This window comes from Hypanus sabinus, chromosome 7 (genome assembly GCF_030144855.1).
Source record: "Hypanus sabinus isolate sHypSab1 chromosome 7, sHypSab1.hap1, whole genome shotgun sequence".
NCBI classification, from domain to species: domain Eukaryota; kingdom Metazoa; phylum Chordata; class Chondrichthyes; order Myliobatiformes; family Dasyatidae; genus Hypanus; species Hypanus sabinus.
The window spans coordinates 144125973-145220745 of record NC_082712.1 but is presented as its reverse complement, the minus strand read 5'-3'; the positions used below and the strand labels follow the sequence as shown (position 1 = coordinate 145220745).

Sequence of the window (1094773 nt, the reverse complement as noted above, 5' to 3'; positions counted from 1 at the left end):
CCTCACCTGGAAGGACTGTTTAGGGCCCTGAGTGGAGGTGAACGGGCAGATGTAGCACTTTGGAAGCTTTCAGGAATAAGTGCCAGGAGGGAGATTAGTGGGGAGGGACGCATGGACAAGGGAATCATGAAATGAGAATTTCATATTGTGACTAGATGTGAATAGATAATTTCACAACAATAATTTTGAGGCATCCTAAGCTGATATATTTCAAATAATTCAATTATCGGTTAAATACATTTTAGTGATATGTTAGGTGGACAAATTACAATAAAATACATTGCTTTTGTCCCTTTGTACTTATATAATCATTGTGAAACTGAGATTAAATGATTATTAAATATCCTAATGATTATTTAATGCAGTGATGTTTGTCTCACTGAAGAAACTAAATTAATTTTTCAAAACCACCTACAGAGACTGCACAAGAGCTAAAGGATGTGAGAACTATGATTAGCCATATGAGATGGGAAAGCAAAATATATGTGGCCACCATTTCAAAATCACAGATTGTTTCAATTTTACTTGTTGTGATCAATGAGTTTCTAGTAGTCTAAAATTCTGCTCTTTGGAAACTTCAGTGTTCCCTCAATAAGGACACAGAGGTACCATTCAGTAAATTTAGTAGTAACGTTTTGAGTATTTACCCAAACCGTTCCAAATAGGCTGGAAAATCCAGCAATTGGGTGAATGATGTAGCATATGTTAGTTGGTGCCAATATGAATGTGAATGGCATTAGTCTGTTCATCATTAGGTGAGCTAATGAAGTATTTATTAGTTATTTTGAGATTCAGCCCTACCAGCCCACTGAGCTACCCACCAATTTATCCCATTTAATCACAGAACAAATTTCAATGACCAATTAATGTACTAACTGATACGTCTTTGGACAGTGGGAGGAAATCAGAGCACCTGGAAGAAATTACGCACACACGGGGAAGAGCATACAAAATTTCTTTCAGAGGGTGCCGAAATTGAACTTTGAACTCCGATGCCGCGAGCTGTGATAGTGTCACGCTCACTGCTATACGATCATAGCACCATATGTAGCAAAATATTTTATTCCAATGTTGGATTTCTATGAAAATCAAAGTTTTTAATTGTCAGGATCTGTACTTGAAGAGTCATAACATGCAGAACAATGAACCCAAAGTGGAAGGTGAAATAAAGTTTTGGGGATCTTTTTTGATCTCCTTCTGCATAGTATAAACACAAGAGATTCTGCAGAAGCTGAAAATCTACAGTTACACACAAAATACTGGAGGAAATCAACAGATCAGACTGAGTCTAATGAAGGGTCTCGGTCTGCGATGTCAACTGCTTACTCCTCTCTGTAGTTGTTGCTTTTACCTGGTGAGTTCCTCCGGCGCTTTGTGTGCGTTGCTCTGTCTGCATAGCAGATTTTCTGTTGAGATAACTTATTTAAGGGCTCAGAAGAGATGTTCCCATCGATGAAACTGATCAGGGAAGCCTAGAACAAAAACATTTCAGAAGCAAATAAGAAATTAGAGGAATTCTTCTACGCAGAATAATTGTACGTGTAAATTAATTCTAATTTTCTTACATCAGTGATGTAAGATTTTACCAATGATTGCTATCGATAATAATTGTTGATTTTTCATTTTTTCAGTACAAAATTCTTTGTCCATTAATGTAAACAAAATGCTGAAAATCTGAGACATGTGCGTCTACCAGCAGATGGCACCATTGGCTGACTAAACTTGTTAACATTTATCATTCTCATCTTGAAACGTGGAAAGAAAGAAAGGACTAATTGTAAACAGAAAATCACCAGATGCTGGAATTCTAAGCAACACACACAAAATGCTGGTGGAATGCAGCAGACCAAGCAGCATCTATGGAAAAATGTACAGTTGTTGTTTCAGGCCGTGACCTTTCAGCGGGACCTGAGATAAAGATATGAGGAGTAGAGTTAAAAGGTGGAGGGAAGGGAAGGTGAAACAGGGAGGGGAGGGGTGAATAAAGAACTGGGAAGTTGATTGGTGAAAGAAATACAGGGCTGGAGAAGTGGGGTCTCTGATATGAGAACAGAAGGTGCTCAGCAAAGCAGTCTCCCATTCTACGTCAGGTCTCACCAATAGACAGGAGGCCACACGGGGAGCATCGGACACAGAATATGATCTCAACAGACTCACGGGTGAAGTGCGACCTCACCTGGAAGGACTATTTGGGGTCCTGAATGATAGTGAGGGAGGAGGTGTAGGGGCAGGTATACTTGTTCCACTTGCAAGGTTAAGTGCCAGGAGGGAGATCAGTGGGGAGGAATGAATAGACAAAGGAGTCACGTAGGAAAGCAGAAAGTGGTGTGTTTGGTGGTGGGATCCCGTTGGAGATGGTGGAAGTGAGGACAAGTTCTGCTAGACGGAGGAGAGTGGTGGTGGAGGGGAACTGGTGGGTCTGGTGTCCATAAGAAAACAGAGTGCTTTGAGGCCTTCTTGGTGGGGGATGGAGGTGTATAGGGACTGGATATCCAGAGTAAAAATAAGATGATGGGAGCCAGGGAGCTTGAAATCATTGAAAAGATCTAGAACATGTGAAGTGTTATGGACATAGGTAGGAAGGGACTGAACTAGGGGGGATAAAACAGAGTCGAGGTATGCAGGTATGAGTTCAGTGGGGCAAGAACAAGCTGAAGACAATGGGTCTACCTGGACAAGCGGGTTTGTGGATCTTGGGTCGGAGGCAGAAGCAGGAGATGCGGGTGCAGGAACTATAAGGTTGGTGGCAGTGGATGGGAGATTCCCAGAGCTAATAAGGTGGGTGACGTGGTAAGAATCACAAGCAGAATCTGATCGTCTCCTCATGGAACATGTGAACTCTGTTGGACAATGCTAACTCTGATCACCCAGAGAGACGCATTGCACTTGTTGCATGTGTGCACAAGGACTACAACATGCACATTGTGGCTCTTCAGGAGTCCCGACTTGCTGGAGAGGGCGCACTTTGAGAGGAGAAAGGAGGGTACACATTCTTCCGGTCTGGCAGGCCCAAAGAAGAACAGAGAATCTGGTGTGTGCTTGGCTATCAAAAACTGCCTCGCAGCAAAGATACCAACCCCGCCTGTTGCTGTAAATGACCAAATCCAGACCTTGCGTACACCTCTGCAAGGAAAGCGCCACCTTACCATAGTCAACGTTTACGCCCCAACTCTGACTAATCCCAGTGAAGTCAAGGAGGCATTTACAGTGAGCTGAAAACCACCATCAGTAGCATGGCAACTTCCGATAAGCTGCTGTTGCTGGGAGACTTTAATGCTCGGGTTGGCAAGGTGTCCATTGTGTGGCCTGGTGTGATTGGACGCCAAGGGGTTGGCAACAATAATGGTAATGGTCTACTGCTCCTCTTAATGTGCACAGAATTAAAACTGTGCATTACTAACACACTGTTCAGATTGCCAGACAAGCTCAAATGCACATGGATGCATCCACGATCTAAAAGCTGGCATCTCATTGACCATGTCATCACCCGATAACAAGACAGCTCTGTCGTTCGTATCACCAGAGTTAAGCATGGAGCTAAGTGCTCAACTGATCACCAAATGGTGTGGTCGGATCTATGTCTATCGATCAAACCTCCACACAGACTGAATGCTGCCAAACCACCCAAACAGCTGAACACCACCAAACTGAAACACAGTGAGTGTGCTGATGCCCTGAAATCCTCTATGGAAACTGCTCTAAGGAGACTGGTTGAGAATCCACCAGATGATATTACTGAGCACTGGAATGCCTTCAAAGAAATGGACTACAGCACGGCCTGGGGAAAGTCAAGTGCAAGCATCAGGACTGGTTTGATGAGAGCAACCAATCTGTGCAAGATCTTAAAAGGGCTAAGGCAGCTGCACACCAGGCTCTTCTTCGACACCTGAACTCAAAGTCTAATAAACCTGCCTTTTTGAGTGCAAAATCAACTTTGCAGAGGCAGCTCAGAGCTGTGAAAGACCAGTGGTGGGTGAACAAGGCCAAGGAGTTACAAGCCTTCGCTGACTGTAATGGCTCGAAGCTTCTAAGAAGCAATCAAGGTTGTGTATAGTCCATCAAAACAAGGCACCTCACAACTCCTGAGCAAAGTCAGTACATCTACCTTCACTGAGAGATCAGAACACATGAAATTATGGCAAGAACACTTCCACGAGCTGCTGAACAAACCCGGAACCATCACCGATGAAGCACTGGGCAGAGTACATCCACGAACCACCCTCAAGCTAGATGCTCCCCCTACTCTTCACGAGGTCATCAAAGCCATCAAACAGCTAAAACTCAACAAAGCACCAGGGTCCAATGGTATTGCAGCCGAGATCTACCAGTATGGTGGTAACATACTGACATCATGCCTGCACCAGCTGTTCACAAAGTTGTGGGGAGCTGCAGAACTACCACAAGACTTCAAAGACATATCAATCATGACCATCTACAAAAACAAGGGAGGCAAGAGAGACTGCAACAATTATCGTGGCATCTCTCTTCTGTCAGTTGCGGGAAAATGCCTCGCGAAGATCATCTTTAGACACTTGGTGTCCAACATCAGTTACAACATCCTTCCAGAAAGTCAGTGTGGTTTTTGAACAGGCCGTAGTACAGTGGACATGATCTTCTCACTGAGGCTCCAAGAGAAATGTGTTGAGCAGCAAAGAAGTCTCTATGTTGCATTTGTTGATCTAACCAAAGCATTTGACACTGTTGGTAGAGATGGCCTGTGGAAGCTCCTACCAAAACTCGGTTGCCCCCCCACACCTAACCAACATCATCTGTCAGTTCCACAAAGGCATGGAAGGCCACATCAGCATGTGTGCTGAGTTGTCAGACCCATTTCCCATCAGCAAAGGCATAAAACAGGGTTGTGTTTTGGCTCCTACTCTGTTTGGACTATTCTTCGCTGCTGTTCTTCAGGATGCCACATCAGACCTGAAGTCACGGGTCTTCCTACAAATGAAGATTGATGGTGGGCTCCTCAACCTCGCAAGACTGAGAGCAAAAACAAAAGTTAGGGGTATTGTGATGCATGAGCTACAGTTTGCTGATGACTGTGCACTGGTTGCCCACTCTCTTGACGACTTACAGGAGATCACCAGTCACTTTGCCAGTGCAGCCAAAAGCTTCGGACTGATAATCAGCCTGAAAAAGATGGAAGTTTTGTACCAACCGGCTCCTGGCTTAAGCTATGAAGAACCAATTGTCATCATTGATGTCACTCGTCTCAATGCTGTCAACAAGTTTTGCTGCCTGGGCAGCATAATAACATCCTCAGCTTCTCTGGATGTAGAGATTGAGTCAAGAACCAGAAAAGACTGCTTTGCCTTTGGTCAGCTGAAAGATCGAGTTTGGTCACAGAACATCAGGTTGGCCACCAGGTGCAAGATATACATGGCCATTGTCATATCAGACTTGCTATACGGATGTGAGATGTCATCCCCATATCAGAATCACTTACGTCAGCTTGATCAACTGCAGCAGCATCACCTACGTTCTCTGATGAAGATCACCTGGCGAGACAAGGTCTCCAATACCGAGGATCTCTCCTGAGCCGGAATGCCAGCAGTTCCAACCTTGATGATGTCAGCCCAATTGCGCTGGGCAGGACATGTTATCAGAATGCCTGACGGAAGTCTGCCCAAGGACATCTTGTACGGCCAACTGTCCAGTGGTACCCGAAAAAGAGGAGGCCAGCAACTATGGTACAAGGATGTTCTGCACGGGAGACTCAAGAAAGCTGGCATTGCCCCATCAATATGGGAGGATCTAGCTCAAGATCACTCACAGTGGAGGGATGCCATTGGGAAAGGTGTGGACGCTGCTGAGAACAAGCTCAAAGAGGCAACAGAGGAATCGCCACAACAGAGCTTCTGCCCCTGTGCCCGTCCAGGCCTCACCTGCCAAGTATGTGGCAAGCAGTGCCTGTCAAGGATCAGCCTGTGCAGCCACTCCAGGACACACATATCAAACCCCACTAACTGATTGAAAGGAAACATCCTCATCCTATGGGATGGATAGCCAGAGAGGGAGACAGTGGCCTGGTTCTCCTTAGTGAGGTCCTGTTTGAGGGGTAAGTAATTGGAGGTGTCTGAGAGTTGACACTGGGTTCCAGCAAGGTAGACATCAGTACACCAGACTACTACAGCACCCCTCCCCGCCCTAATGGATAACTAATTGTTATCTTTTGTAACTCCAAAACAGAAAAACTAATTGAAAGGAAAATCAGGGAGCGGGAAATAACTAGCGTGCCACTTATGATGTGGTAGCATCTGATGTATGCAAGTCATGTATTTCATACATACCACCACAATTAGTTATTTAAACAACAAAGAATGCTTATTCAAACAATATATTTACAATGTTACTCAAATATTACTGATATATAAATTACACAACACTCCTCCATCCTTAGCTATAGATTCTAACCGAATACTGTATAGAATGCATCTCAACTAGATACACAATATACTATATAATACAACTTCAATACAGACATCCACAACAAGTTTTAAATTGTCCCATTCAGGCCTTTCTTTGGAGTCTTTCTTACTGTGGCATAACTTCTTTCCTGACAAAGGAGGTTGCATGCCTGGCAGGTGATATTTGTGGCTGTGAAGACAATCTCAAGTTCTGGGGCCTTCTCCATGATGGTTGTAACAGTTGACTTTAAGACTGCAAGAAGTGGTTCTGATAGCTCAGGACACTTTTCTTCTCCTTCCTTTTGCTTCTTCTAGTTTGTGCATCTTGATCTTGGGAAGGTCCCTTTAGTTCACTGGAGTTTTCTCATTAATCCTATTGCTCACTTTGCGATCTGGTCTCTCTTCTGGGTTTCCTCATCTCATTCTTTTTGGCCTCCGATTTATCCAGCTTGGCGTTGGTGTTTGTATCTCCTTTTATAATCAGCTTTTTGTCTCCCACTTAAAGTTCCTGCAATAATCTTAATGCACGCAGAGTAATTTCTGGTTCTTTATATTCACAAAAGCCAAATGTTTGCAACTTTTCTGAAGCTCTTTGAACTCTCTTCCAGCTTAAAACCAAACCACATTTCACCTGATTAACATATCAGAAGCTTTGTCAAATATGTGGCGTACAAAAACTATTGTAGTCAGAACTCTACTTTAGTCACTTTCATGCTTGCTCTGAGCTGCATGGTCCTTCCTTCATCCAATATGCTTTCCAGCTCAAAGCTGGCATCAACACCTGTTTGCCTTCTATTGGGTAATGGTTCATAGTGTACAGCATTGTTGACATCATCCAGTACCTTAATTCACTTTCATTCGACTCAATTACAGGGAATGCAAAATGCAAATGGTGAGTGGATTGCCAATCAATTTTTTAATTGTTTCAGCCAATCAAGCCCCCACAATGTTAGTTTTTTACCATGTACAACCCCAATGTGTCCTGTTGACTGTTGTATTTCACTTGTTATCAAAATCATTCCCACAGGAGTTATTCTTTCTCCAGTATAAGTTCTAAGTTGGATATCTGCAAGCTACAGTTTAGTATCTTTGAAATGTGGTTCAAACTAATTTTGTGGAAAGATTAAAACAGCTGAGCCTAAGCCAATTCTATTTCAATTAATTTGCCAGTCGCTTCTGGTGTAAGTCATATTGTTTGCCAATTGTTAGTTTTCACAGTGTAAAATCTTGAGGCTACTCAGTCCTGTGTCATTCTCATTCTTATTAAGATTTTCATCAACAGCATGCAGATTAGCGTTCTTCTTGAAATTGCTACTTGACTTTTATCTTTTACTTTTCCCTGTACAGTGCATTTATTTTTGTCTGCTCAACATGCCCTTTGTATGTGTTCTACTTGGTTGCATTTTCTGCAAGTTTCACCTTTAAACATGCATTGGTCTGGTGTATGTGAGCCCCTGCCACAGCGGTAACACAATTTGTTTGGCCGAGCCAATTTCTGTTTAAATGTTGCAATTTTGTACACATTCTTTTTCATTCCTGACTGCAACTCAACTCTGTCTCTGAGTGCTGTTTCCTCTTGTACCACTGCTCTTTTAAATGTACATTGTGCTTCAGTGAGGAAATGTTTTTGAATTGAATCTTGTAAGATTCCACAAACTAAACAATCTCTCAGTACATCATTAAGACCATTACCAAACTGGCACTGCTCATTTACTTCAGTTCAGCTATATATGCTGAAGTGGACTCCCTTTCCTTTTGATTCTACTTATGAAACCTAAAGTGTTCTGCAATCAACAATGGTTTTGGTTCAAAATGTTCTAGCATTACCTTCACAATGTCTGAAATCTCATTTCAGGTGGTTTGGTTGGAGCAGCCAAAGTTCTAAACAAACAGTATGCCTTAAAATCCAATGCACTCAGCAAAATAAGCACATGTTTCTCTTTGGCTGTTTCTTTGCTGCAAAATACTGCTCGATCCGCTCAGTATACAATATCCAGTTATCTGTCGAGTAATCAAATGTGTCAGTCTTTCCAATATAGCCAGCTATTTCTGCTATTTTTTAAATGATTGTTGTCACCAGATACTAATTGTTTACAATCCCATAAATACTTACATTTTCTGCCTTATTTTAAATTTTGACTGTGTTACTGTGTTTCCTTTTGTAAAGAAAATATGCTACCCCAAAGGAAAAAAAAACGTGCTTTTTTTTAACACGACCATTTCACACTGTGCTTTTTTTTAACTTGAATGTCTCACTGTACTTCAACAAGTAGGTAGTCGTCTTGGGTTTGTGTTAAAAAATATTTCGTCATTGCTGTTGTGTCTTGTAACTCCAAACATAAAAACTAATTTGAAAGGAAAATAAGGGAGCCAGGAGATAAATCGAGTACATTCATTTTTACTTTAAGCCAGACATGCGCTTATGACTTGGTGGCGTCATGGTGTATGCAGTTCATATATTTTGTATAAATAACCATAATGAACTACTTAAACAGCAAAGAATACTTAAACAATATTTTTAAATATTACTCAAATATTACCGATACATTAAATATACAACAGTAATCAGAACATTAGGGAGAACAGTAAAAGGTAGCATAGGAAAAACACAATTTATAACAGTATGTTTGGCTAATTCACAGCTCAGCACATTTACTTTTTTAACTAGATTTCTTAAAATATTTCAAAATGTGAAAAAATAATTTACTGAATTTACTAAATTACATTAAAATTAATTAAATATAATAGTTTAATTTGGTACAGCTGTGCTATAATGCCAAATTTTCGGTCCCCACATGTCATGGCTTTTCACAAGATGTCATTTATTTGTTTATTTATCAACATTTGGTAATTACAAGCACTCTGGAAAGCTGAGGGCAGGTGAGTAGAAGAGACAAAAGTAAAGGCTGCAGAATTCTGCAGACCTCTCAAGTTAACTCTGAGTTAGGTACAAATGAAAATTAAATGCACCCTCATTTTGATTTAAAACACCCTAAAAAAAAACATAGAACATTACAGCACATTACAGGCCTTTCAGCCCACAAAGGTTGTGCTAACCGTTTAACTTCCTCTCGGTTTAGTCTAACTCTTCCCTCCATTTTTATATCATCCATGTGCCTATCTAAGAGTCTCTTAAATGTTCTTGGTGTATTTGCTTCTACCACTATCCCTAGCAGCACATTCCATGCACCCAGCACTCTCTGTGTAAAGCCTTATCCCACTATACTTTCCTCCAATCACCTTAAAAATATGCTCCCTCATGTTAGCTGTTTCCACCCTGGGAAAAACAGAGTAATGTTTCATATGAAAGACCTTTTGTCCAGTTCTTTAGAAAGATCCTTGACCTTAAACATTAACTCTGTTTTTTTTATTCCATAGCTGCTGCTTGACTTGCTGGTATTTCCAGGAATTTCTCTTTTTATTTCAGCTTGCCAGAATCTGCAGCTTTTTCTTGATTTTCATTTCCTGTTTCCCATCACTACTGCTTGACAGAACATTTATAATCACTTCACATCCATCCTGCTAGTTTCCAGTTGAGCTTTGATGATATCATTGAGCTCCAACATGCTTTTAAATTAATTATAAAGGAATCCAATGACTGTGCAAGTATCCTTGGCGCTGGCTCTTTAGCTAAGACAGTAGCAGACTGACTCCAGGAAAATAAGTGACCTGGTCATTTTTAAATGACCGCTTGCCAGCTTTCACAAGGAATAGATTCACCACAAAAACATTAAGAATTCCCCATCATTTCCTCATCAGGTCTGACTAAATCTGATTTACAGGGTGGCTAGAAGTTGAACTGTGCCGGACTTTGGAGTGAAGGCTCCTGAGTTCGAATCCAGCAGGCTCCTTGCACGCTTTCCATCCACGCTGGGTTGAGCGTTGAGCTAGCAACTCAGCCTCGTAAAAACAAGAAAGCCTGCTAAAAAAAAAAGCAGGCTGTCACAACAATGTCCTAATGACTCCATTTGGAGTTAAGGGGCTTTCTTCTTCTTCTAGAAGTTGAACTACAAATTAAATTAAATTTAAACAAAACACATTGTCAACTTGAGAAAATTCACATTTGAAGAAGCTTTGCAAGAATTACTGGATAGTTATTTTTCATTCCTGAAGCCAGAATGAAAAAAAACAGGAATATTCCATTACTGAACACTGAAGAGAAAGCTGAGAATCAACTGTATAATGCCATCAACATAAGCTATACTGACAATTAGTGAAAGGGGAACAACCAGAGGAGGCAATGAACTTAAAGCTGGGTTCGGTCCCGCTTCTCATCTCCACTACCGTTCATAGACTTCCTTAAAAGGAATTCATCTCAGAGAAGGGATGCAAGTTTGAACTCCGCCACCTGTTTTTAAAGATTCCTGGGATGAAGTGAAAACTTACAATCACTAAAATAACAGGGTATTAAATTCAGTCTCGGCATACACCCGATGGTTGAAGTGCTGAATAATAAATGCAATGGTCAGGGAGATTAAATTGGAATATTTATTATGATTTAGTACTCTAATGAAGAGTCTTATTAGAATGAAAGACAGAGTTGACTCTGGTCTGAGTTGACCTGCACATGATGAAACAGCAGTGCTTTAATATTTAGAACGTTATATAACATTTACTCTGAATTGTGCACCTTTTTTGATTACTATTACAAAACCTTTTCTTCTTCCTTGTTTCTCTGTGAGATAACCAGTAATATTCATGCAAGAGAAAGATTCTCTGTTCGTTTTGGTCACTACTGAGGTAGTGCTTTCAAATTTCCATCTTCTTATAAATAAAGGATTCTACTTCTGACCAAGACAGATACACCATTTTGGTGATCTACTGACTTAAGATAATTTTGTACTTGTAATGACAATTAATGTTAGAAGTTAAAATTTAACAGGTTGGTGCTATTTGTTGATATTTAGAAAACCATTTTGGAGGGGTGAATTGGGAATGGAATACTAATTAGTTCAAATTGCTTTGGACAGTTTTTAGAGTCATAGAGCAAAGAAACAGGAGCTTTGGCCCATCTACTCCATGCTAAACTAATAATCTGCCTAATTCCATCAACCTGCCCACCAGCCATAACCCTCCATACCCCTCCCATCCACGTATCTATCCAAATTTTTCTTAAGTGCTGAAAGATGAACCCGCATCCATCACTTCCACTGGCAGCTTGGTCCACACTCTCACCATCCTCTGAGGGAGGAAGTTCCTGCTAAAAAAAGTTATTTAAAGACAATTAAAATTTCACTAAACTTATTCAAATACACAATGAGATACAGAGTGAGAGTACAATAGGAAGAACAAAATAACGAAAGAAAACTAAGACAGCTCATAGGTGGAGAATATATAGATGGGAAAAATGAAAAATGAGCTGGATGTCATATGTTTTAATAATGTCTAACAAGCATGATGACACTGATTAACACATGCCAAAATAATATTGTTGCAACATAGATATATATTGTTGCAACATAGTTGTGAATGATGAACACAACTTTGAACTCAATAATTCAAGGCACAACATCTTCAGGGGGGATGTAAAAGAGATAACGTTCAACGTTGACCTATTAATGCAGGATTTTTAAAATGTTGCTGTAAAATTGAAGCCTAGAAATTGAAAGGGCCCATCACTTTGCTGGGAATCTACTACAATCCTCCAGACAGTTCACAGGTGTCAGAGGAGCAGATATGTGGACAAATCGCAGAGAAAATGTTGTTGTCTGGGATTTCAACTTACTTTTTGCTGACCAGGATCATCTTGGTGTGCAAGATTTAGAAGGGACAGATTTTTAAAGTGTGTACAGAAGAGCTGTGAGCTAGTACATGGACAGTCCTACCAGAAAAGAGACAAACAGGGGAATTATATTTGGGAATGTAACCAGGGGATTTTTCATAACTATGTGCTGTATGTGACGATACAGTATGCACTGTGGTTTGCGCCTCAGCGCCAGAGGAACAATGTTTCCATGTACGTGCATATGGTTGAACGGAAATAAACTTGAATGTGAACTTGAAGTGTCAGCGAGAGAACACTTCAGAGTTAGTGACATAACTCAGCAGGTTTACAGGTCATATTGCAGAAGGATGGCACAGCTATATATAACACCAGGCTAAGGCTGGAGCACTATGTACACTTCAGATCCACTAAAACATGCATGTGATTGCACAGAGAAAAGTTCAGAGAAAATCATAAAGGTGAAGTGGGGAACCTGATTGAGATAGATATAATCGTGAGGAGTATGGATGACGGTGAGGAATTCTTTTCCTTAACAAAGGTATAACTAGAAACCATAGGTTTAAGATCGGGTATAGAAGATCTAGAGGTATTTGAAGAAATCTGAAATGCACAGCTGTAAGGATGGTGGAGGTAGGTGCTTTCACAACTTTTAATAACTATTTGGAAAAACATTTGTAGCACTATATTGTTGCAAATATAGTTGCAGGTCGAATGACAATAAATGGGGTGTAGTGATTATCTGAATAAGAAACCAAACCGCTGAGTCTGAGTGAGGGAATTGATACTGTATGATGCGCTTCCAAATAACCGAGTTCCAAGTCAAAAATAGTGTGTTTGATCCTTTATTATGAAACCAGCAAGGATGAATGACCTTATAGCAATAAAAAACTCAAAAAACCTAATTAGCAATACAGCAAAATAATAGTAACGTTCAAATTAGTGTAAATAAGTGATCAACAAAAAAATCTACCCTGTCCCTAGCTGCCTCTAACTAAACTAACTAACTAGGACAAATTGTGAATATATAACTATACTCATTTGCTTCTAACACACCTCAACTCAAGTGACAAATTACCAAAGCCCATAATAAACGCGCAACACAAAATACAATACAGACAGAAAATAGATGAGTGGCTCCTACATCCCAGCCCCTAAACATTATGATAATTACAGCTACACACTACAAAAAATAGGAAACATGAAACCTTCAAGGATAATCACCTTAACACTTATGCAAATGTCCATAAGATCATAAGACATAGGAGCAGAATTAGGCCATTCAGCCCATCAAGTCTGCTCCATCATTCCTTCATGGCTGATCCCAGATCCCACTCAATCCCATACACTTGCCTTCTCACCATATCCTCTGGTGCCCCGACCGATCAGGAAACTATCAATTTATGCCTTAAATATATCCACAGACTTGGCTCTCACCGCAAAATGTCCTCTTTCTTCTTCAAGTCAAGTCATGTAACAGTTGTCTTGGCCAAAGGTTACCAGCACTGTGAATCAATAAAACGTCATGGATAATCCTACCGCAAGCTGTTCCAGTTTCGGCAACAGATCTGAGGCAATCCTCAGACTGATATTTGTTTGGTATAACTATTATTTGACAAAACAGAACAGTTGCTTGAAAACAAACTAAAACCGCTGAGAGATGAGTACAGGAATGAGTACGACATGCTTCAAATAACTGAGTTCCAAGTATTAAAAAAGTACATTTGATCCTTTGTTTTGAAACCAGCAAGGACAAACGATCTTATAGTGATAAAAAATTAACAAAAATGAATTAGTGATACAAGGAAATAAGAGTAATTAGCATTCAAATTAGCATCCTTAAGCAGTCAACAACAAAAAAATCATCCCTGTCTCTGGCAGTCTCTAATTAAACTAACTAGGACAAAGTGTGAGCACGTAACTATACCCGTTTGCTTCTCCCACTTCCCAATCCACGTGACAAATGTTCAAGCCCATAATAAATGCACAACATAAAATACAATACAGATTGAAAACAGATACATGGCTCCTACATGGAATTAGTGCAGACAAGAACTTAATGGCCAGCATGGATATGGTGCCATTTTCTATGTCCCTATTGGCTAAGAACAAATGGTTCCTGGTATTTTAATGGATGATACAAACAAGCAATATAATTTATGATTTTTAACCTCATTTCAGTATAGTACATTTTGCAATTATTACTTTTTGTTTTCCAACTTATTTCATGTGGCTAAAAAGGGACAGGAATTCTTTGTAAAGTATATTTCATATTGCTATTGCTCATCATTGAAATATTAGTATCAAATCACAATCCCTGTCCAGTCAAGTAGGCTACATCCCAGATACTTATTAAAGAAAAAAGCTGTCCATTCTAGTTTAATAAGTCCATTCAAAACATTCTTAGACTAACTCTCAGTACCAACCATTCATACCAATCTACTAGTGCACCACAAAATTATTTCCAAAGGGACTCCAGGGTTTCATCTCCTCTACTCTGACCAGAACTCCATTTCACAACTGTTCACCCTTTACAAGAATAAGAGATTGCTGATAACGCTCTCATAATTACTCTTCAGTTAGACTGGAATTACTTTCCTTGTGGGTAAAGTTCAAAGCAAGAGGACATAGCCATAACGTTTCAGCTGGACTATTCAGGAAAAAAAAATAATACTTCTTCACTCATACATAATCAAATGGAAATGTAGAATCTCTAGATCTGGTCAGAAAAGATCAAATGATAATTTGAAGAAAGGATTTTACAAAGGCAAAATACTGTGCATGCTGGAACACTGAAGTATAAATAGAAAATGCTCTAGAGGTTAGATAACACATCCAAAGGATTTAATGTTGTAAACATTTGTTATAAATGGAAAAAACCCTAGAGGTGACAAGTTATAAACAAGCAGAGATCTGAGGAAAATGAAGTGATCTGGAAGAAAGAAAGAAAAAAATGAAATATGTATGAGATGAGATTGAAGGCAGGAGCAAGTTAAATGGCAAACTTAATGAACTACTCTGCAAATGAAGTGACAACGGAATAAGCATGGGAAAAAAACTGATGTATTTTTAAACATAGGAATATTATTACCTGTGTATCATTGTGTGAGTTCATACTGTGATCCAAATTGGACAAGGGAATCATATGATTTACCTGTTTTGTAATACTGCCTATTTGGCAGACAATCAGGCTGAAAGCACAGCTTGAGGATTCAGTGTGTGTTCATTAAAAGTTCTGCATTACAAATAAATTGTTACAGTACTATATTTGACATACATTTTGTGCAAGTACATTACAAAAAAGGTGAGTCGTAGGGTGCTGTGAATGGCAATAACAGCATCACTACTAGATCTGGCAGTTTGAAAACATGAGAGTAACATTTAACACCTTGAACTATTGAACTCATTCATAAATCTTGTAATTGCATAACTGAAAGTTTCACCGAAACAGTGTGAGAGATCTAGGGTGGTGAAGTCACAATGGAAAACTGAGATGGTAAGTGACCTAAAAGTAACAAGGATAAAACCATAAGGTCCAGCAGACATCCTAACCTTGCCCTTTTCAATGTATCAATAGTACTGAAGATAGTGAAAAAAATGCAGGGAAATTGCTTTTTCACTTGGAGGGGACACATGAAGTCTTTGACCATGAGAAGGAAATAGTTGCATAGAACACATCACGGTACACTACAGAAATAGGCCCTTTACATCACCATATCTGTGCACACTATGATGCCAATTTAAACTGCACATCCATCAACACATGGTCCATATCCTTTCATTCTTTAGCTGTTCCCTGTGTTTGTCTAAATGTCTCTTAAACATACAGTGACTACTATCTTTCCTTTTAAAAGTTGGTATTGTAATGTATTTGAATGGGTAAGTTTTGTTGTTCTTGTGCTTGCTTGAGAGTGTGGAAGGGATGCAATTACTGGAGGTGGTAGAAGACTATACTTGGATATTGCTCAGGAACCATCTCTTCAGAATGTTATACAAGGAAAGGATGATATGTTTGGTGGTGTCATTTTCACTGCCTTGGTGGGAAAAGCTGAAGAGCATTGGCAATGCTTGGGGTCACTCATTTTGTAAAGACACTGCCCAGAAGAAGGCAAAGACAAACCACTTCTGTAGAAGTATTTGCCAAGAACAATCATGATCATGGAAAGACCATCATTGCCCACATCATTCAACATGACACATAGCGTAGCGCTTTACAGTACCAGCAAACCAGGTTCAATTTCCGAGCTGCCTGTAAGGAGTTTGGACGCTCTCCCTGTTACCGTGTGCATTTCCTCCGGGTGCTCTGGCTTCCTCCCACAGTCCAAAGACATTGTAAATTGTCCCGTGATTAGGCTAGGGTTAAATTGGTGGGTTGCTGAAAGGTGTGGCTCGAAGGGCAGGAGGGGCCTACTTCACATTGTAGCTCAATCAATCAGTCAATCCATCAATAAATAAATAAATACAAACAAATGACCTACAGGTTTCACAGCTTCTGAAGGAGTCAACAGGCAAAGCAGATACAGCAAGTATATGAAGTTTTATGGTTGTCAGTTCTAATTACCAAGGGAGTTCTCCATAATCCTGACTGCAGTTTACATACCACCTGCAGCAGAATATAATCAAGCACCTGTTATACTGCATAATGCCATCTCCAAACAATAAACAGTTCATCTCAACACATTTCAAATCACAGGCAGGGACTTCAACTGGATTTATTTGAAGAAAACCCTGCCCAATTACCATAAGCACATAACCTGCAACACTGGAGATCCCAACGCACTAGACCATGTTATATACTAAGATAAGGAATGCCTACTGTTCCACGCTCAGACTGCATTTCAGTAAATCAGATCACTTGGCTGTCCTACCCATACTTGCATTCAGCCAGAGGCTAAAGAGCAAGGCTCCAAAGGTTAGGAAAACAAAGAGGCTGTCGCAGGAGACAGAAGAGCGGCTATGAGATTGCTTCAAGTCAGTGGACTGGGCCACGTTCAAAGATTCTTCTGTGGATCTGAGTGAATACACTATGGTTGTAGACAAATGTGTCCCCACAAAATCATTCAGAATCTTCCCCATTCAGAAGCCCTGATTAAACCATGAGATCTGCAATCTTCTGACAGCCAGATTAGAGGTATTCAAGTCTGGTAACCAAGAAAGTTACTGGAGGTCCAGGAGCAATTTTCCGAAACCCATCTCATGGGCGAAGTGCCAATTACAAATTAAACGTGTCAGTGAAGGATGTTTGGCAGTTGGAGCAGGGCTTGAATCCGATCACCTCTTATAAAGTGAAATCAAGCAACATAGTTGACAGTAGGGCTTCACTACCAGATGTGCTCAATGCCTTCTATGCACACTTTGACCATCAAAGATGGAGGAACTACCACCAGCTCCCAATGATCTTCTGATTTCAGTCTCTGAAGCCTTCAGGATAATGAACCTATGAAAAGCATCTGGTCCACATGGGGAACCTGACCTAGTAATAAAGACCTGTGCTGATCAACTGGCTGAAGTGTTCACTAAGAACTTTAACCTTTCACTTCGGCACCGAGCTACCCAACTGCTTCAAGCAGGCTTCAGTTATACCAGTGCCTAAGAAGAACATGGTAATCTGCTTCAATGACTAATATTGAGTTGCACTTACATCCACAGTGTTTGTCTTTTGGGAGATTAGTGATAAAACATATCAACTCCTGCCAGAGAAGTGTCTTGGATCCGTTCCCATTTGCTTACCAAAGCAACAGCTCCACAGCAGATGTCATCTCATTGTCCCTTCGGTCAACCATGTAACACCTGAACAGCAAAGCTGCATACATCAGAATGCTCTTTATCAACAACACCATGGCATTCAATACTATCATCCTCTCAAAAATCATTAATAAGCTCCAAGATCTTGGCCTCACTACCTCCTTCTGCAATTGGATTCTTGATTTCATCACCTGCAGACTTCCTCCAGTTCAGATTGGTAATAACATCTCCTTCATGATCTCTATCAGCATAGGTGCACCATATGCCTGCATGTTTAGCCCCTTGTTCTACTCACTTAACACTGGCTAAGCACAACTTCAATGCCATATTCAAGTTTGCTGATGACACCACTGTGGTAGGCCATATCAAAGGCAGATAGTAGGAATATTTAAAACCTGGCTGAATGGTCCCATAACAACAACCTCTTACTCAATGTCAGCAACACCAGGGAGCTGATTATTGACTTCCGAAGGAAACCAGAGACCCATGAGCCAATCATCATCAGAAGATAGGAGGTGGCGACTTCAAATTTCTTGGTGTTATTATTTCAGAGGATTTGTCCTGGCCCAGCATGCAAGTGCAATTACACAGAAAGCATGGTAGTGCCTCTACCTAGGAGTTTTCAAAGATTCATTGTGACATCTAAAACTTTGACTAACTTCTATAGATGTATGGTGGGGAGTATATTGATAGGTTGCATCACAGCCTGGTATGGAAACACCAATGTACTTGAACAGGAAGTCCGAGAAAAAGTAGTGGATATGGCCCAGTCCATCATGGATAAACCCTTCCCACTACAGAGATCATCTACTATCGCGGGAAAGCAATATCCATCATCAGGGACCCTCACCACATGCAATTTTCTTGCTGCTGCCATCAGGAAGAAGGTACAGCAGCCTCAGGACTCACTCCACCAAGTTCAGGAACAGTACTTACCTCTCGACCATCTGGCTCTTGATCCAAAGGGGATAACTTCACTCACCCCATCATTGAAATGTTCCTATAACCTATGGATTCACTTTCAAGGACTCTTCATCTCATGGACCTGATGTTTATTGCTTGCTTATTTATTTATTCATTCATTCTTTCTTTTTGTATCTTTCACAGTTGCCTTTTGCACGCTGGTTGAACTCCCAGGTTGGTGTGGTCTTTCATTAATTCTGTAATGGTTATTATTCTATGAATTTATTGAGTATGCACATAAGAAAATGAATCTCGAGGTTGTGTATGGTGATATACTTTGATAATAAATTTACTTTGAACTTTTGATAGGGGAGCATCTCTTGAGCTCCTCAAAAGTGTGGTCTAGGCAGCAGACCAAGTTATCCATCAGTTAGGTGATTTGGCGAGGAGCAGCAATTTAGCTGTAGTTCCTGAAGAAATGGCAGTAGAAGTTGGAGAAGATTAAGAAGCACTGAGAGCAAGGTCGAGCCATTCAATGATGGTGGGCACTTTCTTTGGGTCCATGTTTATGCTGTATGGTAAAAGCCATCTTGACAGAGCCTCCACAAAGTTTGGAATGGAAATAAGTGCCGAGAAAACCAAGCTCATGGCAAATGCCAACGGTGCCATCACAACAGAAATCTCAATCCATGGTCAGAAACTTGAGACAGTGCAGCCGCTCAAATACCTGGGGGCTATCATCAGTGGTGAAGGATCAAAACCAGAAGTCCTGGCAAGAACCACACAGACAATGACTGCACTATCCAAACTCAAGACAATATGGAGGGACAGCAACATCACCATTAAGTACAAGATCAGACTCCTGTGTGCATTGTTATTCTCCATCTTCTTGTATGCATGCAAGACATGGACCCTCACAGCAGAGCTACTGAGGAAGATACAGGCATTGGAAATGAGATGCTATCGCAACATCTTGGGCATCTCACACTTGGACCACATCACAAATGAGCAGGTCCACAAGACCATCCAGCACCACATTGGCCCCCATGAAGACCTTCTCACAACAGTGAGGAAAAGAAAGCTGAGATGGTACGGCCATGTAGCAAGATCCAGTGGCCTTGCAAAGACCATTCTACAAGGAACTGTGGAGGGGAAAAGGAGAGGCAGACAGAGGAAAAGATGGATGGACAACATTAAAGAATGGACAGGGAAAACATTTGCGGTGACCCAGGCTCTAACACACAACTGCGACAGAACAGACTGGTACAAAGCTTGTCATGACGGCGCCCCAGCGACTCCATCAGGAGTTAAGGGTACAAGGCAAGGTAAAAGGATGTAACCCAGAATGGAAATGACTGGGGTGGAGAACTGGCATTTTTCTAACTTGCTGTACAGCTGGTTTTAGAAGACACACTGAAAGATTGAACAGAAGTGACAGATGTGGTATAGGGGTCCTCAGAGAAGGTAAGTATGTTGTCGAGGTAGATGAACACATACCTGTATAGCATGTCTTGGAGGATCTTGTCGCTGAAGACTTGAAAAATGGCTGGACTCATGGAAAGTCTGAAAAGCATCACTTAGTACTTGTAGTGGCCAGTGAGTATTATAAACACTATCTTCCACTTATCTCCCTGGCGGATGCAGGTCAGGTTGTACATGCTCTGCATATCCATTTTGGTGAATATCTGGACTCTGCAGAGTGTTTTGAATGCACTGTCCATCCAGGGGAGGGGGTAGCAGTTCTTAATGGTGATTTTGCTGAGTTTACGGTAATCAGGGACAAAGACTCACATCCTTCTTTTTGATAAGGAAGAATCCTGCACCAGCTGGGGACTGGGATTGCCAGATGAAGCAGTGCTGTAGCTCTTCAACGATGTAGTCATTCACAGTTTGGGTCTCAGGAGGGAGATTGATAACAGATGACCTTGGGGAGGGGTGGTGTCCTGGAATTAGTTAATTATGCTGACGAGTGGTCTGTGAGGCAGCAGGATGCTGGCTTCCATTATACTGAAGGTGATGGCTAAATTATAGTATCCCTGTGGGACTCGGGCGAGGTCGACAGTGTCCTCCATTCCCATGGATTTACTGGGTGAAGTCAATTGAGGTTGCAGGCAGGTGGAGCCCCTACTGACCAGTTGAAGTGAGAGTTGTGAGTGGAGAGCCAGTGGTAACCAAAGATGAAAGGAGTATTGGGTAAGTCAATAAGGAGGAGTTGTATGGACTCACATTTCTCTCTGATGCTCATGTTTAAAGGCAGTGTGTGCGCTCTGACCATCCCAGATTTCAAGGGATGTCCACCAATGGCTGTGATGCTGAAGGGTAAAAGATAGGCTCGGTAGGAAATCTAAGCTGCACACACAGTCTGGTCCAGGAAGCTGCCTGCTGCATCAGAATCCACTGGAGCCTCCTACATGTGTAGAGCTGTAGGGGGTGGAGGACAGAGAGAGTGAGTCAGACTAGGCCATGATGTCAGGGGGAGCTTACCAGATAGAATGCGTCTTGTGTCTCCAACGTTGTGCTGTTCACCCGGATACTGTGGGCCTTTGATGTGTGGGTGGTTATCAGCTGCACAGTAAGTGCACAAGCTGATTCTCCGCCAACAATCAGGTTCTTGAGGGGTTAAGGGACTTCTCCCTCCCAGTATGGGTTCTGGAGGTGTTGATGATGATGAGGGTCCTGCGGCCTGAAATTGTTCTGCAAACAGCAGAAGGATTCTGGCTGATGATTTGGAGGGTCGGTTCATAAGACACTGGTCAATTTGGAGGGCCAGAGTGATGATACTTTCAAGGTCGGTGGGCATCTCCAAAGCAGACAGCTTGTCTTTCAAGCACTCCAAGAGGCTGTGATGGTAGTAGGCCAGCAGCGCTTCTGCATTCCACCGCAAAGGTCCTTAATTCTGTGGTGTAATCCAGCACAAAGTGTGAGCCTTGATATAGGCAAAGTATCTGATCCATTGACCACCACCCTTCCACTTCCCAGATGGTCAAAACCCTAGAACATGTCAGCGGTAAATTCCTCATATTTATTATAAATGGTGGGTTTATTGTCCCACTTAGCAGTGGCCCAGGTCAGAGCTCGTTCAGTCAGAAGAGAGATGATGAAGACAACCTTGGCTCTCTCCGTAGAAGACAGCGATGGCTGGAGCTCTAAGTGTAAGGTGCACTGGGACAGGAAGTTGCAGCATTGGGTTGGAGATCCATCGAAGTGTTTGGGCAGTGGAATCTGGGGCTCTGAGGCAGGGCATGGTCTGGTGTGGGGTTGCTGTATTGAGACAGCGAGTTGGTTGAGAGTGGTGAGCATGTGGTCAGTGGTTTCTTGCTGCTTCAGGATTGCGTGCTCCTGTTGATGGATGACTTCCCAGTGAGCGTACTCTGCTGGGTTCGCCCGTTCTGTCAGGAGAAGCAGAGGAGGTTTGCCCAAAAGCAGAGCAACAAAACCTGTTTAGAAAAAAAATGATAATTTACTAATAAACTGCAAACTAACAAGCCACAAAGCAAGAGAGAACAGATAACTTAATACAAGGTAACTGAAGGCTAGGAGAACCAGTTGAGGCAGGCTGGTTCGATGGGTAAACAAAAGATTGTGGATGAGAGCTGGGTTTAAAGAGGCTGCAGGTGATGAGTTGGAAACAAGTGGGAGGTGACTGCTGTTAGCTGGGTGGAAACTGGGAGGTACTTGCCTGTGCAGTCCTGACAACAATTACAAAGTGGAATTAGCACTTCATCCCAACTGATTTAGACCACTATTTAATCACCAGATGAACCATTCCCATCTGATGCTTCAACTAGCCCTGACTGTACACCCTTATATTACAATTTTCTCTCACGTATTTATCTAACTTATTCAATGTACCCATGTTATTTGTGGATGTTATGTTGTGCAGTGAGTGAGTTAGATCTTTGCCATATATTGAACTGCAAAATAGATAATAGTGAGTTGTCAGCATGTTTCACATTGTTTTTCATTTTCAGTGTCATTGTTGTTCACTTTACTTTAAAAAATCAATGTCTGTAAAATATGTTTATTCCTTCTTTACAGCAGAATCATTTTCTTTTAAGACTATATATTAAAATATCCAAAAAAGGGTTTCATATATATTAAAATGTTTTATTTTGTTTTTGTATGAGAAAGCACAGTCTTCAGTACTGTCGACGGAAGAGTGCATGAATGAACTTTCATATTGTAAATGAAAAAGGTTTCATAATCTTAAATAGGAATGACTTTCTTAATTTTAAAATATAATTGAAAAACAACATAAATCCATGTTCTGTCAAATTTAAAAGTATAGCGATTCAGATTAAAAATCCAAACATAGTTTGCTTTGTTAAAATTGTGCAGTAAAAGGCAGGACTTTCTAGCCATTGTTATCTGAATTTGGAAATCAATATTAAAAATGATGGAAGTGCTAATTAACCTTCAGCATTGGCTCTGAAATAGGTTCAGCAGGGAATAAGGTCAGGTGATCTTAGGGCTCCCTTCCATATTCTGAACAGTCAATCATCGCTTGTTTTCACAAAATGTTTTAAATTATTTAAAGAGGTTTGATATTAAAAATATTGTATTATTTGATATATTCAAAAATTCCATTCATACTCCTCACTTAGAATTTGTCTGTTCAATTAGCAATTCAACCAAGCAGTAAATCTACCATTTTCTTTTACACAAAGCCATCTGCAAGCAATGTTTCTTGCATCCCTTCCCCCACTTCACAACTGGCCATGTGTCAATTGGTCGTCAGCAAAGGATGCAGCATGACTAATATAAACTGAATAATGGAAATTAAAACGTCAGGCTATCCAATTTTCTGCCACTTCAATGTGTTGCATGGTTAAATCTCATCTCTGTTCACTAACAAGTTCTATCATTATTGCTTACCTCCACATATCAGGCAGAATAAAAAAAAATCAAAGTTTTAACTATGGAGGTGCAGCTGATAATCATTACACTGCTTTGTAGAAACAGCGATGTTAGGACTGGATAAAAAACGATTCCTGTCTCTGAAGCTGGAGAATATATTCCTGTATGGGGCTGCTTCAAATTAAACCATCTCATTGACAGCCTTGGGGTCTGGAAGTTGTGTGGTTGTAAAGGATACTGAGTTTGGGGGAAGAGGAGAAGGACAGGCAAAGGCCATGAAATATGAACTCGACTTCTCATTTCTTTTTTTATTGCCCATTTAGAAGAATTTTTCACAGCTTTAACCCAAAAAAATCATCTGTATAAATCATTTCTTATGGCACCAGTCCTAAATCTTAATTTGTGATTACAAACATAAAAGAAAAGCCTAAGCTTAAAAGTTTAGATCTATAGTTTCCCTTGCAGATTCAGACATACTATGCATTTTTATAAATTTTTCTGCATTTATTTACCCTACCCACGGTTATTTTTCATTCAATTGTAACATTCTATATTTCTGAAAATAAACATACCTATTTGATCAAATGTGCTTGGATCCAACATCAGTCTTTTAAGTCGTAAATCTCATGTCTATTCTCAAAAGCACAGTCCTGTTTTACAACTCAAAAATGCAAGAAATAAGGGAAAGGAATCCTCAGTGTGGTTCCTTGAGTTGAATCCACTGTTCAATAGCCCCAGTTACAATTTTCTGTCCTGTTCCCACATGCTTTGTGTAAAATTAAAAGTTCCTGAATCTGATCAAAACACATGAAATTCCTGAGCAGCCACGACCCAACAGGGCAGAGACATTCGATAATTCACAGACCTCTAGGAAAAGAATTTTTTTGTCCTCTTAGTTCTCAATAGGCTTACTGAGTAAAACATATTCACCCCCTATCCACTAATAGTTGGCAAAATAAACCAGGGTGTCCTTCTATTTGGACTAAGTTCAAAGCTGCACGCAAACCATTTATTTTTGCAAAATTAAGCTTTACCAAAGGTAATTGAATGACTCAGTGCTTAACACAGATATTCCAATAAGTTTTATGGTGCTGCTCCCTACTGCCCATCAGAATGCCTACTATGTTCAGCGTACTGTATTCCAGTTACATGGAGATGAGCAAGATTGCTCGTGTTCCAGATATATAGCCTTAAGACAATCAGAATAAAGTTTATTAATACTGACATGTCATGAAATTTGTTGTTTTGTGGCAACAGTGCAATGCAAAACAAATAAAATTACTATAAGATAACAAAAATAAATAAATAGTGCAGAAGATTAATCTGGAAAAAAACAGCAATCAATTGAAACATGATTAGAGATCCACAGAGGTAACAGGAAGCTAACATTCAGGAATACAGAGTCTGTGAAAATATGATGACTTGCAAGTAAATTGGTAGAAAAACTCTTCTGCAGTTGTGTGTGGAACTATGAGCCATCAGCAGTGCTGGCCACACAATTTCTGAAGCATTGCAATCTTCATTGTGACAACACTAATGGAGCCACACCTTGTCTGAAGGAACTACATGAATCAGAATCAGAATCCGGTTTATTATCATCAGCACGTCGTGAAATTTGTTAACTTAGCGGCAGCAGTAGAATGCAATACATGATACATATGGAAAAAAATAAATTAATTACAGTATGATTGTGTGTGTGTATATATAAAATAGTTAAATTAAAAATAATAGTGCAAAAACAATAAAAAGTGACGTCGTGTTCATGGGTTCAATGTCTAGTTAGAAATTGCAAGGCAGAGAGGAAGAAGCTGTTTCTGAATCACTGAGTGTGTGCCTTTAGGTTTCTGTACCTCCTTTCTGATGGTAACAGTGAGAAAAGGGCATGCCCTGGGTGATGGGGGTCCTTAATAATAGGCGCCCCCTTTCTGAGGCACCGCTCCTGGAAGATGTCTTGGATACTACAGAGGCTAAGACACATGATGGGGCTGACTAATTTTACAACTTCCTGGAGCTTCTTTTGATGATGGTAGTTTCTTCCCCCCCATACCAGATAGTGACATAGCCTGTCAGAGTACTGTCCACAGTACATCTGTAGAAGTTTTTGAGTGCTTTAGATGGCAAACCAAATCTCTTCAAGCTCTTCAGGAAATATAGCTGCTGTCTTGCCTTCTTTATAGCTGTATCAATATGTTAGATCCTCACAGATACTGATATCCAAGAACTTAAAGCTGCTCACTCTCTCCACTCCTGATCCCTTCATGAGGATTGGTTCTTGTTTCCTCATCTTACCCTTTCTGAAGTCCACAATCAGCTCTTTGGTCTTACTGAATTTGAGTGCAAGGTTGTTGCTGTGACAGCACTCAACTAGCTGGTATATCTTGGTCCTGTAAGCCCACTTGTCTCTGTGTACGTACTTTATACATCAATTACACTGCATTTTTCTATGCCACTGGGCCTCTTCTATATTTATTTTTGTGTAAAGCAGACCAAAAATATTGAGTTTGTTTCCATGATTACCTCACTTTAAAATGTATGTCACTGCATCTTCAGAAACTGCAGCATTTAAAAATTCCAGTTAAAAGAGTCAACAGGAGACAAAACAGCACTTTTCTCACAACAACATTGACACATACTCCAAAATATAGATAACAATCTTTCGTCTCAGGATCCCAGTGCATGAAATACTGTACATGTCTTTGGAGTTAGTCCAAATCAAATAAAAAGCCTAATTTGAAAAAGTGACCAAATAAGTCCCTTGTGCTGCTAGCAGGGAAATAGACTATAGATGCGTTCAAGTTTGACAGAATAAAGTATTCTTGCAGGAATGTTTTTAATGCCATGCATCAGAATTGCTTTTGCTTTGACAAGAGAGTGCATCTATCTGTTATTTTTGTCACATGCAATTGAGACAATATACTCTTGTTCATTACATCGTATTTGTTTAAACAAACAAACAAGTGTTGCCAAAGCAAATTTTCATGAAGACAATGCTGTACTCAAAAGGGATTTTGAAGACTAGAAAGCAATCACTCCCCCTTAACATGAAAGAGCAAATAGCAACAAAGCCCTTTTCTCACTAAAGCTTATATCTGGTGGACTAAAGAATGAATTTTGCTGGTTGTAGCCACAACCAGCCACAACGTTTGGGCTTGAACTCTGACAAGAAATTGAGTATGTATATAGTGATGAGGATGCAAAAAGGCTTCACTTCACTGGCCCATGGGCAAGTGTAGTGGGCAAGAGTGCAATAGGTGGAATAGACAAATGTAAAGTTATTTACTTTAGCAAAACAAATTGAAATGGGTGTTTATTTTCTAAATGATGAGGCATTTGGAAATTTTGATGCCTGTAAGTCACTGAGAACTATGTAAGTACAATGGAAGACAGAAAAGACATGAAAATCTGGAACAAAATTATGTACAAAATATATGTACAAAATGTGGAGATCTCAGAAGGTCAGACTGTCAATGTTTCAGGCCAAGATCTTTCGCAGTGACTGACCTGTTGAGTTCCTCCAGCACTGTTGTATGTACAGTATGTTCAATATGCAATTAGGAAGACAAGCGTATGTTGGCTTTTATTGCAAGAAGTGCTTGAGTACAAGTGTAAAGGTGTCTTATTACAATGATACACAATAGATCTTGCAAATACCACATTTGAAGGATTTCATTCAGATTTGTTTAGTTTTGTTAAAAAAAAGACGTACTACTCAGGGAGCATAACAACATATGCTAGACCAGTCTCTTGGATGTCAGGTCTATCATATAAGGAGAGATAAAATAAGTTAGGTTTATAATCTCTAGTATTTATAAGGTGGCTTCATAGAAACATACAAAGTCATTACAAGGCTTGACAGGATAGATATGGGGAAAATGCTTCTCCTAGCCAAATACTCTAGAACTTGAGATCACAGTAAGAAGATAAAGAAGAGACAATATAAAACTGAAATGAAGATACATTTCTTCACTGAGAGGGTTCTCAATCCTTGGCCTACTTTAGCCTGTAGAGTTGTGGAAGCTCATTTATTGATTATTCAAAATGGAGATTAATAGATTCCAGGATATTATAGGGATCAACAAATATGGAGATAAGAAAAGAAAATCGTGTTGATGTAGAAGATCAACCATGGACTTGTGGAAAATTGGAGCAGGCTCAAGGAATCAAATAGCCCCAACTCCTTTGGAGTTACGACTTTTTCTTATGCTCTTATCTGGTTGCAAGTTTGGAAGAAGACCCTTGAGATTTAGTTCCTCCCCATGAAATTAAGGGCTACACTGTGCCTAGGACTTACTGAGAGACAGATGCCATTCCTTGTGGGATGAAGAACTGGATTTGTCATTAGATTCCACATGGAGTTCTCCTATGTTCAAAGGAATAAAGCGTTGGCCTGGCTAACCTCAACCAGACCCTGATAACACCCTAGTAAATCTTTTCTGTACTCTTACCAGTTTAACAACATCTTTCATATATCAGTTGCACAAAGTATTCCAAATACAGTCTTGCCAACGACTTATACCACGGCAACATTATGTCCCTACTCCTAAATTGAGTGGCTGATGAAGTCTAGTTTGTTTAACGCCTTTTTCACCACCCTGTCTACCTGTCTTTGAAACAGTAATACAGATTTAATTTAATTCTATATACTATTAAGGTTAACGTTGTCATATATTGCTGGAAGAAAGCTTATCAAGCACTATTTCTAACGAATTTCTAAATTTTTGATTACAGTAATACCAATTGCACATTATAATAAATTTAAAATATTGTGATTATTAATGTTATTTGGAAACGAACATTTATTCATAACAGCTTTTTGAATATTTGTTAATTATTAATTCATGAACAAATAATAGAAAGCTATAGCAAAATACAACCAAAAGATTTATTGGAGAATGCGGGCATCGATCCCGCTACCTCTCGCATGCTAAGCGAGCGCTCTACCATTTGAGCTAATTCCCCACATGTAATTGGTATATCTACCCACATTTCTCTCTTTGATTTGATATAGAAACTGCACTAGATTAACTGTCCGTTCACGAGGAAATCTGCAGATGCTGGAAATTCAAACAACACACACAAAATGCTGGTGGAACACAGCAGGCCAGGCAGCATCTATAGGGAGAAGCACTGTCGACGTTTTGGGCCGAGACCCTTCGCGTAGATTAACTGTGATAGTTATCTTTTATTAAATAGTCATTTTGTAGTATCAGATCGTAACTTCCTGAAGACTGAATTGATAAATTAGCCCTCAACTCGAAACTTTCCGCACTTTTTAACCTAACATCAAATCAAGTACACGTCTTTCATCCTAGCAATCTGGTGAATGTGCTGTTTTCACCAAAAGAAAGTATAACGGCTGGGTTAACCTGTTTTACATATGACGCAAAACGAAGTTTTGTTGTGATATATGGTGCATTTTCTTCCAAGTGACATACATTCTCACTTTTATCGGAAGGCAACTGGACAAAAACAAAAACCGGGACAACGGATGGGGCAGAAACATTCAAACGAAATCGCCATTCACCCCCAAACCTGCACCCAGCAGAGGCGGCAGCGAGCTCAGCACGAGCCGCCCGTGATTGGCGAGGCGGCGGAAGGAGGGCGGAGCGCGCTCGCGCCGTGTCAGCAGGGAAAGGCGCGCGGGCGGCGAGCGCGAGCGATGTCGCGCGGACGCGGGCAGGCGCGCGGGGAAACGGGCAGAGGCAGCGCAGCATCTCGGTGTCAGGAAGAATGAAGAGAGAGCCGCACCAGCGAACTGTCAGCAACCAGCGAAACAGACCCTACACAAGGTAACAAAGCGGTCGAGCTTCTCTGCCTTTGTCGATCGAACATTTTGTGGACTCTCTCTTACGGTACCGCTTTTTGCACTGAAGGCAAGGGGTAGTAACGTCGGAGGGATCGTTATCTGAGTGTGGCTCGCTCCCAGTTACTTGGTCGGCTGGTTGTTTTTGTTCTGACAGACATCAAGCTATAGCCGCAGTCTTTTATTTAACGAGACGACAAATTATAGTCGATGTGGATTATTCTTGTAGTATTCGTTAACACTGGATGAATGGTTAAGGCTGTTTGGGAGAGGGGGTGTCGCTAATAATTTTCATGGTTTTGATTCTCGGGCTGAGAGGTTGGACCGCCCTGCTGTGATAATTGGAAACTGTTAGTGGTACACATTTCAAAGCGTTGAGCTAAAAGCAGAACGCGCTGCACGGAATGATTTGAAACTGCCTGTATAGTACAACATAGCAATGCATCCGGCGCAGTACTTTAAACTAAGGTAACAGAAATTGAGAACGGTGATTGTCGACACTAATCTCGGGAGAATTGCTGGTTTTTTTCCCTCAATTGGAAATCGGATATTGGAAACCCCATTTTATTTCACGTCACTTTATAAATAATGAATAATTGAAATATTTTAAAGCTCTCACGTGCTCTCTTGTGGATGTAATCAAACGTATATAAATTGTTCAGAAAATGTTTCAATATATGTTGTCCTATAGAGGAGCATTCTAATCTGACAGTATATATAGTACGTGTGTATTGTAGCATTTTGCGTACTGTAGTAAATCTTTCCATTGTAGCAATGATCCAACAAAGGAGTGTGTCTGTACTTAAATATTGCAGCTAATAGTTGATGTAACAAATTTATGGGAAATTTTGTTTAATACTCAGAATATAAGACTTTTTTTGCAACAGTTCATATTGAGCTTAAGTCTATCATCATAAGCAAGGTGTAGAAAACATTTAAATGCTGAAAGAAATACCAGAAATGGAACTGGAGAAACACAATTGGCTAGCTAGCTGATCCGTATTTTTATTATAGTACTCTCTACTCAAACCTCTTTTGATGGTATCTTCCCAATTTTCTCATAATCACATTTTCCCCTTTTCCCCTTGCATGAATACAACTGCTTCAGCCTTTCAGTGCAGAAACTCACTCCCCTATATCTAAGGAAATTCACCACAATTTGATGTGCTGGTGACATTCTGATTATTATATGCCATTGTTTCATTTCCTTCACCACAGGTAAAAATGGATGCACACTTAAGAGCCTTGGCCTGCAGTGACAGGGTACAGATGTTGTGTGTGCATATGGGTTAAGTAGCTAATTTTCAAATCATTTACAGATGTAGTTTGTTGCAATCCTTCTTTGTCAGAAATATTTTGTGATTTTATTTGATAGTACCCCCCAAAAATGTGTTATTTCAGAATATGATAACAACCATTCATATTAAAGGAGGAAAAAATTTAAGATAGAACAAGTTCACATTGAATGTTGGTTTTAATTGGGTACAAATTTTGACAGTTTTTGAATCATGATTGATCTTGTTACTTTTTTGCTATCTAATTCACTATCAGAGAAAGAATATCTCTTCCCCCCCCCCCCCATAAATCAAAAGGTATCTATGTGTGGAGCTCAGGGATGTGGGTGAAGTATTCACTAAGGAGGATAGTGAGTTCAGGGAAGGATAAGTCAATGGAATGAAATATATCAATATTAGAAAGATAGAAGTGTTAAATGTCTTGGAAAGCATAGGGTTGATAAATCCCTAGGGCCAGATGAGATCCATCCCAGAATCCTAACCCTGCTCTACCTCTGTACACTCATGGCCAGTTTCCTTTCTAATTCCATCTACAAGTTTGCATACCATACCAATGGTAGTGGGTTTATGTCAAGTAAAGATGAGTCCGAACACAAGAAGGAGATACAGAGTTTAGTAATTTGGTGTCATGACAACACCTTTTCCTCATTGTCAGCAGAACAAAAGAGTTGGTCATTAGTTTCGGGAAGTGGGGCAGTGCACCTGCTCCCATCTTCATTTGCGATGCTGAGGTCAAGAGGGTTAAGAGCTTCATGTTCTGAGGAGTGAACATCACCAATTTCTTGTCCTGGTCCAACCATGTAGGTGCCATGGCCAAGAAAGCTCACCAACACCTCTACTTGCTCAGCATGCTAAAGAACTTTGGCATGTACCCATCAACCCATACCAATTTTTATAGATGCATTATAGAAAACATCCTATCTGGATGCATCTTGGCCTGGTATGGCAATTGGTCTGCCTATGACCACAAGAAACTGCAGAGAGTTTTGGACATAGTTCAGCATTCATGGAATCTACCCCCACCCCCATCTTGCCCCCCCCCCCGTGGATTCTATCTATATTTCTTACTGCCTCAGTAAAGTTGCCAGCATAAGCAAAGACCCCACTCACCCCAGATTCTCTTTTCCCTTCTCTACTATTGGGCAGAAAATATAAAAGCTTGAAAATCGTACCACCAGGCTCCAGGACAACTTCTGTCCTGTTGTTATTAGACCATTGAATGGCTCCCTAGTACAATAAGATAGATTCTTGACCTCACAGTCTACCTCATTATGATTTTGCACCTTATTGTTCATCTGCACTGCACTTTCTCTGTAGTTGTTACACTTTAATATGCATTATCCTGTTATTTTACTTTGTACTGCTGTACCTCAATTCACTGTAATGAATTGATCTATTTCTACAGTGTGCAAAACAGGCTTTTCTCTGTACTTTGGTACATGTAACAATAATATTCCAGTTTCAATTCTATGGAAGAGACTTCCGTAGACAAGAGATTGCTAGGGCCCTGACAATTTTTTTTCCATCTTTGTTAGTCCAAGGAGAGATACCAAAAGACTGGGGGAGTAGCTAATGTTGTTTCTTTACTAAAAAAGGGCAGTGGGGAAATAATACAGCTAATGAGTCTTCTGTTAGTGGTAAGCAAATTATTGAAGAAAATTCTAAGACACAAGATTAACGTGAGTTAGGAAAGTCAGGGACTGCTTAGAGAAAGTCAGCATTGCTTTGTGCAAGGGGATTTCAGTCTCTAATTTGATTGTACCTTTTGAGGAGGAAACAAAAGGAATTGATCAGGGCAGGATAGTGATTCTTATCTATGTAGACTTCAGTAAGGTATTTGATAAAGCCCTGCCAGGCAGTTGCAGCACTTGAAATCCAAGACAGGCTGGGTACTTGGATCCAAAAATTAGCATGGTGATAGGAGGCAGAGAGTGGAAGGATGCTTTTCTGATTGGAAGCCTGTGACAGATGGTGTCCCATGGGATCGATGCTGACACCTTTGCTGTTTGTGATGTACATTAATTACCAGGATGTGAATGTGGGAGGCATGACTAGTGTGTCTGGATGACACAAAAATGGATGGTATTGTGGATAGCAAGGAATGTTGTTTAAGGCGACAGTGTGATACAGTTCAGATGGAAAGTTAGGTGGAGTATTTTACAGATAGAGTTTAACCCTGACAATGATAGTGTGATGTGTTTGAGGATGGAAAGGATAGGATAGCTAGTCAATTTTTCCCCCATGATTGGACCACCAAAAGCAAAAGGATATAGATTCAAGGTGAAAGGGAGGAATTTTTAAGGGGTACATTCTTTTAACGGGTTGTGATTGATATCTAGAATGCTGCCAAAGAATGTATTAGTATCATTTACAATTACAATGTTTAATGAACATTAAGGTGGACACCTAAACAGACAAAGCATGGAAGGATACAAACCTGATGTAGGCAAATGGGATTTGTGTAGGTGGGCAGGAAGGCTGCAATGGATATGATGGGCCATAGACCCAAATCTGTACTGTACAACTTAATAACTCTGTGTTTTGATTCATTTAACTTTAAATTTGGAGTGTTTGAAAATGTATTCAATTGCTTTTCTTGTGATAATTTAGTGCAGTCTAAATGTTATATGATTTTGATAAACTGTGATGATAATGGAAACAGGTGATTCCAGGAACTGGAACATTCTTTATCTAAACTTAATGAGGTCTGTAGTAAAATGTTGTTTTCTTAGAAGTGCCCTCAAGCTAGAATAGCTTATTGCAGTGACGAGACCGTAGAGGTACGCCATACATGCAACAGAGGCTTCTCCTTCATACTGCACATAGTGAAAACATTGGTTCCATTCTTAACATTGGAACATTTGTTTTCTGTTTTACTGACTAGGGTATTGTTTTACAAATGCATAAACAAAAGTTAAAACACTATGTTATAATGAGTTCATTCATTTTACTGGACACAAAATACCCTGTTAAAATTCTTACATTGCAATGTAAGCCAAAAGAGCGTAGACAATCAAATTACTTTGTCTTGTTCTTTGTTCCATTGCCAGTGATATAATACTCTTCACCAAGGTGAAGAATTAGGTTCATGTCTAGAATGAACCTGATAGATTAGCCAGTCATGAAGATCAAGTTTCTTCATGGTTTGATATCAAGATACAGTTGTGTGAATGTGAAATCATTGGGTGGAAAACAATTTAATCATTTTAAAGAAAAATCTGGGGTCTGTAGGCTTGTAATCCTAACATAGGTAAGTTCCTTAAGGAAATTCTGAGGGGTAAGATATATAAGCTTCAGGAAAGACATAAACTGATTAGGAATAGTCAGCATGGTTTTGTGAAGTTGAGATCGTGTCTCAAAAATTTGACTGAGTTTTTTGAAGAATTAGCTGAAGAGTTGACGAGGGCAGGGCTGTAACCTATATGGACTTCATTAAGAACTTTGATAAGGTTCTGTGTGGTAGGATGCTAAGGAAAGTTGGATGGGATGAAGTCCAAGGAGAGCTAGCTAATTGGATGCACAATTGGCTTGTTGCTAGGAAGTTGAGGGTGATGGTGGAAGATTGTTTTTCTGGAGGTCTGTAACTAATGGGGTTCCCCGGGGATCAGTGATAAGCCTATTGCCATTTGTCATCTATATCAGTGATCTGGTTGGGAAATACAAGCCATATTTAGTATGTTTGCAGGTGGCAATGAAATAGGTGGTATTGTAGTGAGAGAAGATAATTACCAAGATTTGCAGAGGGATCTGATCAGCTGGGTAAATGGGCTTAGAATAGGCAAAAAGGACCATAATTTGGATAAGTGTGAGGTGTTGCATTTTGGGAAGACAAGTTAGCCTAGGACTTTCACAATGAACAGTAGGGGCCTGTGAAGTTTTATAGAACAGAGGGATCTAGGGATACAAGTACATTGTTCCCAAAAAATTACATTCCAGGTAGACATGATGGTGAAGAAGGCATTTGGCACAGTAATCTTCATCAATCAGGACATTGAGTATAGGAATTAGAATGTTATGTTGTAGCTGGTGAGGTTGCAGTTGAAATATTGTGTTCTGTTTTGGTACCTTGCTATAGAAGATACACCATTAAGTTAGAAAGAATGCAGAGGAGATTTAGGAGGATGTCATCAATACTCAAGGGACTGAGGTATGTAGAGAGGATGAGCAGGTTGGAGTATTATTCATTGGAGTGTACAAGAATGATAGGTGATATAGAGATATATAAAATCACGAGGAGCATAGATAGGACAAATATGCACAATCATATATTTAAGTAAGTGGGGAAAGATTTTGTGTGAACATGAAAGGCACATTTTCATCTGGGAGTGGTCTGTATATTGAATGAGCTACCAGGGTATATAGTTGAGGCAGGTACATTAATAACATTTAAAATGCATTTGGTCAGGTACATGGATAGGAAATATTTAGAGGGATATGAGCCAAACACAAGTTAAAATGAGAATCTTGATTGGCATGAATGATTTGTGGTGAGGGGCATGTTTTTGTTCTGTATGACTCCAACTTTAAGAAACATTGTAAGGGATTACTTTATATAAGTTCGATATCTAAAGTTTCTTCTCCGTTCCCTCAAAATTCAAGTGATTGTTATTTTGTTTTGAGATGTACTTGTATTCTATTATTTGACTAAAATCCATTGTCCACTTTCGAACCGATTTTGCTTATTCCTACCCCCTCTACCCCTCCCTTCTCCCCCTTTCATTTCCTAATGTCCATGCACATACTATGTTAAGTTTTTATCAAAATATTCTCAGCTTTTTCATCTTTGGCTTCAACCTCTTTGACTTATTAAACTCCATTATTTTGTGTTTACTGTCTTCCTAATCAATTTTAATTTTGTTACCTCATGTAATATAGTGATTAGTGCAATGCTCTTGGAGTTCAATTCTGGCACTATCTGTAAGGAGCTCCTTCATTCTCCCTGTCATTTTGTGGGTTTCCTTTGAGTCTTCCAGTTTTTTCCACACAGTCCAAAAACGTACCGGTTAGTAGTTTAATTGGTCATTGTAAATTGCCTTGTGATTAGGCTAATGTTAAATAGGTGAGATGTTGGGCAGTGTGGTTCATAGGGTTGGAAGGATTTGTTCTGTGCTGTATCTCTAAATAATTTTTTTTTTAAATTCACATCTTGTTAATTGCAAACAAGACCATCCCAGATTCTACTCTGCATTCCCTCTCCTAAAGCCTCATTTGCTTATGTAAAAAAAAACAATGTCCTCCTTGTCATTTACATGGTGCCTTCAAACTACTATTTTTCAGACAGTTGATGCTAATAACAGTGCTTTACAGTGCCAGCGATCGAAAGATCTTTGTTCAGTTTCTGCCGCTGTTCTACCTTTGACTGTGTGAGATTCTTTTGGGTGCTCCAGTTTCCTCCCACATTCCAAAAGACATGTGGGCTAGGGTTAATAAGTTGTGGGCATACCATGTTAGCACTGAAAGCATGTAGACACTTGAGGGCTGCTCCCTCAAGTGTTGGTTGTTGATGCAAGACAGCACCGTATGTATGTTTTGATGCTCATGAGACATACACTATAAAGCCAATCTCTTTATCTCTATTGCTATTTATAACTCCTGAAGGTCCATTTTATTTTCTTTGTGCACACATGCATTCACTATTCTCTTTGGCCTCATCCCATTATGCTTTTATGCTTTTAATGATTTAATCACTTCTCATCACCCCATGGCAACTCTTTTTTATGACCCAAAACTTTACAAAAAATGGTCATATCTGGTATTATGATACATCAATGAACTGAAGCATTAACTCTACTGTTTAAATAGCAAATTTCCAATTGCTATGTTTTTGATGGTTCATTTTCATAGATAGTTTTGTACTCATCTTCTCAATTACACCTTGCTTCTTTAAGGTATGAGCTATTCATCCGCTTGTCCTTACAATTTTCCCTAACCCTGCAAGCCAAGTAATCTCGAAAATTTTTCTATCTCCAGCCTTGAATTGTCATCTTTAGTTTTCCACTTACCTCTTCTTATGACATTCTGAGCACATCTTGATCTTGATCACTTCCTTCATCCTTCTATTTTTATTAACATTTAATCATTAAATTTCTCTTTTTTGGCCTTCATGTTAGTGAATACTGTTAATAGGTTCTTCGCCTCGGGTACTATTTCGAGTTAAATGCCATGCTTGACTTCCTATGTCTGTGGAAATTACTACTACATTATCAACTTTTCTCTCCCATTCTTTTTGATGTTTATGAGTACATTGTCTCTTCCCAAATTCATGTAATTCTTTTCTGTGTCTGATGAGTGTATGAACACCCAGCTTCATTGCCCTCCCTGGCCTCACCACTGGCTATAGCATATAAAAATCAAAGTAAACTACCTTCCACATCCCTTTCATCCTCTCCTGCACCTCGCATAACTACTGGGATAATCTTTCCATTTCAACTGAGTTGGATTTGTTACATATAGGGAATTCATAACAAAAGATTTAGAAAATCACATTCGGTGAAATAAACATATTTTACAAAAGAGAAATTGTGCTTAACGAAGGTATTAACAGCATAACGAATAAAGTAAAACCTTTAGATGTAGCATATTTAATTTACAAAAGAAATTCAATAGGGTGAAGCTCAAAGGTTTATTACACAGTTTGCAGACTCATCGTTTTAAAGGTAGTATATTGATTAGCATTGAATTGGTAACTGATTAAAACCAGAAAGTAGAGGCAAACAAACCATTTTTAATTAGCAGATTATATCTAATGGGGTGCCACAGTTATTTATTGATATTTGAAGTGACTGGATGTCGTTTAACCATGTTTGCTAAAGATGGCTGGGAAGGTGGGGAAAGTAAATTGTAAGGAGGGCATAAGACTATAGACAGGCTTAAAAAAAAGTATATGAAGGAAAATATAATGTCACCTGCTTTATTGGGAAGAACAGAAAAGTAGGATATTATTTAAATTTATGGGGCAATAAATACAGCGCAGATAATTCTGGGTGTCATTTAACAAGATATATAAAGTGTGCACAGTTAGTAATTACAGAGTTGTTGGAATACAAAACTAGGAAAATCTCACTACAGCTGTATAGGACCTTGTGCCTGCAGTTGTTTATGGCTACAACTGCCCTGATGAAGTGTCTCAGCCAGAAACATTGACTGTTAGTTCCTTTGCATAGATGCTGCCTGACCTGCTGAATTATTCTAGCATCTTGCAATTGTAACTCTGGATTTCCAACATCTGCAGAAACTCTTGTTTATATTAATGTTAGAATAAAGTAAAATAAGTAAAACACCATTGTATACTTAATTTACTTTATTGTAATATTTAAAATTATTTGGCAGTATTTTGTAGATATGAATTATTTTTTGAAAATTAAAATAATTTTGTATTTCAAATTGATTGACATCCTCCTGGCACAAAGCTGATGCACAGTACACCCAAATTTACTTTCCAACACATATACTTACCACTGGACTGAGTGGTAAGTCTGTCAACAGAGTTGGTAGTTTAAAGTGCAGTCACATGAATTTGAGGAAATTTCTACTGCTTTGTTCCACTTCGAATGCCCCAAATCCCAAGTCTTCCTTCTGAATTGTTCTCTGAGCCACCAGGATTTAGTCCAGTAATTTGTGGATTTTAATATGTCCATCTGTCATTAGAAGTGCAGCACAAGTTCACATAAAATGCTTTAATTGAAAAGGGTCAGAAAACAGCTGACAAATGGATGGACAATAAACTTGTCTTTGACTTTAGCTTTGGACCAATAGCTAGAGAATAGAGTTTTTGGTATTGAGAGTAAATGATAATTTAAGTTTTCCCTTTGAAGGAAATGTTTGCTTATTTATCATTGGAAATCTGAGAAACAATTTAATAAAGCAGAGCAAGTAGTTGATAAGACAGGTGGTGGTGAGCTAGAGGTGGGAATTGTCCAAATAAGTGAGTTATGTCATGTGTACTTGATTTACAGTAATGGAACTAATCCTTAAATTTTAAGTACTGTTTCTAACTATTTTTATCTTCTCCTAATTCTGAAACAGTCTACAGATACACAAGTGTGCAGTAAAATTAAAATATTATACTGAAATTAGGGAGAGTTAATTGAGTACAACATTTTTGGGCAAGTCCATATCTGGCGTATGGAGGGTGTTTAAAGTACAGGACAGGCACTTTCCAGTAAAAAAGGAAGGACAAGGTCAGGGAATCTTGGGTGCTGAAAGAGATGGTGGATATAGTCTGTCATCAATTATACCAGTGCCCAAAAGGATGAGCTGCTTCAACCACTATTGTTTGGTAGTCCTCATATCTTTGGTCACCACAGTAGCGTAGTGGTTAGCACAATGCTATCACAGCATGGTGTGTTGGAGTTCGGATTCAGTACTGGTGTCCTCTGTAAGGAGTTTGCATATCCTCTCTGGAATGTGTGGATTTTCTCCAGGTGCTCTGCTTTCCTCCCACACTCCAAAGAAGAAATGGTTTTTAGGCCATTGTAAATTGTCCTGTGATTAGTCTGGAGTTAAATGGGGGGAAGTGGTTCGCTGGGTGGCATAGCTCAAAGGGCCAGAAGGGCTTATTCCATGCTGTATTTCTAAATAAATGAAGTCTTTCCCAGGCTTGAAATGTTTTAGTTGCAAAGGGCATGCATTTTCGGGAAAGGGAGGTGTAGTTCAAAGGAGATGTACAAGGTAAGTTTTTTTCCACACAGAGAGTGGTGGATGCTTGGAATGCACTGCCTGGGGTGGTGCTAGAGGTAGAAATAGACTTCTAGAGAGGCACATGAATGTGAAGAAAATGGAAGGATATGGCCATTGTATGGGCAGAAGGAACTAGTTGGACATTTGATTTCTAATTCAATTAGTTTAGCAAACTATTTTGGGGTGAAGGGCCTGTTCCTGTGCTGTACTGTTTTCTGTTTGCTGAAATGATTGATACTGTACTGTTTCCAAAATACCTTTCACATAATGTATTTGATTTCTAGTCATTTGCTAAGCATCATCATCAACCAGAGAAGCTTAACTGTGAAGTTAACTGTGAAAATAATCAAAATATCTGGTAATTTAAATATTAGATACAGCTAATTATTTAACTTTAGTTAGTATGATCAGAGGATAAATGTGAATTGGACATAGTTGGTAACGAAGAGATTCATGAAAATATTTGAAGTGATTTTCTGTATTTAATCACTAGTAGTCAATTCAATAGTTCTCAATTCAGACTCAAATTTGGTATCCAATTTTAATATATTGTGTTTGGAAAAAGAAGCTTGAAGATGTACTTTCTACCTTGTGAGTCATCTAGGTGAATTCCAAGAGCGCAGAACTATAGTTGTGAGACTAATGATTGCCATTCAAAAAATTGCAAATGTTCTAATTACAGTGCAACTTAACCCTGCCCTACTGAGGTTAGAGTAGGCCTGTCCCACTTAAAGCAGCATTGAAACTGCATGCATTGTGACAAAATTACAACAGGTAAGAGTACCACCAAAGGTACAATAAATGCTGTCAGTGAAATCAAACAATTAAAAACATGTTCAGAAATTCTTAGTACAGTTTCATTCACCAGCTGTGTTTGCAGGATTTTCTTCCTGACATTGCTACTGCCACATGTATGTGTGGGCCATGTGTTTTCATCCAGTCAACAGATCTGGTCAACAGCTCTGTGATCATTGCAATTGTTTCTTTGAAGTTTTTCCTTCCTTTCTTAGCTAGCTGCAGCAAAGAACTTGCTTCAAGTATGTTTGTACTTTTGCACCTGACCAATGTGTGAACGTGGTATGGTTTCATTCTTTGCTGTCCCACTTCCTCCCATGCTTTTTCAGTGCTATCTTAATTTTATAACCTGAAAATAGTAAAATACGAATTAACTTTAAGATGAGAAACACTGCCCTTCTCTACCAGTGTTTGTCCACTGAGTGGAGGATACTTATTTTATTAATATTATTGTGATAGATTGGTTAAATTCCTGGACTTTAAATTGTTCTAGAAGAACTTCATATCACCAGCTACTTCCTTTTCCACAGACTAATCTGATTAGAACAAATTCAACTGATGCATTCAAGATGGTGAAATAAGTTGTGAATTTTGCTAATTTTGCAAATGTGACAATTGGATCAATGGTTAACAAAATAAAAACTGGCTTGACTTACTAATTACCTAGCCATGAATTTGAATTCCAATGATTGTGTATAAATAGCAACAACGGAAATTGTTTGCAATACTCAGCAGATCAGTCAATAGTGTTGGCAAAAGAAACTAAGCTGACATCTTTTTTAAATGACTCATATCTTTGAGTTGGACAGAGAAAGGTGAAAAGTTAAAGACCTATTTATGATAGGGTGGAGATCCAGAGAGGTTGACTTATGCGAGTGCTGGTGGTGCTGAGAGTGTAAAAGAGAAATAACTAGTATAAAGAGGAAAGCAGGAATGTGAGGCAGGTGCTGGCAAGCGCTCCTGGTGCCAGCACCTGCAATCTCTTGCATTGACAAGTCGTGGTGGTGTTGGCTAACAGAATGAATAACAATAAATCTGAATAAATTAAAGAAATGTGAATAGAAGGAAACACATTAGACCTGGCTACCCAGGTTTAATCAAAAATCAAGTGCTGGAAATGTGAAATATTAAACTGGAATGGCTGTTATCAGAAATTATTGAACTAATAAATCCATTAGTCTCTAAGGTGTCAACTTGGACAATGAGATGCTTTTCCTCAAGTACATGTTGAGTTTTGTTTGAGCAGTTTAGGAGGCCAGAAACAGGAAGTCAGACGTGAGTAGGAGATTTATTGGAAGGCTAGGGCCAACTTGCTGACTAAGCAGGAGTGTTTTCCAAAAACATATTGATGCAATTACAAAGCGGGCATGCCATATGAACAGTTTTATCTTATTTAATATCAAGACTACTAATAAACAAAACAAATCAACACTTCTGTCCTTTTAGCTTTCTTGAACATGGAAACTCCACTTTCAATTGTTTTCTTCTGTTAAGCAAATGCTGTTATGAGAGCAATTATCTCTTATTCTACCTTTATAAAGAAAAAAGCTGACAAAGAAAGGTCAACATTTATCTTGACTTCAAAAAATACTTGAAGTTTTGTATGCTATGATGCCAGTATACCTTTCTGTTCATTGTTCACAGGTTACAAATGCCTGTGTGATGTGTTAAATCAGCTGCCTTTCTTCATGGGAGAGCTTACATATATTTAGATCATTCTCAAAATTGAGATCAATTGATGCATTTTATTCTCATTGAAGATGGATATAATTGTGAATTATTTTTTTCATTTTTTTAACTGTGGGAACAGAAACTCCATCATGAAATATTGGTACTGTCTATATATGGCTCATTGTCAGTGGTTAAAATGCCTGATAGCACTTTGGCTCTTTGACCACACCTCTGATATCTTGTATTTCCTTTCTTAGTTTCAGAGCAGCAAAGCTGTTCTCTTTGGATGATCTTATGATGGTTTTAATGTAAATCTAACTTGTTGATTATAGAGTCCGTCTGACCCCTTTATCTCTTGTCTTTCTCTTCCCCCACCCTCAAGACCTTCTCATCACCCAAACCTTCCTTCCTTATGTTCCCCACCTCTTCCTTTTATTCTATGGTCTACTGACCTTTCCATTTAGACTCCCACCTGTTCAGCCATTTGCATCTTCCACCTATCACTTTCCAGCTTCTCACAACATTCCAACTCTTCTCTCTCTCTCTCTCTCTCTCTCTCTCTCTCTCTCTCTCTCTCTCTCTCTCTCCTCCCCACCTACCTATCTTCTTTCGCACATGTGGATTCACCTATCACTCACTAGCATGCTTCTCCCCCTTCCTTCCACACGTTCTTTCCAGTCCTAATGAAGGGTCTTAACCCAAAGTGTAAACTGTTTGTTTCCATCTATCAATGCTGCCTAACCTAAATTTACTTCAAACTTTAATATGTTGTATGTCTCCAGCATTGTGTGTGTTGCTGCAGCTAATTAAAGCCTTTTATCTGAGAGTCTATCGTTCTATAAAACCACAAGACATAGGCGTAAAAGTAGACTATTTGGACCATCGAGTTTTTTCCACCAACTCATAATGGCTGATTTTATTATCCCTTTCAACCCCATTCTCCCTATAACCTTAGGTTATTGATTAGTAAGAGCATCAATCAACCTCCATTTTGAATATACCCAATAACTTGATCTCTACAGTTGTCTGTGGCAATGAATTCCACAGATTCACCACACTCTGTCTAAAGAAATTCGTCCTCAACTCTGTTCAAAAGGGACGCCCTTCTATTCTGGTCCTAGACACCGCCACTTAAGGAAACGTCCTCTCCAAGTCCACTCTATCTACCCAACATCAAGGGCATCTTCAAAAGGCAATGCCTCAGAAAGGCTGCATTATGGACCCCTATCACCCAGGACGTGCTCCCTTCTCATTGCTACCATCAAGGAAGAGGCGCAGGAGCCTGAAGACACACATTCAATGTTTTAGGAACAGTTCCTTCCCGCTCGCCATTAGATTTCTGAACAGACAAGGAGTCCAAATATCTCACAATTTTTTTTCTCTCTCTGCATTAATTTAGTATGTACATATATAAAATCTTCTTTTATTTATTAGAATGTATAGTTTTTAGAATTATGTGTTGCACTGTCCTTTTGCTGCAAAATCATAAATTTCATGGCATTTACCTGTGATATTCAACCTGATTCTAAATTTGATTGTGATATCTAGGCCTCTCAAAATTTGATAGGTTTCTGTCTGATGTGAGTCTTTTTTTATTGGACTCATTTGCAGCCTCAAATCTTTTGTTGTCACTCCATAGGTGTTGAAAGTTAAAACGAGTGTAAGAATTTAGGGTATCTCAATCTATAATTTCCCTATGCTTTTTAATGAAAAGTCTGAATAATGAAAGTGAAATAAATATGAATAAAAGTAATTCAGAGAGTTTGATGTACCTGCAAAACAGCACAGAAATAGAAAAACCTTCTCAATTAAAAATTCAGTTTTAAACACAGTTCTCAAGGATTACTGATACAATTGGTCTTCGTGAAATATGTGGCAAGTTCTGATTACACCTGTATCCCACTTATTGCTGCCTCACAGAACATTGATTTGTTATAGCTCTTAGTTGTCTAGTCTATACACTCACAGGTATATACGTAGTGTAATTAAGAAAGACAGCCGCTGGTTGAAGCAGATGATTCACAATCTGCTGAAGACTAGGATTGTGGTATTTAAGATCAGCAATCCAATATCCTACAAGATATCCGGGTATAGCCGACAGAAAATTATTGTGAAAGCAAAAAGTTGGAGAAACAATCAGATGAACGACAGAGTTTGCATGCTATTTCTTGCTATAAGGCAAAACCTAACAGAATAAATGGCTGTGATACATTATTCCCTGATGAGCTCAATGCTCTTTACGAACACTTTGAAAGAGGCAATAATACTTCAAGAGGGTGAACCTTTGCAAGGCATGAGGTACCAATGGTGTATCTGGCAAAGTACTGAAAAACAGTGCTGACAAGCTGACTGTAATGTTCAAGGACATCCTCAACCTGTCACTGATGCAGTTGGAGGTTCTCACCTGTTCCAAAAGGGCATCAGTTTTCCTAGTGCCCAAGAATACCAGGGTGAGGTGTCTTAACGATATTGAGCAATAGCACTCACCTCTACTATAATTAAGTGCTTTGAGAGGTTGATTATGACTAGGAATAACTTTTTCCAGAGCAAGGACCTGGAACTGTTACAATTTGCCTAATACCACAACAGTTCTACTGCTGATGCAGTTTCACTAGCTCTCCACTCAGCTTTAGAACAACAGCAATATATATGTCAGGATGCTGCTTATTGATTACAGTTTGGCATTCAACGCCATTATCCCTTCACTACTGATCAACAAGCTTTAAAAGCTGGGCCTCTGCACGTCTCTCTGAGACTGGATCATTGACTTCCTTATCAGGAGACTGCAGTCAGTGTAGTTGGGTAGTAACATCTCCTCCTCCCTGACCATCAGCACAAGTGCACCTCAGGGATGTGTGCTCAGTCTTCTGCTCTCCTCTGTGTGTATATATAACTGTGTGGCTAGGTGCAGCTCAAAGGCCACCTTTAATTTCTCCAATGGCTCCACTGTTGTTTGTAGAACCTCAGATAGGGATGAGGATGCATACAGGGGTGAGATGGATTGGCTGGTGAGTATGGCCATACCACAACTTCACACTCAACGTCAGCAAGACCAGGGAATTGATTGTGGACTTCAGGAAGGGGAAGCCGGGAGAAGACATACCAGACCTCATTGAGGGAGTCAGTGTGGAAAGGGTGAGCAGCTCCAAGTTCCTGGGTGTCAATATCTCAGAGGATAAATCCTGAGTTCAAAACATTGATGCAGTCTCCAAAAATATGCCGGTGGCATTACGTCACTGGGAGTTGAGGAGATTTTGTATGCCACCAAAGACTTTTGCAGGTTTCTACAGATGCATGATGGAGAGATTTATACAGGCTGCATTGCTGCCTGGTATAGAGCCTCCAAAGCACAGGATTGCAAAAGGCTACAGAGTGTTATAGAGTCGGCCAGCTCCATCACAGATACAATCCTTCCTGCCGTCAAGGTCATTTTCAAGAGGTGGTGCCTCAGGAAGGCAGCATCCATAATTTCAAAACCCTCATCCTCCAGGGAATGCCCTATTCTCATTAGAACCATTGGGGAATAGGTACAGCACTCTGAAGACCCACAATCAACATTTTCAGAACAGCTTAATCCTTTCTGCCATCAGATTTCTGAACAGTCCATGAACTATGCCTTGATAGTTGTCTTTTGCACTATTTATTTTGTAACTTATAATAACATTCATGGTTTGCATGGTACTGCTGCTGCAAAACAACTCATTTCACAACATATGTCAGTGATAATAAACCTGATTTTGATTCTAGAGTAGAATCTGCCCATACATTTGTGAGCGTACAGGGATTAGAGTATGGGGCTGGGATCTCAGCTTTATTGGCTACCAGTGTTGAGAATAATCATGGTGGAGGTATTGCTGCCTATCCTTACTTTGCAAAGAGAGGGATATTGTGCTCCAGGTTTAGGAGCTTGGAGAGAAGTTTGCTTGGAATTATAGTATTGAAGGCTGAGCTGTAGTCAATAAACAATAGGAGAAAGTGGCAATGATGAAACTGATGCTTGGGGATGCAGAGAACCATGTGTGATCATTTGTTAACACTGTCAGCCAAATAGAAAACAGAATAAGTTTAATTAAAATTGTTAACTATATATTTTGTCTTGGCTTTGTTTCTAACAACTGTTATGCAGATTGCTATTTGAAAATTTTCTCTCTGTTAGCCTTTCTTTTGTACTGCATTGCTTTCACTGTCTAGAATGTGTACAATAAATTTAATTTCCCATCTCTACAAAATAAATTGATATATCATATTGCTCATACATGTGAAGAGTTGATATTGGCTGTTAGGTTTTTTTTGAACATATAATGATGCAAAGAAGGACGTTACAACTGGCACAAGTGTCACCAGGAGCCTTGTCCTTAGTAGGTGAAGTAAAGATCTTAAATAATGTGCAATCAGTCTTCAAATTACGTAAGGATTCTGTAACTGAGAACTATCTGTAAGCTGATTTCTCCGTGTCAGAATTGTCCAATTTTGATGATAATCCATATTATATCACTCTGCATGCACGTGCTATAATTCCTCAACACTTCCCATAATTAAACAATATATATTTTATCCAACATTTAATTATTCTTCTTGTTTGTCTTCTATTTTTTTTATCATTACTATTATCGGCTTTAAAGTGCTTCAAAAATATGTGGGAGAATTTTCGTAAAATGGGATTTCCATAAATCAGGTCATTTGTAATCTGGGAATCTTGATATTTCGCTTTGCCTCTAGTCTCTTTGTTTGGAGATGACAAGTTTTTGTATGCTTGATCATAATTTGTTAAATTGAAAATAGTTGAACCATAGCAAACATTACAAAGAATATTGCAAGAATGTTTACAAATTTGCAGTAATGTCTCAAGCACAAAATCTAGAAGTAATGAGCAATATTAAGGATAGTAATGTTGGATTGTCTCAGCAGTGGATGAAATTAAAGTGTTATAATCCCTTTTTATGTTTAGTCGGGAGGTACAACTGATTGGAAAAACAAGCAAATTGTTAGAATAATAGTCATTGGAGGTGTTCTCAGCGTGCTGCCAAAATGATCTTCAGAGGAATATTAGCGAGGAAATTGGATTTATTTACTTCCACTTCTATTGTCAAATTGTGTAGAAAGCAATTTAACTTAAGTTAAATAATGCCAGCAATCATTTCTGCACGCAGTTCACCTCAGTCTGTCTGATCTTTTACCACTAATAATATTGCTATTTACAAAATGTCCATTTCCATCCTTGCTAGTATAAATTGAAGATTTTTGGTGCAACCAGTGTTTGTCATTGAACGGTAGAACCTGTCCTGCAAGTAAAACATCATACTGTCCTGTTGTTTATTTTTTCATTATTTTATGGAGAGCTCTTTTGACATTGGGGACCTGGATTGTATGTACATGTCGGTGAATCTTTCCCTGATCCTGTATAGTGCCTTGAAAATATATTCATCCCCTTTGTAAATATTATACTAACTTTCCTCAGGTGCAGTACTGTATATTACCTTACCAACTCACCCAATTTGTTGATGTAGAAAATTGGAGGACAAAAGAGCATTCAAAACATAGCAGGGTAATAATAATAGAGAAGCACAAATCTGAGGAAGGGGACAAGGCAATCTCAAAGGCACTGAACATACCTCAAAGCTCAGTGCAGTCCATTATTATAAGGTGGAAAAAATGCAAGCAAGGCCAACAATCACTCTGAAATCAGTGACTGCAATTGGAGATGAAGTTCATGGCACCACAATCTCTAAGGTCGTGCACAAAATGGATGGTTATGGAAGAGTGGCATGGAAGAAGTCCTGGCAGAGAAAAAGCATATACTTGCCCATACGGACTTTGCAAAGTGTAACTAAGAAGATACATGTAAAGATATGGAAGAAAGTCTTGTGATCGAATGAGACTAAAGTGGCTGTTTTTGGCCTCAACACTAAGTGATATGTGTGGTGTAATTCTAATACTGCACAATGGTCAGGTAACATACTTTTACTGTAAAGCATGGTGGAGGTAGCATCATGCTATAGGAATGCTTTTCATCAGCAGGGACTGAAAATCTGTTCAGGATATATGGGAAGATGAATGTTGGTAAATACAGAGAGATCCTGGATAAAAACTTGCTGACCTCTCCCAGAAAGCTTAAACTGGGTAGGAAGTTTGTCTTTCAGCAGGACAGCAACCCAAAGCACACTGCCAGAGCAACCATGGAGTGGCTTCAAATGAAATAAAATTGATGTTCAAGATTGGTCCAGTCAGAGTCCTGACATTAATGCAATCAAACATCTCTGGCAAGGCCTCAAAATTGCTGTCCAGTGCCACTCCCAACTAACCTGGCACAGCTTGAGCAATTTTGCAAGGAGGAATGGAAAAAATTTTGCTGTCCACCATGTTGTGCAAAGCTAGTAGAGAAGTATCCAAAAAGACTACTGGCTGTAGTAATCGTCAGAGGTGGTTCAACTAAGTACTGAACAAAGTGGGATGAATACTTTTGAACTGCTGACATTTCTGTTTTTGAGTTTTTAGTTATTAATTGTTTTTTGCAGCTGTACTATGAAAAATGGAGCATGTAATTCACAAATAAAACTTCTCAGTTAAATTGATCAATATCCCTGGTTGTAATACTCGTTTATGTTAACAAAGCGTTGTGGGCTGCATACTTATAAGGCATTGTATTGTAAGTTTTGTCAAAAAGAAAAAGGAAGCATATGTAACTTTTGAAAAACTGAAATTGGACAAGGCTCTGGAGAAATAAAAAGGAAGCAGGAAAGCACTTAAGAAATTAGGAGAACCAAAAAGAGCTTTAAAAGAGAGTTACTTACTAGGACTGAGTTCCTTGGACACAGCAGGAGGAATAAACCCTGAAGTGGAGTAACTACCGAACAATATACAAGAACAGCAGAAAACTGAAGAGTTCAAGTATAAAAAGAAGCATCGTGCCTCCATCTGCCATTTTCACTCCATGGAATTTGTCTGCTGCCATGCAGAAAAGAGAAATTACCCTAGTTTTGTGCTCTCAATTTCCAGTAACATCTCATTAAAAGAAAGGCTTCCAGCAAAAGCATGGAAAACTAGAACCACTTTCACTGTCAACGAAACTGAAGTAGAAAACTCCATTATGAACCCCGACAGATAATGCCCTGTCCAGAAGAGACCTCACCCCTGAAGGAAATACAGAGGCTTGCAGTTCAAAGATGCTTTCTAAAAAAGCATTCAGTATGTTTCAAATGTGCTTCAACAGCACTCGAAGCAAAAGACTGTAAAACTATCACACTGAATGCAACAGTGACCAACACATATCTGCACTTCATTCAGGGCCAGTAGCTTGGCCTACTTCTCGTTTCAGCACACCCACAGCAGAGCACAGCAGGGAACCAGCTGAGCATCCATCAGATGTAGCTACTTCCTCATGCACAGAGATATGCAGGAAAGGATTCCAAGGTAAATCCTCTAAAATATGTTTAGTCAACATATACCCGAACGGACATCCTGAACAAAAAATCACATTCGTATGTGATTTGAATGACCAGAGCAATCTGTAATTGGCAAAATTAGCATTCTTTGACACATTCGAAGTTCTTTTTTCCCCATACACTCTAAAGACATGTTCAGTCACATTAGAATTGGCCGGAAGAAGAGCCAGTGAATTTGACATAGAGTCAAGGGGTGTGTGGTTCTGCTTACCCTTGCCAACCCTCATTGAGCATGGCCATTTTCCCAACAATAGGGATGAAATTCCAACTCCTAAAGCTGTACTTGGTCACTCCTATCTTAAGACCTTTGCTGACAAGTTTCCCTACATGACTCTTCAGTTGAGATTCTTCTTTTGCATGGCAGAGACACCAGTTGTACAGATAAGGTTCGTGAACAATGCAATGGCCGGCACAATGCACCTTATGCCCAGTGACTGGATCTGGGTTGGATCATAGTGGGTGAAGTATGCCTCGATGGTGTTCAACAGCCCACTGTCAGCACATTTTAAACTAATAACCTGGAGAATGAGTGACCAAGTACTTTCAGACCCTGTGAAAGTAAAATCTGTAAGAAGGAGAAGATTGTAGATAAGTAAACCAAGCCTCTGAAATACTTACTGTACTTCAATAAGGTTTAGGCAAGCTGATCTGCTGTCACTCGAAAAATGATTATAAGTTGGCACATTCCATTGAAGATGAGGTCTTCCTTCAAATAATGAACAAAGAGTTTAGCACAGATGAGTTACAACAGTTGGGTAACTCCTCCAGCAAATCACAATGAAGAAAACTGGTATTTGATCAGCTTTGGTGTTCACTACCCCAGATACCTGCACAAATATGAATTGCCTTTGATTCAAGTGCACAGTTCAAAGACATATCACTGTAAAATGTGCTCCTTGCAGGGTCCAAACCTCGATAACGGTCTGCTCAGGATCCACATTTGTTTTGGAACTGAGTCCGTCACAGTGATGATGGATATCAAACAAATATTCCACAGCTTCCTAGTGAGAGAAGATCATCAAGTCTACCTCATATTCTTCTGGTTTCATGCCTACCAACTGGATAACAAGATCCTAGAGTACTGCATGAAAGTTCCTGTATTTAGTAACTTTCCTTCACCTGCTGTGGCAATCCTTGGCCTTAAGAGGGCAGCTATCGAGGGAGAGAAGGAATTCAGGACTAAAGCTCGTAAGTATTTAGAAAGGTCTTTCTATGTTGATGATGCTCTTGAATTATTTTCAGTGTATAAGAAGCAGTCATTGTGCGGAAAGACTTGTTGGCGCAGTCTAATTTCATTTTGCATAAGACCGCATCCAACAGTGCTGAGGTCATGCAATGTTTCTCATTGAAGATCTGGCTAGAGGTGTACAGAATCTTGATCTTGGACAGGACCTTCCTATGCAGTGCAGTCTTAGCTTTGGATGGGACTTTGTTACTGACACCCTTACTTTCCAGGATGCTGATACTGAAATACCCTTTACTGTAGAGCTGTGCTATTGACTGTCAACAGCCCGTTTAACTCTCTTGGATTTGCTGCTGCAGTCAATATCCAGGGACTCTTCATATTAAGAGAGTTGATCTCTGAGACCTGTGGATGTACTTCCCTTCAGGATCTTACAGGCTTGAAAATTCTAAGAACCAACATAACAATTTCACTATCTACAGCTCAAAATTAGGTCTGCATCTTCTAATGCATCAACTAGAGCTATTCCTGCTGTTGCATACTTGAAGGTCACTTCATGTAGTGAAGTTGGATTCATCCTGGGCAAGGCAAAGCTTACTCCAAAACCAGATCTCACCTTACCAACTAGGTGCTGCTGTTCTAGCAGTTTAGGTGACAGAGATGACGAACAACAAGCTGGACACATAATTAAATGATATCAAGTTATTTATTGACAGTAAAGTTGTGCTTGGGTATATATTTTATGAAACAAGGAGATTCTGTTTCTGTAGATGACTGGATCCAATGTAACAGGCGATCAACTCAGAGAGGCCAACGGAACTATGTTCCTACTGATCTCAACCTGGCTGATTATGCCAAAGGGGACTCTAAACTAATCACCTTACCCTCTCCTCATGGTTAACTGTCCCAACATTTCTTGCTGATCCTCAACAGGAGTATTGTCAGCAGGAAGCTTTTGACTGAGCTGACGTTGAGGCAGATGTAGAAATATGTCCTGAAGTGTCAATCAACATCACTTATTTATCACAGCTCCAACTCGGCAGTGCATGCTTTGAGCATTTTTCCAACAGGAAGTCATTTACCAGAATAATTGCCCAGCTTTCACGTATTGCCCATTCCATTATAGGAGTAGACAAAAGGCAGTATTTGCAGTGGTTGGCACATCTCTAAGCAACCTCAGTACAGAAGAACTGATTGGAATCTTCTTGTTGGCCAAAGAAATGTTTCTTGTTGTTCAAACTATAAAGAAGTGCAGTACATCTCAAAGCAAGGATTTTTAGCGAAACTACCGGTATGTTCCTTTAGTAAATTGTCTTTTTCTTGGCTCTGAGGAGCTACTGCAAGTTTGAGAATGTATTAAGAAAGCACAACTTGTTTCAAAGGAAACTCATGCAATTATCATTCCGGGTAAGCATCATGTTACCTCTGTGTTCATTAGACATTACAACGAGCAAGTATGTCATTAAGGATGGAATTTTCAAAGTGAGAATGGTTAAATACAATGGAATAAGACTGTCTTCAAGACCAGTGTCTGAGACTGTCCTCCTTTTACCAAAGCCTTTGCGAAGTGTTTACTTGACTTTTAGTTTCAGTTGTTAAGTTTGACATTCTGTGGATGCTAGGCTGGGAATGTTTTGGCTTCGAGAGACACGGTTCATTTTCTAAAAACATTGCTTTCTATGTAAGCTGCTTTTTATAGAATTTCCTGCGCAGGTCAGTTTTGATTCAATTTGAAGCACACAGTGAAAAGACTCGCATCTTCATCCTCTTTTTATTTGCCCTTGAAATAGCAATTTTTTTTACAAGTAAAAAATCTCATTAAAAACCTTGATGGGGTCCGTCTTGGGTGATCTCTGAGAATTTGTTTAACTCTGCAGAGGTGTGTAGATGCTCACTACAAGGGCAGTAGAAATAGGTTTAAATATTTCAAAATTATTTGTTATCCTGCAGTAAGTCTTTGATTTTTCAAGGGGAAAAAGCATCACTTGATGTGTCAAAACAGTTAAGGTTCTGCTTCAACATGTTTACATGATTTGCATATTAGAAATGTTTTTAAGTGAAAAATGGCATGGTATGATAGCATTTGCCTCATTAGTAAGATTTGTATCTTTTCAATAAGCATGTTATTGACAATGACAAGTTTTCAAAAATGGTAGTGTATTTTTAGCAATGTCAAATCAATATAATCAATCTTAGAAAATGTATGACAGACCCTGGTGTCTTTATCTTTTTCCATACATTGATTTATGTGTCAAATACTATATGTCAGTGGGGAATTCTGTTTTGTTTCACTTTTGTGTCTGAACAGATGTCCTAAACTGTGTCACCATAGAAATATGATCTGTTCATACATGCCACTTCTCTGTTCATGCAAGGAAAACCATCTGTTGACGTGTGCTTGTGTAGAATAGCTAGCTGTTTTCCTCATGCATATATTTGCTCCGGAGTTTCTTGTATGTAGTTTTGCTGTATACACAATGAGGTGCAATTTACTCGTAAAAAATGACCTGCTAGTCAATGTGGCTAATATGTCATGTCAGGTACCTCTCTACTTATATGTACATGTATTTTTTCCCCCCATCTCAGCCTGGGAGTTTGAGGGTTCGGCACATTATCTGCGCTGTTCCTGGTAGTGCACTCCTCTGGACCGAGATCTCAGATATTGTTACTGGGATTTGTTAGAGCCACTCTACCAGCCCAGGTGTCACAGCTCCAAGTGCTCCTATCAGCACTAGGATTTCTTTGGCTTTAGCCTTCCACATCCTTTCTATCTACTCTGTCTTCCTGGTATTTCTCCAGCTTCTCATGTTCTTTCTTATAATGTTACTGTCATTCGGAATTGCCACATGTATTAGGTATAGCTTTCTTCTGTTCCTTGTCCAATATTACTGCGTCTGTTGGTTCGTCAGTACCTGCTTATCAGCCTATATTTAGAAACTCCACAGGATCTTATCTGTCGTTCTCCACTACCTTCTAAGGTATTTCCCATTTGGACATGGGAGTGTTCAATCCATACAGCACAGATTTCTTGTAACAGTCTCTGCAACTTGGTTGTGCCATTGTGTGTGTGTGTGTGTGTGTGTGTGTGTTTGTTTTTAGATAGTCCTATTCAGGCATAAAGATTTAATTTCTGTGGAGGCATTCTTTTCCTTGTTATTGTTGGATAATGTCTTTCCTGATTTGGGGGGGGGGGGCGTCACTCTGCTTGGTAGGCGAGGCTTGTGGCTGTCAAACAATCTCAGGTTCTGGGATCTCCTCCATGATGGTTGTAGGAGTTGACACTGGAACTGCAGGAAGTGGTTTTAAAGCTCTGGACACCTGTGTTCTGGATCTGTTGGCATCTCAAACAGTACATGGGAAGCTTCATTGAACGATGTGGGTGATAATGTGTAAGTACAGTGATTGAAGTCCACATTTCCTTTGTCTTTTGGAAATCAATAGTAATGAGTTCAAGGGGTGGAGTACAATAGCCAGGTTTGGCAGGAACTTGTTACAGTATTTGACAATTCCTGGAAAGGTCCATGACTATGGCTACGTCCACACTACACCGGATAAATCTGTAACCGAAGCTTTCTCACTTAGTTTTTACCATCTGTCCACACTAAAACTGTGTTTTCATCCCCCGAAACCAGAGCTTTTCAGAAATGCTTTCCAGGGTGGGTATTTTTGAAAACGCTGCTTGGGCAAATCAGTGTGGACGGGGTAACCGGAGAAATCTGAAAACACTATCAGACGGCAGCACGCTATTTCATTGTTTTCTTGAACGCAACCTAAGAATTTCAGAACAAATGGCAATGAGACTGAAGCCAGAAGAGTTAGAAGTGTACTGACCAAATACTTTGAACCATAACTTACTGAATAAATAAGTATACTCATTTTGCCCTGTTTTCTGTCCTTGCTCGTATGAAGGTGGTTTACCTATTTATGCAAGTACTTCTCTGACAATAGATGTGTAACAGCCTAATTGTATGGAAATATAAGATAACACTGATGCAAACATTAAACATTTATACATTTAACAAGGTGCTTTATTAATGCAACAGAGTTAGTCAGTTTTTCAATGTTCGTCGTCAGCCGGGTCAACCTGTTTGTGAACTCCCTGTTGGTTGCCTCAGTATACTCCAGTGTTTGTTTTATTTTTACTTTTAACTTCTCCTGTGCGAGAGCCAACAGCTATCCATCATTTTAAGTTTTCCTAGTCTGTAACTACACAAACACGCACTTTTACAGCGAGATTCAACACCAAACATGTCGCATGTTTTCGGTAGATGTGTCCTACGCATGCCCAGTAGGAGGAGATTCCCGGAAATCTCCGTTTCAATGTGGATAGAGATATTTTCAAAAACGCATAGTGCGGACACCTATCGTTTTTATGGAAAACTGGCGTTTTCAAAATTATCCGGTCTAGTGTGGATGTAGCCTATGACACATTTTTGCCCTTGGGGAATCTGCCACTGCTTGAATTTTCTCACTTGTGTAACCTTGTACATCAATGGGTTTAATAATCTCAGTAAGTGATGCTTGGTTTAAATAATTTATACTTGTTGCATAGTGCTCTGAGCCCATGATCTTCCAATCTTTTTTAACTCTGTCTTGAGATTTTTGGAGATGTTCATTTTCATCTATACAGGTAACAATGATGTCATCCAGGTAACACTGAGAGCCTGGGCAGCCTTGCAGCACCTGTTCCATAGCTTTCTGCCGGAGTACTGGTGCAGATGCTACTCCAAAAATAAGCCTATGGTAGCGATAAAGCCCTTTATGAGTATTTATGGTGAGAAACACTTTGGAATTTTCTTCCATCTCCATCCATAGTTAGACCTCAGCTAAGCAAACTTTACTGAAGTGTTTCCCTCCAAAAAGGTTTGCAAAGTTATCCTATATCCTGGGCAGAGGGTGCTGATCTTCTTTCTATACTAGGTTAATGGTGACCTTAGTGTCACTACAGAGTCTGATAGACCCAATCTTCTTTGCTACTTGGACCAGTAGCATTGCCTATGAGCTCCAGTCAACCTTGCAAAAAATTCCTTCAGACTCCATTTGATCTAGCTCACTGACTGCAGTACTTTATCATGGATGGTATAAGGAACCAGATGAGCTTTGCAAAACTTGGGTGTGGCATTGTCATTTAACACTATTTTACTCTTGGCAGCAGCAAGAGGAGAACATGGCCTGGATGGTGGGGGTCCTTAATGGTGGATCTAGCTTTCCTGTGACAGCCCTCCATGTACATCTGTTCAATGATGGGGAAGACTCTATCTGTGATGGACTGGGCCACGTCCACAACTTTTTATAGGATTTTTCATTCAAGAGATCTGGTGTTTCCATACCAGGCCATGGTGCAACTGGAAAATATACTCTACACCAAACACCTATAGAAATTTGTCAATATTTTACATGTAATGCCAAATCTTCGCAAACTTCTAAAGTAGTAAAGGCACTGCCATGCTTTCATTGTAATTCCACTTGTATGCTGGGTCCAGGGCAGATCCTCTGAAATGAAAACACTGAGAAATTTAAAGGATTACATCTGCAGCTTGCTACCACCCAAACTGGACCCCCTACATTTCACCTATTGACTCAACCGATCAACAGATGACATAATACCCACTGCTCTATATACCGTCCTTGCACATCTGGAGAAGACAGATGCTTATGTGCGAATGCTGTTGGACTACAGTTCAGCATTCAACACCATAGTTCCATCCAGACTCAACAAGAAGCTCAGAGACCTCGGCCTTGACCCTGCCTTGTGTAGCTGGATCCTGGACTTCCTGTCAGATCTCCAGCAGGTCGTAAGAGTGGGCTCCCTCACCTCCAACCCTCTGACTCTCAATACAGGAGCCCCTCAGGGCTGTGTTCTGCTTCCCCTCCTTTTCTCCCTGTATATCCATTACTGTATCGCCATCCACAGCTCGAATCTGCTAATTAAACTTGCCGCCGACACAACATTGATTGGCCTGATCTCAAACAATAATGAGGTTTGAGATAAACTTCAATGTCACAAAAACAAAGGAGCTGGTTGTGGATTACAGGAGGAATGGAGACAGGCTAACCCCTATTGACATCAATGGATCTGGGGTTGAGAAGGTAAACAGCTTCAAGATCCTTGGTATCCACATTACCAAGGACCTCACGTGGTCTGTACACACCAGTTGTGTGGTGAAAAAGGCACAACAGCGCCTCTTTCACCTCAGACTGTTGAGGAAGTTTAGTATGGGTCCCCAAATCCTAACAGCTTTCAACAATGGCACAATTGAGAGTAACCTGACTGCATCACCTCCTGGTATGGGAACTGTACTTCCCTTAATCGCAGGATTCTGCAGAGAGTGGTGCGGGCAGCTCAGCGCATCTGTAGTTGTGAACTTCCCACTATTCAGAACATTTACAAGGACAGGTTTGTAAAAAGGGCCTTGAGGAATACTGGGTACTCCAGCCATCTCAACCACAATCTGTTTCGGCTGCTACTATCCAGGAAGCGGTAACCACAGCATAAAAGCTAAGACCAATAGGCTGCAGGACAGCTTCTTCCGCCAGGCCATCAGACTGATGAACTCACGCTGACGTGTGTACTCTATATTACATTGACTGTTCTATTTATTATAAATAACAGTGATGAATATTGCACATTTAGATGTAGACGTAGTGAAAAGATTTTTACTCATGTATGTGAAAGAGATAAGAAATAAAGTCAATTCAATTCAATTCAATAAAGTTGCTGACCCTCTCCACCTCTGATCCCCCAATGCGGACTTGCTCATAGACCTTTGGTTTCTTTCTCCTCCAGTCAATAATCAACTCCTTGGTCTACTCAGTCAGATTTTCACTCTCCCTCCTTTATGCTGATTCATTATGACAGTGCTGTTGTCAGCAAACTTAAGTATGGTATTGGATTTGGGTTTAGGCTCTTAGTTATAAGTATAAAGCATGAAGAGCAGGGGACTAAGCATGCACCCTTGTGGTGAACCTGTGCTGATGGAGATTGGGAAGGAGATGTTATTGCCAATCTAAATAGACTGAGTTATGCAAGTGAGAAAAATCAAAGATCAAGTTGCACAAGGAAGCTTATAGATTAGCTTATTATTGTTGGCAGAATTTCAGATGGTGACAAAGAGGCATACAGGAGAGAGATAAATCAGCTGGTTGAGTGATGTTTCAACAACAATCTTGCACTCAACGTCAATAAGACTAAGGAATTGATTATGGACTTTAGGAAGGGAAAGTCAAGGAAACACACTCCAGTCTTCATTGAGAGGTGGAAAAGGTAAACAGTTTCAAGTTCCCGGGTGTCAACATCTCTGGAGATGTAACGTGGGCCCAACATATTAATGCAATTACATATTGATACAGCAGCTATATTTCATTTGAACTTTTGGAGTTTGAAGAGACTTAGTATGTTACCAAAGATCAGCAAATTTCTGCAGATGTGCCATGGAGAGCATTCTAACTAGTTGCATCACCTTCTGGTATGGAGGGGCAACTGCAAAGAATCAGAAAAAGCTGCAGGAAGTTGAAACATCATGGGCATTACTTTCCCCAGCATTCAGGAAATCTTCAAAAGGTGATGATCACACCATCACGCAGTTCATGCCCTCTTCTCATTGCTACAGTCAAGGATAAGATACAGGAGTCTGAAGTCACACTGCTTCGTCTCCTCCCCTATCAGATGTCTCAATGGACAGTGAACCCATGTACACTACCTCATTATTGTTTTCTTTTTTTGATCTCTTTTTGCACTAAATTTTTTAAAAGATAGAGTGGATTCTGGTTAATTGGGCCATTGGCTAATCAGGGCAACCACTTATTTGGGTCAACTTTTAAAGGATAAAAACTAATGGAGAAAATAGCTTAGATCTTGGCTTATTTGAGATACTGTGCCACTTAATTGGGGCAGGAAATTTACCAAAGTTTCCAACTAGCATCAGTCAAATACACTTGTGTGGCTGCTAGACACTATGCCGTGCTTAGAACCAGCAGTTTTTAACTACCGTCAGTTGAGTGTGCTTGTGTTCAAAAATCAGTGATTTTTGTCATTAATAATTGACAAGAAATAAGCATTAAGACAATTCATAACTGTTCTACTCTCTGCAGTTTCAAGCATTCAGGCTTGGAGATGCCAGAAACAGCTGGGAATGAAAATGAAACAATTTCACTACTTTTAGTTAGGATCTATGAAGAATTTGAAGGTATCAACAATCATCTTGAATGTTACAATGAAAATGAAGATTTGGAAGATTCAGTCATTGACAGCATTGTATGAATATAGTCTATTATCTACACTAGATGTCTGCGCTGATTTTTTTTCATTTACAGTTAATCAAAAGCACATGCCAGTGTCAACTGGATGAATTCCACTGCTGATAACCATTGAGAAATAATACACTGTATTATTGTACTGTAGTAATATTGATAGTTCTAATTTGTTCTGCATTTCAATTAAATGCATAATGTCAAAGTAAATGTTTTATTGAAAAACACCTCAAAAAAAAAACTAAGTCTGATCACCAACCAGGATGGAATTATCACAACACAGTACCATCTTGACTGGATATATTGTTAGATCACATGGATCTTTAGAGACAGGATTTATGAGCATTTGGAGAAGCATAATCTGATTAGGAATAGTCAGCATGGCTTTGTGACATGGAGGTTGTTCCTCACAAGCCTGATTGAATTCTTTGAGGAATTGAAGACAAATTGAAGGTAGAGCAGTAGATGTAGTGTATATGGATTTTAGTAAGCATTTGATAAGGTTCTCCATAGTAAACTCATTCAGAAAGTTAAGAGGCACAGATTCAGAATTGGCTTGCTCACAGAAGGCAGAGGGTGATAGGAGATGGGAGTGTATTCTGCCTGAAGGTTAGTGACTAGTGATGCTCTCCAGAAATCTACTCTTGAGATCTAGAAATCTACTATTTGTGAATTTAATAGATTACTTGGAGGAAGAAGTGGAAGAGTGGGTTAGTAAGTTTGCAGATGACATGAGTGTTGCTGGATTTTTGGATAGTATAGAAGATTTACAGAAGGACATTGATAGGATGCTGAGTTGGACATCTTCCTTCAGTATGTTAGTTGTGAAACTAAGCCAGAAGAACAAGTTCAACTGATAATACTGCACTGTAATTTTTCAGTCTGTTGCCAGAGAGATGAAGTAATGCAACATTCTTTTAGTATATATAGCCAAATATGAAGTTGGAAGCCATAATGACCAATTTCTTGGATCACATCTACATTCAAAACTTAGCCACAGGTTTAGTTCATTCTTGTTTTCTGTCAATAAAACTACAAACCCTATTTCCAGAAAAGTTGGGATATTTTCCAAAATGCAATAAAATCAAAAATCTGTGATATGTTAATTCACAAGAACCTTTATTTAACTGACAAAAGTACAAATAAAAGATTTTCTATAGTTTTACTGACCAACTTAATTGTATTTTGTAAATATACACAAATTTAGAATTTGATGGCTGCAACACACTCAACAAAAGTTGGGACAGAGGCATGTTTACCATTGTGTTACATCACCTTTCCTTTTAATAACACTTTTTAATCATTTTGGAACTGAGGATACGAATTGTAGTAGATTTGCAATTGGAAATTTTGTCCATTCTTGCTTGATATAAGACTTCAGCTGCTCGACATTCCATGGTCTCTGTCTGATTCTCCTCTTCATGATGCGCCATACATTTTCAATAGGAGATAGATCTGGACTGGCAGCAGGCCAGTCAAGCACACGCACTCTGTATCTACAAAGCCACGTTGTTGTAGCCCATGCAGAATGTGGTCTGACATTGTCCTGCTGAAATAAGCATGGACGTCCCAGGAAGAGATGTCACTTTGATGGCAACATATGTCTCTCTAAAATCCTAATATACGCCTCAGAGTCAACGGTACCTTCACGTACATGCAACTCAACCATGCCGTAGGCACTGATGCAACCCCATACCATCACAGATGCTGGCTTTTGCACCTTTCGCTGATAACGATCAGGATGTTCGTTTTAATCTTTGGCACAGAGAACTCAACACACGTTTTTTCCGAAAACTAGCTGAAATGTGAACTCATCTGACCACTGCACACGGTTCCACAGTCTTTCGGTCCATCTGAGATGAGCTGGGGCCCAGAGAACTCGACGGTGTTTCTGCATAGAGTTGATGTATGGCTTCCTCCTTGAGTAATACAGTTTGAAGTTGCATTTCTGGATGCAGCGACGGACTGTGTTAAGTGACAATGGTTTTCCGAAGTACTCCCAAGCCCAGGTGGCTATAATTGTCACAGTAGCATGACGGTATCTTAGGCAGTGCTGCCTGAGGGCTCGAAGATCACGCGCATTCAACAGTGGTTTCCGACCTTGACCTTTACGCACTGAGATGTCTCTGAATTCTCTGAATCTTTTCACAATATTATGTACTGTAGATGTTGAAAGACCTAAATTCTCTGCAGTCTTGCGTTGGGAAATGTTCCTTTTGAACTGACTAACGAATTCTCTCACGAATTTTGGCACAAAGGGGTGAGCCTCGACCCATCCTTGCTTGTAAAGACTGATCCTTTGATGGACGCTACTTTTATACCCAGTCATGATACCTCACCTGCTACCAATTAGCCTGCTTAATGTGAGTCTTCCAAACCGGTGTTACTTGAATATTCTGTGCACTTTTCAATCTTATTTTAACTCTGTTCCAACTTTTGTTGAGTGTGTTGCAGCCATCAAATTCTAAATTTATGTATATTTACAAAATACAATTAAGTTGGTCAGTAAAACTATTGAAAATTTTTTCTTTTGTACTTTTGTCAGTTAAATAAAGTTTCACGTGAATTAACATATCACAGATTTTTGTTTTTATTGCATTTTGGAAAATATCCCAACTTTTCTGGAAATGGGTTTGTATATTAAATCCCTTTTTATACCCTGCATTTTGTTTGTAGTTTTCTTCTACTTACACAAAGGAAGTTGCTGTGTTAGCTTGATGTAGTGTGACATGAATTAAGCCATCACATTTGACTTTCATTGTGTAAAATTGTCACCTTATAGCCTTAATAAAGTGTTTGCTATGCCAAACTACATTGAACTACATTGAATTTTATAGTTTTAGAGTTACTGGCATTTTATGGATACAGATTTGACCATTAATTTTATGTATTCACAAAAGCTTTGACAGGGTTATGGGCCTTATTTTGATGATAATATGGAAAAAGTCTCCTTGTCTCTGCAGTGTTAGTTTGTAGATATCTTTACTGAATACAGCCTGCTGATTGGATTATAAATTTACCATACCAATTGTGCTTGATATTCCCAGAAAATATCCGCTTAAAATACAAACCAAGCACGAGTTTGTTTAATTAAGAACTCATGGGGAATGTGACGAAAATGTTGATTTAGTAATTGCTCCATTTGCCTTTGTTAAGAATGTATAAATACAGTGCCCAGAAATATGTAGAAGTTAATGAAGTATAGTTTTCCTCCTGTGAATGCTATCTGAGTCTCTTGCTCTACTCACTTTATACCTATCATTCTATGTATGTACAGCCCCAAAGCCATATTTGCTGATAACTCCCTTGTTGTTCACTGTATTAAAGGTGGTGACAAATCAGCATATAGGAGAGAGATTGAAAACCTGTTTTGAGTGGTGCCACAACAACAACCTCACACTCAATGTCAGCAAAACCAGAGAGCTGATTACCAACTACAGAAAGAAGCTGGAGGTCCAGAAGTCAGCCCTAATTAGGAGATCGGAAGTGGAGAGGGTCAGTAGTTTTAAATTCCTTGCCAGTAACATATCTCAGGATCTGTCCTGGGTCCAGCATATAAGTGCCATCACAAAGAAGGCATAACAGCACCTCTTCGTTTTTTAGAAGTTTAGGTAAATTTGGCACATCACATAAAACTTTGACAAACTTCTCTCACTGCACAATCGAGAGTGTCCAAACTGGTTGCATTGTTGCCTGGTATGGACACACTGTGGTGAACTACATATACCTGTCTGGACATGCCCCCTGCTGACTGCTCCTGTGGCCCTTCCCACTGACCGTGGCTCCTCCCACAGACCCTGGTATAAAGGTGATTTAGGCCTGAGCCCGGCCCTCAGTCTCCAGGATGTTGTATGGTGGTCAACTACTGCTTGTTCTTTCTTCCAGTCAATAAAAGCCAATAGTTCACCTCCATGTCTCGGAGAGAGTTATTGATGGTGCATCACACACCAATATACAGATAAAAATTCTACAGAAAGTGGTGCATACACCACAGTCTATTGCAGACAGAGCACTCCCCAGTATTGAGTGAAGAGCACTGCCACAAGAAAGTAGCTTCCATCATCAAGTACCCCCATCATCCAGGCCATGCTCTTTTCTCACCTTATGTTCTACATCACCGGGTTCAATAACTGTTATTGCCCATCAGGCTCTTGAACCAGCATGAATAACTTCACTCACCACAACTGTGAATTGATTCTACAACCTACAAACTTTCAAGGACTTTTTACCACTTGTGTTCTCAGTATTATTTTTATTTGCACAGATTTTATTCTTTTGCACATTGATTGTTTGTCAGTCTTTGTTCTTCTTCATAGATTCTGTTGTATTTCCTTTTCCCTTGTAAATGCCTGTAAGAAAATGAATCTCAAGTCAGTATTTGGTAACATATATGTATTTTGTGGGATTGTGGGAGGAGCGTTGGAATAAGTAGAGTAAATTTGATTGGTGTTTCTGACATTAGGATGTGGGAAGAAGTTAGAGGCATTATATTTTGTGATGTGCTGGTAGGACTGGGATGGTGGTCAGCATGATATTAAAGGGAGTGTTCGACAATCAGGATTGGAAATGGCATAAGATTGTGAAGTGTTCTGCACTGATGGAGGCCAGGATCTTCAGAATCAGTGGAAAAGGGGTGTGCAGAGCTGCAGAATGAAACTTGTGGTGGGAGTGGCAAGGGAAAGTAGGATTGAGATCAGACTGGGACTGAAAATAGCAAAGACAACGCAAGAGTGTGGAGTTATGCGGAGAGGATGGAGGGCAAGACAAAGGTTGAATATAAGTAATTAATTACTGGTAGGTGTCCTCATCCAGTACTGCAATAGTTGCTTAAGGAGTGCGCAATGATAGGTGCCTCGACTAGTTTGTCCAAGTTTCCCTGTAGTAAACAAAAGGAGTATATAGTTTGAGTTATTATGGAAAATATGTCAGGGAGCATGATAATCATGCCCAGAATACTAGGTGAATTTCTGGGGCATTGCAAAATGGACTGCATGCTACTGTGTTTCACTTTCTTAAAAACATCTCCATACAGTTCAAATTCTTGTCACTAAGTTTCAAAGGTCTCAAGGAGAAATGTATACAATATACACCCCAAAATGCTTTTTCTTCACAACCATCCAGAAAAACAGAGGAGTGGCCCAAAGAATGAATGACAGATAAATGTTAGAACCTCAAAGCCCCCCCCCAGCTCCCCCCTCCCATACATAAGCAGCAGCAAAGCAATGATCACTCCTCCCTCCCCCACCAGCAAATAAAAATCATCAGCACCCTCCCACCGAGCACTCAGGTGTGCAGCAAAGTAACGGTAAAGACACAGACTTGCAGTACCCCTAAGACTACTCACTCACCTGGTAATTCAACATACCATGGGCTCGCTTTCTCCCTAATAAGGGAAAAAGAGGTTCACAGTGAGAGAGGAGACATAACAAACGTCTCGCTGATTTACGATGTTAAGAGTACGTTGCGTCGCCATTTCCGAGCTCTGTGCCCAAAGAACTTGGGTCTCTGGTCACACAGCCAGAGATCTTCAGTCTCCCACAACACGCTGAATTCCTGCAGAGGCATCGATCTCGAGTCCGCCCACCTCTAGAGTCACAAAATCCCGAAACTCCGAAGGTGAGCTAATCTTCTAGGCGACTTCCTTGTTACATCGAATAACAGCCAGTCATGAGACCCTGAGAGTTGGTCCCATTCCCACAAAAAACTGAAGTCAGCTTGTTAACTTCAGGTCATGGTCTTCAAAAGAACCCTGAAACGGAAAAATAGACCTATTAAAGATAGAAATAGAGCTGTTTCTGAAGATTCAAGCAAAGTAGTTGCTGTTAGTGCAATACTAACCAAAATGGTGTTTCCACATTGAATGTATTTTTCTTATATTTTTGCTCTGTTCATTCTTGGTATCATCCTGGCTAATGAAAATTCACAATAAATTTATTCTCTGAAATTATCTACAATCTTTTACAAATTTCTAGATCATAGAAGGCGTTGGGATAGAAGAAGTCTATTTATTTCCTTAAGTAAATTTCTCCACACATTTAGGTCCTTGTTAAACTGTTACTTAATTCCATATTCTCAGCATTGTTGTGCACACTTTAATATCTTCTTCCCATAGGTCTATCAATTTCAGATTTCTGAATAATAATTATATATGATTGAGTAACTTTAGAAAGCTACTATTTAAATTATGTTGTTCAAATATCCCACCCCATGACATCAGCACACCCCTTCTCCATTATCTATGGACTTCTCTCACCCCCCCCCCCCCCGATCACCAGCCATGATCCCTGATCACCCTAGGCCCTGACAATTTGGGATCCTAGTAACTCTACAGCTATTAATGATAGTACCAAATCTCTGATTGGACCAAACCAGTACGCTATTAACCTGCTTCCCACCCTCAGCTCTGAATGGTTCACCAACTTTCCATCTTTAATATCGACCACCTCCCCAGTTTAGCCTTAGTCATGGATGGTGCATTTACTTTGCATAAGAGTAGCCTGGGATCTGCATCATCCTTTGATTTGTATCTGATTTCAAAGACCTAGCATCAGCAAAGCAACATCCTTTCATATCAGACTAAAGATCAGCTTTAATGTTATAAACACAAGAGGTTCTGCAGATGCTGGAAATACTGTGCAACACACAATGCTGGAGGAACTCAGCAGGTCAGGCAGCAACTATGGAGAGGAATAAAAAAAAATCAATGTTTCGCGTTGAGACCTTGGGATTTGTTATTTAAAAAGGTGCAAATGATCTTGAAGCAATACAAAACTCTGTAAAGATGCACTTCATGTCCTGACCACTACAATACCTTGTACTAAACAGACACCCACATAAGTTCATAGAAGCTGCCTACAAGGTCGACAATGCACCAACCAAGAAGTCACCAGACAGGTTGTCCTTCCATGCATTTGAAATAGCTCAGAAATGACAGCTTGACTGTTTCAAAAACATAATATTTTGGTTGCGCATAAGCCAACAGCAACACAGAGGAGAGTACTCTGCAGACCTAAAGAACAAATCAAGCTATTGGTCCATTGGACCAGTGTGGTCTACAGAATCCAATACAGGGACTGCAGCAAATGCTACATCGGCCAAACTGGGAGAAAACTAACCACAAGGACCCATGAACATCAAATGGCTGTTAAACAGCATGACCAACTGTTTATCAATGGAACTAGGTTAGGAAACTCACTACACAGCTTTTAATTACAGGTAGTCCCCGAGTTACGAACGCCTGACTTACGAACAGCTCGTACTTACAAACCGAGGAAGGAGAACGTCGTCTGCCATTTTAAGTCGGATCGCGACGCTGTCCACCATTTTAAATCGTTGCCATTGACATTGTGTTGAGTGTGTCACTTTGTATTTGGCTTAAATTTTTCTTAGCACGATTCAGCCTGACCTCCCCCCTTTTCCGGTCGGCTGGTGGCACAGTGAGATCAGCGGTTGGCTCGAGAACGGAGGTTCCCGAGTTCGATCCAGTGACAGAACGCTCCCGAGCATGCTCTCCATTCATGCCAGGTTGATGTCGAGCTCGCAACTCGACCTCGTAAAAAAAAACACTGCCACCTCCAGTTTAAATTCCCAAGCGGAATTTTGTGGAGGATCAAATACCCAAGCCCAAACTCAGCACGGCCCCCAATTGTCCCATTTAACCTGTCTCAGTGCGGTGGATAAGACCCAGGGAATTCAGTTCAGTGGTCCTTAGGACCCGGCAGAGCTCGGGACCCGCCACCCACAGTGTTTCTGTTCCATTGACGGGTAACAATCACGATTGAAAATAAAGTGGAAATAATAAAGCATTTGGAAAGAGGTGAAATGTCACTGGAGAACACTAGGCTACAGTTGGTCAACAATCGGAACAATTTTAAAGGATAAAGTGAGAATAATGGAGCATGTGAAAGGCCCTGCCTCGATGAAAGTTACAATTATTGCTAAGCAACGCAGTGGTTTAATTATTGGAATACATACGTTTGTTAAGTGTTCTATATGCATAGAAAGGTAAAATATATACTATATACTAAGATAAACGTTTGACTAACTGATGCTAAATAATACCGGATGTATTTGTTCCGACTTGCATACAAATCCGACTTAAAGACGGACTCAGGAACGGAACTTGTTCATAACCCGGGGACTGCCTGCAATCAAAGCACGCATTTTTTTGTCTCTGCACAACCAATAATGTAACTATCTGTGGAAATGAGTACAGTTGACATTTTGGGCCAAAACCCTTCGGCAGAATGTTTCAGCCCATAATGTCGACTGTACTGTTTTCCATAGATGCTGCTTGGTCTGCTAAGTTCCTCCAGCATTTTGTGTGTGTTGCTTGGATTTCCAGAGTTTGCAGATTTTCTCTTGTTAACAATGTAACTATGCTGACCCTGGGCCAACAAGTTAAAGCATGAACTCTACTGTTCTTTTTGTACCAATGTTCACTCAGACCATTTTTCCAGTTTATATCACTCCATTCACCAGACAGTTGATCCTTTCTTCTCCCATCTCCTGGCATGGTGGTTCTTCTTTGAGGTGGTGGATATCTTGAGAGAGTTATTGCTGCTAGCGCATTCAAAGTGCCCACTTTTATGTTCAGTCCTTAACAATTCAAATGTAGCATTCCAGTGGCGTCGGATATATATCACCTGATTGAACCTTGAACCTTAACACTTTTTTAATTGGCTCTGGTCCAGGGCTACAACCAACATTGTTCTGTGATTTCTGACCATTCCCCCCACCCCCCGCCTCATGCCTTTGTTCCTTTCAACTCAGGATGGTTAAACTAGGTGACCCAGACACTGAGTCTAATGAGATTACAGATTGCTTCTCTGCTAAGTCTTCACATAATGAGTAGCTTCTTGTCTGAGAATGGTTTCAGGTTTAGCAGGTCATTAGTTGAGTCCACATTCAATTTCTCTGATTAATTTATCCCAAAGCATGCATCATTTCAGAGTCCACAAAATTGGGGGTGGGGTGGGGCGGGGGAGTGGGGGAGAACAATAAGGAGAGTCTTACAAAATGAAAGTCTCCATCTCCTTCAAGCATATGAGCAAGAACAAAGAACATTGATTTGTCTACTTCCACTGTCCTTGACCCAATTGAGTTCAGTGTATTGTTCTGTATTTTAAATCTGCCATCGTCAACACAATTCTCCCTAGTCTCTACCCATGAAGATCAAAAGGGGCACAAATTCAAATAGGCATCAGTGAAAGTCATGGTGCAAGCAAACCCTCGGTATGCAAGAGAATTCCTAGAAGCCTGGTTTTCTGCAAACATTTCTATAAACATGTAGACCTCCATCCCATTTATAAGCCAATGTGGACAAAATTCCAGACAACACACAGCGTTTGCCATGCAACCAATTAGTGAGGAGATCCCCTCCCTATGTTATAATTGTGGTTCTATAATGATGACCAATCAACTGATAGAAGGGTATATAAAAAGCCAAACATTCAGAGGACACACCACATTAACAGCACACTAATAATGTTTGCTCATATGGTGACATTGAGTGGCTTTATCTCAAATAATAACAAGGTGACCTACAGGGGAAAATGTCATCTCTCTGACACAGTGGTGTCAAGAAAACAACCTCACCTTCATTGTTACAAAACTAAAGGAACTGGTTGTGGATTACGGGAAGAATGGAGACGGGCTAACCCCTATTGACATCAATGGATCTGGGATTGAGAAGATAAACAGCTTCGTTCCGCGGCATCCACATCACCGACGGCTTCAGATGGTCTGTACACACCCATCTGTGTGGTGAAAAAGGCACAACAGTGCCCCTTTCACCTCAGACAGTTGAGGAAGTTTGGTATGGGTCCCTAAATCCTAAGGACCTTCTATGGGGGCACAATTGAGAGCATCCTGATGGGCTGCATCACTGCTTGGTATAGGAACTGTACCTAGCGCATCTGTAGTTGTGAACTTCCCAGGACTCGGGACATTTACAAGGACAAGAGTGTAAAAAGGGCCTGTAGGATCATTGGGGACCCCAGCAATCCCACCCATAATCTATTCTAGCTGCTGCCATCCAGGAAGCGGTATCACAACATAAAAGCCAGGACCAGTAGGCTCCGAGACAGCTTCTTCCACCAGGCCATCAGACTGATTAACGCACTGATTTGACTGTACTCTACATTACATTGACTGTTCTATACTGTATATTATAAGTTATTAATTGATTGCACAATGCACATTTAGATGGAGACATAACGTAAAGATTTTTACTCATGTATGTGAAGGATGTAAGAAATAATGTCAATTCAATTTAATTCTACTCAAAATGTTTGCAAATGGATTACCAAGATCAGAGAACAACAAAATCCAACTGTAGTTGATGCTGCTTGTACAAATATTCAATTTTCTGCGCAACATTTCGTCACTCAGTAGGTTTACATTTGATCCAGGAGTTATGTCAATCCCATGACTTATGTCCTTGAAATCACATTACATTATTTGACATATATTTTGTCATTTAAAGTGATTTTTAAAAAAAAAGGATTACTCAGATTTAATGCAATTGAAGGACGTGGTTGATGCAGTTCTTACACCAAGACATGATTATGTAATAGTTGGCCTTTTGCCAGTACACTGGCTGGTATGCACATCATGATGTGTAAGAAAATTTATAGTTTGGTTAATGAATTACAATAAAACCCTTTCAGTAAGTTTTTAATCTGTGAACTTCAAACAGTTTAACAGTTGACAGAAAATTTGAGATGTTGAGTGAATTCATAATTTATCTCAGTAGATCAAGTCTTAGCTTGAATAAGCCATAATTTGAACCAGTCTGGAATTGTCTTAAAGTTGTGTAGTCCTATTTATTTAAGCAGCGACTGGTATAAGCTATTCCTCTAGTCACAGTACACCTCTGACAATCTGCCATCTGACTACCCAGAAAATTACTATCCAGAAAACCAGTTCAGCAACTGGTTCACCAAGTGATGTTTGCCATGCTCTCTGTCAACTCACTAGGCTCCAATTCCCTTGTTTTCCATCTACTCACACAGCCTTAGTTACTCCCACTCATTGGGGCCCATTTTCCATGTTTTCTTTCCAACCAGCTCTGGTTCCCATGCTCCCTTTAACCATAGCTGGGTCTGTTTCCTGTGCACCCTTTAAATTACCAGAACCTTGTTTCCCACAATCTTTTAAAATTTACTACATTCACTAAAAAGTTATTCATTCTACCAGATTACATCTGAACAAAATTGAACAGAATGTGTGTTAGAGTAGTAAAAGAACAATTTCTAGTCTGGACAATGAGAATTCCAAGCATGCTTGATTGGCAGAGCTTTATTGTAAATATTTACAATGCTGTATGTAAAGTGCACATTACTGAAGAGATTTCTCTATTTCAGGTGTTACCATTTTGTCTTTGTGATTTTATTTTTGGGATGCTTTGTTTAGTGGGATCCAGTTTAGTTTTAATTTTAATAGATGTAGTTCCTGATTGAGTGGTTACTTAATGTTTGGTCGCAAGTTATTTTTCATTTGTTCAATATAACATGATTATAACATTTCAAATATTGTTCATCAAGTAATCAGGAAGAAATGTTAAAAATTGATCTTGCATCAAAAATAGATTGGAAAAAGTTTCCGCGTCTAAAAATGTATTAGAACCCTACCTAAGATCCACTATTTTCTTGAGGCAAAGGAAGAAGTAAACTGTTTACTGATAAAGTTTCTTGCCGATCACACCGGTATGGTTGCCATTTATCTTCTACTTTCCCTTTTATACTTTAATGCTGAATTTCATTATATTTAGAAGATAGTTAAATATTCATACTACATCGGTATTTTTCCCAAGCCAAATACATAACAAAGGGAATAAGCTGTTCGTATGCAAGTATGGAATTCATTCGTGTTCCTTCTTTTGGTAGTATTTATTATTTTTAAAAAAATTGTATTTAGTGATACAGCATGGAGTAGGCCCTTCTGACCCTTCAAACCACACCACCCAAACAGCTCCCGACAAACCCGATTTAACCCTAACCTCATCACAAGAGAATTTACAATGACTAATTTACCTACTAACCAGTACCTCTTAGAACTGTGGAAGGAAACCAGAGCACCCAGAGAGAACCCACTCATTCCAATTGAACTCCAACCTCTGGAATGCCCTGAGCTGTAATAGTGCCCTGCTAACTGCCGTGCCAATTTAAGCAGAAAGTTTTGATCAATTTTCATTTAAATTGATGAAAACAGATTGTGTTCATGTCACTGAACTCTTTCATCTTCACAACTACTCTGAAATATTTGTTATGGTTTGAATAGTATTCGCATATAGTGAATGTGAGGAAATTTATTTGTTTGACTAAAGGGATGGAACCATTCCCCATTAGATCACTGTGTGCTTATCAAATTTATCTTAACATCTGTATGAATAAAATAATTCTCTGGGGAAATGAAGTGGAGGCTCACAAACAAATCTGAGACAATGAATAAAAAATTATTTTTAGTAAAGTGATAAATTGTATTGACTAACTTTAATCCATGCAGATGAGGCAAAATGATAGAAAACAGAACAATGTTACCCCAAGATCAGGTGTGGATGCCATTTCCTTTGCTGCCAGACTAGTAAACTGAAATCCCAGTTTACATGGTTACTAAATTAGGTAGCCCTCAGGAATTGTCACAGAGTCATATCATTGGATCCAAAAATATAATACAATGTCTGATGTCACAATCATAATATAACGTCTGATGTCCCCCAAGGTCTGTGTACTCAGACTACTGATGTGTCAGTTCAGACTTCGGCAGATCTCAGAATCAGAATCAGGTTTATTATCACCAGCATGTGATGTGAAATTTGTTAACTTAGCAGCAGCAGTTCAATGTAATAATATAGAAGAAAAAAACAAAATAAAATAATAATAAAAAAAACAATTACAGTATATGTATTTGAATAAATTAACAATTGTGCAAATAAACTGAAATACTATATATTTTAAAAAGTGAGGTAGTGTCCAAGGGTTCAATATCCATCTAGGAATCAGATGGCAGAGAAGAAGCTGTTCCTGATTCACTGAGTGTGTGCCTTCAGAATTCTGTTCCTCCTACCTGATGGTAACAGTGAGAAAAGGGCATGCCCTGGGTGCTGGAGGTCCTTAATAATGGACGCTGCCTTTCTGAGACACTGTTCCTTGAAGATGTCCTGGGTACTTTGTAGGCTAGTACCCAAAATGGAGCTGACTAAATTTACAACCCTCTGCAGCTTCTTTCGGTCCTGTACAGTACCCCCCCCCCCACCCCCAATACCAAACAGTGATACAGCCTGTCAGAATACTCTTCACGATACATCTATTGAAGTCTTTGAGTGTTTTTGTTGACATACCAAATCTCTTCAGACTCCTAATTAAGTATAGCCGCTGTCTTGCCTTATTTATAACTGTAACAATATGTTGGGACCAGGTTAGATACTCAGACATCTTGACATCCAAGAACTTGAAACTGCTCCCTCTCTCCACTTCCGATCCCTCAATGAGAATTAATGTGTTCCTTCATCTTGCCCTTCCAGAAGTCCACAATCAGCTCTTCCATCTTACTCATGTTGAATGCCAGGTTGTTGCTGCAGCACCACTCCACTAGTTGGTATATCTCACTCTTGTACGCCCTCTTGTCACCACCTGAGATCCTACCAACAATGGTTGTATTGTCAGCAAATTTATAGATAATACTTGAGCTATGCTTACAGCCATGGGTATATAGAGAGTAGAGGAGTGGGTTAATTACACACCCTGAGGTGTGCCAGTGTTGATCGTCGACGAGGAGATGTTATCACCAATCCACAGAGATTGTGGTCTTTCGGTTAGGAAGTCGAGGAGCCAATTGCAGAGGGAGGTGCAGAGGCCCAGGTTCTGCAACTTCTCAATCAAGATTGTGGGAATAATGGTATTAAAGCCTGAAGGCACACACTCAGTGACTCAGGAACAGCTTATTTCCCTCTGCCGTCCATTTCCTAAATGGGCATTGAATCTTTTGACACTTTTTTTAATAGACAATAGGTGCAGAAGTAGACCATTCGGCCCCTCGAGTCTGCACCGCCATTCTGAGATCATGGCTGATCATTCACTATCAATACCCAGTCCCTGCCTTGTCCCAGTGTTTCTGTTTTTGCACATTCTTTTAATCTTTTCAATAAGCATAATTGATTTACTTGTTTATTTATTACTATTTTTTCTCTACTAGATTATGCATTGCATTGAACTGCTGCTGCTAAGTTAACAAATTTCATGTCACATGCCGGTGATAATAAACCTGATTCTGATTCTGATTCTTAAATGCTGAGCTATAGTTGATAAATAGCATCCTGATATAGATGTTTGTGTTGTACAGATGGTTCAACGCCATGTTAAGAGCCATTGAGATTGCATCTGCCTTTGACCTATTGTGGCGATTGGCATATTGCAAGGGATCCAGGTCCTTGCTGAGGCAGAAGTTGTCTAGTCATGACCAACCTTTCAAATCATTTTATCACTGTAGATGTGAGTGCTGCTGGGTGATAATCATTAAGGCAGTTCACATTATTATTCTTGGGCATTGATCTAAATGTTGCCTTTTGAAGCAAGTGGGAACTTCCATCCATAGCAGTGAGAGGTTGAAAATGTCCTTGAATACTCCCACCAGTTGGGTGGCACAGGTTTTCAGAGCCTTACCAGGTACTCCTTGCGAGGGTTCACCCTCTTTAAAGATAGTCTAATATCAGCCTCTTAGACGGAGATCAGAGGGTCACCAGGTGCAGCAGGGATCTTCACAGCTGTAGTTGTATTCTCCCTTTCAAAGAGGTCATAGAAGGCGTTGAGTTCATTTGGTAGTGAAGCCTCGCTGCCATTCATGTTAATGGGTTTCGCTTTGTAGGAAGTACAATGAACAAAGGGACTTCAGATTTTCACCGCTGTCTAGTTGAGATGCTGGGCCAAGGAAATGGATATATCTCTGTGAAGCACCAACCTGTTTCCTTTCTTGGAAAGATGCTATGCCTTTTTCTATCAGCCATTACTTGCTGCTGCCTATTAATCAGTCACCATGAAATTCTGTCTTTCATGAAGAGACATTGAGGTTCAAAGCCAGCAATTATTCTAGGCCAAGAGCTAATAGAAGTCATCCTCTTTTGATGTTTTTGTCTGTTTTCTGTAGCTATTCAGTTTTCTTGTATAACTTCATTGTTTTATTGCATAATTTTTCTTTTGATCTCAGAATTAGTAGTTTAATTAAAGAAGCCTGTTAGAGCTTAAGTAATGTTTAGTTAATATATTTTAACTTTTTTGTCATATGAGAGCCCAAGGACTTAAGCAAGTAGTATTAAATCATGTTTGACTTGCTGCTGAGGGGTTACTTTGTGACAATTTGCATTGAGGAACTTTTGTAACTGCTTTTTATTTAAACACATTTGGCTTTTAAGATCAATAAGTACAGTTTAGAAATAAATTATAGAAACACTGAAAACCTACAGCACGATACAGGCCCTTGGTCCCACAATGTTGTGCAGAACATGTCCCTACCTTAGAAATTACTAGGCTTACCCATAGCCCGCTATTTTTCTAAGCTCCATGTACCTATCCAAAAGTCTCTTAAAAGACCCTATCATATCCGCCTCCACCACCATTGCCGGCAGCCCATTCCACACACTCACCACTCTCTGAGTAAAAAACTTACCCCTGACATCTCTTCTGTACCTACTCCCAGCACCTTAAACCTGTGTCCTCTTGTGGCAATTATTTCAGTCCTGGGAAAAAGCATCTGACTATCCACACGATCAATGCCTCTCATCATCTTGTATACCTCTATCAGGTCACCTCCCATCCTCCGTCGCTCCAAGGAGAAAAGGCCGAATTCACTCAACCTATTCTCATAAGGCATGCTTCCCAATCCAGGCAACATCCTTGTAGATCTCTTCTGCACCTTTTCAATGACTTACACATCCTTTCTGTAGTGAGGCGACCAGAACTGAGCACAGTACTCCAAGTGCAGTCTGACCAGAGTGCTATATATCTGCAACATTATCTCTTGGCTCCTAAATTCAATTCTACGATTGATGAAGGCCAATACACCATATGCCTTCTTAACCACATAGTCAAACTGCGCAGCTCCTTTGAGCGTCCTATGGACTCAGACCCCCAAATCCCCCAATCCTCCACACTGCCATGTGTCTTACCATTAATACTATATTCTGCCATCATATTTGATCTACCAAAATGAACCACTTCACATTTATCTGGGTTGAACTCCATCTGCCACTTCTCAGCCCAGGTTTGCATCCTATCAATGTCCTGCTGTAACCTCTGACAGCCGTCCACACTATCCATAACTCCTCCAACCTTTGTGTCATCCCGGTCATTTATAAAAATCATGAAGAGTAAGGGTCCCAGAACAGATCCCTGAGGCACACCACTGGTCACCAACCAACATGCAGAATATAACTTGTCTACAGCCACTCATTGCCTTCTGTGGGCAAGCAAGTTCTGGATCCACAAAGCAATGTCCCTTGGATCCCATGCCTCTTTACTTTCTCAGTAACCTGTGCATGGGGTACCTTATCAAATGCTTTGCTGAAATCCATATACACTATATCTACTGCCCTTCCTTCATCAACGTGTTTAATCACATCCTCAAAAAATTCAATCAGGCTCGTAAACACAATCTGCCCTTGACAAAGCCATGCTGACTATTCCTAATCATACTATACCTCTCCAAATTATTATAATTCCTGCCTTTCAGGATCTTCTCCGCAGGTTTAAGTCCTGGGATGGTAGGTTGATTATGTGAAGACAGATTAAGCCTACACCCACCTAAGGAATGATTGTGGTGGTATGGACACCAAAATGATGAAGATGACACAAATGCTGTTCGTATTCTCTGAGAGGAATACTTGTTAATCATAACTGCTCTGTCCAAAGGAGATATAAATATAAGTAGATGAACAAGGATGGAGAGGAGGAGAAAAATCACAATGTGCAGAACACAGTGGGTGCTAAAAATCTGAAATATCTTCAGTCAGGTCCCAACAAATCTTTGGAGTTCTCAGCTTAAGATGGCTATGGAGCCATCACATTTGGAAAGTCAAACCTGCATAGGACTTGTACTATGAATGGTAGGGCATTAGAGAGTGTAATGGAATACAGGCATATAGGAACACAAATAAATAATATGTTGAAAGCAGCATCACAGGTAGATAGGATAGTGAAAAAAAGGGTGAAAAAAGCATACTGGCCTTCACCTGTCACAGCAGAAGTAATAGTTGGGACATTGTGATGCAATTGTATTAGGTAGTTGGTGAGACTGCACTTGGAGTACTGTGTACTGTTTTGGTCACCCTATTGTAGCAAATACATGGTTAGACTGGAAAGAATGCAGAGAAGGTTTACAAGGATGTTGCAAGGACTAAGGGGCTTGAGTTATAGGGATAGGTTGGCCAGGTAGGTTTTTATTCCTTGGAAAATAGAAGAATGTGGGGTGACCTTGTAGAAATGTTTAAAGTTATGAGTCATAGATAAAGTGGATGATAACAATCTTTGCCCCAGAGGAAAGGAGTCCAAAACTAGGGGGCATAATTTTAGTGTGAGATGGGAAAGAATATTAAGGGGTAACTTTTATCAAACAGAAGGTGGTGAATATATGGAACAAGCTGCCAGAGAAAGTGGCTGAGGCAGATAAAAATACTATCAGTTAAGAGGCACTTGGCCAAATACATGGGGATAGGGTTGTAAGGCTTAGGGATATGGTCCAAACTGAGCAAATTGCGACTAGGTTGGTGGACACCATGGACTGGTTGGGCTGAAGGGCCTGTATCCATGCTATATTGTTCGATGCTTTGTACTCAAGAACATTTCAAGTCAATAACCTTTCATCAGAATTGGGAAAAGTGAGAACATGAGCTGGTTTCAAATTCCAGGAAATGGTGGCAAGACCGAAGGGAATTACTGTTGTAGGATTGAGACCAAGATTCTGCCTGAAGAGAGAGGGAATAAATCAGGATGTGAGTGTGAAATTGGTCAGTTCAACGCTGAGTCCCAAGGCCTGCAAGTTTCCCAGATGAGGTGCTGTTCCTCAAGTGTATATTAGGCTTCAATAGACAGTGTAGAAGGCCAAGAACAGAGAAATCATAATGGGATTGGGATAAAGAATGAAAGTGACAGGCAGTTAGAAGCTCAAGATCACCTTTCTCGATTGATTGGAGGTGTTACTTCAAAGTAATCCAACCACTTACTTCAAAAATCAGATCTTTTATCAAGGCACCCTTCCATGCAATCACAGGAGAAGCAACCCCTGACCTTTTACTTTTTCCTACACGCTATTCAGCAATTCAAACAGTACTTCCAGGTGAAGTAGAAATTCACAGGTACTTCCAAATTAATGTGTTTCATTTAGTGTTCACAATATGGTTTTCTTTGAAGAAAACAAATAGATTACTGTCTGATAATTCCAGCTCTCCCAAGGACTTCATGGTCCTGATTTTCTGAGGGTGAGAGGGGAAAGATCACACAGTACTGTAGTAGTTAACGCAACGCTGTTGCAATACAAGTATCATCAGTTCAACTCCACCACTGTAGGGACTTTGTACGTTCTCACAGTAATAGTGTGGGTTTTCTCTGAGTGCTCCAGTTTACGCTTTCCAAAGATGCATAGATTAGTATGTTAATTGGTCACATATGTAATGGGCAGCGTGGGATCTTTGGGCTGGAAGGGCCTGTTAACATATTGTATCTCCAAATAAATAAGAGAAAGAAAAAAAACTCATCCCCTTTCCTATTCCACTGTTAGTTGGTACGAAGAGCTTTTCTACCCAGAATGTCATTGGAAACTAACATTCATTTTTATTTTACAGTTTAATTTTTGTTAAATTCCTCTGAACTGTTTAATTAGAAAATGCAGTTGCAGTGTTTTCTTACCTTAAAATCTTGCATGGATTTTGCTCCATGCACTCCTGAACTAATCATTGAATTGCCTTTATTTCTTACATCCTTCACATTCATGAGGAATTAAAATCCTGGATGGTAGCAGCTTGAACAGTTTGTGGTTGGGGTGACTCAGACCCCCAGTGATCCTTCGGGTCCCTTTTATGCTCCTGTCTTTGTAAATGTCCTGAATAGTGGGAAGTTCACATCTACAGATGTGCTGGGCTGCCTGCACCACTCTCTGCAGAGTCTTGCAATTGAAGGAAGTACAGTTCCCATACCAGGCAGTTGTAGAAAGTCCATAGCATACAGGGACTCATGTCAAACTTCAACTCTCTGAGATAAAAGACCCACAGCCAATATGTACAGACTACGTGAGATTCTCAGTGATGAATATGCTGAGGAACTTAAAGCTGTTCACCGTCTCAACCGGAGATCCATTGGTATTAATAGGAGTCAGCCTGTCTCCATTCCTCCTGTAGTCCACAACCAGCTCCTTTGTTTTTGTGACATTGATGGAGAGGTTGTCATCTTGACACACTATGTCAAGGCGATGACTTCTTCCTCGTTATTATTTGAGATAAGGCCAATCAATGTCATATCGTCAGCAAATTTAATTAGCAGATTGGAGCTGTGGATAGCGACATAGTCATAGGTGTGCCGAGAGTAAATAAGGGGGCTTAGGACACAGCCCTGAGGGGCTCCTGCTTTGAGGGGCAGAGGTGTCTGATTCATAACACCTCACTTGTTTTAATGGGCAAAAAATTGGATAGCATTCTGCCACATTCTCATACATTAAACCTTTCAATTTTAATTGAAGCACTATTTCAGAACTGAATTAAACCTCTTTTGGACTTTATGTATAGCCTTGAAAACTTTCTCACATTTTTTAGAATCTTGAATTATGAAAACACATTTCTTTCTTTACTGTGTATTTTGTTTATTACAGTAAGGGTGAGAAATCATATCTTTATCTTTTAATTTTTAGCACATATTTAACTCTGAACATATTTAGCACTAAAGATTCTGGCTGTGTCAAGAAAATTAATTATGCAACATGTGGAGTATCAATAGAAGAAATGAAGAGTAAGTATGAGGTAAAAGCTCAGCTATTTAAAAACATTGGGCTCCTACATTGTTGTGGTTCAGATCTATTGGTATTTAGACAGTCATTCTGAACTAAGTACTGAACATGCAATATATGCAGTAAGTCCAGGGCTTACAAACAAATCTCCCTCTAGGATCCAATGCTGAGCACATGACAGATAAATTTTACTGCAGGATCAGAAACCCCATTTATTTCATTGAGATTCAGGACCTAAGAATTGGGCAGATTTAAGTAAGCGAAGTTGTTTTTCAATTATTTTGCATTACCTTAATGTTTATAATAATTTCTAAGTACTTTTGTGTGTTTACATGAATTTTATTTTAAATATTTTATCATTCTAACTTTCTCATTAGTTATTTTAACTTTAATAAGGTCAGAGACATTTAAAGTTATTGCCATCTTTGACAGAAGACAAAACTGTGCCCTCATCTTTGTCTTCTGTCAGGAATGGGTCTTTGTAATTGATTGCCCATGGCTATGCCAGTGATGTACATTAGGCTGTCCATCATCCACCTCAGGTAAACCAAGCAAATGGGAGGTTACGTATATTAACTCTGGGCAGCAGGCCTAATCCTGCAAATTAATCTCACAAATTAATCCCAACCTTTTTGTTGTGAGTTCAGAATCCCAAATGGTTAAATTTGTGAGATTTTCAATATAAAAACAAAAACATGATCTTTCGAAACAAGTTGATGCAATGCTGAATGCCATGAAATCAGGTTCATTTTGAAGGCATTTTAACCTTTAATAAAAACTTATATAAAGTAAACACATCCAATTGGCATTGGATGTCAGGACCAGTTATGTCATGGTCTTATAGTCTTACGGTTATGAAGTACAATATATGAAAGTTCAGCTTAACAGCTTTTGAGAGTACAATTCACTAAGCTAACTTGAAACACTTCAACCTAGTTAGCATTAGAATATGAAACTAGTTAGTGTGTTGAATCATTAATGCAAGTGTAAATTAAGAGAAAGGTGGATAAGAATTTTAAGGTGAAGGGAATATGAGGTCATGCTATCAAAGTAGATATGTAAAGGTGGGAAGAGGGTTCTGTGGAGCACAGCTCTCTATATGAACTGTACTACATGTTTCTTTTTGACTTTTAAGTAGCTAGTGTTGCAGCTATTCATAACTGACTAATTCAATGCCAGCTATTGCTCAATATATTACTCTAGAATTATGTGGATTCAAGTCTATCCAAAGACATTAGAGTTCAAGAACTTGGTACAGGGGTATCACTGGCAGAATCACATTCTCTTTATGATGCACTTAACAGGGATTAAAATGTATGGCAATATAAGCCAATATCCAAAACTTGTGTTCATGATTGCTGATTAATTTACTCCTGTTCCGTAGCACAAAGACTCACAAAACCAGAGAGAAAACATGTCATTCTCCATTCTGAGGAACCATTGAAGAAGAAAGAGTACATAGTGGCAATATATCTTTCCTCTGCTTTCAAAATACCGTAACAGAATTTAATTTTAATGCAAAATGTCATGTGCTGCCAGTATTGGGAAGGACATTTCTAGACAGTATTAATTTATGTCCTCAGTACAATCCAAAGAATTGTATTTTCAGTGGGCTACTTTTGAGGGGATTTCACTATTAGTGAGATCCCTTCAAAGCCACGAGCTTTTCAGATAATAAAAGAATGAATAGCAAGGTGATCACTTCATTGAATTTGGTTGAGTAATTAATTTTGTCTGAGATTCGGCCACCTAAATTAGCAGAAGATGAGACCTCCAATACCACTTAATTCCCCCGTTAGTACACTAATTAACCCAGAATACATATTAAGATTTAAAATTGCACTTGAACACACATTCTCCAAATGATGACTCATTTTCCAAACCAGTTTGCTCAAAAACAGTTTATTGAAAGAAATTGAAAGAAACCTGCAAACTTTTGGAGTAGAAACTGGCTGATTAGTAATATATGATACATATTAATAGACTTGGTAGTGCAACTGAGCACAACTTGGCAGTGTGGATTTGGTGCTGGTAGTGTTCTGTTTCAGTAGCTCACAGAATTCAGATCCTGGTCAAGAACAATGATTAAATTGTTTCCTCAGGAGACACAGATATTTTGATGTAGATGCATCAGACTGCTGCTCTGCTCAATTACAGACTGTTAAAGGCCTGAAAGAAGTCAGACTGGTATATAAATGATTCATGGCTCAAGTATGTGGTATGAATGGGCCACAAAGTATCTTTTTAAAAGGAATTGAATCTGAAAATTAGCTAGTTTATATGAAAAGTGACCAAAATCATAACAGATGAAATAAGTGGGCCGACATAAATGATGTGTCTAACATAGTCTGCAACAGAATGGAATTGAATAAAATGAGAGGGGGACAGAAAAGGTATTTGTAAAGGATTTTATTAGAAAGCCCAAAACAAATTGATGAAATTACTATGGTGATGAATTTTATGTAACTATTGATGGTTCTGTCTCATAGGTAACATTTTCTCTTTCAATATTTTAATTAATATTATATAAATTGCATGGATATAAATACAAAGTTCATAAGGATAAAAGTAATACGAATTACATTACATTTAAATCACAGTAATATGATCACAGTATCGCATATTCCGAATCAATCTTGTAGAAAGATTGTATTATGAAATGAAATAAAGTAGAATGATTGTATTTTATTTTAAAAATATATACCCCCACTACCAAAATGAGCTGATTGGTGAAAAAGAAAAGAGGAAAAGAAACCTTACTGTATAATATTATAACAATGATGACTCAGAACCATACTTTAATAACAGGTCAAAGATTATGGAAGTAACTCAGAAGGAGTCCCCATAACATTAGAAAATCATGTTTAGCATCAGAAGTCGAACAACAAATCTTCTCTAGGTCAAGGCACAAAATAACTTAAGATAGTCATTGAACATGAGTGGGCGGGGCAGCCTCCTTCTACTTGAGCAAGATTGCCCTCCTGGCCATAAGAGACATGAAAGCCAATACCCGCAAATTAGATGGCTTCAGTTTTGTAATACTATCCTCAACAATACCAAACCTGGCAGTGTTTGGGCTTAAACACTTAAACATTGGGCTTAAAACTAACATTGAAGAGTACAGAAAAAGTTTGAAATACATATTTCCAAATCCAATACAGTACTCACTTTTTTCAATATTTACAGAATAGTGATTTTTTTAGATCCCAACTAAATACATTTCTTACAAGCCCAGATAAGAATATAATAGATACAATTTTTAATCTGAAACCCTTTGACAATGGTTCAATATCTCACATTTATGGTCTGCTGTTGGGACTGAAAAAAGGCCTCTTTAGATAAAATTAAAGGAGACTGGGAAAAGAATTTACAGATTCTCATATTTGAAAAGCACTGGAAGACAATTTTAAAATTGATTAATTCTTCATCATTATGTGCTTATCATTCTTTATTGCAGTTCAAAGTGGTACATAGAGTTCATATGTCTAAAGACAAGCTGTCTCGTTTCTACACAAATATTTCCCCCTACTGTGATATATGTACCAATGGAGTGGCCACACTAATTCATATGTTTTGGACATGTCTGAGCCTTGAAAAATTTTAGGAAAGATGTATCAGTAACATTTTAAAAATATGAAAGTAATGGAGTATGTTATGTATTAAGGCAAAAGCAGCACTTGTGCTTACCATAAGTATAATATTATTACATCTTTCAAAAAAGTTTACGCTTTTTGTGGGCATCTATTTCATTGCTTATTGGTATCTGTGTACCGCAAAATTATACAGAACGCCAAATAATCAAAATCATTGTAATAATTTAAATAATTAATGCAGAATCCTTACCAAGTAGTTTGCTATGATAACATTGATAATTTAAAGGTTATGTCATTGTCCATTGTTTGCAGTTAATATTGTATTTTAAAGACTCCTTTGAAGTACATTGCATTGGGGAATAATACAGTACCTTGTAAAAGTACTCAGCCCCACAATTATTTTCTCATTTTATTGTCTCATTTTCTAAATTTAAAATATATTGAAGTAGGATTTTTGAGCTAATCTACAAAACATTCTGCATCATATGAAATCAAAAGAATAAAATCCAAAACCTGTCAAAAATTGTGAGGCTGAAAATGTATTCATCCCCTTTGTAATTACTATCCTAACCTTTCTCAGGTGCAATGTATTACCTTACCAACTCACCCAATTTGTTGATGTTGAAAATTGGCGGATAACCTGTGCTGGCACATGGCCTAGTGGACAAGGCATCGGTCTAGTGATCTGAAGGTCACTGGTTCGAGCCTCAGTGTTGTGTCCTTGAGCAACACATTGCTCTGCAACGACACTGGTGCCAAGCTGTTTGGGTCCTAGTGCCCTTTCCTTGGACAACATCGGTGGTGTGGAGAGGGGTAGGCTTGCAGCATGGGCAACAGCCAGTCTCCCATACAACCCTGCCCAGGCCTACGCCCTGGAAACCTTCCAAGGTGCAAATCCATGGTCTCATAGAATATATATCCCCTCTCTCTTAACAGTATAGTAGATTTTCAACAATTCAAACCAAATTGAAGAGAAAAGAGCATTCAAGACAAGTCAGGGAAAAGATAATAGAGAAGCACAGATCTGGGGAAGGATATAAGTCCATTTCAGAAGCATTGAACATAGCTTGGAGCTCAGTGTAGTTCATTTTGAATGTGGGAAAACAAAATGAAACCACAGCCATGCTGACTAGGTCAAGCTGCCCCTCTAAACTTGGTCACAGGAGAACTATGGTACCTTTAAGAGAGGCTACTATGACACCAGAAGTAACTGAGTGAGCTGCAGAAGTTGGTGTCTGTAACTAGAGATGAAGTTCATGGCTACACAATCTTTAAGGCCTTGCACAAAAAGGGTATGGAAGAGTGGGAAGGAAGCAGCCCTTGTTTAAAAAAATGCATATCCTTGCCTGTAAAGGCATTGCAAAGCATCACTTAGAGGATACTATAAAGATGTGGAAGAAGGTCTTGTGGAACCTTTTGCCCTCAATACTAAACAGTATTTGTGGCATAATCTAATACTATGCATCAGCTAGGTTACACTATCCTAACTGTAAAGTGTGGTGGAGATGGGGACTGCAAATTCAGTCAGGATTGATGGGAAGATGGATGCTGCTTAATACAAAGAGATCCTGGATAAAAACCTGCCACCCTCTGCCAGAAAGCATAACTTGTGGAGAAAGTTCATCTCTCATCAGAACAACGACTTGAAGCACACTGCCAGAGCAATAATGGAGTGGCTTCAAATGAAGAAGATTATGTCCTTGAGTAGCCCAGTCAGAGTCCTGGCCACTTCTCCTCAAACATGCAATGCTCCAACAAGGAGGAATGAGTAAATCTTGCTCCATCATGTTGTGCAAAGCTAATAGAGACATATCCAAAAAGCCTACTGGCTGTAAAGCTGTGAGAGGTGGTTCTACTAAGTACTGAGCAAGGGGCAATGAATACTTTTGAAGGGCTGAATTTTGAATTCCTAGTTTTTCATGCTTTATTTGGGAACATGTGATACCCAAATAAAACTTCTTAGTTAAATTGAGCAATCCCTGGTTTAATACTCATTTATGTGAACAAAGGTTTGAGGGGCTGAATACCTTTACAAGGCAGTCTTTCCCCATAACAGAAATAATCTAAAACTTTGAGGTTAGTGTACATTTGATCTGTCCATTTAAATGATTTCTCTATGACAAATGAAAGAACTAGAATAAGTATGTTGCATATTGATAAGCATGCAAGTTGCTAAGAGTTGTTAATTTCTTTACAGCTTTTGACATGAAGAAAGATTTGGAGGCATTAATTGCAGAAGAACGGGCTGAAATAATTTCTAATTACAACAAGGTACTGTACAATTCAGATATTTAGACAAAGGAAATTGCTGCTCTACAAGTTAATATTGTCTTTATGTAAACTAGATACTTGTGAAATTGGTATATGTTTAATATTGGGAAAATCACAGTTATTTGAATCTCCTGTATTTTAAATTCCTTAAAATCAGGAAAATAATGTATTATACAGTGCTTATTCACTTCCACCCGTCTACTGTCAACAAATAACAGTGGGAACTGTTGGGAGCTTTACCTGATGTGGATGTGCAGGGACAAATGAGTCGATAAGAAAAGTTAAGAAGCCTATGAACCTCAAAGAGATGAAGGACATCGGCAGGGAGAAAATAAATGATGTGGAAAAATGAGACAAGCGTACATGCCTGAAGTCCAGCTGTTTTTACAATTCCAGAGCTCTGTTAGCAAGACCATGCTACCTTGACACTGTGTTTTTGAATATCATTTTTAATTGTTAACGCGCACTTATCTTGGAAATGCTATAATAGCTGCCTGTGCCTTTAAGAGAAAATGGTGATGTCATTTTATATGGGTGGAGTAGAACGAACCGTTGCCATGTTCTAGAAAGGACGATGTGCAAATGTTTTTCCCAGGTTTGGGGAGAATAGATTTTTGTGAGTATATTGATCAGCGCTGGATTGTGTGATTGCAAAGTTCCTTAATCAGCCTACTGGCATGAGCGAGGAGAACTCATTTCAAGGTCTAGCCTTTATGTGTTTGGAAGTTAAGCACATGTGTGCCAAATAATTGCTACTACTGTATTGGTTTTGTATACTTTGTTTTAGTTATTTTCATACTGCATACGTAACAAGGGTGTGTTCCAAATTTAAATTGAGATTGTAATAGCGGGAACGGTTTTTAAAATTTATTTGGATACCCTCTTTCTGCAATAAAACATCAAAAACAGATAAAGGGATTTAAGACCCGAAAAAGTATTTGTTCTCCTGCGTGTGTTTTATCCCCCAGGCTACAAATTACATATTCATACATTGCACCTTTATAACACTTGCAAACTATTTTAAGTTTTAAAGTGTAACTACAGTGTTTAGTTGATAAATGAACAGCCCATCTGTATATTGCACATAAAAGTAAAGTGCTGATTTAATTTCATATGTATGTAGCTTCCGTCGGTCATGGTCGACCATGGGTACTGTGCCTCTTGTAGTCACTGGTTTGTTGAGCAGCGTCAACTGTGGCTATTGAGGCCGATCCTGGAACGACAGGCTCTACCACAGTTGCTACAGGTGTAGGGCATCGTGGAATTGTTGTCTGCTGTCCGCTGTGGACTCCGTTTAGCTCTCCGCTCCTCAAACTGACTCAGGATCACTCTTTCGCCTTGCTCTAGATGTTGCTGAAGAGTCCCTCGCCATTTGTTGCAGTTATCTGCTGTATCCTCCCAGCACTCTGTTGACTTTTAAGGCTTTCATGTCATGCTTGCAGAGGTCCTTGAAGTGAAGCTGGGGTCTACCCAGCTTCCTCTTGCCTGTTGCAAATTCTCCGTAGAGGACGTACTTTGGCGGTCTACCATGAAGGAATTCCATAATGATATTACATTTAAATAATCATTTGGTGTTTGCAACATAGGCTGGCCTCCCTGACCTTAGGGAATGAGAATGTTTGCAACATACTTATAAAATTTAGTTTGGGGTGAAGTGGTCCTTATAGGCATCCCTTCTTTTGAAGACAGCGAGTGCAGCTTATTTGGAACCATTTAAAAGATGTACAGAATGCAAACTTATTGTGACTAAATAGAAAAAAGATTAAAAGTCCTGATGAAGGGTCTCAGCCCAAAACGTCGACAGTGCTTCTCCTTATAGATGCTGCCTGGCCTGCTGTGTTCCACCAGCATTTTGTGTGTGTTGTTTGAATTTCCAGCTTCTGCAGATTTTCGTGTGTTTGTGCTAGAAAAAAGAATACTGGTTTTTATAAAGTTGCTATCATACTGTGTTCACAGTTTGCTTTAATCCACAATGTTCTCTTGTTTTACCAATTAAACATAAGAATGCTTTACTGCAGTGATGCCAAGTCCACCTATAATAGGCAAGAAGTGAGCTAGGTGTTTTTAAAGGTGCCTTCATTTTTTGAGTTGTAAATGTCATCACGTCACAGGTTTATCTTGTTGATTTGATGCAGGTCTCAGTGTGTCCATTTATATGGCTGCTACAGTTATGGACTGCCCTCTTGAGTAAGCTTTCACTGAGTTGGCCATGTTCTGTACTTAATGTTGCTCCAGGATTTAATCTCAGATTAATACCCAAATTCTGTGAATCGGTAGATCTTTCAGCTGGGATTTTAAACCAGATGTTTGTTGAGGCCAAAATTGATTTTCCTATGATATAAACCAATAATTGGTAGAAGATGTCACTATGTTACAATGTATCTGTGGAGCAAGAACCAATATTAAGGTATCAAATCAATAACCTCTCATGAAATCTGAGAAAAAAATAGAAATAAAATGAAGTTTTAGATGCAGGGAAAGAAGCAGACGGAATCTAAAGAAATGAAGGGTACAGGGTGCATGACAGGAGTGATTAACAGAAAAAGTGATGAAATAGGATGAAAAATAGTGGTGTAGACATTGGTATATAATCTGTGATAAAGTAGGTCTGGCAGGGTATTTGTTGTCTGAAATTACCAGCAGAGATAAAAAAAACAATGCCTAAAATGTGACTTACAAAGGATGACAAAGAGGCTCTTTGAAACTGGTCATCTTCATGTTATTAAGGCTGTATTGTGCTTTGTTCTTCTTTGTAACAGAGTCTATGGTTTGTAAGGTGATGCAGTTTTCTTCAAACCCACTTTAGGTAATGTTGGAATGGTTTATGAGAACAAAAATGGAGCATGATCGCTGGATAGGAAATTAAAGTGGTGTATGTATAGAAGTTTGGAATCATGCCTGAAGATAAACAGTGTTGTTCGTCTGCAAACTAGTTATCCAGTCTGTATTTGTTTTTCATTAATATTAACTTCACAAAACCAATTTATCAATATCCTGGAAGTTACCATTGATCAAAAATTCAGCAGGACCAGACACATAAATACGGTGATGACTTCAAGAATATATCAGTAATTAGATATCGTACAATAAGTGATGCACATCCTGACACACCAGAGCCTGTCTGGCATCTGCGAAGCAGGAGCGTGATGGAACGTTCTTCATATACCTGGATGCATGCAGATCAAACAACACTGAAGAAGCTCAATACTGTTCAGGATAAAGCAACCCATTTGATTGGAACACCATCCACCTTAAACATTTACTCACTCCACCATTAAAGACAGATTGAAATGCAGAATACACCAGGGAAATTATGGTGGAAGAAGTTACTCTCATAGCATTTAATAAGTGTTAAATGTGAATCCAAGATGGCGGTGTGACGCAGCTTGCAGCGGCCACTCCAGAGCTGATTATCTGTTATTTGTGAAGTGGGGTGCTGTGCACAATCATAATCGATTGAAAACTGATGTGGGAGCACGGAGGAACATCGGGAAATCTCCAGGAAGACCACCTTCATTGCTGCTGCTGCTGTGAGGTCCAGGACTCTGCTGGGAAGAACAAGCCCCCAGTCCTTGGGGTCGCATTGCCGATGGCCGTTGATGGGGCCGTTTTAATACACTCGGCAGAGGATGGTGCTCAGAGAAGCTGTGCCAGAGGAGATGGTCATCAGCTCGGAGGTTCGACGGATTCGTCAGGTCGCTTTCAGTGTGTGTTGCATCTGCGAGGCTGGGTTCGATGGAGCTTTCACTGTGTACTGCGTCTGCAAGGCTGAGTCGGGCGGCGGCATGGAAGTCCATAGCGGGGGTATTCCCTTCTGCTGTTGGCGTGGGATGGCGAGTCTGTCGGGACCCTGGGGACTTGTGGAAACTGTATGGTGGTTTCTTTTGAACTTATCGTCCTTTAACATCTTTGGAGTATTTTTACTGTGCCCATGGTCTGTTTTTTTTTATCAATTATGCTATTGTTGGCACTGTTGTAACTATATTTTGTAATTATGTGGTTTTGTGCAGGTCTTGTAGCTTTAGTTTTTGGTCTTGTTTGGTGGATTTGGAGCTCCTTTCTGGGGAACGCGCTAAAACGGTAGCGCGATATTAATACGCAGCAGCCTCTCCGGACTCTGGATTGGAGATTGCCAAACGTTATGTGGATTTTCTGGTGTAGTCTGTTTTGTCATATTCTTTTGTGATATCATTCTGGAGGAACGTTGTCTCATTTTTTAACTGCATTACATTTGTGGGTTCTAAATGACAATAAACTGAATCTGAATCTGAAGTGATTAGATGAACACCTAAAATGCCATGCATAGAAGGTTGAATGCAAGAAAGTGGAATTAGTATTCATAGGTACTGAATAAGCCAGTATGATCAAGGGTGTGGGGGTCAGGGGTGAAAGGTCAGTTTTTGAATTCTGTTGTTTGATAATTTTTAGGAACCATGTCTTCACTTAGGCATCCTGCAGGCCTTTGTGTAGTTAAATGCAGATAAATAGAATCAACATTACTTCACCCTAAATGTGCATAAAAATATTTATTTTTACATAAGATTACTGCATGCGGTTAATTCCTCATCAACCTTTTTTCCAGTTGACATCTGGCAAGATCCCACCAACATGAGTCATTGCCTTCTTGTTACTACTACTACTAAATGATAGAGACAGTTTTTGAATTTTGAGTTTCTCAAATGAATAGGTTATTGCAATATTATTCAAATAAGGTAAATGTGCTTTTCTGCAAACAAGTAATTTCTTTTTCTAAGTGGATGGCAGCAAATTATCAAGAACAAAACCCAAGTAATTGCAAAGGTAAGGAGACCAGAAAACTTAGCATATCTATGATCCCTATTGCTAATCAACTGGTGGGAATATTCAAGGACATTTTCAACCTCCCACTGCTGTGGGTGGAAGTTCCCACTTGCTTCAAAAAGACAACATTATACCAGTGCCTAAGAAGAATAATGTGAGCTGCCTTAATGACTTTTGCCCAATAGCACTCACAACTACCGTGATAAAATGCTTTGAGAGGTTGGTCAACCTCAGCAAGAACTGAGACGCACTGCAATTTGCCTGTTGCCATAATAGGTCAATGGCAGATGCAATCTCAGTGGCTCTTCACAAGGCCTTAGACTACCTGGACATTACAAATACCTAAGTCAGGATGCTGTTCATCGACTTTAGCTCAGCATTTAACACTATTATTCCCACAATACAGATTGATAAGTTACAAAACCTAATGCTCTGTACCTCCCTCTGCAATTGGATCCTTGACTTCCTAACCGGAAAAACACAATCGGTGCGGATTGATGATAATGTTTCCTCGCTGGTGCACCTCAGGTGTGTGGTTAGCCCACTGCTCTACTCTCTCTATATTCATGACTGTGTGGCTTTGCATAGCTCAAATACCATCTATAAATTTGCTGACAATACAACCATTGATGATGGAATCTCAGGTGGTGACGAGAGTGCGTACAGGAATGAGGTATACCAACTAGTGGAGTGGTGTCGCAGCAACAACCTTGCACTCATTGTCATTAAGACAAAAGCGCTGAGTGTGGACTTCAAGAAGGCTAAGATGAAGGAACACATACCAATCCTCATAGAGGGATTAGAAGTGGAGGGAGTAAGCAGTTTTAAGTTCCTAGGTTTCAAGATCTCTGAGGACCTAACCTAGTCCCAACTTATCAATGCAACTATAAAGAAGGCAAGACAGTGACTATACTTCATTAGGAGTTTGAAGAGATTTGGTATGTTAACAAAAACACTGGAAAAACTTCTATAGATGTACTGTGGAGAGCATTCTGACAGGCTGCAATACTGTCTGGTATGGGGGAGGGAGGGGCTTCTGTACAGAACCGAAAGAAGCTGCAGAGGGTTGTAAATTGAGTCAGCTCCATCTGGGGTACCAGCCTACAAAGTACGGAGGACACCTACAAGGAGTGGTGTCTCAGAAAGGCAGCATCCATTATTAAGGATTCCCAAAACCCGGAGCTTGCCCTTTTCTCATTGTTACCATCAGGGAGGAGGTACAGAAGCCTGAAGGCACACCCTCAGTGATTCCATAACAGCTTCTTCCCCTCTGCCATCCAATTCCTAAATGGATATTGAACCCCTGAACACTATCTCACTTTTTAAAATAAATATCATTTCTGTTTTTACAGGACTTTTAATCTATTCAATATACATATACTGTATTGACTTGCTTATTTTTACTTTTTTCTGTATTATGTATTGCATTGAACTGCTGCTGTTAAGTTAACAAATGTCATGACATGGTGGTGATGATAAACCTGATTCCGATCGCTATCGTGTTTGCTTCAGTATTACTCATGATTTTTATCAGATTTAACAATGATGCTTAGAAAAAAAATCCAGTAGATGGGAAGAGGGTAACATGGACCATATAAATTGCACAGGTAGAGCATAAGCATGAAAATATCGGTGAAATTTGACGCTAGCAAGACAATTAATTTTATTTTTGACTCAAGCTAGGGAGTGGATGCACGTGTTAGTCAAATCACATCCAAGATAAGCATTTGTATTGCAGATTTTAAATAAAAGTGCACATATAGAAAATAAAAATCCTCAAGGCATCAGTTTTTAAATAAATTAATATTTTATTAGTTTCCACTAGAAAGATCACAAACTCTTATTAATATCTAAAATTGGTAAGTCCTTCTGTTTTATTGTTCTCCCATAAAAATATCAATCACTGATGTTTTTATCCTGAATATGAAATGGTGACTCTGACATGGGCACTGAGAAAAGAATATTTACCTTACACTTAATAGTAAATCATGATTTTTCTAGTCATGGCTACAAAACAGGTGATGCAACGAAGAAAGGTAGTTGAAAGTTAGTAAAGCTGCATTTGCTAGAAATCCAAAATAAAAACAGGAAATACTTGAGATACTCAGTAGGTCAGCTAAATCTTGCAAAACTGTTAATATTTAAGGCCAGAGACAAAGAACCTGAAGAAGAGTATCAGACTTGAAACTTTAATTTTGTTTCTCTTGCCCAGATGCCACCAGACCTGCTGAATGTTCCCAGCATTTTCTGTTTGTATAGAAATAATACTCTTCAGGGATTGAACTAATTACACTCCTAACCTACTGCATAGTAATTACAGTATGTAGGTAATTGCCAGAAACTTCAATAGCTGCACTTTTGTTGATGTACAGCTGAAATATTTAGTGTTGGTACAGATAATCTATCAAGAGTGTAAGCAGAACCATCCACCATGGTCCTTCAAGCATGGGGGTTGCTTGCATGATCATTTCAGAGAATTCATGTCAAGTTTCTGACAGAAAAGTCATGATTATTTCTTAGTCCTATTTGATGCTCATTCTAAATTTGGCCCACGGGATCGCACACTACACAAAATGTATATTGGAAAGTTGAGGTTGATTTTGCAATTCATGATCAATCAAATGAATTAGTGTCTGATGATTAGCTTCTTCAGGATATATCTGTTTGAAAACCTTATGCAGAAGACAATATCAATATGTTAACACCTGCATACCATCTAGCCTCTTGCAGTGGAGCTAATCCATTCATCCTGAAAAAACTTTGAGGAGTTAAATTTTCCAAGGTTGTTTGAATTTTGCATGAATCATTGTTTAGTTAATTTCCAAGTATTGTATAATACCACAAGATAAATGTCAGCAGAACCGAAGCTGCATCAAAGACTCCAAATATGTTTCAGTTTACTGCACCTCAACTTTGAAAAGGATGAAGGGACAATATCTGAAACAAAAGCAAAATCATGACTCTAATGCTAACAACTCATTGGGAAGAGGCAAAAGAATATGACACTACCAAGAATGACAGGCAAGCATGACATGCAGAATGCCAATTAAATAGCATTAGTGTGCAGCACTAAGTGATATCCTGTACAAATCTGAAGAAAGGTCATGACAGGATACCCATGTTATTGAATTGTTTGCAGCAAGAGGCATACTAGGATATATTGAAGACATTAGTGTCATTAAGTCTATTCTAGAAGAATATGAAGAGGAAACACACGTCAAAAGCAGTTGACAAACAAAATGCTGGAGGAACACAGCAGGTCAGGCAGCATCTATGGAAAGGAATAAACAGGCAATTTTTCAGGCTGAGACCCTTCATCTGGACTGGGAAAAAAAAAAGATGGCAAGTCAGGATAAGAAGGTGGAGGGACGGGAGGAAAAGTACAAGGTGCTGGGTGATATGTGAAACCGGGAGAGAGGAAGAATGTGAAGTAAAGAGCTGGGAAATTAGTTAGTGGAAGAGATATTGGGCTGGAGGAGGGAGAATCTGATAAGAGAGGGTAGAAAACCATGTAAGGGAAGGAGGAGGAGCACCAGAGAAGGGTGAGGAAAAAGTTGAGAGAGGGAAATAGGAATGTGTAATGATGAGGGGGGGAGGGTTCCATTATCTACCGCTTGTACTTCCAACCTTCTTGTATTTGTGATTGAAAATCAAGTTGAGTCGGGATGTCACACATTTATTCAGATCAAGAAATGACTAGAATACCAAAGACTCAACATAATTAAGAAGTCCAAAGAGTCAGAGAAAGTCAATTAACTAAGCCTCACATACACAAATCGTTCTTCAAAGATGGAAAATACAGCGGAATATCTCTGTAGCTACATGTGTATCTGAGGTAAAGATGTAAATGCTTTCCTCAGTGAATACATGTGAAAGTTATTGTTTGTCTTCAGTGAAGAATGAACACAAGCTCTAAAACATTTGGTGTCTTCTAAAGTTTATTTAGTTCAGTTCTCACCATCTCTACAATAATTGACTGACTACCTTCCAGTGCACTGTATGATCACATGAAGAAATTGAACAATATTCATCAATGTGAAGCTGTTGTTCAAAACATTTGTGAGCATGGTTAGATTACTTCAGTGATAAGCGTATAGTATTTTTATCAATATAAAAGCTATTGTATTCTCAAATTTGTTGAAATGTATTAGCTTAAACAGCTGCCATGAATGATTTAAGTTCTGCATTCCACAGTCAGTACTGAAGCATAAAAAAAGGAATCTAATTTGCTGTCCTCACACAGATCATCATTCCAAAAATTAATGCTTAAAAAAATCTTATTAAAGCAAAATATGAGTAATCTTGTTTAAAGGTATTTTCTAATACGATACTGAATGGTATATGGAAGCAGTATAAGTTATATTTAAAAGTTGAAATCAAGCTTGCTGCAAATAGAAGTTGGACCAATCCAAATATTTCATACCACTGTTGTATACACTTATTTCCAAATAAGGTATGATTAAAGCAAATGAAGAAACTGTACAGTCCTTTCAGAAATTCACTTTTTCCAGCTGGTTCATATCTTGCTTTTCAATATTTTCATTACCATTTGACAGGTAGTTCCATTGATGTGAATTTTTTGCACTGAACATTTCTATATTATCAAAATTTACAGGCTTTAACAATTCACAGCATCAGAGTCTTTATCAAATTCAGGCCCACTTATAAAATAAATATTAATTGTATTGTTATGGATTAAATTAGATTCTTTTCAGAATGTTAAATTTGAATCTGTTGTTCTAAATTAGTAGTCAACAACCATTTTAAGCCCAAGATCCCCTACGTCGGCCTTAGTTCAAGGCAAGATCAACCCCAGATCAATTTTTTACACGCATGCTCATCAGGGCAGAAAAGACCAGAAGTAAATCCCCGCAACCCAGAAGTAGAAATAATGTATGAACACCAGGGGTACCCACCCTTTTTTTGCACTGCGGACCGGTCTAATATTAACAATATTCTTGCAGACCGGCCGATTTGGGGGCGGGGGCAGCGGTGGTGCTAAACATGACCGGAATACAGCAGTACTTGAAGCAGGTTCTTTATGTCCAGTCTATTCTGCAATTTAGTTTTCGCGGCTCTCGGCACTTAGCTTCTGTCCCACGCTGCTCACGTTTTTTCCTCTCACAAAACTCAATGGGTTTGTAATTAAGTGCAGGGCACTTGGACTCAAGGTACCGAAGCAGTTTTGAGGGCTTCATTGCCTCATTAGACAGCGTCTGGGTCTGAGCTCCAGCCTCCTGCCCACCCGCCACCAGATGCCTTAGCCAGGTGCGGTTGGTTGTGGGTCAGGTGAGAGGACAATGTCAGGGCCAGAGGTCCCTGAGCCGGGGCCGCGGCGGTCGCAGTCCGGAGAAAGTGAGCGACCGAGCGAGGAGTGTGACAGGATGTGTGCCCGCACCCTCCCCCCTGTAGGATCTATCAGCCCGACAGATATTTGTTTCAGTAGATCTCAGCGAGGTAGCTGCTCTGATACTTACGAAATGCTGAGCCCTAATTAGGTCGTCTGCGAATATTTTAGCACCGGGTTCCCCACGAACACTTAGTGTGCTAAACAGGTTTAGAGGCAGCGCTCCAGGCCAGTAGCGACGGCACTTCCCGCTGGCCACCTGAGGCCAACCAGTGTTCCCTGGCTCAAGGGTGTTACTGCGGTTAGGTGATTGATGACCTCGCGTGGGTTCAAGTTCAACAGTGGGTGTGAGAGGGTGTGAGGAAAGGTGCAGCTGACTCGTATTGTTTCCTCCCAGCCCGATGGTTGGGGACCACTGAATTACACTGTGTAGCGCAGGGGAGCTACACGCATGCACACTGGGCAGAAAGAACAGAACTAAAATCCCACAACCCAGAAACAATCTCTCAACAGTATCTGTGCATTTATTTTTCATTCTTTTTTGGGATCTACTGGGAAAGTCTCCAAGATCAACTAGTCGATCGCAATCAATGGGTTGGCGACCACAATTCTAAATTATATTCTTAGAGCCCATCAGATCAAGAAATAATTGCATTTTAACCCATGAGTCCACTGGCTAAATGACTGTTGTAGTCATTGCTGGAATTTTGATTTAGCAATATGAGCTCAAATCATACGAGAGCAGCTGGTGAACTTATATTCGGCTAATTAAATACATGTGGAATTTTAAAACATCGCTGTCAGTAATGATATGGATGTAAACACTGGATGGTTTTAAAAGCTCATCTGATAGACAAATATCGTTTAGGGAATGAGATCTGCATACTTAAGATTCATTAGGTATCTAAGCTTACCTAATATAGTTTAGATATTATGCCATATGTGGTTAACTTTTAGTTCCCATTTGAAATGCCTTTCCAAACTAAGTTCAAAGGCAATGAATGTCATTGTTGTCAGCTGAATTCACAGCTCACAAATAAATGAATAAGAACTAAACAGCTCAAGAACTAAGAATGATGGATCTTGGACTGCAGAATTAGATTTAAATGATTGGGAACTGAACAATTATTAATTTGCACTGCTGGTCAAAGATTAAGTTATATAAATATGCAGAAGTTGGGAAACTGATGTGCTTTAATTTTATACTATATTCCATGATTTTTTAAAAAACAAATTTTTGCATACTTTTGTGGGCTCGTAACCTAAGTAATCTCATTTTTTGAATTATTGGAGTTTAACTGTAACAAGGTAACAATGGAAAACACTCCAACATGTGAAGATAAGATTTTGTTGCCTGCATCAATCCAGAGCAGCTTGTAGTTCTTGCAGTGTAGATGTGGAGACTTACTTGTCTTGAGCTGCATAAAACACAGCCTTGCCAGTTGAAAGCAAACACTGATGCACGAGGAAGAGACATTAGAAACCACAGAATGTTGGGGCTAAGAAGCAGAGCTCAAAAATCTCCAGTTGTAAGAGGATCAGGAGGAAGAATGCTATCAGGAAATGTCCCTGTTCAGCATCCACTCTTCTAACCCAGCTGCGTGGAGGAAGCAGGCGCTGAATGCATAATATACTATCAACTTTAAAACCAGCCTTCTAATAATAGTTCCCAATGCACACCGCCTTCCTCTCATCTACAGCTTTTGTGGCAGCTAATGCAGTCATAGCATGAATTGGTTCTGTATGACTACCAGAGACCCTTCTGTGAATAGTACACAGCAAAGTGTTAGACACTGCAGTGAATCTTTTAGACCTTTTTTTTTTTAACTGGGTTTTGGATGTAGAACACCCTAATTAAGTTTCATACCGAATTTTGGTCTATTTTTGGATTTGTATTTTGAAAAGGACCCAAATTAGCATTAGCTGAAATATTCTAACATATGGATGCAATCCAAATTGTGGTCAAATGTATGCTTTCAGTGGTATACTGCACTGTTAGAATTCACATGCTTCTCTGTCAAGGGAAGTGAGGAGCTTTGCTAGATTCATTCCTAGATGAGACATCATCTATACACCTCTTAAATGCAGGGAATGGGTTGCAGATTCAGCAATTTGCAGATGCTCAGTGTGGTAAACTATGTGTATACCTGTCTAGACATGCCCCTTTGCTGACTGCTCCTCTGGCTTCTCCCATAGACCCCTGTATAAAGGTAATTGGAGGCACTGCTCCTCCCTCAGTCTCCAAGATGTTGGTGTCACTTTTGCTGCTAATAAAAGCCTATTGTTCGCCTCCTGTCTCCAAGAGTTATTGATGATGCATCAATTTTATTAGCAGCATTTTAAAACATAGAGAGCATTTTATGACCCAAAAGATTGGATATTGACCCTCAATCTCCGGAAGCCAGCATCACTTTTGAACTCTGGCTTGCATGCTTCCAATCGTACCTGGAAGAGATTTGTGTGACCGAGCCTGCAACGATGCACAAAATTCTCCTCTCCAGGGTCAGTCTGTGGGTCTACTCCCTGATCAGGGACCTGTCGTCCTACCAAGGGGCACCGGACGTCCTCAAAAGACAATGCCTGCGGCCGGTGAACACCGACTACACAAGACATCGCTTAACGACACAGCGGCAGCGTGCTGGAGAGTCGGGTGCTGAGTTTGTCCGGGTTCTACAGACACTCATGCGGGCCTGCAACTGCAGGGGACAGACAGCAGAGCAGCATGCGGAGCTGCTAGTAAGAGACGCCTTCGTTACGGGGATCAGGTCAGTGTACGTGCGCCAGCGGCTGCTGGAACACGCCAATCTCACCTTACATTCGGCGATGGAGCTGGCCGACACGCTGGAGGCCACTCTGCACGATGCTGATGCTGTCCAGGCACGCGATCTCCTGCCGGCCCCGTGGACGCTGCAGACCCCGCAACCTGCTGGTGAATCGACCACAGCTGCTGCCAATCGCAAGTCCGCGCAGTGTTACTGCTGCGGACTCGAAAATCACCCCCGAAAACGCTGCCCGGCCCGAGAAGCTACCTGCTCTAGCTGCGGAAAGAAGGGCCACTTCAAGGCCTGCAAGTCCAAACCACAAGCGAGGTCGAGTAGTGCCGTGTGTGAGGCCTGGGGGCAGCCATCTTGGTCACCGCCATCTTGCCTGCCTGCCTCGTGCAAGGCATGGGGGCAGCCATCTTTGTTGGTGCCACCTTGCCCTGCCCCCGACCCACAGGTGCTTACCGGGCACCTAGACGGTGATGCAACTCTGGCCTCTGTGACCTGTGACCAAAGCGCACCACACCAGCTCGCAAGGTCAATGATGGACATCCTGGTGGAGGGGCACTGGACTAGCTGCCTGTTTGACACGGGTAGCACTGAAAGTTTTATTCACCCAGACACAGTGCAACACTGCGGACTCGTGACATAGCCAGTAAGCCTGAAGGTCACCATGGCTTCTGGATCGCATTCCACAGACATCCAGGGGGGTTGTGTAGCGACATTGGTGGTGCAGGACACAGAATCTCAGAACTTTGTATTACTGGTCATGCCTCAACTGTGTGCCCCTGTGCTATTGGGGCTCGACTTCCAGAGCCACCTGAAAAGTGTGACAATGGAGTATGATGGGCCCCTCCCACCAATCACTGTCAGAAATCCTCAGTTTTGTGGGACTTCGTCATATACCCTGCTACTGACCATGCACACACACCCAACACCATGCCAACGGCTGCACTACTGACACCACTTGCAGCCTCTCCACCCTCAAGATCCCTCTCCCACCGCTGTTCGCCAACCTGACCCCCGACTGTAAACCTGGGGCAACTAAAAGCAGGAGGTACAGCACGAGGGACAGGGCCTTCATTAAGTTGGAGGTGCAGCAGCTGCTCAGGGAGGGGATCATTGAGCCAAGCACAAGTCCTTGTAGGGCCCAAGTGGTCGTTGTTCAGACCAGGCAGAAAAATAGGATGGCCGTGGACTTTTGCCAGACCATCAATAGGTTCACGCAGCTTGACGCATACCCCCTACCCCGCATCGCGGATATGGTCAATCAGATAGCTCAGTACAAGGTGTACTTGACCATAGACCTGAAATCCGCTTATCATCAGCTCCCCATCCACCCAGAGGACTGCCCCAACACTGCCTTCCAAGGCAGGCGGCAGGCTCTATCACTTCCTGCGCGTCCCCTTCGGTGTCACGAATCGTGTCTCTGTCTTCCAGAGGGAAATGGACCAGATGGTGGACCAGTGCCAACTGAAGGCCATGTTCCCATATTTGGATAACATTACCATCTGTGGTCATGACTGGCAGGATCATGACACCAACTTCCAACGATTTTTCCAAGCGGCCAAAGTTCTTAACCTCACCTATAACAGGGACCAGTGTGCGTTCGGAACCACCCGACTTGCTATCCTTGGGTATGTCGTGAAGAACGGGGTCATTGGCCCTGACCGTATGTGCCCCCTGTTGGAGCTCCCTCTTCCCACCACCCTCCGAGCCCTCAAACAGTGCCTGGGCTTCTTTTCCTATTACACCCAATGGGTCCCTCACTACGCAGACAAGGCCCGCCCCCTGGTCGTCCACCGCATTTCCCCTCTCAGCCGAGGCCTGCGCAGCCTTCAGCCGCATTAAAGGGGAAATTGCCAAAGCAACGATGCATGCGGTGGACGAGACCATTCCCTTCCAAGTAGAGAGTGACGCCTCCGATTTCGCGCTTGCTGCTACCCTCAATCAGGCAGGCAGGCCAGTAGCATTCTTTTCTCGTACCCTTCAGGGCCCTGAAATTCGGCACTCCGTGGTGGAGAAAGAAGCCCAGGCCACAGTGGAAGCTATTAGGTACTGGAGGCACTATCTCGCTGGCAAAAGGTTCACCTTGCTGACCGACCAGCGCTCAGTTGCGTTCATGTTTAGCAACCAACAGCAGGGCAAAATCAAAAATGATAAAATTTTGAGGTGGAGAATAGAACTCTCCACCTACAACTATGACATCCTGTACCAGCCTGGAAGACTCAATCAGCTCCCTGATGCCCTATCACAGGGAGCCTGTGCCAGTGCGCAGCTCGACCGGCTATATGCCCTCCATGCAGATCTTTGCCACCCGGGGGTCACCCGACTTTACCATTTCGTGAAAGCCCAGAACCTGCCTTACTCCCTTGAGGAAATCAGGACGATGACCAGGGACTGTCAAGTCTGCGCTGAGTGCAAACCACTCTTCTACCGTCCTGAACAGGCACAACTTATCAAGTCCACCCGCCCCTTTGAGCGACTGAGTGTCGACTTTAAGGGCCCCCTTCCCTCCACCGACCGCAATGTCTACTTTCTCAACTTAGTCGACGAGTACTCGCGGTTCCCCTTTGCCATCCCCTGCCCCGATACCACTGCCACGTCCATCATAAAAGCCCTGCGCCAGCTCTTCACTCTGTTCGGATATCCCTGCTATATCTACAGTGATAGAAGGTCCTCGTTTATGAGTGACAAGCTGCGCCAGTACCTGCTGGCTAGGGGTATTGCCACTAGTAGGACCACGAGCAATAATCCCCGGGGGAATGGACAGGTGGAGAGGGAGAAACCCACTGTGTGGAAGGCCACACTCTTAGCCCTTAGGTCAAAGGGATTGCCGGTCTCTCGCTGGCAGGAGGTCCTCCCCGAGGCACTCCACTCCACCTGCTCCCTGTTATGCACGTCCAGCAATGCCACCCCTCATGAGCAACTCTTTTCTTTTCCCAGGAAGTCTACCACTGGGACCACCCTACCAGCTTGGCTGACATCCCCAGAGCCAGTGCTGCTCTGGAAACATGAGAGGAGCAATAAATACTCCCCAATGGTCGAGAGGGTTCACCTATTTCATGTGAACCCCCAGTATGCCTACGTGGTCTTACCTGATGGGCGGGAGGACACTATCTCCGTCCGCGACCTGGCACCTGCAGGAGCACCAGACCCCTACCCGGAACACTCCACAGTGACTATGAACCCTTTACCCACCGATGTATATACCCACGAGACACCGCGCACACCAAGCCCTACACAGACTCCTCACGACACTCCCATACCGGGCGCCTCGCACATGCATGAGAGATTACTGATGCCTAACTGGCTGGCACCTCAAGTCAGGCCGGAGCCAGCACAACCACTGTCACCAGTGCAATCACCACCGGTGCTACGGTAGATCGCAACGACAGACTTGACCACCTGATAGACTTGACCTGTAAATATACTTGTAAGAAACTTCGCCCCGTGGGGACTCTCTTTTAAAACAAAGTGGGGGTGAATGTGGTAAACTGTGTATTCCTGGCTGGACGCACCCCTTTGCTGACTGCTCCTGTGGCTCCTCCCACAGACCCCTGTATAAAGGCGATTGGAGGCACTGCTCCTCCCTCGGTCTCCAAGATGTTGGTGTCACTTTTGCTGCTGATAAAAGCCTATCGTTCGCCTCCCGTCTCCAAGAGTTATTGATGGTGCATCACCCAGACAACAGCCTATAAAATTCTAGGAGCATAGACTTTGGTTACCATGACTTCTACAATCTCTGGAAATGTGCTCATATGTTGCATTAATTGCAGCTAAATAAAGCATATATTCCTCAAGGAGGAACATAAGTTAAATATTCTGAAGTATCCTCAATGTATGTGGTTTATGCCTTTCCACCTGTTTCTGCTCTCTTGTCTAAGTAAATTGTTTCTCTGTACACACTCCTCATGCTTTCAGATCTGCTGTGCTGCTGTAGAATTATCATCAGGCCACTCAAATATGAGAGCCACAGACTTTCACTGGTTTGAAACTGAAACATAGTTTTTACATAATCAGTCAGTGTAGGCTGTCAAAACATGCAATCATGAAAAGGAGTAAATGAAAACTTTCTTCAACCAACATTCCCTAATCTAATCAGCAATAAGCCTGCAAGCAGTTGATACTTTCTTTGAATAGCTCCGGTTGGTGGGGCCCTTCCTGTTAGTGAATGCAAGCTCCATTGTATGAATTTAACACATAGCTCTAACTGCATCACTGAGTTTAGTAACAATGATGCTAAATCATGTTTGTACTCAGGTTATTATCTGCTTATCCAACATACTTAAGTATGTCTGGATATTGTACTTTGCTGCATCCTTTTCAAACTGTTTCTGGCAGAAATTACATTACAGATGTTCATGGGTACATAATGTAACAATCTGTCAGAAAGTTGGCACTCGTAATGCCCAAGCAAGAGCACTATACACTGTCAGCTTGTTTGTAAATATATTAATTGACCTTCAGCATAGTGCTCATTCATAGAATTTTTTTTAACTTTGCATTCATATCCTAAAGACCTGAGTATTTGTGAATACACTTTTACTTTAGCATGTGCAAGTAATCATTTCTCTGGCTCCCCAACCCTTCAATGTTGTCAGTACAGTGGATTCCAATTAAATGGGCCATTGTTTAATCGGGCAGCTGTTCTTTGGGACAACTGTTAAAGAACAAAAGCTAATTGAGAAAATAGCCAGGATTCCCTTCCTTTATTTGGGAGACTGTTGTTTAAAGGCATTGTTGCTGAACGGTTTCTAACTAGTGTCAGTCACGTGCACTTGTGTGCTTAAAGCAAAGAGTTTTTAAATAGCATCACTTGTGTGTGTTTGTGTTCAGAAATCAGTGAATATTTTGTCACTGAATATTGCAAGAAATACACAGTAAGACAATTCAGAACTGTTTTGCTCTCTTCAGTTTCAAACATTCAGGCTTGGAGATGCCAGAAACAACCAGAAATGAAAATGTAATGTTTTCACTACTTCAACAAATTTGGAACTATGAAGAATTTGAAGGTATCAACAATCATCTTGAATGTTACAATGAAAATGAAGATTTGGATGATGCAATCATTGAAAGCATTTTATGAAGGCAGTCTTTTATCTGCACTAGGTGTCTGGGCTGACTTTGTTCATTTACAGTCAATCAAAAGAATGTGCCGGTACACTGGATGAATTCCACTGTTGATAACTGTCAGCAAATAATACAGTTTTTTAAAACTATGGTAGTTTTAAGAGTCCTGACGAAGGGTCTCAGCCTGAAACGTTGACAGTGCTTCTCCTTATAGATGCTGCCTGGCCTGCTGTGTTCCACCAGCATTGTGTATGTGTGTAGTTTTAATAGTGTTCTTATTTGTTCTGTGGTTCATTTGCAAGGATAATTTCAAACTTCGAAGTAAATTTGTCGCTCAGTTTGTCTTTTTTTTATACCTTTTTAACTATTTCCATGAAACTTCGGCTAATTGGGGTAGCCACTTAATTGGGTCAGAATGTACTGGTCCTGATGTGTCCCAAGTAACTGGAATCCACTCTATATGGATGCCATTTTCAGCCATGCTTCCAGCAGCTGCTAACCTCCACACCAGTTCTAGTCATAAAGCATCTTACTTTTACAAAAGAACAGATGGATATCACAATTCACTATAATTTTTAAGTTAATAAATAAAATTGACATGTAACTAATATGTTTATACCTGTAAATGAGAAGAAATGACTGCAAAACTCTATACTTGAGAGAGGTTATTGGCCTGGATGATCACCTGAAACTAGAAAAAGTCCAAATTTCTCAAAGTTTATGGACGCAAATATCTATCTTGAGTTGAATCTGAAGGCTCATATTGAATAACTTCTCTGTTTGTATTTATGCTGTCTTTAATTGAATTAAGTATCCAAGAATGTTCAGACTTCTGGGAACACCAAGGTGAATCAGGAAAATTACATTGAGAAGGCTGTTAGTGCATGCTTTTTTATTTAGTTAGATTTACTGTGGAACAGGCCTTTCTTGTCCAATGAGCTGCAACCCCCAGCGACCCACCTATTTAACACCAGCCTATTCACAAGACATTTTACAATATCCAATTAACCTACTAACTAGTATGTCTTTGGACCCATGGGAGGAAACTGGATTGTCTGGAGAACACCAATGCAGTCATGAGGAGAACATACAAACTCCTTATAGAGTGTGATGGAATTGAAGTCCAACACCCCTAGCTGTCATAGCGTTGTGCTTACCACTATGCTACAGTGGCGCCCCCAAGGGGGTCTTCCAGGGTAGTGGATTGAGATTCAGCAATTATTTTGCACCATCAGCTAAAGAAGGATTTCATGCCATTGGTTTGTTCTGAATTGGAAGCAGCTATAATTCCTTTCATTATTCGTTATTTTTAACAGCCTTGTTATGTCTCTGATAGTTTCTGTGACTAAATATATTTAATTGCTTTTCACAGGGCAGGCAAGATGGAGCATCAATTGATTCAGAAGACTTCAATATATATAAAGCTGTAGACAGATTTGGCTTTCTGCAGTAAGTTGTAGTTTTTTCCATTGCATACTGATTATTTGAAGATAATCTTGTGTTTTAGAAATGTCAGATACATTTTATATGTTGATTGTTTCTGTTCCACTATTATTAAAAGAATGACAATGTTTTTATATATTTTCAGTGAATATGAACTACCCACGCCAACTGCAGTGGAGGAGAAGGTAGGATATGTTGTACAGTTGCAGCACAATTAGTTAACTATATTGCTCAAATCTCCATTGATCCATTAATAAAACTGCTCCTTTTGCCACATATGGAAAGACATTTCTGCCCAGTTTTGGTTCCCATTTAGTAGAATTAAATGTGCTAAGCAGTAATAATGGTATATTGTGCACTGCCACAAATTAATTGCTGAAGTACTGTAAACAAAGCTTGGTTGAAAATGATGATTTATTGATCAGTTCTTTGAAATAATAAGTTAACTTTTCCCATGACTTGGATTTTTGCTTTCTGCAACTAGTCACAGGGTAGTGTTACAAGAACCAAGAAGATGTACTCTACCCATTTTATCATAAGCTACAAGAAGCATGTCTATATAAGTTTGCACAATCTCTCCAGAACAAGCAAGGTCATCTATTGACTAATGTTGCATAAAGACAGTCAAGAATGTTGAATGGAATAATGGAGCATGGAGGGGAGATTTCATTTAAGTATAAAATTTGGTAGTAGTTTGTAAATTTTAAAAACCATGCTAGGATCTACTGCGGATATTTCTCTAAATGCATCTTCACTCACAGAATGTTGATGTGTTCTAAGTTTTAAAAAATGTTTTAAAACATTCCTTTTAAATTTCTTCTGATTTCAGTAGTTTTTGTCTGGATCAAGACAGAAAAGGGTTAAACAATTATGACATGTCTTTAATAGTATTAAAATAAATTCTGATGTACTGCTTTAATACATTAAGATATCAGTCACTGCAAACTTTGTTTCTACTATGTTTTTCTTACACGCAATTAGAAAAATAAAATATGTGCTGCAGATTTCTGCAGTTTTCTACTACAGTATTTGTACTGTAGTGGAGTTTTTAATATTCTTTTGCAGCTTAAGAAGTAAGTAGACAATGTGGCTCTTAATATATACAGTTGCATGGTTTTGAAAAAGCTTTTGATGAAGTTAAAAGATATTGAAATTTTATTAAACATAACATTTAATCAATACATAGCAGTTACAAAGCTATGAAAATGTCAAAACATATAGCTGAAGTGTGTGTGTGTGTGTATGTATATATATATATATATTTAAGAGACTTAAAAACAGAAAATCATGAGGAAAAACTCTAGTCAAGTTGAATATATATTGACATGTGATTGCTGGGATATAGCATGATGCTCACATGATGAAAGTAATGTAGAGAGAAGCCACAGGCAGTTAGAAGTAGGAATTATGAGATGTTTATTTTTCAACCTGGTAAGCTGCTTTATGGGAGGTATAAGTTTTGGAAATGGGAAAGAGAAGTCTTGAAAGTAGTTGCAGAGCTAGTTAACATAGTATATGCTTTAGAAGAGTAAACAATAGATGTTCATAGTAACTGATGCATAAATTGGATGTATGAATCTGGAATCTTTTATTAAACTTTTGATACTGTAAGGAAAAAGCACAATTTTGTGAAGGGATAGAATGAACTAAATGGTTTTTGTTAATCATAACAACATTGTCCAGAAAGTTGAACCCAGTATCATTTGGCATTGATTATTGCAATGAATTAAAATACAAAAAAATATATAGCCACTGCCCTGAAAGCTAATTGTAACTAAACTATGCACACATTTGTTTGTATAACACTTTTATTTTTGTCTTACAGCAAAAACATGTGGAAATTGAGAGAATACCCAAATGGGTAAAAATGGTTAAGAAGTGGGACAAATACAGAAACAGTGACAAGGTAAAATTAATAACTTGAAGGTCAGGTGCAATAAATCAGAATTTGCAATTTTATGAGACAGTGAATTCTGAAATCAAAAATGCCAAATTTATCCAAGGTTCACTGACTTATATTGCAATAAAGTAAGCAACAATTCAAATATATCTGGTAATGCACTATCATTATTTAGAGTCCAGATTTCATGCTTTAAAATGCATATACTTACTTAATCTCATATATCATAAGACTCCTGCCTCTGGTCAGTTTCCTTTTCTTTCTCAATCTTTTTATTATTATTATTATTAATATCAACATAATAAGATTGATACATAGATAATGGGATTACAAACATACACATTTTAACTGAACATGAGAGAATACATAAGCAATAGTTACAGTATAAATGAGTCTTCCCAAATCATGGACTATATAAGTAACCAATAAACAAGGCAAACCTAGGTATATCATAATATGTATTTAAAAAAACAGAAAACAGAAAAAGAAAAAAAATTATGCAAAAAAACTAATCTAACAATCTAATAACTAATAAGAAAAAAAAAACAAAAAAGAAAAAAGGGAAAAAGAAAAAATGAAAAAAAGGGCTGTTTATAATATCTAACAAAGATACAAAATCATCAGTGTCGTCAACTCCGATCCTCTCAACATATGTAAAATCAAAACTGGAAAAACAATTAGGCTTGGAACAGGGTCATATTACATCATATGAAAATATTGAATAAATGGTCTCCATATCTTTTCAAATTTAATAGAAGTATCAAATACAACACTTCTAATTTTTTTCTAAATTTAGACATAACATAGTTTGAGAAAACCAATGAAATACGGTAGGAGGATTACTTTCCAATTCAACAAAATAGATCTTCTAGCCATTAATGTAAGAAATGCAATCATTCGACAAGCAGAAGAGGATAAATGAAGTGAGTCCATCATTGGTAAACCAAAAATTGCAGTAATAGGATGAGGTTGTAAATCAATGTTCAATACCATGGAAATAATATCAAAAATGTCTTTCCAATATTTTTTCAAAAGCGGACAGGACCAGAACATATGAGTTAAAGACGCTATCTCTGAATGACATCTGTCACAAATAGGATTTATATAGGAATAAAAATGAGTCAATTTATCCTTGGACATGTGAGCCCTATGCACAACCTTAAACTGTATTAATGAATGTTTAGCACATATAGATAATGTATTCACTAATTGAAGAATTTTATCCCAATTCTCAATAGGGATAGTAAGGTTAAGTTCTCTTTCCCAATCATTTTTAATCTTATAGAAGGGCTCTGAACGTATCTTCATAATTATATTGTAAAGTTTTTATATTAGCCCTTTCTGAGAAGGATTTAGTTCAAACAAATTCTCCAAAATACCTGAAGACACAAGATTTGGAAAGGTAGGAAGTACAGTATTTAAGAAATTCCTAATCTGTAAATATCTAAAAAAAATAAAATCTAGGCAAATTATATTTATTAGATAATTGTTCAAAAGACATAAAACAATTATCCAAAAATAAATCAGAAAAACGTAGTAATCCTTTAGTCTTCCAAGCTGAATAAGCTTGGTCTATAATAGAAGGATAAAAAAAAGCAATTGGATACAATAGGAATATTTAAAACAAACTGAGTCAACCCAAAAAATTTCCGAAATTGAAACCATATGCGTAAAGTATGTTTAACTATCGGATTGTCAATTCGTTTCTGCAATTTAGAAAGAGCAAAGGGAAGAGAATACCCTAAAATAGAACCCAATGAAAATCTTCGTACAGATTTAATTTCCAGGTTCACCCAATGAGGGCTAAAAGATAAATCCCAATCCTTTAACCAACATATCAAATATCGGATATTGACTGCCCAATAATAAAATCTAAAATTAGGCAATGCCAATCCACCTTCCTTCCTTGCCTTCTGTAAATATTTTTTACCTAATCTAGGATTTTTATTCTGCTATATGTACGAGTAAATTTTTGAATCAACATTAGCAAAAAAAGATTTCGGAATAAAAATTGGTACTGCTTGGAATATATATGAAAACTTGGGTAAAATAACCATCTTAATAGCATTAATCCGACCTATCAGAGATAAAGATACTGGTGACCATTTAGTAAACAAACATTTAATCTGATCGATTAGGGGTAAAAAATTAACCTTAAATAAGTCCTTATAGTTTTTGGTGATTTTAATCCCTAAATAAATAAAAGAGTCATTAACTAATTTAAAAGGTAAATTTCCATAAATTGGAACCTGTCTATTTAAAGGAAACAATTCACTCTTATTAAGATTTAATTTATACCCGGAAAAATTACTAAATTGAGCCAACAATGATATAACTGCAGGAATGGATTTCTCAGGATCAGAAATAAATAATAATAAATCATCTGCATATAATGATAGCTTATGTATATCCGTCCCATGATTAATGCCGAAAATGTTCTGTGATTCTCTGATAGCAATTGCCAAAGGTTCTAAAGCAATATCAAATAATAATGGACTAAGAGGACAGCCTTGTCTAGTACCCCGAAATAAACGAAAAAAGGGAGATCTCAGATTGTTAGTAAGCACCGAGGCTACTGGAGTATGATATATCAGTTTAATCCAGGAAATGAATGTCGGACTAAAATTAAACTTCTCAAGCTCAGTAAATAAGTATGGCCATTCAACTCTATCAAATTCTTTCTCCGCATCTAATGAAATGACACATTCTGAAGTGCTATGTGAAAGAGTATAAACAATATTCAATAATCTCCTAACATTGAAAAAAGAATAGCGATTTTTAATAAAACCAGTTTGATCTTCCGAGATAATTTGAGGTAATGCCTTCTCCAGCCTGGATGCCAGTAACTTGGAAAAGATCTTGGAATCTACATTCAATAAAGATATTGGTCTATAGGATGCACAGTCAGTAGGGTCTTTATCTTTCTTCAATATTAAAGAAATGGAAGCTCTATAAAAAGATTGTGGCAGATTACCCAATCTAATTGCTTCTTCAAGAACCCTGCATAACCAAGGAGAAAGCCTAGCGGAAAAACATTTTAAAAATTCTACAGTATACCCATCTGGACCTGGTGCTTTCCCAGAAGTCATAGAGGAAATAGCCCCTTTAATTTCTGCATCCGTAATAGGAGTTTCTAATATTGAAAGATCATCTGATGATAATTTTGGAAAATTCAATTTCCCAAGAAAATCATACATGGTATTATAATCATGAGGGAATTCAGAATGATACAGGGAGATATAAAAATCTTGAAAAGGTTTGTTTATCTCATCATGGTTAACTGTCAGATCCCCATTCTGCTGACGAATCTTAGTAATTTGACATTTAACCGAAGCATTCTTCAATTGACTCGCTAACAGTTTGCCCGATTTATCACTATGTATACAAAAATCAGATCTGGTTTTCATTAATTGATTTTCAATCGAAGATGTAAGTAATAAACTATGTTCCATTTGAAGTTCAACCCTTTGTAAAGCTCCTCACTAGGAGTAGTCGAATATTTCTTGTCAATCTCTTTAATTTTTTCAACCAATAAAAGAGTTTCCTTCTTAATGCGTTTTCTCAGACCAACGGAGTAGGAGATAATCTGTCCACGTATATTTGCTTTAAAAGTGTCCCAAAGTGTTCTGCAAGAAATATCATCCATGGAATTAGTTGAAAAGAAGATATCAATCTGTTCCTTCATAAATTTAATAAAATCTGGATCTTGCAATAAGGTAGAATCAAATCGCCATTGTCTAGCATTAGAAGCTGTATCCATAAATTTAATAGAAAGTTTTAATGGAGCATGGTCAGAGATGGCTATAACATCATAATTACAACCAATTACTGATGGAATAAAACAAGAGTCAATAAAAAAAAAATCAATTCTCGAGTAGGAATGATAAACATGTGAGAAAAATGAAAACTCTTTGTCCTGAGAATGCCGAAATCTCCAAATATCAAAAATTCCATTATCAGTCAAAAAAGAGTTAATATAAGTGGCCGACTTATTAGGTAAAGTCTGAGTAGATATAGATCTGTCCAACAAAGGATTTAAACAACAATTAAAGTCACCACCCATTATTAACATATTCATTTAGATTAGGTAGAGAAGTAAATAAGGACTTAAAAAAATCGGGATAATCCACATTTGGAGCATAAACATTAACCATAGCAACCTTCATGTTAAAAAGTAAGCCAGTAATTAACAAAAATTTACCATTCGGATCCAAAAAAATATCGTGTTGGACAAATGCAATAGAGGAGTCAATGAAAATTGAAACTCCCCTTACTTTAGTATTCGAATTCGAATGGTACTGTTGACCCCTCCAAAACCTAAAAAAAGCGATACTTGTCCTTTCCTCACATGCAAAAATAATATGTGCATTCATTCTTTGGAATACTTTGAAAATCTTTTTCCGTTTAATCGGATGGTTTAAGCCATTAGTATTCCAAGAGACAAAATTAATGGTCTGAGCCATAATTCTGAAATCAACCCTTTGGTATATAAAGGGTTAACCAAATTATGAACTCATGCTCCCAGAAGAGGAACAAAAATAAGGGGCGGACCCGGAAATGACAAAAGCGCGGACATTTTAGTAGTTTAAAATCAGCCCAAATGAAAAAACTAAAAAAAACTGGTGTAAAGAGCATAAGATTTAGAAATAGACACCCCCACCCCCCCACCCAAGAGGAAAAAAAGCCACCCCAGCCAGGAAAAGGCTGGGTAAAAAAGAGGAATGAAACTAAATCTACCCCCATATCAGCAGAAGGCAACTCCGTATATAAAGGATAAAAAAGATCCACCCAAACTCTAAAGAAATAATAATCACTATACTGAAACCAAACTTCTTAATATAATTATTAGTAAAAAAAAACAAAAAGAATATAATCACTAGTAACTTATAAATCGGGTTAAAACCCAAACAAACCAAAAAAATTTTAAACTGTGATAAGAAATGCATTATAGGAAGAAGACAAGAGGAAAAAAAAGCAAAATAAAAAAAAACAAAAATATTTTAGAGAAGAAACCGCCATCTTAGTGAAAAAAATTCACCTTCGAAGGATTAATAATTATGACCAAAAATAAAGTACAAGTGATTAAAGTAAGTAAAATAAAAAGATTAGCACATCAAAAAAAAACTTTAGCTAGAGTATAAAATGTAGAGTAAACCTACACCAATAGCCAGAAACAGAATCTGGTTTTGGAAACAAAAACTATCTTACAACGATCAAAATCACTCATTTATTGAAGACGAGGATCCGCAGCAGTAGGGAGGTTCTTATTCAGAAAGCTTCTCGCTTCAGATGTAGAAAAGAAAACACGCCGAGATACATTGGGAGGCAAGATTCTGAGCGTCGCAGGGTATAAGAGCGCAGGTTTTAGATTTTTCTCATAACATTCGGACATCAGAGGTTTAAAAAGAAGCCTTGCCTTCATTACTTCTGGACTAACATCCTCCACTAATCGAAAATCAAATTCTTGGAATTTGACCATCCCTACACGCCGAGCCACACGAATAAGTTGCTCTTTAACATGCACATAGTGAAATCGGACAATTACAACTGGTGGTTTAGCTGAAGCACTTGGTGATTGACGCATAATTCTGTGAGCGCAATCAAGTAACGGAGGACTGTCTGGGAATACAGAAGGGAACGCATCCTTTAAAAGTTGAGCAAAATACTTCGAGGGGTCCCCTTGTTCAATACCTTCCGGGAGACCAAGTATGTGTAAGTTCTGTCTTCTGGACTGATTTTCAAAGTCGACCCTCTTGGCTTTAAGTGTTTCCAGCTGTTTAATCGTTGAAGATAACTTCTGCTCCAATTTTTCGATTATCAAGTCTCGCTTTCGAGCGTCCTCTTGCAAAGTTGCAATTAGAGCTTGCTGCTGGTTAACTACTGAATCAGTCTTATCCATATAATCCTGTAAAGCCTTTATATCTTGTTTGAAAATTCGTCGTCGTTCTTCAAATTTTTCATTTAAAACCTCCAATAACATTTCATAAGTCAATTCAGTGCGCTTAGGATCAGTCTTTTTCTTCTTCCTGTTCCTGTTAGAATCTTTCGCAGGGTCTTGCCCTTTAGATCTCAGAGCCATTTCTGTATTCATTTCTTCAAAATTCACAATAAACTCTTAAAGGTAAGTCCAAAAAAGTAGCAAGAATCTTTTGGTGTAGGTAAAAGTAAGTTAAATAAGGGTGATCATATGTTAAAAAAAGTAAAGGTTATGGAGCGAATCTGAAACAGAGCTCACTCCATGAGCGTCTCCTGCTGACCCCTCTGGTCAGTTTCTGATCATAACAAAACATAATATTGACTCATGCAAACAAACTATTCTTATTTATTAACCATGTATCTCTCAAAATCAGTTGTAATTGGTATGTCTTTTATAGCCATCACGATTCCTCTTATGTCCACTTATGTTCAACAGACTTGTCACTCCTCCCTAGAAATTATATTGTGAAAAAGTTTATGGCTTGTCTTTTTTATCTCTTCATCTTGAGATAGAAAGGCAATGGACAGGTCACAATGAGCCTTTTTTTCTTGTATACCTCCATCTGACTTTTACTGCTTGAATGTCCTTGTATTGTTTTCGGCTCTGATTGAGATGGAATTACCACAAAGTCTGCTATAATTCTGTGACCTTCACTGAGGAGAGGGTGACTTAAAAACTCTATGATAGGCTTTCTTTTTCTTATTTGCATTACTGAGCCTTCTCGTACAGTTGTAGAACCAAAAACCTAACTGGTCTACCACACTCCTCAGTGCCCTACCATTCACTGTGTAAAACCTACCTTGGTTGATCCTCCCGAAGTGCAACACCTCACACTTGTCTGCATTAAATTCTATTTGCCATTTTTCAGCCCGTTTTTCCAGCTGATCCAGATCCCACTGTAAACTCTGATAGTCTTCCTCGCTGTCTACCACACCCAGAGTTTTGTTGTCTGTAAATTTGCTAGATCATTGATATAGATAACAAACAACAATAGACCCAGCACCTAATCCTGTGACACCCAAAAGCAAATGGTCATAGACCTCCAGACAGAGAGGTCACATTTAGATGGAGACGTAACGTCAAGATTTTTACTCCTCATGTATGTGAAGGATGTAAGGAATAAAGTCAATTCAATTCAATTTACTACCACTCTCTGGCTTCTCCCACAAATCCAAAGTCTTTGCTTTTCAATCTCTCTCCTTTATGCTGATTTGTCACCACTTTTGATTCTGCCCATGGCAGTGGTGTTGTCTGCAAACTTAAACATGGCATTGGAGTAGAGGAGGGGGCTAAGTGCCCAGACTTGTGTTTCATCTGTGCTGATGAAGATTGTGGTAGAGATGAATTTGCAAATCTGAACTGACTAGGGTCTGCAAGTAAGGAAATTGAGGATCCAGTTGCACAATGATGTATTAAGGGCAAGGTCTTGAAGCTTGTTGACTAGTTTGGAGGTGATGATAGTATTGAGTGCTGTGCTGTAGACGACGACAAACATCCTGATGTATCCTTCATTGTCCAGATGTTTCAGGGCTGAGTGAAGAGCCAGTGAAATGGCATCTGCTGTTGATCTGTGATGATGGTAGGCAAATTGGAATGGATCCATGTCAATTCTTAAGCTACTGGGTGATAGTCATTAAGGCAGGTTACCATGTTCTTCTTAGGCACTGGTATAATTGATATCACCTGAAAGCAGCTGGGTATCTCAGACTGCTAAAGCAAGTGGTTAAAGATGCCAGTGAACATTCCAGCCGGTTCATTAGCACAGGTCTTTAGCACTTGGCCAGGTACCCCATCTGAGACAGATGCTTTACATGGCTTCACCCTCCTGGAGCATGCTCTCTCGTCAGCTTCAAAGACTGAAAATCACAAAATCATCAGGGGCTGTGGGAGTTTATGAAGGTTCCTCCACGTTTTGATGGTCAAAAAGAGCATAGAAGTCATTGAGTTCATCTGAGAGCGAAGCTTTGTTGTCACCAAAGTAGCTTGGTTTCATTTTGACCTTGTGATTACTCAGGTGTTTGGCCATGCATTCAAGCCCTTCTACAGTTGTTGAGCATCCTTCATTGCTTCAAGTTTGGCCCAAAATTGCTACTTTGTGTGTGAGATGGCTTTCCAGAGATCATCCCTGGACCTCTTGTATCTTTCTTGTTTGCCAGACATGAATACCGCTGATTTGGTCCTCAGCTAGTTGTGGATTTCATTATTCATCAAGGGCTTCTGGTTGGGGAAGACCAAATAATTTTGTGGGGAGACACTTGACTATGACTGTATTTATAAACTCGGTGACACCATGGTTTATTCATTCATATCCTCTGAGCAGTCCTTGAACACTGCCCTGTCCACCAACTCAAAGCATTCCTGAAGCCACCCCTTTCCTTCCCATGGCCACCTCTTAAGTTACTCCAACATGCCATTTCATTGCACACAAATGCCCCATTCAACAACCAGAGTCAATAGCTGTATATTTTTGGGCTATGTTAACAGGAGGAAATCTGCAGATGCTGGAAATTCAAGCAACACACACAAAATGCTGGTGGAACGCAGCAGGCCAGGCAGCATCTATAGGAAGAAGTACAGTCAATGTTTCGGGCCAAGACTCTTCGTCAGGACTAACTGAAAGAAAAGGTAGTAAGAGATTTGAGAGGGGGAGGGGGAGATCCAAAATGATAGGGAAAAACAGGGGGGTAGGGATGAAGCTAAGAGCTGGAAAGTTGATTGGCAAAAGGGATACACAGCTGGAGAAGGGAAAGGATCATGGGACGGGAGGCCTAGGGAGAAAGAAAGGGGGAGGGGAGCACCAGAAGGAGATGGAGAGCAGGCAAGGAGTGATTGTGAAAGGGGCAGAGAGAGAAAAAAAGAGAGAAAAAAGTGGGGGGGGGTGGAGAGAATAATAAATAAGGGATGAAGTAAGAAGAGGAGGAGAGGCATTAACGGAAGTTCAAGAAATCAATGTTGGAGGCCATTCCCATTCTGATATGTCTATCCATGGCCTCCCCTACTATCAAGATGAAGCCACACTCAGGTTGGAGGAACAACTCTTTATATTCCGTATGGGTAGCCTCCAACCTGATGGCATGAACACTGATTTCTTGAACTTCAGTTAATACTCCTCCTCAACTTCTTACTAAATCCCTTATCTATCTATCTATTTATTATTCTTCCCCCCCCCCACCTTTTTTTCTTTTTTTCTCTTTCTCTGCCCCTCTCACAATCACTCCTTGCCTGCTCTCCATCTGCCTCTGGTGCTTCCCTCCACCCTTCTTTCTCCCTAGGCCTCCCATCCCATGATCCTTTCCCTTCTCCAGCTGTGTATCCCTTTTGCCAATCAACTTTCCAGCTCTTAGCTTCATCCCTCCCCTTCCTGTCTTCTATCATTTTGAATCTCCCCCTCCACCTCCCACTTTCAATCTTACTATTTTTTTCTTTCAGTTAGCCCTGACGATTGGTCTCAGCCCGAAACATCGACTGTACTTCTTCCTATAGATGTTGTCTGGCCTGCTGCGTTCCACCCAGCATTTTGTGTGTGTTGTTTGGGCTTTGTTGCTAGTTTTGGAAGGTCCTTAAACCATATGAGGCTTTGGGCTATTGAAGAATCATTATTAGCGTAGATGTTTAGTCTCAGTTTCCAGCTTTCAACTTGCCATGTATTCTTGGCTGCTTTTTATACATCACTGTGAAATTTCTTTCTATTTCTGTTAATAGAACCAAATTTCAAAGGTGAAGTACATCAAACAGAAGCTGTGTCTTTGCATGTGGATCTTAAATGACTAATGACATATTTCTGGACTGTGTTCTCCTTGAGTCCCAAATATGATAGAGGAAATTTTATTTTTGAATAAGATGCAAAGGTTGATGACCAGGATAAAAACAAATTTCAAACCCATTGAGAACAATAGAAGAAATGAGAAATAGTAACTGAAAATGTTGGAAAAAGTGAGTGGATCAGGTTACATCTGTGAAAAGAGAATGAAAATTATCATTTTAGGTCAAAGATCTTTCATCAGAACTGAGATCATTAGAAAAAAAGTTAGTTTTAATGTGCCGAGAAGTTGAACAATGGAGATGTCCCTTATGGGGCAAGGCCAGAATTACTAAAGGTCTCCTGTTTTATACAGGCCTATTTGGTTGATAGGCTAATAAGAGCACTGAGAGAGAAAATATACAAAGGATCATGTTAAAGCTATGAAATGCATTTTGGGACTTTTGCACAAAATTAAAACCAAAAGGAAGATGCTGAAAGCACTTATCAGATCTGACAATGTGTGTGGGGAGAGAAAAAGATATTACAGTTATTGATATTACAGTTAGATAATCTTACTGAAGAACTGGCCAGTTTTGATATGAGCAGAAAAAGCAAGCTGACTGAATTGTTGTATTTGTTATTGAATCCCCAAAGGACTCAATTACAAATTAAGATGGAAGGTGAGATGCTGTTACATTGTACCTCAGTCGAACATTGCAAGAGACCACACTGAGATAAGTCAGGATGGAGAATTAAAGTGGCAGGCAACTGGAAGTACAAGGTTGTTCTTACAGACTGAATGTAGCTACATCTGCAAAGTGGGCACCCAGTCTGAATTTGTTTTCTCTGGTGCAGAGGAGAACGAATTGTGAGCAATACCCTCATCTGAAGAAGCACAAATGAATTACTGTTTTACATGGAAGGACTATTTTGGTCCTGATGGGAATGGGTGAGATAAAAGAGGAAGTGTTGGTGCCATGTGTTTAGTGGAGGTGGAAGGGTTAACTAGTGAGTCAAGAAGAGATCAGTACCTTCCAAATGCCAAAAAGCAAAGGAACAGTAATTCTGGGAGTTGAATCTTATTGAAGGTGACAGAAATGCCTTCATCCAAGTCATTATATAAAATGTGAAATGTTGAGGTTCAGGGACTGACTTTAATGGTACTGCTTGTTATACCTCACCAACCAGAAAAACACCCACTTTGTTTTCTTTGTTTGAGAAATTAGTCTTGAAACCTATTGATGTTTTTTGCACCCTTTTAACTATTTCCATGGAACTTCAGCTATTTTGCGGGCAGCCACTTAATTGGGCCAAAATGTATTGGTGCCAAAGTGAGTTAATGGAATCCACTCTATTTCTAATCAAAAACATGCAATCAGAACAGAACCACCTAGAAATATTTCATACATCTGGCAGCATTTGTGAAATGAAAACAGAATTAACTTTTGAGTTCTTCAACCTGAAAGATGTCAATTTGAAACATTAACTCTGTTTTGGCACTATAGCTGCTGCCCATCCTCCTGAGTTTTTCATTCATTTCAGATTTCTAGCATGTGCAGCATTCTTTGAAAAATTGAGAACATGATTAGGTTTTCTGTAAAGCTTTGTATTCATGCAAGTTATGCATTCATGGATAAGATTAACTATCCTGTGTTCTATTTCAGATGATCCGTCGAGTTTACAAAGGAATCCCACTGCAGCTCCGTGGTCAGATTTGGTCACTATTGTTAGATTTGGAAAAGTTAAAATCTGAAAATGAAGGGAAATATGAGGTAAATCATCTAAGACAATTACTGAGTTAGAAATGGGCATAATGTTTATCATTTTTCAGTTCTCAACATATGGGGGCTTTGCAATGACAACAATGCCTTTGGCCATTGAGTTTCTTATAACAGATAAATCTCCAGGAGAAATCTCCATTAGACAATTCATGTGAAAAAGCTGACAAGGATTTACTGATGGGTAGACAATAAAAAGGAAGGTGTTTAAATATTTAAAAAGGCATAAACTCAGGCCAGTGGTCTGTTTGTGTTTTAGATAGTTTATATGGGTGCCATGGTAGCATAGCAGTTACCGCAACACTATTACAGCTCAGGACGTCAGAGTTCGGAGTTCAATCCGGGTGTGCTCTGTAAGGAGTCTCCCCACCGAATGCACGAGTTTTCTTTGGGTGCTCCGGTTTCCTCCCACAGTCCAAAGGTGTGCCAGGGTAGGTTAATTTGTCATTGTAAATTGTCCTGCAATTAGGTTAGGGTTAAGTTTGGGTTGTCGGGGTTTCCTGGGTAGGATGGCTGGAAGGGCCTGAAGGGCCTATTCCATGTTATATATTGAAATAGAATATAAAATATTTTATGAAACTTCAACATTGTTATCCATTTCTATTGCAGAAAATGAAAATACAAGCACAGAAGTTTTCATCAGAAATTAAACAAATAGATCTTGATGTAAATCGCACTTTTAGAAACCATATCATGTTTCGGGATCGATATGGTGTGAAGTAAGTGATTTAATTTTTTATTGAATGCAGCTGTGCCTCTTTTATCCATTATTTTCTTTTAGTCTTCCTTCTTGCATGGCTGCTGACTTTACTTCAGCTACCCAGCAAGATTTTACGGGAAGAACCCATATGATAGAATCATTAAATGGAAGTGTCTTAGGTCTTCTCTTCAACTTGTATCTTGGAATTATGTTATAGAATGTTAATGTAAAAGCATTTGAGCATCTGTTACTATTTTAACAGTATTGTTACTACCACCCAGCATGTTTCCAGTTAAGCATTTTCATGTTGTTCATTAGATGTAATTTTTGGAGCATAATTTATCACAGTAAACATGGTACTCTTAAAGATATGCAGCACAGAAGAAAGCCATTCAAACAATTTCTGCCCCCACTAGCTCTTTAAACCAGCAGTCACAGATAGTTTATACAGTTATGTTTAAATCCCTGTCCAACTTGCATCTGAACTATTTCTGAAATCAGATTCCATCGCCTTTTTGGATAATACCACAGACCCTAATGTTTTCCTGATTGAAACTGTATGACTTCAGTTCTTGCTATTTTGCTTGAGGTTATGAATCTGTAACCTTTAATTGTTGAATCATGTTAATGAGAACATCTGTTTTCCCGATCCAATTAAAACATTTCATCAGATTGAAAGTCTTCACTGAATCACCTTTTACTTCCTATGGTGCAAGGACAACAGTCCACCCTGAATCAATGTAACCATTCAGGAATAATATTGTATTTGAGACTGAATCAGTGATTTATAATGTTACAGACTGATTTATTTAATATTTTATATTTATAAATTTGAATGGGCTATTTGTCTTTTAAATCACTTCAACAACATGTTTCTCCAACTTTAATTTCTGAAAATGCATACGAAGGTCTCACTGCATCCTTTAATGGCTGTGGTTAGAAATTGACTGGTTTTGGTAAAAACCCATTAACTTGTTGGTGCATGATATTTATAAAATTGAGTTGTACACAAGGTGACAAGCATTGGAGAAGAGTTGCAGTTGGTGGAAGATTAATAGTATTGGTGGATGACAATTGAGTCACTATTTGGTGGTGAGGATCATGATGGGGTGGGAGGAATAAATAGGCAGATTGATGGTAGGAAGATGGTCATGTTTGGTTGTGAATCAGATTGGGTTGCCAGCAGAATGTTATCACAATGAGTTAACTTTTTAAAAAAAAGACCCATTTATTTGGTCACTTAGCACCAGACTCTATGGTACAAAAATTGCTCACTTCTTCACAAAATTGAGAACAAGATTGCTTCTGACCTCACCTTCAATCTTTGACACTGTATGCGTGCTTTCTGATATAACAGACATTTCATTGTGCATATGTTTCAACATTATCTGTTTGTTGTACAGCAGAATTTTTGCACATTCTTGCTTGCCCTTCATTACAGTAGATTTGTGGCTATGTGTTCATCTGTATTGAATACAGTCTGCAGATGCACAGTGACTTACCACAAGTAGATATCAGCTCTAATCTGCCCTCTGTGGTATGCAAAGGTCATTTTCAATGCTTTTAACAGTAAATGCCAGATTTAGTGAAGCAATGTTTGTATCTTAAGAACATAAGACCATATGATATAGGAGCAGTATTAGGCCATTCAGCCCATCAAGTCTGTTCTGCCATTTCATCATGACTGATCCATTTACTCCCAACTCCAATCAGCTGCTGTCTTCCCTTAACCTTTCATGCAATGACTAATAAAGAACCTGTCAATTTCCACTTTAAGGGCATTCAGTGACCTGGCCTCCAAAAATGCCTGTGGCAATGAATTCCACAGCTTCGCCACCCTCTGGCTAAAGAAATTCCTCCTCATCTATATTTTGAGGCAGTGCCCTCTGACCGTAGATTACCCCACCATAGTAAACATCCTCTCCACTTCCACTCTATTCAGGCCTTACACCATTTGATAGGTTTCAATGAGGTCACCCCTCAATCTTCTGAATTCTAGCGAATACAAGCCCAGAGTGATCAAAAGCTCTTCAAATGACAAGCCCTTCAATCCTGGAATCAGTTTTGTGAACTTCCTTTGAACCATCTTCAGTTTCAGAACATACTTTCTAAGATAAGGGGCCCAAAACTGCTCATAGTACTCCATGTAAGGCCTCACCAGTGCTTTATAAAGTCAAAATATTACATCCTTGCTTTTAAATTCTAGTCTTCTTGAAATGAACGCTAACATTGCAGTTGCCTTCCTTACCACAGATTCAACCTACAAATTAACCTTTAGGGAATCCTGCACAAGGACTCCCAAGTCGCTCTGTGCCTTAGTTTTTTTGTATTTTCTTTCCATTTAGAAAATAGTCAACCTTTTCATTTCTTCTATTAAGGTGCACTTCCTAACACTATATTCCATTTGACCCTTCTTTGCCCATTCTCTTAATCTGCCTTAATTCCTTCTGCAGCCTCTCTACTTCCTCAGAGCTACCTGACTCTCCACGTTATTTTCATATCACCTGCAAACTTCACAACAAAGCCATCAATTCCATCAGCCGAGTCATTGACATATAATGTAATAAAAATTGGTCCCAGCACAGATCCCTGTGGAACAACATGAGTCACCAGCAGACAACCAGAAAAGGCTCCCTTTATTCCCACTCTTTGCCTCCCACCAGTCAACCACTGGTTTATCCATGCTAGAATCTTTCTTGTGATACCATGGGCTCATAGCTTGTTAAGCAGCCTCATGTGTGGCACCTTGTCAAAGGCCTTCTGAAAATCCAAGTACACAACATCAACTGATTCTCCTTTATCTATCTTGCTTGTTATTTCGTCCAAGAATTCCAACAGAAATGACAAGCAAGATAATTCCCTTGAGGAAACCATGCTGACTACAGCCTATTTTGTCCATGTGCCTCCAAGTATCCTGAGACCTAATCCTTAATGAGACCTGTGTCACATTTTCTCAACCAATGAGGTCAAACTAACTGGCCTATTGTTTCCTTTCTTCTGCCTCTCTCCCTTCTCGAAGAGTGGAGTGGCATTTGCAATTTTCCAGTCTTCCAGAATCTAGTGATTCTTAAAAGATTGTTTCTAATGCCTCTACAATCTCTTCAGCCACCTCTTCCAGAATTCTGAGATGTGCACCATCTGATCCAGGTGACTTATCTTCCTTCAGATCTTTCAGTTTCCCAAGAACCTTTTCTTTAGTAATGGTAACTTCGCTCACTTCATGACCCCTGACACTCTTAAACTTCCAGCTACTACTGGTGTCTTCCATAGTGATGCAAAATACTTATTCACTTCATCTGCCATTTCCTTGACCCCATTACAATCTCTCCAGCATTGTTTTTCAGTTGTTCAGTATCCACTTTCACCTCTCTTTTACACCTTATGCATCTGGGGAAACTTCTGGTTTAATATTAAATTTTTTGGCTAGCTTACTTTCATATTCCATCTTTTCCTTAATTACTTTTTCGTTGCATCATGTTGGTTTTCTAAAGCTTCCCAATGCTCTAACTTCCCAGTAATTTTTGCTTTCTTATGTGCTCTCCCTTGGGTTTTTATGTTGGCTTTGACTTCTCTTATTTGCCACGGTTGTGTCATCTTGCCTTTAGAATACTTCTTCCTCTTTGGGATGTATATATCCTGTGCCATCCAAGTTACTTCCAGAAGTTCCTGCCATTGCTACTCTGCTGACATCCCTGCCAGTGTTCTTTTCCCTTCTGCCCAACTCTGTCCAACTCCAGAAGTGCCTCTGTAATTCCCTTTACTCCACTGAAATAATGATACATCTGACTTTAGCTTCTCATTCTGAAATTTCAGAGTGAATTTGCTCACATTATGATCTTACTTTAAACTCCCTAATTAAGTCCAGTTCATTACACAACACCCAGTCCAAACTTGCTTTCTCCTATTGGGTTCAACTACAAGCTGCTCTAAAACACCATCTTGTAAGCATTCTATAAAATCTTTCTCTCTTGGAATCCAGCATCAACCTGATTTTCCCAATCTATCTGCATATTGAAATCCCGCATGAATAACATAACATTGCCCTTTTGACAAGATCCTGGCTACCATTAGGAGGCCTGTATTTAATCCTTGCAGTTTCTTAACTCTACCCACAAGGATTATACATCTTCTGATCGTGCGTCACCATTTTCAAATTATTTGATTTGAATTTTAACCAACAGGGTCACCTCACCTCACCCCCTCTGCCTACCTGGCTGTCCTTTCAGTATAATGTGTAAACTTAGATATTAAGCTCTCAATTATAATCTTCTTCAAGCCATGACTTAGTGTTGCCCACAATGTCATACCTGTCAATTTCTACCTGCGCTACAAGGTCATTGACTTTATTCCGTATACTGTATGCATTCAAATATAAAGCTTACAGTCCTGTGTACTGCACCCTTTTTGATATTGTCCCCCTTTTACATTGCAGTACATCCCACTGACTGCAATTTTGCACTGTCATCTGCCTGTCCTTCCTGATGGTCTCACTGCACACTGCCTCTCCTTGTAAATGTATCACTTCAGTTCCCATCCCCTACCAAACCCTCCCCCAAAACTCTAGAAAACCTTCCTTCAATGACATTCATCACCCTCAGGTTCAGGTGTAATTCATCCCTTTTGAACAGATCATACATTCTCCAGAAGAGATCCCAATGATCCAGAAATGAATCCCAATGAAATCCTACTCCTTGCACCAGTTTCTTAGTCATGCATTCATCTGTCAAATCATCCTATTCTTGCCCTCACTGGTGTGAAATTGCTACCCTAGATGTCCTGCTTGTCAGCTTTCTACCTCACTCCCTAAATCCTTTCCTCAGGACCTCCATGCTTTTCCTATCTATGTCATTGCTGCCAATATGTACCAAGACTTCTGGCTCCTTGCCCTCCATTTTTAGACCAGATTCGAGATGTCTCTGACCCTGCCACTTGGGAGGCAACATACCATCCGAGTGTCTCTATTGTGTCCATAGAATCTTGTGTCTGCTGCTCTAATTATGGATTCCCCTATCACTTAAACAGACCTCCCCCCACCCCTTCCCTTCTGAGCCACAGTGCTAGGAGCTCCAGTTCCTTAACATATTCTCTCTGGAGCTGCAGCTCTGTGCACCAGGTGCAGATGTGGTTATCCGGGAGGTCTCCCAGAATTCCCAATCTCACACAAAGAACATAATATAACCCCCACAGCCAATCTCTAATTATGATTTTACAGGCGAAGAATGAAGAAGGTACTTACCTCGCCCAAGCCTGATGATCCAAAGCGGCCTCACTCTTAACACTGGCCCACTTCAACATTGTCCACTCCACTTGTCCCTGCCTTATTTTTATTTGCCTTTGCTAAGGCGTGAGGCCTCCTGTGCTGTTTTGACTATAATCTTGGCTGTTTTACAAAGAAATTTGGACTTGGGTATATGAAAGCAAAAAGACATGACAATTAGTTAAGATTATGTTAGAACAGGGGAGAGAAAAGTATGTACTCTTAGAAGTTTCTCTGCATCTTCCTCACCACCTGCCATGGGCACTCAGCTTTGTATTATCAATAAACTGTCATATATTCCCTATGTTCTGTTCATTCATACCATTGATTATTTATTATAAACAATATTGCCGCTATTCCCAGCAGCACCACCACACTGAACACAATCTGCAAACCTGAAAATGATTTGTTTATTTCTACTCCATTTTCTGCCTATTTACATTAATGCCAGTGTATAGCCCCATTCTTTTGGACAAGTATAAAAGGTAGTTAAGAGGTTATTGAAGGACTATTGGAAGTCCAGATAAAACATATCAATTGGTTCATCATCAGCTAATCTGCTTACTACAACTTCAGTGAATTGTACTTCAACAAATTTAATTTCATTAATCCACAATGACTCTTCCCAATCCTGGTGTATTTTTTAAATGCTCATCTAGCAATTCCTCAATAATAACGTATAGGTTCTCCACAACTGATGTCAGGCTAACACTAGTTTCCAGTTTTCTTTCTTCCTGTCTTAAAACTTAGGTTATATTTGCTACCACCCAATTAGTACAATAACTCTGGAAACTAAGGAATTTTGCAAGATGGTAGTCAGTGCTAACTTTTTAAAATGCAGGTCAACAGATAATGGGGCTCTCAGTCCCTTTAATTCCACCAATAATTTTTTCCCTACACATTACAAATTCTTTCATCTTCATTCATTTTAAACCACAGAATCAGAATCAGGCTTAATATCGCTGGAATATATTGTGAAATTTGCTGTTTTGCAGCAGCAATATATTAATAAAAAAACTATAGATTACAATAAGAAAAAATATACTGCATATAAAATTGAATTAGTGCATAAAGAGAGCAAAACAAGAAAAAAATAGGGAGGTAGTGGACATGGATTTATTGCCCATTCATAAATCTGATGACAGAGGAGGAAGATGCACCTAAAACATTGAGTGTTTTTCATCTTCAAGTTGTTGTACCAGCTCCTTGATAGTAGTAGTGAGAAAGGGCATATCCTAGGTAATGGGGGTCCATAATAATGGATGCAGACTTCTTGAGGCATCGCTTTTAGAAGATGCCCTCGATGCTGGGGAGGCGAGTGAGCAAGGTGGAGCTGGCTGAGTTTGCAACTTTCTGCAACATTTTCAGATCCTGTGCATCCTGTGCACCCTCCATACCAGATGGTGATGCAACCTGTTAGAATACTTTCCACAGTACATCTGTAGAAATTTGCTGGGGTCTTTGGTCTCTGCAAACTCCTACTGAAATATAATGCTGTCATGCCACCTTAATAATTGCATCAAAATGTTGGGCCCAGGATAGATCTTCAAAGATGTTGGCACCTGGTACTTGAAACTGCTCACCCTTTCTACAGTTGATCCCTCAATGAGGATTGCTGCATGTTCCCTCAACTTCCCCTTTCTGAAGTCCATAATTCCTTAGTCTTACTGACATTAAGTGCAAGGTTGTTGCGAGACCACTCTACCAATTGATCTATCTCACTCCTGTACTCCTGAAATGTGTGATTTCAGCAGTTTTCTGTAAATTGTTCCTTGAAGACAGCCATAAAGTATTTAATTTCTGTACCCTTCCTTAATTCACAAGAGGTATTCTGCTGTTTGCCTGCAAGAGAACCATATTCTTTTGTGTTTTCTCCCCTTTTTACATCTCAACAGGGTGACGAGAGACTCCTGATACTGGAAATCTGGATCAACACACACACAAAATGTTGAAGGAACTCAGCGGGTCAGGCAGCATCAGTCCTGATGAAGGGTCTCTGCCAGAAACGTCAACTGTTCATTTTCCTCCATAGATGCTGCCTGAACCACTGAATTTCTCCAGCATTTTGTGTATGTTATTACTTATCAGTAGAACTGTTCAAAGGCTAATTATTCATTCAATGATTTGTGAATAGTTCGAAGTTCAAAGTAAATTCATTATCAAAGTACATATTTGTCACAACGTACTAACCTGAGATACATATTCTTGCAATCATTCACAGAAAGTACAAAGAAAAACAATAGAATCATTGAAAAACCGCACACAACAAAGATGGATGAACAGCCAGTGTGCAAAAGACAATAAATCGTGCAAATACATACTAGTAATATGATAATTAATAAATACATAAATAAGCACTAAATATTGAGAAAATCCCTTAAAATTGTGTCCATAGGTTGTGTAATCTGTTCAGTGATGGGGTGAGTGATGTTATCCCCTCTAGTTCCTAATGGTTGTGGGGTAATAACTGTTCCTGAACCTGGTGGTGTGGGACTTTTGCCTGATTGTAACAATAAGAAGAGAGAATGGCCTGGATGGTGGGGGTCCTTGATGATGGCTGCTGCTTTCCTGCAACAGCACTCCTAGTAAATGTGCTCAATGGTGGGGAGGACTTTATTTGAAATGGACTGGGTGTATCCACTACTTTTTGTAGGTTTTTCAGTTCAAGGGCATTGGTGTTCCCATGGTCACGATGCAACCAGTCAGTATCCTCTCCATCACAAATTTAGATAAGTTAGTCAAAGTTTTAGATGACATGTCAAATCTGCGCAAGTTTCTAAGAAAGTAGTGGCACTGCTGTGCCTTCTATACAATGGCACTTACCTGCTGAACCCAGGATAGGTCCTTTGAAATGATAACACCGAGGAATTTTAAGTTGCTGGACCCTCTCCACCTAACCCCTGATGAAGACTGACTCGTGGACTTCTAGTTTCTTCCTCATGTAGTTAATGATAAGCCAGATTTTGAACCTCCCTCCAATATGTTGGTTCACCACCAACTTTGACTTGGTCCATGACAGCAAACTTAAATATGGCATTTCAAATTCATGATCGATTGTGATAGTTAAACAAATTCAGTTAGAATAGACAAGGCAGGACAATTGATGTGTTATAACTTGGTATTATAGGAACTGTTGAAAATTTTATGATCCATGGTAAACATATCTATATTGAATATACAACATTGAGTATGTTGCTCAAGGAATTTTAGTTCAGATTTGGAATTCCTGGCTAATACATGCAATTCAACAAGGAGATAAAAAGTTACCAGGTTATTTTGTTCCAGGAGAATTTCAAACCCATTACTGTGGAATTTATTTATCACAATGTATGTAATAGTGAGGCTAAGAGCGGAGTAAGTCAGCTTCGCAGTTAGTCAGCTTCGCAGTTAGTCAACAGGTGTGCGATTCTTGTAGCCTATGTCAGTGAAAAAAGAATGAGCAATGAAAGGGGACAATGTAGTTCAGGTTTCAAGATTCAAGATTGTTTAATGTCATTTCCAGTACACAAATGTAAAGGAAAATGAAATAATTGTTACTCCGGATCTGAGTTCATCAATCACTGCATCATCACTAAACAAACACAATAAGATGAAGCACATAATAATAACAATAATAATAATAAACACAATAAATATAAATATGTAAAATAGCTTATATACATACAAGCTGGATGAACTCAGCAGGTCGGGCAGCATCCGTTGAAATGAGCAGTCAACATTTCAGGCTGAAACCTTTCATCAGGACTGAAGAAGGAGGGGGTAGGGGCCCTATAAAGAAGGTGGGGGGAGGGTGGAAGGTGCCACGTGAAAAACCAATCAGAGGAAAGATCAAGGGGTGGGGGAGGGGAAGCAGGGAGGTGATAGGCTGGAGAGGTGAAGAAGGAATGTAAGGGGAAAGCACTGTGGGTAGTAGAAGAAGGCAGAGTCATGAGGGAGGTGATAGGCAGCCGGAGGAGGAGGCAGAGTGAAAGTGGGATGGTGGAAGAGAGAGGGAGGAAATTACCAGAGGTTGGAGAATTCAATGTTCATACCAAGGAGCTGGAGACTACCTAGACGGTATATGAGGTGTTGCTCCTCCAACCTGAGTTTGGCCTCATCATGGCAGTAGAGGAGGCCATGTATGGACATATCTGAATGAGAACGTGAAGCAGAGCTGAAATGGGTGGCAACCGGGACATCCTGTCTGTTGTGGCGGACGAAGCAGAGGTGCTCAACGAAGCAGACCCCCAATCTTCATCGGGTCTCGCCTGCTTCCCCTTCCCCAACCCCTTGATCTTTCCTCTGATTGGTTTTTCACCTGACTCCTTCCACCCTCCCCCCCACATTCTTTATAAGGCCCCTACCCCCTCCTTCCTTAGTCCTGACGAAGGGTCTCTGCCCGAAATGTCGACTGCTCATTTCAACAGATGCTGCCCAACCTGCTGGGTTCATCCAGTTTTTTTGTACGTGTTGATTTGACCACAGCATTTGCAGTGTACTTTGAGCTTATACACATAGATTTTTGTATGTTCTTAAAGTGATGCTATGCACAGGTTTGTCTGTACATGTGTTCTGAGATTATGAAAGTTTGTGAGAATGTGCACTTCAGGGAGATTGAAACTGCTCACAATTTCTACTGCGGTGGCATCAGTGTAAAGAGAGGTGTGAATGGTGCAAGTTTTCCTGAAGTCAATAACTATCTTCTTTATCTTTTTGACATTGAGGAAGAGGTTATTTGCCTCGCACCAGGCCTCGAGCTCTTCTACTTCTCTCTAGTTCATCTCATTGTTGTTGGTGATGAGCCCCACCACTGCCATGTGATTGATGAACTTGACAATCTGATTACTATGATGTTTGGCCGTGCAGTTATGTGTGAACAGTGTGTACAGCAACGGACTCAGCACATATCCCTGGGGGGCACCAGGGAAGTCCAACACCTAGCCGCACTGTCATGTATTTAGACCAAGGAGTGTGGGAGTGTTTGCTAAGGTCTGTGGAGTAGTTGAGTTGAATGTTGAACTGAAATCCAGAAAAAGCATTCTGATATAAGTGTCCTTGTTTGCTAGCTCTGTTCACTGAAACTTCCATCCAGATTTCTTCAGTGTCAAGGCTACGGACATTTTGTCAGAGCTAGAGACGGAGTGGAAGAAGAAAGACCACTTGTTGTCATCTATCGTCAAAACCAGCAACATAGATACAGTGAAGAAGAAGGTGATGCTAAGGGAGTATGAAAACTAAGGTACTAGTTAAAGGGAGCACAAAACTAATATCCTCTGGATTTTAACCTGAGCTACGTGCATTTGGCATTGACCAGGTCAACATTATTAGAGGGTTGGATGAGTAGTTCAGAGATTTATCTGGGTGCAATGGTTTTAGTATATGGGATATTGGCACCAGTATTGGGAAAACAGAAAGAAGTTCCATGAGGATGTATTTCATTTGAGTTTCAATGGCACCAGCAAATTGAATACGTAGTCCTGTAGAAAAAAAATTGAAACTAAATAGTTAGGGAAGAGATTCCAGTGAGAGGCAATCTAAAAATATCAAGCACAGGAGAATGATAACAGGAATATGTCAAGAATGAAGATAAGGCAGCATTGAAAAGGGATAATAAATAAGAGGCAGGACTGGCTAATTGTTACTTTGAACCTCTTCTGCCATTCAACAAGATCCTGGCTGATCTTTTGTCTCAATATAATTTTCCTACAGAACTTCCCTATTAAAATAGCAAAGTACCTGTATATAAATGTAAGGGTATACCTCCAGGTAGAGTAAAACTGAGTAAAATAGAAAGAAGACAAAACCAAAAACTTCTTATCTGAGTACGTACAGCATTTGTAACAAGACAGATGAATTATGAATATAATTGAATTGCTTTTACAGAAATTAACAAAGTTAATATGGGTCTCTTACAGATAAAGACAGAAATAAATCACATTAAGGTATATAATGGCATAAAAACAAAATTAAAATAACAGAATAAATTTGTGAAGATCTAAGAGTGAACCATAAAAAACCTAAATGCTCTTTCACATCTCAATACTTGTATGGAGGTTTACAAATAGCACTAACATTTAAAGGAAATGATTTTTTTTGTTCTAATTACAGTTTACTACCTCAAGTATGTGGTGTACTCTGCTGTGTTACTAAGACTGATCTACAAATTAAATTAAACCTTTGTGGTTTGTGAAGTGCTGATAATAAAACCTTAACCATTTTAATACCAATTGTCTAAAGGAGAAAACCTTTTAAACATATTTTAAAGTAATGAGGTAATCATAATGCGTTTAATTGTAAAATATCACAGAAATATTCCAATCATTGGTAGCAAAGATACAAATAAAAGAACACACAAAATGCTGGAGGAACTCAGCAGGCTAGGCAGCATCTATAGAAAAAAGTACAGCTGACGTTTCAGCCCAAAATAGCGACTGTACTTTTTTCTATAGACGATGCCTGGCCTGCTGAGTTCCTCCAGCATTTTGTGTCTGTTGCTTGGATTTCCAGCATCTGCAGATTTTCTCTGTTTGTGATACAGACAAAGGGATTCCTTTTTAATAATTTGCTAATATAGAAGATGCAGGCAAAAGTTCATCAGCTACCACTGTTATTCTTGCTTCAGTGCAGCAGAACTCAAGCAGTGTAGGTAAAAACAAAGTACATTTGATATCAGTGCAAAGTGAGCCAGTTAGTGGTGTACTGGCATCCACATCAGACTTAGAGGTGTGTTGTCCTGGTTTCGAATCCCGCTGGCTCCTTGCACGCTTTCCATCCATTCTGGGTTTAGCATCAAGCTAGCAACTCAGCTTCATTAAAAAAAAACATACAAAAATGCTAAAGAAACAGCAAGGTTGCTGCCCGCTGCACCACAAGTAGTTGTTTAAGAACTATCAAATGAAGGTGCAGGAGTAAATTATAAAAGAAAAGTTTAAGAAGTCTTTTACATCACCAAAGCTTCATTGGAGCAGCAGTGCGTGATTGACAAGTACATGTTTTTTGTGAGGGAATTCCATTGCAAAAATGCACACATCATTACTGTAGACTGGGGGAGAAGTGGATAATACGTGGATAATGACTTGCAAAGATGCACAGAAGTGAACAGGGTGAGGGCATCGAGGATGGATCAAGAACTCAAGGGTTGAGTTCAGGTCATGGGACAGTGAATGGCTGCTGGGAGTAGGAGGAGCATCAGGATTTTGTTTGAGTTGATATATGACGGAGGTCAGGTCATAGTGGTTGGAGATTTAATTGGCTATAGGGGATGTTGATCATAGTCATATGGTGCTGATGCAGAAACCTTTGGCCCTTCAGCCCAACTGGACCATTCTGACCAAGTTCTCTGTATAAGCTATTCTGATTTGCCTGCAATTGGCCCATTTCACTCTGCACCTTTCCTATCCATGTACCTGCTCAAGTGCCTTTTAGATGTTGTTAACTACTCTCAATGACAGATCATTCCATGTGCAGGCTACCTTCTGGATGAGAAAGTTGCCCCCTTGTTTGTATTAAATCTCTCCCTTTGCACTCTAAATCTATCCCCTTCAGTTCATAATACCCCACCCTGGGTGAAAGACTGCATGTGTTCATGCTATTTATGCCCCTCGTGATTTTATTTGCACCTCTATAATATCGCCTCTTAGTCTCTGTGTTCCCAACCTGCTTAACCGCTCTCCTTAATGAAAAATGTTACAGTAATAGAGAGGTATTAGGTATTGGAAAGATTCCATTGAAAATTTTAAGAGTGATTTTGGTGGCAGATGAAGACAAGGTAGGCCATCAGGCACATTGTTAACCAGGGTTTGGGATGTAATTTTGGATATGAACAGCAATATTTCAGAGCCAGAAGAGATTTATTATCACAGACATAGGATGTTAAATTTGTTTTTTGTAGCAGCAGTACAGTGCAAAAATATACAAATCTATAAATTACAAAAATAAACCGTGCAAAAAAGGAATAATTAGGTGATATTCATGACTATTCAGAAATCTGATTGTGGTGGGGCAGAAGCTGTTCCTAATTCTTGGACTATGGGTCTTCAAGCTCTTGTACTTCCTCCCTGATGGTAGTAATGAGAAAAGGGTTTGTCCCAGGTAGTTTTGATCCTTAATAATGGAGCTGACCTTCTTGGAGCATTGTCTTTTGAAATGTCCTCGATGGTGGAAAGTGTTGTGCTCATGAGAGAACTGGCTAACTCCATAACCCTCTGCAGCCTCTTGCAAAATAGCCACTTTGTGCTGCCTTTGTGAATGTATTGATGTGTTAGACCCAAGGTAGATCCCCTGAGATGTTAACATCCAGGAACTTACAGTTGTTCACCCTTTTCACTGCTGACCCTTCATTGAGGATTAGCATGTGTTCTTCTGATTTCCCCTTTCTGAAATTCACAATTAGTTCCTTGCTCTTGCTGATGGTAAGTGTGAGGTTGTTGTTGCAGAACCACTCAACCAGCCAATCTGCCTCACTCCTGTAAGCCTCCTTGCCAATGGTGTCATTGGAAAATTTATAGATAGCTTAGTCACAGAGTGTAGAGAGAGTAGAGTGATAGTCTAAGCTCACATCCTTGAGGTTATTACCTGTTGTTATAACAGTATGTTATAATGTTATAACAAGCTCAGCAAAATCTATGAAGTTTGTGGATGCAATGTAAAATAAAAAGTTGACAGTTGATTTGTTAACTTCAAATTTGAATTACAAGTAAAATTTTATTCTTAAAATCTGCAACTTTTGGAATGAAATATTGATTGACTAGAATAAAATTGCAAATATAATTTTTATATATCATGACCATAACTACTAACTACTGAGGAAGAATCATATAATAAATTAACAAGAGCTTACACCTTGAACTCATAAACCAACTATAAGACTTCTCTCACAATGTCATTGGAATCCCTTTTTTGAACTACAGCTTTGAATGTAACCACAACATCCGTAACTTGTATTGGTTAAAGAGTCACACGTCTACCACAATACTTGCTGCAAAATGCAAAATGTATGTACATTTGAAGCCATTAGTAAGTTCGCAGCGTGTGGGAAAAGAATGACTCGAGTATATTAAATGGACGAAGGTCATACTCAATACCTTCTGAGCAAATGAAAGATCTTAGACTGGTAGTGAAAGGTAGTATCTGTGGATTTTACTGTAAAAGTTCATGAAGTTACTTCAGGAATCTTTTGTACCAGAGGAGAAAACTATAATTAACCCTTCAGTGGCACAGTACTCTTGCTGTAATACAATTTTAAAAATTGGAGCAGACTTGATGGGCCAAATGGCTTAATTCTGGTCCTATATCTTATGGTCTAGGGCTTAAGATGAATTCAGAGTTCCAGATATAGGTTAATTGTTTCTGAATACATATTAATTATTTCCCAAATTCTTGTTCCTATGTACAGCCTGTACATAAGATGGGTGTTTGTAAGCTGGTGTGTAATAACATCAGTAAATGGATATTAAAGGCAAAACATTTGACCAAATGTTGTGACTGCTTTGAGATTGACATCTTAACTGCACCATGAACTCTGGTTGCTATTGTGCCTGTCTATATTTTCCATCAACAGTGTGAGAAATGATGCATGGCTGTGTATCTTAAATATTTATAAATGAGAAATAATGAATGACTAGGCACTTTAAATATTTTGCCATCCTGGAGTATTTTCTGCACAGAAGCAACAGCCAGTCTGCTAAGCAGGAAGTAGCTGCATGAGTCAATTCATTCTCAGACGTCAAAAGATCAAAATGAGGGTAATCACCTCAGGAAATTGGCCAAGATCAAACTATCCAGAATTTCACTACATCAAATAAATGGACAAAGTATGTGCGTCTATAAAACAGTTTCCTTTTTTTTTGCTGCTCTAAATGAATCTGGATGAATGATTAGCCCTAGAAATCATGGGAAAGTTGCCTGCCTGGACTGTATTCTGGCAAGAGGTGGTAATAAGAGAATGACACATTTTTACATGTTTTTACTCAGTTCTCACCTGATAATCATAGTATTGTTTGCCTATTTTTATTTTTAGCATTTCTGTCCTCTAAACTTTTATAGGGAAAAAAACACTCAAAACCACCAAGTGATCTGGTAACTGGAAACTCAGTTTGGTTCAATTTGTTTTTCAGAAAGATTTGTCAAAATTGCAGGACAATTGAGACTGGCCCTTTAAGTACTTTGGAGCATTCAATATTAATTATAAAGACCAGTTCCTAAGAGAGTAAATAATGCCAGTTATTGCTTGTATCAGTATTGTTAAGGATTGTTGAAGGTACAGGAAAATTACTCTTACTCTTATTTCAAACTAAATCTATTTATGTAATCCTATTGGAATGCACATATAGTATGCTTATATGTCATTAACAATATATCATATGGCTTTTGGATGCTACATTTTGATGCAGATTTCAAACTTACAAGTATTCTATAACCACCTAGGCAATATGAGCAGACCAGAAATGCAGAAATTCTGTGTCTTAATTTTTGTAGCTTGCATGCCAGCTTAATGTAAAGCCAAAACCAAGTATTAAATCTGTGGCTGCTTTAATCATGTGCATGTGAGGATTTCTATAGCATGGGTCTCATGCTAGTCAAGTGTTATAGAAATCTTGCAAGAAATTTTAGCATGATTCAAGAATGACAGAACTAGATAGTCCAATGTTTAAAGTTCAAACAGAATCAATGAAAGATCGCACCAACTTGGGCAGGCATTCAACCTGTGTGCAAAAGAGAATGAACTGTGCAAATACAAAAAAAAAAGAATGGTAATATATAACTAACCAATAAATATCAAGAACATGTGATTAAAAAGTCCTTGAAATTCAGTCCATAGGTTATGGGAATATGTTAATGATGGGGCAAGTGAAGTTGAGTGGAGTTATCCTCTTTGGTTCCAGAGCCTGATGGTTGAGGGGTAGTTGCTGTTCCTGAACTTTGTGGTGTGAGTCCTGAGTCTCCTCTACTTTCTTCCTGATGGCAGCAGAAAGGTCACCACATTCTTTCTGGGCAGCAGTATAATTGAAACCTGCTTGAAAGCTGGCAGATACCTCAGATTGCCAAAGCGAGAGGTTAAAGATCTCAGTAAACACTCCAGCCAGGTGATCAACACAGATCTTTTGTATTTGTTCAATTATCCAAACTGGGCTACATGCCTTTCCTGGGTTCACCCTCTGTGGTGAACCACATACACCTGTCTGGACACGCCCTCCCCCCCACCCCCGCTGACTGCTCCTGTGGCTCCTCCCACAGACCCCAGTATAAAGGCGATTGAGGCCTGAGCCCTGCCCTCAGTCTCCAGGATGTAGCATGGTGGTCAATTGCTGCTTGTTCTTTCTTCCAGTCAGTAAAAGCCGATATCTCGCCTCAAGAGAGTTATTAATGGTGCATCACCCTCTTGAAGGCTACTTGCACATTAGCCTCAGAGACTGAAATTGAGGATGTGGGAGTTTGTGATGTTTGTGTTTTGACAGTCAAAGTGAACCTAAAAAGCATTGAAATAGATTGCATGGTTTACGTTTTTGAAGTGGTAACTGTGTGACTGAAATTTGAGGCGGGCTAGCTTTAAGTCTGCTGATTTTACCATGTTTGCCAAAGCAATAAGTCTACTGCTTGTTGCATATCTAGGTTGTGGCCTGTTCATGTGTTAATCAGGCCTGAGTGGACTAAACTGGGAATACAAAGGCAGAACACAACACAGATTCAACTGGTCAATGGAAAGTAAATATTGATGGGGGGGAAACCAGGAATGTAAAATTGGCAGCCAATGTAGGCCCATTAATTTTGTACCAGCTAGGTTAGGTTAAAATCTTACCCATTTCAATATACTAGTCAGCCATATATAGGCACAAGAACCTGCAGATGCTGGAGTCTGGTGGAAAAAACCAAACTGTTGGAAAAACTCCAACAACTCAAGCAGCATATGTGGAGGCAAAGGAATGGGTATCATTTTAGGTCAAGTTCCTGTATCAGAAATGGGAATGTAGAGAAAAGAATGTTGCTATACAGAAGAGAGGAGAGATGACTTCGGTTAGAAGGCAATAGGAATACCATAGGAAGTGAGTGAGAGATGGAGAGGACAATGGTCAGATGGAACTGTGAAGAAAAGAGAAGGAGGTGGGGTTCTGGTTGTATGACATACAAAGTTGCCATTAAAGTAAGAATTAAAATATGATTTAATTCCATTTTCAATGTCATTTAATTGGAATGGTGTAGAATTAAGTGGAAGTAGATTTAAAAAAAATTAGGTTCATGGTAAATGAGTTAACATCAGGGTCAGTTTTATGATTAGACATTGCTGTCTGAAATGTGAACATCAAAGGAATGAATTATTGAAGATAAATGATATACTTGAAATGCCATAAAGTGCATCACAGTTAGTTCTTGTTGAGTGCAATTATAGTTACATGGAAACATCGGAGTCTTTGTCATTGCTTTAATTCTTTAATATGGATTGATACTTTTTCTAGTTGCTATTACTAAGGAGAAAGTACTTGGGAAACTGAAAGAACTGAAGATGGATAAGATGCTTAAGTAGGGTTCTGAAAGATATAATTTAAGAGATCACTGGATTCTGGATGGTTCCAGAGGACCTCCTCTCTTTCAAAAGTGAAGGCAGGAAAAAGAAAGGAAATTATTGGCCAATTAGTCTGACTTCAGTGCTTGGGAAGATGTTGGAATCCATTATCGGGTTAAAGAGAGGCAAGACTGCACAAGTGTGTGACATCAGCCAGTAGAGGGGGAAGAGTTTAAAAAGAAGACTGCCATAACCAGCGGACAGCGGAGTGAGAGGGTAGCAGAGTGTTAGGGCTTTGGCTCAAACAGAGCTTAGGCGGTAACGGGATAAGGCAAGGTAGGTTTACCTGTGTTAATTGCGGAAAGGAGGTAGTGTGTGAGGCTGGTGTTCTGTGCTTGTTGTCAGACGTGGGAAGTCCTGGAGTCTCCCAACCTCCTGGACAGGTATATCTGCACCCGGAGTGTCGAGCTGCAGCTCCTAAGGGACCACGTTGGGAAACTGGAGTTGCAGCTTGATGACCTTTGTCTAGTCAAGGAGAGCAAAGAGATGACAGAAAGGAGTTATAGGCAGGTGGTCACACCGGGGCCATGGGAGATAGACAAGTGGGTAACAGTCAGGAAAGGGAAGGGGAAGAGTCAAGTACCAGAGAGTACCCCTGTGGCTGTCCCCCTGAACAATAACTACTACTGTTTGAGTACTGTTGTGGGGGGAAACAGCCTGCCTGAGAAGCAACAGTGGCCATGGCTCTGGCACAGAGTCTGGGCCAGTGGCTCAGAAGGGTAGGGAAAGGAAGAGGAAGGCAGTACAGATAGGAGACTCTATAGTTAGGGGGTCAGACAGATAATTCTGTGGACGCAGGAAAGAAACTCAGATGGTAGTTTGCCTCCCAGGTTCCAGGGTCCAGGATGTTTCAGATCGCGTCCACGATATCCTGCAGTGGGAGGGAGAACGGCCAGAGGTCATGGTACATATTGGTACCAATGACGTGAGTAGGAAAAGGGAAGAGGTCCTGAAAGCAGACTAGAGGGAGTTAGGAAGGAAGTTGAGAAGCAGGATCGCAAAGGTAGTAATCTCAGGATTACTGCCTCTGCCACATGACAGTGAGTATAGGAATAGAATGAGGTGGAGGATAAATGCGTGGCTGAGGAATTGGAGCAGGGGGCAGGGATTCAGATTTCTGGATCATTGGGACTTCTTTTGGAGCAGGTGTGACCTGTACAAAAAGGACAAATTGCACTTGAATCCCAGGGGACCAATATCCTGGTGACGAGGTTTGCTAAGGATACTGGGGAGAGTTTAAACTAGAATTGTTGGGGGGGGGGGGGTGGGAACCAAACTGAAGAGACTGGGGAAGAGGTGGTTGGCTCTCAAATAGGGAAAGCTTGGACACAGTGTGTGAGAGAGGATAGGCAGGCGATAGAGAAGGGACGTGCTCAGAATGACGGTTTGAAATGTGTCTATTTTAATGTAAGGAGTATTGTGAACAAAGCGGATGAGCTTAGAGCGTGGACCAGTACTTGGGTCTGTGATGTTACAAAAACTTGGATGGCTCAGGGACAGGAATGGTTACTTCAAGTGCCAGGTTTTAGATGTTTCAGAAAGGACAGGGAGGGAGGCAAAAGAGGTGGGGGTGTGGTACTGTTGATCAGAGATAGTGTCACGGCTGCAGAAAAGGTGGACATCATGGAGAAATTGTCTATGGAGTCTCTGTGGGTGGAGGTTAAGAACAGGAAGGGGTCAATAACTCTACTGGGTGTTTTTTGTAGACCGCCCAATAGTAACAGGGATATCAAGGAGCAGATAGAGAAACAAATCCTGGAAAGGTGTAATAAAAACAGAGTTGTCATAATTTCCCAAATATCGATTGGCATCTCCCTGGAGCAAAGGGTTTAAATGGGGTGGAGTTTGTTGGGTGTGTTTTTGATAGAATATGTTGATAAGCCTGCAAAAGGAGAGACTGTACTTGATTTGGTGTTGGAAAATGAACCTGGTCAGGTGTCAGATCTCCCAGTGGGAGAGCATTCTGAAGATAGTGATCATAATTCTATCTCCTTTACAACAGCATTGGAGAGAGATTGGAACAGACAAGTTAGAAAGGCACTTAATTGGAGTAATGGGAATTATGAGGCTATCAGGCAGGAACTTGGAAGCTTAAATTGGGAACAGATGTTCTCAGGGAAAGGTATGGAAGAAAAGTGGCAAATGTTCAGGAGATATTTGTGTGGAGTTCTGCATAGGTACGTTCCAATGAGACAGGGAAGTTATGGCAGGGTACAGGAACCGTGGCATACAAAGACTGCAGTAAATCTAGTCAAGAAGAAAAGAAAAGCTTGCGAAAGGTTCAGAGAGCTAGGTAATGTTAGAGATCTAGAAGATTATAAGGCTAACAGGAAGGAGCTTAAGTAGGAAATTAGGAGAGCCAGAAGGGGCAATGAGAAGGCCTTGGCGAGCAGGATTAAGGAAAACCCCAAGGCATACTACAAGTATGTGATGAGCAAGAGGATAGGATGTGAAAGAATAGTACCTATCAAGTGTGACAGTGGGAAAGTGTGTATGGAACTGGAAGAAATAGCAGAAGTACTTAATGAATACTTTACTTCAGTATTTACTATGGAAAAGGATCTTGGTGATTGTAGTGATGACTTGCAGTGGACTGAAAAGCTTGAGCATGTAGAAAGAGGCTGTGCTGGAACTTTTGGAAAGCATCAAGTTGAATAAGTTGCCGGGACCAGATGAGCTGTACCCCAGGCTACTGCGGGAGGCAAGGAAGGAGATTGCTGTGCCTCTGGCAATGATCTTTGCATCATCAGTGGGGACAGGAGTGGTTCCGGAAGATTGGAGGATTGCGAATGTTGTTCCCTTGTACAAGAAAGGGAGTAGAGATAGCCCAGAAAATTATAGATCAGTGAGTCTTACTTCAGTGGTTGATGTTGATGGAGAAAATCCTGAGAGGCAGGATTATGAACATTTGAAGAGGTATAATATGATTAGGAGTAGTCAGCATGGCTTTGTCAAGGGTAGGTTGTGCCTTATGAGCCTGAGTGAATTTTTTGAGGATGTGACTAAACACATTGATGAAAGAAGAACAGTAGATATAGTGTATATGGATTTCAGCAAGGCATTTGATAAGGTACCCCATGCAAGACTTATTGAGAAAGTAAGGAGGCATGGGATCCATGGGGACATTGCTTTGTGGATCCAGAACTGGCTTGCCCACAGAAAGCAAAGAGTGGCTGTAGACAGGTCATATTCTGCATGGAGGTCAGTGACCAGTGGTGTGCCTCAGGGATCTGTTCTGGGACCCTTATTCTTCATGATTTTTATAAATGACCTGGATGAGGAAGTCGAGGGATGGGTTAGTAAGTTTGCTGATGACACAAAGGTTGGGGGTGTTGTGGTTAATATCAGAGGTCACAGCGGGACATTGATAGGATGCGAAACTGGCCTGAGAAGTGGCAGATGGAGTTCAACCTAGATAAGTGTGAAGTGGTTCATTTTGGTAGGTCAAATATGATGGCAGAATATAGTATTAATGGTAAGACTTTTGGCAGTGTGGAGGATTGGAGGGATCTTGGGGTCTGAGTCCGCAGGACGCTCAAAGCAGCTGCACAGGTTGACTCTGTGATTAAGAGCATATACAGTGTATTGGCCTTCATCAATCATAAAATTGAACTTAGGAGCCGAGAGGTAATGTTGCAGCTATATAGGACCCTGGTCAGACTCCACTTGGAGTACGGTGCTTTGTTCTGGTCACCTCAATACAGGAAGGATGTGGAAACCATAGAAAGGGTGCAGAGGAGATTTACAGGGATGCTGTCTGGATTGGGGTGCATGCCTTACGAAAACAGGTTGAGTGAACTTGGCCTTTTCTCCTTGATCAGAGGATGAGAGGTGACCTGATCGAGGTGTATAAGATGACAAGAGGCATTAATCTTGTGGATAATCAGTGGTTAAGAGCACCATATTTCTTGGTGTTCACCTGGCGGAGAATCTCACCAGGTCCCTCAACACCAGCTCCATAACAAAGAAAGCCCAGCAGCGTCTCTACTTTCTGCAAAGGCAGAGGAAAGTCCATCTCCCACCCCCCATCCTCATCACATTCTACAGGGGTTGTATTGAGAGCATCCTGAGCAGCTGCATCACTGCCTGGTTCAGAAATTGCACCATCTTGGATCACAAGATCCTGCAACGGATAGTGAGGTCGGCTGAGAAGATCATCGGGGTCTCTCTTCCCGCCATCACAGACATTTACACTACACGCTGCATCTGCAAAGGTAACAGCATTATGAAGGACCCCATGCACCACTCATACAATCTCTTCTCCCTCCTGCCGTCTGAGAAAAGGCTCCAAAGCATTCGGGCTCTCACGACCAGACTATGTAACAGTTTCTTTCCCCAAGCTATCAGACACCTCAATACCCAGAGCCTGGACTGACACCTTGCCCTATTGTCCTGTTTATTATTTATTGTAATGCCTGCACTGTATTTGTGCACTTTACGCAGTCCTGTGTAGGACTGTAGTCTAGTGTAGTTATCTCTGTGTTGTTTTTTTTACGTAGTTCAGTCTAGTTTTTATACTGTGTCATGTAACACCATGATCCTAAAAAATTTTGTCTCATTTTTATTATGTACTGTACCAGCAGTTATGTTGGAAATGACAATAAAAGTGACTTGATTTGACTTGACTTGACTTGACTTTTTCCCAGGGCTGAAATGGCTGCCACAAGAAAGCACAGGTTTAAGGTACTTGGGAGTAGGTACAGAGGAGGTGTCAGGGGTAATTTTTTTATGCAGAGAGTGGTGAGTGTGTGAAATGGGCTGCCAGCAACAGTGGTGGAAGCAGATACGATAGGGTCTTTTAAGAGACTTTTGGATAGGTACATGGAGCTTAGAAAAATAGAGGGCTATGGGTAACCCGAATAATTTCTAAGGTAGGGATATGTTCGGCACAACTTAGTTGGTCAAAGGGCCTGTATTGTGCTGTAGGTTTTCTATGTTCCTTTTCTATTAAGGATGAGGTTTTGGGGTACTTGGAAAGATATGGTAAAATATCCCAAAGTCAGCTTTGTTTCCTTAAAGGAGTGCATGCCTGACAGTTGTAGCAATTTTTTTTAGGGAATAGCAAGCAAAATAGACAGTCAGCAAATGGTGTTTAATTGGATTTTCTTGTCTTTGACAAGATGCCACGTATGATGCTGCTGAACAAAATAGGAGCCCATGGTAATTAAGACAGGTACTAGCATGGATACGGTATTAGCTGACTAGCAGCAGGCAAAAAGTAGGAATAAATGAAGCCTCTTCTGGCTGGCTGTCTGGACTATTGTGGTCTACAGGGGTTGATGGGGGGACTGTTACCTTTCATGTTATATGCTAAATAATTTGGATAATGGAATTAATGACTTCGTGGCCAATTATGTGGACAACACAAAGATGAGTGGAGGTGCTGCAAGATAGCTATTGAAGTACTTAGACTGATTGGGAGAATGGGCAAAGATTTGGCAGATGAAATATAGTGTAGGTAATGTTTGGTCAAGCATGTTTGGTAGAAGGAATAAAGGCATAGCTTATTTTCTAAATAAAGAGAGAACTCAGAAATCAGAATTGCAAAGGGACTTAGGAGTCCTTGTGCAGGGTTCCCTAAAGGTTATTAGTAGTAAGCAAGGCAAATGCAATGTCAGTATTCATTTTGGGAGGCCTAGAATATAAGAGCAAAGATGAAATCGGGCTTTATAAGGCATTGGTCGGACTATATTGGGAACAGTATCTAAGGAAAGATATGCTGGCATTGAACAAGATCCAGAAGAGGTTTATGAGTATTCCAGGGATAAAAGGATTAAGGTATGAGGAACATTTGATGGCTCTTGGCCAGTACTCATTGAAGTTTATTGGAATGAGAGGGAATCTCATTGAAACCTACCAAATATTGATATGCCTAAATGGAGAGGAGTTGGAGAGGATGCTTCCAATTGTGGAAGTCTGGGATCAGAGCACACAACCTTAGAATAAAATCACATCCCTTTAGAGCAGAGATGAGGATAAATGAGAACATTAATAAATAAATAGATAAGGAGGAATTTCTTTAACTAGTGGAATCAATTGCCACAGACAGCTGTGGAGGCCAAATTATTGGATGTGATTAAAGCAGAGGTTGACAGATTTTTGATCAGTAAGAACATCAATGATTTTGGAGACATTAGGGAAGAGTGGGGTTGAGAGGGAAGACTAAACCAGTCAAGACTAAATGACGGAGCAGACTCAAGGGCCAAATGGTCTAATTCTACTCTTGCCTTATAGTCTTGTGGCCTATGCTTATAGTATCTTTCCTTTAGTAAATCATTATGGCTCGATCAGTTACTTTAAAATAAGGTATCATTATTACTACCTAAAACCAGGTATGATCTTGCAAATCTTTCTGTATGTCCATGAATGAACCACATATTGTTTGAGTAATTGGTTTTAGAAAATATGAATCCACTGCATTTTGTGCAACTACCCTTAGGCCCACATACATAATGGGCACATCCCTTCTCACCATTGGTCATATCTACAGGAGGCACTGCATCAAGAAGGCAGATTTATCATTGAAGAGCCCCACAATCTGGGCCATGCCATCTTTTGATAGTTACAATAGGGCAGGAGGTACAGAAGCCTGTAGTTGCAAATCACAAGGTTCACGTACAGCTATTTCCCTTCAACTATCTGGTTTTTGAACCAACTAGCAAAGCAGCAGTCACTACAGCTTGACCATATTATGACCACTTTGACCAAGTTGCACTAAAATAGATTTTTTTGTTCTAATTATTTTCTGTTAAAAATTGTATTATTATTTATTATTGTTTTTCTTGTGAATGTTGCTTATATATTGATATGTGCCTGTGAAGATGCTGCAAGCAGGTTTTTAATTGCATCTGTACATACTTGTACTTGTGCATATGACAATAAGCTTGACTTTGACTCTATTTGATTTTCATGGCTGTTCTTTTTGCATTGGTCTGTGTCTTTTCACATAGCAAAACTTGCAGTGCATCATGGCTCTGCTACTAACAACCAAGCACTGGCTAAGTTCCAGACCTGAGAGTTCATCAGGGTTCTCAAGTTTCTCAGTGTTTCTCAACTTCCATTTTCAAGTCAGACCAAAGAAACTGCTGTGCAAGCATCATATGTTTGCGGTGTTTTAATTTTTCTGCTGCTCGTGAATTCTCATCTGAAATTATTGGCAATTTCAATCAAATTTATATTTAAAGAGTGCCCATTTTCAGCAGTGAGTACAATGTTCAGAACCGTTAACAAAAGATCAGAGCAGTGGAACCTAATATTCAGCCTACCACTTTTTCAGGGTCATCAAGGTCAAGGGTTTCAAATTCTCTAGTATCATAGCACATACTCTGCATTTAAAAAATTTTGTTCAGATTGCTACTTCCTTTCTTTTGAAATCTTATAGGTATCTAAATTAAGCCTCGCTTTAGCTAACTTTTCAATCCCAGTCCCTAAATGGCTAAAATCCATTCTTTATTGAATACAACCTTTATCACACACTGTTCAACAAGCATTTTAATAGCACATAAAAATATCAAAAACAAATGTAACTTCCTATAAATAATAATAAAATATGCAGTCTATAGATATGTAGAATAATATGTGCTGTTCATCCATAATACTCCTATCTCCTCTGCTGTGCTAGGGTGAGAATACGAATGTTGAGTTGGACTGGTTGATGTTTGGTATATGTTAGAAAAAAGTTCCAGGATTTCTGTGCACAAGTTAATTGCAATATTCATATTCAAATGTCTCATTTGATATGCTCAAACAATGTCCCTGATCCATTGCTTTGGAAGAACACATATACTGTACCATTGTTAATATTTTTCACGTTCCAGTCATCTGTGTAATAGTGACCATTCTGCCAAACTAACAGTGGGATCTAGCTTTGATTTGGGTCGTACTTGTAATCGTACAACAGTTGTTTAATGTAATAGAGACAAATACTAAAGAACAGAAAGCGTTGTTCAACTGTATCATCTAAATTGCATCACCTCTAATTATAGTTAATTTCCTTTAAACAGACAGCAAGCTTTATTTCATGTACTCATCGCCTATTCTGTGTACAATACGGTAAGAATATTTAGTTTACAGATTCTTTATAGTAATGTTACACAAATAACCCAATGTTACAAAGCTCATTCTGTGATAGAGGCTAGGACTCTTCATCAGGACTGGAAGGGAGAGGGGAAGAAGCCAGATTAAGAAGTTGGGTGAGGGAAAGGTTTACAAACTAGAAGGTGATAGGTGCCTAATATTATTTTATTACTGCAGGGGAAACAGCAGTTATATTTACAAATCATCCCGTGTCACTTTGTAGTAGTTGTGTCAATAAAAATTTGACAATAAGCTCAGCAACAGAAAAAGGGGAAGCTGACAAAAGCTTGAATAAAGAGATACATTTTAAATAATCGTTTTCGAAAAGAAGGAAGATAGAGAAAAGCTGAGCGTTCTTAAGAGTCCAAGGCAGCTTAGAACGTAATTACCAATATTAAGAGTATTGATAATTGGGTTTGAGACTTTATTGAAGAGACACTCTTCCATGTTTCTTATGAAATGGAAACATAAAACAACTAAAGCCATATCTATCTAACATAATCTAAAACAATAATCAGTATCCCTTTTCTTAGTAAAACAGTACATATTAAATATTTGTGATAAATTTTAAGGCAATTTTTCTGTAAAGGATAGTGTTATTAAATTCTTTACGATTCAATTTATTACAAATTCATTTCCTCTTTCTGTTATATTTAAAAATGAACATGGTTTTCAAGGAGGTGAGCTACTGTCAAGGAATGAGCCAGCTTGCAGCCATTCTGCTAATGTATTTGAATGAAGAAGATGCATTTTGGGCTCTTTCTCAACTACTGACTGATCAGAAGCATGCAATGCATGGTAAGTGCCTCAGCATTCGGAGAGGAAGTGAAATATTTATCAGTGCCCTAACTTCCTGATCAAGTATTAATTTATGCAAATTCACATTTTCATTTGTTGTAAATTGTAAGAATCCTAAGTGTACATCATGAGATGTTTTAATTTAAGGTTAGATTGGAAATGCTATGGTTGTTTTATTTCAAGCAAAGAAAATTAAATCATGATTGATTTATATGAATCAGAGAAACTGTTCCTGAAAAAGGATCTCAGCCTGGCTATATAGATGCTGCCTGACCTGCTGAGTTCCTCCAGCGTTTTGTGTGTTTCTCTGTATTTCCAGCAACTGCAGACTTTCCCATGTTAACTGTTCCTATTAAAGGGTGGTTCAAGGATCAGCAAGAATATATTCAAAATTTGAGACAAAAGTACTGGCGATGTGAGGAAAAGCTTTAATGTAGAGAGCAATTATGAGTTGGAACAAGCTGCCTATAGGTGTGGTGGAAACATGTTTCCTGAGAAGAATATTGTGTACGGCCATCGGAAAAGAATGAGGGAACACGACTAACAAGATTATTCTGTTTAGAACTGGCATAGCATCAAGTGGCCAGATGACCACATTTGTGCCATGAGCGTTCCATGATTTTAAGCACAGCAATTTGAAATAAAGAGTTTGCTAAATTTAAGTCATGTCAGAAAATCACAAGTTGCATTGTCAAACAGGGATGGTAGCTAAAGCATAGCTTGCACAACATACAAATTCAGAGATGTTGGAGAGTAAAATGGTAGAAATAGAATCAAAATTAAATACAGATATTTGGTGGCAGTAAAACACTTAAAATTTGCAAAAATATAAAATAACTATTAAAAGAACGAGTAAAGAATAAATAATAAGAAAAAACAATAATAAGGAAATCTGTTACTTTTTTCTATTCATCCTCAATTTTTACAATTCTATCATGTGCATTACCATGCATTGATTGGGTGGCAGGGTCAAGATAAGTCTCTACCAAAGGAAGTGTAAGACACTCCTTCCCTCTTCTAGCCTGTAGGTCACCCTTGGGCAAGGCGTAGCACCTGCTTAGCTCCCTGACCAGCATCATGTGAAGCCATGGGAGCAAGTGATGGATAGTCACATGAGTAACTGGTGCATATCATGTACTGGTAATGCAATCACTGACGCCAGGTAAACAATCTCTGAAGAATGTTGGTAGTAGCTGGGCTCATCCGTCTTGTAGAGACACTGTCCAGAAGAATTTATCAAAAGCAATCATGGTTATGAAAAGCCATGATTGCCCATGCCCTATGACAGAGCACATAATGAACGAGCAATTATGTGCATGTTTCATTTCAGTTGCCAGCTTTTCTCTAGAACACTTAATTTATAATACCACTCAAAAAGAAACATCCTTTGATTTAATGTGAGTATTGGAAATTTAGGGGGAAGAAAAGCATGATGATTAATTGTTTAAAGATATTTATCAGGCGATTTTAGAGATTTAAACTGTAAAGTCAATTCAGCAAAATAAGTTAAGCCAAGAGGAGTACTTTGAAGTATGCCAGTTTTCCAACATTGGTGCCAACAGTAGCTGTTTCCATTCTTTACTTGGAGTTTGCTGTTGCAGCAAAGGGATAATGTGGAAAATAATTCCACTAATCACAGTAACACTGTTGTTCAAAGTAACTGTTCTACAATGAGCTGTAAATGAGTATTTATCAATTGACCTATCTGTGAGAAGTATCCAAAAGGTAAAACAAATTGATCTTCTAAAATGTAGATTATTGTATGCCCTTCTACTAATAAACCCGAGGTAATAAGGAGTTAGTATCTTAGCCAATAATAAAGGACATGTGCAGAGGAAATTACTATTAAACAGCAGCATGATATGATCTCAAATTGGAGTAAAGTTATGGCATTAAATTTGTCCTTGCTGATGAAGTAGAGATAAGCATTAAATACTCTCAACTGTTAACACGAGGGATTTAGCAAATGTTAAAACACAAAAATACAACTGCAAATGCTGTGGATCAAAGAATACGTACACTCCGGTTGCCACCCACTTCAACTCTGCCTCTCATTCCCATCTAGTTATGTCCATTCATGGCCTCCTCTATTCCCATGATGAGGCCAAACTCAGGTTGGATGAGCAACACCTCATCTATTGTCTGGGTAGCCTCCAGCCTGGTGGTATGAACATTGAATTCTCCAATTTCCGGTAATTCCCTCCCTCTCCCCCTCCCCTCCCCCCATCCTAGGTCCGTCTCTGCCCCTCTCCCCTTTCAACTTTCTGCTCCTTTATCTCTACAGTCCTTTCATGCTTATCCCCTCCCCCCTTTATCCTTCCTCTGATTGGTTCTCCACCTGGCACCTCTAGCCCCCCCTCCCCTATCTCTATTACTGGGCTTCGGCCCTCTCTTCTCCCCCCCCCCCATTCCTGATGAAGGGTCTCGGCCCGAAACGTTGGCTACTCTTTTCTCACAGATGCTGCCTGACCTGCTGAGTTCTTCCAGCGTCGTGTACGTATTGTAACAAATATTAATCTGTTTCTTAGATTTTCCAGTATTTGTTACTCCTCAGTGCTGACAATGTATTTGAATAAAATGGGTGGGAAAACTTCTTATAATATCACTCTTTATTAAGAACATTCTCAGTGATTTACAGTCAATGACAGCTTTTTTCAACTTGACAGAAAAATAAAGATGGTTTTTGCATGTCGTGTAAAATATATTCTTTGACCGTAACATTTATATAGATCATCATACTAATGTGTATGGAGTAAACTTGTTTCAGCATTTTCTTTTGGAAAATTTAGTATCAGGTGTGATTAAGATACATTTTTATGGGTGATCTTACATCTATGTTAGAGTGTAAGGGTAACAGCAACTAGAGACCACAATGATTATATCATAATGCAAAAAGAGACTCTTAGTATCCAAACACTCTTAAGACTCTTAACAGTTATTACCTCTCAAAAGTCAGGCTCTTGAACCTGAGGGGATAACTTAACTCACCTTCACTCACCCCATCACTGAACTGCTCTCACAAACTATGAACTCACTTTCATGGATTCCTCAACTCATGTTCTCAATACTTATTGTTTATTTACTATTATTATTATTATTTTTTTTAAATTTCATTTTGTATTTGCACAGCTTGTTGATCTTTGCACAGTGGGTGTTTGTCCATCCTGCTGGGTGTGGTCTTTCATCGTTTCTATTGTGTTTCTGGTATTTACTGTGAATGCCTGCAAGAAGATAAATCTCAGCATTGTATATGGTGACGTATATGTACTTTGATAATAAATTTACTTTTAATTTTGAAAGCATGTTTACTTTTACATGCTGAAACGTAGACTCATGTCAAGGAAGACTGAAGCCTTACCCAATAATTTTTTTCCGCACAATGCTACATCTCACTTTCAACAAGCTTTCTACTGAAGCTAATTTATAAGACAAATGGGAAACTATTCAAACTATGTTGTCTCCAACTCAGCCAGACACTTAATGTTGTGGCAACTACAATCATCAAGCTGCATTACCCCTTTGAGACTTGTGCACATACATTGTCAGAGGCTAAACACCAAGTCATCAACCACAGAGTGCCCCACACACTAAATATTTAATTGAACAGAGGTCCTTTACCAAATCTCTCCCACTGCACATCATTGCTCCAACAATAAATATGGATGATGATACCCTCAAGTCTAGGCTATTTTGCATGTATCAAGAGCTACCTCTCAGCAAAGTAGGCATTAATTATGAAATTAACCTGTGCCTTCTGCATGTTGGTGTATCCCAGAAAATAATGACTGTGCAATACACATCTACATTTCTGACTCTTCAGATAATGAAGCAGTCTACAACCAAATACAGGGCACCTGATAATATCCAGGCCTGGGATGGTAGTTGGCAAGTAACATATGCACCACACATGTGCAAGGCCAGGACAATAACCAACAACAGAAAATCCAGCTATTACTTCTGGACATTGCCATTGCTATCACTAAAATTCCCCCCAACCCACCACTGTCGGTATCCTGCAGGTGGGGTGAGGGGAGGGTATTGACCAGAAACTGAATTGGAGTCACCATATATATACGTGACTACAAAAGCAAGTCAGAGGCTAGGAATCCTGCAGCAAGTAACTCATCACCTAATCCTTCAAAGCTTGTCTACCATCCACATGGCTGACATCAGGAGGGTAATGGAATACTCTCCACTTGCTGGAATACATGCAGTTTCTGTAGCACTTAGGAAGCTTGACACCATTATACATAGCAACCTATTTGATAAGCACCCTATCAACAACCATTCATTCACTCACTCCACCCTAACACACAGTCAAAGCAACTTCCACCATCTACAGGGTGCATTGTAGCAATTCAACCAACAACCTCTGCAAGCTAGAAGGACAAGTGTATGACCACCTGTATGCTGCCCTCCAAGCACACACCATTCTGGCAAAATGTTGTTCTTTCATTGTTGCTGCATCAAAATCCTGTCAGTGTACCCACTCCACAGGAACTTAAGAACTTCAAAAAGGCAGCTCGCCATCGCCTTTTCATGCATAACCTAGGATAGGTAATGAAATGCTGTCTCAGCAATAATGCCCACATCCCATAAATTAATATACCTGGCACAAAAGTCCAAAGCAGGTGTGATTCCTACTCTTGTGTATGCTTCTGAGACATGGGCAGTCTACACCAGGAATCTCAAAGAACTAGAGTGTTACTCCAGCACAGCCCCTGCAAAATTCTCTAAAATGAGACTGCAAGCAAGTTTCAGTGTTCACCCTCAGGCCGCCATTCCCTGTATTGAGCTTCTCATGCTCTTTGTGGGTTTACCACTGAACTTCTGAAACAGGCACTCTGTTTCCATCTCCAGCACAGCAAAGCTTCAAAAAAATAATTCAAGTATATTCTCAAAGTTTCCTTAATAAAGTGTAACATCACTAAGTCTTAGAAATCCTATGCCCAATGACATTCAAAATAGGGAAAAAGTTGTCTGAAGCATTTGGAAGACCAATAAAAATAGCCAAAGTGCACACCACTGTCCAAATACCAACCGTGCTTATTAAGCACCTCCAGCTCCACCTGTGACAGAGTCTGTAGATCCCACACCAGCCTCTTCAGCCACCAAAGAGCCCACAGAATTTCAGATGAAGTAAGCCATCCTCGGCTTGGACTAAGAAGAAGATTATTATTTCTGCACAAACAAAAATGTCAGTTGTCCTTTTTATTTGCACCACTGTACCCTAAATTAAGGAAAGTGCTTTATTAATCATGTAAACAAAGGCAGCAGTTAGCATAAAGCAATTATGGCACTTGTGACCTGGGTTCAATTCTAGTGCTATCAGTAAGGAGTTTGTACATTCTCCCTGGGTCCACTTGGGTTTCCTCCAACTTTCCAAAGACAAATAAATTTGTTATTTAATTGGTCACAAAGGTGTAACTGGGAAGTGTGAGCTCGTTGGCCCAGAAGGGTCTATTACTGTGTTATATCTCTAAATAAAGATAAATAAATAAAATACTCTTCCCCTTCTTGTGTTTTATATGAGATGACCACTCCATTAAAAAAATAAGTTTTAAAATATTTAATCACATTTACTTTACAGTATACTGTGCATTCCATTTGAATTATTTCTCTGTTGGTTTATACAGAGGGGATTGACTATCCAGAACACTGTTTACCTATTGTTTATTTCATTTAATTACACTGGACTACAAATTTTTTTATAAAGTGTTGCTTTCTCAGAATTTTTTTTGTTCATGATAGACTGCTTGAAGATGAACACAAATATAATTTCAGAATGCTTGTATCATGTAGGAATTTGGAGAAACAACAAATTAACTTTTATTGAATATAGTGTGTTTAATTGCATAATGGTGCTGATGCTTTGCAATAGTTCAACTAAGTTAAAATATTTTGTTAATGATTTTCATTTGTATTCAGTGCCTGAGGCTTCTCGCTTAAGTGCCCAACAATAATTCACCAGCATTGATGTATTCCAGTTGCCCTGGTATCTTTTCTCCATGACCACAATACCCTGGTGAAACCTTTCACCATGCTCATCACTAAAAGCACCAAGGTTTGCAGGGAAGAAGTCTAAATGGGAATGCAGAAAATGAATCTTTAGTGACATGTTGCATTTCATGGTTTTATATGCTTGCAACATGCTTTCAACCAGCTGCTCCGTAGATGCTGAGAAAAATTTCAGCAACTTCCTTGAATGCCTTCCAGGTGATTTTCTCTGATCCCACTAGAAATTCTTCAAACTGCCTGTCATTGATGACCTGTTTGATTTGTGGACTAACAAAAATGCTTTCCTTAGTCTTGGCATCAGTTATTCTGGGAAGCATCTGTCTCAAATATCAAAATCCTTCATAGAAATTTTTGTGCCTGGTGATAGCAAATTCTATCCTTACAGTCCTGAACCCAATAATTATTATTAAAACCTATCCTGCCATGCAGCAACTGTGCTGTCCAAGCATGCCTGACAAGATAGGAAACTTTCCAGCTTACATTGTAGGCAACTTTTTAATTGACTTGAATTATGAATTGAAATAATAAGCATGTTTATTTTTAAAATGGTGCGTGATGGGGAAATTTCATGGCGATTTTCATGATCAGTAGCCCAAAATTTATAAGATTCACCTAAAGGTATTCAGGAAGCAAAATCTGTTCTCCAGTGTATCTCGATGTTTCTCATGATACTCACATATTCCATTTTAGTTTAAAACAAATCTATGAGCAATGAATAAAGATTAAATTAGTTACATCAAATTAATTACTTGACTGTCCAAATAAACCAAGGAAAAATAATTACTGGTCGAAAATTGTTGTCAGATATTTTCCAATTAATGAATTAATGTAGCTTTTAAATTGGGGGCTGATCTTCAAGACTCCTTAATATCATCCCCAGAATACAAGTGTAAAGGAGGACAAAATGATTGTTACTCCGGATCTGATGCAGCACAAATAAAAACCCAATTACATAAAGAACACGATAATAAAAATCACAATAAATATAAATACATATTATAGCTTATATGCAGTACATAGATTGTATGTCCATAAAGTGACACTAGGCACAGGAATTTCTGTACATAAAATGACTATCAGGAAATAATAAAGTAGTGGTGATGGGGTGGGTTAGTTGGGTGGAGGTGTTGATCAGCCTTACTGCTTAGGGAAAGTAACTTCTTGAGTCTGGTGGTCCTGACACATGGATGCTACCTAGCCTATTCCCTGTTGGGAGTAGGACAAACAGTCCATGAGCAGGTTCCTTCATGCTGTTACTGGCCCTTTTCTGGTACCTTTCTGTATACATGTCCTTGATTTGGCAGGTGAGGGTGTAGGCTTGTGCTAGATAAATAAAGCACAAAATAAAGATAAAATAAAGATGTTTTGGGGAGTTTTGAGTACCTGTTGTAGAGCCTTCCTGTCCACCTCAGTGCTGTTTCTGTACCACGCACTGATGCAGTAAGTTAGAATGTTCTCTATTGCACATCTGTAGAAGGACGTGAGTATAGATGTGCATAGTCCAGCTCTATTTAGTTCTCTTTGTTCATGGCATGAATTCATATGATATGGAAATTGAGATTGAGTGCTGATTTACTTGTGTGTGCCTAAGCCAAGATTGCCAAGGTCTTTCTGAAATAGAGCCAATGCATACAGATAATGTGCAATTACTGTTGATATTGTCAGTCCCTTGTTCTTTTCAGAGAACAAGTAAGGGGCTACTAACCTTGCCAGTAATGTTTCTTGGGTAAATAGCAGAGGACAGTAGACTGTCTTTTTTGGAAGGGGTTGGGTAATGTTTGGGATCAAGATCATTGCTGGTCAAGTGAGCCACAAGTGGAAGGACAAATGATTGCCTTCCTGTTCATATAGATCTACTTTGTTTCAGAATCTATCTTTTTTTTTAATCTACAGGTTTTTTCATTCCTGGATTTCCAAAGCTCCAAAGGTTTCAAGGACACCATGATCAGATTTTAAGTAAACTTATGCCAAAGCTCAAAAAACATTTGGTAAGAAGATCCATTATTATCATCAAGTATCTACATAAATGCATGCCTCTTAGTTCATTCTTTCATTCTTTGTTTTTCTCTTTATTTGGCTTACTACTTTCCTAAGGAATTAGTGGAACATGAAGATCCACTGCCTTTCCAGTCTAATTCTACATGTCCTGCATGGCCAAATATGTAACCTGTATCTGGATATATTGGTTCAAAACAAAGTTCAGTGTTAAGAGGGACCTGGGGATTTGCCAGGATGACTCAAGGAATACTGAAACCAGCAACATTGAAATTCGAGCTGCTACATTAGGCTGTGCTGTGGCAATGGTACATTCACATGTGCCAGGATCATGAAGAAGGTTTACATATTCTATGCTTCAGGAAACTACTACCATTCCTCTGTGATGCTGACTTGGGATCCCTCAGGTATTGGAGTCAGGCTGCAAGCCTGCTGTGATATCCCCTTTGAACATTGATAGCCACAGCCAAGATGACAATGATCTGAGCTTACATGCGACAAGATGAGCTTTCAGATTACTGACCTTTCATTATAGCACTCAACATTTTTGGCCTCTGCTGCAGTATCAGCCATGTGATCCAGCATTATGGTGTGATTTAAAAGTGTGGCAATAGATTTACCTATCATTTCCATAGCTGCATACTCAGTATAAAGCCCTCTATTGGGTTGGTGCTGGATTTCTCTATATTCCTTAAAATTGCATCGGTACGTTCTGGGTGGCTAACAAAGGTATTGTTACATTCTTGACATGTTTTGCTGTTAACTCAAAAGATTGAGGGAATATATTTGATGCAGGATACTAGTTCCTGATTGTCTTTTCAAATTGGGAGGTGAACAGGTCAGAGGTGTTCTTTGGCAATTACTGAACCATTGACCTACCCACCTGGTCACCAGACACCAAGGTCCTTCACTAGTTCCTCACTAGTTCACTGGGAGCTGAATCTTCTGGCAACTATGGTGGAGAGCTGTATAGGCCTCCTATACAGATGATCCAAGATTTCACTAAGAAATCTTTTGGTACACTGAATATTGGAAGGCTTTAGATTGAGTGAAATTACAAAAAAGCATAAAATCTCAGGCTTAGTCTGGAATACAAGGGATGGAGTGCTGGCAATGAGATGATGGTTGGTGAGAGAACCAATTTAAGCCCATCTGAGAAAATATTATACATTATGTGAATAACTTAATATGCATGACTGCCTTAAATTCATTTTACACTTCCCTTTTTTCTATAGTTTCCACTACCAATGGTACATCACAAACATACACAGTTCCTCCTCAGGTTACAACAGAATTAGAATCAAATTTATTATCACTGACTTACATGACATGAAATTTGTTGTCTGCAGCAGCAATATGGTGCAAAATCATAAAATTACTGTAACTTACAAAAAAATTTTTTTAACTTACAAAAATAAATAAATAACACAGAAAATGAATAAAGAGGCAAGAATGGGTTCATGGATGTCAGAAATCTGATGGCAAAGTGGAAGAAGCTGCTTCTGAATTGTTGAGCGTGGGTCTTTGGGCTTTTATACTTCCTGAAGGATGTTCTTAGCCTGAATAGTTTGGAAGTCAGAAATGTGTCCATAGAGAAGCTTGTTCCCCCACAGCAGCCAACAAATCCATTCTGTTAGTCTCTCAGATTATCATTCATATCTATAAACTGTGCATAAATGAGGTATTTATTAGCTGGGAAGGACCTGTTAGCACATTATGGTTGCTTGTGGAATGTTGCAACAGTTTTCACCTGAAGGGAAGATAGCTCTCAAAGAAAATTAGAATTAGGTCAAGTGATCTTCCAATACCGAGATGTTCAAATGCTTTTAATACAAGCATTTCTATTTACTAGGTCACAAATCTTTGTAATCTGCTAAATGTAATAGACAATTGCTGAAAGTGATTTTAACAACTAAAGGCAATGGGCAAGTATAATTTCATATTCTCAGATACTGTACGTTCATACTGATCAATTGAAAGGGTGAAAATATCTTGAAGGCTGTTAATTACTAGAATGTAAAGAGAAAAGCTAGCAAGATTAAGGTTGGATTAGTGTAAAGTGGCTGGTTGATAGTTGATGTGAACGTGGTTAGCTTAAGGGTCTTTTTCCCTGCCATAGTTCTCCGACTCAAACATTAATTTCATGTGCTTATTGCTGGAGCAGATCTGTGATGACTGAAGAAATAGGCTTTTGTAGGATGGCTTTAATGCTGACATTATTAACACTCATAAAAATTGTCAATGGCATTTTCTATGTACCAATAATTGCCAAGTTGTAGAGGATCCACCATGGAGATCATTGTGCTCAACTCAGCTGGGAATTGGCCAGATCATTAAAGAATGCCAATCTGTACCTATTGCCAGTACAACTTACTATTGCCAAGTAGATGTCAACCTGGAAGATCTGAGCCATTGATGAAGCAGCTGAAGATGGTTGAACCTTGGACACAAACCTGTATAACTGCAGCAATGTCCTTTTGGTCTGAGATACCTGACTTGCAATGCCATTTGTTAACATTCTTCATGAAACGATTGAAGAGTATTCCCGTGATTTTTGTTATCATCAATTTCATTAATGCACATTAATGTAAAATATTGCTTTAATGTCAGAGGCAGTCAGTCTCACCTCTGGAATTAACTGCTCATTGTTGTACAAAAGCCAAAATGAACTCTATTCCAGGATATACTCTAGTAAGCTTCAGTGAGCAGGTTATTGGTGATAAGTCCTGTTTGATATCAGGGTCAATGGCACCTACAATTCTTTTGATGATGATAAAAGTTAACACTTTGGTAATGGCGATTAGTTAAATTGGAATTGTCTTGTTTTTTTCTGGATGGGATGAATCTGGGAGATTTTCCACATTATTGAGATGGTTGCCAACATTGCAACAGCTGATACATTGCCAACACTGAAACAGCTAATGCACTGAAGTAGCTTGGCCAGAGGCCCAGTAGATGCATATCAATGTTGTAGATGCAATTTATATTTTATTAATTTATCATTTTCATATTCATAAAATTTGAAAAGAAGTACACTTTTCTAATGTAGTTCAATATTCTATTGAATATCAGATTGTAAGAGATAGTTTGTAAACACATGTATTTAGTTGCTAATTTGAAACATCATGTCACATGAGAAATGATAGGTCAACGGGAAGGAATAGAGTAAAAATAGACATTGGCTTGATCACAACATAGTTGCAATTCAATAAGATCCAGACAGTTATACTTGTCCCGAACTAGAAGAGCTTTGCAACTCTCTTGCCCTAGATAAGAATACATGCTAGCTCAGAGTTAAATCAGTATTTAAAGAAAAAGGAATACACACTGTGAGGAACACAGGCAAGGTGGTCGTGAAATGTTGATACACTGTAGGAATAGGGTTTCACCTAACTTTGTGCAAGAAAGAGTGATAGAGTAACACATAAAATTCTGGAGGATCTCAGTAGGTCAGGCAGCATATATGGAGAGGAATTTGGGCCAAGAGCCTTCATCAGGACTGGAAAGAAAAAGGGAAGAAGTCAGAATAAGAAGGTGCGGGGAGGGAAGGAGTACTTTGACAGATGATAGGTGAACCCAGGTGAGAGGAAAGAGTATTGAGGAAGAAAGAAGCTGGAAGATGATGACTGGAAAAGGTAAATGGTTAAAGAAGAAGGAATCTGATAGGAGAGGGGAATAGACTACAAGAGAAAAATTAGGAAGTGGGACGCCAGATGGGGGTGATAGGTAGGTGAGGAGAAGAGAAGAAGGGTGCCAGAATGAAATATGTAATATCTCATGTAATATGTGGGGTTGTTCCTCCAAACTTGGAGTGGCCTCCTTATGGCAGTAGCGGAGGCCATGAATTGACATGTCGGAATGGGTATGGGGAGGTAGAATTAAAATTGTGAGCCACTGGGAAATCCCATCCTCTTCTATATTGGTGAGACCCAACAGAGACTGGGGTCATTTCATTTCTCCTAAAATAAAAGCAGGTATACTAGTTTGCTAGCTTTTTTGAGCACCTTCACTCCATCCACAGCAGGTAGGATTTCTCAGTGGCTGAACTTTTTATTTCTTTAAATCTTTCAAACATATAAGTCTTGGATTGCTAGTCTAGTTCCTTAGCCTTGAACCACCGTGCAGTTTATCTTAGTACAAAATACTGAACAGTTTCACTTAATTCGAAGCGAATCTTAATCGATTAAATCGAAGCAAGAGGCAGAGAGTGAAGAGGTAAAAGAAGCTCGGAAAGAAGCTGCGATTTTGTGTAACTGATCAGGGCAAAGAGGCTAGACTGCGCAGGCGCATGATGTAGGGCACCAAAGGTTTAAAAAGGAGAGGAAGTTTTCAACTGTCATTTAAGTTGAAGCAAGAGGTGGAGAGGGAAGAGGTAAAAGAAGCTTGGAGAGAAGCTTTTTTTTAACTGATCAGGGTAAAGGGGCTAGACTGCGCAGGCGCTTGACATATCGTGCCGAAGGTTTAAAAGAAAGACCGCCATATACTGCGGCCATGTCGTAGCAGCCATCGTCAGAGTGGGACGGCTTTAGCTCAACAGGCAGAGGCAAGGTTGAACGGGGCACGACTGCACAAGCGTGTGAAAGTCGACCTCTGATATCAGCGAGGGAATTAAAAAAGCGAGCAGAGGCTGTGTACGAGCTTCACTCCAGGTGAGGTAAGGCCGGGTAAGCTCCTTTAATTAATCTAATTAGATTAAGAGTAGGTAATGGAGGCAGCAGTTAGGGCAGTTGAGTGCTCCGTTTGCAGTATGTGGGAAGTCAGGGCGAGCACAGCTGTCCATGATGACTACACCTGCAAAAGGTGCATCCAGCTGCAGCTCCTGACAAACCGTGTTAGGGAACTGGAGCTGGAGCTGGATGAACTTTGGATCATTCGGGAAGCAGAGGCAGAAATAGACAGGAGTTTCAGGGAGATAGTCACCTCTAGGAGTCAGGAGACAGGTAGTTGGGTGACTAGACAGGAAGAGCAGAGCACCCCTGTGGCCTTTCCCATCAACAATAAGTATACCGTTTTGGATACTGTTGGTGGGAACGACCTACCAGGGACAAGTTGCAGTGGTTGCATCTCTGGCACCGAGACTGGACCCTCAGCTCAAAAGGGAAGGAGGGAAAAGAGAAAAGCAGTAGTGATAGGGGATTCAATAGTTAGGGGGACAGATAGGAGGTTCTGTGGAATAGATCGGGAATCCTGGATGGTCTGTTGCCTCCCTGGTGCCAGGGTCCGCGATATCTCAGATCGAGTTCTCAGTATTCTCGAGGGAGGGTGAGCAGCTGGATGTCGTGGTCCATGTAGGGACCAATGACGTAGGTAGGAAGAGTGAGGAGGTCCTGAAAGGTGAGTTTAGGGAGCTAGGTGCCAAGTTAAAGGACAGGACCTCCAGGATAGCAATCTCAGGATTGCTACCAGTGCCACATGCAGGTGGATTTAGAAATGGTAAGATAGTGCAGATCAACATGTGGCTGAAGACATGGTGCAGGACGGAGGGCTTCAGATTTATAGATAATTGGGCAGTTTTCCAGGGAAGGTGGGACCTGTTCCGGCAGGATGGTTTACATCTGAACTGGAGGGGGACAAATATTCTTGCAGGTAGGTTTGCTAGAGAGGCTCCAATGGATTTAAACTAGATACGAGGCGGGAGGGGAACCAGAACGTAGGAACAGATGTATGGGAGAGGAAGGAAAAGAAGGCACTAAAGTTCTTTGTACTGTTAGAGATAAACAGAGAGGAAGAAGTGGAGAATTTCTTAACTGCATTGATTTTAATTCTAGGAGCATTGTAAGAAAGGTGGATGAGCTTAGAACATGGATTGATACCTGGAAATATGATGTTGTAGCTGTTAGTGAAACAAGGTTGCAGGAGGGGTGTGATTGGCAACTAAATATTCCTGGATTTCATTGCTTCAGGTGTGATAGAATTGGAGGGATAAGAGGGGGAGGTGCTGCGTTGCTTGTCAGAGAAAATATTACTGCGGTGCTCTGGCAGGATAGATTATAGGGGTCTATTATAGACCACCTAATGGAGAGTGAGAATTGGAGGAGCAAATTTGAAAGGAGATAGCAGATATTTGTAGTAAGCACAGGGTTGTGATTGTGGGAGATTTTACTTTTCCACATATAGACTGGGAAGCCCATTCTGTAAAAGGGATGGATGGTTTGGAGTTTGTAAAATGTGTGCAGGATAGTTAGGCAGTGTTGGATCTTCTGTTAGGGAATGAAATATGTCAGGTGACAGAGGTACGTATTGGGGAGCACTTCAGGTCCAATGATCACAATGCCATTAGTTTCAGTATAATTATGGAGAAAGATAGGACTGGACCCAGATTTTTGATTGGAGAAAGGCTAACTTTGAGGAGATGTAAAAGGAATTAGAAGGAGTGGATTGGGACAATATGTTTTATGGGAAGGATGTAATAGAGAAATAGAGGTCATTTAAAGGTGAAATTTTGAGGGTACAGAATTTTTATGTTCCTGTTAGGTTGAAAGGAAAGGTTAAAAGTTAGAGAGATCCATGGTTTTCAAGGGATATTGGAAACTTGGTTAGGAAAAAGAGAGAAATCTACAATAAATATAGGCAGCATGGAGTAAATGAGGTGCTCAAGGAATATGAAGAATGTAAGAAGAATCTTAAGAAAGAAATTAGAAAAGTTAAAAGAAGATACGAGGTTGCTTTGGCAAGTAAGGTGAAAATAAATCCAAAGGGTTCCTACAGTTATATTAATAGCAAAAGGATAGTGAGGGATAAAATTGGTTGCTTAGAGAATCAGAGTGGACAGCTATGTGTGGAGCCGAAAGAGATGGGGGAGATTTTGAACGATTTCTTTTCTTCCATATTCACTAAGGAGAAGGATATTGAGTTGTGTAAGGTAAGGGAAACAAGTAGGGAAGTTATGGAAGCTATGATGATTAAAGAGGAGGAAGTACTGGCGCTTTTAAAGAATCTAAAAGTGGATAAATCTCCAAGTCCTGACAGAATATTCCCTAGGACCTTGAGGGAGTTAGTGTAGAAATAGCAGGGGCTCTGACAGAAATATTTCAAATGTCATTAGAAACAGAGATGGTGCTGGAGGATTGGTGTATTGCTCATGTGGTTCCATTGTTTAAAAAGGATTCTAAGAGTAAACCTAGCAATTATAGGCCTGTCAGTTTGATGTCAGTGGTGGGTAAATTAATGGAAAGTATTCTTAGAGATGGTTTATATAATTATCTGGATAGACAGGGTCTGATTAGGAACAGTCAGCATGGATTTGAGCATGGAAGGTCATGTTTGACAAATCTTATTGAATTTTTTGAAGAGATTACAAGGAAAGTTGATGAGGGTAAAGCAGTGGATGTAGTCTGTATGGACTTCAGTAAGGCCTTTGACAAGGTTCCACACAGAAGGTTAGTTAGGAAGGTTCAATTGTTGGGTATTAATATTGAAGTAGTAAAATGGATTCAACAGTGGCTGGATGGGAGATGCCAGAGAGTAGTGGTGGTTAGCTGTTCGTCAGGTTGGAGGCTGGTGACTAGTGGTGTGCCTCAGGGATCTGTACTGGGTCCAATGTTGTTTGTCATATACATTAATGATCTGGATGATGGGGTGGTAAATTGGATTAGTAAGTATGCAGATGATACTAAGGTAGGAGGCATTGTGGATAATGAAGTAGGTTTTCAAAGCTTGCAGAGAGATTTAGGCCAGTTAGAAGAGTGGGCTGAACGATGGCAGATGGAGTTTAATGCTGATAAGTGTGAGGTGTTACATTTTGGTAGAAATAATCCAAATAGGACATACATGGTGAATGGTAAGGCATTGAAGAATGCAGCAGAACAGAGTGATCTAACAATAATGGTGCATAGTTCCCTGAAGGTGGAATCTCATGTGGATAGGGTGGTGAAGAAAGCTTTTGGCATGTTGGCCTTTATAAATCAGTGCATTAAGTATAGGAGTTGGGATGTAATGTTGAAATTGTAGAAGGCATTGGTAAGGCCGAATTTGGAGTATTGTCTACAGTTCTGGTCACTGAATTATAGGAAAGATGTCAACAAAATAGAGTAGAGAGAAGATTTACTAGAATGTTACCTGGGTTTCAGCACCTAAGTTACAGGGAAAGGTTGAACAAGTTATGTCTTTATTCTTTGGAGTGTAGAAGATTGAGGGGGGACTTGATAGAGGTATTTAAAATTATGAGGGGGTAGATAATCTTGACGTGGATAGGCTTTTTCCATTGAGAGTAGGGGAGATTCAAACAAGAGGACATGAGTTGAGAGGGGGCAAAAGTTTAAGGGTAACAAGAGGGGGAATTTCTTTACTCAGAGAGTGGTAGCTGTGTGGACCGAGCTTCCAGTAGAAGTGGTAGAGGCAGGTTTGGTATTGTCATTTAAAGTAAAATTGGATAGGTATATGGACAGGAAAGGAATGTAGGGTTATGTGCTGAATGTGGGCCAGTGGGACGAGGTGAGAGTAAGCGTTTGGCACGGACTAGAAGGGCCGAGATGGCCTGTTTCCATGCTGTAATTGTTATATGGTTATAATTCCAATTCAAAATTTACTTTTTGTAAAAAAAAATGCATGAAATTTGGAATTGTTCAAATAATTTATTTAATAATATAGATGTGTCATATTTTCCCATTGTTGTATGTAAGGAGCTTCTACATTCTGCCTGTAACTGCGTGAGTTTCCTCTGGGTGCCCTGGTTTCCTCCCTCAGTCCAAAGACGTACTGGTTGATAGGTTAAACACGAGGAAATCTGCAGATGCTGGAAATTCAACCAGCAACACACACAAGATGCTGGTAGAACACAGCAGGCTAGGCAGCATCTATAGGGAGGAGCGAATGAGTCCTGACGAAGGGTCTCGGCCCGCAACGTCGACATCGCTTCTCCCTATAGATGCTGCTTAGCCTGTTGTGTTCTACCAGCAATTTGTGTGTGTTGCTGGTTCATAGGTTAATTGGACTTTGTAAAATGTCCTGTGATTAGGCTAGGGTTAAATCAGGGTTGCTGAACAGAATGGTTTGAAGGGCTGGAAGGGTCTGTTCTGCACTGTATATCAATAAATAAATAAATCATCATTTGGAGGCATTTTATCGTTACATGTATGAGTATATGTACTAATCAGCTCAGTGTTTTCATTTCAAAGACTAGTTCATATTATTAATGTTACTTGTATTTTCTTTAATCTCTCCTAAAATAAAAGCAGATTTTGTTAATTATTTGAGAATTGTTTTCCATTTGTTCCAACACAGAATAGCAGGTATACTAGTTTCCTTGTTTATGTTGTAACTTTTATATTACAGGACAAAGAACAGATGTCTACAGGAATATACACCACCAAATGGTTTCTGCAGTGCTTTATAGAAAGAGTAAGTTTTTTTATAACATGAGCATAGAACAATGCTTTGGAGCTTCATAATATGTGGGAGAGAGTCAACTGAAATCAGGAGCAAGACTTAAATTGCAAATATAAGAGATTTACGTGGCTTTGTTAAATGCCTCAGTATCTGATGAAAAAAGGCAAACAAGTTAACTGGTAAAACTTCATTATGCGAATCAGTAGCTTTAAAAATCCAATATATATTTGATAAATTTATTAGATTACTTGTGAAGATTCCAAATGTGAGGCAAAAGCAAAGAAAATGTTTGGTTATATGGAAATTGTGGACCAGATCTGGAATACTGTGTACCTTCTTGGTCTCCTTACTTAAGGTAAACCCTTGAAACCCACTCAGAGAAGGTTGCCAGGATTGATAGCTTAAATGGATGGGTTGTCTTATGAAAAAAATTGAACTAGCTATACTTGTAGCTTGTGTTTAGAAAAGTGAAAGTAGACATGATTGAAACAAATCCAGTCCTGAGGGATGTTGACAGAATCGATGAAATGGAGATGTTCCTCGTGTGGCAAAATCTAAAACTAGGGGTGACTATTAAAAAGTAGTTACAAAGACCCAACAGAGTGTTCCTCATATAGGCCGATCTCTCTACTCAATGTTGATGTAAAGAACTTAGCTAAAGTTTTGGCTCATAGATTAGAAACCGTCATTCCCTCAATTATCTCTGATGACCAAACAGGCTTTATTAAAAACCGTTTCCCTTTTTTTAACATTCGGCGTTTATTTACTATCTTATACTCACCTCCAACTGGGATTCCTGACTGTGTTATTTCCCTCGATGCGGAGAAAGCATTTGATTGTATAGAGTGGAACTACCTTTTTGCAGTTTTAGAAAAATTTGACCTTGGCCAAAGCTTCATCTCTTGGATCCAATTGCTGTACCTGTGTCCTACTGCTTCTGTTTTAACCAATTTTCAGAAATCCCAAGTATTTAATCTCAATCGTGGCACCTGCCAGGGATGCCCCTTAAGTCCCTTTCTCCTTGATTTGGCTATGGAACCTCTGGCGATAGCATTTCGAAACTGCCCTGAATTGACTGGGATTTGGAGAGGGGGTGTTGAGCATAAAGTTTCTCTCTATGCTGATGACTTATTGCTCTTTCTCTCAAATCCGTCTACATCCTTACCTCTAATGTTTTCACTTCTTGACCAGTTTAGCCAGATCTCTGGCTATAAACTTAATTTACATAAGAGTGAACTTCTCCCAATTAATAAAGAAGCACAAGAACTAACATTTCATGATCTCCCTTTTAAAGTAGTCCATAATCAATTTACTTATCTTGGAATTACAGTCACAAGGAAGTTTAAAGATCTCTTTCGTGAAAACTTTGCCAATCTTTCATATGCTATAAAACAGAGTCTGGTACAATGGTCACCTCTATCTATGTCTTTGGTAGGTCGTATTAATGTTGTTAAAATGTATGTTCTCCCCAAATTTTTATACCTATTTCAATCTATCCCAATCTTTATTCCTAAATCTTTTTTTGATTCCTTAGACTCTATTATTTTGTCATATCTGTGGCAGAATAAGCGCTCTAGAATTAATAAAATCCATCTCCAAAAATCTAAAAAAGAGGGTGGCATGGCTTTACCTAACTTTCGTTTATATTATTGGGCAGCTAATATATGTTGTGCTACCTTCTGGTCTTTCTTCCATGGCCAACCCGAGTGCCCTAACTGGGTGGCGATGGAGCTGAGCTCCACTAAAAAATTATCTATCTCTGCACTTCTTGGCTCTGCACTCCCTAGTAGTCTGCCCAGATCAACAGCTAATCCTCTTGTTAGACACACTTTGCATATATGGGCTCAGATCAGGAAATGCTGTGGTTTCCAGGGGTTTTCTGTTTTCAGCCCTATTGCTCATAATCACCTTTTTTTACCTACTACATACGATTCAGCATTCCAGGTTTGGTATAGGAAGGGCATTAGACATTTTGAAGATCTTTTCATTGATAATCGCTTCACTTCTTTTCAGCAGTTCTCTGTTAAGTTCAATCTGCCCTATGCACATTTTTTCAGATATCTCCAAATCCGACACTTTATTGCTCCTTTAATTCCTAACTTTCCTGAAATGCCTGTGAAAAATGCTATGGACTTATTTCTTTCCATGAATCCACATCATCCGAGATAAACTAGCAGCCTTACAACAGGCCCCCATGGATAAAATCAAAATGGCCTGGGAGCAGGATTTAAATATCTCCTTATCTGAGGAGAGCTAGGAATCAGTTCTCAAATCGGTTAACTCAACCCCTCTTTGTGCTCGCCACTGCCTTTTACAGTTTAAGATTGTTCATAGAGCCCATTTGTCCAAATCTAAACTATCTCGATTCTACCCTAGCGTTAGTCCGCTCTGTGATAAATGCAAGAGGGGCGTGGCCTCTCTCATCCATATGTACTGGTTCTGTCCTAGCTTGGAGAAATTCTGGAAAGATGTCTTCACTACGTTATCGTGTATTCTGAATCAGCACCTGGAACCAAACCCCTTAATTGCTCTGTTCGGTTTTTGGGGCGAGACAGATTTATGTCTGGGTCCGACCAAATGCCGAATATTATCCTTTGCCTCTCTCCTGGCTAGACACTTGATCCTCCTCAGATGGAGAGATGTTGCCCCGCCCACTCATGCTCAATGGCTTAACGACATCATGGCCTGTTTGGACCTCGAAAAAATTCATTATTCAGTTCTCAATTCGGATCTAAAGTTCCATAAGGTCTGGGGACCTTTTATCGAGTACTTTCATAACCTTCCTCTTGACTAGGGTTTTTTTTTCTTTTCGGTCCCTTGCTTTCAGCTCCTTTTTTTTTCTGGTAGAAGGCATTATTATCCTCTGTTGCTGAGTGTATTCACAGTCTGGGAGCTTGGCTGTCCTGACTTATACTCTCTATATTGTGTTGTGGTTGGTCTGGAGTTGCTGTTGTTTTTTCTTGTATTGTGGGGCTTGGGGAGGACACTAAGTTTACTTGTCTTTAATTCAGGTGCTATTTTTTTTTGCTAAACTCTCTTCCTTTGTAGTATATTGTTATTGTATGCTTAATTTTGCACTGTTTTAATGTTCCTCATTGGGATTTGGGGTTTTTAATTTGTAAAATGTTTTGAAAAACTAATTTTAAAAATTTTTTTAAAAAAGTAGTTACCATTTCAGATAAGCAAAATTCTTTCTCCCAAAGGTTTGTGAGTCTTTGGAGTAAGGAGTATGAAAATGAGATCAATCATAATCTTATTAGAAGATAGAACGGGCTCTAGTGGCCATGCTGTCTACTTCTGCTCCTGATTTGAATGGTCAAATTATTTAATGGTCTAAACTGCATTTCTAAAATTTGTCCTAAATAATTCCTAAGTAAAAGTATAGAAACTGAAGTAGTACAATAGAGTGGATCACAAGGTATCATTTCCAGAAGTCACATTTTGGTAATGGCATTGAGAAACTGGATTTATTGAATAGACGTACAGTATATGGACAGATTTAATGTGCAACTTTCTGAAACTATATTTGAATAGGATGTCAAATTTTTATAAGAGTTTGTATGGTAGTCTTAAGTTAAACAATTAGTTGTGACAGTGATTCCAATCACATTATACACAATACATTCGGGTTTCAGTTCTTCATACCAATGCACATTTGGTTTATTTATAATAATCTATAATTTTCTCAGCTAAGTAGCTTGCTTAAGTCTGCAGCTTAAGTGATTGTATCTCTCAGTCAAACAGTAGAATATTGTTTCAGAATGATTATGTTTTTGGAGATCATTGATTATTTTATTTTAATTGTCAGACACCATTTACACTCACACTCCGATTATGGGATATCTACATTCTGGAAGGAGAGAAAGTCCTTTCTGCAATGGCATATACCATCATGAAACTGCACAAAAGTAAGGTTTTCCTATTGGAATTTTTGCATTGGTAAATTAAAGTAGAATTAAAGGGGATGCACGCCAGAAATAGAGAGCATTAATTATTTAATATTTAGATTCTGGCTGCACAGCATTTGTCTAATGAAAGAAAACAGGTATTACAAGCTTTGGTTCAGTGGAAAATAATTGAATGCTGAATTTATATGTGCTCCAGAAATGCTTAATAATTAGCCCATCCTAGAATTATAAGTATCACTGTGCGTTTGTTCATTTATTTATTTAGAGTTACAGCGCGAATTCAGCCCTTCCAGCCCTTTGAGACATGTCACTAACAACTCACTGATTTAACCCTTAGCCCGATCACGGGACAATTTACAATAACCACTTGCCTACTAACTGGCACATCTTTAGACTGAGGGAGGAAACCAGAGCATCCAGAAGAAACACACGTATTACATGGGGAGGACGGACAGACTCTTTTCAGAGGATGCCAGGAGTGAGCTCCAAACTCCGATGCCCCGAGCAGTATTAGTGTCATGCTAATTTCTACATTACCATGGTGCTCATAACTTGCTGCTAGAGAAAGTATATATAGAGAGCCTTATGTGCCCCCCCCCCCCCCCACATTTGCCTCCAAGAGGAGAAAATTCTGTCATGCTCATTAAAAGTTGGACAATTACAGAGGATCATTTGGTAGTAACTAAAGTTAACTTGACAGCATAATTTAATCTCTCCTTAAAACTTGAGGGGGATTCTTACTGTAATAAATTGCATTAGAAGAATATATTTAAAATAGTGGAAAATAATATTTTAAATGATCAACATCAGGAGAAAGTTCTTTGAATTTACTTTTCCCAATTTAATTTAAATGACGATTTAAGTCCCCAATGTTTTATACAACTTCAACATAACATCACAACCCCTGTACTCAATACTTTAATTTATGAAGGCCAATGTGCCAAAAGCTTTCTTCATGACCCTATCTGCCTGTGACCCCACTTTCACGGAATTAAGGATCTGTATTCTCAAATCTCTTTGTTCTACCACATTCAATTCCCATTCCACTCCATGCAAGCCTTATCCTGGTTTGTCCTCCTAAAGTGCAACACCTCACACTTGTCTGCATTAAATTCCATCTGCCATTTTTCAGCCCATTTTTTCAGCTGGTCCAGATCCTACTGCAAGCTTTGATAGTCTTCCTCATTGTCCTCTATTTCCCCTGTCTTGGTATCATCAGCAAATTTGCTAATCCAATTTATCATATTATCACTCAGATCATTGATATAGATGACAAACAACAATGGACCCAGCACCAATCCCTGTGGCACACCACCACTTGTCACAGGTGTCCAGTCAGAGAGGAAGCTATCTACTAGCACTCTCTGGCTTCTCTAATGAAGTCAATGTCCAGTCCAATATATTACCTCATCTTCAATGCCAAGCACTGAAACTTCTTGACCAGTCTCCCTTGCGGGACCTTGTCAAGTCCACGTAGTCCAAGTCCATCCACTGCCTTGCTTTCATCAACTTTACTAATAACTTATATAACATATAACCATATAACAATCACAGCATGGAAACAGGCCATCTCGGCCCTCCTAGTCCGTGCCGAACTCTTAATCTCACCTAGTCCCACCTACCCGCACTCAGCCCATAACCCTCCACTCCTTTCCTGTCCATATACCTATCCAATTTTACCTTAAATGACACAACTGAACTGGCCTCTACTACTTCTACAGGAAGCTCATTCCACACAGCTATCACTCTCTGAGTAAAGAAATACCCCCTCGTGTTTCCCTTAAACTTCTGCCCCCTAACTCTCAAATCATGTCCTCTCGTTTGAATCTCCCCTACTCTCAATGGAAACAGCCTATTCACGTCAACTCTATCTATCCCTCTCAAAATTTTAAATACCTCGATCAAATCCCCCCTCAACCTTCTACGCTCCAATGAATAGAGACCTAACTTGTTCAACCTTTCTCTGTAACTTAAGTGCTGAAACCCAGGTAACATCCTAGTAAATTGTCTCTGCACTCTCTCTAATTTATTGATATCTTTCCTATAATTCAGTGACCAGAACTGTACACAATATTCCAAATTTGGCCTTACCAATGCCTTGTACAATTTTAACATTACATCCCAACTTCCGTACTCAATGCTTTGATTTATAAAGGCCAGAGTTCCAAAAGACTTCTTCACCACCCTATCTACATGAGACTCCACCTTCAGGGAACTATGCACTGTTATTCCTAGATCTCTCTGTTCTTCTGCATTCCTCAGTGCCCTACCATTTACCCTGTATGTTCTATTTGAATTATTCCTGCCAAAATGTAGAACCTCACACTTCTCAGCATTAAACTCCATCTGCCAACGTTCAGCCCATTCTTCTAACTGGCATAAATCTCCCTGCAAGCTTTGAAAACCCACCTCATTATCCACAACACCTCCTACCTTAGTATCATCAGCATACTTACTAATCCAATTTACCACCCCATCATCCAGATCATTTATGTATATTACAAACAACATTGGGCCCAAAACAGATCCCTGAGGCACCCCGCTAGTCACCGGCCTCCATCCCGATAAACAATTATCCACCACTACTCTCTGGCATCTCCCATCTAGCCACTGTTGAATCCATTTTATCACTCCAGCATTAATACCTAATGACTGAACCTTCTTAACTAACCTTCCATGTGGAACTTTGTCAAAGGCTTTGCTGAAGTCCATATAGACTACATCCACTGCCTTACCCTCATCAACATTCCTCGTAACTTCTTCAAAAAATTCAATAAGGTTTGTCAAATATGGCCTTCCACGCACAAATCCATGCTGGCTACTCCTAATCAGATCCTGTCTATCCAGATAATTATTAATACTATCTCTAAGAATACTTTCCATTAATTTACCCACCACTGATGTCAAACTGACAGGTCTATAATTGCTAGGCTTACTTCTAGAACCCTTTTTAAACAATGGAACCACATGAGCAATACGCCAATCCTCCGGCACAATCCCCGTTTCTAATGACATCTTAAAAATCTCCATCAGAGCTCCTGCTATTTCTACACAAACTTCCCTCAAGGTCCTGGGGAATATCCTGTCAGGATCCGGAGATTTATCCACTTTTAAATTTCTTAAAAGTGCCAGTACTTCCACCTCTTTAATTGTCATAGGTTCCATAACTTCCTTACTTGTTTCCCACACCTTACACAATTCAATATCCTTCTCCTTAGTGAATACCGAAGAGAAGAAATTGTTCAAAATCTCTCCCATCTCCCTCGGCTCCACACATAGCTGACCACCCTGATTCTCTAAGGGACCAATTTTATCCCTCACTATCCTCTTGCTTTTAATATAACTGTAGAATCCTTTCGGATTTACTTTCACCTTATTTGCCAAACCAACCTCGTATCTTCTTTTAGCTTTTCTAATCTCTTTCTTAAGATTCCTTTTACATTCTTTATATTCCTTGAGCAATTCCTTTACTCCATGCTGCCTATATCTATTGTAGACATCCCTCTTTTTCCGAACCAAATTTCTAATATCCCTTGAAAACCATGGTGCTTTCAAACCTTTAACCTTTCCTTTCAACCTAACAGGAACATAAAGATTCTGTACCCTCATAATTTCACCCTTAAATGACCTCCATTTCTCTATTACATCCTTCCCATAAAACAACTTGACCCAATTCACTCTCTCTAAATCCCTTCGCATCTCCTCAAAGTTATCCTTTCTCCAATCAAAAATCTCAACTTCTTTGAAGAACTTTATAAGATTGGTTAGACATGACCTACCACATACAAAGCCATGTTGACTATCCTTAATCAGCCTCTATCAATCCAAATACTTATATAACCGGTCTCTTAAAAAAATCTCCTAGTAGTTTTCCCATTACTGATGTCAGGGTCCAAGGTAATATCTTGTCAGGCCCTGCAGTTATATCCACCCTAATTTTACTCAAGACAGCAAACACCTCCTCCTTTGTAATCTGTGTATGGTCCATAACCTCATTAATGCTTTGTCCCACTTCTATAGACTCTGTGTCCATCTTCTGAGTAAATACAGATGCAAAAAGAAACTCCTCCATAGCTTTCAGCTCCATGACAGCTACTGTGATCTTCCAGAGGAACAATTTTGTTCCTTGCTACCTTTTTGTTCTTAATATATCTGTGGAAGCCCTTGGGATTCTCTTTCTTCATGTCTGCTAGAGGACCTCATGCCTTTTTTTAGTCTTCATGATTTCCTTCTTAAGTGTTCTCTTGCATTTCTTATACTCCTCAACTACTTGATTTGTTCCTACCTGCCTATACCTGTTGTATACCTCTTTCTTTTTCTTAACCAGGGCCTTAATATCTCCTGAACACCTGTTATCCTTGCCTTTTATTCTGACAGAAACATACAAACTCTGTACTCTCACAATTTCACCTTTGAAGGCCTTCCTGTTACCAAGTAAATCTTTGCCAGAAAACAACCTGTCCTAACCAAGACTTGCCAGATCCATCAGAATTGGCCATTAACAAGTTTAGTATTTCAACCCAAGGACCATACCTATCCTTCTCCATAATTATCTTGGAACTATTGGCATTAGTTTAAAAATAATTATAATCACTAAGTACAAAGTGTTCCCCTGCCCAAATGTCTGTCACCTGTCCTGTCTCATCTACTAATAGGAGATCTAGTATCGCACTCTCTCTAGTTGGGACCTCTATGTACTGATTAAGGAAACTTTCCTGAACACATTTGATAAACTGTCCCATCCAGTCCTTTTGCAGTATGGGAGTCCAAATTTAAAATCACCTATTATCATAACCTTATGTTTCATGCAATGGTCTGCAATCTCTCTACAAATTTGTTCCTCTAAATCCTACAGACTGTTGGGTGGTCTATAATATAATCCCATTAATGTGGTCATCCCTTTCTTATTCCTGAGTTCCACCTATATAGCCTCAATAGATAGCTCTGCAGTCTGCCCTGTCCGAGCACTGCCCTGACATCTTCCCTGACTAGTAATGCCATCCCTATCCCTTAATCTCTCCCGCTCTATCACATTTAAAGCAACGGAACTCTGGAGCATTGAGTTGCCAGTCCTGCCCCTCCTGCAACCAAGTTTCACCAATGGACTACAATGTCATAATTCCACGTGATGATCCATGCTCTAAGGTCATCCATTTTTTCTACAATACGCCATGCATTAAAAGATACACAACTCAGAACATTAATCTCACCATACTCAATCTTTTAATTCCTGACTTTGTATGTAGGCTTAACGAGTCTTTCCCCACAACCACTCCACTATTCGTTCTGGCACTCTGGTTCCCAGGCTTCACTCTGGTTAGGCAACTTCAGTTTAAATCCCCTCATCCCCACCCCCCAATGTAGCACTGTCAACCTTCCAGCAAGAATATTAGTTCCCTCGCAGTTCAGCTGCAAACCGTCCCTTCTGTACAGATCCCATTTTAGCTGCAGAGAACCCAATGGTCCTAAAATCTGAAGCCCTCCCTTCTGCAACATCTCCATAGCCACATGTTAAGTGCTATGATCTTCCTTTTTCTGGCCTCACTAGCAGGTGGCACAGATAGCGATCCTGAGATTACAACCCTGAGCACCTATCTCCTTGAACTCACTTTGCAGGACTTCATCACCCCTGCCACCCATGTTATAGGTACCCACATGGACGATGATCTCTGGCTACTCACCCTCCTACTTAAGAATACTGTGGAGTCGATTCAAGATGACCCTGATCTAACATCCAGGAGACAACATACAATCCAGGAGTCTCATTCTTGTTCCCCGAACCTCATATCTATCCCCTATCCTATGAATCCCTTATCACTGCAGCTCACTTCTTCACCTTCTTTTCCTTCTGAGCTGCAGAACCAGAGATCTGACCGCTCTGACTTGCTTCTGTTTGGTCTCTGCCTCCCTCCCCCCACCCCCAACAGCACCCAAAGTGGTGTACCTGTTGTTGAGGGGAACAGCCACGGGATACCCTGCAATGGCTGCCTATCCTCTTTCCCTCTCCTGGCAGTCACCTAATTATGTCCTTCACCTTGTATGTAACTACTTCCCTATATGTCCTGTCGATCAGCCCCTTGACCTCTTAGCCATTCATCTCCAGCTCCAATTCCTTGTCAAGGTGTGAAAGAAGCTGTAGATGGGTGCATTTATTGTAGGTGTAGTTGTCAGGGACACTGGATGTCATCCCTCTAGAGGAGTATTGCACTATCCTGCCTGGCATCCCCACTATTCTAATTGTGCATAGAAAAGAAATAAAGAAACATTAAATGAAACAATCTACCTCTAGCCTCTGCCTCTCTATACCAACACCTCCATGAGCAAAAGCCTGAACTCACCCTTTACTCCTGGCCCCTACATACTGTACTGTGGTGAATCCCACAATGGCCCTTCTGCTTAAACTGACTTTTTTATTGGACCTTGCTAAGTGCCTAGTCACATGCATTCCAAAATCTTCTCTGAAGCTGTGGTACACAGAGTGTCCCGTCTGCCGTAGGTTGTTTCTTTTGAAATCTCTCTCCCACTACACAATCCCATGTCTCCTCAGAAACTGTGGCGTGCAGAATGTCCTGACTGCCCCCACTCATTACACAATTCAGCACCTCCATGGGAACTGTGGAACTCAGAAAGTGTGTCCTTAATAAGTGACTAAATTTATGCAACATTTATATCCCAACCTTAGTTGAAAATCTACCCACATCCAGCCACTACTTTAACCAAGGGAGCATGTCATTGTCTCCTTGATCAAATTCTTCAGGTAACTTTTCCCCATCCTGATGTCTGCTCCATAATATCTACTCTTGGATTCCAGCTCAATAACCTGAGCAGAAGTTCATCAAGATGTCAGCTCCTACTAGAAGTGTCATTGTTAGAGATCACTAAACATCACAAATTCCCATTGGCTGTTGCTACAGCACATCAACTGCCCTGTCAACCCACTAACTCTGGTTTCTCATACAATATATTTACTTTTTTTAATTAAAAGCCATTTGGACAGATAAAACTTAATTCTGTAAACATTGCACATACAATATGTTTCCATGGCCAATTGATCTGACTTTAAATGAGTACACTGAAGTTCCATTTCAGGTGCCCGGAGACACATTCATTTTCATGATGTTCAGAAGCAGAATCAGCATCAGGTTTAATATCACTGGCATGTGTCATGAAATGTGTTAACCTTGCAGCAGCGGTACAATGTGATGCATGATAATAAAGGAAAAAAACTGAATTACAGTAAATTTGTATATCAGATAGTTAAATTAAATAAAAAGTGCAAAAACAGAAATAAAAATGTAGAGAGGTAGTGTTCATGGTTTCAATGTTCATTCAGAAATCACATGGCAGAGAGAAAGAAGCTGTTCCTGAATCGTTGAGTGTGTGCCCTTAGGCTTCTGTACCTCCTTCCTGATTGGAACAAAGAAAAGAGGGCATGTCCTGGGTGGTGGGTGTCCGTAATGCTGGATGCTCCCTTTGTGAGGCACCACTCCTTGAAGATGTCTTAGACACTACAGAGGCTATTGCCCATGATGGAGCTGTCTAATTTTACAACTCTTTGCAGCTCACTATGATCCTGTGCAGTAACACCCCCCCCCCACCCCCATACCAGACAGTGATGCAGCCAGTCAACGTGCTCTCCATGGTACATCTATTGAAATTTTTGTGTTTTTTTAGATAGCATTCCAAATCTCCTCAGAGAGATTTTGTTGGGCAAATGCAAGGTGTGTATATTAAATTGCTCCAGCACTAATAAACAAATGCATAATGGTATTTGATTCATGGAAATTATTAAACATCATAAATTGTATACTTGATATTAATGTAATAGACTGTCCACTTATCATTCATGTAGCTATCTCTGAAATCTAAGTTTCTAAAGTCTTATGCTGTCTTTTCTTAAAAGAAAATAAACTACCTAGGAAAATAAAATATGATCTCCAAGAGCCTAACTTGCATTGAAATTTCAGATGACCAGCAAGGGAGATTTTTTTAATGAAACTCTGTGAAACCTCCTGATGTTTTCCATGTCACTCACGTCTTAGAATCGCCACAGAACTGCTTACACTCTGATCTTTCAGGCAGTTCATTTCCAGGATGCTCTCTCTCTCTTCCAAATGAAATTATTCTTCTGTTTGTACATTTGATCTTAGTGCAATAGTTTGTCCACCGAAGTACCTATAGAACTTTAAAATAATGGGAACTTAGAGCTGAAGTTAGAACCAGAACAATTTAAAGGCATGAGATTGTTTGTGCTCTTTCCACCAGAGTTCCTCTGTTGAAGGAACTCTGGTGTAATGCACATAAACCTATTTCATAAATACAAGTAAGTTTTCTGAGTGCTTGGTCACACATTCTGCCTTCTGATGTAAGCTTAAAGTACAATGAAACTTTGAAACAATGAACAAATACACAGTGGTATTTATGATTCATAGAAATTATTAAACATTATTAATTGTATACTTGATGTTAATATAATAGACTGTCCATCTAGTATAAGTGGACAGCTTATTACATAACATCAAGTATACAATATATAATGTTTAATAATTTCTGTGAATCATAAATACCACTGTGCCCATACAAGGCTTTGGTTTCTCTAATAATGACTGTTCATTTAGAAACCATATCATCAATGAATTTTCACATTTTCACGTTTTGCATACTAACTGCTTTACAATCTTCAATGAATCAATGAATTTTGCATACTAATTGCTTTACAATCTTCAATAACTTTGAGATACTGAAGTTGAGACTGTACTTTTTGCATTTATCTTCAGAATTTAGAAGTGTGAAATAATAATCCCTACCTACAAACAACCCTGCTATATTAAAAGTGTAATTACAATACTTGCCCAGAACCTCTTGTCAATGATGAGCCACCATGCTCATTGCTGACCCATGAGGTAAGTGCACACTTGCATTTGCCAGATTTGTCATTTTCAATTTACTGCCTTAATCTAGAATGATGACAGGACCTTGCACAAAGCTACCAATAATCTGGAACTAAACCTGCCCAGGAGGTAGCAGCAAAGAACTTTGAAAGATAACAAAGCCTCAACACATAACGTTGTCATGGACTTTGACTATGACATTCTAAAATATCCAAACCTATTTTAAAAAATACAAACACAAGGAAATCTGCAGTTGCTGGAAATTCAAGCAACACACACAAAATGCTGGTAGAACACAGCAGGCCAGGCAGCATCTATAAGGAGAAGCACTGTCGACGTTTCGGGCCGAGACCCTTTGTCCGGACTAACTGAAAGGAAAGATAGTAAGAGATTTGAAAGTAGCAGGGGGAGGGGAAAATGTGAAATGATAAGACAAGACCGGAGGGAGTGGGGTGAAGCTGAGAGCCAGAAAGGTGATTGACAAAAGGGATACAGAGCTGGAGAGGGGAAAGGATCATGGGATGGGAGGCCTAGGGAGAAAGAAAGGGGGAGGGGAGCACCAGAGGGAGATGAAGAACAGGCAGAGTGATGGGCAGAAAGAGAGAGAAAAAAAAAGGAGGGAGGAAAGAACTAAATATATCGGGGATGGGGAGGAGGGGCATTAACAGAAGTTAGTGAAGTCAATGTTCATGCTATAAGGTTGGAGGCTACCCAGCCGGTATACAAGGTGTTGTTCCTCCAACCTGAGTGTGGCTTCATCTTGACAGTAGAGGAGGCTATGGATAGACATATCAGAATGGGAATGGGACATGGAATTGAAATGTGTGGCCACTGGGAGATCCTGCTTTCTCTGGCGGACCGAGCGTAGGTGTTCAGCAAAACAGTCTCCCAGTCTGCGTCGGGTCTCACCAATATATAAAAGGCCACACTGGGAGCACCGGACGCAGTATACCACACCAGCCAACTCACAGGTGAAGTGTCGCCTCACCTGGAAGGACTGGGGCCCTGAATGGTGGTGAGGGAGGAAGTGTAAAGGCAGGTGTAGCACTTGTTAAAAAATACATCTAATTTTGAATTACCTTTTTAAAGAAAGTGAAATGCATAAACATTCAATTGAAAAATTAACTTAAATTTCAGTGAATTCAAAAAATACAAATGCATTAAGACTCTCTTCCTTTCCTCATACCCATTCCCCTCTCTTGAAATATATTGCCTTATTTTCCCTATGCCACAAAGGCATTTATTTTACTAAATGCAGAGTAATACTTCATGATATATTCTAGGAGTGGGAGTTGACAGCTCAAGCACTTTATTTTATAACCGCTTCATAGATTTTGCCTCATTTGAATTATCAGCCTAGAGCAACAAATGTCAGTAGCTAACACTAGATTTTTAATGAATATTTACTGGATGTTTTTAATGAACGTTTAATAAATGGTTTGAGACATTTAATTAATTATAATTTAAAATACATAACATCATACTGTGACATTTTCTGAATTAAATTTACTAAATTGTGACTGATTTTTCGAAAGAAGCATTGAATAAAGTAAGCCACCCACCCCTAAACCACTTTATATAATTAAAATAATTTTAAAGTGTTAGATTGTTTCTACACACATTTCTGATAAATTGAAGGATCATTCCACTGAATTGCTTTAGGAATATGTTTTTAAAGTCAAAAGCACTTTTTCACAATGCAGAAATACATTCAGTGGCCATTATTTTAGGTACACCTGTACACCTGCTCATTAATGCGAAAATTTAATCAGCCTATTATGTAGCAGTAACTCAATGCAGACATGGTCAAGAGGTTCAGTTGTTATTCATACCAGACATCAGTCTGGGGAAGAAATGTGATCTAAGTGACTTTGGCAGCGGAATAATTTTTGGTGCTAGATGGGGGGGTTTGAGTATCTCAGCAACTGCTGATCTCTTGGGATTTCCACGCACAACAATCTCTAGAGTTGACAAAGAATGGTGTGAAAAACATAGAACATCCAGTGAGGGAACAGTAATTCAAATAACTACACAATATAACAGCTGTGTGCAGAAGAGCATCTGGGAATGCACAACACATCGATTCTTGAAGTGGATGTGCTACAGCAGCAGAAGCCCATGAACGTACACTCAGTGGCAACTTTATTAGGTACCAGATGTATCTAATAAAGTGACCACTGTGTTTATGTACTGCCTTCAAATCTACCCATCTTTTCTTATTTTCACAAAACTGACACAGGCATGATAAACCAGTGGCAGCCTTTTCAAACATCAAAAATAAAGCAAATTATCTGCTCTCAGTATGGGGATTTAAAGTGTTAGCTGGTTTCCTGTGCTTGAATTGGCTACAACGCCATAAAAGACAGCAGTTAGCAGATTAAAACTGCATTCTTATCACAATCAGGATTCTTCGTTTCCCACAAATAACAACCCAAGCCAGATTATCAGCTTATCAAGATTCATTCCTTTTATCTATTTATCTTGTGTAATCATTTCATTGTTTTAATTATGTTAGCTTATCTCTCAGATATATAAATCCAACAGAATCCAAACCAAATTTGTGCAACCTGGCATCTTAATTTACTCCTTTAATTCCTTGTACATGCAGTCTTCAGGTTACGTCAGAGTACTGTTCATGAGAATGTTAGGAATATGATATAGCTGCCTATATCATATTATTCTACATACAGTTGCTTAATTCTTTCGTTTCACTGAAATATTATCCTAACACAACTCATCATTCAACTAATAGAATTAATGAATACCTTGAAATGTTTTGTTATTCCCAACTTGAAAAATATTTTAAAACTACATGGGTAAAGTTACCAAGTAAAGATGAACTTTCATAAGTCAAGTCATTCATGATTGAGGGAGCCTCTGCATAGTTAGTTAACCTGATGCTAATGAGGTTTGAAATCCAAAACTAAAATCGTACTGCATAGCAGCACAGTGGGAGCATCATCCTCATTCTTGAACTTTAGTCCTCGACATAAGGCAAAAGAGCATTTTATCCCTTAAGAACGTGTGGGTTGGATTTGAGTGATGTACTAAATTACTGAAAGTAACAAACAGAAGAATGCCTGCTTTCAGTTTCAACAGTTATTACACAGATGTTGGGTAATCAAACTGCTCCCACACATTTAATTTCTACTGTCAATATTTTGATGAAGTTATCAAATGTTGTCACTTGTCCACTTTAATGCTAGACTTCTGTGACTTTTGGATAGCTTTTGACAATATCCATTGTGGTAGGGTTATCTAGAAGATTAAATTGTATGGATCCCTGGAGACTTAGTAGATTGGATTAAAAATTAATTTATCCCTGGAAGACAGAGGGTAGTGGTGGATGAGTGTTCTTCTGATTGGAGGTCTGTGACCAGTGGTGTTTAACAAGGATTCATGCTGGGATCTTATTAGTGATGTATGTAAATGATCTGGACAAAAGTGTAGGTGGGGTGATTAGTATATTTGCAGGCGACGTGAAAATAAGCAGATTTATAGGGAGGCTGGAAAACTGTTAAAGGATTCAGTGAGATATACATTGATCAGAAATTGGGCAGATAGATTTAAATCCAGAAAAATGTAAGGTGTTTCACTTTGGGAGGTCAAATTTAAGAGGAAATTATATAGTAAATGGTAAGATCCTGAGGAGAATTGATGTACAGAGAAATCTTTGTGTACAATTCATTGAAAGTGGCAATGCAAGTAGATAAGGAGGTAAGAAAAGCGCAAAGCATACTTGGGTGTTGAGTATAAAACTCAGGAAGTCATGTTGCAGGTGTATAAACCTTAGTCAGGCCACATTTAAATATTGTATGCAATTCTGTTTGCCATGTTACAGGAAGGATGTGGTGGCTTTGCAGAGTGTACAGAAGGGGTTTGCCAGGGGAGTCAGAGGCTGACAGATGATCTAATTGAGGTGTATAAAATTATGTCAGGCACAGAAGGGAATGGTATCAGAAGGTTTTAACAAGAATGCATACGTCAAACACAAGAAGACATAGGTTTAAAATAAGAGAGGAGATTCCTAAAGGAGAGTTACATGACAAGTTTTCTACACGGAATGTGATGTCTGGAACATGCTTCTAGGAGAGTTGGTGAAACAAGACACAATAGTAGATTTAAGAGATATTCAGAGAAAAATATGTATAAGTAGGTAGGGAATTGATGGTTTTGGATTACGTGCTGGCACATATGCATCTTCAATTGGCAAATTGGTTGGTACAGCCATATATTTTATATTCTTTGGGTAAGCTGACAACTGAAAGCTTTAGAGAAGGTGCAGAGGAGATTTACCAGGATGCTGCCTGGGTTAGGGAGCATGTCTTATGAGGTTGAGCGAGTTTGTTTTTCTCTTTGGAGTGAAGGAGAATTAAGACAACTTGATAGAAGTGTGTAAGATTTATGAGCGGCATAGTTGGAGTAGACATCCTTTTCATTTTTCTCAGGGTATCAATAGCCAATACTAGAGGACATCTGTTTAAGGTGAGTAGAGGAAAGTTTAGGGGTTTTGTCAGAAGTAGGTTTTTCACACAGCAAGTGGTTTGTGTTTGGAGCACACTGCCAGGTGGTGGTAGAGGCAGAAACAATAAGGACACTTTAGAGACTCTTTGATAAGCATATGAAAGTAAGAAAAATGCAGGTTTATGGGCTGTGTAAATGGGAAGGGTTAGAGTGATCATTGTGTAGTAAGTTTATATAGGTCAGCACAACCTTATGGGCAAAGGGCTGTGCTGTCCTTTTCGTACATGTTCTATAAAGAGAGGTGAGAACTTATGGAGAACTAAGTACCTTTCCATTTGTGCTGGAGGAGCTGGAAGCCATGGACTAAACTTTCAGCTTTTACCTCCTATCATTTTCTCCCCTGTGTGACATTATATGTATTAATACAAGTTCTAGATCTGAATTATGAATAACAGAAATACTTCTTCCTACAGGAAATCTGACAAATAAGCTGTGTTATTTGAATAGCAGGAAACTTCTGTCAGAAAGCATTTGGCAGACTGGAGTTTCAAGTTACAATAAAAATATATTTGTTGTCTGCAGTGGTCTCTAAGTTAGTCTGTTAAATCATACTTTCCCTTTCACATTAACTTAAAATATATTGTGTAAATTCAATATTATTAACACAGTGCTTAAAATCTGAATAACAGACAGTCAAATGCAGACAGAGTCAAAGGGAGTTAATTGTGAGGAAAATTGTTTATGCATGGCATCTATAAGCATCCAGTGCATGCTGTGGGGGTTCTCAATAGCATCCTAAGTCCTTTTTTCCCCATCTCAACAGTCAGGCACCAGAGATTTTCAGGAGTCAGTGGAAAAGCTGCAATTCTTCAAGGAGGTTTTGAGAACATTATTTAATATTTTCCTCTGTTTGCCCAGTAATCTTTTTGAATGATAGGAATAGGAACAGCGTGTTTCTTTCAGGAGATTAGTGTTAGATATACAAACCTGGTCTGCTCAATGCAGCTGACTGAGTATACAGTCGGCCCTCCTTGTCCGCAAGTTCTGCATGCGCGGATTCAACCAACCACGGATTGGGAAAACCCAGAAGTTCTCTCTCCAGCACTCATCCATGCTCTAAGCTCATCCACCTTTCTTACAATGCTCCTACCATTAAAATAGATGCATTTAAGAAACTCTCCACCTCTTCCACTCTGTTTATCCCTAACTATGCGATCAACTTTATAATCTTTTTCTTCCTTCTCCCCTACATCTTTGGTCTGAGTGCTCCCCTTCTCTATCACCTGCCTATCCTCCCTCACACACTGTCTACTAACTTTCTCTATTTGTGAACTAACCTCCTCTCTCCTAGTCTCTTCAAATTGATTCCCACCCCAACCATTCTAGTTTAAAGTCTCCCAGGTAGCCTTAGCAAATCTCCCCGCCAGGATATTGGTTCCCCTAGGATTCAAGTGTAACCCGTCCTTTTTGTACAGGACACACCTGCCCCAAAAAAGGTCCCAATGATCTGGAAACCTGAATCCCTGCCCCCTGCTCCAATCTCTCAGCAAAGCATTTGTCCTCCACCTCATTCCATTCCTACTCTAACTGTCGCGTGGCACAGGCAGTAATCCTGAGAATACTGCCTTTGTGGTCCTTCTTCTCAACTGCCTTCCTAACTCCCTATATTCTCATTTCAGGACCAATTCCCTTTTCCTACCTATGTCATTGGTACCTATATGTACCACGACCTCTGGCTCCTCACCCTCCCACTTCAGGATATCTTGGACGTGACCAGAAACATCTTGAACATCTTGAACCCTGGCACCAGGGAGGCAAACTACCATCTGGGTCTCCTGATCGTGTCCACAGAATCGCCCATCTGACCTCCTAACTATCGAGTCCCCTATTACTACTGCCTTCCTCTTCCTTTCCCTACCCTTCTGAGCTACAGGGCCGGACTCTGTGCTGGAGGCACGGCCACTGTTGCTTCCCCCAGGTAGGATGTCCCCCCCCCCCAACTTATTGTCAAGGGGTACAGCCACTGGGGTACTCAATAGTAACTGACTCTTCCCCTTCCCCTCCTAACTTTGACCCACCTGTCTATCTCCCGTGGTTCTGGTGTGACCACCTACCTGTAACTCCTCTCTATGAACTCCTCACTTTCCCTGGCCAGACGAAGGTCATCGAGCTGCAGCTCCAGTTCCCTAACATGGTCCCCTAGGAGCTGCAGCTCAGCGCACCTGGCACAGATGTGGACTTCCGAGAGGCTGGGAGACTCCAGGACCTCCCACATCCGACACCGAGAACAACAAGCTGCCCTCACACTCATACTTCCCCTTTCCTCAAATAACAGGAAAAACTGAAACCTAAACCTACCTTGCCTTGTCCGCTTCCGCCTAAGCCTGTTGAGCCCAAGCCCTTAAGTCTTCACTCTACTCCCGGCTCACTCCGCTGCCTGCTGTATAAGGCTGTGTCCTTTTTAAATCTTCCCCGCTTCACTGCCCGCCGTCACACACCTGCGCAGTCCCACCTCTCTTAACTCCGATGATAATAAGAAAAATTCAAGATGGCTCCCGCCGCACTCCCGTTCTGATCCTCCGGTTCCCTTCTCCAAACGAAAACCGATTTATGATTTCTGCCCTTTTTAAATCTTCCCCGCTTCACTGCCCACCATCACACACCTGCGCAGACTCTCTTAACTCCGATGATAATAAGAAAAATTCAAGATGGCTCCTGCCACACTCCCATTAATTAATGATCTTATGAAAATTAAAGAAAATACCTTACAAGTGCTAACTCATCTTGAGGACTTGACTAATTTCTGTGAAGCTGTTGCTAAGCAACATCACATGCTATTCTCATTACTTCCCAAGGCTGAACTAGAAAAACAGAACTTTTTTTCATATGTTGATTACTAATACAATACATTCATAGAGGATACAAAACAATGGTTGATCCAAACATGTTATATTGAACGGTCGTGTTGTTGCAGCAAGTGAATATGTGTCTCACCTTCCATCAGACAATGTTTCTCAAATTCCAAACCATGTTTTGACTGTGCATAGAGTTGGTGACCCACAGGATGGTGTGAAACTGAATGACAGTGTGTCTAATGTCAGTAAAAAAAATCTGTATCTACTACCTTCTCTGTACGCATTAAAGCAGAGACTGATTTAGCTGCCTTAATGGCATATCAACAATTATTGAAGGACAAATGTGTGCTGGAAGAGCAAGATGAAGAGCCTCGAGAAAGGAAGGAACAGCTTAATTTGGGGGAAGAAATTCCCTCATATATGGCTGGAGTTATTGTGCTTCGGGCTTCAAGTGTAGTGAGTGCTAAAAGTGCTCTGGAGGACAGTCCTATGGTGTGAATTCTTATATTGACAAGCACAAAGAAAAACAAAAGCACTCCATATCAAAGTCGATTAATTTGTTTCTCAAGTGTTTGTGATGCATGAACAAAACTCCCAGGAGGTAGTTCAGACTGTTTACTCTCAGTCTGCATAATTATTGAGACACTTTGAACCTATGTCATATCCTATGGTTCAACATGCTCATGGGGACACTAACTTACAACATGGAAACACTCTTGTTTTAGATGATGGAGGTCAAAATAGCACTATTGATATTATGAGGAAGCAAAATGAAATAGCAATCTTATTGGTACAACAGCAACGCGTCTAATCTTTGCCTAAAAGAGGGATTCAAATCTTCATTGGAGACCCATAGCATTATCATGTATTCATGAACGCTTTTGAAAACAGTGTTGAAAGCAAGACTGACAGCTGTATTGTCTTCCTCTTATTTCCTTGAACAGTACACTAGAGGTCATCCTAGAGAATTTGTCAGAAGTTGCCAACAAATTGACCCTAAAAAAAGATATCTAAAGCTAAGGCTTTACTACAGGATCATTTTGGCAATGAACAGAAAATTGCATCTACCTTACATGCAAAAGGCTCTTTCCTCGGTACCTATCAAATCTGAAGACATGACAGTCTGTTGTAATGCTATGGAAGAACTACAGTAAAGTACTTGCTCTACTTACTGGATGTGCCTGCTAATAAGTAGATTGTCGTAAAGAAATTGCCCTATATGCTTAGGGATAAATAAAGAACAGTGGTCTGTAAAATGCAAGAAAGGCACAACCATAAGATTACTTCCACTGGTGGTGGTAATTTTATAGAAAGGATAGTAAAGATTGTTATATGCCTAGTGTTTGGGAATATGCAAGATGTTACATCACTGGCAAAAAGGAAAGATGTAAACAAAATTAAGTGACAATTTTGTCCTAAGGCAAAAGGAAGCAGCTTTGCCACTACTGTGGCAACTGTGAGAAGTAAAGCTAAATCTGAACCTGGAGCTACTAATGGAGGGAAATGGTCTTTTAGTCCTCACGTTCTGTCAGCTGGGGAAGACAATCTCTTGCCCTGGCAAATGGATGAGATTGAGATGCGAGTCCCCCCCAAACCCCTCCTGTTTGTGTGGTTGCTGCGTGATTTGTTACCGTTACAAATCAGTACCGCGAAATAACAGACAGTACACTGCATACAATTAAATGATTTAGCTTTATAAATCTTAATTTGACTTCAGGATTAGTGAAGAAAAAGCAAAACAAAAAGAGCCCCTTTTAATGAAACAGTCGAATGTGCATACTTTGGAGTTCATGGAGCCTTTCGTCGATCCTCTTTCGATCTCCCCGGCTTTCGTTGGATCATGGCTCTGCTCCGGCATCCTCTCTCTTCATCTCCCGTCGAACAAAAGACCCAGATCACTGTGGTGTCAAGCACACGGCACGAAACAGCCTCCCATCGTTGGACAGCTTGCATTCCAAAGCACCCGTTATCTCTAACCATAACCCAAACATTGCTTCTACAGAAAGATCATTACATTAGCAGTGAAACCTTTCCCAGGGCGTTACAGTCTTGTCAGCCAAAAATGTTTGTTCTTCAAGGGTGATCATCAATTGGATTTATGCCCTCTGCTGGAGAAAAGGACTCATGGTGAGAAGATTGCCTTCCTAAAAGAAAGTGGTGTCTGCTCTGACTGCTTGTGTACAGGATACATCAGCAAGGTAGCAGGGAGCATCTTTCATGCAAGGCATGCAGTGGCAAGCATCCCAGCACACTTCATATTCACAGAGGCTGCAGATTCAAAACAAACTGTGAAAGAATCAGATGCAGCACTGAGTAGTGACCTGGTATCTAATGGCCTTACAGAGGCTGGTGATCATGATTGTAAACTTCCCATTGTTCCAATACAAGTAAAGTCTAAAAAGGGTAACAATACACTGGTTACTTATGCTTTCCTAGATCAAGTGTTCTGTATAATGGGCCTCATGAACAAGCTCAGCCTCTGAGAGAAAAGGACATGTATTCTCTTACCCACCATTGGTTAAGAGAAGATCATGAGTAGCTATATTGTTTCAGGATTGGAAGTGGCTGGCTTAGATAGTGAAAACTATTGGAACTACCTAACATCTGTACACAGAAAAATGTCCATTTGCCAGAGATTGCTTCAGAAATTGAGCTGTTGGTAGAGACAAGTGTGCCTAAGGTATTGGAGCTCTTGCAAATGATGGATCTTATGCATTAGAACAATGTTGGGCTGTACAATGAATGGACCATTGAAAGGAGACTATGGTGATGGGTGAGACTGTGTACAGTCAGAGCTGACAGTTAACAGGATCTCAGTTTTAAACTTGGATGAGCTTTGACAGCAGCAGTTCAAGGCAGACTTCTCTGGATGCAGTCAAGATGAACAACCTGGTTTGTCAAGAGAAAACCACGTTTATGGAACTGGTTACAAATTCCACAAAACTGGTGAATGGCCACAGCAAGGTTAGTTTACCCTTGAGAAAGAAAGAGGTCGACATGCCAAATAATAGAAAAGTTGCTGAACAGCATGCTCTAACTCTAAGGAAGAGGTTTAAGAAGGATTTGTCATTTCACACTGACTACACAGCTTTCATGAAGTAGGATAACTCCAAAGATTATGCTAAAAGAATGTCAGCAGAGGATCTGAAACACAGTGATTGAAAAGTGGTATATTCCACATAATGGTGTTTATCACCCCAGAAAAAGGAATCTTCATGTTGTGTTTGCCTGTGGTGCAACTTTTCAGAGAATTCCACTTAATGCTCAGCCTTTACCAGGACCAGATTTTCTAGCTGACTGATTTGGAGTCATAACCAGATTCAGAAAACAACCAGTGGTGATCATGGAAGATATTTAATCAATGTTTCATCAGGTTAAAGTACCAGTAGAAGATGCAGATCTGCTGAGGTTACTCTGGTGGCCTGATGGTGACCCCAGCCAAGATATGGTGGTACCTCTCTTTGGAACAACTTTATCAGCGAGCTGTGCCAACTTCACTCTTAGGAAGTGGGCAGAACACAATGAAGAACAGTTCAGCTGTGAGACTGGACAAGGTTTTGCATTGCTTCTATGTTGATGACTACCTTACATCAGTGCCCTCTGAGGAAGAAGTGGTGTCTCTGTATCATGACCTTGTTTCCATTTGTGCTAAAGGAGGCTTTCAACTTACAAAGTGGATAAGCAACAGACATAGCAAACTAGCTGATATTAGAAGAGCAAAGAGCAAAAGACATGAAAGGTGTGGATTAAGATTCAGTAGAGAGAGTACTGGATGTGTAATAGTGCATTCAGTCTGCTACTTTCAAGTTTAAGGTACGATCCAAGATAGACCACTCACCAGAAGGGGGATCGTCTCCCTGGTTAGTTCTACCTATGATACTTTAGGAAACCTAAGTCTGATAGATCTAAGAAGATCTTACAAGATCCACTGTATGTAAGAAGGTTGTTAAATGTTTGAAACCCTTGGATTTTGGAGAAATTACTGCTGCACAGTTACAGCACTTTACAGACGGACACAAAGGTGGCTATGAAGTAGTAACTACCTAATGTTGCACAACACATCCTCTCAGATGTAGCAGTTTTATCATGGAAAATCTAGGGTAGCTCTGTTGAAGTCATTTTCTATCCCTCATATGGAGCTCACTGCTGCTACAATGGCAAGCCATATGGACACATAGTGGAAGAAAGGGTGTGCATGCAGCTTCATGATTCAGTGTTTTGGACTAATACTGATAGGACTTCTGTGCTGAAGTATTTCAAGATTGAAACATCCAGGTTCTGAACCTTCGTTGTAAGCAGAGTTTCAGAAACTCTGGTCTCACAAGCATCTTAATTGAGGTATCGAAATACTTCAAGCTACCTGGCAGATGTGGGCTCCAGAGGTTTGAAGGTGAAAGCATTTCTGAGGAATGAGTCATGGGTGTCAAGGCCTCACTGTCTTCTTCAGCATGAAATTACAGAATTTCCAGCCTGTGTGTTCTGGAAGTCAAGAAGAGTGTTACAATGAATGCCATGTTGTTTGAAGAGGAGGTAGACACAGTAACACTTATAATCCATTACTTCTTGTCTTGGGCCCATTTGAGGAAGATAGTGACCTGGATTTTTAGATTTAAGAACCTGCTTTTTGTTTCTTAGTCAGGAAGAGAAGGCAATTGAACTTTAGTCTTACTCAGTCTGACTTGGATGAAGAACAATAAGGGTGTTATTTGGAGAGAGAGAGAAATTGAGAAGACTAAAGGTCAGATTGGTTGAGATTGTCTCTCTGGGGAGGAATCAGAAAGGCTGAAATAGAGATAATTGGGTTTTACTAAAGAAAGACATTTCCAAATGATTTCTCAAGTTTGTAAAGGGGAGAAAGTATGAAAAGGAACAGCCATATTTCAAGCTCATTTCAGTACTTGAAGATGGTGTCTTGAGAGTGATGTTGAACAGCTTAGTTGGGCAGCCATGCCTGAAGAGTCTAAACATCCTGCTATACTATCAAAGGATCTTCATATCTCAGCCCTCATTCTGATTCATGTACATCAAGAGGTGGGACATGGTGGCCGTAACCACATGTTATCCATGTTGCACCAAAACAATTGGATTCCCAGTACTAGTACAGCTATAAGAAGAATCCTGTCTAAGGGTGTTGTTTTCAATAGTTGCACACAGCTCCAGTATGCTAGCACGTGGCAAATTTGCCTCTTGGACAGAGTCTGTCTATATGAACCTCTGTTTACACATGTACAAGTGGACTACCTTGGATCTTTTGAGGCGAAGTGCTGAAGGAATACAATGAAGAGGTATGGGGTCATACTTACATGTCTAATACTTAAAGTAGCATCTTCTTGAGACATGGGTTCCTTTTGTTATTGCACTTAGACACTTTATAGCAAGACAAGGATAGGTTTGTGAACAGTGCTCTCATAATGCAACATATTTATTGGAGCTGAGCGCGAACTGCGGGAAGCCATTGAGAAGTGGAATCATTTTTGGATCAGTGATGTCCTTCAAAAGGAATTAAATGGATTTTAATCCCCCAGCTGGTTTACATCATGGAGGAACATGGGAGAGATTGATCAGGTCTGTACAAAAGGTTCTCAACTCCACCATGAAGGTGAAGTAGAGGCTTTTATCAATGGTCATCCAATTACTAAAGCATCCTCTCTTTCAAATGATTTGGAATCACTGACATCCAACCATCTGTTGTTTCTGAAGAGCTCGCTATCCTTACCACCAGGAAAGTTCCAAAGGGAAGACATTTATGCTCATTGTAAATGAAAGCAGGTCCAATACATATCAAACTTGTTTTGGAAATGGTGGGTCAAGTAGTATTTATCAGTTACAGGAACATAAGATATGGTCAGGTATAAAACATAATTTCCTCTCAAGACACATTGTGCTTATAGTTGACAATACTGTGCCTCAAAACTGATTCATTGTGGGAATATTCATTCAGGTCTTTCCAGACAGAAGAGCATTTGTGGGGCAGGTGTGCATCAAGACCAAGACTAGCTGTCTGGACAGGTCTATAACCAAGATCTGTCTTCTACACAAGACAGGGCTTTGAGGACCTGCTTAGCCCCTTAATCAAGGTTACATGAAGCCATGGGTAGAAAAATTTGCCAAGAACCATCATAGTCATGGATAAGACCATGATTGCGCACGTCAATGCAACACAGTGCATGATGACTATGTTGATGATGGTTGTAGATGAGAAAGCCAAGAAAATGATTAAATTGGTGCTGGGAAAATTTATAAAACTGTGTATCTATATGTACATACAATCTAAAAGAATGAAGATACTTGCATGAGTATTGTTTTCAGTGGAAGCAATGAAGTTGTATGAGTCAAATGTACCAGATGTGATGAGTATAATTAGGAACCAAGGGTACCACATGGAGTGACCTTGATACATTATGCCAGACACAGAGATATTGTTTGTAAAGAAAAAAATTTAAAAAAATTTTTAAAAAACTGCATTGAATAAAGAATGTTCCAATCTTGGGCCAATCTAGACAAAGTGTCAGGGCAGCAAGAACACCAGTGTACTTCACTACACACACGTTTTAAGAATTGGTTTGCATCTGTGCAAGTTTACTTGCATTAAGCTATTGGATATAACAACAATTAAGTTATGATTAAGTACTGCAGCCATATGCCACCTGAATTTGGCATATGCTGAAGGCATAGGGATTTTAAAATATTGAGATGAAAGGTGAAATTTTCAAATTGTTAAAATATTTCTTAAAACAAAACCAAAATATAAAATTGAAGAGGGATCAACAGAGATAAGAAAGGCAATGCCCTAAACATAACATTATAATTTTCCTGTTATTAATATTTTATTTTGACCATAAACCTTGCCTGTCTGAGAGATGCCTGTACAAATTCATGATTGAATATTTGACAATTGAAATGGATTGAACTACTTTTATTAGTATGTTGATAAAGTGTTTGATATCATTCATTACTCTTATTAATTATAAACAAAATAATGTTTCACTGGTATTTCTCATATATAACATCACAACTGTTGAATTAGAATTAAAATAGTAATATGTATTAATGAGTATGTTTTCAAATCAGAGCACCTTGTGAAGATGTCATTGGAAGATCTCCGAGAATTTCTTCAAGAAATTATGTCTAAAAACTTTCATTATGAAGATGATTTTGTTATTGATCAACTGGAAAAGTCAATAAATGAGCTTAGAAAACTGAAGCTTGAACTTCCTCCGCCAGGTATGTAGCAAATCCAAACAGACATCATTTAACAACTCTTGTTGAATGTTGTTGAATGCAGAAAGATATTTTTCAATAACTATTATATTTTAATTTCCATTATTTTAAGTAACTTCACTTTTCTGCTCCTTCCTACCCGTTATGAGCTTTTTACCACCACCCATCTTCCCGTTTTCACTCTGCCTTACCCAGCTTGTAAGCCGCAGAGGAATGTTCATATTGTGAACGTATGAACTTTTGGCCAGTAGTGAATTTCCAATAGTGTTTTATTCTCTATAATAGAAAAAAAGTCTGCAATTAACATCATGTCTGTGAATTGCCAAAGTATAAATATTAATATAAGTAAGTGGTATTGATATTTGATATTTGACATGTTTTACAAAAGTTGTGTGTTGAGTTTTAGGGTATAATACTCTGTAATTTAGTCCATGTAACCATGATTTCTACATAGTACTTCAGCAAATACAGATTTTTGTTTGGTACAAACCAGTACCAACCATAATTTCTGAAGACAAATCCCTATTTGTACAGAGTTGCCAGCTCTGGCTAGACATTATTCATGAACATTTAATCGCATGATCTTGATTTTCAAATGCCATCTCACTTCTCAGTTGAAAGGTTTTTTCTCTTCCGCCTTCTATTGTTTACTCTGACAAAATTATCGCTTAATAAAATAAAATTACCTGATTATTTTTCTCCAGGATAATTCATGCAGGAATAAATTTTATTTTGTGAAAAATAATTAATACTAATGGGTTGAAAATGTCAGGTGGTAACAGTTTTTATATTTCTGTTTGTCAAATAGCAGGGGTCACTTTAGATTTTGGATCCATTTCCTGTTAGTTCACCATCTGATTTTTAGGGTTTATGCGCCACCTTGTGTCCATTTGAAGTATTGCATTTAAAATGTAACCAGTATCATAAAGCTTGAAGCATATTTGTTAATTTGCATTGTGTGGTTACACAGCATGGCAATGGCAATTTGGGTAATAGACAAGATGCTAGCACTAAAGCCAAGGCAGTTGTAGAGAGAGCCCCAAGTCATTATAGATACAATCAGTGTCTTGAGGAAGGATGTTGTTTCACAGTGAATGGGTCAAGCTCAAGGAAAAGAAAAAAGGTTAGATTGGATCCTGGATGGAGGTGAGTCAGGACTTTCAGACATTTTAGAATTTAGGTCTTCTCAGGGTGATCAGAAATTTGGTGGTCTGGACTATCAGGTCCTTAGAAAATAGAAAAATAGCACCAGGGCTGAATGAGAAGTTGGGAGAGGGGCATTCAGGAAGTCAGGAGATGACATTGGTGACAGGGTCAGCTGATCGTGTGTGTGTGTGCGCGCGCACACTGAATCATATTTCCAGCGTAAGGTGAAATGACATGTAAAGTTTTTTCAGTTGCGAAGTTGTGAAATAAGTAGTGATTTTTCATCAGATTGGTAATTTAAATTGCAGAAGCAAGCCATTCAGTCCAATTGAACCTTATTTCATTTGCTACACCCCCCCCCCATCCCATCACCCTCTTTTATAGCTTCTTTCTTGCTTACTTCTCTGTTCTGTGCCATTGGGCTAAGCTATTCAAGTAGTAGCAAATTCCACATTTAAGTTTCACGCTGATCACTCTGGTCATTTGATTATGCTCTCAAACACATTCATTATTTTGTAAAGTGTCCTACTTAGTTACAAGCAAAATGCAACATACTTTGGAGCTTTAAGCATTGATAAAGATCATCAGAGGTGCCTGAGTGGAGAACACAGTTTTGGGAATATTGGCCAGAAAGGGGATACTAACATTGGTTTACATATTCTACTAGTAGATTTGGAGGATTTTGGGGAGATGCCATGGAAATTCTCTGGTGCTTTGGGATGCCTAGATAATAACTCAAAAGTACAGGTGAGCAGTGGTCACTAATCTCTGGTACGCCATGAGTTTTGTGCTAGTTTTTGAGGTGGTGCTCTTCGTGCCTTTCCCTGAATGGCCAAAAGACTACAGCTGTCTGGTATACCATAAACTTTGCGCCTGGATTTGACCTGTTGGCCTTCATACTTTTCCTTGGATCCTCATTGCAGTAATTATTTTCCCCAGGCCCGCTACACAAACATCTGTTGAAGATTCACAGCATTTAAAACATTGTTACAACAGTTTTTCAAATAATCTCTACATTGATTTACATTGATTAACTCTGGCTTCAAAGACTGGAAGAATCAGGATAATTAATAATTAATTAGAAAGACAGATATGTGCAGTACAAATTGCTTTGATCTTTTGAATGAAATTGGTTGTCTGTTGAGCTTCTTCAGTAAATTATATTAGAAAAAATGCATTGGTCCACAAATTCGATCCAAAGTACAAATTCTTTTAAAATTATTTCAGGAACATTTTTGATTTTAATAGACCTAATAAGTTAGCAGGAACATTGGCTTCAGCTTGCCTTGACACAAAATGAGGTTTGCTGTTCCATGTCCCTTAACACCATATATCAGACCAACAAAACAACAGAAAAAACATTCCGTTGGCATCAGGGGTAACTGCACTATTTTTCAATAGCATAATGTATGGAGGTGGTTAAACACTTGAAAATAGTATTTCTAAAATTTCTACACATACAGTAATTGAAAACTTACTGTGATGATTTAACTCTTCTGTGTGCCAATTACTAGAAATCAAATGATTTCTGTACTTCCTTATAATTTTATCATTAATTTTTGTTATTGATTTTGGCACATTCCTCAAAACTCTGTTCTCCAATTTAAGATAAAGAGAAACTATTTCTGAGGAGTTAGTTTATCGTGGAAGTGCCATCCCAACCCAAGGAGCAGAATTTACTTTTGATTTCAATTCGACCTCTCTATTCCCATTCTGACATGTCTGTCTTTAGCCTTCTTTACTGACTGGATGAAACAAACTCAGAAAGGAAGAATAACATCTCATATTCCATCTGGGTAGCCTCTAACCTGTTGGAATGAACATCAATTTAGCTAATTTCTGGTAATTTCTCACCCCTCCCTCCTTCTCTTTCTCTATTCCCCTTTCTGGTTACCTTCTCACCATTCTCTTCTCCTCACTTGCCTCACATGCTCACTTCTCCTCTGGTTCCCCTTTTCCTTCCATTTCTCCCCACTCCCCCCCTCCCCCACACCCACCTGATCACCTATTGTGGTAAACCATGTATACCTGTCTGGACACACCCCTCTGCTGACTGCTCCTGTGGCTCCTCCCATAGACCCCTGTATAAAGGCGAATGGGGCACTACTCCTCCCTCAGTCTTCGACATGTCCTGTTCCCTTTTTGCTGTTAATGAAAGCCTATCGTTCATTTCCAGTCTCCTAGAGTTATTGATGGTGCATCACCTATCACCTGTCAACTTGTGCTCTTCCTTACTCCCACCTTCTTATTCTGGCATTAGCACCCTTACTTTCCAGTCCTGATGAAGGATCTCAACCCTAAACAGCGATTCTTTATTCCTCTCCATAGATGCTGCCTGACTTGCTGATTTTGTACATGTTGCTTCAGATTTCTAGCATCTGTAAAATTTCTTGTGTTTTCGATCAGAATTTACTTCCCTTGGGTCTCCAATACAGATAGTTTGTGGGTCATGGGGATAGTCCTTAATTAACAAATTACACAGCTTCTGTGATGGTTAGATATTGAAATCTTCACAAACTACTGTTTGCCATCTACTCAGCCTTATTGGCAAGTAAACAAAATTCCTGGGGTGATATATAGGACAATATTTTGAATAAGATTTTAAAGAGAACACAAAAACCATACAGTGACACTATAAATGGAATATTAAATCACCCACAATGTGAACTTGTGTGTGGGTAGTGGATTGACCTATCAAAAGTATGATATTTGCCAGTTTTGAAGCTGAATGCTTCTGATTCCATACCAAACCTATCATGTCTGAAAACCTATTCTGGAAAGGCTAGTTCCATAACTCTAATAGTCTCACAACCCTTAAAATGAACACCTTCTGGTAGCTAGAAAGCCTTGGGCAGCTGAAATATAATATACCCTGTCCCAATCTCTCATAAGGAATTTAGTATAAGGAGAATGAGAAGACATAATGGAATCAGAAGTCAAGCATCCAAATCAATTTATCTCTAATAAAGAATTAAAGTAATTTGGATGTGTTTTGCTTCTAAATCCATTATGTCTCCTCACTCTGCTTTTTCCAGTTGTATTCTGCTGCTCATTACCAAGACCTTAAGTACTCTTACTTCAACCTAGCTGCCTGTGTTATATTTCCCACCACCATCCTAATACTTACCGTTTGGTAGAGTCCAACATTCCTTGACCATAATGCTTCTCCCTTTAACCAGTTGTTGAGCAATGAAGAGAATAAAAATCAATACCGTAGCAGTGTTATTAAATCTGACCTGAAATTTCACATTATTCTCTCTCAAAATGACATCACATCTCATTTCCTATAGGTAAAGCTGTCAGTATTATGGCTGTATTAATTGCAAATCATCCAAATTATCCAAGTACAATTTACCTAACCAGGAATAAAAGGAGAGAATATAATGGAGAAAAATAGAAAGTGCTGGAAGCACTCAGTAGGTCATCTGTGGACACATTAGTTTCAGATTGAAAACACTTCGTCAGAACTGGTGGAAAAATGTGGTGTCAGAAAAAGTGGAAGAAGAATTGCACTGCAGACGTGGGAGAGAGATGGATAAGACAAATGAGATAGATCTGGTAGGGGAAGGCCAGAGTTGTACGGATAAGTGGTAGAAATCGCATGGTTAGTGGAGCAACCAGGAAAAAAAGTGAGAATAGTTAGAGAGTGAGAATAAAAAGGAGCACACAGAGGTATAAGATGCAAGGCTATAGGTCATGCCCAGGAGGTTGGGCTATGAGAAGAGTTGAACCAACTGATGAATGACTTATAGTAGAAATAGACAGTTCTGAGACAGATTTAGAAGGCAAATTACCCAAAGTTATAGTCTTTGTTTCTGAGTTATAATATGTCCAAATGGAAAATTGACATTCTGCAAGCTTAAATTGGACATCATTATTACAACATAGGAATAATATTGAATTGGTATGGCATGCAGAATTAAAGTGGCAAGCAACCGGGTGCTCCAAGTTACCCCTTTAGATTAAACGTGGTTTTCAGTAGTCATCCAATCTGCATTTGATTTCTTCAGTGTAGAGGAAACCTCATTATGAGCACCAAATGCTGGATTAGTGAATTGCTCATTTACTTGGAAGGAATTTTTGAGCCCTTTTATGGTTGGAAGGAGAGTGTTAAAAGGACAGGTGTAGCATCTCCTGTGGTTGAATATGAAAGTGCTGTAGAGAAGTAGTCGGTACAGTAGGTACAAAGAGCTGAACAGGGAGTTCCTTTGGAACGTTGAATGGGGAGGAGATGGGGAGATGTGCATGAAGTTGTTGAAGCTGATGGAAATTGCATGGCATGCATGTAGATGTGGTGGATTTGAAGATGAAGTCAATGGAATTCTATCCTTCCTCTGCTCAGGAGAGAAGAGATGAGAACTGAGATATGTTCAACAATGGGAGAAGTGAAGCCACAGTTCAGGAAGAAGGAAGACATCTTAAAAGCACCTGTGTGGAAATTATTATCTTTGGAGAAAATACGATAAAGACAGAGGAGCTGAGGCAATGAAGTCTTTACAGGAGGCAGGACAAGAGAAAGCATAGTCCAGTAGGCAATATGGAGTGTTTCTGGAATTTTCTGTTTTCATTTCCGATGTCAGCACCTGCTGTTTTGATTTTAATTACCCTATCATGAGTTTCACCTCTCAATTTTACCTTGAGGAAATAAGCAGTATTTGAGCTTGCAGTTCCAAGTGGCAATCAAGCAATATTTAAATTGGCTTGAATATTATGATAATTAAATCTGTAATTGTGCTGGACTTTCAAGTTATGCATTTATTACTTAAAGTTGTTCTTATAGAACCCAAACTGAGATATGGCCTTTGCACACTCCCTCTTGAAGAATAATGTTTTCATTGAATGAAAATTTAACAAAAGAGGAAAACAAATAGATTAGACTTATGGTGACTTAATGATTTATTGTACAGATTGGTTGTCTTTACATTTGAAGGAAGGAGGCAATAAAGTTCAATTGAAGTTCAAAATTTTACATTCCTGCTTCATGCACTTTTTCCAAGCTTAGAGGAGCACTGCAATGCAAACTGATCTGGCTTTATATCATGTAAAAGATTATCCCATACAATATACTGTACAAGAAAGGGTGAAAACATTGTTTCTATTATAGAACTAATGTAATCCTAATTGCAAATGAAAAATAAGCACTTAAAGATGAAAATGATGTCATAAAGAAGAGAAAGTTGCATTTTGCTATTGGGATATTTAGCAAGTGTAAAACTTTGTGATTCTGTGCATCCAGTAAAGATGACCATAATTTGCTCTTTGCAGTAAATTAACTTTCTTCCTTGTTGATCATTGATTTTGGAAAGTTGTATTTACTTTTCCTAAAATATTAAAAGGGAATAGTTGACAAATTGACCTAATAAGTCCAACCAAGTTGCAAAATATCACGTTTGATTTAAACCAGTAAATTAATAATGTAAATTTCCTCTTCCTATTTTATTCTAATTCTGGATAATAATTTTCATTCTAATGTGAAATATTAAAACCAGGTTCAGTTTGCTAGGAAAAAATAATGATGTTAAACACCTGTTTTATTGTAAAAGATGGTAAAACCATCATCATCAATCCAAGTAAAACTGAAGTCAATAACATCAAGGGGAAAACACTCCGATGGTTAGATTTGTACCTCAAATTGAGAAGTAGGATTGTCAATTTTCCATTCCCAGGTCATCATCAAAGCAGTTCCTCAGACCCTGAAGAACCATCTTCAGATGTTTCAGTAATGCCCATCCTTTCATCATGGTGAGAATTGTCAATGATTGCAGAGTTCAAATCCACTTGGGACTCCTCCATAAAAAGGAAAAGTCTGTATCTTTCTACATCAAGACCTAGCCAACATTCAGGCACGGGTTGTTAAGTCGCAGCTGACATTTGCCCCATGCAGGAGTCGAGGAATAACCAACTCCAACAAGGAGTCAATCCATCTATTCTTTAAACAGTATGACCATAGGTGAGTCCTAAACCATAACATCCTGCAGGGGAAGCAAGTTGAATGGTTACCATTGATCAGGAACACAGCTGATCAGAACCTAAAACATAGAACAGTACAGCAAAGAAATAGGCCCATTGGTCCACAATGTCTGCAATGAACATGATGCCGAATTAAACTAAATTTCTTCTGTCTGTACATGATCCATGTCCCTCCATTCCTTGCATATTCAGGAGTCTATCTGCCTCTATCAGCTACATATAGGACAAGTCAATAGATGAATATCCCACAGTGACTGATTTACTTTTTGACATATCAAAGCCTCTCTGCCTTTGGAAGGCACAAGTCAGGAACTTAATGCCTAATGAGTACATCTCCAACAACAGTGAAGAATATCAACATAATCCAGAACAAAGCAGCCCGCTTGATTGGTACCCAATCAACCACTCTGGACCTCAACCACTGACATACTGTGCTATAATATGTGTATCTTTAAAATGCACTGCAGTTACTTGATAGAACACCTTCCAAAATCACAACCTCTAGCATTAGGGGGGAAAGGATATCAGATGCAGCGGAATGCCTCCTTCCTGATGTTCCCCTCCAACTTAACACTCTGTCTAAACCCTGGAGCTTGCTACCCAACTGCATCTTTGCCAGATGGATTGCAATAGTTCATAAAGGTGAATTACAACCACCTTTTCAATACTTACTGCCTAGATACCATCAAATGAATTAACTAAATTAATCAAAGAGAAGATTCACACAAAAGTTCATTTTCCAATATGTAACTATATTGGCAAAATTCTGAAATTGGGGCCTGAAAATATCTAATAATTGTAAATGGGAATAGAGTTTTATTTTGTGTACCAACAAACAGTTATCTGTGGAATTAGAAGGGAAGAAAAACGGTTTTAAATAGTTCTGTGGATTGAAATCATAAAAAGGAAATTTAAGAGGAATTTAGTCTTCTACAGGTTATCTTAACAAAAATAAGTGACATTATAATGAATTGCTCCAGAAGAAAAGTGACCATAAAAAATAAGAGAATTTGAAGGAAAATATTTTCAGTTCACATTACTGCTCACTCTTAAATCTTTGAATTGTCTCACATACAAATTCAGATTTATGATGCACTACTATACCACCAACAACATCCCACAATGCCTTTAAAATAATTCAAGTTATTCCATGCAGCTTTTGAAAGTAACTATGTAACCAAAAAGTCAGGGCAGGAAAGATACATAATCCTGGATCACCCCTTTAACAAACTTAAATTACTTCTTTTTTTTTGTGTTCTTGTATTATCAGAGATACACATCAAGTTAAATATAATTATTTGGAATTTTGAATTGCTCTTGTAGGGAATATTTTGATAGTTCCAGTTGTTGGCTTTATTATGACTACGTTATTGGTAATATGGAAGAAGAGGTTGCAGCAGTTTGCTTAACCTCTTGATTTCCCATGTGTCTGTCCTCTCCCACTTCCTTTATATTCTTCAAAGTGATTGACCAACCTCAGCTTCCTAAATGCTATATCTGCTTTTTTGTTTGTTTTGACTAAATTTGCAACATCTCTTCAATAATTTAGCAGTTCAATAGTTACATTTATTATCAGAGAATGTATACAATACACAACCTGGAATTCTTGGTCTTCAAAAACATCCACGAAAACAGAAGAGTCCCCCAAAGAATGAGTAACAGTAAAAGCGTTAGAACCCCAAAGCCCCAAAACCCTCCCTTCCACATACAAGCAGCAGCAAGCATCAACCCTCCCCCACTTACTATAGCAAAATGCAACAGGACCCACCACCCACCAAGGAAGCAATAGTCAAGTCCCAGAGAGAGAGAGAGAGAGAGACCATGATCGGCAGTACAACAAAAGCTAATAATTCACCTGACAATTTGACATGCCACAGGCTAGAGGTGTCACACAGTGGGAGGGGGGCTAACAAAACAAAAAAAAATCAACTCACTGATTATGATGTTAAAGTCTGCCGTGTCACTATTTTTTCCTGAGTTCTCTGACTCGAGAATCAGCAGCAAACTCTCCCCCACCAAGAAAGCAATTTGCCAAGTACAGAGACTGCCAATAGCCAGTCAACTGTTCCCAATATTCTGTTTTCTTCCACGACACTTCAGTCAATGACACCGGCCAAGAATCGACTCATTCACAGGGCCGCAAATCTTCAGCACCCCGGAGGAGCACTCATCTTCCAGGTTGCGCCCTTGGGATATTGAAGAACAGCCAGCCAGTGAGCCCTTGGAGTGGAAGCCATCATCGTAAAGAACCACAGTTTAAATGCAGCTGCAGGTCAAGGGCACTGACAGAACCCAACCACCTTAAAAAGCAAAAAAAAAAAAGATAGACATTAAGCTGTTTCTGTAGATGAGCTTGAAGAAGCTGCCTTCTGATGTCATTTAATATTCCTGAACTTTGCCATCCTTGGCTTTCTTGCTGACATGAATACGCTGGTCCTGAATTCTCACCAGCTGGCCTTTAAATGACTCCCACTTGTCAGATGTGGACTTACCTAATAACAGCTGCTCTCTATCTACTCTCCTTAGTATGTATTATGTCTCGCAACAGCATAGGAAGCCATGGTCAGTGTCAGAGAAGGATGGAGAGTTTAAGTGACATTTCCAATTTGAGATCCTTCATTAGAACTGGGAAAGAGTTTCATCACAAAAAGCCAGTAAGAGCATAAAGGGCATGTGTTTATTTTAACATGTTTACAGTTTCAGTCTTGTTCATCTGTTTTATTATAATATCATCAGTCATTTGTTTCCAAAGATCCAGTTGAGTTATTTGCTGTTGCTGGTTTCCCCCTTCTCTCTTCTCTTCAGCTGGAAATGCCTCTCGAGTTTCATTTTTTCTTCGGCTGGAAAGGTAATGACTATGTTAAAGCTGAATCGTTCCAAAGGCAATTAGACCCCTCTGATTTCAACACAATTGCATGTGTGTCGCTATTTAGCGAGTATTAACTGATATCTTGGCTATGGAACATCAAGGAGTCGCTCTTTCCTGATCTGCACATGTGCACTTCCTAAACCAGTTCACAAGATACAAGTTAGGAGTTGCAGCTCATATTTTGTTCTTTTTATAACTTAAGAATATTGAGGCTAATTTTAGCTCTCACTGCTACATTGATAGAGATCAGTTGACATAGATGTGGAATTGAACCCAAGGTCTTTCTGGAGTGTTTAGCCAAGTTTGTCAATATTCTACAGATTAATCATCAAACCATAAATGTAAGAATCTACGTTTGCCTTGTAGCCCTTCATAGACAATAGACAATAGGTGCAGGAGTAGGCCATTCGGCCCTTCTAGCCAGCACCGCCATTCACTGTGATCATGGCTGATCATACACAATCAGCACCCCATTCCTGCTCTCTCCCCATATCCCTTGACCCCGCTAGCTTTTGCTTAATGGAACAATTTGCAATGCTATTTGGACTTTTCTGTGCCACATTCTTCTTTTTGACTTTGCAATAATAACAACATATTAAATGCATCAAATTGCTTACAGAGCATTTTGCAATGTCATGAGTTTGTGGAATGCTGTACATAAAATAAGTCTTTCTTTCCTCTATCTTTTTAGTGAACTTTATGTACTTTATATGATTCTTCAATATCATACCTGCAGGTTTTTCCTTTGCCATCTTCACCCTTGCTGCACTTTTTTCTTTTATACCTCCTTGTTCTCACAAGTATCTATTACAGATTTACTTTGTGTAGCCTGCCCACTACGAAAAATAGATGATATACTTCAAAATTAAAACCTGCATCATTGGGTACTATTCATGTTAAGCATTCTGATTTCAGACAATGTAGAATAAAATGCAATTCCTAACTTAAACCACTGTCAAGTCAGTAATGTACCTTAGCCTTGTCATTATTAGGATTCAAGAGGAAAAACAAAGCTTTCCTCCATTGGAAGGAAAGTGCACCATAAAGGAGAGAAACCCAAGCCTGCTGTACATAATCAGAAGTCTGGATTTGTTATCTGTCTGTTCCCTTTCTATGTAGGGCTAGAGGTCCATATAATGATAAATGACGCATTGGTAAGACTAAATTGATTTTCAAAGATTGAGTAAGACAATGTGGCACAATTATGTTGTGCAGGTAGGGTCACCTACCAGGTATGACTCTCTCAGCAAACAGAGCAGATTTCATTCAAATGGACTAAGTTGAGGCTTATATATAGGGTAGGCTTAATGCTCAATGTTCAACTTGCAGCATTGTCATCATATACTTATATTTCTTTTCAGCCTAAAAATCCATTTCAGCTCACTGGGTCTATGCCAGGTCACAGAACAATCATGTTCTCCATTAATTTTTCAGATAAAATACTCTCCCACGTTCCTAACAGCACCCTGCCTACAGGATTCTCCCACTGACACAGTAAGAGTAATTTACAGGTGCCAGTTAACCTATCTCAGTAGTTTACTTTCCCATTGAACACATTACCCTTCAGAGAACAGGACAGTAATGTTTTTTTCTCTGCTAGTCCACGGCATGCTGCAAGAATTATTTTGCAACTGAGGTCATAGCTCAATCAAAATTTGCAATAGAAAATTTGCTTCCGTTGGAATCTTTAGAAGGCCTATTTCTGTTGCTATTGTCATTTATTATACAGAATGAATGCATTGTTATAAATTATATTTCTTTGTAATGCTTCAAAAGTTTAGTAAATGTCCATGAAATAACAGTGTTCCAATTGTTTTAACGAGTTAACAATAATATATAAATCATGGAATAGAAATATGTACTTGACTGCTAGTGAAGTGAAAAGAATAGGAGATTAATGGCATAACTCAAAAGAAATTAATTTTGATCCCGTGGTACCCAAAAGAGTTTAATATTAACACTTCACTGATAATTAAAATGAATTCTAATTATGAGAACATATTATATAGTTATTTGAAGCCCTGTAAAACAGTTAAAATCAAAGAATGCGGAAATGTTCCAAGAATTTTTTGTTACTGTCATCCACTAACGATCAAATTGGTTGTGTGTGTGTGTGTGTGTGTGTGTGTTATTGCAAGTGTCAGAACCTGTCAGATATTACTGCATTTGTACCTCACAATGCTGAAACAAGGTTGCTGAGGCAGTTAGGGCCTGCAGCTAAAGACTGAGAACTGAGGTTGAGGAATTAGGTGGGAATTTGAGCTCTGCAAGTAGAATGAATCCACAAACGAGTGCATGGGCTTCTGCAAGCTAAATTCAGGCTGGATGTACAGGGGAATATGTTTACAGAAGTGATTTGGATTGCACATGAATTTCCAAATCAAAACTGGGTTTTCCCTGCAAGTAAGATTAGGGTGGGGAGTAGACTTGCATGCAAAATCCATCCATAGATCAGTTTCATTAAAATCATGTAAGTGGCTAGAAGGATAAATAGGTGGGGCTGGAGACTGCATGAGTGTAAGAGACCTGAAGGTCATTTGTTTTTATTGCATTTCTATTGCATTTTCCTTTATTCAGATAACAGGCTGTTTTGCTTTTCTGTGTTTTAGTGCCAGATATTAGTCATTTTCTGAAACTTGAAGCATTTTCTCCATCTGAAACTGTTGTCACACTGAAAATATTTACAGTGAGAGGATTGTTAAATTTAGTCACATATCCTACCATTCTTTGATGCTTACTACCAATCATTCCATTCCTTAAAACTATTAAAGGAAAAACAAAAACAACATCTTATAGCAAGACTCCTGTCTGGATTTAGAGTAAGGTTGGCTGCCATCATGTGCCTAGGTGACATTCAGAACAATTGAATATTCTTATTGAAGATAAATCTTCACTCTTTTATTCCTTGAATTGTATACCGAGGGGGAAAAACTTACAGTGAAGTGAAAACTACTTCCCTAAATATCTTTTCTATAATACATTTCTAATTTTCTATAAACTATAATTAATAGTTAAAGAACTAATATCTCAACAGGAATTAGTTTACTTTGTAACCCAAGTTCTTCACTGGAGAACTGGAAAATTACATTGCAAATGGATAAAAGGTATATAAGTGATTAAAAAATAATCTTATGACCAAAGGAGTGAAGACATGTCAATCAGAGAATAGTACAATATAAAGATGTTGCATCAGAGTGTTCAATGAAAAACTACAACGTGAGGCATATTCTGAACTCTATCTCAGCAATGTCTGATTTTGTAAACTCTATTTGCTGATTTTTTTCTTTTATTTATAATCATGTTTAGTAGTTAATCACATAACATTTAAAGAGTCAATAGGTCCATCAACCCATTCCTGATTTTTAGAATTGAATGTCTGATCCTTTCTCTTCTAATCTTGGTAATTAATTGAGGCAGAAGTTTACAAAGGACATTTCATCCTTTCCAAAGGATGTTTTGAGAAAATCACTTGAACTTTCAGAGATTAAGTAGGCAGAATATAATACTGATTTCTATTCGGTAGAAACCGTATCTCATTTCACCTAATCTTGCTGTACTTAAATATGCAGAGTGTCATCTGCAGCATTATATTTTTAGAGTACAAATACTGGATTGGTCCAGATAGGCATATATTTAGGAAATCAATCAAATGACTATTGAGCTGTTTAGAATTTATAATTGGACTCATGGATTACTTGCCATTTGAATGAGTGCAACTCAAACAATACTCTGCATGCTTGATGCTAATCTGATGTTACTTACTCTTCAGACCTGCAAAGCTATTGTCATCCCTTTATCATTGCTAAATTTAGTATAGTGGATTCTGGTTAGTTGGGACACATCAGGGCCAGTACCTTTTAGCTCAATTATGTAGCTGCCCCAATTAGCTGAAATTTCATGGAAGTAGTCAAAAAGGTATAAAATAGACAAACTGAGCAACAAATTATATATTTAAATGAAATACACAACAAATTCAAACACACCAATGCTACTATGGTGCTATAAAACTATGGAATAGTTCCTAATAGTTACCAATGGAATAATTCATCTAATACACACTATTATGTTCTTTTGATTGACTGTAAATGAACAAAATCAGCGTAGACGCTTTGCGCAGCTAATTGATAATCTTCATTTTCATAGTAACATTCAAGATAATTGATGATAGCTTCAAATTCTTTGTAGTGCCTGACTTGTTGAAGTAGTGAAATAGTCTCATTTTTATGCCCAGCTATTTCAGCAAAGTGACATCATGCTTAAAATTAAGAGAATTCATTCACTTTGACAGGCAACTCTAATTTTAGTGTATATATCATTAGAAAAATATTGCAGTGTCTTGAACCCTTTTTAAATAAAATCACTGACAGCTGAAGATTGTCCTGTTTGTTTTAAAATAGTAAATGTGAACTCTTTCATCGTATTAGTAAAGGTGTAAAATCATTAACACATCCATGGCTAGATGGTAAGAAACGGGTTCAGTCCAATTATTTCCTGTTTGATATAGTCAAATATTTTATGAACCTAAGTGTAATGGTTTAATTATAAGCAGTCACTAACATATAATGAGGAATCTTACCCAGGTTAATAGCTTTTAAGGAAATAATACGGTCCATAATTTATCAACTGTAATTTTAATGTTAATTGGAGAATTGTTTCATTTTGGTTGTTCAGTATTTGAACATTTAAACCTGAATTGAATACCAAATGCTTCTAATGATGAATAGCTATCTTTTTCTATTAAGTTCTCCACCTCCAGGTATAATTCTCTGACTGAGTGCTAAATGCAAAAAAGTACAGGCTGATTATCACTCTGAAACCATTCTGCAAGTGATGGATGGACCTGCATATATTTGCAATCTCTCAAATTATCAATATGCATTTTACCTTCCCTTATTTTCCTTCCACTTAGCGGGTACTCAGATTATATCAGATGCCTTCATCAAACCAGGAAATTGTTGGAGTAAACCTCCCTCTTACCATTCTGTACCTCAACATCCTGGTGTCCATTTCTGAACTGGCATATTTTAATTTTCTGGTCTTTCTAGTTTACTTTCCAAATTTCTACCTTATGCTTCAATTACTAGGAAGAGCACTTGTTACAGATTTGCCCAAAACACATTTCTTTCCTTCTTGTGCTACTTTTCTGTTTTCTTCATGACGCAGATATTCTTCAATGAAAGGCTCAAAGATCCAAACAAAAATCATACAGTATTTAACCAATTTTATGAATGCTTCTTTGTGAGTTGATTTCAGTAATTAAAAATGTAAAATTTTAGGTGCAAGAGATTCATGAATCCTAACACCAGGTCACCTAAACAAATTCAATAGCAGCATCTCACATAGAATTCATTTCTGGCAATATTTTTAATAGCACAGAATGAAAGGTTAGTAGGCAGTTTGGTCATTCACTACAATCATGGCTGATGTTTTATATCAGTGCCACTTTCCTGTTTTGCCTTTATTCCTATAATATCTAATACACTATTGACTTCTGTCATAAACCTTCTGAGCACTGAAACTCGATATCCCTCGGGTAGGGAATCCCAAAGATTCACTCCTGTGGTGAAGTAATTTCTCCTGCACTGTTGACTAAACAGCCAGCCACTCAAGACTGTAAACTCATGGTCCAGACATTTGAGCTTGGGGAAACATTGATTTTGCATGTATCGTATCAAGCCTAATTATAAACTTTTATGTTTCGATAATATTATTTCTTAGTTTTCTAAATTCAAGAGGGTATATAGATCAACAGCTTAATCTTTCCAGCTCAATGTTGTTAACTGTGAAACATGACTCCACAGTTCTCTCACAGAAAAGAGTGAATGTTTAGCATTAGCTAATGTAAGTTGACTAGCTGACTGAGGGGCAATTACAAGGATTCATAATCACACCAATGTTATTAAATGTGCCAGCCTAAGAAAATAAGGCAGACTCTTACTCTTTGCTTTTGTTCCTGTTGCTTTTTTTGTAATATACTTCAAGCTTCAGGTTAAATGGTATTTTTTTTTAATCCATTTTAGCAAAACCTGATGAGTTTCCCTGCAAACCATTAGGACAGGAAGTTTCAGTCACTTTAGCACCAGAGAAGACTAACATCATGGCCAATGGAAAGAATGAAAATATTAATGCTCCACCCAGTGTCTTTGAGCGTGATGATGAGGTAAATGAAAAATCACCAGATGAAAATTATCTGCAGCCTCCTCTCTCTGAGACGAAAATTCCTTCTCCAGAAGAATGTCAAACTGCTGTGGAGAAAAGCCTTACTCCTTTGGAAATATGTAAATCTCAAGCTCCGGTTCATGACAGTTCCGAATCTCCCTCAGAAGACCAAACTCGATTACCAACAGAAAGTAAAGTACAGCTTTCAGAAACGAGTCAACCATCCAGTATAGAGGTTACAGAACAATCACCAAAGAAGGAAAATATGTTACCTGTTGAAAGTATTGAGACTTGTACTGCAGAAGATAATGCAGTCACAGGTTCAGAAGTTAACTTTATAGTTCCAGAAAAAGAAACCACCAACTCTCCAGAAGAAACTACAATAAATTGTCAAGATATGAGCAAAGCAGAACATACAGGAACTAATGAAGTAGTTGTAACTGAACTTTTGCAAGAACAATCTGCATGCTCTTTAGAACTCATAAACACGGCTACTGAGTCCCCACAAAGATTGGAGGTATTTGCTTCAGAGTCAGTGAATGAGGCGTCACTAGATAAAGAATATAGCAGTACTGAGTTGTCTCTGCAGAGAAATAATGAACATAAGGAAACAGAAAACAGTGAGAATACTCCCTTACTTTTAGGAGAGTCTTCATCAGTAATGCCGTTGTCTCAAGAAACACATTTATTGGTTCAATATCCACAACAAACTCTTTCTGATATGGATGTCCCTCATCAGCTGGAAGTACATAACCTTATTGAAGAACCACAGTCTATATCGACAATGAAACTTTCATCTCCAGAAGAAGAGGAATTATTCTTTAGTGATTTAACGCATGAAACTTCAGTTGATTTGAGCAGCAGAACAATAGAAGATATGAGTGAGTTCCAAAGTGGAAAAAGAGTTTCAAATGTTTCTTTGTATGACAATTCCAGTGTTTCTCAATATGAATATCAGTATGATCAGATTATTTCAGAACCAGTTATTCATTATGAAGAAGTATGTGCACTTCCTCAGAAAGAACTGGTGGGATCAGAATCAATGGACTTGACTGCAGCAGCAGCTAATTCATCATTGACATCAGATTTGATAAATAAACCACAACCTGTTGAACAATCCTCGACGTTTTACCAATGGCCTTGCAACAGTTATGATCCTGAAAGCTGTGTCATCTCTTCTGCTCACCAGAGTCCTTCCAAATATTCACCACCAGTGCACAAGCAGGATCCTATAAGAAATCAAAATGTACAGAGTCCGGAGCAACTGACAGCTAACACTCAGACCTCACCTATCAGGCAGTGTTTAAGTAGCTCTTGTAAAGTAGTAAGGTCAATGACTTCAGTTCACGTGGCTCATGCAGCTGAGCAGAATCTTATAAACTTCAGGTACATGGCACTGCCTCCACAGGATGACTTGCAGTTGATTGCAACATGTGATGAAAAAGGGACTTGCACAATAAAAGAGATTGACTACCCTGAAGTTATTATTCCAGTTAGCAACATAAACTTGGATGAAACTGTAAGTCTGTTAAAAATACCAGCTTATTCTTCCCATACTGATACAACTGTACAGCAAGAAAATGCCACAGACGAAACTTCAAGTGTAGGCTCAGAGAAATGTTTAGCAGTATCTACAGAATACCAAGATCATGACGCTGTTACATTATGACAACAGTCATTCAATTTTACTATTATGCACTTCACATTGATCAAATGTTCAAATGTTTAATGTATTGCAAGCATTTATATGACAAAGGCAGCCATACATTTTCCACTCATTTAAATAATTGTTTAACTATGCTTTAAGGAGACCTGTATGGTGATTAATTGATACAAAAAAACTATGCAAATTGTCTCATTTCATAAATATACATATCTAACAAAGATATTGTAAGGTTCTTTATTCTGCAAATCACATAGAAAAGATGGATACAGATAAATACACTTAAACATTTCATTAAATGTTTATTGTATTGTGGTCTATATAATTGTAAGTCAAACCACATTTTGTTTATCCCAGTGCATAATCACCATCAAATGCATGAAATGAGTGAGCAGGCTCACAAAATAGCAAATACTGTAGCACACTTTCACACAAGGAAGTTTGACATTGTTTTCCCAGGTGGACTGATATTTTACCATCATATTAATAGCAGCCAATGCTAATTGGATTTTTCATGCAATTTTTCTGCCTTATTTGATTTTAATATGTATAATACAGGAATTGCAATGAAACAGTAATTCAAAAGTAAAAATGATAACATTGCACACAAATTAATTTTTTTAAGTCTTTGGAGTATTCCTTGTACAATATGTACTTAAAAGAGTACATAATTTGCATATGTTACAACAATGTGTAAATAAGTGCTGGAAATTTCTGACATAATTTTTAGTCTCCTGTAACTACAGTTTTTATTGATGTAGAAAATAATATAAATATCTGTGTTGTGATGTTCAAGGGCCAGAAAAGTAGTTGTCGATGTTTACTATAACTTTTAGAAAGAAACTTTGGCAAAACAGTGTTGAAACTAAGCCTGTAATCACTTTTTTTGTGAGGGGAAGATATTTGAAGCCATTCCCTGGCACTTGCCTTGCCTGTAGCAATGATCAATATAACTTTTTGGTCAGAATTGAGAAGCTATTATTATATGACATCAACTCAGGAATACAGTATTCTTGCTTGGTGACCACCTGCAAGTAGTAAGTATTTGCAGCAACCAAAAGAGGACAAAAATGGTGCTCAGCACAAAAATTGTTAGTTGTGTAATATGTGTTCTAATGGAAGAAATAATAACCCTGAGAACTGAATGGGAATATTTAACTGATGTGTGATGTACATAGTTTTTTTTGTATATAGTCTGTTCTTAATTTTGCACTTTCTGTATCTGTTATGGACAGGCACGCCACTTTTTCTTTAAAAAGTTTTACAGTTTCAATGATGGATTGATAACATGAACATAATATTGCTCTACTTGTTAAATATTGTAAATTTATTTCTGCAGGGCTTTTACATTAGCCATGTTTTCTGTTCTTTCAGTAGAAAACAGGCAAATTACTTTGAATAGTGTGGAAACATTGTTTTGTGTCATGATTTACATTGTTTCTAGCACCAACAATATTGTAAACAAAGCTTTATGACCATTTTTATGTGTTGCATTGTAATTTGTAGCCTAAATTTAATGTGGTGAAAATATCATTTCATAAAAATATACTCCTGTCTTGTGTAAATTTTAGTTAAAATCAAACTATGCACATAGACAAAAGGGTATGGTTTTAACTACCTGTCTGACAGAAACCAGGATAGTGGCTAGTTAAAAAATTACCAATCAAATCCGAACTATTTCCACTTTCAAATTGCATGTCATTGCAGGCAAATGAGTAATCCACTTAAATCTTGAGCAATTAGACACCAAATAATTTTAAGTAGCATTGGAACGGAATAACTAACTAACCTCCTTTTCCACAAAGCAGGAGCAGATCTGAAGACAGAAAGGCCATGTGTGGTAGGTTTTAAACTTTTCTTTGTAGGCTGAGTTGAAGCACGTTATTTGTTGGCACCAGGAAGTTCGATCGTCTATTATGTGATGGGCATTATCAAGTATGTTTTGCACTGGGAGTGCACTTCCTGATATGGGCTCATAAGAACAAAGATTACAGGGTACACATAGTGGCCTTATACTGTGTAGCATAATGACATTAATGTCATTGGCCTGCACATAGTCTTTGCAAATCTGGCCTGCCTATAACATAGGCATCAAGACTATTAAAATATATCTCCGTATTATTAAGAGGACTAACTTTAACTGAACTATTGCAGGGAATCTACAGAATCCATCTTCTTCCTATCAGGAGCTTCCTTTAAATTTTATTAGCTGCTTATAACCCTCAACCAATTCTCCTTGGATGCTGCATTACCCCCTCTTTACTTTCTTTAGTCATCTCCTCAGACTTTACCTCCAAATTATCTCCTCACCCTATCCCTAGGTACCTTCTCTCAACCTTCCACAGATCTTTGCCTATTTTACCTCTTCCCTGCAATCTCTTCCCATCTTTTCATTCAACTGCAGAAGATTATAGAGGAAAAATGATGGAAGCACACCTTTGGTATCATACATAATGGCACACCTAAGCTAGGAACTTCATACAAAGCTGTCACAGGCACCTTTGTACTACACCACTTCAAACTGTGTATTTTAGATATGTTCCAGCCTGACAGGCAGTTTACACCTTTGATATTTCCAGTTATTCTGAAAAATTAGTGGAGAAAGGCTACCAAACTTTGTCTCCACTAATTTGTTATTCTTTACAGTATTGTTTAAACTGGTGAAAAAGAAATTTCCCTCAAGTCATGACTCTATTTAATCCTTCATCTATTTCATTTTTATGACAAAAATGGTTTTAAAATAATTGTCAAGTAAATTTAATCTACTTCTCAAAATAAATCATTTTATCAACCTGTGATTTAGAGAAATGAATTCACTAGAATTTAATAGAAAACAATAACTGAGAATCAAGAATACATTTGAAAGCTACAAGAGGACATGTAGGTAAAAAGCAGAGAATGTTAAAGGAAGACAAAAACATTAATACAATGTTCATGCAGTTATAAGTATTCATAACACAGGTTCAAATTGAAGTGAACCAATTCATTTAAATAATGTGATTTGCATTTAGTTGCAATATGTGGTGCAGTCTCCTCAATGAATTTAACCATCGTCATTGTAATCCAACCAACCAAATTATTAGTGTTTCACTTTAGAAATATAAAGCACTTATTTCTCTTATTATTTTATGTAATGTGATCACAAGATTCAGAAATCTTGTCAGGGATGCTCAGAAAAATAGTTAAGTGATTTCAACATTGTAATGATTTAATAACATTTGAACAGGCCAAGGTTGCAGAATTTTTATATTACGTGTCCTTATCCTTTTCCTGCTTGCATTTTGGAATGTGCCACTTAATGACTGTGCATTGAAACCAATATACATTTATAAACCTGCTTCAAAGTTCTTGTTGAATAGACAGAAACAGGAAGCCAAGTATGAAAGGAAATCCCCTTCATCTACAGTTCAAGGTATGTAGTAGGGAAGGGGGGAGGGGAGAAAGAACTGAATGACTGGTGTGAGAAATTGAAGAAAATGCTATACCATATACTGTATAAGATACTGTCTTATGTTTGGTATATTGCTACCTTTTTATTTCCAGGATTTGTTTCAATTCATTTTTAATTACATTGGTGACTGAAGATTATTAAATTATTATTTCAAACAAAAAAAATTCAAAATATTAAAAAGACTAGACAAAGAGATGAAAGAAAGGATGTGACTCAGCTCTTGATCAGTCTTAAACTAAAATAGAACTAAGTTCAATCTTACAAGGTGCTAGAAAGTTTGCCTCTTGTAACCCAATGTTGGGTGACAATAGAATCAAATTCCTTTCTGATGACTATCACAATTTTTTTTGCAGTATCTATTGTCTGCGTTTAAAAAGGAAGAAAGGCCACTGAGCTAAAACAGTTATAAGGCCACAGGAATTCAAGGAGCTGTGTCCAAGTATGAGTCAGAATTTTATCAATGTTAGGAAATGTGCTTTTTTAATCTATTAACTTTGATTAGTCTGTTAAGATTTGTAAGTGACTACACTGCATAGCAGTGAAAAACACATTTTTAGTGTTACCATCAATTATTAAATTCCATCCTTGCAGCACAGCACTGGATGCACTTTGACTTTTTGTTACAACTTCATTAACACAATTTTGGTGACCAGCCAATGCTAACTGTTCATCTTCTGGCATCATTAGCAGGCCTTGTTTCTTGTGGGGCTAAATTCATTAGAGACCAATTTATGTTGATTTTAAAAGAGCCTACACATACTACAGAAGTCCTTTATTGATGCAATAGCCTTTGGAATCTGATAGAAGCAAAGAGTGAAGACACCCAGATTTTCCTATCCAGAAATGGAGGCTTTGCTAAACTTAAGAAATTGAGGGTTTGGAAGTCTGCCTGGCTAACTAACATTGATCATCATATGGCACACAATGATTGATTTAGAGAAGTAAGCAGCAGCTGAATCAAAAGCATCACATTTCGAGGACGTGGATACTATGCAGGAAATATTTCATGGACTTCACATCCATGGTCAGGCTCAAGAAATACATCTTCAGATCTCATCTCACATTTGCTCACCAGCCTCATATTTTGCTCACTTCATTGCATCCCTTTTATTCAAATACCTGAAATCTCTGTAAATTGGATTCTTTGCTCCCATCCTTCAATATTTATATGCCATTCCGAACCATTTATCTAACCTCTAAAGCACTACCTTGCATCTTAGACAAACTTCCATCTATTCAAACATGACAAGTTCATTACTCAAATACGTTCTCACTGACATACTTCATTTTTTGTTTAGCAGAAGATGCTCCCTCTAGACTCTCCATTGCATCCAGGACAAAGCAGCTCCTGTGATTGTCATTCCATCTATTACCCTAAACATTCTTTCTCTGTGATATCAATTTATACTAGCTCAGCATATGCAAAAGTTGCTTCCAGACTACTAAGTTGCCTAAATTACTCCAGCAAGAAGAATGGAAACGTAAATTAAAGCTTACGTTACACAATAAAATAAAGTCACACAACATCTTGAATTGTAAATATATCTCAGCTCCTTTATTATTGGGTCTAAATCCTGGAGCTCCCTATACATAACTCCAACAGTGCACTCCTTTAAAAGAATTCTTGCCGTAATTGGAACAACCACAACAGAATCTATGACCAACAACAATGAAAAGATCATTGAAGATAGTAGTGTGTTCATAGTTAACTCTTCTGACAGACTACTTCATCCCACTTTTTTTTGTTAAGTAGCTCCCCGACATCGATACCAAGAACATCCACATGGCTGGATGATGGCAGCTCAGAAACAAGAAAATAATGATCAAGCCTCCTGCATAAGTTGATCTGAATATCACAGGCACCAGATAAGATATTGACATAGTGTCATGTAAAGGTTTCTTGCAGGAGTGTTGTACAAGTGGAGGCACCAGCAGTCAGGCAGAAGAGTTAAGGTGTCTTTTCTTGGAAGATAAGGTTTCACACAAGCTTCACTTCAGAGGGCTTTGCCAAGGACTGTCTTAATGCAATCAACAGAAAGGGATAATAGTTATGCACAATAAAATGTTTCTTCAGAATTCTCAATCTGAACTACTTCTCTTTCCTTGTACGTCTTCTAATCTTTTTATTACAAACTGCTATCATGATATCAACCATTTTGTGGTTTTTTTCCTGTTCATAACACTTGCTCTAGCCAATCCTTTCAACAATTTACTCAATAAAGTCCAACACAGACATTGTCAATAAACTTGCTGACAAATAAAATGTTGTTTATGCAAACCAGCTTCTACCTTGGAGGTTAAACATTGATTCTCTTGCACTTACTCATAACTCCTGGATAATGATTACACCACCAAACAACAGACATCATTCCCCATGTTGTCACTAAACAAATCTCCTCTGAAGGTTTTTGTGGGCAGTAACTTCATGATCTCTCAACTACAAATACATCTTTGCCCTGATAAACTTATCACTTAGCCTTTTTGTCCCTCAATATTTATAATTATCTCTTATTGATAAAATGCCTTTCAATTTTCATCCAGAAGTGATCTAACATTTTTCCTGATCCTAAGAATTTTCAAATTTTCAAACTGTTCCAAAAATGCATTCCCCATAAATCTGCTGGTGAGTTTTAGTCTCAGTTTACAACCACGATTTTCCATCTGATTGAACATTGAACAATAATTTTGACTCCATTCAATTCCAATGTTTAGTATAGCCTTTGTTTCCACCAGCAGTTGAAAATTCAGTGGCAAAGTCCAGTCATCTCCACATTGAAAATCACAAGGTTATTATTACCTTTTTTGAGGTAAATCCATATGAGACTTGAACATGCCTTGGCATATCTTGTGTATCTCAAGAAAATAACCAAGAGGAGGGAGTCAGTATAGTGAACAGTCAGAACTGAGGTGCCCTGCCATTTGTTAACCACCTGTTATTGTTTATATGTCTATTTTATGCAATTTAATTCTCATATAATGATAATGGTCCTTGCTTTGTGAACCAATAAAATTTCTTTGTTCTTCAACCATGTTGATAAAGTGGAATCTTTGAAAATGACTGAAATCTCACACACTATTATCTTTGTCAATCTGTAAGCATTATAGTTTGTATTATTCTGACTGTCACTGTTTGAATCAGAAACCTACATAACAGCTCTGCAACCAGATTCATCCCCAAACAGTGGTCATCTTAAATCTCAGAATCTAGTGTGAATCCATGACGGAATAATTCTGATGTTCTTTCATTCTTTTTGCATCTGAACACTTGTGCCACTTTCAACGAAGATAGAAATAGTATGTTAAGCTTAGAACAGTATGGCACAGTGCTGCAGGCCCTTTGGCCCAAGATGTTGTGCTGACCTTTTCAGCTACTCTAACTTCTACCTAACTATTCCGTGCCACAGAGCTCTCCATTTTTCTTCTAACTGCCTTACTTTCCCTGCAATGGCTTGACAGTAGTTCAAATTAAATTTATTATCAAAATACATACATGTCACCACGTACGACCCTGAGATTCATTTTCTTGTGGGCTGCTCAGTAAATCCAAGAAACATAATAGAATCAATGAAAGACCACACCCAACCAATGTGAAAAAGACAACAAACTCTGCAAATACAGAAGAAAAAGGAATATTAATAAATAAATAAGCAATAAATATCGAGATCATGAGATGAAGAGTCCTTGAAAGCAAGTTCAAGACAACAAATTCTGCAAATACAGAAGAAAAAGGAATATTAATAAATAAATAAGCAATAACTATCGAGATCATGAGATGAAGAGTCCTTGAAAGCAAGTTCATAAGTTGTGGAAACAATTCCGTGATGGGGCAAGTGAAGTTGAGTAAAGTCAACTCCATTGGTTCAAGAACCTGATGGTTGAGGGGTCATAATTGTTCCTGAACCTGATGATGAGGGCCTGATGCTCCTGTACTTTCTTCCTGATGGCAGCAGTGAGAAGAGAGCATTGCCACAGTGGTGGGTTTCCTTCAAAGTTCAAAGTAAATTTTATTATCAAAGTACATATACGTCACCACATACAACCCTGAGATTCATCTTCCTGCAGGCATTCTCAGCAAATCTATAAAATAGTAACTATAACAGAATTAATGAATGGTCAAGTAGAGTGCAGAAGACAACAAACTGTGCAAATACAAATACAAATAAATAGCAATAAATAATGAAAATATGAAATAACAAGACAGAGTCCTTAAAGTGAAATCATTGGTTGTGGAAACATCTCAGTGGACAGGCTAGTGAGGGTCGTTATCCCCTTTTGTTCAAGAGCCTGATGATTGAGGGTGGTAACTGTTCTAGAACCTGGTGGTGTGAGCCTTAAGGCTTTTGTACCTTCTACCTGATGGCAGCAGCAAGAAAAGGGCATTGCTTAGGTGGTTGATTTCTGATGATGAATGCTGTTTTCCTATGACAGAGTTTCATGTAGATGTGCTTAATGGTTGGGAGGATTTTACCTGTGATGTACTGAGCCAAATCCACAACCTTTTTAAAGATTTTCTATTCAAAGGTGTTGGTGTTTCCAAACCAGGCAGTGATGCAGCCAATTGATGCACTCGCCACTACACATCTATGTAAGTTTGTCAAAGTTTTTGATGTCATGCCAAATCTCCAAGGACTCCTAAGGAAGTATGGCACTGCTGCACTTTCTTCGCAATTATATTCATGTGCTGGGTCCCGGACAGATCATCTGAAATAGTAACACCCGGTAATTTAAAAGTTGCTAACCCTCTCCATCTTTGATCCTCCAATGAGGACTGGCTCATGGGCCTCTGGTTTCTTTCTCTGAAGTCTACAATTAATTCCTTGGTCTTGCTGACATTGAGTGAGAGGTTGTTGTTATGACACCACTCAGCCAAATTTTTATGGTCCCTGCTGTATGCTCCGTGACAATAGTCACTACTTTCCTGAGAGAGTACTCCATATAGATGTGTTCAATTGTTGGAAGGCTTTACCAGTGATGGACTGGACAGTATCCACCACTTTTTGTAAGATTTTCCATTCAAAAGCATTGATGTTTCCATACCAAGCTGTAATGCAACCAGTCAATATACTCTATAGAAGTTTGTCAAAATTGTAGATGCCATGCCAAATTTTAACAAACCTCTAAGGAAGTAGAGGTGCTATTATGCTTTCTTCATAATTGCACATACGTGCTGGACCCAGGACAGATTCAATGAAATGAAAACACTGAGGAACTTAAAGTTGCTGACCTTCTCCACCTCTGATCCCCCAAAGAGGACTGGCTCATGAACCTCCAGTTCCCTCCTCTGAAATCAATAATCAGCTCCTTGGTCTTGCTGACATTGAAAGAGAGGTTGTTGTTGTGACACCATTCAGCCAGTTGTACATTTCTGGAAGCTAACAGCTTTTAAAATTATGATTGATTTTGAAAACAATTTGATATGCTGTTGTGGAGATTTCCTGTCACACTTTTCTGTAACCAAAGCCAGCCAAAGCCAACATGTTGAAATATTGATTTCCCTTCAAGGCTGTGACCTTTGGAGCCATTGCTGATAATGATTTTGGAATTTTATTGATGTGGAGGTGATCTGGACTTTGCCACTGAGTCTTGAACTGTTGTATATTTTGGGTAGATTTTGCTGTGTTTACCTATGAGTAGGATACCTAGCATTCAAACACTTTTTTACAAAATAATTCTTCGATCATTAAACAAAAGATGTCTTACATTAGCCATTGAATGTCATACTGTATCTACCATCACTCAGTTGTCTGTGCCATTTCCTTCACATACAACAAAAACAGAAAACAGCAGAAATTCTCCACAGATCAGGCAGCATCTGTGAAGGGAAACAGATAAACATTTAAAAATTTTATTTTCTTACATCTCCAATTTTGAGGAAGGATAATTGACCAAAAGCTTTCTCTTCTCCACAGATGCTGCTGGATCTGCTGAATGCTTCTGCCATTTTCTGTTCTTATTTCAGATTACCAGATTTGGCTTTTTTTTTGTGATTCCTTCATGGGGATCTGGACTTTTGTATTTGGCAAGTCTCTTGCCACCCAGTTCCAAAATTCCAACTCTTGGGTATCTTTTCTTATTGTTGTTCATTTATTTCCTGTAGGGAAATGAAGTGGATGCTTGACCCAAAGCAGAACAGCAGAGATGATGTAGCAGTGAACAATAACTTTAATAATAGACCACAAAATAAAAAGTCAAGAGGGGCCACAAGACAGGAGAGAACAGAAACTAAACAAAACAGGCAACAAGCTAAACCTTAGGCAGGGAGAGTGAAGGTGATGAGCAACTGTTTGAGGCCAACCGATTCGATGAGTGACCCAGGACAGTGGACAAGGACTGGAGTTAAATAGACTACAGGTGATGGGTCTGGAAACAGGCAATAAGTGAATCCTGTTAGCTGGGTAAATACTGGGAGGTGTCAGCAAGAGAAGGCCTGACATTTCCTGCCTCCTTTCTCAACAATAAGCATATTATAAAGTATTTTCAACAACATAAATTGTAAATTTCCACATACTTTATGTAGCACAGTTGGAATGAGAAGAGGGCAAAAATCTACCAAGAATGCAATCCATTCAAGTACTGGAAAACTGCTGTAAACTGGCGAATGTGAGTGAATATCAATCGCATCAAGTCAAAACCAATGCATAGCTATAAGGCAATACCATTTTAATTGCATTATAGAGAAATCTGCAAGTTAAGTTGGTATTCCTGGAAATATCCAAGGGCATCTTTATCGGCTGCATCAGCCTCTACTAGAAGACCTCCAAAAAGTCAAAGATTCATACAGTAGCCACTTTAACAGATACACCTGTACACCTGCTCTTTAGTGCAAATATCTAATCCAACATCAATATGTCAGCAAGCCAATACATGCCTTTGTGTGGGAAGACCACTGATACTGGCTGTATTAAAGGTGGTGATGAAGCATATAGGAAGGAGATTGAAATTTTGGCTGAATGGTGCCACTCAATATTAAAAAAACCCAAAAGAACTGAATATTAACTATAGGAGGAGGTAACCAGAGGTCCATGAGCCAGTCCTCATTATCATTAAAGGATCAGAGCATCAGCAACCTTAAATTCCTTGGCATTTTCATTTCAGAGGAACTGTCCCTTATCCAGCATATAGGTGCTATTACAGAGAAGACACAACAGCACCTTGACTGTCTTAGAAGTTTGCATAGATTTGACATGTCATCTAAAACTTTGACAAACCTCTATAGATCTACTGTGGAGAGTATACTGACTGGTTGCTTCATGACCTGGTATGGAAACTCCAATGCCCTTGAATGAAAAAACGTACAAAAAGTAGTGGATACAGCCCAGTCCATTAAAGGTAAAGCCCTCCCTACCATTGAACACATCTACAAGGAGCACTGCAGCATCCATCATCAAAACCCCTTACAATCCAGGCCATGCTCTCTTCTCACTGCTTCTCAGGTACCAAATCTTCAGGTCCCACAACCCCAGGTTCAGGAGCAGTTTTTACCCTTCAACCATCAGGCTCTGGATTAGACTGGATAACTTCACTTACCCCAACACTGAACTGATTCCACATCCTATGGACTCACTTTCTAAGACTCTACGACTCCTGTTCTCAATATTTATTACTTATTTACTTACTATGATTATTAGCTTTATTTTTGCATTTGCACAATTTGTTGTCTTTTGAACATTAGTTGTCTGTCCTTGTTGGGCGCAGATGTTCATTCATTCTATTGTGTTTACTGTGAATGCCCACAAGAAAATGAATCTCAGGGTAGTATATAGTGATTGCACTTCGATAATAAATTTAATTTGAACTTTAAACTGACACAGTCAAGAAGTTTGGTTGTTGTTCAGACCAATTGTCAGAATGAGGAAGAAACGTGATCTAAGTGACTTTGATCGTGGGATGATTGTGTATGCCTGCTGGGGTGGTTTAAGTATCTCAGAAGCTGCTGATTTCCTGGAGGGTTCACACACAACAGTCAGTAGAGTTTGCAGAGAATGGTGCAATAAACGAGTGAGTGGCAATTCTGTTGGTGAAGGTACCTTGTTAATGAGAGAGGTCAAAGGAGAATCACCAGACTGGGTCAATCTGGCAGGAAGGTGACAGTAACTCAACTAACCAAGCATTGCAACAGTAGTGTGCAGAAGAGCAACTCTGAATGTAGAACACGTTGAAACTTGAAGAAGATGGGCACAAGCATACATTCAGTGCCTGCTTTATTAGGTACAGGAGGGATCTAATAACTTGTCACTGAGTGTATGTGGATTATGTAACTACTTTTAGGTATAAAATACAGTACTTTTACACTTGTTAATTCTTCATTGCTTATGATTGGAAGCTTGTTAGGTCATCATTCAGCAACAGATGTCAGCAGCATTCTGTACCATCTGGGCTATTGTCTTCACAAGCTTATCTTTTGAGTTATTATCCAAAAAAATATATAATGTCATATAAGAGGTTAACACATGAGGAGCATTTAGCAGAACTAGAGGGCACAGCCTCAAAACTGAGTGACAACAATTTAGAACGGAGGTAAGGAGGAATTTTTTTTTAGCCAGAGAATAGTAAATCTGTGGAATGTTCTGCCACAGACTGTGATGGAGGTTATGTCCATGCATATATTTAAGGCAGAAATTAATCGTTTCCTGATTGGTCAGGGCATTAAAGAATATGGTGAGGCCAGGTGTATGGGGTTGAGTGGGATCTGGGATCAGCAATGATGGAATGTCAGAGCAGACTTGATGGGCTGAATGGCCTAATGTCTCATGGTCTTATTACGTTAGACTTTGGTAGAATGGAACTTCTCAATGAATGTCTTCTTTTCATTTAGTCATATCTCATTGTTTCTTTCCCTTCAGTTCTCATTCTGTCTGAGTTATACAGGTTGAGATAAACTTAATGAAACCTTTATTGTAGAACAGGGAAATGGGAGGCAAAAAATTTATATACCTGAAACTATTGAAACATTATTGTAGATAGTTATTACAGATACATGCAAAGAGGCTATGAGCTTACATTAATTATCTTGTTAATGAATCTTAAAATTGTGCAAAGTCTAATTTTGTTAAAAATGTAAAATTGTTTATTCCCATTGGAGAGAAGAAGCTAAGAACTAACATTTATGTAATGCAACCTCAATCTATCATTTTGTGTGCCTTCCATAATTTTCAGAGCACAATGTCCATGTTCTTCTCATGAGAGGCAAACAGTTCCACTGTAATAACTAAAACAGAACCACACACCCCCCACCAAGTCAATAGCCTATCTTCAACTTCACTTTCATCTCCAAAGTCTTGTTAACCAGGGCTCAGGAAGCCTGGCCTCAGTGTGAAGACAGACTGAGACTTACAGTGCCACTCTGTGCTTCCCTACCATTTGTGTGACCAGAGTGGAAAACGAATGCTCTATGTGGCCACCATCAAGCCTTTTCCACTGTGATCACCTGACCATACATTCTTTTCTGTAACTTCTCTCCATGCTGATTCTATCCCACCATCTTTTCCTTCCTGGCTGTTGCCCCAGCTACAACTTGCAAATCACAGACTGTCCTTCCTTCCCAATTGTCTGCTCTTCACACTTACTTTCATCTTCAGGCAAGAAATAAAATTTTAAAAAGATATGAAAATCCTGCTGTTCAATTCTCCATTTCAAAATTTATCACCCACTTGGGCCTCCTGCCTATACCCCTATAATTACTTGAACAAGAAAGTTTTCCATCCACATATAAAACAGAAATCTCTGGAGGAACTCAGTAGGTCAGGCAGCATCCATGGAAGGAAATGGACAGTTCACATTTCTAGTCAACTGTCCATTCCCCTCCATAAATGCTGCCTAACACACTAAGTTCCTTCAACTGTTGCTTTCTGCTCCAGATTTCATTTACATGATTCACATTGTCACATCAGATCTGTGTGATTATAGTCTCTTATAGTGGAAAAAATACTTGAAATTTTAATCTAATCATAATGCTGGTCACACATTAGAAAGGATGTGCCTAAGGTTCATTAACAAGTCAACAATTAGAAGATACAGTGCAGCAGCCTGTTATTCTCAGATTTTTACTTTCCCTTTGCAAAGCATATATTTTCACCCGTTACTGTTGTTATGTACCCCCAGGGTTCATTTTATCTGGGGACTGTCACTTTAAGAAGCTGAGAGAATGAGACTGACTTTTAGACACTGTTGGATCTCTGCTGACTGCAGAGTTGCTTGGTTTCTATGGTGGAGAGAGGTGGAGTTATTTGATGGACAGTCGAATGTTATGGTTTCTCTGCAGCTTGTTTACTTTTTACAAGGACACACAGATACAGCTCAGAGTCAAGATGGATTCAGTCAATGGAAGACATCAGTGAGTTGGTTACTGGTTTAAACTTTCAGTAGCCCAAAAGGGGTGAGTTGAGATCGATTCAGAGTATTGATAAATGACTCTCACAAGTTTCTGCAACTGGAAGAAGTTTGCAGAGAAGAGAAAAGAGAGGAGAGGAATGTTTGAAACAGAAGAAACCTAGTGACAAAGAGATCACTATTTAGACTCTCTCTCCAAGTAGCCCGTGACAGTGAGTTTGTTTCCATTCAGCTACGAAAGTGTGATTGTCACTTAGTTCATGCACAGGAGTGGGTCCTCTGGTGAGGAGAAACCTTTATGAATACCACATGTCTGTTTACCCTTTGTCTGGGTGTGGTAGTTCACTGAATAAAGGCACCCCTGTGGCAAATCACTGGAATTATTTCGTGTGTCATGGAAATGGATAAGTGGCTATCATGCTATGTGGATTGGGGTAACGTTGTGGAATCCACCAGTGTGTCAACCCTTGCCTGGGTGGTGGTTCCCTTGAAGATGGTCCCCTTTGTGATAAGCTGCTGTTGGAGATAATCCATATGTGGATTCTGTTTGAGTATCCTGTGGCCACCACTTTGAGATGTCCCGTGGCTGAATTTCGGTGTGGTACCACTTGTGTTGAAAGGATATTCGTTGAAGATCACTGTTGGTGATATTTCGTGTGTGGAGTGGAACAACTTTGAAGATAAAACCTACTGCTATTGTTATTTTGTATTCCTGTCGTGGAATCTGGAATATCGATGTAATTTCCTTCTCACAACATTCACCTGTGGATTACAAACATCTCACGTTAATTAACCTGTGCATTTGAACTGGACTTTCTTACATACCTTCATAAGACTGCATCACTTACCACCCAAGCTTCAAGAAGTTTGGGAACTATGTATTTACACCTATAAATGCGTAACACCATTAACTCTTGATTTACCTGGTTTAAGTTACTATATGACGTAGTTACTAATAAAATAGTGTTTTGTTCGCAACAAAACCAGACTCCAGGTGTGTTCTATTGCTGCTGAAACTTTTTAGTGTTGCGTGCACTTAAGAGGTACTGTACTTTTCCTCAGGGTTGCACGTACGTAACACAGAATCATAGACATTTTGTACCAGTGATCAAATGCATAGTACTTTACCATTGATTAACTATTTTCATTTTGCATCTGCTCAGAACTGCACTTTGGCAAATTATATGCAATCTGGCTAAACTTTCAATAACAGAAATAGAAATAAGCAGAAATGTCACTGATATCAAGAGTTATGAGAAAAAATGGTAATTATTAATATTGAAGAAGGGAGTTTTTTGAATTATTTCCTTGAATATGATGCTTTTATGCTTTTAAGACGTCAATGGATCTTGGCAAGGAAATACGTGAATTACTATGAGTGAGATTAATTTGGTACATTTAGAATTGTGTTTTCAGAAAACTTAAATGATCTGTCAATCTAACTAAATTTACTACTGTTCTTCCTATGCAACCTGTGTCAGCCTCAGAAACGAAAGTAAGCCAGTTTACTGATCAGTACTAGGGTTCAATAATTTTAAAGATTATCCTTGTCAAGTCACAACCAACAATAACAACAAAGAGAGCTGAAGCAGTCTATAAACTCAAGGGGAATTTTAGTTTAAAATAATGCAGACAGCCTGTAAAATCTGCTTCTAATCTCCTCAGGGAACAATTTTTTTTTTTGTCTTACAGCTTCTTCACTTTAAATGATATTTCAATGCTCTCTTCCAATAAGTGGTCAATCATTAATTCTGACAATTGTCGTCAGTAACACATTCCTAAATGAGACAGTTAAGTCTTTTTTGATATATTGATTTCTTAAGCCTATTAAATAATACTTTTTTCCAAATCTGCATGAAGGCCATAATGCAATAAGACACGTATCCTTTATGTTCCTAAAGTTCAGTGACTTGTCTTTATGCTTGTTAATACTAATTAACCCAATGGTTGACATGCCACGAATGATGTGCTAACAGTAATATACGGTCAATGGCTATGTAATCTACCTGCAAATTAACCTTCAATCTGATCTGGCACTGAAGGGAATTATATTGAATTTACAGCAGGGAAATATCAATTTCAATCTAACCCACTTGTATCGGTGCTTATACTCCATGTGAGCCTCTCCTCTAGTCACTCTGTCTACAGTTTGTGTCAGAAATGCTTCCTGGACACACCGAACAAATTCTGCCCCATTTAAACCTTTTGCACTAGGAGGTGCAATCACTATTAGGGAAGTTGAAGTCACCCATGACAACAACTCTGTTATTTTTGCATCTTACCAAACTATGCCTCCCGCCCTGTTTCTCAGTGTCTCTGTTGCTATTAGAGGGCCTATGGAATAGTCCCAATAAAGTGAATGCTCCCTTCCTGTTTCTGACTTCCACCCAGACTCAGTAAATAATCCCTCCACAACATTCCCCCTTCTGCAGCTGTGCTACTATCCGTGATTATCAATGCTACTCCCCCAACTCTTTGGCTTCACTTTCTGTCCCTTTTGAAACATCTAAAGGCTGGAACATTCAGCAGCCTTTCCTCCCCTTATGTCAGTCATAACTTCATATACTGACACATGTTCATCATCTTTGTTCCTGATACTTCTTACATTAAAATAGACACACTTCGACTCATTGCAATGAATGCAATTTTACTTTATCAACTGCCTATTATTCCTCACATTCTCACTACATGCTGCATCAATTTATATACTAATTGCTCCATCCTCTGTCCTATCTCTCTGGTTCCCATCCACCTGCCAAATTAGTTTAAACCCTCTGGCAAACTGACCTGCAAGAATATTGGCCCCCCCTTGAATTCAGGTGCAATCTGCCCTTCTTGTATAAATTATACCTTCCCCAGAAAATATCCCACTGGTCCAGAAATATGAAACTCTGTCTCCTGCACTAATTCTTCAGCCACACATTCATTTGCCAAATCATTCTATTCTTACCCTGACTGATGTGTGATACAGGCAGCAGTCCTGATATTATTATTCCTGAGGTCCTGTTTTTCCCTTTCCATCCTTCCCTTTTAGAATGTTGTGCACCCAAACCAAGACAACCCTGACCCTGGTACATGGGTGGCAACATACCATCCAGGTGTTTCTTTCAAATCCATAGGATCTTCTGTGTACTCCACTAACTATTGAATCTCCGATCACCAATGCATTCCTCTATTAGAGGGCCTATGTAATAGTCCCAATAAAGTGATTGCTCCCTCCCATCCTGTTTCTGACTTCCACTCAGACTCAGTAAATAACCCCTTCACTTATGAACCACAGAGCCAGACTCAACGCCAGAGACCTGGTCACTGCAGTTTTCCCCGGTACCTCCCCCTCTCCAACAGCATTCAAAGCTGTATGCCAGTTTTGAGAGGACGTGGCCACAGGGATATTCTGCACAATCTGACTATTTCCTATCCATATCCTGACAGCCACCCAACTACCTGCATCCTATGACGTAGGTGTAACTACTTTCCTGTAGCTCCCATCAAACACCTCCCCATTCTCCTATATGAGCAGGTGTGAAGGATATTCACTTACTAGGCCTCTTAATCATGTCTGATCATCTCATTTTCTAAACACGGCAGCTGCCATTAATAAAATCACAAGCAGCTATAAGTAAACTTCCAACTCTATGTATTGTTTAGCCTCTGGTCATAAGTGGAAGACAATCTTCAGTTCTTAAAATGTCAATGTGATGCACCATCAATAACTGAGACGTAAAGGCGAGATATCGGCTTTTATTGACTGGAAGAAGGAACAAGCAGTGAGTGACCACCATACTACATCCTGGAGACTGAGAGGCCGGGCTCAAGCCTTGATCGCCTTTATACAGAGGTCTGTGGAAGGAGCTACAGGAGCAGTCAGCAGGGGGTGTGTCCAGACAGGTATATGTAGTTCACCACACAATGTCAATGCAGTAATTAGTTTGTAGTTAAAACAAAGTACTCTCCATACAGCAGCTCTGAAGAAGCTCTGTCTATAGAAGCAGATGCTTGGTCACTACACCTGCTTTATTGCTGCTTGAGAGATGCAGCGTAAGACAATGGGTTGTTAAGTTGACTTGTTTAAAACAGACAAAGCTGGCTGTTAAGTTGTGTGGTTCAAGGAAGCTTACAGATCAGATTGAAAATATCATTAGCATATCAAATGATCTATTAATGTTGGAAGTTTTATGCACTCAAGGAAGTTAGCTTCACAGGATGAATTGTCTCCATTATGCTCTTAGGCCTTTTGTGTTAAAAGGGTATCTGAGGAAATATCACATGCTTGTGAAGTCACACCAGTAGTAGAAAAAGTCTATGAATGTATAGAGCAGTTCAAGTTTATTCGGGATGATAAAAGAACACCAAGAATCCTGGAAAAACACAAGGTGAAAAGAATCCATTCCTTTGGCATCAGTTTCTGCATCTCTAGTATGTCTTTTACTGGTTTATAAGAATTGTACCTATGTTTTGGAAATCCTTTGACCTATGTGTCTTAGAAATGCACTGTCTTTTCGAAATAGTTTGAAATGGGTTAATGTTTTATAAGACAGAAATCCTTCAAGTTTTAATCATGTTTTAAGAGTGGTGTTTGGATTTAGACATGTATCACCAAAAGTAAATTAATTGTGTTCATTTGTTATATGGAATTATCTTTTTGGTAGGGTAGAAGGGACCCACCATTTGAATAGTGGGTATTGGCAGCTAAATTCACTATGGAGAATAAACAGGGAAGTGAACCAAGAGACTCAATCAGAGTACTTCAAGGAAGTTACTCACAGGTTGGCGAAGCTTGTGTAAAAGGAGAGCTTCGTGGGTGTTTGGACATGCCAGAAACCTAATCAGCAGCAGGAACAGAGCACTGCTAAGTAAATAAAAGTACAGAAGGGATAGCCATTGTTAGGAGTAGGCCAGTGGTAAGATTAGAAGCATCAGGCTTTGACTCAAGAGGCTTCAATGAGAAGACGCTGAGGCCAAAGAAACAGATTAGAAGATTTGGTCTTGGTAGCCCATTGTACAGAGCAGGCAGGATGGCACATATGGCAGTGGAATGCTTCTCCTTTAGGATGTGGGAATACATGGAACCTGATAGTCTCCCTGATGACTACACCTGCGGGAAGTTCAGCCAACTCCAGCTCATGAAAGACCGCATTAAGGAGCTGGAGTTGGATGAACTTAGGATCATCCTGGAGGCAGAGCAATTGATAGATAAAACTTTTGAGCAGGTGGTTACACCCAGAATGCAGAATTCAGGGAGTAGATGGGTGAACACTGAAAAAGGTCAAGGGAAAAAGAAGTCAGTGCAGGGTCAGCCCATGATCATTCCCCTCAGCAACAGGTATACCCAGTTGGATACTTCTGTGGGGTTGACCTATTTGAGCAAGGCAGCAGCAGCCAGAGCAATAGCACTGTAGTCAACTCTGAGCCTCAGAAAGGTAGGATGAAGTCAGGCAGAGCAATAGTCATAGGGGACTTGATAGTTAGAAGGGGTGGGGTAGGGTAGGCGTCCGTTAGTCTCCATAGACCATGGATTTGTGCATTGAAAAGTTTCCAGGTCACAAGCCTGGGCAAGGTTTTTTTATGGAAGACCAGCAGTTGCCCAAGCTGCAAGTCTCCCCTCTCCACGCCACCAATGTTGTGCAAGGGAAGGACATTAGAGTTAAAAGGATGATAGGAGATTCTGTGGCAGCAAAAGAGATGCCAGGACACTGTGTTGCCTCCTGAGTGCTAGGGTTCAGGAATGTCTCTGAGCAGTTGTAAAATATTCTTGAATGGGAGGGTGAGCCGCTGGAGGTTGTGGTACATGCTGGTACCAATGACATAGGCAGAAGAGGGGTAGAGGTCCTGCGCAGTAAGTTTAGGGAGTTAGGGAGGAGGCTGAAGAGCAGAATCTCCAAGGTAGTCATCTCTGGATTACTCCTGGTGCCACAAGCTAGGGAAGGTCAGAACTGGAAGATAGCGCAGGTGAATGAGTGGCTGAGGACATGGTGCAGGGGGTAGGGTTTCAAGTTCTTGAATCATTGGAACCTTTTCTGGGATGACTTGTACAAGTGGGATGGGTTGCACTTGGACTGGAGCGGAACCAATATCCTCAGAGGGAGATTTGCTAATGCTGTAGGCAGGGGTTAAACTAGATTTGTGGGGGGGGGGGGGTGGGAACCAAAGTAAAGAAGTGAAGGATGGGGAGGTTGGAGCACAAATAGAGTTTGTGAAGAAGGATAAGCAGATGATAGAGCAAAGATGCACTCAGCCAGATGGTTTGGGAGGTGTCTATTTTAATGCAAGGAGTATTATAAGCAAGGCGGATGAATTTAGAGCATGGATCAATGCATGGAACTGTGACGTTGTGCCCATTACAGAGACTTGGATGTCTCAGGGGCAGGAGTGGCTGCTGAGTGTGCTGGGCCTTTAGCTGTTCCAAAAAGGACAGGGAGGAAGGCAAAAGAGGTGGGTGGGGGTGGTGTAGCATCACTAGTCAAGGATAGTATCACGGCTGCAGAAAAGGAGGAAGTCATGGAGGGATTATCTACTCAGTCATTGTGGGTGGGAGTCAGAAACAAGAAGGGGGCAATAACTCTACTTGGTGTTTTTATAGACCCCCAAATAGTAACAGAGACATCAAGGAGATTGGGAGGCAGATTCTGGAATGATGCAATAATAATAGGGTTGTTGTGATGGGTAATTATAACTTTTCTAATATTGACTGGCATAGAGCAAGGGGTTTAGATAGGGTGGAGTTTGTTAGGTGTATTCAGGAAGGTTTCTTGACACAATATGTACAGTAGGTAAGCCGACTAGAGGAGAGGCTGTACTTGATCTGGTATTGGGAAATGTACCTGGCTAGGTGTCTGATCTCGGTGGGAGAGCATTTTGGAGATAGTGATCACAACTCTATCTCCTTTACCATAGCGCTGGAGAGGGATAGGAGCAGACAATTTGGGAAGACATTCAATTGGGTAGGGGAAAATGTACTGGCAGGAACTTGAGAATATAAATTGGGTGCAGATGTTCTCAGGGAAATGCAGGGCAGAAATGTGGCATTTCTATGTTCCATTGAGGCAGGGGAAGGATGGTAGGGTTAAAGAACCATGGTGGACAAAAGATGTAAAAAAAATCTAGTTAAGAAGAAAAGAAAAGTTTATGAAAGGTTTAAGAAACTAGGTACTGTTGGTGCTCTAGAAAATTACAAGGGTACCAGGAAGGAGATCAAGAATGGAAGTAGAAGAGCCAAAAGGGGCCATAAGAAGGCCTTGGCAAGCAGGATTAAGGAAAACACCTAAGCATTCTACAAGTATGTGAAGAGCAAGAGGATGAGCCATGTGAGAATAGGACCAATCAGGTGTGATCATGGAAACGTGTATGGAGCCAGAGGAGGTAACAGAGGCACTTATTGAATACTTTGTTTCAGTATTCACTAGTGAAAAGGACCTGGGCAATTGTGGAGATGACTTACAGTTGACTGAAATGCTTGACTTTATAGACATTAAGAAAGAGGATATGCTGAAGCTCTTGAAAGGTATTAAGTTAGATAAGTCACCAGGACGGATGAGATATATCCCAGGCTACTATGGGAAGCGAGGGAGGACATTTCTGAGCCTCTGTTTATGATTTTTGCATCATCAACAGGGATGAGAGAAGTACCAGAGGATTGGAAGGTTGCAAATGTTCTTCCTTTATTCTAGAAAGGGAGTAGAGATAACACAGGAAATTATAGATTAGTGAGTCTTACTTCAGTGGTGGGCAAGTTGTTGGAGAATATCTTGAGAGATAGGATTTATGAGCATTTGGAGAGGCATAATCTGATTATGAATAGCAGCATGGCTTTGTCAAGGGCAGGTTGCGCCTTACGAGTCTGATTAAATTCTTTGAGGATGTAACAAAATGCATTGATGAATGTAGAGCTGTGGATGTAGTGTATATGGATTTCAGTAAGGCATTTGATAAGGCGCATTCGGAAAGTAATGAGTCATGGGATCCAAGGAGACCTTGCTTTGTGGATTCAGAATTGGCTTGCCCACAGAAGGCAAAGAGTGGTTGTAGATGGTTCACATTCTGCATGGAGAATGGTGACCAGTGGTGTTCTGCAGGGATCTGTTCTGGGACCCCTCCTCTTTGTGATTTTTATAAATGACCTGGATGAGCAAGTAGAAGGGTGGGTTAGTAAGATTACTGGTGACACAAAATTTGGAGTTGTTATGGATAGTCTGGAGGGTTGTCAATAGTTACAGTGGGGCATCAGTAGGATGCAGAACTGGACTGAGAAGTGGTAAATGAAGTTCAACCTAGATAAGTGTGAAGTAGTTCATTTCACTAGGTCAAATTTGAAGACAGAATATAATAATTAATGGAAGATGCTTGGCAGCGTGGAGGATCAGTGAGATCTCGGAGTTTGTGTCCATGGAACACTCAAAGCTGCTATGCAGATTGACAGTGTTGTTAAGAAGGCATACGATGTGATGGCCTTCATCAACTGTGGGATTGAGTTCAAGAGCTGTGAGGTAATGTTAAAGCTAAATAAAACCTTAGTTAGAACCAACTTCCAGTATGGTGTTCAGTTCTGGTCACCTCATTACAGGAAGGACGTTGATACTATGGAGAGAGTGCGGAGACTTACAAGGATGTTGCCTGGATGGAGAGCATGAGAATAGGTTGAGTAAACTTGGCCTTTTCTCCTTGGACCAACATTGGATGAGGCTTTTTCCCAGGGCTAAAATGGCTAACATGAGGGGGCATAGTTTTAAGATGGTTGGAAGTAAGTACAGGGGGGTGTCAGAGGTACGTTTTTCACACAGAGAGTGGTGGATGCATGGAATGTACTGCCAGCAATGGTGGTAGAGACAGATACAATAGGGTCTTTTAAGAGCATCTTAGATAGGTACATGGAGCTTTAAAAACTGAGGCCTATGTAGTAGGGGAATTCTAGGCAGTTTCTAGAGTAAGTTACATTGTCAGCACAACATTGTGGCTTGAAGGGCCTTTAATGTGTTGTAGATTTCTATGAACTAGTCTTTGAAGATTGGGTAATTACGGTATAATCTCCCTTTAGTGAGAGTACTCACGGCTATTTATATTATAAGGCTTAAGGTCTTCATTTGAGTTTAGAAATTCATGGTCAGCAAATCCAATACCATCACTGGTCATCAAGCTGGAGCTCCAGTTCGATAGTTACTGTCTCAAAGAATCCTTACCAATTTGTCAAATATGATTTTCCTTCCAGAAGCCCATGCTAACTCAACAAAATTATATCATTTTATGTTACTACTTCCCAGAATAGCTTCTAGCATTTTAATTTTAGGTTTATTGCTGACCCACTATGGAATTTTGAAATATGGCAAGTGTTTCTATTTTCATAGCTCTCTCCTTCAAAATAGTAGAATACAGTTTGTGAAGTCCTGGAAATCTATTCGCTTTCAGTACTATTAATTTCTCTGAATATTTTTTTCATTAATGCTGATTTGTTTTACCTTCTCAATTGCTCCAGGCCTATAATTTTCTATTCTTTCCAAGAAGGCTTCTGTTTCTTCTTTGGTGAAGACAGAAAATATTTATTATATTTCTCTGCTATTTCTTTATTCTTCAGCATAATTTAGCATATCTCAATCTATAACAGATGTACATTATTTTTTCCAATCTTTTTCAGTTTTTATATCTATACAAAGTTTGCTTTCATGTTTCTTGAGAGATTACTCTCATAAATTACTTACACTTGTATCAAGTTTTTAGTTGTCCTTTGCTAAACTTTTCCCAGTCTTCTGGCTTTCTGCTGTTTTTCGCTGCATTATAAGCCTTATTCTTTAAACCCTACTACCTATAACTTGTTAGCCACAGCTGAGCCATTATTCCTGTTTAATTTTGCCTTAAGGATATATATTATTTGTTACATATTATGTATTACTTCTTTAAATGCTGGCCATGGCCATGCCTTTTACTGCATTTCCCAAACTGGCATAGTTTAGGTATATCATACATTTTTAGTTTGTTTTTATTTAATTTAATTTAACTAAATCTCTTTTGGTGTTTATATGAAAGTGTGATTTCTCCTCTTTAAGGGCCCCTTATCTGCCACATTATTAATTAGCCCATCCTTGTTTTATTATACTGGATGTGTAATCGTTGGTTTCCTTGTTGGCTACAGAGAATATAGATAGATTAAGCTCCCCCATGATTCCTTTGTTACCCTTGATACACCTACCTGTGATTTCCAGATGTTTCTCTGCCCCTCATTACACTGCAGGTTGAATCCTATATACAGGTTCTTCCTGTGTGAATTTTGCATACACCTGCTGAGACATGTCAGTTACTCTGGTTTCCTCCCAAATCCTGAAATTGTGCTGACAGGTTAATCGGCTGCCATAAATTACCTCTTAGTGTAATTAAAATAACAGGAGAAACAAAGGTGAGAGAATATCAGGTAAGGGAATAAAATGCAGGGCTATAGGGCAATCAGAAGAGATTAGAATTTCTCTTTTGGTAGCTAACATAAACATCATGGACTCTCTAGCTTTCTTCTATATTGTAATATGTAAATGGCTCTATCAGAGCCAGGAAGCAAGCATCAAAGCATGTGATGGTGTATGTACTTATCCAATGTAAGGACATAACTGAAAGGCCTATTCTTAATAAACCCTTTGACCAAAAGTTGTACACATTACTATACGACTTGTGGAAAAACATTTACAAGACACGCATGATTAAGGAGTGCATGAACAAAGCAACACTTCCACAACAAAAGCTTTCATTCATTTACTGTAGGTGCTTCACGTGAATATTATGAAACAAAATTTACATCCAGATCCAAAAATCAAGATTACGACAGGAAAGCACTGAAGTAAGCACATTTGAGCAGTTCAATGGTGGATGAATTGAAAACAATAGCATTTAATAGACAATAGACAGTAGGTGCAGGAGTAGGCCATTCGGCCCTTCTAGCCAGCACCGCCATTCACTGTGATCATAGCTGATCATACACAATCAGTACCCCATTCCTTCCCTCTCCCCATATCCCTTGACCCTGCTATCTATAAGAGCTCTATCTAACTCTCTCTTGAATGCATCCAGAGACTTGGCCTCCACTGCCTTCTGGGGCAGAGCATTCCACATATCCACCACTCTCAGGGTGAAAAAGTTTTTCCGCATCTTTGTTCTAAATGGCCTACCCCTTATTCTTAAACTGTGGCCTTTAGTTCTGGACTCACCCATCAGCGGGAACATGCTTCCTGCCTCCAGTGTGTCCAATCCCTTAATAATCTTATATGTTTCAATCAGATCCCCTCTCATCCTTCTAAATTCCAGTGTATACAAGCCCAGTCACTCCAATCTTTCAACATATGACAGTCCCGCCATTCTGGGAATTAACCTTGTGAACCTATGCTGCACTCCCTCAATAGCAAGAATGTCCTTCCTCAAATTTGGAGACCAAAACTGCACACAATACTCCAGGTGGGGTCTCACCAGGGCCCTGTACAGCTGCAGAAGGACCTCTTTACTCCTATACTCAATTCCTCTTCTTATAAAACCCAGCATGCCATTAGCTTTCTTCACTGCCTGCTGTACCTGCATGCTTGCTTTCATTGACTGATGTACAAAAACACCTAGATCTCGTTGTACTTCCCCTTTTCCTAACCTGACTCCATTTAGATAGTAATCTGCCTTCCTGTTCTTGCCACCAAAGTGGATAACCTCACATTTATCCACATTAAACTGCTTCCGCCATACATTTGCCCACTCACCCAACCTGTCCAAGACACCCTGCATTCTCATAACATCCTCCTGACATTTCACACTGCCACCCAGCTTTGTGTCATCAGCAAATTTGCTAATGTTACTTTTAATCCCTTCATCTAAATCATTAATATATATTGTAAACAGCTGCGGTCCCAGCACCGAACCTTGTGGTACCCAACTGGTCACAGCCTGCCATTCCAAAAGGGACCCGTTAATCACTACTCTTTGTTTCCTGTCAGCCAGCCAATTTTCAATCCATGTCAATACTCTGCCCCCAATACCATGTGCCCTAATTTTGTCCACTAATCTCCTATGTGGAACTTTATCAAAAGCTTTCTGGAAGTCCAGGTACACTACATCCACTGGCTCTCCCTTGTCCATTTTCATAGTTACATCCTCAAAAAACTCCAGAAGATTAGTCAAACATGATTTTCCCTTCATAAATCCATGCTGACTCGGACTGATCCTTCTACTGCTATCCAAATGTGTTGTAACTTCCTCTTTTATAATTGACTCCAGAATCTTTCCCACCATTGACATCAGGCTACTGGTACTCTGTGTGACTGCACTCTAGTCTGGCCGGTATTCAATGTATCCATGTAAAGCACTACAACATATTGTTTTCTAGTAATGGTGGAGATATGCCTTATGCATTATATTGTCCAAGAATGTAACTAAACTTTTATCAAGGCTTTTGCTGAATAAACAAGTAGTTGTGGGGACATCTCATGGCCAATTTACACTGTTCTTTGGCTTGCTCTATGTTAGTGTTTATTATACAAGTTAAGACATAGCAGGTTACAATACCTTCCCTCATTTATTTTTTAGTATGCTGATAGTTAACTTGATTGCTCTTATTCTGAAATTGCCAACTTGGTTTTAAAATTTCACCCATTCCTCACCATCACATGGTAATCTTTCCACTGTATTTTCTTAATATTTTCATATCTGGGGAAATACTGTCAACCAATGTCTACTACAATCCCACAGATTCCTACAACTGTCTTGGTTACACCTCCAGCCAGTGCACTCCTTCTTGGAATCCTATGGTAAAACTTTCTTACCATTGCTTCTATCTTGATGGTGTCGCTTTCCAGGCCAATGTCTTCCCTTCTCCTTAACTGAAGATTCCTCTTCACCATGTTGACAGGACTTTTAATCACACCTGTTTACAACTTTCAACTTCTAATCTCATCCATCCTCTTTTTTTTTCAGAAATGTGATCAGCTTTCTTGTGTTTGCACCTTCCATCCTGTCATCTTCTACAGTCATCATACTATGCTTCATCTTTATGGTTGACTTCAACAGAAGTCACAGTCAAACACATATTCCTTTATATTGTCTTTCTGTTATGTAGAGAGATCATTCCTTTTATGAGGTCTTCTTGCAAGTATCCCACCTTCCCATGTGAGCAAAAGCAATGCAACAGCTACCTTTGTTCCTTTTCCATTCACAAATACTTCCTCTAATCGAGGTGAAACAGAGATCTACCTTTCCTTTTTTTTTGTTAGCATTCTGCAGTTGTTGCCTAAGATGGGGTCTCCTCAATACCTGGGTTACCAAGTGTTAGTCTACTAGTACGTTGAAGGACTGAGAAATGTCATATGAGAGTGGAGACACACACAAGGGGGAGTAAGATAGCGCATCTTTCCCCAATAAATCCCAACAAAAAAAATCCCAAAAACTAGTCAGCCATGAGATTATGGATACATGTACTATAATTATTCATCCCATAAAACTGAGGATGTCTACATGTTCCCCACCACAACAAACCTGAAGTCCTCTATAATCAGTGTTTGCTGTATTCTGAAATTTATGCCATTAGATCCAAATGCCATCTTTCCAATTCTAATGGACTTTCTTGTAATATTATCTAGTTAGTACATTTATTACCCCACCATTTATTCCCCTATCATTCATTTCCACCAATCTCCTTTATAAAAATGAACAACTTATTCAGTACCTCTATTATTTCTGCAACCTCCATTCTGATATTTTTTTAGAAGTCAACTATATTCTCTGAGAAAAATATTTTATACTTTAATGTCTTTGTGAAATATTTTGGTTATATTGCCTTTCTTTCCCAAGTTAAGAGCTATGTTTAATTGTTATGGCTTCTAATGCCTAAGCTAGGCCTACAGCATAAACACCATTTTGCTTTGCTCTGAAAAATACATTTAGCTTTGCATATTGCAGGAATTAAGCTAATCTCAAAAATGGGGAAAAAGGCAGGCAAGTTTCCAAGGAATGTTCTCTCTCAAGTTGATTATGGTCTTATAAAATGGAAGTTTATAAAGGTCAGAATATATAAATTTCCAAGAGAATCAATAGTTACTTTGGAGGAGCTGCAGCTGTTTCCTTTGTGGAGCTTCACTCTGACCAGGTCGATGGAATTCATTTATGTGTGAATTTTACAAATTTGCCCTGGAAGAGGTAAGAATTTCAAAACAAAAAGAAGAGTGGAGTTAGTAGGTAGGGTCTTCACCACAATCGAACTTTTAGGGACACTTATGAATTCTTTTCAAGGTGACCAAGAAGAGAAAGAAACACAGTTTTTACATATAACTGGATATATATTTTATATTTATCTCATTCCCTTTTCACCACCTCTATTTATTTCACCCCTTTCATCTGCTTTTTGACTTTTGCATCCCCTTACTCCTACTTACTCCATTGAATGGCTAGAATTAGATTTACAGAATGTTCTTCTAGTACAAGCTCCCCAAGTACACACAAAAAAACTTAGGTTTTACAGGATTTGATTCATCTAATGTATATCTTCTATGTATTCATACATATTTAGTGATGTGTAGCAGATCTTTTAATATTTTTTCTTGGATTGACTAGTACTGCTTTTATGATATTGTTCTAGTGGTCTGCAGAGTTTCAGGATTTTGAGTGTATATTCAAAAAGAATTTGAATTAATTGCAATGTTTGTATATGTTTTTAGATTATGATATAAAATGCAGTTGTTTTACAAAGAGCCTCTCTGGTAATTTTAGTGATATGATTAGTTATAGATCTTGGGATTCCTAAGATGCTTCAGTAATAATTTTTTCCCATTTACGGAATGTGGAATAATTCAGGCCATAATTTATGACCCATCCCAACTTGTCATTAGACCATGTCCATACAATATTAAAGCAAAATTAGGACATTCAGTCCACCAAGTACACTCTGCCATTTAGTCATGGCAGTTATTTTCTTAGCCTTATTCTCCAGCCGCCTTCTCACAACCCTTAACCTCCTTTACCAATCAAGCTCTGCCTCAGTCACACATAATGATATACCCTCCACAGTTTCTAAAGATGTGCCCAAGTGGATGTGTTATGCAGACTTCGATGTCTGAGTTCTTCTGGTGAAAGTATGCCAAAGTTTTTTCAGTAGAGAGATCCAGGGATTTAAAATCAGTGATGATGAAGAAATGACATTGTATTTTTGACATAAGAATGGTTTGAATTGGAAAGGGATTACAGGTATTGATTATTCCCATTTTTTGCTACACTTGTTTTTCTTGGTCTTTAGAGATCAAGCATTTTGGGAGGTATTGTCAGAGTAGTCTAGATGAGCCCCACCCCTGGGGCAAAATATTTAGGGTGAAGAATTGGGTATTAGTCAAATAAGCAGTGATTCCTGAACGGTATTTTGATTTATGAGTTCTGTTGGAGCTCACAGTTTCTACCTAGTAAACAGAGGAACAGCTTGAGGAGTTTCTGAGGTGAATCATTTGTTATAGGATACCCTAGTTCTGGTTTATGTGGCTAGACCAATTAAGTTTCTGGTCATAAGTACCTCCAAGATGCTTTCGTCCGAGGACTTGTTGAGGGCAAGGTTTACTTTTGCTGGGGATGGTTATTACATTTTGTGTTACTAATCTTAGTTTCAGCCTTGTCTGAACATGATTTGGAATTTGCTACATGAAGACTTGCATTACTTTATTTTCTAAAGAACTGGAAGTAGAGTTAAAACTTGTGCAATTATCTCCTATGCTTTTGATGTAATGATGAAAGAGGGGTCACTGATAAACCATTTTAGTATGGATGACCTTGACCAATAAACAATGCACCAAGGAAATTCCTGCGATAATACTCTGGGCAACACACACAAAAATGCTGGGGGAGCTCAGCATGTCAGATAACATCTATGGAAGTGAATAGATAATTGACATTTTGGGCCAAGACCCTTCTTCAGGACTTAGTAATATTCTGGATTTGGAAAAGCAGATTTTCAACAACCAAAATCATCTTTCTTTGTATGAGGTATGACTATAATCATTGGAGAACTTCCTTCTTTATAGACATTGACATAATTTTACTGAGGTTCCTTGAGGTCACATTTGGCCAAATGTTACCTTGATGCTAAGCAGTCAGTTTCATCTCACCTCTGAAGTCTGCTTCTTTGATCCACATTTTGTCCAACAAGATCTGGAGTTGAGTAGTCATGACACAGCTTAAACTGGGTATTATTGGAAAGTGGTGCTTCACTGCACTGGCAAAGATAATTCCTGTTACTTTGCAGATGAATGAGTGTAGATTGATACAGTAGTCTTAGTTAAAGTCAGAATAAAATGTCTTATGCATATGTTGCCATATATTATTTTGAGATTCATTTTCTTGCAGGCATTTACAGGAAAATAAAGAAATAAACAAAGACTGACAAATAACCAATGTGCAAAAGAAGCTGGAATGGATCTGTCAGGTGCTCTATATATCAGACATGTCTAGCAATTTTCACATTGTTTGGTTACTGCTGATTACATGATTACATCAAGTCGCCGGCTTGAAGAAGTTGCTAGACTTGAAGGATTTCTATGTTTGCATGATGGTAATTCCAGGAAGATTTTTTCTGCGCCTTGAATCATAATGAATAACAGTGGGACCCATTAGGTGTTGAGCCACCTCTGCCATTCAGTGAGATCATTGAGAATCTGTATCTTAACTCTTGTTTCTTATCTGTTTTTTATTCTTACTGGGTCAAAATTTACTGACCTCACTGAGGAAAACCATAATAGTCTCAGCATCTGCTGCCTCTTGTGAGATAGAGGAACAAATTTCCATGGGTTTTGTGTATTGAACCAGATTTTATTAGGGAGCTTAAAGGAATCCTTAGGAGGCAATGATCATAAAATGATAAAATTCACACTACATTTTGAGAGGGAGAAGATAAAATCAGATGTATTGGTATTAGAGTGGAGTAAAAGGAACTACAGAGGCATGAGAGAGGAGCTGGCTAAAATTAACTTGAAGGGTGCACCAGCAGAATGACAGCAGAGCAGCAATAGCTGGGTTTTCTGAGAGTAATTCAGAAAACAAAGGATCGGTTCATCCCAAAAAAGTAGTATTCCAAAGGAAGGATGAGGCAATGTTGGCTGACAAGGAAAGTCAAAGACAGCATAAAGTAAAAGAAATGGTATACAATACAGTCAAAATTAGTGGTAAACTGGAGGATTAGCAAGCTTTTAAGAACTAACAGAAGACAATTAAAAGCACTCATGGGAGGAACAGATGAAATATTGAGGTAAGTTAGCCAATAATATAAAAGAGGATATCAAAATTTTTTTTGGTATATAATAAGTAAAAGAGAGGCAAGAGTGGGTATCAAACTGCTGGGAAATGAAACTAGAGAGGTGGTAATGGGGTGCAAAGAAATGGTGGATGAACTCAATAAGTATTTTATGTCTGTCATCAGTGTAGAAGCCACTAACATTATGTCAGAAACAGAGGAAAGACAGCAGCAGTGAGTTCATTTGCTATTACTAATGAATAGGTGCTTGGGGAGCTGAAAGGTCTGAAGGTAGATGTCACCTGGACCAGTTGGGCTACTCCTCAAGGTTCTGAAAGAGGCAGATGAAGAAATTGTGGAGATCTTTCAAGAATCATTCTGAATGGTTCTGGAGCACTAGAAAATTACAATGTAGCTCCATTCTTTAAGAAAGGAGGGAGACAAAAGAAACACAATTATAGGCCAGTTAGCCAGACTGGAGTGGTTGGCAAAATGTTAGAGTTCATTATTAAGGATGAAGCTTTGGTGTACTTGGTGCACATGAAATAATAGGCCAAAGTCAGTATGGTTTCCTTAAGGGGAAATCTTGCTTGACAAATCTGTAGGAATTATTTGTGGAAATGGCAGGCAAGATAGGAGAGTCAGTAGATAATGTTTACCTAGATTTTCAGAAGGCTATTAACAAGGTACCGCACATTGGGATGCTAAACAAAATAAGAACCCATGGTATTGCAAGAAAGATACTAGCATGGACAGAAGATTGGCTGTCTGGCAGGAAGACAAGTGAGAATAAAGGGGGCCTTTTCTGATTGGTTGCCATTGGCTGGAGGTTTTCCTCAGGGGTCGGTTTTTGGACCACTTCTTTTTATATTATATGTCAATGATCTGGATGACAGAGTTGATGTTTTATGGTCTAGTTTGCAGACGATGCAAGAGGGGTAGAAAGGCAGGCAGTATTGAAGAAGCGGAAATACATGGATAGATTAAGGAATGGGCAAAGAAATGGTGGAGGGAATATAGTTCAGGGAAGTGTATGGTCGTGCACTTTGATAGAAGAATAAAGGTATACACTAATTTCCAGACCTGGAGCAAATTCAGAAATCAGGGCTGCAAACAGACTTGGGAGTCCCAGTGCTGGATTCCCTAAACATTAACTTGGGGGTTGAGTCAGTAGTAAGGAAAGTTAAAGCAATGTTAGCATTCATTGCACGGGGACTAGAATATAAAACAAGGATGTAATACTGAGGGATTATAAGGCTTTAGTCAGACCACATTTGGAATATTGTGAGCAGTTTTGGGCTCCTTATCTTAAAAAATACATGCTGGCAGTGGGGAGAGTCCAGAGGAGATTCACAATAATGATCCTAGAAATGAAAGGACTAATGGATGAGGAACATTTCGTAGCTCTGGACCTATACTCATCTGTTTAGAAAAATGCTGAAGATCTCATTGAAATCTCACTGAACATTGAAATGGCCTATATAGAGTAGACATGGAAAGGATGTCTTCCATGGTTGGGGTTATGCAGAACCACAGGGCATAGTCTCAGAATACAAGACATCCCTTTAGAACAGAGATGAGGATGTATTTCTTTAGCTAGGGTGTGGTGAATCTGTATAAATCATTGCCACAGATAGCTGTGGAGGCTAAGTTATTGTGCATATTTAAAACAGGGGTTGCTATGTTCTTGATTAGTAAGGGCATTGAAGATTATGAGGAGGTGAATAGGATTGAGAGGGATAATAAATTGGCTGTGATGAAATTGTGGAGCAGGCTTTCTGGGCCAAATAACCTAATTCTGCTCCCATGTCTTATGGTCTTAGTATGAAAAATTATTACACCAACTGTCCAGTGACTCAGCATTGTATATCTGCAAAAGCAACTTACATCTTCTGAGGTGTAGTGCCCAAAAGTAAGTAGGGGTTCCGAAACTTAGCACAGCTGAATTGTTGAAATGCCTTCCTTTGCATTCCTAACAAGAAATGTAGACAAATACTACATTCGTCTTTTTCGCTGTTTTTTGTACCTGTGTACTAGTTTATAGATGCTTGTAAATGTGGATTTCTGAATCTTTCTCTTTAAGTTTTTTTTTACTATTAAGATGGTACTTTGATTTGTCCTTCTTGTAACAAAAGGAAACAATTTCAGACATCCCTGATAAAATTACGTCTGCATAGTTTTAATAATCCACTTATATTTAATCCCCTGAGCTCTTTTCCTTGAGTTATTTATGTCCCCATGTGCCACTGGTGTTCTGGTCTCTCATGAAAGAGGATATCAAGTCCATATTCAACAAGAACACTTCCTTATTGATCATTCTAACTTCATCTAGATTTGTTTTTGATAAAACTGCTTTCCTTTTGTCAAATTAAATTAATATATTTATAAAATATGTAATAATTTGATATTCCCTGCAATTTTAATTTATATACTTCTTTTGCAAACTTCGTAATTGTTGGTATCTTATTGTTGGTTTTGTATAGCATTTTTTTAAAGTGCACTTGTGTAGGGCACTTTTTTTCACTTGATGTTGTCACTAACCAACAATGGAGCTCATTTATTATAAATCAGTATATCTTACTTCATTAAAGATGACACAAGAATGAACTTCCTGTTTGGGTAACTATGCAGTTTTACAGCTCCTTCGTGTTCTTAACATTTGTCAACTAGTTTTATAAAGTATTTAATGACTTTTTAAAATGCCTTTTGTGCTCTTTGTCAGCATAAAACAATCCTAGGTCAAATTTAGGGCAGCTAGATATGTTGCTTTTTGCACTGTTAAGTTATAGATATTTTTCAGAGTGTTATTAGCCTCTAGAACAGATTATCTGAACATGTAGGATTCTCTGCTCTCCTTTAAAAGAGAATTTGCAGTTGCAATGAATATGTTACTGGTTGTATTTCCAAAGATTTATGGCAACCACAGACTTCTGGAGCTTTTCTGAATGCCTTAGGGAGTCAGAGGAATTTTGCTCTATCGACATTTTTTTTCTCTCTGTTGTTTTGTTTTGTCACAGGAGACTTCATTGTTGAGGATGTTACATTGCTATACATAGTTATTCAAAGGCTGGAATGGTTGAGCTTGATGGCTATTGTGGGCACAACCATTTCATATAGTTGTAAATTTGCAAGTTATTATCAGCTTCAACTACAATGTTTATGAGAAATAAACGCATTTTTAAGTACTCTGTAAACTGGAGATTAAAATCATCCCAGTGATCTTGCTCTTAGTAAGATTTAATTTTGAAATTGAGTTAATTCCAACAATTCTCTGATCAAAATCTATGCAAGGGAATTAAAAAAATCAGGAAATATCATAAAATTGCTGTGAATAACATATCTGTAAACATGAGAAATGTTGTAAGTCTGTATAGTCTACGTTTCGTATAATTACAAATAATTTGAAAATTCTTAACAATTTGGGACATAGCTCCTGCACAACAGGATGACTCCCAGCACACACAGACTCAAAAAAGACTCCATGTTGGATGTTCCTTATCTCCTTGTTGATCTACATATTAAAGTAGAGGTTAGTTTTGATCATTGGGTTAATTGCCATATCTCATTCGTATATTTATTTATTTCACTTTTCTTTGATGCCAGTTTGCCTAATAACCATGAAAATCATTATCCTTATGGCACATAATGTTCTTTCATAGAATATTTAGCATCTTTAAGGGGAGATGTGATTGCTTGTTCATTTCAATGCATGTACAAGGGTTTTGTTTTTGAAGATGTGAATAGGATGCAAATCCTTACACAATCGTTCTGGACTATGTCATTAATACAGCGACATTTGAGTTGAAAGAGAAAATTAAACCCCAGCTGAACTCATGCTAACCTTGCAGCAAAACCAGGTAATGCTGGAAAAATTCAGCAGGTTGGGCAGCATCTGTGGAGACACTCAGAAATCGATTTCCTTTTTCCACAACTGCTGACCTGCCTGGAAAAACATTCCTATCATATCTGTTTTTGACCCACAGTTTATTTTTTGGATTGTTGTTTAGCGTTATTGTGTCATGTGAGACAGAAACAGATTCTTTGGTCCAACTGATCTATGCCAACCAAAATCCCCATCTAAGCTGGTCCCATTTGCCCATGTTTGACCCTTATTCCTCTAAACCTTTCCTGTCTATTTACCTGTCCACTTTCATTTTAAATGTTTTTAATGTATTCTTCCTCTGGCAGCTCATTTCATATGCAACACCTTTTGGATGAAAAAGTTGCCCCTCAGGTTCCTATTAAATCTCTCCCCTCTCACCCTAAATCCTCTAGTTCTTGAGCCCCCATCCCTGGAAATTTACCCAAACTATGCCCCTACTTTACTATTCTTCTTTGAATTATCTTAAATGAGTCAGGTAAATTTTAATGTGCTCCTCCAAGGAACTTTAATTTATAATGAGGCCCTCCATTGGTCAGGGTCATCCATGGATGTTACATCCTTGTTGTCTATGTGATACACAACCCTCTATGCAACCTCGGGCAGTGGAGCTATGGAGAGCAAGCTGTTGCCCATGTAATAAGCTCCCCCTCTCCATGCAGCTAATGAATCCAAAGGAACAACAGAGACCAAGCCAGTTTGGATCCAGTGGTATCACAGGAGTTGCTAGTCAGCATTGAACTTAATGTAGAGCTATCTTAGGGACTCCAGCTCTGCATTTTTCATCAGGTTTTACTCCTGAAGTCTTCCCCATGAATGCATATAGCCACAAGGCAGTGGAGGTTTGAAATCAGAGTTTTCCTTTTCCTAGATGAGTTGCCAACCATGGCTGACAAGCTCCATCTGTTTGAAGCAATTACTTTTAAGCCAGTAACCCACTTATTCACCTTCTCCTGTTAGTAGAAATGGTTCCACCCGGGTTAGTAGCTAAACCACATGTGAAGGCCAGGAGCTGGACTTGGTTGTCAGAGGCTTTTGGAGATACATGCTATTGGGAGCATTTAATAGGTAGTGGGAGTTTATCCCCACCACCACCCCAACTATAACAACCTTAAGGAACAATATATAATGTGCTATCATAATCTCTATAAAGCAATAAGAATTCTAATTTTTAATTCACACATAATTTGCAATTTTTTTAAAAAAATTTCAAATAACTCTGCAATCTTGAAAAATGAGTGAGAAAAATTAAGGCCACTCTGAAGCATTTGCTTTCATGTTTTTGTTAGCTTTAGTCAAATGTTGATAAATCTGAAGATCAAGTATTGATATATGTTGGTGAAAAACTATGGCAAAGCATAATCGGATTTGACCAATTGCTTGGAAGATAAAGGTTTGCTTAGATTCAAGAACCTGGCTTTCTTGTTATGAGAATATGCAACATTTATTTCAACCTGAAATAGGGGATTATTTGATTATATCTGGAAATGTATTTCAACTTCCAGATTTCCAATAGCATGGGTTTTACTTTGTAAGTTTTCTAATGCAATGCTTTGCAAATGCCCAAAATACTATATGGAGTAAGCCACTTCATTGACAACCAAGATAATGATTGAGGTCCCTGATGCATTTGAGAATGAATCATGAGTTCATTGTTGTTATATGGAATTTTAGAAAGTTTAGTCAATATAGTCATTTTATGGAATATTAAAAAGTTTTGTTCTCTTCCATCATCTTATACTTTTTGTAACTATAAAGAATGTTTCACTTTTGAGAAGTGTGGAGACACTATTGAACAAAACATTGGAATATTGTTGAGTCCACTTCTCATGAGGCCCATGTGATAAATTCATACTTCATGTTTGTAGACTCTAGATGGCAGAATAACTCCATCCATGATGTGTGAATTATCCGTAAGCTGTACCAGCCCATGGTTCTATCTCATCCATAGAGTTCTCATACTTTTGTTCCAAATGTTTATAGTTTTATTTCTGAATTTTGTTCCTTTGAAATCAAAACAAAATCTTGCATTTTGGAAATAATTTAATTAAGTCTATGCAAACTTAAGTTCAAACTAATAGAAAGCATTTTAACAAACCCCAGTGCTTAGTCTGTACAAACTAGTTATGAAGGATCGGTGTGTTAACGCGACTTTGATCATTGGTCGTACTACACTGACCGATTTTCATTGACGTTAATATGGTTGACCGAAAGTCTTGCTTCAGCGCTGTACCACTCTTTATACTCCGTGACTCTGTGACCTTTGCGGTTGATCATTTTTCAGTATAGGGCTAACTGTAAAATAATATGCATCAGTGATTTTATTTTAAACGCTTAGTTTAATTTCACTGTTGAGAACAATGCTCCATTGCATAGACTGACAAAAGGTGTAAAACCATTCGGGAGTTCGGGTGGAAGTCGGGGCTCTTTATTTTCTCTTGTCATGCCTGGATTTTGTCTCAGGCGGCGCTGCACGATTAAAAAATAACGGACTTGACCACATTCCTGGCTTCTGCTCCCTGCTCCCACCTCTGATGAAAAAAAGTTGTCCTATTTACTGACAGCGCCCAGCCTCAAAGGCTTGTTCCGTTTATTTTAATGCGTAAACATGAATCTTGATTAAGTCTAGTACAAAGTTGTTAATATTTAGGATGAATTAGATTAACTCGAATATCGCAGAAGGAATTTGGATTATGTTCATGCTGTTCGTTTTCGGAAAAAAGCGTGGGGACATTCTGTGCACTGGGTATGACTGTACGTAATTTGTAACATCCCTGCAGGTGTGATGCTCCGCGGTTGAATGCCCAATATATACTGTATATTCCTTGAATGATGCGCTTGGACTACTTAAGGATCACCTATCGCACACAAAACAATTGTAAGCAGAGAAAAAGAACTCGCTAAGAAGCTCATTGTATCTTTTCTTAAGAATGGTGCATACAATAACCACAAATATCTTCATTAAAACAGGTATTTATTGTTTTCAATAATTATGATAAAAAATAAATTGTACTACATATACAATCATTGTAAGTCTGAAACGTACAAGAGAAGTCGGGTAACTAGAGAACATTTTAATCTCCAAGATATGGACAGACGATTCAAAGATTGTTGATACTACAATGCCCTTATACATTTTATCACGTATAAAAATAATTCTATTTCCAGATGTACAAGTACAGGAAATAAAAAGTTACATTTAAATAGTTTAAACCATTTTATATACAATGCAGTTCATACATTAAACATCAATTGCACTTTCTATATTAGAAGTTGCTTTCAAGTATGATGCAATCTTTTTTCTACTAGCAGGATTTTAGACTCCCTGTAATCCAAACAGAAAAGAAAAGAACGGTTCAAATGCAGACTTCAGATTATGGGCTGGAATTTGGCGCTATGAAGGTATGAACCCTTAACTCCCAGGCGTATGCTCCGAGGTGGCGCCCTTTTCTTCCATTCAGTTCACTCTGAAACTTCGCCAAACAGAAATCTGGTAAATTTGGCAGCTTATAAGAGTTATGAAGGCAAGGAGGAATTTACGATCGGACGTCCTATGTCCAACTACGTCCAACATTTATTGTAGCTGATGGCAGTAGTTCTGCAGTTGTAAGTCCTGCATGTTTGTGTGCGCCCGTCAGAGGACAACCCATTACGTCCTTGCCAGTGAGTCCCGCTGTCGAGGCAGAGTTAGCGCAATTTTGGATCGCACGGACCGCCGTTTCCTGCCGTAGCCGTTGGGACTCCACGTGCTCCACCGAGCCATGCTGTCCTTCTCTGGGTTGTTGAGGAGTTGATTTAAGCGGTGGCTTAGTTGCTGGACCTGGCATGTCCCGAGTTGGCAGCTGGGCCGGTTCAGCTGGAACTGTGAAAAAAGTGGCAATGCGTGTCGGTTGCGCTTCATCCGAATATGCACATCTGAGCTGGTAAAGGAAGAAAAGCAATCATGATAAGAGCAAAATCCTAGAAACAGGTTTAGAAATCCGCACTTAACACTATTGGGTCTCTGAAATCTACATATTAGACTCCATTCTTCAGCTAACGTGATGTACGTTGTATGAATCGCTTTATCTGATAAGTTTGCAAATGTTTGCATTTAAACAAAACATGGAAACGAAATCAGCCTAGGTTGTAAATAATAACCCAGAAAATTATAGTGCAGATCGTGACAATAAAATTCAAATATTCGGCAGAGTTTACTTAGGTTATCAAAACTTATCGTAAGTACTTTAGAGCTTGCCCAAGTTCGAAGTCACTCTACAGTGATTGTTATGAATCCCGAACTTGCAATAGGACACATTAGCGTTGGTTTGGAGTCCCTATAATTTTGTATCAATTATCAGTCAAAAGCGGGTCTTGTCAATTTCTTCCAATTCTTCAACTCAACAAACCTATATGTCAAACTTGATAAACTCTTCTCATCTTTCATATTTATTGAACGTTACGGAGAGAATTTAACAAGAATCTAATCGAAAAGTCATTTGACTATGGAACATAGTACACCGAGACCGTTCCCGTTTACTTCCATAACAAAACGCTTACATAATCTCACTTTTCAGGTCTGCAACCGCGAACATTCGCTTAATTACCTGCTTTCTTTCACGTCTTCTGTCCTCACAAACTGTTGGCTACTCGCTGGCACCCCCTGAGTCTTCAGCTTGTAATTTTTCAAGTCCCTTTTCGCTCGGCTTAAAGTCCACGCGTTCAACCTGCGAGGAGAAATGCACAAGCCCGATAAATGAAATGTACACGCACAGACACACTTGGTAAAGACCTGATTGTGTTGTCAATGTACACGCTTAATATTGGCGAAAGGCGTCCTGTTATACTTGCCTCTTCTTAAATTCTGATGCTGCGTCCAGTTTGGCGTCCACGTTGACGAAGGTAGAGCAGACGAAGCAACAGTAAAGAAGAGCAACCTGAAGCAGCCTCATGGTGAAGTCCTGCCAGACAAAACAAAATCCACGCCGGCATTAGGCACTATTTTCTGACAAGTGCTGTTTGTTTTGAAATGGTGGCCATGCTGCTGACAGGCATTTTTCTGCCTCTGGTTCTGTGTCGGCAGCGCGTTAGCGGTTAAGTTTCCCCTCTCATGCGAGAGGTATATATATTTTTTTTAATCTCCCTTCGGCAGAAACCGCCGTCGAGTTAGTATGTTTCTACATGTGGCAATTTCCTTTCTGATGTTTCTGCAGTGATGAACATCACAAAATCGATTTCTAATCTAGCGAGTTATTTAAAGTAAGTATTAAAAAACATAAGCCACGTCGAGTGCAACCTGCTGAGTGCCGGTTGTTATTCTGAATCTCATTTAATTTCGGTAACTTCGCAAATTAGTAGAAATATTTACAACCATAGTAGTACACTTAATGAACGTTACGATGTTTCACAGTCATACCAATTTACACATACCTAGAAACCCTGCTGAAAGGAGTTTCCCAAAATTCTTCAAGTCTGGGTCTCTGTGTTGTATCCTTATAGAGCTTTTTGCAGAGAGATCGAGCCGAAACTGTTATTCTCGATTCGCATTGACGGACTCAGAGCCGGAGCCTCTCTTTATAGGATTGCATATGGGGCGGAGATTCGATTGATGGACAGCTCCAAGACAAGACGTGACAGTTGTACATCCTGTAAAACTAATACAGTCATTTGAAGGGTATGATAAATGCAATCAACTGCCAATACGTTTTCAGGCCATAAATCTACCAAATATGGGAATTTCACCACCAAAATTTATAACTTAAACCCATATAAAATTCAGATTAAGCATGCAAAACAGAATTCTTCATTTAATTGAATATTGTCATTTCCGGTATAACATACCTTAGGAAAAATGCATTTCTTAGACAACCTATGTCGCTTTTAAAATTCTACTTGTGAAGGCTATTTTAAATGTGAAGGAGTTGTGATTTATGAAATGATATAAATATCTCAAGATAAGAATGATGATGAATGTTGTGTGATTAATTAATGATAGGGCAATAAGCACGCTTTATTCTGTAATAGAAAGTGAATTAATTCTAGAAAAATAATTACATTTTCTGAATATGTATGAGGTGAATTGGCCGACTGTAATAAAGTGATGAATATTTTAGCTTGTCTGTTCCTCAGAGACTCCACATAGCCGCTTGTAATGCTTAGACAATGCCTCTGGTATCTCTAGCGATCATCCATTACTCAATCACTGGAATGCACGGGGGGTGATTGTCACGTACATCCTTCATAGTTTTGAAATGGACAACTTGATAAACATTTCCCCGACTATGTTGGAGCCTTTGTAATGCCGCTGTTCCTTTATTGAATGCCGGCCGCGCTGTTCCGAGGCAGTTCCAAGCTTCAGCACAATCTTTTCACAAAACAAACGATACTCTCAGTTTTTAACTGTCATCATTAACAGTTGCAGTCACCTGCCAATTATCTGCTGGCTTTTACTATCTGATTATGATCCGATTTCTTCTGGCCTGTCGGTCCAGTACCAGCTTCGAATAGATTATCGTCCTTTGTCCCATCAGTAGGAATGACTAAACTATCACTTCTTTGTTGACTTAACTAATGATTGACAAACTCGTTGCGATAACTTGCATTTTGAAAGTATTTGATCTCATAAATAAAGACCATCAACTGGCAGGAATTTATCTTTCCGGGTATCACTGATAGAGAGATAGAGTTACAGAACTATACAGTGTAGATATAGGCCATTCGGCCCAACCAGTCCACCCAGCTGGGACCAATTTCCTGTGTTAGGGCCTCATAAGCCCTACCCATCCATGTACCTAACCAAGCGCTCCTTGAATCGTACTATTGCACCCGCTCCAACCACTTCTTCAGCAGCTTATTCCGCTATTTTAAAATCTTTACTTTTAAATCTTTCCCCTTTCACACTAAACCTGCACCCCCTAATTTTGGACTCTCCCATCTTGAGGAAAATACTTTTACCGTCTACCTTATCTATTCCTCTCAGAATTTTAAACGTTTGATTGTTCCTCGAACTGAGTATTCATTTCCCCACAGAAACTCTAGTCCATAACACCAATAGTGATGGAGCTATCGCTATTAATGCAACAAGGTTCCTCCTAAACTTGGCGTTATATTTGACTCAAAGATAACAATGCTATGATAAACTTAATCTGTCGCTATCTCTGTAGAGCTATTAACCCTCCTGCAGGTGCTGGAAATCGCACCTTTAACTTCTATTTAGATTCACTCGGGACTGACCTTCTCTGCTCTACCTTCAGTAAATCTGGAGCGTTATTACTCCGGTTCTAACCTGCACCAAACCCATACCCATCACCCAATGATGACCTGTGCTTGAGGACCAGAAGTAAATGGAATTGAGGACCACAGGGACGAGATGAGCTTGGGGCAGATCAGACACAATCACGCCAATTTGCAAGCTTATGTTGCTGTTTTATTAAACTCTTGTTCTCGAATATTATCCACCATTGGCAGAGTTGCTTTCAGGGGTCAACGCACGTAATTGTGGAATCCTCTCTACTTTCCAACCTTCCTTTGGTGGTTGTTGTTGTTCGTCCTTCGGAGTCGAAGACGACCACGACTTCTGTCAGGTGGCGGGTTTGTGACTGTGGGTCCGGAGGAGACTGGTGAGGCCAGTCCGGCCCTGAAAGCTCGCCCATAAGTGGGGCACATGAGGGTAGGTGCTGCAGTGGAAGTGGAGGTAGCTCGAGCCTTGCGCGGCGCGTTTCCTCTGAGCCTCCGCGGTGCGTCTGATTTCTGCTGCATACGCTCCTTTAGTGGTCCTGCTCCACCAGGTTGGGCGGTCCAGAGCAAGCGATTCCCAGCTACTGGGATTGATGTTGAGGTCTTTGAGGGGCTCCACTCTTCTTTGGTTGTATAAAATGCTTAGTACTAATTTCGTTTTGAGCAAAGTATTAAACATACGGATTAATACGCATGACTGCTGTCGCATTTTTGTTTAATGCAAGGTTCTTGGAATACTTACTGCAGGCACAATATAACGCCAGTCTGTTACTATTGTAAGAATTCAATTTTAATGAAAAGGGAACGTTTCAAACTACTAACAAACAACAGTTGGTGTTTGAGTTGGGCCCTTCCACTTTAACCGAATGAGTAACTGTGTCTGAAGTGGAATACTTTGCACTCTACATATTTGTTTTAATAAATAGACGAAAAAATAAAGAAGCGACATTATTGTTGAACACGAGAGATTCTGCAGATGCTGGAAAACCAGACCAACGCACACAAAATACAGGAGGAACTCAGCAGGTAAGGCAGCGTCTATGGAGAGGAATTAGAAGTTGACGTTTCGGACGGAGATCCCCCCCCCCGTGTACCCCGTGTGTCCCGACTCTATGATAAGGATTAAAGTCGTTTAAAATGATAATGGTTTAAGAAAGAGTTGCGTAATACTGCGTTTAGACCATTAAATCTGGTCAACTGAGTCAACATCGATTGCCAAATAGCATGGATTAGTAATGTTCAAGATATGCACTATTGTAGTATGTATCATTATAACATACTACAGTGTTTACTGAATATTCTCTTAATCAGCGAGAACGGATTGCAGTTGCCCAAGCTTTCCGATCTATTCAGCGGAAAGACAGGATTCCGTGATCATCGTGTACAGAGACACGTCCTTGTCATTACTTATTTCACTAAAGTAAATAAAACCTTTATAGACATAATAACGCCAAAATTCCAAACGTTCCACGTCTGGAGTATATTAGTACTTTACCAGCGTTTCTGTTAAAGTTGCGGTGAAATAAGTTGTGTGGGTATGGGGCTGAAGGAATAGTGCCCCTGGAAGCAGGCATTAGTCCGATGGGCCGAATATCCGCTTTCTCTGTCGTCATAAATCGGTGAAGTTTATGCTGATTGTCAGGTGAAGAGAATTGCTGAACATTTCAAACAATACAGCACGCGAATTTTCAGTGCTTCTGGTCCCCCGCATTTCCACTGATATTTCGGGGTGTAATGATTCCGTTAATCACTGCTTACTATTAGTGACTTTGACATATAACATTGTGCTAAGTTTTTGGCAACACGTTTTCACCTGCTGCGTTTCACTTTCACCATCCCCATAACTCTGAAAGATTCATTGCCCCACCAATTCATTTAATTTTGTTCTGACAATTTAGAATTCTTCTCAGTTGACTGCCAGTAGTGTTTTACTTCCCCTTAGTTAGTAACTCCCCCCACTCTCTCTCTCCCCCCCTCCCCTGTCAGATTTCCCTTCATCACTTGAGTCTTCAGTTTTCCAATATGGTTGACAATTCCGTTCATAAACCATTCTCCCACATTTCCTGTTCTGTCTCCTGCTGCTCAGTCAATTTCTTTGCCTTCAAATTCACCAGCTTTACTATCAGTTCAGTTTTTGTGATAGAACTTTATCAAATACTTTCCAGGAGGCCATGAAAATACAATCCTAACCCCTACTTTAGAAGCCCCTCCAAAATTCAATTAGGTATGTCAGATATGATCTACTCTTAACAAATCTATGATCTATGTTGGTACTTTCCGATAACCTAAAAATGTTAAGGATTCATTTCATAATTATGCATTCCTTTATTTCCCAATAACAGATGTTAGAATAGCTGGTCTATTACTTTCCTGTTTCCCCTCATTAGTTATCTATGATTGAGTATTAATGTCTTTGGTGCATTGGGTTGCTGTCACCGAACATAAAAAATGATGGAAAGCAATAATTCAGAACATTATTCACATTCTTCAAAAATTAAAGATTATTGTTCCCTTTTGCAAATTAGCCTAGTTTAGTATATAGTCTCTGTTTCATAGAAACATGGAAAACCTACAGCACAATACAGGTCCTTCGTTCCACAGTGCTGTGCTGAACATGTACTTACTTTAGAATTTACCTCAGATTACTCATAGCCCTCTATTGTTCTAAGCTCCATGTACCTATTCAAGGGGTCTCTTAAAAGACCCTATTGGTGCATCCACAGGTATTTACCCTGGACAATTTACCAACCTGCACATTGGTCATTATTTTGCAGTCTCCCCTCTTTTAAAAAAAATAACTTATCACATGAAACATGTGCTCATTGTGGTTGGGGTAATACTTAGCACAATTAGATGGAGAGCCATACAACATGAAAATAAACACTTTTGGCTGACCTGGTGTGAACTGAGCATCAAGCACCAATTTACAATAATCTCATTTTATTACCCACACATTCCTGTGAATTCCCTCAGATTCCATCACTCATCTGCACACTAAGGACTATTTACCAGCCTGCACATTTTGGGATGTGAGAGGAAGCAAAAGCACTTAGAGAAAACCCACCATGCAGCCACCAGAAAATGTTTAAACATTATGTATTCTGCATTGGAGGTCAGGGTTGAAAATTAAGTCTCTGACACTGTGAGGCAGTAGTCCTACTCATTTCACCACTGTGATTGAAAGTGGTAATAAATGGATCATTTTTATATTTGCAGACCATTTCCACTATTATGCTATAAAGATCAATACTAGGTCACAGCAATTTACAATTACTATTACTAAAAGATAAAAATGCAGACTCTAATACATTCAGGTTAGCTGCAATGTGTGTTGGCAAAGTGATTTGAGAAGGGATGCAAAGAGTCACCAAAAGGATGTGGTTGACAAGGCAAGAAGTTGACATGAGAATATAGATTAAGTATACTTTTCAATGTTGGAAAGTAGTATGTGTTTATTCTGATGCTTTTGTTGCTATTGTATGGGCTTTTCTTGAGTCTACAGTTGGAGAGCTGTTTGCACTTTAGTTGACCTGCCCCATGAAAAGACAAAACATAAAATATTTGAAAGAGAAACTCATCAAGTCATGCAACGTGTGTGAGAAAGAGAAATTGAACTAATGCTTCATATTGAAGACCCTTGAACAGAACTGGGAATGGAAAAAACCAGGTAGTTTTAAATTGCAGAGTTAAATGGGCATGTTAAAAGCTGTGAGATGCAGGTCAAAGATGTTGCTAAGTTTTGAAACCAAAAGATAAATACTGGAAATACCCAGCACAAAAGGGCTGTGTTCACAAAGAGAGAAAAACCTTAAAGATGTATAATCATTACAGCAGAACTGGCTAATTATGAGCAGATGAGATAAATGAGTTGTCTTATTCATTCAGCATTGAGTCTTGTATGTTACAACATGCCTAGACATTAGATGAAGTGCTGTTCCTCAAGCACACAGCATGCTTCACTGGAACAAGATAGAAGGCCACATTCAAAAAAGTCACAGTGGGTATGGGAAGGAGAATTAAAATGACAGGCAACTCTGAGTTCAGGTCAGCCTTGCAGAGTGAATTAATGTGATCTACAATGCAGTCATCCAATCTCATGTATTAAATTTTCATATTTCTCATGACATAGAAGGGCTGTTTGGCCTATTGAGTGTATACCTGCTCTCAAAGCAATCCAATTTGCCCATTTTTCCTTGTAACCAATTTGGACCAATATAGAAGGGGAAAATTTTTTAAGGGTAAGATGTACAGCTAGTTAAGCTAATTTGGCAGGAAGATGGGAACCAGAGTGATAAGGCCTGGGATTTGATGTTTGGTTTACAATGTATGATGAGACTGGTAGGACAGAATGGCTGCTGACAGGGCAAAATTAAAGTTAACCGAATGAGTTACAATGCAAAAGGAAGTCAAAATTGAAAAGGAAAATGAATACAGGACTGATGGTGTTATAAAAACCATAAAATATAGGAGCAGAATTAGGCCATTTGGCCCATTGAGTCTGCTCCACTATTTCATCACAGCTGATCCAATTTTCCTCTCAGCCTCCATCTCCTGCCTTCTCCCTGTATCCCTTCATGCCCTGTCCAACCAAGCATATATTAACCTTTATATCTGAATACATGCAGTGTATGGAATAAGGTAGATAAACTTACAGTTACAGGTTGGCATGTATGACATTGTGGGCATCACTGAATTGTGGCTGAAAGAAGATTATAGGATACAATACATTGTAATAAAAGGACATGAAGGTAGGCAGAGGAGGTGGGTTGGCTCTGTTGGTAAAAAATTAAATCAAACCATTAAAGAGACATGACATAGGACTGAAAGGTGTAGAATCATTGTGAGTAGAACTAAGGAACTGCAAGGGTAAAAAGACCCTGATGGGAATTATATACAGACCCCTAAACAGTAGTAAGGATGTGGTCTACAAATTACAATGGGAGATAGAAAACACATTTCAAAAGGGCAATATTACAATAACCATGGGGGATTTCAATATGCAGGTATATTGGGAAAATCAGGTTGGTGCTGGATCCCAAGAGAGAGGATTTGTAGAATTCTAATGTGATGGCTTTTTGAGCAGCTTGTATTTGAATCTATAAGGGGATCAGCTATTCTGGATTGGGTGTTTAATGAACTGGAATTGATTAGAAAGCTTAAAGTAAAGGAATCCTTAGGGGAAAAGTGATCATAATATCATAGAATTCGCACAGAAAATTGAGAAGGAGAAGCTAAAGTCAAATGTATCAGCATTACAGTGGAGTAAAGGGAATTACAGAGACATGGGAGAGGAACTGGTCAAAATTGTTTGGAAGAGATCACAAGTAACAATGATGGCAGAGGAGCAATTGCTTGAGTTTCTGGGAGTAATTCAGAAGGCACAGAAAAGATACGTCTGAAAGAAGAAGTATTCTAAAGGCAGAGTGACACAACTGTGATTAACAAGAGAAGTCAAAGCCAACATAAAAGCCAAAGAGGGGACATATAATAGAGAAAAAATTAGTGGTAAGTTAGCAGATTGGGAAGCTTTTAAGCACTAACAGAAGGCAACTAAAAATATCATACACAAGGTTTCGGCTCAAAATGTCGAATGTATTTTTTCCTGTAGATGCTGCCTGGCCTGCTGAGTTGCTCCAGCATTTTGTATGTGTTACTCAGATTCAGGGCATCTGCAGATTTTCTCTTGTTTGTAAAACAAAGTCATAAAGAAGGAAAAGATGGACTATGAAGATGAGCTGGCCAAAAATATTAAAAAGGGTGCCAGAAGTTTCTCCAGATATACACAGTGTAAAATAGAGGCAAGAGTAGATATTGGAATGCTGGAAAATAATGCTGAAGAGGTGGTAATGGGGGAGAAGGAAATAGTGGACAGACTGAATAAATATTTTGCATCGGTTTTCACTGTGGAAGACACTAGCAGTATGGTGGAAGTTCTAGGTGTCGGGGGCATGAAGTGTGTAAAGTTACCATAACTAGAGAGAAGGTTCTTGGAAACAAAGTTCTGAAGGTAGAAAAGTCATCTGGACCAGATGGTTTACACGCTGGGGTTCTGAAAGAGTTGGCTGAAAAGATTGTGGAGGCATTAGTAATGATCTTTCAAGAATCACGAGAGGCAGAAGAAAGAAAACTATAGGCCAGTTAGTCTGACCTCAGAAGTTGAGAAGATGTTGGAGTCAATTATTAAGAATTAGGTCTCAGGGTACTTAGAGGCACATGATAAAATAGGCTGTAGTCAGCATAGTTTCCTCAAGGGAAAATCTTGCCTGACAAATCTGTTGGAATTTGTTTTTTGAAGAAATAAGAAGCAGGATAGACAAATGAAAATCAGTGGATGTTGTGTACTTGGATTTTCAGAAGGCCTTTTACAAGATGCCATACGTGAGGCTACTAAACAGAAGTGTTCCCATGCAGGTCTGACAACGAACTTTAAAAAGCAGGAAGTTTTCCAACAGGAATCATTGATTGGAGTACTGCAAAAACACAACAGAAGCATTCCCACTCAAGTCCAGCAAAGAACTTAAAAAACCCAATCTCCCAGTCATTATGGGAACAGTCTGAGGCAGAGTAGTAAGGCTTGGCTCAACAGAGCTTCAGTGAGAAAAGATGGAGGCAAGGTAGGTAGGTAAACTCACACCTTATTTCTTATTTTCTTGAGAGTTTAGGGAGTATGTCTGTAGAGCCAGTATTCTGGTCTGGGTGTCAGATGTGGGAATTGATGGCTTTGTGGCCAAGTTTGTAGACAATGCGAAGATAGGTGGTGGCGCAGTTAGTGCTGAGGAAGTAGAGAGTCTACAGAAGGATTGAGACAGATTAAGAGAATGGGCAAAGAAGTGACAGATGGAATATAGTGTTGGGAAGTGTATGGTCGTGCACTTTGGTAGAAGAAATAAAATTGTAGACTATCTTCTAAATGGAGAGAAAATGATAAAATCTGAGTTGCAAAGGGACTTGGAAGACCTTGTGCAGGATTTTCTAAAGGTTAATTTGCAGGCTGAGTTGGTGAACAGAAAGGTAAATGGAATGTTAGCATTCACTTCAAGATTACTAGAATCTGAAAACAAGGATGTAATGTTAAAACTTTTTAAGGCACTGGCAAGACTTCACTTGGAGTATCGTGAGCAGTTTTGGGCTGACATTGGAGATATTCAACGGAGGTTCATGTAAATGGTTCCAGGATTGAAAGGCTTATCAGACGAGGAGCATTTGAAGGCTTTGTACTCACTGGAATTTAGAAGAATGGGGAAGGGGGTGTGGGAGGTGGTGTTAAAAGGCCTCTATTGAGTGGATGTGGACTGGATATTTCCTATGGTGGTTAGTCTAAGATCACAGGACATAGCCTCAGAGTAGAGGGGCATCCACTAGAACGGAGATGAATAAGAAGCCAGAGAGAGGTAAATCCATGGAATTCATTACCACAGGCAGCTGTGGAAGCCAAGTCAATGGGCATATTTAAAGCAGAAGTTGATAGATTCTTAGTCAGGACCTGAGGGATATGGGGAGAAGGCAGGAGATTGGGGCTGAGGGAATTGGATCAGCCATGATGAAATGGTGGAGCAGACTTGGTGGGCCAAATGACCTAATTTTGTTCCTATAATCTTATGGTTTTATGCTGTTACATTCAGGATAAGATCAGCATTTTGTACTCTGAGAGAATCAAGGGATGTTGCAATCAGCTGAGAAGATGAAAAACACACAGACAACTGAAAATTCTGACAATATTCAGCAGGTCAGGTCACATCTTGAGAGAGAGAGGTCAGTAATGACTAGTCTCTAAAAACATTGACTTCTTCCGTCTCCAAAGATATTGCCTGAACTGTTGACTACAATCAGCATTTTGTTTCTACACTGGAGTTGGGGTAAACAAGGAGGAGAGGAGATTTAATGGAGGTGACTGGATTAGAAAGAATAAAGTAAGGAAAATTGTTTCCTTTATTGAATGATTCAAGGACCAATAGAAACAAGTTGAAAGTTTTGAATAAAAGGAACAAGGCTGATGTAAAGGATTTTTTTTACTCAGTGAGTTGTTAGTATTGAGAATTTGCTGAACAGGGGAGCTGTAGAAAGAGGATCAATCAGAGTCCTCAAATGGAAATTGGATTGTCCATATAACCATATAACAATTACAGCATGGAAACAAATCATCTCAGCCCTTCTAGTCCGTGCCGAACACTTACTCTCACCTAGTCCCACTGACCCACATTCAGCCCATAACCCTCCATTCCTTCCCTGTCCATATACTTATCCAATTTTACTTTAAATGACAATACTGAACCTACCCCTACCACTTCTACTGGAAGCTTGTTCCACACAGCTACCTCTCTCTGAGTAAAGAAATTCCCCCTTGTGTTACCCCTAAATTTTTGCCCCCTCTCAACTCATGTCCTCTTGTTTGAATCTCACCTACTCTCAATGGAAAAAGCCTATCCACATCAACTCTTATCTATCCCCGTCATAATTTTAAATACCTCTATCAAGTCCCCCCTCAACCTTCTATGCTCCAAAGACTACCTCATTGTCATGGTAGCGTAGTGGTTAGTGTGATGTTATTACAGCTCAGGGCATTTGAGTTCAAAGTTCAATTCTGGTGCCCATCTATTAGGTGAATGATGTCATTTGTAGATTGCAAGGAAAGCAGTGGAGTTGTTATTAGTGAGGGGGATATGGAGTTGTTAGCTTTGGGATGATATTGATAATTGTTAAACTAGGCAGAATGTTGGCAGATGGAATTTAATCCCAATAGGTATGAAGTGAAGCGCTTTAAGAGGACAAGTAAGGGTAGGACATATAATGAAAGATATGGCCCCAGAGAGTATTGAGGAACAGAAGGTCCTTGGTGTGTGAGCCAAAGGATCCCTGCAGGTGGCAGCACTGGTAGATGAAGGCATTGGGAGTTGGCCTTCATTCACTGTGGTATAGCACATAAGAGCAAGGAAGTCATGGTACAGTTTTAGAAAACATTGGATAGGCCATAGCTTTAATAATGTGGACGATTCTGTTAGCCATACTATAGGAAAGGCATGATTCCTCCAGTGAAGGTACACAGAAGATTCACCAAGCTATTGTCTGTGGTGGAACATTTCAGTTACAAGAATAAACTCGACTTTCCTTGGAGCAGAGAGGCTGAGGAGGGACCTAAGAGGGACACAGATAGGATAAATGGTAGGAAACTTGTCCAAAGGGGATACATTAAACTAAGGTTTAGATGAGTAGATTTTGAAGAATATTTGAAGAGAATCTTTTTCATAAGAACTCTGTAGTGGTGACTACAATGCTATCATAGGCAGATACATCTGTTGTGGATAGTTGGCTGTAGTACAGCAGGAAAGCAAATCAGAATGGAGAAGGTAGTGTTACAGTTACAGAGAAAGTGCAGTGCCGATTAACAAATAGAAAGGAAGTGCTATGATTTAGTTTTATTTCATCTAGAGATATATCATGGAATGAGCCCTTCTCCCTTAATGAGCCACATCGCCCTGCCACCCCTATTTAACCCTAGCATAACTACAGGGCAATTTACAATGATTAAATGGCTTACTAAACAGTACACCGTTGGAATGTGCATCTAGAGGAAATCCACACGTTCTTGGGAGGATGTACAAATTCCTAATAGATGGGTGCCAGAATTGAACTTTGAACTCCAATGCCCTGACTGTAATAGCATCACACTAACCACTATGCTACCATGACGATAAGGTGAACTGAGAAATCGAGATTTTATCTTTTTCATATAAAATGTGCATTCAAGAGTCTTATAACAGCTGGATAGAAGTTGCCCTTTAGCCTGATGGTACATGTTCTCACACTCTTGTATCATCTGATCGATGAAAGAGGGGAGAAGGGAAAATGACTAGGGTGGAAGGGGGTCCTTTAGTGGATGTTTTCCTGAGGCAAGTGGGAAGTATAGACAGAGTCAGTGGAAGGGGAGCATATTTTTATGGTAGACTGATCAGTGTTCACAACTCACTGCAATTTCTTATGGTCTTTGACAGACCAGTAGCCATAACAGGCTGTGATGCACCTAGATAGGATGCTTTTTATACTGCATCTGTAAAAGTGGATGATGGCCAGTAGAATTATTCTTAATTTTGTTTGCTTTCTGAGAAAGTGGAAGTACTGGTGTGCTTTCTTGGTCACAGCATCTAGTGGCTGGACCAGGACAAACTGTCAGTATTATTTACAGCCAATAATTCAAACTCTCAATCATCTCCACCTTAGAACTACTGATACAGACAAGGTGTATATTCCACCCTGCTGCATGATGCTAATGACCCACTCTTTTGTTTTCCTGATGTTGAGGGAAGTTTGTTGTCTTGACATCATGTCACCAGGTTCTCTATTTCCTTCCTGTACTCAGTCCCATTGTTGTTTCAGTTATGATATTAACTTGATTGATGTAATTTTCTCAGCAGGCATATACATTTATAATGATTAAATCTGAAGAATTATTAAACCATTGAAAACCTCAAAAACTTTTAAAAAATTAAACCAATACAGAATTAATTTTAATAAAGTGAACTTATTTCCTCCTTGCTATCTAATCTGCAGCCATACTACCCTGGTAAAATCATGGAGTGTGTGAGATCTAAACTAGATACAAGAAGGAATACCCCAACCTAATTGCTGGAAAGTTCTTTGTAAATCAGTGTACTTGGTTTATTTATACTATTATTTAATTGGCCAAAAATTGGTGGTTCTATTTGGAATTGCTAGACATAAGTACTTTTAACAAAGTTCCAAATGAGTTCAGTTTATTTACTGAATCACTTGGATGAGATATTTCTACTTGTTGACTTTATCAAAATTATTTCCCTTTTGTTTTGGTACATTGTTTGTACTATCTAACATCTAATCTAATCTAATCTAATCCTTACAAGTGATTGTTGTGTGGAAGAAGAGATGGTATTGGTTGGCCAAATGTTGCATTAACAGACGTTTGTAGCTTGGAAGCCCTAGACAGTCACATTTTCAGAACTGTACCTGAATGTAATCTAATCTACTTGGTGATTCTATTATAACTCACAGCTTTTCAATGCATCTTACATTTTTGCAGAAATTCCTAATATCCATATTTAAAGAAAGGCAGTTTATTCACAAGAATTGGATTTCAACGCACTCTTCTAAGAGAGCACATTTTCAGTGGGGCAATTCTGAATTTTATGGATAGATTCTTCCATATTGTCAACTGGCTAATCAATTTCCTTATAATTGAGTGATAACTGCTGGTTTTAGCCATGTCCTAGATGTTTAGTTTCTTAGGTTCTATGGACATACCATTGAATGGTACAACTATGGGGATACAGCAGATTTCTGAGACAGTGGAAATTATACTGCAAAATTGTCATTTGAAATCCTAGTTTAAGATACCAAGATATGTTTACCAATAATTCTGAATAGTTCTTAATTTTGTTTCCACTTTTTTCCGTTCACTCACTTTAGGATATGGGTGTAGTTGGCAAAGACAACATTTATTGCCAAAACTGAATTGTCCTTGAAAAGGTGGAATTCTGTAATTCTTCTGGATGAAGGTACTCCAACTGTACTGGTAGGTATGGAGTTCCGGGAACTGAACTTGATAATGGTGTAGAAACAGCAATATGGCTCCATCAAGATAGCTGCCATCTGGAACAATAGAGTTATAGAATCATAACAGTACAGAAAAGGGGTCCTTCAGCTCAACTGGTCCATGCCAACTCACACTTGCCCATGTTTGGCCATATTCCTTTAAACCTTTCCTATACATGTATCTGTTCAAGTACATTTTAAATGTTAATGTACCTACATCATCTGCTTCCTCAGCTAGTACATTCCATATATTTATTACCCTCTGGACGAAATTTTTTCCCCTCAGGTTCCTATTAAGTTTCTTCCCTCACCTTAAAACTGTGTCCTTTAGTTCTTGTTTCTCCTTCACTGAGAAAATAACTATGTTTAATAATCTTAGTTATGCCCCTTGTGAATTTATATACCTGAAAAGCATTTCCTCTTAGTTTCCTAAGCTCCGATGAAAATAGTCTTTTCTACTCAATCTCTCTTCATAACAGTCCTTGAGTCTCAGGAACATTCTCCTGAATTGCTTCTGTACTCTTTTTAGCTTAATGACATCTTTTCTACAGAAGAATGACCAAACTGAACACAATATTCCAAAGACCAAACACGAGGAAATCTGTAGATGCTGGAAATTCAAACAATACACACAAGATGCTGGTGGAACACAGCAGGCCAGGCAGCATCTATGAGGAGAAGCACTGTCAACGTTTCAGGCCGAGACCCTTTGTCAGGACTAACTGAAAGGAGAGATACTAAGAGATAATATTCCAAATATGTGCTCATCAATCTTTTGTACATCTGCAACATTTCACCCCAACTTCTATACTGAATACCTTGATTGATGAAGGCCAAAAGCCACCTTCACCACTTTGTCTGCCTTTGACAAAACTTTCATGGAACTGTGTACTTGTAACTCTAATTCCTTTTGTCCTACAACACTCACAAGGGCCACACCAATGACTGTGAACGCCTTACTCGATTTTTCATCCAAAAGTACAACAGCTCACACTCGTCCAAATTATACTCCATTTGCAATTCTTCAGCTTACTTACCCAGGTGGTCAAGGTCCCTCTGTGAATCCTGATAACCGTCTTTATGGTCAATGACAATTCCTATTTTAATATCATCAGCAAACTTACGTATATTCTCATTCAAATCTTTGATATGGATGACAAATAGCAATGGGCCTAAAACTGACCCCTGGGGAGTACCATTAGTCATGACCTCCAGTCCAAAAAACAACCTTTCACTTCCACCCTCTGCTTCCTCTCTTCAAGCCAATTGCATACCTAATTAGTTATCTTACTCTCGATCCCATGAGGTCTAACTTTCTGTAGTAGCCTAACATGCCAAACCTTGTCAAAGGCCTTACTGAAGTCCATATTAACTGTATCTACCATCCTGCTGTCATTGACCTTCTGGCTTACTTTTTCAAAAAAAATAGTCATATTTGTAAGGCATGATTTCCCATGCACAAAGTCATGCTGACTATTGCTGAACAATCCCCATCTTTCCAAATGCATGTCTATCTTATCCCTCAGAATCCCCTCTAGCAACTTAGCTAGACAGTTGGGGGCTGCACATACAGGTAGTGGTGTTCCCATATGCTTACTGTCCTTCCTCTCCTTGTGTTAAAAGCTATGGGTTTGGGATTGCTGTAGGAGAAGCTCAGGGAAGTAAGTACAGAGCATAAGGATATTGTAGATGACATAAGCTGCAGTCTATATTTAGAGTGGTAGATGAGCTGCCATTCAAGATTCATCCTGGAAGCTGCTGAGCTCTTTTGAAGCTGCACTTAACCGTGCAACTGGAGTTTATTCCATTTGGTTCCTGGTGTGCCTTGTTGGTGGTAGAAATGCTTTCAGGTGTCAAGAGATGAAAGATTAGTTATAGGATATTTAATTCCTTTGTAGTCACAGTAGTTATGTGGCTGATTTTCAGAAGTTTGTGGTCAGTGGTAAGCTCCAAGGGTTTTGATTGTGACACATTGTGACATACAGGGCTACAGTGGGAAACTTTGTCACATGGTGTGAGCAGAATCATCTGCAGCTTAATGTGAAAAAGAATAAGGAGCTGCTGGTGGACCTGAGGAGGGCTAAGGCACCGGTGACCCCTGTTTCCATCCAAGGGGTCAGTGTGGACATCGTGGAGGATTACAAATACCTGGGGATACGAATTGACAATAAACTGGACTGGTCAAAGAACACTGAGGCTGTTACAAGAAGGGTGGGAGCCATCTCTATTTCCTGAGGAGACTGAGGTCCTTTAATATCTGTCGGACGATGCTGAGGATGTTCTACGAGTCTGTGGTGGCCAGTGCTATCATGTTTGCTGTTGTGCGCTGGGGCGGCAGGCTGAGGGTTGCAGACACCACCAGAATCAACAAACACATTCGTAAGGCCAGTGATGTTGTGGGGGTAGAACTGGATTCTCTGATGGTGGTGTCTAAAAAGAGGATGCTGTCCAAGTTGCATGCCATCTTGGACAATGTCTCCCATCCACTCCATAATGTACTGGTTAGGCACAGGAGTACATTCAGCCAGAGACCCATTCCACTGAGGTGCAACACTGACTGTCGTAGGAAGTCATTCCTGCCTGTGGCCATCAAACTTTACAACTCCTCCCTCGGAGTGTCAGACACCCTGAGCCAATAGGCTGGTCCGGGACTTATTTCCACTTGACATAATTTACTTATTATTATTTAATTATTAATGGTTTTTATAATGCTATATTTCAACACTATTCTTGGTTGGTGCGACTGTAACAAATTTTTCCCTTGGGTTCAATAAAGTATGTCTGTCTGTCTGTATACCAAGAGTGAGTGGTTAGTTGTTGGAAGTGGCCAGAGTGTGGCACTTCTATGGCTTGAATGTTGCCTTTCAATTCTCAGTTTATGCCTGAATGTTGTCTAGGTCTTGTTGAATGCAGGTGTCAGCTGCTGAGTTTGGTGAACAGTTTACAATAATTGGCAAACATCTCCACTTCTGTCCTGATGATGGAAGCAAGTCTTTGATGAAACAGCTTTAGGTGGATAGGCCAAGGACATTGCCCTGAAGTAGTATTGTGGAACTGAGACTATTTTAAAGTCCACAACCACACCTTTGTATGAGGTATTTACTGATTTCCTCTTGATACCGATTGATTTGATGTCATAGACAAATGTTGCCTTGAAACTGAAAGCAATCATATTTACCTCCTGTATGGTTTAGCTCTTTCATCTGTGTTTAGATCAAGGTTGTGATGAGTCTAGGGCCCAAAGGTCCTGGCAAGTGAATACTGGGAGTCAGCTTCTTGGTAAGTACTACTTAGTAACAAATGATTCACTTTAATGATGGTGACCCGACTGCTTTTTGTGAATGATTCACACCTGGACAATTTTGCTCATTATCCAGTAGATGACAATGTTATATCTGTACTGGAATTGCTTGGATGGAGACATGGCTGGTTCAGCACTGTAAGTGGGATATCGTCTTTTTTATAAGCTTTTGCTATATCCTATGCTTCCAGCCATTTCTTTGTGTTGTAAGGAGCAAGTCAAATTGGCTGAAATCTAGATTCCATATCACAAACAAGAGAAAACCTGCAGATGCTGGAGATCCAAGCAACACACACAAAATGCTTCATCAGTCCTGATGAAGGGTCCTTGGCCCAAAACGTCAACTGTATTCTTTTCCTTAGGTGCTGCCAACCCTGATGAGTTCCTCCAGCATTTGTCTGTGTTGTCCAGTTTCCATATGTTGGGAACGTCAGGAGAAACTGATATGGCTCATTCAGTCACACCTTCTGACTAAATGTGAAGAGACTGCAGATGCTTGAATCTGGAGTGACACAGAAAGAGCTGGAGGAACTCAGAAACTTAGGCAGCATCTATGCAGGGGTATGGACAGTTGACAATTTTAGGCTGAGGCCCTTTATCTGGACTGAAATTATTTATTTATTGAGATACAGTGCGGAATGGGCCCTTTAAGTTGCACTGCCCGTCAATTTACAATGACCAATTAACCTGTCAACCAGTGTGTCTTTGGAGTGTGGGAGGAAACTTCAGCACCCGGAGAAACCCATGCAGTCACGGGAAGAATGTACAAACTCCTTTCAAACAGTGGTAGGAATAGAACCCAGGTCAGGTCACTGGTACTGCAAAGCATTATGCTAACCACCACACAGCTGCACAGCACTTAGAGCAGAAATACTGTAGCCAGCATGAAAAGGTGGAAGGAACGGGTGGAGCAACAACTGGCTGGCAATAAATGAGTCCATGTGAGGGGGGTGATAGGCATATGGGGAAGGGGAGATGTGATAGGTGGAATGACCAAAAGATGATTGAGAATACACCCGCCTTGTGTTCAACTCAGTCCTCCCATTGTTGACATTGTGGATGTTCTTTGAGCTTTTTAGCTCTTTTTGGCTATGTAATTGGACTACCTTCATTCATGCCTAGATGTGGTAGGACTGTAAACTATTTATCTACTCTTTTGATTGTGAAATTACTTAGCTCTTATGCTTGCTGTTTCCTTCATTTAGTACTGATGTAATGCATCTTCACTTGTTGACAACTTGTTATGTGACTTTCTGTACTGCTCAGTCATTTATGATTGGATCACCAGTGTGATACTAATGTTAGATTCAGGAATATGCCAGGCATAAGGTTTTATATTGTGCAGGTGATCCCTTACGTTATTACAGATGGTCTAAAATGCCTTGCAAATGTCCAGCTTTGAGCTGCCAGATCTGTTCTGAACATAAACCATTTAGCATGGTTCTAGTGAAACACATCATGATGGAGGGTATCCTTGGTGTGGAGCTGAGATTTCATCAAGACCATATAGCAGTTGTATACAATGCTATTATGTGTAGATGAATCAACTACTAATAGGTGGCTTGGCGTGATTTTAAGTAGGTTTATTCCTTGTAATGGTTCACCCACTCACTGCCACAAACCCAGACCTGTAGTTGCTGTTCAGAATGTGGCCATCATTCCGTCTGCTATTGCTGGTGAGATGTTGGTCTCTCGTCTAGGCCTCTATATTAGCTTCGAAGCATTCCTGCATTACTACAGTACAATTAATGATTTAAATGTATATAGAAAATGATTTTAAATTAATGAAATTGTTTCTGATACTCCAGAACACCCTTCATTGTTAACCCATATTCCAAAAGTACTGAACAGCTGTAACATGTAGGTTCTCCATCAACCTGCTCCTACTACACAGGACTGCTCTCTAATAATAAAACTCCATGGAAAGAACCTGGGAGGCATAGATTACTTCCCATACCTCAGAAGCTACCCTTCATTAATGTCATCACGGATTCCGATCAATTGATAACAAAATGCCCGAATGTCAAGGCCTCAGACCTGGCTCAAAACTAATTTTCTTTTTGGCAACAATAATCTGTTACCTCCTATTATGCACTGTTCTCCCTCAGCTGTCTGGGTTCATGACCGTGCAGTAAGTGAACAGCTTCTGCACACATAACCTTTGCTGCCACGCAGCTGGAATTTTCTTTCATAATATATTCTTATAATTTTGAAATCTCTTAATATAATATTATTCCTGATAAGTGTGAGGTGCTACATTTTGGTAGGAATAATCCAAATAGGACATACATGGTAAATAGTAGGGCACTGAGGAATGCAGTAGAACAGAGTGATCTAGGAATAGTGGTGCATAGTTCCCTGAAGGTGGAATCTCATGTGGATAGGGTGGTGAAGAAAGCTTTTGGTATGTTGGCCTTTATAAATCAGAGCATTGAGTATAGGAGTTGGGATGTAATGTTAAAATTGTACAAGGCATTGGTAAGGCCAAATTTGGAGTATTGTGTACAGTTCTGGTCACCAAAATTATAGGAAAGATGTCAACAAAATAGAGAGAGTAGAGAGGAGATTTACTAGAATGTTACCTGGGTTTCAGCACCTAAGTTACAGGGAAAGATTGAACAAGTTAGGTCTTTATTCTTTGGAGTGTAGAAAGTTGAGGGGGACTTCATAGAGGTATTTAAAATTATGAAGGGGATAGCTAGAGTTGATGTGGATAGGCTTTTTCCTTTGAGAGGGGATTCAATCAAGAGGACATGAGTTGAGAGTTAGGGGGCAAAAATTTAAGGGTAACACGAAGGGGAACTTTTTTACTCAGGGAGTGGTAGCTGTGTGAAATGAGCTTCCAGTAGAAGTGGTAGAGGTTCGGTATTGTCATTTGAAGTAAAATTGGATAGGTATATGGACAGGAAAGGAATGGAGGGTTATGGGCTGAATGTGGGTCAGTAAGGTGAGAGTAAGCGTTCGGCACGGACTAGAAGGGCCGAGATGGCCTGTTTCTGTGCTGTAATTGTTACCTGGTTATAATTGTGAAATGCATGTAATTATTTGATAATGAATATAAAATATTTTTCTAAATAATAATCATTTTACAGCCATTACTTTGGAACATTTTAGAGCTTCAATGTATTGACATCATCAGTGTTTCAAGTTACATAACGGTTAGAAATTGTGACAATAAACACAGAATGGAATTTAGTAGCTCATGGTTTACAGAATACTGGTCTGCTGAATGCCGACACCGTCTAGTCAAAACATTTTGTCAATTTCTTATTGACAGTGTTGGAACATTTCAAGCTTTCAGTTCTGACTGTGAATGTGGATTCAGTTGTATGAATTCAATCAAATGTAAATCTGAACACTGTTTACTGACAATGGACTTGTAATAAATGCAAGAGAATAAGTTTATAGTATACTTATTCCAAAAAAAAATTTAGAAGTGCTGCACGGTTTTCAGACTGTGTAAAAAAAATTCCTGCTCAGAGCAATGGTAGATCCTAGTAGCTGTAAAAAAAAGGGGGAACGTTGCATATGCCTCTGCAACTTGGGCTACCTACAATAAGTATCTTGGGGAACTAGAAAAATACCACCAACTCTTTCTTTCTTTCGTCTCTGAATTACTAAGTTGAGTTGTAGGAGTTTCTCTATTGCCCCATGTTGGAGTCCCGTTGCAATATTGCAGGGTAATCGAGTGAATTCACCGCCAGCTTGAAATGCGACTAATGGTCATCGTTGGGATCGATATTCCGTATCAGTTCACCTGTTCCTTTTAAGGCAGAACGAATGCTCGATTGGCTTGAAGTCAGTTTAAGATCTAGGTCCTCATTCCTTGGATTTCCAACGTTCTATCTTGCCGAAAATCTCCGTGGCAAGCGTCCTGTTTCGATCAGCGTAAACTGCAATATCCAATTTATTTTGAGTCGCAACGGGAGCGTTGATGAGTAATTGTGAACATTACACATAGCAGCGCCCAGATTGGAAAACGTCGCACGGAAACTACAGCAGAAACCGCTGGATAAACCATGAACTTGGATTACGTGTGTAGGAGAGCGTGTTGACATGCCCTGCGGGATGCCACGGTCTCGCCGCTGGGCTCCGAGCCGAGCCGAGCCGAGCCGCGGGCAGACCTGGACGCCGCCCAGCCAGCCCGTTGGCGCACGCGCACTGCGCTGGCTGGGATAAAACATGGCTGAGGCTGGCAATGGAGAGAAATGTTAAGCTTGTCTGTTTGGAGCTCTGATATCCACGAGGAATGACGAGATTGGCTGATTACTTCGTGGTGGTCGGTTACGACTCCGAAAAGACGGGTGAGCAAAGAATAAAATTGAAAAGGAGGACTTTAACCATGTGTGTCCATCTCGTTTCTGTCGGCGAGAATCCTTTTTAGGCCGTGAGTGGTTCCAGAGCAGCTGAGTTGATTCAGTGGGCAGAGGGTGTATACTGTACTGAACTTCGTTGTTATTAGATTACAAATGCTTAATATAAACTTTATTCAGGCTTTCTCTATATACTAGATGTGATGTTTGTTTTTATTACGTTGTTGTTAATTGAATCATTCACAACAACGAAAGAAACATCTGCTATCCAGTTCCCAATGACTAATTATTGACGCGTAGAGTAGCTTTGGAAAAACAAAAGCATATTTGTGTTTTGTAACTACGTCAGAGTCTTGAGTTACACTTTTCTCAACAGTTTAACGTGAGTAATCAGTAAAATTGTTGGTACAATTTATTTATCTGTACAATAAATTATAAGGTAAGAAACGGTATAGTTCCCAAAAAACACCAGCCTGAATATATTCTCTTCAACGAATACTACTGAAATATGGTCTTGTATTAGCATCATAAGATAACACATTTCCCTCTGCATAAACCAGAAACTCTAGTATTTCATTGATTTTTTTTTTAATACGCAGTTAGCTGGTGAGATTTACCACTGCCACAGCATTCTGGTGTAAACAGAACAAGAAACTGATAAATACTGTAACCTCCAAACTTTTCCCATTACCTTATGATGCTTTGTACTTTCATTTTTAAGAAAGCTTAAATTGTGGAGCATTTTCTGGGTATATGTGGGTCATCTACATTTTTAGTCAGCTTGAATGACTAGAATGACTAAAAAAAAATTCTGCTGATTCCAGCATTTGAAAGCAGAAGTCAGGTTATGCAGCCCAAATTGTTGTGTTTTCTTTTTACTATCTTTCTTGAATTGAAAGTGTACAGATTAAACCATTCCTTTCATCAATTTAAAATATTCCATCATTTTAGAGATTGCTTGAAAGTAATTTGAAGATTAACTGTACAGTTTTTAAATTAAATGATATTCACTGGGAGGTGGGAATAAACTTCTTCAAGTTAACCTTAATGCATTTGACTGTATTTAAAAGGGACAGTTTAGGGCATGTGTATTTATTTTTATCCAGATAGTATTGAATAGTCCCAAAACAAGGCTTGACTTTATCTTACTTTACTATGCAATCTTCTGTTTGAGCTCTTTGTAGTGTTTGTTCATTAACGACTGAAATATTGGTTAGGAAGTTAATGGAGTACACATCTGATACAACATCTATAAATTAACAAGAAAGTTAATTATAATTTAAATTGTACATCTATTGTCTTTTGAATTTTTGGAAAATAGCTGATGCACTGATTTCTATACTCCACTCTACAAAATATATTATTTCTTACCGTGCTGCTTTAGGAATCATTATTGAAAATAATTTTTTTAACATCCATATTCAGAGTGAAAACGGTAGCAACCACCGTGTGTGCTGCCAATGAAATGAGTTAAACACCTGTGCGATTTGTTCACTCATCGTGTTGACAGTCAAAATCTGTGCAGAGAAAAGGAGTAGCAAATAAAACTAATTGAGCAATTGTGATTTGTTCACTCTGGTGTTTTGCTGTCAATTGTGGTTGAGTGACTGGTATTCTTCCTGTCATACCTTGATCATTGTCGCCACAGTTCCCATTAGATTGTCACTGACTACTTGCAGAAGAACTGGAGGGCTTTGGTGCAGCCTGGTCAATGAAAGCTACAGTTCATTGACTGTATGTGGTTGAGCTCAATCTCCATGGCAACAAATATAGTAGATATAATTTTTAGTACATCTTTGAGCTTATTGTTTTGAATTCATTTTTCTGCAGTTAGCTTCAGAAAATCTTTCAGATTGAGAATTCAATATTTAGCATTGAGTAAACCTGTTAATCAAGAAAAACTTTTGATTCTTCCCTGCTTTATATAATTTTTGACTATTAATCTTATTACACCACTTTCCATTGTCCTGTTCTTGCATTATTTTCTTAAAATTAATGATGTTGTATATTCCTTTTCCCATCAATGATATGTATATTTTTCAAATTCAGTCTATAAGATCACTAAAGTGGGGATATACTAATCAGGATAGACAAATGAAATTTGTGACTTTTCATAATTTTGGTTAAATTATTTTTGTACGAAAGATGATTTAACTATCTTTTGGACATTTTACCTGTGTCACTTTTAAAAATTGTAGTTGAGTGTGATATACAAAATAATGCAGATGCTGGAAATACTTAGCAGGTCTGGGCTGTATCTGTGGAAAGGGAAACAGTTTATGTTTCAGGACATAACCTTCATAATGGTGCTTTGAAGACATTTTACTCCAAAAAGTGGGCACAGTGAGGCAAATTATCTTTATTTTTGCTCTGTGATTCGTTCTTTTACATAAGAGGTAGCATGTCTACGGACGGACAAAGTGACTGGTGACATTGAAATTGTGTTTGGTAAAATTATTGATGGTACACAGGCAAGCTAAGAAAGTTTGTTGAATGAGCTATCACATTAACATATGGTTAAGAAAGTTATGGAGGCTATTAGTGGTGAGCCCTTTTGGTGGGATAGCACAATCGGAAGGAAAAACAAATGCCAAAACTGCTACAGATAAGTTGTGTTAATTGGATTGTTGTGGAATCGAAGTCTGGATAGTATGTAATGAAAGCTTCTGTCTTTGATTCTGAGCTGGCTTTGTGTAATAGCAGTCCAGTTTATCCCACTTCTGTCCTTTCTTCATAATTTGCAGAAGTTTACACCTTGAGTAGTTTTATTTATATTGTTTTCTTTTAATGTTACTGAATCTGTTTCCACCAGCTTTCTGGCTGGTAGTGTATTCCAGATCTTGTTATTTATATCTTAGAAAATACTAATCCTTTTAGATTCTTTTGCCTGTTTTCTTCATCCTGTCCTCTAGTTCTTGACACATCCACAAGTGGGATCAGTTTCTTCTATTTATTTTTTGTTGTCTTTTTATTAATTGAGATCAATCTGTAACTCTTCTTTCAGGAACAATTGTATCTTCTCTCTCTCTATGCAAACTGAAGTTCCTTGTCCCAGGGATACTTCAATTTTTTTTTCTTCTTCATGCTCTCTTTGGCCTTGGCACCTTTTCAGAAGTGTGGCCCCAGTCTGGAACAGTACTCTAGTTATGGCCAAACTGACATTTTGCAAAGGTGTTTTATAAAACTTGCTTGTAACTTGCTTATGTTCTTCCTCTGTATTATGAAGACCAGGAACATCAGAATCAGGTTTATTATCACTGGCATGTGACGTGAAATTTGTTAACCTAGCAGCAGCAGTTCAATGCAATACAGAATCTAGCAGAGAGAGGAAAAAAAATAAAACATAATAAATAAAAATAAACAAGTAAATCAATTACATATGAATAGATTATTTAAAACATGTGCAAAAATGGAAATACTGTATATTAAAAAAGTGAGGTAGTGTCCAAAGCTTCATAGTCCATTTAGGAATCAGATGGCAGAGGGGAAGAAGCTGTTCCTGAATCACTAAGTGTGTGCCTTCAGGCTTCTGTATCTCCTACCTGATGGTAACAGTGAGAAAAGTGTATGCCCTGGGTGCCGGAGGTCTTTAATAATGGACGCTGTCTTTCTGAGACACTGCTTCCTAAGGATGTCCTGGATACTTTGTACTTTAAATTTTTCTCAAAGATCTACGATTTTAGAACATACAACAATACAGGACAGGAACAAGCCCTTGTGCCAAACTAATAAAATTACTAATCAAATGTCTAGACTAATCTCTTCTGCCTACCCAGTCCATATTCTTCCATTTTCCTCACATTTATGTGTCTATCTAAATGTCTCCAATGTTTCTGCCTCTCTGACCACCCCAGACATTGCATTCCAGGCACCCACCACTCTGTGTGTATTTGGGGGGAGGGAAACTTGCTCCTCATATCTCCTTTGGAACTACTCCCTCACCTTAAATGTCCTCTGGTATAAGACATTTCACATCATGGAAAAAAAAGATATTTTCTGTCTACTCTATTTAGTCCTCTCAAAATCTTATTGACCTCTACAAGTTCTCCCCTTAGCCCCTGCTGCTCCAGAGAAAACAACTCAAGTTTGTCCAACCTCTCGCTATAACACATGCCCTCTAATCCAGGCAGCATCCTGTCAAACCTTTTCTGCATCTTCTCCAAAGCCTTGACATCCTTCTTATAATAGGGCAACCAGAACTGTTTACAATATTCCAGATGCAACCTGACTAGGTTTTTATAAAGCTGCAACATAACTTAATACCTCAGCTTATACACCATCAATCTTCGTATCATCTGCAATTTCATCCAGGTCATTTATATACAATTGCAAGAAAAGTTTGTGAACCCTTTGCAATTACCTGCATTTCTGAATTAATTACTCAAAATGTGCTCTGATATTCATCCAAGTCACAATAATACACACGCACTATCTGCCTAAGCTAAGTGCACACTATTGTACTTCTCGTCAATACTGAGTACAACATTTAAACAATCACAGTCCAGGTTCAAATATGTGAATCTCTGGGGTAATGCCTTTCACAAAAACAATTTGGAGTCAGGTGTTCCAATCAATGAGGTGAGAATTGAGGTGTTCTGATATATAACACAAAGCCAGGTTACTGAGAGAACTTGCTCTTATCAAGAAAGATCTGTTTATGTGCACCATGCCTCAATCAAAACAACTCTCAGAGGGCCTTGTAGAAGAATTGCAGAGATGCATGAAGCTGGAAAAGGCTACAAAAGCATTTCTAAAGGCAGTAGACCTGCAGAAATCTCTAGAACCTACTAAAATCTCTGTTCATGTGTCCACTATAACAAGAATGGTGTTCTTGGAAGGACACTGCAGAGGAAACCACTGCTCTCCAAAACAAAAACATTGCTGCAAGTCCCAAGTTTGCAAAAGACCACCTGGATGTTCCACAATGCTTTTGGGATAATGTTCTGTGGACATTCACACCAAAAGTTGAACTTCTTGGCAAAAATTCACGCCACTATGTTTGAAGGAAAAAGGGCACTGCACACCAACACCAAAACCTCATCCCAACTGTGAAGCATGGTGGAAGGAGTATCATGTTTTGGGGCTGACATTTTACCAGAGAATGTCAGGGTAGTGATTCTTCACCTGAAGCTTAATAGAAAGCGGATGGTGCAACAAGATAATAATCTAGAACAGAAGAGTAGATCAGCAACAGAATGATTTAAAAAGAAGAAAATTTGTGTTTTGGAATGGCTAAGTCAGAATCCAGACCTTAATCCAAGGCGTAATCTGTATAGGGCTGTTCATGCAAGGTATCCCAGAAATATTGATCAACTGAAACAGGTTTATATGGAGGAATAGTCTAAAGTTCCTCTTTGCCATTAAGTAAGTCTGGTCAGCAGCCACAGGATCTGTTTGGTGGAGGTTATTGCTGCCAAATAAGGTTCTACCAGTTACTTTATTATAAGAGTTCACTTCACATATTTTTCTAGCCTGGACTTTGATTGTTTAAATGGTGTACTCTGATGTCAAGAAGAAGTATAGTTGTTTGTTCGTTATAAGTTTAGGCAGATTGTGTTTGTCTATTATTGTGACTTAGATGAAGCTCAGGCCACATTTTATGACTAATTAATGCAGAAACCAGGTAATTATTTATATTATCTGTAAACTTGTGTTTTCTGTGGTTTAAGTCTAATCTTAACTATTAGTCCTTCATTTTGTTTAAATGCCTGGTGGAGAATAATGTATTTAGTGTTTTAAATCTGAATACTTTTAGATCCATGAAGAACAGCTAATGTACTCTGCATGACCATACTCTGAATTATTTTTGGGTGTTCCTAATCTTGTAGTATCAGTGGAAGTTTTGCTTTTTTCTAATCTATTCCCCCATGCTCGTCTTTCAGAGTTTCTTTTCCCTGTTATTGATTCGTGTGAATTCTGAAGGTGGATATCAGCAGCTACTGCCTAATTATTTTTATGAACCTCCAGCATGGATTGCTGGAAAGGAAACGAGCATTGAGCAATTTTTTTGCTTGCAATTGGGCTCAGCATTTGAAGAAGCATTCTTGTTTGGTATAGTTGAGATTGGCTAATTGTTCAGAATCCAACTTCATTATGTATTTTAGTCATAATTGACACAATATATGCTGAGTTCAACTTGAACAAGTGTATGACTGTCCAAGTACAATTTTGTTTTGTGGTTGAAACGCATTTGCTTCAATTGGTAATGCATACTTTCAATCAGTTACTGGGTAGGGTTGCAATAGAAATAGTAACCTTTCTGTAAGTCAGGGATCCAAAAGTGAATTCTGGAATCTTAACCGTTTTCTTTGTTTGAGGAAATATAAAACAGTACTTTAATGATTAATGAATCTTTCATTTGAGGCACATCTCTCTGCATTAAGTATTCTAAGATTTTCAGGTTCAGGAAAAATGGCTTTAATCAATGGAATGGATAACGTTGGGACAGATTAAACAGAAATATACTCTTTGATGTTACTCTTTACAAAAAATGTGGGTTTAGATAATTGTGTGGTATTGGGCACCAGATTACATCTGTGGCTTGCCTCCAGTGGTTTCCTTTGCTTTTTTTTTGTTGTTGAATTGATGCAGTTCTGTTCTGTTTTAAAACCATGCTGATCTTAAAGCTTGAACACTAGTTCAGTGAACCACTCAGTCCAGCAGACTGAGCTTGTTTGGTGTTTCTCCACTGCCACAGCTTCCTTCTTAACCTAGATCTGCATTTGGATGTTTGGTTGATTGCAGACATTTTGGGTCCAATTGAGAAGACATCATCAGTGTGCAGTTGATGTCTCCTCAGAATGCTGGCTTATATGCTCCTCAGGGTCTGAATGAATATTGATTAGATGTTGTGATCTGGTTGTCTGGTTCAGAACACTGAACAGTTTAGCAGTAGAAGATTCTAATTGGTTAGCTTGAGGGAGGTCCATTGGAAGTGTTTGCTTCGCTGTTCAGATCCTGAGATTACTGGTGATTTGTTAATTGTTGACGTTGTTTTCTCTTTTCTCTGTAAGGATTCATATACCAGATCTATGTTGACGGGTTTGTTGATGGATCCTTCTAAAGCGAACCACGCTTTGAGAAATTCTCATTCTCTTCTTATTTTCGCTTGAGTCTAGACTCTGGCTGTTGTCCAATTGAAATAGATCTGCATTTGTTTTTGCATTGGAAACGAATAAGCCTGGTTTTAACTGGTGTACTTTGGATGTCAGTGATGCTGGCTGTTGAGTTGACTAAACTGTAGAAAGGGGGATAGGCTGGTGCAATACATACAAATAATCACAAAGGTCTTCAACCTATCATGTTTTCCTGATTGTAAAATAATTTCTGCCAGTTACTTTTGTAAATAGTGAAAAACAAAATTCAGCAATATTGTGGCTAGCCTCTTGGGGTTTCCTTGTGGAACCATTGATATTACTTTAAATCCGACTACTTCATGAGCACTTTTTAGCAACCTCCTTGCCTCTTTTTTAGGATTAACAGTGATCCGATTTGCAGTGACCTGTGTGGTGGAATAATGTTTTCATGTTGCATTATACAATGTTTTGATTTGGTGGAATGTAATGTTTATGTTTGATAGGAGCAGTAAATTGAGAAAAAAATGTAGAAAATATATGACATGTAAGTGTTAAACAGGAACAAAACAAATAAAATAGATAGCAGTGTAGTTCAGCAGTTAGCTTTGCCTCATGGTTTCAGGGACAGAGGTTCAGTTGTGATCTTGAATGCTGTCTCTGTAGAGTTTGCACATCCTTCTTGTAACCACATGGGTTTCCTCACACATCCTAAATGGTTTATAGTAAACTAATTAATTAATGTAAAATATGCTTTTAGTGTAGGTGAGTGGCAGAAGAATCAATAGGAACTTCATGAGCATCTGTAGGTGGGTTAAATGGCAGAGGTACAGGACCATGAAGTGTGAGTGGTACTAATTGAAATTTATTTCAAAAAAAGTGGTAATTTTCTGGCTTTCAATAAAAGCTATACTAGTGTTTGCCAATCAGTGTTGTGTGTAAGTGTTTAAACTCATTCTGGGTTTTTTTTTGTTCAGTCAATTTGATACTGGATAATCAGGCAGAAGTTAACCATGACCATTAACCAAGAATTTCAGTTCCTGTATTTTTTAAAATCATAAGATGTTAATGATAACCAAACACTGTTAAAATCCATCCAATTTACTAAGTGTCTTTTGAGGAGGAAATCTGGGATCATGATGCAGATCCACAAGATTGTGATTGACTCTTAATTGGCCTCCCCCACTCAGACTATTAAGCAATAAACTTTGCACTGAATTGGACACAGCAGAGTAACTCCCAAGTGAGTTGATCTTGCATGTTCCCTGTGTTTAAATTGGGAGTGAAATCCTGCAGATGAATCAAGCAGAAGTTTCATATGGCTGTCCTCAGAATCACATGTGGGCCACCACATTCTTGTGTCCCCACAGTTTCCCCACTTTGTTACAGTCAAGCCAAGGATCAACCCTGCTGCTCCCAGCATGCTAGTCGTACTTGAGGAGACTGCTTGATATGAGACTACATGTATGCTGACAAGAAAAATGGTATGCAGTAGACATAATTGAGTCAATAACCAATCAATCTTCTCAAGATGTGCAGTCCAGCCACATTTAGTTGTGAATTATTGTTGAACAGTCATTGAGTTTCCTTCTTGCCTTCACTTTGTGAAGGTGTTGTATGTGAGTTGTGATCTAAGTAAACCCCTGAAGTTGAGAGGCAGTCATGTAATTTGCTGCATCACCTTCCATGCAATGCATAAGTAATATATTATTGAAAAAATCAATTTCTGCACTATTCACTACTTTCTTCATTTTGGATTATATAATTATTTACTGCACTATATGGCTTTCTATAAAGCTCTGATGTCTATAACACATTCAATGGCAAGTAAAACGAACAGTATTAAATCTATTGGTTTCTCATGTGTATGATGGATTCTGCAGATGCTTAAAATCTTGAACACACAAGGTCCTAGAGAAACTCAGCAGGTCAGACAGCATCCATGGAGAGGAATAAATAGTTGACGTTTTGGGCTGAAATACTTAATCAGGACTGGAAAGGAAGTGGGGGGGGAGGGAGAAGCCAGAAGTAAGTTGGTGGGAGGGGTGGGAGTATAAGCTGGTGGATGATAAGTGAAACCAGGTGAGGGGGGGGAATGGATAAAGGAGGGGGCTGTAGTAAGTAGCTGGGAAGTGATAGGTGTAAGAGACAAAGAGCTGAAGAAGGAGGAATCTGATTGGGAGTAAGGATAGTAGGAGGGACACCGGAGGGAGGTCACGGGTAGGTGAGGAGGGTAATAGGTGAGCCAGAATGGGAATGGAAAAATGGTGGGGGGCGGGGTGAATAGGAAGGAGAAATTGCTGTGTTTTAGAAATAAATGCTCATGTAATCAGTTTGGAGGCTACCCAGACAGAAAATGAGGCGTTACTCCTCCGACCTGCAAGTTGTTTTATTGTAGCAGTAGAGGAGGTCATGGACTGACATTTTGGAATGCTGACCTGAAAAGGGTGGTCACGGCTTCCCTTTTCTTCCACGTTCTACTGTGCTCTGTCCTCTCCTATTAGATTCATTTTCCTTCAGCCCTTTACCTCTACCATCTATCTCCTCCCAAATTCTTTCCCTCCCCTTCCACTTGGTTTCTCCCATCACCTACTACCTTTTCCCCCACTTCATATTCTGGCTTCTGCTTTCTTACTTTCCAATCCTGATGAAGGGTCTTGCCTGAAAGTTGACTGTAAATTCCTCTCCATGCTGTCTAACCCGCTGAGTTACCAAGTCAGAAACTAGCTTTCTCAGCTTAATAAGAATGATTAACTTGTGCAGTCATATGTCTAGCAAGACAGCTCAGTCAAAAAAAATTAAAGTCAAAGGAATGTTGCTCTGAAATTATTTAAAGCAACAAATTCAAGTGGCAAACTGTTTCACTTCACAGCTCATTTAAAACTGAAGTTTAAAAAAAACAAGATTTTTCGTTCCTCAAAAAGCACAGAGCAAATTAATTGCTTATGGTGTTTCAATCATTGTTGAGAAATATTTGAAAATGTGTTAATTTAAGGAAACTGGAGTCTTCAACAAATTTGGAAAATGTATGATGGTTAGGAAGGATCATACTTTGAACAGCCAAAGGACCAAAGTTGGGGAAACATAGAAAACCTTCAGCACAATACAGGCCCTTTAGCCCACGAAGCTGTGCTGAACGTGGCCTTACCTTAGAAATTATCTAGGGTTACTCGTAGCACTCTTTTTTTTTTGAGCTCCATGTACCTGTCCAGCAGTCTCTTAAAAGACCCTATCGTATCCTCCTCCCTCACTGTTGCTGGCAGCCCATTCCACGCGCTCACCACTCTCTGCGTTTATATAAAATAACACTTACCCCTTCTGTCTCCTCTGTACCTACTTACAAGCACCTTAAAACTGTGCCCTCAGAATGGCCATTCCAGCCCTGGGAAGAAGCCTCTGCCTATCCACACGATCAATGCCTCTCATCTTATACACCTCTATCAGGTCACTTCTCATCCTCCGTCGCTGCAAGAAAAAATGGCGGAGTTCACTCAACCTATTCTCATAAGACATGCTCCCAATCCAGGCAACATCCTTGTAAATCTACTCTGCACCCTTTCTATGGTTTCCACATCCTTCCTCTTGTGAGGTGACCAGAACTGAGCACAGTATTCCAAGTAGGGTCTGACCAGGGTCCTATATAGCTGCAACATTACCTCTTGGCTACTAAACTCAATCCCACGATTGATGAAGGCCAGTACACTGTACGCCGCCTTAACCACTGAGTCAACCTGCACAGCTGCTTTGAGCATCCTATGGACTTGGACTCCAAGATCCCCCTGATCCTCCACACCACCAGGAGACTTATCATTAATACTGTATGAATATGATGAGAATAGTGTGTTTGGTAATCTTGATTAGACTTAGCACTATGGTATATACGAACATGACAAATCATAACCACTAAATATACTTGAAATATTAAATTCTGAACAAGCAAGTTCATCTCCAAGCTTGGCTAGATAATAATCTTCAGATATAGATACAAACATTTGCAGGAAATTTTTTTAATCTGTAGGAATGGAAAACTGCCAATTTACTCAAAGTAATCCAAGTATATAAATTACATGATCACTCTTGTACAGCTTGTTTAAAAAAAAATGGCTTGCTCAAAACATTTCAAGATTATAACTTGGTTAGTAAAATAAAGGCTTTTCAGTACTACTGACAAAATTTTAAAAATACTGTGCAATTTGTCCAATTGCTATACAATCAGTAAAACTGAAGTTGGTATAAATGTACTTAAACTTAATAACAATACTTTGCTGTTCTCCCCACAGAATATATTAATGTATTTCAGAAGCCAGCAATATAGAGCCAGTCATTTAAATTCTATCTATATTAGTGCTTTTCCCCTGAAAGCACCCAATCAACTAGCCACAATGACTCATTTTTAAAAGAATTTATAGATTCCAGTTTAGAAGAGCCTTGGTCCACAAAAAAAAAAGTTGCATGCTGACCTCTGGCAAGACAACAAATTAAACCAAGCTCTCTTTAAACAGAAAGTATCAGCATCCTGCTTCGACAACAGTGTACAGAACAACATTGCAGCTCCAACTTGAAAAGTAACTCAATGAACAAATTTCATTGTTGCAGTCGTTTTGCCAGTTCTAGCAATTAAAATTGTATCCTCTGTAGAATCTGAAGTTACCGTTAAACCAGGTAGCACACTTTAATGATGACTGAGAATTGGAAAAAAAAATTACGTACTGAAAGTCTGAAGTAAAATACAGAAAATTTTGTAAACACTCAGTAGATTAGGCAAGAACTGTGGAAAGGAAATCAAAGTTAATGTTTAAGGCCCAAAGAGCTTTCATCGTTACTTTAATAATGACTCCATGACCAATTGCAAATGGTTTACAAAACTTGCCCAGTTAAAGTTTCAGCTGGAAGAAATGCCTTTGCTGCATTCAGGACTGTCAGACATTTTTATCACATTGAATGAATCAACCTAACTGAAGACTTCAAGAGGATCCTCAGATGTAACATGGATTAGTCTGGCTGAACATATAGTGGTGCTGGAAAGGTTGTGAACCCTTTAGAATTTTATCTGTTTCTGCATAAATATGACTTAAAATGTGATCAGATCTTCACAGAAGTCCTAAAAGTAGATAAAAAAAAGAACCTAATTAAACAAATAACACAAAACTTTATACTTATTGAGAGAAATGATCCAATATTACATGTATTTGTTGGAAAAAGGTATGTGAACCTTTGCTTTCAGCAACCAGATTGACCCTTTTGTATAGCAGTAACTTCAACAAAATGTTTTTAGTAACTGTTAATCAGTCCTGCACCTCGGCTTGGAGGAATTCCTCTTTACAAAACCGCTTCAACTCAGGGATGTTGGTAGGCTTCCTTGCATGAACTACTTGCTTCTGGTTGTTCCACAACATTTCTATCGACTTAAAGTCATACTTTGACTTGGCCTTTCCAAAATGTGAAATTTCTTCTGCTTTAACCATTCTTTGGTAGACTGACTTGTATGTTTAGGATTGTTGTCCTGCTGCAAGTCCCACTTTCTCTTGAGCTTCAGTTTATAGACAGATACCCTGATATTTTCCTGTAGAATTTGCAGGTACAATTCAGAATTCATAGTTCCATCTATGATGCAAGCTGTCCTGGTCCTGAGGCAGCAAAGCAGGCCCAAATTATGACACTGCCACCACCATGTTTCACAGATAGGATGAGGTCATTATGCTGGAGTGCAGTCTTTGCTTTTCGTCAAACATAACACTTCTCATTTAAGACTTCATCTGTCCACAGAACATTCTTCCAGTAGCCTTCTGGCATATCCAGGTGGTCTTTAGCAAATTTTAGATGGGAAGCAATGCTCTTCTTAGAGAGTAGTGGCTTTCTCCTTGCAATCCGGCTATGCACACCATTGCTATTCAGCGTTTGCGTGATGGTAGATTCATGAACACTAACATTAGCAAATGCAAGAGAGGCCTGTAGCTCCTTAGATGTTACACTGGGGTTCTATGTGACCTCCTGGAATATTACGTGCCTTGCTCTTGGAGTAATTTTTGTTGGTTGGCCACTCCTGGGGAGAGTAACAATGGCTTTGAATTTCCTCCATTTGTCTGCCTGACTCTGGATTGGTGGAGCCTAAACTCTAGAAATGGTTATGTATCCTTTTCTAGCCTGGTGACCATCAACTGTTTTTTTTGAGGTCCTCTGAAATCTCCTTTGAGGCATGGCATACTTCCAAAAACCTCTGTGGTGAAGATCAGACTTTGATAGTGAAGATCCAGATTTACGTTCTTTAAATTGGGCAGGGCCTCCCACACTCTCACTGGATTGATTGAAACAACTGACTGTAATTTCCCCTTTAAATGAACTGATAATAGAGGTTCACATACTTTTTCCAACAAATACATGTAATATTGGATCATTTTTCTCAATAAAGTATGTGTGAATACTATGTTGAATACTGGAATTGGTGTGAACATAAGTCCGCAAGACAGGAGCAGAATTGGGCTGGTTGCCCATGTCATGTTACAGCTGTACAGGATGTTAGTGAGAGTACAATTGGGCTACTGGTGCTCAGGTGTAGGAAGGATCTTAATAAGCTGGAAGGGATGTAGAAAAGATTCTTGAGGGTATTACTGGAGTGGATGGCTTGAGTTACAAAAGAGAGACTGGATAGGCTGGGGCAGTTGGAAACCAAGTGAGTGAGCTTACAGGCATTAGTGGGTAGAGATAGGTCACATGGTCTTTCTTTTTTGGGTTGTGGAGTCTAAAATGAGAGGGAATAGATTTAAGGTGGTGGATATATAGAATTAGCTGCTGGAGGAAGTGGTAGAGGCAGGTACACTATGGACAGGAAATATTCGGAGGGATTATGTACTATTTAGATAGGCATCTTGGTCAGCATGGACGTTGGCCCAAATGCTCTGTTATTTCAATACTGAGGGCAATGCACGATGTGCAGTCTCTGCCAACAAGTGGAGCAGGAGACAATGACGTGGTACACTTCTTCTATTGCTCATGTTGAAGATCTATGCGATTGTGATAAATGGGCTCAAGGTTTTCAATGCCATCTTGAATCTTTTACACTTTTGGAGATAGAACAGGTCTGGGATTTCCAGAAGTTGATGGGGGTGGTTTGTATTATCCCCATAGACACTGAGAGCTTTCTTGAATTATTCTGTCCGTGAATCATTCTTTTGCTGTCGTGGAGCTCAATAGAAAGCATCTGTATCAGAAATTAGCTAAGCAATGATGTATTCAGATCATCAGATGCAAGTGAATTTAGGGCCTCAGGTGCTGTGGATGCTTGTTTTATAGGAGATGCCAATATGTGTTAGCTTAATCTGACAGTAGATTGGAGGTTCTTGCACAAACGGTATTGGTAGTATCTCTCCATTGCTTTGGCGTATACCCAGATGGAATATAAGGTGTTTCTCCACCACCCGGAGGATGGCATCATTGTGGTACAAGAGGAGGCCATGAACTGAAATGGCAGAATGGGAATTAAATTGTTTGGACACTTGGAAGTTTTGCTTTTGGCAAATGGGGCGGAGGTACTTGAAGAAGTGGTCTCCCAATTTACAATGAGCCTCACCAGTGTAGAGGAGGCCACAGCGGGAGCATTGGATGTAACACCCATGTATCCCAACTCTCTGCTTTCTATTGGTTAACCAATTCTTTATCCATGCTAATACATCAGCCCCAACTCTGTGCATCCTTACCTTGTGGATAAGCCTTTTATGTGGTACCTTATTGAACACCTGGAAAACCAAGTAAATGTCCATCTGTTTCCCTCTGTCCACTGTGCTTGTTACATCCTCAAAGAACTCCAGTAAGTTTGTCAAACAGGACCTCCCTTTGGTGAATCCTTGCAGCTTTAATCTCTTTCCAGATGCTTCACTATTTCTTCTTTAATGATCGCTTCAAGCATTTTCTGAACTACAGATGTTCAACTAACTGGCCTATTTGCCTGCATCCTATTTTGAACAGTGGCGCAACATTCGCTGTCTCCCAGTCCGCTGGGACCTGCCCAGAGTCCAGAGAATTTTGGTAAATTATCACATGCTGTAAACTTTGCTATTTCTTTCAGAGGTGAGGGACAAGTGGAGTCCTTAAAATTCAAGTCTGTAAGTTGTAGAATCAGCTCAAATAGTGGTGAATGAAGTTATCCATGCATGCTTAGGAGGTTGATGGTTCTAATTCTTGCATATGATGATGAAGGACTGACTTAAAGCTTCTATATCTTCAGCCCAATAGTAGTAGCAAGAAGTACGCATGGCCTGGATGGTGGGTTTCTTTAATGTTTGCCATATTGCCAGTCTCCTTCCTATATGCTGATTTGCCACCATCATGGATTTGGCCAAAAACAGTGGTGTCATCAGTAAACTTAAGTATGCCATTCAACTGTACTTAGTCACACAATCATAATTATAAAGTGAGTAGAGCAGGTGTATATGCACTAAATGTCTAAATGAACTAATTCTTTCTGCATAGATGTGCATATTCCTCTATTCTCTGCACATTCATGTGCCTCTCCAAGAGCCTATTAAATGCCTCTTTCGTATTTACCTCCACAACCACCCCTGGCAGTGCATTCCAGACACCTGCCACTCTGCGTTTTCAAAAAAAAACTTGCCCCACGCAATTTATTTTGAACATCCTCTCGTCTTAAATGTATGTCCTCTAATATTAGTCATTTTAACCCTGGGAGAAAGGATACCACCTACCTACACCTCTCAATTTTGTAAGCTATATCAGGTTTCTCCTTGGTTTCTGCTATCCCAGAGAAAACAACCCAAGTTTCTCCATCTTCTACTCGTAGCTGTTGCCCTCTAATCCAAGGAGGATCCTGTAAACCTTTTCTGCACCCCCTCCAAAGCCCCAACATCCTTCCTATAATAAAGTGACTAGAATTGAATGCAATACTCCAAAATTACATAAAATATAATTTCCAAACTCAAACTCAACTATTGTCTGTCATTAACAATGTGTACTGTCCCTTTACATTTGATCTCTGAAGTGTCACACCTCACATGTGGCTGTGTCAAATTCCTTTTTGCTGTTTCTCTGCCATATTTGCAACTGATCATTATCCCACTGTATCCCTTGGTAATCTTTTACAGTATCATCAATCTTTATATGGTCAATGAACTTAATAACCCACCCATCCACATTTTCATCCAGATCATTTGTATATACTACTAACAGCATAGATCCCAGTGTGGATCTTTAGGGAGCACCAGTAAATATGCATCTCTAGCAAGAATAGAACCCATTGGCCAATACCTTTTTTATCAATTGGCAAACCAATTCTGAATCCAAACCGCAAGTCAGTGTGTATGCTATGAATCTTAACCTTCTGGATGAGGCTCCTAGGAAGGGCCTTGCCAAATACCTTGCTAAAATCAATGTAGACCTCATCCACAGATCTTTCTTAAACACCTTTATCACATCCTTGGAAAAGCAGTTAAGTTGGTAAGATATGAATTATCCTGAACTAAATAATTCTAGCTCCTCCTCATTATGCCATGGTTTTCCAAATGCTTGTAAGTACTATCCCCAAGACTCCTCTGCCACAGTATCTCTACCACTGATGTGAGACTAACCAACTTAAATTTGCAAGGTTATCTGTACTTCTCTTATTTAGTAATGGAAAAACATTAGCTACTCCAGTCCTCTGGAACCTTGCTTTATATTAATTGCAGCTTATGCCAAATAGTACCATCCACACTTTCTAATATGTCGTACTGTGAATTACCAAGTATATATTTTATGGCAGCATGTAGCAATCTGTGTGGCACAGAAGTTTGCTTTTCAGCTGAGTAAAGAAAATTGCACAGTGAGATGAGATGAAAGGCAAGATAGAAAATCCATGTAACAAAAGGAAGTGACAGTATAGACTGTAAAATTGATTCCATCAGCATTGTCTGGAAAACCAGTTACACCCAAACCAACTTGTCAACAAGAAATAGTGATATGAATATGCTGATTTAATGAGTTATGAAATTTATCAAAGAGCTGCTTAAAACTAAATAAAATGCAGAAAAGTAACACAATGATTAGGACATGCTAAGAGAGAGGAGACCAAATTAATTAGCAATTTGAATAAAATGAGGGAATGATGTTCATATTTAGTTTTAAATTACCCATATTTCATTCTTTTGGCCTTTCTAATAATGAAGTGGGTTTCCAGCCAATTGCTATAATTGCTAAGTTACACTCTTATTGTTTTAAAATTAAAGTTTGAGTTGGAATTAGGGGATATCTGTATAAACAGCTGCAATGAAAGTTGGTAGGGAATTCCCATTAGAGTTAGGCTAGGAGAGAAAAGCAGAATACTAGCTTTTTAAAGTACATTGAAAATTGAAGTTTCTTGAAAGTGTTCTGCAGTAGACAATGCATAGTGTATTATCCACCCGAATCACCAAAAACAGTCACGTGTAAGTTCTAAATTTTGAGCATGACAGCTATACTATACTTAAAAAGTAAATTATCTTAAAATCATTTGCTATTTGGGGAACAATGTTACTACTAAAACCAGGAATTCCTGTACAGAAATGATGACAGGAAACTAATCCAAGTTGGGCATTGTAGTGCTGTCATCTTTTTTTTAAACTTTTTTCTGAAAATTTGGAGCCCTTATTTACAAAAGACAGGATTAAATATATAGATGCTCTGAAGATGAAACAATTGGTTATTAGGGGAAAGAAATAAATATACATATTAAAGTTGTTACGAATTCCATGGAGCATGTGGAGATCTTCCAACAACCAGGCATTCTTTCTTTCTTTCTTTTTTCTATAGGGTAGTTAGGGGGGAGGGGTTAAAGGGAGGGGGTAAGGGTTATATACATTGTTTTTTTTCATACTTTGTAATCATTTAAAAAGTGCTGTCATCTTGAAGTTATTTGGGTCATTATATCCATGTCTGCTGCAAAACCACTATTTTGATTAATCCTACTTCTCAGCTGTTAGCTTGTAATCCTAAATAATGATTCCTCAAGATACATAATGTATCTGTCCAGTTCCAGATCTCTCCATTCTTTGAGCAAGAAGCTTTCAATGCTTCCTTTTTAATATCAGAAAATGTGTTCAGAATGCTACCTGAAACTATTCTTCTCTGTAGACATTCATGAAACAGAAGAAAAAGCACAAAGAATGAATGACAGGAAAAAATATTAGAACTCCAAAGTCCTCTCTCCCCCCCCCCCCCCCCCACATACAAGCAGCCACAAACATCAGTCCCCTCCCCCACCTGCAAAATCATCAGCTCCTCCCCCACCTCCCAGCATGCAACCAATAGCAAAGGCCACAAAAATATCATGATCTAGTGTCCACTAAAAAACCACTGGTCATCACAACAGTTTGACATGCCATAGACTTTCTCTAACAAGACAGAGTGGTATCACTCCTGCCATAGCAAGAGAGGAGACCAACAGCTGGCTGTTTTGATGCCACAGTCTGCAGTGTCCCTATGTTTTGAGTTTCTCTGACTTGAGAATTGATGGCGAACTCTCACCGTCGAGAGAGAGCGATCGCTCATGTAAAGGCTTCTGACAGCTGCACCTACTGTCTTGATGTTCTGGTTTCCTGTGACGTTTTCCTTCCACTGCTTCCCACAGTTAGAGTAAACTTGTGCCACATAGTTGTTGACCCCTTTGCTGGGAGAAATAATTTCTGTGGTAAAGGAAATGGCAAAGGCATTCAAAGATCTGTGTTGAGAGCACAGTTATTCACCTTACAGGTAACTTCTGTGCCAGACTGTTCAGATTATGGAAATTCACAAGCAGAATTCACAAATGACCATCCAGAATTTTGAGATGCAGAATATAATTTGTGTGTGTGTTGAAAGAATAAATCAACATAACATATTTTGTTTTCAACTTGCTTTTCTTTACACACGTGCAGATGATGCAGCTTAGTGCTACAGATGGAAATCGCAATAAAGCCTGTTTTCAAGAAACACCTATCAAGCCCCCTGTAATGCAGTATTGGAATGTATTGAATACTGTTCAAGTGGTGAATGCTTGAAGTAGTAGAGGTAAACTAAGCTGGTAGTTTTGTTGTAAGAGTGCAGAATAAAGTGTTACAGTTACTGTGAGTGCATTGAAGGTAGACAGTAAGGTGCAACATTGAGTTAGATTGTGAAGTTGAATCCAATTTATTGTACTGAGATAAGTTCTATAGTCTTATAGCAGCAGGATAGAAGCTGTCCCTGAGCCTGGTGGCACATACTTTCAGGCTTTTGTAAATTCTGCCTGATTTGTGTCTGGAGGGTTGGAATGGAGAAAAAAGTTTGTCCATGATTAGGTTGGGACTTTGATTATGCTGCTTGCTTTACAGAGGCTGCGAGAAATTAGATGGAGCAAAGAGAGAGTAGGTTGGTTGAGATACCATTTGAAACACTGCGTGATGTTTTCAAACAAGGCACAGTCCATCCCGACACATTTCAAAGCATGGACAAGCACTTCAGTCAGGCTTGTTTGAACACTGGCCTATTACCATTGGTATGTAATCCTGTAGCACCTACACACTAGACCACTGTTATTCTAAGAAAAGAAATGCCTACTGTTCCATGCCCAGACTGCATTTTGGTAAATCTGATACTTGACTATTCTCCTCCTACCTGTATACAGGCAGAGGTTAAAGAGCAAAGTTCCAGAGATTGGGATAACAAAGAGGTGGTTGCAGGGAGGCAGAGGAGCAACTATGGGATTGCTTCCATTCGGTGGACTAGGCAGTGTTCAGGTACTCATCTGTGGATCTGAATGAATACACCATGGTTGTCATGGACTTTATTAAAACAGTTGTAGACAAGTGTGTCCCCATAAAATTTAGAGATTTCAATATTTTTGGCTAGCTTACTTCTATATTCTGTCTTTAACTTCCTACTGACTTTTTTAGTTGCCTTCTGTTGGTTTTTAAAAGCTTCTCAATGCTCTAACTTCCTACTAATCTTTGCTCTATTTTACGTCCTCTCTTTGGTTTTTATGTTGGCTTTGACTTCTCTTGTTAGCATGGTTGTGTCATCTTTCATTTAGAATACTTCTTCCTCTTTGAGCTGTATATATTCTGTATCTTCTGAATTGCTTCCAGAAATTCCAGCCTGTGCTGCTCTGCTGTCATCCTTGCCAGTGTTCTTTTTCAGTCAATTCTGGCTAACTCCTTTCTCCTGCCTCTGTAATTCCCTTTACTCCACGAGAGTACTGATATATCTGACTTCAGCTTCTCCTCAAATTTCAGGTTGTATTCAATCATATTGTGATCACTTTCCCAGTAGGGTTCTTCGACCTTAAGCTATCTATTCAATTCTGGTTCATTGCACAACACCCAATCCAGAATAGCTGTTCCTCTAGTGGATTCGATCCAGAGCTGCTCTAAAAAGCCAACTCATGGGCATTCTAGAAATTCCCCCTCCTGTGATCCAGCATCAACCTGATTTTCCCAATATGCCTGCATATTGAAGTTTCCCATGACTATTGTAATATTGTCCTTTTGGCATGCATTTTTTAGCTTGTGTTGTAATTTGTAGGCAACATCCTTACTATTTGGGGGTCTGTATACAACTCCCTGCAGTTCATAAGCTCTATCCACAATGATTCAACACCTTCTGACCCTATGTCACTCTAATGATTTGATTTAATTTTTTTACCAATAGAGCAACACCACCTTCGCTGCCTTCCTGCCTGTCCTTTTGATACAATGTGTATTTTTGGATATTAAGTTCCCAACTATAATCTTTCAGCCATGATTCATTGATTCCTACAACATCATAAATGCCAATCTGCAAATGTACTGTAAATTTATCTACCTTATTCCATATACTGCACACATTCAGATACAGCACTTTCAGATCTGTATTCACCTTTTTCGATTTTGTCACCCCATGTTCAACCTTTTGGTTCCTAACTTTGAGGTCTTACCAACATCTGCCTCCATAACCTCTCCCCTAACTGTTCTGGCACTCTGGGTCCCATCCTCCTGCGACTCCAGTTTACACCCCACTATGAAGTATTTACAAATTTTTACTGCTAGGGTATTAGTCCCCCTCCAGTTCAGGTGCAAACCGTCCCTTCTGTACAGGTCCCACCTTCCCTGGAAGAAAGAGCAATGATCCAAAAATCTTATGCCCTTCCTCCTACATCAAATCCTTGGCCATATATTAAACTGTATCATCTTCCTATTTCTATCCTTAAACGTATGGTAGGATTAGCAATTCTGTGATCACAACCCTGGAGGTCCTGCTCTTTAACTTAGCACCTAACTCCCTTGTCATTCATCCTACCCATATCTTTGGTACCTACATGGACCATGACTTCTGGCTCTTCACCTTCTACTTAAGAATGCTGAGGACTTGATCTGAAATATCTTGGACCCTGACACCTGGGAGGCAGCATTCTATATAGGAATCCTGTTCTTGACCACCGAACCTCCTGTCCGTTCCCCTAACTAATGAATCTCCTGTCACTTTAGTGTGTCTCTTTTTTCACCCTTTCTGTCAGAGTCAGCAGTAGACTCGCTGCCAGAGACCGGACCACTGACTTTCCTCAGTTAGGTCTCCCACCCCATCACCCCTCTAGACAGTGTCCAAAGAAATATACCTGTTGTTGAGAGGGATGGCCACAGTGGTACTCTGCACTGGCTGCTTAACCCCATTCCCTTTCCTGTCACCCAGTTCCCTCTGTCCTGCACCTTGGGTGTAACTATCTCTCTATATGTCTCATCACCCCTTCAGCTTCCTGAGTGATCCCGAGTTCATCCAGTTCCATCTCCAACACTTTAACTTTGGAAGCTGCAGCTGGATACATTTCTCACAGTTGTAGTGGTCAAGGGATACTGGAGCTCTCCCTGCCTTCCCATATTCTATTCTCACTTTACACTTATGACTGTGTAGCTAAGCATAGCTCCAATGCAGTATTCAAGATTGCTGATGACGCCACTTTGATAAGCTGAATCAAAGGTGGTGATGAATCAGCGTATAGGAGGGAGATTGAAAATCTTGCTGAGTGGTGCCACTGCAATAACCTTTTACTCAATGCCAACAAGACCAAGGAGCTGATTATTAACTTCAGGAGGAGGACACCAGTGGTCCATGAGCCAGTCCTTTTTAGAGGACAGAATGGAGAGTGTTACCAACTTTAAATTCCTCGGTGTTGTCATTTCGGAGGAAGTGTCCTGGGCCAAGCATGTAGTGCAGTTATGAAGAAAGCATGGCAGTGCCTCTGTTTAGGAGTTTGCTGAGATTCAGCATGACATCTAAAGCTTTGACAAACTTCTATAGATGTGTGGTGGAGAGTACATTGACTGGATGCATCACAGACTGGTATGGAAATATGGTTGCTCTTGAATGGAAAACCCTACAAAAAGTTGTGGATATGGCCCATTCTATCACGTTTAAAGCAGTCCCCACCATTGAGCACATTTACATGAAGCTTTATTGTTGGAAAGCTGCATCTGTCATCAGAGACCCCCACCACCTAGGTCATGCTCTTTACTCACTGCTGCCATCAGGAAGAAAGTACAGGAGGCTCAGAAATCACACCACCAGGTTCAGGAACAGTTATTACCCTTCAACTGTCAGGCTCTTGAACCAGTGATAACTTCACTTGCCCCATCATTGAAATGTTCCTACAACTCACTTTCAAGGACTCCACATGTTCTGTGTATTTATTATTATTACTGTTTTTATTTTCTCTTTAGTATTTGCACATTTTTTTGTCTTTTGCACACTGGTTAAGTGCCCAAGTTGTGCTGTGGTCTTTCATTGATTCTATTATGGTTGTTATCTGTTATGAACTTAGGTATGCCCACAAGAAAATGAATCTCAGGGTTGTATATAGTGGCATATATGTACTTTGATAATAGATTTTCTTGGAATTTTGGACTTTTGGGTTTTCCTGATTCTGTGCAGAACAATTGCCATGTGATGCATCTAAGTAGGATGTTTTTCATGCTGTATCAGTTAAAAATTGGTAAGGGTTAATAGGACATGCCAAATTTCTTTAACCACCTACCAGAGGAATTGGAGGCATTGATGATTGGACCAGACAGACTGTTAGTGATGTACTCTTCTACTCTGTAGGAGAGAATGCTCTCAATGATGTATTAATAGTAGTTCAGGAGGTTCGAAGCATACACATCAAATTTCTTTAGTTTCCTGAGGAAGCCAGTGAGCTTACTTGGCTGTGGTGTCAGTGTGTTTTGACCAGTACAGGTTGTATTGGTGATGTTCGCTGTCAGGAACTTGAAATTGTCAACAGGTGAGGAAGTTTGGTATGGGCCGCCAAATCCTAAGAGCTTTCTACAGGAGCACAATTGAGAGCATGCTGACCGGCTGCATCACTGCCTGGTGTGGGAACTACTTACCTCAATTGCAGGACTCTGCAGAGAGTGGTGCGGACGGCCCAGCGCACCTGTACACGTGAACTTCCTACTATTTAGACATTTACCAAAACAGGTGTGTAAAAAAGGCCTGAAGGATCATTGGGGACTTGAGTCACCCCACCCACAAACTGTTTCAGCTGCTACCATCTGGGAAATGGTACCAGTGCATAAAAGCCAGAACCAGCAGGCTCTGAGACAGTTTCTTCCACCAGGCTATCAGACTGATTAATTCATGCTGATATTTCTATGTAACCAGAATCAGGTTTATTATTACTGGCACGATGTGAAATTTGTTAACTTATTAGCAGCAGTTCAATGCAATTCATAATATAGAAGAAACAAATAAATGAGTAAATCTTATTCAGTATACTTTATAGAGTATACATATATTGAATGGATTAAAAATCGTGCAAAAAACAGAAATACTATATATTTAAAAAGAGAAGTAAGGTAGTGTCCAAGAGTTCAACGTCCATTTAGGGATCGGATGGCAGAGGGGAAGAACCTGTTCCTGAATTGCTGACTGTGTGCCTTCAGGCTTCTGGCTTCTGTACCATCCTCCCTGATATAATAGTAAGAAAAGGGCATGCCCTGGGAGGTGGAGGTCCTTAACATTGAACACTACTTTTCTGAGGCACTGCTCCTTGAAGATGTCCTGGGCACTTTGTAGGACTAGGTTAGATCCTCCGAGATCTTGACACCCAGAAACTTGAAACTGCTCTCTTTCTCCACTTCTGATTCCTCTGAGGATTGGTATGTGTTCCTTCATCTTACCTTTCCTAAAGTCTATAATTAGTTCTTTAGTCTTACGGACATTGAGTGCCAGGTTGTGGCTGTAGCATCACTCCATCAGTTGGCATATCTCACTCCTGTACACCCTCTTGTCACCACCTGAGTTTCTATCAACAATGGTTGTGTCATCAGCAAATTTATAGGTGGTATTTGAACTATGTCTAGCCACACAGTCATGGGTATATAGAGAGTAGAACAGTGGGCTAAGCACACACCCCTGAGGTGCACCAGTGTTGGTTGTCAACGTGGAGGATATGTTACCACTAATCCACACAGATTGTGGTCTTCCGGTTAGGAATTTGAGGATTCAATTGCCGTGGGAGATGCAGAAGCCCAGGTTCTGCAACTTCTCTATCAGGATTGTGGGAATGATCGTGTGAAATGCTCAGCTATAGTTGTTGAACAGCATTCTGACATAGGAGTTTGTGTTGTCCCGTGTTGTGTTGTGTTTGTCCATAAAGCTGCATGAAGAGCCATTGACATTGCGTCTGCCATTGACCTATTGTGGCGATAGGCATATTGCAATGGGTCCAGGTCCTTGCTGAGGTAGGAGTTCAGTCTAGGCATGACCAACCTCTCAAAGCATTTCATCACTGTAGAAGCGAGTGCTGCCAGACGATAGTCATCGAGGTAGTTTGCGTTATTCTTCTTGGGCACTGGTATAATTGTTGCCTTTTTGAAGCAGATGCTAAGTTCCGCCCCTAGCGGTGAGAGGTTGAAAATGACTGTCCTATTGTACATGTTATTTATTATAATTTACTCTACATTGCACATTTAGACAGAGACGTGACGTAAAGACTTTTACTCCTCATGTATATGAAGGATGCCAGTAATAAAGTGAACTCAATTTACATTGTCATTGATGTAAACAGGAGCGTGTGCTCTGTCAGTGTTTTACTGACACAAGGAAAGGTTGTTGCCATGACACCATGCCATGAGGCTCTCTTTACTGTACTCTGACTCAGTTATTTGAAATGCAGGCACTATCTTGTAGTATCATCTGCAAACTTGTAGCTGGAGTTAGTGCAGAATTTAGCCATACTGTCATGAGTATATAGAATGGGTTTAAGGAAGCAGCCATCTGGGGCAACAGTGTTAATGGTAATTGTAACAGAGATGTTGTTATCTATCCTTACTGATGGTGACTTTTTCGCCAGTAAGTCAAGGATTCAATTACAAAGGGAAGATACTTAGTAATTAGTTGATAAATTTGGCTCTTCTAGCAACTCGTGGACTTAAATCACATTGCTGGGATTGTATTTTGTTAATTTGGCTTTCATTTCTTTCAAACACATCAAACATACAGTAATGTTTTCTTTGAGGCGGAGTAGGTAGCAATACTGTTGACAATCCTATAACTAGGAGTATTGACCTTTTAATATTTTTGTTCCTTTAAGGACCAGAATATTTTAAAAACATTAGATATATACCTAATCAGGCAAGTTTTTTGTGAAATATGATAATTTGATACTGTCACCTAGGAATGGAAGGGATATTCTGGAAAATCTCAGAATGTAATTCGAATTTTTGGATTTTTATTTTAGAAATGGCAACACTCAGGCACATTTGTGTTTTTCAGCTATCAGTATCATAGAAGAAATATTACATCTAGCAGGATCTAAACAAGCTTAACCAAAATCATTTCCTCTTTCCCTCAATAGGATTTTGATTGTGGAATTATTTCTTAAGGTTATTTTGCCATCTTAACATTGCTCAAACAACAACTATTCTAGATTCTGAAAGTTTAATGATTTTAGTGCTAATATAACTGAGATTGCCTTACAGTCTGTTAATGTTGCTCATTTTACAGCATCTGTGGAACTATTTTTGTATCCTTTCAGTTTTGATGAGATTTTGTTTCAGGGTCTATAGTTTTACAGTAGAGGAGAAATATCCATTCTTTGGATCTTATCCTTATATCTACCTTTTTTATCATTTTTTTCAGCAAGTTTAGCCAGGAGTATTTCTTTATCGTAATTTTAGCTTAATCTTCATTTTGGGAATATTGCCCATTTTAACCACAAAATTCACAGTTCTTCCCCTTCTCTTCTGGAATGTTATTTTCTCACATCTGCAGTAGCCTCATCTTTAAAGCTGTAAATGCCTGAAATTCTTGGTCAGTTAAATGGGGTTTTTTTTTTCTGTATGTGATATCTCCAGAGTATAGCTGTTCTTCAGAAATACTGCCAGACCTTTTGTCATACCATCTTTAAGTGGAGCTTAGCTTCATTATGGAGATGATAGGACCTTGGACTATTGATTTATTTTATTTACTTTTTTTTAACAATTTGGGCATTGCTGGTAATGCCAGATTTATTGCTCAGTCTTAATTTCCTTTAAGTTGTAACATTATATTTCATCACCAATGTTTAGAATGTGATATATATTGTATGGAACAGCTGTAGAGAATAATGTGTTTACAGTGTATATGCATTTAGGGTGAAACAACATATGTAAGAGGTAGCAAAAACATATGCTTATTGGAATAGAGTGGAGATGATACAGATAAGAAAGTACAGATCAACCTGATCTGATTGGTCTTTCTTCTGTTCCTGTTAATTCCATGTTATATGTACCTGGTAGAATAGTAATGGGTAAGAGAAGAGGAATTGTGACTGCAGTCCCTTGGGAATAATAGAGGAAGGTGTAGAAGGGTTTTATTCAGAAGTCTCACTGAGGGTAATGAATATGGGAAAATTTAATTTTCCTGGGGCTATAAAGTATTCGGAAAAGCAGAGAAAATCTGTGGATGCTCGAAATCTAAAATAGAAATGGGTCAGGTTAAGAAGCAAATCTAGAAAGCGGAATTTATTTTTCAGGTCACTGGTGTGTTCTGACGAATACACCAGTATTTTTAAACTTGTTGAATTCAGTATTGAATCCAGAGGAATGTAATATTCTGGATATAAAACAGTGCTCTTCCTCAATTTTGCTGGGTTTTGTTGCAATGGTACAAAAGGCCAAAGTGTAGGAAGGAGAATGAAGTGACAGGTGAGTAGAAAGTTCTTGACACTCTTGTAGATTGAATGGTTACCCATTCTGTATTTTGATATTTCCAATTCAAAGGAGACAGTATCATAAGCACTAAATACAGTTTGCTAAATTGAAGGAAGTGTAGGAGAATTGCTGCTTCACTGCAAAGGAGTGATGGTGTCACTGAAAAGTGAAAAATAACAAATAAGTGTGGAAGATTTTATCCCCTGTATTTACGTGGGGAAATGTCATGAAAATGTGGCTGATGGCAGAGAAGCAAACATGCTTACAGTCCCTTTGGAATGAAGAAAAGGGGAAGGATGGGGGAAGAAATGTTTTGTGTTGGAATCACTATGAAATTTTGAATAAAGGAAAAACAAATTAAATTCTGGAATAAGAAACAAAAACAGAAATTCTGGAAGAACTCAACCTGTCAAGCAAGCAGTTACTGTGGAAAGAGCAATCAGTTAAAGATATTATGCAAAGTATGATTCATAAATCAAAAATGTTTATAGATGACCTGGATAAGAAAGTGGCGGGATGTGTTAGTAAATTGGCTGATGACACAAAGGTTGGGGGTGTCCTGGATAGTGTGGAGGGCTGTCAGAGGTTACAGTGGGACATTGATAGGATGCAAAACTGGGCTGAGAAGTGGCAGGTGGAGTTCAGCTCAGATAAGTGTGAGCTGGTTTATTTTGGTAGGTCAAATATGATGGCAGAATACAGGTTTCCCCCTCTATTCGAAGGTAGAGCGTTCCTATGAAATGGTTTGTAAGCCGGAATGTCGTAAAGTGAAGAAGCAATTACCATTTATTTATATGGGAAAAATTTGTGAGCGTTTGCAGACCCAAAAAATAACCTACCAAATCATGCCAAATAACACGTAAAACCTAAAATAGCAGTAACATGTAGTAAAAGCAGGAATGATCTGATAAATACACAGCCTATATAATGTAGGAATACTTCTCTACGATTATTGCAGCACTGTCCACCACAGCAAAAATCTCACACAAGTGCTCTTGGTAGCACTTGCGGCAAAAACACATGGCGCAAGTGCTCCCAGCAGAAGTACTCTTTCCAGCAACCTTTAAGCTATGAAGCTGCCAAATAACACAAAAATACACAGCCTATATAAAGTAGAAATAATGTACGCCCAGTGTAGTTTCACTTACTGGAATTGGGAAAACAGTGAGCACACTGATGATGGTGTGTTAGGCTGAGTCATTGGAGGTTGGGGTGGTGGTACACTGGGGTGTCATCTCATCATCGTCTGTTTCCATCAGGGCAGGCAGGTCACCTTCTACGTCTGCCTCCCTCAATGTCGAAGGTCGAGTTTCGTCGTCTGCTGTGGCTGATGTGAAAGGCTTGAAAAATGACATCATGCTTGACTGCTTAGCCTCGCACATTTTTCTATCATACAGTTCTTTGTAAGCACTCAAACCATCCTGCAAGTATGCCCTAAACCTATGTACCCTTTCAAAATTAAAGTCATACTTTTCTGCAATCATTGCAGCGTTGTCGGTCGCAGCAAAAATCTCACCCAATTGCTTCCCGTTCAGTTCCTGGACTCCCTCACTTTTGGGCCATTCGCTACTGCGTTCGGTTTCAATTGTATCCTTTCCTCTTCATCAGCTCTTCATCTGTCAGTTCTTGGTCATGGGATGCCAAAACCTCTTCAACATCATCTTTGTCAACTTCCACAAACCTTTAGCCAAACTCACTATGTCCTTACTTTGTTCACCCGATCAAAACACTTAATTTTGTCTAGTTTTACGCTAAGTGTAACTCCCTCTTTTAGGCTTTTCTGATACCTTAGAACTCATCTTGCTAATGGATGCACAAAATAAATCGACATAAAGCACAGATGCTCACAGGCATGCGCTTAAGCAATGCCAGTTAGAATGCAGTTCTGGGGGAGGAACTTGGCTGCTCGGTGCATGTTGCCTTTTTTCGTAATCGTGAAAACAGCTTCTGTTAGCGAAAACAGGTAACTAATGTAGGTCTTTCATAACAGCGAGTTGATGTAAAGCGAACGTTTGAAAAACGGGGGACACCTGTATAGTATTAATGGTAAGACTCTTGGCAGTGTGGAGGATCAGAGGGATCTTGGGGTCCGAGTCCATAGGACACTCAAAACTGCTGTGCGGGTTGACTCTGTGGTTAAGAAAGCGTATGGTGCATTGGCCTTTATCAATCGTGGGACTGAGTTTAGAAGCTGAGAGGTAATGTTGCAGCTAAATAGGACCCTGGTCAGTCCCCACTTGGAGTACTGTGCTCAGTTTTGGTTGCCTCACTACAGGAAGGATGTGGAAACCATAGAAAGGGTGCAGAGGAGGTTTACAAGGAAGTTGCCTGGATTGGGGGAGCATACCTTATGAGAATAGGTTGAGTGAACTTGGAGCGACGGAGGATGAGAGGTGACCTGATAGAGGTGTATAAGTTGACGAGAGGCATTGATTGTGTGGATAGTCAGATGTTTTTTTCCAGGGCTGAAATGGCTAGCGCCAGCGGGCACAGCTTTGAGGTGCTTGGAAGTAGGTGAGTGCTTGGAATGGGCTGCCGGTGGAGGTGGTTACGATAGGATCTTTTAAGAGACTCCTGGACAGGTACATGGAGTTCAGAAAAATAGAGGGTTGTGGGTTACCCTAGGTAATTTCTAAGATAAGGACATGTTCGTCACCCCTTTGTGGGCCGAAGGGCCTGTATTGTGCTGTAGGTTTTCTATGTTTCTATGTTAACTGGTTTCTCTTTGCAGAAATGTTGCTTGATTGAGTTGATCTAGTACTTCCTGTTTAATGTGGTGTATATAGAATGCAGTAGTATAGAAAATGGGGGGGGAAGAGAAACCTAATCCTTGTTCAGCTGGTTAGAGAGGAATGACGTTAGAAGTTTTGAAGGAAGAACCAATCTGGTTGTAATTCTTGTCAGCCATGGTTAAAGAAAAAGGAAAATGTCTTTGAAACACTAGTGTGGAAAAAAAATTAATCTTGTTATCAGAACAGATGTGAATGTTGAGGAATGAGCATTTGGGAGAATGGAATGGACTCATCTTGAGAACCTGGGTGGGAGAAAGTGTGATCAATTCAGTTGTGAGCTTGCAATGGATATTGGTTGCTAATGATTGTCTGGAGAAGGAGGTAGGAAAATCAAGAAACAAGAGTCAAGTAAGGACTACTTGAAAGTGAGATTTGAATGGAAATTGGCAGCAAAGTGTACTCAAATTTTGAGTTTAATACAGGAGCCAACAGTGATTATATCAATATGGGTCTCTTTCTTTACCATACTTGGAATGGCATGAAAGACACCGATTTTTAGTTTAGTCATCTTCAGTTTTGGGTAAAAGATGGCATACAAGAATATTTCATACTTTTATAGGAGTTGTCAATAATAACATGTAGACAGCAATAAATTTTATGTATGTATAACTAGGATATTGCAAAATAAATGTACAACAGGTAATCTCCTATTTTGAAATGGACACAGTCGTTCAGATCTTTTCAGAAAGGTCAACTAAGCAGATTCAGCACCCTATTTGGCTTTATTGTTAAATCATGAATCATGATAAATGTCTTGTATATTATCTGATTATTAAAGATATTCTATGTCATTCTAGTTAGAAACATTTCTACTTAAGAGGAGGCAATTATGATGCAGATTCCAACTGGATGCTTTGTAAGGTCTGCTGACTTTAAAGTAGAAATATATTTATTTAACAGCCTTGTATAATTTTGGCTCAAATGTGGAGGATTTGCTTTCCATACTCTCCCTTAAGAAGGCATCTAAATCTTAAAAGAATGAATCAAATCATTTGAAAACTATCCTGTGGTCTTCATCAAGAAACAAATGAAAATGTTACTTGGAGCTTCTAAAGTGCTGAAAATGGTCAGAAACACTGACGTGTTTTTGCTGTCTCCACTGGACATGGAGATTTCTGCTATTTGTTAAATTGTCCATTTGTGTTAGTAACTGGATTATATAGCATTTATTGATTCTGGAAAAGTATGCACATTTTTGGCTATTTGCATGCCTCCTTTTGCTGTCTGTTCTTGAATATGTTACATTTCTTCTGTGTTCGTAATTGAACTAAGATGTAATGAAGTAAATCTCCTCACCCAAATGTAGGTGGTGCATGGAAATACCAAATTGAATGGCACACAAATTGTGATACATTGCATTATTACCAGTTAAAATCTTGAACTTCCTACCCAAAATCTTTGTGGGAGAATCTTCATGTGGATTGCAACTGTTTGAGTGAAAGGGTCATTATCATTTCAAGAGACGCCAGGGATGGTGAGTAAATGTTGATCATGCCAGCACCTCCTACATTCCAGAAATAAATTAGAAACACAACGAAGCTGAACTCTATTAAGTTCGCTGAGGCAGTAAGCGGCAGTCTCCATCCCTCTGCATCACGATGAAGCAACTTTTTTAAACTTGTCGTTCACATGGACACAGCAGCAGCACTAAGCCTTGGACCTCTGATCTAAAAATAGATTGCTGCAATTGTTGGAAATCTGAAATCAACACAGTGAATGCTGTATTATTCGGCATGTCAGACAGCATATATGAAGAGGAAAGAAAACAAATAATGCATGTCAGACCTTTAATTATTTTTATAATGGATCCCATTTTAGACAACTACAATTATGAAACTGAACATTGGACTTTTGCAGCAGTAGTTGGGACTTGGAAGGAAGATGATCAGCAGACGAGTGTGTGGTTGGGAAGGATGGCTCTTGTTCTTATGCTGTTACCAGGCTATTTAAGGAAGAGAATTCCTTTGAACAGGGGTTCCAAATCTGGGGTCCAAGGAACTCCTCAGTTAATGGTAGGGGTTCATGGCAAAAAGGTTGGGAATTCTTGCTGTAAAGAGATAGGAAGCGGCCTTTGAAAGGGTTATAGTGGGAAAGTGTGAGGGAGGGCAGTTGAAAATGGTTGAAGGGTTTTGGGGGAAGATGAAGAGATGTAGGCAGTAACCTTTAATGTAGGTGGGGAAAAGGTATGAAGGGTGTAATGGATGGGGCAGGAATGAGGCAAGAGCATTTGTGTGTGCATTCTGTTTGCATAAAATTAATAAGCTTGCATTCAGATTCAGTTTATTGTCATTTAGAAACCACAAATGTAATGCAGTTTAAAAAATGAGACAACGGTCCTCCAGAATGATATCACAAAAGCATATGACAAAACAGAGCATGTGCTCAGGTTCTGGAAAAATGAGCCTGCTGTTTATAAAGGTACTGAACAGGAGCATGAATCTGTCGGAACTATTTTCATACCTTGTTTTTATGAGGGATCCTTAATAAAAGATTTATTATTTAACTAGGGTAGAGGTGCAAACTGGAATTCTTAACACCGTGTTCTAATGCATGTCAAATGTCCTGCTATGTACTATGGCCCCTCATTTGCCATCATTATTAAATATGGCCATACCCTGTCTGTTTCGTTCAGAGAAGTAACTTAAACTTTTGGAAGTTATTTGTCAAAGTTCCATGAAGATGTTAACAAAAATAGATTTGGAAATAATGCATTTCTAAACAAACTAACAGGTTAGAAACCAGTTTTTATTAATGAATACATGCACAGTTTTATTTGCTGCATCTGTATCCAAATAAATGATTTGGATAAGAAATAGGTAACCATCTATTCGGGTATCTGAAATTAATTAGTCTCTCCTTGGCCTGGATTATGCTTAATTCAATTTGTGCTCACTGTCTTCATGAGTCCAATGAGAATAAACCCAGCCTAGCCAATCTCCTTGTCAGTAAAGCCCTGTATTTCAGGCAACATCCTGATTAATCTGTCTGCACACTTTTAATGCTGTCACATCCTTTCTGTAATGTGGCAATCAGAAATGTAGACAAATTACCAACTTGTAGACAAATTACCAACTTGTAAATAAGACTAGCTATCTTGATCAGTATGGACGAGTTGGACCAAAGGGTCTGTCTCTGTGCAGTATTACTCTAATTCCATGTGGCTTGATCAGTATTTTGTACAGCTGCAATATGACACTCCTACTCTTGTATAGTTTGTCCCCATATACCAAAAGGATCACATTCTTAGAAAAAAAAGGCTGTGTCATAACACCCCCCCCCCCCCCCCCAGTATTGCAAGTGGAGGTGTATTCCTGCAGGAAGATTTTTCTCCCCAACAGTAATGTCTCTGTGGATGTGCAATGGAATTATGATTATATTGTAGGTAGAAGAGAAAGTTCTGTTTTAATTAACTGGAAATTGACGTTACATTGATAAAGTATAGTTGTAGAACTAATAGAAAAAAAGCCTTATCAGTTTTCAAAGTAAATCTCTTAAGTGGTCTCCGTTATTTCACATGAATTCCTTAAGAACAAATGTTTATTCTGTATCTCATATTTTGTTGTAATTACTGAGTATTGTAAGAACAAATTTCCATCATCCAAACTCTGTAATGTTATACTCAGTGCCTTGGCTTATGATGGCATGTAAGTGAAGATTTTACATAGGCAAATGAGAATGCAGGAAATAGAACATGGACATGTGCAGGCAGCAGTGATTATTGTTTTTATTTGGCATATTCTGCACAGACATAGTGGGCTATAGGACTTGTACTGTTCTGTGTTCTATGTCTGTTAGCATTCCTGATATCCCTCCAATCAATATAATGTTTCCTTTGATATCCCAAACTGTCATAATTTGTACTAGTTTAGATTAAATTTCATCTACCAGTTTATTGTGCAAGTCTACAACTTAAGTATGCTTTTGTCTTTCACAGCCACTGTTCACTGGCTCTTATCACAAAACCAATTTTGGATTCATTTGCCAATGCTCCTTGAACCTATAATTCTAGACAGCCTAACTTATAGAATTTGATGTAAGTCTTTGTAAACTGTCTTAATGCCTAGCCGTCATCAGTTTTCTTAGTTACCTCCTCAAAACAAAAGTGCATTTGAATTTGTGAGACTTGGTGTTTCAGCATTTCCTATATCCCCTGAATCTCTCAAACCGCAATAATTAGGGATGTGTTGAGCTGAGGAGAGCTGCAATAATTGAGAGGACACTTTCACTCGGTGAGGTCTGCTGTCAGCCCCTTGTCCTGTGCTTGGTCACACTCAAATCACAACTGTGTCTGTCATCTTCTGCTATGTGCTATTTTTGCTCACATCTGACTTGTAAACCGTTCAGATTACATACAATTCTCAAGAATGGAGCCATGTTGTAGGGTTCAAGGGGACTGCTAGTATCTCATCCTTTGGCCAGTTATTAATTGGAGCAGTTTTCATTGAGAGAACATTTAAGAAAGTAATTTTAATATCAGCAGTATTTAGCATAGCTATGGAAAGTATATGAGTCCCTTCAAGATTAAAAACAATTCATTGAGAAGGCAAATTTCAATGAGATGAGTACAAATTTGGCCTTGGTAAATGGGCATCAGATGTAATTAAATAATGGGATGTTTTGGAGAGATTTTAGCTGCAGTTTGTCATCTTGGTCTAGGTACATTTGTGTGAGGGACAGGGGCAGAGGAGTTAAAGCCAGAACTCTCTGAATGACCAAAAGGAGAATAAATTAGAGCAGAGAAATCAGAGAGGAAGTTTAAAAAGAGAGATGAGAATGTTTGGCAGCAAGCATAAAGAGCAATCCAAAAATATTCTCATGGAATGTAAACAGGAAAAATATTGTAAGAGGAGAGGTGGGTCCAAAATCAGAGCAAAGAGAAATCTTTTCAAGAGGCAGAAGCCATGGCTAAACTACCAAAAGTGTGCTTCATTCTGCTTGTTGAAGACTGCTGCTGGAGTCTTGGCAAAGGAAAGTATGCTGGAGATTTTGGATTGTTGAAGAAGAGCTCCTCGAACAGATGCAAAATATCTGAGATTCCACAAAGGAGTAAGGATGGAAATTGAAAAAGCACTGAGACACAAGATACTGAAGATACTGGAAAAAGTTGGAAGAACTCAGAAGGTCAGACAGCCACTCTGGAGGGAAATAAACCATGGATGTTTTGGGTTGAGACCCTTTAACAGTGCTGTCCTTTGTTGAAAAGGCTCTGGCTGTGATTTTCCAACCATCTAGAGATTCAGGGAGGTGCCTAAGGACTGTAAAATTACCAGATACAGGTGGCCCCTGCTTTTCGAACGTTTGATTTACGACAGCTCACTGTTACGAAAGACTTACATTAGTACCTGTTTTCATTAACCAAAGAGGATTTTCTCTTTTACGAAAAAAAGACGCCTGCTTTATACGTGTATTTACCCCGAGAAAGACAATGACCACGAAACCTTGTGCGGGCAGTTGTTTGCGTGTGAGTGTATGTGTATGTGTGTACGTCTGTGTGTACATGCCGATTTTTTTTTTTTGTTTCTCTTTATCCAAATCGATTTTGGTTCGCTGCCTTCCCGAGTTTGATAAGTGAAATTGCACCATACCTGCAATATTTGTACTTTATATAGGGTGTAAATTTATTATATCATTCCTGCTTTTACTATATGTTAGTGTTATTTTAGGTTTTATGTGTTATTTGCTTTGATTTGGTAGTTTTTTTGGGGTCTGAGAACACTCAAAAAATTTTCCCATATAAATTAATGGTAAATGCTTCTTCGCTTTACGACATTTCAGATTACAAGCAGTTTTATAGGAACGCTCTACCTTCGGATTGCGGGGGAAACCTGTATTACATGTGTATCTGAAGAAGAGTGGTATGATTTTAAAAACTAGGGGACAAAGATTTAAAGTACAGAAATCCCTGCGAAATGCAGTGATCCATTCCTGTTTACTTTCCATGTGCTAATTTCCATAAGTCAAATATCTGTTTTCAGTAGTAATTTATATTATTCTACAGACACCTGTTATTATACTTTCATTTCATTGAATAATTACCCCAGCACTGCTCATTAAATTAATATAATATATAATGTATCCAGTCATTAATAAGCACCATGAAAAGGTTTATTGTCACTATCTTGGAAAATGCTTTAAAATTGTATGGTAGAATTTGCATAAAGTTAGATTTTGATAAATCAGTTTATTCATAAATTGAGTAGCTACTGTAATTGATAGCAAAACGAGAAGGAAAATTGTAAAAAAAAAAGGTGATGGGTGTCAGGAATGTGCTGTGCAAAAGTATACTAAAGCTGAAACCTTTTATATACTTAATATTTGGAAATGTAATTGGAGAGCCATGACATGTTGGACTACAGAACAAGTGCTGGAAGGTGGGATTACTCTGGGAGAGCTGCTTTTTGACTGTTGCAGACACAGTTGGAATAATGCCTTGTCTTTTTTTTAATGGCTTTGATTTTGTTTGGTTGTTTAAATGGGTGGTAGGGAAAATTCTGGAAAATCTAATGAAGGACGGTCGTGTTGTGACTTTTATAGTGTAGTCAACGTGTGAGAGAGAGCGCTAGCATGTACTTGTTAAAGAAGCAGATTATCTGTAAGTTGATGAAACTTTGTAATAAAGAAACTGGGAGAGTTAACGGGGAAAATGTGGTTAACGTTATTATGTATTAACTTTGATAAACCATTTGAAGTGCAATTTAAAAGAATCACATCCCAGTAATTCTTTGCTATAGACAAGTGCACAAAACCAGTTGACCTGGGCAAAGCCTTGGGTTTTTATCTATTTCTGTGTCGTCAGTTTGTTCTGCACCCAGGAGGTTGGAAGCTCAACTGCTGGGCCTGATCTCTTGACTATAGGGCTGAATTTGAATCAGGCATAAGAACTGTGTATGCCTCTTTAAAACTGGAGACATTAAGATGTCAACAGAGATCTATTGTCATATAGAATGGTGCGCTTCTTTAAAAATAGTTTATAAAGAGCTTTCCTGTTAGCTAGTCTGAGCCCAAGATCTTATTTGATTCAACCAAAACCTGACACATGTAGTTGGTCGTAGGTGGAACGAGGTCAAGGATCTAGTCTCCATAATGGGTGTGTTTTAATCTGCCTGCGAAAATCTTTGAGCCCTGAAGTTTGATTTCTCAACAAAACAATATCACTGAATGCAGCACTTCCCATTGCTGCAGAGGAGATTTGGGCACATTTTTGTACTTTAGCATTTCAGGTGGAATTGACAGTAGACAATAAGACAATAGAGGAGATGAGTATTTAGGATGACTATGTGTATATTTTTTTTTAAAAAGAACAGAAGTAGGCCATTTGGTCTAACCTGACCATATCACTATATTCTCTAACTATTTCCTATATTCATCCTCGATTCTCAGCAGAATTTTGTCCTTGTATTTCCCTTAACTGCTGTATCTACATTATGCATTCCAATAGTTCCCTATAGTAATGAGATTACTCCACATGCCCAGGTGCAGTGTCTCACCGTGGCTGAAGTGAGAAGAACCCCGTGCAGGGTCAACCCATGGAAGGCTGCTGGACCAGACAATATTCCTGGTAGAGTGCTTAGAGGACGTACAGACCAGCTAGCAGATGATCTCACCGACATCTTCAACATTTCCCTGAGCAGCGCCACTACTCCAACGTGCTTCAAGGCCGCCACCATCGTCCCTGTGCCAAAGAAGTCTTCAGTGTCCTGCCTGAATGACTACTGTCCCGTTGCACTCACGTCCATCATCATGAAGTGTTTCAAGAGGCTTGTCATGAGGCATATCAAGACCCTGCTGCCTCCCCTCACTGGATCCCCTGCAGTTTGCGTACCATCCCAACTGCTCAACAGATGACGCCATTGCCATCACCCTCCACTTGGACAAAAAAAAAGACGTACATTCAAATGCTGTTCATAGACTTCAGTTCAGCATTCAACACAATCATCCCTCAGAAACTGATCAGAAAGCTAAGCATACTGGGCCTGAACACCTCCCTCTGTAAAACTAGATACTAGACTTCCTGACTGGGAGACCTCAGTCAGTCCGGATTGGAGACAGCATTTCCAACACCATCACACTGAGCACGGGGCCCCCCAGGGCTGTGTGCTCAGTCCACTGCTGTTCACTCTGCTAACCCACGACTGTGCTGCAAAACACAGCTCGAACAACATCATCAAGTTCACCGATGACATGACCGTGGTGGGTCTCATCAGCAAGAACGACGAGTCAGCATACAGAGAGGAGGTGCAGCAGCTAACAGACTGGTGCAGAGCCAACAACCTGTCTCTGAATGTGAACAAAACAAAAGAGATGGTTGTTGACTTCAGGGGGGCACGGAGCGACCACTCCTCGCTGAACATCGATGGATCCTCGGTAGAGATCGTTAAGAGCACCAAATTTCTTGGTGTTCACCTGGCAGAGAATCTCACCTGGTCCCTCAACACCAGCTCAGTAGCAAAGAAAGCCCAGCAGCGTCTCTACTTTCTGTGAAGGCTGAGGAAAGACCATCTCCCACCCCCCATCCTCATCACATTCTACAGGGGTTGTATTGAGAGCATCCTAAGCAGCTGCATCACTGCCTGGTTTGGAAATTGCATCATCTCGGATCGCAAGACCCTGCAGCGGATAGTGAGGTCAGCTGAGAAGATCATTGGGGTCTCTTTTCCCGCCATTATGGACATTTACACTACAGGCTGCATCCGCCAAGCAAACAGCATTATGAAGGACCCCATGCACCCCTCATACAAACTCTTCTCCCTCCTGCCATCTGGGAAAAGGCGTCGTAGCATTTGGGCTCTTATGACCAGACTACAAAGACTGAAAAGCTGATTATAGGCATATTGAGTAAAAGAATGGGTATTTTGCTGGAGCAGGTTCAGAACATCACTTAGGGAAGTCCTTTAGAAATGCTAAAAAGTGAGGGGAAGATATGTCTGGTGGTGTCATTATATTGAAAGCATCAGAGTTAATGGAGTAATCAACATGTTCTTGGCACTTTCAAAGTGATTCCTCTACCAGATTCCCCCTGCCTTCCCAGAAAGCCCGACCTCCTAAATATTTGTGGGATATTGAATTTTTATTTCACATTTCAATTTGTAGTAGCTATGATCTAAATATAACAACTTCAAGTTAGCAAGTCTCTCCTCATAACTAAAATTCTCCAAGTCTAGCTCAGCTTTGTAAATCTCTTTTGCATTACCTTCAGTTATCTTGAATGTAGAATGATGAGTTGAACTATACACAGTATTATAGCTGTGGCCTTGTACTATTGTAGAAATTTTAGAATTACTGCGTAATCTTTTTGGGAAAGAAGGAAATCTGTGTCTGGTAGTGACATCACTTTGGAAGTGCCATGAATTATAAAGAATATATTGAATTCTCCATAAACTCTGGTACATCATGCTCAAACTCCTAGAAATAGTTGCCACTAGTGGAATAAATAACTTGGTCTGTAATGCCAGCATAAACTTGGGCAGGAGATTCTTTGTTTTCAGGTTTGGTGATGTGCCAGGACAAGTGAGATTGACACTCAGGTGCACGTGTGTCTTAAAGAAACATGATGTGGGTAAGAGATGCATGATTTGGTTGTTATTTTTGGGTGCTATTTCCAGTCCTCTAACATGCAAATGCTTTATAAGAGAAATATCATTATTAATTATTTCTATTTAGTAACATTATGGAAAAGTTCATTTTCTGATTGTAAATATGGTTTACAAGTCAGGGTGACCTTGTCCAAGGAGTTTTTGTCTTGACAGGATCAAGCTGGATTAATTGCACATGAGATGGTTATAAATTCAGGAGTTTCATATTTACTTGTGAGCATTGCATCACAAAATATGATTTCTACAAGCACGTTTTTTTCTAAGCAAATTTTTAAACCTGTAGTTTAAAATGCATTTATTGGTTAATCTGTTTTGTAGCCACTTTAAAAGAAAGCTATTACAGTCCTCACCAGTTCTGAATTCCCAGTGTGTACCACCCACACATATGAACACATGTTTGGGAGACAAGTGGGGTGAAATTGCTGTATGCTGTTGGGCTGCAGGTATCTTTTGCCCTTTGGGATCTGTAATGCCAGCATAAACTTGGGGAGAAGAACTTTGGCATTTTTTTGCTTTAGAAAGTCATTTTTTCATGCATATGATTATATTGTGACATTATTTCCACAAATATTTCTCAAGTAGTGCATCAGAGCAATGACTGTATTTGACACCCAATGCTATGCACCTATTAAATACAGTATGTAGCTACAATGTAATTAGCATGTCTGATCTAGCCTTCTTTCTGATCACATTTGGATGTTTGTTAACTTGGTTCTTAATTTTCAGAATATGGTTCAAATCTTTGCAGAAGTAGTGTACACAGTAATGGTGCACTTAAATTTCTGCTTACATTGGCAAACCTCTGGTCAACTTCAGAATTAGGATTAGGCCAAATGGCCCTTTGAGTCTAATATATTCATCAAAGTCAGGATTAATCTACTTCAATGCCATTTTCCAGCACCATCCCCACATCTGTTGATTCCCTTAATAGCCAGAAATCAACCAACTGCTGTAGCATGTATGTCATCTTATTACTACCTTGAGATTCATTTTCTTGTCATTTACAGTAAAATAAAGAAATACAGAATTAAGAGAAACTATATGTAAACTAAGACTGACAAACAACCAATATTCAAGTAAGTAATACATGCTGAGAACATGAGTTGTAGTGGCCTTGAAAGTAAGCCTGCAGTTTGTGGAATCACTTCAGAGTTAAAGTGGCTTGATTAGTGCCTAATATTAATTTCCAGGAACAACGTTAATGAAATCAAGGTTAAAAAGGATCAGTACAGCATTTCTGATGCAGTAATGAGAAAAGCGCAGAATTAGGTGCTAGGGCCCAACTTGTCTCTGCTGACTTGAGGCGTCTTCCTGAACGAATTTACTGCATTTAGCCTATATCACTTTAAACCTTTCCTATCCACGCACTAGTCCAAATGTCTTTTAGATGGTGTGATTACCCCGCCACACCATCGCTTTCTGTGGTAGTGTCTTCCATTATTCTCTATTGTGGGAAAAGCTTACCTCCCAGGACCTCTTTTAATTCTGTCTACCTTGTCCATCAGCAGTGCCCTGATCCCTTGCCCTCCCTGTTGCTGCTGTTCTTAGATCCTGCTCTGAATTCAGGAATGTATTGTCCAAGAAGCTTGCCTGTATAGACTGGTGTTCATTGGATTAGTGTGAGCAGTATGGCCACTGTGCAGAAATGTAGGCTATGACTGGGATCCAGCAACCTGCTGTTTGTGTTACCTGGATCTTATCACCTGTTGAATGCGTTGGAAGGTGCTTTTCAACCTTCTTTGACTGAATGTCTCTCTCCAGCTCAGAGATTTCTTCATGGTTATAAGGAGAGGAATGGAGATAGCTGTTGCTGTCAGAGCTAACATGTGATAAGGTGATAAGATAAGCTAACATAGGATCTTGGTGGTCTGTTAACACACAAATGGTTTTTGCTGGTCCCTAATTGTAGTCTCTACTCTGCCACCCAGGTTGCTGTCTGGAACCTGCAGTCTGCAACAGTATATTGAGCAATATTTATGGGTAGTAGTTGTAATTTACATGGACTTCAGTAAAGGCTTTTGACAAGCTCCCACATTCAGAAGGTTAGGGCTCATGGAGTCTAGGGAAAATTGGCAAAATGAGATCCAAAATTGGCTTGGCATAGGAGCCACAGATAATGGTGTGAATTGTCTGTCTTCAAACCTTTCAGCTTCCCAAGCACCTTCCCCTTTGTAATAGCTATTATAGTCACTTTTGTCCCCTGATATTCTCAAATTTATGGCATACTGCTTCCACAGTGAAGACTGCAAAATACAGTGGATTCCAGTTAATTGAGGCACATAAGGACCAATACGTTTTGACCCAATTAAGTGGCTGCCCCATTTGACCAATGGACCAACTTACTGGAATCCAATGTATGTATTAAGTTCATCTACCATTTCTTTGTTCTCCATGGCTCCCTCACTGGAGTCATTTTTCAGCAGTGCAATATCCACTCTTGTCTTTCTTTTACTTCTTATGTAGGGCTTCTGTTGATTTTTAAAAGCTTCCGAATCCTCAAACATTTGGCTAATTTTTGCTATGTTAAATGCCCTCTCTTTTGGCGGGGAGGTGGGGAACCTGAATGAAGGGACTCTGGGTAGGACTGGTGGTGAAAAAACAAAGATAACATGTAGTCAGACTGTCAAGAAGGGCAAGAAGATGAGACAAAATTGCAGCCAGTAGGGGTGAGTATCAGTATATTAGGGATACAGAGTCAAAAAGGGTAGCAAATACAATACTCAGTGTTATATCTTAATGCACAGAGTATAAGAAATAAGGTGGATGACCTTGTTGCACTATTGCAGATTTTCAGGCATGATGTTGTGGCCATCACTAAAGTGTGGCTGAAAGATGGTTGTAGTTGGGAGCTGATTATATTGCAGGGATAGGAAGGTAGACGGAGGGGGTGGCATGGCTCTGCTGGTAAAGAATGGTATCAAGTCAGTGGAAAGATTGACATTGGATTAGAAGACATTAAATCTTCATGGGTTGAGTTAAGAAACTGCAAGGGTAAAAAAAAAACCCTGATGGCATTTATATACAGGCCTCCTAACAGTTGCTTGGATGTGGACCACAGATTACGACGGGGAATTGAAAAGGTATGTCAAAAGAGCAATGTGATGATAGTCATGGGAGATTTTAATAAGCAGGTCGATTAGGGAAAATCAGGTTGGTACTGGATCTCAAGAGAGCGAGTTTGTTGAATGCTGCTGAGATGGTTTTTTAGAGCAGTTTGTCATTAAGCCTACTGGGGGATCAGCTATACTGGATTGGGTGTTGTGTAATGAACTGGAGTTGATTACGGAGCTTAAGTTGAAATAACCCTTAGGAGGCACTGATCACAATATGATTGCATTTAACTTGGAATTTGATAAGGAGAAAGTAAAGTCTGATGTAGCAGTATTTCAATGGAGTAAAGGAAATTAGTGATATGAAAGAGGAGTTGGCCAAGGTAAATTGGAAGGAGATGCTGGTGGGGATGACAGCAGAGCAGCAATGGTGTGAGTTTTTGGGAAAATGAGGAAGGTGCAGGATAGATGTATTCCAAAAATGAAGAAATACTCAAATGGCAAAATAGTACAACCATAGCTGAGAAGGGAAGTCAAAGCTAATGTAAAAGCAAAAGAGAGGGCATATAACTAAGCAAAAATTAGCAGGCAGATAAATAATCGGGAAGCTTTTTAAAAACCTACAGAAGGCCACTAAAATAATCATTAGGGAAAAGATGAAATATGAAAGCAAGCTAGCAAACAATGTCAGTGGATAGTAAAAGCTTCAAGTATTTTTTTTTAAAAAGAAAGAGATGAGAGTGGATATAGGACCATTAGAAAATAAGGAGAGAAATAATGAGGGGCAAGGAGATGGCTGATGAACTAAGTGAGTAATTTGCATCAGTCTTCACTGTGGGAGATACTGGCAGTGTGCCAGTTGTTGAAGGGTGTGAGGGAAGAGAAGTGAGTTCAGTTACTGTTACGAAGGAGAAATGCTCAAAAAGCTGAAAGATCCAAGTCACCTGGACCAGATGAGCTGCACCCTAGTGTTCTGAAAGAGGCAGTGGTAGAGAACGTGGAGGCATAAGTAATGATACCTGGTGCCAGAGGATTGGAAAGTTGCAAATGTCACTCAACTCTTTAAGAAAGGAGGAAGGCAGCAGAAAAGAAATTATAGAGCAGTTAGCCTGTCCTCAGTGGTTGGGAAGATGTTGGAGTCCATTATTAAGGATGAGGTTATGGGGTACTTGGTGATCCAGGACAAGTTAAGTCAAAAGTCAGCATGGTTTCCTTAAGGGAAAGTCTTGCTTGATGAACCTGTTGGAATTCTTTGAGGAGATTGCAAGTAGCTTAGGTAAAGGGGATGTAGTGGATGTTGTATATTTGGACTTTCAGAAGGCCCTTGATAAGGTTTCACACATGCGGCTGCTTACCAAGTTAAGGGCCCATGGTGTTACAAGAACATTACTGGCATGGTTACAGTTTTGGCTGCTTGGTAGGAGGCTGTGAGTGGGAATAAAAGGAACTCTTCTGGTTGGGTCCTATTGACTAGTGGTGTTCCACAGGGGCTGGTGTTGGGATTGCTCTTTTTATGCTGTCTATCAGTGATATTGATGATGGAATGGATAGCTTTGTTGCCAAGTTTGCAGATGATATGAAGATTAGTGGAGTGGCAGGGAGTGTTGAGGAAACAGGTAGGCTTCAGAAGGATTTGGATTAGGAAAATGAGCAAGGAAGTGGCAAATGAAATGCAATCTTGGAAATGTATGATCATGTACTTTGGTAGAAATAAATGTGCAGACGATTTTCTAAATGGGGAGAAAATCCAAAAATCTGCAATCAGAATCAGACTTTAATCGCCAAGTACCTGTACACATACAAGGAATTTACTTCCGGCAGATGTTGTCTCTCTGCTCATGACAGATGATAAATATAAATGAAAATATAGATTATACGTACAAGTAGTGCAATCCAAGTAATAGTTAGCCGACAGTTAACCGGCAGTTAACTGTTCAGCAAAGTTCAGCAATGCGAAGGGACTTGGGAGTACTTGAACAGAACAACTGAAAGGTTAACTTGCAGGTAGAGTCAGTGGTGAGGAAGGCAAATGCAATGTTAGCATATGTTTCAAGAGGTCTAGAATACATGAGCAGGGAAATAAAACTGAGACTTTATAAGGCACTGGTGAGGCAATAAGGCAATCTTGAGTATTGTGAACAGTTTTGGGCTCCTCATCCAAGAAAGGATATGCTGGCATTGGTGAGGGTTCAGAGGAGGTTCACAAGAATGATTCTGGGAATGAAAGTTTTATCACGAGGAATATTTGATGGCTGTGGGTCAAGGGTGTGGGGGGGAAAATCTCATTGAAACCCTTTGAATATTGAAAGGCCTAGACAGATTAGGTGTAGAAAGGATGTTTCCCATGGTGGGAGAGTCTAGGATGGGGGGGGAGGGGGGGGGGACAGGCTCGGGATAGAGGGGCATCTATTTAAAACAGTAATGTGGAGACATTTCTTTAGCCAGAGGATGGTGAGTTTATTATCACAAGTAGTGGTGGGGGCCAGGTCATTGCGTGTATTTAAGACAGAGCTTGACAGGTTCTTGATTGGACATAGCATTAAAGGTTACGGGGAGAAGGCCGGGGAGTGGGGCTGAGGAAGGGGAAAAAAGGATCAGCCATGATTGAATGGAGGAGCAGACTCAATAGGCCAAATGGCCTAATTGTGCTCCTATGTCTTGTGGTCCTTTGCTTTTAAGCTGTCTTTGATGACTGTTGTCAGTCATGCTTATGTCATTCTCCCTTTAGAATACTAGTTCACCTTTGGGAAGTATCTAATTTGCGCATTTCAGATTGCTCCCAAAAACAACAGCCATTGCTATTCTAGCATCATCCCTGCTAGTGTTCTCTTTTAATTAACTTTGGCCAACACCCATCTCATGCCTCTGTAATTCCCTTTACTCCTATGTAATACTAATACATCTGACTTTATCTTCTCCCTTTCAAACTATATGGTGACTTCCATCATATTATGATCACTGTCTCCTAAGGATTCCTTTATGTTAAGCACCCTAATTAAATTTGGTTCATTACACAACGCCCAATCCAGAATTGCCATTCCCCTGGAGGGTCCAGTCACAAGCTGCTTTAAAAAGCCATCCCATAGGCATTCTACAAATTCAATATCTTGGGATCTAGCACCAATCTAATTTTCCCAATCTACTTGTATATTGAAGTCCCCTAAACATCACAACAGTTCCCTTTTTACATGCCTTTTCTACCTCTCATTATAACATGTATCCCACATTTTAGCTACTTTTCAGAGGCTTGTATATAACTCCCATCAGGGTCTTTTTACCTTTTCAGCTTCTTAACTCTACCTACAATGATTGTACATCTTCTGTTCCTCTTTCTAAGGATTTGGTTTCATTTTTTGCTCACAGAAGGACCCCACCCCTTTTATAAGATTATATAAATATTACTGCAGATTTGCATCTTTGCATTTATTTCAATGCCTGAGCCTCCTGAAGAAGAACCATAGCATCCCTTTATTGAAATTGGATACCTACAAATTAAAATTCAATTCCTGTACTTTACAGTATTTGAGTGGACATCATAAATTGTCAGAAATTGGTTTAAAGTCATTTCTTGTACACAAGTGTAAAGGAGAAAAAGATAATTACTGCTCCTAATCTGATGCAGCACAAAAAATGACTTAAGGAACACAATAATAATTTTAAAGAACATAATAAATAAAAATACATAAGATGGCATACATACTCAGATCGATTGTATGTTCGTAAAATAATGCTAGGCTGTACATATGGTGACTGACAAATAAGATAGTGATGGAGTTACCGGATGGAGGTGCTGATCAGCCTTTTTGCTTGAGAAAATTCACTGTTATTGAGTGATAGTCCTGGCGAGAATGTTGCCTCCCCCATGGGGGTGGGACAAACAGTCCATGAATTTCTTTGCCACTGCCAGAAATGAATAATTGGCTAAAAAAATTAGTAACTGCACATCTTAAAGAATGTATTTACCAATAGTTCAGTGTAGCTTGTCAGGCCCATGTTCCATTTAAACTTAGTTTGTTCTCTGCAATATTTATTGTTCTGTTGTGTAACATCAGAAGAATGAAATAAAATGAAATAGTCCAGAAAATATACAAGGCAAAGCACCAAGGATTCCAGATTATCAGTTTTACTTTAAATTTAACCAGAGAATATTTTGGAAATGCTGAGCAGATCATGCAAGATGGGTAGAGAGAAACACAGTCATTGGTACTTTTTTTTAAAAAAAAATATTATTATGATTTAATGCTTTCTAGTTAAGTTTTTTAAAATTCATATCTGTAATGCAAAACTATAGATGGAAAGCGTTTTGTTTTCACCTTCATCTTTAGGAATTAAAGTACTATAAATCCTTTCAAGATCATAAACTCCTGACCTGTGTATTGCCCCTAGATCTGAATAGGGTTTAGGAGACTGGCGGTTCTCATTTGCCAGATGCTGCCTGGAAACAAGGTTTGTGGCCACAATTCCGATTTACGATTTATGAAGCTATTCAGGTTACATAATCTGGGGATGTCCTGTATTATTCGTGACAGAAATGGGCCCTTTTGCCCAACCTCATTGCTGCCAATCATGTTGCCTCACTCTGCTCATTTAATTTGTCTGCATTAGGCTTGTATCCCTCTGTCTTTCTCATGCAGGTCCTTGTCCAAATGACTTTTGAACATTATAATGGTATCTGCCTAAACCAGCAGCTCGCAGCATCCTGTAGTTAACTTGCTTCTTGGATTTCCAAGTTGAGAAGTAGTCTGTTCAAATTGGGATACAGATTGGAAAACAATCTTGCCAGACTTAATTCTCTAGGTAACATTCCATGTAGTATGCAATCTCTATTAAGGGAAATAATATGAAGTAGCAGATTAAGATTGCTTGATGCCCTAGAATGTGCCATTTCTGTAGCACTGAGTGTAGTTGCTTTTCTTGCTAAAGCAATTTTGATCTATATCTCTCTGTTATCAAAGACACCTCCTTTACCAGCCAAATTATTGCATCATGTTTTTTTTCTAGATTGTTGTCATAACTTTTGTCTGCTATTTGTCAAATGCACGATTTGTTTTATTATACTTATTATTAACAGCAAATGTTTTAATTCATTTTCATTGTGCTAGCTGTTCTTAGCAAAAAGGCCCAGCAAAATATTTTGGCTTGCTTGCAACCATAGTGTGTTGCAAATTTTTGCTGTGATTTTTATGCAATTAATATTGTTTGTGGAATATTGTAAACAATTAATAGATGTATTGAAATTGATCTTGTTCGATCAGAATACAATGGTGTAATTTGATTCTTTGCATTCCACGAGCTGTTACTCACGTAATTCCAATAAAATAAAAATGTAATGAACGATTGTTAGCAGTTTTTCAAAATCATTGGCTGGCACAATTGTAATAAATGAGTTTCATTTTGATATTTTATTTTTATTTTATTTAGAGATGTAGCACAGTAACAGGTCCTTCCAGACCAATGAGTCTGTGCTACCCACTAACATTCATGTGACCAATAAACCTACTCACCTCTATCTCCATCTTTGGAATGTTGGAGAAAATGGAGTAACCGGAGCAGTCCCATATGGACATGGAGAACATACAAACTCCTTTCAGACAGTAACCTGGGTGGCTGGCGCTGTAAAGCATTACACTCACCACTATACTACCATGCCGCCAAATATTATTAAATTTAAGGCACATGCCAAATGTGATTTACACTTATCTATGAGAAATCAGAAAATGCTTCCCTCTACTGGTGATTTCAAACTAACCCAATCATGATATTAGTCCCAATTTCCTGTAGCACAGGAAAGCCAAGTAGTCGATTTGTATCAGAGTGATTACATTTGAAGCTATTCAGTGGATAGAGATTAACACGGTAGTTTAGATCACAGAAGACTTGGTGTTGGAGATGTTTTTGGAAATTGGAAGGTTTAGGGCATCTCTCATTTTGGCTATGATTTCCCCTAAAAGAGTGGAGATGTCTGGAATATTAATGTATTATCTTTTAATAATTCGCCGTATAACTCAGCCACATTCAGCTCAAAATATTTTGTATCTTGATTTTATAACAAACCATATAAATCTGCTGAGTGTGAATGACATTCTAGCGTCAACAAAAAGAGTTTCATTCAGGTGTGCCTTTTTGGAAAACAGGATTGCGTAAATTAGCAGGTCGTAATTAGCTTGGCACAAAGCAGGTCATAAACCCAATCAGTGTACAACAGTGTTTAATGTTGCATTCAAGGCTCCCACGAATCACATTTGCTTTGACTACTGCCTATTTTAAAAGAAAATATATAGCTAGAATGATAGAGATATATAAATATATAATATAGAGCAGTCCAGTCTCTTTGGCCTACAATGTTGTCCTGATCCATTAACAGAGTCTAAGATCAAACTAACTCCTCCCTCCTACATAGCCATCCATTTTTCTTTGATTGGGTAAACTATTTTTTCGACTATCCTCTTGGATTTCTTGACAATTTTGCACTTGAAGGTTTAACGTGTTGTGCATTCAGATACGCTGCTCTGTATACCACTGTTGTAATGTGTGATTATAAGTCATTGTTGGCTGCCTGTCAAATGGAACCATTCTTGCCAGTTTCCTCTGACCAATCTCATTAAGGCTACGTCCACACTAGACCGGATAATTTTGAAAAGGTTGGTTTCACATAAAAATGATAGGCGTCCACACCAGGCGTTTTTGAAAATATCTCCGAACACATTAAAACGGGTATTTGGGCGAATCTCCTCCTACTGGGCATGTGAAGTACGCATCTACAGAAAACAAGCGACATGTTTGGTGTTGAATCTCCCTGTGAAAGTGCGTGTTTGTCCAGTTACAGACTAGAAAAACGCAATTGTGAAACGACGGACAGCTGTTCGCTCTCGTGCAGGAAGACTTAAAATTTTAAAAAATACAAATACTGGAGCATATGGATGCAACTGACAGGGAGTTCATGGACAGTATGACCTGATTGATGACGAACATTGAAACACTGACTAGCTCTGTTGCATTAATAAAGCACCTTGTTAAATGTATAAAATATGTCTGCATCAGTGTTATCTTGTATTTCCATACAATGTTACATTAGGCTGTTACACATTTATTGTCAGAGAAGTACTTGCATAAATAGGTAAACCACCTTCATACAAGCAAGGGCAGAAAACAGGGCAAAGTGAATATACTTATTTATTCAGTAGGTTATGGGTCAAAGTAATTGATGAGTACATTTCTAACTCTTCTGGCTTCAGTCTCATTGCCATCTGTTCTGAAATTGTTCGGTTGTGTGATGGGTTGCATTCAAGAAAAGAATGAAATGCTGCCACCTGTTCCGGCATGCCATGACAGCGTTTCTAGATATCTCTGGTTACCCCGTTCACACTACCCTTGCCCAAGTGGCGTTCTCAAATTTGCACACTCTGGAGGGCGTTTTAAAAAAGCTCTGTTTTCGGTGGTGGTGGGGGCGGGGGGGGGGACACTGTTTCAGTGTGGACGGAGGGTCAAAATGAAAAGAAAAAGCTTTGGTTATGGATTTATCCAGTCTAGGGTGGACGTAGCCTAACAGGGCATTTTTGCCCACATAACTGCCACTCAGTGAATGGTTATTGATTTTCATACAGTACTCTGTAAACTCTAGAGACTGTTCGTGAAAGTACCAGATGAGCAGTTTCTGAGCTACTTAAACCACTTTGGCACGTATAATCAGTCCACTGTCTAAGTCACTTGGATCACATTTTTGTCCCATTCTGATGTTTTGTCTTAACAACATCTGAGCCTTTAGACTGGGGTTCCTAACCTAGGGTACATGGATCCCTCAGTTAATGGTAGGGGTCCATGGCGTAAAAAAAGGTTGGGAACCCCTGCTTTAGACTGTGTAGGAATGCTTTTATGCATTGAGTTGCTGTCAGATGTTTGGCTGATTTAGATATGTGTACTAATGAGCAGGTGTTATTAATAAACTGACCACTGAGTGTATGTCTTTAAAAGTGGGAGGAAACCCAAGCCCCCGGTGAAAATCTATGCGGTCATGGGGAGAATATACAGACTCCTTACAGATAGCAGTGCAATTGAACCTGGGTTACTGGTGCTGTAATTGCATTACTTTAACAGCTGTGCTGCGCATTTGCTTTGGTAAATGTCTTATCTGTATTATCTGTTTAATGAAATGGAAAATACAGGAAACTCTGTGCAGGCGAGGCCTACCAAAAGACAAACAATTATAGTTTAATTTTCCATACCTTTCATCAGAAGTGGCAAAAAGAGAGGAGGCCCTCTGGAATGAGATGTTGCCATGAATATGACTCATAACTGCAGATTTCCAGTGCTTCCAGTTGTTTTCAGTTTTTCATTTCCCCATTTATAAATGTAGAGTTAAAGCGATTTATACTGATTTATATTAAATAAATTTATTTAGTTTATTAATATTATATTTGAGCTCTTTGTTCATCTTATTCTTTACTGTCATGTTTACCTGTTCTATTTCTTTGCTAAAAAACAAAGCAATATAATATTTCATTTTCTTGCATCTCTTTTTTTGAAGTAGAAGGAAAATCAGAGCTATTGAACTACTCTATTATTGACAGTTTCATTAAAATTTCGGTTAATTCAGAATTGGGATTATTTGAATATATGACACCATGGATAACTGATTCTACTCATGTTGTCATTTGCAGATTTAGTGGGAATTGTGAATCAGTTAGAATAACCGTTACTTGCAAACTCCATTCTTGCTATTGTTTTTAATATTCTAAAATGCTCACCAACAATGGTGAAAAATGAAGGTGGTCACTGCTCATTGTCCACAGTAACTTGTGGAAGGGCCAGGTGCTCATTAAAGTAACAATATCCAAGATGCCGCTGTTCCTGATGCTGCGTTACTTTAAGCCCCTTTACAAAAGGTATTGAATTTATAAAAACTGAAGCAATAGTTGAAAGTTTTTGTTTGAAGTTGAGTTTTTGTGCAGTGTAAATATACTTTAATAATGGCAATTTTAAAAAGTAATTGTAATTAACATAAATCCACTTAATACTAAATGGATTTTATTGCTTAACATATGCTGTTATGCTGTTCCATAACTGCGATTTGGGGATTTTTTCTTTAGTTTTTAAGGAAGATGGGAGGGTGCAGCCAGGAAAGTTACAGACTAATCTAGTTAATATCTGTCATTCTGAAATTGGTTTGCAGAATTCAGGATGATAAACAAGTGTCTTAAATATTTTCTGGTGCTAAAGTGTCTGTTGTTAATGTGGGAAGTGTAGATCATGAGGAACCTGATTTAAGTTTTCAGATGGCTAAGATGATTGGTACAATGTTACTTGTGGTGGGCTTCAATGATGACGCTTGTGTAATTAAATAAATTATTGACCAAGTTTACAAAGTTGGCTGTGCAGCCGGAGACCAGATTAAACATGATATTCAGGTACACCAATTGGTAGTCTGTGATTTGAAGCTTATTGCAGGGATCCATGTTGGGCTGTAATAACTAGGTTTAAAAACAATATACAGTGAAAAGAGAACTGATGTTTAAGTTTGCCAATGATACAGGGAAGTGACTTTATAAGCCCTGGAGATGGGAACATTAAATTGAAAAGAGATTAATAGATTAATTGAAAAGACAAAACTATGGCAAACAGATTTTAACATAGATATTACAGGTATCAATCATTTTGGATCTATGAAGAATAGCTGAACACTTAGCTCAAATTAGAAAGGTTTAAACATGAAAATGTTATGTATAGTTAAATTAAAAAAAAATTATGTCCAGGAATTTCAATGTAGATTTACCAAAAATTATGCTTGAATTCCAAAGGTTAAAGTGTAAGAAATGGTTACAGAAACTTCAATTGTATTCTCTATAATTTCAATAGTAAAGGGGTGGTTTGATTCATTTTTAGGCCGTTAAAAGGAGCTGACAGTACAGTATAAGGAAGCTAATGTTGAGTTTGGCTATTTGGTCGAAGGTAATCATAAATAGGGAGAAGGTTCAAACATCAGAGGTGACTTGGGAGTCCACATGCAAGACTCTCAGAAGGTTAATTTACAGGTTAAGTCTGTGGTAAAGAGGTAAAATGCAATGTTGGCATTTATTTCAAGGGGAATAGAATATAAAAGCAAGGAGATAATGCTGAGCCTTTAGAAGACGCTAGTCATGCTGCACTTATAAGTATTGTTAACAGTTTTGGGCCCCATATCTTAGAAAGGATGTGTTGTCATTGGAGAGGGTCCAGAGGAGATTCATGAAGATGATTTCAGAATGAAGGGGTTAACATATGAACAGCTTTGGGCCTGTACTTACTGGAAGTTAGAAGAATGTGTGGGGATCTCATTGAAACCTACTGAATGTTGAAAGGACTGGAGAGAGTGGATGTGGGAGAGGAATGTTTCCTATGGTGGGGGTTATCTAGAACTAGAGGGCACAGCCTCAAAATTGAGGGGCAATCCTTTAAAACTGAGGTAAGGAGGATTTTTTTTTTTGGCCAGGGAGTAGTAAGTCTATGGGATTCTCTGCCATAGACTGTGGTGGAGGCCAAGTCCATGCATATATTTAAGGTGGAAGTTGATTGTTTCCTGATCGGTCAGGGCATCAAAGGATATGGTGAGAAGGCTGGTGAATGGGTTTGAGTGGGATCTGGGATCAGCCATGATTGAATTGTGGAGCAGACTCGATGGGCTGAATGACCTAATTCTGCTCTTATGTCTTATGGTCTTATAATGCTTAAAAACTTGGCTCTTGTAAATGGCAATTGTTGATGGTTAGTTATCTTTAAGTCTGAAACTGTTCTTAAATGGTAAATGAGAGTAAATATTTGTGGAGTCACAATTTTGCCATGATCTCATTGAATGGGAAAACAGACTCAAGAGCCATTGGTGTTCCAAGCAAGGAATGGCTAAGTGCACTCTGCAGTGGAGGCTATGAGCCTTAATAACATATTGGCTTTTGTGCTGACAGACTTGCAACATGATTGTGATGTCAGCTTTGGTACAGCTACACTAATGCAATCAAAAAAACAATGGGAAAAATTAGTGTGTGAGTGCTGTTCAGAAGACTCTGGATAAATCTAATCCCATGATTTCTATCCTCTTTTTTCATTGGAAGTACCATCAAGTGACATTTGTTCATGGATGGCATTTCCAACAAAGATTTTCACAGGATCTCAGCACTTACATTTAGTTTATGTTCAAGCATTAACAAAAAAAAACTAAATGTTAAAGATAAAGTGAAATAATTGCTTCTTTGCAACATGGCAGCATTTGACTTGACATTAAGGAGTTTTGATAAAATGAGAATGAGGGCAAACCTCTTCACTGTGTCTCTAGTCCAATGGAAAACAGCCGTGATCGTTAGGAGAGATGCTGATAAGGAAATGCTGAGAAAGTTCTGGGCCCAACATCTCTTTTTACCTTAGTGGGAATGTTCAGTAATAATTAGTCTATAAATCAATGTTCATATTCTGATGTTTTGTACACCCAGAGACAGATGACATCTACAAAGACATTGACATTCTTAAATTTGATTTTTCCATCTTTAACTGTGTTTGCTAATACAAATACTGTTTAGATATTATCAAGTGAACAAAGTGATTTACTGTCAGTAGAACAAATCCTACTAAGTTAGAGAAAGTATTTCAGTTTGTATGAATTATTGAATGTATGAATTATTCAAGGATGATTTTTTCCTTTTTTTGGCTATAGTGCATTCACAGTTAAAATAATAGTTTGTATATAAATTGGATGAATTGTTCAATACGTAATCTTTCTGAGGAGTAGGAGTCCTCATCTAAATAGACTGCTGTTTAACTTACGAATGAACAGACTTCTGGAATTAATGAGCAGACCTCAACCACTCCTCCCTCCCTATCAATGCCAAACACCTGTGTTGTGAAGGTTCCCGATGACAAAACTGTGGTGGGGCTCATCAATGTTCCCTTTAAGGTGCGTGCTTGTGTGCGTGCACATCCCTTGCAACTAGCACACAGAGGAATTTAAACTGCACACAAAAGATTGTCACCCTCTACCTCATTGGCATGTTAAGTATATTTCACAATTGTACACAATCAAGTTTCCTTTTCTGATGCAGATGGTGTTGACAGTATGGCATGTGTGATGATTTGCCTGCAGATTTTAGAACTGGCTTATTTATACTTTTTGTAAAATTGAAGATATTGATTCACTTTGTTGAATTCCAAAGAAGTAAAAGGTGTGAAGTGTGAAAGAACTTCTAGTTCATTTAAAGTGTAATGACTGAACGAAACAGTACAAACTGCTATGCTGAAAGCTCATGAGGTCAGGAATGTGCAGCTGTGAAAAATATTTATGTACAATATTGAAGCTGGTGTTACCAGCGTGTAGTGTCATGATGCAAAAGTTGCTGGAGAATTTGCAAATGGTAAGAAGTGGAATGATATTTTGAAACATCACTTTTTAAAGTGTTATTTAGTAAATAAATAACCTATGGACAGCGTGCAAAACCGCTGGCAAGAAAATCCTTCATATCTTTACCCACATCAGACCTGCTACATATGCTTTGTGAGTGCAGATGAGCGGCAGCGAAAACGATCAAACCCAAAAGAAATCATAGTCATTATTGATAGTTATTTTATTTCTTTTAAACAATGAACAGCAAACTGGACTTGATAGTTTATTATCCTTAGAATAGCTTCAGATTTACTTCCACTTAAAAATTCAGTGCACTCATGTTGTCACTGGGCAAAAAATTGCACAGCACAAGATTTTTGTGCACATTGGTCATTACAATTAGAGGGAGCATTCTCATCACCCAGAACACTGGGACGTCCTATAGAGGGGAGGTGAAAGAGCTCGAGGCCTGAAGATGATTATCAATTTCTGGAGAACTTTCACCATTCAGATACCTCCCCCCCCCCCACCCCCCCTTTTTTACAACCATGGCACAGTAGTGCAAACTTCAAGCTGTTTCAAACTTATGGAAATACACATCACACAGAACCTCATGGTGCCATAATTTATACTGCACAGCCAAGAAAGCTTACCAGTGCCTCTTTACTTTCTGAAGAGAGCTTGACTATGCACATTCATACTTGTATCATTTGACAGATGTGCAGACAAGAACATTTTCACAAGCTACATCACTACTTGATACAGAAACTGCACTATAGCAGATAGGAAGGGTCTACAACCGGTGTTCAGAACTGCGCAACATATCACCAGCACCAACCTACCTGCCATGAAGGGTATGTACGGAGCAGTGCTGGAAATCTCCAATTCTGATGATTGGAGAAACTATTTGGCTCTAACAATCTTATTTCTTTAATGAAAATTCACCCACAAAGCAAAATACTACTACATAAAATTTTCTTGGATGGCCTGTTGAACAAACATGATTAATAAATTGAAATACCAATGTATTGTCATGGAGTAATAAAGCATGAGTTGGCTGCTTTGATTTGTTCATGTGAAAACTTCTAAACTTAGTTATTATGCCATGATTGAAGCTTTATGCAAGTAACAAGTTTTTTTTCTTTTGGGGAGTGACTGATCAGAAGATCAAGGTGTGACTGATTATCTGTGCAACATTAAGTGATTATTTTGGAAAAGTATCAGAAGGGAGAAAAAAATTCTGATATATGTACTAAACAAAGTGCTACCTATACCACAGGGCTGGCAGTTGAAGTGAGATTTTGGCATTTATGAAATCATTGTTTCGTGTTAAATAGAGGTCTTCGACAGGGCAGAGACGATTGAGTGCTGAGGCGGTGATTGTAAAAGCACAGCTTTGATAGATAGGGCATGTCATAAACGTAAATGATCCCTGAATCCCCAAGGAGCAACTATATGGTGAGCTTTTGCTGGTCAAGGCAGGTTCCAATAAGAGGTTCAAAGATGGAATGGAAGCAGGCATTGCACACACTGGGTTGGAACAGAGTGCGCAAGACTGGAATGGCAGGTGAGCCTTAGTTAGAATCTCTCACGACAACCTGGAGGAGAGACACTGAGCAGTACTAATCGCTGCTCAACAAAGGAGGAGAACGATAGCATGTCTCCACTTCTAGATCCAGCAGAGTTTTTATGTCCTTATTGTGGATGTCTATGTCACCCACAACTTGGACTCAGCAGCCACCTATGAACACAGCAGAACTGAACAAATCTAATTGTCATCGGAAAAGATGGAGAGTCAATTATTTCAAACAATTTAAGTTGCTAATGTATTAACGTGGAGGGATGCAAAACAGCACTGATGTGTCACATGCTGATTTAAGATACTAAAAAGATAATTTAAAATTTTTTGAGGAAGTTTGTATATGTATGGAGTTTAGTCTGATGCAATCTTAAGCCCAGTGTTTGGGGCATTGAGTTTAAGAGCTATAGGGTAATATTGCAACTCTATAAACAAAGGTTAGATCACACTTGGAGTATTGTTTTGGTCATTTCATTATAGAAAGGATGTGGAAACTTGAGATTGGTTGCAGAGGAGATTTACCTGGATGCTGCCTGAATTAGAAATAGGTCTTATGAAGAAAGGTTATATGAGCTATGGCTTTTCTCTTTGGAGCAAAGGAGGATGAGAGGGGACTTGATAGTTGTGTGCAAGATGATAAGAGGCATTGATAGAGTACAGAACCAGCACCATTTTTCCCCAGGGTGGAAATAACTAATATGAGAGGGCATAATTTTAATGTGAAGGAAAGTATAGGTGGGATATCAGAGGTAGGTTCTTTATACAGAGAGTGATGAGTGTTTGGAAAAACTGCTAAGGATGGTGGTAGAGGGAGCAAATTAGAGATATTTAAGAGACCCTTAGATAGGCACGTGGATGAGAAAAAAAATGGAGAGCTACGTGGGAGGCAAGTGTGAGGTTGATCTTGGAGTAGGTTAAAAGGTCATTACAACATTGTAGGCTGAAGGGCCTGTACTATGCCATACTGCTCTATGTTCTGTGACACATTGTGGAGTTCCCTCTAGTCTTTAAGTCTCGTACTTCTCAAGATTCCATAAAACATTTTTGATCTCGGTTCTGGTTATGTGTCCTAATATCTTTTGTGGGCTAGTTTTGAATTCTATTTCATAACTCTGTAGTGAAATCAAAGACATTTTTTTTATTCTGGAACTGGTGGCATGGTAGAACTTTTAAAAATAATGGAGTAAATTCTAATTTCTAAAAGAAAAGTGTATTGGTGTATTTTGGGATCTAGCTGAGTAATATTTCAAAAGAAAAGTACTGTTTTTGTATCAAGAAGACCTTCAAGAAGTTGCCAAATACAAAATCCATCTCAAGGAGGCAGTCTTGCACTACTTTGACTTTGCATGGGCTGCAAAATTTTGCTGAAGCAAAAAGCAGTTTTTTTTTAATCAAACATTTTGCTGATGATTTTTTAAATAATCACTATTCAACACTAGGATCACAACAGCCTACCCTGGGCAAGATTTTGAAAAGGCAGACTTAAATATAATGTTCTATATTGGTTGTGTTTGTTGGTGTGCATTCTGTCATTACAGTACTATGTTATACATTTGTCTGTATTTTCAGTATATGGCAACTTTCCAGTAAGTACATACTTTAACTCCCACATGTACCGTTTCTTGGTATCAAGTCCATAATAAACAATAATGTAGTTGAATATTGCATTTGAACGTATTAAGCTTTGAATAGTAGTGATAGAAAGGCTGGATTTTTTTTTGTTGTGTGGTATGAATTCAACTTTAATGATAGAATTGAGTTGCCTGATAATTTCACCTGTGGTTATTTGGTTCATTTTGTCGGGGATATCACACAGGCATTAATATACACTTATTATATTTCCTAGTTCTTTTCCTACCCTTTTTAAAGGATGTGTAAGACCTTTTGGGTGCAGATGCCATAGAAAATGCTAATTTAAGTTTAACTTTTAGATGCTGCTTGACCTACTCTATATAATGGCTCCAATCTCAATACCTTCCCTCTTTATACTGGCTGCCTTTCCTTGTCCAATGCAATGTTTTGACTGAAAATGTTGACTGTTCCATTCTGTCCAAGATGCTGTTTGACTCAGAGTTCCTCCAGCAGATTGTTATTGCATTTTATTCCATTTCCTTCCCAATCCTTAAGTTTCCTTTTCTTACTAATGTTGTGGAATTCTTTTTTTGTATTTTGTTTTCTCTCTCCTAATTTTTAGTGCATGCCATAATCTAGATCTGCCTTTTCATAATGTTTCCAAGAAACTGCTGCTGTAACTCTGCCTTTGAATAGTGGATGAACCTCTTTGGCACATTCTTTCTTGACCGTTCTCCTTCAGACTAGTCTTTTCAGGTGTTCCCACATTTATCTTACCATTTAATTGTTTTTCTTTTATCTGTCATGCAAAGTCTTTTTGTTTCTTTTCAGTTACTGTTGTAAATGCATCTCTGAGCTTCCTGTTAAACACTTCTTCTTTTGTTTTTTTTGGTCTAGTCTTTTTCACTTTTGTTCTTTGGGTAGTAGCCTTGTACCTTATTTACAAATTTTTTAAAAAGTGGCCGTGGTTCAACTGAGTCAAAACAATTGAAGATCTTATATAGCCCAGGTAGTTGCATAGCTAAGTGTGGATTTTTTTCTTCCATGAGCCTTCATATCTGGGTGATACTTAAAGCGATTTCATTTTTATCTTTTCTCTCTCTTCCCCAAGAAAGCACAGGTATTTCTTAGTAGTTTGGAATCTGGACAACATTCACTGGTTTTCTAAATTTTCAGAAATGTTTTGAAAAACAAAATACATAATGATTCCATTGTAACCTAGTTTTTAAATATTTACTGCAATCCATGCTTTAACATTCACTGAAGCAGGGGAGGGGACAGAGAAATCTTGTCTATTGCTCTTAGACAATAGGTGCTGATGATGGTGAAAGTCAAAAGATTTTTGAAATTTAAGATTAAGCTAAATTGGTTGGGTCCTGCAATTTGTTCTTGGTTTTAATAGCTATTGTTTTGTAAGTTGTCACTATAATGTAAATAGATTGAATTGGTGATGATCTGAAGTGACTTGATGTTATTTTGAGTTTTCTTGGTAGTATTGGAAGTAGATTGGTAGCTCAATGTTTTAGAAACTATTCAATGTCTTTTGCAGATACCAAATGTTTGACATTCTTTCATTATGGATATGATCTTTCAAACTTTTATTTTGGACTTTTTATGTGAACTTTGGGATTTCAACAATTTGTTTTCCTTTTAAAATGAACATTCAGAATCTGGTAAAACACACGTGTTGCAGACAACTTCCAAAACTTCCAAATATACTTTGGAACTACTCTCACTGCTATCTGCAGCCTGTAATTTCCCTTTAAGTAATGTATTTTTTAACTGTCCTTGTGAGCTAGTGATTTCACAATCTTCTGAATGATTTGGCTGACTTAACTCTCAAGCGTATAGGTATGGTACCTTTAAGTGGATGAAGGTACATTGCCATGGCTGAAAGAGGGAAGAGGAGAGGACTTCATGTTAGACTGAAACACCGAGGAATGAAACTTCCTCTATCCAGCATCTTGTTAGCAAATGTACAGCTGCTCGAGAACAAGATTGATGACCTGGGGCAAGATTGCTATATCAGAGGGAAAAGAGGGATTATTCTATCCTGTGTTTCAAGGAGTCATGGTTCACTCTGGACATGCTGGATACATTGGTAAGACCCAAGGGTTTCTTGATGCACTGAATGGACAGGACTGCTGATTCAGAGAAGGCAGAAGGTGGGGTTTGTGTTTATTGATAAACTCTTTGCAGTACTTGGATGTAGTGGTCATGTTGCACTCCAGTTCCCCCAACCTGGAACATCTGATGATTGTGTGCCGATTGTTCTAGTTACCAAGAGAGTTCTCCTCTGCGATCTTAACTGCAGTTAATACACTGCCAAAGGTTGATGTTCAGCAGGCACTTGAGATACTGAGAGAGGGCATCAGCAATCAAGAAACAACCTATTTACACCTTTCAAATCATTGTTGGGGACTTGTTTGAAGAAATTTCTGCCCAGTTATTATCAATATAACACCTGCAGCACCAGGTTCCCAATACACTTGATTGCTACTATACTACAATTAGGAATACCCACTGTTCCATGCCTGGATAGCATTTCATGGGAATCTGATCACTTGGTTGTATTTCTCCCTGCAAACAGGCAGAGGCTAAAGAGCAAGACTCCGGAGATGAGGACAGCAAAGAGGTGGTTGCAGGAGGCAGAGGAACAGCTACAGGATTGCTTTGAGTCAGTGGACAGGGCAGTGTTAAAGGACTTGTTAGAGGATCTGCTTGAATGTCCCACAGACTTTATAAAACAGTCATAGATGAGTGTGTCCCCACAAAGTCATTCAAAATTTTTCCTAACTAGAAGCCTGGAGGAACTGTGAGATCAGTAATTTACTGAGGGCCAGGTCGATGACATTTAGGTCTGATGACCAAGTTAAATACAAGAGGTCCAGATGAAATCTCTGGAAAATTCTGGACCAAATTTGAATTACTGAAGGATGCTCGACAGCTGTTGCAGGCTTTGAATGTTGTCACCTCCTACAAAGTGAAACCAAGGCTTTGCTCCCAGACGAGCTCAATGCCTCTTGTGCTCATTTTGACTGTCAGAATATGAAGGCACCTTCCTGACTACCATAGCCCCTGATGACCATGTGATTTCAGTATTTGAGGCTGATGTGAGAGCATCCTTCAGGAGGGTGAACCTGTGGAAAGCATGCAGCCCAGACGGGTACCTGGCTGAGTACTAAAGACCTGTTCTGATTAGCTGAGTGTTGTGTTCACTGATATTTTTAACTTCTTGCTTCGGCATTCTGAGGTCCCCACCTGCTTCAAGCTGGCTTCAATTATACTGGTGCCTTAGAAGACTTGCCTCGATGACTTTCATCCAGTAGCACTCACATCCACTGTGCTTTGAGAGGATGGTGATGAAACATATCAACTCCTGCTTGAGAAGTGAATTGGGTCCTTTCCAATTTGTCTACCGTCACAACAGGCATACAGCAGATGCTTTTTCATTATCTTTTCACTCACCCAGGAACATAAAGGCTGTGTGCTTCGCTCCCTGCTCTACTCACTTTGTACTTATAACTGTGAGGCTAAGCACAGCTTCAGTGCCACATTTAAGTTTGCTGACTGAATCAAAGGTGAGTGTTGAAACAGAATCTGGGAGGGAGATTGAGAATCTGGCTGAATGGTGCCACAACAATATCTCTCACTCAATGTCAGCAAATCCATTTCATCTGGACCTCTTGTATCCAAGATTATTGATTTTAGGAAGAGGAAGCCAGGCGTCCATGAGTCTGTTCTCATCAGAGTATTGGAGGTGGAGAGGGTGAACAACTTTAAATTCCTCAGTGTGATCATTTCGGAGGATCTGTCTAAGTGCCATTTCGAAGAAAGTACAAAAGCACCTGTAATTAACAATTTGGCGTGATATCTAAAGCATTGACAAACTTCTATAAATGTGTGGTGGAGACTAATGTTGACTGGTTGCATTGCAGCCTGGTATGGAAACACCAATGACCTTGAACAGAAAAGCTTACAAAAAATAGTGGATATGGCCCAGTCTATCACTAGTAAAGTACTCTCCACCATTAAGCACATCTGCATGGAGTGGTGTTGCAACAAAGCAGCACCCATCATCAGAGACCCCCACCATCCAGACCATGCTGTCCTTTTGCTGCTGCTATAAGGAAGAAGGTACAGGAGCCCCAGGACCCCACAGCACCAGGTTCAGGAACAGTAATTGCCCTTCGACCATCAGGCTCTTGTATCAGAGGGGATAACTTCACTCAACTTCATCGCCTCATCACTGAACTGTTCCCACAACCTAGGAACTCACTTTTAAGGAATCTCATGTTCTTGATATTTATTGCTTATTTTTATTATTTCTTTTATTTCTCCCTTCTATTTGTACATTTTGTCATCTGTTGCACATTGGTCCTTTCTATCCTCTTGGGTTAGTACATGAATTCTGTTGTGTTTCTTACTGTGATTGCCCGCGTGAAAATTAATCTCAGGATTGTATATTCTCTCACTCTCCCTCCCTCTCCCTCCCTCTCCCTCTCCCTCCCTCTCCCTCCCTCTCCCTCCCTCTCCCTCCCTCTCCCTCCCTCTCCCTCCCTCTCCCTCCCTCTCCCTCCCTCTCCCTCCCTCTCCCTCCCTCTCCCTCCCTCTCCCTCCCTCTCCCTCCCTCTCCCTCCCTCTCCCTCCCTCTCCCTCCCTCTCCCTCCCTCTCCCTCCCTCTCCCTCCCTCTCCCTCCCTCTCCCTCCCCCCCTCTCTCCCCCTCCCTCTACTTTCATTCATTTGTACTTCATGATTGTTGACAAGGTAGTTTTTAAACAAAAAGCCAGGTGAGGAGAGTAGCTTTTCTTCACAGCGAAACTCCTGTATCCTCTGACAGCAGTGCTGTAGAATCACATAGAACTTTGCAGTGTTTGATTCTTCTGCTCATTTATGACACCTGCTTTCACATTTTTTAAAGAGCTCTGTTTTATTGAAACTTGTCACATTTTTGTATAGGAGTATCTTTAAAAATGGAAGACTGCTTAATTTACTAATGGCTGAACTGCTGTGCAGTGGGTGGTGTGAATGGGTGTTTCTATTATGGTCAACGATTGCTAACTTTTGTTTGATTTCCTGAAGTGAGTTTGCTCTAGGAATATCTAATTTGCCTGTTACCCAAAATCATGAAGCTAAGATTAAGATCAAGTATATTCCTTTTATAGATCCATATGCATTCATCTCTGAATTTTAGCAAATACATTTAATTTATGAGAATTCCTGTTGCTTCTGTCATCTACCTTCCTACCCTAAAAAGAGGTAAAAATAAGAACTATTAAATATTTACTTGACTTTGCATTCCGTGTGACATAGCATAGATAGTTCTTACCTTTTGACATAACATTTTCAAAATTCTAACAATCCTGGATGCACTGAATTCTTTAAAATTTTAGATTAGCTGTGCTTATCTAGAAATCTGGCCCTTTCAAAACATGCAGCATAGTTAAGAAAACATTTATGTAACTTTATTTCCTGTATTCCGAATGTGAAAAATACAGTACTAGATTCTAATGCAATATTGAATTTGTTAACTTTTAAAACATTATTTAGCTTTGACTGCATTGGCAATCAGAATTTTAAGTGTGCCTTACAGTGAGTACTGTGAAGAGTTCCTCGCATGCAGAAGCAAAATCTTTGCAAACTGTTTGTTCAAAGTAACTGAATAGTTACAAAGTAAATAGTTCAAGAAAAGTTTAGAATTAGCTATCTATACAACCCTAAATTCTTGATATAAGCTCTGCAATTTCCTGTTTCCCAGGTTCTTAATTTTCTGGGCGTTCTTGATTAATATTGTTAACTATTAATGTAAAAGTGCAATGAAAATGATTTGGTTATAATTTCCTATCTGAATGATTGATTGCTCCATTTTTAAACTGAGATGATCAAAGGCATAGACAAAATGCTGGAGGTACTCAGTAGGCCAGGCAGCATCTATGGAAAAGAGTATAAGTCAATGTTTCAGACCAAGACCCTTTATCAGGAATGGAGTAAAAAAAGAAGAGGACTCAGAGTTAGAATGTGGGGGGAAGGTAGGAAGAAACACTAGGTGATATGTGAAACCGGGAGGGGGAAAGGATAAAGTAAAGAGCTCAGAAGGGGTGAAGTAAAGAGCTGGGAAGTTGATTGGTGAAAGAGATACATGGCTGGAGAAGGGGAAATCTAATAAGAGAGAACAGAAGGCCATTGAAGAAAGAAAAAGGGAAGGAGCACCAGAGAGGTGATGGGCAGGAAAGGAGGTGAGGTGAGAGAGGGAAATGGGAATGGTGAAGAAGAGGGGTGATGGCATTACCAGAAATGAGAAATTGATGTTCATGCTTCCAAACTAATGGCATGAGCATTGACTTCTGAACTTCCGGTAATGGCCCCCTCCTCCTCCCTTCACCATTCCCCATTCCTGTTTTCCTCTCTCACCTTGTTTTCTTATCTGCCATTACCTGCTAACATTGAGAATAAGGAGGTATCCCTGTTAATGTTCTCAAACTTGATGAAGAAGGACTTTGGTCGCAAATGTACAGTCATTTCTTGTTTATGGGAACTGGAAGAGTGCTTTGCAATGCGTAGGGCATGTGTGGTTGGGATTTGCATAGGTAGCATAGGAAAGTAGAGAAGATACTAAAACTTGGTAAGACCAAACTTTTGGGTGCTTTGGATTACTCTTGTTACCATATCTTAAAAAGGAAATTTAGGTACAAGAGGGATACAAAAGGTTTTGCATGGATAAAGGCAGAAATGAATTTGTAACTTAAAGGATGAGTAGGCTCAGATTCTCTTCTCTGGAAAAGCAAGAACTAAAGATGTTTTAATTAAGATATTTAAAGCACCAACGCTCCATTCGCCAGAAAAAGTGAGATCTCCCAGTGGCCACCTATTTTAATTCCACTTCCCATTCCCTTTCTGACATGTCTATTTATGGCCTCCTCTGTTGTGATGAGGCCACCCTCACGTTGGGGGAGCTACACCTTGTATTCCGTCTGGGTAGCCTCCAATCTGATGACATGAACTTTGATTTCTTGAACTTCTGGTAATGACCACCACCCTTCCTCTTACCATTCCCCATTTCTCTTCCTCCTCTCACTCTCTGGTGCTCCTCCTGTTCTTTCTTCCATGGCCTTCTGTACTCTCCTATTAGATTTCCCCTTCTCCAGCCCTGTATATTTTTCATCGATCAGCTTCTGAGCTCTTTACTTTATCCTTTCCCCCTCCCGGTTTCACCTATCAGCTTGTGTTTCTTCCTTCCTCTCTCCCTCTCCCTCCCCCTCCCCCCCACTTCTAATCCTGACTTCTGATTGCTTTTTCTCCAGTCCTGAGGAGGAGTCTCAGCCCAAAATGTCGACTGTACTCCTTTCCATAGATGCTCCCTGGCCTTCTGAGTTCTTCCTTCATTTTGTATGAGTTGCTTGGATTTCCAGCATCTGTAGATTTTCATTGTTTGTATTTAAAACTTGTGTAAAGTTTTTTGCTAGAGTTAGATAGAAATCAACTTGAGTACAGCTGCATTTTTTTCAGTGTCCTATAATGTGCTTAAGACATGAGAGCAGAATTAGGCCATTTAGCCTATCAAGTCCACGCCACCATTTCATCATGACTGACCCGGGATTCCATTCAACCCCACACACCTGCCTTTTCACCATATTCCTCGATTGCCCGACCAATCAGGAATCTATCAACTTCTGCTTTGAATATACCCATGAGCTTGGCCTCCACTGCAGTTATGGTAGAGCATTCCACAGATATGCCACTGTTTGGCTAAAAAAATTCCCTCTTCTGTCTAAAAGGTTGCCCCTCAATTTTGAGGCTGTGCCTTCTACTTCTGGATACCCCCACCAGAGGAAACATCCTCTTCACATCGACCTTATCTAGTCCTTTCAACATTCGATAGGTTTCAATGAGATCCTCATGCATACTCTTTTATTTATGAAAAGTCCACCAAAAAGATGAAACTGAATTTAGCAGATGCTTTATATTGCAAGACTGCAGGGTAGATGAGATTATAATACAGGAGAAGTTAGATGAGCAAATGATGGAGAAGAGCAGAGGATTAGACTGAGGAAGGGAGAAAGCTCGATTTGAACATAGATATCAGTGCGGACCCAACTGAGTCGGTTGTTTTTATCTGAGTTACACAATCCTTGTCACTTCAAACAATACAAGTTGAATACCCCTGATCCGAAATTTCAAAATCTGAAAGCATGGTTGAGGGTGGTCATTCACCTCTTGGCAGTCTGTGGAGAACCCTGCTTCATCGTGTCAGACTGTGCTCTGACTGCGTACTGTTCATTCTGAGCCTCACACCAGCTGTATATGTAATGTAAATGGATTTTTTGTTTGGACTTGGGTCCTATCCCCAAGTATCTCTTTGTATAGATGCAAATATTCCAAAATCAGAAATCTAAAATACTTTTGGCCTCAAGCATTTCAGATGAGGGACACTCAACCTTTATTACACTATATACTCAGTGGCCACTTTATTAGGGTCAGGAGGTACCTAATAAAGTGGCTAAGTGTATTTTTGCATGTTCGTGGTCTTCTAATGCTGCAGCCTAGTGGTCACCAACCTTTTTAAGCCCAAGATCCCCTACCTCAGGCTTAGTTCAAGGCAAGATCAACCCCAGAGCAATTAGTTACGTGACACCAGGGGTACCCACCCTTTTATGCACCGCAGACCGGTTAAATGTTGACAATATTCTTGCAGACCAGTCAACGGGGTGGGGTGGGGGGGTTGTTAAACATGATGGGAATACAGCGATACTCGAAGCAGGTTCCTTATGTCCTGTCTATTTTGTGGCTCTCAGCACTTAGCTTCTGTCCCGCGCTGCTCACAAAACTCAACGCGTTTGTCTTTAAGTGCTGGGTGCTTGAACTCAAGGTACCGAAGCAGTTTTGAGGGCTTCATTGCCTCGGACAGCCTCTCGCCCGCAAGATGCCTTGGCCAGGTGCGGTTGGTCGTGGGTCCGGTGAAAGGACAAGGAGCGCACCCCCCCCCCCCCCCCCCATATGATCTATCGGCCGACAGATATTTGTTTCAGTAGATCGCAGCGAGGTAGCTGCTCTGATACTTACGAAACGCTGAGCCCGAATTAGGTCGTTGCGAATATTTTAGCACTGGGTTCCCCACAAACATTCGGTGTGCTGAACAGATTTAGAGGCAGCGCTCCAGGCCAGTAGCAACGGCACTTCCCGCCGGCCACCCTAAGGCCAACCAGTGATCCCTGGCTCGAGGGTATCGCTGTGTTTAGGCGACTGATGACCTCGCATGGGTTCAAGTTCAACAGTGGCATGACAGGGAGGGAGGAAAGGTGCAGCTGATTTATATTGTTTCCTCTCGGCCCGGTGGTTGGAGACCACTGAAGTACATTGTATAGTGTGGGGAGTTACTAGCATGTGCACTGGGCAGAAAGAACGGAACTAAACTCCCACAACCCGGAAACAATCTCTCAACAGTATTTGTGTATTTATTTTTCTTTTTTTTCGGGTTCCTACTGGGAAAGTCTAAAAGATCGACTAGTCGATCAAGATCAATGGGTTGGCGACCACTACTGTAGCCCATCCACTTCAAGGTTTGATGTGTTGTGCACTCAGAGATGTCCTTCTGCACACCACCGTTGTAATGTGTGGTTATTTGAGTCATCGATGTCTTATTGACAGCTTGAACCTATCCAGTTGTTCTCCTCTGACCTCTCATTAACAAGGAGTTCTCCCGCAGAACTGTAGCTCTTGCAATGTTTTTTGTTTTTCACACCATTCTCTGTAAATTCTACAGACTTTTGTGCATGAAAATCCCAGGAGAACAGTAGTTTAGATATTCAAACCGCACTGTCTGGCACCAACAATCATTCCACAGTCAAAGTCACTTGGATCACATTTTTTTTCCCCATTTTGATGTTTACTCTGAACTACTGAACCTCCTTGACCATGCATTGAGTTGCTACCATATGATTGGATGATTAGATATTTGCATTATGAGCTGGTGTACCAAGTAAAGGGGCCAGTGAATGTATATTAGATTGTCATTTTGTCTACTATCTGCTGTTTGAGAGTACAACTGGAAGGTGCTAAAGGGCATTATTCAGTTTTATTTTACAGTTGCTTCTGCTTTTTTAAAGAGGAAACAATACTGTCTGGATGTTCAAAGTGCATTTATTATTAAGGTTTGTATACATTATACAATCTTGAGATTTGTTTCTGCCAGGCAGCCACAAAACAAAGAACCCATGTATAATGAAAAGCTGTCAAAAACTGAAGGTGGGGGGGTGGGGGGGGGGAAGAAAGCAAATCATGCAAACAATAAAAGTAAACAAATAGCATGGAGAACAAAAGTGAGTCCATATGCGCAAATCCTGGAGCAGGCCTCTGCCTCAACCTCAGTTCAGCACAGAGCCGAATAAACTTCATTGAGCCCGGAGCAGGCTTCAGCTGCACTAGAACTGGCCCAACCGTCACTTCTTGTTCAGACACCTTGCCTTATTAATTCATCTTGCCCGGCATTTAAATCATATAAACATCAAGTTGTTTCTCGCATTAGGACCTGGGACTTATTGCATCAGTATGTTCTGGGTCTGGACCCCACCGCCATTTTTTGGCCTGTACCCAACTTTTGGCTGGCACTTAAATTGATCAAACTTTGCTCTAGGTTTAGGTGGATAGACCTTGCGTCTGCCTCTCCTCTGCTCTGCTCATTGTGACTTTGTTCAAATATGCCTCGACTTCGCCTCACACCCGCATGCTTCAACGCTTGACTTAGCCTTGCTTTTGTTTATCTCTCCATTACTTGTGGTGATCATTTACCACAAATTTTACAAGAGAAAGTATTATTAATAAAGTAGTTGTATTCTTTTTGTTTGCTGCCAGTAAGTAGTCATTGGACTTCAGCGCTATCTTAAATTGGAGATTTAATAGGGGACTCGATAGTTAGGGGGTTAGATAGGCGCTTCTGTGGATGCGATCAGGAGACCCGGATGGTAGTTTGCCTTCCTGGTGCCAGGGTCCGGGATGTTTCTGATCGCATCCACGATATCCTGAAGTGGGAAGGTGAGGAGCCAGAGGTCATGGTACATATAGGTACCAATGACATAGGTAGGAAAAGGGAAGAGGTTCTGAAAGGAGAATATAGGGGGTTAAGAAGGCAGTTGAGAAGAAGGACCGCAAAGGTAGTAATCTCGGGATTTACTGCCTATGCCACACGACAGTGAGCATAGGAATGAAATGAGGTGGAGGATAAATATGTGGCTGAGGGATTGGAGCAGGGGGCAGGGTTTCAAGTTTCTGGATCATTGTGACATCTTTTGGGGCAGATGTGACCTGTACAAAAAGGACGGGTTGCACGAATCCTAGGGGGACAAATATCCTGGCAGAAAGGTTTAATAGAGCTGTTAGGGAGGGTTTAAACTAATTTGGCAGGGGGATAGGAACTGGAATGATGGAGCGGAGGAGAGGGAAAACAGAAATAGATCTAAGGTAGTGAGCAGTAAGGATGCCGGGATGGACAGGCAGGTGATCGAGCAAATTTGCAGCCATTGGGATGAGTTGCGGTGCAATCAATGCAAAAAGTACCAAATACTGGACTTAAGGTGTTATACTTAAATGCACGCAGCATAAGGAATAAGGTAGATGATCTTGTTGTACAGTTACAAATTGGCAGGTATGATATTGTGGCCATCACTGAGACGTGGCTAAAGGATGCATGTCTCTGGGAGTTGAACGTCCAAGGATACATGGTGTATCGGAAGGATAGGCAGGTAGGTAGAGGGGGTGGTGTGGCTTTAATGGTAAGTAATTATATTAAATCATTAGAAAGAGTTGACATAGGATCGGAAGGTACAGAATCTTTATGGGTTGAACTAAGAAATCGCAGGGGTAAAAGGACCCTGATGGCAGTTATCTACAGGCCTCCAGACAGCTGTAGTGATGTGGATGACAAATTGCAACAGGAAATAGAAAAGGCTTGCCAGAAGGGCAGTGTTATGATAATTGTAGGGGATTTTAACATGTGAGTGGATTAGGAAAATTATGTCGGCACTGGATCTCAAGAGAGAGAATTTGTAGAATGTCTACGAGATGGCTTTATAGAACAGCTTGTTATTGAGCCCACTAGGGAATTAGCTATACTGGATTGGGTATTGTGTAATGAACCAGAGGTGATTAGAGAGATAGAAGTAAAGGAACCCTTAGAAGGCAGTGATCATAACATGATTGAGTTCACTGTGAAATTTGAGCAAGAGAAGCCGAAATCCGATGTGTTGGTATTTCAGTGGAGTAAGGGAAATTGCAGTGGCATGAGAGAGGAACTGGCCAAGGTTGACTGGAAAGGGACACTAGCTGGAAGGACGGCAGAGCAGCAGTGGCTGGAGTTTATGTCAGAAGTGAGGAAGGTGCAAGACAGATATATTCCAAAGAAGAAAAAATTTTCGAGTGGAAAAAGGATGCAACCGTGGCTGACAAGAGAAGTCAAAGCCAAAGTAAAAGCAAAGCAGAGGGCATACAAGGAGGCAAAAATTAGTGGGAAGGCAGAGGATTGGGAAGTTTTTAAAAGCTTACAAAAGGAAACTAAGAAGGTCATTAAGAGGGAAAAGATAAACTATGAAAGGAAGCTAGCAAATAATATCAAAGAGGATACTAAAAGCTTTTTCAAGTATATAAAGAGTAAAAGACAGGTGAGAGTAGATGTAAGACCAATAGAAAATGATGCTGGAGAAATTGTAACAGATAAGGAGATAGTGGAGGAACTGAAGGAGTATTTTGCATCAGTCTTCAACTGAGGAAGACATCAGCAATATACCTGACATTCAGGGGTGTCAGGGAAGAGAAATATGCGCAGTCACAATTACGACAGAGAAAGTACTCAGGAAGCTGAATAGTCTAAGGGTAGATAAATCTCCTGGACCAGATGGAGTGCACCCTTGTGTTCTGAAGGAAGTAGCAGTGGCGATTGCAGAGGCATTAGCAATGATCTTTCAAAAGTCGATAGATTCTGGCCTGGTTCCGGAGGACTGGAAGATTGTAAATGTCACTCTGCTATTCAAGAAGGGGGCAAGGAAGCAAAAAGGAAATTATAGACCTATTAGCTTGACATCGGTGGTTGGGGAGTTGATTGTCAAGGATGAGGTTACGGAGTCCTGGAGGCATATGACAAGATAGGCAGAATTCAGCATGGTTTCCTTAAAGGAAAATCCTGCCTGACAAACTTAGTGCAATTTTTTGAGGAAATTACAAGTAGGCTAGACAAGGGAGATGTAGTGGATGTTGTGTATTTGGATTTTCAGAAGGCCTTTGACAAGGTGCCGAATGTGAGGCTGCTAAACAAGATAAGAGCCCATGGAATTACGGGAAAGTTACATACGTGGATAGAGTGTTGGTTGATTGGCAGGGAACAGAGAGTGGGAAGAAAGGGATCCCATTCTGGTTGGCTGCCGGTTACCAGTGGTGTTCCACAGGGGTCCGTGTTGGGGCCGCTTCTTTTTACATTGTATATCAACGATTTGGACTATGGAATAGATGGCTTTGTGGCTAAGTTTGCTAATAATACAAAGATAGGTGGAAGGGCTGGTAGTGCTGAGGAAACAGAGTCTGCAGAGAGACTTGGATAGATTGGGGGAGTGGGCAAAGAAGTGGCAGATGAATTACAATGTCAGAAAGTGTATGGTCATGCACTTTGGTAGAAGAAATAAATGGGCAGACTTGTGGCGACCCATTTCCTGGCACATCCGAACCGGCTCACAATTAGATAGCGTACAGGGGTTTGCGAGCACAGAGCTTTGGAGCCTCTGCGCCACGGGGGGCAGGTTGAGGGAGGCTTAAAAGTAAGGCTGAGGATTTCGAATAAAGTTTTTCTTTCGACTGCAGTTACCGACTCCGTGTCGTAATTTTAGCGCTGCGTGTAGCACACCGCTACAGACTGTTATTTAAATGGGGAGAGAATTCAAAGTTCTGAGATGCAACGGGACTTGGGAGTCCTTGTGCAGGATACTCTTAAGGTTAATCTCCAGGTTGAGTCGGTGGTGAAGAAGGCGAATGCAATGTTGGCATTCATTTCTAGAGGAATAGAGTATAGGAGCAGGGATGTGATGTTGAGGCTCTGTAAGGCACTTGTAAGACCTCACTTGGAATACTGTGTGCAGTTTTGGGCTCCTCTTTTAAGAAATGCTGACATTGGAGAGGGTTCAGAGAAGGTTCACTAGAATGATTCCGGGAATGAGAGGTTTGACATATGAGGAACATTTGACCGTTCTTGGATTGTACTCTGTGGAGTTTAGAAGAACGAGGGGGGGACCTCATAGAAACATTTCAAATGTTGAAAGGCATGGACAGAGTGGATGTGGCAACGTTGTTTCCCATGGTGGGGGGAGTCCAGTACGAGAGGACATGACTTGAGGATTACAGGGTGCCCACTCAGAACAGAGGTATGAAAAATTTTTTTAGCCAGAGGGTGGTGAATCTATGGAATTTGTTGCCACGGGCGGCAGTGGAGGCCAAGTCATTGGGTGTATTTAAGGCAGAGATTGATAGGTATCTGAGTAGTCAGGGTGTCAAAGGTTATGGTGAGAAGGCAGGGGAATGGGACTAAAGGGGATATTGGATCAGCTCATGATGAAATGGCGGAGCATACTCGATGGGCCGAATGGCTGACTTCTCCTTTGTCTTATAGTCTAAATGAAGTTCATTTTTCTTGCATTAACTATATGAAAACTAATCATTTATAACACAGAAGAATAATTTTCAGCTTGATGTCTAACCTAATGCTACTGTCAAGTCCCATTTCTGTACTGTGTATAACACCCAGAAAATGCATTATCTACTATATTGTTGTGTTTAAACAAAATCACATTTTGTCTTCCACATCTTGTGTCAGTGGAAAAGAGCAAATTCTGGATTTCCAACACTCACTTCCCAAAAAAATTAAATGTTAGCGATTTTTTTTTTGTATTTTGTTCAAGAAAGTAACATTAATAATCCATTTTTCAAATAAAACATTCATTACTTTGCAGGTATATAGCCCAGTGCATGATTAAACAAGGATGACAAACAGGGTGCTAATGATCAATGACCTAATGAGTTGTCACTGATTAACTGAAACAAAAACGGGTGCAGAAGGAATCACGAGGAAGTCTACAGATGCTGGAAATTCAAACAACAACACACATAAAATGCTGGTGGAACACAGCAGTCCAGGCAGCATCTATAGGGAGAAGTGCTGTCAACGTTTCGGGCCGAGACCCTTCATCAGGACTAACTGAAAGGGAAGATAGTAAGAGATTTGAAAGTAGTGGGGGGAGGGGGAAATGTGAAATAATAGGAAAAGACCGGAGGGGGTGGGATGAAGTTAAGAGCTGGAAAGGTGATTGGTGAAAGTGATACAGAGCTGGACGAAGAGAAAGGATCATGGGACGGGAGGCCTCAGGAGAAAGAAAGGGGGGGGAAGAGGGGGTAGAAGGAATCAGACTGGGTTTGCACCTATAGTACAGCTCTAACACCACTGTTTTGGGCTGTTACAAAGGTGGTGATGAATCAGCATTCAGGAGGGAGATTGAAAATTTGACTGATTTAATGACAAACTCTCACTCAATGTCAGCATGACCAAGGAACTGATTGTAAGTTTCAGGAGGGGGAAACCAGAGGTCCATGAACCAATTCCAATCAGACGATCAGAGATAGAGAGGCTCAGTAACTATCTCTGGGTGTCACTATCTCAGAGGACCTCTCCTGGACCCACCATATAAAGATATTTGCAAAGAAAGCATGACAGTGTTCTACTTCCTCAGGAGTCTGCGGAGACATCAGAAACCTTGACAAACTTCTATAGATATGTGGTGGAAGGTGTGCTGACTGGCTGTAATATGGCCTGGTATGGGAACACCAATACCTTTGAGTGTAAAATCCTACAAAAGGTAGTGTATTCAGCCCAATACATCACGGGCAAAGCCCTCTGAACCATTGAGCATATCAACATAAACCGTTACCAGAGAAAAGCAGCATCCATCATCAAAGATCCTCACCAACCAGGCCATGCTCTTTTCTCGCTGCTGCCATCAGGAGAAAGGTACAGGACTCTCAGGACTCCACCAATTTCAAGATCAGTTATTACTTCTCAACCATTAGGCTCTTGAACAAAAGAGGACAACAACTCTCATTCTACTGGTCGTCTCACGTTAAGCACTTTATCTCGTTATTTCATACTTCTGTTATTTATTGCTATTTATTTACGTTTGCTTTGGAACAGTTTGTTCATTGATTTTGTTTACTGTTACTGTTCTATAGATTTGCTGAGAGTGACCACAGGAAAAAGAATTTCAGGATTGTATGTGGTGACATGTATGAACTCTAATAATAAATTTTACTTTGAAGGACAGCCAAACGAAAAGGTTAAGGTGTGGCAGATATGACGGTCGGATCTTCAGATCATCTACTCTTACAGCATGGCAAGAGTGAGTATAGCAACAAGACTGAATGTGGTCATCCCACATGAACAAGTGTCTCCCAAGCAGAAATTTCATGGCAGACAGGAGTTTCAAGATGTGCTGTTCAAGTTCTTCTGAAGAAGCAGAAAGAAATGGGCAAGGTTGAGGACCAAAAATGCAGTTGTCAGTCGTAGAAACTTGAGTGTGGCAGCAGGCGAGAGTTACATCAAACGGATGTCATTTTTAAATTGGAAGAAGCCCACTGCTATCAGCTTTGAATGCACAGAAATCATTGGAACCTAAGTGCATTCCTCTACAGTCCGGAGAAGTTGTGTCAGAAGTGGTCTTTATGGAAAAGTTGCTGCCAAAAAGCCATTCCACTAAAGTAGAAACAAAGCCAAGAGACTCACTTACGCAGAAAAGCACGAGGACTCGGGTGCTGAACAACAGCAGCAAGTGCTCTGGAGTGATGAGTCAAATTGGGAAATTCTTAGCTCAAATAGGAGGCAGGTTGTCCATAAAAAAAAGACTGGAGAGCAGTACATGAATGAGTATCTGCAGCCAGCAATGAAGTATGGTGAAGGTGCCCTGCAGGTTTGGTGCTTCATTTCTGCAGGCTGAGTTGCTGATCTGGTCAGAATTCATGGAATTCTCAATGATGAGAAGTACAAGCAGATTATCATCTATCATACAAACCATCAGGGAGGTTCTGATCAGTCCGAGGTTCATTCTCCATCAGAACAATGACCCAAAACACATGGCCAAAGTCATAAAGAACTACCTTCAGAGAAAAGAAGAACAAGGAGTTTGGCCACAGATGGTATAGCCTCCACAGATCTCTGATCTCAACATCATCGAGGCTGTCCGGGGCTACCTGGAGAGACAGAAGCAAGCAAGGGAGTGAAAGTCTGCAGAAGAACTGGCAGTTCTCCAAGATGCCTGGAACAACCTTATCAGCTAATTTCTTTTTATAAAACTGCATGGCAGTTTACCTTAGAGAATTGATGCAGTTTTTAAAATATTTTTTTCATTGAGCTTGGAATAGGCTGTACTAGCCCTTTGAGCCACAACATCTTGCAATCCCTGATTTAACCCTAGCCTAATCGTGGGACAGTTTACAGTGACCAGTTAACCTACGGCTTTGGATTGTTGGAAACTGGAGCACCCGGGTCACGGGGGAATGTACAAACCCCATTTCCAGAAAAATTGGGATATTTTCCAAAATGCAATAAAAACAAAAATCTGTGATATGTTAATTCACGTGAACCTTTATTTAACTGACAAAAGTACAAAGAAAAGATTTTCAATAGTTTTATTGACCAACTTAATTGTATTTTTTAAATATACACAAATTTAGAATTTGATGGCTGGGAGACTCACTGGTCTATAATTTCCTGGGCTATCTCTACTCCCTTTCTTGAATAAAGGAACAACAACTGCAACCCTCCAATGCTCTGGAATCTCTCCCGTCCCTGTTGATGATGCAAAGATCATCGCCAGAGGCTCAGCAATCTCCTCCCTCGCCTCCCACAGTAGCCTGGGGTACATCTCATCCAGTCCCAGTGACTTATCCAACTTGATGCTTTCCAAAAGCTCCAGCACATGTTCTTTCTTAATATCTACAAGCTCAAGCTTTTCAGTCTGCTGCAAGTCATCACTGCAATCACCAAGATTATTTTCCATAGTGAATACTGAAGTAAAGTATTCATTAAGTACCTCTGCTATATCCTCTGGTTTCAATACATTTTCCCACTGTCACACTTGATAGGTCCTATTGTTTCACACCTTATCCCCTTGCTCTTCACTTACTTGTAGAATGCCTTAGGGTTTTCCTTAATCCTGCCCACCAAGCCCTTCTCATGGCCCCTTCTGGCTCTCCTAATTTCCTTCTTGAGCTCTTTCCTATTCACCTTATAATCTTGTAGATCTCTAACATGACCTAGCTCTCTGAACCCTTTTGTAAGCTTTTCTTTACTTCTTGACTAGATTTATTACAGCCTTTGTACACCATGGTTCCTGTACCCTGCCATAACTTCCCTGTCTCATTGGAATGTACCTATGCAGAACTCCACACAAATATCCCCTGAACATTTGCCATATTTCTTCCATACTTTTCCCTGAGAACATCTGTTTCTAATTTAAGCCTCCAATTTCCTGCCTGATAGCCGCATAATTCCCTACACTCCAATTAAATGCATTTCTAACTTGTCTGTTCCTATCTCTCTCCAATGCTATTGTAAAGGAGACAGAAGATCTGACACCTGACCAGGTTCATTTCCTAATACCAAATCAAGTACAGCCTCTCCTCTTGTAGGCTTATCTACATATTGTGTCATGAAACCTTCCTGAACACACCTAACAAACTCCACCCCATCTAAACCCCTTGCTCTAGGGAGATGCCAGTCGATATTTGGGGAAATTAAAATCTCCCACCATGACAACTCTGTTATTATTATACCTCTCCAGGATCTGTTTCCTTATCTGCGCCTCAATATCCGTGTTACTATTGGGCGGCCTATAAAAAAAACCCAGTAAAGTTATTGACTCCTTCCTGTTCCTAACTTCACCCACAGAGACTCCGTAGACAATCCCTCTATGGCGTGCACCTTTTCTGCAGCCATGACTCTATCTCTCATCAACTGTGCCACACCCCCATCTCTTTTGTCTCCTCCCCTGTCCTTTCTGAAACATTTAAAACCCGGAACTTGAAGGACCATTCCTGTCCCTGAGCCGTCCAAGTCTCTTTAGTAGCCACCACATCATATCTCCAATTATTGATTCACGCTCTAAGCTCATCTGCTTTGTTCACAACACTCCTTGTGTTAAAATAGACACATCTTAAACTTTCAGTCTGAGCATGTCCCTTCTCTATTACCTACCTTTCCTCCCTCACACACTGTCTACAAGCTTTCTCTATTTGTGAGTCAACTCTTCTCCAGTCTCTTCAGTTTGGTTCCCACCCACCCAAAAATTCTAGGTTAAACTCTCCCCTGTTGCCTTGGCAAATCTCCCCGCCAGGATATTGGTCCCCCTAAGATTCGAGTGCAATGACGTCCTTTTTGTACAGTTCACACATGCCCCAAAAGAGGTCCCAATGATCCAGAAATCAGAATCCTTGCCCCCTGCTCCAATCCCTCAGCCTCGCATTTATCCTCCACCTCATCCTATTCCTATTCTCACCGTCACGTGAGACAGTGAATAGCAGTCCTAACTGACCAAAGAGAATTGCTTTACATTTTTTTTTACATGTGCCTTAGTCTTTTGCATAGTACTGTACAGGTGGTAGTGGTCCTTTGTACCGGAACTCCTTGTCATTTAGGTATTAACATTGTGGGTTTTGAAGATGGTGCTGTAATCTGGTGCATAATTGCATTGCATTTTATGGAAACTGTAGCTATCCTATTTGCCTGTATTCAGCCCATATCCCTCTGAATCTTTCTTATCCATGTTCCTATCCAAATATTTTTTTAAAATGTTGAATTGTACCTGCTATTGCCACTTGGTCTGGCAAATCATACTATATACCTACCACTTTGTGTGCGGGAAAATCTTGATGCTCAGATCCCTTTGAAATGTCTACCCTTTCCCCTTAAATCTATGCCCTTTAATTTTAGACTTCCCTACCCAGGGATAAAGACTCACCAGTCCTCTTGTATCCTTACAAATTTGCACCCTATCCATTTTAATTACATACTTTCATTACTGGCATGACCAGATTCACACACAGTACCCCTGTGTGGTCTTGCTAATGTCTTGTCCAGCTACAGTCGGCCCTCCTTATCCGCAGGTTCCACAAGCACAAATTCAACCAACTGCAGATTGGGAAAACCCAGAAGTACTCTTTCCAACATTTGTGGTTAGAGCATGTACGGACAAGTATACTGGAGGATGTGCATTGGTTACTGTGGATTGGGGATAAAAAAAAAACGGAAGTTCCCTAAGTCAGAACAGGTACATCTGGTATTATTTAGCGTCAGTTAGTCAAACATTTGTCTTCGTATATAGTTATATATTTAACCTTTCTATGTATATAAGACATTTAAGAAAAGTATGTATTCCAATAATTAAACCACTGCATTGCTTAGTAATAATTGTAGCTTCATCGGGGCAGGGCCTTCACATGCTCCATTATTCTCACTTTATTCTTTAAAATTGTTCCGATCATTGACCGACTGTAGCCTAACTCTTTTCCAATGACTGATGGCGTTTCACCTCTTTGTGATCGCTTTATTATTTCCACTTTGTTTTCAATCATGATCTTTTCCCGGAACATAAATCTGCTGGCAGCGAGTCCAGAGCTCCGCTGGGTCCTAAAGTCCACCAGCTTGAGTAACCACATTGTTTTGGTATCTGCGCGGGGGATCCCGGAACCAATCTCCTGCAGTTAAGATTGATACTCTAACATTGATACTCTAACTCTTTTAGTCAGTGCCCTGATCTGTGAGGGTAAGTACGCCACACTCCAGTGCCTTGTCACTTGTGTTGACACTTTCTGGCAATTGTGTAAGTGTAGCTCTTGTCTCTTTGGTCAGTTAGGACTGCTATTCACTTTTGTATGTCTTGCATTGATTTAATTTCAGTATCTCTGTAAACAAAATAGTTGCTTCTTTTTTGTTTTCTGTAATCTTGAATCTGGCTATTTGCAGAATTTCCTTCCACTGTCTTAACCAAAATATACAACTGTAGCGGTGTGCTACACACAGCGCTAAAATAACGTCACTGAGTCGGTAAACTGCAGTTAAAGAAGATTTTATTCGAACTTCGCGGCTTCGCTTTAAAGCCTCCCTGATCCCGCCCTCCCTGGCGGAGGCACCTATTCACAGTCCTGCGCGAGCTTTTCCCTTTGTTGGTGAAGCAGACCTGGCACCGTTTTGGGACTGGCCTTTATGCCGGCACGCTGGAGAAGACGGGAGGGGGTGGGATGAAGCTAAGAGCTGATTGGCGAAAGTGATACAGAGCTGGAGAAGGGAAAGGATCATTGGTCTTCTCCTATCATTTCGCATTTCCCCCTCCACCCACTACTTTCATATCTCTTACCATCTTTCCTTTCAGTTAGTCCTGACGAAGGGTCTCGGCCTGAAACGTCGACAGCACTTCTCCCTATCGATGCTGCCTGGCCTGCTGTGTTCCACCAGCATTTTGTGTGTATTGTTTGAATTTCCAGCATCTGCAGATTTCCTCGTGTTTGGTCTGTAACACAGTTTAGTTTGGCATGCATACTTGTGATGTGCTTTACTCATATGAGTGACTTCATCTTCCTTTTGGAGGTTTTGGAGCAAGTAAATAAGTCCTTTGGCTTTGCCTAAAGTTATGTAAATATATTGACAAAAGCAAATCAACATTGGATATATGGAGATTTTGATTTAGATGTGAAGAAGTTTTCAGAAAGTTTTGAATATGCAGCAAGAACTCAATGGCTGAAATGATTGTATCCGTTCCTGTTAGTCTAGCTGTTACGGTAGTATCTTCACCCTACAAGTATTCTTGAATTCTTTCCAGACTGTGAGAGCAAGGACTTGCTGGTTGAGGACAAAGCCTTGTGAGTCCCACCAGCAGCTTGCACACAAATTTTGAAATAAGAAACAATGCAATGTCTACTGAATAAATCCCTGACTGAGCACATTGAAATACCATTCAACTGACCAAAATAATATGTGTTAATTGGGGAATGGATTTCAGCAAGAAGACAAGATTGAGAAAATAAGAGTGGTGAAGGAGTCTAGGTAGGTCAAGGTCTACTAATCTTGACAGTAGTAAGTCTTTTGATTGGCCATTGAAGTAAACTTTGCCTTAACTCACTGTCCCCTCTACCAATGCTTCTATTTAATCTCTGTTATTTTGGGTTATTTAGCACTGCACTGAACCAAATTATTAGCATCAAAAACAGAAAACTGTAGATGTTTGAAATGTGAAATGTCAGTAGAAAATGCTGGAAATTCTCAGCAAGTAAGGAAAGATTTGTGGAAAGAAAATGAGTTATCGATTCTAAATGTTAATTCAGTTTCTCTTTCCACATCTATCATTGGGGAGGTGTAGGCATCCAATGTGAAGGAAGGAATACCTGTATATTTAGAAAATTGTAATTTCGGAGGAAGTAGATGTGGTTTCATAAAAAGGAATTGTTTTTGATGAATTTACTAGCCACCTTTGAAGATGTAACAACCAGATTGCTTAAAGGTGGTCCAATAGATGTAGTGTATGTAGTGTACAGTATGTAGTCATTTTGAGATTACCAAACTGGATGTAATGGTGTGCAAGATGATTTGTGTAGAATATTCAACTATTTACATCACTAAATTAAATGAAAAGGTGGATTTAGATTTGGTGAATGCACAATGGTGAGAATTCTCACAGGTTTTGAGGAGGATGCAGAGAGTCTGCAAACTGATGTAGATCTTGAAGTTAGCAGGCAAAAAAATGATGTGGATTATAATGGTAATGTGAGTTATCCATTTTGATATGGAGAATACAAAAGCAGACTATTTAAACAAAGAGATTTCAGTTGTAGATGAATATAAATCAAGGTATCCTTGGTATGAAGGTACAACAACAATAATTAGCAGGTCAAATAGAGTGTTAGCTTCATTGCAAAATGGATGGAATATACAAGCAGAACAAACCTGTTAGTGGCGAGGCATGTTCAGTGATTTTGTTTCATTGAGGAAGTAAAGGAGGCTGTAAATGTTGCTCTTATTTTGAAATAAGATTACAGTGACAGACCTGAAGAAAGCCAGTTGGTACTTTTCAGCAATATCAGTAAACATGGAGGCCGAAAGGGAAGCTGAGTGGTCAGCTGTTTATATGAATCATGTTGAGGGAGAAGGTGATGAGCCTCATGGATTTGAAACTGAAGATGTAACTTCAAGACTGTCATGAGGGTAAATGTTAGAGGAGCCCAGAAAACTAATGTGTCCAGTTGGATGATGTATTGTTGTTGCTGGAACTTAAAATGAGATTTTTTTTGGAAGGTGGAGACTGGTTTTAAATTCTTTGATTTTACTAGTGGTATGTTGTGCAAGGTTCATTGCTACATTTTTTCTGTATTAAGTAGTAGTCCTGCAATATGTGCTAATGTGTTAACTTTGTTTGTGCTTAGGATCTGTTGAAGGCTCAGGGAAAATAATTCAGCGTTTTCCACGAAAAGATTGGGATGATGCACCCTTTCCACAAGGAATAGAGTTGGTGAGTATCCTAGCTATCATTTCACTTTTCATGGTTGAAATTAAGGTGTTCTGAAAATGTTTTGTGTCAAATATTAATTAGTTAATTTGTTCTTGGCTTTTTTGAACTGAGTTTTACAGCTGTTCTGGAATGGAAATAATATGGTGAAAGGTGCTTGTATTGGGCTCAATTTAACAAAGAAAACTGGGGATAAATGATCTTCAGGTTTTTATGCTTGTTAATAAATGACCCCTTGTTTTAATGATTTTGTAGGAGCCAACTGGAGTTAAAATGCTTTTTCTGCATTTCAGGCAGTTTTGTACATTAATATATAAATGAGTGAAAACAGGCCTAGAAATATGATTGTTGACCATGTTAAACCCTGTGACAAGGTTATTAATAAAATGTTGCTAATAAACTTGTCTGCAAGAAAAATCTTGGTGTCATCCCTTCTAATCACTTGAAATGGATTATACTTTATTAGTTTGGTTTGTAATCCTTTTTGTTTCACAGTAATTATTTACAGTGATTAAATACACATCTTTATGATCAGCTATTGGTAAATCCCACTTGTATTTTGTGGGGGGGTACGGTATACAAGTTGTTGCATTTGGTTTTGGAATTGCTCCATCTTCTAACATTTCAGTGGTTCCATTTTTTTTTATGGCTGACTTTGCACTGGGGACCCATTCTTTCTGATAACATTTTACAATATTGTGATAGCTGGCAAACACAATTTTTGTGAAGAAATTAGCATGTCAGATAGATGAAAGATATTTTAATAACTGCAGAGAAATCCAAAGATCTTCCTGGCAGGGAACATATTGTTAAAGGTATTGCAACTGAGAATGAAACCTACATACTTTCTGGATTGGCAGTAAATAATAAGTAATCACTTCTCTGGACTGTAGTAAAGCTTAAACTCATTCCAGCTTAACAGTTGAATTCAATTATTTATTAATACTTTGATACCTTTTGAAATTTTCAGGTGTTTCCAGTGTTGTTTCTTACTGTGTTATCACAGGAGGTTGCATATTTCTTTTTGAGTATGCATTTTGTTTATTCAGTAGAAACGTCACAGAACTTAGTTGCTTATAATAACTATATCCTTCTGAAGAGGGCACTGAACTAACATCAAACAAAAACTGAAACCAGCTGGCTAACAAGGAAGCAATATGTCTGGGAATACAGTGGCAAGGGATTTGGATGACATGCCAGTCTTACGTTTTCTGGATGGAGTTGCCCTTTGAATCAAGTATTTTTGTGTTGTAATACAGATTTTGTGCATATTTATAGGTACTACCTTTGGAAAAAGTATAAAATATCATACCTTAATGTGTAGCATTGTTTCATTAACATGGAAACCAGTTTAAGTGGTGAAATGTCTTTTGTTCATTTAATAGCAAATGTTATCATAATTATATGAATGGCAAATTTGTCCCTGAGAACTATTTTAGGTATCACTACTTGTAATTTTTCAAGAATCGGCATAACTATTGCTGTAAATAGAATAATTTTAAGCATGCTATTCTCTTTCTGATAATATTAAGCAAATTTATTCTTTCGTGGATTTGGACAGCATGGCTTAATCTGAATCGAAGTTTCACCAGAATAGACGCATGATCTGAAGCTGATGCTTTTAATGATTGGATGGGGTGGGTAGGTAGAGGATTTTGACTTTGCTGTCTACATATAGCTTTAAGCAGGGGTCTAATTCTAGCGTTCCTTCCTTTTTTGAGCGCCAATTCAATATAATTGCTAAGCACTTAAAACAGTTCCTCTGTCCTCAGACAGCATACCCTTATTCCATTACTTTTTGACTCCTGACACCCTGAAGCGCAACTGTAAAGTATTCTTCATGTTTCAACTATGCATGATCTGAAATGGTATTTTCTACTGTTTTAATCTTTACACTTAAGTTTGATATCTAAATTTGATGAACTTGCACATATCATTGTCTTCACTGAAGTTAACACATCTGAAGAAATTTAGCCTGATTGTATACATGTTCTAGTTAGATACAGTTGCATAACAAACAAGATGGCTTTTTCCCAGGGCTAAAATGGCTAGCGCAAGAGGGCACAGTTTAAAGGTGCTTGGAAGTAAGTATAGAGGGGATGTCAGGGCTAAGTTTTTTATGCAGAGCGTGGTGAATGTGCGGAGTGGGCTGCTTGCATTGGTGGTGGAGGTGGAAACGATAGGGTCTTTTAAGAGGCTTCTGGATAGGTACATGGAGCTTAGAAAAAGAGAGGGCTATGGGTAATCCTAGGTAATTTCTAAAGTAAGTATATGTTCGGCACAGCATTGTGGGTTGAAGGCCTGTACTGTGCTGTAGATTTTCTTTGTTTCTAAAAGAAAAATGTACACATGAAGTTGGAAATTGGACTTTGAATCTCAGTAGCAGGATCTAGTTAAGCAACCCCATGGGTTATAGACTACTGAACTAATGAGCAAAAAAAATATGCTTTGGTTATACCAGTGACAGCATTGCTAGATTGGGCACAATATACTATTTATATATAAATATTTTCTACCGTAATTTTCTGGCCTTGTGTATACAATGCATCATTATTGTTTTATGATACTTGTACAAAAAGTACTCAAATAATGTAAGAAGTGTGCAGGCATTTCTGTGTTTCTTATTTTTAGAACCTATAAGCACTATGCCAGTCAATTCTGCTTGATGTTCTTTTGGGGCTGATGTTGTGCACTGGTCCCAAAAGCAAGTCAAGCAGATGTCCTTGCAACTGTGCCCATGCCTTGGTCTTCAACACATATCTAATTTGTCTTTGCCTCATGTTTATATGGGGTTTAGGTCAGTTGGGTTAAAACCATGGCAACTGACTTGGTGTTTTATTGTCCAGGATTACTTGCTCATGTGAAAGGTAGATATTTCAGATATAATTACTAAGTTCTTACTGTTTCAGAGGCATCTAAATATGCCAAACAGAAGAATGCAGAAGTGCTAGATTTCCATGAACTTGCCATCTGAAAGTGGTAAAGCCGCATTTGGGGTGAGAACATTGGCTCTGTTTCTCAGGAGCATATAGACTCAGCACAAGCTCCTGCATTACTACATGCACACTTGTGCTTTGCTGTATCTATGGCAAAATTTATAGATCCCCATGAGCCATGTCAGAATCCATACATCTGGAGTGGAATCAATTCTTTCTTGATCCTGTGGCAATGTGTTAGAGTGAAGAATGCCATTGTGTAGATGTGCTAGAATGTATGATGAAGTTGCATGTATCCCGTTTTTTTTAAAAAAGCAATGATATCAAGACAACTTCATGTCTGGGATTTAATTAATAAAGAGTTTTGAAGGAAGTGCATAAAAATTTTCTAAATTACAATGAAATGGTGCTAATTTGCTGCTTGAAACTTTGCTGATCTGGCTGTTTTTCTGGTCTGTTTGATGTTACTGTATTAATGTTCAAATACAAATTCAATTCAGTTTTTTGGTTGTTAGTCAGAATAATACATTTTCTAGATAATCTGATAAACAGAGTTCAGGAAACAACATTTGGGTAAGTTTTAAAGGGGAGCGTAGGGGAAATAAACCGAGTAAGTCTCAAAGGAGTGCGGGAAATGGAACAAAGTGACTCTTACAGTCCTTATTTTTGCAGGCATCTTTCTATAGAATCGTCTTCAGAGGCCAATTTGAAGTTCATTGTGGATGTTTTAAAAATTACATCTTATTTTACAAGATTTTATCTTGTTTAATAACCCAACAAGTTATAAAAATGCTGCATGAATTGAGTTTTTAGCTATCTAAATAAGCTGTTGGATCTGACTATTGAATTCTTAGACTGTTTAATTGATACTGTCTTTGCAGTTTAACAATTATGTGCTTGTATTTTATGTGATTTTTATACATGTAAACAGTTTTAATATGTCTCTAGTGGTTATATGGGGTATAATTCTGCAAAAACTTTTTGTTCTGCATTACTTGAGTAAGTGCTTTCTCATTGATTAACATGGTACGACAGTATTGAATAAGCACTTTCTAATCGTTTAATTCTTATCTGTAGATTTGAATGGAATTTTCTTTACCGCTTGGTATATTTTTAAAAAAAAGCTATTCTATACTAGGCGCTATCTTTAATCTTGTCTTTCTCTTCACTAATAGACGACTATCAGTGTCTGTTCAACTTTCCTCTGTTCTATCAACTCTTAATAAAACAATCATGGTACAACAAGTTCTGTGCCTCTTTCCTGACTTCGAAAAGAAACTTTGATCAGAAACATCAGAATAAATGGCATAGTTGGTGAAGATTTCAAAGTTACTTGAAATAATTGAAGAGGGAATTCTCGGCACCAAAACGAAAGGAGTAAGAATTTCCCTGTTCCTCTGCTGAGATTAAGAGTTCTGGCTTCAAATATCAGTTGGGAATTGCGAGTGAGGAGCTGCTACGTTGCTATTTTAAATACAGATCTGTAAAAAAAGAAACACAACCCAGTAGAGCCAAGTGAAAACTAGTAGAGTGTGGATTATGTGCGCAAGCTGGTAGAGTGCCAAATAAATTAAATTAAGTTCATACCAGTAGTGTAGCACAGATACAAAGATGATAAATTCACGTGAGCCAGTAGAGTGCACGAGAAAGCTTAAATATATATGCAGTCCAGCAGAGAACGACAGGGAAGGTCGGAGGTGGGAGTGGACTGAATTAAATTCGGGGTGCAGGATAACCTATTAAAATTTCAGCTGCAAATTATTAATATCTTGAGATCATGGTCAAGGTCATAAAAATGTATTTTGAGCAAAACATTCCAGTTTAATAAGAGAATCTGGGCAAAATGCATTATCAATGTTGAATCTAATGAAACATGGCTGCTAGATGATATTGTGAAAGTATGGGATAAGCTCCAGAAAATGCCTGCTACTGGTTTAGAGAAGACTATGGTTGGTTTGATCTAATGTGTGAGCAATTGAAAGAGTTAACAGGACTCTAAAGGTGACATTCTGTAGAGTTCCTGATACATGTCAAGTATTTGCTCAGTATATTAACAAGAAACACATGATGGTAGTCTTAACTCAAGAACATGGAGACCACAGTGGATATTGTTAGTTATTACTCTGACAAAGGTCTGTACACTAATGGCTCATCAATGATTGAGAGAGGAACTAGAATGGTTTTGTCAGGAACTAAAGTGCTGGCAGCAGGAAGCATGGCTCCTGGTACTTTTTTGTAACTGGCAGAACTGAAAGCTTTGATTGAAGGAAGCAGAAGGAAGATCAGCTAATATCTACGCTCATTCTTGATATGCTTTTGAAATTGTTCACAATTTTGGAAAGCTATTGACAAAGGATTTCTGTAGGAACACCAATCAAGGTTGGCCAACTAGTACAAGACCTTTGATGTCATGCTGTCAGAAGTTGCTGTATTAAAATGTAGAAGTTACTCTAAAATGGCTTCAGTTGAAAGCCATAGTAACGTATTTGTGAATAAAATTGTAAAAAGGGCAGCACAGGAAGGAGTGAAAGAAATAAAAAGACTACTAATAGTATGTGCAGTGAACCCGACTACTAGAAATATGGAAACAAAGTTGAACTCTGTATCATAAACAAACATGCAAGATATTAGAGAGATGCAAGCTCAATGCCCGCCACAGGAAAAGTAGTTCTGGATGAAGAATGGTAGGAGGTTAAACAGCAATAGGGTATGGAGATACGGCAATAGTCATAGACTGGTAGCCTCAATCAAATTGTTTCCTTATCTGGCACAGCAAATACACTCTCTAGGACACATTGGAGTGCAAAAGGTGGTCAACAGATTCTTCCAATGGTGATGGAGTCCAAAGTTCAGCAACAAGCATGACAAACTTCTGAAAACTGCATGACATGCCAGAAAACAAATCCTGGAGCATGAAAAGCTGCCATAATTAAGTGTGCCTGACCAACCCGGTCCATCTTTACACTTACAAATGGACTACATTTCTTTACCAAAACGTCAAGGATACCCAGATCTACTGGTAATAGTGAATAAGTTTTCAAGATGGGTGGACTCTTATACAGCAAGTAAAGCCACTGCCACACGCGCAGCAAACCTTTGATCAAGGACTATATTGCTTGGTGGGGATTGCCATGTCACATTGACTCTGACCAAGGAACACATTTCACTGGGTGTATTTGTCAGAAGTTATGTTGACTGATGAACATTGGTCTTTTCATTGCCCACATCACCCAGAATCAGAATCAGGTTTATTATCGCTGGCATGTGATGTGAAAGTTGTTAGTTAGAAGAGAAAAAAAACAAGTAAATCAGTGACAGTTTACGTATTTTGAATAGATTAAAAAAAGTGTGTGATAGTCTTGAAGCATGGAGGTTGCTTCATGCAGTGATGGTTCCCTTGATTGGTTTCTTCATTTTCAGCAGCAGTCAGTATGCTGAGATTAACATTATTGAAAACAGTGACTGCTAACTACAGCTGCGTTGTGCACCAATCTTTGTTAATGTACTCACAGATTTCTCCTCCTTATGATTTCCTTGACAGGTATACTGGTGCCTGAGAAGAACATGGTACCCTGCCTTAATGACTTATCTAGTAGCAGTTACATCCACTGTGATGAAGTACTTTGAGAGACTGGTGATGAAAAATTCATCTCCTGCCTGAGAAGTAACTTGATTCCACTCTATAATTTTCCTACTGGAGCAACAGGTCCACAGCAGATGCCATCTCACTGGCTCTTCACTCAACTGTGTAATATCTGGACTGCAAAGATTCATGCATCGGGATGTTCTTCATTACTATAGCTCAGCATTCAATACCATCATCCTCTCAATACTAATCAACAAGCTCCAAGATCTTGGCCTCTGTACCTCCTTGTATAATTGGATCCTCTATTTCCTCACTGGTAGACTCCAGTCAGTTTGGATTGGCAACATTATCTCTTCCATGATTTCCATCAGCAAAGGTGCACCACCAGTAGGCTAAGCCCACTGCTATACTTGCTTTACACTTATTACCTTGTGGCTCAGCACAGCTCCAATGTCCTATTCAAGTTTGCTGATGATGCCATTGTTGTAGGCCAAATCGAAGGTTGGTGATGAACCAGCATAGAGGAGGGAGATTGAGTATCTGGCTGAGTGGTGCAGTAACAGCAACTTCTTACTCATTGTCAGCTTAACCAAGGAGCTGATCATTGACTTCAGGAGAAGGAAACCAGACGTCCATGAGCCAGTCCTTGTCAGAGGTGGAGAGGGTCAGCAACTTCCTTGGTGTTATTATTTTGGCGGACCTCTCCTGGGCTCAGTACCTAATTGCAACGATGACGAAACCACAGCAGTACCTCTGTTACAGGTAAAGTTATTCCCACCATTGACCACATCTACACGAAACACTCACAGAAAAGCGGCATCCATCATCAGGGACCACCAGGACATGTTGCCATCAGGAAGAAGGTGAAGGAGCCTCAGGTTCATTAGATTCATACCATTAGATTCAGAAACAGTTATTACCCCTTAACCATCACTCTCTGGAACCAAAAGGGATAACTTCACTCAGATTCATTTACCCCATCATTGAAATGTTCCCACAACTTATGGACACACTTTCAAGGACTCTACATCCCATGCTCTTGATATTTATTGGTTGGTATTTATCTATTTATTTCTCTTCTCCCCCCACCCCCACCCCCCCACATTCGCACAATTTGTTGTCTTTTGTACATTGGTTGAACACCCAAGTTGGTGTGGTCTTTCATTGATTTTGTTATGGTGGTTATTCTATGGATTTATTGAGTTTGCCTACAAGAAAATCTCAGGATTGCATATGGTGACATATATGTACTTTGATAATAAGTTTACTTTGAGCTTTGAAATGTTGGATGAATTCAGTTGGTCAGGAGCATTTGTGGAAATGAATAAACAGTTGATGGCTTGGGCAGTTGCCCTTCATCACTAATGGAAAGGAAGAAGGGAGATGCCAGAATAAGAAGATGGGGTGAGGGGAAGGAACGCAAGCTAGGTGATGGGTGAAGACAGGTGCGTGGGGGAAGGGGGAAATGACGTAAGAAGCTGGGAGGTGATAGATGGAAATGGCAAAGGGCTAGAGAAGAAGGAATCTGATTGGAGAGGAGAGTGGACCATGGGAGAAAGGAAAGGAGGACAGGTACCGGGGGAATGTGATGGGCAGGTGAGGAGAAGAGGCAAGAGGCTAGTGGAAAATAGAAGACAGAAGGGGTAGGGGGAAAAAGAAATTACCAGAGTTGGAGAAATCAGTGCCATCAGATTGGAGGCTACCTAGACGGAATATGAGGTCTTGTTCCTCCAACCTGAGAATGGCTTCGTCATGGCAGGAGAGGTCACGGACCAACATTTCGGAATGGGAATTGTTTTCCACTGGGAAATGCTGCTTTTTGCAGATGGAGTGGATGTATTCCACAAAGCCTGGTCTCCAATGTAGAAGAGGCTGCATGGGTTAGCTCACCATTGTAGAGGAGGCCATATTGGGCACCATAAAATTTGCATTCTGCAGCTTGATAGAATAACTACTAAATATTTGTGAACACCATGCTTCATAACTTGAAACCACATGGCTGAGGTGGTGGAGGGTCTTTGATGATAGATGTTGCCCCTATAGATGCTACTGATGGTGGGTAGTGATGTGCCCACAATGTAGTGGCCAGAGTTCACTTGCCTCTGTAGCTTCTTGTGTTCCTTACATTTGAATTGCTATTCCAGCCCATGATGCAATCACTCTGCATAATTTACAATAGCATATCTCTAGAAATTTGTTAGTGTTCGATGACAAGCCAAACCTCCTCAATGTCCTAAGAAAGTAAAGACTGGTGCAACTTTGCTATGATTGCATCTATATGCTAAACCCAGGACATGTCATTTGATATGTTAACACCAGGAATTTAAAACCTCAGCTCTTTCCCTGCTGATCCCTCAACCTGGACTAGTGCATTTTTATCCTCCTAAAGTCAGCAATTAGCTTTTTATTTTTACTGATGTTGAGCAAGGATTTGTTTTTGCTGTATTACTTAACTAGGTGTTCTATCTCACATTGGTAAGCTGACTTATCACCAATGATTTGTCCAACAACAGTGTTGTCATCAGTGAACTTTGTATATGACATTGGAGCTCTGCTTAGCCACACAGTCACGAGTGTATAGAGAGTAGAGCAGGGGGCTAAGCACACAGTTCTAAGGTGCACTGCGTTGATAGTCAGTGAAGAGGAGATGTTCTTACCAATCTTTAAGTTTAAGGCTTGCTGATGAGGAAGTTGAGTTATCCAGTTGCAGAGGGAAGTATAAATCCCAGGTCATGAAGCTTGATGATAAGTTTGGATGGGATGATTGTGTTAAATGTTGAGCGGTAGTCTGTGAACAGCAGCCTGATGTACAAATTCATGCAGTTCAGATGGTGCAGAGCAGAGTGAAGAGCAAAAGGAACAGCATCTGCTTGACTCATTATAGCAGAAAGCAAATTGAAGCAAATTCTTGAATGTAGTTCAGTCCACCGACTCAAAGCAATCTGGAATTTCATCCTCTGCCCTTTAGCTCTTTTTTGTCCTCTTCACTGAGACAACACTCATGACCCTCCAGGTATACATAAGCAGAAGAAGCACAGTCAAGAAGTCAGATTTACCGAAGTGCAGATGAGAGGTGGAACAGCAGGCGTTCCTGGTGGTGAAGTAGTGTGTTTGAGTTTTCTAGTATTGCAGGTGATGTGTTGATAGTAGTTAGGCAGAGACTTCAGTTAATCTGATTGAAAGTCTCCTGCTACCATGTACAAGCTTTGGAGAGTGCCATTACATTCTTGTTGAACGAGTTTATCATAAATCAGAGTATGCTGTTTTTTATTTCTGTTGTCTGGTCCATGTGGTTGAAAAACCCTAAAGCTAGAGTGCTGTGTCAGTAGAGTTTTTGTGAGCTATGTCTCTGTGAAACAGAGTACATAGCAGCAACTCATGCCCCTCTGATAAAGCAGTCTCTGATTTCTCTGGGTCATTAGCATGTGATTTATCATTACCAATTTTCCAGACACTGCAGCAAGTTGCAAGATGCAACTTTCTGTTTGTGATTTTTTGACAGCCAGAAAGGTTCCAGAAGAGTTTCAGGCAATAAAACTTTTACAATTTCTTGAGTCTTTTAACTTTCTAGTTCAGTAAAATTTTTAGTTCTACTATGTTAATTTTAGTTATTTAGAGAAACACCTCAATTTTCTAGCAGCAATTTTTGTATGTCTGAAGTGTAATGAGCAGTCCAGTGTGATCTATTAATTCAGTGGAAAGATAAATGTAGTTATATATTTTACAGCTTTATCAAGGCAAAGTACATTGCTTAGTTATTTAGGGAGTAGCAATTAATGATTTGCATTGTTCTTGAGCAATTCTGCTCTTTCTTTATAACCCACTTCGCCCCACACCCCAAAAGTAAGTTAATTGTGAGAATGGGCAAAGTGGTAGATGGAATATGGTATAGGGAAATGTATGGTTACGTACTTCGGTATAGGAAATAAATGTGTAGACTAGGAGAAAAATTTGAAATCCGGAGTGCAGAGGGACTTTTGAGTTCCTGTACTGGATTCCCTAATTTCAAGAGGACTAGAATACAAGATCAAGGATGTAATGCTGATGCTTTATATGTCATTGGTCAGATTGTATTTGGGAATATTGTGAGCAGTGTTGGGCCCTTTATCTAAAATGTATGCTGGCATTGGAGAGGGTCAAAAGGAATTCACAAGGATGATTTTGGGAATGAAAGGGTTAATGTATGAGTGTCTGATCGCTCTGGGCTTGTACTTTTTGGAGTTTAGAAGAATGAGGGGGATCTTACTGGAACCTATTGAATATTGAAAGGCCTAGATGGAGTGCATGTGGTGAGGATGTTTCCTATACTGGGTGAGTCTCTAGGACCAGTGGTCACAGCCTCAGATTAGGAGGAGGTTACTTTAGAACAGAGATGAGGAGTAATTTCTTTAGCGAGAGGATAGTGAATCTGTGGAATTCATTGCCATGGATAGGTGTTGAGGCCAAGTCATTGATTATATTTAAAGCATAGGTTGATAGGTTTCTGATTAGGCAGGGTGTCAACAGTTATTAGGAAAAGGCAGGAAAATGGTGTCGAGATGGTTAATAAATCAGCCATGATGGAATGGCAGAGTATAGTCGATGGGCCAAATAGCCTAATTCTACTCTTCTGTCCTATAGTCTACTATCTGGCATTTGGAGCAGCATAATTTAGAAGCCATGCTGTGAATGACATCAGGTGCCAGAATTTCATTACTACTTTATGAAACATGATTGTTCATGCAGTCATCTAAATATAATTACCTCTAGAAACTGCAAGTTGCCCAGTTTGCAGCATTTTGTCAACTGATTGGCCATTTGTACCTGGTTTGTCAGAAGACCAAAACAACAATGCAATTTGTTAATCCTCCTCCAGGGCAGAATTGTTTGAAGATCTGCTAGTTACTACAGTTTTCTCATCAGATGATAGGAAAGCAACCTTGAGAGATTATGTATCTATTTTCTGAACTTTCCTCTGTTTGATTCAGCAGGATCCCTGCTGTGGTTCAGAGCTTATCCTCGAACTTGGGACTTGAGTTGACAAGTGGCAAGTAACATTTTAGCCATGCAAGTGCCAGGCAATGACTGTCTCCAACAAGAGAGGCTTTAACCATCGTCCCTTGACATTCAGTGGCATCACCATCACCGAATCTCCTACTATCAACTTCCTGGGGGTTACTGTTGACAGGAAACCAAACTGATCTAGACATATAAACACTCTGGCTACCAGAGCAGGTCAAAGGCTAGGAATCCTGCGGCTTGTAGCTCATCTCCTGACTACCCAAAGCCTGTCCACCATATACAAGGCTCAGGGCAGGAGTGTAATGGAATACTCCCCATTCACCTGGATGAGTGCATCTCCATCCATACTCAAAGAGTTTGACAGTATCCAATACAAGGCAGCCCACTTGATTGGTACCTCTTCCACAAGAATCCAAATCCTCCACCATCGACGAACAGTTGCAGCAGTGTGTACTATCTACAGGATATACTACAACAAAACACCAAAGTTCCTAAGGCAGCACCTTCCAGACCGACGACCACTATCATCTAGAAGGATGAGAACTGCAGATACCTGGGAACGCCACCACTTGGAAATCCTCCTCCAAGTCACTCACCATCCTGACTTGGAAACATACCTCTGTTACTTCATTGTCAAAATCATGGAATTCCCTTCTTAAAAACACTAAGTGTATCTACACTTCAAGGACCGCAGGAGTTCACAAAGGCAGCTCATCACTACCTTCTCAATGGCAACTAGGAATGGGCAATAAATACTGGCTTAGCTGGAAACGTCCACATCCCGTAAATGAATGAAAAAAAAACTTCAGTGGAATCTTCCATATTTGCTTTTGCAGATGGCCTTTATTGACAGCAAATACTTTTGGACTAACTGAATGGGTGGAAACACACTTGGCCAGTTGTAGAAGGGGCCAGTAAGAAAAATGATCAAATTGAAGCTCAAGATTCATCTTTCTTGATATATAATGGACTTGTCTTGTTCTCCTATTCCAGTTATCAGGTAAGTATAGGTCTGATCAATTGTAGCCAATTCTCTGACTGTAACCAAGAACAGGAAAACAGCTTGAGGGGCTGGTAACTGAGCTGAGGCTCGAGTGGGAGAGCTCGAATCTTTTCTCCTTTCATCAACCTGGCCACCATCTTTTGTTTTGGATTTTCTGGGCACGTTGAAGGCAACTAGATGTTCATGAGATAAGGTGCTAGGCATGTTAGCTGTTCAAACTATTAAGACTAAAATCTGTTGAGAAAATGATCTGTTTAGAAATTGCCTGGAGAAATTGTCAAGGGATGTGTTGAAAGCAATTTTGAGGATGATCCAGAGGGAAGAATAAAACATGAGACATGGGAGTAGAATTGAGCAATTTGGCCCATCGACTCTTCTCGGCAATTCCATTATTAGTGATTTATTATCCTTCTCAACCCTTTTCTCCTGCCTTCTTCCCATAACCTTTGATACCCTTACTAAACAAGAACCTATTAACTTCCACTATAAATATATTTATTTCCCTCTCACTAAGCAAATTACTCCTCATCTCTGTTCCTTTAGAATGTCCTTCTATTCTGAAGCTGTGCCATCTTATCCTAGACTGTCCCACTATAGGAAACATCCTCACCACATCAACTCTATTTAGATCTTTCAGTACTCAATAGGTTTCAATGAGATCCCTTTCATTCTTCTAAATTCCAGCTAGTACAGGCCCTGAGCCATCAAATGCTCATTATACATTAACCCTTTTATTCCCAGGATCATTCTTGTGAACTTCCTTTGGAACCTCTCCAATGCCAGCACATCATTTCTTAGATAAGGACCCAAAACTGCTCACAGTACTGCAAGTGGGGTCTATCCAATGCTGTATAAAGCCACAGCATTACATCCTTGCTTTTATATTCTAGTCCTCTTGAAATGCTAAAAGATTGGGTGCCAAATCCTAGGGCTATAACTGTTTAGCAGGCTGGAGGGAAGGCTCATTGGCATTTGGGATGGAGCTATGTTTTGAAAGGCACTGTGGTACTGCTCAGCTGATATTTGGCCTTTTGTCAGAAGACAGAATTCTATAGCAAGCATGAAATTCTATATGCCTAGGTAATATAGATAATATATATGCTGGGTAATCTGATCATACTGAGGTGTGAAGTTTGGACTTCCTGATGTTCAGGGAAGAAGATATGATGCTATCCACTTAGCAGAGTTTATTCGACCCTCCTTGCTTTCTCTGACAGGAAGGCCCCTTTTGACATTCAGAATCTAGTCAGAAAGAAGACCTCAGTTGTTTTCACAACTGGGAGAAGAACTTGAGTTAAATCCTTTAATCTTGTTCAGAAAAGCATCTACAGTGAATTTGCAGTGCACAGTGAGGAAAAGTAAAGGTGCAATATTTTAAAAAGTAATAAGCTGGTGATATATAGAAGGAGATAAAATGAAGTTCTAGAACTTCTCAAAGCGTCAAGCAACGTTTCTGGAAGAAAAACAAAATTAACATTTTCCAGCTAGTGACCTTTGATCAGAATGAACTGAAACATAGATAGATTTTAATCTGGAAATGTTCAACCTTAATACCTGGTTAAAATAATTAAGAACATATTTCATTCTGTAGAATTAACTTGGTCACCTATTCATAGCACACAAAGTTCATGTATTTAAAAAAATCACATAGTGACTGAAAATTAAGATTTTTTAAATTAACTGTTGCAAATGGTCCAGGATGTACAAATAAATGTTTTAATTATGATTGCTATGTTACAATATGGAATAGCCAGATATAAAAGCAATATTGTTTCATTAGAAAGTATGTCAGTTATTTGAGGTCTAGTGCAGTCCATTAATTGGAAACTATCATTGGTATTTCCTGTGTTTGTAAGAGCATAATCATGTTTATTCATTAATTATTGTAATACATGGTCATTTCAAATTTTCAACTTTAATTGAGTGTGTGGATACACGAGGCTACAATAACCTGTCATGCTCTGTTTTTAATGTAAACTTTTAAAGCATTATTATCTAGCTTCCACATTGCCATTAGCACATGCCACTGTGTTCTGATAGCAGTGTTTGGACACTCTTTAGTGTTTCCAGATCATTAATTTTGCCCCTAGTGACCTACAGCTTCTCTCCTGCTGTTCAGTTACATTAGCGAATGACTATCTATAATGACTTATTTATTTCCTTGGTGAATGGATTTAATCAAGGGAGAAATAGATTAGTTATGATGATTAGACTTTTTAAGATGACCATTTTTGATGCCTATATTCTTTTTAGCACCGTGCCCTGATTTGTGCTGCCCATAGAGCGACGATTTGTTCAAAAATTCATGATCTTCCTGTCTGAACAATTGTGTGTCTGTCTACCTGTAAACACAGTACTGTTTAAGGAAGTTTGCAGCCTGATTTGACTGCTGCTGCTACCATGGCCCTCTGGACGTCTGGCCAGAAGCAAACTTGAAAACTTTTATTGGGTGTGATAATGATATAAATGTCATAATTGTAACCTGTCAGCTCAATGAGAAGTACAGATGGGCAGTCTGATGTGCTAACTTGAGAATCTGCAGCAAAGGTCGCCATGCAAACTAAGCAACAAAGAACTATCATGTAATAGAACTAAGTAATCCCAAATCAATAAATTGCATCAAAGCCTGCCACATTTACTTGTGAATGGAGTTGAACAATTAAATTGCTTTTGGGATTTCCCGTCCTCAGTGACATCAAGGCCAAGATTACTTAAGAATGCTAAAAGTAAAGTACAAATTTAGACATTTTGCAGATACTGGAAATCCAGAAAAGTCAACACAAAATGATGGAGGAATTCAGTAGGTCTGGCAGCATCTGTGGAAAGAAATAGAGTCGATGTTTTGGACTGAGACCTTTCATCAGGGTTAGAATGAAAGGAGGAATCATCCAGAATAAGGTGATGGGGGGGGGGGGGGGAAGGGGAGGGGAGGGAAGGAGTACTAACCAAAAGGTTCACCAGCATCTTCTTGAAATGAATTAAATGTAATGTTTTGGGGCAGTAGAGTTCCGGTCTACTTCTGAAAGATTCATAGTAACAGTTTTTTTTTCAATAATATCATTTGTTATACAGAAACTCTCCAGCATAGAAGCCAACCTTACGTACTGGATACTTTACATTTTACTCACTGGACATTTTAATGGCTACTCTGAAGTAGGAGAGAGGACTACATAAAACATGCAGCGTGGAAGCATGCTCTTGAGTACTTGAGCTGGTCCAAACATAGGCCAACACAGCATAGGTCAACAACCCTATCAACTTGTGCTGCAACGTTGAGAGATCTATGGATGTGAATCCAAAGATTGTTTTGTTCCTCCACACTGTTGAGAATCCTGTATTAACCTTGTATTTTGTCTTCAAATTCGACTTTCCAAAGGGAATCACTTATTTAAACTCCATTTGCCACTTCTCAGTCCAGCTTGGTAACTTGTTACTATCCCATTGCAACTTACAACAACCCCCCACATTATCCACAATCTTTGTGGCATTCCACCCTTACTAACTCACCCTTCCATTTTTTTTTATCCATTTATAAAAATCGACAAAGAGCAGGGAACCCAGAACATATCCCAGCAGAACCATTGGTCTCCAACCTCCAGGAGAACATGCTTCACCTTTGCATTTTATGGACAGGCTAATTCTATATCCATACAGCCGTTGTTCTATGATTTTCATTCCTCCTGACTTTCTGAATGAGCCTACCATTGAAAACCTTATCAACACCTTACTAAAATCCATATATATCACACACATGGCTCTGCCTTCATTAATGTGCTTTGTCACAGCCATGCTGACTATCCTTAATCAGACCGTTACTCTGAATGCTTGTATTTTATTACAAAAAAAGATTCTTCGAGGACTTAGGTATTGCAGTTTCTAATTGCACTTTGGCTTCTATTCTTCCTACAACTTTGCATATTTTACAGTTTTTAGCATCATCAGGTCACTAATTGATGTGGAAATAAGAAAAAATAAATGCTAAATATCCTGAAATTATTAGAGAAAATTTTGAATACAGACTGCAGGTCAGGTAGCATTTGTGGAAAGAGGGACAGAGTAACAATTCAGGTCAAAGATCTTTTGTCTCAATGAATCCTCAGTTCTGAGTAAGGGGTTTCAATCTGAAATGTTAATTCAGTAAGTCTAGCAACATTATTATTACTAATTGATTTATTTAAGAGTTAAAATCAGGTTTATTATCATTGGCATGTGTCGTGAGATTTGTTAACAGCTGTTCAAAGCAATATATAATACAGAATAATAATAAATTACAGCACATGTATAGTGAATAGATTAAAAATCATGCAAAAACAGAAATAATGTATTTTTTAAAAAGTGAGGTAGTGTTCATGGATTCAATGTCCATTTAGGAATTGGATGGCAGAGGGGAAGAAGCTGTTTCTGAATCGCTGAGTGTGTGCCTTCAGGCTTCTGTACCTCCTACCTGTTGGTAGCAGGCAAATTTTAAAAATCCCTGGCATGGTTGATTTATGCTTTTGTTTTATTTTCTCTTAAATTAAGCTCATCAAATGCTTAAAAACTTTGGGTGCTTGTAGGCCAGTTTTCTCAATTTGTGTGTGTGTGTGTGTGTGTGCGTGTCTATAAATTTATATATATATGAAAAGCAAGACAAGAACAATGAGTGAATATTATTACAATTTCATCCTGTTACAATGTTCTTTAAGCCCTAGCTGAATGGTACATCTACGTGCTTCAGTAGCGCTTTCTATTCTTCTTAATAATTGTTTGCTTGCTTACTGGATTGGATTTATTAATTTTTTTTGTTGATGGGATTTTTACTGATGCAGGCAATTGGGTTAGTAATGAACTAGTTGAAACATTTAAAATGCTAATGCTGTCTGTAAATTAAATACTGCAGTTTGTCAATTACATTGTGGGCATGCTGTGTTGATACGGGAATGTCAGATAGTGCTTGCAGGCTGCCCCCTCGCATCTTTGGGTTGTTCTGTTTGCTAATCCAAAGGACACATTTCATTGTATGATTCAATATATATGAGATAAATAAATGAATATGAAGCTGAATTAAGCCCTCCTGCTCCTAGAGAACACCTTGCAATTTGACATTAGCTGCCAGGAAGAAATCTTCACTGGCACTATTTAAAGTGATCTTTCAGTATATACAGGCTAATTACTCATTTATCATTTCAGTCTGCTCATCAATTTCTCTGTGTATTTTGGTTTGTTTTTTATCATTCTGGAAAGTTCACTTTAACTAAACAGAGCACAATTTTGCTGGTGTTATCTTGTTGGCTGCCTCAAATAGTTCTATTGTAGTCATGGGTGGTCTTGCAAAGTTGCACTCAAGCTGGAGGATGGGAATCATAAGGGAAGCAGGAATGGAAAGGAGTAGTTGCCATTTGAGAATGTCGAGAAGGGGGGGAGATATAAGTATTAGAAGAGAAGTAGAAAGAATTAAAAAAATAAGTTACCACAGTCTAGCAGGAGGGGATTATTACTTCCCTAGCTATAGTTGACTCATTTTAGAGCCTAATGGCTGAGAGTAGGAAAGACCTCATGTAATGCTTTTTAGAGCAGCGTAGTTGTCTTACTCTACTACTATAAGTGGTCCTCTGTTCAGCCAAAGTGGCATTCAGAGGGTGAGAAACATTGTCCAGAATTGCAGGATCTTCAGTAGGGACCTTTGTTCTACCACAGCTTCCAGTGTGTCCAGTTTGACTCCTATAACAGAGCCAGCCTTTCTGATCTGTTTATTGAGCCTGTTGGCATTACCCATGTTGATACAATTGCCCCAGCACACCATTGCATAGAAGATTGTACTCCACTCCAGGCTGTCATCTAGGTGCACCCTAGGTACTTGTAGGTCCTCACCACATCCATGTCCTCGCCGTCGATAGTAACAGATAATGCAGGCTTAGTCTTCCTGAAGTCCATCACCACCTCCTTTGTCTTACTGATTTTCAGCTGAAGATGATTTAGCTTGCACTATTTGACAAGAACCTCTACCGGGGCCATGTATTCATCCCCCACTCCCCATCCTCCCTTTAAACACCCAACTATTGCTGAGTCATCAGAGAATTTCTGCAGATGACATGAGCTACTGATGTACCTAAAGACCAAGGTATACAGGGTAAACAGGAAGGGAGTCAGAACAGCCCTCTGTGGGGCCCCAGTGTTACTTGTAGACATGCCTTTGGCACAGCTCTGAAGCCGCAGATATTGTGGTCTGCCAGTCAGGTAGTCCATTATCCAGGATTACAATAGAGGTGCCAGTCTGCAGTGAACAGAGCTTTCCCCCCCCAGCAATGAGGGCTGTATGGTATTGAAGGCACTGAGAAATCAAATAACATGATCCAAATTGGAGCAGACTGTTCAGCAGGTATATGACTACATCGTTGACTTCATTGTGCTCCTGGTAGGCAAACTGTAGGGGGTTGAGGGCTGATCTGATCAGAGATCGGAGGTGAGCTAGAACCAGCCTCTGTAGGGTCTTCATGATGTGTGAGGTCAGGGCCACTGGACCGTAGTCGTTCAGGTCTTTTGGTTAGCCCTTCTTGGGTACTGGGACCACATATGATGTTTTCCACATTGTCAGGACTCTTTCTGGGCTGAGATTCAGATTGAAAATGTGCTGGACAACTCCACACAACTGCTCAGCACGCTCCTTCAGGACCTTGGGGTTCACACCATCCGGTCCCAATGCTTTGTTGTATCTGAGTTTCCTCAGCGCCCTTCTCATCTGCCCAGTAGTGAAGGTGAGGCCACAGTGGCTGGGAATTGGTGGAAGGTGGGGAGAATTGGGACTATAACAGTTGGTATGTGGAGCACTTTCGAGTGAAGATCTGCAGCATTTCGATGGGTGTAGGCAGTTTAAATAGTTTGGCATGGACTGGATGGGCCAAATGGCCTGTCTGTTCTGTACTTTTCTGACTCTAAATATTTACTAAGGTTGCCTTTTCACTGAGGAAGCTGGCATTGATTATGTCATCTGGTCTACTTTTAGGTTTTCTCATACCAAAGCATTTTGAGCACAGCCATATGTGCTAAAATATGAAATGACTCTGTAGAGATTCAAATGGTAACAACAGTGGTACATTGCACGTTATTTAAGGTTACCAGTTATAAAACGATCTGAGTAAGCAGCTGGTCTGTTTTTAAACTTAATTAAGTGCAGCAATGCAGTTAGCAGTTAATGCATTTATCGGTGAAAGGAAATTAACATTTACAGAAAAAAAACATACTAACATCTTTCGGTAGAGTTTTACATCTATGCATTCTCCGATCATGTGTCCTCTGCTGAAATCTTCAGAATCATTTGGGTTTATTATCACTGATATATGTCATTAAATTTGCTGTTTTATGGCAACAATACAGTGCAAAATATTTTTTAAAAAATTACTGCAAATTACAATATAAAGAAGGTGTAAAGAGGGCATTTTATTGGGTTTGTGGACCATTCAGAAATGTGATGGCAGAGAGGAAGAAGCTGTTTCTAAAATGTTGAGTACTGTATGTGTCTTCAGGTTCCTGTACCAACTACCTGATGGTAGTAATGAAAAGAGGGCATGTCCAAAATGATGAGAGTCCTGCAAGATGGATGGCACCTTCTTGAGGCAATACCTTTATAAGATATCTCAGTTGGGTGGGAGACCTGTGCCCAAGATGAAGTTAGCTGAGTTTACAATCCTGTGGTGCTTTTTATGATGCTGTGAATTAAGTCTCCATACAAGCTGGTGGTGCAACTGGTCAGAATGCTCTCCAATGTTCATCTGTAGTAATTTTCTAGAGTCTTTTGGTGACATACTAAATAGAAACATAGAAAACCTACAACACAATACAGGCCCTTTGGCCCACAAAGTTGTGCTGAACATGTCCTTACCTTAGAAATTACTAGGCTTACCTATAGCCCTCTTTTTTTTCTAAGCTCATGTACCTATCCAAAAGTCTCTTAAAAGACCCTATCGCATCTGCGTCTACCACCATTGCCGGCAGCCCATTCCATGCACTCACCACTCTCTGAGTAAAAACCTTGACCCTGACATCTCCTCTGTACCTACTCCACAGCACGTTAAACCTGTGTCCTCTTGTGGCAATCATTTCAGCCCTGGGAAAGAGCCTCTGACTATCCACACAATCAATGGCTCTCATCATCTTGTACATCTCTATCAGGTCACCTCTCATCCTCTGTCACTCCAAGGAGAAAAGGCCAAGTTCACTCAACCTATTCTTATAAGGCATGCTCCCCAATCCAGGCAACATTCTTGTAAATCTCCTCTGCACCCTTTCTATGGCTTCCACATCTTTCCTGTAATAAGACGACCAGAACTGAGCACAGTATTCCAAGTGGGGTCTGACCAGGGTCCTATGTAGCTGCAATGTTACCTCTCGGCTCCTAAATTCAATTCCACGAAATGCAGCTGCAGGTTCAACTTTCTCATAGTTGCATCAATTTGTTGGACCCAGGATAGATCCCCTGAGATGTTGACATCCCTCTGTGTGTTCCCTCCCATCTTCCCCTTCTTGAAGTCCACAATCAATTCCTTGGTCTTGCTGATGTTCAGTGCAAGATTGTTGTTGTGACACCACTCAACCAGCTGATCTATTTCCAATACAGCTCCTCATGCAGGCTGAGATTCTGCCAACATCGATGGTGTCAATTTATTGATGGCATTTGAGGTGCGCCTAGCCAGAGTCATGAGCATAGAGTGAGTAGAACAGTGAGATAAGCACACACTCTTGAGATACAGCTGTGTTGATTGTCAGTGATAAGAAGATATTATTACTGATCTGCACTGACTGTACTCTGCTGATGAGGTCGTCGGGAATTCAATTCCAGTGGGAAGTGCGTAGGCCCCCTTTTTTTTTTTGAAGTTTGTTGATTTGTATTAAGAGAATGATGGTGTTGATTAGTAAGCTGTAACCGATAAATAGCTGGACATGGGTATTGCTGTTGTCCAGGTGATCCAAGGCTGAATGGTCACTATCTCAGTAGCTCTCTACTGTAGACTAGTTGTGGTGGTACTCAAATTGCTGCGAGTCCATGTCCTTGCTCAATTAATTCTTGCCATGGCCAACATCTCAAAGCGCTTAATCACAGTAGATGTGAGTGTTACAGAGTGAGACTTGTGGTAGTTCACCCTGGTCTTCTTGGGCTCTGGTTTAATTGATGCCTTGTGAAGCAGGTGAGGATAATATACTCATCAGGTTATCAAAGGTAGTACTGGTGGGTCTGCTGACACTTGTCTCTAAAAATGTTGTCATCCAAAAGGTCGAATTTTATGAAAAATTTAAATTAAGAGCTAGAATTTAAAAATGTCAGAATAACCATTGTTTTTCCTTGTGCTTTTGTATGTTCTATCCCTAAATTCTCATTCTTCAGCCCCACAATTTTGAGGTTGCTGTTTTGCTCAATCTTTGTTTGTGCATAATGTTAATTTCATTAATCCATTATTTTTGGTGTGTAATTACATCTTTTAAATTTCTCTGTATTTTGGGTTTTTATTCTTTTAAAACATTCCTTATTGTTTTGACCATGCTTTCATAGTTAGACTTTATAACTACTACTGTGACATGCTGTCAAATGTTGTTTGATGCTCTTGTGCAGCACCTTGCACTGTCCAATAAAATCAACAATGCATTGAATGCAGGGTTTTGTTTCCCAATAGGTAATGGTAAGTAGTGTTCTTGTGGGGTTTTTGAGAGTTTACAGCTATGGCATATTTTGTGGGGCAAAGTGCTGCTGTGTAGTTAGTGTGAAGAGGTCTCTTGCTCACTGACCTTGACTAAAGGGATATATAAAGCAAACATCTCTTGGTATAATTGATTTAAGAAAAGCAAATTAAGTTTGTGATAAATGGTCATGAGCATGTGAATGACATCTATTAAACAAAAACATAGCCAGCATGATTCTCTGCCAAAAGGATAGAGACAAATTTTGACAGTTCGTTTTATTGGTATTTCAATGATTGAAAAGTGGTAGTTATTTGGTCAATCTGTTGTGATTGAGGATTTGGTGGTAGCTTCAGAAACAATATATGGTAGGATACAAATGTCACCATTTATGTGTTCGTTTGCTAAAGGCGTTGTAAAGTTCCTGTTCAGTTTCATGCTGAGATCTTGTGCTTTTAAAATGAACATTTTCCATTCACCACCACCCAGAGAATGTAAAGGTTGAAAGGCATGTAGTAGGTAGGGGCAGACCCCCAGTTCTCCATTGTTTGCTTTCTTGATATGTGAATTTAGGTTAGGAGTGACCAGATGAAGAATAACCCTGACTGTTAGTTTATTGAAAAGAATATGCCATCATATTGCTGGTATTCACCTGTGTTGTCTGTTATACAGAATTTCAAGGGTTCACTGACCTATGAAATAATTTCTCTTCTCTTAGCTCTAAACAGCCTACCCCTAATCTCCCCCATATTTTGAAACTGTTTTCTGGTCTTAGACTCCTCAGACACGTGAAACTATCAAAAATAATAAGGAAAAGAAGCTGACAAACTTGGAAATGGATAAATGCTAAGGGCTCAATAATGTACATCCACCTTCAAAATCTTAGCCACTGGTTATGTTCTATTTATATTTCTGGAAATCTCACACAGAAGATTGCTCAGTACGCTTAGAGCATGTGGAATTGGGGAAAAAAACATGCTGATATGGATAAAAGCATAGTAATATTACTAAAAGCAAAAGTAAAATTTAGATAAACAGATCCTTTGGTTTGTAGGCTGTGTCCATTGGATTATAGTAGGGATCTGGGTGTGTGCCCCATTTATACATAATATGATAATGATTTAGCAGAGAGAACAAAATGTTATATTTCCATGGTTAATAAACTATGGGACAGTGAATAGGGAGGTGGCTGTAGAGGATTATGGATATAAACATGGCTGAAATAACATCATGTGGAAAAATAGGAGATCATCATGTTTGGTCACCTTGTGGGGTGGGGGGGGGGGGAACTGAGTTTGTTAAATGGTGAGAGATTGGAGTTAATGTTCATAGGGACCTGGCCATGCTTGTCCACAAGTCAGTTAACGTAGTTGCAACAGAGAATTAGGGAGACAAATCGCTTGCTTGCTTTAAGTAAAAGTGTTTGATTACAAGAATAAGAATATTTTATTTCACTTGTATTGAGACTTGGTAACTCCAGACCTGAAGTATGGTGAACAGCTTCGTATTTCAGAAATAAAGTATTTGCCACAGAAGAAGTGCGATGGAAGTTAACTAGACTAGACCTAGGAGTGGCAGGTTTGTTTGGGGAGAGAGCAAGACTATTTTCCTCTAGAAAATGGAAGAATAAAAAGAGATCTCACCAAAACTTACAAAATTCTTGGTGTTTGAAAGGCTAAATGCAGAGAGGATATTTCCCCTATTTGGGGATTGTTGTACCAGTTGGACACATTTTGATAGCAAGAAAGGCTACTTGGGACTTATGACTAATTTCTTCAGGCAGAGCATAATTGATCTTTGGAAATAAGGGTTGTTATATTCATTAAAAGTGTCATAGATTTTTAGATATTGAAAAAAATGTTGATAGTTCTGAAAAGTGGCACTGAGGTAAAAGAGGATTTATGATCTTAATGAAAGGGAAATTAAGTTTGAAGGGCCCAATAGATAACCTTTATATTTTGTATGTTTCAATGGGAGATCTCAATTTTCTAAACTTTATATAATATGACTAGTTGATTCATTCTCTTCATATGGCAATTCTGTCACATTTGGAATTATTCCAGTGCATCTTTACTACACTCCCTCTATGACATTTTGCTTTCACTTTCATACCTTTTTTATATTTAGCTGCATTGTCCTTTGTGCTAAATCATCATTGTAAATTGTAAATAATTCAGATTCCACTGGTAATCCCTATGGCATTCCACTAATTACAATTTGACAATCTGAAATTCCACATTTTCTGTATTTTAGCTAGTCCCCTTTTCATGCTAATGTGCAGCTCTCATTTCCAGGAGCTTTTGTACAGTTGGCTTCTGTGGCACACATGCCTTTTTTGAAATTCACGTCACCTGATTTTTTTAAAATCCATTCTGCTATTTTCAAAGCATCTGATAATTTGGTGAATTTATTTATTTTTGTCAACATACTGAAGTACAGTGGAAAAATCATTTTGCATGTTAGACAGATCATTTCTTTACAACTGTGGACTGAATCATTACACAGGAAACAATGCAAAATAAAGTGCAGAGAAAATGCCGTCAGTCAGATGCAAGACTGTAATGAGGTAGATGTGAGATAAGTAGTCCATCCTTATCATATTAGGGGGCTGTAAGGTAGTTTTATAACAGTGGGATAGAAGCTGAGCTTGAGCTTGGTTTCAGGTTGTTGTATCTTCCTCCCAATGGGAGTGGGGAGAATATAAAATATTCGGGGAGGGTGGAGTCTCTGATTATGTTGGCTGCTTTATCAAGGCAGCATGAAGTATAGACAAAGTCCACGGAGGAGGGGCTTGTTTTCATGATGTGCCAAGCTATGTTCACAACTCTGCAGTTTCTTGTGATCTGGCAAATCAATTGCCATACCAAGCTATGATGAATCTAGATAGGAAACCTTCTGTGGTGCATCAGTATAAGTTGGCAAGGGTCAACAAAGATGTGTCACATTCCTTTAGCTTCCTGAATAAGTAAAGGCACTGCTGAGCTTTCTTGACTGCGGCATTTATGTGGCTGGACCACGAAAGGTTAACGGTGATGTTCACTCTGAGGAACTTGTAGCTATGAACCTTCTTGATCTCAGCACCACTGATGTGAACAAGAGCATGTATACTGCTCCCACCACCTTCTGAAAATCAATAACCAGCTCTTTTATTTTGCTGGCGTGGAAGAAATTGATATCACCATGACACCTTACCACTAGGGTCTCTACTTCCTTCGTACACTCTGACTCATCATTAAATCTAGCAAATCTAACATGAAGCCCCTCTGACCTTTAGAGTACACAAAGCAAAGGAAAGTGCCAATGGAATTTATTTATTAATCTCTCATGCAGAAAAGCCCTTCCAGTCCTTCAAGCTGAGCTGCCCAGCAACCCCCAATTTAACTCTAGCCTAATTACGGGACAGTTTAAAATGACCAATTAACCTGCCAGCCCGTCCTCCTTTGGACTGTGGGAGGAACCCTGAGCACCCGGAGGAAACCCACGAGGTCATGGGGAGAGTATTTTGATATGCAGCTCTGCAGCTATCAGGCCAAGGCCTTTCATGCAAGATTGAAATTGCTTTGGACAAAAAGTTATGTTAGAGAAAAATGGAACTAGAAAAGTCTGGCATATGCAGATAAGGTTTGTTCAGCAGAACTTAGTTTTGCTCTCTCCACTTTTAGTGATTGTTTCTTTTTATTATTCTTGTGTGCTTTTGATGCCATTCATACTATGGAGCTATGGTTACCTTTGGGACTTTCCAACTTGTGGATGTAATCAACAAATCAGGTGGTGACTGTAAGTATGGAACTGTATAAAAGGATGGCTTGTTTTAACAGCAGTGTTTAATTTTGTAATGAGATTAATGCCTGGAATGAGAATGCAAACACCAAAAAAAATGGCAAGTGCTGTTCTGAATAATGTCCTTGACCCAAAACACTGACTGCTTCTTTCTCCATTACACTGCTTAACTTGCTAAATATTTTCAGCATTCTGTTTTCTTTCTAATTTTCAACATCTGCGTTTTTTTTGTATCAAATATTTGGAATAGTCATATTGCCTAATGAGAGAAGGTTAATCATGCTTCATGTGCTGGAGTTTAGAAGAGCGAGAGGGGCCTAGGTGGAAGCACAAGATTTTGAGGGGTCAGCCAAGGGTGGAAATGGAGCAAATACTTTCTCTTGTGGGATAATCTAGATCTAGGGGTCATTAATTAAAAACAACGGGTCACTCATATAAGACACAAATGAGGTGAAATATTTTCCTCAAAGGATCATGAACTTTGGGTCTCTTTTTCAAAAAGGCCATTGAAGGCATAGTCTAAATATTTTAAAGGCAGTGGGAGACAGACACTTGATAGGCAAGGGGTAAAGGGTTAATGCGGATAGATCAGGATGTGGAGCTGAGGTTACAATCAGATCACCCTTTATCTTGCTGAATAGTGGAGCAGATGATTTATACATCTGTAAATTTATACTGTTTTGTAGCAAAATGAGTAGATTAAAAAAAGTTAGAAGAAGATATTGTATGGAAAGAAAATTATGTTCATTTGGATATGAAGGAGAAGTGTAAGAGGGGCCCTTTTGTTGCTATTTTTGGTCTAGGTGGTTTATATTGGCTTTCATACTTCAGATTATACACAAATGAGTCTTATCTGAAGGAGAAAGTTGTGATGGTGCATTGGATGTATTATTGTAAGGCAGGGTGTAGTCATATTGTCAGATCTGTGTAAATAGCAGTTCTTTTATATATAATAACCTGAACTAGATATTTATTTTTTCTTTGCAGTTGACTTTGGCACAAGATTTTTAAGACCTATTCTATCAATTTGGATTCAGTGTTATCAAGTGGTTGACTGGAGTATAATTATCAACTTGATTATTAAGAAGTTTATAAAGTATGGTAGAAGTCTAATGGATATTTGTGGCCTCCTCTATACTTGGATTAGAGAAACATAGATCGTGTGACCACTTTGAGAACTTGTGCTGTCTGCAGGAATAACTCTGAGATTCTGGTTACCTGTCACTTTAATTCTCCATCCCATGTGCACTCTGACCAATTGGTCTGCATACTCTTGCACTATTACATTTAGGCTCAACACAAGCTGGAGAGATAGCATTTCATCTTCTATTTGGCATGTTGAAACTTTCTGGATTCCACATTGAATTCTACAGCTTTAGGTACATAAACATGAGATCTGCAAATACTGAAAATCCAGAGGCAGCCACACAAAATGCTGGAGGAACTTGGCAGGGCAGGCAGCATCTAAAGAGGGGAATAAACGGTCGACGCTTCCAGGACTCCTTGTCAATAATTCCAGAGATGAGGAATTTCATAATCTGATGTCTAATGGGCATGTTCTACAGCCTTGCAATGAACAATGTATTATGCAGTGTAATCAGCAGCCCATCATCTCAGTCTGTTTCCTCTCCTTATTCCCTTTCGTCCATGGCCCACTATCATCTCCTATTAGATTCCTTCTTTAGCCCTTCACCACTTCCACCTGAACTCCCCTCACCTTCTGACTTAATCTCTCTCCTTGCCCCCCCCCCCCCACAAATCCAGTCACCTTTCCTCTTCACCTGGTTCACCTGCTCTCACCTATCACCTACTACTTCCCATCCCTGGCTTCTGTACCTTTCCTTTCCAGTCCTGATGAAGAGTCTTGGCTTGAAACATTGACAGTTTCCTCTCTCCCATAGATGCTGCCTGACTTGCTGAGTTCTTCAGGCATTTTGTGTTGCTTTTCCTACAGCTATATTTACTAATTTGGTCTCGCCAAATTAGAGATGGGCACTTTGTTCTCTCCATTCTCCTGCGTCGTCAATTTAAAAACAACAAAATATTGTCTTCCTTTCCCAGGTTTGATGAAGGATCATGCCAGAAATGTTAACTGTTTCTCTTTCCACAGATGCTGCTGGACCTCTTGAGTGTTTCTAGTATTTTCTGCTTTTATTTCAGTTTCATGGCACTGCGGGTTTTTTTTGTAATATTTGTTCCTGGCATTGGCATTATCTGCTTGGGCTTTTATTTACTAAATTCTTATTTGACTTCTCATAGCTGCCTTGAGATTTTGTCAATGAATTTTTCATGAGTTCTAGTTAGGGCTTTCCTTTGCACAATTAAATGGCACTTGAAGCATTAAATGTTTGTTTGGGTTAGCTGTCCAAAAGTGATGGACAGCTTGTGAAAATAGAAAAGATTATACTGATGCACTTTAGCTTTAATTTATTAGGTACACAGCAATATGTAACTTTTGAAAAAAGTCATTCCACTTCCTCCCTTTGAATAAGTGAACTCATTTCCTTTAGTCAAAAAAACTTTGTGCACCTATAGATATAATATTTAATTTCAATTGGATTCTTTTGAGTTTTGTTATTCTGTAGTCCCTGATGAAATAAGAAATGCATTCTTAAATTTCCGGGAAGGACATAAATATCACTAAAATATTCTTAAATAGGAAAGAAGTCAGATATTGACAGAGGAGTCTGATATGATCTTTGAGACTCGGTCCCCAAAGATCCCGTCATCAGATAAAGCATACTCTTGGCATGTGTCCATCAAGAGGTGGAAGGGAAGGTGAAACATTGTTGGAAGAAAATGGAGCAGGAAGTGTGGAGAGATTATGTTTGTTTCTTTTGTTTTGCAGACAGCTGGTGAGAGGCTGCACTTGCTGCAGTAAGTAGTTTGCATTGTGTTTAACATGTGGATTTGCACGTTGCCACCATGAATGGTTGGATGTTAGTTGCCATAATGATCTTAAGCTAGGGGCATTTAAGAATGAAAATTTTTGACCTGTAACATCACTTCCTCCCAAAGTGATATTTGTATTAAGACTTATCTGTCATGGGAAATGAAATATTTGAAATTGGAAAATATCCTGTGAATTACTTGTGTTAACTTTATAAAACTTAAACTAACTGCAAGTGTCCTGGAATTCCCCACTCTTTTGGGATTTTTCAGGCTTTGTTAAAATTCCTTGAAATGTCAAGTGGGGTTACTGGAAATTCCAAGTTGTTCACATTTTTACTACAGCTTCCATACTTTTTGGATTTAATTCTCAAGTTTACCAGAATTTACAAAATTAAGTTACTAACAGACAGCCAGTTTAGCTGATTTAATACTACATTTTTCCCTCTTGATTTGGAAGCTTGGACACAAAGTTATAGAATGAATTTATTATTGAAGTTCATATGTGTGAATGAGGCCTCTGTCAGTCAGGGTCGACCATGATGTTGCATCTTAGCTGTCTAAATACTCAGGCCTAGGCAGTACAATATATTGAGTGATGTTATCCCACTGGTTCAAAAGCCTGATGGTTGAGGGGTAATAATTGTTTCTGAAGCTGATGGAAGGGCTCTGCTTGAAATTGTTGGTGGTATGCTTTTCCATTGATGCTGCCTGGCCTGCTGAGTTCCTCCAGCATTTTATGTGTGTTCCAGCATCTGCAGATTTTCTCTTGGGTGTGAGGCTTCTGTAGCTTCTTGCTTATAGCAGCAGTGAGAAGAGAGCATGGCGAGGTAGTGGGTGTCCCTGATGATATGGACCCCTTTGCTTAAGTTGATTATCAAGGCTAAGATTACAAAATGCTGTTAAGGGGATGACAAATTATCTGGAGGTTATCACCTTCAGTCAGCATTTAATAAGAAACTTGGTGACATCTTAAAGCACTCTATAACCATTGAAATGTAATTACTGTAAGATAGAGAAATACATCACCGAAACAGGCCCTTTGGCCCATCGTCTACTTCAAAACCATTTACACTACCTACTTCCATCGACCTGCATTGGGACCATAGCCCTCCATACCCCTACCCTCCATGTACCTATGCAGACTTCTCTTAAATGTTGAGATTGAGCTCGCACGCACCACTTGTGCTGGAGCTCATTCCACACTCACAGCTCTCATCTTCCCCTTGCTTTAACCTGTGATCTCTGGTTGTAGTCACACACAACCTCAGTGGGAAGGCCTGGTTGCATTTACCTTATCAGTACCCCTCATAATTTTGTATACCTCTATCAAAACTCCTCTTGATCTTCTACTTTCTAAGGAATACAGGCCTAATCTAGTTGATCTTTCCTTATAATTCAGGTCCTCAAGACCTCAACACCCTTGTAAATTTTCTCTGCACTCTTTCAACCTTGCTTGTGTCTTGCCTGTAGGTAGGTGGCCAAAACTGCACACAGTACTGAAAATTAGGCCTTACCAAGTTATAATACAACTTCAACATGACATTTCATCTCCTGTACTCAGTACATTGATTTATGAAGGCCAGTATGCCAAAAGCTTTCTGTACAACCCTATCTACCTGTGATACCACTTTCAACGAACTATGGACCTGTAGTCCAAGATCCCTTTGTTCTACAACACACCTCAGTCTTCAAACCATTCACGGTGTAACACCTACCCAGGTTGGCCCTACCAAAGTGCAAAACCTTGCCCTTGTCTGCATTAAGTTCCATCTGCCATTTTTCCTGCTGATGCAGGTCCCTCTGCAAGCCATGATAGCCTTCCTCACTGTCCACTACATCCCAATCATGGTGTCATACACAAATTTGCTGATCCAATTAACCACATTATCATCCAGATCATTCATATAGATGACAAAAAAATAAGGATCTAGCACTGATTCCCGTGGCACACCACTAGTCACAGGGCTCCAGTCAGAGAGGTAACCATCTACTACCTTTCTCTGGTTTCTCCCACAAAGGCAATGACTAATCCAGTTTACTACCTCATCCTGAATGCCGAGTGATTGAACCTTCCTGACCAACCTCCCATGCAGGACCTTGTCAAATGCCTTCTGAAAGTCCATGTAGACAACATTCACTACCTTTCATCTACTTTCTTGGTAACATTTTCAAAGATCTCAGTAAGATTGGTTAGACATGATCTATTATACACAAAGCCATGCTGACTACCCTTATCTATCCAAATACTAGTATATCCGGCCCCTTAGAATACCTTCCAATAACTTTCCCACAAATGATGTCAGACTCATTGGACTATAACTTCCTGGTTTATGCTTAAAGCCTTTTTTAAACAGCGGAACAACGCTGGCTATTCTCCAGTCCTCTGGTACCTCTCCTGTCGCTAAGGTTGATTTAAGTATCTCTGCTAGGGCCCTTTCTGCACTTACATTCCATAAGGTTCGAGGGAACACCTTGTCAGGCCTTGGGAATTTATCCAGCCTGATGTGCCCCAGGACAGCAACCACCTCCTCCTCTGTAATCTGTACAGGAATCCATGAAGTGGATGCAGCTTTGCCTCATTTCTGTAGACCCTGTGTCCAACTCCTGAGTAAATATGGTCATACACAAGAAAAGTATTGAAGATCTCTCCCATTCTGTTTAAGCCCCACACCTGGATTACCATTCTGATCCTTCCCTTAAGTAGCAAAGAGCTCTTCTTTCACAAATGCATCAGAATAAGCTCCATGTTTTTGCATTCTATTTAAACAGCAATTACACTTGGCCTTTCTTATCCAAGAGGGATTGGTTCCCGGACCCCTCGCGGATATCAAAAAACGCAGATGCTCAAGACCCTTATTTAACCTGTTTCAGTGTGGTGGACTTTAGGACCCAACGGAAACCCAGACCTTATTTAACCTGTCTCAGAGCGGTGGTTTTTAGGACCCGGTGGAACTCTGAATTCACAGTGTTTCTGTTCATGAAAATAATCACGATCACAATTCAAAATAAAGTGGAAATAATAAAGCAATTGGAAAGAGGTGAAATGCCATCAGTCATTGGAAAAACATTAGGCTACAGTCAGTCAATGATCAGAACAATTTTAAAGGATAAAGTGAGAAAGGCCCTGCCCGGATGAAAGCTACAATTATTACTAAGCAACGCAGTGGTTTAATTATTGAAACACATACGTTTCTTAAGTGTTTTATATGCATAGAAAGGTAAAATATATACTATTTTCTAAGACAAATGTTTGACTAACTGACGCTAAATAATACTGGATGTAGCTGTTCCGACTTACTTCTGAATTTTTTCAATCCCGATCCTTGATAACCTATGCACATCCTCCTGTATAGTTTAAATCATCTCTACATTACTGATAATACCTAATACAATGCAAATGCTATGTAAATAGTTGTTATACTACATTGTTTAGGGAATAATGACAAGAAAAAAGTCCGTACATGCTCGAAGAATGGGTGCTGGAAGAGCACTTCCAGGTTTTCGCCATTCGCGTTTGGTTGAATTCGCGCATGCGGAACTCACGGATAAGGAGAGCCGACTGTACAGACGACTCTCCTTATCCACAGGTTCCGCATGTGCAGAGTCAACCAACCGCGGGTTGGGAAAACCCGGACGTTTTTCTCTCCAGCACTCGTTATTTGAGCATGTACAGACTATTTTTCTTGTCATTGTTCCCTAAGCAATACAGTATAACAACTATTTACATACATTTACATTGTATTAAGTACTATAAGTAATCTAGAGATGATTTAAAAGTACAGGCAGTCCCCGGGTTATGAATGAATTCCGTTCCTGAGTCTGTACTTAAGTCAGATTTGAAGTCAGAGCAGGTACATCTGGTATTATTTAGTGTCAGTTAGTCAAACATTTGTCTTAGTATATATTTTACCTTCCTATGAATATAAAGCACTGAAGAAACGTATGTATTTCAATAATTAAACCACTGTGTTGCTTAGTAATAATTGTAGCTTTCATCAGGGCAGGGTCTTTCACATGCTCCATTAAAATTGTTCCAATCGTTGACTGTTGCCTAACACTTTTCTAATGACAGATGGTGTTTCACCTCTTTCCGATCGCTTTATTACTTCCACTTTATTTTCAATCGTGATTATTTTCATGAACAGAAACATTGTGGATTCAGAGCTACGCCTGCTCCTAAAGTCCACTGCACTGGTCAGGCTAAATAAGAAACTTGAGCATCTGTGCTTTTTGGTATCCGCGGGGGTTCCTGGAACCAATCCCCCACTGATAAGGAGGGCTGACTGTACTTTCTTCAATTCATTGCTTAGTTTCTTGCTAGTTGTCTTGCGTTGGACCTGCTTTCAAGTTTAAAAACACTTTCTGATTTCACTTTCCTGTAGCTAAATGCAAAGGAGGCTGAAGCAATCAGTTTGCTATCTTTACATAACAAACACTATTTACTGAGTGGCCGCTTTATTAGGTAAACCTGTACACCTCATTAATATGTATGTCTAATTAGCCAATCATGTGGCAGCAACTCAATGCATAAAAGCATGTAAACATACTCAAGATGTTTAGACCAAACATCAGAAAGGAGAGGAAATGTGATCCAAGTGACTTTGACTGTGGTATGATTTTGGTGGTTTGAGTATCCCAGAAACTGCTAATCCTTTGGGATTTTCACACCGAGCAATCTCTAGAGTTTACAGAAAGTGGTGTGAAAAACAAAAAGAAAAATCCAGCTAGTGGCTGTTCTGTGGGTGAAAACGTCTTGTTAATGAGAGAGGTCAGAGAAGAATGTCCAGACCTGTTCAAGCTAAGTGGAGGATGACAGTAACTCAAATAACAGCATAAGTAACAGAACAATGGTGATGTACAGAAGATTATCTCAAAATGCACAACATGTTGAACATTGAACTGGATAGGCTGCAGCAGCAGAACATGCCTTCCATGACCATATTATTAGGTGCAGGAGGCAACTAATAAAATGTGCACTTTGTTACTTGTACTATCCCCATTCTGGTTGCTAGCTCATGATATTCACAAAAAACAGTATTGTGATTTCAATCCCAAGTAATTTGTTTTCTGGTGCAATCTTGCCAGCCGCTCTCTTGTTACCTTTCCATCCTCTGTTCTCTGTAAAATTTAGCTCATTAACAACTTGACTATACAGTTGTTTCCCCGCAACCCCCCCCCCCCCAGACAAAGGTGGAGCGTTCCTATGAAACCGTTCTTAAGCCGAAATGGCGTAAAGCGAAGAACCATTAATTTATATGGGAAATTTTTTTGTAAAAGTGAAAATCCTCTTTGTAATGCGAAAACAGGTTACGAATGTAGGTCTTTTGTAAAAATGAAGTGGCATAAAGTGAACATTTGTAAAGCGGGGGACACCTGTATATTATCTCTGCTGGCTTCCATTCTCACAGTACTTACACACAAAATGCTGGAGGAACTCACAAGTTCAGGCAGCATCTTTGGAAAGGAATAAACCCTTTATATTTCAGACCAAGATCCTTCATCGAGTCTCGGCCCAAAACGTCGACTGTTTATTCCTTTCCCATAGATGCTGCCTGACCTGCTGATTCCTCCAGCACTTTGTCTGTACTGCTCTGGATTTCCAACATCCGCAGAATCTCTTGTACTTATGACTTACAATGCTGAGTTGTGTTCCCTGTGTTTTGAATCCATTCATCATCTTTCCTCTCTTTAAATTTGCAACATTTTCCACATCCATCCATATGAGGCCCCATACCATTTTTGGACACAATCTATTTTTGTGGTTGACAATAACTGATTTTCTATTGCAATAATAATTGCTGCGCCAGTTTATTTACGCAAATAAGCTTAATGTATTCCTGTTTGTCTATTGCTTATTTAATGCTTCAGTATGTAAGAAATCTAGAAAGTATTAGGAAGTGGTGAAAACACATATAAATACAAATACTTTATGACATGCTTTATCTTGTGGTGAGCATTCCTAAGCTAAAACATTGTATAATTGTTGAAGTACTGTTGGGGACTAAATGACCAGTAAGAAAACCAAACCGCAATAATTATGCATCTTTCGTCATCTCTGGTTTCAAACTGGAATATGTGGAATGAAATCTATTTGGACTGTTTTGGAGAAAAATACCCAATTGATGTTACTGTGTTTTGTGTGGTATCTATAAATGGCACCATTGGAAGGCACAAAATGGAAGTTGGCAATGAAAAATACATGCAGCATGGTTTGCGGTTAAAGAATAAATAACACCAGCATTTCATGCCGTGTTAAAATTTACCAAAACAATTTACTTTTACATTGATAATCTAATCCAAAATTTCAATTGTAGTCAGTACATTTCATGGTGTTATAATAGTACTAGAAAATAAGGAGGTGAAAATAAGAGCTCTAACTTTTCATTCTTACTCTCTTGCTCTTTTTCCTCCTGTCACTGTTTTTCCTCCTCTTCCTCTTTCTCCTTTTCTTGCTCTCTACCCCCTCCTGCTTGCTTTCCACTGCCCCTTTGCTCGCTCGCCCCCCCTTTGCTCGCACCCTCAATTCCCTCGCTCACTCGCCCACCTCCACTCGCTCGCCCACTTCCAGCTCACCCTGCTCTTACTCACTCTGTCGTCTTTTGCCCATGTTTGCCCCTCCCCCTCCATCTCCCCTGTCTTTCTGCATGAAAAGTCTATTTATGGAACACTGGCAAGTAAGAAGCTCTGGCTAAAAATAAGTGTATCCTTGCCCATAAAGGCTTTGCAAAGTGTTACTTAGAAGATACTGTGATAATGTGGAAGATGGTTTTGTGGTTAGATGTGACTAGGAAATTTTTGGCCTCAACACGAAGCAGTACCTGTGGCGTAAAATCTGATACTGCACATCAGCCAGGTAACACCATCCCTACTCGTGTAGGTACCATCATGCTACGGGGATGCTTTTCAGCAACAGGGACTGGAAATCTGGGGAGGAAGTTTGTCTTTCAACAAGACAATGACCCAAAACACACTGCCAGAGCAACCACAGAGTGGTTTCAAATGAAGAAAATTGATATCTATGAGTGGCCCAGTCAGATTCCTTAACCCCAGTTGAACACCTCTGGCAAGACCTCAAGATTCCTGTCCACCATTGCTTCCCAACTAACCTGGCATAGTTTGTGCAGTTTTACAAGGATGAGTAGGGAAATCTTGCTTGTGCAAAGCAAATAGAGACGTATCCAAAAAGAGTAATAACTGTATTACTTGTGAGAGGTGATTAACTAAGTACTGAGCAAAGGGGGATGAATATTTTTGAACTGTTGATATTTCAGTTCTTGAATTGTTAGATTTTCACGATTGACAAATTTCCCTGATTTTTAGGTTCTACTGTGGTGGTGGGGGGGGGGGGGGGGGAAGCATGTGAGTCACAAATAAAAATTCTCAGTTAAGTTGATGAAAATCCCTGGTTGTAATACTCATTTATGTGAACAAAGGGGTGAGGGCTGAATACTTTTACAAGGCACTGCAGTTTGTATCAACTGTACTAATACAGTGTCATAGTATTTGGTGCCAGGCAGCAAAATAACACTCCTGCCATTTTATTAGCTATATCTGCCATCAAATATTTAATGCAAATATCTAATCAGCCAATCATATGGAAACAACTTATTGCATAAAAGCATGCAAACATAGTCAAAGGTCTGGTTGTTGTTCAGAGCAAACATCAGAATGGAGAAAAAAATGGTCTAAGTGACTTGGACTGTGGAATGATTATTGGTGCCAGACAGGGTGGTTTGAGTATCTCAGAAATTGCTGATCTGGAATTTTCACACATGGTTGTCTAGAATTTACAGAGAATGGTGCAAAACGCACAAAAAAAGGAAAAAAAAACAATCCAGTGAATGGTAGTTCTGTTGTCAAAAAATCCTTGTTAATGAGAGAGGCCAGAGGAGAATGGCCATACTGATTCAAGAGGACAGTGTCTCAGTGGTGTGCAGGAGAGCATCTCTGAATGCACAACTTGTCGAACCTTGAAGTGGATGGGCTACAGCAGCAGAAAGCCATGAACATACATTCTGGTCTCTTTATTAGGTACAGGAAATATCTAAAAGTACCAAAGTGTATTTTTGCTAATATAAAAGACAGTTTGGGGCATTTTTAACCACTGTACTTATGTTTATTGATGGAAGTTGATGTGCAATTTACTTACAAAGAATGCTGAAGACCTTCAATTTGGGGTTGATTTGAAAACAAATTTTGCTCATGCCATCAGTAAAGAAAAGCAGGGTTATCTCACTATTATTTATACACTGGACAATTAATACCTTACACAAATTTAAATTGGCAAATTTCTTCATAAATATAGGAACTAATAATAAAAGTGTACCTAAATTCATGTTATGTCAACATACCTTGTGTACAAATGTAAAACTTCTGCTTCAATTCATGAATTTTGTGTGCATAAAACCACAGCATATGTTCATTACATATTACAAAAAGCCTTGGACGACAAAAACAATTTTAAAAGCAAGTTTTATTAAGATAACTATGAATAAATAAGTAACTAAATCAAATATACTTGAAACATTTTGAAGGTCTGGCCGTGTTCTTTCTAAAAACAATGCATGTTTGGGTGGGTGGTTGAAAGCAATTGGGTACAGTCACTGAATTCAGTGACAAATGTTCATCCTAAATGGATATTCCTTATTGTGCTGGAATAAAGAACAGTGTTTACATTGATCAGATTTGTTTCCATTGTAACATTTTATGAATTCTTTTTGGTAATTAGCAGTTACCAAAACAACTTCTCTATCATGGGATAAAGCCATAAAATGCTTGAAATTCTCAGCAGGTCAAGCAAATGGCTGAAGACAAATGTGTTACTCTGTGCTCACAGTGGTCTGTTATTTTAATTCTCCACTCTATTCTGACTTACCTTATAGTGATCTGCATTGCTCTATTAAGGCTCAATATTAGCTTGAGGAATAATCATCAAATCTTCTGTCCTGGAATATTGCAGCCTTCGCAGTGTAGCTTGCAACTTGATAGTTAATTCACCAATTTCAGAGTATTTGCATTCAAAGCTTGTATGAATAGTGGATAGTTCTGCCATAATATTTTCATCTGTAATATGCAGATTTAGCATGTCCTCTTTTCTTCTCTCCTCTCCTTCATTAACCTGTCATCTTAGCTCCATGAACATTAGAATCATCTCAGCAACTCTGGCTTAACTGTATCAGATATTTCTGTTATCCGGTGCACTCCTCCACCACCTTTTCTGTTTGTTGAAAATATTTTCTTAAATGTCAACTTCATTTGAAATATTAATTGTTTTTTTTCCTGATACCAAACTTGCTGAGCCCTCATTTTCTGCTTTTAACTTTACATTTCCAGCACTTGCAGTTTTTGACTTTTTAATTTCTGTATTTTTGAGTTTGATTATCATTGCTACTAGCCTTGCGAAAATATAATGAAAAAGTGAACTTCCATGAACTCGCATTGCATTGACAAGCCTTTACCTGGACATTACTTAAAGTAGTTTTAAAAGGAACTGCTCCTGGGAGTGCATATTTTGCACAACCTCTTGTGGTGCCAGAACACATTCTACACAAACAAGAAAGCTCATCTGTGCCTCTACACTTTGAGGTGGCTGACGAGAGATGGACAATACACATCTATACTTGCATCCTTCTGGAGATGCACAGCGGAGACTGTCCTAACATGCTACATCGCAGCTTTGTTCGGAAATAGTACTGTGGCAGAAAGGAAGGCTCTTTAACAGGTAAACAGAACTGTCCAATGCATCACCAGCACCAGTCTACCCGACAGGTATACAGAAAGGTGCCATAAAAGGGCCAATAATATCATGAAGGGTTCTACGCAACCTGCTAATGAACTATTTGTCCCACTCCCATCAGGGAGGAGGCTATGTTGCATCCACAGCCGGACCACCAGACTCAAAAACAATTACTTTCCCCAAGCTAAAAGGCTGATCAAAACTTCCACCCAGTAACCTACCACTACCCCCTACTACCACTACTTTATCATATCCTGTCAATCGCCTGATTTGCAGATGCTCCTGTGCCTGGCCTCACTTTATGGGCATACATACGATCAATCTACATATAGAGGCAATCTTATGTATTTATATTTATTATTTTAATTCAGTATAGTGTTCTTTAACTTAGATTTTTTTGTGTTCTGCATTTGATCCGGAGTCACAATTATTTTGTTCTCCTTTACATTTATGTACTGGAAATTACATTAAACAATTTTGAATCTATTGAAAGTTGTGTACAGCAGTTGAGAGCTGCTGCTGCTTTACAACTGTAGCAACTTTAATCCTGAATTTGGGTGCAGTCTGCGTATTCTCCCTGTGACTGCTTGGGTTTCCTCCAGCTACTCTGGTTTTCTGTTCACACTCTAAAGCCTTGCACGTGACTAAATTGGTAACTGTAAATCACCCTTGGAGCAGCTGGGTAGCTGGAGTATTGGAGTGGGTTAATGAGTATGTGAGAAAATATTGGTTGTAGAGAATTGAATGAGGGAATGCAACTGATCAGGAAGCTGAGAGATCTTGGAGTTGTTAAGACGTGTCAAAAAAACTTATCCTGCCATTTCAATATTAAAAATATTATTTGTAGAGCAAATGAAACTATATGTTCGCAATCAGTTTATTTCAAAATGATTCATTGTGTGGTTATTTAAGACTTTTCAAAATAAAGATGGTTATGTCCACAAAAATATTGTTCATGAAAAATAATAAAAAACTGCATGTTGACATGGGTGAGTAGATAGGACATTTAAAATTCAACAGTAAGTAATTAGAAACGTAGAAAACCCTCAGCACAATACAGGCCCTTCGGCTCATGATGCTGTGCCAAACATGTACGTACTTTAGAAATTACCAAGAAATTACCTCTATTTTTCTAAGCTTCATGTACCTATCCATGAGTCTCTTAAAAGACCCTATTGTATCCACCTTCACCACTGTCACCGGCAGCCCATTCCACGCACTCACCACTCTCTGCGTTTTTTAAAAAAAAAACACAAAAGAAACCCCAACTTATCCTTGACATCTCCTCTGTACCTACTTCCAAGCACCTTGAAACTGTACCTTCTCATTTCAGCTCTGGGGGAAAGCCTCTGACTCTCAACACAATCAATGCCTCTCATCATCTTATACACTTCTATCAGGTCACCTCCATCCTCCGTTGCTCCAGGGAGAAAAGGCCAAGTTCACTCAATCTATTCTCATAGGGCATGCTCCCCAATCTAGGCAACATCCTTGTACATCTCCTCTGCACCCTTTCTATAGTTTCCACATCCTTCCTGTAGTGAGGTGACCAGAACTGAGCACAGTACTCCAAGTGGGGTCTGACCGGGGTCCTATATAGCTTCTTTCTTCTTTTCCCTATTTCTGGAACACCATGTATCCAGCAACATTTAGAAGCTATTCTTGCCCTTTGTCATGATATTGTAATCCTACATCGTTAACTGTATCTACAGTTCACCCTTGTTATTTAATATTCTTCCAGTACATAAAAACCTTAAATCTACCTTAGAACTTATGCTTTCTCATCTACTTCTGGTCTATTTTGTTTCATATCTACCTGCAGGGGTCCTGCTGTCATAGTTATATATTATGTGCAGATTTATCACAAGTATAACTCTGGTGCTGTTGAAGTGATTTGAAATGTCACCAGGGCAGCAAAGGTGATTCTCAACTTACTGGCATGCACCATAATGATATATTACATCTAGAGCATCTTTGCTGTTGAGGATTTTTGAAGAGTTTTAACAGTTACTTATTTTCTATGTGGAAGTGTCAGCCAAAAGTATTAATGTAAATAAAAGTAGTTGATGAGCATTCAATCTTTATTTTTATACTGATGAGTAAATGTGGACTTCAGATCATCCCTGCTCCTCTTTGAAAAGCATAATGGATCTTTTCAATCCTCATTAATGTCTCATAGAACATAAGTTTACATGATTTATCTAAAAAAAAGTGCTCCCAAAAATGTAATACAGTATTCCTTAATGTCTTCAAGTAATTGCAAGACTAGCAAAGCAGCATCTCTTAAGTTGACACCATGAGGGAAAAATACAAATTTCCTTGACATGTAGAATTACTCTACTTATGAAAATCATGAAGCACTGCAACATCACAAAATTCTAATGAAATTAATACATTCAAGACACAAAAGTTTCAAAACAACTTCCTACCTCTAACCTTAAGTGTAATCTTAATTTAATGTGTGTGCTCCAGTTCTGTACATATCCTTTAAAAGCTGACATTGCCAAAAGCATTTAGAACAGTTCTGTGCCTGAGACCTGCTCAGGCAAACATATTCAACTATCATTTTTAGGTTCTTTCCTGTTGTATCTAGTTGTTTTATTGGGCCATCATTGTTTTCGTTATTATTTGACTCCCAAACACCAGAATTTTAAAATTTTTCACATCCTTCTTAGTCCACAAGTCAAGTGGAATCTCGTTGCATTTTTCCTGTGGACTATCAGCAGCTGGAGTCAATGCAGACATTATTGTAATCACTGTTAATAATAACAGGAGACACTTTCATCATCAGTGAATAATGATTACGGAACATAATGTGCCACAAATGGTTTCTCATAAATGGATTCAAAATTCAAATACAAAACCTTGGTTAATAGTTGGTCAGTTCACCAATTTTCTTCCAAGCTTTGATTGCCCAGTCTGTCAAAGGTGGGGAGCAAGCTCCTTGAAATTTAGTTGAATATCTGCTGCTGGATAGTGAATTGATATGCCATATTCGACCAAAGCTGTAATCAAGTTTGAGCTGAGTGGACTTGCTAAAACAGCAAATGAGCATCAGTGAATTTAGTGGTGAGTAAGTGCTACTTGGCAGCAGTTTTCACATTAGCTTCAATCACTTTGATATAGAGTGTACTGATTACTTACTAATTAGGTGGATTGGATTTATCCTGCTTTTGTGAGCAAGTCACAGATGGGTTTTCCACTTTGTCAGGTGAATGGTAGTGTTGTAACTTGGCAAGAGAAGCGTTATGTTTTGGAACAGATGTTTTCAATTCTTTCTCTAAGACACTGTCTTGTTCCATAAACTCCTTTATTCATTGTTTTCAACTGTTTCTTGATGTCACATGATAGGAATCAAAGTAGCTGATGGCAGGCTTCTGCAGCTGTGAGGAGACCAAACGTGACGACAAGATGGTGGTTCAGGCAGTGGAATGTTCCTGTGAGACGTGGGATTTCAGAGCACCTATCAGTCTCCCTGATGACTACACCTGCAGGAAGTGCACCCAACTCCAGCTCCTGACTGACAAGGTCCAGGAACTGGAGCTGGATGCACTCAGGATCATCTGGGAGGCTGAAAACTTCATAGATGAGTCTTCAACTGAGGTGGTCACACCCGGAGAGCAGATGGGTGACCACCAGAAGTAAGGGGTGTAAGCAGTTAGCCATTCCCCTTAGCAACAATTAAACTCTTTTGGATATTGCTGGAGTTGGGCAGAGGATGATGTAATGAAAATTTAAATTGGTTCTGCATTGTTTTCTTATTCAGCTCTGTATTTGCATACACATTCGTAAACAAAGGGGGCATTTGTACACGCGTTCAAGGCTGTGAACTAACTCTCTTGTGCTTTCTCAAAACAATCCCACTCCAAGCTAACACCATTTTGTTTTACAGACTTCCATTTTATTTTAGTATATACCAAGGAGGAATCACCTTTAATTCTTTCTTTATAGATGACCTATCAGGCACAGCAATGGCAGCCAGGGTAATGGCACGGTGGCCATCTCAGAGGCTCAACAGGGAAGGGTTAAAGTCAGGCAGAGTGATAGGTGGCTTGATAGTTAGTGTGACGGACAGCAGATTATGTGGCCGCAAAAAAGAAACCAAGATAATGTGTTGCCTCCCAGGTGCTAGGGTCCAGGATGTCTCATTTCTGAATCATTAAGATTTCTTCTGGGGAAGATATCAGGTTCAGGTGGTTGTCTCTCGGGGTCCGAGGAAGACTAAACATTGTGCAGTTATCTGTGGATATGCATGTGGCTTTGGAGGCCGAAGGCAGAAACACATGTGGTTGCAGGTTGGACATGGAATGGTGGTTGTTATAACAGGTGCATATACAACTTGTTGCGTATACAGCTTTGTTGCATCGATCTCGTGTTGCTGCAAGGCGCTGATTTTGGTTGTCCTCAAAGTCCGATGCAGCTTTTCTGGTCAGAGTGCGCCACACAGCCCTTTTGGCTGCGGACTGCTCAAGTTGTTGAGGCTGGAGGTCTGCCCAATTGATGTACGATTTCAAATTGTCATTGAATCTTTTTTTGGGGCAGCCCTGATTGTGACTGCCATGCTCAAGCTCACAATAGAGCAGCTGCCTGGGGATTCTTGTTTCACCCAGCTGGGTCTGGAGGATCCTTGCCTCAGTGCTTGTGCTGTTGGCTCTGTCAAGGACTTCCTGGTTGGTGATTCGGTCCTGCCATCAAATCCTCATGATCGACCACAGAGAGCGCATGTGAAACTGCTCCAGCTGTTTGATATGCCCGCGGTACAGGGTCCAGGTTTCGCAGCTGTACAGGAGAGAGGTGAGGACCACAACCTTGTACACCTTGAGTTTGGTTGAAAGCTGAATATCTTTGTGCTCCAGAACTTTGACACAGAGTTTCCTGAGTATCTGGCTGGCTTTTTGGATCCTTGCTATGATCTCTTTGTCAAGAGATCCGTCACTGGAGATGGTGCTTCCTAGATACTTGAAGCTCTCCACATTCTTCAGGACAGTGCCGTCGACGGTGATGCATGGCTGAGGAGGGTGACTGTTTGGTGCAGGTTATAGGAGAACTTCTGTCTTACCGAGGCTGATTGTCAGGCCGAACAGCTTTGAGGCTGCAGAGAACTTGCTGACAGTGGTCTGCAGGTGGTTCTCCTGGTGGGCCATGAGGGCACAGTCATCAGCAAATAGGGCTTCAGTGATGAACCTCCTCAATGTTTTAGTCTTTGCAGCAAGGCGTCTCAAGTCAAACATCAATCCGTCTCAATGATATCTTATGTAAATACCCAGGTCTAGGTCCTTAACAGCATGCTTCAGCATCTGGGTGGTTGAAGAGCACTGGTGCTAGAACGCACCCTTGCTTCACACCATTTCAGATGTTGAAAGTCTCAGATGGGTAACCACCTGAGAACTCTTCTGTCATGCCATCATGGAGCAGGCGGATGAGTGTAGTGAATTTCTGCAGGCAGCCAAGCTTTCTAAGGATGATTCACAGCATGTTTCTGTTGACCGTGTCAAACGCCTTTGTCAGATCAATGAGGACAGAGGTTATGTTCTGTTCCAGGCACTTCTCCTATGTCTGTCTCACTGTGAAGATCATGTCAACAGTGCTGTGTTAGGGATGAAAATAGCATTGCGAGGCAGGAAGGTTCTGTTCTGACACTGTTGGAATCAGTTTGTTGAGAATGATGCGGGCGAGGATTTTTCTGGCAATGGAAAGTAGTGAGATGCCTCTGAAGTTCCCACAGTTGGTCCTTGAATCTTTATTTTTGTAGAGGGTGATTATTGTTGCGTCTCTGAGGACAGGAGGCATCTCTTCTTCCCAAGTGCTAGTCAGGGTGCTGTGGAAAGCTTCAAGTGATTCCTTGCTGAGTGCGTTGTACAGTTCAGCAGGTATTCCATTCTTGCCGGATGCCTTGCCACTGCTCATCTGCGTGATAGCCTTCTTGACTTCATCTATCAAGGGAGGATCATCTAGTTCCTCGTGAATAGGCTGTTGGGGGATTTGGTCCAGAGCAGACTGGTCAACTGATGAAGGGCAGTTCAGGAGCTGGCTGAAATGTTCTTTCCATCTGTGTTAGATGTTCTCTTTGTCCTTTAGCAGTGTGGTTCCATCAGTGGACAATAGTGGAGATGAGCCAGATCTTGAAGGGCCGAAGATCATCTTGATGGAGTTGAAGAGCAGCTTCGAGTTGTTGATGTTGGCGAAGCGTTGCACCTTTTCAGTTTTCCAATCCCACCACAAGTCATGCATCTTGTTAATTTCCTGTTGGGCATGGGCCTGAAGGGACTTGAACCGCTGTTTTTTGGATGGAGCTTGGGTCATTTTGCTACGCCATGAATGCTTTTTCCTTCCTGGCCAGGAGATCTTTGATGGCACTGTCACTCTCGTTGAACAAATCTTGGTGGTTCTGGTCCTTGGGGTCGAGGACTGATTCTGCTGTCTCCGTCACTGTCTCTCTCAACTGATTCCACTTCTGGGTTGGCCCACCGGTTAGTGGTCCGTTGCCAGGCAGCTCATCAAGGGTGGTCTGGAACTTGCAAAGATATAGCAGCTTTTGGAGTCTGGCAGTGTTAAAAGCTGTTCTGATGAACTTGGGGCACTTGGGATGGTGAGGAGCAATATGTAGTTCCAATGTGGTGCGGACAAGCCTGTGGTCAGCCCAGCACTCCGCTCCTCGCATGGCTCTGGTGGTGAGGACATCCCGGATGTCTTGGCGAAGTACTATAACATAGTCAATCATGTGCCAATGTTTGGATCTTGGGTGCATTCATGTTGTCTTGTACTTATTCACCAGCCTGAACACTGTGTTTGTGATAAGGAGGTTGAATTCTGCACATTTACTAAGGAGCAAGAGGCCGTTGCTGTTCATATTGCCGATACCATGTTTGCCTAGAACCCTTTCCCAGCGACTGTGTTCGCAGCCTATTCGGGCATTGAAGTCAGTGAGCAGGATTAGTTTGTCGTTGGCAGGGACTGAGCACAGAACAGAGCTAAGGTTGGCTTAGAGCTGTTCACTGGTCTCGTATTTGCTGGTCATGGTGGGGACATAAGTGCTGATGACTGTTGCATGACGTTTGTAGCTGAGGGGCATATAAGCCTTTCATTGATTCCCATGGGCAGGTTGGAGAGTTGTTTCAGGAAGCTGGACTTGACTGCGAATCCAACTCCATGAAACCTCTCCATCTTGTGCTTTTCCTTTCCAAGATAAAGTGTAGTCACTGGTGGTTTCAGTCAGGGATCCTTCCTCCGCAAGCCTAGTTTCACTTAGGGCTGTGATGTTGATGTTGTAGCATGGAAGTTCCTTGGCAACAAGGGCTGCTCTTCTTTGGGGTCTTGCTGAGTTCTCCCTGTCCACGAGTGTGCGGACATTCCATAATCCTAACAGAAGTTTCTTTCTTCTCCTTTGAGTGTAACCGCATTAGCAGATGAACTGCCAGTGCGGCAAGCTGGCCAGTTATCTGCCTGTAGGGCAGGCTATGTTTAGGTCACCTTTTCTAGGCCCCTCCCTATCAAAGGGTGAGCAGTGCTGTCCTGAAAAGGGCTGCTCAGTCGTCATTGGTGCTGCCGGACTCCTCTGCTGTTCTGGGTATGCACTTCACAGTGCACTGCTGCAACATCTTCTCTGCTGTTGAACCCCCGGGGTTTCCTCCCCCTGATGCACCGAAGCAGTGTTGTCGCACCAACAGTATTGGTCCCCACCAACGCCCAGCTGTCACCTGTGGCTCCTCGTAGCTGTTTGCATGCGACAGCGGCCACGACCTGGGCAACAGCTTCGACAGGCCGGCTAAACCAGGTGAGGGTAGCCAATGAGTCTGAAACCCTTGGTGAGATGGGAGGAGGGGAAGATATAACCTTTACAAAAAGGAGGACTTACAGCTGAACCCAATGGGACCAATATTTTTGTGGGCTGGTTTGATAGAGTTGTTGTGGAGGTTTTAAGCAAAGTTAGCAGGGGAATCAGAACCCAAGTAAACACAAAGTACACTGCAGATGCTGTGGTCAAATCAAGACGTACAAAAGCTGGATGAACTCAGCAGGTCGGGCAGTATCCGTTGAAATGAGCAGTCAACGTTTTGGGCTGAGACCCTTCGTCAGGACTCAAGTAATAGAGCTGAGGGTGGGGCAGTGAGGATAAGTGGATGTGATATGTTGTGAGGATCTGAGGAAGAACAGGCAGATGATAGAGCAAAATTGCAATCAATGGGATGAGGTGAAATGTAATATGGGGGCAAAATCAAAAAGGGTGAATGCAGAGCTTATTGTTAAAGTGCATACATATCACCACATACAACAGTGAGATTCTTTTTCCTACAGGCATATTTAGCAGTAACTGTAAACAGGATCAATGAACAACAAACTGTGCAAATGGAAATATAAATAAATAGCAATAAATAACAAGAGCATGAAATGGCAAGATAGTCCTTAAAGCCGGTTGTGGGATCATCTCAAATAGAATGAGTGTAGATTACCTCCTTCTGTTCAGGAACCTGATAGTTGAGGGGTAGTAACCGTTCTTGAACCTGCTAGTGCAACTTCTGAGGCATCTCTACCTTCTACCTGATAGTAGCAGTGAGGAAAGAGCATGGCCTGGGTGGTGAAGATCTTTGATGGATGCTGCTTTTCTATGGCAACGTTTCCTGTAGATGTGCTCAATGGTTGGAAAGGTTTTGCTCATGATGTACTGGGCCGAAGACACTACGTTTTTGTAGGATTTTCCACCAAAAGCATTGGTTTTCCTGTACCAGGCTGTAATGCAGCCAGTCAGCATATTTTTTTCTCAGATCTACAGAAGTTTGCCAAGGTTCTCGATGGCATGCAGCATCTCCATAGCCTCCTGAGGAAGGAGAAGCACTGTTGTGCTTTCTTTGCAATTATATCTATATGGTGGGTCCAGGACAGGTTCTCTGAGATAGTGACACCCAGGAATTTAAAGTTACTGATCTTCTCCACTTCTGATCCTCTGAGTACTGGCTTATTGACCTCCGGTTTTACTCTCCTGAAATCTACAATCACCTTCTTGCTCTTATTGACATCAAGTGAGAGGTTGTTGTTATTACACCACTCAGTCAAATTTTTGATCTCCCTCCTGTATGCTGATTCATCACCACCTTTGATAAAGCTCATACAGTGTTGTCATCAACAAACTTGTATATGATTTGGAGTTGTACTTGGCCACATAGTCAGAGGTGTAAAGCAAGTAAAGCGAGGGGTGGGGGGGTGGGTGGCTAAGCACACACCCCTGTGGTGTATATGCTGATGGAGATTATGGAGGAGATGTTTTTGCTAGTCCAAACTGAATGGGGTCTACGATTGAGGAAATCCAAGATCCAATTGCACAAGGGGGTACTGAGGCCCAGGTATTGAACGCCAGGTCTTGGAGTATACTGATTAGTTTTGAGGCGATGATGATATTAAATGCTGAGCTATAGTAGATAAAGAGCATCCTGATTTATGATCTTGTAGCACAGTTAGATAGATTTTGGCAGGTATGTCGTTATGGGCATCACTAGTCTTGGCTGAGAGAACATCATAGTTGGGAGCATACCATTCAAAGATAAACCTTGTATCAAAAGCACAGGTAGTTATGCAGAGGGGGTGAGGTGGCTCTGTTGGTAAGAAAAAATAAAATCGAATTCTTAGAATGACATCACATAGGATCGGAAGATGTAGAATCCTTGTTGGTAGGAAACTACAATAATAAAAAGACTGGAATTATATACAGGCTTTCAATTAGTAGTCAGGATGTGGGATACAAATACCAATGGGAGATAAAAGGGGCATGTAAAAAGGGCAATGTTACAAAAGTGATAGGAGATTTCAGTATGCGGGTAGATTGGGACAATCAGGTTGGTGTTGGATCCCAAGAGAGAATTTATAGAATGCCTATGAGAGGGCTTTTTAGAGCAGCTTGTGGTTGAGCCCACTAGGGGAAAGACGATTCAGGATTGGGTGTTGTGTAATGAACCAGATTTGATTAGGGAGTTTAAGGTAAAGGAATCCTTGTGTTTTCAAGGAATCCAGTGATTAGATAGAATTCTCCATGCAGTTTTTAGAGAGAGAGGATAAAGTCAAGTGTATCAGTATTACAGTGGAGTAAAGGGTATGACAGAGGCACGAGAGAGGAGATGGCCAAAGTTGATTGGAAGGGGACATTAGCAGGGTTGACTTTTCACCAGTGTCTGAAGTTTCTGGGTGTAATTCAGAAGGTGCAGGATAGATACATGTCAAAGATGAAGAAGTATCCTAAGGGAGATTGAGGCAACTGTGGCTGATAAGAGAAGTCAAAGACAGCATAAAAGCAAAAGAAAGGGCATATAATATAAACAAAAATTAGTGGGGATTAGGAAGCTTTAAAAAACCAATAAAAGGCAAACTTAAAAAAAGAAAAAAAATGAAATATGAGGGTTAGCTACAAAACTCTTTCAGATATATAAAGAGTAAAAGGGAGGCGAGAATGCATATTGGACTGCTGGAAATGATACTGGAGAAGTAGTAATGAGGGACAAAGAAATGGCAGGTGAATTAATTAGGTGTTTTATGTTAGTCTTCACTGTGGAAGACAATAGCAGTATGCTAGAAATTTGAGTGTGTCAGGGGCCGAAGTGAGTGTAGTTGATATAACTAAGGAAAAGGTGCTTGGGAAGCTGAAAGGTTTGAAGGTAGATGTGTCACATGCACTAGGTGGACAATACCCCACAGTTCTGAAAGAGGTAGCTGAAGAGATTGTATAAAGGTAGTTCAAGAATCACTAGATTCTGGAATGATTCTGGAGGACTGGAAAATTAATAATGATACTCCACCCTTTAAGAAGGGAGGAAGATAGAAGAAAGGAAAGTATAGGCCAGTTAGCCTGACCTCAGTGGTTGGGAAGATGTTGGAGTCCATTATTAAGGTTGAGGTTTTGGGGTTCTTGGAGGTGCATGATAAACTAGGCTGAAGTCAGCATGGTTTCCTTAAGGGGAAATCTTGCCTGACAAATCTGTTGGAAATCTTTGAGGAAGTTACAGGTAGTATAGAGAAATGAGAGTCAGTGGATAAGAGCCATTGGTATTACAGGAAAGGTACTAGCACCGATAGAGGATTGGCTGACTGGCAGGAGGCAAAGTGTCAGAGTAATGGGGTTGGCTAATAGTGAGAAGTGGTTTTCAGCAGGGGTTGATATTGGAACTGCTTTTCATGTTATATGGCAATGATTTGGGTGAAGGAATTGACGGCTTTTTGGGCAAGTTTGCAGATAATACAAGTTAAATGAGGGGCAGGCAGTGGTGAGGAAGCAGGGAGTCTGCAGGAATTGGACAAATTGAGCAAACAAGTGGCAGATGAAATCTTTTGTAGAGAAGTGTAAGGTTATGCACTTGGCTAGAATGAATCAAGGTGTAGACCAATTGTTAATTGGGGAGAAATTTCAAACATCAGATATGCAAAGGACTTGGCAGTGTTTTTGCAGGATTCCCTGGTAACCAGAAGCTTAACTTGTTGGTTGAGTGGGTTGTAAGGAAGGCAAATGTACTGTTAGTAATCATTTTGAGAGGACTGGAATATAAACACCAGGATTTATGCTGCTGACACTCTACAAGACATTGGTCAGGCAGCACTTGGAGTATTGTGAGCAGTTTTGGGCCCCTTATCTAAGAGGTCTGGCATTGTTGAGGGTCCAGAGGAGGTTCATGAGAATGATGCTGGGAATGACAGGGTTAACATGTGGGGAGTGTTTGAGGCTCTGGACCTGTACTCACTGGAGTTTAGAAGAATGGTGGGGGTGGGGGGGGGTGGAATCTTATTGAAACCTGCTGAATTGAAGAGCCTAGGCAGAGTAGATGTGGAGAGTATGTTTCCTATAGTGAGTGACTCTAGGATAAGAAGGCACAGCCTCAATAGAGGGACATCCAGTTAGTACAGACATGGGAAGGAATTTCTTTAGTGAAAAGCAGGCGAATCTGTGGAATTCATTGCCATGGCTGTTGTGGAGGCTAAGTCATTGAGTATATTTAAAGGGGAGTTTGATGGGTTCCTGGATAGTCGGCTAGTGGAAGGATAATGGGGAGAAGGCAGGAGAATGGGGTTGAAAGAGATAATAAATCAGCCATGATGGAATGGTGGTGCAGACTCGATCATCAAAATATGGACAGGAAAGGAATGGAGGGTTATGGGCTGAGTGCAGGTAGGTGGGACTAGGTGAGAGTAAGCGTTCAGCACGGTGTGTTTCTGTGCTGTAATTGTTACATGGTTATATGTAATCTGAGTGGCCTTATTCTGCTCCCAGGTTTTATGATTTTTAACTCAGTTATCTATTTGGCAAATCTGGTTTTAGTATGGATGCAAATGTTTCAGTTCATTTTTCTGCAGTAACATGTTGGGCCCCATGTGATTGTAAAGGACAGAGTGCTTTCTCTTCACTGTTTCATTGTGCATTACTATTCATAGAAAGATGGAGTACAACTCCAATCTGATTTGTTGGCTTGAGACGCAATGCTTTGTCTATTGTGCTGTTTCAACATTTGGCATTTACATATTCTTGTGCTGCACTTTTTACCAAGTTGGCAAATAGCCACCATGCTGGCACTTTTAAAGCTACCTGGATAATGATGCTAACTATTTCATTGTATGTGCTTTTCTGTCTGGGTGAGATCCTTAATTCAAACAAGAATTATTCACTTTGAAGATAGTTTAAAATTATGCATCTGCATCGTATAAATATATTAAGAAAGACGGTACCATGGTCTTGTCTGGAAAGATAACTGGGTAATTTGCCTGTGTCTCCCATAATGACTAGCAGGTATAAATGCCTTTGTAAATGTTATCTAAATTGATGAGTAAAACATCCAGCATTTTTTTTTTGCACTGAAATGATTTCAAATATTACAGGCTTTTGCTAAGTTAGACTCAAGGGTCTTGTGCATAGCATTCATAGCACATAAAAACCCCACGGTCCATATGAACCAGGAGAGTCAGTGAATAGAACATGACATCACTCCACATGAGATATTTGAGCATTTGTTGAGAAGAATGTGTACCTTGAAGGAAGAGATGAAAATGAAGAGGTTTACTTACAGAATGTTTATGGCTTTGGCATATGAATACACAGCCACCAATGGCAGATGATTGCATTTCAAAATATCACGCCAGAATGAGTAGTTGCCAGTTGGAGGATTATAAATTTGGAGGAGGTTTTCGAGATGCAGACATGAAAGACCATTGAGAGATTTGACAAAGAGGATGAGAATTTAAAAACTCAAGCATTGTTATCTTGAATAAGGTGAATGCTTGTAGTGAGCTTAAACTATCTTAAATTTTTGTAGGGCAAAATGGAAAAAGATCAGATGGGTGCATTGCAACAACACCTGAGTTCACTTCTTACTTCAATAGCCTAATCTAGAGGTAACTGAGGCACCAATATCTGTAAACTCTCACTTGAGAAGTACCCATCTGCTTCAAGCAAGCTTCAATTATACTGATGCTTAAGAAAAACAGTAATCTGCCTCAATGACTATTGCTTAGTTTCACTTGCATTCATTGTGATGAAGTGCTGTGAGAGGTTGGTGATGAAACATATCAAATTCAACCTGCGAAGTGACTTAGATCCACTCCAATGTGCCTATAGTCACAATAGGTCAACAGCATTTGCTATTTCACTGTCTCTTCACTGAACCTTGGGACATCTGGACAGCAAAGATGCTCTTTATCGATTACAGCTCAGCATTCAATGATATCGTCTCCATAAAACTGATGACTAAACTTCAAGACTTTGGACTCAAATTGGGGGTGTTTATGGATAGTATGGGGGGCTGTCAGAAGTTACAACGGGACATTGATAGGATGCAAAACTGGGCTGAGAAGTAGCAGATGAAGTTCAACCCAGATAAGTGTGCGGTGGTTCATTTTGATAGTGGCAGAATATAACATTAATGGTAAAAGCTCTTGGCAGTGTGGAGGATCAGAGGGATCTTGGGGTCTGGGTCCATAGGACACTCAAAGCTGCTGCACAGGTTGACTCTGTGGTTAAGAAGGCATTCGGTGCATTGGCCTTCATCAAAAGAGATGAGAGGTAATGTTGCAGCTATATAGGACCCTGGTCAGACCACACTTTGAGTACTGTGCTCAATTCTGGTCACCTCACTATAGGAAGGATGTGGAAGCCATAGAAAGGGTGCAGAGGAGATTTACAAGGATGTTGCCTGGATTGGGAAGCGGGCCTTATAAGAATAGGTTGAGTGAACTTGGCCTTTTCTCCTTGGAGCGATGGAGGATGAGAGGTGACCTTATAGAGGTGTATAAGATGATGAGAGGCATTGATCTTGTGGATATTCAGAGGCTTTTTTCCAGGGCTGAAATGGTTGCCACAAGAGGACACAGGTTTAACGTGCTGTGGAATAGGTACAGAGGAGATGTCAGGGTTAAGGTTTTTACTCAGAGAGTGTTGAGTGCATGGAATGGGCTACCGGCAATGGTGGTAGACGCAGATATGATAGGGTCTTTTAACAGACTTTTGGATAGGTACATGAGCTTAGTAAAATGGTGGGGCTGTGGGTAAGCCTAGTAATTTCTAAGGTAAGGACATGTTTGGCACAACTTTGTGGGCCGAAGGGACTGTATTGCGCTGTAGGTTTTCTAAATTTCTATGTTTCAATATCTCCTTGTGCAATTAGATCCTCTATTTCCACATATGCAGACCTCAGTCTGTTTGGATTGGCAACGTATCCACTGCAATCTCCATCAGCACAGGTGCACCTCAAGGCTGTGTGATTAGCCCCCAGCTCTATCACTTTATATTTATAATTGAGGCTTCGCACAGCTCAAACTCTGTATTTAAGTTTGCTGACGATGCCACTGTCAAATCAAAGGTGGTGACAAATCAGCATACAGGAGGGAGTCTGAGTGGTGCCATAACAACATTCTTTTATTCACTGCCAGCAAGACCAAAGAGCTGATTATTGACTTCAGGAGGAGGAATCCATAAGTGGGGGATCAGAGGTGGAGAGGGTCAGCAACTTTAAATTCCTCAGAGTTATTATTTCAGAGGATTTGTGCTGGGCCCAACACATAAGTGCCATGATGAAGTAAGTGTGGCAGTGCCACTTCTTCCTTACAAATCTGCAAAGATCTGATATGATAACTAAAGCTTTGAACAATTTCTATATGTGTATGGTGGAGAGTATATTGACTGGTTGCATCATCTGATATGTAAATATCAATACCCTTGAACAGAAAGTCCTCTAAATAGTAGTGGAAACAGCTCACTTCATTATAGGTAAAGCCTTCCTCACCTGTGGGCATATCCACACAGTGCGCTGTTGCAGGAAGGCAGCAATGACCCATCATCTAGGCCTTGCTCTCTTCTCACTGCTGCCGTCAGGAGGAAGGTACAGGAGTCTCAGGCTCCACACCACCAGGTTTAGAAACATTTGTTACCCCTCAAACATCAGTTTCTTGAACCAGAGTGGATAACTTCACCTCGCCCAATCACTGAACTGTTCCACCAAATGCTGAGCCTGCCGCAAACTATGGACTTAATTTTAATGACTCTTCATTTCACAATCTCAACATTTATTGCTTATTTATTTATTATTATATATTTTTTCACATTTGTATTTGCACAGTTTGTAGTCTTTTGCACTTTGGTTGTTTGTCCATCTTATTTGGCGTGGTCTTTCATTGATTCTGTTGTGTTTCTCGGGTTTGCTTTGTATGCCTGCAAGAGGAAAAAATATTGTATATGTTGACATATAGGTACTTTGATAATAAAGTTACTTTACACTTTTGAACTTCCATCAAGTTACAATAGCAGATTACTTTGGAGTAAAAGCAGTGTTGGCAGTATTATGGAGGTGGAAATGGGTGCTTATCATAAGGCACAAATGGAAAGTATGATATTCTATGTGACTGCAGGCTTAGAAATAGTCCAGGTTTCATTCAGCTGCCAACCAGAGGTATAGAATTGGTTGAGATCAAAAAGGTTAGAAGAAATTTTTACACATCCTTTATTGTTACAGAATGCTGTTACAGTTTAAAGGTTGTAAATCACTCAAGAGTGATCATGATGGAATAAAGAACTAGCAATGTTGAAATTATCACCTCGTTACCTGATGTTGACAAATGCTTGTATGTAGCTGAGAAATAACAATGTTTGGGGTTAGATCCTTAGGGAATATTAAGGTAATGCTGAAGGTAAAGGAGAAGAAGCTGTGAGTGCATAGATGAGAATGGAATGATGAGACTAGTGTCTGTCCTCCAAACACATCTCTGAAGAGAAACATGGGGTCAGTATGTTAAACCTTGCACTAAAGTTGTGAAGGACAACAAGGGATCAATGACATTTGCTAATTGGGTACAGATTTGGGAGGCCACAGCACCCCAAAGCATTTAGCAGTGGAATATGTTGATAGAGAATGGTTGGAAGTTTGAAAGAACTAAATTTTTTTTGTAATAAGTTTTATTCTGATTGGGGGGGGGAGATAGTTCATGAGATGCCGTTACCATCAACAGTGTTATTTAACATGGGGAGCAAAAGGAGTTTGTTGAGGTCATGAAAAAGAAACAAGAAAAATCTATCTCTTGTTATGAAATTTTTGAAATTATTTAATATTTCAAAACCATTTATTTGAGGAAATAAATGGTCCCAGGCTTCTGCTGTGATGCCTGTTTGATAGGAACATCATGTTCTTTGTTTATTGCTACTTAGGAATAATGGTGACTTATTTTTGAATGTTTGCAGTTATTCTTAATCTTCATTTATCAGTAATATGTGTTAACTAAACAAACAATAAATATTCTGAATAACTGATAGAGAACAGCAAAGGAAGGCCCCTTCTCATGCATGTTTGAGAAATGTTTACAGTAAGAGCAAGCAAAGTTCAGCCTATTAAACTATTATGACAAAACATTCCCTAAATTCTTCACAACTGCTTTGATACAACCATGGAGACAAGTGTCCAGTTGAGCATGGAATATGAACATATTTTCAGTTATGGTATCAACAAATAGGATAAAATTTCTTAAAATGGTCTTGCCTTCAGTTCCTTCAATTATTGTAAAAGACCTTAAATTCTTCACACGTAGTATATTATTTTGAAAAATAATTACTATTATACAGTTGATTACAACATTATACAATAGTGTTCTAACCTTTTCCAATTTGTATGGAAGCATCTGCATAATACCCCATTGAAATGCTCAGCAACAATTTAAGATTATGTAACAGATTGTAAAACATACCAGCTATGCACAATTGGGCCCTTTGGCCTTGTTTTGTCAATATAGATTGATTTACTTATGATATTGCATGCAAATTGTGATTGAGGAGATACAAGGTTAAGAGAGGGTATCCTGAGAATGTTTTTGGGGAACGTTTTAACATGGAAGTGAGAGAACAATTGCTGAGGAGGACCTTCCTCCTCTAAAGAAATTCTTTTGAGCTCCACCATCTGCTGCAGCCAGAGTTCAGGGTCAGAACCAATTTACCAAGGACAAGTAAGGTGTGCATTGCTCTGAATTTCTGTGTCTGTGGCTCTTTCAATCAAAGCTGATCCGTCATAAACTTCAAATTTGTGGTACTGTGGTGCATTGATTCTTGCTACTCAATGTGAACAGAGTCCATCTTTTCCTCGGCTGGAGAGCAGCATACAGGGCAGACATGTGGATTTCAAGGATGGTCAGGGACTCGTTGGCCAAACTGAAAATCACAGACTTACAGGCTTATGCTTTAAGGATAAATCTGAATGGAATTGTTATCCGTTGGAATGATGCAGGCACATATGAAACGTTTGGAATTTTTAAGACTCTGGTCAAGTTTGGTTCAGCTTGTATTTTAGCTTTTTGAACAGAATATTAATACTCCTGACAACATTTAGAAACAAACGCACAAGAGGGGTGCAGCAATTATAGAGGTAATCTCCAACAAGAGGAAGTGTAAGCATTTCTCCTTAATATTCAGAAACTCATTCTTTGACAAATCTCCATCATAAACATTCTAAAGTTACAATTGACTAGAAATTTAGTTGGACCTGTGGCTTCTGAAGCTAGTCAAAAGCTGGAAAATTTATTAGTAGAGTGAATTTGTTCACTATCCAAGAGCCACAAGCCAAGTGCGCAAAGAAATATTTCACATTTAATTAGAATGTTGCAAGTACTGATTGAATGCCACATCATAAGAGAGGGCGCTTGGCCAAGTGGTTAAGGCTTTGGGCTGATGATCTGAAGGTCGTTAGTTCGAGCCTCAGCCGTGGCAGCATGTGTGTTCTTGAGCAAGACACTTAACCACACACTGCTCCTGTGGTGGCGGTTGGTGCAGTATGGACAAGACAAGACAATCAATGAATGATTGTGCCTGTGTGTTTATACACTCATTACTGCAAGCGTGCAAAATGTGTGAATAGGGTGTGTGGTACAAAGGAATGGAAAATATGAAGATTTGGTGGTGCAGTTGAATGGTAAATTTGGAGTTGTAATTGAGGTACATTATTGCCTCCATATTTGTATTCAGCAAGACACTGTTCAAATATGAGCTAAGAAGTAACAAGTAACATTCAACCTACTAAAGTGTGAGGTAATGATCAACCCTTAAGACTGTCCAACCTCTCCTTATAGCAAATGCCAGACTACTTGCGGGTCAGTCTCTTCTGCATCCTCCCCAAAACCTTGACATCCTTCCAAAATTTGGGCGACCAGAAGTGAATGCAATATACCAAATACGCCCTAGCCAGATTTTTATAAAAATAGCACATAATTTCCTTACTCTTGAACTCAGTGCCTTGACGAGTAAAGACAAGCATTCTTTGTCCTGACTTTCACTGCTGTACTAATTTGTGCCGACTTTTTCGCAAACAGCAGAAGTCCTGTTCTGGATTCCTACAGACCATCACTGATTGTGGAATAGATTAAGACTTCTATTTCCTGGAGCACAGGAGAATGAGGAGAGAACTTGTGGAGGGAAACAAAGTTATGAGGGATATAGATAGAGCAAACGGATGCAGTTTTTCCCCCTCAGATGGAATGAGATGAGAACTAGAGATCATAGGTCTAGGTTGAAAGGTGAAATATCTGAGAGGAAGCGTTTTCACTCAAGATGGGTGAGCGTGGAATGAGCTGCCAGTAGGGAGTGGTAGATGGAGGTTCAATTGTAACATCTAAAAGAAGTTTGGTTAAGTACATGGATGGTAGGGTTTCTTAGGGATATGGTCACCGTGTAGGTACATGGAATTGGGGAGGAAATCAGGCTGACATAGATTGGATGGGCCAAAGAACCTGTTTCTGTGCTGTAGTACTTTGACTCTTCCCTAGCTCCTGTCTAACATACTCATAATTTACCCTGCTCCAACTTAATACTCCACAGCATGATCCATCCAGAAAATATTTCCAAAATTTGTGATTCCGAACAAGAAGACCAAATGCACCATCTGCATGAGAAGACCTTGTCTTCAGCTTTCATGAAGTTCAGAGTGGCTGTTATTAGGTGCATCCGTACTCCTGCTCGTTAATGCAAATATCTACTCAGCCAATCATGTGGCAGCAACTCAGTGGATAAAAGCCTGCAGAAATGGTCACAAGGTTCAGTTGTTGTTCAGACCAAACATCAGAACGAGGAAGAAATGTGATCTAAGTGACTTAGACTGGAATGATTGTGGGTGCTTAAAAACCCACAATTTTTAAGGGTGGCTTAAGTATCTCAAAAACAGGATGGGTCAAACAGTATCTCAAACTGCTGATTTCCTGGAATTTTCATGCACAGCAGTCTCTAGAGTTACAGAGAATGGTGCAACAAACAAAATTACATCCAGTGATTGGCAGTTCTGTGGGCAATAACACCTTGCTAATGAGGGAGGTCAGAGAACAGTGGCCAGACTGGTTCAAGCTCACAGGAAGGTGACAGTAACTCAAATAACCATGTGTTACAACAGTGGTGTGCAGATTAGCATCTCTGAATGCATAATGTGTATTATCTTGAAGTTAGTGGGCAGAAGATAGACCACAGCAGGTTCCACTCCTATACCTAATAAAGTGGCCTCTAAGTGTATATTGCCATACTTTGATCATTGTAATTAGGATCTGGAAAGTTCAATTGGTAGATGATCTTGAAATTTGTTCAGTTGTCCTTGGAAGATTTTGTGAAGAAATGTTAAGACAAAGAGTGTTTGAAGATCTGTACCTTAGACATGCTACCAAATTTGTGGTCTAACTGTTGGCAGTGACCTCTGCCCTCCTATTTGCCTCTTAAGGTCTCAACGAAGCATAGCAGACATATCAGTGCACTGGAAAGATGCAACCACTGCTGTGTTAATTGTACTAGTTTTGTTTTGGCTTTTGGTAAAGTCCTAGTGAATAATGTTCTGTATTGCAGAATATCTGCTTAAATTAATCATACGAGTAAATATTTGGATCTCCTCTTTTAAAACGATTACGTCAGTAAAGACATTTTTTATAGTTCGATAAGATTTGGTCAGAAGAGACTAGGCTCCTGTTTATCCAAATTTTAGTCCCAACAATATTTATATGCTTGGCTCTGTTGAAGTCAATTCTCTTCATCAGCTAATTGCAAAGTTGAAATCATAACAGTTTTGAGGATATGGTGCCACCTGTGTAAATAGAACATTTAGTATGATAAGTTTATAAATCACTTCCTGTTATTGAACTTCTCTGATTTATGATGCTTGGCTACCTTTAGTTTTCATCTCCTATAGTAAAGAGAATATCAGTCAAGCTAGATACTAAATGTGCATTACCCATCCATAGTTTGACATCAAAATATTAATTTAAACATATAATCAATTTAAAACAAATGGATCTATGTTTTCTAAAACATGCTGATTTGTGTAATCCTTTACAGGGATGATTTTATGGTTTGACATTTGAACACTTACTGAATAGTTACATTTACTGATTACAATTCAGCGTTCAACACCATCATACCCTTAGTTCTAATCAACAAGCTCCAAAACCTGGGCACCTGTGAACTTTCCTGTGCAACTATATTTTTGACTTCCTTACCCAGAGACCACAGTCTGTGTGGATGGGAAATAACATCACCTCCTTGCTGGCAGTTATCACTGGCGCACCTCAAAGGTGCATGCTTACCCACTGCTCTAGTCTTTCTCTTCCCACCACTGTATACCTAGACATACCTCGAACACCAGCTATAAATTTTCCGAAGACACATCTGTTGTTGGCAGATCTTCAGATGGTGTACTACTGCCGCAAAACAACAAATTTCACGACATGTGCCAGTGATATTAAAGCTGATTCTGATTGTTTTGAGAATTTTGTTCTGTCTTGTATATCTGTCTTCAGATTTCATATAAACTGAACTACAATAATTAACGTATGGATGTTATTTTATACTAAGTTAAGTTTGGCTAAATATCAGATGATCAAAAGCATGAAGAATAAGCAAATGCTTGTATGTATTATTTGTTTATGAAGTTGTTTTGAAATTTGTATTGTTTATAGCCTGCTCCGAATGAACTCTAAATCCTAAATATTAGACTTGATTTTCATGCCATATATTGCCTAATCATCTCTCAAACCCTTTTGTTCTCTCCCAGCACCTCCGATGCCTTTTATGAATCTGTAGCACAGGAATTTTCAGCATCTATTGAGATATATAAAATAATGATGGGCATAGATGGCGTGAATGCACACAGTCTTTTTCCCAAGGTTGGGGAATCAAGAATCAGAAAGCACAGATTTGAGGTGAGAGGAGACAGATTGAATGGGAACTTGAGGGGCAACTTGATTTTTACACACAGTAGTATGTATGTGGAGTAAGCTACAAGAGGAAGTGGTTGACGTAAGTACCAGAACAACTTTTAAAAGCTTATTTGTTAGTACATGGATTGGAAAATTAAAGGAAAAATTATGTGCCAAATGATGACAAATAGGACTAGCTTGGATGGGGCAACTTGGTTACTATAGACCATTTAGGCTAAAGGGACTGTTTCCATGCTGTTGTTACGTACCCTGTAACTGGGTAATTTACCAGCAAAGATAGAGAGATCCGTTGAAGTCTGATGGTACTATTTTAACAGTATTTATTGGTAAAAATACACAAAAATATTATCAATGCAAACAGACAGATACTATACGTCATCAATACTAGATCAAAAGGTGCGGGTATAATAATGATCAATAAGAAATAGCTCTATCGTTGTCTAGGGGATAATGTATTGTCCGATGGAAATATAAAAGTCACTTTAGTTCATTCAGGCTGCAGCCTTTGGTTGGAATCAAGAGAGAGAGATTTTGGAACTTGCCAGAGTTTCCTTTTTTATGATGTTGATCCTTCGAAATGTCGTTGGTGTCCTTTTCCTTTTAGCTAAGCCGTTCTTCCGTGGCCAGTCCCGCCAATCCCAGGCAACGGGAAAGGATGCAGGCGGGCCCCACCGGCTGTTGCTATTAAACACTGTCACGGAATTTCTAGCGTTTCTTCTGGTGCGTCTAAAGGGGTTGTTCCCCAGACCCTCTTTTATCCTTACTCACGGGGTCTCAGATGTCAATCAGGTTGGGATGGTGTCATCCCTCAACCAGCCCACTTTGGTCATTCCCTGAGGGGCTTCAATGAATAGTACAGTACTCAATACACAATTCCATCTCCCAGAGACAATGGCCGTTATCCGTGGCTTTGTCTTTCGGAGACCCAGGACACATTCCAAACCTTGAGGATCCTGCGTGTCTCTCTCTCATTTCCTGGGTCCCAGACCTGAATTAATAACGATCTTGCGATTCTCAAAAAGGAGGGGGCTACTTTGTACCCTTCGGCCCCTCAGAGTTGTGGCACATTCGTAACACTGTATAACCCCCGAATTCTTTGACTCCATCTTGTACTCAGTTTACTCTATTCAAGTAAAGCCTAAAACTGTTTTAGAATTTGGCTTAGTCTTATTAGTGTTATATTTCATTTCTAACTTATTCTCCAATGGTTTATATCAAACTTAGTTTGTGAAGCGGAAAGGAATTAGGAATTCAGCATGCTCCTTTTTGAATTAAAAATGTATTGACAGAATGGGAGCATTATTGACAAGCCGTGATTTTATGTGTGAGAAACTGATGATTAGTTACCACTACATTTTTATAGGGAAGTTGTGGGCAGCCTCAATCTTGGAGAAAGCATGCAGCTAGAAAGTGTGAGGAGGCTAGGTTGGGGTCAGGAGGGTGGGGAAGATGGAGGACAGGAGAAAAAAAAGAGCGTAACAAAGCAAGAAGGTGGTGAGGGAAAGAAAAAGAAGCTGGAAGGGACAGGGAGTGAAGGAGAAATTCCCTGTAGGTATGGAGCTGATGGGGAAAGTGAAAGGAGGGCCTGAGGAAAAGGTTAGAAAAGTCAGAGTATGAACATTTTATTTAGAAAGTTTACTCTCTATTTATGAAGGTATTAATGTGTGCAAATATAAAAGAGGTGGAAATTGGAGAAGTAGAACCATTATCAGAAATTTTAAAAGGAAAATAGTCTGCATGCTGGCAGGATGAAATAAAAGCTGCAATTCTCATCAACCCGGAGTTAAAAATGCAGTAATGGGTCTGGGCTAAATTGTTCAGTGTGAATAAAAGGTCATTCTGCCCACAGGGGTTTAGTTGTGTGCCTATTCAACTAAGAATCAAGAGACCCCAGAAGCCGTTGTGAAAGTGGAATGGAAACATGAAAATGGAAATTGTTGAAGTTCTGTAGGGCCAAAAGAGACTAAAATGATTAACTGGCCAGTTAGTGGCATCTGTGATTCTTAAGCATGGTAGTAGAAGTGGTATAATCAGGCGACTTTGGAAACTATGGAGAAATTTCAACAGAGATGAGCTTGTTAGTCATATGAGCAATATTTGCTTGATGGTATGGTCATGGTCTAGTGGCATATAATGAGGTGTTGAAGCTGGCATTCAGCTTCTGCAAGTTGGAGGCACTTTGTTTAAAAGGAATAATATAACTTTTATTACCTGGTTTAATGATAATGCTGGAGTTAGTTATTAGTGAAAGGAATGGTTCCGACTTAAAATGGGAAGGTTAGTGAGAATATCAGTATTGTGCTGGTAGTTGGCAGTGTAAAGGAATGGAAAGGGTATAAAGTTGAAGAGATTTAGTCCTATGAATTGGGAATTCTGAAGATAGAGGATTTTTTGAAAGGTTGGAGGGTGATAGACATTGACGAGGAAGGAAAGGAACAACAGAATAGCTGGTTTTAACTGTGAGCAAAAGGAATGGAATCAAAAAGTCAGCTCTATTTGAAAAGTGACTCCTAAAACTAGAAGGGTGAAAAGGGTTAGAAAACAGTGTTGCAGTATAATATCATCTCTTGAGCATGAATTGGGAACTTAAAACTGATCTGCACATGTAGCATGTTACAGGACAGATCTATTGGCCATGGGGACTCCATCAACCATCTCTCTCCCTGCGGATTCTACTACTCGTGCAGGTTAGTGGTAATTTACAAAGGGCAATTAATCTATAACTCCACATGCCATTTATGATGTTGTAAGGAACTTGATCATGCACAGTAAATTCATACATTTATAAGGATGTGGATCTATATATAGGAATATAGATGTGGATATTCATTTGAGTCGTGCACTACACTGCTCAGAAAGCTCCTCCACATATTTCCTTCCCGATTCTCCCCCCTTCAATGTTACAAGAATGTTGTCATGAATTGAGGACCTGAGGTATAGGGAAAGGTTGAATAGGTTTGGACCTTTTATCCTGGAGTGTGGGAGAAACAAAGGAGATTTGATAGGTGTATACAAAATTGTGAAGGATATAGATAAGGTAAATGCAAGCAGGCTTTTTTCACTGAGGCTGCGTGAGCCTAGAACTAGAAGTCATAGGTTAAGAGTGAAAAGTGAAATATTTAAGAGGAACAACTTCAGTCAGAGGGAGGTGTGAATGTGGAATAAGCTGGCAGTGGAAGTGGGTTCAATTGTGAAATTTAAGAGAGGATTGGATAAGTACATGGATGGGAAAGGTATGGAGTGCTATGGTCCGGTTATGGATTGATGGAACTCACAGAATAACAGTTCAGCATGGACCAGATGGGCCAAAGGGCCTGTTTCTGTGCTGTGGTATTCAGTGACTAACAGTGGGAAAAGATGTGTGGACATTGGAAAGAATGTAGTGGGGGAGAAAACTCCAAATAATTAAGTTCAGTGTGTTCAAGGACCGATGTTGACCTCTGCTAAGATCTCACCATGTTGGATTAGGGTCAGATGGGATTTAGAAACACCACAGATTATGTGATTGGAATAAAACTTGGTCAAAAATCAAGTTATATGGAAGATCTGTGAAGGTATATTTGTATTCAACAGGTGTTATTGTCCAGTAACAATTTTTCACCTTTGCACTGGCTGATGCTGTTATATGTTTCTTAAGTAATGCTGGCACATTAATTCTGTTTGATTTGCTTTCACCTAATTCAAGCGGTGTTGTCTTTTCCTTCTTCTGTCAGTATATTGCCGTCTTCATTCATCTTTGCCTACACAAAATAACTTGCTCCTCGGGCTTCTTCTCCATCCTTACTCAGATTTGTTACTCAAATTGCTGCTTAAATGTTCAGTTTTTCTACTTTCTGAAAAATAGTTCTTGAACTCTTTCCTGTTTGTCTGTTATGATTTGTATGTGAAATCCCAGCCATAATGTTGAGGGTGTCAAAGAGGGTTCACCATTTTTTTTTATCTTTAGCCATAAAGGCAGATGTGGACAATTCCTAAAAGTATGTCGAATGTGGATAGTCATTCCAGACGTGTACTTGTCTGGTATTGTCCAGCATTAAGAGTGAAAAATAAATTAAGCCCTGTGAGTCTAGCTTGTGAGACATGATCTCCTACATTTCTAATATTTCATTTTCCAGTTTGGAGTGTGCTGTCATCAACATATTTCGAGTCATAAATACATTTGACCACATCTTCAGTTGAGTCTTTATGATGATTGGCGTCCAAATTCAATTTTTTTGTACAATTCCAGATTTCCCTACTTCCTGTCCTGTATTTTGTCTGTTTAAGAGATGTTGGCATTCCTTCTTAATCCCAAAGCAGCGAGTAATCGTACAAAACATTTACATAGTTACTTTCATTGCCAGGTTGCTGTTGTTTCAATTTAGCAATGCTTACAAAACATAATTTACAAATGCATGCTTCAATGCTTTAGGGAGCTAACAATTTTCTTGTACCAGATGTACTGTGAGCATGAGTGCTGTTTTCTGTCTGTTAGGATTATGTGATAACAACAAATCCGATTTTCCCATTTTGGGAATCTTCTGCCTCTCAAGTTTTCTATTATTCATATCCACAAGAGGCAGTGTTTTCCATTTAAAAAAAATACTTTTTCAAATTCTTTTCGAGTCTGTGGCCCAGATTTTGTGGTGCTTTGTAATGGAGAAATGATCAACATCACCATTGTTACTGAAGAAATTTAATCACTATTGTGCAGTTTCTGTGCACAGTTTAACTTAGAAATTTCAGTTGCTTTCATCTGTTTCACCCGCAGTTCCCTTCTGTATCTTGTCTTCAACCCATTGTCATGGTATTTGAATAAGTATTCTTAGCTCCATGGGTTGAATCAATTCATCACTGACAATAGAATCAATGAAAAACCACACTCAGCAGGACAGATAAACAACCAACCTGCAAAAGACAAAGAACTCTGCAAATACAAAAGAGAAAAAAATAAAATAATAATTAAAATTATAAAATTGAGAATGTGAGATGAAGAGTTCTTGAAAATTGAGCCTGTAAATTGTGGTAACAGTTCAATGAAGGTGCATGTGAGGTTGAGTGAAGTTAACTGCACTATTTCAAGAGCCTGATGGTTGAGGTGTAATAACTTTTCCTGAATCTGGTGGTGAGAATTCTGAGGCTGCTGTATCACCTTCCTGATGGCAGCAATGAGAAGAGAGCATGACCTGGGTGGTGCTGGGGGTGGGTGGTGTCCCTGATGCTGGATGTTGCTTTTCTGAGCCGGCACTCCATGTAAATGTGCTCAGTGGCAGGGAGGGTTTTACCCATGATGGACTGAGCTGCATCCACTACTTTTTGTAGAATTTTTCCATTTATGATGCAACCAGTTGATATACTCTCCACCACACATCTATAGAAGTTTGTCAGAGTTTTAGATATCATGCTGAATCTCAGCAAACCCCTAAAGAAATAGAGGTGCTGCTGTGCTTCCTTTGTAATTGCACTTGTGTACTGTTCTGTGGACAAGTCCTCTGAAATAATAACACTGAGGAATTTAAAGTTGCTGACCCTCACCACCTCTGATCCCAGAAAGGTTCAAGGACCTCTAGTTTCCTCCTCCTGAAGTAAATAATCAGTTCCTTGGTCTTGCTTAAATGGTGAGAAAGGTTATTTCAGATTATTTCAAAACACAAGTACATCAGTGTGAGATGGTAAAGAGTTAATTTTGTCCTGCTGACATGTAGAAAATTAACTGCTAAGCTACTCTGCTGGTTTCCTTGTCTCACTTGCAGGTGGTGGTAATCTAATTATACTTTGCTCTCAATCATCTAATTGTGCACATTGTTTTGGGTGTCTGAACTTCTGTTTGAGGTGATCAAGTGATCTTTGTCTCGGACTATCACTGTTGCTGGGCATGTGACTGGAGGCGGGGTAGCTAAAGAATTGTTTTCTGCATATGTGACAGAGATGGCATAAAAACTATCTATGTGCTTCGGCAGAGGGACATCCACGGCTGACTCTGTGTGAGTGCAGAAGGAGGGTTCTCTCTCGTGTCGGGTTGATCACTATTGTCAAATATAGTACCTAGATCAAAGCTTCCCTAATCAACCTGCATCTTCAACACATCCTGTCGATGCTTGGTATGGCCACAGGCAGTGTATTCCCCAAAGAATATATGTTTGACCACAAACAGGGCTACAATACAGTCTGATTGTTTCAGGTCTGCAGAGCCCCCTATTCAGCTATGGGACTGGGGTTTATTCTTGCAATAAGGACCCCCCGTCCTTTGATCCCAACTGCTCAGGTATTTAAACTTGATAATCCTCCAGTTGTTTCCAACCTATTCCATACATATTTATGTAATGAATGAAATGTTACTATTACAGAGAAATTGCAGTGCAGATTGACTGTAAGATGTAGGGTCTACAGCATGTTTTAAAACTTTTGTTTCTTCTGCCCAATGGAATAGGGGAGAAGAGAGAATTACTGGAGTTGGAAGCATTCTTGATTATGATGGCTGCTTTCCTGAGGCTGTAGGAGGTGTAGACAGTGTTCAGTGAAGGGAGGCTGCTTTGCAGTCTTGGATGGTACAGTTGCCATACCAAACTATGATACATCTAGATACCTATCCAGATAGCTTTCTGTGCTGTAAATTTGATGAGAGTAATGAAGTAATGCCATATTTCCTTTGCCATTTGAGGAAGTAGTTGTTGGTGTGCTTTCTTGGACCAGGACAAGCTGTAGGGGACACACTTTTGAACAGAAAGCTATCCACCTTATTGCCATTGATATAGACAAGGGTGTGTTTTCTGCCCTAGTGCCTGAAATTAATGACCAGCTCTTTCGCTGACATTGAGGGAAAGGTTGTTGTCTTGACACCATGCAATCAGCTCCTCTATCTCCTTGCTGTATGCTGTCCTTGTTATTTGAAATTCAGTCCACTGTGGCGGTGTCAACTTGTAGATGCAGTAAGAACAGAATCTGGGCACTCACTAGGGAGTAAAATAAGGGCTGAGAACACAGCCTTGTAGGGCATGTGTTGAAAATAATTATGGGGGAGATGTTGCTGCTTATCCCTACTGATAACCGTCAGTTAGTCAGGAGCAGGAGGTGCTGAATCCTCGGTCTAAGAGATTCGGAATGAGTCTGTTTGGAATTACGACATTAAAGGCAGAGCTATAGTCACTAAATAAGATTTCAATGTAGATGTAATTTTTAAGGACTGGAAAAATGCAAATGTAACCTCACTCTGTAAGAAGGGATAAAGGAAAAAGGCAGCAAGTTATAGGCCAATTAACCTGATTTTAGCAGTTGGCAAGATGTTAGAGCCTGTTATTGGGATGCATATCCTTGGAGACCTGTGATAAAATATGCTGAAGTTAGCATGGTTTCCTTAAGGGGGAAATCTTCCATGATGAATTTGTTGGAATTCTTTGAACAAATAACAGGCAAGATTGACAAAGGGGAGTTGGTGGATGTTGTTTATTTGGATTTTCAGACGGTCTTGATGAAGTGTTGCACTTATGTTTGCTAAACAAGATAATAGCCCTTGGTTTTACAGGAAAGAAACTAGCATGAATGTGCTACATTTTAGTAGGAATAATCCACATAGGACAGACATGGTAAATGGTAGGGCATTGAAGAATGCAATAGAACAGAGTGATCTAGGAATAGTTCCCTGAAGGTGGAATCTCATGTGGATAGGGTGGTGAAGAAAGCTTTTGGTATGCTGGCCTTTATAAATCAGAGCATTGAGTATAGGAGTTGGGATGTAATGTTAAAATTGTACAAGGCATTGGTGAGGCCGAATTTGGAGTATTGTGTATAGTTCTGGTCACCAAATTATAGGAAAGATGTCAATAAAATAGAGAAAGTACAGAGAAGATTTACTAGAATGTTACCTGGGTTTCAGCACCTAAGTTACAGGGAAAGGTTGAACAAGTTAGGTCTTTATTCTTTGGAGCGTAGAAGGTTGAGGGGGGACTTGATAGAGGTATTTAAAATTATGAGGGGGATAGATAGAGTTGATGTGGGTAGGCTTTTTCCATTGAGAGTAGGGGAGATTCAAACAAGAGGACATGAGTTAAGAGTTACGGGGCAAAAGTTTAGGGGTAACATGAAGGGGAATTTCTTTACTCAGAGAGTGGTAGCTGTGTGGAACAAGCTTCCAGTAGAAGTGGTAGAGGCAGGTTTGGTATTGTCATTTGAAGTAAAATTGGATAGGTATATGGACAGGAAAGGAATGGAGGGTTGTGGGCTGAGTGCAGGTCAGTGGGACTAGGTGAGAGTAAATGTTCGGCACGGACTAGAAAGGCTGAGATGGCCTGTTTCTGTGCTGTAATTGTTATATGGTTATACTGTTTGAACTGTCTGGCCAATGCAAAGAGTGGAAATAAAGGTGACCTTTTCTGTTTGGCTGCTGGTGACTAGTGGTGTTCCTGAGAGCTTTGCAAAGTCTAGATGGGGTGGACTTGGGGAGGATGTTCTATTAGTTGGAGAATCTCGGACTGGAGGGCGCAGCCTTAGACTAGAAGAATGTCCCTTTAGTTGAGGAATTTCCTCACATCAGAGTGTGGTGAATCTGTGGCGTTCATTGCCACAGATGATTGTGGAGGCCAAGCCAGAGGGTATATTTAAAATGGAGGCTGATATGTTCTTGATTTGTAAGGTGAGAAGTCAGAAAAGTGGCAATGAGAGGGAAAGTATCTTGGCCATGATTGAGTGGAGATCAGACTGATGTGTGGAATGGCCTAATATTGCTCCTCTGTCTTATGGTGTTATTGATGCAGGTTTTAACTGGAGCGTTGAGATGTATTTAAAGGGACTGATGAATACCTCAAGGCTGGAAAGTTCCCTCTCCAAATTGGCATGACAAAAAGCCTTTATGTGAATATTGTTTACAAGTGTTGTTATGCTCTGAGTTCTCTCAACTACAAGAAAATATCATTGTTAACAAACTTGCACAAAACTGTCTGAGGCCACTGCAGGTAAATTTATTGTTGATTTTATACTTTCCTTGCTTCATGAAATCATAAACTCAATTCTGAAAACGTTGCCTTCATATTATGGCAGGATTCCAATTATTTCTACCCTGAAGTACAGTGCAAGTGAAATGCCATTTTGTTTCTCAATTATTTTAATAATTTCCAGTGTTTTGTCTTCTCTGATCTTAATGGGGCTATATATTTGGCTGATACTTTTGACATGACCATACAAGTTTCTAGAACAAGATGACTTAACTGGTCTTGTTCCATGATATTCCATAGTTACTGGATATAATGTCAAAGAATTTGGCAGTTATCTAATGTGGCAAATGACTGGCTTTTTAAATCGTCTTGCATATATTGATTGGTCTTATATGGCAATATGTTGTCAGTTGCTATCTTGAATTCTATTCAGCAGCTATAATTACTTGCTCTGAGGAATATGAAAAGCATTCTTGTAATTTCCCTAAGTAGTGGTAAAATTTTTACATTTTTTTCTGATAAATGTCCACATGTAACATTGGGATCTTGTGCTTGAGCACTCATTAATGTTGCCATTCATTTTCATTTATAGAGTGGGAAAAATAGGTTCTGTGATTTACAAGTTGAACTATATCTTACATAAAATTCCAGTTACTTGTAGAGATTCCAGAATTATTAAATATTCTCCCACAATAAATTAGGGCAGTCTGTACTAAACAGACTTTTGAAACATCGCCTTTTCACATTTTTGTGGGTAAAATCGAGCACTTCTTCCCTTCTCCATCAACAATTCACAATATTGGAAATGCTTAAAATCTTTAACAAAATAAAGTTCTGCAGGTATTCAGGACAGAGCAAACTTTATAGAAAGAAATATTGCGTAAAATTGCATAAAAACAGGTCCTTCAGCCTAATTCATCAGGACTAAGTTGTTTGAGCTAGTCCCATTTTCTTGCTTTTTGGCTCATATTGCTCTGAACCTTTCCTATCCAAATAACTATTCAAATTCTGTTTAAATATCGTAATTTTACCTGTCTCTACCCCTTTGTCTGGCAGCTCCTTCTACAATTTTGAAAGGAGAATTGGAATAGGCAATTCTGAAGATATGTCTCAGTTATAAATGTCCTTTAAGTAATAAAGCTAGAAATACATTGCTTTAACTATTACAGGTGACTCCCAAGTTGGAAAAAAACATTTTTATTTATGTTTTCTTTATAAATTTTGAGAACGAATTTTATTCTGTATCTCAAATTTTGAGTTAACATTTCGTGAATTCTGCAAAGACAGATTTCTTTAAGCCAAATGGAGGTAGTGGCAGGGCTGCCTGTATTTATAAACTAGTGTTCTTAACAAATAGTGACTGATATTAAACCATAACATTGAAGGACAAATTAAAGCCAAATTCATGGCATTAATTAAAACAAGATTCATGAAATATATGTTGTCTCATGTTGACACAAGGGAAACCTCTAAAACTGACAATCAAAAATAAGTTGATGAATAGCATAGATACACTTTAAGAAGGAACTTGTGCCCAACAGTCTAATAGCATATTTGATAGAGTCACTAACAATGTGAATGGTGTCATAATATCACTGGAGTGTATAGTAGTGCTAGAAAGTTTGTGAACCCTGTAGAATTTTCTCTATTTTTTCATAAAAATGACATAAAATGTCATCAGATCTTCACATAAATCCTAAAACCAGATAAAGAGAATCTAATTAAATAAATAACACAGTAACATTATACAGTACTTCATTTATTTTTTGAGAAAAATGATCCAATATTACATGTATTTTTTGGAAAAGGTATGTGAATCTTTGCTTTCAGTAACTGGTGTGACCCTCTTGTACAGTAGTAACTTCAAATGTTTCCACTAACTGTTGATCAGTCCTGCACATCTGCTTAGAGAGATTTTTGGCCATTCTATCTTTTAAAACTCCTTCAACTCTGGAATGTTGGTGGGCTTCCTTGCATGAACTACTTGTTTCAAGTCCTTCCACAACATTTTATTGGATTAAGGTCAGGACTTCGACTTGGTCATTTCAAACACAAATTTTCTTCTTTTTAATCCATTCTGTTGTTGATTTACTCTTGTCTTTTGGATCATTGTCTTGTTGGATTATCCAGCTTCTATTAAGCTTCAGGTGACAGCCTGCTACCTTGACATTCTCCTGTAAAATATCTTGATAGAATTTTGAGTTCATTGTTCCCTCAACAATTACAAGGTGTCCAGGCCCTGAGGCAGCAAAGCAGCCCCAAACCATGTACTCCTTCCACCAGCTTCACAGCTGGCACGAAATTTTCGTGTTGGTGTGCATTAACCCTTTTCCTCCAAACATAGCAATGTACATTTCTGTTAAAAAGGGCAACAGAACATTGTCCCAGAAGTGTAGTAGAACATCCACTAGAGTACTGCAGCACAGTACAGGCCTTTCAGCCCTCTATGTTGTGCTGACCCATATATTCCTTTTTTTTTAAAAAAGTACTGAACCCACACTACCCCGTAACCCTCTATTTTTCTTTCATCCATGTGCCTGTCCAAGAGGCTCTTAAATACCCCTAATGTTTTAGCCTCCATCACCATCCCTGGCAAGTCATTCTAGGCACCCACAACTCTCTTGTGTTTTTTAAAAAAAACAACTTACCCCTGATGTCTCCCCTAAACTTTCCTCCCTTAATTTTGTACATATGCCCTTTGGTGTTTGCTATTCGTGCTCTGGGAAACAGGTACTGGCTATCCACCCTATCTGTGCCCCTCATAATCTTGTAGACCTCTATCAAGTCCCTTCTCATCCTTCTACGCTCCAAAGAGAAAAGTCCCAGCTCTGCTAACCTTGCCTCTTAAGACCTGTTTTCCAATCCAGGTAACATCCTGGTAAATCTCCTCTGCACCCTCTCCATAGCTTCCACATCTTTCCTATAATGAGGTGACCAGAACTGAACACAATACTCTTAAGTGCGGTCTCACCAGAGATTTGTAGAGTTGCAACATGACCTCTCTACTCTTGAACTCAATCCCCCTATTAGTGAAAGTTAGCATCCCATATGCCTTCTTAACTATCCTATCAACCTGTGCAGCGACCTTGAGGGATGTATGGATTTGAACCCCAAGGTCCCTTTGTTCATCCACCCTCTTACGTAACTGACCATTAACCCTGTACTCAGCTAAATTGTCTAGTGGAATTAGTTCTTACTCTCAATAATTTCTCCTTTGGCTCCTCCCACTTCCTCCAAACCAAGGGTGTAGCCATGGGCACCCACATGGGTCTCAGTTATGCCTGCCTTTTTGTTGGCTTTGTGGAACAGTCCATGTTCCAACTCTATGTGGGTACCCATCCCCCTCTTTTCCTTCACTACATCGACAACTGCATTGGTGCTGCCTCCTGCACACATGCTGAGCTTGTTGACTTCATTAACTTTGACTCCAACTTTCACCCTGCCCTCAAATTTACCTGGTCCATTCCGACACCTCCCTCCCCTTTCTTGATCTTTCTGTCTCCATCTCTGGTGACGGCCTATCTACTGATATCTACTATAAGCCTACAGACTCTCACAGCTACCTGGACTATTCCCCTTCCCACCCTGCCTCTTGCAAAAATGCTACCCCCTTCTCACAATTCCTCTGTCTCCGTCGCATCTGCTCTCAGGATGAGGTTTTTCATTCCAGGACAAAGGAGATGTCTTTTTTAAACAAAGGGGCTCCCCTTCTTCCACCATCAACTCTGCTCTCAAATGCATCTCTCCCATTTCCCGCACATCTGCTCTCACCCCATCCGCCCGCCACCCCACTCAGGATAGGGTTCCCCTTGTCCTCACCTACCACCCCATCAGCCTCCAGGTCCAACGTATAATTCTCCGTAACTTCCGCCACCTCCAACGGGACCCCACTACCAAGCACATCTTTCCTTCCCCCCCTTTCTGTTTTCCGCAGGGATTGCTCCCTACGCAACTCCCTTGACAACTTGTCCCCTCCATCCCTTCCCACCGATCTCCCTTCTGGCACTTATCCTTGTAAGCGGAACACTGTTGAGGATTCTCATCAGTGTTACTTGAGAAGCTGCACCTCAGAGTTGAGGAGTCTCATCAATTTACTGTTTATGATTTTTTCTGAATAAATTAGAATCTAATTGCTCAATTTATATTTGCATTTTATGCACTGAGTTAAAAGCTTTTTTTTTAAGTTCAATTTGTTCACCTGCAGTATTGTATGTGGTTCAATTTGTGGTCCAAAAATTAGAAATTAGACTTCTTCATCTTCAAATGTGATATTACTTTTGTAGGGAGTGCAAACATTAATCAAACATTTCCTAGGGGTGTGGGGCATAGAAAAGGTTGGGAACCACTGTATAGATGCTGCCTGGCCTGCTGTGTTCCACCAGCATTTTGTGTGTGTTGCCTGTACTCAGCTTTCTGGTTTGTCCTTCCAAAATGCATCACCTCACACTTATCCGGATTGAACTCTATCTACCACTTTTTTGTCCAACTCTGCATCCTGTCTATATCCTCTTGTAACCTTCGACAACCTACAGTTCCATCCACAACTTCCCTGATCTATGTGTCATCCGCAAACTTACTCACCCATCCTTCCGCCTCTTCATCCAGGTCATTTATAAAAATCACAAAGAGCCGGGGTCCCAGGAAAGATCCTTGCAAAACTCCACTAGTCACCGACCACCAGGCAGAATACTTTCCTTCCACTACTACTCTCTGCTTTCTTCTTTTAAGCCAATTTTTTTAACCAAACAGCCAAGGTTCCACTGATCCCATGCCTCATGACTTTCTGGATGAGCCTGTTGTGGGGACCTTGTCAAGTGCCTTGCTAAAATCCATGTGGACCACTCCTACCACCCTACCCTCATTAATTTCTTTTGTTACCTCTTCAGAAAACTCAATTAGGCTCATGAAGCATGACCTTCCCTTCACAAAGCCATGTTGACTATCCTTGAGTAGACTGTACTTCTCCAAATGCTCGTAGATCCTATCCTTAAGAATCTTTTCCAATAGCTTGCAGGCCACCGACATAAGACTCACTGTCTGTAGTTCCCAGGATTCTCCCTATTACCTTTTTTTAAACAAGGGAACTACATTTGCCATTCTGCAATCCTCCGGCACCTTATCTGCAGCCAAAGAGGATTCAAAGATCGTAGCTACTGCTCCTGTGATCTCTTTTCTCACTTCCCACAGCAACCTGGGTTATATCATGTCTGGCCCTGGGGACTTAGCAATCTTGATGTTTTTAAGAAGATCCAACACTTCTTCTTTAATCTCCACATTGTCTAGCACACTGTTCTATTTCGACCTCACCCTGATCAACGTCCTGTTTACTTGTGAACACTGAAGCAAAGCCCCTACCTTCATTCTTGTCATCCTTCTGTTCTTCACATACGCATAGAACTCCTTGGGGTTCTCCTTAATCCTACATGCCAAGGCCTTCTCATACCCCCTTCGAGCTCTCCTAAGTCCTTTCTTAAGCTCTTTCCTAGCTACCCTATATTTTTCATGAGCCCCTCCTGTTTCCTGCTTCTTATATCTAACATATGCTTCCTTCTTCCTCTTGACAAGTTGTGTGCTTCATCAGCCATGGTTCCCTTTTCCTACCTTTTTTTTCCTTGCCTCAGTGGGGCAAACCTATTCTGAACCCAGCACAAGTGGTCCCTGAACTTCCTCTACGTTACTTCTGTGCTTTCATCCTTGAACATGTTTCCAATTTACTCTCGCTAATTCCTGCCTCATCCCTTCATAGATAGCCCTTCCCCAGTTAAGCACTTTACCATTTTGTCTGTTTTTATCCTTTTCTATAGCAATGCTGAAGGTAAGGGAATTGTGGTCACTCTCACCAAAATGCTCCCCCACCAAGAGATCTGCCACCTGACCAGGTTCATTACCCAGAACTAAATCCAGTATGGCTTCTCCTCTCATTGGCCGGTCCACATACTGTGTCAGGAATCCTTCTTGAACACACTTGACAAATTCAGCCCCATCTATCCCTGTTGCAGTGAGGAGGTGCCAGTCAATATGAGGGAAATTGAAATCACCCATAACTACAACCCTGTATCTCCTGCACTATTCTAAAATCTGCTTATCTGCTCCTCGGTGTCCCGAGGACTATTTGGGGGCCTATAGACTACTCCCAGCACAGTGATTGATCCCTTCCTATTTCTGACTTCCACCCTCACCGACTCAGTGGAGACTCCCTCTGCAGTGTCCTCCCTTTCTATAGCCATGATACTATACTTGACCAGTAGTGCTACTCCCCCCTTCTTACTTCCCATCCTGTTCCTTTTAAAACACCTAAACCCCAGTACCTGCATCAACCAATCCTGCCCTTCCTTCAGCCAAGTTTTAGTAACCTCCACAACATCGTAGTTCCACGTACTGATCCATGCTCTAAGTTCATCCCCTTTATTCCTAATACTCATAGCATTAAAATAGACACATTTCAACACTAGGAGTGTTTTGCAAACTTGAGGCGTGCAGCAATGCTTATTTTTGGAGAGCAGCGGTTTCCTGTGTGGTGTCCTTCCAAGAACATCATTCTTGTTCAGTGTTTTTCTTATAGTGGGCACATGAACTCAAGAACGTAAGAAATAGGAGCAGGAGGAGGCCATCCGGCCCATTGAGCCTGCCCCACCATTCAATAAGATCATGGCTGATCTGTCCGTAAACTCAGCTCATTCTGCCTACCTTTTCCCCATAACCCTTAATTCCCCTATTATGTAAAAATCTATCTAACTGTATCTTAAATATATTTAGTGAAGAAGCCTCAACTGCTTCCCTGGGCAGAGAATTCCACAGATTCATCACTCCCTGGGAAAAACAGTTTCTCCTCTTCCCCATCCTAAATCTTCTCCCTGAATCTTGAGGCAATATCCTCTAGTTCTAGTCTCACCTACCAATGGAAACAACACTCCTACTTCAATCTTACCTCTCACTTTCAAAATTTTGTATGTTTCTTAAGATCCCCTCTCATTCTTCTGAATTCCAGAGAGTTTTGTCCCAGGCGACTCAGTCTCTCCTCATAGGTTAACCCCTTCATCCTTGGAATCAACTTGCTGAATCTCCTCTGCACTGCCTCCAAAGCTAGTATATCCTTCCTCAAGTATGGAGACCAGAACTGCACACAGTACTGTAGGGCACCTGTACCCTGTATGGTTGCAGCAAGACCTCCCTGCTCTTGAATTCAATCCCTCTAGCAATGAAGGCCCACATTCCATTTGCCTTGTTAATAACCTGTTGTACCTGCAAGCCAAATATTTGTGATTCATGAACAAGCACTCCCAAGACCCTCTGCACAACAGCATGCTGCAATCTTTCACCATTTAAATAATAATCTCCTCTTCTATTATTCCTTCCAAAGAGGATGATCTCACATTTCCCAACGTTGTATTCCATCTGCCAGATCTTGGCCCACTCACCTAACCTATCTATACCCCTCTGCAGACTCTCCACATCCTCTGTACAATTTGCTTTTCCACTCAGTTTAATGTCATCAGCAAATTTTGCTATGCTACGCTCAGTCCCCTCTTCCAAAGCATCAATATAAATGGTAAACAGCTGCGGACCCAGCACCGACCCCTGCGGTACCCCACTCACCACTGACTGCCAACAGGAGATACACCCATTTGCACCATCTCTCTGCCTTCTATTGTTTAACCAATCCACTATCCATGCCAATACACTTCCTCTGACTCCATGCATCCGTATCTTATTTACAAGTCTCTTGTGCGGTACCTTATCGAACACTTTCTGGAGATCCAAGTATATGACATTCATCCGTTCCCCTCTATCCACTGGACTCATTTTGTCCTCAGAGAACTCCAGTAATTTTGTCAAACAGGACTTTAGCAAGTTCTGGAGTTCTTCAGCTCTTTTGCTGTTACCCGAGGGTTCATTTTCACCTCTTTCAGCATTGCATGTTGTGCTCTTGGTGTGATCTTTGTAGAATGCCTGCTCCTAGGGAGAGTAGCAACAGTACTGAGTTTCTTCCATTTGTGGAGAATTTCTTTTACTGTGGACTGATGAACACTCAGGTCTTTAGAAATGTTTTTGTAGCCTTTTTCAGCTTCATACATCTGTACAATTCTTCTGAGGTCCTCTGAAAATTGTTTTGATCGAGGCATGGTTTACATAAACAAATGTTTCTTGAAGAGCGCGCAGACTCAGTCAGTAACCTGACTTTGTGTGTCACCTCTATAACCCACACCTTCAATCTCATCTCATTGATTGGAACACCTGACTCCAAATAGCTTTTGTAGAAGGCATTACCCCAGAGGATCACATACTTTTTTCCAAGAAATGCATGTAATATTGCATCTTTTTTCAATAAATAAATGAGCAAGTATAATGTTATTTGTGTTATTTATTTAATTGGGTTCTCTTTATCTAGCTGTAGGACTTGCAGGAAAAATCTGATCACATTTTACATCATATTTCTGCAGAAATAGAGAAAATTGTACAGGGTTCACAAATTTTCTAATACCACTGTATTTGAAATCTTAGCGTCTTGTGAGGCAGAGTCAAGTGAAAAAGAAGTTTTAAAAATTTTAAATAAGTCCTTATACTCTGTTTTGGAAAGGATCAAATTATCCCTGAATGGTTAAAGCATAAACCGGTATAGCATATGAACAGGTCCCTCTGCCCACAGTGTTTTGCCAAGCTAATTAAATCAAATATCCAGCTAAGCTAATCCCTTCTGGACTTATGGTTAAGGAGATTGCCTTTTGACTGCTGATGGGATCTTGGCAAGCAGGGTTAAAGAAAATCGAAGGGTCTCGGCCCGAAACGTTAGCTACTCTTTTCTCACAGATGCTGCCTGACCTGCTGAGTTCTTCCAGCGTCATGTACGTATTCTATACATACATCAGGAGTAATGGGATATCTAAAGAATGGGTATGACACGAAGAATAAAGGAGAGGATATATGCTTGGAGGCAGACGATGTGTGGGTGAGGTCCTAAGTGCATATTTTACATCAGTATTTATGAAGGAAAAGGCTATGGAGGATAGCGAAAACAGTTCTCTGGGACCTCGCCTTTGGCTAGAAGGGATAAGATGATGTTGATAAAGTCCCCGACAATCTCATCACCTGTGCCCCTCAATAACCTGGGTTGTATTTTTTAAGAAGGTAAACAGGAAATGATAGCTGAGCTTTCCGACAGTTGTAGGCAAGTCATTTGAGAGGATGAGTGATAGGATTTATTTAACCAAGGACTGATATTTTAGCAAGGTGTTTGAGAACGTCTCTCATTGGAGGCTGATCTAAAAATTTTAGATGCAAGGGATCCACTTCATTTGGCTGCTTAGATTCGGAATTGGTTTGTCCAGAGTAAACAGAAGGTAGTGGTTGATGGAAATTGTTCTGGATGGAGGCCTGTAACAGGTGGTGTGGAACAGGATTCCATACTGATTGAAACATGTGATGTATGGGTTAATAAGTACGCATTGGCTACATACTTAGTAACCCGCACCACATTTTGTGGTGTTACATAGAAGACTGGCAGAAGATATGGTGGAATATAGATGAAACTCAAAGTAAATTTATTATCAAAGGATGTATATGCCACCATATATTACCTTGAGATTTTCTTGCAGGCATTTAAAGGAAAATAAACAAACAATAGAATTTATGTAAAGCTGTATGTAAACAAAGACTGATAAACCATCAATGAAAGTAGACAAATTGTACAAATTAAAATAAAAACACAAATAATAAAACATGAATTGTGGGGTATTTGAAAGTGAGTCTGTCGGTTGTGGAATCAGTTCAGATTTCAGGTGAATGAAGTTACGCATGCTGATTAAGGAGCCTAATGCTGGATGGTAATAAATGTTCCCAGACCCGGTGAATGTGGGACCCAAGGCTTTTGTACCTCCTGCCTGATGGAAGCAGCAAGAAGAGAACATGCTTATATAGTGCGGGTATTTGATGCTGCTTTCTTGTGGCAGTACTCCTTGTAAATTTGCTCTGTGGTGGGGAGGGCTTTATGTGGGATGGACTGGACTGTATTGACCACTTTCTGTAGACCTTGCTGTTCCTGAGCATTGGTATTCCCAGGCTAGTGATGCAACTAGGCAGGATACTCTCCGCTGTGCATCAATAGAAGTTTGTCTAAGTTATAGATGACATTCCAAATCTACGCAGATTATTAAGAAAATAGAGGCACTGCCATGCCTTCCTTGTGATGTCACTTGTGTGCTGGTCAAAGGAAAAATTTCTGATAAGTTTTACAAGGAATTTAAAGTTATTGATCCTCTCTACCTCTAGTGCCTTAATGAGTACGGGCTCATGGACCTCTGGCTTCTTCTCCTGTAGTTTATAATCAGGTCTTTTGTTGCTGATGTTGAGTGAAAGGTTGTTGCTGATTCGCTCAACAAAACTAATCCAGGCCAGTTAGCAATTTGGGTGGAGAAATGGCAGATGGAGTTTAACACAGCCACGTGAAGTGCTGCACCTTGAGAAATCAAATGTAAAGGGACAGTGCATGTTCATGACAAGACCCTTTACAGTGATGTCCATAGAGATTTGGGGACCAAATTCTTAGCTTCCTAAATGTGGCTACACAGGTTGATAAGGTGGTTAAGAAGCCATATGGCACAATTGCCTTTATTAGTCAGGAAATTGAGTTCAATAGTCAGCAAGTTATGTTGTAGATTTAGGGCAACAATTATACCTTTGCCCAAGAAGAGCAGTGTGATCTACCTAAACAGCACTCTTTGAGAGGTTGGTCATGGCTAGAATCAACACCAGTCTCAGGAAGGACACGGACCCACTTCAATTTGCCTATTGCCACAATAGGTCTATGCCGGACAATATCTCAATGACTCTCCACGTAGCCTTAGATCACCTTGGCAATGCAAATACCTATGTCTGGATACTGTTTATTAACTATAGCTCTGCATTTAACATAATCATTCCTACAGTCCTGATCTAAAAGCTACAGAACCTGGGACTCTCCCTCTGCAACTGGATCTTCTGCTTCTTAAATGGAATGCCACAATTTGTGCAGATTAGAAATAACAATTCCACCCAGCTGACAGTCAACACTGGCACACCACAGCAATGTGTCCTTAGCCCACTGCTGTACCCTCTCTAAACCTATAATTGTGTGACTAAGTATAGCTCAAATGTCATCTATCAATTTGCTGATGATACAACCATTGTTGGCAGAATTTCAGATGATGACAAAAGGGTACACAGGAGCGAGCTAGAACAGTTGAGTGGTGTTGAAGCAACAACATTGCACTCAATGTCAGCAAGAGCTGATTGTGAATCTTAGAAAGATTAAGATGAGGGAGCACAAACCATTCTTCATAGATGATCAGAAGTGGAGAGAGTGAGCAATTTCAAGTTCCTGTGTGTCAATGTCTTTGAGGACCTAACCTGGATGCAATGTATTGATGCAGATATAAAGAAGGCAAGACAATGGCTATATTTCATGAAGAGTTTAAAGAGATTTGGTTTGTCAACTAAAACACTCAAACTTCTACAAATGTCCCATGGAGAGCATTCTGACTAGTTGTTTCACCACCTGGTATACCCTGTATACGCTTTCATCACCATCTGAAATACTGCTCCTATATCTTCTGGTCTTATGGTTTTCTGTTCTTGGAGGTTGGGGAGGTGTTTATAGTATAATCCCATCAGAAAGATTGAGTTTTCCTTAATTTTGAGTTCTGCCAATGCATGCTCAGTGGATGCATTGTTATGTTACCCCTGCATGCAGCTGTGATAAGAATGTAAGAAATAGGAACGGGAGTAGGCCATCTGGCCCATTGAGCCTGCCCACCATTCAACAAGATCATGGCTGATCTGTTCGTAAACTCAGCTCCATCTACCTGCCTTTTCCCCATAACCCTTAATTCCCCTACTATGTAAAAATCTATCTAACTGTATCTTAAATATATTTAGTGAAGAAGCCTCAACTGCTTCTCTGGGCAGAGAATTCCACAGACTCACCACTCTTTGGAGAAAAACAGTTTCCCCTCATCTCCATCCTAAATCTTCTCCCCTGAATCTTGAGGCAATATCCCCTAGTTCTAGTCTCACCTACCAATGGAAACAACACTCCTACTTCAATCTTACCTCTCACTTTCAAAATTTTGTATGTTTCTTAAGATCCCCTCTCATTCTTCTGAATTCCAGAGAGTTTTGTCCCAGGCGACTCAGTCTCACCTCATAGGTTAACCCCTTCATCCTTGGAATCAACCTGCTGAATCTCCTCTGCACTGCCTCCAAAGCTAGTATATCCTTCCTCAAGTACGGAGACCAGAATTGCACACAGTACTCTAGGGCAGCAAGACCTCCCTGCTCTTGAATTCAATCCCTCTAGCAATGAAGGCCCACATTCCATTTGCCTTGTTAATAACCTGTTGTACCTGCAAGCCAAATGTTTGTGATTCATGAACAAGCACTCCCAAGACCCTCTGCACAACAGCATGCTGCAATCTTTCACCATTTAAATAATAATCTGCTCTTCTATTACTCCTTCCAAAGTGGATGATCTCGCATTTCCCAACATTGTATTCCACTCATCTAACCTATCTATATCCCTCTGCAGACTCTCCACATCCTCTGTACAATTTGCTTTTCCACTCAGTTTAATGTCATCAGCAAATTTTGCTACGCTACACTCAGTCCCCTCTTCCGAATCATCAATATAAATGGTAAACAGCTGCGGGCACAGCACCGACCCCTGCGGTACCCCACTCACCACTGACTGCCAACAGGAGATACACCCATTTGTAACATCTCTCTGCCTTCTATTGTTTAACCAATCCACTATCCATGCCAATACACTTCCTCTGTATCTTATTTATAAGATATTGTTCCTGATGAATAGTGCAAATCCTGTGCTCTCTTTTACTTTCTTACATTAAGCATGTATTCCTGTCCTTTATCAACCACAGTTCAGCTTGTTTATCCCATTTTTTCTTGCCTGACTTCTTCCTGTTCTTACTGGCCGCCTTCTCAATCTCTTCACTTTCTGACCTGGTGCTCTGATTCCCATCGTCCACCAAATTCATTTAAACCCACCCAAGTGTACCTTCTAGTCAGAGTATCGGTTCCCTTCCAATTAAGGTTCAACCTGTCCCTCTTGTGCAGGTTACTCCTGCCCTACAAAAGAGTCCAGTGACTTAACAACCCAAAACCCTGCCATTTGCAACAGTTCCTCAGCCACATATTCATTTGTACTCTTTTTTTTATTCCTGCTATGAATAGCTCATGCCATCAAGAGTAATGCAGAGATTACTTCCTTTGTGATCCTGCTTTTAAGCCTCTTTCCTTCCTCCCTATACGCGATGCATAGGATCCTTTCTACCTATGATTGGTGCCAATGTGTACCATGAACTCTGGCTGCACACCCTGTAGCTGCTCTGAGAAATCCTTGACCTTAGCACCTGGGTGCAATGCAGCAGCTTGTATTTCTTGCATGGACAAAGAATCTCTTGTCTGTTCCATGAACCATTGAGATTTCTGTCACTGCTGGTCTTTCTGACTTTACCCTTCCCTGCTGAGTGTTAGACCTGGCCGCAGTGTGATTAATTTGGCTGCTGCTACTGATGCTGTGCCCTGGTAGGTCATCTCCCCCTGTGATATCCAGAAAGATATACTTGTTGCTAAGTGTTCTGGCCACAGGGGAACCCTGCACTGACTCTCCTGAGTTCCCATTTATCTGAAGACTATATCTAGGGTGTGAGCATCTGAGTATAAGTCTCATCTATGAGGCTTTTGGCCTCCCAGATGGTTCTATATGTATTTAACTCCAGCTGTTGCCAGCAGGGTGGGAAAAGGTAAAGGGTTGGAGATGAAGGAATCTGATAGGAGAGGAGAGTGGACCATAGGAGAAAGGGAAGGAGGATGGGCAAGAGTGGTGAATAGAAGAAGAGGGGAAGGGAAGGGAACTTTTTGAAACTGGAATGAGAAATCGATATAAGAGGAACAAGAATAAGGGGCTAGTGCAGGAAAGTGGCGCAGTTGTAAAAGAGCAGCAGTGATGACAATTAAATGTCATTCAACACAACAGGCCAAATAGGCTACGGCTGTTTATTTCTAAGATTTTTTTTAAAAAAATTGAGCTTTTGAACACAACTGTATAATTATGTATGTATGCACAGTACTTTGCTGTTACTGTGTAACCACCTTTTTTCAAAAAGCTGCAAACTTGGGTTAAATAAGGAAAACACTGAGACCTTCTTATCTTAACCTGTGTCATATCATTCTCCCAGATCTGCCAGCATGTAAACTCATTGCATTGTTTGCATATTTTTAAATGGCAATTTGGTACAAGGTCATTACAGTATTTTGTTTCTATGGAGTAGCCAATACAAAACAATGTGATCTTACATTGAAGATTTTTTGTTTATTATTTTTGGAAACATAAATCTATATTAAGGTCCATTTGGCCTTATTTTCAAAGTGCAGTTCTGTAAGATTTATTGATTTAATACTAATGTGAAATGCACTTCACTGTTATTAATGAATTACATGTATAACGTATTGTTTCCATTTGTGCCTGATAAATATATCTTGGATATATGCTTGTATGTCTTTTTAACTCAATAATGAAACATTTTTAAATGAAATTTGCGGCATCTCGATAAATCTTGCTTATTTATTACCAAAATGCTTGAATTAAAGTTTTAATGATATAGTTATAAATATTTGGCTGACAGTTTATTTACTGTAATTAGTGCAATTCAGCCAATCAATCTAGATAAAAATTTAAAATGCATATTTATTATGGAGGAGTGGTCAGGTTTCTAAATTTCTACTGCTTGTGAAATTTGGTAGTGCTTACTTTCAATGTCCTATGTAAGTTAACAGTAGGCAGCAATTTTGAAGTCAAAAGCATCTGTAATAGTAGTTATTTGATTAATATGCATCAATCTAGCTTTCTGCCTTTATAGAAACAATAGAATTGGAATCCAAAAGACCAACTTTTTAATAAGATACTTGAGTATTTGCCTATTAACCATGTACAGCTCTAGTCTTTTTAATTTTGTGGGGTATGGTTATCACTGGAAATGGAACATACATTGTCCACTCATACTTGCCTTTGAAAATATGTTGCTAAGTTCTTGGATTAGTTTAGATTGTTGTCAGGTAGGGAGTCTAGAATTGCAACTCAGCAATAAGAAAGAAGTGTGGATATATTTTGAACTCAGAACGGTGCATGACTTGGAAGAGAGCCTCAAAGCAATATTCTTCCCTTATTGTCTTTGACAAAAGTTTCCAAAAAGAGAAACCTATGTAAGTAAGTGCATAAAAACATAAAATGCTGGCTGAACTCAGCAGGCCAGGCAGCATCTATGGGAGGAGGTAGTGATGACGTTTCGGGCCGAAACCCTTCATCAGGAGTAACTGCATGTTTGTTTTATAGCTGGCACACACTGCAGTTATTACACACCAACGATGGAGGAGATGAATACTTTGTCTTTGGTGTTAAGCACTTTGAATGTTGAATCTTCACTCATCCAGACAAAGCTGAAAATATTCCGTTGCATTTCATATGGGTCTTTTAGGTGGTAAAATTTTGGAATTTTTTTCACTGCCTGCCAGATTTCTGACCCATTTTTTAAAAAAAAACACCACATTTACATGGCTGTTATAGTTGATACTGTGGTTGGCATGATCAACAGTATATTACTCTTGTGGGCCCGCCCAAGAAGCAAAAATAGTAAGGCAGTGTCATAGATTCATGGACAATTCAGAAATCTGATGGTGGAGTGGAAGAAATGTTGAGCATGTGTCTTCAGCCTCCTGTACCTCTTCCCTGAAGTTAGTAATGAGAAGAGGGCATGTTTTGGGTGATGGGGGTCTTTAATAATGGATGCTGTTTTTTTTTGAGGCTTTGCATTTTTAAGATGACCAGGATGATGGGGAGGCTCATGCCCATGATGGAGCAGGCAGAGTTTATAGCCTTTCAAACTTTTTATGATCCCTGTGTAGTGGTCCTTCCATACGCGGCAGTGATACAATCAGTTAGAATGCTGTGCATGGTACATCTGTAGAAATTTGCTAGTCTTTGGTGAGATACCAAATCTCCTTAAACTTCTCACTAGTGGTCCTCTTTGTAATTGCATCAATACGTTGGGCCTAGGATGGGCTTCAGAGCTATTGACACCCATGATCTTGAAACTACTCACCCTTTCCACTGCTGATCCCTTGATGAGAACTGGTGTGTGTTCCTTCGACTTCCCTTTCTTGAAGTCCACAGTCAGTTCCTTGGTCTTACTAACTTAGAGTGCAAAGTTGCTGTTGTGACATGACTCAACCAGTAAATCTATCTCACTTTTATTTGCCAGCTCGTCACCAGTAGAAGTTCTGCCAACAGCAGTGGCGTCATCAGTGAATTTATTGCTAATGGTTGTAGAGGGAGTATGAGCAGTGGGCTAAGCACATAGTTTCCAATCCAAGGCCGAGATGTTATCAGCACCCTTCATTGAGTCCTGATGCAGGCTCAAAATGTTGATTCTACCCTTTTCCACAGATGCTGCCTAGCCTGCTGAGAGTTCCACCAGCATTAAGTGTGTGTTGCTTGGATTTCCAACATCTGCAAATTTTCTCTGGTTTGCGATCACTTCAAGATTGTTTTGCTGGTTTCTCAATAAAAGTTCGAAGATACTCTTTGACTTTGGAACTTTGTGATTGGATTGGATAGTGTAGTGTAGATTACAGGATGAACCCCCCCCCCCACCCCCCAAGCTTAGTCTCGTAGCGGTTTTAGTATGTTCAAGTAATCACTACATGAGAAAAGATTTGTACTGAAAGAGAAACTGTGTTTACAAATCCATGTGTTCATATTTTTAATTTTTATTATAAATTGCTTGACACGTTTTAATATATTTAGTTTATATTAAAACTTTTTTGTAGTTAAGAAATAAAAAGTTGTATCCTAATTAATTGTAACATTATTTTTATCTCTAGTTTTGTCAGCCTGCTGGCTGGCAGCTGTCTACTGAACGAAAACAACCCACATATTTTGTTGTGGTTCTGACTGACATCGATTCGGATCGCCATTATTGCGCATGTCTAACATTTTATGAAGCAGAAATTAATCTGCAGGTAAGTACATTTAAAGATTTTCTTATTTAGTTTACTTAAAAGCACAGACAGCTGAAAATACAGCCACTGCCACTGGTGTGGGGAGACATGTGTTTGTGCTGGAGGAATGGTTAGTTAGCACTGTGGGTACATTTAGAAGATGGAGGATGACAATGAATTCCAAGATAACAGAAGATGACAGCAGCAGATGACAGATCCATAACATGGTCTCCAAAAAGCTCATTTGCATGATCTGTATACAAGTCGGGCATTCGCAAACTAGGGAGGACCTGTATGTATGATGACAAAGGAGTTGATTTTGCCTATGTGGACATGCCAATTCCAGTAGTCCTATTCTCACTCTTTAATTCCCTGTGACACTACAGATGACACTCTCATTCATGCTCTTACACAGCCCTTTGATTCTTCTTGCCATAAACTAACTCTAAGGGGTTATTATGGTAGCCAGTGTTTCTAGCAGTGTGTCTTTGGGATGTAAAAGATAATCAGAGAACATGGAAGAAAGGCAAGCAGTTACTGAGAATGAATGTGAACTGCACAGAAATTACCCAAGATGGGTTCAAACCCAGGCCCCTGGAGCCATGAGGCAGCTGCATTGACCCGTGCACCACCATGCTGCTCCACATGCTGAGCAAGACAATTCTGTTGAATCCTCTGAAGCCTTACCGTTATAATTTCTAAAGGTACAGGTCCATGAAAAAGTTTGTGAACCCTTTGCAATTACCTGGCTTTCTGCATTAATTGCTTATAAAATGTGGTCTGATCTTCATCTAGGTCACTATAATAGACAAACAATTGTACTACTTCTCGTTAATACTGACAGACTACTACCAGAGCTTGCTCTTCTTAAGCAAAGTCTGTTTATGTGCACCATGCTACGATCAAAACAACTCTCAGAGGACGTTAGAAGAAAAATTTTAGAGGTTCATGAAGCTTGAAAAGGCTACAAAAGCATTTCTGAAGGCCTGAGTGTTCATCAGGCTACAGCAAAAGACATTAACTAGAAATGGTGAAAACTCAGTACTGTTGCTACTCTCTTTAGGTGTGGGTTTCCTGCAAAGATCACATCAAGAGCACAATGTGCATTGCTGAAGGAGGTGAAAAAGAAACCAAGTGTAAGAGCAAAAGACCTGCAGAAACCTCTAGAACTTGCTAAAGTTTCCATTCATGTGTCCACTAAGAAAAACACTGAACAAGAATGGTGTTATTGTTCTCCAAAATAAAATTTGCACATCTCAACTTTGCGAAAGTCCACCTGAATGTTCCATAATGCTGCTGGGATAATGTTCTGTGGACAGATGGGACAGAAGTTGAAATTTCTGGTAAAAATGCACATTGCTGTGTTTGGAGGAAAAAGAGCACTGCACACCAAACCTCAACCCAACTGTGAAGCATGGTGAAAGGAGATGCTGCCTGGCCTGCTGAGTTCCTCCGGCATTTTGTTTGTGTTGGATCGTGGTTTGGGGCTGCTTTGCTGCCTCAGGGCCTGGACAGCTGCCAATTGTTGAGAGAACAATGAATTCAAAATTGTATCAAGATGTTTTACATGAGAGTGTTAGGGTAGCGGTCCATCACCTGAAGCTTACTAGAAGTTGGTTGATGCAACTGGACAATGATCTGCAACACAAGTGTAAAACAACAACAGAGTAGTTTTTAAAAAATCATTGTTTTGGAATGGTCAAGTTAGAGTCCAGACCTTAACCCAACTGAGATGCTGTGGCATGACCTGAAGAGGGCTGTTCATGCAAGCTGTCCCAGAAATACTGATGAACTGAAAGTTTTATATGGAGGATTGGTCTAAAATTCCTCCTTGCTGTTGTGCAAGTCTGATTAGCAGCTACAGGAAACATTTGGTGGAGATTATTGCTGCGAAAGGAGGTCCTACAAGGGTTCACATACTTTGTCCAACTTGTACTGTGAATGATTAAACAGTGTGTTTAATAAAGGTATAAAAAGCACAACTGTCAGTGTGTTGTTAGTTTAGGCAGTGTTTGTCTATTTTTGTGCTTAGATGAATATCAGACCATATTTTATGAGTAATTAATGCAGAAAATCAGATAATTGCAAAGAGTTCTCAAACTTTTTCCTGCAACCGTACATGTTTGAACTTGGGTCTCATTGTGTTAAATACATTTCAGCCTTCTAATTACCTGCTGCTTTACCTTGATGCCATCATATGATTCTTCAGTTTCTTATGTGCTTAAAAAGCCCCGTGTATTTTGACATGTTGGATCATATTTTAAAAATATTTTGTCAATGCTGCCTCCCAAGTGTACATCTGAAATTTTCAGACATTCTCAGTTTTTTAAGTCGTCTATCTCCAATTTATATTGGAAATAGCACCAGGTACATGCAGATGCAGCACCTTAGAGACAGTGTTAGGGAACGGGACTGCAACTTGATGACCTTCGGCTTGTTAGGGAAAGTGAAGCAGTGATAGACAAGAACTACAGGGAAATAGTCAATCCAAGGCTACAGGAGACAGATAAATGGGTGACTGTCAGGAGAGGGAAGGGAGAACGTCAGTGGAGAGCACCTGTGGCTGTCCCCCGCAACAATAAGTACTGTTGGGCCAACCTACCTGGGGGAAGCAACAACAGCTGTTCCTCTGGCACTGTGGTTTAGAAGGGCAGGAAGCTGAACAGGATTGCAGCAGAAATGGGACTCTGTAGTTAGGGGGATAGATAGGTAATTCTGTGGATGTGAAAAGAAAATATGGATGGTAGCTTGCTTCCCAGGTGCCAGGGTCCAAGATTTTTCTGAATATATCCACAATATCCTGAAAAGTAAGGGTGAGCAGCCAGAAGTCGTGGTACATATTGGTACCAATGACATGGGTAGAAAAAGGGAGGAGGTCCTGAACACAGAAGACAGGGAGTTGGGAAGAAAGCTGAGAAGCAGAGTTTGAAGGGTAGTAATCTTGGGATTGCTGCCTGTGCCACATGACAGTGAGGATAGGAATAAAATGAGGTGGTGGATAACTGTGTGGCTGAAGAATTGGAGCAGGGATTCAGATTTCTGAATCATTGGGACTTCCTCTGGGGCAGGTGTGACCTGTACAAAAGGGACAGGTTGCACTTGAATCCCAGGGGACCAATATCCTTGAAGGCAAGTTTGCCAGAGTTATTGGGAATGTTTTAAATTAATACGGCCGAGGGATGGGAACCAGTATGATAGAGCTGAGGTTGAGCCAGCAAGTAGATGATGTAATATGAATGCAAGGAGGGACAGGCCAATGATTGGGTACAGCTGCAGACAGAGCAGAGAGTTAAGTTGTACCACAGAGGCATAATTCATAAGGACGAAGAGTGCATTACTAAATGTGCTGTATTTAAAAGCACGTAGCATTTGGAACAGTGTGGTGAAATTTTGGTGCAAATAGAGATTGGTTGGTATGACGTTGGCATCACTGAATCATGGCTGAAAGGTGGTCATAGTTGGGAGCTTAGCATCAAAGGATCAAAAGGACCTACAGGATGGCATAGGCAGTGATGTGGTTCTTCTTGATAAGAGATGGAATTACATCTTTAGAAAGAGGTGATATAGGGTCAGAGAATGTTGAATGAAACCCAGTTTCCCTCAGGATCAATAAAGTATGTCTGTCTATCTTTGTGGGTGGAGTTAAGAAACTGCAAGGGTAAAATAAAATATTATGGGAATCATATAGGCCTTCAAATCGTAGGCGAGATGTGGGGTTGAGATTGTCAAGGAAGCTGGAAAGGCATGCATTAAGTGTAACATCGCAATTATAATGGGGGACTTCAATATGCAAGGGGATTGGGAAAATCAGGTTTGTGTTGGATTGCAAGTGAGGGAGTTTATTGAATGTCTATGAGATGGCTTTTAAGAGCAGCTTGTGCTTGAGTTTACTAGGGAAAAGGCTATCTTAGATTGGATGTTGTGTAATAACCTAGATCAGGGGTCAGCAACCTTTTTGCCTCTGTGGGCTGGATCGCATATTAATGAGTGGACAGTGGGCCAGATAAATGCCAGAAAAGAACTTGAAATCTGGGAACTATCCATTTAAATACATCTAGTTATGTTTTGCCTCAAATTAATGAATTATGCATGTGTAGTCACACGCAAAGTGCTACTAAAGAAAACACACGGAGGAAGAGAGAGTTGAACTCAGAATGACTTTACTGATACAAAATCGTGCGCTTAAATCTCCCCTCCCATTGGTCCCTGCAACCCTTGCGGCAGACGTGACGTCAGACTGTCCCCGGAAGGTCCGCCCCAAGTGGACCGCGCATCTGCCAGCAGCTCCCGATGGCAGTTCGAGTCCCATGTGTGCAGGCCACCACGCGTGCTGGAAAATCATTTGTGCTTAAGGTTGCCTACCACTGACCGAGGTTTTATTCATCAGCTTAAAAGGAATCCTTAGGAGGCAGTGATCATAAATGATTGAATTCATCCTGTAATTATAGAGGGAGAAGCCCAAGTCAGATGTATCAACATCCAATGGAATAAAGAGAATTAGAGGCATGTGCGAACAGCATGCTCAGGTGGATTGGAGGGGGTTACTGATGGGGATGGAGGCAAAACGATGATTTTGAAAATGCCGGTTTCGCGTAAAAACAGTAGGCGTCCTTGATGGACTGAATGGCCTAATTCTACTCCAATGTTTTATGGTCTTGTATTTCTCTTATGTAACATTGAAGTTGAGTACACTAACAACAACGCATGTACAAATATGCTAATACTGAGAGTTTACTCAGGTGAGGTCTACGTTAAAGAGCATTGATCATTCCTGTGGAGTACACCACCACCACCAAATAACATACTTCAGAATTCAGCAGAAGTGTTACGTTAAGTGTTATTTTTAGGGCTGTCAGTGATTTAAGGTAACCAAATTCTCATATTAATTTTATTGGCAATATGAGATTTCTATTTCTGCCTGCAATGTTGAATGGAGCTGATACTTTATTATGCTTGGTGGTTTGATTGTATTTCTTTGAAATAATTGGTCTAATTATTTGAACTTTTTCCTAGAAGCTTTATTGTTAGAGCAGGTTAGCTCTTGGGAATATAATGGATTCTGGTTAATTGCGTCATTGATTAATTAGTGCAGCGGCTTATTTGGGGCAACTTTTAGAGACAAAAACTAATCAAGAAAATAGCTGGGATTCCCTTTGTTTATTTGGACCATTATGCTGCTTAGTTCGAATAGGAGCTTGTAACCAAACGATTTCTAATTTCTATCAGTCGCATTCACTAATGTGGCTGTTAGAGATTACACCTTGCTTGGATTGAACACTCTAAATAACGTCAGTTGCACATATTTATGTTCAAAAAGCAGTGATTTTTGTCATTGACAGTTGGCAAGAAATAAGCTGTATGACAATTCAGAACTGCGGTTTCAAGCATTCAGCTTGGAGATGCCATAAATGGCTGTGAGTGAAAATGATATGATTTCACTACTCCAGCAAGTTAGGAACAATAAAGAATTTGAAGTTATCAACCATCATCTTGAATGTTACAGTGAAAATGAATAGTTAGAGGGTGCAGTTGTCAAAAGCATTGTATGAAAAAGCATTGTTTATTATCTGCAGCAGGTAGCTTCACTGATTTTGTTCATTTTTTAGTCCAATCAGAAGATCGTGCATAAATTCTTTTGTTAATAACTATTAGGGACTAGAGCTCATTTTTATAGTGCTGTAGTAGTATTGGCTGTGTTCTAATTTGTTATATATTCCATTCAAATACACAATTTCTTAGTTAAACAGTAGTTCATCTTTTTAACTGCTTCCATTAAACTTTGCATATTTAGGGCAACTATTTAATTGGGCCAAAATGTATTGGTCCCGATGTGTTCCAATTAACCAGAATCCACTGAAATTGAAAATATGACACTAGATTCTGATCTTAAGGTGAAAATTGACTGAATATAGAACAAACATACAGTGCAGGAACAGGCTCTTCAGCCCACCATGCTTTTAAAAAAATTTATTTACAGGAAGTGGGTGTCACCAGCTTACCCATCCCTAGTTGCCCTTGAGATGGTTGTGAGGAGTTTCCTTCTTGAACCTTTGCAGTTAGTGAGGTATAGATATACCCACAATGCTGTTAGGGAAGGAACTCAATGATTTTGACCCAATGACAATGAAGGAACGGTGATATGTTTCCAAGTCAGGATGGTGAGTGACTTGGAGGGGGATTTCTAGGTGGTGATGTTCCCAGGTATCTGCAGTTCTCGTCCTTCTAGATGGTAGTGGTGATGGATCTAGAAGGTGCTGCCTTAGGAACTTTGATGTGTTGTTGCAGTGCATCTTGTAGATAGTACACACTGCTGCAACTGTTTGTCGATGATGGAGGGATTGGATGCTTGTGGAAGGAGTACCAATCAAGTGTGCTGCCTTGTACTGGATGGTGTCAAGCTTCTTGAGTGTTGATAGAGCCACACTCATCCAGCGAGTGGTGTACATTCCATTGCATTCCTGACCTGAGCCTTGTAGATGCTGGCAGCTGAGTTACATGCCGCAGGATTCCTAACCTTTGACTTGCTCTGGTAGCCATGGTGTTTATAATGGCTAGACCAGATCAGTTTCCTGTCGGTGGTAACCTTCAGGATGTTGATAGTTCGGGTTTCAGTTATGGTGTTGCCATTGAATGACAAGGGACAATGGTTAGAGCCTCACTTGTTGAAGGTAGTCATTGCTTGGCACTTGTATGGCTTGAGTGTACTTGCCACTTGTCAGCCTAAGCCTGGATATTGTCAATACCTTCAAATCCTTTGTTGTTCCTAACTTGCTTATGGTGTCAACCTGTCTGCCACTAGTCTGGATTTTGGACTGTCTTCCTCTATTTGCTGCTTGTGATGTTTCTGTCTGAATGCCTCTTAACATTGCTATCATAGCTGTTTCTACTACCTCCCTGGCAGCATGTTTCAAGTGTCTACCATTCCTGCAGTTTAAAATAAAATCTTCCTCAAAATCAGAATAATGTTTATTATCACCGGTATGTGTCATGAAATTTGTTAACTTAGCGGCAAGTTTATATGCTTCTATCAGGTTGCCCCATGGTTTCTGATGCTCCAAGAAAATGATAAAAGTTTGTCTGAAGCAAAATGGAGGAAATCAGCATGAGAGGCAGCAGCTAATTGAAGATTTAGGTCAAGACCTGGTAACGAGACTGTGTGTGTAGAGTGGAGTATGGAGAGGTGACAAGGAAAGGTGAGACAGGAGCTGATGCCCATTGAGTGGATGAAGAGAGGGCAGATTGGTAGATGGAGCCAGGTTGGGGAAGAGGTTGATAGCAAGTCAGAGTGTTAAGTGGAACCACAGTGGTGGCTGGGTGGGGGGGGGGGGTGGGGTGGTGCTTGTGAAGGAATGAATGAGAGGATCAGGAGTGAAAAAGGAACATTTTAATAAGGTGTGTTTTCTGAAGTAGGTAAATTCTATGTTGTAAGCTACCCAGGTGGAATATGTACTGTTCTTTTATTTGCTTTTGTTCTCACTCTGGCAGTGGAAAATGCCAGCAACATTATTGGGTACTGGTATTGGGAAAGGGCATTGAAGTGGCATACAACTGGGAGCTCTGGATGGCCATTCTAGATATATTGGGTAGGTGCTTTGCAAGGTGGTTGTTTACCCATGTAAATGAGGCCACACAGTGAATGCCATATGCTACAGACAAGGGTGGAAGAAATGCATATACATCTGTCTCACCTTGAGGGGCTTTTTAGGTTCCTAGATAGTGGTGAGGAAGGAGATGCTAGGGCAAGTATGCAACTTCTCCTTATAGCTTATGCACTCCAATCCAGGAACATTCTGGGGAATCTCTTTTGCACCATTTCTAAAGCCTCCACATTCATTTGTGTGTGAATCACAAGTTTTAAAGTACATTTATTATCGAAGTATATAGTATACAACCCTTAGATTTGTCCTTCCACAGGCATTCACGAAACAAGCACCCTGGAACCCATTTAAAAAAAATATCCAGCAAGCGTGGTGGGGGGCAGGGGGCAAATCAAGCCAACAAGAATTGAGCGAATAACACACAGAGTATTAAACATCAAACTGCAGAATGGCCCCCCAAAAAACTCCAGAACTGACAGCCAGTGAGTCAGATCAATTTGGCACACAGTGCTCATAATATGGCATATGCAGGATGTTATTCAGCTGCAGCACAACTTACCACCCTCGGTACTTACTGCCACAGAATACCATACACGTTCCTGATGACTTGTCCACTTGTGTTGCCACGTGTAGGGAGTTTTGACTTGGACCCCAGTATACATCAGTGCTCCCAAAGTTCCTTCCATTGTATACTTTCCTCTTACATTTGTCCTCCCAATGTGCAAAACCTCTTTCTTGCCTGGTTAAACTCTGTATGCTATTTCACTGATCAAAATTGCTATCCCAAGGCCCCACCAATCTCCTCCCTCAGAATGTGGGAAGATCCCATTGGGCCCTGGGATGTAACTACCTTAATATTTTTCATGCTACCAAATATCTTGCCCTTCTTAACATCAATGTGCACTAGAATATCAACATCATCTATGTCCTCAATGATTCCCAATGCAATAAACTCACTGAGGACTTCATTCATCTCTGACTCTAGACAGTATTTCTCTTGTTTATTCTCGCACGAACCTCATTTAGCACTTCTTGTTCACTCCGCCTTGAGGCCTCATCTAGTTTAGAAAGCTGAAATCTCACATATACTTTCTTTCTAAATTTGATCTGAGTTTTCAATTTTTAAAATTATCTTTGGATCCTGAAACTTGTTACCATTATCTTTCATCCTCCTAGGAACATGCTGGTTATGATCTCTTTCCAAAGACACCTACATGTCAGATGTTGATATACCCTCCAACAGCCACTTTCAATCTACTTTTTCTAGTTCCTGCCTAATAATATTGTAATTAATCGTCCCCTAATTTTGCTATTGCATCCAAAGACCAATCATGTGCTTCTCCATAATTATCTGAAAACATGAAATTTTGGTCACTGCTCCCAAAATACCTTCTCACTTTGATCTTTTGGCTAAGCTCATTTCTCAATATAACATCTAGTGTGAACCCATCCATAGTAGGGTTGTCTACATATTGTTTTAAAAAATGTTCTTGGATGCATCTAACAAATTCTGCTTCATCTAAATCTGCTGCATTAACAGAAGCCTGGATAATATTGGGGAGGTTAAAAATCACTGATTTCAATAACCCTGTTGTTTTTACATCTTCCCATGATATATATGACTGCTTGTCTGTTTGCCTGTCCCCCAGTGATTATTGGGAGGCCTTTTGTATAATCCCCATTATAGTGTTTGTACCTTTCTTATTTCTGAATTTCACCCATATGGCCTTGGATAAGCCCTCCAAGCTGAAGTTTCATGGAGTAATTTCAATGGTTCTGCTGATGCTCTGAAAGAGTGTGCGTGGCTGGACAGTATGATCAAGCTGCTAAGGAACAACCTGATGTGCCTTATCATTCCAGTATGACAGCACTTGGCCAAGGGTCTAACTACAAATCAGGCATTTGTAACTGGGAGACAACAACAGGACTTTAAAGATGATCTCACAGTCTGTTGAAAAGTACTCAGCTCCATTAAAAATAGTACATTTTAGATAGAGAAAAGTAAATACAATTCCCAGAGGCTACAATCCCACTGTTACTGAAGGTGCTACAATTACAGATGGTTAGCCACAACATAGCTTTTCAGTCAGTCAAATGTTAGTAAATTCCAAATGTCCATACATTTTCATTATTCTTCAATAGTGCATCTTTTGACAGCCATTTAATAACTCATTACTTTGCATTAAAAGCGATATATGCTAAGGTTGAAATGGTAATGTCTGAATGTTTCTTCATATAGTAATTTTATATGTAAGTGTTTTTCAAATGTAAACCCATACAATGCCAAAGTTATATTTTGAAATTGACAAATTATTCCCAGTATGATTATCCTTTTGCAATTGCCCAGGAATTTTGGCATTGTGGTAACCTTTGTAGATTGCTGTCATTTCCTATTTTTGCTGGACAATCAGTCTTATGGACATCAGTTGTTGAACAGTTAAAGTTCAAGGTTCCTCCAGTCAGACTCCAGAGTTATGAAATTAACAGACAACGAAGAAGTACTGAATTCCATTCTACTAATCAAATGGCCTGGCAGGCTCTATTGTTGTCCTTAATTTGCATGAAAAGAATATCTCACATGAACACATAAGCAACAATCATAATGATGAACATGTGCAAGCATGCAGTCAGAACTATGACTTAATTAAAAAGAAAATAAATTTACAAATCTTTTAAGCAATACACGTCAACTTAATAGACGGAAATTTTAAGTTAGAGGCACTGCATGAATTTGAGCCAGTAAAACAGAAAACTTGTAGCTGGTGGTTAAATTGCAGAGCTTGGAGGACAGGGTTCAAATACAGTGTCATTTATTTATAAATTATACAATGGATGTTACTTGTCAAAAGCACATTTTCCATTATTTAGTTATTTACCTGGGAATTAATGACAAATATTTCCAACTTTTTTTGCTGTGAGTCACCTTCCATTGAAGACAGGCTGTATTAAAAAAAACAAGAATCTATACAAAATCATTGAAACTTGTCAGAACATTGGAATGTACTTCATAAAACAATCAGATAAATAGTTGCTTGTGTCAATGAGAACATATTTCTTATACTGTATTTAAGTTCTATATTTTGAATGCTTAAAGCATAACCAAAAAGTAGCCAGTTTAAGAATGAGAAGAACTTGGAAGTACCAAGAGGGTAAATTTCAGCTCATAGTCAGTTTGTCTGCTGCCCTTAATGTCATTATTACTCTCAAATTTTCTTCTGGTTCAATTCAGACTCTGCAAATGCCACAGTCAAGCTTCTTTCCATCATAAGTGTATTACTTACAAGATATTTTCATCTTTCCCTCCTTCCCTGCTTTTACCATCATGGAGGCTACATGGAGGGATTAGTCTGAATTGTTGGTTTTTCTTCTGGTGTAGAGATCATAGACTGGTCTCTCACATCCCTGCATTCTTTCTTTGAACAACCACCTGCAGGAATTGCAGTTTCTGTAACAGATTCTTTGAATGAGCAGCTCAGGTAATCCCTAGTAGCAGATGTGTTGAGTTTTGAGATTTCGTAAACTATATTGAACACTCCTTCATCCAGACTATTGGAGATTAAGCTGGCTGTTAGCAGTGAGGAATGTCTGGTTATTATCTGCATTTTGACCTGGTAGGAACTTGAAAAGCTTCAGAAGTATACTACATTGTGAACCAGGTTTCCACCAGATCTCTAATGGAACCAGACCGTTGGGATAATAAAAATACTTTTGCTGTTGGAATGTGCTTCATTATGGCAAAGCGTTTTGCATGCTGTTTATCTTTCCATTTTGTAAGGCACGAGCCTTGGAATTTTCACAGCTGGAAGACTTGGAAAAGGAACAGCAAATGGATCTGGTTCAGAAGAAAAGCATAGCGGAATGGTAGTGCTAATGGTAGTGCTCAAAAACAGAGATAATTAATAAAAATCTCGCTTGAAAATCCTTTAATCTCCCAGTGGATCAATAGCTCCTTTTCCTTCCATCTTAAACATACCTTTTCAATTATCTCAAATCATGTTTATATTAATTAAGGTATGTAGAGCAACATCTGTCGAAAAACAAATGCGGTACACCAAGCCTTCATTATCAGTGAAGGATAAGGGCATGAATTTCCAGAAATGTTGATGCAACTAAGATCCTCTCCTCTTGATCCTGAATAAGCACATGTATGCCCCATGTTTCACAGGCTTTCTCAGTGTTAGTCATAGAGCACTACAGCACAGAAATAGGCCCTTTGACCATGCTGAACGGTTATTCTGTCTTATCCCATTGACCTGCACCTGAATCACAGCCCTCCGTACCCTTTCCATGCAAGTACTTATTCAAACTCCTCTTAAATGTTACAATCAAACCTGTATCCACCACTTCTGCTAGCAGCTCATTCCACATTCACCTTATACTCAAATCTATTACACATTGATAAATAGATTTAAAATTGTTAAATGCTGAAAAGAAAATGTCATGGCTACTAATCTAGTTCTTTTGATCTCACTGAAACTTACCAGAATTGATTGATTTTGAAAATTGCTGTGTAATCAAAGATAGCTCTCTATTAGTACAGTGTGTGGAAGACAAGTGGTCTAGAACCTGAAGCTGTTATTTATATAGACGATAAGTTCTCAATCTGTATATCAGAATTGCGTTTAATACCACTGGTATATGTCATGAAATTTGTTAACTTTGTGGCAGCAGTTTAGTGTAAGACATGCTAAATATAGAAAAAGATCAATATATAAATTATAGTAAGTATATATGTATATTAGTTAAATTAACAATAGTACAAAAACGAGAAAAAAGTGAGGTAGTGTTCATGGGTTCAATGTTCATTTAGAAATTGGATGGTAGATGGGGAAAACAAATATTCATGAATCACTGAGTGTGTGCCTTCAGGCTTCTGTAGCTCCTTCCTGAATGTAACAATGAGAAGAGGGCATGTCCTGAGTGATGAGGGGCCTTAATAATGGATGCCACCTTTCTGAGGCATCGCTCCTTGAAGATGTGGATACTGTGGGGGGTTGGTACCTGTGACGGAGCTGACTAATTTTACAACTTTCTGCAGCTTCTTACAATCCAGTGCAGTAGTCCCCCATACCAGACTGTGATGCAGCCTTTCAGAATGCTCTCCATAGTACATCTGTAAAAGTTTTCGAGTGTTTTAGGTAACAAACCAAATTTCTTCAAACTGCTAATGAAATGTAGCTGCTGTCTTGACTTTTTCGCTGCATCAATATGTTGGGACCAGGTTGGATCCTCAGAGATCTTGATACCAGAAACTTGAAATTGCATACTCTCATCTTCTGATTGCACTGAGGATTGGTTGGTGTTCCTCGTCTTATCTTTTCTAAAGTGTACAATCAGCTCTTTAGTCTTTCTGACGCAGGGTTTTTTTTGTCTTTCTTTTTCAATCTTTTTATTAATTTTTTAAAAAAACATAACATAATAATATTACATATGTTATGAATACAATAGATTTAAAATTGAGTTGGTAACAAGATAACAATATCTTATTAAACTATCGGCGAAAAATGATCATATAATATCAATCTAATCTATATAGATTATACATGAAACGATTGAAAATAATCATCAAAAGAAAAAGAAAAAAATATAAAATATAAGAAAAAATGTATATTTAAAGAAATAATAAAAAAAAACTAAAACTAAACTAACATGGGCAATAATAATAGTTTATAAGTATATGATAGTGTCAAAAAACTCCGGAACTCCACACCAAAACAAGAATAATAAGAATAAAGGTCTGGAAGAAGTCAAATTAATTCATGTGAAAGTGTCGAATGAACGGTCCCCAAGTTTCTTCACATTTAATTGATGAATCAAAAATAGTACTTCTAATTTTTTCTAAACTTAAGCAAGAAATAGTTTGAGAAAACCATTGAAATGTGGTAGGAGGATTTACTTCTTTCCAATTTTGTAATATAGATCTCCTGGCCATTAGTGTTACAAAGGCAATCATTCGTCTAATTGGAGGAGAAAATCGACTATCATCTTCATTTGGAATACCAAAAATTGCAGTGATAAAATGAGGTTGTAAATCAATATTCCAAAGTGAGGAAATGGTAGCAAATATGTCCTTCCAATAATTATGTAAAGTAGGACATGACCAAAACATGTGGGTCAATGAAGCCACATCTAAATGACATCTGTCACATTGAGGATTAACATGAGAATAAAACCGAGCAAGCTTATCTTTAGACATATGAGCTCTATGTACAACCTTAAATTGTATTAAAGCATGTTTAGCACATATAGAAGACAAATTAACCATTTGTAAATTTTTTTCCCATTTTTCCATTGAAATATTGTATTGAAGTTCTTTTTCCCATTCCTGTTTAATTCTACCTGATATTTCTGGTTGTATCTTCATAATCATATTATAAATAAGAGCCACTAATCTCTTCTGACAGGGATTTAAAGTAAAAATCATATCTGAAAAATCTATCAAAGTTGAATTAGGGAAGGATGGTAAAACTTTATATAAAAAGTTTCTAATTTGTAAGTATCTAAAAAAAATTAGATTTAGGTAATTTAAATTTGTTAGAAAGTTGATCAAAAGACATCAAACCACCTTCAGAAAAAAGATCACGAAAACATATTATACCTTTCCTTTTCCATATACTAAAAGCTTGATCTGTTAAAGAGGGTTTAAAGAAAAAATTAAGTAAGATAGGGCTATCAAGAACAAAGTTTTTTAAGAGTAAAAAATTTACGAAATTGAAACCAAATTCGTAATGTATGTTTGACAATAGGATTAGATATCTGTTTATTAAGTTTAGTTAGGTCAACAGGGAGAGAAGAGCCAAGAACAGAAAATAAAGAATATCCTTGTGTAGCGTTGCATTCTAAATTTACCCACTGTGGGCACAATGGTAAATCTAAATCTAATTTCCAGTATAATAAATTCCGAATATTATTCGCCCAATAGTAAAATCTAAAATTGGGTAAAGCTAAACCACCATCTTTTTTAGATTTCTGTAACTTTTTAGATTTCTGTTACTTAATCTGGGGTTTTTATTTTGCCACACAAATGAGGAAATTTTTGAATCAACACTATCAAAAAAAGACTTAGGAATAAAAATTGGTAAGGCTTGAAATAAATATAAAAATTTCGGTAAAATCATCATTTTAACAGCATTGATCCGACCAACCAATGATAAGGATAAAGGAGACCATCTAGTAGTAAGTTGCTGAATTTGATGAAGCATAGGTAAAAAATTCAATCTGAATAAATCTTTATATTTCTTGGTAATTTTTATACCTAAATAAATAAAATTATCAGTAACAATTTTAAATGGTATCCTGTCGTTCAGTAAAGTTTGTGCATTTAAAGGAAAAAGTTCACTCTTATCCAAATTTAATTTGTAACCAGAAAAACTACCAAATTGAGCCAACAAGGATAGAATAGCGGGAATAGAATTATCAGGATCAGAAATATATAACAACAAGTCATCAGCATAGAGCGATAGCTTATATAATTTCTCATTACGGGTAATACCAGAAATATTAGGGGATTCACGAATAGCAATAGCTAAAGGTTTTAATGCAATATTAAATAATAAAGGACTTAGGGGACAACCTTGTCTCGTACCACGAGATAATTGAAAAAAAGAGGATCTATAATTATTCGTAAGAACAGAAGCAACAGGTTTATAATATATTAATTTAATCCATGATATAAAATTAGAACTAAAATTAAAATTCTTCAAGGCATTAAATAAGTATGTCCATTCAACTCTATCAAAAGCTTTTTCAGCATCTAATGAAATAACACATTCTGAGGTTGTGGGTGAGGAATTGTAAATTATATTAATTAATTTTCTAACATTAAAAAAGGAGTATCGGTTCCTAATGAAACCAGTTTGATCTCCTGAAATAATCTGTGATAGTACCTTTTCTAACCTAATAGCTAAAATTTTTGTAAGAATCTTAGAGTCTACATTTAATAACGATATAGGGCGATAAGATGCACATAAAGTAGGGTCTTTATCTTTTTTAAGAATTAAAGAGATAGTAGCTTCATAAAAGGACTGGGGTAGTCTCTTCTTAATAAATGCATCATTAAAAATTTTGCATAACCAAGGGGAAAGCAAAGAAGAAAAAGTTTTTAAAAATTCTATAATATAACCATCAGGGCCAGGAGCTTTCCCTGAATTCATCGATGAAATAGCCTCTCCTACCTCAGCCATAGAAATAGGAGCATCAAATAGACTTCGATCTTCATCTGTCAATTTGGGAATATTCAAATTGTTAAAAAAATTATCCATCATAGACAGATCACCATCAAATTCTGATTGATATAAAGATTTATAAAAATCTTGGAAGGTATTATTAATTTCTTTATGATCCGTAGTCAGATTACCATCTTGTTTACAAATTTTAATAATTTGTCGCTTAGTCGAAATAGCTTTTAATTGATTAGCTAACAATTTACCAGTTCGATCACTATGGATATAAAATTGAGCCCTGGTCCTAATTAATTGATTCTCAATTGAAGAAGATAACAGTAAGCTATGTTCCATTTGCAGTTCAACTCTCTTCTTATAAAGTTCCTTGGTAGGAGTAACGGAATAAATCTTATCAATTTCTTTAATTTTATCCACCAATAAAGCTATATCTAAATATCTTTGTTTTCTTTTACCAACAGAATATGAGATAATTTGTCCACGAATAAAAGCCTTAAAAGAGTCCCAAAGTATTCCTCTTAATCTCTTCAGTATAGTTTGTCAAAAAAAATAAGTCAATTTGCTGTTTTATGAAGGTAATAAATTCTGGATCTTGAAGCAAAGTAGCGTTGAGTCTCCAAGATCTAGTATTAATGAAAGAGTCCGAGATCTTGATAGATAACTTCAAAGGTGCATGATCCGAAATAGCAATAGAATCATATTTACAGTCAATAACCTGCTAATAAACGATGATCAATAAGAAAATAATCAATTCTAGAATAACTATGATATACATGTGAAAAAAACGAAAATTCTTTATCTTTAGGGTTCAAAAACCGCCATATTTCAGTAATTCCCGAATCGACCATAAAAGAATTAATAAGTAAAGCTGATCTATTCGGAAGAGTTCGAATAGGTTTAGATCTATCCATCAAAGGATTCAAACAACAATTGAAATCTCCACCCATTATCAACATACATTCATTTAGATTAGGAAGGGTAGTAAATAAAAGTTTTAAAAATTCAGGGCAGTCAAAATTTGGAGCGTAAATATTAACTAAAGCCACTTTTCGGTTAAAAAGTGAACCAGTAATCAACAAAAATCTGCCCTGTGGATCAGATATAATTTCATGATGTATAAACGAGATTGAGGGGTCTATAAAAATAGACACACCCCTAATTTTAGCAGTACAATTTGAATGAAATTGTTGATCCTTCCAGAACCTAAAAAAGCGTTGATTATCCTCCCTCCTAATATGGGTCTCCAGTACAAAAATAATATTAGCGTTTAGTCTATGGAATACTTTAAATATTTTTTTACGTTTAATCGGATGATTTAAATCATTAGTATTCCAAGAAATAAAATTAATAGACTTATCCATCATGCTAATATTAATTGTATATACCATTAAAGGTTGAAAAAGACACATAACCCATAATTCAGGAAGAAGGAAAAATGGTACAGGAGCAACCGGAGAACATGACACTTCAACAATATTAATAATTTAAAGTTGGCTCATAAACTAAAAGCAAAAAAATAAAAAGCAAAAGCGTGAAAAAAGATCCCTACCCCTCCCCCCACCCATAGAAAGAAAGCCAAGCGGCAGGCGCATAAACTAACACTAATATTAACCCCATTTCAAGATGGCGGCTCCATGAAAAGATTTAAAAAAACTATATAACACCCAGATTTAAATATAGGGTTGCAAAAAGAAAATGTATATCAATCAGAATGAAAAAAAATAATATAATAAAACAAACGATCATTAATAAAAAAAGATATAAACATTAAAATTTGAAAATGTAATATACCTTTAAAAAAGATTCCATGTTCAAATACAAGAAAAATTACGTTTCAAAAGCAAAGGCTTATGGGAAGAAGAAATGACATTTTGAAAAATCCATATTACAAAATATAAATGTAAGTTCAACGATCTATTAAAAAAATTTAATAGAAAAAAAAGTTATCAAAATAGGATTAAAAAAAGATTTAATAGACACTACAATATATAATAAAAAAAAGACCAAAAAAATACAAAACATTTGTCCCATTTCCGAGTGCAGGCAAACAGATAAATGTTTACAAAAAGTAAAGTCTTATGGGAAGAAGAAACGACATCTTAAAAAAAAGATAAATCCTTATTACAAAATATAAACGTGTATATCCGAAACAGAAAAAAGAATAAAAAAAAAGAGATATTATAAAAAGTTAAAAGAGCATCTATAAACGATGGTGATAGTAAAAAAAAAGAAACCAGACCCGTATATCAGGATAAGAAGTTATAACCCAGCTTCATAGGTTAAAACTTAAAATGAAATGGCATCTTCTCTCCAAAAAATTTTTAGCATAACACATAGTTCAACTTGCACTAGAAGATTGATATTCTTCAACGAATTTCTTCGCTTCTTCCGGAGTATTAAAAAATTGCTGACTGTTGTCGTTCAACGTAATTCTAAGATTCGCTGGAAACTTTAAAGCTTGTTTAAGTCCAATCGAATGAATCTCTGCCATCACTGGTTTAAAAGCGATTCTCGCTCTCATTACTTCGAATGAATAATCCTCAACAATACGAAATGTGTTGCTGTTGTGAGAAATCATACCTTTTTTACGAGCTAATCGAATTAAAAGCTCTTTCTCCCGAAGATAATGAAGGCGAACAATCACAGCTCGTGGTTTGCCACTCGCAGCTGAAAACCTTGCAACTCTGTGAGCACGGTCGATAACAGGTTTAGTGTGCAAACCTTCAGCACCGAAAATTTCCCACAATAATTTAGAGAAAAATTCAGTTAAATCACCGGACTCAACTTTTTCGGGGAACCCGATAATTCGCAAATTCTGTCTGCGAGATCGATTTTCAAGATCAGTAATTTTAAACTTATACTGATCTAATGTTTTAACAGTCAAGTGTACCTTCTTCTCCAGCGCTTCAATTGTATGTACTTTTTCGCAAATTAATTTTTCAAGAGTCGTGATCTTATCTTCATGCCGCTGAATTTCTGATGCCTGCGATTGAAGCTTAGTATCAAGCGATCTAACAAATCCTTCGAGTTCAGATATTTTCGTGGTAAGCTTATTTTCCAAACTTGCCAGTTTACTTTCCAATTTACTTTCTAGCCTGCTTTCCAGAGTTGCAAATTTAGCGTCCAGAAGATGAGAAATAGCGTCGATGGATAGAGGATCCTTAGACAATTTCTTACTTGTAGCCATTTTAAGTTTGACAAGATTAAATCAAATATTGTTTTAGAAAAAAAGAGTTAATCAAAGGTATCAACTCATATGATTAGGTTCGAAAAGATTTGATTAAAGGGTGATTATAGTTGAAAAGGTAAAGAGCGCCTAAAAGGCAGATGCTTACGTCGCCATCTTGAAACTCCACCCCCCTCGAGTGCAGGGTTGTTGCTGTGATAGCACTCAGCTCACTGATATATTTTGAGCCCGTACGCCCCCTCGTCTCCATCTGAAATTCTGCAAACAATGGTTGTATCATCATCATCAAGCATATAGAGAGCACTTGAGCTATGCCTAGCCACACAGTCATGGAATTAGACAGAGTGGAGCAGTAGGCTAAGCACACATCCCTGAGTACGCCAGTATTGGTTGTCAGTGAGATGGAATTGTTATTTCCAATCTGCACAGATTGTGGTTTTCTGGTTAGGATGTTGAAGATCCAGTTGCAGAGGGAGATGCAGAGGTCCAGGTTCTGTAGCTAATTGATCAGGACTGTAGGAATGATGGAATTAAACACTGAACTATAGTCAATAATCACCTGGACAATACAAACACCCATGTCAGGATGCTGTTCAAGGCCACATGAAAAGCCATTGAGTTTACGTCTGCCATAGACCTATTGTGGCAATAGGCAAATTGCAATGGGTCCATTTCCTTACTGAGGCAGGTGTTGATTCTAGCCATGACCACCTCTCAAAGTACTTCATCACCATAGATATGAGTGCTACTGGATGATAATCATTAAAGCAGCTCACATTCCTCTTGGATTCTAGTATAATTGATGCCCTTTTAAAGCAGGTGGGAACTTCTGACCGTAGCAGTGAAAGGATGATAATATCATCCTGGCTGAATCCGGCATCAAATTATTCAGCTTCTGATGTTTGTGTTCTGCATCCCTTGTGAATTTTTAATTTATCCCATCATTTACAATGGGATGTGGTAGGACCTTTTGTCAGTTATGGGATTGCTTAGCTCTGTTAATTAATGTTGCTAATTTCTTTTGGCGTTGGGTTATTCTAAGTCACTAGCAATGTGATTGATTCTTTAATAGGCCTTTGGTTTGCCTAACAAGCTGCTTTGCTATATGAAAACGCTTTACTCTTGTCAGCAGAACCAATATATTAGTATGGATTTAGTAGAAACAATGTCAGTGAAATCATTCTCTGACATTGTACTCCGAAGCTGAGGTCTTGCAAATGTCTATTGATGTAAGGTGGTAGGTATTCTAACTATTTACATCACCACATTGTGAAGGTTTCAATGCACATGATCTTAAAAAGCTACAGAGGGTTGTAGACTCAGCTCACTTCATCCTGACATAATCATCCCCACTATCAAGGATATCTTCAAAAGGTGGTGCCTCAAAAAGGTGGTAGCAATCATCTGGGACATGCCCTCTTCTCATTACCACCATGATGGAGGAGGTACCTGAAGACCACACTCAATTATTCAGAAATAGCTTATTTCTGCTCCACCATCTGATTTCTGAATGGGTCATGAATACTACTTCATTATTACAAATAAGAGCGTATCTGCAAATACTGGAAGTACAAGCAACACACGCAGAATTCTTGTACACCAGTCACTGAAAGCAAGCATGCAGGTACAGCAGGCAGTGAAGAAAGCTAATGGCATGTTGGCCTTCATAACAAGGGGAGTTGAGTATAGGAGCAAAGAGGTCCTTCTGCAGTTGTACAGGGCCCTGGTGAGACCACACTTGGAGTATTGTGTTCAGTTTTGGTCTCCAAATTTGAGGAAGGGCATTCTTGCTATTGAGGGAGTGCAGCATAGGTTCACAAAGTTAATTCCCGGAATGGCAGGACTGTCATATGTTAAAAGATTGGAGCGACTGGGCTTGTATACACTGGAATTTAGAAGGATGAGAGGGGATCTGATTGAAACATATAAGATTATTAAGGGATTGGACACGCTAGAGGCAGGAAACATGTTCCCGATGTTGGGGGAGTCCAGAACCAGAGGCCACAGTTTAAGAATAGAACCATAGAACACTACAGCACAGTATAGGCCCTTCAGCCCTCCATGTTGTGCCTACCCATATTATTCTTATAAAAAAAGTACTAAACCCACACTACCCAATAACCCTCCATTTTTCTTTCATCCATGTGCCTGTCCAAGAGGCTCTTAAATGCCCCTAATGTTTTAGCCTCCATCACCATCCCTGGCAAGTCATTCCAGGCACTCACAACCCTCTGTGTTTAAAAAAAAAAGACTTACCCCTGATGTCTCCCCTAAACTTCCCTCCCTTAACTTTGTACTTGGGGTTCTCCTTAATCCTACATGCCAAGGCCTTCTCATGTCCCCTTCTAGCTCTCCTAAGTCCTTTCTTGCGCTCCTTCCTGGCTACCCTATATTTCTCATGAGCCCCTCCTACTTCCTGCTTCTTATATCTAACATATACTTCCTTTTTCCTCTTGACGAGTTGCCTCACATGTTTCGTTAGCCACAGTTCCCTTTTCCTACCATTTTTTCCTTGCCTCAGTGGGACAAACCTATCCTGAACCCAGCTCAAGTGGTCCCTAAACTTCTCCCACATTACTTCTGTGCTTTCCCCTTTGAACATCTGTTTCCAATTTACTCTCGCTAGTTCCTGCCTCATCCCTTCAAAGTTAGCCCTTCCCCAGTTAAGCACTTTACCATTTCGTCTAATTTTATCCCTTTCCATATATATGCTGAAGCTAAGGGAGTTGTGGTCACTCTCACCAAAATGCTCCCCCACCAAGAGGTCTGTCACCTGACCAGGTTCATTACCCAGAACTAAATCCAGTATGGCTTCTCCTCTCGTTGGCTGGTCCACATACTGTGTCAGGAATCCTTCTTGAACACACCTGACAAATTCAGCCCCGTCTATCCCTCTTGCACTCAGGAGATGCCAGTCAATATGAGAGAAGTTGAAATTACCCATAACTACAACCCTGTATTTCCTGCACCGTTCTAAAATCTGCCTGCATATCTACTCCTTGGTGTCCCGAGGACTATTTGGGGGCCTTTAGACTACTCCCAGCACTGTGTTTGATCCCTTCCTATTTCTGACTTCCACCCAGACTGACTCCGTGAGGGCTAGGGCTATGAGGGTGAGGCCATTTAGAACAGAGTTCAGGAAAAGCTTTTTCACCCAGAGAGTTGTGAATGTATGGAATGCTCTGCCTCAGAAGGCAGTGGAGGCCAATTCTCTGGATGCCTTCAAGAAAGAGTTAGATAGAACTCTTAAAGATAGTGGAGTCAAGGGATATGGGGAGAAGGCAGGAATGTGGTACTAATTGTGGATGATCAGCCATGATCACATCGAATGGCGGTGCTGGCATGATGGGCCGAATGGCCCACTCCTGCACCTATTGTCTATTATAATTCTGGAAGAACTCAGCAGGCCAGGCAGCATCCATGGAAAAAAGTATCGGCGACATTTTGGGCTGAGACCCTTCAACCAGACTGAAGTCTGCCTAGTCTGCTGAATTCCTCTAGTGTTTTGTGCGTTGCTATTTCATTATTCTTTTTTTTTAAGCACTGTTTGTTTATTTTGTAAGTTGTACTAATGTTATGCTTGTATTGCTGTCACACAACAACAAATTTCATGTCGTATAAGGTGATAATTCACTTGATACTGATTCAGAACTTAGTATTTCTACACCTTCTTAATGAACCAAGGAGATATTGAAGTTGTTATTAGTATCTGTATGATATTCCTTTAATAATGTTTGCAACTGTTTACATTGAAATTGGGATGAACCACCAGAAAAAGTGTAAAATTAAACTGGTTATTAACCAGTTTGTTTATGGTTTGATCAGTATTTAATGGAAGATGATTTAATGCAAGAGAAGTTGATTATTGTATTGCAAGTCCATCATGTTTTGTCTGAATTGTGAAATGTTTTAACTTAAGCAATCTGGCATTCAATATTTCACTTTCCAAATTAATTACAGGTGCAGATTCTAATAGTTATTAGGTACACAGTTTGATGGAAAAGTAGTTAATTAAAATCAAAAGATCAGTGGCTAGCACTGTAGCACAGTCCTCAGAATTACCGCAAATTCTCTGGCATTAAAATTTAGTTTAGTAAGACTGTTGTTGCTGTATGGACATCGATAGAAATTATGATGCAGCCTATGTTATTGTTGAGTCAGAAGTGTAATATTCTTTGTTTTTATTTAAACTTAAAATTTTGAATTTGTAGTTGTCAAAAGCATGAAAATACAATTTGGCATTCTATAATCACAGAGCTTCTTTGTGCGTGACTTAAATTGTTTTCAATTTCTGAAACATGCTCTAGGGATGCAAACGCGATGAAATAGAAGGCGAGGAGGAGGATACAGGGTTAATCCAACCTGCACAAGTGTTTGCACCTAAAAGCTTGGTGCTAGTGTCTCAATTGGATTATCCTGAAATTTTCAAGGTAAGTGAAATATGATTAAATAATTATTCAATTTTTTTGATTTTGATGGAAAGCTGCTGCATTTAAATATTGAGTTAATACACATTGAATCTTTCATGGTTATGCAGCAAATGCAAATCTGATTCTCGTGAGTGATAACTAAAATATTTCATGAATATTTCCTCAGAGTTCAATAAAGTTGATTAATTTTTTTCAAGTCCTGTTCACATTTTTTTGTAGTTAAGATATTTTTAAAAGAAAATAGGAAGGCTCCAATGCTATTTATTTTATGTTTGGATCTTCCTTCCCAGCTATTTAATATGCTTACAGTGCTCAGCATGTCCTTGGTTGGATAAGTACAAGCTCATGGGTTGTGAGAGTGAATGGAGAGTTGGTGACTGAAAGGGTTGGTAAACTAAAAGCCTGATAATTTCCTGGCTCATAAGGTGTTGTTCCCTTCTGTCTTTGCTAGGACTCCTTTTCCTGTGCTCCTCTAAGCTAATAGGTGCCCTGGCCCTGGCCATATGCTCCTTCTGAACTAATTTGATGATGGGATTAAGCTGGGTGTCTCTTTGACTGTCACAAACAATGGCCTATAGGATATTATTCCCTATTATTTTGAAGTGAGAGTGAGATGTTTCATGGAGAGATCAATATGTAGAAGTCCAGTAACATTTTTGCTGTAAAAATGTTTCAGGTGGTAATGACAAATAGTTATTAACTTCCAAAGGAGTGGAACTGATTTCAGATTAATGGTAGTCTCAATTTATCATTTCAGATCATTTCGACATTTTTTTAAAAAATGGGATTTGTACAGCTGGTTTGAAAAATGCACTTTTTACATATAATCAAGCTTCCTCTGATTTCTTGAGTGTGGTGGCATGGCATTGTAGTGTTTTTGGACTATTTCACATCACAGCAGTTTGTTTTTGGTGTCTTCTGCAAATTCCATAAGCAGATGAGAAAATTCAGAAATATTCCTCTGAGTGATAACATGCTGTTTTGGTAATCGAAAACATAGAGTATTTGAAAGCAACCTATTAGTGTGGTTATGTTCAGAAATTTTGTTTTTACCACAAAGCAAATAGTGATATTTCAAATTGTGCCACACTCCTGGTTTATAGAGATACCTATGAAAGATGATTGGAGTATTTTATGTGTAATTTGATTTTACCTGTAAATTCTGCATGACTGTTAGTTGAAATTCTTATTGACTTTGTTGTTGGAAAATACACTGAACTGGGCTAATTGCCAAGTATTAACAAGTGGAGCATTGAGGTGATACTGCTAACACTGCAGCACCCCTATAGTTTGTGTTCAAGTGGGGTTTTTATCTTGCACTCTTGGAGTAGGCATTGAACTCTTAATCATGACTGATAGAAGCAGTGACTCGAGTTAACTTGGGCTTTGGAACAGTGCACTTTGCTACAGAGTGATTGGTTCTCTCTTGCCAGATCTTGACTTCTGCCTGCCTTCAGCAAACATTACTGACAACCAGTCCAAACAAGACAGGCCAGGGATGGAACTTTGGGATCTTACGAGTCTCAAACGCTCAATATTTCATCTGCATGGATGTGCGACTCCGCCTAGGTTTCTTCCCACAACCTAATAAAGTAGGTTACTAGGTTAATTGGCCTCTATAAATTGCTAAACTTGAGATCCTGCAGATGCTGGAGATCCAGAGCAACACACAAAATGCTGGAGGATCTCAGCAGGTCAGGCAGCATCTGTGGAAATGAAGAGTCAACATCTTCAGGCCAACATCCTTCATCAGCACTGGAAGGGAAAGGGAAAGATGCCAGAAGAAGTAGGTGGCAAGAGGGGAAGAAGGCCAAGCTGGAGGAGATAAATGAGGCCAGGTGGGTGGGGGAGGGGGGCTGAAGTAAGAAGTTGGGAACTGTTAAGTGGAAAAGGCAAAGGTATGGAGAACAAGGAATCTGATAGGAGAGGAGAGTGAATCATGGGAGAAAGGGAAGGATGAGAGACGTCGGAGAGAGGTGATTGGCAGGTGAGGAGAAGCTGTAAGCAGCCAAAGTGGGGAAACCAAGGAGATGGTGGTGGACTTTAGGAGATCTAGCCCTCATATGGAGCCAGTGATCATTAATGGAGAATGTGTGGAGCAGGTTAAGACCTACAAGTATCTGGGAGTGCAGTTAGACGAGAAGCTAGACTGGACTGCCAACACAGATGCCCTGTGCAGGAAAGCACAGAGTCGACTGTATTTCCTCAGAAGGCTGGCGTCATTCAACGTTTGTAGTGAGATGCTGAAGATGTTCTATCGGTCAGTTGTGGAGAGCGCCCTCTTCTTTGTGGTGGCGTGCTGGGGAGGCAGCATTAAGAAGAGGGATGCCTCACGTCTTAATAAGCTGGTAAGGAAGGCGGGCTCTGTCGTGGGCACAGAACTGGAGAGTATGACATCGGTGGCAGAGCGGAGGGTGCTGAGTAGGCTACGGTCAATCATGGAAAACCCTGAACATCCTCTGCACGGCACCATCCAGAGACAGAGAAGCTGCTTCAGCGGTAGGTTGCTGTCAATGCAATGCTCCTCAAACAGGATGAAGAGATCATTACTCCCCAATGCAATTCGGCTCTACAATTCAGCCACCAGGGGCAAGGCATGTTAAAGTGCCGGGGTTAGGAATGAGCTTAAGTTACCACTCAATGCACTTTAGTAAACTATTTAAGAACTTTTTAAAAGCTATTTATTAATGCTTTTTGGGAAGGTGATTTTAGATGCATATCATATTTATACTGAGTTAAATACTGTATGTAATTAGTTTTGCTACAATAAGTGTATGGGACACTGGAAAAATGTTGAATTTCCCCTTGGGGATGAATAAAGTATCTATCTATCTATCTATCTATCTATCTATCTATCTATCTATCTAAAGAAGATGAAAGGGGAGCGAAAAATTACTGGAAGTTGGAGAAATCAGTGTTCTACCATCAGGTTGGAGGCTACCCAGATGGAATACAGTACGTTGCTCTTCCAGCCTGAGAGCAGCCACATTGTGGAGGAAGAAGAAGAGGCCATGGACTGACATTTTAAGACGGGAATGGGAATAGCAATTGAAATAGTAGGCCACTGGGAGATTCTGCTTTTGACTGATGGAGCTGAAATGCTCAACAAAGCGGTCCTCCAGTCAGGTTTCACGAATGTAGAGCAGGCAGCATTGGGAGCACCGGATATAGTAGAGATTGCATTAGGGTTAGGGTTTCGCATGTGAAGTGTTGCCTCACCTGGAAGAGCTGTTTGGGCACACTGAATAGATGTGAGGGAGGAAGTGAATGAGTAGGGATAAGTGTCATGGGGAGTTTAGTGAGGAGGGACAAATGGACAAAGGAATCACAGAAGGTGTGATCCCTGCAGAAAGTGGGGTGGAGGTAAAGGTGCGTGTGGTAGTAGGGTCTCATTGAAGATGCCTTATTACTTTCAGTGAGTAGGAGAATTAGGAAGAGAATAGGATTGTTATAGATTACTGTAAAAGGTTGCTTGATGGTCAGTACTGTCTGGGGCAGAAGGCCTTTTTCTATGTTCCATTACTCTCTGACAATAGAAGTGGAGTACTTGTAACTAAGATGTCTGAGGTAGCTGTTGGTGATATCTGGAATTATTGATTTGTTTACTGTAAGGCTTTAGTATCCAATACTATGTCCTCTGATTTTTATGCCAGTAACTGAAAGAAGCAGTTAACATTTTAAATTTTATTAAAGGTAGATCCACTATAATAGCAGGCTTATTGAAGGATAATGATGAGAAATGGGAACGAAGGATACTCATTTACTCTTTCACACTGTAGTCACGGAGCAGGGGATACCAAATAGGGATAGAGATTTATGTTTCTCTGGAAGAGAGTGAGTCTAATTTGGCAAATCTGTTAGAGGCAGTTGGTTAATAACATTGTCATATTTGGCTGACATTTTCTCAATTTGAAATAAAGTGTATTTGAAGTCACAAGAAGAGGACAAAGATCTGTTTTGACAATGTGAATAATTACAAGTGGTTCAGAAATCATTGCTGTGGGAAATAAACAAACAAGTTAATGTATTAATCCATGTTATTAATACAAGGATATAATTTATTCCTGGCTACTAAAATTATGTCATCACAATGTTTATATGCATTGTACAGAATCCATGAACAGTGCTGAAGAAAGTGAATTGTTTATTATTACTTTATTCATTAAAAGATTATAGTTTGCATCAGTCTGTCTCAAAGGACAATGGGTGATCATCATCAAAAGCCTGGGTGGAAGAAATGGGAATCCTTAGGTGGCCAGTTGTCAAGAATTCCCCTCTCTAGTTCACTAGTGTAGTCTGAAGGAAAGCTTATGAAGCAATATGTTTGGCATCAGCTTGGCTGCAGGGGCTGCCGGGAGGATGTTCAATGATGTCCAGCTGCCTTGAGGGCTCCACTCCGGATTTGCTGTCTGGGTTTGCTCCATAGCCTTTGTCTCTGCCGAGGCTGCCCACAAAGCAGTGAGGTTATTTACCCATCGCTGGGAATCTGGTTCACGAGCACCAGGGTGTGTCCACACATGGCTGGGCCTGCGTGTATGGGCCAGGCATCCTCTCCGTCTTTTGTAGTTCAGCCTGAGTCCAAAAGGAATTTAGTTTCCATGTGTTGCCAGTGAGGAGGCACTACATGGAGCTTGCTGTTGGAGAGACTGTTACTGGCAGGGAGAGACTTACACATTCAGCTCTCCTTTTCACAAGACAGCTAACCAGTGGTGGAAGCTAAAAGTGAGAGTGGTAAGCACTACCCACTACACTACTGCACTGGATGCATCACAACAGCCATTTTGACACTAATGTATGTATTTATATTAGAATATTTTATATATACACACACACCCATCAGAACATTTAAGTTAATATTTTCATTGCAAGTCATTACAATTATTTTATATTCGCACCACTTCAGCTATTATTTATATATAGCCCATGACCAAATGAATTCATTCAGGTTGAACACAAATACACAAATTAATGAGCAATGGTGGGAATTCCTGAAGCTGGCCTTTTTCAGCGGAGTCTTGGCATTGATGGGTACTACTGACTCAATAGACCAAAATAGCTTTTTTTTGTACCCAGCTTAAAAAGTAGGCTTGAACTACAGAATTGCTAGTTGTCAGTACTGGGTCATGAACCTTTGGATTGCCAGTGAATTTTGTGCAGGTCAGAGGGTGTCTTTTCTTTCTTGCCACCCCTGCTGCTCTTTCTAATGGTCATCTTGCCTATCCACTCTGAATCCTGTTACAGGGTTTAGTTACATTGTCAATTTCTTTCCTTCTACTGATGCAGCCTGACCTGTGGAATTCTTCTGGCAGACCACTGTTGCTCTAGTTCCAGCATCTGCACTTTATTTTGGCTCCATTCACTCTTGAGCTCCTGTTGCTGGAGAAGGAGCCTATCACTCTGCATTTGAGCAGTGTCTCTCTCTTTCTTTGACGATGTTGGAGGATGTTTCTGAGGTTCTGCATTTATGGACTTTTTCAGTCTTATGGTTTTTGTAATCTGGGCTTGATGTGTTTTTTTATGCTGGAGGAGGGAGATTTGGGGGCCGTTGTTCTTGTTGTCTTGCGTGCAGGCAGAGGGGGGGGGCTGGAGCTTCATTGTTCTTGAGCTTCATTCAGGAGGGAGGAGGGTTTCAGGGGTGATGATCGTGTTGCTGTTCTTTTTTATGGGTGGTGGGTGCGTTTGCTATTTCTCTGTGAACTGACTTCAATGGTTTTCTTTGCTTCACGGCAATCTGGAGGAGGAGTATCTCAGTTGTATACTAAATGCATACTTTGATAATAAATGAACCTTTGAAGATTAGTCAAATATTACAGAAATATTAAATACACAACACTCCTCCTTGCTTAGCTATAAACTCCAACTCAATATAGAATGCATTTTGTACTGTATACACAACATACAATATAATACAACTAGTATACAGGCATCCACAGCATAGTCAATTCTAAATTGTCCCATTCAGGTCTAAAGATTTAATTATCATTGAAGATTTCTTACTGTTGTGAAATAGTCTTTCCTGACCAGGGGGTTTATTTTTCTTGGTAGGTGAAATGTGGCTGTGAAACAATCTCAGGTTCTGGGGCCTTCTGTGTGGTGGTTGTAGGAGTTGACTATGAGACTGAAGGAGGTATTCTGACAGTGGTAGCTATATTTCTTCAGTAACAATTGACTCTGCTCTCCTCAACTGAGCGATGTGTGGCTGCCAGATGATATCAAATGTAATCACTGTGTGGGAGAATGGTCCATTTCTGTCCTTAATCTTTCTGAGTACCGACTTTTGATCATCTCTGTAGTCCCTTGCAGGACTGCTTGTTCAGGAGTGAAACATTAAACTCTCCTTGTTTGAGGAGCCTTCAGTTTGTTTTAGCTGTATGTACTGCATACTTCTTCTGAGATTGGGTTTGAGGAGATCCAAGCATAAAGGCAAGGGACAACCCAGGAACAGTATACAGTAGCCGGTGAGTAGTTGGTCGTGGAGTGTTCTGCATTGTGATATACAAGGAGAAAATTAGCGAGCTTCTGATTCACTCTCAGTTTAGTGCGTTCCTCTGACATTGTTTGCAATGTGTACTTTACTGGACAAATCTTTCTTCCAAGCTATTGCAGCTGGGTGATGTAATACAGATGAAACAGGGAGGTGCTGCTCTTGGCATCTTCTGAAAGTGTTGGCATCCTGCATGATGCATGGCTACCTGCTTGATATGCTGATCAATCCCAGACCACCAGACAAAGCTTTGAGCCAACACTTTTATTTTAACAATGCCTAGATGACTGGCATGTAGCTCCACCAACACGTTATCTCTCTGCTTGGATGGTATGTTAACTCTCAATCCCTACATCAGGCAACCATAATCTAGGGCAAGTTAATCTTGGAGTAACACATTGATGAAGGTAGAACGGTGGATGTAGTGTATATTTCAGTATGGCATTTGATAAGGTTCCCCATGCGAGACTCATTCAGAAAGTAATGAGGCATGGGCTCCAAGGAGACTTTCCTTTGTGGATCCAGAATTGGCTTGCCCACAGAAGACAAAGGGTGGTTGTGGATGGTTTGTATTTTGCATGGAGGATGATGACCAGTAGTGTTCCACAGGGATCTGTTCTGGGACCCTCTCCCTTTGTGATTTTTATAAATGAGCTAGATGAAGAAGTAGAAGGGTGGGTTAGTAAGTTTGCTGATGACACAAAAGTTGGGGGTGTTGTGGAAAGTCTGAAGGGTTGTCAGAGGTTACAGCACAACATCGATAGGATGCAGAACTGGGCTGAGAAGTGGCAGATGAACTTCAACCCAGATAAGTGTGAAGTGGTTCATTTTGGTAGGTCAAATTTGAAGACAATATAATAATGGTAAGGCACTTGGCTGTGTGGATCAGCGAGATCTTAGGACACGCAAAGCTGCTGTGCAGATTGATGGTGTTGTTAAGAAGGTGTATAGTGTGTTGGTCTTCATCAACAGTGGGATTGAGTTTAAGAGTCATGAGGTAATGTTACAGCCATGTAAGACCTGAGTTAGACCCCACTTGGAGTACTGTGTTCAGTTCTGGTCATGTCATTACAGGAAGGATGTGGATACTATAGAGAGAGTTCAGAGGAGTTTTACAAGGAAGTTGCCTGAATTGGAGAGCGTGCCCTTATGAGAATAGGTTGAGTGAACTTGGCTTTTTCTACTTGGAGCAACAGAGGATGAAAGGTGACCTGATAGATGTGTCTAAAATGATGAGAGACATTGATTGTGTGGATATCCAGAGGCTTTTTCCCAGGGCTGAAGTGGCTAACATGAGGGGGCATAGTTTTAAGGTGCTTGGAAGCAGCTACAAGGGAGATGTCAGAGTTAAGTTTTCACACAGAGACTGGTGTGTGTGTGGAATGCACTGCCAGCGAAGGTGGTAGAGGCAGATACAATAGGTCTTTAAGAGCTTAGAAAAATAGAGGACTATGCAGTAGGGAAATTCTAGGTAGTTTCTAGAATAGGTTTCATGGTCGGCACAACATTGTGGGCTGAAGGGCCTGTCATGTGCTGTAGATTTTTGTGTTTCTATGTTAGTAAAATTGAGAGAACTACAGTTTCTGCTGCCCATTCCAGCCATTTTGGGTGACCATGTAGACCTGAGACAGTGTGGAGTCTTCTGATTTCCATTTGGAGATTTCTCTGCCATAATAGGGACTCTTTTGATTTGTGTTAGGAAGAATGTGTCGAGGGGAGTGTCTTTTTGTAATTTTTTTTGGTATTTCCTTTCCCAATGGTAAATGGTGCAGTTCATCAGCATTTCCATGCCTAGTCATCGCCTTGAATTCAACCTTGTAATTGTGTTGTCCAAGAAACAGAGCTCGTCTCTGCATTTGTGCTGCTGCTGTTAGTGGTACACCCTTCTGTGAAATGATATGGACACTAGTGGTTGATGATCAGTAATGAAGGTAAATTCTCTCCCATACTGGTACTGGTTAAAATGCTTTACACCCCAAACCAGAAGCAAAGTCTCTGTCAATTTGTGCATAATTTTTCTCTGCAGTGGTAAGGGAATATGAAAGGGGAGGGGAGTACTGAATTAAAAGTATTATATATGAATGCGCTAAGTATAAGGAATAAAGTAGATGAGCTCGAGACTCAGGTGGAAATTGGCAAGTACGATGTTGTGGGAATAACTGAGACATGGCTTCAAGCAGACAGGGCCTGGGAAATGAATATTCAAGGATATACATCTTATCGAAAGGACAGACTGACTGGCAGAGGGGGTGGGGTGGCTCTGTTGGTGAGGAATGATATTCAGTCCCTTGCGAGGGGGGACATAGAATCAGGGGATGTAGAGTCAGTATGGATAGAACTGAGAAATTCTAAGGGTAGAAAGACCCTAATGGGAGTTAACTGCAGGCCCCCAAACAGCAGTCTGGATGTAGGGTGTAAGTTGAATAAAGAGTTAAAATTGGCATGTCGCAAAGGTAATGATACAGTTGTCATGGGAGATTTCAACATGCAGGTAGACTGGGAGAATCAGAATGGTACTGGACCCCAAGAAAGGGAGTTTGTGGAGTGCCTCCGAGATGGATTCTTAGAACAGCTTGTACTGGAGCCTACCAGGGAGAAGGCAGTTCTAGATTTAGTGTTGTGCAATGAACCAGATTTGATCAGGGACCTGGAGGTAAAGGAACCATTAGGAGGTAGTGACCATAATATGATATATTTTAACCTACAATTTGAGAAGGAGAAGGGAAAATCGGATGTGTCAATATTACAGTTGAACAAAGGGAACGATGGAGTTATGAGGGAGGAGCTGGCCAAAGTTCAATGGAACAATACCCTAGCAGAGAAGACAGTGAAACAACAATGGCAGGTACTTCTGGGAATAATGCAGAAGGTGCAGGATCGGTTGATTCCAAAGAGGAAGAAAGATCCTAAGGGGAGTAAGGGGCGGCCGTGGCTGATGAGGGAAGTAAAGGGCAGTATAAAAATAAAAGAGAGGAAGTATAACATAGCAAAGATGAGCGGGAAACCAGAGGACTGGGAAGCTTTTAAAGAGCAACAGAAGATAACAAAAAAGGCAATACACCAAGAAAAAATGAGGTACGAAGGTAAACTAGCCAAGAATATAAAGGAGGATAGTAAAAGCTTCTTTAGGTATGTGAATAGCAAACAAATAGTTAAGACCAAAATTGGGCCATTGAAGACAGAAACGGGTGAATTTATTATGGGGAACAAGGAAATGGCAGATGAGTTGAACAGGTACTTTGGATCTGTCTTCTCTAGGGAAGACACAAACAATCTCCCAGATGTAATTGTGGCCAAAGGAACTAGGGTAAAGGATGAACTGAAGGAAATTTGTATTAGGCAAGAAACGGTGTTGGATAGACTGTTGAGTCTGAAGGCTGATAAGTCCCTGGGACCTGATGGTCTGCATCCCAGGGTACTTAAAGAGGTGGCTCTAGAAATCGTGGACACATTGGTAATTGTTTTCCAATGTTCTATAGATTCAGGAACAGTTTCTGCTGATTGGAGGGTGACTAATGTTGTCCCACTTTTCAGGAAAGGAGGGAGAGAGAAAACAGGGAATTATAGACCGGTTAGCCTGACGTCAGTGGTGGGAAAGATGCTGGAGTCAATTATAAAAGAGGAAATTATGACACATTTGGATAGCAGTAGAAGGATCAGTCCGAGTCAGCATGGATTTATGAAGGGAAAATCATGCTTGACTAATCTTCTGAAGTTTTTTGATGATGTAACTATGAAAATGGACAAGGGAGAGCCAGTGGATGTAGTGTACCTGGACTTCCAGAAAGCTTTTGATAAAGTCCCACATAGGAGATTAGTGGGCAAAATTAGGGCACATGGTATTGGGGGCAGAGTACTGACATGGTTTGAAAATTTGCTGGCTGACAGGAGACAAAGAGTAGTGATTAACGGGTCCCTTTTGGAATGGCAGGCTGTGACCAGTTGGGTACCGCAAGGTTCGGTGCTGAGACCGCAGCTCTTTACAATATACATTAATGATTTAGATGAAGGGATTAAAAGTAACATTAGCAAATTTGCTGATGACACAAAGCTGGGTGGCAGTGTGAAATGTCAGGAGGATGTTATGAGAATGCAGGGTGACTCGGACAGGTTGGGTGAGTGGGTACATGTATGGCAGATGCAGTTTAATGTGGATAAATGTGAGGTTATCCACTTTGGCAAGAACAGGAAGGCAGATTACTATCTAAATGGAGTCAAGTTAGGAAAAGGCGAAGTACAACGAGATCTAGGTGTTCTTGTACATCAGTCAATGAAAGCAAGCATGCAGGTACAGCAGGCAGTGAAGAAAGCTAATGGCATGCTGGCTTTTATAACAAGAGGAATTGAGTATAGGAGTAAAGAGGTCCTTCTGCAGCTGTACGGGGTCCTGGTGAGACCCCACCTGGAGTATTGTGTGCAGTTTTGGTCTCCAAATTTGAGGAAGGACATTCTTGCTATTGAGGGAGTGCAGCGTAGGTTCACAAGGTTAATTCCCGGAATGGCGGGACTGTCATATGTTGAAAGATTGGAGCGACTGGGCTTATATACACTGGAATTTAGAAGGATGAGAGGGGATCTGATTGAAACATATAAGATTATATTAAGGGATTGGACACACTGGAGGCAGGAAGCATGTTCCTGCTGATGGGTGAGTCCAGAACTAGAGGCCACAGTTTAAGAATAAGGGGTAGGCCATTTAGAACAGAGATGCGGAAAAACTTTTTCACCCAGAGAGTGGTTGATATGTGGAATGCTCTGCCCCAAAAGGCAGTGGAGGCCAAGTTTCTGGATGCATTCAAGAGAGAGTTAGATAGAGCTCTTACAGATAGCGGGGTCAAGGGATAAGGGGAGAGGGCAGGAATGGGGTACTGATTGTGTATGATAAGCCATGATCACAGTGAATGGCGGTGCTGGCTAGAAGGGCCGAATGGCCTACTCCTGCACCTACTGTCTGTTGTCTAATGAATGTGACGTAGAGGCTTTGGGCATTCACTTCCATCACTCATAACATGAGATATGACTGCACCTACATCATAAGACAAGGCAACACAAGCAAGTTGCACTGGGTGATATGGATCATACTGTGTGAGTACAGTGCCTGATGTCACTATTTCCTTTATCTTTTTGAAAGCCACCTCGCACTGCTTTGTCCATTGCCATTTTTCCAAATCTGCAACAATAAGTTCAAGGGGTGGAGCACAGTAGCCAGGTTTGGGAAGGACCCTTTTCTCAACACACTTGTGTAAACTTTGTGTGTCAGTAGTGTGATCATAGTAAGTGATACTTGTTTCAAAGAATTCACACTTATTGGATCATGCTCTGAGCACATAATATGCTAACTTTTTAACACAGTCTTGAGATTTTGGAGATGTTCATTGTCATCTAGGTAACACTGAGTGCCTTGGCAGCTTTGCAGTACCTGGTTCATAGCTTTCTATGAGAGCGCAGGTGCAACTGCAACTCCAAAAATGCCTGTTATAATGTCAGAACACCTTGTGACTGTTATAATGAGAAACACTTTGGACTCTTCTTAGAATTTCTATCTGTAGATAGGTGGTTGCACTTTCATTTAACACTTTTTTACCCCTGATATATTTGAGTATTCCAGCGCCATCCTTGAACATTGTTGTGGAATCGTCCAGTGTCTTTTCTTATTTCACTTGGCTTCATTTCATGGGATGTGGCATACAAATGGTGGGTGGATCTCCAATCAAGTTATAGTTGCCTCATGCAATCACACCTCCACAATGCTGGTCCTCCTATTTTTTAACCACATACAAGCTTATTGTGGCTTGTTCGTTGTTGCATTTCACTGTTAAGAATGTTACTCAAATATGAGTTATCTTTTCTACACTATTCTTATTTGGATATCTGCAGGGTTCAGTTTAGTATCTTGGAAAAGCCATTCAAACTCATTTTGTAGAATGATTGAAACAGCTGGACCGATGTCCAATTCCATGTTAATTAATTTGATATTAACCTTTGGTGTAATCTATCTTGCTTGTTTATTGTTGGTTTTCACATTGTTAGTCTCAAAGCTACACAGTCCTGTGTCACCTTCATTATTATCGGAGTTTTCATCAACAGCATACAGTTTAGTGCTCTTTTTGGAACTGCATCTTGACTTTTTATCTTTTTCTCTTTCATATGCAGTCTATTTAATTTTGTCTGCTAGACATACTGTCTGTATTTTACTTCGTTGCATTTTCCGCAAGTTTCGCTTTTAAACCTGCATTGGTGTGGTGTATATGGGTCCCTGCCACAATGGTAACACAATTTGTTTGGACAGGCCTGTTTCTGTTTTAGCATTGTAGATTTGTTCAGGCTTGCATTCATTCCTGACTGCAACTCATTTACATTTCTGGCTGTGGTTTCCATCGATACGGCTATTTCAACTGCTCTTTTAAATGTAAGTTGTGCTTTATTTAGGAGCAGTTTTTGAATGCTTTCTTGTAATGTTCCCCAAACTAAACAATTTCTCAGTGCAATGTTAAGCTTATTGCTCAGACAACTGCTTCAATTCAGCCATGTATGTTGAAATGGACTCCGCTTCCTTTTGATTCCACTAATAAAACCTAAAGCATTCTGCAATCTACAATGGTGTTGGTCCTAGATGATCCTGCATTATTCTCGCTATAATAACAAAATTCATTTTGGCTCTTTTGGTTGGTGTTTTCAAAATTCAAAATAAACTGTGTGCCTTTGAACCTAATTCAGGTAGCAAAATTTGTACTTGCTTTTCCCTGGGTATTTCATTTGCTTCAGAGTACTGCTCAATTTGCTTATTATTCATGAGCCAGTTTTCCATTGAGGAATCAAATGCGTCTATATTTCTGATGTAGCCAGACATTTCTTGTTTAATTCTATAATCTTCTCCTGGTACTCATGGTTTATGAACCTGTGAACTCTTGTTTACTGCATTTTTTCAAAACTCTGTTGTGTCTTCCCTTCGAAAAAACATTTGCTGCACTGCTTTAAAAGAAAAAGAACTCGGATACAGTGGCATGCAAAAGTTTGGGGACCCCCGGACAAAATTTCTGTTACTGTGAATAGCTAAATAAGTAAAAGATGACCTGATTTCCAAAAGGCATAAAGTTAAAGATGATGTGGATTCTGAGGTGTGTTTAAGATCATTATCCTGTTGTAGAAGCCATCCTCTTTTCATCTTCAGCTTTTCTACAGATGGTGTGATGTTTGCTTCCAGAATTTGCTGGTATTTAATTGAATTCATTTTTCCCACTACCAGAGAAATGTCCCCTGTGCCACTGGCTGCAACACAAACCCAAAGCATGATTGATCCACTCCAGTGTTTAACAGTTGAAGAGGTGTTCTTTTCATAAAATTCTGTACCCTTTTTTCTCCAAACATACCTTCGCTCATTGCAGCCAAAAAGTTCGATATTTAACTTCATCAGTCCACAGGACTTGTTTCCAAAATGCATCAGTCTTGTTTAGATGTTCCTTTGCAAACTTCTGATGCTGAATTGTGTGGTGAGGATGCAGGAAAGGTTTTCTTCTGATGACTCTTCCATGAAGGTTGTATATGTGCAGGTGTCGCTGCACAGTAGAACAGTGCACCACCACTCCAGAATCTGCATAATCTTCCTGAACGTCTTTTGCAGTCAAACGGGGGTTTTGAGTTGCCTTTCTAGCAATCCCACGTGCAGTTGTCTCGGAAAATTTTCTTGGTCTTGCAGACCTCAACTTGACCTTCACCGTTCTTGTTAACTGCCATTTCTTAATTATATTACAAACTGAAGAAACGGCTACCTGAAAACGCTTTGCTATCTTCGTATAGCCTTCTCCTGCTTTGTGGGTATCATTTATGTTAATTTTCAGAGTGCTAGGCAGCTGCTTAGAGGAGCCCATGACTGCTGATTATTGGGACAAGGTTTGAGGAGTCAGGGTATTTGTAAAGCTTTGAAATTTGCATCAGCTGGCCTTTCCTAACAATGACTGTGAACAAGCCATAGCCCTAACAAGCTAATTAAGGTCTGAGACCTTGGTAAAAATTATCTGAGAGCTCAAATGTATGGTGCTTCATCCCTTTTGTTCCCACTCTAAAATTGTACAAAACAAATATAATATACTAATCTTGCTTAAAATGTTGAAAAGAATGTTTCATCTTTAACTTTATGACCTTTGGAGATCAGTTCGTCTTCTACTCACTTATCTATTTACAGTTACAGAAATTTTCACCAGGGGTGCCCAAACCTTTGCATTCCACTGTATCTCATTGCGCTTCAATGTCATCTTGGGTTCGTTTTAAAAATGTGTTGTCGCCACTGTAATCTTTTGTAATTTAAAAAAGTTAATCTAATTCAAAGGAAAACAAGCAAGCCAATAACTGTGAGACTTAGTTTATTCTTTACTTTAAGCTCACATATCATGTGGTATTATCATGACGTATACAATTCATTAATTTTTTATAACCCATAATGAATTATTTAAGCAAACAAAGAATGCATAATCAACAGCATATTTAAAAGATTACTCAAATTTTGCTATAATTTTAAATGCACAACAGTTTCCATATCCTTCTGCTTATTTTTGCATTTTCCTGTAGGTGGCAGTCATCTAGCAGGAAGCAATGATCTGAGGACACATTCATGGTGTTGTAGGATTTAAGATGACTGTATATAACAATATTTTATGTATAGTTGCAGTTGACATATACAGGATTCCTGAAGACATTACACAACTTTTGGATCTTTTATCTTTCAAATCAGGACTTTGGATGCAGCGTTGTGTACTGATGTCTCTAATGGATCAGTAATCTGCATTAATGATTCTTATAAATTTACTGTCTAGAATAATGGCTGGGTTGATCCCTCATTCCTTGGAGCTGTTACCCTCCAGACAGCTTCCCTCATGATTTCCTGTAATTTTATGGGCTTTCATTTTCCTGCATTAAGTGATCCACCTGGCCTGCTTTTGGGTTACTTACAAACTTGACTGTGGCCTTTTTGACTTGGCTCATTTCTGGTTTTTAGAGGCTTGTACCATAACTTTTCCATGATAGTATGTTACTCTGCAATTCCTATTTTTACTTTCCTTGACTTGGTGCTTGTTGTCTGGTGTGACATTAGATGTAGGATTGCTGAAAGTTCCTTTCTACCTTTCTGTAGTTTTAGCAGACACTTGTGCTACACCTGTCTTACACCTAGGTTTGTGACAATTTGGCACCCATTATGATTACCCTGGTTAATTACTACCTGCAACTTGTGACAGTGGAGAAACATAATAGCTGGTGGACAACTTTAGCACACATGTCTGTTCTCAGCTTGACTTTTATTTGTCCGGGTTCATACAAAATCTAGTGACTGTGCATCCTTTTGCCCTTTCAATATAACCTCTGAAAAAGGCAAGGACACTTGTGACAGCTGGCTTGTGCATATTGAACATACAAACCATCAGGATTTGAAGGTCAGTGTTGAAAGTCTGGCCATTCAGCTGTGACAAGAATGTTTCCTTATTGTTCTCATCAAAAAAGGTTAGCATCCTCGAGTAGCCATTCACTTTCAAAATGATGAAATCATAGTACCTCCTAAGTTGGAAGTGTTGTTTGCTTGGAATGTGTATGTCTCCAACAATGCCTTCCTCAGACTTCCATCTTGAGTGCCTTTCATTGCCATGGTAAGTTAATATTAGAAAAATTTCCCTACCAATTAAATGCAGATCTTGATAGAATTTTCCAACTCCTTAGTCTCTTCCTTACCAATACATGGGAAATGTGGACCCACTAAACAATTATTGGATATGTTGCCTGAGATTTCCTAGAGTTTAACCTGCATTTATTTTCAGTGATGTCCTATTTACCCTTATCATTTTAGATGCTATTGCTCCAGTATGGCACGGAGAAAACAAATTCAAGTTAAAATTAATCCAAATAAAGAGTGTCACCAAACCAGTCAGGTTGCAGTGGTATCAGTTGTCATCAGAGCACACCTAGTTAAATGTTCCATTTCAAATAGGTTATCATAAAAACATAATTGAAAAAGAGTATTAAACCTGTGACACGTTTTATTGTCAAAGTATGCATGTACAGTACAACTGTATTTGTCTTCTCCAGACAGCCATGAAATACACATGAAAAAGTAAAAGAAAACTCGCAGACACATTAAACCCTTTCACTTTTAGGTAACATTGTGGCTGATCTGATCGAAGGTTAATTTAATTTTCGTGACTCACTCTGTAACCCTACTCTCCCACATTACACAAATGTGTCTGTCTTTGTCTTTTGCATACTTTATTCTTGACCCATTTTGCAATAAAGCCAGCAATCCTTTTCCTTAATTATTTGCTGTACCTGCATGTCAATCTTAGCTGCTTCATAGATCAAGGCACCCAGATCATTCTGTACAAAAGCCATCTCTTTCTATGCTTTTTAAAATTAATTCCTGCGACAATGGAAAATATCTCACTTTTCCATGTTAAACTCTATATTTTGTTCACTTACTTCGCTTATTTATTCTTTTATAAGGTACTAGATAACTAAGAAATGAATTGTGCCGAAGAGCAGAGAGTTAGAGGACAAATAGCAGATGGATTACTGGCTGTTGTCCACAGATAAAGTAAAGTGGAACGAAGAGTAGCTGTTCAGTGTGAAATAGGTTTTCCATAAGGATCATCACTAAGACCAGTTTGCAAGTTGCCTTAGTAGTTTACAGTTTGGAATCAAGAATGCAATTTATAAATTTTGCCAAAACCAAGTTATGGGGTGAGGGGGGGTGCAAAAGCTGATATTTAGAACAACTAAACTGAAATGAGTATCAATAAACTGCAGATGGGCAAATAATTTGCAGTTGAACTTTAACGTAGGTAAATTTGAGGTAGTACATTCCCATATTTCCTTTTGGCTATTCATGAGGCTACTTTGGCCAATTCAGTCTATGCCAACTCACAGCAGTACCATTCCCCTCTTAAATTTTCACTGGAACTTATTTTTGCCACGTTCCCATCAATTCCACCTAGCACCTCCACCTAGGACAATTTTACAGTTGCCATTAGATATTTCAATGTGGAAACCCAGAGCAATTAGAAGAAATGCTCTCAAGAAATGTGTGTAAAGCCACATCTGAGGTCAGATTGCTAGAGTTGAGTACCTCTACTGGCTGCACCACTGGGAAGAATAGGAATCCCTGAATCCAAGTAGAATAGAGAAACAAAGGAATATTGGAGTACATCATGCAGTAAACACTCAAAAGTTGAATACAAATGGGACTGCACATGTTAGAATCTGAAATTAAAAAAAACACAGATTTTTGTATTCAATGGGTCAAATAACATCTGTGAAGCTAAAAGATATAAACCAATCTCTCTGGTCAATATCCTACATCTGAAGTGAAAGGAAAAATTGCCAGTATATTACAGGATTAAGGAGGGGTGGGACAGAGGCTTGTTAAGTAATGGTTGAAACCAGATGGATTTGGGGGGGGGGTGTGGAAGGAGATGATGAGCACATAGAACAAGGTAAGGTAAGGAAAGAGAAGGAAAAGGTGATGGTGATCTGAAATTGGACAATTCATTGTTAATTTGGAGGTGGCATTGGTGCCAGTACAGAGCCAGTGACCTGGGTTCAGTTCTGTCAATGTCTGGTCTGAATTTGTACATTCACCCCATGACCATGTGGGTTTCCTCCCACATTCCAAAGATGTATCAGTTATTAAGTTAATTGGTTACATGGCTGTAATTGGATAGTATGGGCTCATTAGGCTGGAAGGGTCTGTTACTGTGCTATATCTCAAAATGAATTTTAAAAACCTAAAGATTATACTGCACCCTATCCTCGTTATATTTGTCTTCAGACAATGCGGATTCACAGGTATGCAAGGAACCTATTTCTACTAACTTCTGCTTATATACATCCAAAACTCTCAGTTATGCGAGGAGCACTGCTTTGCCAATACAAGTCACGTGTGCATGCCTCACAGTCTCACTGTTGGAACAACAAGTACTGCTTTCCCACCAATACAAGTAACATGCGCACGTCTCACAATCTCACTGTTGGGATGAGAAGCACCGCTTTCCCGCCAATATAAGTCATGTGCACACACCTCACAGTCTCACTTCCGCCAGTTTTGTATTGGTTTTGACAACATGTGGATGTGTGATCTTGTGCTCTTAAACTTTTGTTGTTTTTACCTATGGTGCAGTGATTTTGTGCTTGAAATATTTAACTATGCTTCCTAAGCATCCAATGTCAAGTCCTGGGCCCTCAGCCAAGTGGCAGAGGACCGCTTTAACACTTGAAAAAAAGTTGGAAATTATAAACAGGGCGGTAAAACAGGTCAGGTGAAGGTAACACTGCTCTGGGGTGCGACTTCAGCCTGGGTGAATCCACGATCAGAAACATAACGAAAAATGCTGAGAAAGTAAAAAGTGCAGTGATTGATTCATCACAAGTGTCTTCAAAGATTGTTACCAAAGTGCGTAATCTGATGATGAAAAAAATGGAGAAAATGTTGAGTTTGTACATTGAGCATGAAACAAAGAAAAAAAGCTCTGAACGTCTTTGTGTGAAGGCTTTGGAAATTTATGGTCGTCTTTGTTCAGAGGCTAGTGAGGAAGTGTCAAGTGATATTGTTAGCTTTAATGCAAGTAGGGGATGGTTTTCTAAGTTTGTTAATCATCACAAGCTTCACAACTTAGCTGTGCATCATGAGCAAGCTTGTGCTGATCATGAAGTTGTTGAACGTTACCGTGTACAGTTGCGGGCTATGACAGCTGAGTTAGGCATCACAGCAAAGCAGATGTTTAATGAAGACGAGACCGGGCTTTTTTGGAAGCATATGCCAAAGCGCACTTACATGAGTAAGGATGAAAAGTCTGCGTCAGGTTTCAAGGAAGCAAAGGGTAGATTGACTTTGCTTTTGTGTTCCAATGTTGAAGGAGACTGTAAGATGAAGCCTCTCTTAGTTTACCGTTCACTAAACTCCCATGCTCTTAAGGATTTGGGTAAGAATATGCTTCCTATTCACTGGGCAACTAACAAGAAAGCATGGGTCATTGGTCAAATCTTTGAAGATTGGTTTGCTAATCATTTGGCTGTTGAGGCTGAATACTACTGCTGGGAACAGAATCTTGCCTTTAAAGTTCTTTTGTTGCTTGACAATGCGCCAGCCCATCCTAAACATTTGGACAGCATTCATCCTAACATAACAGTTCGTTTTCTGCCGCCTAACACAACATGGCTGATTCAACCATTCGACCAAGGTGTGATATCCACATTCAAGGTGTATTTTTAATTGTGAACCATCTCTCAGATGCTGTAAGCAACAGACGATTTTGAAAGTCCCGTGAGTTTACCAATGGTGAGGGAATGGTGGAAGTCCTTCAACATCAGACATGCCATCAACAATGTTGATGAATCCTGGAAAGTGATCAGGTCTTCCACTCTCAGTGGAGGTTGGAAATCAATTTGGGTAGAGTGTGTGCACACCCTCAAGGGGTTTCCTGCCTTCACTGCAGCTGTACAGGATTGTGTGGCCCTGAGCTGTAAAATTGGTGGGGAAGGATTCTCAGATCTTGAGACTGCTGATATGGTAGAACTCCTAGATTCTCATGATGAAGAATTAAGTGTGGATGACCTTCTGCGTTTAACTCAGACTGAAGGTGATAATGATGAAGAAGAAAGTGTCGAGTTGCAGGTGAAGGATTTTACGGTGAAGCAACTGACAGAAATTTTTAAGGCTGCGGAACACTTGGCACAAATGTCAATGGATGTGGACCCAAGTTTAGAACAGAGTCAGCATTTCAGTTGTTCCCTACAGTCAAACCTTCTTCCCTACAAGCAAATTTATGCTGAAAAACAAAATGTTGCCAAGCAAACAACCCTCATCACTTTCTTCAAACTGGTGTCATCTCCTGCTGCTGACGGTACTAAGAGTTCTGTGAGTCTTCCTTCACCTTTTGCTGTTCTTGATGATCCTGACGACCCACAACCATCCACCTCATTCATGTAAAGCTGCCCGACACCATAACAACCACTCATCTCCTGGAGCGAACACACCAGCCACTGTTGGTGAGTACTGTACGCCCTAGTATGTTAATTTCCTATGATTTATTATGTTGAATATTTCAGTACCTTAAATTGATGAAATATAATATAAATGTTGCCTTACTGCTTTCGTGTCATATTGGTATGAAAGTGTGAATAAATTACAGATAAAACATATTTAGTAAGCCCACTGGAATGCATCCCTATTTTCTTCATTTAAATAATTATTCACATTATGCATTGACTGCGAGAAACGTATTCCCCACATATAACGAGGATAGGGCGTATAGGTAGAGCTGTTCGGAGAGTAAACCGAACTGTTTGGTTTATTTTTAAAAGAATGAAATAGAGAACTTGAAAGGTTTTTAATAAACTTGTATTGAACTGTCCTCATCTACACATAGTGTATTGTGTGCAATTTTGGTCACCATAATTATTAAAAAGATACTGAGGAAATTGGAAACGTATTAGGAATCGACTGCCATGCCAATAAATTTGATGAGAAAAGATGAGGAGGCTAAAATGAATTATAAAAGTTGGTATGGACTTTTTGGCCAAATGGCCTTTCTATCCCCAGTTTCCTATGTTGTTCTTCTTGGCTCTTTGAGTCTTCCTTGCTTGTCATGAAAAGTTAAAATACAAGGAATAAGTTAATACACTGATTATAAAGTGTTACACCCACATCAACTAATCATTCAACTATGCTTCATGTATATTTGGACACGTATTTTGTGCCCATCTTTGCTTGTTGCTCATTGTAATATTTCTATTAATATAATTCACACTAAATATACAGTCTTAAGGAAGAGCACCATTTTGACACTATCTCTCTTGTCTCTTTTCAGGTTTTTCCAAATTGTTTTATAACCAGCTTGGTACTTTTGAAATGTAGCGAGTGTTGCAATTTTGGAAACATAATACCCATGATATTTTGCCTATTACAGGTGGGCCTAAATGTATTCCATTTCCAGAATACTGAATGTGAGAAATAGTTCAGAGTGCAAGGGATAACTTCCCATCTCTTTCATATAATGTCATAGGTTGTCCAGCTAATAATATTTGAACTAACAGGTGTTTAATTAGGCCATATTATTTTACTGTCACAGACCAGGGTAGGATATGTTGTGAATTGCTCACTCTTTATGCCAGCTGGCTTGAAGAGCCATTTCACTGGGCCTTTAAAATTCAACATTTATTGCTGTAAATTTCTCTGAAACATTTGTTCATTCATGTGATCAAAATCTATCCTTAATGCATACTCAACTGTATTACATAATTTACTACAGGTTCTGTGATAGTAGTTGCAAAAATAATAGTGCTTTTATAGAATTATAGTTCTGTGAAGCTCGCAGTAACTTCTGGTCGCCATACAAGCATAGTTAAGCATGCAGACCTACAAGTTACTGTTATTATGCTATTTCTTCACAAAAGTTTGTGCTGTTATAAATGGAATGAACTGAAGACACTTATTTAATATGAACTTATTTTTGCTTGCTGTTTTTAAAGCAAAATAAACATGTTGAGTCTTATTAATTATGAGCAACTGAGATTTTAATGTCATAAATGTCATGATGTTACACTGTCATATTTAATTGCCAAATTGTTGTCCCTGGAATATCTAATTTTTCACTGTTGTTTTGATATCTGCAGAAACATTACCATGTATATATATATATATTTTTTAATTAGTTTTTTAATGCATTTTCTACATCGCTACAGATAGAAAAAAAAACCCAAATCAAAATGAAGAACATTAATACAGTGCAAAAATAAACGTACAATAATAATATAATACAAAAAAGATAATTGAGAAAGCACCCAAACTGAAGACATGTAAAATTAGTATCCTCCCCAAGCCCCACAACAAAAAAAATCTCCAGACCAACCACAACACAATATAGAGAATATAAATCAGGACATTCAAACTCCCCAAACTGTAAATACACTTAAAAACACAAGATAATAATGCCTACTACCAAAAAAAAAGAGCTGAAAGCAAGGGACCAAAAAAAAACCTTAGTTAAGAGGAAGGTTATGAAAGTACATATTTTTAAAACTTTTAATCCTGATCCTTTTGTGCAGTTGATAACTTTTTTGAAGAATTGGATGATTATTTACAATGTAATACATTCTAATCGCTGTTACAGAAGAAAGTTATGTATTTATAATCACATTGATGTTTGTGGAAGCTGATATGTGCAGTACTTTAATGTAAACTGCATGGAACTTAGTCTTGTTAAATGTATAAACAGAAGTTTTAATTCACTGATTTAGTAATGTTACTTTAATAATGTGAATTTTATCTTGTATTAAATACTTTCTCCATTGCTGTTTCAAAAGAAATTATTACTGGTAGAGTACTGTCCAAGGTAATAAACATTTTTGTTATGCACCAGTGATTCCCTACAGATGGCGCCAAATTCAAAGTGCTGTTTATTAAATTTATGCTCGGGAGGTTGCTTAAAAATTTGCATGTGGCCATTCTCTAGGATAGAAGCAAATGCCCTTTCTTCATCAAACACAGAATTTGGGCATGAAAGTAAGGTGATTTGAGAATCACTACTTCAGTTTGTAAAACATCTTAACGTGGCAGATTTTCATTGTATTAGTGTTACCTGTACGTACCATAAACTTCACATGGAGACTTCTACTATTAGGAGAATTTAAGTTTTGTCAAATGTTACTCAGGCCAGCTCTGTGTCACATACAGTACTGTGCAAAAGTTTTGGGCATATATGCATGGCTAGGGCACCTAAGACTTTTGCACAGTACTGTATTAGTCAACTTCAAGCATGAAGTGAGTTTGTAATTCTAAAGGGAGCAAAGGATGTTTCCCAACCTTGCCCCCTTCCCACTGTCAATTAACAATAGAGATCCATATTAGGACCAGGTTTATCATCACTCACATATCATGAAATGTGTTTTTTTTCTTGCAGCAGCAGTACAATGCAATGCCTAAAATGACAGTACTGTGCAAATATTTTAGTCATGAGTACATGTAGTGAAATGTATCATCTATTATTTGTGATGTGCTGGGAGTACACCTCAAGAGTCAACATTCTTCTGGCACCAACATAGCATGCCCACAACTCATGAACTCTAACCGTACGCCTTTTGGAATGTGGGAGGAAACCATTGAACCCAAAGGAAACTGGCACGTTTAAGGGGGAACATATAAACTCCTGACAAGCAGTTCCAGGAATTGAACTCCAATCAGTGATTGTTGGTGTTGTGCCTCTCTAATTGATTGTTGTTGATATTAATCAGTGATAAAGATGATAAAGTATTGCCAGCATGGATTTCAATAGATCATTCAGTACACATTCATTTTATAAAATAACTATGATAACATACTGTTAACATTAATCTCCATGTATGGAAACCATTCAGCATTTTTGAAGTATTTTCTTTTCTTGTTGATAACATAGAGCATTTTATCTGGAAAAACTGTGGCAGCCCTTGTTCATTAATAGAAGTTTATTGATTGTGTTATCTCTTGTTTGATGTAACTTTAATATTCTTGATGTAAATAGTCACCTCCAGTAATATTTAACCATAATCGTTAGGCTAGTAATACTACATGTATATCTTGTGGTTAAAAGGATCTTTTGAAGCCATTTTGGAACAGCCATATTTGGGAGTGACTATTGTTGAGGTCTGTGTTCTGTGATTGAGGGCAAGTGCTGAGGGCTTCAGTGAAGAGCAACATCAGGGCAAGCTATTTTCAGCTTCCTTTAACTTTAATGTAGTCAGAGTGGCAGTTAGGACCGTGGTGTGCACCTACTTCAGGATGTAGTAGATCAGGGAATCTTCCAGTGTCCCTGAGCCCTACACCTGTAAGAAGTATGGCCACTTGCAGTTCCTGACTGACCATACAAAGGAGCTGGACATCCTGTGCATCATTGGAGTGCTAAAAGCATCATTGATATGATCAGTGACAATAGGTGCAGATCATTATTTGCTGGATGAAATGAAAAGTAAAACGAATGTAGGAATTACCCATGAGAAAGCAGCAGCAGAAGGGTCTTTGGCACCAAGACTGGCTGTAGGCGCTATGGCAAAAGTTAGACATAGCTTTAATGATAGGGAATTGAGAATTAGAAGGACAGACAGGAGATTTGGTGGCTCTAAATTTGGAACTCCAGGATAGCCTATTTCCTTCCTAGTGCCAAGGTGGAGAATGTCACTGAGTGGTTACATAACATTCTCAATGGGAAGAGCTGAGCAGTTAAAAGTTTTTCATAGGTTTAAAGCAAGGGCTGAAATTCTGTGGGTTGAAAATAGGAAGTTAGGCAAACAGTTAAATGACAGGATTTCAAGGTTTGAAATCTTGAGATTACTCCTAGTGCCATGTGTTAATGAGAGCAGAATTAGAGAAGGATAGGCTAGATGAATATGTAGCTAAAGGGCTTATATAAGAGGGCAGGCATTCAGAATTTTGGACCAGTGGAATCTCTTCTCGGGCAGCAGTGACCTATACAAAGAAGGACTGGTTGCACTTGAACTGGAGGAGGACTCGTATCCTAGCAAGAAGATTTGCTAGTGCTGCCAGGGAGGGTTTAAACTAGATTGACAGGAGAGTAAAGTGGTAAATTATTCAAAGTCAATTTCAGTAGACCATACAGGCAGGGAGTGATAAATGACTGCTGGATTAAAATGCATTTATTTTAGCACTGGAAGCCCGAAAGGTAAGGTGTATAAACACAGGACATGGATAGATATGTGTGACTGGGTTATTATAGACATTACAGAATTATGGCTAAGGGAGGGACAGTACTGTCAGCTATAGGCAAGATGGTGGTGGATGAAAGAAAAGGGGAGTTGCACGTTTGATTAACGAGATCATCACAACAATAAACAAAAATGAAATTTCTGAGAGTTAATCCAATGAAGCTTTGTGGCCGAAGCTGAGAAATAAGAGCAGTGATCACCTCCACTGGGCTGCACTCAAATAGTGAACCGGAACTAGAGCACAAATATTTTGTGAGTTTGAGGAGAGTTGCAACAATAATGGTGGTGTCAGAATAGTGGATTTTAACTTTCCAAATGTAGACTGGGGTTACCATTGTACTAGGGATTCTGGTAAAATGGAACTTATGTGTGTTGAGGAAAGTTTCCTGTGGCTGTATATACAGCAGACCCTGCAACTAAGATGGCAAAACTTGACCTAATCTTGGGAAATGGGGGAGGAGAAATGACTGAGGTGTCAGTGAGGTGCACTTTGCGACCAGTGACCACAGTTTTATTCATCTTTAACTTGCGGACAATTCCTATAATTTCTTCTTAACTATTTAATGTTGTAAATTGGAGCATGGGTGATTTTAATGGCATTAGATGGGAACTAGTTAAAATTGATTGGAGTAGGTTGTTTTTAAGCAGGGAGGCTAGGAATTTCAATGTTTTGTGTCTTGTACTTTTGATGGCAAAGTTACCATGGTAAAAGGGTAATGTATGCAAATGGAAAAAATTGCCCCAAAAAGTCAGATTATAATGTGATAAAGTCAGATTAAAAACGTGAAAGTGAAGAATAAACCTTCTCAAATTTACTTGTAAATTGACTACATGTGTGGGGTTCATGTTGAATTGGACATGAAAGGAAATGTGGATCAGACTCAGATAAGGCTGGGGCTGCTCAGTACTTTGCCAAGCTGAAACACACCAGTCATCTTTCAGTAAGGCGTTTAGGCGTTTTCCCAGTCCGAAGTAGAGGAGAAATTGGGCAGTTGATGCATGTCCAAAGCTGATTCTCTTGATATTAACTTTTATTGCCATGTCATTTTCAATATAGAGAAAAATTATAAATCTGGTTGGATTGGCTGTCTTCATCTTGAGCTTTAACTTTATACCTGAGCTCCTCTTCAAGGTTTAAAGTAAAGTTTATTGTCAGAGTACATACATGTCACCACATACAACCGTGAGATTATTTTTCTGTGGGCATATTTAGCAAATCTATAGAACAGTAACTGTTAACTGTAAACAAATTGTGCAAATGCAGCTATAACTAAAAAACAATAAATAACAAGCATGAAATAACAATATAACAGTCCTAAATGAGTGTTGCTATCCCCTTTTGTTCAAGAGCCTCATGGTTGAGGGGTAGTAACTATTCTTGAACCTGGTAGTGTGAGTCCTGAGGCACCTGTACCTTCTACCTGATTGGCAGCAGTGAGAAAAGAGCATGTCCTGGGTGGTGAGGATCTTTGATGGAGCTTTTCTTTGGCAGCATTTCATGTAGACGTGCTCAATGGTTGAGAGGGTTTTACCTGCGATATGTTAGGCTGAATCCATTACCTTTTGTAGGAATTTTCCCTCAAAGGCATTGGTGTTCCTGTACCAGGCTGTAATGCTGATCCACCACACGTCTATAGAACGTGGTGTGGTCAGCAAACTTGTATATGGTGTTGGAGCTGTACTTAGCCACCTATTCATAGCTGTAAAGCGAGTAGAGCAGGAGGCTAAGCAAACATATGTGTGGTGGTCCTGTGCTGTTGGAAATTGTGGAGGAGATGTTTTTGCCAATACAAACTGACTGGTTGCTACAAGTGAGTAAGTCCAGGATCCAGTTGCTCAAGGGGTATTGAGGCCCAGGTCTTGGAGATTATTGATTAGTTTTGAGGGGATGATGGTATTAAATGCTGAGCTATAATTGATAAAGAGCATCCTGATGTATGCATCTTTACTGTTCAGATGTTCTGAGGTTGTGTGAGGAGCCAAAGAGATAAAGTAGCATCTGCTGTAGATCTGTTAGTACTTCCTATGATCAACACTGAACTACTCTCTGCAAGTTGTTGCAACTTGTTATTCAGAAATCTTACAGAAAGCTTCTCAAGTAGAAGTTTTGCTTGCTTCACCTTCAGTTTCCACCCTCATTCTGATTGATATGTTGTGGGTTTGGGAAGCATTTATTTGCTTCAGTAATTTCTGTTTTTGTATATTAATGAGAATGTGAATTATTCAAAACACATAATGCTAAATACAGGGGTAAATTTAACACTGCAAAACAAATACCAGAAGTTGAATTCTGAAAGAGTAGCGATTGCACTGAAAACAGAAGTAAGCTAATAATGGAGCAATAGAAATTTTAATCATGTTAGTTGGGAGGAAGATTCTGCTTCTTGAATTCCTTCATTTCAATTATATCTCTAATGTAAAACTGAAAAATTGGGCTCACCAAGATCCTAAAATCCTTATTTATCAGGATTATGAAACTTGATGGATATCTCCTCCATCTTGTTTGTCGTGGGTATGAACCATCTCATATCAGCAGCAGCAGACGTAACCCGGGGCCTAATGTTGGAGCCCGGGATCCGACAGCCTGCTATACAGAGGTGCACAGATGACATCACAGTAACCACCGTAACCCATGACCAAGCAAGATGGGTATTGGAAATCCTGGACAATGTAGCTAGCTGGGATAGGATGATCTTTAAGGTCAGGAGGTCCAGATGCATAGTCATCAAAAAGGGCAAGGTTACCAGCAAGTTCAGTTTTCAAGTACAGGGAGAAATCATTTCATCCATAGAGGACAACCCAGTAAAAATGACTTGGAAAATGGTTTAATCCAGCAATGACAGACAGTGCCAACATCACTGACACTGTAACGTAGACTGAAGAGTGGCAGAAACCGATCGACAAAACCGGACGGCCTGTTAAATTTGGTTGTACCAACATGGTTTACCAAGACTGCTCTGGCTTTTCGTGGTCTGCAAGTTCTCCATGAGCCACTGTATAAGGCATCGGGAGAAAAGTTAACAAGCACCTATGCAAGTGACTGAGGATTCTCTCCCCCCCCCCCCCCCCCCCATGTTTTTCTTCAGTGGGGCTCTACATAAGATCCGGCCAGCCACAGCTCCCATTATCATTTGTAGTGGCGGATTTCAAGGTGGCAAAGTGTAGAGTTGTGTTAACACTAAGGGGCTCCGATGACAAGCTAATAAATCAAGTAGGAGTCACAACAAGATCGGGCTGAAAGTGAGCCACCAACTCAGCCATAGACCCGGCAATGAGCTTCCTATAATTGAGAAACGTCATCAGCAATCAGTGCCCCGGATGGCAAGGCCTCAGCTCTGCACACTTACAATGATGTGGAAGTGCAAGTGATAGGTGAGATATGGTCCAGACAGAGGTACGGAACTGACACATTGGAGCGGGAGAGGTTTAAAAGGAGACTAGCTGGCAGAGGGCCAAAGAGGGGTTGACTTTCATCAAGGAGAGGACCACACCAATCATACAACGGAGGCCTAAATCCAATCTGTTCCAAACTGTCAAATCATGGGAGATGAGGGTCGATGTGGGGAGGAAGCTGCTTTTCCCGGAGGTGGTGCCAACCTCACTTTAGCTTGACATCATACTCTGCTCCACCGAAGGCAAGAAAATCATCCTGGTGGAGCTCCCAGTACCATGGGAGGAAGGATGCAAGGAGGCTCATAAGAGGAAGTTCGGGAGTGCAGGGTCAAAGGATGATAGACATGGCTATTCCCCCATAGACATCAGCTGTAGAGGGTTCCCAGAAAGGTCAGCATAGAAGATGCTGTCTGTGCTGGGCCTTAATGAAAAGAGCAAGAACCAAGCAGGTTGCAGGATGGGAAGATTCATTTCCATAGATGCTACCTGACCTGCTGAGCTCCATCAGTATTTTCAATTTCAAGAGATTGCACGAATGTCTATGTCTATGTTTTAAAAAGGAATAGTGGCTTGCAAATCTCAATTCAGGTAAAATGGAATTAAATCTGCGCAATGTGTACTAGATGAAAAAAATAACATTCTGTGATAATTTTGCTTTACACTGTTGAAATTGCCATTGAAGCTATATTAGCACAGTAAGTGTACTCTGGACTGGTATTCTAGAGGGCTGTATCAATGATTTGTAGAATATGAAATTAAATTTATCACAGCATCAAATGGAAATAAAATGTAATCAGTAACAGCTGAGCAGGTTCTTTATTGCTCTAGATTTCAGCATCTGCAGTCTCTTGAGTCTTTATGATTGTGTCATTTGTTTATGAAAGACTGGTCTTTGTCAAGCAGGCAGCTTCTCTGAAAGGTTATTGAAAATAATGCAAAAGAATATCATCGATCCACTAGGTAAAGGCTTAATATCAGTCATCCGAGATAAACTAGCAGCCTTACGACGGGCCCCCATGGATAAAATCAAAATGGCCTGGGAGCAGGATTTAAATATCTCCTTATCTGAGGAGAGCTGGGATTCAGTTCTCAAATCGGTTAACTCAACCTCTCTTTGTGCTCGCCACTGCCTTTTACAGTTGAAGATTGTTCATAGAGCCCATATGTCTAAATCTAAACTATCTCGATTCTACCCTAGCGTTAGTCTGCTCTGTGATAAATGCAAGAGGGGCGTGGCCTCTCTCATCCATATGTACTGGTTCTGTCCTAGCTTGGAGAAATTCTGGAAAGATGTCTTCACTACGTTATCGTGTATTCTGAATCAGCACCTAGAACCAAACCCCTTAATTGCTCTGTTCGGTTTTTGGGGCAAGACAGATTTATGTCTGGGTCCGAGTAAATGCCGAATATTATCCTTTGCCTCTCTCCTGGCTAGACGCTTGATCCTCCTCAGATGGAGAGATGTTGCCCCGCCCACTCATGCTCAATGGCTTAACGACATTATGGCCTGTTTGGACCTCGGAAAAAAATCATTATTCAGTTCTCACTTCGGATCTAAAGTTCCATAAGGTCTGTGGACCTTTTATCGAGTACTTTCAAAACCTTCCTCTTGACTAGGCTTTTTTTTTCTTTTTCTTTTTCTTCTTTTTCTTCTTGCTTTCAGCTCCTTTTTTTTCTGGTAGAAGCCATTATTACCCTCTGTTGCTGAGTGTATTCGCAGTCTGGGAGTTTGGCTGTCCTGACTTATACTCTCTATATTTTGTTGTGGTTGGTCTGGAGTTGCTGTTGTTTTTTCTTGTGTTGTGGGGCTTGGGGAGGACACTAAGTTTACTTGTCTTTAATTTAGGTGCTTTTTTTTTGTTAAATTCTCTTCCTTTGTAGCATATTGTTATTGTATGCTTAATTTTGCACTGTTTTAATGTTCCTCATTGGGATTTGGGGTTTTTAATTTGTAAAATGTTTTGAAAAACTAATAAAAAAGAATATCATCGAGTTGGGAAAATGCATCTCAACTATTTGGCAGGCCAAAATTGGGCAAGCTGTTTCTCAGATGAGTTAAGTAATGGCTAGGAGAGTTAACTTTACAGAATCAATACTTTTTGCTTTCATTCAAGATCTGTAAAAGGAGTGTGATTTTATCCCACGGATAAACCTTTTTTCTTGTTTACTGCCCACAGTCAGCAAAGCAACCTTGGCAGGTGTTTAGTGTTTGCAACTTCTCACAAAAAACAGACTTTCTCCACTTGCATGTAGGAAGACTAGAACAATGTTCAGGTTTGAGCTAGTAAGTGCTCACTTGCCTTATTAATTACATGTCTCTTATTAGAGACTTGGACTGATAACATTTAAGATTGTTTCAAGATTGTTTAATGTTATTTCCAGTACACAGTGTAAAGGAGTACAAAATAATTGTTAAACCTGATTTATTGCAGCACAAAAAAAAAACTTGCCACTGTGTCTCAAAAACTTAATAGTGAAAAATACACTATATAGGGTAGCATGTGTGTGTGGAGAGGTGGAGGTGTTGATCAGCTTTTTCTGCTTGGGAAGAGTAACTGTTTTTGAGTCTGGTGGTGCTGACGTGGATGCTACGTAGCCTCCTCCCTGATGGGAGTGAGACATACAGTCGTCGAGCAGGGTGGGTGTGATCCTTCATGATGTTACTGGAAATTTTCAGGCACCTTTCTGTATATATGCCCTTGATGTTGGGTAGGTTAGTGCTGGTGACACATTGGGCAGTTTTGCCTACCCATTGTAGAGCCTTCCTGTCTGTTGCAGTGCGGTTTTTGTACCATGCAGTGAAAACAGGCAATCCTCCAATTTTCTAAATCAAAGTTGGTATGATGATACGGTATATTGCACCTGAGGATTGTTAGTGTAATAATTACAAAGGGGATGAATACTTCTTTAGCCTCAAAATTTTAGTGTTTATTGTTTAGTAAACTGTGGGCAGGTTTTGGAATTTTCCTTTTGATTTGACATGATGCACATAGTTTTGTAAATTAGTACAAAAGCCCTACTTCAAGATATATTTAAATTTAGAAAATAACACAGTAAAATGTAAAAATAGTTGATGGCGCTGAGTACATTTTCAATATATAGCCTTGGCAGAGAATTCCACAAATTTATCACACTAGAAAAAGCAGTATCTCCTCAACTCCATTCCAAAACTATTCTCCTGAATCTTGAGTCTATGTCCCCTTGTTCTAGTTACCAGTGGAAACAACTTTCTTCCCTCTATCTTAGCTATCCCTTTTCATTATATGTACTAGGTATGAGATTGGAGTACAAGTAACTCTAGGATTACTAGATTCTAGGATTGCATCTCTACATGCACCCACTGAAATCTAAGTGTCAAGGCTACAGGTACATAGGAATGTACACCACCTTTATCTTGTCTTGCAAGTAGAGTCAATGTACAAACAATGCAGGAGATGCATTCTGAAGAAACACTGTGCAAGTTGAAACTCAAATTAGAGCATTAGGGTTATGAAAAATGGGAACTCAGAGCTTGTTATCAATTTGATAACTTTATTTAATAGTAAAATTATGTCTAATCACTGAATATTGGGGTTATAAGCCTTAGACCTGTGCACTGGAATTCACAGAGCATTGATTCACCAAAGCACTCTTGATCTTCCTGCTGAAACTTCCAGCTATCTGGATATGTATATCTGGATAAGTACCTCTCCCTTAAATTTAAATAATGTATCTATTTGAGTGTCTTGCTGCAAATTCACTACCCCACTCAACCCAACCTCAACTGGTGTTCTGGCAACGATGAATCATTGCACAGCTTGGTGAGAAGAGGCTGATGTTGGGCTGGCCTGGGTGAGCAGACTGGCTGCAATGCTGAGCTGGGGGTCTCAGCTGCACCTTAGCGGGTGACCATAGTTCATTGTTGGGGAGTGATATGAACTACTTCCTCTGTTGACCGCCTGTGTTTTGCGGTTCCTCCTGTCACCTCCTTGTGATGATAGCTGCTGTCTTTTTTAGCTGCAGAATTCTCTGTAGGCTGGTGATTACTCCACAGGGACAAGCTTGAAGGAGACCTTTGGTCAGAGTTGATGAGAGAGACTGTAAGATCTGGTGGTCTGACATTACATGGAACTATTGTTGCCAGCTTCTGGTAATAGACTGTGCTTATTATGCTCATCAGGGTTTTTCAGGATGCTCCAAATTCCTCCTGCATCTCAAAGATGTGCACACTAGTGGGTTAATTGGCTAGGCCCTAAGTTTACCTGGGTGATAGGCTCTGTGGGGTGGGGTGGGGGGTTTGGGGAATTGGTGAGAATGTGGGCCAATAAAATAAGACACGTGTAACTAGGCATTTCATGGTTGGTGTAGACGCAGTGGGCCAAAAAGCCTATTCCATGCAATGTGACTTTAAATCTGAGAACACACAGGCAGCCTTGTCTTGTAAACTCACAAGGTGAGTTTTATAACAAAATTATTCTTCTTAAATTTGTAATTTTTGTTATATTTTAAATTGGACAGCTAATTCGTAACAAGCATCAACAGTAATGTTAGTTTTTTTTTATAATGCTGATTGATGAATGAAATTGGGTAGGACATGAGAGAAATCCATTAGTGTTCTTTCAGAAAATTCTGTTAACTTAACTGAATGATAATTATCTCCCTCATATTTTAGGCATGCCTGGGCCTCATTTATACTGTGTATGTTGACAGTCTGAATGTAAACTTGGAAAATGTGATTACCAATCTTTTCACATGCCTGGTGCCTGTTGCTGGAGGATCTCAGGTAAGGCAAATATTTTACCTTACAGATAATTTAAAATATGAATAAATTACTTTCTTTGCTGTGGCACTGTGTTTAGAGACTTAGCAAGTGGGTCTGAAGCTTCTGAGATTTTGAGACAAAGCAGTGATGTAATAGTAGGGTATGGTGTTATTATTTTCCAGAGTATAATGTATGAAGTTATGTTTTCATTTACATTGCTCATAAATTTGCTGTGGATTTATTTTTTTTACTCACTAATCAGTTTACCTAAGCTGCTAGAAGTTAATTACTATTGCTGTAGTCCGTCATTTCAGTCAGTGGTGATTGTTGATTTCCACGTTTTCCAATGTTATATTCTCAGGTGTCATTTATACTTAAAGAACAGTATGTCACTTGGTAGTGACATGATTCATGATGAGCGTAAGCCCTGCAAAAGTATAGGTTGAATATCCCTATTCAAACAAATGAGTACTCTGATTCTATGCCAGATCCAACTGCCATTAAATCATGATACAGCCTGTTTTCTAGGAATATAACCATCCCCTTTTAACACAGGGTTCATCCGTATGTACAAATTGTCTCGTGCAGTTGAAAGGGATGCATGAAATATCTATATCCTAACTACGTAGCAAAGGTTTAAAACAGCAATTTTTCTGAGTAACGTAGAATTTGCTAGGCAATGTTAGTTAATGTCTGTGCAGTTCATCCACACTATTCTGTTTGATGTGTACTGTGATAATGATTGTTACTAATTATGGGAGTAAATGTACCATGGTCTCCAAAAAACTGAAACATAATGAAAACTTCTGAAATTGTGAATCACACGTCATCTGATCTTATCAAGCATTTGTTAATTTGAAGTCACCTCTCAAATACACTCAAGTTCTGTACCCTGATTTTTTTTAACTTGGGGAGGGGGTGTGGAATTCATTTTATGTTGGTTGAAAGGGTTAACACTAAATGAATTGGTGCATTTTCCCCAACTGCTAGTTCCATAGATTCATTGTTCACCTGCTGAAATAATGTGCCAAAATTTACATTTGCAGCTAACTTAAATTTGGACATCCCTTCTGTAGTTCACTCTGTTGGAAATTGTAGGGAGAATCTGCTCCCTGAGATCTTGTGCAATGATGGGGCATCTTAAAGTACAAATTTCATGTAAACACAAGAGATTGGTCAAGTCCCAAATAGGGGGAAAAGGCTAGGTAATAGCTACTGACATCACATGCTGTAAAAGTTTATGAATATTTATGACATTTTACCCATAGAAACTTTTCTCATTGGGAGCTGGAGATAGACAATTGATTCAAACTCCTTTGTACGATGGTCTTCCTGTGACGAGCACAAGTGTAGCCCTTCTCTTTCAACAACTAGGTAGGTCTAACTGATTCCATGATACTTTTCTCTTGTTTTAGATCATATAGATATACACCTGGTAGATACCTCCTGTAATGGTCTGTATGTTCAAGGTCTTCTGCTGTTGTACCCATCCACTTCAAGGCTCAATGTGTTGCATGTTCAGAGATGCTTTTCTACACATCACTGTTGTAATACATGGTTATTTGAGTTACTGTCACCTTCCTGTCAGCTTGAATCAATCTGACCATTCTCCTCTGACCACAGAACTGCAGCTCACTGGGTGTTTTTTTTTTATTGTCTTTCACATTATTCTCTATAGACTCTGGAGTACAGGTTCCAAACCTAGGGTCATGAACCTCTTGCTTAATGGTATTGGTCCATGGCATAAAAAAATTTTGGGAACCCCTGCTCTAGAGATTGTTACGTGTGAGAATCCGGAGAGATCAGGAGTTTCTGAGATACTTGAATTATGTGATCTGACATCAACAATCATTCCACAGTCAAAGTCACTTAGATCATACTTCTTCACCATTCTGGTTTTTGGAGCAATAACTGAACCTTTATACCATGTCTATATGCTTTTATGTATTGAGTTGCTGCCACACAATTGGTTGATTAGATATTTGAATTAATGTGCAGGGGTACCTTACTTAATAAAGTGGCTACTGAGCATATATTGTAGAGTTAAATGGTCACTAGTTATATTGAAACTAGTGTACAATTAGGCTTTTTACCAAATTTTGATATGGAAGTTTGAGATTGTTAGCAGTTAAGTAGTTGAGTCAATGTTTTTGAAAAGTTATGAATGGGAAACAAAATCTGAAAATCCTGGAAGGTCAAGAGCACTCATTGTGAGAGAAACTGATTCAACATTCCAGGTCAAAGACCTGTCATCAGAACTTCACTCCCACTCTCTTTCCAGCCCTTCTCTTCTGCATATGTCAAGGTCTTAGCCTATTTATGTCTTACCAGTTTGTTTTTGCAACACTTCTTTGCATTTTCCCCCTCAAGCTTTCCTTCATCCTTTCTGCTCAGATCATCCTCATGTCTTATCCTGCAAACCTTTTCATCTGCAAGGTCCTTAATTTATCTATAGATATCTTAAAACTTAATGAGTTGCAATCCCTGTGTTCTTCTCCCACTGAAAGTTCAATCACCTGGCCAAGTACTTTATTGAACATCAAAATCAGTATAGCCCTCCTTTTGTTGGACTATCTACATGTTCATTTAAGAAACCCTAACAAAATCTGCTCTGTCTCAGCCTTTTGCATTATGAAGGTTCCAGTCAATGTTGGGGAAGTTGAGATCACCCATTACACAAACCCTGTTGTTTCTACATCATCTTTCCCTAATCTGCCTGTCTATCTGTTGCTCAGTGTCCCGTTAGCTTTGTGGGGGAGGGGAGTGGTTGAGGGTGTTTGTAGTATAACCACATCAGAGTAATTCCATCTTTCTTACTTTTTGAGTCCTATCTGTATTAACTCAGTAGATGAGTTTGTGGAGGTGTGTTGTTGTCACTGATTAATAGTCCAATGTGACTCTACCACCACCTCTTTAGCTACTCTATCTATTCTGAACTATCAAATCTCCTTTCTTTGGCATTACTACTTTCTCTACCAAGTCTTTGATATGGCTACATCATTGTTCCCTGTACTGATACTTCCAATATCAAAATACACAGACTTCAACCTGACTATCCTATTGTGCCTATTACTTTGCTCCTGTCTGTTTTTACTGATCATGACATGTACCTTCCTCTGAATCTCTTCACTCTCTGACCTGATGCTTTAGTTATTAATCCCTTGTCAAACTAATTTAAACCCTCCTGAGTAGTACTAACAAACCTGCTGGCAAGGTCATTGGCTCCCCTCCAGTTAAGTTGCAAATCATCTCCCATATAAAGGTCACCCATGCTCCAGAAGAGGAGAAAGTAAGTGAACCATAACAGCAACATATTCCTCCTATCTGGTCAAAAATAAAGCTGCAAAGGAGGCTTGATTGTGGCTAACAAGGGAAATGAGGAATAGTAATAGTGTGTAGGAAAAGGTGCACAAATTAGCCCAAAAAGGCTATGAATATGAGGACTGGAATGCAGTAGAAGAAGAACTGCAGTTAAGAGGGGAAAGAACAGAGCATGATTATAAGTTTGTAGGGAAAATTAAAGCTGATCCTATGAGGGGAGAAAAGAGATTTTACTTTTGCAAGAAAATCTGCAGATGCTGGAAGTCCAAAACAATACACATAAAATGCTGGAGGAACTCTGCAGTTCAAGCAAAATCTGTTTACTCTTCTTCCATAGATGCTGCCTGACCTTGCTGAGTGTTCCTCCAGCATTTTGTGTGAGATTTTACTTTTTCCATTTATTTATTGCTTTTTAATGGTGATTTATTTTTTACATTTTAATATTTTTGTTGTTTTTATATATTTACATCTATGAACATGTGTAATGTCTCATAGTTTAAACTTTGTTCGAAATGCTGTCAAAATTTGTCTAGGTGCAGGCTATCAGCGGTATGCTGACTGAGGCCTGCTCTGCTTTACTAGACTCTTGCTGGATGCAATGGGTTAATCTGCCTGACTTCTACACCCAGAGAAACTAAATCCTGGGTGGGAGCAGTGGCAATGTAGGTAGTGATTTTGTGGAGTCAGCTGGCCCCAGCACTATTCAAGTTATTTTCTGTAGGTTCTGGGATTATTGGAATGTTTGAATATGCTCTATTGGTTAACCATAATTTTAAAAATAAACATATTCTTTTCCAATATTGGCGAAAGATAGAGCTGTGATTTTAAAGGTACCATAAATTGTAACTCAGGAATGCTTGCTTGTGAGTCATGCTGGTTTGGGTAACTTAATGTGTTTGCAATTAAGTTGTAATAAAATTGTTTGTTGAACTTCATAAAATGACTTGATACAGAGAAAATCCATTTATTTAGAGCATCCTTCTCCATTGTTGTCTCTTTCTTTTGAATTCAGATGACTTTTTTGAAGTAAATATTTTTCATACAGAGATACAAACATGTTAATAGGATCGCAAAGAAATGGATTGCATTAATAGAGTCTATTACTTAGTCAAGATATCCTGAAGTGCCTTAAGCCAATTTAAATAAGTTTGGAAGTTCTATTCAAATACTTCAGGAACGTCATGATCATGTTCAAAAGTCCTGAATTAATGTTTCAACCAATTTTTGAACAAAACCCTGAAAAGCCTAGCAAAAGGCTTGGAATCGCTTTGCGATTTGTATTGTAGCAGCTGTATAAAGATACCATTTGATGTGCTCAACTGGTAAGGTTTTTAAAATTCTATTTAAAAAAAGCTTTTATTAAATTCTCCATCAAAAGTTCAGAAATGATAGTTTGAAACTTCTAATTCAATCTTTGCGAAGATTATGTTAAGACAGGCTTAAAAATTTGAAATGTAATAAGAAACAAATCTACAATTGGACTCTTCAGTTGATTTTAAAATCTTTATTGTAAAAAACAAGAGGAATGGCATATATATTCACAACCACACAGCCGGATTTTGCTCTAATTATATCTCTAGATTTGCAGATTACATCACAGTGGGCCATATTTCAAATAATGATTATCTCAGAGTACAGGAAAAAGGTAGAGAAAATGGTAAAAACACAAAATGCTGGCAGAACTCAGCAGGCCAGACAGCATCTATGGGAGGTGGTAGTGACGATGTTTTGGGCCGAAACCCTTCATCAGGAGAGAAAATGGCATGGTGTCACAACAACCACCTTTCCCTCAATGTCAGTAAAACAAAAAACCTGGTCATTTTGCTACAGGAAGGGTCCTGTTCACATCGTGTGCTGAGGGTCAAGAAGGCTGAAAGCTTTAAGTTCCTATGAGTAAACATCACCAATAGCCTGGCCTGGTCCAACCACTTAGACACCATGGCCAAGAAAGTGCACCAGCACCTGTACTTCCCCTGGAGGTTAAAGAAATTTGGCATGTCACACATTTTTATTTATGCACCATTGAATTCCTCTTTGAGCTTTTCTGCCAGCTTGAGATATGACAAGCAGTTGTGTGCTTTGCTTGGAGATGAGTGAACTGTGTGCGAGATTTAAAACATGAGTGGGACCTATCAGAATGTTTTGATTGACTTGGAAGATTTGACAGTAGCTGCTTATTTGGAGATGAGTGAGCTGAGTATGAGATTTAAAGCAAGAGTGGGGCCTTTGGGAAACGTTCAGCAAGGTTGAGATATAATGAACAATTGCTTGTTTTTGAGGTGAATGAGCTGAGTGTGAGATTTAAAATGTGATCGGGGCCTTCTGGAACTTTTCAATGGACTTGAGATATTGTGGGTTTTTTTTTAGACACTTGGCAAAGACCCGTAAAAAGAAGTTGGGTTTAAGTAGAGTGGCCATTGTGGGAGCACCATTGTGTGAGTGGGCCATTATTACACTGAAGATAGTTCTTGGCCATGGTGTCCAAGTGGTTGGACTAAGTCAGGCTATTGTTGATGTCCACATGGAGGAACATAAAGCTCTCAACCCTCTTGGCTTTAGCACCATTGATGTAAACAAAACCCTTCCTGTAGTCAATGACCAGCTCTTCTGTTTTGCTGAAGCCTCTTCAGGCTTTGGCTCAAGAGGCTTCAGCAAGGTGACACTGTCAAACGCAAGTTTCTTTCTTTCTTTCTTTGTCTATTAGTACACAGTGAGAATCATTCCAGGGTCAGTAGTGTGTTCATCTTGCCAGATGTTGGAGATCTGGGAGACTTCCAATCTCTCTGATAACTATATCTGCATGTAATGCTTTCAGCTGCAGCCCCTTACAAGCCATGTTAGGAACTGGAACTGCAGATGGATGCACTACGGCTCATATGGGACAATGAGCAAATGATAGATAAGAACTACAGGGAGGTCATTTAGGGTAATCTAATTGGTGGAACCATTCATAATTCACAACCACTGACGTTGAGCTGGAGCTCACTTTAAGAGGCTGGTCTGACGTGATGACGTAATTATGTTATATACTGGTACCGCTTCTTGTGTTTGGATTACAATAAATGAGTTGAGATGGTTTTTCTTAAAACAATAATAATAATAATAATAATAATAATAATAATAATAAGTACTTTATTGATCCCAAGTGGGAAATTTGTTACAGCAGCAACATTTAAAAACACACTTAGCAGTGTGCAGACTTAACTAATAATAAAGTACAGAATAATAATATACACAATGTACCAATGTACAACGATAATGTATGAAATAATAAAGCAGAGACTATTCTACTGTGATGTGTGTTCTCCTGTCACACAGAAATGAACTATTGTATATGCTTATTGCATTTGCTAGGAAAGATTTTCTGTAATGATCCTAGTGACAGCGGAGCTGAATGAGTCTGTTCAAAAGGGTGCTCTGCTGCTTATTCAGTAGGTCATGGAGAGGGTGTACAGATTATCCATAATGGATAACAGTCTGTTCAGTGACCTCCTCTCTACCACTAACTGAAAAGAATCCAGGTTGTACTCAAGGATTGATCCAGCCTTTTTTATGAGCTTATTTAGTCTTTTTGCATCACCAGCACTGATGTTGCTCCACCAGCATAAAGCAGCAAAGAAGACTGCACTCATTACAACAGCCTCACACTGTTTTATTTGTGAAAACATACGGTCACACCTAAGCTGCAGGAGGCAGGTAACTGGATGACTGTCAGGAGAGGGAAAGGGAATAGGCAGACAGTGCAAGGGTATCTCTGTGGCCATTTCCTTCAATGCAAGTATTCCACATAGGATACCTGGAGGAAGGGGTGGGTGGGTGGGTCTGACTCTGTGCCTCTTCTGCGGGGCAGAAGAGGAGTCTAGTGGTGATAGGGGATTCAATAACACGAGAAAGTCTGCAGATTCTGGAAATCTGAAGCAGCACACTCAAAATGCTGGAGGAACTCAGCAGGTCAGGCAGCATTCATGGAAATGAATAAACAGTCAATGTTTTGGGTCAAGACCCTTCATCAGGACTAGAAAGGAAGGGCAAAGAAACCAGAATAGAAAGGCAGGGGTAGGGGAAGGAGGCGATAGGTGAATCCAGATGGGTACGACAGATAAAGGGATAGAGAAGAAGGAGTCTGATTGGAGAGGAGAGTGGATAATAGAAGAAAATGAAGGAGGAGGGAACCCTGAGGGAGGTGATAGGCAGGCAAGGAGAGGTAAGAGGCTAGAGTGTGGAATAGACGAAAAGGGAAGGGGGAGGCAGTTTTTTTCTTTTATTAGAAGGAGAAATCAATATTTATGCTTTAAGATTGGAGGCTACCAAAATGGAATATAAGGTGTTTCTCCTCCACTCTGAGGGCAGCATCGTCTGGGTATGTTGGAACAGGAATAGGAGTCAGAATTAAAATGTTTGGCTACTGGAAAGTTCCATCTTTGGCAGATGGAACGGAGATGCTTGATGAGGCAGACCCCAACTTACAATGAGCCTCAGACACAATAGACAACCCCAGCAGATTCTCAGGTGAAGTGTTGCCTCACGTGGAATGACTGAATGGAAGTGAGTGAGGAGGTGAATGGGCAGGTGTAGCATTTTGGCTGCTTGCAGGGATAAATGCCAGGGGAGAGTTGAATGGACAAGGAAATCATGGAAGGAGCGATCCTTGTGGCAATTTGGAGAGCTGGTGGGGGGAGGGGTAAAAATTTATTTGGTGGTAGGATGATGTGCTGAATGTGGAGGCTTATGGGATAGTGGATAAAAGACGAGGGGCTATATCATTGTTGAGGGCGGGAAGATGTGGTGAGCGCAGATGTTCAGGAAATGATGGAGATGTAGTTGAGCGTATCAGCAATGGTAGAGCAGAAAAAGCCCCATTCATTGAAGAAGGAGGACACCTCTGCTGCCTTGGAAAGGAAAGCTACATCCTGGGAATAGATGCGATGGGATGGAGACAAAGGAATTGAGAAAAGGGAGTAGTATTTTTACAGCAGACAGGCTGGGAAGAGGTATAGTCAAGAATATGTGGGGATCAGTAGATTTATAAACGATGTTAGCCAACAGTTTGTCTCCAGAGATGGAGACAGAGAGATCGAGTAAGGGGGTGAAGGGGTCTGGAATGGATCAAGTGCAGGGTAGGGTGGCTTGGCGGTTAGAGGCAAAGTTGATGAAATTGACAAATATGAAGCAACGCTAGTGCAGTCAATAGTTCAGTAGTTAGGGGAGCAGAGAGCAAATTCTGTGGACATTAAAGAGGCTCTCAGGTATTATGTTGCTTCAGGTTTCAGGGTCAGGGACATCTCAGATCAGGTCCACAGCATTTTAAAGTGGAAGGGTGAACAGCCAGAAGTCATGATTAGATATCGTCGGCATTGCTTAGTGAGGGGGAGGTGATGTCGCATAAGTTTCAAGGGTTCATCTTATTGTCAAAGGATGCATGTGCAATCCAACTCTGATATTCGTCTTTTCCAGATAGCTATTAAATACAGTAAAACCACGAGAGTCATTGAAAGAAAAGATAGCATCCACCCTTCCTGCCGAAAAGGAAAAAGAAACAAACCTCCCACCCCCTCCCACGCACAAAAAATCTAACAGATTGCCTACATGGAAAATGGCAGCTGGGACACCAACCTCGCACCCAACTCTTCCTTCGCACAAAAACCAACAGATCACTCACCCAGAAGGCAGCAACCTGAACATCAAAAACCCCAAAACCCCGACCCCCTCCCTCGCAAAAAGAAGCAACAGCATCAAACCCCAACCCACTCCCCTGCAATAGTGAACAGTGCTAACAGCACTAAAACCCTAACCCTCCTCCCCCACACCAAAACCAACATATCACCAACACAGAAAAGCCAACAAGAACATCAGACCCCAAATCCCTAACCTCTCCCTCACACAAAAACCCACCTCAACCTGCCAATTGGCAACAAGAAATAAAACACAGAAAAACTAAAGCAGAGCAATATAAACTACAGTCCAAAAAAAACATAAGTCTCAGAATTTTGAAAACATCATTCCATCAGAACCAAGGAGAATGCTCACTCGAGCTCAGTCCTTCTGCGAAGAAGGAACACTGTTACCCTGTCCTACGGTCTAATGACCATTGCGCCATTGACCAGTGACCTCCATGGAGGATGAACGCTGACCACTTCCATATACTCCTTGATGCTTCAATCTTCCTCGAAGCTTCAAAATAGAGTTGATCATAGCTCCATGTCCTGTCTCTAGTCTTCTACATGAGGCAGCTATACTCGCAGTCCTCTTCAGGGACAGCAGAGCGCCAGATCACTCAATCAAACTCCAAACTGCATGTCACGGCTCCAACAATGTCTGAAACATAATCAAGACAAAAAGAGCAAGCAGAAGCATAGAAAAAGTGAAATAATTTAAGAGATTGGCTATCTGCAAGATGTCCTAGGAATTGTTGTTTGCTAGCACCATCTTAACCAGAAGCTTGATTGAATTCTTTGAGCAGATTGATGAAGGTAGAGCACTAGATGTGGTGTAAGTGTATTTTAGTAAGGCATTTAATAAGGCTTCTCATGGTTCATTCATTCAGAAGGTCAGGAAGAGTAAGATCCATGGAAATTTGGCTGTGTAGATTTAGAATTCATTTGCCCACAGAAAGCAGAGAATGGTTGGAGATGAAACATTTTCTGCCTGGAGGTCGGTGTACAGTGGTGTTCAACAGGGATCTGTTCTGGAAATGTTACTCTTGCACATTTTTATTAATAACTTCCATGAAGCAGTGGAATAGTATGCTTGTAAGTTTGCCAAGGACACAAAGATGGGAGGAGTTGTGGATTGTGTAGAAGGTTGGCGTGGGTTACAACAGGACATTGATCGGATGCAGGGCTGCGCTAAGAAGTGGCAGATGGAATTCAATCTGTAAAATTGTGAAGTGATTGACTGTAGAAGCTCAGTTTATGTTTATGTTTAGTTCTGGTCACCTCATTATAATAAAGATATGGAAGCTTTAGAGAGGGTGCAGAAGAGATTTATCAGGATGCTGCCTGGAGAGGATGTCTGAGCAAGCTAGAGCTTTTCTCTTTGGAGTGAAGGAGGGTGAGAGGTGATTTGATAATTAGAATGAGTGGATAACCAGAAACTTCTTCGCACTGTAGAAATAGCTAATCCAAGGGGCATAATGTTGAAATAATTGGAGGAAAGTACAGGGGGAGATGTCAGAGGTAAATTTTTTTAGAGAGTGGTGGGTGTGTGGAATGCCTTGCCAAGTGGTAGAGGCAGATACATTAGGGGTAGTTTAGATAGGTAGGCATATGGATGATAGAAAAATAGAGGGCTATATAGGAGGGGAGGGATAGATTTATCTTAGATTCAAAGTACATTTCTTATCAAAGTATGTATACACTGTACAACTCTTGAGATTCATCCTCCTGCAGGAACCCATTCAAAAAAATTATCAAATACCCAATGCAAGAATAAAGAACAAATTGTGCAAATGGCATAAAGCAATTGAATAACACATAGAATATCAAATATCAAACCAGGAGTCCAGTAGTATTCAGTGGCTAGTCCACTGCTGCCGCATGGGCATTCTTCACCAAAGCACCTCAGTCCACTTTGATTGTCTGAATCAAACTGCTCAAAAACAGCAAAAAAAAAGGAGTAATCGGAACCCAGGAACATATGCAACATAAACCTCAAAGTCTCTGAAATGAGTCCACAGCATTACTGATCAATCCTTGCAATGTGGATCCTAAGACTCTTACTCTTTCCTCCGACCGCAGCCAGTGAAAAGGAAAGAAAGACCCGTCAAACACAGTCTGACAGCACAGAAAACCCATGCCACGCTTGAGGATACTTACCAAGTTAAAAGCCCATGGTATTACAGGAACGTTACTGGCATGGTTTGAGCATTGACTGATTGGTAGGAGGCAGTGAATGGGAATAAAGGAATCCTTTTCTGGTTGGCTGCCAGTGACTAGCGGTGTTCAGCAGGGGTCGGTGTGGAGACTGCTTTTTATGCTGTATATAAATGATTTAGATGGTGGAATAGATGGCTTTGTTGCCAAGTTTGCAGATGATACGAAGATTGGTGGAGCGGCTGGTAGTGTTGAGGAAACCGGTACACTGCAGAAGGACTTAGACCATGGGTAGGCAACCTTAAGCACAAATGATTTTCTAGCGTGCGTTATTCATTAACTTGAGGCAAAACATAACTAGATGTACTTAATGATAACTCCCATATTTCAAGATTTTTACGGCATTCATCTGGCCCATCGTCCGTTCATTAATATGCGGTCCGGCCCACAGAGGCTAAAAGGTTGCCGACCCCTGACTCAGACAGATTAGGAGAATGGGTAAGAAAATGACAAATAAAATAACAGTGTTTGAAAATGCATGATCATGTACTTTGGTGGTAGAAATAAATGTGTAGACTATTTTCTAAATGGGGAGAAAATCCAAAAATCTGAGATGCAAAGGGACTTGTGAGTCCTTGTGCAGAACACCTTAAAGGTTAACTTGCAGGCTGAGTAGGTGGTGAGGAAGGCAAACATAACGTTAGCATTCATTTCAAGAGGTCTGGAATATAAGAACAGGGACGTGATGCTGAGGCTTTATAAGGCATTGATGAGGAAACACCTTGAGTATCGTGAACCGTTTTGGGCTCCTTTTCTAAGAGAAGATGTATTGGCATTGGAGAATATTCAGAGGAGGTTCACAAGGATGATTCTAAGAATGAAAGGATTATCGTATAAGAGTTTGGCTCTTGGTCTGTACTCACTGGAATTTAGAAGGATAAATTCCTTGAATTTATTGAATTCATTGAAACCTTTCGCCTGTTCGTGTGGATAGTCAGAGGTTTTTTGCCAGGATTGAAATGGCGAGCACAAGAGGGCATAGTTTTAAGGTGCTTAGAAGTAGGTACTGTACAGAGATGTCAGGGGTAAGTTTTTTACACAGAGAGCGGTGAGTGCGTGGAATGGGCTGCCGGCGGTGGCAGTGGAGGCAGAAACGATAGGGTCTTTTAAGAGACTCCTGGATGGCTACATGGAGCTTAGAAAACTAGAGTGCTATGGGTAAAGCCTCGGTAGTTCGAAGGCAGGGACAGGTTTGCCACAGCTTTGTGGGCTGAAGGGCCTGTATTGTGCTCTATGTTTTCTATGTTTCTTTCTATGTTGAAAACCTAGACAGAATAAATGTGGAAAGGATATTTCCCATGTTGGGGGAAGTCTGTGATATGAGGGCACAGGCTCAGGATAGAGGGGCTTCCATTTAAAATGGATATGGAGAAATTCCTTTAGCCAGAGTGTGGTGAATTTGTGGAATTTGTTACCAGGGTCAGCTGTGGAGGCCAGGTCGTTGGGTATATTTAAGGCAGAGATTGGTAGGTTCTTGATTGGACACGGCATCAAAGGTTATGGAGAGAAGGCCTGAGAGTAGGGCTGTAAAAAGTGAAAAAAGGATCAGCCATGATTAAATGGTAGAGCAGATTTGATGGGTTAGATGGCCTAATTCTGTTCCTATGTCTTATGGTCTTATGGACTTCAACCTTGCTTGACACCTTAATCGGAGAGAAGCAGTGGAGTTGATCATGGGCTCGTGCCCTATCTCCAGGTTTCCCATCCTCCATGCTGCGCATACCGCACCAAACCTCCCTTGGAGACCGCAAAGCGCCAGAAGAGGACAGCGAGGCTTTGAGAGGAAGTGCGGCGGCGGCCATTTTCAAATTGTCCAATTGCGTCTCAGATCGGAGTTCTGAGAGGCGGGACTGCGCAGGCGCGTGAGGAGGCCTGGGAAGGAGGGAAGATATAAAAAGAACGCAGCCTTAAGAAGCGGGCAGCTTCGTTTGCGGGCAGTGGAGTGAGCCGGGAGCAGAGTGTAGGGCTTGGGCTCAGGGGGCTTAGGTGGAAGAGGGCACAGTAGGCTTATCTTTTAGTTCTTGTTATTTTTCAGTTTTTCAGGAAGTATGAGTGTGAGGGCAGCTTGTTGTTCTCGGTGTCGGATGTGGGAGGTCCTGGAGTCTCCGAGCCTCCTGGACGTCCACATCTGCGCCAGGTGCACCGAACTGCAGCTCCTGAGGGACCGAGTTAGGGAACTGGAGCTGCAGCTCGATGACCTTTGCCTGGTCAGGGAGAGTGAGGAGGTGATAGAGAGGAGTTACAGGCAGGTGGTCACTCCGGGGCCATGGGAGGCAGAAAGGTGGGTCACTGTTGGGGGGACAGCCTTTATGGTGGAAGTGACAGTGGCCGGGCCTCCGGCACAGAGGACGGCCCTGTAGCTCAGAAGGGTAGGGATAGAAGAAAGAGGACCATAGTAATAGGGGACTCGATAGTCAGGGGATCAGCCAGGCAGTTCTGTGGAGGTGATCGGGAGTCCCGGATGGTAATTTGCCTCCCTGGTGCCAGGGTTCGGGACGTTTCTGATCGCGTCCAAGATATCCTGAAGTGGGAGGGTGAGGAGCCAGAGGTCGTGGTACATGTAGGTACCAATGACATAGGTAGGAAAGGGAAAGAGGTCCTGAAACGAGAGTATAGGGAGTTAGGAAGGCAGTTAAGAAGAAGGACCACAAAGGTAGTAATCTCGGGATTACTGCCTGTGCCACGCGGCAGTGAGAGTAGGAATAGAATTAGGTGGAGGATGAATGCGTGGCTGTGGGATTGGAGCAGGGGGCAGGGATTCAAGTTTCTGGATCATTGGGACCTCTTCTGGGGCAGGTGTGACCTGTTCAAGAAGGACGGGTTACACTTGAAACCTGGGGGGACCAATATCCTAGTGGGGAGGTTTGCTAGGGCTACAGGGCAGACTTTAAACTAGTAAGATGGGGGGGCGGGAATCAATTTGAGGAAACTATGGGAGAGGAGGTTAGTTCACCAGTAGAGCAAGTAAATAGACAGTGTGTGAGGGAGGAAAGGCAGGTGATGGAGAAGGGATGCGCACAGCCCGAAGATATAGGGGAGAAGAATGAAAAGGATAATAAATTTGAATGCATTGTTAGGGATGAAAAGAGAGGAGGGGGTGGAGAGTATCTTAAATGTATCTATTTTAATGCTAGGAGCATTGTAAGAAAGGTGGATAAGCTTAAAGCGTGGATTGATACCTGGAATTATGATGTTGTAGCTATTAGTGAAACATGGTTGCAGGAAGGGTGTGATTGGCAACTAAATATTCCTGTATTTAGTTGCTTCAGGTGTGATAGAGTAGGAGGGGCCAGAGGAGGAGGTGTTGCATTGCTTGTCCGAGAAAATCTTATGGCGGTGCTTTGGAAGGATAGATTAGAGAGCTCCTCTAGGGAGGCTATTTGGGTGGAATTGAGGAATGGGAAAGGTGTAGTAACACTGATAGGAGTGTATTATAGGCCACCTAATGGGGAGCGTGAGTTGGAAGAGCAAATGTGTAAGGAGATAGCAGATATTTGTAGTAAACACAAGGTGGTGATTGTGGGAGATTTTAATTTTCCACACGTAGACTGGGAAGCTCATTCTGTAAAAGGGCTGGATGGTTTAGAGTTTGTGAAATGTGTGCAGGATAGTTTTTTGCAACAATACATAGAAGTACCGACTATAGATGGGGCAGTGTTGGATCTCCTGTTAGGGAATACGATAGGTCAGCTGACAGATGTATGTGTTGGGGAGCACTTCGGGTCCAGTGATCACAGTAACACTAGCTTCAATATAATTATGGAGAAGGACAGGACATGACCAAGAGTTGAGATTTTTGATTGGAGAAAGGCTAACTTTGAGGAGATGCGAAGGGATTTAGAGAGAGTGGATTAGGTCAAGTTGTTTTATGGGAAGGATGTAATAGAGAAATGGAGGTCATTTAAGGGTGAAATTATGAGGGTACAGAATCTTTATGTTCCTGTTAGGTTGAAAGGAAAGGTTAAAGGTTTGAAAGCACCATTAGAAATTTGGTTCGGAAAAAGAGGCATGTCTACAATGGATATAGGCAGCATGGAGTAAAGGAATTGCTCGAGGAATATAAAGAATGTAAAAGGAATCTTAAGAAAGAGATTAGAAAAGCTAAAAGAAGATACGAGGTTGGTTTGGCAAATAAGTTGAAAGTAAATCCAAAAGGTTTCTACAGTTATATTAAAAGCAAGAGGATAGTGAGGGATAAAATTGGCCCCTTAGAGAATCAGAGTGGTCAGCTATGTGTGGAGCCGAGGGAGATGGGAGAGATTTTGAACGATTTCTTCTCTTCGGTATTCACTAAGGAGAAGGATGTTGAATTGTGTAAGGTGTGGGAAACAAGTAAGGAAGTTATGGAACCTATGACAATTAAAGAGGTGGAAGTACTGGCACTTTTAAGAAATTTAAAAGTGGATAAATCTCCGGGTCCTGACAGGATATTCCCCAGGACCTTGAGGGAAGTTTGTGTAGAAATAGCAGGAGCTCTGACGGAGATCTTTAAGATGTCATTAGAAACGGGGATTGTGCCAGAGGATTGGCGTATTGCTCATGTGGTTCCATTGTTTAAAAAGGGTTCTAGAAGTAAGCCTAGCAATTATAGACCTGTCAGTTTGACATCAGTGGTGGGTAAATTAATGGAAAGTATTCTTAGAGATAGTATTAATAATTATCTGGATAGACAGGATCTGATTAGGAGTAGCCAGCATGGATTTGTGCATGGAAGGTCATGTTTGACAAACCTTATTGAATTTTTTGAAGAAGTTACGAGGAATGTTGACGAGGGTAAGGCAGTGGATGTAGTCTATATGGACTTCAGCAAAGCCTTTGACAAAGTTCCACATGGAAGGTTAGTTAAGAAGGTTCAGTCGTTAGGTATTAATGCTGGCGTAATAAAATGGATTCAATAGTGGCTAGATGGGAGATGCCAGAGAGTAGTGGTGGATAATTGTTTATCGGGATGGAGGCCGGTGACTAGTGGGGTGCCTCAGGGATCTGTTTTGGGCCCAATGTTGTTTGTAATATACGTAAGTGATCTGGATGATGGGGTGGTAAATTGGATTAGTAAGTATGCCGATCATACTAAGATAGGAGGTGTTGTGGATAATGAGGTGGGTTTTCAAAGCTTGCAGGGAGATTTATGCTGGTTAGAAGAGTGGGCTGAACGTTGGCAGATGGAGTTTAATGCTGAGAAGTGTGTGGTTCTACATTTTGGCAGGAGTAATCCAAATAGAACATACAGAGTAAATGGTAGTGCACTGAGGAATGCAGAGGAACAGAGAGATCTAGGAATAACAGTGCATAGTTCCCTGAAGGTGGAGTCTCATGTAGATAGAGTGATGAAGAAGGCTTTTGGAACGTTGGCCTTTATAAATCAAAGCATTGAGTACAGAAGTTGGGATGTAATGTTAAAATTGTACAAGGCAAATGTAAGGCCGAATTAAGAATATTGTGTGCAGTTCTGGTCACCGAATTATAGGAAAGATATCAATAAATTAGAGAGAGTGCAGAGACGATCTACTAGGATGTTACCTGGGTTTCAGCACTTAAGTTACAGAGAAAGGTTGAACAAGTTAGGTCTCTATTTATTGGAGCGTAGAAGGTTGAGGGGGGATTTGATCGAGGTATTTAAAATTTTGAGAGGGATAGATAGAGTTGACGTGAATAGGCTGTTTCCATTGAGAGTAGGGGAGATTCAAATGAGAGGACATGATTTGCGAGTTAGGGGTCAGAAGCTTAAGGGAAACACGAGGGGGTAGTTCTTTACTCAGAGAGTGATAGCTGTGTGGAATGAGCTCCCTGTAGAAGAAGTAGAGGCCAGTTCAGTTGTGTCATTTAAGGTAAAATTGGATAGGTATATGGACAGGAAAGGAGTGGAGGGTTATGGGCTGTGTGCGGGTAGATAGGACTAGGTGAGATTAAGAGTTCGGCACGGACTAGGAGGGCCGAGATGGCCTGGTTTCGTGCTGTGATTGTTATATGGTTATCAATCAATTGGCGAGAAAACACACACCAAATGTAAGTTGTAGTTTCTAACCACAACCAGCTTAATAGTAGAATTGTGTTTGAAAGAAAAAAGAAGTAAATGATGTAGTTTCATGAACTGTGTGCAGGAGATCACTGTTGGTTGTATTGTTCGCTGGTACCAACTTTTTGTTATATGGTTATATAACGAAAATATAGTGCCAGCAAATAATGATATAGGTTGTGTGGTCTGCACCACATCGTGGGCCAAAGGGTATGTACTGTGCTGTGGTGTTCTATGTAAACATCCTAACCAGATGCATTATGCCTTAGTATATGGCAATTCCTCTGCCCGAGACCACAATAAGCTGCAGAATTATGGACACAGCTCAGCACATCAAGAAAACTAGCCTCCCATCATTGGACTCTGTCTTCACTTCTTTTGCCTCAATAAATCAGCAACATCAGCAAACCTACCTTGGATGTTCTTTCTTCTCTCTCCTCACCTCAAGGAGAAGATACAAAGGTCTAAAGTTATGTCTACCTGGTTCAAATGCAGCTTCTATTACACTGTCATGACTATAAACAGTCCTGTAGTATAATAAGGATAGACTCTTGACCTCAGTCTATCTCGTTGTGGCTTTGCATCTTATTATCTGCTTGCACTGCAGCGACATCAGAATTAAAGAAAAAAGAAGTTGGCCTTTTGACCACCTGTACTGGTCGTACCGTTCGGTGAGATTATTTTCTTATCTCACTGCCACTTTCCTGCTCAAACCCTATATATCCTGATTCTATTAATTTCCAAAAATTGTACTGGAGGCTTTGCAACTGTCTTGGTTAGTGAATCCTGATTAAAACAAATTTCTTTCCACCTCTGCACAGAGAAGCCATCCATTTATTTTGCTACTATGACCTGTTAGTACCCAACAGCTCAGCTGGGGAAATAGAACTTTACTCATGTCTTGTCAAGTCCCGTAGGAAATTTGTATGTTTCAATGCAATCATATATCATTCATTTAAACTCAAATAAGTTTCAAGTCTTGTGAATTTCTCCGCTCATGAGAAGCCTACTAAACCAGAATAAATATATTTCTTATTCTGTGCACTGTTTAGTTTCATATTCCTGGTTTACCAAATTACAATTTGATTTTAAAGATCTATTTTTAAGGAAAATAAGGTGATAGTTTAGGAGCAGAACTATTGTGCTTTAAGCCTTAGGAAGCTGAAGCCAAGGTTGTTAAGGAGAGAATGATGAAAGCTAAGTTGTGACTAGAGTTAATTGAATCTGGATATTACGAAGGCTAGCAAGATTAGAATAATACAAAAAGAGGGATGAGGTTAGTGAGGCAGAGGTGATGAGCGAATGGGATTAGAAAACTTGAGCGAATGGGATTAGATAACTTTGCCCAAATTTTAACTACCAACACAAACTAAAGTGGGATACAAAAGTCGGATGTTTTGAAGTGGAAGCAGGCAGTCTTCTGATGAAGTGAATAAGAAGGAATCAACACTAAGACAAAAAAAATGCAGCAAACCTGTGAATATTCTGCATCTGCCTCAGGCAGCTGCCAGAGAGATGGATAGTGTCAGTGGTTGAACCATAAATTATGCTTGGTTGTTTCATACAATGTGCTTGAGTTCCTTCTTAGAGGTCAGTTGTTCAGAGATCTTGAACTGTTCTTAGATTGTTTTGGCAAACCTTTTTATAATTGTTTGCATATCTATTGAATGTGCCTTATTTGAGATATTTCCTAGCACTTTTGATAAGTTACATATGTCGAAAAGGCTAATTTCTCCTGCTCAAGCTGTTTACTTTGTTTTTGCTCCTTTTCTGTCATATAAGGACAACTACAGCCATGAGCAGTGCCCAGTGGCTATGCTCATATGATTGGGAATTGTGTTGGTTAGATTGGATTCTTATTGCTTAGTGGTGAATATTGTTACTTCCAGCATTTCTTAAATTATCAGATGAACATTCTTCAGCTTGAAACCTTTTAAGATTGCACAAATTTTTCTTTAAAGTTGTTAATTTCATACTTTAAATTCTAGACAATGGTTTTGGAAGTTTTGCCTTTAGAAATCACCTTTTAAGACGTTTTTATAACATTACATTAATTAAATAGAATCATTTCTATGCTCACAGATAATGTTAAAAACATAGCACATAAAATGATCAAAATTGTTTAGGCAGATTATAAATTTATTTCATGTCCTTTAGATTTTTAACGTTTAAGTCAGGAAACGGAAGTTATTTCCAAATAAATTTCTCATGGATATATCTGTGTGCCTCTGCTATCAGCAGGATGCTGTTAATATTTTTAAAGATGAAAAATTTGATCTGTTGATGGGTTTGTAGCATTTTGTTGATAATTGTGATGGATGAATGTTACTTAGTACAGGAAATTAATTGCCCTTTCAGCAACATGAAGAGGTTGAGTAAACATTGAAGAAACAAACATGTTTGGTGGCAATGTTGGCTCATGACTTCAAAATGTTAGATATATCCCTAGGCCCTCTATTACTGTTTAAAATTGAATATGGTTAATAATGGAGATTCCAACTTTATAGCATCAAAGTATATTATCTATATTGGAGTGGTGTATATTGGCAATTGTATATTTATAATTACAGACGCCCCTTGGTATCTGCAGGGGATTGGTTTCAGGACTCCCCGCGGATACCAAAATCCGCGGATGCTCAAGTCCCTTATATAAAATGGCGTAGTATTTGCATATAACCTATGCATATCTTCCCGTATACTTTAAATCATCTCTACATTTCTTATAATAACTAATGCAATCTAAATGCTATGTAAATAGTTGTTATACCGTATTGTTTAGGGAATAATGACAAGAAAAAAATGTCTGTACATGTTCAGTACAGACGCAACCATTGTAGCTCTTCTGGAAAAGCTGTATTCACAGAGCCGTGCCTGTCACGTGACAGCACTGCCCTCACCTGGTCGGAAGTCACACCACCTGCCAGCCAACATTTCACCCCTCCCAACTAATCAATGCACACTTAACCGTTGACCATCTTAATTGGATTAACCCATCTAGCACCACGAGGAAATCTGCAGATGCTGGAAATTCAAACAACAACACACAATGCTGGTGGAACGCAGCAGGCCAGGAAGCATCTATAGGGAGAAGCACTGTCGACATTTCGGGCCTAGACCCTACGTCAGGACTAACCGAAAGGAAAGATAGTAAGAGATTTGAAAGTAGTGGGGGGAGGGGGAAATACAAAATGATAGGAGAAGACTGGGGGGTGGGATGAAGCTAAGAGCTGGAAAGGTGATTGGCGAAAGTGATACAGAACTGGATCATGGGATGGGAGGCCTCAGGAGAAAGGGTGGGGGGAAGCACCAGAGGGAGATGGAGAACAGGCAAACAACTAAATATGTCAGGGATGGGGTAAGAAGGGGAGGAGGGGCATTAACGGAAGTTAGAGAAGTCAATGTTCATGCCATCAGGTTGGAGGCTACCCAGCCAGTATATAAGGTGTTGTTCCTCCAATCTGAATTTGGATTCATTTTGACAGTAGAGGGGGCCATGGATAGACATATCAGAATGGGAATGGGACGTGGAATTAAAATGTGTGGCCACTGGGAGATCGTGCTTTTTCTGGCAGACCGAGCATAGGTATTCAGTGAAACGGTCTCCCAGTCTGTGTTGGGTCTCACCAATATATAAAAGGCCACACCAGGAGCACCGGACACAGTATACCGCACCAGCCGACTCACAGGTGAAGTGTCATCTCACCTGGAAGGACTGTCTGAGGCCCTGAATGGTGGTGAGGGAGGAAGTGTAAGGGCAGGTGTAGCACTTGTTCCGCTTACAAGGATAAGTGCCAGGAGGGAGATCGGTGGGAAGGGATGGGGGGAACGAGTGGACAAGGGAGTCGTGTAGGGAGCGATCCCTGTGAAAAGCAGAAAGGGGGGGGAGGGAAAGATGTGCTTGGTAGCGGGATCCCATTGGAGGTTGCGGAAGTTACGGAGAATTATACGTTGGACCTGGAGGCTGGTGGGGTGGTAGGTAAGGACAAGGGGAACCCTATCCCGGGTGGGGTGGCATCTAACACCAAGCCATTGGCCTCCTGGTGAATCACCTGGGCTGGACTCTCCAGCCCCCTGACCTTTAAAAGGTGCTTCATGTGCTTGGTTCGCTCTCTTTTTGCCATACTCGAGGGACCATCCTTCTTCACTCCAGGCTGAAGTGCTGGAGACGCGTGGTAAGGTGTGCATTGAATAGGGTTGTGGGAACATTTATTGTCCCTTTAGCAAAGAGCCGTGCCTGTACCTGTACTCTATCCCCACACCTTTTTCCCGTGTATTGTACTGCCGACCCGACTTTTCCCACGTTCCTGTATTCTAAGCGCGTTTGTGTGAATATTGTAGCTACTTGTGTTGTTCCCAAGCCTTTGCTCCTCTTGTAAATAAACTCCTTATTATTAACAGTGTTTGCCCAGAGCACTTGCCTTTGAGACCCAAAGAATCTTTCTCATTTCCATCACAACAAATGCTGATGCTGCCTTGGCATCAGTTGATGCCGATTCTCCCGTGATCTTTTAAGTTCTTGAGGCTTGCGCTTTACATAACTAGCCAGCCATCCTTTGCTAGTCTTAAACTCCTTTCTCTTGCTCATAACACAACTAGCGAGCGAACAAACAAGATGCAAGGCAAACAATGCTCAAACGACCAGTGCTGGAGAGAGACTGAGGATCTGTGAAATGGCAGGAGGCTACAGCAGGGTATGCCTTCACATCGCTTCATTCGTGTGGATTCCAGCGTAGTGATCGGCGCGTGGCAAATTCAAGTTTTGCTTTTTGGAACTTACCAGAATATTCTTTACAAATATTGTCAATCTGCGAATGCGGAACCCCTGGATACGGAGGGCCGACTGTACTCTTGCAGAAGCAAGGTACAATATCTTAAAAGGTACTCCGTTGACAACAGGCAAATTGGAAAGTTAATAACCTTAAAATCATGATTTATTTTCTTTATCATCAACACAAGAGGTAAATGATCTGTTGCTGTAAAATAGTCAAAATCAAGAATTTTGCATACCAGAGTAATTAATGTGTGAAGAAAAAGTTAATTGGTTAATATATTAGACAATGAAAATGATGATCAGCTTAGGTCTCTTTGGAATCTTTATGAAAATGAACTTAATTAAAAGGTGATCCTTATTTTATATGAAACGGCAGACTGATCAATAAATTAGGGTTATAAGACTGGGCAACACAGCACAACACCTGAGAATGGAAGACTGATACTTAAAGCAGAATGTAAATATTTTCTAAATTGAATAGCAATTGATGTACAAATGCTCATTGTTCCTATTTGGAAAAAGTCTCAAATAATTGCTGTCACCTTTATCACAAGCAGTTTTGGGTTACAGAAAAATAAATGGCAATCAAGGTGATTTGGTTGACAAGAATGATTGTAATTGTGTAGTATTACTTGGTTTATAGTATTTTTTCTTTTCGCACTCTCATCCCAAATTATAAATCTTTTAGAAAGTTCTCCAATATGCTGTTTTGGGTGATAAAAATGCTGCTGGTCAATAAGGAGGATCATTTTTAGGTGTATTATTCACTTAACATGGAATGGGCTGCTCTACGGTGTCAGCTGCAACAAGCAAAACAGGAAACACACATGATCAATGCCAGATCACATGATATGCTTCAGGAAATGTGGACTAGGGACATTGTGATCAATACTTTCCAAAATAACATTCGTGAACAATGGCTTTAAAAGGTAGCCCAGTGATATTTTGTTTTGGCCAGGTTTGTTTTTGTGTACTGCTTATTTTGTATTTTCACTATTAAGAATATAATTAAAAACACATTGGATTCTATTCAAAACATAGGAAAAGCTGCCTCCAGGGATCTGTGGGTAGTTCTCTGCATACTTTAAATGGAATGTGTGTAATGATGAATTTTGGCATTCATTTCAATTTACAGCATAGACAAATCTGAGCTCCGTGATAGTTTGCTTTCTAATGGAGGTAAATTTAAAAAGCACAAAATAGGTGCCTTTAAATAAAGTGCTCATCTTTTAATGCAAAAATGCAAATTTTTTTCTCTGAAAGTAAATCATTTATGTTTAGTATCATAGTTTTTTTTCTTCGTGTTATTTATTTGTATCCAGTTGTTTTTGGTACTCGAAGTAGAAATAACACCCTAAATATAACTGTGTTCATCTCTAACCATAGAATGTTCACAGCACTGAAGGAGGCCATTTGGTTCATCATATCAATACTAAAGAAGTCCCTTTAGAACAGAGATGAGGAGGAATTTCTTTCGCCAGAGGATGACAAAACTGTGGAATTCCATGTCACAGACGGCTGTGGAGGCCAAGACATTGGGTGTATTTAAAGTAGAGGTTCATAGGTTCTTGATTAGTAAGGGCATCAAATGTTATGTGTTTGAGAGGAAAAAATAGATCAGTCCTGATCGAATGGTGGAGCAGACTCAGTTGGCTGAATGGTCTAAATCTGATTATGTCTTATGGTCTTACTAGTTCTCATCTTGAGCCCCTCATCAATTCTACCCCCTGCTGTTCCCCTGCCCCCCCCCCCCCCCACTTAGCTTTGCTAATGTTTCCTTCCCATGACTTAGCCAGTTTCTTTTTGAAGGCCACAATGGAATCTGAGGCTGTGCATTCCAGTTGTAACTGCATGGTGTATATAAATTAAAAGAAGTTACTAGTGTTACTTTTAATTCCCATCACTTTTAGTTTATATCTTTGCCTCTAGTCTGTGATTCCTCTACCAATGTGAACGGCATCAGACTGTTCACTCTATTCAGATCCCTCATCATTTCATATGTTACAGTTCAGCCTTCTATAAATAAAAGTCCCAGATGCTCTGTCTTTGGAATTGTGATCCCCCTTTGCAGGAACTGTTCTCTTAAATCTTTTCTGTACTCTATCTAAGGTATTCGCAACTTTTCTACATTGGGACAGTCAGAATTGAACATCATACTTCACTTGGGACTGGACTAGTGTTATGAAATTTTAGTACAACTGTGTTTTTGTACACTATCTTTCTGTTGATAAAGCCCAGAATTGTGCACATCCTATTAACTCCTTTCTCAACCACCTGTCACTTTCATTAATATTTGCATTCATTCAAGCAGATGCTGCTAATTGCGTAGCCAATTTAGAACAACATATTTTTTCTCTGCCTTGTTTCTTCTTACTTCTTCTTTCTTAACTCCTTTCCTATTGCTGAAACTAAGGTAACAGGCCTGCATCGTTGAGCTTGCTGTTTTTTGAACAAGAAAGTAATATTTGTCATTCATTAGTTGTCCACCCATCTACCTTTATTTAAAGAGCATTGGGAAATTGGTACTCTCACAGTTGTCTCTTTTGTTCCGCAGAATTCTAGGATGTTTTCCAATGAGCCCTGATGATACAACTACTTTACGTGCTGCCAACTTTTCTATTAGCTCCATGCTATCAGTTTTTATGGATTTAGTTCTTCTACTAGCTCTTCCACTTTTACTTTGGATGAGGGTGCAATAATTTTATTTAACTTTAGCCCAGTCCTGCAGGTGAGAGGATGATATTTCCACTTCAGAATTGTGAGTTCTGACGTTGCTAGTGAGGCTGGGTGAGAACTGCAAATTCTTTCACAGATGGGGTGTGGGTGGATTGATAGTTTGTCGGGTAGTGTGCTGCTACCATGCTGATGTAAGACCTTGAGGTTCTCATCACAAATACACTTGCTGTTTGTAGTTATGAGTCAGAAGTTCTCAGAAGAGTTGGGGAACATGCTGTACATGGACATTCACATACATGCATGATACAATAAATGTAATTAAATTATTTCCATTTTCACTCACATCAGTGAAATTATTTTACAAAGCAAATTTTGTGGCAGCTGTATTTGCCATTTCTTGTTTTTTTTGTTTTATGTTAGCAATGTTCTTAACTCTGTCACTTTGCTGGTGCACTCTTATGCTTGTACACTCTATCCATTTTCAATACACTTCCGCTGCTATTGCCCTGCATTATTAATTTTGCTTCCTAAATGCCCCCTCTTGCAACCTGGGTGAATGTGCTAAAACAAAATTTAAAGCTAATTCATAATCAACTTAAGGGTATTAAGTAAAATATATGCATTTTAGAAATAATCATATGTTGGCCAGACAAGAATTGAGTAGATTGAATTTACTGAACCAGTTAGTGAATGTTAGTATTGGAGTATAATAATTAGTACACTATATATTCTTTGAAGTATATGTAATTGAGAAAGCTAAAATGGACAAATGAACTGCTGATTGTTAATCTTGTATGGGTTGCAATAAAGAACCTACAAAATCTATTTATTAATCTACAAGTGTGTAATGGTTCATGAAAGTTGACTTGTATTCAATTTACTTAATATTCCTGATACTAAGTTAGGCCATAAACGGATGAAAAGATTTTGAGTTGCAATGTCATTTTAATTGACTTATTTTTCTATTTAAAGGGATCCAGCAAGTGTTCAGCCTTTTCTGTGCCATGCTTACAGAAAACAAAATTATTTTTCACTCAACTAGCTATCAGAGGCTCGGTGAAGCATCTAGAGCACTAGAGGCTTTAATATTCCCTTTGAAGTATAGGTGAGACCTTAATTCTTATTATATCAATAAATTACATGCAATTTATTCTTTGTACACGTCCTTGTACATGCATAAAACAATTTGTAGATCCAGTTTATCTGTAAATTAGTTTACAGCATTTATCAAGGCAGTGAATTTAGAGCTGAAATGTTTACTGCGAACTGAACAAAAGTGTAGTACAGAGGGTAACCAGTGCTCCCATCAAAAGAGCAGGAGCAGCAATCATCTGCCTCATCTGGGAAGTGAGGCTGGACAAGTGGCTGAAGGGTCATCAGGGAGCCCTTTGGGACCAGTAACCATAATTTTATTGTTTCTTAAATAGTTATGTAAAGACAATGTAGTCCTTAATATTGTACAACAGCACCACTGAGCTGGGTTCAGTTTGCCACTGTTCGTAAGGAGTTTGTATGTCCTTCCCATGACTTTATGGGTTTCGCTCAAGTAGTCTGGTTTCCTCCCACATTCCAAAGACATGAGGGTGAGTAGATTAATTGGTCGTATGGGTGTAACTGGCTTGTGTGGGCTCAGGGCCTGTTTCTATGCTGCATCTCTGAGTAAAAATATGTGAAAAATTAGAAAAAGATAGGATGAAGTACTAAATTAGGATGAGGCTAAGATTGGGAGAGGTTGTTAGCAGGTAAAATCACATCTGGTAAGTGGCAGGTTTAGAACAGTGAGATAGGGAGAGTTCTGGGTCGACATGTTCCTCTCAGAGTTGAAAGGAAAGGTTCTCAAGATTTGGGAACCTTGCTTAACAAGGGATATTGAGACTATGGTCGGGAAAAAGAAATTGGTAGCTCTCAAGAGATAGGCAGCTGTGATCAAGCAAATTCCTTGTGAAGTTTAAGGGATGTAGGAGTACACGGAAGAAGGATGTCAGGAGGGCAAAAAGTATACATTCTTGGCAGATAGGGTAAAGGAGAATCCAAAAGTTTTGTTAAGTATAAAAGAACTAAGGGGTAACTCAGAAGAGAATAGATCCCCTTAAGGATCATTGTGGTCATCTGTGTGTGTGGAGCTATGGGTGATTGGGCAAGGTCATAGTAAATATCATCAAAGGTGCTCATTCAGTCCTTTGAATCTCATCCTGCAACACAGTTGCCTCATGACATGCACTGCTTCCCTATTTGCTATTCTTGTATCAGAACTAGTCAGCCTTAATATTAATTAGACTGTAAATATCTGAAATTCCTTGAGGTTAAACAGAGAGGGAAGGCAGTCTGTTTTGTTGTAAAATACATATTTTGTAAGAATTAGGCAATGTTTAATTTCAAAAACTTTACTGTAATATTTTACAAACTTTAAAGAAAGGAACTCGTTGTTTCAATCCTGGTTGTCAATTAAATGGGATATGTTTTTACTTTTCTGTTATTATAGGAGAATGTCAGGCAATATCGTATTTCCTTTAGCTTAAATTCTAGTTTTCATTATTAAATGGTTTCATTTAACTTTAGTTTATTAAACTTATAAGCTTAACTAATTGAACCAAGAATGTTGCAGTTGCTTTCTTATTTGCATTTATTTAAAATTAAATATGTAAATTGTAGGTCGGCAAATCATTTTATTAGCAATAATTCTGTGAAGGAGCTGAGCTTATATTTTTAGATCTGTTATTTATTAAAATCTGTCAATAGAACAGCCCATGGGGTTACTGACTAAGTGCACACAGAGGAAAATAAATTGACTAGATTTTTTTCCTGCAAGTTGTGATTAATGCTGCCACTACTGTTTCCTTTTTGTTTTTCCCCAGTTACCCTTACATTCCGATTCTCCCTGCACGGCTTTTGGAAGTACTAAGCTCACCAACTCCATTTATCATTGGTGTACACTCCATGTTTCACAGTGAAATTCATGAACTGGTATGTGTAGCCCATTTGTACGTTTAGGAGAACAGTTTAGCTTTTGTCCGATTTTGCACAGCACAAGTATGTGTTGTTAGTAAACCTTTAGTGTGATGCTTCTTTCTGGATTTAAATTGTGTACTATTAGAAAATTTATTGGATGTGTAATTATGTTGATTTTGTACTTTTGATCCTTGAGCTTTTAACATTCATTAAAGAGATATTTTCACTGATAACTTATCTTTGTCTTGGAATGCTCCACATGCCATTGGACTTGGTTCAGTCAGCAGTTGATAAAATTCACATGACAGTAATGCAGTTCCTCTGGAAAACTTGGAACTGGAATCGAACAGAAACTCTGGTTGACTAATTGGCGGAAGATGTTAGTGCATCAAGATTATCATCAGCCTGGGAGATTTTTTGTTATTTGTTCACAGAAAGTGGACTTTTACTGGCATTTGCTGTTCAATGATAATTGCCCCTAAACAGGGTAGTTAAGTCTCAATCACTTTGGTAAGTCTGGAGATCTGACCATATAATTTTCTTGTTTGGCAAACTGGATGAGCTTTCAAAAGCCAAGCTGTTAATTTCACCAATCTGAGATTAGCTTTTTTTTTGAATTGCCCTTTATTTAATTACTTGAATTTATATTCCCCAGTTGCCATAGATTCAGAATCATTGCTGCAGATTTGTGGTTCCCAACCTTTTTTGGGTTACTGCCCCCTTGGCTCCCACACTACATCCCTATTGCTATCCTCTCCCTTTCTGGCCATCACATAAAATCTATAAGGAATTTTGATTTGCAGTGCACAGAGAAAGAAAATAGAAATTGCAAATTCAAAGCAGGGACATGTAATTACAAATGTTGTTCAAATCTATTTAAAACAACAAAATTATTTCTTTAATTACAGTAAAAACAATTTTCATCAACATTTTAGTTCAGTGATATCGGCTTCTCAACATCAGGCTGAATGTCTGTCAGCAGGCGTCTCAGATTACTACATTCAGTAATTTGTAGTCTGTTCCATTGCTTTGAAAGAAGTTGGGCGACCACATTGAAACCATGCTTCTCTAAATATGATTTTGGAAAGGCAATAAAGAACATCTTGACCTTTTTCTACAGTGCAGAATAGAGTTCAGAATTTTCTTTCTGCAAGCAAAGTCTTGATACGACTTTTTGAATCTCGGCTTCAGTTCAAAGTCATTTTGCAGTGACACCAGTTCTTCCTCCATCCCTCCTGTTAATTTCTCATTACAAATGTTCAGAAATATATTTATTTCCCAGTCTGGAACTTGGATCGAGAGAAGATCCTGAAACCTCTCTGACATGTCTTGCAGCTTACCCAGGTGGGCACAGTATTCATGAAGATCATCATCTGATATTGTTTCTTTCTCTTCCAACTCAGAGCGGCTTGGAAATTGGAAAGATTGTGACAGCCAATTTTGTACTGAAATAGTGGTATCTTGGTTAGGAATGAGGAGATGATTTGACTTTGATAAGATTCACATCATTTCCTTGCAATTGAATATTGATTTCATTAAACTTCTGTGAATAATTCTGAAAAATAAGTAATGTCATGCCTAATAATCTCCAGTTGATTAAGAATGAAGTATTCAAGTCTTCAAAGAATTTTATCGCAGTTTCAAAAAGTGCAGAAAAGCATCTCGTGCAGTTTCGGTTTGAGAACCATTCACATTTTTCATAAATCTTATACAAAGCTCTATAAATTGTTGAGAATTGGGAACGTGCTACTTGATTTTATTTAGTGCTGTAACAGTATTTAATGATTTCTGCAGCTAATCATTTAGATTCCTTGCAGCAAGTTGTTATCTATAAACTACACAATAAATAGCAAATGCATTTGGTCCATCTTTTTTCATGGAAGTAGTAATAACCCCACGGTGGCATCCTGTCAGTGATGATGTATAAGAATGTTGGTGAATGGAATGTCCGTCTCTTTTGATAAGTTGTTGAACAGCCTGAAATATTGATTCCCCCTTCATATCTGTCGTAGACCCCTTGTAAGTAACAACTCTTGAACCACGCTTTTATCTTTTATGAAGGAAGCATAACCAAGAAGCAAAAATTTGTTGCCTGGCAAAGTTGACTCATCCAACTGCAGAGCAAATTCAGCTGTCCTAAGTATGTTGCACAATGTGTCTTCCACATTCTCAGACATTTCAACCATTCGTCTTCAAACAACTTGCTGCTGAGCAGAATCACTTTAATTATTTGATCCTGCTGACTTCTGCACAACTATACTTAGAACCATACTGATTGCTTGCAGAATCAGTTCTTCTCCACTTGTATAGGACTTTCCAGTAATAAGCAAAGAAATATATGAAGCATGAAAACCATCAGTGTTTTGTTGTGAAATGCTGGCAAACAAACATTTATTTATCTATCTATCTATCTATCTATCTATCTATCTATCTATCTATCTATTTAATTATTTATTTAGCAATGCAGTGTTTCATAGGCCCTTCGAACCATTCTGCCCCATCAAACCCAATTAACCCTAGCATGTGACAGTTTACAATGACAAACTAACCTACCCATTACATTATTAGACTGTGGGAGCAAACCAGAGGACCCCTGAGAAAAGCCATGCACTTCAGGAGGGTACTAAAATTAAACTCTGAACTCCGGAAGACCCCAAGCTGTAAAAGCATTGGGCTAACTGCTACGCTACCATGGCGTGCAACATGTTTTCTGTTTCTAAAAGTTTCCAAAAAGTGACTGAAAATAAGCCAAGTTCTTGTTTTCTTTATCAGTGTGTATTCTTTTCAAATGTTCAGGAAGCCTGGACAGTTTCATTACCTCATTTGGGGGAAAAGAAAGCTGTTTCACACAACAGTCATTTTGGCTGCTGTTGATGTTTAATGCTGGTGTAAATCCATATTTTAGATGCTCCACAGTATACTGTCTATACTTTTCATTTCGTTTGGTCTGCTTCTGCTATTTTCTTTATGGAATAACAACCACTGTCAAAATCATGTATTGTTTAAGTCCAACCTCAAGTGCTGCAATCAGTAAAGGGGAAGGTTATGGTGTTATAGTTGATGCGAAACCTGACTCTGCCTGAAGATACATCAAGTAGGACAACAGTATCTCTTGTTAGTCCATGGGCTAGATAAATGTGGTCTAGACTATTTTAGAGGGCTGTTTCTGATCTTCACCCCATTAAACACCGCGTCCTAATTCACAGGCATTGCTTCACTGCATGATTAGAATATGGGAATTATACTCGCTTACACTCTACAGCAGTAGTGAACAGCAATAATGCTTAGGCTGGGCCCAGAATAACACAATTTTTTCAGTCCAGATTTCTCGTGATATGCCAAATACAGAAGAGTCACATTGTTTTTCAAAAGCTATAACAGACTTCGAGAAAAGTCTAAGAGAATGGTGGGTTAGCAAGAGATAATCTGGTTTACCTGATCATTGTAATCAATTTTGAGGCATCGAGGATCAAATGCTCATAATAAGTGATTCATTTCTTAAATTAAGCCTGTAATCCCTCAGCTGCCCTCCTTGCTACCCCTTCACCGCCTCTTTCTATTTATCACTCCATTAGAAATTCCCACTGCCACCAGGGGGACAATATCTCCCACTTTGGGAACTACTGTTATAGATCAATCTTTCAGAACCTTGTTGCTGTTGCAATATCTCAACCATCATACCACTATAGCCAGCATCACCAATGGTGTCTCAGTCCATTTTGAGATATAATATTTTCATGATCTAGATCTAGTGGCTAAACATCATGAAGATAATACACTTCAGCACCACAATGGATATGGAAGCAGATTTGAAAGCCTTGAAATTTGCTGAAAATATTAGTCTTCACAATTGAGATTACACTAATAAAATTGTATATTTCAGTCAGATATTAATATTGGGGCAGGTTTGGGACATTATACACAGTTGAACATAAGTCAGTTAAGACAGAGAATAGATAAATCTACACTGACAGATGGACATTATACTAGAAACTACAAGTATTGAAAAAGAATTTGGAGACATCAGGAAAAATGGGGATGAAGCATATAAGGTGAAGATTGACATTTAGGAATTAGACTCCTGCTTGTGTGGAGAATAAATGGCATTGTGGATGGTTTGAACTGATAGGTCTATTTAACTCTGGCAATTCCCATGCCACAGTGTAATACTTATGTGGTTAGAGCATAGAACAGTACAGCACAGTCCAGGCTCTGCCTGTCTAACAGTCTCTTAAATGTTCTGAATGTATGCATCTCTGCCACCACCCTGACAGAATGATATTCCCCGCATACTTCACTCAATTACCTTAAAATTATGCCCGCTTGTATTAACTAATTTCACCCTGGGAAAGAGATGCTGGCTATCCACTAAAGCATCCTGTAAAATCCTGTAAAGTTTTTCAATAATCTATCACGTAGCCTAATTTTTAGAAGTCATCATTAATTTTTAATATCAATTTTTCTAGATCTCAGAGATCCTCTTTTTAACTCTTTTCTTTTTCTAGTTGGACGTTATTATTGCTGATTTGGATGGAGGTACCATTAAAATCCCAGAATGCATTCATCTCTCTCAGTTGCCAGAGCCTCTATTACATCAAACACAAGAAGCACTTTCTCTTGTAAGTTGGATTTCTGATTAAAATCATGGTTTAAAGAAAGTATTATTTGCATTTGTAATTTCAGTTCATGAAAATGTTGATTTGGTCTGGTCTTTTGTTGTCTCAATAATTACTGTGGCAAGAATTTTAACAACACCTCCTCACCCCCTTCTCAGTTTAATGATGCTATCTGGCATGAGCAATGATGGTTTACTTTTCTAGAGTTGTCATTGTTATAGAACCAGCCATGCCTTTGTTTTTTTCAACAGATTTTGGGCAAAAACTCAGTTCCTTTTCCTCTCATTTCACTCTTTCCCAGTTCATTCTGAATCTCTGTTATCTTTCTCCGCAGCTTTTGACTGTTCTACAAATTCTCTAATTTTTTTTTAACTGTCTTTGACATTTTCAACTATACCTCCAAGCTAGAAATGTTGTATGTTGATGTTGTCTTGTTTTTAACTACACAAATCTCTCACACCTTTTCAATGATAGCCAGTATCAATAACAGCAAAAAAAATCATGTTCTTCACCTACAATCTCATACCTGTTGTTTATTTTTTTCAACTTTTAATCTGGATCAGTTTGGTTACCTGCCTAACCAATTATCTTGCTCTTTATGTTTGAATCTCTTTAGTCTAATTTTTATGTGTGTCCGTGGTGAATAAGTGAATCAGTATGTAGTTGCTGTAAAGAATATATGTACTGTTCACTTTCTGGGCAACTGATGGAAAACAATGATAGGAACATTTAGGCTAAATCTTGTCGATAAATGCCAATTGTTCACGGCATGCAGTTGGTATTTTACTGTGCTAACATATCTAAATGTAGAAGTTTTGTACTTAGAATCTTGACAGTGAACGTGTCAGTGCATTCCATCACTGCATGTTACATTTGAGAAATCTGATGGAAGACATGGATCCTAAACAGGTTTTATCCTACCTTCATGATATTTCAGCCCATTCACTTCAATGGTGATTTTTACAGATTTAAGCAGATAGGTAAGAACGTGGGAAAATTACATTTTTTATCTTGCCTGTGTTTGCATTGTTTTTTAAATCCAAATGTCTGCGTGATATTAGATTATTTTCAGATTTTTATTTTGAAAAATCCTTTATTCATTTTTAATAGTTTTTGAATGCTCAGCAATGAAAGGGATTGAATCTTTTTGAGATTCCATGAGAACTCTTGTGCGTGCTTTGATAGTAGACAAGTGCATGTACAATAGCTACTCAGATGGAGTTGCAAGGGAGCTTTGCAGCTGCATGTTTAGATTTTCTAGTAGACCTACATCATTTCACCAATTACTTCAACTTTGAATTGAATTTTACAATTTGAATTCATTTCCACTGAAAACTTACTTAAATCATAAGATAGTGCTGTAAGATTTAGTACCATAATCATTTATCAGTCATGTCTACCTTGTCCTTGGAAATCTCCTGACAATATCTAATTATTTTTCTAAAGCCTAGAATGGTCTAAACTACTGCAGTGGTGTATAGATGCTAATGAGTGTATTGATGATGGGCCTAAAAATTTGTGTGCTTGTGGGGAGGCGAGGGGGCAGTTGTGGGGTGGGGCGGATCGAAATGTGTGTTACGGTGGTCTACTTGGGCAGTTAGTGAGAAGATATATGGAGGAAATTGTCTGATCAGATTGTTGCGTGGACACAGAACTCAGGAAACCTGGTGAACTGCAAGCTCTAGTTAAGAATCATAAAGTGCTCGGGGTGAATGGCTCAAAGCATCCCACCAAAGTTGAATGAGGGGCAGTTGCTAGGACCCACTCAGAGGAAGTCTCTTTTGGTCTCTCAAAAGCAGCTCCTGCAGACACTTTGGGTATATGTAATAGCTTGTTGAAGGCATGGCCCCATCCAATGTAAATAGAAATTCTAGAAATGGCAACTAGACATGGACTGTGTATTGTTGGAGACTACTGTGGCCCACCACACATTACTCAACAATCATGCCAAAGAAACCTGCAACAAGTCATGCTCTGTCCTGGATTTTTCTGTTTGAAATTAGGTTAAAAATTGTATCAAGGCATGATGTTATAGGGGCTTTTTTCTCAGCTATAGTTACTCCACCAATGCTTATTTCTACAGCACTGCTTTGTTCCAGTTCTGTGTTCTCAACAAGACCAGTGAATCAAGTTTTGAATAAGACTATGGAAAAATGAATTTAAAAAATCTCCTTAGCTGGTTTCATTGGTGTCAAAGCAAAAGCAAATGTATCTTAATTGACAATGATTTAATGACATAAGCCTTTTCTTTCAGCTTTGATTTCACCAGTCCCAATTGCAAAGCCATCCCAAGATTGTCACTGATGTTGGACACAACTTTGTACATTATTGATGTTCCATTTAACTTTAATCTTTCTGTCATAGCTAATACAAATACTTCTTATAAACATTGCCTATCTCCAGTTATCCCTTGTCCTACATATGGTCGGACATATGAGAAAATAAAATTTAGTATGTAAATTAGAAAGTGATATAATCAAAAGAAGGTAAGAAAGAATACAAACTAAATGGTAAAATTTGAAAGGCAGTGTAATAACATGAAGACCTGGGGATGTTCTGTGCATGAGTAATTGAAGACTGTATGATAAGTTAATAGAACAGTTAATCAAGCGTTTGGGATTACTGAGTTTGTAAAGTGCCAAAGAATACAAAGGGCAGAATATTATTACTAAATCTATATAACCATATAACAATTACAGCACGGAAACACACCATCTCGGCCCTTCTGGTCCGTGCTGAATGCTTACTCTCACTTAGTCCCACTGGCCTGCACTCAGCCCATAACCTTCCATTCCTTTCCTGTCCATATACCTATCCAATTTTACTTCAAATGAAAATACCAAACCTGCCTCTTCCACTTCTACTGGAAGCTTTAAAACTGTAGTTTTGCTCCCATTCGATTATGTTGAATTCTGAACTGACTTGTAAACATGAATGCAGAATAAAGTTATAAAAATGTTGCCAGGAATGGTGTTTTACTAGATCAAGAAAAGAATACTTGTATCTGTTTGCTCAGAACCTAGATTAAAAAGGAGCAAACAGCAAGTTGTGGCATGAAGACAATTTTTTTTGTGTACTGTGGTTGAAATTTGGATGGCATTAACTGATAATATGGACAGTATGGTTACATTGGTAGCTAACAAAAAGGTATTAGATAAACAATTAAACTACTTTAAATCATTATAAGTAAACGTAGATATGGGGAAGAGTAAGAGGGATAGCACTGTCTGTGATGTTCTTTGAAAGCCTGCTTAAACTTAATGGGCTTAATGTTCTGGTTCTTTCGAGAATAAATTCGGAATTTTCATTATTGTTTATAAATACCTCAAATAAGTTCTCCTCACATCTTGAGACACACACTCAGTGATTCAGGAACAGCTTTTACTGCTCTGCCATCCAGTTCCTAAATGGACATTGAACCCCGGAACACTACCTCACTTTTAAAATATATATATTATTTCTGTTTCTGCATAATTTTAATCTGTTCAATATATGTATACAGCAATTTATTTTCTACTATATTATGTATTGCATTGAACTGCTACTGCAGAGTTAACAAATTTCACGACTCATGCCGGTGATAATAAACCTGGTTCTGATCTGTGTATTAGCTGTTTATACAATCGTGTGATTACCCTTCTTAGAAGCTTATCAAAACCCACTGATCTAGCAAAGCCATTTGTGACCTCCTTTAATTATTCTGCTTCTTAGTGTTAATTTTCATCTCTTTGCACTTTTTGTCTGCTGTCTGTTACTCCTTTTAGTACTTGCTATATTCCAGAGCCAAAAACTCTTGCAAGCACAGTTATTATGGCAATAAGTTTCTGTCCATTTGCTCCTTTTGCAACTTTGGCAACGGTCACTGTTTATTGTGTTAATATGTATACATCTGTTAAATAATGATAGTTTTGATTTTGAACATGTAATTCAATCCAATGTTATTGCCGTTTATCATTTTTCAGTTTTGGTTTTCTTCGTAATTTAGTGAGCAGTAATTAAAAATGAGAAGCTCTCATTTCTCATGTTACAAATGATTAATCTCTTGTCATGCATCGATACTGCCAAAGCACATTTATTTGAGCTAGAAGTTAGTTGTTGGAATAGCACTAAATTCCATGCTGGTTAAGGAGATTGTGATTATTTAATAATGTGATGAACATCAGAACTATTATTTTTTTTAGGTTATTCATCCAGATCTGGAGGTAGCTGATTATGCTTTTCCCCCTGTTCGTACTGCTCCTTCTAACCTTAGAATGTTGGTGAGTGTAATAAATTCGCCAAATTTCTATTCGTTCACTCAAGTTGTATGAAATTAATAACTTTAACTTTTTTTCCTCTCCAGGATAAGGAAATCAGGGCAGTATTTCTTAGATTGTTTGCACAGCTCTTTCAGGGGTATCGATCATGCTTACAACTGATTCGAATTCATCCTGAACCTGTGATACACTTTCACAAGGTTAGTAACAAACCATCATTAACTGGGTCTTGGAAATATTTAGTACTATCTTGAGAGTTTTTCATCATGTAGTACTGACATTATTGGAGCATGCATGGTTGTGTGGCAAGGCATCAGTTTACTCATTTTTATTTTGACATGATTGTTGAATTTGTATTCTAAAAAACAAGTAATGTCTTTGAGGTGTGGAATTTTCCTCATTTATGTTGCAACTCTGAAATAGGAGACAGAGGTTATTTTACTGACTGGTGGATTTTGGTGAATCATTGCAGAAGTTTGACACCAGTGTGTCTGAATGGTTGAAGAGCTCAATCTGCTTTTGGCTGGGAAGGTTAGAAAATGATGCGACTGGAGTGTTATTTTTGAGATACCAGTAGAAGCATCGTTTCAGGGTGAAAGTAGGTTTATGCTAATTACAGACAGGCATAACTCCTTCAGGAGGAATGCATTTCCTTACAACCAAAAGAAAACAGAGGCTTGAATTTCCCTATTTATTGTAGTGATATTTTTGTACCAAATTCAATCTGTCAAAAGCTTAAACATCCTTCAGAAAGTTTGTTTAATTATGCTGACTGTAGGAATTCTTTACATATTTATAGTATTTATAGTTTGGTATTAATAATGTTGGTACTTACAGCCTTAAAACAATTATCTGTTAATCCATGTAAAGTGAATGTGGGGTAATTCTGAAAAGAGCTCTGGAAAATTAGCAGGCCAAATACAAACCCAAAACCCACAAACACAACTAAAGAAATGTATTTTTAATTACATTTAAAGGCAAATGGTAACAAAATAGACAAAGAAAGATTCTCGAAATATCCTGTAGAGGAGAAGGGGAATGATTTCACAAGACTGAATGTTAAAGAAGTACAGAAACACAAACCATAGTTGAACAACAATACAGAACAAATATTTGCAGCAAAAGCTGAACATTACAGTAAAATATAATTTTGATGGAAGTCTTTTGTAGGCTGAAAGTGAACAAAGCAAATAATTCTCCTAGGACAGTAGGTACCTTCCATAGTTTTGGAAGGCATTGAGGATAAAATTTCTGAGGCACAAACGAATGCATTTAGGATGTCATTAGCTTTGAGAATGATGCCACTGTTCAAAAACTGATAAAAGAGACATGCACAACACGCTGGAGGAACTCAGCAGGTCGGGCAGCATCCGTAGAAACGAGCAGTCAACGTTTTGGGCTGAGACCCTTTGTCAGGACTGAAGAGGGCGGGGGCAGGGGCCCTATAAAGAAGGTGGGGGGAGGATGGGAAAGAGAAGGCTGAAAGGCACCAGGTGGAAAACCAATCAGGGAAAAGATCAAGGGGTGGCGGAGGGGATAGGCAGGAAAGGTGAAGAAGGAATGTAAGGGGAAAGCACTATGTGTAGAAAAATCAGAATCATGAGAGAGGTGATAGGCAGCTGGAGGAGGAGGCAGAGTGAAACTGGGATGGGGAAGGGAGAGGGAGGGAATTACTGGAAGTTGGAGAATTCAATGTTCATGCCAAGGGGCTGGAGACTATCCAGATGATATATGAAGTGTTGCTCTTCCAACCTGAGTTTGGCCTCATCATGGCAGTAGAGGAGACCATGCATGGACATATCCGAATGGGAATGTGAAGCAGAGTTGAAGTGCGTGGCAACTGGGAGATCCTGTCTGTTGTGGCGGATGGAGCGGAGGTGCTTGATGAAGCGGTCCCCCAATCTGCATCAGGTCTCGCTGATGTAGAGGAGGCTACACCGGGAGCACCAGATGCAATAGATTACCCCAACAGACTCACAAGTGAAGTCTCCAGACTCCAGCACCATCAATGCGGGCTCCAACGGCCATGGATTTGCCCCGGCTGTTGATCTCGGCTACCCTAGCGACCCAGGGGTGTTTGAAAATCTGGACTCCAGCACCATCAACGCGGGTTCCAACGGCCAGGGACAGCTTCAAAGCGATTGTACAACCACCGACTGCGGCTCCAGCCTTGAACTCCAGGCCGGGTCTTCACATGCTGTGATTGTGACTCCCGTCTCCCCTTCCCCCACCACCACTCTGCAATCCCCTCTCCTTCAGATCCCATCGTCAGCTCCTGGGCCCTCAGAGGCTCCATCTTCCTCTCACCCCAACCCTTCCCTCTCCACCGACACCACGAACCTCCCTCCCCCCTCTGAACCCATCTCTCATCCATGTCGGGTGTTTACCATTCCCTCCGACCTTCAACTCTCTGAGGCAGAGCGCTCTGTCCTCATTAAGGGCCTCACCTTTGTCCGCCTTCGTCCACACCTCAGCGAGTTCCATGTATGCCATGACGCTGAACTCTTCTTCCGCCGGCTCCGGCTCCGGCTCCGAGCATACTTCTTTGACAAGGACTTTCCTACCCACACTGATGACCCCTTGTCCTGTCTTCAACCCTCCTCCTCTTCATGGACACCCCGCTCTGATCATCTACCTGCTCTGGATCTCTTTATTGCTAATTGCCGACGGGACATCAACCGTCTTGACGTTACCACACCCTGTTCCAATTCCAACCTCACTCCTTCCAAACACTCTGCTCTCTGCTCCCTCCACACCAATCCCAACCTCACTATAAAACCTGTTGATAAGGGGGAGCTGTTGTCTGGCGTACTGACCTCTACCTGGCCGAGGCACAGCGACAACTCTCTGATACCTCCTCTTATTTACCCCTTGATCATGATCCCAGTAAGGAGCACCAGGCCATTGTCTCCAATACCATTGCCAAACTTATTAGCTCTGGGGATCTCCCATCCACTGCCACAAACCTCATAGTTCCCACACCCCGCACTTCCCGTTTCTACCTCCTACCCAAGATCCACATACCTGCCTGTCCAGGTAGACCTATTATCTCAGCTTGCTCCTGCCCCACTGAACTCATTTCTGCATACCTTGACACTGTCTTATCCCCCCTTGTTCAATCTCTTCCCACCTATGTTCATGACACTTCTGATGCTTTGAACCTTTTCAATGATTTTAAGTTCCCTGGCCCCCTCCGTCTTATTTTCACCATGGATGTCCAGTCCCTATATACCTCCATCCCCCACCAAGATGGTCTCGAAGCTCTTCGGTTTTTTTTGGATTCCAGACCTAACCAAATCCCGTCTACCACCACTCTCCTCCGTCTAGCGGAATTAGTTCTTACTCTCAATAATTTCTCCTTTGGCTCCTCCCACTTCCTCCAAACCAAGGGTGTAGCCATGGGCACCCGTATGGGTCCCAGTTATGCCTGCCTTTTTGTTGGCTTTGTGGAACAGTCCATGTTCCAAGGCTATACCGCTATCCATCCCCCTCTTTTCCTTTGCTACGTCAACAACTGCATTGGCGCTGCCTCTTGCACGCGTGCTGAGCTCGTCGACTTCATTAACTTTGACTCCAACTTTCACCCTGCCCTCAAATTTACCTGGTCCATTTCCGACACCTCCCTCCCCTTTCTTGATCTTCCTGTCTCCATCTCTGGGCATGGCTTATCTACTGATATCTACAATAAGCCTACAGACTCTCACAGCTACCTGGACTATTCCTCTTCCCACCCTGCCTCTTGCAAAAAGGCTATCCCCCTTCTCACAATTCCTCCGTCTCCGCCGCATCTGCTCTCAGGATGAGGCTTTTCTTTCCAGGACGAAGGAGATGTCTTCCTTTTTTAAACAAAGGGGCTTCCCTTCGTCCACCATCAACTCTGCTCTCAAACGCATCTCCCCCATTTCCCGCACATCTGCCCTCACCCCATCCACCCGCCACCCCACTCGGGATAGGGTTTCCCTTGTCCTTATCTGCCACTCCACCAGCCTCCAGGTCCAACATATAATTCTCTATAACTTCCGCCACCTCCAGCGGGATCCCACTACCAAACACGTTTTTCCCTCCCCCCACTTTCTGCTTTTTGCAGGGATTGCTCCCTACGCGACTCCCTTGTCCACTCGTCCCCCCCATCCCTTCCCACCGATCTCCCTCCTGGCACTTATCCTTGTAAATGGAACAAGTGCTACACCTGCCCTTACACTTCCTCCCTCACCACCATTCAGGGTCCCAGACAGTCCTTCCAGGTGAGATGACGCTTCACCTGTGAGTCGGCTGGTGTTGTATACTGCGTCCGTTGCTCCCGGTATGGCCTTTTATATATTGGTGAGACCCGACGCAGACTGGGAGACCGTTTCGCTGAATACCTACGCTCGGTCCGCCAGAAAAAACAGGATCTCCCAGTGGCCACACACTTTAATTCCACGTCCCATTCCCATTCTGATATGTCTATCCATGGCCTCCTCTATTGTCAAAATGAATCCAAACTCAGGTTGGAGGAACAACACCTTGTATACCGGCTGGGTAGCCTCCAACCTGATGGCATGAACATTGACTTCTCTAACTTCCATTAATGCCCCTCCTCCCCTTCTTACCCCATCCCTGACATATTTAGTTGTTTGCCTGTTCTCCATCTCCCTCTGGTGCTCCCCCCTCCCTTTCTTTCTCCTGAGGCGTCCTGTCCCATGATCCTTTCCCTTCTCCACCTCGGTATCACTTTCTCCAATCACCTTTCCAGCTCTTAGCTTCATCCCACCCCCTCTGGTCTTCTCCCATCATTTCGCATTTCCCCCTCCCCCCACTACTTTCAAATCTCTTGCTGTCTTTCCTTTCGGTTAGTCCTGACGAAGGGTCTCGGCCCGAAACATCGACAGCGCTTCTCCCTATAGATGCTGCCTAGCCTGCTGTGTTCTACCAGCATTTTGTGTGTTGTTGTTGTTCACAAGTGAAGTGTTGCCTCACCTGGAAGGACTGTTTGGGGCCCTGAATGATGGTAAGAGATGAGGTGTAGGGACAGGTTTGCAAGGATAAGTGCCAGGTGGGAGATCTTTGGGGAGGGACGTATGGACCAGGCAGTCACGGAGGGAATGATCCCTGAGGAAGGCAGTGAGGGATAGAGAGGGAAAAATGTGCTTAGTGCTGGGGTCCTGTTGAAGGTGGCGGAAGTTGCGGAGGATAATATGCTGGATCTGGAGGCTGGTGGGGTGGTAGATGAGGACAAGGTGAACTCGGTCCCTGTTGTGGTAATGGGAGGATAGGGTGAGGGCCAAAGTACAGGAAATAGAGGAGATTCATGTGAGGGCATCATTGATGACAGAAGAAAGGAAACCATGATCCTTAAAGAAAGAGGACATTTGCACTGTCTTTGTGCACTTTATGCAGTCCTGTGTAGGTCTGTAGTCCAGTGTAGCTTTCTCTGTTTTTTTTTATTACGTAGTTTAGTTTTTTGTACTGTGTCATGTAACACCATGGTCCTGAAAAACGTGGTCTCATTTTTATTATGCACTGTACCAGCAGTTATGGTCAAAATGACAATAAAAGTTGACTTGACTTGAACGGAAAGCCTTATCCTAGGAGCAGATGCGGCGGAGATGGAGGAACTGGGAATAGGGAATAGTATTTTTGCATTTGGCACGGTGGGAAGAGGTATAGTCAAGGTAGCTATTTGAGCCAGTGGGTTTATAGAAGATGTCAATGGACAGTCTGTCTCCAGAGATGGAGACTGAGAGATCGAGAAAGGGGAGAGAAGTGTCCGAGATGGACCAAAAGAGACGCAGGGCATGACAGACTCATTTGCTTTACATACAATATGTTGAAAATAATGGGATTTCAGATGTGAAGAGCTCTCCTGTAAGAATCCTGCACAAATTGCCCATTGTGGATTTGGAGATCTTGCCTGGGCAACTCTTCATTAATTCTTTAATGGCATCCTCTATATTAGTATGTAAGTCAAGGGAACAGAGTCAAGCCATTCAACACATCAAGTCTGCTCTACCATTCCATCATGACTGAGTTATTATCACTCCCAAGACCATTCTCCTGCCTTCGACAGCCTTACAAATCAACCACTTCTTTAAATATACCAAATGACCTGGCCTCCAAAACCACCTGTGGCAGTTAATTCCACAGAATCACCACACCTTGGCTAAAGAAATTCCTCCTTATTTCTGCTCTAAAGAGACATCCTCCTGTTCTGAGGCTGTACCCTCTGACCTAAGACACTCCCACTATAGGAAACATCCTCTTCATGTCCATACTGTCTAGGCTTTTCAATGTTACATGAATGTAGACACAAAAAAGGCATTTGTTAGAGTTCCATACAAAATGCTCTTGGTTATCATACGAAAAAGGATTTAACAATGAATAATAGGATAGCAAGTATGTTTATCAGTATTGCTTTGGTGTAGAGAGCTAAGTATTTGGTCTTTGTGTAGAATCACTGATTGAATTAACAGTTATGGCCTGGACATGAAAATATAATAGAAAGTTAAACTTGTATATGTTGCATAATAAGAGAGGTGGTGGAATTAAAGTTCAAATTGCTGAATGGTTTAAGTAAAAAAAGATGGTCAAAAGAGTAATAGTATGTAAAATTAAATGCTGATGAAACCTATCTTTTTTTTTAAAAAACAAGCTGAGGTATCCAGTGATGAAATGAAAAGATATTGTGAAATCCCGATTTTACACGCCCCGATTTAGTGAATTCGGATATAATGCGATGAGTCATTGGATTTCATGTCCATGTCAATCCATATTCCCCCTTCTCCAGCCTTGTATCCCTTTTGCCAGCTCTTGGTTTCTTCCCTCTCCCTCCTGTCTTCTATCATTTCGGGTCTCTCCCTCCCCCTCCTATTTTCAAATCTCTTACTATCTCTTTTTTCCGTTAGTCCTGGCAAAGGGTCTCGATCTGATGCTGCCTGGCCTGCTGCATCCCATCAGCATTTTGTGTGAGTCATTGTACCTTTTTTTTGCTCAAAATGGAGCAAACTGCTAGAGAAAGAAAAACTTTTTCTGCAAAACATCAGCTTCACGCACTCGACGCAATCAAGACTAGAAGTCAAACTCAAGTTGCACGAGACATCAGGATACAGGAATCAACACTTCATGGCTGGAAATCTCATGAAGAAAAGTTACCTCCAACTCAGAAGCATTCTAGATTTTGCTCGCATCCAGCGACATGCTACTTTCAAGCAAGGAATACACGATCACTTTTTTAAAGAAATAAACTGAAAATGATGATTGCTAATATTCTTGAATGTTTTTATTTGTTGTTTTGTGTATTAAAAAACTTTACTAAAAATTAATTTGTGTTTTAATTTCTACAGTAACAACGATTTATTTGCGGAATTCTTTAATTCAAAGGTAATTTACTTGCCAGAAGGTAAATATGCAAAAAACAGGTCAAAAACGGCAAAAATAGGGGTGTTTAGGATGTTAGGTCAACATTGGGTCAGTTTGAACACTGATTTTCTTGAACCCTGATTTAGCGCAACCCCACTTTTCTCGCGGTGATATTTTATGGACCAAAACGATCGCGTTATAACGGGGTTTTATTGTAGTTAGAAGTCTTTGTAACTTTGACAGTGAACCTAACTATGACAGGACAATAGCCAACAACCCAAAGTATAATTGATGGATTTGACCAAAACAGGAGATTGTATTAAGCTGTGACAATACTGTGCCTGGTTTTGCTAACCTGAAAACAATGCAGTTTAAGTATTATAATTAAGATTCTTGCTAGCAAAGATCTAAATGAGTCAAAGAAAGTTGAAATATGATTTTTGTAGGTTATGTTGCTGGGGTTCAGCTGGTTATCATATTGACTGTTTCAGAATGTTAAAAGAACTGATAGTTAAACCCAGAATCCAGACATGTACAACGACCACAGAGATGCAAATCAAACTTGGGAAAGATAAATTTAGGGTTCATATTTTAGATAATTCCTCCAAACCTACAAAGTAATCATTTTTTGGAGTGAATTGCAGCTAAAAGTCTAAAATCATTTAAAAAAAAGCCATTGAATAGGAGGAATGCACACAATAAACAATTGATGTTTTGAGCCGAGGCCCTTTATCAGCCACACGTGATGAACGATCTCAGCCTGAAATGTTGACGGTTTATTCCTCTCCATATATGCTGCCTAACCTGATGAATTCCTTAGCACCTTGTATGTGTCCTCAATATTTCCAGCATCTGCAGAACCTCTTGTGCTGTTGAATATTACACTGGTCTATCTTAGGTAGGTTTCTTGAAGAGCTGAATTAAGGTTTATTACTTTTGCCAACAGAGTGATCGAATCAAGAGTTATGTTGCCAGTTGAAAAAGTTTTGCTGTATTATTTAGTTTCCCCAACAATGTTCAGTGAGGTGAAAGTTGCTGCGAGAAACATTTTTGATATCTTTAGGTCTCACCAGATTTCACGTAAGTCAATTATAGATGAGAAAAGATTATTAATTGCATTGAAAATATTTGTCCCATTCTTAAATATTTGCAATAATTTATGGGAAGATTTCCATTGATTTTCAATTTAATTGAACTGTTGGTTAAGTGCAATAATGCTATTCCAGTTTTTATGTTAATCATTTTTTATAAGAGAATATAGGTTGGGATTGTGTCTGAAAGGTGAGAAACATTCTGATAGGCATGAACACCTTGTTATGCTAAAAATAGTGTAGAGCAATTTTGAAGACAGGTACCTGACTAAAGTTGAGTATTGGAGAGAAATTTAGTCGACTCGTTTTCAAAAGACAGGTCTGATCAACTTAGATGTTTAACTTTGGCATTGTGTTTGAAAGTAATTCATATAGATTCATCTCCTTTCCAACTGGGATTGGTATGTCAGTGTGTCTAAAACTGTGAGGAACATTGTAGAATCAATGACATGGGCAATTTTTAGTCGTTGATTCAAAGATTTATTTATTATCAAAGTATACAGCTCTGATATTGTCCAATTCTCCGGGTAGCCATGAAACCAAGAAAGAACAAGAAAAGAAAGACAGCATGATCATCAACCCCGAAATCCCACCGTCCTGCATAAAAAATCGAGCAAAACGGATCAAGTGCATCAACCCCCTATATCATATATAAAAAAAAATCTTTTGTCTTGATCTTTTGAAGGAAGTTGTAGTGAGGAATTACAAGAAGATCAATATGGTTAGACAATTGGTGATTTTGCCATCCTATGTGTATAGTTTTCATTTTGATTTAATGTGCTTTTGTGCAAATTTTCTTTCTGTTTATCTAAGTGTAGCATTATGATGACCATTATTGCCATCTTCAGTGATAGCTATATGTAGAAAAAGATCAGTATAGTACAGGAACATGCCTTTCTGCCCATGATATGTGCCTTCACATGGACTTAATCCCTCCAGTGTCTGCATACCCATGTGCCTATCTAAAACTTCTTAAATGCTACTACCTACTTGATAGCACATTCCAAGCACCGACTGTCTGTGTGTGTAAAATGGAAAAAAACATTAAGATATCCTTTCTAAATCTTGTTCATTTAGTGACTGAAATGTAAGCAAATTTCTGAAGTTTTATCTCATTAGTGTGCACTGAATAAAAAGTACTGCTGTTCTGATGGAACATTGCAGGAGTCCATATGGGTGTCATATATATTTTGGAGGTCAGTACAGTGTAAGTGTCCATTGCAGCAGTACAATGTTTCCAGCCTCCATAAGAGTCAGAATAGCTTTTATTTCTAATGTTCACTGTCCATCATTGATTCCTTTTGTAATAAAAGTCTTGTAGCCTGGGGAAAGATACACTTGCAGGACAACAAATACTTTTTCATGGTTTTTAATTCCTTTATTTATTTTAGATGTTTTAATGCAGAAAGAGGGTATTGAAATAAAAATGATGAAATGAATTTTGAAAAAAACAGTTCCTGCTGTTACAATCTCGGCTTAATTGTGGTCCACACCCTTGTTACGTATTCAGTGTGGAAAATAACTAAAACAAAATATAGGAAATCAATATGGTAATGACAATTCTAACAAAAAACAATAGAAACAACATTAGACTCCCACCAACCATGTGCCTTATATACAACATCAAAAATATGAATAAATACATTTCATCTTAACTAAGTGAGATATGTGCTTAACTTCCAAAGACATGTAGGCTAGACCTGGAAACGAGTTCTTCTCACTCACGCTATGTGGATGAAGATTAACACCTTCACATTACTCTGTTACATTCGCATTCAGTCATGAAACAATAACATAAATATAAACTCTTACAATATATTGCCTTGTAGTTGAATTACTAAAAAGACTAACTTACTAGGCCGATAAGGAACATCACCCAATCGAGCAATCCTGCGCTGATCAATTTACTGGTAAAAATCTTTCCTCACCAAACCTGGGAAAAGTACTCGAACAACAACACACACTACTCGAATGTCATTTTCTCCAAAACATGGCAACTCTTTGTTCTACTCCACACGTGCAAAATGATGTCACCATTTTCTCTTAAAGGCACAGTTAACTATTTTAGTATTACTAAGGTGAATACATAAGTGTACTTTAACAATAAAAAAATATTCAATGGTCACCTGGTTACATAAGTTTAAAAAATTCCTAGCTGCTGACACTTGCTTAATGAAAGTAGTCAGATTGGTAGTGGTGGGTTGCTTTCCAGTTTAAAGGATTGTGCCAGTGATGTGCCACAGGGATTGGTGCTGGGCATGGTTCCCTCTCAGTGCATGCAGCCGCACATTAACTGAAATGCTCCTGCACACATTGCCTTTGTTGCCTTGCGACTGGAATTTTCTTTTATAATATGTTGTTATAATTTTGAAATTATGCTGATATGATTGTGAAATACCCTGTGATTATATTAATGAAAATAATCCATAATAAGTATACCACAACATTTACTTTGAAACATTTTGGAGCTTCAACTTATTTATGTTGTCAGTGTTTCAAGTTACAGAGGCCTTCCATTGATTGGGTCGACCCTGGATGTGGCATCACCAGCTGTTTACTTGATATGCAAGTCACTAGATATTGGAAAGCAAGCTGTTCTTCAGGTAGCTGGCTCACCCTCTTCATGTAGCTGATTAATTCAAAAGACATCAGAGACTGGTACAGTTTAGCCCCAGTGGTGTCGCAGGAGGTGCCAGTCATATTGACCATAACGTAAGGAACTCCAGCTCTGGATTTTTTCTTGGGGCTTACGGCTGAAGTCTTCCCTGTGAGTGGGTATAGCCTCAAGACAGTGGAGGTTTGAGATCAGAGTTTGCCTTCTGTATGAGATGTGAGCCATACATGGCTGATGAACTCCATATGCTTGAAGTGACTTTTTTTGATGCACCAGTAACTCGCCTTTGCCCCATCTCCTGTCAGTAGAAATGGTTCCGCTGGGCTTAGGAGATAAGCCACATGTGAAGGCCAGGAGCTGGACTTGATTGTCAAAGGCTACTTGAGACGCACACCTCAGGAAACACTTAATAGATAATGGGAGCTTATCCTCACTATCATCTTCTGGCTATAATAACCGTATGGAACCATTCAAGTTACAACAATGTTACAAATTGTAACAATAAACACAGAATGGAAATTGGTTGCCTATTGTTAGTAAACTGCCAACCTGCTGAATGCTGACACCATAATATGCGTATTACAAATAATATTTTAAATGCCTTGCAACTTTCAGGCCGTGGAATCATTTCCTGCTCAGAGGAATGGTTGATCCACAGAGCTGTAAAAAAGTATTTGAGGGAAGGTTGGTGCTGAGTCCTCCCATTGTTTGCCATATATATTAATGAATGTAGGTGATATGATTGGTACGTTTATGGGTGACAGCAAATTTGGTGCTATGGTGGACAATGAAGAAGGTTTTCTAAGTTTACATACATAAGCACAAAAATGAACTGAGAACTTGGGGAAAGGGAAAGCATGTGAAATTTAATTCAGACAAATGTGAAGTATTGTATTTTGGGAAGTTAAACCAGGGCTAACATTTCCTGTGAATTTTAGGTACAAGTACATAGTTCCCTGAAAATGATGACAAAACATACAAGGTAGTGATAGAGGAATATAGAGTGGCTAGATCTTCACAGTTGGGGAGATAGTACTAGAGTAGGGATGTCACATCACAAGGCCTTGATAAAAATATACTGGAATATGTGCAGTTCAGCTCCCAGTGCTCCAAGGAGGATGTGACTAAGCTGAAGAAAGTACAGAAACAGTTCACAAGGATGTTGCCATGACTGCAGGCTTGAGTTATAAGGAGACACTGTCTAGGCTGGGACTGTTTTCCCCTGAGTGAAGTAGGCTGAGTATGTGAAGTTACCATAACTAGAGAGAAAGTTCTTGAGAAACTGCAAGGTCTGAAGGTAGATAAGTCATCTGGACCAGATGATGTACGCCCCAGGGCTCCAAAGGAGGTGGCTGAAGAGATTGTGGGGGCATAACTAATGATCTTTCAAGAATTAGTAGTGATCTTTCATTCGATTCTGGAATGGTTCTGGAAGAATGGAAAATTGCAAAAGTCATTCCACTCTTCAAGAAGGGAGAGAGGCAAAGAAAAGAAATTATCGGCCAGTTAGTCTGACTTCAGTGGTTGGGAAGATGTTGAAGTCAATTTATTAAGGATGAGATCTGGAGGTACTTGGCTGTAGTCGACATGGTTTCCTCAAGGGAAAATCTTGCCTGTCAAACCTGTTGAAATTCTTTGAAGAAATAACAAGCAAGATACACAAAGGAGAATTGGTTGATGTTGTGTTCTTGGATTTTTATAAGGGTTTTGGCAAGCTGACACAAGTGAGGCTGCTTAATAAGCTAAGAGCCCATGGTATTACAGGAAACATTCTAGCATGGCTAAAGCAATGGCTGATTGACAGAAGGCAAGGAGTGGGAATAAAGGGAGCCTTTTTAAGTGCCTGTCAATGACTAGTGGTGTTTTACAGGGCGTTTGTGTTGGGATTGCTTCTTTTTACATTATGCGTCAATGATTTGGATGATGAAATTGATGGCTTTGTTGCAATGATTGCAGACGATATGAAGATAGGTGGAGGTGCAGGTCGTTTTGAGGAAGTAGAGAGGCTACAGAAGAAGAATGGGCAAAGAAATGGCAGACGGAATTCAGTGTTGGGAACTGCATTGTCATGCACTTTGGTAGAAGAAATGAAAGGATTATCTTTTCTAAACGGAGAAAAAAATACAAAAACGAAAATACAAAATACAAAGGAGCTTGGGAGTCCTCGTGCAGGATTCTCTAAAGGTTAATTTGTAGGTTGAGTTTGTGGTGAGGAAGGCAAATGCAATGTTAGTTTTCATTTCAAGAGGACTAGAATATAAAAGCAAAGATATAATATTGAGACTTTATAAAGCACTGGTGAGGCCTCACTTGGAGTATTGTGAGAAGTTTTGCTGAAACTGGAAGGGGTTCAAAGGAAGTTCACAAAAATGATTGCAAGATTCAGTGCATTTCAGAAGAATAAGGGGTGACCTTATTGAAACCTATCGAATGATGAAAGGCCTTGATAGAGTGAATGTGAAGAGGATGTTTCCTATGGCAGGAGGGTCTTGGACCAGAGGACACAGCCTCAGAATACAGGGGTGTTTAGAATGGAGATGTGGAGGAACTTCTTTAGCCAGAGAGTGGTAAACCTGCGAAAATCTTTGCCACAAGCAACTGTAGAGACCAAGTCTTTATGTATATTTAAAGTAGGGGTTGATAGATTCTTGATTGGTCAGGGCATGAATGGATACAGGGAGAAGGGAGAAGATTTGGGCTAGGAGAAAAATTGGACCAACCTTGATGAAATAGTGGAGCAGACTCGATGGGCCAAATGGCCTAATTCTTCTCCTATATCTTGTGGTTTATAGTGGTTTATAAAATCATGAGCATAGATGGATGGTCTTTTCCTGAGGGTAAGGAAGTCTAAATCTAGAGAGCATATGTGTAAGGTGAAAGGAGAAAGATTTGAGGGAGATGAGGTGCAAATGTTTCACATAGTGGATGGTGCATGTTTGGAATGAGATGTCAGATGAAGTAATAGAGGCAAGTAGAATTAAACATTTCGAGGACATTTGAATGGGTTCATGGAGAGCAAAGGTTCAGTGTGTTACGAGTAAAATGCAGACAAATTAGACCAGCTCAGAAAAGGAGCATCATAAGCATGGAAGAGTTGGCCAAAGGGCCTGTTTTTTGTGTTAGAACTCCATAATACTCATAGACAGTTTAATGGTTGTATGGCAGGCAGTGTACATTTGTAATAAAGTAGTTAAGTTCCATGGTAGAGAATTTACAAGGTATGTTGTAATATTCAATTACATACCAGCAAGAATTGTTATGGCAGCATGTAATGATCTTTTTTTCAAACTGAACACAGAAAATATACTGCCAGCGTATAAATATACAGCGTGGGATTTAACAGAATAAGAACATGGCAGCTTTTACTGAAGTGTATTTGAACAAATTATGGTCAGAAGCACAATGAAAGTATCTAAATCTGAAATGGTCAATAGAATTACATATTACTTTTAACATTTACTTTGTTCTCTATGTTTCCTCATTTAGCTGTTTAGTTTTTAACATAGCAAACCTTACCAGTGCTTTCGGCATTGGAGATAAAGTTTGTCAAAGGTACCTGCACAATTTAATTCCGCACTCCTGGGTTAAAATAAGTCCAGTATTTCAAGAATCAAGATGAAAGATCCAAGTTTATTTAATGTCATTTCCAGTACACAAGTATAAAGGAAACCAAACTAATTGATATTCCAAATCCAATTTAGCATTTAAAAGCTCATCAAGGTAAAGAATACAATAATAAAAACACTTAAATATCAATGCATCTGATAACTTACATACATAGATGGATTATATGTAAATAAAGTAATACTAAGTAAAGGAGTGTATGTACCTAAGGTGACTCTGACAGGAAATGATAAAGTAGTGGTAGGTGAAGGTGTTGATCAGCTGTACTGTCTGGGGGAAAATAACCATTTTTCACTTGATGGTCCTGGCATGGAAACTACATAGTTTTCTCCCTGATGGAAGTTGGACCAACAGTCCATGAGCAGGGTGGGTGGCATCCTTTATGATATTGCTGGTCTTTATCCAACACTTTTCTGTATATACTTGATGATGGGCAAGGTGGTGCAGCTGATGCATTAGGGAGTTTTGACTACCCAACTGTAAAGCCGTCCTGTCCACTTCAGTACCATGCAGTGATATAGCATGTTAGGATGCTCTCTACTGTGCATCTCTAGGAGGATGCAAATATTGGAAGTGCATAGTCCAACTCTCTTCAGCCTTCTCAGAGGTGTTGGTAAGCTACTGTATTTAAATATGCACATATATCAAGAACCACTACAAAAATAACAGCCAAGTATTTGTTGGGAAGAAATGATAGGAGTTGATTGTATTTTATGAAGAGCCTTATAAAATAAAACTTTTTAAAAATAGGCCATAATAAAATTGGAATATTATACCTGTTAGCATTTTTCATCATCTTTAACAAATTTAAAGGCTTACATTTTTTATTTTCCACTGCCATCAAAAATATAATTTGCCACCTTGTTGGCTTAAAACCTAACTGGTTATAGTATTTGAAAGTGGAGGATTTTTTTTGTATGTGAAATAATATCATTTGGAATCAACCTTATAAGATACCCTATTTGCTTTTCTTATTTAGCATGCCAATAACATTTGTGGCCTGTCACCTTCACTTGTAACACATTTTAAATTTACAAAGTTCTTTTCATTAATAATCCTTGAGGAAATAAAGCTATAATAGAATGTATTTGCATAATAGCCCCAAGAGTAATTGTATTTACTAAGCATCCAACAAAAACTAGGTTTTGTGGTGCCATTGACCATGAATCCCAGAATCTGTTGTATGCTTAGTAAATCCAATTTTTGTTATTTTTATTTCCCACTCTGTTATGCATTCAAGAGGACATCAAATTGAATATCATTCACTGATATTTTTCAAAGTTGAGGCTCACATGTGGAATGGAAAGTGATGCTGACTGACAAACAAACCGATTGTTATTTATTTGAAAATATTTGGTCATTTTGCAGGCAGCCTTTCTGGGACAACGTGGATTGATTGAAAATGACTTTTTGACAAAGGTTCTTGATGGAATGGCATTCGCAGGATTTGTTTCAGAAAGGGGACCTCCCTACAGATCTTGTGATTTGTTTGATGATGTAAGAATTTTCTAGCATTCCTTTATTCTCTTTTTAAAATATTTCAATGATTATAGTTTTAGGAGTTTTTTACATTATGAATGTTACTGAAATGAATTGTGCCAGTATTTTAACAATCAAAATGATTTGAATAATTGCTTTGTGCATGTGTTATAAATTACTCCTAGTCCCATTAGCTTTACTTTATAGTTAGGTTTCCAAGAATTGCTTTCAGTGTTATGGGGGCAATAATAATATGCTATTTTGGAATGTTCCCTTCTGGCATTATTGTTTTCTATTTAGCCTTGATATTGACCAATAAACCTCATTTTGCTTTTGATTGTGGTTTAGATTCTCTCCAAGTTGGCACAAAAAGCAACTACTTAATTGTTGAATGAGATGTTTCACGATTTAAGTCTTGAACATAAACAACATTGTTTTGCATAGCACTTTTACGAACTCTGGAGCATTTCAAAATTACTTCTCACTTATTTTGAGAAATACTATTTTTAATCCTGTTTGTTAAGGTTTTTTTTTACAATAGTGGTAGTAATTATGACACATAAGGTGTCTAAATATAAGAAACCGTTTTTTTTGCAATGGGGCAATCATTTTGTTCAGCCTGGATATTTTCTCTGTATGGGTAAATGCAAATTTGACAATGTGAAGAAATGGTCTGTAACATTTATTTGTAATTGTTCTTGTGGCATGTTTCTAACTCTCAATTCTGCCTAGACCTGAAGTAGTTTGATTAGCCCAAAATTAGTTGAAGAGAAGCCTTTTGGCTGCCTGGAAAATTATTTTGCACAGCTCTGAGCGTGCAGCAGCTGTTTAATATTGGGACGATATTGTTTGCATTTTGGGCAATATTTTTCGATCTTGTTGCAACTTGAGGATTAGATTTATTTATTTTCATATTCACCAGGGTGCAATAAAATCCTATGTTCTTGTGAAACTCAGTATGTACATGGTAATGATAAATACAATAAGTACAGCACCACGCACAAAAACAATGGAATGATGCAAAGTTGAGCTGTACAAATTGATGTCGTGCAAAATGAAATGCTAAAGTGACAAGCAACACACACTAAATGCTGGTGGAACGCAGCAGGCCAGGCAGCATCTATAGGGAGAAATACTGTCAACGTTTCGGGCCGAGACCCTTTGTTAGGACTAACTGAAAGAAAAGATAGTAAGAGATTTGAAAGTAGGAGGGGGAGGGGGAATCCAAAATGATAAGAGAGGACTGGAGGGGGTGGGGTGAAGCTAAGAGCTGGAAAGGTGATTGGCAAAAGGGATACAGAGCTGGAGAAGGGAAAGAATCATGGGACAGGAGGCAGGGAGAAAGAAAGGGGGAGGGGAGCACCAGAGGGAGATGGAGAACAGGCAAAGAGTGATGGGCAGAGAGAGAAAAAAAAAGTGGGAGGGGGAACTAAATAAATCAGGGATGTGGTAAGAAGGGGAGGAGGGGCATTAACGGAAGTTAGAGAAGTCAATGTTCATGCTATCAGGTTGGAGGGTACCCAGATGGTATATAAGGAGTTGTTCCTCCAACCTGAGTGTGGCTTCATCTTGACAATAGAGGAGGCCATGCATAGACATACCAGAATGGGAATGGGACGTGGAATTAAAATGTGTGGCCACTGGGAGATCCTGCTTTTTCTGGCCGACCGAGCGTAGGTGTTCAGCGAAATGGTCTCCCAGTCTGCGTCGGGTCTCACCAATATATAAAAGGCCGCACTGGGAGCACGGGACGCTGTATATCACACCAGCTGACTCACAGGTGAAGTGTCACCTCACCTGGAAAGACTGTCTGGGGCCCTGAATGGTGGTGAGGGAGGAAGTGTAAGGGTAGGTGTAGTAGTTGTTCCGCTTACAAGGATAAGTGCCAGGAGGGGATCGGTGGGAAAGGATGGGGGGGACGAATGGACAAGGGAGTCGCATAGGGAGCGATCCCTGCAGAAAGAGGGGGGCATGGAAAGATGTGCTTGGTAGTGGGATCCTGTTGGAGGTGGTGGAAGTTACGGAGAATTATACGTTGGACCCGGAGGCTGGTGGGGTGGTAGGTGAGGACAAGGGGACCCCTATCCTGAGTGGGTAGCGGGTGGATGGGGTGAGGGCAGATGTGCAGGAAATGGGAGATGCGTTTGAGAGCAGCGTTGATGGTGGAGGAAGGGAAGTCCCTTTGTATAAAAAAATATAAAGCCCCTTTGTTTCCTTGTATTTGCTAAAGTGACAAGATGCATTAGCAGGCGGGAACTCCATTTTTACTAAAATACAGTTTAGTTGACTTATGAATTTCAACAATGGAGGTATCATGATTTAATGATGAATTTTAGATGTCAGTGTTTTAATTTCTTCATAAAACATGAAGTGGTCAGAGCATATAACATCACAAGGGTTATTTTAAAAACCTTTGCTATTTGAGTCTGATGAAACCTGAAGAGCCTGATTCGTAGCAAGATCATCACATGTTTCACTGGAAACAAAGACTGGTACAATGATTGAATGAAGCGAATCCAAGTACGGGACACAGGCACCGAGATTTTGTTAAGATGTAGACACGGACCTGAATGTTGGACAGTAAACAGGTGGAACCTTGACATAGAGAGATGGGATTAGAACACACAGTTCTAAGCGGCCGGGAAACATTAATCACCACACAGGTAAAACTAATGATCTGGCAAGGAGGATTTGTAATGGCAGGGTTCTTATACTGCAGGTCTTGATGGAAACCAGGTGTGCCGTCATCAAAGAAAATTAGAAACAATTGGGAAATTAACTGTCAGAACCATGGCACAATCAAAGGAAATTAAAGGAAACTAGGGAATAACCGATCAGGACCTTGCTAGGCTGGTTCTAACAACCAGACTTACCCACCTTTCAATGTGTACATACTTCATAGATGACAACGATGTGGCATCTTTTAAATGTCTTATAAAGTATAGTATCCTTTCTTGCTGCCATTGAAAATTTAGTGAATCATGTTCTTTGTATTATCAGCATCTCCCATTTTTATATCAGGAACTAGTATGTTGAAGCTACACTCCAGAATTTATTGTGTGATCTCAGCAGATCCTGAGAATGTGTGAGATGCCACATGAATGAAAGCATTTTTTCCAATTTTCTTGGCAAAGCTGAGCTCATGTTGTGCCAACAATGGCATTATGTTAGTGAATTCTTGCAAAATAAGCTGCTTTTCTTGAATGCTGACTTTATTTTCTCATAGTTGTTCAAGACACATGGGGATCAAAATTCCCACGTTGAGGTAATTCCAACTTTCTGTTTGAATTTTGGGGCTTAGGAATTCATAGACAGTTCAACTAGGCGAGGACCTTACTAGACATTATACTTGAGAGTGGGCCGAGCTAATTGATGGGAACTTCATTCGGAGGTGCATTTTGTGAACAGTGATACAGAAGCATTTCTAAAGACCTGAGTGTTCATCAATCCACAGAGAAATTGTCTACAAATGAAGGAAACTCGGTACTTTGCTACTCTCCCTAGGAGTGGGCATCCTGCAAAGATCAGACCAAGAACACAACAAGTCTCTGTTCACGTGTCCACTATAAGAAAAACACTGGCAAGAATGGTGTTCAAGGAAGGACACCGTGGGGGAAATCACTGCTCTCCAAAAAAATCATTGAAGCATGTCTCAAGTTTGCAAAGGACCACATACTTGTACAACGCTTCTGGGACAATGTTCTGTTGACAGATGAGACAAAAGTTGAACTTTTTGGCAAAAATGCACATTGCTATGTTTGACGGAAAAAGGGCACTGCACACGAACACCAAAACCTCATACCAACTGTGAAGCATGGTGGAAGGAGCATCATTGTTTGGGGCTGCTTTGCTGTTTCAGTTTGTGATCGTTGAGGTAACCTTTAGTTGAAGTTATTGCTGTACAAGGGGGTCACACCAGTTACTGAAAGCAAAGGTTCACGTACTTGATCCAACAAATACATGTAATATTGGATCATTTTTCTCAGTAAATAAATGGACAAGTATAATGTTTTGTGTTTATTTCATTAGGGGTTCTCTTTATCTAGTTTTAGGATTTTCATGAAGATCTGATCACACTTTAGGTCATATTTATACAGGGTTCACAACTTTCTAGCACCACTCAACTGACATATGGTAGTCTTTCAAATGCCAGTTGATTACAGTTCAGGAACAGCATGTTCCTGTGAGGGTGAAAGATAAAAAAATAGAAAAGTAAGGGAACCTTGGATGAGAAGGGATATTGTAAGTTTAGCCAACAAGTAAAAGCTGAAATCAGACAAGGACCTTCAGGAATGCAAGTGAAGCTGGAAAGAATTTAAGCAAGATTAAAAATGCTTTTTGCATATAGAATTAAGAAGAATTACAAGGCATTTTATATGTATATTAGGAGCAAGAGGGTTGCTAGTAAAAAGCTCAGTCTATTCAAGGATAAAGGAAGGAATTTATGCGTGAAACCAAAGGAAGTAGACGAGATCCTTAACGTGTACTTCACATTGGTATTCATGAAGAAGGATATTGGATAATGGTGAGATTAGAGAGGGATCTGTTGATATTCTAATGTGCAATGATATTAAGGAGTAGGTGGGTGTTTATTGGCTTTCCTCTAACATGTCCTGTTTAAGTCTAGAGAAAATAAGAAGTCGGACATTGGATACATCCTTTAAATTTGAAGAAATCTGGTGACCTTTTATTCAGTATTTTCATTTGATCTGATTTTTGTACTGATTCTCTTCCAGTTATTTTTTCAGAACCTTGGATTTGATCAGAGTGTCTCTCTTTTGGTTTTTCTCTCAGGATGGACTGCCCAGTCCTTTTTTTCCTGTTTAGCATAACGGTTTTTTTTTCTTTTTATATAAATATTTCTAATAGTCCTCCCTTTCTTCATAAGTTGATGAGGAGAATTATACATTCTATATTAAATTTATACTTTGTAGATAACACTGTGTGATTCTGATATTGTTTATTTTACCTTCTGTATGTACTGCTATTGACATATATACCAGACATATTCTCCTCTTGTCTGTATACACACTTTAAAAAAAAATCAATAAAAAGATTGGAAAAAAAAGAAAGAAAAAGCATTCAGGCAGATAACTACCCTGGGTTGATGAGCTCTATCCAAAGATCTTCTGAAGAAGGAAAGGAAGGAGACTACTGTGGCCTTAATCTTTGATCAGTGGGAAATTTGGGTGGAGACTGGTAGATAATCTGGAAAAGTTTGAGTTGATGCACTTCGGGAGTCAAATGCATTGGAAAGTGTACATAGTAAATGGCAGGACTCTGCATTATTGATGACAAAGGAGTACAAGTCCATAGCTCCCTGAAAGTGACAACGTAAGTGGATTGTGTGGTAAAGCAAGTGTGCAACATGCTTTCCTTCATCTTTTGTGGCATTGAGTGTAGAATTGGTACATCATGTAGCTCTATAAAGCTTTGTTCTGAAAAGGCTTTGGTTAGGCCAATTTTGGAATATTGAGTATCTAGTTCAGGGTGTGGTACTATAGGATATATTGACTGGGTGCCAGACAGGTTCACCAGAATGTTGTCTGAATTGGACTTTATTAACTATAAGGAGTGGTTTGATGAATTTGGATTATTTTCTCTGAATTGTCAGAGGCTAGGAAGTAACCTAATAATACTTTATTCTGCACTCTGTTACTGTACTATCATCTCAATGTACTGTTGTAAAGAATCATTTTGCCTAGATAATGTGCCAGCTTTTAGCTGTTCCTTGGTACATATGACAATAATAAATCAATTTACCAATATAAAATAATGAAATACATTGGGCAGATTTTTCCCAATGTACAGAAAACAGGTGCTATTGAGTGTGGATTTAAGTTGAGAGAAGAAGTTTAAAGGAGATTTGTGAGGCAGGTTAATTTCACAGTGTTAGGTGTTTGGAATGCACTACCAGTGAAGATGGTAGAACCAAATGCAAGAGCAACTGATAAAAGGTGTGGAGGAAGGATGACCATGAGCTGGCAGATGGGACTAGTTTGGTTCAGTTGCATCCTGGTTGGTGGGGACACGTTGAGCAAAGGGGCCTGCTCCTGACCTTTACTGATTCATCTTCTAGGGCTTGATCCAATATCATCAGAGTGTCATCTGCAGAAGTCACCCAAGTAATTTCCATTCAGATTCGCCTGATGAAGTGTGAGGATGATGTAGCCTTTTTTAAAACCTTTTATTTTCATACAACTTTGTCAGGACCAATTCATCAAAACTAAAGTATTTCTTAAAGGAAATGCCTTAAGTGGGATTGCTTGTGGTAATTTTAGGTCTTACTACAAGTCCAATGACAAGTTTTTGGGAAAAAAAGAAAAATGCCTGGAAAGCATTCACTTACATTCCTAGTAATCCTTGGAGAGCATTACATGTAAAAACAGTTATGGAGCTGGTATCTGAAAGGTGCAAATTTATCTTTCTTATGGAATTTACAATATAAATGATTTAAAAGAAGCAATATTTTAATTGATAAGTGCACGTGAATAGCCAGACAGTCCTGGCACCATCCATCCAGCTGGATATATTAAAGCAGATATACATTTGGAGACCTTTCACAGTATATCTATCTCTGGAGACTGTAGGAGTCGTGAAGATTTTAAGAAACTGTGTTCAATGCAGCCAAATCTGCAACCAAGATCCTTAGTGCACCTTGTCTCAGAACAATCATATCAAACTATAAATCACAGGGTTATTCCAGGGAGCAACAGTGGAGTGTTACCAGAGGCCAATAGTATTCATACTTTAGTCGTTAGTACTAACTCATCTAAGAGCCACTCAGCTTAAATAATTTTAGTGGCTCCAGACAGATCTTAGAACAGGAATCCTTATTTTGAGAATTAGTGCTACATGTGCCCCTCTTCCGGTATCTTTTCCCCCAAATATAAATCCCTCATTTACTTAAATTTTAAAATAACCTTTCCTAAAATTTCAGCTTTTTTTTAATGACTCAGTCATTACTTGAATGCAACTTTCCTGGGATTGTCCTTAGTTTATTTTGTCAGTTCTGTGTCACGCATACAATTACAAGGACTTTACGTCCCTGAGCAACCCAGTCCCAAAAGTTCGACTAATGTCACACCATCCTCAGAGAGTTTTAATATTTTAAATAAATTGACAATTATTAATTTCTGATCAATTGCTGATATTAAATCTATTATCAGTTGCCACCTGTTGGAGTCTTGCAAATTCTTACCACCACTGTACAGAATGTTTCCCAATTTTTACTCCCAGAGAATGTGCTATGATTTTTAGTCACTAACATCCAGTCATAGACCATCCAGTAAACAGAAATAACTCATCTCCATTTTTCTGTCACTTGTCTTTAAAATCTTGTGAATTTCCATTGGATTACCCTCAGGCTTTGAAATTCTGTCTCATGCAATGTTATAGTTTTATCGATTTGAGTGTTAGAGTAAAATGGCACGGAAGTAGATCCTTCAGCTTAATTCATCCAGGCTGAACAAAGTAAAATGGTCTATGTTACATTCTTGTAGATCCATGCAGTGTACCCTCCATGGCCAATTTTCATCTTAACAAGCAATGCCACAAGATTGAGGATGACAATTCCACTTTTGTGGGTTTTGAAACGGCTGAGCTAATATATGAATCACAGGTTCTCTGAATTCCTGCCAACCACTGTATAGAGTGTTTCCCAGTTTCCCAGCAGAAACAATTTATCTCCATCCCTTGGTTCATTCAAGATTGAGGGTGACCAGATGGAAGTTTATAAAATGATGAGGGACATCAATAGGAAAGATGAACAGAATTATCGGTGGATGTGGTAGAAAGTGCCTGTTGGGATGGACAGGTAAGTACCTAGTGAGTTGTAGAGCATCTTCTGCTACTTCAGAAACTCTTCAGACAAGGCCTTGAGATCCTCAATATCATCCCAGATGCTGTTTTGGCACTTTGACCTGCTGTGTATCAGAAGTTCCCAGGAATTAGTGGGGGTGTTTTTTTTCAGCACCGAAGAACCTGCACTAGACTATCACAGAGTTGTTGGGCTCTCTCCACCTTCTGAACTTCAAAGCTTCGATAAGGTTACTTCCAGGTTCCTATGAATATACATTCAATTTTCTTGCAGTCTCATAGTGTCCCTTAAAGCCCAGGTAATTAGTTTTCAGGTAAATACCCCTAGCTCTGTCCCTCCAAGGCCAATATGTTCTTCCGACACTCACAATATTTAAAAGTATCACTTTCTCAACTATTGCTATTGCTGTCTGATCTCATGTACCTCATAGTACTTCACTTCACTTGATGCAAGGGCCAGTATACCATGAATCTGTGTAATTATTTTCAGTATTCTAATTAAATATATGCATTTTAAGGATAGAATGGAGTTACAAGCAGAGATTATATCCGCTGATTTTATTCTCACTGGAGCACATAAGATTGATGAGTGTCCTAATAGACGTTTATAAAATTGGAAGACATCAGTTGGAGAGATAATCAGAATATTTTTCCCAGAGTAAGAGAGTCAAGAACTACTTGCCACAGTGTTAACGTGAGAGAGCAGAAATTTAAAGGCGATCTGAGAAGTAAGTTTTCCATGCAAAAGGTGAAATATGCAGAACAAACTGTCAGAAGAAGAAGTGGAGACAGATACGATTACAAGATTTAAAATACATTTGGACAAGTGCTTGACATGGAAAGGAATAAGGAACATCCCAGAATTGATACTGTAGGACTTGAATTCCCACTTTTTATACATATTTCACCTTACTCGCTGTGCTGTTCAAATGTTGAACCACATTGCATTGACTCTTAACTTGTAAAGTATGCCTGTAAAGAATTAGAGTGATGCTGGTCAAATAAGACTTTCTTACAACTTACTGTGTTTTTGATTTCCTGGTTGTCTTTGCTTCTTGATTTGAAGTACTATTATTATTCTTACTACCAGTATCATTTGTGGCTGAACATATCATAATTCAATTTGGAACTAAATACAGGATACCCGTTGGTTGAAAGGGGTTCCTTCTATCTTGATGGCCTCACAGGACAGCAGAATAAACCACATGTGAGACATGGTTCTGTTTTGAACAAATGTTCAGATGCTCAAGTTAACTGAGCTGTCTGGTAATATGAATGTAGGTTGTTTCTCCAAATTGTGATATGTTGTATAACAGATAAAACCATAAAATAGATACTATAAATATGCAAAGAATCATTTATGTTATTGCTTTAGTATAGATTTGGGAAGAAGGCAAGAGTGGTAATTGTTGCTGTTAAATAATTCTCTAGCATTGCATACTGTCAATCCTAATCCTTCATTATCTTTCAAGATCATTTTGTCCACATCTTGTATTCAGGAATATTTAGACCTTATTGTTGTGCTTTTTCTTAGCCGGATATCAGATACAGTCACAACAGCACAATTCCACTTTCCAGATGGTAAAAACTTAGAGGTACTATGAATTATGAGGATAGTAAGGAGACATTATGTAATTAAAGGTAGTCTCAGAGAATGGCAGTTAGAATGAAGTATGAAGTGTTCAGATTTTAGTCAGAAAGTTACAATTTAGAGGACATCTTTTTAAAAGTTAGTCTGGAGGACTGGAAAGTTGCAAATGTCTTCCACTCTTTATTATCTGAATGATGGCTGATTAGGAAAAGGGGAGATGCAACGAGACCTGGGTGTCATTGTACACCAATCATTGAAGGTGGGCATGCAGGTACGGTGAAAAAGGCAAATGGTATGTTGGCATTCATAGTAAAAGGATTTGAGTACAGGAGCAGGGAGGTTCTACTGCAGTTGTACAAGGCCTTGGTGAGACCGCACCTAGAATATTGTGTGCAGTTTTGGTCCCCTAATCTGAGGAAAGACATTCTTGCCATAGAGGGAGTACAGAGAAGGTTCACCAGATTGATTCCTGGGATGGCAGGACTTTCATATGAAGAAAGACTGGATCGACTAGGCTTATACTCGCTAGAATTTAGAAGATTGAGGGGGGATCTTATTGAAACGTATAAAATTCTAAAGGGATCGGACAGGCTAGTTGGGGAAGTCCAGAACGAGGGATAAAGGGGAAGCCTTTTAGGACCGCGATGAGGAAAAACTTCTTCACACAGAGAGTGGTGAATCTGTGGAATTCTCTGCCACAGGAAACAGTTGAGGCCAGTTCATTGGTTATATTTAAGAGGAAGTTAGATATGGCCCTTGTGGCTAAAGGGATCAGGGGGTATGGAGAGAAAGCAGGTACAGGGTTCTGAGTTGGATGATCAACCATGATCATACTGAATGGCGGTGCAGGCTCGAAGGGCCGAATGGCCTACTCCTGCACCTACTTTCTATGTTTCTAAAAAGGGAGGGAGACAGAAGAAAGAAATTTATAGGTCAGTTAGCCTGATGTCAATGACAGGAAGATTTTGGAGTAGATTATTATGGATGAGTCTTGAGGTACATGGAGGCACATGGAAAAGTAGGCAAAAGTCAGCATGGTTTTTTCTTAAGCGAAAATCTTACCTGACAAATCTGTTGGAATTCTTTTGTGGAAATAACAAATAGGATAGACAAAGGAGAACTAGTGGATGTACTGTACTTTGACTTTCAGAAGCCTTTGAAAAGGTTCTGCACCTCAGGCTGCTTTACAAGATAAGAGCCCATGGTATTACAAGAGAGCTGCCGGCTTGAATAGGGTATTGGCTGATTGACAGGAAGCAAAGAGTAAGAAATAAAGAGATCCTTTTTTGATTGACTGTGGTGACTAGTGGTATTGAACAGAGGTCGGGGTTGAAACCATTTCTTCTTACATTATGTATCAATGATTTGGATCTTGGAATTGAAGGCATTTTGGCTAATTTTGTGGATAATCCAAAACTGGAGTGGCAGGTAATATTGAGGAAGCGGAAAGTGTTAGACAGATTGGGAAATTAGGCATGAGTGGCAGATAGAATACTGTGTTAGGAAGTGTGTGGCCATGCACTTTGGGAGGAGGAATGAAAATAGACTATTTTCTAAATAGGGTGAAAATTCAAAAATCCAAGATGCAAAGGAACATGGGCGTTATCGTGCAGAACTCTCTAAAGGTTAATTTGCAGGTTGAGATGACGGTGAGGAAGGCAAATGCAATGTTAGCATTCATTTCGAGAAGACAAGAATATAAAAACAGGGATGTAATGCTGAGGCTTTAAAAGGCACTAGTCAGAGTATTGAGAGCAGTTTTGGGCCCTTTATCTAAGTTGGTTGTGCTGACATTGGAGAGGGTTCAAAGGAGGTTCATGAAAATGATTCCAGGAATGAAAGTCTTATCATATGAGGAGTGTTTGATGGGTCTGGACCTGTGCTGTCTGGAATTTAGAAGAATGAGGGAAGGATCTCATTGAATGTTTTTAATATTGAGTGGATGTGGAGAGGATGTTTCCTACAGCGGGGGAGTCTAGGAGCAGTGGACGCATCCTAAGAATAGAGGGATGTCCATATAAAACAGAGATGAGGAATTTCTTTAGACAGAGGGTGGTGAATATGTGAACTTCATTGCCTTAGGTGGCTGTGAAGGCCAGGTCATAGGGTGCACTTAAGGTTGATAGATTCTCGTCAAATTATGAAAGGTTGCAGAGAAAAGGCAGAGGAATATGATTGAAAGGGAAATGGATCAGCTATGATCCAATGGCAGAGCAGACTCGATGGGCAAAATGGTCTAATTCTTCTACGCCTTACGGTCTTATTGAAAGCCTATTTGGAGTATATGAAGTTTATTGGAAATCGCAAGCTCTGAAGTATGTAATTCTTTGCAGAGTTGTTTTTTTCAGTGTTAACTTTCCTTTTTGTAGTTGGTTGCCTTTGATGTGGAAAGAATCAAAAGTGAGGAGGGGATTCCACCAAAAATGTTGAAGCACATACGAGAACTTGCAGAACAGCTATACAAGAATGTAAGTGTTTATGAACTATTAATTTTAAAGTAATATAATTTTGTAACTAATATAGAGGTATGTAAGTATATAACTAAAATTTTTATCGAAAGTAGGTGCAAGTATGTTACTAAATACACCTAGCTTAAGATTAATTTTCTTGCAGACATTCATGAGGAAAATAAATACAATAGAAGTTATGAAAAAGTATACAATGACCACAGTACTGAATCTTAAATTACCACATGCTTCATTTTATCACAACTCAGAGCTTAAGCTAATTGGATGTTTATTAATGAAAAAGGAAATGGATCAGCCTCTTAATTTCACTATACAGAGTTCGAATTGAGAGCACACAGCTGTAATATTTGTTCTTCAATATAGATTTTTTTCAGAAATGACATTAACCATTCAGCTCTAACATTGATTTGTAAAAGATTTTAATGGAGTCTTGCTATAAAATATCTTTCAGTACTCTGTTACTATTATTTGGTATGATGCGCAGTCACTATGAGCTTTGACCTTTAAATGAGTCCTAAAAGAGGCGATATTTCAAAGTATGCTTCTACAGTTGTTGTACCTGGGTCTTAAAGGTGTAGACTAAGCAGTTCCCACTGTGAAGAAAGAAACATGATTTTAAAATAAAGCATAAACACAAACAAGCCTTCAGAAAAAGGACACAATATAAAGATAGCAGTGTGCCACTACAGTTCTTGTGCTGATGCTGATCCTGTAATTTGTAAGAGCTGAAAGGGATTCATTCTTAAGACCATTCCTAAATTCTTTAATATAGCTTATCAAAAGATATTGGTTCTTATTTCTCAGTTTAAATTATTAAACAGATATTGAAGTGAATAATTTAAGAACAGGTAAAAAAAAAATCTGATTATGGAAAACCTGATGTATAAAACAACTGCAACAGACTTAAGCACCAATATCAAAAATGTCACTTCTCTCTCCTTTATTAATTGGTTTTTAAGAGCATGTTACACAAATTGCTTCACAAGTAAAGTTTAATGTAACAATGTAATCCAATTTTACTTTTTGTAAGAGTTTTTCTTTCTGGATGATTGTTGTAAATATCAGAAATATAGAAAAACCTACAGCACAATACAGGCCCTTTGGCCCACAGTGCTGTGCCGAACATGTATGTACTTTAGAAATTACCTAGGGTTACCCATAGCTCTCAATTTTTCTAAACTCCATCTACCTATCCTGGAGTCTCTTAAAAAAACCCTATTGTATCTGCCTCATGCACTCACCACTCTGCATAAAAACTTACCCCTGACATCTCCTCTGTACCTACTTTCAAGCACCTTAAAACTGTGCCCTCTTGTGTTAGCCATTAACTTTTTAAAGGATGTATTTATTTCCAGAATCCATCTATGATACAGATTTGGCTGCCAATAATTCTGGCCACCAACACCATCTTTTTTTTAAGAGCTTGTGGAAACCAGACTTGGTGACATGTGTTTTTCTCATATCTGTAGAACTCAGTTGTTCAATAGTTCAAATGTTCCATTTAATATCAGAGAGTGTATGCATATGCAACCCGAAATTTGTGTTCTTTGCAGGCATTCATGAAAACAGAAGAACCCCTTTAAGGATAGTGACAGTAAAAATGTTAGAACTCCAAAATGCCTCTACTCTCCCATTCTCCCACACACAAGCAGCAGCAAAACAATGAACCCCTCCCACTTTCTTCAGCAAAGAAGACGTATTTTTTGAAGAGGATGCTGTCCCAAGTTGCATGCCATCTTGGACAATGACTCCCATCCACTCCATAATGTACTGGTTAGGACAGGAGTACATTCAGCCAGAGACTCACTTCACCGAGGTGTAACACTGAGTGTCATAGGAAGTTATTCCTACCTGTGGCCATCAAACTTTACAACTCCTCCCTCGGAGTGTCAGACACCCTGTGCCAATAGGCTGGTCCTGGACATTTCCACTTTGCATGATGAACTTATTATTTAATTATTTATGGTTTTATATTGCTATATTACTTCACTATTCTTGGTTGGTGTGGCTGTAACGAAACCCAATTTCCCTCGGGATCAATGAAGTATGTCTGTCTGTCTGTATTGGCACCCTCCATCCACTAAGCAAGCAAAAGCAAAGCCTCCAATAAAGACCACTACCTGCACTACAACAAAAACTAATCATTCACCTCTTTATACCTTTATTAAAGAGCGAGGGATCCTATGTTACCCTTTCTCAGCAAAAGGGGAGACCATCAAAGGCAAACAACTTGTTGATTTATGGTGTTAAAGTCTGTCGCATCACTTTTTCCAAGTTCCCTGGCTCAAAAATTAGCAACAAGCTCTCCCCCACCACTGTGAGACCGATAAAGGGAGTGTGATCCAAGTACAGACCTCTTTGACAGCTGATTTGTTGTTCCCGATATTCTGCTTCCTGCCACAGTGCTTCAGTCGGTGGCATTGGCATAGAACTAGCTCGTCTCCAGGGCGGGAAGAGAGACCCCAATGATCTTCTCAGCTGACCTTACTATCCGCTGCAGGGTTTTACGATCCGAGATGGTGCAAATTCTGAACCAGGCGGTGATGCAGCTGCCTAGTATGCTCTCAATACAACCCTTGTAGAATGTGATGAGGATGGGAGGCGGGAGATGGACTTTCCTCAGCCTTCACAGAAAGTAGAGACGTTGCTGGGCTTTCTTTGCTACGGAACTGGTGTTGAGGGACCAGGTGAGATTCTCCACCAGGTGACACCAAAAAATTTGGTGCTCTTGACGATCTCTACCGAGGAGCCATCGATGTTCAGCGGGGAGTGGTCGCTCCATGCTCTCCTGAAGTCAACAACCATCTCTTTTGTTTTGTTCATGTTCAGAGACAGGTTGTTGGCTCTGCACCAGTCCGTTAGCCGCTGTGACTCCTCATTTATACTCTGCACTGAGTTTGGGATTCTCTATAGAATTCAGTTTGACAATCTTTATTCTCTGTGCATTGGATATTATTTGTACATTGGACAGTCTTTTATGTTTGTGTGTATGTGTATTACACACACACACACACACACACACACACACACACACACACACGGTTTGTTTTTGTGTTTCTTTGTTTCATTAGGAAATGAATCTCAAAGTTGTATATTGGGTACACACTTTGATAATAAATGTACCTTGAAGATGTAAGAAAGAATACAAATGCTGGAAATCTGGAACAACACACTCATAATATTGGAGATCAGGCAGTATCTATAGAGTCAATGTTTTGGGCTGCGACCTTTCGCAGGACTGGAAGGAAAAAGACAGAAGGCCAGATCAAAGGGTGAGAAAAGGGGGAAGATCACAAGCTGGTAGGTGATAGGTTAATCTAGGACAGAGAGGGATGGTAGGAGACAGGCTGGGGTGGAAGCGGGAATGATGTGAGAAGGTGGGAAATGGGTTGTGTTGGAAATAGAATGATTTGAGATGCTGGGAGGTGATAAATACAAAGGGCTGAAAAAGGAATTTAATAGGAGAGGACAGTAAATCATGGGATAAAGAGGAGAAAATTAAATATTGCACGTTTCCTTTAAAAACGTTTGTTTTCACTATGCCCTTCTAGGACTAAAACTTGCAACCCTAAACTACTCAGGCTTTTGTGATTGCAGAATTGTGAGGTTGCCTCCTGAAACAGAATAGTTAGGCATCAGTTCATTTATGGATGGCCTGAGCCTACCAGAAATGTCTACTTAGTACAATAATAAAATAACTAAAATACTATAATTTATTGTTTGGTAGAATATTTATTTTTCAATTATTATTTTGTGAAAAGTTAATTGACAAGTTTGTAATGTTTAAGAAGAAACTGATTTGGGAAGAAAACTTGATATGTTCAGTGAAATTGTGATGAGCATTGGTGTCCCAGTTGATTCCTACTACCAGATCTTGGGTTTTAATTGTACAAAGGAACAAAACTCAATTTACTCATGGTGGAGAAAGAACAGAGGATGTATTGGTTGAACTACGTTCCATTATGTATTATATTGTTCAAAGTTCAAAGTAAATTTATTATCTAAGTATATATGTCAGCATATACTACCTTGAGTTTCAGTTTCTTGCAGGTGTTCACAGTAGAACAAAGAAATACAATGCAATCAATGAAAAACTACACACAAAGACTAACAAATAATCAGTGTGCAAAAGACAAACTGGAAATGCAACAAAATGCAACTTTGGAAAGAAAAATCAACAAATAAATAGTAATAACATGAGTTATAGAGTCCTTGAAAGTAAGACCATAGTTTGTGAAATCAGTTTACTATTGAGTGAAGTTATCCACACTGGTTCAGGAGCCTGATATTTGAAGGATAATAACTTCTCGAACCTGCTGGTGTGGGGCCCAAGGCTCCAATACCTCCTCCCTGACAGCAGTGAGAAGAGAGTATGGCCTATATGTTGGCGGTCCTGAATGATGGATGCTGCTTTCTTGTGGCACCACCTCTGGTGGTTGTGCTTAATGGTGGCAGGTCTTTTCTTGTGATAGACTGGGCTGTTTCCACCACTTTTTGTGGGCTTTTCCATTCTTGGGCATTGGTGTTTAATACCAGGCCATGAGGCAGTCAGGATATTCTCCTCAGAGCATCTATGGAAGTTTGCCAAGGATTTAGATAACATATTGAATCTGCATAAGTTTCTAAGTAGAGACGCTGCCATTCCTTATTTTTACAACACTTGCATGCTGGTCCCAGTACAGATCCTTTCCACCTCAGATTCACTAATGAGGACTGACTCATGGACCTCTGGTTCCTTCTTCATGTAATCAATAAATCTGCTTTTTGGTTTTACTGATGTTGAGTGCGAGATTGTTGTAGCGACACTATTTGACCAGATTTTCAATCTCCTTCCTTTATGCTGATTCATCACCATCTTTGATTTGGCCAACAACAGTGGATGTGAATTTGTTAGGGTACTCCAGAAGAACTTGCTGTGTTTCATCTTTTAGATCAGCACATTTTCTCTCCACTGTGGGTGAAAAGTAAATCTGGATTGCTGAGCCTTTCCACCAGGAACTTTCACAAAGCAGAAACAGAAACAAAATCTAAAACAGGAAATTGTTTAAAGTTCCTTCAGTGCACCTTGTCCAGGCATAGAAGAAAATCCCACCATTTTCATTCCCAACCCTGCCCACACTTTTCCCGCCCCACAGCTCCTTATCCCAAAATAAATACAAATTTTAAGATGCCATTGTTTTATAGATAAGGAAATCTGCTAGTAACTATGCAGCAGTTTGGGGGAATAATTTATACAGATACCTAGATTTCATTGTTTCCTTGTATCTTTCCAGAAAGATAATTCTATAGTTAATAAGAAATAATTCTCATTTGTCATTATTGTCACTAAGTGAATGGTATGTTTTGTTTTCCTAGACTGAACTCATCTTAGGTAGTTTTGTGCACTTGTTCAATCTCTTCTACCTTTATTAATTTCTCCCTCGACTTTTTCCAGATGGTACATCATACATTAAGATATGCTAAAACCCGTCTTTTCCCCCAAACTAGGCATTAGTTTTTACTTGATGAAAATCTGGGACATTAATGTGATAAATTGTAAGGATATTTGTTATGTTGCTTAATTCATTCCTTCATGGTGATATTCTCCTTTATGAATTAGAAATGCAGTAAATATTAAAAATTGCTTATCAAAGTTTCCATTTAAATTTTATTTTAGGAAAATCCAAATCCACACATGGCGTTTCAGAAAGTCCCTAAACCAACTGAAGGTTCACATATGAGAGTACATGTACTTCCATTCCCCAAGATAAACGAAGACAAAGTAGAGACTCTTCTCCAAGAGGGCCTTGCTAAGCACCTAAATTCACCTCCTGCTGTTCGGGTTGAGAAAAAATGCATTGTGCCTGCTGGCCCAGCAGTTGGTATGTATCAATATTTTGCCTTAAGAACAGCTTTGATCTTCAGGTATCATATGTATTTATGATTAAAAACATAATTGTGTGCTTGAGTACAATGGACATATGTTGTTGTGCTAGGAAAGAATTCCTTAGGATGTGATCATTTGATCCTTATCTTGTTTTCCCCACTTTTTTGACATTTGTGCTTATAAACAATTTAATGGATGCACTGTTGATACATAGAGTCTAGCTGCACAAAACAGGCCCTCTGGTCTATCAACTGTGTATTGACCATCAAGCATTAATCTTATTCTTCTCATGTACCATGCTGAAGGGCCTTGGCCCGAAACATGACTGTGCTCTTTTTCCATAGCTGCTGCTTGGCCTGCTGAATTCCTGCAGCATTTTGTGTGTGTTGCTTGAATTTCCAGCATCTGCTGATTTTCTCTTGTTCGTGACTGTATTCCATCTGCCACATTTTTGCCCATTCTTCCAGTCTGTCTTAGTCCCGCTGCAATCGCATTGCTGCCCCAACACTATTTACCCCTCCATCTATCTTTGCATCATCCACAAACCTTGTCACAAAGCCATCAATTCCATTATCCAAATCATTGACAAACAATGTAAAAAGCAATGGTCCCAATACTGACCCCTGAGGAACACCACTAGTTACTGACAGCCAACCAGAAAAGGCTCCCTTTATTCCCACTCACTGCCTCCTGCCTGTCAGCCATTCCTCTATCCATGCCAGTATCTTTCCTGTAACGCCATAAGATTTTATCTTGTTAAGCAGTCTCATGTGTGGTACCTTATCAAATGCCTTCTGAAAATCTGTTAAATGACGTCCACCTGCTTGTTACTTCCTCAAAGAACGCTAACAGATTTGTCAGGCAAGGTTTCCCTTTGCAGAAACCTTGCTTTGAGTTATTTTATTATTAGTCTACAAGTACCCCGCAAGCTCATCCTCAATAATTAATTTCAGCACTTTCCCAACCACTGAGGTTAGGCTAACTGGCCTATAATTTCTTTTCTTTTGCTTCCATCCCTTCTTAAAGAGTGGAGTGACATTTGGAATCTTCCAGTCCCCCGGGACCATGCCAGAATCAAGTAGTTCTTGAAAGATCATGACCGATGTATCCGTTATCTCTTCAACTACATTTGTCAGGACTCTGGGATGTAGCCCATCTGGTTCAGATGATTTATCCACCATAAGACCTTTCAATTTGCCTAGCACTTTTTCCTTTGTAATGGCAGAGAGTTGTGCAGACAGCCCAGCACATCTGTAGATGTGAATTTCCCACTATTCAGGACATTTACAAAGACAGGTGTGTAAAAAGGGCCCGAAGGATCACTTCTTGGCTCTAATTGAAGGCCTACATATGATTCTCATGGTTTTTTTTACCTTTGTAGTTTCTTAACTCCACCCACAAAGATTCAACATTCTCTGACCCTTTGTCATCTCTTTCGAAAGATGCAATTCCATCTTTTACCAACAGAACCACACCTTCTTGCCTCGGTGGATATAGAAAAGTATGGAAGAATATTCTATAGCTTTTAATAGCCTTTTCTAATTAAAATAAAGGCATGAATATTACACCTTTATTTACATTAGGCAATTAACTCTGAGAGTACTGGGCACCATACACATTATTAAAATGTTGTTATTTGAGTCTGAGTCATACCGAACAGTGCCTATACATTTTATTCTGTATGTAAATGGTTTGATACAAGTTTATGAAGTATCTAGCAAATCTTACCGTTTATTTAAAAAACTCTTGATTACATTGAGCTAAACCATTTCTCCTGTGAAACATTTCTTGAAGGAATCGCCCAAGGTAACACACACAAACTGCTGGCAGAACTCAGCAGATGAGGTAGCATCTATGGAAATGAATAACTAGTCAACGTTTCGGGCTGAGACCTTTTGACATGCTGAGTTCCACTACCACTTTGTGTGTGTTGATCTGGATTATCATCATCTGCAGGTACTCTTGAGTTTGGGATTGCTGAAAACCTTCTCGTGTTGTACTCGGGATTCAGTTTTGGATTCCATGCCAGTTTAAAAATGTATTTTTGCATAACTTTTCACCATTACAAAAGTCTTGGCTTAGCTCTCTAAAGTAAACTGCTGAATTTCATTTTATTATTCACATTTCCAGTTTCAATAACGGATAGAATGGGATCGATTTTTAACAGTGCACGCAGGCTGGAAGTTGTTCGAAACTGTATCTCTTACATTTTTGAAAATAAAGTACTAGAGACTGAAAAGGTAAGTTTGTTCTTGCTGGAATTGATGTGTATTATTTAAAATATAATTCATATGGTGTTCATTGATCTACTTTGAGACTTTATCATGCTAAACAGCCATTTTTGATAGTAAACACAAAGTACACTGCAAATGCTGTGGTCAAATCAACACATACAAACAAGCTGGAGGAACTCAGCAGGTCGGGCAGCATCTGTGGAAATGAGCAGTCAACATTTCGGGTCGAGACCCTTTGTCAGGACTTAAGGAGGAGGGGGCAGGGCCTATAAAGAAGGTGGGGGGAGGGTGGAAGGTGCCAGGTGAAAAACCGATCAGACGAAAGATCAAGGGGTGGGGGAGGGAATAGGCAGGAAAGGTGAAGAAAGAATGTAAGGGGAAAGCACTATGGGTAGTAGAAGAAGACAGAATCATGAGAAAGGTGATAGTCTCTCGTGATTCTGCTTTGTTCTACTACCATTATCAACAGTCATACGCAGCACAAGGCACACGTGGCATATATAAGATATCAATGAAATATAGTCACACCAAACAAAATATAGTGCAAGACCCTGAATCCATGAATGTTACAGCAGTCTGCCGTCGAACACGGTACAGCTTGCATAAGCAAACGCAAGAGGGCAACACCGACTCTGCGACACACTGCCTCTGGCATTCTGGTGGAGTGTGCTGACTCCAAATCCATTCTTCTGCATGGCTGCAAATAGGTGACACCACAGCCTGAGGCCCAGTCCTTAACACAACCAAAGGCATTCAGCTCCCTCACCGACCCAAATAAACCAGTGAATTGGACTTGCAGCATTCTATACCAACAATGTCCAAAAGGTCTTAGTCACAAGAAGAGTGACTTAAGAAAATCACCCACAGTCAGACTGCACATTGCCTTCGTGCTCCAATGCCTCTCTGATGCAGGCAGTAACACGATTTGCACCAAGCCAAGCTCCTCCGCCGACGAGCAATCCACTGATGGGGTAGTCCTGCAGCACTGCAGGTTCTCAGTGGCCAGCAGGGACTTGTGATCATTGAAAGTAGACTTACAAAAGACAATAACACCTCTGGTTGGTGGTGTAGAAGCCAGTGCACCTGAGTGCATAACCCGCTTACCAGATCCTGCTAAATTGGGGCATGACACTTTTGCTGAACGGTATCTAATTAGTGTCATTCATGGGCATTTGTGCTGCTATTTGGTACTACACCTTGTTTAGAGGGAACAGTTTTTAATTAGTGTCAGTTGCGTGTGTTTGTGTTTTTTGTCACTGAAAGTTGCTGAGAAATAAGCTGTAAGACAATTCAGAACTGTTTTGTTCACTGCAGTTTCAAATATTCAGGCGTGTAGATGTGTTAAATGGCTGGGAGAGAAAGTGAAAGGATTTCAGTCCTTCAGCAAGTTAGGAATTATGAATTTGAAGGTATCGACAATCATCTTTAATGAAAATGAGGATGCAATTTTTAGAAGGATTGTCTGAAGCTAGTCCATTATCTACACTAGGTGTCTGCTGATTTTGTTCATTTACAGTCAATCAAAAGAACACAGCTGAGTACATTGGATGAATTCCTTCGTTGATAACTATTAGGAGCTGATGCACAGTTTTATTGTACTGTAGAGGTATTGATGGTATTCTAATTTGTTCTGTTTTTTATTTAAATATATAATTTGGTACTCAGTTAAATGGTAGTTTGCATTTTTTTATATTCCTTTTGAAGTATTTCCAAGAAACTTCATTCAATTGGGACTGCACCATAATTGCGCCAAAATATACTGGTCCTGATGTGTCCAGTGAACTGGATCCACTGTATATTAATTGAACTTAAAATAGATTCTAAATAATATTCTTAGAATTTAGCAAACTCCATACACAAGATTAAATGCCAATAAATAAATTGCAGATACAAATGCAATGAAATAAACTTTCATTATTACAGTATGTATTCCACATTCAGTCTTGCACTGGCATTTATGTATTGGAAGAGTCAGTGGGTGGATGTTGTTGACTTAGTATGGATTTCTTTTGTCCTGCCAGGAAGCAAGGGAAAAGCTAAGGATGAAAAACAGACATGTACTCCATTATAGGGGTCATGGCTTCTGGACTCTGATGCTACTGTCTTTCATTACTTTGTCTCTTTGAGAGTCTGATATGCACTGGTGTTCACATGTATATCAACTTGGCTCTGTTGGTTATATTCTGCATTTATTAATATATACAGTGTAGTTATGTAAAATGCCTTAAGGTGCACAGTATATTAGATGTGAGATTGAGTTTTTTTAAAATTTTTCTTAACCTGGACATTGTGGGGCATGGTCACCATTTATTGCCAATCAGTAATTGCTATTTGAAGGAGTGGATAATGAGCCACATTCTTGAACCACCTCAGTCCTTCTGGAGAATGAATCCAACTTGATATTGAGTAGATTTAGCATTGTTGGTCTTTCAGGATTTAATTCCACTGACAGTGAAAGAGCATTCATATATTTTCAGGTCAGATGGTTTTGCAACTTGGAAAGGAAAATGCAGATGGTGGGTTTCTCATTCCCTTTGCTCTTATTGGTGATGAAAGTTGTGGATTTTAAAAGTGATGCACTGTTACAGAAATATAGGTGAATAACGCCAGTTCATTTATATAAATATGCACAGTGCAACTATTGCTTTGGTGTTTTAGAGATTGCTGAAGTAGGATACGTTTCTGTGGAGTTTGTGTGTTACTGGAGCTGCTCTTGTGCAGGTCAGTGGGGAGTATTTCACTGCCCTCTTGTGCTTTGTAGATTATAGAAAACTTCGGGGTGTCAAAAAATAAGTCACACTGCAGAATATTCAATATCTATTCTTTACATGCCTGGTCCAGATCAATTTTGTACAGTGATCATCACCAGTATGTTAATGATGGGGGACTTGCTGATGATAATGATACTGAATGGCAAAGGTATATTGTTAGGCTCTGTTACCTTGGAGGCGATCATCAGCTGGGACCTTTTTGCAATTTTTTTTAACCCATGCTTGAGCTTGCTGCTTACATGCATTGACTGCTTCATTTACTGAGGAGTTATGAATAGAATCTTGCACAATTGTTTATCACTTCTGCCTTTGTAGTGAAAGGAAGGTCACTGTTAAAGCAGCTAAAGATGATTGGCTTTGAACATTTCACTGTGGAATTCTGTCGGTAATGTTCTTTGATTCAGACTTTAAGTAACAATAAGGATTTTGCTTTGTGGCAAAGTCTTGTATCTATCATAATCATCTCAAGTTTAGTAACTCTAGTGTGGTCCATTAACATAATTTTTAGGTGCTGTGAAGCACATTTTTTAAAAATCTATTTAAGCAGATAATGAAGGAATTGAAGCTTTTATTCCAGAAATAAAAGCTATCTTTTCTAAGATTTAAGTCGGTTTTGACTTTATTAATTCTATTGATGTATATAAATATTTGCAAACCAACACTGACAGAAACTGTGCTCCTTTTTAACTATGTGTATTGTTGCAGTATTTTTGTTTAGGTTCTGTACTGGCTAGCTGCTTGAGAAATTTAATGAAGTTTCTAAAGATATTTCCAAATCATAGTTCTCATCTTAGAATTTCAAAGAGATAACACAGATCTGGATTTTTTGTTGGGAATCAAAATTCAACAATTTTAAAGAGCAATTAGAATACAAGGCACTAGATTAGGTATGTGAATAGGAAAGGTTTACAGAGGTATGAGCCGAACAGGGACAGATGAGTCAAGCTTAGAAGGAAGCGTGGACCACTTGGGTGAAAGGTCCTGTTTCAGGGCTTGTTAGCTCTAACAGCCTAACACAGTTAAATAATGAAATCTGAAAGTTCATTGTATTCCTTACATTGCTGAAAAACTGAAAGCTGAAATGGCAGATGAATGTGAAATATATGCCCATGAAGTCTGGGCCTGACGTCCCGCTCACCCAGGGAAAGTGCACGCGCAATACATCGCTTCTCCCTTCCCGGTGTAGTGATCACCGTGTCGTCACTGTCTGGCTTGCTAGGCAGGAGGCCACTGCAAATGGCTTCTCATACACTACTGAGTCCATAGCAACACCTTCTCGTCGGTGTCCGGCGGTATAACTATGGGTAGGCTGGGCTTGTTAGCCTTGGTTGGCAGCCAACCTAAGAGAAGAACAACTCTGACTCCAAACCCGGGCAGGTGGGGCTCATCAGCCTTGTCAGGCCATTCACCTAGGAGAAGAACACTCCGACGTAACTCCTACAACCCGAGGACCTTGCTGTCACCGTCCCAGCTTGCTAGGCTATGGCAGATGAACCCTGGGTGTAAAGGGTGGGGGCAGTACTGAGCACACTGCACTCCACCTAAAAAATCTATTATGCAGGTCAAAGAACACGCTCATGTCTACGACCTCCCTTGCAGCCATTGCCTGTCCCATATTGGCCTCATCAGCCACCAGCGAGCCTGTAGCAGATGTGGGCAGCCCCCTTCCCAAATCTTCATTTGTGAAGCCAAGCCATGATTACATGCCCATTAAGTGCCAACTTAATATATCAGGAAAATCTTGTGGTTGTCCATTTAAGTTTAATTGAAATTTTGACAGCTGTATATGTTTTAATTGTTACCAACAGTCCTTCTGACACTGAAAGTTTACATTGGTAGATATGGAGTTTAATTTTTTTTGGAAATCTAATTACATTCTAAGCAATTTTTAAATGATATTTTGCTTTACGTTTCCTTTCCAAATTTTTTTGAAGTGATACCTTTTATTTACCTTAGGAATGGTTAAATATTGAGAATCTGATAATGTGAAAGCAACTAATATCTGGTACTCTAACCATATTTGTGATCTAGAAGGGAAATTAATGAACAACCAGGAAATTGAAACAGGCCAAAATTAGATCAGATTGCAAACTTATTGGGTGGTCATACAACATATCCCTGGAACTATTTCTTATACTCTTCCACACCAAATTAAGCTTTGCTGGACTCAATTGCAACCAGTTCTGTGGAACGAAATAGTTTGATTACCACTTATGGTTGTCCTGAATAGAAGGTGGGCAGTAATGGTCGGCGATAGGGAGGCAATTAGCTACAATCATCTATGCGTATCAATGTCAGAATGTTACTTTGTGTCACTTGTAGGTGAAGGTGGTAGCAGATAAAGTTGTAGTCAGAGAAGGTGGACATCTTTATGTGCAAATGGTTCAGCAGCTTGGAACATAAAATAGTGTAGCACAGTACTAGCCTTTCAGTCCATGATGTGGTGCCTGCCTTCATAAACCCATGCCACACTCTATCTAACCTTTCTGTCCAACAAAAACCACAAAGCTCCATTTTCCTTACATCATGTACCTGTCTAATGGTATTTTAAATATCCTTATTGTATCAACTTATACCACTTTCTTTATCTTTTTTCTGTTTTCAAAAAAAAAACCCTTCCTCTGGCAAATCCCCTAAACTGTGATGTTCCGTTGTTGCCCTGAGTAATGTCTCTCATAAATCTTATACCATTCTGTTACGTCACCTCTCATTCTCCATCACTCCAAAGGAAAAATCCCTAGCTTGTTCAACCTTTCCTTTTCAGACACATTTTCTAGTTTAAACAGCATCTCTTCCTTGTACTGTAGTCTAAACAGAGCTTTATAGAGCTGAAAAATTACTTTGTGCCTCTTGAACTCAGCCCTCCCCAACTAATGCAACTATACACCTTCTTAATCAGCCTATCACCTTTGAGGGATCTATGAATCCTTCACAGTGCTAAAGATCATACCACTAACTTTGTACTCGACCTTTATGTTCAAAAGTGTATCACTTCAGATTTTTCCAGATTAAAATCCATCTGCCACTTCTTCGTCCAGTTCTGCATCCTGTCTGTATCCTGCAGTAACACATTCCACACACACCTCCAGCCTTCACATCATTTGCAAAATCTTATTAACTTCCATGGGAAAAGATGTGCTTGGTTAAATGCAGCCAAGTAAGATAACTCATGATAATCAGATTTTGCAACCTGACTCACCTTTTAAATTATACTGTTTTTCTGTAGTTGAAATGAACTGAATTTTCCTCAGAAATTTAAACACCAATTTAAATTGATGTAAGCAACCAAAAGGCATCTTCTTAAAGTCTAAACATAGTAAATCCAAACAGATTAGCCATCAGAGTTATTGTGTTAGCTCGTTTTATTGTGTTAGGAATCCAGTGGTCCATGAGCCAGTCAGTAAATTTAAACTCCTCAGCATTATCATTTCCAAGGATCTGTCCTGGGTCCAGCACCATGTGCAATTAAGAATCAAGCATGGCAGTGCCTCTGCTTCCTTAGGAGTTTGCAGAGGTTGGGCATGACACCTGAAACTTTGACAAACTCTGCGGAGAGTATTTTGACTGGCTTTATGGGGATATTCAGTATCAGGATTCATTATTCAGTAAGTTTCAATGAGATCCCTCCTCATTCTTCTAAACTCAAGTGAGTACAGGTTTAGAGCCCTTCATTAACTCTTTCATTCCAGGGATCATTCTCATAAGCCTCCCCAGATCCTCTCCATTGCCAGCACCTTCTTTCTTACATACAGGGCTCCGCAAAATATTTGACCAATGCATTATAAAGCATTAGTGTTTCATTCTTGCTTTTATACTCGAGTCCCCTTGAAATGAATGCTAACATTTCATTTGCCTTCATTGCTATCTGCAAATTAACCTTAAGACTATAAAGTTTGGAGAATCCTATAGGAAGATTCCCAAGCCCCTTCACACCTTTCTGAATTTGCTCTCCATCTGGAAAATAATCTGCACCTTTATTCCTTCTATTGAGTGCATGACCATACACTTCTCGACATTGGATTCCATCTGTCATTTCTTTGCCCATTCAGTGAATCTGTACATGTTCCTTTGCAACTCCCTGCTTCCTCAGCACTGTGTGCTCCTCCACCTAAATTTGTGTCAGGCGCAATCTCGGCCACAAAGCCAACAATTCCCGCATCCAGATCATTGACAGATTACGGGAAAAGTAGCTGGCCCATCAGTAACCACTGTGGAACACCACTAGTCACTGGCAACCAAACAGAAAAGGCTTATTTTAAATCCACTCTTTATGTCTGCCAGTCAACTAATTTTCTGTCCATGCTGGTATCTTTCCTGTAATACCATGGGCTCTTAATGACTGGTTTGAATTTTCATGGAAGTGGATAGATTGTGAGTTATGTTATTCTGAATTTTATTGCATTGGAATTGCTCTTGCATGGAAAAATGATATTGAGTCATGCCTCCTACTTTGTTTCGCATTTACTTGGAATGCTTTTTTTTTATGGGGATGAATGGGGAGAGAGAGGTTGTAAGGAATTTGCATGTGGGCCACTTGATGCAGAATGAGTTGACCTGTGTGTGTTTCTGGTGGGTATCTGGGCCATTGGTGAGCTCAAAATAAAAGTTTGGGGAGCAAAATTATGATATTGAATATAACAGAGAATGAGATGGTCATTGCTTGACATTGTTAACAATTATCCAATTGCTGTCCATATTTTACCACATAGATTGATACCTCTGCTATTAACTGCTTGTTTGCATTAACCGTAACCAAATACGAAAAAACTGCTCATAAAAGCAATAAAAAGAGGAGAATCGGAAAATCATTTGGCCCTTTGGACCTGCTCCACAATTCAATGTAACCATGGACCTTTGTGTGAAGAAACTTCTGATCTTGGTTTTAACGGATTACCCCATTTACTGAGGGTTTGAGTCGTGATTCTGAACTCTCCAGCGAGTCTTTTTATGTATCTAGTCGATCTAGTCCTGTTCGACTTTTATAGTTTTCTATGAGATTCCCCTTTTGTTGTTCTGTATTACAGTGAATTCAGGCCTAATGACATAATCTCTCATAACTCATAAATGGTGTTCCATGAATCAGTCTAGAAAATCTTTGTTGCAGTCTGTCCTTGACAACAACATCCTTCAGAGTAGAAGAAAACCCCAGGTGAAGTTTCATGGAGGTCATGCATAACTACAGCAAGGCATCCTTGCTCCTGTTCTCAAACCCTCTTGCATTGAAGCGTAGTATTTATCTTCTAACTGTATCTGAGCACTTGCTTTCTACGTTATGTGTAAATGGACATCCAGGTCTTGTTCATCTTCCCTTTTCCCCATCTGTCAATGGACAACAATAATATATCTGCTTTGAGAGCCACATTTAACCATGTAAAGCTGTATCTGTCACACATTTACCCTCTTGCTCAACTTCTCAATGTTGGGTGGTAGTTCCTTGCATCCTCATTCTAGTTCACGTTACACTCCTGTCTTACACCACCCCCCATCCCCACTTACTTTGTGATGTCCTTTAATGCTGTAATGTGGGCGATGATAAAGCTGTAAGTGATTATGCTTTTAAAAGTAATAGGATAAGGTTTAATATCACTGGCCTATGTGGTGAAATAGTTAGGTCAAATATTGTATTAATTTCTGCTGTTAAAAGGTCGCGCATATTGCTCAGTTAGCTTCCTTGAAGAATTGTTAAATTATTTAAATACTTTTTGTAATTTTGAATAAAATAATCTTTAATGGCAGAATTAGTTTCTTTGGTTTGTGTTATTTTATATTAGTCAGATGGCAAAAGACCTGCTGCTAGTCAATTTTGGAAAATGTACACCATCCGTTAATTGATTTGTTGTCTTTGGCCTTGTTGTCATGACACTTTGAGGTCTGGCCAGATGCATGACTTCTTTTAGTTGGGATTTACTTCTTTTTGAGATACAGTGTAGAATAGGCCCTTCCAGCCCTTCAAGGAGTGCATTTAATTCTAGCCTAATCATGGGACAACTTATGATGAGCAATCAACCTATGAACTGGTATATCTTTGGACTATGGAGTGAGGGGAAAACTGGAGCACCCAGAGAAAACCAGGGTAGTTCCATTTGTCTACATTTGGCATATAAGCTTCTGAACCTTTTCAATCCATGCACCTGCCCAACTATCTTTTAAAAGTGGTTATTATACCTGCCTCAAACACTTCCTCTGGCAGCTGATTCTGCATACAGTAAATTACCCTCTCACCTTAAATTTATACCCTCCAGATCAGGAGTTCCCAACATTTTTATGTCATGGTCCCCTTCCATTAAACAAGGGGGTCTTCTTACTCTATCTTCTCTTTCTTTCCCATCCTCGTGAAGGGTCTTGGCCTGAAATGTTGACTGTTTACTCTTTTCCATGGATGTTGTCTGGCCTGCTGAGTTCCTCCAGCATTTTGTATGTGTTGCTTTGGATTTATGGCATCTGCAGATTTTCTGGTGTTTGTGGTCTTGCACTTTCTTCTTTGGTAGCCCTACAGAATTAAGTATAACTTGGTTCCACTGGAGGTTCTAGTAGATTGTGAGAGTTTTAAGATGAGTATATTGATGGCATCCTTCTTATGTCCTGATGAGTGTGTTGTAGGTTGGTGGTTATCCGTCATTTCTGACGATGATGTTTGTCAGCAGCTAAAGAGCTGCATGGAGTAAAACCTGTGCAGGGGGGGGTTTTATAGTGAGAAAACTGCATAGGTGCCGTTCCACACTCTCAGCCTCAAAAATCTTGGTCCAGTGGTATGAAAAACTGTCACAACTGGAGGTTTCCTCGGTTGCAGGGGATAGCCCCGATGCCTTCTGTGCCTTGTCATGCCTTTCGCTCACCACAAAGCACTGCAGCACTGCCTTCTAGGCTACTGGATCTTGTAATTGATCTCATCTGCCCAGTCTGCCAGAACTGGCTTTGCATGCTGGGGTAGGCATATCATATCCCCATCTCACTGGTATTGGAGGTTCCCGGCTACCCTCACCAGGTTTAGCCCACCCATCAAAGCAGTATACTGGAGTGTGGCCAATACCACATACAAACAGTTAGTTGGAGCCACTGGTGAGAGCTAGTAAGCAGGTGGGGACCAAAGGTAGACAAACTGGCCCTGGGTGAACAATAACAAGCCTGCTATCCCTCCCTGGGCATCCTTTACACTCTGTGTTGTAGATAGTCCTTGTTTTAGAAGCAAATAGACGCACATTGATCAATGTTGCGTACTAGATTATAAATTTGGTTATCAAGCTTGATCTTCAAACACAGTTTTCTTCAATGGATTAAAGATTATGTTGGTGCATTGAAGTAGGTAATAAATATCATTGATAGTGCTTGAGAATAGCTTCTGGCGTGGGAGATGGTTCATGTCTAGTCCCTTTGAAATCTATATTCTTGGAGGGTGGTGTATAGTAGGGATAGATTAAGAAATTTTTTTCTTTGTAAGTGGTAAGTGTAAAGCTCATCTACTCATGAGGCATGGAGAATAAGTTGATTTCTTGGACCTCATTCTCTGAGTTTGTGCATGTGCAAAACTGTGTTAGGACATAGAAGTTGACAGTGTAATTCATCATTCGGGTCTGCCTTCAGTGAGAAGTGGCTCCTGAGAGGAAAAAAATGTTAATGTTTTGTAGGATCTGGTCATGAACCTTATTTTGAAAGGGAAATGAGATGCAACAGGAGCAGGTTAGTGGGAGACATTTGTCATGTCTCTGCTGAGAATTATGCTTATCCTCTCATGGAACAACAAATAAATCAAAGATGACTTGAATCTTGACCTCCAGTGGTGTGCACAGATAAGTGTGTACTTCACTGTAGCTCAACAAAACCATAGCTGTCATCTTGGTTCTGGAGTGCAGTTGAAGAACAGTTTCTGATTTGTTCAGATTAGCTCTGCCCCCACAGGAAATTTGTTGGAAGCAAACACAGAAACCTAGAAAACCTACAGCATGATGCAGGCCCTTTGGCCCACAAAGCTGTGCTGAACATGTCCTTACCTTAGAAATTACCTAGGGTTACCCATAGCTGTCTATTTTTCTGATCTCCATGTACCTGTCCAGGAGTCTCTTAAAAGACCCTATCATATCCGCCTCCACCGGCAGCCCATTCCACACACTCGCCACTCTCTGCGTTTAAAAAAAATCACACTTACCCCTGATGTCTCCTCTGTATCTACTTACAAGCACCTTAAAACTGAGTGCTCTCGTGATAGCCATTCCAGCCCTAGGGAAAAAGCCTCTGACTATCCACAGGATCATTGCCTCTAATCATCTTATACACCTCTATCAGGTCACCTCTCATCCTCTGTTGCTCCAAGGAAAAAAGGCCGAGTTCACTCAACCTATTCTCAAAAGGCATGCTCCCCAATCCAGGCAACATCCTTGTAAATCTCCTCTGAACCCTTCCTATGTTTTCCACATCCTTCCTGTAGTGAGGTGACCAGTACTGTACCAGAACTGAGCACAGTACTCCAAGTGGGGTCTGACTAGGGTTCTATTTTGATGCAATATTACCTCTCGGCTCCTGAACTCAGTCTCATGATTGATGAAGGCCAATGCACCGTATGCTTTCTTAACCACAGAGTCCACCTGCACAGCAGCTTTGAGTGTTTAGTAGATGTTCCTTTGGCAGCAATTACAGCCTTGAGTCTGCGTGGATAGGTCTCTATCAGCTTTGAACATCTGGACACTGTAGGTTTTCCCCATTCTCCTTTACAAACCTGCTCAAGCTCTGTCAGATTGCATGGGGATCATAAATGAACAGCTCTTTGAGTCCAGCCACAAATTCTCAATTGAATTGAGGCCTGGACTCTGACTTGGCTTCTCCCGAACATTAACTTTGTTGTTTTTAAGCCATTCCTGTGTAGCTTTGTGCGTGGGGTCATTGACTTGCTGGAAAACGATCTTCTCCCAAGTAGCAGTTCTCCTGCAGACTGCATCATGTTTTCCTTCAGGATTTCCTTGTATTTTGATGCATTCATTTTACCCTCTACCTTCACAAGCCTTCCAGGGCCTGCTGCAATGAAGCATCCCCACAGCATGATGCAGCCACCACCATACTTCATGGTAGGGATGGTGTGTTTTTGATGTGTTCTGGGCCAAAACCCTTCTTCAGGACTGAAAAGGAAGATGTCAGAATAAATGGAGGGGGAAGGGAGGGGAACGAGGACTAGCTAGAAGGTGGGTCTTAATAGTTCACGTTCAGAGAGTCGGAGAGCAGCAGAGATCACGGGGGAGCAGTGAGACAAGATCTTACTGAATTCCCGTTGAAGAGGAGATTTAAGTTTCTTCAGGGTAGGCATCCATCAAAGAGATTTTTCAGTGGAGCAGCAAATCATAAACAGAAGAGATTCTGCAGATGCTGGAAATCCAGAGTAGCACACACAGAACACTGGTGAAACTCAGCAGGTCAGGCAGCATCTACGGAAATAACTAGAGTTATTTTTATCACACATTTATTTCATTCTTGCATTAAGTGTGTCTTGGGACTTTAAGCTTAAACTTACTTGGAATGTGGTTGACAATTCTAACTGATTTATAACTTATTGTCCCAGAAGGCAATGATTATCCTTTTTAAATACCACATTTTGAAAGAAAATTAACTCCATGTTCACCAGGCATTCTGAAAATTATGTACTTTTGAGCTGAAAGAATTTGAATTCACTTAAAGTCCATGTTATGTATTGCTGCCATTTAATTTTTAGTCCAGTTATGAGTCTTCAGTCCACTACTAACTACAAAAAGAAGGCACTCCCTGCCCCAATGACACCTTCCTCCCAAAATGGTTAAATGAGTTCCACTGCCGATTTGACTGGCATAACACACTTCAGAGGACCCCTCAAATGCCCATTCAGCCAGACTATCACTCTCTTTGTTGTCAGGGAGGAGGTGAGATAGATATTCAGGAAGCGAAATATCAAGAAGGCTGCTCCACTGCCATTCCCTAATTCTGTCTCTCCTGCCATGCCTAAATATGTCGCTAACCAGCTGTCTACAGTCTTCACTGACATTTTTAATCAGTCTCTTAAACTATGTACTGTTCTAGCATGTTTCAAGAAGTCTGTTAGCATTCCAATCCCCAAAAAAATCAAAGATCACTGGACTCAGTGACTACAGTCCAATTGCATTCACATTAGTCATAATGAATGGCTGGTCGTATCATTTCTTAAATCCATAACTCAGAATTTTCGAGAACCTCTGCAATTTGCCTACAGAGCTAATAGGCTTGTAGATGATGTAGTTGTTATTGATCTGGATGTCATACTACTGCATCTCAACTCCCCTGGTACTTGTGTCAGCATTCTGTCTTTTATGATATCAGTTGAGCCTTCATACCATCATCCCTAAGAGAAGCTCTCCCAATTTAATGCATCAAATCCTCTTTGCAGATCGATCACAAACTTCTTTTCTGACAGGAGGCAAAAAGTGAGACTAGGCAAGCATGCTTCCACATCCAGATCAGTCAGCCAGGGGTTTGTTCTCCCCTCTCTCAGATTTTCTCTACACACCAATGACTGCATTCCCAGTGATTGATCAGTGAAACTGATCAAAGTTTCTGGACACCACCACTGATATCGAAGTAATCTCCAGAGACCAGAGGCGAAGAATCAAAGTACCACAAGGAAGCAACTAAGCTAGTGTTCTGATGCAACCAAATTTTAATTATTATAATTTCCATCAAAAGCTACTGTTACAGTACAATAAAAGCGAGTGATATTCTCTGCTATTTATGTCTAAAAAATAAAAAACTGTAGTCCCAAAGTTGTTGTTATATTTTGTGGCCTTGAAGCTCTTGTGTTTCTGCTGGTGTCACTGCTTTTGTTGATACCTGAGGTGTTGCTGACTGCCAGCCACAATTATGCCTATGGTGAACTCTTGCAAGGTGCCAGGCTCTGATAGGGTTTGGAAAACTTGTCCTATCCACCTGGCGGAAGTGTTCTGGGACATCTTCAGTCTTTTACTGTTGCAGTTGAAGGTATGCACCTGCTTCAGAAGGGTGACGAATATACCCAGCGGCCAAGAATGCCAGAGTGAAATACCTCAACAACTATTGCCCAGCGGCACTCACATCTATTGTGATGACGAAGGGTCTCGGCCCGAAACGTCGACAGTGCTTCTCCTTATAGATGCTGCCTGGCCTGCTGTGCTCCACCAGCATTTTGTGTGTGTTGTCTGAAATTCCAGCATCTGCAGATTTCCTTGTGTTTGCTCTGTTGTGATGAGTTGCTTTGAGAGATTGGTCATGGATAGAATCAACTCTTGCCTGAGCAAGGATCTGGATCCACTGCGGTTTGCTTACCACCACAAAGGGTCTACAGCTGATGCAACCTCATAGGCTCCTCGAACATCTGGACAATAGTAATACCCGCATCAACAGTTTTTTTTTTATTGATTATGGCTCAGTGTCCAACACAATCGTACCCTCAGTTCTAATCAACAAGCTTGAAAACCTGAGTCTCTGGACCTCTCTCTCCAACTGGATCCTTGTTTTCCTCAGCCGGAGACCACGGTCTATGCGTACATGAAATAACATGAAATACATGGCAAACAACACTGCTGCACCTCAAGGATGCATGGTTAACTGACTGCTTTTATATCTCTACACCTGCGATTGTATGGCTAGGCAGAGCTCAAGCCACATTAATAATTTTGCCGACAACACAGCTATTGTTTGCAGAATTTCAAATGGTGACGAATAGGAGTACAGAAGTGATATAGGTTAGCCAGTTGAGTGGTGTCACAGGAATTATGGACTTCAGGAACGGGTAGTCGAGGGAACACACACTAGTCCTCGTTGAGGGTTCAGCAGTGGGAAGGGTGAGCAGGTTCAAATTTATGGCTGTCAGTGTGTCTGAAGATCTATCATGGACCCAACATACTGATGCAGTTACAAAGGAGGCATAACAGCAGCAATATTTTATTAGGAGTTTGAGGAGACTTGGTGTGTCATCAAAGACTCTTGCAAATTTCTACAGATGTACCATGGAGACCATTCTAACTGGTTGCATCATTGTCTGGTTTGGAGGGACTACTGCACAGGATTGGGAAAAAGCTGCAGAAAAATGTAAACTCATCCAGATCCATCATGGACACTAGTCTCCCTGGTATCATGGACGCCTTCAAGAGGGGATGCCTCAAAAAGACAGCATCCGTCATGTCACCCAGGACATTTCTTATTGCTACCATCAAGGAGGAGGTACAGGAGCCTGAAGACATACACTCAACATTTCAGGAACAGCTTCTCCACCAACAGATTTCTGAATGGACAATGAACCTTTGAACACTACCTCAGTGTTTGCCCCTCTCTTTTTGCACTACTTATTTTATTTAATTTTCTCCTTTATGTATATATACTTATAATCGTAATTTCTAGTTTTTTGTTATGTATTGCAATCTACTGCTGTTGTAAAACAACAATTTCTTGACATATGCCAGTATTATTAAACTCTGGTTTGGATTTTGATTCTGACTATGGTTGTGGGGGAGGTAAGGCCCACAGTTCTCTCATCAGGTTATTTCACTGTTTCCAGTTGGTCTTTGATCAGAGAATTTTTGAAACAATAAAAAAGACATGAATCAAGAAAAGAAAAATAGTGAATTATAAAATAAATTTGTTCAGAAACCTTTTATCTGCTGTAAATAAAACCACTAATATAAATTAAAATGTAATTTAAAAGCAAACCACTTGCCATTCCTCACCATTTTTCTAAATAAACAGCTGGTGCCATTTCCTCATGGATCTATCAACCTAGATTGCATCCTAGCCTGCTACCAGTCGGCTATTATTGTTACAATGCTGAGCCAGATAAGTAGCCTCCCTGTCCAGTAAGTTATGGAACATCCCTAAGCAATGTCTGGGGTTGAGGGCAAGATAACTTCAGTCGCACCTGACTTTCCAGTGTTCTATACATCGACACTGCAGGGCACAGCATAGAAGTCAAGAATAAGCTGGCATGTATGTTGCGAATAATCTTTTATTTGTGATGAAGTAGCTGGATAACTATTGGAACAATCTTGTCCAGTACCCCAAAGTAAACCACAGCTCAGGGCTTAGCTTCATGATATCTCTGATATTGAGCCTCAAATGTTATGACCCCACAGTATTTATGTAGATGATGTAAGGTAAGCCTGTTGGATATGTTTAAGCCTATTTTAGAAAAATCAGAATGCTTATCATGAATATTATTTCATGGTCTTTGTACTTAAGTTGTAATGATTCCAAACCTCACTCCAGAAGAGAATTTCTTCACATACATAGTCTTTAAAAATTATAATTCCATTTTCATTACACAGGGTTTTCTTAGTTTTTGTTTAGAATGGATACTTTGGAAATTAAATTTTGCAATGACAGACATTTTTATGAGATCCACAAAGCAGTGATTTGATACTACAGGATAGATGAAATAATGCTTTGAATGCCATCACACATAAATCTAAATAGAAGGGGTTCCAGAGTTTAGTTTATGGAGATATTAAATTATATGACCGTGGTACATGGGTAGTTTCATATAAATAATTTGAAATAAAATCCTTTAATGGTATGTATGTGGCACTGTAATACTGAAATGTCCATTAGAAGCTATCTTATAATATTTCAAGGATTTAGATATAAAGTTTACATTTCCAATTATTATGTTTGCTTTGTTAGACTCTACCAGCTGCGTTGCGTGCCTTGAAGGGTCGAGTAGCTCGGCAGTGCCTCCTGGAAGAATTAAGACTGCATGTTCAACAAAATCGAGCAATTCTGGATCACCAGCAGTTTGACTACATTGTCAGAATGATGAATTGTGCATTACAGGTAAATCCTTCTGCTGTATTGGCATTAGCTATTTAGCAGTGAAGGAATTATGAAAAATTCTGAATATCTAACCATTGATAATAACAGCTTACTCCAAGTTTGTTTAATCTTATAATAAAGATGAACTATAGAATGTTTTTAAGTTCGAGTTTTGTGGTGGTTCAATTTGCATTTCTGCTGAAAGATATTTTGATAAAAATGTCTTCTCCATGTATGTAAATTAGTAGTTTAATTATACATTCATGATGCAGAAAGATGATAGGAAACTATACCATAGATGTTCATGCAGCAGCTGATTATGTGTCTATAGTAGGGCAACAGGTCGACAAAGAACAGACGGAACAAGGATATATGGATTGGGCTCCCCAAGATGTGAAGCTGGGTTGGGAAGCGAGGCCTTTGTGTCAGATGTTCTAGATATTGTTGGCCTTGAAAGAAACTGCCTAGAATCTCCTAGCACATAGCCCTCTATTTTTCTAAGCTATCTAACAGGCTCTTAAAAGACCCTATTGTGTCTGCTTCCACTACTGCCACTGGCGGTGCATTATTCGCACCCACCACTCTCTGTGTGGAAAACTTACCCCAACGTCCCCTCAGTACCTATATCCAAGCACCTTAAAACTATATCCCTCGTGTTTGCCATTTCACCCCTTGAGAAAAAGCCTCTGGCTATCTAAGCAATCTATGCGCCTCATCATCTTATACACCTAATCATTAGTAGGTCACCCAGATTTCTTTGTGGATTGGATCTTTTCAATTTATCACTATTTAAATCATATGCTTTCCTTCCAATATCATTTCCTACCAATTTCACATTTTCCCAAATTCTATTGTCAGGTCTTTGCCCATTCACATAGTTCATCAGTATTTCCTTATTGCCCTTGTGCCTGCATCACAACTAACTTTACTAATTCTTTTATTGACATTGAAAGATCTAGCAATCACATCTTCAGTGACACATCTGTCATTTCTATAACCTATATATTGAAAAAAAATCATACCCAATACCAATCCCTATCAAACATCACTTATTATAATCTTGCCAGTGAAAAAAAAACAACCTGTGTATGCACGGTTTTCTATATCCCAGTTCATCATCTATCCAAGTTAATCTCGTATCTCTTATACCAGAGGCTGTATTTTTCCACAGTAGCCTCTAATATGACATCTTATCAAAATGTCTTCAGGAAATATAAATGGATAAATCAGTCTAACCATTTGGTACTCTTTATTTACCATACACATTACTTCACACTTTCAGTTATGTCAAGGAACTGGTTTATGACAGATTCCGCTCAAGGGTTCTGATGGGAGTTCTGGTGAAGCACCTCGGCCTGAAACATTGACTGTTTATTCCCCTCCATTGATGCTGTCTGGCTTGCTGAGTTCCTCTAGTATTTTGTGTTTGTTATTCAAGATTCCTATCATCTGCAAATTATCTTGTGTTTATTACAGATTTGCTGTGTGCCAAAGCCTAATCATCTTATTTTCATTCATGTCTTTAGAAGGATATTAAAGCAACACAAGTGTTTCTTTTAATCACAAGACAACAGAATACTCTCTCCATGGTGAAATGTACAATCGATTTGCTTTAAGTAAACAGATGCTTTAGTGGTCAGTTTTTAGTGAGTTATAAATGTAAACACAATTCTGTTTCGGCACATTCATTCGTGATTAGTTCTCAAAATATTTTTCCCTCTATTTGTTTTCATTTTTTTATTGTTATCTGTTCTGTGCTGGAATATGTGACTCATGTTGTGGAATGATTTAAAAAAATATTGTGCTGCACACTGGACAAACACTTTTTTCCCCTCATTGAACTGAATCTTTGTCAGCTTTTTCATATTTTATCAAGTAACAATTACTTGTGCACATTTCCAGTGGTAGACTGCACTACAGTTTAGTTGATTTATAATTTCCCTGTAAGTCAGCAACAGAAAGATTCCATTCATATGAAATTTGGTTATCGCACCATCCCTTCAAACTGATTTCAAATGTAAAGTTTTCAATTAACTTTCTTGTTTACGAAGAATTTAAAGAAAATAATAGGGTTTGTTTATGAATTATTTTTGGAAACGTATGTGTTTACAATCAATAGGAATATCCGTCTTCCAGTTTGGATGAGTATTAGCAGTAAAGATCTGTTTACAGTGGAATCCCATAAGTGGGTCATCAGTTAATGGAGCAGCCACTTATTTGAAACAACTCTTAAAGAACAAAAACTAATTGAGAAAATAGCAGGATTCTCTTTGTTTATTTGGAACACTTTGCCACTTAATTGGGACAGGAGGCTGTTGCCGAAGAGCTTCTAATTAGCATCAGTCATATGCACTTGTGTTGCCATTAGACACTACACCATGCTTAGAGTGAGTAGTCTTACAGTCATTTGCATGTGTTTGTGTTCACTGATAGTTGGCAAGAAATAAGCGGTAAGACAATTCAGAATTGTTTTGCTCACCACAGTTTCAAGCCCTCAGACTGGAGATTCCAGAAACAGCCAGGAATGAAAATTAAATGATTTCACTACTTCCAGAAGTTAGGAACTATGAAGAATTTGAAGGTATAGACAATCATCTTGAATGTTGTTACAGTGAAAATGAAGACTTGGAGGATGTGATCATCGAAAACATTATTTGGAAGCAGTCCATTATCTGCACTAGGTGACTGCGCTGGTTTTGTTCATTTAGTTAATCTAAAGAACACAGCAGCATACACTGGATTAATACCTTCATTGATAACTAGTAGGAACAAATATGTAGTTTTATAGTACTGTTGCAGTTTTTGTAGTGCTCTAATTTGTTCTGTATTCCAACCCTGGGCTTTGTTGTTCAGTCCAGCATGGCCCAAGCAGTTTTTGATATGTTTATAAGCATGCAATAATACATTGGACCTGTCAAAATTGATAATCTTGCCTTTATTTCATTTAACATGCTGAAAACATGGGCACACTTAAGAGCCAAGCCTATAATACTATAAATAAATCATAACTTGAGCTGTACTTGGTATTCTGCCAACAGCCAGTGTCTCCCATTCATCTTAATTGGAGTTGATGTGCTTTTGCCAAGTTTAACCTGAGACCCTAAAAGCCTGCCCATTGGATTCCATGTGAAGTTCACTATTACAGCTTGCCCAATAGTACAGCAGAGCTGTCAGCTTTATTCCCGTACTGTTGTTGGAAACTGTGTCCAGCATGGAAATAGACCTAGTTCATTTTCTGGTGTCCCATAAGAATATATCCATGAATTTGCAGTCATACTTATTGATAACTATTTGCAATTTACACAATGCCTCTTGCCTAGTTCTACAGCCATGTTCTAACCTTCCGCCATTTCTCTTGGTTCCTGTACTGGGATAAGGTGTCTGACATGAGGTGTTTGTTGATTTCTCTTTCCACAGATACTGCTTCAGTGGCTGAGTTCTTCCTCCCCCTCCCCCACCCAACTTCTCCATTGTCTCTGCGGCTGTATTGAAACCCAATTTCCCTCGGAATCAATAAAGTATGTCTGTCTGTCTGTCTGTAAAATCTTTTGATGCCTAGTTCTGAAGAGACAGAAATTTTATAGAGATGAATATTGAAAATGCTGAAATCTTAAATACCAAACTATTCTGAATTGTTTCACTGAAGTATGAACTTTAACCTCACTATCTGCAAGAAACATGCTCTATAATTTGACCCTGCTGGCTACATAGACTTCTGACAACAAAGGTTAATAGGAAGACTCTATAAAAATGGAATACTTTCTATATCTTGTGAGCCATCTTTGAGCAATGGCAGACATCTTCCATTTTCTCACACATCTTAATGTCTCTTACTTCAACCAGTAGGGAGCCTGTACTTTACAAACCCATAAGACCATAAAGATAGGAGTGGATTTGGGCCATTTGGTCCATCAAGTCAGCTCCACCATTCAATCATGGCTGGTATATTTTTCCACTCAACCCTTTTCTCATGACATCTCCCTATCACCTTTGGTGCGCTGGCTTATTAAGATCCTATCAACCACCAGTCGAAATATTCCCAGCGACTTGGCCTTCACAGCTGTCAAGGTGATTAATTCCACAGATTCAGCATCCTCTGACTAAAGAAGCTTCCCTTCATCTCTGTTCTAGAAGGATGTCATTCTATTCTGAGACTGTGCCCTCTGGTTTTCGACTCTTTCCATGTCTCTTCTGTCTAGGCTTTTCAATATTCAGTAAGTTTCAGTGAGATCCCCCTCTTCAATCCTTTATACTCCAGATTGTACAGGCCCAGAGCCATCAAACAGTCCTCATATATTAACCCTTCCATTCCTGGGATTCTTCTCGTAAATCTCCTCCTCACCTTATCCATACCAGCATGTTTACTTAGGAGGTCCAAAACAGTTTGCAGTACTGCAAATGTGGCCTGACCAATGCCTTTTAAAGCCTCAGTAGTACAACCTTGCTGCTCTATTTTTGTACTCTTGAAATGACTGATTGCCTTCCTTATTGAATCAACCAGCAAGTTAACCTTTACAGGGAGTTACGGGGAATCTCATTTCCCTTTTGCTCTTCTGATTTCTGAATTTGATCCCCATTTAGAAAATTGTTTGTCTTTATTCCTTCTACCAAATGTAACACTTACCCAACAGGCTGGTATATGTCTAGGGGAAAAGGAGATCCAGCCACACACCAATCCCACCTCCCGTACACGCAGGTGCTGTGAGAATCGAGTTTATGCCTCGCGCCCGCCCACAGTATCAAACCCACAACAAATACCGTTATGAAATACACTTTAAAGAGTTTACTAAAATTAAAAGAGTACTAGGCAAAAACAAAAAACTTAACAAACTTATCAAAGTTCAGTCTGTTCAGTGCACTCGTTGGAGCTCAATCACCAAACCAATCGACCCATCCGACCGCCACGCCGTCGCACCTGGGACCACCGCGGTGGTCTTACGAGCAGTCCAGCACACGTCCACCTTCCTCGGCGTCCTCCTCCCGACTCCCCTCACACCAAAAACCCGCGAAAACCCCTCCCTCAAGTTCCCAGCATCACAAGACACAATAACATTCCCCATTGATTAACAAATGAATACAATTACCATATCAGCCATTCTAAAGCGAAACAAAGGCGAGAGAAACACTTATCCAACAAAGAAGCATTCCTGCTCGTAACAAACCAAAGAAGCCATTTTGAGTAACATACACAGGACATTGTACACAAATATAAGACCATACACTTCCTGACACTGTATTCCATCTGTCTTTTTTTTTGCCTTTTCTCCTAATCTCCCTCGGTCCTTCTGCAGGCTCCCTGCTTCCTCAACAGTATCTGTACCTCCAACTATCTTTGTATCATCTGCAAACTTGTCCACAAAGCCATCAATTCCACCATCAAGATCATTAACACATATAACGTGAAAAGTAGCCGACTTAACATGGAGCCCTGTGGAAGACTGAAGAGGCCACTTTTAATCCTACTCTTTGCTTCTTGCCAGTCAGCCAATCTTCTGTCAATGCTAGTATTTTTTCTGTAATTTCATGTGTAGCATCATGCCAAATGCCTTCTGAAAATCCAAGTAAGCAATATCCACTGGCTATCCTTTGTCTGTCCTACCTGTTAATTCCTTACAGACTGAGAGAAGAGAAATTATAGTGAAAAATAGGGAATGTGCAGAACCATTATTATTATTTTATTATCTTATTTTATTATTTTATTATCTCTTAAGAAGGCATAGAAACCTTCCAAAAATATGTATAGAATAATATATCAAAGAGATTTATATTCGTAAGGCATGTATTGGAGAAATTAATGGGGTTGAAAAGCAATAATTTCTCAGAACATGATGATTTGCATCCTAGCAATTTGTAGGGTGTGTGTATGCACATACCTGTATTTCTGTTATCGCCTTTCTGATGGCCTGGGACTGTTTGGCCCTGTGCACTGCTGATCGTCCAATGTAGACTGGTGTCTGTTTGTGCTCCTTCCCCTTCCTGAAGTCAACAATCATTTCTTTAGCTTCACAACACCATTCAATTATGTGCCCTACATTGCTCCAGTATACTGACCTGTCACCACCTCTGATTTGTCCAACAAAATTGGTGTTGGCGAATTTATATATGGCATTGGAGCTGTGTTCACTCAAATGTGTATAGAGATTAGAGCATGGGGCTAAGCACGCAGCTCTGGGTCGCATGTTTGTTGATGGTTAGCAAGTTGGAGATGATGTTAGAAATCCTCAGGAATAGAGGTCTGCCACTGAGGAAGTCAAGGCTGCAGTTATAGAGGAAAGTATAGAGGCCCTGGACTTAAAACTTGACAAGTTTGAATGGGATGATTATGTTGAATGCCTGCCTGTACTTGATAACTACATAAGTGTTCCTATTGTCCAGATGGTTCAGAGCAGAGTGATGAGCCAGAAAAATTGCATCTGCTGTTGAGCAGAATCAAGCTGTCGAAGCACTTCATTACAGTTGATGTAAGTACTACCAGATGGTTACCACTGAGTTGGTCACCACATGCTTGGGCTCTGTACAATAAATGCCTTTTACAAACGTAGAAGCAGCTAGAAACATTAAACTCCAGAAGCAATAGGTTGAATATATCCACAAAATCTCCAGTCAGTTGGCCTGCCAAGATATATAGTACTCAGAAATGTCCATTGTCTGGAGCAGACACCTTGGTGGATTCACCCTCTTGAAGGATGTACAGACGTTACCCTCAGGAACTGATATTATAAGCCGGTGTGGGAGTGTCATAGTTCTCTTCTGTCAAAGCATGCATTTAAGTCATTGAATTCATCCAGGAGTGATGGGTTGTTGCCATTTGTGCTAACCAAGCTCAGCATGTAGGAAATAATAATGTTCAGGTCCTACCAATGCTGTTGAGTGTTCATCTGTGATTCCAGCCTCTGTACACTCACAATGGTATCTTGTGATTGTGGATCGCCAGACTGAAGTGCCACAAATAAAGTCCTCAGCAGATTATAAATTTTCTGCTTTATCCACGACATGTAGTTGGGGAAGACATGGATGTTTTTGAAGATACACACTTGTGCATGAACCAGTTGATAAGGTGTATTTGGATGTTCAGTAAGCTGTTATTAAGTTGGAAGACAAGAAATTATTGAAAAAACTAAACGTCCAGTTTGGGAGTAATATCCCAGTATGGACTAAAAGTTAATTTATGGAGTAACAGCATGTAAACTATAGACTGGGTCTTTTGTCACTTTGATCTATCACTTTCAAACTTCTTACATTGTTCCCTCTCTCCTCCCTCTCTCACTTGCCTATGGCCCTGCTCTCACCTGCATCAACCAATCACCTGCCAGTTCTTTCTCTTCCCCTCCCTCACCATTCTATACAATCTAGGAGGGAGATGCAGGCTCATTATTGAATAATCTAGGTCTGCTATTTCTCAAGTTTTTTATGTTCTGATGAATGGAAAGAATGGTTAGAAAGCTGGCGAGGCAGCATTTTGGTTAGTTGTATTGCTTGAATTAATTGACAATTTTAAGCAGTATTTAATGATTTAAAACTTTATATTTTGAGATATGGTTTTCTTTGACAGTTGTACTGTCTGAAAAATTTCCTGAAATTGTAATGTTTTGACAGGTTTGCCAGTTGTTTAAGGTTAGCCAGAAGCAAAAGCTTAGGTAATTATTCATAGTAAGATTATTATCAAAGTATGTAAATGTCACTATATATAACCCTGAGATGCACTTTCATGTGGGCATTCGCAGTAGGTACAAAGAAATAAAATGGAATCAATGAAAACTACACAAAGATAGACAAACATCCAATGTGCAAGACAGACTGCAATTTTTTAAAAAATCAAATAATGATAAATAAGTAATAAATAGTATTGTCTTAAAATGTAGAGTTGTCAAAAGTGAGTCCTTAGGTTGTGGAATCAGTTGCATGTCGAGGTGAGTGAAGTTATCCATGCTGGTTCAAGAGCCTGATGGTTAAAGGGTAATAATTGTTCCTAAATCTAGTGTTCTGGAACCCAATGCTCCTGTACTTCCTCCCTGATGGTAGCAGCAAGAAGACAGCATGGCCTTGATGGTGGGGATTGCCTTTCCTGTAAAGGACTGGGTTGTATCCACTGCTTTTAATAAGATTTTCCATTCGTAGGCAAAGGTGTTTCCATACCTCCATTCCCCTGATTGAGGACTGGCTCATGGACCTTCAGCTTCCTTCTCCTGTAGTTAATAATCAGCTCTTTGGTTTTGATGGCATTGAGTAAGAAGTTGTGGCACTATTCAACCAGATTTCAATTTCCCTTCTATGCACCAATTTGTCACAATGTTTGATTCAGCCAACATTGGTGTTGTCAGCAAACTTGAATAAGGCATTGGAGCTGTACTTAGCCTCACAATCATAAGTTTAAGGCAAGTAGAGCAGGAGACTAAGCAACAGCCTTGTGGTGGACCCGTGCAGATGGTGATTGTGGAGAAGATGTTGTTGCCAATCTGAACTGACCGTGGTCTGCAAGTGAGGAAATCGAGGATCCAGATGAACAAAGTGGTATTGAGGTCTTGGTTTTGGAGCTTGCTGTTAACTTTGAGGGGATGATAGTGTTGCATGTAGAGCTGTAGTCAATGAAGCACATCTTCGCTGATCTTTTCATTGTTTGATGAGCAGCCCTTCCCAACACATCATTGCATTGACGTGGTTAAGTCAATATCTTTTCCCACTGAACATTCACCATTGCGGTTGTGCACATTGACAAAGTCAAACCAACAGAAATGAAGTTCATAGTTTGTGCATGAGTTAGTGGTGTGTACAGACACTTGATTACGAGTAAGATTTCCTTGGTCTTTAATTTCCTCTTTACAGTTATTCAATAAATAAATGCATTTATGCTCAGTAAACCAAGAAGTTTAATGATGGTAAATCATTTAACTTAGAGCTTAATAGTTTGAACTACCTTTGACTGAAGCAATTTAGGTAAAGTTTAACGATTCTATTCTACATTTTCGTAAAGCACTATATGGAGTTTAGTGCAAATGAGGTCACGGGATAAAAAGGAATTTAGCCACAAATATGTGCTAACACTGCTAATTTTGCCAGTGCCGGCATTGACAAAAAAATCATCATGCATCAAAAATTTGAATTCAGAATACATACTTATCCTTTGACTGTGGCTTGTGCAACTTAACCGCATAAAAAGAATTAAATAAAATCTGACTTTGATTATGAAAAGTATTGCCAAAAAATAGTTAAATGAGGCAGGTTATAAAAGTTGACCAAAATTAAGTTAATGTATGGTAAAGATTAACAGTTTTGTGCTTAATGTTTGAGAATGATATACGAGTTGCAGACAATAACAGAATAAGAGTTCAGTTTTATTGTCATAGATATGTATATATAGTGTAGAAAAGTCATGAAAAATTAGTTTATTGCAGCAGCAGCACAGTAGATTGCAAGCATGACAAACCTAACTTACTAACATATTAACATACTGTAAGTTGTACATAATTTGGAAGACAAAATTTTAAAAATTAATGTATTAGTGCACGTTGAGAGAGAAAAAGAGCTGTGTTTTTGACAACAGGATCAAAAAGACGTGGCACAGAAGGTAGGGGATCCTTGTTTATTCTCCCTACAAATAATAGTAATTAATTCTGAGACTACTGTAACTAGAATTTAGAGCCTGCAAATGTGCAAAAAGATACTCTGCTGGTTAGAAAATGAAGAATTTAAATTGTACTTCAAATGATATCTGGTTGTTGTGGAGTAAAAAAGGCATAAAAGTAACACACTAATAGGTCATGTTATAAGTTTAATGGAATACTGGGTACTGTGGTAAAAGGAAGATTTGGGTTGTAGGGATCTCTTTTTATGTGACTCTTTTGTCCATCCCTACAGATCTTCCTCTTAGCACTTATCCCTGCAAATGGGACAAGTGCTACACCTGCCCCTACCTCTTCTCTCACCACCATTCAGGGCCTCAAACAGTCCTTCCACGTGAGATGACACTTAGACTGAGAGTCTGTCTGGGTCATCTATCTGATGCTCCTGGTGCAGCCTCCTCTGCTTCAATGAGACTCAACATAAATTGGGGCTCCAATTTTTCAAGCACATCTCTTCATCCGGAACAAAAATCAGAATCTCCTGGTGGCTACCCATTGCTACCCATGGGTAGAGTTAAGAAAATGCATGGGTAAAAAGACTGATGGAAATTGTAAACAGGTCTCTGAACAGTAGTCAAGATGTGAGATACATAGTACAACAGGAGATATAAAAGGCATGTGAAATGCGCAATGTTACATTAGTCATGGGGGATTTTGATATGCAGGTAGGGTTGGAAATTGAATTTGGTGCTGGATCCCAAGAGAAGGAATTTGTTGAATTCCGGTGGCATGGGTTCACAACCTTTTTTTAAGCCATAGAGTCCTATCATTAACCGAGGAGTCCGTGGACCCTAGGTTGGGAAGTCCTGGCCCATGGTATGGCTTTTAAAGCAGTTTGTGGTTAAGCCTCTGAGGGGAAAGGTAATTCTGGATTGTGTTGTTGTGTAATGAATCAGATTTGATTAGGAGGCTTAAGGTAAAGAAATCTTTTGGGGACAGTGATCATAATATGATAGAATTCACCCTGCAGTTTGAGAGGGAGAAGATGGTCAGGTTTATTTGTATTACAGTGCAGTAAAGGGAATTACAGCGACATGGGGGAGGTGTGGCCAAAGTTGATCGGAAGAAAACACTAACAGGGATGATGGCAGAGAACAGCAATGGCTAGAGGTTCAGGGAGCAATTTGGAAGGCGCAAGATAAATACATCCCGAAGATGAAGTAATCTCAAGAGTGGGAAGTCTAAGGCAGTGTAAAAGCAAAGGGAGGGCATATAATAAAGCAAAAATTAGCGGGAAATTAAAGGATTAGGAAGCTTTTAAAAACCAACAGAAAGCAACCAAAAGCTGTAAGGCTAACCAGTAATATAAAAGAAGATACCTAAAGTTTTTTTCAGATTTATAGAGTAAAAGAGAGGTGGGAGTGGATATCAGAGCACTGGAAAATGATACTGGAGAGGTATCAATGTTGGGACAAAGAAATAAGGGACAAACTAGATAAGTACTTTGCATCAGTCTTTATGTGGAAGACACTGGCATTTTGTCAGGAATTCAAGAATGTCAGGACAGGAGTGAATACAGTTGAAATTATAGTTGAAGGTGCTTTGGAAGCTGAAAGGTTTGAAGTTTGATAAGTCACCTTGACCAGATGGACTACATCCCAGGGTTCTGAAAGCAGTAGCTGAAAAGATTATGGAGGAATTGGTAATGATCTTTCAAGAGTCACTGGATTCTGGAATGGTTCCGGAGGACTAGAAAACATAAAATGTCACTACTCTCTTTAAGGAGGGGGAGAGGCAGAAGAAAGGAAATTATAGGCCAGTTAGCCTGACTTCAGTGGTTGGGAAGATACCTGTTATTAAGGATGAATTTTTGGGGTCCTTGGAGGCACATAATAAAGTAGGCTTAAAGTCAGCATGGTTTCCTTAAGGGGAAATCCTGACTGGCAAATGTTGGAATTCTTTTGGGAAATAACAGGCAGGATAGATGAAGGAGAGTCAGTGGACATGCTTGTACTTTCAAAAGCCTTTGACAAGGTACCGCACATGAGGCTGCTTCACAAGATAAGAGCCCATGGTTTTCCAAGCTCGAGGCAAAGAGTAGGACTGAAGGGAATATATTCTGGTTGGCTGCTGGTGGGTAGTGGTGTTCTGCAGGGGTTGGTATTGGGACTGTTTCTTTTCACATGATAAATCAACATTTTGGATGATGGAATTGATGGCTTTGAGGCCACATTTGGAGATGACACAAAGATAGATGGAAGGGAAGGTAGTGTTGAGGAAGCAGAGAGTCTGCAGAAGGATGTAGACAGATTGGGAGAATGGGCAGTGACAGTGACAGTGAAATGTAGTGTAGGGAAGTGTATTGTCATGTGGTTTGGTAGAAGGAATAAAGGTGTGGACTAGTTTCTAAACAGGGAGAAAATTCAATACTCAGGTTCAAAGTGACTTGAGAGTCCTTGTGTAGGATTCCCTATGAGTTAACTTATAGGTTAAGTCAGTGGCAAGGAAGACAAATGCAATGTTAGCATTAAATTCCAGAGGACTGGAATACAAAAGCAAGTATGTAATGCTGAGGCTTTCTAAGGCATTGGTCAGATTGCACTGGGAGTAGTGTGAGTAGTTTTGGGCCCCTTACCTTAGAAAAGATATGCTAGTCTTGGAGAAAAGACATCGTTTCAGAGGAGGTTCATGAGAATGATTCTGGGAATGAAATGGTTAATGTATGATGAACTTTTGATGGCCCTGGGCCTGTAGTCACTGGGGTTCCGATGAATGATGGAAGATCTTATTAAAACCCATCAAATATTGAAGGGCCTAAATAGAGTGGATGTGAAGAGTCTTGGACTAGAGGGCACAGCCTCAGAATAGAAGGGCATATATTTAATACAGAGGTGAGGAGGAATCTCTTTTGCGAGAGGGTGTTGAATCTGTAGAATTCATTGCCATGGAGGCCAAGTCAATGGGTATATTTAAAGCGGTAATTGATAGTTTCTTGATTAATCAGGGCATCAGTGGTTAAAGGGAGAAGACAGAAGAATGGGGTTGAGAGTGATTATTTGATGGAATGGTGGAGCAGAATCAATGGGCTAATTCTGCTCCTGTGTCTTATGGTCTTAAGATAGTTACTCACTGCTCATGTTTAATTTTCTGCTTTGTAGCTGCATAACATAAAACTAATTGAAAGAAAAACATGGGAGCCAAGGATAACTCATGTACATTTAGTTTTACGTTACTGAAGCATGCAAATTTGACGTGGTGGCCTAAAGACATATGCTATTCATGTACTACTTACAAATAACCTGTAATGAATTAGGAAAACAAGAAAATGCTCAAACAATATAATTACAATATTACTCAAGTATTACTGCAGTATTAAATACAGAGCACTTCTCCCTGCTTAGCTATAAACTCCAACTCAATATAGAATGTGTCTCAGCTATATACACAGCATACTATATAATATAATTACTATATAGACATCCACAACATAGTAAATTTTAAGTAGTCCTTTTCAGGCCTAAAGATTTAATCGTTGTGGACGATTTCTTACTCTTGTAGAATAGCATCTTTCTGACGAGGGGCGGGGATGACTGTGCTTGGCAGGAAAGACTTGAGGCTGTGTAACAATCTAAGGCCCCCTCTGTGGTGGTTGTAGGAATTAAATCCAGGACTGCAGGAAGTGGTTCTGACAGCTCTGGATACCTTTCTTCTCTAACAATTGATCAATATGTTGTCTCCTGATAAATATCAGATGCAATTTCCATTGTGTAGGACAGTGATCCAGTTCTGTTATTAATCTTTCCAATTACCCACTTTTGATCATCTCTGTAATTGCTTGCCAGGACTGCTTGTCCAGGAGTGAAACTTCAAACTTCCTTGTTTTAGAAGCCCTCATTTTGTCTTAGCTGTTTGTCCTGCATACTTCTCCTACTGAGATTGGGTTTGAGGTGTTCCAAGTGTGAGTGCAAGGGATGACCCAGGAATGGCATAGCTGGTGAGTTGTTGGTTGTGGAGTGTGCTGCATTGTGATGTGCAAAGAGGAAATTGGATTCTGATTCACTCAATGTGTTCTGTTGACATTGCTCACAGTGAGTTCTTTAGACTCTGGACCAGCCAATTATAGCTGGGTTGTACAATGCAGATGTAATGTGTCTTAATCCATTGATTTTCCAGAATGACTGAAACTGTTCCATGAGAAACTGTGGTCCTCTGTGACTGACTAAGTGTTCAGTAATACCAGAACTTGAGAAGAGGCTTCCTAACACGTCAGCAGTGTACAACACTGTAGCAGAGGCTGTTGAGAACACTTCTGGCTGCTTTGTAGCTGCATTCACTACTATCACGTAATTTGTGCCTATGAATATTCTGTCAAAATCCAGATGAATCCTCTGCCAGAGCAATACAAGCCAGTCCCAGGGATGGAGAGGTACTGCACTTGGTTTCTTCTGCATGTGTTGGCATCCCAGATGGTGCATAATAAGTTGTTCAATCTGCTGGTCTATCCCACGTCACCATGCAAAGCTTCAAGCCAATGCTTTCATTTTGACCATGCCTAGAAGACTGGCATGTGGCTGCTTAAAACTTAAAAAGGCTGAATGGTACAACAGCTCTCAATTCCCAAATAAGACAACCCTGTCAAGGTCAAGTTCATCCTGGCGCTAATAAATATGGGGGAACTAGTGTTTCTGCTGCATATTCCAGCCATTTTAGGTGGACCTGAGACAGTGTGGGGTCTTTTCTGGATTCCCTTTGAATCAAATCTTTTGTAATAGGGAGACTTTTGACTTAGATTAGGAAGAATACATCCTCCTTTTAAAATTTTTTGGCTATTTCCTTTTCCAGCAGTAAATGGGACAATCCATCAGCATTTCCATGATTAGCTATCATCTTTAATTTGATATTGTAATTGTGACGCCAAGGAACAGAACCCATCTTTGCATTTGTGCTCTACCCTTAGTGGAATACTCTTCTGTGGATTTAAAATGGAGATTAGTAGTTGATGATCAGTAATGAAAGTAACTCTCTCTCAAACAAATGCTGGTTGAAACGTTTTACACTGCAAACTGGATGCAAGGACTTTCTGTCATTCTGTGTTTAATTTTCCTCTGTAGTGGTAAGAGAACATGATGCAAAGGCTATGGATCATTCAGTTCCATCAATCATCTGTAGGTAGGCCTCAGCTAAATCCATTTGCTAAGTGTTTTCCTCCAGAAAGACTTGAAAAGATATCTTCTATCCTGGGCAAAAGTTATTGAACTACTTTCAGTTGATGGTGACCTTAAAATCACCACATATTCTGAAAGGCCCATTCTTCTTGGCTACTAGGGCCATTGACATTGTACATGGGCTCCACTCACCTTGAAAAAAATTCTTTCAGGCTTCATGCGATCTAGCTTACTAGCCTCCTTATCACAAGTAGTATAGGGAACTGGATGGACCTTGTAATACTTAGATGAGACTTTTTCATTTAATGCTCTTTTACCTTTAATATGTTCTGAGTTCTCCTTGCTATTAGTATCATCCAGTGTCTTTCTTAATTCACTTTCAGTTGACTCTGTTGCAGGGTATATGGCATGCAAATTGTGGATAGCTCTTCAATCAAGTTGTTGTCTCAGTCAATCGCAGCCCCACAATGCTGGGCCTCCCTGTGTTTACCACTAACATGCCCAGTGTGGCTTGATGGTTGTTGTATTTCACTGTTAATGAATATCATTCCCATAGGCATTACCTTTTCTTCAGTACAGGTTCTTAGTTGAATATCTGCAGACTTCAGTTTAGTACCTTTGAAATGTCCTCAAACTATATTTTTTGGAATGACTGAAACAGCCTAGCCAGTGTCCAATTCCATTTTAATTAATTTGCTGTTCACTTCTGATGTAAGCCATATTGCTTGACACGTTGGTTTTCACGTTGTATATCTCAAGGTTTACCCAGAACTATGTCACTCTCATCAATATCAGAATTTTTATCAACAGCATGCAGACAAGCCCAAGCCTTTTTGAAAACTCTTGAAATTGCAACTTGATGACTTAGCTTTTTCCTCTGCCCTATGTGCTCTTTGAATGTGTCCCACTTTGTTGCTTTTTCTGCAAGTTTTGCCTTTTAAACCTGCATAGTTCTGGGTGTGTATGAGCCCCTGCCACAACAGTAACAAAATTTGTTTGGCCCGGCAGGTTTTTGTTCCCACTTTCAAACCTAACTAATTCAATTGCGTCTCTGGCTGCCGTTTCCATTGATAGAGCAATTTCAACTGCTATTTTAAATGTGAGTTGTGCTTCAGTTAGGAGCCATTCCAGAATGCTTTTTTGTAAGATTCTACAAACTAAGCAAACTATCAGTGCATCATGAAGCCCATCACTGAACTGACGTTGCTCAGATAGTTTCTTCAATTCAGCCATGTATGCTGAAATGGACTCCTTTTCCTTTTGATTCTGCTTATGAAACCTAAAGCAATCAACATTGATTTCAGTTCTATGTGTCCCTGCATTACTTTCATGATATCAGCAAAGCTAATTTTTTCTGGTTTGGTTGGAGCAATCAAACTTCTAAGCAGTCAGTATGCTTTTCCACCTATTATGTTTGGCAAAACAGGCATTCACATTACATTAGCTATACCATTTGCTTCAAGATACTGCTCAATTTGTTCAGTAAGCAACACCTAGTTTTCTGTTGTGCAATCAAAACATTTCCAATGTAGCCAGCCATTTCTGCTTGTTCTTTTATTTATGATTTGTGATTATTATCACTGTTTATGAGACTGCAAATTTTGTCTATTTTCTGCCTTTCTTTTTAACTCGAGCATGAACATGATGCGCTTTTAAAAAAAAAACTCAACTGTCTTGCTGCACTTCAATAGGTAGGTGGTCATTTTGGGGCCGTTATAAATCTTCCTTGTTGCTACCATTATGATATGTAACTCCACAACATAAAAACTAATTGAATGAAAATCACGGGAGCTGGAGATAAAAGTGTACTTAGTTTCTTTTGTTTAGTGAGGCGCTCTCATATGATATGGTGGCGTAATGATGTATGTTATTCACATACTTTCTAAATATAACCAGTAGTAAATTTTGTAGCCAAAGAAAGAATGCTTAATCAGACCATTAATTCGCAATATTACTCAAATATTATTGTCTCAAACATTTATTATCTCTGCAAAGATGCTTGTGCTCTTTGTTTAAGCTGAGCACCATTCCTTGAGCCCTTCATTCATTGCCCTTTTCTGCACCATCATTTCTTCCCTAACACCACAGCAGCATAAGTTAATTAAGACTGTGGAAGATTGTCATATAACTGATATTGTTTAATGATTTCTGAATGCATTGTGTGATGGAGTCTGATATTTGCCCATTTATTAAATTTAGTATTAAAAACTCATGTACATCATAGTAACATCAAGACATCTCCACATCTTTATACTCTTTAAATGATATTTAATATTTTATAATTTTTTTAAAACGTTGTTAGATTTTGCCCAGTTGTCTTTACAGTTGATGGCCTTTTAACCGTTAATAAATCCAATTAAGTCATTCCTGACCCCAGGGGGTTGTCTGGGAAGAATTCCACCACATGCTGTTGCTTCGTAACTGCCATCTATCACAATTAATGTTCAGAGCTGAAATACTTTTTTTTGTGCCCATCACTCTGAACCAGGAAAATGAACAATGATTGGACAGTTTTGGCATCATATTTTGACAAAGTGTCTTTTCACCCTTACCCCATCAAAGGAGCAGCAATAAAGGGCAATTTCAGATGTTAACATTGAATTCCTATTAAAGTTTGTTTATTAATATGCATGTGGACATAATGTATGTGTGTACCTTCCAGAAATACAATATAAGTAATTGATTAGCAGAAATAAAATTTATTATCAGCTGCAAGTTTTCCCTTTGAAAATTATAGCCTGTTGTACATTTTTCTTAGCTGTTGGTATAGATCTGCTGGTAAAGTCAGCACTTTTTACTTAAGAACAGGTGACTATTTAGTTTACAGAAATTCACTCATAAATCGCTGCTTAAAATTGTATGAGACAAATTTTATTCTGTATGTGAAAAATAAACACAATATTAAAGAGATTATAAATTTTGTCATTTTTATTTTTAGTCACTTAATACTGTGGGGCACTAAAATATATTCACAATGTCACTGCATCAATTGGGTTGGTAGTCACAGCAGAGTCTCTCCTATATCATGTTCTCTTCTATCTGTGGACACATGGACTTGCTGCATTGTGAGATGCCACAACAGTCATAGACAACTGCTTAGAATACTCTACTTCCATTGTCACTACCCTTTAACCCATTACCTCCCTGAACTCCTTCTTTGCCACCTTTTCCCCATGAATCCCAATCTTCAAATCCCATCCCTTTCCTTGATATCTCCCATTGAAAAATCCTTTTGTAATTCATGAGCCTTGTGTGTCAGAGCAAACGCTTCATAAATCAGTGTAGTAGCACTTCACTCTGATGACAGTTACTGGGTCCTCAGACTGGAGTGTTCATAACTATAACTAAGGAAATACTGCCTACCCAATCAATGCAGTAGCATCATATTCACATCTTATTGCCCCAAAGTATCCTGAATAAAAATAAAAATTAACTGAATTATTTGTTTCTTTTGGGTGAGCTTTGTCCATCCCGAGACCGCTGTTGGCCTCACTCTGTCATCAAGTCATCTGCTGCACTTATAAAATGGAATTCAATGGGAAAAGGAACTTGTAGTGCTACACATGCTTTTCTGCAATGCGAGTCCTGCCATTACATAAGAGTTGCTTGTTGCAGTTTTAATTAAGCAATCTCCCTACAATAACTTCAGAAGTGTCCATGACTTTAAAGTGCATCTGTTGTTATTTAAAATTTGGACATAGTCTGCATGAATGGAGTCCTGCTGTGGTCTAAAAGTCAGAGTGCATCTTGGCATTCCAAACATTTCCTAACTAGAAGATTATAGCCTGATTTTTTGTGAACTTTATTGCTGTGGGCCTCATGACAGCATTCTGAAACATGCTTGGCATTTTGGTTAAAATAACTCAGATGTATCAAGCCATTTTGGATAGACAGTTGGTCTTCATCAATGTCTGAATAATTAATATTGAGTGTAAGACAGAATAATCTTAATTAAGTTTGCATATCTTCTGGAGAAGGTATAGAAGTAGTATAGAAATTAATCTAGGACCTTTTAAGGAATAGTTTTCTTAATTCGCAGCAGTTTCTGTTTCATGTTACTCATTCAGAACTCAGCTTGTATCCCAATAGTACACTAAAGATTAAGTGATAGGTCCCTAAAGATCGTCTGTAGTAAATTATAGTTGGGGCCAGTTAATTATATTTTTCCACGCATTGCCTCTTTATCAAACAGGTGGGTGGTAATTGAGTTGAGATAATTTGACTATGAGCGACTGGAATGTAAGGTATCAAGATTTATGATTTCCTGTTTTTTTTTCTTCCAGGATTGTTCAGCTTCTGAAGAATATTATGTTGCTGCTACATTGCTGCCACTGACAACAGCATTTTACCGGGTAAGCCCATGTGATTTCATGCCTCAATTCCCGAGAGTAAATTCAGTCTTGTCTGGATTTGATTGCAGAAAAGGGGGTTTAGGTACAAAATGTAGCTGTTGAGTTTATTAAAAAGAGCTTGTAAGCAGCAATCTTTTTGATTCTAGAATAATCTTCTGATTCTAGAATAATGTGACACTTTGGAATATGCATATTTTTGGCAGTGGACTGTGCAAAGTTATACTTAATGTACTGAAGTACTTTGGATAGAGTAGCATAAAGTTGCTCAGGAAATCCAAGTGTGAACTGAACTTGACTTTAAAAAATACAATGATTTTTTATTATCCATTGGCAATTTTTATGATGAACATTTTGCAAATCATCTATTATGGTTAATAACATATTTAGTTAAATAAGTAATTAGATTGATTATTTGTCACACAGGAAGTGTTAAATATGACTTGTAGTTAAAGTAAAATGTGAAGTACATGAATTCAATTGCAGTTAATTCATTTATTGCTAACATTATATAAACATAATGTGAGTTGTTTGTTAGTACGGAGTGGGGAGAATGGGCTTGATATGTTCGAAAAAGTTCATCAAGGTTAACACTTAATGTTAGCAATAGAAAATATTTTAGATTTACATGTCAGAAATGTCCAGCATAGCTTGTTGGACCTCAGCTGTAGCTAATTTTATTCAGTTTTTGGCATTCTCCTTGTAGAAAATGAACACTAGTATCAAGAGTGTCACAAAAAGTAAAAAGAATTCTTATCCATTATTTTGCTTCTGTAAATGTTCTTCTTTTGAAGCATGATCTTATGTTTATCATGGAAAAACTAACTCTTACTTCTTTCCAGATTTTTCAAAAAGCCTATGGCATATGGAGAAAAAAAGACAAAGGGAAAATAAAGCAAACACATTTGTTAAAACCATTCACCACTAACACTAACTCAAGGAATTAAGCCATATTTATTTTTTTTAGAGTTTGGTTCTTTTTTAGTTTCATGCTGTGAAAGTTGGACATGCGTAGCTTATAGGCAAATTTGTGGAAGTTTTTAAATTGCTTACTTTTGCACATAGAATCAAAGAGTAATAGAAACCTACAGCAAAGAAATGGGCCCTCAGAGCTTACCTTGGCCATGTTGACCATGCTGTCCATCTATGCTAATCCTATCTACCTTCATTGGGCCCATATCCTTAACTCCTTTTCTATCCAGTACCTGCCTAAATGTCTTTTAAACATGGTAATAGGGTTTTATTTCTGCTACTTCCTCTCACAACTCATTCCCAACATTCTCCATCCTCTGTGTGGGGGAACATACCCTTCAAATCTCGTTTAAGTTTCTCCTTTCTCAACTTAAACCAGTTAAGTTAAACCAGTTGTAAACTTCCGTCTCCAGGGAAAAAGATTCCAACTGTCTGTCTATCTGTCCAATACAATTTTATAAATCTCTCTAAAGTCATCCTGCAGTCTTTTAGCTTCCAGTGGAAATAAAGTCACCCTTTCCAAACTCTGCTTGGAACCATAACTCTTCATTGCAGGAAATATTTTGATTGAATCTTTTTAGTAATTTTTCTTAGTGTGACAACATCCTTCCTGTAGTGTGGTGACAAAAAGAGTACACAATGTTCTCTTAAGTATAGTCTAACCATTGTTTTGGACAACTGCAAGATGACGTCCCAGTTCTTATACTGATTGTCTCTGCCACTGAAGACAATCAGGCCACATGGCTTTTTCAAACACCTATTCACCTGTGTTGCCACTTTCAGAAAACTGTTAACTTACAGCCCCATGTCTCTCTGTTTATCAATGCTCCTAAAGTCTCTGCCATTTACTCTACACTCAATGGCCACTTTATTAGGTACACTGGCTCATTAATGCAAATGTGTAATCAGCTAATTATACAGCAGCAACTCAATGCATAAAACGATGTAGACATGGCCAGGAGGTTCAGTTGTTCTGACCAAATATCAGAATGGGAAAGAAATGTGATTTCAGTGATGTTGGCTGTAAAATGATTGTTGGTGCCTGACAGGCTGGTTTGTGTATATCAGAAACTACTAATCCATCCAGTGGGCAGCCCTTCTGTGGGCGAAAATGCCTTGTTAATCAGTGAGGTCAGAGAAGAATGGCTAGACAGTAACTTAAATAACCATGTGTGGCGACCCATTTCCTGGCACATCCGAACCGGCTCACAATTAGATAGCCTATGGGGGTTTGCGAGTACAGAGCTTTGGAGCCTCTGCGCCACGGGGGGCAGGTTGAGGGAGGCTTAAAAGTGAGGCTGAGGATTTCGAATAAAGTTTTTTCCTTCGACTGCAGTTACCGACTCCACGTCGTAATTTTAGCGCTGCGTGTAGCACACCGCTACAATTGGTGACCCCGACGGTCCGAATGATTTTTGGACCAGAAATGACCGACGCCGCCTCTGTTCATGCGGTTTCGTTGAAACTGCCCGGTTTCTGGACACAACGACCAAACTATGGTTCCAGCAAGCCGAAGCCCAATTCCAGGTTCGCCAGATCACCTCAGAAGACACCCGCTACTACTACGTGGTGAGCTCCCTCGACCAGGACACAGCGGCCCAGGTCGCAGAGTTCGTACAGTCGCCCCGGCAGACGGCAAGTACACGGAATTCAAAGCCCTGCTCCTCAGGACTTTCGGACTCTCACGGCGCGAGCGGGCTGCCCGTTTACTGCACCTGGATGGCTTGGGCGACAGACCTCCATCGGCTTTAATGAGTGAGATGTTGTCTCTGGCCGATGGGCACACATCCTGCCTCATGTTTGAGCAGGCATTCCTGGAGCAGCTGCCCAAGGACATACGCCTGCTGCTGTCCGACGCGGATTTCAGTGACCCCCGGAAGGTGGCAGCCCGGGCGGACTTGGTGTGGAACGCCAAAAAGGTGAGCGGGGCGTCCATCGCACAGATCTCCCAGCCACGCTCCCAGCAGCAAACCAGTCCAGGCCCGGCCGCAGAGCCCGCCAACCCCCGGCCCAAGGAACACTGGTGCTTCTACCACCAGCGGTGGGGCGCAGAAGCCCGCCATTGTCGCCCGCCCTGCAAGTTCCCGGGAAACGCCAGGGCCAGCCGCCGCTGATGGCTACGGCGGCTGGCCATCGGGATAGCCTCCTGTATGTGTGGGATAGAAGGTCGGGACGCCGGTTTTTGGTCAATACTGGTGCCGAGATCAGCGTTTTACCCCCGACGAGTTACGACACCCACAGCAGGGCACTGGGTCCCCCCCCCTGAGGGCCGTGAACGGCAGCACTGTAAGGACCTATGGCACCCGTCAGGTGCAGCTACAGTTCGGCTCCAGCCAGTTCACGTGGGACTTTACACTGGCTGCCGTAGCCCAACCGCTTCTGGGTGCGGATTTTTTGCGGGCTCACAGCCTACTGGTCGACCTGCCCAGGAAGAGACTGGGACACGCCGAGACCTTTCAGACGTTCTCCCTGGGTGCAGCCCAGTTGCCAGCCCCTCACCTCGGCTCCATCACGCTGTCCGACATCGACTTCACCAGGATCCTGGCGGATTTCCCATCGGTTCTGGCACCGCAGTTCACAACGGCCATGCCCCGACACGGCGTACAGCACCACGTCCCGACCCAGGGACCACCCCTCCACGCCCGCGCTCGGCGGCTTCCCCCGGACAAGCTCCGACTGGCGAAGGAGGAGTTCCAGAGGATGGAGGAATTGGGGATCATCCGGCGGTCCGACAGCCCATGGGCCTCCCCCCTGCACATGCTGCCCAAAGCGACGGGAGGCTGGAGACCGTGCGGCGACTACCGCAGGCTGAACGAGGCCACCACACCGGACCGCTACCCTGTGCCGCACATTCAGGACTTTGCAGCAAACCTGCACGGCGCGCGGATCTTCTCCAAGGTAGACCTCGTCCGAGGGTACCATCAAATCCCGATGCATCCTGACGACGTCCCCAAAACGGCTCTCATCACCCCGTTTGGCCTTTTCGAGTTCCTCCGCATGCCGTTCGGCCTGAAGAATGCCACACAGACATTCCAGCGGTTAATGGACGTGGTGGGACGGGACCTGGACCGCGTTCATCTATTTGGGCGACATCCTCATAGCCAGCAGCAGTCGTCAGGAGCATCTGTCCCACCTCCGTCAACTCTGCGCCCGACTGAATGAGTACGGTCTTACAATCAACCCCACCAAATGCCAGTTCGGACTTGATACCATTGACTTCCTGGGCCACAGGATTACTAAAGACGGGGCAACCCCTCTGCCCGCTAAGGTAGATGCGGTCCGCCACTTCTCCCGACCCACCACGATCAAAGGCCTTCAGGAATTCGTAGGTATGGTCAATTTCTACCGCCGCTTCCTCCCTTCAGCTGCCCGGATCATGCGCCCCCTGTTCGCCCTGATGTCGGGTCCGAGCAAGGACATTACCTGGGACGAGGAGTCCGCCGCCGCTTTCGTTCAAACGAAGGAAGCTTTGGCAAACGCCGCAATGCTAGTACATCCCAGAATGGACACCCCTACCGCCCTCACAGTGGACGCATCTAACACGGCAGTCGATGGGGTGCTGGAGCAACTCATCGCAGGTCGCTGGCAACCCCTGGCGTTTTTCAGCAAACACCTGCGGCCACCCGAGCTCAAGTACAGTGCTTTCGACCGGGAACTGTTGGCGCTCTACCTGGCAATCCGGCATTTCAGGTACTTCCTAGAAGGTCGGCCCTTCACCGCGTTCACGGACCACAAACCACTTATCTTTGCGTTTACGAAAGCGTCCGACCACTGGTCGTCCCGCCAGCAACGCCACCTGTCCTACATCTCTGAATACACGACGGATGTCCGGCACGTCTCGGGTAAGGGCAATGTCGTGGCGGATGCGCTCTCTCGCCCTATCGTTCATGCCCTTTCCCAAGGGGTAGACTTTGAGGCACTGGCAGAGGCGCAGCAGGCGAATGAGGAGATTCCGAGTTACAGAACTGCAGTCTCCGGTTTGCAGCTCCAGGACCTCCCCGTAGGCCCGGGTGAGAGGACCCTACTCTGTGACGTTGCCACCGGCCAGCCCCGTCCCATCGTCCCGACAGCCTAGCGGCGCCGTGTTTTCGACTCCATTCATAACTTGGCGCATCCCTCCATCCGGACGACTGTCCGGATGGTTTCCAGCAGGTTCGTTTGGCACAGACTCCGCAAACAGGTCAGTGAATGGGCCAAAACGTGTATGCACTGCCAGACGGCCAAGGTGCAGCGGCACACCAAAGCCCCACCGCAGCAGTTCCATCCCGCCCACCGGCGTTTCAACCACATTCATGTGGATATCGTGGGCCCCCTGCCAGTGTCGCGAGGAGCGCGGCACCTCCTGACTATCGTGGACCGGTTCACAAGATGGCCAGAGGCGGTCCCGCTCACCGACACCACCTCCGAATCTTGTGCCCGAGCCCTGATCACCACCTGGATATCTCGCTTTGGTGTACCGGCCCACATTACCTGCGACAGAGGCGCCCAGTTCACCTCCAGCCTGTGGTCAGCTATGGCCAGCCTTTTGGGGACTCAGCTGCACCACACAACTGCCTACCACCCACAGTCGAACGGGCTAGTGGAGCGTTTCCACCGTCACCTGAAGTCGGCCCTCATGGCCCGCCTGCGAGGAGCCAACTGGGCGGACGAGCTTCCCTGGGTCCTACTCGGCATTCGCACAGCGCCCAAGGACGACCTGCACGCCTCGTCGGCTGAGTTGGTATACAGCACACCCCTGGTCGTCCCCGGGGAGTTCCTACCAGCCCCACAGGGGCAAGAGGAAGATCCCACAGCAGTCCTGGGCAGACTACGCGAGAAGCTCGGTAACCTGGCCCCCCATACCCACTTCACAGCACAGGCGGAACCCAACCTGCGTACCCAAAGACCTGCAGAACTGTAAGTTTGTGTTTGTACGAAGGGGCGGGCATCGGCCACCGCTGCAGCGGCCATACGAGGGGCCGTTTATGGTGCTCCGGAACAACGGGTCCACGTTCGTGCTGGACGTTGGGGGGAAAGAGGAGGTTTTCACGGTGGACCGCCTCAAACCGGCCCATGTGGACCTGGCACAACCGGCCGAGTTTCCGGTACCTCGGCGCAGAGGCCGACCTCCCAAGCAGGTTCTGGCCCAGACTGTGGACATTGGGGGGTGTATCGCCGGTTCTGGGGGGGGGGCGCGGTTATGTGGTGACCCATTTCCTGGCACATCCGAACCGGCTCGCAATTAGATAGCCTACGGGGGTTTGCGAGCACAGAGCTTTGGAGCCTCTGCGCCACGGGGGGCAGGTTGAGGGAGGCTTAAAAGTGAGGCTGAAGATTTCGAATAAAGTTTTTTCCTTCGACTGCAGTTACCGACTCCGTGTCGTAATTTTAGCGCTGCGTGTAGCACACTGCTACACATGCGTAATAACAGTGGTGTGCAGAGGAATGTATCTGAATGACAACACCTCGAATCTTGAAGTGGATGATTGCAGCAGAAAAGAGCAAACATACACTCAGTGGCCACTCTATTAGATTCAGGATGTACCTAATAAAGTGGTTATTGAGTGTGTATGCAATACCAAAATTTGACATCCCAAGTACATCAGCTCACATTTGTCTGTTTTAAATACCATCTGCCACTGCGCTACTCAGTGATCTATGCCATATTGTAACTTCTGGCAATCTTCTTCGCTAACAACAATTGCATCATATTTCATGACAATTGCAAGCTTAATCATACCATTTATTGTCTGTGTGGGAGAAAAATAACATTTGCTGACAATTTTCTATGATGAAAGGTAAATTATTGAGCTTAGATTATATTTAGAAGATTTGTGATGAGGCACAATTTAAGTCCACTTACCATCTCAAACCAATGGATGGAGGTATTTTTGACAAAAGCGCAATACTCACTTTCATAGTTAGTTACAAACAGTTAATTTCCAGGTATTAAATATTAGGATATCGGTTCTTTTTGCAAAGGAACAGACTGAGGTTGAATTGTGCAAAGAGAATTGAATCCTGAGCACGTGCAAAATATCTCTCAGTATTTAATCTTTCCCTTAAAGTCTGATATTTAATTAATCCGGTCAGATTCACTTGGTCCTCCCTCCTCTTCCCCATAGATGCCATGTGTTCACCTTGAGTTCCCAGTTTTTATTACAATGCTTTATATATTCACAGTCTAGCTATGATCATCTCATACAGTGCCATTTATCCTTCTAAGTTTCTTCCAACCTTGTCTGTTTCCTCATCTTATTTTCAAATTCTCACCTAGCTACCCTAATCTTTTAGTAATGCTTTTCTTTAAGGTGCACACTTAAACATGCTTAACACTTCAATATACTTGCTGTTAGGTTCCTGTGAATGTAAGCCTAGTGCCTTTTGCAGACTTCAGTGGTTAAATCTCACCACCACTATTTACTTTCTGCATTCAATACCAGTGGTGCAATTTGAAATAACAAGGTTACAGGCACACAGAACTCTTAAGAGTGTGAATATACTGTATTTGTGAGCAGTCAGATCATTGGTATATGCAAAGAGATCCTCAAAATCTTACATTTATGGAATAGATAAATGTTTTACAGTTACCAGTTCCATGTAATTATACAAGCTTTGCTGATAAAAAGTAGCAGCTCTGGCAATAATCAGGTTTCATCAGAATTAGCAATAGATTTAGGTACAAACCTGTGTCCTCTGAAATTTGCCTCCATTAGGGAATGTATTTTGATATGTGTGATGGTGAATTTCATCGATGTCTACCTATGCTGAGAGGTGACTCCTAAGATGTGGTCCATGTAATCCAACATGGACTCATTCTGGATGGAGGGCAGTGTTACGTAGCAAAGACATGTTGATGGAGGTCATTGTGATATGAGCATTAAGTGCAATGCTCATTGTCTTGTGAGCCTCAGTGCATGAGTAATTGATCTCTGAAGCACTGCCTCTGATTATATGTAGCCTTTGGCCCTTGGGTTGGGGGAAAGTATATGAAGATTCAAATTTCAAGCCTGGCAAGAAGCATATTATCTTCCTCTGATTTCTGTTCCTATGTATGCTTTTGAGATTTAACATCTTACAGCACAGGAGAAAGCCCAAAATTGCTATATTTGCAAACTTCCTCCAGACGTATACAGGATATGTCAACCAATGCCTTGCATTAAGGCCTAAACTAGATAGTGATGTCAGGCCACATTATTGATGTTCCTAACACTAGACCTTTTTTTTTTAGCTGAAGTCAAGCAAACCTTTCAACCCTGGTTCTTTCAGTTAAACGATGACCTACATCTTTGCCGAGGAATAGAATGTTCACTGAGCCATTTCGTCTGATACGGTCCAGTAATTCTAATGTAAACTTCATATGTCCACCTACATTTTACCTGTACCAAGCAGACTTGACAATGCTTGAGGGATGTTGTAGGATGTTACTGTTGCACTACTTACGGTTCTCCCACATGCTAGAATGCTAGAATCATGTAGACATCACCAACTACAGGACAACATCACCTGACTGTGTGGCTCATGCCTCCCTCCTAGATGTGCTGAATAACTTATAGGCCCACTTTGAGGCGGAAAATGACGTGGCAGCGAGGAAGTCCACCCCCCCCCACCCCCCAAGAGAGCAGGTGCTGTATCTCACCATGGCCAATGTGGGAAGAATCCTGTGCAGAGTCAACCCACGGAAGGCTGCTGGACCAGACAATATTCCTGGTAGTGAGCTGTGCCACCATTCCAACGTGCTTCAAGGCGGCCACCGTCGTCCCTGTGCCAAAGAAGTCTTCAGTGTCCTGCCTCAATGACTACTCAATGCACTCACATCCATCATCATGAAGTGTTTCAAGAGGCTCAACATGAGGCACATCAAGACCCTGCTGCCCCCCTCACTGGACCCCCTGCAGTTTGCGTACCATCCCAACCATTCAACGGACAACGCCATTGCCATCACCCTCCACCTGGCCCTAACCCACCTGGACAAAAAAGACACATATGTTCAAATGCTGTTCATTGACTTCAGTTCAGCACTCAACACAATCATTCCTCAGAAACTGATTGGAAAGCTGAGCCAACTGGGCCTGAACACCTCCCTCTGCAACTGGATCCTAGACTTCCTGACTGGGAGATCTCAGTCAGTCCGGGTCGGGAACAGCATCTCCAACACCATCACACTGAGCACGGGGCCCTCCAGGGCTGTGTGCTCAGTCCACTGCTGTTCACTCTGCTGACCCACAACTGTGCTGCAACACACAGCTTGAACCACATCATCAAGTTCGCCAATGATAGAACAGTGATGGGTCTCATCAGCAAGAACAATGAGTCAGCATACAGAGAGGAGGTGCAGCGGCTAACAGACTGGTGCAAAGCCAACAATCTGTCTCTGAATGTGAACAAAACAAAAAAGATGGTTGTTGACTTCAGGAGGGCACAGAGCAACCACACCCCACTGAACATGGACGGCTCCTTGTTAGAGATCGTTAAGAGCACCAAATTTCTTGATGTTCACCTGGCAGAGAATCTCACCTGGTCCCTCAATGCCAGCTCCATAGCAAAGAAAGCCCAGCAGCGTCTCTACTTTCTGCAAAGTCTGAGAAAGCCCATTTCCCACCCCCCATCCTCATCACATTCTACAGGGGTTGTGTTGAGAGCATCCTGAGCAGCTGCATCACTGCCTGGTACAGAAATTGCACCATCTCGGATCACAAGACTCTACAGCTGAGAAGATCATTGGGGTCTCTGTTCCCGCCATTACAGACATTTACACTACACGCTGCATCTGAAAGGTAAACAGCATTATGAAGGACCCCATGCACCACTCATACAATCTCTTCTCCCTCCTGCCGTCTGGGAAAAGGCTCCGGAGCATTCGGGCTCTCACGACCAGACTATGTAACAGTTTGTTCCCCCAAGCTATCAGACTCCACAATACCAGAGACTGGACTGACACCAACTTACTTCCCTCTACTGTGCCTATTGTCTTGTTTATTATTTATTTTAATGCCTGCACTGTTTTGTGCACTTTATGGAGTCCTGGGTAGGTATGTAGTCGAGTGTAGTTTTTTTTTCTGTGTTGTTTTCGCATAGTTCAGTGTAGTTTTTGTACTGTTTCATGTAGCACCATGGTCATGAAAAACGTTGTCTTGTTTTTACTGTGTACTGTACCAGCAGTTATGGTCAAAATGACAATAAAAAGTGACTTGACTTGATGTACATGGTTCACCTGTCACCACCAAGCTAGTGTTGGTGGTCTATTCAGAGCTCTGTCTTGGGAACTAATTACTAGGTGGACAGAAGTTTCAAAGGGTTTTTGAAAAATGTAGTACCTTTATTGTGTGGAGTGAGAAGATGTAAACAAGGTCTTGCATAAATATTCTCACCTGTATTCAGTGTATAAAACGTAGAAGATAGTGAGTTCAAGTTTGTTGTCATAGGTATACATACCCAGGGTATAAATGCAACAAAATTAGCTTTTTGCAGCAGTAACATAGCGATCATAAGTTAACATAAACTTAAATTAACATTTAGGGAGAGGTATATGAAAGTCTGAAGCATTAAGCAAGGGAAGTGTTAGATATCACAGAACACATGAAGGTTGATAAATCCCCAGGGCAGCTGGGATAGGTAACTACAAGTTGGTGTGCTTTAGGTCAGGAATAGGGATACTATAAAAGTTCTAAGGGATAGGATTTATGTACATTGGGGAAAACAGGGCTAGGGATGATCAGAATTAATCAGCAAGGCTTTGTGTAAGAGAAATCCTGCCTTCTAACATGATTGAGTTGTCTGAGGAAGTAACTGAGGTGATTGATAAATCACAGTTTTGAAACAGTCCCATCAGTCCACTATGTCTGTGCCAGTTATCTCATTCAAGATTGGTCTTCTTTGCCATTATGGTACAAGTGTTCATTTAAGTACCTGCCTTCACCATCTAATAAGATTTCAAGGTACTTTATAGAGAACAAAATTGGTTTAATATCTTAATGGGCTGCCTGAATATGTGATTGCTAATGACTGATAACTTAATCAGATTGACTGCATGCTGAAGTATCTATCCACATTCATGCAACAAAGGTCAGAAAGGCCAGAATCATTAAAAGTGAAATTGATGCAGATTTATGGCATTCCTTGGTGAGATTTACTGATGAGGGTTTTAAATTTAGGTCATCGTAGAATGTAGAGTCTGAGTTACTGGGAGTATAGGAATTAACATGGTACAGTATGCTTCATGATTAAGTTATAACTTATACAGAATGAAGTGGGGAGGTTGGTGGGGAGGGCATTGTAGTAAATCAGAATGTATAAATAGATTTAGGGTGACAGTCAATTGGAAGTTTAGAATTTTCTGATTGTCTTGTGGGGTAGTGTGCGTGTGGGTGACAGAAAAGCAATAAATGTGCATGGCAGGTAGAAGTGGGCAACTCAAGAAGTATAGAGCCAAATAATGCTATGGTTAGGCCTGTTAGAACTTCAGGACAGGTTGAAAATTATAAAGAAAAAATTGTCTCACAGTTACTCATACTTTATGTCTTTGAACTGGATGATTCTGCAAGAGAACTAGATTGAAGAAATTTAGATGAAAGGTTATTATAGACTGGAAAGCAATAATAAATTTTTGGAGATGGGGAAGATTAGAGATTGGAGATTATTTTGAGAAGTAAACATTGATGGCAAGATTAGGGACTGCGAACTAAGGGAGTAGGAAACAAAGTGATGGTTTGAGAGATGGGGAGAGTAGAAAAAAACAGAATGATTGTGGAATAACAATAGAATATGTTATATTTTCTTTCAGATTAGATGTACATTTAAAAGATTTTATTGACATGGAAATCTTTTGCCTCATTTATTACAATTAATTCAGGAATACTCTTCCATTGAATCTAATAAAATCAACCATGATCAAGTGTCAATACTGTGTTACATTGCTGAACTATCAGCTAAAGTTTCAATCTGGCATCTTAATTCACAGTATACATTTTTTGTTTAAACATGGGATATGTTGGCACAATCATGCATAGCTGAATTTCATAGATAGCAACTTGTTGTGGGGTGCATTTTAAAGGGATAAGATCACATCTTGAATCATTTTCGATAAAAATACAGGCTTTACGTTGTTTTTGTTTGTGTGACTCAAAATTATTAGAGTGGAGTCAGTTGGCTAAGCATTGGAATTTGACTTTGAAGTAAGGTTAATGGTTTGCTGTTACTCTCATGCTGAGCAAATTAACCACTATATTTGAGGTCAAAGATGGTTTTTGACATAGAATTTAGTGACTTGGGGGAAATTCTGATTTGAATTGAGGAATGCATTAGAATAACCAGCAGAACATCTTAGGAATTCTTTACACAGAAAGAACGGATGAACTTTGTTACATTTGGGGGGAAGAGACTAGAAAAGCAGCTTTGCTGCAGTTTATTTAACAAATTTCACCAGTTTGTGCATATTGCACATCAACAAGATTGGAATGCTTAATTGTTAAACACATAGATCAATAAACAATGGAAGTATTTTTCATATTGCACATCTTAGATATGAAGAAGAAGCAAGAACTTTGAGGAATTTGGTTCTACAGCTATATATTTACTGCAAATTACACCTAAATAAACTATAACGATACAGGTTTCCCCCGCTATTCGAAGGTAGAGTGTTCCTATGAAATTGTTCGTAAGCCAGAATGTCATAAAGTGAAGAAGCAGTTACTATTTACTTATATGGGAAAAATTTGTGAGCGTTTGCAGACCCAAAAAATAGCCTAACCATGCCAAATAACACATAAAACCTAAAATAACAGTAACATGTAGTAAAAGCAGGAATGATCTGATAAATACACAGCCTATATAAAGTAGAAATACTTTTCTGCAATTATTGCAGCGCTGTCCACCATAGCAAAAACCTCACGCAAGCGCTCTCAGCAGAAAGGCTCAGTGCAAATGCTCTCAGCAGCACTCGCGGCAAAAACACTCGGCGCAAGTGCTCTTGGTAGAAACACACGGCACAAGCGCTCTCAGCAGAAGCACTCTTTCCAGTAACCTTTAAGCTATGAAGTTGCCAAATCATACCAAATACCCAGCCTATATAAATTGAAAATAATGTACATCCAGTGCAACTTCACTTACCGGAATCAGGAAGACAGTGAATACACTGATGATGGTGTGTTAGCCTGAGTCACCGAAGGTTGGGGTGGTGGTACACTGGGGTGTCATCTCATTGTCGTCTGTTTCCATCAGGGCAGGCAGGTCACCTTCTTCTATGTCTGCCTGCCTCGATGTCGAAGGTCGAGTTTCGTTGTCTGCTGTGGCTCTTGTGGAAGGCTTGAAAAACAACTATATGCTTGACTGCTTAGCCTCGCGCATTTTTCTATCATACAGTTCTTTGTAAGCACTCAAACTATCCTGCAAGTGTGCCTTAAACCTACGTACCCTTTCAAAATTAAAGTCATACTTTTCTGCAATCATTGCAGCATTGTCAATCGCAGCGAAAATCTCACGCAATTGCTTCACGTTCAGTTCCTGGATGACTTCACTTTTGGGCTGTTTGCTACTGCGTTCGGTTTCAATTGTTATCCTTTCCTCTTCATCAGCTCTTCATCTGTCAGTTCTTGGTCATGGGATGCCAAAACCTCTTCAACATCATCTTCATCATCTTCCACAAACCCTTAGCCAAACTCACTATGTCCTTCCTTTTTCCACCACGATTGAAACACTAAATTATGCCTAGTTTTACACTAAGTGTACCACCCTTACACGCGCTTTTAGGCTTTTCCGATACCTTAGAACTCAACTTGCTAGTGGAAGCACAAAATAAATCAACATAAAGCACAGATGCTCACAGGCACGTGTTTAAGCAATGCCGGCTAGAATGCAGTTCCGTGGGAGGAGTTTGACTGCTCAGCACGTGTGCTGCCTTTTTTCGTAACAGTGAAAACACCTTCAGTTAGCGAAAACTAATGTAGGTCTTAACGGCGAGGTGTCATAAAGCAAATGTTCGAAAAACGGGGAACACCTGTAATACTGCATTTTCATTGCACTGAGTCTATTTCCAGTCGGGTTATTGTGAAAAGAAAATTAATTTTCTGATGCTAGTGTATTTCAAGTTGTGGCCCATATATGGACTTTAAAGTCTTGATGTTACAGCAATCCCCCAATCTTTTTTCTGTGAAGTGCACAAGCCTGTTTGGGGGAAAATATGTAATAATTGAGTTATCCGAAATGTTTAGTTCTTGGCAAAAATATGCTGATATGTTCTGATAAATTGAAAAAAACAACAAAATATAAATTGATTGCTTTAAGATTTTAATACAAGTATAAACAAATGTCCTAGTGATTTCCATTTGTGAACTATTAGATTAGATCATTTGCCATGATGCCTAGGATCTTACAGTTAATGATGAATTCACAGTACAGTGCAGTCTTCAAAAAAAGCCACCCACAAAGATCCAACATTTTCCACATCCAATGTTATTTGATAATGTGTGCCTTTGCATGCAATCTGTCAAGTGCAGGAGCAGTGCTTCGTCAAGTTGGCTAAGCAACTACCAACTTTCAGAAAAAGGTTAGAATATACATTTGAGCGAGATTTTAAAAAAATTTAAAACATGGAATTCATTGTAATCTAGAGTCTTAATGTTGAAGATTAGCTTTATTTGTCACATGTACATCGAAACACACAATGAACTGTTGTATATGTCAAAGATATGCTGAGGGCAGCTGTATGTGTCGCCATGTTTCTGCCACCAACATACCATGCTAACCCATCCCTTACTAACCCTAACACGTACATCTTTGGAATATGGGAGAAAACTGACGCATCTACAGAAAACCTGCATATGCATGTGAAGAAAGTACAAACTCTCTACAGACAGCAGTTGGAATTAAACCTCTATCTTACAGTTGCTGCTGTACAGTGTTATGCTAGTTACAATGCTATCAGGCAGCTCTGTACGCTACTGTGCTGCCCCATAGGTAATGTTAGAATCTCTTATAGCAGGAGTACGGAAAAATAATTCTTTTAGTCTCAGAAAGTACACTAAACAGTAATTGCATCTCGAGGAACTATTAAAAGGTTACTTAAGGCAAAATGTGCAATATTTTCAAGGTATTCTGCCGTGAAACTACTTACTGATAAACTAAGTTCTTGTCAGCTCAACTCCACTTTCTCTCTACTACTGGGGCAGTATTAAATCAGAGCAGCCCATGGTGAGGACTGAATCAGTGCCGGAAAATTTGAACTTTTATATTGAGCTTTGCTTAAATGAAATTCCTCAAATTTTTTCTGTTCTGTGCCATCACAGGTAATGAAAGCAAATACTGATGACAGTATTTCTCATTTCTCCACCTTTTAGCACACTCCTTTTGGCCTGGAGGCAAGAGAAACTAGGGTGAAGTCAGCACAGATTTGTTAAGGACAGACTTTAAGGGCTTGGCAAATCTGTTAAGAATTTTTTGAGGAAGTAACTAACAAGATAGACAAAGGAGAGTCAGTGGTTGTTGTGTACTTGGGTTTTCAGAAGGCTTTTGACAAGGCGCTGCACACAAAGTTGTGAAGTAAGATAAGAGCCCAGATGTTAGAGGCAAGCTGCTAGCATGGATAGAAGATTGGCTGACTGGCAGAAGGCAGAGAGTAGGGATAACAAGGTCCATTTCAGGATGGCTGCCGGTGACTAGTGAAGTTCCACAGGAGTCCATATTGGGACTGTATCATGTCATGTCATGCGTTAATGATACGGATGAAAGAACTGATGGTATTCTGACCAGGTTTGCAGACAATATAGTGATAGGCAGATAATGAAAGTTGCAAAGGCAGGGAGTCTGTAGGAGAATTTGGACTGATTAAAAGTGGGCAAAAAAGTGGTAGATGAAAAACAGCATAGGGAAGTGTGAAGTTACGCACTGTAGTAAGCAGAGTAAAATGATAGACCTGTTTTTGTTAATTGGAAGAGATTTCAGACCTTGGACATTCAAAGTGACAACAGAATCCTAGTTCAGGATTCCCTCAAGCATAACTTGCAAGTTGCCTCAGTAGTAAGGATGGCAAATGGAAGGTTAGTATTCATTTTGAAATTTCAAGTAAGATTCCAGTGTGCTCTGACACTGTGGCATCTACAAGGCCAACCAAAAGTATGATTGTCTATTTTAAACATTTTTTTATGATTGCAAGACACTGTTGGATATTAAGAACTTAAAAGTTCTGTGGATCTACTCCATCAGAGAGTTGCCCATTTGTGGAGAAATTAAAGGAGCTGGACTTGTGCTGCTACTTGCATCAGAGAGGTGCTGAGGTTGTTACATTAAGGCAGTGTGCAGTCTAACAGTGAGTAATTGTTTTAGTCACTTGTGATCACAAAATCCTGATGGACTTTCATAATGTGGAATGCTGCAAGACTGATCCATTGGTTTATTAGCAAAAGGCAGGGGCAAACAGTAGGAGAGCTGCGTGGTCTCAGTTGCAGTGAGAACTGGGCCTGAAGCCGTGATGTTAGCTGTTTGCAGCCACCCAGGAGAAGAGGCACTGAAGTCAGAGCGCTCCACAGGGTGCTGGAGATGATGTGGAGTGGCATCCAGCTGCTGATGCCCTCCAGTGTTCACTCGGCAGAAGACCAACTGTACTGTGTTCAATTGCAAATTGGAGTAACAGTGATTCGTTTGGATGTATTCATGTATCATTGAATGACAATTAAAATTGAACTTCAGAGGAAAAGAACGTAAAGGTGTGGATTTATTGCTGAAACTTTATAAGACATTGATTAAACCACATTTGGAAAATTGTAAGCAATTTTGCTCTGTGTATCTAAGGAAGGATGTGCTAGACTAGAAGAGGATTTGGATGAGGTTCACAAGAATAATCCTGAGAATGAAATGCGTGATGTATCTAGATAAATCTGCACCTGAAGGCACAGACTTGTAATTAAGGGTTGTTCCTTTAGAGCTAAGATAGGAATTTCTTTAGCCACTGGGTGGTGAACTTATGGAGGTCGTTGCCACAGAGGCTTGTGGAAGCCACATCATCAGGTGTATTTAAGGCAGTGACTGATAGCGCCTTAATTAATAAAGGGATCAAGGTTCTGATGAGAAAGCAGGAGAATGGGATTGATAGATAAATCAGCTGTTAAATGGTGGAGCAGACTTGATGGATAGAGTGGCCTCATTCTTTTCCTATATTTATAGTCTTAAGCCCTTCAGTAGCACGCAAAACTTTCTAACCATACAATTTTCTAACAGACTTCAGATAGTCATGATGCACAGCCAGTCCCTCTTAATCATCTTCAATGTAGGTGTCCCAGGGCTGTGTGCTGAGCCCATTTGCTGTAAACTCTACTCATATATGACTGCATGGCCAAATATCAGAGTAATCACATTCTCAAGTTCGTTGACTAATGGGCTCATCACTAACAATGATGAGACAACTTACAGAGAGGAAGTGGAAGAGTTTGAGGCCTGATTTTAGGCAAATAACTTCTTCCTCAATGTCAACAAGACCAAGTAGATGGTTATCGACTAAAGGAGAACTCCCACCACTCACTTCCCTCTTTACATCAGCGACACAACAGTGGAAACTGCAAGCAGTTTCAAACTCCTGGGAGTACACATCGCACAACCTCTTATCGTACCAGAACACACTTTCGGGAAAGCTCAGCAATGCCATTACTTTCTGAGGAGACTGAGGAGAGCTGCACTATGCACATCTATCCTCATGTAATTCTACAGATGCGCAGTAGAGAGCATCCTGGCATGCTGCATCACTATGGAGCTGACAAGACTGTTTTACAACAGATAATCAAAACTGCACCAATGCATCACCAGCACCAGCCTACTCGACATCAAGGACATGTATACAGAAAGGTGACAGATAAAGGCCTGTAACATCATGAAGAATCCTACCCACCCTGCTCATGGACTGTTTGTTCCACTTCAATCATGGAGGAGTCATCCACACTAGGACCACCAGACTCAAAATCAGTTACTTTCCTCATGCTGTAAGGCTGATAAACATTTCCACCCACTAACCCACCCCTCCATCACCACTTTATCATTTCCTCTCAGTCACCAAATGTACAGCTGCTCCAGTGCCTAGCATCACTTTCTGGACATACAATCAATCCACATATATAAGCTTACATATGTATTTATATTTATTGTGTTCTTTGTCTTATTGTGTTTGTTTATGTGCCGCATCGGATCCAGATTAACAATGAATTCATTCTGCTTTACACTTGTGTACTAGAAATGACATGAAACAATCTGATTTAGTATGTGAAATTTCACATGAAAAGGTTTATTACAGTCATGAAGATATGGCTGTGTTCATTTTAGGAGACCATGATGCCATGTTTTGTCATAAAACATGGGTTAGAGGCTATTTAAAATGGTCTGTGAGACTTGATCACCTTCCAATTCTGAACACAAGAAATTCTGCAGATGCTGGAAATCCAAAGTAACACAAAATTCTGGAGGAACTTAGCAGATCGGGTAACATTGACAAACAGGAATAAATAGTCAATGTTTTGGGCTGAGACCCTTCATCAGGACTGGAAAGGAATAGGGAAGATGCCGGAATAAAAAGAGGTGAAGAGAGGTGGGTAGGAAAAGTAAAGAGCTGGAGAGTTCTTTTTACCAAATCTGCACAAGCTCCTAATGAAGTATAGCTATTGTCGTGCCTTCTTTGTAATTGCATTAATATGTTAGGCCCAGGATAGATCTTCAGAGATGCTGACACCAGGAACTCAAAACTGTTCACCCTTTGCACTCCTGATCCCTCAATAAGGGCAGGTGTGTGTTCCCTCGACTTCACGTTAGTGAAGTCCACAAACAGTTCCTTGGTCATACTCAATTGAGTGCTAGGTTGTTGTGACACTACTCAACCTCAACCACAGTCTTCCTCCTGTACATCTCGTCATCACCATCTGAAATTCTGCCAATAGTAGTTCTTCAGCAAATTTATAGACAACATTTGAGCCGTGCTTAGCCACACAGTCATGGATATAGGATGGGTGAAGCACAGATCATGTGCTAGTGTTCATTATCAGCGTGGAAGAGATGCTTTTTCTGATCTGCACAGACTATGGTTGACCAGTGAGTAAATCAAGGATCCAGTTACAGAGGGAGGTACAGAGGCCCGGGTTTTGGAGCTTGTTGATTAGAACTGAAGGTATGATTGTGTTGAACACTGAGCTGTAATCATGAAACAGCAGCCTGATCTAGGTATTCCTATTGTCCAGGTGATCAATTTCCACTCTTCAAATACTTATTTAGTTCCTTTTTCATCATTACTGATAACCCTGCCTTTTTTCCATTGTTGTTTATTGCATCCAAAAGGCATTGTTTTCAGTACAGTTCAGAGGGTGCTCAGTGTTTTATGATTCCCAGAAAGAGCATTCTGCATTACCACCTTGAAAATAATTGTGCTGAAATATTGTTATGCACTGCCTGTTTGCTTGGTATCTTATAATTTTTCAGTTTTTTGCAGGAAATTGAAGTGTTCTTTGTTGTAACTTTAAGCTAAATGATCGTCTTTGTTTAATGAAGTGTATTTTGTTTCAGATTAAAGATAATGATACTGTCTGACAAATTTGAACAGTTACTAGATTGACCTGATATTTGTCTTGTTTCTATCCTCTTTCTTCTTGCTCTATTGTTCCTTTTGTAAATTAATCTCTCCTATTGTTTTTCTCCATGCTTGCTACAAGTATCCAGCTATTCTTCAAAAGCATTTGAATTTTGCAAAAGTACCATCAAATATCCCACCAAGTTACACTAGTAATCTAAAACTGAGATAAATTAAAGCACCTTAATGGTGTGAAATATAAATGTTCTGTCACATGAAGTACATCTGTAAGCTGGCAAGTTTCCAAAGTTTGTATTGTTATGGCATCTAATATGTTTGTAGCAGACTTTAATCCCATACTCCTAAACAATGATTGTTCAAATCTTCATGAAACAGATAACCCAGACCTCTAATTTAGGAAAAAAACACTATTTATCCAGCACAACACACACAAACTGTTGGGGGGGGTGCGGGGGGGGGCGCGGTGATCTCAGCAAGCCGGGCAGCATCTATAGAAAAGAATAAAGAGTCTAATTTCCTGATGAAGGGACCGAAACATCGACTGTTTATTCCTTTCCACAGATGCTGCCTGACCTGCTCTGGTCCCTTGGATTTCCAGCACCTGCAAATTTTCTTAGATTTGTCACTATTTATCCACCTACTGCCTAAGAAAATGTGTTTGGACAATAATTCAAAAATGGTAGTTACTTTATACTTACAAAAAGCGAACGGCTTATAATGGAAATCTGAATTTAAAAAAAACAATTGGAAACATTCAACATTTGTGGTGAGAGAAATTTAATCAACAGTGTAAATCAAAGCACCTTTCATCAGCATACCTTTAAAGATAAGAGTTTTAAGATGCAGAGAAAAGAGTTAGTAGATGCTGAGTGTTAATAAAGGGGAGAGAATGAAAGGGAGGATTGGTCAGTAATTGGGTGTAATTTGTGGAGAAATTAAATGAAATATTAAAGAATATGTACATTTCTTGAAACGTTCTCAGTTTCATTGTGTAATGGTAGTGACCATTAGGAGTTTAGAAATCTGGAGCACAAGCTTTATAAAATGCATTCTTTTGTATTATTATCAAGCCAAAGGTGATAATTAGGAACTTTAGAACAGTGAAATGAGAAGTATATACAAGTTCTTTTTAATAAATACAAATAGCAATGTATATTTTGGTGAGGAGCCCAGAAACTATTTAGTTTATCAAGTTCAAGTTCAAATTTAATTGCCATTGAACCATACACATTAGTATAGCCAAACAAAACTGCGATCTTCTTGGTTCAAGGTGCAAAGCACAAAACCAGCAGTCACACATAGCACATATAGCAAATATAATTAAGATAGCAGAAAATCATAGTTTCCAATCCAAGTAATTATATAGCCTAAGTCTCTGAGTTACATGGCCTGCAGATTGCAGGTGCTTGGATTTTTTCCTGGAGCCACGTTTCTGCAAAAACAACCTGCAGCAATTCCTCATATCATGCAGTGCAGCCACAGATGAGGTCAATCCAGTTTGTCTCCCTGAGCTTTGACTGGAGAGCAGCAATGACAAAAGGGACCAGCCTCCAACCCAGAGTGAAATCCATCGGCATGCAGCCAACTCTGGTGTCTCCTTCCTGCATGGCTGCAACAAGCAGCCATGATGCGTGAATGAGGGCCTGGTCTGTGCCACAACTGAGGCCATGCAGCTGCCCCACCATTGGTCTCACCAACCAGCCAGTTATTTGGACTTGCAGTATTCTACCAATGTCTATTAGGACATTGCAGTCACAACAAAACTATCTCACGTTGTCCTTTGGATCGCACATCGCCACTGACGCCTTCTTCCCTGGGTGGCTGAAGTAGGCAACAAGTCCAGCTCCAGCACTAAACAGCAACTCGATGTAAAGGACGAAGGATCGAAACTTCCGTTGGACCCAAGCTACTTAAGTAGATGTGCTTAAGGTGAGGTCTCTGCAGAATTCATTTCTTACCTAGATAGCATGGCTATCATGTTTTTCCAGGCTCAATAAGTGCAAGCTTATTAACGTACCAATAGTGACCATTTATTGGCCATGGTGAAAGCAACAACCAAAAAATACTTTAATGAACTCTTAAAAAATAAGAAATGGAGCAGCTATGAATCTTACTTATACTTCTCCATTAGTAAAATCATGGTTCATCTGATCTTAGCCTCTGTGCCACTTTCCTGCATTTCCCAAAATCCTTGACATAGTTCTACACTGAAAATCTGTTTCTTGATTATATGCATTAATTCACCTTCCGCAGCTGGGTGGTGTAGAGTAATCCAAATATTGACTTTGAAGAAGTTAGCCTTTCTTCAATAGGAGTTCTGTAAGTCCCTCTCTCCTTATTCCACCTCTATGATTTCTACTGTTCTCCTGCTTTGCAATTCTGTTCTCAACTAAACTTGCTACCTCAGCCTCGTGTCTTTCCTCGATATTTGGCTGGGCCATCTTGTCCTGCTTGGCTTCCAGCTCTTCTCTCAGACTTCTCAGTTCCTCTTGGCTAGGATCACAGGTAAGTGTATTCAATTTACCATTTTCCCCTAGAGTTTTTCCTTCTTGTCCGATGCTGTATCCTCCCCACCATGTCTGTACCCTCTGTCCCTTGGCTCCATGACTCCTCTCCCAAACATGCTGTAGACCGTTACTTTTCATCCTTCCTTTCCTGGGCAGAAATGGGATCAATTTCCCCTGGGAATTGACAGTGAAGTCAGCACAGAGAAATGTGGCTTAAAAAAAAACAAACTTGAAAGTCCTTACATGAAGCATTTCCGAGAAGATAGTGCATTCATGGTACAAATAAAAATAGATGGGTATGGCTTAACAGTCATTACAAAAACATGTTTGCAAAGTGATCAAGGCTGGGAATTAAATTTCTCAGAACAATGAACTTTCAGTGAAATGGGGAAGTGGATGCAATGGCCTTGCTCCATTATTAATGAAAGGATAAGGGCCAAAGAAGGGAAGGATGTTATCTCAGAAAATCAAAAAGTAGAATCAGTTTGAGTAAAGCTAATAGATACAGTAAAAAATAATGCAGAACAGCAATTAGAAGTGTGTGACAAGAAGAATTTTAATCTGAATATAGACTGGACCCACCAAATCAGCAAGAATATCCTGGAAGATGAATTCATACAGAAATGGCATTTTAATATCTGGATGCCTTTTGATGAGGTGAATAGATTGAAACTGACAAGGGAACAGGCTATCTTGGATTTAGCATGTGTAATGAGAAAGGGTTACTTCATGTTGCTAAGAGGTCATCATAACATGATAAAAAATTGATGTGTGATAAAAGTGTGATAAAAAATTGAAGATTTAGATCTGTCTGAAACCAAGGTATAAATATGAATAAAGCAGATTAAAAAGACATGAATTGTGAATTGGCTTTATTAGATTGGCAATGTATATTAAAAATGATAGTGATGAAATATCAGATGTAATAAAAATACATAATTCATATGTCTCTTTAATCCAAAATGGTAGGAAAAAAAGCATTGTCCAGCCATGTAGAGTATTCTAGTTAATTGAGAGACATCGAGACCGGTACATTTTGCCCAATTAGCTGAAGATTCATGAAAATAGTTAAAAAGATATAAAAAAGGCAAATTACCATTTAACTGGGAAATAAATTGTGTCTTTAAATGAAGCACACAACAAATTAGAACACTGTCAATACAAATACAGTATTATTAAACTGTATTATTTTCTAATAGTAATCAACAGAGGAATTCATCCAGTGTAGACAGTGAACAAAATCAGAGTGAACACCTAGTGAAGATAATGGAGTGCTTTCATACAATGCTATCGACAATTACATCTTCAAAATCTTCATTTTCATTGTAATATTCAGGATGATTGTCAACACCATCAAATTATTCTTTTATTTCCTGGCCTGCTGAAGTAGTGAAAGCATTGTATTTTCACATCACCAAGGCTAAACGCTTGAAACCACAGTGAGCAAAGCAGTTCTGAATTGTCTTACTGCTCATTCCTCACCAACTGTCAGTGACAAATATCATGGCTTTTTAAACACAAATACCTGTCTCTGATGTGATTTTAAAAAACAGGTTACTCTGAGCATGACAGTTGCACAAGTAAACATGACTGGTGTTAGCTAGAACTTGTTTGGCTACAGTCTCTTACACCAATTAAGTGGCATAATGTCACAAGTAAAGGGAATCCAGGCTGCTTTCTTGATTAGTTTTTGTCCTGAATAAGCAGCTGCCCCGATTAACCAATGGTATGATTAAAAAATCCACTGTAGTCACAGATGAGAAAAAAATATATAATGTTTTAAAAACAGTAAGCCTGAGAACTGGGAACATTCCAGAATTCAGCAAAGCAGGATCAAGGCTTTTAAAAAGGATTGTGAAAGTAGAACACGAGTGAAAGACCATAAAACAAAGGCACAGATTAAAGCCAGCACATCGTTCCTTAGAATCTTGCCTGTAATACCATGTGTTTGTAGCTTGTTAAGCAGCCTCATTTGTGGAACCTTGTCAAAGGCTTACTGAAAATCCAAGTACAGTACATCAAGCTATTTGTCTATTCTATTTGCTATTTCTTCAAATAATCCAACAGATTTATGGCAAGATTTTCCCTTGAGGAAACCATGCAGACCACTGCCTATTATATCATGTGCCTCCAAGTACACTGAGACCTCATCCAAATAATTGACGCCAGCATTTATTTGGGAGCATACCTTATGAAAGCAGGTTGAGTGAACCTGCTCCTTGCTCGTTACTCCTTGGAGCAACGGAGGATGAGAGGTGGCCTGATAGAGGTGTATAAGATGATGAGAGGCGTTGATTGTGTGGGTAGTCAGAGGCTTTTTTGAAATGCCTGCCACAACAGAGCACAGGTTTAAGGTGCTTGGGAGTAGGTACAGAGGAGATGTCAGGGGCAAGTCACCACGCAGAGAGTGGTGAGTGCATGGAATGGGCTGCCGGCAGCGGTGGTGGAGGCAGATACGATAGGTTCTTTTAAGAGACTTTGGGATAGGTACATGGAGCTTAGAAAATTAGAGGGCTATGGGTAACCCTAGTAATTTCTAAGGTAGGGAAATGTTCAGCATAACTTTGTGGGCCAAAGGGCCTGATTTGTGCTGTAGGTTTTCGATGTTTCTATAACTATTTTTGTCACTTTCTGTTGGTTTTAAAAAGCTTCCTAATCCTCTAACTTCCCACTAATTTTTCCTCTATTATATGTCCTCTCTTTGGCTTTTATGTTGGCTTTGATTTCTCCTTTGCCACGATTGTGTCGTCTTTCCTTTAGAATACTTCTTCCTCTTTGGAATGTATGTATGCTATCCTGTGCCTTCCACATTACTTCCAGAAATTCCAGCCATTGCTGCTTTGCTGTCATCCCTGCCAGTGATATTTTCCAATCAATTTTCCCCAGGGCTGAAATAGCTAGCACGAGAGGGCACAGTTTTCAGGTGCTTGGAAGTAGGTATAGAGGAGATGTCAGGGGTAAGTTTTTTACACAGAGAGTGGAGAGTGCATGGAATGGGCTGCCAGCGATAGGGTTGGAGGCAGATACAATAGGGTCTTTTAAGAGACTCCTGGATAGGTACATTGAGCTTAGAAAAATAGAGGGCTATAAGTAACCCTAGGTAATTTCTAAGGTAAGGACATGTTTGGCACAGCTTTGTGGGCAGAAGAGCCTGTATTGCGTGGTAGGTTTTCTATGTTTCTAAACCTGGCCAACTCTTCTGTCATGCCTATGTAATTCCCTATATTCCACTGTAATAATGATACATCTGACTTTAGCTTCTCCTTCTCAAATTTCAGAGTGAATTTGATCATAATATGATCAATTTCCCCTAATGGTTCTTTTACCTTAAGCTCTCTATTCAATTCTGGTTCATTATACAACACCCAAAACAGAATAACTGATCCTCTAGTGGGCTCAACCATGAGCTACTCTAAAAATCCATCTCATAGGCAGTCTTAGAAATTCCCCCTCCTTTAATCCAGCCTCAACCTGATTTTCCCAATTTGCATGTTGAAGTCCCCCATGACTACTGTAACATTAGCCTTTTGGCATTTATTTTCTATCTTCCATTGTAAATTGTGGGCCACAGCCTATACTATGGTTTGGGGGGTCTCTATAAATCTCCCACCAGGTTCTTTTTACCCTTGCTTTTCCTTAACTTTATCCATGATGATTCAACACCCTCTGGCCCTGTGTCACCCTTTTCAAATGATCTGATTTCGTTTTTTGCCAACAGAGCAATGCCAACCCCTCTGCCTTCCTGCCTGTCCTTTCAATACAATGTGTATCCTTAGACATTAAGCTCCCAGCTATAATCTTTCAGCCATGATTCCATGATGCCTACAACATCAGACCTGCCAATCTGCAGCTGTGCTCCAAGTTCATCCGCCTTATTTTGTATACCGCACGTATTCAGATACAACACTTTCAGTCCTGTATTCACCCTTTTCGATTACCATCATCTGTCCCACAACCTCTTCACTATCTTTCTGGCACTGTAGTTTGCATCCCCCTCCAACTCTAGTTTAAACCCCACCATCCAGCATTAATAAAGCTTCCTCCTCCAGTTCTGGTGTAAACCATCTCTTCTGTACAGGTCCCGTTTTCCCTGGAAGAGAGCCCAATGATCCAGAAGTCTTGTGCCCTCCCTCCTACACCAACTCCTTAGCCATGTATTAAACTGTACATTCTTCTTAGTTCTTGCCTCACTAGCACATGGCACGGGTAGCAATCCTGAGATCACAGCCCTGGAGTTCTGCCCTTTAACTTTGCACCTAACTCCCTACGCAGAACCTCGTCACTCATCCTACGCAAGCCATTGGTACCTACATGACCGCAACTCCTGGCTCTTCACCTCCCACTTAATGCTGAGGATTTGATCCAAGATATCCTGGACCTTGGCACTCAGGAGGCAATATACCATCCAGGAATCTTGTTCTTGCCCACAGAACCTCCAGTCTGTTCCCTTATCGGACGAATCTTGTCCTCTCCCCACCCCAACAGTATCCAAAGTGATATTTCCAGTTGTTGAGTGGGTCAGCCACAGGAGTACTATGCACTGGCTGCTTAACCCCTTTCCCCTTTCTGACTGTCACCCAGTTTCCTATGTCCTGCATCTTGGATGTCACTACATTGCTATATGTCTTTATCTATCACCCCTTCAGCCTCCTTAATGTTCTAGAGTTCATCCAGTTCCAGCTTGAACTCCTTAACACTGTTTGTTAGAAGCTGCACTGGATGAACTTCTTGCAGTTGTTGTAGTGTGGTCAGGGACACTGGAGGTCTCCCTGCCTCCCACAAGAGGAACATTGTACTATGCAGCCTGATATCTCTATTGTCCTATCTGTGCAGACATGAAGAAGAAAATGAAAAAAAACTTGAGCTTTTTGTTCCTTTGCTTTCTCTGAGTGAAACCTCTGTTTGCTGCAGCCTTGAAGAGCGAAAGCCTTAAGGTCATCACTGACTGTGTCCACTTAGATGATGTTCGCTGTACATGCCCTTGCCTTCCTTTAATTTGCTCTTACTGATCAATCCCAAACACCAGTTGGCTGTTGGTCAATGCTGCACCCTACTCCTGTCTTTTATCCTTGGACAGTTGATCTGTCTGAAGTCCCCTCTTCTCCAAGCTTCTGATGTCTGGATTGGCTGCTGGTCAAAGGTAATGTCTGGATTTACAAGATATTGAGGGGAAAAAAATTATTCATTTTGGAGAAGTCTGGAAGATACTGCCTGAGAGTATTCTCCCAAATAAATACTATTTGGCTAAGTACTTGAAGTAGTTTAGGGGCTAAATGCTGTAAAGTAGGATTAACATAGATAGATACTTAATGGACGGTGTGGATATAGTGGACTGAAATGCCTTTTGCAATGCTGCTTGACTCTTGAGAATTTCCTTCTGCAGTGTAACATCTTGGGTCTCGTGTTTTTTCTGTGATTACTCTGTGGTACAGGTTCAAGGCTCTCTGTTAGAAATATAATTTTGAGACTACATAAATGGGAAAATGAATGTTTTAACATTTAGAAAATACAATGCTTTATAAATGTATACTTTAAGAAAAACATTTGGACTCTTGTTTCAAGTTGCCGTAAGTTTTATTGTATTTTTGGCGAGGCTTCAGGAGTTGGATGAATCACTTTATCACGCTGTTTTTATATAGTTGGCTAGTTGGCTTTGATTTAAAAAATGTCATGTGGAATGTATTCTTATGTAGAGGATTTTTTTAACATATGAATTATTTTGCATGATTACTTTGGAGCTCTTGTTCAATTTTAGGTTACAGGAGATATGAGTTGGAAAGATATGGGCATTTTGGGAGCAGTCTGACTGAAATTTAAATACTCTTTTCTCAATGCTCCCTGTCACCTCTTCTTGCTGGCTATCTTCACCCTATGTTCTTAGATCTTTTGCAAGGTCATGGCCCAAAACATTGACTATTCTTCTGCCCACACGTGTACTGCCTGACTGCTGAGCTCTTCCAGCAGCTCTTGCTTTAAATGTTCATCCTCTATTTCATCTAACAATGTTTGTAATTCCCAACTAATTTACAATGACATCCCTCAGAATTAAAATTTCTCAGGCTTTTAATAAACATGAATTAAATCTACAAGAACTTAATTGCTTTTATTATTCATTCATTTTTAGGAACATGGCTGTTGTTGGCCAGGTGAGCATATATTGTTCATCTCCAGCTACCCTTGAGAAGGTGATTGTGAATCTCCTTCTTGATCCACTGACATCCTTTCAGTGAAGATACTCCCACAGTATTGTTGAGTAGGAAGTTCAAGGATTTTAATCTATTAACATTGAAAAAATACTCATGTATTTCCCAGTTAGGATAGTTTGTAACTTGGAAGCAAATCAGTCAATACTGATGCCCCTATGCATCTGCTGCCCTTGTCTTTCTTGATGGTAGAGGTCATGCATGTAGAAGATGTACTCAGAATAGGTTAGGCAGAAAGCTGTGGTACATTTGTGGATGGTATGTTTGGGATAGTGGATACAGAAACAATCAGTTGTCCCTTTGTTTTCAATGGTGTTGAGCTGCTTGATTTTTATTGGAGTTGCACTCATCCAGTATTCCACTGCTCTTCTGATTTCATATTTTCATGTTTTATTACAATGTAGAAGAGTTTACATTTGGACCATTTGAGTTTATGCTGGCTCTCAAAGCAGTCCTATAAGTCTATTCTCCCACTTTCCCTGTGGTCAATGAAATTCATTTAACCTATCAGCACATCACAGGAAGAATTCACACGTTCATGGGGAGAGTGTGCAAGCTCCATACTAACATCATTAATCGTCAGTATCCAAATCAAAATTTAAATAAATGTATTATCAGAGTACATTTATGTCACCAGAAAGAACAGTGGGATTCTTTTTCTTGCAGGCATACTCAATAAATCCAATAACTATCATAGAATCAGTGAAGGAACACACCAAAGTATAAAAAGCAACAAACTGTGCAAATACAAAAATAAATAAATAAGCAATAAATATCAAGAACATGAGATGAAGAGTCCTTGAAGTTGAGTCCATAGGTTATGAGAATGTTTCAATGATCGGGCAAGTGAAGTTGAACGAAAGGGGAAAACTTCACTCAGGAGCCAGATGGTTGAGGAGTAATAGCTATTCCTCAACCTGGTGCTGTGTGTCTGAGGTTCCTGTATCTTCGACCTGATGGCAGCAGCAAGAAGAGAGTATGACCTGGGTGGTGGGTGTCCCTGATGATGGATGTTGCTTTCCTGCAACATTTCATGTGGATGTGCTCAGTGGTGGGGAGGACTTTCCCCATTATGGACTGTGCCATATCCACTACTCTTTGAAGGATTTTACGTTCAAGGACATTGATTGGTGTTTCCATACCAGGCTGTGATGCAACCAGTTAAGATACTCTTCACCACATATTTATAGAGGTTTGTCAAAGTTTTAGGTATCATGCCAAATCTCTGCAAACTCCTAAGTAAGTAGAGGCGCTGCCGTACTTTCTTTGTAATTGCATTTGTGAACTGGGCCCAAGACAGGTCCTCTGAAATGTTAACACTGAGGAATTTAAAGTTGCTGGTCCTCTTCACCTCTGATCCTCCAGTGAGGACTGGCTCATGGACCTCTAGTTTCCTGTTCCTGAAATCAATAATCGGTTCCTTAGTCTTGCTGATATTGAATAAGAAGTTAGTGTTATGGCATTACCGAGCCAGATTTTCAATCTCCTTCCTAATGCTGATTCATCCCCATCCCTGATGCAGCCAACGGCAGTCGTGTCATCTGCAAGCTTGAATATGACACACAGTCATAAGTGTGCGTAAAGCAAGTAGGGCAGGATGCTAAGCATACTGCCTTATGATGCACTTGTGTTGATGGAGATCATGAAGATGTTGTTGCCAATCTGAACTGACTGGGGCACCTATCCCTCTAGTATCTGGGGCCTAAATGGTGGGTGGGTGTGTGTGTAAGTACGTACTTGAAGCTAACTCATTGCTACAAAGAACTAAATTTAAAGTAAAGTCTATAAGGTATTGTTTCAAATGAATTATGTACTCTTTTTGAGTTTTAATTAATGTTCATATTTTATATTGAAAGTTCAAAGTAAATTCAGGTGGCCCCCATTTTTCAAACGTCCACTTTATGACAGCTTGCTGTTACGAAAGTCCTACATTAGTACCTGTTTTCGCTCATCAAAGAGGATTTTCGCTTTTACGGAAAAAAAGACGCCCGCTTTATGAGTGTGTGTGTATGTATGTATGCGTGTATGTGCGCTTGCCTGTACGTGCCAATTTATTTTTTTCTCCACATCGATTTTGGCTTGCTGTCTTCCCGATTTTGATAAGTGAAACTAGACTGTAATACAATATTTCTATTTTATATAGGCTATATATTTATTCTATCATTCCTGCTTTTACTATATGTTTGTGTTAATTTAGGTTTTGTGTGTTATTTGGTTTGATTTGGTAGCTTATTTTTCGGGTCTGGGAACACTAAAAAATTTTCCCCATATAAATTAATGATAATTGCTTCTTCGCTTTACGACATTTCGGCTTACACACAGTTTCATAGGAATGTTCTACCTTTGGATAGCTGGGGGGGGGGGGGCCTGTTTATTATCAAAGTACCATATAGTACCTTCAGGTTCATTTTCTTGCATGCATTTACAGGAAAAAAGAAATACGACCAAATTTTATGAAAAACTATATGTAGACAAAGACTGATAAACACCAATGTGCAAAAGAAAACTTAACTTTAGAAATAAAAATAATATTAAGAACATGAGTTGTGAAGAGTCATTGAAAGTGAGTTTGTAGATCATAGACGAGAGAAAATCTGGAGATGCTGGAAATCAAAGCAACATGCACCAAATGCTGGACTGCAGAAGGGTCTCAGCTGGAAACATCGATTGTACTTTTTTTCCATGCATGATGCCTGGCCTGCCGAGTTCCGCCAGCATTTTGTGTGTGTTGTTATAAGTCATAGAATCACTTGTGGTGAATGAAGTTATCCATTCCAATTCAGAAGCATGATAGTTGTAGGGTTCTAACTGTTTTCAGTGGTATGGGACCTAAGGCAAATATACCTCCTGCCCAGTGGTAGTAACGAGAAGAAGGCATGGCTTGAATGGTGGGGGTCTTTAATGATGGATGCTGCTTTTTATGGCTGTGTTATGGATATTCACTCTTGGGGCCAGGGGTCTCTTGTTTCTGGCCAAGTTCAGCTTTCTACACATAGAAGCTGACACTTGTAAAGATTAAACTGTTGATTTTGGATAAGTTGAATTTCCAACCAATATCCTTTAATTAACTTCTTGTCATAAACCAGAGCTAGTCTTCAGTTCATAATGTTAAATGGAAAGCAGTAGTTAGTTTGAAGTTTAAGAGACAGCTTTGAAAATAAGCACTGTCTATAGCAGATGTGCTGGCCCCACAGCGCTGGGTCTAACTGCTGAAGAGGTGCGGTATAAAATTTTAATTATTGGGCTTGTTTCAAAATAGACAACTCTGCCTAAGTTGTTTGGTTCAAAGAAGCTTGCAGACCAGATGGATATTTTCATTTAGCAAATCAATAGCTGATTGATTAATAAATTGGAAGGTTTGTGTACTTATGGAGTCAGCTTCACAGCATTAATTGTGGGTACTTTGGATCTCTGTTTCCAGAAGTTTTTAGACCATTTCTGTTAAAAGGTATTTGAAAAAGATATCATGTGTGAAGTCACCCAATTGGTAAAGAAACAATATGAATTTACACAGCAGTTCAGGCTTATTAGGAATGGTCCAAGTATGACAAAAACACAAGGTGAATTGGAATCCATTCCTTTGCTTTCGCCTCCTGCAATGGATGTCTGGTTCACCTATCCAGATCCTGTGTGTGTTAGAAATGATCTGTAATTTGGAAGTCTTTTATAAGATAGAAATCTTTTGTGAGTTGTAAATGTGTTATAATGTTGTTTGAATTTAAACTTATCACTGGAAATAAATGAACTGCATTTAAACTACTTTGTTAGCTGGAAGCAGGCGGGGGGGGGGGGGGACCCACTGCTCAAATAGTGGATTTGGCAGCTGTGCTTGCCATGGTGGGTAAGCAGTGTAGTGAACTAGTCTTTGAAGATTGGGTAGTTACAGTACAGCCACCTTTCAGTGAGGGTGCTTGTGTCAGTTTATATCGGATAGGCATTAAGATCTTTTTTTAAAAAAAAAAATTTATTGAGCTTTCAAATGATTGCAAAAAGAAAGGAAAAAAATTATCAACCCTTCCCCCCTCCCCCCTAACATATCCCTATAGAAAGAAAGAGAAGAAGAAAGAAAGAAAGAAAAAATGCCTGGATATCGGAAGATCCCCACATGCTCCACGGAGTTCATAATAACTTTAGTATATATATTTATTTATTTCCCCAAATAACCAATAATTTTATCTTCAGAGCACCTTTATATTTAATCCTGTCTTTTGTAAATAAGGGTGCCAAATTTTCAGAAATACTTCATATTTATCTCTTAAATTATAAGTAATTTTTTCAAGTGGAATACAGCTGAAAATTTCATTCTTCCAACGATGTATACTTAAGTTTGAATCCGATTTCCAAGTAACTGCAATAGCCTTTTTGGCTACTGCCAATGCAATTTTTATGAATTCTTTCTGATATTTATTCAATTTGGGTTTCGGTTTTTTCCATTCAATATCACCTAATAAAAATAATATTGGGTTATGTGGAAGTTGTTTTCCAATAATTTGTTCCAGTAAAACTCTTAAATTTGTCCAAAAAGGTTGAATTTTAGAACAAGACCAAGTAGAATGTAAAATAGTACCAATTTCTTGATTACATCGGAAACATTGATCAGATAAATTTGGGTTTAATTTTTTTTTTGGTGTAATATATAATTGATGTAAAAAATTATATTGCACTAATCTTAACCCGACATCTGTTGTATTTGTCATATTGTCAAGACATAGTCTTGACCAACTTGTTTCTTCAATTTTAATATTCAAGTCAGTTTCCCATTTTTGTCTTGACTTATGAATTCCTTGTTTAATTGCCTGTTTTTGAATCAAACTATACATACAAGAAATAAATTTTTTAATTTTTCCTTTTTGAATTAAAGTTTCTATTTCATTAGTTTTCAGCAATAACATTGTTTGACCCAATTTATCTCTTGAATAAGCCTTTAATTGGAAATAACAAAAAAGAGTGTTGTTTGATATTTTGTATTTATTCTTTAATTGATCAAATGACATTAATATACCTCCTTCAAAACAATCTCCTATATATCTAATCCCTTTTTGAAACCAGTTGTATAAAAGTTGATTATCCATTGTAAAAGGAATAAGTTTATTTTGAATTAAAGATCTCTTTGCTAATAAAGATTTCCTTATCTCATCATCAACATTTATTTTATTCCATAGATCAATCAAATGTTTTAATATAGGAGATTCTTTCTTTTCCCGTATCCATTTAGATTCCCATTTAAATATAAAAACTTATGGTGTATTTTCTCCTATTTTATCTAGTTCTATTCTAATCCATGCTGGCTTACCTTTATCAAAAAAAGATGCAATAAATCTAAGTTGATTTGCTTTATAATAATTCTTAAAGTTTGGAAGTTGTAACCCTCCTAGTTCAAATTTCCATGTCAATTATTCCAACGATATTCTTGACATCTTACCCTTCCAAAGGAACTTCCTCACATTTTATTTAACTCTTGAAAAAACTTCTGGGGTAGTTGTATTGGTAGTGTTTGGAATAAGTATTGTAATCTAGGGAATATATTCATTTTTACGGCATTTAATCTGCCTACTAATGTTATTGGTAATATCATCCATTTATCAAGAGCTTGAATTTTTTTCAATAATGGTAAATAATTTAATTTATATAGGTTCTTTATGTCATTATCAACTCTTATTCCTAAATATTTTATACCATTTAGCGGCCATCTAAATTGAGTTATTAATCGACATTGACTATAATCTCTTTTAGTAAGAGGTAGAATTTCACTTTTATCCCAATTTATTTTGTAGCCTGATATTTTCCCATATTCTTTCAATCTAGAAGATAATTTACGCAGCGAATACAATGGGTTTGTTAAATAAAGCAGAACATCGTCAGCAAATTAGTTAATCTTGTATTCCTCCTGGTTAACTCTGAAACCCTTAATATCTAGGTCCGTTCTAATTAATTCAGCTAATGGTTCTATCGTGAACACAAATAAAGCAGGTGATAATGGACAACCTTACCTAGTTGACCTTGTTAACTGAAATGGTGTTGAAATTTGACCATTTGTCACTACTTTAGCTTTGGGATTAGTATTTAAGGTTGTAATCCATTTTATAAAGGATACTCCTAATCCATATTTTTCCAATACCTTAAATATAAAATCCCATTCCGATCTATCAAATGCTTTTTGTGCATCTAAGCCACACTCATTTCCTCCCTCTTTTGTGCCAAATGAATTATGCTAAGTAACAGGGTTACATTATCTGCCGATAGTCTATTTTTGATAAATCCTGTTTGATCCATATGTATTAATTTTGGTAGGTATTTAGATAATCTACTAGATAAAATTTTTGCTATTATTTTATAGTCAGTGTTTATCAAAGAAATAGGTCTATATGATGTTGGCTTTAAAAGATCTCTATCTTTTTTTGGCAATACTATTAAAATAGCTGTCGAAAAAGATTCTGGAAGTTATGCGTTCTTTCCACTTGATGTATTAACTCCATAAAAGAAGGAATTAGTAAATCTTTAAACTTGTTGTAAAATTCGAGCGGAAAACCATCTTCTCCTGGGGATTTATTACTCTGAAGTGATCCTAGAGCTTCTTCGACCTCTTTTAATGTAAAAGGCATATCTAATCCCTTCTCTTCTTCCGAATTCAATTTTGGAAGAGTTATTTGTGATAAAAACCTTTCTATCTTGACATTATCATTTTGTGATTCTGATTGATACAGTTCAGAATAAAAATACTTAAGTTTCATTAATTTCTAAAGGTTTATAAGTAATTTTGTTTACACTTGTTCTAATTGCATTTATCGTTTTGGAAGCCTGGTCTGTTTTTAACTGCCAAGCGAGAACCTTATGTGATCTTTCACCTAGTTCGTAATATCTCTGTTTAGTTCTTATAATTACTTTTTCTGTTTGATATGTCTGAAGTGTATTATATTGTAACTTCTTGTTAACAAGTTGTCTTCGTTTTTCTTCTGTCATATTTCTTTGAGATTCTTTTTCTAATTTTGTAATCTCTTTTTCCAATTGAAATATTTCTATCACATATTCCTTCTTAATTTTAGAAGTGTAACTTATTATCTGGCCTCTCAAATATGCCTTCATTGCTTCCCACAATATAAATTTATCATCAAATGAATGTGAATTTGTATCTTAAAAAAACTGAATCTGCTTTTTCATAAAATCACAAAAATCTTGACATTTTAATAATATTGAATTAAATCTCCATCTATAAATTGATTCCTCTTTATCTATCATTATCATTGTCATTATCAAGGGAGAATGATCTGACAATATTCTTGCTTTATATTCTATATTTTTCACTCTGTCTTGAAATTTCATTGATAATAGGAAAAAATCTATCCTTGAATAAGTTTTGTGTCTATTTAAATAAAATGAATAAATCTCTTTCTTTTGGATTAATTCTTCTCCATATATCAATCAAATTTAAATCTTTCATCAATGATAAAGTTAATTTTGCTACTTTTGATTTTGTAACAACCTTTGTTGATCTATCTAAAACTGGATCTAGACAAAAGTTAAAATATCCACCTATTAATATTTTGTCATGTGCGTCAGCCAAATTCAAAAAAGACCTCTTGTATAAATTTTACATCATTTTCATTTGGTGCATAAATATTCATAACTATATCCATAGTTCTGAAAAAAATTGACAATGTATAATTACATATCTCCCCACCGAATCAATTAATACATTTTGTATTTTAATTGGTAAAGTTTTATTAACCAAAATTGCAACTCCTCTCGCCTCTGAGTTAAATGAAGCTGCAATAACATTTCCAACCCAATCTCTTTTTAATTTCTGATGTTCTATCTCTGTTAAGTGTGTCTCTTGTAAAAAAAAGCGCTATATCTATTTTCATTTTCTTAATGTATGTTAAAATTCTTTTTCTTTTCATCGGTCCATTAAGCCCATTAATATTAAAACTTTAAAAATTCAGTAAATTAGTCACTGTTTTTAATAGGGTTACTCCAATCTATAATAATACCTAATCTTTCAACTTTTGTGGTACTTTGGGGAATCTTTTTCAAATTCTCCATGTTGCTATGTGTCTCCCCACCGATCATCCAGGCAAAGAAAGAAAGATAGAAGAAAAATAGATCATAAAGAAAAAAACAAAATACCCCCTACTAACGTTGTGGATTAAAAAAAAACACAGCATTACTCCCCTCTGTTGTACAGGTCATGGCAATCACCATGATTACACATGTGAATCCCATAGCAATCGATCCGAAGTTCCCCCAGCTCCCCTGTAATATAAAAAAGTATATATATGAGAAGAAGAAAAAAAATCACTACTCTCAATTAATATTTCTCAAATTTTTACCTTTCTCCCCCTGTATCATATAATTAAGAATATATATATAAATACTCTTCTGTCTTTAAATGTCCATCAATTCCATTCACTGTCCCTGTCTTCATCTTTAATCCGTTTCGCTTTTAAATCTTTGGGTGTAGTTAGCGAATATTTGGGAGTTTTTGTGCAAACTCTTCCGCATCTCGATAATCAGTAAAAAATCTTCTTTTTCCATCATCCAAAAAAATTATCAGTGTTGCCGGGTGACACATTATAAATTTATAACCCTTTTCCCATAAAACCTTTTTCGCTGGGTTAAATTCCTTCTTTCTCTTCAAAAGGCTATAACTTATATCAGGATAGAAAAGAACTGTTTTCCCTTCTATCATCAATGGCCCGTTTCTCTTTCTGGCACATTGGGCAGCCGCCTTCAGGATCTTTTCTTTATCTTGATATCTTAAACATTTTATCAAGATTGATCATGGATTTTGATCAACTTGAGGTCTTGATCTTAAGGCTCTGTGAGCCCTTTCAATTTCAATTAACTGAGTTCCTTCTTCCATTTCCAAGTTTTCCGGGATCCATTTTTGAAAAAAAAATATTGGATCCTCTCCTTCTATACCTTCTTTAAGTCCAACAATCTTAATATTATTTCGTCTGCTAAAATTTTCAAGCATGTCCACTTTTTCCAACAACTGTTTTCTTTCTGATGTCCAGGCAGAAATATTATCTTCCATTTTATTCATTCTTTCAACGATGTCTCCCTTTGTTTCTTCCAAGTCTGTAATTCTCTTATCCATTTTGTCCTATCTTTTTGTCATTTCGTCAAACATAATCTTCATATTTTTAATATCTTTTTTATTGCTTTTAATGTGTTTAGTTTTTCTAATTTATGCATTATTTGCATCAAAGTTTTTCCTATATCTCCAGAAAAACTTTTACCTTCATCTTCGTCTAATTTATCCAGAGAATCTGAATCTACCTCAGATTCACTTTCACTTCCGGTTTCGATCGTAACTGTGATTTGTAGTTCAGGCTGCTCGCATTTGCGCATGCTCCTTCCTTCACATTTGCACAGTTCTTGTTGGTCTTTTTCTTTAGAGATGGTTGATGTTGCCGCAGTTTCCTGTTCTGTATCACCGAAGGTAAGATGTACTTGAGCCCGCGATTCTTTCGTGGCGACGGGCCTTGATTCTGTTCCAACTTGCGTTATCTTCAAGGTAGTAGTTTTCTTCTGCTCCTGTTTATGAGACATAGTTTGAAACAATCCTGAGTAGTTTATAAGTAACTTTTAGAAAGTATTTACTAACTTTTCTTCACTTAAAAATTAATTTACTGATTTTTTACAAGAGAGCTGGATTTCCATGTCTCAATCCTACGTCACCACGTGACGTCCCCCCACATTAAGATCTTAATCTGAGTTTAGTACTTCGTAGTCAGTAAACCCAGTCCTATCACAGTTGACACCCAATGTTGTAATGTTATACCAAAAGTATTATTTAGCAGTAGTCCAACTCTTGAGTGTGCTCAACAAGTGCTCAGGCACCTTGTATTATAAAAGGATTGCCATCCTGTTTTATAGTAGTTGCGCAGGCAAATGCTGCTTGATATTATAATATAGCAGAAAAAAAAGCAAAGTAAATTTATTATGAAAGTACATATCTTCTTCCGTTGTCCATGGGAATCCGATGACGACGTCTACTCCTTTAACGGTGAGATCTTTGATAACTATACTGTCCTATCCTGGACCCACAAGCTCTGTTGCAGGTGGGACATGTATATGTGGTAGTGGTGGTAGTGATGGCAACCATGGCTGCATTTCTCCTGGCTCTCTTCTGCTGTCTTCTGGTTGTTCTTTCCATCTCCAGAATATGAACCTCATCCCTACACAGCTGTCGCCAAGTGTTATGTTCAGCAGCAACATTCTCCAGGTCCTCAGGTCTGATTTTGCACTTCCTTAAAGCATTCTTCATCTGATCCTTATAGCGCTTCTTCGGCCCTTCAGTTGAGCGTCGACCATGATGTAGCTGGTTGTATAACACTCTGTGGGGTAGCTGACATGGGGGCATCATTATCACATGCCCCAGCCACTGCAGCTGATGCTGGGTGTTCATGGCCTCAATATTTCTGCAGTTGGTCCTTACAAGTATTTCCGTGTGAGACACCCCCTCACGCCAAGTAATTCCCAGGATGCACTGAAGGCAGCTTATGTGGAAGCACTCCAAGGACTTGATATGACGGCTGTAGGTTACCCAAGCTTCACAGCCATAAAGGAGGGTGGTGGCACAGACCGCTTTTTATACCGTGACCTTTGAGAAGAGATGAAGGCTCCTGTTCTGAAAGGCTCTGCGCCGATGTCTCCCAAAGGCAGCTGATGCCTGTTTAATGCAGCTCTGGATGTCATTGTCAACACCGCTATCCTCAGAGAGAATGCTCCCCAGATATTTGAAAGATTGCACTACTGACAGCTTTTCATCACCAACAGTGAAGGCAAGTTGGGTGGGTGGGGCACTAGCATTCCAGTGGCAAACCACTTCTGTCTTATATACATCACCATATACAACTCTGAGTTTTGTTTTCTTGTGGGCATACTCCAAGAACCATAATAAACTCAATGAAAGACCACACCAAAAGGGCAGATAAACAATCAACATGCAAAAGAGAACAAACTGTGCAAATATAAATGAGAAGAATAAATAAATAAGCAAGTAAACAAGCAATAACTATCAAGAACATGAGATGAAGAATCCTTGAAAGGGAGTGCATAGTTTGAGGGAACAGTTCAGTGATTGGGCAGGTGAAGCTGAGTGAAGTTAGCCCCGTTAATTCAATGGTTGAGGAGTAGTAACTGTTCCTGAGCCTGATGATATGAGTTGTAAGGCTCCTGTATCTTCTTCCTGATGACAACAGTGAGTAGAGAGCATGACCTGGGTGGTGGGAGGGTCCCTAATGATGGATGCTGCTTTTCTGCAACACCATTTCCTATAGATATATACAAGAGTAAGTAAAGCTATCTCCATAGATGACATCAAACCTGCCCCAGCAGAATTTATCACCCCAATATGAGTAGAAGTCTTACAGGAGGGAGGGAGAAAACTGAGAACTATCGTCCTGTCAGCCTAACATCAGTAGTGGGGAAGATGCTAGAGTCCATTATTAAAGATGAAATAGTGGCTTATCTAGATAGCAATGATAGGATTGGGCCGAGCCAGCATGGATTTACCAAGGGCAAATCATGCTTGACTAATCTATTGGAGTTTTTCGAGGATGTAACCAGGAAGTTAGACAAGGGAGATCCATTGGATGTAGTATACCTCGATTTTCAGAAGGTATTTGATAAGGTCCCACATAGGAGATTGGTGGGTAAAATCAAAGCTCATGGCATTGGGGGGAAGACATTGACATGAATAGAAAACTGGTTGGCAGATAGAAAGCAAAGGGTAGCGGTGAATGGGTGTTTCTCAAAATGGCTGGTGGTGACCAGTGGGGTGCCACAGGGCTCGGTATTGGGACTACAGCTGTTTACGATTTACATCAACGATTTAGATGAAGGCATTGAGAATAACATCAGCAAGCTTGCTGATGATACTAATCTGGGTGGCAGTGTGACATGTGATGAGGATGTTAAGAGAATTCAGGGTGATTTGGATAGGCTGGGTGAGTGGGCAGATACTTGGCAGATGACGTTTAATGTGAATAAGTGTGAGGTTATCCACTTCGGGAGTAAGAACAGGAAGGCAGATTATTATCTGAACGGTGTAGAGTTAGGTAAGGGAGAAATACAAAGAGATCTAGGAGTCCTTGTTCATCAGTCACTGAAGGTGAATGAGCAAGTGCAGCAGGCAGTGAAGAAGGCTAATGGAATGTTGGCCTTTATTACAAAGGGAATTGAGTACAAGAGCAAGGAAATCCTTTTGCATTTGTACAGGGCCCTGGTGAAACCACACCTGGAGTATTGTGTACAGTTTTGGTCTCCAGGGTTAAGGAAGGACATCCTGGCTGTAGAGGAAGTGCAGCGTAGATTCACAAGGTTAATTCCTGGGACATCTAGACTGTCTTATGCAGAGAGGTTAGAGAGACTGGGCTTGTACACGCTGGAATTAAGGAGATTGAGAGGGGATCTGATTGCAGCATATAAGATTATTAAGGGATTGGACAAGATAGAGGCAGGAAATATGTTCCAGATGCTGGGAGAGTCCAGTACCAGAGGGCATGGTTTAAGAATAAGGGGTAGGTCATTTAGGACAGAGTTAAGGAAAAACTTCTTCTCCCAGAGAGATGTGGGGGTGTGGAATGCACTGCCTCAGAAGGCAGTGGAGGCCAATTCTCTGGATGCTTTCAAGAACGAGCTAGATAGGTATCTTATGGATAGGGGAATCAAGGGATATGGGGACAAGGCAGGAACCGGGTATTGATAGTAGATGATCAGCCATGATCTCAGAATGTCGGTGCAAGCTCGAAGGGCCGAATGGTCTACTTCTGCACCTATTGACTATTGTCTATTAGACATGGATCCACCACAAAACCACTATATCCTGATGGGAAGTGGAGTGATATGTATTGGAAAGAAAAAAAATATATGTTTAGGTCTATTTGCTTGAGGACGATCTCATGGATACATTGTCCAGGAATAATACATTCAAAATGCAAAGTTATTTTCAGAGTAACACTCAAACTCCAGGGAGAAATGTTATACTTGTAATATTTGTACTCATAGAAAGCAAAGTCGAGTTTACTATGAAAATTATCTCATCTGGCTCAAACGCCCCTAATCTTAAACCTCAGTGAATTTTAGATTAAGAATCTATGCGAGTAATGATGATTTTAATTTAAGTATCATTAAATGACCCTTACCCTTTGGTCATATGTGAACTAATACACTGGAATTCCTAATTCTTGCTCTGGCAAAGTGATTATTCTCATTCACTTAAACATTCACTCTTAACTGCTTTGCAGAGGAAATGATCTTAGATACGTGGGAAGACAAAGAATTACTTGCAGAAAAGATTAATGAAACTCTAACAAAACTGAAAGCTTCTACCCCAGATATTGAAGGTAAACTAATAGAGGAATCCCTTGAGATGGATCCCCCTACACTTAAAGGAAAGTATCATTGAATGGTCCCACTCATGGGAATATGATATTGAACCTTTTTGACTAGATCGTTGTGAAAAACCGTTTTATTTTGTAATGAAGGCTCTTCTTCATTAGATAGATATCTTAGAACACTTTCCCCTTATGGCCACCAAATATATGAACGTGCTTACTCCAAACAGTTGTTTCCATTTCTCCAATTATGGCCACTATTGCACTCTGTTGTTAAGTGTTAAGGTAACATGACAATTTTCTGTGTTACTGGTTACGTTTTAAATGGTTGACTTGATCTGGTTTTTTGCATGCGAAGATAAGATGGAAATATGCATTGAAGCAGAAGGCAAGATAAAAAGAAAATGTTTTCCTCGGTGGCCAACTGAAATTGATAAAGTCCAATAAACTTTCTAGAGATTTTAGTCCTTATGGACTATTCTATCCAGATTTCCTATTCTCCCTGAATCAAACAGTTGTGAATAGTTCGTGCTGTGGTACAAATAATATCTTACAACAAAAATTAGTTCCAAACTGTTGGTATCCTTATGAATTCGACTATATTTCGAATAGAGTTTAACTACAAGTTGAAAAATTAGGTAAATAAGTTTCAGACAGATTTTACTCTTAAAGACCAATTGCAGAGTCCTGAAAGAAGAGTCTTGGCCTGAAACGTCCACTGTTTATTCATTTCCATAGACGCTGCCTCCATTTTGTGTGTGATGCTTGTGAGTTTCCAGCATCAGCAGACTTTCTTGTGTTATGATAATACTAAAATCTTGGGGTGACATTGATAACATTACTCCCCAAATAAACTATGTTACATAGACAGACAAGCTTTCAATTATTGCTGTGTATTCAGTCACATGGTGTTATCATCAGCAGACAAGAAAAAAGGGAATATTTCTCAATGCACTACGAGAGTAACTGGATGGACACAATCAGACAAGTGGGGCACTTTCTTTCACAAGTTTCCTTTGCAGACCCATACTAAGCCCCTGACTGGCTTAATGCTCTAACTGAAACAACAGCTAAAACCTTTCTAGCTGTTGCAACTTTTAACTTCCACAGCAGTGAATACAGTTTGTAGGTGCATTGGCATTACTTTAAATTGGGCTGAAGTTTTTTTTTGCAAGTTTTCCAATAGACCATACCCTTGCCATTGGAATTATTGTTTCTATAGTGTTCCTTCTGTTGAAACATTGAAGCCTGCAAAGACTAAAGTGTGGTGACTTCTACTTTTTTTTAAAGATTCCACTTCTAAGACTCCATGAACTCCAGTACCTGACCTGCACTACAATGGGTTATTTCTCTTATGACTGCTTTGCTATCCCTTGCCTTGTACTTGTCTTTTACCTATTACTCTGCTTTGTCCCCAACCCTGGAAGTGTGGAGAGCAGGGACTGCCCTAATCATGTTATCATTACTCCTCTTCTTTCCTAGTCCTGATCATTAACGTTGCAAACGGCTATGTGTGTTTCTCACCTCATCTTGAGGGGACTCGAGATGTGTCTGTTGCGAACAATTAGTCTAATGACACAATCCCACAGAAAGATTTCGAGTTGGCAGACATTATTTCAATAGTTTCTTTTAATATCAGAGAATATATACAATACACAATGTGAAATTCTTACTCTCTGCAGATAACCTCAAAACAGAAGAAACTCCCGCAAAGATTGCATGACAGAAAAAAGGTGTAAGAACTGAAAAATGCCCTGCCCTCCTCCCATGGTGCAACCAGCATCAACCCTCCCCCCACCCCAAATTATTCTAGCATAAAGCAACACTCACCATGCAAGCAACAGCAAAGCCCCGTAAGAGAGGTCATGGTCTACAGTCCATCAAAAACTAACAGTTCACTCCAACATTTCAACATCCCACAGGCTGTCTCTCTCACCAACGAGGGAAAGACAGATATCGCTCCTTCCACAGCGATAGGGGAGACAACCGTTGCTATTTCGATGTTACAATCAGTCTGAAGTGTTGTGTTTTTATTTTGAGTTCCCTCTTCAATAATCAACAAATCAGTTACCAAGCGCAGAGCCCTAACCGTCTTCAATGTTCCAGTTCCCACTGTATTTCAGTGCATGACACCAGCAAGAATTCATGTCCAAAGGACCACGCAGGCCCCAAAGTCACCTGACTTCAGGCCAAATCTGGACATACCAAAACCCGGCCAATCAGCGAGCTCCAAGACCCGGAACACGCTGTCATGCAGAACCGCAGTTTTTGAGTGCTGCCTTAAGACCAAAGATACCAATCAAACCCCAGCCATCCTGAAAAGGGAAAGAGAGACATCTCTGGCGCCATCTTTAGCCTCATCCAATTTTTCACTAACCAATTTAGATATTTCACATTTACTTTCTAACGTAGGTAACTTTTGATATGATATCATTCTTAAAACTTTATATAATGTACTTGTATATGAGTTGTTCACTGTTACCCATATAACCATATAACAATTACAGCACGGAAACAGGCCATCTCGGCCCTTCTAGTCCATGCCGAACGCTTACTCTCACCTTAGTCCCACTGGCCCGCACTCAGCCCATAACCGTCCATTCCTTTCCTGTCCATATACCTATCCAATTTTACTTTAAATGACAATACCGAACCTGCCTCTACCACTTCCACTGGAAGCTCATTCCACACAGCTACCACTGTCTGAGTAAAGAAACTTCCCCTCGTGTTACCCTTAAACTTTTGCCCCCTAACTCTCAACTTATGTCCTCTTGTTTGAATCTTCCCTACTCTCAATGGAAAAAGCCTATCCACATCAACTCTATCTATCCCTTTCATAATTTTAAATACCTCTATCAAGTCCCCCTTCAACCTTCTACGCTCCAAAGAATAAAGACCTAACTTGGTCAACCTTTCCCTGTAACTTAGGTGCTGAAACCCAGGTAACATTCTAGTAAATCTTCTCTCTACTCTCTCTATTTTGTTGACATCTTTCCTATAATTCGGTGACCAGAACAGTACACAATACTCCAAATTCGGCCTTACCAGTGCCTAGTACAATTTTAACATTACATCCCAACTCCTATACTCAGTGCTCTGACTTATAAAGGCCAACATACCAAAAGCTTTCTTCACCACCCTATCCATATGAGATTCCACCTTCAGGGAACTATGCACCATTATTCCTAGGTCACTCTGTTCTACTGCATTCCTCAGTGCCCTACTATTTACCATGTATGTCCTATTTGGATTATTCCTACCAAACTGTAGCACCTCGCACTTATCAGCATTAAACTCCATCTGCCATCGTTCAGCCCACTCTTCTAACTGGACTAAATCTCTCTGCAAACTTTGAAAATCTACTTCATTATCCACAATGCCACCTACCTTAGTATCATATGCATACTTACTAATGCAATTTACCACCCCATCATCCAGATCATTAATGTATATGACAAACAACATTGGGCCCAGTACAGATCCCCGAGGCACACCACTAGTCACCAGCCTCTAACCTGACAAGCAGCTATCCACCACTACTCTCTAGCATCTCCCATCCACCACCGTTGAATCCATTTTACTACTTCAATATTAATACCTAACGATTGAACCTTCCTAACTAACCTTCCGTGCGGAACCTTGTCAAAGGCCTCACTGAAGTACATATAGACAACATCCACTGCTTTAACCTCGTCAACTTTCCTCGTAACCTCTTCAAAAAATTCAAAAAGATTTGTCAAACATAACCTTCCACGCACAAATCCATGTTGACTGTTCCTAATCAGACCCTGTCTATCCAGATAATTATATATACCATCTCTAAGAATACTTTCCATTAATATACCCACCACTGACGTCAAACTGACAGGCCTATAATTGTTAGGTTTACTCTTAGAACCCTTTTTAAACAATGGAACCACATGAGCAATACACCAATCCTCCAGCACCATCCCCATTTCTAATGACAAAATAATGGTATTATACAATTATAGTTTGCACCTTTGATTTTTACATTCAAATCAACCAGTCTTAGTATGTCTTTTGTGTTATACACTGGTAAAAATCTTACAAGAGAAATGAGGTCCTCTTGAGGAACGCTATACTCTTGATAACTTTTTAACCTATTTTGTTGGGATGTATTTTGGAAATGGCGATGTAATCTTAGGACCTCCAAGGTTTATAAAGCATTATATTGTCACAAGATAGAACTGTTTGAATGTGTTTGCTATTCACTTACTATAGGCATACATATTTCATATGTTGTACTCTTACAATGCAAAAGTAGGACAACTAGGCTTACAAATACTGCTATTTGTATTATACTTAATAGTAAAAAAACAGTTTTTGTATTTGGTTGGCTAAATTTCATGGACTGACAGAACATACTGGGTAGCCCTTGCTCAATTAACGTTTTCTGGGAAAACATATAATTTGAGAGATGTGTCAATTCTTCTCAGTTAGGTCCAATTCTGAACAGAGAAAAGGGGAAGGCCTGGACAATTATACCCAGAATCCAGAACCATTAGAATGGGAAAAAACTTGTTTAGATGTATGAAAGGTAACAGAATGCTAACTTACAGCATATCAATGGGTCTTCACTCCTGTAGGAGGGACATAGCCAATCCCTATGTTCTGACTTATTTTTCTAGTCACCCAGAATTAAAAGTTCAGCATTAAAAATACAGACAGAGTCCTCAACAGGAGAACTGTACTCTTCTTACCTCATTACACATATAGAGGCAGGTTACTTTTATAAATGTTTTGCTATATTTTTCTGGGGTCCACTGATCTCTTCCATAATGGTATTAGGCCATGGCATAACAAAGGCTGGGAACCTCTGATATATTGTGACCCATGTAATCGATGAATATAATTTTCTGTGCCTAAATTGTGAGATTACTAATCCTTAGGCAAGGATACACAATCAGTAACTTGTTTACAGGACTCATTTCAGAAAATCTGAATAAGACATACATCACATTGAAAGCAATGTGAACAACTCTTTGAAAGAAATGAACTATCTTCAGCCTAGTGAAAGACGTTGTCAGCTGACTAGATGAATTAATGGTGACAAAGACAGTGATCCAAGCTTTCATCAAGGAAATAGCAAAATCTATTTGTGAGGAAGAAAATCTTAAAGATGAACTAATATGGACTTAAAACATGGGCATTGTTTTTGCATAATTATAGAAAATTATAATAGGAACATTCCTTTGAGATATTGGCTCATTTGTGATTAAGGAATTGAATATTCTAAAGAGAGGGTCACACAGAAAAACCTACATTGGGAAGTACTCAATGAGTACTTGAGTGTCTGTTGAGGTGACCTCTTCTAGCACTGGTAACCTACTGGAACAGCTGATAGAGAAATTGTCTGCTCACAAGAGGACTTTTGGCAGGAGTCTGATCTTGAAACTGATATCCATAGGAAGAAGCTGGGATAGAAATCTTCGCTCAGCAAGAGGAGGGTGTGATGGATATTAACTGCCTTAAGGCCAGGGGGTGCCTTGTTTTCTTTCCCCAGGCTCAGCTTTCTAAACATTGTAGCTGACACTTCTAAAAAAAAGTCTTTTTTTTTTAATAAGTTAAACTTCCATGGTTCCTAAAGGCTAATATAGCCTTAGGGTGGTTGGGGGAATAAGCTCCCACTACTTATTAAATGCTCCCAATGGTGTGCGTCTCAAATTGCCTCTGATATCCAGGCCTTCACATGTGTCCTAGCTATTAAGCCTGGTGGAACTATTTCTACTGACAAGAGAAAAGACAGAGGTGGGTTACTGGTGCCTTAAAACATTGCTGATCTTGAAGCTATATCCATATATGGGAAAGGTTTCGGGAGTAAATCCAGAGGGAAAATCTGGATCTGGAGTCTCCAAAACAGTTCTACATTAAATTAAATGCTGACTGGCAACTCCTGCAACGCTGCTGATGTTGATCTGTATTAGTCTCTGTTGCTCCTGTGGATGCATTAGCTTTGTGCAGAGGGGGAGCCTCCTTCGTGGGCAGCAGCTTGCTCTCCATATTGTACTGCCCTGGCTTATGTAGTGTAGACACCTGGGATGCAACATCCCATGTCAACCCCGACCAATGGAGGGCCTCATGAACTTCCAACTGATATTCGTTATTTAGCTTCTGGTTGTAAACCGGAGCTAGTCTTCAGTTCTTAATGTAAATATCAATTTGAAGCATTCTGCCCCAATTCAGGACAGCTGGCGTCCATTAAAATTAAAACCTGTTTTGCTCCCTGTGCACCCCCATTCCCGTATGTGTCTGCGCTGCTGCTGAACTTTCTGGTAAAGCCAGCAGTTGAGCGGGAGTTCAGATGTGTCAGCATCTGACCTCCCGCTCATCTCAAATTTGGCTGCATCTGGGTCATGCTAATTTGCAGATTGTGGGTAGCTAGTTGATTTTTACAGAATAAAGATAATTTAGTTCTAGACTACCATTGTACAATTAGTTTCAGCATGTCCAAAATGGACTGTCTTTAAAGCCCCAATGCTGCAATATGCAGAATCTGAGGTCACTTAGAATGTAATTGCTTTGGCAGAGTTTTGTGACTTGAAAAGTGCTAAAAAGCACCATGCATTTGTGAGACTGTTTTATGCCAAAAGTAATATATGGAATGTGCATACATTGGAATGAAGTGGCAAACATTTTACAGTATTACTAGTTGAATGTTTAATAAGACCAGGATTATACTGTAATATATTTTTCAGCTTGTAATGTGAATCACAGGGCACAAATTCAAATTAATAAATTGTGAAGCTAAAGATTGAAGGGTTTCTGTTTAATAGATCTTCAAGTAAAGGGGAGCTATGGCTAAAAAGAGAATATACATTATGTGGAAATTATGGAAGAAAATAAGGAACTTTGAATGAATTCTCAAAGGCAACAGTAAAGCAGAAGGGAATTTAAAACAAAGCAGATGGAGCTTTCTTCCTTAAGCTGTGGTACGAATATTGGAGCAAGGAAGTTATGATAGGAATGCTCCTGCAGCTCTATTTTCAGCATTGTATACATTTCTGCTCCTTGAATTACAGAAGGAAGTGATTGTGCTGGAAATTGCACTAAACTTATTTGTGAGAATGTTGTCAAGACTGAAGAATCTCATTCTAAGGAAAGTTCAGATCGGCTGTGGATGTTTAAAACGGGGCTGAGTGATGAATTAATTAATTTAATTAGCTAATGTTTAGCTAATTACTTTTACATAGCTAAAGAAAATATTTATACTATCGAGGCACTCAATACATTTTATCCATCTTACTTAGAACTTCCCTCAGCCCCCTCTGTTTTAAACAAAGGATGGTAAAAAAAAATAATCTTCACTTAGAAACATAGAAAACCTACAGCACAGTGTAAGTGTCGAACATGTCCTTACATTAGAAATTACCTAGGGTTACCCATAGCTGTCTATTTTTCTAAGTTCCATGTACCTGTCTAGGAGTCTCTTAAAAGGCCCTATCGTATCTGCATCCACTACCGTTGCTGACAGCCCATTCCAAGCACTCACCACTCTCTGCATAAAATAAACTTATCCCTGACATCTTCTCTGTACCTACTTCCAAGCACCTTAAAACTGTGCCCTCTTGTGCTAATCATTTCAGCCCTGGGAAGAACACACACACCATGCTGGTGGAACACAGTAGGCCAGGCAGTATCTATAGGAAGAAGCATTGTGGACGTTTCGGGCATCAAAATGTTGACATCAAGATGAATCCACACTCAGGTTGGAGGAACAACACCTTATATACTGGCTGGGTAGCCTCCAACCTGATGGCATGAACATTGACTTCTCTAACTTCCGTTAATGCCCCTCCTCCCCTTCTTACCCCATCCCTGACATATTTAGTTGCTTGTTTTTTTTTCTCTCTCTCTACCCATCACCCTGCCTTTTCTCCATCTCCCTCTGGTGCTCCCCCCCCCCCACTTTCTTTCTCCTGAGGCCTCCCGTCCCATGATCCTTTCCCTTCTCCAGCTCTGTATCACTTTTGCCAATCACCTTTCCAGCTTTTAGCTTCATCCCACCCCCTCCGGTCTTCTCCCTTCATTTCACATTTCCCCCTCCCCCCACTACTTTCAAATCTCTTAATATCTCTCCTTTCAGTTAGTCCTGACGAAGGGTCTTGGCCCAAAATATCGACAGTACTTCTTCCTAGAGATGCGGCCTGGCCTACTGCGTTCCACCAGCATTTTGTGTGTGTTGTTTGAATTTCCAGCATCTGCAGATTTCCTCGTGTGAGCCCTGGGAAGAAGCCTCTGACTATCCACATGATCAATGCCTCTCATCATTTTATACACCTCTATCAGGTCACCTCTCACCCTCCATTGCTCCAAGAAAAAAGGCCGAGTTCACTCAACCTATTCTCATAAGCCATGCTCCCTAATCCAGGCAACATCCTTGTAAATCTCCTCTGCACCCTTTCTATGGTTTCCACATCCTGCCTGTGGTGAGGCGATGAGAACTGAGTATAGGACTCCAAGTTTGGTCTGACCAGGGTTTTATATAGCTGCAACATTATCGCTTGGCTCCTAAACTCAATCCCACAATTGATGAAGACCAATGCACCATATGTTTTCTTAACCACAGAGTCAACCTGCACAGCAGCTTTGAGTGTCCTATGGACTTGGACCCCAAGATGCCTCTGATCTTGCACACTGCCAAGAGTCTGACCATAATACTATATTCTGCCATCATATTTGACCTGCCAAAATGAACCACCTCACACTTATCTGGGTTGAATGCTATCTACCACTTCTCAGCCCAGTTTTGCATCCTATCAATGTCCCACTATAACCTCTGACAGCCCTCCACACTATCCACAACACACCCAATCTTTGTGTCATCAGCAAATTTACTAACCCATCCCTCCACTTCCTCATCCAGGTCATTTATAAAAATAACGAAGAGTAGGGGTTCCAGAACAGATCCCTGAGGCACATCACTTAGAGAATGATTAGGGTTTAAAATTTTTAGCCTGAAAGTGTTAAGGGTAGAAACCTTGAACAGATTTAACAGCTGCCTGGATATTTATTTGAGCACTTGTGGCTTGTAAAACTACGGATCAGGTGCCTGACAATGGGCAGTACTTTTTCAATCAGTATGGACTTGATGGGCTGAATCGCTTCCTTTATTGTTAATTTTCTGTGGCTTTTTTCTGTGAAGTGTGATCTGTATTCCTGGGGTGTTTTGTTTTGGTAGTAAAGGCTAATAAAAGAAGAAATCTGTAGTTTGTATGTGATGAATCTTTTATTTTATATTAAGCAATCTTTTGCAGGAAAACTGGCTGTAGTGTGAATGGAAATGATATACAACACAGTGCACAAACATACCACTTATAATAATGGCATCTCACTTAACAGTCAGGGTATATTCCCAGGTATGAGGGCATTACATAGAGAGGGAGAGAGTCTGTGCCACAAAGTTAATGTGAACTGCTCTCTCCACTGCTACAGGCTGAACCTGGACAAGTTCCTGCCCTCACCCCTCAGTCCTGTGTTTTGTTTGATCATCTTCTCGTGAATGTAATGCAAGTTGCTGTCTTTCTCTGTCTTTGGTGAAACAGCTCTTCTCAGCCCAGGGACTATTACCCACTCCTCAGTAATGATGTGCCAGCCAGAATTAGTGCTATGGCTCACACCTTACAGCAGCCTGCCAATACTGCCCCGTTTATTACTGTGGGATGCCAGGATCCTAGTAAACATGAAGCCCAAGAAAATTGTATTTTTTAAGCATCATAGGCGAGATGCCTTAATGAGTTGGAATGTTGTAATGAATTGTCATTCAGCAGGGTAGAACTAATGTAGTTATATCAGTAATTTTTGTATTTAATGAGGAGCACAACTTTACTTGAAAAAGAAGTCTTGATGTTGTTATGATGCTGATAATTAAAAATTAAACTGTCTTTTTCCAGTTCATTACTATTGATAGCCTCATATAGAATCAGTCATATAAGTAAAGAACAGTTTTTTAATAATTTCTAATGCATGTTAAGGTTATGATGTTGCTTGTAATAGTTATAGCGTTACATTGGAATAGCTGGTTAGTAACCCATCTAGTAACCCATCACTCTACATAAACTTGACTGGCAGTACATTCTAGTACCTTCACATTGTGTCTGGAATATATCATAGTCACATTTTCTGAGTGCTAACATTTTTAGCTGTTTTACTTGCAGCACAGGCTTTTTGACACGGCACATAACGAACATACAGGCATTTTGGTTGCATTGGAATTTCAGCCCAGAGGATAATTTTGATTTGCTATGACTGAAGATATTTTAACTCTTTCAATACTGATTAAAAACACTTACATATGGTCTGTTCCGTTTAACTTCTGCTGCAAGTCACCTAGTTTATCTTTTTTAAAAATGCAAAACTTAATTCCATCCCAACACCACTAAGACAATCAGTTTGCCTGTAAACTACACTGGCAAGGATTTTAGCACCACCTATTGACCCAGTGGTTTTTGAAATGCCATTGGAATTTCCTGGAAGATCTTGGCCAAGCACAGAATTAGAGTAGTGTATTTTGTTTCCTTCCAGATCTTCACTTGTAAGTAGTTTTATGCTGGTGTTATGCCAAACTATATTTCTGTATTATCAATGGAATGAATTCGAATAAGAAATATTGTGCAAATTTCAGCTTAAATGATAAGTGACTAGATCAGCAATGAAACTGGGCTAAGCCTTTGATCCACCAGGTGTTTTCTCTATAGTTTTATCTTAAATGATAAAAATGTTGATTTTGCATCATTTAAGAGTTAAGTTAAAATAATTGGTCATGTGTGTTTATAATTAACATAACAAACTGTCACAGATCAAATGACATTTTAAAATTGAAAGGGACCATTATATGCTCTAATATCTGTGGGGGGGTTTTGTCCTAGTTTGTTATTTTAGATTATATACTCAATATGTGAGGATGTTTATGTTTTATTCTTATCAGTATTATGTTTAATGTCAGATACATGAATTTACCACAGAGAAAAATATAAAAAATTTGGAGTTGTTATTTGGATGGTTGCATATTTTAATTATGGAAGGATTGAATTCCAACATGGTGTGGAAATCTGCTGCCCTCTAATGGAAGAGTGCAAATTTTGGTTCTGCTTTTTATATCTATATTATTTATAACATCCATTTGTTTTCATGTGTTATTTGTTAATTACATAAGAAATCAGATCTTCAATGGTGTGTTTTATCTTAATTTAAAGAGATCTTGATCATTGTAGTTATGGATTAACCAATAACTGAGCAGAGAAAGTCAAACTACTGAAGCACATATTCAAAAATTTAGAATTTATAAATAGTAGTCTAAAATAAACATATATAGTACATTTAGGTCCTCTTGGTCATTTTGGGATGTTGTGGCAAAAATACACCAGCAATCAAAAGCAGATATTTCGGAACATAACAGCCATGTTCTTTCCATTTTGACTTGTAATTTAAACATCGATGCAGAAACAAAATAGAATGGTTATTGATTTAACTGAGATGATCACACCCGCTTAACTATATTGTGAATATCAGTAATATAAGAAAAACTCTTACACTGATGCTTGATAAATGTAATGTAAATATTTAAACCTTTTTTATGGTTATTTCAGAAATTAGCAACCGGTGTCAACCAATTTGCCTACACATGTGTCCAAGACCATCATATCTGGGCTAACCAACAGTTTTGGGAAGCTACATTCTACAATGATGTGCAGAATCAGATTCGAGCACTCTACCTCACCTCTAGAAATGAAAATTTTGTATCCAATTTCAAGCAAAAGGTAATTACAGATATTTCTCACCTTTGGTTTATGCAGTACAGAATTAATTTATAAACCAGAAGCAATAGAAAAAAAGATCTTGCTTAAAAAATAGAATACTACTCTACTGAGATTCTTTTCACTATTTTTCCAGACTATTACTAATCCAGCCCATTTACCCTTAAATGTCAATTTTTTTTAACAAATATTTTCCTAAATCATTGTTTTACAATATCAGTGGCGCATCAGGCAGTATATTTCTTCTTGCTGTTTCTTTAGCATTTGTCTGTTTTTTATGAGGCTGAGTTGCTAGCTTGACACTCAACCTAGCATGCAAGGAGTGGCCGGATTCGAACCCAGGACAATTTGCCTCCAAGTTCGGTGCTGATGCACTACACCACCAGCCGGCTATCAGTGAAAATAACAATACGTTAAGATTAAAGGAAACAAAAGTGTTTTTTTTTCCCTCTGGAAATTAAAAACAGATTTGCATTTCTTAAATATTTCTTCCCATTCTGTCCATCAATCATTTTTATTTTTTGAGCGTAAGTAAATGTTCGTTCATTACCAATTGACCTTGTGTGAGCAGTAATAGGAATTTTTCTTCATCCAAATTCACCTTTTTTTGATGGGCTTTCTTTAGGAATTATTTGGTTCTATGAATCAGAATATCAGAATATGTCCAGGATTGTGGGTGACATGAAAGAGTAGATTTCCTCCACAAAATTGTTGTTCTTGTTCTTCATGGTTGTTGAGATCATAGGGTGACTGTACTTGATGAAATTATACAATTTATTGTATGCATTTATAGAAGTTGCAGCATTGTTGATGGTTTAACATTCAGTGGAAGAAGCCTTTCTATGATTGAAGGCAAGTAACTAAAGAATATCCAGTTTTTGATCTGTTCTTTTACCCTTTTTATTTGTGTGGCTGGGTCAATTGAGTTTCTGGTCATTGCTGATCACAAAGTCATTTCATGAGGAGGTGTTTAGAAGTTTATAGACAATGGTCATTGAATGTCACTTTTGTGGCTCAAATGTTACTTGCCACTTATAAATCCTTACTTGAACATAGGCCAGGTATTTCTGCAATGCAGGAGATACTGCTTCATTTTATGTGTTGCCACTAAACAAAATATTGAAAATATTGTGATCAAATGATAGATGGAAAGTTATTGATAAAGTCCTGACAATGGTTGGACCTAGGATTTCAGCTTGAGAAAATTTAACATTGACAGTCTGAGACTGGGATGATTGACCACCAACAAAAGCAACCATCTTTTGTCACTGCATGATACAAACCCAACTGTTGGTGTTTGTTCTTCCCATGACACCTATTGGCTTCAGGGAAAATAGAACTGCTGAATTCCACATTGAGTTAAATGGTACCTTTGTCTCAGTTCTGGTATTCAACTCTGGTCCACATTTGGATTGACAGTATAATGAGGTCTGAAGCCAAGTGGTCCAAGCAAAAATGAAACTGAATACACATACTCATCACATTATTCATGAGTTATTGCTGGCGTTATCAATATCACTACCATAATTGTAGGTAAATTAAGGTTTAACGAGTTGGGTGGCAATTATCCAGGTTTTTCTTGTGAGCAGGTTCTAACAGTGCAATTTTCAACATTATCAGGCAGATGTAACTCTACCAGAACAGTTTGACAAGCAAATCCTTGATTGTAGGTTTTCCGTATTCCCCAGATGTTTTTGGTTCTGCTTGCCTTTGCTTCTCCAGAATGTTCAGGCACTTCTGGATATTACATGGAGTGTTTAGAATGGGCTGGACAAAGGGTTTTGTGATAGTGGCGACTGTAGAATGCAGTCAAGATGGATCACCTATTCTGCAGTTCGGGCTGAAATTGGTTGTGATTTTTTTGCCTTGTTTTTTAGCACTCAAATGATGAACCTTGCATCGTTGAGGATGGGGATGTTCTTGGAGCCACCTGCTCCTTTTAATTGTTTAATTATCTGTGACTAGATGTGGTAAGACTGTAGAGCTTTGATCTGATCCATTGGTTGTGGAATTGCTTAGATTTGTTTATAGCATGCTGTTTTTGTTTAGCACGCAAATGGTGCTGTGGTGCAATTTCACCATTTGGCATTTTTCTTTTTACCTTGTGCTGCTTTCTAGCATGTCCCTCTACACTCTTCATTGAACAAGGCTGGTCTCCTGACTTTATTGTATATGTTTGAGTGGGCTATGACATTAGAGATTATCATATTTCTGCTGTTGCTGGTTATCCACATAAGCTCAAGAATCCCCAATTACGAGCTGCCAAATCTATTCTCAAATCTACTCCATTTAGCACAATGGTAGCCCCATACAACACAAAGGAGTGTGACTGAGTTTGTCTCTAAGTAGCATGCATTGGTCACACTATGATCATGAGCTTATGCAGAATAGAAACTGTTAATTATTTACTGTTATCTAACTCAAAGTTTTACACGACTTTGGATACAGGCAAGTGATAAAAATTGATCTTTGTCTTTCCACATGCTTTTTCTCTTGCATTATGCATCAGTCAAATCTCTTAAGTTTTAGTTTACATAAAACATTGATTCTGAGCATTATCACATTTGAGGTTCAAATGTTTAAATTTAAGGATATCATTGGAACCTAAGTGTTTTGATTGCTTCTAATGTGCACTAGTATGTCACCTTTCTGTAACATGCAGTAGAATAGTTTGGTTTGTTGGAAGTTAAATAAGGCAAAGGTATTTCACTATGATAACTTGATTATCCCGAGAAGGATTTTTTGAAAAAAAGATGAATATACAGTACTGTGCAAAAGTCTTAGGCACATATATATAGCTAGGGTGCCTGTAATTTAATGTATTGCACTGTACTGCTGCCACAAGAAAAAAACCACATTTCGTGACATATGTGAGTGATGATAAACCTAATTCTGATATAGGTCTCTTGTGGACTGAGGGTGGGAAGGGGGCAAGGAGAGGGAAATCATGGTTGGGAAAAGGGGAAGGGAGTGGGATGCACTAGAGAAACATACTGTAATGATCAAAAAACCATTTGTTTGGAATTAAATGACTTTGCCTGGTTCTCAGGACTGGGTGTGTCTACACATACGCCACTCCCCACACCTCGCACTCCTCCTCTGCCAACTGTCCCACAACCCTCCCGCAGTGGTCCGCCTTCGCTATTTCCAACATCCTTTGCTTCTGCCAGATTTACAAACGCACTCTCCATTTCATGTTGACAAATACAGTACAGTGCAAAAATCTTAGGCAACCTAGCTATATATGTGCCTAAGAATTTTGTACAGTACTGTATATTGAGAAATATATTCCACATACATATTTCTTATTTTGTTGCTATCTCTGGTGTGCTTCAACCTTCGATATTTTATGGCCTTATAACACTCTAGTCAATCTGTTGTCTATCTGTAGCTCATCCATGTGCTTTAGCTTTTGCAAAAGACATACATACAGGTATAAAACCTGGGAAGAGTTTTATATCCAGATGTGGATCTCCATTTTGTTTATTTTAGGATAAAGATCCACTACCAACAGAGCAAGAGAAAACAGTCATGGACATTGCAGCAGAGCAGTTGCGGTTATGGCCAACGCTACACAAAGAGAAACAGCAGGAGCTGGAAAAAGGAGAAGAAAACACTGTGTTTAGCCAAGCCATTCATTATTCCCAACTCATGGTATACTTGCTGGTTCCTTTGGACACAAGCAAAAATAAGTTGCTTCGAAATGCTGCAACAGGAGATTGGGAGAGTGGGAGTAATAGCTTTGTCACTAACAGGTTAGTATAAAGTTATGTTTCATACATTTTGCATAGTTTAGTATAAGAATTCTGAAAATTTTGAAGAACAGTTAATGATAGTGGTTTAAAATAAAAATCTTGGAAAATGTATTTCCTCTCTGGTTGCCTGAAGTAGATTATATTTGGTCGGTATAGCAAAACACTGTTTTTACCAAGCTATTAATTTTGCCTAACTCAGGAGACACATGAAACTGCAGGAGCTGGGATCTGGCACAGAAGGTGATCTGCTGGAGGAACTCAGTGGGGCAAGCATCATCTGTGGAGGGGAAAGAAATTGTTGATGTGTTGAGTTGAAACTCTGGGTCAGGATTAAAAGTGGAGAGGAAAGCTAGCCAGTGTAAGGGGGAGGAGAAGTGATGATACAATGGTCAGAATATAGGTCAAAGAAGATGAGCATATATGGGAGCCAGAGGGATGGAATTGAGAGACAGTAACATATGAAGATGGAAGCAGCTAGGAGGGAGACTTTGGCATGTTACAGTTTAGTTAGAAGTTTGCAGAAAATGGAAACCTGTATGTAGCAACTGTATATAATAAGCTTGCGATAGATATTGACCCATAAGGCCCAGAAGAAGTGCATCAATATAAAGAGCTTTTGACTGTAAGATCATCAGAATTAGAAGCAGGAGAAGGCCATCCTCATTAAGATTGTGGCTCATATTCTGTCTCAGCTACATTTTTTGGCACTATGTCCATAGCCCTTGATTTTCTTACTATCCAAAATCTTTAAGTCTCTACTTTCAATGTTAGTTTCAGAATTAAACAGTTTCATTTTCAATTATACTTTGAAAATCTCATGGATTGAAGACTTGTATCTAGTCTTAAAACAGCTACTGATTCTGCAAAAGTATGGTTTAGATTTATACAGTAATAAATATTTGCTGTTTATGTATTATACTATTCTAAGTTGTTGCTTACCAGTCTCATAGAACTACAAGCTGATTCTCTTTAACATGAAAAACATTTCTATCTCTCCTCTTCAACAAATCTGATTTTTCCCCAAATTCTTGTGACTAAGGTTTCTAAACTGAAATCAGCTCTCATATTTACCTATTTGCACATCTAATTGTAAATATAATATCTTGTGCTTACCTTAATACTTTTTATTAAGTTAGCTTTTTGCCAAAAAAGTGGAAGTTGGAATGAGTTGGCATTTCTTCAAAATTATCTGCAGAGTCTTTGTGTTGTGCAACATTAGTTGGATTGAACTATTTCCCAAAGTTGAAGGTTAAATGTGAACCTCACTGGGCCATCTTGTCTCCAACATCTCACCTTCCTGAGAAAGGAAGAGAAGTGGTTGTTCACAGATATTTTTTTCCGCTACATTATGTAGCATGTTTTTCTTGGCATTCAGTACGTGAACAAGATTAAATTGGAATGTTGCACATAATCTGACTGAACTTGAAGTTTTTCAAGGTCAGAGGTTGGTCACGTCAACTTTTTGGTCTTTTTACAATGCTAAGAATGGAATTTATTGCTGCTTCTGGAAACACTGCTGAAAGGTTTGCAAATCATCAAGATGTTCCGGCAGTTATTTCATTACCGTTCAACTAAACAATATTCATATCAACCTTGTACATCCTCTATAATAAACAAATGCATTACAGAAACCGGATTATTATCAGGAATCGATAAAATTACTATGCTGTTGTAGCAAATGCATGTATATGTAGCAAATTTGTAAACTATACATTTATGTATTAAGTATAAAAGTCATTGCATTGACAACATTATTTTATTAAAAGTAGCAAAATCTGAAATATTTTCCTTTTATTTAAAGACCTCTAGGATAGTATCTCCAAGTAAACAATTAATAAGAAACATATTCAAATAAAATCATTTGTATGTTTTCAAAAACTGAGTTTTCAAATTGGTGTTTTGAAATCCATTAGTCATTTCATGATAGCACAAAACTAGAACATGTTCAGTGAGAAATATTTTAATTTGAAACTTGAAGAAATAGTCATATGGTAGGGAGTATGATAATTACACTCAGGTGATGTTCTCATTACTGTCAGCATTATTTTATAGTTTGAAATGCTGATAATTTATTGCTGATGGCTCAGAGCCAGATGAAAAAGTGATCTGTGAGCATTCAGTCTGCAACTGAAGTTGATCAATTAGCTCAGTAAGCATGAAGATGATATGTAGAGTATCATATTTTAAAACATAATGTAATCATATTTTATTTGTTGAAAAATAGAAAATTTTTTAAATAATGCGAAGCTGTTTTGAAACTATGAGAAACTTAAGTGTGGAAGACTTCGGTGAGTCCTCTTGTGGAAAACTTTGTGAGATTTTGACCTCCAAACCAAAGGAACAATATACATGCTTCAGACTCAGTGCATTGCAGATTTTCCAGATTGTATCCTAAAATGCTGAATTATAATCACTTGATGAAGAAAGGTGAAGTGATTGCATTGAGATCTTCAAGACTCTTTGAGGGATAGATTAAAACACTCTTCTACACCCTGAGAAGTCTAGAATGGGGCTCATTTCATCAGGGCTCAAGAATAGCCATTAATATCGGATCATGAGCCATTTCTTTTTGTAGAATGTATTCATATTCAGTTGCTCAGTATATTAAAAGCTGACATCAATAGCTATTTCAACATTTGACAATTAGAATAACAATGGAAACTGGCAGGAAAGTAGAGTGGGCTTTAGTGAGACGTGTACTTCAGCATTGTATTCTTATTACAATGTGCAGCATAGATTGATGGGCAATGTTCCTTTTTCCCAGAAAATGAATACTTGTGCATCTGTTCAGCTAGGTAGAGATGACAGGCACAATAGTGCACTGTTCCTCTTGTAGGATGTGAGAAGGCAAGGAGGTCTCCAGTATTCCTGACCACTGCAACTGTGAGAAGTGCATCCAGCTGTAGCTTCTAACAAACCGCATTAGGGTGTTGGAGCTGGACTGGATGAACTCCAAATTATTCAGGAGGCTGATGAGATGGTAGGTAGTTGTACCGAAGGTGCAGGACACAGGAAACTGGGTGACTGTCAGAGAGGGGAAGGGGGTTAAAGAGCTAGTGCAGAGTACCCCTGTAACCATCCCCCACAACAACAGGTATATCACTTTGGATACTGTGGTGGGGGTGGCTGGTGGAATGACCTAACAGAGTAAAGTCATAGTGGTCAGGCCTCTGGCGCTGATTCTGGCTCTGTGACTCAGAAGGGGAAGAAGAGACACACTGTGTCAAGGGAATGAACAGGAGGTTCTGTAGGTGAGAACAAGATTCCTGGGTGGTATGATGCCTCCCAGGTGCTAGGGCCTGGGATATCTCAAATAGAGTCCTCAGCATTCTTAAATGGGAGGCAGAAATCATGGTCATGTAGATACCAATGACATGGATAGGACACGTGACAAAATTCTGCAAAGGGAGTTCAGGGAGTTAGCTGCTAAGTTAAAGGGCAGAACCTTCAGGGGAAGTTTCTAGAGTGCCTTTATAGAGCAGCTCATGGTTGAGCCCAGTAGAGGATCAGCTATTCAGAATTGGGTATTGTGCAATGAACCAGAATTGATTAGAGGCCTTAACGTAAAAGAACCCTTCTTTTAACTATGAAAGTGATCATAGTCTGGTTGAATTCACCCTGAAATTTGAGAAGGAGAAGCTAAAGTTAGATGTATCAGTGTTACAGGGAGTAAAGGGAATTACCAAGACAGGAGAAAGGAGTTGGCCAGAATTGATTGGAAAAGAACACTGGCAGGGAAGATGGCAGAGCAGCAATGGCTGGAATTTCTGGAAGCAATTCAGAAGGTACAGGATATATACATCCCAAAGAGAAGGAAATATTCTAAAGGAACGATGACACAATTGTGGCTAACAAGAAGTCGAAGCCAACATAAGAGTGAAAGAGAGGGCATATAATAAAGGAAAGATTAGTGGGAAGTTAGAGGATTGGGAAACTTTTAGAACCATCGGAAGGCAACTTAAAAAGTCATTAAGGTAAAGATGAAATACGAAAGCAAGCTAACCAATAATATTAAAGAGGATACCAAAAGTTCTTCAGATAGATAAAGTTTAAAAGAGAGGTGACAGTGGATATCAGACTGCTGGAAAATGATGCTGGACAGGTAGTAATGGGGGACAAGGAAAAAGCGGATGAACTGAAGAAGTATTTTGCATCATCTTCACTGTGGAAGAAACTAGCAGTATGGTAGAAGTTCAGGGTTTCAGGGGGCATGAAGTCATGTGAAGTTACCATAATTAGACAGAAGGTTCTTGGGAAACTGAAAGGTCCGAAGGTAGATGAGTCACCTGGACCAGATGGTGTACACCCTACAGTTCTGAAAGAGATGGCGAAGCTGATCTTGGAGGCATTAGTAATGATCTTTAAAGAATCACTAGATTCTGAAATGGTTCTGGAAGACAGGAAAACTGCAAATGTCATTCCACTCTTCAAGAAGGGAGAGCGGCAAAAGAAAGGAAACTAAAGATCTGTTGGATTGACCTCAGTGGTTTGGAAAATGTTGATTATTAAGTATGGGGTCTCAGGGTACTTAGAGGCACATGATAAAATAGGCCGTAGTCAGCATGGTTTCCTCAAGGGAAAATCTTGCCTGACAAATCTGTTGGAATTCTTTGAAGAAATAATATTAAATAAAGGAGAATTGGTTGATGTGTTGTGTACTTGGATTTTCAGAAAGCCTTTGACAACATGCCACACATGAGGCTGCTTCACAAGCTACAAGCCCATGATTGGCAGCAGACAAAGAGTGTGAATAAAGGGAGCCTTTTCTGTCTGGCTGCTGGTGACTAATAGTGTTCTATGTTGGGACCAATTCTTTTTACGTTATATGTCAGTGATTTGGTTGATAGAATTGATTACTTTGTTGCAATGTTTGCAGAGGATATAGGTGGAGGAGCAGTTTGTTTTGAATATGTGTATGGTCAGAAGCTTTGGTAGAAGTAATGAAAGGGTTGACTGTTTTCTGAATGGAGATTAAATACAAAAATCTGGGGCACAAGTGGACTTGGGGATCCTAGTGCAGGATTCCCTGAAGGTTTATTTACATGTTGAGTCTGTGGTGAGGAAGGCAAATGCATTGTTTGCATTCATTTCAAGAAGACTAGAATATAAAAACAAAGGTGTAATATTGAGACTTTATAAAGCACAGGAGAGGCCTCACTTGGATTATTGTGAGCAGTTTTGGGCCTCATCTTAAAAAGGATGTGCTGAAAGTAGAGAGGGTTCAGAGGAGGTTTACAAAATTGATTCCAGAATTGAATGGTTTGTCATATGAAGACAGTTTGATGGTTCTGTGCCTGTATTCACTGGAATTCAGAAGAGTGAGAAGTGACCTCATTGGAACGTATCGGATGGTGAAAGGCCTTGATAGAGTTGATGTGGTGAGGATGTTTCCTATGATGGGAGAGTTGAAGACCAGAGGACTCAGACTCAGAATAGAGGGATGAGGAATTTCTTTAGCCAGAGAGTGGTGAATCTGTGGAATTCTTTACCACAGGCAGCTGTGGAAGCCAAGTCTTTATGTATATTTAAGGTAGTGGTCAATAGATTTTTGATTGGTCAGGGCATGAAGGGATACGGGGAGAAGGCAGGAGATTAGGGTTGCAAGGAAAATTGGATCAGCCATGATGAAATGGCAGAGCATATTTGATGGGCCAAATGGCCTAATTCTGCTCCAATATCTTATGGTGTTATGGTCCAACACCTTTCTCACATGGATGTTTAAATGAGCACTCAAATAAATGCTGGATCAGGCCAAGATTTCCACTGTGATTTACAATGTCTATCTTATCAGTGTTTGCTCCTGAAATAACCCTGACGGCTCAACATATTGGTCTTAATAGGATCCAGTCAGTTGTATTGGTTGAAGCACACCACCACCCAATCTTTCTTAAAAGAAAAGTTTGAGAGCCATTTCTGTAATTAGGCTGCACTATAGGTTTTTCAAGCAGCTACAGACAGAGCATAAAGCTCTAGCCTCAAGAACAGTGCTGAACAAATAGCAGTAATCATGGACTCTGAAAACTCAAATTACTTTTTTGCACCCCTTGTACTGATCCACTCTCAAAGCCACATATCTTTGTTCAAAGTTTGAAAATGAAAGTTATGTTTGTAATGATGCTGTGAGTTCCACAGATTATTGAAACTTTTTACTGTTTATTTTTCAGCATTGCTGGCAGTGTCGCTGAAAGTTACGACACCGAAAGTGGGTTTGAAGATGCAGAGAATAATGATGTTGCCAATGCAGTTGTTCGTTTTATAACAAGATTTATTGACAAAGTTTGCACTGAGAGTGGGGTCACACAGGACCATATCAAGAATTTGCACTGCATGATACCAGGTTGGGATATAAAGTGTTTTACATTAGAAAATCTAAGAGTGAGTGGTTTTATAGATACTTGCCCACTGATTTGTAGAGACGTTTTTGATTCTTACAGTTTTCATTTTATTTTACCACAATTGTGTGGAAATATTACCATTAGTATTATAGAGATTCCTTGCTATTCATCAGAATTGGGCGCTGTACAAAAATTTTAATCTGTAGCTGTTTCAGTTCCAAAATTTTGTTGATTTATACATTCATACTGATATTCACACTCCTGCTTCCCCCACCCCCTACCCCTCCACAGGAGCCGCATGTTGGCACAGTTTCAACCAGCAGCAAGACAGTGTCACTGCAGTAGACGGATCTGTCCAGTTCTGTGCCATTGATTCCATTTTGGAACATACCCGCCAAATCATGAAAACTATAAGACTAGAATACATAGCTTTCTTATTCTCCGCAACTAAACTGAAGTTGAGCAGTAGAAAGGAGCCTAACATTAGTGCTATTTAAAGGGGCCGTTGGCAGCATTCAGGGTTTTGTTGATTAACTTCTAGCTTGTGCTTATTGTATGAGTGTTTGATGGTTGAATTTTAGAAGTTTAGGTTTGTTGATGTAGCTAATACTAATGGATTTTTCCCTGTCAAATCAGTGAAGTGCCATTTTTGTACTCTGCCACAATATTCAGTTGGAATTGGCTATATTCACAGCTGCAATCATAATTTTTATGTATTGCAGAATTTCAGATTGGTTTAAGTGTTACTACTGCTGCAATCTATAGTATATGCAAATCCTTGGCTTGGATGATTGTGGTATAATCATCTCCCAAGCCCTCTGTGGAGCTAGCTATTTCATATTGGTATAAAAGATGTATGAAATTTGCAAATTTTACAGACCTTAGAATCGGACATAGAACTGAAATTGATAGAAAGAAATATCTAAGTGTATTGCTTCTGAAAATCATACAAGTGGCAAAATTTCCAGTACATACTTCCCTGAAACCAGCAACACAGATAGACAGGGTGGCAAAGAAAACATGGGGTACTGAGTACAAGAGTTAAGATTTATGTTACAGATGTATAGGATACTGGAATATTCTGTACGTTTCTGGTCACTATACTATAGGAAGGATGTGGGTATAGGACATATTTGCAAGGAGTTTGCAGCATCTGGAGGGGCTTGAGTTATAAGGAGAGACTGGATAGGCTAGCATTGTTTTTTCTGCAGTGATAGAGTCTGAAAGATGATCTTATAATGGTTTATAAGATCATGAGGAACAAAGGTAATATGGATAGTCAACATCTTGTTGCCAGGACACTGAAGTCTAAAACTATAGGGGACATGTTTAAAATGACACAGGAAAGATTTAAAAGAGATGTTTTTCTCATTGGGGTAGTGGGTAATAATGGAGCAAACTGTCAGAGGAAGTGGTTGAGGCTGTACAATTACAGTATTTAGAAGACAGGTACAAGAAGAAGAAAGGGTTAGAGGGGTACGGGCCAAATGCAGACAATGGTTGACTTGGGCCAAAGGACCTGTTTCCATTCTGTCGGGCTCCATGCACATAAAAAAGAAATGGATGATTCAGAAATCCTGATTAGGCTGCATGTAGTTATGGTTAGATCAAAATATTTTGTTCTGTTACCTTAGAGGTCCATGAGAGACAAAGCAGCACAACCAGTGCGATTTTAGTTAACTCTCTGGAACTCACTGACTTAAGAATATCAGTGAATTTATTAAGAAAAAATTGCAGTAACTTTTTCTTTATGTCATATAATCATTTTAAATCTAGAGTGATTTTTGTTGGTGAGTGTAGCACTCTTCATGATAATAACATCCATGCAGGTTTTTCTCGTTCTCTGTTTTATGTTGTGTTTGATTTAGTTGTTTGCTTCACTGACTTGTAGAAGTATAAGTTCTATTATCTGGATGCCTGTAATTCATTCTCTAATGTGAGAGGAAAATTAAAAACCATCTGGATTACTTGAAGCCATTAGAAGAAAAAGTTCTCAGATGAATTTACACACAGAGATGTGTTGTTCATTCTATTCCTTAGACCATTCATGTCTAAGGAACAGATTACGCTATTGGGAAAGCAGCAAATAAAATATGTTTTATAATATGTTTTTATCATTTTTATAATACAAACTAGACTGGTATGTAGCAGGATAGCAAAATGTGAAGGCTTAGTTTTCTTCAGCAAACAAATACAATGATCAGTTTTTAATAATAGATTTAATAGTCTGTTCTATTTGCCATGTTTCTAATCTCATTTTCCCCCAAAACTAACCTTCCAGATTTAAATAAATAAATGTGTTTGTGTGTGTGATGAAATAAAGGCAATAGGGGCTATGTTTCAGAATAATTTATTTTTCACAAGTAGTTAAACTGACCGTGGTTTTACTGTTTAACTAAGGAATTGTGGCAATGCATATTGAGACATTGGAGGCTGTTCATCGGGAAAGCAGGAGGCTTCCACCAATACAGAAGGTAAACAAATACATCACTTATTTTAGCATGTATCCCTACACTCCAAAAAGAAAATAAGATAACCTAAATCTGCTCTGGTGATTAGGGCTCTCATTAGTTGCTCTTAATATCTAATAGAACTGGTTATAAGATTTAATTTCCTTTGCTTTAACGATTATTGACTTTAATTTCCTATAATCATCTCTCTTTACCATTTTTATATTTTGGTTTGTTTTCTTTATTTCATTTACTCTGTTTTATGTTATAGTAGTAGTTTTACTTTAACTCTATGTTTCTTAAACTTCCTTATTCTTTGCTTTCTTCTTTCAGATTGGTGCAAGTAAATAGGGCTGGAGGGTAATCCACACTTGTATTAAATCACTGCAGCACCACCTAATGATAAGCATCTGGTATCACAACAGTTAGTCTGTTGGACTGCAGAGATCTTCCCGTTATTCATGGTCCAAAAGTTAGACAAGTGGAATTTTTGATTTTATTTGTTGTTGGCCATTTTTGGCCACTATATCATTGTTAGATATTTCTTACCATGGAAATTGTTTCAGTCTAAAATTATCTTATCCATTGCATTTCAACAATTTTTTAAGCAATTCTTTAATATTATTGCACTGTGTTAAATTTTTCAGTCTCATATCTATGGTTAACTTGTTCTATTTTTAGAACCTGATACTTAAATATTTGGTGCATAATCAGGAAAGCAACATAATATTGTTTAATGTTTCAGTTTTATGGACATCATAAAAGATATGCTCTTTGGGAATCGCCAATGTAGTGCCCCAAAAGTTATCATATTATGAATATAATTTCCATTAAAATGTTGGCTGAATGAGCTGCCAATATTTTATGGAAAATAAATTGTAATATTACAGGATAATTATTTGAATTGGTGAAAGCCTGGGAAACCAGATGAGATCAGATCAACTGAGTCTTTTGATGAAGGTTGTATAGACTTGTAAAAATACTATTCATTGCATCTCCTCATAGCTTATCTCTCTTTTCAAGCAAAATGTTTTCCAGGCTGCTTCTTTAAAATGCCTTTTTTTTGGCATTGAAAATTGACTTGGCTCCACTATGTTCTTGGTATTTTATATTCCCCCTGTGTAGCAACATTCTTTAAAACAGCTGTTATTTAAAATGCAAACACACTTTTTCCTTTTAAACTAAAAGTAATGCAGCTTTCAGAGCAGAATTGTAAGCAATAGGAATCTATAGTTTGACTGGAAATTGTGCAGAAATGTTTCAACAAGTTATTGCAAAAATAATGAAGCAGCTGAAATTACATGTAAAAATGAACATAAAGAAATCTAAATAGAAAGCTTAGTTCTACAATAAATCTCAAGTATTTTGCAAAATGTAAGTAAAACTGGAGAATCTAAAAATAAATAAAATCTTGAAAATGGGACTTTAATATATGTTCGAATTTTGCATTTTAAACTTAACACTCTATCATGTTCAGGTTTCTTCCAAACTAATGAAGTGCAGGCTAGATAGACAGAAAATAATTGATAACTTTAAAGCAGTACTCCTTTTTTTTTGTTTAGAAAGGAAATGAGGCCAACATTTTTCTAGACATTATATCTTCAGTATAAAATTAATTCTTTGCAATGAATTATTATCCAACACCTAATTAGCTTGAGATAGCTATTGGTAATTGCCACATAGAAAGTGCAGAACAGCCATTACTGATTATAACCACTAAAAATGTTTCTCCAGTATATATTTCAAGAACCTGCTACTTGATTATTAAACTCCTTTTCAGACAAAAAAGGTATTGTTGGAAAATGATGCAGCATTTCAGTGTATTTGACTAAAAGAAAGATTTTCATATTTATCTTGTATTTTCTTCTGAGTTAGGAGGAGACCATTCAACCCTTTCAGTGTGTCCCATTTGTCAGCATTCTCAACAATGCCATTTCCACACTGTAATCTATTCTGTGTCCAGAGCCCCTCAACTTCACTCTGAATCTCTTTCCAGCCACTCACTTTTGTTAATTTATTGTATCATTTAATCCACCAATCTTGAAGATATAAAAGGAATAGGAGTACCTGGTCATGGGGAGTTTATGCAGACTCCACACAAATAGCATTGGAGTTCAGTTTTGATGCTAGGTAACTGTAACTTTGAGGCTGTGGCAGTGCACTGTGTGCCTCTCAGTCTTTGTACCAACTATAATTGATTAAAAATTTATCATAATCCATTATTTTTGATCTGAGATATTGAGACTCCAGTTGTTTTCAGAAATGAGAAGGATACAATTTTTCTGGAAAATGGAATTAACAGCGTGGAACAGGCCTTTCTGGTCCAATGAGGCGGTGGCCCAACATCCCATTTATTTATTAGTCCAGCCTAATCACAGGTCAATTTTGCAATGAACAATTAACCTATTAAGTGGTATGCCTTTGCACTGTGGGAGGAAACCCATGCAGTCACAGAGAGAACGTACAATCTCCTTTCAGACAAAGCTGAAATTGAACACCAAGTTCCAATGCCCCAAGCTATAATAGTGTCGTGCTAACCTCTATGCTACCTTGGTGCCCTTCTAGGATTTACAGTGTAAATGTAAATTGAAATTGAAATTCTCAAGATACCTGAAAGAGAATAGATGATATTGAAGAAAAATACTGACCATGGGGGTCAGATATCAAAGGCTAAGCAAGAAACCAAATAAGTTTTGAACCTCAGATTGTAGAAAACAAAACTAGCATTGCTAGATCCAGTGAGCATAACGTTCAGTAGGACCCTTGGGAAGAAATTGGATAAATTTAGTCAGATTTGTACTTAATTAGAATATGGATGAACAAATAAGAGCCACTTACTTTGGTCCTCATTAATAGTCATAGAATGTATGCCAGAGATAAAATGGCTAATGGTTTCTCATAAACACAAGAGATCTTGCAGATGATGGGAATCTTGAACAGCACACAAAATACTGGAGGAATTCCTCCAGCATTTTGTGTCTATTGCTAATTGATATTTCAAATTGATATCAAAGTCAAAGAATATGACTTCAAAGGTACATATATCACTACATTTCTACAGATGTCAGAGAAATGTATTCAATATACATCCTGAAATGTTTTTTTCTTGGCAACCATCCACGAAAACAGAGTGCCCCCAAAGAATGAACAACAGTTAAATGTTAGAAGTCCAAAGTCCTCCCCAGCTCCCCTTCCTCCTGCGCATAAGCAACAATAAACGAAGACCCCCCCCCCACCAGCAAACAAAAAAATATCAGCACCCACCACCGAGCATTCAAGCGTGCGGCAAAGCAACAGCAAAGACACAGACTTACAGTACCTTTAAGACTACTTGTTCACCTAGTATTCAACATACCACAGGCTCTCTCGCTCTCTCCCTAATAAGGGAGAAAGGGGTGTCTCCATTTCACAGTGAGAGGGGAGACATAACAAACAACTCGCTGGTTTACAATGTTAAAGTCCATTGTGTTGCTTTTTCCGAGCCTGTGTCCAAAGATCTCAGGTCTCTGGGCACACAGCCGTAGATCTTCCAACTGCCACGACACACAGTCTCCTGCCAGGACACCAACATTCGATCTGCCTGTCTCCAGAGCCGCTAGATCTCTGGAAGCAAATCGGTTCAAAAAAGGTCATTGATATATTGAAGTAAACAGGGCTGTCAAGAGAAATTAAATGTACTGCATTAGAAGTCAGAAATGTGCAGAAATCCCATCTATGGTTACCCAGTAACACTCCGGTGAATGGGATCAATGAACATATCTGTGAATGGAGACTACCCTACAGTATGTGACCAAAACCAAAGCAGCAGCTAGTCTGTGAGATGTTCCCCATAACCATCTTACATCAGGGAATATAATGCAGTTCAAGTTCAAAATAAGATTTATTATCAGAGTACATACATGCTTAGCAGGCATCCTTAGCAATCTATAGAACAAAAAATGTAAACAGGATCGATGGGTAACGAACTGTGTAAATGAAAATATTAAAAAAAGCAATAAATTACAAGCATGAAGTAGCAAGATAAAGAGTCAATTGAGAATATTGATTATGGGAACATCAGGAGCAGAATGAGTGGGGTTTATTCCCTTTTGTTCAAGAACCTGATGGTTGAGGGGTAGTAACTGTTCTTGAACCTGGTGGTGCAAGTACTGGGGCTCTTGTACCTATTACCTGATGACAGCAGACAGGAAACAGCATGGTCTGGTGATGAGGATCTTTGATGATGGATGCTGCTTTTCTACGACAGTGTTTCATGTAGATGTGCTCAATGGTTGGGAGGGTTTTATCCGAGATGTACTGGGCCGAATCCATTCAAGATGCCTCTGGCATACATCAGTGACTATGCGCGCTGCAGAAAATTGTACCAGTTTTCCTTCATCGTAGATTCATTCAAATAATGGATCCAGATTTAAAATCCTACATCATTAAGTCGAAACTTTTTCTCGCTTTTAGGAGGCTGATTCTTTTCCCCCAGATCAGTAGAGGAATTACACTGTGGAGCCAGATGCAATTTTGGATTTATTACCAGACATGTCATTGTCTAGTTTGTGGGCTGCTAAAAACTTGCTAATAAACTGAGAATCCAGTGACAGAAAAGAAACTGTTGGAAAACTTGAAGACTATGTGCTCAATTTGAAGGCAGCTGCCCATGTAGAATTTCCTATGAATCCAGTTCTGTTCAGAAAGACCAAACCTCTGTGATCTGTAAGCCTGTAGTAAATGGAACTAAACAAATTAGGATTAACAAAATTTTGAGAGAATGTTCATGTTCCAGATGAGATAATTCAAGAAACTATAGTTCCAGTTACATGAAGATACCAAAGTAATTGTGTGTAACATGTTAATAAAGAGAGACAAAAGAAATGTTGGACCTGATAAATGAGAGTTATTGAGTCTTCATTCACAACATGCAGAAAATATTTAAGTCATTGAATGGATCCCAAAGATGAAAGTTGATTTGAACTTTAAAAAACATTATGCAACACCTTCAACATGTAACTAATTAACAAATCAGTATTTCAAAATTGCTTTTATCATGTTTGGTGCAACTGTCAGAAATCATGGAAATCATATAAGTGAACGTTTTAGGATGCTCTGCAGAAATTAACACGAGAATTTAAACATCAAAAGCCCTGGCAATTGTCAACTACAAACATGTAGCCAGAGAGATCTTCATCTACTTAAGAATTCTGTAAACTACTATTTTCAAACTTGAACACAATGATGCAAAGACACATATGTATATATAAAGTTAAATAAACAAAAAATTAAAATGAATGGTTGAGAAATTCAGCAAATTTAATTGTACATGTACTTAATGAAGCAAAAATAGAATATGCAAAGAAATGCCATTAATTGGTAACTGACTAGGACATTAACTTAAAAAGGAAATTTGAAATGCTTGGAATTGGTCATCAGCTACTTCCCAGACCTTAAAACAATTGCAGCTAGGCAACCTGATCAGGTTGTGTAGAAGATTTCCCACATCTTATATACAGTACTCTGGGGCAGAAATGACGAATCAACCTGGCATTGAAGACCTACAGACAAGGACTGATGAGTAGGTATCACTACAATTTGTTTCAAACTTCTTACTTAAGAGGATGACTATTTCCTATGTTCATTAAGGAGAGCATATCTCTATTGTTGGTTGGTTGTGCAATGATTTTTTTTCTGGATTTAAGTCTTGGACTAATATTTATCATCAAATTGGTGCTTTGAGTATAAATTAAATTCATTTAAGCAGCAAAAAATAAAAATAATTACAACCAAATGCATGTTACATGCTCACCAGAATCAAGTACTTCTGTTATCCTTGTATTCATCAACAGAAGGGATATGGTCTCTGTGAAGTTTGTTACTTATATGATTGTTGCAATTTATTTTTCCCATACTTTTACAGCCCAAAATTTTACGGCCAGCTCTATTACCTGGTGAAGAATTTGTTGGAGAGGGGTTGCGTGTTGTTCTGGACCCAGATGGTCGAGAAGAGGCAACAGGGGGAGCCCTAGGTGGACCACACATTCTCCCTGCAGAGGGGGCCTTATTTCTAACAACATACCGAATTATTTTCAAAGGCACTCCACATGATCCCTTGGGTAGGCTTTTAAAAACTTTACATTTATGGCATTCAAAGCTAATCATGTATAATTTATTAAGAAATAATTTTATCATGTAATCTTTTTAACTGTCAAGATGAAACAAGACATTTTGCAGATTTTCATTGATTTTCATCGACTGCGATACTTTGATGTTTGTATGGTAACTTTTGAGGAACAGAATAATGTCAGTTATATTTCTTCAATGCTTTGGAGGTGCCTATTCAGTTTAATGTTACACGCCAGGTTGTTTTCTTGTATTTACATCGGTATATATGTTCCTACCTCACATTTTGTCACACAAAAATATATATTTATTCAGTTAAGAATCATAGGGTATGTTGATACTCTTCCTACATTATAAAATAACTAATTTTGTATCACAGTCAGTTTTAAACTTGGAATCCACACTTCTTGGCATCTGTAACCATTAGATTGACAGATTAATTTGCTTGGTTAATATGGCCTGATTTCCTGTGCTAACAGCAATCTTAATATCTGGCCCTATGTGTAGTTCAAAGTAAATTTATTAACTAAGTACATGATGCCACCATATACAATCCTAAGATTCAGTTTCTTGGGGGCTCTCTCAGTAAATACAAAAACTATAATAGAATCAATGAAAGACCACACCCAACAGGGCAGACAAAAAAACTGTGCAAATACAAAAGAGAGAAGAAATAATACTAATAAATAATAAATATCGAGAACATGAGATATGAAAAGTCCTTGAAAGTGAGTGCATAGGTTGTGGGAACAGTTCAGTGATGGGGCAAATGAAGCTGAGTGACGTAATCCCCTTTGGTTCAAGAGTATGGTTGTTGAGGGGTTTTTAACTGTTTCTAAACCTGGTGGTGAGAGTCCTGAGGTTCCTGTACCACCCTGATGGCAGCAGTGAGAGAGCAGAATCTGGGTGCTGGAGGTCCTTGATGATTGATGCCGCTTTCCTGCACCAGTGTTCCATGTAGATGTGCTAGATGTACAATGTGGGGGGCTTTATCTGTGATGGACTGGGCCATATCTACTACTTTTTGCAAGAGTTTTGTTCAAGGTCATTGGTGTTACCATATCAGGCTGTGATGCAACCAGTCAGTATACTCTCTACCACACATCTATAGAAATTTGTAAAAGTTTAGATACCATGCAAATCTTCGCAAACTTCTAAGGAGGTAGAGGCACTGCCATGCTTTCTTCATAATGGTACTTACATGCTGGGCCCAGGACACTTCTGAAACGTTAACACCCAAGGAACTGATGTTCTCCACCTTCAAACCCCCGATAAGGACTGACTCATGGAAACCCAATTTCCTCTTCCTGAATCAATAATCAGCTCCTTGGTCTTGCTGATGTTGAGAGAGGGTTGTTTTTATGACACCACTCAGTCAGATTTTCAATTTCCCTCCTATATGATGATTAGTCACCACCTTTGATTTAGCCAACAACAGTGGTGTCATCAGCAAATTTAAATATGGTATTGGAGCTGTGCTGATCAAGATTGTGACAGAGATGTTTTTGATAATCTGATCTAACTGGGGTCTGCAAGGGAGGAACTCGAAAATCTAATTGTGCAAGGGATATTGAGGTCTTGAACCTTATTGATTAGTTTTGAGGGGATGACAATATTGAATGCCGAGCTATAGTTGATAAAGAGCATCCTGATGAATGCACCTTTGCTGTCCAGGTGTTCCAGGGTTGAGTGATGAGCCAATGAGCTGGTAGGCAGATTGGAGCAGATCAGATTTCTTCAAAACCTTTCATAGATTTTGAAGTCCTGTTATGCTTGAAATTTCTTACGCATTGAAATAAAAAAATGTTGGAGAGCCTTTCAAAAACTATATTAAATGTAATTTTGATTGTGCATAATAATGCACAAGAACATAGGCTGGTTATAGTATCAAAGCATTACATTGTATTTTTATCATCTGAGATAAAGACACTAAACATTCATGTAAAGAAATATGGAAGATTAAGAATAGGCACTTATTAATTTTGGTGTTTATCTTTTTATTGTTTTGGGGTGATGAAAATTTATATACAATGATAATTTGCTGTTAATATCTGTTTTGTTTATGTATTGTGTATAGTTGGTGAACAAACTATAGTTCGGAGCTTTCCTATTGCATCAATGACAAAGGAGAAAAAGATAAGCATACAAAATCAGCTGCAGCAAAATATGCAAGAGGGATTACAGATTCGATCATCAACTTTTCAGGTCAATTTTATTCACAGATTTTGCTTCAGACTAACACATTATATTTGTGGAAAGTACTGTAAATTTATGTTATACGAATAGTCTAGAATCAACACAGCTAGATAAATGTTGTTGTGTACTGTTACAGATAATTAAAGTAGCCTTTGATGAAGAAGTGAACTCAGAGATGGTGGAAATCTTTAAGAAACACATAATGAAGTTTCGGTATCCACAATCAATCTTCAGCACTTTTGCCTTTGCAGCAGGTCAAAATGCACCACAGATAATTTTGCCAAAACAAAAGGAAAAAAACACTTCATTTCGGTAAGTGTGAAAAGGTGATGATTATGAGGCCAGTTAGTTGTAAACAATTACAATGATTTTTCTGTTCACAATATGGCTTTAATAATAGGGGGGTGGTCACTTTGCTCTTCCAAACTTTGCAATAGGTTCTGTATTACTATGCTTCTACAAACTGTAGTTGGAAGCAATAGTAATTTAAAACAAATCAGAATGTGAAAATTGGGAAGTGATTGCCCAGTAACCAAAAAATATACATACATGTATAAGCGCTATGTTACTGATACTTAGTATACTTCAGTTTAGTTTTGCCAAAGTTCTTTAAAAAAATGCATATCTTTTACAAGCTGCAGTGATAAATACAAACCTCATTTCCAGAAAAGTTGGGATATTTTCCAAAATGCAATATAAACAAAAAACTGTGATATATTAATTCATGTGAACCTTTATTTAACTGATAAAAATACAAAGAAAAGATTTGCAATAGTTTTACTGACCAACTTAATTGTATTTTGTAAATATGCACAAATTTAGAATTTGATGGTTGCAACACACTCAACAAAAGTTGGGACAGAGGCATGTTTACCATTGTGTTACATAGCAAGTGAGGTATCATGACTGGGTATAAAAGTAGCGCCCATCAAAGGCTCAGTCTTTGCAAGCAAGGATGGGTTGTAGCTCACCCCTTTGTGCCAAAATTCGTGACAGAATTGTTAGTCAGTTCAAAAGGAACGTTTCCCAACACAAGATTGCAGAGAATTTAGGTCTTTCAACATCTACAGTACATAATATTGTGAAAAGATTCAGAGAATTCAGGGACATCTCAGTGTGTAAGGGGCAAGGTCAGAAGCCACTGTTGAATGCATGTGATCTTCGAGCCCTCAGGCAGCACTGCCTAAGAAACCGTCGTGCTACTGTGACAATTATAGCCACCTGGGCTCGGGAGTACTTCGGAAAACCATTGTCACTTAACACAGTCCATCGCTGCATTGAGAAATGCAACTTGAAACTGTATTATACAAGGAGGAAGCCATACATTAACTCTATGCAGAAACGCCGGCAAGTTCTCTGGGCCCGAGCTCATTGCAGATGGACTGAAAGACTTTGGAACTGTGTTCTGTGGTCAGATGAGTCCACATTTCAGCTAGTTTTCGGAAAAAACAGGCATTGAGTTCTCTGTGCCAAAGGTGAGAATGACCATCCTGATTGTTATCAGCGAAAGGTGCAAAAGCCAGCATCCGTGATGGTATGGGGGTGCATCAGTGCCCACGGCATGGGAGAGTTGCATATATGTGAAGGTACCATTGACTCTGAGGTATATATTAGGATTTTAGAGAGACATATGTTGCCATCAAGGCGACATCTCTTCCCAGGATATTCATGCTTATTTCAGCAGGACAATGCCAGACCACATTCTGCATGGGCTACAACAGCGTGGCTTTGTAGACACAGTGCGTGTGCTTGACTGGCCTGCTGCCAGTCTAGATCTATCTCCTATTGAAAATGTATGGCGCATCATGAAGAGGAGAATCAGACAGAGACCATGGAATGTCGAGCAGCTGAAGTCTTATATCAAGCAAGAATGGACAAAATTTCCAATTGCAAATCTACTACAATCAGTATCCTCAGTTCCAAAACGATTAAAAAGTGTTATTAAAAGGAAAGGTGATGTAACACAATGGTAAATATGCCTCTGTCCCAACTTTTGTTGTGTGTGTTGCAGCCATCAAATTCTGAATTTGTGTATATTTACAAAATACAATTAAGTTGGTCAGTAAAACTATTGAAAATCTTTTCTTTGTACTTTTGTCAGTTAAATAAAGGTTCACATGAATTAACATATCACAGATTTTTGTTTTTATTGCATTTTGGAAACTATCCCAACTTTTCTGGAAGTGGGGTTTGTAATTGGGGAAGTTTTAATATTCCTTCAAAATAATTATAATGTGCTCGTATAACATTTGAGCACTGACAAATTTCAGGAACATTTTGGAAAATGCCACTGACTCCTTGTAAAAGGCTTTGAATGAAGAGGAGTAAAGCAACTGTTTAGAACCTAGAAATTGCAGGAAAGTAAATAAGGGGATAAAAAGAGAACAGAAAAGGATACATTGTAGCTGGAGAGACCATTGTTGCTTGTAGCAAATGCAATGAAGTGCTGATAATAGTAATCGATGTGATAATAGTGCTGATAATAGTAAACAAATGTATGTATGAATGTCGGATTTTTAAATTTAATAACACTATAGGAGCTCATTTGTATGTAAAAATATTCATTATTTATTCATTCTTAATCAGAAAGGGCTGCATTGATAGCATTTTTAGAATTCTGGAATATAATTTTAAAATTATCTGCTATGAATACATATATCTAGATTATTAATATATACCTCTGGACCTCTGTTCTAATAATTTAACTCCTGTGCTTTCATATTCCCAAGTTCATACATCAGTGGGAAGTGTTGCTCGTCGGAGAAAAGGCCGTGACTCAATCTTCTGTCTTAATGGGATAAATATGGCACCAGGCTGTTGCATGTCCTTTTTAAAAGAAGATCTAAAATTGTTTGAGGTCAACAGTAATTAGGACAAAAATTGCTTCTGCTTAATCATCAACTGCCTTATCCATATAATGTAGATAGTCTGCGTTCTTTTTGTTATTACAGTGTATAATTTCCAAAATTGGACATTTCTTATCAAAGTTTTCTAAAAATAATTTGTTTCCATTCTGAATTCAAAATCTGCACTTTAAAATGTATTTATTGACATTTCTGGGATTTATTACTAGCACACTATCCAAGAATATTGTAAGAAGTGCAAAGAAGGCTGGAAAAATGACCATAGGTCGTCAGTCTACAGTGAAAAAGAAACCAATGGTTTTGGCAATAGATGAAAGAGGTAATCGATCAGGCTGGAATGAGGAAGATGATGTTTCAGGTAAAATGGCGTTTACTAAAATCTGCATAGATATCAAAATAGTTATTTGAGGAATAATTTTTAAGTTTTATGCTGTTTTTTGTCACAGCTAGTTATCCAGTATGTTGACAACTTAATAGCAATATAAGAGAATTGTATTCTGTGACATTCCATTGCAATTTTAGATCATGTGTTCAGATTATTGGAATGGGACCTCTAATCAGCCATCCTCAAGCTGGATATTAATCACAATGCAAAGCTAACCCATTGTATTACATTCCTTCCATCAACTCTCTCTCTCTCTCCATTGTTGTACTGATTATATATGAAAAGAATATATAATTAAGAGTATAATTCATTGGGATTAATAACAGAGGATGAGATTGGTAGTTTTGCTTCATGATGCTCAGATGTCAATGTGCATGTACACTAGCTTGGAGCTGGTAATGTCATGCAGCCTTTCCACTACCCCACAGCAAGCAGGATTCCTCCACACAAATTTGATTGATATATTTTTTTCAAGGAATGTACTATTTGAGGCAAGGATTAGCTTGTCCATTTTCCTGCATTTCATATGTTTGTGATGAAGAATTTTAAAATCAATTTACAACCAACATTTAAATGCTCTATTTACTTTCATGTCCACTCTTCACTTTTGAACAGGCATTACAAAATACTATTAAGAATGTTAACTGAATATTTGAATGTAATGAAAATACCTTAAAATGCTAAACTTCAAAGATGCTTTAAGTCTTCATTTTTGATTCTAATTGCATGCAAAAAGTTGAAATGAGGAAGATGCTTACAGACCATTCCAGGAAAAAAAGGATAAATGCCATTATTATCTGCACAACTGTTTTAATAAAATATTAACCAACTCTATATATTGTGATCATCACATTGTTATTAATATTGTTTGTATTATCACATTTTGTAGCTTCAGATGATGGCGAACTTCCCACAAGCAGCACTTTGAAAGCTTCAGAAAAGTCAACCATGGAACAATTAGTAGAACGAGCATGTTTTCGGGACTACCAACGCTTGGGTCTTGGAACTATTGGTGCAGGCTCATCTCGGTCAAAGACAGAACACTTCAGGATAACTGCTGCCAATAGAATGTATTTACTGTGCAGAAGGTTTGTATATTAATGTTTATCTTTTCTTAACTAGTAAGTAGGTTAATCATGTTACTCATCAGAATGATGGTAGTAAACTGATAATGTTCATTGGAGTGGTCACTAAGTGTGTGTTCATGGTCTTCTGTCACTGCAGCACATCTACTTAGAGGTTTGACGTGTTGTGTGTTCAGAGATGCTCTTCTGCGTACAACTGTTCTAATATTTTGTTATTTGAGTTAGTCATTTCCTGTCAGCGTTAATTAGTGTAGCCAATTTCCTCTGACATTTCTCATCACTAAGGCATTTTGACTCACAGAACTGCCGCTCACTGGATGCTTTTTGTTTTCTGCATCATTCTCTGTAAACTCTAGAGATTGTTGTGCATAAATATCCCAGGAGATCAGCAGTTTCTGAGATACTCAAATCATTCAGTCTGGCACCAACAATAATTCCACAATCAAAGTCACTTTGATCAAACTTCTTCCCCATTCTGATGTTTGGTCTGAACAACAATTGAGTATTTTCACCATGTCTGTATGCTTTTATGCATTTAGTTCCTGCCACATGAATGACTGATTAGATACATGCATTAACAAGCAGGTGTACCTAATAAAGTGGCCAGTAGGTGTATTTAAATAGAAGCCACAGCGCTCAAGTTAATGAAGCAGCTGGTAGTAACAAAACAGGCTGATTCATCTGGCTTTGAGATGTGCACAGAGACAATTTATGAAAGCTGATTTATGATCTATGGTTTTATAAATTAATAATTGATGCAAAATAATCATTTATAGTTATAGTATTTCCATTCCTATTTTCTTGATTTGACAATACATCTTGAATTATTTTAAGGTTGTAGTGGTTTTAAAAGCATATGGTACTTTATGTGTTGGAATTGTAACTAATCTGTGTGGAGGCATGGACAAAAGACATTTCTCTTCCTCCTGGATTTGTGCCTCTGTTTATTGCCCATTTATCTCTCTTTGGAGGCAGAAGAGAAAGTGACGGGTTATAAGTGAAAGAAGATAAGCTCTTGACAAACAAGTTCTTCTCAGATTTCCAGCCAGATACGGGAACTGATTATAACCAATGTATGATGCCTGGGTCTAGTCTGATATTTATACTCCTGTATTCTGTCCATCCTGATTGGTTACTCCTCATCCATTCAGGTTTCTGATCTCCCACCTTGTTTACATTCAATTTACTCAATCCTATGGCTGTTCCAAATACAGTGTCCTGCTACCTCCAATTTCTCTGGGGAACTCAACAGATACGTCTCCTGTGCTCCTTGATGCGGGTTTCCACTGTGTATCCAGTCTGGCCAATGTATGCTGCTCTGCATTCACAGGGAATCCTGTAAATGGCAGCCAACCTGAGTCCCAGGTCATCTTTGACCTGCAGAAGCTGTGAATTGAGTTTCATTATGGGTTTGTGGATGGTATTAATCTGGTGTTTCTTCAGGATCCTGGAGATCCTTCCAGAAACCCTGGAAATACAGGGAAGACAGGAGGTAGCGATGAGTTCCTCCTCATTGTTAGGTTTCCTGGTTTTTTTTATCAGCCCTTTTCGGGGTCGATTGATATCCTTCACCTTGTAGCGGTTCTGTAGGAATGTCATGCATAATTATCTTATATCCTCAGGGAGACTCTCCGGGTCTGAAATAGTTTTTGCACTGTTGAATTAGTAAGAACCACTCTTGTTGGGAGGCATGATGGTGGCTGTTGAGGTCCTGATGAAGGGTCTCGGCCCAATATATTGGTTGTATTCTTTTCCATAGATGGTTCCTGGCCTGTTGAGTTACTCCAGCATTTTCTGTGTGTTACTATCTTGAAAAATGCTTAAAAATTTATGGGAAAATTTGTGTAAACTATGGTTGTTTAAGTCAGTCTTTCAAAACCCTGAGAGCCCCTGTAACTGCTGTTTCATACTTCCACTCAAGATAGCGTGTTTAATTATTAATTGATGGTAACATAGGTCGAGTTTCTTCAGGTCTGACATTGTTTGACAACTTCCATCAGCTTAGTCACCACAAATTAGATAATGGACAATAACTTAAAACAAATAATGTTAAGATGTTTTCTTGGGTACTTCTTTTATTGCAAGAGATTGAATGACACAGGTGATCCTTTTTATATTTCTATCATCAATCAGTTGTATCAGAAGATCTTGGGCTAGGACAGGTGAGGCTGAAAAGCAAGCAACCAAGCCATCTCTAGCAGATACCAGGTGAAAAACAAAGTAGGGAACAAGAAATTTTGGAATAAGAAAGCATGAGGCTTGGGAATCAAAACAGGAATTGAGTTAGAGAATTAGTGAGATAAGAAAATAACTATTAGAGCTGATGGAAGATAAAATAATTTCTATTTATTATGTCTTTGTATCTATTTTATGATACCTTTCAAATCTTGATACATCCACAGTCAATTAAGTATTCTTGAAATAGTTGCTGCTGTTATTTAGGCAAACATAAGCATCCACCATAGTCAACAAAGTAAATGACAAAATTATTTTTGGTTTATATTGGTTGTAAGAAGGTGCCCTCACATTCAGAGTCAGAAAGTTAGGACATCCTTCTGTCAAAGACAAGCTAATAAAAATATTTCACACTTAACATTTTTAAATGATTATTTGATACTTGTAGCATGTATCTTTACAGGTGGTATCACACAGAAACAAATCAAGTAGCTATATCTTTACCTGTTAAAAGTTTTGTGTATCTTCTGTTCATTAGAGTAAACTGCATTTTTGTTTTTAAACACTAAGATAGGAATAATGTTTCTCAGCAAGTGTACCTCAACTTATATAATATTCCTATTTTGTACAGCTGTTTGATTAACTTTGAAGGCTAGTTTTTGTAATATATGGAGTGAATTCAGATTTGCTATAGGTTCTTTATGGGTAGTGCCAACAATGTATTGGTGCTTACTAATGTTGATTTTATGAACACATCTTTTTCCTCCAACTCTCTGGAGTCAAGTCCACTTTACAGGAAGTCCAACTAATAAAAAACAAATTTATTCTTCACTTACACACTGAGCAATATATTAGAACAGTACTTCAAAATTCAAAAGTAAATTTATTATCAAAGTACATATGTCACCATTAACAACCCTGAGATTCATTTTCTTGCTAGCATACTCAGTAAATCTGTAGACTAATAACCATAATACAATCGATGAAAGATTGCCCAACTTGGGCCTTCAACCAGAGTGCAGAAGACAACAAACTGTGCAAATACAAAAAGTAAGAAATAATAATCATAACTGAGCAATAAATATCGAGAACATGCAATGAAGAGTCTTTAAAAGTGAGTCCATTGGTTGTGGGAACATTTCAATGATGGGGAAAATGAAGCTTTCCCCTTTCGTTCAAAAGCCTGAGGGCTGAGAGGTGGTAACTGTTACTGAACCTGGTGGTGTGAGTCATGAGGCTCCTGTACCTCCTTCCTGATGGCAGCAGGAGAGAAAAGAGCACGTCCTGGGTAGTGGAGAACCCTGGTGATGGATGCTGCTTTCCTGCGACAGCGTTTCATGTAAATGGGCTCAATGATATGGAGGGCTTTACCTGTGATGGACTGGGATACATCCACTACTTTTTGTAGGATTTTTCTGTTCAATGACATTTCTGTTTCCATACCAGACTGTGATGTAGCCAGTGAATATACTCTCCACTACACATCTATAGAAGTTTGTCGAAGTTTTAGATGTCATGTCGATTCTCCGCAAACAACTAAGGAAGTAGAGGCACTTACATGCTAATCCCAGGACAGGTCTGCCGAAATAATAGCACCAAGAAATTTAAAGCTGCCTACCCTCTCCAACTCTAATTCTCTGATGAGGACTAACTTATGGACCTCTCGTTTCCTTCTCCTGAAATCAATAATCAGCTCCTTGGTCTTGCTGATATTGACTAAGAGGTTGTTGTTATGGTATCACTCAGCCAGATTGTCAATCTCCCTTCTACATACTGATTCGTCACCACTTTTTATTTGGCCTATGACAGTGTCGTCAGCAAACTTGAATATGGCATTGGACATGTGCTGAGCCAAACAGTCAAATGTTTTGAAGCTCTATAGTGATTCAAATGCTCTGAAAGTTTTAGCCATTGAAGGAGATCATTCTCCCATTTTATACGTGTGGATTGTAAATAGAAATGTTTCATTTCAAGTTCAGGTTCAAGTTTAATTGTCTTTCTTTTTCAATTTTTTTATTGATTTTCACATATACATATAAAAAAAACATAACATAATAATGAGTAAATTATGAATACAATAGACTTGAAATCACGTTGATAATAAGATAACAATATCCTATTAAACATCAGCAGAAAAAAAATACCTTAATCAATCAAGTCCATATAATTATATATGAAAAAAAACAAAAATAACCATTAAAAGAAAAAAAAATTGAAAATATGTGAAAAAAGTATATATTAAGAAAAATAAAACACTAAACTAAACTAACATGGGCAATAATAATAGTTTACAAGTATATGATAGTGTCAACAAACTCCGGAACTCCATACCTGAACATGAATAAGCAGAAAGAAGGTCTGGAAAAGGCCAAATTAATTCATATGAAAATGTCGAATAAACGGTCTACAAGTTTCTTCAAATTTAATTGATGAGTCAAAAATAGTGCTTCTAATTTTTTCCAGGCTCAGATAGTTTGAGAAAGCCATTGAAACGTGGTAGGAGGATTTACTTCTTTCCAATTTTGTAATATAGACCTTCTGGCCATTAATGTTACAAAAGCAATCATTCGTCTGATTGAAGGGGAAAACTGATTACCATCTTCATTTGGTATGCCAAAAATTGCAGTAATAAAATGAGGTTGTAAATCTATATTCCAAATTGAGGAAATAGTAGTAAATATGTCCTTCCAGTAATTATGTAAAGTGGGACATGACCAAAACATATGGGTCAATGAGGCCACTTCTGAATAACATCTGTCACATTGAGGGTTAATATGAGAATAGAATTCGAGCAAGTTTATCTTTAGACATATGAGCTCTATGTACAATTTTAAATTGTATTAAAGCATGTTTAGCACATATGGAAGAAGAATTAACCATTTGCAAAATTTTTTCCCAATTATCTGTTGATATATTATATCGAAGTTCTTTTTCCCATTCTTGTTTAATTCTAACTGATATTTCTGGTTGTATCTTCATAATCATATTATAAATAAAAGCTACTAATCCCTTCTGACAAGGATTTAAGGTAAAAATCAAATCTGTAAAGTCCACCAAAGTTGAATTAGGAAAAGATGGTAAAACTTTATGTAAGAAATTTCTAATTTGTAAATATCTGAAAAAATTAGATTTAGGTAATTCAAATTTGTTGGAAAGTTGGTCAAATGACATCAAAGTATCTTCAGAAAAGAGATCACGAAAACATTTTATACCTTTCCTTTTCCATATGTTAAAAGCTTGATCTGTCCAAGAGGGTTTGAAAAAGAAATTAAGTAAGATAGGGCTGTCAAGAACAAAGTTTTTCAAAGTAAAAAACTTACGAAATTGAAACCAAATTCGTAATGTATGTTTAATAACAGGATTAGATATTTGTTTATTAAATTTAACTAAATCAGCAGGAAGACAAGAACCAAGAACAGAGAATAGAGAATATTCCTTTACCTCATTACATTCCAAATTTACCCACTGTGGGCACAGTGGTGAATCCAAATCTAGTTTCCAATACATTAAATTACGAATATTATTTGCCCAATAATAAAATCTAAAGTTAGGTAAAGCTAAACCACCATCTTTTTTAGATTTTTGTAATTGCTTTTTACTTAACCTAGGGTTTTTATTTTGCCACACAAATGAAGAAATTTTTGAATCAATGTTATCAAAAAAAAAATTTAGAAATAAAAACTGGTAAGGCTTGAAATAAGTATAAAAATTTCGGTAAAATCATCATTTTAATAGCATTAATCTGACCAATTAAAGATAAAAACAAAGGAGACCATCTTGTAGTAAGTTGATGAATTTGATGAAGCATAGGTAAAAAATTCAGTCTAAATAAATCTTTATATTTCTTGGTAATTTTTATACCTAAATAGGTAAAGTTATCAGTAACAACTTTAACTGGTATCCTAACACTCAATAAAGTTTGTGCATTTAAAGGAAATAATTCACTCTTATCTAAATTTAGTTTATAACCAGAAAAAGTACCAAATTGAACCAACAAGGATAAAATAGCGGGAATAGACCTATCAGGGTCAGAAATATATAACAGCAAATCATCAGCATAAAGTGATAATTTGTATAACTTCTCATTACGGGTAATACCAAAAATATTAGGAGATTCACGAATAGCAATAGCTAAAGGTTCTAATGCAATATTAAATAATAAAGGACTTAAGGGACAACCTTGTCTCGTACCACGAGATAATTGAAAAAAAGAGGATCTATAGTTATTTGTAAGAACAGAAGCAACGGGTTTATGATATATTAATTTAATCCATGATATAAAGTTAGGACTAAAATTAAAATTTCTCAATGTATTAAATAAATATATCCATTCAACTCTATCAAAAGCTTTTTCAGCATCTAATGAAATAACACATTCTGGGATTGTGGGTGGTGAAGTATGAATTATATTAATCAATTTTCTAACATTAAAAAAGGAATACCGATTCCTCATAAAACCAGTTTGATCTTCTGAAATAATCTGTGATAGTACTTTTTCTAATCTAATAGCTAAAATTTTTGTAAGAATCTTAGAATCTACATTTAATAGTGATATAGGGCGATAAGATGTACATAAAGTAGGATCTTTATCTTTTTTAAGAATTAAAGAGATATTAGCTTCATAAAACGATTGAGGTAATCTCTTCTTAACAAACGCATCATTAAAAATTTCACATAACTAAGGAGAGAGCAAAGAAGAAAAAGTTTTAAAAAATTCTACTATATAACCATCAGGACCAGGAGCTTTCCCTGAATTCATTGATGAGATAGCCTCTCCTATTTCCACCATAGAGATAGGAGCATCTAACAGGCTATGGTCTTCATCAATCAGTTTAGGAATATTCAAATTGTTAAAAAAATTATCTATCATGGACTGGTCACCATCAAATTCTGATTGATATAGAGATTTATAAAAATCTTGAAAGGTATTATTAATTTCTTTATGATCAGTAGTTAAATTACCGTCTTGTTTGCGAATTTTAATAATTTGTCGCTTAGTCGAGATAGCTTTTAATTGATTAGCTAACAGTTTACCAGTACGATCACTGTGAATATAAAATTGAGCCCTGGTCCTAATTAATTGATTTTCAATTGAAGAAGATAATAGTAAACTATGTTCCATTTGAAGCTCAACTCTCTTCTTATAAAGTTCTTTGGTAGGAGTCACGGAATAAATCTTATCAATTTCCTTGATTTTATCCACTAATAAAGCAATATCTAAATATCTTTGTTTTCTTTTACCAGCAGAATATGAGATAATTTGTCCACGAATAAAAGCCTTAAAAGAGTCCCAAAGTATTCCTCTGTCGATTTCTTCAGTACAGTTTGTTGAGAAAAACAAGTCAATTTGCTGTTTTATATAGGTGATAAATTCTGGGTCTTGAAGCAAAGTAGCGTTAAGCCTCCAAGATCTGATATTATTGGAATAGTCCAAAATCTTAATAGATAACTTCAAAGGTGCATGATCCGAAATAGTAATAGAATCATATTTACAATCAATAACATCCGTTAATAACCGATGATCAATAAGAAAATAGTCAATTCGTCCCATTTCTGAGTACAGGCAAACAAATAAATGCTTACAAAAAACAGAATCTTACGGGAAAAAGAAACGACATCTTAAAAAAAAGTAAATCATTATTGCAAAATATAAACGTATATAACCAAAACAGAAAGAAAAAAAAGATATTATAAAAATTAAAAAGAACATCTATAAACAATGATGATAGTAAAAAAAACCAGACCCATAGATCAAAATAAGAAGTTATAACCCAGCTTCATAGGTTAAAACTTAAGATAGAAAGATAGCCTCTCTCCGAAAAATCTTCCACATAACACATAGTTCAAGTTGCAGTAGAAGATCGAAATTCTTCAACAAATTTCTTCGCTTCTTCCGGAGTGTTAAAAATTTGCTGACTGTTGTCGTTCAGCGTAATTCTAAGCTTCGCTGGATACATTAAAACTTGTTTAAGTCCAATCGAATAAATCTCTGCCATCACTGGTTTAAAAGCGATTCTGGCTCTCATAACCTCATAAGAATAATCCTCAACAATTCGAAATTTGAAGTTATTGTAAGAAATCATACCTTTTTTACGAGCTAATCGAATTAAAAGCTCTTTCTCACGAGGATAATGAAGGTGAACAATCACCGCTCGTGGTTTATCAGACATAGACGAAAACCTCGCAACTCTGTGAGCACGGTCAATAACAGGTTTAGTTTGCAAACCTTCATCACCGAAAATTTCCCACAGTAATTTAGAGAAAAATTCAGTTAAATCACCGGACTCAACTTTTTCGGAAAACCCGATAATTCGCAAATTCTGTCTGCGAGATCGATTTTCGAGATCAGTAATTTTAAACTTATGCTGATCTACAGCTTTAAGAGTCGATTGTACCTTCTTATCCAACGCCTCAAGTGTACGTGCTTTTTCAACAATTAATTTTTCAAGAGTCTCCAACTTATCTTCATGCCGCTGAATATCCGTTGCCTGCGACTGAAACTTAGTATCAAGCGATTTAACAGCTCCTTCAAGTTCAGACATTTTCGTGGTAAGCTTGTTTTCCAAACTTGCCATTTTACTTTCCAGGTTATCTTCCAAACTTGCCATTTTACTTTCCAGCTTGCTTTCCAAACTTGCAAGTTTAGTGTCCAGAAGATTAGAAATTGCATCGATAGATAAAGGCTCCTTAGACGATTTCTTACTTGTAGCCATTTTAAGTTCGGCAAAGTGAGATCAAATATAGTTTTAGGGAAAAAAAAAGTCAATCGAAAATATCAACTCATTTGATTAAATTCGAAAAGATTTGATTAAAGGGTGATTATAGTTAGAAAAGTGAAGAGCGCCTAAAAGGCAGATGTTCACGTCGCCATCTTGAAACTCCACCCCCCAAGTTTAATTGTCATTCAACTATACACATGTATACAGCTAAACAAAACATTGTTCCTCTGGGGCCAAGATGCAAAACAAAGTGCATTCAGAAACACACTACACATATAGTCACAAAATAATAGTTCCCGAGTGGCATGGTCTGAAGATTTCGCATTTATTGTTCCAGGAATACATACCCAAGGTATAAATACCATGAAAATTAACTTTTTGCTAATCCTTGCTCTCTGGACTTCAACCTGCAAATAAAGAAAATAGACGCTTCTTATTTACTATAGCTAAGCTCAGCATGAACTTGTATAGCTCAGTTGTCTCCCCTCTGCTCCACTGGGAACAGCCACAGTCTATTCACTCTTTCCTTTTATAATTAAAAAATCTCCAGTCCTGACAACAGCCTCATTTATCTCTCCTACACCATTTTTAGTGCAGTCATATCTCTCAAGTAATATAGTGACCAGAACAGTACACAGTGCTCAAATTCTGGCCTATCAATCCCTGCTTACAATTCCAATGCATCATTTCCTTCTGTGTCACAGCCAGTAAAAGAAAGTAAACTCGGTATATTTTTAGCAGCCTGCCATATTATTTTTAAGGTTCTGTAGACGTGCCCTCCCATGGTCCCATTGAACCTCTATGTTGCTCATCTTTCTTCCTTTAGGCATATGCCCAACTGAGCAGCTTGTCTTTATCCTCACGAATTCGAGAGATTTTCCTATCCCAGTCAACTCGTAGACAATTTTATCACGTTGAGGGTCTTTTGCTTTCTTTTTGCATTGTTTATCCAAATCCTTTTGAATCTCCTCCTCAAATTGTGACTGATCAGTCATAAAATAGCTAGTTTTGGTTCACTTTTACTAAACTAGTTCTCGGGGTATGAAAATTGCCCTTACCCCATTTTAGAAACCATATACATAGTTGTGTAGTTTAACTAAATTACAGTTACTTCAACTACTTTCCCACTAAATTTCCTGCTCCCCTTCCAGCTTCATTTCTTGAAACTAAGTCCAGAATTATATTGCCTCATTTCTTATAGTTGCATGCTAGCTGAAAATGTTCTCCTGAATGGAATTTGGGATTTCTGGTCCCCATTATACCTTTTGCATTGGCAGTTTTGTAATATCATATTTGCAGTTATTAAGTTGAAAACTCTCCAACCTATCTTGCCTTTGCAGAAGAATCAGGCTCTCTGTAATTTTGGTCTTTATGCTGTAGTGACTTGAAACTTTTACCTCACCATGACTGGAAGCCAACTCCAGCTCATCATCAACACTTTCATACAATAAAAAGGGCATTACAGTAGCATCCTCAAAACAAGTCCTCTACCAGACTGCTTCTGTTGTATTACATTGCCCATCAACAATAAAGTTCAACATCAAGACCTTGGAAAACAGGTTCCCCATATTTCAAGAGTCACATCTCTATGAAGCATTGTCTATTGAAAGCTCTGGGTCTACCACTGACCCCTGCCATCCTGTGTATGTCTGAGACATCCATTAGCTACAGAAAGGAAATGGAGAAACTACAAATGTTATCTCTGAAAAATCCTTTTGGAAAAGGAGGTGAACAGATGTTAACAATCTCTTCCAGAGCAACGTTCCTAGTATTAAGATACTAACTGCATTTAAACAGCTCTAAAGAGCAGCAGCATATACCCATATAACTTGAGGCACACTTTCCGGAGCTCTATCATGGTGAAGAAATGGACAAAGATGGACAAGTATTCACTAACATCCCTGCCAACTTGTTGAAAACCTTGGCCCTGTCTAAAATAGGGCGAAGATTTTGGTATGGCATTGAAAACCACAAGAATGAGAGTGCTCTCTGCTGTAGACCTACAGACATTTGCAGGAGTCTCTGAACTACAAAATTTCATAAAACTCCTAATGAAGCAAAGCATTAACATGCCTTCTTCATGATTGCATCAAAGTGTTGGGCACAGGACAGATCCTCAAAGATAATGAGACCCAGTAACCTAAAAGCTACTCACCCTTTCTACTGCTGAGACTTCAACAAGGAGTATTGCTTGTTCTCCTAACCCTAACCCCTTTCCCCTCCCCCTCCCACTCCTGAAGTCCACAGTCAATTCCTTGGTTTGCTGATGATGTGCAAAGTAGTTGTTGCAGTGCTCCCCAGGCAGCCAATCCATCTGACTCCTGAATGTCACCTCATTGCCATCTGAGACTTTACCAACAGTAGTGTCATAGTCATGAGTGTAGGGAGTAGAACAGTGCACTAAGCATACATCCTTGAGTTGAGCCTGTGTTGATTGCCAATGAGGAGGAGATCTTTTCACTGATCTTTACTAAATGTTGCTTCCTGAAAAGGAAATCAATAGTCCACATTCAGATGAATGTATAGAGGCTTAGGTTTAAGAAGCTTGTATATTTTGTTATCTGGCTGCTCCCAAGTAGAGTGGAGAGCCAGTGAGATTGTGTCCTCTGTAGACCTGTACGGCACAAGATGATTTGCAATACGTACGGGTCCTTTCTCAGGCACAGGTTTTCATTACTCAGCAAGCTACACCTTCAGCGCCTACCCTCTGGATGACCTGACATTAGCCTCTGCGCAGGTATCACAGGTGTGCTTGGGTGCTCCAGGGATTCATATAGATGTAGTGTTAGTCTCCTTCTCAAAGCATGAATAAAAGGTGTTGAACCCATCTGGGATGGAAGCTTCACTGCCATTATGTTTTTACCTTTCACCTTACAGTAAGAAATGGCATGCAAACCCTGCCACAGCTGTTATGCATCCTATAGTCTCTAATTTTGCACAAATTACCTTTTCACTCTCATGATGTCTTTACATAGGACTGGTAGAGTTCTGGATTTGTGGTTTTGAACACCACAAATCTAACCCTGAATTTCCTGGTTCATCTAGCAGGTTCATCTTCAGGTTCTTCAATTTCCTGGTTCATCTTCACTTCTGTTTTAAGAAAACTTCTTAAGAAAACTGCTCAGGATTTCATTATGAAGGTTCTCCATTTGTTTGCCTCCCTTTGCACAAAAGCCAATGGGCACAAAGCAGTGAACTCAATGTGCAAAGCACATTTGAGATTACTTGTGGGGAATATAACTGCTATAAGCCTGTCTAAATTGAGACATTGTAGAAAGTGCAACTTCTGCCAAAGCTAGTTTAACTTACCTGCTCCAGCCCCGAGTGTCTCTGATCTCTCTCCCTCTCTCCCTCCCCCCCCTCTCTCTCTCTCTCTCTCTCTCTCTCTCTCTCTCTCTGTCTCTCTCACTCTCTCACTCTCTCTCTCTCTCACTCTCCCTCACTCACTCACACTCCTTCCCAATGCTAGAGGCCAGATTTGCTTGTTTCTGCCTCAGACTGCACAAGTTATACTAGTAACATTCCTGGTTTAGAGCATTGAATTGCAATGCACCAAAGTATGATTATTTGGGGAGTAAAATAGATGACTCACTCACCTGTTTATGCTTCTGTGGTATTTATATGGTTGGTTCAGTTGAGTTTCTAGTTGAAAACTTAATTTCAAGAAAAGATTTGAAATTTCAGAAGTGTATAAAAGTACTTGGTTTTGTCAAATATGCTTTCTGACGTATGCAGATTCCTACATGTAAAAAGCATTATTTATCCTGTTGGTCTTCCCTTCAATTCACTGTAATTTATTTAAGTTAATCCTAACTTAATTAAGGGCATTGTTAGACATACAGGAATACTTCAAAAACTGTATGAGCCTTGAATGCAATTTTATAAAGAGTTATTTGTAGAACCTTGCAGGGGAGTTATTAGATAGACATTATTAGAAGAGTTTGACCAGTACTGCGGGTAATTCTGGAGCGTTAATCTACATCACTACCTCTAAGATATTATCCGAGACTATCAGTGATCTTAAATTTTTTTTTATGTGGGGTTGTCACAGCTCAAACTATAATTCTACTGAATGACAGAAAACAGATGCTAACAGAATAGAATTTTATTTATTTGTGACAGGTTGTTTCCAGACAAATCCAAATTTATTATTTTCTCTCACTCTTTCTTCATATTTAATGCATTTATCTAGTTAAAAAAAAAGTATATTACTTTCTTGTCACAACTGCTTTCTGGTGAAGTGTTTTTTTCCAACTCTTCCCTTACAGATTTTTTCTAACTTCTTGCTATTGCTTTTGTAATTGTAATTTAAATTGACAAAGTATTGTTTTGCAAGCAAGAAGAAATAATTTTCCCCTATTTCATCTGTTTAAAACCTGTCATATTTGTTGAAATACCTGCCTCAGAATATTCAGTGTCAGTAATTCTCACATCACAGATCTTTCCTCATATCTGTCCATTTCTGGCATCATCTTAGTGTATGTGCATTATGTGCTTGCTACAACCCCATCACCAATGGTTTATAGATTTGATTTCTTACCTTTTCACCCAATATATAGGTCCCAAAATCATTTTATTTTAAATGACTTTACCTACTACATATTTATCAGAAAAATTTGTATTAGAAACCAAAGCTTTTAAATCGAGCAGTTCTCTTCGGGGTAAAAATTATACTGTTTCAGGATCCTATCGTACGTAATCATTTTCACAATGCTTTGTATTGATTACAATACTAAGCATTGTGAAAATGATTACATACAGAACCATTGCATTGATTGAGATACAGCAAGGAGTAGGCACTTCCTGCCCTTCAAGCCATGATACCTGCACTACAGTTCAGCATTCAAACCATAATTTCTTCCGGACTTGACGGGAAACCTCGGCCTCCACCCCACCTTGTGTAGCTAGATCCTAGACTTCCTATCGGATCGCCGACTGGTGGTAAGGATGGAATCCCTCACCTCTGACCCTCAATACAGGTATCACCCAGGGTTGTGTTCTGCCTCACACAGTTCCAGTCTGCTGATCAAATTCATAGATGACATGACTTTGATTGTCCTTATTTCTAATGAAAATGAGATAGTCTGCAGAGGAGAGGTTGATACCCTGACACAATGGTGTCAGGATAACAACCTCTCCCTGCATGTACACAAGACAAAAGAGCTGATTGTGGATTACAGGAGGAATGGAGACAGGCTCGGCCCAGTCAACATCAATGGGTCTGCAGTTGAGAGGGTGAGTAGTTTTAAGTTCCTCAATATACACATCACCGATGATCTCACCTGAACGGTACACACTGGCTTTTTGGCAAAAAAATGCACAACAGCATCTCTTTCACCTCAGGTGACTGAAGGAGTTCAGCACAGGCCCCCAAATCCTCAGACCTTCTACAGGGGCACCATTGAGAGCATCCTGACTGGCTGGCTCTGTCACTGCCTGGTATGGGCACTGTACCAACCTTGATCACTGGACACTACAGAGAGTGGTACGGACAGCCTAGTGTATCTGTGGAGGTGAACTTCCCTCCATTGAGGACATTTACAGCAACAGGTGCAGAAAGAAGGCCTGGAGGATCATCAGGGACATCAGTCACCCTGACCATAAACTGTTTCAGCTGCTTCCGTGTAGTAAACTCTACTGTAGCATTGCAGCCAGGATAACAGGCTATTGGAGAGCTTCTTTCTTCAAGCCATTAGACTTTTAAATTCACATCTCTGTACATTACAACGCAAAGACTTTTACTCCCTCAGGTGTGGGGTGGATGTAATGTTTAAATAAGTCCTAATTCTAATTCAATCCCCCGGTTTAATCCTCACCTAATCACAGGACAATTTATAATGACCAGTTAACCTCTTGAACTTTGGACTGTGGGAGGAAACTGGATCAGCCGAAGGAGACCCACACACTCATGGCAAGAACATACAAACTCCTTACAGGCAGCAGCGGGAATTTAACCCAGGTCACCTGTATTGTAAAGCTTTGTGCTAACCACTACACTACCGTGTCACTCCATTGTATATCCAATGGAGGTGTAGCAGAGTTGAAGCCTGATTTTATATTGTAATGGTAGAAATGTTACATGGATAGAAAAGGTTTTAGAAAGTTAAAGATTAAACATTGGAAAACAGGACTAGCTTGTATGGCCATTTTAAGACTGTAACATATAGGAGCCAATGAGGCTATTTGGCCCATCAAGTTTGCTCCACCATTCCATCATGGCTGATTTATTTTCCCTCTCAACCCCATTCTCTTGCCTTTTCTTGTAACCTTTGACACCTTAAATATAACCAATGACTTGACCAGTACAACAGTATGTGAAGAAGAATTTCACAGATTCACCATCCTCTGGATAAAAAATCTTTTCTCATCTCTGTTCTGAGGCAGTTCCCTCTGTTGTTAAACTCCCCCACTATAGGAAACATCTTCTCCACATCCACCCTGTCTAGGCTTTTCAATATTTGATAGATTTCAATTAGATTCCCCCCCCCCCCCCCACCATTCTTCTTTACTCCACTGAATACAGGCCCAGAGCCAACAAACACTCCTTACACTCCTTAACCCTTTCGTTAAGCCTTTCACTCCTGGCATCATTCTCATGAACATCCTGTGGGACCCTCTCCAAGGCCAGCACATCTTTTCTCAGACAATGGTCCCAAAACTGCTCACAGTAGTCCAAGTGCTGTCTGACCAATATCTTATAAAGCCTCAGCATTACAAACTGACATTTGTATTCTAGTCCTCTCGAAATTAATGCTGACATTACATTTGCCTTCCTTACCACCATCTTAACCTGTAAGTTAACTTTTAGGGAATCCTGCATGAAGATTCCCAAGTCCGTTTGTTCCACAGATTTTTGATTTTTTTGTATCCATTTAGAAAATAGTCCTCAACTTTATTCCTTCTGTGAAAGTGCATGATTATGCACACCACAACACTATATTCCATCTGCCACTATATTTGCCCATTATCCCAATCTGTCTAAGTCCTTCTGCAGACACCCTGCTTCCTCAATACTACCTGCCATTCCACTTATTGTTGTATCATCCACAAACTTGGCCACAAAGCAATCAATTCCTTCATCCAAAATGTTGAGATATAACATGAAAAGAAGCAGTCCCAACACTGAGCCAGCAGAACACCAAAGGTTTTCTGAAAATCCAAATGAACAACATCCATGGACTTTCCTTTGTCTTTCCTGCCTGTTATTTCCTCAAAGAATTACAATTTATATGTCAGGGAACATTTCCCCTGAAGGAAATCATGCTGACTTGGGCCTATTTTGTCATGTGCCTCCAAGTACCCCAAAACCTCATCCTTAATAATAGACCCCAACATCTTTCCAACCATTTAACCCAGGCTGTCTGGCCGATAATTTCCTTTCTTCTGCCTCCCTCTCTTCTTAAAGAGTGGAGTGACATTTGCAACTTTCTAATCCTCCAGAAAGAATCTAGTGATCCTGGTGACCCTACACACACAGAGGCATGGGTACTTAGGAAAATGATCAGAGCAGGGGAGAAAGAAGTGCAAGAGTTAGATTATAACTTCAGGAATACTCTAGAGGCAGACGAAGTGTTTTCTCTTCAAGAAAATACACAGGATATTGTGTGGGAAGACACGGTTTATCAGGTCTGATGACGAACTGAATGTATCATAACCTTCAGACTGAATCAGAAAACCATTCTGAGGGTATTTGAAATGTCAGGAGCAGGGGAGATGTGATCCTATGTCTCCATCAGACCCTCAGTGAGATGGTTCCAGTTATAACGTGCAGGGATGAAAGCAGAACGTTTGGGGTCTGATTTAATCACTGATTCTGACACAGTGAGAGATTTAGTTTTGAAAGGTCATTACTAATCCCTCCACAATCTCTCACCGACCTCTTTCAAGATCCTGAGGTGTAGTCCATAAGACATAGGAGCAGAATTAGGCTATTTAGCCCATTGAGTCTGCTCTGCCAGTTAACCATGGCTGATCCTGGTTATCCCGTTCAAACCCTTACATTTGCCCTCTCACCTTATCCCTTGATGCTTCGACCAATCAGACAAAACACAAAAATCCATGCTCGCACTGTTCTTCCTTCAGAATCTTCTGTAAGTATCTGCAAAACTTAGAACAAATAGTTAATTTGCACCATGAAAAACTTTTACACATTTTCCAAAGAACCAAGAAGAAAAAATTCTGCATGGTGGGGGCCTCAACACAATAACACATTGATACAACCTCTTAAGGGCACCACCTCTTAAAACAACCCTTGCACTCTCAGATACACACTCTCTCAAGCAAACTCAAATGTGGTCACATTTTGCACCCTTTAACCATACAAACCATTCACACTTTAAACCAATGTAGAAAATCTCTTGTTTCTGAGGGTTAAACCATTGCCAAAATATTCAGTTACAATCTGACAAAACCGAGGGAATGTGTTACTCTAAGACCTTAAAATAATGAAATGCTGTAAATTATACATCATGTACAAGTAAACAACATTCAACAAGTTCGAAGCATGACACCCCCAAGTCAACCAAAATTCTGACATATTCAGACCTCTCTGTAACTCCCATCTCTGATCTGTGTTAGGATTCAGATTGAATGAACTGTAGAGTTCTGGGCATAATGTCACATATTATTTCCACAGCTGAAGCAGCAGATTTGAGTACTGTACCAAGGTGGTTACCCCTGACTGGCTGAAAGTGCATTCCAGTGCTGTGTTACTTCACTCCTACAATCTCTCTGCTGGCTTCTATCCTGACCTGCATTTCCCCACACAATATCCTGTGTATTTTCTTGAAGAGAAAACACTTCGTCTGCCTCTAGAGTATTCCTGAAGTTATAATCTAACTCTTGCACTTCTTTCTCCCCTGCTCTGATCATTTTCCTAAGTACCCATGCCTCAGTGTGTGTAGGGTCACCAGGATCAAACAGTTCCAACACTTGCTCTCCTCAGTTCTGTGTGATACCAAGGTTCCTAGCCAGTTACTGATCTGTCACTGGGTCAAACTTCTCCTATCCAAAGTAGGACCATAAACACTCGAGAAAACCAGCCATAACCTGGTTACAAATACAGAGGGGTTTTCCCCTTTCTGCTGTCTGCACTTTTGCAAAATCTCCACTGGGTCACTTCGATTAGCCCCTGCAGCTTCTAATTAGCCTCCTGTAAATCACCCACTGTCCCCTGGCCTTGTGCCTGCTCCTCTAGCAGGGCTGAGTGTAACACTGACGTTAAACACAGAAGGGTTAGCTGTCTGGTCAGGTGACTTATCCTCCTTCAGACTTTTTCAGCTTCCCAAGCACATTGTCCTTAGTAATAGCAACAACAATCACTTCTGCACCCTAGCACTGGCATTCTGCTAATGTCTTCTACAGTGAAGACTGACACAAAATATTTATTAAGTTCGTCTGCTATTTCTTTGTTCTCTATCACTGCCTGTCTGGCATCAACTTCCAGTGGTGCATACCAACTTTCATCTCTCTTTTACTCTTTATATCTGGGGGGGAAAAAACTTTTCATTTACTCTTTTATATTATTGGCTAGCTTATCTTTATATTTCATCTTTTTTCACTTCATGCCCTTTTTAGTTGTCTTCTGGTGATTTTTTAAAATCTTCCTAATCCTCTGCATCTCATTAATTTTTCCTATATTATATGCCCTCATTTTTGATTTTATACTGTCTTTGACTTCCCTTGTCAACCACGGTTTCCTCATCTTCCCTTTAGAATACCTCTTCATCATTGGGATGCATCTTTCCTGTGCCTTCCGTATTGCTCTCAGGAACTCCAGCCATTGTTGTCCTGCTGTCATCCCTGCTAATGTCCCCTTCCAAACAACTTTGGCCTCTTGTGCCTCTGTAGTTCCTTTTAATTCCACTGTAATACATATATATTCGATTTTAGCTTGTCCTTCTCAAGCTGCAGGGTGAATTCTATCATATTACGATCATTGTCTCCTAAGGGTTACTTTAGTTTTACCTTATTTTGGTCGGCATGGATCATTTGGGCAAAGGAACTGCTCTCAAGCTGTATCAAAGTCACATTTCACCACATGCAACCCTGAGATTCTTTATCTGCAGGCATACTTAGCAAATCCGTAGAATAATACCTGTAAACCAGATCAATGGCAACAAACTGTGCAAATGCAAATATAAATAATGAGCATGAAATAACAAGATAATAGTCCTTAAAGTGGGACCATGGGTTGTGGCAACACCAGGAGTAGAATGAGTGTAGTTATCCCCTTTTGTTCAAGAGCCTGATGGTTGAAGGGTAGTAACTGTTCTTGCACCAGGTGGTGTGAGTCCTGAGGCTCCTGTACCTTCTACCTAATGGCAGCAGCAAGAAAAGAGCATGGCCTGGGTGGTGAGGATCTTTGATGATGGATGCTGCTTTTCCCAGCAATGTTTCATGTAGATGTGCTCAATGATTGAGAGGGTTTTCTCCATGATGTACTGGGCCAAATCCACTACCTTTTGTAGGATTTTCTGCTCAAAGGCATTGGTGTTCCCATACCAGGCCATAATGCAGCCAGTCAGCACACTTTCTATCACATATCTATAGAAGTTTGCCAGGGTTTTTGATGACATGCCAAATCTCTGCAGCCTCCTGAGGAAGTAGAGGCACTGTTGTGCTTCCTTTGCAATTATTGAATCAAATTGACTTTATTACTTACATCCTTCATATACATGAGGAATAAAAATCTTTGTTACATTTCTGTCTAAATGTGCAATTTATAGTCATTTATAATAAATAGTATGTACAACAGGACAGTCAATATAACATATTGATTTATAAATTACTATATTTATATGATGGGTCCAGGACAGATCCTCTGAGATAGTGACACCCAGGAATTTAAAGTTACTGATCTTCTGATGATTACTGGTTCATGGACCTCTGGTTTCCCTCTCCTGAAGTCTATAATCAGTTCCTTGGTCTTGATGACATTGAGTGAAAGGTGGTTGTTATTACAGCACTCAGCCAGTTCGTCAGCACAGGTCTTCAGTACTTGGCCAGATACTCCATCCAGGACGGATGCTTTCCTTGGATTCACTCTCTTGAAGGTAGCCTGCACTTCATCTTAAGATACTGAGACCAATGGATCATCGGGAGATGTGGGTGTGCGCAATGGTTCCTCCTTGTTCTTGTGGTCAAAATGAGCATAGAAGATATTGAGCTCACCTGGAAGTGAAGCTCTACTGTCCACTATGTCGCAAGATTTAACTTTGTAGGAGGCTATGGCATTCAAACCGTGCCACAGCTGTCAAGCAACCCTCGTTGATTCCAGTCTAGTCCAGAATCTCCACTTCACTCATGAGATGGATTTCCAGAGATCATACTTGTACCTCTTGTAGCATTCTTCATCTCCAGTCTTGAAAGCCTCATCCAGCCCTCAGCAGATTTTGGGTTTCATGGTTCATCCAGGGCTCCTGATTGGGGTAAGCCCTGAATGAATTTGTGGGGACACACTCATCCACAGCTGTTTTAATAAACTGTGTTACAACCCTATCACTGTACAATACTATCACTCTAAAATCCTGGAAGTACTCGGCAGTTAGGTAACATCAGCTGCAAAAGAAATGGGTTTAGCATACACCTTACCAAGGAAAGAAAGAGTAACATGCTCAAAGTGCTGGAGGAACTCAGCAGGTCAGGCAGCATCTATGGAGAGGAATAAATAGTCAATGTTTTGGGCTGAGATCCTTCATCAGCAAAGGAAAAGGGAGAAGGGGAAGGAGTACAAGCTGGCAGGTGATCGGGAAGCTAGAGAGAGGAAATGTGGGTGGGTGCAGGAGGAGGGATGAAGTGAGAAGCTGAAATTTAAGATGTTTTTTTTTCCACTGTTAATTTGATTTGGAAATATTAGTTCAGTGATCTATATGCGGGAAAAAAAATGCATTGAGAAACCTGGCAATGGAAGCTTGAGTTTGATAAGAAAAAGCCTGTGCTGAAATAATTGGTGTATGTGGTCATCACTTTTGCAGTACTCAAATATACTCCACATGTGCATTTTATTTATTTGGATATTGCCTTTAACAAGTGCATGACATTCATTGTCTAGGGACAAACTAGTGGAAGTTTGGTAATGGAAAGTAGCATGACCTTTCCTTAAAATAACTTGGACATAAATAAGGTAGGCCAAAAACATGACATAACTGAAATTGTTTTTTTAAAGTTGTATAAAATAGAATGGAAAACAACTAGCCTGCCAAGAGTGTGAAATGATTATGATCTTTTATTTATTTTCACATCTGTTCGGTGATTAAGAATGTCACATTTTCTTTATATCTCACAATTTTGCTCAATAACATAAAAAAGACGTGTTTTCTTTCGAGATTTTGACTCCTAATTTCAACATCAGTGAATTATACAGACTAGTTTACTGCAAGCTATATCTAAAAGTGTAAATTTAAAAAAGAAACAATCCTCTCTCAGCAAAATCTGGCCCAAAAATTATAATGTGTTGTAACAGGCAAGTTGTATATGATCATTACAAATTGCACATGTAATCAGTTCAATCTGAGTCTATTATGCCAGTGTCACTTGTCCTTCACAATGAAGCTAAACAACCATTACACCTTTTCCAAGATGGCATCCAAAACCAAACATCAGAAAACTGGCTATAGTTAGTATCCTGCAGGGTGCTGCTGTAAGGGGAGTGGTGTAGTGATTTGACTGTTCTAAAACTGGCACTTTGTATGGTAGGGGTGTCTCATGTTGGGGAATCTGAGGGTTCTGTTGCCAAACAACAGAAAGAAAGTGAGACTGCTGATTGTGTCCTTGTCTAGCACTGTGCTATTAAAGCTAATTTGACCCAAGATGGATTCATTTCCCCAGTATTCCAAGCTTTGCAACATTTGAAGACATAAATCATTCTGTAGTGCCCTGTCAAATTGCTTTAGTGCTTTTAAATATCCCAGAAATGGTCATAATTGTGTTTCACTTTGAGTTTGGAAATAGATCTTCAACCTGCTGTAGTTGTTGCTGAAATATAATAATGCTGTGGAATAAGTCACCTGCTCATTGGCTGAAGATTTGAAACTGCCCTGTGTGTGAGGCCACACACACATTACATACTACTACTATTCTGTTGATATCTAACTTTGGTAACAGAAAATGGAATACATTGATACCTACAAATAGCACATTGTGTAATTTGCAATGGTCTCTTGGCAGTCTGCTTATTTCATATTACAGGCACAAATAAAACATTTCCAGAGTAAAACTTGGCAAACTTGAAACTTCAAATTGTGTTTCGACTTTTCTGATTGGCAGTTTCACACCAAGTTTATACACTGATGACCTTCTTTCTTGCCTAAACATTTTAATTTGCTAAATCTTAACCACCTTGTTATCTTTGTGAAATTAATGCACAGAAATTTGTGTGTGGTGCAGCAAGCAGCTTCCACCAAAATCTATGTGTAAAATTTCACTTTGAAAACTTGATGATCATGGTGAAAAATTTCACCTTGATGTTCCTTGTTGGCAGTTTACAAAGTGTCCTCACCTATACTCATCCCTTTCCACCAAAATACTGCAATAACACCATCCCACACCATGCATTTGGGCAACTTCCAACTTGGTAAACTGATGTGCTTCAATCTTTTTAAGTTCAGAAACTGCCTGTGAAAGTGGCAAAAGGCTAATCATTTCATCCAAATACCATTAATGAGAATTCAGACGTATTTTAAAAAAAAACAAACCTAATATTCAATGATTTGCAATTAGTAGAAATTTAAGATGTCCATAGTACTAGCAGAACTTTTAAAATTAGTTTTATGTTTTTGTTACATACAAATGCTGACAAAAGTGAGGAGATATGCAACTAATTTCTGAAAACCTGAATCCCTTCAATACTAGAAAGCATTAGTAGTGTGATATTGTCTTCCAGCATCAGCATGCTGAATATTTAGGTGCAACACTGATACCTAAAATAATTTACTGATCAGCATTGCTGAAATTTGAGGACCTTGTATTTTCTATTAAGCTGGGCTTTGGGAACTTGAGCAAATGGCCTGATGCTGCCATCTAGTGGACTTATGTTTTATTTTTCACATTGGACTTACAGAAAGTGTGCAAAGTATTGATAGTTGGCAAATGAAACTGATCCAAATGTAATGTTAGAACTAAAATAATACTGTATCTTTTATCAGGGATAAAGGAACACTTTTAACTCTGATAAATGAATTGGGGCAGTTGTGAAGTAAGTTGTTAAAATCAGATGAGAGCCTCCTGGAAACAGCTGTGGTGCTCTTTTAATTTCAGAATCCACCTTCAATAGGTAAGATTTCTGTCCACTTTCAGATTGCACAGCAATACTCACTGTTAGAAATAATAGTCAGTAACTGTCTGGCTGTGCTCTCTGCTCCAAAAAGACCAATTTACCAAGTTATTCCTGGGTTTTCAATTCAGAAATAGCAAGGAAACCCTCACCAGAAAGGTAAACTGTGCTGACGAGTTCTACATGCAGAACACACAACTAAAATATGATTTGGGTCTTTTGAAATTTTATTGAGTAGCAGGTATTATGCTCTGTGTCACTAAAGCTCCATTAAATAGATGATTGTGCTTTTATTTTAACAGTTATCCTGGACTTCTGGTTGTGCCTCAATCTGTGCTAGATAGCAGCTTACAGAAAGTTGCCCGTTGTTATCGCCACAACAGACTGCCAGTGGTGTGTTGGAAACACTGCAAAACAAAAGCCGTTTTGTTGCGTTCTGGTGGGTTCCTTGGAAAGGGAGTTGTGGGGCTCTTCAAATCCCAGAATCCACACTCTGCTGGTAAGATCCCTATGCATTCTTAAATCATTCGCTGATGCACATCTACCTTTAAAAGATATCTTGAGAAACAGAACACACTTAATCTCATTACTTCGAAGCAACTTCAACCCATTTCTTTATTTTTGATCAGTCAGTGCAAAATTAGGACTGTCTCTTGATTAGTATTAAGTAAAACTCCTGGTTATTTAATTGGAAGTCCAAATTATTTCATTTCCAATTATGTTTAATTAAAATAAAACTTCTATTTGTCCTGGAACTCCTGCCTCAGTAAGGACCTGGACCCACTGCAATTAGCCTATTACCACAATGGCAGGCGCGATCTCAGTTGGTCCTCACTTGGCCTTAGACCACCTGGACAATACAAACACCTATGTCAGGATGCTGTTCTTCAAATATAGCTCACTATTTAACACCATCATTCCCACAATCCTGATTGATAAGTTACAAAACCCTAGCCTCTGTACTTCCCTCTGCAATTGGATCTTCGACTTCCTATCCAGAAGACCACAGTCTGTGTGGATTGGTGATGATATCTCCTCCTCACTGACGATCAGCAACGGTGCACCTCAGCGGCGTGTGCTTAGCCCACTGCTCTACTTTCTCTATACCCATGTCTGTGCGGCTAGGCATAGCTCAAATACCATTTATAAATTTGCCGATGATACAACCATTGTTGATAGAATCTCAGATGGACACGAGAGGGCATACAGGAGCAAGATATACCAGCTAGTGGAGTCATGTCGCAGCAACAACTTTGCGCTCAATGTCAGTAAGAGGAAAGAGCTGGAAGGACAAGATGAAGGAACACATACCAATCCTCATAGAGAGATCAGAAGTGGAGGGAGTGAGCAGTTTCAAGTTCCCCTGAGGATCTAACCTGATTCCAACATGTTGCTGCAGCTATAAAGAAAGAAGGCATGACAGTGACAGTTTGAAGAGATTTGGTTTGTCACCTAAAACACTCAAACTTCTATAGATGTACCGTAGAGAGCATTCTGACAGGCTGCATCACTGTCTGGTATGGGGGAGGGGGCTCCTGCACAGGAAGCTGCAGAGGGTCATAAGCTTAGTCGGCTCCATCTTGGGCACTAGCTTACAAAGTACCCAGGGCATCCTCAAGGAGCAGTGTCTCAGAATGGCAGTGTCCATTATTAAGGTCCTCCAGCACACAGGGCATGACCATTTCTCATTGTTACCATCAGTTAGGAGGTACAGAAACCTGAAGGCACACACTCAGCGATTCAGAAATAGTTTCTTCCCCTCTGCTATTTGATTCCTAAATGGACATTGAACTCATGAACACTACCTCCATTTTTATATATATATTATATTATTTCTGTTTTAGCACGATTTTAATCTTTTCAATATACATAAGCTGTAATTGACTTATTTATTATTATTATTTTCTTTTTCTTCTATATTATGTATTGCATTGAACTGCTGCTGCAAAGTTAACAAATTTCACAATAATGCTGGTGATAATAAATCTGCTTTTAATTCTGAAATCCTGGAAGAACTCCACGGTAGCAGAGTGGTTAGTACACCACTATTGTAATTCAGGGCATCAAAGTTCGGAGTTCAATTCCAGAGCCCTCTGTAAGAAGTTTGTACCTCCTTTTCCTGAGCATCCAGGTGCTCCAATTTTCCCTCTCAGTCCAAAGATGTACTGATTAGTTAATTGGTCATTGCAAATTGTCCTCTGATTAGGTTAGGGTTAAATAGGTGATTTGCAGTGTGGTGCATTCTTTGGCCTGGAAAGGCCTGTTCCACGCTGTATCTCTAAATCAGTGGTTCCCACACTTCATTGAGTTACCACCCCCTTGGAACCCAGACCACATTCCCAGTGTCCTTTCTTCCCTACTGGCCATCACATAAAACCTAGAGAATATTTATGAGATGCAGTGGAATAAAATAGGAACTGCAAATTCACAACAGTCATAAATAATTGCAAAAATCATCCAAAGCTATTTAAAGCTACAAATAAAAATATTCCTTTAATTACTGAAAAAACAATTTTCATCGAGAAGTTTAGTGTGTACATTAGTAGCTCAACTATTTGCTGTTTTTTCACCTTTCAATGAGATGGATGTGCTTGGTGTAGTAATATTACCTTCTCAACATCAAGCTGAATGTCATTCAGAAGGAGTCTCAGGTCCCCACGTTCAGTAATTTGCAACTTTCATTGCTTGGAAAGAGGTTGGATGACTGCACTGAAAGCTTCTCTAAATTTGTTGAGAAAACAATAAAGAACATCTTGACCTTTTTTCACAGTGCAGTATAGCGTTCAGAGATTTATTTCTGCAACCAAAAGACTTGATATGATTTTTTGAACCTTCAGCACAAAGTAATTTGGTAGCAAGATCAGTTCTTCCTCCATCCTTCCTGTTAATTCCTCATTATAAGTGTTAAGCAATGGATTTATTACCCAATCTGGAATTTGGATTGGGAGAAGATCCTGAAATTTCTCTGACATGCATTTCACCCTGGTGGGTACAGTATACTTGAAGATCATCATCTGGTATTCTTACTTTATCATCCAAGGCAGAGGCTCTGAAATTGGAAAAGGTCACAATGGCCAATATTGTATTTAAATAAGGTTAACTTGGACAGAAGTGTGGAGACGACTGATTTGACCTTAACAAGATTCACATCATTTCCTTGCAATTGAAGGCTGATATTATTAAACTCTGCAAATAATTCTGACAAATAAGTGATGTAATGCTTGAAGAAGGATGTCAGCCCAAAGCATCAATTACCTATTCATTTACATAGATGCTGCCTGACCTGCTGAGTTCCCCCGGCTCTCTGTTTGTGTAGCTTTGGATTTCTAGCATTTGCAGACTTTCTCTTTTCGAATCTTTTTATTATTATTACTATCCAAAATAACAAGAGTACATCGAAGTAACACTTGCAATGTCTCAAAAGAGGAAAGAAAACAATATTAAGGATTGAAAAATATGGTGACACAAAAAAAGAGAAGAAAAGAAAAAACCCTACTGAAGCAAGAAGAAAGTGAGGGAAAAAAAGAACCCAATAGGTGTTCAACCCCGGAGCCATGCATCATACAAAAAGCTTCTAAAGATAAACATCAAACCACCAGCAAAAAAAATTACACCAAAATTTACAATTAGATCGTGGAAGAAATCTATCAATTAACTCAAATGGTAGTAATGAGCAAATGAACCCCATCTTTCTCAAAATCAAACATAGGTAAGAAATACCACGGATATTTTGAGGTATTATTCCAAAAAGCACAGTTAATTTGTTAGGTTGTAAATTAATTTTAAGTGCTTTAGAAATTGTAGAAAAAACTGACTTCCAAAACTGTTCCAGTATAGAACAAGACCAAAACATGTGTGTCAGTGTAGCTGTCTCAGTTTTACATCTATCGCAATAACTATCAACATTAGGAAAGATTTTACACCATCTCTCCTTCGTCAAATAGTAACAATGTACAATTTTAAATTGAATCAGTGAATGACTGGCACAAATCGAGGAAGAGTTAACCAACTTCAAGATCTGCATCCAGTCCTCCGTTATAAAAGTCAAATTAAGTTCCTTTTCCCAATCTTGTTTAATCTTAAAGAAAGGGCACTTATCCCATTGTAATAATAAATTATAAATTCTTCCAATGGAACCCTTCATCAAAGGGTTCATACTCATAATAGTATCTAACAGGTCAGCCTCTAATATGCAAGGAAAATTACTTAAATATTTTTGTAAGAAATGTCTAACTTGAAGGTATTATAAGAAGTTTGAATATGAAAGAGAGTATTTACCAACTAATTGTTTAAGACATCAGTCTATCTCGTTTAAATAGATCCAAAAAAGAATTAATACCTTTATTTTTCCAAAATTGGATCACTCAAAGAAGGCTTAAAAAATTAATTTCAATAAATTAAACTACAAAGTTTAAATCTTTTAAGATTAAAAAAAATTACGGAACTGGAGCCAAATTTGTAAAGAATACTTAATCACAGGGTATAAATTTAAATTAGCAACTTTAGCTAATTGTATAGGTAGAGCAGCTCCCAATAACAAGGTTAAATAAAACTGTTTCACAGCTTTCAATTCCAAATCTACCCAAATTGGCTGCTTGTTCTTATCAACCTAGTATAACCAAAAGACTTTCTCATGTTTATGTCATGCCTAATATTCACGAGTTGATTACTAAATGAAGCTTTTGAGTCTTCAAAGAATTTGATCAGGTTCAAAAAGCACATAAAAGTATCACGGGGTGTTTCCTTTTGAGAGCCGCCTGACTTCTGTGTGCAGCAAGCGTTCAAACTGTTCATCATTCCCCATACAAAACTCTCAAAGTAGTTGAAAATTGAGAGCATGGCACTTGATTTTATTTCAAAGTTCAAAGTACATCTATTATCAAAGAAAGATTCATCTCCTTACAGGCAACCACAAAACAAAGAAACTCAATCGAGCCCATTTTAGTAAAAGGCTGTTGAACACCCAACATGTGGAGAAAAAGAACAAATGGTGTAGCAATAAAAGCAGACAAATAGCATTCAAAACAGACATGCATGAAAGTGAGTCTCAGACACGAAGCCAGGCATCACTGCAGCCAATTCAGGAGTCCAATAGTTGCAGGCCACAACCTCAGTTCAGCACAGAGTAAACCACATAGAGCACTGAGCTGAACCAGTCCATCCCTAGCCAATGACCCCAACACCTGGACCCCTTCAATCTGATCCGGTGTTTAAATCATCCAAACTTTGGCCTCTTGGCCCTGCTGCCTTGCTTCGGCCCACACCCGACCTCTCCAATTCAGCCTGGCCCTTAAGTCGATCAGACCTCAGATCTTTCCTCACATTCAGGCCCAGACTCTTACCTCACCTCTGCTTTCCTTGCCTCACCTCAGTTCTGCCAGATCAAATCGCCTTTTAGTGGGTTTCAGCAATGGCCAAACATTGGTTCATACCCCACTCTCTGGCACAGGTTGGGCCTAGAAATAATATGATTTCTTCAGTCCAGATTTCTCAAATACCAAATATAGAAGTATCACTTCGTTTTTCAATAACTAATGTTCTTCAATCAAGGATTAAGAGAATAGTCTGTTACCAAGAGATGAGGTGATTACATATCATTGTAACCAATTATGAAACACTGAGGATCAAATGCTTATAATAAGTAATTCATTTCTTAGATTAAATCTGTAATCCCTCAACTGCCCGCATTGCTACCAAGCTCCCTCCCCCACCACCCCCTTTATCTTTATCACCCTATTAGAAACTTCCACTACCCCAGTGATGGGGGTTAGGGTACGATATTGCCCACTTTAGAATCCACTGCTCTAAATAGAATTAATTAATATTTTCTTTTTAAAGTTAATTTTTCTCTTTCCCCATTCTCATGATTTTTGCACTATCCCATCGGACTACCTCAGATAGCCATCTAAACACAATTGCAAATGCTATTACCCAACTATTCTTCCATTGGGGGAAAATTCCTGTACTTCCTGGACAGTATTGGGTTTCACCCTTGTTGGATCTGCTAAGCTGCCGTCGCTCTTTTGAAATATCATCAATGTGATCTACCCCTGACAAGCTGCAAAGAAGGTTGCCAAAGAGTTGAGGACAAATATTGCGAAGGAAGGTTCAGTCGGTATGGCCACATCTACACATTCCATTGCCCAGAAGCAGTCACTTGGTATAAGGTGCAAGATGATCAATGAGGCAGATAATGCAACGTGGTGTTAAATATGTGAATCAGATTCAGGAACAGTTGCTACCCTTCAACCATCAGCTCTTGAACCAAATGGGATAACTTCACTCATACAAACATTAAAATGGTTCTACACCTATAGACTCATTTTCAAGGACTCTGCAATTCATGTTCTTAATATTTATTGCTTATTTATTGAAAATTATTGTTACTTTGATTTTTTCTATTTTTATATTTGTACAGTTTGTTGTCTTTAGCATATTGTTTGTTTGTCTTCTTGAATTTCCTTAATATTTTTCATGTAATATTGGTCTTATCTTTCCATTTAGCTCCTGCATCCACAGAATCGTCAAGTAGTATTGAACAAGAAAAATACCTACAAGCATTGCTGAATGCAATACCCAGCTTGTCCAAAATGAATGGGTGCAGCACACTTACTGGTCATCCCAACATCATTCTTTCTCCAGGTGCATTAAAAGTGCTTTTTTATGATAAGTGATGCAATTGTGCTTATGTTGGGTGAATCAGCTGTTTTTCCTCTGTAGGAATATTGGAAAATCCCATGCTGTGTCTTTGGAATGCTCTATATTGTTATAGAATATTATTTGGAGATCCATTGATTGGCAGACCAGTACACCCATCTACATGTCCATGTAGCTTTGCTTGGATAAGAAATTTTAATGTGTTTGAATTATCATCAAAGGTGTTTGTTGCAACATAAAAAGATTGTGAGATTTTCCTTTAGAACAATTATCCTGTTGTGTTTCGTTTTGAAAAACAGTTTAATGAAAGGGGAATTTTAGATAGTAATTTGCTGAGTGTAATTTACCAGTAATAGCGTCATTTAGATGTAATTGTAATATGAGCGTATGTGATTTGGAAAGCATGACTGCTTGACAGATTATGTTGAACTAATCAAATCAAGCATCTAGTCTATGTTTCATTCTTATGCAAAATAATCAAACATTTTGCTGAAGTTCATATGAATATCTTTATATACTTTGAACTTACAGATCCCTTCATTTCCAGTCTTGACATGTAAAGTAACAATCTATTTGTCAAGGATGAAAATGCATTTTAAATGCATGTTGCTTCGCAATTTTTCTCTTTTTTTCAGAATTTGATTTTCTACTCTTCTGCCTTTCCAGTGTTCCAAAATCTTTCCATTTTTACTCAAGTGATTTTTGAGATATCCAGTGAGACATCAGCTGACCTTTTTTTGTCTTATTATGTTTATATGGAACTTTAAATACTGATCAGGATTAGCAACTTGGATAAATTTCCTTCTTCCTAGCAGCAGCATTTGTGAATCAAATTCAAAAATTTCTGAAATTAAATTAATTAACACAATACAGTGTGCAAGGCTTAAATTAGGGAAAAGCTCATTTTGATGGTGTTATCCAGGGATTGCTGATGTTGATTGGGAGAGGCTGCTAACTAGTTAAAAGGACATCTGGCAAGGAGGAGCCTCATAAAAGTGTTGAATAGGGACTGTTCAAGGCCAACATCTTCCTGTTATAGTTAAGAGCAAGGCTGTAGAAAAATAGAGATAATCAGAATCAGATTTATTATCATTGATTTATGACATGAACATTTTTGTTTGCAGCATTGCAAATACATAAAATAGTTATAAATTGTACAAATAAATAGTGCAGTAAAAAAAGAAGGAATAACAAGATGAAATGTTCACCAATCATTTGTAAGTCTGATGGCAGAAGGGAAGAAGCTGTTTCTGAATCATTGAGTGTGGGTATTAGTAAGAAGAAGAGGGCATGGCACAGATGGTGAAGGAGTTTAGTGATGGATTCCACCTTCCGGAGGTTTTCTCGATGGTGGGGAGGGTTATATGCATGGTGGGTCCAGCTGAGTTTACAACCCTCTGCAACCACCTAACAGTCCTGTCCTGTGGAGCCTCTGTACCAGCCTGTGATGCAACTGGTCAGAATGAAAAAGAAATTAGAAGGGCAAAAAGGGGACTTGATATCTATTTGGCAGTTAAGGTAAAGGAGTATCCTGTGAGATTCTATAAGCATATTATGACCAAAAAGGTAACAAAGGAGAGAAAAGGTCCCCGTAAAGATCAGTATGTAGAGCCATGGGTGATGGGCAAGATCCTAAATGAATATTTCTCATCTCTAATTACTCTGGAGATTGTCATGGAGGGTAGGTCAGTGAAGTGCACTGAACCCCATCAGTAATACAAAGGAAGTAGAATTGGCAGTCTTAAGGTGCATAAAGTTGGATGAATCTTGGGGCTTGACCAAGTATATCCTAGGATGTTGTAGAAGCAGGAGAAGAAATTGCTGTATTCCTGGCAGAGATTTCTCTATCTTCCTTAACCACGGGTGATGTACTAGAATGCTGGACAGTGGCAAACATTGCGACTTTATTTAAAAAGAACTGCACCAAGAAGCCAGGGAGCTGCAGACAGGTGAGAATAACTTCAAAGGTGGCAAAACTTCTAGAGGGGATTCTGACAGACAATGTAGCTGCATTTGAAAAAATAAAGACTGTTTGGGTATAATCAGCATGGCTTTGTACAGGAGAAATCATGTCTCATGAATTTAATTGAGCTTTTTGAAGAGGTGACCAAGAAGATTGATGATAGCAGAATGGTAGATGTTGGCTGCATGGACATTACAAGCTCTTTGACAAGATCCCTTAGGATAGATTGGTCTAGGAGGGGACATCACATGAGATCCTAAATGAGCTAGCCAGTTAGGTACAAAACTGGCTTGATGGAAGATGTCAGATTGTGGTGGAGGGGTGTTCTTCAGATTTGCCACCAGTGATCAGTGGTTATAATAACAACATGTATGTAATAAGTTTGATTAGTAAGTTTGTGGTTGATACCAAAATTGGTGGTGTGAAGACAATGAAGAATTTTGTTGTTACAATGGGCTCAAGAGCAACTGAGAAAGTAGGCCAAAAATGGCAGATGTAATTTAACTTGGACAGCATTTTGGGAAGTAGAACCAGGACAGGTCTTACACAGTGAATGGCAGGGCCCTGGGGAACATTGTAGAACAGAGAGGCGTAGAGGTACAAGAACATAGTTCCCTGTAAATGACAACCCAGGCAGACAAAGTGGTGAAGAAGGCAATGGACATGTTGCCTCCACTGGAAGGGATAGATTAGTTGCCATGAACGAGGTGGGCAGAAGGGCCTGTTTCTGTGCTGTATATCTCCATGACTCCAAATGTTGAAACTTGGGCTTTCTTGGTCATGTGATTTATCTATTGAATGGACAAACCAATTGAGTCATCAAAAAAGATTTTGTTTACCTTTTTATGGAATCATGTAAATGGCTGAATCAAATGCAAACTGTTAAAAATTTTTTTTAGATACGCCTATTGACAAACGATCTTCTCGTGCATCCAGTGTAGTAAAGCAGGTGGTCCCGACATATTTGGATGTGCATCTTCCAAACAGTTTTACACGTGGAGGTTGGTCACATTACGTTCCAATCTTTTCTCACAGTTCAGGTTCAAAGACTTCACAGATTTTTAAAGAATCTTCCCTGTTGTGTTTCATTGCCTTAAATATGAGATTATGAAATATGATGACAAAAAATAAAGCTAATTATGTTAGCGTAGGTAGACTTAACTCTGTAGTGAATTGTTGATTTCAGCATCATTGCCAAGGGATAGTATGCATTTGGTCAAAGACAAGAAAATCATTGTTTGTGCCACTTCAAATAGAGCAGCTATCTTGTCCATAGAAGCCTTGGCTGGAACTTAGTAAGATATGTATGGAATGTAGCTCAGGAGGAGGAGCAAGGATATTCTATTGATTCTTATACCAACAAGAAGTATTAGCAAAAATAAGTGATCATTTGCTGAGTTAGGTTAAGCTTCAACATGCTTTATTGTAGCATTGTATATATTTCAGCTATCTTTTTATCAGTTTATTTAATTGTGTCTTCTGAACTCAGTTTTTAGACGTATTAAAGAGCCATATATCTTGACGGTGAAGAAAACAATCCAGCAGAGCATGCCTTGACTCCTGTCTATGACGTGGATAATGTTATTTGTCTTCAGCACAAGCTTGGCTAACGTGGCTTTTATGATAAAATCAGCTGTACTTAAGCTTGTATTGATGTCAGAAAAGACTAATTAATGGTCACGTAAGCCTGCTTGGCTTTGTGGGGAAACAAGTCTTAGAACTGACAGTAAGGAAGCACATTGGATATGAGCCCCAACTCTTGCACATATTATAACAGGAATTATGACCTCAGAATTAGTTGGATTGACCTAGAATTTTCACCTTCAATGACATTTGTTATTTCTGGGTAATGGTATAAACTTTTACTTTTCTGTAGAAATAATAACAATGCTGCAAATATAAAAATTGTTAATTGTTTCAGGAGGATATTAATGGTATCAACAGCTTGCATTCTTTTCAAGTATTTTAATATGGTAACCTTCGGAGGTGATTAGAAATTGAATGTTAATTATGCCTTTCCACCTACTATCAGGGAATATTTGTACTTTTTAAACTACCCATTGGAACAATAATTATGGAAGGAAGGGAACAATATTGTTTTGATAGTTGAGATTTGGAGTATGAGATTGATTCTTGAACTTTTGAACATTTGGCTTTAACTCTTGGTCTACACTTCTCACAAAGCCAACACTACTAGGGTCTTGCCAAGTTCCAGAAGGCAACCAAGAAAATGTCAAACTGTGAATTAGTGTCCAAGAAGGTGACTGCAACACTTTTTGATTCTTGTGTTGTGTTGAACTGATGCGCAGAAAATAGCTAGTGTTAATTTTGGAAAAAAAATCACAAAGTTTAAAAGGATGTGATCTAAAAGAATGCAGTGAAAGGGTAAGGAGTAAGTTTAAACAAGCAAGGCAATATAAAAACTCAAAATTCTGATTGAGGCATTGTGTCAACAGGGCTGAGGCAGATGTAGAGACTTAATAGCATTTAACAATTACATACAGAATTAATGTTAGAAATTAACAGGGAAGGTTGAGATCGAAGCTGCAGCAGGATTTGGAACCAAAGAACAAATTATAATACCAAAGTAAAAAGGTAACTGAGCAGCAGGGAGGAAAGCCAAGCTGAAGAAACTGGCAGCAAACCTCCAAGAAGAATAACATGCTGTCAGTTGCGTACAGGCAAGAGAAGTAAGCTATTGGTCCCAAATACCATCAAAAATAAGGCACATGCATTGTGTAGAATTAGATACCTTCCTTGAAACTCAGGACTCGGTAGATTTTTTTTAATGAGTGAAACAAATGATCACTAGCCCTACTATTAAATCATCTGAAGTCCAAACGGAAAGGAGCATGATATACAGTTGTAGTTGCAATGGGGTAAACATAATCATAAATGCAAAGAATCAAAAGGATTGCACAGGACTAAGCTGTTAAGTTATAAAACAAAGTTACTAAATATTGTTAATAATGATATAACATTAAAATAAGTTGTTTTAAGAACACCAAGTACCGGAAGTCTACCTTACTAGCGAGTTATTGGATAGCAGATGAGCTCCACAGTATGGGCTTATTGCATACTGTGTTGTTGCCTACTGCAGCCACCCAGGGGACACTATTGGAAGTGGTGCACGAGGAGACAGAGGGATGGAAAGAGCCCTGATATTTGTGCGAGATGAACGGTGAAACACTGCAGGCCAGCTCTCCTGTCAATTCTGCTTTCAAATGTTTGGTCACTAGAAAATTAAGAAGATTACCTGCATCTGAGACTGAATCAGTGTGAGATGAAGGACATCCTGATGGAAATGTGGCTATGGAACACCACCCCTGAAGCAGCCATCCAGCAAGAGGGTTTTACGTCTTCTCGGGTCAGTAGAGTCCCTGTGATCTCTGGCAAGACCCATGGTGGAAGTGTATGTATCTATGTTAATAAGGACTGCTGTGTGAATGCTTCGGTAGTGACAATCCACTGTTCGCCTCTGGTAGAATTCTTAACAGTGAAGTGCAGGCCGTAATATTTACTGATGGAGTTCACAGCTATTGTGAGTGTGGCTGAATATATCCCCCCTGTAATGATGCTTGGGAAGCAATGCATGAGCTCTATGGCACCAGCAGTGATGTGCAAACCACACTTTATGGTTACATCATTGTTGCTGGCAACTTTAGCCGTGTTAACTTAAAAATATTCCTGACTAAATTCTGTCAGCATGCTGATTTTGCTACCAGAGGTGAGAACACATTAGGCCCAGTTTATACCAACATCCCTGGTACATACAAAGCAGCTCCCTGCCCTCACCACTTATTTATTATGCTAACTATTGATGCTGACCACTGATTAAACCTATCAAACAGTTCAAAAGAAGACAAAAACCTGGCCAGGAACAACCTCAGCATTGCAGGACTGTTTTGAAAACGCGGACTGTAATGTGGTCAGGGAGGTGGCTACCCATGACCTTCATATTAACCTCGATGAATATGTGAGATCTATAACTAGCTAGAGAACTGCACTGAGAATGTCACCATTATTAAACACATCCACGTGAGAGTAAATCAGAAGCTATAGCTGAAAGCAGAGTTCCAGGTACAGCTGAGAGATCGGGATGCTGGATCTGGTGATAAGACAGCTCTCAGGTCAGCAAGAGCTGTGCTTTCCCACGCCATCAAGAAGAGCAAAATGGGATTATTCACAGAGAATATACAGCTATTTCTGTGACATCAGAGACATGAGGCTAATGTAACAGGGCATTCAGACTGTAAGAGTCTACATTCCACCCTGTGTGTCAATGACAGTGACGCTTCTCTTCTTGGTAGGCTGAATGTCTTTTGCGCTTGGTTTGATGCACGGAATGATGTGCTGGTGAGGAAGGCCCCCTCTCCTCCTGAGGAACAGGAACTCTATCTGGTTTCAGCTAAAGTGAGGAAGACCCTAGCCAGGGTCAACCCATGTAAAGCCATGGAGCCTGATAACATATCTGGTCAGGTGCTGAGGGGGCTATCCAGCCCAGTTAACTGTGCTTCTAACAGATTTCTTTAACATCTCTCTGGAACAGTTCACTGTTCCCTCAAGCTTCAAGGCAGCCAAGAGGGCAAGAGGGCAACGTTGCCCAAGAGGGCAACGTTAATCTGCATCAACCATTACTGTACAGTGGCACTGACCTCAGCAATAATGAAGTTACTCGAGCAGCTGTTTATGGATCACAGTAAATCCCATCTTCCTGCTGCATTGGACCCTTTTCAGTTCTCTTTTCGCTCAGGTTTTAACACTGATGATGCCATACCCTCTGCTCTCTTACTCCATATTGAACCACTGGAAAATGGTGCTTCATATGCCAGAATGCTGTTTCTCGACTTCAGCTTGGTGATTAATACAATCATCCCTCAAAAGCTGCTGAGTAAGCTTTCCTCATGGGGTCTCAACACTTCTCTGTGACTGGATCTTGGACTTCTTGACAGAAAGACTGCAGTCAGACCTTGTTGGCAGAATAATCTCTAGCTCCATCACACTGAGCACCGGCACTTCCCAAAGGCTGTGTGCTCAGCCCAATGCTGACGCATGACTGCACTGCTTGATCAGTTCAAACCGAATCGTCAAGTTTGTTGATGACACGACAGTGGTTGGCCGCATCAACAGTGATGATGAGATGGCGTTGTCCTGTGGGGGTGTGCCTTACTGAACTTGCTGCCATCAAGTTTGAAGTGTTAGTAGTGTTATACTGTTTACTTTTCAACTTGTATTGTATATGCACCTTATTATATGTTAATTTATTTGTGGTAATATTACTTTATGTGTTACGTGCATGAGTTACATTTTCTGTGTTGTGCACCTTGGTCCAGAGGAACATTGTCTCGTTTGGTGGTATACATGCACAGTTGAATGGCAATGAACTTGAATTATAACTAGATGTAAGGTTTGGATTTAGCAGTCCTAACCAGTTCCTCGTCATTACAGTCACATAGCTGTAGGCTCTCTGAATTTGGTTAAAATTGTTATTATATGGAAAAGGACATGGAAAAATGTTAAATACTTTGCATTGTTTGAGTGGCTATATGTAAATTTATTTATCCATGCTTCATTTAAAAACACCTTCACTCTTCTCATCTTTGAAAATACATAATTTTGTATTTGAGTCTTCAAGTTAATACTATGTTCCTTAACACATTATCTTTAAAATTGCTGTAATTAACTTAAAGGAAATTGGTGGCACAATAGTGCAGTCGAGCTGCTGCCTCCCTGTTACAGTGACTTGGCTGCAATTCTGGCTTCTGTGTGAGATTCTGTAGTGATCCTATTGCTATTCCCAGGGTCAATTTCTCCCTGCAACCCAAAGATGTGCTGAACTCCCTGCCACCACCCACATCTCAACATGTGTGAAGCACCAGCAGTGTTATACTTTTATTTTTTAACTTGTGTCGTAAATGCACCGTATTATTTGTTAATATATTTGTGGTAATATTACTTTGTGTTTTGTATGTGAGTTGTATTTACTCTGTTGCGCACCTTGAATTGGAGGAACTTTGTTTCGTTTGGCAGTATACATGCGTCTGGTTGAATAATGCTAAACTGAACTTGAACTAGTGTTTTTTGGTTAAAATTAGTACCCTTAAAATACATGACTAGATGTAGAAACAAAACATATGTAGCCCTCTCTTTAAAAACATAGTGATGGAGCACAAAAACAAAAAGTTACAGTAAAACATTTCAAACCAATAGCTAAACATTAGCAGGAACAATGTGTTCTGGCAACACATTATCAGGAAGGATGTTGAAGTCTAGCTGAAGTTCCAGAGGAACCTCACCAGAGTGGTGCTGAGGATTAAGGGTCATTTATGTGCCGAAACTAGAGAACCTAGCATTGTAGTAATTAAAGGAGAGGTTAGTTTGAAATTTAAGTATAGTTATCAATGGAGTAAATAACAAGGAGTTTTCTTGACACGGGAGTATCAGAAATTAGAAAGCACAATCTTAAAATAATTTCAGAAGTACCAAAGGGGGAAATTATTTGTTTTTACACACATTGCGATATTATGAATGGCCAGTGTGATGGAAGTAGACTAAACCAAAACTTAGTAACTTTACCATGCTCTCTATCCATACGCACCCAAATCCTACACACCCAAGCACCTGTCCCAGCAGCATCACCACTCCTGATAACCGGAGTTATCTATCAAGTCTGTCTTTTGTTGTGAAGCCTAAAGGTATATTTGAAATTTTGTACAGGTTCCTTCTGTACCTAGTTGCCAAAGTATAATGGCAGCTTATGCAGATCTACTCTGTGACATTGACAGAATTGAAGAATCTGATGAGAAAGTACCATTATTTCAGTATTTCCTCTGGTAGTTTATTCTGTTTGCCTCAATTACTTCTCTCTCCCTTCCTCAGCTCATCTATCTGCTCTAGATTCTTTATTGGCACTCACATGACATTAAACGCAAGAGGGGAGTGTTTAGTGTTTATAGTATCTATTTGCAAGAACTAGAAAGGAGACTGTCATAGAGTCATGGTGTCCTTCAGCCCACCTAGTCCGTGCTGAACTATTATTGTGCCTATTGCCATCGACCCACACTTGACCATAGCTCTCAGTAATCCTCCCGTCAATGTACTTATCCAAACTTTACTTAAATGTTGCAGTCAAACCCACATCCATCGCTTTGGCTGCCAGCTCATTCCACACTCACACATCTCTGAGTGAAGTTCCCCTTAAATGTTTCACCTTTCACCCTTAATAAGACCTCTGGTTCTAGTCTCACCCACCCTTAATGAAAAAAGCTTGCTTGCATTTACCCTTATAATTTTGTATCCCTCTGTCAAATCTTCCTTTGATCTCCTGTGCTCCAGAAAATAAAATCCTAACTTATTCAACCTTTCTCTGTAATTCAGGTCCTCAAATCGCAACAACATCCTTATGTTTCCTCTGTACTCTTTCAATCTTAGTGATATTTTTCCTGTAGGTAGGTGACCAGAATTGCTTAAAATGCTCCAAATTAGGCCCCAGCAATGTTTTATACAACTTCAACATAACATCCCAACTCCTGTACTGAATACTTTCTTTATGAAGGCCAATGTGTGAAAACTCTCTTGACAAACCTATCTACCTGTGATGCTACTCTCAAGGAGTTATAGATCTGTATTCCCAGATCCCTTTGTTCTGCATTCCTCACTGCCCTACCATCAAATGTGCATGTCCTACCCTGTGCTCACTGTGTGAAATCTCAGACTTGTCTGCATTAAATTGCATGTGCCATTTTTTCTGCCCATTTTTCCAGCTGATCCAGAAGCCATTGCAATCTTTGATAGCCTTCCTCACTAGCCACTGCCCCCCCCCCTTCATGGTGTCACCCACATATTTGCTGATCCAGTTTTCTGCAAATCATCCAAATCATTCATACAGATTACAAACAATAATGGACCCAGCACCTATTCTTGCGGCACTCCACTAGTCACAGGCCTCCAGTCAGAGAGGCAACTCTTTACTGTCACTCTCTGTCTTCTCCCACTAAGCCAAAGTTGAATCCAGTTTACTACCTCATCCTGAATGCCAAGCGGCTGAACCTCTAGATCAGCCTCCCATGCAGAAATGCATTGCTGAAATCCATATAGATACCGTGCACTGCCTTTCTTTCATCAACCTTCCTGGTAACTTCCTTGAGAAAAAAACTATATATAATTATGTTGCCTTCAATATAAAATTGCTTCAGTCATTTATTTTATTGTATTCTGCAAAAGGCCCTTTGGCCCAACAGTTTACTGATCTACACAAGTGTTCTTCAGCCCTTTTCCTCTAATCATATTTTTCAATTTCTTTCTCCCTTACTTTTTCCCTTAAATGCATCTTTCCCTTTTACTATAACCATAAAGTTAAAGCTATGAAGTAAAAATGCTGTGACACAGAGCATACAAATTAAAATCAGCAGAAGGCCACACAGCTTCTCAAGCCTGGTGCATTATTTAATGAGGTTATGGCTGTTCTGATTATTATCTCAATTCCACATTCATTGTAACCTTTCATCTGCTTGGTTACATTTATTTATCATCTTCTGTCTTAAACATATTCAAAAACTCTTTCCATCGCCAATTGTGGAAAAGAGTTCCAAAGATTCATAACCTTCTGAGAGAGAGTATTTGATCCTATCTTTGCCTTTAAATTTGTAATTCCCTGTTACTTTAAAATGCGGCCCCTATTCCTGTATTCATCAACAGAAGAGAACATCCTCTTCAGGCCCATGCTGTCTAAGCCCTTCATTATATTATATGCATCAATTACATCCTCTCTCATTCTTCCATATTCCCTCAAGTACAAGCCTTGTTTGTCCATCACTTCCTCATAACTAGTAAGCTTTCTTTGAACTGTTTCCAATGTATTAGCATCCCTTTTTAAATAAGGCCATGTGTACATAATACACCATATAGGATCTCATCAGTGCCTAATGTAATTGCAGCATAGCCATCCCTGCTTTGTGTTCATTTCTCCTCACAACAAGCATAGGTAATTTGTCTCTTGAGAATAAAGTGGGTATGTCTGTTGTAAGTGACAGGTTTTGGGAGATAGTTTTCTCTGTATTAAAGTAATTTAGAATGGTTATAACGCTGATCTAAGTTTTAGGTTTGTGCTTCAAATTCCAATTTTCCACGTAATAGAAGCTATTTCACAATATACCTTGAAATTTTATTTAAAATATTTCCCATATATCTACATTCCATTGGTCTTTGGTAATGCTAGTCCAGCAGATTTTATAGATTGTTGGTTGATATTTTTGGGTATACTCAAACATACTTTGATCTCACTTTTTTTTAAAAAACATGTTACACTATAATGATAAATTTGACGATAAACCCAGCTAACTGAAATATAATGTAAACTATGTAGGAGCACTGGATCTCACCTTCTGCTGAAAACCTGGTCAAGTTTATGATCCCTGATGTTCTGAACCCCAACCTTGGCTTTGACCATGCAGCCAAACCCAGCTGCTGTACACCCTCACCTCTGCTCTTGGTCTCTGGCTTTGGTTCTGGATCAATGAGTATTCTAGATGCTAAATCATCAGCATTTCCAAACAATTGGATACTGGATGATCACAACTTTACTATAGTCTGCTATCTCACCATTTGCTGCTCTTGACAACTGTGCAATATTACCAAAATTTGATATTGTATCATGGGCTGAGCATTCTACAATTTGATCGACTTCAGGATGAAAAATTTTCTACTGGCACATAATGGCCTTTGGAATGTATGTGGTTAATTTGTAATTTCTTTGAAAGTTGCATGCAACATGAAGAAATTATGTACACTGGCTGAATTTATTTTAATTGTGTAATTTTGTTGGTGCCTTCTCAACAATCAGTACTGGGAATGTTACTATAATCATTCCATTATGTTCCCCTTCTTTGGTATTTACATTCCAATAATTCTGCCTCATAAAATGAGTCAACTTAATAGTTATTGCAACAATTCACTTTATTAAATTGTACTTTCAGATTTGCATATCTTGTGTTAATTTTATTTGGTACTTTGTTCCTATTTGCTTGCTCAATTCATTTAGAGCTGTGCCAATAGTTTGCTAATTTGTGAATATTAATTACTAATGTAATCAATTTACCGTATGACAAACATGAGTTTTTATTTGAAGATTGTAAATTGAGTATATGATAAATTGATTTTGATCCAAAATTCCTCTGGATTCCTGCCAATCTCCTGCCAAAACACCAGGAAATTGGCAAAGACTTGAGTATGTCAGGTCCAACAAATCTTGATGTTTTCTCAGAGTCCTGTAGAGATGAAACCTATTTACATTTTAATTGATAGATGATACCCAGCATAGAGCCAGGTCTTATAATTCCAAGGCTGGAGTGTGCCTAGTATAGTAGTTTTAAGCTGTAATCCAAATAGTGCTGATAAATAGACTTTTGCAAGAGTATGAATAGATTTTGCTCTTGGTTTAAGTGAGGCGACTGATTTGGAATCCCAGTTTGCTTTTTGAGTCAAATGGGCACCAGTGATTCTGGAAAGAAAATGCACAAAGGTATATGTATTTAATCTGTAAAAGTGGTGCTGGTATCCTCCCAATCACTATTCTGACCAAACCTTACCACATAAATCAAGACTAGTGCACTGCAAAGACTATTGGCTTAATTTAGTTAATGGGTTTATTATTGTCACATGTACTGATGTACAGTGAAAAACTTTGTTTTGCATGCCATCCATACAAATCACTTCATCATGTCAGTCCATCATAGTAGGTCAAGGGAAAAGCATTAACAGAATGCAGAATACGATGTTTCTGTTACAGAGAAAGTGCAGAGCAGGCAGAGAATAAGGTGCAAGATTCCATCTTATCATATAAGGGAACTATTCAATAGTCATATAAAAGCAAGATACAAGCTGTCCTTAAGTCTGGTGATACATACTTTAAGGCTTTTGTATTCTGCCATATGGAGGTGGAGAAAGTGACTGTTGGGATAAGTGGGCTCTTCAATTATGTTGGGTGCCTTACCAAGGCAGAGGGAAGTGTAAACAGAATCTGGGGGTGTGGGGGGAAGCGCTGGTTTTTATGATGTACTGAGCTATGGCTGAGGAACAGTGGAGGACTTTCAAAAGGATTTTTCATGGTGCTCAACAAAAGTATATTCCAGTTAAAAGCAAGGACAGTAAGAGTGGGGGGAGCCAACCATAGATAACTAAGGAAGTAAAGGAAGGCATCAAACTAAAAGCTCGCATGTACAAAGTTGCCAAGAGTATTGAGAAATTGGGAGATTGGGAAAATTTTGAAAAGTAACGAAGAACCACTAAGCCAGCAATAAAGAAAGGGAAGATAGGTTATGAAAATAAACTAACACAAAATATAACAATGGATAGTAAAAGTTTTTATAATTATATGAAGTGGAAAAGGTAGCCAAAGTGAACTTAGGTCTCTGGGAGGGTGAAAAGGGAAGTTGATATTGGGTAATGAGGAAATGGCCAAAGCTTTGAATGACTATTTTGTGTCAGTTTTCATGGTGGAGGGCACATCTAACATGTCAAAGAGAAATGGGAGGTGAGGACCTTGATACAATAGCTGTCACTAAAGAAGTAGTGCTGAGCAAACTTGTGGGCCAAAAAATAGGCAAATCCCCTGGTCCTGATGGAATGCATCTCAGGGTACTGAAAGAAACGACAGAGGTAGTAGAGGCTTTGGTGATAATTTACCCAAATTCTCTAGACTCTGGGCGGGTCCCAGCGGACTGGAAGAAGGTGAATGTCATGCCTCTATTCAAAATAGTATGTAGGCAAAAGGCAGGTAACGATAAGCCAATTAACATCTGTAGTTGGGAAAATACTTGAAGCTATCATTAAAGAAGAAATAGCGAGGCATCTGGAAAGAAATGGATCCATCAGGCAGATGCAGCATGGATTCAGCAAAGGCAGGTCCTGTTTGACAAACTTACTGGAGTTCTTTGAAGATACAACAAGCACAGCGGATAGAAGGGAATAGATGGACGTTATTTACGGATTTCCTGAAAGCATTCAATAAGGTGCCACGTAAGATAAGGATGCATAAGGTTGGGGGATGATGTATTAGCATGGATAGAGAATTGGTTAACCAATAGAAAGGAAAGAGATGGGATACATGGGTATTTCTCTGGTTGGCAGTCAGTGGTGAGCGGTGTGCCGCAGAGGTCGGTGCTGGGCCCACAACTTTCACAATATACATTAACAATCTGGAAGAGGGAACCGAATATAGTGTTTTGAAGATCGCTGATGGCATTAAGTTGAGTTGAAAAGTAAATTGTACAGAGGATATGGAGAGCCTGCAGAGAGAAAGATAAGTGAGTGGGCAAGGGTCTGGCAGATGGAGTATAACATTGGTAAATGCAAGGTCATCCACTTTGGAAGGAAAAATGGAAGATCAAATTATTATTAAAATGGTAAAAGATTGCAGTATGCTGCTGTGCAGAAGGACTTGGGAGTGCTTGTGCAAGAATTGCAAAAGGTTGGTTTGCAGGTACAGCAGGCAATCAAGAAAGAAGTGGTATGTTGGTCATTGCTAGAGGGATTGAATTTAAGAGCAGGGAGGGTATGCTGCAACTGTATAGGGTATTGGTGAGGTTGCAACTGGAGTGCTGTGTGTAGTTCTGTTCTCCTTATTTGAGGAAGAATATACTGGCTTTGGAGGCAGTGCAGAGGATGTTCACCAGGTTGATTGGGTTAGACTGTGAGGAGAGATTGAGTTGCTTGGGACTGTACTCGCTGGAATTCAGAAGGATGAGAGGAGATCTTACAGAAACACAAAATTTTGAAAGGGATAGATGAGATAGAGACAGGAAAGTTGTTTCCACTGGTAGATGAGATTAGATCTAGGGGGCATAGCCTCGAGTTTCAGGGGAGTAAATTTAGGATGGAGATGAGGAGGAACTGCTTTTGCCAAAGAGTGGTGAATCTGTGTGAATTCTTTGCCCAGTGAACTAATGGAGGCTTCCTCAGTAAGTATATTTAAGACAAGGTCAGATAGATTTTTGCATAGTAGGGGAATTAAGGGTTATGAGGAAAAGGCAGGTAGGTGGAGATGAGTCTATAGTCAGATCAGCCATGATCTTATTGAATGGCAGAGCAGTCTCGAAGGTTTAGATCAGAGGTCGGCAACCTGCGGCTCCAGAGCCACATGCGGCTCTTTGATCTCTGTGATGTGGCTCCCCGTGGTTTGTTAGCTTTTGAAATGTAATTCGAAATTTGAAGATTATGGTGATCTTGTACAATCTGAAAACTTTGCGGAGACACCGTTTCCTGGCACATCCGAACCGGCTCACAATTAGCCACCGTTCCAGCTAAGGGAGATAGCCTACGGGGGTTTGTGAGTACGTGTCTTTTGGAGCATCCGCGCCCACGGGGACGGGTTGAGGGAGGCTTTAAAGCAAGGCTGTTTAGTTCGAATAAAGTTACCTTTGACTGCAGTCTTTATTTTAGCGCTGCGTGTAGCACACCGCTACAACGTGTTTTTTTATCGCTATTAATATACATCACCACTGCCAATGCCTGCCACCCGCCAGTGCGCGCTTTCTTTTAATTCCTCGATCCAAGGTAGGCTAACTATGGAGTAACCTTCAACACAACGTCTTTTTTTTCGGAGTTCAAAATGTTTTTGTTGCATGCAGAAATGTAATTTCGTTTTCTCTGCAGGAGTTCATCAATTTCATAAATGCAACACATTATAGTTTGTTTATACATAGCATAAAGGCAAAAAAAAACCCGTTGTATGCAGTGTTATTTCATTTTGTGGCTCACAGTGTTTTCTTTTCTGTGGGAAATGGGTCCATATTGGCTCTTTCAGTGGTAAACGTTGCCGACCCCTGGTTTAGATACCCCATTCCTGCGCCTATTTCTTATGTTCTTATAGCCATAAATTGCTTCACTTTTTTGTTTGGAGCATAGCAGTTGTCATGAGATATCGTGCTTTCAAGGATGCATCTATAAAAATTGGTGAGAGTCAATAAGTATATGCTGAAATTTTGTGGCCTCCTGAGGAAGTATAGACATTGATGTGCTTTCTTGACTGTGGTGTCTATGTGGTTAGACCAGTGCAGGCTATTGGTGATGTTCATTTCTAGTAACTTGAAGCTTTCAACTCTCTTGACCATTGATGTAAACAAGAGCATGTACAGCATCTCCCCATCCCCTTTCTGAAATCAATAGCCAGTTATTTTGTTTGATATTGAAGGAAAGGTGTTGTCATGACACCATACCATCAGGCTATTGCCTTTCTGTACTCTGACTCATTGCTATTTTAGATTTAGCTCATTTGTAAACTTGTAGATGGAGTTAGAGCAGAATTTGGCCACATGGTCATGAGTGTAGAGCTAGTAAAGTAGGGGGCTGAGGGTGCAGTCTTATGGGGCAGAAGTGTTAAGGATAATTGTGGGGGTGGATTTGCTGTCTGTCCTTAAATGATTGTGGTCTGTTGGTCAGGAACTCAAGATCCGGTTACAAAGATAGCTTTTGAATCCCAGGTTTATGAGTTTGGAGATGAATTTGCTTGGAATTATAGTAATGAAGACAGAGCCGTAGTCGATAAATAATAGGCTAAGCAAACCAGTGTTATCAGCATAATCATGTCCCAGTGAACTTTAAGGACATCTGTTGGCACAGTTCTGATTTGTATGTAGTGTCTTTTAGCATGCAAATTAATAGTTGATTTAATATTACTGCTAAAATTTCTCTGAATTCTTTCTCTACCAGTACTTGGATACAGAGATAAGCTGTTTCCTCAGTCTCAGCAAAAGAGTACAGTTAAAGGAAGAGTCTTCAACCAAGGTACTTCATTGCATTATATTCTTCTGATCCCATTTTCCTGTCTCTGTATTGTTCAGACATGCCAACTGATTGAGACTATTATTAAAAGGTTGACAGTCAGTGGCTAAAGGTGGCTGATGGTGTAGTGGCATCCATACTAGACCGAGGCAAGTGGTTCCAGGTTTGAATCCAGCCAACTCCTTGCATGCTTTTCATCCATGCTGGATTGAGCATCAAGCTCACAACTCGGCCTCGTAAAAAACAGACAAATGCTAATGAAACTGCAAGGTTGCCACCCAATGCGACACTGAGGAACAATAACAATTATTCAGACAGCCACTGAATCAACTATTACAACCATTATGGTCCCTTTAATTTATCGTTAGAGATTCAGATGGTAGTAATGTAAGAGGTTAATTCAAGAATGTCAACTATGAATTCATATCATTCATTTCCATCTCCAATATCGTCTTCCAATTATGAGAATAACTGTCATGGTTCAAGACGTGTCTTAGATTGTGGTTAGGCAACAAGAATATAAGCAATGGTTTCCCAGTCGGAATTATTTTCCGGAAATGAATATCAGCAAACCACATTCAAAACTTATTGCATGCATTAAATTATTTCAGATACTTTCCCATCACTAGCTTGAAATTTGCATCTTGTTACTGGATGAAATAAAAAATTTGTATATTTGTTTGCTGACACATAGTTCAGGACATCAAGTGTTGTACTGTTTTAAATAGTACATTGAACAGGAGCTTGCAGAATATTGGCAATTTCATTCTGAACTTCCACCATATACCTCATAATTATCAGCAACTTGAAAAATCCTACAAACATTACGATTACAAGCTAGCTGACCAAACTGTTGGTAATTTTCTGGCAGAGCTCTGGTATTGGTTTTCTCATGGAATCCAGAGGTGGAGCGCAAATTTAAATGGTTGAATCTACCAATTGAACATGTATCTGCTTAATTTACCAGTGCGGGAACAGCAAGCCCATCCATTTGTATGAAGATAGGTAGCTGTGAGATGCAAAGGAAAATTTGATGTGATATATATTTTTAAATAAATTGCATTTGAATAATAGTGTTTAATTATTTAAGAGCATTTATTTTATTTTTTAAAAATGGAATGGTTTCTGATTTTTATTGGTTTTATATATATCTAAATGTCATAATTACTTAATCTTTGACCAGTTTAACTATCAGCTAAGCCTGTGGTAATGGTTAGCCAGTCTCAGTTTTTCAGTCATTGGTGGACAGGACTTGTTATGATGACTCACAGGACAGCATGATTTTGCATGAGATCTGGATGCCACTCAGGGTCTTACATATCAAAGCAGAATGTAAGTTCAAGGGAAGAGGTCAGTAAAAAGGGAATCTGCCCTTCCCACAAATGCTTGTGGTGGATGGGAGAAAATCGACACAGGAAGTAAATTCTGACTCAACATCTTTAAGTGCATTTAATTTATTTGACGTAGTTTATTATTATTATGTAATTTTGGTCAGAAATTTCATATAAGGGCAATAATGGGCTTCCATTTTGTATGCACATCCTAGAAGGTTGCCATATATATATCTGCTAATAACTACATGTCAAGTCATTCATCTTCAGTGTTTCATTGAGGATTAAAAAAAATTATGCAGTGATGTACTTAACTATTTAACAATTAAAGCACGGAATCAGGCCATCTCGGCTCTTCTAGTCCGTGCCGAACATTTGCTCTCACCTAGTCCCACCGACCTGCACTCAGCCCGTAAACCTCCATTCCTTTCCTGTCCATATACCAATCCAATTTTTTTTTAAATGACAATATTGAACCTGCCTCTACCACTTCTACTGGAAGCTCGTTACACACAACTACCACTCTGAGTAAAGAAGTTCCCCATCATGTTACCCCTAAATTTTTGCCCCTTAACTCTCAACTCATGTCCTCTTGTTTGAATCGCCCCTACTCTCAATGGAAAAAGCCTACCCACATCAACTCTATCTATCTCCCTCATAATTTTAAATACCTCTATCAAGTCCTCCTCAACCTTCTACACTCTGAAGAATAAAGACCTAAAGATGTTCAACCTATCTCTGTAACTTAGGTGCTGAAACCCAGGTAATATTCTAGTAAATCTCCTCTGTACTCTCTCTATTTTGTTGACATCTTTTCTATAATTCGGTGACCAGAACTGTACACAATACTCCAAATTTGGCCTCACCAAAGCCTTGTATAATTTTAACATTACATCCCAACTCCTATACACAATGCTCCAATTTATAAAGGCCAGCATACCAAAAGCTTTCTTCACCACCCTATCCACATGAGATTCCATCTTCAGGGAACTGTGCACCATTATTCCTAGGTCACTCTGTTCTACTGCATTCCTCAATGTCCTACCATTTACCATGTATGTCCTATTTTGATTATTCCTACCAAAATGTAGCACCTCACACTTATCACCATTAAACTCCATCTGCCATCTTTCAGCCCACTCTTCTAACTGGCCTAAATCTCTCTGCAAGCTTTGAAAACCTACTTCATTATTCACAACGCCACCTATCTTATCTGCATACTTACTAATCCAACTTACCACCCCATCATCCAGATCATTAATGTATACAACAAACAACTTTGGACCCAGTACAGATCCCTGAGCCACACCACTAGTCACCGGCCTCCAACCTGACAAACAGTTATCCACCACTACTCTCTGGCATCTCCCATCCAGCCACTGTTGAATCCATTTTACTACTTCAATATTAATACCTAATGATTGAACTTTCCTAACTAACCTTCTGTGTGGAACCTTGTCAAAAGCCTTACTGAAGTCCATTTAGACAACATCCACTGCTTTACCCTCATCAACTTTCCTAGTTACCTCTATAAAAATTCAATAAGATTTGTCAAACATGACCTTCCATGTACAAATCCATGTTGACTGTTGCTAATCAGACCCTGTCTATCCAGATAATTATATATACCAACTCTAAGAATACTTTCCATTAATTTACCCACCACTGACGTCAAACTTACAGGCGGATAATTACTAGGTTTACTCTTAAAACCCTTTTTAAACAATGGAACTGCATGAGCAATATGCCAATCCTCCAGCACCATCCCTGTTTCTAATGACATTTGAAATATTTCTGTCAGATCCCCTGCTATTTCTACACTAACTTCCCTCAAGGTCCTAGTGAATATCCTGTCACGATCCGGAGACTTATCCACTTTTATATTCTTTAAAAGCGCCAGTACTTCCTCTTCTTTAATCATCAGAGTTTCCATAACTACCCTACTTGTTTCGCTAACCTTACACAATTCAATATCTCATTAATGAATACCAAAGAAAAGAAATTGTTCAAAATCTCCCCCATCTCTTTTGGTTCCACACAAAGCTGTCCACTCTGATTCTCTAAGGGACTAATTTTATCCCTCACTATTCTTTTGCTATTAATATAACTGTAGAAACCCTTTGGATTTATTTTCACCTTGCCAAAGCAACCTCATATCTTTTAGCTTTTCTGATTTCTTTCTTAAGATTCTTTTTACATTCTTTATATTCCTCAAGCACCTCATTTACTCCATGCTGCCTATATTTATTGTAGATCTCTCTCTCTTTTTCCGAACCAAGTTTCCAATATCCCTTGAAAACCATGCTCTCTCTAACTTTTAACCTTTCCTTTCAAACTAACAGGAACATAAAGATTCTGTACCCTCAAAATTTCACCCTTCAAATGACCTCCATTTCTCTATTACATCCTTCCCATAAAACAAATTGTCCTAATCCACTCCTTCTAAATCCTTTCGCATCTCCTCAAAGTTAACCTTTCTCCAATCAAAAATCTCAACCCTGGGTCCAGTCCTATCCTTCTCCATAATTATATTGAAACTAATGGCATTGTGATCACTGGACCCGAAGTGCTCCCCAACACATACCTCTGTCACCTGACCTATCTCATTCCCTAACAGTCGATCCAACACTGTCCCTTCTCTAATTGGTACCTCTATGTATTGTTGCAAAAAACTATCCTGCACATATTTTACAAACTCCAAACCATCCAGCCCTTTTACAGAATGGGCTTCCCAGTCTATGTGTGGAAAATTAAAATCTCCCATATTTACAATCTTGTGCTTACTACAAATATCTGCTATCTCCTTACAAATTTGCTCCTCCAATTCTCTCTCCCCATTAGGTCGTCTATAATACACCCCTATAAGTGTTATTACACCTTTCCCATTCCTCAATTCCACCCAAGTAGCCTCCCTAGACGAGCCCTGTAATTTATTCTGCCAAAACACCGCTGTAATATTTTCTCTGACACGCAATGCAACACCTCCTCCTCTTGCCCCTTTGATTCTATCACACCTGAAGCAACAAAATCCAGGAATATTTAGTTGCCAATCACACCCCTCCTGCAACCATGTTTCACTAATAGCTATAAAATCACATTTCCAGGTATGAATCCATGCTCTAAGCTCATATACCTTTCTTACAATGCTCCTAGCATTAAAATAGATGCATTTAAGAAATTCTGCACCTCTTACTCTCTGTTTATCCCTAACAGTGCAAACAACTTTATTATCTTTTTCTTCCTTCTCTGCTTCGGTCTGAGCGCTCCCTTTCTCTATCACCTGCCTATCCTCCCTCACACACTGTCTACTAGCTTTCTCTATTTGTGAACTAACCTCCTCTCTCCTAGTCTCTTCAATTTGATTTCCACCCCCCAACCATTCTAGTTTAAAGTCTCCCCAGTAGCCTTAGCAAATCTCCCCACCAGAATATTGGTCCCCATGGGATTCAAGTACAACCTGTCCTTTTTGTAGAGGTCACACCTGCCCCAAAAGAGGTCCCAATGATCCAGAAACTCGAATCCCTACACCCTGGTCCAATCCCTCAGCCATGCATTTATCCTCCATCTCATTCCATTCCTAATTCCTACCGCGGGCAGTAATCCCGAGATTACTACCTTTGCGGTCCTTCTTCTCAACTCTCTTCCTAACTCCCTATATTCTCCTTTCAGGACCTCTTCCCTTTTCCTACCTATGTCGTTGGTACCACAAGCTCTGGCTCTTCACCCTCCCACTTCAGGATATCTTGGACGTGATCAGAAACATCACGGACCCTGGCATCAGGGAGGCAAACTGCCATCCAGGTCTCCTGATCGTGTCCACAGAATCACCTATCTGACCCCCTAACTATCAAGTCCCCTATTACTACTGCTTCCTCTTTTTTTCCCTACCCTTCTGAGTTACAGGGCCGGACTCTGTGCCAGAGGCTTAACCCCGTTCCCACCTGGGCTTTGCTGCGATTATACCTCAAGAATCTAAATGGAGCTAGATCTTTTTTAAAAATGTATAATTTTCATCACTGTATCCTTCCTAGGGTTGCCATGCCTTCCAACATTTAATGTAGCAATGCCTCCATATTCTGAGCTACACCCCATCAGACACTGTAATAGCATGGAGCATAGAAGAGAGAGTTTTCTTATTCATTGAAAAGGTAATTGACAAACATCTCATATTCTGAGAGGTCTTCGTAAAGTAATGTGAAGAACACAAGAATGTGGAATAGACCACTCGTCATCAATCTTAAATCTCATGGCTGATCTGTGCTGACCTCAATTCCTCTTCTGTGCCAATTTTCCATTACCTACAATTTTCAGTCTTTCAAAGGTTCATTTTTATTGTCAAAAGTAAGCGCGTACTATACAATTCTGACATTTGTCTTCTCCAGAAAGCCATGAAAACCAGAAAAACCACAGGAGTCACTGAAAGAAACGACATCAGCACCCCCCCCCCCGGAATGAAAGGGAAAAAGTAACAACTTGCAAACCCCAAACCTCCACCTCCCCTCGCACAAAAACACTAACAGATCGCCACATGGAAAATGGCAACTGAAACATCAAATACTCCAAACCCCCATCCCCGAAAAATAAGAACAGCAATAACAGCACCAAACTCTCAAGCCCCTCTCCCACAATAAAAACCAACAGATTGCCCACTCAGGAAAAAAAACTACAAGAACATCAGACCCCAAATCCCCAACCTCTCCCTTGCAAAAAAAAACAACACATTGCCCAACTGGAACCCCAACCTGCCAATCAGCAACAAGGAAGAAAACTGAAAACTGAAGGAGAGCAATTTAAACTACAGTCCAACAATCACATAAATTTCAGAAACATCCTCTTGCCAGAACCAAGGAGAGCAGCCATTCAAATTCAGTCTTTCTGCGAAGAGCGAATGCTATGCCACTGACCTACAGCCTTCCGAACGCCATTGACCCAGCTACAACCACTGTCAACCCATGGCATTCATGGAGAGCAGCTGCCGACCTCCTCCACATTCACTTGGATGCTTCAATCTTCCTAGACGCTTCAAAATGAAGTCAATCATGGCCCTGGGTTTTCTGCACGAGGCAACCCATGCTCATGGTCCTCTCCAGAGACAACAGAGTGCCAGATCTTTTGATCAAACTCCAAACTGAACGTCATGGGCTCCAACAGTCTCCTAAACAATTAAGACGAAAAGAACAAGCAGAAGGCATAGAAAACATGAAATAATTGAAGAGATTGGCTATCTGGAAGATGTTGCCCGAGGAATCATTGGATGCTGGCGCCATCTTGACTGGAAGTGTTTACTTATTCCACCTTAAATATATCTAACGACCTTGGGCAGAGAATTGACCCGCCTTATTTTGTTGACATGTTCCCTTGTTTGTGACTCTCCCATGAGTGGACATATTTCAACATTTATGCTGTCAAGCCCCCTTAGGATCTTGTACATTTAAATGAGGTCACCCCCTAATGCTTATTAACTCCAAAGATTGACAACTGAACTGTATAGTCTCTCTTGAAAGGACAACCTACTCCTCCCAGAAATTAGCCTGATAAATGTTCTTGGGACTACCTCCACTGCTACTCTATCCTTTACACAAAGTACATTCAAGATGCTGTGGTCCACTCAACATGTACAAACAAGCTGGAGGAACTCAGCAGGTCGGGCAGCATTCATGGAAACGAGCAGTCAGTGTTTCAAGCCGAGACCCTTCATCAGGGGCGAAACTAGGCAAAATATTCAACATGTAACCTCAAAAGCATCCTAAACAAGTACAACAAAACCTCTCTATTCAGACCTCTTTGCTATAAGGGCTAACAATTGAATAGGCAGTTGCAATAACAACACACACAAAATGCTGGTGGAACACAGCAGGCCAGGCAGTATCTATAGGGAGAAGCGTTGTCCACGTTTCGGGCCGAGACCCTTCGTCAGGACTAACTGAAAAGAAAGATAGTAAGAGATTTGAAAGTAGTGGGGGGAGGGGGAAATGCAAAATGATAGGAGAAGACCGGAGGGGCTGGGATGAAGCTAAGAGCTGGAAAGGTGATTGGCGAAAGTGATACAGATCTGGAGAAGGGAAAGGATCATGGGACAGGAGGCCTCGGGAGAAAGAAAGAGGGGGGAGGAACACCAGAGGGAGATGGAGAACAGGCAAACAACTAAATATGTCAGGGATGGGGTAAGAAGGGGAGGAGGGGCATTAACTGAAGTTAGAGAAGTCAATATTCATGCCATCAGGTTGGAGGCTACCCAGCCGGTATATAAGGTGTTGTTCCTCCAACCTGAGTTTGGATTCATTTTGACAATAGGGGAGGCCATGGATAGACATATCAGAATGGGAATGGGACGTGGAATTAAAATGTGTGGCCACTGGGAGATCCTGCTTTTTCTGGCCGACCGAGCGTAGGTGTTCAGTGAAACGGTCTCCCAGTCTGCGTCGGGTCTCACTAATATATAAAAGGCCACACCGGGAGCACCGGACGCAGTATACCACACCAGCCGACTCACAGGTGAAGTGTCACCTCACCTGGAAGAACTGTCTGGGGCCCTGAATGGTGGTGAGGGAGGAAGTGTAAGGGCAGGTATAGCACTTGTTCTGTTTACAAACCTTCCATGGCCTCCTCTATTGTCAAAATGAATCCAAGCTCAGGTTGGAGGAACAACACCTTATATACCGGCTGAGTAGCCTCCAACCTGATGGCATGATCATTGACTTCTCTAACTTCCGTTAATGCCCCTCGTCCCCTTCTTACCCCATCCCTGACATATTTAGTTGTTTGCCTGTTCCCCATCTCCCTCTGGTGTTCCTCCCCCCACTTTCTTTCTCCCGAGGCCTCCCGTCCCATGATCCTTTCCCTTCTCCAGCTCTGTATCACTTTTGCCAATCACCTTTCCAGCTCTTAGCTTCATCCCACCCCCTCCGGTCTTCTCCTATCATTTCGCATTTCCCCCTCCCCCCATTACTTTCAAATCTCTTATTATCTTTCCTTTCAGTTAGTCCTGACCAAGGGTCTCTGCCCGAAACGTCAACAGCACTTCTCCCTATAGATGCTGCCTGGCCTGCTGTGTTCCACCAGCATTTTGTGTGTGTTGTTGTTTGAATTTCCAGCATCTGCAGATCTCCTCGTGTAGGCAGTTGCAACAAGTAGTTTTAGTAATTATTGCACTGGAGTATCTTAATCCCTTCAGGTTTGACTCATTTGTAGTTTCTCTCCATTTAGATGATAGTCAGACTTTGGGACTGTTCCTACAATGTGGTGGAAGCAATATCCTTCAATATTTTTAAAGCAGGAATGTTATTCTTAATAAGCAAAGACATGATAGATCATTGGTAGACAAAAATAAATTAAGCATACAGTCAGATTTGCCATAATCTTATTAAGTGATGGAGTCAACTCATAGGTTTTGGTGGCCTGCTCTTGCTACTAATTTGTATGATGAAGAAGCAGGCTATTTCAGATCTGAATCAGTTTTATTATCAGTGACATTTGTTGTTTTGCAGCAGCGGTACAGTGCAATGCATAAAAATTTCTATAAGTTACAATAAGAAATATAAAAAATAAAGTTGTGCAAAAAGAGAGCAACATAGTGAGGTAATGTTCATGAACCATTCAGAAATATAATGGCAGAGGGGAGGAAGCTGTTCCAAAAACATTGTGTATCTACCATCAGGCTCCTATACCTCCTCCCCAATGGTAGTAATGAAAAGAGGACATGTCCCGGGTGGTGGGGTCCTTAATGATGGATGCTGCCTATCTAAGGCATTGCTTTTGAAAATGTCTTCAAGGCAGTACCCATGATGCAGCTGGCTGAGTGTACAATCCCCTTCAGATTTTTCCAAACCTGTTCATTAGTCTCTCCATACCAGACCGTTTTACAACCAGTCAGAACAGTCTCTATAGTACATCTGTATAAATTTGTTAGGTTCTTTGGTGACATACCAAATCTCCTCAAACTCTTAATGAAATTTAGCTGTTGGCTTTCCTTCTTCATCTTCACAGCAATGCATTCTAACTGGTTGCATTGCCATCTGGTAAGGAGGCATCAGTGCACAGGATTGGTAAAAGATACAGAGGTCGAGTATGATGTCATGAAAAACCAGTCATCATCGATCTGATCGGTGAGAAGCATTGAAAGAGCTGTTATTGCGCTGCTGAATTGTTAAAAAATGATTAGTAGAAAAAAGAAAATTGATTATGTTCAATCTGAAACATAAATTAAGCTGTCTAAGGTAAGCTTCAAAGGCATGAGGTGTGAGTTGACTATGATAGATTGGGAAACTACATTAGAAGGTTTGATGGGTAACATTTAAAGAATGCATAATTTACGTCCCTTTTAAGACAAAACTAAAATTGAACATGAGAAGTAGCATACCCTTGAATTCGAGATAATTAAAGTTACATTGATCAAAACAAAATGTTTTAACATTCCCAAAGTAGCAGAAAGACTGAGGAGTAGGAATATTTCAGAATTCAGCAAAAGGAAAGCAGGACATTAGGATGGAAGACGAGAGTTTGGCAAGAAATATAGAAGTTGTACATACAAAAAGATTAGTTGAGGTTAATGTAGTTCGATTAAGGACTGAGATACAGAAATAGAGAAATGACAAAAAACCTAAACAAGTGATTTGTCGTCATAAAATAAGACAGAAAAAAGTCTTGTAAATTATGTAGAATTTCTTGATAATCTATATTTAGACTGAGATGGAAGAAGTATTCATCTTCCAGGCTTGCATAGATTCCATTAACTTTCCATAGATTGGAAAGTAACAAATGCATTCCCCTTAATGAAGAAAGAGGGGAGAGAAGCGACACGAGTCATTGAAAGTGGGCATGCGGGTACAGCAGACGGTGAAAAAGGCGAATGGTATGTTGGCATTCATAGCAAGAGAATTCGAGTACGGGAGCAGGGAGGTTCTACTGCAGTTGTACAAGGCCTTGGTGAGACCACACCTGGAGATTTGTGTTCAGTTTTGGTCCCCTAATCTGAGGAAAGACATTCTTGCCATAGAGGGAGTACAAAGAAGGTTCACCAGATTGATTCCTGGGATGGCAGGACTTTCATATGAAGAAAGACTGGATCTACTAGGCTTATACTCGCTAGAATTTAGAAGATTGAGGGGGGATCTTATTGAAACGTATAAAATTCTAAAGGGATCGGACAGGCTAGTTGGGGAAGTCCAGAACGAGGGATAAAGGGGAAGCCTTTTAGGACCGCGATGAGGAAAAACTTCTTCACAAAGAGAGTGGTGAATCTGTGGAATTCTCTGCCACAGGAAACAGTTGAGGCCGGTTCATTGACTATATTTAAGAGGGAGTTAGAGATGGCCCTTGTGGCTAAAGGGATCAGGGGTATGGAGAGAAAGCAGGTACAGGGCTCTGAGTTGGATGATCAGCCATGATCGTACTGAATGGCAGTGCAGGCTCGAAGGGCCGAAGGGCCTACTCCTGCACCTATTTTTTATGTTTCTATGTCTCTAATCCATGATGTAACCAGTCAGTATACTCTCCACCAAACATCTATGAAAATCTGTAAAAGTTTCGGATGACATGCTGAATCTTCACAAATTCTTAAATAGTAGAGATGCTGCTATGCTTTCTTCATAATGGCACTTACATGCTGGATTTATGTGTGGATTTATGAAAGTCAAATCAGGTTTGACAGGGACAGTACAGTGGTGCAGCTGAAAGAGCTCGTACCTCACAGCTCCAGTGTTCACCCTGATCTCATATGTTGCCTGTGTGGAGCTGGCAGGTCTGGGATCATTTGGTTCTATCTTTCCCCCACCCCAGTACACCAGTTTCTTCTTGTGTTCCAAAGATGTACAAGTTTGTATTCTATTTAACCCCCATAAATTGTTCATAGTTTTTAGGAGAATTATAGGATCTGAATTTCTGAATTTAGTGCATATGGCGTTAGCAATAAAACAATGTTTTAGAATGAGAATTGGTTAACATATAGAAATTCAAATTAGGGATAAATGGATCACTTTTGGGTTAGGTAGTTGTAACAAATGGGCCAAAATGTGGAGAGGGGTTTGGCCCCATTTGAAACTATGCATATCAATGATTTTTATGGAGGAATTAAGTGGCTGGGCAAGGTATCTATCCAGGCCCAGCAGTCCATAGAGGAAACAGACAGGTTTAGGCCTTTATTACAAGAAGATTTGAGTATTTGTTGAGACATGTCTTGTACCAGTTATAGCCCTAAGGATGGATATATATTTTGGTGAAGGATTTCCATATTGATTCTTGGAGTAATGTGTTTTGTATTTTGAAAAGAGATTAAGCAAAGTCAATCTATAGTCTCTTGATTTAAAGAAGAATGGGGTGAAACATCCAAAATTCCTAAGGCTTGTGAGGTTATATGGCTTCCCAAGTTGGTTCACTGAGAACTGTGGGTCTCAAAATAAATGGTTAGCCATTCAAGAAGAGATGGGGAAAAAATCTATCCAAGAAGTCTGTTGAGACTCTGTTGCTCAATGTATTCAACACAGAGGTCAGTTTTTTTAAGATAATAAGGAAATCAAGCAAGATGGGTTCAGTGCAGGAAAATGATCCAGAAGTAAAAACTCATGCATGGATTTTTTGAAAGATGGCATGGGAAAGAGAAACAAAATAGATAACTTCTATTCATTATGATCTGATGATTAATATTTATTTGTAATTCTAAATCAAAAATGGCCATTACAATTTATTTATGCGACTCAAGTATTTATTTAATTAACTGCAATGATGTTAGTAATTTGTTTTTTTACTGGAATACAAAAATATTTTTCTTTAATACTTTATGCAGCATTGGATGATTTGATTCTAAATACTTGCACTGGGGGAGTACATTATTTCTTCCAAAAATAATGGTTCCATTTGAAATCTGCTGTTATGATTTTGGAAGCTTTTTTTCCCACCCATAATATTAATTTCTTGGATTTCTGGATAACTGGCTTACAAAAAACTAGAATCCACTTTGAAAAGAATGTTGAGTAATGAGGTTGTATTGGTAAAATGTGTTTAATAGTTACTAACCTACTTAATTGGTTTTGAGCTTAGCCCATTAAGTTGATTTTGTCTCCAAAGTTAACATGCATACATGTTTTAGCAAAGAAATTCTGTGTTTGCTACCAGAAAATTAGGTCATCTTTATTGTTTGGTCTTCTCCAAATTATTAAAAATCATTTGAAATAACATGAATTAACCCATTTGAAAATTGATTCTGTGATTATAATACTATGAAATGCGTAAGTTTCCGCTGAGACGTTTTAAAATATAATGGGTTTTACCTTCTTATTGTTTCAAAGTCTTGGATATTTCACCTTTCGTTAATGATATAAAAATCATTATTAACATGTTTGTAATGTAACTAATAATTTTGGCTTACTCTTCGTGATTTGCTGTCTGAAATGTTATAAATGTAATTTGTTTTGTAATGATCTGTACTGCTGGAATCCATTGAATTGAATAGGACTTTAGAAAAAAATCAATGTTCATGCTTCAGATCATTGGATATTTGCAATAATCTTTCATTGAGGTCATTAGCAAGTATGATTACTTTGCTGCACTCAGCAAGTTTAGTGCCAAATAAACTATTGTGCAGCATGATAACCTTCTATCCAAGATCGAATGAGTAGCCTTTTTACTACTTTTATGTCAGTGTTTAATCCTAGTATCTATCAAAGTTAATTTCCTTTTTCTCTTTAGGCATGTGGGCCAGCCTGCGCTCCAGTAGTCGCTTCAATGCCCAGTTTTCAACTACTGATGTAGGCGCAAGGTTAGCTGGAAAGGAATCCCCTGTGACAGCAGGCTGTGACAATTCTCTGCAGAACCAGCTCCTCAAGCACCAAGCAGCACTATATCTGTTTGGGGAAAAATCTCAGCTAAGAGTAAGTTGAAACTGGATTCCGTTCAAATTCTTTAATTATTTCCATACAGAATTTAATTTTCTATTGTATTTCACTTTTCATTCTGATTAGATCACCTGCAAAATTATAAACATAATTTGCAAACAAAAACTAATCCATTATTAGCTTAATTTATTTACAGAATTTGTCACATTTATGTATTCATGTTATTCTTGCATTAGATTGCAAACACTAAAATACTGCTAGTGTAAATTTTATACACTGTATGATTTTCAAAATGCTAAAGAGAAAACAAAAGTAGAATTTGAAAAATGTTTTAATCTTTTCATTTTGAATAAATAAAAGGATGGGTGACGAGATGTATCTGTGAAAAACCTAGTAGCTATTTCTCATAAGATTCTCAAGAAATGCTTTTGAGAATTAGAGTACTTGTTATTTGGAACCTTTCTTACAAGCTAGCTGCTAACTGCCAAAAATCTCGACTATTTCTTCTTAAAGGTCCTTCTCTATTGATGTTACTTTACTCCATTTCTCCTTCCACTTTTTACAGTTGTCCAATCTTGTACTCTGCAACAACTACATAAAAGTATGCCCATACCATATTTATAATTGAATCAAGTTTATTTCATTTTCAGCAATGTTAACAAGATTTTTATTTTCAGGGCTTTAAACTTGACCTTGCTCTTAACTGTGAGCTCATACCTGTGGATTATGTCGATGTTCGACAGGTGAAAGCTAGTTTCAAAAAGCTAATGAGGGCATGTGTGCCCAGTACTGTCCCTGTTGACACAGACATGACTTTGTACAAGCTTCTTGGAGAATCAGAATGGCTGCTGCAGGTATATAATTTATTTTGTGCTAGTTATTTAAAATTAATTTTTATTTAATTCCTTAGCACTGAAGAGAGTGAAGATTATAGTGAAATTTTGAGAAAATAATTTTTTTCTCCTATTTTTCTTCCTCCTCAGGAATGAGGACAGGTAACAGGAACAAAATTCAATAAATATTATAGAATTACATCTTTTAAGTTCTGAAAATGTTACATTTTATGTGCACATTGTGGTATATATTGTATTTCTTACCACATAACGTCTGTAATTGAAAATGTTGTTTTAATTCTCTACCAGCAAAGGCTCTTGTAATTAGAATTTTGAGTTATTAACTAAAATCAAAACATGAATGTTTTTATATAATATCCAATACCAAAGAAGGCATATGGTGCTTTCATTAATCGTGAGATTGAGTTTAAGAGTTTAAGAGCCGAGAGGTAATGTTGCAGCTCTATAGGACCCTGGATAGACCCCACAGAGTACTGTGCTCAGTTCTGGTCACCTCACTACAGGAAGGATGTGAAAACCATAGAAAGGGTGCAGAGGAGATGTTGCCTGGATCAGGGAGCATGCCTTATAAGAATAGGTTGAGTGAACTCGGCCTTTTCTCACTGGAGTGACGGAAGATGAGAGGTGACCTGATAGAGGTGTACAAGATAATGAGAGACATTGATTGTGTGGATAGTCAGAGCCTTTTTCCCAGGGCTAAAATGGCTAGCACGAGAGGGCATAGTTTTAAGGTGCTGGGGAGTAGGTACAGAGGAGATGTCAGGGATAAGTCTTTTATGCAGAGAGTGGTGAGTGCGTGGAATGGGCTGCCAGTGGCGGTGGTGGAGGGGGAAACGATAGGGTCTTCTAAGAGACTCCTGGATGGGTACATGGAGCTTAGAAAAATAGGGGACTGTGGGTAAGCATAGGTAGTTCTAAGGTAAGGACATGTTCGGCACAGCTTTGTGGACTGAAGGGCCTGTATTGTGCTGTAGGTTTTCTCTGTTTCTAACGAACTATAAACAAAAGATGGGAATTGTTTTACTTGAGTATGAGCATATCTGAGAAATTCATTCATCCTAGCAAGGTTATTAGTTCTTTCCTTTCAGTTTATAAATTTAATTGAATGTGCTCATTAGGATGATGGTAAGGTGTGTTAATGAATGAGTGAATTTTTAGTTATGAAGATACAAAGCAATATTATGTATTTTTCTCTATTTTGATATGACTATGAAAGATATATGGCCCAAACACTGGTAAATGAGACTAGCTCATGTAGTCCTGTTGGTTGGCATGGATGAGTTGGGCCAAAGAGCCTATTTCCATGCAGTATAACTTTGTGACTATTATTACTAAGTCAAAGTATTTGAGGCTTGTTACTGATGGACAAATGTCAGCTAATACATTAACAAGATGATACAAATGTATTGATAAAGCAAGAAAATGTGTAGGCTAATTGCATTTGCATTATATTAATAATGTGTAGTGTTTAGTAAATCAAAGTCATTTTGCCAGAGTTCTAGTAGTATTTGTTCCTTTTTCTCAGATACATAGAATACTGCAACTGGCTGTGGTGATAGCAGAACTTCTTGATAGTGGTTCCTCAGTAATGGTAAGCCTGGAAGATGGTATGGACATTACAACACAGGTAATTCTATGAAATAATTATCTACAGTGAACCTGTGGAACATTTGCATTTTTAAAATTTCCAATACATTATAAATTGAATCAACTCTATTTTATGCTTAAATCTTGGAGAACTCGCCATCAAAACGTTGATTCAACATATGATCAAATTAGATTAGTTTAATGTCATATCCATTGAAATTTCTTGTTTACGTGGTTCAGGGTAAATGGTATATATTGTAATAATAAATACAACAATACATACAGACGAATGGACCAGAACAGATTGCCACAAAGGTTGGAGTGCAGACTGAAGTATTGAGAAAAGAAATGCTAAAATGACAATAATGGAATATCCATGAGATATAGAAATAAGAGTGTGAGAATGAGGAAAAGGGTGTGAAAGAGTTGATTGGTTTATACATTCAATAGCAGTGGGGAAGAAGCTTTTCTTACGTCGGGACATCCACGCTTTGAAAAAGTAATTAGATATTTTGCATTTCTCTTCACCTTTTTTGAGTGAGACTATTTCATTAAAATAAGACTAACTAATTAAGCGTATTACATTCTAGTGCAGCTCTGAATTAAATTTACTCATTTGCATATTATGCTTTTCAAAGTATTGAGAATGAATATTCCAACATCTAGACAAGAGCTTCTGATATTTACCATTGCTTTGCTGCAGAAAGGCAATGTCAGCAGTTTGCCCATCCAAGTGTTACAGACATGTATTCATTACACAGCCACATTGGTTTAAATTATTATGTTAATTACTTAAGGTGAAATATACAAACATACATGTTGAAATACTTTTTAGCAATATAAATGATGTATTGGAGGTACAAATATTTCATTCATTTGCTCAAACTTTTCTATCCTCAAAAGCTCAAGAGCTTAACATCCAAGGATACACACTCTATCGAAAGAACAGGCAGATAGGCAGGGGGTGAGGGTTAAAAAAAAAAGAAATCAAATCCTTAGAAAAGGTGACACAGGATCAGAAGATGTAGGTAGAGTTAAGAAACTGCAAGGGTAAAAAGACTCTGATGGAAGTTATATATAGGCCTCTGAAAAGTAGCAAAGATGTGGGCTATAAAATACAATGGGAAACAGAAAAGGTATGTAATAACGGCAATGTTGGAATAATAATGAGAGATTTCAATATGCAGATAGATTGGAAAAATCTGGTGGATGCTGGATCCCAAGATGGAGTAATTTGTAGAATGCTTACAAGATGGCTGTTTAGAGCAGTTTGTGGTTGAACCTACCAGGGGAATGGCAGTTCTGCACTGGGTGTTATGTAATGACCCAGATTTGTTCAGGAAGCTTAAGGTAAAGGAACCATAAGGAGGCAGTGAACATAATATGATAGAGTTCCCCTTGCAGTTTGAGAAGGAGAAACTAAAATTGGATATATCAGTAAAAGAGTGGAGCCAAAGGAACTACATACACCTGAGTGAGGAGCTGGCCAAAGTTGATAGGAAGGGAATACTAGCAGGGATGACAGCAGAGTAGCAGTTGGTGGTGCTTCTGGGAGAAATTGGGAAAATGTGGGAAAGATAATTCCAAAGATGATGAAGTATTCTCAAGAGAGGATAAGGCAACCGTGGCTGAGAAGGGAAATCAAAGACAGCGTCAAAGCAAAAGAGACGTTATACGATATAGCAAAAATTAGCGGAAAGGTAAAGATTTGGGAAGCTTTTAAAAACCAACAGAAGACAATTAAAAAGCCATAAAGAGAGAAAAGGCGGCAGGGGAGCTTCATAACCTTGGTCATTGCGAGGACTGGGCCTCTGGCCGAGCTGTCACCTATTTGCAGCCGCCCAGGAGGGAGGCATTAGAGTCGATGCACTCCACCAGAGTCCTGGGGGGAGTATGGCGTGACATCCGAGCTGGAGACGCTGCTGTACTCTGGTGTTCGCTCAGCAAAAGCAAGCTGTATTGCATTCGTCTGCCGACTGCTGTAATATTCATGGACTCAGGGTCTTGGACTATAAATATAAATTTTTGTGACTATATTTTATTGATATCTTATATGTGCTGTATGTACCTTGTGCTGTGTATGACTGTTGATAGTGTGTTTTGCACCTCGGCCTGGAGCAACATTGTTTCATTTTGCTGTATTCATGGTTATTCATTGTTGATTGAATGACAATTAAACTTGAAATGAATTGAACTAAAATGAAAACAAATCTCAGGGTTGCATATGGTGACTTACATGTACTAATTATAATAAATTTACTTTGAACTCGGTTGTTGAAAAGATGTTGGAGTCTATTATTAAGGATGAAGTTTTGGGGTACTTGTAGGCACATGATTAAGTAGGCCAAAGTCAACATGGTTTTCTAAAGGAGAAACCTTGTCAGACAAATCTTTTGGAATTCTATGAGGAATAATAGGATAGACAAAGAAGAGTCCGTGAAGGTTGTTTATTTGGAATTTCAGAAGGCTTTTAACTAGGTGCTGCACATGAGGCTGCTTAACAAAATAAGAGCCCATGATAATACAGAAAAGTTACTGGATTGGATAGAGGATTGGCTGGTTGGCAGAAGGCAAAGAGTGGGAAATAAAGGGGGCATTTTCTGGCTGGCTGCTGGTGACTAGTGGTGTGCTACAGGTTCAGTATTGGGACCGCTTCTTTTCACATTCTTTGTTAATAACTTGGATGAAGAAATTCATGGCTTTGGGCCAAGTTTCTGGATGATGTTAAGACAGGTGGAAGGACAGGCAATGTTGAGGAAGCAGGGTGTCTGTAGAAGTACTTAGACAGGTAGGGGGAATGGGCAAAGAAGTGGCGGATGGAATATAATGCAGGAAAATGCACGGTCGTGCACTTCAGCAAGAGGAATAAAAGAGTGAACTATTTTCTAAATGGGGGGAAATCCATAAATCAGAGGTGCAGAGGAACTTGAGAGTCCATGTGCACAATTCTCAAAATGTTAACTTGCTGGTTGAGTAGATGTTAAGAAAGGAAAATGCAATGTTAACATTCATTGTAAGAGAACTAGAATGCAAAAGCAAGGATATAATGCTGAGGTTTTAAAAGGCATTGCTGAGCAATTTTGGGTCCATTAACTAAGAAAAGACATGCTGGCATTGGATGAAGTTCAGGAGAATGATCCCAGGAATGAAAGGGTTAACATGTGAGGAGCATTTGATGGTTATGGGGCTGTGCTTACTGGAGTTTAGAAGAATTGGGGGGGGGGTCTCATTGAAACCTATTGAATATTGAAAGGTTTGGATAGAGTGGATATGGAGAGGATGGTTCCCATAGTGAGGAGTCTAAGACTAAGAGGCACAGCCTCAGAATTGTGGGACATCCATTTAGAGCACAGATGAGGGAGGGAAGATTTCTTTAGCCAGAGGGTGGTGAATCTGTGGAGTTCTTTTTCACAGACAGTTGTGCAGGCCAATTCATTGGGTATATTTAAGGTAGAGGTTGATATGTTCTTGATTAATCAGGGTGTCAAAGGTTACTGGGAAAAGGCAGGACAACAGGGTTGAAAGGGATAATAAATCAGCAGTGTTGGAGCACTGGATGGCCTGAATGGCTTAATTCTGCTTCTAGGTCTTATGGCCTTTTCTGTTCTGTCACTGATGGTAATATTTTAGTATTTTCTTAGCTACGATGAATTCGTATTTCTAGCAGAAATTGTAACCCCGAGGAATTTATATAAATGACAACTCTTCAAACTGGATCATGATAACAGATGTAGATTAATTGATCCTGAACTTATGATGGAAGTTCTTAATACACAACCAACTGCAGACAGTGGTCATTTCTGAATCTTTATTACTTAGTCTGTATAAGATGTTGGAGAAATATTATCATTATCATCTGTAATTTGTATTTTTATATCACATGACCATTTGTAAATTACCCAGAAAATTGTCTGCTCATGCACTCTAATTATTTTAGTTTACATGGGTGCAGTAAAACTCTGTTGCGTGCATAATGAAATTATACACATAAAGTAAAATCTTTACCTATTTGTTTACTTTATGATTTTCAATTTGCTGTTGTATTTGCATTAGAGAACACTTTTTTTAATGTTGCTGTTGTGATGTATCATTCAGGTGATTTGTCCACAACAGGCAAAAATCCATTAGGCTGCTTCTGTGTCTGCAGGAAAGTACAGCCCTGTAATGGGAGCTATTTTTACAGACATTTTGAGCCATTACTTTTCCATCCACTGATTTATTTCCTTTCAGAAGCATCCATTTTTTAACCTTGAATCACTTGGAGGAATTCCTCTTAATTCTACTGCCTTTTGAATTTAATTAAAAGCCCTTCGTATGGAATTTACCAAGCTTTTAGAAGTAAAGATATGCTATTTCAGTCAGCTTACATAGCTAGCTTGCCTTGTCACTTCCTTGCAAATTCATTTGGTTTGTTAGGCAGCATTTTTATTTGATCCACATTTACTCTTGATTGTATAATTTCCTTGACGTAGAAGATTGATGCGTCTGTGTTTGAATGTGCCACTGCATTAGTCTGTTTCCCGTGTTTTTATGTCTCCCTAGTGTCTCCCTTGATTGTCATTATTTGGCAATTCTCTTTTTAGTTGTTTAAAGCTCTAGATTAAATAACATCTATCCTTGGAAATTTATTTCCCTAGGAACCAGTGGTTTCTAAGAATTCCATTTCACTTATACTTGAAACTTTTATTGAAAGATGTCTTGTGTTTCTCCTGCAAATATTTGGAAGTTGAATTCATTCAGAATACTTGATGCTTTTAATTTGCCAAGCCTACTTATGGAGATGTTATTTTTCCTTGCCATCAGCATTTGTTCAGTATGATACTTGATTCAGAAAATTGAGAGTATAATTAGACTCAAGGGCTTGTTACTTTGCTACATACTATCGGAAGTGACATATTTTGGCAATGCTAAAATAAGGTACCAAGTAGCATTCAAAAATCATTGCCACTTCTCCAGAGCAATCGGGGTGGTGATAGATGCTGGCTTTGCTGGTGCAATGCAAACCCTAGAAACTAAATAATAAAACAAAAATCCCAGAAGAACTAGGTTTTATTCATACTGAAGTCAAACTGAATGTTAATTACACTTTCAGACACCATAAATGTTCATCAGCAGATTGCTTCTCACCATTCTACATACTCAAACTCAGCACTCTCCAATTACTTCACTGGCACCAAATATGGCCTACAATTTGTCGAGATATTTTACATTCCTCTTCTTGGATGACACTGGTATGCAAAAGAATAAAAGCCCCTATGGGGATAATTTCTGACCTTGGAATCCTTTAAACATACTTTTGTTGATAAATACTACATCTCAGTTTGTTGATAGCTGCTGCTTTAGGTAGGTTAGTGGGACTCTCTTCATCATCTCCTTCGAAATCATGGGCAGTCAGAGTGGATACAAGCATTAAGAGAAGACTCCCTTAGAGCTCCCTTGCAGCATCCTTTCTAAATCACCTGGCTATAGACCTCTAGGTTCTCTATCAGGATAGTCCCTTTGAACCGAGGTTAACCTCAGTGAATATGATTTCTTTCTCTGGAAAACTAGGACAGAATAACACTTGCCCTAGCCTTGGGAATCACTGATGTGACCCCACTGAAGTGAAAATTAGTCTCTGGTATACGCTTGTGCCTTTTACTGGAAATGGAGCCCTCAGCTGTGTCCCTAAGTGAGAAAACGAGATATCTGACCACCCAATAGTTTGTAACACATCTTGCTTTTTTCTGCCAGTGCTTTTTTTTCTGGAATTACCTCAAAGAATATCCAGTATCAACAACATGTAAAACAACACTGGCTGGTTATGCTTTGCCATTTCTTAAGTGCTGAAATCAGCTGCAGTGAACTAAATACACAGTTTTAAAATCCCATTGACACTTGATTCTTTACTGGCATTACATACTCCTGCAGGCCTGAGCAAACGTTTACCTTTTCATGCCCAGTGGGAGTTTTAAGTGGTTATATGGTTACCAGTTATAAATCATTGCCAAATCAAATTGTTGATCCCATTTAGCAGTTTTAAAGAGGGAACTACGTTGTACTAACTGTATAGAGTGTTTATCTGAAGGTAAGTAAGTATTTGCTGCCTATTCTCAGTTACGAATTTATTTTGCAAACTGTTTTTGAAATATTTGGCGACAGAGCCCAATAGGTATTGATATCCCACAGGAATTAGTCATGTCATATATATGTCAATAATATATCATAATGATTTCAGTAGCAAATGTTTACCTCCCAGCAAGCTGATAGACAGAGAATCATTTTTACTTCTTTTGCTGAATACAGTTGTAAGCATTCAATTTTAAGATCAGTAAACTGTGGGGTGTACTCCTTTAAGATCACCTTACTTTATGTTTGAAATTGTTTAGTCTGTATCTTATCAAACTGCATGCAGATGTTAACCTCCTTATAGATTTTCTTAACTTTTAAGAATGTTTTTTACCCTTGCATAGAAAGCATTCATTCCTCTTTTTGACTTCACTGTCGCTGCCATATAGCACTAAATTAAATTCAATTTGTCATCATCTGCACTTGCAAGTTGATATAGATCCCGTGTTTTGACCCTAAATAAGCTGAAGCTAGTCAGCAATTCCATAGAGAGCTACTGGCTAGCCACAATGTGGTCAACAGCACATTTTGGAATTCCACACCCTGACACTGGAGCACAGAAATCAGGGGCACTTTGAAGCCTAGAAACTAGTCTACCTAACATTCTCCTGCACCCCAATCTTACCATCAAGTGTAGGAGAATTATATTAGTTGTTGAATCAAGGTTCAGTGTTACAAAAGGTGCAGCCACATGCACTTGAATGGGTTGCTACCATTAATATAGAAGGAAAATTGGAGTAAGATTTTTGTTTTTCTTTATTTCATCACATTTTTACATTTTTCATTAATTACAGCAGCTTATGTTTTAAACAAATTCATCCTTTTATTTTTCTTTGAAATAACTTATTTTTTTATTTACATGTTTAGTAATGTCTTAATAATCAGTAACATACAGGTCCTCCCCATCTTACAAACAACCAATCTACAACCGTGAAATACGGACAAATCTGAGAGACCCAGTATGGATTTGCTAGATGCTGCAGGGGTGTAGGCATCTTCTGCTGTGTGGGAACTCAGTTCACAGCTGAATTTCCAGTTTATGAATTATTTGGGCTATGAACAGTTCACCGGAATGGAAAACCTGCTATAACCTGAGTAGACCTTTTACATTGTTGGGTTCTGGCTTCTACTGGCAAGATTAATGGGCTGTCCTCAGTCCAGAACAACCAAAGCAGTAACACTAGCAACACCTTCAATTAATGAGAAAATTCTGCAACTGCAAAACATTGGGTCCACTAGAACACTGCCCATTGTTTTACCATTGGACTTTGCATGGAAGTAGTATTTGAGTGGAATGGATTCATAGCCAGTATCTTAAACTTCAATATTTATGTGCCAGTTACAATGCACGTTAGCAACAATGAGACCCCATTTACAAATTCTGTCTTTTTCCTAGTAGATTATGTCACTCAGCAAGTGCTCACACATAATCCTTAGTTGTCAATAATGCTGATATTATTTACTATATGGTACTTATTTATAAAGACAATGGGGACCATTTAGTAAGCAATTGTTTAACCTCATAAATTAAAGGTAAAAAAATTGACCTTGAATAATCCTTATGCTTCTTAGTAATTTTAACACCCAAATAAGTAAAATAATCTGTAACCAATCTGAATGGTAAACGTTTATAAATTGGAACCTGCATATTTAATGGGAAGATTCAGTTTGTCGCCGGAAAACTGAGCAAGCAGAGATATAACTGCAGGAATGGATTTCTCAGGATTGGAAATATATAGTAACAGGTCATCTGCATATAATGATAATTTGTACGTCCCATTCCCACGCGTAATGCCAAATATATTGGGTGAGTCACGAATAGCAATAGCTAAAGGTTCCAAAGCAATATCGAATAATAAAGGGCTAAGAGGACAGCCTTGCCTAGTGCCACGAAACAACTGAAAAAAAGGAGATCTTTGATTATTGGTAAGTTCTGAAGCCAAAGGGGTATGGCATATCAATTTAATCCAAGGTATAAATTTCAGACTAAAATTAAATTTCTCAAACGTACTGAGTAAATATGGTGATTCAACTCTATCAAATACTTTCTCAGCGTACAGTGAAATGACACATCCTGGAGTTCTAGATGAGTGAGTGTAAACTATATTAATTAATCTCCCAATATTAAAAGATGAATAACGTCTTTTTATCAAGCCTCTATTTCCCTAAAGATAAGGATCCTACTGAATGTGCATCATATAGGCCTATATCCTTGCTGAATGTAGATTCCAAGATTTTTTCTAAAATATTGGCAACTAGATTGGAGAAAATATTGCCTCAAATTATCTCTGTCAACCAGACTGGATTTATTAAAAATCGTTATTTGTCTTTTAATATTAGGAGATGAATTAATATAGGGTACTTACTTTATAAGTGTTATTGCTTTGTTTTATTCCAGTTCAAGTGTATTAGGGAAATTTCAGGATTTTATGTAGCAATATTAAGACTTGTGAAAAAGGAAAGTAACCGAAATGTAACAAGACATTAATTGTTCCATTAATGTTAAAACTGAAAATTATTTCTGCATAAGGTCATAAGAACAGGATAATTCTTTGCCAAATCCATAAAATAATTATCATTTAAATAGTTCCCCTTCATCAGTAGTTTAAAAGCAAACTGAAAAATCATAAATCAGCCTTCTAGCACATTATTAGACTTCTTTCATCAATCCTAACCCATGGTAAACCAACAAAAGTATGTTTGGATTCTGCTCATTTCAAACCAAATTACCTAATAAACTGTCCAAAAATATTTTTAAGTTACTATTTTGGAGGCAGGTATTTCAAAGTTCACAATAAATTTATTATCGAAATATATATCACCATATACAGTCCTGAGATTTGTTTTCTTGTAGGCATACTCAGTAAAGCCAAGAAACATAATGGAATCAATGAAAGACCACAGTCAAAAGGACAAATAATTAATGTACAAAAGACAACAAACTGTGCAAATACAAAAGAAAAAAGTGTAATAATAATAATAAATAAACAATGAATATCAGGAACATAGATGAAGAATCCATAGTTTATAGGAACAGTTCAGTGATAGGGCGAGTGAAGTTGAGTGAAGAGATCATGGCCAGGGTGATGGGAGTCCTTCATATTTAATGCTTACTTCCTGCGACAGCACTTTGTGTAGATGTGTTCAATGATGGGGAGGGCTTTAGCCATGATGGACTACGATATCCACTATTTTTTGAAGGATTTTCTATCCAAGAGCATTGGTGTTTCCATACCAGGCCTTGATACAACCAGTCAATATGCTCTTCACCACACATCTGTAGAAGTCTGTCAAGGTTTTAGATGTTTATCCAAATCTTCACAAACTTCTGAGGAAGCAGAAGTGCTGAAATGCTTTCTTCATAATTGCACTTGGTTTCTGGGCCCAGAACAGATTCTCTGAATTAGTAACACCAAGGAATTTAAAGTTGCTGATCCTCCGATGAGAACTGGTTCACAAACCACCGGTTTCTTCCTCCTAAAGTCAATATAGGTATTTGATAGTTATTTGAATTGTTGCTTACTGTTTTTGTATTCAATGAATATTTATTTAATGTTATATATAAAATCTTATAGATAGAAATTTTATATATTGTAAATTTATAATAATTTTATAGCCCCTACTATCTGAGATGCTTTAAGGATGACTGTGGGAAGAAAAAAAACCTTGTATTTCCCAGTGGTTAGAATGCTATATTGTCCAAAGAAGTCTTACAACTTTGTTACTTTATTGCTGCAAATAGTTGAAGCCAGCTGATGCAATGAAATTATTATAACACCAGCAGATGTGGATAGATTTACAATAATCAGAATCAAAATGAGCAACTATGAATCTGCTCAATCAGCCCATGAACATTTGGAACCCTTCTGCCCATCCCAATGACATATCTTAGTTTGGCCTCATTTTGCCCATGAGCTATTCTGTTCACATAGCCAACTGATCAGATACTCCCTTTTCTACCTTTTATCTCCAAAACACCACCCCATACCCTCTCTATCCTTGGACCTACTGCAGTACCTCTAAGTAGAACTGCCTTTATTTTTAGCTAGAGGATTATCTGCTAATATTTTGCTTTCTCAGGTTTATATCTGGAGCCTGACCCCTCAATATTGACTCTAACTCCCACCCTATTTCCAATGTTATCCATCACAAATTTATCCAAAATAATGTCACATCTAGTCCAAGCATGAGACTTTCTCTTGAGCCCTTCCAAGGTGTCTGATTTGTCACCATGCCTGTCTGGCCAGATTCATCATCTCACCAGTAGTAAATTAGGACACATTCCCTCCAGCTAAATTTTCGAAAGAGCATAAGCATTAGCTTCAATTCCCTTTATGATCTTTGTTCTCGCCAACATTTTCCATCCAAACAACCTTTGGATGAATAAATTTATTTGTACATTTGCTGTTATATTTGTTCTGAGCTAACTCCTTGACAATAAATCCTATCCAGCACTAAGACAATATGCTTCTGAAATGTTGTCTGATTCTGTTTTACATCTGCTGTTTAAGCTGTCATCCTTGTCTTTGCAATCTCTAGATTTGACCTTATCATTGCAATACTCTGTATTAAACTAAGGTTATTTATAACTCTATACTTTCTATTTTGTAATCTTGGTAATGATTTCATTACCCTTCTCTGATGTACTGACTACAAGGGCTCAGGATTCTGCTATGATGCATAGATTTTAAACTATGTTACCTGCAGCTCCACTGTGCTTGTATCTTTCCCACTTCTGCCATTCTGGTCTCTCCCGTGTTCCTGATACCAGTTAATTTACCAGCAAAGCCCAGTTCTTCAGCTGCCTTAGCTCCAACTTCTGGAATTAATTCCCCAGCTTGAACTGGCTTTCTCCCTTACATTGGAATATCAGATTAAGAAAAGATCAGGCTCTTGCAATGTGCTAACATATAAATTTTATATTCATGTATGGGTAATTCCAGAATTCATTAAGAAGCAATGTGGGAAAGATAAATGCATAACAAAATATCTTGACATGTAATATGCATAATATACTGTTCAATGCCTTGAATACAGCTTCAGAAGTAATCAGAAATAAAAAATTGTCTTTATAACTGGATAATCGATACGAGGCAATTCAGTGGTTAAAAGGTTTTCACCTTTGGTTGGTACATGAAAGTAAAGAATATAGCATGATAACACCCTTATAATTTATCAGCTTGCTGTGAATTTACAAAACATTATGGGTTTTTAGACCAGCCGCTTCACATACCTTTCTCTGTTATTTTCCAAGGTTGTTTCACTTGCACAACTCCTAAGTGACCCATTCTACAGAACACTGGAAGGCTTTAAAATACTTATTGAAAAAGAATGGTTGTCCTTTGGCCACAAGTTCAGCCAGCGTAGTAATTTAACTCCTAACAGTCAGGGGAGTGGCTTTGCTCCAGTTTTCCTGCAATTTCTGGATTGTGTACATCAGGTAAGGAGATTTTATAGCTTCATTTCAGAATAGTGAAAAACCCGAAGAGCCAGTTAGTATATTAAAGCTTATCCCTGGCTGAGAGCTATTTGTGGTAGGTAACATTTGAAGAAATTAGAAATGTGGCTTTAGCAAGCTATTAACACAAGCTGAAGTTTGTTGATGCAATATCGAATTCAAATGGTGTCACCAAGCTGTTGTATCACATTTATACACTTGTTTTATTAATATGTTAAAGTAAAATATATTGGGTTGAATTTATTTTTTGAAGATTGTTTCTTTGGCAGTCAAAAGGATAACCAGGCCTTTCTCTCATGTGGTGAATTGAACTGAAATACTGGACTCCCTGTATGGTTAATTTCACTGAACTAAAAAGTATTGATTTTATTTTATGGTGTGTTGTGGTTAAAAGCATTGTATCCTAAGAATATGAGATGGCTTATGGATGAAACTTGTGGGCGACAATGACTATAGACAATAATAAAGAAGATAGAGGAAGGAAAATAAAGCATACTGTGAGATCATTCTGTCTCTAGAAGAGGAAGGATCTACAATTTTTACAAAACATTTCTTGAACCCTAGTATAATAGCTCAATATTTCCTGGACTCTCTTCTTTCTGAATGTGGCTTAAACAATCAGGCCAGACATTGAGAGCCCACTGAACAAGAGACTACATTTTAATGGTATGGTCTGGGCTAATGGAGGGATCTGGTGCTTTCCTATCTTTGAGGGAATTCGGTGAGGATGGGAGTGGAGTGTGGGCTGTGGTGGCCAGGAAGCCTGGACACAGGACACAAGCTCACGATCCACTTCATTGCTCCTCTCCAATTGAGACATTGAAAGCACGAGCCCATGATCCACTTCACTCCAATTGAGGCTCTGAGAGCACGAGCTCATGATCCACTCCATTGCTTTTCTCCAATTGAGACATTGAAAGCACGAGCTCATGATCCACTTCATTGCTTCTCTCCGACTGAGGCACTGAGAGCACGAACCCATGATCCACTTCATTGCGTCTCTCCAATTGAGACGTCGAAAGCACGAGCCCATGATCCACTTCATTGCTTCTCTCTGACTGAGGCACTGAGAGCATGGGCTCATGATCCACTTCATTGCTTTTCTCCAATTGAGGCGTCGTAAGCACGAGCCCATGATCCACTTCATTGCTTCTCTCTGACTGGACTGAGGCACTGAGAGCACGAGCCCATGATCCACTTCATTGCTTCTCTCCGACTGAGGCACTGAGAGCATGGGCTCATGATCCACTTCATTGCTTCTCTCCGACTGAGGCACTGAGAGCATGGGCTCATGATTCACTTCATGCTTCTCTCTGACTGAGGCACTGAGAGCATGGGCTCATGATCCACTTCATTGCTTCTCTCTAACTGAGGCACTGACAGCACGAACCCATGATCCACTTCATTGCTTTTCTCCAATTGAGACGTTGAAAGCACGAGCCCATGATCCACTTCATTGCTTCTCTCTGACTGAGGCACTGAGAGCATGGGCTCATGATCCACTTCATTGCTTTTCTCCAATTGAGACGTCGTAAGCACAAGCCCATGATCCACTTCATTGCTTCTCTCTGACTGAGGCACTGAGAGCACGAGCCCATGATCCACTTCATTGCTTCTCTCCGACTGAGGCACTGAGAGCATGGGCTCATGATCCACTTCATTGCTTCTCTCCGACTGAGGCACTGAGAGCACGAACCCATGATCCACTTCATTGCTTTTCTCCAATTGAGACGTTGAAAGCACGAGCCCATGATCCACTTCATTGCTTCTCTCTGACTGAGGCACTGAGAGCATGGGCTCATGATCCACTTCATGCTTCTCTCCGATTGAGGTGTTGAGCAAGCTTGAAGTCAACAAAGATGAGATGGGAGGACAGGCGGGTGTCCTCAGCGGCATCTGCCTGCATTTGACCAATCTTCCACTAGCTGCTGTCAGAAGGAAGTGCAGGAGTCTTGGGATCCACGTTGCAAGGATTAATTGGTGAGGCTCCTGGCTGTGGACTCATTTTGGGGACCTTGAGGTTCATGGTACACATGTCTCTGGAGTTTAGTTACTCTTTTTTTCTGTTTTTGACTGATTAACTCAGGCAGTTGATGTAGATTGGGCCAGCTCAGTGAATACTGGCTTTGCAGCCTGCAATCGGCCATCACCACAGTGCTAAACTGAATGAACAAGTTCTATGGTGTTTCTTTGTTTCGTGGTGGTCTACAGGAGGATGAATCTCAGAGTTGTATTCTATATATATACTTTGATAATAAATGACCCTTGAATCTTTGAAATCCGTTACTTTGAGGTGAAGTTGCAACCCTTGTTATTCCAAATTGATTCTGCTTTTAATAGAGTATGAATATGTTCATTGTGCATATGTGATTTGCTGCTTTCTTCCATAATCAAATAAAATTAGATGAGTGCCCATCACTCGAAGACTTTCTGCTGACAAGCTTGACGTTGGATGTGATTCCATGAGACCTTACTTATGGCTCAGTCTCTATGTCATGTGAGATGAGGGGGTGTAATGGCTCTTCACTCAACTCTGGAACAAAGATGCATACATGAGGATGCGCTTGTTGACTACATTCCAGCATGCAGTACTATCATCCCCTCAAAACTAATCAATAAGCTTCAAGACCTTGGCCTCAATAGCTCCTTGTGCAGTTAAATCCTCGATGTTGTCACTTGCAAACTCTAGTTGGTTCGGAATGGCAACAGCATCTCCTTGACAATCTTTGTCAACACAGGTGAACCACAAAGCTGTGTGCTTAGTCCCCTGCTCAGCTTGTTTTATACTTGTGACTGTGTCTAAGCGCAGTTCCAATGCTAGATTCAGGTTTGCTAATGACGCCACTGTCACTGGTCGAATCAAGGATGGTGACGAATCAGCATATAGGAAGGAGCTGGAAAATCTCACTGAGTGGTGCCTCAAAAACAACCTCTCACTCATTGTCAGTAAACCAAGGAGCTGATTATTGACTTCAGGAAGAGGAAGCAGGAGATTTATGAGCCAGTCTTCAATGGGGGATCAGAGATGGAGAGCGTCAGCAACTTTAAATTCCTCAGTGTTATCATTTCTGAGGACCTGTACTGGGCCCAGCACATAGTGCCATTATGAAGAAAGCATGGCAGTGCCTCTACTTACTTAGGAATTTCTGAAGATTCAGCATGACATCTAAAACTTTGACAAACTTCTATAGATATGTGATGGAGAGTGTATTGACTGGGTGTATCATGACCTAGTGTGGAAATACTGATGCTCTTGAATGGAAACTCTTACAGAAAGTAGTGGATATAGCCCAGTCTATCACGGGTAAAACCACTCTACATGAAACATTGTCCCAGAAATGCAGCATCAATAATCAGGGACCCCCACCATCCAGGTCATGCTCTTTTCCAGCTGCTGTCATCAGGAAGAAGGTACAGGAGCCTCAGGCCCTACACCACCAGGTTCAGGAACAGTTATTACCTGTCAACCATCAGGCTCTATAAACAAAAGGGGATAAGTTCACTTAACTTCAATTGCCCATCACTGAAATTTACCACAACCTATTACCGCTTTCAAGGATTCTTCATCTTGTGTTCTTGATATTTATTGGGTTTTTTTAATTATTGGTATTATTTCTTCTTTCTTTTTGTATTTGCAAAGTTGTTTTCCTTTGCACACTGGTTGTACGCCCAATTGGTACAGTCTTTCACTGATTCTATTATGGTTATTGGATTTATTGAGTTTGTGCGCGGAAAGTGGAAAGACTTTATAGTACTTTGACTGTAAAAGTGATAACTAATTGGTGGCACCACGTTAATCATTGGGAGCTGTTGTTTGTTGTGAAGTTAACTTATTCATCATCACCTCTTATGTTAGCCCAGCTTTGTTTCTGTTGCCTTTTGCTTTCTACCAGGAATTCTGATTTTTCTTTTATAGTATTATTACTTTCTTCCTATTTTCCTTACAGATTCACCATCAGTACCCAATGGAATTTGAGTTCAACCAATATTATTTGAAGTTTCTAGCCTACCATTATGTGTCCAATCGTTTCAAAACCTTCCTGTTGGATTCTGACTATGAACGAATTGAACATGGTGAGCTTTATAAATATGTCTGTTAGTTTTTAAAGGAGTTGTATTCTTTAATTTTATGAAACAGTACTGTTCTATGATTTGTAGTTTAGTGCTTTATGTGGGTAAATAAATCATCTCATGACAAGATGGAATGAATCTACATATATAAAGAATTATATTGCATCCTCAACAATACCCAACCAAGCAAAACAGTTAAAGTGCAGGCTCTTTTGTTTAAAAAGATAAACACAACAAGTTTACATAGAACAAGATTCTTCAAAAAACAAATGAATGAAAACAGATCATTTTAATGATTTTAGCTTGTGGGGGAATATTGGCTCATCAAATAATGCTGTGCCTGTTAGGCAGTTTATTTTTACCATCTCATTAATAGTGAGTTCCTAATATGAAATTATGTACTCACATTTGCAGTGCATCTTGAACTTGTAAACATCTACCGCAGAGGTAGAAGTGTTACCATCTAACCTAATGCTTTATGGACTAGATTAGTGGGGTAGAGTCCAGGTTTATTATCATGATCTTAGATGACATGAATGTGTTGTTTTGTAGCAGTGGTACAGTGCAAAGACATAAAATTAGTATAAATTACAAAAATAGTGTAAAATAAAAAGGAACAATGAAGTAGTGTTTATTGGCCATTTGGCAATTTGATGGCAGAGGGGAAGAAGTTGTTATTGCATCATTAAGTGAGGTCTTCAGAAAAGTTATGCAATTTACGCAAAATTTATGAGTATGTGCATTCCAAATATGAAAGTATGATCTTAATAAAGTTGTTACAATAGTCTACGTTTATTTGGTCCAGAGTACAGAATGATGTCTTTTTAAATTAAATTCAAACTCAACTTTAAATGAAGATTGTGGGAATGTGGATGTCTTTATATTCTGTCCTACTTCTGAGATTATTTTCTCTGCATCTTTTCCAAAAAGTACACACTGGAAATTTGCACTTTCAGCCACTATTCCTAATTCAAGACTGCACAAAAATGTCGTAAGATTACTTGCCCATTATTTCTTCTTTCCTACTTCAAAAGAAACAAATGCTTGACCTCTATCTAATCACTTGCAAGTGTTATAAATTTGGTGTTAATCTTAAATCACAGCAGAGTGTTCATAGTGGTTACCACTTGATATCCTAGCCAACAAAATGCATGAGTTTTTATCAAAATGATTGTTAGCGAGGGAGTTCTGGTATGTTTTTTTTAAATTATCGCACTATACTGCTGACTACAGACTACACATTTTGACAGGAGGATTGACTTTGAAAAATATTTTAACATTTAAAATCCAAGATATGACACACAAATCACTACAAGTTGTATTAAGTGTTCTAAACATTTAAGATTAAATAGCTAAACATGTACCCTTGCATTTAAAATATTGAATGAGTTGTCAAGATTAATTACAAATGCTCACTGTTTATTTGTAAATTAGAAATAAAATCCAAAGTTATTTGTTGGCAGATGGGAAAGTTGTATGTCGGGATAGCCAAGAATAGGAGATTACTTCTGTAATTTAGAGTATCAAATTAGTTGTAGCATCTGTTATGTCTATATTTTGTTCTTTATTATTAGCAATGAAAATATTTTGGTTCTGCATTTTAAGTGTGATCCTAACATCTCCATAAAAATATCAATTGAAACTTCTTGTTTTTTATAGGTAAAATACTCTTAATGGATCACAATTTATAGCATAGTGTATCAGAAATTCAGAAATCTTTCTGATTTAAGTAATGAATTAATTAATACTCTAAGCGTTGTTGTTGACTGTATTAATAAAAGTTTCTTCTGAGTATATCTTTTCCCACACAAATTAACACCTGCATATACATAATGTGGGTATTGCTCATTGCTTTCTAGGAATTTTATTTGAAGACAAGATAGATAAACAAGCAAAGAGAGGAATATGTATTTGGGAATGCATTGAGCGGATTCATAAGAAAGGACCTGTTTTTTTCAGCTATTTGTATAATCCTGAAGAAGGGGAGGTATGATACTTAAATTATTGCAATTATACACTTTTTCTATTAATTTAAAATCAAAATGCATGCAATTCAATTTTATTTACTGTTATATGCATCATTCTTTGTAGAAGTATATACTAAGGCCCTGCATAAATATCTCTGCCCTGAAGAAATGGGATTACTACACAGGAGAGACTCTTTCCAGTGGTCCGTCCTACGATTGGGACATGATCACAACAAAAGCAGGTGCATCCGATGAACTTGAGCAGATGGATGGTTCAGTGCCGCAAACCCATCGAAAAGTGGTATGGCCATGTTATGACAATGTCAGCAAAGTGCAGCCGGATGCCATTACCAAGCTCCTTGAGGTATAAACAAATTAAGCCAAATGATATACCCCGCTTGGGATGCCCAGATTTTTGGATTCTGAGTACCAGATCAGAGCAAAAAACTGTTGAGCCAGAACTGTTGCCGCATATGTATTGAATAGCATATAGGGGCCATTAAAAATGGCATGGGCCAAACGTCAACTACTGGCCATAGCTTGTCCTACCTTTTAGAAGCAACAGTGGAAGAACTCAGCAGCGCAAGCAGCATCTAAGAAGGTTAAAAGGTGCAAGTCAACGTTTCGGGTCGAGACCCTGCATCAGGAAAGTAGTACTACAGGGCTGAGGGGTGAGCGAGATAAAGGCTGGTATGTTATAGATGGAACCAAGTGGGGGCGAAGGGAAGTGGGACAGAAACTGGTAGTTGATAGTTGGAGTCAGATGAGAAGAGGATGATGGGCAGATGGAAGCAGGTAGGGAAAAGGGTTGGTGAAATGAATTAAAAAAAAACTAGGCAAACAAGCAAATGTGTGTGTGAGGAGAGCACCAGGGGTGTGGGTTACCCACAATTGGAAAGTTCCGTATTTGTACCCATGGTTTGTAAGCTACCCAACTGGAATGTGAGGTGTTGTTCTTTTGGTTTGTATTTGGCCTCTTTAGTAATGGAGAAGGCTGAAGGACAGATGCAGTGTAGAAATAGAAGAGAGTTAAAATAACATTCAGGTAGAAGTTCATGATAGACACAGCATAGATACTTCATAAAACAGTCATCTTGAGTATGCTCGGTTACACCAGTATGGAGAAGGCTACTTTTGAAGCTCCAAATCCAGTTTGGAAGAAGTGCAAGTGACCTCTCTTTCACCTAGAAAGACTGTTTAGATCTCTGGATGGCAGTAAGGGAGGAGCAAAAGGATAGTAGTTGCACCTCCTAAAAAGGGACCAGGAGTCATAGCAGACATCTGGGAAATGAAGGAAATAGTGCAAAGGTTCCATTAACAATGATGAGGGAAAGCTGCACTTCCAGGAGGAGGATATTTCAGAAGCTCTATATCAGAAGCCCTCATCTTGTGATCAATTGCAACAAAGATGGAAAAATGGAGAAAATGACATGGCATCCTTTAAGGAAGAAGTATGGTTGAGGTAGCTGTGGGAGTTGGTGGGTTTATGGAAGATGTTATTGAGATGTCTGTCTCTTGAGATGGAGATGGAGTTCCAGTAAAGAGGGATGCCAAAGAAAGTGAATTTGAGGACAGGATAGAAATTAGTGATAAAAATGGTGAGTTCTGTACAAATGCAGCATTGATGTACCAGTGAAAGAGCTGGTTAGGTGTGTCAGAAGATGCTTAGCTATAATTCTCATCTGCAGAAAGTGGGACAAATGGAAAGAAAAGTAGTGTTAAGTCAGGCAGATGAGGGTGTTTGTGGAAATGAACTGGTTAGGTCTTTCTTCAAAACAGAAACGGAGGCTCTTATGACCTTCCTGATATGGTTTTGGGTCTACAGAGACTTACACTTCCATGGTAAAGATGAGCTGATTGCAACCAGAGAGTTAGAAAGTCAAAATGCTCACTAACATGAGAAGGTTCCTAGATGAAAGTTGGAAGGGTTTGGACAGTTCACTTTCACTGAAGAAATGAATTTTGCAGGGCAAGTAGTGGCAGAAGCAATGGGCCATAGCAAGGTAATTTTGTATATGAATCTTAGATAAGGGTTAGAACCATGAAGTGTAGGGCCAGAGTATAATGAAATTGAAGGCTCTGGAAAGGAGATTCCCCAATGATGAGATCTATAACAATCTGGGAAATGGTAGCCTGATGTTCATCACTGATGTTAGAGTTCCAGAGGACTGTAATAAGAAGATATCAGAAAACTGGCATATACTAGAAAACAAGGCAAGTTCCCTTAATTAGAGAGATGGATTTTCATGGTACTATAATCAAAACTTGCACATTCCCCAAAATTAATTGCTTGCCTACAAGTTAGCAAGGACTATACCTACAATCATATAATGATAGGAAATTACAAAACATAGATTTTAAAAATGAGACGATTGAAAATAATATGGGAAAGTATGAATCCATGTACTTGAGATCAAAGACAAAATGGGATGTTTTCTCATTGGTCATTAACTAGCAACAGCAGAGGAGAAGAGAAATTTGACTATCTGTGTTAGAAAATTACCAAACACTGGTGGGCCAATGCAAAACATAATTTTATTAGCCTTTGTAATTGTGTTCCTTAACCCTGAGCAAACATAATCAGAAAAATAATGCATCATTTTCAATGTATTGACCATATTCCATCTGTATATTGTGTTCCTATCTGGATAACTATGTAAAGATTCAATAAAGTGAATCTAAGATGTAAAAAAAAAGGTTAACATGAAGTTATATTTGCTAAATTTTAAAAAGTTGAAAGGTACTTAATCAAAATCTTTAGATTGTCAAAAAAATATTTCATAGAATTAGTTCTAATAAGCTGTTTTCTTTGGGTGGGATTCCAGAATATTCGCTGCAAAAAGGTACAGGGCATAGTGTTGAAATTAGAACCAAGCCATTCAGGAATAAAATAAAAAGTTGTTTCACTCATGTAGAAACATTGAACACACTTTCCCAAAGGTGCACTGCAAACTATCAGTTCCAGAAATATGATCAATCGATCTTCATCAGGTGATGTCATTAAGAAGTGCACAATATAGGCAGGTAAATGAAGTTCAAATACAAATTAATCATAATATAGTTAAAGAAAACCTGGTGCAATATTAAATATATATCTGCTGGATTTACATTTACATGAGTTACAGTTGAAGTCAGAAGTTTACATACACCTTAGCCAAATAAATTTAAAGTCAGTTTTTCACAGTTCCTGGCATTTAATCCTAGAAAACATTCCCTGTCTTAGGTCAGTTAGGATTACTACTTTATTTTAAGAATGTGAAATGTCAGAATAATAGTAGAGAGAATGATTTATTTCAGCTTTTATTTCTTTCATCACTTTCCCAGTGGGTTAGAAGTGTACATACACTTTGTTAGTATTTGGTAGCATTGCCTTTAAATTGTTTAACTTGGGTCAAACAATTCAGTAGCCTTCCACAAGCTTCTCACAATAAGTTGCTGGATTTTTGTTCCATTCCTCCAAACAGAACTGGTGTAACTGTCAGGTTTGTAGGCCTCCTTGCTCAAACATGCTTTTTCAGTTCTGCCCACAAATTTTCTATTGGATTGAGGTCATGGCTTTGTGATGGCCACTCCAATACCTTGACTTTATTGTCCTTAAGCAATTTTACCCAACTTTGGAGGTATGATTGGGGTCATTGTCCATTTGGAACCCCCATTTGCGACCAAGCTTTAACTTCCTGGCTAATGTCTTGAAATGTTGCTTCAATATATCCACATAATTTTCCTTCCTCATGATGCCATCTATTTTGTGTAAGTGCACCAGTCCCTCCTGCAGCAAAGCACCCCCATGCTTCATGTCTGGGATGGTGTTCTTCGGCTTGCAAACCTCACCCTTTTTCCTCCAAACATAACGATGGTCATTATGGCCAAACAGTTCATTTCTCTAAAAAGTAAGATCTTTGTCCCCATGTGCACTTGCAAACTGTAGTCTGGCTTCTTCTTATGTTGGTTTTGGAGCAGTGGCTTCTTCCTTGCTGAGCAGCCTTTCAGGTTATGTCGATATAGGACTCGTCTTACTGTGGATATAGATACTTGTCTACCTGTTTCCTCCAGCACCTTCACAAGGTCCTCTGCTCTTGTTCTGGGATTGATTTGCACTTTTCATGCCACAATACATTCATCTCTAGGAGACAAAATGCATCTCCTTCCTGAGCAGTATGACGGCTGCGTGGTCCCATGGTGTTTATACTAGTGTACTATTGTTTGTACAGACTAACGTGGTACCTTCAGGCGTTTGGAAATTGCTCCCAAAGATGAACCAGACTTGTGGAGGTCCACAATTTTTTTTTTTCTGAGACCTTGGCTGATTTCTTTTGATTTTGTTTGTAAACTTCTGACCCACTGAAATTGTGATATAGTCAATTAAAAGCGAAATAATCTGTCTGTAAACAATTGTTGGAAAAATTACTCATGTCATGTACAAAGTAGATGTCCTCAACATCTTGCCAAAACTATAGTTTACTAATATAAAATCTGTGGAGTGTTTAAACAATGAATTTTAATGACTTCAACCTAAGTGTATGTAAGCATCTGACTTCAACTGTATATAGTGCTCTGGAGGAAGGGAATAGATAGTTTTGCTATAAACTACTACAGTGCCAAAATTACATGTAAAAGGTAAAAAATATAACTTAATGTCACTTGTTTGCTTGATTATTCCAAATTAGTTTTGTTTCCTTGCCTAGAAGTTCAATTTTGGTGCACATAATTAAATATTCTGCATCTGTGATATAATTTTTACAGTGGGATTGTGTAATTATAGGAGATTGAAAGGCTGGAGAATGAACTGAATCAAAATCCAGAACAGTGGAAACCAGTCTGGGATCGTGTAAAAGTTGGCCATAAAGAGGAAGTTATACCAGAACAAACTGTAAGTACATTGCAGTTAACATGCTAATATCACTATGTATTGCTTTTTCAGAAGACCTAAGTATTCAAGTGATGATATGACCCTTAACCTATGACCTCTAGTTCTAGGCTCACCGAGTCTCAGTGGGAAAAGCTTGCTTGCATCTACCCTATCTATGCCCTTTCAAATTTTGTTTATCACTATCAAATCTCCCCTCATTCTTCTATGCACCAGGAAATAAAGTTCTAACCTATTCAGTCTTTCTCAATAACTCAAATCCAGTGTTACCTCTCAGGTTTGCATATGCACATATCTCTTGCTACTAGCGCACAAAGGAATTTAAACTGCACACAAAAGGTTGTCACCCTCTATCTCATTGGCACATTAAGTATACTTGACGATCATACACAATCACATTTACTTTTCCAGTTTGTGATGCGGACGATGTTGACAACATGGGGTTTGTGATGCCTTGTCTGTAGATTTTAAAACTGGCTTATTTATACTGTTTTTGTTGAAGAAAGTATTGATTCATGATGTCGAATTCCAAAGAAGCAAAGAGCGTGAAGCTCAAAAGAACTGCTAGTTCATTTAAAGTGGAATGGCTTAATGAAACTGTAGAAACTAGTACACTGAAAGTTCATGAGGTCAGGAACATGGAACTATGAGAAATTTTCATGTACAATACAGAAATTGGTGTTACCTGTGTGTATTGTCATGATGCTAAAGTTGCTGGAGGATTTGCAAGTGGGAAGAATAGCTTCAGATTTACTTCCACTTAAAAATTCAGTGCACACATGTTGTCACTGGGCAAAAAATTGCACAGCACAAGATTTTTGTGCACATTGGTCATTACAAATTAGAGGGAACATAGCTCAAATCCTAAAGTCATGGCAACTTTCTTACAATTTTTTTCTTTACTCTTTCAATCTTATTGCTATCTTTCCAAGGTAAGGTAGATGACCAGAAGTATATATAATACTCCAAAGGCCTCACCAGGGTATTATAAAACTTTAACATAATATCCCAACTCCTGTACTCAATACTTTGATTTATAAAGGGCTATGTACCAAAAACACTCTTTTTGACACCATCTACCCTGATTTGTCCTCCAAAGTGCAACACCCCACACTTGTCTGCATTAAATGCCATCTGCCATTTTTCTGTCCATTCTTCCTGCTGGTCCAGATCCCACTGTATGCTTTGATAGCCTTTCTCGTTGTCCATTACGCCCTCATTCTTGGTGTCATCCACAAATTTGCTTATTCAGTTTACTACAGTATCATCCAGGTCATTGATATAGATCAGTAGTTCTCAACCTTTGTCTGCTCATGGCTCACTTATGACTTTCTTTTACCTCTGTGGCCCCCACCCTCCATAGTCAATGTTAGTTACTAAAGGTTTTTTTTTGGTCAACTGTACCTATGATTCTAATATACCATCAATATTTATGTTTTAACAGGTTTTAGGTATTATTATGTTAAATAAAATATTACAGGTGTATATGAAAAACAAAACTATTTTAAAGCTCTGAATGGGATATTTTATAATATATACAGTATAATGTTCCTCAAGTCAGCAATGAAAAAACACTTAATATTGTCACTTTGGATATTTATTGAGATCCTGGAGACTGATGCAAACTAGAGAGTTTTTGAATGTGTAACATACATAGGTCAGTAGCAGGCAAACAGAACCAGTCTCCTGGTGCATATTCGCTGGGGTTGGCCTTGCAGCGGAGCCCCCCCCCCCCAGTCTGCCAATGATTTGGGGGTGGATGTGGAGTGGGGCTCAATGGGCCACCCTGCAGGATGTGAACAGTGATTTATGCGGGGTCCAGTAGGAGCAGAGATAACAATTGCACCCCTCTCCCAAGAACACACACATGCTAAGTTGTTTTGCATTATCTAGCATATTTTCCCATTAATTTCATTCCAGGTTCCAATTAAAATACAAATATTTATTTCTTTTTTATTTATATATTTTAGTAATATTTCATTAAAACAGTAAACTAATAATGGCTCAATCCGGAACTCCTGTAGTCCTCAGTTTCTTGTTTTTACTAGTGGCCCTACAAAATCTGGCATGGCCCCCTGGGTAGTCATATGGCCCATGTTGAGAATTACTGATTATAGATAACATGCAACAATGGGCCCAGCACTGATCCCTACAGCTCATATGAGAGTCTAATATGACTCTCCGGCTTCTCCTGCAAAGTTAATATTGAATCCATTTTACTAGATCATCCTAAAAGTCAAGCAACTGAACCTTCTTGACCAGCCTCCCTTACATATTTTTGTCAAAGGCCTTGCTAAAGTCCAGGTATACAACCCAAAGCCTTTCCTTCATCAACTCTCAAGGTAACTGCCTTAAAAAACTCTGTAAAACTGGTTAGATATAACCTACTATGCACAAAGCCATGTTGACTATACCTAATCTGGCCCCTGTATATCCAAAAACATATGTATTTGGACCCTTAGAATACCTTCCAATAATTTACCCGCTACTGATGTCAGGCTCTCTGGCCTACATTTTCCCAACTTATTCTTAGAGCCTTTCTTAAATGAACAAACAAACAAATCAAGATTGTTTAATATCTTTTCCAGTACACAAGGGTAAAAGAGAACAAAATAATTTTACTCCATATCCAATGCAGCAGAAGAAGGGAACAAAAAAGATGAAAACACAATAGATATAAATACATAAGGTAGCTAATATACATTGATTGTATGTCCATAAAGTGACACTAAGCTGTGATACGGTGACTGACAGGAAATAATAAAGTAGTGGCGGAACTGATGGGTGGAGGTGTTGATCAGCGTTACTGCTTGGGGAAAGTAACTGTTTTTTGAGTCTGGTGGTCCTGGTGTGGATGCGATATAACCTCCCTGAGGGAAGTGGGATAACCATGAGGAAGGTGGTGGGATCCTTTATGATGTTGCTGGCCCTCGTCTAGCACATTTCTGTACATACAGTACTGTGCAAAAGTCTTAGGCACTTGTGTATAGCTAGGGTGCCTAAGACTTTTGCATGGTACTGCATTTTTCGACATGGAGCAGACAGCGAGTTTGTAATCTGGCAGGAGCAAAGAATGTTGGGAATGTTGAGAGTGAAGCGTCACAGGAGAGGTGTGGGACAGGTGGCAATGAGGGAGTGCCAGGGGTGGGGGTGGTGCAGGTGCATACACGTCCAGCCCTGAGAAGCCAGGCAAGGACATTTAATTCCAAATAATTGGTTTATAGATCGTTACAGGATGTTTGGTGCTTCCTGCTCTCTTCCCTTTCCCTTCCCTTTTACCCAACTGTGATTCCCTCTCTCTGCCTCTTTCCCACTCTCAGTCCAAAAAAGAGACCCATATCACGGTCAGGTTTATCATCACTCACATATGTCATGAAATTTTTTTTTTGCTGTTACAGTACATATATATGTGCCTAAGACTTTTGCACAGCACTGTTTGTCCTTGACGCAAGTAGGCTGGTTCTGATGATGCATTGGGCAACTTTGGCTACCCAGAAACAACGGAACAACATAAACTATCCTCCTATCCTCCAGCACCCCACCTTTGGCTAAAGATATTTTATCACCTCTGTTTAGGCCTCTGCAATTTCTGCACTAGCCTTCCACAAGGTCCAAGGGAACATTTTCTCCTGATTAAATACAGATACAAAAAATTTATGATTTTCCTTTTCACACTCAGTTTTCACATTTTGTTTTAACAGAGAGTTACTTCATCGCTCATGGCATCTAACGTGCAGTCCTTCCAAAGAAGGTCCATGCTACATTTGGCAGACAGTGGGATTGGTGAGAATGATCGGAGCACCACTACGTCACCCTCAAATGGAGTAAACACAAGGAGAGCAGCAACTCTGTACAATCAGTTTACTTCAAAGGATGTGGAGAACAGGTGTGATATTTTGAACTTGTCATATTCTATCCTTCAGTTCTCAGTTTCTTTATAAGCTAACTTTCAGTTAATTGACATTCACCAATAATGAATAATTAGCTATATATCAGCATCTCACATAAAAGTCTTTATTAGTAATGACTTAGTTATCCAATCTATAAAGTATTAACCTAAAGGAGATGGAAATGTAAAAATGCTTTTTTTAAACTGCTACTTTAACTTATTTAAAAATATGCAATGATTTTTGTATTGTTCTTATTTCTATGTCTGTAGATCATTTGAAGGTGTACTTTACAAGAGAGGTGCTTTACTAAAAGGATGGAAACCTCGGTGGTTTGTCCTAGATATAACTAAACATCAGGTACAGCATTAACAATTGATGTAAATGCAACTTTACAATTTTATGTATTGTATGATATCTCTTATTGGAAATTGTAAATTAAACATGATACCTGTTTCACTAGAGTAAATATTCCATCGTGAATGTACCAGAATTTGTTATGATTTTTGGTGTTTCTCAGCTTAAGCACTATGAAGTTCATGCTAGTTAGGCTAAAGGGGAAATCTCAAACATACTGGCCAACTTTTGCCAGGGATTTTCTAACTGCTCCAATGTTGGACTCTCCTTCAACACCCACTACTTTGTAAACTCACTGCTACTTAAAAAAAACTTATTTTGCTTATTGATTTTAATTCCCTCACAAACACTTTAATGGTCAATAGATTGCAAAATAAAAGCATGATATGCTGCACTCAGTAATATTTGTTTTGTAATGTGTAAGTTTTTTAAAAAGTTTTTCTTTTGGCTCGGTGAATATTAGAATTCCTTAATGTCATTGGTTGCTTAGACAGCTTGATGACATTACAGTTGATAAACAAAGAAAGCACTTGCAGAACAACTAATAGCAGAAAAAAGAAAAGTTTCCACGAGAAAGAATACTGGCTCCTTGAAGATGGTGAGCTTCAACTTTGAAGCTCTCTACTTTAACATTAATTTATTTGTTTTTCTATTCCAGTTGCGGTACTATGACAGTGGTGAAGATACAAACCCCAGAGGATTCATAGATCTGGCTGAGGTCGAGTCAGTTCTTCCAGCATCATCAACTCTGGGTGCGCCTAAGCATTCAAATGAAAGAGCATTCTTTGATGTAAGTTCCTATTTTTCTCCATACTGAGATTGTTGCTGTGATGCCACTCAGAATACTAGAAATTTACAATAAAATAACGTAGTATTTCTGTGCCAGGCAATGCTGTTAATTTTTAGTTTATTGGAACAATTAGAAATGTAATTCCTCTTTGAGAGAAGGATTTGGGACCAAGCATTTCTTGCTAAAATAGTTTACTATGTGGTTTAAAAGTATAAAACTCTTTATCTTAACAGGACAAATTTGAAATCCAATCTGAAGTGTTCGTACTTTGGCTGCTACTTTGTAAAAATTTTAAACTATATTTGCATCCAAAAAAGCCAAGTAAAACTGCCAAGCTCTATTTCTGTACAAATATATTTTACACTTTTTACGTGTTGATAGCTAAAAGATAGTTAATCTAAAAGCTATAGTTAAAGTTGATTCTTGCTGTAACTTAGGAGCCATTGGTGTTATGAACAAACAGGACATAAATTATAGAGTATATTTTAATTTAGAAATTGCCAAATCAGTCTGTTGAAATATCTCCTTGGTATAAACCCGAAAGATCTGAGTCATTGTCAGATCAGCAACTGCACTAAAGCAGGGGTTGACTGATTGATTCCATGAAAAATACCAAAGTGCCCGCTTAAGACATTATGTGAAAAAATATATTTTTCAGTTCTCTTCTAATGAATCTATAAGCAAGTTTAAATCCAAGTTCCAGAGTTATTGCAACTAAAAGAAATAAGTTATTCCTTTTCACCTGGTTTTTGCCTCTCAATTTTATGCATTCAATTAAATTTCCCTTTCAACTCCTTTACCTCCAAGAAAAGCAAGCGGATCTTTATCTGTCTATCGTCATAATTGTAATCCTTCATTGTTTGTAACATGCTCATAAATTTCCTGTGCACAATCTCAAATGTTATTATATCCTTCCTGTAGTGTGATAAATGTTGATCGGATTAATGTTTAATATAGTTCCAATATGATCTCTTTTCTCTTGTTACTGTGGCCTGGTATACTAAAGGCAAATATCCATGCACGTTCTTAATCCTCCTGTGGTCCTACCTTCCGGAATCTCTAGCTATGCATGCCAAGATTTCTTTTTCCTATACATTTTCATGGTGACCTACCATTTATTCCCTATTGCCTTGTCATGTTTTCCCTCCTGAGAAGCATTACCTTGTACTTTTCAGGACTGAGTTTGATCTCCTTTCCCAAAATCAGCTTATTTTAATTTTGTGCAACTACTCTCTCTCAAATTATTTTGGTATTGTTGTTGGTAATTATATAATCTGGTTTAATATTGAATTAAAATGTTATTAATATAAATGACAAAAAGAAAGGGGCTAAGTCCTAAGCCCTACAGGCCCCAGTCACTAATAGTCCTATTAACCACTTTGTTCTTCTTTTCTTTTAGAAACATAGAAAATCTACAGCACAATACAGGCCTTTCAGCCCACAATGCTGTGCCAAACATGTACTTACTTTAGAAATTACCTAGGATTACCCATAGCCCTCTCTTTTTCTAAGCTCCATGTACCTATCCAGAAGCCTCTTAAAAGACCCTATCGTTTCCACCTCCACCACCAATGCCAGCAGCCCATTCTGCACATTCACCACTCTCTTCATAAAAAACTTAGCCCTGACATCCCCTCTATACTTACTTCCAAGCACCTTTAAACTGTGCCCTCTTGCGCTAGCCATTTTAGCCCTGGGAAAAAGCCATCTTGTTTGTTATGCAACTGTATCTAACTAGAACATGTTTACAATCAGGCTAAATTTCTTCAGATGTGTTAACTTCAGTGAAGACAATGATATGTGCAAGTTCATCAAATTTAGATATCAAACTTAAATGCAAAGATTAAAACAGTAGAAAATACCATTTCAGATCATGCATAGTTGAAACATGAAGAATGCTTTACAGTTGCGCTTCAGGGTGTCAGGAGTCAAAAAGTAATGGAATAAGGGTATGCTGTCTGAGGACAGAGGAACTGTTTTAAATGCTTAGCAATTATATTGAATTGGCGCTCAAAAAAGGAAGGAATGCTAGAATTAGACCCCTGCTTAAAGCTATATGTAGACAGCAAAGTCAAAATCCTCTACCTACCCACCCCATCCAATCATTAAAAGCATCAGCTTCAGATCGTGCGTCTATTCTGGTGAAACTTCGATTCAGATTAAGCCATGCTGTCCAAGTCCACGAAAAAATAAATTTGCTTAATATTATCAGAAAGAGAATAGCATGCTTAAAATTATTCTATTTATAGCAATAGTTATGCTGATGCCCTGGGCTAATTTTTAATCCACAGTGAATTATTGTTACATTGGATTTTGCCTTCTGATCAATCTACCATTGTCGAAACAGACTCCCTTCCTGTTCCCTAGTTTGAAATCAATTCCACTGCTCAATTTACTTTTACTACAGGGACACAAAATTAATGCTAGCATTCCACATTTACATGTGATACACATCTGTGTATCACTGTCTCAATTAGCACAGGGCCGAGAGGTTTTCGTCAGTGAGATCTTTTCTTAATTTACCTCCCAGCTCTTGCTGATCCCACAGCAAAGCCCTTCATTTTATTGGTTCTGACATGCTTCATGACAATTGATTATACCATCTCAACCCATAATTTCTTTAAAATACTCTTCTTACACTAGAATTCTTGATTTGTGACTACACAAATGCTATCTACTTGAATATTAAATCCCAAAGGCATATAATGTTGAGGTTCTGCATGGTGTAGGTAAGCATTCCAGTTACTCCGCCCTTAATCTTTCACTTCATCCTAAATAAACTATTTTCTAGTGCTCGTTCTTTACACCCTGAACCATTTGCTATATAGCTATTCAAGATTTGTTGTTCTCTTCCTCTGGTCTGTCTTTGTTCTCCTATGAAGCATGGTTGTGAATTTTCAGCAGTAATGTTGTTAAGAAGCCACCATGGCATTAAATCCACAAAACGAACAAGAATCTTTGTTAAAATCTCACATCTGAAATGGAATTAGATTACATCATCAATCTAATATGCACTGCTGAAATCCCGCAAGGATACAGAACACATTGCTGCTGCGAAAAATAAGTTACATCACCTTTCTGCTATGCACAGCTGAAAAGCCTCTTAAGTAAACAATAAGAGTAAACAGGGTGCATCTCCAAACCTGAATATTGTCAGATTTACCCTTCACATTGGATATCTAGTTGATAAGTCTGTTTGGTGTTTGGAGCATTAATCTTGGTAGTGTAGGTTATCAACTTTGACTCATTTAGTTCTGTTTTAAATAGCATCCCTGTTTCCCAGAATATGTACCAAGGAGAAAACTAAAATTATACTTCCATTAGGTCTATTACTTCTGACCAATAGTAACATATATTGATGCATAGTCAAATTTTATTGCAAGATCAGGAGACATTCTTTGTTGATTGTGACTGTTGGGAGTAGAAAATACCTAATGCCTTCTCATTAAACTAATGTCATTAAAATTTTCCATACAAATCACAGGATAGTTTAATTATTTAATTAGGCTAACAATTAAAATTTTATCTTTTAAAGTAAGTAATTATTTCTGAGGAAGTACAAAATTCTAACTGGTTAACTTTTTGGATTCTACTTGCTAAGAAGATTGACTACTGGAGTTAAAATACTTGCAGTCTGGTTCTCATTAGATACATAGATAATAAATACAGGATATTCTGCAAATGCTGGAAATCCTGAGATATACACACAAAATGCAGGAGGAACTCAACAGGTCAGTCAGCATCTATGGAAAGGAGTAAACAGTCTCAGCCCGAAATGTCAACTTTTTATTCCTTCCTATGGATGCTGCCTGACCTGCTGAGTTCTTCCAGCATCTTATGTGTATTACAACCATTGATTATTCTGTTATTTTATAGGAGGAGGAAACACAATTAGAATCCTGTAAATTGCATTATTCATTTCTCTTATATTTTTGTGTGTGTACTTAAAGTTAAAGCCAAATTACTGGGTACCTCTCATTTCTCTAAATGTGCAGTTTCATTAATACTGTAAAGGAGCATTGAACAATAAATCTAAAGGTCAAATCAGTTAATTAAAATACATTTAATTTGTAAGCATATATTGATATAAAGCTCTTACTACTGTACTTCAGCTGCACATTATTAGAGTTGGTATTCATATGTTTTTGAAATAAAATGATTACCTTTTTTTAAAAGCAACCAGTTTCCTCAGGTAAAAACCTCTTCAAATACTTGTACTTGGAAAGTATTAAATCATATTTAGGAATTCAAGCTAACCTATGAGATAATCTGTACTTAATTTCATTGATAAATTAGGTTTATTACAATATGCTGTATTTTTGGTAAATGGAAATAATATTAAGTAATTAAGAGTAAAACTGTGATAAAGAATTTAGCTAATTATGAGATATCATAAGTCTTGTTCTTCTTAGTCAATACTTTTTGGCTATACTAGTCCCTTAATGCATCTCCCTAAATCTAGAAGTGTTGAATGTCAGTCATATTACTGCATGCAATCACTAAAAGCATGTATACAAAATGTAATTTGGAAAGAACAAGTCATTTTTTAAAAATGTGAGTGCTTAGAATGTTTTCAGTTGAATTACAAGTTTTGTATTCTTTTTAATACAGCTGAAGACAAATAAACGTGTTTATAATTTCTGTGCACAAGATGTACAGATAGCGCAGCAGTGGATGGACAAAATCCAGAACTGCATTTCAGATGCCTAACACGATACATTTGAAAAGGGTCATGAAGGATCATACCAGTCACAGGAGATTAAAGCCCTACAACCTCTAAGAAAATAAAAAGATAAGGGTGTCAAAAGAATACATCAGTAAACTAAGGCAAGGACCACTAATTGTTCAGCAGAAGGATCTGGAAAACTGCTTCAGCACGGGAAACTTGCACTGACATCTTAACACATCGCATCGCTCTGTAACAATGTGAAATGTAAACTTCAACCACTAAAGACCTTAATATAATGTAATATAAATGAGATCTTTGCTTTCATAGATTTGCATGCAATTTATAGTCATTTTAAGTCCTGAAATGTTCTGGATAGCATGATTTTACAACCCTCAAAATTAATTTGTAACATAACATTTTGTATTTTATTGTATATCAATATCTAAAGTAAAACAAAAACCTATCTCAGCAGTACTCAAGTTTTTTTAGATATACCACATCGGAACTGCATTGGAATGTTTGCACTTAAAGCTATGAGGCAGAGAGTGCAGTAACACTCACAATTAATGTCGTCATTAATGATTAGTTCATTTCTGTTGCATTTCTGTAGAGTATGTAAATAAATGTTTTTTTGGTAGCTTACCTTGATATTTAAAGAGGTTTTGCACACTAAACTTTAACGGTTTCTTATTTTTTTTTACAATTCATACTTATTTTTTGAAAACCATTTGGAGAATGTTTGTGTTACCTAATGGAGAATTTATTCCACCTTTTAACACTTTCACATTATTTAGTAGAAAAATTTTAACTTTTATGTAGCTTGTGATATGTTTCTGTGGTGTCTTTATAGCATGTTTATATGTTTATTACATTTTGTATTTTTGAAAAAAGTGTATATATGGCTTAATTTGGTTACAATTCTCTGCCCAATTTTAACTGTTTTACAGAGCACTAGCAAATTATACATTTCACATAATAGTCATTGCATATGGGACCAAAAGATTTATCATGCACAGCGAAAGAAACTAAGTGTGCATTTCCTGGAGGCTAAAATCAACTAAAACGTCCATATTTTCTTATTAGCACGGATAGATTGGCAAACAGTTTCCACAATTTGCATCTTACGACCTTGCTAAAGATTGACAAATAGTAGCCTCAATTTGCACATAATTTAATTTTGTAAAGTCTGTATATATCATTCATCTGCTTTGTAAAATACTGATCTTGTGTAGTTCTTTGTTGAATTAAATGCAAAGTCACTAATTTTTTCCACCAACAGCTCTATGTATATTGCTTCATGTGGCATTGAGTTTTATGACTTGTTTATACTAAAGTGCTTATAAAAAAATGAGCGCTAAATGTGACTTTTTGTAATTTGAATAATGTGGCTATGCTTATTTTTTTAATGACAGGGTTGAATTGAAGACAGGCAAAGGAACTGAAGGGAGAAATTCCATTTTAACAATGCAAACAATTCAGTTTATCTGTGACCCTGGATTGTCCCAGCCATAGCAAGATGGATGAGATGTTTACTCTTTTGCATTGGTTATAGGAAACTGAGATCAGTCTGAGCAATATCAAAGTGAGCCAAATGAGGAGCTAATTTGGAGGGGAAACAAAAAGTAAATCTTTTGATTCCACAAATTGGGTACTTTAGTCTGAAATTTACAGAAAGTAGCAACTGTAGGAAAATATCAACAAAAAACTGGAAGCAAAAGAGCTCCTCTCAATTTTTCTCCTATTAGGTCTACATTGACAAACTGAAATCTAGAACAAGTTGCTTCACTCATGATTTTTAAAACCTTGGAGGCTAAAGATCAAATCTTACTGAAGGCAGATTTTATGGTAATCTGAAGATCTAACACTTAATTGCTTACAATGGATATGGGCAGAATTTACCATTCACAAAGGAAGAAAGAATTTATTTATAGAAAATTAAACCTGTTTCACATGGGCACATAATCAGCCTTGTTTGCCAATTTCAACATACCTTGAGGTCAATGACAGTCATTCTTGAATTAAGCTCTTCATTCCACTTTTATATTAAGAAGGGGTCCTCAGGAAGCCTAAACTCAATTGGTTAGTAAATACTATTTGCAAGTACTTGTCCATGACTGTTCATTAACATTTAGATCCAGTCATCTGCATATTCTCTGATTCACTATATTTTAAATACTTCAGTATTGTTAATGCAAGGGAATGCAACTAATGTTATTTAATTGCTCCTTGCAATACACACAAAATGCTGGTGGAACACTGCAGGCCAGGCACCATCTATAGGGATAAGTACGGTCAGCGTTTCAGGCCGAGACCATTAATCATTTAATTGTTCCTTGTAGCTCTTCTTTCAAAGCCAAAGCCACAAGATGGGAAGGAATAGGAAAACTTGAGCTGGAGAAAACAGGGACATACCAAGTTTACTGAAGGAAAAGCAAAAATATTTTAGTACTTTGATCACATCAACTTGTATATTTGAACAAATCAGTATAAATTTGAGTGCAGGATATGCATCTGGCTTATTAAAATATCATGAAAGGATTTTTTTTACTTTATAAATATAGGCATAGAAAGTAAAATTATGGTAAAATACTTCTAAGTTCAGCCTTTACATCAGTTAAGCCTCAGCAACAGATTTGTGTCCTACATTTGATAAAATTCAAGCTACAGGTTATAATCAGGTTTCCCTTTCCTGCTCAAAAGATTATTATTGATCACAATATTACAAATAATTAGTCAGTTTAATATACTTATTGATAATACACAAAGTACAAGCTGCTCTAAGCTGACTAAGTTGAATGTCTTTGAAATGATTTAGAGTAAATTTACTAGAATGACACATTGAATGATAGTAAGGGATTAGGAAATAAATGGTGTTCCTAGGAACCTGAGCTTTCACCTTCAATTTTAGCAACTAAGCTATGAGACATTATAAGAATTGTAGATGGGAGAAGGCAGATTTAAAGGGTATGAAATTAAATCAGTGAGCAGATGGATGTTGATTTAAAAGCATAAAAGCCAAAGGGCTTTGTATATTGTATGAGCATTCATTACTCCTTGAATCTTATGACCTCACACATTTAAATCCATCCACATCTCTTTACGTATTTGTCTTCCCATCCACAAATGTCACTGTGCCTCTTTACACAGTTATTTGTCCTTTTGCTGTTAGTAATACACAATGAAAGTTGAGACCCCAGGGACATGTTACATCACATCCGTTAAAGAACACCCCCTTTAAATAATCTAAATCATCATTTTCAAATTTTGTTGTGTTTGTTCTCCAGGTATTAATCCCATCCAAATGAACTTTGTTTCCTCCAATCTACTTCTTTATATTATTTTCATATTTATAAGCCTGTACTCTAACCCTGCCTTTTACTTCACATTGATTTCATTTCTGGATTGCTGATGGTCTTATCAGTAGTCATTACTTACTCTACCTTCTGTTTTTATTTTTCTAAATGTATTAGACTGCTAAAGTTAATTCCCAATATTGAAGCCTTGTATTATTAATCTCACAAATTAGCAATGTTTTGTTACTGGCATTCTAAAATTATTAATCATTTCTGGTAGCAGTTATTTTTAATGTAGGTCTAGTGTATAATGTGGTAGTCTATTTAACCAATAACACTTCAGACCTGCTTTGATTTAGTTTGACTTAGACAGTACTGAACTATTCCACAGAGTATTCTTCATTTCCAATCCCAACAGTCACTGGTAATTGTCCCCCTTTAATAAAGGCATTGGCTTACTACATTCTGCTCTGCAAAGAAAAGGGAATTAGTCCCTGCCTTCTGCAGGTGCTCTCCCAGTAATGAAAGCACCCACATCTTGGTACCAAGAGACTACTATTGGGGATTGACAGCAGCCCCATCAGGTAGTCTCTCTCATTGCCATATCAGTGTGCATCTGCAGGCAGGGGAAGAGCTGTGAAGTTAAACAGAGAGGAGGCAGCAGGTAAGGGTGTAGTCCTGGGCCCCAGAACTCTGAACTTGTACTTCCCCTTCGTTGTTAGATTTCTGTATTGTCAATGAACACTACTTTGCATCGGTGCTGCTTCCTGCACACATGCTGAGCTCATTGACTTCGTTAACTTTGCCTCCAACTTTCACCCCGCCCTCAAATTCACCTGGTCTATTTCCGACACCTCCCTCCCCTTTCTAAATCTTTCTGTTTCTATCTCTGGAGACAGCCTATCCACCGATGTCTACTACAGACTCTCACAGCTACCTAGACTATTCCTCCTCCCACCCTGTCTCCTGCAAAAATGCTATCCCTTTCTCTCAATTCCTCCGCATCTGCTCTCAGGATGAGGCCTTTCATTCTAGGACAAAGGAGATGTCTTCCTTTTTTAAAGAAAGGGGCTTCCCTTTATCCACTATCAACTCTGCCCTCCATCGCATCTCCCGTATTTCACGCACCTCTCCCTTCACCCCATCCCCCTGCCAGCCCACCAGGGATAGAATCCCCCTGGTCCTCACCTATCACCCTACCAGCCTACAGATCCAATGTACAATCCTCCGTAACTTCCACCACCTCCTACAGGATCCCACCACCAAACCCATCTTCCCCTCCCCCCACTCTCAGCTTTCCACAGGGATCGCTCCCTACGCGACTCCCTTGTCCGTTCATCCCCGCCGACCTCCCTCCAGGCACTTATCTTTGCAAACGGAAGAAGTGCTTCACCTGCCCCCACACTTCTTCCCTCTCCACCATCCTAGGCCCCAGACAGTCCTTTCAGGTGAGGCACCACTTCACCTGTGAGTCAACTGGGGTGATATACTGTATCTGGTGCTCCCGATGTGGCCATTTATACATTGGGGAGACGCACCGCAGACTGGGAGACTGTTTCACTGAACACCGGCGCTCAGTCCTCCAGCAATGGCGGGATCTCCCTGTGGTCACACACTTCAATTCCACAGACCACTCCCACTCCAATATGTCTGTCCATGGCCTCCTCTACCGTCAAGATGAGGCCACACACAGGTTGATGGAGCAACATCTTATCTCCCACCTAGGTAGCCTCCTTCCTGCCAACATGAACATTCAACTCACAGACCTCTGTTGATATGCCTGCCCCCCCCCCCCCCTTACCCCATCCCTATCTATAATTTTAGTCTGGTTCTTTTTCTCTCTTTTCCCCCCTCATATAATCTCCCCCTAGCCCATTTCCCTTCAGCCTATCACTTCCCAGCTCTCAACTTCATCCCTCCCCTCACTTATCTCCCCTCGACCATCCCATGTGACTTCACTGCTGATGAAGTGTTTGGGCCCGAAACTTCATCACCACTTCCTCCCATAGATGCTGTCTGGCCTGCTGAGTTCTGCCAGCATTTTGAGTTTTTATGAACACTACCTCATTATGCCTTTTAACTGCACTATTTATATTTGTAATTAATATATTTTTTATGTCTTCACACTGTACTGACAGAAAAACAACAAATTTCACATCACATGTCAGTATAATTCTAAATATATTAGACTGTTAAAGTTAATTCCCAGTTTGAAGCCTTCTCGGTATCTCCACTCTGAACTGTTGGAACGTTGTTGTTGGAATGTGGAAACAAATCATTTCTAGAACATAGAACTGTGCGGCAAAATATAGGCCTTCCAGTCAGGTCTGTATAAACCTACTTCACATTCAATCCAAACATTCCTTTCCACACAGCCTATAACTTTCTATGTGCCTATCTAAGGGTCTCTTAAATATCCCTGTTAGAGCAATTGTTATCAACTCCCCTGGCAGTGCATTCCATGCACTCGGCACAGTCTGTAGAAAGCCTACCTCTGACATCTCCCCTAACCTTTCCTCCTCGCTTTAATCTGATGTCCTCTAGCATTGGCCATTACTGCTGTGAGAAGGTGTTGACTGCCCACTCAATCTATGCTTCTCATTAACCCGATACACCTCTATCAAGTCACCTTTCAAACTCCTGTCACTCCAAAGAGAAAAGCTCTAGCTCTTTCAGCATTTCCATATAAGCAATGTTCTCTAGCCCAGACAGCATTCTGATAAATCTCCTCTGCAACTTCCCTAAAAGTTTCTACCTTATTATGATATGACCAGAACTGAGCACAATGCTTCAAGTGTGATCTAACCAGAGTTTTATAGAGCTGTAACATGATCTTGCGGCTCTTAAACTCTGTCCCTGACTAATGAAGGCCAGCATACCATGCACCTTCTCAAAAGCCCCATCAACTTGTGCAACAACTTTGAAGCATCTATGGACTTGGAACCCAAGGTCCTTCTATTCCTCCAGATCCCTGTGCACCACCACAAATCACTAACCTCCATGCAAAATATGATCCATCTACCACCACCCAAGCCAATTTTCAATCCACGCAGCCAAGCTTCCGTGTATTCCATGCCTTATAAACCTTCTAGATGAGCCTACTATGGGGAACTCCATCAAATACCTCACTAAAGAATCAGAATTAGGTTTATTATCACCAGCATATGTTGTGAATTATCAATTACAGTATATGTATATTGAAAAGATTAAAAATCATGTGAAAACAGAAATAATATATATTTTAAAAATCAGATTGCAGCGGGGAAGAAGCAGTTCCTGAAACGCTGAGTGTGTGCCTTCAAGCTTCTGTACCTCCTACCTGATGGTAACGAGTAAAGGGCATGCTGTGGGTGTTGGGGGTCCTTAGTAATGGATGCTGCCTTTCTGAGACACTGCTCCATGAAGATATCCTGGGTACTTTGTAGGGTAGTACCCAAGATTGAGCTGACTAAATTTACCACCCTTTGCAGCTTCATTTGGTCCTGTGCAGTAACCCCTCTCCCCACATATCAGACAGTGATGCAGCCTGTCAGAATGCTCTCCATGGTACATCTATAAAAGTTTTTGAGTGTTTTTGCTGACATACCAAATCTCTTCAAACTCCTAATAAAATAAAGTCTTGCCTTCTTTGTAGCTGCATCAATATGTTGGGACCAGGTTAGATGCTCAGAGATCTTGACACCGAGGAACTTGAAACTGCTCACTCTCTCCACTTCTGATCCTTCTATGAGGATTGGTATGTGTTCCTTCGTCTTACCCTTCCTGAAATCCACAATCAGCTCTTTCATCTTACTGGCATTGACTGCAAGGTTGTTGCTGGGACACCTCTCTACTAGTTAGCATATCTCACTCCTGTATGCCCTCTCATCACCACCTGAGATTCTACCAACAATAGTTGTATCTTCAGAAAATTTATAGATGGTATTTAAACTATGCTTAGCCACACAGTTATGGGTATAGAGAGAGTAGAGCAGTGGGCTATGCACACATCCCTGAGGTGCACCAGTGTTGATCATCAGCTGGGGCAGATACTATCACCAATCCACACAGATTGTGGTATTCTGGTTAAGAAGTGAAGGATCCAATTGCAGGGGAAGGTACAGGGGTCCAGATTCTGCAACTTCTCTATCAGGATTGTGGGAATGATGGTATTAAATGCTGAGCTACAGTCAATGAACAGCATCCTGGCATCGGTGTTTCTACTGCCCAGGTGATCTAAGGCCACGTGAAGAGCCATTGAGATTGTGCCTGCCATTGACCTATTGTGGCAATAGCCAAACTGCAGTGGTTCCAGATCTTTGCTGAGGCAGAAGTTCAAACTAGTCATGACTGACCTCTCAAAGCATTTCATCACTGTAGATGTGAGTGCTACTGGGCAATAGTCATTAAGGCAGCTCACATTATTCTTCTTAGGCGCTGGTATAATTGTTCCCTTTTTGAGACAAGTGAGAAGTTTGCCCTTAGCAGTGAGAGGCTGAAAATCTCCTTGAATACTCTTGCCAGTTGGTTGGCACAAGTTTTCAGAGCAGTACCAGGTACTCCATCAGGGCTTTCCACCTTGCGAGGGTTCACCTACCATCAGTCTCCAAGACTGAGATTACAGGATCACTGGGTGCAGCAGAGATCTTCACAGCTTCAGTTATATTCTCCCTTTCAAAGTGGGCTTAAAAGGCGTTGAGTTTATCTGGTAGTGGAGCATCCCTGCCATTCATGCTATTGAGTTTTGCTTTGTAGGAAGTAATGTCTTGCAAACCCTGCAGGTGTTGTCATACATCCGATGTCACCTCATTCAAAATTGTCTCTTTGCCCTTGAAATAGCCCTCTTCAAGTCATACCTGGTTTTCCGGTACAGAGCTTGGTTGCCAGACTTGAAGGCTACAGATCTGGTCTTCAGCAGATGATGTACCTCCTGGTTCATCCACTGCTTTTGGTTTGGGAATATACAACAAGTCTTTGTAGGCACACACTCATCAACACAGATTTTAACAACTGCAGCATATTCATCCAGATTCAAAGATGAATCCCTGAATACGGTCCAGACCACCGAATCAAAGCAGCCCTGCCCGTATACACCACATCCACCACTCTTACCTTTATCAATTTGTTTTGCCATCTCCTGGAAAAAAAATCAGGCTCATGTGGCACATCCTGCCCCTCACAAAACCATCTGACCATCCCATATAATATTTCTCTTTAAATAATTGTTAATTCCAATAGTACTCTTATCCCCAGAGTACATCATAGCACAGCGGTGTTGCGATTAGCGTAACTCTATTACTGCACCGGTGACCCAGGTTCAATTCCTGCTTCTGTCTGTTAGGAGTCTGTATGTTCTCCCTGTGACCACATGGGTTTCCTCCCACGGTCCAAAGATGTATGGGTTAGTAGGACAACTGGTCACATGGGTGTAGTTGTCCAACTCAGGCTGGGTGAACTGTGTGGTATCTCACCGGAGGCCAGGGTCAAACCCTGGCTGCTGGAGCAGTGAGGCAGAAGCTTTACCGGCCCCACCACTGTGCCATCGTGGTTAAAATGTCAACTGTCCAACCTGAGCACTCCGATCCATACAACTTGTTTGACCTACTTTTGGGAAAAAATTGTTCTTTCTGTAGTCATGAGATAGAATTTGAGCTTCTTCCTACATTTTAAGAGCTATGTCTGTTTCTGCAGCATGGGCTTCATTTGTTTTGTTTGACGGGCTGTTTTAAACTGGCATTGAGAGAGAAGGGAATGTAATGCTGGAGCAAATTCTCAATACAAGGTCCATGCAACATGGATTTAAACTGAAAATGAACCAAGTTCGGGAGCAGAGCATGAGCTGAGTGGCCTAATTCTGCTCCGATGTCTTATGGTAAGCTGTTTACAAGTAATACAAGCAAAGGACTTGCATCAGGAAGCAAGCTAGAACTCATTGTTTTGCAGACAAGCCAGTTAAAATCCAAAAGCTTGTGAATCAGCAGATTGCCATTAATATTCTCAGACTAAAATTTAACATCTGGGATTCACATAACAGTTATGTTATTTAATTGAGAAAAAAAAACAGAATATTCAAAATACTTTCAGACCAACCAAGTGAGATGTGAGATGACCATAAAAACTCTCCAAGTTGCTATCACTGTGTTGACACAAAGTAATAAATATATTCAATATATAATCATGCCTCAAGTAAGTAAGTGGACTATCTGCTACAGCACTAATTCATGCAGTCCAGGAAATCCTAAAATATGATCCCCTTTCAATGTTGTGGCTGATGTCTCATTGTTTTATATACAAGAGGAATACGAGGCAGAAGGGAAAAACAAGGATTGCTGCTCCTGTTTGAATAACTGGATAGAAAGTGAGATATGCTCTTTTTTCTTCACATGTACAATGTGTAATCATCAACCTTGATTCTGTGGAGGTGGAACTATGTTAAGATAAAACTTAATAGAACTTTACATATTCTGGGACATCTTTTTCTACCATTATTATGTTTTGTGCTTTAAATCTGCTAGCTAGAGCAAACATTTTGTGTCAAAGCGGCCTGATGTCACAATACAAAGAGACAGTAGGCTATGATAAATGTCTGGTCTTGGATGAACCCAGCAGCAAATATTTGGCTAATACGCACCATCATATTGGAATTGTCATACACAATGATTATAAAAAATAAATTACATTTGTTTTTTTGTTCTCTTTCTGTTGTGTACTGATAGCTGCATTTGGAAAACTGCTTGTTTTTGACTGATGTTGCTAACTGAAACTAAATATTCAGCCTTTAAGCTGGAATATGCTACATAGGAAGCCAGTAGATTCTAAATAAAATCACATACATGCTACAATGTAAAGGTTAATTGAATGTGCTCGCCTGACCTTTAACTCCAAGTGCATTTAATATATTACTGAACCAAGACACTGGAGAGCTCTTGTATTTGGACCTTCCACCTCACACCAGCCACAACCTGCACATCTAGTCAACTCCATTGGCCTTAGTTTCAGCAGTACAGGGAAGATAAAATTTTATTTGCTTATTTCTGTTTGTAAATGTCAGCAATATGTGCTTTTAGTACTGCTTACCTCTTTTCCCTATCCTGTGAACCTCCCCACTACATCTTCTTGGCACCATTAATCTTCCTAATGTTTTTTGAACAGAATATTAGAACATAGGATAGAGAACATAGAAAACCTACAGCACAATACAGGCCCTTCAGCCCACAAAGTTGCACCAAACATGTCCTTACCCTAGAACTACCTAGGCTTACCTATAGCCCTCTATTTTTCTAAGCTCCATGTATGTATCCAGGAGCCACTTAAAAGACCCTATTGTTTTTGCCACCACCACCGCCAGCAGCCCATTCCATGCACTCATCACTCTCTGCAAAAAAAACTTACCCCTGACATCTCCTCTGTACCTATTCCCCAGCACCTTAAAACCATGCTCTAGTGCTAGCCATTTTACCCCTGGGGAAAAGCCTCTGATTAGCCACACGATCAATGCCTCTCATTACCTTGTACACCTCTATCAGGTCACCTCTCATCCTCTGTCGGTCCAAGGAGAAAAGGCTGAGTTCACTCAACCTATACTCCTAAGGCATGCTCCCCAATCCAGGCAACATCCTTGTAAATCTCCTCTGCACCCTTTCTATGGTTTCCACATCCTTCCTGTAATGAGGTGACCAGAATTGAGCACAATACTCCAAGTGGGGTCTGACCAGGTCCTATATAGCTGCAACATTACCTCTCGGCTCTTAAACGTAATCCAACAGTTGATGAAGGCCAATGCACCGTATGCCTTCTTAACCACAGAGTCAACCTGTGTAGCAGCTTTGAGTGTCCTATGGACTCGGACCCCAAGATCCCTCTGATCCTCTTTATAACCTTCTAGATCTCTATCATTACCTAGTTTTTTGAACCTTTTATAAGCTTTTCATTTATTCTTGACTAGATTTTCAACACCCTTTGTACACCATGGTTCCTGTACTCTACCATCTTTTCCCTGTCTCATTGGAACCATATAAATCATATAAACCATATAACAATTACAGCACAGAAACAGGCCATCTCGGCCCTTCTAGTCCATGCTGAACGCTTGCTCCCACCTAGTCCCACTGACCCGCACTCAGCCCATAACCCTCCATTCCTTTCCTGGCCATATATCTATCCAATTTTACTTCAAATGACAATACCGAACCTGCCTCTACCACTTCTACTGGAAGCTCATTCCACACAACTATCACTCTCTGAGTAAAGAAATTCCCCCTCATGTTACCCTTAAACTTCTGCCCCTTAACTTTCAACTCATGTCCTCTTGTTTTAATCTCCCCTACTCTCAATGGAAAAAGCCTATCCACGTCAACTCTATCTATCCTCCTCATAATTTTAAATACCTCTATCAAGTCCCCCCTCAACCTTCTATGCTCCAAAGAATAAAGACCTAACTTGTTCAATCTTTTCCTGTAACTTAGATGCTGAAACCTAGGTAACATTCTAGTAAATCTTCTCTGTACTCTCTCTATTTTGTTGACATCTTTCCTATAATTCAGTCACCAGAACTGAACACAGAACTCCAAATTCGGCCTTATCAATGCCTTGTACAATTTTAACATTACATCCCAACTCCTATACTCAATGCTCTAATTTATAAAGGCCAGCATGCCAAAAGCTTTCTTCACCACCCTATCCACATGAGATTCCACCTTCAGGGAACTATGCATCATTATTCCTAGATCACTCTGTTCTACTGCATTCTTCAATACCCTACCATTTACCATGTATGCCCTATTTGGATTATTCCTACCAAAATGTAGCACCTCACACTTATCAACATTAAACTCCATCTGCCATCGTTCCGCCCACTCTTCTAACTGGCCTAAATCTCTCTGCAAACTTTGAAAACCTACTTCATTATCCACAACGCCACCTACCTTAGTATCATCTGCATACTTACTAATCCAATTTACCACCCCATCATCCAGATCATTAATGTATATGACAAACAACATTGGACCCAGTACAGATCCCTGAGGCACACCACTAGTCACCAGCCTCCAACCTGACAAACAGCTATCCACCACTACTCTCTGGCATCTCCCATCCAGCCACTGTTGAATCCATTTTACTACTTCAATATTAATGCCTTACAATTGAACCTTCCTAACTAACCTTCTGTGTGGAACCTTGTCAAAGGCCTTACTGAAGTCCATATCTACAACATCCACTGCTTTACCCTTGTCAACTTTCCTCATAATCTCTTCAAAAAATTCAATAAGATTTGTCAAACATGACCTTCCACGCACAAATCCATGTTGACTGTTCCTAATCAGACCCTGTCTATGCAGAACGCCACGCAAATATCCCCTGAACATTTGCCACATTTCTGCCATACATTTCCCTGAGAACATGTTTCCAATTTATGCTTCCAAGTTCCTGCCTGATAGCTTCATATTTCCCCTTACTCTAATTAAACACTTTACGAATTTGTCTGTTCCTATCCCTCTTCAATGCTATGGGAAAGGAGACAGAATTGTGTTATCTTATGATAACTCATCTGTATTGCACAGATGTACAGTGACAGATATATACCCATCAGTACTGTAATCCCATGCTTAGCTGTTGTGGTTAATACCTCAAATGTATCTTTAAATATCAAAAGTTGAAGGGGTTCGAAAGAGGGTGAAGAAGTGCACCAGCAGCATTTTTCCAATATTTTTTCAACAGACTGCAATCATTGCAAAAGGTCATCAGTTGGGGAGCTTGTGTGAGGTTTAAAAAGAGCCTGGGGCCTTTCGAACATTTTGGCAGGCTGCAACCATGGCGGTTTTGGGCCAATAAAAAGAAGTGGTATATAAGTGGACCGGCCATTGTGGGAGTGGGCCAGTGTTAGAGTGCTCAACAGGCTTGGGTGAGAATAGATGCGGACTAGAATTTAACTTGAGCCATAACAAATGTAGGCAAGATGGTAGTTCAGGCAATGGAATTCTCCTCCGGTGAGATGTAGGATTTCAGAGTCTCTGATGACTACATCTGGAGCAAGTCCACCCAACTTCAGCTTCTGACTGACAAGGTCAAAGAACTGGAGCTGGAGCTGTATATACTCAGGATGATCTGGGAGGCCAAAAACCTCATAGATGAGACTTTCACTCAGGTGGTAAAACCCAGACTGCAGGCTTCAGATAGTAGATGGGTGACCACCAGGAGAAGAGATAGGAGGAAGCAGTCAGCGCAGGGTTGCCCTGTGATCATTCCCCTCAGCAACAAGTATACCCCTTTGGATCCAGCAATGCAGTCATATAACAGCAGTCTGAACAGCAGTGGTCTGAGTATACATCCCTGGGGAGTACCAGTGCTCAGCTAGAGATGTTTCTGCCATCATGGACTCACCATGGCTTTTCTGTCAAGTTGTCCAGGATTCATTTACAGAGAGAAGTACTGAGACTCAACAAGGGCAGTTTACCCACCAGCTTCTGAGTTATCATCATATGGAATGCTGGGCTGAAGTCAATAAATTGATTCTTGGCAAATGAAGCACTGTTTTCCAGCTGGACAGGACAGAGTGGAGTGCAGAGGTGATGGCATCAACAGTGGACTGGTTTGAGTGATAAGCAGACTGGAAAAGGGCCAATGTAGCAAGACTATGGCATTTAATGTGATCTCTCATCGGATGCTCAATGCACTTCATTATTGTTGAGTTCAGTGCCACTGGATGATAGTGGGTTGAGGCATGTTACTATTGCCTTCTTGGGTGTCGGGATGATGGTAGCTTTCTTGAAGCCTGAGGGGACGGTGGACTGTTCCACAAAGATATTGAAGGTTAACTCTGGAACCTCAGTTAACCGAATTGCACAATCCCTCAGCACTTGACCAGGTATTTAATCAGGCCCCACAGCTTTATATGGGTTGACCCTGGTTAGGGTCTTCCTCACATCAGTGCCTGCTGCTTGAGTGGGGAAGGAAGGGGGGGGGGGCTTCCTTGCTGGCACATCATTCAGAACATCAAATCGAGTGTCAAAGATATTCAGCCTGTCAGGAATTGGCAGAGATTTGCACACCAGGATATCTTTTAGAGAATGCTAATTAGACTGTGGCCTAAATGGTGGACACCATGGTCATCCGGGTGAACTTGGTCAAAGAGCTTTTTTTCCATACAATATTACTTATTGCTAAATACAGTACACTGAACTTTCTTAATGTGCATTTGGACAGCAGCTATTAGTTTCAAGGTTATGATCTCCCTCTCAATGGAGAAAAATTATAAACAGATGTACAGAACAATTTCCCCCAATTTTACAAAGTTAAAATCAAGAGCAATATAGGAATAGAGTGAGGTGGAGGATTAATGCGTGGCTGAGGGATTGGAGCAGGGGGCAGGGATTCAGATTTCTGGATCATTGGGACCTCTTTTGAGGCAGGTGTGATCTGTACAAAAAGGGTGGGTTGCACTTGAATCCCAGAAGGACCAATATCCTGGCGGGGAGGTTTGCTAAGGCTTTTGGGGAGAGATTAAACTAGAATTGCTGGGGGGTGGGAACTGAACTGATGTGACGGAGGAAAGGGAGGTTGGTTCACAAAGAGAGAAAGCTTGGAGACAGTGCGAAAGGGAGGATAGACAGGTGATAGAGAAGGGATGCGCTCAGACCGATGGTTTGAGATGTGTCGATTTTAATGCGAGGCATATTATGAACAAAGCGAATGAGCTTAGAGCGTGGATCAGCACTTGGAGCTATGATGTTGTGGCCATTACAGATGCAGGGGTAGGAATGGCTACTTCAAGTGACAGGCTTCAAATGTTTCAGAAAGGCCAGGGAGGGAGGCAAAAGAGTTGGGGGTGTGGCACTGTTGATCAGAGATAGTGTCATGGCTGCAGAAAAGGAGGAGGTCATGGAGGAGTTGTCCACAGAGTCCCTGTGGGTGGAAGTTAGGAATAAGAAGGGGTCAATAACTCTTCTGGGTGTTTTTTACAGACCATCCAATACTGTAGTAACAGGGACATCGAGAAGCAGAGAAGGAAACAGATTCTGGAAAAGTGTAATAATAACAGGGTTGCTGTGATGGAGTTTATTAGGTGTGTTCAGGAAGGTTTCTTGACACAATATGTGGATAAGCCTACAAGGCTGTACTTGATCTAGTATTGGGAAATGAACCTGGTCAGGTGACAGGTCTCTCAGTGGGAGAGCATTTTAGAGATAGTGATCACAATCCTATCTCCTTTATCATAGCGTTGGAGAGGGAAAGGAACAGACAAGTTAGGGAAATGTTTAATTGGATTAAGGGGATATATGAGGCTATCAGGCATGAACTTGGAAGCATAAATTGGAAACAGATGTTCTCAAGGAAATGTACGGACGAAATATGGCAAATGTTCAGGGGATATTTGTGTGGGGTTTTGCATAGGTACGTTCCAATGAGTCAGCATGGCTTTGTCAAAGGCAGGTCGTGCCTTACTAGCTTGATTGAATTTTATAAGGGTATGACTAAGCTCATTGATGAAGGAAGAGCAGTAGATGGAGTGTATATGGATTTCAGCAAGGCATTTGATGAGGTATCCCACGCAAGGCTTATTGAGAAAGTAAGGAGGCATGGGATCCATGGGGACATTGCCTTGTGGATCCAGAACTGGCTTGCCCACAGAAGGCAAAGAGTGGTTGTAGACAGGTCATATTCTGCATGGACATTGGTGACCAGTGGTGTGCCTCAGGGATCTTTTCTGGGACCTCTTTTCGTCATTTTTATAAATGACCTGGATGAGGAAGTGGATGGGTTAGTAAATTTGCTGATGACACAAAGGTTGTGGGTGTTGTGGATAGAGTGGAGGACTGTCAGAGGTGACAGCGGGACATCAATAGGATGCAAAACTGGGCTGAGAAGTGGCAGATGGAGTTCAACCCAGATAAGTGTGAGGTGGTTCATTTTGGTAGGTCAAATATGATGGCAGAATATAGTATTAATGGTAAGACTCTTGACAGTGTGAAGGATCAGAGGGATCTTGGGGTCTGAGTCTATAGGATGCTCAAAGCAGCTGCGCAGGTTGACTGTGTGGTTAAGAAGGCATATGGTATATTGTCCTTCATCAACTGTGGGATTCAGTTCAAGAGCTGAGAGGTAATGTTACAGCTGTATAGGACCCTGGTCAGAGTACTGTGCTCACTTGGAGTACTGTGCTCAGTTCTGGTCACCTCACTGCAAGAAGGATGTGGAAACCATAGAAAGGGTGCAGAGGAGATTTACAAGGATGTTGCCTGGGTTGGGGAGCATGCCTTAAGAGAAGAGGTTGAGTGAACTCGGGCTTTTCTCCTTGGAGTGGAGGAGGATGAGAGGTGACCTGATAGAGGTGTATAAGATGATGAGATGCATTGATTGTGCGGATAGTCAGAGACTTTTTCCCAGGGCTGAAATGGCTAGCATGAGAGAGCACAGTTTTAAGGGTTAAGTTTTTTTTTTACACTGAGCGAGGTGAGTGCGTGGAATGGGCTGCTGGCGACGGTGGTGGAGGTAGATATGATAGGGTCTTTTAAGAGACTCCTGGACAGGTACATGGAGCTTAGAAAAATGGAAGGCTGTGGGTAACCCTAGGTAATTTCTAAAGTAAGTATATGTTCGGCACAGCATTGTGGGCCGAAGGGCCTGTATTGTGCCGTAGTTTATCGATGTTGCTTTGTTTCTATAAAATCTGGATGGTGAGGACAGATTTGTTTCTGTACAACAAACAGTCCATCACTGGTAAATTCAGATTTTGCAGTAGCATTATCAGGAACTCAGAGTTGTTTCCCTTCCAGTAGATGGTAACTTCTCTCAAAGTACTAACTTTGCTCTGTCCTCCCTTCCAGATTTTGTTTTTGTTAGGCAAGTAAATAAGGGATTTCCAGATAAAGTTGATGCTACCAATTGGAAATTATTGGGGGTGAACTGAAATGAAATTATCTAGTTTCCCGATTAAAAGTAATGATAAATCCCTCAGGAGGAAGATGTGAACAATTAGCCTTTAAAATAATGTTTTTATCTGTTTTTTTCCTAATGATCTATAATGTTGCTTTTAGAATTTATATGAAAATGTAATTGTACACGTTTTGAGGAAGGCGTTGCTTTTAAAAGAAGATCAACCAGATTTCAGGAATAAGTAACTTTCTTTTAAGATTTCTTCCTTTTCCCTTAACTGTGGCTTTCTCTCCACAATCGTTGACAGGACTCTCAACCATAATTAATTTCTGTTCCCTTCTAACCAGAACAATAATAAAGTTTGCTTTGTCCTCACCTTCCATCCAATCAGCCTTCACATTCAATGGATGTTCCTTCATGATTTCTTTCACACTCATCAAGGTGCCATGAACACACACACCTTCTCTCTCCCTTTCAGCATTCCGAAGGGACTAGTTCTTCTGCTAGTCCCAGATTCACTTTTACATCTCCATCAAAACCCACCCTCCCTCCCAAGCAACAGTAGATGAAGAACCAGTAATTTAACTTCTTTTCTTCTCATCATCCAAGGACCCAACAATTCTTCAAGATGAAGTCATAATACCCTTGCACATCCTTCAACTTACTGCACTGCTTTTGGTGATTATGATGTGGTCTTACATTGGGGAAACCAAAAACAAATATATAACTGATCTGCAGATCAATCAGTCCATAGGGGTGAGCTTCAAATTGCCTCTCACATTAATTCTCTATCCCATTCCCACTCAGACATGCTTTTTGGCTTCTTACATGGTTCCTAATGTAACTTTGAGAACTAGCATCTTATCCATCACAACCCAATAACTTCAGATAATAAATGTGTCAGGACTGTCCAGATATGCCTCGAGGTCAATAAAATATTATGTAAGTCTGTTTTTCAATTTCCACAGACACTGTCTGACCAACTGGGTATTTATTAGCATTTTATTTCATTTCCGTTTCCCGATTTCCAGTGGCTGTAGTGCTCTCTATCTCATGGTTCTGACATCATGCTTTTTCCTTTGTCCTCATTTATCTGTTTATTTGCATCTTTCCAGACAAATTAGCTACGTCTTTACCACCTTCTCTTAACCAACACCACCTGAATTTCCATCATTTAGTGTCTCCTGATTTCCAGCTTATGGAAATTCACCTTGTTCTCTACAATCCAGCCTCAACTGTCTCAGCAGTTTAAAACATCCTTATTTTCTATTTGTTTCTCATAGCTCTAAAAGGAGAGCAAAATAATTTGAAACATTAACTTTGCTTCTCTCTTGACAGATGCTGCTCAGTGGGCAAAGTATTCTACCACTTTTTTCCCACTTAGCCTGTTTACATCTCTTTGCATGCCCCATTATGATGCTTGCTGATGGTAGCTGATGCCCCATTATGATGCTTGCTGATGGTAGCTGATGCCCCATTATGATGCTTGCTGATGCTAGCTGAAGCTCCATTATGATGCTTGCTGATGCTGGTTGATGCTCCATTATGATGCTTGCTGATGGTAGCTGATGCCCCATTATGATGCTTGCTGATGCTCCATTATGATGCTTGCTGATGGTAGCTGATGCCCCTTATGATGCTTGCTGATGCTAACTGATGCTCCAATATGATGCTTGCTGATGGTAGCTGATGCCCCATTATGATGCTTGCTGATGCTAACTGATGCTCCAATATGATGCTTGCTGATGGTAGCTGATGCCCCATTATGATGCTTGCTGATGCTAGCTGATGCTCCATTATGATGCTAGCTGATGCTCCATTATGATGCTTGCTGATGGTAGCTGATGCCCCTTATGATGCTTGCTGATGCTAACTGATGCTCCAATATGATGCTTGCTGATGGTAGCTGATGCCCCATTATGATGTTTCCTGATGCTCCATTATGATGCTTGCTGATGGTAGCTGATTCCCCATTATGATGCTTGCTGATGGTAGCTGTTGCCCCATTATGATGCTTGTGGCACCACATTTGCAATAGGTTTGCAATCAGAAAATGAGGTTCCTGTACATTAACCAATCCTATACACATACTAATTCATTACACCCAGCCCTGCAAGCCTTTAGGTGATATAGCCACATTTATTCTAACAATCTAGAGTGCCACAACAACAATTACATACTCAATGTCAGCAAGACCAAAGTGCTGATTATTGACTTCAGGAGGAGGAAACCGAAAGACTATGAGCCAATCCTCATTGGAGGATCAGAAATACAGTAGGTCAGCAACTTTAAATTCCTTGGTATCACCATTTCAGAGGATGTCCTGAGTCCAGCACACAAGAATGATTATGAGAAAAGCACGCTAGCATCTCTACTTTCTTAGAAGTTGTATTTTGTACAGATTTTGGTTCATCTGTTATAGGAAAAATGCAGTTAAACTGTACAGAGTGGAGAAAAGATTTATGAAGGCATTGCCAGAGCTATAGTGGCTGAATTTTCAGGAGAGGCTGGCCAGGCTAAGCCTTTATTCTCAAGAATATAGAAGGAAGGGTGACCCTAGAAGAGTACAGCACAGTACAGGCTGTTAGACCCATGAGTTCCTCCAGCGTGTTGCTTTGTCCCCAGCATCTCCAGAGTATTTTGTGTTTAGACCCATGATGTTGGGCTGATCTTTTACAATAATCCAAAATCAATCTAATCCTTCCCTCCCATATAGCTCTCCTTTTACTTTTAATTTATGTGGTCCTAAGAGTCTTTTAAATGTCCATAATGTATCTACTTCTACATCTAATGAGGTAAACAGAAACAGACTGGGTACGCTCTGAGTACAAGGGGAAATGGGAGGTGTGGAAACAGTACTACAGGACAGTCCCCTCGTTATGAGAGACTTCCATTCCTGAGAACTGTTCATAACCCAGTAGATTGAAAAGGAATAAAAACATTGTGGGAGAGATCAGAGAAATATGCTATGACGGAGAATGGGTAGGTACTCACCCAGCTGGTGCCAATTTCCAATGTTCAGCCCACCTCCACAGGTACCTATCCAAGTGCTTCTTAAACGATACTATTGTGCCTGCCTCAGCCACTTCCTCTGATAGCTCAAGCCACATAATCACCACCCTCTTGGTCAAAAAGTTGCCCCTCAGGACCCCTTTTGATCTTTTCCCTTCTCATTCTAAATCTATCTCTTCTAGTTTTGGGGAAAGTCCATTACCATCCCCTTCATCTATGCCTTCTGTAATGTTAACACTTCTGTGCCTATTTCTCTCAGACACTGTTGGGGGCACATGATCTACCAGGGTAAAGCTGGCACTGAGTCTAGTTCTGTGGCTCAGAAAGGAAGGAGGGAGAAGAGGAAAGGAGTGATGATAGATGATTCAATAGTTTGGAGAACAAACAGGAGATTCTGTGGATGTGAAAGAGACTCCTAGATGGTATGTTTCCTCCCAGGTGCCAAGGTCAGGGATGTCTCAAATCACGTCCACTACATTTTAAAGGGGACATTGAGCGGCTAGAAGTCACGTAGTGAGGAAGCTAAAAAGCACAACCTCAAGGGTGGTAATCTTCAGATTGCTGCCTGTGCCACATGCCAGTGAGGTATAAATAGGATGATATGGCAGACAAATAAATATATGACTGAAGAATTGGTGCAGGGGCCATGGTTTTAGTTTTGTGGATCACTGGGATCTCTTCTGGGGAAGATATGACCTAAACAAAAGGGAGAGTTACCTTGAACTTAAGGGGGACCAATGCCCTTGCAGGCAGATTTTCTGGAGCTGCTGGGGAGGATTTAAATAGTTTGGCATTGGAATGGGAACCAGACTGATAGATCAGAGCATGAGGAATTTGATGCAAAGGGAGATGCAATGTATAGAGATACAGCGAGGAAGGACAGGCAATGGATAAGGTAGGCAGTTGGAGGGTTGAAATGTGCCTACTTTTAAGTCACCAGGATCAGATGGGTACATGGCAGAGTGGTACAAAGAATTCAAAAATGAGTGAATTCCTGTTTTACTCCCCACACTGAACTGGGCTCTTAAAAAGGCACAAATGCCACCCAGTTGGAAGGAAGTGATAATCTCAGCTATACTGAAAGAAGGCAAGGATAAAATGGAATGTGGGTCATTTAGACCAATATCCGTTCTTAATGTAGATTATAGGTTATTTACCTCCATCATGGCCAAACAATTAGAGGAGTTTCTACCCATACTGATAGGTAATGATCAGACAGGTTTTATACGACAGCACCAGAATCAAGACAATATACGAAGGACTCTTCACATTATGGATCATATACAAAAAAATAAAATCAAAGCAATAGTGATAAGTGTGGACGCTGAAAAAGCATTTGATTCAGTTAATTGGAATTTTCTTTACAGAGTTTAACAAAGATTTGATTTCCAAGACACAATTATTAAAACTATACAGACACTATATGACAATCCTACTGCTAGGATTAAAATCAATGGATATTTATCAAATAGTCTTACCCTAGAAAGGGGCACGAGACAGGGTTGTGCATGGTCACCACTACTCTTTGCGTTATATCTAGAATCATTAGCTCAATACATCAGACAAAATGAAGATATCAGGGGAATTACTATTAAAGGGACGGAGCATAAATTGGCTTGTTATGCGGATGACACTTTGATCCATCTAGGGCAACCAACATACTCTTTACCTAAATTGATGCAATCCTTTGAACAATATGGTCAATTATCAGGATACAAGATCAACATAGATAAAACCAAATTACTTTCATATTACTATAGCCCACCAAGAGAAATTGAAAGTAGGTATCCCTGGGCATGGCACATAGAGTCTTTCAAATATTTGCCATCATTATGCCAAAAGATTTGGCAAAATTATCAGAATGTAATTATCAGCCTTTATATAAAAAATTAAGGAAGATGTGGCAAGATGGAACCTGATTCCTTTTTTCAGCCTCAGTTCAAGGATTGAGTCTATTAAAATGAATATACTGCCCAGAATGTTATATCTCTTTCAGACCCTACCAATAGAGATTAATCAAAATCAATTCAATGAATGGAACAAGATGCTATCAAGGTATATTTGGCAGGGTAAAAGGCCTAGGGTTTGTCTCAAAACTTTGCAATTAGCAAAGGAAAAGGGGGGGATGGGGCCTACCTTCTCTTAGAGATTATTATTTTGCAGCACAGTTGAGAGCTGTGATATGTTGGTGTAACTCATCATATGACGCTCAATGGAAAAACATTGAGGAGCGGGTACTTCCCATCCCCATACAAGCAATTTTGGCTGATAACAACCTGCAAAGGTACATAAATACTATTGGTAACCCATGGGTGAAATTGACTCTTAAAATATGGAAAACTACTATAAAAGAATATAATCTAGAGGGAGATATTGCAATTCTTAAATGGTGTGCATATGACTCAGATTTTACACCAAATAAATTGGATGCTAGATTTAAGGACTGGACAGCTAAAGGAGTAACAGGTCTTTGCAACATAATGAAAGAAGGAACACTGTTCAGTTTTGAAATGCTTAAAGAGAAACACTTATTAGAAAAACAAGATTTTTATCGGTATTTCCAGATGCGACAATATGTTAATAAGATGTTTAAAAATGTAAACCAAGGCAAATACATGCTTGATAGAGCTCTTTAGAAAAGCATATAATTCAGATAATGGTAGTAGAATCATTTCAAGCATGTATAAGGGGTTGTCAAATCTTAAAACACATTCAACTTCACACATTAAAACAAAATGGGAGAAGGAAGGAGGGATAATTATATCTGAGGAAGAATGGACAACAATATGGAGATATCAATGGAAGTGTACCAGTTCACAGAAATGGAGGGAGTTTGGATGGAAAAACTTGAAAAGATATTTTATTACACTCTCTCAGAAATCCCATTATGATAGTAACCTCCCAGTTTGCTGGAGAAATTGTGGAAATCAAAATGCAAATCATTATCATATTTTTGGGACTGCCCTGTTATCAAAAACTATTGGAGGGGGATACATAATGCCCTACAAGACATCTTTAAATGTGAAATACCCTTAGAGAGTAAGACCATATGTTTTGGATATAAACTTCAAGAATGGTTGAAAAGAGATAAATATTTAATGAATCTACTGTTGGTGGCTGGTAAAAAGACTCTTACTAGGAAATGGTTATCACAGGAGAGCCCAACTTTAAATACATGGATGGAAATTACAATAGACATATACAAAATGGAGAAGATAACAGCATCTGTCAACCATAAGCTGGAACAATTTGATTCATACCTGGGAAAATGGTTTAACTACATAATGCCTCATAGGCCTGATTTTATTCTCACAAATCAATGAATTGGTTGTAAAAAAAAAAGATCACTCCCTACTTGTACATAGTTCTTTCCTTTTGCTTGTTTTTTCTTTCCACTTTTCTATAAGTGTATAAATACTTTTTGGAGATTTGTGATATATATGTACAATGTCTGAAATACATCTTATGGAAATATTTGTTTGATGATGAACTTTAATAAAAAAATAAATTACAAAAAAAAAGAAATGTGCCTGCTTTAATAAGAACAAGAGTGAAGAACTTAGAGCATGGATCAGTACGTGGAATTATGACATTGTGACCATTACAGAGACTTGGCTGTCGCAAGGGCAGGAATGGCTGCTGGATGATCTGCTGTTTAGATGTTTCAGAAGGGACGGGAATGGAGGTGGGGGAACAGCATTGCTAATGAGAGATGGTTTCACAACTATAGAAAGGGAGGACATAGTGAAGGGATTGTCTACTGAGTCAGTGCAAGTAGAAGTCAAAAAGAGGGAGTAATCACTTTATTGGGGATATTCTATAGACCCCTCCCCAACAGCAACAGAGATATTGAGGTGTAGATAATGAGACAGAGTTGAGAAAGGTACAAATATAATAGGTTTGTTGTCATGGTTGACTTCAATTTCCCTAATATTGACTGTAATTCCTTAGTTTCAAATGTTTAGACAGAACAGAATTTGCTAAGAAAGGATTCATGACACAATGTGTGAACAGGCGAACTAGAGGAAAGGCCATACTGGATCTAGCACTAGGCAACAAACCTTGTTAGATGAAAGATTTCTTGGTGGATGAGCATTTTAGAGACAGTGACCACTCTAGTAGTGAGAACTCTCTGACCTCTAGCATAGTCTTGGACAGAGGAGCAAATGTTATGGGAAAGTATTCAGCTGGGGGAGGGTGAATAATGATGCTATCAGGCCGGAACTTGGGAATGTAAATTGGGAACAGATGTGCTCAAGGAAATGCACAATGGAATTGTGGAGGTTGTTAAGGGAGCACTTGCATGGGGTTCTGGATTGGTTAATCCATTGAGGCAGGGGAAAGATGTAGGATGAAGGAACCATGGTTGATAAAGGAAGTGGGGCATCTAAGGAAGAGGAAAAAGAAAGCATCCTTGAGGTTTAGGAGGCAAAGATCAGACAGAGGTTTTGCGAGTTATAAGATAGCCAGGAAGAAGTTTACGAGATGATTTGGGAGGGCTAAAAGGGGACAAGAGAAGGCTTTGGTGAATAGATTAAGGAAACCCAAGGCATTCTCCACATTGGTGAAGAGTAAAAGGATGGCTCGAATGAGGATAGAACCATTCAGGGATAAAACATGTGCCTGGAGTCAGGAGGTAGATGACGTCTCTTAATAAATACTTTACTTCAATATTCCCAGTGAACAGGACCTTGATGAATTGAGGTCAGTGCTGAACATGTTAATATTGTCACCTGGTTCGGATGTGGCCCAAATGCGGAGTGAGAGACACTGAAATGGGTCAATAGTTCACAGACTTTAATGTGAACAGTGTTAAAGGGAAAAAGTATGATAAATGCTAGGCTAAATAGGGCCATTAACTAAAACTCTTAAATGGAAAATGAAGCCTACACTGCAGCTGAAAATAACAACTAAATATTAAACAAAAACCACTAGCCTTCAGAGTCAGTTGACTCAACAGTCCAATTTCTCAGGTAAGACCAAATGCAAACTGGCAGCAAAGCATTGCTCTGCCCAAGTCTCGACAAACACTATGACGGAATGAATGGAGTTAAATATTATCACAATGAAATAATTAGCTGACACATGCATATTCACGAGTGCAATTGCCATATCTGCTGTGGGGCCCCCCTCTCTAGGTGCACGTCTTGAGGCACCACAGACCGGTGTCTGCTGGAAGTCCCGGATGAGGGACTTGTCCAAGATGTCCTTCAGTGATGCTGGTAGATAAGTGCTATGGTGTGCACTGCCAATAATGGAGCCAAAGACTTCCATGTAGAGACAGAAACAAGAGCTTATACAGAGGTAGCTCGACCAAGTGACACCGTGAGATGAATCATTCTCAAAATGAGGACCCTCCAAACTGAGCTAAACCGGCATTTGCTTCAACAGTAACCATATAACCATATAACAATTACAGCACAGTAACAGGCCATCTCGGCCCTTCTAGTCCATGCCGAACACTTACTCTCACCTAGTCCCACCAACCTGAACTCAGCCCATAACCCTCCATTCCTTTCCTGTCCATATACCTATCCAATTTTACTTCAAATAACAATATCGAAACTGCCTCTACCACTTCTACTGGAAGCTCATTCCACACAGCTACCACTCTCTGAGTAAAGAAGTTCCCCCTCGTGTTACCCCTAAACTTTTGCCCCCTAACTCTCAACTCATGTCTTCTTGTTTGAATCTCCCCTGCTCTCAATGGAAAAGGCCTATCCCTGTCAACTCTATCAATCCCCCTCATAATTTAAATACCTCTGTCAAGCCCCCCTCAACCTTCTACGCTCCAAAGAATAAAGACCTAACTTGTTCAAGCTTTCTCTGTAACTTAGGTGCTGAAACCCAGGTAACATTCTAGTAAATCTCCTCTGTACTCTCTCTATTTTGTTGATATCTTTCCTATAATTCTGTGACCAGAACTGTACACAATACTCCAAATTTAGCCTCACCAATGCCTTGTACAATTTTAACATCACATCCCAACTCCTATACTCAATGCTCTGATTTATAAAGGTCAGCATACCAAAAGCTTTCTTCACCACCCTATCCACATGAGATTCCACCTTCAGGGAACTATGCACCATTATTCCAAGGTCACTCTGTTCTACTGCATTCCTCAATGCCCTACCATTTACCATGTATGTCCTATTTTGATTATTCCTACCAAAATGTAGCACCTCATACTAAAACTAACAGAATCCCTGACCCTATCAAAATAAACTTAAACTTAAGCAGAAAGCACCAGGAAACCGTGAGTTGCTCGAGAAAAACACAAGGAACTCTTAAATCATTAGTAACTGTTGTTAAGTAACAATTAACCAATTCAGGTGCTCTAACAGCCTCAGAGCTCAATGCTGTCTGATGCCCTGCACAGGCCTAATGCCCTCACTACAGGATCCCCTCCCAAAAGCTGGCACCTGATGGCCCAGGAAGACCTGAAAACTTATATCCAGGAATGACTCAGGAGACCTAGGGAACTTGGAAAGGAGGCATGGGGAACTCAAGAGGCAGGGAGACGGGGATCCAGAGAAACTGAGAGACCTTGGGAACTCGAGTGAGATCAAGAATCCTCTGGCTGGGCAGAAAGGGAGGCTTGGGAGTCGTCGAGGTGGGGAGGACATTGAAAAAACTCTAAACGCATTGAATATGCCTTGGAAACAATTGATTAAAAAAAACTTTGCAGACAGAGAGAAGTCCTTGGGAAACTTGAAACCTAGAGAAGGAGCCTTTTCAAATCTTGCTCGGTGTTTTACCTTTCACGATTTTTCCAGAGGCAATTAGGATATACTCTCAATTTTACAGATCAAGACAGCATCGACAGGTTTCTTTCATCGTTAAGCTAGCTGGTTCTCTGTGGATCTGTTCAATTTGCTACACAAAAGTTCAATTTTCCTAGTCTGTACCTTGACTTACATCAAGAAGTTAAAATACTCCTGATAGGGTTACTTTACTTGTGTACTTGCACACTCCAGCCAGGGGTCAGCTTTTGGAGTGCGGCTCTTCCAGAATTTACACTTTTGATCTGAATGATGATTTGTTGACTCAATTGATAGCAAGGTTAATAGTTCACAGAATTTAATGCGATCAGTGTTAAAGGGAAAAGAAAACAATAAACACTAGGCCAAACAGGACTGTTAACTAAAACTCTCAAATGGGAAATGAAGCCAACACTCGGCCAAAAAAGACCATCTAAATATAAAATAAATATCACTAGCCTTCAGGGTCAGTTGACTCGACAGTCCAATTTCTCAGGCAGGGCCGAATGCGAACAGGTAGTGAAGCGTTGCTGTGTTGTGTCCAAGTCTCTACAAACATTACGACGGAATGAATGGAGTTAAATACTATCAGAGTGAAATAATAATTAGCTGACACATGCATATTCACGAGTGCAATGCTAAATCTGTTGCGCTGCCGAATCCGTGGATGTGAGAAATATGCTGGAACTTGTCAAAGATAAGAAAGAGAAAGTGCTGGAGTTTTTGAAAAACATTAGGATAGATAAATCTGTGGAGCTGGATGGGATATACCCTAGCTTACTATGAGAAGCTCAGGAAAGGATTGCTGTGTGGTCATCTTTGTGTCCTCACTGGCTCAGGAGTAGTACCAAATGATTGGAGGGTGAATTATAGACCTGTGAGTCTTACATCATGGAGGGAAAACTATTGGAGAAGATTCTTAGAGACAGGATTTACGAGCATTTGGAGAAGCATGATCTGATTAGCACTTTGCGAAGGGAGGGTTATGCCTCACGAGCCCGATTGCTTTGAGGGAGTGACAAAACAAATTGATGAAGATAGAGTAGTGGATGTGGTGTATCTGGATTTTAACAGGCATTTGACAAAGTTCTCCACAGTAGGCTCATTCAGAAAGTCAGGAGGCATGGGATTCAGGGAACCTCCCCTGCATAGATTCGGAATTGGCTTGCCCACAGTAGGTAAAGGGTGGTAGTAGCTGAAGCAAAATCTCCTTGAAGGTGTGTGACTAGTGGTATTCCACAGGGATATGTTCTGGAATGTCTGTTCTTTGTGATTTTTATCAGTGACTCAGAAGTGGAAGGGTGGATTAGTAAGTTTGCAGATGATATGAAGGTTGGTGGTGTTGTGGATAGTGTAGAACAGGGGTTCACAGCCTTGGGTCCACAGACCCTTCGGTTAAAGTTAGGGATCCATGGTTTCAAAAAGGCTGAGAATCCCTCGTATAGAGTTGTCATAGGTTACAACAAAACATTGATAAAACTCAGAGTTAGGCTGTGAAGTGGCAGATGGAGTATGAAGGTTAAACGCGAACGCAAAGTACAAGATTAATGGCAGGATTCTTAGCAATGTGGAGGAACAGGGGGATCTTGGGGCTTCACGTCCATTGATCCCTCAAAGTTCCTGTGCAAGTTGGTAAGATGGTTAAGAAAGCGTATAGTTTGTTGGCCTTAATGAGTTGGGGTTTGAGTTCAAGAACAACAAGGTAATGTTGCAGTTCCATAAAACTCTCATTAGACCACACCTGGAGTATTGTCTTACCTCTAATAGTCTCTTAAACTACCACCAAGCTCAAGAGCAACTTCTATCTCACTTATCAGACTCTTGAATGAACTTCTTGTATGATGAAATGGACTCTTAGCCTGACGATATTTCTCATTACAACCTGGCCTTTTATCCTTTACCAGCACTACACTTTTGTTAGTTTACACTTTATTCTGCGTTGTTATTGTATACCTTGTTTTAGCTCAATGCACTGTGTAATGACTTCATCTGTACTAACAGTATGCAAGATGAGCTTTTCACTGCATTTTGGTGATGATAATAAACTGAAACAAAAAAAAAACCCTCAAAATTCTACAAAAGACTAATAGATGCAAGCCTGATTTTAGATAACCATGTAGAACCTGCTCAGTTATGATATTCTACGTGCATAATTACTGCTTTGGATTTCAGACTCATTTATCATATACACATCAAAACATACAGTGAAGTGGGTTGTTTGCGCTAACACCAACTCAACCTGAGAATGTGCTGCTGGCTGTTGCCACACACACTGGCACAAAATTAACATGCACACAAGATTCAACGTAACAACACTAACAGCAGAAAAAGTCCTTTCCACCCTCCCACCCACACAAACAAGACAGGCCTCCAACCCTAGTACTGACTGCCTCCCGAGTCCTTGGCCCCAGACTCTTAGGCTCGCAGACAATGGGCTTCCGCCTCCAGTCCTTGATCTGGACTCAGTTACAGACATCGGATCTCAACTTCTGAACTCTATCTCTAGTGTTGACCCCAGGACGCAAAGATCATGGGACTTTAAACTCCAAACCTCATGCCTCTTGTCTGCGCAGACATCTGACCCGAGGATTTGCTGACCGAGGGTCACCATCCCTCTTCCTCAGGGCCCTCCAATAATGGTTCGTGATCAAGAGGATCTTTGTCTTCATGCTCAATGCCTGACAACTCACCCTCTGTGGAACACTGGTCTTCAGTTGTGCAGTGCTCCTGTTTCGACTCCAGTTACTAGCTCCTGCCTCTGCATCTACTGCCCTTGATCTCTGACTCCGCAAAGTTAACAAAATTCACATTTCCCAGTGATAATAAACCTCATTCTGATTCTATTCCCCTTATCCTTGTCCCTAAACCCTAACCTGACTTCTAACGCTCTGTACTTTCCCTGTGAACCTGTACGTCTGAACCACAACCTCGACGGACATTGCAGCTCAGTATTATTTCAAACCAGACATTCCACTCATTCCAAATGTGACAATAATAAAACAATTTACCAACTCTAAATTTATCAGCCATATATATATATACAGAAAACAGCGCAGAGCCCTATGGTATATCAGGCTTCCAATCACAAAACCTTCAATAATGATTCTCTGCCTCTTATTACAATTTGTGAAATTGCCACTAACACACTATCACCTGTCAGCCTAATTTTATTCTCACCTTATTTATCCCTCTCATCCTCTTCACCCACCAACCCATCCTGCCCATCATCCCTTCTCTATCCGGTTCCACCTATCACCTAACAGCCCCTATATACCGGCAGTTATTTCTGTTTCTGACATGGGGTCTTGACAAGCAACATTGACACTTTTTGCCTTCACAGATGCTGCTTGACCCACTGAGTTGTTCCAGTGCTCTGCTCTTGTTAAAAAGAGAGAGTGGCAGGCCTCTGTAGAGCTAGGGCTGTCAGCCAATGGTGCTGTCTAGACACTTGGGAATAGTGGAGAGGTCTGAATTGGAGGGAACCTTGCAGGGTTATAGGTCTGGAGATGGTTGCAAAATGTGAGGAATGAAGGGGCCATAGAAGGATTTGAAAGCAAAAATAATAATTTCTATATGATACTTTTTCAGAATGGGGACAACTTATGTCACTGATTATTAGGAGCTGGAAAAAGGAGGAATAAATCCCAATCTTTACCCATTAATTTTAGCCTCTAATCATCAATTTTCTCTCTCCATCTCTCAGACTGATGCACAAAGTAACCAACAATTTACAAGACAATAGTGCAAACAGCCTTGAGCAATCAACAATTAGCAGAATGGTCACATGCACAAATATCAATAATCAAACTTAAATAAATATAAACACATTCACAGAACAAGAAGAGCAGGAAAGACCATTTAACAATGTTGTGCAGGGATGGTTAGGGTATTACACCCAAGTGAGCTTTGTTGAAAAGCTGGATAGCTACAGTAAAGAAGCTTTGGCAATGATATGTAACCCTGATGGTGATAGACTTGTAGCGTCTCCATGATGGCAACTTGGTGAATAGTTGACTGATAGGGTGGGTGGAGTCAGCAGTAATTTTTTCAGCTTTTTTTCTTTGCTCTGGCAATGAACAGTTCTTTTAATGTTGATAACTGACAGCCAATGATCTTCTCCGCTGAGTAGACCACTTGCTGCAACTTGGATTTGGACAGTGAGGAAGCAGCGGGAAACCAAATGGTGATAGAGGTGATTATAACACTTTCAATGATGGCTGAGGGAAAATTCATCAGGATACACCCTGAGATGTTAAGTTTCATCAGCTGGCATAGGAAGAACAATCTCTGGTGGGCTTTCCTAGTGATGAGCATTGTTCTAGGGACATGTTAGGCACCCACTCCCTGAATTTTTCCAGGGTATTCTTTAATGATACTAATTATTTTAATCTCCAATTTATCATTCAACTTTCAGCTTCTCACTTATTTTTGGTACATATCTGTCTACAAGAGTGAAAGCAAAGTATTTATTTAATGACTCAGACATTTCCTTATTCCTAGTTTCGTTGTCACTTGATTGCCTCTAAAGTAGTCATAGAGGACTACAGCATAGAAACAGGCTATTGAGCCCATCTACTCCATGCCAAACAGTTACTCTACCTAGTCCCATCAACCTGCTACTGGACCATAGCCCTCAATTCCCACCCCCCCCCATCCATATACTTATCCAATCTTCTCTTAATTTTTCCATTTGATCCTACATCCACCACTTCTGCTGGCAGCTCATTCAACACTTGCTCCACCTTCCAAATGAAGAAGCCCCACCCCATATATCCCTTAAACATTTCACCTTTCACCCTTAACCCATGACCTGTAGTACTAGTCTTTCCTAACCTTAGTGGAAAAAAGTCTGCTTGCATTTACTCTATCTGTACCCCTTATAATTTTGTATCATATTTCCCCTCATTCTCATATGCTCTAGAGAATAACATCCTAACCTATTCAACCTTTCCCTGTAAGTCAGGTAATCAACACCTGGCAAAATCCTTGTTAATGTTCTTTTACTCTTTCAATCCTTCCTGTAGGTAGTTGACCAGAGCTACGCACAATACTCCAAATTTGGCCTTATCAAAGTCTCCACATAGTATTCCAGCTCCTGTGATTAGTACTCTGATTTATGAAGGCTGATTTGCCAAGAACTCTTTGCAACCCTATCGAGCTGTGACACAACTTTGAAGGAATTATAGATCTGTATTCCCAGACCCCTTTGATCTACGTTCACTGTATGATCCCTACCCTGGATTGCCTCCCAAAGTGCAACACCTCACACTTGTCTGCATTAAATTCAATCTGCTGTTCTTTGGCCCATTTTACCAACTCGTCCAGATCTCACTCCAAGTTTTCCTCGCTCTTCACTATGCCCGGAATCCTGGTGTCAAACGCAAAGCTGCTGATCCAGTTTACCACATTATTATCCAAATCAATAATGTAGATGACAAACAATACCTTTATCTTTGCTCTCTTCTTCCTTTGTACAACAGTAGAGAAACCCTATCCCATTGTACCAGGCGATGGTGTAAATAATCATTTATATATTTCTAAGCTTACTCTTATGCTACTGTCAGTATTTTTAATCATACTTCATTTCTTCCTTTCCTCTGTCTTCACGCTTACGACTCATGACAACATAATAAGCTGCTACTTTCAGCCTACTTCTACCCTTAACTTCCTTAGTTCCTAAACTTCCAGAGCCATGGGTGGATCACTTCCTTGGCAAACTTTCATCTCTCAATGGATGTACTTCCTATGGGGATTTTGAAATATTTCAATGAATATTTGTCATCATTTATGTACTGGTGAACTGCTTAATTATTCCGTCCACAGAGCCAATTCAGTCCTCATACTTATGTAATTAGTTGCAAGTTCAAGATACTCATTTTGAACTCAGTTATGTCCCTCAGGAATTGATATAAATGTCTGACATTTCTTTAATCTGCTGAGTGGAGCCTTCCTCGTCCACATGAGATCCAAACATGCCAGCAAATCCCAGCAAAATCCAGACTCTTGTGGTCACTTTTCATTTATTATGAGATTACTAATTAACCCCATCCCATTATACCAGGCAAAGGTGTAAATATTTCTTCCACAGCGTATTACTCCAGGAAATGATCCCAAAAGCAAATTATAAACTCATTTTCCAATTAGATTTGCAAATTTAATTCACTCTGACCAATTGTTTATTTCTATTTAACAATTTCTTATTTATAGAGTGATATTCTTTCCAATAGTGATCTGGCTGCTGCAAATCCCGTAAACTACTTCCAGCAGCACATGTGTCTGTTGTTAACCCAGTCCCTGGTGGTGCACGAGTTAGTGGAATTTGCACATTCTCCCTGTTACTGTATATCATCCTCCAGAGTGCTTGGGTTTCCTCCGACAGTCATAGAACACTACAGCTCAGAAACAGGCCCTTCAGACCATATAGTCTCTGCCAAACCATGAATCTGCCTTGTCCTATCGAGTGGCACCCAGACCCAGCCCTAATCCCAGTGTCACACCACCAGTCACAGGCCTCCAGCTGGAGAGGCAGCCATCTACTACCAACCTCTGGCTCTCGTACAAAGTCAATGTTTAAACCAGTTTGCTGCCTCATCATGAATGCTAACTGAACCTTCCTGACCAACCTCCCATGTTGGACCTTGTCAAAAGCCTTGCTAAAGCCCACATAGACAATATCCACTGCCTTGCTTTCATCAACTTTCCTGGTAACCTCCTTGAAAAAAATCTGTAAGATTGGTTAGACATGACTTACCATGCACAAAGTCATGATAGCTATTCCTACTCAGTCTATCCAAATATTCCTATATGCTGTTGCTTAGAATACCTTCCAATTCCTTTCCCACTACTGGCCTGGCTTATTCTTAGAGCCTCTCTTAAACAACAGAACAACATTGGCTATCCTCTAATCCTCCAGCACCTCACCAGTGGCTATCTCTGTTGGAGCCTCCGCAATTTCTGCACTTAGCCCAACACAGAGTCTGAGAGAACACATTGGCAGCCACAGGGGATTTATTCACCCTAATTTTCCTTAAGACAGAAAACACCACCTCCTCGGTAATCTGTATGTGGTCCATGAACTTGCTGCTGCTTTGCCTCACATCTATAGACTCTGTGTCCATCTCCCGAGTAAATATAGATGCCAAAGATCTATTTAAGACCTCCCCATCTCTTTTGGCTTCATGCACAGAGTATTGCTCTGATCTTCCAGAGGGCCTATTCTGTCCCTTGCTATCCTTTTGCTCTTAATCCATCTGTAGAAGGCCTTAAGATTCTTCTTCAGCTTGTCTGCTAGAGCAACCTCATGTCTTCTTTTAGACCTCCTGATTTCCTTCTTAAGTGTTCTCCTACACGTTTTATTCTCCACAAGTATCTCACTTGATCCTTCGAGCCTATACCTGATACGCACCACCTTCTTCTTTGTAACTAGGGTCTCAATATCTCTCAAAAACTCAGGTTTACTAAACCCGTCAGCTTGCCTTTTATTCAGACAGGGACTTACAAACTCCGTACTCTCAAAATTTCACTCCTGAAGGCCTCCTACTTACCAAGAACACCTTTGCCAGAAAACGACCTGTCCCAATCCACACTTGCTAGATCCTTTCTGATACCATCAAAATTGGCCTCTCTCCAATTTGGAATTGCAACCCAAGAACCAGGCCTATCCTTGTTCATAATTATCTTGAAACTAATGGCATTATGCTCACCAGATGCAACATGTTCCACTGCACAAACTTCTTTCACCTGTCCTATCTCATTCCCTCCAGTATCAACATTCTAACATGCATTCTACATACAAAACACAAACCTACCTGCAAGACTGTTCAATAGTCTTATGCTCGAATATATAGCTAGGGTGCCTAAGACTTGCGGATTAGTACTATATTTGTCAACATGGAATGGAGAGTGAGTTGGTAAATCTGGCAGGAGCAGAGAGTGTTGGGAATGGTGAAGGTGAAGCACCACAAGAGGGGTGAGGGACAGGTGGCAGAGAAGGAGTGCCATCGACAGGGGCTGCAAACATACCCAGCCCTGAGACTGGGCAAGGTCGTTTGATTCCAAGAAATTAGTTTATTGATCATTATTGAATGTCTTTCCGGTGCTTCTAGCTCCTTCCCCTTTCCCAACCATGATCCTCTACTCCCCGCCCCACTTCCCACTCTCAGTCCACAATGGAGACCAATTCAGATTCAGGTTTAACATCACCCACATATGTCATGAAATGTGTTTTTTGCAGCATCAGTGGTGCAGTGAAATACATAAATTACTGCAATACTATGCAAAATTCTTAGAAGGCATTCGGTGCATTGGCCTTCATCAATCATGAGATTGGGTCTAAGAGCCGAGAGGTAATATTGCAGCTATATAGGACCCTGGTCAGACCCCACTTGGAGTATTGTGCTCAGTTCTGGTCACCTCACTATAGGAAGGATGTGGAAACCATAGAAAGGGTGCAGAGGAGATTTACAAGGATGTTGCCTGGATTGGGGAGTATGCCTTATGAGAATAGATTGAGTGAACTCGGCATTTTCTCCTTGGAGCGACAGAGGATGAGAGGTGACCTGATAGAGGTGTATAAGATGATGAGAGGCATTAATCATGCGGATAGTCAGAGGCTTTTCCCCAGGGCTGAGATGGCTAGCACAAGACAGCACAGTTTTAAGGTGCTTGGAAGTAGGTACAAAGGAGATGTCAGGGGTAAGTTTTTTTACACAGTGCTGGAATGGGCTGCCGGCGGTGATGGTGGGGCCAGAAACGTTAGGGTCTTTTAAGAGACTCCTGGACGGCTACATGGCGCTTAGGAAAATAGAGGGCTCTGGGTAAAGCTTTAAGTAGTTTTAAGGTAGGGACATGTTCAGCGCAGCTTTGTGGGCCAATGGGCCTGTATTGTGCTGTAGGTTTTCTAAGTTTCTATGCCCTTGCTATATATATGTGCCTAGGACTTTCGCACAGTACTGTACATTCCAAAGATGTTCTCACAGGTTAATTGGCTCCTGTAAATTAACCCTTTGCAGAGAAACTGGGTGGCTGGGGAAGGGGAGATGAGATCAATGGGATTGATGCCTGGCATAACCCAATGGACTGAATATCCCAGGGACACCAACGACTGCAGATGCTGAAATGTGAAGCAACAATCCATTGGAGGAATTCAGTGAGTCAAGCAGCGGTTTTGGGAGGAAATGAATTTTGAAAGTTTGGGTCATCAGGACCTGGTGTGTCAGGGTTACGACCACATATATTACATTCACCTCACAGATGCTGCAACCCACCAACTTCCTCCAGCAGATCGTTTGTTGAGCTGAACGCTTCCTCACGTCATTTCAGGATTATGGCTATTTCTGCTGAATCTTCATTCAGTTCTTTTGAGCCAAGACCATTCCACATTGTTGCCCTTGCTCATCTGAACAAAATCCAGGTCTGCGTACACACGAGAACTAATCCCTTGTGTTATAAATCTCACAAGTAAAAAAAAAATCAAACATAGCAAAGACAAAAACGGAAAATATTGCAAACATTTTGCAGATCCAAGACCATACAGCGCTAATTCTGTTATTCTCTTTCCACAGCTGGCACTTAACCTGCAGATTGCTTCTAGCATTTTTTGTTTTATTTCAGGTTTTCAGTATCTACAGTTTTGTTGTTTACAAACTGATTAATGGGACCAGCACACCTGAGTGCTCGGTGGCGGGTGCTGATGTTTTTTTTTCTGGTGGGGGGGAGGAGGGATCGTTGCTTTGCCGCTGCATACACGTGGGAGGGAGGGGAACTGAGGGGGGCTTTGGGGTTCTGACATTTAACTGTCATTCATTATCTGGGGGCACTTCTATTTCCATGGATGTTTGCGAAGAAAAAGCATTTCAGGATGTATATTGTATACATTTCTCTGTCATTAAATGTGCCTTTGATAACCAATCTGTTCTTATTAACCGGCAGCATTGTTTCTTTAACTTTTGCTACGTGTCTCCTTGGCGGCCTTATGGACATTAGTTCTGCCCACCATATGTTACTCCAAAAACTTAGTGGTCAAATTAAAACATTCCCTCTTGAAATCTGCTTGGAAAGATTTTTATTTGTCAGTATCTTGCTGGAAAGTGTCAGCCATTATGCGTCATTCATTTATCCTGATGTCAACAGATTCAGCAACATTATACAAATGTGTAGTCCCAATTTTCCTGGTTAAGCTCTGCCGTTGCCTCTAATCACATGCTTGAGTGGTCAGCGGACCTGAGCTCTTTCGAACACAACCTTACTGCTGCACTCACTGTAGCCATCACCTCTGAGGCCTCACACTGTGCTGTGTATGAATGGTTGGTTGGATGCATGTGTTAGCCATTTGCCTTCTTCAGCTGCACCAAACGAAATGAGAGGAAGTACAGCACATTTAACCCCAAGGTTCTCAGTCTCTATCTGGCCATCTGCCATTTTTATCTTCTACTAAAGGGTTAGCATTTCACAGTGTTTGTTGACCACAAACCTATTGCGCGCTCAAAGGCCAAGACCCTTGGTCTGCACGGCAGCAATGCCACCTCATGTACATTCTCAGAATTCATGACTCATACAGCACATCGAAGGGAAAAATAATGCTGTGGCTGATTGCCTCTCATGGCCCGCTGTTGATGCCAGACTATGCTGGCGTGGCAGCCAACCAAGCTACCGACCCAGAGGTCCAGGTTTACAGGACAGTAGTCACGGGCCTATGGTTGACTGGCTTTAAGTTTGGGGATGCAGCAATTTCTCCCCTCTGCAAAGTATCAACCCTCCCCCCATAGTACCTGAAAACTGGAGGTGTATTGTTTTAAACTCTATTCACAGCCTCTCGCATCCGGGTGAGAAACTGCTTGCTTTAAAAGTTTGTGCGGCACAATCGTAGGAAAAGCATGAGAGACTGGAGAACAGCCTGTGTTGTCTGTCAGCAGGTGAAGATTAACATCCGTTCACGTCAGACTTCTAGGCTGCAGTGGTCTAGAACCTCAGTGTTAAACTGCATCACACCACGGGGTATCACCTGCACTCCAAGGGCCTGCACGCGCAGTTTCACCGCTCCTTCAAAGCTGCTCTGAGGGCCTCCCGGACAGACGATTGTCAGCACCATAGTCTCCCGCAGGTCCTGCTAGGGTTTACATCCTGCAGTCCTCCACAGCTGAGTTGGTCTACAAACAGCCGCAATGGGCGCTGGGTGATTTTATTCCTGATGCCAGGACCACCTGGTCAGTGCTTCAGCAGCATTCTGCTCTCCTCAGTAAACTCAATTCTTTTACTGGCTCCCGTTATGGTCTACAACACTCTTGGGTTCCAGTTGACTTATGATCTACATCGTTCATTTTTGGCCACCATGACGCCATCAACAGCCCTCTTATGATGACCCATTCTGTGTTTCGGAAGGGGGCAAAAAGATGTTTATTGCACTGTAGGTAGGAAGGATAGACCTGAATGTATTTCTGTAGATCACCTTAAACCGGACCACCAACACCTGGGTGGCTCCACTAACAAACCCCCTGCATCATGAGATGACCATATGTCTATCAGCACAGCCCTGATAAGCCAGAGGCTCCTGCTGTTACTCCAACTGAGGAATGTAGGACCCAAGCCAGGCAGCTCGTATGAGCTCCAGACAGATTCACAATGCCGGTTTTGGTGAATTCTGCAGGGGCCCGTGTAGTGTAGATGACACGTACTGTTGGTAATAGAAACTGTTCTACATAATTCACAAACACTGTCATTGAGTTGTTGACAAAGGCAACACGAGTGAATCTGCAGATGCTGGACATAAATAAAAACACAAAATGCTGGCAGACCTCAGCAGGCCAGACAGCATCTATGGCAGGAGGTAGTGACGACGTTTCGGGCCGAAACCCTTCATCATTGAGTTGTCGTGTTCACTTTAAGAGACAGTCTGACGTAATGATGTCAGTGTAAGGTGACTGCTTTTGGTTGGTTCGTAATGGAAATAAAGGGCTATGGCTTTTGTTAAGCACATAGAACAACTCTTGCATGTTTTATGCACAAAAATTGTCAAGGTCTAGATTCTGGGCACCTTCCTTAGCTTTGTCTACCGCATTCAAACTGTCGATATGGCCTCCTCTACATTGTGACCAGGCTGCAAGGCACTTGCACTCAAATCAGTGGCGATCTGAAGCTCTCTCCCTCTTCTCCTCTTCTGATCACCTTAAGTCCACCACTATTTCTCCATACTCCTTCAAACCTCGCACCCATCACAAATTTCGATCCTCTCTGCAACCTGGCTGTATTGGACTATCAGCTAGACACTTTTCCCACAAGGTCTCCTATCCCCTCTCTTACCAAGCTCCTCTGTGTGCTGGCAGATGATTGACTCTCTGATCAGTGGAGTGCTGCGAGGATCAATGCTGGCTTTGTTGTCATCTGTATTAATGATTTGGTGAAATAGATCTGCTAATTACATGATAACCAAGATTGGGAGTGTAGCGGACAGCGAAGAAGCCTATAAAAGCTTGCAGTGGGATCTGGGACCAGCTGGAAAAATGGGCTGAAAAAAAGGCAGATGGAATTTAATGCAGGTAAGTGTGAGTTGTGACACTTTTGGGGAACAAACAAGGATAGGACTTAAAACTGTGAATGGTAGGGCACTGTGGAGTGCAGTAGAACCTGGGAATACAGATCCATAATTCCTTGAAAGTGGCATCACAGGTAGAGAGGGTTGTAAAGAGCAATTTTGGCATGTTGGCCTTCATAAATCAGAGCACTAAGTAGACGAATTAGGATGTTATGTTGAAGTTGTATAAGACATTGGTGAAACCCAATTTGGAGTATTGTGTGCAGGACTGGTCACCTGCTTCAGGAATAGTATCAATAAGCTTGAAAGAATGCAGAGAAAATTTACAAGGTTAGTGTGGATACACTTGAGGACCTGAGTTATGGGGAAAGGTTGAATAGGTTAGGACTTTATTCCCTGGAGTGCAGGAGAATGAGGAGAGATTTGATAGAGGTACGAACAATTATAGATAGGACAAATGCCAGCAGGCTTTTTCCATTGATATTGGTTGGGACTAAAACTAGAGGTCATAGATTAAGGGTAAAAGGTTCACCCTTAACTCATGAGCTCTAGTTCATCAGAGGAACCTCCTCACCCAGCAGAGGTAATGGATATGGGTTTGACTGCAACATTAAAGTTTGAATAGGGACATTGATCCAGATGTGAGTTGATGGGATTAAGTAGGATAACATTTCAGCGTGGTCTAGATGGGCCAAAGGGCCTATGTCTGGTTTGTAGTGCTCTAGGACTCTGTCCACCACTTGCATCTCTTGTGCACCCACATACCACCCTCCAGCCTGGTTCTCCCTTCATCCCACCTGGTCCCTACTGCTCATTTTTCTTTATTTGCTTCCACCAATCACCCACGGTCCCCTGCCCCCAACGTCAACTGACTCAACCTATTTATAATCCACCATGGAACATCAAACTCCTACTAGCCTCTGCCTCAACAGTCCCCTACAGTGGCTGTCCAGCCACAGTCTTACTCCCAGTTTCGATGCAGGGGTTGACCCAAAATATCAACCATTCTTTTCCATTTAAAAAAATCACAATATTCTCATAATCTTACACATAATTTATCTCTTGCAATAACTACAACTTCTCAGTAATAAGCTCCGCCTTCTGATTATGAACATAACTATTCCCATATAGCAGGGTTTCCAACCTGGGATCTACTGATCCCTCGGTCAATGGCGTAAAAAGATTTGGGATCCCATGCCATATAGAGTTGATTGGTGTAGCAGAGAGGTGGAAGTGGATCAGACAGATAGTTGCAAAGATGGGGAGTCAGCAATAGGACCTTGACAGGTTAGGAATGTGGACAAAGGAGTGGCAAATGCAGGAAAGTGTGGGGTCATGCGCTTTAGAAGGAAGAATACACTATTTTCTAAATGGGGAGATCGCAATTCCCTCAGGATTAAATGTAAGGTAAAGTCAGTAGTGAAGAAGGCAAATGCAATGGTAGCATTCATTTCCAGAGGACCAGAAATGTAGAAATAAGGATGTGCTACTGAGGGCTGACAAGGCACGAGCCAAAGCATGTTTGGAATACTGAGATCAGTTTTGTCAAGTCAAGTCAAGTCACTTTTTATTGTCATTTCGACCAGTAAAAACAAGACAACGTTTCAGGACCATGGTGCTACATGAAACAATATAAAAACTACACTGAACTACATAAAACAACACAAAAAAACTACACTAGACTACAGACCTACCCAGGTCTGCATAAAGTGCACAAAACAGTGCAGGCATTACAATAAATAATAAACAAGACAGCAGGCACAGTAGAGGGCAGTAAGTTGGTGTCAGTCCAGACTCTGGGTATTGAGGAGTCTGATGGCTTGGGGGAAGAAACTGTTACATAGTCTGGTCATGAGAGCCCGAATGCTTCAGAGCCTTTTCCCAGATGGCAGGAGGGAGAAGAGTTTGTATGAAGGGTGTGTGGGGTCCTTCATAATACTGTTTGCTTTGCGGATGCAGCGTGTGGTGTAAATGTCTGCAATAGCGGGAAGAGAGACCCCAGTGATCTTCTCAGCTGACCTCACTATCCACTGCAGGGTCTTACAATCCAAGATGGTGCAATTTCTGAACCAGGCAGTGATGCAGCTGCTCAGGATGCTCTCAATACAACCCCTGTAGAATGTGATGAGGATGGAGGGGTGGGAGATGGACTTTCCTCAGCCTTCGCAGAAAGTAGAGACGCTGCTGGGCTTTCTTTGCTATGGAGCTGGTGTTAAGGAACCAGGTGAGATTCTCTGCCAGGTGAACACCAAGAAATTTGGTGCTCTTTATGATCTCTACCGAGGAGCCATCGATGTTCAGCGGGGAGTGGTCGCTCCGTGACCTCCTGAAGTCAACAACCATCTCTTTTGTTTTGTTCACATTCAGAGGCAGGTTGCTGGCTCTGTACCAGTCCGTTAGCTGCTGCACCTCCTCTCTGTATGCTGACTCGTCATTCTTGCTGATGAGACTCACCACAGTCGTGTCGTTGGTGAACTTGATGATGTGGTTCGAGCTGTGTGTTGCAGCACAGTCGTGGGTCAGCAGAGTGAACAGCAATGGACTGAGCACTCAACCCTGGGGAGCCCCAGTGCTCAGTGTGATGGTGTTGGAGATGCTGCCTCCGATCCGGACTGACTGAGGTCTCCTAGTCAGGAAGCCTAGGATCCAGTTGCAGAGGGAGGTGTTCAGGCCCGGTAGGCTCAGCTTTCCAATCAGTTTCTGAGGAATGATTTGTTGAATGCTGAACTGAAGTCTATGAACAGCATTCAAACGTACATGTTTTTTTTGTCCGGGTGGGTTAGGGCTAGGTGGAGAGTGGTGGCGATGGCGTCCTCTGTTGAATGGTTGGGACGGTACACAAACTGCAGGGGGTCCAGTGAGGGGGGTAGCAGAGTCCTGATGTGCTTCATGACGAGCGTCTTGAAATGCTTCATGATGATGAATGTGAATGCAACGGGACGGTAGTCATTGAGGCAGGAAACTGAAGACTTGTTTGGCACGGGGACGATGGTGGCGGCCTTGAAGCACGTTGGAATGGTGGCGCTACTCAGGGAGATGTTGAGGATGTCAGTGAGAACATCTGCTGGCTGGTCTGCACACCCTCTGAGCTCTCTACCAGGGATGTCTAAGAAACGATATACTGGCTCTGGAGAGAGTCCAGAGGGCGCTCATGAAAATTACCTCAGGAACAAAAAGAGTCAACATTTAAGGAATGCTTGGCTTGTGCTTAGTGGGGTTGAAGGATGGGGGGGTGGTATCTCAAACTGAAAAAAATTGAATACTACAAGGAATGTGTGGACATGGAGATGTTTTCATTAGTAGGAGAGTCTAGGATCCACGGGCAAACTCAAAATAAAGGGATGATCCTTTAAAACTGTGATGGAGAGGAACTTCCTCAGCTGGAGGGTGTTGAGCCTGTGGAATTTGTTGCCACAGAGAGCTGTGGAGTACAAATCATTGGGTATATCAAGACAGAAATTGATGTTCTTAGTTGGTAAGAGGGTTAAGGATTATGTGTAGAAGGCAAGAGAAAGGGGTTGAAACCAAAACAGCATTTTTGAATGGAAGAGCAGACTCAATGGACCACATGGCTTAACCCTGCTCCTCTCTTATGGTTTTGTGTTGACCCTGTCTGCACAGATTAATCAGATTGCCCATAGCTTCTTCAGAAAATTGGCCTGGTTTAAAGCCAAATCCCTCCTTTTATATGAAAAGAATCACAGTGGCATTTAATTGTCTCAAATTCCTCCCTGTGAGAGTGTCCTTTCTGTACTGACTTTATGCCTCCCAAGCCAAGTTGAACCAAGCAAGTCCTGTGTCCTCAATTTACACTGAAGAGTTGAAATGGGGAAGAACGCTGAGACCATCTGCACCTGGAAAAATTATTCCTACAATTCCATAAACAGACAGACTGCAAATTCCTTGTGGAAAAATACAGATGAGTTAAATTGTCCTTGGGGTCAATCTTGTTTACGAAAGAAAAAGACTTTTCCTTACAGATTCTTTAAATAAACTGCTGCTTATCAGGGGCTTTTCATTGCCTTCTGGGTAAGATTTTGATCAGCTAGTGATCAATAATGGTCAGTCAGGAGTTAAATGCACATCTTCCTGATCTGCTGATCTTTAAGGTCACTGCCTCCACGATCTGCCTCAAAGTCAGAAGGTCATGGGTTCACGTAAAGCAGCAGTGTGACTGCAAAAAAATATGCAAAGGTCGTTTTGAACTGGAGACAGACAGATGTAACATGACCCCAGATCCAAATAGTAACCCAGAGTCTATGGAAAAAAACAGGAATGATATCTGAAATAAACTTGGCTGCAGAGCAGACCAGCAATAAATTAGTCCAATGATGAAATAGGATTGAACTCAAAATCTGAAACTCTGCCATTGGCAGCTCCTTTGTTATTGATATAACCTTTACTGTAAATGATGACTGTCAAGCTTTTGTTCAATTGTACTAACATTAACAAGAATACATACAAAATTCACCTCCTGTATTGCAAAAAACTCTAATACCTGCAGGAGAACAGGTCATATTAGGAACAGTAATCTATCACAAGCCAGATTTGATCTAACTGTAAAGAATCATATTGCAAACAGTGGCCATTACATGATAGCATTTGGCATTAAGTTTGAGGCAAAGGAGGAAGATCACACACAGATTTAAAGAAAATACATAAACTGAATAAGTTAACCTAGAGAGATAAACTCAAGGAAAACAAACATATGTAGACAAAATATGCCCTTATGGGGCAACATGTTGATTTACAGTGCTAAGTGACTATACTGAGAAATAGTCGTTAACAAAATTAAAATTGAAAAGTGTTGCACAAAACAAATTATAATGCAGTGGATGAGGTATAGTACCAGTAATGTATTAAGCAATTCAGCCTCCAACCTGTCTTCACCTCGATTGAGGAATGCTGTAAATGCAATAATGACAAAGGGGTGTAGGAACTGGTTACTTCGATCGTCCACAGTTCAATTACGTTTTAACATCCACCTTGAACTCCCATTCTCCCCTGTTACCTTAAAAACAGGTTAGACCTTTAATGCTTTCACCAATGGAAAATTCAGAACCCTCAGAGGGAGTAAGTCATTATATTGCCACCCCAGCATACGATGCACTAACACATTGAAACCACTAGGCACGTTTGATGGGTGTCAGTGTATTATGGATGATTGAAATCCTTGTGATTTTCAAATACAGTTTGATAAATAACACAGCTCTTGATGACAAAAGTAGATCATGCCTGAGTGGTGAAGTCCAGTTGCTGCATAGTTTTAAAGAGCATAGCTTAGTTCAGAGTGCATTATTGAAGATTTCAAAATATTTCTGCAGTATAGTCCTGAGAATGGCTTTGCTCTTCTACGATAGCCTAAGTCACTATGATCATTGGTCCATGTGTCTGTCACTCTGGAACAGCACAAAGTCTCATTGATCAGAAAAATGTGTTACTCACTCTTAACACTGATGCACCATCAATAACTCACACTGAGACGTAAGGCGAGATATCGGCTTTTATTGACTGGAAGAAGGAACCAGGAGTGAGTGTCTATCATACAATGTCCTGGAGACTGAGGCCGAGCGTCAGGCCTCAGATCTCCTTTATACAGGGGCCTGTGGGAGGAGCCACAGGAGCAGTCAGCAGGGGGCGTGTCCCGACAGGCACGTAGTTCACCACAAACACAAAATACTGGAGGAACTCAGCAGACCAGGCAGCGTCTATGGAAAAGAGTACAGTCAACGTTTTGGGCTGGGACCCTTCGGCAGGACTGCACTTCTAGCATTTGCAGAATTCCTCTTGTTTGTGATTGGTTTACTCTCTCTTGTACTCCAGGCCCTACTGAATTTTGGATATTGCTTCAAGTCAGTGGATTGGGGTGTGTTCAAGAACCCAGAGGAGCATGACTGTTATGAGCTTTATAAACACAATAATAGACAAATGTGTCCCCACAAACATATCAGAGTCTTCCCCAGAAGCCCTGAATGAACAATGAGATCTACAATCTGCAGAAGGCTAGATCTGTATGGTTCGGGTCCAGCAACCAAGTAAGATACAAGAGGTCCAAGTCCAATCTCTGGAAAGACATCCCATGTGCTAAGTGGCAACTCCAGACCAAACTTGAATCACTAAAGGCTGATCAACAATTGTGGCAGGGCTTGAATGCTATCTTCTCCTACAAAGTGAAGCCAAGTGACATACTGAAAGTGACAACAGTATGTCACTTGGTTTTGATCCCAAATGAACTGAATGCCTTTTATGCTCGTTTTGACCATCAAAGGATAGATGCACCTTCATGAACTCCCACAGTCCCTGATGTTAGTCTGAACTGACGTGAGAGCATCCTTCAGGAGGATAAGCCCATGGAGAACATCTGGCCAAGTACTAAAGAGCTATACTGATCAACTGACTGGAGTGTTCACTGATATATCTAACCTCTCACTTCAGCAGTCTGAAGTACCCACCTACTTCAAGCAGGCTTCAATTATACCCGTGCCCATGAGAATGTGATTAACTGCCTCGTCCAGTAGCACTTACATCCACTGTGATGTTATGCTTTGAGAGGTTAGTGATGAAACATATCAATCCCTGTGAGAAGTGACTTGGATCCACTTCAATTTGCCTACCAGTACAACAGATCAACAGCAGATGACATTTCATTAGGTCTTCATTCAACCCTGAAACATCTGGACAGTGAAGATGCATACATCATGACGCTCTTTATCGGCTACAGCTCAAATTCAATACTATCATCCCCTCAAACTAATCAATAAGCCTGAGGAACTAAGCCTCAATACCTGCTTGAGCAACTGGATCCTCGATTTCCCCACTTGCTAACCCACTCAGTTTGGATTGGCAACAGCATCTCCTCCTCAATCACAGTCAGCACAGGGACACCACCGGGTTGTGAGCTGAGCCCCTGCTTCACTGGCTTTTTGCTAATGACTGTGAGGCTAAGCACATCCCCAATGTCATATTTAAGTTTGCTGACAACACCACTGTCTTTGGCTGAATCATACGTGGTGATGAATCAGCACACTGGAAAGAAATTGAAAACCTGGCTGAGTGGTGCTACAACAGCAATCTCTCACTCAATGTCAGGAAGACCAAGGAGTTGATTATTGACTTCAGGAGGAGGAAACTGCAAGTCTATTAGCTAGTTCTCATCAGGGAATCAGAGGTGGAGAGGGTCAGCAACTTTATAAACTTCTGTGGTAACTTTTCAGAGGATTTGTCCTGGGTCTAGCACGTAAGTGCCATGATGAAGAAATCGTGGCAGCACCTCTACTTTCCTAGAAGTTAACAAAAATTCAGCACATCATCTAAAACTTTGACAAACTTCTATGAATGTGTGGTGGAGAGCATTTTGACTAGTTTCATCACTCCCTTGAATGGAAAAGCCTATCAAAAGATATGAATACAGCTGACCATTATGAAAAAGCCCTCCCACCATTGAACACAGTTACACAGAGCGCTGTTGCATTAAAGCAGCATGCACTGTCAAGGAGCCCCATCATCCAGGCCATGCTCTCTTCTCACTGCTGTCATCAGGAAGAAGGTACACTGGAACCTCAAGTCTCACACCACCAGGTTCAGGAAGTTATCACCCCTCAATCATCAGGCTGTTGAACTCACAGCACTGAACTGATTCCACATCTTATGCAATCACTTTTAAAGGCCTCTACAACTCATGTTTTCAATGTTTACTTACTATAATTATTTTTTATTTTCCTGTTGTATGTGCACACTATGCTGTCTTTTGCACCTTGGTTGTTCGCCTCCGTCATTTTTTATTGACTCTATTGTTTATTTGTATTATTGTGAATGTCTCCAAGAAAATGAATCTCAGGATAGTATACGGAGACATATATGAACTTTGATAATAGATTTACTTTGAACTTTGAATAGTTGGGTCTTTCAATGTCTGGCTTTCCATTGGTTTAGTGTTGAATTAATAGACAAACCTTGTTGGTATAGTCTTCTCACCCACAATCGCCTACTGTGGTCCCTTCAAACTGCAGTGACAGTGACAGGGTGTAGAGGGCCTTTCACACCAGACACCTACACCGTGAAGCCCATTGTGGTAATACTGCCTGGGTTGTGCTGTAAGGAGACACCAGGCAAACCAGCCATCCAGAGACACATAAGAATGATTAAAGTAAATAAAAATCAAAGCAAGATGGTTAGATAGCAACATATAACCCAAGCACATTAAAATGAACTAGGAGTTTGAAGAGATTTTGTATGTCATCTAAGACTCTAGTAAGTTTCTAACTGGTTGCTTCACTGTTTGATATGGAGGGGCCAATACACAGGATTGGAAAAATGGAGTTGTAAGCTCAGCCAGCTCCATCAGGAGCAAAAGCATCCTCACCACTGAGGACTTTTTCAAAAGGCAATACCTCAAAAAGACAACATCCATCATTAAGGGACCCCAACATTTATCTCATCGCTACCATCAAGGAGACTGAAGGTACACACACATTTTATTCTCCCTCTGCCATGTCAAAATGGGCCACGAACCAACAAACACTACCTCACTATTCTTTTGTCCTACTTAATAGCACCGCCCAAACCCCCAGTGTGTACTATCAGGAAAGCCCATGGAAGCACAGGAAATGAAATAGCACAGGCCACCACTTCCCACCTGCACCCCAACCCTCCAAGTTAAACACAATACCATCTTGGAAATATTTCACTGACCCATCTGGGGTCGTCTTCCCAGCATTACTGCCAGGGTATCTCCCTGAAAGATGCTTCCCTTCCCACTTCACAGGGTCAATCAGAGAATAGTGCCCTTGCCAACAGATAGAAATCCTGCAAAATTAATGTATAGATTCAAAGAGCAGTATAGTGCATCCACTGGCTGCCTATGTTGAGCAGAGTGGTTGCCCAAGACAGTTACTGTTCTGAATGATTTTGAAGGCTTTGAGTGCAGTTGGATCTACACTGTTCTATGCATGTGGAAAATGTACAATTGCATTGATCATTTGTGCCATCTAGCTGGTAGAAAGAGCTTGGGAAATTAAAGGAAGAATCTCTGTTCACAGAATAACCATTAACTGTAGCCATTGGCATGTGTATGTTTGGTCTTAGTAATTTTATTGATGAATGGTGATCCCTACAATGTGCATTTTATTGCCCTGTAAGTACTGGTATCATAACCTGAGACATATACAAATGTAGTTCATTGTTGTTATGGTGGGTGTTGGAGGAGCTGGTAACATTATTCCCATTGAATATCAAGAAAGAACAGTTAGATTCTCTTATTGAAAATAGACAACGCCCACATTCTTTCTATCACAGTTATTTGACATTTATTGGCCGAATATTGTTCTTGCTTGACACAGCCGTCAAAATGGAAGCAAATGCTCAATAGTCATCTACAAGTATTCCACTTAATGATAGGTTAATGATGAATTTACTGATGATCTGGCCTTGCCTGAAAAAACATTGCCACAGTCAGACAATGATGGCTACAAGTAATGCCAGTGGCTTTTGCTGGCAAATTAAATTGATCATTGAAATTCAATGGTACATGGCTGCAATCAGCACAGTCATAAACTGCCTTTCCATTTCAATTAATCAAAATGCTTTTCTCTGCTCTGGTACTTTTATCGCCTATTTATGATCTAAACAGAAAGGGCCATACTTCTGGATGTTGGAGAGAAATCCTGAGGCGGGCATTCAAACACTCGGAAGGACTGTAGCAGCAGTTGGCATGTTACTAGGTTAGGAACTTGAAGGTCTGGATTAAGACACAGAGATAAGAATTTAAACCCCAGACTCAGTAACAGGGGTATTTAATTCATTAATTAAAACAGACTAAAACGTTGGTACCATTTAGTGACTTTTTTTAATATACAAAATATACTAATCCAAATAGGACATACATGGTAAATGGTAGGGCATTGAGGAATGCAGTAGAACAGAGTGATCTAGGAATAATGGTGCATAGTTCCATGAAGGTGGAATCTCATGTGGATAGGGTGGTGAAGAAAGCTTTTGGTATGCTGGCCTTTACAAATCAGAGCATTGAGTATAGGAGTTGGGATGTAATGTTAAAATTGTACAAGGCATTGGTAAGGCCGAATTTGGAGCATTGTGTACAGTTCTGGTCACCGAATTATAGGAAAGATATCAGCAAAATAGAGAGAGTACAGAGAAGATTTACTAGAATGTTACCTGGGTTTCAGCACCTAAGTTACAGGAAAGGCCGAACAAGTTGGGTCTTTATTCTTTGGAGCGTAGAAGGTTGAGGGGGGACTTGATAGAGGTATTTAAAATTATGAGGGAGATATATAGAGTTGATGTGGATGGGCTTTTTCCATTGAGAGTAGGGGAGATTCAAACAAGAGGACATGAGTTGAGAGTTAGGGGGTAAAAGTTTAGGGGTAACACAAGGGGGAATTTCTTTACTCAGAGAGTGGTAGCTGTGTGGAACAAGCTTCCAGTAGAAGTGGTAGAGGCAGGTTCAAAATTGTCATTTAAAGTAAAATTGGATTGGTATATGGCCAGGAAAGGAAAGGAGGGTTATGGGCTGAGTGCAGGTTGGTGGGACTAAGTGAAAGTAAGCGTTCAGCACGGACTAGAAGGGCCGAGATGGCTTGTTTCTTTGCTGTAATTGTTACATGGTTATACAAATGTTACTACCTCATTCACTGATTGTGATCTGAAGATCTGGGTTCCTAACTAGTCAAAGCAAAATGATTGATCTATAATTATCTCCTGAAATGGCTTAACAGGCTGTTCAGTTCAAGAGTGATAGTGCTGACCTTGCTAGTAACACATTCATCCTGTCATTATTTTAGGAAAACCTAGCCAAAAGTGGAGGCAATATACAAGACTGGACCCTTTATTGACCCTTCAATCCCAATGAAGAGTCTCAGCTTGAAATATCGACCCTTTATTCCTTGCCATAGATGCTGCCTGACCCTGCTGAGTTCTTCCAGCATTGTGTGCGCGCGCGCGCCTGAGTCTGGGTTTCCAGCATCTGCAGAATTTCTTGTGTTTACCCTTTATTGCACTTGCCCAGGGAGCATTGCTTGACCATTGATGAGAAGGATCCTGGCCTCAGGGTTTGGAACGGGAGTCACCGGTGCAGCATTCTATCCTAAGGTTCGGTGCAGGGTAAGCTTCTAAACTTTTTTGTATTGGCGTTCTTCCATTATGTTTTTCCTTCTTTGATTTTCCTTCCCTGTAGCTTTTTTTTTTAAATTCTATGTACATGACAGTAAGGAAATGAGTTAAAAACAGAGCTTCAATAAAATTCATGCTGTCTACACAAATATACCTCTTGTCACTAAATTTCTGGAAAAAAAGGGAGAAAGTAATACTTTAATTAGGTGCATTTACCTTTCTTCTCTGACATTTCATAAATGCCAGAGTTCTGTTATTTTGCAAATTTCTTATACAGGTTTCAACATGTGGTAGTCAATGCTCAAAGTGTTTCAGCAGTGTAATCTTTCAGTAGACAGCTGTTTAAATTATCAGAATTTGGTCAAAATTTGGCAAATATTTGTGTTTTTCTTGATCCAGAATAAAATTCTACAAAGAGGATCTCAGATAGTGTTTGCTGAGGGAAGAACCTTCCACAGTTTGCAAACTATTGCTTATTATGTGTTTTCATATTTCAGCTGCAGCAATGAATTCACGACAACAGGAGTGGGACTAGTTAGAAATATTCCATAACTGCTAGTATTTAGATTTCAACATATGTAATAGCTTGCTGAATGTTTTCTGTTCAGGTGCCAATTATAAACAAAGTAGTTTATCTAAAAATATCCCTTCCTTCCTTTGGAAAAACAACCAGTTCAGCCACTTGTCAATGATAAAAAGGCTAAATTATAAACTTGTTACAATGGTATTTATAAGGCTTAATTGCTTTATTGTATTCACCCGCCATAGCACTTCTGTTGATTTGCAGCCAAAACAATACACACACAATGCTGGAGGAACTCAGCAAGTCGGGCAGCACCTATGTAGGGGAATAAACAATTGACATTTTGGGCCTGCTGAAAGGGTCTTGGTCTGAAACTTCGATTGTTTATTCCCCTCCATAGATGCTACCCAACTTGCTGAGTTCCTCCAGCATTGTGTGTATTGCTAAGATTTCCAGCATCTGCAAAATGTTTATATGATGTTATATGATGCCATATAAGTTCTTCTAAGTCATTATGAGCAAAGTCTGCTTTTTCATTTCCCTCTGACAAGCTCTGATCTAATTACAAACAAAAGAAACTGGCTAAGTGCACACAGCTAATTTCTGAAACAATACATTTATCTGGAAATTACAACAGTTAATTTTAACTTCTGAGCTCACTGCTTAACATCACCTACAATAAAATTCTGCATGTGAGACTGTGCCAGTTTACCCACACACAACTGAACCTGGAGCATTGCACTTTAAAACAGTTAATTATTGATATTATGAAGGAATCTTAAACAACATTCAGAAAATAAATAAAATCCCCAAGTTCAACAGGATCCTCTCCCAAAATTACTTATAAATAAAATTTAATTTATTAAAAATCTGCAGATGAGCATCTGGAGATCGAGAGGTTGGCTAGAATGATTCCCCCTTCTCCATTGTTAATCTTAACATGGCTCCAGGCAAATGGCTTCAACTTTTTGAACTTAGTCTAGATACAAGACAAGTGGTTGGCTGTTTGAATTATCGATTTTCCAATTTAGCAAAAAAATCCCAAACATGTACTGAATCACTTAAAATGAAGTTTTGCAGAATAAATTAATCTCAATTCTGGCTTCCCTTGGGTGCTTAGAATTAAGAAATATCCATATGGGAAGGGAGAATTTGAAGGAAAATTGCAAGAATGAATATCTGCAGGATTTTTGGAACCAGTCAGATAGATTACAGATTCTTTTCACTTCTACACTTACATTTCGTGAACTGCGTAATCGAAACTATTTGCTCCTTCAGTTTCTAACTTAATTTTTCAAACACGGATCTTCTCATTGAACTTCACCCATCATAGTTTTGCCCACTCATATCCATTTGCAACTTATTAATTTACAATGCCTTCTAAAATATTACCTACAAACAAGATTTTACTCTTAGTACAAGCCAGAAGAGTGTTGAAAAGTTATGGCTCCTGCAAAAGGAGCCATAACATTTCTGACCCAAAACACAATTGTTTGTCCGACCTCTTAACTCTACTCTGACTTCTAAAAATTTTACTTCTTTTGCATTTTCACTATAGTTCTTAAAAATACTGGACTGGATTGTGCAGAACTACTACAGTCTCATCACTTGCAGCTAGAATTAAACAAATCTTTGTACTCAAAAAAAAAAACATCAAGAGGCCACAACAAGTTTGTTGTGGAATCATTGCTTTTGACCACATTTTGTATTAAAGAAACGAAACACCCAATTGAGATGGGTTTAAATTATTTTAATTTAGAGCTCTTTAAATACAAATAATTAAAATAAAATTTAGATTCAGCTATGCTAGTCAAATAAATGGTCATGATTTGAGTGGGTTCCTTAGTAGAACTCAGTATTAGGTGTAATAGCAGAAAGGGAGATCAGATGCATCAAGCCCTGACCTCTCGGTTGCTGTGGAATTCCTGTGTCTGGCTCAGAACATGCAGTTTCAAAGTGAAGCAGTGTCAGTCATCGCCTAATGAAAATTCGATACAAAGGCAAAAATGCTACAGACCCTGGAAATTTGAAACTAAAACGAAAAGTGATTGAAGCACTCAGCCAGAGAGTGAACAAGAAAAAGATTCGAGTCAATTACCTTAAAGAAACTAATATTCATAGAATATTCCACTGCACCCACGTCGGCCTGTCATTTCACCATTCCTGAAGTTTAGTCCATCCAAAACACCACTGCTCATGTTTTAACTTGCATTATGTTTATCCTTCCTCATTACTCGTTGAAATACATTGGCTCCTGCCTAAGCAAGCTCTCAAATTTAGAATTCTTACTTTCAAATCTCATTTAAGTTTATCTTTGTCTATCTCCATTTCTGCAGTCCCCCACAACCCTCCAGCTCATTTGCACTCTGATCTCTTATCAATACTGATCTCTTAAATATATCACCTGCAGTTGTCTGATCAATGCTAACCACACTTTGTTGTTTGAGACAAACTGTGCGAGTTCTCATTCTATTTTTCTTTGTTCTTACATTTCTTAAACATCCCTGCTTGACCAAACTTCTGTTCATCTGCATTTATATATTTTTGCAAGGATTGGTGGACACTGCAGTAAAGTAGCTGAAGCTGTCTCCACTCCGCCGATTTTAAGCCACTTTATAAATATAACTGCGATTGTTTCTTTTTTTGTTGTATACTAATGCCTTAGCTCAGGATTAACTGTAGAGCTCAGGTATCAAAATTAAATCAAATCAAGAATTCAAATTTTAGAGTAAGTGGCTGATATAAATGAGCTAATAGCGGCAGAAACAGATATCAAGTCAATTTCTTCCTGAGATGGGCAACTGGAACACACTCCTGATTTAGGTCATAATTGCAACTCAGGGATCCCCTAAAATACAAGCTGGGAAAATGCACGCCAAAAGTCCTTTACCCACTGTATTTGTAGGTGAACGAGCCTGCTGACAACTGACATTTGGTGGCTGCTTGGAAAATGTGTAATGTTTGGTTATAGTTTATTATATGGAGTCAACAAACATAAGAATACTCTTTCCAATTGGCAAGCTACCTTTAGTTGCTATACTAGGGCCTGTAATTCACCAGATCCATGTAAAGGAGATCCAAATCACAGAATAATCAGATGCCACTGAAGAAACGCAAGGTGGACATTGGATACTCCATCTGTATCTTTCATGTACATCTCATTAGAATGAAAGACAAGGATGGAATAGGTAACATCAAGAAACTAACTTTTCAAGTTAAATCACCTTTCTTGGCATTCACCACCTCTGCCGCGAGCAGAATTATGTGCAGATGGCTTTACAGATCAAGCCACCACTGGGGGAAAAAACATTTGTTTTAGTAAACAGCAAATTTCCCAGTTAGTTCCATACCCTACTCTTCTCTTTCTTCTATCTTCAATTTATTATTGAGTCTGTTTTCAATTTAGGTTGTGTATTTGAGAGTTGTTTTAGTGGAAAAATCCACTGCTTCTTTGGCCCATCGATGTAAATCTGTGAGTACTGGGTACTAATCCTTCTGATGCTTCAAGTTTCATCAAAATTATTCTTTAATTTTGAACATCTATACATACAAAATCTCCTCTTAACCCTTCCTGCTCAAAGGAAAACCACTCCAATCTTTGCAGTCTCTCCATAAGAGGAAGTCTTTCATTCATGATGCCTTTCAAACTCCTTATTTCGTGTTCATGCCAAAGCTTTGGCATTCTTCCCAGAAACGGGTGCTCAGAAATGAACACAATACTTCAGCTGAGACAACCACTATTTAATGTTTAGCACAGATGCTTTCTGCCTCCAGTAATGTCCAGGAAAACACGTGATTTTTAATGGTTTCCCCGCATTTGTCTTGTTACATTCAAATATTTTTGCATGCACATTCTTACGCCCTCCTCCCCTTGAACATTTCTAAATTGTTACTTTTTAAATTTGTGTTACTCACCACATTTGCCAACAATCTGTCACTATGTGAGTTAAATCATGTTCCCGTAATTCATCATGTAAATGTAATCAGATCCACTCATTTCACCAATTAGATTTCTCCTGAAGTCAAATGCAGTGACCACTGATATTTGCAGTACTTTAGAATTCTATGCCAATTGTCAAACTAGAAATAATCCCTGTAGAACCTAAGCCCATGCTATTAATGGACCTTAATACAATCAATAGACCCAACACTAACCCTCCAGCCTAAAAAACAGATCACTCAACATGACAGTTGGCTCTTTGTCCTTTGGTCAATTTTGTATCTGTTCTATAACTTCCCATTTTATCTTAAGGTTTTTAATCTTCCTTCTGTCTATTCGTGGTACTTTGTCAAATGTCTTTTAAAGTCTATCTGCACAAATGTAATCCCTTCAACTATCTGCTACTTCACATATCCACGCAGATTAAAATAATAGATCTAGTTTCTTGCCTATCTCCTTATTCCTATATCCTTCTTCCTAATACTGCTCAAAAGACATTGAGGCCCACTAGAGTGGTAGCCGTGAAGAAGAATTCAATTAAGTGCTCAGAATTTCCCCCCACTGTGCAATGGCATTCATTTTCTTAATGGAGCAAAATAGTAGCACAGAGCCCTAGGGTGAACTGGAGACAGGCAAAGGAAAACCCTAACCAACAGTCACAGGAGGTAGAGGTGGGGAGGTGTTAGCAACATAGAGATAGAAAAGTTTGAATTAAAGTTGAGGGGTATAGCAGTTGGAAGAACGATTAAAACTCTATGTTTGTTGTCTGAGAATTCACATTGTCAATTGGTCTGGGTCAGAGTCTTTATTTATCAACCTATCATTAAAATCTGTCTGCGAGGTAATAGATAGATAGATACTATAAGATCATCAGACAAGCATAACGACTCCCAAATGGTGAGAAGTGAGCTGCTTTCAATAACAGAGTTAAATTTTCTTCCTTTTCAGATGAAAGAAATACCATGCCTCTCCTTATCAATTCTAAAATACTAGTAACTGAACCCAAAGCAAAAGAGCATTTTCTTTAGACATACCAAACCCTTTCGGCTTCTGTCCATAAATAACTATAGTAGTCTGCTTTAAAAGTGTGCTTTGAATCTTTTTTTAGCTCAACCGGGGGAATGGTTTTGGAGATGGAGGTTGTGGGGTGACAATTAGAAATCAAACATCGGTCACACTGTAATGGGGAAAGAACTTCACTGGCAACTGGCCCAGGGGCAATCTTGTGCACTTTCTGGTAATTAGTAACATGAACTGCAATACCAGAGCACACATTGCCAATCTGGTCCCCTGGCAGGGCAGTGATAAAAGATGCAAAGCATAGAAATCTATAGTCTACATCAGAAGAATAGGCAGTACTTAATCAACAACAACAATCTCAATAGAATCACAGAGCAGTACTGCATGGAAAAAGGCTCTTTGACCTCGAGTACACCAAATACAAATCACCATTTACATTAATCTCATTTCTATTCTCCCCAGATTCCAATAAAATCACCCCCATCTTGCACACAACCCTGATTCCATCACTCACTGACACAATAGTAATAGTAATAGATTAGTAATAGAAGGCTAGCGCTGCAGCTTTTAGGTCCGGGGATACCAGTCGCTACATGATCCAGGCGTGAACTCCGGAAAGCCATTAAGGGCGCCAAGAGGCAATATCGAGCCAAGCTGGAAGCCCAGGCTAACAAAAGGGATGCCAGTAGACTATGGCAGGGTCTAAATGAGATCACTGGCGCAAAGAAAAGGCTGGGAATATCAATAACTGTAGCACTTCTCTTCCTGACGAACTTAATGTATTCTACGCAAGATTCAAACAGAAGAGGAGCGTCCCGCCCCCTCTGGATGAACCGGACCTGGTGACATCAAGATTCATCGTCACCGAGGAAGAAGTTAGAAGAGCCTTGCTGAAGTTAAATCCCCAAGGAAGGCGACGGGCCCAGATGGCGTTCCGGGACGAGTTCTCAGGGCCTGTGCAAGTGAGCTAGCTGGAGTGTTTGCTGACATCTTCAACTGCTCCCTGCTTCAGTCTAAGATCCCCTCGTGTTTTAAGAAGGCAATGATAATCCCGGTGCCGAAGAAAAGCAAGGTGGCATGCCTGAACGACTACCGACCTGTGGCTCTAACATCAATTGCTATGAAGTGCTTTGAACGATTGGTTATGGCACACATCAACCATAACCTACCAGTCAACCGGCTTTGCAATTCGCCTACCGGAGCAACAGGTCAACAGCAGATGCCATCTCTCTGGCACTACATTCCTCCTTAGAACAACTGGAGAATAAAGATGCATATGTAAGGCCCCTTTTCATCGACTACAGCTCTGCCTTTAATACCATCATTCCAAATAAACTGATTCCTAAGTTCCGGAACCTGGGTCTTAGCACTCAGATCTGCATCTGGATCTTCAGCTTCCTCACAGACAGGACCCAGGCTGTAAAGATAGGGGACAAGCTCTCCTCTACAATCACTCTGAGCACCAGTGCCCCACAAGGCTGTGTACTCAGCCCCCTGCTGTACTCAATGTACACCCATGATTGTGTAGCCAAGTTTCCATCGAACTCAATATATAAGTTTGCTGATGACACCACAATTGTAGGCCGTATCTTGGGTAAAGATGAGTCGGAGCACAGAGAGGAAATTAAGAACCTGGTGGCGTGGTGCGAAGAGAATAACCTATCCCTCAATGTCAGCAAGACAAAGGAATTGGTTGTTGACTTCAGAAGGAGTAGCGAACCGCACGACCCCATCTACATCGGGGGCGCGCAGGTGGAACAGGTCAAAAGCTTTAAGTTCCTCAGGGTGAATATCACAAATGACCTGACGGTCTAACCAAGCAGTGTCCATTGCCAAGAAGGCCCACTAGCACCTTAACTTCCTGAGAAAGCTGAAGAAATTTGGCCTGTCCCTTTAAAAACCCTCACTAATTTTTATAGGTGCACTGTAGAAAGCATTGTTCTAGGGCGCATCACAACCTGGTATGGAAGTTATCCTGTCCAAGACTGGAAGAAGCTGCAGAAGATCATGAACACAGCCCAGCGCATCACACAAACCAATCTTCCATCCTTGGACTCACTTTACACTGCACACTGTCGGAGCAGTGCTGCCAGGATAATCAAGAACACGACCCACCCAGCCAACACACTTTTTGTCCCTCTTCCCTCCAGGAGAAGGTTCAGGAGCTTGAAGATTTGTACGGCCAGATTTGGGAACAGCTTCTTTCCAACTGTGATAAGACTGCTGAACGGATCCTGACCCAGATCTGGGCCGTACCTTCCAAATATCCTGACCTGACTTGCACTACCTTATTTTCCCTTTTCTATTTTCTAATTATGATTTATAATTTAAATTTTTATTATATTTACTATTGATTTGTACTTCAGGGAGCACGACGCGCAGAAACAAATATTGCTGTGATGATTGTACACTCTAGTATCAATTGTTTGGTGACAATAAAGTAAAGTAATAGGAGCATTTTTCATTGACTCATTAATTTAACCCCCATGTGTTTGGGATTTGGAGGAAACCAGAGCACCTAGACAAAAGCAACATGGGTTCAGAGAACCCCTGGGTCAACACAGACAGTACCCAGGGTCAGGTCTGAATCTGTGCCACAAAGAAAACAGATCATGTTTTATTCCTTTTAGTAACAATAACTTGATATTTTCTTCCTCATTAGCAAAATATAAATCCAAGCTGTTTGGCCATATGTACACCAGCAAAGTTAAACTAGCAGTTGAAAGTATGTAATATATTGGATTTTTCAGTGATTATGTTACTACAAAATATCTTGCACATTTTACAATTAGCAACTTGAGATAGCTAAGGCAGCCCAAGTATATCACCATACACAGATGTTTACAGAAGATGCACTGAAATGAATGACTTACAGAAAGCAAGAATACAAACATGTTTATGCCACAGGATTAATTTTTTGCATTTTGTGTTACAGTACAATGATTAATGATCAAAACCAGAAAAATCATTGGCACTCTGATTTAGTTGGTATGAACTAGTGTCAGCAAAGTTGCAAGATTCTTGGACCAAATTCCACTGAAGAGGAGAACGATCTGGACATAGGCCCCTTAGGACTTTCAACTGACATTTCCAGCAGGCGGACAGCCACAAAGACAATTTCTTTAAATTATCTTCATATGTTTTGTGGATTTCCTACTTCAAATTCTATTTCAAGTTTCTATTTTTTTTGTCTTGTGGTTCTGGTTACAATTTCCTTTATTCTGTATTAGTGAACATGTGACAGACAATACATGCTACATACCTCCCGTTGACTCTTGTTGGAAATTAAAAGTTTCCATAGGAATTAAAGACCTCCCTTCATTGAACATCAGTGCACAATCAACATCGTACTTGCACTCTGCTCAGCACTCTGTGTGGATGTGCTCAATAGTAGGGAGGGCTTTACCTGTGGTGGACTATTTGCAAGATTTTCTGTTCAAGGGCATTAGTGTTTTTATACCAGACCATGATGCAACCAGTCAGTATACTCTCCACCACACATCTATAGAAGTTTATTGGAGTATTCAATGACATGCTGAATCTTGACAATGTTGAAATGTGGTCCTACAAGTGTGACAATATTGCCATGCTGTAATTTCCAAGTACCAATAGCAAGCAGGGATAGTATTATATTACACTATCTATTTTAATTATTCTACCATAATTGGTAAACCATAACCTGATTGCAAGTTTACAAAAACCTAGAGACCACAAGGAAGGAAAAATCAAAGATTTGTTTGGGATCATTTGCACTTTCTGGGGTTCAATGGTTTTTATCATGGGAAAGGGGGGTGCATGTCACCTTTTTGAACCAGATGAAATCACCAATGATAAAAGGATCACGCAGCTATGAACTACATTGAAGTAGTAAGTAATCGTCATCTGAAAAATTTTTAACTTGTTATATTATTTTAAAAAGAAATGAGAAACGTTGTCATTACAATTATTTGCTGTCCTACATTTAAAATTACTGATAGCCCCACAAATGAAATAAATTAATGACTAATTTTAACATTTTTTAAAAAATAACTTCAGTCCCTGGAAGTGAAGTTTTTATTATCCCCAACCAGAATCTCTGGTGCGACACTTCTTAGCCTGACAAAGTAACAGCTGAATTTGTAGCATGATTGTGAGGAAGTTAGAGTTCCATCCATGTCAGCAGGCAAGTTCCAAACTCGCTCACAACTTATCATTGCTGTGCTCAGACAATCAACCCATCAGGTCAGTGCCTTCAGAGGTGCAATCCCTCCAATTATTCAAAGGAGACAAATTATTGCAAGGGAGAGAAGCAAGTTTCTAGTCATTTACATTTTATTCATTTAGGCATATTTAACAATTTTAAGTTATTATCCTTTAGTAGGTTTTAGTAGTAGGTTTTGAATGCCAGTGAAAGTCAAAGATATCCTTATTTTTAAAACTGTTGGGTGACTTTCAGGAGTTTAAGCCTAGCTTAGTCAGCCTTCAAAACATATCTACAGTCTCAAGGTCCTGCCTTTGATAAATCAGAGGGTTCTTCCGGGTGTTGTCGTTGAATGATCTGCTCAAGGTGAAGTAGGCTTAGTAATTTGCCAAACAACTTGTTATTCTAAAGAACCTCTGAACCAGCGTGCATTCGAAAGCAGATTTCATTTTAAAACCGAAAACCATAACACAGAATGAACTTGCATCTTAGTCCAGCAGTGCTACACTGTGTACCATTTAAGCACAGTCTGACTGAACTCAGGGTGAACAGGAATCAACTACTTTTTAAAATAACATTTCTAGGCATGCAGAATTATCACCATTTGCAAAGGGAGAAGAGATCAACATTTTTGGCATGTCCCCTCCACGATATCTAGTGAATGGATTGTTTTGAACTGCCAACCTACCTTTTCTCTTCTCAAGTTTTGATGATCTCCTGTTGTACATTTCTCCCACTTTACTTCAAATATTGGTATTTTCCTACCGACAAACTTATTATCTTGCTTTGATTGGAATGAATCCCATTTATTTGGAATTAGAATGGTTAAAATACATTTTGGTTGAAGCTTTATTGCCTCAACATGTAGGAAAATGACTACTCTTTCAGATAATGCAATTATGATAACCTGATTAGTTACCAGTGATAACCAGGTCCGTATTTATTAAGAAGTTAAAAAGTATACATTGAAGATAAAAAAGGTAGTGTTGACACTGAGCTGTATATTCATATTCAGTGGAGTTTCAACCAGAAGAGCAGATGCCCATCCGTTGCTATCCTTTTCACATTTTCAACCTGAGCTCACTGCAAACATGTCCTAATCTTGTGGGATGGATGCCTGACTCAATTAGTGCTCATATAGCTGCCAAAATGACAAGAGAAATCAAGGAGAACATTCATTGGGCATGTTCCTTTGCTAAAACATTCTAATACTACTAATTTGCAAAGGAATGTTCTAATGTGGGTGCACGTCAAGTAAAACCAGACGCAGCTACAGCAAAATGTTCCGTACTTCCCAAACAAATGTCAACATCCTCTCCCAAGCCAACATCAAGATTTAATTACACAGGGCTCTGACTGGCATGCTACATTGTTCACATACACAACACCAGAGTCACAAAGTAGAAAGTCTGAACTAAACTCCATCACAGCAAGAAATTACTTTGACAAAAGAGAACATGCTTCAAGAATGCTAACAAACTGACCTCCAGATCATTAATCCAGTCCCGCTGAAGGGCTTCGGCTCAAAATGTCGACTATTTTTCTTTCGATCCCAATCCGCGGTAACCTACGCACATCCTCCCGTATACTTTAAATCATCTCTAGATTACTTAATATACCTAATACAATGTAAATGCTATGTAAGTAGTCATTATACTGTATTGTTTAGGGAATAATTACAAAAAAAAACTGTGCATGCTCAAATGAATGCTGGAGAGAGAACTTCCGGGTTTTCCTGATCCGTGGTTGGTTGAATCCACGCATGCAGAACCCGCGGATAAGAAGGGCCAACTGTATTTTATTTCCATAGGTGCTGCCTGGCCTGCTGAGTTCCTCCAGCATTTCATGTATGTTGTCCAGAGCATTAATATCCACCCTGCCCCCCCAAGGTATTCCTGGTCCTTGACAGATCAGAGTAGAGGGGAAATATTTGGAAAGGCACCGAGAATCTTTGCTACATTTTGTCAGTGATGCACAGGTGGCTGAAAGAGGACACCTTCCCTACAGCCAAGCCACCTGTACCATCAAGCATGTCTTACCCTACCTGAGGCAGAGTATGAGGATCTTACATGGACTTCAACACCAATTCTAAAGATCTAAATAATAAGAGAATTGGTAGTTCCTGCAGCAAGTACAACACATAAAGAATATAAGAAAGAGGAGCAAAAGTAGGCAAACCAGTCCTTTGAGTCTGTTCGGCCTTTAAACAAGACCACATACATGCACATAATTCCCTGCTCAGTCCATACCCTGCAATTTCTTTGTGGTTCAATTATCTGTCAGTCTCAGGAAAACTATTTAGTTAGGACATCCTATTCTCTGCCTTATTCTAAGTTGATCCCGAGGTACTTCCCAAGAAGACGATACTTCCTGCTGTGCACAGCTGCACACTGCTTCTTCAAGTGGCTCAGTGGAGCAGTTTCTGCTTTGTTTCTCTGCCACTAACATCCCAGATACTTTTACATTTGTTTTACAGAGTATTCTGTTACATCAAAAATAGAAACATTGAGCAGTGAAACTGAAAAACACAAAATTATATCTGTTATTCCTTTGGTAACATTTTTCAATGGGCAAGGGTGGTTGGAATCAGTCAAAGGTTATATCTGCTCTCTCCATTGTCATGCACCTTTCCAGCACTGGGTCCAATCCACTTTCCAGAACACAAGATTTTCCTGCTCACCCTGATGTCTATGGAGTCCAGTTCCACTAGGGAAGCAAAGTTCCTGGCCAATCTGACAGAAAAACTCACATCCAAGCAGCGTGCCTGCCAATATTAGCATGGGTTTAGTAGCAGCACCTCTCATGGAAAATCAGAATGGTGCCATGTAGTAATGCTCCACCAGTCAGGACCCCATGGCAGTCCCAGTTTTCCAGTAACTCCACAGCTGTTAATTATCTCAGCAGACAGCAAATTGGTTTCACATCACCAGATGGATTGTCCATCCCTTCTTGAAATGCAGTTCAACAAATTTCCTGGAAACAATAGGCAGAAAGCTGCAATGTTAAACATGAGGTTATAGAAAAAGGAACTGGAAGTAATTGAGGCAAAATCATTGTTCGCAAATGACCTCTCAGATTCCATCCATACTGCTGTAATTATCATAAAGGACAGAGGAGAGAATAGTTACATTTGAAGAGTTGATCAATTGTCAACAAAATTAAATTGATGAAAATGTGTAAATGAGTAGCAACGTGGATAATCAGATAACATTCACACACTGTAGCGCCTCATTTCCTAGCGTATCCGAACCGACTCACAATTAGATAGCCTACGGGGGTTTGCGAGCACAGAGCTTTGGAGCCTCTTCGCCATGGGGGGCCGGTTGACAGAGGCTTAAAAGTGAGGCTGAAGTTTTCGAATAAAGTTTTTCCTTCGACTGCAGTTACCGACTCCGTGTCGTAATTTTAGCGCTGCGTGTAGCACACCGCTACAATTGGTGACCCCGACGGTCCAAACGATTTTTGGACCAGAAATGACCGACGCCGCCTCTGTTCATGCGGTTTCGTTGAAACTGCCGGGTTTCTGGACACAGCGCCCGGACCTATGGTTCCAGCAAGCCGAAGCCCAATTCCACGTTCGCCGGATCACCTCAGAAGACACCCGCTACTACTACGTGGTGGGCTCCCTCGACCAGGACACAGCTGCCCAGGTCGCGGAGTTCGTACAGTCGCCCCCGGCAGACGGCAAGTACACGGAATTCAAAGCCCTGCTCCTCAGGACTTTCGGACTCTCACGGCGCGAGCGGGCTGCCCGTTTACTGCACCTGGATGGCTTGGGCGACAGACCTCCATCGGCTTTAATGAATGAGATGTTGTCTCTGGCCGAGGGACACACAGGCCTCATGTTTGAGCAGGCATTCCTGGAGCAGCTGCCCGAGGACATACGCCTGCTGCTGTCCGACGCGGATTTCAGTGACCCCCGGAAGGTGGCAGCCCGGGCGGACTTGCTGTGGAACGCCAAAAAGGTGAGCGGGGCGTCCATCGCACAGATCTCCCAGCCACGCTCCCGGCAGCAAACCAGTCCAGGCCCGGCCGCAGAGCCCACTAACCCCCGGCCCAATGACCACTGGTGCTTCTACCACCAGCGGTGGGGCGCAGAAGCCCGCTGTTGCCGCCCGCCCTGCAAGTTCCCGGGAAACGCCAGGGCCAGCCGCCGCTGATGGCTACGGCGGCTGGCCATCGGGATAGCCTCCTGTATGTGTGGGATAGAAGGTCGGGACGCCGGTTTTTGGTCGATACTGGGGCTGAGATCAGCGTTTTACCTCCGACGAGTTACGACACCCGCAGCAGGGCACCGGGTCCCCCCCTGAGGGCCGTGAATGGCAGCACAGTAAGGACCTATGGCACCCATCAGGTGCAGCTACTGTTTGGCCCCAGCCAGTTCACGTGGGACTTCACACTGGCCGCCGTAGCCCAACCGCTTCTGGGTGCGGATTTTTTGCGAGCTCACAGCCTGCTGGTTGACCTGCCCAGGAAGAGACTGGTACATGCCGAGACCTTTCAGACGTTCTCCCTGGGCGCGGCCCAGTTGCCAGCCCCTCACCTCGGCTCCATCACGCTGTCCGACAACGACTTCACCAGGGTCCTGGCGGAGTTCCCATCGGTTCTGGCACCGCAGTTCACAGCAGCCATGCCCAGGCACGGCGTACAGCACCACATCCCGACACAGGGACCACCCCTCCATGCCCGTGCTCGGCGGCTTCCCCCGGACAAGCTCCGACTGGCGAAGGAGGAGTTCCAGAGAATGGAGGAATTGGGGATCATCCGGCGGTCCGACAGCCCCTGGGCTTCCCCCCTGCACATGGTGCCCAAAGCGACGGGGGGCTGGAGACCGTGTGGCGACTACTGCAGGCTGAACGAGGCTACCACACCGGACCGCTACCCTGTGCCGCACATTCAGGACTTTGCGGCAAACCTGCACGGAGCCCGGATCTTCTCCAAGGTCGACCTTGTCCGAGGGTACCATCAAATCCCGATGCATCCTGACGACGTCCCCAAAACGGCTCTCATCACCCCGTTTGGCCTCTTCGAGTTCCTCCGCATGCCGTTCGGCCTGAAGAATGCCGCACAGACGTTCCAGCGGTTAATGGACGCGGTGGGACGGGACCTGGACTTCGCGTTCATCTATTTGGATGACATCCTCATAGCCAGCGGCAGTCGTCAGGAGCATCTGTCCCACCTCCGTCAACTCTGCGCCCGACTGAGTGAGTACGGTCTTACAATCAACCCTGCCAAATGCCAGTTCGGACTTGATACCATTGACTTCCTGGGCCACAGGATTACTAAAGACGGGGCAGCCCCTCTGCCCGCTAAGGTAGATGCGGTCCGCCACTTCCCCCGACCCACCACGATCAAAGGCCTTCAGGAATTCGTAGGTATGGTCAATTTCTACCGCCGCTTCCTCCCTTCAGCTGCCCGGATCATGCGCCCCCTGTTCGCCCTGATGTCGGGTCCGAGCAAGGACATTACCTGGGACGAGGAGTCCGCCGCCGCTTTCGTTCAAACGAAGGAAGCTTTGGCTGACGCCACAATGCTAGTACATCCCAGAATGGACACCCCTACCGCCCTCACAGTGGATGCATCAAACACGGCAGTCGGTGGGGTGCTGGAGCAGCTCATCGCAGGTCGCTGGCAACCCCTGGCGTTTTTCAGCAAACACCTGCGGCCACCCGAGCTCAAGTACAGTGCTTTCGACCGGGAACTGTTGGCGCTCTACCTGGCAATCCGGCATTTCAGGTACTTCCTAGAAGGTCGGCCCTTCACCGCGTTCACGGACCACAAACCGCTTACCTTTGCGTTTACGAAAGCATCCGACCCCTGGTCATCCCGCCAGCAACGCCACCTGTCCTACATCTCTGAATACACAACGGATGTCCGGCACGTCTCGGGTAAGGACAATGTCGTGGCGGATGCGCTCTCTCGCCCTACCGTTCATGCCCTTTCCCAAGGGGTAGACTTTGAGGCACTGGCAGAGGCACAGCAGGTAGATGAGGAGATTCCGAGTTACAGGACTGCAGTCTCTGGTTTGCAGCTCCAGGACCTCCCCGTGGGCCCAGGTGAGAGGACCCTACTCTGTGACGTCGCCACCGGCCAGCCCCATTCGGTCGTCCCCGCAGCCTGGCGGCGACATGTTTTCGACTCCATTCATAACTTGGCGCATCCCTCCATCCGGACAACTGTCCGGCTGGTTTCCAGCAGGTTCGTTTGGCACGGTCTCCGCAAACAGGTCAGTGAATGGGCCAGAACGTGCATGCACTGCCAGACGGCCAAGGTTCAGCGGCACACCAAAGCCCCACTGCAGCAGTTCCATCCCGCCCACCGGCGTTTCGACCACATTCATGTGGATATCGTGGGCCCCCTGCCAGTGTCGCGCGGAGCGCGTTACCTCCTGACTATCGTGGACCGGTTCACAAGATGGCCAGAGGCGGTCCCGCTCACCGACACCACCTCCGAATCTTGCGCCCGAGCCCTGCTCGCCACCTGGATATCCCGCTTTGGTGTACCAGCCCACATTACCTCCGACAGAGGCGCCCAGTTCACCTCCAGCCTGTGGTCAGCTATGGCCAGCCTTTTGGGGACTCAGCTGCACCATACCACTGCCTACCACCCACAGTCGAACGGGCTAGTGGAGCGTTTCCACCGTCACCTGAAGTCGGCCCTCATGGCCCGCCTGCGAGGAGCCAACTGGGCGGACGAGCTTCCCTGGGTCCTTCTCGGCATCCGCACAGCGCCCAAGGACAACCTGCACGCCTCGTCGGCCGAGTTGGTATACGGCGCGCCCCTGGCCGTCCCCGGGGAGTTCCTACCAGCCCCGAGGGGGCAAGAGGAAGAACCCGCTGCAGTCCTGGGCAGACTTCGCGAGAAGCTCGGTAACCTGGCCCCCATACCCACTTCACAGCACGGGCGGCACCCGACCTGCGTACCCAAAGACCTACGGAACTGTAAGTTTGTGTTTGTACGAAGGGGCGGGCATCGGCCACCGCTGCAGCGGCCATACGAGGGGCCGTTTACGGTGCTCCGGAACAACGGGTCCACGTTCGTGCTGGACGTTGGGGGGAAGGAGGAGGTTTTCACGGTGGACCGCCTCAAGCCGGCCCATGTGGACCTGGCGCAACCGGCCGAGTTTCCGGCGCCTCGGCGCAGAGGCCGACCTCCCAAGCAGGTTCTGGCCCAGGCTGTGGACATTGGGGGGTGTATCGCCGGTTCTGGGGGGGGGTTATGTAGCGCCTCATTTCCTAGCGAATCCGAACCGACTCACAATTAGATAGCCTACGGGGGTTTGCGAGCACAGAGCTTTGGAGCCTCTTCGCCATGGGGGGCCGGTTGACAGAGGCTTAAAAGTGAGGCTGAAGTTTTCGAATAAAGTTTTTCCTTCGACTGCAGTTACCGACTCCGTGTCGTAATTTTAGCGCTGCGTGTAGCACACCGCTACAACACCATAATTTGGTGAAATAGTAACGCTGAAAGCCATGTGTGCTTATAATAGATGTGATAGTTAACATGACTTTCAAAGCAACAAGTACAACATTTCATAGCCAAAATGGATGATCTTAACACAGATGAAGCAACCTAATATTGCACAAAACTTTTATCAGGCCTTGTACCGAGGCCAGTTTTGGTCATTGAGACATCAAACATCAATCTCGAGAGAAGGTACTAAGGGCAGACATGAAGTCTTTGAAAGACTTAGGATTGATTGGGAAAAGAAACATGAAGTTTATAACCATGAACCTAAATTGCCAAGAAGGGACCTTGTAGATATATGTATTAAATTTTCATTGAGGGCCACTTTGTCAAACAGTAAGCAATAAGTATTTAAATACTGTCTTCTACTTATTCAGGATATTCCAGTACATTTACAGTTGATGTATTTTTTGAGGTACACGACTGCTGTTATAAAGTAAACACTATTCTAATTTCCACATCTTGAGTGCTTGTAAGCTTTGATGTTATTCCTCTCTGCATCTTGTGCATATCAGGTGGCAACCTTGCTATTTCTTTAGCATTTTGCCTATTTTTTTTATGAGTGCATGTTGATAGCTGGACACTCAACCCAGCAGGGATGAAAAGCGTTCAAGAAGCAGGCCAGATTCGAACCCAAGACCACTCACTTCAAAGTCCAGTGCCGAAGCCACTACACCACAAACCAGGCGTACCTGTGAGCTTTGTTGTGATAATAATCCAAATAAACTATTTCTTTACAAGCTGTTTTTGATTGTGATATACAAAAAAAAATTAAAATATACATATCATATAAGTATGAGACTGTGAGAGACCTTCTTTGCTCTTGTAGAGAATTTGTCACGGAATTAGTTTAGCCATGTCACCAGGGTCCTTTCTCCAATAGTTGATAGTAGAACAAAACTGAAATAGTGCTATGCTAGTATATGTGATTGTTCTAAAAAATCCATCTGCCTCATTAACGTCCTACTGGGAAGGAGGGTCAACTTTATTGCTATATGCACAAGTACAGTGAGGTACAGGTGCAATAGAAAACAGCATCACAGGCATGGTGATTCAAATACACAAAATATAAGTAGTCAAGAGTGAGAAAAAAAGAGCAAAAAAAACTAGTGCAAAAAAAAAGACACCATCAGAGACAAGTCCACAGTCGCACAAGAGGTAGTATTCTATTACTGAGGTCAGGTTAGGATTGTGCAGGTTGGTTCCAGAACCTCATGGCTGCAGCAAAGTAACTTTACCTGAACCCAGAACTTTAAACTTCTGTGCTTCCTGCCTGATGGCAGCAGCAAGAAGAGAGTATGACACAGATGGTAATAATCTTCAAGGCAGCACTTCCTGTAGATTCCGAGTTGTTGTTTGATCAACTGTGATCTGTCAATATTTCTGAGTTCAGCCCTTGTGTAACTTCAGACCTATCTATGACAATTAATTGCTCTTTTATGTGGCTGGGCAAATCTCTGTTCAGGGACCAGTTAAGGATAAGCCATAAATACCTAGCTCTCCAGCTATGTCCATATTTGGTGGATAAATAAATGTATAATTAAGCACTTCTTTAAACAACTGACTGAAATAACAGATCAAAGCTCCTTTGAAATGCCTCACTAAACACCATTAAGAAATGCACACACTTTATTACTACTGCATTTCCTTCATTGTTTTTACAGCAGTAATCTCACAGGTGGTCATCTAGAATGATTATATTCCCACTCCTTTCTTATAATAAGAAACACTCAAATGTTTTATTGGGCTGTGTTATAAATGGATGAATCCAAGAGCCCTTCATTATCCACATCAAGTTTGAGATCATCACAAAGATACAATTTAAAGAATGGCACCCTGAATAACAGTGGCCAAAGCACAAATATGCAATTATATAATTCTGATGCATGTCTGATACGTATTTCTTGATGTTTGTGGGATGTCCCAAAACTCCAAGAAACATCAATTATTTAGGGCATAATTACTATTATCATGTAGGAGAGATGACAGTTATGCATGACAAGCCCCTATAAGCAGCAATATAATAGCTGAAAGCAAGGATATTGTTTGAGGGATAATGTGGCTAAGATATCTGGGATACATCCCTGTTTAGAACCAGTGCCATGAAATGTTCACCTGAGAGAGCAAAGATCATAAATTTCCATTACATCTAAAACAATCCATCTCCAGAAAAAACTTACTCAAAGTGCCAGAGTATTAATTGGACAACTTCCAGAGTCAATGCAGCTGATTGTGATTTGAATTGCTTCTTTCTGCATTGTACAACTCAATTAAAAATTTTTGACAATAATTTTGAATTATCAACAATATAAATCATCCATTCAAGAAATAATTAATTTGAATAAAGGCACAGCTTCCTGTTAGTTTGTTTGTGTTGGAAAAGATTAACAATTTTAGAAGAAATTCTTGTGGAAAATATTAACATTAATCAAAATCATGAAGATACTGATTAGTTTTCTATTTATTCATAAACAGGCATTTTTCATTTAACTGTATCATTGCATTATAAATCAAAAGGACTCTTTCCTTTGGTTGAAAATTTAAAACACTAAGTCGTATTTCTGATCTATTTTTGGTAACATATCGAACCATAGGTGTGGCACAGTAGCTGTTTCTACGTAGTCTATAGCATTCAGCTCAATGCTGACCCTGTCGCTGGCTTCTCCACCTGACTGTGGTTTGCTCCCTACAGCCCAAAGATGCAACAGGCTTCTGTATGTTTCCCTGTTGAAGGCAAGAGGCGGGAATATCAGGACAATTGCTGGGCATGTTCAAGAGAACAGACGACAAAAAAAAGAGGTGGGGGATTGGGACTGATAAGAATGTTCAGTAAGCATGCACAGAGTACATGTGCTGAATGGCTTCCTTATATGATAAAAGGAAATACAAATCAGTGAAGAGTGTCTACAGGAAATCAGGTGAACTCATTTGCAAGCACGTAATCCTTCACTGCCTGATTTCTGTTTCAATCAGCATCCAACCAAAGTAGGAATATCTTGCTGTGCACTGCCAATGGCAGATGTTGAATGGATTGTTAAAAATTTCTAATTCATACTTGAGTTTTAATTCTAGCTTCAAAGGAGTGTTCTATAGAGATTGTGTGGAACGATGGAGGAACACCGGAAACTAGTCATAGGTCTATCTGTTGTTTAAATTATAATAGTCTGACAACTGTATACTGCTCTTCCCAATATTAAAACACAATGTTTGATTTGTACCACTCCCTCCAGCACTAGACCACAAGAGTATCACTCTCATAGGGTCACAGAGAGGTACAGTTTGCCAACAAGACCTTTGGTCCGCCAATTTCTCACCAGCAATCAACTACACTTCTCTCACCGCAGTGCACTATGATAGTGATGTGCAACTGCCTTCAGCAGTGTACAATGGCTGCAACACAAAACAACTATTAGCCCTATGAAGGAACAGCATCTATAGATATAATGTACTGTCCTCCAGAGAAAAGGGAGTGGGGCAGAACTATGTGGGTGGTAGGGGGGGGGGGGGAATGGAGAGAAGCATCTTCAAGAGGTGGTATCCACCATTAAGGACCCTCACCATATGGAATATACCTTCTTCTCATTACTACCATCAAGGAGGAGTCCCTTTCACCCCCTGGCTAATCAAAAAACTATCAACCTCCACCTTAAATACACCCAGTGACCTGGCCTCCATAGCCGCCTGTGGCAATAAGTACCTTGGTGGAATACCTTGTCACCAGGATTCTCAAACAAGGACCAAGAGCTCTCTTGCCCGATACGAAAAGGGCTCTCCTGGTTTGATTCTTCACGTATGCTGGAGTACTGATTTCACCACACACTGCTGTGGCCATGAGAGACTACACCACTGTTGCTGGCCAAATCAAAGGTGGTGATGAATCGACGTATAGAAGGGAGACTGAAAACCTGGTTGAGTGGTGCCACAACAACAACCAGCCATTCAACATCAGCAAAACCAGAGAGCTGATTATTGATGACAGGATGAAGAAGCTGGAGGTCCATGAGCCAGTCCTGGGACCAGAAGTGGAGAGGGTCAGTAACTTTAATTTCACTGGCATTAACATATCGACACATCAGTCCTGGGACAAACATGTAAATGCCATCACAATGAAGACATGACTGCACCTCTACTTTCTTGGAAGTTTGTGTAGATGTGACCAAAGAACTTTGACAAACTTCTATAGATGTGTAGTGGAGAGTATCCTAACCACTTGCATGATGGCCTAGTATGGACAGACCAGTGCCCAGGAACAGAAACAAACAACAGGAAGTGCTGGATGCAGCCCAGTCCATCTCAGGCAAAGCACACTCCACCATTAAGTACATTCAAATAGAGCACTGACAGAAGAGAAAAGCACCTATCAAATATCCCCACTATCCTGGCTATGCTCTCTTCTCATTACTACCATGAGGCATAAAGTATGGAAGCCTGAGACCCACACCATCTTGTTCAGGAACAGTTGTTACCCTTGCTGCAACCCTCAGGCTCATGAATCGATGACCCTAACTCCGAACTGATCTATGGCTCACTCCATTAGGACTCGTTCTCAGGGTTTGCTTTATTATTTGCACAGTTTGTCTTCTTTTGCTCATCGGTTGTTTGTCAGCCTTTTGTTTATTTATGTTTTTCCTAAGAGTCCGTTTTTATTTTTCCTCTAAATGTCTGCAAGAAGAATCTCAAGGGTAATATATATGTACTTTGATAATAAATTTACTTAGACTTTGATAAGATTGTCAGGCATCTCCTTGTGGACTTCTGCGTTTGCCAAGAATGTTTGGAAAAGGATACAGTGGTCTTTGTTGTGGCTCATCCTGAATTAATAGAGTTTCTGTGCTCAATAATCTATTCCATGGGACACACACTGAGACAAATATCAACTGCTGCTGGAAGATTATCAACTCAGTGAAACATGCACTTTGCTCTGTCCAAAATTTGTTGGTCTTTCAGTACAGGGAGATACCCACAAGCAAGTACTGGCACCTTCCTGCCAGACTGATGGAAACAGGGAAGTTCAGTACAGCCCCAGCAAAGGCTGCATGGGGAAGGACCAAAGTCCAGGGTGCTGATATTACTGGAATGAGGAGCTGGGCTCCATAGAACAGCCTCTCAAATTTGCATTGGTGTGATATTGGGGAACAAGACATTAGAAGCATTAACATAATGCAAGAGAATCGACTAACTTGTTTGGCAGAGTAAATGAAAATAGTAACATGTCCTCCTTCAATCAATGACTATTTTATAAATAGAGTGTATTTTGGGGGAAAGGCAGCTATTATGAACGCAACTCCGAGATTTTTTCATTGATTCTATTGGCCCAAAATATTTACTGCCCAGAATGACAATGGCAACAGGTCAATGGGAATGCCACCTGCAGTTCTTTCTTCAAATCAGACGCAATACCAAAACGTTTGCTCCAATGGCTCCATCAATCCGTCAAGACCTTAAGACAAAGGTAGAGAATTAGGCCATTTGGCTCATTGAGTCTGTTCTGTCATTTCACCGTGGTTGATCCATTTCCCCTTCAATTCCAGTCTCCTGCTTTCTCCCTGCAACCTTTCACACCCTTACTAATTAGGAACCTATACATATCCACCTTAAATATACCCAATGACCTGGCCTTCATAGCCACTTGTGGCAATGAATTCCATAGTTCGAAGGCCTATTTCACACTGTATCTCAAATGCATAACTATTCTAGTACTCTCAAAATGAACGCTAACATTGCATTTGCCTTCTTCACCACTGACTCAACCTGAAAATGAACAGTTTAGGGAATCCTGTACAAGGACTTCTAAGTCCCTTTGCATCCCAGATTGTTGCATTTCCTCTCCATTCAGAAAATAATCTATGCTTTTGTTTCTTCTACCAAAGTGCATGAGCACATGCTTCCCAACACTGTGTTCCATCTTCTACTTCTTTGCCCATTCTCCTAATCTGTCTTTCTGCAACCTCCCCACTTTCTCAACACTAACTTCCTCTCCGCCTATTTTTGTGACATCTGCAAATTTGACCATAATGCCATTAATTCCATCATCTAAATCATTTACATACAATGTAAAAAGCAGTCCCAACACAGACCCCTGTGGAACACCACTACTCACCAGCCACCAATCAGAAAAGGGTCCCTTTATTCCCACCCTTTGCTTCCTCCCTATCAGCCAATGCTCTTTCCATGCTGGTATCTTTCCATTAATATCATGAGCTGTGCAGCACCTTGTCAAATGCCTTCTGAACATCCAAGTACACAACACCTACTGTTTCTCCTTTGTCAATCCTGCTTGTTATTTCCCCAAAGAATTCCAACAGATTTGTCAGGCAAAAATTTCCCTTAAGGAAACCATGCTGACTTTGATCTATTTTATCATGTACCTCCAAATACTCCAAAACGATATTTTTAGCAATCGACTCCAATATTTTCCCAACCACTGAGGTCAGGCTAACTGGCTTATAATTTCCTTTCTTCTACCTCCCTCCCTTCTTGAAGCGTGAGTAACATTTGCAGTTTTCTAGTGCTCTGGAACCATGCCAGAATCTTCTGAAAAGATCCACAACCATGGGATATAGTTCATCTGATCCAGGTGACTTATCTACCTTCAGACCTTTCAGTCTCCCAAGCACCTTCTCCCTAATATAACCATTTAGCAATTACAGCACGGAAACAGGCCATCTCGGCCTTTCTAGTCCGTGCCAAACACTTACTCTCACCTAGTCACACTGACCTGCACTCAGCCCATAACCCTCCATTCCTTTCCTGTCCATATACCTATCCAATTTTACTTTAAATGACAATACCGAACCTGCCTCTACCACTTCTACTGGAAGCTCATTCCACACAGCTACCACTCTGAGTAAAGAAGTTCCCCCTCGTGTTAACCCTAAACTTTTGCCCCCTAACTCTCAACTCATGTCCTCTTGTTTGAATCTCCCCTGCTCTCAATGGAAAAAGCCTATCTACGTCAACTCTATCTATCCCCCTCATAATTTTAAATACCTCTATCAAGTCCTCCTTCAACCTTCTACGCTCCAAAGAATAAAAACCTAACTTGTTCAACCTTTCTCTGTAACTTGGGTGCTGAAACTCAGGTAACATTCTAGTAAATCTCCTCTGTACATTCTCTATTTTGTTGACGTCTTTCCTATAATTCGGTGACCATAACTTTACACAATACTCCAAATTTGGCCTCAGCAATGCCTTGTACAATTTTAACATTACATCCCAACTCCTATACTCAATGCTCTGATTTATAAAGGCCAACATACCAAAAGCTTTCTTCACCACCCTATCCACATGAGATTCCACCTTCAGGGAACTATGCACCATTATTCCTAGGTCACTCTGTTCTACTGCATTCCTCAATGCCCTACCATTTACCATGTATGTCCTATTTTGATTAGTCCTACCAAAATGTAGCACCTCACACTTATCAGCATTAAACTCCATCTGCCATCTTTCAGCCCACTCTACTAACTGGCCTAAATCTCCCTGCAAGCTTTGAAAAACTACTTCATTATCCACAACACCACCTATCTTAGTATCATCTGCATACTTACTAATCCAATTTACCACCCCATCATCCAGATCATTAATGTATATGACAAACAACTTTGGACCCAGTACAGATCCCTGAGGCACACCACTAGTCACCAGCCTCCAACCTGACAAACAGTTATCCACCACTACTCTCTGCCATCACCCATCCAGCCACTGTTGAATCCATTTTACTACTTCAATATTAATACCTAACGATTGAACCTTTCTAACTAACCTTCTGTGTGGAACCTTGTCAAAGGCCTTACTGAAGTCCATATAAACTACATCCACTGCTTTATCCTCATCTACTTTCCTAGTAACCTCTTCAAAACTTTCAATAAGATTTGTCAAACATGACCTTCCACGCACAAATCCATGTTGACTGTTCCTAATCAGACCCTGTCTATCCAGATAATTATATATACCACCTCTAAGAATACTTTCCATTAATTTATCCACCACTGACGTCAAATTGACAGGCCTATAATTGCTAGGTTTACTCTTAGAACCCTTTTTAAACCATGGAACCACATGAGCAATATGCCAATCCTCCGGCACCATCCCCATTTCTAATGACATTTGAAATATTTCTGTCAGAGTCCCTGCTATTTCTACACTAACTTCCCTCAAGGTCCCAGGGAATATCCTGTCAGGACCAGCAGATTAAACCAGTTTTATATTCCTTAAAAGTGCCAGTACTTCCTCCTCTTTAATCATCATAGTTTCTATAACTTCCCTACTTGTTTCTCTTACCTTACACAATTCAATATCCTTCTTCTACTATTAATCAAGTTCCTAGATCCAACCCATCTGCAAGCATATTTGGAGTCCCTTCAACACATGGACTGCAGTGAGTCAGAAAGATGGCTCATTGCTAACTTTTCAAGTGCAATTACTAATGTACATTAAATGCATCCCCTGAGGAGAAGATAAAAATACAAAAAATGGGCATTTCCATTAAACTTATATGAGTAATTTTTGTCATCAACTTATTTAATAATTTTAATATTAGCAAGGATTGCTCTCTTGCAAACTTTGCCAAAGTTTTAAAGAGGTTAAATTGTAACACACAAATGATCAAACACACATTTAAAAAATTTGCTCTTACATTTCCTATAATCTCTGACAGAGCGACAAATACCTTTCTTCTCCAACGCCAGGCCTCCGCACGTGGTGCAAAGCCTAACTGGGACAGAACACAAGAATGGCTCCATTTCAAGGAATACGCTTTCTCAAAAACAAAGATCTCTGCAAAATTAAACAGGTTAGTCAGATCTTTTCTAATTTCTCCTCCATAGAGCACATAATGTGTCAATCATAACCTCTATATACAAATAAATGGTTGGAAATAATGAGAGATATTCAGCATATGATTTTCCGCACTTTGGATTGCTAGGTAGTAATTATTTAGATCAAATCATGCACAGACCATGATAGATGTGGACAAAGCTGAGGTAGAACTAGTTACTAAGGACAATATTTGTTCTTATAAAATCTCTAAAAAGAGAGATGGACAACAGAGAGGAACATGCATTAAACTAAACTAAGCTCCTCGAGTAAGGAACTTGTAATAATTTAAGCAGTTTGCTTTTTAACTCAAGAAAATCTGCAGATGCTGGAAATCCAAAGCAATACACACCCACTCACCCCCCTCTGAAGGAACTCCTGAAACATCTCTTTTCTCTCTTCTGTAGCTGCTGCCTGGCCTGCTGAGTTTCTCCAATAGTTTGTGTGTGTGTTGCTTTTCAACTCACTTAATGCTGAGAGAAAGCACATAAACTGCATGCTATCCTCAAAGCATCAGTTAGAGAAGCCAATACATATTCCATAGAATAAGAACAGAAAGTGCAAGAAACATTTAAATTAGGAAGTATTTGTGAAAACAAAATCAGAATTAATAGTAGAATGAATTAAGTGCCTTTGATCTGAACCTATTAACAGCCGATCTCTTTTCCCAGTTGCTGCCTGACATGCTGAGTGCTTCTACCATTTTCTATATTTATACTAGATTTCCAGCATCCATTTTTTTTTAAATTTTCATGAGTTCTTATGGAAATCATTAGAAAAAAGATCAAGTCTTTATGTTTGTCTTTTTATTTACTTAGTTGGATTCACTGGAGTCATTAACGATTTCATAATTGAGGCTAATACAATCAAGATGTTGCACTGAAAGCCAAAATATTTGATAAAACTTCCCCAATATTTTCCATTCCAAGGAACCAAATGATAGTGAAATCTTTACAGAGTATTCATACTTCAGAGAAATGTGTTTACACAGGACAGAATGTTTTATCCTAGTTTTATCCCTGTTGCAGAAGGCAACAAGAATCTGATCACTCAAGCACAGTAACCCCACAATACTAACAAAACAGTCTAAACTGACACGTGGAGCATTTCACGGACATAAGCCTGAAATACGCCAACCCATTAATTTTCAGTGATACATTCCTTCTGGAGTCTGGAACTAAGCTGAAGCTACTTCAAACATGCAGTTCACTAATGTAAGTTGCAAGTTCCATGGCACAAAGAGTGGAAAAAAAGAACAGAGGAACATGTATAGGACATGTGGCCTCTCAGGCAGATTCTATAATTCAATGAGATCAAGGCTAACCTCAGCCTCAGCTCCATTCCTTGAGTGTTACCCATAACTCAACTCCCTCTAGACCCAAAAATCCATTATTTTCAGTTTTGAGTATATTCAATGATTCAGCCTCCACAGCTCAAGAGTGAACAATTCCAAAACTTCACAATTCTCAGAAAATAATTTTCTCATCTGTCCGAAATGGATGACCCACGAATGCTAAAACTATACCCCCCAATTCCTCCAGAAAGGGAAATGCCTCTCAGCATCTAACTTCTAAACTTCTCCTCAGAATCTCATACGTATCAATAAAATCTCCACAGTTGCTTAAAATTTCCAATGTCCAGATTCAAAACATACATATCTCGCAAGACAATCCCATTATCATAGGAACCAACCTGGTGAACCTTTTATGAATTGCTGCCAGTACATTAGGGAAAACAAAAAGGTACATAGTACTACAGGTGTAACATTAGCTAGATGTCCCTACTTTTACACCTCGGCCATTCAACCTGCAGGGATGACCACCATCTCCAGGTTGATCCCACTTTGACTTCTTTGGTTTGTACTTTTGTTCCAATGAAACCAGTGTGGTGAACTACATATACCTGCCTGGACATGCCCCCTGCTGGCTGCTCCTGTGGCTCCTCCCACAGATGGCGGTATAAAGGCGATTGCGGCCTGAGCCTGGCTCTCAAGTCTCCAGGATGTAGTATGGTGGTCAACTACTGCTTGTTCTTTCTTCCAGTCAATAAAAGCCGATATCTCGCCTTCACGTCACAGAGAGAGTTATTGATGGTGCATCAACCAGTGTATCATCAAGAAACAGATCTTCTGACTAACTACGTTAGAGCTCTCAGGGCTCAATGCAAAACGCAACAATTTCAGCTAAGCAGCATTATTAGTCTGTGTCAGAACTGACCAGTTCTGATGAAAGGTCTCCGACTTTGACCATACATTGTCACTATCCTCAGTCTGTCCTGCTAAGTTTTTCCAGTCTGCTTTATTTCAAATTACCTTACACTTCTGTATTTCATGTTTCCATATTGTAGCACTGCTTTTCTTCCCCTCTCGCCTTGTCCTTGTGGTGAACTACGTGTGCCTGTCTGGACACATCCCCTGCTGACTGCTCCTGTGGCTCCTCCCACAGGCCCCTGTATAAAGGCGATTGAGGCCTGATGCTCGGCCTCAGTCTCCAGGATGTAGTATGATGGTCACTCACTGCTGGTTCCTTCTTCCAGTCAATAAAAGCCGATATCTCGCCTTTACGTCTCAGAGTGAGTTATTGATGGTGCATCAGTCCTCATTCATCTTTTACCTAAACTCATCCAGATTAGCACTGATTAACAAGGCTTTTGCCATTTCCTCCCAGGAGAGATGCACTCTACTCAACCACAGGCATTCCCCATGTTGGCTCCGCACCCTTTCCCTGCAAATTAAAACATGTTTGCTTTCTAACTATTGCTAGTTCCTTTGGAAGCTAATCTAATGAAAAGGTTAACTTTGTTTCTTTCTCCATAGATGCTGCCTGTCTTGTTGACTACCTACATCTTCTGCTTATACGTATTACTATTTAAATCTCCTCTGTACTAAGGGTTAACATGCCATTTCTCTCCTCAGTAATTGATATATCTGTTTGCTTTACATCTGAAAACTCAAATGTCTTTATATCACAGCAACCTGTAGTTTTAATCCATATAAATAATATTGTGCTTTTTACTTTTCCTTCCTACTAATATAACCTTGCATTTCCCCACATTTTACTCCATTTGACAAGTTTCTGCCTCCTCACTTAACTTTACAGATTTAAATAGTTTAATACACTGTCAAATTCAATGCATTCCCAGCCCACTTGTTCCCAACTAGTCAGTGAGGGTAATAGAAAAAAAGACGGGCTAAAATGTTGGAAATTTTTGAAAGATATTTCCAACAGCCAAACCTCTTCTCATAATGCAGAGTTTATATTATTTTCATCCTCTTGTCATGAAGCCTCTTCTTCTTTGCCAAAATATGATGTAACTTGTCAGCTTGAATTCCTCAATGTCAATTCTGTTTTAGCACAAAGTTACCAGATAGTTTCCAAGGAACACTTTTCCACAGGGGTTGCCCTTGTCTTCTGCCATCTTTTAGCTGAAGGTGTTTGGAACTTGCAGAGGAATAGCAGAAAGAGACATTTCCTCAGCTATCCCATCAACCTTCTATCATTGAACCACTGCAGAAATCTACAATGCAATGGAAGGTATGAAAAAGAAAATGAAATTTTAACAGAAAAATATGGAAAAACTGGACAGAAACAACTTTTCTGAAGCAAAAGCATTCACTGATTACCACAAACATGAAAAAAAATCACACACTTCTTCACTTAAATTGACCGTAGTTGCAGAAAGTATAAGCAAATTATCCTGAATTACATTGCTCTCTGTGGTATTTGTAAAATGATGTGCATTTGTTTTTTTTTTCCAGAAATTGGTCCAAGTTAGCATAGAAATTAGCAGCTCTCATTTTATAAAGAAATAGCACAGATGGCGTTGTGCAGCTACACGACTATGAAGATGATAAAGGCAACTTTTTAAAAAAGTTGCAGAAACAAGGGACAGCTACCCAACAGAATGAGGCCATTTTATCAGTCAAGTCCACCCTGGCAATGGAAGAGGCAATCCAGATAAATCTATTGCTTTGGTCACCCCATGAGTCTGCAAATTCTTTCAGATACTTATCCAAGCTTTATTAGAACATTACAATAAAATGTATCTCTTCTGCTAATCCTGGCAATATGTTTCAGACCTTAACCATGCATTGAAAGGTTTGCACATTCATTTTAATACTTTTGCCAATCATTTGCACTCTATTTCTTTCCCTAGGTTTTTGACCAATGGGGGCAGATCTTCTATCAACTTTGTCTACCCTTCATGATTATCAAATGTCTTCATCAAATGCACTTGCAATCTCTTCTGCGCCACGCAGAATGTTATTTGCCTATTCTTGTTAAAGCACATTAAAAAGAGCAATGTTGATTTGTATATTTCAAAATCATTGATACTGTTTTTAATGTTTTGAAGTTTCCTATAAATAAAGCATTAGCAATGATAGATATCTACTAGGTCATATTCAATAAACCCATGAACAGCTTAACATTGCGTATCAAAACAAAACTGCAGGTGTTGGAACCTGTAAACATACTGCAGGTCACGTTACAGCACAGGAGAGTCAGGCATGAAACATGTACAAAAATTTTAAAATTGTGTGCCCAGGGACATTTGTGAGCTGCACTTCAGACTGATGATCTCTGTTAGAGTGACTTTTGGGTTTAGGACATATACATTTAGCAATTAACTTGGGCTACCAGTCTCTACATCTGAATATGTATCATGGATTTAATTTGGAGTGCAACTTGGAACAATGGGCAGTGAATCCTAGATCAGACAATGCTGATTAGAATTTGTTTGGATGTCTGTGCTGTGAATGCGAATCAGAAGGTGTGAGGTTGTATGTAGTTTCAAAGAAAGCATTGTCTATACCTTCCAAATATGGAAATGTCCTCTGATATCAAGCCCCACGATGGGCCAGCAGACCTTTCGACTGAAAGCGTCTCCATATGATGCCGGCTGTACCCCGTTTTATTGAATAAAGAAGCTGCTTTGTATCGACCAGTAATGTTTCTCTGGTGACTTCCTTCATGCAACAACAATCTCCACTGAAAGTTAAAGATGCCCATGATGCACCATCAATAACTCTCGAAGACGGGAGGTGAACGATAGGCTTTTATTAGCAGCAAAAGGGAGCACGGCATCTCGGAGACTGAGGGGGGAGCAGTGCCTCCAATTGCCTTTATACAGGGGTATGTGGAAGGAGCCACAGGAGCAGTCAGCAGAGGGGCGTGTCCAGACAGGTATACATAGTTCACCACAGCCCATGACAGTGGGGCTGTGCTAAAAGTTAAATCCTGCATGCGGTACAAGAACGCAGAGACACAGTGATAAAAAATAATGATGTCTGCAGCAAAGCAGGTGGCTGTGAAATGCAAAAGAGCAAAAGGTGGATCTAAAACAGGCCTGAATAAAAGTGACTGAGCGACGATCAGAAATTGTTGATTACAGAGCTGAATCAGGAAATACCAACAAGGTATCACTTATCACGAGTATGCGTTTGTGTTTTATTGCCTGGGAAACCAATGTCAGAGGTCTAAGCAAGATGGTCTGAAGTGCAAAGAAAATTCTAAAACAAAATATAACATGGACAGATCTGTGAAAGAAGTACAGCTAATATTTAAGATTTAAGACCAGTCATCAGACAAAGTGACAACAACAGATGATGGAAGAAGTTGGAAAATGAATAAGAAATATCATTGGTCTGTTGAGGCATGAATGAGATAAACAGAATCACTCTTCGAATTACCAAAACAAGATTTTATAGGCCAATTCTTATTAGCATCAGTGAACTGTCTGCTTTTGCCATCCATAGACGTTTTCAAATCTGTCAGTGTTAACTTGTTGTCCCAATCTAAAATGGTGAGTCTCTATTGGGTGGCCACATCTTGTGTTACAATGCAATCATGTTGTTGGGCCAGAAAAACTAATCACACAAATGGCAGCACTAAAAAAAGGAAGAAAACACAGAATATAAAACACAAATACAAGAGTCCAGCTCAGTGTCTGTTATCTGCAGGCCACCTCAATTCTAAATTGCTCAAAATAGCAACAACCGAACAAAGGAGTGAACAGAAACACATCATAACGTGAACAACAGTCCGATCCACAAACAGCGTCGATTAAACCTTGCCCAAGACCCAGAACACTAGCACCATCCTCTGATGAGAGAGGGGGGGGAGGGGGGAGGGGAGGAGAGAGGGGGTGGGGTGGGGAGAAGAAGGGGTAGGTTTGGAGGGGAGGAGAGAGGTGGCAAGAAGAGAAGGGGGAGAGGAGAGACGGAGAGGCAAAAATCATCTAAATTTCAAATTATGTTATCACTTAGCTTTAAAAGAATGAACATGACTCATTCGATGAATCATATATAAACATTTTTGACTTTACTCTTTACCAAGTTAATCTACACTCCATTCTATTACACAAGCTCCTTCATCTGTCCCTACGGATTCAGGCTGCGAGTTGGCCAAGGAGACCTACACAGGATCCGCAAACTCTGAGGCAGCTGGGCATGCAGTGCTTGGCAGGTGGATTGTGTGGAAGATTGCACACGGCTTTCTCAACTTCCCCTTGGTCTCCATATTTTCCTGATGTGGTGTGTGATGAGCAAACCAGGCGGACCCCCTGTGAACTTTGCTACTAACGAGAGAGAGAGAGAGAAGAAGGGGGGGAGGCACCCAGAGCAGATGAGAGAGAGACACACACATAATTTAGTATTATGGCTTCTTCACTGATTATTTACCTTTGCTACAAGGACACTCTTCTTTGCTCGTTAACATTCTTGCTGAGACAGCAAGGAGTGGCCCAGTTTGATGGACACGGACATGGTCAGTTGATGGATGACTGGTACCCTGGCAGGGGAGATAAAAAGCAGGTCTGCTCAGACACAGGCAGACACACCACTGGACACTGAAGGAATGTTGTGCACCCACAGGAAGGTGGGGGTTTGGAGGATCGATTCGGGGGGAATCGACCAGAGGCTCACAGTGTGTGAAGGCAGACCGGTGGGGGCTTGTGTGTGTGTCCACACTCGCCTGGGTTACAGACTCACCACTGAAGAATGGTCTGGCTGGGAATGGAGGGGTCACAGTCAGTGACCACAACAGGACAAGAAGACAACAGAAGGTTTGCCTGCTGCAACTGCTCACCTCTTACTCTCTCTCTCTCGCTCTCTTCCCCCAATGGTACAACAGCAACTACCTCAACTTTATCTGAACTGAACTCTGCATTATCTTACAACTATTCATTTACCCCTAGACTTTGAAAGAGCTTGGTTTTGATTTATATTTCCACACTTCTGTTTATATCATTGTTAACCTGTTTTATATGTATATCTAAAGAGCAAACATAAGGAAAACTGCAGATGCTGGAAATTCGAACAACACACACAAAATGCTGGTGGAACACAGCAGGCCAGGCAGCATCTATAGGGAGAAGTGCTGTCGACGTTTTGGGCCGAGACCCTTCGTCAGGACTAACTGAAAGGAAAGATACTAAGAGATTTGAAAGTGGTGGGGGGAGGGGGAAATGCAAAATGATAGGAGAAGACGGGGGGGGGGATGAAGCTAAGAGCTGGAAAGGTGATTGGCGAAAGTGATACAGAGCTGGAGAAGGGAAAGGATCATGGGACGGGAGGCCTCAGGAGAAAGAAAATGGGGGGAAACATCAGAGGGAGATGGAGAACAGGTAGAGTGATGGGCAGAGAGAAAGAAAAACAAAAAAAAACTAAATATGTCAGGGATGGGGTAAGAAGGGGAGGAGGGGCATTAACAGAAATTAGAGAAGTCAATGTTCATGCCATCAGGTTGGAGGTTACCCAGACAGTATATAAGGTGTTGTTCCTCCAACCTGAGTTTGGATTCATTTTAACAATAGAGGAGGCCATGGATAGACATATCAGAATGGGAATGGGACATGGAATTAAAATGTGTGGCCACTGGGAGATCCTGCTTTTTCTGGCTGACCGAGCGTAGGTGTTCGTAGGTGAGCATAGGTACCTGACTCGGGATAGGGTTCCCCTTGTCCTCACCTACCACCCCACCAGCCTCCAGGTCCAACATATAATTCTCCGTAACTTCCGCCACCTCCAACGGGAACCCGCTTCCAAGCACATCTTTCCTTCCCCCTTCTGCTTTCCACAGGGATCGCTCCCTACACGACTCCTTTGTCCACTCGTTCCCCCCATCCCTTCCCACCAATCTCCCTCCTGGCACTTAACCGTGTAAGTGGAACAAGTGCTACACCTGCCCTTACACTTCCTCCCTCACCACTATTCAGGGCCCCAGACAGTCCTTCCAGGTGAGATGACACTTCACCTGTGAGTCGGCTGGTGCGGTATACTGCGTCCATTGCTCCTGGTGAGGCCTTTTATATATTGGTGAGACCCAACACAGACTGGGAGACCGTTTCGCTGAACACCTACGCTTGGTCCACCAGAGAAAGCAGGATCTCCCAGTGGCCACACATTTTAATTCCACGTCCCATTCCGATATGTCAATCCATGGCCTCCTCTACTGTCAAAATGAATCCAAACTCAGGTTGGAGGAACAACACTTTATATACCAGCTGGGTAGCCTCCAACCTGATGGCATGAACATTGACTTCTCTAATTTCTGTTAAAGCCCCTCCTCCCCTTCTTACCCCATCCCTGACGTATTTAGTTTTTTTTGTTTTTCTTTCTCTCTGCCCATCACTCTGTCTGTTCTCCATCTCCCTCTGATGCTTCCCCCCCTTTTTCTCTCTCCTGAGGCCTCCCGTCCCATGATCCTTTCCCTTCTCCAGCTCTGTATCACTTTTGCCAATCACCTTTCCAGCTCTTAGCTTCATCCCACCTCCTCCGGTCTTCTCCCATTATTTTGCATTTTCCCCTCCCCCCACTACTTTCAAATCTCTTACTGTCTTTCCTTTCAGTTAGTCCTGACGAAGGGTCTCGGCCCAAAACGTCGACAGTCCTTCTCTTATAGATGCTGCCTGGCCTGCTGTGTTCCACCAGCATTTTGTGTGTGTTGTTTATATGTATATCTGCATTTTATAGTACTGTATTACTTAGTTTACTAATAAACACTTTTAGTTACAGTATCACCAGATTCCAACTTATCATTCTATTTCTGCTGCTTTGGTAACCCGGTCACGGGGTGAGTGACAGTGAAGAGACTCAAAAGTGATCAATGCATTCCTAATATTCCTTTTCCACTTCAATTGGAGACAGGTCAGGGAATACCTTGAATTTGTGAGATTGTACATTTTTTTTGGAGAAGGCTACGAGATCACCTCTACCCTCCTCTTGCTGTAATGGAGCCTGGAGCAGAATCCCTGATTTGGATTCTAAAACAATCATTTAGGAAGGTTATCTGCCACAAAACAACCTCTTGCTCAATGTCAGTAAAACTAAATAGCTGATTATTGACTTCAGAAAGAGGAAGGAGAGAGAGCAACTTGCATCTATCTATTTTGGGGAACGAGTGGGAGACGGACAGCAGCTTTAAACTCTTGGGTTTTAATTTATTGTACGTGGCCTATTAGCAGCTATAACCGGAGCGCCAAACGTGAGTTAAATAGCAGGGAAGGTTCGGGCATAAAAGGGAGAAACTGTAAATCACGGACTTTAACAGTCTCAAAACCACATTTAAGATGGAAAAACAGATGTAAAAGAGGTTTTTAAAACAATTTTTGTTTGCTTTCTGGAAGATATGGATTTGGTGAGTGTTGCATGCTGGCATCATCTTGACCAGATGTAGATACTCCAATGGTGGTGAGGGATATGCCCATGATTTTTTGGGCAGCGTGCATAACTTCACTAATTCTTACGTTCTTGTTCATTTGAATTGCTGTACTAGACCACGATCAGTTAAGATAGGTTTAACAGTACATCTGTAGAGGTTTGTTAGAGTGTTCAATGAGAAGACCCAAACCACCATAAATGCTTACTTTCATTATGATTGTGTCTCTGTGCTGGGCCCAGGACAGGTCATCTGATATAGAGACATAGAAAAACTGCAGCACAATACAGGCCCTTCAGCCCAAATGCTGTGCCGGGGAAGACTAAGACATCGAGGTGAATGCAAAAGGCGAGCGCGAGTTTCAGCGACGACTGCCTGCCTGCCATTTGATTGCTGCCAGGGAAGGAATCCGTGAGCAGCCTATTGCTATGCGGCTTGCTTGTGGCAGGCGGGTAGGGCTCTCCGCAATCGTGTGGTGTCCCTCGCTTTCAATAATTGGCAGTGATATTGTCGGATGGCATCACGGTTCTGCATTTATGGACTATGGACTTGTTCAAACTTATAGTTTTTGTATTGTGTTTTTTTTATATAAACTTGTCCAGTCCTTTTCCGTTTTGTTGTACGAGGAGAGGGTGCTTGAGGGTCGATGTTCTGTTAGTTTCTGGGAGGGTGGGGGTCCGATGTTTCTATTCTGTTTTGTGTTTGGACGGCTCTTTGGAGGGGGGGATTGATGATCAGGGTGCCGTTTCTCTTTGTAGAGGTTGTTGTTCGTCTCAACAACTTTCATGTTCTTTGTTCCACAGAGATCAGTTTTGGGACCGCTTCTTTTTATGCTGTATATCAATGATTTAGATGATGGACTTTTATTGCCAAGTTTGCAGATGATATGAAGATTGGTGGGGGGGGGGGGGGCAGGTAGTGTTGTGGAGACAGGAAGGCTGCAGTAGGCCTTGGATTAGGAGAATGGGCAAGAGTGGCAAATGAAATATGTTGGAAAATGCATGGTCATGCACTTTGGTAGCAGAAATAAATGTGTAGACTATTTTCTCTCAACATTTTTATTAATTTTCAACATAGCAGAATTCAAAGTACAGTAAAATATTAAGTAAAAAGGATTAAATATTAACAAATACTTTATATTTGAATTACACTAGGAATCTCACTACCCTATATTCATGCAAATTAAATTCTAATATTGAAATGTGATAATTTTATTATACAAAAAAAATCTAATCCCACTACCAAGACCAAAGCTGTTTGGTAAAGAAAGAAAAAAGGAAAAAATCCTGATCATATAGTGAAATATGTTATTGGCCAACATCTGTACTTTAAGAGCAAATCATAGGTTTTGAAAATAGTTCAAAAATGGTCCCCACAATGTTTGAAAGTCTTGACTAGATTCAGAAATTGAACAACGGATCTTCACTAAATTTCAGCACGACATAACATCACGTAACCATTGAGCGTGAGTAGGTGGAAGGACATCCTTCCATTTAAGCAAGAGCACCCTCCTAGCTATAAAAGAAATAAAAGCTAACATATGCAAATCAGATTATCTCCAAAATAATATCTTTTCCTCCAACAATACTGAATAAGGCAGTCAAAGGGTTAGGCTTAAAAATTACTTTGAAAAGTACAGAGACCGTTTTCTAAAAGGAGAGAAAATCCAAAAATCTGAGATACAAAGCGACTTGGGAGTTCTTGTGCAAAACACCCTAAAGGTTAACTTGCATGTTGAGTCGGTGGTGAGGAAGGCAAATGCAATGTTAGCATTCATTTCAAGAGGTCTAGAATGCAAGAGTAGGGATGTGATGCTGAGGCTTTGTAAGGCCCTGGTGAGACCTCACCTTGAGTATTGTGAACTGTTTTGGACCCCTCATCCAAAAGGAGTGCTGACATCGGAGTGGGTTCGGAAGAGGTTCACAAGGATGATTCTGGGAATGAAAGGGTTATCATACGAGGAACATTTGATAGCACTGGGTCTGTAGTTACTGGAATTTAGAAGGATGAAACCTTCTGAATGCTGAAAGGCCTAAACATGGTAGATGTAGAAAGTGAGCTACCCATGATGGTGGAGTCTAGGACAAGTTGGCATAGCCTCATGATAGAAGGAAGTCAATTTAAAAAAGCTGTGGAGAGATTTCTTTAGCCAGAGGGTGGTGAATTTGTGGAATTTATTACCACAGACAGCTGTGGAGGCCAGGTCGTTGGGTGTACTTAAGGCATGGCTAGATAGGTTCTTGTTTGGACATGGCATCAAAGGTTATGAGGAGTGGGGGAGGAAGTAGATCAGGTATGATTGAATGGCAGAGAAAACTTGAGAGATGTCCTAATTCTGCTCCTATATTTTATGTTTTTGTGGCTATCTGGAGAAATACAAATTTCCAAGTTGTATATGGACACATGCTTTGATAATAAATAAACCTTTCAGACATTGTCACCATCCAGGCCATGGTATCTTTTTACATGGCATCTTTGGACAGGAGCTACAGAAGCCTGACGTCCATCAGGTTCAAGAATAGCTACTTCCCTTCAACCATCCTGTTCTTGAACCAATCAGCAAAATCCTAATTACAATAATTTAGCAACACTATGACCAGTTTGACCACCTTGCACTAAAATGGATTTTTTATTTTGTTCTTATTGTGCTTTCTTATAACAATTGTCAATAATTTATAATTAATTCCTGTTTTTTTGAGAATACTGGTTATATGAAGCCAAGTGCTTGAGAAGTAGCACACAATATGTAAAATAATCCATATTTTCTAGGGTTTTCTCGTGGAATCTTTTTGCTGGGCATAGTGTTTGGTTCAGTGCAACATCATTCTCTCATAAACACCAGTGATCCAGTCAATGACAGCTCATTGTATACAGACATGAGCATTTACATCTTTGATGACTACAGATAGTGACCTTGATTCTGAGACAGTACAGTGAAGGTTGAACAATTTTCCATTGTTCCTGTAGATGACTGCACCCTTTTGTTTGAAGTGAAATTTACATTGTGAGGCTTGAGAAGAGGCCTTGAGCAGTGACATTGAGCTATGGTGTAGCTGTTTGCTGGAATGAGAACCTGTATGTCATTATGTTGCAAAAAGGGGGAAGTGAATTCAGAGGCCTCCTGCTTCTGGAAGTTTTTCCCATTACCCCACTCAATTGGCAGAGGCAAAGGTTCTGATTGAGAAAGGTCATATGCAAGTTTTGATTGTGCTCTATGCATTTTTGTTTCCTGGAGTTGCTGTGTGGTATAAATCCTGCTTGTCATAGCTTATTGGGAAGAATCCTCAGTAAACACAGCAGTTAGGACCCTTTCAATGACTACTCCTATTGTTCTTAAAATTGTCCTGATTGTGATATGCTTTCATAGATTAAGAAGTTGAGATTGTAAATTTATTCCTATAGTTCTATTCCAAGTTTTAGTGTAGTACCTCTACAGAGATTTTACTTGCTCCAGATTTCTTGTTATTTTTAGCAGACATTGATCCTGTTCATTATCAGGAACACTTGCAAAGGTTGAGACCCAGTTCTCCTAAGTGTGTCTACCATCAGGCACTCAACCCTTGAAATACCTTCTTCTCCCTCCTCAATAGGGTGACTCAATGGGTATTTGGATTGACTTTACAATATTGATAATCATAAGATATAGAAGCAGAATTAGGCCATTTGGCTCAATGAGTCCGATCCATTTTCCCTCTCAGCCCCTGTCTTCTCCCCATATCCCTCCATGGCCTGACTAATCAAGAATCTATCAACCTCTGCCTTAAAAATAACCCATTGATTTGGCCTCCACAGCCACCTATGGCAAAAAAAAAGTTCGCAGGTTCACCACTCTGGCTAAAGAGATTCCTCCTCTCCATTCTAAAAGAATGCCCCTCTGGTCCTAGACTCTCCCACCTCCCCGTCCACTCTATCAAGCCCTTTCAACATTTGATAGGCTTCAATGAGATCACCTCTCATTCTTCTGAAGATATCGAAAGAAACCTAGTTATTCAAAACAATGAATGCAACAGTTACAAAAGAGGGGAGAGAGGAAAGTGGTAAGCATAATGTTAAACATCAATGTTGAGACTCAGTATTCATCAATACATTTTTATAAAAATTACTACTGTGACAGAGTAGTCATGGCTCTATCATGCATGGAGATTCCAAAGCAGTAAGAAAAGGAAGAGATGGTCTGGGTCTCACGGTGCAGAACAACATAGATAAACCAAGGCAGAGTCTGATCGTAGCAGGCATGTGAATCACTTCCCTGGAAGGGATGAATCAGCCCCTTCGACCAAATGTCCTCTGAGCTGTGAACCTTCCATTTAGGAGTCAACCACACTGGTGGGTCTGGAGTTGCATAAAGATCAGACATGGTGGTGATGGTTGTTTTCCTCTCAGGTTTTATGATAGGCTGGTGTTTTGTGGCCATTATTATTCACTAGATTTGTGTTAAAATTCCTGATCATTAACCAAATTTGAATTTCATAGCTGAACACTGCCTCTTCGTACAGTAATTTAGTTGCTATGTGCCATCACGCCCAGATAGGAAACTGCACCCCCTCTGATGTCAGCAGACAGCAGTAACCCTTCCAAAACACTGAGGCCTAAGGATGAAGGAATTGGGTTTAGAAGGGGTTGAAGATCCACACTAGACTACTGGCCTGCGATAGTGCCAGTGTTGGGATCAGAAGATCAGGAAGGTGTAGAGAGAGGCTGAAAAAAGGAAATATTTGTGTGATGTGGGAAGGTCACTGGAATGGATTGGCATTTAGTGTTGGGAGCCACATGTGTGTTGAAAGGCAAAAGTTTAACCTGACCTTCCATCTGAGTGTGATGTTGAGCAGCAGATAAATTATTAGAGTCTAAATGAAGAGGTCCTAATTCAGCTGAGGCATCTGAATTCAGTCAATGATTGGACCTTGACTAATGATAGCCACAAACCCACCAAATAGTAATTTTTAAACAACTGAGGGGAAAATAGCCATCCTCCTGTAGCTTGACCCACATGCGACTCCAGGCTCAAAGTGCTGCAGAGCATGACTCAGCTCAAAGGCACTTGATGGGCAGTAAATGTTGTCATTGCTAATGATGCCCATATGCTAAAATACATTTTTTAAAAACTTGTAACAAGTGTGACAACTGGTTTTGTCATTGCTTGTGTAATGATTCAAGTATGTGGAATTTTATTAAACCTGGTCTTATTCAAAAGTATTTCTTTTTTCTTTTTTTTTATAAAGTGTATAGGTGGAAAATGATGCCAGGCTTGGCTTTGCTGTGAAAAGCTGAAGCAATTCCTTAAGTGATAGCTTGCACAATTAATCAAATAATTTGTCAAATTATTGCACTGGAAACAGTAAGTTTCTATATCCAGTCAGTGATCAAATTTAACCTGATCTGTTTGAATTGGTTTGTACCTCTCCTTTCAGAACTGCCAGTGAGACACAGTACTGCATCAGGAGACAGCTATTTACCTGTCCAGCCAAGTCTGTTCCACAAGTTAATGAAACCAAGACTAACCTAGTACAAAGGCCCTGACTGCTCAGTAGAGAGCCTAGGATACTGAGCTTCTTGTTGCCTGCCACTTTAATACTTTATCTTGACCTAACGATAGTCACCAGCACTGTTGTAACAATCACCAACAGAAGCTTGAGGAACAACTCTTCATCCACCTGGGCATTGTACAGCCTGCAGGACTCAATATTGAATTTCACAACTTCAGGTTACTCACTCTGTTGCTTTATCAGAACTGGCCAGTCCATCCAGGGTATTGCCTTAGCATTGCTCTGCCTAACAGCTCAGCCTGACCTACTGTTCACATCCTACACCTCTGTATCTTGCAACCTTCATATTCCTTTCTGTACACTTAATGACTCCATTATAGCTTCTCCCTACATCAACGCTGGACTCACTTTACAGACATTCCCTTTCAAAATTCAAAGTAAATTTATCAAAGTACATGTGTAGCCATATACTACCTTGAGATCCATAATGTGCTGGGATTTACAGGAAAAATAAAGTACAATAGAACCTATGAAAAACTACACATAGACAAAGATTGGCAACCATTATGGAAAAAGACATACTGTGCAAAACAAAGATACCGAGATGAGTTGTAAGGAGACCTTGAGAGTGAGTCTGTAGGTTGTGGAATCAATTCAGTTGTGGTGAGTGAAGTTATCCATGTTGTTTCAGGAGTATGATGGTTGTAGGGTAGTTACTGTTCCCAATCCGGGTGATGTAGTTTCCAAGGGTTACAGCCTATCGGTACCTCCTGCACTATGTAAATGTACTCCGTGGTGTGGAGGGGTTTGCCCGTGATGGACTGGGGTATATTTACCATATCTGTAGGTTTTTTCCCATTCCTGGGCATTTATGTTCCACATCAGGTCATGATGCAATCAGTTAGGATACTCTCCACTGTGCAAATACACAAGTTTGTCAAAGCTTTTGGTGACATATTAAATCTACACAAACTTCTAAGAAGGTAGAGGTGCTGTTGTGCCTTCTTCGTGAAGCTATTTACATGCTGATCTAGGACAGATCCTCTGATATGATAACATTAAGGGATTTAAAGCTACTGACCCCTTCCACCTCTGATCCCCTAATGAGAACTGGCTCATGGACCTTCACCTTCTCCCTTAATCAGATCCTCGATTTTGCTGATGTTGAGTGAGAGGTTGTTCTGGCACCATTTAACCAGATTTTCAAATTCCCTCCTTTATGTCAATTTGTCACCATCTTTGATTCAGTTAATGACAGTGGCATCATCAGCAAATTTAGATAGGCACACAATCATAGGTATAAAGTGAGTAAAGCAGGGAGGCAAGCACACAGCTTGTTGGGCACCTGTACTGATGGTGAATGTAGAATAGATGTTGTTGCCAATCCAAACTGACTGGGGTGTACAAGTAAGGAAATCAAGGCCCAGGTCTTGGAGCTTGTCCAAATTAGGAGGAATGGATAGGTATTTGTCCTATCCATCCCTCCTTCACTCTTTTTGGCAACTTCAAAATAACGTCTTCAAGTTAACTTTCTCTTTTCACTGATGTGGCTTGACTGGCTGAGTATTTCTAGCATTTTCATTTTTTTTAATTACCTACTACTTAAATCATGTGTCCACCTTGTCTCTCCCCCCCCCCCATACTTCTTAAAACCTGATTGACAAATCTCAATTGATCCATCAATATAGCCTTTTGCAGAGTATTTCCTACAGAAACCCCAAAAACTGGTTCATGTAAGTCCATGTACCTAGATTCCTCAATCACCACAGTTGGTTTCACTCTTTCTTATTGCTTCCCACTGATATTGTGAAAACTTCAAGTCACCCACAACCTTTTGAACTTCAAAAACTATAATCCTTTTTTGCATTAACTCATAATTTAATCTTTGGAATCCAGATAACCTGCTATAAGGGGAGAAAATGTGGGAAATGTTCAGAAGGTCAAGCCGTATGTCTGAAAAGAGGAAAAAAAACTTCTGTTTTTAAGCTCTGTTTCTAAGTGCTCTTTGATTAGCATTCTGATATTATCATGTTGCATTCCTTTCTTAAGATGTGGCCCCATAATTGCACACAGGAATCCCACATGTGGGCTGAGAGGACATGGTATGACTGTAAAAACGTAATACCATCCTCGGACTCAAGTCTTCCAAAGGCAAATATTACTGATCATTTCTTGTAATATTTTAATTATTTATAAGCATGGACAATGCAGTTACCTTTATGCTGTTAAGAAAGGAGCCTTTAGCCTTTAAGTTACTTTACCAATGTTTATCTACATGCTTAATTTAATATCTGATTTCATTTTAAAGCTTACTAATAAACAGTTTTCACTGCTAGCTGCAATTGTGTCATCTTGTAAGATATATAGCTTTCTAAGTCATCAACTCTAAGTTGTTTATAAATATCTTAAGTAGTTGCAGCCCTAGCATAGATCTTTGAAATTTGCACAAAAATGTTGGCAGCTTTTCCCTTAAGTAGTATCAATTGTTAAACAGCTACTGTAGTTACATCCATTTGAGTAATACAAATAACAATGTCTCTGCTTGTTGAATGGGAGAGTTTGTGAATGGATTGACTACGACTACACTTTCAACAAATAGTAGTCTCATCTCCACAGACAGGTGGAATAAGGTCTCTGAATAATAGACTTCCAAACAACAAAGGAAATGCTAATTTATACACATTTTTTAAAAATTGATTAAACATCCCATGAAACTTGTGTGATCATTGCAAGTAAAATCCAATACCAAGTCACCTAATGAAATACCAGAGGTGATAATCAAAAACTTTTCAAAATTATTACGAACTCCATGGAGCATGTGGGGATCTTCCAATATCCAGGCACTCTTTCTTTCTTTTCTTTCTTTCTCTTTTTTTCTATAAGGATGCTAAGGGGAGGGGGGGATGGATAATATACATTTTTTCCATACTTTTATTTTGTAACTACTTGAAATACAATAAAAAGTTAAAAAAAATCTTTTCAAAAAAGTAGATTTTAAGGACCACATTGACTTAGAGGGAGTGGGAGGCATAGAGAAATAATTCAATGGTGAAGCAACATGACAGCAAAAGACCAGAACTGGAGGAGGATTGTAAAACTGAAGTGTTTAGAGAAATTTCTACTGAATAACAAAAAGAAAGTTTACCATAATTTTTTTCCATATTACATTGAAAAAGCTATTGTTTCCACAATGTAGCAGTTCAGAACTCTGACACAAGATGGATGCAAGGAGGAATAACACAACCAAAAAGGCAATAAAAGTTTTTAAAAAATGAAGAAATGTCTAGGTTAAGCAGAATCTGTAGATAAAAGAGTTTGTATTTCAGAATCGCAAAAAAGTCATTATCAGAAATACTGATTTGAAAGTCTGATGCACCATCAATAACTCTCTCTGAGACGTGAAGGCAAGATATCGGCTTTTATTGACTGGAAGAAAGAACAAGCAGTAGTTGACCATGATAGTACATCCTGGAGACTGATGGCCGGGCTCAAGTCTCAATCGCCTTTATACCAGGGTCTGTGGGAGGAGCCACGGTCATTGGGAGGGGCCACAGGAGCAGTTAGCAGGGGGGCATGTCCAGACAGGTATATGTAGTTCATCACTAAGTCTAAGGTACTGACTCTCAACTACACAACTAGGTAGCTTGCTCCAGGTGTCCACAACTCACTGTGTGCAAGGAAATGCTTCCTGATGTTAGTCTAAAATCTCCCATTAACCAGTCTCCATCTCTGGCCCTGTGTTCTCATTGATGGATTAATTTTGAAGCAGCAAATGGCATCCATCTTACTTATACCCTTAATGATTTTGAACACTTCTATCATATCTCCTCTCATTCTGCATCTACTTAGGCTAAAAAGATTTAATTATTTCAGTCTTTCTTCATAGCTTACACGCTGCAGACCTAGATTGAGTCTCGTAGCCCTTCTCTGAACTCTATCCAGTATCTTCACATCCCTCACAAAATATGGCGACCAAAATTGTACACAGTATGCAAGGTGTGGCCTCATAAGCACATTATACAGCTTAAGGAGAACACCTCCAGTCTTGAACTCCACTGAGTGCATTATATAGCCCAACATTTTATTAGTGTTCCTAATTAGTGTACTGTCTAGATGTTAATAGTGTTGAGTCAACCAGGATGCCCAAATCCTTCTCATACATTGCACTTTCTAACTCATGACCTCCCCCCCCCCCCCATTGTATATTCACATCTAATATTTTTGCTTCCTATATGTAGTTTATATTTACTTACATTAAATTTCATCCACCATTGATCTGCCCACAGCACACCTGGATTTTGTTTAGATCTATATTGATTCTGCTGCCTGAATGTTATCAGCCCACCCCCATAATGTTGTGCCATCTGCAAACTTTACTAGTTTTTGTTATATGCTTATTCAAATCATCATTGTAAACTAAAAATATCAGTAGCCCCAAAATGGATCCCTGTGGAACCAATTTTTAACATCTTGGTTTGAAAATTATCTTCTCTCCATAATTCATCATTTTTTTGTTTTTGAGCTACTTCTGCACCCATTCACACAGCTTACCCTGATTCCCTACCTACTGTAATTTGATTATTAACCTCTTGTGGGGTACCCTGTCAAAAGCCTTCTAAAAGTCCAAGTAAATATCAACTGCCCTATTGTTATATATTTTAGTTTCCTCTTCATAAAGCTCTGGCATATTAGTAAAATATTATTTCCTTTTTCTGAACCCATGCTGGCTTTCTGCTAACATGCCTGTTCTTATCATCTGCTTTTCTGGCTCATTCTTTATTAATGTTTCCATTGTCTTGCCTGCAATACACTTTAAGCTTACACTTTAAGTCTATAGTTACCAAGGTCAAAGCAGTCACTTGTATACCAGGACAATGTTAGTCCATTTCCAGTCCTTGGGGGTTTCACCAGTCTCCACTGACTTATGAAACACACACGATAAAGGTTTGTATATGTAATCACAACTTCCAAGTACCTTTGGAAGCATGTTGCCTGGCTCTCAGGATTTGTTAACTTTCAGATGAAGCAGGACCTACTTTTAAGGTTTCCAAGTCACTTAAAACATTTTTCTCTACAGAAATTGGCATATTGCTAACATCTTCACAGGTATATACTTTAGCAAAATATTAGTTGAGACCATTTGCTATGTCCTTCTCCACGTGACTTATCACCCACTGTTAATCCTAATACATTTATTGTCTTTTCTCTTACTGGTAAAATATTGTAAAAAAAAGTCAATCTTAGCATCCTTCTCAACCAGTCAGAATTTCCCTCTGGACTACAGCTCTCATTTTCATATGCCCTGCAGTTAACATCATTACTATTTTTCTGTATTTCTTACTATTTTTCTGTATTTCTTATACAGCTGACTTTTCTTCAGTAATTTTACATATATCTTTATTCATCCATGTAGTTGATCTATTTTATTGCTTCTCCTGACCTTGGGTATGAATATTTCCTGCACTGTGTGTATTACCTCTTTAAATCGACCCCATTATTCCTCAACTGACTCCATGACAAGCAGTTCTTTCCAGCTGATCTACTGAAGTCTTTGCTACATCTGCACAAGCTTTGGCTTTCTGAAATTCAGCTGAATGGCTTTGTTATTTTTTTACTGATAGATTCTCCCAAAAAGACTTTGAGATGAACAATGTTCTGATCACTTGTACCTAAAGGCTCAAGAACTTTCATACTCAGAATTCTATCCTAATTGTTATAGTATATCAAATCTAGACAGGCCTTCCATGGTATATTCATTCAGATCCTCTGAAGGAGCCCCTGAACACGTTCCAGTCCGCTGATTCAAAGCAAATCCCATAGCCACTTCATTGTCTTACTTCTGGAGCCTGCTCTTTAGCCTCTGTGGGTAGGTAGGAGGACAATCAAGTGATCAACTTTCCCAAAACGTGGTCTAGGTATGGAACGGTAAGTATTCTTAATCGTAGTATAGCAATGGTCAAGTTGTTGGAACCCATGGTGTTGCAGGCGATACGTCCATGACAATTGGGCAGAGGTTTATTCAAAAAAAGTCTTTTTGAAGTCCCTTAAAATTACTTGAAAGGTGTCGGGATAGACTGTTTGGTGACGGTGGCACTCAGTACCTCAACCTCTGGCAGTATGTAAACTTCAGTTGGAATCATCGTGGAGAACTCTCCTGGCAAGTAGAATGGTCACAAATCAAAAGGTACAAATCCAACAATGTATGCTGACCACATATATTCAGGATCGAAAGTCCAGGCTCAGGTTGGAGCCAAGTGGGGCAGACAGGGAGAAAAGACAGAAGGACAGAAACTTCTCTGCACGTGCTTCAACAGCACAGGGGACTGCAACAAAAAAGAAAGTTAGAATCAGAATTAGGTTTATTATCATTGACATGTTTTGTGGAAGCAGTACAGAGCAATACATAAAAAGTACTACAAGTTACAAATAAGAAAAATCAAAATTAAGTGATGCAAAAAGAGCAGAAAGTGAGGTAGTGTTCATGGCCTGCTTGGAAATTTGATGGCCGAGGGAAAGAAGCTGTCCTGAAACATTGAGTATGAGTCTTCAGGCTCCTGCATCTCCTTCCCTGATGGGAGCAAAAAAAAAGGCATGTCCCAGGTAGTGAGAGCTTGGAAAAGTCAAATATGAAATCAAATTATTGTCCATTATTAATGCATCATGGACAAGCTGTTAAGCATTCTCTATGCTCAACTAATGAAATCAGTGAAGAACATGTGTTCAAATAGAATTCATAGAAGCATCTTCATTGTTTCTTACAATGACCACAGCAACATTAACTACTGCAGTGATCCACTGGGTATTTAAAGGACTAGCTTGAAATAGCAGATCAAGAAAGAGGAAGGAAACAGTGGGGAAGATGTGGAGGAGAGATGTCGGCGGAGGAAAGGATAGTGAAGAGGAAGAGTATGATATGATTGACAAGGGATGGTCTTGGATAGAATAGTAAGAGGCGTAATACATGAAGATATTCTAATACGAAGATAAAATGTAGGGAGATTTTGGGACTAAAGGAACTGAAAATGATAACATGAAATTCAATACTCGCAATTCCTGTCAAAAAACAAACAGATTCTGATCCAAAGTTGTTGGATTCAATCTAGAGTCCGGAAACCTATAAAATGCCTAATTGAAAAGTAATGTTCCTTGGGCTTCCACTTAAGTTCATTGCACCAGCGTAGGAGTTTAAGGACAGAAATTCACAGCAAAAGAGAGGCAAAGAATAAATAGAATATGGTCATATAAATTGTTGAAATTCTTGTAATGAGAAATATAATTCAATCACACACTCAAATAAAGCTGTTTTCAAAGGTATCTGTCCTTCAATGTTAATGTTTAAAATTTAGGAAAATTAAAAATATTAAAAGGTAATTAAATAACCTGATAAATAGGCATGGACATGAACTTGAAGAGTTATCAACCTGAAATTTTAATTCGGCTTCCCTGTCCACAGATTCTGCAAAATCTGATGATAATTCTAGCATTTTGTTCTTATTTCAGGCTTTCAGCATGTGTTTTTAAATCTCATTTTTTGAACATCGGAACCCTGTTTTATTAAATGGTTCAAAGGAAAATTATTTTCGTTTGAGAAAGGGAATGAGGGGAATAAGGAGGTGGAAGCTGAAGGAAAATGAGGGGAAGCAGGGGAGAAGAACCATTGCAATATGACTTGGAACTTTAGCATCTCTTGAAGCTATAGGATACAATTAACTATTGAGACTTTTCATTACATCGATACAAAATTGAAATTTTCAGTGGATTCTAAGGTTATTCCTTGAAAAAGTCTGAATATTAAAATTAACTCTGCATTGTCAAACTGCTTCCATGTAGTGTTGTTTGCTGCCTTCCCTTTAGAAACTAAGTGGATAGAATTACAAGTTTTAAGCAGAATATCTGATCTGTCTGCTGTGTCCTCCACTATTCCAATAACACCCCATTTTAGCTTGGGAAACAGAGACTCCTCTTCCTCACAACATTGAGTGCCATGACGATGTGCAATGACCCTAATTTCATATAGCCCATTTCATTTGTCTCCATATGAGAACTGATCAGTTCTGCAGCAGGATTATTCACTTATAATGAACTGATTTTACCTCCACAGATACTTGTATCTTTAATTTTTTCCATTGTTTCTATACCTGCACACTAGAAGACAATTCTGCCCACCGATGCATCTGTTAAGAGGGTGATGCTCTAGATCAAATGTTGCCGGTATTGTTTGTATGATGGACATCTCACTGGAAAAAAAACTTCTCTGTCACTTCCCCAAGTGTCATCAAGAGACTGAAAGTGATTTTCTGTAAAATATTTTGTGCCATGACTGGTACACAATTATTTATACAGCAAGAAATACTGTATGTTCTCTCAGGTCTAATTAAAGAGCCTGCACAAACTTCTGTTAAAAATATATATCATCATTTGGTCTTAAGTAATGCTACTTAATCCCAGTCAGTCTGTGTGGTCCTTGTATCTACCAGTGTAACTCTCTCTTCTCTCTCCCTCAGATTTATCTGACCTCAAGTGCAGCTGCACATTCACTCCACTGTTTCATAAATTTGGGTGAATAGGTTTCTGTTGGATTACTGTTAGAAGTTTATGAAAAACATTTTGTATTGATATCCTCCAGTGATTGTGTTCCCCCAGAAAAAAGTCACCCTGTATCCAGTCTATCAAAGCAGTTCATTTTATTTGTTCACTCTTCAACACCTTTGGCCAATGTGATCACCTTTTCCTAGTTTATACATCTTCACATTTCTGATACTACTCTTGTAAATCTTATCTGCCCCCTCTCAGTGCTCTTATAGACACTTCTTATGGCAACTAGTGTTATATACCATATTTCTTTATGATATAGAAGGAGAGCATTGAGCCTATCAAGTCATGGGCTCATGGAAGATTACTCTACTAAATTTTACTTGAAACCTTTCCTTCTTGCTTTCTAGCAATTCACCCCAGCACCAGGGCAATTAACTAGCAACACGCACATCTCTGGAATGTGAGAAGAAACCAAAGTACCCAGAGGAAACCTGCATGGCCACAGGGATTTGTGTGCTAATTGCACACAGGTGACATTGGGATTTAAGATTAAACCTGGATTCTGATGCTGTGCTGCCCTGTGTAGTACTCCAACTCAGATTCAATACATGTTCAAAGACAGCTTTCTTACTTTTCAATTTTGTTCCTTTGGAAATGGTGTGTTATCCTTTGTTTGCTTATTTTTCCAAAAATAGTATTGTTAATTGGTGCTGCAATGTTTAAGTTGCGTATTTGTTGTCAGTCCTGCTTTCTGCTGTTGTATAAAGATCACAGTTTCAAGTAGAATAATTCTCCCCATCAAAAGTACTACCTCACGATGATGTTTCAGAAGTTTATTTGCCCAGAGTGCAGATTTATTAGTAAATATAGAAATTCATGGGGTAATAAATTGAAATGTCACAGGTTAATCTGTTTCAGTACAATATTTAATATTAATGCATTTTGGTTTGTTACTTGTGATATTCATCTATAGATTTTATTCTTACCTTCACAAGTTATAGTGTGTAATATGTACTACTGTGTTTTCCATAGTGGTTTGAAGAAACATTCTCATTTCTATATACATTATATGGCTATATACATGTATATAGTTAAATGGCAATAGACAACATGCTAGAAATTTTAAAAATAATCTATGTTTAAAACTAACATGAAATTAATGATGCACAAATAAAACAATAAATTGGATCATTTGGTATAAATTTCTTCATCGCTCACCAGGCACTGCACCCAACATTTTTTAAAGCTTAGAAATACTTAGCAGGTCAGCCAGCATCTGTGAAAGAGATTACAACATTCATATTTCAATTAAATGCCCTTATTAAAACTGAAAATGAGGAAAGTTTGTAATAAGTTGCAGAGATGAGATTATCATGAGGGATGAATAAAGAAAATATTTCCAGTAAGGCAAGTCTAACAATGATTCCACAGTTTACACCACATTAATGGGGATCAAAGAGTTCCCCTTACCCTCATTTGCAATTTCCCCTCTTCCATGAGTCTCTCCTTTCAGTATCTCAAAGAGACAATTCACTTTGAGACTTCCTAATGCAGAAGTCCATCTTCATGGATCCCTCCTCTTCTGACAACACTTAAATATGCAACATCTGTCCTTTTTACCTTCTCTTCAGTCCTTTCAGGTTATACAACGATCCCTTTGCATTTCATACAGTCTAGTTTCTCACATTGTATTCAAGATGTGGCCACTTCTTCATTAGAGAAACCAAATGTAGATTCGATGATTGCTTTATGCAGCAACCTAGTTGAATCCACGGGGGTAATCCTGATCATTCAATTGCCTTTCACTTTACTTCTTCATATTGCTTGGTCTTATCTGTCTGTACATTGTTACAAGGTCTGTTTCAAGTTTGAGGGAACAATAGTGCTCCTTCTGTCTGGGTATTTTGCAATCTTCAAGACTCAATATTGGCTTCAACCATTTTAGACACAGGCCTGACTTATAGGTACCAATACACATGAATAAGCACTTGTATTATTAAATACAAAATTCTTAAGTACATACATGCATTCATTCCTATGAAAGTCAGAACTTGTTTCTCTCTCGCTCTCTTATCAATTGTGTGTTTTTGGTACAATTTACCACAGAACTGTGGAGATATGGTCACCATATCCAGTGATCTTATTATGTTATGTCTTCCCTGATTTGGATCATTACCTTATCTCACTAATTATAGGTTCACAGCTGCTGTTGATTGCTCATTATCATGTTGTTATGCAATTAGCGTTCGTCAGCAGGGCAGCCATTTTATATCATTTGTACATTTCAGAAGCAATTTGGAAGTCAAGGAACCTGCCTTTCATTTCAATGCTGAGAAGTAGTCTTTTCACACTGGCTCCTTGCATACTGTAACACGTTGGAGATTAATAAAACTGCCTTCAACTACAGCTATGCCAGAGCTGGCTTGAGAAAATGGGGAAAACTTGATCGAAAGCAGAATATAGTTTGTTTTTTGACATACCAACAAAACTGAATTAAGAATATCTGGGGGAAAAAAAAACAGAACCTGCTTATTACCCAGAGACGGACTTATCCAATTCTGCTTGGGAATTGGGTTTCTTCATCTGTAATATGGAATAGTTTATTTTCATTTCTCACTAAAAATGAAAGCATTGGGGTGGTGCGTTGGGCATCTCTAGTATTCTACTTCGTGTTTTCAGATTTTAGCAATAGCTCTGACATGTTTTTGTTCCCCCCCCCCTCCTAAACTTTAATGATCTATCACCGATACAGCTCCATAACCATCTCGGCAACCTTGGCATCACACTATCAGACACATTTCCTTTATCCTGTTCAGCTCGCTCCCATGCCCACTGCAAATTAAAACTAATTTCTTCCTCACTGTCAGTTCTGATGAAGGATGTTTGACTGAAATCACAGACGCTGCCTAACTAGGAGTGTTTACAGCATTTTGTTTTAAATTCAGATTTCCAGCATGTTTTTTTAAATATTGATGTGTGAATTGTTAAATATAAATAAATGCAGTAAAGTGTAAACTTTCATTCAATGCCAGCATCCTGGGAAAAGATGTAATTCTATGCGTTTTTATATTGACCTGGGCAAGAATAAGAATCAAGTCACACAAGGGATGAACAAATTTGGTAGCCATCGCACTCCCTTTGACCTTCCCCATGCAACCTGCTCCCTATCCATCCATCAACTTTCATCCATTATTAGCTTAACAGTACGGAGAATGTCCCTTTAGTGACCTAAGCATGTAAGCCACATTTTTTTGTTTTGCAATCGGATCACTAGATATTTTTGGATTTCGACACTTTTAATTTCCTGTATATTTGGCAGAGTCTGCTGCAGTCCTCAAGAGTGATACAAGCCTTTTTCCTCCTCTTCCCAATTTTTCTTTATGAAATTACTTAAATATAAGCAGCAATTTACTTAATCTCCATTCCAGTGTGACCCACCCACTCAAGCATATTTTCTGGATAACATATTCCACACAAAGAAGTTAAATGTTAAAAAATGCAAGAACAGATGAGGGCAGGAGTGGAAGCAATAAAATGAAAACAAATGGCAGTGTGGAACGGCTTGAAACATACCGAGTACAAAGTCATCCTGTCTTTTATTAATTACACAGTAACCTTTATCCCAAAAAGTTATCAATTCATGTCACTTAACCAGAATAAAAACAGGTCATTCCAAGATAAAGGATTTGATAGGGGCAATCAGAACACAATCATTTAAAAGCATTAGCTTGTAAGCTTCCACCTGAGACCCTTCACATTGTGTTCTCATTAATTCTGGCTTTGTAAAGAAAGGATAACAAATCTCATTATCATTTGAGTTTCTATTTCTTCTAATAGCGAGATTGATTTGTATATTAATTGATCAAATTCAGACATGGTCAGTTTTCCAAATAAGCAAATTTCAGGATAGCTTGAAAGCTTCTGATTTCCAACAGAATTATGAAAGTTGCTCATCCTTCAGAACTGAATTGTTGTTAACTAGCTGTCATGTGGAAAGTACTGGATATTTCTTCAGCTGCTTTGGACTCCAATGATGACAGCCTAATGTATTGCCAAGTATTCCAGTCAGATGCACAATTAAGCTGTTAGATAGAAAAAAATTCATGTGGCTATCTATGTTGCTCTTTTTGAGGAACTGATTGATACCAATGCTGCTTTGAAGGTAAATCCTTTACAAAGTACATAATTGTTACTGTATGTACTGACTAAAGGTGTATTAGGTTTGAATAGGAGACTGGAAGCAAAACATGAAAACTGGTAGAGGAACAGAGTTGGTCAGGCAGACTCTGTAGAGGCAGAGGCATAGTAGACATTTTGGGTGATGCAAGGTTTTGGCCCAAAACAGTTATTCCCGAGTCTCCACAGATGCTGTTCGATCCACCAATTGTTTTTGTTTTTGTGCAGGGTCAATCATTTAGTCTATTCTTAATCACTGTCTCCATTGAGATGTTATGATCAACTTTGAGATGAAAGAGTTTGTTCCATTGACAAAAGCTCAAATGGAACTTCGCAAGAAAGGCCTGCTCTAATTGAAGACACCGATTCTCATTGCCCTGAAATGTACCAAGGAAGAATGGCCTCCTGAAGGCATTATGAGATGTTCAGTGAATTGTAGCCAGTGTATAGTTTCAGACGCAGAAGCTAGAGGAACTAAAAACTATTTCTTCATGACTTGAATTCTTTTAAAGGTAAAATCTGGTTATTCAACAAATCGGACAATTTTTGTTTGAATAATTATTGATAAATTGGACACTGGGGAAGAATTAATCTGCAGATGGCATAATTATAGCTCTAAAATATTGACTTAAGAATTGAAAACAGTCAAAGTGACTATATCAAGAACAGAGCTGGAGCTGTGACCCAAGTTAACCGATTTTCACCTTAGTACATTTCTTGGAATGAAAATATTATAAAGTTTGAATTAAAAAATGCCCAAGTGTTTCAACAAAAAACAAGTTGTCATTTACACACGGAACAGGAAGTGCATGTTGAGAGAATGGCAAGGATGTTCAAGATACATCTACTGGGATCATCAGCAAGTGATTCCAGTAGAAGTGATGACATGATCAAAGTTCTGGTGGATAGTGAGGTGAGGGGACATGGGATTTGTAATTCCACACAAATTATACAAAAAGCTGAAATTTCATACTTTTTAAGTGGAGTTTTGGCTCTTGATCCAGGATTCTGGTGGGAAGGGATGGGAAGGTGGCAGTAAATAGTAGGAAAGAAGAGAAAAAGATTTGGGCAGCAAGATTAAATTTTCACCTGCTCATCATTCAAATGTTCAGCTAACACACTGATAGCATAAGACTGATTGTGGGACTGAGGAATGTGAAAGGAATAATGCTGGAAATTTCACTTTTTGTCATGGACATGATGTAGGGCATAGGACCTCAAGTCAGCTCCACCATTTAATAAGATCATGATCATTCGATAACTGACATGAACTGAATATTTCTTCCTGGTCTCAGAGAAACATGCAAATGAAGAAAGGGAAGGGTAGATCACTGAAGGATTCTGAATGACAAGAATGAGCCAAATTGGGAAAACTGTACTAACAAAGTGGAAAAGTAGGAGGTCAGCTCTGCAGGTTTGGACAATAGAGAAGATGGAGGTCTATTTAATATGTTCAAATTAGGTCAAGGAAGACGCAGGACATTGTTGGTCACGTTACTTCAGTATGCTTGCAATCAAATGCTGAAATCACAACTTTGAACAAACAATTGGAACATCTGTGTAGTTCACTTTATTGCTACAGCTTTTATATACTGCTGCAAATTTGGAGGAATCCGTGGAAAAAATTGTGAAATAGCCTTTCAATTGATTCTCTAAGGTTTTCAAAGTAATGATAGGATGTAGTCATGCAAAGCCTATACACGAGAGGAAGGACACAATTGTCAGGAGACCTCAACAATATGATAGGACCAGCAGTAGGGTATAGGGCCTCTTAAGTCAGCTCCACTATTTAATAAGATCATGCTGATTTGATAGCTGGCATGAACTGTACATTCCTTCCTGTTCCATAACTTTAGATTTTTGGAAAACAAGAATCCTTCTCAGCCATAAATTTACTTTATAACTCAGCATCCATGATTCTCCAAGGAGAAAATTCCAAAGATTCTCAATCAAGAGATATTTTCACATCACCATCTTCAATGGGCATCCTTTTACCCTGAGATTATGCCCTGTAATTTAGCAGCTTCCACCCTGTCAAGAACACACAGAATCTTACATTTTAATAATATTGTCCTATTTTCCCGAGGTTAAGCATAGGCCTAATTTACTTGATTGTTTCAAGACAACTGCTTTATCCCAGGAAACCATCCAGCAAAATTTCTCTACAATGCTTCCAATACAAGTGCATTCCTTGAATAGAGAACAAATTTAAGAGTTCATTAATTCTAAACTCCATTGCTCTTGCAATAAGTGCCATTTCAGTTGCCTAACTATTTGTAATATTGATCGGTTAACTTTGTATTTCTTTTGTACATAAGGAAGCAGAAGTCACACCACCATGGAATTCAAACTGGAAAGTGCCTGAGAAGAGATTGCAATCACAACCTGTACTAGGTGGTACAGCAGGTATTAAAAGTTTGATAGCCCTATAACCGATAGTATCACATCTTTGTACTTTTCTATTCTCCTTGCCAAAATGGATATTAGAGTCATAGATAGGTACAGCACAGAAACAGGCCCATCTAGTCCATGCCAAAGCCATTTAAACTGCCTATTCCCATCGACCTGCACCAAGACCATAGCCCTCCATACCCTTTACCATCCACATACTTATCCAAATCTCAAATGTTGAAATAAAGCTCACATGCACCACTTCTGCTGGCAGCTCATTTCACACTCTCACAGAAATTTACCCTCATGTTCCCTGCTTGCATTAACCCAATCTATACCCCTCAATTTTGTATCTCTGTCAAATCTCCTCTCTATCTTCTGCATTCTAAGGAACACAGTCCTAACCTATTCAATCTTTCCTTATAGCTCAGGAACTCCAGACCCAGTAACATCCTTGTAAATTTTCTCTGTACTCTTTCAACCTTGCTTACATCTTTTTTGTAGGTAGGTGACCAAAACTGCACACAATACTCCAAATTAGGCAACACCAACATCTTACACAACTTCAACATAACATCCATTTCCTGTACTTGATACTATGATTTATGAAGGCCAAAGTGCCAAAAACTTTCTTTACAGCCCTGTCTACCTGTGATGCCACTTTCAACGAATTATGTACTTGTATTCCCAGTTCCTTTGTTCTACCACTTCTCAGTGCCCTACTGTTCACTGTGGAAGACCTACCCTGGTTGGTCCTATCGTAGTGCAAAACCTTGCATTTGTCTGCATTAAATTCCATCTGCCATTGTTCAACCCATTTTTCCAGCTGATCCAGATCCCTCTGAAAGCCTTCCTCACTGTCCACTACATCCCAAAAATTAGCTGATCCAGTTAACCACACCATCCAGGTCATTGATATAGATAACAAACAAAGGACCCAGCACCAATCCCTGTGGCACATCACTAGTTACAGGTCTCCAGTCAGAGAGGCAACCATCTACTACTACTACTCAGGTTTCTCCCAAAAAGACAACGTTTATTCTAATATACTACCTCATCCTGAATACCAAGCAACTAAACCTTCTCGACAAACCTCCCATGCAGGACCTGGTCAATTCTCATATACTTTTTGCCCATTCACATAAATCAATCCATATCCATTACAAACCTGTTCACTTTTCCTCTTCTCTTTGAATAATTAGGAAATGGTACAACTTTCTGACCTTCATTTGAAGTCATCAATATAATAGGGTGGACGTAGCACCAATTCCAGTGATTGCTCAGCAGTGCGTTTGCCAAGGTGAAAGGGAGCTACTTATGTTCACTCATTTCTTTTCTGTCAGTTAATCAATTCTCTGCCATGCTGATATACTACTTTCAATGTCATGAGCCCACATTGTGAGTTGCTTTTTGGAAATCCAGATCTATATTTCCACTGCTTTCCCCCTTATCCATCTGTTTATTACAATCTCAGAGAATTACTACATTTGTCAAGGGGCCTTCCCCTTCTAAAAACACTTGGGTGTATGTGATAATATTCTGATACTATTTCCTTAATAATGGCCCCACTAATTTGCCAGTGGCAGATGTTCAACTAAATAGCCTTCAGCAACAGACCCATTCTCTCTCTCTTTCTTGGACAATGGAGTTACACATGCAATCTACAATTGCTCTGGAGAAGATTTTGTGGTCATTTATGGATGTTGCTGACAGTATCAGTGTTATTAAATGGGGATTTCCAGATTATTATTTTTTTTTAAAGTGGCAAGTTAATACACGCCTTGGCAAGAAACAAGAGGGAACCTCACGTACACATTGCATTCATCCTTCTAGGTGCAATGGCTGAGAGCTTTGGTTGAGTACTGCTCTTTATTTGTAATATGCTTTACAGAAGATGTTATTAATTTTTACAGTGAGGAGCAACACAAACCAAATTGACAACAGAAAGCTTTGGAACGAATTTATTCAATGAAGTTATTTGAATATACATAAAACAAAGCAGATACACAATCCAGGGACATACAGCCTTAGGCCAGATCAGGCAAGGTGCTGGCCAGTAGTGCAGACATTTTCAATGTCTTCATCTGCTGACTGCCCCAACTGGTCTTTTCTAACCGGTCTTTTCATTGACATTATCCATGTAAAAGCACTAGAGGAACTGTGATAGTAATACTTGATTATAGGTCTGAAAATAATCACAGCAGGACTCCATCCTGTTTATACTGTTATACAAATCTTGGAAATGTGAATGTGTTCTGGATATAAACAGCTGTCCATTGTCGTCTACAAGCTTGTTTGAAACAACTTGAAATGCAAAAGTCAAATACAGTTGTAAAATTTTACTAAACATTTTTGTAAACAGGACCATGAATTCTTAACATCTGCCATTTTCACTTTATGATCTGCCAGGTTGTACTTTTCATATGGCCTTCTTTACCAATTCACTTCCATTTGGTTGCAAGCAAATTTATCCTGCCTATATGTATAACTTGCAGCTAAAGGAATTCACTGTTTAGCCTCACTGTACTTCTGAATAAATGGCTCCTTCCCATTACTGAAATGTTATGTAAAGACCTCATTAATCACTTGAAAATCTGAGACTTCATCTCTATTTTAAAAAGCAAGTAACAGCTTTGACATTATTCCATCACCTTGGATTTAATGTTTGGTGGCTTAAGTTCATATACCTAACCAAGTGCTTTGTTTTATTACTTGTCAAATGTTCTCAAACTATATTGGCGACTGTGAGTACGTGACTCGATGCCCCCCACCCCAGATAGGGCACCAGTCTATCTTGAGGTTAACCCCCAGCATTTTTGCCGGTACCCATTTTCAGCTGGGTGGACTGGAGCAGTGTGTAGTTAAGTACCTTGCTCAAGAACACAACGTGCTGCCTCAGCTGGGGCTCAAACTCACGACCTTTGGATCTTTAGTCCGACGCCTTAACCACTTGGCCACACGCCACACAGAGACACTGATGTAGTCCAACTACTATATATCCACCAACAGAAAAAGGGGAGGGTGGGAGGAGGTACAAGTTAACCACCATACACAGAGCACTGCATTGTCGCTCAATGTTTTTGAGAGAAACCATGGTTTGTCAGAGTCATAGAACACCACAGAAACAGATCCCTCATCCCTTCTAGTCCATGCCAAACTAATAAATAGACTAGTTCCATTGAACTTCACCCTCCATATCCTCTCACCCATACACCTATCAAGGTTAATTTTAAATGCTGAAATCGAACAATTGTTCGACAGTCTCGTCCCATTTAAATGTTTATATATCTGGTCCCTTCCAGTAACTTACCACTACTGATGCCAGGGTTCCTTAAGGTTGTTATAGCCAGGGGGTGGTAATGGGGACAAGCTCCCACTACCTATTAAATGCTCCCAATGGCATAGACCTCAAATAGCCTCTGATGACCATGTCCAGCTCTCGGCCTTCATGTGTGGCTTAGCTACTAAGCCCAGCAGAATAGTTTCTACTGACAGGAGAAGGGGAAAAGGCAGATTATCGGTGTCTTAAAACCAGTCGCTTCAGGCAAATGGGGCTCGTCAGCTCACCCAAGAGCAGGAAAGCTCTGATCTCCAATCTCCACTGCCTTGTGGCTATACCCACTCATGGGGAAGACTTTGGGAGTAAACCCAGAGGGAAAATCTGGAGGTGGAGTCCCTACGGCAATCCTACGTTGAGTTCAATGCTGACTGGCAACTCCTGCGATGCTTCTGGTACCAAACTGTATCAATCTCTGCCACTCCTTTGGGTTCATTAGATGCATGGGGGTGGGGGGGGGGGAAAAGAGAAGTTTGGTACATGCACAACAGCTTGCTTTCCAGATCACACTGCCCAGGCTTGTGCATCTAGACTGCCAGGATGCAATAGCCGTGGTTAATTCTGATCAATGGAGACCCTCAATTCAACTGATACCAGACTCACCAACCTATAATTTCCTGCTTATTTTTAGAGCCTTTCCTAAACAATGGACCATTAGTCCCATCATGCTCAAACTTCCAATTCATGCCTTCTGTATTTAGGCTTAACATCGTTCCCCACAGAAATTCTCTATTCGCTCTGCAGCCCTGGTTACAACCCCCTGCAACCCCAGTTTTGAAACCCCCTCCTCCAATGCCATGCAGAACTAGCAAACCTACTTCTAAAGATACAAGTCCCACTCCAGTTCTGGTGAAAACTGTCCCTTTGGTACAGGCCCCACCTTCCCTGGAAGAAAGCCCAATGATCCGAAAGTCTGAAGCCCTCCCGTCTGCACCATGTCCTTAGCCACATTTAAACTGTATGATCTTCCCACTTCTGGCCCCTCTAGCACACAACACAGGTAGCAATCTTGAGATCACAACATTTAAGGTCCTGTCCTTTAACTTAGCACCAAACTCCCTGAACTCATTTTGCAGGAAGGACCTCATCATCTGTGCAACCCCTGCCATTGGTACCAACATGGACCACAACTTCTGCTTGCTCACCCACTTAAGAATGCTGTGGACTATCCAAAGTGATCATTGACCCTGATACCTAGGAGACAACATACCACTTGAAAATCTTGTTCTCATCTACATAACTTCCTATCTATTCCACTAACCATTGAATTCCCTATTCCCTGAGCCACAGAGCTGGACCCAGCGCTGGAGGCCCGAGCTGGACCCGGCGCTGGAGGCCCGAGCTGGACCCGGCGCTGGAGGCCCGAGCTGGACCCGGCGCTGGAGGCCCGAGCTGGACCCGGCGCTGGAGGCCCGAGCTGGACCCGGCGCTGGAGGCCCGAGCTGGACCCGGCGCTGGAGGCCCGAGCTGGACCCGGCGCTGGAGGCCCGAGCTGGACCCGGCGCTGGAGGCCCGAGCTGGACCCGGCGCTGGAGGCCCGAGCTGGACCCGGCGCTGGAGGCCCGAGCTGGACCCGGCGCTGGAGGCCCGAGCTGGACCCGGCGCTGGAGGCCCGAGCTGGACCCGGCGCTGGAGGCCCGAGCTGGACCCGGCGCTGGAGGCCCGAGCTGGACCCGGCGCTGGAGGCCCGAGCTGGACCCGGCGCTGGAGGCCCGAGCTGGACCCGGCGCTGGAGGCCCGAGCTGGACCCGGCGCTGGAGGCCCGAGCTGGACCCGGCGCTGGAGGCCCGAGCTGGACCCGGCGCTGGAGGCCTGAGCTGGACCTGGCACTGGAGGCCTGACCACTTGTGATTTTCCTCTGTCAGATCATCCCATCAGCCTCCCCCAGCCTCCAACCAGTATCCAAAGTGGTATACTAGTTATTGAGGGGAATGGCCACAGGGATACTCGGCACTGGCTACTTATCCCCATTCCCTCTCCTGACAGTCACCTAGTTACCTATGCCCTGCACCTTGGATGTAACTACCTTCCTTTATGTCCTGTCAACCAACTGCTCACCCTCCCAAATGATCCAGAGTTTATCTTACTTCTGCTCCAATTCTTTAGCGTGGTCTGAAAGAAGCTGCAGCTGGATGCACTTCTTGCAGGTGTACTCACCAGGGACACTGGAAGTCTCCCAGTCTTTCCATATCCCAGAGGGGAGCATTCCACTATCCTGCCTAGTATCCCCACTGCTCTAACTGTGGAATAAGCAAGAAAAAGAGAGAAAAAAATTAAATGAGAAAAACAGCCTGCGTATCTCCTCGCTGAAGGCTATGCAAGCCAAAGCATAAACTCCCTATTCTAAGACTAGCCAACTTACCCAATGGCAACTTCCACAACTGATGTTCTGCTATCAAAGCCTAATGTCTCTTTATTGGCCTTTGTACTAGGGTTTGGTTGTGTTGTTGCTAAAGCAAAGACTGATACCAAAAAGAGAGCAAAATAGAACAAAGTGTGGTTGTAATAGTGGACCCTTCAAGTAAGGGAAATAGATAGAATCCCAAAGGGCAGGTTGCACACCCAATGCCTAGTCATCCAACATCCCATGACCATCTGGAGAGGAACTAGGAGAGGAGGATTGAGAAATAAATCTAGTATCATGAATTAGGCTGCAACTATGACATGGGTAGAAGCAGGGGCAGGACTTGTTATCAGGAGATAGGCTCAAAAATTAAGCAGCTCAAGCCTGATCACCCCCAAATCATTTCCCAAGATACATACAACCAACACAGAAACAAACGTCAGGAGAGTAAACCAGCAGTTGACAAACAGGTGGGAAAGAATTGTTTCTTTTTCTGATGCTGACACCACTTCTGCAGCAGATACCAGCCAAATTGACTTGGATCTACTCTAATTTGCCTTCTAGCACAACTGTACACAGCAAATGTCATTTCATTGGTTTTTCACTCAACCCAGGAACACACAGACAGCAAAAATTCATACATCAGGATGCTCTTTATCGAATATAGCTCAGCATTCAATACTATCAGGTGGTAAACTATGTATACCTGTCTGGTCACACCCCTCTGCTGACTTCTCCTGTGGCTCCTCCCATAGACCCCTGTATAAAGGCGATTGGAGGCACTGCTCCCTCCCTCAGTCTCCAAGATGCTCTGCTCCATTTTGCTGCTAATAAAAGCCTATCGTTCGCCTCCCGTCTCCAAGAGTTATTGATGGTGCATCATTTCATCCCCTCAAAACTTATCAATAAGCTTCAAGACTTTGGCCTCAATATCTTCTTGTGCAATTGGATTCTCCAAGTCCTCACTTGTAGACCCCAGTTAATCTAGATTGGCAACATTTCCTCCTCAATCTCCATCAGCACAGGTTCACCACAATGCTGAGTTTATCCCCCTGCTTTACTCATTTAATACTTGTGACTTTGAGACTAAGTACAGCTCTAATGACATTTTTAAGTTTGATGTCATCACTGTTGTTGGCCGAATCAAAAGTGGTGACAAATCAGCATACAAGAGAGAGATTGAAAATCTGCTATGTGGTGCCTCAACAACAACCTCTCTCTCTCTCTCATGTCAGCAAGATTAGGAGAAGGAAACCAGAGGTCTTCATCAGGGGGGATCATAAGATATGGGAGCAGAATTAAGCCATTTGACCCACCGAGTCTGCTCTGCCATTCAACCATGGCAGATCTGTTTTTCCCCTCCTTAGCCTCACTCCCCAGTCTTCTCCCCATAATCTTTGATACTGTGTCCAATCAAGAACCTATCAAGCTCTGCCTTAAATACACCCACCGACCTGGCCCCCACAGCTGCACGTGACAACAAATTCCACAAATTCACCACAATCTGGCTAAAGAAATTTCTCCCCAGCTCTGTTTTAAATGGACACCTCTCTATCCTAAGGTTATGTCCTCTCATCCTAGATTCCCCCACCATGAGAAACCCCCTTTCCACATCTACTCTGTCTAGGCCACTCAACATTCGAAAGGTTTCAATGAGATCCCCCCCACCTTCTAAATTCCAGCGAATACAGACCCAGAGCCAAACATTCCTCATACGATAACCCTTTCATTCCTGCAATCATCCTTATGAACCTCCTCTGAACCTTCTCCAATGCCAGCATATCTTTTAGATGAGGAGCCCAAAACTGTTCACAATACCAGTGCCTTATAAGGCCTCAACATCACATCCCTGCTCATCTCCACAACCTCTTGAAATAAATGATAAGATTGCATTTGTCTTCCTCTCCACCAATTCTACCTGCAAGCTAACCTTTAGGTTGTTCTGCACAAGGACTCCCAAGTCCCTTTGCATCTCAGATTTTTCATTTTTCTCCCTGTTTAGAAAATGTTTATTTCTACCACCAAAGTACATGATCATGCATTTCCAACATTATTTAATTTGCCACTCTCTTGCCCATTCTCCCAATCTAAGTCCTTCTGCAACACTATCCATTTCCTCAACACTACCTGCTCCTCCACTAAACTTCGTATCATCTACAAGCTTGTCAACAAAGCCAACTATTCCATCATCCAATTCACTGATATACAGCATAAAAATGAGCAGTCCCAACACCAACCCCAGTGGACCATTACTAGCCACTGGCAGCCAACCAGAAAAAAAAGACTAGCCCTTAACTTGGCAGTGGAGTTATTGGGGCACCATCTTGATGGTGTCTCTGTAGCAAGCTATTCTTGCTTTTGCGAGGCCGATTTGCTAGCTCGATGCTCAACCCAACTTGGATTTGAACTGGGGAACCTTTGCTCTAGAGTCCGGTGCTGATATTATTGCGCCACCAAGTGGGACAGCCAACCAGAAAAGGATCCTTTTATTCCCACTCACTGCCTCCTACCAATCAGCCAGTGCTCTAACCATGATGCCAGTAATGTTCCTGTAGTACCTGAGCTCTTAACTTGATAAGCAGCCTCATGTGTGGCACCTTGTCAAAGGCTTTCTGAAAGTCCAGATATACAGCATCCACTACATCTCCCTTATCTATCCTACTTGTAATCTCCTTAAAGAATTCCAACAGATTCAGTAGGCGTATTTTCCCCTTAAGGAAATCATGCTGACTTTGTCCTATCTTGTCCTTTGATACGAAGTACCCTATAACCACATCCTCAACAATCGACTTCAGCATCTTCCCAAACACTGAGGTCAGGCTAACTGGTCTATCATTTCCTTTCTGCTGCTTTCCTCTTAAAGAGTGGAGTGACATTTGCAATTTTCCAGTCCTCTAGCAGGAATACAATGATTTTTGAAAGATCATTACTAAAGCCTCCACAATCTCTACCACTAACTCTTTCAGAACCCTAGGGTGCAGTTCATCTGGCCTGGGTGATTTATGTACCCTCAGGTCTTTCAGCTTTTCTTGAGCATCTTCTCCCTTGTAATAGTAACTGCACTCACTACTTTTCCCTCACACCTTTCAACATCTGGCACACTGATAGCGTCTTCCACAGTGAAGACTGATGCAAAAATACTCATTTATTTCATCAGCCATCTCCTTGTCCCCATTATTATTTCACTGCCCTCATTTTCTAGTGGTCCTTAAGACCTTAAGACACAGGAGCAGAATTAGGCCATTTGGTCCATCAGGTCTACTCCACCATTTAATCATGGCTAATCCTTTTTTCCCTCCTCGGCACCACTATGTCTACTTTCATCTCTTTTTTTAAAAAGTATACTTGAAAAAGCTTTTCACTATCCACTTTGACATTGTTTGCTAGCTTGTTTTCATATTTCATCTTTTCCCTCCTAATGATTCTTTTAGTTTCCCCCACACATTTTTAAAATCTTCCCAATCCTCTGCCTTCCCACTAATTTTTGCTCTGTTGTATACCCTCTCTTTTGCTTTTATTACTTTTGACTTCCCTTCTTAGCCACGGTCATACTATTTTGCCGTTTGAGCATTTCTTTCTTTCTGGAATACATCTATCCTGCACCTTCCTCTCCCCCCCCCGCCCCAAAAATCACACATTGCTGCTCTGCTGTCATCCCTGCCAGAATCTCCATCCAGTTTACTTTGGCCAACTCCCCTTTCATACCACTGTAATTTCCTTTACTCCACTGAAATACTGCTTTGTCAGACTTTACTTTCTCCCTATCAAATTTCAAATTAAACTCAATCATATTGCGATCACTGCCTCCCAAGGGTTATTTTACCTTCAGCTCTGTAATCACTTCCAGTTCATTGCATATCACCAAATCCAGTATAGCTGATCCCTCGTAGGCTTAATGACAGATTCACACTACCAGGTTCAGTAAAAGCATTACCATCAACCATCAGGTCCTTGAATCAGTGGGGATAACTTCACTTACTGAACTGTTCCCACAATCTATAGACTGTCCTGTTGGTTGTGATCTTTTATTGACTATTATGGGTCTCAGATTTACTGAGTACACCCACAAAAAAGAACAAACAAATATCTCAAGTTTGCATATTGTGATATATATGTACTTTGATAATAAATTCACTTTTAACTTTGAATCAGACGGTGAACAGTGTCCCTAGCAGACAGAGGTGATCGGGTGTGCTGGGGGAGGGTCACGAGAGATGGAAAGCAAAAGCTGCAGATACTGGAAATCAAAAACAGCATGGAAAATTCCAGAGGCATCCAGCATCAGGTCAGTAACCCTTCAATTAACCCTTCCCCAGAAAATGTGGTGAGGAAGTGAGTTATGTTTAAAGCTGCTGAAAAGGGGGGTTTTTACAAGTCTGTGAGAGTGCAGATGGAACCATTATGCTACTGGCAGGTAGAAATGGAAACATCTGATGGCACCTATGGAGAGGGGGAAAAGAGCGCTGATCACCCAGAGTCATTGACTTTAATAAGAGCCCCAGGGACAACAATGTTTTCAAATTCAAAGTAACGGACCCAAAGAGCCCTCTCAGGTTTTAATAGTATATTTACATTTTAGTGCGTTGCTTTCAGTGTTCATAATGTGGTGTCAATATTAAAGAAATTGGTGTGAGTGACACCAAACGTGGAGTTCACTTCCCCATTCAACCCCCACTGAACTCCTGCATCCTCCTACATTGCTCCTTTGCGAGCTGGAGGAATAGTACCTCGCCTTCCAACCAGACACTTTACACCCCTCAGCTCTCTGCAGAAGATGCAAGATGGTCACCACAGGAAGCTCAGAAGAAACTTGCCAATATGGAGCTGAAGTGAATTGTATACAAATATACTGAAGGGAAATTCTTAAATGCATGTCCTTTTATTCATACAGAACAGAAACAGGCCCTTCCAGCTCCATGTGCCTCGCCACCCAATTACACCCATGTGACCAATCAACCCACCGGCCATACATTGTTTGGAACGTGGGAGGACACCAGAGCATCTGGAGGAAACCCGCTCAGTCACAGGGAGAACATACAAACTCCTTACAGACAATGGCAAGTTGGTTACACTGAGGCTTTGAACACAAGGTGGGGCATAATTCAGTCCAACCAGCCTTTGCTAATGTTTATCAGTAATATATCCTATGTACCCTGGAGAGGTAAAGTAATATTTAGCAAAGTACACAGGTTTCAAACTAACAAGCAAAGCTATCCTCTGCAAATAAATTGCCTATATGTATTTTAGAGAAAGAACAGCATTACTACTAAACTGAAAGACTTCAATACAATGGGTGCACAGACATGCGAATGGTTCAAATACACAAAATGAGAGCCATTGACTGAATCATACCACAATAGTAGTATTCCCAAATCATTCACTGTAATGGGCTAGCATCGTGGAAACCAAAGACAGCAAGAGGCTTGAAGTATTGAGAGCATTTTGAATAGAGTAGAGAACATTGGTAAGGTTCAATGGCTTTTGTTCATGATAAATTTTGATTGAATAAATAAGAAAATCTATTATCATTTTGGGAACATATGTTTGTAGGGATTGGGGGTGGGGACTTATCAGTGGAAAAAAACTTTCACTTATTATAAATGCAGAGACAACATAGGAGAAAATTCACAGACCACTGGATACACCAGATATGACATTTGTGAAAGAATGTGAATACTTTTGGATCCCTTGCAGGAACTCAAAATGGACAGAGTTGAATACTTCCTTCTCTGCCAGAAACATGTGGTTCTTTGTAATGTGGTGTCAGAAGATTATCAAGCTAAGAAAAGTCCCTTTGAAAATTTACAGCTACAAAGAGTTGTTATTTTCATGGGGGGGGGGGGGAGAATTAAAAAATTATTAGCAGAGTGTAGAGAGCCATCGAATCCTCAATCACACAAGAAAGCTTATTACCTGTTGTACAACTTTTAACTGAAGTATTTCTAAGTAGCCTCTCTAGATTTATGTTGCAAATTTTACCATCTGTTTCACCATTTGGTATGCTTGGAGACATTGTACAGATGGTTTTAGAAATCTGTAAATCCAAAGCCATAACCAATGATCCCTCTAAGGTGCGTGCGCACGCATCTCTTGCTACTAGCGCGTAAAGGAATTTAAACTGCGCACGAAATATTTCATAATCGTACACAATCGCATTTACTTTTCCAGTTTCTGATGCAGGTGGTGTTGACAATATGGAGTTTGTGATGCTTTGTCTACAGATTTTAGAGCTGGCTTATTTATACTTTGAAGAAATTATCCAGTGCGCACGTCATCGGGCAAAAAAATACCTCCACAGCACAAGATTTTACAGGGAACACTACACACTACTTAGATCTTTAGCAATCTCACAACAATGTTCCCTTAAAACCAAAGAATGAGAGAAGGACAATGTTCCGACTCCTTTTAATTTACATTTTGTTCAATGGCTACTCTTAAAAGATCCTAAGCATTTGGAGACAAGATGTGGCGAATAGAATGGATTAATTGAGGCTCAAAAGGAAAAGCTGTCAATGGGGATGTGTCAGCTGGAAGTAATCTCATCTGTGGAAAACCTCGAGGAATCTTTTTTAAAGACTGAGTTTGGACTACATTCACCACCCACCTGCTGCTAGTTTTATCCAGGCTCAAGCGTTCCTATTATAGCACTATGATATTAACCACGTGGAACTATTCCCAGTATCTTTGCGCTGAAGTGTGGTAACAACAGAGGGACACTAATACCCCGTGATATTGGAAAACAGCCCCGCTTCCATTTTTCGCGTTAGGCCCCGACTAATGGTTATCATGACCGGGCCCATTGAATTGTGAAACGTCACTGGAATGACTACTCTCCGAAATCCAGGATCGCTCGGTAAACTTAAGAACTTTAGGTAAGAAGCGTACTCTAGTCAAAAATCAAGAACGGTTTAAACCCAATCTGCCTTCTGCATTTGAGTCACTAGAAATACTAGATCAGTACTCCGCATCAATTAGAAACTCTCTCTCCAATCGCGGAAAATTTCCCATCTTCATTGTAGCAGGCAAATAAATTTTGTATTCTTGAATCGTAGATAAAGTGAACAGAAGTAAATGGAAAGTCGCTATTATTGCCGCGGGAGGTAGAAACTGGAGTCCTAAATATAACACACTATATAACAATTAACATTAACGCGTGCCACGTGTTTAAAAAGATTTAACAATCGTTCCTGGGCTATGAAGTAAATACGATTCATCAGGGCGTTTCCAAAAGGCGTTGTCAGCTTAAATTCAATTAATCGGGTTATGCAGATTCCCTACCCTGGACACAAAGGATCAGACCATTTTACTGTACAGACACACATAATGTAATTATCCTCCAATTTTCATTTAAAATTAAACATTTCAGATTCGTTTGTGGCTCGCGTGATGTTGAAAGATGTGGTATGAAATGTTGAAGAGCTGTGGATAAGTGAGCGAGCCCCTAAAATCCGACACTGACACCTGCGATATTTGCATTCAGTCAGATAAACGGTAACAGTGCATTCCGATTTTCCGAGGGTAATTGTTTAATTGAACACGTTCATTCTGGATACAAAATGCACAAATAAAGCTGCAACAAAATAACCCCGAGGAACGAAGTAGTAAAAAGTTTTGCTTACCTTGAAACTACCAAATCCGTTAACTTGCTATTCTTATTTTCAAAAGTTACCATTGAGCCTGGAAAATAAACGTTGCCTTAGTATGAGCTCTACGAAAACATTCTGAAATTCTATAATAAGTTCTACAGTTCAGCAGACGGGAATGTCGAAGCCCGCAATTTCAGAGTTAACCTGCAGCCTCCTTATTAACACACCCCAAAAAAGTTTATTGCCTTGTAATACTGAAATCTGTCGCTTTTAAGAGGAAGAAATGTGCTGGGCGAACAGATAAAACAGTTGGTTTTATGAAAATCCCAGTAAATGGAAGAGCTCTTACAAATTCATCGGTCCCTCTGTAAATTTATTGGACAGTTAATTGAAACAAAGCAACCCGGAGCTCTTCACGAGACTGAAGTTACAGTTGAGTCGTGTTGTAGAAGTGAAGACATTGTGTCTTAAAGCTCTGTAGAGTCGGCAGCTGAATCTTTTCTATTTGCAGCTACTGTCAACCAGTTTGTCACAAGTGCTAAAAGACAACGCCGGTTGCACAGGTGTTTAATATTATGGGTGGGGTGAGATGAAGGAACAGAAGTTTCTGCTGCCAACTCGCAGAACGGCAGTACAGCCTTGTTCAAATTGGCCACTTAGTCTCAATGGTAAAACATCTCACCTTCACAATGTTTTCAGTTGTTAGGAGACGCAGTACTAACCATTTAATTGTTATTTCAAATAATATCAATTTTATATATCATAATGGTTTGGACTGGCTTGTAAGACAGAGAAACGTTTGATCTGTTTTATTGCCATGACAACTTTTCTAGATAATGTATGAATGTAACTAAATTGGGCTCCTGGGCAAGAGAAACCTCTGATCAGCAAATCACAAAGAGAAGAAATTCTGCAGACAAGCTGGAAATCCAGGGCAACACGCACAAAATACCAGAGGAACTCAGCAGGTCAGGCAGGATCTATGGAAATGAATGTTTCAGGCTGAGACCCTTCATCAGCACAGGAAAAGAAGGGGGAAGATGCCAGAATAAGAAGGTGCGGGAGGGGGAGGAGGACAAGCTGGAAGGTGATAGGAGAAGCCAGGTGGGTTGGGGAGGGGGAATGAAATAAGAGGCTGGGAGATGTTAGGTGAAAAAGGCAAGTGGCTGGAGAAGGAATAGGAAAGGGAGAAAGGGAAGGAAGAGGGGTCCCCTGGGTCAGGAGAAGAGGGAAGAGCAGGGAACTGAAGAAGAGAGAAAGGAGAGGAAAAAATTACTGGAAGTTGTTGAAATGGATATTCACGTCTTTAGGTTAGAGGCTACAAGGATGGAATATGAGGTGGTGCTTTTCCAACCTGACTGTGGCCTTATTGTGGCAAAAGAGGAGGCTGTAGACAGACATACACTTACACTTCTGATTGGGCAGCCAAGCACAGCTCCAATGCCATATTTAAGTTTGCTGGCGATACCTCTTTTGTAGGCTGATCAAAAGTGGTGGTGAATCAACGTACAGGAGAGATTGAGTGGTGCCACAACAACAACCTCTTCCTCAGTGTGAAACCAGACCGAGATGATTGATTCAGGAGGAGAAAACAGGAAGTCCATGAGCCAGTCCTCATTGGGGGGATCAGAGGTGGGGAGGGACGGCAAAATTAAATTCCTCGACCCTGAGCAAGAGAAAATCTGCAGATGCTGGAAATTCAGAGCAACTCATACAAAATACTTGGGTCTTGGCCCAAATAGTCGACTGTACTCTTTTTCATAGATGGTGCCTGGCCTGCTGAGTTCCTCCAGCATTTTGTATGCATTGCTTAAATTTCTCAGTGTTACCATTTCAGAGCACCTGGCCAGGGTCCAGCAAGTAAGTGCAATTATGAAGAAAGCGCAGCAGTGCCACTACTTCTTGACAAAGTCTGTGAAAATTCGACATGACATCTAAAATTCTGACAAACTTCTATAGATGCATGGTGGAGAGTAAATTGACAGCCTGATATGGAAACACTGATGCCCTTGATTGGAAAATCCTACCCAAAGTAGTGGATATGGCCCAATCCATCAAGGGTGGAACCGTCCCACCACTGAGCACATCTACATGGAGTGTTGGTGCAGGAAATTAGCATCCATCGTCACAGATCCCCACCATACAGGACATGCTCGCTACTTGCTGCTGCCATCAGGAAAAATGTTCAGGTGCCTCAGGACTCAGACCACCATGTTCAGGAACAGTTATTCCCTCTCAACAATCAGGCTCCTGAACTAGAGGGGATAACTTCACTTGCCCCATCACTGAACAGTTCCCATAGCCTATGGACTCACTTTCAAGGACTCATGTTCTTAGTATTTATTGATTAATTATTACTATTATTATTATTTCTTCTCTTTTTTGTATTTGCACAGTTTGTTATCTTTTGCACAATGGTTGTTGCCCTATTGGTGCAGTCTTTCATTGATTCTATTATGGTTATTGGATTAATTGAGTACGCCCGCAAGAATATGAATCTCAGGATTGCGTATGGTGATGTATATCTATTTTGATAATAAATTTGCTTTCAACTTTGATGTGTCAGAAAAGGAATGGGAATAGAATTAAAATAGTTGGCTACTGGGAAATTCTGCTTTTCATGGATGGATCAGAGGTGGCTGACAACAGTCTCAATATATGATGGGTCTTACCGATGTAAAGGAGGCTGCACTGGGAGCAGTGGACAGTTCCAACAGATTCGCAGGTGAAGTGTTGCTTCATCTGGAAGGATATCTTGGGGCCCTGAATGGAAGTGAGGGAGGAGGTAAATGGGCAGGGGTGTCACTTCTGTCACTTGCAGAGGTAAGTGGGTAAGTGGGGAGGGACAAATGGATAAGAGAATCATGGAGGGATCCCTGAGGAAAGCTGAGAATGGTGTGGGGGGGAGGTGTTGGTCAGATCCTGTTGAAGATGGCAGAACTAGCAGGGAATGGTGTGTTGAATGTGGAGGCTCATGGGGTGATAGGTGAGGAGAAGAGGAACTCTGTCCCTGTTAAGGCAACAGGAAGATGGGGTGAGCACGGATGTCCAGGAAATGGAGGAGATGTGGGTGAGGGCAGCATCCATGATGGAGGAAGGGAACCCCCTGTTCTTTGAAGAGATGGACATCTCTGATATCCTGGAAAGGAAAGCCTCATCCTGCTAACAGATGCTGTGAAGACAGAGGAACTGAGAAATGGGGATAGCAGTTTTATCTGAGACAGGGTGGGAAGAGTTATAGTCAAGATAGCCGTGGAAATCAGTAAGTTTAAAAAAGATATCAGTGGACAGTTTGTCTCCAAAGATGGAGACAGAGAATCAAGAAAGGAGAGGGGTGTCAGAAATGGACCAAGTGAATTTAGGGCAGGGTGTAAATTGATGAAATTGATTAGCTCAACATGGGTGCATGAAGCAACACCAGTTCAGTCATCAATGTTGCATAGAAAGAGTTGGGGGGGGCACTACCAGGGAAGGCTTGGAACATGAAACATGTTAGCTAATGTTTTAAGTAGCCAATGAAAAGGCAGGCATAGCTTCGGTTCATGCGGGGGCCCATGGCTACACCTTGAGTTTGGAGAAAGTAGAAGAAGCCAAAAGAGAAATTAAGGGTGAAGATCAGTTCTGTCAGATGGAGGAGGGTGTTGGTGAAGGAGAACTGGTCGGTGTAATGTGTTGTAACTCCAAAACATAAAACTAATCAAAAGAAAAACACAGGAGCCCAGCAGAAAGTGTCTTAGTTTTCATTTTAATTCTAGTGAGGTGGGCACTTAACACAGTGGCGCAATGATATATGCCAATCACATACTTTTACATACCTGGAATTAATTTTGTTAGCAACAAAAAATAGTTAATCAATCTCAGGTTTTGTGGTGGTTGTAGGAGTTGACTCATGTACTGCAGGAAGTAGTTCTAACAACTCTGAACACCTTTCTTCTCCAACAATTGGCTCTGGTCTCCTCAACTGATCGATGTGTCTTCCCAAGATGACATCAAACACAATCTCCACAGTGTAGGAGAGTGGTCCAGTTCTGTCCTTAATCTTTCCAAGTACCCACTTTTGGTCACCTCTGTGGTCCCTTGCCAGGACTGCAGTTCCAGGAGTGAAACACTAAACGCCCTATTTGAGGACCCCTTAATTTGTCCCAGCTGTTTATCCTGCATACTCCTTCTGAGATTGGGTTTGATGAGATCCATTTGTGAGTGCAAGGGATGACCCAGGAACAGCATTGCTGGTGAGCTGCTGGTTGTAGAGAGTGCTACATTGCGATGTGCAAGGAGAAAACTGGCAACTTCTGATTCAGTGTTAGTGTAGTGTGTTCTGCTGACATTGCTTGTAGAGAGTTCTGTAGACTCTTTCCACCAAGCCTTTTGGAGCTGGGCGGTATGGTGCAGATGTAATATGTCTTATTGCATTCATTTTCAGGAATGACTGCAACTGTTCTGCTACAAAATGTAGTCCATTGTCACTGACTAAGTGTTCTGGAACACCAGTCCTTTAGAAGAGGCTTCTCAACACATAACGGTGTACAAGGCTGTAGTAGAGCATATTGGGAATATGCTCCCGATTGGGAAGCTCATTGACTTCATCACCTTTGCCTCCAACTTCCACCCTGCCCTCAAATTTACCCGGTCCATTTCTCTCACCTCCCTCCCCTTTCTCAATCTCCTTACATCTATCTCTGGAGACAGCTTTTCTACTGATGTCTATTATAAACCAACTGACTCTCACAGCTACCTGGACTATACCTCTTCCCACCCTGTTACTTGTAAAAATGCACTTCCCTTCTCTCAATCCCTCCATCTCCGCCACATTTGCTGTCAGGATGAAGCTTTTCATTCCAAAATGAAGGAGATGTCCTCCTTCTTTAAAGAAAGGGGCTTCCCTTCCTCCACCATCAACACTGCCCTCAACCACATCTCTTCCATTTTGTGCACATCTGCCCTCACCCATCTTCCCAAAACCCCGCCAGAGACAGAGTTCCTCTTGTCCTCACCTACCACCCCACCAGCTTCTGCGTCCAGCATATACATTTGTAATTCTCTGTAACTTCCACCATCTCCAATGGGATCCCATCACCAAGCACATCCTTCCCTCCCGCCTGCCCCTAATTTCTGCTTTCCACAGGGATCACTCCCTATGTGACTCCCTTGTCCATTTGTCCCTCTCCATTGATCTCCCTCCTGGCACTTACCCTTGTAAGCGGAACAAGTGCTACACCTGCCCCTACATCTCCTTCCTCACTAACATTCAGGGCTTCAAACAATCCTTCCAGGTAAGGCGACACTTCACTTGTGGGTCAGTTGGGGTCATCTACTGTATTCGGCACTCCCAGTATGGCCTCCTGTATATCCATGAGACTCAACATAGATTGGGAGACCGCTTTGCCAAGCACCTACATTCTGTCCATCAGAAGAAGTGGGATCTCTCAGTGGCCAACCACTTTAATTCCACTTCCCATTCCAACATGTCAGTCTATGGCCTCCTCTACTGTCGCAGTGAGGTCACACTCAGGTTGGAGGAGCAACACCTTATATTCTGTCTGGCTAGCCTCCAACCTGATGGCATGAACATTGATTTCTTGAACTTCTGGTAATGCTCCCCTCACCATTCCCCATTCCCTTTCCCCTGTCTCACCTTATCTCCTTATCTCCTTACCTGCCCATCATCTCCCTCTAGTGCTCCTCCCCTTTTTCTTTTTTCCATAGCCTTCTGTTCTCTCCTATCAGATCCCCCTTTCTCCAGCCCTGTACCTCTTTCACCAATCAACTTCCCGGCTCTTTACTTCACCCCTTCCAGTTTCACCTATCACCTTGTGTTTCTTCCTCCCCTCTCCCCATCTTCTAACTCTGACTCCTCATCTACTTTTCTCCAGACCTGATAAAGGGTCTTGGGCTTGAAACATCAACTTTACTCTTTTCCATAGATGCTGCCTGGCCTGCTGAATTCCTCCAGCATTTTATGTGTGTTGCTCTGATTTCCAGCATCTGCACATTTTGTCTTGTTTGGGAACATTTCTGGCCACTTTGTAGCTCAAGCACCACTACCAAGAAATTTGTGGCCATAAATGGTCTGACAAAATCCACGTGAATCCTCCGCCAGGGCAATGCAAGCCATTCCCAGGGATGAGGAGACATGGCTCTTGGCATCTTCGGGAGATGTTGGCATCCTGAACAGTATGTGGCATGCGGCTTGATCTGCTGATCTATGTCACGCCACCAGTCAAAGCTTCAAGCTGATGCTTTCATTTTGATCATGCCTAGATGACCACTATGTAGCTTCTCCAGCACTTAAGCTCTCAGCTTGGATGGTACAACTGTCAATCTCCACAAAAGGCAACCCCCTTGAGGGGCAAGTTCATCCCAGTACTGATAAAAATGGGGGAATTGGGATTTCTGTTGCAAATACCAACTATTTGGGGTTGACATGTAGACTTGAGATAGTGTGGGTTTTTTCTAGTTTCCCTTTGGATTTTCTCTGCTGTAATAGGGAGACTTGTGGTTTGATTTAGGGAGAATGCATCATGTGGAATGTCCTCTTTTGTAAATTTTTCAGGTACAAGGAATGATTGATAAGTTTGTGGCCTAAGGTAAAGGAAATGAGTTATACAGCTTTTGTTACATGCACATGCAGTTCAACTCTTTGAGAGATTATGCAGAAAGTTTGAAGTAAATAACTCATCAAGGGTGATTGTTAAGTTTGTGGCCTAAGGTAGAAGAAGATGAGAAGAGGAGATGGCTGAGATTGGTGGTGAAGCTAGAGCTGGAGGCCACATAATTCATGGTCTGAAGTCTCTGGGATCATTGGAACCAGAATTGTTGACAGAGGGACCCACGCTCTGGACCGTCCTGGGGTCATTTGATCTGGAGCTGGTGATGCTGGTATCCATGGCCTGAACCTAGCAGGAGAATTTTGCTTTGCTCCTTGTATTCTGTCAGCCAATAAAAATGAAGTGAATCTATGATGTTAATGCATATTCAGATAGCTTAGATCTGAACAGCATTTTTAAGGTCATAACATTTCATAGTAATATTACCAACAATGCTTGCAATCAAATAGATACCAAATAATTAGAGACTCCAGGAAGTAGGTTTTAAGGAGCATCAAGAAGCATGGAATAAGCAGTAAGACCATTCAAAACTGTTTTGCTCATTGCAGTTTCAAACATACAGGCTTGGAGATGTCAGGAATGGCCAGGAGTGAAAATGAAACAGTTTCCCTACTTCAGCAAGTTAGGAACTATGAAGAATTTGAAGCTATCAACAATTATCTTGAATGTTACAATGAAAATGAAGATTCAGAGGATGCAATCATCGAAAGCATTGTATGAAGGCAGTCCATTATCTACAGTGTCTTTCTTTCAAAGTACATGGCTATGTTATATAAGGTTACGATCTACAAAATAAAAGCTGTTTTTGTGGAAAATGAATGACTTAACTGTTTGATGATCTTGTGTGTAAGTTAAAACACACTTAAATGCTTCTATCATATCTGCTTCCACCACTACCCTGGCAAACTGCTTCAGTCACCTGCTACACTCTGTAATCAAAAACCTGCCCTGCTTATCTACCTTCAACCATAGCTCCTCATCTTAAGTACTGTTCTCTTGTATTTTTGACAATTCCATCCTATGTACTTGGACCTCAAGATACCTCTGTACATCATTGCTGTTAAGGGTCCTGCTTTTAACTGTAATTAGACCCCCTAATGTCTAACACTTCACACTTGTTTGGACTGAACTCTGTCATTTCCCCACCCATATCTGAAACTGATCTATATTCTTTTGTATCCTTTGACAGCCTTTTATACTTTCCACAACTCTACCAATCTTTGTGATGTCTGCAAACTTACTAGCCCACACGTCTACACTTTTATCCAGGTCATTTATATACATATCACAAGCAACAGATGTCACCACACTGATCCCTGGGGAGCACCACGAGTCACAGACCTCCAATGCACTGGTCAGGCTGATTGCTGACTAAGTTGGATAGATTTGAAGACATTCCATATTGATTTTGCTTGTCAAAGCAAAAGGTTTATGAAGTTGAATGGAAAATTTCTGAATATTAATCAGAATCAGAATCAGGTTTATTATCACTGGCATGTGACGTGAAATTTGTTAACTTAGTAGCAGCAGTTCAATGAAATACATAATATAGAAGAGAAAAATAATAAATAAGTAAATCAATTACAGTCTACATATATTGAATAGATTAAAAATACAAAAAAAAAACAAAAATGTTGTATATTTTAAAAATGAAGTAGTGTCCAAGGGATCAACGTCCATTTAGGAATCGGATGGCAGAGGGGAAGAAGCTATTCCTGAATCACTGAGTGTGTGCCTTCAGGCTTCTGTACCTCCTACTTGATGGTAACAGTGAGAAAAGGGCATTCCCTATGTGCTGGAGGTTCTCAATAATGGACGCTGGCTTTTTGAGACACTACTCCCTGAAGATGTCCTGGATGCTTTGTAGGCAAGTACCCAAGATGGAGCTGACTAGATTTACAACCTTCTGCAGCTTCTTTTGGTCCTTGCAGTAGCCCCTCCATACCAGACAGTGATGCAGCCTGTCAGAATGCTCTCCACCATATATCTATAGAAGTTTTTGAGAGTATTTGTTAAATGGTTATATGCTGAAAAACTGACAAAGCTGATGGAAGTCTTCAAATGTTGCATTGCCCTGTTTCCAAAACCTTGAGAACTGCACTCAGTAACCACTTTATTAGATACACCTGCATACATGCCTGTTAATGAAAATATCTACTCAACCAGTCATGCGGCAGCAATTCAATGCATAAAAGCAGTCAGACATGGTCATGAGGTTCAGTTTCTGTTCACACCAAACATCAAAATGGGAGAAGGAATGTGATCTAAGTGACTATGACTGGGGAATAATGGCTGGTGCCAGAAGGGGTGGTTTGAGTATCTCAGAATCTGCTGATCTCCTGGATTATCATGCACAACAATATCTAGAATTTACAGAGAATGTTGTGGAGATCCAGAGAGTGGCAGTTCTGAAGGCAGAAACACTTTGTTAATGAGAGAGGTCGGAAGAGATTAGCCGCACTGGTTCAAGCTGACACACCTTCAGATAACCACACATTACCACTGTATGTGCAGAAGGGGATCTCTGAATGTACAACATGTCAAACAACAAGTCAACATGTACCTCCTTAATAGGTACAGGAGGTACCTAATAAAGTGGCTACTGACTGGCACTACAAAATACCAGTCGTGGGGCTTTATTCGTGATTTGATAATGCAATAAGTTGCAGAATGAGAAGTCCATGTAGCAAACTAATAACAGTCAGGGTCAATTATAATAATTAATCAGTACCATACTATATAGTTAACCTTGTGCAGCTACTTAACGGTAAAGTTCAAAACTGTGATTCAGATCAAACAACGTTTAGACTTAAAAGTAGATGGCAGTGTGGGGAAGTCCAATCATGGCCTTTAGTCTGCAAAGCCAGCTCTTTGTTCCCAGGACCTTTTGGATATGATTAGTCGTATCTTGGTGAATGAAGCAAACTCAATTTTGCTCTGCGAGGTATTCTGGAACCACTGACAGGACTTCACAGGCTGTCTTCTTGTCACTGGATCTATTCTTATGAAAGTGGACTTTGCAAATCAAGTTAAGAGCACCTCAATCCGTGTAAGTTCTCAGCTGCAGGGGGTGGGTACGCTGGATGCAGCTGTTACTTCATCAGTCATGACGGATGAGTCCCACAGGCAAATCCATTACTGGCACGAGCTATACCACTAATGAAAAAATAGCTGCATCATATTAAATGCCACAATAGCTCTGAAGCCTGCATCAGCGGAGGAGCGTGTACTACGGTAGCGTAGCATTTAGTCCAATGCTATTACAGCTGGGGGCGTCAGGGTTCAGAGTTCAATTCCAGCACTGTCTGTAAGAAGTTTGTATGTTCTCCCAGTAACTGCATGGTTTTCCTCTGGGTGCTCTGGTTTCCTCCCACAGTCCAAAGACACACCAGTTACTAGGTTTATTTGTGATTATAAATTGTCCTGTGATTAGGCTGGGGTTAAATAGGTGGGTAGCTGGCTCTTTGGGCTGGAAGGACCTATTCCACGCTACATCTTTAAAATAAAAAATAAAATAAAGGAAGGATAAATATCATACCCCTTCTTCATGTTCAGATATCATACTCCCAAATCATTGATGTAATTCTTAATTTGAAGCAACATGAATCAGTAATGCATTTTCTAAATGATGTAGAGACAGCTCTCTTAAATATTAACTTGACATCTATTTCAAGCAGAAGAGTTTGTATGTGTTTAATCCAAAATTGGAAATGTGCGTGATGTGTAAAATTAGTTGTAAACACTAAATATTTGGCCCACTTACCCTTCTCCAGCACTCATTGCTATCAACAATATATGGTTTTCACTTGCAAATTATTTTGTAACAAATTTGAGATCTTTTAAGCTGGGGTAAAGTTGCTGGGATTTTAGGTAAGACATCATTCACAAATCATGAACAGGTATAAGTAACAATTTAGCATACAGGAGGGACCAGATACCTGGACGTTGAATAATGTAGCACTGATTTTCAGATTTGGGTATCTGAATTCAGATATTTACAGACAGCAAGCTGAGATGTAGTCATGCTTTGTGAATGACAATATTTGAAAAATTGAACCAAGGACCTTCTGGTCTCGTACATGCTAGCACTCAAAGTTCAAAGTTCATTTCATTGTCATAGTACAGCATTGTGGGCCAAAGCACCTGTATTGTGCTGTAGGTTTTCAATGTTTCTATGTACACTCATCAAACCTTTGTGAACAGAATGATGTCATTCATCTTCCAATGACATCATTCTGGGTGACAATATTCTGGGTCACCCAGAAAAAAACAACATAGAAGCAAAGAAGGAAAAAAGTTAACTCCATGGCGTTATTGCAATGCAGAATCTATAATATGCTTTGGAACTCTGGGTAATGTCTTGGATCAGAGGAAGTGTTTTAACCAAGAAGGACAATCTGTTCAATTATGTGCTCTGACTTTGCTTAGGTTCTGAATTTGCCTTCAAGATTCTTTGGAAGAATACACCACAGAAGGCTTTTCACTGCTGCTTCAAAGTAACAAGAAAACTTAAACCAGATTACTGTAAAATAGCCTGGTGCTAATGATTTACTATCCTCAGTCTATTTTCTAGCTCTTATTTTTCTACCTCTCATCCCTTTCAGAGCTTGTACTGCATCTGTCAGGACCAATGCTTTGGAATAAAAGCACCATAATTTTGGCAACCGATATACAAAAATGACAAATCAAGCATATAGCATCTGGTGGACTTAAGGGCTGGTTATTACCAAGCAAGGAATCTCTCACTGCAGGATTATCACATCAGAGTTTAAAATTCGACCCTTTACCAGTTGCTACAATGACCAATGAACCCTCTCCTCGTATTTATGTGTCTCCCAAGTTATGGCGGGTAATATGAGATCAATGAATAATGTTAGAAACAATTCTGTCAGCAAAACGAATATTATTGATACTTCTGTCGCCTTCTTAAAACTACAGTAAATGTGGAAACATGACACCAGATGAATTAGTCACCCTTGGCTGGTCAAAAATAAAACAATCGCTGGCGGTTTCCATGGAACGATTATGTTATTGTCCAACAAACTGCTTTTGTTTTATTTAAACTTTATGAAAACTGCATGACTCATCAAGACAGCTGACCCATAGTAAAAGTTCAGGCTGACTTTCAGCTAAAAATGCTTAATAAAAACTACTTTTACTTTAACATAATCCTTTACTTAACCCCATGAATTCAAATAACTTTATAATTTTAGTGAATTTCTCTGCTGGGAAAGTTAAATCTTATCAATCTCTGCTGTGCAGTTTGCACACTTAACTCCACAGGTCAGGAACAACAATATCAGATGTAAAGTAACCACTCTCTATCATGCCTATCATAATACTGTTATCAGAAGGAACTGTAACTGCATCAATACAGTATTTGTTGTTTTATACAACTTCATGCTTTTGCTTCAGCTGCTCTACAATGGAATCCAGATCCCAGAGTAGATAGGGGCACTTTGTCAGATACTTTCAAAGAAAAGATTTAATTTGCTCAATAAAACTCTGAATGTTATAGCCTTTTCCAAAAAGATTAAGTGAATGATGTTCCAAAGGACAGAATTTTCCTGCCATTGTTAGATAACTGATGAACCAGTGACTACATGCTTAGGTCACAGATCTTCTCCCGTAATTAAGAATGCAAGCGAGATGTTTTCTTATTATTTATATACAACTTTAACGTAGTAAAACATAGAATTGAATTGAATGTATTACTTACGTCCTTCATATACATGAGGAGTTAAAATCTTTATGTTATGTCTCTGTCTAAATGTGCAATTTATAGTAATTTATAATAAATAGTATGTACAACAATATAACAAAGAAATACAGTTGTGTCAGTATGAATTAATCAGTCTGATGGCCTGGTGGAAGAAGCTGTCCTGGAGCATTTTGTCCTGGCTTTTATGCATTTCCTAGATGGTAGCAGTTGGGACAGTTTGTGGTTGGGGTGACTTGGTTCCCCAATGATCCTTCGGGCTTTTTTTTATACACCTGTCCTTGCAAAGGTCCTGAATTGTGGGAAGTTCACATCTACAGATGCACTGGGCTGTCCGCACCACTCACTGCAGATTTTTGCGATTGAGGGAAGTACAGTTCCCATACCAGGCAGTGATGCAGCCAGTCAGGATGCTCTCAATTGTGTCCTGTAGAAAATCCTTAGTATTTGGGGACTCATGCCGAACTTCTTCAACCGTCTGACGTGTAAGAGGTGCTGTTGTGCGTTTTTCACCACACAGACGGTATGTACAGACCACGTGAGATCCTCGGTGATGTTTATGCTGAGGAACTTAAAGCCGTTCACACTCTCAAACCCAGATCCATTGATGTCAAATAAGGGTTAGCCTATCTCTATTCCTCTTGTAGTCCACAACCAGCTCCTTTGTTTTTGTGACATTGATGGAGAGGCTGTTTTCCTGACACCAACATGTCAGGGTGATAACTTCTCTGTAGGCTGCCTTATTATTATTATTTGAGATTAGGCCAATCAGTGTAGTGTTGTCAGCAAATTTAATTAGCAGATTGGAGCTGTGGGTGGTGACAGTCATGAGTATACAGAGGGTAAAGGAGGGGGCTTAGGACACAGCCCTGAGGGGCTCCCATGCTGAGGGTCAGAGGGGCAAATATGAGGGAGACCAAAGGCAGACAAAGGTGAAGGAGAACTGGAAAGGATTCCCCAATTATTTTAAGACCAAAGGGATTGCAAGGGACAAAATTGGTCCTCTGGAAGATCAGAATGGTAATCCGTGCAGCCAAAACAGATGGGGGAGATATTAAATAATTATTTTAGCCTCTGTATTTATTCAGGAGACGGACTCGGAGTCTATAGAAGTGAGGGAAAGCAGCATCAACTTCATGGACCCTATACTGATTACAGAGGAGAAGGTGTTTGCTGTCCTGAGGCAAATCGGGGTGGATAATTCCCCAGGGCCTGACAAGGTGCTCCCTCGGACTCTGCAGGAGGCAAGTATAGAAGTTGCTGGGGCCCTAGCAGAGATACTTAAATTATCCTTAATAACAGGTGAGGAACCAGAGAAATGGAGGGTAGTCAATGTAGTTCCACTGTTTTAAGAAAGGCTCTAAACATAAATGAGGAAATTATAGGCCAGTGAGTCTGACATTTGTTGTGGGAAAGTTGTTGGAAGGTATTCTAAGGGACCAGATGTGTAAATATTTAGGAAGACGATGGCACCTAACGACAACTCCTTTGCTTGCATCTTCGGAAACAGCTGTACTTCTATCTTTATTGGATCTATTTTTCCCTTTCAGGGTTGTTTTGAAGACCCTGACCTGGAGTTACATGCTGACTTCAATTCTTTGCAGGAATGGGACCTGCTCTCAGGGGTCTCACAACTGGCCACTATTCAATATAGCAAGGACGAGGCCTAGAAGACTAGTGCTCCTTCAGGATTCCGGGATCTTGTGGCTCTGGAGGCGGGCGGACTCAAAGTCGGTGCCTCCGCAGGAAACTGGTGTGTCGTGGGTGGTGGAAGATCGAAAGCAGAGACAGCAGTGAGTTGGCTGCCGGGTGTGTGCCCAGAGACCCGAATTCTTTGGGCACAGAGCTTGGAAAAAGCAATGCAACAGACTTTTAACACCATAAATCAGCAAATTGTTTTGTTAAGTCTCCCCTCTCGCTATGAAATGGAGACACCTCTTTTTCCCTTATTAGGGAGAGAGAGAGCCCATGGTATGTTGAATTACCAGGTGAGTGAGTAGTCTTTGGGGTTATGCAAGTCTGTGTCTTTACTGTTGCTTTGCTGCACACTTGAGTGCTCGGTGGGGGGGCTGCCGATACCTTTTTTGGTAGGGGAGGGGTAATCATTGCTTTGCTGCTGCTTAAGCATGGGAGGGGGGAGCTGGGGGGCCTTGGGGTTCTAACATTTAACTGCTATTCATTCTTTGTGACACTCCTCTGTTTTGTGGATGGTAGCAAAGAAAGAGAATTTCAGGATGTATATCGTATACATTTCTCTGACATTAAATGAAACCTTTGAAATATTTGGATAGACATGGACTGATTAAGGATAGTCAGCATGGCTTCATGCATGGTAGATCATGTCTAAGCGATTTTATGGAATTTCTTTGAAAAAGTTGCCAGGAAAGTAGATGAAGTCAAGGCAGTGAATGTTGTCTATGTGGACTTCAGCAAGGCATTTCACAAGGTCTTGTATGGGAGCTTGGTCAAGAAGGTTCAGTTGCCCTGCATTCAAAATGGGGCAGTAATCTGACTGGAGACCTGTGACTGGTGGTGTGCTACAAGGATCAGTGCTGGGTCTGTTGTTGTTGGTCATCTATAACAACCATCTGGATGATAATGTGGTGAACTGGATCGGCAGATTTGTAGATGACACCAAGATTGGGGTTGTAGTGGACAGCGAGAAAGGCTATTATGTCTTTTAGAGGGATCTAGGTCAGCTGGAAAATGTGATGAAAAATAGATGTATTTTGATGCAGACATGTGTGAGGTGTTGCATTTTGGTAGGACTAACCAGGGTAGGTCTTACACAGTGAACGGTAGGGAATCAGGGCATACAAGTACATAACTCATTGAAAGTGGTGTCACAGGTAGATAGGGCCGTAAAGGAAGCTTTTATCACATTGGCCTTCATATTGATTATAGGAGAAAGGATGTTATGTTGAAGTTATACAAGACATTGGTGAGGCCTAATTTGGAGTATTGTGTGCAGTTTTGGTCACTGACCTACAGGAGAATGTAAATAATGTTGAAATTTGCAAGGATGTTGCTGGGTCTGGAAGACCTGAGTTATAAGGAAAGATTGAATAGGTTAGGACATTCTTCATTAGAACGTAGAAGATTGAGAGGCAATTTGATAGATGTATACAAAAATATGAGTGGTATAGATAGGGTAAATATAAACAGGTTTTTTCCACTGAGGTAGGGTGGGACTACAACCAGAGGTTATAGGCTAAGGGTGAAATTTGAAAAGTTTAAGAGAAACATGAGGGGAAGCTTCTTCACTCAGAAGGTCGTGAGAATGTAGAATGTGCTGCCAGCACAACTGCATGCGAGTTCAATTCCAATATTTAATAGAAGTTTGGCTAGGTACAGGGATGGTAGGGGTATGGAGGGCTATGGTCCCGGTGCAGGTTGATGGGAGTAGGCAGTCTAAATGGTTTTGGCATGGAGGAGATGGGCTGAAGGTGTGCTGTTCTTTTCTATGACTCTATAACAATTTCAAGATGTATAAAACAATATCGGTCGGGGGATAAACAATAAGGTGAGCAGCAGGGAACCACAGGACACAAGTAGACTGAAAAGCTGCAGGCAAGTGCTAGATCAAGTTAATCAATACCCTCAAGAAGTGCTGGAGGATCTCAGCAGGTCAGGCAGCATCTACAGGGAAGAGATGTTTTTTTACATAGCGAATGGATGTGAACTATAGACCAGGAGAGGAGATTAGATGTCACTGGCTTAATTAGTCTGGCACAACCTCCTGGGCCAAATGGCCTGTTCCATGCTACACAGGCTTACGTTCTTTGTTTTAGAGTATATTGTGAAAGTGAAGAGGTTTAAAAAGAAAAAAAAATGTTGACATAAAGCTTAGGACATTTTGTGCCTCAAATATGTAGAATATTAAATACAGCAAGTGTTCAGTGACTTGAGAGGAATTTTTGGTTAACATATTTAATTTTGACAAAGGATGTAAAAATTTGTTGATATTCCAAACAATAATAAAAATGATAGATCTTCAATATACACAGCTGATTTGCTGGTTTAGCATCAAAAGGATTTAGAGGAAACCACTAAATTGGGAAAGGCTAATTACAATAGTACTAGGCTGAGTCCAGTGGTGCCATGGAAGTCCATAGCGGGGGTATTCCCTTCTGCCGCCCGCGTGGGATAATGAGTCTATCGGGACCCTGAGGACTTGTGGAAACTGTGGAGTGGTTTCTTTCAAATCTTTGGACTATTTTTACTGTGCCCATAGTCTGTTTCTTATCAATTATGGTATTGTTTGCACTGTTGTAACTGTATGTTATAACTATGTGGTTTTGTGTGGGTCTTGTAGCTTTGGTAGAGTTGGTCTCCTGACTTGGTGTATCTAAGTAGTCTTGTTTTGTGAGGTGGGTTTGGAGCTCCTTTCCAGGGAACGCGCTAAGACAGTAGCGCAATATTAATACACAGCAGCCTCTCCGGACTCTGGATTAGGGATTGCCAAACATTATGTGGATTTTCTGTTGTAGTCTGTTTTGTCATGTGCTTTTGTGATATCATTCTGGAGGAATGTTGTCTCATTTTTTAACTGCATTTTAACTGTGGTTTCTAAATGACAATAAACCAAGATTCAATTCAAATTCAATTAGGCAGGAACTGCAGAAAGTGGCTGTTTTTGGTAAATTCATATTTAACCTGTGGGAGTCATTTAAAGGCCAGCTAGTCTGAAGTCGGGACCAATATGTTCCTATGTGGGCAAAAGACAAGGAATGCAAGGTTGAGGATCCTTGGATGATGAGAGATGTTGCAGATTTTGGTCAAAAAAGAAAAGGGAAGCATAGGTGAGGTTTGGGGAATTGAAATTGGAGAAGGACTTTGCAGAATATAAAAGAACTAAGAGAGAGCATGAAGAGTGGATCAGGAGCACTAAATCAAGTCATGAGATGTCTAAGGTGAGTAGGATTAAGAAAAATCCCAAGGCATTTACACAAACATAAAAAGCAAGGTGGTAGCTACGGAGCTAAGGGTCAGATAATGTTGCTGTCATTGAGGAGTTGGGTCTCTCAAAGAACATAGGAGTTCTGATACAGGGTTTTGACCTGAAACATGACAACTCATTTCCACCCACTGAGTCCCTCCAGCAGATTGCTTGTTGCTCCGAGTTCTAACATCTGCAGTCTCTTGGATCTCCTGATGAGATCTATCCTATCATTGAGAGAGATAAGCGGAGGGATTGATGGAGCCTTGGTAGGGATCTTTATACCCTCTTTAGACACAGGTGAGGTTCCAGAGGACTGGAAAATAGCCAGAGTTATTCCTCTGTTTAAGAAAGGCAATCCAGGAAGGTATAGGGCATTAGCCTCTCATCAATTATATGGAACTTAATGGAAAATGTTCTTTGGGATGGTACATATTCGCATTTGGAAAAGCAAGGTCTTGCTAGGGATAGTCTCCATTGCTTTGTGTGGGGTAGACAAGGCCTTACAAATATGATTCAGATTTTTGAGGTGGGTGATGAAAGTTGTTGATGGGGATAGGACAGTGAATGTTGTCTAAGTGGTTTAGTAAAGCATTCAGCAAGTTCCCTTCTTGTTCCAGAACATTAAGGTGTCTAGTGACTTAGTCAGTTGGTCAATAGAAAACAGTGGTGGGCTGGTTAGTACGCTTGCAGCAAATACAAACATTGGCCGATGTGGATAGTGAGGATGATTGTCAACGGATTCAGCGGGATGTAGGGCAGATTGGTGGAAAAATGGCAGATGATTACTTGGACAATTGTGAGATATTGCACTTTCGGAGGGTCAAATATAAGAAGAAAGCATATAGCAAATGTAAGGACCCTCAGGAGCATTGATGTACAGAGGGATCTTGTGGGGGGAGAGGGGGGTCTAATCTATAGCTCCCTGAAAGTGGCACCCTAATTGGATAGAGTGGTAAAGGCAGTGTACACCATTCTTGCATCCATCTGTTGAGGCTCTGAGCAGTAGAGTTGGCAAATAAATTTGCATTTGTGTAAAACTTTTATTAGGCCACATATGGAACATTGTATGGATTACTGATTGCAGCAGTACAGTAAGGATGTGGTGTCCTTGGAAAGATTGCACAGCAGGTTCACCAAGATTGGAAAGTAGCAGCTTTAAGAAGAGGCTGGATGAACTTGGAATGTTTGGATTTTTTAGTATTGTATAAAATTATGAGAAGCATAGTTTGCATGGGTGCCAGAGTCTTTCACCCAGTGTGAAAATGTAAATACGAGAGGGCATAGAGGTGAAAAGGGGAAGTGTAAAGGAGATTTGCAAGGCTAGTTGTTTTTCTATGAAGTGGCACTGCTTTCATGTTCGATGAATTTTACACATGGGCCTTTTCTGATAATATTCTAGGCAGTAGAAAACATTCTTAAAATTGGTAAGGGTTAAATGTTTTACTTAGTTCACTTGATAAGATGGACACATTTTTCCATGTCACTTTGAATTAATTTTGAAATTTAATCTAAGTTTGCTTTAGCACTACGCATACAGTTGATAATGTATCTGAAGACCCATTCCAGCAATTGAAATACAGCTTGGCATTGATGCAAGAATGGAATTTTTACTGACAAATAACGTAGACAACACAGAAATAGACCGTGTAGCCTGCTCTTTCCATGCCGACCAGCAAATGCCCATCTATATTAATCCCATTTATCAGTAGCTGGCCCTATTCAAGTGTTCATCAGATACTTGTACTTAGTTTGAGAACCTGTCTCCAGCACTTCCTCAGAAAGTGTGTTCCAAATTCTAACTACTCTCCAGCAGAGAAAAAAAGCCCTTCATAAAATCTCCTCCAGATCTCTTGCCCTGTATTCTAACACTATGCATCTATTGGGTGAAGAAAGAAAAACAGCAATTCCAGTGGAGATATAAAAATGAAGGCAGAAAAATGGACACGTGAATTTCCTCTCCATTTTTTTCCATTGTTTCAATTGAAGGAGAGTGGGTAGGGAGCACTGCCAGTCACCTGTGTTGATTTTGAGCTGTGAGACTCCAACAGGAACTGCATTTTTCTATTCTGCGTTACCCCCTGAAAAGAGATCAATATGTCACTCCTTTTGTGTGTTTATTGGGTGCAAAATGGTTGCTGCTTTTGTTAGTAAAGCGATAAAAAATACATCTTAAAATTAATCAATTGGTTGAGAAAAACGTGAGATGTCCATGGAAAGTGTTGAGATGCTGCTGTGATGAACATAAATGTTATTCTATGAAAGCTATCGTATAATTACAGAAAGCACCATAAATATTATGGTTAATTGTGTCGATGAAATAGCAAGTTTGGTGGGTTAAATTCTTTGATGATGAACACCAGTTGAGTTGATAAAATCTGTCATGCTTAAATTGTTAGGAGCTGGAAGTTTCTTACCAATTTCACAACTCTAACTGGACTTGCAAAGAATAGTATTGAATTACTGAACTTGTTTACATTCAAGAATTAATTCTGATTTATATTGTCTATGTGGTTGCGTTTAGTTATCAATACATTCACATTCTTCTGAATTATCTTAAGGTAAGCAAATGAACAAACAGAGCATATTAATGTGGAGAATCTATCATATTTACCAAAGGGTAGGTTAATGCCAACACAGAATAATTAAAAAAACGTAAAGTGACAAAGCAAAGAAGTAAGAACTGAGCAGCTGGTGAATAGCAGTCACTTTGCTGACAGCAGATTGTGACTATACCTATCTCCTGTAAGAATGCTATTCCCTTTGCTCACTTCCCCACTAATCTCCCTCCAGGCACTTAACCCTGCAAGCAGCCAGAGTGCTACACCTGCCCCTGCACCTCCTCCCTCACCTGCATTCAGGGCCACAAACAATCCTTCCAGGTGAGGCAGCACTTTACCTGTGAGTCTACTGGGGTTGTCTATTGTGTCCTGTGATCCCGATGCAGCTTCTTCTACATTGGTGAAGGCATCATAGACTGAGGTACTGCTTCATTGAGCACTGCCGCACCATCCGCCACAAGCGGGACTTTTAGTTCCCATTCCCGTTCTGATGAGTCGATCCATGCCCTCCTCTTGCACCAAGATGAGGCCAACACCTTGGTGTAGAGGAGCAACACCTAATATTCCATCTGGTTACCCTCCAACCTGATGGCATAAATATTGATTTCTCCTTCCAGTAGACGAAGTCCACCCCGCTCCTCAACATAGAAAAACATAGAAACATAGAAAATAGGTGCAGGAGTAGGCCATTCGGCCCTTCACGCCTGCACCACCATTCAGTATGATCATGGCTGATCATCCAACTCAGAACCCTATATCTGCTTTCTCTCCATACTCCCGATCTCATTAGCCACAAGGGCCATATCTAACTTCCTCTTAAATATGGCCAACGAACCAGCCTCAACTGTTTCCTGTGGCAGAGAATTCCACAGATTCACCACTCTCTGTGTGAAGAAGTTTTTCCTCATCTCGGTCCTAAAAGGCTTCGCCTTTATCCTTAAACTGTGACCCCTCGTTCTGGACTTCCCCAACATCGGAAACAATCTTCTTGCATCTAGCCTGTCCTATCCCTTTAGAATTTTATACATTTCAATAAGATCCCCCCTCAATCTTCTAAATTCCAGTGAGGAAAAGCCTAGTCGATCTAGTCTTTCTTCATATGAAAGTCCTGCCATCCCAGGAATCGATCTGGTGAACCTTCTCTGTACTCCCTCTATGGCAAGAATGTCTTCCCTCTATGGCCTCAACACTTTTCTATTCCTCACTCTGACCTTTCGCTTCTTACCTGCCTTTTACTTCACCCTGGGTCCTTTCCTCCTTCTCTTTCTCCTATGGTCCACTCTACTCTCCTATCAGATTATTTCTTCTCTAGCCCTTGACCTTTCCCACCTACTTGGCTTCACCTATCACCTTCCTGCTAGATTCTTTCCCCTTCCCCACCTTTTTATTCTAGCATCTTCCCCTTTTCTTATCAGTTCTGTAGAAGGGTCCTGGCCTGAAATGTTGACTGTTTATTCATTTCCATAGTTACTGCCTGACCTGCTGAGTTCCTCCAGTATTTCGTCTGTGTTGCTTTGGATTTCCAGCATCTGCAGACTTTCTTGTGTTTGGGACAGCAGATGAAGTTACTTTCCAAATCCATCCTTAATTTGGACAAAATTCAAGGCAGCTTCAAATAGATGTAAGTTCATCTCCTCCCCTGGCTACTCCCAACTCATGATTTTCCACAGCATATAAGGAATTCTGTAAAAGAGGTGCAGGTTCATAATTAGAAAGGGTGAAAAGATGTCCAAAGGAAGAATTATACCACATAATGAAATGATTCTACTAAAAGAAAATGGATGAGAGGTAGGAAGTTGCTTGCCACAATACTTGAATTGGACATGCTGATTAAAAATTTAGTCAATCTTAAGATTACCTTCTTTTACATTTTTTTTGTTACAAGAAATGTATTTAATTCCACTAATAGATTATTGTTAGTGTTTTCACTCTATTTCTAATTATAATTGAATTATCCCTCTCTAGGATGGATGGTGTACAAAGACAATAATTGCCTTGTGCTATCACTTGGATCAGGTACTTATTTGGATCAGGTTTCTCGCAGCTCTGAAGCAGGAATGTGCTACTTTAATAAAACACTCTTCAAATAGTCTTCAGAAACTCTACTCCCATTTAGATTTCTGTAGTTCTGCCATCCCACGTCAAGTACTCAGCAATATATATTGATATATCCATTGTAAAAAGTGACAGTGCCAAATACAAAATTTACAATGCCAGAAAGCAGCTGATTAATTAACTGCAGAAAAACAAATTGTAGCGTGCCAGCAGGAGGAAATACCAGGCATTATTTGGTGGCACTGCCACATTTGTCCCTCACCACCATATTTAAATCTGCTGAGCAGCAGAATCTGAACAGCAATTGTTTAACCCATGAACGCCTCATAGAACTTTATATAATTTCCTCACACATGCAAATAGCAGAAAAAGCTCTGTTTCAACAACTATTAGAGCAGAGGTAGAACAATAAACAAGATTAATACCCAAAGTAAATAAACAGAACTATTTTAAACCTTAATTTTCAAGCAAAAATATGGTCCTCTCTGGCATCAAGCCAAAACTCTTTAGATAAATTTCTTGATGTAGTCAGAGTGATTAGATTTAAGAGAAAAACAGTAAACTGCTGGAGGAACACAGCAAGTCGAACAACATCTGAGGATGCAAAAGGATGGTCAATGTTTCAAGTCAAGACCCAGCATCAGGATTGAGCCTGTAGAGGCAAGATACCCAGCATAAAGAGATAGGGGCAGGAGAGACTGGTGCTGGTGGGTGACAGGCAGATCCAAGTGAATTGGAGGCTGATAGGCAGTGGAAACAAGTAATGTAGGGGAAATCTTGAGACTAAGCCAGGTGGAAACAGACAAGGAAAAACAAATGAGAAGGTTGAACCAGGTGTTGGCAGGGGAGGAGGAAAGTAGAAACAAAGGCTGGAAGGTGATGTGCTATTTATAAGGGAGGAATGATGGGCAGATAAAACCTAATGGGTGAAGGGTGGGCATAAAGAGAAGAAACCCAGGTAGATAGGTGCGTGGGTAATGAGCAGAGAGGACCAGTGGGCCAAGGGTAACAAATCCAGGAAATGTTGGGGGTGGGGTGTGGAAAAGGTGATCAAAGGGAGAGAGAACCAAAGAGAACAAAGGCAAATAGGCAAATTGATGCTCACACCATTGGAATGTGCTGTTCTTCTTGTTTGTGTTTGGTCTTACTGCAGGAATGGAAAAGGGACAGGACAGACAGGTCAGTGTGACAATGGAAGGAGTGTCGAAATGTCATGGCAGAATGCAGCTTCAAGCAAACCTAACCAGGAGACAGACTGCTGGTGTCCTTCACCAGCACACCGTGCCTTATATCACAAGACATTGGGATTAGTTTCTCTTCATTACAACAATTGTTGTGATGTGATATGTTACCAAAGTTCTTGGGTTTCAGGGCTCCAACCTTAGTACAACAGTAGGATATGGGCAATTATAATCATTTAATTGGTGTATAAAACTTGATTAAGATGTGTTCCTAAATGTTCGTTAAGCATCCACATCTGAGATATCTGCAGGTTGATACTCTTGTGGCTGATAAATAACGAAGGTGACTCTTTAAGATTCCCGGACAACAGTAGCCATTTGTTGTATACGTATGTCAGTCTAAATCTAATGAAGAATATTCTAATTGAAAATAATCAAGCCTAAAATTATTTCACATTCTCTGAATGATTTTCCAGAACAGATAACTGCACAACATTATTTAGTTATGCCCAATCAAAAAATAAAATCACAGATAGAGCTCATGAGACAATTGAGATGCAGTTATGCTGGATATAGCTATAGTTTTATACCCCATTCATTTTCAAGCCAAGGTCCTGCACTTCTGACAGGCAAGGGTGGAATTAGACTTCAATTCTACTAACAGATACATGAGACTCATCTGATAAGTCCTAAAAGTAACTTCATAGTCATCTAGAATATGACTATTCTATTAACCTATTTCACCTATTGAGGGTGAACTAGTGTGTTCGATGGATAGTTCTCAGGATCGTGATAATTCACTGGGTACAATCGATAGGATCCTGAGCTTCAAAGAAGTTTGCTCCCTCTCCTGCTTCGGCCTCAGTTCTGTTGGGAAATAATTTCCTGGACAAACCAAGCTTTGTAAATTGTTTAGTCCATAGATGGTTTCTGAGGAATTTGCCTAAATGCCTCTGAATTGGAATTTGGTTATCAAAATCTAAAATATTTTGATCAGATGCATTTAAATAACAATAGAGCAGAACACCTCTACAGCTCGTTTTCACAGCTGAGCTCAAGGGCCACTGAATGCCAGACTGCACATGGTTATCGTTGGTACAACTACAGCTCTAAAGAGCTCTTTTGAAGAGTCTGGATGGGAACAATGGCTAATAATTGTGTGAATTGCCACCCCTGTGTCAACCTCCCAGCCAGGCATTGCCACTGGGGAGGGGCACGAGGACATGAAAAACAGATTCAGAGGAGGATGGCAAGGAGCAAATATGGTTTCCTGCTTTAGGTCAGTGCTCTCTGAGATTAAGGTGTGGACAAAGCTTTTGAAAGACATCTTTAGGAAAAAAGGACTGGTGCCCTTCAAAATGATAATGCAAGGCTGGAGCTGAAATATCAGTGAAATGAATTAAAGTCCATGTGAAGTATGGCTGACAGCTTCATTCAGCGAGAAAGAAACTTACTTTGACACAAGTACCACAAATACTATACAGTACAGCACATTTGTAACTGCAGTCACTATTACTAAAACGCAACACCAAATTGCATTCAGTCAAAAGTCAGGGACAGCAGTATGACAATAACCAGGTAATCTTTTGAATGCTTCTGATGTCCTTCAGGAGAGGCAATAGATCTTTTAAATCCACAGAGCTGTGTTTAACATCTGGAATGAAAGATTGCATCTTTAACAGTCCAGCAAATGTTCAGAAAAGCATAGGAGTGTCTGTGCTCAAAGTTTCCTGAGTGGGACTTAAAGAAATTATCTACCTACTGAGAGGTGAACCTCCAACCAAAGAGACAACATTTTTACCACAGTAATTTTTAATCTTAAAGTTGTTGATACAACTTGATTAAATTCTCTCAAGAATGAATTATTTTAGAGGTGCAAGATATGATTTTCAAGCAATGAAATATACAATTAGTGGCCACTTTATTAAGTACACCTGCTCATTAATGCAAATATCTAATCAGCCAATCACGTGGTAACAACTCAATAAGTAAATATATGCATAGATGGTCAAGAGGTTCTGTTGTTTTTCAGATTGAACATCAGAATGGGGAAGAAATGTGATCCAAGTGATTTTTTCCTACGGACTGATTGTTAGTACCAGACAGGGTGATGAGAGTATCTCAGAAACCATTTTCATGCACAGCAGTTTCCAGACTTTACAGAGAATAATTTAAAAAACAAAAACTATCCAGTAAGCCGCAGTTCTGTGGGTGAAAATGCCTCGTTAATGACGGAGGTCAGAGTGGACAGGAGATACCTAATAAAGTAACCCTTGTGTGTCGAACCCACTTCTAAAGCTTCCATAATTCCACCACGTACTGAGCAAATACTATATCTATTAAAGGTAATGAAACCTTAGAGAAAGAACATTGTTAAGATTTACTGCCAACTGGAAATAGTGTCCTGTTAATGTTTTAGAAATTTAATAATTTATAAAATGAAATTTCATGCGTAATAATTAAATTTTCCTAAAGACATATGACAGCTGGTAGTACAATCCAGCTAAATAATGTCAACCACACTTAAATTATCATATATAATAAAAATAACTCTTAAATATAATAAAGATTGTTGAATCTCAAGTTCTGTGAGAAATTATGAATACTCCTAATCCAATATTTTTCACTCATTATTTGGTATGAAGGATTGCACCTGTCTTCGACGTGAAGACACATAGTTTCAATATGTTGAAACATTGCAGACTTGGCAAAGTGTGAACTGCCAAGGATTTGCATGATGAATGGAAAGTGATTTATGTTCCTGAGAAGCTCTACGTAAAACATATTGGAAGCTCTTAAAATTGATCATTTTTGGTTTTAACTCCAAAGATTTGACATTATGAATGCAAAGCACATGTTTCCTGTGTCAAAGATTAAATGAAAGTAAAGGCATATAGAATGTGCAGGGTGAAACTAAAAATGGAAGTTCAGAGTGCAAGAGGTTGTATAAAAAATATTAGGAGGTAAGGTCAATGAAAACCCCAAGAATATTAGAAACCAAACTAGAGCTCTGAGTGTTCAGGCGAAAGGCACAATATAGGATACTGAGTGAAGACTTTGCATGTCGGGGTAGGGGTAACATTAATGGAGATGGTAAACACAGAGGAAGCAGATAACTTCACAGAGCCTGAATATTTAAAAGCGGATGACTCATCAAGTCAACTAAAGTGTATTCCAGATTCATAAATGAAGCATCATTTTTCAAAGATCTTTGCCTACAGGTAAGATTTCAAAGCTTAGTGGATTTCTTCTATGGCATCATTGTTCAAAAATCAGAAGGGATTAAACTTAATAAACAGACCTGTTTCCTTGGTGAATGGGAAATTATTGGAAAAAAAAAGTTCCAAGAGATAGAGGAAATCACTCTCTTAAGTTCAAAGTAAATTTATTGTTAAAGTATGTATATGTTACCATATACTGCCCTGAGATTAATTTTCTTGCAGGCATTCACAATAGAACAAAAATACGAAGGAATCAATAAAAAACTACGCACAAACAAATACTGACAAACAACCAATGTGCAAGAAAGTATATATAAAATACTGAGAACGGGAGTTGTAAGTGAATCCATAGCTATTGGAATCAGTTCAGAGTTGTGGTGATTGAAGTTATCCACATCTGATGGTTGAAGGGGAATAACTGTTCCTGAACACAGTGAATCTAAAGGAGCATGGGCTAATCAAGGGCAGTCAGCATGGAGTTGTCAGTTCTGCCTGAAGCACTTATGAGTTCAGGGTATAGTATACAGACAGAGAGACATACTTCATTGATCCCAAGGGAAATTGGGTTTCATTACAGTCGCACCAACCAAGAATAGTGTAGAAATATAGCAATATAAAACCATAAATAATTAAATAATAAGTAAATTATGCCAAGTGGAAATTAGTCCAGGACCAGCCTATTGGCTCAGGGTGTCTGACACTCCGAGGGAGGAGTTGTAAAGATTGATAGCCACAGGTAGGAATGACTTCCTATGACGCTCAATGTTACATCTCGGTGGAATGAGTCTCTGGCTGAATGTACTCCTGTGCCTAACCAGTACATTATGGAGTGGATGGGAGACATTGTCCAAGATGGCATGCAACTTGGACAGCATCCTCTTTTCAGACACCACCATCAGAGAGTCCAGTTCCACCCCCACAACATCACTGGCCTTACGAATGAGTTTGTTGATTCTGTTGGTGTCTGCTACCCTCAACCTGCTGCCCCAGCACACAACAGCAAACATGATAGCACTGGCCACCACAAACTCGTAGAACATCCTCAGCATCGTCTGACAGATGTTAAAGGACCTCAGTCTCCTCAGGAAGTAGAGACGGCTCTGACCCTTCTTGTAGACAGTCTCAGTCTCAGAATACATGAATTTCATAAAGCGTTTGAAGAAGTGTCACATTGTGAAAGAGATAGCTGGATTAAAATTTGTTCTTTGGCAGAAAACAAGCATGATGATAGAAGGAAATGTTAGCACCTGTAAGGCTTTATGTAGTGGGGTGCTGCAGGCTAATTGCTCTATTATAATTGATATAAACATAAATGTAGGCACCACAATGAAATGTTTGGTAATGATAACAATCTGACAATATGGTTGACAGTGAGAGAAAGAATTCAAGGCTACAGGAAGATATCAAAGGACCATAAGACATAGGAGCAGAATTTGGCCCATAGAATCTGCTCCACCATTCTGTCACCATCCTTCTCAACCCCATTCTCCCACCTTCTCTCCATAAGCCTTCAAGTCATTACTAACCAAGAACCTGTCAACCTCTGCTTTAAACATACCCAGTGACTTGGCCTCCACTGCTATCTGAGGCAATGAATTCCATAGATTCACCACCCTTTGACTAAAGAAATTCCTCCGCATCTCTGTTCTAAAGGGGCATCTCTCTATTCTGTGGCTGTGCCCTCTGGTCCCAGATTCCACCACTGTAAGAAACATCCTCTCCACATCCACTCTATCTAGTGCTTTCAATAAGTTTCAATGAGATTCTCCCCTCATTCTTCTAAACTCCAGTGAGTACAGGCCCAAAGACATCAAACGCTCCTAATACATTAACCCTTTCAGTCCCTGAATCATTCTCATGAACCTTCTCTGGACCCTCTCCAATACCAACACGTCCTTTCTAAGTCGTCCAAAACTGTTCACAATACTCCAAATGCCTTATAAACCCTCAACGTAACATCCTGCTTTTATATTCTAGTCCTCTCAAAGTGAATGCTAACACTGAATTTGCCGTTCTCACCACTGACTTAACCTGCAAATTAACCTTTAGGGAATCCTGCACGAGGGCTCCCAATTCACTTTGCACCTCTGATCTCTGAATTTTCTCCCTGTTTAGAAAATAGTCTAGGCCTTCTTCCCAACCACTGTGTCAGCTTAACTGTCCATAACTTCCTTTCTTTAGCCTCCCTCCTTTCATAAAGAGTGGAGTGATGTGCGATTTTCCAGTCCTCCAGAACCAATCCAGAAACTAGTTATTCTTGAAAAATCACTGCTACTGCCTCCACAATCTCTTCAGCCACCGCTTTCACAACCCTGGGGTGTAGGTGTAGGTCTGGTCCAGATGACTTATCTATGCTCAGATTAGGAGAGCACAAAAAATAACAGATGGATTTTAGTATGGAAAATGATGTAATGGGTAATAGGTAATAGGTGAAACTAGGCAAGGGGACACATGATAAATTGTAGAGCACTAACCTAGAGAATAGTGGGACATTAAAAGCATAAAAATCACTGACTGTAGCAGGAGAGATTAATTGTGGTATTTGCATTATGTAAACAAGTGGAGAGATCATTCTTTTAATGTATAAAACATTAGTCAGGTTGCAGATGGAGGACAATGCACATTTCTGATCAACACACTACGAAAAGAATATGATGGCATTAAATGGGGAACAGAGAAAATTTACAAGCCCGTGCCAGGCTGGAGAATGATTATTACGAGAGATTTGTCTAAGTTGTATGGAATTACGAGAAGCGTGGGCAGAGCAGACTATTCCCTTTGGCAGGAAAGTCTGTAGACAGGAGGCAGAGTGTGGATTAGTTGGTAAAGCTTGAGGGAGAAGTTGGGAAGAAAATAATGCTCATTCGATGAATGACAGGGATCTGGAATTCACTTCCTGAAAGGGTGACTGAGGCAGAAACTTGTGCCACATTTAAAAAGTACCTGGGTGAGCATTTGGGCACACATAACCTGCATGATTATAGACCAAAAGACAGGAAGTTATTTAACAAAAGGTCATTTTTTTGCTGACATTCACATGGTAGGCCAAATGGCCTACTCATGTGGTGAAAATTTTCATAAATCTACAATTTTCATTGAAATTATAAGCAATTTCAACACTATGCAGTACATGCACTATTCAATTTTCCTGGACTTAATGGTTTAAGTACAACTAGGTTCCTCAGCAAGAGTCTGAATAAAGTAAAAATAAAGAGGCAATATAATAGGTAAATGCAATATAGCCTCAAAATATGGTCACAAAGCTATGAAGTGATATTAATACTCAAGTCATTTGGTAGGCATATCCCAGGCGTGACTTGAGTTAGTTAAATTAAGCTTCATCAAGAATGCTAAGAAGAGTGGTCCAAACTCCAAGGGTGGAAAGGGGTTTAAAAAATAAGTCATTCAAGGTCCTTTATTCATTTTCATTAAGGACAACTCAGCTGAAGGTAAAGGGTCCATCCAACACGTCGATGTAATCATGTAAAAGGTCAAAGTCACAAAAAAATGGAAATTAATTTTCAATATTGTTGACTGAATTATCACAACAAATGGGAATTTGCCTTCTGTAAATGAATACCTCAATATTTCCCTGAGATACAAAAAAATTACAACCTGTGCAAATGAAGTTTTCTAATTTAACTGCCATGTATTTATCGCTATTAACTTAGGAATTAATTGGAACAGTACGTATTGAATATGTTATTCTGTATTTTCATGACTCCACTCTTCTGGGAGCAATTTGTTAGTTTCATCCATACTCCACATTCCAGAGTAACATGCCAAAGCCATATTTGCACGCTCCTAGGAAAGAGTTCATCCATTTGGGAAAAATTATCTTTTTATCGCTCACATTAAATCCAAACCTAAGAATTGAAAGTTTCTTTTCGAGGGACAGCGTGAAGAGTGCAAAATGTAATTATCCCTTCAGACTGTCCCTAAACCATAATGCTTTTATCCTGATTCTGTCTGCCATTGTTGACGTACATTGTGTTGAAATTGTGCTTTCTTATGAGCTCCATGCAACTTTCACATATTTTGGCAGTTTGCAATAACATACTTGTCCAACCTGGACAATCTGAATAGGTTAGAGCAAATACAAGGAATTCATCTTATTTTTTTCAAAATGATTTTGTGTAATGCATATAAAATATGCAATTGTATGATCATTTTATAAAATATGCTGTATGACAGAAAACAAAATGATTTAGTGAGGACAAAATTCTTGCAAGATAACAGTGACTTAAAATAAAAAGCCTATGGTTATCCACTTTCTACAGGATAATTTCTGTCAGGAACTGATGAAGACATATTTTTCGACATTGACAAACATTACAAAGAAGCTGGACTGATACAGCCATATTAAAGAATGGTTAACATGGTGTCTACATTTGTTAAAAGTAACTAAACCTTTAAATATTTCCAACTAGTGTGAAATAATGGACACAATTATCAGAAGGTAACATGGGAATTTTGATCAACAAAAGTAGTTTTAGACAGAGATCTGTGTTGGCCGTAGAGGAATTAAAATATGAAAGAAAACTCAAGTGGGTTGGGGACAGTGAAAGAAGACAAACCAGTTGTCTCTGTTCTTGCCTTGGGGTCTAAGGAATGGAGGCTGCCATTTTGTGAAGCTGTCCCATGTCCTCCTTTTTGTGAATTGGAGTTGCTTGGCTTTCGACATTTTAAAGTAGACACAATGATATTCCAGGTAATCTGCCGGACTAGAGATAATTTCCAAATAAGTTATTTATTAGGTGTTCTTTGGTTAGATATAACATGCAGGTTTGTGAATGTTGGGGTCCGTGTCCACCCTGAGAGATTCGAGCTGGGTGCTGGTTTGGGAAGCAAGTTACCAGTTGCCAGTTATCACTTGTGGAAGAAGTGCAATAAATGGATGCTGACTTGGACAGGAGCCAATAAGAAGGTGTTAAAGATCAGTCAGATGACCCATAGCCAATAACATTTGAACTAGTAAGGAATGAATATTCAAGCAGAGGTTTTCAAATATAGTATCTCTCCATCTCTCCAAAGACCCGGCATTGCAAGGAAGAAGACCCATCTACACCGGGGCTGGGAGAAGAGGGAGAGTTCTCCTATTTCGGAGTTATAAAGCTGAAAAGTGGTCTGAGTGAGTAATGGTACAGCGAGAACAGTAGAATTCATGTTGTAAGTTGTTGGTTCAGGGTCAACAGTGTTATGTTGTTTGTGCAGAAACAATAAAGTGTGAGCTTTGATTAATTAAGAGTTGTGTAGTGAGTTTTCTAAACTAGTTCCTTTGAAATTTATTCTGGCAAATGTCAATATATCCTTTGTAAGGTATGTGCCAGGAAACTGGTCTGACTGGTGTTTTGAATTCAATTTGCAGAATGGTTACAGCACAGAAGGAGATGGGTAAGTCCATACCAGCTCTATGTAAGAACAAGTCTGTTTATCTCACTCCCACAACCCTGCAAGTTCTTTCCTTTTCATGTTTCTAGCACTGCTATTGAAACTGCCTACCCTGCTCTGCAGGTGTGTCCTTTCTAGACCTTGTGTGCAAATGATTTTCCTCAATTTGTTTGTGTCCCTTTTTGTTTGTACCTCTGATTGTTGTCCCTTCCGAAAAGAATTTGCCTTCATTCTAGTCCCCCTATAGATGTTAAAAGCCTGTATTCAATCCCCTTGTAATCTATTCTATTCTATGGAAACAAATCTAATTTCACCATAGAATTGAAATCCTTCAATCATGGCATTTTTTCCACACTTTCTCCAAAGCCTTCATGCTCACCCTGAAGTGTGACATCTGCAAATGGACACAACTCTCCAGTGAGGCAATTTCGTTGTTTTAGAGAATTGCAAGGCAGGCATTTTTTTACTCAGACAGGGGTAGGTGCCTGGAAGCAAACATGGTGGCAACATTCAAGAGGCATCTAGACAGCCATAAACAGGGAGGAAATAGAATGATACAGATCATGTGTATACAGCTGATTAGTTATTATTGGCATCATTGTCAGCATCGACATGGTGGGCCAGAGTATGGTACTGTTCTATGATCTATAATTTTAAAGGTTCATCGTAAGTTCCTTCCTCTTGCACTCCAGGCACCCATAAAGCCTAACTACTTTCAATGACTTGCAGACATACAGCTCCAGTTTCTTGCTATCCTTTTTAGAGTTGTGCCCTCAGCAATTTTCTTTCTTCTCTTTCTTACCACTAAAAGGTAACACGTCTAACCTTTCACTATTAAATTTCATCTGCCACCTATCCGTCTATCCCTCCAGCCTATCTACATTCCTTTGAAGCCTGTTATTATCCTCCTCACAGTTCACTAATCTCCAAGATAGGAAACTGTGAAATTGTTCCTACCCTACCCAAGGCCAAGGGATTAACAGAGTGTAAAGTAAGAAAAGCAACGGTCCAATCAGTAATCCTTGGGAAATCTTTAGTCAAGTCCTTTCACTCCTACTGGCTCTTACTTAATCAGTTTGTATCAGGCAGATCCAGACCATTTTATTCTATCCTCCTCAGTTTTGATAACAAGAATATCATATGGCAACTTACCCAAAGTATTTTTGAAGTTCATATATGGCATCCCAACTATATTTTCCCCCATGGGCCCTTTGTAACTTCATCAAAAATTATCCAGTGAGCTTCACCACTCAGAGGTGATGAGCATGTGTTATCAACTATCACAAAGGACTCCTGAGGTCAGGTTGCAGACTGTATTTAAAAAAGAGCGAGAGGTACAAAGAGAGAGAAAGAGTATGACAAATTACATTCAGCGTAGGTATGATAACAGGACCACTGGCACCACTGGTCGAGCTAGTGCCTCAGAGAGCCTGACAACTGGATTCAATCCTCATCTTGGGTGCTGTCTTTGACTGTGCAGGTGCAGTGTGCGCAGTTGTCACATTATAAATGGAAGCAACGGAGAAAGAACAAAATAAGATTCACAAGGACAATACTGGAACTGAAAGATTACATCTTTCAGGAAATGATAAATAGACTATGTCATGTTTCTCTCCAAAATGGAAGAATGGGGGTCTAACAAATGGAATCCTTTAAATTATAAAATGGTCAATGCAGGGCAAGTATTGATGCTTTTGAAAATGGCTATGACAGGTCACTAATACAAGACAATCATCAATAAATTACTTAGGATTTCAGGTGACTTTTCTTCGTGTGGAGAATGATAAGAATGTTTCACTTACTGCAGCAACAGTAACAGCAACAACTTGCAATACTTAGTACTGTATGATTAATTTGTATATTTTAAAACAAACATTTCCCTGAGCCGTATAAAATTTAAGAAGAAGGGAGTGTAAAAAGTAATGAAATTTTAGGCAGGGTACTTCCAGGCTTCGGGTCAAGGCCAGCGGAGGGATTAAAGGCAGCAACAGGCTACATCTGAGGGTTCGAAGAGACTGAAGAGGTGGGCTGAAGGAGGAAGTTAACAAGGCCATAAGAAAACACGAAAGCAAGATCTTAAATTAGAGCTAGAGGCTGAGAGTGAAGGAATAAGGAATGTCGGAGAGAAGCCATTATTTTTTTACACTGCTCAGGGGAAAAGGCTGGACTGCACAGGCGTGTGACGTCAGCCAGTATATCACCAAAGGGTTAAAAAGGCAACCAGTGGGCAGCATTGAAAGCGGGCAGGGAGTGAGAAGGAGCAGAGTGGGATGGCTTTGGCTCAATAGGCTTCGGCATGAACAGGCAGAGGCGAGGGTAGGTTCCGGTAAGTTTTGTTTTGTTTGTTTGGAGTAGAGAGAATGCCAGGCAGGATGTTGGAATGCTCCACTTGCAGGATGTGGGAAGTCAGGGAGACCTCCTTTATCCCTGACAGCAACACCTACAGGAAGTGCATCCAGCTGTAGCTCCTAACAAACTGTGTTAGGGAACTGGAGCAGGAACTGGATGACCTCTGGATTATTCGGGAGAATGAGAAGTTTATAGATAGTAGTTTCAGGGAGGTAGCTACGACAAAGGAGCAGGGCACAGGTAATTGGGTTACTGTCAGGCATGGGAATGGGAAAGGGTAGGCAGAGCAGGGCTCCCCTGTGGCCATTCCCCTCAACAACAAGTATACTGATTTGGATACTGTTGGGGGGGGGGTGGTGACTTACCTGGGATAAGCTGCGGCAGCCGGATCACTGGCACTGAGTCTGGTTGTGCAGTGCAGAAGGGAGAGGGGAAGAAGAGGAGAGCGGTAGTGATAGGGGACTCGATAGTTAGAGGTACAGACAGGAGGTTCTGTGGACTCGACAGAGTCTCCTGGATGATTTGTTGCCTCCTGGGTGCCAGGATCAGGGATGTCTCTGATCACGTGCACAGCATTCTGAAGTGGGAGGGTGATTAGCCAGATGTCATGGTACACATCGGTACCAATGACATAGGAAGAAAGAGTGAGGAGATCCTGAAAAGTGAGTATAGAGTGCTTGGTAGGAAGTTGAAAAGCAGGACCTTGAGGGTAGTAATCTCAGGATTGCTACCTGTGCCACGTGCCAGTGAGGGTAAGAGTCAAATGCTCTGGAGGATGAACACGTGGCTGAGGACCTGGTGTAGGGGGCAGGGTTTCAGGTTTCAGGATCATTGGGACCTCTTCTGGGGCAGGTGGGACCTGTACAAGAGAGATGGGTTACACCTGAACTACAGGGGGACCAATATCCTTGCAGGGAGGTTTGTTAGTGCTATTGGCGAGGGTTTAAACCAGATTTGCAAGGGGATGGGAACCAGAGTGACAGAGCAGATAGTGGAGTGAGGGTGAAAATAAATGATGTTACAGTTTCATGCGAAGTCACAAATAGAAGGGTTGTATGTGTTGGTAGTAATCTTCTGATGTGTGTCTATTTCAATGCAAGGAGTATTGTGGGGAAAGCTGATGAGCTGAGGGCCTGGATTGACACATTGAATTATGACATTATAGCCATTAGTGAAACTTGGCTACAGGAGGGGCAGGACTGGCAGCTTAATATTCCAGGGTTTATATGTTTTAGACATGATAGAGGCAGAGGGATGAAGGGTGGGGTGGGGGGGTGGCATTGCTAGTCAGAGAAAATGTTACAGCAGTGCTCAGGCAGGACAGATTAGAGGGCTTGTCTATCAAGGCCATATGGGTGGAGCTGAGAAACAGGAAAGGTATGACCACATTAATGGGGTTGTATTATAGACCAGCCAATAGTCAGCGAGAATTGGATTGGGACAGGTTGTTCTCTGGCAAGGATCTGATTGGTAAGTGGGAGGCCTTCAAAGGAGAAATTTTGGGAGTGCAGAGTTTGTATGTTCCTGTCAGGATTAAAGGCAAAGTGAATAAGAATAAGGAACCTTGGTTCTCGAGGGATATTGGAACTCTGATAAAGAAGGAGAGAGAGATGTATGACATGTATAGGCAACAGGGAGCAAATAAGGTGCTTGAGGAGTATAAAAAGTGCAAAAAATACTTAAGAAAGAAACCAGGAGGGCTAAAAGAAGACATGAGGTAACTTTGGCAGTCAAGGTGAAGGATAATCCAAAGAGCTTCTACAGGTACATTAAGAGCAAAAGGATAGTAAGGGATAAAATTGGTCCTCTTGAAGATCAGAGTAGTCGGCTATGTATGGAACCAAAAGAAATGGGGGAGATCTTAAATGGGTTTTTTACATCTGTATTTACTAAGGAAACTGTCATGGAGTCTATGGAAATAAGGCAAACAAAAAGTGAGGTCATGGAACCTATACAGATTGAAGAGGAGGAGGTGCTTGCCATCTTGAGGCAAATCAGAGTAGATAAATGCCCCAGACCTGACAGGGTATTCTTTCAGACCTTGAAGGAGACTAGTGTTGAAATTGCAGGGGCCCTGGCAGATATATTTAAAATGTCGGTATCTATGGGTGAGATGCCGGAGGATTGGAGGATAGCTCATGTTGTTCTGTTGTTTAAAAAAAGGCTCTAAAAGTAATCCGGGAAATTATAGGCTGGTAAGTTTGACATCAGTAGTAGGTAACTTATTGGAAGGAGTACTAAGAGATAGGATCTACAAGTATTTGGATAGACAGGGACTTATTAGGGAGAGTCAACATGGTTTTCTGCATGGTAGGTCATGTTTAACCAATCTATTAGAGTTTTTCGAGGAGGTTACAAGGAAAGTAGATGTTGTCTTCCTGGACTTCAGTAAGGCTTTTGACAAGGTCCCATATGGGAGGTTAGTTAGGAAGATTCAGTCACTAGGTATACATGGTGAGGTAGTAAATTGGATTAGACATTAGCTCAATGGAAGAAGCCAGAGAGTGGTAGTGGAGGATTGCTACTCTGAGTGGAGGCCTGTGACTAGTGGTGTGCTACAGGGATCAGTGCTGGGTCCATTGTTATTTGTCATCTATGTCAATGATCTGGATGATAATGTGTTAAATTGGATCAGCAAATTTTCTGATGATACAAAGTTTGGAGGTGCAGTGAGGAAGGTTTTCAAAGCTTGCAGAGGCATTTGGACCAGTTGGAGGAATGGGCTGAAAAATGGTAGATGGAGTTTAATGCGGACAAGTGTGAGGTAGTGCACTTTGGAAGGACAAACCAAGGTAGAACATACAAGGTAAATGGTAGGGCACTGAGGAGTGCAGTAGAACAGAGGGATCTAGGAATACAGATATAAAATTCCCTAAAAGTGGCGTCACAGGTAGATAGGGTAGTAAAGAGAGCTTTTGGTGTGTTTGCCTTTGTAAATCAAAGTATTGAGCGTAAGAGTTGGAATGTAATGGTGAGGTTGTATAAGACATTGGTGTGGCCGAATTTGAAGTATTGTGAGCAGATTTGGTCACCGAATTACAGGAAGGATTATTAATAAGGTTGAAAGAGTGCAGAGAAGGTTTACAAGGATGTTGTTGGGACTTGAGAAACTGAGTTACTGAGAAAGGTTGAATAGGTTAGGACTTTATTCCCTGGAGTGTAGGAGAATGAGGGGAGATTTGATAGAGGTGTATAAAATTATGATGGGTATAGATAGAGTGAATGCAAGCAGGCTTTTTCCACTGAGGCTAGGGGAGAAGAAAAACCAGAGGACATGGGTTAAGAGTGAAGGGGGAAAAGTTTAAACAGAACATTAGGGGGAGCTTCTTCACATAGAGAGTGGTGGGAGTGTGGAATGAGCTGCCAGTTGAAGTGGTAAATGCGGGCTCACTTTTAACATTTAAGAAAAACTTGGACAGGATGAGAGGTGTATGGAGGGATATGGTCCAGGTGCAGGTCAGTGGGACTTGGCAGAAAAATGGTTCAGCACAGCCAAGAAAGGCCAAAGGGCCTGTTTCTATGGCTTAATGTTCTGTGGTTCAAGGGCAAGGATCTTAAAACTGAAGCATTTGTAGCAGGAGCCGGTGCACGTTAGTAAATATATCATGCTGCACCGTGGGGTTTAAACTAGAGTTGCAGGGGGATGGGAACCAAAGTGCCAGAATAGTGGAGAGGTTGTGCAGACAGATGTTGTTAAGACCTCACACAAAGTTAGGAATCCAAAGGTTGAGCATGGTGCGACTAGTGTTCAATGCAAGAAGAATCATAGGAAAGACAGATGAGCACAGGGCATGGATCAACACCTGGAATTATGATATTGTATCATTTAGCGAGACTTGGTTGCAGGAGGGGCAGGTCTGACAGCTGAATACTCCATGCTTCTGTTGTTTTAAGCACAACAGAATGGGAGGCATTAAAGGAGGGGTGGTGTTATTCATCAGGGAAAATGTCACGGCGGTGTCAGGACAGACTGGAAAACTGAACTAGTGAGGCATTGTGGGTGGAACTGCGAAATATGAAAGGTATGATCACATCAATGGGGCTATTCTACAGACCACCTGACCATCCAGGGGATTTAGAAGAACAAATTTGTAGAGAGATTGCAGACTGTTGCAAGGAACATAAGATAGTTATAATAGGTGATTATAACTTTCCACATATTGACTGGGACTCCCATATTGTAGAAGGACTAGATGGGATAGGGTTTGTCAGATGTGTTCAGGGGAGGTTCCTTCATCGGTACACAGCAGTCCCAGCGATAGAGTATGTGATACTTGATCTGCTATTTGGGAATGAGGCAGGGCAGGTGACAGAAATTTATGTGACAGGAACACCTCGTATCTAGTGATCACAGTACCATATTAGAATCAGGATCCTTTATTATCGCCAAGTATGAGGACACATACAGGGAATTTGTTGCCGGTTTCCCTGAGTGCTCTCTGTACAGAATTAAAAGCAAACAAAAACAATAGTGCAAATAATCATAAACTATATACAATGAGGTCCACCTCATTGAATGTACAGGTGGACGATTTATAATAGACTAAAATTCAAGTGTTCATAAGACTGATGGCATACGGAAAGAAACTGTTCTTGTACCTGTTTGTCCTGGCATACAGTGATCTAAAGCGCCTACCAGAAGGAAGGAGTTGGAACAGGTGATGTCCAGGGTGTGACGGGTCTACAATAACGCTGCTTGCTCGCTTCCTGACTCTAGATGCATAAAAGTCCTGGATCGAGGGCAGCTTCACACCAATAATCCTTTCCGCAGCCCTGACGGTTCTTTGGAGTCTATTCTTGTCTTGTTTGGTAGCTGATCCAAACCAGACAGTGATGGACGGACAGAGAACAGACTGGATTATTCCTGAATAGAATTGAATCAGTAGCTCCTGAGGCAGGTTGTACTTCCTGAGTTGACGTAGGAAATACAACCTCTGCTGAGTCTTTTTGATAAGAGTGTCCACGTTGGGTGTCCACTTCAGGTTCTGGGAGATTGTGACACCCAGAAATCTGAAATCTGAAATATTAGTTTCAAAGGAAATATGCAAAAAAGATAGGGTTGAGATTCTAAATTGGAGGAAGGCCAGTTTTAATGGTATCAGAAAGGATCTGCCAAGTGTGAATTGGGACAGGCTCTTTTCCAGCAAGGGTATAATTGGGAGGCCTTCAGAAGTGAGATTTTGAGAGTATAAAGCTCGTATGTGCCTGTCATAATAAAAGGTAAAGATGTAGGAAACTTTGGCTTTGAAGAGATATTGAGGCCCTGGTTAAGAAAAATAAAAGGTTCATAGCAAGTATAGGCAGATGGGAACAAACGAGGTGCTTATGGAGGATAAGAAATGCAAGAGAATACTTAAGAAGGGAATCAGGAGGGCTAAAAGAAAGCATGCGGTTACCCTAGCAGACAAAGGTGACTCCTAAGGGGTTCTACTGATATGGTAAGAGCAAAAGGATTGCAAGGGACAAAATTGGTCCTCTGGAAGATCAGAATCAGAGCCAGAGGAAATGGGGGAGACCTTAAATTAATTTTTCCATTTGTAGTTACTCAGGTGACAGACACCAAGTCTATAGAAGTGAGGCAAGATGGCATCAACTTCATGGACCCTGTCCTGATTACAGAGGAGAAGGTGCTTGCTATCCTGAGGCAAATCAGGGTGGACAAATCCACAGGGGCCAACAAGGTGTTCCCTCCAATCCCGCCAGAGGCAAGTGCAGAAATTGCAGCAGAAATATTTAAATCACCCTTAGCAACAGGTGATGTACCAGAGGACTGAAGATATCCAATGTTGTTCCACTGTTTAAGAAAGGCTCTAGAAATAAACAAGGGGATTATAGGCTGGTGAGCCTGAAATCAGTTGTGGGAAAGTTACTGGAAGCTATTCTAAGGGACCAGATAACGTAAGTATTTTGATAGACATGGACTGATTAAGGATAGTCAGCATGGCTTCATGCGTGGCAGGTCATGTCTAACCAATCTTCCAATCTTATAGAATTTTTCAAAGAAATTATCAGGAAAGTGGACGGAGGCAAGACAGCAGAGGTTGTCTACATGGACTTTAACAAGCATTTGATAAGGTTCCACGTGGGAGGTTTGTCTGAAAAGTTCAGTTTCTTGGCATTGAATATGAGGTAGTAAATTGGACAGGCATTGGCTTTGTGGGAGAAGCCAGAGAGTGGTAGTAAATGGTTGCCTCTCTGACCGGAGGACTGTGACTAGTGGAGTGCCACAGGGATTGGTGTTGGGTCTGTTGTTGTTTATCATCGAGATTGTTGATATCGATGTCAATGTGGTTAACTGGATCAGCAAATTTGTGGATGACACCATGATTGGGGGTGTAATGGACAGTGAGGAAGACTATCATGGCTTGCAGAGGGATCTGCATCAGCTGGGAAAATGAGCTGAAAATGGGAGATGGAATGTAATGCAGACAAGTGTGAGGTGTTGCACTTTAGTAGGACCAAGCAGGGTAGGTCTTACACAGTGAATGGTAGGGCACTGAGGAGTGTGGTAGAACAAAGGGTTCTAGGAATACAGGTACATAATTCATTGAAAGTGGCATCACAAGTAGGTAAGGTAGATAAGGTACAATGGCCTTCATAAATCGAAGTATTAAGTACACATGGGATGTTATGTTGAAGTTGTATAAGATGTTAGTGGGGCCTAATTTGAAGTTTTATGTGCAGCTTTGGTCACCTACCTACAGGAAAGATGTAAATAAGGTAGAACGAGTACAGAGAAAATTTACAAGGATGTTGCTGGGACTGGAGGACCTGAGTTATAAGGAAAGATTGAATAGGTTAGGACTTTATTCCTGCGAATGTAGAAGATTGAGAGGAGATTTAATAGGGGTATACAAATTTATGAGGGATATAGATAGGGTATGTGCCAGCAGGCATTTTTCTACTGAGGTTAGGTGGGACAATAACCAGAGGTCATGGGTTAAGGGTGAAAGGTGAATTATTGAAGGTGAACATAAGGGGAAATTTCTTCACTCAGAGGGTTCTGATAGTGTGGAATGAGCTGCCAGCACAAGTGGTGCATGCAAGCTCGATTTTAATGTTTAACAGAGGTTTGGATAGGTACATGGATGGCAGGGGTATTGAGGGCTATGGTCCTGGTGCAGGTCGATGGAGTAGGCAGTTTAAATGGTTCAGCATGGACTAGATGGGCTGAAGGACCTGTTTCTGTGCTGTATTTTTCTGTGACTCTGTAAATGTAATGGATAAATGAAAACTGGAATCAGTGAAGGTATGGGCAACAGATGAAGATGTTTGTGCAGAGTAGAAGATGGAAAGCTACCAGAGGTACATTGGAATAGTTAACTTTAGAAGTAGCAAAGACATGGACGATGATTTCAGGAGCAGATGAGTTAAGGCAGGGCTGATCCACACACGGTCATAGAGGTGGAATAAAGCTGACTTAATGATAGAATAGACATAGCTCCACTATGTGTCAAACACAACAAATACCACAAATAGTCAGGCTCATCTTCAAGCATTTTTTCAATTGGAGTCATGGCCATGAAGTTGAACTTGTGGGGATGAAAGACGCTGGAAATGGTTTATTATTGCAACATGTAGCAAGATACAGTGAAAAGCTGTCCTTGTCTGTTCATACAGATCACAGTGCATCAGGGCCGAATGAGGTAAAACCAGAGTAATGCAGGATAATGTGTAACAGCTGCTGAGAAAGTGCAGAGCAGATAACCAATAAGGTGTAAGATCATAACGAGGTGGACTGAGAGGTCCAGGCCCCGTCTTATTGTACTAGGTAACTTAGAATGGTGAGGTAGAAGCTGTCCTTGAGCCCAGTGGCACAAGCTTTTAGGCTTTTGTATCTTCTGCCTGATTGACGGGGAGAAGAAAGAATTTTCAGGGTGGGTGTTAATTTAATTCTGCTGGTTGCTTCACTGAGGCAGTGAGAGCTATAGACAGAATCCATAGTGGGAAGGCTAATTTTTGTAACGTGCTGAGCCGTGTCCACAACCGGCTGCGGTCTTTTGTGGTCATGTGTAAATTTGTATTTATTTATTTAGAGACAGCTTGGAATAGGGCCTTCTGGCCCTTCAAACTGCACTGCCTGGCAATCCCCAACAACCTCGATTTAGCTCTAACCTAATCAGGAGAGAATTTACAATGACCAGTTAACCTTCCTGCATGTCTTTGGACTGTGGGAGGAAACCGAGCATTGGAGAAAGCCCAGGCATTCCAGTAGAAGGTCATACAGAGGACTGATCTCCAAACCCCGATGTCCTGAGCTGCAACAGCATTGCCCTAACTTCTGTATTACCATGGTGTGTAATGCCACAATGCTTTCTTTGGAGCATCAATTAAACTGGTAAGGGTCAATAGGACTTGCCAAATTTCTTTAGTCTCCTGAGAAAGAAGAGGCAAAGGTGAACCTTCCTGGCCATGACATCAACATGGTTGGACCTGGACAGGCTATTAGTGATGTTCACTTTAAGAAACTTGAAGCTCCCAACATCAACACCATTGATGTAGAAAAGGACATGTGCACTGACCCCCCCCCTTCATAAAGTCTTTCATTTTGCTGATATTGAGGGAATTGTTGCGCCACATTACTAAGCTCTCTGTCTCCTCCTTGTACTCCTACTCATCACTAGTTGAGATACAACACGCTATGATAGTTATCATCTACAAATTTCAAGTAGGAGTTGGAGCAGGATTTGGGCACACAGGAATCAGTAACTTTGAACATACTCATTGATTGCATGGTGGAGGGGACACTGTGATGCAACCCTGTGGATCACCAGTGTTTAGAATGATTGTTGTGGAGACACTGACTGATTGTGGTCTGTTGGTCAGGAAGCTGAAGTTTCCAGTTGCAGAGGGAACTGTTGACTCCCAGGTTTTGAAGTTTGGTGAGGGAGTTTGCTTGAAATTATGGTATTGAAGTCAGAGCTGTGGTCAATGGACAATAGTCTAATGTAGGTTTATTTATTGTCCATGTGCTCCAGCTATGAGTGTAGGGCCAGGGAGATGGCAACCGCCATAAACCTGTACCAGTAGAAGGTTAATTGTGGAGACCAAGGATGACTGGGAGGCTGGAATTAACATGTGTTGTGACTAGCCTCTCAAAGCACACCATAACAGTGGACATTGGGCAGAAGTTGTTATAGCTGGTTGCCTTCTTTTTCTTAGACACTGAGATGATAGTAATCTTCTTAAAGCAGGAAGGAACCACAACCTGAAGCAAAGACAGGTTTAAAATGTTTGCAACTACCCAGACCAGCAGGATCAATGGACAAAGACAGGGACACTATCAGGTCCAAGTACTTCCACTCACCAAAAGACTGATTGTATCTCTGCAATGATGACTGTAGGTCTGGTGCATGGGAGGCTGTCAGGGAGGGTGGTGATATAGTATATCCATTCCATTCTGTTCAGAATATGCAGAGAATGCATTAGGCTCTTTGAGAAGGTGTATGTTGTTGAAGCAAAGCTGCCAACTTAGGACTAGTGTGGGACTTGATTTTGGAATAGTAGCATATCTGATAGCTTTACAGATCTCTTGTAAAAGTCAGGGTCTACTGATTTGAATGCTTCCGTGCTACTCAGGTTCATTCATGGTTTCTGGTTTCAGAACACCCAGGTTGTCCTCTTTGGTACAGAATCCTCAACACATGTGCTGATAAAGTCTGTGATGGTAGTGACACACTCATCTCAGCTGGTGGCTGAGTCTTTGAACATAGACCAATCTACCAGCTCAGTGTAGTTGCACAGAATCTCATCTGTTTCTTCAGACCAGTATTGTACGATTTTCTGTACCAGATCCTCCTGTTCCAGCTCCATTGGTTTCATTCTTCCCTGTATTTAGCTGTAGAAGGTGTCTGGTTATCTAATATTGGAGTGGTGGACAAATCTGAGGTACTCTGGACAGGTCATGGTGGGGTAGAGCACAGAATCATCAGTGTGAGTTGCTTCAGGTGATCTCGAGAAAGAACACATAGGTGAGAGAAGAAAGGAGGGCAAGAATTCCAGAAATAACTGTCTAGGATTGGGAAGGGATACCAGCCTGAGTGTTCAGGAAAATAACATGGATGCCTTTATGGGAAAGAAGAACAAAGAGGATTATTTCAATCAAGTTAGATGAAGAAACTTAAACATTACCATGGAGTGGTTGGGTTGTATGGATAACATCTCAGTTGTAAATATTACACAGTTTATTCCTAATTCTGTTCTTATTACGACACTTTACATTCATCTGCATGAAATTTCATCTGTCATCATCCTGCCAACTAATAAACTTCTTGTCCAGGATATCATGTACATTTTTAACTAGTCACTCCAATTTCACCACCCTTCTTATTTTAATATTTGCAATTTAACCATTTCAGTCAATATAGATTAGTCCTAAAACCCTGAAGAGTTTAAGTGAATGGGCAATATTGGCAAATGGATAATACTCTATATTACAAAGTTTTTAGATTGAATAAGATTGATTAGAATGCTTTGTAGATGTAGAAAATGCCAAAACCAAGATTTATTCATATAAATTGCAAAATAACATGGAGAGGCATGGATAATTTAAAAGCCAATTTTAACTTGAGGATATAGTTGAAGGAAGGTAGAATTGTATAATTTAATTCTGGGAAATAAGACATGTTTCAGTGGAACAGCCATCAGTGGAGAAACATAGGAAACAGTGATCATAATACTGTTAGATTTTAAATAGCTGTGGAAAAGGATATAGACCATCCCCAAGGTAAAACTAATCAATTGGAGAAGTACCAATTTCAATGGGATCAGAACAGATCATGTCCTGGAAAACTGGAATCAAAACTTGAAAATCATAAAGGAATCAGAACAATTATGTTTCCTTTAAGATCTAGGTACGTTTCCAGCAAGAGGAAGGTTGGGAATTAAAGCCAGAAATTCATGGGTAAGTAAAAAGAGCAGAAAAAAAGTATGACAGCGGATGCCACATTGTCAACCTGAGTGAGGAAGGTCAGAGGGGAAGGAAGCAAGGAAATGATTCTTCATTAAAGAATAAAATGCTCCTGAGGCTTCAGTAAAGAAAGGTTTTACTGATATTCTGGATAGGATGAACATTAATAAAGAGGATAACTTCATTAAAGTGCACAAAAGACCAGGTTGACATGTCTAATGTTGTGGAGAGAAATAAGGAGAAAATTGCAGAGATCTTCTAAACATTTGTAGATTCAAGACAGGCTTCCTGAGGACTGGAAAACTGCAAAGTTTTACTCCCTTGCTTAGAAATAGGTACAGAGGTAAACCCAAAAACTCCAGGCCAGCTGGTTTAACCTCAGCGGAGTGGAAAAGTTGAATTGTGGACAGAATTGCTGTCACTTGAGTAAGTTTGATTGATTAGACAAAGCCAGCATTAGTTTATTAAATGAACTCATGGCTAACTGGAAACATACAGAAGTACAAGGAAAGTGGATCAATCAGCCTGCTCAATCACGCCTCTTCTTTTCGTCTTTGAAAGACTTTCATTCTTACACCACCTATGTTAATGATTTCCTTCACCCCACATCCTTTCTGCTATCTTGGCCAGTAGGTCTTACTCTTGGTTCTTGGTACAGCCTGGGCAACCACCTTCATTCGTCCATTGGCATTTCAGGACAGAGCTTGAGTTCAGTCAAAAGAATGTCAGTACCCCTACTGACATACAAATGCATTTTCAAGTCAACAAGTGGGTCAATGTTACTGGACCACAAGAGACCACAGGCGCTGGAATCTAGAGTGAAACTCAAACTGTGGGACAACAAGAAGGCAGCTTCACATTCTGTCTGGATAGTCTACAATCCAATAATAGGAACATTAAATTCTCCAATTTCAGATAACCTTTAACTCTGCATTCACCCCCTCATGATTCACCTTCGATTGCCCTAATCTTGTTCCTTTTCCCATTAATTCCCCCTCCCTCTCATTCATCCATTTTGATCACCCTCCTTATTCCATTCACATCGTATCCCCTCCCCAATGTGGTTCTATCTACCCTTCTACTCACTTTAAATGACTCCCATTATCACCTTCCTTCTTAATTACAAGATTCCAGAACTTGTACCCTTTATGTTCCTGGCTCTATCCACACCTTCATTCTGCCCTCTCGGACTTGACTCCATCTGCTTTGTTTCCCTTTGTCTGCTTCCACCTACCATCCATCTGCCACTGTCTCCCAAGTCTAAGACCTGTGATTATAACACTGTGGTTCTAAGAGTAGCTTAGAGACTGGTACTGTATGGTGCATGACCTGCCCGTATTACTTCCAGTCCTTTTCACCATCTGTGGGGAAGTCAGAAGTGTGGTGAACTGTCTATCACTTAAATACTATTCAAGTAGTTCCAGACAACCCAGGGAAGAAAACAACCCACTGCCCTGATCACACATTCCTCCACCTCCATTGCACCAGAGTTGCAATATGTCCTCTCAACAAAGTGCACTGTTTTACTTGTCAAGTTACCCTTACAGCATTTTGCAGCCTTGCACACAAGGAGAGTAGGAACAATATGGGGACACCACTACCTGAAGATTACATTCCAAGACACTAACCAGCTTAAACTGAACTGAATTGAATTGACTTTATTTCTTACATCCTTCACATTCATGAGTTAAAATCTTTACATTACATCTCCATCTAAAAAATACTGTAGATTTGGAACACAGCTCACAACATAGTCACTGTATGTGGTGCCATCTTTAATACTAACTTGGCAATACTAGCTTGGCTTTCCTTCATCTGTCCTAAACTAGTATGTTGTGGAAGTATTTTCAACAGAAGCATCTCAAGATGTTTCGCCACTGGCTTTTCAAGTACAATGAGAAATGGGTATTAATTGTTGGCCTTGCTGGCAGTATCTGTGTCCCAAAATAAACTGGACCCTTTTCCCATTCTCAAGCAACTTTGATGAAAAACTTTCCTCAAGGGCTCATTTCTGTGCTACAAAGCTTTAACATCTAGTCCATGTTAATGTACAAGACATGGATAGGGACCAGCAATTCATTCCAAGGTTTGCTGAATTCTGTCATCTCCTGGGTCATGCCAAAAATGTACTTGGTTGGATGTCACATGAGAGTAGGGTTGGATGTGGTAGGTGATGTCCTCCAGGACTGAATAGCTGACTGACATTCACTGTCCCACTATAGGATGGGCTGCCTCGTCATTGTAATGAAGACCAGGTGATGCTGATGAACCATGAGGCAGTAAAACAAATGAGCTACAGTGGGGGGTGGGGGGGAGGGGATGCAGAAATAACACAGCAACAGTTTTAGATTGTGCTGCTTGACATTTCTGAAACATAAACATCTAAAATTCCCACAACATTATTGTGTTCAGATTTATGCTGAAAATACTAAAATCATGAGAAGAAATGTGGAACAAAGTTTCCCAGCTGCTACAGCCAACTGTCTCGTCCTCCTATTGTTATACATACTTGGATGACTTTGTGAAATGTCAAAAATGCAATGCATCATGGTGCATCCCGTAAATACTGTGTGAACAGGATGTACGATGATTCAAACAAATATGTACTGCTATTTGTTTCCAAAAAACTACTTAGTACATGTTTTTCAATCTTGTGCCAATTCAATGACACTGATTACAAATTTAATGCTGTGTTAAGGTGTGCTGACAAACAACTTCATGGTCTGGTGTAAAGGTGTAGTCCATTAAGTGAAGAATGGTAAGTTTTTCTCCTCAATAAAACAATGACAAGGTTAGTTTTGGGGAAGAAGTTAACAAATATTCTTCAGCCAAAAGTTGGTGAACTTCTAGGAAGTCAAAATTATTGTTATTTTTTAAAAGCAATTGTGTTTATGCAACACTTAACACAAGATGAACCCTTTCACAACCCCTTGCCACAACTTGCCCCCATCAGCACAGCAACATCTCAACACATCCACACACTGAAAATTCGGGTTAGAAAGTAGGTGGAATCAGAAATGAATTATCCAGATTCAACAGAAATAAAACCAATGAAATCTGCAAACACAAAAGATCATGCAGCATCTATGGAAAGAGAAACAAAATTATTGCTCAAGATCATAGTTCATTCAATGGAATTTTCTCGAGTGGAAGAGGCAATGAAATAAAACAACTGTGCAAATTCCAACGAAAACAACTTCGATGGTGATTTGGGTAGCCTAGCATCGAACAGGAAAGTGTTCTGTGGATATTGTCCTATGGATAATGCAACCTTTGGGAAAATAAATCAGTGTAAAGGAAGGTGTCTTATAAACAGTATCATCATGAATAGCAACACTAAGACAATCAAGAATGGGTTTTTGAGAAAGTATAGCATGGGCCTGATGGTTTCTGTCATTAAGAGATTTGTAGCAATGCCATCCTCCAAATTTAAGAAAAGGGTCTGATAAAACCACGGCAGTAACACTTGGTAAATTGATGCCAGAGGATTTGCTCACAGTCAATGGATTAATCACAACAGAAGGGAAATATAAAGAGACAGCAATTCTTCTGTAAAAAATGACGCAAGATCGCCATCAAGTGGTAGAGCTAGAGATAGCATGTAGGTATTCTAGCAGAGGCCAATACATGAACAACAGATTCTCACAGACTATTTAGGGATCAAAATAGGCAAGCTGGGACATTTGCAGTTTATTATGGAGGCCAGTACTGTTTTCAGCCACATCTCAAAGAGACTCCTTTTTCATTCTAACAAGTAGTTGCTCCATTAATGATCTGTCTTCATAACTGCATTCCCTTTATCTTTGCCTTCCAGACATACCAAAATAAAACTAGTTCTCTGGGGAGGATGGTTCACTATACCTTGGCTACTGATTGAGTGCACCTCTTCTTAAGTTACTCTAATAGACGCTTGTCTGCTTTAAGACAATTGGTTGATTAGAATTTGCAGCTTAAGATATTGTTAAAGTTCGTGGACCCATGGGTATTGCCAATAATTTACAACAATATTTATAGCTCATCACTAGTTTCCCTTAAGGGGGCAGTAGTGAGCTGCTTTCTTGAATCACTGCAGTTCGTATGAGAAGATCTCGGACTGTGCAGTTGGCAAGGATATAGTTTAGTTACCTGTTTAACCAGCTCAGGGTCAAGGTCAAGTCTGGAATTATATACAGCTGACAGTAATAAGGGGCATAAATAAACCAGGTTCAATCCAGCTTTCCACACTCACTGAACTCCACAATTGCAGGCATGTTTTAAATCTCTATTTGAATCAGAACTAGTTGGTTCAGCTATGGCTTATTAACATATAACATTGGCTCTCCCTGCCAGCATTTCCTATGGTTTTCCTACAGAAACGTTGGCCATTTCCTACGGTTTTAACATTGTTTTTCTTTATAGTTTCTCTCTCTAACTGCCCATAGAGCTCATATGTTTGTGTGTTTCCTCATTGATCTATCAACCAGATGTCTCATTGCCACTTTTTTTGTCCGAGCTTCATTCCCGTCCCACCCACTCTGTAACTTAAAACTACTCCGACTGGTTTCCTCTCTTTTCCAATTTTGATGAAGGGTATCCCTTTAGAAATGTCATGGCTATTTCTCTTTCCATGGGTGTTGCCAGACTTGCTGAGTGTTTCCAGCATTTGCTGTTGGCACTTCATATTGTTTTTTTCTTATATCACAGATCAGTCATTTCAAAGTCTCATAGGCGAGCATGTCCCCACAAAACCATTCAGTCTTCCCCTACCAGAAGCCCTGGATAAACCACGATGTACACAACCTGCTGAGGGCCAGATCAGTGACATTCGGGTATTGTGACCACTTCAGATCCAAGAGATCCAGGTGTGATCTCTGGAAAGCCATCTCACTTGCGAAGGGGCAGTTCTGGACCAAACTCGAATCACTGAAGGCTGCTGCACTGCTGTGACAGGGCTTGAATGCTATTACCTCTTACAAAGCGAAACCCAAGTGACAGAAGTAGCAACAAAGGCTCACTCCCAGATGAGCTCAATGCCTTCGATGACACCGTGGCTTCAGTCGCTGAGGCCAATGTGAGAGCAGCGTGGAGTGTGAACCCACAGAAAGCACCCAGCTCGGATGGGGTACCTGGCCGAGTGCTACAGACCTGTGCTGATCAGCTGGCTGGAGTGCTCACCAACATCTTCATCCTTTGGCTTCGGCAGTCGAAGGTCCCCAGCTGCTTCAAGTAGGCTTCAATTTTTATTTTAAATCAATTATTCTAAGAAGAACATGGTAACCTGCCTCAATGGCCATCATCCAGTAGCGCTTACATCCACTGTGATGAAGCGTTCTGAGAGGTTGCTGATGAAACATATCAACTCCTGCCTGAGAGGCGACTTGGATCTGCTCCAACTTGCCTACCAGCACAACAGGTCCACAGCAGATGCCGTTTCATTGGCTCTGAACTCAACCCTGGAACATCTGGACGACAAAGGTGCATGCATCAGGATACTCTTTATTGACTACAGCTCAGCATTCAGTACCATCACCCCCTCAAAGCTAATCAATAAGTTTCAAGACCTTGGCCTCAATGGCTCTTTATGCAATTGGAACCTCAATTTCCTCACTTGCTAACCCAGTCAGTTTGGATTGATAACAACATCTCCATTAACACAGTGTTCGACAAGTGGGTTATGACCAAAGAATAAATGGGTGGAGTCCTTAGCCCTTTAGTGCACAGATGTTTATTAGGTGCGTCAAAAATCAAGCTTACAAAAAATAGCGAAATAGTGGAAACTGTCAATATTTACAAAAAGATACCTACCAGAAAATATAATAATATCTTTCTAGTCAAGTTAAGTCACTTTTATTGTCATTTCGACCATAACTGCTGGTACAGTGCATAGTAAAAATGAGACAACATTTTTTCAGGACCATGGTGTTACATGACACAGTACAAAAATTAGACTAAACTACGTAAAAAACAACACAGAAAAAAAAACACTAGACTACAGACCTACCCAGGACAGCATAAAGAGCACAAAACAGTGCAGGAATTACAATAAATAATACACAAGACAATAGGGCAGTAAGGTGTCAGTCCAGGCTCTGGGTATTGAGGAGTCTGATAGTTTGGGGGAAGAAACTATTACATAGTCTGGTCGTGAGAGCCCGAATACTTCAGAGCCTTTTTCCAGACGACAGGAGGGAGAAGAACTACTTATTTTTGTCCAGTGTGAATTCCTGACAGCCATTATCTCTCTCCCCTACTGAGGGCAATTATTTCCTTTTTTTTAAAAAACACTTGGACATACCATTTTAAATTACCAATAAAGTTAACTTAAAACTGTACCTGAATTAGAATAACATACAGAATCACATTACAAAATAAAATAGAAGTATCTTAATTAAATACAGTATACAAAATATATATGCACATTTAAATATCCACATTACTAAAGAAATGGTATATTCTGCTGTGTATGGTGGGAGAATCGATATAAAGCCAAGCCGAGCACATCAGCTCAGTTTAGGGCCCATTATGAGAATATTCTGGGAAAGACAAAGTGCATTCACCCATCACGACACAGAGAGAGAGGGAGGGGGAGAGGGGGGAGGAGGAGGGGGAGGCGGAGGGGGAGGGGAGAGGGAGTGGGAGAGGGAGAGGGAGAGGGAGAGAGAGAGAGTGGGAGAGGGAGAGGGAGTGGGAGTGGGAGAGGGAGAGGGAGTGGGAGTGGGAGAGGGAGAGGGAGTGGGAGTGGGAGAGGGAGAGGGAGAGGGAGAGGGAATGGGAGTGGGAGTGGGAGAGGGAGTGGGAGTGGGAGAGGGAGTGGGAGTGGGAGAGGGAGTGGGAGTGGGAGTGGGAGAGGGAATACAAACTATTCTCCTTCACATTACCACCCTCTACTTCTGCAGCAAGTGGCCGAGAAAGGTGGTCCACAGTAACATTTCCTTGCCCTGCTTTATGGTGGACACGGAACTGGAAGGGCTGGAACTGCAGGTACCACCATGGCTCTCTGGCATGACGGTCCTTCATTGGCTGAATCCATACCCGTGCTCTGTGATCAAACTCCCCGCTGAGGATGGCGTACCGGAGATTTGCCAAGGGGCCTCTAAATGGCCAGATACTTCTTTTCAATGGTGGGTTAACTGCTTCCTTTGGGGGGAGTTCTTGGCTCAGGAGAAGGACAGGCCGCTCTTGTCCAGGTTCTCCTTGCACTGCTCCAGTGCCTACTCATCTAGACAAGGAACCGTTTGTCAAAGTCTGGGCTCTGAAGGACAGGTGAAGATCACATGTGGGTCTTAAGGGCTTGATGAGTGTCCTTACACTCGCTTGTCCCCGTCACTGGGTTGCTTTCAAGCCTCCCAGTGAGATTAGTCAGAGGTGCGGACGGAGTAGCAATTGAGGGATGAAGCTGCGATACCACCATCCCCAGTCCCAGGAAGGACTTCACTTCCTTTTCGGAGTGAGGTCACTTCCACTTTGTCCGTCTGTGCTTGAACCTCTCCACGTCCCAGCTGGCAGCCAAGGTACCTGGTTCCTCTTCTTCCCACTCACATTCCGGTAGACCGAGGGTGAGACTGGCAGCATGAATACTCCCCAGCACCCTGCCCAGATGCTCCAGGCGATCTGGCCGCGTATAACTGCGGACGGCCAAGTCATCTAGATAGGCCGCACTGCAGTCCTCAAACTCGCTCTGGCACTGTGTAGTCAGCGTACAGAACCCTGGCCGGGTTTGACCCTGATGGAAGGCTTTAGGGCCTTTGTCAGCCCTGGTCTCTGCTGGAAAAGCCATGGAAAACCAGCAAACATCCTCTGCAGCTCCAGTGGTTTGGCAGTCATCCAGATAGGAGAGATCATCCTTCCCAAGCTCCTTCCGAGTCTTCATCAATGAGTACATCATCTGTACAAATATCAGCAGGGGATGGAGAACCTACATATTTCTCAAGGTGCCATTGCAGAGTGCATTTACCAAGTACTTTCCATCACACACAGGTGCACCACAAGGCTGTGTGCTTAGCCCTCTAATCTACTCGCCTTTTACTTATAACTGAGGCTGAGCACAGAGCCAATGCCATATTTAACTTTAATGACTGTCATTGGCTGATTCAAGGGTGGTGACGAATCAACAAACAGGAGAGTGATTGAAAATCTGGCTGAGTGGTCCCACGACAACAACCTCTCACTCAGTGTCAGCAAGACCAAGGAGCTGGTTAATGATTTCAGGAGGGGGAAGCCAGTGGTCCGTGAGCCGGTCCTCTTCGGAGGATCAGAGGTGGAGAGAGTCAGCAGCTCTAAATTCCTCAGTGTTCTCATTTCAGAGGATCTGAACTGGGCCCAGCACGTAGTGTAATTATGAAGGAAGCACCGCAGTGGCTATAATTCCTTAGAATTTCACGAATTGCTTTCCTTTTTTCTTTCTCTTTTTTTTTGTTTCAGTTTAGTTAGTGGTTTTATTATCAATAAAATTTCCAGTCTTTTTTTTATGATTGCTATGAGGAGTTGTAGTTTTTTTCACCATTGTATATATAACAGCACAATATTTTACCTATTTGATTTTGACATTATATACTTTGTTTTTATTATTGCTGTTTATATGTCTTTCATATTATCTGTTTGCTAAACTCCTCCTCTGATTTGTATATTTATTTGAAAATCAATAAAAAGATTGAAAAATGAAATGAGAATTTCACGAAGATTCAGCATAATACCGAAACCTTAACAAACTTTTATAGATGTGTGGTGTAGAGTACATCAACTGGATGCATCCCAATCTGATATGAAAACACCAACGGCATCGAATGGAAACCCTTCCCCATGATCGAGCACATCTACACAAGTGCTGATGCAGGAGAGCAGCATCCGTCATTGAGGACCCTCACCATCCAGGCCACGTACCTTATCGCTGCTGCCATCAGGAAGGAGGTACAGGAGCCTCAGGACCCACACCACTAGGATCTTTAATCAGTGAGGATAACTTCACTCGCCTCCATCGCTGAATTTTTCCCACAACCTATAGACTCACTTCCAATGACTCTTCATCTCATATTCTCAATATTTATTATATTTATTAATTATTATTATTTATTTTGTGTTTGCGAAGTTTGTTGCCCTTTGCTCATTGGTTGTTCCACCATCCTGTTGGGTGTGGTCTTCCATTAATAGAATCCTATTATGTTTCTTGGATTTACTGGGTATGCCTGCACGAAAATAAATCCTGTGGTTGTGTAAGGTGATGTATACTGTATGTACATTGATAATAAATTTATTTTGAAGCTTATATTACCAATCCTTTAATTCAGAGTTACATAATTGAAGTTCTGTTGTTGTTTTGGAATTTAAACACGTCTCTCCAGGCCTTTAGAGCAAATCTCTTAATTGCTGGACCAATTGCTTAATTATTCTGCTTCCAATCCCTAAATCTCTAAATTGTTCTCCCATCGCATAACACCCGTGACATTACTGCATCATCACAGTTCTCAAGTATGGGTAAGGTGGGAGATGTTTCTGTATTTGAACAGGCGGTTCAGTCACAGCTGTGATCCAAATACAGGAAAATTGGGAACATTCAGCTCCTCACCATAAACTGATGGTCCTTGAGCTCATGAAAATTTTGAATTCTGAATTGGAGTTTTCCCCAAAAGACTTTCTAACATGAAGGGAGACCAAATTCCATACATTTATGGCAAATAATAGCATTTTCATTATAGATTATGTCCTGAGCTCTTCGGATACCAATAACTTCTGCTGCACCTGAAGTTGAGATATTTGTTTTCTATTCGAGTCAAAGAAGTGCCTTCACACAAATTATTTATCTTTTAATGAGGCTTTAATCTCAGTGTCTAAACATGGAGATGAATCTTGCTGGATACAATTGTCATCTTACAGCAAACCTCAAGCGTCAACCATTATATTTTTAAAATATTTCTTTTGTTTAATATTTTAATCCATTCTAAGTTTTTTCTTTGTTTCCGTGTTTTAAAATCTAGTTATTTAATTACTCAGTCATTAATTCAGTCTGTGTAATTTTCACTGTAAATGTCGGTGACATTTAAAAACATAATATCCTTGACAGCATTGACAGGAGACAAAGCTCCACCCCTAGTTTTAAACACAAGAAGTTCTGCAGATGCTGGAAATCTTAAGCAAGACTCAGAAAGTGCTGGAGCAACTCATAAGGCCAGGCAATATCTATGGAGGGAAATGAACAGTTGACGTTTCAGCCCACGAGCCATCATTAAGACTCATGCCAGATTTTGCCACATGTCAATGTCTGTCAGGTGTGTACAAGATGGGCCCTTAATGCCCGAGGCTCATTTGCTGCAGAAGTTGTGGAGGCCAGAGAGGCAGGCACACCAGATACAACCCGGTGGATAAAAGTGATGAATCTGCATTTGTGGCTGGTCCAGCAGGACCAAGGGTTTTCACTAATTCTTTCTAAAGGGTAAGTTTTCAGGACTCAGAGTGTTTGGGAACACAGAGATATTAAAAAGTGAAAATGATAAACTGCCCACAGGAGAAAGCATAGCAGAAGATAAAACCAACTTCATAAAAGAGGCAAAATGAAACTCTCTTACATGGTGACCTGCAGCATTTTAGAATGCACGATATGAAGGGTTGGGAGAAGCAGATCCATTAACTTTTTTCATAACTGGTAATTGGTTTATTAGACAATAGACAATAGGTGCAGAAGTAGACCATTCGGCCCTTTGAGCCTGCACCGCCATTCTGAGATCATGGCTGATCATCTACTATCAATATCCGGTTCCTGCCTTGTCCCCATATCCCTTGATTCCCCTATCCATAAGATACCTATCTAGCTCCTTCTTGAAAGCATCCAGAGAATTGGCCTCCACTACCTTCCCAGGCAGTGCATTCCACACCCCCACCACTCTCTAGGAGAAGAAGTTTTTCCTTAACTCTGTCCTAAATGACCTACCCCTTATTCTCAAACCATGCCCTCTGGTACTGGACTCTCCCAGCATCTGGAACATATTTCCCGCTTCTATCTTGTCCAATCCCTTAATAATCTTATATGTTGCAATCAGATCCCCTCTCAATCTCCTTAATTCCAGCGTGTACAAGCCCAGTCTCTCTAACCTCTCTGCGTAAGAAAGTCCTGACATCCCAGGAATTAACCTTGTGAACTGTTGTCATAATATCTCCACTGAAGCCAAGAAACAGTGAAGAACTTGGTTTTGCATGCCATCCATACAGGTCATTCAAACCCCAGGAACGTCAGGGAAAAGCAGAGCGCAGGTAAGGTGTTGCAGTCGGTGCAGGATAATAAGGTTCAAAGGCCACAATGAGGTGGATTGCAGGTTCAAGAGTTCATCCTCATCATACAATAAATCCAAGAACCCCATTCAGCCCTACCAGGCGCTCTCCTGGTGCTACTGGGCTGCAAAAAGTCCTCAAAGTTAAAAAGGTCCCAAACCTGACATTGCTCCTTGGTACACATGCCTGCTATAATTTATTCCAATTAGCTGTGAACATAAGCACAGGAAGTATGTTAACATATGAAATGTGCCCGTCTGTTTTTAACTGTCTTAATTTCCTCAGCTCAGCTGCCATGGTTTTGGCACGCCTGGAACTGCTTTTCAGCAGAAACTTCCATTACATACTTTTCAGAACTCCTAGCTCTAGGTAGCATTATAACATATCCAAATAACCATTCAACGTCAATATCAATTATTTTGTTTGCTAACTCTGGGACAGCTGGACTATCCTGCTCAGTTTTTTTTTTAGGAGCAGGGAGCAGGCTGCTGAGTCCCTTGAATCTACCCAGCCACTCAGAAATATCACGGCCCATCTGACTGTTGGCCTCAACTCCACTTCCCTGCCAGAACCCCCTCATTTCCCTAAAGTCAAAAAGTCTATTTCATCCTTGAATATAGTTAATGACTTGGCATCCACAATTCTCTGGAGGAGAGAATTCCAAAGATTTATTTGAATTGTGGACAGAACACACGCACTGTTTAAACCACTGAGCTCTGATATTAATTATTTTTTCACTCAGTTTATCTCATTCATTTTTTTTGGATATAGACACTGGGATGTCTATTGACCAACCCCAATGAGTTCTGCAAATATTTATTTAGCTAACTAACTTTGGGCATACCTGCTCTTGTGCCAAAAAAGCATTCTATTTCTTGAATTAATTTGGAAAAATACATTTTCTGAGCTCATAGTTGTTAACTGCCAACAACCACAGATTATCACACTTCATATGGGAATAGACGTGATGCTCAGCCTGGAAACAATGGGTTGAAAGTCTTTCTTCTATGCTGTAACTTTCTATAAAAAGAACCTCTGATTCTTATATGTGTAGATTTATAATTATGTGCATTGGCTCAGAAGCTGCATTATCTTTGTCATTTACTGTACGGGTATGAGACCCTCTCTGCCAAGACCTCCATACACAGTTCACCTATTGCATTCTATTTTTCCCTATTCAAAATGCTTATTTTTTCATCTTTCCTTTTGCTCTCCATGGTTTTTCACCTACCCCTTTCTAATTCTGAACTAACTCCCCATCGACCATTCTCCCCCTGAGACAAATATCACACCTCTGAACTCTTTCTCTAAGCAATGCCTAATTTGACTCCACAGTTTTTGGGGGGAAAAAACTTAGATAGAATCAGTTTTGCACTTGAGAATACAGTGAAGTACTAGAAGCTCATGAAAAAAGGCACACTTCCTATATTGGTTAAGTTACTATGCTGTTTCCCTGCTTCGTCTCACCGTTGAGAGATTACAGAGCCTTCTAGCCAGTTGACTTTGGAGGAGAACAATAAACATGGCAGAACGTGACAGCGGATTTCTACACCTCCGCCAGAACCTGGGATAAGTTGAGATGAGTTTCCATTTATGTTTTTAAAACGGCAGTCAAGACAAGGGTTTTTCTTTGAATGATGTCCCTAGGCTAATTCTAAAGAAGTGGCACATTGGACATTGACCTCTTGGTTTACCAAACACAGTCTAATTGATTGGCAAATTAATTTGTACAGGTAAGCTTTCCTTGCTGGTTGGTGTTAAGGAACTGGCACCAGATATTGTAATTACAGGTGTCTCAGTTCAATGCACAACCCCTGCCCCAAGATGGTTGAAAGCCATGCTTGCTGAGTGGTAGAAATCGCTGATAAATGAGGGCTGTCCTTGTCACCCTGGGATCTGTCAGGTTTATAACATTGTGCACACACCAAGGAGCCTCTAAAACATCCTCAGAGTGTGGACTAGGAGGGACTTTCCTAGGGCTGTGCAGACAAACCATGAGAAGACTCGTAATGGATATCCCACAATGTGAGACGCCACCATGCGGTGGTTTCCTCGAGGCAGAGAAGGCGACCAATTCAGCGGTTTGACTTCAGAAATTATACAAAATGAACTCACAGAAAGTAAGACAGAGGAATCTAAGGCCTGAAGTGACCCCAAGACATATGAATTCCGTTATCCGTGGGCAGCAGAGTTCTTGCAGAAGAACTGGTTCAGTGTTTTAGTGGACAGGAGGGGCAAAATTCTTCAAAACATTGCTTGACATAATACTTCTGCAACATTCTCAGATTCCAGCAATACCCCACCCATCAACAAGCTGATAAATACCTCATACCCACTGAACAGAAAGTAGTATGCATACCTAAACAAATAACAAAGTAACTTAAATTTTCTATTTTGCAGGAACAGTCAACACAAAGAGGCACATGGAAGGGACTATCTAAAAAATATCAGATACCGAAGGAAGATTCCTCTACTTCAAGTCAGAATAAGATGACCAATGGAAATGAACTGACACTCACCCGACAGCCCTGATAGGCATGATCAATTTATATCTGAGCCTGATTATAAGTGATGTTTTGTGCATTTGCCTCACTGCATCCAAAACATGTGGTCCCGTCACTTAACCCCAACATTAATGTAAGATGTACACAGTCCATGTAGGCACTTCAGTTTTCTGGCAGGAACTCGAGGCATTCATGATGGACACAATAAAGTAAAATAGCTAGCCTTGTTGACAATTCTAATTGAATTTGCAGAATTCCCTTATACACTACAGTTAAACATGGGGAACCATGGGATGTCGTCTGAGGACTTGCGTTGGTCAGGATTGACCATGGCTGTTGTGTCATGTGCAAGCCAGGGAAGTACAATATGTAGAGCAAGCTGTAGAATCTGGTGATTCCAATGGAATGGGAGATACCAATACAGTTTGGCACCAGTGGCATCACAGGAATTGCCAGTTAGTGTTAAACTCAATGTAGGACTGCTTTAGGGACTCCAGCTCTGGATTTTTCCCTCAGGGTCTACTCCCTGAAGCCTTCCTCATGAGTGGGTGTAGCCGCAAGGCAGCGGTGGTTTGGGATCAGAGTTTTCCTTCTCCTAGATGAGCTGCCAACCGCAGCTGACAGCCCCACCTGCCCAAAGCAACTGGTTTTAAGATGCCAGTAATCTGCCTTTGCCACTCTCCTGTCAGTAGAAATGGTTCTGCCAGGCTTAGTAGTTAAGCCACACATGAAGGCCGAGAGCTGGACATGGTCGTCAGAGGCTGCTTTAGATATACACTACTAATTCTCCAATGCACCCCATTTTCTCATCAACACTTCTTACATTCTATAACTCACCTATACAGCAAGGGCAATTTGCTGTGGCCAAGTAACCTACCAATCCAGACATCTTTGGTATGTGGGAGGTAACTGGAGGAAAGTCACACAGATACAGGAAGAGCATGAAGACAGGAAGATACAGGAAGAAGTCAAGGTCAGGTTCGAAGCCTGTCTGTGGTTCTATGAGGGAAGTGCTCTGTGAGCTGTGCCAGTAAGCTTGTTTTTATTTATTGTAAAACACACAATGGGCAACACGTACCCAGCAGATTATCATTCCTTTTGTTGTGAAGTAGAGAACATTCAGTATGCGGACAAAGATTTCCCATATTCCCAGTCACTGCACGCTGCCTACCAATGTCATATCTACTTCCTTTCAAAGTTCAGCCTCAATTAGCACATTTCTAATGAACTGTGAGCAATTGCACATGCTGTCTGCTGGTTTACAAACAAAATCTGCTGAGGAAGCAGATGAACCCTTTCCAAGTATGAAGAAGCACCAAGCGAATAATGCAATGCTTTGTTCAACAGGGAACAGATGCGATTTCTTTTAATTCAGGCAAGTTACTAAACAGTAACTGAACATGAGAAGTACGACATGTACAACATGGACAGCCTGTGTTCATTATCCCTTCCTAAAGAATGTGATGATAAAAAAATAAAAGTTGATGCTTTTCCTCAAACTGACTAGCATATTTCAATTTGCAACGTTCCCTGGCAAATTAAGCTGAAAAACTATGTCCTAATTACTTAAGAATGAGACCCTGTGACTTGAAATTAATGCTGCTCAGGCATTAACACAATATGCTTAATGTAGCACTTCCACCTTCTTAATGTACAACTCAACTTTCTGCTAGTTTTGCAACAGAAAAATCCCCTGGAATAGAAAAAGTGCTGTGTATGTTGCTTATTTCCATGTGCAAATATTGAAACCGCTACTCTCTCCTCAAACTATTACATTCAGATGTGCTATTGCATGCACATCGGCATTGGGAAATTTCTCTTGATTTTAGACCAATAGGCAAACCAGTCAAAAGGCAATTCATTAAGCAGTGGTGAAAGACTCAGTAAGATAAAATCTTGATTGTGGCAAAACTGCAGAGAGATGAAGACTCTTTCGACCTCTTAAGAAACTGGTTCAGTACCAAGTCTCTCTCCTGATCATGGATTGCAAGATCTTTGAATGAGCCATACCTAACCACCTTGGCTCTGCGCTGACCCCATATTCCAACCTGATTAAAACCAATTTAATCCCGAGCCAGACCATTTAGGACAACAGTGACGCAAGAGACTGCAGATGCTGGAAACCAGAGCAACACAAAAGACTTTGGAGATGCTCCCAGCCTTTTCTACATTGGTGAAACAGGATACATATTGGAGAACTGCTTCAAGCACCCCTGCTTGGTCAAACAGGCCCCATTGCCACTCTAACCTACCTGTCCATTCTCTCCTCCATTACCAGGTCACAGTCAAACAAAAGCTAGAGGAACAACATCTCACATATTGAACTTGGGCAGCTTGCAACTTCACAGCACAAACATCAAATTCTCAAACTTCCACTAACTGCTCCCCTCTGTTTCTTGTCCCTTTATTTTTCTTTTTTCTCCCTCACTCCTTCTGATCCAACTGGCCCCCATAACGCTCTTTTCCCTCCCCATCCTCACATCTACCCATCACCCACAAAATCCTCCCACCAGTTCCCCTCCCTCTATTCTATGATCCGTCGTCCTCTCCTATCATATTCTTCAGCTCTTTGTCACTTGAACTTATTACCTCCCAGCTGATACCAATCCTGCCCTTGTCTGCTTATCATACGCATCCTCCAGATCCTCCCTATCACCCGCTAGCTCTCACTCCACCCTTTTTTTCCACCTTTCTACACTGGCTCTCTGTCTTTTTCTTCCAGTCTGGATGAAGGGTCTCGACCCAAAACATTGTCTTATCTGTTTCCCTCCATAGTTGCTACTTGACCTGTTGATTTAATCCAGCACCTTCTATCATGCCTGTTCAGGATGTTCATTCAGCCTGAGGCCTGGTTCACCTTTCTCCGAGAAGGTCGGAAGAAGACAATTTACTGGGCAGATTATGGACATCTTTCGAGGACTCTGTTGTGCATCTGGACTTGGACTGCGTTTTGAGGCCAACTGGTTGATGTTGCCACAAAGCACCTGGTTAAGGTTAGCATCTCCTTGATGGTGCCCCTTTGCTTTAGGAGAGAAGAGTCCGAGGAATGCCCCAGGTCTGAATAGCCCTGAGTCTTTGGAGGAGGCTGATAGCTTTAGTTTGCTATGACTGGTCACAAAGGTTGGCCAATGTTCACGGATCAGCCCCCCCCCCCCCCCCCCGCCCCCCGACCTGCAGATCTTTTCAACTGCATTTTCCACATGGATCAAAAGAGAGGAAAGTTCTTCAGTAGTGAGAGGACTCCTTGCTAGAGGAGGAGAGCCCATTCAAATGGAGCATCATGCACCTCCTCTAACTGAGAATCTACACTGACCGGGCAAACTGACAGTCACTGAAAGCAAAAATCACTGTCTGCCTAGGACATTGAGCAGAGTTGCTTTTCGACAGGGGCCATAAATGATGGCCTCAGTGTTGAGGAACCCTTTGGTCACTTTGAAGCTTTTGTTGCTTAAATCCAGTTAAAGCTGGTGGATTTCTTCTGCAACAAGAGGAGACACTGGATCCCTAACATGGTAGTAAGTTTTCCAAACGAGCAGGATAGCCGGTCACTGGAATGCTTCTGCGCCCAGTGCTGACTCTTCATCTTTGGATCCTTTAGATTTCCTCTACCTAGAGTTTGTCAGATAGCGTACAATGGTGATACAGTTCTTTCACAGGGAGACTTCCTTTAGACAAGAAAACGTAGAGTGTACAACATAAAGGAGCCTGACTACAAGTACATGCCACATTTCAGATGTAGTACTGGAATTCTGTACGAAAAGCAGTACGTTCAGAGAAAATATTTCTTTTAACAGCATTTTGTAAATTTGCATTTTGGGTATTTTGATACACTACATTTCAACGCAAGGAGAGTGGTGCACAATTATAGTGAAAAACAGCTTTGCAAATCAAAGACAGGTTTTCCAAAATTCAGTAGTATTACAGCAAAAACCTGTGAGCCAAGGAAGCTTTAAAACCGCAATGCTGTATTTAACTAGACACAAGAAGTTTCTGAAAACAACAGTTAATGTGCTAAAAATTAAGCAACCAGCATGCAACAGCTCAATACATTTTTAAATGTGCACAAGGGGGAGTAGTATGACCACAAAGAATGAGATTTATTACATTCTTCTATTAAATTCAGCAACTCCGTTAGGGAGAAATCTGGAAAAACCACTAGGCATGATGGTGAGCCATTCCCCAGAGTGAGATTCATGTTCCTTTGCCGGGGTGATCATTTATTCCCAAGATGAGCTACATTTAGAAAATGAAAGGTAAACCCGAATGGATTAGGTGTTCAGAGTGGTTGGTGCGTGGAATACACTGCCCGAGTCAGTGGTGGAGGCAGATACACTAGTGAAGTTTAAGAGACTACTAGACAGGTATATGGAGGAATTTAAGGTAGGGGGTTATATGGGAGGCAGGGTTTGAGGGTCGGCACAACATTGTGGGCCGAAGGGCCTGTACTGTTCTATGAATAACCTGCAATGAACGTATAAGTAATCAGCTGAGAATGTCAACTATGATTTGACCCACAGAACAGGTTTCATGCACTTGAGATTCTTCTGATGACAATATGTTCCCATGGGCACGGCACCTCATTGAGACTCTGCCTCAGTATTTGTGGGTGCATGGCCATTTCAACGAAACCTCATAAATTGCTGTGTTATTGGTGAAAACATCTTTGTGTTGAGTCTGAGATATTTTTGCAAAGTTTCATTTTGCAGTCAACAGCTCACTGTGGGGTATTTTCAGCTTTGCACCTGTCCTAGTTCCAGTAAACAAGCAGGCCAAACTTCCAATTACTTGTCATTTGCAAATGAGCCTTTGAAACACTTTAATATATCATTAAGTTCAATTATTCCTGTAAAATATGGATCTATTTCTTTTAGAGCAATGACTCCCTTTAGCTCTACATAAGGACTGATAACCTACCCATGCACACTGATCTATTGTCTGCACATGCATATTGCGCTCTCTGTCTCTATCTCCCTCTCACTGCAATTTGAATATACCACTTAAAGCCACATCTCTGCATATTTAGTTTATATGTAGTTGTACAGACACAACAAATTGGTGATGAGTACAAATCCGAAAGTCAGCAAATAACAGCAACAGCGTTGACAGTTACGGGACAACAGAATTTTAGGAAGAGCCAGCCAGAGGAAAGAGTTAAACAGTACAACAAAGGTGGTCATGGATCCTAACAAAAGGACATGTGAGCAACTGCATAGTACACAGTGAAAGAAACACAGCTAGCAAAGTTAAAGTGAAAATAACGTGATGACTGCCTTAGTTGGGAAAGTTGATGAATTTGATACCGCTAATGAGGACTGGGAACCATATATTCAGAGGGATGAACTGTACTGTTACATGAATAAAATCGATGAGGAGAAGGTATCTGCACTTCATAGGTGCTAAAACATATAGGCTCTTATGCAACTTATTAACTCCTGAAAAACCAACAAGACATTCGACGAAATTATTACAATTTAAAAAATCACTTAAGCCCTAAGCCTTTGGTAATAGCTGAGAGATTTAGCTTTCACAAAAGGAACCAATCAAAGGATGAATGCATTTCGCAACATATTGCAGAGCTGTGCCAACTTTCTCAATACTGTGATTTTAGAGATGGACTTTCTGATGCATTAAGGGACAGGCTTGTATGTGGCATGCTTAGTCAAAGCACTCAAACGTGGCTACTGTCAGAAAAGGACCTAAGCTTGGAATGGGCATTATCCATTGCGATGTAATTGGAGACTGCAGTAAAGGATGCAGCAGAACTACAGAAAAAGAATTTAGAATGTGACGCACAATAAGTATCCCTGACTGGTCCAAAAAGCCAAAAATGTTATTGATGTGGCAAATCCTCGCATGATACAAATGACTGTTGGTTCAAAGAGAAAGTGTGCAGTAAGTGTCACAGAGAAGGTCACAGAGAGTGAGTGTGCAAGGCAGACAAAAACACAACCAAGAAGAAAAACCACATGGAGTGAAATGTTTCAAACACAGAACTAAACAAATGCATAAAGTGAGGAAATGTGAAACAGAATCAGACAACACAGGGATCTGACAAAGGTGAGCTGCCATGCCTAGAACTGCATAGCACTACTAAAGCAGATTGCAAAATCTTGTGGATCACAATAGATGTGTCTGGTGTAAAACTGAAAATAGAACTGGGTACAGGGTCAGCATTGTCTATAATTTCAGAGGCTGACTACAACAGACTGTTTTCTAAGCAACCATTAAAAAAGACCTCGGTGATGCTAAAGACCTACACAGGCAATAAAGTGTCTCCCAAAGGCAAACTGAAAGTGAATGTGATGTATGGAAGTGAAACACACCAGTTGGAGATTTATAAATTGAAAGGCGGGTGGCCAGCACTTTTTGGACGTGAATGGTTGAAAAATATCCAACTAGACTAGCACACAACCAAAGCTCTCAATGTGTCATCAACAGGCAACTACATCCCAAATGGTAGCACTTAATGGTAGACTGTCACAGATGCTTAATGCTAAAGGAGAAGGTGTTTGAGAAGGGGATCAATAAACTCAAAGGCACGAAGGCCAGAATGAACTTGGATGAAGCAGCCACACCAAGATTCTATAAAGCACATCCAGTGGCTTATGCGCTACATCCTAAAGTAGATGCTGAACTGCAGAGCTTGGAGATATTCGGAATTCTCTCCAAAGCTGAGTTGTGCGATTGGGCCACGCCCATTGTCCCGGTGATCAAAAAAGAGAAGGCCAGAGCTGTTCACACACGCGGGGACTTCGAAGTGAGCATAAACCATGTGCTGCATACTGTGCAGTACCCCTGCAATCAATAGAAGACATTTTGCACCTTTGGCAGGGAGAGGTTTTCAAAGATTGACTTGTCACAAGTCTATCTGCAAATGGAGATTGAGTCGTCGAGCAGGGAGTTCCTCACAAGCCACACTCACGAGGGACTGTTCCAGTGTGATCGTCTCATCCTTGCTGTCACATCAGCTCCAGCAAAGAGCAATGGAGCAAGTGCTCCAAGATGTCCCAGGAACACAACGTTACCTGGATGACATCATCGTGACTGGCAAAAATGATGAAGAGCACCTCCAGAACCTTGGTAAAATGCTTACCAGGCTGAGTGAGTATGGTCTGTGCACAAAGAGAGAGAAATGTGAGTTGATCAAGAATGCAATCTCATATTGTGGACATGTCATTGACAAGCATGGCTTTCATAAGCCATAAGAGAAGACTGAATCAGTGCTACAGGCACCCAAACAGGAAAACGAGTCACAAGTCAGGTCATACTTAGGCCCTGTAAACTACTTCCATTGGTTTCTCCCAAACATTGCTACAGTGCTGCATCCATTGAATGCATTGTTGCAGACAGAAACAAAGTGGAAATGGTCTGAAAGATATGAAAGTGAATTCAAGGAAACAAAGAGACAAATCACATCAGATGAACTGCTCACCATCATGACCCATCCCTGCCCATCAGACTAGCATGCGATGCATCCCTCATGGCATTGGACCCACTTTGTCACACTTTATGAAAGATGGATCTGAACAACCGAATGCGTTTGCTTCAAGATCACTGACAAGTACTGAATGCGACTACACCTAGATCGACCAAGAGGTCCTTCGTTTAGTTTGGGGAATAAAGAAGATCCACCACTACCTTTACAGACAAAAGTTTACATTGGTGACAGATCACCAACCCCTTGTGTCTATTTTCAATCCCAGTGATGGCTGCAACCCAGTTACAAAATCAGGCACCTTTCCTAGGAGCCCACTCTTCTGACATAGAGTTCAAGGGTACCAAACAACACAGCAATGCTGATAGCTTGTCACGTCTTCCACTACTGGCAACTGAAGAAGGAAAGTCTTCACACTGTGACCCAGCAGAAGTGTTCCACACCACATTGGTGGACCAGTTACCAGTAACAAATGCCAAAATAAAATGGGAAAATAGGAATAACCCAATTTGTCAAAAGTCTATGAAGTCACCATGAAAGGACGGCCAGCTCATGGTAACCCTGTGTTTCCAGAGTTCTCATTGAGACAAGAGCAAACTGTCTCTACATCAGAGAACGCTGATGTGTGGATCTCCTGTTGTGGTTCCCTCCAAACTGCACACCAGAGCATTAGAAAATCTGCATGAAGGACACCTGGGTACAGTCAAGATGAAGAGTCTCACCCGGAGCTACGTGTGGTGGCCGGGAATAGGCAGACAGATTGAAGACTTGGCCAAAAGCTGTTCAGGATGCCAAGAAGTTCCAAATTCATTCCCCACAGGCACCGTTACACCCATGGGAGTGGCCATCATCACCATGGCAAACAGTACATATTGACTTTGCTGGGTCTTTCATGGACTCCTTGTTTCTGATTGCTGTGGATGCTCATTCGAAGTGGCCTGAGGTTATAGCAATCAAGTCAACCACCTCAAAAAAGACTGTTTCTGCTCTGAGGACTATCTTCACCAGAAGTGGCTTACCTGAACAAATTGTGAGTGACAACGTCCACAATAGATGTCAGAAGAATTCAGAATATTCGTGAAGAAAAATGGCATCAGATATTTTAAATCAGCTCTTCACCCAGGAACAAATGGGTGAGCTGAAAGGTTTATCCAAACCTTCAGGTAGTCCAGTAAAGTGATGGACAAGAAGAACATTTCTCTACAGCACAAGATGGACATCTTCTTTTTTGTGTTTCGGAACTCTGTTCATGCAACAACAAATCAAATGCCTGCAATGAACAGGAATCTGAGATCTCACATAGACCTCCTGAAACCAGATGTACAGAGGGAAGTGCAGAATAAACAGTTCATCCAGCTGCCAAGTGAAGCAACAAGGAGCTTCGAGATTTGACAGGAAGTCCTAGTGCGTGATTACCAAGAAGTCAAGTGAACACTTGGTAGGATAGCTAAAAGAACTGGACCACTGATGTACTCATGGATGTTGGCGATCGGACGTTGAGATGACATGTGGACCAGATACTGGATGCCCAGCTGAAGAACACATCTGGGTCGCCTGCATCCAACAAGATGGACATGTTGCATCCACCGGATTTACTGCTCAGTGATGATGTCACTAACAGCAACAGAAAAGGTCATCTTTGACAAGACACCTCTCAAACCTCATGCCTCTCCACAGGTCCTGAAAGGAACAGAGCGCCACCCAAAAGACTGAATCTTTAGTATAGATAAGGACTGTTACTGTGAAAGCATGTTGATTTGAATATGGCTTGTGAAAGGGAAATTAGATGTTTTGTCACAAATACAGATTTATGTTACATTAAAAGAGGAGGAAGTATAATGTAATATATCAGCTATTTCTTCTAGAGCAAAGAGTCCCCTTAGCACTACGCAAGGACTGATAACTTACCTGTGTGCTCTGATCTGTTGTCTATGTATGAGCATTGATCTCTCCCTTTAATGGGAATACACAGGTCTCCACATGTGTGCTTTTATTTATTTGATCAGTTGGGGAAGTGAACTGAGCAGTGACAAATACATTTCAATACAGATAACATGTGAAGTGATGCATTTTGGCAAGTCAGACAAGTGTAGGACTTGTACTATGAAAGATAAGATGCTGGAGCAAGTGACCTAGCAGTGCAAGTCTACTGTTCGTTGGAAGTGGCATCACAGTTAGACAGGGTGTTGAGAGCACTTGGGACACTGTGTTGCAGTTGCATAAGTCACTGGTGAGGCTGCATTTGTTGCCCTATTATAAAAAATAAACTAGAAAGAATAAACGGAGATTTATGAGGATGTTGCCAGGACTGGAAGGCCCCGAGTTTCTTTGCTCAGAGATCGGCCAAGATTCAATATTCAGATTTATTTACTGTCTGTAAGTCAAACTGTAGTACAGTCATCCTTCACTAATCTCACTACCTGTAATCCGGTTCCTTCGATAATCCAGCACTGAGTTCAAACTGCGCAACTGTAATTTCAAATTTCCCGGGCCACCGTACCAATCTGCTGTGCATTGTTTTGGTTGTGCTGGATCTGTTCACGTGTTAGCATGGCCTTGTAAGCACTGACAGGCAATTCCTGCTTATTTCCCTGCATTTGTTCATATCACTTGCTCTTTTTTAGCCCCAATTATGGCCCCAGTGAGTAAAGGAAATGCATCTCATGCTGTGACGCGAAAACACCGCACATTATCCATAAAAAATAAGGTTGAACTCGTGAAAAACTGGACAGTGGTGTATTGATGAAAAGCTTGTGCGAGTGTTACAACATTGGCACTTCCACAGTGTACGATATAAAGAAACAGAAAGAAAAACTGCTACATTTTTTTTTGCTGATAGTGGCTCAAAGAAACAGATGTGCATAAGAAAAACAATGAAAGATGGGAGAAGTTCAGAACTAGATAAAGTGCTGATAATGTGGTATAATCTTCGTTTAAGTGAAGGTGTTGAACTATCTAGAGATATGGTGAAGGAACAAGCAAAAGTGTTTCATGAAGAACTAGGACTAGATTATGAGCGTGACTATAGTGAAGGCTGGCTTCATTGGTTCAAACAGCATCATGGTTTACAGTTTCATGTGGTGTGTGGTGAAAAACGTTCAGCAGGCAAGGAAGCGGCAGCAGGGTTTGTTGAGTAACGATGTTTTATAACTGAGCAAGAAATAATGAGAGTTTATATGTTGCAAGATAACCTAATCAGAGAGAGACCAAAATATATGAAACAGATTACCTTGGAAGATGTGTTCAAAAAAACCACTAGAAAAAGTGCCACAGCGGAACTAACACTTCAAAATCCAGTGCCATCGACTTCTGCTCACCCAGATGTGCTGCCACCAACATCAACATTTTTTGGAGAAACTGTTGTGCCAGTTTCAGAACCAGTTCCTGATGCTTCACTCATTTTTCGAGATGAAGATGTTGATGATCCTGACAACCCCAGACTGCAGACACGTAACTTTGCCTGAAGGTTTATTAAACGTCACTTTAGAAACAGAAGTGCTCAACTGTTCTGTATAAGTTCATTTCTGTACATTTACCTGTACCCTTTATGTGCCTGTACAGTATATTACTTTACTAAAATTTCACTTGCTAGTCATTTAATATTTCTGTTTCATTATTATCTAACGTACTGATTTACATGATATTTTAAAGGTATGATGAGGCGGTTAGCTATTGCTTAATGTGATCCTTCTGTAATTCGGTATTTTCACTAATCCGGCACTCCTCAGGTCCCAATGGTACCAGATTAGTGAAGATCGGCCTACAATGAAATGCTTCACCTGTGTTAACAACCAACACACCCAATGGTGTGCTAGGGGCAACCTGCAAATGTCACCACACATTCTGGTACAATGATGTGCGGAACAACAGAGAACACCACAAGAGTAAAACAGTTCTTCCCTCCCACCCAAGCCCAAGCACAGTCCTCCAACTCCAAGACAGGCCTTCTTCAAGCTCCAGTGGAACTGGACCTGCAGACATCGGGTTTCTGCTTCACCAGTGGACCTGCAGAGATTCACAGACTTGGGCTGCGGCAAATGAGCTTTAACTTCTGATTCAAGCTTCCATACCTGGCCTCAATCCCAGGGCCCACCAATCACCGAACACTAGACCTTAAACTCAGTACTCACAAATAATGGGGCTCAAAGCACTAGGCCTCACACTCCGGTCTTACACATTTGTAAACGCAGGGTGTCATCAGACCTTGTTCCTCCTAGCCACGTGGAACTCAGGCACCAGAACCCACGGACAAATTGCTGACTGCCTGGTGGGGGGGGGGGGGGGGCAGGGTGGGGTCACCAGCTCTTATCCATAACGGTCTACCGGCAGAACATCTGACCATGGATACCCCACGTCCGCATTGCTGGCCTCTGAACTCAGAGTGGAGGCCTAGACTCTGGCCCGACCTGTAATTCCCCCTATAATCCAGTCCCCAAGCCCTCATCTGACCACCAACTCCCCTTTCTGTCTCCCAAACCATTCCTCCAAACCTAAAAAAACAACTAGATCTGATCTGCGACCTCGACAGAGACCACAGCTCACATCAGACTTGTAATGTAGAAGCATAAGGGGCGACTTTAAAGGAGTGTTTAGAATAATGAGAGGTGGATCGTAGGAGTCTTTTCCCCAAGGGAGGGAAGTTCAAAACTAGGGAGCACAGGTTTAGGTTAAGAGGGAAAAGGTTTAAAAGGGACGTGAGAGGCAACCTTTTTCACACACAGAAGCAGGTGAGTATCTGGTACAAGCTGCCTGAGGAAGTGGCTGAGGCAGGTACGATTGTATCCACTTTGATAGGTATCTGGAGGGGTGGAACTTAGAGGAATATGAACCAAACACAGAAAATTGAGAGTAGCTGGATGGGTATCATGGTTAGCATGGACTTGATGGGCCGAAAGACCTTTATCCACATTGCATTTCTCTATAGCTCTATAATCATCCTACCAAAGATGCTACAGGGAATAATGAATTCAGAGTTCAATATCTAAAGCAAAGAAAGCTTCTTACATTGGACTGTTGAACCAACATTTCTCAAATTTCAACTTGGAAATAAACAAGAGTCAAGCAATGGCAAAATATTAAACTCTTCCCCACAAATTTGTAAACATGTTGTGAACAGGAAGTTAGTAAAAAACGTTTTTAAAACATCACTTAAGATATAATGCATTTTCGGTAACAATTTTCCAATAAAAATATGCCCCATACATAGAACTTGATCAACTTTCTGACACTAAAATGCAGATTCTACGGTATTTCCAAGAATATGGTCTGTTTCGATATCATAAATATTTAATCATTTACCTTTGTTGGGGAGCAATGGAGCTGTGTCATTGCCATGGCCTCTGCTGATATTCAGTAAGAAGATTCTGATCGTAGCCGATTTGGAAATCACCTAGGAAGAACAAGTGCAGTAGCTCGTTGCTTGCGGAAATTGATGATCCGAACCACAAACTAAAGTCACATTGTCACAGGAATACAGACACATTGCTAAAGTAAAAGAAAATCTATGCTTAGAACACTCACACATTTATAATGTTGAGTAGCCTGATTTTGTTGTATTCTAATCATCTAGCAGACTCAAAACTTCCTCTAGTAAAATGACCACCTCCCAGATCTCAGCACAAACTACAATTCTCACCACTGATTCACACTCCAGGTCTGCCCCAGGTTGAACCCAATTGGTTGGAGTCCTTTCATGCTACTCCAATTCTCCTCTCCGAGTTAACCATCTCATCTCTCTGGTCAGTCCTGACGCTGGGTTTCAGCCCAGAAACATCAACAACTTCTTTCCTCCCACTGATGCTTCTCGACCTGCTGAGTTCTTCCAGCAGCGCGTCTGTGAACTTACCCAGTGCCCATTCATGTTCTTTCCAACAAGGCAACGTTCATCAGGGCTGACTTTCCCTTCCATCAGTGTCCTGAGACCAGCAGAGCTGGTCAAATCTTCATTTTCCAGGAATTGTGTCTGTATAATTCTGAACATTTCTTTCCTAAATATTCATTCAGCTTCACCTTTATGTTCCATTCTGTTACTTTGCCATCAATATGAAACCTCGGCAAAGATTTTCTGAGAAACTGAAACAGTATAGCTTGAAAACAAATGGACAAAGAGGAAAACATTAAAACACTTAGAAAGATCTCCCATTCTGACAGCTATTTAATGATTTTACCTGGAAAAGGTGTGCTTGTGGGTGTTGACTGACTTCTGCTTATTCTCTCTGTTGCTATTTTAGAACATAGAAACCATACAGCACAGAAACTGGCCATATCCATACCCCTAACTCTCAAGTTCCCTATAACTACCACATTGCCTGACTTTACAAGTCCCTGTCAAGCCTCAGAGCTGGCCACAATGCCACCAGCCAAGCTGCTGTTGCCCTGACCTGATATGTCAACCCCACCGCCAGCAGATTCCAAAGGGGTATTCTTGTTACTGATGGGTACGGCCACAGGGGAACCTTGCGCTGACTTCTTAATCCCCTAACCTCTCTCGGTGTTCACACATCTACTGTCTGACGCTTGTATTCTGTTCCTTTCAGGGAAAAAAAAACAACAGGTTTTCTTTTGTAAAAGCACACAAATTGATTGAGGTGTGTTGGATTTGTTTGTGCAGTTATCAAGCAAGAATAACTAGGCAGTATCCCCAGAGTGTACAACTCCTTGTCATTCTTCCACACTTGTAAGCATGGAATTAGTGAGATTCCACACCTTCACTTCGAATGGTTGGGAAAGGAAATGGCAGGATCAGGAGAGGGGGCCATGGGAGAGAGCTGGCAACAATATCTATGTGTAAACAGTCAAGAGCCATGCTGAATATTTTGATGTACATCTTTATTTCTGAACTAACCACAGCTTTGATACAGTTAAAAATAGTTGCAAAAGTGTCAGCTTGTCTGCAGTTACACACTTCAAGCATGTTAACAGCAAAATGCAGAAATCAGTTCTTATTTTTATCTTTAACTATTGGATGAGTGTTTACACACTCTCTATAATTTCAACTGATCTAAGAACAATACAGAGAACATTTGGATTCCAGTTCTAATCACGGAAGAGTCAGTGAGAGTCAAGGAGTAACGGAACAGAGAACTCTCACAATGTTAAAAATTCTAAGGTGAACAATTTTACTAAAGTCTAAAGATCTTATTAGTTATAAAATACTGTAACTTCAAGCAAAAACACATTTTCAGTAAGAAGCTGGTGCAAAAGTTATGCACACTTAATTTTTCTAAATTTGTTCAAATAACCACAATGTTGAATTTCCTTTGACACCTCTCCACATTGACCTTAATGTAATTGTATTCATATCCTTGACTCTGCACACAGAGGTACACTCACTGAGACTTCAATAAAAATCCTTCAGGCATCTTTTGAAATGACTGTAAAAGGCAAGCTTCACAAGGCCCACCACCTACTCCACATCAAGAAATGTTGCCTAACTCTCCTTTCCTGACATCCCTACAGTACAGTATCAAAGATCTTTATGGGCAAGTGCTATATCAAGGTGACCACTAGCTGAAAGTGAGGTTAGGGTATTGGGAGTCCTGTCTGCTAAGTGAAATATTTCTAGGATTCCCTAGAAATTGGGAATCACTTGTTTTTGCTATGCATAAACACAGCCGTATTCACTGCTATCACACTGCTGGATTTCCCCACATACAAAGAATCACAAAATCGACAGAACACTGAAACGGCAAGTGTGTGGTTTATATCCGAAAACAAGGGCTTAGAGGGGACCTGAACACTTCATGATAAAGCCTCCGCAGATTTCACACATCTCCTGACTCATTTCTGCAGGGCATTCAAAGAAAGGCATCAGCCCTTTTAAGCTCAATTCTGTATGGCTGCCGGGCAGTTGCCACACACACTTTGGCAGTCATGGAAGACAGAAAAGCAGCAGGAATGGGGAAAACAATTCCATAATAATTCAAAGGCAAAATGTGCTCAAAACATATGCTTGTTGTCATGGAGAGAACCTGGGGACCTGCCAGGTTAGCTTCACCATTGGAAGAGCCTCACAGACCTGGTCAGTGCACCAGTTTACTCCAATAGAGAAATTGAAGCACTTTAAAGTAACTGGAAATGTTTGCTTCATTGATACATTTAGCTTTCCTCTTCTGATTATTCGTACAGTCTCTTGGTATTGAAGAACATAGTATGTAGAGATTCAACTTGTCTGCTTTGGGGAATTAATATTCTGCATGCTCCTTATGTAAATTATATATCACAAACAGCTGGTGCCTGTCTGGTGAGACCATGGATGCCAACTAAACATTTTTTTTGTCATTAGCTGCTGTTTTATTCTGTTCCTCTCGCTCCAACTGAACTTTAAGCTCTACCCAGTGACCCTCAGACTCCAGGCATCTAGGACTGTTTTTTCTCTGTCTTCAGTGGTGTCAATAGTCGTTAAATTGTGCAGGTGCTGCAGACAATGAGAAGATTCCACATTGGTTTGGGTTACATTGCCGTGGCCTTTGGTTTGATAGAGGCAGCAGCATAAACCAAGTTCACTTTCACTGCTATCCTGGTACACACAAAGCCCTCAATTGCTATGGTGGGTGAGTGAGAATCCAGCCAGGGAGGTTCAGGGCCACCCTTGTTCCTTAGTACCCACCCCTCCCGGCACCTCCATTACCTGACAAAGATCCATCAGCGAAGAACGTGTTTAAGTTCCCCAAAAACATGGCATTCACCAAGAGGAAATTCTTCTTGTGATTCTTGGGACCATGAAGACTTGCAGACTGAGGGAGCAAAAACCTTTCCTGTTCGATGTCTTAGTTATTTAGAGGAGCTGCTGTGGACATAAATGGCATCAAAGGCCAATTGTACCCATGGAAGGCCAGCAATGTGTGCAGGTCCCAGTGGCTGAGAAGCTCCTTGTCCTAATCAAAATAGATAAAATCATTTTCTCCCTATTGCCTGGACAATCTTAAGTAACGCACTGGTGATTGACCATAATAAGTCTTAAGTAATGGTGTCTGCCAAAGGTATTACTACAAAGACTAAATGTTGGAAAAATAAACACTCCTTATGTGGTTAAATGGCCTGCAGAGTGTCTAAACGTGACCATTCTAGTCTCCTGATACCAGTAGTCTCTTTAAATAGCAAGAAAAGCCACAGAAGAGTTGGTTCTGCTGAAAATCTTCCAGAACAGTCCCAAAGTGAAGTTTTTCTCCCTCCAATAAATGGTTCAGGCATAAATGGTCCTTATTTGAACAGTGACTTCATTCTTGTACCTTTCTGATGATGGGAAAATCAAGCACGTTTTTATATCTCAAACAATTGAAAATCTGCAGATGTTGGAAATCTGAGCCACACACATACAAAATGCTGGAGGAACTCAGCAGGCCAGGCAGCATCTATGGAAAAAAGTACAGTTGACGTTTTGGGCAGAAACCCTTCAGCAGGACTACTGAAGGGTCTTGGCCCGAAACATCAATTGTACTGTTTTCCATAAATGCTGCCTGGCCTGCAGAGTTCCTCCAGCATTTTGTGTGTGCAGAACAGTTAAATCAATATTGGACCACACAGCATTTAAAAATTGCTTTCCCATGCAGTAGAACTTCTGGACCACTGACTTGCTAAGGATTAGGGAAGCTGTAAACACAGGGGAAGCAGCAGGAAATCATGCTAAAATTTGCTCTTGTTAAACACTGACAGAATTGCATCTCTAATAGATGCTCAACAGGAATAAGAGCTCTAGGCAATTTTTCCTTCTGCAAAATAGCAACGCAGGTGACCACCTAGAAAGAGATCAGCTAATTATGTAAGGGACGATGGACGCGACCTGAATTTCTTCCCGATAAACACGTGGATTATTTCAGTGTGCCTTAAATCCCATTTATGCTGGTCAAAGGCATGTGTCAATTGACTTACTGCGCTACCATTCATCTCACCAACAAAGCAAGTTAACCAGCATCAGCATCTCACGTGCCTTCTGGCAATACAATTCATCAATTCAATCAATATTACAAAGCTACACTGCTTCTGTGAGATCTAGTGGGAAAATTAATCTGCGATTAATGAAGTTTCCTTGCTCACTGGCTGCTTTGATGTTTCCACCATTAGTTTCTTCAAGATGCTTTCTGTAAGTGACCCATTTTTTTTCAGTATTTTTATTGGATATTTTTATTCATTTTATGGTGGTTTTATCCTATGTATGGACAAGTTAATATTTCTATCTGTAAAAATAACTTGGTGCTGGTGAAACGTCTTTTGGCACTGCAGTGTGGTGCTCATGTGCATACAATTCAATTATCCTAACGACAAAAGTGTTGAAGGGTAGACGGTGCTTAAAATAAATACACCCAAATCAATCCTTAAGAAACTCTGGGTGGATGCAAAGAGAATACAACTGCTTCACTTTCCACTGACCATGGTATCTATTCAGTTAGGGAATATGCAATAATCATAGTATATCTTTTCATAAAATACACAAGCAATTAACTGCAAATATAGATAGAATTAGTTTGCATTCACTCCTAATATGCATTTAGACAAAAGGAAAGACACTTCCACTATTTTAACAGCCAACTTAAAACTCTGCTTTTTAATTAGCTAACTTAATAATGAGTCACTGTATAAATACCTGCAATTCAGCACTCTTACCAAAGGGCAATATTTTGCACATTCATAGTGAAGTCAAGAAAAAAAAAAATCTGGCATACTTTCAATTACGCCTCAGGTTAGAGTACTCACTGTTATCAATCTACTTTATTTTCTTAATAACCACTTCACCGACACATCTATGTTAAATTCATGGGAACTTAATCCTAGTACAGGCTAATCATTTTAGGATTTAGAAAGCATCATACTGTTAAGTAAGTAAGTGAGGAATACACGGTTACAAATACCATGTACAACTTTTCACCTTGGCTAGCATTTCTTGAGATCCTGCTGAGCTAAGTATAATATCAGGCACCTGACTGAAAATGACCACATCAGGGTCTACCGACTCATGGCATTGTGATTGCACAATATCTGACTAGTGAAAAGTTACATATAAATATGCAGGAATTTCCCATTTCATGCCTCCATGCAATTTTTTTAAAAAAGTTCTATAAATGAAATCCATAACATAAGCCTACTTTTACCTTGTTTCAAAATTACCCAACTCAGCCAACAGAGTCACGCTTGGCTCCAAGTTTCAAGTGTAAATGCAATCAAAGAGGCAAGCAAAAAAGGAATATTTTCAAACCTATTGCAAGCATTACAGAATGTTGAAATCAAAATTTAAAAATAATTGAAGCAATCAGGACATTCAACAAAAGTACACATGGACTTCAAATGGACCGTCCTCTTTTGTTCACTGTGTAGTTGGACACAGAATTTTAACACTTTAGTATAAAATACTTCATGTCAAACCACTACTGCTTCCACAAAGAACACATCCTTGGCACTTTCTTCCAGTGTGTAGTAAAGTACGCATCTGGCAAAATACAGTCCAATATTTAATATGTTATGGTATATGTATTATTGTGTTGCTGCATTTTTTTGTTTCTGCCAGTTCTTTTCCCGGAGGTCCAACTCAGCCTTTGTGAAGGCAGATGGTCCCCAATTAGTGATCAGCTGAGGGCCCTTGGAACCTACAAACAATAATTAACAAACATTCAGAAGGAGGCATTTAATGTACAGGGCAAAGAGGACTTACAAATAAATACAACAGGACCAGCTCAATATTTTCCAAAGAACACTTAATATCTCTTTCCTACTGACATATGCTTCAGATCTGCATTTCAATTTTTAAACACTGCAGTCTATCTAGTCTCAGTGACAAAAATTTAACAGATCATGTTACCAGTATTAACATTTTGCAATATAAAATGAATTAAAAAGAATCTAAGCATAAGGCAAGAATAAATCAAACCTGAAGTATTTTGAAAGTAATGGATCCTACAAAATGCTTTAATAGTTTAGCCAGAAAAAAGCTATGGAAAAAAGTGCAATAAAAATTAATCAACCAGCACATCTTAAAGCAACTGAGTCAATTACAACAGTCAACCTTTTAACCTCCTCCAAGACCAATCTAACTCTTCCCTCCCACATAACCCTCCCTTTTTCTTCCATCCATGTGTCTGTCTAAGAGTTTCTGAAATGTCTAGTGTATCTGCCTCTACCCTTGGCAGCACATTCCACAGACCTACCACTCAGTGTGAAATACTGTACCTCCATATGACATCCCCCATTCTTTCCTCCAATCACCTTAAAATTGTGCCATTTCATAGGGAAAGGAGCTGGCTGTTTACTCTATGAATGCTTCCTATAATCTTATACACCTCTATCAGGTCACCTCTCACACGCCTTCACTCCAGAAAGAAAAGCCCTAGCTTGCTCAAGCTTTCCTCCTAAAACATTCTCTGCAATCCAGGCAGCCTCTTGATAAATCTCCTCTGCACACTCTCTAAATTTTCCACATCCTTCCTACAATGTGACTCCAAATATAGTCTAAACAGTTTTATAGAACTGCAAAATTAGTTTGCAGCTCCTGATCCCAACTCTTGAAGTCCAAAACTCTGTATGCCTTCTTAACCACCCTATCAACTTGCACAACAACTAAGGACGTGGACCTGAAGATCCCTCTATCCTCCACACTGCTATGAATCAGGCTACAACCGTACACTGCCTTCAGATTCAAACTTTCAAAGTGCATCACTACACTTTTTGGGATTGAACTCCATCTGCCACTTCTTAGCCCAGCTCTACATCCAATCAGGGTCCTGTTGTAACCTACACCAACCTTCTATATTATCCACAATGCTACTAGCCTTCGTGTCATCTATAAACTTACTAACCCATCATTTATAAAAATCACGAAGAGAAAGAGTCCCAGAACTGATCCCTGCAAAACACTGACTTCCAGGTAGAATACACTCCAGCTACTGATGAGTCCTCCATCACTCTAGTCATCCTCCTGTTCTCCACATGTGTCTAGAACACCTTGTGGTTTTCCTTAACCCTGTCTGCCACGGCCTTCTCATGTCCCCTTCTAACTCTCCTAAGTCTCCTTTTAAGCTCACTCCTTTGCCTTCTGTGGGCAATCCAAATCTGAATTCATGCAGCCATGTTTCTCTAGGTCTGTGCCTCCCGACTTTTCAAATGAACCTACCATGGGGAACTTTGTCAGATCTTTCTAAACTCTATATACACCACAAACACTGTTCTTACCATCATCTATTTGTCATTTCATTGAAGTCAATCTGGTTCATAAGGCACAACCTGCCCCTCACAAAACCATGCTGACTAACCCTAACCAGACTATGCTTCTCCAAATGCTCGCAATCCTGTCTCTAAGAATGTTCTCCAGTAGTTTGCCCACCACTGACATACGACGCAGTGATCTATAATTGCTAGAATTACTCCTTACCCTTCTTAAACAAAGGAATAACATTTGCCACCCTCCAATCATTTGGTATTACTCCTGTGGCCAATGAGAACACAAAGACCATCAGAAAAGTACAGCAACCTCTTCCCTCACTTCTCATAGTAACCTGGGGTATGGCCCCAGGGCTCATTTATTCTGATGGTCTGCAAAAATTCCTGCTCATCCTCTTTCTTGGCATCAATATTTTCAGCCATATCCACCTGATATATGTTGTTCTCATAATCGTCAAGGCCCCTCTCACTGGTAAATATTGAAGCAATATTTTCATTAAGAATCTCCCCCTGCCTCCTGTGACTGCAGGTGTGTTTCCTCTTTTAACCTGAGGAATCCTCTGTTGCTCTAGTCATCTTTCTGTATTTCACATACGTCTAGACCACCTTACTCTATCAATGCTTCGGCCACTGCCTTCTCATGTCCCCTTCTAGCTCTCCTAAGTCCCTTCTTAAGATCATTCCTAGCTACCTTATAACTCTCAAGAATTTTGTCTGATCCTTGGTTCCAAAATCTTAAGTTTGCTTCTTTTTTCCCCTTTGCTAGATATTCCACTTCTCTTGACAACCACATTTCAATGACCCAACCATTCTTTCCCCTGCCTCGATGAGATGAATCTAGCCAGAGCCCTTGCAAATGCTCCTTAAACAACCACCACATTTCCATTGTGAATTTCCCTGAGTACATCTGTTCCTAATTTACACTCTCAAGTTCTCACCTAATAGTATCATAATTCACCCTCCACCAATCAAATACTTTCCCATACCATCTGCCCCATTTACCTGTCCAATGCCACCTCCCATCTCTTTTATTCCTGTCCCTGACCCTTTGGAAATATCAGCCCTGTCCTTGTGACAGCCAAGTCTCTGTAATGACCACAAAGTCATAGCTCCATGTACTGATCTAACTTTGTATTACTTCAGCAGGAGAAAACAGAACAGATTACAAACTACACGTTAACATTTCACTTTAAATATCCTGAAGAAAAATCTTTCTAACCTCCATTTTCCAATTTGACACTTAGATCTATGGTGAACTGGTGAATTATGATACCTGGTCAATTTCAAGTATTAAAACAATCCAGCAAGGTATAATTCACTAGAATGGTTTATAAAAATAAATATTAACATTATTCACTGTATGTAAGAATAAGCGATAGGCATCTGGACAATATAGAAAATGACTGAGCATCCAGTGATTCATATCTTGGTTTTCCACTTGCAAGATGCAATGCTGAAAGCTTGCCACTGGTTATGTGTGTGTGAAATACTATTCTAACACAGAGATGCTATTTGATAATTACTTCAGTCTTCTTACCTGGCTGTATGAGTCGGAGCAATCCTTCATGATGTGCCACCTTGTCCTTCCAGTTCTTTGTCTTACTAGTCGCCAACTCTAATTTTTTTGCCACTTCCTGTTACAAATTTAGGAAAAGTTGCATCAGGTTGTTGCAGTATTTTAATGTCTCTATTTTCTTTCTCGATGTTATTGTTGTGCCTTTTTCTCAGGTTTAAGTTCCAAAGTCCCAATCCTGCAGATGGTTACTCAAGAGCACATTTGCCTAATTGACATGAATATGGTTTCAGAGAGATTAAATCATCAAAGAGCTGCTTCTTGGGAGAAGATCAGGAACTTTCCAATTTCCTGTTCTTGATTCAAAAACTTTGATACCAAGTCCACCAAGATCAGCTGATTACTATATGCAGGGTGAGTTAATGGATACCTAGAAGCAGTAAGTATTTCCTCTGAGCATCTGATAGGACGGCCTCAGCTTGCGAAAGCTTTGTTGTTCCGGCAGGTTCACAAAGCAGTATCACTGTCCTGCCAGTGTGCACCTGCTGTTCTTCCCTGCAGACAACTGTTACAGCTCGTACACCTTGCACTGAACAACTAGAAACCTATCTATCACAACAAGAACACTCGTCAGACTAGAATCCACAAGACGACAAATAAAACTGGGTAATGAGTATCAGGCTTAGGATGGCTGATGGAAGGAGGGGGAAATGGGGAGATGTGATAACGGGGGACTTCCCATTATCCTGAATCATATCGTACACAAAGGAAGATGATTATGACTGCTGAGGAACATCATCAAAATCCCTGGGCATTGGCCAAATACTCAAAGGGTCCATCAAGAATTTTATTTTTTCATCCTGATTTGAACGTACATTACTGGTTTACACTCCTGGAAGTATTGAACACACTGTGGGCATATCCTCATCACCTAAAGGCAGTAAAAATCTGGGATCACTGAACCTAATTCTTCTCAAGCTTCCATGAACCCTATGTTATCTATATTTCAATTACAATCCTCTCAACCCTCAAGAAAACCTTGCCCCTTGATATAAGTTCAATTTGGTGCCTGAATGCATACAACACCCACAGCAGTATTCTCAATTGCTCCAATAATCACCATGTAAAAGTTGAACAGAAGACACGAGGCATCTGAGGTAGGGTTGTACAGTTTCAACACCTGGAATGCCCAGATATATGCGAATGTCTGATCAACCATCTTCAGATCTTTCAGTAGCAGCGTGGAGGGAGAAGAGAAAGTGGAGGTGAGAAGAAAGGATGGTGTTAACGTTATGAGGGATGTGACAATGAAAGCAAGGAAGATATGGTTCTGTAATGCAAACTGGATACATTTCAGAGTACAGTACGTGTCTAATTTAATATAGGGTATAGACACATTTGGACACAGACACGGCTGAACTAATGATTTTATAGTTATCAGCATGTGTTTCCTCATCACATTTAAATTGGTTGCGAATGATATTCTTGGTTAGATAGCCATGTCCTTTGTACTACATTCCAAGGTCAAAATGAGATTTGATAAGTTTCCTAAAAGCTACAGCACATTTGAGCAAAGGAAGAGAACATTCCAAGTGGAGCAATGCTTTACAAGAGGTTCCCAAGTTAGAGCTTTACTGAAGCAATCCAGTTAACGTGCTCCTGCCAGACTGAGGCCTTAAGTATTAATCCAATTTTCCTTTGAACTGTGCAAAGGCTGCTTACTCAACAAGCCTCGGTGACAACACTGTTGAAATTATTTTCTCTATAAATGCCACCACCACCCCCCCTCCACCTTCCTTTAGGGCTTTAAATTGACCATTCTTTGTTACCAATCCTCCAACCTATAAAAATAGAAATGACAATAAACTAATAATTTATTTTTAAAAGCCTCCATCAAATCATCACTGATCAAATACAAATAATCAGAGTATGCCAAATCTCATATTATTTTACAGTTATTCATTCATTCCATCACTACAGTAGTCTCAGATGATGATACATTCTGGTGTCAGACAGATCAGCTGATTGAGTAGTGCTTCAACAATCATCTTATACTCAAGGTGAGCAAAACCAAGGAACTGATTGTGAACTTCAGGAAGGGGACATCAGGAGAACACACACCAGCCCTCATTGAAGGGTCAGCAAAGGAAAGGGTGGGCAGCTTCAAGTTCCAGGGCATCAACATCTCAGGATATATCCTGGACCCAACACATTGATGCAAACACACAGAAGGCATGCCAGCAGCTTCACTTCATTGGGAGTTTGAGGAGATTTAATCTGTCATCAAAGACTCTTGCAAACTTTTGCAAATGTATGGTAGGGAGCACTCAGACCAGTTGCATCAGTGCCTGCTATGGGAGTTCCGATGTGCAGGACTGAAAAAGGCTCAGGCAGCTCCATCATGAGCACCACCCTCACCATCACTGAGGACATCTTCAACAGACAGTGCCTCAAACATCCATCATTAATGACCCTTACCATCCAGGACATGCCCTCTTCACATTGCTATCATCGGGAAGGAGGTACAGGAGCCTGAAGACCCACACTTATTGCTTTAGGAACAGCTTCTACCCTTCTGCCATCAGACTTCAGAAGTTACTTTTGTAACTTATAGTAACTTCTCTGCTTCCACAAAAAAAACAACTGATATCATGACCTATATCAGTGATCATCAAGTTGATTCTAATGTAAACTCTTAACTCTATATTACTGCTGTGTCCTATTAGAACAAATTTTCATGGGACTTGCAAACTAACTGGGAACTTAATTAACACTGTTGCATCCTCAGGGGAGCGTGCTTAGCTCACTGCCCTACTCTCTATATACACATGACTGTGTGGCAAAGCATAGCTCAAGTACCATCTATAAATTTGCTGACGATACAACCATTGTTGGTAGAATCTCAGGTGGTGACGAGGGGGCATACAGGAGTGAGATATGCCAACTAGTGGAATGGTGCCACAGCAACAACCTGGCACTCAACGTCAGTAAGGCGAAAGAACTGATTGTGGACTTCAGGAAGGGTAAGACAAAGGAACACATACCAATCCTCAGAGGGATCAGAAGTGGAGAGAGTGAGCAATTTCACATCCTTGGGTATCAAGATCTCTGAGGATCTAACCTGGTCCCAACATATTGATGTGGTTATAAAGAAGGGAAGACAGCGGCTACACTTTATTAGGAATTTGAAGAGATTTGGCATGTCAATAAATACACTCAAAAACTTCTATAGTTGTACCATGGAGAGTATTCTGACTGGCTACACCACTGTCTGGTATGGAGGGGCTACTGCACAGGACTGAAAGAAGCTGCAGAAGGTTGTAAATCTAGTCAGCTCCATCTTGGGCACTAGTCTACAAAATACCCAGGACATCTTTAGGGAGTGGTGTCTCAGAAAGGCAGCATCCATTAATAAGGACCTCCAGCATCCAGGGCATGCCCTTTTCTCACTGTTACCATCAGGTAAGAGGTACAGAAGCCTGAAGGCACACACTCAGCAATTCAGGAACAGCTTCTTCCCCTCTGCCATCCGATTCCTAAATGAACAATGAAGCTTTGAACACCAGCTCACTTTTTAAAAATATACAGTATTTGTTTTTGCACATTTTAAAAAATCTATGCAATATACATAATTGATTTATTTGTTTATTGTTATGTATTATTTTATTTATTTTTTTATCTCTGCTAGATTATGTATTGCATTGAACTGCTGCTGCTAAGTTAACAAATTTCACGCCACATGTCGGCGATAATAAACCTGATTCAGATTCAGATTCTAAATAAAACCCTGTAGCAGTTTCACATAAGGTACTTGTTATATGTCAATTTGATTTTTTATATTTGAAACGTAGTAAACCAGGTGGCTAAATTTAGAAATTGACTCAGTATTGATGCCAAACTGGAAAACCAGAAGGAACAAATTTGATTGATTCAGCATTTTATGTTTAGCAACAGAACAGAGTGTGTTGGTTAGCATTCAAGAATAAGAAACTTAATGTGACTTATCAGGTGACTGCTTAATTTTCCACACGATGTTTCCTAAACTGATGTGTTACCATCTTACCCCATACTGTGCAAGAGCTTGCTTTCTCTCTTGCTCAAGCTCTTCCAGTTGCTTCATTGCCATTTGCAGGGCCTCCTCTTTTCTGGCTCTCTCATTTTGTAGCTCTTGCTTTTCTGCTTCAGTCATTTGGATAGTCTGTTGTTGTAGTAAGTGAAGTTTCTCCAAATCTTGTCGTTTACTGCACTCCTCTTCCAGTAATCTATGTCAACAAATTAATAAAACGATGGCAAGGTTAATAGCATTCTGGTCTAAACGACTATGTCCTTCCACATTATGTGCACCACTGCCACCAAACTCACAAACTCACACACTCGTTTCTACTTCCTACCCAAGATCTACAAACTTGACTGTCTGCGTAGGCCTAGTGTCTCTGTCAGTTCCTGCCCCACTGGACTCGTGTCCACATACCTCAACTCCATTCTATCTCCTTTGGCTCAGTCCCTTCCCATCTACAACTGTGACACCGCATGCTCTCGATCTCCTGAACAGCTTGCAATTCCCTGGTCCTGACCACCTCATTTTCACCATGGATGTCCAGTCCTTGTACACTTCTATTCCCCCCCCCCCATCAAGAAGGCCTTAAAGTTCTCCACTTCTTTCTCAATAGAAGAACCAACCAGCTCCCCTCCACCTGGCAGAACTGGTCCTGACCCTCACCAATTTCTCCTTCGGCTCCTTCCACTTGGTCCAAACTCAAGGGGTTGCCATGTTCACCCATGTGGGCCCTAGCTATGCCCACCTTGTCACTGGCTACCTGTAACCCTCCATGTTCCACACTTACCCTGATTTCCAACTCTCCCTGCACTACATTGTTGACTGTGTTGGTATTGGTATTGATGCAGCTTCAGGCACCCAAGCTGAACTCATCAATTTCATTAACTTTGACTCCAATTTCCCACCCTACCCTTAAGTTCACTGGGTCCATTTCAAACACCCCTCTCCCGTTTCTTGATCTCACTGGCTCCATCTCTGGAGACAAACTGTCTATTTATATATTTCATAACCTAACCAATTCCCATGGTTACCTTGACTATGCCTCTTCCCACCCAGTCTCCTATAAAAATACTATTCCCTTTTCTCAGTTCCTCCTTTTCCACTGCATCTCTCCCAGGATAAGGCTTTCCTTCCAGGATATCAGAGATGTCCTCCTCCTTCACAGAACATGGTTTCCCTTTCTCCACCATTATTGCTGCCCTTATCCGCATCTCCTCCATTTCCTGAACGTCTGTGTTCACCCCATCTTCCCACCGCCTTAATAGGGATCCTCTTGTCTCCACCCAGCCCCTTTTCCCCACCCTGGCTTCTTATTCCTTGCCTACCTCTCCCCCTGGTGTACTCCCACCTTCCCTTTCTCCCATGGTTCACGCTCCTCTCTTATCAGTTTCCTTCTTCTCCAGCCCTTTACCTTTCCTACCCACCTGGCTTTATCCATCAACCTAGCTATCCTCCTCCCCCTCACCCATCTCTTTATTCTGGCGTCTTCCCCTTTCCTTTTCAGTTCTGATGAAGAGACTTGGCCCAAAATATTGACCGTTTATTCATTTCCATAGATGCTGCCTGAGAAGCTGACTTCCTTCAGCATTTTGTGTGTGTAGCTCTGGATTTCCAGCATCTGCAGAATCTCTTATGAACATAAAGCTAATCGGTTATCCAGTGACAAGTAGGCATTAAGAGGCAACTGTTGAGGTTCCATTACTGGTGCACTTCCCTCTCATTTGGCAGGTGGGGAGTTTGACTCATGTCAGAGAGATATGTGTGAAAATCTGGATCAAAGTCCAGTTGAATACTGAGGAGATGCAGCTAAATAATGGATCACATCATGGGTGTGGTTTCCCCCAAATGCAATACAATCCAGTGTGACACACACAAAAAAACAGCTGAGATGATTATTGCCAGGGTTGATGGTGTGCTAAAATTTTGATTGGGTTCCTCATTCGTGTTTGTACTGATCAGAAAATCTGCATACTTGAGTTATGAATTTTCAAACACATTTCTTTTGGAATGTTGCACGGGATGTCAAATCATGATGGTTTGGGAATGATTACTAAATGAAGTTCATTTCTAGAATAGCCATATTTTATCAGCATTTCTTTGGATAGGACTCTTCCCAGTGCTCTACTGGGAAGACTCCTAACCAAAGATCCGATCATTATCACATTGGTACTTGTGACAGCCTTTGTGTACAAATTAGCTGTTGCATTTTCTACATTACAACTACAGTTCAGGAAGTTCTTCATTAGCTATATCCTGAATGACGCTACATAAAAATTCAAGTCTCTTTCCGTTTTAATTATGCAGTATTCTTTTTAATAGGTCTGTATCTTTTTCAGTATTACTTGTTGTATGATACAAAATGGGAACAGGAATAGAACAATTGGTCCCTGAATCCTGCTCTGTCTTTCAATAAAATTATGGCTGATCTGACTATTTTCAGCTGCATATTCACATCTTCCCATGGTAACCTTCCCCTCCCTGGCTTACCAGGTACCTAGCTACCTCTGTCTTAAAAATTATTCAAACATGCTGTTTTCACTAGCTCTGAAGAAGAGTTCCCAAGACTCATAATTACTGAGCAAAATATAATCTAACTTCATTTTCAAATAGTGACCCCAGCTCTAGATTGACCTGTAAATAAAAACATCAGCATTAAATTACCCTAAGAAGATGCCTCAATCAAGCCCCCCTCACTCTTCTAAACACTAGCAGATACAAGCTTAGTCTATCCATTTCCTTCTCACAACTTCTCCATCGCAATATTAGGCTAGTAAACTTCCTCTGAACTGTTTCCAACATATTAGCATCCTTCCTAAAATAAGATCAATTGCACAATATTTCACAGTTGGTCTCAACAACACCTTACATGACTTAAATATTATCTCCCTACTTTTGTATTGAAGTCCCCAGCACCAAATGATAGCTCGCTATCATCTCTAAATACTGGCCCTTTCTGAATCATACATTAGGGTATGCAGACCACTTTGCATATCACAGCCCTGCAATCTCTTACTATTTAGATGATAAGAGATTTGTTTATTTTTCTTGCTGTGATCAATTTCACATTCATCCACCCGCCCTCTGACCACTAATATTACCTGTCAACATACCACCTTCCTCATGCTGTCTTACTTGCATCACTTCTAAACTTTGCAACCAGACTAACATTGTCTTCAGTCAGGTCATTTATATAAATCTGTAAAAGTTGAGGTCCAGCATTAATCCCCTATGACACAAAACTCATTTCATCTTGTAAAACTGAAAAAGAATAATTTATGTCTACTGTCTTGTTTCTATTAGCCAATTTCCTGTCCATGCCAGCATAATAATTTTTAAAAGCAGGAACTTTCATTTTTCTCAGTAATTCCTTTTAGACTGAAGCCTCAAAGCTTTATAGCAGAGTTCTCCAAAATCAGTCAGCCTCATTTTTAAGGTGATTATTTGAACAAGCGTAGCAAGAAAGAGGCTTTCAATCCTTGGCCATCCTTTGTGTGAAAAAAGGTCCTACTAGCTGAATTTTGATTTTGAAAATATGTTATCACGTGCTGGAATGCTCTATCAGTTGAAAAGGTTTCTTATTAACCATCTAGTCAACTTTTTTCAAAATCCTCAAAACCCCATTCATAACTCCCCTTAACCTACAAGGAATACAAACTTCACTTGCAGAAAACACACACATAATGCTGGTAGATGAAGGGTCTCGGCCCGAAACGTCGACAGCACTTCTCCTTATAGATGCTGCCTGGCCTGCTGTGTTCCACCAGCATTTTATGTGTGTTGCTTGAATTTCCAGCATCTGCAGATTTCCTCGTGTTTTCACTTGCATAATCTTTCCTCAAACCCATTTGGTAACATACTAGAGAACCTGTCCTGTACTTCCTCCAAGGACAAACTTTGCTTTGAAATGTGATTGATCATAGAATGATACAGCACTGGACAACGCTTTTGGCTCACAATATTGTGCCAATCTTGATAAACACAGTAGAGTGAATCCAAGGTTCTAAAATAAAACAGGTCCAAAAAACAAAAGGTACGGCAAAGGCAAACAAACCACTGGAAAGGAATTCAGCACTAGATTACAGGACAAGCACACCGTCAAGTGTTGGCTCCAAGGCTGAGCAGACAACAGCACAATTCACACAGCTTAAAGCTTTTGGTGCACTGGCCTTCATAAATCAAAGTATTGAGTACAGGAGCAAGAGTAAAATCTGCAGATGATAGAAATACGAGCAGCACACACAAAATGCTGGAGGAACTCAGCAAGTCAGGCAGCATCTATGGAAAAGAGTACAGTCAACGTTTCGAGCCGAAACCCTTCGGCAGGAATGGAGAAAAAGAAGCTGAGGAGAAGATTTAAAAGGTGGAAGAAGGAGAAAGAGAAACACAAGGTGACAGGTGAAACCAGGAGGGGGAAGGATAAAGCAAAGAACTGGGAAGTTGATTGGTGAAAGAGACAGAAGGCCATGGGAGAAGAAAAAAGGGGAGGAGCAGCAGAGTGAGGCAATGGGTGGGCAAGGTGATAAGGTGAGAGAGGGAAAGAGGATGGGAAATGGTGATGAGGGGTTGGGGCATTACCAGAAGTTAGAGAAATTGGTATACATGCCATCAGGTTGGGGGCTCCCCAAACAGAATATGAGATGTTGTTCCTCCAACCCAACCGTGGCCTCATATGACAGTGGAGGAGACCATGGATTGACATAGCAGAATGGAAAGTGGGATTAAAGTGGGTGGCCACTGGGAGATCCACTTTTTCTAGCGGACAGAGCGTAGGTGCTCGGCGAAGTGGTCTCCCAGTCTATGTCAGGTCACACCTACATACAGGAGGCCACACCGGGAGCACCGAACACAGTAGATGACCTCCAAAACACTCACAGGTGAAGTGTTGCCTCACCTGGAAGGACTGTTTGGGACCCTGAATGATAGTGAGGGTCCTACACCTCCCCCCTTACTGAGGTGCAGTTTTGGTCAACTACCTACAGGAAAGATGTAAATAAGGTTGAAAGGGTTAAGAGGAAATTTACAAGGATGTTTGTTGCTGGTACTGGAAGACCTGAGTTTATAAAGTGAGATCAAATAGTTTAGGACTTCATTCCTTAGAACGTGGGAGAATAAGGGGATATTTGATAAAGGTGTACATAATTACGAGAGGTATAGATAGGCCTTTTCCACTCAGGATGGATAGGACTACAACTAGAGGTCATGGTGAAAGGTGAAAAGTTTAAGGTGAACATGAGGGGAATCTTCTTCACAGAAGGCTACAATAGTATGGAATGAGCTGCCAGTGCAAGTGGTGCATGCAAGCTCGATTTCAACTTTTGAGAAATTTGGATATGCACATGGATGGTAGGGGTATGGGGGCTCGTGGTCCCAGTGCAGGTTGATGGTAATAGGCAATGTTAATGGTTCAGCACAGACTAGATGGGCAGAAGGACCTGTTCCATACTGTACTTTTCTATGACTATGTCCTCCTCCTATGTATCATCCATATCCCTCCATCCCCTTCATATTCCTGCGTCTATCTAAAAGCCTCTTAAACTCCACCAAATTGCCTGCTCCACAACAACCTCTGGTAAACCATTCCTGGAACATAACTTTCAGCGTATAAGTCAAAACTTCTCTCGCGTTACCTTTATACTTCCCCTCTCTAAATTTAAATTCATGCTTTCAGCTGTTCAAATTTCTACCCTGGGGATAAGATTCAGCCCTATGTTTCCCCTCAGCCTCCAACACCAGGGACAGCAACTCAAGTGTCTCTAACCTTTCCTTGCAGCTCATACCCTCTGATCCAGGCAGCATCTTCTCCACCCTTTCCTCAGTCTCCATATCCTTCCTATAATGGGTTAACCCTAACTTCAGGTGTAGTTTGACTAAGGTCATTTATAGTCGCAGTGTGACTTACGCTCAACACCCTCACCAATGAAGGTGAGCATTCCGTATGTCTTTACCACTTGCACAGCCACTTACAGCAAACTGTGGACCTGAACCACAATATCCCTCTGTACCTCAGCGCTATTAAAGGGCTTACCATTAATGTATACTTTCTCCTATCATTTGACCTCCCAAGTGCAACATCTTCCAATTCTTTGTACAGATCTGTAAATGATCTATATTCCTCTACATTCTCTGATAGTCCTTCATACTATCCTCAATGTGGACGATATGAAGTTAAGTGGAGGGGCAGGTAATTCTGAGGAAGTAGAGAAGCTACAAAAGGACTTAGACAGATTAGGAGAATGGGTAAAGAAATGGCAGATGGAATGCAGCGTTGGCAAGTGTATGGTAATGCACTTTGGTAGAAAAAATAAAAGGGTAGACTATTTTCTAAACAGAGAGAAAATTCAAAAATCTGAGGTGCAAAGGGACTTAGGAGTCTGTGTGCAGATTGCCTACTGGTGAATTTGCAGGTCGAGTCTGTGGTGAGGAAGGCATATGTGATGTTACCATTCATTTCAAGAGGACTATAATATAAAAGCAAGAATGTAATGTTGAGGCTTTATAAAACACTGGTGAGGCCTCAGTTAGAGTAGGGTTCAAATGATTGCAGGTTTGAAAGGCTTGTCGTATGAAGAATACTTGATGGCTCTGGGCTTGTATTCACCAGAATTCAGAAGAATGAAGGTGACCTCATTGAAACCTATCGAATGGTGAAAGGCCTTGATAGAGTGGATGGAGGATGGTTCTTATGGTGGGAGAGTCTAGGACCGGAGGACACAACCTCAGAATAGAGGGCATCCTTTTAGAATGGAGATGAGGAGGAATTTTTTTAGTCAGAGGGCGGTGAATCATTGCTACATGCAGCTGTGGAGGCCAATTCTTTATGTATATTTAAGGTAGATTTTGACAGATTCTTGATTGGTCAGGGAATGAAAGGATACGTGAGAAGGCAGGAGATTGGCAATGAGAGAAAAATTGTATCAGCCAAGATGAAATGGTGGAGCAGACTTGATGTACCAATTGGCCTAATTCTGCTCCAATACCTTAAGGTCTTTATGGACATACAATCAATCTATGCATATAAGCTACCTTATTTATTTATATTGATTGTTTTATTATTATTATTATTGGGTTGTTTTTTTTTTTACCTTTTGCGGGTTTTTTGTGCCACATCAGATCCAGAGAAATAATTATTTTGCTCTCCTTACACTTATGTACAGGGAATGACATTAAATAATCTTGAATCTCTTGAAGATCCTTGCCAAAGCTCCAGTAACCTCTGTGTTGCTTCTTTCAATATCCTGGAATATATGCCATCAAGCCCTGGGGATGTACCTACCTCACTGTTTTTCAGAAGGCCCAGCATTACCTCTTCCTTAATCTCAAAAAGTCCCAGCACACTGCATGCCCCACTCTGTTTCCACTTCTCTTCAATTTCTTCTCCTCATAAATACTGACACAAAGTACTCATTTCGTACATCACTGTGATGTCCGGAATTGTACATAAGCCTCCAGATGTACTCTACCAAGAGCTTTGTGGGGAAAAAAAACTAACTCACACTTACCCATGTTGAAATTCATCTGCTATACATTTGCTTATTAAACTGACACTTCAGTATCTATCTATAACATGCACCTATTAAGCTACTAATCTTTACAGCAATAACAAACCAGCTCTCCTCATGTTCTTCAAGGTGTTTTTTTGCATGATCAGGTAATATCCATACAAAGATTTCAATACATACATTCCTAAATACTTCAATTCCAGCTGGCTTGATGCACATAGCTGTAACTTCTGACCTCATTTTATCCTCAAATTTCAATTCCAATAACCTCCCTGCATAGATTTTGACTGGAATGTATGTAGTTTCCTTATTCTTACTTTTCTCAAGTAATAGGATTACTTCAGAACATTTTCAATATACTCAGGAATAAACCTGAAAAATTCTACCAAACTATCTGCAATTTCCATACTGCCTATATTTACAAGTCCAGTAACTAAGATTTTGGGCATCTAAAATACTTTTTTTTAAGCTTTTAGGTGCCCAAAATGTTCTCTAAAATTTTACTCTTATTGACATCATTGAGTTCCAGTCCGAGAGTTATCTTGCTTTTGTAGGAACTCCCTCCCAGAACTGCACAGTGCTACTTTTGCCACTTCCTGATCGGTCCAGCAATACAGCAATTAATTCACAGTTAATAGTCCTAAGATTTACTATCTCATCCTTTTTATTAATTTAGCTCTCATCTTCTTATAGTTTAACAGCAGAACACTTTATAATCCTATGCCAGTGGTTCAGACATGGCTCGAAACAACTAACTCTTCCTCCACCATATCCAATCTCTCCACAACAGCATTTGGTAAAAGCCCCATTGGATTCCCACTCAGCCATGAGGTTACAACCTGTCCTGACTAAACATGGAGTCCGCATAACTTTTGTAATCTGCTTCACCAGTTCCCATCCCAATACATATCCCCAACTCCCACCTTCCATTCCTGTCTTTTCTGCAGAAGTTAGCATTGCAAATACTTGTAAGTCATTACCTGGTCTGAAGTTTACGGATAGATTCCTCGTCCAGTCGAGCCTGCCGTTCATCTTCGAGAGCCTCCTCAAGTTTCTGGTACATGTCCTCCAGCTCACGGACACGTTGCAAGTACTGTTCCAACTCGGTAGACTTCTGAGCCATTTGCTTTTCCATCTGCTCTCTGGTCTAAATGTAATAGTGCAGAGTTAATAATCTTTACCCTGATGAGTACACAAGATATCCACATGGTTAACACAGATGTCTGGCCAAGAATCAATAGTAAATATAACATGCTGTAACGTTCCACTGTTAATGTAATGGTTACTCTGTAATGTTTCATTGTTAATGTAATGACCTCTCTGTAATGTTTCACTGCTAAGGTAATGGTTTCTCTGTAGCAGCAATGTTTGGGTTATGACTAGAGATAACGGGGGCTTTAGAATGTGTGTCATCCAACGAGAGGCATGTTGTTCTTTCTTGTGGGTCTGAGAGAAGGGATTTTGCAGTCTTTTTGTTCAGCAGAAGATGGAGAGAGAAGATGCCAGAATGGGGAAGTCATAGTCTGCAAGACGAAGTAGACTTGGAATGGGGACAGGAGTCAACGACCGGGGGGAAAACAGACGGGAAAACCGTGAGCTCCAACGTTGTTCATTAGATGGTTTCATCAGAATGGGCCCTTTTGCTTTTTTGTTTCTTTACTACCCTATAGTCAAATTAAGAATTATAAAGCTCAATTGTTTAAATGCATATGGTGTACTATCTGATATTTTGCATTTCGGATTTGTAAACGGGCAACACATCACGCAGTATCCACACAAACGAGATTTCTCAGTTTTGACTGTCTTCCCCTAGACAAACACATGCTGGCCAGACCTGACGGTCACATAAAATACCTTCATAGTCAGAATATAAAAATGCTATATAGAGCTCTACCATACTGCAGTAAAACATAAATACATAGTGGAAGTCCTACCAGTTACCTATCTCAACTGGTATTTTATTTAAAACCCAAAAATTGCTATGTTAATAGTATGGTCGCTAACTATATCATTAATGATTTAAATAAACACAAAAGGATAAATAGCATTTCTCAGCACACTATCTGTGAATGGATCCTGCAGGACTTTGCAGAGCTTGATAATTGTTTGACATACTTATGATCCTGGCAACTCTGTGCCATAAATTGTTATTGTTAAAGTATGCCCTGCCTGATGTGGTTTGTTATTTTATGTTTAATTACTAGATCTCACTGCTTAATTGTAAGTTCACAGCAATCAGCTTTCATCATCATTTCATTGCTAATAGATAGAAGCACTTTGTTAGAAGTCGAAGGAATTTCAATGAATATTTGAATCTACCTTTTGTGAGATCATTGAGAAGTACTGTCCTTTTACATCAGCTCCTTGTGTGCTGTAATGGGTTGGTGAAGAATTAAGCCAGGACTGAAGTTTACCCATCTGTCTAGCTTAAGAAAATGGGGAGAACCATGAGCAAGGGCAGAACAATTATCTTTTATGCTGCTTGCTACTTTTGGTGGTTAAGGAAGTTGTTTAGGTATAAAGTTTAAAGGACTTTGTAGAGCAATGTGAAGTTTAATTATCCTATTTATGCTCAAATCTAAACAGAGACCCATTGTGTGAGTTCTATAAAATGCATAATAAACCATGAGTCAACAGCTTCAGAAGAGAAAGAAAACCAATGGTGGAGAAAAGTCACACAAAGTTTAGCAATTCTTTTACTTGTTCTAAAGGACTAGATGGAACTCAATTAAACAGCGAATAATTGTTTAAGCCAAAATACTGTTCCAACGAGCTATAGTAGTGAATGATGCTTGAGTACAAGATTTTATGAGGCAATCAGTAATGATGGCTCTAAAGTTGAATCTACAATTCCCTTCTCAAAATCTGACCTGATTCCATTGAGAAGCAATTTTTTTTAAATGGTGCCTGGCATGCCACATCAGAACGGCTGTGCTCAAAACACAATTCTGGTGTCACATCTAAAGAGGTTTAAAACACGAAAGGGTTTCATTCAAGGATCAAGCAGTTCTTAGAGTGAAATTAACTGCTTAAAGAATAAGTATATACTGGTGATATTGCAATTTGGTTCTTGGCCTTAAAAAATGAGCAAGTAAAGGCTATTTGCCTCAAGTCTATACTATCTTTCAGTTCAAGGTCATGGCTGACTTCCTGCCTTATTCTCATAATTCCTTGATTCTTTTAATATCTACAAGAACAGGTTACATCTATTCATTCATAGCCACACACAACAAGCTCTATCCTGGGCATTAATAGGGTTCAAGTCAGACAATCAGCATACTAGCAATATATATTTAAATAAATCTATTTTAAATGCCATTGATAATCAGCCTCATGGGATTCTGCATTTCAGTACTCTACCCCACAGTTTGTCTCACTCATTCTTAATCAGTCTAGGAAATGTCTCAAATTGAAACTCAGCTTTCTTCAATATCACATATTCCTTCCTAAATCTAAATACTGTCACACATATGAGAAATGATTTCAATACTAGCGTTGACTATGGTGAGTTCATCCTTTTATATATGAATTTGATATTATCTCCAAAGAATAAACGACAACGATATTTTGTGACTAGCTGTGCACCGGACAGAGTAGCACTGTGGGTTTAATGATCCACTTTGTGAAGTCTGGCTTTGCTTGCACTAACCTCGCAGTTAGCCAGAGGGTTCTACATGAACTGAGATGCAACAATTTGACCAAATTCTCAGCCAACCAAGAAACTCAGTTGTTCAGTGGTTTGCTTCTCTGCATTTAATTGTGCAAATCCTATGTCCTTTAATTTTGTGAAACTTTTGTCAACCTGCAAAGATCTTGTTTACCCAGAGTGCATGAACTTATATACCGTGAAGAGCAACACACTGAAGAACTATTAGTCCGCTACCGAGTTCCAGTATAAAACCAGCACTGGATTTCAAATATCTTGCTGCATTTCCTAAACCTTTGAAGACCGTTTCTACAAATGCTTTAACATTTTAATGCTCATACTGTACAAATTAAACCACGAATGTCATATCAGATTCCTTATATTCGAATACAAGTAAAATCTGTAATTAAATATCAGTTAAATAAGAGCAACAATTATGGGATTTTTCATTCATTCTCCCGTGACTCCATAGTTCCCTTCATGTGCTCCAATTTGCTCCCACATTCCAAAGGCCTCCAGTTAGGATTAGTGAGTTGAGGACACGGTATGTTGGCGCCAAAGCATGGCAACATTTGTGGGCTGCCCAGCATATGTCTCAATGATTTGATTTGACATAACCAATGCATTTCACTTTATGTTTTGATGCACATGTGAGAAATAAAACTAATCTTTATAAATAAACGGCCATGGATAATTGACAAAACCAACAATGACATACTCTACATTTCATCAAAATAAAACTATCATAATAGAACTTACAATTTTTTCTTGCTCTAGTTCCTGTCTGAATCGATCTTGCAATTGCATTTGTGTCTGCAGACGTTTCTGCTCCTCAAGTGCAGCTTGTCCTGCAGCCTCCTCCAGTTCCTTTATAGATAAAAGGCAAACAAAAAGAGGCCATTATAAAAATTCTGCATAACATTCTTAAAGCAGGACAAAGTCTCTTTCATGAAAATCAGTGACATCGCAATAAGAGAACAGCATGAGCACTGACATTCAACACTGAGTATAATCATTTCAGATCAAAGCCAGTGCTCCCATTAACAGTTGATTCTTAATGATTCTGCATTTGGCACTTTCAGCTCCTCGAGAAGATTCTTTTCTTACTCATCTTGTCTCAATGCCACTCAATTCCAGGGGCGACTTGGGATGAAGAATAAATTCTCACCCAGCCACCGTATTAAATGGTGAATAAATAATAATACTGGGACAGGAGCACTGAAAAAGAAAACAACCCATATACTCAGTTTTTCATGTATCTACCTCAAAAGTCACAAGGAAACTTGATCTAGCATCATATCCACTAAACAGCAAACAGACATGCACACCTCCACCGCACTTCTCCTGAACGCCGGCACCCCACAAGGCTGTGTCCTCAGCCCCTCATTTTACTCCCTATTCACTCACAACTGTGTGTCCAGATCCTTCTCTAATGTCAACTACAATGTCACACTGTACCACAGTACGTGTGACAATACCAAACCAATTCTAATTCCAATTCAAAAGTGCCCAGTGTTAAGGTGGAGGGACAACATATTTCATGGACTTGGGTCCTATAGTGAGACTTTAGCATCAGAATGTTTACATCAGTACTGTATTGAATGAGAAAGCCACAAAGATATAATCCATATCCCATTAAAGAGTGGCACAGTGGAGTGAGTATCAACATGTCACGGAATCAACTACATAAACACAAGAGATTCTACAGTTGTTGGAAATCTTCAGCAACACACATAATGCTGGAGGAATTCAGCTAGTCAGGCATCAAGATGAAGGGTCTTGGCCTGAAACTTGTACTATTTATTCCCCTTCTATAGATGCTGCCTGAGTTGCTGAGTTCCTCCAATGTTTTGTGTGTGTGATGGAATCAACTATTCAACTTTCAGAGAAATTAAGCATCTTCCTCCATTCAAAACCATCACAGCTGTGTAAAGCCACAGTTACTACTGCAGAGACTGATAAGCTCAGAATTGATCTTTAAATAGTGTGCTGCTCAAAACAGTGCTGTTTAAGAAAGGCAGCAAATGAGTAACTAAATGCATTTCCTTTTTTTGAAGTAAAATATGCAAAGTTGGACAGAAAGCTTTCTTTCACCACATTCAATACAATGCTATTTAATGCAGTTACTTAGCACTGCTGTGATCCAATAAACTGTAGGCTCACTGAAGGGATCAAATAACAATTCTCAGCAGGTTTTTTAATTAAAGTGCTAAGACCTATATTGAAGGAACAGCCAAGGACAATAGAAAAAAACTAACATTTGGAATTAGTGATTGAATGAGAGAAGTCATTATACCAAGACTAAGCAGATTTGTACATTGAGTTTTCCTCTAACAGCTTCAATACATTCCCATCTATGTGGGATGAAATACAAATACAAAGGTGTAGGCGCATAGTTCAAATGAATTGAGATATAATCAATATTTACTTATAATCATTGTAAGTTTAAGCCAGAGCTTTCAGAAAACCCAAGAAACAAATGGCTGGAGGAATGCGACATCTGTGGAAGCAGAGAATCTGCTTCAAGAACTGGAACGGACCCTGCATTAGGAACCACACCCAAACTCCTCCATTGCCCGGACAATCACGCTCACCTCATCTTCTCACCACCTTAACAGGGATAGTGTTCTTCTTGTCCTCACCTACCACTGCATGAGTCTCAGCATTCAACACATCATTCTTCACAACTTCTGCCATCTTCAATGGGACACTACCACCTAACACATCTTTTCCTCCCCACCCATTCTCTACTTTCCGGCAGGATTTGCTCTCTTCATGACTCCCTTGTCCAATTTTTCCTCCCCACTGGACAACAAATTTTTTCAGAAATGTTGCTTCCTCAGTATTTTTTTTGTTTATGATAGACTGCTGGAAGATGAACACAAATATAATTTCAGACTACTTGTATCATGTAGGAATTTGGAGAAACAACAAATTAACTTTTATTGAATATAATATGTTTAATTGCATAACAGTGCTGATGCTTTGCAAAAGTTCTACTAAGTTAAAAATATTTTGTTAATGATTTTCATTTGTATTCAGTGCCTGAGGCTTCTCGCTTAAGTGCCCAACAATAATTCACCAGCATTGATGTATTCCAGTTGCCCTGGTATCTTTTCTCCATGACCACAATGTCCTGGTGAAACCTTTCACCATGCTCATCACTAAAAGCACCAAGGTTTGCAGGGAAGAAGTCTAAATGGGAATGCAGAAAATGAATCTTTAGTGACATGTTGCATTTCATGGTTTTATATGCTTGCAACATGCTTTCAACCAGCTGCTCTGTAGATGCTGAGAAAAATTTCAGCAACTTCCTTGAATGCCTTCCAGGTGATTTTCCCCGGTCCCACTAGAAATTCTTCAAACTGCCTGTCATTGATGACCTGTTTGACCCCACCCGGAGTATTGTGTGCAGTTTTGGTCTCCAAATTTGAGGAAGGACATTCTTGCTGTTGAGGGAGTGCAGCGTGGGTTCACAAGGTTAATTCCCGGAATGGCGGGACTGTCATATGTTGAAAGATTGGAGCGACTAGGCTTGTATACACTGGAATTTAGAAAGATGAGAGGGGATCTGATTGAAACATATAAGATTATTAAGGGATTAGACACGCTGGAGGCAGGAAGCATGTTTCCGCTGATGGGTGAGTCCAGAACTAGAGGCCACAGTTTAAGAATAAGGGGTAGGCCATTTAGAACAGAGATGCTGAAAAACTTTTTCACCCAGAGAGTGGTGGATATGTGGAATGCTCTGCCCCAGAAGGCAGTGGAGGCCAAGTTTCTGGATGCATTCAAGAGAGAGTAAGATAGAGCTCTTATAGATAGCGGGGTCAAGGGATATGGGGAGAGGGCAGGAACGGGGTACTGATTGTGTACGATCAGCCATGATCACAGTGAATGGCGGTGCTGGCTAGAAGGGCCGAATGGCCTACTCCTGCACCTACTGTCTATTTTGTATTGTGGACCAACAAAAATGCTTTCCTTAATCTTGGCATCAGTTAATATGGGAAGCATCTGTCTCAAATATCAAAATCCTTTGTAGAAAGTTTTGTACCTGGTGATTGCAAATTCCATCCTTACAGTCCTGAACCCAATAATTATTACTAAAACCTGTCCTGCCATGCAGCAGCTGTGCTGCCTAAACATGCCCAAGCATGCCTGGAAAAGATAGGAAACTTTCCAACTTACATTGTAGGCAACGTTTCAATTGACTTGAATTATGAATTGAAATAATAAACATACATTTATTAAAAAATGGAGCACGATAGGGAAATTTCATGGAGATTTTCATGATCAGTAGCCCAAAATTCATAAGTTACACCTAAAGGTATTCAAGAAGGAAAATCTTTGTTGTCCAGTGTAATCTCCCACCTGACACTTAACCCTTCAAGTGGCAGAAGTGCGACACCTGCCATTCACCTCCTCCCTCCACTCCGTTCAGGGTGCCAAACAGTCCTACCAGGTGGGGCAACACTTCACCTATGAACCTGCTGGGGTTGTCTACTGTATCCAGTGCTCCTGATGCAGCCCCCCTCTACACTGCTGAGACAAGACGTGACATAGACTGGGGACCCGCATCTTCGAGTGGCTCCACTCCATCCACAAGAGGCAGGATTTCCCAGTGGCCCAACATTTTAATTCATACCCTCTCCCATTCCCACAAGTTGGTGCATGGCCAGCTCTCCTGCCACATAGAGGCCACCCTCAGGGTGGAGGAGCAACACCTCATATTTCATCTGGGTAGTCTCCAAACTGAGTGCATGAATATCCTTATCTCCCACTCTGGCCTTATACACCTTCTCCCCCTTGTACAGCTCCATCTTCCATTTCTCCCATAGTCTACTTTCTCCTCCTGTCAGATTCTTTCTTCTCCAGCCCTTCAGCTTCTACATCTATCACCTCCCAGCTTCTTACTTCATCCCCCTGCTCCCCACCTACCTGGCTTCAACTATCACCTTCTAGACTGTCTTCCTCCTTCTCCCCCACCTCCTTTTCCAGGCAACTTCCCCCTTCTTTTCCAGTCCTGATGAAGAGCCTCAGCTCGAAAAGTTGACTATTCATTCCCTTCCCTGCTGGTTGACCTGCTGAGTTCCTCCAGCATCTCTTGTTGCATGTTGACCACAAACTGGAAGGCCTCGTGGGTTAACGTGGCAGTATTTACAACAGTTTAATAACGTCCTTCCCACGCAAATATCCTCTAGGCTTACATGCAGAAAATGATCAGGCAGAAGAGGCATTAAAATGCTGCAGGAGGCATTAAAATAGTTTCCCAGCAGGGCAGCAACCTTAAAGCAGAAGTTGAGAACATGTAAGGATGAGTGAGTGTTATAGGGGCAAAGAGCACTTAGAGGGATGATTCAAAATGAATTTGCATCTACTGCCAACAAGATTCAATGCTGTAAGCCATACTCAACCAGTCAGATGCTTTTTAAGTCCAATCGTTTTGGAACTGGCTACTTATCACTTCAAACTAATAGACACAGAAATGCACATAGACAGCTGCACGAATTCTTCACAGAAGTGAAATTAGTGGTTCCTGAGTCACATCAGGTCAGGCTGGAGGTGCTACTTGCACTTTTTCACAGAACTGCTGCTGAAAGAAAATCACCAATATGCTGAAAATTCCTTTTTTAAACAATATCCTCCTCAGCTGACCACAGTATTTATGAAAGCAATGTTGCATGATGAACAAGGTGAGACACATTATACAGCTGAGAAACATTACCTTCAGCCCATCTAATACACACCAACTACATAATAAACACCGACCACCGAGTACACACTGACTACCTAATAAACACCCACTAATGAGTAGACACCAACTACCTGATAAACACAGACCACCGAGTTCACACTGACTACCTAATAAACACAGACCACTGAGTACACGCCAACCACCTAATAAACAGAGACCGCTGAGTACACACCAACTACCTGATAAACACAGACCACCGAGTACACGCCAACCACCTAATAAACAGAGACCGCTGAGTACACGCCGAAAACCAAGTTCACACTGACTATCTAATAAACACCAACCACCGAGTACACACCGACTACCAAATAAACACTGACCACTGAGTACACGCCAACTACCTGATAAACACAGACCACTGAGTACACACCAACTACCTAATAAACACTGACCACCGAGTACACACCAACTACCTAATAAACACAGACTACCATGTACACACCAACTACCTGATAAACACAGACCACTGAGTACACACCAACTACCTAATAAACACCCACTACCGAGTACACACCAACTACCTGATAAACACAGACCACCGAGTTCACACCAACTACCTGATAAACACAGACCACCGAGTTCACACCAACTACCTAATAAACACTGACCACTGAGTACACACCAACTAATAAACACAGACCACCGAGTACACACCAACTACCTAATAAACACAGACCACCGAGTACACACCAACTACCTAATAAACACCCACTACCGAGTACACACCAACTACCTAATAAACACTGACCACTGAGTACACACCAACTACCTAATAAACACAGACCACCGAGTACACACCAACTACCTGATAAACACAGACCACCGAGTTCACACCAACTACCTGATAAACACAGACTACCGAGTACACACCGACAATCTGATAAACACCCACTACCGAGTACACACCACCTACCTGATAAACACAGACCACCGAGTACACACCAACTACCTGATAAACACAGACCACTGAGTTCACACCAACTACCTGATAAACACCGACCACTGTGTACACACAAACTACCTAATAAACACCCACTACCGAGTACACACCAACTACCTAATAAACACCCACTACCGAGTACACACCAACTACCTGATAAACACAGACCACCGAGTTCACACCAACTACCTAATAAACACAGACCACTGAGTACACACCAACTAACTAATAAACACAGACCACCGAGTACACACCAACTACCTAATAAACACAGACCACCGAGTACACACCAACTACCTAATAAACACCCACTACCGAGTACACACCAACTACCTAATAAACACCCACTAGCAAGTACACACCAACTACCTGATAAACACAGACTACCGAGTACACACCGACTATCTAATAAACACCAACTACCGAGTACACACCAACTACCTGATAAACGCTGACCACGGAGTACACACCAACTACCTAATAAACACAGACCACTGAGTACACACCAACTACCTAATAAACACAGACCACCGAGTACACACCAACTACCTAATAAACACAGACCACCGAGTACACACCAACTACCTGATAAACACAGACCACCGAGTACACGCCAACTACCTAATAAACACCGACCACTGAGTACACACTAACTACCTAATAAACACAGACCACCGAGTACACACCAACTACCTAATAAACACAGACTACCGTGTACACACCAACTACCTAATAAACACAGACTACCGTGTACACACCAACAACCTGATAAACACCCACCACTGAGTACACACCAACTACCTGGTAAACACAGACCACTGAGTACACACCAACTACCTAATAAACACAGACCACCGAGTACACACCAACTACCTAATAAACACAGACCACCGAGTACACACCAACTACCTGATAAACACAGACCACCGAGTACACGCCAACTACCTAATAAACACAGACCACCGAGTACACGCCAACTACCTGATAAACACAGACCACCGAGTACATGCCAACTACCTAATAAACATAGACCGCTGAGTACACGCCGAAAACCAAGTTCACACTGACTATCTAATAAACACCAACCACCGAGTACACACCAACTACCAAATAAACACTGACCACTGAGTACACGCCAACTACCTAATAAACACTGACCATCGAGTACACACCAACTACCTAATAAACACCGACCACTGAGTACACGCCAACTACCTAATAAATACCGACCACCGAGTTCACACCAACTACCTGATAAACACAGACTACCGAGTACACACCGACTATCTAATAAACACCAACTACCGAGTACACACCAACTGCCTGATAAACACCAACTACCGAGTACACACCAACTACCTGATAAACACCAACTACCGAGTACACACCAACTACCTAATAAACACCGACCACAGAGTACACACCAACTAACTGATAAACACAGACTACCGAGTACACACCGACTATCTAATAAACACCCACTACCGAGTACACACCAACTACCTGATAAACACAGACTACCGAGTACACACCGACTATCTAATAAACACCCACTACCGAGTACACACCACCTACCTAATAAACACCGACCACCGAGTACACACCAACTACCTAATAAACACCGACCACCAAGTACACACCAACTACCTAATAAACACCGACCACCGAGTACACACCAACTACCTAATAAACACAGACCACTGAGTACACACCAACTACCTAATAAACACAGACCACTGAGTACACACCAACTACCTAATAAACACAGACCACTGAGTACACACCAACTACCTGATAAACACAGACCACCGAGTACACGCCAACTACCTAATAAACATAGACCGCTGAGTACACGCCGAAAACCAAGTTCACACTGACTATCTAATAAACACCAACCACCGAGTACACACCGACTACCAAATAAACACTGACCACTGAGTACACGCCAACTACCTAATAAACACTGACCACTGAGTACACGCCAACTACCTAATAAACACTGACCACCGAGTACACACCAACTACCTAATAAACACAGACTACCGTGTACACACCAACTACCTGATAAACACCCACCACTGAGTACACACCAACTACCTGGTAAACACAGACCACCGAGTTCACACCAACTACCTGATAAACACAGACCACCGAGTTCACACCAACTACCTGATAAACACAGACTACCGAGTACACACCAACTACCTGATAAACACCCACCACTGAGTACACACCAACTACCTGATAAACACAGACCACCGAGTTCACACCAACTACCTGATAAACACAGACCACCGAGTTCACAACAACTACCTGATAAACACAGACTACCGAGTACACACCAACTACCTGATAAACACCGACCACCGAGTACACACCAACTACCTAATAAACACAGACCACCGAGTTCACACCAACTACCTGATAAACACAGACTACCGAGTACACACCGACTATCTAATAAACACCAACTACCTAGTACACACCAACTACCTGATAAACACCAACTACCGAGTACACACCAACTACCTAATAAACACCGACCACAGAGTACACACCAACTACCTAATAAACACCGACCACAGAGTACACACCAACTAACTGATAAACACAGACTACCGAGTACACACCGACTATCTAATAAACACCCACTACCGAGTACACACCAACTACCTGATAAACACAGACTACCGAGTACACACCGACTATCTAATAAACACCCAATACCGAGTACACACCACCTACCTAATAAACACCGACCACCGAGTACACACCAACTACCTAATAAACACCGACCACCAAGTACACACCAACTACCTAATAAACACCGACCACCGAGTACACACCAACTACCTAATAAACACAGACCACTGAGTACACACCAACTACCTAATAAACACAGACCACTGAGTACACACCAACTACCTAATAAACACTGACCACTGAGTACACACCAACTACCTAATAAACACCGACCACCGAGTACACACCAACTACCTGATAAACACAGACCACTGAGTACACACCAACTACCTGATAAACACAGACCACCGAGTACACGCCAACTACCTAATAAACATAGACCGCTGAGTACACGCCGAAAACCAAGTTCACACTGACTATCTAATAAACACCAACCATCGAGTACACACCGACTACCAAATAAACACTGACCACTGAGTATACGCCAACTACCTAATAAACACAGACCACTGAGTACACACCAACTACCTAATAAACACAGACCACTGAGTACACACCAACTACCTAATAAACACAGACCACTGAGTACACACCAACTACCTAATAAACACTGACCACTGAGTACACACCAACTACCTAATAAACACCGACCACCGAGTACACACCAACTACCTGATAAACACAGACCACTGAGTACACACCACCTGATAAACACCGACCACTGAGTACACACCAACTACCTGATAAACACAGACCACCGAGTACACGCCAACTACCTAATAAACATAGACCGCTGAGTACACGCCGAAAACCAAGTTCACACTGACTATCTAATAAACACCAACCACCGAGTACACACCGACTACCAAATAAACACTGACCACTGAGTACACGCCAACTACCTAATAAACACAGACCACCGAGTACACACCAACTACCTAATAAACACAGACTACCGTGTACACACCAACTACCTAATAAACACAGACTACCGTGTACACACCAACTACCTGATAAACACCCACCACTGAGTACACACCAACTACCTGGTAAACACAGACCACCGAGTTCACACCAACTACCTGATAAACACAGACCACCGAGTTCACACCAACTACCTGATAAACACAGACTACCGAGTACACACCAACTACCTGATAAACACCCACCACCGAGTACACACCAACTACCTAATAAACACCGACCACTGAGTACACGCCAACTACCTAATAAACACTGACCACCGAGTACACACCAACTAACTAATAAACACAGACTACCGTGTACACACCAACTACCTAATAAACACAGACCACCGAGTACACACCAACTACCTAATAAACACAGACCACCGAGTACACACCAACTACCTAATAAACACCCACCACCGAGTTCACACCAACTACCTGGTAAACACTGACCACCGAGTACACACCAACTAACTAATAAACACAGACTACCGTGTACACACCAACTACCTAATAAACACAGACCACCGAGTACACACCAACTACCTAATAAACACCCACCACCGAGTTCACACCAACTACCTGGTAAACACCGACCACCGAGTTCACACCGACAATCTGATAAACACCAACTACCTAATAAACACCCACTACCGAGTACACACCAACTACCTGATAAACACCAACTAACGAGTACACACCAACTACCTAATAAACACCCACCACTGAGTTCACACCAACTACCTGATAAACACAGACTACCGTGTACACACCAACTACCTAATAAACACAGACTACCGTGTACACACCAACTACCTAATAAACACCCACCACTGAGTACACGCCAACTACCTAATAAACACCGACCACTGTGTACACACCAACTACCTGATAAACACAGACTACCGTGTACACACCAACTACCTAATAAACACCCACCACTGAGTACACGCCAACTACCTAATAAACACAGACCACTGAGTACACGCCAACTACCTAATAAACACTGACCACTGAGTACACGCCAACTACCTAATAAACACAGACCACCGAGTACACACCAACTACCTAATAAACACCCACCACTGAGTACACACCAACTACCTGATAAACACAGACCACCGAGTACACTTCAACTACCTAATAAACACAGACTACCGAGTTCACACCGACTACCTAATAAACACAGACCACTGAGTAAACACCAACTACCTAATAAACACAGACCACTGAGTACACACCAACTACCTGATAAACACAGACCACTGAGTACACACCAACTACCTGATAAACACAGACCACTGAGTACACACCAACTACCTAATAAACACCCACCACTGAGTACACGCCAACTACCTGATAAACACAGACCACCGAGTACACGCCAACTACCTAATAAACACAGACTACCGAGTTCACACCGACTACCTAATAAACACAGACCACTGAGTAAACACCAACTACCTGATAAACACAGACCACTGAGTACACACCAACTACCTGATAAACACAGACCACTGAGTACACACCAACTACCTGATAAACACAGACCACTGAGTACACACCAACTACCTGATAAACACAGACCACTGAGTACACACCAACTACCTAATAAACACCCACCACTGAGTACACACCAACTACCTGATAAACACAGACCACCGAGTACACGCCAACTACCTAATAAACACAGACTACCGAGTTCACACCGACTACCTAATAAACACAGACCACTGAGTAAACACCAACTACCTGATAAACACAGACCACTGAGTACACACCAACTACCTGATAAACACAGACCACTGAGTACACACCAACTACCTGATAAACACAGACCACTGAGTACACACCAACTACCTGATAAACACAGACCACTGAGTACACACCAACTACCTGATAAACACAGACCACTGAGTACACGCCGACCACCAAGTTCACACTGACTATCTAATAAACACCAACAACCAAGCACGCACTAACTATCTAATTAACGCCAACTCCCAAGCACACACTTATGTAACATTAATCTTATTTGAATTCTCTCCATATGCTCATCAACTCCTCCAGGATCTACCACTGACGACACCAGGGACAAGGATAATCTATAGTGGACAAACCTGCCTGTCACGTGCAGGTAGACGGGACAAGGCAGAAAACTAGGCCAGCACAGACCGGATGGGTCGAAGTGCCTGCTTCTGTGTTGCAGTCCTCTATGTCTCTTCGAGATGGCAGGAAACCGATTTCCCACGCGCTCACAGGGAGAATATGCGAACTGCACACAGATAATACCAGAGGTTAGAGTTAAACTCAGGTTTCTGTAACTGCCATCTATATTTGCCTCTGTGTTGATTCCCATTATAAACATCAGTCACTCCTCAGTAGCAAACCCTCATCATTATGGCACAGGACATTTTTAACTCAAATAGTAAACATTGGCAAGCTCTTGTACTCATTAAAGTAAATAATCATAATCAAGTTGAATTGTGGTTGTACTGGATGTCAAATCTGAAACAAAAACCAAGTGATCCTTTTTTCTTTGAATCATGAAATCTGTGAAATGCTTCTCCACTCTCGCCATAGCAGAAGTCTAGCTCACAAAGGTTTTGTAGCAAACTGGGATTTGCTGGTCTTTTGCACCTCAATGGCATGCTGAAGTACAGAGTCAATACACGGGGGTTTCACTTGAACAATGTGGACCAAGTTCTCGTCCACTACTGGCCCTCTGATCAATCGATCTGATTTGAAACATTCCAGGTAGTAAATTTAATTGAAAACTAATGAGCTGAGGAGCAAAAAAAAATCAATTTGGCAAAGATGGGAAAATGAAACAGAGCCAATCCAGCGCTGCATGCTTCAGCTACTCAAAGGGGAATTTGTTCGGCTGTTGGGAGAACCTGCAGAGTTTTCCAATTGCTTAAAATGCAAGGAGGTTTTCTTAATTACCAAGTTAAAGATATACTTCATATAATCCAGTGTATCACTGTAATTTAAAATTGCTTGGCAGTATTTCTATCCTCCAGTTAATTTTGGTCTTTTATTCAATATCCCAGTATTGATACAAATACAGGTAAGCAATACCTAATGCTCAGGACAGAAATAAGACTGGCTGCCTTTCTCTTTCCATTTCTCAGCTGTTACTTTTTCCCAGTGAATCCTTTTACTGCCCTAATCATCACCTAGTAACAACAAATAATGAGTTGCTCCTATTAAGTTAGCGAAGATCCAAAACCATTATATCCTGCATACCACTGCATCCTACCTGTTTCCTTAACACTACCTGCCCCTCCACCAATCTTCGTATCATCTGCAAAATTGGCAACAAAGCTATCTATTCCATTGTCTACATAATTTATAAACAGCATAAAAAGAAGTGGTCCCAAAACCAACCCCTGCAGAACACCACCAGCCACTGGCAGCCAACCAGGAAAGCATCCTTTTATTCCCACTCGATGCCTCCTACCAATGCTCTAACCATGTTAGTAACTTTCCTGTAATACCATGGGCTCTTAACTTGGTAAGTAGCCTCATGTGTGGCACCTTGTCAAAGGCCTTCTGAAAGCCCAAATATACAACATGCACTGCACCCTTTATCTATCCTACTTGCAATCTCCTCAAAGAATTCCAACAGGTTCATCAGGTAGGGTTTTCCCCTGAAGGAAACCATGCTGACTTTGTACTATCTTGTCCTGTGTCATCAAATACTCCATCACCTCATCCTTAACAATTGACTCTAACATCTTCCCAACCACTGAGGTCAGGCTAACTGGTCTATAATTTCCTTTCTGCTGCCTTCCTCCTTTCTTAAAGAGTGGAGTGACATTTGCAATTTTCCAGTCCTCTGGCACCATGCCAGAGTCCAATGATTTCTGAAATATCATTTATAATGCCACCACAATCTCCAATGCTACCTCTTTCAGAGCCCTAGGATGCAGTTCATCTGGTCTGGGTGACTTATGTACCTTTAGGTTTTTTTGACAACTTTCTCTCTTGTAATAGTAACTGCACCCACTTCTCTTCCTTCACACACTACAACATCAGTCATACTGCAAAATACTCACTTAGTTCATCAGCCATCTCCTTGTCCTCCGTTATTATTTCTCCTGCCTCATTTTCTAGCGGACCTATACCCATTCTCATTTCTCTTCTATTTTTATATTTTGCTATTTCTAGCATTCTCTTTCAATTCAGATTTTCAGGACATACTGTGAGCTGCATCTCAAAGTTTCATCAACTTTTTGTAACATATATCACATCGATAAGCTTGCTGTTCAACTCAGGAATAATCAGACAGCAGGAAGGTCAAAGAGGGAGCACAATGAAGTAAAAACAAAACAAGCAGATTGAAGAGCGTAAAGAGGAAATACAGAGTGGAGTGCGTGAAAATATGTGGGGGAACAAAGTAAACAATAATCTGTAGCCCAAATTTACAAAATAATTCCTTTACAAAGGAAGCTCAAAGAAAGAATATGAAGTTTCATTGTTTGCAGTCATGTATATTCCGAAAAAAATACAAGGAGAATCGCATTCCAAACAAGTGAGATCAGACATCCTACCACTGGCTTCAGTTCAAGTTTTTGAACCTTGTCCACAAACAAAACTGATAAACGTAATGAAAGCATGAAAAGGCTTTCATGAATGTTTGAAAGTACTGGCACATAAAGCACAAAATTGATATTTCTTGCAAAGTGGTTTCTAACACCAGGTAAACAGGCAACTAAATAGGAGAAATCGAAAACAGATGTATATTCGGATCTTGATGTTGTCTTTTTCCCCTTCAAGAGATAGATTATCCAAAGGCAAAGCTTCTAAGTAGCTGTAATCATAATTTATCGAAAAGCAAAAAAAAATGTTTCCATTGGAAACTCATAATTAAAACAGAAAGTGTGAAAAAAAAACCTTCAAAACCAGGCAATGTTGTGAGAGATAAATGTGTTTAGTGTTTCAGGGTGATGAACTGAACTGGTGAGAATATCTAGCATTCACCATTCAGATCTGGGAATGAAGGTAGCAGTGAATGATCAATTTGGTATGCTAGAAAGTTAAACGATTAAACAAAACTAATAGTGACCCTCAATTACATCTTCTCAAGAAGTCCAAAAATGAAACAAGACTGACTTGACATTTTCTGTCTAGGTACCCTTTAGAAAAATAACTTTTTCTCTTCAGTTTCTTCACACTGTCAACAGAGTGACAACCTTTAAGAAAGCAATGAGTCTCTGTCGCCACTGTTTCCCCTCCCTCAGTCTAATTTCCCAACTACCCTCTTTTTAGCTGTTCCACTTACCTATCCAAAATTCAGGTTTACCTCTGAGGAGCCCTGAATCCTGAGATGTGTAGTATCTCTCTCTATTGAATATGTAAACTACAACTGGCTCTGCATCTTACTTTTAAAAAGCACAATTTCTATCAAAATATCTGTGTATTCACCAAAATTCCAAGTTTGCCTGTTGCTCTGTGAAGCTGGTGGATACTAGCATTCAGGAGTAATTACTAAAATGCATCTAATAAATTCCAGCCCATGTAAAGGGGGGGAAAAGTGTTGGGGGGGAAGAATCCTAGACACAGCCCTTTTTACGATTAAGAAACAAAATTGTCTGATTGCGCAAACTGACCAGGTAATCTGCAACGACCATGTAGTCTCAAGACAGACTTGGCATTTTTCAAGACAAAAATTATCCACGGGTTTAAAATTCAAAACCAAGAGAACATCCACAGATGCTGGAAATCTGAGCAACACACACAAAATGCTGGAGGAACTCAGCAGGCCAGGCAGCATCGATGGACAAGAGTAAGTTGACGTTTCGAGTTTGGCAGTACTGGAGAATAAAAAGCTGAGGAGTAGATTTGAAAGGTGAGGGGAGAGGAGAGAGAAGCACCAGGCAATGGGTGAAACTTGGAGAGGGGAGATGAAGCAAAGAGCTAGGAAGTTGATTGGTGAAAGAGACAGAAGGCCATAGTAGAAAGAAAAAAGAGTGGGGGGAGCACCAGAGGGAGGCAATGGGCAGGAAGGAGATAAAATGAGAGAGGGACAAGGGGATGGGAAATGGTAAAGAGGAGGGGGGGCATTACTGGAAGTTTGGGAAATCGAAGTTCATGCCATCAGGTTGGAGGCTACCCAAACGGAATATGAGGTGTTGTTCCTCCAACCTAAGTGTGGCCTTATCTCAACAGTGGAGGAGGCCATGGATGGAGAATTCAAGTTGGGAAGAAATAAATTTTAAAAGGCATGCTATGCCTGAAAAGAGTATTTCAAGTGCATTAGAGAGCTATGACTGATGTTGAAAACAAACTCTTACAACACATCCATGTTTGTAAATAACTCACAGAATCTTAAGTGATTAAAATTAGAGAGGACACAAAAAAATCAGTGAAAGCAGTTCTACCATTCTGTTTCTCTGAGCATTTTTAAATCACATATTCTCAAACCCATCTAAAAACTGATTTATCACTTGCTTTTCAATATGAAATAAAAGGAACTGGCTTATGGGAAAAACAAACTATTTAACTGCTTGAGAGTTATCAAAACGAACCTTCCAGTTTCCAATGTGAGAGTGAAGAAATGTCACAAGAGTTCTGCATCTGTTTTGTCCTTATATATGAGAAGAATAAAAGGAGATATTATAGAAACATAGAAATTATGAAAGGGACAGATAAGATACAGGCAAAAAAGTTGTTTCCACTGCTAGGTGAGACTAGAACTAGGGGACATAGCATCAAGATTCGGGGGAGCAGATTTAGGACGGAGATAAGGTAGAACTGCTTTTCCTAGAGAGTGGTGAATCTGTTGGATAACGTATGTAATCCTCTGGGATACTGCCTTCTACAAAAGCTATTTGGTGTCAGATGTTCCAATCAATGAGATGAGCTTGGAGGTGTGGAGTGTAGACCTATAAATTCTGCCCTATAAAAAAAGTACACAAAGTCAGGTTACTGAGCGAACCTGCTCTTCTCAAGAAAGATTTGTTTATGTGCATCACACCTCGATCAAAACAACTTTCAGAAGACCTTAGAAGAATTGTAGAGATGAATGAAGCTGGAAAAGGCTGCAGAAGCATTTCTAAAGACCTAAATGCTCATCCGTCTACAAATGGAGAAAACTCCACACTGTTGCTAGTCTCCCAAGGAGGGGGCACCCTGCAATGATCACACCAAGAACACAATGTACAATGCTGAAGGAGGTGAAAAAGAACCCAAGGGTAACAGCAAAAGACCTGCAGGAATTTCTAGAACTTGCTAAATTCTCTGTTCATGTGTCCACTATAGGAAAATTACTGAACAAGAATGGTGTTCATGGAAAGACACCATGAAGGAAACCACTGCTCTCCAAAAAAAAAACATTGCTGTCCAACTCAAGTTTGCAAAATACCACCTGGATATTCTTCTGGGACAATGCTCTTTGGACAGATAAGACAAAAGTTTAACTTCTTGGCAGAAATGTTTGGAGGAAGAAGAGCACCACACACCAACACCAAAACCTCATCCCAACTGTGAAGCATGGTGGAGGGAGCATCATGGTTTGGGGCTACTTCACTGTCTCAGGGCCTGGACAGCTTGCAATTGTTGAGGGAACAATGAATTCAAAATTATATCAAGACACCTTACAGGAGAATGTCAGGGTAGCAGTCCATCACCTGAATCTTAATAGAGGTCAGGTAATGCAACAAGACAATGATCCAAAAGAAGAGTAAATCAACAACAGAATGGTTTAAAAAGAAGAACATTTGTGGTTTAGAATGGTGAGGCAAAGTCCTGAGCTTAATCCTATAGAAATGTTCTGGAAGGACCTGAAGCAAGTGGTTCATGCAAGGAAGCCCACTGACATCCCAGGAGGAATGGCCTAAAATTCCTCCAAGCTGACGAGCAGGACTGATCAACAGTTATCAGAAACGCTTGGTTGAAATTATTGCTGTACAAGGGGGTCATATCAGTTATAGAAAGCAAAGGTTCACATATGCTTTCCAACAAATACATGTAATGTTGGATAACTTTTCTCAATAAATAAATGAATTAGAGTAGTGTTTTGGTGTTATTTATTTAATTGGGTTCTCTTTATCTAGGTTTAGGACTTACATTAAGATCTGATCACATTTTAGGTCATATTTATGCAGAAATAGAGAAAATTGTACAGGGTTCACAAACTTTCTAGCACCACTGTGAATTCTCATCTGTCAATGGCTTGGATCAAGTTGTCCTTACCTTACGCATTTTTTCCAACTCCTGTTGCTTGTCTTCATTTGCTAGCTGCAGTTCTTTCATTCTCTGTGCTATCTCTTCCTGCTCTGCTTGTTGTTTCTGCCGCAGCTCTCGCCGTTTTTGACGTCCTTCTATGTGTGGAGGAAGCTTTTCACCCTTCAGTAGGTTGATGGTTGTTTGAATAGCTATTCACAAGGTCAGAAAGAGAAGACAAGGCTGGATGTAGCAGGGATTATATAAATATATATATATATATTTAAAAAATCAAAGCCTCTACTGCCTGGTCCTCATCTCCATGAATTAGTCTTCCATTATATGCCAGTCCCCAAGGTGAATATGTATGATCAGAGTGTAGAAACCATATGATCAACAGATTTCTATTGCTTGAAAATGTATTCCCAGAATGGAGCTTATAGCTCTTTAAATCCTGTATGACACCACACTAGCATAACAAGTTGTATCCTTAAGTTAGTAATGGTGCTACCAAAGTCTATTAACCTAAAAGAACAAATGTTAACTGGATTTCTTTTTACAATTCATATTCATAGAAAAGTACAGCACAGAAACCCTGTTTCCATCCAAGCGGTCAGTGTGGACAGGGTGGAGGATTACAAATACCTGGGGATACGAATTGACAATAAACTGGACTGGTCAAAGAACACTGAGGCTGTCTTCAAGAAGGGTCAGAGCCGTCTCTACGTCCTGAGGAGACTGAGGTCCTTTAACATCTGCCGGATGATGCTGAGGATGTTCTACAAGGCTGTGGTGACCAGTGCTGTCACGTTTGTGGTTGTGTACTGGGGCAGCAGGCTGAGGGTAGCAGACACCAACAGAATCAACACACTCATTCGTAAGGTCAGTGATGTTGTGGGGGTGGAACTGGACTCTCTGACGGTGGTGTCTGAAAAGAGGATGCTGTCCAAGTTGCATGCCATCTTGGACAATGACTCCCATCCACTCCATAACGTAGTGGTTAGGCACAGGAATACATTCAGCCAGACACTCATTCCACCAAAATGTAACACTGAGCATCATAGGAAGTCATTCCTACCTGTGGCCATCAAATTTTACAACTCTGTCAGACACCCTGAGCCAATAAGCTGGTCCTGGACTTATTTCCACTTGGCATGATTAACTTATTATTATTTAATTATTTATGGTTTTATATTGCTATATTTCTACACTATTCTTGGTTGGTGTGACTGTAACGAAACCCAGTTTCCCTCAGGATCAATAAAGTATGTCTGTCTGTCTGTCTGTCTGAAACAGGCCATTTGGCCTAGCCCATGTCAAACAATTTAAAGTCTATTCCCATTGACCTGCACCGGGATTGTATCCCTCCATACTCGTAGCATCCATGTACCATTCCTGTCAATTTAGCCATAACTAACAACCTCAGGAACAGAAAGAATCATAAAAACAGAAAATATAAAGCAGTTCAAAGTGAGTTTGGAGTGTGTACTTGGTGAATCAGGTTAGGGTTAGCTCATAGAAATTTAATAGCCAATAACAGACCTAACATAAAGCTGCCAAGTCTACTGGCATCAAATTCCCATGTGGTCACATTATTGGAACAATGGGAAATGGTGAAGGGGGATTGAGGGGAGGCATCACTGGAAGTTTCAGAAATCGATGTTCATGCCATCATGTTGGAGGCTACCCAAACAGAATATAAGGTGTTGTTCCTCCAACCTAAGTGTTGCCTTATCCTGACAGTGGAGGAGGACATGGATGGACATATTGGAATGGGAATGGGAAGTGAAATTAAAATGGGTGGCCACTGGGAGATCCCACTTGTTCTGGCGGACGGAGTGTAAATGCTTGGTGAAGCAGTCCCCCAATCTATGTCAGGTCTCACCGATATACAAGAGGGCACACGGGGGGCACTGAACACAGTAGATGACACCCCAACAGCCTCACTGGTGAAGTGTCGCCTCATCTGGAAAGGCCCCAAACAGTGGACTTTTCGGGCCAAGACCCTTCATCAGGATTGTGAAAAAAGAGATAAGGAGTCAGAGTAAGAGGATGGGGGGAGGGGGGGAAGAAACACAAGGGGTACAAGGGCCACACCTAGAACATTGGATACAGAAAATGACTCTTCACAGGTGAAGAGTTGCCTCACTGGAAAAACTGCTTGGGGCCCTGAATGGTAGTGAGGGAGGAGGTGTAAGGGCAGGTGTAGCACTTGTTCTGCTTGCAAGGATAAGTGCCAGGAAGGAGATCAGTGGGGAGGGACAAATGGACAAGGGCGTCACATAGGGAGCGATCCCTGTGAAAAGCAGAAAGTGGGAGGGGGGAAAGATGTGCCTGGTGGTGGGATCCCGCTGGAGATGGCCTTTTCTTAGGTTTCATTTTATTCATTATTGGGATCTGGGCATCATGGCAAGACCATCATTTATTATTCATTCTTATTTATCCTTGAAAATGCCAGATGATTTATCTATCTTCCAACCTTTCAGTTTCCCAAGAACCTTCTCTCTAGTTATGGTAACTTCACACACTTCATGCCCCCTGACACCTGGAACTTCCACCATACTGCTAGTGTCTTTCACAGTGAACACTAATGCAAAGTACTTAATCAGTTCATCCGCTATTTCCTCATCCTCCATTTCTACTCTCCAGCATCGTTTTCCAGCAGTCCGATATCCACTCTTGCTTCTCCTTTATACTTTATGTATCTGTAGAAACTTTACGTATCCTCTTTAATATTATTGACTAGCTTACTTTCATATTCTATCTTAACCTTCTTAATGACATTTTTAGTCACCTGTTGGTTTTTAAAAGCTTCCTAATTCCTTAATGTCTCACTGATTTTTGCTCAATTATATGCCCTCTCTTTGGCTTTTATATTGGTTTTGACTTCTCTTGTCAGCCGCGATTCTGCCATCTTTCCTTTAGAAAACTTCTTCCCTCTTTGGTATGTATATATCCTGTGCCTTCTGAATTGCCCTGCCATCATACCTTTTCCAATTCTTTCTGGCCAACTCCTCTCTCATGCCTCTGTAATTTCCTTTGCTCCACTGTAACACTGATACATCTGATTTTAACTTTTCCTTCTCAAATTTCAGGGTGAATTTGATCATATTATGATCACTTGCCACTAAGGGTTCTTATACCTTAAGCTCTCCAATCAATTCTGGTTCATTGCATAACACCCAATCCAGAAAATTTGATCCTCTAATGGGCTCAATCATGAGTGGCTCTAAAAAACCATCTCTCTTGTAGCGTTCTAGAAATCTCTTCACCACCCCCACCCCCCGAAATCCAGCACCAACTTGATTTCCCCAATCTACCTGAGTATTGAAGTCTCCATGACTATTGTAACATATCTCCCATTGTAACTTGTAGACCACATCCTTACTACTGTTTGGAGGCCTGTATACAACTCCCCTTGCGGTCCTTTTACCCCTGCAGTTCCTTAGCTCTCTCCCCAATGATTCAACACCTTCTGACCCTATGTCAACTTTTTCTAATGACTTGATTTCATTTTTCCCCCAACAGACCAATGTCACACCCTCTGCCTTCCTGCCTGTTCTTTTGACACAATGTACATACCCTTGGACATTAAGCTCCCAGCTATAATCTTCTTTCAGCCATGATTCAGTGATGCCTACAACATCATAGATGCCAATTTGTAACCAGGCTACAGATTCATCTACCTTATTCCGTACACTATATGCATTCAAATTCATCTTCAGTCTTGAATTCACCCTTTTCGATTTTGTCCACTTTTTACTTTGCAACTCATCCTACTGACTGCAATTTTGCCCTATCAACAGCCTCTCCTCACTACCCATTGCCTCTGCTTGTAAACCAGCTACCTCATCTTCAGCACTATTACCCCGCCTTTCCTACGATACTTCATGCATTGAAATATATGCAGCTCAGGACATTTGTCACACCATGCTCAACCCTTGGATTCCTAACTTTGTCTGAGAGCTTACCAATATCTACCTCCACAACCTCTCCAGTAACTGTTCTGACACTCTGGCTCCCATCCCCTGCAGCTCTAGTTTAAACCCCACCGTGCAGCATTAACAAACCTTAACATTAGGATGTTAGTCCCCCTCTAGTTCAGGTGCAAACAGCCCTTTCTATACAGGTCCCACCTTCCCTGGAAGTGTGTCCAATGGTCCATACTTTTATGACCTCCCTCCTACACCAATTCCTTAGCCATGTATTAAACTGTATAATCTTCCTAATCCTGGCCTCACTAGCACGTATAACAAAACCACCATTCCTGGAACCAACCAAGGGAATCTTCACTGTACTCCCTTGTTGTTATCCCTCCCTAGATATGGAGACCAACACTTTACACAGTACTCCATGCCCTGCTTGCTTTGTCCAAAAGTCAGTACCATCATAATGAAAGCCAAATAACTATTTGATCCATTAACGGCTTGCTGCCCCTGCATTTTGTCTTTTAGTGACTTGTGTACAAGGGCACTAACACTACCCAATCTATCACCACTCAATAAATAACCAACTTTTCTACTATGTGATGCAAAGTGGATAACTTTACATGTTTCCCACATCATATTCCACCTGTCACATTCACTTAACCTGCCATTTTCCTTTGAAGCCTGTTTACATCCTCCATTCTCCCAATCCCACCTGCTTTAACCACCATGATATCTGGTCCTCTGGGCCAACCGGTTTAAGTAAATGGTCAGAAGTTGGTGCCCAAACACAGACCCTCAAGGTATATCATTCTGTAGGCTTATTCACACATGACCTGCCCTGAATCTAGTCTGGCAGCTGTATCTTCAGGATTCAGCTAGTTAAGTCTGTGGTGGTGGTATCAAACATTATTGGGAATAGGTATTGAAGTAACCGAGAGTACATTCTGTTCCCTTTTAACATTCACTGTTTGACTTGACAACATGTGATTTTGTGGGTCCTTGAATCAATATTAAGGACTCTGAGAACTATACTCTGCCACATTATACCAATGCATTATGACCTCTGGTGGGTTTAGCAGGCATTGTAATGACTACTACATATTATTCTGAGAGAACCACAATACTAGGCTGAACTTGGATGCTTCTGAGAACTCTGCAAGGCTGGCTGACTGGACTGGAGTGATGTTACAGTGTTCAAATAGCTATCCAGATCAACGCCAGCTTTATTTCTTTTTAATTTAATCAACATGGTACAACTGAGTGGTTTATGACTCCACTTTAGAAAGCATTTAATGGTCAACCACAGGGACTGGTCTGAACTCACTTGTAAGACAAACTGCTACAAGTTGCCAGGTTTCCTCCCCAGAGAGCCACTGGTGAGTTGTATGTTTTTTCATGGTTATCATTAGAGTTCTTTTCTCCCCCAAATTCCAAATAATTAACCAAATTCAAATTCTACTGCTGTGAATTTGGACCCATGGATCCAGCTCTTGTGGTTCTGCATTTGGCAACTAAACCACAGCACCACCAAGTAACTATGGTAACTCAAATCACACTCAAATCATCTCTACCCAACATAGAACAGAACAGTTCCAACAGAACACATGGTCACATCCTATACAATAAATATATATTCATTATGTTCAAACTTCATTCATAACACCAACTCTTACGTTGTGCAATGGATGACAATTTCTTCTTGTAGCAAAATATTAAATATTTACAAAATAAAGCAAATTTTGGTATTATTTTCTTAATACAAGATGCCATCGGGATAGATGCTCTCCCTTCAAGTTGCTCACCTTAACACACAGCAGATTTTTTTACGCAAGTTCACTATCTCTTCAGTTTTGTTTTATCTGCAAGTTTCTGTTTCCGTGCATCTCATATTTTATTATATTATTTCTTTTGCATTTTTCATTCAACTCTTTTAACACCTGCTTACGCCTCAAGCTCCTTCTTCCCCCATTCCTCTTCAGCTTTTGCTCTTCCCCTTCAGTCCCCAAGTGCAATTCAAGTACTTTAAGGAAGCCAGACTGGACTTTCAAAGGTCAGTTCATTCACAGAGGATGAACAATAAGCTGCTGGTTGTTTTTAAAAAGGAAAGAGAAAATAGTGATCAAGCAAAGTGCTACAGAATAAAGTGAGCGAGTAAATTAATATTTGGCCTACAGACACCAAAATGAAGTGAAACAACTGAGAAGAGGAAGGAAGTACAGTTGCCTACTCCTCAGCTCATCAGAAAATTGTTCTGAATAGCTGGCCCAAAAATGCTTCTTCAGCAGAGTGGATGGTTGAATAACTGCAATGGAACTAGACTGGGGTCATGATCCAGAAGAAGAATGATGTTGATGAGGCTTGCAAGTGGTGACATTTGTAAACTTAACACCACCAACAGCAAAGATATGGCATAAAAAATAGCCCTTACCTTGGATCCATTCTTGCTTCTTTTTTTTGTCGGATGCACTGATCTCAAAACTCCTGTCAGAACTTTTTATCAGCAAGAGGCATTTCCTTCCATCTTTATCTGGTAGGGACTGCAGTAGAAATAATATATAATTTTACAAGGTAATCAATCTTTTGACAAATTTGCATTAATTTTGCCATCATCACATGTTAATTCCAAAACAGACTACAACTCCTGGTGTTTTACAGGTAGCCCCCAGGTTATGTCAGGGTTCTGTAATTAAGTCTTTATGAGCTGATTTCTCCATAAACATCTATTTTCTGTAGCAACCTACAATATGTAGCCAGTCTAAGTGTACATACTGGAATTTATTTGCAAATCATTGAATAATCAACTGAACACTACATATAATTAGACTAATGAAATACCTACTGCATTCATTATTAATGAATACCACAAGGCATTCTCTTATTCTTATTACTAACTTCAAAACTTCATGGGAATGTTTGTGTAAAGTCAGACTTCCATAACCTGGGAACTCCCTATAATTTATAATAGCTCCAGTGAACATACATTCACCGACAACAAACACCATATTATTAATTTACCTTAGAGTTCATATTATCAGGAACAAACCTTCAATGAAACATTAATACATTTCAACTAACACTTGGGGTATTAGAAACAGCACAATGCTATGAGTCACATACAAGCAGCCTCCAGAGAAAAACCAGTGGACTTTATATATCATCTGCTGCCTTACTGGTGGAGATGCAGGGAAAACAAAGCCACGAAAAGCACCAGGCCTAGGTATCATACCTTACCCAATGTCGAACCAGCTGACCAGAGCATTCAAAGAAGTCTTCAACCAATTTCTGTAATCTGAGCCTCCTGCCTGCTTCATGAGGGTATCTATAGTACCAGTGCCCAAGACCTGTCCAGTGACTCTTACCCGGTAGGGCTTACGTCCACTGCAGTGAAGGGTTTCGAGAGGTTGGTTAGGACATGAATCAACTCCAGCCTCAGAAATGGCCTGGACCTCCTTTAAAATGCCTGTTGTCACAATTGGTAACAAAAGGTGCTACTGTACTTGCTCTTCATTCTGTTCCGTACCGTCTGGACAACAAGAACTCATCGACTACAGGTCCGCATTCAATACTATAGCCCCCTTTAAACTTATCATCAAGCTGCAAGTTCTGGGCCTCTGTACCTCCCTTTACCACTGGATCCCAGTCTTCCTCATCAACAAACCTCAATTAGCACAGATTGATTACAACACAGGTGCACCTTAAGGCTGCGTGCTTTGCACCCTACTCTTCTCTCATTACATCCACAATAATGCGGCTGAGCATAGCTGTAATACCACCTCCAAGTTCATCACTGACACTGCTGTCAACAGCCAAATCACAGGTGGTGATAAGGCAGCATACGAGAGTCAGATAGAATATTTTGTTGAGTGGTGCCACAATAACAACCTCACACACAGCATTAATAAAACCAAGGAGTTAGTTATTGACTTCGGGAGACCACATGCCAGTTCTCATTGGCAGATCAGAGGTGGAGGGATGAAACAGCTTTAAGTACTTGGGTAAAAACACAACATTCTGGCAGAACTCAGCAGGCCAGACAGCATCTATGGGAGGAGGTAGTGACGACGTTTCGGGCCGAAAATTCTTGGGTGTTAGCATCACCTATCCTGGACCCAGATGCAATCACAAAGGCGGCATGCAAGGTCCTCTATTTTCTTAGAACCTTGAAGAGATTTGACATGCCAGCAAATACTCCAAAGAACCTCTACAGGTGTGCTACTAGAAGTATCCAGATTGGTTGTATCAGGGTCTGGTACTGAAACTCCAATGCACAGGACTGCAAGAGAATGCAGAGAACCATGAACACAGCCCAGTTGATCATGGACACAACCTTACCTAAGAATAACAGCATCTACAGGAGGTACTGCATCAAGAATCTCCACTCTATGGGTCTCTTCTCACTGTTGCCATCGGGCAGGAAGCCGAAAGACCCACCCACCAAATTTATAAACAGCTACTTTTCTAAAGCCATCAATTAGGGTTGTGCAAGGCCTGATTTGCACAAACATAATCCTACCTCAGCAGTGGAACACTACCAACCACCTCTTGCACGCTTCTTTGTGTGTTTTTGTATAATTATGCTGTCTGCACCTACCTGCCATTGACGCTGCTTCAAACAAGCTTCTCGCGGTTCCCATACCTCACCATACTTGTGCACAACCATAAACTTGACAACAGAAACCTACATTTAGATGTCTGATTACCAAACTATGATTTCAAACTGTTTCAAAAAGTATTTTTTGATATATAGTCAACCTTTAAAGGCTTAAAGATGAAAATTCTCATTGAAGTGTGCATGATCATACTTTCAATTGATAAATTGGTTTATTTCTCTCACAGGTGCCGAGACACAGTGGAAAATCTTGTCTTGCACACTGTCCATAAAATTCATTACAACAGTGCATCATGGAAACATTGTGCAGAATTAAGTGTTACAGTACAGAGAAAGTGTAGTGTCATGCAGGTAGACAATTAGCTGCAAAGTCACAGCTAGATGAACAGTGAAGTCAGGACTCCACCCTATCATACTAGGGAATCACTCAATATTTCTATAACAGTCCTTTCAGGCATTTTTCTATCTTTTGCCCAGTGGGAGGCAGGAGAAGAGAGAATGTCGGGCTGGTGGATTCTTTAATTATGCTGGTTGCTTTACTGAGGTAGTGAGAAGAATAGTCAGCCAGTGGAGGGAAGCCTGGTTTCTATAAAGTGCTGAGCTGTGTCCACAACATTCTGCAGTTCCTTGCGGCCACAGACAGAGCTGTTACCATACCAAGCAGACGGGATGCTTTCTGTGCTGTATTGATTAAAGGTGACGAAGGTCAAAGGGGACATGCCAAATTTCGCTGGTGTCCTGAGGAAGTAGAGGCACTGGTGGGTGTTCTTAGCTGTGAGACAGAGAGAAAAGGAGAAGGCTGCTCACAGCTTATTGAATCTCAACTGTTAGGAAGTCTAGCGAACAGGATGTGATGAAAGATTTTGTGTAATTTAATCTGAAATGAATTTGCAGGAACTCTTCTGTTTTTAGAGGAAGTATCTCTTTAAGAAGTTCTGTGAGCATGAAAGCTGTATGAAGCTCCACCTACTGCTCCTTTTTTTGTGTACTTGGCAATAATAATGTTAAAGGTTAATTTCCACTGTGAAATAAAACATTTTCAAAAGCTCTATAGTTATTTGCAAAGCTTCCCAAAGAATAAAAGACCTGGATTTTGTTTTCTCTATTTTGAAGTTTACATTCTTTAATTGCCTCTTGGTTTTCTAGTGTTTGTTATCTGAGTTAACAATGGAGGAAATAAGGGCTCAATTTCACAATGGCCATGTGAAACTCTAGGTTAACGTTATGAAACAATTCCCATGTTAAAATTAGGAGTTCTGAGCTGGTATTTTTGCCAATTGTGTAGAACAGTTGACAAGGGTGGAGAATCACATTTTTTTTCCATTCTGATAACCTGGAGATCTTTTGGAAAGACTTGTTTTTGATTCAGTTACAGTCAAGAATAGCCGGCGGCGTAGTGGCATCCGCACTGGACTTCGAGGTGAGTGGTCACTGGTTCAAATCCAGCCGGCTCCTTGCATGCTTTCCAGTTGAGTGTAGAGCTAGCAACTTGGCCTCATACAAAACAAACAAAAATACTGAAGAAACAGCAAGGTCACCGCCCGCTGCACCGCAAGGCATGGAGAGGAACAGCAACAGTCAAGAATAGCTGCTGAATGAAGGTATGCAAATAATTGGTTCTGCACAGAAACGCTAGGCACATTTAATTTAGTTGATTACCAAGTCTTTCTCAAGTAGTACAATCAGTATTATGGCCGGTTAGTGGTGGATTAGAGGATGCTGAGCTTTATGTTCAGCTGCCTACTTTACCTGGTCTGTAGCTAAAGACTTGAACCTCTCCAAAAAGTGATCAGGAGGACGCACGACTGAAAAAGGAGTATGCAAGTTGTGTAAATGCATCACAAAACAGAAAACATGAAATGCTGGCAAAGCCACACCTCCCTTTGTATTACAGATGGGCTCGGCATCTTAATGTGCTCGGCAGAGGATGGTGCTCGGAGAAGCTGTGCCGGAGGGAATGGTTGAAGGCTCGGAGGTTCGACGGACTCGGAATCCACTGCAGTCGGGGCGCTTTCATTGTGTGCTGCGTCTGCAAGGCTGAGTCCAGCGGCACCGTGGAAGTCCATAGCGAGGGTATTCCCTTCTGCCGCCAACGTGGGATGGCGAGTCTGTCGGGACCCTGAGGACTTGTGGAAACTGTGTGGTGGTTTCTTTTGAACTTATAGTCTTTTAATATCTTTGGACTATTTTTACTGTGCCCATGGTCTGTTTCTTATCAAATATGCAATTGTTTGCACTGTTGTAACTATGTGGTTTTATGCAGGTCTTGTAGCTTTAGTTTTTGGTCTTGTTTTGTCTGGTGGATTTGGAGCTCCTTTCTGGGGAACGCACTGAGATGGTAGCGCGATATTAATACGCAGCAGCCTCTCTGGACTCTGGTTAAATGGATTTTCTGGTGTAGTCTGTTTTGTCATGTGCTTTTGTGATATCATTCTGGAGGAACGTTGTCTCATTTTTTAAACTGCATTGCATTTGTGGTTTCTAAATGACAATAAACTGAAACTGAACTGAAGTAGATGGTGGGTACAGAAGAGAAGTGATATTCAAGCCTTCAGAACAGCTCAGCACATAAACAGAAAAATAAAAGAAAGATTTGATAAACCAACAGGCGAACACAAGAAAAAGCGATGGGATGATGTATAGCCACATTGCTAATGGATATCACAAGAAGATAGGCAGGTTATGATTTATTGAAGACTCATTCGAGCACCAGTATACTTGTTAATACCTGCTTTGATCAACAAGTAGGAAAATGAATTATACTGGGATAAAGTGGTAGATTTGTAGGGAAACTGGAAAGTCTGTTGGCTGAGCTTTATAGGTATAGAGTAATACAGCATAGGAACGAGCTCCTCGGCCCAAATGGACTACACTGACCACAGCATCCTCCCTGTTAGTCCCTTTTGCCCATGTTCAACCTATAACCCTCCAAGCCCTTTCCCCTCATGTACTTATTCAAATGCCTCTTAAAAATAGCAATTGTACCCACCCTGACCAATTCCTCTGGAAGCCCAGGCCTTGCCCATCCCAGTGACGGAAGATCCCGACTCTCAGAAATCCCTCCAATGAATTCTCCACAACTGAATTCAGGCACACCAGCCTGTAGTTCCCTGGCCTGTCCTTGCTGCCTTTCTTGAACAACGGCCACAACATTAGCCACCCTCCAGCCTTTTGGAACTTTGTGAGAGCTGACAATCTCTACCAAGGCCTCCAAAATTTCTTCCTTGGCCTCCCATAATGTCCAGGGTGCACTTGTTCAAGCTCTGGGGGTTTTCCCACCTCAACATGTTCCAATGCCTCCTTCTAATATCCATATGATGGGTCCATATGATACCCCTTCACTTATAATATCTCCTTATAATATCCATATGATGCAAGACCTCACTATTTTTAACCTTCATTTCTTTGGTAACCATGTTATTCTCGTTAGTAATTCTCCTTAGAATGGCACTGTAGTGGAGCTTCTAGCATAACACTTTGCAGTGCCCAGTAATTGGGGTACAGCTCCCATCACTGTCTGTAAGGAGTCTGCATGCTCTCCCCGTGACTGCCTGGGTTTCCTCAGTAAGCTGTATGCACACTATGCTGCAGTCACGTACATGACGGTGCTTGTGGGATGCCCCAGCACATCCTCAGACTTTGATTGCTGACGCAAATAACGCATTTCACTGTATGTTTTGATATTCATGTCACAAATAATGCTAATCTTACAAATCTTGTTTACATAGAAACATAGAAAATAGGTGCAGGAGTAGGCTATTCGGCCCTTCGAGCCTGCACCGCCATTCAGTATGATCATGGCTGATCATGCAACTCAGAACCCTGTACCTGCTTTCTCTCCATACCCCCGATCCCTTTAGCCACAAGGGCCATATCTAACTTCCTCTTAAATATAACCAATGAACTGGCCTCAACTGTTTCCTGTGGCAGAGAATTCCACAGATTCACCACTCTCTGTGTGAAGAAGTTTTTCCTCATCTCAGTCCTAAAAGGCTTCCTCTTTATCCTTAAGCTGTGACCCTTCCTTCTGGACTTCCCCAACATCGGAAACAATCTTCCTGCATCTAGCCTGTCCAATCCCTTTAGAATTTTTTACGTTTCAATAAGATCCCCCATCAATCTTCTAAATTCCAGTGAGTATAAGCCAAGTCGATCCCGTCTTTCTTCATATGAAAGTCCTGCCATCCCAGGAATCAATCTGGTGAATCTTCTCTGTACTCCCTCTATGGCAAGAATGTCTTTCCTCAGATTAGGGGACCAAAACTGCACACAATAGTCTAGGTGCGGTCTCACCAAGGCCTTGTACAACTGCAGTAGAACCTCCCTGCTCCTGTACTCAAATCCTTTTGCTATGAATGCCAACATACCATTTGCCTTTTTCACTGCCTGCTGTACCTGCATGCCTACCTTCAATGACTGGTGTACAATGACACCCAGGTCTTGTTGCACCTCCCCTTTACTGTATAAACATAAAGAAATAGACATTAAAAATCTCAGCTATCTCTTCTGGCGTCACATGTACATGGTCTTGATGGTCTTTAAGAGGACCTAGTCTCTCCTTAGTCATTCTTTTTATTGTTAATATTGATAAAACCTCTTGGGATTATCTTTAACCCTGCCTGCCAAATCCAGCCCATACACTTTTTTGTCTACCAGTCACCTCTTAAGCTTTCACATTTCACATTTGAAAATTCATTTGCACTCAGTTGTCTAAACATGATGTACATTTTCTTTTCCTGGCTACAGCCTCAATATCTCTCAAGAATCAGGTTTCCCCAAACTTGAAATATCTGTCATTCTCCTGATCAGGAACAGACTCTTGATATGACCCCTTTAAAAGCCTCCCACTTGACAACTGTTCCTTTGCCTTTAAATAGAATCACCCAGCTGACCCCAGCTAGATCCTACCTAATGCCCTCAAAGTTGGCTCTGCTCCTTAACCTGTTCTATCTTTCTCCATAACTACTTTGGGTTTCCTGACCCAAAGTGCTTCCCCCCCCCCCACTACCACTTTAGTTACCTGCCTCACCTCTTTAATGAATAATGAAGGGGAGATCCAATATTGCTCCTTCTCGAGTAGATTCCCTATGTTTCATGTGAGAAAACTTCTTGGGCGCACCACACAAACTCCACCCCATCCAGGCCCAATACACACTAGGTGGCCCAGTTGGCACTGGGAAAATTTAAACCCAGCCCCCACTGTTCTCACAACTCTGTGCAATCCCTCGATACAGCTGCTCCTCAGAGAAGTGGTCTCTAATAACGCCCTACCAGGGCAACCATCTCCTTATTTCGATTAAAATTACCTCATTAGATGATCCCTCAGCAATATCTTCTCCAGCCATTTCTGTTATGTCTTCCCTTATGAAGAAAGCATTGAACCCTCTCCACTCATATCCATTTCCCTGTCACACCTAAAACACTGGTATCCCAGAATACTGAACTACCAGTCCTGCCCTTCTCTCAACCTCATTCTGTTATGGCCACAATATGTCAGAAAACATCAACTCAATAAAATGAATTTAGAGCTACCCAAACCACAAAAATAGGACATAGATCAGTCGATGTGAGAAAGTATGAGTGGAAGGAGTATTTCAACCACGGTATATAGGCTTACCCAACGTCATGGAACAGTTCATTCAATATTTCATGCTGTACGTAAAAAGTAAAATTGTTTCACTTCAATCAGTTAAAACTACACAAACCTTAGAGAAAAATCAACAGAGAGTAAAAGGAACAGTTAGTGTATATATTTTGCAAAATGATGGATCTAGAAGGATGATAAATTGTCAATGGCAATACAGCCATCTGTATCAGATTTTATATTATGATGAATTTATAAAAAACTCCAAGTACTATAACTTTAACTTAGGTGAAACGGCCAAGCTGCTGTTAAAGAGTCACTTAAAGACTTGCAAAAAAAAGGGTTTAAAGACTTTTGGAGATGTTAAATATATAATTTAAGAATTAAAATATCTTGCGGGTCTTCTTAATTATATCTAAAAGAGGGTAGGTAAATTTTGTGAATTGAAGAGTCATGAAAGTTCAAAGTAAATTCATTATCAAAGTACATACAGTATACATCACTGTTTACAACCCCAAGATTCACTTTCCTGCAGGCAACCACAGTAAGTACAAGAAATACATAGAATAAATAAAAACCTGCATTCCACAGGTTGGACAACCAGCAGTGTGCCAAAAATATCAATGAACCGTGCAGATACAAAAAGAAAGAGGAAAAAAAGTAAATAAACAATTAATATTAAGAGCACAAGATGAAGAGTCCTTGAAAGCAAGTCCAGTTCAGAGAGAACATTTCAGTAACGGGACAAGTGAATTTACCTCCTCTGTTCAAGAGCCTGATGGTTGAAGGGTAATAACTGCTCCAATAATAACATTATAAGACCTTGATATAGTTTTACGATTTTAATCTATTGTTTTGCTGTATAATACTTGCTAAAGTTCTGCATTCTTTAAGAATCAACAACTCTTCTCTGTCTTCCCTTTCGGAGTTATGTTCACAACCGCACCCAATAAGTGGTGTAAGCTAAGTGTGCACTTTATTAGATAAGGAGGCACCGAATAAAGTGGCTACTGAGAGCTTGAACCAGTCTGATCAATCTCCTCTGACCTCTCTCATTAACAAGCAAACACAAGGAAATCTGCAGATGCTGTTCATTCAAACAACACACACAAAATGCTGGTGGAACACAGCAGGCCAGGCAACATCTATAAGGAGAAACTCTGTTGACGTTTTGGGCCGAGACCCTTCGTTAGTCCTGACGAAGGGTCTCGGCCTGAAACGTCAACAGTGCTTCTCCTTACAGATGCTGCCTGGCCTGCTGTGTTCCACCAGCATTTTGTGTGTGTTGTCTCGCATTAACAAGGTGTTTTTGCCCACAGAGCTGCTGCTCACTGGATGCCTTTTGTTTCTTGCACCAGTTCTCTGCAAACTCTAGAGACTGTTGTATGTGAAAAGTCAGCTTTTGAGATACTCAAACCACATTGTCTGACACCAACAATCATTCCGCAGTCAGTCACATAGATCACATTTCTTCACCATTCTTCACCATTCACCATTCTTGGCCTGAACGACGACAGCTGAACCTCTTTGACCATGTCTGCATGCTTTTATGCATTGAGTTGCTTCCACGTGACGGGCAAATTAGATATTTGCTTCAGCAAGCAGGTGTTCAGGTCTACACAAAAAAGTGATCACTGAGTGTACATGAACCCAGTGTAGTAAAATCTTTTACTCGCTGAAATAATCTGACATATCCAGTAATAAACTCAACCACTCAGATAGTGTTAACTGGACGTAAAATCTCTCAACCACTTAAAAATCTCAAAGGTTAACATAAAGTGAAAAAGTATTCCACAATTTAGATATAATGTTAAATTTCTTGAACCTAACTGAAGTAGCCAAAATGCAGAGTGATCTTGATGTCATATGGTATATTTTATGGGAATTAATATAATGGCAAAACTGAATTGGGAAGCCCATACTAAACATCAGAATTATATTTCACAGTAAATTTATTAACAAAATACATATATGTCACTATATACAATCCTGAGATTCATTTTCCTGCAGGCATACTTAGTAACTCCAATAACCATAATAGAATCAATGAAAGGGCAGACAACCAATGTGCAAAACAAACTGTGCAGATACAAAATAAAATAAATAATAATAGTAAATAAATAAGGAATAAACATTGAGAACATGAAATGAGGAGTGTTTAAAGTGAGTCCGTTGGTTGTGGGAACAGTTCAGAGAAGGGGCGGGAGAAATTGAGTGAAGTTATCCCCACTGGTTCAAGAATCTGATGGGTGAGGGTTAATAATTGTTCCTGAACCTAGCGGTGTGGGTCCTGAGGCTCCTGTACCTCCTTCCTGATGGTAGAACAAATAGAAAGAATACTTTCTACTGGGGGGGGGGGTCCCTGCTTTCCTGCAACAATGATCTGCTTAGATGTGCTCAATGGTGGGGAGGGCTTGACCTGTGATAGACTGGACTCTATTTGTACGGTTTTCCATTCAAGGGCACTGGTGTTTTCATACCAGGCTGTGATGCAACCAGTCAATATACTCTCCACCACACAGTTAAGGAAGTTTTTCAAAGTTTTAGGTGTCGCGCCAAATCTTCACAAACTTCTAAGGAAGTAGAGGTGTTGATGTGCTTTCTTCGTAATTGCACTTACATGCTGGGCCCAGGACAGATTCTCTGAAATGATAACTGATAAATTCAAAGTTGCTGACCCTCTCCACCTCTGATCCCCGATGAGGACTGGCTCATGAGCCTCCATTTTCCTCCTCCTGAAGTCAATAACCAGCTCCTTGGTCTTGCTGACATTGAGTGAGAGGTTGTTGCTGTGGCACCAGTCTGTCAGATTTTCAATCTTCCTCCTATATGCTGATTCTTCACCACATTTGATTCGGTATATGACAGTGGTGTCCTCAGCAAACTTAAATATAGCATTGGAGCTGTGCTTAGCCACACAGTTCTCAGTACAAAGCGAGCAGAGCCGTGAGCTAAGCACACATCCTGTGGTGCACCTGTGCTGATGGAGACAGTGGAGGAGATGTTGCCAATCTGAACTGACTGGGGTCTGCAAATGAGGAAATTGAGAGTCCAATTACATAAGGAGGTACTGAGGCCAAGGTGTTGAAACCTATCGATTAGGTTTGAGGGGATGATAACGTTGAAAGCTGAGCTGTAGTCGATAATGAGAATCCTGATGTATGCATTTTTGCTGTCCAGATGTTCCTGGGTTGAGTGAAGAGACAATGGAGTGACATCAGCTGTGGACCTGTTGTGCCGGTCAGCAAACTGCAGCAGATCAAAGTTGCTTCTCAGGCGGGAGTCGATATGTTTCATTATCAATCTCTCAAAACACTATCACCATGGATGTAAGTGCTACTGGGTGATGGTCATTGAGACAGGTTACCACGTTCTTCTTAGACACTGGTATCATTCAAGCCTGCTTGAAGCAGGGAGAGACCTCAGACTGCTGAGGTGAGAGGTTAAAGGTCCCAGTGAACACTGCAGCCTGCTGATAAGCAGTGGTCTGTAGTACTCGGCCAGGTACACCGTGTGGGCAGGATGCTTTCCACGGTTCACTCTCACATCAACCTCAGAGACTGAGATCACAGGATCACCAGGGTCTTGCAGTCAAAGTGAGCACAGAAGGCACGGAGCTCATCTGGAAGCAAAGCCCGGTTGTTACCAATGTCACTTGCTTTCACTTGACTCCCAGAGGCATCAGGAAAGGAATTGGGGATTGATACATCCACAGTTAAGAAGCATGTCTTTGGTTAATTGCACCACAGCCAAATAAACAAACATAAAAGAAGAAACAACAAAAGTTTAGGCACGAGGTCCTGGCTCAACATGAACAAAAGAAGGCGGTCTAAAAGTAGTCAGAAGTCAGGACAGCAGCCGTTTGGGTATGGATTTCCGCGCCCCAAACCTACAGCAAGAATGCTTAACTGATGATAAACTAATATAGGCCCACAATGTCCAAAATCCCCAGTCTTACCATGCTGGCATAAAGAAACAATGGGTTCTGTGTTGAACTTTCCAAACAACCTAAGTAGGGAAGAAATTTTGAAGAGCCTGTTTCTGCAAGCCCATGAACCTTCCACGAGTCCTGCAGTGTGAGCGTCATCAAAGATTTATAAGTCAGCATTTGAGTTCCAAAATAAGCTCCACTATTCTATCCCCAGCACTGTTCTGATTCGAGCTCCTATACAAAGTACTGATAAATAATTTAGAGCATTTTAACAGTGACTTCAAACCACAGTGCTGAATTTGGGGAACTATTATCTGTATGAAAACAAATTGCAGAGTTAGAATTCCTATACTAGAACTAGAGGTCATGGGTTAAGGGTGAAAGGTGAACTGTTTAAGGAGAATGTGAGGGGGAACTTCTTCAGAGGAAGGTGAGAGTGTGGAACGAGCTGCCAGTGGAAGAGGTGGATGCAGGTTTGAATTCAAAATTTAAGAGAAGTTTGGATAAGTATATGAATGGGAGGATCAGGGAGGGCTCTTGTCCAGGTACAGGTTCACGGGACCAAGCAGAATAAACAGTTCTTCATGGAGTGGATGGGCTAAAGGTCCCATTTCTGTGCTGTAGTGCCTGTGATTCTGTGACTCTATTACCATGAGAAAACTGGCTGCTCTCAGTTCAATATATCTCACTGGTATCCAGAAGTCATCAAAAGTTACAAGGAACTAAAGAAACTATTTTCTTTCAGCTAAGCAAATGTAGTTGCCAATAAGTTTCTGAGCTGAGAGGTTTGAGCATGCAACCCAAATTCCAACTTCAGTATAGAATCAATGGACTGTTGCTCGACTCAAAGCAATCTTCTGAAGCCATCAGAACAGCTCTTCCAGCTGAACGTAAAGTATTTCACAGTGCTATTCTGAACAAACAGTTTCCTTCCCTTTTCAACATAAACAAACAAATCAGGTTACTTATCTTCTTGCCATCTGGGGGACCTTGCTATGCTCAAAATTGCTACTACATTTCTTTACAACACTTCCAAAAATAATTTGTTGTCTATGAAGGAAGATAGAAAGTCCCAAGGTTATAAGAAATACTAAATAAGGACAAGTACTTTTTTCATAACGCTGTGTAGCTACTCAAGGCTGAGAACTGAGATTAAAAAAAAACAGAATAACATGAAAACAACTAAAGAGGGGGAAAAAGTCAACTTTAAGAATTATTTCATATATACCCTACTATATACAACTGTGTTTTATACTTCATTATGCTTTGCACAGGCAAAATGCCTATCTTCTTCAATCACGTTCCTCTCAATTAAAGAGTGATTCAACAGATGGTTAAGTATGTTGGTGCTATACGAAAGTCACATTTATACGATTCAGTTATACAATTACGAGCATTTATGCACCTACTGGTGGGTATCAAAATGGTTGAATCAGCAATAAGAAGGAAACAGCTTCAGCTCAATTAACTTTCATTGGAGCCAATAAGGTCATTGGCCTGAAACATTAACTATGTTTCTCTCATCACAGATGTTTCCTGACATGCTGAGTATTTTCAATATTTTCTTATTTCAGTACTTTGCCTCGGAATTGCTCATTCACTATTTGTTACAAAAGTTTGTTAAGATTTGAAGCTTACATAAAAGCATAGAGAAGTTAAAGTCACAACAATGAACAGATCAGAGGATACTCAATGTAGAATACACCTTCTGGTGCTACTTGGATACGTCTTCAGCGATGAACCCAGAGTCATAAATTGTTTCGGGTCTTTAATCATCAGACACCCTCACCCAGGTGACATAGCCGGGGCTGATCCACCCCCGACTTGTGTCCATACAAGTTGTAAACAGAACTCATTACATCTTTTTGATAAGCTTGATTTAGCAACCATGAGAGAAAAATTAAACAAGAAAAAAGTAAGAAAGACACTTTCGGGGCAGAGAGGTAATATGTGGGGAAGTCTGTGGGGTTTTGAGTTAACAAGTCAGATTCTAATTCAAGATCATTGATAGATGGGAATTTGGATTTGTCCAGTATTGTAAAAGGGACCTTGAAACCATTGAATCCTCACAAAAACTGATTCATTAGTGCTTGTTAAGAAGGGAAGACTAACTGGAGTGACTACCTGAAATGACGCTGTATGAGGCATAACATTTGCAAAAAACAATGTCATTCATGAGTCAGTGATGCAGTCAAAGCTGGCACACACCAAGGGGTGAAGACTCATATTACATGGTGAACTCTCACCTGTACAGTCACATACAGAAAGCAGTTGCAGCTCATTCACTGGCAAACATATTAGTGTCAGGATGTGTCTTGTGCATGCTTTCAGTTTAATTAATTGGAATAGCGTAATAGAATAGAAAAGCAACTTCTAGCAAAACAACTTATCATTCTTCATTGTTAAGGTGAAAGCTGGGTAACAAGAAAATTAATGCTAAAGCAGTTGGCAATTGCCCTTCCAGCTTTGATGAAAATTCATTGCTGTAAATACATTTTTCTCTTGAGTATTTCCATCATCTTCTGTTTAATTCTAGTTATACTGCCACATTCCCAGATAATTAATTAAATTCCAATATATCATATGTGAAAATATATCATAAGCAAATACAGTGGATTCCTCTTAATTGGGACACATCAAGACCAGTGCATTTTGGCCCAATTAACCGGCTACCCCAATTAGCTGCCCCAACTATTCCATGGAAATAGTTAAAAAGGCATAAAAAAGACAAAATTCTGTTTAACCAACAATAAATTATGTATTTAAATAAAATACAGAACAAATTAGAACATCACCAATACTATGACAGTACTATAAAAATGCATATTAGATCCTAATGGTTACCGATAGAGGAATTTATGCTAGTGTGTTCTTTCGACTGATTGTAAAAGAACAAAATCGATGCAGACACCAGGTGCAAAATAGACTGCCTTTCATACAATCGACAATTACATTCTCCAAACCTTCAGTTTCATTTTAACATTCAAGATGATTGTCAATACCTTCAAATTATTCATAGTTCCCAACTTATTGAAGTAGTAAAATTGTTTCATTTTCACTCCCAGCCTTTTCTGGCATCTACAAGCCTCAAGTCTTCAAACCATAACAGTTCTGAATTGTCTTATTGTTATTTCTTGCCAACTATCAGTGACAAAAATCATTGCTTTTTGAACAGAAACACATGCAACTGACACTATTTTAAAAACTGTTCACTCTAAGCACAGTGGTCTTAATAGCCACAAAAGTACTTGCGACTGATGCTAGTCAGAAACTGTCTGGCAACAGTTTCCTGTCTCAATTAAGCCACAAGGTATCCTATATAAACAAAGGGAATCCTGGCTATTTCCTCAATTAGTTTTTGTTCATAAAGAGTTGTCCCAGATAAGCAGCTGCCTCAATTAACTGATGGCCGAATTTTACTGTAATCTACTGTATTATTGGGCTTGATTTGCAAAGTTTTGCCTCACTAAAAATAAACATAACACTGATTATAATTGCTACAGTTCTGAGTATTTCAAACATTTTTGAATATTCCAGTTTGATTAATGTTGTAAATATTAAAGAGTATTGACAACACAATAGGTAACTTGAAAGTCTAAAGGTAAACTTCAAATTTTACCTCCATAGCACTTCACAAAAGATAATTACGATCACGTTTTGTGTCACATATACAGTTTTTAAAACATTTACCTCCACATAACATTTAGAATTTAGTGCAATGTCTCCCTTCTTCTCCATCAGATCTTCACCAACATAATACGAAATTAAATCAGGCTTCAGTATAAACCAGCGCTCATTCCAGTTCTTTCTTTTATGTCCTTTTTTCCACATGTACCCCTATATAAAAGATAAGCATTCTGTATTAATTTGAATAACATACAAGAAAGTTAAAGCTAATGACATTGAGGGAAGTTGCTGACCTGATTAAGAGCAGTGAAAGGCAGAATATCGGTGAGAAATACAGCAAGCCTCTGAAAATCTTCAGTTCAACTATACACAAGTTCTGATAATACAACATCTACATTACAACTGGTCTTACCTGCACTCCTTCGAGATGCAATGGGGCCCAAGATCCCATGCACCCTTTAATCTTACAGTCAAATATATTAAGCTGTAGAACACGTCAGAAAAAAAAGACAAATTAAAAATGTACTGGGTTACTTATAGGAAAGCAATACGACAATTCAGAAAATCTGCCAAAAGGGCACCAACAAAGCTGGACCATCAAAATTTCACTGCAAGTAATGACATTCCATTAGGATCTATACTCAGGTTACTATATTCATGAACAAATTAAATGCATTGAAATTTGGAGCCATGGAAATTGTAAGCCAGCAACAGAAGCTGTAAAATGTAACATGAATTTGCAGCATGGTGACTAGCTGATATCCTCCAGCATTTTGTGTGTGTTGCTCAGGATTTCCAGCATCTGCAGAATCTCCTGTGTTTATGGATTCACCAGAATATTACTACTGATCCAATGGCTCACAAAACACTTGCTCCTTAGTGCTTGCTAACTTTACATAGTGGTACAACAATCCCAGTTTATTCTTCCCATATCTGAATCAACTCCACTCCTTTCCCCCTCCCCCATTGAACCTACCACTTGCCTACACACTAGGGGCAGATTAAAGCGGCCAGTTAACCCACCAATCCCAAGACCCTTGGTATGTGGAAACAAATGGAGCAAACACACATATTCACAGGGAGGTGAAGACGGAACTTGGGTTGCTGAACCTGCAAGAAAGCTTCTCAAGAAGTTCCACCATTCAACAAGGTACCAGTTGGCATTCCACTCAACACAATTTTCCTGCCCCATCCCAAAAGCTGTTGATCTTTTTCCCCTAATTCCAAGCTGTTTTAAATGTAATCACATGAGGGGTGAACTTTTACAGATCCTCCAGGGAAAAAAATTTCCAAACATTCACCACCCTCTAAGTCAGAGAATCCCAAGTTGGGGTCCATGGACCCACCAGTTATGGTAGGTGACCATGGCATACAAAAGGTTGGGAACCCCTGCACTAAGTGGAAAAAAAAATCTCACAATTCGCTTGGAAATGGCCTAGCACTATTTTTGGTACTATGACATCGCTTTGCCTGGGAAACATCCTCTTCATACCTTCCTAAACAGTTCAGCTCTATCGCACATGTCATACGAGGTCACTTCTAATTTCTCTCAGTCCTAGAAAATTTAAACCTAGCTCCTTATTCCTTCTCATATTCAAATTATTATGCCAGGAATGAGTCTGGTGAACCTTCACTCTCACCCTCTATAGTAAGAATACCCTTAAATAAAGAGACTAGAATTTTTCACAATACTGCCAGTGGTCTCAACAAGCTCAATCTAACTTTCAGTAAGATATCTTTATTTTGGTGCTCAAAAATAAAAGCCAGCCCACTTGGCCTTCTTTGCTGCCTGCTGCCCCTGCACTTTACCCTTCAGTGATTGTGTAGAAGGACGCTTAGGTTTCCATAAATATCAGTATTTCCCAATCTCTGACCAACTAAAAAAATATACAGCACAGGTGCAGGAAGATGGGACTAGGCAGAAGGTTAAGTCAGCATGGACTAGATGGGCCAAAGATGGGCAGTGTTCTATGACATTATGACTCTATGAAGCATTCACAATCATCTTCAGTCAGAAATGCTGTGTGGATTATCCATGCCTGCTTCTTCCCGAGATCTACTAAGAGAAAAGTCTCCGGATAATTTGATCCACTCCAGGCCTATTCACAATCTTGGACATAAGAGTTGAATATCAGAGACAAGGTGAGAGTAAAGGCCCCAAGATCAAGGCAGGATTTGACTGAGACTGGCATCAAGGTGCCCATGTAAAACTGAAGTTACTGAGTTTCAATAATTGCAGGAAAACACAAACACAAAGAAAGATCATTGAGGTAGTTAACATTGCTTCAGGAGATCCTCAGGGCAATGTCCGAGACCTAAACATCTATAGGTGCTTCATCAATGACCTTCCTTCATAACATCAGAAGTGAGGACATTCATTGATAAATGCATCATGTTCGACTCCATTCCCAACTTCTCAGAAAGCACAGCTGTTTATGCCTGCATGCAGTCAGTCCTAGACAAGCAGAAAAAACACCATTGCAAAAGTGCTAGGCAAAGACCAAGAATGCCATTACAACTGTTGACTACTCCACAATCAACATTTGCGAGGATTGAGCAAGAATGCAAGTGGTCCACATGCAAAAAGTCAAGATCAGTTGAGGGACAGGATAAGAGTGTTTCCCCTCCAGACTTCTCAAAGCCATTCTGTTATCAACAGAGCACAAGTCAGAAGCGTGATGGAATGCTTTCTTTGGAGCACTCCTCACTGCTCCATGAACACCCAAGTAGCACATCACCATTTACTGGAAAACAGCCTTGCTGATCAGCATGGTATCACGCAGCCTGAACACTGATTTCCTCTATCATTGGTCCACTGTTGCTGTGGTGTGTACCATCTATAAAGCAGCCTTGCAGTTGCCTGCCTACTCTGACAGCTTCTCCCAAAGTCAAAATGACAAGGGTAGCTAACATACTGGAGCGAGGTACCAGTTAGTTGAGTGATGTCACAGCAACAACCTGGCACTCAACGTCAACAAGACCAAAGAGCTGGTTGTGGGCTTCAGGAAGAGTAAGATGAGGGAACACGAACCAATCCTCATAGAGGGATCAGAAGTGGAGAGAGCGAGCAACTTCAAATCCTGGTGTCAATATCTGAGGACCTAACCTGGATGCAACATATCGATGCAGCTATAAAGAAGGCAAGACAGCAACTATATTTCATTAGGAGTTTGAGGAGATTTGGTTTGTCAACTAAAACATCCTACAAATGTACAATGGAGAGCACTTTGATTGGCTAAATTGTCTGGTATGGGGGGGTGGGGTTACTGCACAAGATTGGAATAAGTTGCAGAAACCTGTAAAATTAGTCAGCTCCATCATGGGTAACAGTAGTATCTCTGTAGTAGTACTCTGTAGTATCCAAGACATATTCAAGGAACGGTGCCTTAGGAAGGCAGTGTCCGTCACTAAGTATCCCCACCACCCAGGACATGCCCTCTTCTCATTTTTACCAGGAAGGAAGTACAGAAGTCTGAAAGCACAGACTCAGTGATTCAGGAACAGCTTCTTCCCATCTGCCATCTGTCTTCCAAATGGACATTGAACCCATGAACACAACCTCCCTACTTATTTTAAATTTGTCATTTTGCACTACTTATTTTAACTTCACTATTGAATAGACATCTATATACTTAACGTAACTCAGTTCTTCTCTCTATATTTATTTCTCATGTATTTCATAAGAACACAAGAGATAGAAGCAGGAGTAGGCCAATCGGCCCCTCAAGCCTGCTCTGCCATTCAACAAGATCATGGCTGATCCAATCTTAGCTCTAGTTTTCACCGAATCCCACAAGGCAACAGTGCCAACCAACAGGGCACCATGCCGCCCATTTTATTTTATTATTCATCCCGCCCAAACCCATGTGATCACCCAGGGAAAAAAAACGATTTGCCAATTGAGGAGAAAAAATCTGGAAAATTCCTCTCCGACCCATCCAGGCTAACGAAAACTGGTCCAGGAGATCACATGGCTGGTCTAAACCTAGCCTCATGTCCACTTACCTGCTCGTTCACTGTATCCCCTAATGCCATTTTTATCCAGGAAAATGTCTATCTCCGTTTTGAATTTATTGAGTGTAGTAGCTTCCACAGCTCTCTGGGGCAGTAAATTCCACAGCCCCACTACCCTCTGAGTGAAGAAATTTCTCCTCATCCCAGTCCTGGAACAGCATCCCCTTATTTTAAGATTATGCCCCCTAGTCCTAGTTTCACCCATCATTGGGAACATTCTCCCCGCATCCACCCAATCAAGCCCCTACACAATCTTAAATGTTTCAATAAGATCGCCTCTCATTCTTCGGAACTCCAATGAGTAGAGTCCCAATCTACTCAACCTCTCATCATACATTAACCCACCCATCCCCGGAATTAACCTAGTGAACCTTCTCTGCACTGCCTCGAGAGCCAGTATGTCCTTTCTTAAATATAGACACCAGAACTGCACGCAGTACTCCAGGTGTGGTCTCACCAATACCCGGTACAACTACAGTAAGACCTCCCTGTTCTTATACTCCATCCCCCTAGCAATAAAAGCCAGCATTCCATTGGCCTTCTTGACCACCTGCTGCGCTTGCATACTAACTTTTTGTGTTTCCTGCACCAGGACCCCCAGATCCCTTTGCACAGAAGCACTTTCCAGTTTCTCTCCATTTAGATAATAACTTGCTCTATTATTTTTCCTGCCAAAGTGCAAGACCTCACACTTGTCAGTATTATATTTCATCTGCCAAATGTCTGCCCAATCACTCAGCCTATCTATGTCCCCCTGCAGGGTTTCAATGTCCTCCGCACTCATTACACTCCCTCACATCTTTGTGTCATCAGCAAACTTCGATACGTTGCACTTAGTCCCTTTCTCCAAATCATTAATATAGATTGTAAAGAGTTGGGGTCCCAACACCAACCCCTGCGGAACACCACTAGTCACCAACTGCCAGTCTGAGAATAAACCATTTATCCCAACTCTCTGTTTTCTGTTAGAAAGCCAATCCTCCACCCATGCCAGAATATTATCCCCAATCCCATGATTTTTTACTTTAAGTAATAATCTTTGGTGTGGCACCTTGTCAAATGCCTTTTGGAAGTCCAAATACACCACATCCACTGGTTCCCCTTTATCTATCCTATATGTTATGTCCTCAAAGAACTCCAACAAATTTGTCAAACATGACTTCCCTTTTGTAAAGCCATGCTGACTTTGTCCTATTAAGCTATGTTTATCCAAATGCCCTGTTACTGTTTCCTTAATTGTCGATTCCAACATTTTGCCAACCACAGATGTTAGGCTAACTGGCCTATAATTCCCAGCCTTCTGTCTATTGCCCTTTTTAAATAAAGAAGTTACATTAGCATTTTTCCAATCTGCCGGGACCATTGCCGAGTCCAGCGAGTTTTGAAAAATTATCACTAATGCATCCACAATCCCGACCGCCACTTCCCTTAAGACCCTAGGATGCAAGCCATCCGGTCCAGGGGATTTATCCACCTTCAGTCCCATTAATTTATCAAGTACCATTTCCTTAGTGATTTGAATCGTAGTTAGCTTCTCTCCCCCTAGAGCCCCCTGTTTATCCAATGTTGGGATATTTTGAGTGTCCTCTACTGTAAAAACTGATACAAAATATTTGTTCAGCGTTTCTGCCATCTCCATGTCCCCTACCATTAATTTCCCGGTCTCATCTTCTAGGGGACCAACATTTACTTTAGCCACCCTTTTTCTTTTTATGTAACTATAAAAACTCTTACTATCTGCTTTTATGTTTTTCGCCAATTTACTTTCATAATCTATCTTCCCCTTCTTAATCAATCTTTTTGTTATTTGCTGCTGATCTTTAAAAGCTTCTCGATCTTCAATCTTCCCACTAGATTTAGCTACCTTATATAACTTTCTTTTTAGTCATATACTTTGCTTTATTTCTTTACTTAGCCACGGATAACTATTTTTTCTTTTACAACCTTTTTTTCAGTGGAATATATTTTTCTTGATAGTTGTAAAATAACTCCTTAAATATACACCACTGATCAAGTACCGATCTACCCTTTAATCTATTTTCCCAATCCATCTTAAGCAATTCCGCTCTCATACCATCATAGTCTCCTTTATTTAAGCTCAGTACGCTTGTTTGAGATCCAACCCTCTCATCCTCTAATTGAATATGGAATTCGACCATGTTATGGTCACTCATTCCAAGGGGATCCTTTACTAGGACATTTTTTATTAGTCCTGTCTCATTACACAGGACCAGATCTAAGACTGCTTGCCCCCTTGTCGGCTCAGTAACATATTGTTCAAGGAACCCATCCCGAATACACTCAATAAATTCTTCTGCAAGGCTGCCGTGTCTGACTTGATTAGTCCAGTCAATATGAAAGTTAAAATCCCCCATAGTTATAGCTGTTCCCTTATTTAAAATAAATTGGAAAAAAAACCTTGACCACAGTCTAGTTCACAACACACAAACCAGAAAACTTTCAAAAGTTGGTCTATAAATTCATGTAAAAAACAAATACTCTTAAGGCAAGTTGGGAATTGTCTTCCTTGTCTTCAAAGCTGTGGGATAATGGAATAACTTATGTTCAACATCGATACAAGGGATTTCAGGAATCTTTCTGTATTTGAACAGAAAGCACTAGGAATAATGAGCAGCTCAGAAGCATCTATGGAGGACAATGATAATTTGTTAGTACAGTTTCATCTCAGATTTCCAATAGTCATACTATTCTGCTTGAATATTGTTCTACCAGGATTAGGAGACTGTTTTTTTTTGACAAGTCAGCCTGGTATTCTGTGAAGAATCAAAATAGTACTAGTAACTAAACCAAGAATGCAGTGAAACCTGAGTTTATTTTAACTTGCACAGAGGAATTCACTTTAACTATTAAAGTGAATTTTCTGTTTTTGTGCAACCACCATGTTGCCCAGACAAGTATATAAGAAATTACTGAGTTTTCATCCATTATTTCAGCTTCTCACTCCATCAACTTGAGATGGTGTCTGTTACAGATGTTTTTCATCCGTCCGAACACTGTCTGTCCGAACACTGTGCACAAAGCATTCATTTATCAGACTAGGAGGGTTAATGGCACCTAATGGCGACTCCTTTTCTTGCATCTTCAGAAACAGCTCTATTTCCATCTTTAATATCTCCATTTTTCCTTTTCAGGGTTCTCTTGAAGATACTGACCTGGAGTTACATGCTGACTTCAGTCCCTTGCGGGAATGGAACCCGCTCTCTGGGCTTCACAACTGGCCATTGTTCGGCACACCAAGGGCTCGGCCTAAGAGCTACGTTCACTTTTGGAGGACTGAGCTTATGTTGCTTTGGAGACGGTGGGGGGGGGGGGGGGGGTGCAGGGGGAGAGAATTGGAGGTCAGTGTCTGAGCAGAAAACCAGTGTGTCATGGGAGTCGGAAGATCTAAGGCTGTGTGCCCAGAGACCCAAGATCTTTGGGCACAGAGCTCGGGAAAAGCGACACAATGGACTTTTAACATCGTTTATCAGTGAGTTGTTTGTGATGTCTCCCCTCTCACTGTGAAATGGAGACATCTCTTTCTCCCTTATTACGGAGAGAGAGAGAGCCTGTGGTATGTCGAATGCTGGGTGAACAATGTAGTCTTTGGGGTAACTGCAAGTCTGTGTCTCTGCTGTTGCCTTGCTCACACTTGAGTGCTTGGTGGCAGGTGTCAATGGTATTTTTTTGCCGATGGGGGGGGGACTATTCCTTTGCTGCTGCTTACGTGTGGGAGGGAGAGGGGCTGGGGGTGCTTTGGGGTTCTAACCTTTAACTGTCATTCATTCTTTGGGGGCACTCCTCTGTTTTTATGGATGGTTGCGAAGAAAAAGCATTTCAGGATGTATATTGTATACATTTCTCCGACATCAAATTATTGACCTTTGAAATCCTTGAAATAACTTCTTTTTACATGGATTCATCTAAAATCCAGGGGTATAAGTAACTCCGATGTTCCACAACCAGGCTGGGATGTAAGTGGGAGAGTAAACCAAACTCCAGATTGTCAGTAAAGTTAAAGATGGCTTGGTTTACATTTCTGAATAGAATGTTAATCTGCAGTTTGCAAAGGTTTCAGGTTCAAAGCATGGGGCTCCCAAGAATTTCTTTGCAAGATTTATTGGTAATGGCCTGGCAACCTGTAAATTATTAAATTTACAGACTTAATGACTGCCCAGTCACAGTTCAGCAGCTTCACATTGACAGCAGAATACCACTGGAAAGAACAGCTATTCTATTCCTGCATAATATTTTCAAAGGACCTCTTTTAGTCTCCGGGAGAGGATGAATCAAGATCACTTGTAAAACGTGCACAAATAGAGACCAGCACTAAAACAAATCAATTAATCAGTACAAGGTTAAACTGATATTTAACTGAATTTGCCTTTTATTGCCATTTCTTACTTAGAACCTTGAACCAAAGGTACACCAGAAACCTGAAAACCCACAGTTCAAGATTCACAACAGCTTCTTCCTCATTTCGGTCAGGCTCTTGAGTTCACCTAAAAGAGACAAGCTACCAGAAACCCTTTCCTTTCTCTCAGCCTACACCAGTATCATTACTTCGGTTATGTATAATTTGTTACTTTAAGTTTACGTTAATTTACATTGGTAGTGTCTGTAACATATGGTGTTGCTGCAAAAAGCTAATTTTCTTGGTATTTATAACCCCTGTACATATGCCTATGACAACAAATTTGAACTTAATAGCTAACTGGATTTCCTGGTCCAACCAGGAAACAACCAGTAGCTTAGAAACAAGGGAATGCAGAGCACTTGGGGAAGTACACTGACAGCCTGTTTGTTTACAACAGCATTACCATCCTACATTTTCAGAAGGTCACAGTTCAGAAGATAAAAACTAATTAGCAAATTACTCAATTAGTTCCTGTACTGAGTATTGTTTTCACTTTGGTTATAGTTAGCAGTTTCATTTCAGTCGTTATCTTTTTTTAAAAATGTTAAATCTTATGAAGGTCTCTAATTAAATGCCCCTGCGAAGACCTTTCTTGCAAAGAAATGGCAGAATTTTGGTATTTTAATCTGGGATATAACTAATTTGGAGGCAATACTGGGACATTTTTAAACTATTAGAATACATTTTCTGCAAACCATGCTATATGCTGGAGTTCATGAAACAGTTCATTTCTTTTTTGAGAATGCAATGACAAAACTGAAGGAAACCAGCTGGGAATTCACTTTCCCACCCCGCCCTAATGCTTTTTACAGTAGTTTTTGTTTCAGAGTTTACACATTTGATATTCTGTTCCCTCTTTGCCCAATCTAGGTTCAAGAGAACACCAATTCAAATTTATACAATTAATTTTATTTACTCTATAGCAATGTAGTATATTCTATCAACCAAACATATTCACATTAACAAAGTACTGAAGTGCAGTTTTAGGTGTTACATTTCATTCCTGGAATTACTTTCATACAAACACATGTTTTCTACTAAACAGTTAAAAATGACGACCACATATAATAGTCTGGAAATTAAGGCGGTCAGGGGGAGCAAGAGGCGTGCCTCCTAGCCTAGATTTGAGAGGAAAAGGTAGGACTTTGTAGAAAGATTGAAAAAAGGATTTAGTCATGCTTCAGGGGAGCTGAAATAAGTCAGACAGTGAAAATATTATAATGTATGGGACAATGAAGGGTCAAGGCTGACTTTGATTTTTCTGCCATGTAAATCCGCAGGGAAATCTTTTTGAGTTTGTTTAGCAAGATTCTGGATGTGGATAAAACCACACAATGTAATGGTCTCATTAACTCAGATGACTGCTCTGATAATTAATCACTCAACTGCTTTGAATTCTGGAAGCATGGAACAAATCTATATACGTGTGAGGTCTCCCTTGTCTCCTGTGAAAACACCATTCCCTTTTCTCAGTTCCTTCATCTCCGATGCTTCTATTCCCAGGATGAGGCTTTTCTTTTTAAATATCAGAAGTGTCCCCCTTTCTTCAAAGAAAGGGGTTTCCCTTCCTCCACCATTCATACTGCCCTCACCCACCTATCCTCCATTTCCCAGACATCCGGCCTCACTCCATCTTCTTCCCATGACCCTCAGCACCCATCACATCATTCTCTGCAGCTTCCACCAGCTTCAATGAGACCCTACAAACAAACGCAGCTTTACATTCCACCCACTCTCCACAGTGATCGCTCCATCTGTGATTCCATTGACCATTCATTCCTTCCCACTAATCTCCCTCCTGGCACATAACCCTAAAAGCAGAAACAGTGCTACACTTGCCCATTCACCTCCTCACTCACCTCCATTCAGGGCTCCAAACTGTCCTTACAGATGAGGCAACACTTCACCCATGAACCTTTTGGGGTCATCTACTGTATCCAGTGCTCCCGAACCAGCCTACTCTACCTCAGTGAGACCCAATAGAGGACTCTTGGTCGAGCACCTTTGCTTATCCACAAAAATGAGTATTTCCCAATTGCATCAATTGTTCATTAATTTCCATAGATGATTCCAGACCTGCTGAGTTCCTCCAGCATTTTGTGTGTGTTAATCTGAGTTTACAGCTTCTGCAGGATCTCTTGTCTTTGTACTTGTGAAGTCTTATGGATTGCCTGTGTTCCTTCAGGACTAGTTGTAAATGGTTTGGACCCTTTCAGCCTCAAGGTAAATACCTCTCAGTGAATCATACATTACACACAGAGGGCAGAGTCCATTACCTCAGACTTCAGATTGGCTTCTACTTATCTTTATTTGTTCCTCTCTTTCTCCTCTTCCAATACAGTCCTTTCCCTCAGTGACAACATCTTCCCTTTAAACCATTCAAAAATATTACTTCCTATTAGAAGATATGATTAAATTTGTTATTATTGAACAAACATGGTTTTTGCAAATTTCGATTAAGTTGGTCAAAATTCTGAATGTTATATTTAAGATTTTGTTTCTCATTTGCAGCCGATTTTGTTAATGGCTGGACCCCTTAAGGGCTTAAATGCTCTTCACAACAGCAGATTGCTGCAGTTAAAGATATTGCCATATCTGGCCATTAAGAGTGGTTGAAGAGTATGAATCCACCAAAAGCACATGATCATGCCTCATGAAAATCAAAGAATCTTCTGTACAATGTCCTGTGTATGTTACTCAAAATGGCTTCTTTGGTTTGTTAAGAGTAGGAATGCTTCTTTGTATGATAAGTGTTTCTCTCTCAGTTGTTTAGCTTTAGACTTGCTGATATGGGGATTGTATTCATTTGTTAACCAATGGGGAATGTTATTTTGTCTTGTGAGGCTGGGAACTTGGTGGGGGTTTTCGTGGGTCTTCGAGAGAGTCGGGAGGAAGATGTCGAGGAAGGTGGACGTGCGCTGCACTGCACTGCTTGGTTGACCACCGGGGTGGTCCCGGGTGCGAAGACGTGGAGGTTGGAGGCAAGTGACGAGGGGTCGAATGGTTCGATGGTTGAGCTCCAACGATGTGCACTAAACTGACTGAACTTTGATAAGTTGACGCCTTTTGCTTTTTCTTTTCTTTTATATATATTGTATTGCCTAGTACTCTTTTAGTTTTAGTAAAATCTTTAAAGTATATTTCATAACGGTATCTGGTGTGAATTTGATACTGTGTGCGGGCGCGAGGCATAAACTTGATTCTCACAGCACCTGCGTGTAAGGGAGGTGGGTTTGGTGTGTGGCTGGATCTCCTTTTCCCCTAGACATATACCAGCCTGTTGGTTAAGTGTTACACTTCTGTTTGCTAGAAATCTGAAATAAAATAAGATGCTGCAAACACCCAGCAAAAATCAGACAGTATAAAAGTCATTCATTCTTTCACTTCCTTTTTGTTTCCTACCATTTCTTCTTTTGACTCTGAGAAGAATCTCATGTTCCTCTGACCCCATTCAGCTCCCGATCACCCAACGTCATAATCAGGTTTACTATTACCAATGCATGCCATGAAATTTGCTATTTTGCAGGAGCAGTACTGTGCAATACATTAAAATTGCTATCAATTACAATAAGAATATACAAAAATAAATTAGCACAAATAAAGAGCAAAAGCAGTAAGTAGTGTTCATGGCCTCATGGACCTTTCAGAATTCTGACGGTGGAGTGGAAGAAGTTCTTCCTAAAATGTTGAGTGTGTCTCTCAGGTTCCTGCACCACCTCCTCATAAGGAGAAATGAGAGGAAGTTAAGTCTGGACAGCGAGGATCCTTCCTGAAGCAACGTCTTTTGAAGATGTCCTCAATGATGAGAGGGCTAGTGCCCACGATGGAGCTGGCTGAGTCTATAAGCCCTGTGCAGTTTTCCCGATCCCCTGCATTGGTGTCTCCACAGAACTAGTAAGAATGCTCTCCGTGGTACATCTGGTGAAATTTGCTAGAAGCTTTGGTGACATCAAATCTTCTCAGGCTCCTAATGAAGTATAGCTGCTGACAAGTCTTCTTCAAGTCAAGCCAAGTCACTTTTTATTGTCATTTTGACCATAAACTGCTAGTACAGTACACAGTAAAAACAGAACAGCATTCCTCCAAGACCATGGTGCTACATTAAACCACACAAAACTAGACTATGTGAGACTACTCAAGGCTACACCTAGCTACGTAAAACAACACAAAGACTACACTACAGACCTACACAGGACTACATAAAGTGCACAAAACAGTACAGGGTAGTACAATAATTAATAAATAAGTAATAAACAAGACAATAAGCACAGTAGAGGACAAATTTCAATATAATAATGAATGACGTAGATGTCAGTCTAGTCTCTGGGTATTGAGGAGACTGATGGCTTGGGGGAAGAAACCATTGCACAGTCTGGTCTTGACAGCCCAAATGCTTCAGTACCATTTGCCAGATGGCAGGAGGGAGAAGAGTTTGTATGAGGGATGTGTGGGGTCCTTCATAATGCTGGTTGTGATTGCATCAATATGTTGGGCCCAGGACAGATCCTCTCAGACATTGCTGTCCAGGAACGTAAAACTGCTCACCGATTCTACTGCTGACCCCTCAATAAAGACAGCTGTATGTTCTTCTGATCTTTCCTTCCTCAAGTCCACAGTCAGTTCCTTGGTCTTACTGACTTTTGAGTGCAAGGTTGTTGTTGTGATACCAACTAACTAACCAATCTATCACCATCTGAGATTATGTCAACTACAGTTGTCTCATTAATCAATTTTTAGATGGTGTTTGCATGGTGCCTAACCACACAGTCATGAATGTAGAGAGAGTAGAGCAATGGGCCAACTATGCATTCATGAATTGTATCATTGTTGATCGTCAGCAAGCAAACAGTTTTATTTCTGATCTGCACTGACTATGGTTTCCTGGTGAGGAAGTCCAGGATCCAGTTGCAGAGGGAGGTACAAAGGCCCAGGTTTTGAAGTTTGTTGATTCGTACTGAGAGGGTGACAATGTTGAATATTGAGCTGTAATCAATGAAGAGCAGCAGGATGAATGCATTGATGGTATCCAGATGCACTACAGCCAAGTGAAGAGCCAGTAAGACTGTGCCAGCTATAGACTCTTGTGGTAGTAAGCAAATTGCAGCAGGTCCAGGTCCTTGCTCAGACAGAAGGTAATCCAAGGCACTTCAGTAGATGTGAGTGCTACCAGGCGGCAGCTGTTGAGGCAGCTTACTCTGCTCTTTTTTGGGCACCAGTGTGACCGATGTCCTTTTGAAGCAGGTGGAAACCTCCCACTGCAGCAGAGAGAGGTTGAAGAGATTCGTCAATGTTCCAGCCAAGTACATCATCAGGGCTTGGCACCTTGTGAGGGTTCACCCTCTTGAAAGGTTCTGACGTCAACAGATATCACAAGGTCACCAGATGCCGCTGGTTTTCTCACATAGTCTTCCTTCCAAGGCGTGCATAAGAGGCAGGCGATCGAACCTGCCAAAGCGCAGGCATGGGGCGGCATTTGTCAAGTGTGTTGGCTCCTCTCATTCCACAGGTGACAAGTTTTGTGGTAGTTGGTCAAACACTTCTTCAGGTTAGCCTGATTGAAGCCCTCCACAACAATCAGGAGGGCATCAGGATGCACTATCTCATGACGGTAGATCACAGTGCTCAGCCCCTCCAGAGCCAGGGATAAAATGTATATTCCAACCACGACAATGGCGGAAAGCACTTGACTGCCAGATGTTTCATGTCAGGACAGCATGATTGAGACAGGGGCTGCATAGTGAATGGCCTTCACTGGGATCTATACTGAGTGACCCTTGTACCTCTAAAACTACCAACATCTCTATATTTTGTCTCCCCAGCCCCAACAGCTCTTCCCTTACAAACTATATTTATCTTTGAATTCTTTTTCCTCTCAATATCCTTAGATACTGTAAACTGGCTACTGATCCCTGCCCAGGTACTCAAATACACAAACTGAAAATACTTTACAGGTAAGATTTGCCTTGGCATCTTTCAACCATGACTGAAATTGTGGCTGATATTATGAACTCCAATTTGCACTGCAAAATTACCCTAAAGTGCAAAAATATAGTCAAAAGCTTACAGGGCATACTTATTGTGTATCACGAATTATCACCCATAAAATTTTGTCACAAATTGCTGCCTAATGCTGAACAGGCTTTTTGTTTAGAAAAGTGAGAAAGGAAAAAAAATACAGAGCCTACAAATACACCACATAATTAAATCTGCTCAAAATCCTTAACTTTAGCAAAATACATTCAGAATCATTTTGAGATATTTGACCATTTTTTTGCATTTCAACTGTGATAGGATTTCTACCATTTAATTTGCAGATTTAAAGATGTCCTGCCTGACTGTGATGCTTTGAAAGTACTTATACATTTCTAGAAAACCAGTAAACTGGTAACTTGCAATCTTGGCGAAGTTTTGCATTTATTATCAACGTCTTTTCTATGAAATGGCTGAATAATATCGTAATTAGTACATTTTATTATAACAGTCATAGTTTCTTCGTAGTTTCATAGATTGAGTTCTCTTATGATTTAAAAACTAAAAATTCTAATACAAATCTCACATTTCTGAAGTATTTTCAAGGCAATTATGGCCATTAAAGAATGCACCAAGGGGCAATCGACTTGCTTTGTGATATCTGTATCTAAAGTATTAACACCTTCATAGAGTCGTAAATTAATACAGATGGAAACAGGCCCTTTACGGTCCATGCCAACCCAGCATGGTTCGTGCCGACAACAGCATCTGCCCAGCTAGTCCCAGTTGCCTGCACTAAACCCACAATTCACCAATCACTTCTCCCAAGTACCTATCCAAATGGCACTTAAATGCTGCAATTGTACCCAACTGCCTCTGGCAGCTCAGTTCAGGTATTCACTACCTTCCCTATAAAGAAGTTGCCTCTCAAGTCTCTTTTGATAGCCTGTATCTGTGCCCTCTACTTTTGGACTGCCCAACTCTGGGGGGAAGCAACTATGATTGTCTACTTTATCCAAATCCATCATGACTTTATAAACCTCTGAGGCCATCCTCTTCCTCCCACAGGCTAAGGAATAAAAACCTAACATGGCCAACCTCTCCGTATAGCTCAGGCCCATTAGTCCAGGCAGCGTCCTCGTAAATCCAATCTGCACCCTCACCAGCTTGACAACGTCTTTCCAACAACAGGGTGACCAAAACTGTACACAATACCCCAGGTGCAGCCTCACCAACGACACATATAACAGCAACATAGAGTCACCACTTGTAAATCCAATGCTCTGACTGTTGAAGACCAGCATGGTGAACATCTTCACCACTCCGTCTACCTGTGTGGCCGCTTTCAGTTAAATGTGCATTTATACTCCCATATCCCTCTGTTACACATCACCAGTCACTGCTCTGCCATTCACTGAACAAGACCTACCCTGATTCAATACCCAAAATGCATACCTCACACCTATCCAAGTTCAAATCCATTTGCCATTCTTGCCTAACTGATCAAGAGATCGTTGCTATTCATTCTAACCTGCTTCACTATCAACAAAGCCTCCTAATTTAGTTTCATCAACAAACTTGCTAATCATACCATGTATATTCATATCTGAATCATTTCCATACATAATGAGTAACAGAGGTCCCAACACTGATCCCTGGGGCTCACCACTCATCACAGGCCTCCACTTACTGACCAACCTTCATCTACCCCTTCCTTACCTCTTCAAAAAAACTCCAAAATATTCGTCTCTCTCATGCACAAATTATGCCTGAGCAAGAATTCACTAAGTGATAGTAGATTTTGATTAAATTCCCTCTAGTAACTTCCCTACAACTAACGTCAGGTTCACCAGCCTGTAGTTTCCTGGCCTGTACTTGCTACCCTTCTTGATCAATGGAACAATTTTAGTCAAATTCCAGTCTTCTGGAATTTCGCCAATGGCTATTGAGAGATCTCTACAAAGGCCCCTGTGATTTATATTTTTCCCTTGGTCTCCCATAAGGTCCGGAGGTGCACTTGGTCAGGCCCTGGGGATTAGCCCATCTAAATGCATTTCAAGACACTAATATTACCTTCCTCGTAATAAGCATATGATCCAAGATCTCCCTACTTATTACCTGCATTTCTTTGGTACCCATGATATTCTCCTTAGTAAACACTGAGATGAGACAGACATTTAAAAATCTCAGCCATCTGTGGCTCCATACATAGACAGCCCTGACGGTCTTTAAGAGGACCTAATCTTGCCCTTGTTACTCTTTTACTGTTAGTATAACTGAGCAATCTCTTGGTATTATTTTTTAATCTTACCTGACAAATCAATCATTTAACACACACAAAATGCTGGTGGAATACAGCAGGCCAGGCAGCATCTATAAGGAGAAGCACTGTCGACATTTCGGGCCGAGACCCTTCGTCCTGAAACGTCTTGGCCCGAAACGTCGACAGTGCTTCTCCATATAGATGCTGCCTGGCCTGCTGTGTTCCACCAGCATTTTGTGTGTGTTGTTTGAATTTCCAGCATCTGCAGATTTCCTCGTGTTTGTAAATCAATCGTATACCTTCTTTTTATAAATTTCTCTTTTAAGCCTAGTATTAAACCTCATTTTACAAAATGGAGAAGATAACAGCATCTGTTAACCATAAGCTGGAACAATTTGATTCATACTGGGAAAAAAGGTTTAACTACATAATGCCTCATAGGCCTGATTTTATTCTCACAAATCAATGAATCTGTTGTAAAAAAAAATCACTCCCGACTTGTACATAGTTCTTTCCTTTTGCTTGTTTTTCCTTTCCATTCTTTTCTATAAATGTATACCTCAGATAAATACTTTGTGGAGATTTGTGATATATATGCTTATATGATATATATGTACAATGTCCGAATTACATCTTATGGAGATGTTTGTTTGATGATGAACTTCAATAAAAAAAATAAATTACAAAAAAAAGCCTAGTATTAAACCTTTTATAATTATCAAGGGATTCATTTATACCCAGCTGTCTAAGTGCAACATACACTTCTTTTTCCTGACCAGAGTCTCAAAATCTCTCATCAACCAGGTTTCTCTGAACTTGCTACATCTGCCCTTCACCCTAAAAGGAACACGGTGCCTTTTTATGACTCTTGACATGACCCTTTTAAAAGCCTCCCACTTGCCAGCTGTTCCTTTGGCTTTAAATTGAGTCACCCAGTCAACCCCAGCTAGATCCTACCTAATGCCCTCAAAGTTGGCCCTGCTCCAGTTTAGAACTTTAACCTGGGGACCTGTTTTATCTTTTTTCATAACTAAGTAAAATCTAATAGAATTATGGTCACTGGACTCAAGGTGCTCTCCGACTGCCATTTCCTAGCCACCCCGTTCCCCAAGAAAAGACACTGTATTGCTCCTTCCTGAGCAGATTTTCCAGGTTCACTAGCGCAGCATTCTATTATTTACACAATATGATTAAAACAAGTTGATGAATAGGGCTATGGACATACCACCACATCCTCCAAAACTGCTATTTCACTTATAAATCCTGTTAAATCCAAACTACGTCATGAGCTACCTCCCAAAACACCCGTAGGAATTTTCTCCAATATAAAATATTCCACATCTCTGTCCACAAATCCCCACCACATAATTCCAGAGCTCCCTAATTCCAGCTTTGCCTGAATGCTAAATTATCACTTAGGAGTGAAAGCCAAATTACAGGCCATGGTTCTAAACGCACAATGCTTTCATAGGGACGGGTATGTTGCCTTGAGAAAACGTCCATATATGGACTCTATTGATGCTCCTTGGACTACACGAAAACTATCATTGCCAATGCACAGTCAACAAATACACATGCCACAAGATCTTAAATAGAAACCCCACCACAGGTCAGAAAGCTTGTACGAAGCCTCAGGCTTCTTCACGCTGCAACCTCTAGCAATACCGCTGGCACTCAAAGCAATCGTATTCAATTTGTCCATCAATAGTAATACCCCCAAATAAAAAACTATTTTCCTCAACACCTCTGCAATCTGAAACTCCCCTAATAGTGCAGAATGCATTAAACCCGTTGCACCCTGTTCTACAAATTCTTCACCAACACTTACATTCTCCAACCGGACCACATTTAAATAACCGCCCATTACTCCAAGATCCATCACCATTAACAATCCCAAACATGGAAAAAGCTCTCTCCAAAATTATACACCTGTCCTCCCCATTCTCGACCATCTTCCCAATGCAGTCATTGGATAACAATCTCCTCTCACAGAGCCCAAACTTTACACACTTAGCCCATTTCTTCTGAGCTGGAGGATTATCAAGCCCTTCGACACAGCTTGTCCAAATTCTAGGCACCTCAGCTGTGAGGAAAATTTTCTGACCATCTAACCCCCACCTCATAATCTTGTATGCCTCTATCAGGCACCCAACAGTTCCCTCTGCTCCAAGAAAAACAGATCTAGCCCAAGTGCCAGTACTGTAACACCTACTCTCACTTGCCCGCCACCACCTGGCTACTTATCCTATATTTTTTTAAAGCAATATTCAATACATTGGTGAAAAAATATTGAAACTGGACCACCAGCTTAATTATCCTACAATATTTATACTCCCAAAGTTTTAACAGCAACATTGTGGTAACATAACTAAAGTTTATTTAGTTTAGATTACTTACCATCATTATTATGTATCCGTGCACATACTATGTTAAATACTTCTTTTAAAAAGTCCATTTCTTGTTCAGAATTAATTATAGATGCATTTATTCTACCATACTGTTAGCTTCTTTCATCCTACAAAACAGAGTCTGGGCCCCAAGTTACATTTGCTCAACATACTGAAATCAAAAAGCAAACTTTCTTTGTTTTAAGGAGGGCTTAAATACTTTATAACAATGCTCTTTACAATCAAGGTAAGAAGTTTTGGCTTCTAGCCTATGGAAAAATAAAACTGGAGAATTTTATGTTTCAACACAGCTGTCTAGCCCTCACTATGACATCTCCAGCCCAGTTAATGGGTTGAACCTTCTCAGCAGTCAGCCAGTAAGCCTGTAACCTGTCCTGGACTTGTGATCAAAGAGGCCAGCAGCAAGGCTAAATCTTGGCTTCTGTGGAACCATTCTAACTCCCAACAATTCAGGCACTAAGATTCTGGAAGTCCATGATCTCCCTGCCACACTGTTCACTCAATATGCAATCCATCATCCTGGCCCTCACTACACTATCCACAGTCACTCATCAGCCCAGTCCCTCCACTGATTCCCACCTACCCAGTCACCTACCCTCAAAGTCTCTGAGTCTCTGAGTGCAATCTTCCACCAGGGAGCCAAACCACAGGTGAGTCAGCCAATCTTCTTTCTATGCTAATATCTTTCCTATATTACCATGGGCTAACTGGCCTATAATTTGCTTTCTTCTGCCTCACTGCCTTCTTAAAGAATGGAGTCATATTTGCAATTTTACAGTCCTCTGGAACAACTCCAGAATCTCGTGATTCTTGAAAGATCAATACTAATGCCTACACAATCTCTTCAGATACCTCTTTCAGAACATTTGGTTGTCGTCCAAGTGACTTCAGACTTTCCCCTTAGTAACAACAACTTCACTCACTTCTGCCCCCTGCCACTCTCGTATTTCTAACATAATGCTAGTGTCTTCCACAGTGACAACTAACACAAAATACTTATTAGTTTCTTTGTCCCCCATTACTACCTCTCCAGCATCATTTTACAGTCGCCCAATACCCACTTTTGACTTTTTTTTATTCATTATACATTTGAGAAGTTTATTGGTCTCCTAGAGTCAAGGAAAACTACAGGCCGGAAACAGGCCCGTCAGCCCTCTGGAGTATGTTGCTCAAGAGTACAAGAAAGTTGTTTTTCAAATACACAGGTTTGTAAAATGAGCTATTTCACAATGCAGGGACAATCCTGATCACAATTACCTTGGTGATTAACATACTCAAAAGTTAATGTGTATCATTTAATCATCATTCTTTTAATTGAGCTTCTAAAAACATTAACCTGCATTCCTTTATTACTTAAATATTTTCATGTTGCCTGAGATATCACTTAACTAGAGAAATCTGGTCAAAATTATACAAATTATTTTAGATAAGATTTTTTTTTACTGGCAGTTCTTTAAATAAATGGTTTAGACTTTATTCATTTGAATAGGAAAGGAAGAGAAATCCCCTGTTACTCTGCACGTTGAGATTTTCTTCTGAATTTGCTATTTCCATGTTAGTCTCTACTCTCAAGTTCCTTTAAAGAAGAACTACATGGTTGTTAGACTGTTTAATACTGAATTTCATCTAGATTTTCAAATACGTCTCTTATTTTCACATTAAAGGAGTCAATATTTCATTCAAAAATCTAAACAGAAAGCCTGCAATACTGAAATCTAACCACATTTCAAATAAACCCCAAATATTTCTATTTAACTGTAAATCACACAGCCAGATTGCATATGCTCTTTGGTATTATCTGGTGGCAGCACAAGTGGCTTAATCGATAAGACACTCCCAGAGTACACACACTTTCCTTCATGAGAGCTAATCTCACTTCCTGATACAAATGAAGTAAGAGTACAAGGAACTGCAGACCACAATTCCCCTCGCACTGCAACAAGTGAACAAAGTTTTTGATGACGTCTACTACTTCCTCAGTTAAGACTTTCCCCAGCTCTTCTAAAGCACTGGAGTCTTCTCTTTACAACTGAGAGTTCACTACTTAAGGGTAAAGGATTACCCATTTAAAACAGTGAGGAAGAGAAATTTATTCTCTCAGAGGGTCTTGAGTCTTTTGGATTCGCACAGTGGAAGTAGAGCCTCAATTAGTTTTTTTTAAAGGAAGAGAGATTTGGAATGAAAGGTTACCAGGGACAGACAAGAATGCAGAGCTATGGTTACATCCAACCAGACACAATCTTATTAAATGGTATAGCATGTGTGAGGGGAGGAGTGGTCTATGTCTGCTGCTTATTTGCATGCTAGTAATTATGTCAGGGTCAAAAAGAAAAGCATGACAGTCACTGACTTTACTGAAGTACCTAGTTCGAAGGATCTTAGGTACTATAATGACTTGAAAAAGGCAGGAAGTTTTACTTTAGAAGATTAAATATGGTAAAAACATTTGAATGAGGTCTTTAAAATTATGAAAAGATCAGAATTATTCAATTGTGGCTTTTTTTAATTAGATGGATTACAAAACATGGAATGTAAATAAGTTGAAAGTCAAACAATATTCTTTTTCCAAGAGTCTATCTGATATTTAGAACTTATTGCTGACATAACGTGAATGGAGATTTACTGCAAACATTCAAAAAGGAAGCCATCAAAGTGTTATTTGCGGCTAGCATCAACATGTGCAAAGATCACTAGGATCTTACCAGTAATGGGCTTGAGCTATTGTAATGAATTTAAGGAAGCCTAAAGTTGCATCATACTCATGACTGTCTGGTCTTCCCCTTAGTCACCAATGGCCAAATGAAAATTATTAATAGACCATGGTCACATATGATTACACAGATCCAAAGACATATCCTGTGACAAACTCCTTAAAACCCCTAGAGTGTTTGCGTAAAACAGTATTTTCTTTCAACCATAACTGTATAAGACGCAGGAGCAGAATTAGGACATTCAGCCCATCGATTCTTCTCCATTTGATCATGGCTGATTTTACTTTCTCCCTCAACCCCATTTTCCTGTCTTCTCCCATAACCTTTGACGTCCTTACTAATCAAGAACCTATCAACCTCCACTTTAACAATATCCAATGACGAGGCCTCCACAGCAATCTGTGGCAATGAATTCCAGATTCACCAAACTCTGTGCAAAGAAATTTATCCTCATCTCTGTTCTAAAGGGATATTCTTCTATTCTGAGGCTGTGCCCTCTGGTCCTTGACTCCCCACTGCAGGAAACTTCCTCTCCACGTTCTAAGCCTTTCAACATTCAATGAAATTCCCCCCACCACCACCATTTTTCCAAACTCCTGCAAGTACAGGCCCAGAGCCTTCAGACACTCCTTATGCATTAACCCTTTCATTCCCAGGATTATTCTTGTAAATTTCCTCTGGACCTTTGCCAATGTCTGCACAACCTTTCTTAGCTATGGGGCCCAAAATTTCTTACAATAATTCAAATGTGGACAGATCAATGCCTTATAAAGCCTCAGGATAACATCCTTGTTTTTTATATTCTACTCTTATTGATTTGAGAGCTAACATTGCATTTGTCTTCCATACTATCAACTCAACCTGCAAGTTAACCTTTAAGGAATCCTGCACAAGGTCTCCCAAATCCCTCTGAGTTCAGAATTTGCTTCCTGTTAAGAAAAGAGTCAATTCCTTCTGCCAAAATGCGTGACCATACACTTCCTTCCAATGTATTCTATCTGCCACCTATTTTTGTACCATTCCCCTAATCTGTCAAAGTTCTTCTGAAGACCTCCTTGTTCCACAACACTACCTGGCCCTTCATCTACCTTTGTATCGTCTGAAAGCTTGGCCACAAAGCCATCAATTGCATCACCCAGATCATTAACATGTAGCATGAAAAGTAACAAACCCAACACCAACCCCTGCAGAACACCACAGCTCACTGGCAACCAGCCAGATAAGGTCCTGTTTATAGCCTCTCTTTGCTTCGGCCAGTCAGCCAACTTTCTATCTATGCTAGTACCTTTCCTGTAATACCACGGGCTCCAATCTTTCACAGCAGCCTCCTTTGTGGCACCTTGGCAAAGGACTTCTGAAAATCCAACTGAACAACATTAACTGACTCTCCTTTGTCTATCCTACCTGTGACTCCCTCAAAGAATTCCAACGTATTTGTCGGGCAATATTTTCCCTTAAGGAAACTATGCTGACTTCAAAGCAACACACAAAATGCTGGAGGAACCCAGCATGTCAGGCAGTATCCATGGAAATGAACGAAAGTCAGTCTTTTTAAAGTCATTCTCCTCCAAGTACCAGGAAACCTCAACCTTAATAACTCTAACATCTTGCCAGCTACTGAAGGCAAACTAACTGGCCAATAATGTCTGCCTTTTGCCTCCCTTCCCAGAGTGGAGTGACATTTGCACATTTCCAGCCCTCTGGAACCATTCCACAATCCAGAGATTCTTGAACGATCATTATAAATACTCTAGAATCTCTTCAGCTACCCCTTCAGGAGCCTGGGGTGCAGTCTATCTGGCCTAGGTGACCTTCAGACCTTTAAGCTTCCAAGCATCCAAGTATTAGCAATACACTCACTTCTTTCCTGTGTTTCTCGAATATCTGGGATGTTGCTGGAGCCTTCCACAGTGAAGACTGACACAAAATACTTCGAGTTCATTCACCACTTCTTTGTCCCCCATTGCCACCACTCCAGTATCATTTTCCAGCAGTCCAATATCCACTACCTCTCTTTTCCTCTTTATACATCTGAAAAAACATTCAATATACTCTTTTCTAGTATTAGCTTTTTTAGTTGCCTCTGTTAGTTGTTAAAAGCTTCCCACTAATCGTTGCTATATTGTATGCCCTCTCTTTTGATTTTATACTGTCTTTGACTTCCCTTCTTAGACATGTTTGCCTCAGCCTCTCTCTAGAATGTTTTTTCTTCTTTGGGATGAACCAATCCAGCATCTTCCAATTAACTCCCAGAAACTCCAACCACAGCTGCTCTACTGTCATCCCTGGAAGGGTCATGTTCCAATCAACTCTGCCCAGCTCCTCTCTCATGCCTCTGTAGTTACCTTTATTCAACTGTGATACCAATACATTGTGGTGACCCACTTCCTGGCACATCCGAACCAGCTCACAATTAGATAGCCTACGGGGGTTTGCGAGCACAGAGCTTTGGAGCCTCTGCGCCACGGGGGGCAGGTTGAGGGAGGCTTAAAAGTAAGGCTGAGGATTTCGAATAAAGTTTTTTCCTTCGACTGCAGTTACCGACTCTGTGTCGTAATTTTAGCGCTGCGTGTAGCACACCGCTACAATTGGTGACCCCGACGGTCCAAACGATTTTTGGACCAGAAATGGCCGAGGCCGCCTCTGTTCATGCAGTTTCGTTGAAACTGCCGGGTTTCTGGACACAGCGACTGAACCTATGGTTCCAGCAAGCCGAAGCCCAATTCCATGTTCGCCAGATCACCTCAGAAGACACCCGCTACTACTACGTGGTGAGCTCCCTCGACCAGGACACAGCGGCCCAGGTCGTGAAGTTCGTACAGTCGCCCCCGGCAGACGGCAAGTACACGGAATTCAAAGCCCTGCTCCTCAGGACTTTCGGACTCTAACGGCGTGAGCGGGCTGCCCGTTTACTGCACCTGGATGGCTTGGGCGACAGACCTCCATCGGCTTTAATGAATGAGATGTTGTCTCTGGCCGATGGACACACATCCTGCCTCATGTTTGAGCAGGCATTCCTGGAGCAGCTGCCTGAGGACGCCTGCTGCTGTCCGACACGGATTTCAGTGACCCCCCGGAAGGTGGCAGCCCGGGCGGACTTGCTGTGGAATGCCAAAAAGGTGAGCGGGGCGTCCATCGCACAAATCTCCCAGCCACGCTCCCAGCAGCAAACCAGTCCAGGCCTGGCCGCAGAGCCCGCCAACCCCCGGCCCAAGGAACACTGGTACTTCTACCACCAGCGGTGGGGCGCAGAAGCCCGCCGTTGTCGCCCGCCCTGCAAGTTCCCGGGAAACGCCAGGGCCAGCCGCCGCTGATGGCTACGGCGGCTGGCCATCGGGATAGCCTCCTGTATGTGTGGGATAGAAGGTCGGGACGCCGGTTTTTGGTCGATACTGGTGCCGAGATCAGCGTTTTACCTCCGACGAGTTACGACACCCGCAGCAGGGCACCGGGTCCCCCCCGAGGGCCGTGAACGGCAGCACAGTAAGGACCTATGGCACCCGTCAGGTGCAGCTACAGTTTGGTTCCAGCCAGTTCACGTGGGACTTTACACTGGCCGCTGTAGCCCAACTGCTTCTGGGTGCGGATTTTTTGCGGGCTCACAGACTACTGGTCGACCTGCCCAGGAAGAGACTGGTACACGCCGAGACCTTTCAGACGTTCTCCCTGGGTGCAGCCCAGTTGCCAGCCCCTCACCTTGGCTCCATCACGCTGTCCGACAACGACTTCACCAGGGTCCTGGCGGATTTCCCATCGGTTCTGGCACCGCAGTTCAAAGCGGTCATGCCCCGACACAGCGTACAGCACCACATCCCGACCCAGGGACCACCCCTCCACGCCCGCGCTCAGCGGCTTCCCCCGGACAAGCTCTGACTGGCGAAGGAGGAGTTCCAGAGGATGGAGGAATTGGGGATCATCCGGCGGTCCAACAGCTCATGGGCCTCCCCCCTGCACATGGTGCCCAAAGCGACGGGAGGCTGGAGACCGTGCGGCAACTACCGCAGGCTGAATGAGGCTACCACACCGGACCGCTACCCTGTGCCGCACATTCAGGACTTTGCAGCAAACCTGCACGGCGCACGGATCTTCTCCAAGGTAGATCTCATCCGAGGGTACCATCAAATCCCGATGCATCCTGACGACGTCCCCAAAACGGCTCTCATCACCCCGTTTGGCCTTTTCGAGTTCCTCCGCATGCCGTTTGGCCTGAAGAATGCCGCACAGATGTTCCAGCGGTTAATGGACGTGGTGGGACGGGACCTGGACTTCGCGTTCATCTATTTGGACGACATCCTCATAGCCAGCAGCAGTCGGCAGGAGCATCTGTCCCACCTCCATCAACTCTGCGCCCAACTGAGTGAGTACGGTCTTACAATCAACCCCGCCAAATGCCAGTTCAGACTTGATACCATTGACTTCCTGGGCCACAGGATTACTAAAGACGGGGCTACCCCTCTGCCCGCTAAGGTAGATGCGGTCCGCCACTTCCCCCGACCCACCACGATCAAAGGCCTTCAGGAATTCGTAGGTATGGTCAATTTCTACCACCGCTTCCTCCCTTCAGCTGCCCGGATCATGCGCCCCCTGTTTGCCCTGATGTCGGGTCCGAGCAAGGACATTACCTGGGACGAGGAGTCCGCCGCCGCTTTCGTTCAAACGAAGGAAGCTTTGGCGAATGCCGCAATGCCAGTACATCCCAGAATGGACGCCCCTACCACCCTCACAGTGGACGCATCTAACGCGGCAGTCGGTGGGGTGCTGGAGCAACTCATCCCAGGTTGCTGGCAACCCCTGGCGTTTTTCAGCAAACACCTGCGGCCACCCGAGCTCAAGTACAGTGCTTTCGACCGGGAACTGTTGGCGCTCTACCTGGCAATCCGGCATTTCAGGTACTTCCTAGAAGGTCGGCCCTTCACCGCGTTCACAGACCACAAACCGCTTAGCTTTGCGTTTACGAAAGCGTCCGACCCCTGGTCGTCCCACCAGCAACGCCACCTGTCCTACATCTCTGAATACACGACGGATGTCCGGCACGTCTCCGGTAAGGACAATGTCATGGCGGATGCGCTCTCTCGCCCTACCGTTCATGCCCTTTCCCAAGGGGTAGACTTTGAGGCACTGGCAGAGGCGCAGCAGGCGGATGAGGAGATTCCGAGTTACAGAACCGCAGTCTCCGGTTTGCAGCTCCAGGACCTCCCCGTTGGCCCGGGTGAGAGGACCCTACTCTGTGACGTCGCCACCGGCCAGCCCCGTCCCATCGTCCCGACAGCCTGGCGGCGCCGTGTTTTCGACTCCATTCATAACTTGGCACATCCCTCCATCCGGACAACTGTCCGGATGGTTTCCAGCAGGTTCGTTTGGCACGGACTCCGCAAACAGGTCAGTGAATGGGCCAAAACGTGCATGCACCGCCAGACGGCCAAGGTGCAGCGGCACACCAAAGCCCCACCGCAGCAGTTCCATCCCGCCCACCGGCGTTTCGACCACATTCATGTGGATATCGTGGGCCCCCTGCCAGTGTCGCGCAGAGCGCGGCACCTCCTGACTATCGTGGACCGGTTCACAAGATGGCCAGAGGCGGTCCCGCTCACCGACACCACCTCCGAATCTTGCGCCCGAGCCCTGATCACCACCTGGATATCTCGCTTTGGTGTACTGGCCCACATTACCTCCGACAGAGGCGCCCAGTTCGCCTCCAGCCTGTGGTCAGCTATGGCCGGCCTTTTGGGGAATCAGCTGCACCACACAATTGCCTACCACCCACAGTCGAACAGGCTAGTGGAGCGTTTCCACCGTCACCTGAAGTCAGCCCTCATGGCCCGCCTGCGAGGAGCTAACTGGGCGGATGAGCTTCACTGGGTCCTACTCGGCATCCGTACAGCGCCCAAGGACGACCTGCACGCCTCGTCGGCCGAGTTGGTATACGGCGCGCCCCTGGTCGTCCCCAGGGAGTTCCTACCAGCCCCATGGGGGCAAGAGGAAGATCCCGCAGCAGTCCTGGGCAGACTATGCGAGAAGCTCGGTAACCTGGCCCCCATACCCACTTCACAGCACGGGCGGAACCCGACCTACGTACCCAAAGACCTGCAGAACTGTAAGTTTGTGTTTGTACGAAGGGGCGGGCATCGGCCACCGCTGCAGCGGCCATACGAGGGGCCGTTTATGGTGCTCCGGAACAACGGGTCCACGTTCGTGCTGGACGTTGGGGGGAAAGAGGAGGTTTTCATGGTGGACCGCCTCAAACCGGCCCATGTCGACCTGGCGCAACCGGCCGAGTTTCCGGCACCTCGGCGCAGAGGCCGACCTCCCAAGCAGGTTCTGGCCCAGACTGTGGATATTGGGGGGTGTACCGCCAGTTTTGTGGGGGGGCAACCCATTCCCTGGCACATCCGAACCAGCTCACAATTTAGCCTACGGGGGTTTGCGAGCACAGAGCTTTGGAGCCTTGCGCCACGGGGGACAGGTTGAGGGAGGCTTAAAAGTGAGGCTGAGGATTTTGAATAAAGTTTTTTCCTTCGACTGCAGTTACCGACTCTGTGTCGTAATTTTAGCGCTGCGTGTAGCACACCGCTACAACATCAGATTTTAGCTTCACCCACTCAAACTGTAGGGTAAATTTTATCATATTACAGTCACTGCCTCCTTAGGGTTCCTTAAGCAAATCTTGTTCATTACACAACACGCAATCAAGAATTGCCTTTCCTGCAATGAACCACAGAATTCCTTTGCACTAATCATTACTTTCAGTCAAGAAACATGGGAGTGAAGTTGGAAAATGATTGCTGAAGTTACTGATGCATTAAACTTTTAATCTGTTCACACCAGTTGCAATTAAGATAGACATGTTTACAACTGTTTTCATAAATTTGTTGAAAACACAAATCTCACAGAAAAAGGCACCAAGTCAATCAGATTCTGATCGGTTGTTTGTGGTCCGCGTATTGGGGTCAGGTTAATAATTCAATTATATGCAACAACATAGAAACACTGTAATGAAATCTATCCTGCTATGTTACAGTAACTCATTATTCATTTGAATTTCAAGCATTTATCTGCTTGGTTTGTTATGGTTTCACCTATTCCTGCAAGTGCTCTGTACGCCAATTTTGTAAAGAAGACTACTAAAGTGCCAAGGGTTTTCTACTTCCTGGACTACTTAGAAACCATGACTTACAGAAAGGAGGAGGCAGCAATAGTAAAGGCTGAAATTCAGTCATTTCCAATAGTTACAGCTATTCGGACTGATGAGATCAGTGAAACAATGATACATGGTCCCTAAAATTTGGACATAGCCATCCTGAGTTTGAAAAGGGAAAGAAAGAGACATGTAATGCTCATGATTGCAACCCTGTTTGTTGATTCTGAGTATCACTGTTCCAGAATATTCCAGGTTGGCTGAACCATGGAATAGCATACAAGATCAAAGACGACCAAGATGAGAATTAGAACAAAGCAGCTAAATGTCGGTAGCAAAAAGTAGATTACAACTGCACATGGATATTGGAGAGACCAAATCCCCTTTAAGTTTCTTCTGTGTTAAAATATTGCCTTTTTTCCCCCAAGACAGGAGGAAATATTACATATGCAAGAATATGCAAAAAATCAAGTTTGATGTTCTGTTAGGGTTTATTAAGGGTGATTGAGCATTTTTGGAGATATAAAAACAAACACATTGAGCAGCATCTTTTTGGTTTGGGGGGGAAGGGAAGGTGAGAATCAGTCGTTGATGTTTTGGGTTGAGATCCTGCATCAGGATGGAGAGAGAGGACATCTTCCTCAGAACTTACTTGGTATCAAATTTAGCTTGACATTGCTCTTGAGAGGAGCCATGGCTTTTTTACTAGCCACACGGTGGTGGGGCCAGAGCTGAGGGCTACATCATTATCAATAGCACAGAGTAAAACATTATTGGTCAAAGTCACCTGTTTCAAAGAAACACCAGGTTATATAAATGGACACAGGTCCTTTGGCCCACCAAGTTCACACTGACCATCAGGCCCCTATTTATACTAATCCAATGTTCATATTCTCTCTCTATTCACCATCATTTCCTACAGATTCCATCCATCACCTGCATACTACAGAGTATTTTATAAAATACTTAAATCATGTTGTTAAATTGCATCTGTGAAGTGTATTGTCCAGTAGTTATCATTTCTCCTTTCATTACTCATCACATAGTGCACTGCAGATCAATGATCCAAAAGAGTGGCTTGATTCCTTTGGTTACATGGGGTCTGCTGGTGAGCTGAGTGTCTGGGAATAGGTAACCAAATAACAGGACCCAGGAGTCTGTAAGAGAGAGCCTGGGAGCACCTGAGAGTCGGGTCAGAGAAGGCAGGGTGGGCCAGGTAAACCTCATCATTGAAGCAGATAGCTTATCTCCAATTAAGTTGACCATTAATTATAAATGTAATCAGTTTTAAAATAGCTTGGTAATATTTTGCAGTCCCAGTAAACCCGCTTCCCTTTTGAAATTACCATCAGGGACATGCAAATGGCATTACTAAACTGTGTAAAAGAGTATTCATTTATTACTATGGTTGGTGTTTACTTGTTATAGAGTTAAGCAAAAATTCAAAATAAATATGATTGATTTTCTCCACATTCACTGTTTTTAAGATTCTAACATTCCTAGTGATTTGTCCCAATTGCTAGTGCCAAAATGAAAGAAAAAAATGCAGAAATATCAAGATCTTGACTCGCATTGCTCAACACTTTATTTATTCTGATTAAGTTCATCCTGCTTATGAGAGATTGGCAGGACATTTTGTAAATCAACATGCAAGATCATTGAAGTGAAAATGGGTCAGGAAATTAAGATGGAGCAGTGAAGAGCAAATTATTCCATGCTGTTAATTTTCTTTTCCCGTAACGATGCCGCATAAATAAGGTGCAGCTCATAAATTGTGCCACAATGTTACAACAGAACACAACTGCTGACTCAGTTTTCTCCACCTATTAGTTCCATTCCCTCAGTCATCAAGAAGATGGAATAGAAAGCTAACAAAAAAAGCCAATGCAGTTCAAAACTCACAATATTTCTCTCCACAGAAGTAGTCAGAAAATAATAGGGACTGAATGGAGAGATCAGGGTAGCTTACCTCTACCGGTATAAAAATATCAGACACCAGGGGGACAAAAAATCAGACTACTGGGCTCTGATTTCTACATAACAACCACAACAGGAACACCTGAAATCATGAACTTCACATTCCATCAATCCACTGATGCTTCACATATAACCACTAAAACCTCGACAGAAATATGCTGTTAATTCCTATGTGTACAATGGTTCTATTGACTAAGGACAGAGTGCAACGGTAAGTTTACTTTCAACAAAAATACTTGCTTTATACATTTTCATACCTTCATTTTCCAAGTATTTCACTTTGAAAAAAGAATTAGGGTGAAGACTATGGTAAATAGGCGGGATAAAATGTGCACTGGGATTGACCGATGACTTTTCTCAGTCATGAAGATTGCTCTTACCTGTTTTATCACATCAAGGATGAGTTCACAGTAAACTTCATTGATTGCCATTGATAATGTTTGTCTGTTCATACCCTTCAAGTACAATCCTGAGCCAACAAGTCTGATGAATTCCCAAACAGAGAGGCCACCCTGTTTGGCTCCAAGTTGAGCTCTATAATCTTCAAAGTTCTCCTGCTGCCAATTAATCCCCATTGCCTCGGTCAGCTTCCGGAAGAAATACTCTACCTGAGCAGTGAGAACAAGGATATTGTGTTAGCACAGTGATGTCCACAAACAACCTAATTTCATGCAAATTAAATAATTACTTCCATTTGTAATCAATAGATCTGCTTTGATGTCACTCAAAGGGAATTCAGCACCAAGAGGACTTTTTTTTAAGAATAAGAGGGAGGGCGAAGAGATTGCTAGACTAAGACTGAACACAACTAACAAAAATGGGAGCAAACACGAGGAAATCTGCAGATGCTGGAAATTCAAACAACACACACAAAATGCTGGTGGAACACAGTCGACAGTGCTTCTCCTTATAGATGTTAACAGAAATGGGAAATAGTGGAAAGGTGGAGATGAGGGAAAAGTAGATATTACAGTGGGGAAACAGTGAGAGAGTATAGTCCTGTGCAGGTCTGTAGACTAGCATAGTTTTTATGTTGTTTTACGTAGTCTTGTGTAGCCTTGTGCTGTCTCACATAGTCTAGAGTAGTTTTGTGTTGTTTCATGTAGCACCATGGTCCTGGAGAAACATTGTTTCGTTTTTACTGTGTTCTGTACCAGCAGTTTATGGTCGAAATGACAATAAAAGCAAGTTGAACTTTAAAATGTAAGACCAAACGAAGGGATTTTACTTTTTATGTTTATATTGCAATGTTTAAGACATAGCCTACCATTAATGCCTTACTGGCACACCCCTAAGACAATTCCATATTTCTCTTGGCCCTTGAATAAAATGTAGAATAAGTGGGAATTACCAGGATTGGAAACAGTTACGATAGAGAAGACCAATGTCAGCAAACCTCTCTATTCCCACATGTCAGTTCCAACATCAAGACTGCAAAACTGACATGCGTTTCTGCACCATTATCCACAAGCAAATGCAAGACAACACTGACAATACTTCTCTCCTCAAAAGAAATCAACAAAGAATAGGAAGCACAATCCAGCACATTTCACACGCTGGATTTAGTCCTTGATAAAAGCACATGCCCTTGGGAAGGAAGCGTGTTTTTTAATGTTTCCAGAAAGTCTGTGAGCAAAGGAGTAAGGAGCTGAGTGTAATTTCTCTTCAGCTGTAAAAATTAAACTTCCTCTGATCTAAATTTATAATCCAGAGAGCCCAGCCCCAGTGCTGTAAGAGCTGCATTATCTGTAAGTCCTCACATTTGTAAACAACATAATTCAAGTGAATGCACTTGTTCATTTTCAAAAAAATGAACAATGATCGTTTCTCAGTAATTTTATAAAGAGCTGTTTAACAGCCAGGGATGCTATAATCAGTGGAACACTGAAGATCTGGGTCACACACATATCAGAAGCAAAACTGCCTAAACTGTTAATACAGCAGGAAATAAAGGCTCTGTATCTGAAGGAAATCCTATTCAGCATTTTACATCAATACTTCGATCACTTTAGTTGAAAAGGTGAGAAGTATTTACAGAGTTTTTGAAAGGCTGTGCAAATCACAGAAAATCTTAACAGGAAATTTTTAACTAAAATCATAGCCTTGTAGACAAAACAACATCCTCCTCTTTGAGGGAGGGATTTAGAGTGGTGAGGCTGTGATTCACTCGTCCATCTTGCACTTCAGAGCATTGCATTCAGTACTCGGAGTAGTCACTTCCAAAATGAGGAAACCAAATACAAACAGATTAACAACTATGTGGAGCAGTCCACAAGCCCTGAGCTTCCATTTACCAGTCTTCTTAATTCTCCATCCCAATCACACCTTTCTGTCTTCAGCCTTTGCAGTAAAGCAACTAGGCCCGACATAAGGGACAGCACCTCATCTTCAAACCAGACACATTACGATCCTCAGCACTCGGCACTGAATTCCACACTTTCAAAGACGTGGCCAATTCCAGCAGTTGTTTTCCTCCTATGTCTTCATTGATCGCTTGATTTGTGCCTCCTTCAGACAGAACATCTGCATTTAAAGGGCACTTCTTGGGCAGCACATCTTACAGTTTCTCCTGGACAGCCTGATTCTCTCCAACTTAAAAGTTGATTTTTAGCTCTTTCTTGATTCTGATGAAAAGTCATTGACAGGAAGCATTAACTCAGTTCCTCCTTCCAGAAAAATGCTCCCTCATCTGCTGAGCATTTTCAATTTTTATTTCAGATTGAAGGAATGAGTTTGAACTAAACGGGCAATACCATCAATTTTGGGGAAGTGTGAACAGAAATAGACAGGTTGGGTTTGGAATTAGCTATGAATGAGAAGTAAGATAATCTGGAAGTAGTGATGAGTAGGCAGACAACCACTCTGGTAAAGAGATCAATGTGGCAAAGTTGCAGACTGTCTGGCTGTGTTGGAGGATTTCCCAGAGAGTAGAAAATGGAATCAGTAATAAGGATGTACAGTTGTGACAAGAGCTGAAGACAATGCCGTTCTAGTGTACAGATGGAGGGAAGAACTCCCTTGCTCGTGAATCTGACACCACAGAGATAGTGAACTGGCTGAAAAATAAAGCTGAACACATCTACATGGGAATCCTCATCTGTAATCATCCCACCAAATGGCAGGAAGGCCATGAGACAGTTGAATGTTTCCAAGTCCAATAAAAGTATTTGTGTGCTACCTTTGAACATTGCTTCTGATCATAAGTAAGACACCTTACACTGTCCTGTTGGGATTATGTCAGATAAACTGTGGAGCTTTGCAAGAGGAGTTCACACTTTAGTAGTAAAATCTGCATTAGTCAGTTCAAAACTGCAGGAGTTTACCTGGGAAAATAAACAAACAGCATTCCAATGAAGCAAAAAAAAACATACTGCAACAGGAACCCTGTGGGATAGTATCTGTGGAGGGGAATGTACAGGCCAAGACCCCTCAACTGGACTGTTCCAATGAAGCTAAGCAGACACTCGAGAAACAGCACTGCATCTCTCCACCTGCACACATCAAGACTCAAAAGTAATCCAACGAACTTAGATAACTAGCTTTTCCCACGTGTATCAAAAATAGCCGGTTTTGATTTAAAGTCATCCATCAGTGACATTAACTCAGCTTTCCCCTCTCCTCCACAGATGGCACATGATCTGCGAAGTGTTTCCAGCATGCTGGCTTGTTTCAGATTTCCAGCATACATTGCTTTTTATTCTGTCACTGCCTTGACTCACCTTCCTCTAGGCCCACTCTTACAGACAGGTCCACTGTGATTAAATGGACTCTGTTGAAATAGTGCCAAAAGTAACTGTGTCATCTGAGCAATCCATCCCATCATAAGCACTCCCTTCATTCTCTTTACTCCTCTTCTCTACAACCTGAAACATGCTTTCTCCCTTCAGTTATTCACAATAAGCATTAGCTCTGCTTTTCTCTTCACAGATCCAGCCAGAGCCATTGAGTATTGATTTTCATTTCAGATTTCCAGCAACTACTTTTTTTTTTGCTGATCCCTACACAAATTGAACTTCTCCTTAGCAATGGCTAGAAATAAAATAGTAAAATTTCCATCTCTTTCCACACATTCACAATTAAAGAATTAATAATATTTATTGATATCAAATGAATTAGTTAACAACTGGAATGAATTGCTCCTCGCACATTCACATAATTGGGTTTCAGTCACACCCAAATTCTCAAAGTCTCTTCACCAACTCTGACTCATGCCAAGAAGGAAATACTCATATGGGGTCAAGCACAAATAAAAATAGTTCACCACAATTCAGATCAATACAGCTCATCTAATCAGACAGCTTTTACACAACTGGTCTCTATATTCATTCCCTCCACCAAAAACACACAGTGGACGATACATATACTAAACTATGGTCTACAGAACAACTTGCTGCCATGTTGATGTCACTTCCTTCCTATTGGTTATTAATGTGTTAATTATGTGTGGACATAATAAAGAACTCCAGTTCCCAGTGTGCAGTGCAGGCGGTTCACTGGGAACTGGAAGTGATGTTGGTGAACTTGAAGCGCACACTAAAGCGTGGAGCTGGAAGCCATGATTGTTAATAAATGTGCTAGTGTTTGAAAACCCTCACTAAGTTCATCTTTTATAAAGAACAAACATAACAACACCAAGAAAGACATGAGCAGTAACAGTGTCATCTACAAGCTCCCCTCCATTCTGCCAGATTTTTTCCTCATAGCTGATGACTTGATATTCTGACACACATACCCAACAGCATTGGCCAAGACACAGTCATAAACTCTCGTACCACTGAAGGGGCACATCAACATCTGAAGGCAACTAGTGATTGAGAAAATGTGATCATCAATAACTCAGAACGCTTGATTTTTAAAAAAGTTTACATGTTGTAGAGGCCGAAATTTCAGTGCCATGATGGTTGGACCTTCTACACCTCACTTAAGGAGCCATTTCAACCAGACAATACTAACTGCAAGTCATTTTGTTGACTGCACATAGCAGAATCAAATCCAATCCACCCTAACACAGGATGGTTTTCAGACACCGATTGTGAAATAGCAATACGAAACAAGAACTATTGAAAAATGTTCACCTTGTGTCCAGTAAGGTGGGAAAATCAAATTGTTGATGTCTAACTTTCTCAAACTTACCTCCTCTGGGACTATGATCAGCGGATACACATCTTCTGAGAGGAAGTTGAAGATACACCACACTTTAAAGGCATCTTCATCACTGATCAGTAAGTTATTGCAGTTCAGATTTTTCTTGACAGACAGAGTCCAGCACATTCGGTTAAAGTCACTCTTATCAAAGCTGTTTGGTTGAACCTTTAAGAAGATTGGGAGGGCAAGGAAGAAGAAGAATAAAAAGTCAATAAAAGCTATAAAAGAGGAAAAATACTAAGTAGTAACATTTTTTAGAATTTCTGATATTTCAATGGTCAGGGTTTTTCCCCCATTTAAAGATAGTCTTTATTTTAGTTACACTTTTGAAATATGTTTTCTCTAAAGATTTATACCATATATTCTACTCAAGTACACTTCAAAAAACAAACTCTTTAATTATTTCTACTACATAAGATTTACTTTTAAAATAGCCACTCATTAATAGAGAATAAAATAAAATGATTAGTGCACTGCTAGACCAGACAACATCCCTGGTAGAGTGCTCAGAGGATGTGCAGACCAGCTAGCAGATGTTCTCACTGACATCTTCAACATTTCTCTGAGCAGCGCCACCATTCCAACGTGCTTCAAGGCCGCTACCATCGTCCCCGTACCGAAGAAGTCTTCAGTGTCCTGCCTAAATGACTATCATCCCGTTACACTTACATCCATCATCATGAAGTGTTTCGAGAGGCTCATCATGAGGCATATCAAGACCCTGCTGCCCCCCTCACTGGATCCCCTGCAGTTTGCGTACCATCCCAACCGCTCAACAGATGGCGCCATTGACATCACCCTCCACCTGGGCCTAACCCACCTGGACAAAAAAGACACATACGTACAGATGCTGTTCATGGACTTTAGTTCAGCATTCAACACAATCATTCCTCAGAAACTGATTGGAAAGCTGAGCCTACTGGGCCTGAACACCTCCCTCTGCAACTGGATCCCAGACTTCCTGACTGGGAGACCTCAATCAGTCCGGATCAGGAGCAACAACTCCAACACCATCACACTGAGCACGGGGGCCCCCCAGGGTTGAATGCTCAGTCCACTGCTGTTCACTCTGCTGACCCACGACTGTGCTGCAACACACAGCTCAAACCATATCATCAAGTTCACCGACGACACGACCGTGATGGGTCTCATCAGCAAGAACGATGAGTCAGCATACAGAGAGGAGGTGCAGCGGCCAACTGACTGGTGCAGAGCCAACAACCTGCCTCTGAATGTGAACAAAACAAAACAGATGGAAGCGACCACTCCCTGATGAATATCGATGGCTCCTTGGTAGGGTTCATTAAGAGCACCAAATTTCTTGTTCACCTGGCGGAGAATCTCACCTGGTCCCTCAACACCAGCTCCGTAGCAAAGAAAGCCCAGCAGCGTCTCTACTTTTTGCAAAGGCTGAGGAAAGTCCTTCTCCCACCCCCCTATCCTCATTACATTCTACAGGGGTTGTACTGAGAGCATCCTGAGCAGCTGCATCACTGTCTGGTTTGGAAATTGCACCATCCCAGATCGCAAGACCCTGCAGTGGATAGTGAGGTCAGCTGAGATCATCGGGGTCTCTCTTCCTGCCGTTATGGACATTTACACTACATGCTGCATCCACAAAGCAAACAGCATTACGAAGGACCCCATGCACCCCTCATACAATCTCTTCTCCCTCCTGCCGTCTGGGAAAAGGCATTTGGTGTCTCACGACCAGACTATGTAACAGTTTCTTCCCACAAGCCATCAGACTCCTCAATACCCAGAACCTGGACTGACACCTTACTGCCCTATTGTCCTGTTCATTATTTATTGTAATGCCTGCACTGTTTTGTGCACTTTATGCAGTCCTGGATAGGTCTGTAGTCTAGTGTAGTTGCTGTGTGTTTTTTTTTTCTGTGTTGTTTTTCACATAGCTCAGTCTAGTTTTTGTACTGTGTCATGTAACATCATAGTCCTGAAAAACACTGTCTCATTTTTACTATGTACTGTACCAGTAGTTATGGTCAAAATGACAATAAAAGTGACGACTTGACATTTTATTTGTCCAGCTAATTAAACTTTAAAAATGTAATGCCAAAACAAATTTTCTTCAGTCCCAAACAAACTCATACAACCACAGCCTACCACAATATACTTCAGCTCAAATGAAAATCAAATAATTTATTTCACTTTTGTAGTTAAAGAATAATGATAAATACTCATTTTTCAATTTCAAATCATATAAACAGTTAAAACTTTCAAGTGCTGGAGAAAAATAAATCCCTCCTCACATCAAATTCTCACTCCAATCTTGCAGAATGAAATGACTACCAAAGGTAGTTAATTTTGGTCTCTCTAAATTCATTCTTAATTAAAACAGCAATTTTTAAATCAATTCATTCCTTTTATGTGAGAAAACTATTATGTAAAATACATTTGAAACACTCCCTTGTATAGGCTTATCAGGGTAGCTACCACAAGAACCATTATGGTATTCCATCAGTCTTTGAAATCATAAAAAGTTCAAGATAAACTTTCTGACCTACAACTCTGTATTGTGCAATTCATACCACCCAGCCCTGCTTGGCATTCAATTATAATGCAGATGAAGTTACATTGTCTTGATGAGTCAACTTGCTCTGCAATGTGCACACTACGCTAGTGAACAAAATCAGAGCCATAAACGGATGTGTAATATCACTAGCTGCATACGTTGATGACTTTGATATTAGCAAATGAGAAATCAAAAAGAGTTTGATATAAACAGCCTGTCTGCTATTAAAAGCACAAAGTTCATACTTTAAGAAGATCCCTGATTATTTGAAACAATACTCACAAATTGCTTAAATTTCATTTTTACCACAGATTCTTATGGGCCAATTTTCTTAATTTCACTCTTATTTGTATAACTTTCCTCCTTGTGGTCCAGAATGCACCCTCATCAGCCCAAAATCTCGATAATGTGTGGAAGACATTAATTTCCCAAAATCTAGTGGAAGAGATGATGATTGAATTGATGATTTTTTTACAATCATTGGTTACAATATGTGCCTGAACAAGATGTTCTCTGACCTCAGTACTAAATAATTGCATCAGTGCCTAAGTTGCTATAAATAATAATCTACTATTTCTCAAGAGGTCACAACAAAATACTTGATTCTATTGGTTTGCACCATAATAAAAGCTGGACATGGTGCCAGAAATATTAACTATCCTTGAGGTAGCTTGTTGTTGACTTTAACTGTATTTCTAGCCTATGCAATGTACTAAATTTAAACAAACCTGGTGCGAGAGAAAACAGCACTAAAGATAATTTAAATGTGAAGCTCAAGCTTAAAATTCACAACACTGATGTAGAGCCAAGAGTAATCAACACACTAAACTTGGAATTAAATGCTTGAGTCCTCTAGCTCAGTCAACTATTCAGATATCTCTACCTATCTGTGAAAGGGTACTTTTTTTGGCTGTGGCCCACTGGTTGCCATGGGTTCAGGTCCTTCTTTAGGCATATGAATGTATGATCTAAACTGACTGGACCATGGTAATGACTTCTACATTGTTGAGAGCAGTGAAGAAGAAAGAACGGAGGCACCATGCTGGTATCTAACCAACATTGAAATCTCCAGCGCATTACAGTGTTGTGCCAACCATGTAACCTACTCTAGAAACTACCTAGAATTACCCTACCGCATAGCCCTTTATTTTTCTAAGCTCCATGTACCTATCTAAGAGGCTTTTAAAAGACCCTATTGTATCCGCCTCCACCACCATCACTGGCAGTGCATTCCACACACCCACCACTCTCTGTATGAAAAACATCCCTGACATCCTCTTGGTACCCATTTCCAATCACCTTAAAACTATGCCCCCTCGTGTCAGCCCTGGGAAAAACCCTCTGGCTATCCACACCATCAATGCCCCTCATCATCTTATACTCCTCTCGTCTTCCGTTGCTCCAAGGAGAAAAGGTCAAGTTCACTCAAGCTATTTTCAAAAGGTATGCCCTCCATAGTTGACTGTTCAAATGGCTGACTGCTCTGCCCACAAGCTGGCTGCCACATTGCACCTTGGTGTACTTGGAGTCTTGAAAAAATATAATATAATAGCAAGTCAACTCCTTTGATTCAAATAAGATCAGGTGGATTTGTTAAAGGGTTATTATCTCAAATATGCACCATTAAACCTTTTGCCTATCTCAGGGGTGGGAGTCCCACAAAATTGTACAGTAGTTACACATTTAATCTGCATTCAACATTTCAAATCTCACATCAACTCATCAACTAGGAATGTTAAGTTGCTTAACTGACTAAATCTTGAGAGCAAATCTAATATAATAGTGATGAGGAAACTCTCAGAAGAAAACCGTCAGTTTTAAGGAAGGAAATCTAACATTGTGCCTAATTCAGCTTCTCTGCAACTCTAGTGCTATATTAACGCGATTCATTTCAATTGCCTTGTGAACTGGCCCAGTAAGTCACCATGTTTAATGGTATTAGAGCCAGGCAACAAATGACAGCCCTGACAATGGCATCAGAGTACCACAAAAGAATAAAGGAAGTTCCCCCTCCCCCAGTAAACTCAACTTACATGTAAACAAATCTAAAGAGTTTGAAAAGATAAAATTGCCTATCTTGTCTAATCATCCAGATAACATTACAACACAATGCTGTTCACCCACTGGATTCTCAATATTAAAAAAGTATCTAACAATAATGGGTTTCATCTCAAAAAGTAATATCTGTCATTTCAGAAAGGAGTCAGATTGCATCACTGATGATTGCACAACAACAAATAATTTTCTTAGGATGAATTGTTCACTTTAAAATCGCACTTGAATTTTCAATGTATAAAGAGTGTAATAGAAACTTTGAACAAATTACTCTGTTCTTGTAAAGAAACAGCACAGTTCTGTTCCTTACATTTTTTTTTAGTTCAAAGCAATTGAGTTTATTCATTACTTTATTAGATTTTAAAAAGTAGAGTTCTTACATTGTGCCGTATTGCCCATTTGAAACATCAACTGGTCTTTTTTGCCTTAGCAAATGCAAATCATTTGTTTATCTCAGAAAGCAGCAAACTGCCTATCATTTAACAAGGCACTGGTTGTTTGTAGAAGGCAATTATGGAGTAATGCCCAGACCTTTGCTTTTAGCTGGGTGTGTGACAGAAGAGGAAAAACGTGTTTCCTGAGGTTTACAAAAAAAAGTACAAAAATATTCTTGCAGTCATTACAAAACAACTAAGTAAAGAGCAACAGACATTATTTAAAAAAATGTGAGTAAAGGAGATGGGACAGAAGGAAAAGTTTGGATAATTTTCAGCTATTGTGTTTACTCTCTCAATTCTCATAATATATTTTCAATTGTGGGACATGAAATCAGAAGAATTTATTCCCAGTTAAGAAATAGCTTTCTTTTCAAACACATACTTCAGATGACATTTAAAATAAAAACTAGGCCTTCTTCACTTTTTGTCAACTCCTTTGGCATCAATGTAAAGGAATGAAAAGTGGTGAATCTGTAGAATTCATTGTCACAGGTGACTGTGGAGGCCAAGTCTTTACATACATTTAATGCAGAGGCTGAGAGCTTCTTGATTTGTCAGGGCATGAAGGGGTACGAGGAAAAGGCAGGAGACAGGGGATGAGAGAGAAAATAGACCATGAGGAATCGGCAGAACAGAGTCGATAGGCTAAATGGCCTAATGCTGTCCCGTATCTTATGGTCTTACAATCTAAAAGAAATCAGACGAGAAACATTAATTTTTCGCTCTTCAGAGACTCTGTTTTATAACCATATAACAATCACAGCACGGAAACAGGCCATCTCGGCCCTCCTAGTCCGTGCCAAACTCTTAATCTCACTTAGTCCCACCTACCCACACTCAGCCCATAACCCTCCACTCCTTTCCTGTCCATATACCTATCCAATTTTACCTTAAATGACACAACTGAACTGGCCTCTACTACTTCTACAGGAAGTAGTACCTCTACATGTTTCCAGCAGTTTTTGCTGCTACTTCAGATTTCCAGCATCTGCAGCTTTTTAAATTCCATCGAGCCATGTTGACTTCCCTAACATGTTGCAATTTTCTCAGTGTCTTCTACCAGGCACTTTATAGACCCAAATACAGATGATGCCATGTTATAAACACAGGAAATTCTGCAAATGCTAGAAATCCACAGTAGCACACACAAAATACTGGAGGAACTCAGCAGGTCAGGCAGCATTCACGGAAATGAATAAAGAGTCGACATTTCAGGTGGAGACCCTTCATCAGGACTGTCATAATATCAGGATGTCATGTTAATTGATCCCTTGCTCCCTATTTTCTGACTTTTGGGGAGTTGATAGATTTGCAAGGCTCCAACCTAATGGAACTACTCCACAGTCTAGGGAATATGGGAAGATCATCATTGAAATGTTCAATACCTTCTGTTAGAAACTTAGGTTATGGACATCTGATTCAGGGAATTTGTCAGCCTATAGTCCCATAAATTACTCTAACTTCCTTTCTTTAGCATCTATTATTCTTTCACGACCTTCAACACCCAACAACATTTTACAACCTGCTAAGTACATTCAATATAAATGAAGGACGTAGAGCAGACTATGTGTGCTTAGCAAGGTCTCACAGGTAGCAATGTGATACTACCAGATATGTAGACAAATGGATGACTTCCTGTCCCTTTTTTATTGAAATAGATAGGAATTTTGCCTCAGCATCTCTAACATCAACCTGAGAGAACAGACAAGGCACCAGTTTAAACTGTCACCCAATTGTGCCCCACTTCCTGGACTTCCCTCAGACTCTTGTGCTCTGGAATAGGAACTGAATACACAGAATCGTTATGGGTTTAATATCACCAGCATATGTTGTGACATTTGTTAACTTGGCAGAAGCAGTACAATGTTGTAATTATGCGGGTGGTAGGAAAATTATCCCTCGTGTTTTTTGGTCTTATTACTGAAGATTCAGTGCAACATGAGTCTGGCACTTTGACCTGGCCCATACCTTCATTAACCTGGTCCAACAACTTGCTTTTACTGGGATCTTCCTCCTCCTTACACAAGTGCTAAGGTTTATGGTTATGAATATGCTAAGGTGGAGGAGTTACTACTTATGGTTGGTGGAGGAGTTATCACTTATGGTTGCGGGGATGATGTTGTATTGTAGGGAATGAGTACTCAGGTGAGGGGGAGTGTAAGCAAGGGTTGGTTTGGGTTTATTAGGCTTAAGATTATGTTAGGATTTGGTCATGATTATACAGGAAAATTATCCCTCATGTTTCTTGATCTCACTACTAAAGTTTTCTACCTATTGGACTCTTGGATCCCTTAATTTCTAATACCCTTATTGTACCTTCTAATATGAGGATAGGTAAAAATTGTTCATCTCCCTTTGATCTATGATAATTTTTCCAATCTGAGCCTCATATCTGATATGCCTGTGATATCTCCCTTGTACATATACAGGCAGAGACCATTTCATTAGGTATACCTGTACACCAGCTTGTTAATGCAAACATCTAATCAGCTAATCATGCGGCAGCAACTCAAAGTATAAAAGCATACAGGCATGGTCAAGAGGTTCAGTTCTTGTTCAGAGTAAACATCAGAATAGGAAAGAAATGTAATCCAAGTCAGTTTGACCAAGTGTTAGTGCCAGGCAGGGTAGTTTGAGTATCTCAGGAACAGCTGATCTCCATAAGACTGTAAGAAATAGGAACAGAATTAGGCCATTCAGCCCATCAAATTTGCTCCACCATTTCATCATGGCTGATCCAATTTGCCTCAAGCCCAATCTCCTGCCTTCTCCCTGTATCCCTTCATGCCCTGACTGATCAACAATCTATCAACCTCTGTCTTAAATATAACCAATGACATGGCCTCCACAGTTGCCTCTGGCAACGAACTCCACTCTGCACTGGCTGTCCATTTCCATTCCTTCTCCTGACAGTCACCCAGTTACCTGCCCCCTGCAACGCAGGGGTGACTACTTCCCTGTAGCTCCTCTCTGTTACCTCCTCATTCTACTGTATGAGCCAAAGGTCATCAAGCTCCAGTTCCTTAACATGCTCTCCGAGGAGCTGCAGCTCGGCAGGCCTGGTGCAAATGTGGTTATCCGAGAGGCTGGGGTCTCCGAGAATTCCCCCATTTCACACACAGAACAAAACATAGCCCCAGGGCCATTCTCACCGCACTGCCTGTGCCCTAACAGACCAGGAAAGCAGAATAAAGAAATCTGGTGAGATTTTCACACACAACTGGAAGAGCTTACAGAAAACAGTGCCAAAATAAAAAGAAAACGCCCAGTGAGCAGCAGTTGTGTGGATGAAAATGGCTTGCTAATGCAAGAAGTCAGAGGAGAGTGGTCACACTGGTTCAAGCTGACAGGAAGGTGATTATGGAACCCAAGGAACCACATGTTACAACAGCTCATGCAGAAAAACGTCTCTCAAAGCACAACACGCCAGATCTATGGATAGGTTACAGCAGCAGAAGACTATGAACAAACAGAAGTGCCTAATATATATCAACACATACTGTCAGTACCTAATAAAATGGCCACTGAATGTATAACTTCTTTCTCTGTTTTTTTTCCCTTAGTTCACACTCTCACACCACAGTTCCCCACTGTGGATTTCATAGTGATCATAAACATTCCCAATTCTCACGCCTTTCTGGCAATATTACAAGGCCCTTCTTTTGATTGAGTACAATCCTTAAACTCTGTAGTTAGCTGTGGATGAAGTTTTTTTTTCACCAATTGAAAACACATATGTTTAAAAATCCAAAATATTGCTTTACTCACAATTAAAAGGCTTCAATCTTGCTATGAGTTGGTTTTCCATTAGACCACATATATTTTTTAAAACTCTATATTTATAATATATATCAGAGTTTAACAGGTTTTTATACAAACATAGAAAATAAAATACCTTATCCAAGATAAACCTGTTCAAATACGGCATGTATCCCTGGTTGGAAACCGGGCCTTCATCATCGTCCTTAAAGTGGTTTTCCAAAGCCACTGGATTGTGAGGTACTTTCAATACTGTGCACAGACTGTGTGAGAGGACCTGTTCCAATTAAAAAGAAGTGTTTAAGAACTATATCCTCCGAGTAACATGGATACAAAAAGCAGATACGGTCTCTAATCCTTGGAAAGAAAATCCAATTTGACTCAGGGTGCTAGTGTTCATAAACAATAATCTGCATTACTATAGCACCTTTCATGGCCCCACCAGCACTATTTAAAGGTTTCTTTCAATGAACATTTAAAATTGCCATGCAGGTACATTTGAAAATTCATGCTCAATTGGGTTGTAACTGAATAGTTGGAGGGCCAGGGAGTGTTGAGGGAGAAGAGAGTCCGCAGAAGGACTTGACAGATCAGGGGAATGGGCAAAGTGTCAGATGGAACATAGTGTAGGGAGGTGTATGGTCATGCACTTTGGAAGAAGGAGTAAAGGTGTAGACTGAACAGAAAGAAAACGCAACAATCGGAAGGTACAAAGGGACCTGGGAGTCCTCATGCAGGATTTCCTAAAGGTTAACTTGCAAACTGAGTCAGCGGCAAGGAAGGCAAATCCAATGTTAGCATTCACTTCAAAAGAACTAGGATAAAAGAGCAAAGATGTAAAGCTGAAGCATAGGTCAGACTGCAAATGGAATATTGAGAGCAGTTTTGGGACCCTTGTCTAAGGAAGTATGTGCTTCCATTGGAGAAGGTCCAGAGGAAATTCACAAGAATGATTTGAGAAATGAAAGGGTTAACATATGAGGAGCGTTTAATGGCTCTGGGCTTGCATTCATTAGTTTAGAAGAATGAGGGAGGGATCTCATAGAAACCTATTGAATATTGAAGGGCCTAGATAAGGTGAATGTGAAGATGATGCTTGCTATAGTGGGGGATCCTAGGACCAGAGGGCACAGCCTCAGAAGACAGGAACATCCATTCAGAACAGAGCTGAGGAGGAATTTCTTTAGCCAGATGGTAGTGAATCTGTGAAATTCATTGCCACAGATGGCTGTGGAGGCCAAATCACTAGAATATTTAAAGCAGAGGTTGATAGGTTATTGATTAGTCAGCCATGATGGAATGGTGGAGCTAACTCAATAGACCGAATGACCTAATTCTGCTCCTATGTTGTACAGTCTTACAGATGTGCTTGGTGAGTTGTGCTAATATAGTGACAGTTAGTCCCACTGATTTCAATAAAAGTGAGTTACACCACCATCCAGCCACTTATTCAACCTACTGACTCAATTCCACATATTTGCGACTCTCTGCACAAAGTCTTTGCAGAGTAGCAGTTCAGCACAGATGAGATCGCCTAAACAGCCTGTTTTGGTGCTGTGGAGCTCTAGGCCATCTCATCTGCTTGTGAACTTTGATCCCAGCTCTGGAGGCTATAGCACTTTTATTTATATTGTTTGATTTCTATTTATCAATTCCTTTCTTAAAAATCTAAAAGCTTGCGAGCTTTGTCGTCTCACTTGTAAAAACAAAATCTAAGAGCACATCTTGGTTGTTGGGCAAAATTGAGGGTGGTAACCAGATCGTTCTTTGACTTCAGATCTCCACCTGTGAAGTTACAGTGAAGCAAGGGGCTTTGTAATAACTTTTTAACCAAACAGCAAAGTCAACTTTATCACAAATTGTGCAATAGCTGTGGTGGTTGTTATGTTGAAACTTCAGGTTTTCAGGATTTAAATTTTGAATTCTGAAGTGGGTTCTGACTGAGAGGGGATGGGACAAGGGTGGACAAAAAGGCTGGTGGTCACCAAAGGTGAAGTTATGTCCAAAACCAGAACCAATCTTCAAATATTGTTAGTTAATTCAAAAATAAGAACTATCACCAAGAATTTTAAGCAAAAACACAACATGCTTGACATACTCAGCAAGTGAAGCAGCACATGCAGAAAGGAAGCACAAGTTTAACATTACAGAGTGACCCACTGACTGTGGAGGCCGCTGGGGTGGAAAGCAAGAGAGTGCAACCGGGAAATGACAGATGAGTTGAGACCCTGGTCAACTATGGTGAAGAGGAAACCATGGTTATGGAAAAGGACAAGAGAAATCTGGTGTGGAAGGTACAGCCATCAGAACACATGCAAGGGAAAGAATGGGAGAATGGAATGGAATGTAAGACCCACAACCAATGGAGAGGGAAGGGTGTGTAGACCACCTGTGCAAGTCCATACTTGTTCCTAACTTGCATCCTGAAATGGAAGTAAACTGGAAAGTAAAGGGAAGAGTGAGGAGATAGCCCATGTGAATGAGAGGGCAGGGTGGAGCTGGCAGCAAGGATGAATTGTACGTGAGAACAGGAAGTAGGAGTGATCAATGGATAAGAAAAAAATGGGTGCCTGAGAAAACCGAAAGGCTATTGCTCATACCACACAAAGACATTCAAAGGCAGAAGTTTATAATGTTGCCAACAAAAGCAGCAAGCCCGAGGATCCGAAGCATTTCAGAATTTGACAAAGGAGGACCATAAAACTGACAAGAGTGGAATTTGAGAGTAACATAGTGAGAAACATATTGTAAAAGAATTGTCAAATTTCTATAGGTATGTGAAAAGGAAAAGATTACCAAACTTAAGAAGGGCATTTTACAATCTGAGGCAAGAGAAAGTATCTTCAGAGAATAAGTTGACTGACAGGTGAATTACATAAGTCATACAAGTCATGGCCTGACTGGTCCATGCCGATAAAGATTCCCATCTAAGCTGGTCACTTTGCCCATGTTTGGCCCACATCCACCATTGAGGGCATCTTCAAGAGGCAGTGCCTCAAGAGACAGCATTCATCACTAAGGACCGTCACCATGCCTTCTTCTCATTTCTAACAACAGAGAGGAGGGGCAGGAGCCTGAAGTTCCACCATCAATGATTTAGGAGCTGCTTCTTCCCCTCTGCCAGCAGATGTCTAAACAGTCCATGAACCCATGGAGACAAACTTGTTATTCCTTGTTGTTTTTGAACTATTTATTTATTATATAATTTATAGCAATTTTGTCTTAGCATTGTACTACTGTCACAAAGCAACAAATTCCACGTCAAATAAGCAGTGATAATAAACCTAATTCTAATTCTGATTTCCCTTTAGATCTTTCCTTCCCATTTATCTTCCCAAGAACCTTTTAAATGTTTATTAATGTACATGCCTCAACCACTTTCTCTGGCAACTCGTTCCGTGTACCGACCACTCTCTGGGTGATAAAGTTGCCCCGCAGGTTCTTATTAAAACTCTTCCCCTCTCTGCTTGAACCCAAGCCCTCAATTTCCTGATACCCAATCCTACAAGATCATCCCTCATTCTCCAACAACAACTTCATAAATCTCCTCTGCATTCTTTCCAACTTTATGATGTTGTTTCTATGGCAAGGTGGCCAAAACTGAACCTAATACATCCTCATCAATGTCTTGTACAAGTGTAGCAACATTCTAACTTTTGTATTCGGTGCCTAGACTGGGGAAGTTCAAGGTGCCAAAAGCCATCTTTACCACCCTGTCTACCAGTGATAACACGTTCAGGGAACTAAGTACTTCCGCTCCTAAGAAATTTGCATCTGCTTTCACAGAGGTACAGTAAAAGTTTTATATAATTCCAATCTAACATGAGTAAGGAGCAGTTTTTGGAAAATACTGAAATCTGATAAATCTCCAGAAATCGACGACCTGCACCAATTTCAAAACTGGTGGCTATGAACACAGTGGATACGCTGTTCTTCATGTTCCAGAAGTCTGCTAATTCTAGAACAGTTCCCATGGATTGGCTGGTAGGAAATGCCCCAAGGATCAATGTTGGATGAGTGCCACATGTATAACCATGATACAAAAATGGGTTGAGGAGGCAGAAGAGTTTCGGTGCCATATAGACAGGTTAAATGAAAAGATGAGGACAAGACAGACGGAACACTACGCAGGAAAATCTTAGGTCATCCACTTGGGCAAGGAAAATTTTAAAACCAGAATACAGCTTAAAGACTCAAGCACTGTGGTAATATTACAAAATCTGGGACTTATAAACCAGTCTTAATACCATGACAATACTTGTCACTAGTCACTTTAGAGAAATATCAAAAAGGTGTCAAATGATTCAAGAGCAGTTAGATAAAACCCTGTTCAAAGCTTTAATGAGCATCTTAAATCCAGATCAAATATAGACAAACGTGAAAAGTTGCCGTAGAAAAGCAGTATCAATCATCAAAGACCTTTACCACCCAGGCCATCCTCTTTTCTCACTAATGCCATCAGGTAGAAGGTACAAGAGCCTCAGGAATCACACCATCAGGCTCTTTGTACAGAATGGGGTAACTACACTCATTCTATTTCTGGTGTTCCCACAGCTGATGATTTACTTTAAGGACACTTTTAACTAGATCTCATGCTCTCATTATTTCTTGCTATTTATTTTTATCTGTATTTGTACAGTTTGTTGTTCATTGATCCTGTTTACAGTTACAGTTATTTATTCCTAAATATACCCACAGGAAAAAGAATCTCAGGGTTGTATGTGGTGGCATGTATGTACTCTGATAATAAATTTCACTTTGAACTTTGAGAGATTTTGGGAGAGGTTATCGCCAAGGCAACTAAAGCAACAACATGAAAGGCAGGCTGAAAAGTATGGACATCCAAAAAAAGTAGACTTAGAATTCTTCAGATTCAAGGTGTCAGTAGAAGGGAAGCCAACACAAGCAGAGAGAGGCTGGCTGAGCAAAACAGAGTCTTGGATTAAGCTCAAGTTATAGAGCTTGAGGGTTACGGCAACAGGTGACCCTCATTCATCTTCTTGTACCCCCCCCCCCCCGGTGACAATGTGGGATATATGAATTTGCAATGCTCAGTTTTGTAACAGAAGCAACATGATTCCGCACTCTGTGTTGCATGTCAAACCTGCAAATACTCTGGATCAGCCTGAGAGTAGTAATCAAGAGATTTTTTTTTATTAAACAAAATATACTTTATTCAAAAATAAAATTATGTACAATAAACTATTCAATGACTCTCAGTCCTTTACAAACGTTTCCATTACAGTCTTTACATTCCCACACTTTTGCCACCCAGGTGGCACTCTGTTACTTCATATTTACATACACTTGTTCAGGGGTATACACCCCGCCCCCCCCACCCCTCAACTCCTGCGCGAGAAGAACCCTAGACTGTAGTCCCTCAGCACATACTCCTGCAGCCGAGAATGTGCCAGTTGGCAGCATTCCCCCACGGACATCTCCATGTGCTGGAAGACGGTTCACTGGGAATTTCATGTTAAATCAGACCAGGTGATAAACACGCACTGAGTCATCGGGTGTACAATAAAGAGGGATTTTCCGGTTGGTCACTGCAAGTTGACAATGTAATAATGATCAGGGAGGCACAGAACCCGCACGTATTTGTGGGGCAGCTCACATCCACGAAATTTGGTCTCCTACAGAGTTACTGCTGCCAGCACACTTGAAGCGTCTGCTTTTATATTCATTCCTTACCAATTCAAATGTTACATTCCAGTGCCATTGGTTGTAGATCATGTGCGTGACCTTTAACACCTTCCTATTGGCTCTGTTCCAAGCCAGCGTCTATTTACTGCCTTCTTCTTCCCAGCAAGTGACAATCGGGAATTTATGGCTCTTTTTTCTCAATCAGCAACCAGTTTGAATCACGCAGAACAGATACAGACCCCAACAGTCAAAAACCCACATGTTATAGCCAACCAAAGACCACCTCACAAATAACTTCTAATTTGGAAACTATCCATAGTTCAGCAGATTACCTGAGACATCATTGTGTCAACTTTAAAACACTGATCAAGCCAAGTGACCTTAGCTCATAAAATAGAGAGCACAGTCTCTTCATAAAATGGCAACTCCTTCTCCTTCCTCATGGCAAGAACAAAGGCAATTGGTCTGTATGCTTCCATTGTCCTGGATTCATTTGAATTCACTGATTTGTAAACAGTCGTTCTTTCTGGCCAAAATCTCCCTCCTCTTGATCCAAACATATTTATCTTAGGATCATTATCCTTCTCTGTTCTATTGACTACTGATAAGACTACCATGAACCCCCAGCAGGTATGCAACAGTTACACTATACAAAGATAAAAGTACCATTTACTTACGAAATTCATACACTCTGTCTATAATCAGCTTCTCTGTAGTACAAAACCATCATCCTCTTGCTTTTGCACAACTTCAGCCTTCCCCTGCTAAGGTGATGCACATTGAACACCACCATTATCAGGATACATATAATTGATAGCACCTCAGCATACAATACTATCCTCACCCATGGATGTACTTGAACATTTGATCCCCAAATCCAAACCTTATCCCACGAGTCTGAGTCACTCAATATTTCATTTGTTTTATTAGCATGTCCTAATAACTCTTGTATGTTTAGTCTATTGATGGATTATCTCCTTCGCCTCCTCCACAACTCATGTCCAGTCTACAGCCAAATAAGTTGGCAATTCGGCAACAGCATAATCCCAGAGGTACCAATCCATACGAGTGCGTTGGATCTTGAAGTTCTCCTTCATCATTACTGTGTCTCCTGTGGCTAAGGCAATAGCTAAATCTAAAGTCACACTCACAATTACAACATTGTGACTTTCCAAAGGACACTCTTTCCATCCCTTAGTATAATATGTCTGTCCCACCAATGCATTTCGTAAGAAAAGCTCATTCTATACAGGTAGAATAGACAGTGAACAATTCTCATGAGTACTGAAACCAGAATCTAAAAGTTTTTTCTTGTCATCTCTTCTGGACAAGCCCAGTGGTCTTCCCCTTTTAAATCCATCCCTTTCCCGGGACCATTCATAATAATAGCATGTGTTGGTGGGTTACTTAAGAATATCAAAGTCTTCTCATGATATTAATGCACAATGTGAACTCTTTACAAAAAGTAGGTTCAAGTATTTCCATGTCAGGGAATATGAAATACCACACTGACATAAAACCTTCCTTTACTGTCATCACAGGTACCCAGTACTCTGTTGATTAATATTAGACTTCTAATATGACACAAGGACATTTTTCCCGAAACCCTTCATTTAGTTGCTCATCTGACACCCAATTTGGTGCCTTACATGCATCAAGTTGTAATAACTTTGTACCAATCATGGCGAGCAAACAATTAGTATACTTAGCTCAAATCTTAGCATTATGCGTTCCCTTAGAAAGGAGGTCTATGTAGCCAATTATGAAATTTGTTGTATCTTGAAGAGATGTATCTGATTCTGCTAACTTTCTTCAGTAATATCCCACATTTTCTGCTGAAGAGACTATGTCTGGTTTCCTAATTCTGCTATATCTAAAACACAGACATTGCAAACATTGACCCATAACATAAAATTCCACTAGTTCCAAAAGTCCCTTCTTTTTCTAATTTTGATGGCTTAAACTCACTCCTGCTTAGTTGCCTCCCAAGAAAATAACTACCTTGTTGTAGACGAGCACTATTCAGGCACAATTATTTCAGTTATATTAAAAATTATCTGCATATGCTGGTACCAAAGTGACAAATTCCCCTGTATCTCCTAACACTAATCCTATTCTTTGTACTATACTGGGTCTCACTACATCTAGACTCTGGTGTAGTTCTAGTTGCTTGAGGTTGTGGGGTTGTCAATTTCACATTATTCCCATCATATTGAGTTAAACCTGTAACACACACATGTAATTCCTGCTCTTATTTCCAGTTTCAAGTTTCAATTGTAAATCATTTTAAGTCCATATTTTCTAGCTGTTTTCCAGCCCATCCAATCCATGCTCCCAATTATCTTTGAACTCAAGCCTTCAATCTTTTTTTACCTCACCCTATTTCATTTCAGGATGGGGAGGCAAAAACCTACATGTTTTTGTTTCCTTTTCTTGACAAAACTCCCAATTGTCAGAATGAGGGAATGGAAAAATTCCTCCTTGATCAAATCTGTTACCATCTACTTGGAACAGCTGTTCCAAATGGGACTGCAGGGAATATGTGGTGTGCAGCAGAAACTCCTTTTTAAACCAGTATTATATTTTCTGTTCTTTGACTGTTCGTGGAAGGTCAGGAAAACTTAGCGGATGTGCACATAGATATTTGGTTGTGTAAGTTCATGTGTTATTTTGTTAAGACAATAAAGATACTTGTCTGTAATTACAGATTCTCTCTGTGCCTCCCTGATCATTATTACAAGGATGTTACTTTGGATGCTGTAATAAGGGGGTATAATTTATATGAGAAATCAGAGGGCCAAACACTACAGAGGTAACTGTATTGAGCTCCAAACATAAGTCATTAAGATTCTTCATCTCCTACCAGAAATTAACCAAGCAATGGCTCAATAAGGTGGACTGTCAATGAAGAACTGTTTCAGCATCTCAACAAAGTCAGGAAGTCAGTCATACTCCAGATCACTGTGATACAGATTAGGACTATTTCAATCATATCCTAATCAAAGTCATAGCCAGAGATTTAATCAGAAATGGCTAAACATGGAACTGTAGGAAAGCTGAGAACAGATTTGGGAGATGACACGACTTTCAGGGACTTGAAAATCGCATCCAAGTCATGTCATAGACTCAATGAAAGGAGAGCAAAAGAGTTATTTTTCATTAAGGAGTTTATTGATGGCAGATTTCAAAAGGGTAGAGACGAAAGAAAGTCATCACTCTAGAAAAAGAGACAGTCTTTAATCATTAACAAACATAAAATGCTGGACAGGTAGCAACTAAAAAGAGGAATAAACAGTCGACATTTCAGGCCAAGACCTTTCACCAGGACTGAAAGTAAGGAGGTGGGGGAGAGAGAAAGGATTACAAGCTGGCAGGTGATAGGTGAAACCAGATGAGGGGGAATGTGGGTGCGGGGGGGTGATGAAGTAAGGAAAGGAGAGGTGATAGGTGGAAGACGTTAGGGGCTAAAGAAGAAAGAATCTGATAGGAGAGCAGTGGACAATGGGAGAAAGGGAAGGAGGAGGGGCATCAGAGGGAGATGGACAGGTTAGAAGAAATGTTAAGAGGGGAACCAGTATGGAGAATGGAAAAAAGAGAGAAGGGGGAAGGGAAGAAATTAGTTTGATATTGATGGTCGTACTATCGGGTTGGAGGCTATCAATTACGTGGAGATTGGGAAAGGGAAGGTGAGTGATGTGGAGTGGGTGTAATTATGTTTAATTTTCCTAAATGATTAGTTATTTGCTCATTAATTATTGACTGCAGCATCTTGCCAATAACAGCTGTTAAACTGACTGGCCAAAGATACTCCACCTTCTGCCTTCTCTTTCTGAGCAGGGGTCACATTGACAGTTTGCCAATCTTATGGTACCCATCAGGATTTAGCAAGTTTTGAAATTTTTAAATCAATGAGTCCACTATTTCTTCCTTTAAAACCCTAGTGGGCAGCCAATTGGCTCCTGGGTATCTGTTCTCCTTCAGTCCCAGGAATTTCTTTCATACAGTGGATTATGCTTAGTTGGGCCATCGGTTATTTGGGGCAGTGCTTACTTGGGACAACTCTGAAAGAACAAATAATTGATAAAATAGCAAAGATTCCTTTTGTTTACTTGGTCCACTGTGCCACTTAATTGGGACAGGAAACTGTTGCTGAACAGTTTCTATTTAGCATCAGTCGTGTGCCCTTGTGTGGGCATTAGACCCTACACCATGTTTAGAGCAAACAGTTTTTAAATAACATCAGTTGCATGTGCTTGTGCTCAAAAAACAGATTTTTGTAACAGATAGCTGGTGAGAAATGAGCAGTAAGCCAATTCAGAACTGTTTTACTCACTGCGGCTTCAAGCATTCTGGCTTGGAATTGTGAGAAATGGCCAAGAGTGAAAATGAAACAATTTCATGACTTCAACAAGTTAGGAACTACACATAATTTGAAGGTATCAACAATCATCTTGAAAGTTACAATGAAAATGAAGATTTGGAGGATGCAATCGTTGAAAGCGTTGTATGAAGGCAGTCCATTATCCAGGTGTCACACCAGGTGTCTGTGCTGATTTAGTTCATTTATCATCTATCAATAGAATGCACAGTGTACAGCACATTCCTCTGACAATAACAATCAAGAACTAAAACACAGTTGTATAGTACTGTGGTAGTATTGATAGTTTTCTAATTTGTTCTGCATTTCACTTAAATACATAATTTGTTATTTAATTAAATGATGATTTGGGTTTTTTTAAATACACTTTTAACTATTTCCATGAAACTTCAGCTAATTGGGTCAAAATGTACTGGCCATGATATCTCCCATTTAATCAGAATCCACTGTACTTTATCTCATGTGATTGGCATTTTCACAAGTTCCTATTATTTGAATCTGTTATCTTTGGGATATTTGCAGTTTCCTCTACAGTGAAGACTGATGGTTTTATCATTCCCGCCATTTCTCTGTTTCTGTTATTAACTAACCAGCTTTGTTCTTTACATCCCATACCTGCCTTGGCCACCTTTTCCTGTGTATACATTCACAGAAATTCTTACACAAGAGGGCGGAGCTTAGTTACAATGGCGCTAAACAGTGTCTCCTTTGCTTGCATCTTCATAAACAGCTTTATTTCCATCTTCAATATCTCTATTTTTCCTTTTCAGTGTTCTGTGGAAGATCCTGACCTGGAATTACACGCTGACTTTGGTTCTTTGCAGGTATGGAACTCGCTCTTGGGGTTTCACGGCCAGCCATTATCCAACAAGCCAAGGGTGCAGCCGAAAGAGCTCAGCTCGCCTTCAGAGGGCCAGGATCTCCTGGCTATGGAGACAGGCGGGTCAAAGGTCAGTGTCCCGGCAGGAAATCGCTGTATCATGGGAGTGGGAAGACCTCAGGCCATGTGCCCAGAGACCCGAGATCTTTGGGCACTGAGCTGGGGGTTTTAGCATCGTAGACTAGCTGTGAAACAGAAGTACCGTTTTCTCCTTTATGCTTGAGTTCTCGGAGGTAGGTGCCGATGCTTATTTTTGCCGGTGGGGGGAGGGGGAATCACTGCTTTGCTGCTGCTTACGTGTGGGGGGGGGAGCTGGGGGGGTGCTTTGGGGTTCTAACATTTATCTGCCATTCATTCACTGGGGGCACTCCTCTGTTTTCATGGATGGTTGCAAAGAAAAAGCATTTCAGGATGTATATTGGATAAACTTCTCTGACGTTAAATGTGCCTTTGAAACCTTTGAAGTTTCTTCCCAAAATCAATTTTCTCCCTTCTTGTCCATGTTACAGTCTGTTATTGGTGGATCCTATAAATGTACCAGTCCTCTAGCCTTCCACCAGCCCCTGCCACTTTGTATGCCCTACTTTACAACTTAACATTATCCCTCACCTCCTTTGTGAGCCACAGATTGTGCCTCTTTCACGTGGAAATCCTTCTTTATGATTGCGATAAATTCCCACTGTGTTATGGATCAGTTGTCTGACTATCTGCCACCAAAGCTACCTGTTAAAGTTTTCCGCAGTCTAGCTTTCAAGGCCAGTGTGAAGGACTATGCAAAATAGAGCTTTATTTGAATACCATCACACATAGATTTTTAACATTTACTCGTATGTATTAGCATAATTCAAACATGAAGATCCATTTTAATGTTTACTTAGTACTTTTTTTAAACCTTTGACTGTTTTTAATAACTTGTTTTAAAAAAGTGTCATGGTGCGTACATCCCTGGTGTATGAATTAGGAAAGATTTACGTTAAAAACACAAAAAGCTATACAAAGCTCCAAAATCATCTCCTTTAAGTGTAGCAAACAAAAATAAAGCTTGAGGAAATAAGTCATTATTTCCTCTTTAATGACTTGGTTATTATTTCTACCTAAGGAGGTGGAGCAAGACTGAAGGAAGCTAGTGTTATGAATGTGCCACAACTCTGAGGGGCCGAAGGGTACAACGTAGCCTCCTCCTTTTTGAGAATCGCAAGATCACTATTAAGTCAGTTCAGGAGACCCAGGAAATGAGAGAAAGACCTGCAGAATCCACAAAGAGTTTGGAATGTGTCCTGGCCTCTGAAAGGCGGAACCATTGATACCGGCTATTGTCTCGGAGACGGAATTGTGTATTGAATCCTGTACGATGCATCGAAGCCCCCAGGCAATGAACTGAGGTGGGGGGGTTTGGTGGAGGAATTGCATCATCCCAACCTGAATGACATCTGAGACCCTGTGAGTCAGGATAAAAGAGGGTCTGTGGGAACAGCCCCTCAGACGCACCAGAAGAAACGCTAGCGATCCCGTAATAGCGAAAGCCGGTGGGAAGGCCACGTGCGTCCATTTCCATTTGCCCTGGAATCGGTGGGCCTTTACCACAGAAGAATGGTTTTTAGCTAACAACGAGGAAATCAACTCCCAACGACTCTCGAAGGATTGACATCATAAAAGGAATGGGCAAGTTTTATCCCGTCTTTCTCTCCAACCAAAAAGCTGCAGCTTGAATGAACTAAAGTGACTTTTATATTTCCATCGGACAAATACATTATCCCCCAGACAACGATAGAGCTATTCCTTATCGATTATTATTATACCCACGCTTTTAGATTTAGTATTGACGACGTATATCAGCTGTATGTTTGCATTGATATTATTTTTGTGTATTTTTATTAATAAATACCATTAAAAATAGTACCATCAGACTTCAACAGACCTCTCTATCTTTGCTGGTAAGTGACCCAGTTAAGGGGTAGGTAACACTAGCGACTCAGGAATGGCTTGTGAATCCTGTCTCTGTGATAAATCCTGACAAGTTATAATTTTTCAAAAACAGATTCAGAAAACCTCTCTGCTGATGTCTGTGGAATCTGAGAGTAGGTAACAACAATAGGCTGAATGGCCTAATTCTGCACCTATGTCCTATGGTCTAACAATTATAAAAAGCAAATTAGAAAATATCTTCTCATTTCAATATTTTTAAAGAACCTTGAGGTAAAATTTATTTTTAAATTTCAAGATAACTTTAGAATGACACTTTGGAATCCAGGTGAAGAGGTTATTTGATTTATGACCTAATTACTGTTACTTCAACATTCCATGTCTACTGAAATGCCAGTTCCCAATATATGTTACATCAGATTACAGCATGAAATCAGTTCCCAAATCTAGGTTCTTCATGGTATTTCTCATTTTTCTATTTCAATCTTCACTCAAAGTGAAAGTGTTTTCAGTTTAAATGTGTAGGATGCATTGGGAATATTATGAGACAAGATTTCTAAGTGCATATGAATTTATTGTCTCAATTTTTTAAACATTAATGTTTTCCTCATATAATCCCATTTCTGCCAAGATCAGCAGTAAGAAATATTATTCTCTTTATTAGCTTCTCAAGGTAATTTTAAAAAATAATGAATACAGTCCTCCGGGTCCGGATCAAAATTCTGTTCATCATACTAGAAGCATTGTACCAAGCCTCAGGATAGGATTTTCTTTTAATTTATTCATCATCCTTCAGCATCTGGGTGTTAATGGGCAGGCCAGAGTTATTGTCCAACTCTGACTGTTTCCCAGAAGTTGGTGCTACCATGCTTTTTGAGCCAGTGCAAGATGTGAGTTACATGATTTAGCCCCAGATAATGATGAAGGAACAGAAATATTTCCAAGTCATGACAGCATATGACTTAGAAAAAAATCCTGCCCTGGTACTTCTGGTGTTGGAGGTTGTGGATTTGAATGTCAATGCTGGGTGAGTACCTATAATTGTTGATGCACACAGTCAGCCGGTGAGCAGCAGTAGAGGCTGGAACGAGCATTTAATTACAGTTGAAGTACAGTGATGTCCAACCATACTGACTTACGTGTGAAAACCACCAGCAGAACAGAAACAAATCCAGCTCTAAATCATGCCCAGACAATGGCATTGTGTTGAACATTCATTTGTTGCACAAGATGCAATGCAACTAAAAGGCATTTACGTTAAGTCCAACAACTCTGTCAGTTTGAGCCTCACAATGCAAAGCCAATTTTGTTCTTGTACCTTTATCCATTTCTGTACTTGAAACATAAAGGACAACATGATTCTTACTCATCCTTCTAAACAGTTCTCACATTTAGGAAGAGTCAGAGTACCACAGCTTTTCTTCCAATGGAAATAAGTCTAAACCATCAAGTCTTGTCTCATAAACACATGTCCCATTCTGGCATTTTACTGCTGAATCAGCACCGTGCATCATCTCAAGTAGTGCATGTAGTCCTAGACACCAGGTATAAAAAGGTTGTGTTACTGCTGGGGAGGGTGCAGAGGAAACTCACCAGGCTATTGTCTGGGATGGAACACTTCAAATTATGAGGATACACTAGAAATACAAAGTCCATTCTCCCTGGGGCAGAGGAGGCCAAGAGAGAACACGGCTGAGGAATATAAAATTATGAGGGGTATAGATAAGCAAACTTTTCCCTGGAGCAGATGTAAATAAAACTAGAGGACGTAGATTTAGGGAAAGGAAGAAGAAATTTAGAGAGGATATGAAGGGAACTATCTTAATCCAGAGAATGTCAAGTACCTGGAAAGCACAGTCTGAGAGAATGGTTGTAGGTGAGTTGCTTGAATTGCTTAGGTAGAGAGAGCAATGGACCAAGTACCAAGTGGTGGGATTAATTTGGAAATCTGTCCTTTGGTCTCAACTATAACAATTCTATTATTATGTATTGTCCATAGTTTCAAAGTTTTTTATGTAATGGACTTCTGAAATCAACAGTCAGTGACCTAAACACTGCCTTCATTTTTTTTTAAACTTACTTTTTTTGTGTTCTAGTCCTCTATTTGTAGGATGGCAGGGTGGAGATACCTCTCCACCAAAGGAGGTGTAAGGTGCTCCTTCCCTCTGCTAGCCAGCAGGTCACCCTTGGGCAAGGTGTAGCACCTGCTCAGACCCCCGACCAGGGTCACGTGAAGCCATGGGGAGCAGGTGGTGAATGATCGGTCGTATACGCAGTTGATGCACACCACAAGTCCTGGTTATGCGACAACTGACACCAGGCAGACAATCTCTAAAGAGTATTGATAATGGCTAGGGTCATCTGTCTTATAAAGACACTGCCCAGAAGGTGGCAATGGCAAACAACTTTTGTAGAAAAATTTGCCAAGAACAATCATGGTCATGGAAAGGCCATGATTGTCCACATCATACAACATGGCACAAAACAAACAAACAAGCCTCTACTTATTGAGTCAGTCAGTCTTGCCTCACTGATGCACCATCAATAACTCTCGGAGACGGGAGGCAAACGATAGGCTTTTATTAGCAGCAAAACGGAGCACAGCATCTCGGAGACTGAGGGGGGAGCAGTGCCTCCAATCGCCTTTATACAGGGGTCTGTGGGAGGAGCCACAGGAGCAGTCAGCAGAGGGGCGTGTCCAGACAGGTATACATAGTTTACCACACTCACACTTGGAAAACTTTTAAGCTTTTTTAAACTTAGTATAAATCAAGTTTATGCTTTCCATTTTATCTTCCTCAAAATATAAGACAGATGTTTCCATTTTAGCCTGCATCTTCCACCTGCTTGGCCTTTGATTAGCTTCTCAGTATTTCTCCCTTCACTCTATAAAATCTTATCTATCCTGTTATATTCTCTTAAAATATTTCCCTCTCCAAATCCATATTATGTCTTTGGGTATTTCACTTCCAACCCTCCTCACATCTGAAGCATAAACTATTGGATTTCTTAACCCTAGCCCCTCTCCCTTCCTGTTTACAATGCATACAGTTACACTTGCTGGTAACCCAAAGCAAATTAGCTTCAAATGTTGTGTGCCTGCACTCTCTTAAAATGGAGGCCAAATAAGATTTATGAATGCATTGTGTAATGGTTCTAAGATCTATGGTTGTTGGCACTCAAGTCGAGGCTCGCACTTGAAAGGATATTTAGATACAAGAGCAGAATGTTCCCATTGTTGCAATATCATTTCTTTAAAAATATGGATTGGAAGTGCACTGAAAAGATCATTGTATTTACACATCCAAAAGTAAAATGTTGTCAATTCAGGCAATCTGAAAGAAATCAGTAAATATTGAAAATACTCAGCAGATCAGGGAAAAACTACACCGAGAAACACAGCTATCATTTCAGGTGACTATCCCTGCTGAATATTCCCAACACTTTTCTGCTTTGTTACAATATTCCGATATGTAGAAATACTCAGTCAAAACCTCTCAACGTCATTACACCAAGAATCTCAAGATACTTCTCTCCAGGTAAAATCAATACATCTCCTCACATTCTATCAACAGGCAAGGCTCAATAAATCCTTAATTGCTTAATTAAGAGTATATTAACTGAGGATACAAACTGAACAAAAACAAATTATTAGCTGGATAACAAAAATGAGAAGCAAATCAATTCTGTATATATCAAATTTTTGCACAATTGTCCTCACCGTCACCAGCTGTTTATTACAGTGCTTGTTGGAGATTAAGCATCATGTCTAATAGTACAGGATAATAAGTAAATCACCCCATCATTTAGCTAGCGAACAAACGATCCTCCGCTCATTTTAATACGGAAAGCAATGCTAATTAACCCCTTGAAGGTAACCTATAACCATGATACTTCAGCTGCAAGTCAAGGCCCCATAGAAAGTTTGACAATTTTGCTACATGACACATCTCAGATAAGCGCAACCCTCAACATTGATGAGCGCCTTTTCACCGCAATAGTCACTGAGTACTGGTTTAAGTAAATCTGGTTATTTATATCCCTCCTTATTCATTGGGAATTTAAGGAGATTTGGTATGTCACCAAAGACTCCAGGATGTTTTTTTTAAAAACAGGTATACTGTAGAGAACACTATGACGAGTTGCATTGCTGCCAGGCAGTGATGCATCAGAAGAGCTGTAGAGTGTTGTAAACTCTGCCACCTCCATCATGGGCACAAGCTTCCCCACCAGAGGGCATCTTCAAAAGGTGCTGCCTCAAGATGGCAGTTTCCATTAAGGACCCCCACCATTCTGGAGATGTGCTCGTTTCATTACAAATATCAGGGAGGTGATACAGGAGCCAAAAGACACACACTCAAATGTCTTAGGAACAGCTCCTTCCCGTCTGTCATCAGATTTATGAATGATCCATGAACACTATGTCACCATTCTTTTTTGCACTATTTTTAATCTAACTTACAGTAAACGTTTTACCTTGTACTGTACTGCTGCCAGGAAAGAACAAATTTCATTACATGCATTAGTGATAATGATAAATTCAATTCCTGAGATGTCAGTACCAAATACAGCCACAAACAGAGCCATAAAGATATTGATTCATTCATCACAAAGGGGACTGCCCAAGCCCGAGTTACTGAATTGGTTATAACTATTATACAGCCTAAATTTATTCACAAAATCTCATACTTCACCACTGTTGTAGGTGGTCTAGAATATACACCACAGCAAAACAATGAATATGTCTAACGGAAAAGTTGTGAGATTTCCATTAATAGGCGTGATGATGAAATTACAGCCAAAATTATGACTATTCATGAGAGCATGCGGCAAAATCTATTTTCAACTAGATTGTTCTTTATTGAAAGAGATGGAGTGCCAGAGAGTGCTTCTGCAAATGCCCAGAGGCTTTAAAGAGGCCTCTCCATTATCTAAACAAGGATATTTTTGACTTGGAGTTCCTGCAAAAAAGGTCCCAAAAGATTGATTCCCCGGATGAAGGAAGCAATGAGAATCTTGAGAATTCTCTCTACCGAAGAATTGTAAATACCAAGTAATGAAGTATATTGAGAGTAAAGATAAATAATTTGGAGAAAACAGGACAGAAAGTGAAGATGACACCAGTGATCAGTTCGGCCATAATCGTACTCTATATCAGGCAGGTTCAGAAGGTGATAGACTACTCCTGCTCTCTAATGTTAAATTTCTATTAATCTCATTAAAAATTGACAAATACGGTTGTGGCCCAAAACAAGCACGAAACTTACTCCACATTAGAATACGAGTGCCTTAAGAGTAAAGGCTGTATTTTCAAGCTAAAACCACAAATCATTTAACATTTGTGGAAGTGGCAATCAGAAAAGAAGTGTCTAACCCGCGGAAGTGGGGGAGATTCGTGTATGGTTGCTAGGAGGCAGAGTCACTGTAGTGGGCCAAAATGTACTCGGGCGTGGGACTCGATTCACAGTGTAAACGGGCACAGACATTCAGCCATGGCAATGAAGATTTTACACTGCATATTGTTGGTTATGTCTCGAATACAGAAGTTCCTGGTGTAGGATAACAGAGGCTTCTGGTGTAAAATCAGAGCAAATTACGCTCCAACGGGCAGACTCACTGCAACCTTGGGGTTTATCCAAAGGAAGTTATGTCAAACCCCCTGTCGGCAACTTAAAGTATCCGTCAGCGCGCACACAAATCCAAACACATGTAAATTCTGGAAATCTTAAATAAGAGCAGCGGCAGAGCGGGTCAGCAGGTGACCGACTCCCAGAACGCCGGCCGCCCCTCAGATCACAACGCAACACCGGCGTGAGCAAGATCAAAACAAACAGGTTTCCCTTGGCCGAAGTTAACCAGCTGAATTTTACCGAAAACCCAGTCGGTGAATCGACAGTCAAAGTAGCTTAGTGTTAAACGTTAGTTCCTACGTTTGATTTCGGATCTCATTTAACTGGAACTAAAATGTTCCAATTTCACAAAGTAATATCATATTGATCAATTAATTGAAGAATTTTAATTATTTTCAGTTTCAGATCCCTTTTATCCCACAGAACCACGGGAGGGGTGACTGCAGGTGGGGCAGAAACAGCCGGGGTACTCCGAGCTGCCCGCCCGGTGGGAGCAGCCTAAGTCGCGCGACAAAAACCGAGCAGAAAGTTGCGAATTCACCTTCAGCTGAGACTTCGACACCTTGCCGCATTTGTCGACGTCCAGGGCCGTGAACGCATGCCAGATAACTTTCAACAACTCCTCTCGAAGCGCCATCGCCGCTGCCTCCGAGTTAGTCCGGTTTCGCTGCGGGTGCCTTGACCTGCCTCTTCCGCACGTCAGTCAGAGGCAGGGCGCCTCGCACGCATTCCTCCGGGGACTGTCGCTCGGCTCACTGCTCCCACCGCCAAGCGGCCAGAGCCTGGAATTCCTCCTGGTCCACAAGGTAACAGGTAGCGAGCGCGCTGGGTCCTGGTGGCACATCCCCAATAAGATCGTCAAAATCAGAAGGGAAAAAATTAATAACAGATCATTCTTGACATGCCATCAAATTTCTGAAAGGTCCACGTTATTCTTTTTTGCACTATCTATTTAGTTTAGTAATTTATATTAATTTATGTCTTTGCATGGACCGTTGTCATTATGT

General features: G+C 40.0%; 4 protein-coding genes, 1 long non-coding RNA gene and 1 other non-coding gene across 10 annotated transcripts; 2 read left to right on the top strand and 4 right to left on the bottom strand.

The window, feature by feature from the left end:
* Positions 1–28526: 28526 nt before the first annotated feature.
* trnaa-agc (transfer RNA alanine (anticodon AGC)) lies at positions 28527–28599 on the bottom strand. The gene has a single exon. It is a non-coding gene; the product is annotated as a tRNA-Ala (tRNA).
* A 702-nt stretch (positions 28600–29301) lies between these two features.
* On the top strand, positions 29302–210347 carry LOC132397295 (USP6 N-terminal-like protein). Of its 2 annotated transcripts, XM_059975883.1 has the most exons (15): positions 29322–29429; positions 62086–62253; positions 84535–84608; positions 103963–104039; positions 104179–104218; positions 105859–105939; positions 117317–117424; positions 118040–118149; positions 143929–143977; positions 144679–144799; positions 152711–152805; positions 162086–162151; positions 165948–166047; positions 189329–189481; positions 205484–210347. In XM_059975883.1, exons 3-15 carry the CDS (start codon positions 84543–84545, stop codon positions 207289–207291), a joined length of 2874 nt encoding a protein of 957 aa, XP_059831866.1. In that variant the 5' UTR covers positions 29322–29429; positions 62086–62253; positions 84535–84542; the 3' UTR covers positions 207292–210347. The 2 variants fall into 2 exon arrangements, with proteins under 2 accessions (XP_059831867.1, XP_059831866.1); XM_059975884.1 differs by lacking the exon at positions 62086–62253 and having other exon boundaries at positions 29302–29429.
* A 34767-nt stretch (positions 210348–245114) lies between these two features.
* adma (adrenomedullin a) lies at positions 245115–247681 on the bottom strand. Its single transcript, XM_059973956.1, has 4 exons — positions 247567–247681; positions 246988–247097; positions 246744–246863; positions 245115–246077 (listed from the first exon to the last, which is right to left on the bottom strand). The coding sequence occupies exons 2-4, from the start codon at positions 247086–247088 to the stop codon at positions 245807–245809; spliced, it is 492 nt and encodes a 163-aa protein (XP_059829939.1). The 5' UTR covers positions 247089–247097; positions 247567–247681; the 3' UTR covers positions 245115–245806.
* Positions 247682–268400: 20719 nt separating this feature from the next.
* On the top strand, positions 268401–775647 carry sbf2 (SET binding factor 2). 4 transcript variants are annotated; one of them, XM_059975880.1, is made up of 43 exons: positions 268468–268539; positions 343031–343110; positions 350180–350265; positions 436361–436498; positions 459750–459872; positions 493130–493240; positions 494488–494593; positions 518847–518979; positions 520730–520838; positions 525329–525442; positions 529621–529698; positions 529782–529895; positions 545731–545859; positions 557620–557718; positions 563375–563579; positions 565715–565824; positions 582228–582377; positions 601365–601433; positions 654594–654764; positions 658254–658516; positions 664681–664853; positions 667252–667325; positions 673204–673399; positions 675484–675611; positions 675739–675914; positions 678676–678824; positions 679741–679939; positions 703405–703601; positions 709607–709744; positions 712622–712723; positions 726429–726503; positions 739514–739695; positions 740337–740513; positions 742039–742140; positions 753463–753648; positions 757614–757740; positions 759597–759724; positions 759829–760068; positions 764467–764574; positions 768273–768457; positions 768731–768818; positions 769474–769605; positions 774217–775647. In XM_059975880.1, the coding sequence occupies exons 2-43, from the start codon at positions 343065–343067 to the stop codon at positions 774313–774315; spliced, it is 5715 nt and encodes a 1904-aa protein (XP_059831863.1). In that variant the 5' UTR covers positions 268468–268539; positions 343031–343064; the 3' UTR covers positions 774316–775647. The 4 variants fall into 4 exon arrangements, with proteins under 4 accessions (XP_059831862.1, XP_059831865.1, XP_059831864.1 ...); XM_059975879.1 differs by lacking the exon at positions 343031–343110 and having other exon boundaries at positions 268401–268539; XM_059975882.1 differs by lacking the exons at positions 343031–343110; positions 459750–459872 and having other exon boundaries at positions 268401–268539.
* A 93105-nt stretch (positions 775648–868752) lies between these two features.
* Positions 868753–915779, bottom strand: LOC132397294 (uncharacterized). Its single transcript, XR_009513330.1, has 3 exons — positions 915609–915779; positions 894336–894393; positions 868753–868820 (listed from the first exon to the last, which is right to left on the bottom strand). It is a non-coding gene; the product is annotated as an uncharacterized LOC132397294 (long non-coding RNA).
* A 55145-nt stretch (positions 915780–970924) lies between these two features.
* swap70b (switching B cell complex subunit SWAP70b) lies at positions 970925–1094562 on the bottom strand. Its single transcript, XM_059975877.1, has 12 exons — positions 1094308–1094562; positions 1075446–1075586; positions 1066514–1066690; positions 1061761–1061988; positions 1030549–1030695; positions 1015163–1015271; positions 1008836–1009017; positions 991033–991140; positions 987608–987774; positions 979135–979333; positions 975096–975192; positions 970925–971991 (listed from the first exon to the last, which is right to left on the bottom strand). The coding sequence occupies exons 1-12, from the start codon at positions 1094401–1094403 to the stop codon at positions 971879–971881; spliced, it is 1764 nt and encodes a 587-aa protein (XP_059831860.1). The 5' UTR covers positions 1094404–1094562; the 3' UTR covers positions 970925–971878.
* Positions 1094563–1094773: the final 211 nt, after the last annotated feature.

Coding starts and splice junctions, on each gene's coding strand:
- LOC132397295 (XM_059975884.1), top strand. CDS start 84,543: ATGAAGAAAGATTTGGAGGCATTAATTGCAGAAGAACGGGCTGAAATA. Junction 143,978..144,678: donor CCTATTCTGTGTACAATACG/GTAAGAATATTT, acceptor ATGGTTTTCAAG/GAGGTGAGCTACTGTCAAGG. Junction 166,048..189,328: donor CATCATGAAACTGCACAAAA/GTAAGGTTTTCC, acceptor TTTTCAAATCAG/AGCACCTTGTGAAGATGTCA.
- adma (XM_059973956.1), bottom strand. CDS start 247,088: ATGAGGCTGCTTCAGGTTGCTCTTCTTTACTGTTGCTTCGTCTGCTCT. Junction 246,864..246,987: donor GCATCAGAATTTAAGAAGAG/GCAAGTATAACA, acceptor TTCTCCTCGCAG/GTTGAACGCGTGGACTTTAA. Junction 246,078..246,743: donor GAAGACGTGAAAGAAAGCAG/GTAATTAAGCGA, acceptor TTCCTTTACCAG/CTCAGATGTGCATATTCGGA.
- sbf2 (XM_059975879.1), top strand. CDS start 268,485: ATGACGAGATTGGCTGATTACTTCGTGGTGGTCGGTTACGACTCCGAA. Junction 268,540..350,179: donor TTACGACTCCGAAAAGACGG/GTGAGCAAAGAA, acceptor GTTTGTGCTTAG/GATCTGTTGAAGGCTCAGGG. Junction 664,854..667,251: donor TTTGCACTGCATGATACCAG/GTTGGGATATAA, acceptor TGTTTAACTAAG/GAATTGTGGCAATGCATATT.
- swap70b (XM_059975877.1), bottom strand. CDS start 1,094,403: ATGGCGCTTCGAGAGGAGTTGTTGAAAGTTATCTGGCATGCGTTCACG. Junction 1,075,587..1,094,307: donor TGTCGAAGTCTCAGCTGAAG/GTGAATTCGCAA, acceptor TAATTGGAACAG/GTCCTCTCACACAGTCTGTG. Junction 991,141..1,008,835: donor AGTTGGAAAAAATGCGTAAG/GTAAGGACAACT, acceptor TTATCTATAAAG/GAACTGGAGGAGGCTGCAGG.